The following is a 1,153,433-nucleotide window of genomic DNA, read 5'->3' on the forward strand; positions in this document are numbered from 1 at the left end:
TAGATTACTGAATTTACTAAGTACTACTTTTAGAACCAGTGGTTCTCAAAGTGGGGTTCCCAGATTACCACCACCAGCAGTATCTGGGAACTTGTTAGAAATTTAAATTCTCAGGCCTAATAAATAAGAAACTCTGGGGATGGAGACAGCAGTCTGTTAATATGTCTTCCAGGGAATTTTTGATGCACACTAAAGACTGAGGACCCATATTCTAAACTAGTAGTTGTTAATCCAAGGAACTCATGGTTGGGCTTCAGGAAGACCAAAAAGCACATGATAGTCTAAAATTCAATGTATATCTATATATACTTCTCTAAGTGGATAGCTTTTATTTTCAATTGGGGTTAAGCAATTCCATATTTAGGACTACTTTCCATTATTACCACCACTTAAATCTGTGATCCAGTCCCTTTGTCTCTGGTTTACACCCTTTTCAATGTATCTCCATGCTTCAGAGACAATGGTCATTCTAAAACATGAATCTGATCACAGTCACTTTGCTGCTCAAAGATCTTTCATAGTTCCCAACAGCTTATGATAAAGTGACTTCTTATGATAAAATGGCCTCTTAGTATGACAAACAACACCTTTCATCAAGGCTTATTCTTTTGTATGCATCTCCAGTCACTCTCAGCTTTTGTTTAGCAATAATAAACATGAATGTTCTGGACCTCCCTTAGGCTTCTCATACATCTCTGTCTTTGAATACTCTGCATGCTGTTTCTGGAAGGCCCTTCACTACTCCCCGCTCCCTCCTTGCCTAATTTCTATTTATTCAAGTCTCAGTGCAACATGTCTTCTGGGAAGTCTTTCACTAGGACTACGTTTAAGTGGCCTATTATACCTCTGGCAATAGTTCTCAAACATTTTGGTCTTAGAACTGGTTTACACTCTTAAACATTATTGAGGGCCCTAAGAGATTTATGGGCTATTGATCTATAATCACAATACTACAAGTTAAATCTATCAAATTTAATTATTTTAGAACTCATTAAAATAATGATAAACCCCCGGGTTAGTCATTAATACTGTATTTTCATGATAAAACAGTATTTTCCAAAAAAATTGAGAAGAGTGTTGTTTTACATTTCTCAAATCTCTTTAATGTCTGGTGTAATAAAAGACAGCTGGATTTTTATATCTGTGCATTTAATCTGTTGTAATGTGTTTTGGTTGAAACGTGAACAATATCTGGTTTTACACAGATGTCAAACTGGATATATGGTAGTTTCTTACACTGCAGTTGCAATGTGGATTTAGTCTGAACTTGTATCAATGAACTGTTTGTTTCCTGGTGCATTAAAAATCCAAGGTCTTACACTTTTATGACTTTTTAATTTTGTAAGAACATGCATTAGTTATTTTGAAAATAGTTGTTCATTGAGTTGCAGAGACTGTCCCAATATCCACATATTTCCTTATAATATCAAAAGTATATTTGTTAACATCAGTGGTATTTATAGTAGAAAAGTCTCGAAGTACTGGAAAACTCTCAAGCTCAACGTGGTGGATATAGACTTTACAAATTTTGGATTTTTGCATGAAAACTCAAGTGCTTTTGCTGGTGACAACCATTTTAGTTGGGCATGTAGCAGAAGTACTTACTTCTTTATACAGTAAAATGAAGTACTGTAAAGTGAAAGAAGTACTTTCTTTATACAGTAAAATGACATGTATGCTGGGGTGAAGACAAGTAAAATTAATAATTTTGACTCCTTGGTCATGGTCATTCTTCAGTTAAACTAGCTTATTTAAAACATCTCACATTTTGTGTGCTGTGAGTGCAAGAAGACGACAAAATGCTGCTAATAGTGCTGGTTGGTGCCCCGGACCTGATTCCTGCTGGGGTGCCAGCAGTTAAATCTATTATTGCTTTTACACCGTTAGTGCAAATGTTAACATTAAGTTAAAAAGGTAAATAACGTCTTAGTATTGTTATAAACCTTGTTCGACCTGAGGACGCCCCTGAAAGTTTCCTCCAGGCCCCTCAGAGTTCTGTGGATGGCATTTTGGGAACAGCTGTCCTAGAAACCTCATACTACTGTTGGTTGTCTCTCATTAGGTTGCAATTTCTCTGTGGACCGTCGGTAACTGTCTTTTATGTGCTCTTGCCTAACAGTGTCCGGTGTAAAACTATAAATATCAAAACCTGTGGAAAGAGCGAATAAATAAGTTACAAACGACGACCATATAGCCTTAATCTTGCTACCTGTCCTCAATTTACACGTTTTGCAAAATTTTCTAAGTTTCTTCACAGTTATGGCACTGGCCAATTTTTTAAATAGCTGAGGTGGAGGAGTTGCCTGGTATCATAATAACGCGTTATAGTTTCGTTAGGTATGGTTAAGCATTCATCTGTGATGCCAGGGAGTCATTCCTCTCCCGCACGAGCAAGCCAGGTCTTCTCGTTCCCCTTTCGTTTCGTAGTCCTACCTAGAGACTGGCAAGAGCTGGGTCCCTCACGTGTACAGGAACACAAGACTTGGGGCGAGTCGTAGCCCGGTTAAAAAAATCGATAAAAACTTTTGAGGGGAAAACAGGAGGAAGAGAAAACGCCTCAGCGAGCCCCAAGTGCTCGCGAGATCCGCCAGGTTGCCCGAGCGACGCTTCCGGCCGGCGCGCGCAGCCTTGGGAGCAGGCGAGTTGGGAAATTGGCGGCTAGACCTGCCCGCCCCCCGTGAATTTGCCAGCGGGAGCGCGCTCGCGGCCGTGCGTGCTCCGCTTTCCCGGCTCGGTTGCTGACGCGTCGCGGACGTTGGGGAACCGGAGGGAGCGGCAGCAGGAGCGGGATGAACAGCGGCGGAGGCTTCGGCTTGGGTTTAGGCTTCGGCCTCAGCCCTACTGCGGTGATTCAGGTGACGAATCTGTCGTCGGCAGTGACCAGCGAGCAGATGCGGACCCTTTTTTCCTTCCTAGGAGAAATCGAGGAGCTTCGGCTTTACCCCCCAGAGTAAGTGCTCAAGCTCGGCTGGGGGAGGGGAGCGGGCGCCCTAGAGACCTGAGGACCGCGGCGCGCGGGGAAGAGCGCGGAACGGGGGCGCGCGGTCCCGTCACGTGACCGCTTGGTCTTACCTTGGTGCCCACGTTTGAATAGGGCATCAGGGCCCGGGGCCTCTGAATCCCACCCTTCTTGTTAGTTGGACTTTACCTATTTAACCTCTGCACCGAGCCTTTACACACGTTGCCTTTTTCGTGTCTTCCGGGCTTGTGCTCCTCGTGGAATCCTCCGATTCAATGTCTCCCCCCTCCCCTTTTTTCCCGAACTTAAGATGGCTGCAGGTGGGCCCCAGTAGTCCTCCCGGCTAACGTCTGGTGTGTAAGGTGAAAATCGCCAGGACTGCGCCGTTGAAACTGTCTAGCCCTCAGGGCCTAGTGTCAGGCCGTTATTGCTGACGGAAAGCCTGGAATTAGGATGGAGTCAGGGCCATGTTTGTTTTCGGGGTGGTGGTCACAAATTTAGCATCATGTTGATTAATCTAACCGAGTCCATCCGTGTTGTGAAACGAACATGTCTATTCACCCGTTTGGCAACAGATTAAAATTTCTTCCCGGAAGGTCACACTGTCCTAAACCTTCCAGAAAAAGTATTAGTTGGTGCAGGATGATCTCTGCCGTATACTTTTAAAAGTCCGGAAAGGCCTGGCATTCACAGGTCACAGACACTTCCTAAGCAGCGTATTTTGAAGCAAAATTTCCCTAGTACAATACCATCTCAAGAAATTTATAAAGGATTTGTGGGTTGTTCAAATCTTACACGCATAACCTTTTTTTAAAGATAAAGGTTAGAATTTTAAAATCCTCAATATTTTGTTTGTTGTGTCGAGATCCTTTGAAAGAAGAGAACCAAGAGGTTTTTTTTTTTTTTTAATTTGACTTTTTGGTTTATTTCCTAGTGATGCATGTATGTAAATTTTCTTCAGTTTTCTGTCTTTGAGTATATTGCATTGCATAGATACTGATAAAAGTTGGTATTTGGAATTTTAAACTTAAAAAAACTTGCCTCTACTTTTGTTTTGAGGTAATTCATGCATAGAGGAAAGTGGAAAAGACTCATGTTCCTTCACTGGCATTCATTGTTTGCCCCAATTGATTTCTTTCTCTGTCTGTGCTGCCCGTCTCCACCTCTGCTGTCCCTCTTTCCCAACCTTCCGAAAGTATGTAGTTGCAGGCACCGTGACTCTTCATTCCTCAACACTTGTGTATATCTCTTAAGGAAAGTACATTCTCCTATAATAACGTAATACTATTAATGTGTCCAAGAAATTTAACATTGATAAAGTAATATGTAACATTTATATGTAAATTTCCACAAATATTCTAATAATTTTTAATTTCTTTTTTTATTGATTTGGGATATAATTGGAGACCACCATTACATTGGTTATCTCCTTTAATCTAAAACAGTCACCTGTCACCTTTTTAAAAGTCTTTCATGATGCTGATATTTTTGTCTTGTAGTTTGTTTTCATAGACTGCTTGATAATCTGATTTTATGTAGATAGTTTCCACGTGGTTATATTCAGGTAATATGTTTTTGACAACAAAACTTAATACAACAATATTCACATACATATTTGGCAACTAGCTGTGGCGTATATAGTGTTGACCACCTTGTTAAGAACTTTTGAGAATGCTTTCTGTTCATTTTTTCATTTAACCAAATCTCTTAATCTCTTAATCTCTTCATTTAACCAAAACATTTCTTAATTGAGAAGTGCTTGGAGTGCTGTAGCTTGCAAAAATTGGGACCAAGCAATAAAATACTTTGTACATAAACCATTACAAACTAACCTTGCTTTTAATTAACGTTGTAATATGGTGGGTGTCATAAGGTAGAAATACATCACAAAATAGTCTTCACTGCCAACATAATACTACTTATATAGTTGAAATCTGAGCTTGAGTGGCAGCATGCTGCCAGGAATTCTGACACTTAGTAATGAACTGTGTTTTTGTTAGTTAGTTTTAAAGATTATGTGATTTTAGAGGGAAGGGAGGAGAGAGGGAGAGAAATATCCATGGGCTGTATCTCGCACATCCTCAAACAGGGACCTGGCCGGCCACCCAGGCACTTGCCCTGCTCAGGATGTCGCTTATCCACTGAGCCACACCAGTCAAGACTCATGAACTGGTTTTTGAATTCAGGTGTTAATTACTTGCAGTATAAAATTCAAAGAGAATAAAAGGCTTTTTACTTAAACATGATACTTTAATTTGGAGTGAGTCATAAACTGTAATATGTTTGCAAAATTGTAACAAATATAATACACATGGGCCAGACAAAACCCTCGACCAGTTTTCCATAAATGCAACCCCTTTCTTATTCCTGTTTTTCAAAAATATTGGCATGCTTTAATGAAGTTACAATCTGGTTGATAGGTTAAAGCTGTGTTTGCAAATTTGGGCTGAAATGCATAACAGTGTAATAGTAATAGTCGTATTGACATAATTGTTTTTGCAGTGTCACAGAAATAGTATCTTATGATAAATACTTGGAAGCTGAGTAGAAATTCATTTCTTTGATGGAATGTGAAACTAGTTTGTCATTAACATTTTAATGTTAATGACAGAAATTTTTGCAGCAAGCTTTTTATTATGGTATAATGTGCATACATACAGAAAAGTACATGGAGAAATGCACTTATCCAAAGTGAACTTCAGTACCTGTGTAACCAGCACCCAGATCAGAGTGTCTGCACCCTAGAAATTCCACTGTGCCTCCCTTCACAGGGTAATCCTTACCCTGATTTCTAACATCAACTGTTGATTTTTTCATTACATCTCTGGTCTTCAGAGGTACTAATAACAAAGGCAAAAATGTCAATTAGTTAAATTTACTTAGTTTAAAAAAGTAACCAATAGAGTCTCTATTTATGAAAAATAGAGAAAAAGGAACACCACCTGTGATTCTACTACTGTCAGAACCTCTTTCCATTTCTATGTGTTTTCCTCAAGTCTTTTTTATATGTGTTTATTTTGATACAGTGTGATCAAAGGATTTATACACCATGGGTTAAACTTTTACACCCAACCTATAATAAACATTTTTCATGTTGTGTTTTATTTATAGTAATATTTACAGACTAATTTGTTCCAGTGTTTGTGTGTTTTTGCAATTCTATCATTGGAGATATGTTGGCTGCTTTTTTTATTTTTGGTGCGTGTGTAAATAAGTCAGTGCATTTTAGGTGGAAGTGAGTGTTTGAAATGTGTACTTTGATTGTCAGCAATGATTGGAGGGCCTTCTGGCAGTTATTGGGTAAGTGCCAGTCATCATATTAGAAAGTCTTGTGCGAGGAAGAATTGTGCCATGCAGAGCACCACCAGAGTCCTACTGAGAAACTCTGTTATAATTTCTGTTATATTTTCATACATAAAATTGCATACTTTGTCCGTTTTTTTTATTATATTCTTGGTGATAGATCCTCAGAGGGTATTAATGTAATAAAATCTTGAGTATATTACTATCACATTGTCCTTTAAAAAATTGTGCAGGGTCATCAGCATGGTTAATGAAAAAATAACCAGTTCAGGCCCAGGAAATTTAAATGATGCTCAGAAAGTTGGTTCTGTGATTTCTGCATTAAACTCTTAGGAATTCTTATGGAAAAACAAACAATTGCCCTACCAGTGTGGCTCAATTGTTTAGGCATCATTCCACAAAGTGGAAAAGGTCCCAGTTAGATTCCCTGTGGGGCACAGGCCTGGGGCACAGGCCTGGGTGCTTGCTAAAGGCAATCTATGGATGTTTCTTTCTAACCTAGATGTTTCTCCTCTTCTCTCTCTCTCCCTCCCCCTAAAAATAAATAACATCTTTTAAAAATTAAAAGAAAAACGCAAAAACAACTGTAGAAAGTTTTATATTTTAAAAAACAATTCAACAAATGAGGTCAAAGTAAAATCTGGTATTTGGGTACAGCTACTTTCCTTAGAGGCATACGTTTAGACCAAATTAAACCTGTAGTTAAAGTTGTGTTATAAAATGATAATCCTATTAAATTTAAGAAAAAGTCAGTTTTTTTAATACTCACCTGTGGATATGCTTACTGATTTTAGGGAGGGACTGAGGGAGGGAGGAAAGGAGAAGAGAGAAACATCCACAGGAAAAACGTTGACTGGTTCCTTCCTCTATGCACCTCAACCAGGGATTGAGCCTACACCCAGGTATATGCCCTGACTGGGATATAATCAACCCCAGATTATGGGGTTGAACCCATAATCTCTTGGTGTGTAGTATGGTGCTCTAACTAACTGAACCACTTGGCCAGGGCAAAAAGTAAATCTAATAGAGAGAAGGCTTTAAATATAAGATTTGGAAACATACTGAATCGCAGTTTACCAAGATACTAATTATCTGTATTTATGCTTCCCACTGTATCATGATTTAGCCTCTAATATTCAAAATAAAATAGTGTTACTGCCTCTCCTGAAAAGTTTAATGTTTATTTACATTTGTTTAAATAACTATAGGTTAATCTTTACTCTATTTTAAGAAAGGTAATTGGAGATAAAAGTGAAGGAAATTGCTTAAAGTGGTGATGTAGCTGTGTCTACTATCCATGCTCCTATGATAATGCTGTTCAGAATAGATCAGACTTTTTAAAAGATTGTATTTATTTATTTTTAGAGAGAGGTGAAGGGAGGGAAAAAAGAGAGAGACATGGATTGATTGCCTCTGTCACACGCCCCAACTGGGGACTGAACCGCCACCCAGGCTTGTGCACTGACCAGAAATGGAACTGGCACCTTTTTGCTTTTCAGGATGATGCCCACACTGGTCAGGGCTAGACCAGAATTTTTTATTTATTTCTGGCCTTCCTAAACCTTGGTGTCATGTCTTAACAAGTAGTTGCTTTACTAACCAGGCTCACATTTTCTGTCCCTATTTCAAATGATTTGGAAATGTGTTTTCAACAGTGATTATTTAGGTTTTCATTCTTTCACAAAAGGATCTGTCAATTTGGGAAATGTAGTTTTAGTGCTGGTTTGTCAGCTTCTTGATTTCAGTTGTAAAAGAGAGTGTACACTGGTTGCAGTCGTTAGAGCTTTAATAGTTCATTGTAGTTGTAGATTTTTTTGGTTGCAAAAGACAGGTACAGTTCTATGCAACCTAGCTTTAGAAGAGACATTGAAAAGCTAAGATTTCACTAAACTGAAGAATGAAGACTATAGTACAGCCAGGCTGCATGGGAGCTGGGACTGGGAACCAGAAAGGTTTCAGCATCCAAGGTAAAAAGCCTCATTTTAGAGGCATTGTCAGCTCAGTTTGTTTCTGTGTATCTGCTCAATTTCTTTACAGACCTATTCTCTACTCACTCACTTGGATCTGGCCCAAATCCTGACTAAGTGACTTTCCAGGCAAAAGAAAGAATCTGATTGTTCCCAGTCCATTTGGTCAAGCCATCTAAATTATTGGTTGCTGGTTAGCCAGTGAAATGGGCCCTGGTATCATGTGGCTAATCAATTGGTTAGAAGTGTACATCTGTTGAGGGTTTCACATAGGAAACTGATAAGGTCTGTGCTGAAAGTATGTAGAATGCTTTGATAGCACATACATGATGGGTACCTAATCAGTTTGATGTCTTAAAATGGCTTTCAGGAAATTTGACCCTTGAAGAAAAGTGGAATTAGCATTCAAAAAGGGAGTTACAGAAGACATCATAAACAAATGGAACAGCATGTACAAAGATGGCCCAGATGTTCTGGATTCTGGGAACCCCAAGTATTTTTATGCCTGGATTTTGGATGCATTTAGATGATAAAGCAAGAACAGAGGGGGTCTTTGAGGAAATAAAAACAGTGGGGTGACATGATGAAACTTAGGGTTTAGAAAGATCACTCTGGTAGCTTTTGTGGAAGACCATTAACAAGGAGTTGAGATTTGAGGCAGTGTGATTGGTTGTGAGCCATTGTATTGATACAAATGAGGAATGATGAGGGCCTGAATTAATGTCACACATATTCGGGGGGTAGTCTTTATAGCATAGAGTGAACAATTGTTTGAAGAAGGGGGAAGAGTCAAGGAGATAAACAACCTCCAAATCTCAGGAGATTGATTTCACGAAGATTCATTCTTATACTAAACTGGTAAGGTGGGGAACTCTGCTCATTGTGACACTCTGAGATGAGGTTATGTATCAGCCACCCATCTCTTGAATGTTGCTGGTCACTGTGGCAGAGGGAAAGAGCTGAGCGTGGCCCAAGGAGCTACTGAATAGCTGAATAGTGACAAGGCAGTTTTGCTCGAATTTAATTGGCCAAAGGAAATTGCATGGCTACACTTAACTTCAAGAAACAAAGAAATGGAATTTTACTATGTAGCCAGGAGATTCGGAAGTATTCATTGAACAGTACTAATGGTGTTCACATTAGTGACTCCCAAATATCTGACATGGCTAAGTAGTTGAGATATGAAGTATAGGACGTTGGGCAGGACTTGTGAGGAAGGAGAATGATGAATTCTAAGACTTAATAAGTTAAGGTTAGGTCTGGTGACTATAAGGTGTAATATTCCAGCAGTCACTTGGAACTAGGAGTCTACATTACACTTAGTAATGTAAAGGTGACTTAAGTCTGGATGCAAAGACAAATTCATCTCAGAGACAAATGCATGAAGCGGTTGACTTAGATGTTGAGGTAGGGATTGTTGGAGTGGATTCCCCTGAAGCCTGAATGAAATGGCATTAGGCAGGAATGAATTGAATTGAGTTGGGTTGGGTAAGAAAGAGGTAGAGCTTTATTTTATCTTTGCAACTTTAGTCAAGTTAGGTTAATAATAATATGAATGGTTTCAAGTTCTAAATGCAAATATATTTTGAACTTGTATTTTTTTATTCACAGTTTTTTAAATCCTCTTCTGAGGATGTATTTTTTAATTACTTTTAGAGAGAGAGGAAGAGGAGGGGAGGGAGGGAGGCAGACAGACAGACAGTGATGTGAGAGAGAACCATCCATTGTTGTATTTGCTGGTATGTGCAGATTTACCTCTCCCTTACCAGAATTGAACCCCTCAACCTTTTGGTGCACAGGATGGTGCTCCAACCAACCGGCCCCCTGGCCAGGTCTATTTGATCTAAGTTGCAAATAGCATAAACATATATATTTTACCATTATCAAGATGGATTTGTTGCTGTATGTGAAAGGTATTTTTATACTCAAGGTAATGAATATTTGTAAAGTTACTAATTAAACAGTACAGTAAGATTGTTTTAAATTTTTTGGTTAGTTGAATGGTAAAGGTTGCTTGAAATTTGGAATGAGTTGGTTAGATTTTAAGTTCATCTGTGCCATTTACTACTAGCTCTAGGATTATAGTTAACTTTCTTGCCCTACTTTGTAAACAAAATTATTGTTATCGCAAAAGACATACTTCCCAAAGATCTCTTTTTTAGTGTGAAAAATCTTAATAATTTAAAGTATTGTACATTTATGTTATATAGGTATTATTTTGTTTGTTTTTTTCCTTGCTAAAGATAATTAAAAACTTTGAAAATAATTAAATGGACAGGTTGACAAAATGATCATCCACGAGGAAAGTGTATTTTGCAGTCTGCGAAGATGGATGCATAGTGTGGAAAAAATGGTTTTCATCTGTGTTGTGTCTAGTTTCTTTTTACTATAAGCCTGCCTAGATTGAACCGAATCTAATAGTACTCATAAGAATCTTTACTCTTTTAGATAGAATGTGTAAAATTTTTTGTGTGAAATCTTTTCTCTGGAAAATCATAGTGCTACTGCCTAACCTGAGGTAGTCCGGTATATGCAGAATACCATAACATTAATTCCATGTTGTGTCATTGTTTCTAAGACTGTTAGGAAGTTTTTAGAGATTTAAATATGCCAGGGAAGGGTTGAAAGTGGTTATAAAATTTTTAAGTCTTGAGGATTGGGGCTGTTATAAAGGGATTTTGCCTATTTGTACACTGGTTCAGCATCTTTGGGTTAAACAGTTGTTTTCACATTTCACTCAGAATAAAAAATTAAAGTTTTTAAATTTAAATTTCATACAAATAAGGCTGACGGCCTGTCTACATTGCCATAGTCTTTGCAGACAAATCACAGTCAAAAGAATAAGTTTTGTTATTTTATGCCTTAATGATCCTTAGCAACAAAATTTTGTAAGTCTTGATTACATAAGATTATGTAAAGATCTGAGAAAAAATTGAATGAAAATGACAAAACCAATCAAATGTTTGTATGTCTAATTGTTTTTCTTTTTATCTTGCAGCAACACACCTCTTGCTTTTTCTTCCAAAGTATGTTATGTTAAGTTTCGTGACCCATCAAGTGTTGGCGTGGCCCAGCATCTAACTAACACGGTTTTTATTGACAGAGCTCTGATAGTTGTTCCTTGTGCAGAAGGTTGGTATTTCACATGTTTTTTTCTTATTATTTTATCTTTGTCCTTTTGTTAACTACATTTGGCTTTCTTAGAAATTGACAAGTAGATATCACTTTGGCATGTGTGTATATGAGTTTGTGTGTATGTATGTGAAATGAAGTTTGGAGAAGAGACTTTACTAGTAAAATATATTAAAGTGGTTCACTCGTTACTTAATATAAGTTTAGTAAATGGCTAAACATTTTTTAATTACTTGGCTTCTCTGGTTTACTTTGGCTTTCTGTATTTGATTGGTAAGTTGCAAAGAAAGCTTTCTGAAATTAAAGAAAAAGTAGGTTGGTTTGGGGAATTATTTTAAATGTGTAAGTTAGTAAGCACTTGCCTCTGTGTATACCAAGTTAGTATTAATAAATAAGTGTATACATCTTTGCCAAATTGGGATTAAGTAATATTTATGTTTATAAGAAAAACATTAATAATTGAAGCTTTAAAGTATTCTCTTAAGGTAATTTACCTTGTAACTGAGACCATTATTTCATATTCAGGGTAATTGCTATGCAACTGTAATTTACTTTTTCTCCTGTCTTTTTTGGGGGGGGGGTATTATAATTGAAGAAAAATCATGAAAAGCAAATTTCCTCCATTAAGAAAATAGTTGATGAAGATGTGAACAAGACTGTGGCCTTACAGTTATTTGTTATTTATGACTTAACCTGCTTTAAGAGCTAATTGTTACTAATATTTATTTTTTAGTAACTTCTATTTACAGAGCCACTCATATAATAAGCTGTGCTGAATTTGACAGTTCTGGTGTGTAATTAACTTATTCAGAGCATTGGCTATGGCATGTGTACATGGATTTTAGAATTGGGTTATTACAATTTAAATGTCTTTAAACTGTATTTTTATTGGTGGATAGTAGTAACTTTACAACATAAAAATTTTACCTGAAATGTAATGTACTCTTATATGTAATGTTTTAAAACCTCTGAAAAACCAGGCTAACATTAAAATAACATGTGTAATGTTATAGTTTCAAGTTTTTATGCTTATTTCAGAATGCTGTTCTGAGATGTTAAAAACATTAGTCACATACAAGTATCATTCTGTTATTTTTAGAGTCCCAAAACAGAACATTCTGGATTTTTTTCAGATGAATTCTAAAGTACTTTTCTCATCCATGTCTAGGAGTTAGAGTGAGGTAGAGAAAATAAAAATATATTAATTATTTGCTAAATCTATCTTTATCTACTGATACTAAAGAGGGCATTGAGCCCAGAATTGGAGAGTGAGGTGAAAAAAGAGTAAGAATTGGAGAGTAAGGTGGTAGTGGTTTAATTCTGCAAACCAAGTTCATACCAATTTCACACCAACTAAACTGCATGGGGAAAAAAATCAGGTGGAATGTTTATGAAACAGGAATATTAATTATTAATTATGTTAGTAAAATATGCCATCAACAACACAGGTTCTGTATTATGTTTGCTTTTTACTGAATTAGAAGAAGGAATTTTACCAGTTATTGCTTTGTTGGAACCTTACTGTAGTCCCATAGAATTTTTTAATGTAATATTTGAGAAGCCCTGGCTGTGATTTGTCATAAATATTCAAGGTTATGGGCAGGTAGAGGTTCCTTGTGTTTTTTTTTTTAACTTGATAGAGATGAAGCTGGCTTTTCACTTTTTTAAATATCATTTTGAGACAAAGTTTCACCTTTTTTGAACATGAAAACTTAAATATTTTTATTGCAGTTTACTTACAAGTATTTTAGAGCACTTACCTATAATTGGTATTAGGAAAACATTCGGACACAATTTTTCATTAAACTATATACAGTAGAGATGAATTTATAGAACCTAAAGAATGTCATAGTGAGCTCTTAAAGATCTGATTATGCACTACAAGCAAAGTAACAATGTATTATATTTTGTACCAAAAAAGATAACAAAGTGAGTTTGAAATAAATCGAAGGAGAGAATTCCATTGGAGTAAGTTCTGTGATGTGCTTTAGTGCTATAAGCAGGGTTCTGTTTACTTCACTGATTCCATTTCTCTTGCTGTTGTAGAAACAGCATTATGAAAGAAATGAGAAAACCATAGAACAAAATTTTAAGAAAAGTTTTTCAGTTTCTGTCAGTTTGCTGTTTTTAAAAAAAAATATATAGACAGTATTATGAGATGATCCTGAGCTGTATAAGTAACGTTTGGTGTGTAATAGTTTCATACATCTTCAGCATAAGCTATTGTTACTAAAACATGCCATTTCAGAATAAAATATACTTTTGTTATACTTGTCTAAATATGATCTCTTTTTGTTGTTGTGTGCATCTCAGATTTATTTTTATAAATGTTAACACTTAGAAAAAGATAAGGTCAGACATAACAAGGGTGTCAGCCTAATCATCAGTCATAATTTTATGTCCACATTTTCTGGTAGATGGATTTTGACTATTAATTTGGTTTTGTATGTTTTCTCTATGTGATATTTGTGCATTATTAGATGACTAGACTGGCCAAGGCAGACCTGTTACACTTGCCTGACACTTGCCTGAGTTAGGCATTGTTTGCCATGCCACTAAACCGGCCGTCAAGTGAAACCTTCATTGGGGAAATGAGATCGGAGTCTGAACCGCAGAAGATGGACGCCCTGTCTCTGTTTTTTATTGTTTTACTTTAATTTCATTTCTTTTTATTTTGTCCCTTTTTTGTTTTTGTTTTGTTAAATCTCTTTCACTTTAACCTGTGAGCTGGTTTTCCAGTTCTTTGTAAATGGTATTCCATTAAGGGTTCATAACATTGCATTGCAAAATATATGGAGAGATGATCAGCAGAGCTCAACCTTAAGATAAAATAAATTTTCACAGTAAATTAAGATGCAGTGTTAAGGAGGTAGGAATCTTAATTGGTGTTCATAGACTGGTTAGGTACATTTTGTTCTTGAAACACTGGTAAGGTTATGTAGAAACATTTTCTGATCTCAGTGCAACATTTTTGCAGTTTTTCTTCCAAGTCGACATCTTTTTAAAGAAAACCAACTGATAGTATCCTTTCTCCTAGAATTTTAGGAATGCAGAATCAGGGAAAATAAGTAAATTTCTTGCAACAATCTGTGGGGAGAGGACACAAAGAAACTTCTACTTTTATGATAGTTATTCATTATAGAAAATAAAATTTCCTTGATTTATCAAGACTTCAGTTGCCTACAAGGAAAATGGGTATTAGAGAAACTATTGAATACTAAGTTGTGTATGTTTCTCTGTGTCCTTGAACTTTTTGTTGAAAAATATTCAAAGGTTAGTAGGTTTTAAGAAGATTCTAAGATTAGGACTAGTACTTTAATACTAAGAAACATTGTTCTCAGTTGTCATTGAGTATAATTTAGGAAGAATGCTCATTTGTTTTATGTTAGTATTTACAGGGTAAATTTGATAGAATTCTATCTTGGAAGTTAAGTAATGGAATTTTTTTAAGTATTTTTAATAATAATTAGAATAAGAAAAACCAGTGTGCTTACAGTTAGACTTTATAATAGCTTTTTCATACTGTGAGGCAGTGAGAGTCAGATCATCTACTGATGCTTTTTTTTTTTAAGCCAAAAGTGAAAGTCTTTATAATATTAAGTATTCAACATTTGGCCTGTGTTGAATACCCTTTTTGTTTGGGCAGTCTTTCTACATTCTTGGTATGGATAATTTGGCTTATTTAACTGACAAATAATATTAAATTGGGACTTGACTAGATTGGAACTCTTGTTTTTTTAGATACATAAATTAGAGTAGCAAAGTATAGGGTTTTTACCGTAGGACCTCAGTTGCTTTATCAAGATGCATTCAGGTTTTACAAACATTTGAAAAATAATTTCTATTTAAAACAGGTCTGATAACAATATATGTAGATAGTATATTTGTGGGTATACAGATACATGTGTTAATACTAGTAACTAATACAAAATTATTGTTATTTGATGTTTTCAGTTAGGCCTCCTACCCTTCATTTACCTTTATGCATGTTTTTAAAAATCTGTGCTTATGCAGAATTTACACTGAAATAATAAAGTAACTTTGTGAAATTAGTCGATTAAAGTAATATAGACTTAGATGTTACAAAGCTTAGGAGAAAGTAGACATTTGTTAAAGCTAATAAAATGTCAATTTTTTGTTTCTATAAGCAAGGTGTACCCATTATTTGAAGCAAGTTTTAAAGTCCATCTTGAATTCCATTCATGTTTAGAGCTATGTTTAGATAATATTGTTTAGAGGTTTATTTCTGCATATCTGGTTGTTTCATATAGTGTCTTTACCACTAAAACCCAGCATGGTGCTTTTGAAAATTTATTCCATATGCTATTTTCAATTTAGCATGACTTTGTACACTGTTTTAAATTATTTTTGAAGAATTCATGATAGAAATGCATAGCTAACTAATTATGAGTAGTTCTTCTAAAACAGCTATATATAGTCAACTTTTTTAGAAACAGTTTTTTTGGGGGGTGGGGTGGAAAGAGGTTCAGGGAAAAATGAGATTTGCGGTCCTTATCAAAATTGATTAGAATTCAGTAATTATGGAAAATTGATGTACTTATTTCAGTAACATTTTCAGCTTTTAGTCATAGGAATTTTTTTTAGCATCTACAAATTATGTCAGTGTTATTGTCATTATTGTTATTAGTCAGTTGAGATGTTTATAAGCAATACACTTAGGCATCAGCTACTCTTCTTCAGATAAGTATGCATAAATTGGTTCTAAAAGTCAATGGTTTAAAAGTTTCCTATGACTAAGGAACTTTTTTATTAGGTATTCTAAAACAGTTTAGCAGTTTTCCCAGAGATATTCTTGGCACCTGAATTCTTTTGGGCATTTCTGACATCGTTGATGAGGCGCCTTATTAACTGAGTGACTACAAGCTTCCTTTTAAATTGAAGCTGATTACATGCAGTAGGTTTTGGGTTTTTTTTTCTGTCTACATGAAATTGAATGGAATTTGTTGGAAGGGTTATCAAAATTGTTTTCATCACAAGTAGGTAGTTTCAATAACAGCATAGGGGCACTCAGTAAGGAACAAATTTCAATTTGCTTTTTCTTTTTCTTTTTTTTAACTAATTTGGTTATTTGCCATTTCTGGGGATTAAACTTTAAAAAATGTTCTTCTTTTCTGTATCTGATGTTCTGTGTGCTATTAGTGATGCAGCCAACACGAACGGTTGTCATGTGTAACACAACTTTCGATCACCGCGAAAACACCGTCCTGGGAAAGCGTCCATGCTTGATATCGTTTGGTTCATGAACATTAAGTTTCCAGTACAGGTGACCCATAGCTCAAAGTGTTAAATAATTGTCTACATTATTCAATTTTTAAAATAATATTCCATTAATGAGATTGTTAGTCTTTGAAGTTTTGCTCACTTTTATTTTTCCTAGTAGAGCAGGATAAAAGGAAAGACTTAAGTTCTAATTTATTTCTTTATATGAATCTGATAGATTCATTTATTACTATTATTATTTTTTAAGTGCAAGGGTAATTGTAAAATCATAGTATAAATTTTGTGTGGTGTTTCTGCTTTTTGTAATGTTTGAAACTTGCCTCTGCAGGTAAAATTCCAGAGGAATCCAAAGCCCTCTCTTTATTGACTCCTGCTCCAACCATGACGAGTCTGATGCCTGGTGCAGGCTTGCTTCCCATACCGACCCCAAATCCCTTGACTACAGTAAGTATTAGATGCCCTCTTCTAAAAGGGAGGAAAGTTCAACCATCTAATCAGTTGAATAAAGAGCTCAGAGAATTTTTATTTTGGTTCTGGCCAGCGTGGCTCTGTTAATTGGAGGGTTGTTCTGTAGGCCAAAGGGTCCCAGGTTCGATTCTTGGTCAAGGTACATATTTAGGTTGTGGGTTGGATCCCCATTTGGCATGCATACGATAATGCAACCAGTTGATGTTTCTCCCTCACATTGATGTTTCTCTCCTGTTCTCTCTCTCTCTCCCTTTCCCTCTCCAAAAGCAATGAAAGAAAGTCCTCAGGTGACCATAATAACAACAACAAAAAACCTTTTTAATTTTTAATCTTTTTTTTTAAATGGAAAGGACCCTAAATGTATATTTAAATTTTTTCCCTCATGTTGTCACTGACTTAAATTACCTTTTGGAACTTGGAAGTAATCGAAAATGTATTTAAATTTGCTTATTCTAGAAAATCAGTTATTGAAACTCAGCATTTTAGATAGCACAGTCAGTTAGAGAATCTAGGTGACTATTTCCAGTTCGTGAGGGCTACGTTTATTTTAAAAATATGAACTGATTCACAGCCTGATAATGGGAAAAAATATCTAAGAGAAGGATTTATCAGGGAAAATGTAACAAGGTAAGAAACATGGCAAAATATTTTTTCATTAACTCTGGGGAATTAAATAGTAATTTAATGCCTCCTTTGTGATTTCCTGGGGGGGGTTAAAAAAGATACTGCTGTTAACTCTGCTCTTAGTTTTTATGTAAAAGATTCTGATCACATTTATTTTAAAAGAAGGGTCATTTTTCTTCCAAAATAAACCCAAGACAAAATATAAATCTTACTGTAATTGAAAGTTTTATCTAGGGAGGAAATGGGAGGGAGGTGGGGAGCAAGGGGCAGGGGAGGCTGGGATGGGAAAAATAGACAAAAAACTGTACTTGAAAAATAACTAAATAAAATTAAAAAAAAAAAAAGAAAGTTTTATCTAGCTTTGTAGTACTGGACTATTAGGGAGTGAATTCATAAACTTTATAATTGTAGTTAAATTATCCAAATTAAAAAAATGGTTTCTGAAACTTTGAGGTGCAAGATTTTAGGTTTTCTTAGTTCTACATGGTGTTGTTTTGTTCTGCAGGGGACCTGCGTTGTTATTTATAGGGGGAAATGCTTTTTAATTCAACAGTTGATCATTTGTATTGAGCTTTGTAGAAATTTTATTTTGGATATAGTTTGGTAAATTTTAATATCTTAATCCCTAGATCACTACCCTCCTCTCCCCCCATATTTTCTTGCTATCTCGAAAATCCTTAGTGATTTCACTGTTTAAATTAGCTCCCAAGTGTAGTGCTGAAGTGCTGCCTACTGTTTCTAAGGGTTGGAAGGCTGTAATGTGCCTTACAGAGAAAATATGTGTTAGGGTTCCTTCAGGAATGAGTTGATAGTGCTTTTGGCAATAAGTTCAGTGTTAATGAATCAACAATATATATATTAAATAAGGTGTCTTTAAACAAATGCACATGAAGCAAAATTATGTATTGGTTAATGAAGATATTGTGACCAGAGGCTTGTAGGAACCTAGCCCTGTATTTTCCCTGGGAGCAGTGATTCAGTATTCAGTAATACAGTGTTGTGGCAACTTTATAGGACATAACTATTGCAAGTAATGTGGATCGACTGTCTGTTTTCAGTGTTAAGTTTAAGAGGATGTAAAACATCCAGGTAGTTAAGAAATATGTTGCGTTTCTAACATTCAAAACTACTGTGACCGCACAATAATTTAGACATACATCTGGCTTAAAGCTAGGAGTTCCTAGTTTCTTCCCATTCTTGTTGAGTTGACCACATCTGTTCAAGATTAGAGAATGATTAACTTGTATAAATATTATTTGTTTATTTTTAGAGAGAGGGGAAGGGTGAGAGAAATAGAAGGAGAGAAACATCAGTCAGTTGCCTCTTGTACATGCTTGACTAGGCATCAAACATGCATCCCTGGCATGTGCCCTGACCGGGAATCAAACCAGTGACCTTTGGCTCTGCAGGATGACACCCAACCAACTGAGCCATACCAACCGGGGTGAGAATGATAATTTTCGATACTAACAAAAAATATGTTCTTTTTCTTTTTTAAATAGCTGGGTGTTTCCCTTAGCAGTTTGGGAGCCATACCAGCTGCAGCATTAGACCCCAATATTGCAACACTTGGAGAGATACCACAGCCACCACTTATGGGAAATGTGGATCCTTCCAAAATTGATGAAATCAGGAGGACAGTCTATGTTGGCAATTTGAATTCCCAGGTAATGAAGAAACTGATTCTTTTCCCCTTATTAAAAATCATACAGATTGATAAAGTAGTATTTACCTGATTTTTCAAAAAAAAGAATATATTAAAGTGTTACTTTGTTTCTTTAGACGACGACAGCTGATCAGCTACTTGAATTTTTTAAACAAGTTGGGGAAGTGAAGTTTGTACGGATGGCAGGTGATGAGACTCAGCCAACTCGGTTTGCTTTTGTGGAATTTGCAGACCAAAATTCTGTACCAAGGGCCCTTGCTTTTAATGGAGTTATGTTTGGAGACAGGCCTCTGAAGTAAGAAACCCTAAACAAAGAAATTTTAATGATTTTGAAAAACTTTATTTTTGATGTAATTAAGGCTTTTTTTAAAAATAGTTATTGGCAATTTGTGGAAAGGAAGACTTTGTGTTAAGTAAAATGAATGCCTGACATGCCTTTCATTTTAATGTTTGGTTGCATTTGAAGACATCTATTTTCTAAGATCCAGTTTAATATTATTTACATACCCCACATAATGACTAGGGTTTTTTTTTTCCATAAGCATTAACAAGTCAGGATGGTTCTGTGTTATGACTAGACTGATAGACAATTTAACACATGGGTTGAACTTTAATAATACAGTAATAAGAATTTTGGTAAATCCAAAATCCCAGGAAGAAAATAATGTTCAATATCCAGAAATGATTTAAATCATGCATTTTGAGTTTTACAGTTGGCTCACATATTTGTTTTCAACATGAAAAATTGATGTAGCCTGTCAGATACTCAATACCAGAAATTCTATTTCATGCAGATTATTGAGGTAACAGTTTTATCTGAATTGCATAGGCAGTTGCCTTAGTTATACAATTGGATGCTACTATTAAAGGATAAATATTTGTAACTGTTCTTAGTGAATGCTCATCTTCTCACTGTGGAAGGGTAAGTGAGGCAGACCAAATTCATCTCTGTGCATCAGAGAAACCACTCTTACCCAGTAGGGAAAGAGTTTTATTTAATGTCTCCCACATTCAAACTGTGTTGTTACTCAGCTGTGGTCCAGCTTCCCCTTTGTCTTCCCAGGGTACAGAGGTTATCAGTCAATAAAATCTTATAATCTAAGAATAGAAATAATTCGCTTTAATATTGGTGTCAAGATTTTAATTTATTGTAATTCTAAGCTGTTCAGGAAAGTAGTTGTCCTGGACTATTCAAGTTAATAAGTTAGCTAGCATTCAGGTTTTTTACTTTGTTAGCAAGAGATGATGGCAGGTGATAAATCATGGAGTGAGATACATCATGGTTTTGAGATTGGTATTGGTTATTCTGTATTTAGCTATATTACTCTTAATATGCTTTCAAGATGCCGGTTTAGAAATATTTGTATTACGTAAACATTTATTTCTTGTTTTGTAAAAGGTGGTGTGTATTTGTGATATGCTAATGTTTTTAATTTAGAATAAATCACTCCAACAATGCAATAGTAAAACCCCCTGAGATGACACCTCAGGCTGCAGCTAAGGAGTTAGAAGAAGTAATGAAGCGAGTACGAGAGGCTCAATCATTTATCTCAGCTGCTATTGAACCAGGTAAGGCCATAGTGTTGTTACATAGGCCATAGTTTATCATAGAATCTTAGAACTGCAAGGAACTTTAGGAATTATCTTGTTCAGTCCCTTCATTTTATAAACAAGAAGACTGAAACTCAAGAAAGAGTAAGTGACTTATCAATGCCAAAGGTCAAAGAAGTACTTAGCACAAACGTTCGTTTCCCCTGATACTGAATTGAGGCACATTGGCCCGAGTCAGTCAGTTTTTTATACTTTAAGAGCAAAATTAGTGCTTAAAACTGATTTGCTTAAAAACAAAGTGTAAATGTTACTGTGAGGCTAAAAACAAGAATAAATATATTTAAAATGTGATGATTAAGCAGACTCACTTTTTATCAAAGTTTTATTTTAAAAATAAAAAAGAGAGTCCATGATCCAGGAAAAACATAGACATATTTTAGCAAGGCAAAAGGACACCTAACCTCTTCAGACTTTCCTGTTCCTAACAAAAAATTTAAAATCAAGTCTAAAAATGTCTAGATGGTTTACATTTGAGCAAATTTTCTAAATTAGCACTCAGAATTTAAGTTTCAATTCTAGAAAAATAAATGGAGAAAGGATTTAAAATCACTGTTACAGGAATTACAGACATGTTATAATCGTACATTATGGCAGCAACAAAATATTACGAACAGCTGTTTATAATCATCTGGTTTATATGTACTGCTGCAGGGTGCTGCACTCAACGAGTTTATGCAATGACTTTCTTGGATGTTTCTGAAGGATAATTGCACAGGAGGAGGATGTACAGAGAGTAGGCCCCTTGCACTATATGTGGTACATTCCCCTTGTGCCTAATTATTAACTGGGATCTTTAATTGTTCTGAGCTTACACTGCAAAGTGATTTTTTCCTCTCAGAGTCTGGAAAGAGCAATGAAAGAAAAGGCGGTCGATCTCGTTCCCATACTCGTTCAAAATCCAGGTCTAGCTCAAAATCCCATTCTAGAAGGAAAAGATCACAATCAAAACACAGGTGAGAATTTCTGCCGTCATTTTAAGTCTTTCTGGTTTTGTATTTAAAATAGTTAAGAGGTTTCATTTAAATAACAGAATTTAGAAATTCTGTAGAGTTCACCAAGAAATATGGTTACCATTAAGTATTGGTTTCATTATAATACTACAGTTAAGAATGAAATTTTATCTAATTTGTAATTTTTATTTCAATTGAATTTTCATTTTACAAGTTGGTTTTCTATCTTAATAAGATTCTATGTTTCTGATTTTTCTAAGAGTAAACTAGTCTTTATACAGAACTGGCAGAAACTTTTTATATTGAGAAAAGGGAAACACCATGGGTAGGGTGATACTGAAAATATCACTGGGGTTGCAGAACCTTGCATCCCCGGCCTGTCCTCATAAGGGCTGGGAAGTATTACCCCAGATCTTGTTTTCAAGTTGTTACCTATCTCCAGTACTTGGGGACTTGAAACATAGGAGTAGCTTGTGGCTTAGTTCCAGCTCTTCTATGTGCTTAGCTCTAGCTCTGTTTCTGTTCTGTTTATCTTATCTTTGAGCCTAGCTGTGTTTTAATTTTTCTTTTAAATGTGTTGTGTGTTTAGCACAAAGGGAACCTCAAAATGTAAGCTTGCAATGTCATTTTGATTGTGAGCCTAAAGTGCTAAGTTTTATTGTCTTCTCAAAGATGTGGAGGGGCTGTTACTGAAGTGTGAAAATATATATAGTGAATCCTAACTGCATGTTGTGTGTGTATATGTACTTCTGTCTAAAGAGGAGAGGTAGAGAAAAGTAAATGTGCATGTGGTGTGGATGTATTAGAGGAGGGGAGGGAACCAGCATGCTGCTGTATGTTGAACCTCACCAGCAAGCTCAGTTCAGTCTGTTTTTCTCTATTGTTGAAGGAGATTGAAACAATGTGATATGAAAATATGATATTCATTCTTTTACTCTGATAGACTGTACTTTTTACTGTGTACTGGTGTGTGTGCTTCCTGTTATTACTAGTTTGCAAAATCTCTTCTGGGATGTGGTTTTACTATCTATTCCTCCATCCAAGGCCTTATAGTAGGGCAAGTTCAAATCCAACTTAAAGATGTTTCACGTACAAGGAATGACGCAGTGCAGTGGAAGCCAGAATTGGAGAAGGAAAGGGGTATAGAAACAGTGGTACTAGCTTGTGGATGTTACCAGAAGTTGGCAGGATATGGTGAACATAATGATGAGGAAATACAGAATTGAACTGAAGGGTAACAACTTCTTTTCTGAGGAAAAAAAAGACCAATGACTTGAATCTCATTATGTATTAATAACAAGAGCCAGAATCTAATACCTCCAAATCTAATACCTTAATGGTTTTCTAAGGCTAGAATAAAGCAAAACTTAATGATTAACATCATTGTTTCCTTAATAATCTCTGGGAAGCTATACTGTATATGTTGGGGCAAAAAAAAAATATATCCGCTTTAAGGTTTTTACTTATCATTTTAAGTACCTTTGTATATTTTCCTCTTCAAAGGGGTGGTGAGGGGAGGATTATTCAGTCTGAAATGAAATTTGTTAATTATGGTTCTCACTTACGGTAGCTTTCATGTAGGTCCATCTAACTATGTAGCATGCTAAATTGCTTATTCTCAGCAAGCATATAATTGACCCTTGAACAACATGGGTTTGAACTTCGTGGGTCCACTTATATGTCAATTCTTTTCAATAGATATATGAGCACAGTCAGCTCTCCATATCTGTGGGTTTAGGATTTGTGGATTCAACCAACCACAGATTGAAGACAGTATTTTTGGTTCATAGTTGGTAATCCACAAATGCAAAAGGTTGACTGTATGTAATTTTCTGTGCTATTTTGTATAAGGGACTTGAGCATTTGCAGATTTTGGTATCTGTGGCAGGGAGAGGGGGCAGTTTTGGAAACAGTCCTTTGTGGATAGCAGGGATGACTAAAGTTTTGGGGGAGTCAGAACATTTTCAACTGTGTAGGCATCAGCACTCCAACACCACATGTTCAAGGGTCTACTGTATGTATACACACATACACATATATAAACCTATCTACTTATACATACAGGTTTACATATACTTTTTAAAGCATATACTATTTTATACATGGTTTATGGAAACACATAGATGTTATTAAGTTCTTAAAAGAAATATGTAAGAGGGGGAGTTCTGTTTAAAAGAAAAGAAGACCCTTACCCAAAAAACATTTGACTTAAGGACTTGACATGGAAGTAACTTCCCCAGTGTAGTAGGGGAAGAGGATGGCAGGCATTGATTAGCTTCCCCTCCCTTGCTGGTGTGACTGGAGACCCTCAGCTCTGGCTCTGACTTAGACTTACCAGGAGTGTGAGTTGTAGGAGCTCTTGTTCTTGAATGCCCATCCTCTTGTCAGTTTTCACTGTTCTTAGGTACTTTTAAAGTCTCCCCCTCACTCTTTGCCTTCTTCCCTTCCTTTTTTGTTTGTTTGTTTGCTTGTCTTTAGGAATTTATTTATTTTTAGAGGGAAAAGGAGGGGTGAGGGAGAGAAATATTGTGTGAGAGAAACATCAGATTGGTTGCCTTTTGAAAGCCCTTAACTTGGGGGTCTGCTCTGCAGCCCAGACACATGCACCTACCAGGAACCAAACTTGGGACTTTTGGTTCGTAGGCCAGCGCTCAGTCCACCAAGCTATACCAGCTGGGGCTATTCCTTCCTTTTCTTATGTTAGGAGGGAGGAAAGGGTTTCTTGTCACTGTGACCTTGGCTAGGGCTGGGTTGAAGTGTTTCTACTTTTTGTTTCCAAATTTGTATGTTTTTTTCATAGGGACAGTGTTAGGAAAGGTGGGCAGTACTATAATTACTATTTTAAAGTTAAGTAATCTTTACAGACCAGCATAGGAGCTATAAAATATTTTATAATACTTTATGGGAAACAACTGACTTACAAATGGTCTTTGATGCAACATGATGGTAAGTTGCCCTTTATTCACAGTTAAATGTATAAATGCAGTTGTGCACAATACTCTAAAATGAGGACTGCTAACAAATTTTTATCTTTGGTTGGATTACATTTGCTCTTGATATTAGTTTTTTGACTAGAGGTGAGATAGACAAAAGTATTTAATGTCACAATTTATAGTTTTCTCTTGGGCAGTAACTTTGAGGACCTATAGGGTAAGATAGGAAACCAAGTGATCAGTTTTTCTTTTTTTTTTTTTTTTTTTTACTTCTATCTATTAGGGCTATGCTTGCATTTTTAGAAGGAGTTTCTTCTTTTAATTATGGTTGGAAAGCACTGTTTAAGAAAAACAAGTTACTATTTATATTTTTAGAAAGGTTAACTAGAACAGAAATCTTAAGAATTTTTATTAACTATAGAGAAATAAGGGCCCTGTGGATTTCTGAAAATGGACTGAAATGTTTTAAGTTTTGCATTTTTGCCTTAATACCTATTACTTGATTTTTGTATCTCTTAGGTTATTAGTGATAAAAAATTCAGCAAATTATGAATTATATTAAAATTTGGTATGAAGATACATGTATATATTTTAAAGCAATAGATGAATAGTTTGATTGCAAATTAGCTCTTAGAACACAAATTTTAACTGGAAAAATGTATTAAACAAAATTTCATCATTAATCGAGGGTTGTCTGGAGGGTTTTCTGGTTTCATAGTATACCACAAGCATTTCACTGTGTGTATCTCTTTCATAGATATTTGTTTTAATTCATGAAACCGTGACTGTCAAGATGAGTTCTAATTATATAAAGCATACTTGTGGAAGCTCATTTGACCTCCTTGGAATAAATTAAAGATAGAATTTAAAGTTTTCATTTATGTTGTTGATGATGATAATACTGAGTGTTAAGAATTTTAAACATTTACTCTGTGCCAGAGCCTTCATGGAATTTTCCATATATCATTTGATTTAATCCTCATGAAAGCCCCAGAAGATGTAGATATAATTCTTGTCCCACTTTACAAATGAAGAAACTCAGGCTTAGAGAGATTGACTAACCAGACTTCTCATAGCTAGTGTGTAGCAGAGCTGAGTGTTAGAGCCAGATTGTCTTGACTCTAAAGCTGGTGAGTCTCATCACTTTGTGGTTAAGGTTGTGTGCATTCAGTTTTGTTATATTTTAATACATGCTTTCTAGAATATTTCATTATTAAAAAAATCACATTATGTAAACAGTTATTTCAGTGGGGTAAAGGAACCTAACAAATTTCACAGTTGGAGTATGAGTTATTTTTCCTTCAGGAATTTTCCTAACAAAGGTTTCTTTTAATAGTTGTGTTTGTATAGTTATAAAATTAGGGTCTTACAAATTCAACATTTGATTATATCTGTTTTTAATTCAGAAGTAATGATGTTTATTGTAAATGACTTAAATTCTTCCTCTGTTTCTATGTGTGTTCTGAACAGTGATCTGGTAAAATTTCCACTAAATTTATTTTAGATAATCTAACTGAAGGATTACATAGAAGAGAATTTTAAAATAATGATACATACAGACTTTCAGGATTGGTTTTAAAATTCTCTAATTTGCAAGACATTTTAAATCTTAAAAAATTGAAGTTCTAAGGAAAAGGTTTAACATTATAACAATTTTTTTTTAGGAGTAGATCCCATAATAGATCACGTTCAAGACAAAAAGATAGACGTAGATCTAAGAGTCCACATAAAAAGCGCTCTAGGTCCAGGGAGAGACGGAAGTCAAGGAGTCGTTCGCATTCACGGTGAGTTTTTGGAAAATTATGGATAATTATTTTGTGGCTTCATTTCTTAAAAATCTGTTGTGGTTTAGGTTTTTAATAAGAGAAATGAAACTTTTCTGATAGATTTTTATAATGATTAATGATCAATTTGGTTATTTTTGTAATGATTAATTTGATTAATTTAGTAATGATTGATGACTAACCAATGATTTATATTGGTTTCCATTTATTGGACTCTGATGGTCATTATGACTCATGAGGTTTCCTAACTATTGTACTTAATTCCACCTGGTTATTGTTTTATTTAGCAGCTTACGTTATAACAGGTACATAGGGATTTATATGTGATGTCTTACAACTATTATAAATTGTTTTGTGTTGATAATTATTGAAGAAGGGGAGGTTCTTTGGGGGAGTAGAATTACTTCAGTTGTGACTTTACTTATTTATTTTTGTTTTTGAAGGGACAAGAGAAAAGACACCCGAGAAAAGATCAAGGAAAAGGAAAGAGTGAAAGAAAAAGATAGAGAAAAGGAAAGGGAAAAAGAGAGAGACAGGGAAAAGGAACGTGAAAAAGAAAAGGAACGGGGGAAAAACAAAGATAAAGATCGGGATAAAGAACGGGAAAAAGACCGGGATAAGGATAAAGACAAGGACAAGGACAGAGAGAGAGAGCGGGAAAAAGATCATGAAAAGGAGCGAGACAAAGAGAAGGAAAAAGAACAGGATAAAGAAAAGGAACGAGAAAAAGACAGATCCAAAGAGATAGATGAGAAAAGAAAGAAGGATAAAAAATCCAGAACACCTCCCAGAAGTTACAATGCCTCAAGAAGATCTCGTAGTTCCAGCAGGTTTGCTATGCTTAAAGTTTTTACCAAGGGGTTTACTGATGACAAATGTAAACATGAATTAACTGAGGGGAAAACATTATTCTGTACATGTTGAATCAGTACTGTAATATCAGAATATTTTCCTCTGCAAAGAAAACATTTCTCTAACAGAGGCTTGTTACAGTATTGAACCTATGAGGAGGAAGGATGGATGGTATCTGACAAAATTATTTGGAATGTTTTACTTATCTTTTGTAATCTGTTATTTTAACCTGGTGGTGGCAGCAGCAGCAGCAGATGGTACTGTTGCTGCTGCTAATATTTCTTGGAGGGTGGGTGGCAGGGGCAAGTTATTTTTTTTTGACTGGGGCGATATTGGTTAATAAAATTATATAGGTTTTGAGTGTACAATTCTATAACATATTTTCTGTATATCGCATTGTATTTTTACCACCCAAAGTCACATCACCATATATTTATTTGACCCCATTACCTTTATATACCCTTCAGCCCCTTTTCACTCTGGTATCCACCATACTGTTTGTTGTCTGTGTCTATGAGTTTTTGTTTGTCTTGCTCATTTGTTGCTTTCCGTTTTATATCCCACATATGAGAAACTTATATGGTTCTTGACTTTTTCTGACTTAATTTCACTTAGCATGATATTCTGAAGATCCATCCATGTTGTCGCAGATGGCAGTATTTCATCTTTTCTTACAGCCAAGTAGTAGTCCATTGTATATTTGTACCGCATCTTCTTTGTCCAGTCATGTATCAAAGGACAGTTCAACATCAGCTCACACCTGTTAGGATAGCTTTTATGAAAAAGACAAGTAAGTCATAACTAGTGTTGGAGAAGTTGTGGAGAATAAGGATCCCTTATTCACTGCTGGTGGAAATGTAAACTAGTGCAGCCACTGTAGAAAACAGTACGGAGGTTCCTCAAAAAATTAAGAGAGTTACCATATAACCCAGCAATCTGTCTTCTGAGTATCTATCCCCAAAATTTAAAAACATTTATTTACAAAGATATATGTACCCCTGTGTTCATTGCAGAATTATTCATAGTACCCAAGACATGGAAACAGCTCAAGGTTGGGTTTTTGGGTTTTTTTTTTTGGTTTTGTTTTTTAAATACAGAAAAATTGACCTCTTAGGATTCTGCAATTCTTTGGAACAGTGTAGTAAGATTTATTATGCAAAATGATTTGTAAAGCTACAGTATTAGTCATTTTGTCATCTAAGTTAATTTTTACAGGGCTACTTTGTTGAGTGTTTATTGTGTCAACTTTAAGGTTTTACTCTTTTCTTAGGACTGTTCCCTTAATTTATTAATAGGTGTGCTGCTACCAGGTAGAGTAGGTTGCCATAATAACAGCAGCAAAATGAGGACCTTCATTAATTCAAGATTATCTAGCCTATATCCATTGTTCCAGATGATACTATGACTATAAATAAATAGCACTTCCTAATTTGTATTAAACTACATATTAAAAATATTGATATATATGTATTTGCAAGTTTGCAAGCTCTTTTAAGTATAATTTTTTTATAGAAAATTATTTCTGAGACAGGAATATCTTGTGTTTTAGCAGCTTGTTCTTGGTGTTAGTCTTTGGTTAGATAATATAAGATAATCACAAGCATTTATTGAATGCTTTTAAAGATTTTATTTTATTTTTAGACAGGAAAAAAAAAGGGAGAAAGGGAGAGAAACAGCAATATGTGGTTGCCTCTGGTTCACAACTCAGGCATGTGCCCTGAGTGGAAATCAAACCAGTGACCCTTTGGTTCACAGATGGGCACTCAATCCACTCAGCCACACCAACCAGGGCTGAGTGCTTTTACCATTTGCCAGATTTTATATTTCAGCAGTTTTTCACGACTAACCTTATTTAATCTTAAGTAATAATAATTAAGTAATATTAATAATCTGTGTGAAGACTATTATTATCATGGTTTTAAAACATGAGGAAGCACAGAGGAAATTTTCCATCATCTCTGTACTTGGGTATCACAAGTATAGTAGCTCCTTCTTTTTTTAGAGATTAAGTTTACTTGAGAATTCTCTAATCAGTACTAGCTACCCGTTTTAAAAAACTGCCTCATAAACATAAAGTTGAAAGGAACAGTATATGTTTGAATGGGGCTTAAAATAAACATATTTTAGGACATTGAATCAAAATCTGAAGAATTAATTAACCTCATTTATTGTGGGTATCAGTTGAGCCTGCGACTGGACATTTATGGCACAATGATTTTATTGATTTTATGTTAAACATTTGTGTTTATGTGATTGTTTAGATATCACTGTTCACAACACCAAAGAGTTTTGATTCCTTTTAATTTAGTTTTACCAAATTAACAGAATTTACTTTTTCTGAAGACCGTGAAATGTTTAATTTTTTTCATGGCCCATTTTTTAAGTTGCTTGGTATTTAAGAAAGTTCAGATGTTCACATTTAGTCCTAAGTGTATTCCTAAATAACCCTGGGCCTGGAGAATAAATGGTGACTAATACTGGTTCCCAAAGGTTTGGCAGTTTGGGGTGTTTCATGCTTTCCGAAGAGTTTGGTGAGCGGTAAAATTTAAGTTTTATAATTTTTCTGCTTTTTAAGTGTTTTCCATTTATTAAATAAATGGTAAACATTTCAATCGCTCATAAAAATTGTCTACTTAATATTTTTATTTCCAACATTGTCACCTAACCTACTTCTTTAAAGAAAATTTTTATATATTAAAAAAGTTCTAATGCTTAAAAGTTATTGTCAACAAAGGTGAAACCAAGAAAGGGAAGGAGAAAATATATATTGAGCACCAGAAATGTACCAGACACTGTGCTTGGTACTTTTTTCGTACTATCTGAAATTCTCATAATGACACTGCAGAGCTTGGTACCTCCATTTTACAGTTGGAAAAACAGATTTAGAGTAAAAGCAGTCTGACTACAGTTGTTCAGCTGGTAAGGTGTGGAAGCAAATTTTAAGTCTAATTCTAATTAATTACAGTTCTTCATACTACGGCTGCTCACTTCTTTCTCAACTAATTGATATTCTAGATTGCTATCTGTTCAGTCTTGTCTCTTATCATCAGCTGGTTGTTACTAGATGACCCTGTATGTCATGCTTCCTAAACACGCAGGTAAAGAGCCAGAGTGATCAAGGTGGGGCCCTTTTGTGTAAACTTCATGTCTGGGATGCACTGATGTTCTCATGCTGTGACAAAAGTATTTCAGGTTCTGCTGCTGAGCTGGTACAGGGGAGCATTGAATGGAATATTGTTGTCTAGTTTCTTCATCGGTCAGAAGTATAATTTTGGGGCATCCTGGAAATAAAGTTGGGTAATGGAGGAGAGAACTTTAGGTAGAATAAACTATGTATGTCCTCATACCTCATCCCCTGAATTATGGACATCTTGGAATTTATTGTTTCTAAGTCGGCTACCTTAGAAATTATTTAGTAATAATTTTTTTACTTTGTCATTTAAATCCTGGTTTTAAGTATTTTACTTATAATAATCTAAGCAACTGTGCACTCAACTTTAACAGAACAACAGTGATGAAATGATAGGAGATGGGAAGGTAAAACATAAGATGAGTTAATGTAAATACTTCTTCAGAGATATTCTAAATACTTAGGTCTGAGAAGTTCACATTTTGCAAGCCAACTTATCTTTAAGTTCTTGAACGTCATGTTTCCTTGTTACAAAATAATCCACAGTGGGGCAGCAAGGAGCTAACCAGATGCATGACAGAGAGTCTGATAAACAAAACAGTTTTGGATGCCAAGGAAGAACATACTTAAGGGAATCCAAAACATCCATTTACATTTTTTTGTACTCAACGTATCTTTGTTCAAATAAATCAGGTGAATTGGCGCTCCTCTACCCTTTCTAATATGAAATCTTAGGATATCTTTTTATCAGTCTTTAAGATTTATGGTTCATAATTTGACCTGCACTAAAATTAAATAAAAGAAATGTACTTATAAAGGATGTGCATTTAAACTGGTCTCCAGAGAATACTGTTCACTTGAGAGCATTAAAGACTTATCTTTCTGTATTTGAATTGGTGTTTATTTAAGTTGCTTTAAAAAACAACAACAATGGCATTATCTTTGACTTTCAGGGAAAGACGTAGGAGGAGGAGCAGGAGTTCTTCCAGATCCCCAAGAACATCAAAAACGATGAAAAGGAAGTCCTCCAGGTCTCCATCTCCTAGGAGGTAGGTTGGAAGCATATGCTAGAACTGAGGGGGAAGCAGGGAGTTGGGAGGGTAATTTTTCTTCAGTCTTTGTAGTTATAAATGAATAATCTAATACATTTGCATGGTTCAGAGATCAAAAATATAAGAAGTTATGCACTGACACCCGCGTGCCCATCTACTCTGTCCTCATAAGTGATGACTTTTAAGTTTTTTGTATATCTTTCCAGTTTCATTCACACACACACACACGGTAAGAATATGTAGTTTTTATTACAAAATAGACACACTATTATACACTTGCTTTTGTCACTTAACTATCAGCTCTTTCCATATTTGTCAGGTGTGCTGCTTCATTCGTTTTCACAACTGCATGCACTTTTCTTTTTTTAAGATTTTTTATTTATTTATCTTTAGAGGGGAAGGGGAGGTGAGAGGGAGAGAAATATCAATGTATGGTTGCCTTTTGTGCATCCCCTGCTGGGGCCTGGCCTGCAACCCAGGCATGTGCCCTGACTGGGAATTGAACCACGATCCCCTGGTTCGCAGGCCCGTGCTCAATCCACTGAGCTACACCAGCCAGGGCTGCACGCACTTTTCATTGTATGATAGTACCTTAGTGTAACCAGCCTGCAGTAGAATGGTTTTTCTTAATTTTTCTGTTATAAAATGTACAATACTGTAATGAAGAACTTTGGACTTACCTCATTTTGTAGTATGCAAATATGTAGGAAAATTCTCTAGAAATATTAATGTCGAGTCAGAAGATTGTGTTCATAGTGTTGAGAACTAGTTCTGTAGTGCCCTCCCGTAAGGATTGGCAGTCCCTTGTACTTTAACCAACTATGTATTAGAGTGCAGATTTCCCGACAGCTATAACAGGTTGTGGAATCAAAAGTTGTGGGTTTTTGCACACCTGATAGATAAGAAATGGTACCAACATACAGTAAATTTAAATTTAGTTGCATTTCTCTTAAAAGTGAAGGTAAGCATTTCTATGTGTATATGAAGGCCATTTGTATTTCCTTTTCTGTGTATTGTCTGTGTACTTTGACAGTTTTCCTATAGTCTGTTTTCTGTTATTTTCAAGAGCTCTTTTTGTATTGGGAATATTCTTTAGTGATTTGATTTCAAGTATCATTCCTACTTGTCAACTTATCTTTTCTAAGTTTACCACCCTTACAAATGAAGTAATACAGAATTTGCATATTTGCTAATATGTTAAGCAAAATAGTTTTAAATAATAATTTATTTAGTAACTGTTCCATAATTTGTGTTATTTATTTATCTATCTATTTATCTATCTATTTTAAGATTTTATTCATTTATCTTTAGAGTGGAAGGGAAGGAGAGAAGAGAGATACCAATGTAAGGTTGCTTCTCGTTCATCCCCTGCTGGGAACTGGCCTGCAACCCAGGCATGTGCCCTCACTGGGAATTGAACCGCAATCCCTTAGTTCGTAGGCCCATGCTCAATCCACTGAGCTACACCAGCTAGGGCCTGTAATTTGTCATATTTAAATACCATGTTTTAAATACTAAATTTATATATTTTTTATATAATTTAATTTCTCAAGTATTTTTTCTTTATGATTTCTTCTTTTTGTCATAAGTTTAGAAAGGTCTTTTTCTAATTCCAAAGTTACAATAGAATTCCCATTTTTTCTTCTACTTTTATGTTTTTACATTTATGTTTTTGATCTATTAGTTTATCCACATGTACCATATGGCATACAAGTCGAATTTTATTTTATTTTATTTTTCCAAATGCTTGTCTGTAGTTCTAATACCATTTATCAAAAACTCGATTTGTCTAACATTAGTTTGATATGTTGCTTTTGTCATGTACTGCATTTTTCTATTTGGGTCTATTCCTGGACTGTCTATGCCAGCGATTTTCAACATTTTTCATCATATAACACACATAAACTAATAACTAAAATTCTGCAGCATGCCAAAAAAATACATATTTTTTTCTGATCTGACAAAAAATAGGTATAATTTTGATTTCACTCACACCAGTTGGCTATTGTTGTGTTGGTTGTTGTTGTTTTTATTTTATTTGACAATCTAAGGGGAAAGAGGTCAGTACCCCTGACTCAATAGTCAGGTATTACATGTTTTAAAAATTCACATAGCACACAAACATTTTATTTATGTATTTATTAGTTGATGGATATTTAATATTCTATTTTTAGGATATTATAAAAGTGCTTTAAATATTCATGTATATGTTTTTGTGTGGACACATTTTCATTTTGGGGGATTTTCTAGGAGTGGTCATTGCAGAGTCATAACAACTTTTTCTGTCTTTTTTTGAGAAGTTGCTGAATTGTTTTCCAAAGTAGCTGTGCCACTTTACATTCCCGTCAGCCACGTACATTGGTTCTAGTGTCTCTGCCTGTTTACTAACACTCGTTCCTGTTTGCCTCTGATTATAGCCATTCTAGTGAGTGTGTAGTGGTACATCACTGTGGTTTTGATTTGCATTTCTCTTTTGATTAGTAATGTTGACCATTTTTTTCATGTGCTTATTGACCACTTGTATATCTTCTTTGAAGAAATGTCTATTCAAGTTTTTGTACATTTTGAATTGGGTTATTTGTCTTTTGTTGTTAAGTTGTAAGAGTTCTTTATATTCCGGATATTGGTTTTTTGCTAGATATATGATTTTAAAATGTTTTCTCTGACTCTGTGGGTTGGTTGTCTTTTTTATTTGATAGTATCTTGATGCACAAAAGTTTTATAATTTTGATGGGGTCAAATTTATTTTTCCCTCTTGCTGCTTGTCCTTTTAGTGTTGTAGCCAATAAATCATTGCTAAATCCAGTGCCATGAAGAGTTTTTTCCCTATGTTTTCTCGTAAGGTTTTTTTAGTTTTAGCTTATATGTTTAGTTTTCTGATCCATTTTGAGTTAATTTTTATATGTGGAATAAAGTGAAGGTTCAGTTTCAATTTGCATATAGCTATACAATTTTCCCAGAACAATTTGTTGAAAAGATTGTCCTTTCTCTATGGAATGGGTCTTGGCCCAGAGTTCACTTCTGGGCGTTCTTTTCTGTTCCGTCTGTCTATATGTCTGATGCTTAATGCCAGCTTTGTCTTTCTTAAGATTATTTTGGCTATTTGATGTCCCTCAAAATTCCATGTGAGTTTTAGGATGGGTTTTCTGTTTCTACTAATGATACCCAATGGGATTTTCATAGGGATTGCACTGAATCTTCAGGTCACTTTGAATACTGTTGTCATCTTTATAATATTTAAGTCTTCCTCATGAACACAGATTTCTTTCCATCTATTTGTCTTTATTGCTCACAGCAAATTTTTTGCCATCTTGGTTAAATTTATTTCTAAGAATTTTTTTCTGTTTGGTGCATTCATTCCCTTGACTTGTAAGAGTTATATATAAAGATACATGTGGGCCCTGGCTGGTGTAGCTCAGTGGATTGAGCGCGGGCCTTCGAACTAGACAATCGCGGTTCGATTCCCAGTCACGGCACATGCCTGGGTTGCAGGCCAGTTCTCAGCAGGGGATGCATGAAAGGCAACCATACATTGATGTTTCTCTCCCTCTCTCCTTCCCTTTCCCTCTAAAGATAAATAAAAATTAAAAAAAATATATATATATATATATAAAAAGATACATGTGCACACAGATATGTTGCAAATATATATTTTTTGGTTTGTCATGTTTCTTCCAAATATGCTAATGGTGGTTTTTTTGCTTTGCAAAAGTTTATGTAGGTAATTTTACTTTTATGGATCTAGAATCTTAATTATGGTTAAAAAAATCTTTTCCTTCATCTACATTGAAGAAATTTGCCCATATTTTCTTCTAGTAGTGGGTCGTTTTACTTAAAATAATTTAGGTCTCCAACCCATTTGGATTATTTATTTATGTGGAATGAGATACAAATCCAATTTTGTCACTTACCAAATAAGAATAATTCAGTTATCTCCAAACCTTTTATTTATAAAAGACATCTTTCTCCAGTGATTCGAGATGCCACTTTTGTTATACTGACTTTTCATATACACTTGGATTTGTTTCCTGAGTCTATTTCAGTGGTCTGTGTTTATTTTTAAACAGTTTATAATTAAGAAAGTTTAGAATTCCATATCAGGGCTGTTTTGAGTAGGAGCTATTTGTTATGTTTCTTATGTGAAATGTATTATTTTTTTCCCTTTAATATTAAGGGTCCCTTTTTCTTTAAATAAATGAAACTTTTTCATTCCATCTTCTGCTTAACTTTTACTCTTGCATTGGTGGGACTTCTTTGTAGCGGTGCACGGTGGGGACACGAGGCACAATAAGTTAGTTGAAGTTCTAGTTTTGCTGGTAGTCCTGCCTGGGAGCCATAGCCTCTTTTCAGTCCTTTTTGCTTATTCATCTCTTGCTGTGAAAATGTGGGTTAAAAATGTATGTATTTGTTTTTATTTAATCCTAATTATAGCAGATAACTCTCGAGTGTGTTTAAGAACTAATAAATTGACAATAACAAGTTGTGTTTTATACGAACACAGGTAGGCTCTGCTAAAATGACTTGTACATCTCTAAAACGTCAGAGTGTGGGTAGAGTAGGTGAGGTTATAGGTCTCACCGATGTTACTTGGTCAAACTACGTTACTGATAGGCTTATATACAATGCTTTAGTGTTAGATAAGAATATTTTGTCATTAGTATAGCAGGTCTTTAATTTCTTACAAATTAACTGACACTATCAATGTTCTTATAGCAGAAATAAGAAAGATAAAAAGAGAGAAAAAGAAAGGGACCATATCAGTGAAAGAAGAGAGAGAGAGCGTTCAACTTCTACAAGGAAGAATTCTAACGACAGAGATGGGAAGGAAAAGTTGGAGAAGAACAATACTTCACTTAAAGTAAGCAATGGTCATTCACTGTTTAGGCTGTGAATTATTAATAATTGAGATTGTTCTTTGTCGCATAGAAGTAGTTTTAGGCTAAAAGCTCCTTGAGGGCAATTGTGTCTTACATGTTTTTTCAATATTTTCTCATATCATTGAGTTTTAAAAAAAAAAACTAAATTTTGAGGGGATGAGATAAAGGTAATTGAAATTTAAGCAATCACATTTCTTATTTTAGAGAATCGTAGAATGGCATATAAAAAGAAAAAATTTAAACTAGCTACATGTAACAGATATGTTTGCTTTTATACTAAGATTTCTACGTGACACCCTTTTCCTCAGTATGTTTGTTTCAGCAAGATCGACGGTTCTGTCATTATTGGTTTTGTAATATATACTGAAGTTAGGTTTGTTGAACTAGAATAATTAATGGCAAACCAAATTTCACCAAGTAAGGTTTTTTGAATGAGTATTGTAAGAGCTTATGAAATATGTTAGTTCATTTGTTTTACTGGTATAATCTGTATTGAAAATTAATTATGAGTTCTGGAGCTTTCATCTTAACACTTTTATTTACTCATTCTGATAATAGTTTATTGTCATTGGTAATATTGGTAACTTGGGTTTCTTAAGCACTTACCATGTGCCAAGCACTATTGTGCATATTGTCATAAGGTAGAATTAATACCTTACGATGAGGGCAGAATTTGAACTGTTCTTGAACAGTCTTTGTTAGGAGGAATGGTGATTTCCTTTTCTGTATTCCCTTGTTGTTGCTTCCTTGGGATTCAGATCACAAATCTACCCTGGCGTCCTTGGGGCTGGTAACTGTGCTACTCTTTCAGCAGACCTGCCACACTTTTTGAAGTCAGAGAACATGTACTGAACAGTTCCTTAGATTTTCTGTTCATCTATTTTTATTTTAATTTAATTTCCATGGATTGTCTGTCTTTTAGGAGAAGTACAAAAAACATACTGATACATGTTTGCATGTCTTATTTATATGAAGAGGTAATGGGGAAAATATCCCATTTTATTAATTCCCAAAACATAAAGCCACATATTTTAGCCATAAGCAGAGGTAGTAGCAGGCAACTCTTGAGAAAAATACTAAATGTCTATCTTAATATTCATTGTAGGAGAAGGAGCACAATAAAGAACCAGAATCAAGTGTGAGTAAAGAAGCAGATGACAAGGATGCACCTAGGACTGAGGAAAACAAAGTGCAGCAGAATGGGAATTGTCAGCCAAATGAAGAAAACCTCTCTACCAAAACAGAAGCGGTATAGGACCAACAAATGCACCTCTAAACACACGCTGGAATAAAATCCAAAGCTTTTAATTCTCTTAACAAGATGTTAAACGGTGAAGAGATCCAGTTGAGTATAAAGATATGCGCTAACAGCTGTTCTAGTTGTTAGGTGACCTTGTGGCCATCTTGTTACTGAGTAAGAAAATAAAGCATGGACATCATGAAAATACCAGATGTTACCCAAACCTCATCTTGTAAAATCTGTGCATTTCCATGGTGGCTGACACACTTGTCATGTGGTTTGTTAGTGTTTGCCAAGAACCATTACAAGTAAATGGGACATTAAAGATCCAAATTTGTACTATCCATAAAGACTGGAGACAAGCATTGGAGGCTCTTTTAAAAAGTTCTGGTTACTGAATTTTTGTATTGTTTTACCTTTTTTTTTTTTAAACTTCAATATATACAAATTGATGATGTGCTTGAATTGGTGCAAATATATACCCACCCTTGTAAGTGCAAATATGTAAGAAGTTTTAACACTTCACAGGATTTATAGTGATTGTGTTAAATTCTCACTATTGTGTTTTCTTTTTCTCACTGTTTAGGACAGCAGTTTTTCTTTAAAATAGTTTTACAGATTAAAATTGCTTAAATAAGTGGGTTAAAAAACAACCTTCAATGCATGCTACTACTGTTCTTTTTCCAAAGGAAGAATGACTCTGTTGAATACTAATAATAATGTATTAGTATTCGGTGTTTAGAATCATTGGATTTCCCCACAAAGTAAGCACTTCTTTTTTAACTTTCTTGACATTTCCAAGCTTATTATAAATAATATTGCAGTGTATGTTGTCAGCAGTAGGTGGCAAAGGTGTCATTATAAAAAGAAAACTTGGGTTTTCAAAATGGGCTATGGGAGCACAAGCTGAAGCTTTAGTGCCTTCTACAATGTGGTATACTGTTTTCTAGAATTTTATATGTGCTAGTCATTCTCAAGTCATACAGAATTTAGATGGATATTTCATTCACTCCCATAGAGAAGTGTGTAAGTGATATCAGAGCTTCTTATTTAGTTCACCTAACATGAGAGGGAAGTCCTGTTTTCAAGAATGACTTTAGAGCTTTTAAAACGACAGTGCAAGTTTTGGGACCATCAGTTTTATACTGTGATAATTAAAAATGAAGCATGTTCTTAATTTACTTACCCTTTAGTTGTCTATATGGATGGCCTTAATTATTACCTCTCAATCATTTTCTCATAAATGGTGTGCAGAAATTGTACTTACAGGAGAACACACGAGGTTGTTTTATGTTTAAGGATATGTTTACTTGGTTTAAAATACAGGTCATCCATCATTCTTAGGTTCACTTTTGAAGAAAGTATGCAAGTAGTGAAATGATTAACATCGTTAATATTTTCCCCAAAACCATAACTCATGGTTTCAAAACTTTTCATTATTGTTTATATTTCCAAAAAAGTTACACCTTTTAATTAGTATGTTCTTGAAAAATCAAGTATAATTATTTTATTACAATCTAATACAATCAAATTACTCAGTTGCCTTACCTCATCTTATAGATTTAAAAAGCTGTGTGGCACATCAGTTTCTTGGTTTCAACATGAGTTTTCTTTTAATGTTAATATTATTGAAACTTAAGTATTTGGTGAAGAATGGAAAGAATTGCCCTTATTGCAAATAATGAAGCCTGATTTGATTATGAAGCTGCTTAATTACTCTTCATGTGTCCAGAATTACTGTGGTATTTTTTCCTTTTTGTCACTGTGTACATTAAAATTTTTGAAAATGCTTTACTATGTAAAGTATAGATGGTCATTTTAATCATTCAACCACATACGGTTGGCTGGTAAACAGCTTATTCTGATACAAGAATGCTTGGTGAATATGGAAAGATCGTGAAGGAGTACTTATGTCTAGCATCAACAGTTGTCTTATTTATGATATGTAAGTAGAATAGAGCAAATGTTTGAATCTTTGTTATTTTTAGTACCATTTCTCTAATAAAGCTAAGTATTTTAGAGGAAAGTATTTGTTTATGCATTTCAAAACAGCATCTTAGTTTTATCCTGTTCTTTTTTCAGTTACTATAGAACTTGTTTTGACGTGGAGTGCATGTTTGTGTGGTGTCTATAAAACAGTCATTTAAACTTTGAGGTGTTTCCTATTAAATGTTTTTGATGTTGTAATTAACATATTTAATTTGGGTCCTGCTGCTAATTATTTTTCTTGCTGATATTTAATCAGTTTTAAAATAATGAAAGACGGTGATTTATAAAAGGTGGACATAAGTAGGAATATAAGAGACCTGGAAAAAGTGAAATCATTTTCTTCATTTAGGGCTTGTGGAAGCAAAGTGTTCTAGGGCCTATAGATACGGGGGGGTGGGGGGCGGTGGGTGAGAGACAGATAAAACGTTCTCTTTGTTCACTTATGAGAGCTAATATGTTTCCATTGTTTGTTACTTTCTCTCAAGGTATTTTGTTTTTTCTTTAAAATTATTCTTGTTCATGCCAGGTGTAGATGTTGTCAGAAGAACTTGAGATAAGGCCAAGAAGACAGCCATTTTATACTTGAAGCCTTCTGTAAATTACCTTTTTTAGCTCGACCACACAGAGAATATACTCTGTTCCTTAAATTGTGATTGCTCTTCATCATTCTAGACAAATTCTGTTGGCTCTCTGGTTCTTGCTTTTCAGCAGGGCACACTGAAATGATAATATAAAATGGCCCTTCATAAGGTAGCCAGTTTCATGTGAGAAAACAAGTATAAACTTTAACTTCTGCAGCCATCTCCTTAGTTATTATTTTCCATCTGTTACAATTGAATACTAGTCAGCTTGTGGTTTCCCGTTTAGAATTCTATTTTTCAAGAGGTTCACTGTATGCCATGTTTATCTTCAGAAGTGTCAGTGGCTTAAATTTTGACATGCTCAATTTTTAAAAACCTGACATTTCAAATCAATATTTTGTCAAGAAAATAATACCTTGTGATATTAGTCATTCAGGATTCCCATTCATTTCTATATATATTGCTAGATTATTATCTTTAAAAACTTGATCCAAATTTTTCAACAAGATAATATTCAAATTTAAGGATTATAATATACATACAGTAATAGGCTTTTAAAACTTTAAAAAATCTATTAGAAATAATATGGTTTGATTTAAATCTTTAGTAGTCAAATTAACAAAGTGAATCCTTTTGGAGGGATACATTGAATAACTTAACATTTCAATTAGTCCTTATATTCTTTAAAAGATACTATGAATTTAATTGGGCAAATGATGTAGAGCCATTTCAACAAAGCATGCTTACGTGTTTGAATATTTTAAAAAATTCGCTACTTCTATACTTAATATTTTCTTTATGTTTATTAATGTAATATTTAAATTTATCTTCAAATTTCAAAAGTTAGTGCTCTTCAAATGGCTAAATTATATTTCTGAACACAAGAATACAGTATAAATGTAATAAATTAATCTTTTAAAAATAAAATTGACTTCCCTCCTTAATCTTGGGTTTGTAGATGAATTTGTTTTCCTTAGTACATGTTTATTGATGATTCTGCCTAAAGACTCATACATTATTTCAAAAATAAAAGCTAAAGCTATTAATGACTTTCATATTCTGTTAGGTTGGATTTAATAATTAATGACTAGATTTTTTTCATTTTATTTTAAAGTACTTTTATCATTTCTAGCAATTAATTTATTATAATCACTAGTTTATATTTAATATAACATTCCTTAACACATTGTTTTTAAAAGCAGGTTTGTAGTCTGGTGCCTGATTTTTAAATTTACTTGTATCTAACATTTTAATTTTGGAAATTGCCAACTTCTTGGGAAGCTTCACATATTATTTTCCCAGGATTGGAATGAATAGTTCCCTTCATTTGTAATTAACATTTATTTGCTAGATAAATAATTTCTTAACCATATTAAGTTCAAATTTGTGAAACTCATACTGAAAGAATTAAGGGTTGAGATTGAGTTCTAGTTGAATGTTACGGGTAGGCAAAAAACTGTTGGGGAACAATCTAAAGAATTTCCCGATTTCCACAGAAGATTACATTTTGGTATACTGTGTATTTGTATAGGTAGTTCAGTTTAATGTTAAATATTACTGTTCTTAATCTTAATTAGGTTAATACAATAGTGTTCTTTACATAATACTATGGATTATCAAGGGAAAAGTTTAAAACGTAAACATGAAGATGCTGCATAGGTGGTGTGTGTTGTGAGTAGCACTACTAAATGGTACTAGTAAAGATTTATCAAATGATGCTGCTATTGTGTTAATATATTTTTAATAAAATGAAAATCTTAAAACTTTGCCAGTCTTGACTAGTAATTTTACTTATTTCGAAGACATTTGTTTGTATATTTACAGCTTAAGAAATTTGGTTTAGGATGGGGGAGAGAGGTAGAGAAACACTGACATGAGAGAAAATCGATCAGTTGCCTCCTATGCGCCCTGTCCTGGTACTGAATCCTGAACCTAGGCATGTGCTATGACTGGGAATCGAACTAGCAATCACTTGCTCTGCAGGATGATGCCCAACCAGCTAAGTCACACTGGTCAGGGCTAGCTTGTTTTTCTAACAAAGACAGTAACAGGCTGTTCCCAGGTTTCAAAATTACTCCAAATACAGGTACTGAACATTGGCCAGTCTTCATGTTCTGTGGCAGTAACTTTAGTCAAAGGCTTTTCATTTGAACATTTTATAGTATTCTAGTGATAGTTGATTTCAGAATCTCTTTTTAGTTTTCAGAAACGGCTTCTTACTAGGGTATTTATACACTGAAAATTTGTCACTGTTTTTAACAGCAAGTGGAACTCCTATTTTTCAGAACTACAGCACTTTATTTGGTGAATAAATGGTGTGTGTTAGGGTGGTCATTTAAGTGAGAGAGCCTATTAACCAAAGGTCCTCTTAAAAAATACATTAGCGCTCAGATACGTAAATCTGAATTCTGTACGACCTGATGGCATAGTGGGGCCAGAGATGATGGGGCTGTCTATGGCTTTATGCATTGACTTCTTTACGTAGGTCGGCTGTGGTTAAAGGCTGTTAGCCGTTTTGGCTTCCAAATGTGCATGTGCGAGGATGAGAGGAGAGATCTTTACAGCGTACCCCTTACCAGCAGTGAATGTGTGTGACCTCCACAGGACTTAAAAAAATGCCACGTTAGAGTAGAAACAACATGACAGCAGACTTTCAAACAAAATGGCTATGTTGTATTATTTTTGTCAGCAATGATTACTAAATAGTAAGTACTTGAGCATAGTTAGTACATTTTGTTTTTATGATGATTTTGAAAATTTTTTTACTTTTTTCAGAAATATTCATTTGTTTTCCATTATTTATGTGTTCATTGATTGATTCTTGCATGTGTTCCCACCAAAGATTTGAACCTCCAACCCTGGCATATTAAAAGATAGCACTCCAACCAACTGAGCTAGCTGGCTAGGGCTCATTATCATTTTCTTAGGAAAAACATTTTACGATTCACCAAAGAGTAGTTGTTTTTTTTTTTTAAATAGAAACAGTATAGTACTCTTTAACATAATAACCACAGTGTGATAATCAGAGGTGGTAAGTGGAATTAGTTACATAGGCATGTCCTCTCGTACTGTACTTCCCTTTCCAGAGTTGCAGTCTTAAATCTCCAACCACCTTCTCATTAGTGTAGCAATTGACACAAAGCTATTCTAATACTGGATATTTTAATAGATAGCACTACTGTACATTTAACCTGTTCCAAACAAAACATTTCATTTCCAGTTTCATGTCTGTACCTCTGTTATTCATCATTTTTCGCCCAAATTGTCATCTTTCTAGTTTTGCATTGCCACTATTAATTTGTCTTTATCCTTACCCGCAGTCCCATTTGCTAAGTCTTCCTGATTCTGCATTTCCTCTAATATTTTAGATGCACCCTTCTGTCACTCATGATTCTGTTACATGAAACAATCTGCTATAGCAGAAAGGTAATTATAGTGTTAGAATCAAGTTCCCTTTCCTTGTAGTTTTTCTGTAGTCTACTTATTTGACTTCCGGTGTCAGGACTTTCTCCAGATTCATTTCAACAATACTGGATTGGCCAAAAAGTTGGTTTTTCTTTAAGATGGCTCTAGTGGTGCTTATTTCTCTTTAACTTCACTCAAAACAATTTTGTTAGATTCTGTCATGACACCTATCATGTCATGCGTTTTTGTTATTTTAAAATATTTTTATTGACTATGCTATGACAGTTGTCCCGTTTTTCCCTCTTTATTCTCCTCTCCCCTGTACCTCCCCACTTCACATGCTCCACCCTTTAGTTCATGTCCATGGGTTGTACATATAAGTTCTTTGACTTCTACATTTCATATATTATTCTTAGCCGCCCCCTGTCTATTTTGTACCTACTATTTATGTTTCTTATTCCCTGTACCTTTTCCCCCATTCTCCCACTCCCCCTGATAACCCTCCTTGTGGTCTCCATTTCTGTGATTCCGTTCCTGTTTTAATTGGTTGCTTAGTTTGTTTTGAGGGGTTTTTTTAGGTTCAGTTCTTGATGGTTGTGAGTTTGTTGTCATTTTACTGTTCATAGTTTTATTCTTTTTCTTAGATAAGTCTCTTTAACATCTCATGTAAGGGCTTGGTGATGATGAACTCCTTTAACTTGACCTTATCTGAGAAGCACTTTATTGGCATTCTAAATAATAGCATTGCTGGATAGAGTCACCTTGGGTGTAGGTCCTTGCCTTTCTTGACTTTGAATACTTCTTTCCAGACCCTTCTTGTCTGCAAGGTTTTCTCTTGGGAAATCAGCTGATAGTCTTACAGGAGCTCCTTTTCTCTTGCTGCTTTTAAGATTCTCTCCTTATCTTTAATCTTGGGTAATGTAATTAAGATGTTCCTTGGTGTGTGCTTCCTTGGGTCCAACTTCTTTGGGACTCTGAGCTTCCTGGACTTCCTGGAAGTCTATTTCCTTTGCCAGATAGGGGAAGTTCTCTTATGTTTTCAAATCAGTTTTCCATTTCTTGCTCTTCTCCTGGCACCCCTGTGATTCTGATGTTGGAATGTTTAAAGTTGTCTTGGAGGCTCCTAAGCATCTCATTTTTTTTGAATTCTCGTTTCTTTACTCTGTTCTGGTTGAACGTTTATTTGTTCCATCTGCTCCAAACTGTTGATTTGAGCCCCAGTCTCCTTTCCATTACTCTTGGTTTCCTGTGCATTTTCCTTTAATTCACTTTTCATAGACTTCACTCTTTCCTCTGTTTCATAACCATACTCAGCCAATTCTGTGAGCATCCTGATTACCATTTTTTTGAACTCTGCATCTGATGCATTGTCTGTCTATCCATGCTTAGTTGTATTTTTTCTGGAGCTTAAATCTGTTCTTTAACTTGGGTCTTTTTTTTTTTTTTTTTTTGTCTTCGAACGCCTGTTACATAGTAAGGCAGAGCTTTAGGTATTCTCCAGGGTGGGGCAACCCACATTGCTGCCTTGTGAGGCTGCATGTGAGGGAGGCGTCGGAGAGGAAACAGTGCCTCTTGATATGCTCTTGGCCAACTTTCAGCCACTTAATCAGCAACCCACAAGCAAATTGGGCCGTTTTGGTGCTGATTCCTGGGTGGGTGGGTGAGTGGGTTAGTGTACGTTCTAGGACCCTGTGAGTTTCTCCAATGACCTCTCCTGTGAGGCTGGGAATTTCTCCTGCTGCTGCCTCAACCCCCATAGGTGTTTTCAGTCAGAGGTTTTAAGATTTTATTTCCCTGTGCTGGAACCCTGGGTTGTGTGGTCTGTCTCAATCTCCAGTTGTTCCTCCTGGTTTATGCTCATACAAATCAAATGTACGACCTCCCAGTCCTCCAGCCACCATTTTGTCAAGAGTCCTCTCTGCCCCGGCAGCCCATTTTTGCTTCTCCTACCTGTCTGGATGAATGTTCTTTAACTCCCTGGTTGTTGGACTTCCATACAGTTCGATTTTCTGACAGTTCTGGTTGATTTTTGTTTTTTAAGTTTTTTGTTGTCTTTTTGGTTGTGGGAGGAGGCACAGTGTATCTACCTACGCCTCCTCAGTGTGTGTTTAAAAGAAAAACACAAAGTTGGTGAATTTTTGTATAGCCATTTTAATACTGAAAATGAAAAAAATATGCAACATTTTCAGCATGTTACGCTTCATTTGCTTTATTCAAGAGGTAAAAATGCAAAAAAGATTTGTGAAGTGTATGGAGAAGGTGCTGCGAGTGATTAAATGTGTCAAAAGTGGTTGGCGAACTTTTCTGCTGGGATCTCTCGCTGGAGGACGCTCCTCAGTCAGGTAGAGCAGCTGAAGTTGACAGCAGTCAAATAGAGACAATGAGAACAATCAAGATTATACCATGTAGGAGATAGCCTACATACCCCAAACATCCAAGTCCATAAAATTACTGGTGAAAATGAAAAATGTGTTTTATTTTACATAACAAATTATGCAGACTTTTTGGCCAACCCAATATGTTGCTAGTTACTTAAATTTCTTTAAGTTGGTCTGTAGTTTTGTAATGTCTTTCTGATTTTGGTATATGGGTCATGGTGGCTTTCTTTCCCCATGAATACTAGATGGAATTTCCCCATGAAGCCAACCTGGGGCTGGAATTTTCTTTTTATGTTACAAGTTCAATATTAAAATAGATTTAGGGTTATATATGTGTTATACATGTCATTTATTCTAGAGTGAGCTTTGGTGATGTGTTGTCTTCAGAGATTTGTACATTTTGTCTTTGTTGTCAAATTTATTGCCATAAATTCATATTTCCTTAACTTTTAATGTACATTAAGACAGTGATATTGTTTTTTGGATATTAATATATTTTTTAATTATATTTTGTTGATTATGCTATTAACAGTTGTCCTGATTTTTCCCCTTCGTGTCCCTACCCCCAGCAGCACACTCACTGAGGCAGTGCCCCCACCGTTGTTTATGCCCATGGGTCATGTGCATGTTCTTTGGCTACTCCATTTCTTATGCTGCACTCTACACCCCCATGGCTATTCTGTACTAGCTATTTGTACTTCTTTTATTTTTTAAGATTTTATTTATTTATCTTTAGAGGGGAAGAGAAGGAGAGAGGGAGAGAAATATCAATGTATGGTTACCTCTCATGGGTCCCCTGCTGGGAACTGGCCTGCAACTCAGGCATGTGCCCTGACTGGGAATCGAACCACAACCCTCTGGTTCGCAGACCTGTGCCCAATCCACTGAGCTACACCAGCCAGGGCTAGTTGTACTTCTTAATCCCCTCACCTCTTCACCCATTTTCCTCCACCCACCTCCCATCTGGTAACCATCAAAACACTCTGTATCCATGAATCTGTCTCTGTTCTTGTTTATTTAGTTTGTTTTTTAGATTCAATTGTTGATATGTATTCTTGCCATTTTATTGTTCATAGTTTTGAACTTTTTTTTCTTAAATAAGTCCCTGTAATGTTTCATATAATAGTGGTTTGGTGATGGTAAACTTCTTTAATTTTTTTTTTTTGTCTGGGAAGCTCTTTATCTGCCTTTTGATTCTAAATGATAGCTTTGCTAGGCAGAGCTGTCTTGGTTGTAGGTCCCTGCTTTTCATCACTTTGAATATTTCTTGCCCATCCCTTCTAGTCTGCAAAGTTTCTTTTGAGAAATCATCTGACAGTCTTATGGGAACTCCCCTATGCATAACTTCTGTTCTTTTGCTGCTTTTAGGGTACTGCCTTTGTGTTTAACCTTGTGGAGTGAGCTGCTTTGCATCCATCTTGTTTGGGACTCTCTTGTGCTTTGTGGACTTCCATGTCTATTTTCCCTTCAAACTGGGTAAGTTTTCTTTCACTATTTTTTCAAACATTTCCAGTTTCTTGCTCTTTCTTCTCTCATTCAGGTACCCCTATGATGCAAATGTTGGAAGGCTTGAGGTTGTCCCGGAGGGTGCTTCTACTATCCTCAATTTTTTAATTCTTTTTTTCTTCTCTCAATATTTTTATTCTTTTTTTCTTCTTGTTGTTCTGATTAGTTTTTTTTTTACTTCCTTATGTACCAATTCATTGATTTGATTCTCAGCTTCATCCACTCTACAGTTGTTGCCTTGTAAATTGTTCTTCATTTCAATTAGTGTACCCTTTGTTTTTGAGGGGATCTTTTTTATGCTGTTGAGGTCCTCACTAAGTTCCTTGAGCATCCTTATAACCAGTGTTTTGAATTCTGCATGTGATAGATAGATTGCTTATCTTCATTTTGTTTAGCTCTTTTTCTGGAGTTTTGATCTGTTGTTTCATATGGGCCATGTTTTTCTTGTCTCCTCATTTTAGCAGCCTCCCTGTTTTTGTTTCCATGTATTAGGTAGAGCTGCTATAGCTCCCTGTCTTGGTAGTGACCTAACATAGTAGTTGTCCTGTAGGGTCCAGTGGCACAGCCTCCTCTATAATGCAAGCTGGGTACTCGAGGTGCACCCTTTGTGTGGGCTAAGTACACTCTCTTCTTGTAGTTGAGCCTTGGTTGCTGTTGGCAGATCAGTGGAGGGATGTACCCAAGCAAGTCAGCTGCAAGGAGTGGCTGTGTCCACTGACCACCAACCTCCATTCTCTGTGGAGAATCAGCTGTGCAGGGGCAGGGTAGTCATGCTTGGATGTGGTCTGTAGCTGTCCTCTGGGTGCACTGACCTTGGGATTTTCTGAGTGGTACAAGCCAAGGTCAGCCTCCACCTGTGTTTTGCCCAGGGCATCCTGCCTGGGCTATAAAGCAATCTGAGATGGCTTCTACTTGTGCTGGGCTTGGAGATTCCTGGGTGAATCAAGCTGTGAATCTAAGCTGGCTGCTGCTAGTGCTGGGCCTGGGGCTCAATGAAGCTAGCCTTGCTTATTTGAAGTGATTAAGGAAGTTGTGCATGAACCAAGACCAACTATTCATATGGAAAATCGGCTTGGGTGGGTGTCCTGGAGTCTCTGGTGATCTCTAAGGAGGGTCAAACTGTTAGCCAGGTTGATGGAATCTCAGATATAGGAACAGCTTGCCAGCTCTGTGGCTCCGTGGGGGCAGGGTTTTGAAAAGGGACAATGGCCTCTGCCCACCTTGATGCCAGACACTTCAGTCTCTTCCTGTGTACCACTGGTGCCCTTCAAGCTGCTGATTGGTAGTGGACCTCAGCGGGAGTGAGTCTGAGTAGGTGAGGATAAAAGGAAAGACATATGTTAACAATATTAGAAGTGAGTGAGAATAACACTACAGATAATTCCAGTCAGATGGCGGCACAGGCAGACATGGCTTACCTCTTCACACAACCACATTAAACTTACAACTAAAATATAGAACAGCCATCACTCAGAACCATCAGAAATCAAGCTGAATGAAAGTCAGGGAACTACAGAATTAAAGAAACCACATCCATCCAGACTGATGGGAAGGGTGCAGATCCCTCACCCATGTTCTTTAAGAGAAGCTGCTTGGGGCTTCAGCAGTTCCTTCCACTGCCTATCTTCCTGCTGGTTTTTGTAGCCAGAGTTGTAGGGGCTTATCTTCATGACACTGGAACCCTGGGCTGGGGTGCCTAGTGTGGGGCTGGGACTCCTTATTCCCAGGATATCCCTCCCCAATTTTTATCCATCACATGTGTGTGAAAGACCACCCTTCCCTCACACATGGGTGAGGGATCTGCACCCTTCCCATCAGTCTGGATGGATGTGGTTTCTTTAATTCTGTAGTTCCCTGACTTTCACTCAGCTTGATTTCTTATGGTTCTGAGTGATGGTTGTTCTATATTTTAGTTGAAGTTTAATGTGGTCATGTGAAGAGGTAAGCCATGTCTGCCTGTGCTGCCATCTGACTGGAATTATCTCTAGTGTTATTCTCACTCATTTCTAATATTGTTAACATATGTCTTTCCTTTTATCCTGACCAGCCTGGCTGGATGTTTATCAGTTTTACTGATTTTTTCAAGTAATCAATCAGGTTTTTCTTTTATCAGATTTTTTTGTTTGTTTTTCTGGTTTTGATTTCACTCATCTGTGCCCTTTTTTGTTTCTTCTGCTTACTCTAGATTTAGTTTCTTGTTTCTTGTTATTTCTAGTTTAAAACTGAGCTGGAGTCACTGACTTAAGACCTTGTTTTCTAAGATAGGCATTTTAGTGCTATAAATTTTTCTCTAAGCACGGCTTTAGCTGCATTCCAGCAAATTTCAGTATGTTGGATCTTTGTTTTCATTGAGTTCAAAACACGTCCTAATGTTCTGTTTGGCATTATCCTTGATTCATTGATTGAAGGACTGTTGCCATACAATATTATATTAGTTTCAGATGTACAACATAGTGATTCAACAAATACTTAATATGTAAGATACATGGGTTCTTTTAAATGTGTGTACTTAGTGTCCAAATACAGGAATTTTCAGTGATTTTTGTTAATGATTTCTAACTTCATTCCACTATGGTTAGGAACCAGTCTGTATGATTTGATTCCTTTTAAATTTTCTGAGACTTGCTTTATGGCCCACAAATCATCCATACTCGGGTTTTGTGTGCACTTGAAAAGACTATCTCCTGGTGTATTTGGATGGGATGATCTGTAATGCCACTGAGGTCGCGTTAGTTAATGCTGGTGTTCAGCATCATATGGTTTGTGGACTGGCCAGGTGCTCAGGTTGCAGTGTCATCCTGAACACCAAAAAAAAAAAAAGTAGTTGCAGGCTTGAGTCCAGGACAGAGCACATACGTAGGTTGTGGGTTTGATTCCTGGTCGGGGCGTGTGTGGGAGGTAAACAATAGTTGTTTTTCTCTCTTACTTCGTGTTTAAAACCAATACATGTGTCCTCAGTGAGGATTTATAAAAATATATGTATAATTTGTGAATTTTACCTCTTTTTGGTACTTAATATTCTTGAGCTTTGTTCCAAGGTGCATTTAAGTTACTTGGAATCTGCCAGTGAGGACTAGATCAGCCATTTATTTAGGGCTGATTTTGCCCCATTACTGAAGCAACACACGCCTGAGTACTTTGATTCCTGTGAATTATTCCTCTTTCCCCCACTGCCATGGCAACAGAATTTCCAGTCCTGTTTAAGCTTTGGGTTTTGTATTTTTTCCTTTGATCCTGTCTGGTGTTTTTTCCTGTGCTGGGGAGAGTTTCTTCAGATGCATATGCCGATCATTACTCAGCTGTGGAAGCAAATACCCCACCGTGTGGATCTGTAGAGCTTTCTCTGTGAGCTTTTTTCTTTATACTCGTCCCTGTGACCTGTGGACAGCTTACCCTCCGTGGACCCCCAGCTTCATTTCCTTAACTCAGGCCTCCTCTGCCTTGGTTCCCCTTCCTCTTTTTCAGCCCGTAAGCTTCTCCAGACGGTAAGCTGAGGCAGTTACGGGGCTCACTTCATTAGTTGATCAGGGACCCCTGACCCACACTGCCTATGTCCAGTGTCTGAAATCCCCTACATTTGTTTGTTTGTTTATTGCTGTGTTTTCTTATTTCCAGTGACATGGGATGCATATGTCCTGTGATTCTATCTTGGCCAAAAGTGGGTATTTGCTGTAATAGTTTTTAACCTACATCTTTTGGCTACATAGCTTTTGTTGATAATGCATATTACTCTCTTCAAAATAATTTAACCAGAATCTTGGAAAGGACTAGTACAAGTGATGAGTCCTACATCTTAAGCTTTATTATCTTTACAATAAATCCATCTTTGGATCTTTGCTACAAAAGGAGGAAGGCCAGAGACTCTAGTCCAGTCTGTTCAGACCTTTCCACATGCCAGTAACAACCAAGGAAGAAGTTAGTGTTGACAAGCACCATGTGAGCTGAATCTTGCCTCCCTTTACCTTCGTTCTCCTAACTTCAAGCTCCTACTGATTGCATGGTGTGAGAGCAAGCTAATTTTAAAAACTTGAACTGAAGTTGAACTGAGGTGCACCCTAATCAAGGGTAGTATGATTATAAAACAAATCACAAAGCTAATAATTTAAGCTAAACAACTTCAACTTCAACCAGCAGCTTAGATTATTGTCAGGTTCAGACTATGGTGATAGAACAATTACATTGTGCAGTTGTATCACTAGTCTGGCTTGAGAGTGTCCTAGGTTGATGTGCATGAAGGCTCTTCATTCATTTTTAAGAACAGTGATCATAAGCAATAATGAATTAATAGCAATAATGACTCTTCTTCAACTGCAATAATAAAGCAGTAATGAAGAATATATTCTTTTAACTGCGGATTCCTTTCTCTGAAGTACTCTGCAGCCTCCCAAAGGAGCTGTGAATCCAGGGGGGGTGGGAGCAGGGTTGTCACAAGGCTCTTTGGCGACTCTGTGTGCGTTAGGAAAAGGTGCTGCCTCCAGGCAGTGCAACCTCATGGGTGCCTGGCTTGGCAAATGGGGCTCAGTTTGGGGTTCGGGCTTCCTCATCTCCTGGTCTGGGTATCTTTGTGCAATACACAGGCATCACAGCTGCCTCCCTCCACCCCCGGACTCAGCAGGCCTATTTGATGAGTAGAGGGACTGAATGATCATTAAGATAATTATTGGCTTAAAAAAGGATGAAAGCCCAACTCTGAAATTCTGAGCTAATATAAATATGCTGCAGAGAAAAAGAATGACGTGTCCACACGCAGCAGTATTTCAGACTTTGAAGGGATTTTGGAAATGAACTAGTGTTTCCCTTCCTGCTCTTTAACAGGTGGGGAACCGCCAAAGTTCAAAGAGGAAGTGAGTAGCCCCACATCTCACCATGTGTAAGAGGCTGAGTCTGGTCAGGGCCTGGGTGCCGTGGCGCCAGCCGGTGCTCTCTCCATGACCCGGTGCTCCACCGTCAGCAAGTTCCTTACCATATCTGACCACTATTTTCATAATTTACATTTAGATAGATTTTTTCTTCTAAAGTGCCACTTACATTACACCCCATCTTGAAAATGCAGGTAAAAGATCAGTCCTCTGACTCAGTGATTACAGGATTTCCAAGCATCGTTATTTATAGTATTTGAAAAAATACAATGTTCATTTCCATGGAACTGTGGCTTCTGGCAGTAATAATTCCATTACTGCTGATGAACCAACCAAGATACCCGATTTAGTGCAGTTTGTGGTTAAAGATGTCCTAAAAGGCTGATGTAACCTTCATTATCAGCACATGACTTTTAATAGTATTATAGTTATTAAACAGTAAGAACATCTCCTAACATCACTCTAATATGATTTTCTGTTCTCCCAGGCCAGGTGGCAAAAGTTTAATGAGCAATTTAATTTCTTCATGAATAAATATGTCTTACTTTTTGCTCCAAGGGTTGGGGTAACAATGGTTCAGATGAAATATTATCGTTTTTGTTGGAGTATTTTACCTTTAAGGAATCAAACCTGCCTTAGAAATCATCTCCATGTTCTCCAAATCCTATATCGTGACTAACTTCATTCCCTTACTAATTACTATTCATAAAATCCATGAACCTTGGAGCTGGATTTCATTTTAGAAGTCATTTAATACCGTCTCATTTTACTGAAGTGGCAGGCAGCGATGCTGCCCTAACAAAGTACCCTAACTCGGGTGGCTTAAACAACCCAAGTTCATTAACTCGCAGTTCTGGAGGCCAGAGTGTGAAGGCCCCCTGTTTAGAGGCCTGTTCACTCTGAAGCCTCTAGGGCACAGTCTGTCCCATGCCCTTCTCTTGGCCTCTGGTGCTGCTGGCAGTGCTGGTGGCGTTCCTAGGCTCTCAGAGTCATCACTCCAGTCTCTGCCCACTGCCTCATGACATTCTCCCTGTAGGTACCCCATGTCCCTTCTTACAAGGACATCAGTCATATTGGATGAAGAGCTCTTCTTAATCCTCTATGACCTCATCTCTTTTTTACTCAGGTCTTAATTTAAAAATCAGATGTGCCAACTTAGCGTTTTCCACCGACATGGGGAGCAGAAACCTTCACAGGCTTCACAGGCTTTTGCTTCGGCACTGCCTTTGCAGGAGCCTCAGCGGCAGCCTTTGTTGTCTTTTTAGAAGCTTGCTTAGTCTTTTTTGCTTCTTTGGAAGCCCTGATGGCTTGTTCTCATGGAGCCTCCCTAACTTCAGGTTTCTGATTCCCCTTGGCCGTTAGATCAGCAAGAGCTGCACAGGTCATGGCCCCTGGGACTTGCACAGGGGGTCTTCTCTTTTGCATTTCTTCCAACTGTCCCTTTTTGTGCTTTCTTCTGCAGAGGGCAGGCCCATTTACCTGTTGCAAATTCCCCTCAGAAAGGAATGCCCACTCACATCTTGCATTAAGAAATTGAAACCCCTTCCCATGCACCCTGGCTTAGCACCCTGTGTACCCAGGGTAGACCTCGTACCCACCAAAACTGCACAGTTCAACCTTCACTGTGGCGGCTGCCGGCTAGAGGGAAAGATGGTGAAGAGAACCAGGATGACCTGCTCTTAACTAGTTACCTCCACAACAGCCCTATTTCTAAGTGAGGCTGCGTTCACAGGTACCAGGGCCTATCTTTTGGGGGGACACAAGTCTACCTCCTACAGCGCACAGCCCTACTACTTCTATGAATACAGGCACTACTGGCAGTTGTGAGTCAGCCTCCCTTTCTGTGGGCTCTTGGAGTCAGGTAAAATTTGCATACAGGGAATCATCATTTACACAAACCATTCTTCTCCCTGCAAAGCTCATTAGTCCCATTAAACAAAGGATGATAAACAAGTCAACCATTAGGTGCTCGTTAGGAAAAATGGATTCTCATCCACGTAGGACATGGCTGACGTCATGTGGTTAGGGGAGGCCTCTGAGGATATGACATTTATACCGGGTTTTGAAGGATGGCAGTGAGTCAGATATGGGAATGGTAAGGAGGAGAATGTTCCAGGTGGGGGGAACAGCAAAAATCGAAGCCTCTGAGGTGGGAAAGAGCCCAACACTTTCTGGGGACTAAAGGAACAAAGGGGAGATGATAGAAGATGAGATCAAAGATGTAGGCAAGAGCCACAACCTGATGGGCAATGAGCGGCTGCCAAGCTTTTTTGACAGCAACCCTGCTGCTAAGAAACACGGCTATACAGATGCACATACGCACAACCAGCGGTGAAAGAGAAGGTAGTGAGTAGTGGTTAGATTTTCAGTTACAGTTTGGAGATGGCACCTCCCCCAGTTCAGGATGATGCTCGGCATTTCAGTTTGAATGGTTGGGTCAAAGCGGTGCCAGCAGGTGAAATGGGGAAACCCAGGGAAAGAAAGATTTTGTTAGAGAAGGAGGGTCTGTGAATAAGCAGTTCAGAGTTTGACACCTTCCAATTCAGACATTTACAAGTTATCCAAGTGAATATGTCACCTGGATCTGTCTCTGAGGCTCAGGGACAGATCTGTCTGACAGTATACATTGGGAAGTTGATGACTGTGTACAGATGGAATTTAAAGCCATAAAAATAGGTGTCATTCAAAGAAAGGGAGAAGGGGGAGGAGAAATGTTGGGGTAAGCCGCAAGAAACTGAAAACAAATTGTGCCATTACTGAGCATGTTAGTTACCATTATTCTGTGCATAGCACAGTGTGTAGCGCAGATGTGCGCGACATATGTAGTTGAGATTTGGAATCCTAGCAGACCAGCGTGTGAATCTGTGTGACTAGAGCAAGTCATTTAATCTCTGTGAGCTTCTGTTCTACATCCGCAAAATGGGAACAGTACTGCTTACTTCACAGGGCCTCGAACGTGCGGGTTTCCTGTCCCCTTCCTCCCGGGCGTGTGTTTCAGGGCAGTGGGGAAGAGAGGAGAGGACAAAAGAGAAAGATATTTTGGAACAAGTCATAGTTACTCTGTACTTTGCTTAAAGCCATCCAACAGAAATCACATTGCACAGGCATTTAATTTAATTAAAACCTACCCGACTCCTCTGTGGAGGGACCGTGTGTTCCTTCACCCCTCCGTTGACGGGCCCTGGGAGAGCTCCGTCTGTTTCTGAGTCAGTCCCACTTTCTGTGTGCTGTATGCTCACTTGGATTCTGTTTAATGACATTTATTTCTCATTTTACAAAGCTATCCTGAACCTGAGCTTTAATCACTTCAGGTACCTGATGGCCATGCGATGTTTGCATATTTATTGCAAAACCACTGGCAATAAAACAGATCACAGTTATTGTTCCCGGTTGGCAGTTCTCCACTGAGTTCACACCAGAGAGTGAAGTTCATACATTAACTGCATCCCGGCTCAGTTTTAACAAAGTTCTGGACCCGCTGAAGCAGAATGGGGGTTGTAGGCAGGATGGAAGGAGGAGGGAATCCAATTTTAACAAACTTCCCCAAGATTCTTATGCAGATTAGAATTTGAGAACATTTCAATGCACCGGAAAAAGGTTGTTTATCCATATTAGGTCAGTGAAGCAATTTATTCGGTCACTTACTGTCACTAAGTGAAGTTGACAGAACACATGACATGTGAAGACTATCCTAGGACAGGAATTGTCTCTGCTTTTTTAAGTCTTAAGAGTTGTTCAATCAGTAGTTTCCAGAATTTTTTGAACCATGAGAAACTAGGAACACATTAAATTTCAAAGAATGGTAAAATACAGAAATAATATATAGTAATAAGTCACATGTTCAACCTAAAATACTTAGTCTTTTTTTTTTTTTAAATTTTATTTATTTATTTTTAGAGAGAGGGGAAGAGAAGGAGAGAGAGGGAGAGAAATATCAATGTGTGGTTGCCTCTCATGCGTCCCCTGCTGGGAACTGGCCTGCAACCCAGGCATGTGCCCTGACCGAGAATTGAACCTCAATCCTCTGGTTCACAGGCCCGCACTCAATCCACTGAGCCACACCAGCCAGGGCAATACTTAGTCTTTTTCATAGCAGTTTTTTTAAATCTTCACTTGGGAATATGTTTTTACTGATTTTCAGGGGTTAGAGGGAGAGAAACATTGATGTAAGAGAGGAACATGTCTCTGTTGCCGCCCATACATACCCAGAGAGAACCCGGGTATGTGCCCTGACTGGGAATCAAACCCACAACCTTTCCATGTGTGGGACGACTCTCCAACCAACCAGGCTGCTAGGCCAGGGCAAAATAGTTTTTGCAATGTGAATTGCCCACCGAAGTCTTTGTGCTGCGAAAGTGGAAGATGTGAGTGTGTGTGAGTGTGCATGTGTATGCATTTCATGAAGGCTTTCTAGAAGACAGGCGATCCTGCCTCCGTCTGAGAGTCGCAGATGGTCCCTACACACTCCCTGTCTCCACTCAAGAGCTGTCCCCTGCAGCCACAAATGCTGTGGGTGGCGCAGCCCAGGGAGTGCCACCCGGAGGACAGACAGCACAGATCTGCCAGCGTTCCCGCAGATGTGGGGAGCGCGGTTTGGGGAAGGAGAGTCATATCCCCCTCACGGGAGGGCTCCGTGGAGTCAGCAGTGGTGCTCCCCGCCCACCCTCTGCCCGAACCTGCCCCAACACCCGAGTCTCAGAAGCGATTTCCCCTCTAGGATAACCTTGGTCTCAGGGGGAGCAGGAACTCATAAACCTCTGCGCTGGGTTGGGCACGCTCTCCGGAAGTGGGGGACTTGGCTCAAACCCGGATCTGTGCGTACCTTTACTTCCTGTGACTTCTTGGAATTTTTGACCTTCTTCCTCAACGTCTCCTGAATCAGCATCTCTGTCAAAATGTGCTGCTCAGTTTGGCACATTTCAGTCTTGTACCCATCCCCGTTTTGTTAAAGGAAGTCCCATTCCTTATGATTTTGTGAGTTCAAAAATGCCACTCAAGGGCTAAGGAGTACATTGTACACGGGCACTGGAGCCCTCTGCCACCACACTGGCTTCCTCGCCTCTCTGGCTCCACCTGTCTCCCAAGGGTTCAAGGTCCTGGCCTCTGACCCTCTGCTGCCAGCTGGAGACCAGTATTTTCCCCAATAAGTTCACTTTTGTTAGGCCTACCTTGACAAGTCTACCTTGAAATTCTGGTGAATAAGTGTTTTAAAAATAAATGCATATCTTAAGTTGTGTTTTAATTAAATTGTTTTGAATAGCTATTATATCCATATGGTTTCTCTCCTCAGTGACGAGGTAGTTCATTTCCTGTGTATCCTTCCAGAGGTATTTTATCTGCAAGCAAATTAATTCCTGTTCATTTTCTCCACTTTTTATGCAATTGGTAGCTTACCATGCACAGGGCTCTGAAGTGAGCTTTTTTCACTTAATATTACAGGGAAAATTTTCTTCGCCTCGTCGCTGTCATGGCGGAAGGGGAAGGAGCAGCTCCTGTGCTGCGAGGCGGATGCCAGGAGTCGCTGGGTGAGCCGGGCTGCGCTTCCGGTCTGGGTGGGAAGGGAAGGCGGCTTGGCTTCTCAGAAGGGTCAGAGGAGAGGGTCGGGACTGGGCTGGGATCCTAAAGGAACTGGGGGAAGAACGCGCCTGCCTTCCGTGGCCCTCCTCCCGCCACCAGGTGGAAGAGGCGCCTGGCGCTGAGGCCTCCAGCCCCCCCAGGGAGCAGGCCGGCCACCGTCTTTTCAGCAGGTGCAGACTCACGCACTCTCTGGTAAGCTCCGTATGTAGTCACTTCGGATATTTTTAGGATTTTAAACCCTTCATTTCCAGGCTTGAAAAATAAAGGTGGGTGGAGAGATGAAGTATTCTGGGGACAAGTGGCTAGTGTAAACAGGGGCTCTGGGAGTGGCTTCAGGAATTTTCTACTTTTTTCCTGAGGTTCAGTAACCCAAAGGATCTCCAAAAAATCCATTTTGTGGGACCAGGGTGGCTGGGCTGTTCGTTTCCCCCAGGACTTCTTTTTATTTTTTAATCCTCACCCCAGGATACATTTTTATTGATTTGAGAGAGAGAGAGACATACCTACAAGCTAGGTGTGTGCCCTGACTGGGAATTGCACCTGCAGCCTTTTGGTGCACAGGATGTCGCTCCAACCAACAGGGCCACCTGGCCCGGGGTCCACCCAGGACTGCTCCGAAATATAAACCACTAAGGTCAAAAGCACAGAGAGTGTCACAGATGGAAGGAAGCACGGTTCCCTGCTGCAGAGCTCCGAAGCCCGGCCCGCCTCTGTGCGTGTGTTCGCATGCGTGTGCGTCCTCACACAGGTGCGCTTTGCTGAAGGGCTTTTCGGAGGTGAAGTGGAGTTCATGAGCCGAGACAGCGCTGAGCTGTCCAAATTGGTTTCAGCTGACGGCCTTTGTTAGCGGAGGCTCCGCTCCCGCTATATGTCTTGTTCTTTTTTTCATTTTCTTTCCGAATTCATTTCTTGAGCTCGGGGCCTCAAAAAATAACAAGGTTTTCAAATGACTGAGTATGCTCTCAGGCTCCGTGGAGCCTGACTTCCCCTGTGTCCTGTTCGGAGCAAGACTTCGGGTCCTCGTTTTCCAGACCAAGTCCCCTAAAACAGGGCGGGGTGCCAAGTCTGTCAAAACTCTCAGCTGGGAGAGGAGGGAAATGAAGGTTGGAGAACAAGAATGGTGAGGGGAGAGGGTGGGCCAGAGGCGTGGGGAAAATGCTCACCAGTAACACCTACCCCGTAAACCATTCTCGAGCAATCTTAAAATTGCACTGAAGTTTGGAATTGCTCAGCAAATGCCTTTTGGTAATAGATGCCTCGTGTGCTCTGGTTCACTGTCTCCTGACCCAAGCCCGATGGCCCCGGTGCGTACCTGCCAGTTCCTTACCCTGACGTGGCCTCACAGAGTGGTGTGTGCTCTCCTTAGATCCACCCCACCAAGATCTGCCTCTAGACAAGACCAGAGTCAGAGTGAAGCACAGCCCAAGTACACAGAAGGGAGTATCACAGACACTGGAAGAACTGCAAGACCTAGGTGATAGGTGACTGTGGGACCTGGGGGCCATGCAGGGACAGATCACTGGGGTCTGAAATGGGGCTGGGGAGCCCATAAGGAGGAAAGCAGGAAATTGATTGACATGGGAGCCCTCCTGGCTAAGGCACCTGGGCTGGTCCTTACAGGCTGCTTGCCTGCCCTTTGAGATGGCAACAAGGGGTGACCTCCAGCTAACCAAGTGGGGTGCAGAGCAGCCTGAGCCAATGCCGAGGAGGGCCTGAGGGGCTCAGGGAGCCAGGAGTGTTGGAATGAATTTGTCCCTCAAGAGTACCCGAGACACTCCCTTAAGGATAAGACAGGGAGCAGGTGGGCGTTTTCCAGAAGTTCAGGGGTGGCTGCAGTTGACAGGCTGGTGTGCTGCCACTGACCTGGCCTCCCTAGTATCAGGGATTCATGGTCAGATCCATGAATGGCTGACAGTAAGTGGATGGAAGGAACCTAACATGTGGGGGGGGAAGTCAACACTGGTTTATAATGATAGAGACTGGAGAACTTCAGACTTGACCTTCGGAAAGCTCTTCTCCTCCCAAAGCCTATCATCCAGACCAGAAATCTGTCACCAGTAACCCCGACTTGTACTCTCACCACCACCAAGTCCTGCTCAGTGCGTGAACAGTCCTCACAGACGTGAGAAACTCTCTCCATCCTCAGGGCTACCGCCGGCATTCAGGCCCTCACCGTACTCGTTCAGATTAGTCCAGGAGCCTCCTGTCTCTCTCCCCCTCCAAACTCGGCTCACTGGTTTTTCTCAATTCAGGCTGCTCGTGCCACTTCTCTCCACAAACTCTGTCAGTGGCTTTCCATTGTCCTCAGAGCGAGGCCCCACACCAGGACGTGCGTGCAGATGGGTGGCTGAGCTGCCATCTGCCTGCCTGTCCTCTGCGCCCAGCCCTCCCGGCCTGCCAGGCTGCTGCCGGTTCATACACTCATCTACCCTGTTCCCTCAGCCTCAGATGTCTCTTCTTCTAGGTCCTGTGGGCCTGGTCTACACCTGCTCTACTTTTAAGTGTCAGTACAAGCAACATCTTCTCGGTGACACTTTCCTGAACTGCTTCCCTCTTGTGCTCCCACGATACCCAGTTCGTCCCCTGTCATAGCAAATCTATCGTGTCCTACGTTACCAGCTCAAGGTGCAGAACATAGGGAAAAGGAATTTCCCCTACGATGTATATTTTTGCAATGCATATGCGACAACTCTTCAATGTATATTTTTATTACAAATGTAAAAATAATTATTTTAGACACTATCAGAGTGTTCAAGTTATCAAGTGAAAGTTCTCCCTCCTCTGTAAATAAGTCGCTGTTGACACTTTGTATCCATCCTTCTTGATCTTATTCCACACACATACAAAGCTCATGGAATTATCATTCTGATCCCCAGGGTGTGGATAGGGAAAAGTTCATTCTGCATCCCACCTGTCCTCCAAAGTCAAGTCCAAGACAAGCTCTGTGAGTCTGATGCGGTCACAGGCATGCTAACACTGAAACTTGATCCTTTCACTGGGGCCCTCGTTGTCTGTTACTGTCATTGTTGGTTCCCGGGGTAAAGGGGCAAGAACAGCTCTCTGCAGTCTCCCCAGTTCCCCTATCACACCAAGGACCTGTCCTCTGTCCTCTGGCTTCTTGGGTAGTAAAAGCTCAGATGTGAGCCTTTAGGGCTGGAGGGACCCACCCCATCAGTGCAGTCCATCCTGCACACCGTCACCGGAGTGCTTTCTGTCTCACATTTCTGACTGTGTCTCTCACTTTAAAAGCATTCACTCTGGGCCCTGCTCGGGCACTACCTTGGTTAGAGCGTCCTCCTGATACGCCAAGGTTGCTGGTTCAATCTCTGTTCAGGGCACACACAAGAAGCAACCAATGAATCCACAACTGAGTGGAACAACAAATCAGTGTCTCTCTCTCTCTCTTTCTTTTTTTATCCCTTCCTCTCTCTATCTAAAATCAATAAACACAAATACATAAATGAAAGCATTTACCATCCCTGCCATCATCTGTACAGTCCCAAGCTGGCACTCTGACTTCCAAGGCCCTCCATGACCTGGCCCTGGGGTGTGCTGGGCGGACTCTTGCTTCTGCCTGTCCTTGTCTTCTGGTCACACACCCTATTCTGTGACCCTATTCTGGGTGTCAAACCCAGGCCCAGCCAACCACTGCACCCATTTCTCCAGGGCCCAGGGCTTGGCCCAGTGAGGGGCCAGGCCACAGCCCGACCAGCTGATGGTTATTTTCCTGGACTGCCCGATGGAAGGCGTCCTACTGATGGAGACAGTGAGGACAGCACCACTGGCCAGACCGCTGGGGGAAGCGGCCAGAGAGCCATGGAGGACACCTCTAGCGCTTGGATCCCACCACGTCGGAGGCTGGCAGCATCCCTGAATGGCCCAGTTAAAATAGCCAATGAACTCCCCTTTTAGGACTCAGCTACTTTCGACTGTGTTTCAATCACTTCCATCCATCTTTCCAACCTATGTTGCTCTTTCCTCCTCTGCATGTGGACTCTGTGCTCTAGTCAAGCTCTGCTCCCTGGCTCCCTTTCCTGACCTGGCCTTCTCACTGGGGTCGCCATCTGCACCACATCCCCTCCACCCCCATTTCTCCAAACTCCACTTCTTCTTCAGTGCCCAGCACCCTGGGCCTCCTCCACAAAAACTGCCTTCAGATACTGTCTCAGTCCATATGGGAAGCTTGTAAACAACAGATATTAACTGCTCACGGTTCTGGAGGCTGGAAAGTTCAAGATCAAAGTGCCAGCACGTTTGGGTGAAAGCCTTCTTCCTGGTGTGTAGCTGGCACTTTTTCACTGAGTCTTCCAAGGTGAAAGGCATGAGAGAGCTCTCTGGGGCCTCTTACAGTATAAGGAACATGGTCCCATTCACGAGGGTCCTACCTCAGGACTCGTGCACTTCCCCCAGGCTCCATCTCCTAACACTGTCATCTTCGGAAGGTAGGATTTTAAAATACAGTTTTAGGGGGACACATTCAGACCGTAGCAAATATTATAATCAAATGGTTAGACACTGTTCCTTTCCCTGTGCACTGCAGCTTGGCCCAAAACATTCCGAGGTAACAAGCACGTACGGTGTTCAGAGAGAGCCGTGGGTTCTCCGGGGTGGGAGTGCGGTACTCTGGTGGGGCTGCCCACACAGCCCCGAGACAAGGCAAACGGCGCACCATTTATCATAGAAATTGATTTTTCTCCAACGTGTATTACTAAGATAGATCCATCTTACTTTGAACTTGGAATGTGCTGCAGCACAAAAAACACAATAAGCATTCAGCAGCAAGGTCAGTCAAAGGTACTGATGCTCAGAAACGCAAATTGTTTCATTCTGATCTCAGTGAGAATCTACAATGGCTCTGCCGTTTGCACAAAACTCCCTCCAGCCATCTCTGCCATGTCTGGCCAGTTTGGGAGGAGGCTGAAGAGCCGTAGCCAGGACCTACCACTTCACAAACCTATCACTGGCCTGTTTTTCTTTCAGGCTTTATAGGTCTAACTAAATTTTGAAATAAGCAAACCAGTCCAATTTTGAGGGTTAAAGTGGAAGCATAGTACTAAGGTCGTTCCAGCTCTAATTCTGTAAACCCAGAAGAGGGTCCACGATAGGTACAATGTGGCGGAACCTAGTAAGTCAGTCTAATTGTTGTATACAAAACAAGTGGAAAAATCGCAATAGCACACGGAGCCTCTTTCCTTTTTTGTGAGGTGGGGGATGATATTATCTACCTCACAGAGTTTTGGGTAAGAAATAGATATAGTTCTTGTAATGTACTCAGTGCTGAATCTGGTAGACAGATTGCTATTTTTGTTAACATTGCCAGTTGTTGCCCATCATAAGAACCCCCAGAGACATATAAACCAAATGCCAAGGGGGTGCTGGGGAAGGAAGTGAGAGAGACTTCATGAAGGCTTCATGCATTTAGAAGCAAGTTAAGGAAGGGTAAATTTGGGTTTCAGTAGGTGAAAGGGGAAGACAGACCTGGTCATAGGACTTGACCTCTGGCCTGGAGAACATTCCCCTTGCTCCCAACTCGTCCCCAGAACATGGATGTCTTTCCCATTAATTCAGTTCTTTTTGTAACATCAATAGCACCTCTGTTCATGTAATAGTGATCTCATACCATCGACACCCAACAAAACCCCATCAGACACTGTTATAATTTCTGTTTTGTTTTTGTCATGCATGATTTAAAGAACTCTAGAGGAGAATGATAGCCTATGATAGGTACCAGGTAGTTACCACTTTTGTTTCTCTTCCTTTGCTCCTAAAGAGGCAATCACCCTTCTGACATCACTTTCCTACTGTCTGGAGAACTTCCTTTAACAACTCTTAGAGCAGGTCAGGTAGCGATGAGTTCTCACAGTGGTTCTTCATCTGAGCGTGTCTTCCATTTAGAAGGATGCCATCGGGGATATGGAATTCTGACAGTTCTTCCCTCTCACACTTAAAAAATATTGCTCTTTCCTTTTCATCCTCTAGGACTTCCAAGGAGAAATCTGCAGCTATTCAAATCGCTGTTCCTGACAAGATGTGCATTGGTATTCTCGAACAGATTTCAGGATTTTTTTCTGTCATCAGTTGTCAGCGGTTTGGTTATGATATGTCTGGGTGTAGATTTATTTGTGTTTATCCTGTGGGAGTTGCCGACTTTCTAGTCAGTAGATTTGTGTATTTCACCCAATTCAGGAAGTTCTTGGCTGTGGTTTCTTTAAATACATGTTTTTTGTTTTTGCTTTTTTTTTTTTTACCAGACCCTTTTTCCTCTTCTACTCTGATGATATAAATTTAGACCTTTTGGTATGGTCCCACAGGTCTCTGAAGTTACCCACAGATTCATACTTTTGTTCTTTTTTCTCTCTTTCTTGCTCAAATTGTATAATTTTTACTGATATATCTTAATGTTCACCAACTCTTTTCTCTGTCATCTCCATTCTGCCGTTAAGCCCCTTTGATTAGTTCTTTTTTGTTTAAAATTCTCCACTGACTTTTCTATTCCTTCACTGAAACTTTCTTTCTGTTCATTTCATGTATACTCGCCCTTACCTGCTGGAGGAATTTTATAATAGGTGCTTATAAATCTTAATCATATAATTCCAACATCTATGTCATCTCTGTGTTAACATCTATTCCCTGTCTTTTCCCTTGGAAGTTGAGATTTTCCTGCATCTTTATGTTCCAAGTGATTTTGGATTATATATCAGGCATTTTGACAATTATGTTACGAGACTTTGACTGTTATTTAAAATACGTGGAGTATGTTGGTTTTTTTTTTTTAGAAGGCAGTTGATGCATTTGGGTTCAGGCTGCGAGTTCCTGACCTGCCATTTGTAAGCGTCAATGTCAGGCCCTTTTCAAAGCCTTTGCAATGCTGTTCAGATCTGTCCCATGGGAGTGCCGCCAGCCTGACACTTGGGTGGTGTTTACCGCTTGGCTCAGCTCTCAGTGCTGTTTAATGTGTGTTGGTGTTATGTCTACGAATGTGCAGCCTGGTGGTGAGCTCAGGGGTTCCTCTGCTGTTACTACCAGGAGAGCTGTTTCCTGCCCCAGAGTTGCCTGTCTGTGCTGGGTGTCTCTTCTCACTGTCGTCCCCTTCTGGCTCCTCCTCCCCACCCACCCCAGTCACCCCAGCATCCTGGCAAGCACACACTGAAGTGGAAAACCTTTTAAGCTCTCCACTGGTTAATAAGGGCACTTTCTGATGCTGATCTTCTTTCCCCGCCCTCCTGCTACTCTTTATCCCCCAGAGTCCTTAATTGCTGCTCCTTGCAGCCGGTTCCAGCTTTATAATGGGTTTCAGTGCGGTGAAAATTGGGGTGGACCTTCGTGCTCCATTTTTTCCAAAACCGAAAACCTGATACTCAGAAATAAACATGGTTAAATCTTGGTGTCTTTTCTCCCAGCGTATTTTCTTTGTGAACATATACACACAATTGTAATCACACCCTGTGCATATTTTAGCGGTTTACTTTTTTCAGTATCATTGTAAGAATCTCACCAAATATTTTTAACATATGAGTCAAATATCTTAAATCTAATTTCAAAGTGTTATATATTTATTGTTGAAATGTTGGAAAAAAGAGAAAATCATAAGCAATAAAATAAAAAGTATGTGTGGTCCCACCACCCAGAAATAAGTTAACATTTTGATATGTATATGTCCAGCCTTCTAATCCTTGTATACATCTAAATTGCTGTGCATACTCCTGTGAAACTTGGTTTTATTTACTTGATACATTGTGAATACTTTCCATACTATTAATAATCTTCTGTAGCATATTTTTTAAAAGATTTTATTTATTTATTTTTAGAGACAGGGGAAGGGAGGGAGAAAGAGAGGGAGAGAAACACTAATGTGTGGTTGCCTCTCACATGCCCCCAGCTGGGGACCTGGCCCACAACCCAGGCATGTGCCCTGACTGGGAATTGAACCAATGATCCTTTGGTTCACAGGCTGGCACTCAGTCCACTGAGTCACACCAGCCAGGGCTTCTGCAGCACATTTTAAAGGCTGCATTGTAATTCATTGTGTGAATATACCAGAATATATCAGAATAGTTTAAATAATCAGAAATCATGGTACATTTAATTTGCTCATAAATTTTCTTTTTACAAGAAAATATGTAATAAAAAATTTTTAGCTTTCATAGAAATGACAAATTTTGAACATCTCTACTTTTTGTTCTCAGGATAAACCCTAGCATATAGTTGCTGTGACAGACATTTTGTACTTATTGCCAACTTAGTGACAGAGAACACATGTATTTAGATGATTAATATAACCTGCATTTATTCCAAATTAAGTATCATCATTTAAAATATGTATTCTAATCTGGTAGATTAACATTGGCCATTAATAAATTCAACTTAATTGCTATTTTGTGCATACTATTGAATGTTTTATGATTGAATAATATTACACAATGTGGGTGAAACATTCTTTTTTAAGGTTATTTATTTATATTTTTAATTATATTTTATTGATTATGCTGTTCCAGTTGTCTCAATTTTTCCCCTCTGCCCCCCTCCACCCAGCACTCCCATCTTCCTCAGGCAACCCCCCCACCATTGTTCATGCCCATGGGTCATGCATGTAAGTTCTTTAGCTGCTCCATTTTCTATGCTGTACTTTACATCCCCATGGCTATTCTGTAACTACCTATGTGTACTTCTTAATCTCCTTACATCTTCATCCATTCCCTCACACTCCCCCCCCAACCTGGCAACCATCAAAGTGTTCTCCATATCCATGATTTTGTCTCTGTTCTTCTTTTTTGCTTAGTTTGTTTTATAGATTCAATTGTTGACAGATATATATTTATTGCTATTTTATAGTTCATAGTTTTGATTTTTTAAAATAACTCTTTTTAATATATCATATAATAACGATTTGGTGGTGATGAACTCCTTCAGTTTTTTTCTTCTCTGGGAAGCTCTTTATCTACCCTTCGATTCTAAATGATAGCTTTGCTGAATAGAGCAATCTTGGCTGTAGGTCCCTGCTTTTCATGACTTTGAATGTTTCTTGACAATCCCCCTTGCCTGTAAAGTTTCTTTTGAGTCTTATGGGAACCCCCTGTAAGTAACTGTTTTTCTGCTTTTGAGATTCTCTCTTTATCTTTAACCTTTGGCATTTTAATTATGATGAGTCTTGGAGTGGGCCTCTTTGTATCCATCATGTTTGGGACTTTCTGTGCTTCCTGTACTTGCTTATTTACTTCCTTCACCAAATTGGGGAAGTTTTCTTTTGTTATTTTTTAAAACAGATTTTCAATTTCTTGCTCTTTCTCCTCTCGTTTGGGTACCCCTATGATGCAAATGTTGGAAAGCTTGAAGTTGTCCCGGAGGGTGCTTCTACTATCCTCAATTTTTTTATTCTTTTTTTCTTCTCTCAGTATTTTTATTCTTTTTTTCTTCTTGTTGTTCTGATTGGTTGTTTTTTACTTCCTTATGTACCAATTCATTGATTTGATTCTCAGCTTCATCCACTCTAAATTTGTTGCCTTGTAAATTGTTCTTCATTTCAATTAGTGTACCCTTTGTTTTTGATGGGATCTTTTTTATGCTTATAGCATCCTATCACAAGGATGCTATAAGTTCCTTGAGCATCCTTATAACCAGTGTTTTGAACTCTGCATGTGATAGATTGCTTATCTCCATTTTGTTTAGCTCTTTTTCTGGAGTTTTGATCTGTTCTTTCATAAGGGTCATGGTGTTTTGTTTTGTTTTTTTTTTTGTCTCCTCATTTTAGCAACCTCCCTGTGTTTGTTTCCATGTATTAGGTAGAGCTGCTATGAGTTTCTGTCTTGGTAGCATGGCTTAATGTAGTAGTTGTCCTGTAGGGTCCAGTGGCACAGCCTCCCCTATAACACTAGCCGCGTACTTGAAGTGCACCATTTGTGTGGGCTGAGTATACCATCCTTGTATAGTTGAGCATTAATTTCTGCTGGCAGGTCAATGGAAGGGATTTACCCAGGTCAGTCAGTTGCAAGATCTGGCTGTGACCACTGACCACCCAGCTCTATCTTCCTTGGAGGATCAGCTGTGCAGGGACAGGGTGGTGCTGCTCCAACATTGTCTGTAGCTGTCCACTGGGTGTGCAGGCTCTGGCACTTCCCCGGAGGTACAGGCCAATATCAGCACCCACCTCTTCTTCACAGGGCCACCCTGCCTAAGCTATAAGGCAATCTGAGATGGTTGCTACTTGTACTGGGCTTAGAGATTCCCAGGTGAAGCCAAGCTGTGAATCTAAGCTGGCTGCTGCTATTGCTGGTCTTGGGGCCACATAGCGAGAGGTAGAAGGGCTAGAGGATTACGAGGCCAGCTGTTGCTTGTTTGATAGGATTTAGGAAGTTGTGAAGCATGAGCCAAGACCAGCCATTCATGTGGAAAAGTCACAGCAGTTTGAGTGGGCTGATAGTTGGATGGGCCAGAGTTTCAGGGGATCTCCAAGGCAGGGCAAACAGTGTTAGCCAGGTTGATGGAGTCTCAGATATGTCACCTACCTGCCAGCTCTGTGGCTCTGTAGTGGGGAGTGCTCAGAAAAGGGACAATGACCTTTGCTCACTTTTTCGTCTGAGAGAAAGCTGTCCTCCAGCTCCTGCCTTGGTGCCAGACACTTCAGTTCTTCCCTTTATGCCATTGTGCCTTTCAAGCTGCTACCTTGGTGCTGGAGCTCCGAAGGGGTGAGTCTGAGTAAGTTTGTATGTGGGCTATTTAAGGGAACTGATTGGATCTCCAGATGTTTCTTCCACTGACTCAACCCCCACTGGTTTTTACAGCCAGAAGTTGTGGGGACTTAAGTTCTTGGCACTAGAATCCTGGGCTGGGGAGCCTGGTGGTGGGGGGCTGGTGTGCAGGCCCTGGCACTTCCCTGGGGGTACAGGCCAATATCAGCACCCACCTCTTCTTCACAGGGCCACCCTGCCTAAGCTATAAGGCAATCTGAGATGGTTGCTACTTGTACTGGGCTTAGAGATTCCCAGGTGAAGCCAAGGTGTGGGTTCCCCTGGTGTGGGGCTGGTACTCCTTGCTGTTGAGATATCGCTCCCAAATTTTTATCTGCCACATGTGGTAGTGGGACCAGCCCATTCTGTGTCTCTGCCTCTCCTATGAGTCTGGATGGATCTGGTTCCTTTAATACTGTAGTTGTCAGACTTCCATTCTACTTGATTTCTAATGGTTTTGAGTGATGGTTGTTTTACATTTCAGTTTTAATTTTGATGTGGTTGTGCGAAGAGGTGAGCTGTGTTTATACCTATGGTGCCATCTTGACTGGAAGTCCTCAAGTCTGTTTCTTAACTAAAGATGTATAGAATGAGGTCACTTGGTCAACAATTATATAACATATTATATTATGAGATATATATTATAGGGCGAGAGAAAGGCAGGTGTCAGGGTGGGGTGTGGAGAGTTTGTTGACAATGAATAAGAAAAGCAGTGGACCAGATGGGAAGCTACTTCAAAATTCAGATGAGAACAGTGTCTTTATTAAATGGTAGCAGGGGCTATAGAGACAAATAGATCTATTTATTAATACATGTATTTGTATAATACAAATACATGTATTTGTATTATAGAGCTCATAGGATTTCCTAATAGACTAGATTGGAGGTGGTAAGAGAAAGTCTCTACAGTGTGGGTGGAGAGATCTTTCTAAAATGTAAATATAAAATGTAAATGGCTTAATACCCTGCAAGAGCTCCTCCACATTCACCCCAGTTAAGTGTCAAATAAAATAAAATCTTAACAAAAACATGCCAGACCCTCTGTAATCTAGTCCATGGCTAGTCTCATCTTTTACCCTGTTGCATTTTATCCACCAGACATAATCACCCACTGACTTCTCTCCACACCCCCTTTATAACTCAGCTCATGCATTTATTTTTTGGAAGTATTTTCTAATTTTCGGTATATTAGTGTCCTGCACCTGCTGGATAAATTGCCACAAACTTGGTGGCTTCTAACAACAGGAGTTTATTCTGTTCTTGTTCTGGAGGCCAGAGCCTGAATCAAGGTGTTGGCAAGGCTGCATTGCCTTGGAGGTTCTGGGGGGAAATCTGTTCCTTGACCTTTCCAGCTCTGGTGGCTTCTGGTACTCATTGGTTTGTGGCCACATTGCCTTCTCTTCTGTGCATCTGTGTCAAATCTCCCTCTGCCTCTTTTTTATGAGGAATTTTGTGATCAGATTTAAGGTCCACCAGGATAATCTCCCCTACATCAAGGAACTTAATTTTATCCTATCTGCAAAGGTGCTTTATCTTTTTTCTTTTTTCTTTTTAGATTATTTATTTCTAGAAAGAGGGGAAGGGGGAAGAAAGAGAGGGAGAGACACATCAATGTGTGATTGTCTCTCACACACTCCCTACTGGGGACCCATGGCCCGCAACCCAGGCAACCTTGGGAATCGCAACCCTGACTGGGAATCATACTGGCAACCTTTTGGCTCACAGGCTGGCGCTCAATCCACTGAGCCACACCAACCAGGGCAGATGCTTTTTCATTATAAGGAAACACAGGTTCCAGGAGTTAGGACCTGATATTTCCAAGTGGCCATTAGTCAGCTTACTACATTCATTAGAGGCCCTTAGAAACGTGTTTTCTATCCCAGCATTCATTTCCATGTGTAGGACTTGCACACTCACTCGTAAAGACCTGTGTTTGAGCATGTGTTCGCACACAGGTCTTCCCTCTAACCTGAGCTTCTCAAGGCCAGGGATTGTATCTGACTAGTATTCACTGCTTTCCTCACCCCTAGCACAGTCTGCAGCTCACAGCTGGTGGTCAGGGCACCCTCATTGTTGAATACACGAAGATTCACAAAGCAGAGTTTGTAATCTATGAGCTACTGAGATTTAATAGTCTCACGAAAATTAAAATAGGATGGGGTTTCTCAGACAACTGCTTAGTGGCATTTCTGTTTCTTTCCTTTGTTTCTGTCCCCCCCACACTCCATTTCCTGTTATATTAGACTATCTCCATTACACAAATCTGCTCAATCTGGTCTTGGGCCCAGTCATAGCCCTTGATAAACATTACTATAGTTGGAGAGAAGAAAATATGTTTTCTTCTAACTGGTAGATAAAATTTATAATTTAGTACCTTTAAAAAATTTCTTCCTTGAGAATTTGTTTTTCCTGATTTTAGAGAGAGAAGAAGGGAGAGAAAGAGAGAGAAGAATCAATGTGAGAGAGAAACATCAATTGGTTACCTCTTGTATGATCCCCAACTGGGGACTGAACCGAGAACTTTTTGGTGTACAGGACAATGCTCCAACAAACTGAGCCACCTGGCCAAGGCTAGAATTTAATATCTTTGAGGTTATCTGTGGTGCTAAGAAGGGTGGTCATGCTGCCTATTTGGGGCTCAGATTTCTCTGGATTAAGTGAGGGTAGCAGGACATCCTAACAATGGCTCTTCTGTTGTTATGTGGTAGTCATGGTACTAGGTCTGGACGTGGGTGGGATTCCCAGCAGGTTACTTGGAAGTTGTTGTGACTTTGGCCTATGAAGAGTTTTGAGCCATCCCCTGTCGACTTGGGTTAGAATTCAGCTGGGCAAGTGGATGGCTTGCATGGTGTAGGATGCAATGAGGTTGAAACAACCTCCCAAGATTCTGCTTGCCAAGTGGTTCCTGCTTTTTTTTGACTCAGTCACGCGTGACTGCGAGGAGAAAAGGGCGTTGTGTCTGGAAAGCAGATCGGTGTGTGCGTTCACAGCAGCTTCCATCTGTGCACAGTGAGAAGACACAGTGTTTGATTTTTCACCTTGAAAGTTAGTTTCCCATCATTTTCTCTTTATACTCCTTTGATTATTGAGGGAGATATTTGCAGACAACATTGCTCCACTTTGCTATATTGAATAAATCAAGTTTATTATTAACCTGTCTTGATAGAGAACAGACACACTCAAACATCACACTGGTTAAAATCATGCGTGTTTTAAGACCCTCATAGGGCAAACTGTGGCCCATCTTAAAATTCTTGAGCAAAGTCTGGATAAATAGAATGATAAATTTCCCCAGCTGTTATGGAAATACAATGATTTGTATTAATAATCTGCCTGAATACTGAATCGTGAATGAGCTCTGTGTTTTTACTTCTATCCTGCCTCGTACACTGGCAGCCAGTCCTGAGTCAGGTGGCAATAAGCCTAGGGAACACAGATCTCATTTTTATCCATTAGAAAAATCCTAAATGTGTTGACAATGAGGGATTAGATGGAGAAAATTGGAGATGAAGAGGAGAGAGAAAATGGCAGGCGCTCTAAGGAAGGCCTCTTCCTACTGGGTACATCTGGGTCCCTTTAAACTTGCTGTCACTTCTCTTGACATTTTGGCAGCATTCTCATTAAAACGGGCATTGTTGTGGACTCCGCCCTGCTCTGTGCCTGGGTGATTTAAAGGGCTGGGAGGTGCTCCATCAGAGAAGGGAGCAGGGCAGCAAGGATCGGGTAACAAAGAAGCTGTCTTCAGCCAAGGGCGCTGAAACTGGTTTTGCTAGAAACGAGGGCCTGCTATTTGCAGGATATTCACTGGGGCCCTGTGCTGTTGCTGCCAACTAGTGACTATTGTTGCTTTCCAGTGCCTTTGGCCCTCCTCACACCCCAGGCAGGAGGCTGGGACTCTCATACCTGCCAGGACTGCTGGATCTTACTTAGCTCTCTGCCTGCACCAGTCAGTCCCTCTCCAAGGAAGGAAGCTCTGGGAGGAGTTAAAACAAATCTAACTTTTCACCATTATTTTGTGAATATTGTTACTGAAGTATAACATGCATACAGAAAAGTGCCCAAGTTTCAAGTGTACAGCTTGAATTTTTACAAGGTAAAGTCACAACCTATATCACAGCTGTCAGCTCCTCATGCCACACATCTGGATCACCTGGCTGTCAGAGGGAACTGCTGTCCTGATTTCTGTCACCACAGGTTAGTGTCTCATGTGTTCAATGGCTTCGTAAGGTATATGCTTTTTTTTTAAATTTGGTTTTGTTTGCTCAATGTTATGTCTGTTAGAACTATCAAGGTTGTTGCTAGTAGCAGGATTTGTTCTTTTTTATTGCTGCATAGTGTTCCATTTGGGGCAACACTCCCAATTTATGCATTCTATTGTTGATGAACATTTGGGTTGATTTGGGCTATTATGAATACACATCTGTGAATATTCTTAAACATGTCTTTTTATCTACATATGTGCATTCTTTTGGGTGTGGGCCAAGGAATGGAATTGCTGGATCAGAGAGTGGGCATATGTTTAGTGGAGTAGATATGGACAAGTTCCAAAGTGGTTCTACTAATTTGCATCCCTGACAGCAGTGTAAGTTCCAGTAAACCCAACCCTTACCAAGATGTGGTATTACCAGCTTTTTAATATTTGTTTGTTTTAATATCAACTATTCTGATGGGTAGATAATGATATCTCATATGACTTTAATTTGCATTTCCAGGTGACTAGTGCTATTGAGCATCTTTTCATGGACTTATTGGCCATTTGGGTATTATCTTCTTTACTCAGTTGAGTGCCTACTCAACTGAGGACAGATTTCTATGGATGGTCTGTTTATTCACATCACATATACATACTATAGATAGATACACATAATTTTAATTTTTTGTGTTCAGTGTAATTTGTATTGTATTTTTCCATTACCTTTTATTCTCTTTACACCCTCTTCCATCTCCACCCACCCCACCCCCACAATCACCACACTGTTGTCCGTGTCCATGGGTTCTTTCTGGTTTTTTTTTCTGAATCCCTCCCCAACAGTCCCCTTCAGAGTTGTCAGCCTTCTCTCTACCTATGAGGCTATGAGTCTCTGTTTTGCTTGTTAGTTCAATTTGTTTATTAGGTTCCGCATATGAGTGAAATGATTTGGTATTTGTCTTTTTCTGACAGGCTTATTTCACTTAGTGTAATGTTCTCTAGGTTCATCCATGCTGTTGCAAAGGGTGAGATTTTCTTCTGTTTTATAGCAAGTAGTATTCCATTGGATATACATAATTTTTAAAGCATAATTGGGAAAATGCAGTATGTGCTCATGAATGATTGAAAGCTGGCCTCAATCCTCCATTTCTCTGTGTAGGTAGAGCCTTTACAGTATCAATTTTCAACTCCTTCCCAGGCAGAGTCACTTCCCCCAAAATCGATGCTGGCCATGTGACTTGTTTTGGCTCATAGAAAGCAGTAGAAGTAGTGGTGTGTGAGTCTGAGCCCAGGCCTCAAGAAGTGGTGTGGTCCCACTCTCTCTCTGACCCCTGTCTCTGCCACAATAATAAGCCCAGGTTGGTCTGATGAAGAATGAGGCAAGCTGAGGACCTCAGCTGGTAGTCAACTTACAAGGTAGTCTTTTCCTTAAGAAGGTAGTCCTTATGAAGGAAAAAAAATAACCAATTCACACTTGGTAGATAAGCATAGTATTATACTTTTGTGTTCCTTGGATTACTGGTAAATTGAACATTAAAACTATATTTAAGGGTTGTTGCTTGTTCTCATTCTTTGCATATTTTTCTCTTGAGGTGTTCATCTATTTGCAGAGGCTTTTATATAGAAAGGATGTTAACTCTTTTTACTGTGTGCAGAAAAATAGTTTCCACTGTATTTTTTCCTTTAAAGTTTATTAATGGTATTTCTATATTAAAAAGTTTTAGCTTTTTATGTAGTTAAATGTATTAATATTTTCTTTATTAATTCAATTTCTCTTGTGCGGTATTAAGAAAAATAGTCCCTTCTCTAAAGTTACACAGTTATTTATCTATTACCTATGAGGGAACACAAATATGCAGAGGAATAAATCTCTAATTATGCAACATGGGACTTGGTGGGCTGTTAAAGAAGGTAATTTGGGCAGGGAGTCAGTGTCAGTTTGGGTGTTTTTAAATGCCAGTGACAGAAACTCTGCCTTAAATTGGTTAAAAATAGACACATTTTATTCCACATAACAAAAGACTCTGAAGTATGACTTTCAAAACCTGGGTAAGTCAGAAGGTCAGTGGGTAGCCCCCCCCCACTGCCACCACAGAATCATCTTGGCACAATGCCATTTTCGAAGTGTTGGCTTTATCTTCATATGGTTCTTTTCATGGTCACAGTATGGCTGCTAGTTAGCCAACGGGCAACACACTTTCTTGTTATGTCCAGAGGACATGGAAGAGTATCTCCCAAATACTGAATACATGCTTCTCCCTTCAGTGTAACTGGATCATCCAAGGCCATGTGCTCACCCCTAAGTCAATAACAGTGGCTGAGAGAATGCCAGTCAAGGACTCTCTTATCTCAATCAGAACTTCCCTCTGCGAGTCGGAAACTGGAGGACTGGATATATAACATAGTTGAGGTTTGGACAGAAAGGAGTCTGAAGGGGGAGAGAATGTTGGCCAGGTCATCCACAGTGGTGGCTCTAGGCATACTTCAAATTAGAGGCCGTTCTCAGTTTGCAGCCTTAAATGCTTTGTAGTTATTCACCACAGAGTCTCAAAATGCATGGGCTTTGGATTCAGCTCAACCTTGATTTGGACTCAGGTTCTTTTCATCATGTGACATTTGCTGCAGGTTATTCAACTTCTTTAAGTCTCAGTTTCCCCATCTGTAAAATGGGAATAATATCTATGTTGTTTGATAGATAGTAGATCCTCAATAAATGGTATCAATCATTATGACCACCCATCAATCAGCTCACAGTCCCAATATCCTTAGCTCTCTTTTGTCCCAAGATATTTGCGTAAGTTTGTGATTACTGTGCTATATATTATTACTGACTTTGAGGCCAGATTTAAACACCAACCTGGTTTTTCCTTTCAATAACACTCCTGTTTTCCCTTCCACTGTCCTTCTATTTCTCTAGCATGCTTATGAGTTTGGGTGTTTTCTGCACTTTGCACATGAAGGCATTGATTCTCCTCCCTCCCCAAGTAAATTATGTCTGACAACGTTTTGAGGGCAAGCATTTACAAAAAGATGATTCTATGCACGGCCAAGTTGCCAGCTCACCTTTGATTTTTTTTTTAACAGGCTTAATTCGCTTTATTTTCCTTGTACAAAAATTATGTGGTGGCCACAGCTGGAGCTTGGGTCCTCTGCACGGAAACTCTGGTGTGGGTCTTTACCAGATGGTCAGTGAATTCCTGGTAGGGAGACTTGGTGAACACAGTCTCTTTCCAGAGGTCGGGGTGAGATAGCTGTAGGTCTTAGAGATAGCATCGAAGGTGGCCTTGGCAAAGTTGCCCAGGGTAGCAGTGCAGCCCCTGGCTGAGGTGTAGCAGTCGTCAGTACCAGCCATCATCAGCAGCTTTTTGGGCACAGGGGCCGACACAATGCCAGTGCCCCTGGGTGCAGGGATTAGGCGCACAAGCACAGAGCCACAGCGCCCGGTCACCTTACAAGGGACGGTGTGGGGTTTGCCGATCTTGTTCCCCCAGTAGCCTCGCCGCACAGGGACAATGGAGAGCTTGGCCAAGATTATGGCCCCACGGATGGCAGTGGCTACTTTCTTTGAGCACTTAACACCCAGACCAACGAGTCCATTGTAGTCCCCAATGGCGACAAATGCCTTGAATCGGGTCCTCTGGCCTGCACGTGTCTGCTTTTGCACGGGCATAATCTTCAAAACCTCGTCCTTGAGGGATGCCCCCAAGAAAAAGTCAATGATCTCAGATTCCTTGATAGGCAGAGAAAAGAGATAAATTTCCTCCAGGGACTTGATTTTCATGTCCTCGACCAGGTGGCCCAACTTGGTGACGGGGATCCACTCCTTATCCTCGGCCTTGCCTCCACGAGCTCCATGGCCTCGACCGCGACCCCGACCCTGGCCGTGACCTCTGCCCCGATGCCACTGCCAAATCCTCCTCGGAAGCCTCCTCGGCCCCAGGGCCCCCGGGGCCTCCGGGGCCTCCCGGCCCTCCCGCAGCACCGGAGTCATCCGCCATTTGGTGGTCCTTGGGAAAAAAAAAAGCTCACCTTTGATTTAATAATAAAAACCAACTGCTTTTCCCCATTCAAAACGGATGCAAAAACTTCTTTAACTGATATTACCTCATGCTTATCAAGTGAGGCTGAGTTCCTTTGGGGCATCATCTGTGTGTGTGCTCGTGGGCGCATGTGTTTCCCTGGCATGACACAAGGCGATCTGTCACTCTGGTGACGAGGACTGAGTCCCGCAGACAGGAGGATGGAGCAGCAGAAAGTCTCCTCGTGCTGCAGTCTGGGCTGGTGACCAGGGCCCCGCACCCACCAAAGCAGTCAGCACACGGCTGGGTCATGACCATATGAAGTGTTTCTGTAGCTGGCAGCCACCAGGAGCTAGTCGAGCTGAGGTATCATTTTGCTTTCCCTCCCCATGATGGGAGTGACTGCCTCCCCATTTATCAAAGACAATTTATGAGCCATCTGGACTTCCTTTTTCTACCCCCCAAAGATGCCATAACTTAGGTATATGTAGCAATTGTTATGTGTGGATTACATGTACAGAAAGGCACTGTGGCCCCTCCAATATCTTGAAAAGCACTTAAATATTTCTCCCATCAGTGTTTACTTTTTTCTCAAAATTGGAGCAGCATTAGGCCATAAGATTGGGAGGTGGTATAGACTAATGATTAAGCATACAGGCTCACTTCAGCCTACCCAGGTTACTTGCTGTATGTATGACCTTTCACAAATTAATTAATTAACTACTCCAGGCTCCAGTTTTCCCCTCTGCGCACACACGCACACAGACAGAACAATAACCTCTGGTTATATCACAGAAAGCTATTCGGTCTTTGTCCCAGGTTCCTGGCACAGCGCTCCTAAAACCCTTGTAACTGTCTGAGTGATAAGGGTAGTAGAGTGTCTTTTATTCTGAGGTGACCCTTTCTGGGCCCTTACATAGCTTCAGGATGGGGGCTGGTCACTAGGAAGAACAAGGCTTCCTTAGAGGGTTGCAAATTTCACCCTCACCCCCAATCCTTAGGAAGGGCAGAGGGGCGGGAGCTTGGGTTCAGTCCCCAATGGCCAATGATTTAAATAATTTAATCATGTCTATGTAATTAAACCTCCATAAAATTTCAAAACAGTGAGGTTTGGGGAACTTTGGGGTTGTGAACATAGCTATGTTATGAAGGTGGCAGATCCCTGTCCCATGAGGCAGAAGCTCTGTGCTGGGGATCCTTCTGGAACTCTCCCTGCGCATCCCATTCATCTGGGCGTTCTGGGAATCCTTTATGGTGCACTGGCAATACACGTAAATTGTCTTCCTGAGTTCTGTGAGGGGATGGTTCTGGGGACCCCTGGCTCCGACAAGTCAGACAGAGGTGTGTGTGTGTGCCCTGGGCATCTAGTACTTGCAACTGGCATCTGCAGTGAGGGAGGTCTTGTGGGACTGAGCCCTTGAACTTGTTGGGTTTGATGCTAACTCCAGGTAGTTAGTGTCAGAATTGATTTGAATTGCAGGACACGCAGTGGCTCTTGCAGGCTGTTGGCTGTGGGCAAAGCCCACATGTTTGGTGTCGGAAGTGTTGTGAGTAAAAACAGCTCCTACCACCCAGAGGGTTGTTGTGAAAATAAGTGAGGTAATCCTAAAAAGTGTCCAGCATGATGCCTGGCCTGCAGTCAACCCTCCACAAGTGGTAGTGTTGATAAGGGTTAGGATTTATATTTTTAAACCACAGTCAGAACAATTTATAGAAGAATTATACCTGCTTCTTCACTTGGAAGTTATTGTTCTAGTTCATGATCCCTGATTTTAAAGTTTTGTTCAAGTATTTAGTACACCAGTCAGTCTTGACTGACTGTTTTGAAGATGGGTCAACACCTCTGGCTTCTCTGTGGGATGGCACTGATGCTGCCCGATGAGAAACACAGAGAAACACATCTTTGTGGAGTAATAGAGAAAAACAGTTTGATCAGCTGAAAACCTTCTTCTTTGCTTGTTTGTGATATCCAGTTTCCTCTCCTGCTTCCGCCTCCAGGGAAAGAGCTCAGCTCTGGTGGGGTCGTGCCCTGCAGGGTTGAGTGGGACCCTGTATGCTGGGCCATCTGGCAGCAAGCTGGGCCCGAGGCAGGTCTGGGCCGGGGTGGGAGGGCAGACAGAGATGGCAGTTACTGTCCCAAAAGTCTCACTGGACTCAGGAACTAAGTGTGTATGTGGGGATGCTGGCCGGCCTGGTCAGATGGTGTTGAAGACCCAGACGCAGGCAGCTTGACCACCATAAGGCAATGCAACTGAGTCTGGCATGGGGCCTGCATAACTGATCTCATCATGCGGGCTCTGGGTTGAAATTAAGTGGTAAATTCATGCTTGTTTCATCTCTGAAATGCCCAGAGGGCCTTCCGTTTGTCTGGGTTGTATTGAGCTATACATAGCTTTGCAGGTTGCACATTTCTGGGAGCGCCTGAAAGAGGTGGAGGACCTGTGGGGTGGTTCTCCAGCCTCGTGCTGGTGGGGGCTCCACTGAGAATGGGGTCCAGCCCTCTGCCTGTCTGTGCAGTCAGGAGGGTGTAAACTGGCAGCATCAGTGAGAAGAAACTTGACACGGGATGCAGAAATGTGCCTAAGTTGAGAGTTTCCTGTCATTTGGAGGCTGTGGCTGAGGTCTCTCCTGCCATGGGTGGGATTGCTCCTTTCTCTTAGCCCCTGTTCCCAAGACCACTGAAATGGCGCTGTCTTGCCTCAGCAGACGGGACATGGGTGGGGTGCTTGTGGATGGCTTTGTGCTCAGGGGAAACACCTCGAAGTACAGGGGCTAAAAGCTTTGGATATCTGGAGTAAGGTTCTCCAGGTGCCAGGTGCATGCATACACAGGGCTCTTCTTAGCATGAGGCTTCTGCTTCAGTAGGTTTGGTGCAAGGGTGGCAAACTCATTTTCACCAGGGGCACATCAGCCTAGTGGTTGTCTTCAAAGGGCCGAATGTGATTTGAGGACTGTGTAAATGTAACTACTCTTAACAGTTAAGCGAGAGTTCAGCGCTGCCCCGGGTAGAAACAAGGTGCCAGGCCAGATAAAACAAGGTGGAGGCCGGATTCAGCCCTCGGGCCTGGTGTTTGCCACCATGGTTTGGCGGAAAGCCCAAGGCTCTGTATTTCTAACAAGTTCCAGGTGATGCTAATGCTACCGGTTCTGGGGCTACAGGCTGGGGGGGCAATGGTTTAGAGCAGAGGATCTCCAAATGTGGGCTACCCATCAGCAGCAGCAGCACCCCTGGGAACTTTTTCGAAATGTAAATTCTTGGGCTTAATCCCCACCAGCCCCCTGTCATGTATTGAAAGAGGAACTCTACAGGTGGGCCCTGAGATTTGTGCTGTAACAGGTTCTCCAGGTAATTCTGACGTCCGAGAACCTCAGGCTCAGGGGACGGGCCCACTTTTTACTTCTGATGTCCCCGATGTATGTTTTCTCAGAAGTAACAGAAGGGAAACTTAGAATTTTCGAATGTCTGTGTAACAGCCAAGTTTGCACGGAAGCTTCCCCAAGCAGATCACACATAACGGCTCCTGACATTAGCTGCCCACACCTGGCTGTTTCCATTCGGCTATCAGCTGTGAAGAAAGAAGCAGGAAGAAAGAACACTTTTATTACAGAAGTCCATGTTCACTTTTAAAACTCACATGTTACTCAATGTTATAACCAAAAGAATGAAGGTCCCCCTGCTTTGACTCCCTCCCACTTCCAGTGTGAAGTGACCACCACTCACAATCTGACAGGGTGCATCAGACATTTTTTTAAACTAAAGGTTTATACACAAATACACTACAGAGTCCACTTTTAACTACAAAAATGATCGTGCCCTGTGTATTGTTCTCCAGTTTGTTCATCGCATCTCACCGTCTTCCACAGGGATGTAGGAATTTCCGAAAACCTCAGGGCCATGGGGAGCCACTTCTGTGATCGCCCCCTGTTGGCGTGGAGGCCCCCTGCCAGGCTCTGCCCCTCGGTCAACTCCCAATGGGGAGCACGGCACGAGGGCTCCCCTGCTCAGTCTGGGCCACGCTGGGTCTGCTACAGCATCTCCCTCTGTTGTTGCCCCAGAGAGAGACGGTGAGAATACAGGCATCTCACCACCTGCTTCTACACCCTGTTTGTTGGAAAGGACAAACCTGTCTCTTCTTCCTGCCATTTAATTGGAATCAGTCCTGGGTCATATCTTGAGTGCATTCTACACCATGAAAGAAACCTGGTGATCTGGAAAGCTCGAACGTAAACAGGTGGAAGACGTTTTGTTGGGCAGGCTGGAGGAGGAGCCTCTGGGCTGGCCTTCCAGAAGGGCCTCTGAGAACAACTCTGCCGAATTAGCTCAGCAAGGGCACTGCCGGCTCTGCTGGGCAGTCAGGAAACCTCTGCCTCAAGCGCAGGGCCACCTGGCCTCGGCTGCATCCAAGCCAGCAGCAACACGTGTGCCCTGTGTTCTGCCAGAAGAAAAGCCACATCACTGAGGGTCTGCCTGGTGGAAGCCAGGTAACGGGGATCCTGAGATCTAAGGGGATAGGGAAGATGCCATCTTGTTTTCCAGCCTCTAGCATGGGCAGCAGGGCTCCGTGGGGTGGAGGTGGGTGTGGGGGTAGGACAGAGGAATGGGAACGTATGGCACAGTCCGTGCCATCTACCACGTTACAACTGAGGACCAGACGGAATGAAGATGAAACTATGTTGGCTTAATATTCCCCCAATACTCTTACTATCGTAATTCCACAGACACCATGTCCTTCGGATTTAAATTCTTCTAGAACTTTAAAAAAAAAGTCTGTGTTACTTCTTGGGTTCAGAAGTTTATTAGGCATTTTATAAAGTGATGCGTCCTTTCATTTGTCCTTCACAAAATGCTCAGTACTGGCACCTCCAGGCCAGAATGAGGTGCTAAGGGGGCCTCAGAATTAAAAAGAGAGATTCCCAGACCTTAGCAGATGCACAGTCTAGTAGGAACTCATAGGAGCGGCCTGATAATAACGATCACTATTGAGCAACTACGATGTACAATTTAGTGGCCGCTGTACACACACCCTCTCGTTTTCCTCACAACAGCCTGCCAGAGAAGGGCTACTTACCCTTTTGACAGACGAGCAACATGAATTTCAAAGGGGTTGGATGATTTGCCCATGTCCCAGCTTGCACACAGCGAGGCAGGAATTTGAACCCAGAACTGGTTCCGATCAAAGTTAATGCTTGTTTACTTTATCTCACTGCTTCCTGTAATTGCCTAAGATTTGGAACATCAGCACACATTCAGCCTAATTGCATTTTTATAAATTTAAACCAGGAATTAGCAAATTATGGCCCGTGGGTCAAATCTAGTCATCTGTTTTTTTGTTTGTCTGTTCTGTAAATGCAGTTCATTGGAGCATGGCCATGCCTGTGTGTGGGTACACTGTGTCAGCCCGAGGGTGTTTTGTGCCCCTGTGGCAGGGCCGAGTGGTTGACTGAGAACCCGAATGGCCTAAAATATTTACAGTCTGGTCTTTTACAAAGTTTGCCCTCATTTAAAAAACAATTACGATCGATGTCAGCAGATTCCTTTTTATTTTTCCAGTAAGGTCACAACAAACCAACCGCTTGAGGACTGAATATTTCTGATCTGCCTGTTTGTGAGCGCTCCTGAGCACACGTGATTACATGAAGCAGAAAGTCCACAGCAAAGAGCACGTGGCCTGAGGTAAACGTGCGCTCAAGTCCTGATTCGGCCACGTCTTGGTTCTATGGAGTTTGAGAAGTTACTTAATCAGCCTAAATCTATGTGTTTTGATTTCTTCACTCTTTAATCCAAAAGTATTGAGCACCTACCATGTGCCAGTCATTATTCTATGTGTTGGGGACAAAGAAAAAAAATACAAAAATCTCTTGTGGAGCTGGCATTCCACCAGGTGGAGGCAGATACTAAAAAAAAGAGTAAAAGAATTATAATATGAAGATGACCCTATGTGTCACAAAGAAAAATAAAACAAGAAAAGGGGATGGGAAGTTTCAGGGCAGGGAGAGAAGGGGTAGACAGGCTGCCATTTGAAGGTGGGTGGTCTGGGAAGCCCTCAGTGAGAAGGTTTGATATTTGAGTAAAGACCAGAAAGAGGAGAGTAAGGTGGTGAAAATCTCCCAGACAGAACGGGTGAGAGAAAGAGGAAGGCCCTGGGGCAGGGGCCTGTCCCCTGTGTGGGGGGAAGAGCAAGGAGGCCGCGGGGCTGGAGCGAAGGAAGAAAGGGGCACAGCAGGAGAGGGGGCCTGCAAGGTGCGGCGGACCCTCCCATCTCAGGTCTTAAAATTCCTGTAAAGACCTTGGCTTTCACTCTTAATGTGATAGAAAGCCAACGCAAGGCTTTTGAGGAGAGAAAGACATACCCTAACTGACACTCAGTGAGGGAGAGACTGGAGTGGGGAGAGTGCTCAGGGCAGAGGCAGCGTGAGCAGGCAGGCGGCCACTGCGGTGGTCCAGGCGGGAGGTAATGGTGGTTCAGATCAGGGTGGTTGCAGTGAGTTGGCGAGAGGTGGTTTGATTCTGGAAATATTTTTAAGGTAAATCCAACAGGATTTCTTGACAAAGTGGATATGGGGGCATGAGAAAAATTAAAATTTTCTTACCTAGAGGCTTACACGCTGAAAAGGTTGGGGTTGCCCCTAGCTGAGATGGAGAGATGGCCGTTGGAGTGGTTTCGGATGTGCTGAGTCTGAGGTGGCCACTGGGCCGCGTGGGGACGTGCGCTGGGCAGCTGGAGAGATGAACGAAGAGCTCGAGGTTGGTGTTACGGAGAGCATGCTGTGCAGATGTGGGCGTGGGAGTGAGTGGCTGAGGCGGCGTGGAGGATGAGACTGTAACAACCTGAGAGAACAGAGTAGTGGCAAGGTCAGCCACGTGGACATCAAAATCACCAAGAATTTTAATCAGAGTACTGTTGAAGAGACCGGTAGTGAGCCAAGAGCAAAAATCCTAGAGGAACAAGGGGAGTAACTAGGGGCAGTGGGCTCAGCAGATGACTGCCCCATGGTGGGGGAGCGGGTGGGAACAGCACGGCAACCCAAGGTCCAAAGCCCCGAGGTGGAAGGTTAGGAAGAAGAAAGGCCGGGAAATGGCAGTATGGAGCAGAGGACAGCAGCTGCATCTGCAGTGCAGTGGTTTGAGAGGTATGAGGGAAAAGATGACTACCACTTGAGAGGGTTGCAGGAGAAGTAGTCTCCTCAGCTTTCGGTTAGAGCAGGGGGTGAAGGGTATGGCTGCAGAGGAGGCCGAGGCAAGCAGATTTTTGCTGAGGACTGGTTGTGCGGTCTGGCAAGTGCAGCAGAGGACTTCAGAAGCTGGGGGTGGGTGGTGGGAGGAAACATAAAGCAAAGGGAACATAAAGATGCTTTGGAGCCCTGGGGTTTTTGCAGAGGCTAATGTGGCAGGGATAAAGAACCTGATGGTCACCAGGGAGAGGGTGGTAGCCAGGGGGTGAGTAATGGGGGAGGAAGGGTCGCTCGCCATGGGGTCTTGCCGGAGCATGCTGGGCTAGTGCTCCTAGTAAGGACGATGCCCAAGCTGGAGGGAGTAAGGTCTTCTTTGGGGTGTAGAGCTCCCTCTCAGTTCCTGGAGAAGATGGGGCTCCCTCTTTTCTCCTGCTTCCACAGAAATAGAGGCCACTGCAACAGAGGAACAGAAAGAACTCAATCTAGCCTGGAAAAAAGGGAGCTGACTGAGACGTCTTCCATGGGCTCTGAGGGCAGCCTGGACGTCCGCAGTTGGTGGGAATTCATGGCTCCTCTTCAGTCTTAGCAACTTGGATCGTGAAGACTTGGCAGCTGACTCACAGTCTTTCTTGCTGTCTGTTCAAATTTGGGGTTTCGAATGGCCAAACTGAGAGTCTGGTGGCACACATGTGTTTCCTGAGGGGCCACCGTGGTAGTGAACTAGACAGGGGCCACGTGGTAGTGAACTAGACAGACACTTGAAGTGTCTAATTCATTGAACTTAAGCTTCTCATCTGTAAAATGAAGAGTAATAATAATATTTGTCTCATTCAGTTGAAGTGTAGATTTATGAGATCAGATGTGGACAAACATTTAGCACAATGCCTGGTATCCAGTTGGCACTTCACACATATTAGCCACTGCTTTTAGAATGATGACATCGAGTAATTTGTCATCCAACTGAGGGACTCATTAGAATTGTTCCTGCTGGGTGTGAGCATTGAGCTGGTGAGGAAGCTCGGGGGAAGGCATGTGTGCGCCAGGCTGGATGGGAGCCCCCAGGTCTGGCCAGGTCCCTGCCAGGACTTTCAGCAATGGGCACTGACATTTCAGTGTGGCTTTGTTGTTCTTTACTTGGGTCTGAAGGGGCACTGCATTTCTATTTGTACTTCATTGCTTCTTACTGGGGAGTGCTACGCTATAAAGACTTGCTTTAAATGGCTACCCCTGATGATCTGGGGACTCACGCTCCATTAATGCCAAAGGTCTCAGCTGGTCTCCTTTTGGTGCTGTCTGCTGCCAGCAGCCCCTTCATCTCCTTGACCTTCTCCGCTGACCTCCCCGAGCTTGCTTTTGTCTGGTTTCTCGCTCAGTTTCTATTAGGACAGATCTTGAATGTGAGCAGCCATGCAGTCACCTCTTGGATGAGAATTTTAGTTAGTTCTCTTATTTAGAATTTCCTGGCTGATGTATCTATCTGAGCACACGTGGATAGGTGCATGCATGATGCAGAGCTGTGCCCTCTATTGTGTGCTTTAAAGAGATCATGAATGTGCTATTGATAAGAAAATGTGGTGTGTGCTGGAATAATTTGGGTTCCTACTGAGAAATCCTGAGGATGCTAAGTGAAGTAGCCTGTCATGTATTATTGAAGAGGAGACCATTACAATTCAGATCACAGTGATTTGCAGCTACGGCAAGTTTGCTGAGACCACTTCCTTGGTCTCCTTTGCACTGTCCAGGTAGCAGAGAATGCTAAATGGTGGCTATCAGGTGTTGATTTTTCTGATTTCTTGCTTTATTGCTGTGGAAATTGCTGTAAAACATGGGCACAATTGTGGGGAAATAAACTGCTATGGAATTAAGGAGCAACAGCCCCAAGGCACTTTTGACATGCATTATAAATAACACACACTTATAACTCGGGAAATAAATGACTATAGAAATTCTTTGGGTATGTTACTGATGGTATTATTCGATTAGAGTCTTCCCATTTTCCCTATCAGATGTTGAAAAAGGTAAATAAGTGACTGAAGACAGGTGTTTAAAAAATATTGGAATTTTTACGCCTACCCTCTAGTGACAGACCAAGTTTCTGAAGCCAAATGCCATTTCCTCATTATTGTGAACAACAAATGATGTGCCTGCCATTGAAACTCTTATCAGGGCTGGCACTCAATGGCAACTGCTTTTGAAAGGGGCATGGAATACACTGGTTGGTCTTCTTTAGAATATCACGGTGTTTGTCACTTTGCTCACGCTTGTTTTAAAGGATTTCATGGCAAAATACATCCTGTATTACTTTAAGTGGATTCTAAAGATACATCGTGAAATACTGCACGGTTACTATGAAGGGAAGTATATTGATTCAGTTTGCCTGATTTTTAGAACAGGAGAATTAAAAAAGGTATCATAAGTTATTAACTTGAATGGCAAATAACTGTCTTTTTTATTGTGAAGAGCAATCCATTAGTGTGAACGCGAAACAAGCATTGGATTTTGTGTAGGGGAAAAGATGGCATTGTTACAGACCCTAAAAAGTAGCACCCAGAGTCTCCATTTAACTCTAGACTGGAAAACTGAGAGCGAGCCTGCTTTATCCCACGGCCCCTGGCCCTGTGTTGGATCCTGTGTCTCAGCCATGTGGGTCATGGCAATTCATGCAGCTCCTGGGCCCCAGTGGGGTGACTTACTAAGCAGCTTTTCCACAAGCCACTAGAAGAGAGTAGACAGTGTTTACAAATGTCTGTTTGGTGCAAGATTTAACCCTGGGACTGGAATGCCCCTTCATGAGTGGGCCAGGCCAGCTTTCATACGGACTTACCAAGGCTGGTGCTGCTGTAAAGACTAAAGCTACAATTCCCCCAGGAGTTCAACCATTTGGTCCCAAACAGACACCTCATTCTACTGCTACGAGACAGCATGAACTCCAAGTCTAACTCTGAGTTCCGGCCCCCAGGAAACAGCTGCCACTTGTGTGAAACATGACATCCCTTCTTCAAAGCCAGGCTCTTATAATCCCCATGGAATAATTAGTATCTACATGGAGAGTTTTGAGACAATTGCTTTCATTCCCTCCAGGGCACTCTCTCACCCTCATGCCTTTGCACAGGCTTCTCCCTCTGCCTGGAACAGCCCTTACCAGTCTTTCTCCTGGTTAATCTACTTGTCTTTCAGGGCTCAGCTTAGAGGTCACTTTCCTTAGGAGCCCCCACGACTTGGATGCTCTTCTAGCACCCCATGCCTCTGCTAGTGAAACCATTCCCGCTCTGCATGGGCACTTTGTAGAAATTAGGCTATAAATTATCTTTTTAGTACTTTAAAAATCATTCATATTGATTTTATTTTGGTGTGAGACAGGTATCTAAGTTTATGTCCTAACATCTACAGAAGAATCCTTCCTTGAACCTTTTTCTTACCTATGCTGAGATGATGAATCACTACATGTACTTGTTCAGTTTTTATTGAGGGGTTACTATGTACCACCTGCCATGGTTGATGCTGGGGAAGAGAAATGAATAAGAAAGATTCTGCTTCTGACCCCAAGAACCTTGCATTCTTTTGAAAGAGACCTAGATACAGACAAATAATCATTAATTAGATCATATGAAATAGCCCTTTTTGTAGGTCAAGTTCAATCCAGTACAAAACAAACACAATATCTTAGCTTTGTTTCTCTGAAAATGGAGCCCAAGACAAACACATGCATGTAGGTACTTTATTGGAAATGATTCCAGGAAGCAGTAGTAGGAGGGACCTGGGAAGTGAAACAGGAAGAAGAGAAAAGCACTGCAGGAGGATGTTTGGGCTACTGCTCAGGCCACTGGTGCATAATTTCTGGGACTTCTGAGCAGTTTCATGACAAAAGGGGAAATTTTACCCATGAGTGGTCCCAAAGGTGTTACCTCCCCTGCTTTTCTTCCAGTTGGCCCCAGCATGCATCTGCTGGGTGTCTGTGGATGTTCCAATCTTGGCATCAGAGAAGGGCTGGGCCAGGGAGTGAGAGGCAAGCAGTGTGGGCTGAGGAGGGGGGCAGTCAGATCACACCTGCACGAAGCTGGTTGAAGTGGGCCTGCGACTAGCTGCCTTGATGGCTGGAGTAAGAGGAGGGCCTGAGAGGATGCGAAGAGGTGTTGGATGCCAACACCGGCAGTGGCAGGTCTAAGGAGGAATGATGAATTCCGTGGGAAGAAATGGGGGTTGTGACTAGGGAAACAGAAGGCAGGGTTGAACTGGGTTTTTAAGGACTCGTGGGTCCCCGCCCCCCATAGGGGGAAGGTTGCTGGGGAGTGGTGGGGAGTGGGTCTTCTAGGTAGAGGGAGCAGCCTAAACACCGGCGGCATGAAAGAACATAGCACATTTGGGAACTTGAACTAGACTGGTGTGGTGGAAAGTGGGTTGTGGCTGGAGAGATTGATGGGAGGTACATTAGTTTGCTAGGGCCGATGCAACAGTATACCATAAACTATGTAGTGTAAATGACAGAACTTTATTGTCTCAGAGCTCTGGAGGCCAGAAGTCCAAGAGTGAAGTACTGGCACCATTGGTTTCTTCTGAGGGCTGTGAGGAAGAACTTGTTTCAAGCCTTTCTCTTAGCTTCTGGTGGTCTCCTGGCCACCTGGCATTCCTTGGCTGATAGCAGCCTCCCCCTAATCTCTGCCTCCATCTTCATATGGTGTTCTGCGTGTGTGTTTCTCCAGATTTCCCCTTTCTGTAAGCATAGCAACCGTAGTGAGTTAGCAACCACACTAAGACCTCATTTTAACTTGATTATATCTGTAAAGGCTTATCTCAAAAATAAGGTTACGTTCTGGGTTACTGGGTGTTAAGACTGAAAATGCATGAATTTTGGGGGGTACACAAGTCAACCCATAATAGAAAGGAAACTTGGAGTCAGCAACTGAACTGAGCAGGCTCCCCTGGGTTTTGCTAAGATACCAGCTCTCCTCACCTCCCCGCGCTTTACCATGAGCCTCAGACACTGAGTGTTGCTTCTCCCCACAAAGCTCTCAATTGCATTCAGTGCTGTGCAGCAGTTATGTGAGGGTGTATATTTCAACGAGTGTTTAGAAAATGTCTTTAAACATCTGAATGGCTTTCCAAGGCTAGACTGATCTTTGGTTCAAGTTTTATTTCTTGGATTTGTCATAACTGCTTTGTTGGTGTTGTGTGTGTGTGTGTTTGTTGTTGAAGAAGGCTGGTGTTCATGAACTTGGGTTTTATTAGATAGGGGCGAGGAGAACCTGAAGAGGCAAGAATGGCATGATAAGATTAATGTTTTTAAAGGGTCATTCTGAAAGCATGATGAAGGAGGGATTTGAAAAACTCAGCACTGGAGGCAGGGGGCCCAGGCAGAGGCTTCTCGCAACGGTTCAGATGGGCAGCAATGAGAACATGAACTGAGGCCTGGCTGCACAGTAGAGCCCCTGGGAACTTCCAGGATGTCCAAGTTCAAGCCCCACCTCAGACCAATTCAACCGCAATCTCTGGAGGCAGGACCCAGACGCTGGTATGTTTTTATTAAAGCTCCCTAGGTGGTTCCAACGTGAGGTCAAGGTTGTGAACCACTGATCTAAAGCAAGGCAATGGGGAATGTCAGTAGCGGATAGGGTCAAGGGTTATCAAGGAGGTAGAACCACAGGTCTTGATGATTGATTCAATAACAAAGTGATGGGCAGGAAAAATATTGAGGATGAGTTTGGTGTTCTTGATTAACTGGGCTTTACGATAGATAACAGATATACACTCTATACACTGTAAAAGAATCAGAATATCCTGAGGTACACTTAACCCCACATTATAGTAAATGTGACTTAATTCCTTTTTGATTCAGAAGGCATTTGGGGGCCTGCCAGTACCTCTAGGACCTTGTTATGCACAAAACGAAGTTTATCATTCAGCACTACACCCGATGTCCACATGTAGGAGGAAGGGTCGGGTGGCAAACTATGGCCACCATCATCTTCCTGCGACACTATCTCACATTAGTGTCCTGCCCAGAAACCTTTAGGGACCACCCAGTGTTTTCACAAGAAGTCCCCAATTCCTTGCTTGGAGTTTAAGATCCAGTGCTTCCACCCATCCCCTAAATAACCCCACCTCTCAGTCAACCTCTTTTCTATGGGTTTTAGAATATTTCATTATAATAATTAGTATCAACATTGGGCTTGTAAAACTATATTCTTTCTAGTTCTTGTAAGAACACAGTATGGCTGGCTGTATTATCTACCTTGCATATAAGGGAACTTAGGCTCAGAAATGTCCGGTAGCTCTCCTAAGTTTGCCCAGCTAATAAAGAGCAGAACTAGGATTTGAACCCATGATTTTAGCCCATATTATCCCACACCACACCACACTATCCCTGTCAGTATGAACATTTCAGCTCCTGCCATTTCTGCACATGCTGTTATTCCTCCAGTGGTGTGCTGGTCATGTTTACCAACCAGCTTTCTCTTTGTAGCTCTGACATGAATGTTGGTTGATATTTTAATTTACATTAATGAGCATATCAGGATTTCACTGTTTATCAGTGACATGAGGGGCTTCTTTGCTGAATCAGATAATTTTCAAGTGCTGGAAGGAGATTTCTTGGATCGTTTGGTGTCATTCACAATGTAGTAACTACCAACATGATATATTTTAAACTTTAATCTGCATTATTAATATTTTTCTATTTTCTCTTAAGTCTAAACAACCTACAAAATAATACATGCAGCCCGGTTGATAGCATCTGCAGATTTCTGCTGCGTCAACTCGCCTAGCTTACGTTAAGAACAGGCGTGTAGCACGGCACACTGTGTCGCTTGCATTTCCACCGTGTGATGCAGTACCCGGAAACGACCTCAGGAGCATGGGCAGCAGTGAAATGCAGCAAAATGATTAGGAAGTGATGAATCTGGACTATCCATATAATAATATACACAATACTGGCTTATATAAGTATGAATTAGTTTACAAATAAAACATGCTTGTACTTAATCGTAAGTTTTTACAATTGAACTTTTAATAGCGCCTTTAACAACCGGAGGACAATATTTCTGAAAAATGGAACAGCAGCTCCCATGAGTCAGTGCGCGGTGGCTCCAGCACAGCCCTCTGCTCTTCCCTTCTCCACTGACACAAATTCAGGCCAGTCTTCGAGGTCTGGCCAAACCTCCAACTTGCTACAAGACCTTCCAAGTGCACCATCAGGCCTTCTTTTCCACAAATTCTTCAGTTTTTGAAACTGATACTTGTCTTTAACATCTGTTATAATATTGTTCAATTCTGTCTTTTATTTTTAGTTAATCTGTTTCAGCTTGCTTAGCGACCTTTGCATTTTCTGACAATACTTAGCATCATCTTCACACCTGAGGTACTTGACCTTATGCTGTTGATTTAGTTGCCCTTTGGGTAAATTACCCATGTGGAGTTGTATAAATTCAATTTGTTCCCATCTCATAAAGATGAGCACAAAAATACAGATCAGTTCCAGGCTAATGGGAGCTCACTGTGTTTGCGTAGCTCAGACTCCATTGACGCTGGGGGTTGCAAAACTCACTCAGTGTGGCCTTTGTTCACACTGCTCACATCTCCAGCTCAGTGTCTCTGAAAAGACCATCCTTCGGTGCTCGGAGCCCTGCTAGCCCACATCTGCACAGCATCGCTGTATGGCATTACTTGCCTCCCCCGAGTCACCTCATCCTTTTCTTATGTGGGAGTTCTGTCTACCTGTTGAATTTTGAATGAAAACCCAATGGACAGGAGCGCTGCACTGAATTCTATATTTTGTTCCTTGCTGAGCTTCCATGAATATAAAGCACAGGCACAAAGGGGAAAGTCAGCGGATAGAGATCATCACTATCCATATTTAATGGAAAGGGACTCCGATTTCATAGATGGGAAAACCATGTTAGAAGGCTAAGTTCAAAAACTTGTCCATCTTACTGAGTGAACTTCTAGCAAAAAGAACCAAAAAAGGCATGTTTTCCTGCAATGTGCTTTAAAGTAGTACCATCATTTTAATTTAAAAAAAGTTAAGAATGTAAGGAATTAAATAACAATTGATAATAAGAAATTTTTTTACTTACAAAAGCAGAGACAGGGACCCATCACCAAGAATCTGAGCTCAGTTTCAAATTAGTGTTTTGAGTTTCTGCAGACATATTCCCAGAAGTGGGATGACTGGGTCATAAAGCACTTCTTTTCATGTTTTGAGGTAACTTCACACTGTTTTCCACAGTGGCTGCACCAGTCTGCATTCCCACCAACAGTGCAGGAGGGCTGCCTTTTCTCCACGTCCTTGCCAACACTTGTCTGTTGATTTATTGCTGACAACCGTTTTGACAGGTGTGAGTTGATATCTTATTGTGGTTTTTATTTGCATTCCTCTGATGATTAGTGATACTGAGCATGTTTTCATATGCCTTTTGGCCATTTGTATGTCCTCTTTGGGGAAGTGCCTGTTCACGGCAGCATTATTTACAATAGCCAAGGTTTGGAAGAAGCCCAAGGGTCCATCAGTAAATGACTGGATAGAAAAGCCTTGGTACAGTTACACAGTGGAATACTACTTAGCCTTGAAAAAGAAGAAAATCTTAGTCTTTGCAACAGCATAGGTGGACCTGGAAAGTATTATGTTAAATAAAATAAGCCAGTCAGAGAAAGACAAATACCACATGATTTCACTTATATGTGAAATCTTGTGAACAAAATAAGCTAACAAATAAAATAGAATAGACTACTAGATTTGTAGAACAGATTGACAGCTGTCAGAGGAAAGGGGGGTGGTTGATGGGTAAAAAAGTAAAGGGATTAAGCAAAAACCACCCCCCAAACCCCAAACAGTAGAATGATTGCCAGAGGGAAAGACAGAAGGAAAGAGGGGCAGGGGGAGATGGGAGAGGGTAAAGGGGGGATAAACGGTGAGAGGAAATGTGACTTGGGGCAGTGAACACATAGTACGACATATGGATGATATATTATAGAATCGTACACTTTAATCAACCAATGTCACCACAACACATTCAATTAAAAAGAAAAACAATCTGAGCTCTGTGACTGAGCTGGACCAGTTGCCCCCCGCCCCCAATTAATCATAAGAGGAAAACTCTGAAACACCCACAATCTCTACGCTCCGCCAGAAAGTCGAAGGTTGCCAGGGAGCAGGGCCTGAAGCCAGAAGCACCGTGGCCTCCCTACTTGGCACTGGGTGTGTGGCTCCCAGCGTAAAACCCACAGCGGCTCTTGGCAAGGATCTCCCAATGACAGCCTGGCCCAGCACAGCTTCTCCCTGGTTCCCCAGTGGCGTTCGACATCTTTGTGAGGAAACTGCTCCAGTGGCGACGTGATCAGCAACGACAGCCTCAGTTACACCACCTGCAGCTTGAAGAGGTGTTTCCAGGACCCTTCCTGAGGTTCCTGGGGTCTCTCCTGTGTTTCCAGACTTCTCCAACAGGTGCCACGTCTTGTAGCTGGCCAGCCATCACTACTCTTAAGTATCAAATATATAAATAAATACATTCTTAGAGAACGATATCAATGAATCAAACATGGGGTCCCATCATTACCCCATTTCTAGTCACACCCACTCTTTGAATTGGACCTAGAAGCACCAATGAGACTCTTGCCAGAAAGACGTAGCAAGTTCCCAGCTTGCACTCGGTGGGACTATGGGTTGCAATCTTATTCTCATAGCTGCTTGTTCAATCAAATAGTTGTTCGTTTTTTGTTCATTCAACAGTATACCCAATATTTAATGAGTACCTACTATGTGCTAGATGCCATAAAATGATAGATAGAACTGGTGCTCCTATTCGAGGTGCTCTCAGTCTGACAACAATAGGAGAAAAGTACTGATAGAATGCTTAGTGTACAGGCGAGACCCCCAAAACCAGAATTTATTGATAAAAAATTGCATATTTATTCTTACATTCTTAAACTTCAGTCACCTTCAAAGTACTCTCCATTGAATGCAGTACACGTACTGAGAAATTTTTTTCACTGCTTAATATGGTTTTTGAACGCATCGATTCTGATGTCTTTTGGTGCTTCTGCTGTTTTTTTTTGTTTCACTTCTTCCATAACAGCAAAATGTTTCCCTTTGAGGATTTTTTTCATCTAGGGAAACAAAAAAAAATCACTTGGGTTGATCTTGGGTAAATAGGGAGGGTGGAGCACAGGGGTCATGCCATTTTTGGTCAAAAACTGCTGACCACTCAGCACTGGTTTGGGCAGGTGTGCTCATAAATCACCCATCATGAAAAGGGCAAATACATTGAAAGTATCTTCAAAAAATTAACTGAAGCTAAACGCAGCCTCTCACAACAACACCAGTTGGTACACAGATACAGATGGGTTCCTAGAACACTCATCTGGTGGGGCAAGCCTGTACTACAAGGGGGCTACCCTCTAGAGGATAATTCTGGGTTTGGGGGATTCCCCCCTTATATGCCACTCCTCAGTATCATAAGGTAAATGCTGTTATTCTTCCCCACTTCACAGGTGAGAAAACCAAGGCACAGAGAGGTTTAATTGTCCATGTTTACACAGTTACACAGGTAAATAGGTAATTACTGTTTCATGGAGTAGCAGGTAATGGCCAAAGTGTGGGGGTGTACTCAGGAGTCAGGTGTGATTCAAGCCTAACCTGGTTATGTATTTGCATCCCACCTGATTCTAGGATTTTCCAGAGGTTATAAAATTTAGAAACAAAACAATTTGTTTTTAAGCAAAACTAACAAGAAGGCAGTAACAATAAAATGAAGAAGGATTTGTTTGAAGTGGAAAAAGTGCTCAGTGTTCGGGTGCATGACCTTTAATTTATGTGTCTTCAGTGCTTCTGGCAAAACTCACCACTATTTCTGGAGAAGTGGTGTTTACAGTGATGAATTAGGAAGTGTCAGAAAGATTTGTGATTGCTAAAGAACTCCCAGGAAACCTTCTCAAAGCAGAAAAAGACCAGACACATGGAGCCAATTTCCGCTCGTCTGGAAGAAGGCCTGCACAGCAGACAGGGACGGGGCAGACGGAAGCAGCAGGGCTGCTCAGACACTGCCAGGTCTGGGTTTCACCTCCCTCCGTTGTGCTCACTCTGCCAGCCTTTTTACATGGATTTTTTTTTTAAGAACTGAGGGGGCATTTGAACCTAAGTTATATGATCAACTGTTCCAGATGCTTATAAATATGGACTCTGGCTGTAGCCATGTGATACCAAATCCCTCATTAGCTCCATCAATTCAGAGAAAAGAAACCAATACAGTGTAACAACCCACCACTCCTCCAGGTCTTGTGAGATCAAAAGAAGTCCTTTTTCTATTTCGTTTTTCAGATTCCATATATAAGTGAAATCATATGGTATTTGTCTTTTCCTGTCTGACTGATTATCAGATGGAAGTTTGAGGGGTTGGGTGGAAGAGGTGAAGGGATTAAGATTAAAGTGTTGGGATTAATTGGTAGTCACAGAATAGTTACGAGGATGTAAATTACAGCATATGGTCAGTAGCATTGTAATAGTTGTGTATGGTGCCCAGTGGGTACCAGACTTATCAGGGGCTCACTTCCTAAGGTATGTAAGTGTCCAACCACTATGCTATGCACCTGAGACTAGTATGATATTGAATGATATTGAACTGTAACTGACAAAAAAGGAAAGAAGTTCTTAGACAGATGTGTTCAGCCATTCATTTTGTTGTCATGTAGAGATAACTCGTGGTTTGGTTTCTGTCTTTTTATTGATATTCAGCTTTGGTGATCAGCTAAGAACACTTGCTCTGATGATAGCTGAATCCTTCTGGTGGTACTTTTCCACCCTGGTTTGGGCGCGACAGTTTTATCTGTTAGCAAGAACGGAACACAACGCTGAAAGGAAGCAGCTTAATGAGCTATTGGCAGTGATTCCACACTTATTTCTAGAAGAAAAGGCTAAGGTTCCAGTGTGATTTTCTAAGGCAGTAATTCTTTTATTTTTATTTTTATTGTTTCCAAGTACAATTGTCTCCATTTTTACCCAGCTGTACCCTGCCACCCCACCTATCCCTGCCTCTCACCCTCAAACATACCTTCTTTGGATTTGTCCATGTGTCCTTTATACATGTTCCTTGATGGCCCCTCCCCCTTTTCCCTATTGTCCCTCTCCCCCCCTCTCTGTTTTCTGTCAGTTTGTTCTTTATTTCAATGTCTCCGATTGTATTTTGCTTGCTTGTTTTGTTGGTTAGGTTCCACTTATAGATGAGATCATGCGGCATTTGTCTTTCACCACCTGGCTTATTTCACTTAGCATAATGCTCTCCAGATCCATCCACGCTGTCTCGATGGGTAGGAGCTCCTTCTTTCTTTCTGCTGCGTAGTATTTAATCATGTAAATGTACCACAGTTGTTTTATCCACTGATTTACTGATGGGCACTTAGGTTACTTCCAGCACTTGTTTTTCCTAACCATGAAGAAACAGTTTCAGTTAATCTCTTTAAGTAATAGAAGACATTTAATGAAAATATTTTTTTGATACTAAGAGACTGGGGAGGGGGAGTGCTTTGCCAATTATTTTTTTAAATATTTTTTCTTTCCCTTTCTCTCTTCTCCTTCTGGGATTGCCATTATGCATATGTTGGTATGATTGAAAGTGTCCAAGTTTTTGTAAATTTTTTCATTTTCCTTCATTTTTCTTTCAGTTCCTCAGACTCAATAATCTCAGCTGACTTGTCTTCAAGTTTGCTGATTCTCTAATCTGCATTAATCTACTTCGAAGCCCCGTAATGAAATTTAAACCAGTTATTGTACTTTTCAACTCCAGAATTTCTCTTGAGTTCCTTTTCATTATTTCTCTTTTTATTAATATTCTCTATTTGTTCTCAGAGGCACCATTAGTTCTTTGGGCATTTTTCCTTTAGTTTTCAGGAAAATATTTAAAATAACTGATTCAAAATCTTTTTATAGTAACTCCAATGGCTGGGTTACTTCAGGGACAGTGTCTATTGATTGTTTTTCTCCCCTATATATGGACCACACTTTCTTGTTTCCCCCTGTACCTCATAATTTTTTTGATGAAAACTGGACACTTTGAACATTTGAAGATTATAAAGTGGTGACTCTGCACTAAGATTCTCCATCTTCCCCAGGGTTTGTTATTTCTGCTTGTTAATAGTTGTTTATTTTTTAGTGACTTTTCTAAACCAATTTTTAAACTTCTGTATTTTTGTCATTTGTGATCACTGATACCTCTTTTCTTTTATCCTAGTGGTTAGTTAGTGATTGAGTTAATGATTGAATACAGACTTTCTTAAATGTTTGGAAATGAAAAACCTCCTAGTGTTTGCAGGGCGGCTCTGTGTGCGTGCTGAAGTGCACCTCCCACGCTCAGCCAGGCAGTTCACAGCTCTGCCGTGGCCTTCACATCCTGGTTGTGCAGAGTCAAGGTGAGCCGGAAATGAGGGTTTAGGACCTTCTCGGGTCTTACCTGAAAATGTGCAGACCTGTTTATGCGTATGGCCTTCTAGATTGTCAGGAACATGTTGAAGCTTTTCAAAGTCCTCATTCCTCAAGCTGTATCATTTCTCATCCTTTCCTTAAGCTTTTTAGTTAGTCTACTATTTATTCCAACTGTTTACCATTGCTGCAGACAGCAACAACTAAAACGTTTGCTCATAGATATTTTTGGCAAATGTTACTTGAGTGGTTATAGTGCTGGGGGAGTTCCAGTTAGTGAGATAAAATGTGTCTTTTGAGCTGGTCTTCTGTGGAGCCCCAGACAGATCAACTAAGGGCAGTTCTTTGCAAATGAGGTCTCTTCTATCCTGTCTGGTATCAGTGTCAGTACTGGGAACATGGGCTGTTAATTTTAAGGTTACCATTAAGCTGAGGAACAGGCAATGGGACTAGGATAAACTAACATGCCACAAAACTCACTGTTCTTCCTGAGGTTCACCATCTTCTATTGATTAAGTGCTCCCGTGTTTTCAGAAAGCTTTTGGTTTGTTTACAGAGTTCTAAACACCAATGATTCTGACCGTTTTTGTCAGTATTTTGGTTCCTTTCATAAAGGAGTGGGCTCATGCAGTTTCCTAACTCTGCTGTGTTCACTGACATCACCTGGCCTACGTTTCTCCACTATTGTTCCTAGTCTTGTGTTTTCAGAAGGTCTTTACATCTGCGACATAGTAACACTTTGTATGCTTAGTTACGAATAGTACTGCTTAGTTCATCATTAAGTATTTTGCGTTGTTCATGGTGTTTTGGCCTATTCAAAAGCCTTTGATTATTATGTTGTCAGATTTATTAATCTTTTCCTTGGCTCTGGATTTTCAGTCATGGTAAGAAAAATTTCTCCTCTAATTCTAGAGCAATTGACCTATGTTGTCTTATAGTATTCGTATAGCTTTGTGTTGAATTTAAATCTCTAGTCCATTTGAAATGAATTCAGTTTTACTTTATGTTTTATGTAGCCAGCCAGTCACACTCTCAGCCTTGTTTTCCCTTCTCACCAATTTGAAACACCTCCTCTGTGGGAGAGACTAGATGTCCGCATGCAGTAGGGTCTGTGTCTGAACGTCCCATCCTGTTCCATCCGTTTTGCTGGCCATGTGCACAGACCGCACTGTTTTTAATTACAGAGGCTTCACTGTATATAAGCCACTCTCCAGGACTCGCCACACTGTGTTTATTTTTTAGGGTTTTTTGTTATTCTTCCTTGTTTGTTCTTTCAAATAAAATTTATAGTAAACTAGCTTGTGTCAAAAAAAATTCTGATGGTATTTTATATTGGGGTTGTGTTAAATTTACATATTACCTTCATGAGAACTAATACACTAAAATATATATTTTTTGTATTTCTTGTCTACTTTTAGGGCTTAAAGAAGTATTTCTAGTTTTTCTCATATGGGTTTTGGACAGTTCTTATTAAGTATGTCCCTAAGTACTTTATTTTATTTTTTGACTTCATAAATGGAACATTCGCTTTCATTCTAACTGGTTTTTGTTTTTATATATAAAGTCTATCAATTTTTGTACGTAAATTTTTATAATCTGTTACTTTCTAATATTTGTAGTAGTTTTTTTCCCCATATATTCCCTTGGGCTTTCCAGATATAAAATAATACTGCTGGCTGGTATACTGTACTTTAGTGGTTTGAGCAAGAACTGTGAAAGCCATATCATAACAGAATTCTGGCCATTAGTATTCAGCAATAAGACCTATGAACGAAGTTATTCTTGCATACATTTCTGCATGTCTTATGATGTTACTCTGATTTGTGGCCAAAATCGACCTCTAAAAGAGAATTCAGAAAGCGACATTATCAGGACCCTTTGAGTCTACAAGCACACATACACACACACACACACACACTCTCAGTCTGTTTTGCCTTTTTCTGTTTTTCTTTGAGAAAGAAGTGTATGCACAAGGCTGAATACATTGTAAAATGACACCTCACCTGGTGTTTTCTGAGGCTGAGATAATAAGTCCTGAAATTTAGCTAACACTCTCCCCTCCTGGATGCAATGCTGTGCCCACCATCGCTTTTGCTCTCACAATTACTCCGCAGCACTGTATAGGGAGGGGGCCGTCCTGTTCTAATTTCCCAGAAAACAGGCACCAAGGCCAGTCATCCGGCTGAAAGCGCAGGGATTAGAAGTCAGATTTTCTAAGTCTTAATGTCTGTTCGTTCCAACACACTCAAGTATCTTTCAACCTTTTTGTTGCTATTAAAGCCCACTTCTTCCTTGTCCTCCGAGGAGTCAGGAACAGCCGCTCAGCATCCCTTATTATAATACCCTTCATATGCATGAATGCTGCGATTCTGTTCCCTTCCAGCCTCCCCTTCGGCAGGTTAAATAGCCCTGATTCTGTTCCTCAGAGCTTATCTCCCACCTCTTTTGTCAGCTTTAACAAAGAGGTTGTGACTCTTGGGTTCCTGCTCAACAGAGCTCTTCCTCATTATTCTGTAACCTCTACGCCTCCTTCTGGGGAGTTCAACAAAGCCTGTGGATTTCTGATAGGAATGTCTGGCAGGCTTGTGTTCACACACAGAAAGCTTTCCAGAATCCCGCTGATGAAAGCCTTGGTCCAACAACCGAGTCCCATTCACGGCAGATGAAAGGCGACTGCACCTCTGCTCATTCCAAAGCCCACACCCGGGAACAGGGCCCATGGAAAGGTCCAAATTCCAGAGCAAGTCCCATTTTGGCAGGAAGAGATAAGTTGTAATGAGGATATTTAGAACCCGGGAGCCCCTGGCTAGTGACTTCAGGTTAACAGTGCATTTTGTGAAAGGGCACTGTCCTTGCAGCTTGTTACTGACGTGTAAAAATGATCCTGACCTAGAATTTCATTACTGCACCTGAGCCAGCCTGAAATTTAGAGGAATTAGACACTGTAAATATCAGCAGTAAAAAGGAGAATAAACCTTGAGAGTCAACAGCTATGCAATGCTCTGGATGTTAAAGCATGAAGCGTATCAAGCAAACTTCAGTGGTTTTTATAAAATGATACCGGATGCTGCTTTGCTTTCAGCATCTTTGTTTTCTTCCTCTAGCCTCTTCTCTCTGTGTCCACAACAAGGTGCCAGATTTGGATGATGTCAGGGTGCTTTATCCATCAGCCAAGTTACATGCTTTTTCTGGGGTGATACACAACTGATATCACTGTCCTTCAAAGAACATTGTTCCAAGAGTCACAGAAATGGGTTCATGTCCCACACAAGCAACTTCTCCCTGTTTTTGAACAAAGTTCCTCTGTAGCTGATCACCCCCTTTTCTCTCTTGGGTTCCCTGGTTATTCTGTCACTAAATCCTTCAGGGAAATGCAAGAATTACTGGTTTCTGAAAAGCAGACTCTATTCAAGGTTAGCATCATTTCAAGTCAAGAAGAGTAAGCAGGGAGAATTTGAACAAGCCCCTTTTTATATTCCTCATCTTAGAGTGAAGAGCTGAAGCTGATTATTATTTGTTTGCAAAGGATTTGGATGATGAGTGGGGATGATGACTGTCTAGAAGGGAGAAATGTGAATAAAGGGTAAAGGTATAATGATGAGGCCAAGTGAGCAACAGGAGTCTACCTCCTACCTTGGTCCAAGGCGTTTCGATTTGGGTTGAGTGGGACCTGATGAGAGTGGTTATAGCACAGTGAAGCAGGGAAGCGGCATCACGGAAGTGGTGCTTTACAGTGAGAGTGTAATGATGGGGAGGCGCAGTACTGCCGGCGATGGGAGATGACGACCACAGCATCTGTTCCTAAGGGAGTTTGCGCTGACGTTTGACAAGAGGAAGCTGTGCTATAATTAAGAAAGCACTGGTCTAGGAATTCAAAGGCCCAAGTGTGACTTCTTATTCTGCCTTTAATTCACTCGATAACCTCAAGAAGTGCTTCTCTGAGTCTCCAAGTCAGAGCTGCAAACCAGATCGGGTCTGCGCATGCGTTTTTGTCTGCACACATGTTTATTTTGGCTAACAAAATGTTTTAGTTTTCTACAATCCCCACCACTCCCTGTTGCATCAGGCATAACTTGCTTCACACTTTTATATCACCAACCTGGCCTCTTTAGGGGTGGGATCTCTGAATACATCTTGTTCAATAACTGTATTTATGTTTGCCTAGTTTGCTGTAGCTCACTTTAGGTTATAAGTTCTTAGAATCAAGAAACTATTTAACTTGTTTCCTTCCAGCAGAATGTTAAAGGCAAAATAATAGGTAATAATTACAAGTTGACGATATTCAAATATTCAAACACAGAACCTTCTCCTTCTCATTGCTTCTTCTCTACCTTCTGGGAAAACACAGCCATTAGAATGCATGTTTGAGGAATTATGATAAGGTTAGGTTTTTCCTTAACCTCTACTTTACCTGATCCAATTTGGATCTTTCCTATGTTTACAGCCACAGAAGTGCAAGTACCTATGTTTGGAATGAAATGGGTTCTGGCCTTTGCTGTTAATTTATAACAGCATCTTGGGGATTGTGAGGAAGAGAGACTCCATCTTGGGGATTGTGAGGAAGGGAAGTAACAGTAGCTCAGGAATCCTGGAGATTATCAGGCTCAGCACCTTTATTTTGCCCAGGAACCTCTGAGCCCAGACAGGGCAGGAGACGTGCTCAGTGCTCAGAGCCCAGTGCTCGTCTTCAGACGGGAGGCTCGCACTCCCTCTGCTGGGCTCCCGGCTTCTCAGGATCAGTGTCAGGTAATGTTTGTAAGAGGCTGTGTTCTATATGGGCTTCGGCTCAAGACCTTCATCTAAAGTTAATTGAATCTTTTAGATTGACTACCCATACTAAGTTGCTAAATCTGCATTTTAAAAAATGAGGGTAGTGATGTGTTGTTAAGAACTAAAAAATCTGTAGATTAGGTTTATTTTCCCCAAAGACTTAAGAGTCAAGTCACAGAAACCGGATGATTAAAAAATGTAAAGATGAATTCAATTATCATAGAATTCCAAGTACTTAATCACATTTTGAGATAATTGTTTAGTTACGGTAAATGCTTTTTGCTTCCATTTTTCTTTCTTTATTTTGTTTAATATTTCATTGTTCCCCAAAGGGTGTAAGTTTAAACTGAGTTAAGATTTTATATTGCATTTTCCTTTATAACATGAAATTTAATTATATTGCATTTAATTCACTTAAGTGTTCGTGTAAAGACTGGATTTTTAAGTGTTTTGGGGTTACTGGAAATAGAACTTCTCTTTGCCCTCCACATTTCCCCTTTCCTTTCCTTTTGCTCCTCTCCTTCCTTCCTCCTTTTTCTCCGATAATTGACTCCTCAGCATTACTTCCTGCCTGTAGGTTGAACGTATCGGTGCCTTTGTCTAGCAGCGCCTGACCTGTGGTCTGCTCCCACATGGGACTTTCTAAGGGGACCTCCTGTGGGGAGCCCCAGAACCTCGACCTTGTGTGCAGAATGCTGTGTTCATGGGCATCGCTCTGGCAAGAGGGTCTGTGGGCTTCATCAAATTCTCAGAAGGGTCCTTGACCCCCAAAGAATAAGTGTCACTGGTGAGGAAGACAATACCCGAGATGTCAAAATAATTCATCCAGATCACACAACTATGCAGCGGCAGACCCAGGAACAGAAACCAGGACTTTGGCTTCTAGTACAAGGTTTTCTTCTGCTCCACTATGAAAGCAGGCTTAGTTCCAGTTTTAATGAAGTTGTTCGTGTGCAGTTGTTATGTCTTATTAAATATGTGTTCCATGGATGGCTAAGGAATTATAAACAAATTAGTAATGAAATCAAATTAATTAAAACATCGACCAACCCAAACCAAAATGTTTAGAAATTCCAAGTGCTCTTAATTCCTTTCAGGCAAATTTCACACACTCTGGGTATGTCTGATATGTGCACCCGAAGACGTAACAAAGGAGGGAGGGAGAGAGACCGGGCACGTGTGTTAGGGGTGTGGAGTGGGAGTAAGCTAGGGAAAAATAGTGAACACTTCCAAATTAGCGAGTCATTTCTCCTGCCTAAATCGAAATGGGTGATGGGGGCACCCTTTTTAGGGAAAACCCAGGATTTCTTGAAACCACTGAGTATAAGCTTTGCTACCACTTTCTCTCCAACTGCCCATGCGGAGCCAGAAGACGGCTTTCCCACAGGACCAACACTGCCTCCCCGCAACTCCTCACTGACTTTGGACCCTGTCAGGGCTCGGAGCGTCCTGTGGGCTGCTTGACCTGGGAAGGATCTCTCACCCAGTTCTGTGTTTCATCTTAGCTGTTTTGTTGGGGAGCAGAGATGTCTCACCTTATTTTTATTCTTTATTGTTATTCTATTGCAGTTGTCCCAGTTTTCCCCCTTTGGCCCTCCTCCACCCAGCCCACCTCCTGCTCCCACAGTTCATCCCCACACTGTTGTCCATGTCCATGGTCATTCCTACATGTTCTTTTGTCCCTTCCCCTTCTTTCCACAGTTATCCCCCTCCCCCCTCTCCTTTGGTTTTATTGTCTCTGGTTCTATTTTGCTTGTTAATGTATCTTGTTCATTAGATTCCTCTTGTAGGTGAGATCATATGGTATTTGTCTTTCACTGTTGTCCACGTTAATGGAAATTAACATTTTTTCAGACAGAAATATCAACTCCTTCCCTATATTCTGTTTGTGGCCAGCTCATTGACTGTGAACAATCATGAATGGATTTTAAATTTCTCTCTCAGCAGAGGTGCTGACCTCAATACATAGGGAGAGGCTCCCCCATGCCAGCCCCAATGGTGATAAAAATGATGGTTTAATCTTTCTCTCATGCTCTACTATAATAGAGACAAATCATATCCAGGCGGTTTAATCATACCTGTCATAATGGAGGCTGTAATCCTCAGGATTTTGTTTTATTAGCAGTTTTTAAAGATCTGCAGCAATTCAGATTGCTCAGTTGGCCAAACAGCTTGACATCTCTCTTTTAAAAAATTAAATGAAATAAAGGAAAGGAAGGAAGACGGAGTTAACTGACTCTCCGACAGAGGCCCTTCATGGTCCTGGGCCAGGCCGTGTTATTGTCTGCTGCTGGACAGGAAGGCAGGGGGGCCAAGGACTTGGAGGAGGGCTGCCGAGGGGGCACTGCCTCTGAGTCTAGGCCACTGACCACCCCAAACCTCCACCATGAGGGAAGGGCTCGGGAGACCTTAGGTGGGTTCCAGGAAGAGCAATGAGGTTAGACTGGCTCTGGGTTTTTCCTGCTTCCCCCCACTTCCTCTCCTGAGTCTGCGTGGTCCTCAGGATGACTAGGATCTCTATGGCTGATATCTTGGGCGGGGCTTGACTTTGATGGGTTCCTAAGATCCCTTTCCCTCAGCAATCTGCAGGGCAGGTGATGCTGCTTCACTCCTCTATTGGGTTTACCTTCGTTCTCTGGGCTTTCAAGGGCAGACAGTGATTTTTGGCAAGACTAAGACTTCAGCAGCAAGTAGAGGCACCTATTTCAATTGTCTGGGTTTTAGCAGCATTGCTCAGCCTCTGGCTATGGTGGCAACCATATGGCGTCATGTTTTGGAACACATGGCATTTAGTGGCAGCCCAGTATCCTCAAATGGGGAGTGAGAATGAATTTTTAATATACCATTATTTGGCTCATGGGAAAGACCATCTGCCAGAATCCATTGCCGAGGGGGAGGGGGGAGCAGCATGGTACACGGCAGGCAAGCTTAAGCAATTGTATTTCCTCGGCTGAAGGACTTCGGGTCTGAGGTCAAAAGTTAGGTATCAAAACAAAGAGTTAGATAAAACCTTGTGAACTTCCTAACATATAGATGGCCACTGTGATGTAAGAATAAATCCAGGTACCTGATGGCAGAAACTTCTTTAATTGACTTGCAGGGATTTTTTTGGCATAAGTGTCTTTTATTGACTTTCAGAAATAGTTTGGCAGAAATGTCTTTGATTGGCTTCCAGAGATTTTTTTGCATCATTGACATCAAATTTAGATGGAAGGGATTCTTAAACAGCCTGGCAGCAATGGTGTGTGTGTGTGTGTGTGTGTGTGTGTGTGTGCCTGTGCGCATGCGTGTGCACGTGTGTGTGTAGAGCCTCTGCATCTTCTGGTTTATCTCTTCCTAAAATACGCACAAAGATCTGGTACAACATAACCATTCATACCACCACCCAAAAGCAGATAGCACCTTGGCAAAATCTGGGAGGGGCTGATGATAATTATAAGGCACATGAAGCAAGACTAAGAAAACTACTCAAGCTTTAAATTTGTTTCCTAAGCAGATTTCCTTAAAAAAATTCCCAGAGATACTGCATACCCCACCACCATTAGCCCCCTTGTATGAGAAGTTAGGTCCTATATAACTTGAAAATGATCAGGTATACTTTTGGGGTCTTACTCTGTGAGGATGGAAGAGTACATGCTTTTTCCCAAGTGTCTGCCTCCCTTACCAACTTTATATATTTAGGAAGAGATTAAAACACTAAAAAATCATCAAGCATGAAGTGTGTGTGTGTGTGCACGCACACTCACACAGAGTAGTACTCCATGTCCTGGCACATGCCGTATCTGTGGATAAAGCCCTAGTTTAGGGGCAGCAACAGGAAGTCCTTGCAGCAGTGCACGCTGCGAATTCCACTCTCACACACTCCACTGGTTCAAGTCTGAGAGAACAAAGGAGAGGTATGAAGTAGACCCTTTGCAGACAATCAAAGATTAATGGATAAACCCCACATAAAAACGAGAATTAACCTGGAAGAATGGCATATCACACCATCTGTTATAAACTGAGTCAAGATAGATGCTTCAATCAAGGCAAAGAAAACAACGACATGAGCACATACAACACTGCAGAGCAGAGGAAAGAATATAGTATCCGGGCAGCTCAGATGAAAAGCATACCTTTAAAAACCATCTCCCACAGAACCCAGAAGAAAATCTCACAAGACTTAAAATAGTTCAAGAAGACTTGGCCTGTATGGATCAGGAGAGAAAGCCAGCAGTCAAAAAGACCTGTAATGAAAAGACGGTCAGCTGAGATAAAAAAGGAAGTCGGATGAATCAGGAGGGGGCTGCTCACAGCCAGAATGCCATTGTAGAACGAACACTTATACTGAGGGCACGGAAGCAGAATCGAGGTGGAAAGAAGCAGAAGGCAAATGTCCCACAATCTTCTTTAAACAGAGTATATAATAGGGAATTAACAGTCGTTTGGATTTTTAAAGTCCAGATTATACTGACCAAAAAAACTGGTAATGGATAGAAGAGGGAAGGGAATATACTTAAATTCCTATCTCAAATACGGGCAACAGAAAAAAGAAAACATTCTCTTTGCTATGACAGAGAAATACAGGCTAAAGAATTATTTATAGTGCCTGCTCAACCGTTCCCCGCCGCCCCTCCCCCCAGAGCACACTTGCTTGAATCTTCCCTCCAAGTGCACTTTCCTAAGTTCCAAGGTTCCTGCTTTTGCCTCTGTAACTTGCTTCCTTAGCTCATTTCTTCTACGGCTCACTTTTACTGCCTTTGTAACTTTCTAAATCAGCTTTTTCTTATTATTTGAAAATAAAAAAGAATTATTTATAGAGGCTTTATGTTATTTAGTGCTATAAAAAACATACTAATTTCCAGAACTCTCAAAGCCAACTAAACAGACATGAAACTACAAAAAAAAGTCTAGATAGGAAAAGACATGAAACTAAATAAGCATCGAGAAAACGGAATACTGTAATACAAATAAGGATGTCAGATCAGTTGTATTAATAAGTAGGCTAAAATATTAATTAAAAAAGTAGAGTCTCACAATGAGTCAGAAAACAGAATTGAACCTTATGCTGTTGAGAAGCAATATACCTGAAACGAAGTTAAGCAAATGTGTCAATGTAAAAGGATGGATGTTGGCATATTATGATAATGAAAAGAAAGCAAGAGATACTGTCAATATGATAAGATAGAACTTTAGGAACAAATGCAGACTATGGGATATTTTATGTGGATAAATTATTGTCAAGTATATATAACTGTCACGAACCCTTATGAACCAAATAATATTACCTCAAAAATATAAAAAGCAAAAATATTAGTAGAAAGGGAATCAAAACAACATCATTAAGAAGGGTTACTCTGATATATATGTAATACATATATTATATATATATATATATATATATATATATATATATATTCTTTTCCAGCATCCATGGAAATACTGTTAAATTTACCAAAAATAACTCTTTAAAAAAGTAAAATATATATTAAAAAACCAAACATTGATAAACAGCTCCAGCCAATACTAGAATTTATGAAACGCTTTCCTACACAACTTTTGGAGACAAGCGCTGCCAGGTAAGGTGGGGTAGACAAGCCTCGTCCCGAGCGCCCTTATGGTCCTCAGTAGAGTGTCCCACCTTCGGGTGATTTTCTGTGAATATCGTTAGGAAAACACTAGAACGACCACATTCTTAAAATGGTTTAAGTAAGATTTCTTATGCTCAAGGATCTTCCGAGGTTTCTAAATATACCTTCTAGCTTTCCTAGGATAGCTTCTTCCTCCAATTAAGAAAATTACTTCTTTCAGCAAAACCAAATTAGAACAGACAAGACTCAATATCCAAACAAAAGGATAAAGAACAAAATAAAGTAAAAACCCCAACCAAACAAAAAAAACCTACCATCTGAAAAACTGTGAAGCAACACAACCGCACCCCCGGCCCCCAGCTCCCTTGTATGCCTGTGATCTGGCACCGCGAGAACTCTCTGAATGCGCGCCAGGTTTCCAGTGTGCGTGCTCCCTCCAATCCCTGCTGCTTTTACTTGTTTGCACGATTTGCCTGCCCTATCCATTTGAGTTTGCAATCCTTGATAAGGGCTAAGAGTTTAATAAGAGATTCTTATCTCCTTTCGGGTTAAAATCACTACCCAGGAGTATGCACTCACAGAACCTGCCGGAGGCTGGCTGGGCGGGCAACCTCCCAAAATGTAAAAGTAGTTCCCCGGAGCTCGCACTGGAAAAGCTGCAGCAGGGCCCTGCCAGAATTCTAAAGTAGCTCCTCAATCGTGATCGAGAGGTGAGTTAACTACATCTTTCTAAGGCGAAACAGAAATGGAAAGATTAAGCAATGATTGATGACAGTTGTAGGTTTATTAGGATGTCTTAATAAGATTTCCTATTGGCAATGGTCTTCTGAGGGTTCTAAATGTATCTTCTAGGTACACATATTTAGTTCCGAGCTATTTTTGCACTCATTCGTCTATACTTCTCTTATTCTAAAAAGGATTTGAGGCAGTTACTAAGCCTGTGGCATGCCAGTGAGTGGGGAATGGGCTATCCCAGAGAAAAAGCTAAAGAAGAGTTCGAGATCAATGAGAAAACTAACTAAAAGTCAGTCTATTTTTATTAGCACCTGGACTAGGAATTCTAAACAATATCAGTGACAAAATCCTCCCCCTTGCCACAGTGGTGACTCTATCATTTATTATAAATACAAACAATATTTGAGTCTAATATTTAAAATAGGTGTTTTTAATTTATTTTAATATTGGTTAAACATTGTGCATCATTTTATATAAATTGGAATACAGTTAGTGTCACTCTGTCACTTGTAATAAAAATTCATTTTTGGTAAGAATGCATGTGATAGGCCTATGCAGTGGTGAGGTCGGATTTCAGTGGGACTCATCTGGACTCGCTCAGACCGCCTGGGTGCGCTGTCCCTCTCTTTAGATCGCTGATCCGCCCTTGTCATTAGCTTAAGTCCTGGCTGCTTGGTTTAAGGCAGAGGAGCTAGAAAAAGTAAAATTCTTGGCATGTGCAAGTGGTTCAAGCCCACATTTTGAAAATGACAGGAAGCAGTACCTTAATTTATGCTGTTAGAGAAACTGTCGTGTACCTGTAGTGACTAGCAGCACCAGCGTGGTGCCACAGTCAGACTCATAGATAAATTTTTGTCAGATGAATTTTTCCCTAAAATGCTGCATACCTGTAATTTATCATCTGTATGCATTTAGTCTGCTTTGAATTAGACCTTGAAGCAATTCCACCTATCTTCTCATGAGTTTTCCATCAGACTGGGACTTTTATCTTCCCTTGAGATAAACAGATGTCACTTTCTCTTTAATATACTTTGTTATCTTATGATTTTCAAAAATGGAAAGCCAACTCCAGAAAGGCAGGTTAACTTAGTCACTTGACCTGGAAGTTGTAGAAATCTGCCTATGTAACTTTCTTTTTTTAAAAAATATTTTATTTATTCATTTTTAGAGAAATGGGAAAGGGAAGGAGAAAGAGAAGGAGCGAAACATCAATGTGTGGTTGCCTCTAGCACACCCGATACTGGGATATGGCCTGCAACCCAGGCCTGTGCCCTGACTGGGAACCAAACCAGCAATGCTTTGGTTCGAAGGCCTGCCCTCAATTCACTGATCAATACCAGCCAGAGCTGCCTATGTGACTTTCTTAAGCAGGAGTTAAATTTTTCAGTAGTGTTTGGAAAAATTAGGATAAGGTAGATATTTTAACAAAATGTAGTGCATTCTACACACCATTCTCTTCATTTTGAGTCACGGGCCCCTGTGACACCTTATTTCTGAAGAAAGTTACAGTCCATTACTCAATTTCCGGGTACAACATGACCCTCTCCTGCTGGATGGAGTGTCTGCCTCTTCCTGTGGGCAGCAGGGGGTACACTATCCGATAAGGCCAAGAGGAGGGAACTTGTGCCACAAGAAGAGTGAAAGTTGTAGGACTGGACTGAAGACACTGCACCAGCTGCAAAGCTGAAGAGAAATTTATTGCTTTGCTATCCATGCAGTGCCCTTCTTGTGAGTCGGTCTGTCACCATCAGGTGGTGAAAGGGACCAAGACAAAACAGAAAGCAGATCGGAGAGCTCGGGGGTCTTCATGTGCAGCAATTCAAGCCAGGGGTGCAAGGAGGAGTGAGATTGCTTGCTGTGCTCAGGCTCAGAGCTGAGCACAGGGTGGCCCAGGCTGCTGCAGCCCCAGAGGAAACAGGGAGAGTGTGGGCTGTGCAGCTTCTGTCTCTGTTGGGCTGCGTTGGATTCGTCTCACTTGCCACAGGTGAGGGCTTTCGACACCTGAGCTCAGTTGTGAATGCATAACCTGTACAGATTGTTCAAAAAGGCTTCGGAAATCTTGAAACAGAAGTGCTTTGAGGAGAATAACACAGCTGGAAAAGGAAGTAGATGAGGCCACAGTCTTCTATTTTACAGACTTTCCTGTTTCCTTCTTTATCTTCTGAGGGCAAAAAAGGCATCAAGAACAGCTATTTTATAGCTTGTAGAGAATTCACTTTGACACATTTTGGAAGGGTCACACAAAGGACTGGCACTGGGGTGCAGAAATTGCTAATTCTCTGAAGAAGAAGCAGGTCCAAAGGTTTTTAAACACCTCTTTGGGGGATAATGATGAGTATGACTTGGTATATGTAATATATTCTTGGAGATCCATTCAAATCCACTTATATTTTCTTTGGTAGCCTCCCTTCTCTTAATGCTCATGTCAGAGCCCTTGGGAAATTCATTCCCCGGTGTTACCTCTCAGCCAAGTAGGTGAGCACATGGGAGAGCAAGGGTTGTGTTAAAACTGTTTAACAACTGGCAGTGCAGGCACTTACCAGTCAAAATGATGAATCATTACAGAGGCGGGCAACTGGCACAGCTGTATCAGTGTGTGCTGGCTGAGTGTCAGCCCTGGGGGTAAAGAGGCCTGAGCTGACCTTGGAAACTTCAGAATGACTTCACTGGCTACCCCACCCCAGCAGAAGACGCGCGTGTACCCATGCATGTATACTCGAGAGCACAGGTGGCAAACACGAGGCCCGAGGGCTGAATCCGGCCCTCTGCCTTGTTTTATCCAGCTCAGCACCTTGTTTCTACTTGGTGGCAGTGCCAAGCTCTTGCTTAACTGTTGAGGAGTAGTTACATTTATACAGTCCTAAAATCAGACTCAGCCCTTTGAAGGCAACCATGAGGCTGATGTGGCCCCTGGTGAAGTGAGTTTGACACCCCTGCTCTAGAGGAGATGAGTGAGATTTATCAGAACCAGACTGAGGGTCAGGCAAGCCAAGGCAAGAGTCTGTAAAAGGCACTAAAACATCACTGGAATAAAAGGAAAAATATTGTACCAATGAACTCAGGGCTTCTTATATAACTAATGTGTAAATCAATTATTGAAATAACTAGTACCTTAGTGGCATTATAAGGCACTGATATACTATATTTCTACTGAGTACTCTTACATGGGGCAAGATTCATGCTACAAATGCAGACTGCACCACACACTCTGGGACCAGCCAGCTGATGATTGCCTGAAGACTAGGCCAAGTTCAGCTGAGAATTAGAAGGAAAGAAATCATGGCGCATCATGCTATTACCAGGCCTGGTAATAGTGACCACCGAAACCAGAGATTTTCATCAGTTTGTCACCAGCACACAGACCTGTCACACTGTGGCAGTTCACATGGAACTGTGGGTGTATGTGTGCTGCAGGACACTGTTCCTCCCAGCCCTGAAGGTGGCAGGAGTGGCAGGGGCAGGAGCACCTGAGTGGCCTCATCTGAGGCTCTTTGGAAGGCCACCCAAGTGGAGCAGGATGTCATGGCCGCTCTGCGGTCCATTTGGGTCACAAACGTGATGAGCACTTGGGGGTCTAGGCTGATGTGCTGAGTCAGGTCAGGGTGCTCCACCGCCCAGAGACCTGAGCAGCAGCCAGCTGCAGAGTAGACCGCACTGCCGCTACCTGTATAGACAGGGCCCACGGCGCTGTTGGAGAATTTCTGGTTTTGGTGCCAAGGAGTGTATGGTTGGAGGTGGGGAAGGTACAGAGGTTGGACAGGGTTCCCTGTGGGTCCTCATCAGAGGATATTTTCATTTATTTTATTTTCTCTGTAAACATTTCATTTTATTTTTTGAGCCATGGATTATTTTATTGTATTTTTATTACCATTTAGTTCCTTTCTACCCTCCCACCCCCAGCAATCACCACACTGTTGTCCACATCCATGAGTCCTTTTCCCTTTTTGCTCAGTCCCTCCCCCCCCCATTACCCTCCCCTGACCTTAGCTGTCATCTGCTCTCCATCAATGAGTCTGTCCCCATTTTTCTTGTTAGTTCAGGTTGTTCATTAGACTTCACATATGAGTAGAATCATATGGTATTTTTCTTTCTCTTACTGGCTTATTTCTCTTAGCATAATGTTCTCCAGGTCCATCCATGCTGTCACAAAGGGTAAAATTTTCTTCTTTTATACGGCTGAGTAGTATTCCATTGTGTATATGTCCCATAGTTGTTTTCTCCACTCATCTACCGATGGACACTTGGGCTGCTTCCAAATCTTGGCAATTGTAAACAATGCTGCAATGAACACAAGTGTGCTTATGTTCTTTCAAATTAGTGTTTGGGTTCCTTTGAATATATTCCCAGAAGTGAGATTTTAAAATATATTTGTTGGTTTTAGAGAAAGAGGAAGGTAGACAAGGGAGGGAGGGAGAGAGAGAGAGAAACACTGATTGGCTGCCTCCCCTGTGTACCCCAATTGGGGACTTGATCTGCAACCCTGGTGTGTTCCCTGACTGGGAATCGAACCTGTGACTTTTTGGTATATGGTACAAGTTCCATCTAACTGAACCATCTGGCCAGGGCTTTGCATTAGTTTTATATTAATACTGTAACTCAGGGTCACAAGCTTAGTGGCTTAAATAACAGATTTATTATCTTTAAGTTCTAGAGGTCAGAAGTCTGAGCCGTGATTACTGGACCGAAATCAAGCCAGGCAGGGTTGTGTTCCTTGTGGAGGCTTTAGAGGAGAATTCGATCCCCAACCTGTTCTAGCTTCTAGAGGCCACTTGCCTTCTTTGGCTCATGGCACCTTCTTCCATCTTCAAGCAGCATCATAGCATCTTCCAGTCTCTTTCTGACTCTCCCCTTGGTTTTTATCGCCACGTCTTCTCTGACTCCGATGTTGTCACATCTTTCTTCCTGCCTCCCACTTTTTCTTATAAGGAGCCCTGGCATCCCATTGAGTCGATACTGATAATCAGGATCATCCTCCCATCCTAAGATCCTTAATTAAACCATACTTCAAGGTCCCTTTTGCTATGAGAAGTAATATATTTGCAGGTACCAGGGATTGCAACATAGACATCTTTGAGGGGCGCCACTGTTCAGTCTACCACACGGATGGATGACAGTTACTTTTTCTGTTTTTCAGCTGATTGGCCCTAAGGTTGATGTGCATTCCTTCCAAGAGAGACTGTTACCATTATATTGAGATACTTGACATGAAAACTTCATTGGGTTAAAATCTGTTGCTGTGATTAAATACATTTCAATATTATGGACATACATTGTCCAATAAAAAGAAAGAAGAGTGGTTAGACTTTTTAAATATAAATTCACTGCTATAAATTCTTCACTGATTACAGAAATGAGTTTGAAATTTGTATTATCTTGTTATGTGAATGAAATATCTCATTGATGAGACTCACAAATTTGAAGGCTCATCATTACAGACTCTTCATCAGGAATCGTGTATAGCCATTTTGGCCTTAAAATCTGATATAAGAAAGTCATGTTTGTTATTTTTATGGAAGCGAGGTCAAGATGCTTATTTAAAAATTTCAAAAGATTTTGAGGGAAGTTTTATTTAAGTTCAATAGTCGACATCTTTCCGAATATTTTACATTTTCTTTTTTATCACTATGACATATAAAATAAGAAAAAATATAACATTTTTACATCAAACTTCAAAGAGATATGCCCAATCTCTCCCAGATTACCTCAGCATGTCATACATATACCATCATTTTCTATGTTTCGATAATGTAAAAAAACACTGGGGAGAATGAATGTGAGTGACCCCATCTTTTGTGATTGTGTGGGATCAGCTTAGAGCACTTTCAAAGGAGAGATTACAAAATGATAGGCAGTTTCAGTATAATATCAATGGCAATGTTTAGAACCATAACGCTCTTTTTTTTTTAAAGATTTTATTTATTTTTGGAGAACGGAAGGGAGGGAGGGAGAGAGGGAGAGAAACATCAGTGTGTGGTTGCTTCTCTAGTGCCCCCTACTGGGGACTGGGCCCACAACCCAGGGATGTGCCCTGACTGGGAATTGAACCAGGGACCATTTGGTTCACAGGCCAACACTCAATCCACTGAGCCAGGAAACCAGGGCCATGAAAACTCTCTTATTTTGACCATTAAAAAAGTATGTCGCTTTTATTCATAAAATAAAATGAATTATTTGAAACAGATTTAATTACAGTTTATATCTGTAGAGAAAGGTAACAGAAATAGAAACTTATGAAGGGTGAAATCTTCAGGTCCCATTTTTCTGACTTACTCTTTTCACCTTATATTTTCAGAACTCAATGAAGTAATTTATGCTTGTCATATATATTTTAAAGTAACAGAAAAGTATAAAAATAGACAGATTGTTTATAATCTTTTGTGTCCTAACATTGCTATATATTTTCTAGGCATTTTCCTGGACACACAGATATACATACATGCACTTTTTTTTAACCTAAAAAAGAGAGATTTATGGTGCTGTTGATGCTATTTGGTAAGATAGGACCCTCAGCAGTACGAAGAAAACTGTGCATTAACATGTCATGTTAATGTACATCAGCTGTCATTCTTCTTACATTTTAAGGCATTTATTTACATATATAAATAAATATGGAAAATAGAAATGAAATTAAAATATATTAACATACATGTGCAAATCTGTATATATTTGTATATATGTATATATTTGTATGTGTGTATATAGGTACTGAATATATGTGTGTGTCAATATGTATATGTATATTATGTGTGTATACATACACACACACACTATTTAGGAGAGTCTTCTATTTCAAAGTCCCAAACTCTGGCCCCTCTCTAAGCTCACCTGAGGCATAGGACAGACAGACTGGGGTATATCTAGTCCTGCCTGCTTCCAGGGCACTTGAATGAATGAGTCATCTAACTCAAGTGCTGTTTTCCGCCTCACGCCTATTGTCTGCCTCAGAGGGTTGTTGTGGAAGTTAAAGGAGATGAAATACGCAGACGTGTCTGTCACAACTTCGGATGCTGAGAGCGATCACTGGATACATGTTCCCTTCTTCTTTGAACTTTGTCAAGAAAATGATTCTTGCCTCTAAGTTAGGCTTCCTGTTTATTTTTTGCATGTGTGAAAAAGTTCCATTTTATAAGTAAGTGAGCTGAAATTATTGATATATGCATAGTTACACTTTAAAAATATAATTTATTGGGCTGAAAATTACATACCATAAAATTTATCAAATTACTGACATTTCAATAGTTACATCGGGCAGAGGGGAGCGAGGCCTCTCTCTTATATGTGCACAAGCAGTCAGTTCCAAACGCATCATTTTCCAGTGTGGAGGGCAGCAAACAGTAATTGCTGAACAGCAGAAGCTGCTGAGTGACCTCCGCCTGCAGCTTTTCCCCCCATGTGAAAGGCAAGGAGTTGCGTGGGGGGGGGGGCAGGGAAGCCGTGCAGATGCACCGAGGGCATGGGCCGGGTACGAGCCGCAACAGTTCCAGTCCTCTCAGCAGCCCCCTGGGTATTCGGACTGAAGGCATCACCGTCCGTGACAAATATGTAGTAAGCTCCAGTCTGCATTTGGTTTCTAGGTATAATAAATGAGGTAGCAGAAGATTTCAGGTTAAAAGCCCTAAACTCCATTTAACGCCTGGATGGTCATCAGAATTAGGTGACAGATGAAGCATGCGAAAGCCGAGGCAAGAAATGATCTTTTGCTGAAGTGAATATCAGCACCATGATGCCGGTCACCTGATCATTTTTTAAAAAATCCTTATCCAAGAACTTTAGGGGGGTGGAGCAGAGAGACAGAGAGAGAAAAACATTGATATGAGAGAGAAACATTGGTTCCTTCCTGTATGAACCTCAGCTGAGGACCAAACACACAACCTAGGTACGTGCCCCGCTGGGGAGTGAAGCTGGAACCTTTGTGGTGTACAGGACCATGTTCCAACCACCCAAGTCACCAGGCCGGGGCCGATCATTTCTTACACTTCAGAGTCCCCACATTTTGGGAGACTCTACGCACCTGCTGAGTAAGTGCTCGTTAATTTATCATGTTGTGGATTTTGGAATTACACAAACTATTCTCTACTTTAGAAACTTGTGAAACAAGTTATATATACTGGTAGTGTGTAAAGATATCTGAGTTTTGCAGGTTGGGAACGCAGAGGGATAAAGACAAACGTGTGTGAGGACAGCCCCTCCTCACATGTGGGCAGCGTGCTCGCTGTGAGCCCTGGTACCTCTCTGTTCTCTGAGTATGTCTGTGCCCAAGGAGCCCAGAATATTGCATAGCTTCAGCCTGGGCACAAATTAGCAAAAGCAAAGAGGCCTGGGCTTTGGGCATGAATTTGCCAAAGGACTGGTGTCAGGATTTCTAGACTCTTGCATCCTGGGAGGCAGTGGGAAGGGGGAGGAGAGTCAAACAATCAAGGGGGTGATAGACATATCAATAAACTTTAGTGATTAAGCCAGGGAAGAGAGCAGAGGGCAGTGAGCAGTGATAGAAATTTGAAATTGAACTCAGCCTGGCGTACCTCTCTCCTTGTAATCGCCAGGAGGCTAGCCATTAGACAGGCTTTGTCAGGATGTGACTGGATCCGCCAGATGACTTTGTTGCGTAGTGAACTTGAGCTGACACCAGTTGCTCCGCCAATTTGCCTTAATCTGCAGTCTATTTCAAAGTCAGAAGGGATGGGTGGATATGAATATGGTTTACCTTTGGAGAATCAAGCACGGCATGAGCGGTGATGTATTTTTCAAATGCACATGTGTAGGTGTTCTTTGGAGTATATGTTTTAGGGGAAATGATTTTTATTATGGGTAATAACAACAGCATAAAGACCTCAAGAAGACTGAAACAAGAAAGATGTTTTTTAAGCTACACGACCAGAAGTCCAGTCATGATATAGAGCAGGCTTCTGTGCTGGCTCAATCCGGGGGCTCTGGCCCCAATTTGCTGAGATGTTCTCAGCTTTGTTGGCCTCTGTGGGTAGCTTTCTGCCTGGGCTTGTGGCACCTGGCTGTGTCTAGAGAAAGAGAGCCAGGGTTGCTTCTGAAAGCCTGAGAAGCCTCCGGAAAATCTTTCTCATGTTACATAGGTCCAAATTCAGTCAAATGCCCTTCTGGAACCAATCACGGATGGGGAAGGGATGGGAATGACATTACCTTTGGAACATTCTGGAGCTGGGAACGAGATCAGTTTTCTCATATGGGCTACACAGAGGAGCGGTGTTTCTTTGAAGGAAACTGGGCTCTGTTGGGGAGGAAGGAGAGTGGGGAGGAGAGACTTGAATAATGAAGGCTTGTGACAGCAAAGCAGTGCTCACAGTTCTCTTACTGCTCTGACCCTGAGAACCCTTCCGTGCTGTGGATTTAACCGATGCCTTGTAATTTTTATACATTCAGCAGACACTTATGGAGCCATTACATCTGGGCTTGGTGCCATGCCAAAAGCTGGAGGTACAAAGAATAATAAAAATATTGTCCTCTCCCTTGAGAATTTTGCAGGCTAGTGGAAGAGACATACGAATGAACAAAACTATCATGAGAAATATATGAGAAAGTTGTTGAATAGAGATAAAGAAACATTTTATGAGAATGCAGAGAAATGAGCAATTTAATCTATGCAGAACGAAGCTGAGGAGGAGAGTAGAAGCCTGGGGAGACGGGGAAGGGCACCCCAGGCAGAAGGAACTGCGTGTGCAGTGGCACCAAGGCGTGGAGGAAGGTGGGATGTTCCAAAAAGTATGGCCGCCTTTGTGTGCATGAAACATGGTGAGCAGGTGGGGAGTGGCATGGGGCGACACCCTAGGATCCAGGTCGTGGAGAGACTTGGGTTTTTATCCTGGACATAGTGGGGATTCAGGAAATCAGTAGGTAGGAGAGGTGTGGAATGAAACTAGAAAGGCTGTTCTGGCTTGGCTGTGAAAAGTAGAAGGTAATGAGAGCTTGAACGAAGGCAGAGGGAAGGCCCTGGAGCAGCAGGAACAAATCAGAAGGAAACTTGGAAGAATCTACAGGTTCTGGTGATTACTTGGCTGGGGAGGGGATGGGAGGGAAGGGGTTGGGAGGGAGAGAAGTGAGAGTGAAAAAGGGGCTGGAGATGAGATGAGCCCAGACCGTCTGCTTGTGTGTCCAGGTGGTGATGGTGTCAGCAGCTGAGATAGGGAGCCCAAGAGGAGGAGGAGGAGGAGGAGGAGGAGGAGGAGGAGGGAGAGGAAGAGGAGGAGCAGGCCTGGGGAAAGATGACGAGTTCTGTTTTGGGTATGTTGAAGAGGAAGTGCTTGCAACACATGTAGGTGGCAGTTCTAAAGGCAACCGGAAATCTGAGTCTGAAGATCAGGAGAGGGTCCGGGATGAGACAGACGGTCAGGAAAGGCCATTCTGCAGAAGAAATGTGGAAACAGATACTGAAATGAAATCGTGGAGCAAGCCACGCCAATATTTTACACAAGTCTCTGGCCAGTGCTGCAGGCTGCTTTTCCTAAGAGATAAAGAGCAACCGAGCCAAAGTTGGGAGGAAGATGTTCACTGACAGGTAAAGGCATAACCTCATCTCTCCTCTGGCGGGTCTGTGGGTAGCAATCTAGCCCTGACATTCAATGTTTTGGCAACTGCGAGATTCCCCAGCCTTCATCTCTACCTCCTTCTCCTCCCTTCTACACGTGATCACAGCACCCCATCTTCCCAGTGAGCTCCACTTGTTGCAGATGCTGCTCCTGAACACTAGGGGGCTCACCCCAGAACATGTATCTGGAACAAGGTGTCCTCTGAGGATGCTTTCTGTAGGAATGTGATACAAGGGATGAAAGCATCACCATACAGCTAATTCTAGCTAAAATTATACTTTTGATTTGAGCTCCAAAGACACTTTTTCCTAATTCAATGTTTTAGACAAGAAAATATCATAAAAGTCTATTTCTTTACCGTTCTTGGTTTTGAATTACGTGTACATGTGTGTTGAATGAGTGAGTGAGTGAATGAATGAATGAATGAATGAATGAGTACTTATGCAAAATCCAGAGACGTTTCAAAAAGGGAGTGAGAATTAGAAACAATCCCATTACCGTTTTCCTATACTTGAGACAAGTCACATCTGAGTGTTATTCTCTGTCTACTTGAAATGACCTTTGCTCTTGTCGCTGCTGATTTATGCAGAGACCTTCACTGGCTTCTCTGTGGTAAAGGCTTTGCGGGACAGGGTGTCTCCAAAACTGGAGGCTGTGGCCGTTTGCACCCTGGGGTGTGTGCAGACACGCTGGAAAGCACTGTCCTGCTGCAGTGAGGCCTCCCGCTCAAGGGAACAGGCCAGACCATGTAAGATGGGGTTTACGCTCACCAGGTTTCGATGACATGATGTGAAAGAACAGTGCACCCAATCAGTGAGGGCGATGGAGAATGACTGCTATTTTTTTAAATAAAAAAGCATTTTTTAAAGTCTTAATGTATTGAAGGGGACTAGGCTAATTCATTCTTTCAACAAGGTTGTTCTCTGGTCCCCCTGTCTCTTTCTAATACGCCGTCTGCTGAATCAGGCCTGTACCAGGGAATGTCTTGGATTATTGACCATATTCCCACTGCTACAATGACCTATTACATCTTAAGAAAGTGGCTTGTGTTAAGCACCACATAGGAAATACAAGAGGCCTGAAGACGGCCTGTTCCTTACTGTTGCTGATGTTGCCATGTTCTGCCATCCGAGGTGATTTCTCAGGTTCTGGTGGGGGATGGGCAAGTGAAGATCATAAATGCAATAAAAAACTATGCTTTGACCCATAGGCAATTACAGTGAATTTATTGTTTTGCCATCCTGAAAACTACAGTCACGGAGGCCTTCATAGCTGACACCACTAGATGTCACTAAATATCAAACTTAGAACAACTGAGTTGGAGGATTTCAAAACCACTGTTCCCCTCATTTTATTAATATTTTAAAACTGTATTTGTACTACATATATTTTCCACATCATTATTTTCCTGTGAATCTGTTATGTTTAATGTGACATTAATTCCTAGGAACACAGCTTCATCCTGCTTGACTGTAAGCCAGCTTATTCTTTGGATAACGGTAATTCCTCTATGTGGCAAGTGAATTCACATTTCATTCATTTGCTTTTAAAATATTATTGTAAAAATGTACATGATTCTGCCCTGGCCAGGTGGCTTAGTTAGTTGGAACATCATCCTGATGTGCCAAGGTTGAGGGTTTGATCCTTGGTCAAGGCACGTATAAGAATCAACCAGTGAGTTCATGGATGAGTGGGAATGGCAGGTAGATGTCTGTCTGTCTCTTAGTAAATAAAATTTTTAAAATGTACATGATTCTGTTTTTGACATTAGTGGAATACTTGTTTTCCAACATGTTTGGCTGATCAAACACTGGAAGCTTGAACTGAAATTACTGATATATGTATATTTACACTTTAAAAATATAATTTATTGGGCTGAAAATTACATACCACACAATTTATCAAATTACTGACATTTCAATAGTTACATCAAACAAGAGAGTGAGGCCTCCCCATGGAACCTTCATGGTTTGCACGCACTGTGATGCCAGGTGCTTATAACTTAGCACCTGTGATGCTTATAACTTAGGCCCCTCCTCAGAAAGGGTGATGCTCTCGTGGAGATTGCCATGGCCTTTAGACAGGGCTACCATGTAAACCATCTGGGGAGAGTCTTTAAACTAGAAAAGATCTTTGCCAAAGCAAAACCCCTTGCTTTGACGCCCTTAATCCTGTTATCTTTCTCTGGACTTCCTTGTCATATTTTCCGTGACAGGTCTCAGGGGACCAAGGCCGGGAGAATCTTCTATGTCTGGGGACTATCTCTCCCCTTCAGTAATTCACACAGTGGGAAGAAGCACTTGTTGCGTGTCCCAGAGGGACCCTTCACTTGTGCATTTGATGCTGATGGCTTTCTTCATCATGAAGAATGGAGTTCAGGGCTGCATGGATCACATAGTCTAATGATAAAACTTTGGAGTTATAACCGGTTTTACAATTTACAGAACATTTCGCATCTGTCACCACACTTCAGTCTCACAACAACCTGTTAAGGAAACTAGGGTGGGTCTTTTTCAAAGAGGAAATGAAGCTCAGAGAGGTGAAATGGCTTGTCTGAGGTCATCCAGGTGTAAGGTAGGTTGAAACACTCACTTGCATCTCCAGGTTCCCCAGCTCCAACACACCCCTGCCGTGACACCACGCTGCTTCCTGCAGAAGAGTTGTTAGGGGAAATAAGACACAGGCTTCTAGCAAGGCCACTTTCACAAAGGCAGTGAAGGATCAGAGAGCTGGTGCTGGAGAACACAGGGCAACAGTGAAGGAAGGAGCCCTGGTCTGTCTGCTGCCAACTGCCCACCTTCCCCATCTGGATGATTGCTGACTGGCACTGCTCGCTGAGACTGCTATTGAAGAGATGTGAAAAAGATGGAGAGTACAGAGGAAGCCTATACAAATACCTCCACAATTGCAGGGTACTTCAAAAGAAAAAGCGTTCAAGATACAGAGCTGGTTTCATTTAGGAAGGCAAAATTGAGAAGAAGAATTTGAATGTTATTGTCAAGTCGGAAACCAGAAGTTATCCTCACTTTGGAGTGTAAGAGGAGGTGGAGAGGGTGAAGTAGACAGAGGTAATGGAAGCAAAGACCCCAGGGGTCTGTGGGATGCATTTCCTGCCTCCCCGGGCAGGGAGGGGCTGGGAGACTTATTTTGTGGGTTTCAGGAGCTACTGCTTAACCGAAGTACATCTATCAATCATTTTGCTAACCTGATGGGAACCACTAGCTAATTACTAAAACAACCTATTAATCTGTTGAGTGGGATTCCTCTTCTGATGAACAAAGACTTTGAAAAATACTGCTTAATTGGATCAGTGATGACAACTGAGCTGATTTTCAACTGCAATGGATATTTGACAGAGAATAGAGCTGAATTTGTCCACTTATAAGCCATCAGGTGTTGAAACTAAAGGTACCTACTTGGTGTTCTTTCAGAAAGAGGACCCAGTCCCATCTGCAAAATCCAGTTCGTGCATTTCACAAGCGCTTGCTTTTAGGGCATATTCTGAAACACTGGTCTTTCCACTTGGTGCCTAATTATTTCTTAGCTCCAGCTCGAGTGCCATTTGAGAAACAGGTGGTCATGTTTGCCCTCACTTTCCCGGGTTGGTTTTGAAAGGCTAGCCCTTTAGTTCTTTAGAGCCAATGGTTCTTGACCTTGGCTGCACGTTAAATCATTCAATGAACTTTTAAACATCGCTGATACCTGGGCTCCCCCTCCAGATGTTCAGATGTTGTTGCTTTGGGGTGCAGCCTGGGCACTGGTATCTTTAATAAGCATCCTATCCGACTCTTTGTGCAGCCAGGGGTGAGAACCATTCTGTGAGAGCATCTAAACTAGCAGAGGTGCTTTCTAGGAATGCCCATCTCACAGGTGTGGGTAACCCAGAATCCTACTTAGCATGGCTTTCCATTCTGTTTGCTTTTTGTGTGTCTCAGTGGCAAAAAAATGTATCCAAATAGCTAAGTGCAAATATCCCCTAACTTAATAATTATTTTATTTAAAAGTTCAGTCACATTTTAAGAAGCTGCATCAGTCACAAGCACCCCAGATGATCCTGATATGAATAGTAAAAAAGAAAAAAAATGTGAAACAAATTACATGCCATCACCTAGATATAATTTGTTCCACTGTTTTTTACCCACCATTCATATCAGACTCATCTGGGGCACTGGTGAACAAGCACACTCCTGGGCCCCATTCTAGACTTACTTAATGGAGCACTGTGGGTGGAGCCCAGGAATCTGCATTGGGGCAGTTGAGCCAGGGGATTGCGGTGAGAGTCGGTACCAGTGCTCACCTGGGTTTAATCAGCATTAGCTCCATTTGTCCTGAGGGCACTAGGAAATCTTAGTACTCAGAGTATTTTTGGTTTTGCAGCTGCAAGGCTGCTCTCCCTTGTAGCGCTTCATCGCCTCTCCACCAGAACCATGCACTATTTTCTGTGTAGGCTATTTGCTAATGAGAGACATGGCCCGATTTAACCTTTCTGGCATTCCTGGCAAAGTAAAAGTTCCCTTGTATCTTTCCTCAATTCTGTCACAAAGCAGAAAAAGAAAGAAAAATGAAGTGGTGGCATGATGTCACTAGTTGGCTTAAAAAACCCCGTGATTGTCTATTTCCAATTAGCAGTTTCCCCGCCAGCTGGCCTGAGTCTCTCTGAGCTTGCCCTGATATCAGGTATCCAGCTGCGTAGTGTTTGCTGATTTATTTGCATCAAATAGTCCCTTAATAACTGTCTCTCACGGGATCAAATGCCTCTGCTTTTTGGCACAGTTTTCTCTTAGGAATTAGGAGTTACAAAGCCAAGGTCTACCCATGATGTTGAACACCGATGATCAGAGAGCATGAAGTGACTGGAAAGCAGCTGTAAAGTGGTGTCTCCATGTAGGAGGAATCTTTCAGATTCCTGCTTGGCTGTTGTCACTCTCCTGATTCTGTCTCTAACAGTGAACAGTTTCGGAGCATCTGCCTTGTATGCCTACTATCATACTTTTCTAAAAATCAAGCTGCCTTGGATCCAATTCCCAGGGACACCGAAGAATGAATGTGATGAGTTTTGAGTTTTAAAGGGGCCAACTGAAACTTGAGCACATGCCAAGAGACCCTGTTCCCACTATAAACTTGTGGAAATGCCCTACAAATAATGAATTATTCAAAGTTAAAAAGAACCAAACAGAATTTTTGAAGATGAGAATCATTGAAATAAAAAGCTCATGAGGTAGATTATAGAATGGTTTAAACACAGATAAAAAAAATTAGTGATCTGAAAGATAGAACTGTCAGTTTTCCATAGGTGGCTCAGAGAGAGCAGGAGGCAGAATATGAGAAATTAGGAGACCTGGAGGATATGATGAGAAACTCTAAGTTATATCATCTACTAGTAACTCCACAAGTAAAGAAGAGAGAAAAATAAAAGAAGTCAAAGATTTAAAGAAGCAATGGCTAAGTGTTTTCTAAATGTGAAGACACCATGTGCTAGAAACAAAAAGTCAGAATGTCAAGAAGGATTTAAAAGGGAAAAAAGAAACCTCTCAGTAGATTCCATTGTGGTAGAATAACAATATAAAACCCTAAGACCTACCAGAAGTGTCTCTAAGACAAGGGTTGCCAGGAGACGAGGGCTCCTACTCTGAAACACCCTGAACCTGGAATTTCTCATCCACATCTTCAGAACTAACCTAAGCCTATTCTCCCCGCCCTGTTCTTATAATAAATTTTGGTGGCCTCCCGTAAGGCCATTAGTGGTGATTCAGGCCCTTTCTGTACAATAGTGCCACCAGGCAGGGCGTTATAGTGAAAGCAAGGCTCAGACCAAATTCCATCACACTCATAAACATTTTTGGTAAGCAGGCACAAGTAGTCTTGTTCTTACAAGGTCAAGGAAACTCTAGTTCTGCATTCTTTAGGCATTTCTACCCATGCCTGGCACACAATATTCCCTAGAGGCAGATATGACAATATTCCAGAAGCGGGACCAGCTGACCTTGCTGGATCAAAGGACAGGGTCCTCTGTTAAATAGCCCACTGCTCCACGGGGAGGTAAGCTGCTGGGCTGGCCCAGCTCTGCATCTCATTCATGTAGGTGTGGAGAGGTGTCTGCACAATGTTTCTAGGCAACCCCATAGCTTGATCACTAATTATTTCAACCACAAAAAATATTTCCATAAAATTATGCTAATTACCAGGATCTCTATGTGGTTTTAGATGGTAGTATCTGAGGGCTTGCAGAAGCTGCCTTTGTGAAGTGAGCCTTAAATGGGATCTTTCAAATTCTAATGAACTACTCTTGGAGAATTTATTATTGATTAGGGAGTTTCTAATCTTAACCAACCATGACCATATTAAAAGAAGTATACACTCATGTTTATAGATATATGTCCTGCTATCTCTGCTGAAGGATTTTAAAGTTGTAGACTTTATAACAACAACCAACTTAAATTTTTAGGAATAGGGGCAAAGTAAGGACATTGTACGCATACCTTTTCCACAGGTAGGAAGGAGGAACAAAAGATGTCCTAAAAAAGGCATGCAAATGAAAGTGGAAGGAAGGTGTGGTGAGCAAGAGCAAAGTAGCAACTTTTATATACATTTACAAGAAAAATATAACTAAAATTCTGGTCATAAAAATAACAGATTTGGGACTGGGTTAGTTTGGGAGGGAAGTAAAAGCAAGCTAAGGTTGGGGAGGTAAAATACAAATATCAAATAACTATATTTAGTTTCAAAAGTATAAAGTTATTATGTGTTTTAAAGTCTAAAGTGTAACTGCTGAAAGAATAGAAATAGAAAGTGAAACTTTTCAAACCAGGCGTGGAATAGTTGTGTGAAATTATTTTAAAAATGGACCAGAACACATACATAAAAGGCATGGCAGAGATTTTTCAGGAGGGCAGGTTGAGGGGTGACAGTGAGGACGGGCGTGTTGAGGCTTATGAAAAAAGAAACAGAAAACAAAACTACAGAACTGTTAATTTTGCATGGTGAGAACATAGACTTTTAAAATGTTGTTTGCTCTTCTCTCTGTATTGTTAAAGAAAGTAAGTGTTAAAACAAGAAAAACAGGTGTTGCGACTTTTGGATTTTTGAGTGTAACCACCGGGAGGCCATCGAAGGCTGGTGTGAAAGGTACATACACTGAAGAGCAAGGCCGAGAGTTTCAGTCGTTGTGTTAAGCTCATAGCAGGTGCTCAGTTAATGTTCGTAAGTGCAAGCTTGGCTCCGAATGCTCACTCACTTTCTTTTTAGGAATTTCAACCCTGCTGAACAACTTTCTTTCTCAAAGGGTCCAAGTTGACTCTTGTCAATCTCTGCTGCTGCCTGTTGACCTGTCCCTTCTGAGGTCCCCACCCCAGCACACACTGAAGTGACTAGAGCTCGTCTAGCCCATCTCAGAATGTCAGGCCTTCAAGTGTTTGCGAGTTGATTGGGCCTGCAGAACCTCGCAAACACCTGACGACTACAGAACAAATTCCTGGGAAGAACTGAGGGACACCTCCTCAGAACCCTTTCTCCCCAGCACCGACCTGTGCCTGGGAAGAGAGCACACATGCTCTGCCTTCACCTACCTGGGCTTAAACTTTCTGCCTCCCCGGGTACCTATGGTGACCCCCATCTCTCTTTCTTTCTCTCTCTGTCTCTAAGATTTTAGAGAAAGGGGAAGGGAGGGAAAAAGAAAGGAAGAGAAACATCAATGTGTAGTGGCCTCTCACATGCCTCCAACTGGGGACCTGGCCACAACCCAGGCATGTGCCCTGACTGGGAATTGAACCGGCGACCTTTTGGTTCGCAGGCTGGCATTCAATCCACTGAGACACATCAGCCAGGGCTTCCTCTCTTGTAAAAATGTGTCATCCTGCGTCATAGGGGACTGACCAGGACTCCCAATGTGCCTTCCTCCATGACTCCAACAGAGCCCTCACTGCTGGTGGAAGAATTTTCCGCCACTTAGGCTATCCCACAAAAGGGATACTGCAGAGCCTCAGGTTGCTGGAGGTGGCCAAGTTGGATGACCACCTTTGGAAGACGTATTTAGGCTGGAAGTCCTGGAAGGTTCCTTTCTAGCTCTGAGATGCAAAACTTCTGGGATTATTGGTGATAACCTCTATAATCAAGTTAATTCCTAGAAACAAGTTTGTGTATTAATAGGGAATCTCTAATTAACTAATACATGTTTTATGTAAAGAATTTACTGGTGAAGATTCTGCGGTTCCTTACTTTGTAGCATGGTGAGGTTATTCTCTGATGCCTCGGACAGAAGTGTATTACAGGCAATCAGGTATTTCGTCTGAATACATCTCTGATGCTGATGCTTCTCCTTGCATTGCAGAAATGACCAGGACTCCTCTGATGGAAAGCTATTTGCTTTGCAGTTAGCAAAAGGATTACAGTTCTTTCTGAGCTCTTTCATGAGATATGCGGCAGTTAAACTGATTCCATTGTTCCTTGAAATTTAAATGCATATGGCATCTATTTGTATTTATTACATGCTGCCTTGCTTTATGAGTTATTTTGGGGTGCACAAGTTTTGTTTCCTCAATTCACGTGTAAACTTCCAGAAAAAGAGGAACTGTGACTTGTGCTGTGTATTATACACTGTGTTTAGCAAAGTTTCTACACAGATAGGTGGGTGCTCAGTGGTCATTCATTGGCTCATTAGCAAGAGCCAGTATTGGATTTGATAGAAATGATCAAGGTTAAGCTTGTTTTAAAGATGATGGTCAGTGTTTTCTGTCAGTGTTTTTTTCTCCTGTGGTTCCATAGCCACCTTCTGTGTCTTGTCCCAGAACAATCCTGTATCACAGGATTGCACATGCACCCGTGCAAAGTACGAAACAGATGACTGTCAAGAATGACTTGTGGCAAAATGGCCTCAAACTGGCTAAAAGTCGAACACAACACAGAAGGGAAATTCAGAGTAAAATTAAATAGTCAAACTAATGTCCCCCAAAGTAGATCCTAAGACAAGGATTTGAATTCACATAGTTCACCGTAGGAACCCACAGGTCAGGATTGGGGAAGAGGCAGAGAAGGCAGGAAGCTAGTAAGGGCCACATGAAAGCAGCTTAGCCCTGAAGGCGCCTGGAGCTCAGTCCTGTGGGAGAATGTGGAGGACGGTGTAGTGCTTCCCCAGGGTCATCCTAACAGGTGGGTGAGGACGCGCAGGCAAAGGAGCTGGTACTGACTCACTAACTCTCACACCCATCACTGGTTTGGGCTACTGCAGGGGCATTCCCTGGCTCTCCCAGCTTTCCTAGGTGCTGGCTGAGTGTGCACCCAAGATCAGAGGAAGGGCCCTCCTTAGTCAGTCACAGGGTTTCCCAGTGAGCGGTTTTGCTGTGCTGTGCGGAGTGCAGCCAAGAGGTATGCAGGCTCCAACGGGTGCACTGCAGGCGTGCACGCCACGCTGTCCTGTGAGGAAATGCTAGTGCGAGGGCCGGGGCGGGGAGGCTCCTGTGGTCTCGGCCAGTGGACCGTCTCTCCTTGGGAACTTGTTTGTCTCTCACAATTCCCAGCCGTAGCCAGTCAGCCTTGGCTCAGAGGCCATGTCTCTGTGCTGCCCTCTTTCCTGGGACTTAGGTCAGAGCACCTGACAGCCAGCACAACGGGACAGCTGAGAAAAGAACAGTGGAAGGGAGGCTACCTCTCTGCTGACGTGTACTCAAGGAGGTACAGTTCCCACAGGCATTTGCGTTTTTACAGGTGACTCTGTTGCAGGAGGTCCACAGGATTCAAGAGAGTATCTTCATGATGAGGTCTGGGCACCGAGATAGTCCAGGGGTGGGGAGGCATTTGTGGCAGGGGCCGCAGGGACATCACATACGCAGCCCCCCCCCCCCCCCAAGCAGGGGGCCCTCACCTGAGTCACTTCCTGGCCCTGCTGACCACAACTTCCATCTTCCCGGAAGAGCACTTGGTGAAACCCCGTTCTCAGGTCACGAGGGCACAGCAGACCCTGTCCCACTGGCCCTGGCCCCATCCCATTAACTCTGCCATCCCTGCCTGGGAGCACAGTCTGGGGAGGGATGCCCTCTTGGAGGAGCCCAGCTGGGTAGGAGCCACACCGCCTAACTGGTCTCAGACGACCTGGGTTTGCTGCGCCCTGGATTAGTGGAGCGGGTCTCTCTTAGGTCTTACTGGAGCAGAGATAGGAGAGTCTTCAGTAATGCCAGAGTTTCCTATTCCCATGGGCCTTTGGTCAGGACAGGTGACTGTTCTGTGATGCAAAATCTAGGAGCCGGACACGTGCCCCTTCTCACACAGAATGCGTACAACAGGCAATGGTAACCAAGTTGAAATTCGTCCGTTACTCTCCCATTTAATTATCACAACAACCCTGAGAGCCGATGTCTCCGTCCATTTCAGAGATGAGAAAACTGAAGCCCGGAGAGGTCCGGAGACAGCTCTAGGTCTCCCGTGGAGCTGGTGCAGTATGATCTAAAACTCGTGGTTGCCTGCCCCCACGAGATCGCACAGTTCCCGTGTGACAGGCTCCTAGTTTTGGAATCGGATATAATGGCAGTTCTATCGCACCAATTGATTCCGCTTTATCCCTGGGAGTATACATGTCAAGTTCATAGATAATATATAAATTAGTATGTTGAGCTGATTCCCACCCTTTCCAACAAGCCTTCAGTTCTTTCTGAGATCAGTAAAGCTTAAAAGAAAAGAAAAAGCAAACTCATCCTTTGTGTGGGGTGTGGACCTTGCACTAATACGGACCCTGCTCCTGGAGTGGAAGCCAAGCGTGAAGGCCCAGCTATCTGGTCACTAACGAGCTGGGATGTGATCAGACACTCAAGACCTAGTAAGGACCGAGTTGGTGCACTTGGGTCCACACTGCTGATTAAACACAGATGGAAAGGAAATTCTTTTTGGGGGATTGTGTAAGAGAAGAGGCAGAGAGGTGTGTGAGACATTCCTCTGAACCAAGGTTATGCCAGGGGCTGCTGAATTTACCCCAGGGGACAGCAGAGATGAAATCACACAGATGAAATTAACAGAAAAATAACCAAAGAAGGAAAGAGCAACAATTCAACATGATCAGAAACAAGAACTCACTGGTCCAACTCAGCATCTGGAAAAACGTACCTGCTAAGAAGCCAGAGCTGTTGCCGACCCAGATGGCCCGTTAGTGCACGGTGGGCGAAGGCGCCCTGGTCGGGCATGGCAGCTCCATGTGGGCCGAACTTCTGGCCCCCCTGCCCCTCCCCCAGGCCGCCCCCGCAGCACGCCCCTCACAGCCCTACATGGAGCCCTGGGCGCCGCAGGTCAGTGTGTTACATTTCTGGCCTTTCCTTGTCTCAAGTTTTCCTTTTTTTTAAAAGGCTCCGTAGCTACTTTTTTTTCGACTGTGAAGCTGCAGCCCCTGCGATGATATGTAGATAAAAGACACAGGGATAAGAGCTAGAGAAAGGTTTAACGAGAAGAGCTTCGATAATGTTCAAAGCTCTTCCACCGCGCACGGAGGGGCCCCAGAGCAGGCAGGACGCTGCGTGACCTGCCGTGGGTGACACGCCATGCCGGTGGGCGTTTGCTCAAGCTGGGGCCTTGCTCTGATGAGCTGGACAATCGGCGGACTGTTTGAACAGACCAAAGTAAAATATCAAAAGACAAATTGGAGTCAGGGAGAAAATGAATAGCCCATGATCTCCAAGGGAGATTGCAGAGGTAATGACAAAGCAGTCAGGTTTTAAAAGGGAGCTGTTATTCCAAGAAAGGTAATTTTGTTCAACTTTCTTTTTAAAATGGAAAAGAGGATGAAGGGATCAGCACCAGCTAAATTATCACTGTCGGATAAAAGATAAATCTTTCATTAGGAAACATTTCTTTGCATGCCCTTTTGACATTGAAGAACATGTTTGAGGTAAGGCTTTGGGGCTCTATCAAAACTGTTACCTGCTAAAGTAAACAGAACGGCAATGTCAAGTTTTATTGGAGGAGAGCAGCCATGAAAACGGGAGAACTTTCAGGATTAACAGTGTGTTTTCCCTATAGGAGCTTTGCTCTTTTTAACCATTTTAAAGATCTATACTTGTGAGGGTTTGCAAATTCAGCAAACACAGGCTGGGATAATCAGAGGAACTGCCTTGACCCACTAGAAATTCAGGTACAGACTTCCATCCAGAGTCTCTCAATACCTGCAAAGCTCGGTTCCCTAAATAGGGAACCCAGGCTACTGGGTTTCTGGTCCCAGGCTACTGCTGAGACCTTGCTTCTACACTCACGGGGCCCACTGACCTCCCTACCACTCCTCCCCCCACCTTTCCCACCTCCTCTCTCCACTCAGCCTCCTGCAGGCTTAGCATGCTCTTCATTCTCAGACCAATGAGGAGGGATAAAAGAAACTCGCACCAAGAGGAAGCAATCTGCTATTAGTCCTGCTGGAACCTGGTGCTTCTACAGGATGGGACTCCTGCTTTCCTTCTGCCATCACACCTCCTCCATCCCTGCCAAGTTGGCCTGTGACTGACATTGTGTCCCGTGTCATGACTGCTGCTTTCTGACTTCCCTAGGTTGTTCCTAATCATCCACGTTCCCGCCCCCTTGGCAAGAGTTCTGCTGCTTAGCTGGAGCCCAGTTGTTACCCTGGGCGGTAATGTAGTCTTCACCCCCCCTCATCAGCCCAGGCCTCTCTGCACACTGTCCACTGGCTGCTGGGTGTCCCCCTACTGCCCGCAGCTGTGTTCACTCTACTCTCAGGGACAAGGTCCCCAGGTCTTGCTTACAGAACTCTACTTCAGTGAGAAGAGTGCATGGCTCTTCATTTTATTTTTTACTTTTTAAATTATATATTTTATTGACTATACTATTACAGTTGTCTTGATTTCCCCCTTTACCCGGCCTTGCCCAGCAGCACCCCCACTCCCTCAGGCATTGCTCCCACCATTGTTCATGTCTATGGGCCGTGCATATAAGTTCTTTGGCTGCTCATTTCCTACATGGCTCTTCATTGTAAAGCTCTGTCATTAACACAACACAGACACACCCTTTCTTTTTGTCTGCTCCATTCTCTGGTAGCTTAGATTCCTCATCCTCCATGCAGTATGTTTTTTCCCGGGGTAGCATCAGCAGCGCCGGCGTGCGGTGCAGCGGTGCCCCCAGTGTTCTCATTCCTCTGGCAGCAGCAATTCTCACTACAGTGCCAGGATGAGTCTGGCTCACATACAACCGCGGAGAGGGGTCTCATCTCGCTGGGCTGTGGGAAATCGGGCTGAAGTGACTGAGTCTGAGATAGAGAGAAAAGGAACAGTTCCTGTTCAATAAAGTAAACTGTTTACGGTGGAGTGAGCTTTGAAACCACAGATGGAAGTTTGAGGAACTAGTTTGAGGAAGTTTGAGGAGCCGTGGGGGAAACTTACAGGCTGTGACAATGAGAGATCCTGCAAGCAAAAGATCCGGAGGATTTGGTTTTGCAACTTTTTCGTCCATGGCTGAGGTTGATGCTGACATGGCTGCAAGACCTCATTCGATTGACGGGAGAGTGGTTGATCCCAAACTCGATGTTGCAAGAGAGGACTCTGGAAAGCCAGGGGCTCCTATACCTGTGAAGAAGCTGTTCGTTGGTGGGTTTAAAGAAGACCCTGAGGAGCATCATCTTAGAGATTACTCTGATGAATATGAAACAGTTGATACCACTAAGACAATTACTGACAGGCAGCCTGGAAAAAAAAAAAGGCTTTGGATTGATTACTTTTGATGACCCTGATCCTGTGGATAAGACTTTGTTGCAGAAATACCATACCATCAATGGTCATAATGCAGAAGCAAGAAAGGCTTTGTCTAGACAAGAAATGCAGGAAGTTTGAAGTTCTAGAAGTGGAAGGAGGCAGCTTTGGCTTTGGAGACTCTCCCTGTGGCAGTGGAAATTTTGGACCAGGACTGGGAAGTAACTTTAGAGGAGAATCTGGTGGCTATGGGAGTGGTCGTGGATTTGGGGATGGCTGCAGTGGGTGTGGAGGAGGACCTGGAGGAAAAGATAGCGGAAGTGGAAACTATAATGACTTTGGAAATTACAACCAGCAACCTTCTAACTGTGGTCCGATGAAGAGTGGAAATTTTGGTGGAAGCAGGAACATGGGGGGACCATATGGTGGAGAAAACTAAAACTATAGTTCTGGAGGAGGTGAAGGAAGAGGTGGTTATGAAGGGAAAGCTGATATTGAGCTCCTTCCTATTTGCCATGGGCTTCACTGTATATATAGGAGACGCTGAGAGCCCAGAGGTAGCAACAGCTTTGGGTTATTGAAATAACAATGTTAAGGAAACTCTTATCTCAGTCATGCATGTGTGTGCAGTGATACGGCAGAAGACACCAGAACGGAGGCAGAGAGCCGTTCTGTGAATGGATTGGATCATTTAATAACATTACCTTACTCTGGAGGAAGGATTGTAAAAAAAAAAGCCTTTGAGACAGTTTATTAGCCTTTTAATTGTTTATATCTAGTGGTCTTTGTAAGAGTGTAAAAGCATTCCTTTGATAATATTAAATTTATAAGTTTTAGGTGACGTGAAAACTTTTTAAAGATTGTTCTCAGAGTTTTGAAAAGCTATTAGCCAAGCTATTCCCATGGTGTAATAAAACATAGCATTTTCCTTTAAAAACAATTTAAATGCATGTGTAGAGTTAAGAAGCCATTGTACATTTATGATTTAATAAAATAATTCTAAAGGAAAATGATATATATTGTTTCCAAGAGTGTTTGTTACTCACAGTGTATGTTTCTTACAATGTCAATGACTACATTGGAGGTATGACAAGCTCTTTCTAGGTTCCCCAAGCAACTCTCACAGGAACCTTTGGAAATGCTTATTACCTCTCACTGTTTGCTGTGACTGTTCAACCACATGAGTGTTGAACACGTGTGCTGCCCTGTTATGCTGACACGGTGAAGTCAGTAGAAGAGTGAGCAGTCAGGTCTTGAGTTCCAGACCAAACGCCATATGTTTATAGTTTGGTTAAATACAGTTGCCTATGGCTACTTGGCAATAGTCATGTGATAAAGTTCTGTCAAATCTTGCTAACTTCTAGGAATAGAAAAGGGAGGCATTGGTTGGTTAGAGCAGGCACACTGGAGGAGCTGCATTGTAAGGGTTTTAATTTGGGGGAAGGTTCTTCCTGCTGCAGGGCTGTTTGTGACATTAACTTGGATGATCTAATTCACCTTTAGTTTTTCTGTGACCCAAACCAAGACTGAAAGTCCTCAATAATTTGACCACATGCAACTCACATTTTCTAGACGCAAATCATTTGGAATACAACCTGCCTCTTGTGTCAAATGCCTTCTAAATTGTTCTGTGTGCAGAACATCATGTAAGACATCCCAATGTCTGTGTAGGCACCAAGTCAGGTGATGTAAAGGACCAGACAGGTGTACATTCCAGGAACTTGGCACCCTGAATTGTCTACATGGCCCAGCAAGTCAAGAACTTTGTGTGAACATAATACACCTCGTTGATGAAATCACTTGCCTAAACAAATGAGTCATGGAAAAAACCTTAAATCACTTGGCCCCACCTTCTTTCCCCCACAAAAACCTCACATGAAAGCTCAGACAGATGATATCACAGCTTCTGCTTTAATTCTTCCATTGAAATGAAGCGTACCACGTCTCTGAAGAACTGTAGACTTGAACATTCCATTGTGGGACCGACTTAATTGTCGGAAACTGCTTCCCTACACGGAATTAAATATGCCTCCCATTGGTCACATTTTTTTCCTCTGGATCTAAACTTTCAAATGCATTGACTTAATTTACACAACTTTAAAAGGAGTGAGAGGTTTTGGCGTTTATTGCAAGGGGATGTGGATTTTGTAAAAAGGGCCCAAACCCTTGGATTAGAGCTGATTTGGAAGGGGCAGGCCCTTCCCTCACTATTTCTGTTTTCCCTTCCCCTTGAGATGGATGTAGCTGTTTTTACTTGCACTGCTCCTGGCTTGCAGTTCCCTGGTTCTGATGAATGGGGAGACTTCTCTTGGCACACCCTGTAGATCAGCAGCTGGGACCTTCTCTCCTTTGGGTGTCTGGCTGCTCACAGAGGTGGGGCTCTCGCGGAGAAGAAGAGAGATTAGTCAGCAGGGACCTGCATCTCACCCTGTCTGCTCTGCCCACTACTTGGCCACTCTGAAGACCACGTTCTTCATTATCCCCACATTCTTGCCACTCCTGTGCCTGTGAACACCCAGGGCTCTTTGCCCGCCCCAAGACCCTTTCCATCAGGGAGAGGGAGTCCAGGCCAAATGTGGCAGGTACCCCACCCCAACCATGGCACGGATACTCCAGAGGATCATGCCCAGGGAGTCAGAACGCTCGGCTGTAATGCACCTCGCAGGGGTAGGGCACATCTGAATAGCAGACAGGGGGAAATGACAGGCTTGGCAGCATCTCACCCAGCTGCCTTGCACAGCTGTTGGAGCCACAGAGAACACAGCCCTGCTCCCAGAATGTGCTCGCTCTTCCAGGCAAAAGTTTCTAGGTCAAATTGCCCAAAGATTTATCTTGCTGTATATGCTAAAGAACATTGTTCTTTTAGCCAAGTGCCTGTTTGGGTGGGACTGGCTTCTGGCCAGGAAGACGGGGTTCAGTCCAGCTCAGCTGAGAAGTCAATAAATGTGGGTTGAATGGAAGGGCAGACTGCGCTGCACATAGGGATGGTCTTTGCCAGGTAGAATTCTTAAATCTTGGCGATGGTTTTTATGGAGGGGAGCATTTCCTTGTATATGGAGGGTGATGAGCTGGAGCAGATATATTACCCACAGAGCACCTAGACTGGGTCATGTGGATCAGGACATGTGGGTTGAGAAGGGGAACCTAGCGTGCCTCACGTGCCCGCAAACGGGGGTATTAAAGGGGCATCTGGGGTCTGACCAGCTCAGGAGGCCTCTGAGAAGGGGGTGGGCTGCCTCAGAGGAGTCAGTGAATTCAAACCCCATCAGTTTCAGTAAGTAGGAGCAAGGCTGGCCACATAGTTTGCAGAGTCCAGCAGAAAATAAAAATGTGGGGCTCTTTGTTCCAAAATTAAGAAGACATCGACAGGAGAACACTAAACTAAGGACAGATTCTTTTAAGTATAGGGCCCTGTGTGACTTGCTCTCCCTGGTGGAAAGGGTCTTGGGGCGGGCAAAGAGCCCTGGGTGTTCACAGGCACAGGAGTGGCAAGAATGTGGGGATATCTTGAAGAACGGGGTCTTCAGAGTGGCCAAATAGTGGGCAGAGCAGACAGGGTGAGATGCAGGTTCCTGCTGACTAATCTCTCTTCTTCTCCGTGAGAGTCCCACCTCTGTGAGCAGCCAGACACCCAAAGGAGAGAAGGTCCCAGCTGCTGATCTACAGGGTGTGCCAAGAGAAGTCTCCCCGTTCATCAGAACCAGGGAACTGCAAGCCATGAAGTGGACCTGGGGTAGGAGTCATTGCCTGTCCCCATTTTGACCTTGGCTGGGTCGGCTCCACTGTGATGAATCCCCTTTCTACTCTCCTTGCCCCGTTGCATTAAGCCCATTTCTCTCCGGCTCCTGATCTGCTATGTTTGTTCAGCCTTATTCCCTTGCTCCGTCATTAGCTGCTTACAAGCCTGAGGTCCTCCGCAGCTAATAATGCTGGTACCGTTTATCTAGGCCTACCGTGCCCTTTGGCAGAAGTGCTTCCTATACATTACCTCTAATCCTTTCAGAAACACTGGGTGGTAAGTATTTTTATCCCCATTTTTGTAGGGACACAAAGTGATTTGGCTAAGGCCACACAAATTTATAAATGACAGAGTTGAGCTCAGGATGGCTTAAAAAACCCACGCTCTTCCCATTCACCACCTGGTCTTCCAGGGCACAATTGTGTCTTGTTAATTGTATATGGAGGGCCTGCTACATACAAGGCATCTTCAGGGCCTTGTATGTAGCAGGCCCTCAATATAAATGCAGATTTTTAATGTAGGGTTCATGCTGGGAGAAGCAGGCAGAGGTGACACTAGGGAGAACTGGGGGTCTCGAGTCCCAGGCAGCGCTCTGCTTACTGCACCACAGACATCCTGTCTACCCTAAAGAGAGAAGGCTGCTGTGTGCCGGGGCCTCCTGGGTTCTGGGGCCCCACTGATGTTAGGGGTGCCTTGACTCAGGCCGGATTTTCATGTCTCCAGCCTCTCATAGACACTGAGCTCATTCCAACAAATGGGATGACTCCTAGGGGTCATTGGCCTAAACCTTATCTCTTCCTCTTCGGTCAGGGATCTGGGCTGACCACGTAGAAACTAAGCATCTAGATCACCTCTCTGTTTCCAAAGACTCAGCCAGAGCAGGTCCAGATCAGCCTTCTCTTGGTTCCTTTCCCTGGGGTTTCACCCTGACCCCTCTCAGCCTTCCAGAGGCACTGCCCAGTAGCTGGCAAGCCCCGTCGCTGTCATCGCTCCAGGAAGGAGAAGAAAGAGCAAATGAACACACAGAAATAAGGAGAGAGTTTTTCAGCGATGCCAGCGATTCCATTCCCCACTCTTGTGAGGCGAAAGGGCACAGGAGCTGAGCAGTGTTCTAGCTGAGGCCACTGCGTGTGGCCGAGGGCTCGTTTTATGCTGAATCAGAGCCCCTCCCTTCTGGGACATTGGAAGGGCAGGTTTAATCAACACTGTAGAATTCATGTAGAAAAATAAAGCTCCATCGTCCTCCTGCTTTCCAAAGCAGGGCAAACACACACACTTTACTGTGCTTAACGCACATGCTCCTCCGTGGACAGCTGTGTGGCCTGAAGCCCTTGCCTTGGAGCATTTTTGTCACCTCCCAGGCCCCAACGCTTTATTAGACTCAAGTCTTTGTGACTTTGATCTCCTTGTTCCCCTGCCTAACCAAGCTCCCCAGAGTCTCCGAGTCTGCCCACTAATTTAAGAGCCCTGGGTTCATACTCTCCTCCTGTTTTTCTCTGGGTGGGATTAGGTTGGTGCCACTGTGCAGCTTGGGGTCTCACTTAGCTGAGTTTCTCTCCCATGGCTTATAATGAAGAATAAATTGGGAGGACTCATAGGAATATTCTGCTGATTCTTGCTGTTTGGGGAAAGGAGGTTGTGTTGGCAAATCTTATTTTGAAATCATCACTTCTGTGTCCAGAATATTCAGCAAGACAGGTTTTTACATAACTAATGTGGACAAGTGATTGGATGGGCCTGCTGGGCCGTGGGGGGATCACCTCTCCGGAATGACAATTTCGGGCTTGGAAGCCAAGAACACTGCTGCTAACTGGAGTTCCCGTTTGGAATCCCCTGTTCTCCTGAGTCTTTCTGCGTGAGCTGGTTCAGGTTTCATTGCTGTTTTGCTCGTCTCTGTTCTCCTACTTCGTGGCAGCAGAGGAGGGGGAAACTGCTCTGCTCTGCTGGTGTTGATTCGACTACTGAGGCTAATCGTTCATTTGCTGGAAAGAACAATCAAAGACCAAGGGTCTCCAAAATAGTGCTCACTTACTTCCAAATGCGTTAGAAAATGAAATGTTATCACTGAGCTAAAAATAAAGACCAGGACATTGTAAGAAGAATATTTTCCTTATTTCTATCCCCCCTCCCCGCCAAAGGTGCTGCCTTTCAGCAATAATTACACCTCCTATTTACCCTGGCTGGGAATCAGTTCTGTACATCTACATGTGCACACTGTTACACCATCCTGTTTATCTTTCAGTAGATAATTGCGGTTGAGAGACAAAAGGGATGATCGGATTTCAGGAGCAGGAAGACAGGAGCTGAAATTTGAGACCATAGCACTCTATGAATGTCTGACTGTGGAAAGAGAATTCTATTTCCGGAACTTGGCGCTCAGGCAAGGCCTCCGAGCACAGGCAGGCATCCACAGGCCATTAGAAAAACCATTTCCCCGGAATATGTGTCCGTCTAGGGAGGACGAGGAAAAGGTGGGAAAAGACGGCTCAAAATTGTAGCTACCCGAGACTGCTGATGAAAATTGTGCATAGCTGAAAGAGCAAATCACTCTCGTTTTTCAATGATTGCACTGGATTTTGAAATTGAACCCAGCAGGAAGAACGTACCTGCCTGAGCTTCTAGAGAGGCTTTGGGTTTATAGGCTTATGAGCCCAGAACATCTATTTTTCAAGCTCTGTACCTGCCCTGCTGCAGCTTCCGTGTGACAGATCTCTGGATTGGTGCTCTCTTCTTAGCCCTACGTAAGAAAGGAAGGCAGGCAGCTTTACCTTGGGAGGGCGTGAGGGAGGAGGGGGTAGGGGCTCAGGGTGTAAACCACAGCCCCTCTCCTGGGATTTCTGAGCCTGGGAGGCAGCACTCCTACTCCTCAGGCTATGCCTAGGGGTGACTGAAACTGTTCAATGGCAAGAGCAGGTCTCAGAAAGCCTTAAAGATTTCTAATTTGATTAGAATGTACTCAGAGCTAAACTGACAGAGGTGGTTGGGTATCTCCTTTTTAACAAGGGCTGCATTCTAAAGTCAGCGTGGCAGGGTGAAATTTGCATGTAGTTAAAATTGTGCTCTAGAATGCCTTCACTTGCCTGCAAAGTGTGCTTCACGATGCACAGGGGAGGCTGAGTAAGCAGCCTTGTGGTGAGGACCAGCACTCGCCCTGCTGGGCCCCTTTTGGGGCCCTGTGTTCCTTCAGAGAAAGGTGGGAAGACTGGTAGTATTTAAATTGTCCCCCTCCCAGTCTCATCCAGCCAGGTGAGCATCCTTAAATTTGTTTAAAGGAAATTCATGTAGGGTGCAGTTTCACTGCACCAATAGGTATTCCTAAAAATATGCGTTTGCTGTGTGTGGAGGAGCAGAGGGGGGGAGAGAGGAGGAGAAGGGAGTGGAAGGGAGGGAAGAGGGGAAAACCTGGGTCTCAATCTCAAGCCTGATCTCAGGGGCCCTCTGGCTTCGCTGTGACATATTCACGTGGCCTCTAGCTCATAATAACAGCTAATATATTGCACTGAATATGTGCTAGGCATTGAGCTAAGCACTTAACATGCATTAATTTATTGAATACTCTCAATAACTCCTTAAGGTGAAACTTCATTATCCCATTTTATAGATGAGGAAACAAAGTTTTCAAGCCCATTCACACACAGTTTTGTCCCTGCGGGAGCTTAAGTGAAGGCGGTCAGGGCAGAGCCACTGAGAAGAACTGGAACTTTCAGCTTCTTTCATGGGGTGCAGTGGGGGGTGCAGTGGGGGCGGGGCGGGGGTGGGGGGACACCTTCTCTGCTTGACTGGTGGGCTCAGCGATGCAGCCAGAGTGAGTGGCCTTGCTCTCTGAGCTCTGGCATAGGCTACTGCTTGGCGCTCCTTCTTCCCTTCCGTAACTCATCCCTCCCTGGCTCCTGTAGCGGGAGTGGGGTCCTCACTACCTAGCCCGTCCTTCTCCTGCAGTCCCCGCTCACTCTGTCTCATCCTCTGACCGCATCCAGAGGCCCTTCGGGACGGGTGCTGGCCTCTTCCTGTTGTCTCCACTGCCCTCAGCACAAAGCCTGGCTCACTATATTCAGTCAGTGTGTGCTGGGTGGGGGTTGAGTAGGTAAAGAGCTATAATGCATCACTTCCTATCCAGTTTCCCAAAAACAGGCACTGCCTTTTGTAATCTGTTTCTACAAATCATATGTTCTGTATGAAAATGCTAACCAGAGCCTGTTTCCTATTATTCAAGATGGGAAAAATTATATTGTATTACCCATTAATTCCAAATCTTGAACCAATGTCCTAAAATTCAACTGAAATGTAGTAAAACAGCCATATGTAATTAGTACCATTAGGATGTAAGATGCTGAAAACATGCCTTCCTAATCCCAGACTATCACTGTGTCATTGGGAAACAATTACTCTGTGTGCAGTGGAAGCTTCTCTCGGAAGCTTCTTCTGAGAAGAAGCTCTTCTCCTTGGCTTTATTTTCTTTTCCATTTTTTCCCCCTGGCTCTTCTCCCTGGCTTTATTTTCTTTTCCATTTTTTTTCCAACATTGTCTCAGGTTTGAGGAACTTGACCAACACTAAGCAAAAGTCAGGTCACATTATTCAAGGCTCACAGACGCAAGTTCAAGGCAAGGACACAAGAAGAAGAGAATGGTTCACACTGAGTACAAAATATTCCCAGTTGAACTTGGGACTATTCCCTACACATTCTTCTGCTTAAAATGATGCATGGAGTTTTGAGGATGTACATATCATTTTTCCTAAAATTCACACATTGCCTGAAAAACATTTGATCATGGCCACTTCCTACTTTCCTTTCTTCTTTCCGCTTATGCTTCCTTCCTCTTCCTTTCCAAGTAATGGATTCTGTAAAATTTGGGTATGACCTGGGAAGGGGTCCAGAATATGCCACTGTGGCATAAGGGTTATTTTGAGGTGAAAGCATTTCAAAGTCAACAAATGCAGGAAGAAGCTTTCTCTGTGTTCCTCTTATCTGCCTAGAAGCAGAGCCTTCCAAAAGAAGAAGATGCTCACAAAGTCCCCTGTAAGGGGGGCTCCCCGCACACAGGGACAGAGGGACTCCTGGCACTGGGGGTGGGCTGTCAGCAATGGGTGCATGGATGGGCTTCAGTGAGACAGACCTTGCCTTCCAGTAGTTTCCCCACGTATTTCTCAGTCATCCCTCACTATTTATTGTCCCTTGAAATCCCAACCCCTTGCTCTTATTAAGATGTGTAGGAGCTCCAAATTCTAACCCCTACCTACTTGAGCCACTTTCTCTGTGAGCTCTGCCCACATAAGTGGATAAATTTCGTCTTTTCTCTTGCTGATCTGACTTGAGTTAATTTAATTTTTGGACCCCCAAATGCTGAATCTAAGAGAGTCGAGGAAAGGATTTTCCATCCTGATACCAAGAAATGTTGCATCAGGAAAGTATAACTTAGGGATAATTCTGCAGTGAGTGTCTTTATATTTTCAAACTTTAAAAAAGGGCCCACGTATACCTGCATGCGTGGTGATGCCTCCCTGGTTTACCTATTAGTCCTCTAGGGCCTGAGACCTGCACCAACTCTGAGGCCTTGAAGTAGGGTCGAATCCCACTTGGGACACTTTCCCACATGGCTCTTGGCTCCTGGCTCCTGGCTATCCTTCCACCTCTCTGGTCTGTGGAAATGCCCAAAAATTCTTGCCTCATTTGATTGATTAGGACAGTAAAGCCTTTGCTATAAAAGCAAATATCTTACTGTAGCAGAGCCAGTAATATTGGTTTTCCTCTCCTTTCAACTGGTAGTAGAACCCCTGAATTTTAGCTGGGCAGAGAATGAAGACTACATTTCCCAGCCTCCCTTGCGGATGGGGATGGCCATAGGACAAATTCTCACTGATAGAGTGTGAATAGAAGTAACGTGTGCCATTTCCAGGCTTATACTATCTTTTGTAAGCCAGAAGGTCAACAAAGATTCCCAACTTTGTTATAAAAGCAGTTTTGTCCAAGATGGGCCCTGTGCAAAGTAGCAGGGGCTCAAAGTTGCACAGGTCACTTTTAGCAAAAGCAGAAACATGTTTAGTACAGTACCTGGTATAAAGGGGGTGGGTGTTCAACAACACATCCAGGGTGAGTGAATAAAGGGATAAATAAATGACTGGACTACCTAGAGACCTAGGAGTTCCTGCTGAATGGTGACCATCTTTCACTATTCAGGACATATGACGTATAGCTAGAGGTGGTCTCAGCTCAGCTGTCAGTGCCCCCCAGGTTGGCTACAACTGTCACCTGCACCTCTCCATCACCTGCATGAGAGCCTTCTAGCTCCGTTGTGGTAGCCCCTCCTTATTTTGTGGCCCATGCATGATACTAGTCTTACCTCTTTGTAATGTTTCGAGGGCCTATGAAAAAACAGGGTTGAAGCTCAGACATACTATTTTCTGGAATTTGCCAACCTGTTCTATCTAATAGCCAGTTCCTTTCTTTTAAAAGTTTATTCCCTGGACCTAAGTGTAGAGTATTAAGTAAAGGAACGAAACTAATTCCTTGCAAAGCAAGAGGTGAGTACAGTGTCTTAAGGGCAACAGGCTTTTCCCACAGAAGACAAAGTAGGCAGGACCCTGTTTGAAGCTTTTCAAGGGACTGGCTTGAATTTTGCTCGCCAACAGAATCAGGCCTCGGGGCGAACAAACCCTCCTGCTCTGTGGCTCCGGCCATCCGGAGGGTGATAAGCCTGATGCTAGTTACAAGAGGCATTCTGAGCAGCCTGCTTGTATCCTTAGATCTCTTGCCCTTGGATTTTATCTTTTTTCTTTGGGAAAAAAAATTCACAAGGACATGGCACCTAACAGCATTGATTGTCTTGATAGTTTGTTGATTAAGTCCAGGAGATGCTGGCATCTGCAAATACATCTTATTAGGTGTGATCTGGCGAGTAAATTGTCCCTGCCCTCCAGCATGCGACAATAATTAACTCTAATACTAGCAACTAAAAGTTAATCACAGCCCGTGCAAAGCTGGGCTCCCTTTGTCTACATGCAAAACCTCTTTCCACCATGGCTTCAAGGGGTTAGCTTTGAGACTGGGAACAGGTTCTTTGAAAAAGAGCCTTTCCTTCCAGTAAAACTGTTCCACATATTATTATTTTAATTTAATTAGGTTTTAAAAAGGTTAACCATGACATTTTAATAGCTTAAGCTCACATTAATATTCTGAGAACACTGTTTAGCCCCGCTATTTGTGATTCAAAAGGATATTTTTTTCTGAAAAGGAATTGGCTTTTAGGACAATTACTGAAGAATAGCTTTCATTTGGTTAAGACAGGTATTTTGCTAGTAAGAGACAATTATTGAAATAAAATACATGTAAGATATCGAAAAATGTTAAAATCTGAGCTTGATAGTATTTACCTAGGAGAAAAGGCAGCCTGGGCAGTGTGTTTATGAAGATTGTCTCAAAGGTGGCTAATGTCCTTCAGCAATGAACAAATTAAGTGAACTGTGCTTATGATGTGTTGTGTGTCCTCAGCCTAATGTTTTATTTATTTGCCTGAGAGCTGCTATCTTCATTAGGGAGTTTAGAGAGCAAAGCAAGATGATATTTACTAGTCTGGCAAACTAATAAACTCTGCTCGTGTTTCTTCTTTTGCTCTCATGGCTCTTTTAGAAATAGCCATTCGATATGCTAATGGATCCTGTGGGAGCAGGAGTAAGTCGTAACTTCCCGTGCAGTGAGGTAGGGAGGAGCCACTCAGTCTTCATGTGCGCATGGCTCCCGTGTGCCAAGCCTTGTGCTCTGCGGGCACAGAGATGCCGAAGCTGTGGGCCAGCCCTCCAGGCATTCAGAATTAGCCGGGAGCTGGCACTGATTATATGACTGCCTTTTCATTACACTGTGTAGTAGGCACTATTCCCTCCCCAAAGCAGCACAGGAGACAAGTAATTAGTTCAGGTTGGTAGGACTGGGGATGACTGCAAATATTAGGGAGGAGCTGGGGATGGGAGGACTAGCAGGCTTTCGCCAGAAGAGAACTCCTGCAGGCGGGCTGCTGCTAAAACCACCGGTTCTCCCGTGTGGCCTCCGACCAGCAGCCGCATCACCTGGCACCTGTTCCAGGTGCCCATTCTCAGGCTTCACACAGGAGCAGCAGAATCAGAAAGCTGCTGGGTTTCTGACGGTGTGTGTGTCAGCAGTCTGTTTTAACCAGCTTTCCAGGTGATTCTGGGGTGCGTGGAAGTTAACTTGGGTACTCATGGCCCCACCTGTCAGCTGTGAGAAGTTCAAGTTAAACAGAGCTTTGAGTTTGGTAGGGGTGAGGTGGAAAGCTGGGGTAACAGGTGGTGAGGTTGGAAGGGCCAATTAGGATCAATTTTGAAGGAAGGAAGGAAGGATATTAATATTTATATTAGCTATCTTTGTGCGTGAGCGTTTACAATACCAACAGCTCTGGAGCCAGGCGACAGGAACGAATTTGAACCAGCTTAAACAAAAGGAAATTTAGTGAAAAGGTGCCATGATATCTTGTTGCTACCCAAGGGAGAGTACCACAACCAGGTGTCAGGAAGATATGTTTTTTCCTTCCCTATTTCGTATTATTTCCTTAGGATAGATTCCCAGATGTAAGATTCTGGCTCAGAAAGTATGAACAATCTCATGGCTTCTGCTGTGTATGACCAAACAGCTTCTAAATGATTTTATCCATATAGGAGGCCACCAGTGTTGAACATAAACATCGGTTTTACTGCATTCTTATCAACATCAATTCTATTGTTTTTAACCCGATTGGGGAAAATGGCAAACCATTGTTGGTGTTGGCAATTAATTGTTAATGAAGCCAAATATTTAAAATTGCTTATTTACCAATTGTATATTTTATTTAACAATACCTTTAATGATATTTATTTAAGGCATTTTTGCCCTTATTTTAGCAGAAGAGGCTCTCTTCTCTGCAGGGATTCAAGATAAAAGTAGTTCTAGAAAAATAAAGAGGAAATCCTATTAGTTTTGGTTGCTACAGAGGCTGTCACTTTACCACGGGGCATACCCTCAGTACTGTCCTCGCTAGTGGCTGAAAGTTCCTAGGAGTTGTGAAACTGCCCAAATCCCAGCTCTGCTGCTTGCTGGCCTGTGAGTTGCTGTTTCTGCACCCCTGTGAGCCTCTATTTCCTCACCTGGAAACTGGGAATAATCTGCCCTACCCATCGACATGATATTTTGAAGATCAGAATGAGGCCAGACACTTGAAAATGCTCCATGAACTATAAAGCACTATACACTGCAAGACAGCACTGTTGCGACGCTGCCTTACCTAAATGAGCAGTCTCCACGAGGTCACACCGGGTCGGGACTTTTGCTGTTGACCTATAAGAACAAACGCTCCTGGTCTATCTAGTTCTACTTTTTTCTTTTTCACTCAAGTGGGGCTCAATTCATAAATGCAAATTCAGGAAAGACTTGGTGGTGATTCAAGTAATCCTACTCTCGCCAGCAGGTACTGGGGCTTCACAGATACATGGAAGAACCTGTATTTCACACTCTTGGGTGAGTTGTTATCCTCCCCTCCCTCCCTCCTTTCCTTCCTTCCTCCCATGGGCCAAGCCCTGGGAGTCAATAGTGGGTAAAAGCTGGCCCAGCCCTCACTTTGGTGAAGTGCACATGTGTATTCTGAAGATTACACTGTCCATGTGTCCCCAGGCTGACATGGGCCTTCAGCAGACTGAACAGTGCTTCACAGTTTAGTTTGTAAGGTATGTTTATAGCACATTGAATTCCATCACCTATGTTATGAGGAAGGCCGAGGGGTAAAATCTTTAGAAGTCAGAAAGGTGAGGTGCTCATGTAGCAGAAGAAGTTGTGGGCCTGGCCCTGTGTCAGGTCCCCTGGGGCCTAGTTTAGTGCCTTTTCCTTGGAACCACGTTCACCAGGCCTTTTCATTGTCACACTTACAGTGGGCTAAACTTAGCTCCGCTTTGATGAGGGGCTGGAAGTGATGAGATTCCTCTACAGAATCCCAAGTCACCTGAAAACTGGGTTGGCTTTTGTTATGTGAAATGTAGCTCCACACATAATTAAGAAAAGAAAACCCGGCAGCCAGCAATTAAACAGGGAAAGGAAAAAGAGGCACTGTCAGGAAAGTCCCCACAGGGGTCAGAGGAGTGGTGGGCAGAGCTGGGGAGGGGTGTCCACTCAGCTCTGCGCCCGGGTGGAAAAATGTCCCATGTCCCCTCCAGTCATTGGAATTATGGGAGATGCTTCTGAGGGATAAAGGGAGATAAGTGAGCCAGATCCAAACGCTTGCAGAAAATTGAACAAAACCAGGAGAAGATGAGGTGGACTAAAAAAAGAAGCTGGGGGGACCTGGGTGAGAGATGCAGCCTGTGTTCCTCAGCCTCTCTCCACTGCAGAGGTAGAGAAAAGGGGCAGTGTCTGCCCGCAGTCTACACAGAGGGTCAGAGGGGAAGGGCCAGTCTGAGACTCGGGCCGGGATGACAGTTTGAGTCCCCTTCCGAGACCCCGTGCCCGTCGTGGCTGTGCAGTGGATGAGTTGCACTCACCTGCCGATCCCCTCCCTGGTCAGCTTTTACATCCAGCCTGCAGCAGGGGGTCCCGGCACAGCCAGGTGAGCCGACAGGCATCTGGGACCGTGCTAAGCAATACCTGCTAAATTTCTGTTTAATGTGTTAAAGTCTTCAAGCCATTGAGATTTTTTTCCACACAAAATTAAAAATTCGATTACATACTTCCATTAGGTAAGGAGCTTGGAACTGGATTCCAGGAATTATTTTGTAGCATGAATCCACGGGTGAAACAGAGATGTGGGCAATTACCCTCCAATTCAGACCAAAGTAATTAAAAAAATCCAAATCTCTGGGAAATGACATCACTCTGTACCTTAACTGAAAGGAAGAAAGGCTTGAATGTTGGCTCCTGAATTCGACATCTGCCTTCCAATGAGCAGAAGTAGCCAGCTCCACCTTCGGACTCCTGAAATTGGAGAGGATAAAAGAAGGAACGATTTCTTTGTACCCGCTTCCCTCTGCTCCCTTTGCCTCTTCCCCCTTCTCCAGCCGGATCCATACCCTCGGGCTACAATAATAAGACTTTACAATCTTGTGACCCAGCTGTTGGCTGCTGAGGGTGTCCTATATTTCCAGCGTTTTGGGATCATGCTTCCAGTTGGCAGTCCACTAGAAGGACTTGAGGATCCATTTCCTCCTCAGAAAACCCACTGTTCCCCCTTATTGCCCAGAACTGCAGCTAGCTAGCCCTATGTTTCTTCTTGAGCTCCAAGTTCCTGCTCCTGGCGAATTCCTTCTTGAGCTCTTCTTGTCTTTCTTCCTGTACACACTGTCTTGTCTGCACATCTGCACATGGACCCAGCCCCCTGTCCTTTAATTCTCCAGGACAGTCATGCACATGAGGCCATGAGACTTCATTGAAGGACCATGGATAACAGAACTGGTTATATCGCCATATCATATAACAGATGACTTCCACAAAATCAGAAAAAAAAGGAACTTTCTCCTTTCACTGGCTCTGCTCACCACCAAGTTAGCCTTGGTTTTCCCTTTTCTTTCTCCTTCCTCACACCTCTCTTATCTCTCTCTATACCCTTCTCTTGCAAATCACCTTTGGAAACTGACTCCCAGGAGGAAGAGAGTCACTGAGCTAAGCCAGCCCCAATTATTCTCCTGAAATTTGCTGATCGTGGGGAACATTTGTGAGAATGATACCCAGGAGGAGGGATGAGAACCAGGGTGGAGGGGCCAGGAGAAATTCCCATCTTGAAGGCAGCCTCGGCCTATTTGTTGGTTTCTATTCTCTACTCTCAGCCTACGCTGGAATGGCTTTCGTATCTAAATGTAAAGCTGTGGCCAAGAAGAGAGTCTGTGATTTTCAGTGCTTTCTTACTGGGATAGTTTCATAGAATATATTCTTTTGCTGTTTGACTGCTAACATCTTTCTCTAGATGGGAAGTGTCACAGGCCAACCAGCAGGCAATTAAATCTTTACAGTTGACTTTTGTTTTCCTCTTGTCTCATGACAGCTGTCTTTTAAGATCAACATTTATTAAGCACCTAGTGATAGCTCTGGGCTAGGAAGAGTGGAATATACAAACATGATTAAAACATGCTTCCTACCCTCAAAGCTGTGGTGCATATAACATCTGTCCAGAAGGTATCCAGCCATGTAATATGAAGAACAGAGACATTTATAGAAGAAGATATAAGAAACATTGTACATAGGACAATGACATCTCAGTCCCCTTCAAAATAGGCACCTTGGGACCTCACACAGTTCTCCCAGTCGCCATCAGCTTGCCCTGTTGTATTTTCCTGAATCTCATTGATGCTCTGAAATTTCTTCCCTTTCAAAGGTGATTTCAGTTTTTGGGAAAAGCCAGAAGTTACAGGGTGCCAGATCTGGGCTGTAGGGGGTCTGAGTCACCTGGGTGATTTGATGCTTCACCAAAAAACTCTGCATGAGACGGGATGCATGAGCAGGTATGTTGTTGTCATAAAGCTGCCAATCACCAGTTGCCCATAGCCATGGCCTTCTAAATCATCCCAATAGTTTCCATGGAGGAATGTGTAAGCTTAATGTGGATTTGATGCAGATTTGTTGCTCTGCTTATTGAGTTATTTTGAATTCGACAGCCACACAGTACACATGCTCACTCCACAGCATCTACCACCCCCACTGACTAGTAGAGTGAAGTTGTCATAGTTCATGCATGAGCATTCGGCCCACTCTCCTTGGCTGCCAGGTTACACTGATGTTGTGCAAGCCATTCTCTTTATATTAACAAATGGCTGGACCTTTTCCAGACAGACCTTTATATATACAATGGAATACTACCTGGCCATAAAAAAAGAATAAAATCTTAGTATTTGTGACAACATGGTTGGACCTAGAAAGTATTATGCTCAATGAAATAAGTCAGTCAGAGAAAGACAGGTACCATATGGTTGCATTTATTTGTGGAATCCAATGAACAAACAAAATTGGAACAGAATGATAGACACGAGTGTAGACTGGTGGTTACCACAGATGAGGGGGGTTAGGGAACTAGGTGGAAAAAAAAGAAGAAATTAAGAATAAACTGTACTTGAAAAATAACTAAATAAAATAAAAAAAAATCAAAAAAAAAAAAAAGAAGTACAAACTGGTAGTTAAAAAATAGTCATGGGGATATAAAAAATAGTCATGGGTATGTAAAGTACATAGGGAATATAGTCGATAATATTGTTATAATTATGCGTATACCAGATGGGTACTAGAAGTATTGGGGGGAATACTTTGTGAAACATACAGTTTTCCAACCTCTATGTTATACACTCGAAACCAAAACAAAGTAATATTGCAAGTAACCTATAATTGAAAAATAGAGATACAAAATGCAAAGACAAAGACGTGGTTGCTACTCTCAATGGACACATGATCTAGTAGAAAGTAAGTATAAGGTTGTGCTAGAACCTTTAATGTGTTCCTGGAAACGTCATTTTGCAACAGCTGTGAAGTAGGAAAGGTAGATGGTGATCTGACGGAAAGAATGATGAAACAGAAACTCGGAGCTATTGAGTTCGCACTTGTACAGCTAATAAGTGATAGACCAGAAGTGGAACCTGGCTCTGATTCCCTTTCCCACTCCCTACACCCACACTGGGTGCATCCCTCCCACCCTAAGTGTGTTCCCAGAAAGAGAATGTATTCTGAAATTTACTGGATCTGTTGTAGAAATGGGAGAAACTCACCAGCTCTTGGGAAAAAGAATTCATTGTGGTAGGCAGTAACTTTCTTTATCTTTTCTTTCAAAAGGCAGTGTCCAGATCCATGTCAGCCTTTTGAATTGTATCGGGGTGATTTTCAGGGGAATTCTTCTCCAAAGAATGTTGAGCTTTTTGTGTGTGTGGTGGGTGGGGGGCGGTTAGCTAGGCACGACTTCCTGTTTTCTGAAGCTTGTTATCTTTTTCTTGTGTAGACTGTAAAGCAAATATTGCTTGTTAAAATAATTGGTGATACCCTAGAGCAGCAGTCCCCAGCCTTTTTGGCACCAGGGACCAGTTTCATGGAAGACAGTTATTCTGTGGATAGGGGGTGGGGGTGGGAGACAGGAGGCGGGGCTTAGGTGGTAATGCGAGTGGCATCCAGGGATGGGGAGGTGGGAGTTTGGGGATCCCTGCCCTAGAGCTCAATAAATGTTTCCTGTATGCACATTATTAGGCAAATTATATCACAAGTCTACTGTGATGCAGCTCACTATTTTTAAAGCTTATGTTAGCTTCTCCTCATAGGGGAAAACTCAGTGAGGAAGATATAAAACATGAATATACAAAGTCTGTGAGGTGGTATAATCTTAGAGAATGGGGGCAGAGCAGACACTGAATTGCTTTTCAATACCTTCTGAACCAGGTTTTTACAGCGCAGCTTCATTCTTTTTATTCAAGGCTTTATATGTTCCATCATGGCCATCAGCCATAGTAAAGGGTATGTGTGCTTCTGAGCCACAAGCCACAAAACGGAGAAATGGAGAGAAGGCAGTGGCGTTACTGAGCTGCTGATTAAACAGCTCCCAAAGTCTGCTCTGCTTCTGCACTTGCCTCCTTATCATTGGGTCAGAGTGATTTCAGGCTCTCGATTATTTGAACAGAACCCCAAACAGAATAAATTGGACACCACTTATGTATACTCAACTAGCAGGAGTAATTCAGAGCTGGGCAGTGCTGAGGTTTCTGTCTTAGACAGTGCTGTGTGCAGCTTGTTGAAATATGTGGAGGTCTTTCCTCTGCTCTGATCGCAAATAAAGGTGTGAAAGTTTTGTGGGTATTAGATCATGGCCAAAAGCCATGGTGGTTGATACAAGTCAACCAGTACCTGGCATGGAGCCTGGCATGCGTGTTTAATAAATATTTGTTGACTGATAATGTAGTTTCCATTATTATCTCTCTTTTGAAACCATCACCATGGCATTAAATACTTGTTCTCTGAAAGCTTACCTGGTTTCAATACGTCTTGTCATATTACTCAGTGTTTGATCAATAATAGCATTGTTATTCAACAATAATAATAATAGTTACCATTTATTATTTTCTACATGCTAGGATTTATTCTAGGTGTATTATATACATCATTTCATTTCATCTTGTTAGGATTTTATGTGGTATTATTATCCTCATTTTATAAATGAGAAAATTGGAGCTCTTGTTGAAAATATTCTTAACTTTAATATATTCAAATTTATAAATCTTTTACTTACACTCAGTGCTGTATATCTCTTCTTTAAGAAATCTTTCTCTACTCCTAAGGTCTCAAATACAGGGTCTGGCAGAAGTGAGCCTTGCTTGATTGTAGTTAGGGTATGTGAATGTCTTGCATGAGATGAACAGCAATTTGAACATTTCACCTGAAATGTCATATGCTGGGCTCGAGTGTGATATTGTTATGTTACAGAACTACATGTTTATGATTTTGTAATAAAAATGGGTGTTATTTGTGCTGGACCCTGTATTTTCACTTACCTTTTCTTTTTAAAAATTGTAATATTTTGTTTTTGACATGTAAAACTTTAATTCATCTGGGGTTATTTTTTACATATGGGATCATTTAAAGATTTCTTTTAATCTTATTCCATGTGGGAAGTCATTAATTTTCTAGCTCTATATGGTTGAGTTTCTTCTCTCCCCACTGGTACGTCTTGCTAACTGACATACATCAGTGATCCCTCTATGCATTCACATAATGAAGTATCAGGCAGCAGTTTAAATACATCACCTGTACGCAACAATATGAATGAATCATTGCAGTATGACAAGATGACTAATGACAAGAATGTGTCCTGAACCAAGGAAACGGAATTCTGTCTATTTGAGGTCCTGGGGGGAAACAGATAAACAAACCCAAGACTAAAAGAAATTAAATGATTTGCCCGGGCCCACTTGGCTGGGAAAGTGGTAGAACTGGAACTCAAAGGCAGCGCATCCAGCTTCAAGTGCCAAGCTGTTCCACTGGGCAGCATGGTACGATTAATTCACAATCTTTCTGGAAACGTCATTCTTCATTAAAGTACCAGCACTTAAGATTCATTTATAATTCCTATTGGTAAACAGAATGCACACAAAATTAGAAGGCTGTAGATCTCACTCCCTTCCTGGATTCCCTACCTCAGTCTCTTCTAGGTTCCTTTTTATTAATGAAAATCCTTGATTTCTTGAATTTGTTTGGATATGCTTGCATCTTTGCATCTTGACAGAAGAAGCACAAAACTTCCTTTGATCACTTCCACATCCCCTCTTAGGACTCAGTATATCCTGTCAGAGTTCTCACTTGTTTGTGCACAGAAAGCTGTAGGAGCAGGGTCAGCTGTCTTCTTTACTGTTGTGTGTAGTATCTAGCACAGTGACTAACACACAGTAGGCCCTCAATATATATATTGGTCAAATGAATGAAGCAAGGTGATATACTTACCTACTCCTAATTCACTATTTCTAGTTTCCGCCTCCCCTAGTCTCCTGAAAGAGTTCTGTTTAGGCATGAGGAAATTTAATTGCTCATGTAGGGCAGCTGATGATTTAATAAGCCAGCTTTGTTGTCAGGCACGTTGTGACCATGTGTTTCAGTTCTAGTGACTGGGTTCTTGCTTCATTCTTGGTTAACAAACTTCAGCCTTTTTTCTCAGTCCAGTAAACAGGTCCCTGCTCAGTTCTCCAGCAGTCTCCAGGGCCATGAGCCCTGCAACGAGCCTTGGTCCTACTGGCTGAGTCATTGCCACCCTCACCACATGCCCCTGATGCAGTTTTGCCTGTAACTTTGAACCCATGGACTTCTTCATGCAGCCAAAACTCAGACTCCCTGAAACATGTCATTCTTTTTTTTTTAATATTTATTTATTTTTAGAGAGGGGAAGGGAGAGAGAAAGAGAGGGAGAGAAATATCAATGTGTGGTTGTCTCTGGAACGCCCCCTACTGAAGACCTGGCCTGCAACCCCGGCATGTGCCCTGTCTGGGAATCGAATCAGTGACCCTTTGGATTGTGGCTGGCACTCAGTCCACTGAGCCACACCAGCCAGGGCATGATGTCATTCTTATTTTTTCCTTCTGTTGGGGACCCCTAGGGAGCCACCCTATTCCACACATCTCTGGAGTCTGAGTCCCCTCTCTTTTCTCCATGCAGTTTTTCATTCTGACATGCAGCCTTACCCCAGAGGAATCCAGCCATGTCCAGGATGTCTGTACAATCACCTTAGACAAAGCTACTGAGCCCTGGATACTTGTGTTCCACGAGGGGCAGGGGGGTGATGCAGGAAGTCAGGAGAGTAGCAGAGAGGAGAACCCCAGGAAACTGGCAGCAGCCACAGTGTTGTTCTAGGTCCCATACCTGGGAATGGGTGACCCAAGCTTAGGAGAGTGTGTCTATGTGTTAGGGGGGAAGTATATGTTATTTTTCTTCTTATCCCCAACACCTGTCACACAGCCTGACATAAACAGGTAGCCTCTCTTCCCATCAGCAGGTGTTATGAAATGGCATGAACACATTCCAGCCCAAACTGTGTCTGTAATACCCTGTGTGGCATCGAACTAATCAATATGTGTCTGAGTCTCAATTTTCCCATCTGTTAAGAGTGAATCATAGTGACTCTCATGTTGTTTCAAGGATGAAATAATTTAATGCATTTGGGGATGTGGCATTAGTAGTCTCCAGTATTTTTTCAGCATGTCCTCCTGTTAGTAGGAAGTTTTAGATATGCGTCCAGTTACACACACACACACACACACACACACACACACACACACACACACGAGGTCTGTCTGGAAAAAGTCCAATCATTGTTAATATAATAAGAATGGTTTTCATGGTATCAATGTTATCTGGCAACAAGGAGAGTGGACTGGAATGCTCATGTGTGAACAATGATGACTTCACTGTGCTAGTCTGTGGGGGTGGCAGATGCCATTGAGTGAGCATGTGTACTGTGTGGCTGTCACACTCAAAATGACTGAGCAAGGAGAGCAATAAATCTACATCCGATTTTGCATTAAGCTTCAACATTCCTCTGTGGAAAGCATGATTCAGAAAGCCACAGCTCTGGGCAACTGGGGATTGGCAGCCTCATCATGACAACATGCTCTCTCGTGTATCACGTCTTATACAGCTTTTTGGCTAAACATCAGATCATCCAGGTGACTCAGCCCCCTAGGGCCCAGATTTGGTGCCCTACAATTCCTGACTTTTCCCAAAACTAAAATCACCTTTGAAAGGGAAAAGATTTCAAACTGTTGACGAGATTCAGGAAAATATGATAGGGCAGACAATGGCAATTGGGAGAACTGTGTGAGGTCCCAAGGTGCCTACTTTGAAGGGGACTGAGGGGTCATTGTCCTATTTACAATGTTTCTTGTGTCTTGTATCTTCTTCAGTAAGTATCTCTATTTTTCATATTACATGACTGAATACCTTTTGGGCAGAACTTGTATATATCTCACATGTTCTTTATATTTACACAGTATATATTTTTAATGGATGAGGCAAAAATAGACATCTTGAAATCCAGTAAATAATCTTGTGTACCTTTGGGATATGTTGATTTTACTTTGGAGATCGTGACTTTAAAGTCTGACAGACATTTAAAGAGGAAAAGATTAAATGTTGACCTGCTTTTACCGACAATTCTTTTGACACCAAATGCATTGTGTCTTTTCCAACGCCACTTTAACTCTCTGAGTCCCACAATTCCATTCCATTTTGACTCTATGCTTGAAGCTGGTGTTCAATCCCACAGATTAAGGGCTTAGTCCTACAAGACCAGCCCTGCTTCAGATGCCAGTACAAGTCCAGTCTCTCACTGGTACTTCAGACGAATAAGCTATAAATTCAGGGGGTTCCCACACCCCGTCCTTAGGTTGGATAACTTGCTAGAATGACTCACAGAATTCAGAAAACTGCTTTACTTACTATTTCTGGTTAATTATGTAGGATATAACTCAAGACCAACAATGAAAGGGACACCTAGGGCGAGGACTGGGGGAGGGAGCATGGAGCTTCCATGCTCTCTCCAGGAAGGCTCAGCACCTTCCCAGCACCTCGATGTGTTCGCCAGCCTGGAAACTCTCCAGACCACATTGTTCAGGGGTTTTATGGAGGCTTCATTACAAAGGCATAAATCATTAAGTCATTCCCCATTGGTAATTGAATGCAATCTCTAGCCCCTTTCCCTTCCCCAGAGGTGACTGGGGGTGGGGGTGGGGTGGCTGAAAGTTCCAAAGCTCTGATCACATGTTGTTTTTCTGGCCACCAGTTCCCATGCTTAAACTATCTAGAGGCTCATCAAGAGTCACCTCATTAGTGTAAACTCAGCTAAAGCTGACAGGGGCTTGTTATGAATAACAAAAGATGTGCCTACTTGGGAAATTCTGAAGGTTTTAGAAGCTCTGTGTCAGGAACCAGGGATAAAGACCAAATACATATTTCTTATTATATCAGAGATGTCCATGAATTGCTGTTCATGGGAGAGTTTTAGTGGCTAAGAGGTAATGCCCCTTCCCACTGACATCTACCTGAGCAATGAAGTGCCTCATTTCAGTGGTAAAAATACACGCCACTCCCCCCATCCCGTAGGACTTTGTCAAGTTACTTTCACATTAAATTTTTAAATGCTGATCATAAACATTTATATTTTTTTCTGAGTTGGCTTTCAAGCAGAAAAGGTTGCTCACCACCAGTTTAATGTCACTAGTTACCACATGTGTTTCTTGCGGATGTAAATTCTTGGGCTTGTTAAAGCAAAATGCTCCCCAGTGTGCTATGAACAGATGTTGTGGAGGCATTACCCACATCAACATAGAAAATTTCACTCTTCTTGCTTGTCAAAGCAGTTACATTGCTGATAAGCTGGGGTCTGCTCATTCCTTCATTTAGCAAATACTTGCCGAGTGCCAGGCACTGGGCTAGTCCCTGGAAATGAAAGATATAACATGCTAATTGAGGTGAAAGGCGACAACAGCAAAGGAAACAATTACAGATAGGGTGAATTTATGCAGAAAATGCTCTCACTGCTGGGATAGTGAGCTGGGGGTCAGGGGGAGGCATGGAGCCTCCTGAGAGACAAGGACGCTCCTTAAAAGAAGGACCATGTCAAGCCCTAGCTGAAGGTTGAGAAGCCTTAGTAAGAGAGGCTATGCAGACCCATGGGACAGAGGGAAGGGAAGCACAAGGTGGGGCCGAGTTTGGGGAGCTGGATGTCTGAAATAAGGCTGGTGTGGTTGGAGAGTGTTGAGCTCAGTGGGGAGGAGCACCATGCAAGGTTGGAGAAGAAGCTAAGGGCCCAGTGAGCAGGAAGGTTAGAGACCAGTGTGACACAGGAAAGTAGATATCCATATTATGGCTTACCTTCTTAGGGTATGGGAAGGAATTGGTATTTTATTTTAAGTGCAGTAAGAGGACATTGAAGGGGAAGGGAGGCCATATGTAGGAAATATGCTGTGAATAATGAACCCGCAAGCATGGAATTGGGGGACATGATACCGGTCAGTAGGTGTAGTGGTGACGGGTCAAACCACAGGTGTACTGCAGAAATGTAACTTATCCATTTTGCTTTTTAAAATAACAATTTAGCTTTTGAATCCCCATTCTTCTGGGTGGCAGAAACTCCATCTAGAGCTTTAAATGTTTAGATTCCAGGCAATTCAGTATTAACACAGTTCAGTACTTTTATCATTTGGGGATTTTCTTCCTCTTCTTTCTCCTTTTCTGCCCCCACCCCAGGGTGTTTTAAGTTCTGGGGTTTGTTTATATACCCTCATGGCCCAGAGGAACTGGACTGTGCTCCTCATCAGCCTCTGGACCCAGTGGCTTCCCTGAAATGAACAGTCTCTTCTGGAATTTCTTTATTTTTTCTTGCTCTTATCAGGCTCTTGCAAATCAAAAATGCCTTGGCTGTGGAGACTACTGATTTTTAAAAATCTACTTAAAGACCCAGTTGAATTCTGTCCCCTCCTTTTACTGAGGTGGGTGCAAATACATGCCACGTGGAACCATGAGTGGGTGCTGCTGACTTTTCAGGCACAAGATTAGAGGGGGAAGGGGGTGTGGGACAGATGCAGCGAGGAACAACACTGGCTGCCCTGACGGTGTGGCTCAGTGGGCTGGGCATCAGGGCACATGCCTGGGCTGTGGGTTCGGTGCCCATTGGGGATCCTGTGAGAGGCAACCAATCAACGTTTCTCTCCCTTTCTTCTCCCTTCCTTCCCCCTCTCTAAAAATGAATAAATAAAATTAAAAAATAAGCAACATTTGGCTGATAGTTCCGATTTCTCTCTGTCTACATTTTTTCCTAGTAGAACTTTGAGTAACTTCTTATGCCCCTCTCCCAGTGAGCACCCGGCCCCTCCCACCTCACTGTCTGCAGCCGGGAGCTGGGGCCGAAAGCTAGCAGGGGCTGTCTTCCTGTGCATGTGTTCTTTCCCTGGACACGTTCCTCTGAGGCTTTCGTTGTATCAGGGGAGGTGAGGACACTATACCAGGAATGCCAAGAGAAAGGAGCTGCCGGGCTCTGCTTTGTAACATCAAAATCAGATCTTGGCCATCAAATGCAATGACAGCGTTGAGAGAAGAAGATGGTTTGAAAACTTACAGCGAAGGCCCTGGACTAAACAGTGGGCTGAGGCGATGGGTCAGGAAGAGCTTCCTGCTCTCCCAGTGGTGAGGTGTCCCCAGGCTGCAGGAGCAGAGGTGGGGAGCGGCCCAGTGTCCAGCCCCACACATAATGCGGTTTCACTGGCTTCCAGAAGAGAATGAGGCCTCGCTTCTTCTTGGAAGAAACAGGGTTCTCCTCATGCACCCCTCATACCTTGCTGTTCCAGGGTGTGGGGGAAAGAATAGAATTCGGATGAAAGGTGAGAGGTGTCCTCGGGTCAGAGGTAACCTTCGGTTAAAACAAGGAGGCAGAGTATTTAGTGAAAAGGGTAAGGACTGGGGGACTTGTTTTTCATGGAGTGTGTGTTCTGGGAAATCTTGGAAGCTAGTCTTGTGAGAGGAGATGGGGTCGGAGCAATGAAGAATCAAGTTGTCAGAGAAGATAATCAGAGGATCTTGTGTCCCGGACAGGCACAGGGCTACAGGCCTGAGAGGCTTACTGGGCTCCTGTGGCCATGGGGTGTCCCCCTGTGGTAGCCCGGGAAGGACTCGGGTGTCCAGTAGGAGCCTTGACTAGAGAGCCAGGGATTCCCTTCAGCCACCTCTTGTGACTGAAAGAGGATTTATGACATTGTGGCCTCTTCAGTGAAAATGACTGTCACAGGCACTGCCCAGCTCTGGGTCCCTCAGAGCACCTTATGCTTTACCTAGCGCCTAGCATGCACTTAGGGAATATGTAATGAATGAATAAAAACTTGCTTTCCCATTGCACAGTTTGCTCAGACTGTGCCTGGTGGCTCGAACAATAGAAATCTGTCTCATGGTTCTGGAGGCTGAAAGTGTGAGATCAAGGTGTCCACAAGGTTGGTTCTTTCTGAGAACTGTGAGGGGGAATCTGATCTGCGCCTTCCTCTCAGCTTCTGGTGGTTTGCTGGCAGGCTTTGGTGTTTGCCGGCTTGTAGGTGCCTCACCCTGATCTCTGCCTTCATGGTCAATGGCATTCTTCCTGCGTCTCTGTCTTCACAAGGCCACCTCCTTCCTCTTCCTCCTCCTCCTCCTCCTTCTATTCTTTCTTCTTGTCCTTCTTCTGACAAAATTAGTCACCCTTATTTAAAAGAAACATTAAAAATAAGTGTGCAAAATTAAATTCTATGATTAAATACACACGAAAGGAACATGCATACTTTACATTGAAACCCACATACAAAGTTGGTTGATTACATGATGATAGAAGAACTGGCAAAACAGAGAACTTGCTGCTGCAGAATTTAAATGTTTGCAACCCGAAATCAAAACCATAAATTAGGTTTCTTTACAGGGAATTTAAAAAAATCAAATATAGACTTCAAGTAGTACTAACAGCATTGAGCCCATAACCTATTTTAGTTACCAAATGTTAAAAAAGTTATATGCTTTTTATTCTCAAAATGGTAGTGTGCAGCTCACTGCTCTTATAAATGTTGGGGAGAGAAAAACGTGGTGAGACGGGGAAGTGGAAACAGTGCTGAGACATCCTGCTCTCTCTGTTAGATGTTAAATGGTTCCTGTCTTATCATCTGAATTAAGTGACACTTTCTTCTGTGACTCATTTCTAGTCTATGCTTTCCTCTGTTCCCTGCACACAGCAGAGAAACTTTCACTGGGAGTTTCACCAGGGGACCTCAGCACCCTTGTCACTGGGTGCGCCCGGCACTCCCCTCAGCTCCGACAGCACCACCAGGGAGACAGGAGGCCAGCACCAGTGCATGCACGACCAACCACAGCATTACAACAGGCACCGAGAGGACCGTGACAGGGGGCTCACAGGGGAAGTGCCCACCTGTGTGATTTAACACAGCTGTGTCTCTTTTCTGTGTGTTCAGATGGGAGAAAATTCCTTTTTCCTTTTCTAAGGCAAGCTGCTGGTTGGTATTATTATTTTATTTAAACGTGGTTATAATGCAGGAGCTGACATTTACACATCTGTTCATTTCTACATTCTAGACTCAGTGAAAATGATGGAATCTGTTCCAAGCACAAATTTCGGTTTGTTCATCCTTTCCTCCACCCAGGCTTAAGTCTGCATGGAGCCCCAACTGTAGGTGCAAGGAAGCAGCGGACCATAAAAGCTGGCATCACGGTTGAATGCAGGTGGCAGCCGGCGGTCAGGGTGGGCTGCTCAGAGCAACTGGAGTGTCTACAGCGCCTCCGTGATTGTTCTTCCCTTAACACTGGAAACGCGAAATCTTGCTCAGGAAAACAACCTCCTGTGGCTGCGAGGCCAAGGTGCCTGGGCAGTCCCTTCAACACAAGGCTGTCGTCTTATGAAGACACTAGTCATGTTGGACGAAGGGCCTACCCTACTCCAGTGTGACCTTATTTTAACTAATTATACCTGTCCTGATCTTATTGCCAAGTAAGGTACTTTCTGAGGTACTGGCAGTTAGAACTTCAGCCTATGAGCATTTTAGGGACAGAGTTCAAACCCTAGCACTGGTCTTTTTGAAATCTATGCCATCAGAGTGTCCCATAAATACTATCTCTGAAACAGGACTTAAAGCCACCTATTTGTCCCCAGCTCCTCTTCTCGTCCCCAGTCCAGGTTGCTGTCAGCACTCACTGGAACTACTGCTATAGCCCATGGAATTGGGTTCACACGTCTCATGTGCAGAAATATATATTTTAAAATGTTCCTTAGCTTTACTGAATTTCTACCTCCTGTCACCATGGCGACTGGTACAGGAAGCTCAATCTTGTCATGCCCAGGTCAGCTCAGTGAAATTCAGTGACTTCTCAGTTAACTCGGGATTAAGCTCAGTCATATTCAAGGATGTCTCCTTCCCTCCCTCCATCCTTCTTGGCAAGGCAAAGCTATCCCTGGGGGGACCACGGCATGGTGCAGTGGCACTGAGGAGGCATCTGGATGCTTGGTCACTCTGGGCTGACATCGGTATTCCACAGTGATGTCTGGTCTTGATGGTGGGATTCTGGTGAAGACCCTCCCCTCCCCAACCCCTGCACCGGTATTTGCCGAAGCAACCTGGGCCCACATCTCAGAACCATGCTGCTGTCTATTCTGCATCTCATCCTCACGTCTGCATTCTCAGCAAGCTCATTCCCTGGAACCTGGGAGACTGGCTACTCTTCCCATAGCTGCCGGGATCTGCAGGACCCTGCAGGGCTGCCCCCTGGCCCAGAGGCCTAGGCACTTTGGAGAGGGACCTGTCCTCTGTGGGTTGATCTGCATGGGTGGCCAGTGTCCCAGAGCCCCAGGTGGGGAGTCGGCACCAGTCTCTTTTATTCCTGGATTTCCTGAAACATATTTAGAGTTCAGTGGTTTTCATAGGACTCACTGTTGACTATCATTTCTTTGTCTATAAGCTCTTGAACATTAATCCTCCCGTTCTCCTTTGTATCCTTTGTACTTAGCACAGTGGCTAATGTATTCTTGGCGCTCAGTAAAGTATCCGTGGAATGAATGAGATTCCAGCTATCTTCTGGAGAGAGTATGTGACACCTGTGAGATGACACATCTTAGGTGTTCCAGTGCGGTGGGTAAATCAGCGCAGTGGAGGCGGAGCCAACCTTCACCCAGATCCCAGCCCTGCCATTTGCTAGCCGGGCAGCCCTGGGCCAGTGACTGTGCTCTGTAAGCCTTAGCTTTCTCAGACGGGGATGGGAAACGGCTCCATAGGCTGAGATCTGGTGTAAATTAGATAATGGCCATAAAGAACTTAATGTGCCCCCTGCTGCTTAAGCAAGTACACTGTAAAGGACTGCTTTAGTTTTTACTGTGCTTTCTTTAGCTCCTGTGCACCCCTCCGAACTTCCGTATAGAGTGATTTCTGTGAGCTCTGAAGGAGGGACCCGTGCTGCTGGGCCTCAGATCCATACTTGGCTGACTGTGGAGTTGGAATTATCAAACCAGGCTCTGGAAAGGGCAGTGTGAGAGCAGCCAGAGCCCATGCCTCCACCCCGGGTTCCCTGAGAGCGATGGTCGTCCTGGTCAGGGGCTCCCCTGTCAGCTGGAAGGATGCACGATCCCCGCCACTGTTCATATGTTCAGGTAGACGGTGAAAAAAGTTACCACGGTTGAAACACAAAAGCCACTTTTTTTCCTTAGGAGGTACTAGACAATGGATCTGAACTTCATTTTAACTTCCAAAAAAAGCAGACAGGGCAGGAGGTTTTAGACCATGGGGGAGAAAAGATGTATTTTCCTGGTGGGAGTTTCTTTTGGGGTTTAGGGTGTAAGCTGCTCTGTGAACATTGGTCACGTGCTCTAATTACTGCAATGAAATGGCAGGGTACTGCTGCCTTCTTTCTGTTTCTCCACGCCAGTGTGGGGTGGGGAAGGGGTGACATCATTCTCTTCTGTCTCTAGGTCAAGCGGGTGCCAACCCGAAGGCTTGCTCCTGTTTTCCACAATTGGGTCTCACTTTGTGGGGGAAATTTTCCAACGTGCCACTCTATTCTGAGCACAGCACTTTCATTTTTATGGAGGAAGCTGAGAGAAGTCTAGCAAGTCTGAAATTGTAGGTGAGTTGGCAAGGAATAGTGACCTCCTTGTTTCTAAAGTGCACCAGGGGAAAATAAAATCATGCACGAGGAGGACTCACACACCCAAAACCAATATTACTTTCCGAGTGGAATTTCATGGAAGGAGCAGCAGTACCGAGGGCTGAGTTCCAGGGCGCTGCCAGAGCAACTGGTTACCTTGGCTTGCGGTTTGCAAAACGGGGAAACAACAACAATGCCAATGAAATCAAAGTTAGTTAATGAAGCTCCCAACAGCAGTAATTAATAGCATTGCTTTCAGCATGCTGCGCTGTTCACAGCAGCCCTTGGAGGCAGGTTTGTTAGTTTGATTTTACAGGTGGAGAAAACTGAGGCAGAGGGAAGCTCAGAAAGTTGCCCCAGTTTGTGCAGCCCGGCGGTGCAGGGCGAGGACTGGCCCACCCAGGCTCTCCTCTGCCGGCCACCCCCACGTCCCGCACAGCGCTGGTGAGGAGGGCTGCCGTCCCTCTGCTAGAAGGGAAGTCAAGTGTGTCTGGAAAAGTGCATTTTCTTGATACGGGAAGATTTACTCTGTAAAGGTCCAAATCTGATGTTAGCTACTTGATGAAGTCTTTCCATAAACATCTCTCTTCTCCAGTCTTAAACAGAGAGTACAAAAATGGACATAACTGTTTATGTCCCAGCGTATTTAACCTACCATGCATACTGTGAGCCAAACTGTCCAAGTGCTTTGCCTGTGTGATCGACCCTTGAGTCTCCTACCAAGCAGATAGAGGGGCACTGATACTGACCCCTCTTTTTGATAATAAAAGTGGGGCACAGAGAAGTGAAGTGATTGGCCCTGGGTCCCAGAATTGGGACCCAGCTGGGATTTGAACCTGGGCTCTGATTTCAGGGCTTGTGCTCTGACTGGTCAAGAGTCCTGAATGAGGCCCAGGGGAATGCTCAGTGTCATGATGGCAATGAGCGTCTTTATGGATCCCCTTGACCCCTAAGTGTGCGCCAAGCACTGCGCTGGGAGCTGCATGAGTCTCAGCTCCCTCAGTCCCCTCCACCAGCCTCAGTGGCAGGTGCTGCTGTAATTCTGTTTTATTGCTCAGGGAACGAAGACTTAGAGAGTTTGAGTGACTTCCCAACATCACTTAGCTAATAAGTGGCAAGAGTCGAGGTTCAAATTCATGTCTGTAGCACCAAAACTCATGCCTCGACCCTACTTTTCAAGGTGGCCTTAGTGAAAAGGTCTTCAGAGGTTGCCATCCTGGGGGACTGGGCACAAGCTACTCTGCTGTCATCATCCTGTTCCATTGCTTCTGCCTGTCCCAGAAGCACCAGTCTATACTTACTCTTAGCAATTTCCTGTCTGGACCAGTAGAGGCTGAGTGCTGGTCGGTGTTGAATTCACTTCAACATCAGGCTGAGCTTGTCATCTGGGACATGGTACCACAGCAGGGAGCAGAGTGATTGATTTGGGGCTTTGATACAGGCACCCAGGACCAGTTCAAAGGCAGTCAGCTGGTTAAAGTACAAAGTCAAGGCAGGTGAGGACCAAGAGGCATGCAATAATCATCAGAGGCAGGCATAGGGCCAGATGTTATTTATTGTTACACGTCACAGACATTGTTTTGCTTTCTTCATGCTGGCAATGCCCTGTTGGCAATGCCCTCCTGCCAGAGCAAGGCCAGAAAATGCCAGTGGCTCCCTTTTCCAGACTCCTTTGCAGCTACAAATAACTCTAGAACACAGTTGCAGCTAGTGAGATGTTAGGGGAAGTATGTTTTCTTTTTGATAAAAAGAGAAAGAATTGCACAGATGATATCTGCATTCAGCAGTTTATTCCTGCTGGGTGTGCAAAGGACAGTGTGATACAAATTCAGTATCTGGCATCACTGTTTTTCTTGGCTTTGTGCATGTTAAGCCTGGTACTTTTTTTATTAATACACTGTTTATACACTTTCTTACTGTTCAGTTGGACATAATCTTTGATAGGAACTATCCTTTTCTTTTTGTAGAATATCAGTAATTGAGAAACCAGGCAGATTCAGCTTCTTTGACCCTAACTGTGACTGACTGACATGACAACTGGATTGAACAAAAATTATTTTTAAGAAGGATTAAGATTCAAACTCAGGAGGAATTAAGGCAGTGGAAGGAATCAGAGCATGTGAAATTCCTTAAATAAAAATTTATTACCTTTTTTTTTAAAGGGGGAGATACGTGAGGACACTGTCTCGCTTGATCCCTCTTTTCCTGCTCTGGATTTTCTTGTGTGGGCTACTGATGCTTAGAGCTTATGACCACGAGGGATAAGACCTGGAGTGAAGGCTGAGCACAGCACCATGGAAGAACAGCAAAGTGGCAGCGCAGCCGAGCTGCTGAGACAATGCCGGAAGCAGCTACCTTTGTATTTTGTTTTCTGTGAAAAACGTTGAAGCCACTTCTAGTCCTATATTAAAGTACCCTAAGTGACATCGTCTCAGAAGGTTTCATGAACTCACCTGTATCTGTTGCAGGTGTCACTTGTACTGCCAGGCCACTGACACCCCATTTACCCAAGGCTCTGCCGGTTCTGTGTGGAACCGGAGTCATGCACTGCAGACCTAGGTGGGCCTTGAGGTGAAGGAATGGGAAAAAGCACACCTGGGCAGGGCGGGAAGGAAAGGCCTGGTGGGTTGTGCTGTTGGCTCCCTGTCTGAATGCACTCTCCTTTGCAACTGAGCTGCATTTTAAAGTTTTGGGTTAAATCATACTCTTTCCCTTCCTGCAGCCTTGTAGGTGTGTCAGGCTTCAAGAAAATTTGTCTCTGGACAACTTTCTTTATTTTGCCATAATTGGCTTGTCTCATTGCTGATGAGGCAGTTTTAACCTCGACTGAGAGACGTCCCATAACCTTTGCACAATCAGCTGGTCATCAGCGGCTGTTTGAACTATACCACTTGTAAGCTCCAGAGGCCAGTCCTTAAGGCCAGAACATCCATGAACAGTTCAGCTGCCTGCTGACCACTCCAGAGGCAGAATCAGCATTTAGTAATTTTGCACAGTTCTCTTTTTTGGGGGCAGTGATTGGTGTTCAAAAAAATCTCTTAGGAGCCATTATTATTAGATAGCATAGTTCACAGGTAAGGTGGGGACCCCAGGAGCAGTCACGTGCCCCTTCTCACAGTAGCGCCAGGGTTATTGTGTCCACATGGTGTGGGTCAAATTCATGCTAACAGAAGGATATGCCTTCTTCATGTGAAATCAGACAGTGGGTTTTTTTTTAGAGAAAAATTAGTCCTCATGCAGCAGGCATGAATCTCTATGTTTAAATTGAAGTGTTCAAAAATATAATTGTATTATTATTTTCTAGCTTTATTGAGATACAATCAATGCTGTGTAAGCTTTAGATATACAGTGTAATAATTTGGTATATGTATATATTGTGACATGCTGACTGCCACAATAAGGTTAGTTAACACATCCTTCACCTCATGTAGTTACAATATTTTCTTTTGTGGTGAGGACTTTTAAGGTCTATTAGCAACTTTCAAGTATACAATAACTAGGTGTTGGGAATCGTCCTGCCTGGTTTCAGGAGCTGTAACCCCCCCATGGCTAAGGTTGAGTCAGCGACCTTCAGACCATAAGCCACTAAGGAGACAAAGCTTATTTCCCTGGCAGGAATACCACTTCTGCTCCTTTTATTTCATCTATAACTGGCCCCCAATGCTTGATCAATTAGCCAATGACAGTAAGATTCCCCTAGTGGGGATGACCTAAGACAGGTATGATCACATGGAGGGCCCAGGGAAGGCCTTGGGGGGCTATGGAGAAAGGGGGTGATGGGTCCTCGCCCCTTGGCTTTGACATAAGCCTGAGTCTTCATTCTGTCTGCGAGAAGTCTCTAATCTCTTGGCTGCTTTACTTCCCCTGCCTCACTTAAGCCTGAAACAATGACAACTATGTTTTAGAGGAGGAAAATAGGAAAAAAAGTTTCGAAGTAAAAATTGTGGTACAATATTTAATAATATAAAAACATAATAGTTCACCAATGTAAATGTAAACAGAACTCAACAGCACCTATAACAACCATTATTCTTCCCAAATTTGGGGGAAAATGTGCGTCTTATAGTCCAAACAAACATGGTAATTCTCTTTCTGTCTTTTCATCTCCCGACATGTGGACGTACTTCTGGCTCAGCTGGGAAACACACTGTTGTTCCTGGAGTTATTCCAAATCTGGGAGTCACCCCATCCAGAGGTGTGGGCTCACTTGGTCCTTGGACCTGGGGGGCCCGCATGCGGCTGGTTGTGGACACCACCATCCTGGTTCTCCCGGCCCTTGGCTGTGGGGATTCTCTACTGCCTCCGTGCAGTGCCTGACACACAGACGTCTTTGCCGAGGCTGATTCTACTTCAGTCTGCAGTCATGTTCCTCCAGAGCCTTTCTGCGTTTCACTGTCGCTTCCAGGATTTGGTTTCATTTGGCTCTTAGAACCCACGGAACAGTTGGCGTGTCTCCCTTTTCTTCTTTTCCCTTCCTTCTCTCCCTTCTATACCTCAACCCACACGGAAAGGGAAATGTTTTCTAAAATGGAGGAAATTCTCCCTTCACCTTCTTTCCAGAAACCCTTTCTATGCTTAACACATACCCCTCTGCTAAGGGCTTAGGCTTTGAAAACAAAAGCAAAAAAGATTTGCAGGCCACTTGTTTCCATTCCGCCAGGTTTATACCAACTATTTAAATGCAAGGACTGGGGTTGGGGTGGGGGTAGAGGATAGGAAAAAAAAGATACAAAATGAAAACAATCCATAGAGTACTATTTCAGAATAGAGCAATATTTCCTCTGTTGACATGCACTTCCCCAGAAGGTGGCTGGCACACTGCGGGGTGCGCCCCCCACCCCAGGACTCAGCAGTCTCTTATTCTTTGAAATCGTGCAGGTCTGAGATGCTGGATTTTCTCAGACAGGAAAAGCCGGTGGGTGAGGTGGGGCGGGGACTGGAAGTTTTTTTTCTCACCTGGGGAAGTTAGAGGTTCCTGAAGGAGAGATTGCGCTCTGGATCCAAGGAGCTTCGGAGGGAGCTGTGGCCCGTGGTCGAGGCTGGCCCTGAAAAGAGAGGCTGAGAGGGAACTGCACAGAGGGCCGTTCTTGCCTGAGGCCTTAGACTCTCGCAGTGGGAGGGGGGCACGTCCTGAGGCCCAGTCTTCCTTCGGTGCAGTTATGAGACACCCACTCACCCGAGCTTGCCCTGTGCTTCATTCCTGGAGTCAGGGAAATCCTGGGGGGTGGCATGGGACAGGATGGTGATGACTCCCCAGTCACCTCATGGGCTCCAGCCAAGACAGGGTTGAAAAGGTGCTGGTTACCCCTGCCCGCTGGCTGGTGCGGAGGACTCTGTGGACCAGATATGGTCAAGATTTCTCGTTCCTGAGACCTCATGAGGCTGAGGTTGCTGATTTATCTCATTTCCACAGGTGGGCAAATGGCCTATAGGACAGGAGAGGGGCCCAGCCACACCTGGGTTACATATCTGTTTATTTAGTCAACACCTGGTGAATAAAGCTCACCTGGCGACCGGGGAAATTACTTTTTCTGTTGTTATACAAAGATTAGTCCTTGCCTTTGAGAAGTTCAAAATTCGGTAGAAAAGACAAATTTCTACACAGATAAGTGGAGTTCCTAGCGTGTCTGTATGTGTGTGTGGTGACCATTTTCTCACTGTTCTCACGTCTCTGCCCCAGAATAACGAAGGTCTGACCCACCCTGCCTCCCCTGACTCGCTCCTCCTCCCTGGAGTGGGGAAGTGACTCACCTGTATTTTGCCACGGATAATGTGCACTTTCTTGCCCAAAATTTTTGAGGGAAAAGTAAGGATGCACATTATATGTGGGTAGTACTAATACTATATCTATATAAATGTTTTAAATTCTATTAGTTATGCTTACGTGATAAAAGTATAACTCTAGAAAGCAATAACTATCCATATGCAAAAGTAATACCCTGGAATATGGTAATTGATTTTGTTTTTAAATATAAATAGATAAAAAATTGAAATGAGAAAATCAAAATGAAACATTTTTTTTTCTGATAGTTTGGGCCAAAAACATGGGTGCACATTATACTTGGCCAAATACAGTACTCATGATTTTTTAATATATGCAAAAGCTGACTATTTAGTCAGGGGCACTGACCTCTCTTCCCGTAGATTGTCAGATAAAACCATGACAGCAGCCAACACAATAGCCATCTAGTGTGAATGAATCACAATTATACCTATTGTTTTTGTCAGATTAGCAAAAAATATATATTTTGGTGTGCTGCAGAGTTTTAGTAGTTTATGTGTGCCATGAGATAGGGTTAAAAATCATTTCTCTAGATTATTCTGTCAGAGGGAGTGATATGTTCATTTAAAGGTCACCCCAAATGGCCTGCCCCTGATATTGGAGCTCCACCTCTTCAACTTATGCATACATTTCTGAATGGATTCCAAAATCGTTGGGGGTGGTGGTAGTAGTAATGTATGTTTCCCTTAAGTCCTAACACAGGATAAGACTGTGGCAGAACTGTGAACAAAGGGCTGTAGGGCCAGAGAGGAAGGTACTAGTCAGGGACACGCCTTCACAGAGGAGGTGACAGGAGCTGGGACTTGAATAGAAGGGCATTTGCCAGGTGGCGACCCAGAGGCTTGCATCTGATTGGCCCTTGCCTGTACTTCCACCTTAGCACAGGGCTGGGCACCCAGCGGGGCCTTCCTAACTGTGTGTGGATGAGGAGAGGTTGAGCCCAGGAGGTAGCTCCCTGGGAGAGACGATGCCTCCTCGGAAACTTGGTGGGCTGCCTTCCTGCCATGCGCATCGCCCACCTCCAACAGTGCAGAGGCCACACGTGTGCTGCAGGGCAAGAACCACTGGCCCGGTCCATGAGCGACCTATGGGTGAGCACAGGTGTGCAAATGCTGGTGGGAAACCCAGAAGGCAGAGATAAGAGGATAAGAGGGCTGGGTGTGAGGAAAATCTAGAGAGAGTTTAGAAGTGAAGATGACTCTGGAGCTAGAAGCAAATGGCCTTTGAAGTGCGCACTTATTTAGAAGAGAAACCAAGGGGAGCCATTCAGTTTGGTGACACGCAGTTCAGACTTCTACTGCCCAGGGCCAACTCTGAGAGAGGATTTTTCCTGTGGGTTGACAATGGGTAAAAGCATTAAAGGACTCTGGGAAACCCCAGTGTTCAGGTAGAAAATCAACTCTGGCTGAAAATAAAGGCCTGGAACATTATTGTTGAAAAATTATTTTTCTGTGTTTAATCATTCTATACCTGAGAGTTGGGTTTTTCATTGATGTAATTAGAGATCACATTTTATTCTAGAGAACATTTTTCATGTCAAGCAGACAATGGCTCCACAGAAGAGGGAGGCTGGAGCTTTGTGGCAAGAAGTGTCCTGCTGATGCAGCGAAGGGGTGAAACCGGCTTCGGCAAAGTCACCCTTTTTGCACCACAAGTTACTTCCAAAGCATCAGGCAGCATGAGTTGATTTTTGAAATGTAGGTGAAACCCTGTGCTCACATACCCTTTGGGATCCTCAAGAGATTTGGCTATGGTGACATTTTGCCAGTTTAGTTCAAATTCTCTCCCCTCTCTCTCTTTCTCTCTCTCTCTCCCTCAGTAGTAGGAATACTCAGAAGAATGAGATGGTCTCCATCCTTACCAGTAGAGGAGAGTAAGATGACAATGACAGTACAGCGTTGTGAATGAGGTAAGAACAGGCTGCTAGAGGAGCACACAGGACAGGCACCTGACCAAGCCCTGGAGAGAGGTCACCGAAGGCTTTCAGAGAGGTGAGCTTTCCAAGGGCAGTTATCACAGTTGATTACTTGGTTGTGGCTGTTAAGGTCCTCCTTGGAGCTGGTGCTTCAAATCTGTCTCCTTCTTTATTTTGCTCCTTAACTTCTGACCACCTGCCTGACTCATCCATTGCTACTGTCATCAGTATCAGCAGAAACCTGGATCCTACCCACTTCCTCATCTCTGATGGTTCCACCTGTGACAATTGACCATAGTTATCTGTGTTGCCCCACAGCCTTGCTTCTTTGGGTCCTTGTGTGTTAATCAGGTTTCCCCAGGTTAGAGGATCAAAGCCATGCTCCAGAGTGGGGGCAGATTGTGAAGGTAGGAGAAGGGAATAGGGACCAGACATAGGGAGATGGCAAATGTCCCAGCAGGTGAGCAGTCAGGACTCCTGGAGACCTGGACCATGGTGCTGGAGAGGACAGCTCGGTGCTCCCCTGTAATAGGGGTTCTGGTCCTCAGCTCAAGTGACTCTTGTGCTGGATGTTCTGCCTCTCTCATCACTGAGTCGTCTGCCACCTCTGCTGCCACTTCTTCCCCTTGCCTCTTGCACTTAAGCATCCTCCTCCAATTCTGAATCTAGTTGGTATTTTGGGGGGTGGCACATTTTCTGGACACAGATATGATGTTCCAGGAGCCACCCAGTGTCTGCTTTGCCCAGACTGAGTCCCGGTGCACAGCAGAAGCATAGGTCTCCACAGAGTGGTCCTGGGGATGAGTTCCCATTCCCGGCCAAGCCTCAGCCCTCAAACTTCTAAGCACTCTGATCTTAGCTCCTGCAGTTGAGCCTGGTACTAGGATTCCTACAGAATCTACCCTGTGCCCCCAGTCATGCTTCTGCCCTCACTCTGACTTCACAGCTCACTGCCATTGGTGTTTACCTTCTCCAGCTAATATTGCTTTAAAACAGCATCATCTTGCCTTTGGATGGAGCACAAGTGCTATTTTTTCTAGGGTTGGGGAACGAGCAGCTCCAGCATGCTGTCTGGTGTCCTGCTGGGACACAGCCCAGCTTTGCCTTCTCAGATGCTCAGGGCACCGATGAGCTGCTTCATGTGTTCTTTTGCCTTGGGAGACATTTTACTTTTATCACTCTATTTGTTACAGTTTTAGGTCATATCCCTTTTAAAAAGGTGTCTTTTGTGTTATAACATCCATTTTCAATTTTTGGAAGGGGAGACATGAAGCCTCAGGTTAGGGGTCTCGGCCAGGTTCAAAACAAGGCAGATCAGCCCCACAAAGTCCCCAGTCCCCCCATAACATCTCCCACCAGTTCTCTGAAAGCCTCTCAGGTCACAAAGGGACCCCTCTGTGGAAGGTCTGCAATCTCCCCACACCCAGCGACACTCCTCTTGATCACCTGCAGAGCTGGAGAGGTAAGATCCCATCGAGAGAGCAGTAAGTTCAGACTCAAAAGTCACCCATAGAGCTACTGGACATTGGCGATTTTCCAACACCATTCAGGTTATATGCTAGTGTATTTATTGACCAGAAGGGGTTTCTAACCTTCGGCTCTGGGCCGGGTCTGCCAAGGCAGCATAGGTATGAACTGAGAGGGATATAGTCAGTGTTTCTCTAATATCAGTTTTTCATATACTCAACTTCATTATTGACTTTATATACCTAGACTATTATTGGCTTAACTTTTTTTTTTATCAATGCAAACAATTTTAAGGACAAGGAACTTAACCTTGTCATAATCAATAGTATTTGTGAATTCATGTTTTAGGTATATTACTTACATTTTTCCTAATTAACATTAAATAAATTTAGAATAATTATAATAAAATATTTGCTTGTGTGCAAGTTAAATCATCTTGCATACCTGTAGTGGCACTCGTAGCACACTTTGTAAAACAGATACAGAGAAACTTTGAGTGACTAGAATTCTTTTTATGTTAGGAGAAGCCTTCTATTGATCTGACTTGCCTCTACTCAAGATAAGGCTTCCAGAGGGTTCTTCTTGATGCAGCTATTCCTGATGCGTTCACATTGTGGAAACCAAGGTCACTTTTACCAGGAACTTTAATTCTTCACGAATAACTGAAACTTCAAACTCTCTAAATGGAACCAATATTTGAGAGCTCCCTATATGCATGGTGCTGGGTGAGGTGCTGTGGCTGGGGCACTTGTAGCCCTACCTTTAAGCAACTGTCTTTCCCTGTAAAGTTGCAGAGGACAATGGCACAAGAATACAAGGATACAAAATTCCACTTGCTATGATGTGGTGTTTCTCAGAAACCCCAGTGAGGAAGACTGGGCTTAGGATAGAGTCTAAAAGAGACCTTGCCCTCCCCTGAAACCCCAACTGTCTGACTGCTGGTCAGCCACATCAAAGGACAGAAAATGAAAGAGCAAGGTGGGGAGAAGGAGAGAGAGAGAGCTTGATGGCCAGGCTTCCTCGTGTCCTCTTACATCTGCCACATGCAGAGAAAAACGTTCACGTGCAGGAACATTAAACACACTGTGACCTCATCCCTTAGAAAACAAGGACTAGTCATGTCCTGGGACCTTCAGTGCAGAGCACTCCATGACCCCTGCCAGGGGGACAAGAAGAGGGAACACTGGAGGGGCCAGTCAGGGGGAAGTGACATCAAGAAGGATCTCTGAAGGGTGAGAATACTTCCAAATGCATGAGTAGATTTCAAGTTCCATTGTGGGGTAGAAATGTTGTTTCTTTCTGCCATCACCTCTGTGCCATCCTCCATTCTGTAACCCAATACAAATTAAGTCCATAAATATCTGCAATAGGACATTATTATGGTAGGGATACCTGCAACAATGTTCCCTAAGGCCCGGGGTTCTTCCAAGAAAATGCCACTGTGTGATGAGACTTTCTTTGATCAACAGGCTTCCCCACAGAGCGAGGAAAGTATGTGGCCTCAGATAAGCTGGTGGATGAGTATGGGCTGCAATCATATTGCAGTATCACCACGCTGATGAGCACATTGCTGTGTGGTTGTCTTCTAGCTGTGTGTACATTTTGTAAGCCTGTATTTGGCAGTGACACTCAGCCAGAGTCAGGACCAAATTCATCCGGCTCCACCTGAGAAGTCCAATACCCATTCTATAGAGTCGGCCTAGGAAGGGGAATGCAGTGGGTCTCTGCCACGGCACTTCTAGCTGCTGTGATGCTATAAAAATGTTGACATGACACCACTGCCATTTTTTACCCTCAGTATGAGCATAATTCTGCCCACAGTGATGAAAAATTGTAACCCCAAACTCCCCACTTCATCTAGGGACACTTGCCTCTCTTCCCCTCTGGGTCTCCCCACTGGGGGGAGAATGGGAGGGGCAGAGGAGAGATCTTCTTGGCTCTATCCACCTGGTGAGTGTGGCTCACTGTGTGAAACCCCATGAGTGTAGAAGAAAAAGAACCTGCTTTATTTCTGCCACAGGAATGAGTAAGTCAGTCCATAAACAGATGAATGCAGCATGGGCTGTGCCACCGATGGGTAACTTTTTAGACCATGGTGACAGTGAATGGTACTTCATACACTTGTGAGAGACTCAGATGGAAATTGACTGCAACCTAGCAATTGCTAAAGGCCACTTGAGACATCTGTCACTTGAAAGACTCAGTCTAAGGGACATGCTCCACATCACTTTCATAACATCCTCTAAGCGCCATCTGTATATTAATTCAGGCTTCCAGGAAGCAGCACGCTAATGCCTCAGAGCTCCCTGAAGAAAGATGTAGTGGGAGTGAAGACTGGGTGTTGGGCTTTCAAAAGTCCTGGGAGTTGCTATAGCAAAAGGTCATTTTTTCAACAATTTTTTTTTATCTTCTGCATTTCTGTTTTTTTATAATATATTTTATTGATTACGCCATTACAGCTGTCCCATTTCCCCCCTTCATTCCCCTTCACCCTGCATACCCTGTCCCACCCAGTGTATTCACCTTGGAATACACTCCCCCCCTATAGTTCATGTCCATGTGTCATAAGTTCTTAAGCTTCTACATTTCCCATACTATTTTTGCCCTCTCCCTATTTTCTCCACACTGTCTATGCTACTTATTCTCTGTACCTTCTCCCCCTCTCTCCTCCTCCCACTTCCCTGTTGCTAACCTTCCCTGTGATCTCCATTTCTGTGGCTCTGCCCTTGTTCTAGCTGTCTGCTTAGTTTGCTTTTGTTTTAGGTGTGGTTAATACACTCATGTTGTGAGTTTGCTGTCCTTTCATTGTTCATATTTTTTTAAGTTCTTTTTCTTAGATAAGTCTCTTTAATATTTCATATAATAAGGGCTTGGTGATGATGAACTCCTTGAACTTGACCTTATCTGAGAAGCCCTTTATCTGCCCTTCCATTCTAGATGAAAGCTTTGCTAGATAGAGCAATCTTGGATGTAGGTCTTTGCCTTTCATGACTTGGAATACTTCTTTCCAGCCCCTTCTTGCCTGTAAGGTCTCTTTTGAGAAATCCGCTGACAGTCTGATGGGAACTCCTTTGTAGGTGACTGTCCCCTTATCTTGCTGCTTCTAGGATTCTGTCCTTCATTTTAATCTTGGCTAATGTAATGATGATGTGCCTTGGTGTGTTTCTTCATGGGTCCAACTTCTTTGGGACTCTCTGAGCTTCCTGGATTTCCTGGAAGTCTATTGCCTTTGCCAGATTGGGGAAGTTCTCCTTTATTATTTGTTCAAGTAAGTTTTCCACTCATGGCTGTTCCTCTTCCCCTTCTGGTACCCCTATAATTCGGATGTTGAAATGTTTAAAGATGTCCTGGAGGTTCCTAAGCCTGTCTTCATTTTTTTTTTGAATTCTTGTTTCTTCATTCTTTTCTGTTTGATTGTTTCTTCCTTCTGGTCCACTCCCTTGATCCGAGTCTCAGTTTTCTTTCCATCATTATTGGTTCCCTGTGCATTTTCCTTCATTTCACTTAGTGTAGCCTTCATTTTTTCATCTAATTTGCGACCAAAACCAACCAGTTCTGCAAGCATCTTGATCACCAGTGTTTTGAACTGTGCGTCTGATAGGTTGGCTATCTGTTGGTTGCTTAAAAGTATTGGCTCTGGGGCTTTGATTTGTTCTTCCATTTGAGCCATAATTTTTTGGTCTGGTCATGCCTGTTACATAGTGAAGGGCGGAGCCGTAGATGTTCACCAGGATGGGGCAACCCAGTCACTGGGTCTGTGGGGACAGGGTCAGAGAGGGAACAGTGGTGCTTGTTCCACCCTCTCTCAGATTTCGGTCCCCTCTGCTGCTTTCCACAAGCAAATCGGGCCCTTCTGATTCTGGTTCTGGGTGAGTGGACTTATGTACATTCCAAGACCCTGTGGGTTTCTCCAACAAACTCTCCTGTGAGGCTGGGAGTCTTTCCCGGCACCTCAGCCCCTACAGGTGTTTTCATTCTGTGCTTTTAGGCTTTATTTCCCATCACTGGGGCCCTGGGTTGCGCAGTCTGTCTCGCTGCCCATTTTTGCCTGGTTTATCTGTGTGTGAATGTGTTACCACGGTCAGCCAGCAGCCTTGCATGCTTCACTGGGTCTGCTCATTGCCTCACCACACCCGGGGTCTGTTAGCCTCATGATGCCTGTGCTCCTGGGTCTGGCAGCCTCTGCCTTTTCCTGCCATGATCCTTTTCTTTTGGTGGCTGACTCTGCCCCTCTTACCTGCCTGGTTGAATGGTTGTCAGACTTCCGTACAGTTCAATTTTCTGTCTGTTCTGGTTGTGTTTTTGTTTCTAAATCTTTGTTGCCCTTAACTTTGGTTGTGCAAGGAGGAGCAGTGTTTCTGCCCAGGCCTCCATCGTGGCCAGAAGTCTGCATTTCTGTTTTTGAAAGTACCACTCATTACACAATTCAAGCAACATTTTCTGAAATTCATTGCTAGGAAATGTTATTTTAACTAGATTAGTTTGTGAATTCTCCCAACAGGCCTTTATTGAATGTCTGTTGTATACCAGGCATGGACACATGGGTGAACTCGTATGCTTTCTTTAATTTGATATAAGTACTCTGCAACCTAGGGTGTGTTCAGTTTTGCTGTATCTGGCAGAAGCATCACACTAAATCATGTGTTCACTTTAAATTGGCTACCTCTTTCCAGGCACAACTTTTTTAGATTTTTCTTATTTTCATTATTGGTAAAAACTACATTATAAAGAGATGTATTTCAATTTAGAAATTTTCATACAGTAGACAAAAGTTTATACAGAAGTGAGCAAAAGTAGATTTACAATTGTGAATACATGGAAGAGTTTATTCCTGTATTATTATTAATCATTGCATTATTTTCCATATGAACAACTGTAAACCTGCTTTTGTCTTCCCCCCACCCCTATATATTTTATGTCTCACACATCCTCCAATTTTAGTTTTAGGTGTGACCACTATTAACTAGGTATTGTGTATCATTCCAGCTAGTGAACAGACACACATCTTTCATTCCACACTCCTTACACACACACAATGATATATCAGGGGGAAGGAAACTGAAGTGGTTCACCCCAGGTACAGACAATGGGGAGGTACATGATTGGAAAAATGATAAAAAATAATAAAACCTTCTAAAAGTCTGCTGTTCATCAGCACCATGCACCAGCAATGCTAAACACTGTCAGGGATAGAACACTCTGCCCCATGGGTAGGGCCTTCTCCCCAGCCCACTCTCCCCGTTGCTATGACACCTCAAACACACACGTATGCACACAACCAAGTGCACATCTATATGCATATATGTATTTGCCATGTATAACGTGCACATTTTTTGCCCAAATTTTTGAGGCAAAAATAAGGATGTTCATTATACATGGGTATAATGATTACCTACCATGAGTATGATTATGGGTATAATAATCCCATGTATAATATACAGAAAAATGTGGATGCACATTATATATGGCAAAATATAGTACATACAAAGGCAAATGCATTAATATAAGTGTGTATAATATATATCCTTTGCAAAGTACAAATGGAATAACATGCATAACTCTTACTATATTTTTCTATCAATTTATATTGGACTTCATTCCTTTCAGCATTTTTTATATATCCATTTTTTTCTTAATAACTCTTAGATATTCTATTATATGAATATAAGATAAATTTAGTATTCGGACACCCTATGTTTTCACTATTAGCATTATAAATATGTGAATTTTGCAATCCAGGCCAGTAGTCTTTTTCTTTTATGTAGATTTATCTCATTTATATTTATTTTTCATAACATAGTTGTTGTGGTTAATATTATTACCATAAATATTTGGTCATAGTATATCTATATTTTCTGTTTATATTGTTGTCTTAAAATTATTTTTATTAACAGTATTTAAAACCTTGATATAGTTTAAACTCTGTTTCTTGAGTTGCCAATGTTGAACAGTTTTATTCCTCATCATGAAAGAGGAGGAAAATTTGTATTTCACACTTCCTTCCAGCTTCTCTTCATCTCACTCTTTACTAATTTCTGGGTCACAGAGATTTATAACATATGCAGAGCTGAGCTCTGGAAATGCAATCACATACTCAGCGGTCACCACCAGTCCCATCATCCATGGCTTTCCCTGTGAATGACATGACTTCAAACATTTTTACTTATCTTTGGGTTGGCTTAATTTTGTTACTATTTTTTTTCAAGAAGGGTCATAAGTGCTATGTTATCAAGACTTTTGCATTAGTAAAACTATCTGCTACCTTTAGACATGAAGGATATGTTTCTTGGGCCACACATTTTCTCCATTACAACAGTGAAGGTATTGTTCCACTAACTCCTTGTATTCAGTGTTGCCACAGAGAAGGCTGAGGTCAGCCATTTTCTCCTTTTGGGGAACTTGCTTTCAACTCCTGGAAGCTCTCGAGATTCTGTTTTTATTCTTGAACTTCGGTCTCCACTAAGATATGGCTCAAATTTGACACTATCTTTTTCCTTAGACAAAAATTCTGCTTTCTTTAGATTTTAATCTGTAGATTTACATTGTCTTCCTTTACTTCAGAAAAGTTTTTTTTCTTTACATCTTCAAATATTTGTTTTGTTCTTCATTTTAGTGAAGTCAATTATACACATTAAGAACCTCCTTCCCTTTCCTCATATACCATTTTCTTTATCATCCTTTTTCCTAAAAAATTCTTTCCATCTTGTTCTATATGAATTTCTTAAGCTACACCTCACCTCCATATTTCTAAGTCTGTTTTCAGTATTGTCTCTTCTTGCTGCCTTTAATGTGACTTTCAATCCTGTGCTTTTATTGTTATCTTAAATTTCTTTCAATGCTACTTTTGTTCATATTTTATTTCATTTTTAAGATTGTCTTTTAAATTAAATTAAATTAAATTGTCTTTTTAATTGAAAGCTTGTAACTTTGAAGTTGTAGAAAAAATAATTCACAAAGATCCCATATACACTTTTACCCATTTACCCATGTGGTAACATTTTGCAAAATTATAGTCTAACATTACAACCAATATATTGACATTAATACAGTCAAGATATGGGATAAAACAGGATCCTCTTTGTCCTTTTATAAACACATCTATCTCTCTCCTCCTTAGCTGTCCTCTAATTCTATAATTTTGCCATTTCAAGAATGTCCTTTAAGTGGAATCATACAGTATATAACTTCTGGGATTGGCTTTTTAAAAATTCAACATAATTCCCTGGAGATGCATATATCATATTTTGCTGTGTATAATGCTCAATTTTTGGCTCAAATTTTTTAGGGAAAAACAAGTATGTGCATTATACATGGATAGTACTAATCCCGTATGTATATAAATGTTTTAAATTCTTTTATTTATGCTTATACATTACGAGTGTAACTCTAGAAAGCAATAACTATTTGTATATAAAATCATACCCTGGAATATGATAATTGGTTTGTTTCTAAATATAAATAAATAAAAATTGAATTAAAAATTAAAATGAAAGTTTTTTTTCTGAAAGTTTGGGCCAAAAACGTGGGTGTGTGTCATGGAGCACATTATACATGGTAAAAACATGATAGTTTGTTGCCTGTGTCAGATGTTTGTTACTTTTTATTGCTGAGTATTAGTTCATGGTATGAATCTACCACAACTTGTTTAGCCATTCACCCATTAAAGGACATCTGGGTTGTTTCCAGTTTGGGCTATAATGAACAAAGCTGTTATGAATACTCGTGTGTAGTTCTTTTGTGTGTACATAAGTTTTTTTTTATTTTCCTGGGGTAAATGCCTAAGAGTGCAGCTGCTGGTTTTATGGTAGCTGTGTGTTTAATTTTATAAGAAACTGCTAAACTTTTTTCCAGAGTGCCTATACCATTTTACATTTCCACCAGCGATGTATGAGTGATCCAGATTCTCCCTCTACATCCTCGCTAGCATTTTGGTGTTGTCACCAGTTTTCATATTAGCCATTCTCATAGGTGTGTGCTGATATCTCATTGTGGGTTAAATTTGTATTTCCTTAATAGCTTAATGATGCCAAATATCTTTTCATGTGCTTATTTGACCCCTGTGTATCCCTTTTAGCATAAATTCATGTCTTTTGTGTACTTTCTAATTGGATTGTTTGCTTTTTAATATTGAGTTATGAGAATTCTTTATATAGTATAAATACTAGTTCTTTGATAGATACTCAATTTGCAAGTATTTTTGTCCAGTCTTCAGCTTGACTTTTCACCCTCTTAACAAGGCCTTTCACAGAGCAAAATATTAAATTTCGATAAGGTCCAAGTTATCAATTTTTCTCTTATGGATATATTTTTGGTAAAAAGACTAAGAACTCTTTGTATAGCTCTAAGTCCTAGATTTTTCTCCTGTTTTTTTTTTTCCTAAAACTTTTAAACATTTAGGTTTGCAATCCATTTTGGCTTGATCTTTTTTTTTTTTATTGTTTCAAACATTTTTTTTTTCCCCCCCCTCCCCCCCCCCCTCCCCCCCCCCCCCCCTCCCCCATCCTCTTCTTCTTTATCCTTCCCCCTTTCCCCTTTCCTTTTCCTTCTCTTCTCCCCCCCCCCCCCTGCTCTTTTCTCTTTGTTTTTTTTTTTTTTTTTTTTTTTTTTTTTTTTTTTTTTTCCTCTTATAGGGATGAGATTGCCTTTAGTTTTTTCCCTCCTGCCCCCCCCTAGCCCCCTGTATGCCCTCGTTGTGCTCTTGTGCTTCTGCTTCTTTGGCTTGATCTTTATATAAAGTGTTAGGTTTAGGTCAAGGTTCATTTTCTGTCAATAGACATCCAGTTGTTTTACCACCATTTCTTGAAAAAGCTATTTCTCTTCCATCAAACTGCTTTTTCACTTTTGTCAGAAATCAGATGGGCATATTTGTCTGGGACTGTTTCTGGGTTCTTTGTTCTGTTTCATTGATCTTTCTGTTTAACTCTCTGCCGATACCACACTGTTTTGATAACTATAGCTTTATAGTAGGCCTTTAATATCAAGTAGAATGATTCTTACTGCTTTATTTTCTTTTCCTATGAAACTTTAATTTTTTATCATTTTACTTGGGAATAAATTTCAAACTTACAGAATGGTTGCAAAAATAATATGGGCCAAAACATACTCATATACTCTTTATTCACTGCTTTATCATTCGACCCCTTTTTCCCTGCACATAGGGAACATTTTTTTCTTAAAAAAAAAGAATTTAAAGCTAAGTTAAATGTCTTATGAGGCTTTATTCCTAAATATCTTAATGTGTACTTCCTAAAAATAGATGCATTTTTATACTCCAATAAATTTATCATTGATAAACACTCTAATCTATCCATATTTCATTTTTTTGAAAATTGACCTGGTTAGCCCTGGCTGGTGTAGCTCAGTGGATTGAGCACGGGCCTGCGAACCAGACAATCGAGGTTCGATTCCCAGTCAGGGCACATATCTGGGTTGCAGGCCGGTTCCCTACAGGCCAGTGCCCAGCAGGGGAGGCATGAAAGGCAACCATACATTGATGTTTCTCTCCCTCTCTCCTTCCCTTCCCCTCTACAGATAAATAAATAAAATCTTAAAAAAAAAAAAAGAAAATTGATCTGGTTATGTTTTTTTAAAAGCTTTTTGTCCTTATTTGACTTTTTTTTAAAGATATTCTTTTTATTTATTTAATTTAAATTAAGTTTATGTTTGATATTATTTTGTATTCATTTTAGGTGTACAGCATAGTAGTTAGACAATCTTATACTTTAAAAATTGTTCCTCCCGATACCCACCTAGCACCCACACGTGGTTATTGCAGTATTGTTTACTACATTTTCTGGGCTGTACTTTATATCCCAATGACTGTTTTGTAATTGCCAATCTGTGCTTCTCAACCCCTTCATTTTTTTCCCCCAGTTTCTCAAGCTCATCCTCTCTGGGAACCACCATTCTGTACTCTGTTTCTATGAATCTGTTTGTACATTTATTTTATTCTTCAGATTCACATATAAGTAAAATCATATGGTATTCTTTTTTTCTGACTGACTTAATTTATTGGGTTGGCCAAAAACTCTGTTTGTTTTTTTCCATACAATGGCTCTAGTAAGTGCTTAGTTGTCTTTAACTTCATTTGAAACAATTTTGTTAGATTGTATTGTGACAGCTATAATATCAGTGTACATTTAAAAAAAACTTATCAAAACTGGTAAGTTTTGTGTAGTCATTTTAATATTGAAAATGAAAGAAAATATGCAATTTTTAGTGTATAATGCTTTACTATTTCAAGAAAGGCAAAAATGCAACTGAAATGCAAAAAAAAAGAAAAAGAAAAATTTGTGCAGTATATGGAGAAGGTGCTGTGACTGATTGAATGTGTCAGAAATGGTTTGAGAAGTTCCTTGGAACTATTGACCTTTTGGCCAAATAATTCTTTGCTGTGAGGCTGTCTTATGCATTGGAAGGTGTTTAGCAGCACCCCTGGCCTCTACCCACTGGAAGTCAGTAAAAGGAGATAGCCAAGATATTCAAAATATCCAAATCAATAAACTTATTGGGGAAAATGAGAAATATATCTTTTAAGGAAAAAATTAAATGGACATTCTGGCCAGCCCAGCACTTAGCATAATACCCTGCAGGTCCATCCATGCTGTTGAAAGTGGTAAAATTTCATTTTTTTTATGGCTAAGTAATAGTCCATTATGTATATATTTACCATATCTTCTTCATCTAATTGTCTACTCATGAGCATTTGGGTTGCTTCCATATCTTGGCTATTGTAAATAATGCTGCAATGAACATCGGGGTGCACATACTCTTTCAAATTAGTGTCTTGGGTTTCTTCAGATAGGTACCCAGAAGTGGAATCTCTGGGTCATAAGGCAGTTTAATTTGTAATTTTTTGAGGATGCTTCAGACTGTTTTCCTTAGTGATTGCACCCATCTGTATTCCCACCAACAAGAGGGTCCCCCTTCTCCATATCCTTACCAACACTAGTTTGCTGATTTATTGATGATAGCCATTGTGACAAGTGAAGCGACACCTCAGCGCAGTTTTAATTTGCATTCCTCTGATGATGAGTGACATGGAGAGTATTTTCATATGTCTACTGGCCATCTGTATGTCTACTCGTATTACATTTATTTATATTGGAATTACGGATTCTCTGGTTTCATTTCTCTGTTTCTTCTCAAATAGCCTGAGATCTCTTTCTCTGAAAATTGAGTTAAGTATAGAAAATTTTCTCTTTTCCAAAGTAGTTCTTCTGAATAGTTTTTTAAAAATCTGCTTATCATTGGTAGGTTTGTTTCTTACTTATTAGGTACTGTCTTTACACAAATCTCATTTCCATTCTGCAGGCTCATCTGTGAAGGGGCAGGTCTGTGCAGGAGGACAGTAATGAGGGCAGTTGTGAGTGTCAGAGTGGGGACATCTTCCCAGAACTCTTAGCAGATTTTTCTTCTTCTGACTCGAGGGCAGGTTTCTCCTCAGTTTTTTGCTCTTTGCCATATGAGGATTGCAGATCACCCAGATGGGAGGTCACTGGGGAGGTCAAAGCACAGCCTTCAGCTCAGGATTGATTACTTGAACATTCTTCATAATGAAAATTCAAACCATAAAAAATGAGGTAGGTTTTGAAGCAACTCTACTCCACCCTTAACCCTTCTCCTGAAGTGACCACTCTTAGAGTTTTTTTGTGTGTCCTTCTGGATCATGACTCTATGTGTTTACTGCTGTTACTCAAATAGTAGAATAGTATACACATGCTTGGATTTTCTCACTTGGCAATACATGCTGGTGATTGCTCCATATTAATGCACATCAACCACCTTCAGCCTTGTTGGTAGCTGCGGAGGGTTCTTCCAGACTCAGACTCAGGGCATGTGGTCTAACTCAGGCTTTCTCAGCCAGCACATGCTTTCCAATGATGATCAGGGGTATTTCCTTTCCTTTTTGTATCTTCCATGTGCTCTTCTACCTCATGGGTTGTTTGAGCTGGCAGGACCCCTGAAGGCCTGCTAAGAAGCAGGGGACAGAGCCAGGTGTGATCTTGTTTGCCGAAGGTGACAAAACAACCAGTAATTCTTGCTTACAGCCTATGCCTGTCTGATATTAAAGTGCAGGGCTAGGAAAAGCCTGACTGTGATAACTTGATAAGCAGTCATTAAAATAGGAAAGAAAGTTGTGTGAGTGAAAATGGTATCTAGATATCTTTGTTCTCCCTCCAGTTGCCCTTCCTACAACAGGGAGTCACAACCCAGAAGATACCAAAGTGTGTTTTGTTTCAAACTGTCAGAAGGTTGGCTTATCCAGCTGGCTTCTCTCTGTACTTAAAATGTTTTCCATAAAAACATTATAGTTGCATCTGAGAAAAAAATAAGGTTACAATATCATATGGATTAAACAGTTTCATGAAGGGTTGAGAGAAACTATTGGAAGTCATAACCTCAGTGGGAGAGATTTTAAAAACACAAATCTTGGATCTGATCTCCAAACTTATATTTATTTTCTTCCATTCATGAAGATAAATAGAAATTTTGCCAGGAGGTTATTTGGAATGCTATTCCTAGTGAGGTAAGAGTCTTTCCTGTGGTGCTTTCCACTGGGGCAGAGTGCAGTGCAAACAGAGTCCCCCCACCCACACACACACATGCTGTGTACATAGCCTCTCCGTGCTGCAGATCCGTGGGTTGGAGCGGGAGTGGGGAACAGTGGGCCACTCCTATTTAAGTGGATCCATGCCTGGCATTGTGCTGAACATTTTATATGCATTATCTTACTTAACCTTTACAAACAAAAGGAGGAGGAAGTTCGAGTCAGATGCCCAGGATCGAATGCTGACTCTGTCGGCCAAAGTCTTGGCAAGATTGTTGAACTTCTGTCTGCCTCTGCTTTCTCGTGTGGAAGGTGAGGATGGAGACAGCAGCCATTCAGAGGACAGGGGTGAGGATTAAGTGTGGCGATGTGTGGAAAACTTCCAGCAGGATGCCAGGATTCATAAAATGTCTGATTATATTCATATATTACTCTTCTTACTTCCATTATATAAATGAAGAAACTGGGACCTCCAGAAGACATGTCTTTTGCCAGGTCACCTAGCCAGTAGTGTCGAACTGGGACCCAGACCCTGGTCTGGCTGATTGCAGAGAGAAAGCTTTCAAACAGGATGGTATCTAGCCTTTCACCATACCCCACATCAAAGCTCAAATCTGGGGGCTTGAGCTCTGTAGTACATGGGGATACCATATACTATAACAAGACAAAATACCTTTGAACTTCCACATACAATAGTTTGCATTCCTGAGTATGGTATTTATGTGGAATCCTGTTTTTCCTTGGCTTTCATTATGTGAATAATTTTGTGATTGTGCCTTTCTTTCTTGCTCACTATTTTTGCTGAAAGAGTCATAAACACATTTAAATTCTATTTTACTCTCTGGAATTTCTATTATTCTTTTAGAGTTTTCATTTATTTACTACAGAGTTAAGCCTCAGCTAGAGTTCTACTCATACGAAAAACTCAGTAACCACTTGTCAAATGTCACCAGGAATCTCACTAACATGCGACGCTTTACCAATTAGTTATTTCATTCTTAAAATGGTTTCCTGAGAACAAAAGATTGTTTTATGATAAGCCCAGATAGTTATTTACTGAAAGAATTGTTTTTGTTTTGCTTTTTCGAAGTGTGCAATTATACATGGTGATAAGCATACAGCTTTTGCTATTTAAAACTTTTTTAGAAGATAATGCACAAAATAAGTGGAAGCACAGTTGTTTCTCACTGTTTGAGGTAATTATGTTCTACAATATCACTGCAGACACTGAGTTAGTGAATGTTGAACCATTCCTCCCAGACGAAATAGAGGGCTGGGTTTCTGTGAGCCTTTGATGACATTTTCATCAGATGATAAATTCGACCTTTGCTTTAGGTGCCTGTATACAGACACCTTATTTAGTACGTAGTGCTGGCTCATTGACATTGAACTCATGGCCAGAAGCTGTGTGACTCATGCCTGAACCAAACCCATCTAACACTTGTATTGCCTCCTTAGGCCACATCACAGCCTACTTGTGTTTAGGAGCACTAGCTAGCACTTCAGCACTATACTTGGGGACAATTTTACACAGCACAATCACCAATAAAAAGCACAAAAATGCAGTAGCTGTGACACTAAACCTACCACCAAAAGGAAGCTTGCCTGCAGTGTGAGAGCTGAAACACAGCATCATCTCGGTAGACCTCAGTGCATGGAACACATGCGTTGGGCAATTCAGATTCTCCACTGCTTTGTGCATGTGTAGGAATGACTGTGAAAGTGCCTCACATACTGGTTTCGTGGTTACAGACAAATTTTAACCAGGAGGTAAATTGCAAATATGGATCTGCAGATAATGAGGATCAACTGTATTTTGCTTTCAAAATGTCCCATTTAGCCCAATTTCAAATTTTTTTAAAAGATTTTATTTATTTATCTTTAGAGAGGAAGGGAAGGAGAGAGGAAGAGAAACATCAGTGTATGGTTGCCTCTCATGAGTCCCCTTGCTGGGAACTGGCCTGCAACCCAGTCATGTGCCCTGACTGGGAATCGAGCCTCAATCGTGTGGTTCGCAGGCCCACGCTCAACCCACTGAGCTACACCAGCCAGGGCGCCCAGTTTCAAATTTTAATTTGGGAGCTATGACAGGTTAGTTGCACAAATGGTCTTTGTACTGGTCTCCCTGTCTTAGGCTCTCTGCCCTGTAACAATTGGCCCCCTCTTACCTTAATTCCAGGCTTAGCCATGTGACTTGGCTAGGCCAATGGGGTGTTAACATGTTAACTGGTCACAAGTGGAAGCTTGAAAAGCACATGAGCATTTGCCTCTTGGACCCCTGCCACCACTGTGAGAATGTGCTGGGTGATCCTGCAAGAGGGTGTGGGAGACACATGGAGGAGAGTTGAGTTGTCTCAGAAAAGGGCACTTGGACCAGCTGGCCCACTAGCTAACTGTGTGAGAGGGCCCAGCTGAGATCAGCCAAACCCGGCTCAGTTCCACCAGGCCCTCCTTCCAATCCGTAGACAATGAGAAATAATCAGTAGTTTTTCTTTTAAGCCACTCAATTTGGGGTGGTTTGTCATATATCGTTAATGAACTGATACAGGGTCTTGAGCATTCTAGGTCCTCTAGGGGAGTATCAGGCAACTACTTCAGTTGAAAATTGATGTCTGCCTCTCCATTATGTGGGAAGTTGAAAAGGAGGGGAATTATTCAACAGAGACCAGGGAAGAGAGGAGAAAAAGAATGGTCAGGAGGGAAGGGTGTCAGAGTCGGGGAGATCTGGGAGGACAGTTTACCACATCTTCTTGTCCAGGTCTTCATGAGTATCTTCCCATCCTTTAATTTACCTTTGGCTTGGCTCAAACATGATCTATCTTTAAAAAAATTTCTTTCACCAGCAACAGTGGTTATTTTATGCATTGTACACTGAAAGCAAAAAAAAAAAAAGGTAGCCAGAGAAAAGGAGGGGTAGAGTGGAAATAAAGGAGTGAATTATATACAGAAAATAATTTCTCATGTTTCAGCCTCAGAACATGAAGGGAAATTCACAAGGGTACAAGCCATCAATAACTACAGTATATTCTTCTAGAAAAGCTGCTGGCCCCAAGGCATAGTAAAAGTTAGACTTAAGAATACCATAAACCTTTTAAAAGTCACATTTTGAATCAAAATAATTTTCTTATAAAATACTCATTCTCAAAATGAGTTGTAAAATATGAACACTAAGTAGCTTAGGCTATTTTTATTTCTGGCAATAAAGCTAAAATTTCTTAGAGAAAATGACAGCCACTACAAGGTAGCTCTCAGAATCAATGAGTGAAAATATGAGTCTCGAATCCCCTCGGATTCTCTTCCGTCTTTTCACCCGCAGCCACTGAGCAGCAGCAGGCCCTGTGCCGAGTCCTGCAGGGGTGTCCAGCCTGGGCGGTCAGAGGGAAAAGTCAAAACACAGGCGGCGCTCAAAAGGCAGCTTCAAGGACACTCATCATTCTTCAGTGGTTTTGAACTCACTTCTTGGACACTGGCTTTTAAAAAATGAAAAGGTGGATCTGAGCTAAAGACACAAGTGAAAGGCAATTGCTTTAAAATGTAGGAAAAACTCCACTCACTTATTGAAGGGTGGCTCTGAGTAGAATTGAATATTCTATAGTTAACTGAAAATTACCTTACGGAAATTTATGCTAATGTAGTACTTCAGAGTTAATGTTCAAAGGATCGGCTCTCTGATTTATCAATTTTACTGTTGGGATTTTGGGTATGACAAATATTGGGTTTAGGATGTATTCCTGTGGTGTCACGCATCTCTGGAGTCAGACTCCTTGGGTTCAGATCTTTATTGCTGACAAAATCTCAAGTTCTTGGTAAATTTCTTCATCTCTCCATGCCTCAATTTCCACATCTGTCAAGTGGGAAGAATAATATCACCTGTTTTATATGCTTGCTGTGTGAATTAATGAAGTGATATAAGGAAGTGATTATTCACACCAGTTATTATTGGATGTATGTTAGTGTCAGCTAGGAAACCAAGGCTCTCATCTGACATTTCCCAAGTTCATTCCCCGATTCATCCCTGAGTTGGTTCCAGCTCCACCAACATGCATGTCTTCCTCCTGTTTCCTCCCAAAGGAGATGGATTCCAGCTATTGCTAGGAGAGTCCTTCCTACTAGGAATGCTGCCCTCCACATGACATGTAAAACCAACACAAGTCCTTCCAGAGCTGGCTGACTGCACTGGGTGCAGCTTCTCTGTGTGGAAGACAAGAGGAAATAGGGACCAACTGGCCTGAAGACTCTTCAGAGATGGGACTGCTAACCCCCTGTCGCCCGCCACTCTCTCAAATTCCCACCTCAACCCCTCTGCCCCTCTGTGGCAACCTAGGAATCCCCTCTGGTTGTTGGTCTGAGAAACTTCTGCCCATCAGAGTTGGGCCCTGGTGGTGACATTTTCTGAGGCTATTTAAAGTATTTGTTTACATTTTTGTTGAATGTCCGTGTGCCGTACTTGAAAGGAGCTGAACTCTATTTCCTTACAAATTTGCTCCTTCATATTTTCCCTACATTAAAACGACCTACTTATTTACAGCTCTAAGTCTCTGGGGATTTCCTGCTCAACCCTAGGAAATCCTGTGCAGCTGGCGGATGTGGAGGCCCAAATGCACTCGAGGAAACAACGTACACCCTCATTTTGTTCCTAACACTTTTTCAAATCTATTTAACCACAATTACAGTGCAGACCCTCTGGCAACTCCTTCTCAGACGCACTGAGCCAACCCCTGATTGACTGTCAATAGATCAATCCTCATCTTGCCTTTACTTAACTCACATGCTCTCTGGAGCTGCCATCACAGAAAGAACACAGAGTGTGGGGGGGTCACCAGGGTAAGTAACAATTTGGAGTCGCCCAGTGAGGTGCAGAATGGAAAGGCCTGACTTCAGCTGACCCAGCCTGCAGCCATAATTCTACAGCGCCATCCACACTGACCTTCATCAATCTTTCCTCTTCCAATTAGCCCCCTCCCCTAAAGAGCACTGACTCACCCAGTTCCATGGCATCCAGGAACAAAGTTAATTAGGAGTCAGGTCTCTAAGTCGTTCCTCCTTTCCTTAGGGAAAAAAAAAAAAAAACTCATTTCCAGAAAATGGGGTTTAGAACAAAGCCAAACAGAAAACGCTGTGATGAAATAGCATGACATTTCTGTGAGATGGAGCCAGGCGTGCAGCATGTGTGTCAGGGAGAGACAGGAAGAATGAATGAGGACTGAGGCAGACTGTGTAATACCATTTAAATAATAGCAGCAACAATGATGACTAACATTGACTAAGCACGCACAATACGCCATACACTGGGGCAAGAGAGTTCCCTGTTTTATCTCATTTGATTCCTGTGACAACCCTATTAGTCTTTAGAAAGCCTATTTGCTTACCATGTGCTCAATAAATAAAAAAGAATGTAGGTGTGACAGGGATAAAATATGTTCAAAACATTAAGCCAGTGTATTATCATTTCTCCTCCCCTCTTAATGCCTGATAGCCATTCTCTCCCCCACTGTATCTGGGAAAGGGAGGCAGGGTTGTAGGATGTGACACAGGAAGGTCAAGGGTAGAATGGAATGGGAGGTGGGAACCCTATCCCTTCTATCCCTGAGAGTTGCGGAAGAAAAGGGGATAAAATAGAGGCAATTCAGGGTGGCGACATGAGGGTCCTGACCTTGCTTGCTCTGGCGGGCGTCCAGGTGGATATTCGAATATGTGTTTATGGTGGGGTGACAGAGCGCTGCTAGGGTTGCAGAAGAGGTCTTGGTGAAACACCCTGCGTGGGACTCACGAAGACTCCTTTGCAGAATAAACCACAACCTGGGGCTGCCAGGTTTGCCAGGCAGAAACCCGGGGGAGAACTCTGGAGCCCAGAATAGGAGGCAATGGACGTAGAAATTTCTGCTGGTCAACAGTGATGACTGGCTCTCTCCCTATTATTCATTCCTTTGTCTTTCTAAGTGAAAGAATCCCAATTTAGGGGAAGAAATTTATCCAGATTTATCCAGTTGAAAGACTATGTTGCAGCTAGATATGGCCATAGAACTAAGTTATGGGTGGTGAAATGTAAGAAAATATTTGGGTGCAACTTCTGGTATGGCTCCTTAAAGGAAGCTGACCCAGTGGGGATACACACTCCATTCTTTTTCTTCTATTGCTTGGAAGGTGGACACAATGGCTGGAGCTTTCACTGCCATGAGTAACATGAGGTAGTCTTGAGGGCAGAAGCATACCCAGCAAAGCACAAACGTAGAGGAAGTCTAGAGCCTTGGTGACTTCATAGATCTACCTCTAGATCCTGTAGGGTTTTTTTTAAGTGAGAAAAGTGTTATCCTAAGAGATATTTAGGATATCTCTCTGAGTCAGTCTGCTTAGAGTCAGGTTGGAGAAATGGAGGGAGCGTGTGAGAGTGAGAAGGATCCGCAGTGGCCGGGGTGAAGTGCAACTGTGGCTGAAGACTATGCGCTGGCTTCTTAGTCTGGGGATGGACTGGGAGTCACAGTCTGATTTTAGGGGTTCGCAGTTCCAGCAAGGGCCCTGCTGAGTCCATGTCCGTGGAAGAAGCCCACAAGGCTCTGATTTAGCCACAGAGCAGACCAACACATGAGAGACAGAGATCACTGTTGGGCAGCAGGGGTCAACTCTTCAATTAGACAGAAAAATAGGAGGGGTCGGTAGATAGTGCAGGGATATGCCCAGACCTATCTTAATTCCACAGGAAGCTCTTGGGGTCACCCAGGAATGAGAAATGAGAAGGAGGTTTTGGGGGGTTTGTGCGAAAGAGACGGCACTAACTTAAGAGACTGCTTTACGTGTTGGGCTGCGTTGTCACTGGAGTAAATTACATTTGCACTGATTTTCCTCTTACTATCCAGTAGGCAGTGGGGGTTATGGAGAGGGTCAGGTCAGACACAGGGGAGAACAGGTGCTGGCCACACATGGTTTACAGATGTGAGTGTAGGGCCTGCATTGGCCTTACCTCAATAGCGGCATTTTTGGCCCCATTTCACAGATGAAGAAACTGAAGGTGGGAGAAATGGACTGACTTTAAAGTCACAGGGCTAGCAAGTATTTTTGTATTTAACATTTATACTTCTGACAAACTTCTGGCTTGGGACTTAATCTCCCTTGTTCCAAGAGAAGGAGGACTGGGTAGTTGCCACAGCCATGATTGCCTGGGTCTCTGTGTTCAGCACTGGGTGGCAGATCAAGCCAGAACCCATTTTTCAGAGCCTCTCCGAGGTCCAAACTCCTTTCTGCTAGATTGTGCATTGTTTAGGGACTGATGATCTTGATCTGACCCAAAAATATATCTGCATATGGATATTAACCTATCATTCTTGGCTTACTAAGACTGTCAACATATATTTGATTTTTGAAATGATGGCCCAAAGCCTGTAGATCCACACATAAATGGCGAAGCTGTCTCTAACAGACTTGAAGGATATTGACTCACCAAAGTGCCACTAGAAGGAGATAATAGTGCCCAAACCTAGAACACCAACCGTGGGTCCTCGAGCAGTCTCCATAGTTATGTTATTCATTATTTACACACTCATTCATTCATTCATTCATTCAATGTGTTTTAGAGCCTGTAACAAGCCAGGCACAGACTGAGTGGGAAGAAAATAATGGGGAGTAGTTAGGAGAATCCAATCTCTCAATGCTCTATTGTCCTTAATTCTGTCTGCAGTATTTCCTACCTCAAATATTCCAATGATTCCAGAGAATTCTATTTAATCCCCCAAATAGAGGCCATTGAAAACACAAATAGCTTAAAAACTAAAATGTCCAGGGTAAGTAAAAAGATGTGAGGAGTGTATATATATGTACCTCCTCTCATTTGTTAATTTCTAGTTTAGTTGTGAAAGCTATTGAAAAGATTTATATTTATCATTTGTACTCTATCTAGTTATATTTAGCTATAAAAATGTTAAATGAGCGTACCCTTTGACCCAACAATTTCACTTTTAGGAATTTATTTTATGGAGATGCTTGAATATGTGCTGGAACACATATGTACATGTATATACACATGTGTGTATATTCACTGTTGCATTATCTAAAATAACAGAAGTCTGAAAACGACCTGCATGCCCACAAGTATGGAAGTGACAGAGTAAGTTGCAGTATACGGCAGGATACTCTGCATCCATTAACGAGACAGATAGAACAATGGGTCCACTCCCACAGATCTAACCCGGGCGTTTCCAGCAGCACCCCTTGTTAGGAGAGAAAATTCATGGGACAGAGGTGCGAGCACATTGCGACTATGTAATAGCCCATTGGTTAGAAAATTGAGAGAGGAAACCAAAAATGAAAGAAAATATTTCTTTCCCATAATTATTAAAAAACATGTATTAGCTAATTTTTGCAAATTAGCTTCTTATAACACTCCTCACATGTACACTGTGCCAAGAGTTTTGGTCATGACGTGGCTCAGGCGAGCGGGGGTTTAAATCAGGAGGCTGAGAGAATATGGGGCGGCTGCCATCTACTGTCCTTGCTCTTCCTGGGAGGAAGTGGGAGGAAGTCTGGGGAAAGGCCTAGGGCTCTCTTGGATAGACAGAGAGCAGCCTTTCTCTCTCTTTTCTTGTTTCTTCCCCAGCTGAGAGGTGCTGTCCCATCACCCATATTTGGACACGATGAGCTAAAGAAGGGGGAGGAATGGAAAGGTGTAGCTCCTCACAGAAGCTGAGTAGCTTCTCCATGAGGGCAGGTCGCCCAGGTGTGCCCATAGCCCCAGGCATCTTTATATTCCTAACGTGGAGGATTCATTAATTGTTTTGTTGGACAGATTTGTGGTGGGCAAATAGCTCTGTGTTCTCATTTCCCCTCTGACCGAATGTGAACAGAATTAAATATTTGCAAAAGTGGGTGACAGATGGGTTGTTTACAGAACATTCTCATCTGTGGCCATGAAATGGGGCCTTTTGAAACAGAGCACCTGGAATGTTGACTGTCCTTTCTAGGAAGGAATTAACTGTAAACCCCACACGTTTCAGTGCCTGGTTCCACAGGCTTTTCCAGAATCCCAAGCAACTCTTCCACAGCTCCCCCACTAGGGCCTTGATCTCTTCTCTTCATAAATGAATCCCCCATGAATCCTGATTTCAGTGCAGAGGAGAAGTTTCAGTTCTCGAGGAGGAGGCACTGGGGGCCAACGGGTCCTAACTTGGAACGGAATGATGCATGCCGCCTGCCCCTTAGCCTGGCCCATTCCTGAGTCTTTTCCTCTTTCTAAGTTTGTTTAGAAAGGGAAGCACTGAAGTGGAATATTGATGTGTGTTTCATTTGTAGAAGCAACAAGCAGCCCCCACGGAGGCTGACATGCATTAGTTTCTGTGGGCACAGGGATGGCCCAGAATCCTGGAACCTGCGCATCACAACTGCACTGGATGATGAGGGCCTGACCCCTCCCTCTGCACATTGGTGCCCTGAGCACCAGAGTTGTGAAGGGCCTTCTGAGGTTACACAGCTGGTCCCCCACACAGCTGAACCTGAAGACAGTTCTCTTGATTCTGCGGGAAAGGTTGTCCCCACGTTGCTGAGGCACAATGATTTGGTGCATTTGGAAATCGGTTTTCAAAGGAAAGGGAGAGGCCCCACTGTGCTGTGTCTCCCATTCTGTGGTAACATTAGGGATCCGCAGGGGTCGGGACCGGGGATGTGAAGTCCTTACAAACTTTCAGGGCTTATGCATTTTTTCACCTTCTCACCTCAGGGTGCCCTCTGCCCAGAGTCTTTAGCCACAAGTGTCACACTGCCACCTTCCTCATTCCTCCCTTCCCGCACCATTCATTCCTCCTGTGCGCCCATATGTCCCTCTCCCCACAGTTCCTCCAACAACCCCCTCCAGCTGCTACCACACCACTTACAGGGCACTCCTCACACTCCAACTCCAAGTGGGTGGATTTGGGTAGATCTGGCCTCTCTCCCTGAGCTTGTGAGCTCTCAGGGCCGTGGGACCACTAACCATGGGCCCTCAACCAGGCGTGGAGCATCTCCAAGGGGCACCTGTTAGCCATGAGAGGCTTTGGCTGCTCTGGGAGCGCAGAACCATGGGATGTGGAATCCAGAACCAAGAAGCAGGCAAGATTCAGAGGTTCAGCCAAACTCCTGCCTTGTTAGCATCATAGAATCTTAGCGCAGGGAGAAATGGCAAAGAGCAAGACCCAGTCTTCTACTAGTGTTTCACATCCCGACCTGCTCGCTCAGCATCTGCTTGCATACTTCCAGTGGTGAATATCTCACTACCTAGGAAGGAAATTTATTCTGTTTGGGGTCCCTCTACTGCTATTACCTGAAATTTATCTTCTTGTGATTCTGAATCGATCCAAGGTCTACTCATGGAACACACAGAATGATTTATTTTCTGGATGATAACCCTTTAAATCTTCAAAAGGAGAAACCTGTTTCCCAAGTTTCGTTTAGGCTCTGCATCTTTATTTTCTTAGACATTTTCATTTTGACACATTCTGCCTTATCAAGAGAGTATTAAAAAGTGGATAAAACATAGGCTTTGGATCAAACAATAGTTCAGATCTAGGCTCTGCACGTAGCCTTGGAACCTCAGTGTCGTCATCTGAAAATGGGAACGAAGCAGTGTAATGGGGCGATCATTACCGTACAAGCTTAGGCTTTCTGGACTGGCTCAGACTGTTCCCAGTCTGTGCAGGCACGTGTGGGCTCCGTGGTTCCAGAGTGAACCAGGAACAAGCAAGAATGACCTTGATCACGTGCTGGGTGGTTTCCAGTGAGCTGAAGTTGCCCTGGGATCTTTCTCAAGATGGCCAGCATTGTCTCTCAGGACGGTGGTGGGTACTGCTTTCTTGAGTGGATGGTCCCACTCTGAATGCTCACCTGGTTCTTTTCATGATGCTCCATTCCCCCGCTATTCCTGGGTAGGGGTGCCTTTGTCTTCTTGGACAACTCCTCTTTGATCAGCTCCCAGGCTCCTGGGCACAAGAGTTCAAAGCAATGGAAAGTGAGGTCATCTTCTCTCAGTAAGTGGGATGGGGTGGGTTTTAACTTCAAACCTACCTGGTGAAGTAAAGAAAGGGCAGAAAAACAAAGCTCTATTCCTGTATTAAAATAGTCTGAAATTTCATCCCTGCCCACAGGAACCATTTTAGGGGGTTATTATGAAGGTCAGCAGTGCGGTACCAGAAATGCCCAGCATACAGCCTGGCCTGGCCATGGAGGATGCTCTGAGTGATGGCCATTATCCTCTTTAGTAGTAATTCTGCCACTGGTAAGTGTGTGGTCCCAAATGGAGAGCCACACTGCAGAAGTGGTTTGCCTGGGCAAAGTGATGTGGAAATATAATTTCCCTTAATTAGAGCACCCTACTTTCTTTCAGTGAATCATGTTGAGGCTGCAAAACCATTGTTGGGCTATGCGTCATACTATTAACCGACAGTGAGCTGTCATAGACTAAACTCTTAAGAGTTATTTTTGTGTATGAACCACACAGTTTAGGCAGGTCTCTCCCGATCATACTTCTGCAATTCAGTTTCAAACTTATGATACATAATTTTATTTTTAACCCTTACGTAACTTTGTTTTAGAGCTCTCAGCACCTTAGCTTTTTTATCTGAAAAATGAAAGACTTGGGCTTAACGATTCTTAAGGCCTTGTTCAGCTCATATTTCAAAAGTTTGTATTTATCCGTAGAATCTCTCAGAAGTTGAACAGATCTCTCACATTCTACTTGTTTCTCAGTTCTGCCTCCTCTGTGAAGCTGGGACTTCTCCTAGTCTGACAACCTCTAGCCCTAGGACCAAGGACAGAACTTTGTCAGAGATGGTGTTTAATGTGTTGACTTGATTGGGCCAGCAGGTACCCAGGTATTTGGTCAAGTATTATTCTGGGTATTTCTGTAAGGATGTTTTTGGAAGAGATTAACATTGAAATCTGTAGATTGAGTAAAGCAGATTGCCCTTCCAGTGTAGGTGGGCTTCATCCAATCAGCTGATGACCTGAATAGAAAAAAAAGGCGGACCCTCTCCTGAGTAAGGAATGTTTTCTTGCCTGACTGCCTTCAGGCTGGGATGTTGGCTCTTCTCCTGCCTTCAGACTCCAGTGGCAACACTGGCTTTTCCTGGGCTCAAGCCGGTCGGCCTGCACACCGATACTGCACCGATGGCTCCCTTGGTTCTCAGTCCTTCGGACTCTGATGGAATGAAGTCACCCGTTCTCCAGAGTCTCCAGCCTGCTGAATCATGCTGCAGATCTTGGGACTTGTTACTTCTGTAATGATGTGTGTCAGCTCTTTATAATAAATCTCTCTGTGTATGTGTGTGTGTGTACACAAACATGGAGTGGACAAAGTGGGCTTACAGTTGTGAGCACAGGAAACACAGAGTTTATTTTTATGTTGTAATTATTATTATATTTTCCATGCAAACAACTGTAAAACTACTTTTGCCCACCACTGTATATAAGAACTCTGTCCAGAAAATGTCCAGCCATGTACTATTAAAAAGTAGAGAAATTTATTCAAGAAGATACAAGACACAAGAAACATTGTATACAGGACAATGATACCTTAGTCCCCTTCAAAGTAGGCACCTTCAGACCTTGCAGTTCTCCCAATCACCGTCAGCTGCCCTGTCATATTTTCCTGAATCTCAGTGATGGTCTGAAATCTCTTCCCTTTCAAAAGTTATTTTAGTTTTGGGAAAAGCCAGAAGTCACAGGTCACCAAATTTGGGCTGTAGGGGGTCGAATCACCTGGGTGATTTGATGCTTTGCTAAAAAACTCTGCATGAGATATGATGCATGAGCAGACTGTCATGAAGCTGCTAGTCACCAGTTGCCCATAGCTGCCACCTTCTGAAGCATTCTTTCCACAGAGGAATGTTCAAGTTGAATGTAAAATGAATGCAGATTCATTGCTCTACTTGCTCAGTAATTTTTTTTCAATACTTGCTCAGTAATTTTGAAAGCAATGGCCACACAGTACACATGCTCCCTCAACGGCATCTACCTCCCCCACTGACCAGTACAGTGAAGTCATCATTGTTCATGCATATGGATTCCAGTCCACCCTCCTTGGCTACCAGGTTACACTGATGTCACACAAACCATTATCATTATATTAGCAATGGCTAGACTTTTCCTGGTCTGACCTCGTATGTCTCCTATTGATTTTGTTACTTTGGAGAATCCTGACTAAAATACCAGGAGAGGTTGGCATCTATAGTGTCTGAATCTCATCAGTCAACACAATAAAACAGGGTTGGCAACCTGTGGCCCCCTGCTCATTCTTGTAAATAAAGTTTTACCAGAACACAGATAGCTATGCCCATACATTTATGTACAACCTGTGGCTGCCTTCACAGCTTCACACTCTAGTGACAGACATGAGTAGTTATGACAGAGACCATCCATCCTGCAAAGCCTAAAATATTTACTATCTGGTTTTCTTTTCAGAAAAAAGTTGGCTGACCTCCGCTCAACAACATAGTCGTTTGGCCTACTTCATCACTCATGCTTCTTTTCTTCTTGATTTGCTTTTTTTCTCTATCATCTAGAAAAAGTAGGCTGTGCCCATCTCTAAACTTGGAGCCTTTCGTTCCAAGCTGGTTCCTACCATGCCACTTAGAAACTGCTGCATTAGAGAGATGGACTATTTCTAGAACAATTCACTAAGTGCTCTAGAATTCTTGGTTCTGCCACTATCAACTATAGATTGAAACATAAGGAAACAGACTTTGAGTGAGCTGAGAGACTTAAGTGAGATATCTGAAAGAACTTATCAATGATACTGGTACCCATAGCCCTCAGTACCCTCAGAATTTTGGGAACTCTACCCAGAACTTTGACAAATGGCACAGAGCAACCTATGTTGTATAGTTCAGGTGCGATTCTGTTCTGAGCTGGGAGGGTGGGTTAGATCTGTGTTTTCCAAACGTGATGTGGTTTGCATTCATGAAGAACATATGACACTTTTAGATGATATGTGGATCAACATTTCTTATTTTAATATTAATATCCTAATTCTAACTAATAAATACGCCAATATTAATGTGTATTAAAAAATAACAAGGATAATAAGGCTCTAATTTTATGGTTATTATTGCCCAGAATAGGGCTACATAGAAGTGAATCAATATACAGCTGATTTCAGGAAACTTAAATGAATAAAATGATAGGTATTATGCAGAAATTGCAAAATTCTCAAAGGTGGGGCAAGATGAAGGAGGCTAAGGAGGCGCTGGACTCGGTGATAAGCTCCTGCCCTTGTCTCCCTTGTCTCTAGCTCCCGTGACCTTTGTAAGGGATCTAACACAATTTAAATGTTTAAGGTCTCTTTCTTTGTACCTACCCACGGCAGGGTGACAGGAACAGTTCTGCCCGGCTAATGTGATTTTCAGGTATTCGGTGAGGAGGCCCCACAGCCCGACCTGGGTAATGAAGAGTTCATCTCCCTGGCAGCAGAGGCAGCTTCTCATCCTCGGTGCAGCAAGGGATGCGCAGCCACTGATGAAGATGGAATGGCCAGGCCTGCAGTGTTATTAATGCCAGTGCCGGGTCTGTGAGCATCTGCAAGTGAAACAAAGTGAGATGCCCTTCACTTAAGCCCAAGAGGACAATGAAAGCCAGCGTGCCGCTTGGATGGGAGCCAGAATTGGGCCTGTTGTCAGAGGAAGGAAATTCATTAGAGGAGATCTCACAACAAGGGCCGAGGAGAGAAAGAGAGAGGGGGCAGGGGTGGATCCAGCAACAGCAAATTAAAACTTTGTCCCTTGCTCCAGGATGCCCCGAGGTCCCCACCTCTTGAGGAGATTTATGACACTGAGGGCTGAGCTCATCCAGCCACACCACACCCACTCCTGAGCACGGGCCCATTTACTTTCTAGAGCCAGAAGAGAGGGCTGTCATGACATCTCTGTGCAGATGGTAGAATTATGAATGGGGGGACGTGCTGCCAACAAAGGATGAAGGTCTCTGAAGTCCAGTGACAGAAGAGTAAAATGAGAATTTGGGATCTAGATGTCAGTAAGATACCTGGTGCAAATTTTGCATATTTCAGGGGGGCAAGGCAGGTAACTAAGTTGAAGAGGGCCAGGGTACGTGGTCATAGGCAGTGGTGGAGAGCGTGCACCCTGAGGCCCCAGGCCCCATTTTAAGGGGCAGCCACTGCTTGGCACCAGCCCATTGTTTAGATGAGGAAACCAGGCCCTTGTTCCTAGATCTCCTGAGGCATCCAGAGAAGCTATATTTAAAGTGTATAAAACCTCCCAATTTAAGAACATTTAAGAACATTTAACTTAATTCTTTTTTTAATATTAAAAAGAAAGAGGAAAAAAACCCAAAACACCAGGGTGATGGAACAAAACATGTCCACAGCCTGGGTCTGGCCCATGGCTCTCTGTGGTAAGCGGAGCAATGGCCTCCCCGAAGACATCTATTCCCAGGGCCTGTTATACAGCAAAGGAGGATGAGGGTTGCAGACGGACCTGAGCAGCTAGTCATCTGACCTTTGGATGGGGAGATTATGTGTATTATCCTGTGTCCCAGTGTAATCTCGATGGTCCTTAAGGGTGGACAAGAGAGACGGAGGAGTCAGTGTGGAAGTGACAACATGTGAGAAAGAGTCAGTGGGTCATGGTGGACTTGGCAGAGACGTGGGCCGGGAGGCCAGGGCTGTGGGCGGCCTCTGGGAGCTGGACAGGGCAGGGAAGCAGACCGTATCTTAGGGCCTCCGCAAAGGAAAGCAGCCAGGCTGATATTTTGGTTTTAGTTCAGTAAGACCTATTTTGAATGTCTGAACTACAGATTTGTAAAATGATAACTTTACATTGTTTAAGCCACTCCATTTGTGGTAATTTGTTACAGCAGCAAAAGGAAATCGTTTCAAACTCCAGTCTAGAGACAGAGGTTGGGGGGAGACAGTCAGTGAAAATAGAAAACACTGCGGGGACAGATGGAGAGAATGAGTGCTAGGTGTGGCTGCTTAGATTCCTTAGAGGCCACTTTGATAAAATATCTGTTCTGCAAAGCAGATGCGTCTGATCTTTTAATTCTGAGATGCCAGCCCTGTCTTGGGAGCAGTGTCTCAGAGGACCTGTAGGACGTTAGTACCTTGTTTATCACAGCGGAGAACCTCAGTGATTACCAGTATCAATGGGATTGGCTATATTTCTCAACCTGCCTTGCAGTTGGGTTGGGGCCACATGGCGAATGGGGAGTGAGCAGAAGTGACATAGGCCACATCCAGGCCTGGCCCTTTAATACGCTCTCCTGCTCTCTTCTCTTTCCCCACCATGGTGGCCCTGGAGACCTTGTGTTCCAGATGGTTTAGATACAGGAAGAGGAGGACCATTCCACCTGTCCAATGAGCAAGAAATAAACCTGCATTTTGTTGAACCACTAAGGTTTCAGGATTGCCTATGGCAACGTTACTTACTCGTCAGTTACTGAGTCTAAAAATGGATGAAACAAGATGGGGGAGTGAGTGTAGAAAGATAAGCGAGTTGGGAACCCAGCAGGGAAGATATGTCAGTGGTTCAGAGTAGGACCATGGTTTTCCAAGTGTCATCTGTAAACCACTAATGGGAATTGAACATATGTAGGTAGCAAGTGGAAGAACACTTTTATATTTTATTCATTTATTTTAAAAGATTTTATTTATTTATTTTTAGAGAGAGGGGAAGGGAGGGAGAAAGAGAGAAAGAGAAACATCAAAGTGTGGTTGCCCCTCACGTACCCAGCTGGGGACCTGGCTTGCAATGCAGGCATGTGGCCTGACTGGGAATCGAACCAGAGATAGTGGTTTGTAGTCCTGTGTTCAGTCCACTAAGCTACGCCAGCCGGGGTGAACACTGCCATTGCTCCGCTTGCCACAGAGAACATTTTAAAAATTATCATAGGCATGCATTGATTTGAGTGTATATTGGAAAAAATTTTACCCTGCATGATGTCTACCCAGAAATTTCACAGGTATTTTCTTTTGTTTAGAAGTCAATTAGGAATAGACTTAAAAACATCACATGAAAGTACACAAGTGATACATAGGACTGGAATAAACTGTGGAGGCGGCATTTAAATAACTAAAATTTAGGGTCATAAAAAATCAAAGGGGGTGAAGAGTGAATTTGTGAGCACATATCAAAGCCCATACGCTGCCATGGTTTTGATATGGGTACATGACATGTTTAGCTCTTGAGCCACTGATCATAAATTCTGTAAAAATTACGAGCTAGCTTTAAATAGCAAAGAAATAAACTAAAAACAAAACAGAAACACAATGGCCACATGTTAGCCTCAAAGGGAAAATCAGAGGCATGGCTTCATTTCTCAATTTCCAAAAGGATTCAGCAAAGGTAATTGATTGTTTTACTTTCCCACAATGTTATAACATACAAAACAGTGGGGGTTACATGGGCAATATTTGTACTTTCTTTAAAAATAAAAATCATTTGGTACAATGTCAAAAAAATTTTATGATTTAAATGTGACCTAAAATCACCAGCTCCTTGGTGATTTTATAAAGATGTTTTTATAACCTTTAAAAAGATGTCCAATTTTCTGAGGTTGGCATTTAAGACCTAGATGTCTAGCATCTAATAGTAACTTAACCTGCTAGTTTAATTTCTGTTGGCCTCTCTATGCGTAATCCCACCACTTCATTCCACCCAATTTATAAGCCACAGCTCAAATCCATTTTCTTCATGAAGCTTTGGCTCATTGCCCCCAGGTAAAAATGATCTCACTCTCTTTAAACATCTTAGAGTACCTATTCCTGGTATTAACCAGACATACCATCTTGAAGTTGAGTATTTGTCTAAGCAGATTGCCTTCCCATTTCAGATGGACAAGACTGATCTATTCTTACAATATTCCTTTAAATCTTTCATACTTCCTGAGAATTTTCAGTGACATATAATCAATGTATTTGTTGTAACTTTTTGGTAAAACATCTGTTTTTCATGCTTCAGAGCTTTTTAAAGCAAGAAAAGAATGGCCAGATATAGCATAATTGAGTTGTCTTATGATATGGGAGTAATTTAAAAGCTTTCTGTTGGAAGAAACTCCTAGGTTGCAATGAAGATGCCTTTTGGGAGTGTCATGAGGCTTGCTATTACCTGGTTTATGAAAATGATCATGTTGGCAAAATGTTTTCAGGCAGGATGTTAATGTAATGGTAGCTGCTGAAACAAATAGACCTCACATTAAATAATGGAAATATATTTCTCACTTACATAACGGTCAAGGCAGGTCAGCTTTCCTCAATGTCATTACCCAGGAACAAGGCTCCTTCCCTCATCTGGCTCAGCCATTCTCTAGTCATGTCATCATCTGCATCCAGCTGGATGCAGTAGAAGATAAAACAGAATGTGAAAGAGATATGCCTACTTTTGAAAAACTCTAGTCAGAAAATGACATAGATGAGTCCAACTCACAGTTGATGGGTGAAAACTAGTCACATGGTCACATTAGATGTCAGGGGACTGGGATCCCTAGGCGCATCTCATCACAATTTTTAATTATGGATCAGAGAGCGTGGACTGCGGCTGGATGGCTAACTGGCTCTGGCACACAGCTGGGGTCAGCCCACCAGCTGTCTTCCAAGGTTAGCCACCACTTAACTTGATTTACAAGGAAATGAGGAAGAGTTTGGGCGGTAATTGGAACAGCAGAGGAAACAGTAGAATAAGATAATCTGATAAATAAGTGAAACATAGACAAAGCACATCTAGGTCCCTAAATTACTGTCTTAATTTTTGGGGGAGATGAAGAAAGGTGTGGCATAGGTCCTGGAGCCCAGGTACGCTGAATTCTGGAATGGGGAAGCATGAGTGGAGTGTGGCTCTTCTAATCTGTGGGCTTCTTTTGTGTGTGTGTGTGTGTGTGTGTGTGTGTGACTTTTTAAAATCTTTACTGTATTTTTCTGTTACCATTTAGTCTCCTTATATCCCTCTCCTTCCAGCAATCACCACATTGTTGTCCATGTCCATAAGTCCTTTTTGCTCAATCCCTCCTCCCTCTAGCCTTACCCCTCCCTTACTCGCTGTCCTTCTGCTCTCCATCTATGAGTCTGCCCCCATAATCTGTGTGCTTCTAAGAGCTGTTTTAAAATTCTCGCCAAGTGGATGAGTATATTTGCCAGGCCCTTCCATCTGGACTGCTGGCCAGGTTATGCAGCTTCCGTGAGTGCTGAATATGACAGAGAAAGACCAAAAGCGCTATCTTTTAGGTGGAACACTATCTTCTTTTTCCATTGCATTTTTACCTGTTCTCTGATTTGAACTTTATAAAAGTTTGGTGTAACAGGGAATGCTGCCATTTAATAGACTGGACGAGTGAGGCATGGAAATGACCTAAGACCTCCCATGAGTGTCTGAGTCAGGACTAGACTCTGTATTCGAGGCCCACTCCATTATGATATAACCTCTCCTCTGAGAAATAGTTGGCTTTAGTTAAAAATGAAAAGCTCGTCAATTTTGTCTTAAAATCTTCCTGCTTCTCCCTCCTCAGATAGCAGTTCCCTGATTTCAATCACACTTGCTCTCATCCCCTTGGTAGTGCTAACTTGTGCCTCTTCTGGGGGCACTGACATGTTCTCCTAGGCTCCATACAGTGCTGATGGTTGCACAAATTTGGAAACAATATGCTAAAATCCACCAAAATGTAAATTTTAAAAAGGCAAATGTTATGTATGATACATGAATTTGATCTCAAAAGAGAGAGACCTGTCTGTCTGCAATAGAAGAGCTTCCTGGTACAATGCAGGGTTGAAGGACAAGTTGTTGGACAACGTGTAGCCAAATTTTATAGCAGGACAAAACAGACTGCATTAGTTATGGTTGAACCAGGAGAATACAGAGCCCTGTAAGTATTTACAAGAGAGGGAATTTAATACAGGGAGTTGATTACAAAGAGGAAAGGCACTGGATAGACAAAGTGAGGAGACAGTATTATCAGAGCCCAGCTGGGAGGTTACTTACTTGCATGGAGGGCCTGTCCCATGGGAGCTGAAGCCACGGAGGCATTGCAGTCACTACAGAGATGCCCCAGGACGAGGGGGAGAGGGAGAAATTCCATCTTCCCCCCTCTTCTCAATGGCCAGTCTTCCCCCATCATAACCTATGGGCCATGCACAGGGTCCAGCACAAGTAAAGCACCTTTTTTATTACAAAATCTTTTATTACAAAATCATAAGCGTGTAATTCTGTAACATAACAATATCACACTTAAGCACACCATGTGACATTTTAGGTGAAATGTTCAAATTAAAACTATAAATCATTACACCCATATTATTACTCTACCAACCACACTCCAGCAGACATTACTTCTGATAGACCCTGTACATTCCAAAGCCCAGGGGAAAGAGAACTTGAGAAATGTAGTTCCCTGCATACAAAATAGAACAAAGGAGGAACAAAGTGAATAGAAGAGCAAACTGACAGTTGGACCTACACAGTGCATCCCCTTTGCAGCCTGGTATCCATTCTCATCTGCCTGATATGAGGCATGTGCCATGTAAGCCAAAAATTTTCTCACCTTCTCAACCAGTGGAGACCCCAGGTCCCATCAGTTGACATTATCGATTTCAACACATGCTTTCCAGTTGATAGGATCCTTTCCAAAGGTCTGGATGTGGATTCTCATAGTCTTGTGGTCTATCAACTTAACTATAAAGTTCAAACCACTGGTACTTATCATAAAAAACAGGGAATGAGGAAAGAAAAAAGAAAGAACTGAATAATATACACATAACAAAATAGCCATGGCTTCTAAAGTCATCATCACTGTAACTGTTCATGAGAGCACTATTGATATTTACCACTTCCCCCTTCCACCACCCATTCCTTGTCACTTTGCCCTTAGCCAGCACTTCACCTAGTTGTGTTCTTGACCCTGTGGGGTGACTGAAATCACAGTCCCTGGAGGCTCTGAGTCTTTAGTGGCCATGCTTCTTTTTGGATTGTCATATTCTTCTACCAAGTTTTATTTGGAAGTACTAAGAGGCCTCTGAGACTATTCCCTGTGATGGCCTCTTAGCCTCTATTGTGTAGGACTGTAGGAACCCAGTTTCTCTTGATTATTAAAATCAACTACATCCTCTGTCTATTGATCTAGTGACATAAGAAAATCCAGACAATTAGCTACAGTCTTCTTTTCTTCTTCCTTGTTAAAGCAGTCAGTCCTTGTGTACAACTCTGAGACTGTAGGGACAGAAAGCAAATCTCTGAGAACAGGTATAATAATGAATGAAGCCAGTCCTTACCCTTTGGTTCCTAGACCCATATACTCTGGCTGCAGGAGAAAAAGCATCAGTCTTTTTCTTTTTCTTGTTTTCAGTTTAAATCTTTATTGCATTGTATAGGATAGTACTCAACCTTAGAGGACATTGTCTCTCAACGGTGACTAAGTCTGTAACAAGCCATCCTCTCTGGCCAGCTGCTTCCGGGCAATTGAAGTATATGGTAAGGCCAGTGATTCCACGGGTGTGAAGCCACTGCTCTACCTTCTTTATTATAAAAATGTATCACTTGCTTAGAATGTTGTGTGTGAATGATGATAAATGTGGCATCGCCTAAATCTACGGACAGTGGTGCTGACAGAAGTATGCAAAGCTCATTATGGCCGGCAGGTTTTGGAATCTTGATGTGATTGAATGTAAGCAGTTGGATCCAAGGTTCAGTCAAATCAGTTAAGAAAACTGTTGGAACTTTTTCCAGCTGCATGAGCTAGAACATTGTCTGGAATCTTGAGTAAGTGTATCCTTATTGACATATGCAGCCTCATCTAATGTTATCTTCTATTCTTAATCCGTAACCCTTCAAATCTGCTTGCACAGCTCTCCTCCAGGCTCATGCCCACTGGAATAGCAAGATCTTCCATTTCCTTTGGTGTAAAAGATACCTTTTCCCAGGGCACACCTTGTATTTATCCTCATAGAGTATGGTGACATGAGATTCTACTTATGGGTCTAGAGGCAATAAGAACCAGTAAAAGTAGGTCTCAAGGTGAACAGTATTGCATTGTAAGAACTGACTAAGGTAAAATCATTACATTCCAGAGACTTTAAGCAAGGGAAGGCTAGTACTGAGAGAGGGGAAGACAAACTGCTCCACAGCAAGGGGGCTCTGGGGATGTGCTGGTTCAAGGTCCTAAGCATTGTCAGACCATCCAAATGTTCCCCTCTCAAGGCTCAAGATCCCATTCCTCAACTAATGCACCGATGTTAACGTATAACACACGGTTACGTTTTGTATTCAGCTTATGACGTTATTCTGTAACATGCACTGTTAGATTTGGGGGCAAATATTCAGACACATGTACCCAATGGCTATTAGAACTAAGAGATTCTTTTAAAGACACCAAAGCAACTCAATGGTTTGGTACTTGTGCCTGAGCTTGTACAATCATTTCCTGTCTGTGAGCCCTTGGCACCTTTAGAAGCAATAGGTCACATCACAGCTCATAGTAATAGAGTGCAGCAGTTACGTGAATTCCCAAAGCCCTGTCTTTACTGGCCCATTATGCTGGGCAACCTTCAGGTGACAATTTAAGTAAAGACTTTGCCATGGCATGCCACATATTCTTCTATTTGTGGGAAGATCAGCAGTATATTCAGGTTCTAGCAGGTGAGCAAATTCTATTTTGAGACAAAACAAATTTGTTTTGAGACTCTGTTTCTTAAAACTATTCCAAGAGCCACATCAGTGGGGAAAGTAGAAATTTCTCTAGTTTTTGAGATAGATGAATCTCTAATAAGGTGAATGTACTTAACAATATGGAACTGTGTACTTAGAAGTGGTTAAGATGGTTTTATGAGGGAATCTAGTACAGAGAATTGGTTTCATTAGATGGAAGAAAAAGGAAGCAATAGAAGACCTTGAGGTCACCTAGTGACCAGCAAAGTGGGAAGCTGCTCCCATCCTTCTGTTAGAGGGACAGAGAAGACAGTACTGGCAGGCCTTCAGAATCATGGTCATCCCCTGGGAGCTGAAGCTGGTGGGCCTGTCACATGGGTGGTGAAGCTATGGAGCAGATGCTGGTAGGAAGCAGAGAAAGGCTTCTTTCTGCCTCCTACCTTCCAATCTTCTGCCAGTGCCTTCCACTGGTAGAGGTGACCAGGAACCCATAGACATGGAAGCAGAGCAGGGGAAGGACAAACGGGCAGTTGACTGGTACACAGATCTCTCTGTAGTAATGTGTAAATGCACAGAAATGAGCCTGGAAACATATTCTTCATTAACAAACTATACACCATCTCTTAGGAGGGCTCAAAGACTTCCAGACAGCTCATTGGGAGCAACTCATGCCTTTGCAGAGAGCACCCTTCTGGAATGGCCAGAGCAGAGGCAGCTCCGGGCAGGCAGGTGCAGCCAGCAAGAGGCAGTGGTGAGGGGCAACTAGACTCAGTCGAAATGGATCATGCCACCCTGTATTCTGCCCCAGGAGGAGCAGAATGGCAATGCTGGCAAGGCTGGAAGCAGACAAAGATGGTAATCTGCTGAGTGGGGAGAAGTGCCTTCCCAGAACAAGAGCCTGGGGGGCAGGAAGCAGGAAGGGGGGAACAGCCAGATACAGACCCGCCCCTCTCTGTGTGTCAAATCCCAACCCATCTGCACTCCTCAGGAGAAGACAGGAAGGGGGAGACAGGGCACGAGTGCAAGCCTCAGGATATTTTGGCCATCCTTATATTTGACTATGTCATTTCCAATGTGTTCACCCCAACCTGGCAGCCGACAGTGCCTTTTACAGCCACACAAATCAAATATTCTATTGGGTCGATGCAGAGCAGTCATTAAGTGGCCTGCCTGGGGGAATTGGATGATCACTGTTGTCAAACTGGTGCTCTCCTGTCAAGCAGGCACAAGTCTGGCCACAAAGGTATGCTTATTTCATGACCCAGACTCCGCCAGGGGAGCCGGGCAGAGGCGCCCTTGTAAACCCCAGCCTTCGTTCTGCGGAGATCAGCACTCTGCCTTAATTGAATTATGTAAATGTTCATATTTAAATGTAACAATGGAGCCATTGCTTAAGCAGAATACACATTTTGTGTGTGTGTGTGTGTGTGTGTCTTTCTCTTCTGTATTTGAGGTGTCAAGGGCAAGGCAATCCTCAGTACTTGGAAATCTGGGAGTGCCTGGAAAGGGGAGTGTCTGCAGAGCGGGGAGGAATCCCCTCCCTTTGACAGCCTGTGAGAACCCTCCAGGGGCTTAATTACCCTGGCCCCGTGTTCCTCTGTTGCTGGCCAGGAGCTGAGGCATGGACAGACGCTTGCACAGTCTGAATGTGTTCCTTCCCTTTTGGGCCCCAGTTTGAAGGAGAAGCGGCTGGTTCCTCATCCCCTAGAGGACCAGGGAAGACATGGCTCAGCCTCCCCCAAGCCCACGTTGGTGGGTCACTGAGGGGGCCACTGAGGCCTGTCCATCTGCCAAGCTGTCTTGGTCTTAACAAAAACTCTCCACGTGCTGCCATTCCTTCTAATTATCTACTCTGGCCTGGCTGGCTGACATGTTTATTTTGTGGCTGCCAGACTGGTGGAGACGGTTTTTTCATAAAGAATCACACCCCTTTCAAGTTGAGTTTTCCTTTTGCCCATCATTTGTTTTTGCAAACATTTCAGGATTAATTGAACACTCTTCCCCCTTCCAACCAAAACACATGCTCTCCTTCTCTGCACAATATGGCAATCTTGGCATCCGATCGTCTCCGCACTCTCGTTTCTGAGTCCCCTGTGCTGACAAAGGCTGGTCTCAAGTAACCTCAGGCTGCTGTGTTGGAGAAAATTGAGTTTCATTTCAGATGAGCCTCTTCAGTTTCTGTCTCTGAAAGCTCATTTTCTATTAAATCTATGTTTGGATATCTTCAGGCTCACCTTGAGCATGTGACTGCATATCTTTTGCTCATCTTTTTAATTATAATGATGGTTTGGAAGCGTCATACACTATGTCGTATTTTGAGTAAGGGAAGAAGGGGGACAGTGTCAGGTCTGGGCAGACTTTAAAAGATGTCAAGTAAAACTTGTTCTTCTTCAAAATAATTTGACCACTTAGGCTGCACCAGAAAAAAAGAGGGATGAATCAAAATGATTGCCTTCTTTATTTCTATTATTGTTCACTTCATTTAAACATAAACGAAAACAAAAGTAAACTAAAAAACTGTCTATTAACTTCATTATCATTCTTCCTCTCTTTCTTACATTGCCTTATTCTGGTCTCTAAGAAAGCATCACCTTGGGTGTTTAAAATTTGACCCATTCAGGGCAATAAGAATATGATCTCCCGAAGATGTCCACAATCCCCAGGACCTGCTACCTTCCCTGTGACTAAGTTACAGACTGAGGTATAGAGATGGTTCCAGATTATCTGGTGGAACCTAAATGTAATCACAAAGGTCTTTAAAAGTGGAAAAGGGAGGCAGAAGAACAAAGAGGAAGGTGTAACTATGGAAGAAAGGAATGGAGAGATTAAACACCCCTGGCTTTGAAGGTGGACAGAGGGGGCCTCTAAACACTGAACAAGACAAGGACACAGATTTTCCCTGGAGTCCCTAGAAAGGAGCGGCACTATGCCGACATCTTGACCTTAGCCCAGTGAGCCCTGGGTCAGACTTCTGACCTGCATGGCTATGAGATGGATTTGTGTAGTTTTAAGCCATGAAGTTTGTGCTCGTTTGTTACAGTAGGAAGAGGAAACTAATACATCATGCAGATTTACTCCAGTCCATGTACATGTGAATTTGGAGCGATGGGCTCAGGCGAAAGCCCTGAAGGTGAGGCCGTTGTGCAGCAAGATTGAGTACTGACGGGCGGCAGTGTTTTTATGTCCTTGCCCCTCAGCCCAGTGCAGTGGGGCCGCTGCTCCCCGCACCCCTCTGAGCCGCTTCTTTCACACCAGCCCATCTTGCTGACAAATCCAGTGGACAACTCTCCCTCCTTCCCTTACTCAGCATTTGACACCAGGGGCCATTTCCTCATGCTGAAAGGGCCCTGTTTTGGTTCCCTGGCACCACTCATCTGTTTTCCCTCTTACCTCTGTGGTCACCCTGGTGATTCTCACTGGCTGCTGCATTTCTCCAGCTCAACCCTGAAGTGTTGAGGCTCTGAGGGTCCCATCCTAGGGTCTCATCTCTTACTCCATATATTATTGATGGGATTTTTAATCTATCACTGTACCTTCTTTATAGTAATGACTACCTAATCTAAATCTTTAGCCTTAATCTCTTTCCTAACTTTCAAAACCACGTATATGCAACAATTTTCTTCAAACTCATTATGGCCAATACCAAAATCTTTTCCCCCACTGCGATTTCCTTCCTCTGTTTGTGGCATTAATATCCACACAGCAACTTCAGCCAGAAACCTCAGAGTCTTTCTTTCTCCTCTCAGTCTCCCTCACCTCCTCTTCCCTTACGTCTAATTAACACACCTCCCATCCACTCAGTATCATTTAGGTTCAGGCCATTTTCATCTCTCCTTGAATTACTGTGATGGCCAAAGCGAAGCCTACTCAAAAATAATACTGTCAGAACTCCACATGAAACACTTTAACATCTCTCTCATCCTCAGGAATGGACTCCAGGCTTTCCACTGTTCTCAAGACAGTGTCACTTCCTCCCGTGGTTGGCCTCTGTATCCCCACCACATGCTCTCCCCAACTCCGTGCCCCAGCCATAAGGAACTACTTTAGTCGTCTAAATTCACCAGGCTTCCTCTTGCTGCAGACTTTGCACATGCAGGTCTCCCTTCCTAAACATCCTCCTTCTCACTGCAGGACTAGCTAAGTCTTCCCATGCAGCAGCCTCCACTTGGCTGTTGCGTGGGCTTTTGTCATTTTTGAGCTGCATTTCCTTCTAGAGAATGAACCTTTGTTTTTTTCTTTTGTGCCTCCTTGGTTCAGCTAGTAAAGCCGAATGTCTGCCCTCTGTCACAGAACCTGGAGGGAGTGAGCGTCTATCTCTCATGCTCTGAACAGTCAGGCACATGAGCTGCGACCTAGGCTGGTATCAGATGCTTTCTTCCAGGATGTTGGATCTTGTGTAAGCAGTGCCAGGAGGAGAAGACTGGAGCTTCCCCATGCCAGGGGGCTGGTCTCTGACTGGACTGCTCTGACTCAGAGACCCTGCTGGGGCCGGTTTCTCAGTGCTTCGCAGCGTCCTTGATTTCTCTCTGTTTGTTTGTAGGCTTTCTTTCCACGCTGTTCTATTGATTCTGTTTGTGCTCAATACCCTTTCACTGAATGTCTTTATTTTTCAGTTAGGAAGAGTTGGTTTCTGTTCTCTTACTTTTTAATTTCTTTGTGTTTTTTTTTCAATTGCAGTCAGTGGTTTCTGTTCTTCAAAATCTACTGCTCCATAGCCCTCCTGTGGGCTTATCCTTAACATGGTAGTTACTACAATGTATTCAAATATTATTTAACTCCTGTTTCTTTTTCTACACCATCAACTTCTGAGGGCAGAGTCAATGCCTTGCTGACTATTCTATACCCAGAGCCAACCATGGTGGCTGGTCTATAGTAAGCATTTAATTAGCAATTGAGAAATGTGAGTGGTATTTCATTCTTTGACATGAACAGAATAAATGAGAAAAAGGCTCATAGTCTATTGATTCTAGTCTTTCCCGAAAAAACTATTGCAAACTTATATAAATTATTAGCAGAAACTTTCACTTAAGTCTTCCTCACCTTAATGGCAAAAGAATGCAGATAACTGTGTTAAGCCTAAAGGAAACCAAATCAAATCCAAGCTAAAAATACCAAAATGAGGACCTGCACATCCATGAAGATGGAGTAGACAGAACTTTCTCTGTTCCACGCTGAAGTACAACAAAAATCCCTGGGCTAAACACCAGTCATCAGGGAAATGCAAATCAAAACCACAGTGAGAGATCACCTCACACCTGTCAGAATGGCTATCATCAAAGAGACAAGAAAGAACAACTGTTGGAATGGATATAAATTAGTGGAGCCACTACTGAAAATAGTATGAAGATTTCTCAAAAAGTTAAAAATAGAACTACCATAAGATCCAGCAATTTAACATCAGGGTATTTGTCCAAAAAGGTACTGTATCACAGAGCTATTTGGACCCCCATGTTTACTGAAGCATTATTCACAATAGCCAAGACACAGAATCAATTTAAGTCTTTATCAACAGGGTAAAGACATTGTGTTACACACACACACACACACACACACACACACACACACACACACACAATGGAGTACTATTCAGTCATAAAGAAGGGAATTCTGCTCTTCGCAAGAGCATGGATAGATTTTTAAGCCATAATGCTAAGTAAAATAAGCCAGAGAAAGGCAAATGCTGTATGATCTCACTTATATGTAAAATCTATAATAAACTAAACTCATAGAAACAAGTCAGATTTGAGATTGCTGTATTTGGGAGGGAGTGTAGCTAGGAGCCAGTGAACTGAAAGGTTGTTCAAAAGGTACAGCCTTCCAGTTATAAGATTAATTCTGTGGATATGATGTACAACCAAATAACTACAGTTAACCATAGTGTGTGCTATATTTGAAAGTTACTGAGGGAATAAAACTGCAAAGTTATTTTCACAAGCAAAAAGAATTTGTAACTGTGAAGTGATTTATGTTACACTTATTATGGTAACCATTTTACAATATATATGTATATTAAATCATTCATTGTACACCTTAAAATTATAGAATGTTATATAAATTATATCTCAATAAAAGTAAAAGAAGAAAATTATAAAATAGTTGCAATAATCAGAAAAATATATAAATTATATTATATATTTTAAATTAAATTATATTATATATAAATTATGCAATAATCAGAAAAATATGAGTACACACTAAAAATAATGTATAAGTAGTTATCAGGGAAATGTAAAACCACAATACAATGCAACCACACACCCACCAGAATAGGTAAAATGAAAAAGTGTTGCTAAAGATGTGGAAGTCTCACACAATTCTGGTGAGTATAAGTTAGTACGATCACCTTGAAAACCAGGCAGTTTCTACTAGAGCTGGACATTTACATACACTGCGACTCTAAATAAATAGAGAGATATACCATACTTACGGATTGGAAGAGTGAAAATAATAAAGATGTCAGTTATCCTCAAATTGATACAGAGGTTCCACACAATTCCTATCAAAAGTCTGGAAAAACTTTTCTGGAGTTATAGACAAAAGTATTCTAAAATTTATATGGAAAGAAAAAGGACTAGAATAGGTAAAATAATTTTGGAGAAGAATAAAATGGAATGAATTGGTCTCCACGATTTCAAGATTTCCATACCTCTAGTTACCAAGACTGTGTGGCGTTGGTGGGAGGATAGACCTACAGATCAACAGAACAGAAAATAGGGAACCCAGAAATAGTCCTGCATAAATACACCCAACCAACTCAACAAAGTTTCAGCAATAATTTAATGGAGGGAATGTAGCCCTTCCAACTAATGGCACTGAAGTCTGGACATTCATAGGCTAAAAAGAAAGAAAGAAAAGGAGGGAAGGAGGGAAGGAAGAAAGGACAAGAAAGAAAAGCCTTGGTTCAAGTCTTGCACTTGAATATAAAACTTAACTCAAAATGGATCATAGATGTAACACATAAAACTTTAAAACCTTTAGAAAACAATATATCTAAAAGGTCAATGTATATTAAAATGGGATACCAAAAGTATTAAAATAACAGAGCAACAATAGACCTAAATCCAGGCATATCAATACTTAAAGTATAAATTATCTAAACACATGAAGAAACCCACTTGAAATACAGACATAGCTAAATTAAAAGCAAAAGGCTAGAAGAAGATATATTGTGCAGACGGGACTCAAAGGGGAGCCGGAGTGGCTCTATTAGTATCAGGCGAGGCAGACCTGAGAAGGAGAAATATTAACAGTACTAAAGGGACATGGTACCATGATGAAAGTATCAATTCACCAAGAAGATATAACGATTCCAAATGTGAGTTCAGAATTTGTTATAGTTTGACAAACTAATAGTTGGTTACTTTTTTATTTTTTAACAGCTTCGGGATTGTAGACAGAGCCTAAAAAATATGTGTAGTCATTATCAGAAATAAAAAGTCACATTTATTGTATCCTGTAATAGCTTCCAAAACAAACTCCTACTTGTTTCTCAGTCAATAAAACATCCCCTGGAAATGTGTGTTCCTCTGCCATCGTACAGGGTAGGAATTTTGAGCAAATAGAGTCAATGGTTTCTGACAGGCTGGCTCTTGATTTCCTACCATAAAATCATATGAGTGTTTGAAGCTGTAACTCAGCCCTGGAGTGAGCAATCATAAGTGACCTCACACTTATTGCCCTTAGTCTCAGTCTGCAGCACACTTTCTGCCTTCTGATTTAATGAAAAAAAGAAGAAAAAAGATACCTCTGGAAACCAAAGCAATGGCCTTAGAGATTCTCTCAAGCCCTGGCTTCTGCGGCCTGCTCCTTATTGGCTGCCGGAGGCTTTGATGGGCAGTTCTTCCCCTGAAATTCCACTAGGAAGTGTTTCTTGAGTTTTCTTCCTTCGTGGCATGGAAGGTCATTACCTGTTTCCTACTTTTTCTGGATTTTCTTACAAGGAAAGGGCAAAGATATAGGCCAGTGTATCTAGTGGCTTTTGACACATCTACCAACTGTTTTTTTAATAGTTCTTTTAAGTTTATTTTCCCTGTATTCCTTAAAAATTAAAAAAGAATTTCAATTACAGTTTACATTAAGTGTTATTTTGTGTTAGTTTCAGGTGTACAGCAAAGTGACTAGACAATCATATACTTGACAAAGTGATCCCCCTGATATTTCCAGAACCCATCTGGCACCATAATAGTTATTACAGTTATTGTAACTGCCAACTGTTTTTCAAATTGCAGAATAGAATATATGGAGGGGATTCAGGAATCAAGAAGATGTTACATTGCTGCAATAAAATGAAATCATAAGATGAAATCATCAGGAATAAACATCAAGTCCAATATTTATTTTTAAAATGTCAATTTAATTGAAATCAACATATCAGAGGCCACTGAAAAAACCCTGCCCGAGGAGAGTGGCAGCCAGGTCACACTCTGAGAGTGAAGCTAGTAACAGTGGACCTGCAGTGGATGAGGACAAAGAGCACATATGTGCCCTCAGGCCCACACACACCTACAGACCACTTTCACTCATGACAGTCCAGGCCACAACACCAAATAAAACATATATGAAGGGATGGCATGTTAAAGGATTAATATAGCATGACCACAGGTGTTTATTCCATGAAGGCAAGGATATTTCAATACTTGTAATTTGCTAATAATGTTTCACATTAATCAACATAAATAGAAAAATCATATGATTATTTTTAGGAATATTGTAAAGGCTTTTGAGAAAATTTAACACTTAGTCTTCATTTTTATAGAAAGTTTCAATAAAATGGGAATCAATAGATATTTGTCTACTGTGCAAAAACTCAGAATTAGGTGTAAGGGAAATAATAGAAGTGTTCCTATCAAAACCAGGAACAAGGGAAGGACACGTTATCGCCAGTATTATTTATCATGGTCTGGGGGTGTTCTTCAGCACAATGAGAGGAGAGGAATAAATGAGCAGTTTAAAACCTGAAACAGAGGACTTAAAATTATAGTTATTAGCAGAAGACTATTGGCCTCAGGATCCTCAGGATCGAAGTGCTTAATGTTACAGTCTGGGCATTCGGTAAAAGGAATGAACAAAGATCATAAATGGGAATCCATAGCTTTCATACATATAAATGATAATCAGAACAAGAGACCCCCCAGGGCAAATACAAAATATGTAAAGTACTTATGAATAAACTTGATGAGAAGCATTCAAGATCTGTAGGAAAAAACTGTAAATACTAATGAGGATCACAAAGAGAGAGTTGAATAATGAATTGTATACTGAATTAAAAGATGGGAAATTATATCATCATAAAGATGTTAATTCCCTTTAAGATATGCTAAAATTATAATATACTTTCAATAAAATGCAAGCCAGAGGTTTTTGGAACTAGACAAAATTTATATGGAAAATATAAACAATCTGAGATAGCTACAGAAGCTCTAAAAATGGAAACTAGTGAGAGGAGACTGTCTCTACTGGGTATGAGAATATCATATTCAAAATCATGTGACAATGAACCTTAAAAAGACTAACAGAAAAAAATAGAAAGTCTAGAAATAGACCCTTGGTTTTGGAGAAATTGACTGTGTGGTAAACATGGCTTTTCAAATCACTAGGTGGGCTGAGGATTTGTTAGCACCCAGCTTCATGTCTAACCTTCCACGCTCCTCCTGGGTGTTAGAAAGATGCTGGCTGGAAGACAGCGCGCTACATTCTCAGGTTCCCTCACCAGCTTCCTTTGCTTAGGTTCTGTGAATGGGGGCCATTGATTGAAATTGAAGGGCAATTCGGAGGGCTTCTAAGAAGTCATTTGATGCTGCTGGTGCCTCTCTCTTCTGGCAGCAGTGGGAGCATTAATGATAGGTAATTTAGGCTCTGCCAGCATTAATGAGAGTGGTAGTGGTTTCTGCAGAATCATTAAAATTTAAATTCCTGCTCAATATCTGCCTAGAGATCCCAAGAAAAGCGATGCCCAGGCTACCAGCAGACAGGCACCAACTGGTGGCTTCTGGCTGGGGCACTAGCACCTTCGTGATCACTGAGCAGTCACATCCCTTTCTTTCTTTGTTTCTTGCCCACCCAATGTCTTTGCCACTAATTCTGCTTAAAATATCTGAAGCACTTTCAGATTTGCTGACAGGACACTAACTGATACAAAGAGAAAATGACACTTGTTCCATAAATGGTATTGGTGAAACTAGGTAGTCAGCCTTTGTGGGGAAAATGGTTCTTTACATTGAAACTCATCCCAAAACACATTTTAGATAAATTAAAAAAATTGACTGTAAAAAACAATACAAATACAGAGGGAAACATGGTGTATTAAAAAAAATCTCAGAAGGAAGGTTTTCCTAATGCTCCAGATAAGAAGCATTTGAAAATTTTATTTCCATAAAAACCATTGGCATGCCAAAATTTTTTTTTAAAAAGAAAGAAAAGAGTGCTAGCACAAAGAATATCAACAAACAAAAAATGTTTACAATGCATGTCTAGCGGTAAACACCAAGACCCCAATTGAAAAATTAACAATGGTCATAAAAGAGAAAGTTTACAGAAAGGATATGTAAATTATTTTTAAAAATACTCAGAATTCTGTAGTGAAACATCTGATCCTCGGCTTGGCTTTGCTGGGAGGTTAAAAATTCCCATTTCTTTATGATTCAGTTTTGAAAGGTTGTATGTATCTAGGAATTTATTCATTTCTTCTAGGTTATCCAATTTGTTGGCAAACAATTGTTCACAGTATTTTCCTCCCTCCCTCCCTCTCTCCCTTCCTTTCTTTCTCTCTTTCTTCTCTCTCTCTCAATCCTCACTCAGGCATATGGTTATTAATTTTAGAGACAGAGGAAGAGAGAGAAAGAAACATTGATGTTTGCCTCCTGTATCCACCCTGACTGGTGATTGAATCTGCAACCTAGGTATGTGGTTGCAGATTCCCCTGAATGGGATTTGAACCTGCAACATCCCCAACCAACAGAGCCACCTGGTCAGGAAATAGTAGTTTCTCATAATTCTTTTTATTTCTCTGGTATCAGTTGTAATGTGTTCTTTCTTTTCTGAGTTTATTAATTATAGTGTTTTCTCTTTTTTCCCTTTAATTATTCTAGCTAACGTTTCATCAGTTTTGTTTATTTTGGAAGGTGTGGGTATGTCTATTACCTTGATTATGATAATAGCATCATGGGTGTTTGCATATGTCCACACTCATCAAATTGTACACATTAAATATGTGCAGTTCTTTTTATATTAATTATACTTCAATGAAGTTGTTAAAAATACTTAGTCTCACTCATAATAAGGAAATGCACATTAAGACCATAGTAGATACCATTTCTATCTATTAGAATGGCAAAAAAAGTTTGCTAACATTGTGAGTTTAAAAATATATGCACATATTCTTTGATCTTCTCCCTCTTTAAGAAAGTGAACTTAATTTTCCCCCTCTGAGTATGGGCGGGACTTAGTGGCTCACTTTTAGTGAATGAGACATGGTAGACATGATGGTTGGTGACTTCTGAGATCAGACTGAGAAAGGTCATGAACGGCATCACTGGTTCCTGCTTGCTCTCTTTCTTAGTGCACTTGCTCTGGGGAAAGCCAATTGCTGTGTCATGGAGACACACAAGGAGTCCTGCGGAGAAGTCCACATGGCAAGAGACCGGAGACGTCCTGCCAGCAGTCAGCACGGAAGGGAGGCTTTCTGCCGACAGACGCGTCAGGGAGATGTTCTGGCAGAGGGTCGTCCAGCCCCATCTGAGCCTTGTGAGAGACGGTAAGGCAGAACCACCAGGCTCTACTCCTTTAAAATCCCCGTCTCACAGAAACTATGAGATAATGCATGTTGTTTTTAGCTTTGAAGTGTTGTGCTAATTTGTTACACAGCAATACATAACTAATAAACTCCCTCTGTGGTGCGTGTGTGGGAAAAGACACCCTCATAAATTCTGGGTAGGAATATAAATTGAATCAATGCTTTGGAGACGTATTAGGCAGTATCTATTACAGTAAAAATGTAATTCCACATCTGGAAATACATCCAAAGATATACTTGTACTGGCGTGACATATTAATTAAACAATTCTGTTTATTGCAGCGTTGTTTATTATGGCAGACTAGAAACAATCTAAATGCGTATTATGATTGGGGCCAGTTAAATAAATATGATACATCCATTTAATGGAATTCTATGCAGCTGTTAAAAAGAATAATGTGATTCTATAAACAAGGAACAAAGCAATGTTCATAATGTACTACCATTTATATAATACAAAGGAAAGAATATGCATAGATTATCTGTAGAAAGATACAAAATGTACTGGGAACAGTAGGGACCTGCTGAAGATGGGGATGAGCAGTGAGAGAAAACTTTTCACTGTATATCTTTTTTGATATCTTTTGAAAAAAATGTCTTTTACCTTGGGCATGCATTACCTATTTTTAAAAATAAACAATTAGAAAACTAAAATAAATGAAAGGTTATCCATGTTAAAAGATAGTTTCCAAGTATACAGCTGATGTACGGAAAACCTCTTAGCACAGTCACGAAAGTGAAAAGCATATCTTCATGCCTGGAATAGGAGGGCTGTCCAGAAAAAGTCCAGCCATTGTTAATATGACGAGAATGGTTTGTGCAACATTGATGTAACCTGGCAGCCAAGGAGAGTGGACTAGAACGCACATGTGTGAAAAATGACGATGTCACTGTACTAGTCAGTGGGGGTGGGAGATGCCATTGAGTGAGCATGTGCACTGGGTGACCCTCACATTCAAAATGACTGAGTGAGTAGAGCAATGAATCTGCATCAAATTTTGCATTAAGGTTCAACATTCCTCTGTGGGAAGAATGCTTCAGAAGGCCACAGCTACGGGTAACTAGGATTGGCAGTTTCATCACATAACACGCCTGCTCATGCATCACGTCTCATGCAGAGTTTTTTGATGAAACATCGAATCACCCAGGTGGTTCAGCCCCCCTACAGCCTAGATCTGGTGCCCTGTGACTTGTGACTTTTCCCAAAACTAAAATCACCTTGGAAAGGGAAGAGATTTCAGACCATTGATGAGATTCAGGAAAATATGACAGGGCAGCTGATGGAGATTGGGAGAACTGTGTGAGATCCCAAGGTGTCTACTTTGAAGGGGACAGAAACATCATTATCCTGTGTACAATGTTTCTTGTATCTTCTTTAATAAATGTCTCTATTCTTGAATAGTACATGGCTGGATACTTTCTGGGCAGACCTTGTATAACCTAAGAAAGGGGTAACCTAACTTACTCTATCTTGTTCTGTATAGAGGAAAATAGATTTCCATGAGTTGAGTGGTCTGCTTAGAGCCTAGATAAAGTGGAATTAGTAAGGATTTGTCAATGTTTACCTAAACCAAGGAGAAAGGCAGCATGTAGCAGACATGAGCACTTTAGTACTGGGGAGGAGTATTTATAGTACACAAGAACATTTAGTTCCCTCCCTCGGTTTAGATTTCATGGTCAGATGAGCAAACTTTCAATTACTCATTAAGCCTTTCTAGGTTTTTAACAAGCAGTCTCTTTGATGTTAGATAGACGTATTGTAGTCATTGTAAAACTGGAGACCCCATCAGAAACTTTAACAGGGCATTTCAGTTTGTATATATCAGTCTTTCATGCCAGGAGTCGGATTTGTGTGGATCAAGTTTGAGAGCCCTACCAGCAATGGCCACCCCGACATGACATAGTTTCTCTACAAAACACTGAGGAGCAGAGTCCATGTGGGTCCTGCCTCCCTCTGAGGCTAGTGGAGCAGTTAGCCAATCTCTCTCTTAGAGAGCTAAGTCTCCTTTTTAAATGGGATAAGTGTAAACAAAGAAAAGGGAGAGCATGCTGAATAGCACTCATGTGAAAAATCCCTGTGCGGTACGACTGCGTGACCCGACCACAAAAAGAAGGCTGATGGAAGCTCAGGCTCCGCAGTTCTGGGGTCCAGACAATGACAGGTCATCAGCTCACTGGATTCTTTGTTGGTCCACTTGGAAAATCTTTCACCCTCATAATTCAAGAAGGATATCACCATTTCCCTTGCCAGTCCCAAGATATCATGTCAGAATATTATTTGTACTATAAAACATGTGCATAATAACCGTCAAATTGAGATTTAGATGTTTGAGTATCAGCAAGGTTCTATCACTAGCTAAGTGATTGATATGACAAATATCACACCACCCAGGTGGTATCAATTCAAATTTTTTTCCCTATTACCAAGTGACAAATTACTACAAGGTGTAGGCCTTCGAAGTTAGTCATTCACGAATAGTTGAAACAGCAAATGTTAACTTGGTGACTGTGGGAAGTCACATGTGCAGTGCCCAGGTCCAGGCACTGAAAGAGGCTCTCTGACTAACTCGAGAGGGTGGGGAAGGTCAAAGCCTGTGTTCACCATGCGTTTATTCATCTATTTACTTATTTAGTTCACTGACATTTATTGAATGTCTCCTACTCACCAAAAGCTGGACAGTGTGTTTTGGGGTGTAATCTGCTATGAGAAAGACCTGAGGGAACCTGCTTCCGAAAGAGAAGATATAAAGAGGACATGACAGCTGTTTTCAAGTTGGAGAAGAGGGAGACTTATCTGTGTTTTCCCAGAGGGCAGGACTAGAGAAAGGCGGAGGATGGTGAAGGGTGTCAGGCCTGGGCATAAATTACGGAAGAACCTTTTGACTTTGGAATGAGCTGACCGACAATGGAATCCACTGCCTTGCACAACAGCGAAATTCTGGCCGGTCGGCCAGTCCAGGGCATTGCCAAAGCGCAGATAAGGCTAGAAAGGTGAAGTGACCTCGGCAAGCGTGCGTGGCCAGATGTGTGGGGTGTGGCTCGGCACCCAGAATGTGAGTCAGCCTCGTCCAGTCACTGCCTGGCATGGAAGGATTTAACTTTTGTTCTGTCACCCTCACAGCATCATGATGTGTTGTAATTTAGAGTTTGGATGAAACACACACTGCAAGGCTCATGCATAGGACTGAGTCCCTGAGCCAGCCAGCAAATATCCACATCTCAAACAGAACTTTGAAGTTCTATGCTTGTGGAAGACACAGGAATTCTGGTGATATGTTACACCTTTTTTTCTCAATTATGGAAAGTAGTTAAAGTTTAGGGTCATAAACAAGAGAGTAAAGATGCCTAAGAGAGTGAGAGCTCCTATCTGAAACGTCAAGTTTCAGATAAATCGGAGCGGCCTGTCAAAGTCAGTGATGACATGAATCTGTGACAGGACATTGTTCGGTGAAGGTTCCAGTTTCAGCAGTTGGCCACAGTTGCTTGGGGAAATGTTCAAGAAGAAAAAGCCTATTCTGTACTCAATCAACTCCTTTCCACCGGCTCCCTCAATCTTTTGCTCTAAATGATTTGAGTGACACTGGTCATGAGGAAGGAGCAAGGACTCCTAAAGAAACCTTACTGTGCAGGTAAGGAGTGTGGGGCAGGAACTGAGCAGTGCCTCCTGATCTGTGGCTTCCCTACGGGTCTGCCCAGGCAACGGGAGAGCCCGGCCTCGTGGGTCTTAGGTGTTCCCGGTCGGTGTGACACCAAAAATCCCCTCCAAGTCCAAGACCGTGCTACCCTTCTTTTTGAGGAATAGGCCTGAGGGCATTGTTGCAGAAGCAACCATTGCTTTCCCTAGCATACCAAAGGCAGTCCAGACTTAAATACTGACAACAGAGCAGGACTTTCAAGGAGACATCCCCAGATCCCCAAGTTTCCCTAATGTAGAAGTTCTCAAAAGGCAACCCCTGGACTGGCGAATCTGCATCTCTTGGGAACTTGTTAGAAATGCAAATTTCCAATCTCCCCTCTCCCAGAGGCACTGAATTGAAAACTGGGAGGTAGAAGGCGTCTCGGCAATTAGTGTTTTAACAAGCTCTGCCAGTGCTGCTGATGCTTGCTGGAGTTTGAGAAAAGATAGAAGGCACCTGGGATCAGGAAGAGTGAATTGGGTTTAATGGCCAGTTTCATGTCCAACCTTGACCCTCAGCCTCCCTCTCCCCTAGAGAGTGCTCACAGAAGCCAACTGTGATCTCTGTCTGCGTCCAGACAGGTTTTTCTGGGATTTCCTGGAACCCAGAGCAGTGAGTAGAAAACCCTGTTAGATGCTTTGTGTTTGGCTCCCTGTGGCCTTGCCAAGGTTTAAGTGGCACCCGGGTTTTTCAGAAACAGAAAATGGAGATGTCAGCACACCCATGGTAAGCCGTGAGCGGTGGGTTCAGTTTGTGGAAATTGTGCTGAGACCCCAAACCAGCTTCTTTTTGCATAGTTCTACCTGCAAAGTTGTCGACACAGCACTTTTGCCAGCTCTGATTTTACGTGAGAAAGCTCAGCCATTTATGAGTTGTATCTTTTATTACTAGAACTTTAGCAAATTAAATGTTCAATAACTGAAATAACAGATACTCTGTGTGAGTTTCCACCTAGTAAATATTTCAGTCTCAGTCATTTCCCTCCTCCCCTCGCCAGTGGGTTCTTGTCTTTCTTCTTTATGGCAGGCTGTGTTTACGTGACAGCTGTTTTATATTGATATAAACACCCACCCCACTCCAACTGAATAAATGTCAGGGCAACAGCAGGAAGCCTATTTCTTCCTGTTTCATCCTATCCCTGCTGCCAATGTGTGTGCTCACTAATAACAAGTAACATTTACAGAGTCCGCACCTGGAAGCTGAGCAGTTGTCCACATTCCAGGAAGAGGCCAGGATGAGGCAAGTCCTACCACTGCAGCGCACGACCCCAGCCACTCATTGCTTCTATTATCGGTGTATTTATGTGGCAGATGAACAGCGTAAATAAGCAAAGAGATGCCCAGGAAAGGCGTGGGAGAAGGGAAGCACCCAAATTCACATGAGCAGCCTGGTAGCAAGGGTCCCTCACGGAGCACTCTGTGAGTTTTGGATTTAGATGTTATGTCAGACACGCTAATCATGGAAAATTCAATGTGCAAGTTCGCAGTGTCCTCCCCTCTTTTTTCCTGCCCAGGGTGCTTGGGGCCAGGCGAGGGACCGGCCCTTGTCCTGCTGCTGCATTAATGCCTGTTGACAGTCTGTATGAAGTAATTCCGGGTTTAAGGATGGAAGTAGGCCTCTTCCTATAAACCTCTCTCTGGTAGTTAAAGAAAGGACAGTCTTTTGTGAACAGACCAATCTGGGTTGGTCTTTACCTGGCTGGCAGAATTGTCCTGATAGCATGTGTTTTTATACAAAACCTCTGTGTGCTAAAGGTCAGGGGAACAGTGGGCAGCCTATTTCATCCCACTGTGTCCTTATCTCGTCACAATGCTGTTTGGCTTCCAAACCTTCCTGACAATACAAGGCTTTGAGGGTGGCGCTGCCACAGAGCTCTGGATGGTAGGGCTGCCCCACTGTTCTATTTACAGTTGTTTTCCTGCACGACGTTCAGGATCCTGGTGGGAGCTGGGGTGGGTAAGATTGTCACTGCATCATGGGGCAGGGCCTGACTCAAGCTCTTGGGGGGTCTTGTGCCCCCGCAGGCGCCCTTGACATGGAAACTGCCCTTCCCAAACAAAATGTCGGCGTGGGGGGCAGTTGGCAGGAAGTTGGTTGGAGGAATGTTCCATGAGTGTATATGGGTATGAAATAGAGGTTAGAATGAATTACAACGGGGGCCTGAAGGTAACAGGTATTGAGCACTTGCTATGTGGTAGGTATTTTCTTTATGTACTGTGTAAAGTGTCTCTCCTCCTCCTCAATACCATGGATTATCTCAGCCAATCCTTCTAATAATCCTCTGGTGTAGACGGTTTTGTTGTAGATGGGTGCAGGAATGTGGCTGGGGTCCCATGGTGGTTTAAATGGAGGACCAGTGAATCTAATTCAAAGTCTAGAAATCCAGTCTCTGAACTTAACCACTGTAAGAATGAGTCTCATCTTTAATGTGCATATGAATCACCTAGTAATATTGTGATAGCAGAAGCTGACGCTGTTGGTCTCGTGTGGGGCCCAGGATTCTGCACTTCTAACAGGCTCCCAGGTGCTAATGGAGCTGGTGGGCTGCTCCAGGCTTCTGGCTGCCTGTGGCCAGGAGGTGAATGATATGCCTGAGAGCCCAGGGCCTGGTTTCCCATGCTGAGTAGAGCGGTATGCTTCACATTGTGCTACCCTGACCACCCTTCTTTCCCTGTTAACCCAGAAAAGAGACAGAGGAAGAGGTTTCTAGCATTTCCACTGTGGCGCTCACTCCCAGGCTGCAGAGCAGGCCTTTGCCTCCAGGACCATGTAACCAGCAGCTTCCTGTTGTCACAGCCCAGGGGCCACAGTGTGCAGGAGCAAGAACACAACCGTCATGCTGCTCGGAGCATAGATGCACACCCTGCCTCTCAGCTTTGTCCTCCAAGTCTGAACTGCATCGCAGAGCCACAGAGATGTTACTGTGCAGTCTTCATTTGTGCTAGTGGGATAGAAATGGCCCTGGATCCAAGGCAGGGGCTTGAGCTCTGTCCCCAGTTTACTTCTTCATTCCCTTGGTGACTAGAAGCTAGAAACTTAAACTTTGTAAGCCCTCATTTTCTCTGTCTCTAAATAGAGCTAATAAAACTAGTCCCCAATCTGTAGTTTAGGAATACTCCAAAGATTAGGGAACTTTCATTTATAAAACAATTTGAGCTCCCTTGGAAATAAGTTCCTATTATGGAAATGTATAAATAATAATATAGTTATGGCCCAAGTCTGTGAATGCCTCCTATGGCATCAGCCACTCATTAGGGTAATGACCAACTCTCCTTTTGGGTTTAAAAACCTCTCTTTATTATAGCATTTCCCTGAAGTAGTCAAAGGAAATGGCCTGCTTGAAATTCACACTCAATTTCACCATCAGTCAAACCCCACGTAAGTGCCAAGACACTGCAGTTCTGGAGAGAGAATTTCACATCATCAACCCAGGCTGGAGCAGTGTGTGGCTGGGAAAGGGCCAAAAATGGGGCCGTTCCACCGGATGCACCCAATGCAGTTGGGCTGCAGTGGAACCCAAAGTGTTTCTTTGTTTTCCTAAGAACAGCCAGTCTTTTGGTGAATTACAGGGAGGTTCCTATTTGCATCAGTACTTTGGAGAGTTGGATGGATCCCTTGGAACAAGCAGAGAGAATCTGGGAAAGACAGCAAGCCCAGTGAACACATCTGACAGGCACTTTCAATCCCTTATCCAAAGTGCCACTTCTCACTTCCTCTGCAATATGCAGGGAAATTGTTCTTGTCTTAGGGCAAGATTGCTTTATTCAGAAAGGGAGAAGTTCGCCTGGAGTGCTATCTGCCAGGGAATCAGGCAATCACATTGTTGAAACAATGATTTATCTTGTACAGGGGATGTCTAACAATCTTTCAATCACTTCATTACAAGGTTATGTTTTTGCTTCCCCTGGCTCTTGACACGCAGCATGGAGTTCTGCCGCCTTTTCCCATTTGATTTTCATTTGTTCCCCTGCCACCTGCTAGGGGTTCACATTGCACTTGGCAAGGCTGAGGACTCAGAAATCATTTATAAGCCGCTGGGGTGGGGCTGCCCAAATACAAGTGCACTCAGAGACCTACGGGATGGGTTGGTTTGTTTCCTGGAAAAGAGATGATCATTCACTTCCATGTAAAGGGAGGAAATGATAAATGGTGTCCCCAGTTCTCCAAATGCCTCTCAATCTAGTTAGTTACCACTCACATGGACCCTCTCCCGAGGCTTGTGGCTCCATCCAGTTATGTCCTTTGTAGTTTTAGTTATGGGTCCCCTCTGCTTTCTGTTTATCCATTTTCCTCCCCCCTGCTTCTTTTAAGACCTTATTTTGCGTCTGAGAGAGCCTCCCATTTTCCTTGCTACCTTAAAATTCTGGTTTCCAAATTGTTCTCTGCAGTCAGTCCCACAGATGAGCCTAGATGTGATCCACTCTGTAACCCTGATGTAGCCACCTCAGTTCCCCTCTCCCCACAGGTAATGGCATGACTGATGTGCACCATGTGGGATGGTTGTGAGGCTATCTCACAATTTCGATACTTGATTAATTCTTTCAGTCATCAAGTACCTGTAAAGCATGGAGAGGAGTTCCATTTATGACGTAAAAATACCCGCCCATCCTAGTTTTTCATCACTCTGTACTGAACCATTTGAATTGGTCAACTTACACATCAATTCTTCTTTTCCACTCCCAACTTTTGGTTTTGACCCTGGATGCTCATCTTTTTAGCACCCTGAATGGAGCTGGCATTAACACTCTACTGCTGAACCCCTAAAAGAAAACATTTCTTTTCCTCGACAGTATGTTTTCCGCCAGTGAAAAACCTTGACAGTCATCACTGTTGGGATATGAACAAAGGCCCCTCAGGGCTTTGGGGGAGAGCCTCATTCGTGTGGCTTGGGGATGCTTCATTTTCACATTTGTAACTACAAAGACATCAAGCAAACAAAATAGGTCACATTTTCTTTATATTAAGAAACATTCTCACATAATTAATGCATTTGGTAAAGTACATTTTTGAGAAAACTTTTCCTCTGGTGGAGCCAGCTGCTAGATCATTTATATTCCTTGCTAATAAGAACGCTCAGGACACTGGCCTGGTCCCTCATTTATATGTTTCTGGTGGTAACATACTTTAGAGGCACCGTTTTATTTTCCCTTTAAATGCTTTGGATTTTAGGGAATTGAATTTGGTTCTGCCTTTATTCATTTTAGATGTGGCATGTGTGTGTGTGTGTTTTACTACCTGCAGGCCAGTCTGCTCTCTTTCCACCCTCCTTCCTTTCCTCTGATCTATCTTTTCTGAAAATTTTTTTCCCACACAGATGAATGATGGCTACATGCTTCTCAAACACTCAGTAAGATTCAGCACCTATTAAACTCTAGAAAGTCCTTCTTATTTATTTAAAATAAGGATGCAGAGAGCATGGTCTGGTGTCATGAACCCTGTCCAAGCTCTAAATTAGATGATTCGGTGGTCAGTATACTGACTGCATACAGGTCAAGTCCTTCCCAATCACTAAGCCCTTGATTTGATTTAACTTGCCTGGATCAGCCATTTTGCCTCAACCACTTAATTGTTCTGCATTTTAATACATTGTGTGTTTTTCTATTATTAGTTAAAGCTGTGGAAGCAACCAACTAGAGAATAACATTTTTGAGTAAGTGTACCAGGAGGACACTTTTAAACCTGTTTCTAAATGGAATTTCTGGATTGATCATTTTTTGATTGATTCGACTGCTTAATTTGATCAAAATATCTATCAAAATGATCAGGTGACCAGTTTACATTGGTTACTGATTATCAGGTGACTGATAATGTATATAGAGCACCACATTTACACAACAGTTTATTCAAAATGGTTGTTATGGTAGCTGCATTTATTCATTCATTTTATCATTCATTCATCACAAAGGATTGGGCATCCTATTGTGTCCTGGAAATGGCATTACAATAAGAAACCAAACAGTCCCTGCCCTCATAAAGTTACATTCTGCTAGAGAAACAGACAATTAGCAAGAGAGTGGACAATCCGATTGATTAAACATTTTAACAGAGAGAAGTGGAAGTGATTAGGGAACAATAAAGGAGTGATAAGAGTGAGCCAGTCTGCGAAGGTGATAGCTGAGCTACCTACCTTTAGTTGTGGTGAGCCCACTATGCTATTCTCTCTCTCTTGGTCTGCTTTCCCTCCAGATCTATTTAGAGATGGAGAGGCAAAGAGAGAGAATGAATAAAATAATATGTTGATGCTTCCCAGGGTTCCAGTCTCAACTTCTCTTCTCAAAGAATACATTCAAATGCATTCTCCTAGTTAACTTTCAACTGACATCACTGCATGTACCACTGACACATCAATGATCTATGAGTATATCTATTTTTCTCCCAAGATTCTGACCTTTATTTCAAACTGTTTATTGCCTCAATGGCTCAAGCTCAACACATCCAAAAATAAAGCCCATTACCCTCCCCCCAAATCTGTTATTCCTCCAAAATCTCTACCTTGGTTAATGTCCACATTATCAGCCTGGCATGCCAAACACTATGACTTCTGTCTCTCTTGCTCACGTTCTATTATGAAGCCCTATTGATTTTCTGTTGAAATCTCTCAAATCTGACTTCTGTGTGCCTGAACATTAATGCAGACTTCCACACCTCTATTTTGGATTTTTTTAAATGTTGAATTAAAGTATAATATACACATAGTAAAGAGCGCACATCATTAGTGTACAACTGAACACATCTATGTGGCCAGCACTTGGATCAGAGAAGCATAGTGTTGCTCAGAGCCTTGCCTTCTCCATGACTGGAGTCTAACATTCCACTGTTGATGGTTAGAGACTTTAAGGCTCTAACACTTATCAAAATTCAAACATCCAAGGTGGCCTATAATTTTAAGCCATCATCAGTTAGGTATAGCTAAGTCTATGTGAATGATTTAAGTCTAGTAAATGTGGGGATGAAGGGCATTGGCCAGTGAGCGACTGAGAGATGAAAATTTACCATGAGGTGCAGAGCTCTGAGAAACGTGGTGGGGGACGTGGATCTTTGACTGCCAAAGACAAACTGCCTGCCTGAGGGTGTTGCAGAGGACAGACTGCAATAGTAGTAACACTATAGAGTAATGAGGCCTCTTTTCCAGAATGTTCTGTTCCCTCTTTGTGATTTCAGTTATTTGTTATAAATAACAATAATGGGAACAAAAGTCAGGGTGAAACTCATGAGGCCTCTGAAGTCAAAGTAGGGTGAGACCAAGGAATTGAAAACCCGCTTACGTGAGTTTACCTAATTCATGTTACATGATGTTCATTCTCAGCCTCGTAATAAATCAAAGTAAATCTCTGAATTGAACTGCATCTGAGGAGAAATCCTGAGTAGCACTTTCCTTATCCATAATTTGGTCTGCTGGAAAAAAGTCTTAGAGCAAGTCTCTGCAGTTTCTTGACCCTTTTTTTGGAAGGCCTCCTTAACTTTAGGATTGTCTTTTGCACACTCAACAGGATTTACACCTTTGGCCACCACTCTCATGGTTCCACCTGTTTCAATAGCTATTTGTTTAGAAAATTCTCTCTAGCTTTCTTGATAGACATTGAAAGAATGTATTTTTGGTGACTAGAAAATAGGGTAATGTTAGTGGTCAAAAACTGTTTAGAAGGGCTTCCCCTAGGCTGGCTTTCATGCAGAGAACAACTGTTACAATTGTTACATGTCATGGAGTTAATCCATAATAATTTTTAAGCCCAATTAAATAGTGAGAAGAAATTTTCAAATGCAATTGAGTTCTTCCCAACTCTATCAGACACTATTCAGTTGGCTCTGAAGAGATCAACAAGCAACTCAGTTGCATCCAATTTCTTTGGGAACAACTGGATTGCTTCTAAGAAACCCAGCTGATTCTCTCCTTATCTTGTAGAGCTCAGCTGTACAAAAAAAAATGAAGGGTATGTGGTTGAACGAATACTCAGTGGATGTGAGCTAAGAATTCTTCAGATGCCTGTTTGCACTGGGGAAGCTGTTGGGATGGAGCCTGGAAACAAACACTAAGGATGCTACAACACTTCTGTACCACACAGTTATTCTTTCCTCAAATAGTAAACACTCTGCCAGGCACTGTACTAGGTGCTAGGGCTACAGAGACTAGGTAGAAAGACCATAGTCATTTACCTCCCCAGCTCAGTTTCTTTTCTGGTTGGGAGTTTCTGACTTTAGGGGTGAAGAATTCACCCTCTGTACTGGATCTATGCAGTCTAGCAGACCTTCACTCCAAGGTTTAGGGGTGAAAACATGATTGTGGTTTAAGCCAAAGATCATCACATTCCCCTGGCCACAATGATTGATTTAAGAGATGAGAGTGGCTTAATCATGTCCAATCAACATGAACCTCAGACTTTTAAGAGAGCTTTCCAAAAAGACTCTTACTTGTTCTGCTCTCTGCAAAGACACTTGCTCTTTTGTCCACCTGGGCAGTGACTACCACAAAGAGAGAGCTCAAGCTGCCCGGGTCATGGTGGAGTTTGAGTATGAATCCTCTGTAGCAGGAAGTTCAGCCAAGGGTTAATGAAAACAAGTTACAGCAAATTATTTGATCTCTGAACCTAATTACACCTGAATCCAGCCCTCTATCTCATATACCTTCTAGCACCATATGCAAATTTTCAGTTTAACAGATCAGGGTAAAATGCTCGGTGGATCTATATAGAAAAAAGGCAGAGCTGAATGTGACTTCAAACTGAATTAGCTCAGGATCAAGAAAATTGAGGCTGGTGGAAAGAAAGCAATGGGAATAGAGGCACATCTGTGGACAAACAGTGGTTGGACTCTTTCCTTTCTCGGTGTGCTCTCCACCTTCAGGTTGGTGCTGGCCCAAATGGATGAAGAGTAAAGACTACAAAAACAGTCAAGATTTCCAATTGCATGGCCCAAGTAACCAATGCACCTTCTATTTTTTTAGTGAGTTGTTTTGTTGTGGGAGTGACTGGGCCAAATCAAGTAGAAACAGCCCTAGGATAAGCCTGAAAAATGAAAGATACATAGAAGGTAACCAACAACACATTGAGGATTTTTATGTGAATATGAAATAGAATGGAATAGAGAACATTCTATTTTATCCAAAATGCTTTCTTGTCCTGACAAAAAAATAAGAGTAAGAACTCTCAAGTACTACCCGAAGCAGAACCATGGAGGACTTGGTTGCTGAGAACTGCCTGCAGAGACAGTGTGGGGTGACTGACTCTGGGATGTGATTTGAGGGCCCCAGAAAAAGTCACTTCTCTGACCTTAAGATTTATTCAAGTGGGGGTCTTGTGAGTCTCCACCTTCCTGACTGAGATTGAAGTAGCAACTCCCCACGACAGCCGGGACTGCAAGGTTGTTCTTGGAGGCCCAGGCTACCCCTCTTGCCTAGCTTTTCTTATAAATTTGCAAATACCTGCAACCCTCTATTAAATCCATCTCTATGGAAAATAGCTGGAGACACTTCTGTTTGCTGCTACTGCAATTTGGTGGAGATAATCACTATGATAAAAAGCATTTATAAAGAAGGGCTCTAGTTTTGAGTACTATGAGAAACAAAACATTTTTTTCCTTCCTTTGAGAAGCTTGTGCTATATGACAAATGATATATGCAGATTTATCTAGGATGAGTTGCAAAAATTGAAATATTATGTGCAGATCAAGGAGGTAGAGAATCAGTGGGGCAGGTGGGGAGAGAATATAGAAAGTGACTGAGTTTGATGCCTGAACTGAGTGGAGTGAGAGGTTATTAAAACCAGATACCCACAGGCAAAAATAAAAAGTCAGACTCAGTAACTTAGTTCCTGAGAACAGCCTGGAGAGACAGTGGAGGATCTCGTCACCGTCACATGCAAAAGCTAAATGGATCAAAAGCCTACACATAAGACTAAAACTCTAAAATTCTTAGGGAAAAAAGAACAGGTGAAGAATTTCACAGCATTGGATTTGGCAAGGATTTCTTAGCTATAACATCAAAACCACAGGTAATGAAATTAAAAATAGGACTTCATAAAAAAACTTTTGTGTATTAATGGACAATGCCAATGGAGTGAAAAGGCAACCTACAGAATGTAGGAAAATATCTGTTAAGTTATATATGACAAGGGATTGCTACCCATAATAGATAAGGAACTCCTACAACTCAACTGCAAAAAATAAAAAATAAAAATAGGCAACAAACTTGATTAGACATTTCTCTGAAGAAGATCTATAGCCAGCTAATAAGCACATGACATGATGCTCAATACCACTAGTCATTAGGGAAATGCAAATCCGAACAACAGTGAGAGACCATTTACACCCATTAGGATGGCTGCTATAAAAAAACAAACAGCCAGAAAATAAGCATTGAGGCGGAGATGGAAAATTTGAACTTTTGGGCATTGCTGCTAGTAATGCAAAATGGTGCAGCCCTTGTGGAAACAGTATGGTGAGTCATCAACAAATTAAAACTAGAGTTACCATACAATACAGCAATTCCACTTCTGCTTATATACTCAAAATATAGTGAAAGAGGCAGATGCTGGGGTAGTATGTGGAGAAAGGGAGGATCAAGGGCAAAAAAAAAATGAAAGAGGTGTTCTTGGATAATTTAGGGAATGGGTGTTGTTATTTGAATCACCTTATTTGAGAATTAACCGTCTTTAAACTTTTAAAAGAGCAATACATGAATATACTTCAGTTAATATTTCTTCTTAAAAGAGAATACATATGCACAATGTTGATGATTCATGTTACACTCAAGGTGGTATTTCACAGATTTTATATGTCTGTGTTTAAATCTCAGGCTTGATTCCACAGTAGGGCATTTTAAATTCAGTTTTACAATGTAAAATAATAATAAGGGAAAGAATAAAACTATCATTTGAAAACTGGCATGGAGTAATCATCCAGGTTGATTTGTAGTGGTTCACCATGTGTTTTTATTGCTCAACTCTTCTCTCTGACATCATGGTGAAAATTTGATTCAATTATGGGAGATAATCTGTTGGGAAAAAGTACCAATGATGTTTTTAAAAGGACCTGTGAGTTCAAAAATACTTTGATTTCAAAGTAATTAATTCCAAAGGGAACCTTTCTGAGATGAAATAGTGAGGTTATTTGGTCATGGGGGCTTTCACAATCATGAAGGGAAAAGAAAGCACAATTCTTTTATTACACTGACATTGCATCATGAAAAAGAGCTAAAAAATGATTGATTGCAAATATAATGTAAAGGATAGAAGCATCTGGTTCGGGCATAAATAACAAAGGCTCTTCAACATATGGCACTAATTTGCGTTTATGCCTATGTAATCTCACCTTTTCAAATTGTGATGCCTTTCACGAGATGAGCTGTTCTGGGTATCAGTGTGGAATGTTAGCTCAAGGGGAATATCTTTCCAGCCCATTTCTGTAAGGAAAAATGTGTGCAGTATGCATACAGGGACTGTGGTGGTTGTGTGTTTCTGCCTCTAACTCATCCACAATCTTAGCTGTAAACCCAAGAATGGGCTGGCATTAAGTCTAGTGGCTTTGATTAGAAACTGGACTTAAACTGTTGAGAGCAGAAGTGCTTTAAAGGTTTAACTGAGACTTAAATTCTTTTCATTTCTAATGCAAAATCAAAAACCAAGCTTTGGCAAAGCACTGAAAGACGGGATTATTTAGGCCTGCCTCTCCATACCAAAGGGTGTTTGACTGTGTTTAGGTTGAAGGATGTCATAGAGGGCTCTACCTCTCCTTCAAAGATGGTGGAGTAAGTGAACGTTTCCTTCTTGATGACTCATAAAGAAGAGGGCAGTAGCATTTCTTCTCCCTTACTCTGGTGGAATACTGGTCATTAGGCATTTATAACTAACCCCCAGGCAGCCAGGCAGGTCTTGAGCCTCTGCACTTGGCTCCTAAGAGCTTATAGAATAAGAAACCAAGAGAAATATATTTGCAGAGAGGACTAGAGATATCCAGTATTCCTAAGATAATAAAGGGTAATATTTCCTTTAGATTTAACTATTGAGAAATATGTCCCTTCTCTCCTTCAGGAAATGCTTCATTTAAATCTTCCTTCTCTCAATTTTCTGAGGAAAGCTCTCAAACCCATGGCCTGGTCTAGAGTCCTTCACTGTCAGCTTGACCCTGACTCAAGGTAGCTCAGCTGCACAGCCCACACTGGCTGTAGCCATGACCTTGTGCTCAAGTCCTGTTCTTGTACATAGTCATTCTGTTTGGTCCTTGGAGAAACCGCTCAAATTTTCATGACTCTTATAAATCTAATTTTTAAATTAAATTGTTTCTCAATAAAACAATAATAAAATAGTTGCTCTCTGAGCTAATGGGTTTTCTGCATTCTGCTGGCCATCCACCTACCACTCCCTGGAGCAGAAGTCTGACTCATCCCACATGCCACATACACTCTTTTACATAGATTACTTCTAAGTTTCAAACAAATATTTGTCTTTTCCTTCTTTAGCTTCATAAAGACAATAAAATTCCAAGTCTTATGTCTTTGCTGAGGAGGAAAAAGCCTCTATCTCATGTTCTGATTTAAGGAAACACAGCAATTGAATTAATAGGATTTTTTCTCTCAGAAATGTCTTACATACCATACTTTTTTCTAATGTGTATGGCCCATGCCTCTTCCACATCCCCCCGTTCAAGAAGGCTCTGATTTCAAACACCCACCGCTCAGGGGAACACCACCTCCCTGCACTCCACGCTCGGTGTAATGAGCATAGATCTGCCTCCACTGACAACACAGAAGCGCTCTTTCCTGGGGCTCCCAGGAAAATCTATTCCTTACCCCACCCCAAACATATCAACATCTAAAGCTATCTTCATTTTTTTTCCTGGCTAAGTGAATAAAAGCTTTCCAAAATTTACGTCTACCCCTCTACCTAAGTACTTGATCCCATCCCTGCTTATCTCCTCTGAGACATGGCGAGGTGCCTGGCAAACAGCTGACGCTCAAATAGTTTGTTGAATAAATAATGGGTCTTGGTCCATCCATTCCCTTTCCTTTATCTCTTTTGTATGCCCATCTCCTCTCACTCTTTTGGCTCTTTTCCCATAGCCTATACGTGATCCTGCTTATGATGGTCAGTTTTATGTGTCAATTTGGCTAGGCTCTAGTACCCAGTTATTCAATTAAAGTATGGTCTAGGTGTTGCTCTAAAGGTATTCTGTAGATGTGATTATCAGCTACAGTCAGTTGACTTTATGTAAAGGAAATTACCCAGGGTAATTTGGGCCAGACTGATCTAATCAATTTAAAAGGCCTTGAGAAAAGAACGGAGGTTTCCCTGAAGATAGGGAGGAAAAAGAAGACATCCCACTGTGGCCAGCAGCTTCAGCTCCTCTTGCCAGACAGTTTTCCACCTGCCCCTCCACCTGCCCTACAGATTTCAGACTTTAATCTCCAACTGCAACAATCATGTAAGCAGATTCCTTTCAATAAACCCCTTAAAGTTTTGTTTAAAAGTGGGTGTGTAGACATTGTGTAGACACAACATATAGTTCCTCCACTTTTTTCATACTTGAAAAATCTCATTTTTGTGTCTAATAAATTTTGAAATACTGCTTTCAGCTCAGAATTTTCTGATTATGAAGCTCTTCTCATATTTTAAATTTATCCCCCAAAGATTTGTAGTCTCCATGAATATCCACCAACTGAATAGTAATGAAAATATGTTTGGGATCCATAATAGTTCTCTACTGTAGGAACGATAAACAACCAACTGAAATATAAACAACTTCATTATGTCCAATTAATTTTTTCCTGTAAGAGTGATGGGTGCCAAAACACTTCTATTCCTCTAGGAACTGCCCTTCTAAAAGAGTTACAACACAGTAGAATGAGAAGGATGGGGGATAATTTAGAGGACCAAAAATGAGTTAAGGAGTAACTGTGTGAAACTCTGTGTAACTGGTCTTACTCTGGAAACTGAATTACATTTACCTAAATTACAAAATTCTTTGCACACATTTCTGGCAAAACTTTGGAAATGCCAAATTATAGCAGCAAGGACTTATAGGCTGAAAATATGGTCAAATGTATTTGGTGAACATAAAGCCATTTGTTTCTGTGGAAGCAAAGGCTCTGGAGAGGACAAAAGGCTCTGGGCACTGAGTGCTTTCTGGAATGGGGTCCTGGCTCTGTGTCAGAGTCTAGAAAGACAGAAGCCGCTGTGTGGCAGGGTGGGAAAGTGCATCAAATGGGCTCAGTCTGAGCTTCTTTCATGGTGTTGCTTCATCTTGGTGGGTGTTAAATCTTTGATCAAACCTAATGGAGGAATTCTTTTAAAAATCTTTATATATTTTAACAGAAGTTACAAAGGTTATAAAGGACAGCTATGGTTACTCCTTTGTTTAGTATTACATGTTTACCGGGAGACAGAGAAAGCACTCCTACATTCACAAGCTGTTTAATTCTTCTTTTTCCTGTCCTTCCCCTTACCATTTTGAAAAAGAGGCCCTGTGACAGAAATTAGATAACATGAGCAATATCTAGGCATAGGGTATACATAGACAATCTGAAAATGGAGTAAATACAGGTAATCAAATTAAAACATGACTTACATAAATATTCAGTAACAAATGAACCTGCAGAAAACTTCTCTGATCCCTTCTAAATATACCTTTTGTTTTTTGTCCCTTTTCCATTCCTCCCAGATTACGTTTTCTCCCTGTCTTTACCTATTAATATTGTGATTTTATTAAGCACAAACCAAGAGCCTTTAAGAAGCCAGACATGATTTCCACCTTCGACCTCCATACAACTTAATTGCTGGTCCAGGCATTTGGCACTTACTTTTCCAATGGCTTACATTTGAGTTAACATGACATAGGTCCTGATTTGCTGGGAAGTCCAGATTAACCTTTTTCCTGTCATTTTGTTTCAGGATTTTTTTAAACAAAGTCTTATCATTGATGATGACTGTAAAATAAGACAGGATGGGTGCACTTGGCACTTCTGCCTTCTGCAAAGGTCTCATTCAGAAGTGTGTGAGATACACAATACACTGAATTGAGTTCTCACTTGAACACCTAGTTAAATATTTACAAAGACGGACCAGCAGTAACCCATCTCTCTCTTCCTGACCTTTCTTAGATACAATGTCAACTACCATTTCTCTTTCAAAGTCAGCAAACAGGATACTCACTGATAAAAGCAAGTGCTTGGGAGCATAAGCAATGAGGGACAGCTTGCTGATCCCAGCCTATGGTGCTGGAGGCGTGACCTACGCTGTCACTCCAGCTGGACACTGGTGCACTAGCCAGTCATGCCAGGGCCTCTTAGAACAAGGAGTAAGACTGCAGGCCCCTCAGCATGAGAGTCAGGAGGGAATCACGGGTTTGACTATGAAATAAATTCAGAACATAGAGGCTGAGCAATCCTGTCACAGTGCATAGAACAAAGATTCCTGGTATGTTTTTGTTGCAATGGTTCTCTCATTATCATTTGGTGCAAATGAGAAATGATTTATTTTATTACTTGGCAACACTTTTTATTTTGCAAAAAAAAAAAATCCAGTCATTAGCACAAACTTTATTATCATTATTGAGTTAAAATTTGCATAATGTAAAATGTACCACTTCAACTAATTTGAAGTATATAATTCAGTGGTTTTTAGTATATTCTCAGTGTTGTTCACCCACAACTACTATCTAATTCCAGATGATTTTCATCATGCCAGAAGAAACCCTGTACCTGTTAGCAGTTGCTCACAATTTCCCTGTCCTGTTCTTGGGCAACTATCAACCTACTTTCTGTTTTCAGTGATTTGCCTGTTCTGTATGTTTTATATAAATGGAATCACAGAATATGTGGTCTTCTGTGTCTGGCTTCTCTCACTTAGCATAAGGTTCATCTATGTTGTAACATGTATCAGTACTTTATGTCTTTTTATAGATGAGTAATATTCCATTGTGTAGATTTAGTACATTTTGTTTTTCCATATATCAGTTAGTGAACATTTATGTTATTTCTACTATTTGGCTATTATAAATAATGCAGCTCTGAACATTTGTATACAGGTATTTGCGTGAACATTCTCTTGCATATATACCTAAGAATGAATTGCTAGATTTTTATGGTAACTTTTTGAGAACACTACCAAGCTAGTTTTCCAAAGTACCTACATCTTGTACATCTCCACCATGAATATATGAGAGTTCCAACTTTACATCCCTGCCAGGGCTTGTTACTATCTTCCATTTAGATTATAGCCGACCTAGAGGTGTGAGGTAATATCTCATCTTGGTTTTGATTTGCAGTTACCTAATGACTAGTGGTACTGAACATCTTTTTATGTGCGTATTGCCCATTTGTATCTCTTCTTTGGAGAAATGTGTACTCAAATCTCTTGCCCATTTTTACTGGGCATTTTATCTCTTTATTGTTAAGTTGTAAGAACTCCTCATATTTCTGGATATTAAGTCCTTAATAGATTTACAAACATGTTCTTCCATTGTGCAGAGTGTCTTTGTACCCTCTTGATAGTGACCTTTGATGTACAAATGCTTTTAGTTTTGTTGAAGTCCAGTTCATGTATTTTTTTTTTTTTTGCTTATGATTTAGGTGTCATATTTTAAAACACCATTGCCTACTCCGAGGCCACAAAGACCTATGTTTTCTACTAAACATTTATAATTTTAGCTCTTACCTTTAAATCTTCTGTTGATTTTGAGTTAACTTTATATATGCTGTAAGGTAAGCATTTATATTGATTCTTTTGTGTGTGGATATCCAGTTGTTTCAGCAGCATTTGTAAAGAAGATTATTCTTTCCCCTATGAGTGATCTTGGTATCTTTTTTGAAAATCAGTTGACCATAGTCATAGTTTATTGCTGGATTCTCAATTCTGTTCTGTTGATCTATTTGTGTATCTTATACCAGTACTACACTGTTTTAATTACTGTAGCTTTGTACTACATTTTGAAATTAGGAAGTATGAGTCCTCCAGTTTTGTTCTTCTTTTTCATGATTGTCTTGGCTGTTTAAGACAGCTTAAATAGCCTTAAAGACAGCTCTCTAAATAGCTTTAGCCTAGTTCAGCTAATGGTTGGATAAAGATTTTCTTTAATGCCTAGAACCAAAAAACCCCCAGCTTGGCAGAGGGGCTTTGTATGTTGGGACGTGCCTTCAACACTTAGCCAGGAAGTTTACAGCCCTGTCTTTGCCTTCACTTCCTGCTTTTACAGAACCTCAAAATCAGCTAAAGGCGAGAGCTTAGGGCCTTCTCAGGTCTTTTCTGAGCTTACACACAGCTGAACCTGAGCGTGATTCTGGACATGTGTGTGACTGTCTAAATTCCCAGGAATCTGGAAGAGCTTTTGGAAGTCGCTGTTTTCTAAAGCATCCTACTCTACGACTTTTTCCCCAGGCTGTTTGCTCCAGCTGTTATTTATTGCATTGGGTAGTGAGGACTAAACTGTTTGTAAATGTTTTCTGACAAGAAGTCTTATCTCCATGTATCATTAGCACAAATAAGAGTTCCAGTCAGGTGAGATAAAGACAGGCCTTTTGAAAATTTCCTCCTGAAAGCCACCAGACAGATCAGCTAAGAACAGTGAGTAAAGGACACCTGTTTTCTCTCTCCCCTACCCATACCGGACACACATGCTGTTATTTTCAAGGCTACTATTGAGCTGCAAAGTGGGGGGACTAAAGTAAGAAGCCACAAAGCTTGCCATTTTTACTGACATTTGGCCATTTTTCTTAAATAAGCACTCCTCCAATTGCTGCTAACTTTGGGCTAGTTTTAAAAGTTCAAAAAAAAAGTTGGTTCTTACTGTTTTGGTCAGGTTTTCTTTTTTTGGGGGGGGAGTTGGCTTCTGTAGTTTCTTATCCCCTCATTTTGTCTCAGAAATGAGCTTTTTTTAAAAAAGATTTTATTTATTTATCTTTAGACGGGAAGGGAAGGAGAGAGGGAGAGAAATATCAATGTATGGTTGCCCCTCGTGCATCCCCTGCTGGGAACTGGCCTGCAACCCAGGCATGTCCCTTGACTGGGAATCGAACCGCAATCCTCTGGTTCACAGGCCGGTGCTCAATCTACTGAGCCGCACCAGCCAGGGCAGCAATGAGCTTTTTAAGAGCACACAGGTTTAAGGAAAAATTAAGAACTGAATTTTAATTTCTCAACAGAATTAATGGTAAATGTATAATCTGAGCAATTTGTTCTTTCAGTTTTCCATTCACCATGGCATGCAGTCAGTGTGGACATCTCTGACCACTCGAAAACAGGAGATAAAAATTTGCTGAACAACTATCAACATCTACTCAAAAAGTTGGTAGTTATTCTGAGAATAATTACTGTTTTTAAATGCAATTTAACACGTACAGCTGCAAAAAGTGTGTTTTCACACCACTCTGTGAAGTATGACTTTTCTCCAGATAAAATGACTAGTGCTTTAAATTAATTTCTGTCATTTTAATCCTAAATTCTCTTGTACATGTACCAAAAAATGAAATAATAACTGGCAATGCGATCTCCATTAGCAAAGGAAGAATTCACGAAAAGATGCCTGACGCCTGTTTTATGTCTGTGACACCAGATGCTGCACACACATATCGGTCGAGTTAATACCAATAATAATTCATTTTAAAAAATCAAGTTAATGAAATCAAAGTAAAGCTTCTGGGAGTGCACTGTGTTGAAATTGAAATCTGGGACATTATAGTGAATTTCAGTGTACATACAATACAAAAGTTTAACATTGAAGATAAAATGATTTGCTTTTGTGTTCATAACACAAATACAAGTTGTAGTAAGGCACAGAATCAGAGCAAACACAATGTTGCTAAATTAAGGAACTATGGTGCAGCAATGTATTTGGGATTGGTTGTGTGCATGCAGAATTCAAAATTGTGTGTTCAAACAAGCTGTAGCGCACTGCCAGTCAAAATAGAAGTTGTACTTGTTAAGATTCACAAATATTTTTATATGTGCATAGAGTAATTAAAGTACAAAATTCTAATGCTGAATTCAGAAAGATATTTCAGCCTGACCAGATGTGTATTCTCTTTTCATGGTCCATCATTAATTAAAATTTAGAAAAATTTGAGCCTTTGAAGAACTACAAATCCACCTAACTGACCTGCAATGTGATGTTATTCTGCAAGGGAGTCCCTTAAATCTTGTAACTATTTCTAGAAAAGTTTCATATCTAAATAGTTTGAATACAACATTTTTTGTAGACCCACTAGTATCATGATGCCATTTGTTAGAAAATTGTTTGTAAAATTATATAATTGTTTTTAATATATTATTGATTATGCCACACAGTTGTCCCATTTTCTCCCCTTCATTCCCCTCCAGCCTGCACACCCCTCCCCCTTTAGTTTATGACCACGTGTCTCAAGTTCTTTAGATTCTTTATTTCCCCTACTATTCTTGCCCTCCCCCTATCTATTTTCTACCTACCATCTATGCTACTTATTTTCTGTACCTTCTCCCCCCTTCTCCTTCTCCCACTCCCCTGTTGCTAACCCTCCATGTGATCTTCATTTCTATGGTTCTGCTCCTGATCTAGCTGTCCTCTTAGTTTGCTTTTGTTTTAGGTGTGGTTGTTACTAACTGTGAGTTTGCTGTCCTTTCACTGTTCATCTTTTTTATCTTCTTTTTCTTAGGTAAGTCCCTTTAACATTTCATATAATAAGGGCTCGGTGATGATGAACTCCTTGAATTTGATCTTATCTGTGAAGCACTTTATCTGCCCTTCCATTCTAAATGAAAGCTTTGCTGGATAGAGCAATCTTGGATGTAGGTCCTTGCCTTTCATGACTTGGAATACTTCTTTCCAGCCCCTTCTTGCCTGTAAGGTCTCTTTTGAGAAATCAGCTGACAGTCTGATGGGAACTCCTTTGTAGGTGACTGTCCCCTTATCTCTTGCTGCTTCTAGGATTCTGTCCTTCATTTTAATCTTGGGTAATGTAATTCTGATGCGCCTTGGTGTGTTCCTCCTTAGGTCCAACTTCTTTGGGACTCTCTGAGCTTCCTGGATTTCCTGGAAGTCTATTTCCTTTGCCAGATTGGGGAAATTCTCCTTTATTATTTGTTCAAATAAGTTTTCCACTCGTGACTGTTCCTCTTCCCCTTCTGGTATCCCTATAATTCGGATGTTGGAACGTTTAAAGATGTCCTGGAGGTTCCTAAGCCTCTCCTCATTCTTTTGAATTCTGGTTTCTTCATATTTTCTGTTTGGTCATTTTTTTCTCTTTCTGGTCCACTCCATTGATTTGAGTCCCAGTTTCCTTTCCATCACTATTGTTTCCCTGTGCATTTTCCTTCCTTTCACTTAGTGTAGCCTTCATTTTTTCATCTAGTTTTCGACCAAAATCAACCAGTTCTGTGAGCATCCTGATCACCAGTGCTTTGAGCTGTGCATTTGATAGTTTGGCTATCTTTTGGCCACTTAGATGTATTGGTTCTGGGGCTTTGATCTGTTCTTCTGTTTGAGCCATTGTTTTTTTTGGTCTGGTTATGCCTGTTATGTAGTGAGGGGCAGAGCCTTAGATGTTCACAAGGGTGGGGCAACCTAGTCCCTGGGTTGTGACTCTGTATGTGGGGCAGGGGTCCGAGAAGGAACAATGGCACTTGCTCCGCTCTCATACTTTTAGTTTTTCCACCACTTCCCACAAGCAAACTGGGCCCTTCTGGTGCTTATTCCTGGGTGGGTGGGCTTCTGTACATTCTAGGACCCTGTGGGTCTCTCCAATAAACTGTCCTGTGAGGCTGGGAGTCTCTCCCGGTACCTCAACCCTCATAGGTGTTTTTAATCAATGCTTTTAGGCTTTATTTCTTGTCATTGGGGCCCTGGGTTGTGTGGTATCTCTTGCTGCCTGTTTTTCACCTGGTTTATCTGCACGTGAATGTGTGACTTTGGTCAGCCAGCCACCTTGCGTACCTCACTGGGTCTGCCTGTTCCCTCCCAGTGCCCAGAGTCTGCCAGCCACTGCTTTTTGCTTCAGGGACCCCTCTCTGCTGGCTGCTGACTCCGCCTCGCTTACCTGTCTGGATGAATGGTTGTCAGATTTCCATACAGTTCAATTTTCTGTCAGATCTGGGTTTTTTGGTAAATTTTTGTTGTCCTTAATTTTGGTTGTGCTAGGAGGCACAGTGTGTTGACCTATGCCTCCATCTTGGTCAGAAGTCATATAATTATAATTATTTTAAGTGCTCCTTTTATTCTCAGTGATATCCAAGTTTGAATGCTAAATTACATAACCCTACTTATAATAATTAATCATGTACTCTGAATAACAATCTCTAGGTTATCATGGTAAATTAATACATTGTTATCTTTTCTCTTATGAATCTTACCAAAATGACAAGGAAATAAAATGCTTTAAAACCATAGAGCTGGAGTAGAAGCATGGAGACCACAAAGAATGCACAATGGCAACAAATTGCTGTAGTATTTAAGGCAGACGGATGGTGGTAATTGGGTAAGCAGAGTCAGGGGGCTTCAATCTAAGTGTCTATATAGGGCCAGCTCATCACCTGCCAAACCCAACAGCCTCAAGACTTGTAGGAAGATGGGGTGAGATGTGGGGCTGAAGACAAGGGGACAGTCTGATTGTCTGTCTGAGAGTCTGGACATGCAGTTGCCTTTTTCAGCCAGGCTTCTGTAGGATGAAGTCCTACAGACGATGGTTTGAATGGCTGTCCTCTCAACTCTCCCAAGGATGGCACACAGTTGGTGCTATTCTCAAAGGATAACAGAGAAATTTGGGTATTACTTACACTGGATGCCTTAGTGCATTAGAACTTTCTTTTGCAGCACCCAGCAAAGAAGAAACAGCTGGACCCTCCAGAGACATCTGTAACCCTCAGCCACTGCTGAGAACACTGATTTCGGAGACCATCTGGCCTTTTTCCCCACCCACCAAACATTTATACCTTCGGAGGCAGAAGATTAGAAGATGATTCCTTGGAAAGATTGAAGAACTAAAAAAGACAAAAGAAAAGAAAAAGACCTACAAATATTGGCAGTGAAACACTCTAGTCAACAAGCGCTGCCCAGACCAATGGTTTTCAAAACAACATTGTAATGTGTCTCTCTCACAAATGAAAAACTGTATTGGTCAGGGCTCTCCAGAGAAACAGAACCATAGGATGTGTATGTGTGTTAATATTAAAATTAATTACTGAAAAAGAGCTGGCTCACACCATCACAGAGGTGGGCAAGTCTCAAGGTCTGCAGGGTGACTTGGTAAACTGGCCACCAAAAGAAAGCGATGGTCTAGCCCCATTGTGAGTCTGAATGTCCAAGAACTAAAACTAATGTTATAGTTCCCATCTGGAGGCCAGCAGGCTCAAGATCGGGGAAGAATCTATGTTTTCTTTTGAGTCCAAAGGCAGGAAAAAAATTCCCTCTTTCTTGGGGGAAGGACAGCCACTTTGTTTGTTTTCAAGCCTTCACCTGATGATGGGGCCCACCCACACCGGGAGGGCAACCTGTTGTACTCAGGCTACTGATTCAAATGTTTATCTTATGTAGAAACACCCAGAATAATGTTTGAACAAATGCCTGGGCACCTCATGGCTCAGTCAAGCTGACACATAAAATTAACCATCACAACAGTCAACCAAGGATTGCCAGAGGTTTGAAGGAAGCCTCGTGTGTGAAAGACAAGGGCCGTTATAAACAAATAAAAGAAGAACCCCAAGGAAACAGATAATGTGAAATGACAAACTTTAACCCTTTTAAAAAAAGATTTTATTTATTTTTAGAGAGAGGGAAGAGAAAGGAGAGAGAGAGCAAGAGAAACATTGATCAGTTGGTTACCTCTTGCAGAGCCCTGATCCAGGCATTGAACTGGAGACGTGCAAACCCACAACCCAGCCATGTGCCCTGACTGGGCATTGAACTGGAGACATTTTGCTTTGCGGGACAATGCCCCAAAACTGAGCCATACTGGTCAGGGCAGACTTTAACTCTTAGTTGATACCTCAGGGAGGTAAGAGAAAATATGGTATTCATAAAACCGAAGGGCCATAAATATATCAGAACCTGAGAAATAACAGCAGAAACAGTTTCAGAAGAACATTTGGAAGATGAAATTGATGAAATCTCCTTGGAAGTAGTAAAAAAATCAATAAAGGAAAACAGAAGAAAAATAAGAAAGGGAATGAATGAAAGGATCTTACACTTAGCTAAGAAGAATTTTAGAAAGATAAAACAGATAAAATGGAGAGGAAATTGTTATGCATATAATTTTCAGGACTGAAGAACCTCACATATTCAGACATAAAGGGTCCATCAAATTTCTTGCCTAAAGTATAATGATTTTTAAAAATTCACATTAATGCGCATTAAAAAGGGAAAATAGTAGGTGTCAAATGACAAAACCAAAGCAAGTTAGTAACAAGTTGGATGCCCTTGATTCGAGGGAAAGCAGCCATGGGTCGGGCAAGTGCAGTGCCTCACCCGCAGCAGGGCACTGTCCCCGAAGGATCTGGGGCAGGAGTGAATTTTATGGAGAAGGGGTGGCAGGGAACAGGGCAGGATTGGCCAGGAGGGCAGGGGTGTCCTTCTAAGGACTGCAGGTCCTGTTTTTTTGGGTAAAGGAAGTTAATGAAAGCGGAGTTGAAGGATTGTGATTGCTCTTAGTTCTCTTTGACAGTGAGGCATTTCTGTTAAGTGCAGGCTAAGTCGGGTTTAGATTTGTGACACGGGGTGAGACCCTGCGCGTGGCCTCCATCTCCGAGTCCCAATATATGAATTAAGTTTATCATAAGTCACATACAAAAGATCAGGGATCCAATGACATCAAGCTTCTCAGCCGCATCCTAGAAAGCTTGAAGGCAGTGGAGCAGGGCCTTCAAAACCCGAGTAAAAGCGACTGCCAACCTAGATGTGAGTGTAGAATAGTTTTTTAGGCATTTACATCTTATACACCCTTTCTTTTAAAAAATATAAAAAACAACAGCTAGGAAATGTTCTCTAGCCAAACAAGGGAGTAAATCAAAACGGGCAAGGACGAGAGTCCAGGAAACGAGTCCCAGGACGGCAGTGAAGGAGGAACCCCAGGACAGCGTCACCGAGGCCTCCGTGTGAACCAGGTCCCACTGGGACAGAAGGACTGATGACAGGAGGGAGGCATCCAGAGAGAAATGGGCCCAACAGACGATGCGTAAGTTTGACTTGATGAAGAGGAGTACTGGGTCTGCAGAGCAGTAGAATTGTAGAAAGGACCGACGAAAGGCATGTCAAAAATAAATGGGAAGACAATGAGGTCAGTGAAAGGAAATCACACATGTTACTTGGCTCAGCAATGCACAGTGTTTGTACAACCATAATTGTGTAAACCTTAATATTAATTAGGCCAAAAGTTGCGATTTAACTATGCTGGGAGGGTGACAGTGAAGAGGAACCAAGATATAAATGAGTCTGTAAACACTTTCCTGGCTCCTGTGGTGCGTCCAGCTCCGAGCGAGGCGGCAGATGGCACGTGGAGCAGGCGGACCTGCAAGGCCTGCCCAGTCTGAAGGGAGGGCCTGCAAAGTAATTTGTGTCAATAAGATGCTTCCAGCAAACTCCCTGAGGCCTTGCTCACAGGTGCCCTGTTCCTTTCTGAAAGCCTTGATCCTTTAAACGGATGGCAATTTACTCTTGAAAAAGGATTCTTAAATTTGTGATCTTTTCACTGCAGGGGTCTTTTTCAGTGCAGAGCTGTCTTCTTTCCCTATTTGTTTACACACCATTAAGTGTTGCACAAAGTAGGGTTTCCCTGGAATTCTAAATTTCTTTTAATAAGCAGTCCTGTTTCCTTTAATGAAGGACAGACATTCTGAGAAATGTGTTGTTAGGCACCTTCGTCATTTCGTGTGAACATGCAAAAGTGCAAACCTAGATGGTTCAGCCTACCACACGCCTAGGCTATATGGTACAGCCTATTGCTCTTAGGTTACAAGCCTGTACCAAGTATTACTGTACTGAGAACTGTGGGCAATTATAACACAATTCTAAGTATTTGTGTTTGCAAACAGAGAAAGATGTGATAAAAGATAAAAAATGGTACACTTGTAGAAGGGCACTTACCATAACGGGAATATGCTCTGGATGAGCCAGCGAGTGAGTGGTGAGTGAATGTGAAGGCCCAGGACGTTACTGTACATGACTGTAGACTTTATAAACACTGTCCCACAAGCCCTTCCCACTGCTTCCTTCTGACAGGGTTAGAAATAGAGCAGCAACGCTTTCAGTGCTGCTGCACAAACCGGGACGTGCACTGGATTGATTGGAAATATGAAGGAGAGACTGGCTGGGTAAGGAGTGGATCGTCAGGAGGGGGTGAAAGACGGCCTGGGGACCAATATCTCTCACTATGGAGAGATAGACCCTGGCTGGGTAGCTTAGTTGGTAGAGTGTGGTTCTGATATGCCAGGGGTGAGGGTTCAGTCCCTGGTCAGGGCACATGTAAGAATCAACCAACGAATGCATAAATAAGTAGAACAACAAATCAGTGTTTCTCTCTTTCTCTCTCCCTTCCTCTCGCTTAACATCAATAAATATATATTTTTAAAAAACAGAGGGGGAGCTGGTGGATTGTCATGGCAATGTGGTTTTGGCTATTATATGTTGGAGCAGTCAGATTAAGGACCTGTATGGCATTCATTTTTTTTTTAAGAGGTTGTTTAACAGAGAGAGGGTAAAAAACTGAGGATACAATATTTTGACTTCGGAAATTTGATGCTTTCATTGGTTCTATCTGGCACAAAAGCCTCTCTCTGGCACAAAGGCCTCTCTCTGGCATTGAATCGATGGATGAAATAAAACTTACTTATGTTCTACATCATTACAACTTGAAAATATTTCCAAAGTCCAGGGACAGCCTGGCTCCACATTACAGAGACAGCTATTACTCAAGTGACAGTGGCACTTAATACTTGTTAAGGTGGCTCCTGGGGAGCTGGGCCCTTAAACAGGATCTTAGGTTCTCAACAAAGAAGGTATTGCAGTGTCCTCTGAAGACCATCAGGCTGGATCTGGGGTTGGGGGGCTATAGCACCCTCTTAATGTTTTGCTGGGGGGATAGGTATGCTCCTCTGTGCTGAAGCAGGTCAGCAGCTGACTGGGATGTAATCTGTGCCCTCAAAATGAAGTGCTGTGAATGAGAAAATCTGTTGCTAGGACCAACAGATATTGAACCTAACAGAAAAAAAAAATCCTCCAGAGCCAGAGACCCTTCCATTTCTCACAGAAAATTCCACTTCATTTTAATCTAATAGGATTACGGTCACATGTGCGGTCCACTGTTGACTGAACCGTCATCTGGTGTATGACCTACCATGGATCTTAAATATGCTCCCTGAATTGCTTCACTGTCTCTTCCCTACCCTAGACTTATATTCTGGAAGGAGACTAAGCTTCACGGGCTTGCTGATTTCCTCAGGTCTCTCCGCATACCAGTGTTCCCTAAGACTCATTCCTGTGGAGCACCCATGATAGCCTCTCCCTGAGGCATCCGCAGACCACTTGATTCCAAATCGGGATGTCTGTTCTGCTTGAAGACACCTGTGGAAGGAGGTCTGAGGAGCTTTGAGTGTGTATGACCTTCTCAACAAGAGACAGGACATTTTCTGAAAGGAAAATGGATAGAATAGAAACATTTGGCCTCTCCTTTCAAGAAGGGAATCTAGAACAATGCTCTGTCCAATAGAACTTTCTGTGATGATGGAAATATTTTGTGTCATCCAATATTTTAGCTATGGCTACTGAGCACTTGAGACGTGGTTAGTGAGACCAAGGAATGGGAATTTTCATTTTATTTAATTTTAATTTATTAAATTTATATTTAAATAGCCACATGTGGTTAGTGGCTACCATATTGGACAATGCAGGTTTAGAAAGAGGCTGTGTTTCTTGTTCAATGATTTATGGATATAATTTCAAAGGATTTTCTCAACTCGTTATTTCCTTCCCTTTAGGGACTAATAACAAGAGCTTGGAATTACAAGAGACAGATTAATTATTTGGGGGAGAATGAAAAGGAGAGTAGAAATACGCTTAGAGAATTAAATAACCTGGGGGTAGCAATGGCAGCAGCTAGAAATAAGGAAGGCAAAAGTACTAACTATCTTTGGACGAAGAGAGAGGGGGCAGGAGGAAGGAAGGGAGCTTTCGAAGCCCGTCCGGGATGAATGACTGAGCCTGGGGGCCGCAGACTGTCCATCGCTGGGGCAGCCCGGCCACTGGGGGATCACACTACCAATGGTATGAAGTCAGTTCTTTTATGTATTTGATCAAAAGGAACCATTCATTTATTTTAAGTAATATCTCCCCATTTAACTACTTAAATTACCCTAAGTAAATGCAAGGTGTTTCACCTTGCTTAGCATAATCAAGGCTGTAATTCTTTTTGAAATTAATTGATGAAGTCTGGTGAATGCATTTACTAGTGAACTATTTGAACACCAAAACATGTGCATACACACTGGCAATCTTACCTGATACTTCTTCAGTAAATTACCTAGATCCTTCCTTAATTTATTGACTGAAAATATGTGAGCAAGGATCCCAAGGAACCTCCTGTCATTTCTCTAGAATGCATGATGTCCTTTTCTCAGCTTGGCAGTAAGGGACCCTAACCTGCAATGTACAGCTTGAACATATTTTACACACATACACAACACACACACACACACACACACGTTGATCAGTTTTTTCACAAACCTTTCTCTCAGAAAAAAATATTGTTTCCTTGGTTGAGATTTGGCCAAATGATTTTTGTTTTCAGAACAGTATCAACACTTACTATAAACTATCATAGACCTGTAAGTCCAGGACCTGAAAGATACTCTCTTTGGAAAGTAAATATTAGTAAAATATTGAAGCCATTCTAATTTGACTCACAACGGTATTCCCAGGGCTCATTGCCTCAGAGACACCATGCCCGTGTCCCAGGGACCGTGGAGGAGTTGGTGAGAACTGCTCAGCCTGATGAGACAACAGGGACTCAAAACAAAACACACAAAGAGCTACAGCCATACTCAGAGTCATATACTTAATTATATTTAAGACTTTAAATTGGGTTCTGAAAAGTCAAAAGTCAAAACTTTCTGCACAAGTCTTTATTTAAACATCTCAAGAGATTGGCAGGTTAGCAAATTTCTGCAGATTAGTGAGGGAGAAAAAAAATAAAAGAGCACCATTCAGGAAAAGAAAAACTGACAGTTGGGATAAAATTTCCCCTCAGAAAGGCTAAAAAATTTTAGCATCTTCCTCAGCTCTTTCAGTTCTTATACTAGAAAATTACAAGCATCCAGGTAACATATGTTTGTCAGTGACATTTACTGGGTCTGCCCTCTGTGCAGAAGTGGGAACTGACATGTTGGGAGAGATTCAAAAAAACTGCAGATCTTCCTCTCAAACTGCATATGAAAAGAAATGAAAAACATCTTCATGGAATAATACCACAAGAGCATATGAATAGAGTAAAATATCTAGGTACATAATTAATGAGGGCTCAATGAGTAGAGGAATTAAGAGAACTGGGCCAAGTTAATCAGGAAACTTTCTTATGAGGTGATTTTGAAGCCAGACTTGAAAGGCGAGTGAGAGTTTAATGGATCCGTGTGAGCGAGTACATTCCTCACTGCCTGCCCATTCCTGCTTGAGGAGAGGTGCAGTCTGGGTCTCGTACTACAGCCAACGTTACTTCTATTGGTTAACGGCCTGACTGAAGGGAGATGGCATTATTCTGCAGATGCTTCTGAAGTATCTGCAGTATAATGGGAAGAGGGTTGATATTCTATGATCCTTCCCATTGAAAGCCAAATTCCAAGCCAATTGCAGATTAGATGAGTGTCCCGATCCTTCTTAAGAAGAGGCAATTGAGGGCAGGAAAGCATGTAGTGCATTTTCAAACAAAAGAGTTGATTAAGACCAAACTTGGAGGCACCAGGGAAGGAAGAAAGGGTGGGGGTGGGGGTGGGGTGGGAGCACCCTTCTACAGACCACATGGGGGGGTGAGGGAGGGACGGGAATCCAGGTGTTCCTTACAAGGGGGGATGAAAAGAAATTTCTTACACCTTCTTCTACTCAGATAAGATGGTCACTGGTAAGGAGCAGGGGTGGGGTGGGGATGCTGGGTGGTGGAAAGAGCCAGGAGTTCAGGCAAACATGCTAGGCTATAGTGAGCACTCTGACAGGGAGGTGTGAGAACATGGTGGGGACCCAGTGGCATGTTCTGCCTAGGGGGTGTGTGAAGACTTCACAGACTTGGCGAGTGACATTTGACTTTTGACTTGGGCTCTGAAGACTGAGTAGGCATTTTCTAGGTGGAGAAAGCAAGGTGGGCATTTCAGGAGGTAGGGCAAGCTGGTAAGAAAACACAGACGTGTGAAAGGGGGGTTATGCCCACAGAGGCTAAATCTGTACCATGCAGGAAAGGCCCCTTCCTTCTGGGTGGGGGAAGAGAAGGAAGAAATTTTGGTTCCCAGACTTGTTAAAGCCAAGAGGTTTAATGAATCCAGCTTCTACTATGTAGGAAATTCCAGGGGCAGGAGAACGTGTTGGGTGAGCCATCTGTGTGCCATCAGCAGAATCCAGACTGTGGCAAAATACTGGTCCTTCAACAAATACACTGCAAACTCCTGGTCCTTCAATAAATCCACTTCACCTCCTGGGGTTTTTTTTTGCAGGTTTAAAAAGACCTAAAATATATATTTTTTCAAATAGGCAAGACTAATCCATAGGTTTTATCACTTGGGTAAAAAACTGTAAAGGAACACAAGAAAGATTTCTATAAAAGTTGGAATGGTAATTACTTTGGGAAGAAAGGAATGGACTATGTCCAGGGTTCACGAAGGGGCTTCCAGAGTAGCTGGCAAAATCCTGTTTGTTGACCTGAGTGATAGAAGGGGGTTTGCCTTGATCATTCATTAAGCTACGCATTTGTTTCATGAGGTTTTCTGTATTTTTGCATAAAAAAAAACTTTTAAATCTGAGTGATTGTTATGAGAACATTTGCCTTGATTATTCATTAAGCTATACATTTATTCATGAGATGTTCTTTATTTCTGTATAAAAAGTTTTACAAATACGATATCTATTGATACTTTTCTAAATGTGAACTGACTTTCATGAAGACATGGGCATTACATACAGAAGTGATCTTGCTGGAGCCAGCTCTTGTACCATCTTTTTTAAAAACTAAACTTATTAGGGTGACATTGGTTTAGAAAACCATACAGATTTCAAGTGTACAACTCAGCCAAACATCATCTGCACACTGCACCTCATGCCCATCACCCCAAGCAGAGACTCTCTCCATCCCATTTTCCCACCATTTGGCCACCTCCCTCTCCCCCCACCTGTTTTCCCTTTGGTTATTACCATACTGTTGTCTTTGTCTATGTGTTTTATACTATCTGTTTTTTTACTTATTCCCTTCACCTTCTTTCATCCAGTCTCTCAATCCTTCTCCCCTCTGACAGCTGTCAGTCTGTTCCATCTATCCATGCCTTTGTCTTTCTCTGACTGGCTATTTCACTTAGCATATTATTCTCCAGGTCCATCCATGCTGTCACAAAAGGTAAACATTTTTTCTTTTTTACTTTTAATGGCCAAGTAGTTTTCTATTGTGTAAAGATACCACAGCATTTTTAATCCACTCCTCTATGGATGGGCACTTGGGCTGTTTCCAGATCTTGGAGATTGTACATAATGCCACCAGCAGCATCTTACTGAGCCAAAGTGACAATGACAGGAAAGACCAAACACACTAAGGCAGAGATCAGCTCTGCTGCATCTGGCTGTTCTGAGCTCTGCCTCGTAAACCATCCAGCTTCCTCACTTGCCTTTTCAAAAGCAGTGACTTGTATTAAAAAAAAAAAAAATGAATGAAGCAATACCTCAGGTTTCCCTGGCCAGAAAGCCTCAGATCTTTACCCCCTTGTTTGGTTGAGTAACTTAATTTTAGGTAATTTGGCTTAAAGTATATTTGTTAACTCTTCAGTTTGCCTAAGATGAGGAGCAAGGGTTTAGGGCAGAAAACAAAGCCAGCAGATGCATGAAGACCCTATGCCTTTCTCAGTAGTAATCTCTGTATCACGCAGGTCTGGTGTTGACTTTCCGATCACATCTCCCAGTTCCGCAGACAGTCATGCATGTTTGTTCTGTAGTAAGGAGTTATGGATCTCAAACTGTGGAGTCCAGCTCTGAATGTTCATGAGAACAGTCAGACATTGAGTAGGAATATAATAAAGCAATAAGTAATGTGGTTAAATAAATACATTCCCAATTCCCTTTGTCTTCTTCAAACACCTAATGCATATGTCTCTGTCCTTATTAGCCAAGCACTTTACTTCTCTCTCTGCCCTTCCCCTGGCATTGATGGAAAAAAGCAGCATGGCTTGAAGAGTGCTTTCCCATAAAGAAGGCTGTCAGACTCTCTTAAATATAAATAAGTAAAAGTAACTAAGAACTATGTATGTGCATGTGATGCTTTTGATGCTGGTCCCTGTGGTAATTCTGGCTTGCTCATTTTAATGAGTAAGGTTTGGACCTTGCTGTCCTTGTATGTACAATATATTAACTCCTCACACAAAGGCAGGAGGATATGGTGTGAATAACAAATCGAGGATCAGATGCTTCCGGTCAACAGAACCTTCACAAAGAACGCTATTCAATGTCATAGCCAAGGTCAATTGAAGCTGTAATACCACTTGCCAGAGGGAGAAGAGAAAGCCTTCAAGGTTCGAAGGGGATTAGGCATTGAGAGTTAACTGGCATGTGTTAACTATTTTTATAAAAGAAAGCTCACTTTGAATGGTTCTCATGCTGAATCTGTGCATGGAAATTGTTGGAGAGTAAAACCTCAGCTTTCTAGTACCCTTTTGGAATGAATGAGCCATTCCAAATAGTCAAGCATTCTGTATAGCCAGGAATTCATCTAGTTAAACACAAGATATTTTAAACATTATGGTGAGTGAAAAACTTTCTGGAAAATGTTTTACACACTCTCCTGAATGTCCTATAGAAAGATTATAGACTTTGGGGGACAATAGAACTGGAATACCTGCAGCCCCATTTACTAATTGAGTGCCTTTGCTTATTATCCTTATTGAACCTCAGTTTCTTAACCCATAAAATGGGCATAATTGTAAAATGGGCATATAGCAAATACTGGTTAATTGTACCAAATGGAAGGTACTCACAGTTGCCTTCTCTTAGGCCACCAGCCTGTTCCAATCTTCCATATGTTAGACATGGTCTGAAAAAAATCCCAATATCTGGAAGGTTCACAGAAAGGCTAGAAGGATACACTTGACTAAGTCGGAGGATCCCTGGTTTGAGAGGTCCTGGAGGGAATAGGGGGGTTGGGGGAGAGATGGCTCCGAGGGCTGAGTAGGCAGCACTATGTGATGCGGTTGGGAAGGTTCTCCCAGCCCCGCTCTTTCCCATCCACCTAATAATCAGGATGCTTCCTTCAAGGTCAGACATTAATTCTTTAGAAATTTCCTCTTAAGCGGGATCTTGGAGGATGTGACAGATGCCACAGAGATTTCCTCTTGAGGAAGGTCTCACTGCCCAGTTTCAAGGAGTGTAATTTGTTGCAGACTCTAGTTCTTCCTGCTACCAGGGAGACCCGAGTCAGGGGGATCCCCCCCTCCATTCTTGTCTTGCTTTCAAGAAAAGAATTCAGGTGAGAGACATGTATAGTGGAAATGAAATAGCAAGTTTATTTATGAAACAAGCACAAAACCACAGATAGGCACCCAGCTAGTTTGAATGCCCCACTTATAGAGGAAATAAAGTTGTTAGTAAGTTTGTTCCACACACTTGAGCACCTGGCTCAGCTAATCTGAGTACCTCATGTAGGTAGTAAATGAGGCTGCAGTTTGTCTACATGCCTGAGCAAAGAGCTGCAGGTGGGCACCCAGCTAATCTGAGTGTGCCAACTATTGGGGTTCAGAAGTTATATTCTTTAGCTAGCTTCTAGGTTCCCCCTCCTTCTTTCCCTTCCAGACAGACCTTGGGATTAATACGCAATTTCAAAGGTGGTTTTTTTTTCCCAGCTAGTGGAGACGATACATACAAAACTTCAAGGCCTCCCCTCCTCCTGCGTTTTTATAGTTTTATAGTTTTGGCTATCATAGTTTTGCTTGTGATGTTTGGAACTCCTGGCAATCATGTTGGACTGAGCTCAGGACTGCTGGATGAACAGGTGAGAGCCGTCTCCCTTTTGTCTCTAGCCTGTTTTAAGTTCTTTATATTAGAGTGCACTGGGCAGGGGCCCTGCTTCGTTTCCCCTCCCGCTTCTCATTCCCAGCTGCTTCCCAACATTCCCTTGGGGTCTGCCTTAGCTTTTGAGCCAAGATCATAATCTTCTTGAGCCAATGCCTGAGCAAGTGGATGGCAGTCGAGGGCATACTATTTTCTGGGTGGCCCCCAGCCAATGACTGAGGGAGAGGTGGAGCCAGGGCCTAGGGATTTCCGCCCAAGGTTGTAGCTCTCTAAAAGTAGCTTCCTGTTGGGATGGCAGAGCGCCTGTCATGTCTGCACCACAGCCTGAGAGTTCTCTTTGCCCCATCCTGTTTCTTCCCCTTCTCTCTCATAGGTGTTACTCCCCAGTAAAACTTCTATACTTCTCTTTCTCAACATCTGCCACCGCTGTGCTACAGAGGGAGGAAGTCACATAGCTGGGGAAGGGAGGGGCTGGCGCTGCACAGACTAGTGAGTCAGTGACCAAGCGCTGTGATCTGAATGTCTGTGTCTCCCCAGAATTCATTTATTGAAATCCTCACCCCCAATGTGATGGTATTAGGAGATGAGGGCTTTGGGGATCTTTGCCCTTATGAATAACATTAACCTCCTATTAAAGAGGCCCAAGAGAGCTACCTTGAACCTTTTACTATATGAGGATACAATTAAAAGTTAACAGTCTGCAACCTGGAAGAGGGCCTTCATCCTTTGGAAATGGCCCCTAAACCATTTGGTCCTGCTTTCCCCATCATGGGGGTGGGGGTAGAAAGGAAGCGGCAGGACTTGGATTAGTTACTGAGATTTCTCAGAATCCCTGGGTTCAGTGAAATCTCTGGGAGAACATGTAACTCATTGGAGGATGGTGGGTATTTTTAGGGATTTATATAGATGCTGGGGGAGAGGCTACTCTTTCTTCTTATTGGGATTGGAAGCCAAAAGTTGGTATAATCCTGAAGCTACTGGGGTGGGGGCATCTTTCTTACCATTTGGAGAGAGCCTGTCTGAGGATAAAGCCATTGTGATGAAATAATTTGAGAATACTTTAGATATGTAAGAAACTGTATTGTTACATACTTAAAATGTGTAAGGGAGAGGTAAGGACAAGTCTTATTTGTTCCCTTGAGCTGTTTTGACTTGGGTCCCTGCTATTTACTATCTATGTGTAATTTAACTAATACAATACAGCTTGCCCAAATTTATCCTGGTGCTAAAACTGATACTGGCTCTAAAAAATATTCACCTGCTAATCAAAAACTAATGTGATTCTTTTGAAAAATAAAACATCTGTTTCTAATAGGGCCAGCCTAATACCATTTACTCAATATTTCTTAACAAGAAACTAATTAGAATCTTATATGTGAACAAAAAACAGCAGCTTTTCTTAGATTTGTCAAATTCCATAATACTTATTCCGACATAGAGTTAGCATATTCTATCTGGGAAATAATCTAAGTTTTGTAAAATGTTGTACATGAAAGAAAAATAATTAAAATATAATCATTGGGTAGCAACACTAACTTGCTTTCTCAGGGTCTGAGAAAAACTGAAAATGCAGGTGTTAGATCATAACCCGCTCTCTAAAATGATATACTTTTTTCTGCTAAGGTAAAAGAATGTCATCATTTGAAATTGCTCATTAACAATAGATCTTTAATGTAGAAAAATCATCCCAGGAGTTAGCCCACCTAGAAGATGATTTGTTGGTGCACTACTGCTGGGTGTAGGATGTTTTGTGATGTTCAGAGAGGGGTTTTAGGTGATTCACTTAAAAGGAGGCCATCAACTTAAGCACAACAGCTGTGGTCCACAAATACTCTACATCTTGGAAACGGGCAGGTGTAAGGACAAGTCTTAATGATTCGCTACAGAATATTAAAAAAGGAAGGTTGTTGAGTAGTAACCCAGACCTGTACAGGGGATAAAGATGCTGTCTAAGGGTGGAATGCCAGACTCCAATAAGTGGCCTAACACGCTCTCCTGACTTCCATAGGCTCCACTGAGCTGCTGCTTCATGTTTCATTGGCTTTATCAGACAACTGCATTAGCTGGTGGTTGAGGTAGCTCCACTCTCCCTGAAGTGCCGCTTCTTGCTCTCTGGTTTTGAGATAACATGTCTATAAGGGTCCTTGGAAGGGTCTTCTAGCAATACTTGTTTGAAAGATTGTGCTTCCTATTGGAAACAGATACTCCCTCCCCGCTAACTCTACTACCAAAGTTTGACTCCAGAGATGCAGTCAGTTCTTGAGCTCATTTGTAAAGCCTCATTATTCTCTGACTGCTCGCTCACGTCCTCAAACTCTGTTCCACCCTCTCCCACTCTCCATGACTTCACAGCATCCAACGGCTCAGTTAACATAGTAACAAATTATTAGTGTACATTTACATGTACCTGACCCTGTTTTGGATACTGAGGATATAATGATGACAAGACAGACAAGTATCTGCTTTTTAGAGTTTCTATTCTCTGGATAACTTGAAAGTAAATACAGAACGGCAGGTAGTAAGGCTCTCAACTAATTGCCCCACCCTATTCCGTAAATAAACATCTTTATATTCACTTACATCCTTCCCCACTTCATAGTGGAGAAGCTCTCCCTCTACATTTCCAAGGCTCCTGATGGGATTTTTCTCCCTTAATCAATCCCTCATTCATGAATCTTTGCTTTTTCCACTTTATTAGCTAGTTTGCCTTACCATACAAATGTAATCCAATTACAAGTGAAGGCCCCATACAGCTCAGTCTCTGGGTGGTGGTAGACTAAATAGAACAGACATGAAAATATGGGTGGAGATTGCATGAGAGGAAATACACCTTCACCAGTCGCTCTGTGTTGATGCATTGTATTTGTCCTTGTGAATTATTAATCAGTTTCCTAGCACCCTTCTTGAATGGAAAAAAATTAAATTCTTTACAAACAGTGATCCCATGAAGAGACTACTAACTGGTAAAGTCTTCTGAAATAATTAGCTCTTTCCAGTTGTCTTGGTTTAAGCTGCTATTATAAAATACCAGATTGGGTGGCTTAAACAAGAGATCATTTTTTTCACCATTCTGGAGGGTAGGAAGTCCAAGACTGAGATGCTACTTTTTACTGATTTTGAAAGTTAAACATAGTATTTTATTTTTATCTTTAATTTTTATTTAGTTACTTTTTAATTTTAGACATGTACACCAACTTTACAAAATCTAAATCATTATTGCCTAGTATTGTAGTCTCATCTTATTTTTAAGACCATCGACATCAGTTATTACTATTGAAACATTTAATTTATCCACAAGTAATGTCTCTTTGCTCAGCATTACACTCAATTCTTTCCTTTGGGTTGAATTTCCTTCTTTCTGAAGTGTGTCTTCTACTACACCTTTCAATGAGGGTATATGAGTTGTAAACAGTTTCAGTATTTGCTTCAAAATGTCTTTATTTTGGCCTCACTCTTTAATGGTAATTTGTCAGGGTATAGAATTGTGGGTTGCCTGTGATTTTCCCTCATCCCTGTGAAGATTTGATTGTGTCATTTTTTGGTGCATTCTATTTGTTTCTCATGAGAAATGTGTTATTATAGCAGGGGTTCCCAACCTGCAGGCCACAAACTGGTACTGATCCGGGCCTGTTAGGACCAGGCCACACAGCAGGAGGTGAGCTTGAATGTGATGTGCTCGAATCATCCTGAAACCATCTGCCACCCCCGTCTGTGCAAAAATTGTCTTCCACAAAACCGGTCCCTGGTGCCAGAACAGTTGGGGACTGCTGCTTTATAGATATCCTGTTCTCTCTGGTTTTCATAAAATTTTTCCCTTGATCCAGACATTCTGAAGTTTCATTAGTGTGCTGTATTTATATTTATCTTGCTTGAGATTTAGTATGCTTCTTCAACTTCAAGATTAAACATTTACAAATTCAGAAAAATTTTCTTCTTTTTTTCTCAAATATTGGCTTTTATTCATTATCTCTGGACAAAGGGTCAATAAACTATAACCCATTGGTCAAATCTGACCACTGTCTGGTTTTGCAAATAAAGTTTTATTGGAATACAGCCACATCCATTTGTTTATGTATCTGTCTATGCCGCTTCTGCATTATGACTGCAGAGCTGAGTGTCCTTGTGACAGATTGTATGTCCCACAAAGCCTAAAACAAATAGATTTACTATTTGTTTCTTTACAGATTAAATTCACCAATCTCTGTCCTAGACTTTCATGCTGGAATTTATATTAAATCGAAGTGAACTTTTCATTCTATCCCTTGTGTCTATTAATCTCTTGTTCTAGTTTTATATTATTTTATTTCTCTGCGCTGCATTCTTGGTATTTTTTAAGTTGAGCATTTTTTCTGTTATATTTTGTGTAGCATTTCTATATAGATTTATCAGAAGTGAGAGCTCATTAACTCTGTTTGCCATGCTTTCAGAACCAGAGGTCTGGTCTGTCTAGTCCTTTAATACATCATCTTAATCAAAACATTTATGGCAGTTATTAACAAGGGATCTGATCATCAGTTAGTTGGGGTAAACAGAACCAATAAGATAGATGTGTTTATTTTAAGACACTGGCTCCCACAACTGTGGAGATTGGTAAACCCAGAATCCACTGGGGGGAGTGTAGATACCCAGGGAAGAGGTAATGCTACAGGTTGAGCACAAAGGCAGTCGCTGCAGTCGTCCCTCTTGCTCAAGGGACACCACCCTTTACTCTAATCAGGCATTTAACCAGTGTGATAAGGCCCACTCACCCACATCAGGCAATTTGCTTACTCAAGGTCCACTAATCTAAATGTTGATATCACCCCAAAATACCCTTACAGAAGCATCCAGAATAATGTCTGATGAGATATCTGGGTGCTGTGGTTCATAAACGTAATCAAGTTGCCACATAAACTTAACCATCACAAGTTTACCCCTTGTCGATTTGACACCCATATCCACCTTCTTAAATCATACTTAATTTTTAAATAAAGATAATAAGGTCTTACTTGTAACATGATACAATTATTCTGTAGACAACCAAAAGGCACTAAACCTTTCCCCAGAAAAGAATATAAAGTCCTTGGTGATGTTTATTTTCCTTGTTATTGTGTAAAAGAAATACTATAGTGTAAATTTAAAAATACTTAAAAACTATGATATAATGTTAATACATTATATAATGTGTGATTAGGAAATAAGAGAGGGAAGAAAACAAAGATATTTTCTGTATGTACATACACACAAACACATTAATACCAGAGTAAAAAAGAAGCACTCATGATGGTTGCAGTCCTTGTTTTTTTAATGTGATTGTAGCTAGTATTTATGACTATTGCCTTCCACTGTCCATTCCATATTCCTTTCTCTCTCAACAAGCACCTCATCTGGTCATTGTTTTTGTCCTGGTGGAATGACCCAAACCTTCTTTCCTGAGGATCTGGGCCATTGGTAGTCCCTTCTTGAATTGGGTTGTAGTAGTTTTTCACTGAGTTGAGTCATAGGACCTGGTAACACTAAGGGATATGCTAAGCGATCTTCAGTGTTCCAGACACTCTCCCTTACCTCCACTGTGGTGTAGCCGTCCCATTTCTCCTTGGTGGTCAGGATCAATCACCCCAGCACTGTAACTCCCTTTTACCTGCTGATTTAAAGGCATAAGGAGCCCAGAGTGACTGCGTGGCAGTCTTCACTTCTTGTTCAGTGGAATCATTATTTTGTATCCTGGTAGAAGTGTTTCTCATTTTTGGAACTAAGACATCTAGACTACCAGAGGATAAGGTCATAGAGTCAGGAAAGAAAAATTTTGCTAGTCTGTCACTAGGGGAAGTGGTGAGTGGTACCACTCGCATTTCCACCCCTTGATTCCTGGACCCCTGAACCGTGGCTGTAGGAGGAAAGGAACCATATATCCGACACTGATTCGGAGCTTAAAACACCTCACAGAGAGCTCTGCCCCAGCCCCAGAAAGCTTTGCCATCTAGCTGGTACTGCCACTGCGTCTTCCAAAGGCCATTCCATTGTTCCCTCAAGCCAGCTGCTTCAGCAGGGTGGGGAACATGGTAGATCAGTAAGTTCCATGAGTGTGGGCTCATTGCCACACTTCATTTGCTGTGAAGTGAGTTTCTTGATCAGAAGCAAGGCTGTGTAGACTGCTATGAGTGTGGATAAGGCGTTCTCCAAGTGCCCGGATGATAGTTTTGGCAGAAGCGCTGCTTATAGGGAAAGCAAATCTGTATCCAGGGTGCCTCTATTTTTCTTCTCCTGGCACATAATGTACTAAGTCAGTTCTCCTTTCTAAAACTGTATATAATCATAAACACAGCTGATTAACTTGTTGCAGTTACCAGAAATAAACTGAAACTGTGGAAAGCCCATGAAAGAATTAACAGTGTTTAAAAACCAGGAAAAAGGTAATAAATAGCACCATTGAATCCACAAAAGTATTGAAACATTCATATTCCAGAAATCAACCTGAATACAGAAATGATTGGGTTAAACTTCTTAAAGATATACTCATTTCCCCTTGTATGAAGCACAATTGTCTTCTAAAAGGAAATACAAATGACCCATATTTTACACGAAAACACACACTGCTTTTAGTGGAAAAGAAAGTCATTTAAAGCGGCTAATTAAAACTCCACTTAAGCAATTACAATGGGTAACAGGATCAGAAAACCACTGGCAGAGTAGAAACTTGTCACTGAAACTTCCATATGATCTTATAGACTGGCAGGAGACTGGTCAGGCTCCACAGGATCAGATAACTGAAGTTGCTCAACTCCATTAAGTCCTCAGATTTCAGTGTCCTAGTTTTTTTCTGAGAAAAGCTAGAGCAAAAAAAGAAAAAGCTATGGTATAGCAAATATACCATGACCTATGGTAAGAACTGGTCTGAAGCTTTAGGTATAAAAACTTAGCACTGGTTCTATATTTATAAGCCATCTAGGTCAAGTACTTACTGAATACTTGTACGTGTTAGTGCTTTGCTGGCTACTGTGGGCAAGAACAAATGAGGTATTAAATATCATACTATGCGTTGCTTCAGCCTACCTGAAAAGACTTAGGCCTATGACAATTGAAGCCCAAGACAGTGTGCATTACAGAGCTAAATCATGCAGAACCCGCTGTTAAGGAGTAAGTGCTTTCTGCGTGGTGGAGTACCGATTAGGTGCAAGAGGCGGTGAGTGACTGCAGCAGATACTGGGGAACTATGAGATGCTGACCAACCCCACCTTTCAGTTGTTATTGACACAAAGGATGAACTCATATCCAGAAATGTTGTGTGTATTTGGTTCTCATGTAGATAGAGACTTTAAACCACCCAGTCACTTGTGTTGCCTGGAGTAAGAACTCCCATGGAGTCCTAGCACACCTACCCTGCTTCAGTTATTAATTGCATGCCTCGGAGGGCTCTTATTCTTTCGCTGGCTACATGCCTTAAAGGCCTGGACCAGGCAGCCTAGATCAGGGAGTATAAAGTGCTAAAGGACAGCATGGCAAATAGCCCCTGCCTGGGAGCTGCGTGCGTCTTGGTGCACCCTCCTTGCCAGGGCTATTCTTCCCACCTCTCACCCTCAGATGTCCCTGTGCCTAGACCTTTCAGCTGTACTTGACCATTTCTGTATTTCCTGGTCTCTGAAAGCTACTTGTCAGACCAATGAGGTTGATCTCTTGCATCCAGTTTTGTCTACTTCTCTTGATGGACTTTGTGAGTTTTCTGAGCTGAGGTACCAAGAGATCTTTCCTGTTGGTGGGGCTCAGAGTTCTGAACACCACTGACCTCAGAATCCGTTATGGCCTGGATTATTCACTGTGATGAACTCACAGCAGACAATAACCCTTTAAGGAATTGCCCTTAGGGGTACAGTGTTGGCATTCTGCTCTGCTCAGCCTTTATATGAGGCTATTCCTCAGGACCTTGTCCTCAGCCCACCTCTTTTTTCACTCCCATGCACTCTCCGTGGACAACCTTATTCACCCCTATAGCTTCCACTTGCATCTTTTCTCTGATGACCTCCCAAGTCCCTCCTCCAGGCTCCAGAGTACGTGCTGGCTGAGGATCTAAGTGGCAAGTCACAGAGGCTAACTTAAGCAGCAATGTAAATTATCAAAGAGGTAATGTGTAGCTCTCAGAATTATTGGAAAACAAGACTTTGAGAATGTGCTGGAAGAAAGTGAGGCAAAGGTAAGCCACGACCTTAGTCCAGAGAGGTCCCTGCTGCCCCGAGCACTGGATGCTGCCATTTGTACTATTTATGTTGTTCCTTGGCAAGTGGGTGCTGTGGCTACTGTCTTCAAAATAAACCCTCTACTGTCCTTGCTTCGAGTCATTCATTCCTAATTCCAAGTCTCAGATGGGTACATTTGACTGGTCAAATCTAGATTATCTGTACATATCCTTGCTGTAAGAGAGCCAGGGAAGCAAAAATGTGGCCTTTTAAGATTTTGTACTGGGAGGTGGGCTGTCTCTCATCAGGACTCATTCAGATGAAATTTCCCATCTTATACAAAGCAGGAGAGATGGGCAATGGGAATAAATTGGAAAGAAAGGAAGATAAAGGAAAGGTAAAACAAATGCCCATCACAGAGACATAGATGTATCCAGTGGGTGAGTGTATTTGATTAGACTGCCTACAAACACCTCGAATTCTGCCTGCCCAAAAGTGAAATCTCCATCATTTTCCCAAATTATACCTCCTACTCTCTTTCTTGATAGAACTCATTCATCTAGGCACTTAAGCTTCTACATTCAGAGTTATTCTCCCTTCTTTCTTAAAGCCACTGGTCAACAAATCATCTGGATAATACATTATAAATATTTCTTAAATAAATCTCTTTTTTTCCCCCCTGAAAGCCCACTGTGCTTACATCAGATCCAAAATTCATCAGTTCTAGCCAGGAGTACAGAGGTGCTAGACTCTAACATGGCCCTTGTTGCGGTTGCCATCCCATTTGTTATGGGGTTGACTGTCTGCCCCTCTTCATCCTCTCATTCTCTTCATCCCCTTTAGTTCCCTTCATCAACAGATGTCAGTTATGTAAGCATAGAACAGTGAGAGAAGCATCTCTAAGTAATGAAATTAAGTTGTACCACTCAGGGGACCGCCACCTGTCTTTTCTCCCTTTGAGATCAGAATTGCTAAGGAGTCGCAGTGCTGCCTTATATAACCGACTCCCGGGAAAGAGTAAACTGAAAGGAAAGGATGAGAGGCCAGGTACATCGAATTTCTTATTGGTTTATTCTGACTCTTCTAGACCTTGACTAAGGCATGGTGCTTATTCTTACTGTTGAGATAGAGATGTAATAGCTTCCTAGATGGTACCCAGTGGGCCATTTGTCTTAGTATATGTCCTTTTATGTTTCCAGCTCATTGAACCTGGAATGGACCTGAGTCTCACTTCTGCTTAGAGAAGTTGAGAGAAATGACCTCATACTAGTCATGGGACTAAGTCCTGAGAGCACTTGGCAGCCTCCATTTCTGTGCTTTGGGAAACCCTAAGCTTCCGTATTAGAATTGTGGATAGGAAACTGGAAAAGCCTGCATTCCTGCTGCCTGTCACCACCAGAACCAATAAGCAGAGACAGGGATTGAATCTTTATGGGAGCTTTATTCAGATGGCCTGTGATCTGAAAAGACAGAGGGTTACATACCCTAACAGACAGTCTTAAATTCCATTTTAAACTGACCATTTTTATAAGTAGAAGAAAAGTGTAGTTAAGAAGTATGGAATTCAGAGAAGTTAGTCAGATAAAAGCTGCAACATCCTTTCATCTGTGTCCTGGGCAGTGGTCTTTTTCTGTGTTTTGGGCAGTGGGTGTCTCACCCCAGAGTGTGATGGCTCAGATGCCATCTTGATTGCCTGCAGTCCTCCTGAGGCACAAAGGTGGAGCTGCTTATGGTCTCCTGGAGTCAGGGGTGGGGGTGATCATACCTTCATTTCCTGAAACAATAGTTTCTTGCATACATTGATTACTAAGCTTATTAACTATTACCTGAAACTAAAATGTTGGAGTATTTGAGTCTCCCATCAGCTACTCTGCTTGAGAGACCACGTGCAGAGACTTCATGGAGAGGCCATGGGAAAAGGGAGAGGCTTTTGACACTGCAGAGGGAGACAGAGCACCCAACTGTCCCAGTGTTTCAGCTGTACACAGTCTTCTAGCTGAATCCACAAAGGCACCAGTCATATGAGAGAGCCAGCTTGGGTGCTCCAGTTGAATCACCCCCAGATGACTGCAGCCCTGGCTTGATGTCACACAGAGCAGAACTGCCCAGATGAGTCCAGTCATGAGGGTGATAACATTGTTGCTGTTTGAAGTCACTGTTTTGACATGGTTTCTTATACAGTGGTAGAGAATTGAAACAGGGGCCATTGATTGTGTGTGCGGTTTTGTTTAATTATTCATTTAAGTGAATTCCACTTCCAGGCATTTGGTATGTTTTCCTGTGGGTTAATATTAGCTATTGAATGCAGAACCCCTCTAGTTCACAATCAGTACAAGGCTTTGATTTTTTTTTTAAAGATGGACTCATTTGATGGCTCTTGTCAATATTTGAAGCACAGAAAAGCACACACATAACAAAACCATAAGCTTCAGGCTATGAATTGAACTGGCTAGATTCCTCCCAGTGTTTTCTTTATCAGGCTCAGTGTAGCACAGTTACCTTGGCCCCTGAAGTTAACGGTTTGAGGCCCTGAACTACATCGATCTGAAATTCCTTTGGCAAGAAATATGTACAATGATTGGTAGGAGGAATGAAGTTTTAATTTGGAGAAACTTTATGAAATAAGAAAGAAATAACAAAAACCCACAAAATCAAATGTCTGTCACGTTTGCAGACGCTGTCATGTGAGCCCCCGGAAGCAGGGAATAAACTCTGTTTTATGTTGATGTATTCCCCCTTACATAGAATAGAATTGTCACTGGGGAGCAGCTGCCTGCTAGGGACTATATTTCCCAGCACCCTCTGCCTCTAGAGGTGGTCATGTGACTAGTTCTTACCAATGGAATATCAGCAGAAGTGATGTCTGATGAGTTGAGGCTTTTCAGAAGTGATTATACCTCCTCCACATTCTCTTTCCCTTGTGTTGGATATAATGATCCCAAGTGATGGCGGAACTCCCAGGTGGAAGGAATCTTGCCGTCTGAGTCATGGCAAGGAGAGTCATTTGACAACTAGGACACACACTGTGAAACATTACATAGGACAAATACATTTCTGTTGTGTTCAAGCTTTTAAAATCTTGAGGTTTATTTGTTATGGCAGTTAGCATTCCCCTTCTGAATATAGTTGTTTATTCATTTGAAAATTCATTAATTTTTTTCATTGATGAGATCACCACTAGTTTTGAAATTGTGGAGATATCAATTCATTTTCTTAGCCTCTGTGGTCACATACATAAAATGGGGCTAACACTCTGGTGTCGTAAGATTATAGTTGTATTAAATGAGATGTTATATCATCTCATTTATTGAGCATCACCATGTGTCAGGCCCTGAGCTAAACACTTCACACACCTTACCTCGCTGAACATCCCAACAAACCTGTGAAACAAGTTCTGCTAATATTCCTGTTAATATTCCTGTTAATATTTCTGTTAATATTCCTGCTTCACAGGTATGAAAACGGAAGCTTAGTGAGGCTAAGTACTTGTCCAGTGTTGTATGGCTGGTAGTGGGAGAGTCAGGATTTCAACCAAGGCTACTTAACTCCAGGCGCCACATACCTAAGCTTAAGCTCTAGGCTGCTGTGATTAGGACCATCACAAAGTCTGACACACACTAAATGCACAAGAAACCTACATTTTATTTTCCTTCCACTTCAAGGAAAGAAGCAATGTACTAAAACATAAGTATAAGCATATGCTAAGTGCAACACACACACACACTCCTTACAGCCTTACCTTTATTCACACTCCTATTCAGCTTGGTGTGTTGAAGCTAGAAGTAAAGTAGAATTTACTTGTGTTCATTGCTAGCACTGTTGCACAGCATAACGGGTCCTCTCAGCTGAGAATGTTATTATTTTGTGCGTATAGCCCAACAGCAGCTGCATGATCAAAAGAAGCAGTAGGAACACTGAAGAAATGAATCCCAAAATGATTCAAGCATTTTAAAGCTGCTTGTGAAACATTCATGTTATCGACCTGCTGGATGAAAATGGACAGAAAACCCACCTCAGGATGGACATTATTACAGTGCCGGAATGCTGGGTCCCTAAAGTCTTTCTTATTTCATTTAATATACTACATATTTCTTGAAGCAAACTAGGTTAAAACATTTTCTAACATAGGCCTCAGTTGGGGGCCTATTTTAGGAATAGACTGACCTTTATATATATATATGGCATTTTATATACCTGAAGTACTTTTAAAAAATTACAAACCATAATAGGAGTGGTAGTCCTTTTTTCTACAGTCATATCAGCTGTTATTAAATTGTCTCCAGAACCAAGCTCAGAGTGCTTTTGCAAAAGGTGCCACAATTTTCCTTATTTTAATTGCTACACCAAGAGTAATTTGTCTTCTGGGCTCTGGAGCTGCTAAACCACTTTCTTCTTTCGCCTGAAGTTTCATCAAGGCAATATGCTTAATCAATGTTTGCTGATGTTTATGGTCTAATGCTTACTGACAGCAGGTGCAAAAAAGGAGTAAATCCCCATCTGCATAAAATCTTCCTTAAATTCCCCAGCATGCTGTTTTGCTGTAATTTTGGTAGACAAGTGATTTTTCAAGGCACCTTCATGAGTGGCTTCCCCCCCCACGGCTGGCTCCCCTTTCCTACCTGCTGTTTCCAGAAGCTGTGCTTTTGTTTGCACTGCTGCGTGGTAGCTCCTTTCAGGCTATCTACTTGGCTTGATGATGAACTCTCCTTAAGCGCTTAGTTTCTACACCCTGGTCCAGGAAATGGACTCTATCCCTGAGTAATTTAGAAATCGTTGTTAATCCATCAGTTAAGCCAAGGCAGACAGGGGCTATGGAAATGGACCATTTGGATAGCAGCAGAGATCCTAAAATAGCTTCATTGACCCAAAAGATCTATTTCCAATGGTCTACAATGGACAGAAATTTAATGGGGGAAGTCAATTACCCTTAATGATAGTCACTTGGCTAATTACCCATCAAGGCCCTGGGAATGTGCATCTAACTGCAGCTTTCTTCTCATTATTTGTTTACAGACCCAAAGAAGGTGGCTCACCTTTCTGCTACCTATTAGGGAAAGGTAGTTTGTAAGCTAAAGACAGTGTTGGGTGCTCTAGGAAGGCTTTTATTTTATTTTTTCACTTTGGCTTCCTCATTTCAGTTAACCTTAGATTCCTTCAGGCAAAGGGAACAGTTTATCATCTGTTTCTGCTGAGAAGGAATAAAAAAGGAGGAGGGCTTGGTTTCTGGACAGACTCCTCGAGTTATCAGTTTTTCCATGTCGATTCCTAACCTACTAATAGGCAGTGTTGTGCCGAACATCATGTGAGCTTCGATGCAGATCATCATCTTTAAAACATTACACAAAGTCAAGGCACTATTTTACTTTGTAGAAGTAAAATTTTGGTAGCACCATGCCTGGACTGTGGGCTTCTTTGAATGTCAGGCGGCCAAAATAAAGGCAGCAGAACTAAACCACAACATTAAAAGACTGTTTTATTTGCTTGTTCTTAAGACAAAGAAAATATACAACTTCCCTTATCAGAAGCACTTCAAAGACTCCCTGAGGATATGATATACATTTTAAAATGTAACTGAGTTGTGAATACACCACTGTTTTATTTTTTTACTAATGTGGCTTTCCACATACCACACATTATTTCTAAAACATTACATGAAGATTTTGCTAAATCAGCTTATAAAATAAGAAAAAAGGAAAGGGGTTAGGGTGGGAATCAAGCCCTTTGGGGGATTCAAAGGCCAGATATAAAACAAGAAGCAAGGGAGAATTAAACAAAGCCTTGTGAGAGAAATCTCACAACAAGATGCATCAGAACAAGTAGAAATTCAAGATCAATTGTGTCAGCAGATCAAAGATAAGGCCTAGACTGGTGAAGAGCATTAAGGATCATCAGGGGAAATGCATCCTACTTACTAGAGTGAAATAGATACTTTGCTTTATGGTGATCAGGCTGGCTTTTGAGTAAAGATAATCAAACTGAGCAAAGCAGGTACACTGACCCATAGACTGGGGCTAGAAACTAAGGAAACGTATATTAGCTTTGTAAAAGGTGTTCTAGAGAGCTTAGGTACTAGAGCTCTTAGAGGCTGGAGTTCACTGTCCCTGTTGGAGGAGCTCTTCTACCCAAACAGGATCTACATCCCACTGGCAAGTTCTGTATAGGAAGATTTCCTCTGACTGTGCTTCATTGAGTAACCCTTGCTGCTTATCTGGCAGATAAGCCAAAAACATGTTCTTCAATTTTAATTTAACAGACTTAAATACATGTATTATTGGCTGAGAATCAGGGCCACGGAATAATGGTAACAGTCATGGGAGAAAGACTTGGCAAGAGCAACTGCATAGATTTGTCCAGACTCTATTTCGAGACCTGCATGAGATGGAGGGTGATAGACTGCCAGCACTCTGTCTAGCTGCCAGGAGTCTATATTCATCCCAGTGCTGGAACACTTAAAACAATGCTCAAAATGAAACCTACTGTTCATGCAGTATGGTTGATATGCATACCTAGCAAAGTCAAATTCAAATGCTTACCAATGTATGACTATAACATTGAAGTCAGTGTTCTCTTATCAGGAGAAGACAAGGGCCACTATTCCTGATTTTGTTATAGCCCATAGTGAAGACTAAAATAATCCTTGATTCCTAAGGAACAGAATGGTGTAAACAGAAATAGAGCATCATGAACAACAAGTGTGATTAAACTGATGATTCAAAACACAACTGAACTGTCATACAGTGGTTATCAACAAGTAGGATAGAGCACAACTGGGCAGTTTATCTATTAATTGAATATTTGTGTAAGCTCTGTGATGATTATTATTGGGAAATAAATGATCACCATGGGGTAACAAAGGAAACGGAGCCACAGAGGAGTAAAATCAGCTGATCTTCTCTATAGAATATGTAGGTGTGTCTTGGCTGATGATCCAGTTTCTGATCTCTTGATTACCTCAATGTAACATAGTGCTACACTCTTGCTGAATACATGCAGTATTAGGGTTTTTTTTTACAGAGATAGTCCCAATGAATCCACAAATAGGCTAATGTGGAAAGTTATCTCCATGACACTCTAATTAGTCCCTCTCCAACCCCTTCAAAAATCTATCAGTTGATGAAGGTTAGGTAAAAGATGGGTGAGAAACCTTAAAATTTGAGATTAATCTTGAGCCTCCCTTAATTTCTTTGGCTTGAGCAAAGAGATAATGGCGAATCATTACTTAGAATAATTTCTTTGATAGAGAATATGTAACACCTACAGCAACCATCTAGCATCCTTTCTACTTGTTGAACGAGAACCTGAGAGGGTAAAAGAATAAATGAACTAACTAATTTATTCTCACAGTATTTTAAAACCTCCCAATCTGATTGTGACTCATATATTGCTCCTTGAAATACTTAAAATTTTTGCTTTGTATGTTTTCATGCGGTATAACTATGTGCATACAACTTTCAAATAATTTTTCTTTCTGGTGAATTTAACATTTTATCATTATAAAGTAAACCTCTTTACCTTTAATGATACTTTTTGACTTAAATTTTACTTTCTCTGTTATTAAAATGTCACAGTATTTTTATTACAGTTATTACTTGGATGCTATATATTTTCTTACTGTTTTAATTTCAATGTTTCTATATATTTATATTTTTAATGTTATCTCTAATAAGCATCCTGTTTGTTTGTTTTTTTTTATTTCTTGGCTGGTGATCTTTGCCACTGAGACATTTGGTTCATTTAATGTAATTTCTGATATAATGAGATTTAAATGTAACATCTTACTATATTTTTTCGATTCTCATCTTTCTTGCCACTTTTGGAGTTCATTAGCATAGTTTTCTTTATTTGATGTCTCATCCTACCTCCTAGCTTGGGAGCTGTTCTGATTGTCCATCATTACATAACAAAGCACCCCAAAACATAATAGCTTATAATAACCATTTTAATTGGTCATAATTTTGTAAGTTGGGGAGTCAGAAAGGACTCAGCTGAGCAGCTCATTTCTGATTCACATGATATGACTGTAGGATCAACTTGTAAGATGACTTCTTTACTGATGTATCCAATGCCATGGTGCTCCTTGGCCCACTCCTTCCTTCCTTCCCTCCTTCCCTCCCTTCCCTCCCTTCCCTTCCTTTCCCTTCCTTTCCCTTCCTTCCTTCCTTCCTTCCTTCCTTCCTTCCTTCCTTCCTTCCTTCCTTCCTTCCTTCCTTCCTTCCTTCCTTCCTTCCTTCCTTCCTTCCTTCCTTTGCAACATGTGGGTCATGGGGTCTCATTCTGTAGAGTGTCCCCACTTTGTTTGTGCTTCTCACTGCATAGTTGTTCAGGATAATCTCACTTCTTTCATGAAAACTGACTTCTATGTGGAAGCTGTCAGGCTAGTTCACAGCTTTCCTGGAACTGACACATTATCCCTTTATCATATCTTAGTAGTCAAAGAAGGCACAGAGCCCAGCTAGATTCAAGAGAGTGTAGAAGTAAAGTCTATCACTTATCAGGGGAAGGGCAAGATCACATTGCAAAAAATCATGTGGGAAGACAGATATTTCTGTGGTCATCTTTAGAAAAATCAGTCTTCTACAGAGTATACATTATAAACAGGGGTACATTCCTTTACTGTTTTTTGTTTGTTTGTTTTAGTGCTTACTTGGAAATGAAAACATATATACTGACTTATCATGATTTAGTAATTAATACTTTCATCTATTCCTGGGCAATGCAAAGAACTTAGAAACTAAATCTTCCATTTTTTTATATATGCTATTGTTGTCATATATTTTAATTCTATATCTACTTTAAATCACACTAGAAATAATTGTCACTGTTTCATATAGTCAGTGTTCATTTATATATTGCCCCAACTTCCTCTTTGGTTGCTTTTTGTTCCTTCCTATATCTTCAAATTTCTAACTGAGATAATTTTCATTGTGTATCCTTTAGTGCTTCCTGTAATGCAAATGCTCTTCCAGTAACAAATTCTCTTGCTTATCCTCTTCCTCCTTCCTCTTCTCTTTTTCTTTTTCATAAAAATGTTTATATTTCACTTTTATTCTTAAAGGATATTTTATTTTTTAATTTTAGCTTTATTTTTATTGAATTTATTGGGATGATATTGGCTAATAAAATTATATAGGTTTAAGGTGTACAATTCTATATTACATCCTCTGTATATTGTTTTGTGTGTTCACTACCCCAAGTCATGTCTGAGACATATCTCTTACACCCTGTCCTAGTTTTTCCATCCTTTTTTAATTTTTGTGGGTTTTTTATCACCATTTATTCCTTTCTTACCCTCCCATGCATTTCCCCACCCCCATTTCCCTCTGGTAATAACCACACTGCTGTCTATGAGATGATGATGATGATGATTTTGCTTAATACCTTCACCTTTTTTACCCAACCCCCTTACTCCCTTTCCTCTGAAAGCTATGAGTCTGTTTCTGTTTTGTTTCTTAGTTTATTTTATTCATTAGATTCCACGTATAAGTGAAGTCATATGGTACTTGTCTTTCTCTGACTGGTTTATTGCATGTAGGATAATACTCTCCAGGTCCATCCACACAGTTGTAAAAGGTAAAATTCCTCTCTCCCCCCTTTTTTTTATGTCTGAGTAATACTTCACTGTGTAAATGTACCAGAGCTTTTTTTTTTTATCTATCCATCTACTGATGGGTACTTAGGCTGCTTTTAAATCTTGGCTATAGTAAATAATGGTGCAATGAACATAGGGTTGCATATATTCCTTGGAATTGGTGTCTCCTCAAATAAATTCCTAGAAGTAGAATCTCTGGTTCATAAAGCAGTTTCATAAATAATTTTTAAAGATATCTCCACACTGATTTCCACAGTGGCTGCACCAATCTGCAATCCCACCAACAGTGCAACAGGGTTCCCTTTTCTCTGAATATTTTTTCTTGATTTAGAATTCTATTTTGCAAGTATTTTGTTTGAAGCTATCAGGCAATTGTGTTTTAATTTTCATTGTTTCTAAAAATAATTGTTTTGGAAATCTATTTGTTACTTCTTTAAAAGCAGACTCTTTTGTCTTCTTTTAGGACATTTTTGTTTTTTGTTTACTTGCTTTCAGTAATTCCATCATGATGTATCTTGTTGTGATTTTCTATTGAAGTCTTCTACTTCACATTTGTAGAACTTCTTGAAAAAGCTTAATGACTTTTATTATTCTACTATGGTTTTAGAAAATTCTCAGCCATATATGCTTAAATATTGCTATTGTCTCTTTGTCTGTATTTTATCTTCTGGTGCTTCCATTATGTATATATTACACATTTTTCACTAAACTCCTATGTCTGTTACACTCTTTCTTAGTTTTTTCATCCTTTTTTGTTTTTGTGTTTTATTTTGGACATTTTCATCTTCTAGTTCATTAATTCTTTCTTCAACAGTATCTTATATGCAATTAAACATTCTATGAGTTCATCATTTCAATGATATTTTTTTTCAGTTTTAGAATTTACATTTTGCTCTTTTAAAATATAGTGTCCAGATTTCACATGGAATAATGTTTATCTATTCTCTTGGTTTTAAAATATATTATCTTGTCCATTCATGTGCCTGATTATTTTTTATCACTGGTCATTAGCTTTTTAAAAATGTAGAAATAATTTGAAGCATAAGGAAATTTACATTTAGCCCTGGCTGGTGTAGCTCAGTGGATTGAGCCTGGGCTGCGAACCAAAGTGTCGCTGGTTTGATTCCCAGTCAGGGCACATGTCTGGGTTGCAGGCCAAGTCCCTACTTGGTGGCACATAAGAGGCAACCACACATTGATGTTTCTCTCCTTCCCTTCCTCTCTCTCTAAAATATAAATAAAAAATAAAATCTTAAAAAAAGATTTGGCTTACCAAAACGAAATAAAGTAAGTTGATCTTTATAAAAAAGGAAGAAAATTTACATTTATTTCTGGTGGGCAATTGGAATGTGGCTACCCCAGATCACTTCAGTACTAGTACTGGTATTGGTATTATTTAATGCTGACCTTAGTCCAGGTGATGGCCAGGCTATTCTGTCCACTTTATTCCTACAGTGTAGCCCTTAGGGGTTCCAACCCAAAGCGTGAGAGTTCATCAGGGTTCTCCCTGCCTGGTGGGGCCTAAACTCTAGATTTTATTCCCTTGGGGAAGCTGACAAAATCCATGTTTAATCTCTCAGTCTCTCAGATGATTCTTTTATTTCCAGAGGCTTCTAGGGAGAAGCAGATTTAAATTGCTGAACCTTTTTTTTCTTCCTTTTGTGTATCTTTGCCCCACAAATTTTACTGTTTTATTAGTTCCCCTGTGTTCTGAATGTTCCTCAAAAAGAGGCTTGTTCTCAAAATAATGTAATATTTATAAAGTAAACTGCATTTTATTTCATCCTCACTAGAACTGGAATTGATTCAGGAAAAATACTGAGAATAATGAAATATTTGCCAATTTCAAGTTACTTTTAAAACATGATAGTATGTCTTCATTTTCAAAAAATGCAAAGTAACCCAAAACTGTTAATAATAAAGGGACTAATTCAATTTAAGTTTCTATACCTAGTTCCTCACCATGTAAATCTTCTGACTTACATAACAAAGTAAACCTACTTTTCAAAATGAACTTTTATGGTTGAGGATAGAAGTGGAAAATCAGTTTCCCAATTTAGAAAAGGTAAATTCAGCACTACCAAAGGAATGGACAATAGTTGGTAACTGCAATGTTCACAGCGCAAGTGAATAGCAAAATCTGAAGAACACAATTTATCTCTGTATAGTCTAAGGTAATTTTGAACAACATCTGGCTATAAGTTAGTACAGACCAATGTTATGTTGCACTTTGCTTTATTACACCTTGTAGTGATTGCATTTAAAACCATTTTTATTTTACTTTATTTATGTTTGGAGAGGGAAAGGGAGGGAGAGAGGGAGAGAAAATCAGTGTGTGGTTGCCTTTTGCACCCCCTACTGTGAGTCTGGCCTACAACCCAGGCATGTGCCCTGACTAGAAATTGAACCAGTGACCCTCTGGTTCACAGACTGGCACTCAGTCCACTGAGCCACACCAGCCAGGGTTTTATTTTTTTAAACAATTGAAGGTTTATGACAACCTTGCACTGCACAGGTTTATTGATGCTGGTTTAAATCAGCTCAGGTGATGATTAGCATTTTTTAACAATAAAATATTTTAAATTAAGTTATCTCTATATATTTTAGACATAATGTTATTGCACATTTAAAAGACTACAGTATAATAAAACATAATTTTTATATGCATTGGAAAGCCAAACAAATTATGTGACTTGTTTCATTGTGATATTCACTTTACTGAAGTGGTCCGGAACTGGACCCACAATTGCTCCTGATGCAAAAATCTCTGTCTTTGTGTCAGGAGACACAAAAACAAATGAATGAGTCATAGGCTTTCCTTTAGACTTACTTTTTTTTTTTTTCCAGAAACTGATAATTATCTGTTACCCAAACCAGATTGCTACCTGATATAGTTTTAGATTACTATATCTATAGTATGACAGGAAAAAAGTGCCGTGACTGTCAGAAACCGGCAAATGCTCCAAAGAAATAAAAGAAAGCCCAAAGAGAAGACACACGAGTACCTGAAAACTTGGTATATAATGAGGTGACACCCCAAATCAATGCAGAAAGAAAGGTTAGTTAATAGATCATTCTGAGACAAATGGCTTTCTGTTTGAAAAAAGAAAATTGATCCTCCTCATCAAGTAAAAACCTAAGTGTTAAAGGTAAAATTATAAAGTTAATGGAAGAAAATTGTGGAGAATATCTTTGTGACCTTGAATTAGAATTTCTAAGACTCAAAAAAAGCACAGACTATAAAAGGAAAAAATGATGAGTTTGCATCAATATTAAAGACTGATGAATAACAAAGGGAACCATTAGCAAAGTTAGCAGATGAGTAACCTTCTGGGAAAAGTTATTTACAGCATCTAAAACAGACAAAGGTTACATAGTGGACACGACCTATTACCACCTCAAAGAGGACTTTCCTCACTTTCTTTCTGAAATACTACTGCCTGCTTACTATTTATTCCCTTACTTTATTTTTCTTTATGACATTTATTGAAACCAACAGAAGATTATTTGTTCAGTGTTCTTTTCCTCATTATATTCTAAGCTCAGTGAAGTCAGGACTTTTTGTCTGTTTTGTTTACTTTACTGTCCTCCTGACACAGAGTAGATGCTCAATAAAAATTCGTTAAGTGAGTGAATGAGTGAAAGAACTCCTGCAAATGGATGTGAAAAACAGCAGAATCCCATAGAAGAGCATCAGTGGAGATGAGTAGGCAATACCAGAAAGGGAAATCTTCATGGTTAAAAACTACATGGTTAATCTCACATCAGAAAAGTATAAATAAAAAGTATGAGATAACGTTCTCTGTCAGGACAACAATTTGATATCAGAAAACTGGGCAAGTGGAAACCTTGGAGCACTGCTGGTGGGAGTATAAACTGGTGCAGCCATTCTGGCGAGCCATCTGAAAGTAGTCAGTGAAACGAAGTGTGCATATATCCTGCAACTCCCACGATCCCGCCTAGAATAACTCGCACACCGATTCAAAAAAGGAAGTATATGTAGATATCCACTGAAGCATCGTCTGTGGTTGCAAAGAGTAGGAAGCACCCTTTCTTGTCCTTTCCCAGAGAACTCAACCCCTCTAGTATGTCACATGCATACAATGAGACATTATACAGCGGTCAGACAGAACAAACTACTTACGTATACCCATATGGCCAGAGTTTTTATTTCCTTTAATCTCATTAAAATGAAGTAATAGAATGTTTAAGACTTGACACGTGTATGACTTGAGTGGTGTTATCAATATTTTTGTAGATATTTACTTTGTTTTTCTATTTACCTTAATTCCAACAATTTTATACTTTAATAAAGCATTTTAAACATTGGCAAAAAAACACCTCAACAGACCTAAAAGCAGGTAGACAAAATCAGACAAAAGAAGTGGCTCTCTGTTGATTACATATTTCCTCTGAGTCTGTGGCTTTTGGGAGAAAATGATCTCTCTACTATAAAAAAGACTTTCTCCCCTTAGCAACTTTGGGATCCTAAAATCCACCAGGTCTAGCCAGTTGGCTTATATACATATTTTAACTTCAAGGGACTCATTTTCATTTGCAGTCTCTGGTGGATTTTAGACTCTGTTTAATATCCACTTTGGGGAATTATGGGATATCCAGTGTTGCTCCCAGGTCTTGATTTGCACAATATCTTCAAGATTGGATGATGTGCAGCAGATAGGAGATCTCCAACTGGGAATCTTGTTAAAATGCAGATTTGGATTCAGTAGGTTTGTGATGTTTACAGCTCAAGTGAATAGCAAGGTTCAAAGAACACAATTTATTTCTACATGATCTAAAATAACTATTGAGCAACGCCTGGCTATAAGATAGTACAGGCATATCTCACACACACTTTGCTTTATTATACATTGAGATTCTGCATTTTTGACAAGCTCCTAGGTGGGGCCAATACTACAGATCCTGAGATCACACTTTGGGTACCAAGGCTCACCTGGAAGACCTTGTGAAAGGGGTTATCTTTAGTGTACCTGGGAGCTCACCCTGGGTCCAGTACAATCCTTGCATCCACACATTTGGCAAAAGATTGATGAGGGGACATCTAGGGATACTCCACTGTGTGGCATTGCAAGAGCTTGCCCTCAGTGCCATCCTGGAGAAGGGTGAAAATAGTCCTCCAAAGAGCTCAACGCAGTGGTGTACCGGGGCTGGCTTGCACCTGAGCCACCTGCCTTCATCTCATCACAACGCCATGGCTACTGACAATGTTGATGCCTTGAAATCAGGCCTAGTGGTAATATTTACACCATGGAAATCAGCAAATGATACACATCAGGGCTTTTCCTCATAAGGGCACCAGTTTACCAGCCCAGACTTCTGACCATAGTGTTCAGCGGGGAGACTACGCAGGCCACCTTCTGGACTGATCCAGGGATGGGAATGTAAGTCCCCACCATGGTTTATGGTTGGGATGAGGCTAGTTTCTGAGAAAACACATAGTAACTGGTCCACCTAGAATTATATAACAGAGAAAGGGAGAGTATTACTTGGAAAAATAGAAAATAGGACTTTAAAAATAAAGGTCATTTTCCCACGTCCACGTTTCTTAGTCCAATTATACAGGCTGATGCTGGAAGAACATTATGCCTGCAGTGAAGAGTCTGTAGCTGACCCAATGAGCACTTAAAAACAAATATATCATTTTAAGTATTCATAGAAATTAAAAATAGGGCAGACAAATAGAGAAAATATATTATTTTAAAAAGGACCATTTTCATTAAAGAATGAGTAAGCCTTTAGTGCTAGCTGGGAGCACAGGTGAATCCATGTGGTGACTGGGGAGTTGAGTACCTATAAGAGACCATTATGGTGGCTTATTTAATGGCTCTCAACAAGTTCTCTACATTTTTTCCCATGCTTTCACCTACTCCACTTCCTTACAATTTCCCTAGCATGTTGGGGTAATAAATTAGGTGCAAATAGAAACTAGTAAGTATCTGTGAATTACTTTGGTTTAGAAAAAAATGCTTCTGTGTAGGTTATGATGATCTGCAGTTAGAGGCCCAGTTCTTTGAGTGAATTCATTTCCTAGAAAGCCCAACTAGAAAATCTAGGAAGTGTCTGAAAGATGCAGATGCTATGGGAAAACCTCACTGAACCACTACAGGGAAGAGCCCAGAGGTGGGCTGACGTCCCTTGGTCCAATGACATGTTCTATCATTGGCTGAAATTCTATATTATGGCCACGACCCCTGTAATGTCTGTCTGTTCTGTGGCCAGTGCAGGGCTCGCCTGGCTTCTCCTAGGCATTCATTACATCAACATGTGAAAACATATTTTTAGGAAATTGAGCTTTGAGCTCCCTTACCGAGGAGCCAACCACGCCACATATAATTTCTATTCTCATTCAAAATTATTGGGAAAAGCCAGTTATAAAACATAGAAAATGTGACCTGAAGTTTACTAAAAATGTGCCATCAAAAATCTGGGAGGTTATTTTTAAAATTATTTCTATGATTATCTCAGGGCAGTGAGGTTATGGATTACTCTAATTTACATATATATATATATATGTATATAAATATATATTTTGAATACCCTATATTTTTAAAAAATGAAGATATATTGTCAAAAAGAATAATACATATATACCTATACTTATACATATTTTTCAGTTTTTTATGTTTAAGCCTGTCACTTTCAATATTATACAACCTCAGAGTCATAAGACAACATATTCAGAAAAGAGAATTAAGGGATGAATTTGATTGTCCTTCAGTGTTGCTATAGAACTTCATATCTGAAATGTACTTTGAAAACATCCACTAAATAACACTTCTCACAGTTCTAGACAGGCTTTCTCTCAGATGATGCATTGAAGTGATAGGAAAAGCCCGTACCTCAAGTCTCTGTTGAACGCAAAGTTCTTCTGTCTCACTGTGCTGTGCACTTCATCTTCTGATTCACACTGCTGCCTTTGGTCTTTAAAATCCTGTAATGAGCTCAGAAACAGGGCTTGCCAGCTGGATTGAGGGCTACAGCAAACTAAGTATTGACATCATCTGGCCAAATGCAGAGGCAAGGAAATGAACACGTCTGATATATGTGTGTCCCAATTTACTTTGGAACGCCATTCTACGGCTCACAAGAAGTCTGTTGTACTTTTTCCATTCTTCATCCCAAAACCCACATACCACAGGCCAAAGGCTGGAGTGTTATAAGCGGTGAGGAAAGACAGAAAACCTGCCACATCCTATGTTCTTTGAACTGTCTGATTAGGGAGAGATTATATATTCAGTGTTATGTTTTGAATATTTAACTCCAGGATTTCCATTCTTGACTGTGTGACTTCACCTGGTTATAATTTGCATTTTACTGAAAGAGGCAGCAGAGCACTAACCCTTTGGAGACATTACCTCATCAGTCCTCCTGTGGTCCTTTGGGAGAGATGGGAGAGGCGTTTTGGAGAAGAGAAAGCAGAAAACAGGCTTTTTTTTTTTAAATGGAACTCAGAGGTGTGGGTCCCAATTCACAATGGAACACAGACTCCTGAGTGGGGCTCCCCTACCTGAGACACAGTGTAGTGGGGGGTGGGGCCCCCGTTTCTGATTCACACGGTGGGGCCATGGTACCTTCTGGCGGGATTTGTTTGTTTTTCTCTTCTATCACGATTCCTTTAATCCTCCAGTGTATCCCAATTCCCTTTTGAATTAAGGTCAAACATATAAACTGTCTTATTTGGTCCCCTGTCAATCTGTGGTGTTCAATCTCTTTGTCCAAATTGTAAGCTTTTAATCACAGGGATGGTATTTTATAATTTATGCCATTATTCACAGCACAGCCTGGCAGAGCACAACACATGCCCATCTCCACCGACTTCATCCCTCTCTATCTCTTTATGCGGCATCTTCTCCTGATTGTGCTTATTGCTCAGTGGGTGTCTTCCCCATTAGAGTATAAGTTTCTTAAAGGCAGATGCTTTTTCTGTTTTGCTTATTGCTGCATCCCAAGTGCATAGTATAGGGCCTGGCACATAGGAGACCCTCAATAAGTATTCATTGAAGAAAAGAATCAATGTTTATAGGAGAAGTTCAGTAAATGCCTGGAGATGTGTGTATGTGATGTATGTGTGTGAGATATGTATCTACTATGGGTTGTTGGGGGCTGGTTCTCCAATTACTCTGTTCTCATTTTTCTTTTCCCCTCTCGGTGACTAAACAAGAGTTCACAACTGATGACTTTGGGGTTTACAGAGATGATGAGCTCATTTTAAATGGAGAATAGATGAAGGAAGACAGAGAAATATCAGCTGAATTTCATATTTAGCCAAGATATGTTTCCCGGCATTGAAAGAGCTTTTCATACTGAAGGACAAGAATGTGTACCACCTAACAGAGGAGCCAGGAGAGTGGCACTGAAATGCCAGTTGGGACTGGGCCACTTTGCATCTCCTTAGACTCAGCACAAGCAGGATTCGAGGTGAGGAACCTGGGGTACAGAGATGTGGCATAATCTACTCAAAAGTCGCGCAGCTAAGTGATGTCTGAGCTGATTTCCAGTCAGTGCAGTATACTAAGTCATCCTTAAAAAGTGTTTACTTTAAAATAAATTTACAGGGATTCCACATTTACCAAGCTTCCATGGTTTCTCAGAATCCCAAGAGTATCTTAGTTGGTCTTACCATCCGTGATCACAAAAAATGACAGCATTTTGTACAGATTCTAGGCACGTTCATTTCAACCAGGTAATACCTGGGTTTACATAAGTGAGGGAAGTATCCCAGGAAGACAAAATTCTGTAATATTACAGAGCACCTGGGTACAACTTCACCTGTTCTTGTAGATACTAGGATTGTCGACGCCTGTGAGTCCACAAAGTGTCACCCTGGCTAGGGCTTGTCAGGACCCACACTCTGGCTCTTTTTTGAAAGGTTGAGAAGGAATAGAACCTGGTGCTTCCTACCAGGCTAACGGCAGGAGTGCTGCTTCCGGACAAGGAGCAAGGCAGGAAGGCTGCGCACTTCCCCCAGTGCCCTCCTCTCTGCTCCGACTCACGGGGATCCCTGCCTGTGGACAGCTTCTGATCTCATCTTCTTGGAGGCTGTGCATGTGGGCCAAAAAGAACACTGCAGTGAATCCAACAGGTTTAGAAACAAATGAAAACCTTCGTTCCAACAACTTGAATCAGGTTAATACTCTGTGCATATTGCATTATGGACATATTAATTTTGACATCCTAAGTCCATTCAGGAATAGACTACTTAACAACATATAGTTGTTAGTTGGGTGGAAAAAGAGATAGTGGCAAAGTACTGCTCATTACCACCTGTATGTTAGCTTTTCTCTGTCCTGCAGTCACTCTTTTATTCATCCTTTTCTCTTATTTCACCTTCTTCTGTGCCTTCTTTCGACCCCCCAACTCTCTCCCCTAGGTCTTGGGCCTGCCAGGGACACTCTCAGGCATCTTCATTTTCTCATCAGCACACAGGACTGAAAGACGTTCCTGGCCTCTCCACTTATATAGTTGTCAAGATATCCTTCAATGTAGTAATTTCTCTTTATTCAAAGAAGGAGAATATTCAAGGCTATAGTTTCCTATTGCTTCTGTCACAGATTATGACAAGCTCAGGGGCCTAAAAGAAACACAAACTTAATTATGTTATTTCTGGAAGTAAAGAAGGCCTAAAAAATCAAGGTATCAGAAGGGCCGAGTTCCTTCTAGAGAATCTGTTCTCTGGCCTTTTCCAGCTTCTAGAGGTCACCTGCATTCCATCTTCAAAGCCAGTAAGTAGCACGGCCTCTTCATATCTGCCTATCTGATCTCTCTCTTTCTCCCATACACACTTCTGCTTTCTTCATAACATCTCCTGCTCTGCCTCCAACCTTCCTGCCTCATTCTTATAGAGACCTTTGTGATTGCCTTGGGTCCACATGGATAAGCCAGGATAATCTCCCCATCTCGAGCTCTTGGACTTAATCGTATCTCAAGAGTCTCTTTCGCCATTTTACATGGACATATTTAGGAGCCATTATTCTTTCTACCACAACTGGGAAGCAAGTGATCCCAGAAGCAAGTTACTGGCTTGAACATTCTCATTCAAAGAATAAGCAGCATTAGGACCTCTTGTGGGAAGGATCTCAGTTTCAAAAAACAAAAGTAATAAAATACACAGGCAGGGTCCTGCTGAGAGATAGGCTTTTAGTTGCTTTGGGGTGAATTTCAGTCTCACATTGGTTTGGTTTGGGGAAAACCGTAGCAGCAACATGGTCAAGTAGATCTTTGAAATAAACCAGACTCAAGGTTTGAAGTCCGGAGCTGGCACTTGCTATGGACCTTGGGTATATTTGTTTAATTTGAAGCAAATATCTGTTTGCTTAATCTTAACCCATGGATGATAATTCTTCCTTCATAGAGTTGGGTGACTGAAAAAATGTATGTAATATGCTTAGTATTGTGCCTGACACATAGAGGATGCTTCATAAAAGTTATTTCTTTCACCCTTTCCTTACTGATTAGATGAAAGGCCAAGAATGTAAATGGCAGTGTGGCCAAAAATAATTAGGTCGATAGTGATCCAATGAATGTTGAGCAATGGAATTTCAAAATAAACTCAGAGGATTCACCTACACAATCCAAAGGGAACTGACAAAATCTATTTCTTCTCATTTGACTTTAGTCTAATTACATTTTATGTTTCTAAATTGAATGAGGGTGTGTAAGGGAAGGCTTGACTTGTCTCATGCCTATGCCTAAAGAATGATAGAAATCAAAGGGAATGTCCCTTAATTTTAAATTAGACAGAAATCATATTACCTAAGGATTCAGTGGATCTTTAGGTACCATCCAGAACACCCTCCCAATAAATGTCAGCACTCTTGCTGTTGCTTAAACACTTCTCACAGTGAGAGTTCACTGTTTTGAATAGTTCATTGCATTGCTGATCTGTTCTAATTAGAGAGTCTCTCCTTATTTTTAGCCAGGAAACTGCTTCCCTAAAGCTTCTTTTGCTTCTAATTCTATGTATTGAACTTACAAAAACCTATGACAATCATAACAATCTCACAGATGCACCAACTTTGATTCTTCCTCCCTCCCTCCCTCCCTCTCTCTCTCTCTCTTTCTTTCTTCTTTTTCTCTCTCTCCTAACTTAGAATTGCAGTTTCTGCAACCATAGATTATCAACGTTTCTCCTAAAAAGAGTCACCTAGAACTAAACAGAATACTCCAGATATGCTCGAATGAGTGTAAGGTACACTAAAACTTATATTTCTATTGGATCTGGATTCTATTTTCATTGGTGAAATCTGATTTTGTTAGTTTTTAAAGAAGTGGTCTCATAACACTGTCATTTGGCTTATTCCGAGCTTGCAGTCAATCATATCACCAGGAGCTTTGTAAATAGCGTTTGTTTTTTCCCATCCTTACCTATTCAATCAATTTATCATAATGTTTGTTATACAGACAGTGTCATAAATAGATAAAAATTAAATAAGCGACCCAGGATCTTACTACTCTGACATCAGCAATTTTCAATCATCCATGTTCCTTTGTAGTCCTTACTCATCAGCTTATATGAAGTTTATATAGTTTTCAACCTAACCTAGATAGCCTTTCATAGCCTGACTTTAAGTTTAACATATTAACATATTCCTAAGCTACCATATTATTTATTTACAGTTATATTTATGTGCCACTGAATGATAGGAATGCCTTCTGAGCAACATGTTGTTAGGCTACCTCGTTATTGTGTGAACAACATAGAGTGCACTTACACAGACCGAGGTGGTGCAGACTCCTACCCATCTAGGCTATACAGTACAAACTGTGTTTCTAGGCTACCAGCCTGCACAGCCTGTTACTATACAAAACAATACCAGATTAAACCAGGCACAAGATAAATTTTTTCATGAATATAAAGAATATACTCTAAAATAATGATCACAAGTATAGTAAGTATATAAACCAGTAACACAGTCATTCATTATAGAGTATAGTATACTGTGTACATAGATGTATGTGCTGTGCTTTCATATGACTGGAAGAGCAGTAGGTTTGTTTATACCAGCATCGCCACAAACACCCGAGTAATGCAGTTCTCTATGACATTAGGATAGCTATAATGTCATGAGGTGATTAGGACTTTTCAGCTCTATTATTTTCTTATGGGACCACTCTCATATATGCAGTCCTTCATTATGTGGCATTTGACTGTAACCTTAAATAGCTGCATTAAATTCCACAGTAAGATGTACCATATTTATTCAACCATTCCCTGTCTCAGACATCGTACATACAATGTTTTACTTTCGGAAGATTTTTATATAGTCCTTGAAATCAAGTGACTTTTGAAACCTAAATTGGGATTTTATCTTTCTCTATTTTAAATTTCTTCCCCAGCCAGGGGGCTCAGTTCATTGGAGTATCGTCCCATACACACACACACACACACACACACACACACACACACACACGAAGAAAGAGAGAGAGAGAGAGATTGCAAATTGCAGGTTAAATTCCCTGTCAGGGCACATGCAGTTTCCATCCCTAGTTGGGACATGTACACATAAGGGAAGCAACCAATTGTTTCTCTGTCACATCTATGTTTCTCTCTCTTCTTCTCTCTCTCTCTGACTCTCTACCCACCCACTCTCTCCCTTCCTCCCTTCCTTGCTCCCTTCTTCTTTCTCTAAGATCAGTAAACATATCCTCCGGTGAGGATTAAAAATATTATTTTTCTTCCTTTTTAGTTTTATTCCTGGTCCAGACTTTTGTTGTACCATTTCTCCAATTTTCCTCCCTTTGCTTTTAACACCTTTCAATCCATAGCAAATATAATAGAGAAGTAGACAAGACTCTGAGACTCGAAGCTTTACTATCCATTGAGTTCATAACTGCATCAGCCCAACACAATAGCCTCTCTCAGGGTCAGCAGAAGAGCTCCCATTTCAGAGCAGGTAGGAAAGCCATCCCCACCCCCACTCACTGGTGTCTTCCCGGCTGGCTGCTGTCTACAATGAATGGAGGCCACATTGCTCAAGTTCCTTGGGGCAGCCTCTGTGTCACTTTCACTTGCTGCATTTCAACTTCGTCATGGAAAGCTCTCAGTGAATACTTATTAGTAGAAGGAATGAAAGAATATAATTAAAGATAAGACTTAACAACTAAAATCAGCCTGGGGAAGAGACTACTTCATTTACACTAATGAGCAAATTGCTGGTATTAAATATTTCCCTAGGCACAGTTTTTAGCATGAGGGGGTTGGTGAGAAGCACTCTGGTCCTCTTTAGGAAAAGACAGTGATGGACTTGGGACAGCTAAAATAGGCACCTTACAATTTTGCCCAGGGCCAGCTGTGGACTTTGTACACCCACACTATTAGCGCTGTACCTAACCACAGACACTTGGAACTTTTAGGGCTCATAGATCCTGCATTCAAATGTATGGGATACTTTGTGACCTTCTGCATTTTCTTACTTGCCTCTTTAGCTTGGGCTAACACTAAGTTCTGTTGTTTGCCTTTGACATTGCTACAGAAATGTCAGCATGGACTGGGGTGGGGTAGTGGGGAGAACAACGGGAAATAATAAAAGCTTGATAATATAAATATTGAACTCCATTTCTTCTTTACTAAAGAGCTAGTAGGGTACAGATGGAAGATAAATATCCTTTCCTGATATTCCTCCCCTGGTCAGGGACTGACTTGGTTAAGAAGGAATATTGGAGTGATCAACTGTCTGAGTTTGCCTAGGATTTTCCTGGTTTTAATACTGGAAGTTTCACATTCCGTTAACTCTGCAGTCCCAGACAAACTGAGACAGATACTCATTTTTGTACAAAAACTGCCAGCAGCCTTAACTGAATTCTCTGAGAATTGTATTGATAAAGGGTGCAATAGCCCCAGCTCCCTGGACCTCTCTCTGTCGGCTGGTCATGCCCCTTGTCAGTGGCCTGTGAAGGGCAAAGGGACGTTTCATTCTCTGCCTTCCCTGTTCGAGACGAACCCAAGTTCTACATGGCAGGATCTAAGCAGTCATGACAAAATAACTTCCCTCTGCAGTCTTGTCTTCCCTCCTGACCCTTCAACTTGGCAAAGACCTTTGCAGACTAAATAATTACTCCTAGAAACTCACCTTTAAATATAAGCGCACTGCAAATTAACTTGTTAGTATTCCCTTCCCTATCTGTGTGGATGAGTTTACTGAACCATCACTTAGAAACGTGTTCTGAAATTAGAAGACAGCAGATAGAAAAATTCTAATGGGGCCATGGCAATAAGTCCATCTGGGAACGGTGCTTTACTCGATGCCTCAGCAGTACTTGCTGTCCAAACAGAGCAGTAAAGAGACACTGGGTGCCTTGGAAGAGAGTCACCAATTATTTATAATTCACCTTATGATTTATGTTGACTATTCTTTGGGTTCCAGAATAGAGACACTCTTTTAAGTTACCAACTTAGACCTTGAACATTCAGATGATTAGTTGAAATCTGATTTTCCTCTTGCTGCTGCATGACTGTACTGCCCCTGTGCTTGGGTCTCATTTATTAGACCACCACTGAACATCTCCTGCTAGCAGACTTATCTTTATCTTCTTTTCTCTCTCCCTTCTGTTTTTGGTGTTCACAGATCAATTCATTTCTTTTATACACATATGCTCTTTTTAAGTTCTTTCACCCTTTCCCCTTATTAAGGGTTATTCAGGAAAATCTTTCTATCCTCTCTTTTCCTTCCTGTGCTCCTTTTATGAGATTGTACATTCATATGTATGTATGATGCATAGGTGTATACATACATCTTTGTCCATATTCTCGCAGCCTGCCTATATATGCCTGTTTCAAGCAAAGCAGAGGGGCAGAGATTTGAAATTAAACATAAAGACTTAGGATCTTCAATTTCTAGAGCATTTCAAAGTGCTCAGGAGATTTTCTTCATAATTTTTACAAAAATCTCCATCTGTCCCTATATTCTCCGCTAATTCAACCAGCTTTTCTCAATCATGTGTATTTAAAATAAATAGAGGACAATAATTTCCTGCTCATTTCCCCCATTTTCTTTATTTTAAGTGATAGCTAGCATTGTAGTAGCCCCCATTTCTACTTTTCATTGTAAGTCTAAGGCAGCAATGTGATGTGTTAAATAAGGTTTCATGACCTATGTGAAAATGTAGGCACCATTTTGTTAGACAGAATTGGAAACAGAGAGGAAGCAGGTGTGAGTCTCATTTTTTCTAGAATGAGGCTAAATGTTTGAGACGATAAAAGACAGAAGCACATCTGGTTGCCAAGCGATGGTCCTTTATTTGTTATGAAGAAGAGCCTCAGAAATCTTTCAGACAGACCCGAAACCAGGCATGTGCTTGAAAATAGAGCAGAGGGTTCTAGTATGCTCTACCAAGTTCTGTCACATTCCAGTGGTTCTGGCCTGAGACCAACATTGAGGGTTGGATTAAAAGCATGGAAAGCCCATTTGAGCAAGAAGTGTCAAGAATTGTGGGTCTGTGTGTGATCTTGACGTGTCTCAGACTACACAGGAAAGAGTGTGCGCTGGTTGTGCCTCTCCAGCCGGGTCTGCTTCCCCGGGGAGCGGCGGGGGGGGGGGGGGGCGAGGCTGGAATGGGGAGCACACTGATGGGCCATCTGAGTTCCAAATAATTGATGCAAATTGCATTTGCGTGCTGGGGACTTCTTGTATTTTACAAAAGTCTTTTTATTAATGCACACAGCAAACCTGTAAAACCTAGTGATTATCATATTTTATAGATGCTAAGAAATTTGCCAAAGTTAATAGAATATTTGACTTCTCTCCCACTCCCTCAGCTTCAGAGAATCAAAACCCTGTTGAATTTTCCTTCAACATGCTACTCACACTCGTTGTTCTCTTTTCATGTCTCTGCTACCACCCTGTTCCACCTTGTCTCTTTGCTCTACACATCTGCAGTAGCTCCTGAACATGCTCCTGTCCCCAGCCTGCTTTGGCTTCCATCTATCCAAGCATCGCTGCTGGGGTTCAATGTGAGATTCATTGTCATAACCCTGCTTGAGCTACATGAGTTCACTGTTTGAATCATCCAATGACACCCCCATCCTGCTGCAGGACAAGGACCAAGCCCTTCAGCCAGCCACTCAAGGTCTTCCATGGCATTCCTCAGCCTCCCCTTGGAGTTCCCATCAGCCTGCATGACGGGCCAACTCTTACATTCTTTGTACTTGAAACAACACTTGCGCTCCACCTTCTCACTTCTGCTCATCATGTTTTCCTACCTGATATTTTGCCCTCGTCTCTCCCCTCTCCATCTAAATTTGTGAGGCTGAGATCTACCTTTCCTGTGAAAAGCCAACTTCGGGTCTACATCAGCCCTTGGCTATTAATCATGCAGATCCAGCGACACCACTTTCATATTGGTTTCATATTGTCACTTTACTTTTTATGGTTATTAACTTGTCATGCATTTCCCCAATTTTCATGTTTTTGTGGTTATGTGGGCAAGAATCACGTTTCTAACTATCTTGATGTGGTAGGATAAGGTCTTAAAATATTAATCTACGTGCTTTTGTCTTCCTCTCAGCCTTGCCAGTGACTTCCCCTCTCGGGCAGAAGCATCTACAACGCCTCAGGGAGAGAAAGGGGAGTGCGAAAAAAAACAAGAAACTGTTCAATTTTTGTTTTTTCCTTAACTTTTGAAAGAGAGATTTTGAGAATTAAAAGGGGAAGTCTGAGGTCTTTCTCCCAAACCCGAGGTTTATACTGTTATAATGGAATGAGAAAGAGAAAGTGCATATTGCCTGTGGTTCACCCAGCTGACGGAAGCCATCTGTCTCCAGATTTTCCTGAGACCCAGTCAAAGTGATCCATGCAGGCACTTGCAGCCAATACCATGGTCCAAAATACCCATAACAGACACCAGCCCTGAAAAAGGGTGGAGGGCTTGGATCCCCTGGAGGAGACGGAAGTGGTAAAGGAAAATCCCAGAACTGAGACATGGGAGGACAGTCGATGGAAACTCCCCTCTGTTACCTTACATACTGTATCTGTGCTGGCCAAGATGGTAGCCACTAGCCACATGTGACTGGTAAGTACTGGAAATGTAGCAGTGACTTCAGAATTGGATTTCAGCAGCTGCATGCAGTTAGTGGCTACTGTATTGAAGAGCGAGGCTCTAAAGCACCTGACCACAGGCTGTCTGATTCCATGACTCACAGTGTCTGCACCATTTCTGACACATAATAAGTGCTCAAAAATATTTCTGGGGTAAGCTAATGACACATTATAAAAACAATAAATACATATTGACCACTGGTTCAACATAGACCTGAAACCTCTTAGTGTCAGTGTTCTCTATTTTGCTGACCATATAGAAGCTCCTGCAGCTTATTCCATTAAAAAAAACTTTATAGGAATTGATTTTTCTTGGGTGCATAATTCCCAGACCACCACCATCAACAGATAGCTAGCTGTTGGGCCTGACAATCACTGCGCCGATTTCAATCTGAAAGCACCTAGTTGGGGCTTGCCAGGGCTTCAAATTTCTGTCTGTAACACCCTGAAGTTACAGACAGAACTTGGGTAACATGTGTTTTCAGTTCTCCCAGCTGAGTTTAGTGTTGTTTTCTATTATGTTTGTAACCTGATTGTCCCAGGCCTTGCCAACCTGTTGATAAAGAGAAACACAGGTTGCTGGGCTCCACCTGCAGAGTTTCTGATTTAGTAGGTCTTGGGTGGGACCCAAGAATTTGCATTTTTAACAAGTTCCCAGGTGATGCTAATGCTGGTCTGGAAAACAGAATCAGAGAACCACAACCTTAATCATTTGGGGTCTAGCTCCCTGGAAAAACAACTTCTGGCTGCATGATGATGCCTGAAAACAGGTGTTTTGATATTCAAATCACAGCAGTTTCAGTAGAGCTTCAGAACCTTTCTGTGTCCCTCTGGTGTTCTTACCTTTTTTCCCCACTGCTGCTGCCTTGTGAGACAGCATGGTCCAACTGGGCACATCTGGCTTCCCCTGGGGGCTGCTCTAAGCCCTGGGAATGTCCAGCCTCCCATGTAGTCCGGGGCTGACCTCCATGTTTCTTCCTGGAGCAGCTGCTTGTGCTCTGAGTCCCATTATGGGTTTAGTTTTGTTTTGTTGTGTTTCAGGGAACATCGAGCATTCAGCTTCTGGCCCTCCACACTTTTTTGGAGATCAAAACCAGTTCATTAGGTAGAAGGACTAAACCGAATTAAATAATCAATAAACACTTATGGATTTTATTATGTATAAAGCTTCTATTTAAGAAAATCAATATGTGCTGAATATACACCATAATGTTTAATATCTAGGCATCTTGCCACATGCCCTTCTTTGCTGTTGCGTTCCTTCATCTAGAAATCCTGAAAGTCCTGTGCATCTCAGTTCACGAAGCGAGAGGCCCATAAGGATCACCAGTTACACAAGCAGCCAGACACTGAAACCCGACTTGGGCTCATCTAAGAATAATTATAAATCAGCCTTTAATCCAGGAGTTGTCAGACCTGTATCCGAATCACCTGGAGGGCTTATTGAAACGCAGGTTGCTGGGCTCCACCTGCAGAGTTTCTGATTTAGTAGGTCTGGGGTGGGACTCAAGAATTTGCATTTTCAACAAGTTCCCAGGTGATGCAAATGCTGGTCTGGAAAACACACTCAGGGAACCACAGCCTTAGTCATTCCATGACCACGAGGTCTCTGGAAAAACAACTTCCGGATGCGTGACCCTCATCTAACTTCACTTCATTTTAGGTTTTATATGCCCCAGAGCATTAATTGGTAAAGACCTTTCTTGCCTGAATCCAACCAGAGTTTGAAACACGATCACAGTTCTAAAATATTATCGGTTTGTTTAAGGTTTTTATATGCTTTTGGATGGCTTAGTTTATAGGTGGTAAAGGCAGTGATTCACTGCAGAGTTGAGGCATTGAGTAATTCCAGGAAAGCCTCACCGTAATCTCGGGGAAAAGACTTGAATAATCAGGTGGAGCTCTGTCTGCTCTATGAGCCCACAGGGATGGTCCACTGTCAGATGGAGATTGTTGTTCTAATTATATAATATAAATTACTCCAAAACAAGGTCAGACAGAATATGACTCCTTTGCTTTTCATTATTTAGGTGAAATTTCCCCAAAGCTGTGAAACATTTACTCAGCTCAATTAATTCATTAGAAAAGTCAGTTATCTTACAGATGTTTTATCCACATTTAAAAGGTCAGATGGATGTAAATTTCAATATCAACAGATGCTTTGCTCTCAGGAAAACACAGCTTCACTCGAAATGTTTTTGGAACCTAGATTTTTCTCTGTGTTTAATTACCCTTCTGATCTATAAATTAACTCTTTCATTGGCCAAACTTCATTATTGCAATTTAACCTCACTTCTTCTTGTGTTTATCTTGTGTAGGGAATGTGCAATACTGGTGATTACTATTGGCAATTACTCTTAATTTATTTGAAGACAGTCACTCTTTATCTTTTTCTTTCTTTTCATGCAAAATTACCTCTGATCCTATTTAAAGCTTCCCTCATAGATCCTAATTTTTATCTCCTTAATTTGTTTATAATTGTGCTATAGACTCTATTTTTTTCCCAAGCCCTTCTTTTAAAGTCTGCACCCAAACTTCAAATCCCTGGCTCCTGACAGGTGTACCCCCTTCACCTGGGCTCTGGGATGTGAAGGCTCCTAACCCCGGGATTTCGGGGTCCCCCAGCCTTGTTCTGCTAACTCTCCATCCTGCAAAGTGGGAAAGCATCATAGCTACATTCCTGCAGTTTCAGGAGTATGGTCATGGTGCAGAGTTTCGTTTTCAGTAATAATAATATTATTACTAGTTAATCTTCACCCAAGGATATATTTATTGATTTTAGAGAGAGGAAGGGAGAGAGAGAAAGAGGAGAGAAACATTTGTGTTAGAGAGAAACATCAATTGGCTGCCTCCGTGACTCTCCCCAAACAGAGATCAAACCCACAACCGAGGTTTGTGCCCAGACTGTAGATTGAAGCCCCTACCGTTTTGGTGTATGGGATGGTGCTCCAACCAACTGAACCACCTGGCCAGGGCTTTAATAATTATTTTTAAGAAAAATAGGAATTAAAAGAAGCCATTAAATTTATACAAATTGATTTAGTTCACAGTTCAATAAAGTATATATTGTGCTTGATTAATGAATGCAGTTCTGGTTCATATTTATTAGGGGTTCACTCTGAGTTGTTGTAAGTTTTACATAAACAAAAGTTAAGGCAGCTGTCATGAGCATGTCATAAAAATACTTTTTTTTTCAAGTGTAAGAAAGCTCTATCTCTAGGCCACCCCTAGGGAAAAATCGGGCCACGCTAACAATTGCTCTGTCCTTTATCCCAACTGAGGCCTGGGGATCTCCCAGCCTCCTTTCTTGCAATGGCTCAAACCCTGCCACAGCATGACCATTTTTAATCATTCCCACAGCCATGACAGAGCTGGAAGAGGAGGGCTTTCCTTGCAAATCGCACCTAGGTTATCATATCCTATAAGAAACTTCTGCCTGGCACTTTCATTTCTGCCTGCTCATATTTTGCAATATTGTTAAAATTTTGCTTCCTCATACGCTATATTTTGCATTGTCAGAAAATATTGTTTTATTTCAACAATTACTTAAAAATTTTTTTTCAAAGAGAAAAATCATTTCTATTTACCCATATAATTACCATTCCTGGCTCTCTTGATTACTTATGCATTTCCATCTGGTATCACTTTCCTTCTGCCTGAAGAACTTCTTTTAACATTGCTTATAATTCATGTTGGCCAGCAACGAGTTCTGTTTGTCTGAAATATCTTTAGTTTGCCTTCAAGTTTGAAAGTTATTTTTTTAATGGGCCAAGAATTTTGAGCAGCTATTTTGTTCTTTTCATACTTAAATGACTTTCCATTGTCTTCTGATTGTATAGGTTCTATTTAGAAGCTTGTTATAATTCTTGCCATTCTTCTGCTGTTTATACAATGTTATTTTCTTCCAACTGCTTTTAAATTTCTTCTCTTTATTATTGTCCTTAGTAATTTAATTACAATGTGTGCATTTCAATACTTATTTTGCTCAAATTCATTGTGATTCTTGAATCTGTGAGTGTATAGATTTTATCAAATTTGGGAAATTTTGACCATTATTTCCTTAGGTATTTTTTCCCTTTCCCTTTTTTTGGGGGATTCCTATGAGGCCACTTCATCCTGCTCCCCACATCAGGATGCTCCCCTCATATTTTTTCAGTTGCTCTTCTGTTTCATTTTAGGTATTTTCATTATTATGTCTTCATAATATGGAACTTTCTTTTTCAGTGTTTAGTTTTCTATAAATCTCATACAGTGTATTTTTATTTCACATGTTGGATTTTTTCTTTAGTAGTTCATTTGGGGGCGTTTCTCTCTCCCATTTTTCTTCACATCATGGTTATATTTTCCTCTACCTCCTTCAACATATGAAGCATATGTATAATAGCTGATCTAACTTTTTTTCCAGATTCTGGTCTGCTAGTTCTGTCATTTCTGGATCTGTTTCTACCAATTGAGTTCTCTCCTGGTCTTAGGTCTTATTTTCCTACTTCTTTTCATGCCTGCTTATTTGTTATTGGATGGTAGATGTTGTAATTCTGTGGCATTTCTGTGGTAATAGTGTTGGATTTTGCCCTGGCACATAATTAATTTAATTGACATTAGTTGAAACCTCTTTCTTTTAAAATTGGTTAGGACAAGTCCAGCGCAGCCTGCAGTATAGGCTAAAGAATAGCTGAGAATCCCACTGTATGTCTTGTAGATTATCATGAGTTTCTATACTTGCCCTGAGTGAACTTGGGAGGTTGTTTGGCTTATTCCTCCTTGAAGATTATTTTTTCTGGATTCAGGTAGTTTCTACTCAGACACACACAGGTTAGTATTCAGCCAGAGTCAAGGGGCAAATTCTCTCCTGGCTGCAAGCTTGTACAATTGTTCTGTCGACACTGTTTGTTTCCCTTCAGGCAGGAATCACAGTCCCTTGATATCTGTTCAATGTCTGCATAGTAGACAGCTTCTAAGAGGGCCCTTAGTGATCCTCAGCTTCTGGTACTCACATACTGTGTAACCCTCTTCTCATGAGTGGGAGCTGAATCTAATGTCTAACAAACTGGATATGGCAAGTGTGGTAGGAAGTCACCTCTATGAATACAGAAGTCTACAGAACTCATAGGCATCTCTCTTGATGGCTTTGATGGAGCAAGCTGCCGCATTAAAGTGGTCCACATGGCAAGTATCTCAGGGCAGCCTCTGACCAATAACCAGAAAGTAACAGAAACCCTGGGTCCAACTGTCCATAAGGAGCTGAGTCTTACAGCCTGAGTGATGTTAGAAGTGGATTCTTTCCTAGCTGAACATTCAGATGAGACCACAGCACTAGCCAACACCTCAGCTGCAGTCTTGGGAAAAACTCTGAGAGAGAAGATTGTTCTTGATTGGTAATGTCATAATAGGTAAACCACTCCTGAACTCCTGAACCACAAAACTATAAGGTGATAAATGTGCTTTCTTTTAAGCTGCTATATTTGGGAGTAACTTGTTACTCAGTGATAGATAACTAATACAGCCTGAAAATCATTGCTTCACATATGCTCTTTGCTTTGGTTCTGTTATTTAAGATAAACTACGTCTCTGTTTTTTTTTCATCTTGGTCAGAAAGAACTCCTAGACTGCTCAAATTAGAATCGCCAATACTTTTTGTAAAGCTTTCCAGTTAATTGCAATATACAAGCAACTATGAAAGCCACTGTCTTACATCCATGACTCTCATCCTTTAATGGTCATTGACTCACCAGAGGATCTTGCTAAAATCAAGATTCTGATTCAGTAATTCTGGAGTGGGACCTGGGATTCTGTATTTGCAACAAGCTCCCGGATCATGCTGATATTGCTGGTTTGTGGACCACACTTTGAATTGCAAGGACTTAGATTATTGTGTGCCTTCTATTTATTCCATCTATGAAGAAACTTGGAACAAATTCCTTAGTATCTGTACCAAAAGATATTTGAGTAGCTCTACCCTCTCTGTCTTATTCACTCTCTATTAACTGATGTCTGATTCATTAATTCAACAAGTATTTATTTTATAGCTCTTGTGTGATAGATGAATTTGCTAAGTGAATGAGACATGGCCTCTCTATCCTAGCAATCTGAAGCCATCCTCATTTTGGTGGAAGAAGCAGATATGTGAGGAAGTATATTATGAAGCTGGCTGATAAGTGCAAAAATAGAGGCATAAATTAATTATGAATCCTCTTTAAGGGTGTCATGGTCAGGAAAGCTTCTAGAAGAGATGGTGTCTGAGTTGAGTTGGGAGATGAATGCCACCCCCCCCAGCCCCACAGTGTGTAAATTGGGGAGCTGCCTCCCAGAGTAAACACTGGAACTTGACCTGTTTCCTCTCTCTGCTGCTTGATTGGTGTCTCTTCCTTTCATGCAAATTGGATTCCTGGTGTTCTAGCCTGAGACAGGGATGCAAATGAGGCCCCTTGCTCTGTAGCCCTCACTGTCTTCACCCTCTGTGTTTAAGCAAACAAATTTAAGAAGTGTCTTTTTATTTTAAGGCTCAAGTTAGTTAATAAAACTAACTTGCATTAGTTAATAAAACTAACTAACTAACTTTGACATTTTCAGATGTCGAAAATTACCACCTATCATCCTCTCCTCTACTCGTTCCTCTGAGGGTGGGATGGGGAAAGAGCGGGTAGATGGTGTGCTCCACATTTAGTTTATCCATAGCCAAGCTCCTGATTTTCCTCTGGGAGAATTATTTGTTGTGAAACCCTTTTCAACACTTTCCCAAAATATTTCAGATAGGCTAATGAAAGTAACTGATGAACTTCACTATATAGAAAATGAAGCAGAAATATTTAAGCTTTACTCCATTGGGATCACAAGTAAGAGACTGTTAATTTCTCATGTAGAACAGCCAGCGTGATAGAGGCTTATGAATTGACAATGACCCAGAGTTTTCCCCTTGAGGTGGAAGACTTAGCCCTTCAATATCCCTCAAAAATTTGTTTAATAAAAATTGGAAAGCAAAGCAAGACTCACTCCTCATAGTTAGAACATGAGGCTCCTTTGCTGTTGTTACACATCTGAGGCTAACCCCAACTCAGTTCCAGAAAAGGAGTGATTAGAGATGAAAGAGCTGATAAGTAGTCCAGCAAAGTCTGTACTTGCTCACATATTATAAGGGCATTGAAATTCTAGAATCAAATAGGGGTTTGGCATCTACATTTGGAAGATTCATTTTCTTCTAATCATAAAGGACTCACTAGTTTACCCTCCTGAAATCTAAGGAAAGAATCCAAGTGATTAATTGATATTTGATATTCATTGTTCTGATTGTGATGACGATAAGGGGGGTAAGCAGGGCAGTGCACTTTTGCTATAAAACACACCACTCCAATATAGTGGTTTAATGAAATAAACATTCATAAGTTCTCACTCCTCTGGGTTTTATGAGCTTTTCTTATCTAGGCCAGATTATTTGAGGCTAAATGATTCCGGTTGGTGTTACTCAGATGCCTGGATGATTTAGAAAGGGCTGGAATAGAGCCTCAGCTCCCAGCAGGCTAACCTGGGTTTGGTCACACGGTGACAGGAGAATTCCCAGAGAACAAGAGGTGTGAACTCCCATATGCAAGCAGTTTGTAAGCTTCTGCTGACATCACATTGGCCAGTGACCCATTTGCCAAAACATGTCACATGGCCATGCCCAGATTCAAGTAATGAAGAAATAGACTCAGTTCTTGATGGGAAGGGCAGCAAAGTCACACTGAAAAGGGCATGAGTATAAGGCATTGTGACCTACCAACACAGCCACTCCTGGTTTCCCCTGTTCTCTATAGCCTGGGAGAATCAGCTCATACATCTGTTACTTCCATACAGACTGATCATTAATGGTAATTTTCAGAATTACTTGCTCTAACTATGTACCACTAGCTTTCGACTGTGACTGTACCTGAGTCACTTTCATCTTTTACCGCAAACACCTAACATCTCTGGCCTCTGTACGTGCAGTTTCATCGGGCTGCAAGGCCCACGCGAAATAAACTCATGAATTCTTCCGTGTACGTTAATCCCTAGCTGAAGCCTCACTGCTGTCGAACCGTTCATGACCTCTTTGGTGGATCTTCCTGAGCCCTTACCCCATCCTCCTGGATCACAGAGTTTATGACTCTAGGGTCACCCTCTACTCACATCAAAACCCTCCATCCCTCATTCTCACTGGGCTCTAAATCTCGAAGATCAGGAAAGGCATTTTGTCTTTTCATCTTTAAATTCCTGGAGCCTAGCCCAGGGTCTGGCTCACAGTAGACACCCAGCAATTGTTGATTGAGTATATAATACACAGCAGAAAGAATGCCGTACTCAGCTACTTTATGGCCTAATGGAAAGAAATACATGTGAAACAATCTAGAGAACAATAGGAATTATTTGTTGTAAGAATCAAGAGGAAGGAAAAATATCTTCTGACTCAGTTAATAGCATGCTTTCCACCTTAAAGTCTCCCCTTTCAATCGTTTTGTTTTGTCTCCCTCCACGCCCGGAGCTAGCCTGTCATCATTTCCCACGGCTCTGGAAACAAACACTTTGGGCTCTGATCTCCCTCACTCACAGAGCTCATGCAAGTTACTTACCCTCTGAAAGTTACGGAGTCCTCATCTGTTCTCTGAGGACCTGTGAGGACCAAGTGAGTTCAGACACTTATGAGCACTTGGCACAATACAGGTTAGTTTTTATTGATGCTCCTAATATCATTATCCTTATTAGATTTCCAAGTGTACTCCTGCTGCTTTTGTTCTGGACCTTGTCATTCCTTCCTGGATCATTACCGTCACTGTCTCCACTTTCCCCTCCAACCCATCCTGCAGTTTTTACCTGAGCACCTTTTCTGAGAGACAAATCTGACCACCTCTTGTACATGCTTTGAAACTTGATTTGGCTTCCCTTTGCCTGAAGAATCAAATTTAAATTTCTCATCATTCCTCCAATAATACTAGGCAGTCTGTAGTTCCCTAATGTGCCCTGCTATTTTATGTACCCTTGCTTCGCACAGAGGCAGATTTATGGTAATATAAGGCTACACTGCAGGGTCCCTCATTTGTACATACATTTCCCAGGATTGGCATGTTCTCCAGGACTTAGAGAAAGCAGCAGCCCAGCTAGGGGTCAAGCCAAGGAGCACTGTTGAACCCAGGCGTGGTAGTCCTGAGGCTGTAGGTGGGGCCATGGACTGCCAGTGCTACCTCCTCATCTTCCCAGACCTAGTGATGACCTGCCCCTGAAATTTCATTGAGTATCTGGACCCTGTCTTTGACCCTCAGGAGACGATCTGAACCAGAAGTGGCTCCACCTCTGCTTGGGAGCCACTATGACTCAGGCTCCACCTACAATTCCACCGCCCCCCCCCCCCCCATGCCTGACCACCATCAGGGGATGGGGAGCTTCAGGCTTTCCTTGGCCTGAGCCAGAAGCTGCAGAAGAAGTTACAGAGGAGTCATGACTGATAACAAAGTTGTGAAACTAAAACTTCTAAAACCTTAAACAACCATCAGATTTCTCTCACCCATACCAGAGGAAAGACTAGATTGTCCTAGTCTGTCCACAGAAAATGATATTAAAAGATTAGTCAATGAGTAGGAGGACAAAATATAGGTGGGGAGTGTCATAGAGTTGTTTCAGGCAGTTAATCCACTGATAGCAATAACAACGATAATAGAAACGTGCTGCTCTTCTGGAATTCATGATGCCCCTGGTACTTACCAGCTTCTGCAAATTTGTAATTTTGCCTAAATTTATATTTATAATGTTGAATTCTTTTAAAGTCATGAACTCCAAATGGCATTATGCTCAGGTGCCACAGACTGAATCTGTTCCTATCACACCGGAGGCCCCTTTGCAGGATGCTCGTCTCCCCTTCCCTGGGCTATCACTACCTTGGGTAGGCACCATTCCTACTTCACAGAGCACCGTGATCAGAAATCATTCACTGCCTCCCTCTGTGGACTTCAGGACAGAAGGCTGCTTTGACCCACCTTTGTATTCCCTCCACCTGACTTCCAACTGTTACATAATGAGGGCTTCATAAACGTTCTTCGAATACATGAATGAATAAGTAGAGGGATGAATGGCTGGATAGATTAGACAGTGAGTGGGCATAATCAGAGAAAGTTTCATGGGGAATGGAATTTGTGTGATATCTTAGAAGGTGGTTATTATATGGCTTGAAGACAAGAGGTGTGTGGACATGCCTGGGAATGAGATCAGCACAAACAGAAGGCAGGGGTTACGGCGGAAAGAAGGCTAACTATAAAGGGAATTTTCTGGGGTGATGAAACTGTTTTGTGTCTTAATTATGGTGGTGGTTATATGAATCCAAATGTGTTAACATTTTAAAAATGCACATCAAAAGAAAAAGTATACTTTACAGTATGGTAATGGTAAAAATAAAATGTGCATAAAAACAACTGCGATCAAAAGACACGCAGGTTGAGAGATCAGTCGGAGAGGGCAATGGGCTCTCTGCCCTCGCCAAAGCCGGGGATGAGTGAAGCGGTGAGTCACAGGCATGGTGATCAGTGTTTTCTTGACCTTTTGCCAGGGAACCCACAGATTATGTTTCCATTCTTTTAGCTGATCCTTTTTATGTAGGTTGAGAGCTCAGAGTAAGGGTTGCGAATTACCTGGAGATGATGAACAATGGCCTCGGGCAGAGAAAGGGTTATGTCAGGTGTGCGGTTTTGCCAAACCTGAAATATTTGCTTTGAATGTACGAAGTGGGGTTGTAATTATAGGGTGTTAAACCCTTCGAAGTGTCGTGCCTGCTCAGCACTTTATTTGATGATCATTACAAAAAAAAATTAACAGCTTTATTGAGATATAATTTACATATTCAGAAAGTATGCTATTATCACCATTATCTAATTTCAGAAGATTTTCGTAACCAATAAGAAACCTAGTACTATTAGCCATCAATTTCCATCCCCCTTTTCTTCAGCCCCTGGCAACTACTAATCTACTTTTTGTCTCTATGGCTTTGTCTATTCTGGACATTTCATATAAATGGAATCATATCACATGTGGTCTTTCGGGACTGGCTTCTTTTACTTAGCATAATGTTTTCAAGGTTCGTCTGTGTTGTAGCATGTATCAGTATTGCATTTCTTTTTATGCCTGAATGATATTCCATTGTGTGGATATATCACGTTGGTTTATCCATTCATCACTTGATAGGCATCTGTTTTTTTTTCCATTTTTGGCTATTATGAATAATACCTCAGTGAACATTCGTGTGGAGTCTTTTGTGTAGAATAGGATTTCAATGATCTTGGATATGGTAACTCTATGTTTAGCTGTTTGAGAAACTGCTAGATTATTTTCCAAAGTGACTACTATTTTACATTTGTGCCAAGATATTGAAAGTTCCCAGATTTCTCCACATACCTGCCAACACTTGTTATTGTTTTTTTTACTGTAGCCATCCAGTCAGTGTGAATTAGCATTCATTATGGTTTTCAACTTTACCATGGTAAAATATACACAGCATAAAATGTACCATTTTAACCATTTTTTGAGTGTATAAGTCAGTAGTACATTCACAATGTTGGGCGACCATAATTTACCATTATTATCCAACCATCATTATTATCCACTTCCAGAACTTTTTCATCATTTCAAATGGAAACTGCTCATTAAAAAACAATTCCTTTGCCCTTCCTTTTTCTAACTATGGTTTGGATTTGTGTTTTCCTAATAGTTGAAAGTATCTTTTCATATGTTCATTGGCCATTTGTGTACTTCGAAAATATGTATGTTCAAATCTCTTTCCCATTGTTAAATTGGATTACTTGTCTTTTTTGTTGACTTGTAAGAGCTCTTTGTATATTCTGGATACAAGTCCACTGACAGATATATGATTTGCAAATATTTTCTCTCATTCTGTGGGCTGACTTTTGCTTTCTCAATGAAGAAAGCACAGAAGTTTTAAATTTTGATAAAGCCTCATTTACCTATATTTTCATTTGTTGCCTGTGCTTTTGGTAAGAAACCATCACCTAATCCAAAGTCACAAAGATTCATCCTTATATTGTCCTATAAGAGTTGTCTAGTTTTAGTTCTTACATTAAGGCGTATGGTCCACTTTCAGTTAATTTCTGTATGGTGTGAAATGGGGGTCTAAGTTCATTCTTACATGTGAATATCCAGTTGTTCTAGCATGATTTGCTGAAAGGACTGTTTTTCTCTCCATTGAACTGACTGACACTATCACAAACATTTAACAGAACATAAGTAAGCTTTGACATCTATTTCATTGATGTATATGTCTGTCCTTACGCTGGTACCACAGCTTTGTGGTGAGTTGGGAGATTGGGAAGTATGAGTCCTTCAACTCATCCTTCTGTGTCAAGACTCATTTGGCTCTTCTGGTTTCCTTGCACTTCCACATGAATTTTATGGTCAGATTGTCAATTTTTATAGAAAAGCCAGGTGAGATTTTTTAACAGGGATTACACTGAATCTGTAGATCCGTTTGGGTAGTATTGTCATCTTATTAAGATAATGTCTTTATATTTATAAAGAGGGATACCTTTCCAGTTATTAAGGTCTTCTTTAATGTTTTCAACATTGTTTTTATAGTTTTCAGTGTATACATGTTTCACTTATTTTGCTAAGTTTATTTCTAAGTACTTTATTCATTTTGATGCTATAATAACTATAATTGTGATCTTAATTTCATTTTTGTATTGTTTGCTGCTAGAGCATAGAAATACAATTTTTTTAATATCAACCTTGAATGCTGCAACTTTGCTAAACCTATTTATTCTAACAGCATTTTGGGTGAATTCTTCAGGATTGTATGTGTACATATACACACATGTATACACACATATACATATATGTGTGTATATATACATGCATATGTGTATATATACATATATTTATATATATGATCATGTCATCTCTGTATAGAAATAAATCTACTTCCTTTCCAATCTAGATACCTTCTATTTATTTTTTGGTCTAATTTTCCTGGCTCAATGATTATTTTAAATCCAATTTAAGAAGAGTCAGGAGAATTTAGAATTTCTCCTGTCAGAAGAGGAAAAGGTCAAGTAGTACAAAGCCAAAACTGTCTAGGAGCCCAGTATCTTACAAATAAATCTATTTGTTGATGTTATTTCCTTATTTCTCAATTAAGCCACTTCTCTTCCCTGATTCTTGAATTCCAAGAAAGATGTATTTGAGGCAGAATACCTTTATTTTTTCTTTTAAAAAGTGATATTATCCAGTGTCCTGCTGACCAGCATTTATTCAGTCTCTTTCACCCCCAACCTTTTGATTTATCCTAAGCCTCTGCGTTTTATTCAAATGGCAAAAGAAAAAAAAAGTAAATTTCAAGCAACAGAAACCAACAAATTTAGGTCAATTTCCATTTACGTACCTGGATTCAATCTGCAACCACCAGATTAGTGACTTCCAATTTATTATTTTTGGCCTCTTCACCCTGGTTTGAGATATCGGATCTGATCTTTAAAAAAATTTTTTAAATTTAATTTCCAGGTATGTCACCACAGAGAACTTAAAGTGTCAACATAAATCTAATACCAATTTTCTCCCATAAGAACTGAAAAATATGATGTAATTGTAAGGATGCTATAGACGACAATGGGAGAATGTCCTGGTCCTACTAACAACCCTGACGTGTCTGAAATCATGTTACTTTTAGACTTACTATATTGTACTTTGAGCTGTAGGTCTATTTTTCAGGGAAGCAGCTGCAAAAGGATGGGAAGAACACCATGTTCTGGATGCAGTCCTGGGTTCTGGTTCCTCTGCTGCAGTTAGCTTGGAGGGTGACCTTGGCTAAGTCAAATTGCTTGAGATCTCTGGGCCTGGAATGAGGAGATCAGACTGCAGAATCCCTGCCAGCCCTGATATCCTGTGATCCTGTGAATGAGAAGTGCTTTGTGCAAGCCAAGGACCCTGTCATTGCAAGAAGTAGGTAACTTTCAGAAAGCACAGTGTAATCACAGCTACCTGGACAGCAGAGCATCTTGATGAAGGGCACATGTGGGGTCTGATTTTAAATTCCTACCCATGAGCTTTGATGGCCTTGCCCTTCAAAGGCCACAGAGGGGTGGGTGGTCATATGACAAGGTATGATAATAGAGCACGTGTTCTAAATGACAACTGGTTTTTCCAAATAACTCTTAAGAACAGAGTTCAACAAAACAGAAGGCAACATAATCTCACAATCTCCTGAATGCTGCTAACATACAGACCAGGGTGCTAGCTGTTGAGGTTGCTTCCTCCCCAGCCTAATGCCCAGACTGAAGTAGGACTGACAGGCCAGGTGAAGGCCCCAAGAAAGTCCCACAGCTCTGGGCTCAGAACCACAACTTAGCAGCAGGTGACTGACTGCCCATCTTGGTTTGCCCAGGATGGAATCTATTTACACGTGTTATTCCAGACTAGTTATTAATGGAGCCCTTTTTCTCTCTCAGGTCCCTTGTCTTAGTAAATTATATGCAGTAAGTCCTCACTTAATGTCATAGTTAGGTTCTGAGACTTGAGGCAAAACAAGGTATAATGAAACCAATTTTGCCATAAGCTAATTAGTATAAACAAGAGTTAAGTGCCTACGGTACTTCATCAACCTTAAAGAAAACATTGAATGAAATGATGTTATTTTAGGACTTGCTGTAATCACCACAAGAACATACTTGTCCCTAAGTCCATTTACCCAGTTGTTTTGATTTTATTTATATTTTTTAATTTATTAATTTTTAGAGAGATGGGAAGGGAGGGAGAAAGAGAGGGAGAGAAACATCGATGTGTGGTTTCCTCTCATGCACCCCCTACTGGGGACCTGGCCCACAACCCAGGCATGTGCCCCTCCTGGGAATGGAATGGGCAACACTTTGATTTGCAGGCTGGTGCTCAATCCACTGAGCCACACCATCCAGGGCTGGTTTTTTGGTTGTTTTTTTTTAAGTAGTAAAATAATTTAAAATATTATTCAATTAAGTCCCTTCACTTGCTTCATTTTCTTGCCTTAATCACATACTAGTTTTCATTTATTTTATACTCACATGCAGCATACTCTGGGCCAAGATTTTATATATGAAATTTTATTCACAGCCCATTGGTGGGGTGAAAACTATTAGCTCCCCTTCCAGGTGAAGAAACTGAAGCTCTGAGAGGAAAATAGCAGTTCCAGAATTTGAACCCAGGTCTACGGGCAACAGAAGTCTTTGTCATTATGCCTCTGTGTGTTCATAACAAAACAAAATATTTCAAAGCTTCAGGAAGTGAAATTTGTCTCATTTGAGTTTTTCGACTCACAGTGCTGAAAAAATTAATGAAGCACTTTACACCCTTGTGTCAACACCTATGTGCTTTCTCTCTGTTCCTCCGTCTTCTCTTCAGGAAAGTGGGGCCATTAACTGTCCCTATTCCATAAAGGTGTTGCTGAGAGTAAGAGCTAATATATAAAAATGCTTACTTAGAACAAGCCTGGCACACTGAAATCTCTCAGTGAGTGTTCGTGTTACCATTGCCATCACGTCGTCGTCACTACCTCCCTCATCGTTCGTGCTTGCATTAAGCAGCACTGTCTGCGATGCTCTGATAAAGCTGCCGCTCCAACTGCTCTCTGCCGCTGTTGGCTGTGCAGCTGCCACGCCTCACCCCGCCTGCCAGTTTCCTCTTACCTTGCCATCTGTCTCTGCTTATGTTAACTTTCCATTAACATCTCTTTGCTGTTATGATTTCAGTGAGTACAAAATATGGAAGGAACTTATGCCTTTACTGTGGAAACATATTTTTGCTCTATTGACCCACAGATTTATCCAACTCTGTAAAACTGAAGGGTTCTGGGGCAACACTTGAAACATAACTTGAAAAAGTAACAAAGGGACCTGAGATGATTTCTCAGTCTTGCAGTGATCCAAGGTGTCATGTCCCTCCCCAGTTTCTCTCTCTCTCAAACAGAGCAACAGTTTCGATGTTCTTATATGGAAGTTACAGTCTAAGATGAAGAACTGGTCATTAACTGTTGATGTGATTTAGGTATCACAATGGTTGAAAAACCTGAAGAGTTACTGAGAATCATATACAAAACATTTTTAAAGTTTAAAGTAACTTTTTCCTAATTACCCCAAAGAATAACACACTCATTGTTACATGCATTCTTTGTGTGTGTATTTCTGTGTATTTATACATGCACATATACACATATACAAAAAAATGAGATGAATTGAAGTCGTTTGTAGTCTTTTTCCCCTTGTCAAAGTATTTTAAACCTCTTTCTATTTCAATAACATTCAGTCCATCTCCAACTATTTTTGGCAGCTGAACTAACTTTCCAAAGAGGAACCACCCTATCTGAAACCCGTGAAATGGAAGCTTCTGGGGTTGAAGCAGAAGTGTGAGAGCCAGGGCCCCCAGTGCATAGGCTCACAGCATCTCTCCCTTGTCCTTGCCCTTCACCCAGTGGTCCTGAGACGCCACAGAGCAACCTTGTGGGTCAAAACCACAGTCGTTACAGATGTGCCGTAATATGTTTACCCAATTAGTCCTCACTTAAGTCATTCCTAACTTTTCCCTGTTGTAAATGACACTGCAGTGAAGACCTTTATAGCTCATCATGGCACATATGCTTCTTTACATATTTATTTATTTCCTTTGGACATTTTTTAGAAGTAGAAATTCTAGGTCAAATGGGTATGCATATTTTCAGGGGGTGTTTTAAAAAATTAATATTGTAAAAATTTTCTTTTAGGAAATCTGTAGAAATTAATTTGCTAAGGCTGGGTGTTTTCATTAAAAAAAAATTCTGCTCTGGCTGGTGTAGCTCAGTGGATTGAGCACGGGTCTGCAAACCAAAGTATCACGGTTCAATTTCCAGTCAGGGCACATGCCTGGGTTGCAGGCCAGTTCCCAGCAAGGGATGCACAAGAGGCAACCGTACATTGATATTTTTCTCCCTCTCTCCTTCCCTTCCCCTCTAAAGATAAATAAATAAAATCTTTTTAAAAATCCTGGCCAATGTATTGGTTAGTATCAAAGTCAGAACACTTAGAACGCACTCCAGGCACCATTGAATTGGAGAGAAAGAGAGAAAGGATCTCCCGCCCCAAAAGGATTTTGTTCTTTAATGCTTGCACGCAACTTCAAAGCAAAGGCCCTGCCCTCAAAGAGCTTGTATTTTATAGTAAAAAAATATAAGAGAAAGAAAAAAGTGGAGAAAATCTTGCTTATTCCTATGAACTGGGTGTGGAGCAGGCCTAACACAGCAAACGTACTTGAAATAGGAATCCAAGAGTCAACTTGGCTTTAACGATGTCATCACTTCTCCGGGCACTGCTGGCGAAACAGATACAACCTGACCATATAATGCAGCTTTACCCTCCATGAAGGTCCTACATTTGGCCCACTGGGCACTGGGACTATCAGTTTAGTGGTCTCACTTCAGTCTAAGGGAGAGTCCTTGAAAAAGCTGCATAGGACACCCTCCACTCAGTTACTTCTGGTTATCTGAGAGTCTCTGCCACATCACCCGCCCTCTTACCCTGAAATACTGCAGCGTCGATAAAGTCACACTGGATGGGGGAAGCACCCTTGGGTGATGTAGCAGTGAAGCAGCATCTCACTCAAGTTTTCTTCCCTTTCTTCCTCTTAAAGAAGAGATCAGTTTAATTTTCTCAGTTCTTTGCATTGACTATTTTTAGAGGTTAGTGAGGTCTCTACATATTTCTCTGCAGAGAGAAAGTAACTTGATAAAGGAGTTGGTATTGGGAACCTTGGGTACATAGCAATTTTTTACTTTTTATTTGCTTTTTCCTGTTACAGTAGGTCACTGAGTGTCCCAACAGCAGCACTGTGCTTGAATTTGAAAAGCCTTTTTAATTGAAACAAGTAAAAGTCTTTCCATAGATAATTTCCTAAATATAAATCATCCTTAAGGTTCATTTATACCATAGATTGCGAAAGACTCTCATCTCCCCATCCAGCACTACACCTGGCAGGGGAATGAAACTAACTGCTCTTTTGAAGACCCAAAGCACACCTCATCAACTTGACCCAACCCTCCTGAAGACTCTCAACATTAGCTGCACGTTGAAATCTTCTGGAGGACCTTAGAAGCAGATCCTGGGATCCAGCCCCAGATCCTCTGCCATGATTGGCCTGGGGTGGGAGCTGGACCCAGGTCCAGATGGTTCTGAGAGCTCCCTGTGTGCTTTCTATCTATAGCCAGGATTGAGAATCCACACTTAACCCAGGTACTTTTCTGACCTTATATTTTTGTCTGAAAGTTGTGTTGAATACAAAATAGCCACTTTAAGAAAGCTAGGAAAAATAAAGTGATTGAAGGAGACATAATTTATTTTAAGGGATGTCTGTTTTACTCAACTAAAATAAAACATAAATATTGAGACAAGATCAGTGTTCTTTGTCATTAACTTGCCCAGAGAAACGTAGAGTGTGGGGCAAGCCTGTGGTCAGGCGGGGAGGATAAGAAATTCATATCAGCTTAACATAAGTAACGCCTCCTTACAGCATCATTGCTTAATGGCCGGAGTAGTTAGAGCAATCATTCCAGGCTGAGTTAGTTCTTGGCACTTCAGGAGAAGGCCTTACTTTTTCCTCTAGATCAAGCACTTAATTACTTAATTTGTCTGGAATCTCATTGTGGAACTCATTACAGAATCCATCAGGACTCAGAGGATGTCAGGATGATTTAGCAGTCTTATAAATTTCTCTATATTCTCTAGTAATTCTTGTTGTCTGTTAAATGCTTCAGAATGACAGGAAGATATAACCTAATAAAATGGCTGGGAATGGCATTGAAAACATCTTTTTTTAAAGAGAAAACTGCTGCAAGAAGAGTCTTTTAAACCCTCAAATTAATATTTAACTTACCAAATTAAGTTAGCACTAAACCGGTTCTTATTCAAGCTTCTGATTGTTTTATTAGAAGTAATTGCTTACCTTGGTCTAAGAAAATTGCTAAGGCAGGCTACTCACATGTCTCATTCATATAAACTTTATATTAGGTATATTCAATGCATTTTAACTCTTAAGGCTTTGCAAATTAGACAGGAATTTACAGAAAGATGAGGTATGCTCTTTTTTTAACATCTTCAAATATATTACTCCTATTAAAAATATCATTCTCACTAATGTCAAATGGTCTTTTGGTACCTAATGGTCTTGACAAGAACAAAAACAACTGTGTGGATTTGGAATCCGGAGAGAATAGGGTCATTTATCTGTGGTGCTGTGGAAGAGACATTTTCTTTTTCAATTTTCTTCCTCCTTTTTCTTATTACAATTACTGTTTGGGTTCATAATGACAACTCCCATCATTATGACTTTTCCAGCTCACAAGCTGGAGAAAGATTAATGGTAGAAGAAAATAGTTTTTTTGGCATTAGAGCTACATCGAGCTGTTAATATAACAGAGCAGGAGTGCATGAAATCCATTTATAAGATTTATGCTTGTGATGGAGAAAAAGTGGAACAAGGTATGAAATGTTAAGATGTAGAACCTGAAGTGTTGGCAGGTGGCATGTAAATTTCATTCATTCACTCATTCATTCAGCAAATCTTGAGCATGAATTATGTGTGCATGTCACATACTGAAATAAAAATAAACCCTGGTAAGACCTAGTCTAAAAAGTCACGGGGTAGGGAGCATGCGTAGACTGCCCAAGGGATGGGGCAGGTACTTACTCAGTTTTGTCCATCCTGAAAACTAGAATTTAATTCTAATTCCCTGGTGGGAACTTTTGGGTTTAGGTGTCTATATAATAGTAACTAGAGGTTGTTTAACACAAAATTTTGTTGAGAATAAATGAATCTATAAAAGAGAATTGTGTATTTACTAGTTCATTGTAGTACCCCTAAGATAAAGGCTCCACAATGAGTCTGATATAAGCCTCTAATTTCTCCACACTAAAGAAATTGGTAATGCTTTTTAAACTATTAAAACAAAGAACATTTCTGTTCTTTTCCCCAATGTAGTTGTGTACCTATGTGGTGTCCCCTTATGGTGGGTTGGAGAGGTCTCCCTGGCTGCAGGTGTCTTATTACTAGCCCCAGAGAATTATTGGACTTTGTCTCTCAACCTTGGGAAAGACTGCTCAGGTCTGTTTTATCAGAACTCTCCAAATGGTCTCTCTGTGGGTTTTCTTTCTCAGCCCTAAGGCTTTGGGTGAGGCATTTACAAAACCCTTTGAAGCAAAAGAGTCATTTCCTGTTTGGAGGTGTAACACCTATAAAGAGCTTTGTCATTGCTCAGAAATAGGGAGTCTATGACAATTGTCCAAAATTATTTAACAAGCTCCCTAGGTAGAAGTAGGTTGGGAGTAGCTTAGGGGTGTGGCTCTTTAATCACTCCTTACTCAATATGTCAGTTATTGTCAACTCTGTGCTTAGCTTTGGAGAGGCAACAATGAAGACCAGTCCCCATGTCCCCAAAGAGCTCAGCAGCTGGTAAGGGAGTCAGGTGTTGTGCTTAGTTCTGTGACAGAGGAATGCAGGTGGTGGAGGGTTTGCAGCAGGATCATGGACAAAGGTTACTTAACCTGGGAAGGCCAGAAGCGTTTAAAATTTTATTCAATAGCACACTTTTAAGAAAGTTGATCACTCCAAAATAATCTGGGAACTTTCTCCAAAAATTTTTAATTCTATATTAAAATATAAACTGGTAAAATCTTGTGCTGTGTTTGTCAAGGTGGTATGCTATTATTATTTAATTTTATGAACTCTTAAATTGTGAGATATGTTATTAGGAGGATGCCAGGAAAGATTTCCCATGGAGAGCTTATCGTATCTGGGACATAAGGAACCAATGGCAGTAAGCCAAGAAGCAGAGGGGGAGTGTTCTTTGCAAAGGAAATAGCACTCACAAAAGCTGGGGCACCAGAGGTGTCCAAAAGTTGATATCAAGAGCATCACAAAACCAGGGTTAGTAGTCACTGAGATTTTGATTTTTTGTACCAGTAAATAGGAAATTTAAGTCATCATTTTATGATTTTTCTCCTCATATTCCTTAAAACACCTACATTTCTAAGAGATAAGATGACCTTGGTTGACCTTAGCAGGTTATGGACAGACAAGAGGATATTGATCATTCATTATGTGTTCAGTGTCTCACACTGAACTAAGCTAGTATTTTTTAAATCAGGTGTGGATCAAAACCAACAGCAACAAAGTTTTAAAATATTTCCTTGGATCCTGGATGTTTTATAGGTAGAAATGAGTTTTAAATAAATGTATCCAATTACACACATTTTAGATAAATTTGCCAGAGAGACAAGGTAGTTTTTCCCTTCAAATCTCCGCTGCATGGAACTAACCCCTAGCTTAGATCTTACAGTACACATCCCAGGAGGCGTATTACCCCAAGGACATGCATCTGTTCTTTCTGCCAAGTGCCATGGGTTTTGGACATTGGTATCTTTTGAAACAGTTGTAGTCTCTTGCCAACCATGGGCACATGAACATTTCATTTCTGGCAAAATCAGAGTCAGGGAGACCTGCCTGTCTCAACTCCAGGTGTGGAGTTAGAGCCCATTGAGTGCTTCCATTCCTTTTGTTATTAGTCAGTAGAAAAACTGAGAATATATTGAATTTCTCTAGGTCTTACTTAGAAGCACAGATATTCCTTAGATTATGAATATCCTTGAACAAAAGAAAGAAGAACATGCTGTGAGAAAAGAGTGGGGATTGTCTGGTTTTCCTCCAAGTCCAGCCTGGGTTTACATAAGCCCATTCCACCTCTGCAGACCTACTCAGCGTCTGGTATCTGTCTGCTGGCCTTCATTCTGCCCCAACCTGTCTGCCTACTCATCTTCCACAGAAGTTCATGTATCTTGCCTCTCCACATCGAGCTATGTCTGCCCCCTCCCTCCCTTGCTTTCCCCTCCATAGTTCTGTATTTTACCACAAGCAGAGACTCTGCTCTATTCCAGTGATTCTTAAACCTTACTGTACTTCAACATCACTGGGGGTGCTTTTTAAATTTCTGGGCTGCTTGTCCTGTGTTTCTGACTTGGAGGACCTGGGTAGAATTTAGGAATCTGCCTTTTAACCAGACAGCTCTGTTTCCCACCCTGGGGGATTCTGACTTGGTGAGAAGACCACCTGGAGCCACCCTGCATTCTGCTGCAGGAGAGCAGCCTTGTCCTTCCACCAGGAGCCCTGGCATAAGTTCCAGCTCTGCCCCCACCTGTTCTGTGGCTGTGGCTGGATCACTCTAACTCCCTGTGATTCCAATTTCTCCTCTACAGCATGTGGGAGTGGGGAGAGAAAAAGCACTAGAGATCTTATGCTCTCTTGCCCCATTGTCTTTCCTTCTCAGCTGCCTGGAAAATCCTAACTCTGGTGGCCCTGCTATCTGCCTTCTCTTCCGTGTACCCCTGCTATTGAATGTAACTAGAGAAAACTATGAACCCAGGCTGACTGGTGCTGCTCCACTGAGCTCTCAACATTGTGCAGAAACCATGGTGCTCCTCCAGCCAACTCACTCTCATTCTGCCTAAGAACTGTTCCAAATGTTCCCTCTCCCCCAGCTGCAGATATAGCCACTTCTGTCATATCTTAGCATGTGAACTCGCCTTCCAATTCACAGAGAAAATAAAAGCCACAAGAAGGAAATTTTGTAATGTCCTGCCATCAGAGCTAACAACACACCTGCTTCCACACCCATTTTTCCTTCTTCCCTTTATGTCTCTCCTTCTTCTCCAATGCTCTGGATCCCATTCCTCAATGCTTCCCCATCTCTCCTGTATCTCTGACCTCTTCCTTTCTATAGTTATATTCCTGTCACACAGAGATTAGCTCTCCTTCCAAGAGGGAGGCAGAAGGGAATCTGCCCATGGTCATAGGAAGTGTGGTGATACTTGGAGTAATGCTAAGAAGGGGTCAAGAGCCATGGAATGCAGAAGCCAGAAAAGGCAAAGGCACAGAATCTCCCCGAAAGCCTCAGAAACAGCCAGTCCTGTGGATGCATTGGCTTGAGCTTAGTGAAACTAATTTTGGACATCTGACCTCCACAACTGCAAGGGTATAAGTTAGTATTGTTTTAAGCCCCTAAGTCTGTTGTAATTCCTTGCAGGAGAAAGAGGAAACAAATGAACACCTTCAGCCACAAAGGGAGATAACTAAGGGAGTGTGTTGAAGAAGTCTCTTGGAAGCTGTTGTTGGCCCTATGTAGCTCTGCCTTCTTGGATCCGTGGACAGCCTCTGATGCTGGGCCTGGCACCACCGTGGGCTGGTCAGCCAGGTGAGAAGCAAGAAGTGCTGGGTGCAGAGAGGAGCTGGAACCCACGTAGTCACCTCTCCGTCTGCCCACAAATGCTGTCAGAATGCTTTGTCACTTTTGCCTTCTTGATCTCATGCAAGTTCCTCCTTTGGCCAGCTCCAACACGTAGAGGGAACAGAACTTATAATTCTGGGACCCATAGTTCCCAGTTTAAGCAAGTTGACACAACACATTCCAACCTCGGATCAGACGGTTTGGTAGGTGTTCATAAGGCCTCTCCCCAATGGCAAGAACAGTTTCCTATATCATTGAATACTCTTCCACACTAATGTGGGAGAAATTCTGATGAACCATGATTTATTTAAGCAGCCCTCTATTATTGGTAACATAGGATATTTTCTGTGTTTCTACATTACAAATAGTACTTCAGTAACTCTCTGCATGCGAATCTCTGTCAGTATTCCTGATATTTCCTGAGAATGGATTCCTCGAAAGGGTGGTGCTGAGTTAAAAGAAATGCATTTCTGCAGATCTGGATGAGTTCTGCAAACTGCTTTTCTGGAATAACGTATCAGCTTTCATTCCTATTAACACTGGGTCCTGGCCAACATAGGATCTATGTTTTAAATCTTTCCAAGAGGCACTTCTTGACTACTTCTGGTGCTAGTGATCGCGACCTGTAGAGAACTGGATGTTGGGGGCAGCTGGCTGCAACCCTCATCTCCAGTCGGCCGGCCGGGCACCTGTCACCTGCCTCCCGTGACCTCCGCGGGTTCCTGCACCTTCAGAAGCTGCACCCTTGGCAAAAGGAGACAGCCTTCTCTTTTTTTTTTTCAGTCAAAAACTTGGTGGAATAAATCACTTAAAATTAAATATGTCCTGAGGACAAACTTGTGCACAAGGAAAACTGAGAAACAAATAAAGAAACAGAAATAAAATGAGAGGAGGCAACTGTTGCAAATCTTAACTAGCAAGTTCCTAGCAGACTCACAATTAGCATTTAATTCCCTAAAGTTTTCTGTCATAATTTGGATTTTTCAAAATATCTATATTATACCAAAAACTAGATTCTGCATCAAATATAGTGAAGGCATAATCTTTGCTTTACTGCTAAAACACTAAAATACATTACCTGGCTGATTCCCATTGCAAATATTTGAATTAATCAGGATAGTTTTAGAGTACATTATTTTAAATAATCTCTTTGATTCTCAGCTTTACTGCAACAGACATGAAAAATAAAACATGATTTTAAAAAGCTGAAGTGACCCACAGAGAAAAGCCCTTGCCCCAGAGAAGATTGTGCAGGGAGTGATGGAGCAGTCTGTGCCATACGATCCCCCAAATTCGTATTTCAACTGAAATGTAATGGTTAGGTGGATAAGCAGTAATTGGTATACTGAGGAAAGAAATTAATACTGACTTACCTTCTGTCCAAACTGCAACGTATATTTTTATATGTATAATCTCAGAATGCTAATAAAAAGAATCTAGTTTCCATTTGTCAAAAGGCAGGATGCCTGAATTCCTGGTGACTGGTTTGCTTCATGAAAGCCTATTTTTAGAGTTATTAGACTGTCTGAGATCTTTGGGGAATTTCTGCATTAAGTGAGACAGCCCACAAACAAGCCTGACAAATACAAATTCATAGAAAGCCAAGTAACAAGGGGCATGGCAGAGATGGTCAGTGGCTCTCAGAGTGGTCTCTAAACCAGGTGGATCAGCATCACCTTGGAAATGATCAGAAATGCAAATTCCTGAGGCACAGCTCAAACTTCAGACCTACTGGATCTGAAACTCTGGTCAATCTGTGATTTAACAAGGCCTGTGATAAATGACGCAGTTTAAGAGCTGCTCATGTAGAGTGGAGCCTTCTTTCTGCAGGTGAGGGAGCTGAAGCCGGGCGAGGTTAGGTAGCCTTCCCTAAATCACATGAGAAGATAAATGGCATAATATATGACAAACCCACAGCCAACATCATAACTCGGTGGGAAAAACTAAAAACATTTCTCTTAAGGTCTGGAATGAGACAAGAATGTTCTCTTTCAACTCTCTTATTCAGCATAGTACTGGAAGTCCCAGCCGTACAATCAGACAAGAAGAAGAAATAAAAGGCATCAGAATTGGAAAGGAAGAAGCAAAGCTGTCATTAGTTGCAGGTGACATAATATTGTACATAGAGAACCAGAAAGATTACACCAAGAAACTACAAGAGCTGATAAATTAATTCAGCAAAGTAACAGAATACAAAATTAACACCCAGAAATCAGATGCATTTTTATATGCCAGTAATAAACTACCAGAAAGGGAAACTAAAAAAATAATTCAATTTATAATTGCATCAAAATTTCAGAAAATACCTTAGAATGACTTGAACCAAGGAGGTAAAAGACCTGTATTTGGAAAATTATAAACCTGAACAAAGAAATTCAAGAAGATAGAAGTAAGTGGAAACATATATTGTATTCATAGATAGGAAGAATTCACATTGTTAAAATGTCCATATTACCCAAAGCAATTTATAGATTCAACAACATTTTTATCAAGATACCAACAGCATATTTCACAGAACTAGAACAAATAATCCTAAAATTTATATGGAAACACAAAAGACCACATATAGCCACAGAACTCTTGAGAAAAAAGAACAAAGTTGGAGGTATCATGATACCTAATATCAAACTATACTACAAGGCCATAGTAATCAAAACAGCATGGTACTGGCATAAAAACAAACATGGAGATCAATGGAACAGAATAGAGAGCCCAGAAATAAACCCATGCCCACATGGTCAATTAATATTTGAAAAAGGAGGCAAGAACATACAAAGGGGTAAAGACAATCTGTTCAATAAATGGTGTTGGGAAAATCAGACAGATTCATGCACAAAAAAATGAAACATAAAAAACTGCATGGCTGGATCCCTTTGGGGAAATTACCTTGTTAAAATGACCTTACTCATTGAGGTCAGGGAAAAAAGATTTTGCCAAGTTTTGCCAAGTTACATCTGCACAGTTTCTCTATACGATCTCTAATCAAAGGGAAGTTTTCTATCTCTAAAGGGACACTCTTGTCAGAATGGCAGTGAAAAGAGAGTTTGATGTAACTGATTTTTGTGGTGTGTTAAGAATCTCATAGACGATGACAAAGAAGAAATCTAGTCATCTCAAACTCATATTGTGACCTTATTAAATAATTAGGTTTCTCTTAATTTAATCAAGCTGTACATCACTAGATGGAAGAAGGGATTTATTTGATTGAAGTTCTTTCAAAGTCAGGAAGGACATCTTGAGTCTTATAAATATTGAGGATATGACACCTGTATTTTTATAGTTCCCACTTCAGCAAGGATCCAATGATCCATGTGGCATTGTCTTTACTAAAATATAGGTCTATCTGTACTACATAAACACCTAGCTAAAATACTAAAGATATTGGCACTTTAAGTGGTGGACATGATTGATGCCTTAAGACAGGCTTGTAGCAAATACCTATGGAATTTTCATATAAATTCAAGGGTACCATAATATGTCACAATGACACTTCTGGAAAACTAGGGTGAGACTGTAAGCAGAGCATTAAAGCTCTGCCTAGTAGAAATAGAATGTGAGACACATATGCAACTTAAAATGTTCTAGTGGGCACATTACAAAAAATACATAGAAATAGGTAAGTTACACAACACTGAAGAAAGAAATCAAGGAAGACACAAACAAATGGAAACATATACTGTGTTCATGGATTGGAAGAATTAATATCATCAAAATGTCCATACTACCCAAAGCAATTTACAGATTCAATGCAATACCTATTAAAGTACCAATGGCATATCTCACAGACATAAAACAAACATTTCAAAAATTTATATTGAACCATAAATGACCCCAAATTTTGAGAAAGAAGCACAAAGTAGGAGGCATCACAATACCTGATACCAAACTCTATTACAAAGCCACTGTAATCAAAACAGCCTGTTACTGGCATTAAAACAGGTACATAGACCAATGGAACAGAACAGAGACCCCAGAAATCAACCCAACTCTCTACAGTCAATTAATATTTGACAAAGGGGGCAGCAACATAAAATGGAGTAAAGATAGTCTGTTCAACAAATGGTGTTGGGAGAACTGGACAGCTACATGCAAAAAAATGAAACTCAAGCACCAACTGACACCATACACGAAAATAAATTCAAGGTGGATAAAAGACTTAAATACAAGCAGTGACACCATTAAAGTCCTAGAGGAGAGCATAGGCAGGAAAATCTCAGATATTTCATGCAGCAACATTTTTACTGATATGTCTCCTAGAGCAAGGGACATAAAAGAAAGAATAAACAAAAGGGATCTCATCAAAATAAAAAGCCTTTGCAAGGCTAAAGAAAACAGTATTAAGATAAAAAGAGAACCAACTGTATGGGAAAACATATTTGCCAATGATACCTCAGACAAAGGTTTAATCTCCAAAATATACAAAGAATTCACATGACTCCACTCTAAGAAGACAAGCAACCCAATTAAAAAATGGGCAAAGGACTTGAACAGACAGTTCTCCCAGGAGGACATACAGAGGATCCAGAGACACATGAAAAGATGCTCAATATTGCTAGCTATCAGAGAGATGCAAATTAAAACCACAATGAGATACCACTTTACACCGGTCAGAATAGCCATCATAAACAAAGCAATAAACAACAAGTGTTGGAGAGGTTGTGAAAAAAAGGAGACCCTAGTTCACTGTTGGTGGGATTGCAGACTGGTACAACCACTATGGAAAACAGTATGGAATTTTTCTCAGAAAAATAAAAATGAATATGCATTTTGACCCAGCAATTCCACTGCTAGGATTATATCCTAAGAACCCTGAAACACCAATCCAAAAGAACCTATGCACCCCAATGTTCATAGCAGCACAATTTACAATAGCCAAGTGTTGGAAGCAACCTAGGTGCCCATCAGTAAATGAATGGATCCAAAAACTATGGTACATTTACACAATGGAATTCTATGTAACACAAAGAAAGAAGGAGCTCCTACCCTTTGCAACAGCATGGATGGAACTGGAAAGCATTATGCTGAGTGAAATAAACCAGATGGCGAAAGACAAATACCATATGGCCTCACCTTTAACAGGAACCTAAACAAGAAAATAAACAAGCAAGCAAAATATAACCAAAGACACTGAAATAGAGAACAGGCTGACAGGGATAAGAGGGGAGGGAATTTCAAGGGAAAGGGGGAAGCAGGATTTATAGGAACAAGTATAAAGGACACATGGACAAAAACTAATAGGGGTGGAAATAGGAGGGAGGTGGGGAGCACTGGGGGGTGGGCTGGGATGGGAGTAAAAGACAGAAAACTGTACTTGGAAAACAATAAAAATAAATAAGTAAAAAGAAACAGGTAAATGAATTTAAAAAAATTGTTATTTTATTTTATTATTTTAAAGATTTATTTATTTATTTATCTTTAGAGGGGAAGGGAAGGAGAGAGGGAGAGAAATGTCAATGTATGGTTGCCTCTCGTGCGTCCCCTGCTGGGAACTGGCCTGCAACCCAGGCGTATGCCCTGACTGGGAATCGAACTGCGATACTCTGGTTCACAGGCCTGGGCTCAATCCACTGAGCTACACCAGCCAGGCAGGTAAGTTAATTTTAATAGTAGTTTATTTATCTTAATATATCCAAAATGTTATCATTTCAATGTGTAATCAATACAAAATTTCGTAATGAGAATTTATATTCTTATTGCATTCTATGAAATACAGTGCATATTTCAGACTTACACAGATCTCAATTTGGTAAGACATATTTCAAATGCTCAATAGCCTTGTACAGAACAGGATGACTTACTATTCAACTGAACATATTTCTAGATGCCTCCCCTAGCCTACCTTCACCCTAACCCCATACACAGCCTGGTGACAATGAGGAGTCAATAGGGAAGTAGACCTGTTTATTTGTCCTTTGCCCTTGCTATGGAAAGGGAGACAAGGACAGGGTACTTGCCTTAGTAGCTGAATGTATACGACCCAAAATTCCAAAACAGGAAACTAGACTTCAAAATTGGCTATTCCTATAAATCACTAAATGAATATCACAGGGTGACAACCTTTCACTGGCCCTTAACTAAGCTGCTGAATAAGAAGTTATCCTCAACCCTTCTTTCCCTCCCTCCCCCCCCTCCCTCCTCCCTCCCTCCCTCCCTCCCTCCCTCCCTCCCTCCCTCCCTCCCTTCCTTCTTTTGCTTTCTTGCTTTCCTCTCTTTTCTTCCATAATATTATTTTTAAGGTGGTTTATTTAGAGCAGTTTTATTTTCACAGCAAAATTGAAAGGAAGACATGGAGAGTTCCCATATAACCCCTGCGCCCACGCGTGCACAGACTACCCTGCTCTCCATGTCACTCACCAGAGTGGTACATTTACTGCAGTCAGTGAACCTGCACTGACACATCGTAATCACCTGAAGTCCATGGTTCACATCACGCTTCACTCTTGGCGTATATTCTATGGGTTTAGACAAATGTATAATGACCCATGTCAATGATTGTAGTATTATATAGAGAATTTTCATTGTTCTGAAAATCCTCTGGACTCTGCCAGTTCATACCCTCTCATCTTTTTACTGTCTTCATAGTTTTGTCTTTTCTAGAATGTCATATAGTTGGAATCGTATAGTATGTAACCTTTTCAGATGTGCTGCTTTTAGCTAGTAATGTGCATTTAAGTTTTCTCCTTGTCATTTCATGACTTGATAGCTCCTTTCTTTTTTAGCACTGAATAATGTTTCATTGTCTGGATGCACCACAGTTTATTTCTGTGTTCACCTATTCAAGGACATCTTTATCATTTCCAAGTGTTACCGGTTATGAACAAAGCTTCGGTAAACGTCCATGCATAGGGTTTTTGTGTGTGTGAACATAAGATTTCAACTCCTCTGAGTGCAATTGCTGGATATGTGGCAAGAGTATGTTTAGTTTCATAGAAACCCCCCAGTGGCTTCCAAAGTGGCTGTACCATTTTGCATTCCCACCAGCAGTAAGTGAGAGATTCTGTTGCTCCGTGGCATCACTGGCGTTTGGTATCAGTTCCCCCGAATTCTGGCCCTTCCAATAGGTATGTAGCTGTATCTCGTTATTTTAATTTGCATTTCCCCAATGACCTATGATGCGAAACATCTTTTCATATGCTTATTTGCCATCTGTATATCTTCTTTGATGAGATATAACAAAATCTGGACTTTTTTCTAGGTTCAGGTCTCTGGCCCATTTTAAAATCTGGTTGGTTTTCTTCTTGTTTACTTTTAAGTAAAGGACACTTTTAAGTGTTCTTTGTATATTTTAGATAATAGTTATCCATCAGATATATCTTTTTAAATTTTTTATTTATGCATTTTTAGAGAGAGGGAGAGAAATATCGATGTGAGAGAGAAACATCAACCAGTTGCCTCTTGTATACGACCTTACCAGGGACCTAACCCGTAACCCAGGCATGTGCCCTGACCAAGAATAAACCGGTGACCTTTTGCTTAGTGGGACAATGCCCAACCCACTGAACCACGCTGGTCAGGGCTCAGATGTATCTTTTGCCAATACCCTCTTCCAGTCTGTGGCTTGTCTTCTCATTCTCTTGATAGCATCTTTCACAGAGCAGAAGTTTTTGATTTTAATGAAGTTCAGCTAATCAACTGTTTCTTTCATGGACTGTACCTTTGGTGTTGTGTCTAAAAAGTTATCGCAATACCCAAGGACATCTAGGTTTTCACCTATATTCTAGGTGTTTTGTAGTTTTTCATTTTATATTTTGGTCTATGATATATTCTAAGTTAATTTTTATGGAGGGTACAAAGTCTGTACATAGATTCATTTTTTTTTGCATATGGATGTCAAAGTTGTTACAGCACCATTTGTTGAAAAGATTCTTTTCTTTATTCTATCTCCTTTTTAAAATGTACATCTTTAACAATTTTGCTGCATGTTCTCTTGATAATTCTATCAAAAGCAATCAAAATCTTCTCTGAAACTAAAATAAAATTTCTGAACTCTCTCAACATTTTAAAACTATAATCCCCTTATGAATTCTTTAATGCAATAAGCATTTTTTGCACTTAAAATTGTCATAATAATTGTTGCCCTCTAACTTGAATGTTAGTTTTTGTTGTTTTTTTTTTTAGGAAAAAAGCACTCCATTCAAAATACTTTTCCCCTTCTGGCATAGGAACATAGTCAATAATATTGTCATAACTATGCCTGCTGTCATATGGGTGCTGGACTTCCCAGGGTGCTCACTTCATGAGGTATATAGATGTCTAATCACTGCTGTGCACCTTTGGTGAATATTACATCGTATGTCAACTGTAGCTGAAAAATGAAAAAAAAAAAAAACCAAAAACCAAAAACATTTTCTGCTTAGAATTTTGAGAGGGTTTTCTAGGGTCTGTTAGCATCCAGTGTCTCTGATGAGAAGTCTGATGGCAAAATGATTCTTATTCTAAGTCATCTTTTCTCTTTTCCTCTCTCTGGAAACTTTTATCCTTGGTATTCTGTACTTTTGTCAAGATGTGTCTGTTCCAACCTGCTTAGCATTCTCTGGGCTCTTTCAATCTGAAAACATGTGTCACTCTTCAGCTTTAGGAATTGTAAAATATTATTTCTTTGATGTCTGCCTCTTTATTTCCATTATTCTCCGAGTTGGAGTTCCTCTTAAACCACTCGACTACACTGTATTTTTTCTACTTTGTCTCAGTTGTGGTTTCCTCTGCCAATGTGATTGCAACATCTTTGTTTCTTTCAAGATTTCTTCAAAATTTCTGGATTGCTGATAACACACTAACTTTTCAAGGACTGATTGTGTGTGTGAGAGAGTGTGCATTAATTTGTTTCTTGAGATTGGAGGCCAGGAGTTGGAAATATATGACTAATCTTTCACGTTGATCCAGGTTCCTAAGTGATCATTCTTTAAAGCTGTATTCTGTTTGTCTGTCTCACATGTGGAAGTTCCATATTTGGGGTTTCATAATGCCTTCATCAGATACACTTTAGGAAAAAGTATAATTTTGTGAATGTAAAATGCAAAAATTATTCCTTTACTGTTTTGGTTCTGTGTAAGTCAACCTTTTCCACTCTAGTCTGCCATATTGCTTTTGGGGTTCTACTTTCTATTAGCAGTTGTGACTGTTTTTAAAATTTTATATGGAATAGAAATGTAGGCATCATAGAGAGGATAGGGTTCAAACATTCATCCTGTAATTCTTGAAGACCTTGAAATGCTTGTTTTATGTGGCTCAGGGCTGGTGGAGGTAAGGGACTTTTTAAAACATCCTGCCTGGAGAATTAACCTTATGCCAGCAATACTTTTATAACTTCTGAACATTTTAGGGGAAGAGAGAACATAAAAGTAAGGAAGAAGGAGGTCATGTTTCTCAACTCCATAGTCCTGGGAACCTGTCAAAGGAATAATAATGTTCCAGCCAGAGTAATCAGAGCAGATATAGCTAATAGGTTTCAACTTGAGTTGAAATAAATGATTGATAGGGGCTGCCTGGAGCACAGCTGTGTTGGAAGAGATTTTGAGGCCACATCTGGGTTCACAGGACAAAGTGTGATTAATGATGTCTGCCATGGTTGTGAGAGGAGGGAGTGATGGTAGCCATGTCATGTATTTTTAATCCCTGAATAAGAATGTTCTGATGAATAGAACTATTCGTCCATGAGGTTGCCAGATTTTTCTTAGAGGAGTTGGGCATATCTGACAGCATAAAGATATGATGCAGATCTTATTTGGGCTGATTTTATTCAACTGGTAGTCAGAATGATTTCCTGACTTGCCAGAGCCAGTAAGTCCGAGAATAAAGTACATTACACTTGTGTGCCTACTGCTTGGTTCAGACTTAAGCACAGAACCATGATGCCTCCCAGTGCAGACACAAACAGGATGTTACACAGAGAAAATGAGATATTAGACTCTTTGAATCATTATCCTAATAAAAATTGCCCTGTGTCCTAGAAGGCAAGGGTAGGAGGTTTGTTCTTACTTACTTGGTTTTATGCTTTGTTTGGTTAATATAGAAAGATATAAACAAGAGAGTGGTATTTACCAATAATACCTCCAAAGATAATATTGCTAATATGTTGCTGTGGAAGCTTCTACTCTCTTTTCTGTCCAGAAAAAGTCCAACCATTGTTAATGAGAACAGTTTGAGCTACATGGATATAACCTGGCAGTCATGGAGAGTGGGCTGGAATGTGCACGTGTAAACAATGACAACCTCACTGTACTAGTCAGTGGGGGCTATAGACGCCATTGAGTGAGCATGTGTACAGTGTGTCTATCACATTCAAAATAACTGAATGAGTAGAGCAATGAATCTATATCAAAATTTGCATCAGGCTTGAACATTCCTCAACAGAAACTATTCAGATGAGTCAGAAGGCTGCAGCTGTTGGCAACTGGTGATTGGCAGCTTCATCATGACAATGCACTGGCTCATTCCTCACATCTTGTGCAGAGTGTTTTGGTGAGACGTCAAATCACCCAGCCCCTCTGCAGCCCAGATTTGGCACCAGCAACTTCTGGCTTTTCCCAAAACCTTTGAAAGAGAAGAGATTTCAGACCATTGACAAGATTCAGGAAAATACAACAGGGCAGCTGATGGTGACTGAAAGAACTGTGCGAGGTCCCAAGGTGCCTACTTTGAAGGGGACTGAGGTGTTATTGTCTCATGTACAATGTTTCTTGTGTCTTTTATTTTCTTCAGTAAATGTCTCTATTTTTCCTAGTACATGGCTGGATACTTTCTGGACAGACCTTGTATGTTTACAGTTAATGGGATCAGATTATGTATCCTGTTTTTAGCCTAATTTTTTTTATTTAACAAAATACAGACTTACCGCCTAAATAATAATAAGTATGACTGATGTAGTATTTAGTGAATCAATGTTACTTTATTTTATATGTCTGTATATATATATATATGTAGGTTATTTCTCATATTTTGGTATTAAGGACAACTCTCTGGTGAGTACCCTCACACATAAATATTTGCACACTTGGAACAGTTTTCTAGAAGAGCATGTGCTGGGTCAAATATATAAATTTATGTTTTCATTTTCAGAGTTTCGATACTGTCTTCAGAAGGTATTAGCAATATATGTAATAAATCTTGAAGAGAGTGACTTGCAAGTTCTGAGGACATTTTGAAGATCACTGCTCTGAATAAAGAGCCCGGACTGTGCCCCACCCGCCCACTCACACAGTTTCTTTTCCTCCTCCGTGGTGTCAGGTGTCTGGATTGTGGAAATCGTTGTGATTCAAAAGTGCCGCGGTCAGTTCAGGAGCAGGCTTGTGTACTTGGGGCCTACGGAGTGGAACCGGATGTGATCCTCCGTAGGGGGTTGTTTCATTCTGCGGACCCAACAGCTTGGCAGGGCCAGCTGTCCCGAGACTGCTGGGCTCTAGGGAGGGACTGAGCCTCCTTCCTTGTCAATTTTAGAACATACCGGGCTCATGTTGACAGAGTTTGCAGATCCCCAGTTCCATTCTATTGATAATCTCTGCAGTTACTGCAGGGGTACAGTTTGGGAGGCTGGGGGATGGAGGGCTGGTGAAGTCTGGAGGAATCTTGGGTTCAGTGCCCGGGGTGGCAGTGGAAAAAGGCAGAGTACTGCCCCTCAGAGTGAATATCATACGGAGGCATGAGCTGGCGATCTGTCAGGGAAGACTCCAACTGTTAAGGGCTCAGAACAGTGTTCTTGTATCTAAAAGTCTTTTCTTTATTCGTGCTATGACATATCTCTCATTATCCTGTCCCATTGTTTTCTTTCTTCTTGAAGTACTTTTTCACCTTCAAAAGTCCTCTTTCTCATCTGTGGCAGCTGTTCAAGTGTTTGCTGTGGTATATACATACTGTATACAAATACAGTAAATGGTACCATACATCGCAGTTAATAGTATCTATGAAAAGTAGGAAATTAAACTTCAAATAATCTGTACCTACACATTTTAGGTAGGGGGAGAAGCTGTCTTTGTTTCATTTTCAAATAATAGCATGAGTATTTAGAGATTGTAGCTTTAAATTTTTATTCTCCCAATAAGTTGTTGTGTTGTTGCCTTTTCAGCACTGGTAACCAAAGCAACGAGGACAACTACCTTTGCACATTGGAATGCACAGTGAGCTGTCATGAAGGCATGATGGAAGACTGTTAGTTCACACAATTTACAGGGCGAGTTTCTGAACACACCCAGTCTGAGTATGTGAAATGAACAGTCAGTCATTATCAGTGATAACCGAGTTTAGTTTCCAACCTACAAAATCTTAGTCGCAAACACACAAGTACATCTTTCAGAAGACTAGCAAAAAAGCACAACTTTTCATATCCCATTTACATTTCCTAAACACATGTTAATAGTAGGAATTTTTCATTCTTTCAAAGAGAAAGGTAAAGAATTTAAAGGTAGAAGAAAATTTTGTAAAAGCTTAGAAATATATTGAGATTTATTTCTGGAAATCTTTAACCTAAATTTTTATATTGGCAATTTGTAAAAAAAAAAAAAAACAACTCCATTTAAAAAGTAGTACATACATGCCCACTGCAGAAAATTTGGAAAGTACAGATGTTTAAAAAATTTTAAATATAGAATTACTTATATTCCCACCACTCATATTCCACCCAAATATAAGCAATTTTGTTTCCATGGATATATGTAAAATTAATCCTCTCCTTTATCTTCTTTGTCTAAGTATAAATTAAATTTTAAACGTACTCCTATATCCTGTTTTCTCTACCTAAGTGTTATGATGAAACTTCCTCAAACTATTTAGTATTCATTTAGCAACTATTTATTGAGCGCTTACAATTTGTCAGCTGTTCTCCCCAGCACTGGGGAGATACCTAAGAAGAAAAGACATGGCTGTTGCCCTCTTGGAGTTTGTAGTCGAACGGGAAGGCATGCAATTAAAGAGCAACCACAGAGAATGAGGTGAATGTCACAACATGGGAACAGAAAATGGAAGGATAACACCAAACTGGGAAGACTTCCTAGAAGAATGGAGCAGAAAGCTAGCAAATGGGTAAAGGTTAGTAAGCAAATAGGATTGTTTTCCTGGCTACCTGATCTTTCATAATATCAATGTGCCACAGTTCAACTGGTTTCTTCTTATTGGGCAGCTAGATTGTATTTTATTCCTTATTTTTTATAAATAATGCTACAATATAATAAACAAACTTGTATTCAAATTTTTGCAACACTGCTGATGTTTCCTTGTATCACATCCCTAGAAATTAAGTTCCTGGGTGAAAGAAAATGAGCTTTTTGCAATTGTTCACTGTATACTGCTGCACTGCTTTCCTGAAACCTGTACTCTATACCCACCCACAGGATGTGATATTATCCATGATGCAACTCTCCTGCTACAGTTGAATATTAACATTAAAAAAATCAAATTCAAAGGCAAACAATGTATTTTACTGTTTTAATTTGCCTTTCTTTAATTACTAGATTAAATATTCTTTTTTACATCTGTTGGTCTTTGGGGTTCACCTTTACTGTAACTGTCTCTTTATGCCCTTTATCCAGTTTTATTGGAGGTTAACTTTGGGGGGTGTGTTGGTTTTTAAGAGGGCTCTGTGGCTCTGTGAGGGGAGGGTTCAGAAAAGGGACAATGGCCTCTGTTCCCCTTGATGCCAGACACGCCAGGTTCTCCCTATATGCCACTGCTGGCTTTGAAGCTGCTACCCCAGTGCACAGGCTCAGAGGGAGTGAGTCTGGTAAGTCCATGTGTGGGTTCTTTAAGAGATACTGCTTGGGACTCTGGAAGTTTCCTCCACCGATATATCTTCACTGGTTTTTGAAGCCAGAAGTTGTGGGGACTTATCTTCCTGGCACTGGAACCCTGGGCTGGGGAGTACGATGTGGGACTAGGACTCCTTATTCCTGAGATATCCCTCCTGAATTTTTATCCACCACACGTGGGTGTGGGACCAGCCTGTCCTACATGTGCATCCCTCTTACCAGTCTGGATGGACGTGGCTTCTTTAATTCCATAGTTGTCAGACTTCCATTCAACTCGATTTCTGACAGTTCCGAGTGATGGCTGTTCTATATTTTAGTTCTAATTTTGATGTGGTTGTGCAAGGAGGCGAGCCGCATCTGCCTACACTGCCATGTTGACTGGCAGTCGGAATTTTGCTTTTAAAGCCTGGACCAGAAAGACTAATTGGATAGGCCTTGTGTAATTTACAAAAGAACTTAGAAGTCAATAGGAGTGCTGTAAATTTTAAATCTGTGACATAAGAATAAGCCAGAAAATTACCATTTTCTTATATTGTTGGCCCTATACGTGAAATTTTTGACCCTATAGTTGAAATTTTTGAATTCCTTATTATGCAGCTATAAATAGATTTGATTCCTTTCTCAGAAAACATGGACAGTGCTATACAGAGTTTGGTATCATGATATTTAACTCAACATTTTTCAACTATTTTCCAATTCATTAAATGTTCTCCAAAAAAATGACTTTAATGACTCTATATTTTTTCACTACATAGAGATACCACATTATATTGACCAATTTCTCAACTGTCTTGGATTTTTAATATTATTATAAACTATAATAAACATCTGTATACATAAATGTTTTTATGCATTTCTGATTGTTTTCTTAGGATAACAATAAAAATTTGGCCAGCCTTGGGAATTTTATTCCAAATATTAATATTAAAAAAAATGCTATTATAATGTATATATTATTGCTGCCCAGGTTTTTCACTTAGCAAAATGTGAGCATTATTTCATGTCATGAACTATTCAGTAAAAACATGATGTTCCTTTAAAGGTCATATGATAATTTACTTCTTGAATATGCCACCATTTATTATTTTTTAGCCATTCTGTATTATTAAGTAATCCAGTTATTTCTAGTTTTTGATGTGATAAATATTGTCACTGAGGACATCCCCGTATACACATTTTATTCAATTAAGAAAACTGAATAGGATTGTGAACTTTTCATCCTGTCACTCAGCTTCAACAGTCACCAGCCCATGGCCCATCCTGGTTCGCGGGCCAGCTTCCACACCCCACTGTGCAGTAGATTGCTTTAAAGCAAACAGCCCTGGATGCTTTCATTTCATAATGCACAAGAGGAAAGTGACCATGTGGGACAGATAACATTACAGGGTCCTTTTCTGGACATAGATGAAAGTTTTTAACATAATGATTTATTAGGACAAGAATTAGAAGTAAAGAACAACATCATTGAAAAAGGTGATTCTCAAGTAAACACATTGTTCTTAATTTATTTTCATAAATTTTATATTGTGCCTGGTTTTCTGAGGGCAAAGGAGCTGTCATTTGGATTCTCTGGCCAAAGGCGGTCTACAACACAGGACGCAAGGGTGGCTCTTCCGCATAAACAAATGTCACCTCTGAATCCCCATAAAATGGGAAAGAGGGAAAGCCCTGAAAATAACTGGAAGGCATGTTTACTTTAAATTGTATAAAATGGTCTGTAACTTCATTTCATGCTTTTAGCACTGAAACTAGAAAGAAAAAGAGGAAAGGGGTGTTCATAGGAGGAGAAAATTGTTTCAGTCTGATCCCCTAGAAAGTCTGCAAGGCTTTTTAGAGAGTGGTGTGCCGTATACCCACCAACTGTGAGCCCTGAGTGGGAGACTGAAGCTGCAAACGCATCCCTAAAATATGTCAGTACGTCAGAAATCAGGTGAGAGTAGCAGACACTGCTTTCCTTGTAAACCGGCTCTCTCATCTCTGCGCAGAAACCTCAGTTCTCCCTCATCCGCATGCCCCAGCTGCACCCAGGAGCCTCCCTCCCTACCTCTTAGCAAACAGGTATTAATTACTCACAGGGGACGCCACAAGATATTAGGTAGTTGCTTTTAAGTCCTTTCACTCACTGTAAATATTACATCAAAATTATTTTTTTCTGGCCACAGGGCCAATTATTTCCTCGGTTCTGTCATTGTTTTTTATCTATATGTTTCCTTTTTTCTTCCTTCATTGATGTAAAGTGTTCTGATTTCTCTTTGGAGCAATCAGATTAGTCTTTCTTTGTTTTCCTGTTTTCTTCAGTAGCTTTTAATTTTCTTATTTTATTTGCAACAGTTTTATTTTTTTCAACTTTGCTCTATTTCCAGGCCACCACCTAAGATTTGATTGGTTCTTACCATTTCATCGCCTGGCTACCTTGCCTGTAAAAACAAAATAAAAATATGGCCAGGGGCACGCATTCACCACCGAGATGGTCGCCTTCCCCTCCTGTGAGTGGAAAGTTCGTCCAACTAAGGTGACATTATTTTAGATCTCTTTTTAAAAATCACAAGTTCTAACTAGAAAGGAGTAACTATTGATAAGCTTTTCTTTGTAACTGTACCCCATCTTGAAAGCAGTTTTACATAAAATCAGATTCAGGATTGCTGGCTGGATGGGAGAAAGTCAGGTTTCCTCAGAAGGAAAGGAGAGAATTGGAGAGGTTGTAAAATGTGTAACTTTCTAGTTTGGGGAAGGGATTGTTCTGGAGCACTGACACATTAATTGCAGAGGTCCTACAAATCTGTTTCTCTCTCTCTCTCTTAATTTCCACTAAGATTTCTGAAAAAAAAAAAAAAAAAAAAAAAAAAGAACAGTACAAAAGAACAAGGGTAATGGAGAAAAAAAGAATAAGGGTATGCTCTAAACAGAAAGTAGAACTTGTGGGAAATTGCTTTAGCAGTAGCCTGGGAAAATAAGCAATTAGAGGAATATTCCTTAGTCAGAAATAGCCAAAGTGTGTCAGTTAGGGAAAGTGGTCCAGAAACCTGAGGTCTGATTCTTGGGAAGATAAAGGGTAATTGATTCTACTTAAACTCAGGATAAACCCAGGATTAAATGAAGCAGTGATTAACAACAAAAATTATGGGAAAGGAGGATGTAATTGTAGCAAGGATCTTACATTTCCTTAATTATGTCCTAATTATATGTCCTTTTTAAACAGTGCAATTAGTAATATTAATATCTGTGCTTGTTTGTGCTAATAAAGAGTTTTGCATTCATGTAAAGAAGCATAATCACAGGGGAAAACACTAATTTTTGTTTATCATTAAATAATGCCTATAGGACATCATTTTGGGGGCAGCAAAGTCATAACCATCAATAAAGTTTGACAACTGATACTATTTATAGTTTAAGTCCTAGTGATGGACTAAAGAGTCCTTTGAGAATTGACCGTGAAAACCCTAATTTGGAAAATGATAGCAAACATTAGGCCATCTAAGTTGCCTTTTTAAAAAAAAAATAATTAGCAAATATTTTAAATTATATATGATTTGATCATTTACTGTGTGCATAACCAGTATAGGGTGTGGCAAAAGTAAGTTTACAGTTGTGAGTATGTGAAACACAGTTTATTTTTGTCCTATTAACTTATTAATTATTACATTATTTTTCATATGAATAACTGTAAGCCTGCTTTTGCCCCACCCTGTATAATTGGATAATATTTTTAAATACTACCTGATATATATTTTTTATTCCTGGAAAATCTTAGGTGTCCCATTTTCTCCCTATTGTATCCATGGCATTTAGAAATGGTGAGTACAGTCTAAAATAAAGCAATGTTCACTTTCAAAAAAGTTATTAAAGTCCAGAGTCAAGAAAGTAGTCTGAAAGCCAAAACATGTTCAGTTGCCAAGAGCTCTTCAGACTCTTAAGTTTGAATGGTTTACAGAGAGATCCTGAAGACTTGGCTTCCTCTCTGATACTCTACGCCCTGGATTGGTGATGTGATGTAATAAGAAATATATAACAGTGTTTTTCTTGTTGATGTAAATTTAGGGAATGTACACCATGAGCTCTAAAGGAGCCCTGTGTCCACTTTGGCCAGCGGGTGGTAGAGCAAGCATGACCAAGGGAGCTGGGCAGGTTCCCAGGGCTCTACCCGACATAGTGGAGAATAAGGTAAGCAGCTGAGAGGAGAGCAAAGGAGTGCCTAGTGGACCTGAGAAACAGTTGGGCATGAGCATGAGGTTTGTGGAGGGAGGCCTGGGAGGTGAACCTAGGAAGATAGTGAGGCCTCGTGTGGTAAACATTTGGCCTTTATCTTTTTGACATGGATGGAGTGGCATGATCAAAGCAGTATTTCTGGAAGATTTGTCTGACATGGAGATGCAAGATATATTGGAAGGGCTGGACTCTCAGGTAGGAAGTCATTTAGAGGACGGTTGCAATAATGCTGGAGGTGATGGGACCTGAGTTTAGGGGAGCAGAATTTAACATGGAAAGGAAGGGATGAGTGGGAGAGTTATGTGAAGGAAACACAGCCACACTTGATGACCAAATGGCTATGGAAAGAATGATCAGGGCTGGGGTGTTGTCTGCTTCCTACAGAGGAAAAACTGTATAGCTCAGATTTCCTGTATCAGTGGCAATCTGAAGAATTCTTTAACTCTTAGGAAGGTAGTTCCTGCTCCAACATTAGGCATCTAATTGAGTAAGTACAATTAGTCTTCATCTAAGCAATATAATGTGTAAAAAAATCTGTTTGAAGTTACAAGGTACAATAGTTGGAAGAAGCAGTTCTTTCTCAATAGATGAGAGAGCAGTTATCAAAATTTCTCCCTTGTCTCTCCTCCCTGCCACCTGCTTAATAAATATCATATGTTAAATCCTTATATTAGATAACACCATAATTGTTCATTTCTTCATACATTTTCTTACAAAAATCACTAATATAACAAAACAACAATAACATCAAGAAAAACAATAATTAAACTTCAGCCCTGGCCAGTGTGGCTTGATTGCTAGGGGCATCATCCCACACACCCAAAGGTTTAGGGTTTGATCTCTAGTCCGGGCGTAAGAGAGGCATCTCTCACATTGATGTTTCTCTCTGCCTCTTTCTCCTTTCCTATCTCCCTAAAATCAATGGACATATTAAAAAGTGTTTTTAATATATTTTATTGATTATGCCATTACAGTTGTTTCATTTCCCCCCTTCATTCCCCTCCACCCTGCACACCCCTCCCACCCACATTACCCCCTTTACTTCATGTCCATGTGTCATAAGTTCTTTAGCTTCTACATTTCCCACACTGCTCTTGCCCTCCTCCTGTCTATTTTCTCCCCACTGTCTATGCTACTTATTCTCTACACCTTCTCCCCGCTTCTTCTCCTCCTACTCCTCTGTTGCTAACCCTCTATGTGGTCTCCATTTCTGTGGCTCCACTCCTGTTCTAGCTGTCCGCTTAGTTTGCTTTTGTTTTAGGTGTGGTTGTTAATAAGTGTGAGTTTGCTGTCCTTTCACCGTTCATCTTTTTTATCTTCATTTTCTTAGATAAGTCCCTTTAATATTTCATATAATAAGGGCTTGGTGATGTCGAACTCCTTGAACTTGACCTTATCTGAGAAGCACTTTATCTGGCCTTCCATTCTAAATGAAAGCTTTGCTGTATACAGCAATCTTGGATGTAGGTCCTTGCCTTTCATGACTTGGAATACTTCTTTCCAGCCCCTTCTTGCCTGTAAGGTCTCTTTTGAGAAATCAGCTGACAGTCTGATGGGAACTCCTCTGTAGGTGACTGTCCCCTTATCTCTTGCTGCTTCTAGAATTCTCTCCTTCATTTTAATCTTGGCTAATGTAATTCTGATGTGCCTTGGTGTGTTTCTTCTTGGGTCCAACTTCTTTGGGACTCTCTGAGCTTCCTGGATTTCCTGGAAGTCTATTTCCTTTGCCAGATTGGGGAAGTTCTCCTTTATTATTTGTTCAGATAAGTTTTCCACTTGTTGCTGTTCCTCTTCCCCTTCTGGTACCCCTATAATTCGGATGTTGGAGAGTTTAAAGATGCCCTGGAGGTTCCTAAGCCTCTCCTCATTTTTTTTGAATTCTTGTTTCTTCATTCTTTCCTGTTTGGTTGGTTGTTTCTTCCTTCTGATCCACTGGATTGATTTGAGTCCAAGTTTTCTTCCCTTCATTATTGGTTCCCTGTGCATTTTCCTTCATTTCACTTAGTGTAGCCTTCATTTTTTCATCTAATTTGCGACTAAAATCAACCAGTTCTGTGAGCATCCTGATCACCAGTGTTTTGAACTGTGCATCTGATAGGTTGGCTATCTGTTTGTTGCTTAAAAGTACTGGCTCTGAGGCTTTGATTTGTTTTTCCATTTGAGCCATAATTTTTTTGTCTGGTCATGTCTGTTATGTAGTGAGGGGCAGAGCCTTAGGTGTTCACCAGGGCGGGCAACCCAGTAGCTGGCTTGTGACACTGTGGGGACAGGGTCAGAGAGGAAACAATGGCGCTTGCTCCACTTGTATTTCAGTCCCTTCTGCTGCTTCCCACAAGCAAATTGGGCCCTTCTGGTGCTGGTTCCTGGGTGTGTGGGCTTGTGTACATTCTAGGACCCTGTGGGTCTCTCCAGCAAACTCTCCTGTAAGGCTGGGAGTCTATCCTGGCACTTTAGCCCTCTCAGGTGTTTTCAATTGGTGCTTTTAGGCTTTATTTCCCATCTCTGGGGCCCTGGGTTGCACAGTCTGTCTCTCTGTCTGTTTTTGCCTGGTTTATCTGTGCATGAATGTGTGTCTGAGGTCAGCCAGCCACCTTGTGCACCTCACTGGGTCTGCTCGTTTCCTCCCTGCACCTTTGGTCTGCTAGCCACCCCTTTTTCCTGCAGAGACCCCTCACCCCGACTGCCGACTCCACCCCTCTTACCAGTCTGGATGAATGGTTGTCAGACTTCCATACAGTTCAATTTTCTATCTGTTCTGGTTGTGTTTTTGCTTCTAAATTTTTGTCCTTAATTTTGGTTGTGAAAGGAGGCACAGTTTTTCCACCTATGACTCCATCTTGGCCGGAAGTCCAGTTTTGCTAAGAAGTTTTTTTTTGATTGAACTCATACTATCTGGCATTTTACCCTAGTTGAGAAATGCTCTCGACTTCCCTTGTTGATAATTCATATTTCCATTGGTATGAACAGGCTGAGCTCTGGAAATTACTCAGTGTTTTTATTTATGGCCTATTCCACAGCTTTGAAATTAAGTGTATATCCAGTGTTAGTAGATATTCATTACCTTTCTAAAATGCCCTATTACTGATTGCTTGGGGACTAGGTGGCAAAGAAGGGACCATTTCACACTCAGATCGTCGGCCCCGTTCATAAAATGTTACATTTAGACATTCTCCTATTTGTGGTGTATACTGCCACTTCTCCTAGTGGGCCAGGCTAACTCCCCTGGGCTTCTTTGCATCTCCCTGTTTTAAAACAGTTGTTATCTTGTTGCTAGAGTAAAACTTTTGTGTTCTCTAACATAATATGCCTGTTGACAGTAAGACAAATAATGAACCATCTAAAGCAACATGCCAGCAAGCTAGCACAATTTGAGAGACTTATTTATTTATACTGGAATGAAAACAAAAACAAATGAAAAAGGGGAAGAAGCAACACACTAGAAATGAAAAGCTAGGGAATAAACAAGTCATTTTTCATAAAGAACATTCTGCCTAAGGGTGTCTGGGAGCCTCAAAAATCACTCAGTCCTCGAAGTTGTAAGCGAAGTCTTCTCCAAGGTGCTTTTCTTTCCCCTGCAGAGGTCATAACAGGCATATATACAGATCTGTAAAGCCTTTCTGTTGGAAAAATGAAAGTACTTCCAAAACAATCTTATAACATTGTGATGGAAGAAATGATGGCAGGCTTTCTATTACCCCCATCACACAGGTGATGGAGGCCCAGATAAATGGTGTCAGTGACAAAGTCTCACAGAAACTATAGGCCTCCTGATGTATGGCTAGGACTTCAGTACTTAAATGAAAAATATGTTCCTATTTTGCTCAGCCCTTTCTCATCTTTCAGAGAACAACTTTTTAACTCCTGCTTATTCCCACATAGACATGTATTTTCCCCCATAAAATAGGACTCCTTGCTTATAGTTAAAATTTGAATATTATGTTGCAAAATGATACCACAATTAATAAGTGCTAAGGTCAAAATTAAAAAAAATTAATTACAGTGTACACCCCTCCCCAACAAGAGCTTTATGATCATAAAGTCATCTATAACTGGCTAGTGCAGTTGATCATTACTGCTTGGGGGTCATTGACCCCTTTGGAAATCTGATAAAAGCTATAGATGAGCTCCCCAGAGAGATATATATCCACAATTACAAGGACTTCTGAAGCCCAAACCACCTTAAGTAGGTCCATAAATGCCGTGGTTAAAAACCCAATATAGTAGAAAGAGGACAACTTGGGAGAGAACTTGGATTAAATCCTGGCCCCATCATTCTGTCTGACTTGGAGAGAAACTATTTCTTTATCTGTAAAATGGGCATTGCACCCTGGAATTGGGATTGAGGAAATTAAATATATAATGCATGTAAAGCATTTACCATAGTGTCTGGCATGTAGAATGTGCTTTGTGCATGAGAATTCTTTTCCCTTATGAGCTATTTAGGAGGGAAGGACTGATGTCAGAGCAGGCACTGTGAAGCTGACACTCTGGCCCACTCCCACCTGACGGCTGCAAACATTATGCCAGGGGGCAGATTATTACAATTAATCAAGAGCTGGAGCCTTTTGAAGTCTAAATCATCCTGGTTTACCCTGTTAGCCAAATCTTTTGACACTCTTTCCACATTATGATGGTTTCCCATGGTGTGAATCTCATCTTCCCAAGATAGAATACCAAGCTCCCACGTTTGTGTTTCCTCTGCCTCCAGGATGCAGCCACGTGACTTAGGTTCTGCTAATCAGATGCACATACGAAGATGAGATGCAGCAGTGATTTATGTGAGGAAGCGGGTGGGAGGCAGGGCATCCTTTCTGCAGGCACAGATGGCAGGAAGAGGCCGTGTGGTTCTGGAGTCATCAGGACCAGAGCGTTCCTTCCCCGCCAGTTCTGCCGTGAGGTTCTGGGGATCGTTCCCGGAAGCTCGCTTCAGAGCCCGTTTCTTCAGTTCTTCCAAAGCCGTGTGAACATTCTAATATCTTTATGAAATTACTTCCTACTTTAACCAGATTGAATGGGTTCTGTGGTCGGCAACTAAGAACATTGCCTTTCACAATGCTGAGCCATACGATTATTTCATTTCATCTTCCTCCTTGCAACAGCAATTCCCTCGCATTAATCTTGCAACACAACCTGGGCCCTAAATAAAGGGCCCTAAAATCCTCATGTAAGAATGGAGTTTCCACGAGAATGGGGCTTTCTGATCAGACTCTGGGCCCAGAGTCTTCCCACCCTGACCAGGATGCTGAGAGGTGTCCTTGGCTGCTGCAGGGGGTTCTTGTAGCTTACAGGGGCCTCCCAAGAGGCCAGACCAGTAAGTAGCCTCCTGGGCTCCTCAAGTGGTGTTTGTTTGTGTGTTTATTTGTTTTTCACCCAATTCATATTCCATGCAGGCAGTTCTTACAGTATGGTTGTTTCAGCAAGGCAAATATTGGGGAGAAACTTCTGTGAGCATGACAGGAATAGTGTTTGGAGATTTTTATGCAATTATTATTTTATTGAAATTAGGGACTCTTCAGGAATGCGCCCACCTTATTGCTTAAACAAAAATTTTTTTCCTCCTAAAATATTTTAGGTTCAACCTATACGTATCTTGCACTGAACAAACTTTAGATAAACAGAATTTTAGGAAAGCTGGTTTAAAGTCATATGGTGGCAATAGTCTTATGCATTTCATTCAGTAAGTATCATAAACTACTCTATGTCAGACATTGTGACAGGTGTTAGCAAAATAAGGCTCTGGATAAGTAAGGTTTGGTATGATAGGGTTTTCCCCTCAAGGATCTCATCCTGTACAAAGACAGACTGACAATTTCAATGCAGTGCGGTGCTGGAATCTGTTTCTGTCATAGCTGAAAATAATCATGTTTTTGTTTTTTTCCCTGTAGGGCACTTTTTCCTTCAAATCTTTTAAACTCTAGTAAGAGAGATCCCTGGATGTGTTGGAAGCAGCACTGTTATTAAGGTCAGGAATACATCTTTGTAAAAATATTATTTATTTATTGATTAATTGTAGAGGCAGAGAGAAAGAGAAATGTCGATTTGTTGTTCCACTTATTTATACATTCATTGGTTTCCTCTTGTATGTGCCCTGACTGAGGATCAAACCTGCAAACTTGGTGTCTCAGGATGATGCTCTAACCAGCTGAGTAGCAGGCCAGGGCTAGGAATACATCTTAATGTTTAGTATCACTACTAGCTTTCAGATAGCATCCCGATGTCTTCTTTCCACCTGCACTAGGTGACCAGTGGATTCAGGTCAGCACACTTGTATTTCTTTGAGTTCCTTGGTGGTAAGCAATAGCTGATGTTAGCTAATTAAATCACAAGGAAATTGTACTGGTAGCTCAGAGAATCCAAGGAAGAGCCAGAGAATAAGACTTAGAAAAGCATGAGAACCACAGCTGCTCTGGATCTAGTTAATGGGAGCTAATCGACAGCCTTGTCCACACACTGTCCTTGTATTACTCTTCTCAATAATCAGAGTCCAAGGAGAGCCCACTCCTGGAGGAAGGTCATCAAGAATGCTGAAAAGGAGAGAGGTAACTCCTTAAAAATACATTGGAATGCCCTTACCAAAAGAAGGCAGCATGGATATAAAGAATCCAGATGCCAAATATGTTACCGGTGTGTTTATGGCCGAGTGTGTAGTTCCCATGGCAGCAGCCACGGACATTTTCCTGGGTGGAGCACTGAGGATGTTATAGCATCGCCCCTTATCCAGCCACCCCTTATCCTTTCCCTGATGAGGGAAAGACAGGAAAAATTATTGTCCTTGAGTAAGGAGAAAGGAGGGAAGGAGTTAGTACTTTTCAACCTTGGCTACCATTAGCTTCACCTAAGGATTTCTGCTTTTTAACATTTCATTTTATTTTGAACTAATTTTAGATTTATAGAAAGTTTACAAAATAGCATGAAGAATTTTCTTATATTCTCTTCCTTGCCTCCCCTGATGATAACACTTCTGTAACCATGTTATAATTATCAAGAACAGGAATTAATATTGGTATGGTATTATTAACTAGGCTATAGACTTGATTCAAATTTCACCATTTTCCCCCTACTAACATTTTGTTGTTGTTGTTCCAGGAATCTATTCAGGGTCCCACATTGTATTTGATTTATTTAGTTGTTACTTCTTGGTTTCTGAAACAGTTTTACTCCCAATGTATCTTTCATGAACTTGATTTTGTTGAAGAGTACTGATCAGTAATTCTGCACAATGTCCCTCAATTTGGGTTTGTCATGCTTTCTCATGACAGGCATAAGGTTAGGCATTTTTTATCAAGAATACCACAAAATGACATCTTTTATTTTGCATTGGTAAGTTTCATGGAGAGAATACTTCTATGCAAGTCCCTTCTCTTCTGCTCACTAATTTGAGCATCCATTTTTGGGTCTTGTCTGCAACAGTTATTCCTTTAATGTTTGCCTTACAGTTATTTTCTATTTACCTCTTTCTTTCTACATTTATTAATCAGAATTAATTGTGGGGATGAGCTAGCTCTGGTTCTCCCTTTACTTTATTTATGTACTTATTTAATCCTCACCCAAGGATGTTTTTTCCATTGCTTGTGTGTGTGTGTGTGTGTGTGTGTGTGTGTGTGTGAGAGAGAGAGAGAGAGAGACAGACAGACAGACAGACAGACAGAGGGAGAGAGAACAAACAGAGAGCAAGAGAAACATCGATGTGAGAGGGGAGCACCGATCAGTTGCCTCCCATCCGTGCCCTGACCCGGATTGAACCCGCCACCTGGATATGAGCCCTGACGGGGAGTGAACTGGCAACCTTTCAGTCGATGGGATGACACTCCAACCAGCTGAGCCACACCAGCTAGGGCTCCACATACTTCTTCATGTCACTACTTAGATGCATTTGGACTCATGGGCATTGTATTCAGTGGTGGAAAATCCAGTGCTGTCATGATTTCTTCTGTTGCTCAGATTGTGCTAGCTTTGGTCCTTGGAGATCCCCTGGGCTGGCGCCTGCATTCTTCTGACAACATCCTGTCTTCTTTGGAGAATATTCTTAATTTGTGACACCATGAGTTGTTCCAGTCTCATCTCTGCCCTGATCCTAAAACCAACCACTTCCCAGCTGGGAAACTTGTTAAATCCTAGTGTCAAGGCCTCGACAACAAAACGGTCAAGGTAAAAGATCTGGGGATGGAACGTCAGTACATCTTAAAGTTCAACAGCAATTCCAATACACAGTCACGTCTGAGAACCAAACAAGAGCAGTGCTTTGCTAACTTTAATGTGGTTGTGACGTTCCCAGGAATTTTCTGAAGGTTCTTAGCAGAGTAGGTCAGGGATGAGGACTGAGATTCTGAATTTCTAAGAAGCTCTTAGGTGGGATTCCTGGCAAACCCCACTTTGAGGGATAAGGGACTAGAAGACTATTTTCTCAAGTATAAAATCCTGTAAAAATACCCTAAGGGTTACAGACTGGCTGATGCCCGTGCAAAGGGTCACTACTTGCTGGGTTACTTACTATTCATTATCATTTCATGTCGTAACTAGTTGGGGTCCATGGTGACAGGGACTACTTGTCATGCAGTATAAACAGAGTCAAGGGGACAATCTAAGAGTTGAGAATGAAAAGGGAAACCACTTGACTCTGAAGAATAAAATGAGTAAAAGTGTTTGCTTGTCTTCTGTTTCCTAAACAGGCAAAGAGTACTGAATAAATCTTTTTGAAAAATGAAGAGTGATAATAAAAGAACACTTCATGCTGAAAGCATAACAAAAAAAAAAATCCCAGATGTGAATATCTATCTTACCCATCTTGGGAAGACAGATACAAAAGATTGGAGTCTTCTGTGGGAAATAGGTCACCATTTTGGACTTGGTTTAAACAGAATCCTCGAGGGAACATTCTCTTCAGCCCTTTTTGTGCATTAGTTCAGTTTTTCCAGCTGTTTCCAGAACATGCACATGCCTGTCCAGCTGCTAAGCTGCGCTGGTCTCCCCAAGGTGGTTGTTCAGGAGAAGAAGAACAAAGAGGTCCAGAGAGACACAAACTACAGTCGGCCAAGTTCATTCTAGTCCCCTTCTACAGAGCCGGGCACATTCACCTCAGAAAATTGCTCTTTCATTTCCAAATGAGGATCATCTTCAGTGATCCTCAGGATTGAATATAATTGACACTTACCATGGCGCTTAGAGAACACTAGTTCCCAAACCTTTGGGCGGGGCCAGGGAATCAGCACCCTGTCTTCCCCTGCTTGCCTCCTGGTGACCTGGCACAGCGTTCCATGTGCGGAACTTCCAGAAATGTTGATCTCAGAGAACAGATGAGCAGCAGCCTCCCCTTTGGCCCATTGCAGGTTTATTTTAATTTATTAACATAGCTTCATTTTCCATTCTTTTCAACCTTTAGGTCAAATGAAGACTCCAACAGCTGCAAATCACATTATTACTGTTCCTCCCCTGTCCTTTTAAATCATTTAAAAACATTTCAACTTTTCTTCTGGAACCTTGTACTGTAACCCTTCCTTTCCTAGAGCCTCAGACAAACAAAAGCTTGAGAGGCTGTGCGGGCTTTTACTGCTGGCCGGGTAGACAGAAAGAGCCATGGTCTGGTTAGGCTACCCCCTTGGGTCTAAGTGAGAAACCCCAACCTAGGCTGCCTCGAGGGCCACCTTTTATTGATGTTAACAACTTGGTCTTGAAATTGTACTTTATTGGTCAAGGAGCAGCAGGCAAATCCATCATTAATAATTAAAATAAAAAATCTACCAAAGGTGAATAATATCATCATCATAAATCAAGATAATGTAGTAAAGATTTTTAATGTATTAAATAGGAACATATTTACTTGTAATTTTGGAACAATGTTTGTTTTGAGATTTGATGTTCTAATTTTATATATGGAAGACAGAAAGACAATTAATTTCAATTTTATTAATTCCCAAACATAATCCTTGGAAGAAAGGTCATGACACTGGAAATAAACAAAGAGTGTGATGACTTGTCTTTGAATACCCTCCACCTCTCAGAGACACAGCCTGACCTTCCCACTGGGCCCCACCCCCCAGCAGAGATAACAGAGGCCCCCAGAGGCGCTGTCTCCTGTTGCATAGGAGAACCACACAGAAGACTGAGGCAAGTAGTCCCAAAACACAATGAACGCATTCTCAGTGCCCGGGGGTGCTTGTCCATGAACCAAACAATTGGGAGCCCATCCAAAAGAAAGTCTGGACCTGATTACCTTGGAGCAGGCTGACCTTGTCCTTCCTTGTCTGTGGACTAATCTGGCTCTGTCATGTGAAGCTACAATATCAGCTTCCCAGGACTTATGACTCAGTCATTTTTATTTTTCTGGCTCTTGCTTATAGTGACACTGCAGGAGGAAAAACAGCATGCTTTCATACCCATCTTTTTTAAAAATATTTTTTAATTTAATTACTGTTCAGGTACAGTTTTCTGTCTTTTACTCCCACTTTATTTTCTCCCAGAAAATTACTTAACTTCTCTGGGCCGCAGTTGTCACACATTTCTCATATGTAATATGAGAATAATAATAGTTGCTAACTCATAAGGTTAATATGAGGATTAAGAAAATTAACACTTGTGTAGAGTTTAAAATCTTGCCTGGCACATAGTAAGTGCGTTATAAATTTTTTGTGGAGAATAAAAAAATCTGTTCCACGAGTATCATTTTATACCCTTTTACATACTGAATCAAGACAATGAGGTCCCTGCCCTCATTGGGTATTTGAGGTCCCCTGTGGGGGTATTTGTCATCTAATATGCAATATGTACTCATAAAAGTTGTCTTACGAGTGGCATTATAATGGAATTTTTTGAGAGAGTGATTCAAACCACAGTCCTACCACTAACTCACTGTGTGACCCTTGGCAAGTTATTTGACCTTGCAGGTCCTCAGTTTCTTAATCTATAAAGTGGGGCTAACAGACTCTCATAAGGTTGTTGTGAGGATTAAATGAGACCATCCACAGACACGCTTAGAGATCAAGCAATAATAGCGATTATCATTCTTCCTGTTAGAATTCAGATCATGTCATTGCCTCCTATTTCTTGATGTACTGGGAAGCAACCCCTCCTCCACTGTCATGTGAATGGCTCGCTTAAGTCATTTCACTTCAGCTGTGGTGAATCAACCACATAGGGGCTCAGATAAAGACCAATATTCCTGACTAGAAAAGCAATTGTGAAGCCCAGGGTTGAACTCCGACTGTCCCACTGTGATCTCTCTTTAGCCTTGCTCTCACAACGTACCCAAGGCACTAGAATTGTCCTTTTGCCTCAGCAGGTCTCACAGCCCTGCCGATAATTCTGAAGTGTCACAATGCCAGCCTGACAGCCTGAGTCCATTTTGCAGTATGGCTGCTTATGGCAATGGGGTCACATCATATTCCCTCCCCCTTCATCTCGGGGAAGGAAACTGTTTAGGACAAAGCTTGCTGTCTAGTATGATGAAGCGTTTTGTATGATGTATCACTTTTAAATACTGTGATAGCATAAAAGGGCTCATTAGCTGAAGGGGCTCTCAATTCGTGTCCTTCAATTCTTAAGGACCTTTGGGAAAACTGTTCTGACAAAGAGAAATCTAAGATTCTTGAGGACTCCTAAGCTCGAGGACCTGGTGGCTGTTTTTCTGTAACTCTCTCCTCTTCTCCGAGGCACATTGTTCCTGAAGCACTACCTCAGCTTTTAAAAATTAATAATCGAGCTATATTATGCAGCATCAATCTCTTGCTTGACCATAAGCTCCTCAAGGGCAGGGAACCTGCCTTATTCATCTTTGTATCCCCTGCAAGCACCTGGCACACATCTTCATCAATGTCTGTGGAACCGAAGCTGTTTGAATTCATATCCCAGGTCATACTGCCAGGGAGCTGGAGCTGAAAGCAAGTGAGGAATCATTTATTTCCCACTGCTGAGCTGAGTGCTGGCCTCTGAGTAAGTCAAGGCACCCCATCACCCCGAAGGCTACTTCCTCCAGCTCCAGGAAGGGCTTTCAAGTGATTCTATGGGTGCCTTGGTGAAAGTTTTTTCTCCTAGTTCTGAGAGGCAAGGAAAATGAAGCACCTGGTCATGCATTTTGCTGATTTACAGCCCAGGGCTAGGAGAAAGGAAACTGGAAATGTGAGCTTTTCCCATTCTCTGCTTAGCTGGTGTGGAGAGAAAGGCACCGGGAGGCCAGGAGCCCACTGTCACTCAGCTTCGTCTAGCGCTGGCACAGTGCTGGGTGTATTCTTGGTTCTAGTTTAACATAGGAGCATAACTGGTTATTTTTCTCCCTTTCAAAAGGTTCAAGTCTGTGACTTAACTTTTTTAGTTTATACACAGAAATAAGGACTGAAAAAAATGTCCTTTTGAATACTCTCCAGGTGTCTAAGTCAGACAGTCTGCTAAGGCTTTATATGTAGTTGCTCTAATTCTTCCCACAGACAGGCAAATATTAATGCCTCCCTTTCCAGTTGAGGAAACTGAGGGCCAAAGAGCTTAAATCAAAAATCCTGGATTGGATATCAGCTTTGATTGGATCCAGTCCTTATACCATGAAATTCCCCCCCTTCCACCTCCAGCAAGGTGGTGGGTGTGTGTGTGTGCATGACTATATGTGTGTTTCTTTTTCACATCAAAGCCCTGTTATTTCTCCTGGTCAGTTTCCCCTCGATTTCACTTTTTAAAACAAAGTCCAGTTCTTCAAGGTCTCACCGCCTGCTCAGCCATCTCCCGGAGGCGTTCCAAGGACCTCCAGCCACTCCTCCGCTAAGTTTGGAGTCCCAGCCTTGGCTTGTAGTCTGGGTTCCATTCCCAGGCTCCAGGAGGCCGGCGCCTCGCCTAGGTCCTCCCCACCCCAGGGTTCCTTGGAAGACCCGATGCCTCCGCCGGACCCGAGAGCCCGCGCCTCGGCCCCGCCTCCCCTACCTGACGCCCGCGCGGCCCGGGGCGCCGCAGCCTCCGCCCACCGGCGCGCCCGCCCTGCCATTGGCTTCCCCGGCTGCCCGTCTCCTCCGCCGGCCCCGCTCGGTCCCGGAGGCAGGTTCTGCCGGAGAAGCCGCAGTCCCCGCGGCTCGGGCGCAGCGTGGGAGGACTGTGGGTCGCGGAGCGCGGACCCTAGCTGGCATGTCCCCGCGCGCGGGAGCCCCTATCATCGCGTGGACTCGGGCGGCTGCTAACTTGGCGGCGGGCTTCGGGGACCGTGCGGTGGCCATGTAGTCACCGGCGGGGCTCCCCGCAGCCCGGGAGCGACAGCGACAGCGAGTCGGAGCTGAAAAGCCCGCGGCTTTCCCTGGAGGCACTGAGTGCACGCCGCGCCCCCGCCACCCCTCGGGTTGCACTTTGGGCCCGAGAGAGAAATGGGGGAGAAAGTTTCCGAGGCCCCGGAGCCGGTGCCCCGCGGCTGCAGCAGCCTGGGTGCGCGGACTCCTGCCCCTGCGGCGACTGCCGCGTCCTCGCAGGGCGCTTCCTCTGCCGAGTCCTCCTCGGGCTCAGAAACTCTGTCGGAGGAAGGGGAGCCCGGCAGCTTCTCCCACCAGCAGCAGCCGCCGCCGCCGGGCGGCGCCCTGGGCACCCGGCTGTCCGCCGCGTGGGCTCCCACACGCGTGGTGCTGGAGCTTGGAGTCTCTGCGCCGCCGCCCCCCGGAGGAGCCGCGCCACCTGAGCCCCGGGGCAGCGGCGCGTCCCAGGAGGAGCAGGACGAGGAGGTGGGCACCGCTTTTCCCCACCTCGGCCCGTCCGGACGCCGGCTGCCTGGCGAACCCTGTTCTCCACCCTGCAGGAGGGCGGTGGGCAGGGCTCATTGGGGCGTGGAGATGGGGAGGGACCCCAGGTACTCTGTCCTGGTCAGGGGTAATGACAGGGACCTCCCTGTGGGTCAGTCCCGGTGGTTGTCACCTCCGTGTGTGTGTGCCTACATGTGCTGCCTGGTAGCATGCTTTTAAAATGTCAAAGCAGCAAACTCCTTACTGCCTATGTTTGCTACGGAGGGTCTAAGAATCGATGTGATCTGGACGCCTGGCTGGTCCCCAGAACAGACCTTATTCTCCAAAGTGGGCGTGGCTGCCCCCGGAGCTGTGGGGTGGAGGGCGAGTCTGGTGACCGGGCGGGCCTGAGGGACAGATGGTGTGCTGGAGTTTGGGGACTGGGGGAGTCGTCCCTGCGGAGTTGTTCCGTGCGGGTTTTAGTGGCGCCAGTCGCCCGGGGTCGCTCGTGGGTGGTTTGGGCTGGTCCCCGAAGCGGCCCTCCAGCAGAGGACTCCAGGCTGCGGGCCTGCGGCGCTGAAGGGCGCGCCTGGAGCTGCCGTTCAGACTTGTTTCGGATGCTCAGATGCGCGCGGCTCTCACCAGACTGAATAGGGCTCACCTTCTTTCGGGGACTGTGCGCATCCTAGTTTCCTGGAAGGATATTCGTCCAAAACTTGTGGGTCGCATCCTGAGATACTGAGCAGGTGACTTTGGTGCCCTCTGCCTGCTTTCTCTGGTCTGTTTTTCTGCCTTTGGAGGACAGTTCAGGAAGCATAAGGTTCTTCATGTCTTTAAGATTGTTTGCTTTGCAGGTTTCTTGTGGAAAAGTCATCTTGATTAGGCAGGGCCATAAATAAAACATTACCCTAACACAGCCTCCTCGTGAAATTAATTCCTCAGTGCCAGAGTAGTATTTACCTTCTCTCCAATGGGATTAGCTGTAGTACGTGTCTCTTTTTTCCTCAGAAGATGCAAGCCGAGGCCATGGCCCCGACAGCAGCCCCAGCCTGGAGGCAAAAACTGGATCTAGCACAATGTGAGGAGTCAGGGCCCAGCCTGGCAGAGATGGAGCAAAGCCGAGCTGGTGGTCGGCCTAGTCTCCGGCAGTGACAGTGACCCATTCCCTAATTCTGCTGGAGGAGTGCAAGGATCCTGGACAGGAGTCTGGAGACCTGCTTCCTAGAACTGTCTCTCCTCTTGAGTTGTTAGATGTAGGGTGAGTTGTTTCATTCCCCTGAACTTCAGCTCAGTAACTTGACCAATGAACTTCAAGATAAAAATCATTTATACACACACGCTTCTCCATTCTCTGGTCAGGAGTTTCGTTTGGATCCAAAGTTCAGATGGATTTTAGGGAACAGATGCCAAGAGTTAAGCTAAGTGCCACAGCAGCCACAGAGCATGTGACCAAAACGTGCACTGAACCCGGGTTCCTCATGGTTGCCTCTCATTTTAAAGATGCCAGGCAGGTGTCTTCACGTTTTTCACATTTGCTCACCCTGCGACACCAGCCTCGGTGTTCAGAGATGAGCTCACTTATCCCTGGGCAGCTGGGGTTGTGCCTTAACTTATGGATTTACTTCTAGATTCTAATTTACTGCTGTCATTTGTAGAGGAGATGACAGAGTTAGTTGCTGTATGTTTTCTGTGTGGCTGGGAGGGAGCTGCTTGGTGTATGACAGGGTGTTGCAGAGCCTGGGCTGGGCAAGTCGGGAACTTCTCACTTTTGATCTGTATTCTGTCGCTGATTTATTGCCTGGCCTCAGGGTGACAGTGTTTTACTTTCTTGGAAGTGAATATAATGATAGCTTATTTCAAAGGCAATGTGGGGAGGATTGGTTGATTGAAACACATTTTGCAAAGCAGAATGACTAAATGACATTGGTCAGTATTTGTGAATCTCAGAATTGGATGTAAACTGATACACTGTTGCAGTTCATTGTGTAACTGAACCTGTAGCTGAGATGCTGGAAATTGTCCAGGAATGGAAATCTTGACTTGCTCTGAGAATTTTAAAGTGAAAAACCGAGTGTTTTTTTCCTCCCTCGGGAGTAGAGGTGTGCTAGTCCGGATGAAGGGGGTTGATGTCCTGTGCACGTTCTCTGCTTCAGACACTGGTGCTGGTGTGATGCAGTGGGGCTTAACCCTCTGAGAGGGGCACGGGGTTGTGGGCCTTCCAAGAATCTGATGAAAGCTCTCCACCCTCTGCTCAGAAAACACACCCAATTATCAGTACTGTTCCAGAGGGTTCAGTCAGGAACGCCAGGTTGCAAACACTGAGTTCAGTGGAAGCACCTGAATCTGAGTCCTGGCTCTGCTACCTTAACTAGATGTGGGACTGTGAGCCATTCCACTAACATAAGCCCAGTTTTTTCACCTCTTGAATGGGAATACTATCAAAAGTTGTTAGACGTTTTATATGTACCATCTAATTTAATCCTAGCATGATAGCTAACATATAGCATTGAGTGCTAAGTCAATATTAATTTTTCAAGTTCATTTGTGATAAAAAATTTGTGAAATGGAAGTATAAGCTTGGGCTGGCTTATTTTGTTTAAGCATAATTAATCTGCTACATAATTTCAGAGAACCTGAGGCTGTCTATTCAGTTTATTTACATTTTATTAGTATAAGGGGGGAAAGAGTTTTATTCGTCTTAGGTTGTATTCTATAGCCAGGTACTGTTAGTGTACTGTTATATAGCAAGTCACTGAGTATAAAGCATTAAAAGACTTAAGTACAACTCATAAAATGGAAAGGGGTTCATTAAGATTTTAAAATCATTCTGTGTAACTTGGGAAATGGTTTTTCCAAAGTTATTTTTATAGTAATTTATTGCATGCATTTTTGTAAAGCAGAAAAATTAATTTCAGCGTATTAGTGCAGCGCTAATTTTTGACAACCTTGTTAAATTCTGTTTGCAAAATACCTAGTGATGTCAACAGTGTTTAAACTATTTCATATTTTATCTTACTGTCAGTATTTGTGTCAATTTACAAAGTCTTGTATACTTAGTCAGTCCTTTAAGCTTCTGGTGCTTAAAAACAATATAAGCAAACCTCAGAGATTTTACGGGGCCAGTTCCAGATCACCACAATAAAGCAAGTATGGAAGTGAAGTGAGTGGTCATCATCTTGTTGGGGGAGGGTCTTGCCTTCATTTTGTAAAAAATGCAACATCTGCGAAGCACAATAAAGCAAAGCCAAATAAAAGGAGGTGTGCCTGAGTTTGTTCCATGGCAGACATTGCAGTTGTTAGGAACTTAATGCCAAGCACACCTAAAGCTGGAGGTGGCAGGAGACTTTTTGTTTAAATAAACTTCGTCCGGCTTGACCGCGGCTTCCTGACGCCTGTGGATTTGGGGTGAGTGGGCTGCTTTTCTGACAGTTACGACAATCTAGATTGAAATCCTGTTCCTTTGACGACATTGCTGAGGGTTTTTTGTTACATAAATGAACCCATTTACTATAGAAACTAGCAATGTTTCAAATGGTGGAGATTTTACCTTTAGGCAGTCTGCCCCGTCCCTTCCCAAAGAGCCTTGTGATGAGTCTAATAAAGTCCTAGGTGCCGTTTGCTGTGCATCAGTGAGCTCCTGAGGGCAGGACTTGTCTCTGTGTGCGTAGCTCAGGGCCTCTACTATGTAGTGGGGGCTCAGTAGCAAATACAAATCACACGGATGAAGAAAAAATGACATCTTTGAAAATAGTTGCATGTTTGATTGAAGGGTGACTGTGTATGTATTTATTTTCGTCAGTTGTGATTTATGCTTAAACTTCTAGATCTCTTATCAGAAAATGTCAGTGATCAGAGTGAAAGTATTATGGGCAGTTTTCCCAGGTAACTTTTGAACACGGTCAAATGTGTTTTCTGAGGGTGCTCTCAGAAAACCTGTGAAGGGACTTGTGCGTTAACTTTTGTCTACATTGTGTATTTGAACTTGAAATTTTCAGGGACTCTTAGAATGGTTGGGGAAAAAAGGCTTAGCGGTTAAAAGGATTTTCAACTCAATATAAAGCATCTCCTTTATCCTCTGCTACACTAAGGGATTAATTTGATTGGCCTAAGTTGGGAAACAGTTCCCCTTATTAACAGTAGGCACAATTATGGGAGCTTTTTAACTGTTCTATTAACAACAGTTTGAGGACTGCTTTTAGCGTCACGTCAGATGTGTGTGGGGTCCCTCACATGACAATGATGCAGTAGATGAATTTCTACTGTTCATTGGATAAGAGAATACATAGCAAAAAGCAACCATGAGTTCAGTAAAGCTTTTCATTAGATTTGTATTTTATTAATCACAGTGGCTACCTACTTGGAAAAACAAGTAGTGCCTAAATCTTGGCCTATATATTATGTCGTCTGCTCTTTGACTCACTACTTCCGTAAGAGCAGTGAGTTCAGAAACTCAGTCAGCCTGGGTATTGAGAGATATAGAGTCCTGGGCACCGAGGACACGAAGGTAGGCAAGACAGTTTGCCCTCATGAAACATCCAGTGTAGTGGAAGTGATAGTGACTAAGCTCGTGGTGATTAATTAATTAATTGATTAATTACTTGGTTTCAAAGGCTGTGAGGGAGTATGTACCTACGCTGTGTAACTCATTTAGTCTGGGAGGAACTGCCTCACTGAGGAAGGTGATGTTTGAGCTGAGACCGAAGGGGCGAGTAGTTGGGAGAAGAGGTAGCAGGAGAGGATGCTGGGAATCTGTCTGGCCCGGAGGAGAGGAGGGCGTGGCATCAGGCGATGCTTGAAGGAGAAGCAAACAGGAACTACTGGAGTTTATTCTAAGGGTATGGGAGCCACCGAAGGGTTTGAAGCAAGGCGGTGCCGGGATCGGATTCGTATTTTGGGAAGGCCAGGCAGCGTGCAGCCCACCTGCTGGGAACTGCTGGTGCGGCTTGTTCCAATGTTCCAGGCTTGGCCCGGCCAACCTGAGAGGGTGGCATCGGACTAAATGGTGTGTAGAGGGAACAGGGTGCCTTCTTGCTGGTTCAGGCATTCCAGGGAAACACAGGAAATATCAGAAGGAAAGGAGGATTTAGGTCTCTTCCAGAGATAGCTTAGCGTGAACATTGATTCTACTTTTCACTGTGATATTGCTTTAAGCCTACTATGTTCTCGAAGGAAAAGCTTTATGAACATAAATGGACTTGAGAAGAGGGCCTCGCAAATACTCGTTTTCATAGTAAATTTCTGGGAAGCATTAACCTGAGGCGAACACGAGGGGCAATTGCCCAGAGATGGTGTGGGGGTCTCGGTGACTGGCGGGGGTGCCTGTGAGCTGGCGCACATGCCCAGAATCTCGCTCCGGGGGCTCAGATTTTCCTGGAGAAGGAAGGGTCGGCACAGAGAACTAAGGCTCTGACCCCTCCTTCCTCTGGCCTGAGGTGTTCTAGGAAGTGTCGGATAGTTATATTTCGCCCGTGTTTGGGAGCCGGTGACCAAGGCTGTCCACCCCCGGACCTACCGGGTGCTGTGTAGGAGCCGGGTGTTTTCAGTCCGTGACTGTGAGGAAGGGTGTGGCGGACTGCGGTGCGTGGTGCGGAGGACGGATGGTGGGAAGGGCCCGTAACCGGGTGGCTGGGCGTTACAGAAAACTGGGTGTGTGTGTATACACACGTGCACAAACACGTACACACATGTGTATCTTAGAAGGGATGATTGTACTTTTTAGATGAGAGACACCCCATGCCATTTACAATCACATTCTCACGTTCTATACTGTTGCCTGCAAAGGGCTTGTGCTCCTGCCTCTTAACCCCTTCAGAGCCGCAGCCAGCATTTCCCGCTCTGGGACCAGGCCCTGTAGTGCCTAAGGGTACGGACTAATGACCTCGGTTTAGCCCTGTGTAGGTCATGGGGCTTTGGAAAGGTTATTAATACTGAGACTGTTACCTCATTTGTAAAATGGGCATGCCAATATTTATTACAGGGGGTTGCGATGAGAACGAAAGGAATTCCCTATTGTTACTGAGTGTGGAAATGCTGGTTTCTGCGGGAGTAACAGAAGCCTACAGGTCCCTCCCCTGATGTACTGTGCCTCCAGCACGTTTTGTGGGCAGTGCTGTCAGGCCCTTTCATTCATGTGGAGGTAGATGTGTAGCGTAGTTTTAATTTCAGGGACAGAGCATTCTTATGATGTACCAACAGCAAAGTTTTATGGCATATGGCTCATTAACCCTTCTATTAAGGCACTAATTCTCTTTTGCTCATGGAACCTGCTCTTAGTGATCATTCATTAAATAATATCCTAAACAGACTCTATGAACGTGTGAATTATTAGCAACATGATGGGAATGAGTCAGAAGGCAGCATGTCAGCCAGGTGGAGAGGCTGGTGAGATGACCGTGTACTTCACTTAAGCTTCCTAGGTGATGATTTAGGGGCTGAGAAGGGAGTAAAAGAAAGTCAGTGATTTTTATGGGAGCCAACTTTGGTTCACATAAGCATCTGCAGGGGGTGGGGGTGGGAGAGGGCTGCCTACCCTAACCTTGCAGAGGGGAAATCTGTTAGAAATGCATTAGATCATAAAAATGCAAGAACTCACATATATAAATTGCCCAACAAAAATTCTGTTTTGTCCCTTTGGGACAATGGAAACCCTTCACGTTTTAAAGCAAAAAATGCAAATCACCACCAGCACTTTTGGCATAGCGCCAGTGCTGGTACTGTGACTGCAGTTCGCTTCCCTTCTGCCAGCCCGTGCTCTGCCCCGTGGCCCTGTTCAGGTGGGCATCCACACGCCTTTGCATGGTTCAGTTCAAAGAGTCTTGTTCTCTTTTATGTCCGCAATATTTTGTCTGGTTTCATATCTGGCAATGTTATTTTGGGGCAAAGCATAACCAAAATATGATTAAGCAGAAATCTCTGCAGCAGCTGCTGTGTACTTTCTTTCCCTCCCTTTGCCCTTCTCTCTTAGTGTTCCCTCACCTGGTTCAGAATTCCTGGGAAGGACTGGTCAGGAGGCCCCTGTGCTTCCAGGGTTGGAGTCCCCTGTGCTACCCCTTCCCTAAATGTGAGATGTTGGTTCAGGACCGTGGTCAGCGGTACACGTGCGAAAGCTAACATTTACGTGTACAGAACTTCTGAGAAATTTCTGGTTGCTCCTCCAACGTCTCTTAAAGAAAAGTTTCACTGCTTATTTAAATAATTTTCACTTATAATCAGATGCATGTGTCTGTGAAACAGCTTATAAAGTTGTACCATAAGCCTGTACTCCTTTGCTAGCCCATCAATTTTCCTCTTGGACACAGTCGATATAATTTTGATTATGGTACTTACTTCTGCTGAACCTTTCAGCCTAAATGCTTTGTACTGATAGGGGGCAGGGGGGAGGGTGGGGAGGAGGCTTGGCAGTGCTGACTTTTCTTAACAAATTTTATAGGCTATCATGCAGAAAATGAAAATTTAATTTTAATGTTTTTTATTCTGTGATTTAGCGGTATTCGTAGTGGATGGCAAGCTCACAGGTGTTTGGCCTCTGTTTTAGGACTTAGCTGCTTTTTTGAATAATCTGAGAGGTTAGGTATGTAGTTCAACCCTGGCCAATAATTTTGTGCCTTTCTATGTTTGTTTTAAAAATAATATTATCATTTCTCAGGCTTCTGGTGTTAACATTTACCTTTTCAGGTATTTCTGTATGTGGAGATGCCCACACATTCAGTAACACAGGAAGGGCCCAGTGCCTCATCAGTGGTAGGGAAATAAAGTAAAATTGGGTTAGAATTGGTGTTTAAAATCTTAATCACTGTATACTGTCATTGAGACATAGAAATTATAAATTTAAAATTGCTTCTTAGGGCAAACACTACTAGCTAAACTACATTAAGCTATTGACATAGAATGCAGTTTGGTGAAATCCATTCTGTGTAGAAAGATTAAATAATTATTTTCAAAAATATGTTTTCTATAAATAAGTTGGTTCCCTAGGAAATAGTCTAGCTCCTGCGCACGCAAACTCATGAAATGTGTTTGGTCGCTCTTAGTTTTAGCTGGTGCTTAATTGAAATCACCTGAGGCTCAGCTGAAGCCCTCAGCCCAGGCTTCTCATTTTAAGAGGGCGGCTCCGAGGAATCCCGCTCAGTGGCTGCCAGGAAGGTGGGAAGAGAATTACTTCAGAGAAGAGGGCAGCCCCAAGTGCTCGTTGGGAGAGACAGGGCCACTGGAAAGTTCTACCGAAGGGTGAGAGAGCTGCAGACCCACTTCAGATGAGTACAGTCCATGTCAGGAAGACCCAAGGAAATGCCGACCTTCCTGTTCTCCTTCCTGGCTCTTTTCAGAGTAGTAAGTAGAAGCACCATGTGGTCCGCGCGGCCTTAGGTTAAAGACTGAGCAAGTGTGTGTGAGCATGGAAGTGAAGGGGAGTTAAGAGGAAAAGTACTTGTCAAGTGAGAAAGACAGTTGTCTCTTTGCCCTATGTTCTGCTATTTTAAATGATCTATTGTCTGAAATTCTACCTTTGTAAACTTTATTTAACACGCCACTTCATTTCCTTGGAGTTCGTGGGTGTTTTATTCTACAGGCAAGAAGTAGCCTAATAAGCTACCCCAGATCAGTGTGGGCTGGCAAACAGCTTCTGAGACTTTCAGGAATAACTTTAGTTGTGGTGACGGGTGGGTCCCAGCCATGGCGCACACTCTCCACTATGAGGAAAGGAGATAAAATGGAAATCACAGCTTCGAACTCTCTTGATTTACTTTATTAAAATGTTGATATATCTCTTTTGTTTTCAAGAGTTATGCTTTTGAAATTAAACATCTCTACCTGGAGAAAGCTGAGGACAACTGTTTTAAGATTTGGGAATAAGGCGATTGAGAAGAGTTATACCAGTAGAGTAGCAATGTGACGCTTTGCTAAAAGCCTTACAAAAATCATAGCCTGCTATGATTTTTTAGCAGGTAGCCTGCTAAAATCATACTGTTTTAAATTCCTTCCAAATGATTTCTGAGTCATCACTTTCTGTGTGTTAGGCTGCCTGTCACTCCTTGTTCTAATTCATTCCTGTTTCTTTCCACCACCTTCCCTTTGTATAGCTTGGTCATCAGAATTTTAAAAAGAACACGAGAAACCACTTTGGTGGGAAGATTGTAGGAAAACCTTTGTTAAACAGAATGTTTGGGGGCAAGGCCTTTTAGTTTTGAATTTTATGATTCACCAAGAATTAATTTGGAAGCTCATTTTGTTCTCCGTTTGTTGCTTAGTTCCGCCCTCCCCCTTATAATGTGTCATGGTGTGGTTTTCTTGCCTTATTATTCTGTGCTGAACAAGCTAGATTTTTTTGACGTGATTGGACATCTTGTAGTGCTTTAGGGGTATCCCTGTGCACATCAGTCATCTTCAAAGACCGTGGGAGACATAAATATGGGTAAGAAGAGGTAGAAAGTGAGTATGATGAAATTGAATGGGCTACTAGCAAAAGTAGATAGTTTTGATTTCTTTTTTTAACTTTAAAAGTTGAAGATGGTAGGATTTTGCTGTATTTGTTCCTGGGATATGCCAGATGAGTCTATGTTGTGAATATTTTTATGGTGCTTAGTAGTTTGCCCAGCCTTTTCTGGTATCAGTTCAACTGTCCTCTCATTCCCATTTTGTACATGTTTTTGCAGAGGAGTTAATAGTTAATCTCTCTCTCTTCCCCACCCCGCCTCTCTCTCTCTCTGCCCTCTCCACTCCTGACTAGACTGTGGGCTTCTCGGAGTGGGAACAATGTCATATCAACTCAAACCCCTGTAGCAGGGACAACACAAAATGGCAGTGGAGGTATATCTTGTGTCGTGACAGAATTCTGAGTGTTTCACATGCATTTGCTCATTTAATTACTATGCTGTAGCCATGTGATCTTCTCAACGTGATACAATGGAGGAGGAGAATTGTGGGGAGATCCTGGGGGCAGATCAGGTTCCCAGAGACCACTGAGGAACACTGTGCATTCCCTAAGGTCCCAGCCGCTTGGTCATCTCTGTATTCCAGAGCCTGGCACAGCTGTGGCCCATAATACAGGATGAATGATCTTTGAGCAAATGAAACACCACTTAGCAGACAGGTCCCTGTGCATTTGGCATTTAAGAGTTTGGATTAAGTGTCTGTAGAACTTTTGTTAAGGTCATGGCTAAGCTCTACCAGGGCTCCGATCCTGGGTGTTAGGTTGTCAGTCTAATGGGCTATTGGGTTTGTACAAATGAAAGGTTTTGACTCTAAATCCATATTTATTTTCCTGTTGACTTGGACAGACTGTTTTCTGTTCAGACAATTTTTGATCATTATAATCATGCTCATAGCAGTAAGCCATTTTGACTATATGTTTAAAGGAATTAATTCCTGATGATATTTTGAGAACTAGCCTTAAAATATTAACAAAGACCTGGCTGATGTAGCTCAGTGGATTGAGCACGGGGCCTGTGAATTAAAGGGTCACAGGTTTGATTCCCAGTCAGGGCACATGTCTGGGTTGCAGGCCAGTTCCCAGTATGGGGCACGTGAGAGGCAACCACACATTGATGTTTCTCTCTCTCTTTCTCTCTTTCTCCCTCCCTTCCCCTCTCTAAAAATAAAGAAAATCTTTTTAATAAAAATTAAAAAATATATTAACAAAGACACTGGGCTATACTCAAAAGTGCTCAGGATAAAACTGCTGCCGGCGAAAGGGGGTTGCAGGATTTCTGGCAGTTTTATCAGGAGTGTTGGCGCAGGAGCAGGGAGGTCTGAGCTTTGCCTTGGCTTCTTTCTAGGCAAATGATTAGCCTCTGCGATCCTCACAGGTCAGGAAGTAAGAGGTCCTTTCAGCTTCAGCTCCAGTTTGATTCCCTCTTACTACAAAAACATTAATTAAAAAATTTAAAGTTGTTTTTGGCATGTAATTTGTTATAGAACTGTTCAATCACATTTTTCTTTTGAAAACTTGATAGTCAGTTGTGTTGTCTGACGAATGAATATAAACGTAGACTTTGGAATGGATTCTCCCTCCCAAGGACACTTACTCATGGATTCCTCCTTTCGGCTCATGCTGACTTAAACATGCAGAGGAAATATAGTTCACGTATATGTTCATTTTTATTCATCTTTTAAAATTATTTGGTGTGTTTCTGTCAGTCATCAGAAAAAATGTTGAGGGTACCTGCCAGTCCCTGCAAGAGACTTGAACTCTGAAAACCAGGCCAGTTCTGCATTTCTCTCAGAGCCGGACCACACTGTGGTGCGCATCAGAAATTCCTGTTCTAGGAAATGAGGAAGGATGATTTTTGGTGCGAGCTCCTGGAGGCTCTGGCTGCAGAACTGGATCGTTCTTCCTTAGAACCACCTGCAAATCCTTAGGTCAGAGGCAGAACCTGCTTCCTTAGTATAGGCTCTAAACAGAAACCATTTGGGATTGTGATACGCTTGCTGCCTGGACCTACTCTCTGTGGGCCACATGTCACCTTATAAGCCTGTCATTTGTGTGTGCTAGATCACTAGCTTCCGATGTTTAAAAATCGTTCTTCCATTTGAAGGATTTGTATGTTCTCTCTTCCCCCTGGCGGATGAGCAGTGCCCTCCTATACTGCTCTGGGTCCTTGCTGCTCAGGCCTGGAAGTGGATTAGAGTTTGCTTGCAAAGTTAAGTCCTCATCTGTCATATAGAGAACATTTTCATGGTTGTCAGATGGTTGGGGGTGGGGGCTGGTTGAAAAAGGTGAAAGGCATTAAGATGTACACATTAGCAGTTGTAAGAACAGTCATGAAGATGTAAAGTACAGTGAGGGAATATAGTCAATAATATTGTAATAACTGTGTATGGTGTGAAAGGGGCACTCCTCATAACTGCCTGGTGTCAGATGGGTAAGAGACTTATTGAGGTGATCACTTTGTAGGTTATATAAACTTCTAATCACTATGCTGTATTCCTGAATTTAATATAATATTTTATGTCAACTGTAATTGAAAAATACAGTATAACAAATCAGAATCTATCAGAAGTTGCTTTTTACCAATCTTCTGATTTTATTATTACTTATTATTTTGTCCACAGGTTGGCAGCTCCAGCCTGAGCTATTGGAGTTGCTTTATGCGTTTGTTTGAAAGTCAGTTGTTTGGGACTCGGAGCAGGAAGCCTCACAGACATAGGTTCAAATAGTGATTCAGCTTCCAGATCAGCCTACAAAAGCCTAATTAACCTGCAGAGTGGGATGATAAAGTCCTAGAGCTGGAATGGGATAGCCCTGCTAGACGCAGTGAAGAAAGTAGCATTTTGGATCTGGAAGGTCAAAGGCTGCTTCGCACCCTGTTTTTTGACTCAGAGATTAAGTTTACCTGGGCCAGAGCCTGGGCCTTCTGACCCTGTCGGCTGCTCCTGCCCACTGGGCAGTGCTGCCTCTTGTGTTGTCTCATGTTGAGGTTACTTTTGGCGTGCTGAGGGCAAGTGTGTCTTTTCTATCGTGTTGGGGGTGGAATAACAGCTTCTGGAGGTGGACGACTGTGGCGTGAGCATATTTGTTGGCCAGTGACAACAGTTGCACAGCTGGATGAGCGGGGCTCTGGCCTCCTGGGCGTTCTCATGAGGGAGGGAACAGCTGGTTGGAGGAGAGGACACCCACACACTCCGCCTTCAAGCCAGCCCCATGGCGGCCCTGGGTATCCTTCTGGAGATACAGCAATGGTTTTCCTTTGTCTTTAGTACAGCTTCCTGGGTGCCCAAGACCCCTTCCTATAAGGGATCAGATCACTTTAATCCAAAGCAATGTCTCCTGCCATTTTCTATTCAGTTCTTTTTTTAAAGAGAGTTTATTTATTTTTAGAGGAAGGGGGAGGGAGGGAGGGAGACATTGATGTGAGAGAGAAATATCCATCTGCTTCCTTTCGCACACCTCCCAGCACGTGCCCTGAGCTGAATCGAACTGGCGACCTTTTGCTTTGAGGCACGATGCCCATCCCACTCGGCCACACCAGTCAGGGCTTTGTTCGGTGCTAAGTCATGAGGATGCATTGTACAGCCTGGCGACTATAGTTAATTCTGCATCAAATATTTAACAGTTGCCGGGAGAGATTTCAAAGGTTCTCATCACATGAAAAAAAATGGTAACTAGGTATGGCAATGGATGTTAGCGAGAGATATCATGGTGATCATTTCACAATATATATGAATAACAGTCATGTCACACACCTGAAACTAATATGAAGTTCTATGTCAACTACACCACAATTTTTAAAAGGTGGAAGGTAATTCCTCAGAAAATGCGTCAGAGTGCCTTAAATTAACCAAGTTTATTACTAGAAGTATGAACACTAGGGGCCAGCTGCCCAAAACATTTTTTTGTATGATGTGTTTGTAGATCAAATGATGATCTAATTTGCACTGTCTAGTGTCTCTCTCAGCAGTAGACGTTAATTCTCCCATGCTTTTTCTTTCAGTTTAGCTCAGGTGAGAGGATTGATAGTTCTTCTAGGTGAGGCTTGAAGAAACTGCCACATGCCCTCATTCCAACGGGAACCTTCCAAGTGTGTTTTTAGGGACCTCTTTCTCTGTTGAACCCGAATCCACTGTTGGAGGAAGGGTAGCTGCGTCGCGCTAGCTGGAGGATGTTTTTATGTATCGTGCCCTGAGATGCTCGTGTTTAATTTCTTCTCCCTTCCTGTTTTTCTGTCCGTTCCTCTCTGGAGAAGGGTAAGCCTGGGTGGGGTTAGTGCTGTTTGTTCTTTTAAAGAGACTGCCAGGGCCCTGTCAAACTTGTTTATAGCGTTTCCTGCAATGAGGATGATTCCGTCACCCCACTCAGTGTCCCCTTAGAGACCATCCATGGTAATTAACAGGAAACAAAACTGATCTTTAAGATGATAAATACAGCTTTTGCAAGCGACTCCATAACGGTGGGTGTAACCCTTGCTGAGAAAGCTCAGGGCACTCACTTCGGGCTCCTGAAAAACCTGTAATCAGATGGGCGCTCTCCTGAACTTTTCAGGTACAGTTACCGGTAGTTTTTAGAGATTTATTTTGACATTTAAGAACATCTAAGGATGTAAATTTAATTACTGCTGCTGCTTTCTCTGTGGGCTTGGATGGAAAATGGCAGATTCTATAACAGAATTGCCACTAAAATGTCATTTTTTTTAAGTTAAATTCCATGAGTATCCAAAATTTTGTTTCTAAACTTGTAACATGGGTTAATGACTTTAAAGTATTATCTTAAGGTCTGGGGCACCCAGAGTAATTTGACGTTTGGAGGAGCAGCTTTCAGTTTGTGGCTAAAACAGCTGCCTTCTTCTGATACTGTAAAAAAACCAGGGCTTCGTTAAGGTGGGGTTTTGTGCGTGGGCCCATCCGGACCTGCATTTGCAGGCTGGGGCGGTGGATCTGGTGTTATTCCAGTACAGGGGTGGTGAGTGAGCCGAGCCAAATCATCTTCCTGGGGTTCTTTTCTTGCAGTGCCCATCTTTCTTTCCTTCTTCACTAACCTGAACTTTTGAAGGCAGAAAGGGAGGAAACCTTAGAGCTGTGGATGGGTGGACATAGGATACTGGGAAGTCAGGGTGTTGTTGCCTTACCGTACCGTTTCAATAACAGGTGCTGGCGAAGCTGTCCTCGTTGGAGGTGAGGGAAGGACCCCTCCCTGGTCCCGCTCACCCTTCCTGCTGTGGGGCACAGCTGCGGGGAAAGTGTATGTTGTTTTTCTTTGTCACATCAGGCATATCTTGCAAAGCGCTGAAGGGGTTGGAGGCTGAGAGATGCAAAGGAAAGAAAGAACGTGGCCAGTGCCCAAAGCAGCATCCGGTCGGGTTAGGAGACAGAATGCACACAGAGTGAGTTGACCTGAATGTGCACAGTGCGCTGTGGACAAGTGCAAGTGCGATGCAGATGGAGGGGGGTGGGGAGGGAACCAGGGTGCAGCATCGTCCACCTGCGGGGATGGATCTGGAGGCTGGCTTTTCTGGCGCCTTGAAGATGTAAGCTTTGGACAGGAGAAAAGGAGGTTGTACCGTCTGAAATGATTTACCCTGTCGGAACATTCCTTAGACATACCTGCGGCCTCAGGGAAGTCTTCTATTTTTCTCTTTAACAGTGATAATATTTAGAAGGAATAGTAATTGGCAGGTTGGTTTTTCTACATGCTTATGCTAACTCTGTGCCTGTGGAATTTTAAATGATCGGTATAAGCCGTACTACCAACATACAGTATTTTCTGTAAAACCAGCTTATTTCTAATCAGGACTATTTTTTAACTCTGGCCATGTGGCTCAGGTGGTCGAAGCCTCATCCTGTCACCAAAAGGTTGTGGGTTTGATTCCCTATCTGTTCACATAGGGGAGGCAACCAATCAATGTTTCTCTTTCTCCCTTCCTCTCCGTCTAAAAGCAGTGATATAAAAAAGAGTATTTCTAAAAGATTTATATTTCCCTAGATAAATTTTTTTAATTTCCCTAGATAATTAAGCAATGTTTAGAACTAGTATTTTTAGTCCCCATCCTAAGGAATTTTTTGGTATTGTTTGTGGAAGCAGAGTTTAGGGAGAAAGTACGTTTGGTAAGGATTTACCATGTAAGCCGTTTGGGGGAGCATCTCTCGGGGCTAGCCCTTTCTTATCTGGCTTTGGGATATCTTTTGGTTACTCCTTACTTGAAATTTGCCACGTGGAGAGCAATGATGTTTTTGGCCCAGCTGCAGCTTAAAACATTCCTTCCATCTTTTTTTTCCCTTCCTCCTCAAAGTGCACTTGAAAAGCTCCTTAGAGAAGCTCTCACCTGTGGGTCTTTGGCAGGAATCATGGCCCCTGTCAGGGAAGAGCCCCGACACAGCCAGGGACTCACCCTGCGCCCGTGGCAGCTCCTGACCCGGGAGCTTTCCTGACCTCTGAGCTGTGGCTACAGTAACTGGTTTTATGAGGCACATCCTGTGATTTTGTAACGTAGTTTCTCCAGGCTTCGTGCCTGTCAGGGTAGCTAGTTTCCAGTGCTTGCAGGTTGGGAGGGAAGTGAGCCAACCGGGAAAAAACCTACTCTCTGAAAACTTCTTGGGTTGTTTTCCTTCTCCCTCAGTGTTTTGCAGGCGTAGGGGGGACATTCCTTCACCAGAGTGTTAGTGCTTGCCAGTCATGGTCGACTAGTGTGGGGTCCCTGTGTGACATGAGGTCCCCAGGTGACTTTAGAGTCACTGCCCAAAGCCACATAAAATTACAAAGCAAGGTAACGGGGGGCCGAGAGAATGAGTACATAGCGTGAGTGGGGACGACTCGAGGTGGTGCTGCTTACGAAGTGTCCAGGCCAAGGCGGAGTAATGAGGGCAGCTCTGCATTATAATTAACACCAAACTTCCCCACGGACTGACCTGCAGCTTCATTCTCTCTCCCTCCAGGAAAAGTATCAGAAAGTCCGTGAGGCTCCCGGCCAGTGGCCAGTTCCAGTGGTCCTCTGTCGCAGTTATTTTTGTTATAACCACAGTGTGTACTCGGGACTTTGGAAACTTCCAGTTACAACCATGCTCGTAATCTTACCTTGGAAAACGAGATGTCCAGCCTCCCTGCACAGAGCTTGCACACGCTGGTTAATGCGTGAGATGGCAGAGAGTAGGAGCTGTTCCTGGGAGCCTTGTCATCAAGGTGTGTGAAGTGGAGGTGGCCATTGTCCTTGTTGACATGTATTTGGGGTTTCTAGAATCCTTCGATTCTTGAGGAGACAGTGAGATCTCAGCTTTATATTAAGCTTTGCAAAAAATCTTACTGGAATTTTTTTCTTCTCGCAGAGCAGAAGATCATTCAAGGGACCTTTTCTCTGAGTGGACAGGTTTCTTTTGTGCCAAAAAGACGTGGTACTTCACACACCACCCACCGTGAAGGGGCTGTGAGGACAATGGTCAGGGGAGAGCAGGCCCTCATGGTCCACTGTGGGCCGAGGGCCAGGGTCTCAGGGTCTCTCCTGTTGGAAGTGGTGGGGAGGGGGCGGTGTTTACCTGCAGCTAGAGACCGCGTAAACACACCTCCCACTCTGATGCTGTGTTTGCAGGGCTCGTGGGGCAGAATAACTTTGTAAGTGATTAAACTTGTGTCTTGGTCTTTGCTTTTCCTCTTCCCTGGTATTTCAAGCAGGAACTCAGACAGTTGTAATTCCTTGCCTTGGGGATATTGGGTTGGCAGAAAACTGAAGCAGTGTGAAGGAAAGATTCTTCTCAGTCTCTTTATAAAAGGGCTAAAGCTGCCCTGGCTGGTGTTGCTCAGTGGATTGAGCGCAGGCCTGTGAACCAAAGGGTCACTGGTTCAATTCCCAGTTGGGGCACATGCCTGGGTTGCGGGCCAGGTCCCCAGTAGGGGGCACGTGAGAGGCAACCACACATTGATGTTTCTCTCCCTCTCTTTCCCTCTCCTTTCCCCTCTCTCTAAAAATAAAAAAATATATATATATTTTTAAAAAGTCTGAAGCTGTAGAAGAGAGAGGGCCGTGCCCCCTGGGGTGGAGGCTGGTTTTTCTCTGAGGGCAGAAAGAGAAGAAAGCAGGTTGCCTCAGGGTGGGAAGGGGGTTGAGTCGGTGGGTTCTGGGACCAGGGGTGGCAGCATGAGGCAGAGGAGGAGGCCGCTGGCCAGCTCCCCGGGAAAGCTTCACTTTAGAGGCCTGGGCTCCTGCCTTGGCAAGGATTCCGGTGCCACTTGTGGGGCGTGAGAGCACAGATGCACTGGATTTCGGGGCCTGTGGGGACAGGTGTACCAGAGGGTTCAGCAGTGAGCGTGACAGGCTTCCCTTTGAGTGGTGTCCCAGGAGCAACTTCATTCCATACTATGCGCCTTGGAATCAGAATTAATTTGATTTCAAGAAAAGAGTGACTTTTTTCTGGTACACCTGACTTTGCGAATTGAGGTATCATACCTGTTCTACTCGTGATCTAAACTTGGGTTCCTGAAAGTGCCTAGGTGAGTGGCTACTGCCCCATGAACTTCATCTGGGTCCTGCCCTTTGGTGTACTTTTGCTAGAAATTAAAATATGGTGATCCAGACCAATCAGAAGAACGTATGAAGAGCTCAGTTTCTCATAGCTCCAAGGTCTCAATTCCACCCATCCCTCCCCTTGCTTGGCCCCCAGCAAGTCAGTGACTTCTTGCTTTGGACGCTACCCTGCCTGTTAATGCCCTGACCTCATCGTGTTGTGATGTCTTTTCTCCTCGCCCGGCTACAGGCTACACAAGAGCAGAGACCCTGTCTTATTTATCTTTGTTGCCACAGCAGCTGAGTACGCTATAAATCTTTGTTGAGTAAATACATGCACAGAGGAAACTTTATGCTGTAGCCTAAGGGAAGATGAAGCTCAAAAGCGAGTGCTAGTTCCCAAAGACGGACCCAAGCAGAACAGGGTCAAGTCCCCCACTTTGCCTCGTGGGGCATCAGTGGGTGTGGTGTGTGAATTTTTCACATTCATCTGTGTCCCCCCGTCAAGGCGAGAATTCAGGGTGGGATTCGAAGGAAAGATGACTTACATGTCTTTTCTGTTTTAAGGATTATATGGGGTCTGGCACAGATAATGCCCTCTTTTTATTATAAAATCTTCTATTACAAAATGACAAGCATGTAATTCTGTAACATAACATTACACTCAAGCACACCATATGACATTTAGGCAAAATGTTTAAATGAAAACTATAAATGATTACACCCATATTATTACCCTACCAGTCACACTCAAGCAGGCCTTACCTCTGCTGGATCCTGTATATTCAAGTTCTTTGCAAGACTCGGTTTCCAGCAGTCTGGCGCTGCTGGCTGGCCAGTTGTCACCAGTTACGCAGAACTGCCTGGAATAAGGCCAGTTCAGGCTGGACATCTGGGTGAGAGGTCTGGGGCTCCTGGTTCTCTTCCCGTAACTCCTGAGAATGCTGGTCCAGGAGAGGGTGAAGCCCATAGCCAGCCTCCTTGGAGGTGAAAGGTATCTTTCCTGGATTGACAATTTCCCGGGAAGCCAGTGCCCTCTGCGTGAGTGGCGTGGGTGCCATGTGCTTCATCCTAGGAAGGGGAGAATGTTTAAAAATGTTTGCAAAAGTAAATCTGAAAAGACCAAAGCTTCCTTGTGTAAATAGTTGGTAAGTACTGCTCCTTTCTTTCCTGTTACTAATTAATTTCCCAGACAGCGTTGCTTGTGGCTCTTCTTCACAATTGGTTGCTGAATTACCGTGCTCAATTATCTCTGTAAATGCCAGAAAAAAATGGTTTCAGCCCAAGTGGCTGAGCCTTGAAAACAGACACTTTGCACATTCACATCTGGACTGAAAGAAGAACATCAAATATGTCATGAATGATTTATTTGACTGGATTCCTTCCTAAAAGGTAAATGAAAACTACAGTATGAGGCATATAAATTATCTTCAAATATAACCAAGGATCAGTACCTCACTAAAAGGTTTGGGTTTTCTGATGCTGTCAATTAGAGGTGATTCTCTGTGTCTCTCTAGCCTTTGAAAATGTTCATAAAACATTTCAGCATATGTCTTATTGAAGGCCTACTATGTGCTGGGCACTGCACTCATGCTTTGTGTACATTATATTTTTAAAATTGTAGCTGTGATTTTGCAAGGCAAAGGGGTGATATCTCCATTTCACAGTTAAGGAAAGTGAAGCTCACAGAGACCAGATAACTTGTTCATTGTTTGTCTGCTTCCGAAACCAGTGCTCTTTCCCATGGTGCATCAGTAAAAGCAGAGATGGGTTGATTTTTTTTCTTGAAGCTGTTTATGAATGGATTATCAGTTTATTGTCAGTGACTTTAAAGAAAATAATTTAAAAAAATATGTAAAGCAGAATTGCTGAGGCCTGCCTGAGTTCCCAGCTCACAGAATGGTGGGGTAAAATGAGCCAATGTTTGTTTGAGGCCACTAAGTTTGAGGATAGCATGTCCCACACAGGAGATAACCAGCTCACATGCCCTTGTTCTTTTTTTTTTTAATTTTTTTATTGATTATGCCATTACAGTTGTCCCATTCCCCCCTTCATTCCCCTCCACCCTGCACACCCCTCCCCCCTTTAGTTTATGACCACGTGTCTCAAGTTCTTTAGATTCTATTTCCCCTACTATTCTTGCCCCCCCCATCTATTTTCTACCTACCGTCTATGCTACTTATTCTCTGTACCTTCTCCCCCCTTCTCCTCCTCCCACTCCCCTGTTGCTAATCCTCCATGCTCTTTCTGTGGGATTTTTTTTGGCCTTGGATGCTCATTCTCTTTCCTCATAGCACCTCCTTGAGGGGAGTGTGGGAAGCACCAGTGTGGAATGGCCAGTGACCATTTACACAGTAAAACGACAAAGCAAACGCTTAAGGGGAGGAAGACGATGCTCAATCAGCAGACTATTTAGCCTGTTCTTCCGGCAGTCGGGGTAGAGCAGGGAAACAGCTGCCGTCGCAGTGGTTTTGGTCCCAGCTTTGGGCACATTGGATTCCCAGTGGAGCTCTGACCTGTCGGGGTTTGACCAGGAGACCCTGGTGGTGTGTACTTGAGTCGGCTCAAGGCTGCCAGTGGTTCTGTGAGTGGCCAGCAGTGAAGAAACATTGGCCTTGCTCCCGCTGGCTGTGGAGAAAGATTGTTTACTGTCCAGGGTCATTTACTGAGAGCCTTTTATGAGCTGGAGCTGTGCTAGCTATTTTTTTTGCACGTGCCATCCTTTTTATCCTCACTGCAAACTGGTGAGGTATAGGAGAGTAGCCCTGTTTTGCAGGCCAGGAAACAGGTGTTTCAGAGAACTCAGGTACAGTGTTGGTACCTGGTCTTCTGGTTAGTGACAGGGGTAGGATTTGAACTCATCTGTTTGTCTTTGAAGTGTCTAAGTTTTTGCTCTCAGTATTTTTTCTGACCTTCAGCTTGACCTAAGCACTTTCTATAAAGGGCACTGACTTGTGTGTGTGCTCAGAGTAATAATAGAGTTTGCATACTTGGCTCTACTTCTTACATTATTCGTGAGTATTTTGTAATTTGTAGAAGGCTCCTATTTTGTGTGTGTGCATGTGTGTTTAAAAGCATAATTCTTTGCAAATTTAGGTCCTTGTAAAGTGTAACTTTTGGATAAACATTAATGTCTCATTGCAGAACTAAACACTTTTGTTTATATTGCCAGTTTAAAAAACTTCGGGTTAACTAGATACAACATCTGATGTTTTTACCCTGGTCATTTTTGAGTGACTCCTCCAACAGCAGGACGGTTATTGAAAGGTGTCTTTCCTGCCCGGCCTGCTGTGGCTGTGTCGGTTCGATTCCCAGTCAGGGCATGTGCTTGGGTTACGGGTTTGGTCCCTGATCCATGTTTCTCTCCCCCTCTTTCTCCCTCCCATTCTCTCACTCTAAAAAAATAAATAAATAGTTTTTTAAAAAGTGTCATTGTCATCAGGAATATTGTGTTTTTGTTGTGTTTTTTGTAGTAGTCTGTGGATTGCTAGTTCATATTTTACAAAAAGAAGGATTTTTTCTGATTTAATTTGGCTGAACTGATGGGTGTTTGGGGGCGTGAGGTCAGAGAAATGGAGGAGGGAGCCTGTCTCTCTCCCCCCTTCTAGAGCGGCAGTGTCTTTCCGTGGTTTTAAGCCAGCCAAACGCTGCTGTCCAGCCAAGTGCCGTTTCTGAGCACAGTCTTCTCTTCATGGTGGCGCTCTAAACGCCAGCCTGTGACCCCAGGCAGGCCAGTAACCCACGTGGAGAACCGTGTGGACAGTGAAAACAGCGGCGAGAAATCAGGGGGTGAAGGGGATCACACTCGACCCCATATCTTTTTGTCATCATCTGTTAGAATTTTGATCCTCAAATACAAGTGCGACCATTCTGCAAGAATAGCATTTACAGGAGTGACTACGGTAGCTGGTTTCACCTGTGAGACTCGATGGGGCCCCTGCTCCAGAACCTGGCTCCCTGACTGTGACGGGGGCTCACTGGGTGCTGAGGTACAGCTGTGCCACCTGCGAAGCTGGGACTTGGTGAGCGAGAGCCTGAGGGGGTGTGCATTTCACTCGAAGCTGTCAGGTCCTATCCACCTTTTGTTGGAAATATTTCTTCTCCCTGAAAACTCATAAAAATTCATGTTGTGATATCGATGCCTGTGGGATCCTGTAGAATTTTGTCGAGCTGCTTCTACCCTTTTCTCCTAATAGACATATCATCCTCCTTATACCCAGGCATACAGATGTGTGCTTGTGAATTGATAGAGGCGGCTCCTGTGTGTGCCGAAGGAGGTTTGCTGAGGGAAGCGCACAAATGAATTTTCCCCCCCACTGGTTCAGTGCGACTAAGATAATTCTATGTATAGTCTCGAAAGATTGTATTCTGGCAAATATTTTAAATTTCATTAACTTTGTGTATATTTCACCAGATACCTTTTCAGCATATGTATTTATTGTGTTATAATAATGCTTTGCTGATATATCAGGAAAGGTACAAATCTGATCAGTGGAGTTTATATTTTTAATGCTGAATATAGTTAGTGAGGTCGCCTTTTCTTATTAGAAATGACAGATTTGTTGGTTCTTACCAACACTGTGCATATTCTCGTGTCCTTAAAAAGAAAGGAGGGTGTTACCTAAGGCATCGTACCAGAATTGTAGTGTTTTCAATATAGGTCTTAAATTCAGTGAAAGATGTAGATCATTCTTTTCATTTTTTGTTTTAAACAAAGAAAAATTGATCTGTTACTTCCCACTCCCGACATTTGATAGAGAGAGGAAAGGAGAACATATTTGAAAATAACTGTTACCCAGTAATTATAGTGTATCATTACCAAAATATTCTGTAGGGAAGGTTGTGTGCCATTATGCTGAACTGTAAGATGACACCTTGATACAGTGGAAAGCAGATGGCTTGTCCTTTCCTCCAGCACTTTTGACAGTGATTATCCTGTGTGCGGGGGTGTATTTGTGGGTGGGCAAAATAGTAGAACTCGACGGTCATACTTTTCTTTATCTTAAAACCATGTGGAATTATGCCTATAAGTTAATATGTTTTAAAAGCTCAGTACAATTTCAAGTTTTGAATAAAGTAATCTAGGACTTACCTTTTATTAAGAATAAAGAAGTTATCTTATGAAATTACAATGGGCTGGCCTTTAGCAGAAACAAAACATGGACTTGAGTAAAACAAAGCAATGTGTAGCATGTCTGGTAGAGAGAAAAATGTAGCTCAGTGTGCAATGGTCTCATTTGTGGAGTGTTAATTATCCATAATGTGATTTAACATTTCAATGAATTTTATAAAAATGTTTGGTATTACTCATTTCTTACATCCTTGTTTTCCCTGCCCCTGTCCACCCTTCTCCCACTTCATCCAAGGACAGTTCTGTTTTTACAAGTCCAGATTTTTTTCCTATGTCTCACCAGAAGTGATAACTCATTTTGTTAGAATGGTAGTGATCGCAAAAGTGGAGGATTATGGCTCCAGTTGGGGCTTAATCAGCCTGAGCAGGTGCATTCTAAGTAAGAGAGATACTGTTTTAATGCAAATGTCCCCCCTCATTCAGAGGAAGGGAGACATGGATAGGGATTGACATAGCAGTTAAGTCAGAATTGTTTCTAAATAGATTGTTTTCCCCCCCTGAATTCTCTGGGTACCAGCAGCAGCGTCTTGTTAATAAATGAAAGAGAAATATAAAGGAAGAGAAGTTGAGGGTGGCTGTCTTAATTTTTTGCTCTGAGGGATCACAAATACTTAAGGTAAGTGAAGTCAGAGGCTCACATAAGGAGCCGGGAGCCTCAGTGGTGCAGTGCTCGTTTTAGAGTGGAATTGGGTTCGGGGACCCCAGATAAAGAGCAGATGATTGTATCAACACGCCCAAAGCCTTCCTAGAAGGCAACTTAACGTGAGCCTTACTAGGGTGGCTTTCCAGTGAGGCTCCAGAATTTTTCCTGCTCTTTCTTTGTCTTGAAGTGTGCTATCGGGTGAAAAGCAGCAAGAAAATGTTTATTTACGTAGTGTCTGAGAACAGGGCAGGCAGTGGAAACCAGGGCTCTTCTCGTTAAGGGTCTTTGTATCAGGTACAATTCTACTTTGCACTTCAGCTAATTTTGGATTTTAGAGAAGAAACATGATGTTTTGCTTGAAATGGCATCAGCCACATTCTTTTTCCTGGATGGTGGTTATTTACGTGTGTGCAGTTATTTATTACACTGTACTTTTATGTCTTAGGTGTTTTTCTGTACATTTAAAAATTAAAATGGTTAAAAGAACAGTCACCAACGTGTCCTAGATATTCCTGCTCAGCCATGTGACTACGTAATTCATTTCTCCATCTACTCGACAAATATTTATTGAGCTCCTACTATGCATCAGGCATGGTTCCTGGTACTGGGAACAGTGTAACGAGGAAAAGAAGCGAGGAAAAGAAGCAGAAGTTCCTGATCTCATTGCATGGAGAGGGACAGACAGCATGTTAAACAATGTGTTAGAGCCAGAGGGGGAGGTCAGCAAACTTCTTCTGTGTAAGCAGCCAGACAGTAAGCATTCTAGGCAGTGTGGGACAGGCGCTTTCTGTCACAGCTGCTCATCTCTGCCATTGAAGTGTGAAAACAGCCACTGAGATCATGGACATGAATGGGTACGGCTGAGTTCTAACGAAGCGTTATTTACAGAGTCAGGTGGCGGGCTGGATTTGGCCCAAAACCCGTAGTTTCCAGACTCTTATGTTAGATGGTAGTCTGCCCCAAGGAGAAAATAACGTAAAAAGCAATCTGGAGTTGTGGGGTTTAGTGGTGTGAGATGTGGCAGTTCTTGACAGGGTGGTTAGCAAAGGCCTCACTGAGAAGGTGACGTGTGTATATCTGGGGAAAGGAGTGATGTATGCAGCAGGAACAGCAGGTGCAAAGGCCTGGGGTAGAGCATACCTGGAGAGCTGAAGGAGTGGTAAGGCCCTGGGGTGTTGGGGGCAGGGCGAGGGAGGGGAAGAGCGGTAGGAGATGACATCTCAGGCAAAGGCTGAGGATGAGGGACAAGGTCACATGTCACCTTCTAGGCCGTTTAAAAAATGTAAGCTAGTTAGGTAGTCTCTGGAGGGTCTTGAGTAGAAGAGTAATATGATCGAGTTTTGAACACGTGATCCATTGAATCTGGATCACGGGCTTTTGTCCAGATAATAGACTATGGGGCAGTTGGAGCGAAAAGCTAGAGAACCCGTTAAGAGGTTACTGAGGATATTGGTTGAGAGGTGGTGGTACTTGGAACAGGCTTCTCGTGGTGGAGGTGGTGAGAAGCAAGCAGGTTCTGGATGTACTTTGACCATTAACAGGATTTGCTCACAGAGTGGAAGTGGGATATGAGGCCTGGAAGAGTCAAAGGTGACCCCAAAGTTTTTGGCCAGATAAACTGGAAGGGTGGGGTGCCATTCACTGAGTAGGGAAAAAGCGAAGGGCAGACAGCCCAATAGCCAGCAATCTCACTGCCCAGAGCCCCTGACCCAATGAAGCACACGGCCTGACATTCAAGACTAAGCTCAGGTATGTCGCACCCTGGATTTGTGTGCACACCGGTGGCCGTGAGTGTCCATGGCGTCCATGCTGGGGCAAACTCACAGCCCTCAGGCTGTTGTTGAAATTCATGGTTTGTGCCACTTGGGTCTGAGAGTCCTGAGCTCATATGGGGCAGGAACTCTTATGGGGAAGATTCCAGATACAGATCCTTGAGTGAATCTTTTTTGACCCATAAAGTTTTCTAAAGAAATCCTGATATTCAGTGGATCACCAAGTGACCCCTCAAACATAGGGAGATGTGAGGGTGAACATCTGGTGGCTACAAAAGCCAGTCTTCCTTGAATCCTTCTTTCACATACTTATTGATGGTTCTTGCTGTGTTGCCTGGAGAAGGAACAATACTCTCTCCCTCCACTGTTACTGTGCATGTAAATAACGTGTCAAGTTCAGTGCCACTTTTGGACAGTCATGCCTGCTTAGGGTGTTCTGTCAATTGCCTAAACATCCGCAGAGTGTTTCACAAATGCATTGCTAAATTTATGACAGAGTGCAATACTGATTTGAGGATGGAAAGTGGTGGTTCTTATTTCTAATAAGGCAGATGCTTTGGTCTTACCTTTATCTCATTAGTAAATTATATGTCAGTGCTTAAAATGCTCTGCTGTATGGTATAGAAGGTATTGAATCCTCTCAAGGGGTGGTGGTGATATTTTTATTAGACATTCGAGTAGAGATGTGAAGAAGGCAGTATAAATGAATATGGAGGTGAGGAAGGTCATTCAGACCAGAGAGATGCATTGGGCGGTCACTGGTGATAGATATGGTGATGAATATGGAGGTGAGGTGGTCCCATTGGTGGGACCAGTGTGGTCACCAGGGGAGTTAGCATAAATAAAAGAGGACCAAGTGCTGGGTATCTTGGAGCTTATAGGTCAGGGAGATGAACAACTGGCAAAGGATATTAGGGACAAGCAGCCAGAAAGAGTGAGGAAGAAAACAAGTGGTGTGTCCTGGAAGCCAAGTAGAAATGATGTTTCGAGGAGGAGGATGGGGTCAGCTATGTCCAGTGCTGCTGAAGGGCCAGGGAAGGCCAGACTGAGGGGTAAGTCTTTACCAGGGCACGGGCCGTTGATGACCTCAGAGAATTGTGACCAGGGTGCAAGTCACTGATGGCCTGAGAGCAGTGTGGATAGAATGGTGAGTTCATGGAGAATTTTTAGATTGATGGCTGCAGACCATGAAACTCAGCATATGTAATTTGTGCATCCGTGACCTGCTATTTTTCTTCTCATCATTTAGCATCATCATTGCTTTAGTGTTCGTGGATAAAGAAAAAAATGACTTTCTAGAGTAAAGTTCGGGGTTTATCTATTAAAAACGCTGAAATAGGAATGAAATGTAAATCTTTTCACAAAACTTCCATTGGTCTTTTCCAGTTGAGCCATGTGTCTTTGGGGTCTTGCTTGTTGTCACTCCAGTTTCAGTGGGCTCATATCACACTTTCAGAATTGCTAGAAATCTGCACAGATTTTTAAAGAAACCTGCAGGTCATTTTGGGCACAATGCCATCTGTGTTTCCTTTTTTTAAAAAGTAGATCACAGAGCAATGAAGCGAGGAACAAGGAAGGTTCTTGTCAGTGGGTCAAAGGTGTAGGGGAATATCGTAGCCCATGTGTTTAGCCAAAAGCACATGTTGATTATGTACAAATTACTTCATCTAACATGGACAGGATGCATTTTTCCCTGTAGATCGTAGAGGGAATTTTCCTTGTTCTTAGAGGACAAATGAATAGATCAGGAAATTGGAGCAAAGGGAAAATTAAAGGGAGAGCGGGACGAAAACAAGAAGCCCCGGAGACGTTAGTGTGCAGGAATGTATGGGAGCAGGTCCTACTGGGTAGTTCCTGGAAGGAGGCCAAAACTCCGTTCTGAGTTTCATACAATCACGGCAGTGGGCTAGGAAGGAGACGTGACTGTGAAGTGCTTCAGTGTTCTGGACGCAGAAACAAAGCAGTTACTCAGGCGAAGCAGAGCTTTTCTTGGTATGAGAAATTTTCCTACAATGTGGAGAATGTTGATTTATGAGTGTACGATGTCCTCAACAGTGTCCCTACCATAGATATTCCAGAGTTACCTACTACTGTATCTGACATTGAGGGATAATGCTGAAAGCATGATTATATTCAGGACCCAAACAATGCTATTGTTTTTTGGTAGAAAACCTTCATTACGGATACTCGATGTTGGCAATTCGTCATCTCCATGTGTTCTGACAGTTGAGTGAGCGGAGTGAGAGTGGAGGACTTGTTTAGTTTACTGAGGAGCCTGCGGGGGCTGTGTGCCTATGTGGAGACCGCCAGCCCTGGGGAGGGGGCCTCAGGAGAGCTCTGCTGTTGTCCTGCTGGAATCTCCGCATAAAGCAAATACACTTGGCACAAAACACTGTGTTCTCTCCTCGACCCCAGAGTTCTTTAGTATGCCCCTTGTAAGTTCTGGTTCTGCCACTGATGGCTTCAGAGAGAACTGGAAAAGGTGAGCATTGGAAGAAACACATTTCCAGGGAGGTCCTGCTCCTGACCCCAGTGGTTAGCTCTGGGGCGAGCCTGCCAGAGTGTTGACTCACACACCCACATGCGGACTGGCCTTTTTCTTTCCTGTTCCAGCTGCCTTACTCTGTTCAAGTATTAGCAAATTATTTGGAGCATTTCATTTTTAACACGATGAACCATTTCCACCTGGGCCCATGCATATCTCCATTTATCTCAGTGAAAGAATTTGAAATACAGCTTCTGTGTGTTTTCCAGCACCCGCAGCAGCTGCGGCCTGCCTGCCTCTCGTTGGCTTTCTTTGGTACAACACAATATTCAGTGGAACACGCTGAGTTATTGCCAGACCACCAAGAACTGCCTGCTCAGTTGCCCCTGGCTGGGGGGGGGGGGGGGGGGGGCTGGTGCAGGAATGACTGAATATGTGGACTAATGTTAAAACAACTTATTAAAAAGCTAGCACTTACTACTTTTAATCGACTGTAAAGGATGCTTATGATCATTAATATTTACATTTGAATAGGAGTGTATTTTATTTATTTTTTATTTTTTTAAAATATTTTTCTTTATTTATTTTTTGAGAGAGGGGAAGGGAAGGAGAAAGAGTGGGAGAGAAACATCAATGTGTGGTTGCCTCTCATGCGTCCCCTGCCGGGAACTGGCCTGCAACCCAGGCATGTGCCCTGACTGGGAATCGAACCGCGATACTCTGGTTCGCAGGCCCGCGCTCAATCCACTGAGCTACGCCAGCCAGGGCCGAATAGGAGTGTATTTTAATTTTGAAACTTTAAAATATTTGAGTTTTGAAATTTAATCTTTATTGTGTTTTTTTCCATTACCAATTAGTCCCCTTATATCCCCCTCCCCCTAGCAATCCCCACAGTCACCCAAGTCCACGAGTCCTTTTTCCTTTTGGCTCAAACCCTCCTCCTCCTCTCTTCCCCCTACCCCACCCCAGTACTGTCTCATCTGCTCTCCATCTATGAGTCCGTCCCCATTTTGCTTGTTATTTCAGTTTGTTCATTAGATTCCATGTATGAGTGAAATCACATGGTATTTGTCTTTCTCTGACTGGCTTATTTCACGGAGTTAATTATTTATTGACTTACAAGTAACAAGGATGGAATGGTGGGCTTTTCCAGAATGGGGTAGAGGTCAGAACACCCATTTTTTATTTTAATTTTTAGTTATTTTTATTTAAAAAATTATGGTTCAATTACAGTTGTCCCCCTTTCCCCCATTACTCTTCCCTGCCCTGCCTGCCCCCTCCCACATTCAGTCCCCCAACCTTGTCCTGTCCACGGGTCCTGTATACATGAGGAACACCCACTTTTAACTCATTGGTCTGATCTTTATAGATGGGAAGGATGATTTTAGGGCAGTGGATTTCATTCCTCATTGTCATTTGAGTTTGGAGGAAAAAAAAAATCCCTGGCCCCACCCCAGACCAATTAAATCCCTCTCTCTGGGTTGGAGGCCGGGGACTGCTCAGGTTCCCAGGGACTCAGGTGCAGCCAGGGCTGGGAACCGCTCTTCAGGGCTGGCCCGAGCTCTGGCCGTCAGAATGCAGACTCAGACCACAGCTGGTGAGGAGCACTGATGGCGTCTCCAGCGTGATCCTGCTGGTCCTCCAGGGTTCTGCTAAATCTGCATTCACAGATACATTTAGGAAAAGCATAACAACACTACAGGAACAGTGGGTAATGGTAATAATTGGATTTTATTTTCAGAGTTGGTTTGGGTAGTATCTGGACTAGAGTTTGTCCCTCTTTACCTTGAAAAAGACTTATAAACAACCTAAGATTATAAGGGGAGTTTAATATAGTTGATAAAACAAACTCATAAATACTTCAGGGCATATATTGAAATTCAAACTATTTGTGCATTAATTATGTCATTGAGACTCTACCTGCAAAACCTCACCAGTGAGTTTCTATCACAGTGTATGTACAGTTCAACTCAGTCTGCTGGAGCTGTTGGTGATGATTCTGTTATCTTGGTTTTCTCATCTAGCTCAGTATTACCCTGCAAGAGAGCATGAGAACTTAAAAAAAGAAGGATAAGTGGTTCCAGGGAGTAATCTCTCAGAATCCCTGCCGCTTCATAGATTCCTAAGGATAATGAAACTATTCTGCTCTGACTCCAAACTAGCACTGCAGACACAGAGCCGTGCTGGGTCATAAAGGTGTGCATTCAGCGGCAGCAGGAGAGGTCCGAGGGCTGTTTGTCCTCTTACGAGGCACATGCTGGCTGCTGTGCTTTGTATTCCATCTCATTTCCCTAGTTTTCCTATGGTTGTCCCCAGTTTTTCCTTTTAATTGGTTGCTTCTACTCTTCCATGGACCTGGAAACCAACTCATAATTAGTTAGAACTGTGGGTCAATTAGGAATAAATAGGCTGTCAGTAAAACCTTAAAGGCCTTTTTAAGAGTGAAATCGATTAACTGCGGTGAATAGATTCAACTTTTTTGTGTGTTTACTTCTGGTTCTTGTGCTTTGTTCTAGAAAGGTGAGCTTGATGGGCAGTTTCCCACTGAGGGTAAGGGCTACTGTATGTGGAAAAAAGCAATGAGGCAGGGCCTTAAAGTGCAAGCTATTCTGGAATTTGGAGTTTTCATGTATTATACACCCATTTACCTCTAATCTGAATCCCACATGTTGGTGTGCGGTCTTGATGAGGAGATGCGCACACATACACACACACACAGGAAGAGGAAGAGCCACGGTGAGCTGTGAGGGCCGGGGGTAGGCGAGTGGACCTGAAGATTCACTTAATGCCTTTTCTGTGGTAGGCAGTGTATAGCTAGTGTTATATGCAGAATAAACCAGTATATACCAGTGTTATGTGTCTGATAAACCCCTCAATAACATGCTCCAAAATAATCACTTCAGATATAAACTATTAGCGATTCTTGGGCATGATGGAGCCAGCCGAAGGCAAAAGTTTGCCCGATATATAACTTCACAATAACAATATTTTATGTTTTACGTGACTTAATGCTCTGGACCCTTCTAATAGTGCTGTGATGAGATTTCATTATATTGATTAATTTAATTCTGGAAGCGACCTGGGAGGTAGGTATTAGCACCATCCCCATGTTACAGATGAGGAAACTGAAGCAAGGAGAACTGAAGTGTCTCTCCCAGTCTCTCAGTTGGTAATGGGCTGAGTCGGGATTCGAACCGAACTTAGTCTGACTCATGAGCCCTTGCTCTCACAAGCTGTGCTCCGTGGCCTTGAGAAATGCTGGAGGGTGTTATATTTACCAGGAACTCAATTCTGAGTTTTTATTAAACAACAATGTCCTAAACCTTTCCATGAATGCAATTTTTTTCTTTGAATTATTTGCCTGGGGAAAAATTCCATAAGCAGAATCTTAGGTGTTATGGATTGAATTCTAACTACCTAAAATCCGTATGTTGAAGTCTTCAGCCCCATCGCTCAGAATGAGACCTATTTGGCAATAACTGTTGCTGATGTCATTAACTAGGATGAGGTGGGGGGAACCTTAATCCAGTATGACCGGCATCCTTATAAAAAGGGGACGTTGGCCGCATGTGCACCTGGGGAGAATACCACGTGAGGACTGGAGGGATGCTGCCTCAGGGCAAAGCCTAGGAGACTGGAACGGGTCCTTCCCTAGTGCCTTCGGCAGGAGCATGGTCCTGCTGGCAACTTGACCTCAGACTTCTAGTTTCCAGAACTTTCTGAGACAATTTCTGTTGTTTAAGCCGCGACTTTGTGGTGCTTTATTACATCAGCCATAGGAAACTGATACAGATTCCTGGAAAAAAAATTCTCCTACGTCAAAGAGTAATCCTAAACTCACTGCTGTTCAGTATTTCTCAGAAACTCAGATTGAGAAACTATAGCAGAAATGCCTATCATTTCCTCCTGGCCCACACCCTTTCCCAGATAACTATTCCTTCTTACAGTCTGACAGGGGTAGCCTTCTTTACCATGCGATCTGGCCCTAGGGCTGATCGGACCAGGCAGGGCACCTGGCCCCAGGAAGAACAATCAGATCGGCTCCTCAGATGTTCAGAAATTGGGATATGGAGAGTTGGTAGGGAGCTGAGAGGAACGGTCATGAGAATACGAGAATTAAGGCAGGAGCCTTGAAGGGGTTGCTTGTAGCAGGTCAGTGAATAGAGAAGCTAAGGTTTCAGCAGCAGAGGAGAGTGGGGCAGAAATGGAACATTTCTAGAGACCAGTGACTCTGGGATGTGCCCGTGAGTTTTAGAGCTGATGTTTTTGATTCCTGACAAGTACAGTTTGGGGGTTGAATTTTTCTTCACGTCCAGTGTCCTTACTGCATTTGAACTTGGGAAGATACCTCTATTGGCTTTGATTAAATTCCTCGTGAGTTTCAGTTCTTGTAGCCAAATGAACCCTGACTGAAATGGGGAAATGATGCGGAGACGGTTGCCTGAAGGATAGTGTGTGTGTCCTCGTGTGATCTCCAACACCTGTCCCTGGGTTGTGCCCGAGGGGCTGTGTATCTGCTGCATGGCATTGACCCTTCCAGGATCACAGTGACAGACTTGTCTTTGGTTGTCACAAATGCCCTCAGCATTCTTATGACTCTGACCTGTATGGTCAAACCGATTTTCTAAAAGGGATGTATCGATCCATCTTACAGAGTTTGGGCGTAACTATTTTATGGCAATTTACCATCAGTAAGTAGTGTAATGTTTTAAAATTGTTGGTAATTTTAAGTATAAAACCAAGTGTATTTTTCCAGTATGTATTTTTTGTACTAAAAAGTTTTTTTTTCTATTTGCTCACCAATAATTTATATTCTTTTTCTTTGTAATCTACTAACCATTTATCTTTTAATAGCTTGGTGTGTATCTTGAAAATTTGTGTATTTGACTTAGGAGATTCAGAGAATCCCATCTTCCAAGGCAGTTATTAGCATATCTATCCCGAGGGCACACATAAACTTGTTTTATATGAAGAACTGTATTTTGGGTAGTGGCGTGCCACAGTCAGGAAGGCGAGGTAGGAAGCAGTTTACACCTGCCTTGAGACTGTCCCCCAAAGCCTGGCCTTGAGAGCGACATGGTGACTTTGGATCTCTGGGGGGATGAATCCCTTTGAGTAAGGGGTGTACAACTGGAGATCATCTTCAAAACAAGCACCCCCTCAACTCTGCTCCTAATTCTGAGTCTTCAGAATCAGACTCTGCTGGTGGATGTGATTTCCATAACAACTATTATTCCTTTTAGCAAGGGTTCATGCTTTGTCTCATTGCATGTGCATGTTACAGTTTGATTTTTAATTTTTTCCTGCATTTCTCACATATCCCCTACACGGACAGAGTCAAAACTGACAGTGACCCACTGACTCTCTCCACCCTGGGGAGATTTACTGCTCTGTTTGCTCCCAAAGAGTTCTGTTGTTTTACGGTAGGAGGCGTGTGACAGTTGCCTGATGTTTTAACTTGTAAACCCGGTCCTCTTAGGCCTGGGTTGAGGAGCAGGCAGGTTTGAGGCACAGCTGTGTGGCTATCGATGTGGTTCTACTGTCCATTGCTTTCTTCAGAAAGCTGTTGGAAGAAAGGCAGAATCATTTCCTTAGACCTTTCCATTTATCCTTCTGGAAAGTGCATCTTCTAGGGTGTTAGAAATTTGGGGAGTGTTTTTAAAATACCAGTCTTCATGATGCCATGAATGTTATATGTACAAATGATGGTGATTTTATTGGGAGACACCATAGTGGCTGAGCAGGGACTTGGGTGCAAGCCGACCTAGACAGACAGACATCCCCAACTGTGACGTGAGGACGGGGGTGTCTGCCTCACATGGTGTTTGTGTAACAGATGGACGTATTAACTACTTTTTAACCCCCTGTGTTTAGCTGGCGTATGTCTAGCACCTCTGTGCATGTGCACACCACCCAGCAATCTCTTCTCTGAGCAGTTTGTCCAGGCATGGCAGTTCGTTACAAAGTTCTATTGCTTATCTTGAAGTGGCGTGCGTGTGTGTGTGAAATGGCTGAGCTAGGTGTGTGGTATTTCTCAATATAAAATATTTTCCAAGCTAAAAATTATTCTGGTCTTAAGATATGGAAGAGTTTCTTATGCAGTTTAGATACTGTTGGTATGTGCAACATGAAGTTTTTGTAGAAATACTTTTGTATAAATACATATCTTTTAGCATAAATGAGTTTGGACTTTTTTTTCTTTCTGTGTATGAACTAATGATTTATATTAATTTCCTTTGAGGTCTCTAGATATCCTGAATTAGTGATGATGAATACTAATTCCTGGGGGTTTGGCAACATACCTCAAAGCAGCAGAATTTTCTTTGAAGTCTTCTCATTTACTTTAAGAACCCCATACATTTTTTGTTCTATCATATATGTGACATACAGGGTCCTGCAGAAGTAACACCTGCTTGAGTGTGGTTGGTAGGGTATTAAGATGGGTGTGGTAATTTATAGTTTTATTTGAACATTTCACATAAAGTGTCATATGGTTAAGTGTGATATTGTCATATTACAGAATCACGTGCTTATGATTTTGTAATAAAAGACTGTAATAAAAAAGGAGCATTATTTGCGTGGGACCCTTATACATGTTAATTTTTAAAAGTGACTACTTACCACTTGAAAAGGAATGCTTTAATCTGATGCCTCTTGTTCCTTCTGTGGCTTAAACAAACACATTACCTGTTGTGTACCCTTTGGGGTACAGGTTCTTCAGTTTGCAAAGCCTGACTCTGGGACCTTGGTTGCCCATTTGCCCAAGTTATAAGTGCCTGCACACTACCACCTCCAGCTTGGTTGAAACTTAAACCATTTGGACTTGACCTTGAGGGCAACTGAAGTGTCCATTTTCCAGCAGGTACTTTATGGGGAGTACAGCCAGGAATTCATAGCCATTCAGTCACCTGATGCTAGATTGGGAGCATAACAGTTATGGAGGATTGCCTGAAGAATGTGCAGTCAATCCAATTTTTTAACTAAAAATATTTTACTATCACCACATCTTATTTGCACATCATTTGCTTTAATTTATTTTATGTCCAATTACATACTGGTTGCAGATGTTTCTAGAGGTTCCACTGGCATCCTATTAGATTCTGATGCTGAGGATGTTAGAATTAATTTATTTTAGACAGAGGGGAAGAGAGAGAGGGAAACATCCATGTGTGGTTGCCTCTCCTGCACCCCCTACTGGGGACCTGGCCCACAACCCGGGCATGTGCCCTGACTGGGAATCAAACCGGTGAACTTTAGGTTCATAGGCCTGCACTCAATCCACTGAGCTACACCAGTCAGGGCAGAATGTTAGACTTTTAGTAATTAAAAACTTGAATATAGTTTCATAGAATTCAAGCACTTTCCTGAAGTGTTTATCAGAGACACGGTTGGTTTTTTTTTTTCCTTCAACTGGGGTACCTGCCTTTGTGTTTTGAATCTATGAACAGCATCTAATTTCTTAGATATTCTACAACTTTGATGCTAGATCAGTTCAGCTCCCAGATGGCCGAGTTCCTGAAAACCTAGCTTTATACCCTTGACACCTGCTCTTAGCCAGAAAGTCAAGAAGCGATTTTAGACCCTTGAAACTACTTCTGAGCGGTGCCTGCTTGGAGGCTGTTGGCTTCCACGGTGGCACACCCTTGAGAAAAATCCCTTGAAACCTTTATTTACAGTGAGGAGGATCATGTTACACGGCCACCTCTTTATGAAGACCCAGGGGAGAAATTTCTCCCAGAGACTCATGCTGCTGTCGAGTAACCCACCAGTCTTTTTGTTCTTAGCAATATTGTTTTTCATGCAGCTTATCCTATTTCTTCTGCGTGCTGCCTGTACGCATGCTAAAAAGGCTCATTTGTGGCCTTCCTATCTATAGAGTGCAGAGCCTTACATCATATGGAACCTTAAATCGTATGCTGTTGATTTTGACTTTTTAAAAACTTAGACTCAATTTTAGCCCTGTCTTTTTAAAATCTAAAAAACCAAGTCCCCCTCCCCTGCCTTAACTTTATCTTCTTTCTTAGAAAAATGCACACATTTTGTGAACTGCTTTAAGTGCTTTTGGGGACACAACCAGGGGAAACATAATTGTGAGAGACACTCAGTTCTTGTGGAAGCATGTTCACTGTAGTTTTCTGAGCAGTAGTCAGCAGTGCCTGGGGGAAGTTGCTGGCTGCCAGGTTGCGGCCACCTCACCCCCTGGGTGAGTGCACTGGGGCTGGGCCTAAGGATGAGCTAAATGATGCAAACAGGTGCTGCCTGGTTACCAGTCAGCCCAGCCCTGCTGCCTCTCCTGAAACCCAGGTGAGCCCCTCTGCCTCCCTGCCCTTAGGACAGCCCTCCTCAGCGCTCACTGCCCACAGGATCCTGCTGGTCCTGCCTGAACGGTGCCTCATCCAGGTCGTTTCAGAAGTGCCAAAGCTCCGTGTTGGCCCTAGATACAAGCTCTGCCATCTGTGTGTTCGCATTGAAAAGCTGAGGGTCTAGGTTCATAAGTGAGGGAGGTCTACAGCGTTTTGTTTTTGTACGTCAGGTACATTAATCCACGTAGGCTACGTTACACCACAGATACAAACGCCACTGCGCTTCCCTGACTGGAAACCGCATCATGCTACCTGTCCATCGCAGGCCCACAGGGGCATCAGACTCACCTGGGGATCCAGACTCCCTGAGCAGCCTCCGTATCTAACCTTGCTGGTAGTGGTGCTGGAGGGAAAGAACTCGGGGTTTCCATCAGCAGTTAAATGTGCTGGCTTGGCACTGACATTTGTCGCTTCTGTTCACAACTTGGCTGGTCCTTGTTACGTGCCCTGCAACCAGGAAGTGGAGTACTGTTACGTGCCTGGAAAAGGCGAGAACTAGGAGTGTGTGGTCACGTTGGTGACTGTCACACTAAAGACCAGGTTTGGAAATTAGCATGATGCTTTGTCATTTACACTCTTCTCCCTAGCTTTGTTCACCCCCAAATCAGTTTTACATGCTATGTGAAGGTCAGCAAAACAATAAATGAAAAGTTTGGGGTAGAAATTAGTACATAGATGGAAACTGGAACCAGGTGTACAACTCTTGCAAAATGCACACCAAAACAAACCGCGTATTTGTTAAAGATGTGCGTCAAATTGAGAGTTAAACTTTCTAGCATCCCATGTGAAAGGGGAACTTGTGAGAAGGAAACCTAAGAAAATGCAGTTCTGTAACCTTGTTTTCTTTCACTCAGAGTTTGACGAGTATTTGGTGGCAAGGACATCAAGATCATAGTTCCTGGGGCATAGCTTTTCTGTGTTGCATATTTAGGATGGACATAGGGTCAGGATTTGTACCAAAGCGAAGGGCATGCCACCTCTGCTTGGAGATGAGCCAAAGGGCTGCCTAGGGCAATTGCCCAGACAGACCTCAGAAATCATGTTGCGTAAGAGGATGCTTAGTTTTCATCTCATTCTAAGGCCCAGAACATTTGAAACATGGGAATTGCATTTTTAAAAGGTAAATACTTTTTATTATAAAAGCAACCTGTTATTTTTATTAAAGATATTAGAAAATTAAACTATAAAAATAAGTTAGTTGTATGCAACCTAGAGGTGACACAGTTATAGAAATATTAGCCACCTTCTAGGTATTATTACATACATATACATACTTAAAAAAAACAAGTTATAAGTCATAAAAGGCTCATAAAGTACATACCAGTTAGTAATCTAGCTTTTCCATTTAATACATAACATTATAAACACTAGACTTTCATTTAACACGATTTTACACTGTACCATCATTTTGGTCATTTCCTTTAGGATGTGTGGAGAGAATTTTAAAACAATACTCAAAGTGACAAGAAGCCAGCCTCTGCATTGTCACCGTGTGCTGTCAGTTCTAAACAGGTGGGTGACGGAATTCTTCTCCAGCCAGAGCGAACCTCGTCCACCTCTTACCCCTTCGTTATAATCACCAGCAGCCGGTGGACCCTTGCATAACTTTATATGCATAAAATAAAACACAAGGGCTACAAAGGAAACCAACTGTATTGAAATATAATTATCAAGATATTAGCAGTGTATCATGTAGGAAAATTTGTTCATTAAATCATTGACAAGATCTAGCAGTGGATTTATTCATTGCAATTTCAGAGTAGTAATGAAGATAAACAAAATTTTAGGATATCTAAATTATAATGAGATGTGAAAACATCTGAAGGTTTTTCCTGTTAGGTACAAAATCACAGGTATTGTAACTACTGCTGTTGTTTGTTGCCCACCTTCATAATGAGCAGAAATGCTACATTTAAGACTGGTTTTGAATTACGTTGTACTGTCTCTTACAGCATCTAGTGGTCTTCTTCCGAGAGTTTAGGCTGGACGCGGCATTTATAATATCTTGAAGTGTCGTGTGCTATGATTTCTGTGCTGTTGTTGCTGGTGTAGCCGGAAACCTGGGCGGACGAGTCACCGTCCCCTTAATCTAAAATTGAACCCATAGCTTCCGAACATGTACCAGCAGGTAAATGTGAATTTCTGAACACGGGACATTTAATTTCTCTTTCAGTGGAATGAAAGAGTGTTTAAAAATATATATGAGGCTGACAAGGTCTTATTCTGTGATAGAAATAGCTTCTGATTGGGCCAGTTATCCGACATACTAGAATTAAATATGAAAAGTACTTGCAGGACCAACTTAGGAAAAAATACACTTGGTATGACTTTATTTGCTTCTCGTAAAATGTCAAGGGAAGTGTATTTTCTCAGAAGAAGGTACTATTTGGGCTTTTAGGAGCACTGGCTTCAGAAAGTCCGTGTGCAGCTTCCCTTATCAGTAAGGTATTGCCTGCTATTCTGATACATATGCTGTTTGAAAAAATTATTCTTCAACATCAGTTATATGTAAAGTTCAAGGTAGCAAAAGGAACTATAAGGAGAGAGAGTCTAAAACTGAAACTAAACAAAATGGATATTTGAAGGGTTTTAGAGAGAGGTGTCCTCACCTTTAATTTACTGGTGTTCGGAGAATGGGCACTTCATGTTCCTTCACCATCTGGGCACCAGTCTGTAGTTTTACATTTCTCTTTGTCTTCAGCTGCTCTTTTATACCAGGTTTTCCTTTTTTACACTCTTTTCTGTTCTACTAGTCAAAATGAGTTTTTCCTTTTTTTTTTTTTTTTAGAGAACACATTCCTTTGGGTTCACTCTGTCTTCAAAAAATTAAACTGTTTCCCTTCTGTTTAAGTCATCATTAAGTATATATGCAAATGGAAAATCCATTTACATTCCTAAATTGTTGCAGATGTTACTAAGGGATTTATTGGGAAGGAAAGAAGAGCATAGCTTGATTTTTATCATAGTCAAGTGACCTAAATAGTTTTCAGAAGTAGAAAATGTATTCTGAGCAGGAGTTGTAATGCTCACTGTAGTCATGAATCCTTAAAGAACAGGGATGCATTCTGGGAAATGTCTCGTTAGGCCATTTGTTCGTCGTGCGAACATCACACAGCGCAGTGACGCAAACCTAGGCCGTTCAGCCTGCTGCGTGCCTAGGCTATATAGTGTGGCCTGTTGCTCCTTGGCTATAAGCCTGTGCAGCATGTTACTGCTGAATACTGTAGAAAATAACATAATGGCAAGTATTTGTGTATCTACGAATAGAAAAGGTACATTAAAAAATATGGAATAAAAGATTAAAAATGGGATACCCGTATAGGGTATCTACCATGAATGGGGCTTTTAGGACTGGAAGTGGTTCTGGGTGAGTGAGTGGTGAGTGGTGAGTGGTGAGTGGTGCGAAGGCTGAGGACAGTGCTCTACACGACGACTTTGTAAACACTGTATGCAGTAAGTTTATTTTTAAAAGTATTCTTTTAGTCCTGAGTAGTGTGGCTCAGGGTGTTGCCCTGTAAAGCAAATGTCAACAGTTCTAAGCCTGGCACGTGCCTGGTTTGCGGGCCAGGCCCCTGGTTGGGGCATGTGATAGGCAACCTATCGACATTTCTCCCTTCTCTTTCTCCCTCCCCTTCCCTCTCCCTAAAAATAAATACATAAAATCTATTTAAAAAAGTATTCTTTGATAATAAATTAATGTTAGCTCGCAGTACTTATTGCAAGTAACTTTTTACTTTGTAAACAAAATTTAAAAAAACTTTTGACTCTTGCAATAATACTTTTTTTTTAGAAACACACATTGTATAGAGGTACAAGAATATTTTTATATCCTTATTCTATAAGCTTTTTTCTACTAAATGTTTCTATTAAATGTTTTCACTTTTAAAACATTATTTGTTAAAAGCCAAGATGCCTACACATACATTAGCCCAGGTTAGGATCATCAATATCACCCTCTTTCATTTCTACAGCTTCTCCCACTGGAAGGCCTGTGGGGGCTACGAGCTGTCATCTCCTGTGACCAAAGTGCCTTCGTCCAGAATACTTCCTGAAGGCACTCTTAGGGTGGCTGTTATCAAAATGACAAGAAATAACAAGTGTTGGAGAGGATGTGGAGAAAAGGGAACCCTCGTACACTGTTGGTGGGATTGTGACTTGGTGCACACACCTCGGAGAATAGTATGGAGGTTCTCAAAAATTAAGAATAAACTATCATATGAACCAGCACTTTCTCTGTTGCTTTAATAGGATAGAAACTGAGCTGCAGCTTCAGGGAGGTGGTAGTGGTGTTTGGCAGTCTAGAGTTATAAAATATTTATTTCAGTTTTATTATTTTCAGCTACATATGTTCACCATTCCCAACTAGTGGGATACAGTTAGAGAAGCTGTTTTTATGGTTTAACTAATTTAGTGAATGTCTACATGTAAAGAGAGACTTTATTTAACACAGTCTTTTTCTTCCGACTAGTTAAATGTCTTGAAAGCACTAATACAGTATTTGCTGAGCTGCCTATTTTTAAAAGAAGTAAAGGCAAATTAGGTCTAAAGTTGAACACTTTTATAATAATAAGCCATTTTGAACTGCTTGGAATTCTCTGACAGAGTTTGTAATTTTACTTTGAATTTTGACTTTCAGATGTTGAAAACCGATTCTGTCTTTCAAATTCTAGTTCATTTCACATTTCTTCCCCTTTCTTCTTCCTTTGCTAGTACATTCTTCCCAGATTTAAAGCTTGTTCCACCTATGGTTTTAAAACATTTTACAAAGAAATAGTTCCTTTATTCATGTAAGACTTAAAATAGTTGTACCTTTTGTTCATACTCATATTGCTCATACTCCGATTCTACTATAACAAGGAAAAGTGTTCTGACATTGCGATCGACCGCACTGGAAATTATAAGGCTTTTGCCCACAATGGAAACAATGTCATCTTTTTGTACATCTTCACCGCTGATTGTTTCGTATCGGTCCTGCTACAACATGTGGTGGGTAAATGTTATCAACCCTTCTTTTTGTCATTCATGCCGTCAGATGACTGGGTGAAGACATTTTTCTGTCATTAATTCTTGATAAAGGATATACTTTAAAAATATTTTGGGATAAATCATTTTGATTGTTTTTAGAGCTCTGTTGTTATGAGGGATGCCATTGGTTATAGCAGACATCAGAAATTGAATTGTGACAGCAACATATATTTTAGATCTCAATTATAGACTCTGCTTTTAATTCTTCAGTTCTTGCTGAGCCTTGAGCTTCTCTAGTGCTAAAAAATTCCCTCCAATTGTTGGCTTTTAAAAAGTGACATTCTATTGCTATGTAACTTGTCATTTTTTGCTAATGTAAGAATAACAAAAACACGCTGAGTGAGTGTGTAAATCTAATAGAATTATTCCAGAAAGCTAGTATTATTATTTTAGGGAAAAATACAACACTCATTATCTATATTAATAGAGATACTGTTTATTTCTTTATTAATCTGTTTGAACACCAAGTATTAGGAAATCGTTGTGCCCTTTATTTTCCATTTAGCTCTAATTCAGGTTTCACTTATCCCGCAGCTGCAGTGGTGGGTGATGTCAGGTGTCATGAGTGCTTTACGGAACCATTTATCATGACTGTAGAACAGCCCAATAACTCGAGAATGCTATAGCCTGGAGCAGCCACCGTAGCTGACAGAAATCTAAGACTCAAGATTGACGTCATGGTACTTTGTAATGCTGAGGCTTACAGCCTATAACTTTTCAAAGCTTATTGTTATCAACATGATTGAACATGCAAATGATTTTAAATAACCTTTAAATAAGGTGTCCAACTTAACTATTTGTCTAAGTCACTCCCGTTGATTTCAAACATGGAGCTTTGCCCTATGCCTCCAAATGCCATAGAACATCGATTGGCTTTTCCATTGTGCGTAACTGCCATTGTAGGACTAAGATTTGGGGATATGAGTGTCAGTGCTTTGTAAACGAATTTCCAAATGACTTTGTTATACTGGGTTCCTGGCCAAATAAGCTGCCTGTTCATAACATGTATCCCTCTTTTCTTCTGAAAAAACTTGGATGTTTTTCAAATGTTTGGCTCTGGGATCACTGATTGAGACATCATTTAAATATTTGGTACTCCCATAACAAATTATAAAATCTTTAAAGAAATGGTGATTTAAAACTGCTTATTCAGACCTCTGATTCACCCTCTCCTCCCTCTCCCGAGTGGCTGTCCTGTGTCCTTGACTTTCCAACATCTAAAGAATTGATTTCAGAATATCTGGCAAGACGCCTTTACCGAATGACTTAGGTATTGAATAAAAAAAATCAATAGGAGCAAAAGCTGAGTGTTTACATTGAAGGTTGAAAGTTATCATCCAATGTTTATATAGATCTAGTAATTCTTAAAAGAAAAAGTACCTAGTATATTTGTATTGTTTCAGATAAGGAAAAAAAGGGAGAAATTACAGTGCTCTAAATAACCCAGTGTTTGTGTGTAACCAGACAGAAGTCTTGCGGCCCAAGGCGATGGCTTTCAGGCTCCGGGGATGATGAGCAGGAAGTAAAGGCCCGTTCTGGACTCAGACGTGGCTCACTACTGCGTCTCTCACCACGGGGAGGCCACAATTGCTTCTTAAGAATTTACTGAACCATTCAGAAAATTTACTGGACCATTCGGTTTTCATGCCTCTACCTTTGCTGTCTTAAATATAAGGGAAAAGGCTAAGTTTTTTAGTTGAACTTTAGAACTATTGGAGTCAAGCTAGCAATTAGACCTAACTCTAGTAACCCGAAGTTTAGTGAATATCTGATAAGCTATTTACATATCACTGTTCTACAGTTTGAGGGAAATTCCGAACTTTGTCTGAGTGGTTAATGTAGGCCGTGTGTGTGTGTGTGTGTGTGTGTGTGTGTGTGTGTAGTTGCACTCGGTATTTACATGCTAGTTCAGGGTTTGTGGCAATGTGGTGACTTTGGTCATAATATTTTTAAAAACCCGAATTCAGGAGCTGCTTTTACAGGCCCTCGTTGTTTTAAGGATGCCTTAGTCAGTTATTTATTTATTTATTTATTTTTACCAAAGTTCACTGAGCTATGATTAGAACAAGATTTGGGAAAGTTTAACTAGGCATGGCAGAGATTCCGCTGCAGAAAAAAAAATATTTGGTGAAAAAAAATCCAATGCACAGGATGCTGAAGAGTGAAATTGAGCTGAAGCAGGAAAATAAGACAGAGTGCCTATTTTATGTCTCTCCCACAGTTTATATATTGGTTTTTATACAGGAAATGCCTTAGGTGTATATTTTAGCAGCAGAGGCAGTAATGGCTTGGTGATTTAACTTACTTTTTTTTTAATTAAATGATTCTATCCTATTTGTGGCATTCTTACTGAGTTTGTTTGTTTTCTCCAAGTCTCTGAGGAAAACAGTCCTATTAATTTTAATATTTCATTGCAGGCTAACAATCCGAGAAAGAGAGACTTGTGCTTGATCGAACTGTATCCTGAGATATTTCTAAATGAAAACCTTGTTAAATATTACATTTTCCTTCTGTGTTTCAATATAAATTGTCATCGAGTAGAATTCCTTTAGTAGGCTGGATATACCAGTGTGGCTAAAATGAAGTTGCTTTTTACATTATTTGCAGCATAGTCATACTTAGTAGAAGTAATTCTTGAAGCAAAAACCTTAGAGTGAGACTTGCTGTTCTGTGGTGGTGACCACCCAGTAGGAATCGGGATTTTAAGTTACAAGAGCCAGTTTTAGAATAGCTTGATATTTCATTTTTCTATTTGAAATTGCTCATTTTAGCTGGATAGTTCTGGACATACCTTTGGAAGTGTAAGTAATAGGTTTCTACTCTGGATTTTTAAAAAGTTGGTAAAGAGTGCGGTGTTCTCCCGAAGTGTGTTTCCTCCCCCTTGGTTGGGAGCACAGTGTATTCCTGCTTTTACGGTGCTGTGTGTCCTGGAAGCTGTTGAGTCCTGTTTCTGGGTCACCTGTCTGGCAGGTGAATGGATAAAGCAGCAAATGAGAGGTGAGAAAACAATGGCTGTAATCGGTGTCTGAGCCCAGACGTGGGGCCACACTCTGTGCTTTATGTCTGGGGTTGCAGAGATGAATAGGACCTTCCTCTGAGCAGCCTGCACCTGATGTAGGGGAAGCAGTAATGGTCTGTACTCTCACCCGATTGGAATTCCAAGGCCAGCTATGCTGCATTTTGATCTAATCACCTGTCAAATCCTGCTCATTGTTCTGGAAGAATACATACACACACACACAATATAATATATATACATTTATTTATATATTTAATTTTATCAGTTTGCTTTGTTAGTTAGACTTCAGTCATCTCTAATTGAACTGGGAATATTCTTAGCTCAAAGGCACCTCCACCTGGAAGCCTTCTGGGATCCCATGAAGCCACTCGGGAGGCTGTCCTTTGTGCTTCCATAACACCCTGCCATTCGTCTTTAACTGGCCCCTCAGCACCCTGGGCTGTACCGTGGTCTCTGTGCTTATGTGTTTCTCTCGGTTTGGAAGCTTGTTGACAGCATCTCTCCCTTTCACTGTGGAATCTGTGGTGCCCGGTACTGTGCCTGCTCCGTGGCAGGTAAATGCGTTCTTGCTGAGTTCCCTGCTCCTGGAGTTCTTTAACATCTGACTTTGTCCTTTGTACTGCTGTTTCACTAGGCTGTTTTTTTTAAATTAAATTTATTGGGGTGACATCAGTTAATAAGTTTCAAGCACACAGTTCTGTAATGTATCATCTGTATATTGCATTGTGGGCTCGCCACCCAAAGTTTAGTTCTCTATGCTCTTTGAGCGTGGCGTTTCTTTTCTTTCTTTTCTTTCCTACTTTTTGAGAGCCACATCGATTGGCTGCCTCCCACACATGCCCCAACTACGGACTAAACCCACAACCTAGGCCTGTGTCCTGGCCGGGAATTGAATCTACAACCTTTCGCTTATGGGACGACACTCCAATCAACTGAGCCACACTGGTCAGGGTTGAGCATAGCATTTTTATCATTCTCTTAGTAGTCATTCATCAGCTTTTCACTTCCAGGACCAATACCACTTCATCTTTTTGCTGTTGTTGTTATGGTTAAATTGCCAGTTTCACCTCTTCTGATAGATTGATTGCCAGTAATGGACCAAACCCCACTTTACAATGTGTTTGCGTCAGCCATTGCTGCAATAATATTGAGTAACTAAGTATCTCCTAAATCTGCTAATTCAATCCAGATTTGTTCTCAGACTCAGGGTTCTCCTGGCTGGCTCTGGATTGGCTGACGTAGCCTGGGCTCGGCTGGTGCTTTTGCCTCCAGCTGTGGTGGGGTGGACTTGCCTCCTCCCTGGGAACTGGGCTCAGATTTACTGCTCGTGTGTTATTTCTGGGGTCCCAGGCTGAAAGGGCAGAGACTCCCAGGAAGCACTTCTGGTGAGAGAAGCCTAACCTGCTCTCTGGAAGAAAAGGCACTCTGATCTGTAGCATTTGCTCATTTCTGTGATGTGTGTATATATTCCTATCATGGCTGATTTCAGGGTACCAGTATGATATCACTAGGAAAAGCTGTCAGTGAAAAACCATTATATAGTATTTTTCATCACACAGATTCAACAGACTACCTCAAAAACACATGTAGTAGTAAAGTGTTATAAAATAATTAGGAAATTATGAATTTTGAGTACTGTTTAAAATATAAGTTATCTTTAATGCTAGGTATTGAATTTTTATTAATGGATGTTTTAACAATGGCCTGCAAATCCCTGAAAACTTAGTGTTCCCAGGCTGGTACAAGCTGGCTCCAGTACATCGTGGGATAACCCAAGGACATGATGTGCAAGACAGCCTCAGCTCAGAACCTCCATGTCGTCACTTCTGTTCAGAGTCCATTGGTTAAAGCAAGTCTTATGGCAGAGCTCACTGTGCGTGGACAGGGAGCTCATTACCCTCAGTGGGAGGACCTGCAGTCACATGGCAAAGGGTGTGGCTAAACGGAGGGGAAGGACGGGACCAGTGATTCCACCTAACGGACATGTTGCCCACTGGCTATGTTTACATGTTGACATATATGTATTATGTAGCCTGCCTTTAACTCCGTCTTTAAAATGCTTATATCATACTTCTTATGGAGGCATTCTTGCATGCAAATTCTGTTAGCAGATTTGCTTCTGATCATTCTTCTCATCCCCCTCCTCCCCTCCTCCCCCTCCTCCCCCTCCTCCCCCCCCTCTCTCTCCTCCCCTCCTCCCCCTCCTCCCCTCCTCCCCCTCCTCCCCCTTCTCCCCCTCCTCCCCCTCCTCTCTCTCCTCCCTGCCCAATTTCTCCCCCTTCCTTCTCCTCCTTCTCCTCCTTCTTCAGTATGTCTCATGCAATATAATAGCTGTTATTTAGGAAAGAGAGTTAAAAAATTGAAGTCTGAATTTTTGCTTTATATTTTTATAATTTTTGTCAGACAGTGTCAGGCAGCTATAGATGTGGGATTGTTTTTTTCTAGTAGACTGCTCCTTTATCATTCAATATATTCTCTCATGCTAATTTTTTTCCTCTAAAGACTTGTGTTTGATATGAATGTGCAGTCTTACTCTCCCTTTATGTCTTGGCCCCATGTGTACTAAATAGCACTGATATCTTCATAAAATTTGCCAAAAATTATTTTTGATGGTTGATTCAATTCTGATGTTTTTGATGGTTGATTGACTTCTAATTCACTTTTCTGATGGTTGACTTACTTCTAAATACTACTAATGGTAGTACTAATAGTGATTGGTACTGTTGATGAGTTAATTGGATAAATTTCAGATATATTAGATGACAGTAGATAAAAAAATAGATTACTTTTTAAAAATCCTCCCCCAAGGATATGTTTATTGATTTTAGATAAAGAGGGAGGCAGAGCGGGAGGGAGAGACAGAGAGAGAGAAACATCAGTGGGACAGAGAAACATCGACCGGTTGCCTCTAGCACACGCCCCGAGACCAGGGATTGAATCTGCACCCTAGGTACGTGCCCGACCAGGGTCAAGCCCACAAACTTTTGGTGTATGGGACAACACTGTGACCACCTGAGCCTCCAGCCAGGGCAAAAATAAAATACTTTTATTCAAGGCAAGGAAGTTCTTAAAAGGATCTTTTTTTTAAAAAAATCCCCATTTATGGGGATTCCAGGTATAAGTTTTTAAAAACCTTATATAATGTATTATATTTTATAAATTTCATATATATTATTATATTAATGAAGATAATTATCTTCTGCTTTGTAACAAATTCCCCCCACATTATTGGCTGAAAGCAACAAATACTTATTTTATCTCCTAGTTTCTGGTGATCAGGAATACGGGTATGGCTTAGTAGGTGGGTGCCATGGCCTCAGCATTTTTCAGAAGAGAACAGCAAAGCATCAGCCAGGCCTGAGCTGTCAGCCGAATGCTCAGGTTGGGGGGAGGAGCCACTTTCTACCTCTGTCTTGGACTTGCTGGCAGGATTCAGTTCCTGGAGGCTGTGGACTGAGGACCTCAGTTCCTCACTGGCTGTTGGCAGAGAATTCCCTCAGTTCCTTGCTTTGTGGGACTTCTCCACAGAGCAAAACAAAAGCCACTGTCTTTTTATAACCCAATACCGAAAACAATTATTTTTCACTTGCCTCGCTCTGTTTGTTAGAAGCAAATCACTAGGTCCCTGCATTTAAGGGATGGGGACACTACCCGAGGGCATGGATGTGAGGAGGTAGTGATTGTTGAGGGCTATTTTAGCAGTTGCCCGTAATTACATTATACTTGGCACCCTATAGAATTCCTATTTTTCAGGTTAAAAAGTGAGGGACTAGAGAGGTTAAATTATTTGTTTCAAGGCTAGGAATGCTAGGATATAATGTAACTAACTGGCTCTTCAGCTTGGAATCTTCTCCATCCTAGGAAACAGTTTGAAACACTGTGGTCAAAGCTAATGCTGGGATGCCAACCACATAAAGGGGTATTCACCGTCCCATGCCTCTCCCCAGTGCCAGAGAGGTAATAGTGTTCCAGAAATACTTGTACTGATGAATAATGAAATGACAATGATAGTATAACTTTCCTAGCTGTTCTATTTCTCTAGTTTCCTTTGTGTTTAGTTCCTTAACTACAGACAAAGATATCATAGAATATAATACATTTACATCTTTTTCAAGCTTGTAAAAGATGGTTGCTTTCCACTGCCTGAGTCTGAAAACTGAAGTAATATAACTAATTTGTCAACAAAGCAGTACCTGTTAAAATTTTGTCTTTATTTCAGACTAAGATATCAAGAACAGTTGATAAGTATCCATAGATGTCCATTATCTACCTAAACATCATGTTGCCTGAGAAATAGAATTCAATCTCCAACGCACCCTAAGAGATAATAACATAGTTTTTCTATTTCTTGACAGATAGTTCTTTGGTCATAAGAAGTCTCAGGAGTCCAGTTGCCTAAGTCATTTTCTTTTAAGTAATAATATGCATGGCTTTTAAGATTGGGTTATAAACTAAAATTACCTTTAACTTTCTTTAGTTTTTTTTTTTTTAATTTGGAAAAAAGAAATTCTATTTTAGGCAAGTGCTCCCATTGCTTGCTTCTCTGCCTTAAGTACTGGCCATGAACATTTGAATCAGTGTGGTTTTGAGCTTCTCCTTGTTCACATGGATCCTGATGCCTCTGAGAGTCCACGTGGCTCTGTTCATCTGCACGTCTTTAAGGAGTAGTTGATGTCGTGGTCTCTGGTTGTTCAACGGGGTAGAGCTGTGCTGGGTCCATAACAGATTTTTATGGTTCATTCTCGTGATCAACTTCATTGACCTAGTCTTATGTGTTACTAGTTGGCATAGGACTTAGCATTTGTCATGAATAGTGCTGTGTTGTTCTCATCTCCCAGCCATGTAGTGTATGTTCATCAGATGCAAAGAATATATGTTTATCCTTATTCCCACTGAAACCATGTCATCTCTCCCTTTATCTTCTTTCCCGAAACAGAAGTGCAGTTGTGGGAACTTGCATGGTTTGCAGTATTTGTTAATTCTCTCTTCTCCCTATCATTATATTACCCTGGCGACTGCCACATCTTCGTTGGCCTCCAGTCTTGTTACTGGGTTGGTTGTAACTGCTAGGCTAATACTCAACCAGTGCCAGCAGGATATTCCCACTGATGCTGTGGAGGTTCTCTTTTGCCCATGGCATCAGATGGAAAGGCTTCCTTCTTGCATTCAAAGTTCTTCCTGCTCTGGCCTTTCACTTCATAATCTGTTTCCAGATTGCCCAGCCGGCTGTCTTCAGCAGCGTGAGTCTTGCATGTGTCATTTCTGCATAGGCCAGGCTTATTCGCATCTCCTTCCTTGGTATATGCTCTGCCTGCTTCTTCTCATTGAGGAATGACAACTGGACTCTTCTCCAGCCTCATTAATTCATCCACGAGGACCAGCACAAGTCTCACTTTGTCTGTGTAACTTTCTCTGAGGGCTGCATCACCCATTCACTCTTTCTTTCATTTATTCCTCTTTCAACCCTGATTCCTTTTCTATTAGGTGCTTGTAATATATACCACACCTTTAGTATATTGTGTTTTGTTTTCCAAATAGATTGTAAATTCCACTAAAATGTAAGCTTCCCAAAACCGTGGTGTTAAATTATAAGCTCCATCTGGAGGACCATGTGTATTTCTTGTTTCCCCTAAGAGTTTGACCTTGTCGAAGCACATAAATATCCCAGATTTCATTGATTAATTCAACACACATATATTTTGAACTTTGTGTTATCTGAGACACTGTAGCAGGTATTTGGCCTCCATTGATGAATAAATAAATAGTCCCTGTCCTCATGGGGTTTGCAGGCCAGTGAAGGAGGCAGACATTAAATAAATAATGTGTTAACGGCTCTGAAGGAAACAGTGTGCTGTGATGAAGAATAAAGGGCTTTACACGGGACAGTCACGAAAGACCCCTCTTGGAGATAATGTTTAGTGAAGTACTGATGTTGAAGCTTGGTGTCTGAAAAATAGAAAGAAATACCAGGTATTTCTTCACTAAGCATTTCTTCCCTGAAAGGGAAGTGGTATCCATCAAGCATCCTGTACCCTTGATCTTTTTTGTAGGGCGACCAGTGTGGTTTGTCTCTGAAGGTCCAAGGTTGCTGTGGAGCAGATGAATCTCTTTAGAGGCTGCATGAAGGGACTGGGACCCCAGATGATGATGGGGTGACCAGAGAAGTGATGGGAAGATGAGGACGGAGCCACCTTGCAATTCAGAGAAGGGGGCAGGAGGTGAGGGAAGGGTTCAGATGGACAGGGTAGACAGGGAAAAGTGGAAGGTCTAACTGTTGCCAAAATCTTTTCTGAATACGAGTGAAGTATGAAAGGTGGAAATGACATTTAGAGAAATGGATAGTTTAATCACTGTATCAATATACCATTTTAATAGAACAAATAAACATTTTCATTTCATTGTTGGTGGCTTTATTCAGAATTATGTTCAGATTATTTTTAGCAGGAAACAAGATTCAGCTGAGAGATGAGAGAATTACACGAAGTTAAATATGGAAATTTGGGTTGCTGGGATGTGCCATCTTTTGATTACATGATATTTAGTGGCCAAGTGAATACATCATGATTTTTTTTTAAGAAATTTCTAAACAGACTATGTCAGCTTACTTACATTGAAATTACGGGTTTTGATGAAACATCTATAGAAGTAGTTCTAATTATTTTATTTCAATATTAATAATAACAGCTACTATTTATTGAGGGCTTGATTAAATAAATGCCAGGCATTGTGCTAAGTGCTGTGTATTCATTATTTGATTTAATCTTTGCTGCTAACAGTAACTTTATGAGGCAGATCCTGCTTTTAGCCCATTGAATCAGGTCAGACAAGTGGCATCGTAATTAGAGTCTTAGAACTTGGTGTTAAAGGCTTCAAACTGTGTTTAGGGTAGTAATGACTTATGTTGAAAGATTCTAAATTTAAAACATTTTTTTAAAGTGTAGCAATTGTGGAACTTTTCATAGGAGGGCAGGCGTAAGCATTTGGTAGCTGAAGTAGCAAGTGTAACTTAAGTATCACTTTTATGTAGCCAGGTGGTGCAGTTATTTAGTTCCCAGACAGTAATAGAAGAAGGCAAAGCACCTGTCTTAGAAACTGGAAGCTCCTACGAAGAACAGTAATCTGGATGTTAAGAGATTTGAGTGAATTTGCTGAGGCCACCTTTTGTCCCAAGCTTCTTTTTCAGGAACCAGTCTGGGGCAGCCCGATTGGCTGCAGCCTGCCTTGCAGCAGGTACTCAAACCTAGGGTGCTCTGAGGGGAGAATGTAAAGGAAACACTGAGTAGCTCCTCTCTGAGGGAGTTTGCACCCAGTTTGGAACACAAGATGCAACGCCTGGTGACTACTCTGCAGTGGGTCATGTGCCATACAATGCAGTGTAAAGTGCCCATGTGTGAGCATCAGTAGTGTGGGAATTGGCTCGTTGATAAACGGCCCCATCCAGCTTTGCACTACTCTGAGTGCAAAGAATGGCGTCATTCAGAACTTTTACTGTTAAAAAATGAAATTCACAAACCATTAGCAATGTATCTCTGTGTGTGTTTTTTATGAACTTGGAAAATATTTGTTGACAATTTCAGCCCTTGGAAATCAAGGGGTGGGCAAAAGTAGGTTTATAGTTGTTCGTGTGGAAAAAGACACGCAGGTTATGATGATTATAACAGCTTTACGTTATTAACTCTGCTTTGTGGACTCACAACTGTAAACCTACTTGTGCCCACCATGTATAATGGCACCTTGAAAAAAGTGGTGCATGTGACTTACCAGAAGAGCCAAGAAAGGTAGGTTTGCTGGGGGTGGCCACCTGGGGGGGCTGAGGTATGGGGGCGCTGTGAGAGGGTAGAGACCTTTCTGCGTTGTGCTTGTCTTAATCACGGGCTGCTGCATGTCAAGATATTGCTGAGGGTTTTTAAAAAATAATCCTGAAATGTGAATGCCATCTCTATGTTATATTTTATAAGATTGGTCTTCTCTAGCATATTTTCTTTAAAAATTGCCTGTTTACTTGCTGACGTGGTTGGGAATATGGTTGAATCTAGTTCCATTAAATTCTACATTTAACCCTTTTCCATTTATTCAGTAATTGAAATAGCTTCCCTGAGTATGTTAACTCCGTTTCGAAGAGTGGAACAGTGGAAAATAAGCTCGTGCGTATCACCCATCAGTCCCAGGCTTATCTGGTCCTTTGTAATTGGGGAAGGGGAAACCTTGAGGAATATTGATGAGAAGACAATGGGGGTGGGACTATTGATTCCTTTAAAGAAACTCTGATAACCTCACTTGATTAGGTTCACTGGTTTCTCCATGTAATGAAGAGACAATTCTAAGAGAGCTTGCTTTATTGGCTAAAAGAATGCTTTTTGCATTGCAAGTGTATCTCCTTGCTTATGTGACTTGACTTTATGGAAAAAGAGTTATCTCCCAGTTTTAAAGTACTCTGGAGTATTAGGGATTACATTTATTCAGATTTTAAAAATTGCTAAATGAAATGTTTTCCATCTCTAATGCCTTGGAAAGGAAAAGTGCTTTTGTTTATACCCATGAGACTTAATTCTTGGGCATAAACTGCATGTAAGTTCAAATACTGAGTATAATGGTTTCATTTTCTCAAGCAGAATCGTGTTTTGAGAGCATGTGTGGCCTACTTTACCCAGTAGTAACCAGTATCTCCTTCTTTTTGTTTGTTTATTTATTTATTTTTGCTGTTGTAGAGTATTATGCACCATATTTCTTTTTTAATTTTTAGAAACATTTTAAAATTATAGCTGACCTGCCATGTTATATTAATTTCAGGTGGACACCATAGTGATTAGGCATTTATAGACCTTGTAAAATGATCACTCTGGTAAGTCTGGTACCCATCTGGCACCAGGCATGGTTATTGCAATATTACCGACTATATTCCCGATGCCCTACTTTAATGTCCCTGTGACTGTTTTTCCAACCTGCAATTTGGAACTCCTAATTCCTTCTCCCTTTTCACCCATTCTCCCGACCCTCCTCCCTCCTAGCAGCCATCAAAATAGTCTCTGTATCTATGAGTTTGTTTCTGCTTTTATTTATTTATGTTCCACATGTAAATGAAATCAGATGAGATTTGTCTCTCTGTCTGACTTATTTCACTTGGCCTATTATTCAGTGTATTTCTGAGAAGATTCAATAAAGGTAAACTTACAACTTCCAGAGGTTTTATAAATTGTATTTACTTTAGGGAGCAATTGCTGATCAGCTACATAAAGCTAATCTGTCTTTACCTTCTATTAATAACTGAATTTATTCACCATTCATCCTTGTTGGGTATTTGGATGTCCATCCTAAATCAATAGCCTATTTAGTTTCCTGGGTGACAAGTATAGATAAAAATTATCATTGTTTTAACAGAGGACCCTGTCCTATCACCGAGCAGAATACCTTCAGCATCTCTAATAGGTTAGAAATCTGCCATCTGATCTCGGTTAGACAATGACCAGAGACCCCTAACATTCTAATTATATCCTCATAAAATAAATAGAATGCTACCCAAATATTGCTTGAAGAAGAAATTGCATATTCTGTATTAATGTGCTGATATTCCATTTCCTTCCTTGATTCAGTAGCAATATTTTTCTTCAACATTTTATACCAAAGTGAATTCTGTATTTATAATATAATTCCCCATATACATTTCCAGGTAATCGAATTTTGCTTTTGTAAATGTGTGGCCCTGAATGAAAGATGTGTGTGTGTGAATATTATCAGCAAGGGAAGTTTAATTTCTATCCAGCCTGAGTTCTGCTTATTTCCATATGCTCTTTCTTCCTACTTTGCTGCCTGTCATTTTCCTTGTTAACCATAAAGATGACTGGAAAATGTGCCTTGGTTTCTGATGGGCATGAAGTTTCTTTAGTTCTATTCCAACGTGATAAAGCACGGGAACAGTTAGAAAAGGGAACTGACCCACAGAGGAGATGGCAAAACAGAAAATAAAGGAGGGAGGTTAGAAAGTTTAAAGATGCTTTCTTACAGTCTTCTAAGTGCTCGGATATGGGGGAGGGGCAGATGTTTGTGTGAAATGATACAAAGAAGGACTGCATACAAATTTAGTGTCTACATATAAACATTTACTTTTATGGATACTAGTAAGTTTTGGACTATCAGCTTGCATTTCCAGTCCCAGGTGCTGCCCCTTTAGAGCAGCTGATCTGTGAAAAGAGCGTTAATTGGAATACATAGGATGCACAGAGGTTATAAAAAGAGCTGAGGGGTAGGAATACGTATAAGGCTGCATCATACTTCTGTCAAAATTTACATTATGAAAATACGTGGGTTAAGTAGTTGGTTTTTAGGCATAGTTGTGGACATACCACCTTGATTCTCTAGCTGAACATTTTAGGTTGGCCTGTCTGGTCCAACTAGGAATGCAATTTGACTCTGGAAGAGACAAAGTGTCACAAAAAGCAGCCTATTTCCAACTGAGTTTTATGTAAGTGAAACTGTTAATTGTAGAACAGATATGGTTTCCCCCCTCCTCTCTTTCTTTTTAAATCAATATCAACTTAAGCCTAAGCAAGTGGAATTGTCAAGGCAACAACTGGCATATAGTCTTTCATGAAAACACTGTACTGAGGGGAGAACCAGTAAGCACTATTTTTAAACTGAATCATAGAACAGTGGTATTTTGTAAAGAAGCATTACAAGCCTGCCTGGGTGTGGTGGGAAAAGGCCTAGTCTTTGAATCCAGACATTGGGTCTTCTCTGGGTCATTCACTCAGTGACATTTGTGTGCCCCCGAGGTGCCGGACGCTGGGCTCTGGCTCAGGGTGGCAGCAGCAAAGAAATCTCATTCTCACCACAGCCTGCGAGGTAGGTGGGAAAGCAGTTGCTATTTGGTAGTTGGGAAGTAGCTGGGATGGACTTGAACTCGGGCCATGTGATTTCTAATCTGTCATCTCTGATATACCACATTGCCATACAGTTCCCAGCTCATCTGGATGCTACAATGTAATCAGATAGTGTATATGGAAACAAATGCTGAAATGCTTTTCATATGTAGGGTGGCCTCGATATCCAGGATTGAAAGATTTGCAGACCACATGGTGACTGAAACAACCCTTTGTTTTCCTTTCAAGATTCTATTTAAAGTTAACTTAGCTTTGTGTATATCCTGCGAGGTAAACTTGGGCACCTTTTTCTGATTTTGGCAGTAGAGAATGCCATCCTCTATTTATTGAATTATTCACTTAGTCATTTAGCAAACATTGGTCGATATTTTTTCATGCTTCCCATAGACTCTATGAGGCTGCGCAGAGCATGCCGTCGCAAAGGCGATACTAGAGCACTGAGGGGTTAACCTTCTCAGAGGGACGAGGCCCTGGTTCTGGGTCTTCTGCGGTCAGTGGGCGTGTGCTGTGCAGGACAGTGGTGGCAGGACTGGACTGTCTGGGCAGATGGCAGAGTCCTGTGAAGGCAGACAGATGTGGTTCGCCCTGGGCAGTGCTCAGGGTCGGGGAGTCACTGCATAAAGCCCCTCTGTTCTCTAAAACTAGAGGGCTACAGGCTTGTGAAGGTCAAGTTCCAGCCTGACAAGGACCACTGTATCTCCAGCCTGACAATGACCAGGACTTATTTAAAGGACATCTGTGAGTGTTTAGTAAAACATATGTTCCCTGCAGTAACTTGAACTGTGTGAAAAGTACTGATACAATAAAGCTGGTCTGAGTTGCTGAATGTGGTGTAAGAAACATTGTCTTCATGTTACGAGTCAATGTTTTTTTGCAAGCTTGGGGAGGGATTTTCATTTCTGAGATTCAACTATTTTTTGATGATAGCCAATACAGGGTCCAGCAGAAGTAACAGCCTCATGAGTGCATTTGGTGGGGTATGTGAATATCTCCCAGGAGATGGACAACAATTTGAACAGTTCACCTAAAAGGTCATGTGGTGTGATTGAGTGTGATACTGTTATGTTACAGAATTACATGCTTATGATTTTGTAATAAAATATTTTGTAATAAAAAGGGGTGTTATTTGTGCTGGACCCTGTATTTTTAAGTAATATATATATATTAATTACCAAGATAAAAGAGATACAACTAAATTCTGTAATTCAGACTTTTTATTACTGGTACTTGAATTTGTAAACCCCATATGAAATTTTTAATGAATTTTATTTTAAAAAAGAATGTCATCTTTAAAATTTAATTTCCCTTAGTTCCAGATAATAATTTGTCCTGAAAAATTGTTGCCTTGCTAAAATGTAAAAAACCAGGTATGAGCATGTATTTTGCTTTTATTTTTATGAATATGCCACGTTAATAAGTTTAGGGAAAACACTACCAAAATTTGTTATTTCCTTGCATTCCCCACTAGTAACTCTGTGATTGAGGGTTGGATTTGGCATCAGGAAACATAACATTAAAACAGTGGCTTTTACCTGGTGAAGCCCTGTTTTTCCCCCTGACAGGAAAAGTGAGGTGGGCAGTGCACGCCTGAGGTGGCAGCTCCGGGGTCAGCTTCCCTCCGGGTCCAGACCCTTCTCTCCTTGTTGTCAGCCATCCTCGGGGTGTGTCTGTCTCCTCATGGTCTTAAGATGGCTGCCCTGCTTCCAGAGTTGCAGCTGCCTTCCAGGCAGGATGAAGGGGAAAGGTAAAACTCACGCTCCTAAGTCTGCCTGCCTAGACGTCCACCTAAGCTCTCTTTTTTTCAAGTCACTGGCCAGAACTGCTGCGTGGCCATTTCTGGTTGTACAGGAGTCCAGAGAATGAGGATCTTTTTCTTTAGCTGGCCATATTGCTGTTCTGAAATAAATCTGGACTCTGCTAATGAGAAAGCAGAAAGAGGTATTTGGTAGGCAAGTGGAATATGTGTCACCATCGCCAATCCAAGGTCTTCAAAGACGCCTGTTCAGAGCCTGGGTCTTTCACACATTTGCCGCGTCACCTTGGAGATGGAATTAATATTCCTTCTGGTGAGAGGATGGACTGAAAAAGAAAATACAAATAAAGCCAAAGTAGACACCTATATTTGCCTTTAACAAATTGGGAAATAAAATAGGCTTCCCAAAGAATTTCTTAATATTTTTAATTGAAGGGCGTATTCTCAAATATTTAGCAAGATGGAATTCCAAGAGCTGTGGCCAATTTTAGGTCCACCTAAGTTTTTATTTTGAAAGGAACATCAAGATGTAAAAATATTCTCCATTATAAGCTTGCTCCCTCCGCCTCCCCCCCCCCCCCCCGCTCCCAATAACACTTTTTAGGTGTTGACCAAACCAAAAGAAAGCCATGCATTAAAGGTGGTATTTTTTTTAGTGGTGGTGGTAATCAACACAGATAGGTTTGCCCTATACTGTGTCTGGTATTCAGGGTACTATTTATCCTTTAAAAACGTTTAAAGCACCTAATGTGTATCAGGCACTATTCTAGGCTCCAGGGCTACAGCAGTGAAGAAAACAGGTAAAAATCTCTATCCTCGTAGAACTTACGATCTAGGCTGTTAAATGAGCTCTTTCTAACCTAATAATTGAGGTTGTTAAAAAAAATTCTTTGGACTATTACTGCCCTTCCATTTTGTTTTGCTATGTTTGAAATTTGTTGGTTGTGTGTGAGACATAATGGTTAATTAATTAAGCAATAGTCTTCAATTTCAGAGAGGTGAAACACTATCAAAAGTTGTGAACAGAAAGACTTTTTTAAAGTCTGTCAAATTGTTTCATTTTAAGCTCTTCATTTCACGTTTCCATCATGTGAAGTACCTTAATTACAGAATCCTCTTCTTTCCTTAATTAAATATTGTAATATAGTCAAGGATTTTAGTTCTTGGGCACTTTCTTAATGTGTTCAAGAGCACTTAATAGTCTGAACTTGGGGCATGTCAACAGTTTATTGTAAAATTAAAGGAACAGTGCTATTTTAAAAGAGCTAAAGTCGGGTAATTAGAACGCTTGGCTGGCTGGGTGCCTTTTATTGTTTCCATGTGTTTAAAGACAATGAAAAGAAGAATTTGAAAAATTCTGCTAGGAGACTAGATCAGGGGGTCCAACCTGCAACCCACGGGCTGCACGCGGCCCAGGGCGGCTGTGAAAGCGTCCCAACGCAGAACCGTAGATTTACTTACAACATTATGAGATTCCTTTGTGATTATGTGTTGCAATGTGTTTAATGTGTGGCCCAACAAACTCTTCCTCCTGTGTGGCCCAGAGACACCAAGAGGTTGGACACCCCAGCTGTAGATCCTTAGCTATGTACTTTTCTAAAACAAATGTTTGGGTGATGTCTTAAGAATATTTACTCAGTTATGCTTCGGTAATTTTGATCTTTTATCGCCAAACCCTCAGTATCGCGTGCTTGTGTTCTGCGCTGCTTGGGGTGGTGCGCATTTTTTAGTATTTAAGAAATTCTAAATTCTAAGCAAGATACACCCTTTTAGGAGTCGCTTTCACTTGTTCATGTAAGTCCGACAGGTACTGAATTAATCAGTTAACTTAATCAGTTAAATTAATCAGTTAACTTGGTTCTTCACTTTTAACTTCTTCCCTCCTTTAACAGTTATTTGAGTGTCTTCACAGACCAGGCCCTGACTTCTCAGCAGCAGACGAAACTGGTGAAATTCTTGCTTTCGTGGAGGTTGAAATCTAGAAGGGAGACAGTTAAACAAAATTAATAAAATACTCAGTGTCAATTGTTGATAACTGCTGTGTAGAAAAACAAAGTGGGGAAAGGGGGATAAGAACTGATGGAACAAGCAGCCATGTTTTTGCTGGCCAGTTAGGTGAAGCCTCCTTAAGAAGGTGACATCTGAATACAGACCGAATGGAAGTTGGGGGGGGGGTCACATGGCTGTCAGGGAATCGAATGTTTAAACATGTGATAGAAGAGCAGAAAATGCAAAGTCCTGGGAAGAGAGCATGTCTGACTTCTTTCCTGTTCAGGAAACAGCAAGGAGGCCAGTGTGGCTGGAGCAGAGCGAGCAAGTGACAGGAAGTAAGAGATGAGCTCAGAGAGATACTGGAAGAAGAGATAGGCCCTACGGACCATTTTAAGAACTTTGCTTTTTAAACCAATTGAGAAGACTTTGCTTTTTAAATCAATTGAGAAGAGAGGCCAATGTAAAGTTTTGAACAAAGGAGCAAATGATACTTCTTAAGGCTTGAAGCCAAGATCATGCTGGCTACTGTGCTGACGGGCTGTGAGAAGCCGTGGGAGGAGCAGAAGGAGACCAGCTGGGAAGTTAGTGCAGTGATACAGGTGAGAGGGGGTGGTACTGGGACCAGCCTGGTGGTGAAGCAAAGTAGTGAGAAGTGGTTGCATCCTGGGTATATTTTGAAAGTGGACTCATGGATTTGCTCATGGACCAGATGTCAGATGTAAGGAAGAAAGGAGGTCAGGATAAGTTCTAAGTTTCTGGTCCAAGGAGAATAGAATTGCCATGTACTAAGATGTGGAAGATTGCTAGAAGGAAATGTAATAAAAATGAAGAGTTTGGTTTTAGACGTTAACTTTGGTATGCTTCTGAGACAGTCAAATGTAGACATCTAGTAGGCAGTGGCATGTAAGTATGTGAAGCTAAAGGAAGAGCTCAGAGCTGGAAACACTGATGTGGAGGTCGTCATCATGGAGGAGGTATTTCAGGACCTGGGACTGGATGAGAGCATTGGGGGCAGTGAATGTAGATTGGGGAGGGAAGAGCAAAGAAAAGATAGGACTTGTCTGCGTGCCAAGAAAAGAAAAAGACTAGAAAAAGATTCACAGGGAATTCAGAAAAGAAAAAAAAAGGTTTTATTTATTTTTAAGAGAGAAGGAAAGAAAGCGAGAAAGAGAGGGAGAGAAACATTGATCAGGCTGAACCAACAACCGAGGCAAGTGCCCTGACCAGGAATTGAACTGATAATTTTTTTGTTTTGTGGAACGATGCCCAACCAACTGAGCAACACTGATCAGGGCCAGAAAAGGAAATTTTAAAATGACTATAATTATGTTTAAGGAGTTGAAAGATGAGATTGAGAATTTTATTAGAAAAATGGAAATTATAAAAACAAGAGGATATGTTATAACCAGAAAATGAAGTAATCAAAATAAAGGACTTAATTGATGAGTTTAATGGAAGAATTAGCTTCATTTGAAAAGTTAGTCAACTAGACATATTATTAACATGCGATCCAGCAATAGTGCTCCTTGGTATTTCTACAAAGGAATTAAAAGTTTATGTTCATGCAAGTTTTATAGTAGCTTTATTCATAATTGCCCAACCTTGGAAGCAACCGAAACGTCCTTCAGTAGGTGGTAGGAAACTGTGGAACATCCAGACAGTGGATTATCATTCAGCTCTAAGAAGAAATGGGCTATGGAGCCAGGAAAAGACCTGGAGGAACCTTAAATGCATATGAATGAAAGAGCCAATCTGAAAATGTTACATATTAGATGATTTCTACTATATGGCATTTTGAAAAAGATAAGACTGTGGACATAGTGAAAAGATCGGTGGCTGCCAGGGGTAATACGGAGGGAGGGAGGAATAGGCAGAGCACAGAGGATTTTAGCGCCACAATCCTAGAATGATAGACACATGTTGTAATGTATTTGTTTAAGGCCATAGAATCTATAACAGGAGTAAACCACAGGTATACTCCTATGGTTTCTACTATATACTATATACTATATACTTTGAACTGTATACTTCAGTACTAGGTAGTATATAATATATGTGTACTATATAGTATATAGTACTGTGTACTATATACTATGAATGATATACTTTGGGTAACGTGGATGTGTGAGCGCAGGTCATCTGCTGTAATGGGTGGGTCACAGTGGTGAGGGATGGAGGAGGCTGTGCACGAGTGGGGGCTGGGTGCACCGGGAAATCTCTGTGCCTTCCTCTCAGTTTTACTGTGGACCGAAAGCTGCTGTAAACATAGGGCAAGCCCTCCACAAAATTTTTAAAAGTTAACTGAAGGATAAGTCATAAAAACCTTCAGTCTGAAACAGAGAAAACAGCTGAAGACCCCTGTGGGATGTGGTGGAGACTCTAAAACGCATGTCATTGGGGTCCGAAAGACGAGAAAAGGCAAAGCAGAACAGAGCAATAGTGGAAGAGATCTTGGCTGGAACTTTTTCAAAATGAATAAAGAGGAGTGGGAGAAGAATTGAGTGTGACATACATAGAGAATTCTTCTGAGGAGCTCTGTGTAAAAGGGACCAGAGAAATGAGTTGATGACTAAGGGGACCCAGGACAGGCAAGTTTTTCTGTCATCTTTTTAGATACTAGCCCATGTTTCTGTGCTGGTGGAACGGTCCAGGAGAGAGAGACTGCGGGCACAGGGGAGTGGGGACGGTCGCTTGGGCTGTGACCTGCAGTAAGTAACCTTGGGTGGGATCCAGTGGCAAGAATAACACCAACATTTCTGCATGACTGCGCCCAAGTCCCTATTTGGCTTTAAGTTATGTAATTGGGAAAGTAGATCTTCTGTAGGAGCATTATTTCTTAGAAACCAAAGAAGTATTTTAAATTGTGTAATTCTCACTGTCACTGATTTGCTCTAGTATAAATAGCACATTTAGGCAAAAATTTCCTTGTACCTCACTCCAGTGGTCCACCTAACTGCTACTCCCACAGTCCTGTTAGATACGGACTACAGAGCCTTCAAGAGAGCTGACTTGGGGATCAGACTGCTGAGGTCGGAACCTCACGTTCTTACTAGATGAAGAAAACGGGGGCATTTTATCTGCTGGAGCTTCAGTTTCCTCATGGGTAAAATGTGGTAGGATGGCCTATTAGTACTTACACTATGGGGCTGTTACGAGTGTTCAGTTGAGTGAGTACAGACACATTCCTAGACCAGGAAATAACAAGCGTTTCTTGCTACTCTCTCTGTTTCTGGGAAAACCTATTGGAAGTGGAAGACGAGTTCTCATATGGGTTCTATGTTACAGCCTCATGGGGCTCTTAGAAAATACCAGTGCCTGGGTTTTACTCCTTTGTTCTGATTTAATTGGTCTAGGGTCAGATCCCTACACCATCCGTACTTTATTGAAAACAAACACATTTCAATTCTAATTTGTAGCTGAGGTTGTCCTGGCCTAAGAAGGTGAGATTAATTCAGTCATTCAGCATTTCCCGCCCTCAAGATTCTTTGTACCAGGCTTCAGTTTGCTAAGACCATGTTTACAAATGTGCTTTGAGTTGAGCATTTGAAACTCAGCTCATATTTTTATTCTAGATGACTTTGGAATGTCTGTGATAGTAATGATGTTTATCTCTACAGACCCCTAACCAGCTAAAAAGAAAACTGTGTATCATTCTTGTTTCTCAGGTCATAGCTAGTAAATCTGTATTCTGCTGTATGATTCTCTTATGTGAAACTTTGTAGACTGGGAGAAATTGCACAAATCACAACAAATGAATTGTGAGGCATGCCAAAATCAAATGGAATATTCATCCTTGCGCATTTGCTTTTTACGTGACTTAAAATGTACAGCCTTTGGGACAGTTGCTATCATGTTGACTCTATTATGGCAAGGAAAGCTAATTTAGTAGAAAAATTGGCTGGAGTGTCTCCTCTAATAGAAATAAACACAGAACCACTTTAGTGTCTCTTCTTTTCAAGGGCTGTTGTTTTCCATAAAATTTACAAGCCCACAGATTGATACAGAAGCCCCTATAGCTTATATGACTGTGGCTTTATAATTTTAAATATTATTTCCCCATAAACTAATTGTACTGAATAAAATCACAGTATGCAAATGAAATTTAGGAATCAACTTTTGGCACCGTTAGTCAAGGAGCCAGATGAGCGCAGAAACATTTACAATGTAGTGTAGCAAGTGCTGGGGTTGCAGGAAGGCGGGTAGCAGGGCAGTTCTCCGGGGTCTTGCTGGGTAGAGGAGGGAAAGAGGCAAAGTCTACCCTGACGGCTGCAGGGTGAGTAGGGGTAGCCAGGTGCCAGGCGTGAGCTAAAGAGGGGAACGTCATGTTTTGGGATAAGGCTAAAGGGAGCATATGCTAGAGGGTTACGACGGTGTGTCCCGTGGGAAGTTTGACCCTATCTGTTTGTGCCTATCCGGTCTAATTATTGATAGCATCCCTTTTTACTCACAGAAATGAACTGATTTGACATTGTATATAATCCCCTTACCCATAGTTAAATTTATACAAAGGAATGATACAAGAGAATGTATCGAGGTTGATTCTTAACTGCTCTTCCTTCAGATGTTTTTTCCTTTACACCTAGCTCATTAGTCCAAGTAGAAAGAGTGGGTTGTTCTAAATATATTACAGTAATCTTACTGCCAGTGTCTTGTTCCTTGAGGGGAAATATTCCTTGCTCTGTTCTGTTTCTTTGTTAAGTTTTTTTTTTTTTCATGAAATCAGCTCTGTTTTAGGATGTGTGATGATCTCACTACATTTCTATTGGCTGTTGTGCCCTCTTCTTTTCTCTCATCTTATGTGGCCCGGATTAGACCCCCAAATGCTGCGGGCAGCCTTATCTAATGCAGTGACCCCTAGTCAGCAGCCCCAAGTTCATGGTTTATCTTAAATTCTCACATAGTTCCTGTCCCGGTTGCTGCTGAGGTTCCACTCCACCCCTCATCACCGTGGGTGGATTTTGTCCTCTTCTTCCTTTTCCCTCCCACAGACTAAAGTCTTGGAAACACTGCCTCTTTGCTGGATACTTTTGGTCTGTGGAATGGGGCGGCTGCCCCTAATAGCATCTCCAACAAATGATCACCGAATTTCTGTTCTCCAGCAAGTGGTGATTGAATCTGGCATTCACACTGTCAAAATGCAGTTCGTTTTCACCTACTCATCTTCATTTGAAAATGATAAGGGCCAGCTCCACTGTGAACAGCGAGGCTAGCTCTTCAAACCGTTTCATTTTGGAGTTTGCTTTAACAGTTGATGACTTAATTTCTTCCTCACGCACTGAACCTTTAGATTGCTTAATTTATTGAATCACTTCCTATTCATTCTGTGCTAAGGAAGATCTTCTGCTGGAATTCAAACAAGGAGGAAGAGGTTCTGTGGCACTGGCGGGTCAGCGCTGGCTTTGCACCACACGCCACCCCCTCAGACCGCTGTCAAGCTGTGCTGGTTCGAAATAGTTTTACCTCCCATTGGCCACAGTTTGAGATGCAAAGCAAGAATAAGAGTTATACTTTCACTTTTACCTTTATATTCTGTAATTAGACATCAGTACCCATGGTCAGGAAGCCTAATGTAGTTAACTCTAAATTTCTAGTGGGTTCTAATGTGTAGTTTTTATCCTGAGAAAGTTTCCTTTACTACCCTTTTGAGTATTGGCATTAACTTCGCTTAATTACTTTCTTTGACATTTTAGGTCTCTTGTTTGTAGCAAGTACTCCAAAGGTTTGACATCCAATCTCTGAGCTTTTTTTCTCCCACCACTTTTGGAGAGGGTTTGCAAGATGGCTTTTCTGCTTTCGTTGGTAATTTTTACCCACTTAGGAAAGGGCTGGCGTAGGAGTGGGCTGTGGGAGACGCTGAGGGTGGCGGGGGGGGCCTTGGGGAGAACTCAGCAGCTTCCCTGGCTATCCTAGTTAGGTCCCCCAAAGGGGACGGTCTCCTCTGTGACATGGGGCCGGAATATCACACTCCCCGCAAGGTGGTTATGAGGGCCGAATGTTAATTCACGGAAAATGCTTAGAAGAGCATCGAGCATGTGGGAAGCGTGGAGGTGCTCACCGTTACTGGTGTCATGTAGAGAAGCCTCAGGACTTCAGCTTTAACATCTCAGGAAAACTGCATGCTCGTGAAATATGATTTCCTTAATGTTCAGAGGTAGTAGAAGAAAGAAGTTGTGGGGAGGAGGAAATGTAGCTACAGCCAAATTTGATCTCCAGCTGTCGGTTGCTCAGAGAGTAGGAGTAGGAGAAGTTAGCAGAGCTGTTGTGGCAGAGAGGGGAGGAATCCCGTGGGAAATGAATCTGAAAGCTTCCCTAGACTCGCAGAGGGGAAAAAAGGCAGGAAGTGTCTAACAGCTCTAGGAATAAGAGCTCGGTGAATATAGTGAGAACGCAGCATCTGCAGTATAAGTTCCTTTTCTTCCATCTCAGCCTAGTGCCTATATAAGAATTCAATTAAAGGCAAACTGGAGACCCAGCACCAGAGAATTTTCCTCCATCCAGCATCTGTTACATCTCAGGCTGAGTTCCCAGAGACGTGAGCCTTAACGAGATACAAGGGTAGTCTTCTCAGACAATCTGCAGCGGGTGTGCTCCAGGGATGGGATACTGCCTGCGCACTCACGTTCTGGCATTCTGGAGATGTGCTAAGCTTCCCTAGAATGTGTGCTTCTCTGGGAAGAGGGGGCCGTACCAATTCTTATTTATTTAACGTGAGAAGAGATCGATAGTTCACATGAAAGGTATTCATTTTCACGTAGCCCTTTTTCTTTGCGAGACTGTGTGTCTAGAGCGTGGCTGGGGCTGTGGGGGTGAGACCAACGTTGGGATTGGTGATCGTGGGAGGGAGCTGGTGAGATTGCTCACAACTGAGTGTTGTATTAGGTTGGAGACTCTCTTGGACTCGGCTGTGGTGGGAGTGATGGAGGGAAAGACTAGGAAAGCAGAGGAAACCCAAGGCTGGCAGCTCACTGGGTTGGGAGCGTGGATGGGTGAGGGGGGGTATGGACTTGAAGCTGTTGGCTGAAGAGGGTGCTGGAAGTGGTTCTGCACTGTGCCCAGCTGGAGGACAGGAAATTGTTGAGGGCTTAGAGCTAGCTCTGCAGGCACCCAGGGGAATTATTTCTGGAATGAGGGAGCCAGTGCAGTGGGGAGCACGAGGAGAGAACGACACTTTTGGCCTCAGTCCCTGGTGTCGGCATTTGAAAGAAGGTCACATTTGAGTTTCTCCTCGAGTGAAGAAGATTGCCAGGAGACCAGGGGGCCAAGGCAGAGCTATAGGACAAAAGCTTATCTGCCAGTGTGGACTCCAGTGTCTGCCCAGCATGTAGAGAGCAGGGAGGAGTGACAACAGATGAGCCCAAGAGGTCAGGCGACCGCTGGTACGTGCGGGGCCTTGTAATGCCTTCCTCAAGGTTTGCTAGTTTACACTGCAGAATTGGGGTGATTCCCAGGGAAGGCGGGACAATTAACCTTCTGCACTCCGTGGTTATAATTTTTGTGAAGCTATTACAGAAGTTGACAGTCCTGTGTGTCGGATTGTATTCAAAACCAAGTATAAGAACAAACACTCCAAGGTCAAATATAAATGGCTGTTGGAGTGACTGTTACTCAGACTTGCTCATAGATCCCTAGATTCTTCTGCAGTGTGTGTGCTTCATTGTATGTGGGTCCTGGTTTTAAGAACCATATGACTAAAGTAGTTAAATTTTCAAAACAGTCATACCAATCTTTAATAATTTACCCACCCCTAATTTTTGGCTTATTAATACTTTGTTCAGGTGTGTCACTGCTTCCCGAGTTGGTTACAAAGTAGGACTCTCTGGAAGTCACTTATGTGTGCTGCCCCCTGAATGTAATCTGTCATCTTACCATGTTTTGGGTAAAACATGCTGGCTTATGAGGAAGCTTTTGCTGGAGAAATTCTCAGAAAAACTACTTTTAATTGACGTGACATAGAAGAAAGTGAAGCAAGAGATTGTTTTCATTGAAGATTGCATGCAGCTGATGTCACTAGAACTATTTTGCACTGCCTTCCTTATAAGGAGAGACACCGAGTCTTTTCCAAAGAAAGATGAAGGGCTACGATTAGAGAAGGAAGCGTAAATTTTTTTGCTTTTTTGCAATCGAAAAGGTGACACAAAGATGTTAACTTAAAAAATTGAACAAACCCCAACCATTACTCATGTCTTGCTGCTTGCCTGGGACACTCCCTGTCTACACTCATCTCTGCATAATTGTAAACAGTGGCCCTTTCACTCGGAAATGTCCCAGTTTGGAGAGAGATTTTGCCACTTTGCCCATAAATAAGACTACCTCCCGACACAACTATTTTTACTTCGTTTGTTGCTATGTAATCTTTGACCAAATGCATCACTATAATCTCATGCATACTGTCTCATGGCCTTCTATTCTCTTATAAATATTTTTCTGCATTGCTGCATAGTTCCTGTGTTTCTTCTTGGCTGTTGTGTCATTTAGGAACACATTTAGCCAAAACGCAACTCTTCAGTTTCTTACCCAATACAGATATTTTAATTTTATTCAGCAAAAAATGTGGGCATAGATGTTCTCGGGCCATTTAAGGATGTTAGTGGCCCTTCCCACTGTCTTTGGGGTTGAGGTTTTTACCCTCCTGCTGCATTTCAGCCATTGCCTCTCTCTTCCACTGGCAAGATGCTGGCCAAGTCTGTTCCCTAAGACCTATCCGACAACCTCTGTGAATGTCTCCTTGGCCTGTAGGAGAGCCCATGCTTACCCTTCCCGCAAGAGTTTCTGGGAAACTTTCAAAAGCTGTTAGAAGATGCCAAGGAAGAAGGGGCTACAAATGGTCGCCAGTCCACAGAGTCTGCCAAAGCTGTACAATTTTTTTCATTTGATGGGGGAGATACGGTTTTTGGAATAATAATTTTAAGAGTTAACTGTGGTTATACCACTAAATAACCCTTTAACATCCATGACTGAGCAAGAATTCTGAGAGGTTAAATTGAGTTCCTTCAGGTGAGGTCCGGTGGATCTTATACAATGTCCAACTTAATTTTTTTCCTGATTTCATTCTGATAATAAAGCTGAGTCAGCAACTGTTTCAAGGGTATGTGTATCACTAGCTTAGATTGTGTTAAGCATGACTAACTCTAGAAGGTACTTAATGTCATTAAAATTTGGGGGGAAATGGTGTTTAATTTTTAACAGCATCTTAAAAGCTCAAATATGAAGGGAGCCTCCCCCCACAACCCCCCCCAAATTATGTTCTGCAGGGTGACCCCCTGTAGTAGAGGCTTCCCGCACTAGGTGAGTGTTCTAGGAACCCATCTGTGTCAGGGGACCAGCTGGCCTTGTTGTGAGAGCTTGCGTTTGGCTTCAGCAAATTTTTTTTCTTCAAGACTGAAAGAGTTTGCCCATTTCACAGTGGGTGATTTATGAGCACACCTGCCCATACCTCGCTGAGTGTTCAGCAGTTTTTGACCCAAAAAGGCACGATACCCCACCCTACCCTCCCTATTGACCCATCTCGCCCAGCTGGCTTTTTTTTGTTTGTTTTCCCAGATGAAAAAAGTCCTCATAGGGCAACCCTTTGCCTATGCGGAATAGATTAAAAGAAAAAACAAAACAACCCCCCCCAAAATGGCAGAAATGCAAAAAGGCATCAAAATCGACTAGTTCAAAAACTTCTTAGTAGGAAAAATACTCTTGATAGGTGCATCGCATCAAATGGAGAATACTTTGAAGGTGGCTAAAATTTCAACATTTAAGAATATATACACAATTTTTTTATAAATAAATTTTGTTGTTTTTTTTACAGCTGAATTAGAAACTCACCAAAGATGTACATGAATATTCTAACGTTTTTCAGAAACTCATGAGGGCCTTACTTTTGTTTAATGTAAATAAACACAACGTGTACTTTACGGCACCTGATGCTGCTGTGATCCAAATTCTGTCTACATTGAATACAAGTAACAAAATGTAGCTCAACTACATGGGCCTGGGTTTTAGCTTGTCTTTCTCTAGCTTCCTTTCCCATCCCAAGGAAAGACTGATGCCTAACCATTGACGCCTGGGAACCATAATATTCTTGCAAGCTGAAAGTTTTATTAGCTGATACAGCCTTCCTTTTTTCTCCCTCCTCCTTTTATCTCATAGTCAATTCTCATTTTCTCCTGTCCCCTGTAGGTAGTCACTTTCACATTAATGTACATCTTTTCATTTCAGTGAGGTATTGCAAAATAAGTATTATTTTTATTTGAATGCATTTGTATTTTGTGTTTTATTGTATTTTGTATTGCTTCTGTTTATATCATTTGCATTTTTAAATATTACTTGTCCCCAAGGGTGATAGAACGAAGTAGGAAAGAGAAAGGACACATGACATTTTAAACTTCGTGTGCTATAAATCTTTTCCACTCGCTTCCACTCCACACAGTGTCTCGAAGACCAGTTTCATGCTGCCATGTACACCTGTGGTGTGTCTCCCGCCGTCGCCTGGCTGGCACCCACCGTACTTCACTTCCCCACTTTGTGGTTGATGGGCACTGAGGCTGCCTCGGGACCACGTCCAGTGTTTTCCACCTGCTTCTCGTAGCCCTGTGATAGCGTGGTGGTCTTTCCCCAGGGCTCCCTGATGTGCCGTGGACACACCTTCATAGCTGGTGATTTTCTTGCTTATTTTACCTTGGGAGAGGTGCACTTGCCAGCACGGCGGTCACTGTCAGGGGCCAGTTTTATCAGAGTGCGGCCTCACCCAGGCAGAGGGACCAACACAAGCAGCGCTCCAGCGAGCACTCTGTTCACGCTGCCTTGCGGGTCTGTGAGAGAATTTCCACAGGACTTACATGTCGGAGCAGAACTGCTGGGGTGTGGGGTTATCATATCCATCGTTTTACTTCCTTAGTGCCCAAGTGCTAGGCAGAGCGCCCCTACCTGGTGGAGTGCCCCTACCAGGTACGTGAAGTTTCCCCTGTCCCCACATACCTCCCGTACTTCCTGTCTTCCAGCTTTCTGATACTTGCCAGTCTGGTCGGTGTAAAATAGTAGCTCTTTGTTCTAATGAGCTTTTCTCTGCCTACCAGTGTGTTTGGACATAGCATTAAGTGCAACATGTTGCATATGTTTTTCTGTTCAGTAAATTGTTTGCTCATATCCTGTGCTCTTTTTTCTTCTAGAAAGTTATCTTCTGTTAGTTTGTAAAGGTTTTTTTGTATGTTGTAGAAACGGATCCTTTGCCATTTTTTATACATTAAGAATATCTGCTTACATTTTCTCAGCTGTTCATTAATTTTGTCCATGTGTACTGCCTTAGACAGAAGTTCTCATTTTTGATGTTATCGTTTTTGATATTATGGTTGTTTTTGTTGTTGCTTTCTTTATTTTTGTAGATTCCAAAGCCACCAAACGATTCATTTCTTTTTATGGCATTAGAGTTTCTAAAAGCATGTATTGTATCTTAATTTTGAAGAAACATTTTTATTTAGCATCTTCTGAAATCTGTGCCTTTCTGATACATAAATTGTTATGTTTTTATCTGTCGGAACTATAACAGTCTAGATTTTTTAAGATCTGCAGGCAGGGTAGTTTAAAACTAATTGTAATAGAAGATGAAAGATTTAGTTTCTTTTATGGGTGTTGAGCCTCCATCTCTCATTAGCATAACAAAGTGGTCATCTGCATGAAACTGCACCTCACATTCTTATGTTTCGTTAAGGCTGTAAAAACAGCATTGTATGGAAGTCACTCCAGATTATATAACATCAGAAAAAGTCATGCTATGAAAAAGTGTATTGTGATTCAGCTTTGCTTCCCCAGAGAAGAATTTACAATGTGAAAGTTAAAACTTGACTATAATGTGGCCAATCATCAGGTCATAGTATCTGATGTTCTCTTTAAAATATTAGTGAATATACTGCATGGGAATTTTGAGAACCTACACTTGGGGAGGGTGACTTGGGAATAAAGTGCTTTATTGACTGTGCTGGAACAAAGTGTAATGACAAATTTCGGGGTGGGAGGGGAAAGATAATAGGTCCTGAGAGAGTAACTGTCGTTTTTTGGACTAGATCCAGAGGGCGACTACCCCTTAGTTTGCTGTGACAGGGTTTTAGGACCCTTGTGGTCAAAGACCACTTAACTATTCAAAGAAAGAACATGAAAATATAAGACTATTTCTTGGAGTGTCTGATGGAAAAATATTAAATTTCTATTTTGCTTTTGCTTCTTTATTAAAGTGTTTGATAGGCTGATTGGAGAGGGTGAGAACAAGCTTGGTCAGAGGGATTAGAAACCTACGATGAGGGATAAACTTGGACAAAAGCACCTTTTGGTGTAAATGAGTCTAGATTCCCTGTTTTGGGTGGAATACATCCCAGTGTCCCTAAAAAACCTGTAGATGGAATTTCTCAAATTAGATCCGACCTATCCTTCCGAATTACTGGGGAGTGAGAACTGTGCCAGAAGTGTAGATAGTGGTGTCTAATTTTTAAAAGGGATAAAAGTGAATTTGGCCACATTGGTATGCTCTCCAGGCAGAATCCTAGGCTGATTCATTGATATATTGTAAGGCTGTTAATAGTCAAGTGTCCTTGGCCATGGACAACAGAATCTAAGCTGAATAACTGGATAATTTAAGTACAGATGACTCTTACAAAAAAATACTGGGTAAGTTGATGGGAAGACTAGAGAGCCTATTTCAGGAAGTGGCAGGCACCAGGAAGGCCAGAGAACTGGAGGCCCAGCCAGCCTGTGCTGAGGGAACGGGGTCGTTAGCAGGCTGTCGATGGGGCCCCACCATTAGACATGCACCGCTGGCCCGCTGGGCCTGGCCAGCAAGATGCGTTCTTATTGCCCTGGCGTTTTCTGTGCTCTTTGCTGCAAACAGAGTCCTGGATCGACGCAGCGGTTTGCTGAGCTTAAGTAGGTTGTCCATGCTCTAGCTGCCTGTGTTATGGGGGAATATGCATGCATTTAGCTTTCTTTTACCTCCCTTAGAAGAAGGCGAGGTTTCCCATTCCTGCCAAGTGTCTCTCATCCTGGAGAACCCTCAGGCGCAGGAATAGTGTTCAGAAACTGCAGAGCCAGTGGGAACAGTAAATGGTCACCACACTGGTCACAGGAAAAGGGGAGTGCCAGGGAGGGCTGCCGTGGTTCGTGGCCATTCGTATCAGGTGAAACTCATCCTTTTTGATGGGATTGCTCAATTAGAATGGCACAGAGCTGGTTATTCCAAATTTTAGAAAGGCCTTTGCCAAACTCCCTGACAAAAATCCCACATATGAGTCCCAACTGATAAAACATCTGATCCCAAAAAGCACTGGGTGATGTGAGCGATGCCTGAGGCATCTCAGGCAGGGGGAGCCTGGACTCCTTACTCCTTACTGACGTGGCCAAGAATGTCAGGGGGTGCTCATCACCTCTGCTTTTGAAGGTAAGTGGGAAGGGATAGTGACTCACTGAAACAAAGAGTGAATCTAACAGGATGGAATTTAATAGGAAATAAATACTGCATTTGCTCTGGGGTTCAGAACACCAGCCTCCTCGCATACGTGAGGAATAAAGAAGTGACTACTGTACAGCCTCACAAGTGAAGATGCCTTCACCCTTTTAGTGGAATGGAAGCACTCTGTACGCCAATAGTTTGATGTCTTAAAAAACTCTTAAAGTGATCCCCAATTTTCTGTGTGGATCAGATGATATATGTGTTCATCGATTGTGGCCGTAGTAAAAAATGCTCTTTTTTTTTGGTAGAAAGTGACCAAAATGCAAGCTGATATAAAAGCATGTGAAAAGCAATGGAAGGAATGAGTCGTTACCTTGGAGACCTGGGAGACTAAGTACAGGCAGGTGTCTGGGAGGAGGAAGGGGGCGGGTATAGGAGGCGGGGCCAGCTAGTTGCGAAGCGGGAGATTTCTTGTACCAAGAGCTGGCCGCACCATGAAAGGCAGTGGTGAGCTGCACATTGCTTGTGACCCCTCACTGGGACCTGCTAGGCTTGTGGGAAATCTAAGCACTTCACACGCATTTTTGCCGACGTTACTGCCATGGGCCTCAAGATTCCCTGATTGCTGACCTTTCCTGAAGTGCTTTCCTCACAAGGCTACTGAAAATTTTAACATCTGCACGAGGTTTCTGAAAGACTGAATAGTTTTCAGACCTGGAAATATTAATTCATCATAAAGCTGGAAGGGAAGGTCTTAATAAAGAGCAACATGAGACGATAAATATTTGATTGGAGAAGATGGGATCCTGAACCAATGAGCAGAGCACTTGCTGAGAAGGACCTTCTTTCTTAATTGGCACCAGACTGCCCTTACACAAGTGCCCGCTCCTCAGTGGGCTCGTGGCTGTCACGTTAAAGGTGTTTCACTTTAGGCTTATTTTCATCCTTAAGATGGCAGCACATTGGAATTGCAGCCTGGCCAGTGAAGTAAATTCTGAAGGTAATTCTTAGGGGAGTTTGACCTGCCAGAGACCTAGACAAGCCTCCTTCATACTTTAAAAAATATAAATAAGTTGCAAAATAATGGTTCTGTCAAGAAAATTACATATTGATTCATCATCCCATACTGGGAGTCGGGCTAAAGAGTTTGTTCACGAGACGTCTCCTTTTCGAAGGTCGTTTCGTGGAGGAGCCGCTTTTGGAGTTGTATGTGCTTCACAGTCTGCACTGATGGGCACGCTCCGAATGAACACTCACCCCGCACGTCCTGCACCGTTACCGCCCATGAGGAGCGTCCTGGCGCAGAGACCTAGATTGGAAATGAGACATTGTAACAGTGGTGGTTTTAAGGTTTTGGGCCTTGACGATGCAAACACATACCTGTGTCTCCTCCAGCAACAATATTTATTGAGAGAGATCAGCATAAAAATAGTTAGCTTGCAGCATCATTTGAAAATTACAGCCTTGTAAAGGTTCCCCACGTCACAATGGCTGGAGGTGAGCAAGCACCAGAAACTGCATTGGAAAAGTCTGTACTCATTTCTGGATGAATGCCACTCCTTTGGCATTTCTCCTCCCCACTCTCTAAATCTGTCTTCGAGTTTATTTTCCTGGGATGATGGAAGATCATCAGAAAGTAAACACTGCCATTTTTCCCTCTGGGGTTTGCTCAGAGTTTATGTATTTATTCACTTGTTCAAAACGTGATCAAAATGTGAGTGCCTACTGTGTGTCAGGGCAGTAGTGGTGATTAAAAAACAAACAAACAAAAAACCCTGCAGCTCTGAGGCTAGTAGAATTAGAAAAGGAATTCTGATCTCTGTTTTATCTGCTGTGCAAAGGAAGCCTGGGAAGGGGGTGCGTGTCTGGGGAGATGTTCCAAGGAGGGACTGTTTGAGGCCAGTCTAGAAGGGCAAGTAGAAATTAGCCGGACACGCTTAAGGAAGGGTAATCCAGTGGAGACATCAGAGCCATTATCTGCAGAAGTTGGGAGGAGGAGGAAGGAGAAGGAGGGCCAGGAGTTGCCACTGGAAAGGAAAGACAGTTTCAACTTGAGGGTGGAGCTCTTGCAGCGTAGTTCGGTCAGAATCACCTGATGAACTCGTGGAAAGGTGGATTCCTGGACCCGTTGTCTTCCGTCAGATTAAGATTCTCCGGAGGTGGGGCCAGGAATGTCTGATTGTGCTGTCTGACAGTTTGAGAACCCTGTTCCGTGGGAGTTGGGGCATTGAAAAACACAGAGCTGGTGTGTGCCATGGCCAGGGTAGACTGCAGAAAGATTATGCCGACAGTGGAGTTAGGTGGAAATGACGTGAGCGTCCAGGCAGACAGGATGTTGTGATAGTTCAGGAGAGAGGTGAGGGCACAGGGTGAAGCTGTAGTGGGGCCGGAGGGGAGAGGACCGTTCCACATTGCATTTAGGAGATAGGGTTGACCAGATGCAGTGGTCAGTTAGGTGTGGTGGAGTGGGGGGAAGTCCTGGGTTTCTGGGAGACACGAAGGGTACTCTGTGTTCCGAAAGACGCTCAGGAGGCAGCAGCTGTCCTGGCGGCAGGGGTTGGCTCCAAGCGGCTTCCACGTGTGACATCTGCTCTGGGTGGCTTCCTAACGGAGAAGAGAAACAGCTAGAAGCCCCGCGTGTAGACCCCACTGGAGGGGATCCCTGATGAGGTTTTTTTCCTTTCCAGTGGCCGTGACCCCTGACGTTTCTTTTGTTCACCACTGCTGAAATGTACCAGTCCTAAACCAACTGAGTTGCAGGAACTGCACCCATAGTTATGCCATTCCAGTAATTCCAAAGATGTGGGAGCTGTAGGCTTCTCAGCGGGGTTGCAGGCTTCCCAGAGTTGGGGAGCCTGCGCGCTTTCCCTGCGGCTTCTGCAGCAGGAGCGTGGGCCTGTGCGGCGCGGGAGTGTCGTGGACTCGCGCCGTGTGGGAGTGTTGTGGCCCTGGCTGTGCAGGAGTGTTGTTCACTCGCACCTCACCTGGTGCCAGTGGGCGGAGGGTGGAATTCCCCATCCTCCAAAGCACGTGTTTGGATTCACTAAGTTCAGGGTAGGCTATTTCCTTTATGTTATTTTATGTTTTATAATGTCCTCAGGATTTAATACTTGATGTTACTTACATATTATTTTTCTATTACACACAAATTTACCAACTCCCTGAGTATAAATTCGGTCCTTCTTTCCCCTTGGGTAGAGACTGATCTAGTGCACCTTGGGGAAGGAAGAACCTCCTATCCTGAACAGAGAGTCCAGTTTTCATTATTTGGGTCAGGCCTCTGGCATCGATCTGAAACGATGCACCTAAATTGAAGGCTCAACTGGGGAGAGGCTGCAAACACACTTTGTTGTGAACTGGGTGCCTTTCAGCTTGTCAGTTCCTGCCTGCTTTCTCACTGGAAAGATGCGTGAAATTGAGGCAGAGTTCTGTTGACTTTTTTGGGTGGAATTCCCTGGTTTGTCATCTAATTTATTTGATTGTTTTAGAAGGAAACAAGGAGAGAGCCAGGCAGCGGTTGCTAAACTTCCATCTGTGCTGTCACTCATCAGCCTCCGGGGTGCCTCTCAAGTCACTGACAGGCCCCTCCGTGCCTGCTGCTGGCCCCCCTCCCTGCGTAATGAAAGAGGAGCCAGAATGTCGGCCCAGCATCTCGCTGAGAGGTGGCACGAACCACAGATCTTATTTTAGGGCCCGGCCTTCCCCTCCAGCATCTTTAAATCCCCTATAAATTTAGATGCTTTATTTACTGAACAAATAAGCTGTGATTTCACAGAGAACAGCGAACAAGTGCTATAGTTCCTGGGAGAGGAGGATGAGGCTCTGAGGTTTTTTCCTATTCTTTGTGGTATCCACACTTCTCCCTGAAAAAAGCAAATCTAAAGTAGGGGGAAAAATCAAGACTGCAGTGACATAGTGGTGTTGGTGGAAGCTCTTTTCACTTGGAAGATCTCTGAGGAGCCTGCAGTGGGGAAAGAGTGCCCTTGACCTGCAGCCAGTGCACTTGGAAGCTAGATGCTCAGACCGAGGAGCCTAAGGGCATGGGCCTCCCTGCCGCCTGGGTTGGGCGTTGACACCTTCTGTGTGGCAGCTTGCACCTCCCACCTCCCAGTCATGGTACAGATGCCTTTGTCCACAAAAGGGACCATGATTCCACAAGGTATTAACGACCCAATACGCCCCAGTCCAGTTCTAACTTATCCCTCATACCCAGGCTCATACAAAAGCATACCAGAGGTGCTAACTTTGAGAATCTATGAAGCAAAATGCAGAGGTCTACTAGGTTTGCTATCGAAAGCACTTTCCACAGGCACAGTATTTCAGAGCTAGAGGGACCCTTGGAGACCCACCAGTCTCCTCACCTAGCAGGAAAAGAAAAAGACCCAGAGAAATCCAGTGACTTGCCCCAGGTACTGTAACTTCTCAGAAAGAGACTTAGGACTTAAACCCAGGTCCCCATCTCTTCATCTAAAGTCGCCTCCCCAGTCATTGGGCACAGATGACTTGAGTCAGTGTTTGATCCAGTGCGTCCTGAGCCTCGGCATCAGATCATAAGGGACCTATTGAGAATGCAGATTTCTGGGCCCTGCTCCAGAACAACTGAATCAGCATTGGGGGAGGGGTGGGGCTCAGCAGCTTACATCTGAAGTAGACTTCCCAGGTGACTCTTGCCACATTAATGTTTGAAAACTGCTGACAGAAGTGCCTAGGATTTAACTTTGGCTCTGACATTCCCTTGTTGAGCCGCAGACTTAATCCTGAACATCTTTGGCCCCGATTGCTTTGTATATTTGTGCTTCTCATACTAAAGGGCACAGCTTGGCTGCCAGGAGGGAGTTGCTGGGAGCATCTGGATGTTTCAGGCCTGGATGCGGTGGGGACAGTGCAGTTATTCACTGTTGACTCACCTGTGTCTCTGTCGTCTTCTCTCTTCTCCATACCGCCGCTTTATTAAGGGACAGCAACCTTATTTTCACTTGTCACTGTTTTCCTGCACCTCTCCTTCTCTCACTGCCATTCTATAAGCCCCGCCCCCCAATCCAAATTCAGTTCCGGGTTAGGCAGGAGGCTGGGGCGGTCTGGGTGTGCGCGTGTGGTTAAATGCGTTAATGCGGAGACAGGTGTTGAGGCTTCATTACAGATCGTAGACGTACTTGCTCCCTGACCTACATGCAAGCATCCGGGTGGGACATGTCTGGGGCCAGTCCCTGTGGCAAAACTAACTCATAGGCAGGAGTTTTGAGGCTGTGCCCCTGAGATGAAGGGCAAGAGCAGTTATGCACGGACCCACGGTCTACGAAAGGATTAGAATATGTCGAGACGCTCCTGGCCTGGTGAGCTTGGCGCCTACACTCTGGGGGTACGGAGGTCAACTTCAGCAGATTTTCATTAATCCCATTTCTAGTTTAAGTGCCTTCATATGCTTGTGAGTTCCAGAAGGACAGCACGAGGAATCACCTACCAGGGCCATCCAGCCTTTTGGTGTCTCCGGGCCGCACTGGAAGAAGAAGAGTGGTCTTGGGTTACACATTAAATACATTGTGACACATAATCACAGAAAATCTCTTAATGTTTTAGGTAAATGTACGATATCGTGTTGGGCCACATTCACAGCCATCCTGGGCAGGCTGCGGGTTGGACACCCCTAACTGTTTTCGTGCACCCAGCGTGCTGTGAGTACTGGTGCTGTAGCAATGAATCACATCAAGAGAGAAGCTAAAAGTCAAGGTGAGTGCAGTTTAGTTTGGGCTCTGGAGTCAGACCTGCTGTTTGACTAACATAACTGGGAAAAGAGGACAATAGTAGGGTCTAGCTCTTAGGATTGTTAAATTAGATAATACATAAAAGAATTTACTATACTGACTGGCACAGGGTAACAAAGGCATAAATGTTATGTGTTATCGTTGCACAGGAGGAAGCAAGTGCTTTTGGCAACCACCTACTTATTTCAAGAGGTAAAGGGCACTGGGAGAACAGGAATTACGAAGGAAGCTAAGAAGACCATCTGGTTTTACTTCCTCAAGAGCCAGCCTTTGAAGAGGCTTTAAACAAAAATTCTAGATTGTTCATTGGCTGTTAGTAACAGGAACCTTTAGATGGAATGAAAGGTGGGGAAGGCATGGTGGGGCCTTTAGGGAAAAGGAGGACCCGCTGCAGGGTCCTCAGCCTCCAAGGCCCACCCCAGTCAGAAAACAAGATCCCGAGTTGTCGAAATGGGTGTTCACTTCCTTCTGATTGATGAGCAGCTGCCTCGCTGTCCCAGAACACTAGCTGCTCTTTCTTCAGGGTCTTAGCAGCATCATTTTGGCCGTCCTTTAAAGGATTAAACTCCTTGTTTACTCCCAATTCTAGCTATAGAAGTTAGCCTGTTGGTATCACATAGGTTGAAGCAAGAGAACTAACCATGGAGATGAGAACTAACATTTGGATGCCTTTTCACTGCTTACATTTTTGGGCCATCATTTTGGAACCTGGGATCCTTACATACATTCTGCTGGCCGTTGGGCAGTGGTGTTTAAAAGGTATGTGTAGTTGTGTTTGCCAGGTTAACCTAGCGTCTGGTGCCTGACCTGACTCAGCAAACACCTGTCTTCAAATTGCTCTTCTTACGCGCAGGTGCTGTTCTGTCTCAGGTGACCGGCCTTCATGTGTTTCAGCCAGGATCAGGGCTGACGGGTCACTAGAAGTAATGAGAGTGTTCCTGGGGTGACTCGGTTGGCACGGTAGCATGTCTGGGCAGCTTTCCGCAACCAGCTGTGCAGCCCTAGAAGTCATGCTGCCAGTATGTGCTGGGTGGCCTGCCTCAGGGTCTTTAAAGGTTATGTGGCCCCAGAGGATTCCCTGAGGCTGGGATTTGGTTGGCCCCAGAGTAAGTAAGCTAGACCATGGGGGCGCCTCCTTCAGCTCCCTCCTGAGCTCTGAAATAACCAGTGGGTCAAGGCTGAACACCAGTGTTCCCCTTGGCACTGTGAGGCAAGCTGACATATGATGTGGAAATTGGTATCACATGACCTGGCAACCAAGCTGGGAAGACGGGTATTGGGTTGGCCAAAAAGTTCATTTAGTTTTTTCTGTATGATGGCTCTAGGAACGATGAATTGTCTTTAACTTCTTTTGAAACAATTTTGTTAGATTGCATTGTGACAGCTGTCATATCAGTGTGCATTAAAAAACCTTATTAAAACGTATTAAATTGGTGAATTTTTGTGTAACCATTTTAATATTGAAGACAGAAGAAGATATGCAATGTTTTTGTCATATTATGCTTTATTATTTCAAGAAAGGTAAAAGTGCAACTGAAACATAAAACAAGATTTGTGCAGTACAGAGAAGGTGCCGTGACTGATCAAACATATCAAAAGTGGTTTCCAAAGTTTCTTGGTACTACTGACATTTTGGCCAAATAATTTTTGCTGTGGGCAGTTCTGTGCATTGGAAGCTGATCAGCAGTACCCTTGGCCTCTGCCCACTGGAGGCCGATAGCAGGAGGTGGACAACATACCTAACATGCCCAAATCAATGAAGTCATTGGTGAAAATGAAAAGTGTGTCTGTTATTTTATGGAAAAAACTAAACGGTCTTTTTGGCCCACCCAATATTCTTATGCCTTGGGGATTGTGGTTATTAGAGCCCACACGTCCTAAGTGTTTTTCACCCTGATCTGTTGGATTTTGGAGAAGAGGCGTGGCTGTTTGAGGAGGCACAGTCGTGCCAGCGGGTATTTAAGGAAGGTCAGTGGGCTTCTGTTTCACACTCTGACGCAAGTCAGGCACTTGCTCTGCAGAGTCTGTTTCAACATCTTTCCATCTAAACAGGGCACAGATCACAGTGGCCCCCTTCCTGTGAGGCCGGCCGGCTTGCCTGTAGCGCTCGAAGTCTAACAGGGAAACTAGAGGAAAGGGGAAAAGTCTGTTTTGCAACCCCTGTGGGAAAATGTAGTCATTTCTTGAATCTTTCAACTATACCAGGAGCTTTTTTCCCTTGTTCATGTTCTGTTCAAAGAGCACTTGTTAATAATTCACACGCAGTTATCAATTAAGTGGAAATTTCATTTGAAATGACAACAGGTTCAATTAAGTGTTTGGAAATCAGCTGCATAAATTGCTCTGGAGGCAATTTGAAAATACATGTGTACATACATACATATATACATATTGTACACACATACATGTGAATCTGTATTTTTTTGAACACACACATTTGGCTAAAAGGCAGTGTTGAAGAAATTGCCTAAAGGAGTAGTTGCCAGTCACATGTCTCAGTGGTCATGCATATAAAATGTAAAAATTACTCTGTCAGTTATGAGTGGAAGGGGTTTTCATTTTCACCCCAGCGTTCCTGGAAAGAGTCAGGCTGGTAACTTGGAGGGTGTACAGTAGAAGTGGGAAGGGAAGAGTTGTGCACAGGGGTCACACCTTCTCGAGGTTCAGGGAAGCTGCAGAAAGCTGGTGCCGAACCCTTTCTGGAGATAAGGGCCGTGAGCCTGACCTCTAGGATTCTACTAGTTCCTATAGTGTGAGAACAGGAACAGATGGGTGTGGGCTTGGGCACTTGCACTTAGCAAAATAATAGCCTCACACAGGGTTAAATGAGTCTACAGAGATAAGCTGGTGAATATTAAAGGTTCAGAGAAGATAAAATAGGAAGAGCTGGAAGCAGGGTATGAGAATTAGGCAATAAAACGTTTGTGTAGTTGTTTTAATGCAGATAAGCATAATTGACCACTTTGCTTTTGTCACTTTCTAGAGAATTTTTTTCTAAAAGAAATTAAATAAGACAGTAGATATAGTAAAGAAAAATTCCCTCACAGAATGGTCATGGGTTAGTGTTCCATAGAAACAACTAGGTTCCCCATAATGTTGTCCTTTGTGTCCTGTTGGAGAGCCATGCACAGGAGGGAGATCCGATGATTGTGTCTATTCCTACAGAGCAGAGTGACTTTTCTACTGAAGTTTTCTTTAGAGTAGAGAGTGTTGCCTGATTCCATCGTTGCTATGAGGTTAAAATGTGAGCACTGGGGTCAGACCATCCAGGTTAAAATCTTGGCCCAACAATAATTTTGTGACCTTGGGGTGGTATTAATCGCTCTAAGCCTCAGTTTCCTTATCATTGAAATGGCGATAATAAGGATACTTAGGCATAGAATGGCTACAAGATTAACTGAGTTAACAAGTTCAAGTACTTAGAACAGTACTCGGCACAATGTGAATTCAACAAATGTGAGCCATTAGTAGTTACTACTGCTATTATTACTGTTATGATGTTATTTTATAACTGTGCACACTTTCAAAAGTGTATGAAATTTTTATAGAAATGTCTTTTTCTGAGCAAGCAAGATAAAGATTTATAATGACTTTACTAATTTGGAGGTTTAAAAATTAAAAAGTTTGTCACAGAAGGAAAGCTATTTTAATAAAATTTAAAGGAAAGTTTCCTCTATATATTTCTGTTATCCTACTCGGGTAAGATTTCCCTCCATTAGCTCTGCTGATAGGATGGAACCCAAAAGCAGCACATTTCACAATATCAGAATTCCAACCAATATCAAATTCCAATATCAAAATAGATTCCAATGCCAAAATACTTCATGTTGGATGGCTTCCTCACTAGCCCACATGGAAGTCTTTCCCCGGGATTCTTCGCCACTCCCACCCCTACATTCTATGTTCCTTTTAAAGAATTACTTTGCATGTTCTGTTTCTCCCCACTCCATCTAACCGCTCCCTGCCCCCAGCCACCCACCTCCCAACACCTGCACTGGTAAGAGCTTGTGAGAGCACTTCTTCTCTCTCTGCCCCCTCCCTCCCTCCCTCCCTCCCTCCCTCCCTCCCTCCCTCCCTCCCTCCCTCCTTCTCTCCCTCTTTCTCTCTCTCCCCCTCCCTCCTTACTTCCATCCATCTTGAATGTGCCCTGACTGGAGCTCAAACCCACAACCTTGGCATATTGGACAACTCTCAAACCATCATATTTTAGCCTTATTTAGCTAAACTTTTTCTTTTATTTCTAGAGGTTTTGAGTCGGTTGCCATTTTTAAGGTTGAAAGTCAAACATGCAAAGAATATTCTTTCTTTTAAAAAATCAGGTTTTTAGCAGATCGGTAGAAATCCTAACTTTAGTCACCTGCCTGCAGTTGTTCAATTTTATAACTTTCTAGTTTTCTAGCAGCTGTTTTTCTAAAGGACAAAATTGACTTTAAAATAGTCAATAACCCTAAATTCATTGCTCCTGAATTCAACTGACATTCAAATTCAAGTGAAAACCCCTGTGCTTACAGTATGTGTCCCAGTTAAAGATGGTGCAGCAATTTTCTAGGTGTCTTTGTGTGGCACAAATGTTAGCTTGTGATTATGCCGCATAAGTAGTTGGACTGTCCCCATGTCCAAACCTTCTATCTACCAGAATTGTCAGACTTCCCTAATTAATGGTGGATGAGCTTTGGCTTGGTTTGGACTTGAATGCAGCATGCCTCACTCTCCATTTGAGTTCATGCTAGCTTCAGATGTGTTTATTTAGCCCAGGTCCCGCGAGGTCAGGTGCCTCCGCTCTGGAGCATGTCCATGCCAAGTTGACGGAAGAGGATGACCTCTTTTCCAAGAACACTGTGCTGTATCCGTGACACTGGACACATCAGTAAGGGTAACTGCAGCTTTGGCACTCCCACTCAGATGGGTATGAAGTAACCTTAGGAATGTTCTGGCCATCATACCTCCTGAAGCACCGTTTCTGTTCACGGTTTCAGACCAGGTTGGGATGAGCCGAGCCTCATGGCCAGGCCAATTCCCAGTCTCCATTTTGCAGGACTGAATTCTGCAGAGGTTGAACCTACACGGATGGCTAGGATCCTGTGCTACAGAAAGAGGGTAAGGATGAAAAGGGGTTGCTGGCTCTTCATCCTTTATTGGCTTTCCTCAGACAAGAAAAGTACCAGTCTTGCCATAGGTGCTCCTAGATGGTTGGTGAGTAGAGTGGTGTCTTTTCTAGTACTTCTGGAATGAGACAAGGAAGCAAGTGCGATTGCTGTATTGTACAAGATTAACTAAGGAAAAAAATTATTTGCATTCAAAGTTCAGTGATTTCAGGGGCAGAGAAGTAAGGTGACGTTCTGGACTCTTACCTAGGATATGGGAAGATTGGAAAGAACTTTCTTGGGACCAAGTCTGGCCACTAAGGGCAGCAGTACAGATCCAGTGAGGGTCCTTCCCTGGCAGCCCTTCCGGTGTGTGGGGACCAGAGGTGGAATTAACTGAAGAGGAACAGGTTGTAAAAGTTGATGTGAAAGACCTACTTTTAAACTCATGTCCCTGACCTCTCTTCATCAGACTGGAACCACAAAAGGGCTTCTTCCAGGCTGAACTGGTGCTTTATTTCACGCATTTAATCCTACCCTTGGGGAGAAGTTGATGAAGGAGAATGTGAGGGTCTCTTAGTAACAGTGTCTTCAGAGTCAGTAACTGCCCTGCTTAAACAGTTTCTCTTTTGGTAATTTAAGCTTTAGTGAAAATGAAATGTTGGTTACTTTGATCTTTATAAAAATTCTTCATGTTCGTGAAGACCATTAATTACTACTTAGTATTCTTTTCCTCAGGCTATCTGATCTCATGCTGCATTATCATTTCATCTTAGGTCTCCTGTGAAACATCTTGTGAGCTCTTAGAAGAGAGACCAGGGCCAGCTGTCATCAGCAGCGGCCCCTGATCAGGGTCTGTTCAGTCCCAAGGAGATAAACCTACCACTGCTTTATCGCCCCTGTTGAACTTCAGCCTAGTACCTCACTGTTTGTTTGACCCATCTCGATTTTATAATCCAATGGCTCCTGAGTCTGTGGGAATTCCAAACCTGCCCTTGTCCAGTGTGTGCTGGTTACCTTCAGGCCTGCCTGTCCCTGAAGTTGATGAGTAACACTGTTTCTCCAGTGACTGTGTGACCTCAGCCCTGCATTTGTTATTAAACAGTTAACTGTTACTTGAGTAGTGATTACAATGACAGTGCCTAGTTATGTAGTGTAGTGTTCAGTGCTGTCCTTATGAGGAGCATAAGGGCTCCAAGAAGGCAGCAGGATCTCAAATTACATCCTGTAGATCTCACTGAATAGTAACAGAGATCTCTTGGGGTTTTGTTTTCTCACATGATTTGGGCATGCCTAGAATTGGCTTCTTAACTAGAAAACTGTGTGTTATGGGCATGTGGTGTAGAAACTTTTCGGAGCAGGTGGAGCTGTTGTGGCTGCATTAATGATTGGAAGTAATAATTAATCTGTGTGGGGCAGTGAAAAAGCTGTGGTTTAGGGAAACTCTGTCCCTGTTCCTGGACATGTGACCTTGGACAAGTCTTTGGGCCTTTAATGTCTCCGTTCCTTCATTTGTCAAATGAGAACCTTGTCTACCTCACAGGATTTCTTCTCTAATTTAAGGATTAAATAATGTATAAAGAAGTATTTGAAGAACTTGGGATATTTTCTCACTAGGAGGTATTTAGTGCTGCTATTTAATAAGTATTTATAAATTGAAATCTGGGTAGGAGATTAATTTTTATGATTCTCATGTTTTAGAAACCACGTAACTCTTTTTGAGGAATTGTATAAGCTTGTTTTCATTGTCTAAGATTAGGAAGTATTTGCTGTAGTTTTCCTTTAGTTACTACTTCCCAGCCCTGAGCTAAAACTTCATATGCCTTTTGGTATCAATCTTCAGAAGGTGTTCAAACTCCCTTTTTCTTTCTACACATCTTAGAATGTTCCCAATGACACCGCATTGCTCCCTCCTTTTGCCTTGATTTTGATCTGTTCATTCCAGCAGTTGACTCTTTATGGGCCTTCTTCCTCTTCTTGTTTGTGTTCTCAGAGAAGGAAACAGTTATTTAAAGAATTTTTTTTTATCTAACACTGTTGCAAGTATAAGGTGGTGACTTTTAAGAGAGCCAGAGCAATAGAATGTCCGGTGAAGGTGTTGTCTCTACTTCAGTGAGCTCACTCCTGGCGGAGCTCGGAAGGAGGGCGCCCTCCCTGATTCTGTCCCCTTCTCACCACCTTCACTTCCTTCGCCCTCGTCCAGGATGCCACCTTTCTCACTCGACTTTTGCACATTACTGATATCCGTGCTTCCACTTCCTCCTTCCCGTGGTCCATTCTCCATTCATCAGCTCGTATCTTGTTTAGAGCATAAATGAAGCCATGTCACTCCTCTGCTTAAAACCTGCCAGTGGCATCCCAATGCATTTAGGATGAAATCAAACTTCCTTCTGCCACCTCCAGGCTCTGTGGGGTCCAAACCCCCTCGTCTGCCCGCTCCAACCCTTCTCCAGTGGGGTATCCCTGGCCACCTTGGCCTGCCTTCTTCTCTCGTGAAAACTCGCCTCTCATCTCAGTCTTTAAATTTGCTGTTATTCTTCCTTCAGTGCTGTCTGCTTTAGATCTTGTTGCTGCATGGGCTCATCATGTACTTGTCAGTGAAATGTTGACTTCCTTGGAAAAGTTTCCTGCCTGCCCTAGGGGTGCCCTGGGAGGAGCAACACCCCCCCACACACATTCGAGCACCCCAGGCTGGCATTCTTTAGCACACTGCCCTACTTTATTTCCTCAGTGAGCCTGATGTCCTCTAAGATTAACTGTTTTTGCTGATGTTCATCCACCTCCCTTTAATGGAGCAGAAGTTCCAAAGGCACTTGTCTGGGGCACCATTCCATCCATCGTACCTGTCTTGCGGTAGGAGCACATCTCCGATACTTGTATGAAGAAATCAGCTACCGTGCAGCTGCGACTGTGCAGCCGGAGTATAATGGATGCTGTGTGGTTGCCGTGCCTGTAATTTTGGGTGCTTCCTGCAGCCTGGTTTCTTTTTGCCCTGCCACCTCACAGCTATTTCCCTCCCTGTCTTCCTTGTGACATAAGGGCATTAGGGCTAAAATGGGAACTCATAATTTTATGTTTGTTTCCTTGGGAGCAAAGAAAATAATTAATTGTAACTTGAAAAACAGAATTGAGATACCTGTACATTACTTATCACTAAGGTATTTTATAGACATTTGTCTGCTTTTGTTTCATAATGGAAAATTTTGATAGCTGATCTCTCATTCTAACCCCATACAATTTTTGCTGTCTCTCTTTTTTAATATGCAAATTGTCTTTAATCTTGATAAAGTTCTATAAGCCTTAGACTTTGATGTGATGTGCATAAATGTTTTGAGTTTTGTTTTAATCTTCTTAGGCTATCTAATTTTAACAAATTTTATCAGAGTTTTATAAGTCAAAAGATCACACAGAAGCAGAAAACACCCTGCTCTTTGAAGGGCTCTATCAATAGTAAAAATATTTGTTACTTTATTTTTCTTTGTAAACTGGCCACTACATTTCTTATGTGGAACACTCAGCGCATTTAGAAGTGTGCCCTTGTAGGGGTTCATCCTAGGATAAGGTTCTCCCATGCGGAAGTGCGTCTCCCCTATGGCCCGGCGCCTCCAGCTCACGTCGGCTGTGACGTAAAGCACAGCGGACTGCGAGGAAGTGCCCTCTCTGTCTGGGGGGGAGTCTGGCACATTTAAAAAATTATGTGTGTACATTAGTGTGTTAGACTTGCTGGATACCATGTTCAAATGCTCTTTCATTTTATAAAATGGATTGCTTAAATGATAGCCTTCTAGATCTTTAAATACTAACACACTGAGGAGGAGAACTTGGTCATGATTTAAGACTGAGATCAGCAAATATGTTTGTCATCTTTTGGGTTGCATTGTAAATGCTGTTTACATTTACTATCTATAATCTAATAAAGTGCATTTATTACTGTCAATGCAACAAAATCATTGCTATAATCAAGTAATCATTATTAAAATATAGGTTGTAATTAGTGACTAATACTACTGAGGTTACTACTAGCACATATTGTAAGCATTATTTTAACAAGCTGTGATTAACGGAAGTTCAAATTTTAGTAACTCAGTAAATCCTGGCTATTTCTGCAGAGGTCGGGTATGTATGCAATAATTCTCATGAACTTTGAGACAAATTATACAACTTGCTCTTCTATAAAATTGTCTTAAATACATCAGAAAGCTTATGGCACTGAAGCGTGCTGTCTTGTAGCACCTGGCTGGGTTTTCTTTTGTGTCATTTTGCCGCTGTTCCATTTAACAGTCAGTGTGGCGCATCCCGGTGTCTGTCTCTCTGTCTCCGCACAGAGCTCTGTACCTCTGAGAACTAATTTTCTGTGTCACTTGGTCTTCCTGCTGGTCTGTGTCCTCGCATTCCAGACAAGCCACTGTTGTTTCTACCTACCTAGTGTTTTGTCGTTTGCTAGACCTTGACTTTTCTCATCTGGTGCCCTGAGTTTCTCAAGGGCTTAAGGCCACCACTGTTTGAATTTAAATGGTTCTTTAGTTATGGCTTCATTTCAAAGATGATTTTTCCTATTTTAGAACTTGCTTGTTAGTGAACGCACCATCAATAATGGAAAAAGAAGTGGATTTAAAGTGGAAGGAATAAGGTCCCCTCATGATACTGGGATTTCGTGGCCTTGAGGAAGTCATTTTAACCTTTTTTAACCTCTGTTGGCTCTTTCACCAAATGGAAATGATCATACCTCCCTCACAGGGTTGTTTAAAAAGGTGAAAGTGTCCTATAACCTGTCAGAGGACTCTGACAGGTTATCAGCATTATCACCTGTCAGAGGACTCTGATTTAACCCAAAACATGGACTTTTCAAAGTAAAAACTAATTCACCTACAATTTAAAATATCAGACTTCTGTATTTTCTTTTGTACTCATTTTTATTTTATTTTCATTGGCTTTTGTGTTCACTTTTATTATTTGATGTGTGTTTTTTCCTGCTACTAAAACTATTTCTTACCTCAGGAATGTTTTGAAGGAGGACTGGTTTTACCCAGCTCCTTGTGGGGCCTGAATGGGCACCCCTCCCAGGGGTGGACTGAACTTTGATGACTGGAAAAGTCCCTGATCTTGATTGGCAACTTGGCCCACTCCTCTTTCTCTCTTAATAAACAGAAGCATCTGGCTGTGGACCTGCTGGGAGTGTGGAACTACCCTTATGCAAAGCAGATCATCTTTATCCCAGGTGGTCTCTCACCTTTCAGACACAGGATTCTCTCTCTCTCTCTCTCTCTCAATTCACTCACTACCTCCAGGAATTTATTAAGAACCTTCTATGGCCCAAGCTCCATTCCAGGCTCTGGAGGTAGCCTTTGTTCTCACGGATTTAACATTGAGGAGTGTAGAGATGGGCCACACACATAACTGCATGTACCAGTGTCCAGGCGATCAACATAAAGCAGGGTAGAAGGGGCAGAGGGATGTAGTATGTGTATGTGGGGGGTGATATATTAGGGACAGTGGTCAGAAAGGGCCTTTCAGGTAGGTGACATCTATGTGGAGGCCAGTGAAAAGTGATTGGGCCAGGTATTTGTGGCAGGAGCCCTCCAGGCAAAGCAACAGCAAGTGCAAAGGCCCTGAGGTGGGGCTGTGTTTGATGGGTGGGAAGGAAGTGAGGTTGGTGTGATGGAATGAGGTGAGCAGGAGGGGCATGATGGTAGGAAAGGAAATCGGGGACTGAGTGAGGCAAGGCTGGGAGGCTATTGTCCGGATTTGGGCTTGTGTACTGAGAAAATGTGAAGCAACCAGAGGGTTTTGATCAGAGGGATGTCATGCTAAGGCTTATGCTTTAGGAGGACCTGTCTGGCTGCTGTGCTGAGAACAGACTACAAGGAAGATAGAAGGGAGCAGGGAGATGGGTGCAGAGGGTGTTGCAACACTTGAGAAGGGAGAGGATCGTGGCTTCGACCACGAAGAAGTGAGATGGGACCAGAACCTGGACATATTTAGAGGGTCGATCTGTCAGGATTTGTTATGGACGGAAGACCCATCCTTGTGGCTTCTCCTTTCCTAAGTGGCTGGTAGAGCACACACCTCACCTCGTTTCTCCCACCCTTTATCATAGGTGGCCCTGGGGGTGGCGAAGGAGGAAAGAGGCGGGAGTGAGCTCTGTGTTTCAAGAGTTTCTTTGGTGCTTTGAGGAAGGCTCAGGCTCCAGCAGCACTGACCCTGGAAGAAGGTGACACTGGAGTGATGAGAGTTCTTCATTTTAAGCTCACTTTGCCCAGCATTTATGCCATAGGCAATCTTAAATTCTTTTTTAAAAAGTCACTTGAAAAAGGATAATCTGGAAGGTATTACACGGTATCTGAAAGAAATGTGGTCATGCGCATAACAATGGCTGTCCGGCTGGAGAAAGGTCCGGGTTTATTAGTTGGACCTGCCATGGGAACCGGGAGGTGGGGTGCGCATGGGAGCCCCGGGCCCCTGTCTGTTTCCTGGCAGTCAGCCTGCCTTCCCAGGGCAGGGGCGCTCTGCAGGCGTGTAGCAATGGACTGTGGTTTTCCCAGCTTTATGGGGTATAATTTATATGCCATAAAATTTATCCATTTTTAGTGTACAATTCAATGATTTTTAGTAAATACATATGGAGTTGCACAGCCATCACCCTAATCTAAGTTTAGATCATGTCTCAAAGGTCCTTTGTACCCACTCGCAAAAATCCCCTGTTCCATTCATGTAATGGAATGCTTATGTTCTTCTTAGGCATGTTCAAAGTCCAGGAAGACCCGTTTAGTTTGTAAAGAAAAAATCAAATCAGGAAAACATTGGATTTGTTTATGCTCCAGTTTGAACTCTTGAGGAGACCAGAAAATATGAGCTGTTTTGAAAAACAAAGATTACAATGTTTTGAGTCACAACTTTCATAGGAACCCGAAACATCAACACAGGTGAGCACCCTCTGTCTGCCTGTACTTTACGTGAAGTGCAAGCATGTTGCAGGCGGATGATGCTGAGTTTTTAGTGATTGCCAGAGTGGAAGAGGCCAGAGGGCTCAGGTGGACCAGTTTTCATCAAATTATAATTTTGTCTCAGGGCTAGTGTGTTCCAGAGTTTATGATTAAGACACCAGCACCTCGAGTACCTGAGATTCTCTGTCAACATTTAGACCTCATTTTATTATGCCATGTATTTGAAGTGCGATGTCATCCTTCTAAAAGTACACTCAGTTGGCGTAACTCATTTGTTTATCAGAAAAATAGCTGTAGTGTATTGAGTACTTACTGAGCACTAAGTGTTCAACCTCAGTTTCCTCATCTGGGAAATGGGGGTCCTAATAAGTACTTCATGGGTTGCTATGAAGACTACATTGGCTACTGTAGGCAAAGCACTTAGTCATGGCCATAAAGAAATAACTGTCGAGTAATCAGTGGCTAGTATTATAATTAATGCCTGTTCCTCCTGCCTGTAGTATTGTGCCCCAGTTTTGAAGCTCAGGCTGGACTTTCTGGAGCTGCTGGCCCAGCCCTCTGTCTGCTCCCTGGTGCTTGCTGCTCTGCTGGCCCACACACACAGGCCTGTTGCCGATCACCATTATTCCTGCTCCTCCACTTCCTTCTTTTGTGTCTTTTGTATCTTCTCTTCCCATATGTTAGAATCTCAAGCTCACTATCTTCCAGGCAATTAGCCAGAGAGAATTTTCATGCACAGGGTCCAACAGAAGTATGGCTTGCTTGGGTGTGGCTCATAGGGTAATAATAGGGGTGTAATAATTTATAGTTGTAATTGAGCATTTCACCTAAATGTCACATGGTATGCTTGAATGTGATATTGTTATGAATTACATGCTTGTGATTTTGTAATAAAAACTGCGTTATTTGTGCTGGACCCTGTATTTTAGGGTGCTGGGTACTCTAGAAGAGAGGTCCCGCAATCCAGCTCTAGAACATCCTGGCCTGGGCTCCAGCTGTGCATGTCTGGTGCCCAACAAGCCATGGAAGCTGCTTGCACAGCCATCGTGGTTCCTCTGGGAACCTGGTTCTCGGGTGGGATCCATTTCGGGAATGTCCCAGAAAGCATCTCTGGAGAGCCGGTATCTGAGGGGCAGATTTGGTGCTTTGTACTGATGTGCAGCGATTTGGAATTCTGCTTGCGCAAATTCATTTGAGATTATCTAAAGATTAAACTTCCTGTGTACCGTCTGCATTTCCCTGTAGCCTCCTTTTTTTTCTGTTTTTCATGGGTATAGCATGAGCGTGTTTAGAATGAGAATGCGGAAACCTCGCCATAATTAAATACACGTGCTGCTGCAGGTCTGCAGAAGTCCCAGGTGTGTTCCTAATCTCTGCCTTACAACTACAGAGGGACTTTTTAAAAGATAAAAACAAAAGATATAAATGATAAAAAAAAATCTGAGCCCAAATACATAATTACACAGGCGAATGCCACGGTGTGATATTGGAAGGCAAAGTCAAATAGTGCTTCACAGGGGGAGTTTCGGCTCCCCGCCTCTGCTCTGACACCCCCATTTAAGATGCTGTCAGATGAAAACCTAGTTGACTGCAGAACTGCATTTCCAGAGTGCGCTCTTATAGTCATCCGCCCGGCGTATACCATGAAGTATTATTTAAAATCCAAGCACTCATAGGCTTTTGATTTTTAATCAGAAGACAAGTTTCTAGGGTTCCCTTAGAATGTTCACTTTGCCGTGAGGAAAGGTTAATCAGTCATTCCACCAACAGTAATCAATACATTCAAAGTTCTTTTACGTATTGTGATAGTAATAGGTAGTAATAGCTTTTTTTAATATTTGCAGTAGGTTCAGCAGTGTGTGAGAGACTTACGTAGATTATTCTGTGTGGCAGAGGTAGGCGCTGTTGTTTTTCCAGGACACGGGGAGGGAGTCAAGCCTCTGGAAGGGGAAATGATTTGATTGCGGCCACACGTGCCACAAAGGGCCATGTCAGACTCCAGAGCCCGGTGGCATTAGCAGATGTCACAGGTTGCTTTGGGTCTTAAACTACACTCAGTTAAAGAATCAGTCAAGGCCTTTGATTAATATGAAGATTCCTGGGCACTACCCTAAGATTAACTTAGTAAATCTAGGTACAGCCCAGGAATCTGCATTTTTAACGATCCTCCCCCTCCCCCACTCCACCCCCTGTGATGCTAGCTGAGTTGATCCAGAGACTGCTCTGAGAAATCCAGCTCTCCTGTCCCCAGGGTCGTTTTCAGCTTCAGGGACACAAAGGATTTTAGGGGGTCACAGAGACCTTTGAGATCTAATAAGTGCATGTGGTGCTGGCGGTGGTAACCTGTGCCTGGGGCAGAGGACTCAGTAAATACCACAGAGTGAGTGGGAGGTAGAGCCAAGCCTCAAACCCACCCTTTGTTTATAAAACCATGTAAAATGGAAGGGCGATTTATAATTTGAATTTTAATTTAAATTCATTGTAAAAGGAAGCAGCATTCGAGCTTAATAAGACGTTATCTGTATGTTCTTTTAAGGAATGTTTATTGTCATAATGAATCTTGTTCATAACTTCCTTTTACTGAATGACATTCTACAAAAGTGTAGAATTTTCTAGGAAAATGTGTGTTGTGAGTAATAATGGAAGAGAGAACTAGTAATTTTTTCCTCCTTTAATATGATCAGATAAAACCCTCAAACTAATGATTCATAAACATTCTTCATCTTTGATTAGTCCATTTTATTCTTCAAGCTAGACATTTTGAATAATTGCCATTTTGTTAAAAGGGGATTTAATTCTCTGGGGATAATTCAGCAGAGTTTGACTTAGATTTATAAATAGCCAAAACCAATTTACTCATTGTCTATTAAATGTTTGACCACAAGAAATTTTGCTCTTAGGCCTCATTGAAATGTCTAATAACATAATATGATGTGAGACAGGAAACTACAGTGCAGCGCTGGCCTTTCACAACCGTAGTAATTTGTACTTTAATTATAACTACCGTAGCTCTGAAAACTTTGTGGCGTCCTGGGTGTGCAGACAGCGAGGCTCCCTGCCCTGCTCCTTAACCTGCTCCCCCACAGCGAGGCCCTACAAGAGCCGCGTCTGAGTTAGGAAGGTGTATCATCAGCAGGTGGCCAGGGCGCTCCTGCTCCTGAGCTCCAGTCCTTTCTCATGGAGTCCCGTGAACGAGCCACTAATGCTGAAAGCGCTACAAAACGTTGGTCCTTTCGTGGACTGGAAATATCGGAAGGGCCAGTACCCAGCAGGTCTCCCTTGCCGTTCATTTGTGAGCGCAGCCAATTTTCTGGCAGCTTATATGGTCACATTGGAGCCACAGCTGTGTGTTGGGCTGGCAGTGGGGAGAAGATGGCACTCGAAGGGGTCGTACTGGTCTGCGAGCGCTGCCATAGCAAAGTGTCATGGACTGACTGGATGGCTTCAGTAACAGACGTTTATTTCCTTGCAGTTCTGGAGGCTGGAAGTCCTAAATCAAGGTGTTGGCAGGGTTGGTTTTATTCTGAGACCTCTCTCCTTACCTTGTAGATGGCCCTCTTCCCCTTATCTTCACATGGCTTTCCTCTGTGTCTTTCAGTGTCTTAATCTCTTCTTGTAGAAGTACCAGCCGTTGTTGGCTTAGGGCCCAGTCTAATGACCTCACTTAGCTTTAATTATCTCCTTAAAGACCCTGTCTCCAAATAGTCCCATTCTCAGGTGCTGGGGGTGAAGACTTCAACATAGGAATTTGAAGGGGGAGACATAATTCAACTCCTAACAGTGGAAAATATAAGATCCTGGTGTGATGGAGACAAGGGAATATATGGTGGTAAAGAACAGTGCCTTTCAAACTCTTCTTTTAAGCAGTGGAACTATTTGGATTGACCACACAGAGTTGATTTCTTTTGCTAGCAACACTTAGTAGTGCTTGATGAAGTGGTTACTGCAATACAAGGACACAGTCTATGTTATCATGGATTAGGGGAACACCTACTATTTGAGTGCCCACATGTACCTGATCTTTTACATAGCAACTCCGCTTTTCCCAGGGAAGGGGATGGTAGATCCATTTTACAGATGAGAAAATGGAAATTAAAAACTAAATAACTTTTCTGAGTTTACACAGCTACCAAGTGAGATTCAAACTCAGGTCTGTAAAGCATGTCACTACCATGCACCCTGGACAGCGTGCTTGCTTTTATTATGTGTGGAAGGGGTGTGAGACTTGGATTTGGAAGATAAGATTAGTGTCTTGGCTTGGCCACAAAGTTTGACCACTTTGGATTGAACTTAGCTCTGTTTGCACTTAGTTTCTGGGTTCATGGATTGGTATGGGTGTTCATAACTGTACCACAAGATTGCTTAAGGGTTAACTGAGGGTGTGAATGGGCCTCTCAAAGTCTTAGTAAGCTCTCAGTCACCTTCAATTTCGTTAGTGAAGGTAGCATTGCATAATGACGCAAAGAATCTGGTGCTGGAACAGATCACATTTGCTGACTCTGGGGAGCCACTCGGACCCTGAGTGCAAGTTGCCTTTTCTATGAAAAGGAAAGTAGTGGCTGGAGTGTGGCAGCCCAGGTAGACTGTTCCAACCTTCTTATCAGGATTGAGTTTGCTGTTGGCTTTCTGCTTTGTCTAAACTGCACCTCCTGTTTGTGAATGGAAACACTCACTTTTGCCTGGGGATAGTGACCTGCACATTTGGCTGTCACTAAGGTTTTAGATGGGCTGTCTGTTGCAAATCCATTTATTAGCCATTAGTCATTAAAAACAACAATATCCTAAAGTGTTGAGTTTCACTTCCCATGCCTTTTTTTTTTTTTACCATAGTGAATTTATTTTTTGGATTAGTAGCAATGTTTTGGAAGATATAAAGGATCCAGGAAAAATACAACATTTAAAAATGCTGATACTTTACAATAGCCAGAAAAAGAAATAGATATTAGTAACAATTAACATTGAGATATACTTATGGACAGCATATACTTTACTAGGACTTGAACTGTTTTTCACATGTAGGGTTTTCCTTCTTTGATGTCTGTTACTATTTTTTTCCAAAAGCACCCAAAATGGTTGTTGCAGGTAGCTGTTATATAGAAATTCTTTAATTTTTCCTTCTTTTGTTAAAATTGTGACACATTCCACATTCCCAGACTACCAAGGATATCACAAACTTCAGTTGTTGTTTACATTTTGCTTTGTTTCAGAACTTTTAATTCACGATTTTCTGAAGCTTAAAAATTGTTCACCACTCTACCTTACAGGCATCTGAGAGTGTACGTTTTGGGTTTGACTGTGTTATTGTCAGGGACCTTGAAGCATCAAAGTGCCTTTTTAAAGCCAAATTGGCAGTCTGACTATTTCTCTCTCCATTTCTATTTAAGTTTTATAATAAAACTTATTATACAAGGTCTGGCACAAATAACGTCCCTTTTTTATGACAAAATCATAAGCATGTAAGTCTGTAACACAAAAGTTTTAGTGCACAGTGTTCATTTGATGTCCGCATTTCCTGCTGGAGTGCGGTATTAAGCCTGGTCCTGTATCAGTGCATCAGTGCTGAGGTGCTTCACCGGAGGCCGAGGGAGATAAAAGAACCACTGGAGTGTTGAATCGCCGCCTTGTGACTCAGTAGCTTTGCAGTTCCCAGACGCTCCGGGCCTCCCTTGGCACCCGTGGGTGTTCGGTAAGGCGATTTTCAGCTTTAGAAAGTGCAGTGTTCCCCAAATCTGGTGCCATCCGGGCATGTGGACTGGAAACGTTTCAACCTCAGGACTGGCTCTCATCTTTCAAGCTGCTTTTTCTGGCTGCCTACTGGATTGCTCAGTATCCTTGGCTCCAGTGAGATGAGGAAAGAAAAAGGCATGGTGACCCATCCCTGCTTGGGTCCTCCTGATGGTGCTTCATGTTTAGCTTCTTTCACCTCTTTCCTAGATTTATTAATTTTGAATGATAGAAACTATGTGACTTTGTATTCAGAGTCATTCTGGTCGGATTTGCCAGAAAAAGCAGTGGTTTCTTTTCTTTTTTTTAAACAGGGAAATATCGTATGTTTGCTTTGAACTCTACCATGAAATGTGTTGATTATGTTTTATAATATATACTGTGTCAAGGTCAAAATATTTATACTTTTATTTTTCTTCACTCGATAAGAGAACTCAAGAGAAGGACACTGTAGTAGCGTTTGGCCTCATCAGCTGGGCAGGGCTTTTCTCACTGGTCATTGCCTTTCCGTCATCCTTCTTCTCTAGATGTGAGTCTGCAGACACACCTGGGTCTCCCTTAGCCTGGGGAAGTCACCAGAACGTCTTTATTAAATTCTTACTCTACTTTTGTCAGTGTAAATAATAGAAAGAATTTTCTACAAAAAAAGGGAGTTTAGCTTTAGATTTCTTTTATTTGTAAAAAAAACATACTATATTTCTTCTGTTAGAAACATTGATTTATTTTTGCTTGCCAGAGACCTAATTCTTCTTGTTTCCTTATCTACTGTTTGGGTACAGTCAGTGGCTTCCTTATCTCTGTTTCTTTCCCTCACTGTGTGAGAACAGCCAAGCTCCGGGTTTGCTCCCAGCCACTACTTCCCCAAGAGGGATTTATTTTATGAGTCATTTGGATCTAATGATTAAAAAGAAAAAAAAGCATAGAGTTAAAAAAAAAAAACCCAGAACTCTTGTCGATGTGTAGTATTTGGAGAGAAAAGTATATGCATTATATGTGTGTAACTTGATGAATTTTCTCAGAGGGCATTATACCCATGTAATCAGAACCCACAATAAGAAAGAGACTATTATTCCAGATGTCCCCTCATCTCTCTTCAAGTCAGTGCCACTTCCCAGGGCTAATGGCTGTCCTGACCTTTATCCCTATGCTTTAACTTGGCTGTTTTTGAACTGTATATAAATGCCATCGTGCAGCATGTTCCGTGGTGCCTTGCTGCGTTTACCAAATGCTGTCTCTGTGAGAACCCTGCTTACATACTTTATTCTCTCTCATGTCTGTATAGCATCCCATTGCATTAGTTCCCATTGCTGTTGTAATCATCACAATGCTAATGGCTGAAAACAACACAACCTAGTTCTTTTGCAGGTCAGAAGTCTGAAGTCAGTTTTACCGGCTAAAGTCCAGGTGCTGGCAGGGCTCCTTCCTCTTGTAGGCTCCGAGGAGAGAATTTATGGCTCTGTCTTTTCTAGCTCCTGGCGGCTGCTTGTATTCCTTGGCTTATAGTCACTCGCTTCATCCTCAAACCATGTCACTCCAATGTCTTTTCTCTTCGTATCCCCTTTCCCTTCATCAAAATTTCTTCTGCCTACTTCTTACAAGAACACTTTTGATTATATTTAGGCCTACCTAGGTAATCTGAACATTTCAAGATTCCTAACTTTATCACCCCACACAATCCTTTTGCCATGTACGGTAATATTCACAGGTGCCAGGGATTAGGATATGGAATTTGGGGAGCGGGGCCTTATTCTGAATACCCAGCCATTATGTGAAGCCACTATCATTTCTCAATCCATTCTACTATTAATGGACATTTGCATTGTTTTCAGTTTGGAACTATTAAGGATCATGCTGCCATGAGCATTGTTTTACATATTTTTTAATAACCATTATATATACAGGTGTGTGCACACACACTCATATATCTTTATTTAGTGGTATATTTATTTAGGACTTGTTCATATGGTAGTATGTAAGTTCAACCTCAGGAGTAAATGCAAAATAGTTTTCTGAAGTGGTTGTACCAACTTACACACTTTCTAGCAGCTAAGAGATGCCAGATCTCTCTTACAAAGAATAAAGCATAGTTTGTCCCTGGAAGCTTTGTTCCAGAATTGAAGCCATTGGTAGCATTGCATATAATCAAGGCTTTTCTAAAGTTTGTGTGAAGGGGTCCTGTGGGGTACTGTAGGAGAAAAGGCTTCTGTCACTGAATGACTTGGGGAAAGATGGAATCCTACTGGGATGTTCTCTTTGCATATGAATGTGTTACAGATTTTAAGCATGTTTTATTTTTGTTTGCCTTTAGTTTCCCAAGTGGATTTAACTTTGACTCAGTTTTCCTTTACTGAGGTCTCAGAGAGAAAAAATTCCCAGGAATATGCTTTGACAATTATGAAATAAACTATAAGTCAGGGTGATTTCTTTTTTATTTTTGAAAAGCAAGTTTTAGGCTCATAGGAAAAATTAGTAGAAGGTACAAAGATTTCCTATATCCTTCCTGCCACTACACATGAATAACCTCCCCCATTATCAACATGCCCACCATAGGTGTCTACTTGTCACAATTGATGAACTTGCGTTAACACATCATAATCACCCGAAGTCCATAGAGTACCAGGGTTCACTCTAGATGTATATTCTCTGGGCTTGGACAAATGTGTAACGACCTGTATCCATCATTACAGTATCATGCAGAGTAGTTTTACTGCCCTAAAAATCCTCTCTGTCCCACTTATTCATTACTTTCTTCAGCCCCTGGCGACCACTGGTCTTTTTACTATCTCCCACTTTTGTGTTTTCCAGAATTACATAGCATTAGAATCGTGAAGTATATAGCCGTTTCAGAGTGGCTTCTTTTACTTAGTAATATATACTTATGGTTCCTCCTTGCATTTTTCATGGCTTGATAGCCCACTTCTTTTTAATGCTGAATAATATCGCATTGTCTGGGTGTGCCAAAGTTAATTTATCCGTTCACCTGGATATTGTAGGACATCTTGGTTGTTTCCAAGTTTTGACAGTTATAGATAAAGCTGTAATAAGCATCCACATATATGTCATTATGGGGAGTTAAGTTTTTACTTCCTTTGTATAAAAACCTAGGAGCATGATTGATAGGTCATATAATAAAAGTAGGTTTATTTTTGTAAGAAAGCACCAAACTTTCTACCAAAGTGGCTATACCATTTTGCATTCCGACCAGCAGTGAATGAGAGTTCCTGTTGTCCCACATCCTTGCCAGAATTTGGTATTGTTAGCATTTTGGATTTGGGCCATTTTAATAGGTACGTATGGCAACTCATTGCTGTTTTTTTAATTTGTATTTCCCAGATGACTTATGATGTGGAGCATCTTTCCATATGCCTGTTTGCCATCTGTATATCTTCTTTGGTGAAGTGGCTAACAGGTCTTTGACCCATTTTAAAAATTGGGTTGTTTTGTTATTGTTGAATTTTAAAAGTTCTTTGTATGTTTTGGATAACAATCTTTTATTAGATGTGTCTTTTGCAAATTGTTTCTCCCAGTCTGTGGCTTGTCTTCTCATTCTCTTGACAGCATCTTTCTCAGAGTAGAAGTTTTTAATTTTAATGATGTCTAGACTACTGATTGTTTCTTTCATGGCTCATGCCTGTGGTGTTGTGTTTTTACAGTCATTGCCATATCCAAGGTCATCTACATTTTTGCTGAGATTCTAGTTTTATAGTTTTGTGTTTCACATTTAGGTCTCTGACCCAGTTGGAGTTTATTTTTGTGAAAGGTGTAAGGTCTGAATCTAGATTTGTTTTCTTGTACATGATGTTTCAGCACCATTTGTTCAAAAGACTATCTTTGTTCCATTGTATTGGCTTAGCTCCTTTGTGAAAAATCAGTTGACTGTATTCATATGACTATTTCTGGGCTCTCTGTTCTAGTTCATGGATTTATTTCTCAGTCCTTTCCCCAATACAGTCTGGATCACTATAGCTTTACAATGAGTCTTAGAGTCTGGTAGTGTCAGTTCTCCAACTTCATTCTCTTTAAATTATGTTGGTTATTCTCAGTCTTTTGCCTCTCCATAACACTTTAGAATTAGTCTGTCAATATCCATAAAATTACTTGTTAGGATTTTAATTGGGATTTCTGAATGTATAGATCAAATTAGGAAGAACTGACTTTTTGGCAATAATGATTCAGGATGATTTTTCCTAAAAAAGTAATGGAAAGTTGTTACAGTTTTCTTTTAGTAGGTGAAAACATGTGTTATGTCTTTGAGTGTTCTCTCCAAAATGTAGAGACCTATCTATAGAAGATTAAAAACTGTGAGAAAATGGGTTGAATTTACATCTATTTAGTTTTCTTTAAGTGAGGCTTATGCTTTGGGGGGAAATTGATTTTCATTACTGTGATATTAAATTTTGTACCAAGGAGCCTAGTATAAAAAATAATTTTGACTCACGTGGAGCAGTATTGGTGGGATTCATCCAAAAGTGTTTGTCCCCGGTGTACTTTTTCTCCATATGTTATCTCACCTCTACCTTTTTCACTTCTCTAAACCAGCCTGTAGTAAAAGACCATCTTGCCTTTGTTTGTTTGTTCTCATGTCCTGCTTTGTTTTGATTTTTTTGTATTTTTCTGGTTTGTCTTTGGATGGCTCTCCTTGTACCCACACAAGACAGGACCTCTACCCTGGGCCATACGCAGAAGCTACCCAGCTCTTCTGCCTCCAACAGCCCTGTTTCTTTCCTGGGTTACACTTACTCAATCTGCTGGCACTGGTCTGGTGGAGAAGACAGCGCCTGGACAGATGGGGCAATGGAATATGAGTAAGAGAAGCAATCAGAGTGGCTGAAATTTAGTTTGAAGTTGAAATAACCAGTGTATGTATACCTGTGAACACTATCTCCATAATTACTTTATCCCCCTGCCTTGGGACATATTGAGTATCAAGCTAAACAGGATTTGGAATGCATTGCTCAAATAATTTTTTATACTATTAAGTTTGTGGTCGATTGCTTGCCCCCTTTCATTTCCTTTATGTTTCTTCATCAGTTGGATGAAGATCTTCACTTGAACTTTTTTTTAATGCTTTCGACTTTGAATTACTTACTGCAAACTTCCCATAAGAGAAATGGCCCTTTGGGGGGACTTTTATCGGTAGATTAGTTATCAGTATTCATCTCTCTGAACAGTGGTTGGTGAGGCCAGTGGGAAATAGAAGTGAGGCTTTCATTTTAGGTCAGGATCTAAGTTTTAGATCTGACGACTTAGAAATGTGACCTGGACTAGATAGCCCCTTAAGTTACTTTTTAAAAAAATTAATTGAATTTATTGGGGTGACAATGGTTAATAAAATCATACTTGTGATTTTATTATAAAAGTGTACAGTTCTGTAGTATATCACCTGTACACTGCATTGTGTGTCCACCACCCCAAGTCAAGTCTCCTTCTGTCACCATCTAGTCCCCTTTACCCCCTTCTACCTCCATCTACCACCCTTCCCTCTGGTTATCACCATACTGTTGTCTCTGTGTGGGGGGGTTTTAATTAAAAAATATGTTTATTGATTTTAGAGAGAGAGGGGGGAGAGAGAGAAATATTGATGTGAGAAGGAGACATTGATTGGTTGCCTCTCATTCACGCCCCTACTGGGGTGTTGAACCTGCAATCTAGGCGTGTGCCCTGACTGCGGATTGAACCCCTAACCTTTCGGTGTAGAGAATGATGCTCCAACCAAATGAGCCACACCAGGCAAGGCAAGACTTTTTTTTCCCTAGTAAGTGGATAAAAAGGCTGCAGTACATTTACACAGTGGAATACTACTCAATCATATAAAATAAGGAAGTCTTACCCTTTGTGACAGCATGGATGAACCTGGAGAGTATTGTGCTGAGTGAAATAAACCAATCAAGAAAAGACAAATACTATATGATTTCAGTTATCTGTGAAATCTAATTAACAAAATAAACAAGCAAAATAAATAGAAACAGACTTATAGATACAGAAAACAGCCTGACAGCTGTTAGAGAGGAGGGAGTTATGCGGTTGGGTGAGAAAGGTGAAGGTTTTAAGTTACTTCTTGATGTGGCCTAGTTTTTTCTCTCAGTGAAGATGGTAACTGTGATTGCTAAAAGTTATTTCTATGTGCCTGATACTCATAGATGCTGCAAACATACACACATGCACACATAGATATACTCATTAATTCTCATGATAATCCCACAAGAAAGGTGCATCTGTTATTCTCATTTTACAGATAGAAAAGTCGAGGCACAGAGCCTTGAGGTCACCCAGCTGGTAAGTGGAGGAGTCAGGACTCACACTCAGGGTCCGTGTTCCCAGTCCTTGTGTTAGACTGCCTCTCTCTGGCTACACAGCCTACCCATCCAGGTTGTTCTTTCCTGTGGTCTCCAGTCTTTCTCAACTACTCAGATCTACAAGGTGGAAACCTTTCTCAACAGAGGATTTGCAAACAAGGGCAGTGGCTGGTTGCAGACTGGTATGTCTCTGGTGGTTTAGGAAACTCCACAAGTAGCCAATTTGCTTGTGCACCATGTTGACCAAATGATTGGGACTACCTGCCAGATTCTGGTGTTTTCTCCTTGGGGAACACAAAATAGGGATTGCTGGTTTTTTAAACCCAGGAACTGAGATCAGACCTCTCACTTGAGAAGGTAGCATAAGGACCACTTTCTTTGGTGTGCTGGGGCTGACCGAGGATTAACCCTGTAGAACAGCGATTCATCACTGTCTCATCTGTCTTCTCTGCATCTCGCCTTGTTCCTGCTTGTCCTTGGCAGGTGGGGCATTACCTTCTGCTGGTAAATTCTGTTTTTCCTCTGACAGTGTTTTCTCACGTTCTGCATTTTTTTCTTTTTTAAAAAAGATTTTATTTATTCATATTTAGAGAGAGGAGAAGAGAAGGAGAGAAATATCGATGTGTGGTTGCCTCTCATGCACCTCATACTGGGGACCTGGCCTGCAACCCAGGCATGTGCCCTGACTGGGAATCAAACTGGTGACTCTTTGGTTCGCAGCTTGAGCTCAATCCACTGAGCTACACCAGCTAGGGTGGTTTTTTGCTTTTTCTTAAATCTGGTATGGGCAGAAAACTGTACTTGAACAACAATTAAAATTTTAAAAAATCTGGTATCTAAATACAGTGCCCCAAACTTTCTACCATTGTTCTTTCTATTATGTTCCAGCTGCACTTTCCCTTTAAAAAAAATCTCACTTTTTAGGTGGTGCATTCTTGCTTTGCCGCTCTCCGAGTGGGGGCCCTGCTCACGCAGTCACCGGAGCACCCTGGTTTGGCTGTTGTACTTTGTGGTGGGGCTTCTGCCCGTGTCTCTCCTGGGCTTGCTGTGTCTTCTACTCCACTCAAGATCTGGCTTCTCTGTAACATATTCTCCCCTCTGCCTCTGTCTGAGTAGGCTTCCTCCACCTCAGGTTAGGCCTCTGGCACCCTGGCCCTTGAAGTCAACAGACTTTGGTGTGCGCTACCTCGGACGGCGCTTGAAGACGCTCCAGGAGGTGCTGAGCCCATGCAGCATTATTAGGAAGCTATTGCGGACCTTCACCTCTCTGCATCCTTTTCTAAAATGGGTCTGTCCAGGAACAAACCCATACTGATGGGTTGTCTGACTTCACCTCTCCCAAATCTCCTTGTGGTGCATTGTCACAGGAAATAACCTACCCCACCCCAGGGTGAAAGATGAAAGGAAAATCAGAATCCACCTATTTAGAAATGAATTGTTTTGAAAATCAAGTGGCTTCTAAATTTTTTTAAAAACTGAAGATGACCATAAATGATTTGGCGGGGAATAGGGATTATTATGTAAGATTTTGTTTAAATACCTTTGATTTGAGGAGCATAAATCTCAGAAGATGGACAAAGAATTGAGTGCTGCTGGTATAATAAAATTTCTATTTTTGTCAGCTTACATGAGCAAGCCTTTTTAGTGTATATTTTTAATACAAAAAATGGGATAGAGCCCTGGCTGGTGTAGCTCAGTGGATTGAGCCCAGGCCTGCAAACCACATGATTATGGTTCGATTCCCAGTCAGGGCACATGCCTGGGTTGCACACCAGTTCCCAGCAGGGGACTCATGAGAGGCAACCATACATTGATATTTCTCTCCTTTTCTCCTTCCCTTCCTCTCTAAAAATAAATAAATAAAATCTTTAAAAAATGGAATAGAATGGCTACTTAAAGAGTTCTTATTCTAGAAATAAAAATATTCATAGATACATGAACTACTTGGGAAAGAAAACCTATCACCATTCATCCCATTGAGAAGTGTATTTCCAATAAAAATAGACTTTAATTCTAATTATAAAATTAGACATTTGTTTTGTTAAGTTACATTCTATGAATAGTTGTAATAATTGGGTAAGATGAAATTAGAACCATTTAGAATCATTTAGTATGGTGAATTCAATTTTTTTAAAGTTTTATAATTTTGTTGCACAGAAGTGTGGTAGTGAGATGAAAAGAAAACCTAAATACATGGAAGTATTGTATTAGGCTGAACTTATGTGAAAGAAATGGAACAGAAATACAAGTTAAAGAAAAAAAGGAACTATAAGTCTTGGGTATCAAATCACTATAGTATTCTAGCTAAGAATGGACATATTTACAAGCTTGAATGAAAGTAGGTTCAATTTAAAGTGTCAGTATTTATGAAGTGCTAGAAATGAGATCCACGTCACTATTTAAACCCAGGGCAGACAAGTTTAGATGTCTACTTTAAACTGTTTGAGGACCTATGTAGTTTTTAAAATGTCCTTGGATGCCTTTGGAAGCAAAATGTTTGTAGACCATCTATGCAAGGAACTTAACCTGGGAGAGTAGGGCTCATGACATCCTCGTTCTGTTTTCCTGGCCTGTTACCTTGACCACATTAATTAGTGGAGTGCATTACCAGAACTGATGTCACATTCATTGGTTATATGTTTCCCTTCTGTTTTGACTCGATCTCCAATATGCCAACATTCATTCAATAGGCACACGTTTCCCTGTTCAGTGTTTTACAGATTTGCTGTTCTTAATTCATTGGAATCTAGGCAAACATCATGGATCTCACAGATGGAGAGGACAGAGTCCTCTAGTAAAGAGGTCGGTCTGTCAGGGGAGATGGGCCGCCGTCTGATCCTAGCTGATGGGCTCTCAGCTGGAGGGAAGCAGAGCTTTCCACCGGGCATTGGGCCCTTGGCGGAGAGGTTTTCCTAGGGGAGTTGGGGTTTCGCCTGAAGCTGAGTCCTCAAGGATGAGGACCCAGGATTGGACTAGGGCCAGTTAGCCAGGGGAGGGAGGATGGAGAGAAAGGCTTCACTTCTGGAAAAATGCTGCTATTGAGGCAGAAAAAGAGCCAACATTCCTGCCCCCCCTCCATATTCCCCCCCCCCCCGCCAAAGGAATGTCTATTTCTGTGGTCTTCTAAAAGTTTCCTCATTAAATAATTTTTATATCTGGGCAAACGGCAAAGAATTTTTAACATTATAAAGTCATATCGTATGCTCCTATCCAGAGAAATGACTCCTTGGGCATTTTTAGTTTTGACTTTTCTAGCAAATTGTGAGTGAGGCGCACATCCAGTGTGTTCATTTTGATGTGCGGTTAGGCCCAGTGCGGCCTCAGCCGAGCTGTCTCTGGGGATTGCTGAGGCGAGTTAAATTTCCCACGTTGGAAAAGAGGCTTTCAGAACTGAGTCTGAGCGACTTTGCTACTGTTTCCCTGGGGAGGTTGCTAGGCATTTAACAGATCTCCGTGTTAGGAAAGTTCTCCCAAGCATCCAGTCTTAGGTGTTATTCTTCCCCTCCCCTATGGGCCTCAGTTTTGTGTGGTGGGGGCTGTATCTAATTTCCTTTACATTCACATTTGTAAAATGTTCCTAGCGGATGATCTCCACACATTATCTCTGGAATAGTCCTCAGGTATTACTTGTCGTAGTCACTCCCAGTGAGGCACAGTCCTACTAAATGATGAAAGGAGGAGAGGAGGCCTTGTGGCCGCCGGGTCTGGGCCTGGTTCCCACCACCCCTGCACGGCTGCTACCCTTCCTCCATCCCCGAGCTCTGGCTGGGACACGAGAGACTTCGTTTCAATTGTGACAGTCTTTTGTTGCTCTTGGCCATTGCACAGCAGCTCACATCCTGTGTGTTTTTCAAATGTCCTTTCAAAGACACTTTTCAGTATTTATGCATTTACAGGAAGTGACCAAAAATATGTGTGTGAATATATATATATATATTTTTTTTAAATAGTGTTTTGTTAGTTTTGCTGGGAAAATAAAGCATAAGCCAAATGAAAGCTGCCATATTGGAAAGTTTTTTTCTAAACTCTTCTAGCTAGCCTTTAAGTACAAGTTGTTTAATTGTAATGTGCTCTTGCACATAAAGTCAGAAACGTGACCCATCTCATGTGCTGGTATTTTGTTAGTTTAGTGGGGGCTTTTCTTAGTGAAGGCTCTCCCGGGATCTGTTGAACCTGACAGTCCGGTGATAGCCTGGAGCCAGTGCAGGTGTTCGGCAGAGGCGTGACTGGCTCAGTGTGAGGAGGTGGCATCCTCAGGGCCCCTGGCTCTGCCAAGGTCACAGCGCACAAACATATCTGCCGCATCTCCTACCTGAACACAGGTGGCTGTGGTCAGAGAAAGGAGTTACGGGCTTTGCTGACAGTCTTAGAGATGCCTGTGGAAGGGTGGTGTGTGTGTTGAAAATGATACAATTTAGTTGCTTCAAGAAATACTAATGTTTAGGTTTTTCACTAATTCCTAACCTCCCTGCATTTACCTGAATCATGTCTGTATACATGTAGCCTGAATTTGAGGTCATGTTCCCCTTGGTTACACTCTGCTATTCCATTTCTCTGCTATGTCTCTTGCTTGACTTCCAGTTGAGTTCTTCAGTAAAGCTTTGTGTTTCGAAAGAGTAACCTTACACCGTTCTTAGTTATACCTCTGTGTACATTCACGTGCTTCACTGTCTGGCTCTCATCTCCTTCTTCTTTAGGTGGTTAACACCGATTACAGTTATATTTTGACATTTTTTAAGAAACATCAAATTTCCCGAGTTCTCTGGAGGGGAGGCAGTAGATCTTTCAGGAACAAAATGGTTGAAGTGAGTTATGGAAGTGAACTGCATGGTTCTTTGTTTTTGTTTTTGAAATTATTTTCCTGCAGGAAGCTAAGAATCCAGCTACAGTGGATGACATAAAGGTGCCATGCATTAGGGTTAACTACTACCATGAGGTAGCACCTTGGTTACTTCCTTTTGCCAAGTGGCTTTAAAAGCTTCCTCAAACCTCAAGTGTTGCAAGGGAGAATGTAAACTAAATTCTTTTTGAAGGAAATATAAACCAATGAATTTAGTTCTTAATGAGGCTTCTTCCCAATAAAGAATCACAGAGAAGTAGAACTGGGAAGGAGAAACAAGAGTTTTTAAAGTTACTTTTCCTCCTTAAGCCGAAGGATTTCCTATTTGGAAATCATCAGCTGAGCAAACATTGAGACCAAATGTTTAATGGGTTATATATTACCCTGAATTTTTACAATATGAGATGAAATAAATATTCTTGCTTCATGGTTCATTGTTTTTACGGGTTTGTTATTCTTCATTTATTGGAATTTAGGCAAAGATCAAGATATATCACATTGTTAAAACAAAATACAATTAAAGCAGAGTTTTCTCTTAGAGTCCTTGTGTTTGGTGTTACATTTTAGAAAGGTCTGTGAGCAGGCTGCCTGAATTTATGCTCAAGTTCTTTTAAGCATTGGCTGCAGCCATTGGACCATTGCCTCCTCTGAGGCCGAGAGGGTTACCTTTATAGAGAGATGTTGAGTGTCAGTGCTAGGAACAGACATTCTCATTTTAGTATAGTACTGCTACTATAATATAGCAATTAATGTTTATTGAGCACTTACTATGTGTTTCTGAAGTTAGTAGAAAGCTTTTGGTAGTTCACTGTGAAAAAGATCTCAGATATTGATTAGAGATAAATATTGTCTAATGTGAATTTACTAAAAAAATTTAATCAGGACTGATTGAAACATTTTTTGAAATGCAATTTCAGTAAGTATATTATTTATCATAACTATATTTGATTTAATATTTTTAGTAATTTTTACTTGCATTTACAAATAAGATGAATTTATACTTCTTGTACTGTTGTTTTAAGTTTTGATGTTGAGATTATACAGGATTTTATAAAATGAAATGGAAAACTTCCCTTGATTTTTTAAAATAACATGTAACACTGTAAATTGCATAAAAATTATCTTAACGTTTTGATATTGCTCTTCTATAAAATTGTTGTCAACACTGTCTATTTCTGTATCATTACTGAATTGTTCATTCTGCTTCTTCAGTCAAGTTTGCTAACTTACATTTTCCTAGAAATCATCTTTCATTTACGGTTTCAAAATTTCAGCATAAAATTGTATATATTTCCTTATACTTATATTAAATCTCCTTTGTCTCTTTGCCTACACATATCAGTTTTCTTATTTCCAATGTTAATTGTATTTTCTCTTTCTTGATGAGCTTTGCAAGAGGTTTATACATTTTATTGATCTTTTCAAAGAACCAGCTGTTCTGTTTATATTCTAATCCCTTAATTCTTTTATCTTTTAAAGTAATTCTTCCTTTTGCTTCTGTTAGGTTTATTTGATTGGTTTTTTTTTAGCTTATTGAATTGAATGATTTAATAGTTTTTTGTTTTGTAATGAAAACGCTTTTTTTTTAAGGTGACATTTTCCAACCTTCTCTCTCCTCAAGCTTGAAACATCTGTCCTGCCTTCACTCTTAGCTGATAAACAGATCCTGACAATTGGAGAAAATTGAAAGAGTCAGAAGAGAGCTTTCAGAGACCCCCAGACCCATCTCCCCACCCAGCACCTCTACTCCTATTCTCTCTCTCTGCTTGTTGCATAGCTAACAATTTATGCTGGTCATAGAATAGTCAGAGGTAACTCTTCATGCTCCTGTCTAAAGCCAGTTTCTCTGCAACCGCCCCGCCGTCTCCTCTCACCTGGTCAAAACTACCGCACAGGGGATGACATTTGGGCTCTAGAGGAGAATTTGAGGGTGCTGTCAACCAGTAGATACGTAAGTTCTAGAGATCTCATGCACACCCAGTGATTGTAGTCAACAATACTGTACTATAAACTTCAAAGTTGCTAAGGGCTGGATCTTGATCATTCTTACCATAAAATATAAATGATAATTATGTAATGTGATAGAGACATTAGCTAATGCTATGGTAGTAATTATATTGCAGTATATAAATGTGCCGGATCAATACATTGTATACCTTAAATGTATACAATATATCAATTAGTCTCAAAGACAGAGACCACCCCAGCCACTCTCCCCTCTCACAACTCAGATTCTCTCTCTCCTGGGTCATGCTTGTCCTCACACAAACACGCTATTCTAGCTCCATCTCTCATTAAACCTTCTATTGCTCTCACTTTCCTACCAGATACCCACAACTTTATTCTCTGCTGGGCAGATTATGCCAAAGAGAATAGGACCATGAGTACTATTTCTTTGTATTCACGGTCACAGATCATCTTCCTCTAGTTTGTCTCAAGCCTAGGCTATAAGGCTTTCATCCCCTCGCTCGACAGAGATGACTCTCGTTGGGGTTATTGAGGACCTCCTTTGGCCATTTCACTCCAGTAATCACCTTCTCAGACCTCAAGGCACGTAGTCCTTCCTCTTTTGTCACATAGGGTCTTCATTTGGCCTCTGGGACCCCTCGCACACTTGGTTGTCTTCCTATTATACCGGTTGCTCCTTGTCACTCTCCTTTATTGGCTCCTCCTCTGTCTTAATGTTGGTGTGTCCCAGAGTATATTCTTAGCCTCCCTCTCTTGCCTACTTTACTCTCTTTTGTGATCTTGTCCAGTGTAATGGCTACCACCTGTATATTCACGGTCCCTAAGTTTATGTCTCTAGCCCTGAACTCTCTCCCACATGGCACGAGAGCATTTCTAACTGCTCTCTCTGTCTCTCTACTTGAATGTCCAGTAGGCTTCTCCAACTTAATGTGTCCCGACTGAACTTTTCATTTGTTTTCCAACCCTGTTCCATGAGACTTTTCTGTCTCAGTAAATGGCTACCATATCATTCTAGTTGCTCATTCTGTGCTGAAATCACCCTTAACTCTTTATTCTCTCTTATACCATGTCTAAGCCATTAGATGATTTTCTTGGTTTTACCTTCAGATATATCCAGAATCTGGTCACTTCTCCCTTTCTCTGCTGCCACTACTCTGGGTCTGTGTCACCACCGTCTCTCACTGATTACTGCTGTAGTTTCCTAAATGGGCTCCCTGCTTGCACTGCCCCACTATAGTCTGTGCTCCACTGAGCAGCCAGAGTGACCGGTTAACAGTGTTGGCCGGACCAACCCGCCTTTCTTCAGTTGCAGCAGGCTCTGCAGTTCTTCCATGTTGTGCTCAGAGCGAAAGCCAAAGTCCTTACACGTGACTCAGTCCCTGTTCTCACACCTTACCCACTCCCTCCCTCCACTCCAACCACGTGGCTTCCCTGATGTTCTGTGGATGTGCCAGACATACTGTTGCCTCAGGGACTTTGCTATGGCTGTTTCAGGCCTTGTTAGAAAATCTTCCTCTGGTCCTCCAGGAGGCTAATTTTCTCAACCGCTTAGATCTTTCTCAAATGCTGTCTTCTCCTTGAGGTTTACACTAACCACCCTGCTTAAAAACCTCCCCTCAATTCCCAGCGCCATTTGCCTTGCTGTTTTCATCGTCTATCAAATGATACAACTTTCTGTTTATTGCCTGACTTCCTCCTTAGAATATACGTTCTAGGAGGGCAGGGGTCTTTGTCTGTTTTCCATCAGTGTGTCCTAAGCACACAGAATAGTGCTTGGCACATGGAGGAAACTCCGTGATTGTCAAAAGAATGATGAACAAGGGCTGTGATTTTGCTGTGAGAAATGTTGCCTGCTGCTCATAAATTTTGATGTTCAACATAGTCATTGTCTTGAGTTTCTAAATAGTGTTCTGTTCCATATATTCTCCTTCTGAATGGAGAGAAGTGAGTGTTTAGGGAGGCGGTCGTAGTGGTGGTGGAAGGGCAAGGAGCTCGGGACCAGTGCCCTTCTGCACCTGATCGGTGTCTGAGGTGGAGCCTGGGACAGCTACTTGGGAGTTAAGTTGAAAAGGGATGTGCCTGAGTCAGGGGCCTGGTAGTAAAATTAGGAAGCTCTGTCTCACTGTCTAAAATAAAATCTATAAATGAACTGAAGTGAGGGTGTGCTATAGAGCAGAAGCATGGGCATACTTCTGTCTTACCATTGCGGCGGGTCCCTTCCTTCCAGGTCCTGGCAGTAGTTCCTGTTCTCAGCAGGCTGGGTTTGGGGAGGTGCTATGCATAATCACTCCTTGCTAAGTCTTCAGTGAAAAGTTGGGAGAGATGGACCCAGCGACTTAGACACACATTGTTTTTAATCAGAAATCTTTTGTGAGTTCACGGAACCCTTTGCCCAGCATGTGAGTTGACCGTTTTCCTCAAAGCTCCTTTTTTTTCTGCTGGTGATTCAAATGGTTCTTCTTAAATGCAATCACTGTTTTAGAATTCTTGACTCCAGTTCTGCTGTTAAGCCTGATTTATTAAGTGGCCTGAGTAGTACCCCAGAGCCAGGCTTGGTTCAGGGCTGTGGAAACAGCAGTTGCCTGGGTTTGCTGAGGTGCTTGGCCTGGGCACTGCGGGCTTGGCCCTTCCAGAGGACTTCTTCCTAGAATTCTTCAACAATGACGCAGATCCTTAGTGATGTGAAAAATGCTAGTTATTTTTTATTTTTGATATCGCAGAGCGGGGTAAAGAATATGATGAATTAAGGGGAAGTGCTTGTTCCTTTAGGAAATTTTGAGCTGTGTTTGTGGCTGCGTGACTCTAGGAAAATTGGAATCTCCGGAGATGGCACTCATGTTCCCCAAGATGGTACTGACTGTTCCCCAAAATGATCTCAGATTGATTTTTCTCCTTTATATAATATTTTTTTCTAATTTAACCAGGTTGTTTCAGGGGAGAGACCACATTACTTAATACCAAATTACTTTTTTATTGAAACATTATGCTTTATGAAGCTGACGTATTTTAGTTTGTCCCCTATATTTAAAAAAAGTGAACATGTCTTAGGAAGAACATTTGGTGATGGTGAGATTTACGCCAGGCAGAGTCTCCCCCACGCAGGCACTGGAACACCTCCCCCTCACCCTTTGCCAAATGCCGGGTGAGGCTGTTCCTGGGGGTGGTGAGCTGGAGGGAAACAGATGTTTTGAAAGATTGACTCAAGGATAAAAGTATGAAATTGTCATTTATAGTGGAATTCTCATTTTATTTCCAAGCCAACATGGTGAATCCACACTGGCCCACCTTACTAAGCAAGGTATTCATTTCCTTTCTGGCAGAGGAGAGCTCTTATTCATTCTTCTCTCTTCCCTTTTATAACACTTACATCCATATTTAATTCTTGATATTTTGGTTGTAAGTTGGTAACTTAAAAATATACTGATAAGATGTGGAGCACAGAAATATAGTCAGGGTTTTATATATTGAATTGTCTTCCTGGTTCCCTAAGATGTCACAGTGAGAGCAAGTTTTAAACTCAACATTCAGTCAGCCACACACGTGGAATTGTGATGGCTACCGATGAGTTGTGGGTCTGGGTTTCGGTCATTCTAATTTCTAGCTGGAGAGTATATTTATGTATTCTGAAATGAAAAACACTTTTAACTAGTGTTATCTTAAATGGTCCATCCATTTGCTCCTTTTTAAATATTCCCTTTTTTTAAATCAATGTATGGTTGCTTCTGGTGCATCCCCTGCTGGGAACTGGCCTGCAACCCAGGCATGTGCCCTGATGGGGAATTGAACCTCAATCTTTTGGTTCATAGGCCCGTGCTCAACCCACTGAGCTACACCAGCCAGGGCTTAAAATTTTCTTCTTCTTTTTAGAACAATCAAAAGTGATTCTTTGTCTTTCACATTAAATCTGCCTTGTGCTTAATGAAATATTAAGAAATACTAATATTTTTCTGGTCATCTGATTTTACTGTTTTTTTTCTCTCTTTTAAGTTTCTGCTATTTTTGTTTAATTTATATCTTAAGGATGAAGTGATATACTTTTCTTATTAGAAAATCTGTATCAATCTTTTATTTGATCAGAAGAAATACTGTTGACATGGTTCCATACTTCTTTGCTGGATTTAAGTATTATTCACAACTTTGTGTTTTAACATAAATTGCTATAGTACATGTGTGAGATTTTAGTTTTAAGCTTCAAGATCATATGCATATTTTATCATTCTCCTTACATTTTTAATTCAATTTAAAAATGATTATAAATACTGGATGTGTCCATGTCTTACTACCAAGTAAATGCCTCCTTCCTTCAAAAAACAAGATGTCTGATGATTCGTTTGCTTCAAATGCCTTCAGAGTTTTAATGGTTCTAATGTCAACAAATATGAATACCGAAAATGTGGAGATTAAAACCTCTTTATACTGTGTCTTCATATAAAATTAGAGAATTTTTTACAGTATTCACTTCCAAAAAACAATAGACCCCTAAAACTTTTTTTAGATGGTATAGTAATATTCTAAAATTTTGACTTTCCTTTTGGTTGGCTACTTGGTCTGCCTAGTCTTATATTTCTTTTTGTCCTTGTGTAACTAAAAGAAGAAGCATATGAGGTAAAAATTAGAATGTGTTACGTGTGAGTTTCTATTTTTACTTTTAAAATACATTAAAGCTATTGTGTTTCAGCTCTGTGGCAGTGATAACAGGTGCTGGAGACTCAAGGTTGCATTAGTTGGGGTCTCTGAGCTTGATGATGTTCACTTATGTATTCATTAAATAAGTATTTATTAAGTGCCTCTTATGTGTCAGGCACTGGAATATAGCAGTAATAAAACAAACAAAGAAATGGAGCTGGCATTCCTAATTGGTGGAGATAGACATTAAGCAAGATTTAAAATGTATATACATTTACTAACACTGTATATGAATATGCATGTATGTAATATGTATATGTATAACTAACACACACATATAAATGTATCTACACATAAATATAAAGTAGGTAGTAGAAAGTGGTAAGGGAAAAAAAGAAGGCAGTGAAGGGAGCTAGGAAGGGGAGGAGGAAGCACTGACAGGTTGAAAATTTAGTTAAGGTGGTCAGAGAAAGTCTCTTCAAGAAGGTGACATTTGACCCGGAGGAAGTAGATAAAAACTTTCCCTGGTGAAAGAGATAGGCATGCAGGGCAAGTAATTTTCATGAGGTGAGAGATCAGACAGATGTAGATACAGGGCGTGCCAAAAGCCCAGAGCAGATTCACGCAGCCACAGTCCAGGGTTCCGGGAAGACTCTCAGTGGGGTTTCTGAGACGGAGCGTGCGCACAGGTGTGAAGGTGGGAGATAACAGGTGACACGGGACATGACAGCGGTTTGTGTGTCCCTGCTGAGTGGTGATGGAGGCTGCAGTTTCTGGAGACGAGTTTGGAAGGAACTGGCGGTTGGTGTGTGGAGTGTGTTGCACACCATGCTGGGACCTTTGATTTGATTCTGTAGGCAATGAAGGGTTTAAGTTGGAGACTGAAAGGGTCAGATGTGCATTTTGAATAGATCATTCTGGCAAAGGGGTGGAGGTTGATTTAAGTGGGACAGGACAGTGCAATGGAGATTGGATCGGAGGCTGTTCTGATGGTTCTGGTGAGAGACGTTGACCTAACCATCACTAGGAAGTGATGTGCAGGGGGTCGGGGCTGCGGCACATAGACTTCAGGATATTGAGGAGGTAATCCCAGCAGACCTTGGTAGTTGTGTGTGAAGAGCAAAGGTGAGAGGAGTCAAAGTAACTTTTCTAACCTACAAGAAGAAATACATTTTATAACACAACCGAGTACACATTCTACAAATATACATCTAGCTGATTATAGATTATGTTGCTGAAACAAAGTTTTATAAACCATTTTTAGCCTTACTGTATGTAACATACTCTGATATTTTCTCTCCTATTTCAATGTCTTTAAAATGCCGGCCTTGACTTGCTAAATTGATTTTGCTGATGGGCCATGACTATAATGTGGAAAACACCTACGCAGACCTCTTTGGACTATCTCTTAATAGACAAGATATTTCTCCCCCATCCTCGGTTCTTAGTTGTCTCGTATCTCCAGATGCCCTCCACTCAAGAGGAGAGGGAGAGAGGGGAGGCAGGAAAAAGTGTTGTTTCCAAGTTCAAAGCACTATGGAAAAAATCATTTGAGGAAATGGTGTGCTGAGTGAACTGGCGCCGTGGTAGCAGGACAGTCAGAGGGCTGCACGCAGTATGTCACTGATAATGGCCTCGGTAGCTTGGGTCTGCTGGGAGGGTGGTTAGTTGTGCTGGAAACATTGTTTATGTGGGTTTTTGCAGGCTGGGGGCAGGAAGGGAAAGGGGATATCATCTTTCTTTTTTTCTATTCTCTTTGCTGCTCGAATGCCTATATGGAATGGCAGAATTTGGGGTCCTGCGGTGTGATGTGTGCCAGTGGGATTCTGGGCAGGGCTTATGAAAACATTGTTGGTTTTCTCTGACCAAATAACTCAGGTTTTTCAGCTACACAGAGGGAGACACTTGGCTGTGTCTTTGTTTCATGAGGATTGAATAGGATAACATATAGACAGTGCAGTGATGCATAGGAAACATTTTAATAAAAGGTGGAAGATGTTCATTTGTTCATTCTAGAGAGAAACCATAGTGTGTGTGTGTGTGTGTATTTAAATAAATGGCTACCATTGTTTTCCTCATGTTAAAGTGTTATTGACACCAGAGAACTTTCATGCTTTTAATTAGCACTAGGAAAATTGTGGAACCTTCCTGAGTGTCATATATAAAATAAGCTTAAGTTCTCCTGTTGGTGCATGCTAAAAATTTTTACAAGAGTATACATTTCCATGAAAAATAAAGATGCATTTGAATTCAGCGATAAAAGATTTAACATACATCCCAGTTGAGATTGTTCTAGAGGTGGCATCTGAAGGACCTTGGAGTAGCACACCTTGAATTTGCTTAGTGTGAGCAAAGCTTTTAAGCAGTACTTATTTTCTGCCCCCTAAATTGCATTATATAGATATAGGAGGTCTGTGGGGGAAAAAGTCCACCCATTGTTAATATAACAAGAACTGTTTGTGAGACATTGATTTAAAATGACAGCCAAGGAGAGTGGGCTGGAATGCACATGTGTGAAAAATGACTTCACTGTACTAGTCAGTGGGGGCAGTAGAAGCCATTGAGTGAGCATGTGTACTGTGTGGCCATTGCATTCAACATGACTGAGCAAGTAAACAAATCTGCATCAAATTTTGCTTTAAGCTTGAACATCCCTCTGCAGAAAGTATTTGGATGATTCAGAAGGCTTTTGGGGATGAAGCAATGAGTGCAGCACAAATAAAAGTGTGGCAGAAATGCCAAGCAATTAATAAGGCATTAGTAAATGCCAAACAAAGAACATTGATTAATGTTCTTTGTTGGTTGAGAGGTGCAGTACGATGAAAATGGCCGCAGTTAGGGGCGACTCGTGACTGGCTTCTCCATCACAACAGCATGCCCACTCCTGCATCATGTTTTGTGCAGAGTCTTTTGGTGAAACATCAAATCACCCAGGTGACTCAGCCCCCCTACATCTCAGATTTGACACCCTGTAACTTCTGGCTTTTCCTAAAACTAAAATCACCTTTGAAAGGGAAGAGATTTCAGACCATCAGTGAGATTCAGGAAAATACAACGGGCGGCTGATGGTGATTCCAACAAAAGATGTTGCACAGAGTTTTGAACGGTGGAAGAGACGCTGGGAGAGCTGTGTGAGGTCTCAAGGTGCCTACTTTGAAGGGGACTGAGACGTCATTGTCCTATGAGCAATGTTTCTTGTATCATGTATCTTCTTCAATAAATGTCTATTTTTCAGATTATATGACTGGATACGTAAACCTCGTGTATGTATGTGTGTGTATATATATATTCTAGTCAAGAAAATATATATTTATATATTCTTGAGTGTTTTTGCTATAGTCTTTTGCCTAGGTGTTCAGTGCATTTTGGGTGAATAAGCTTACATTTTTGAATATGCAGTTTCTTTGAGTGTTGGGAATGTTATGTCTCTACAAGTTAGATTTCTATTAAACAGTGAGAGACTGCGGCTCAAAGAAGTTACTGATAGAAGCCAATGGAGATGGGTAACAGAGGACATCTCCGTCAGAAGAATTTTACTGGTTCAATTTTTACCTTCCTCTTAAGTAAAATGCAGAAACACAAATGCAGGAACCTCATTTTCCTTTGGAAGGAGTTGGCAAAATGCTCCTTAACAGAAGTCTTGATGTTTTTCTTTATGCCAGTAGATGCTAAACATAACTTTCTAAAGAATGAGACCCAGAAGCCAGTCTCCAGGGTATGGGTCCCATGGAGCGGATGGAGGTGTAAGCTATGAAGGGGGGAAGGAAGGGGGGTTGCCGAGTGTTCTGTGGTCTCTGGGTTTTCTTGAGCACCACTGGCTGTTGGGTAGTTTTTGCTCTGTTTTGGAAACACAATACTATATTTTTGATGAAGTTAAATGAAGCAAAAACATAATATTTAGCTCTTAAGTCCGCTTTTTGGAAAAGAGAAGGATAGAGCAGCACTTAATTGACCCATTTAAAAGGAAGGATGAGATAAGTGTGTGTTTTTATTCCAGTGAGTACAATGATTATGCAATTAAGGATATTTAGTTATAGATTTTGTGCTGCAATCTGAGTAAGAATAGTAAGTTTTTTATTGATGCTGGGTTTTGAAGGGGAGGGCTACCAATTAGATGACAGAATGTCTTAGAAACCGGATGTGTACGTGTATTAACGTGGACATTTAAATGACAAATGAAACACTTGAAGAAGCTTAGTGTAAATGAAATTACAGTGTCAACTAGCTACATTTGTTAGGATTCTAGATATTTATACAATTTGGTACTTGTCTTGCTTCTGTTATACTGCATACCCGAGCATTTGGCCTGACTCCAGTGTCCTTTTTTTCATAATGAAGTGTGTATTAAACTATGCAGGGCCCTTCATGGAGCAGTGTTTTAATCATTCTCTATTGATTTATACATCACTTCATGCTGATAGGGGAGGACTCTTATTTCTAAGTCTGCTTTTCTTGGATTTTCATTCTGCCTACCTAACTTGCATAAAGCTCTGGGACTCTTAATTTTTTTTTCCCTGTGGGAAACAATCATGATTAGGGAGCCACAAAAGGTCAGCATGTTGTTGCTTTCTCTCCGCTTTCTGTGGTGGAGAGAACAAATAATGGGCTTAGAGAACTATTGTCATTGTCCATGAGTGATAATGGGGATCAGAACTTATTTAAAATTAATAAATGCTGAATTTCCAGCTTTGGCATGAGCCTGAATGATTTATTGCAAGCTGCATTGACCAGAGGAGTTGGGGTGGGTGTCTGAGTTTCCTGTGAGCAGCGCATTCCAGGCAGGGCCTTGTGCAGCCTGCAGACAGCGGTTGGTCTTTGAACCTAGGGTTGTTGCTACAAGCGGGTCAATACAAATGGGGATACTTTATTTTTTTCTTTCTTGGTGTTGATTTGAGTGAGAGGAAATGTGGATGTGGTTGATGGGCATGAAGGATGCCTACATGGACTTGAATAAATAAATCAAATCCCTTGCCTTCTACCTGCAACTTTTAGAATCTTATTTGGATTGAAAGATTGGAGCTAGATTTTTACCTATGAGGAAAACTCTGCTCACTTCATTATTATTCATGGTCAAATCCCCAAATCTCCCTGAAGAGATGTATTCTTCCCAGAAAATTAAAACATCCTTCTTTTTAGAGGCCAAATGATGATGGTGTCATCTATTGATGAAGATGAATAGGTAATTCTTTTCTCAATTTATACACCCCTCCACCTACCTCCACGGGGAGTTTTCTCGTGGAAACAGAGATCCACTGTTTCATTCCTCTCCTCTCCGTAGGTCATAGCATTATGTTAATCTGCTGGTTAGGTAATGGAGGAAAATATTTGAAAATCTGACAGCTCATTATAAGGGCATTTGACATAAGCATATTTGCTGATGACAGATTGCCGACCAGTGGTAGTTTAAAGGGATTCTGAGCAGTAGTTATGTCAGAACATTTTCCTCACATTAATCAGTTAAGACCAGGATAGCCTAAATTACAGTACCTTTCAGAGTGTCTTAAGTAAAGTGTAGGTTTTGGAAGCTGGTTATCATGTGAATGCATGTATACTTTGTTCTGTCTTACCCACTGTGGTTTTTTTTCACTTAATCAAATTCTTATAAAAAAAAATGGGTTAACAGTATGCCATTTTACTTTATGTACTCATATATACCCTTAAAAAGGGAAAAACAGTATTTTTAGACGCACTTCATAAAATAAAAACTGGGACTAAACAGTGTGTTGACTTAAGATTTCCAAGATACTAGAAGATTTCCGAGATATCTGTTTCTGTTGAAACTGATATCAAATCCTAATCTAAATAGGAATTGGAACTTTAATCAAGTAAGTCTTTAGCAGTGAGAGCTAGTTACACAAATTCCTTAAAATAAGCAGTCACCCACCTGCGAGACTGAGTGGAGCAGTTATGTTTTCATTTATGGAGAAACATCATGGATGTGCCCCAGGTGAGTAATTGTTGCTTAGAGGCAGTTTGGAGCTCCCCAAGAGTTGCACAATTGCATAATAACACTTCAATTTCCTCATGACATGCTTTATGATAAAGCAGCATTGGGTGCAGCTTAGCAATATCCAAAGATCAGAACAGCTGTTATCTACAGAGTCACTGGGGTGTATCTGTCAGATGTTTGCATATAGAACAAGGTATTTCAGTTAATGTGTCATGATAGTTTAATTACATCACCTTTCTTGGGAGTTTGCTTGATTCCTGGTTCAAGAACATCCAGTGAGATGGCAGCCTTTCAATTTTTCTTTCCATTGTATAACAGCCTTTGCTTCTGTTATTGTTTGGCTAGGTTATATCTGCTCATTTCTAAAACATACATAGAAAAAAAAGCCCATAATTCGACTCACCTTCCCTATGGCATTTAACCTTGCTCTTTAAAACCACCCTGTCCTTTTTTTCTTCTAACTTTTGTGATTAAGAACGCAACTTTTCCTTTGGTTTACAGTCTCCTAGCCATCCCCGCTCCTAGCTGTGAGTGGCTTCTTCTTTGTTTATACTCTCACTTCACTTATTTCGGCATTGCCAGCTCCGAAATGAATTGCCTCTGCCTGATTTCTCTCCTGTTCCTCACAGCTGGGTTATCACCTGCATTTTTGACATGGCCATCAGGGCGTCCCAGAGACAGCCTCAGTACAACTTGCTTAAGAGTGATTTTCTTACTAAGTGATCACCCCAATAAGTCTCATCACTGGGGCGTGCACCTGAAAACCAATGCAATAATGTAGGTCAACAGTCATTGAAAAATGAAAAAATAGATAAAATCATACCTGGCATATTAAATAAATAAATAGATAGATAGATAGATAGATAAATAAATAATAAATAAATAAATAAATAAATAAATAAATAAATGTCTTATTTTTCCTCCTCAAGCCTGCTGCTCCTTCTCCCTGCCATAAGGAACCCCATAGTGGAAGAACTCCCTAGGGAGCTGTGTCTTTCTGTTCTCTTGCTTTCTGTCCCCTCAGGCACAAAGACTTGTCACTTTACTTTCTAACCGTCTGCCTCTCTGCTCTTCCTACCCCTGCTGATGCTGCTCGCACACAGACCATTTTTTCTCAACAGTCCTCCTCGCTGTCCCCTGTCCTACCTTCCTCCACCATCCAGTTCCCCCCACACACAACTGCTTCTGTCTTCTTTCCAGTGTGTGCCTAACTTGTTCTGTTTTGTGCCTTAAAAGTGCCTGGTTTCCAGTTGTTTTCAAGATGCAGTTTGCTCTTGTCAGCACTGCATACAGGACTCTTCCTAAACTCATCCTCCCTCCTTACCCAGCAGAGGCTCCCCCCCCTCAGCCCGTCTCCCAGCCCGTCTCCCAGCCCACGCATATGGTGGCCCCACCGTGCCTTCTGCACACCACACAGCGTCAGGCTCCCTGGCTTTGCATGCGCTGTTGTCCCTCCCAGGAAAGCTTTCTGACATTGCCTCGTCTTCCTCGAAGCGTTCACTGATGTGGGCAGAGCTAGCACTTCGTATCTATCTTTCTCCTAGCACATTGCTCTGTAGTTATTTATTTAGGAAGCTGACTTTTGACTGGTGTCTTAAAGGCAAAGACTGTGCTTTATTAACTTTGTACCTAGTACATGATAGGTAGGCAACATTTGGTTCATTGGCTGAAAAACTGAATGGAATGAAAAACTTCTGCAGATGACTCAGCATCTGGATATGTGGGGCCATGGGGACAGAGGTTGTCCCTTTTTCCATTGGGTGTTCAGCCATGGTTTGTTCTAGCTCATTAGGAAAAGAAGTGGGTCCGGTGGAACCAGTGTAGTTTGTGGAGTGGGGTGATCAGCTTTTTTCTTTCTCTTCCCCAGCTACATCTTTCCTTTTTAGTGTTTATGTTATTCAGTTTCTAAAGATCCTCTTGTTTTTACAAATGTGAGACTCATTCTGGTGTTTCCATCAGGAATACCTGCTTTTTCCCACCAGTCCCTCCTGTGCTCTTGCTACCATATTCAGGTCTTCGTGTTATTATGCTTATGTTTTTTTAACGCTTCATAAACAGCAGGCATAGCGGGCCTTCCACGTCCCTATTTACTGTACCACAAGTCTACTTTCTTTTTTTTTTTTTTTTTAATTTAATTTATTTATCTTTAGAGGGGAAGGGAAGGAGAGAGGGAGAGAAACATCAATGTATGGTTGCCTTTCATGCGTCCCCTGCTGGGAACTGGCCTGCAGGGAACTGGTCTGCAACCAAGGCATGTGCCCTGACTGGGAATTGAACCGCGATTGTCTGGTTCGCAGGCCCATGCTCAATCCACTGAGCTACACCAGCCAGGGCCACAAGTCTACTTTCAAGTTCACTTTCTACAGAGCTGCCAGGCCAATCTACCCCAAATTTTGTTTTTACAAAAGAGAAGAAAAAGAAAAAAAAGTGGTTTTATCTTATCTGGCAATCCTAGAAATTCACATATAACACTTCTTATTTAACACCTCCCTCCAACTGTATTCTCTCTCTCTCTCTCTCTCTCTCACACTGTTTTCTCCTTCTGTTTTTATAATATAACTTCATATAATTCTCTTTCTTTACATAGACCATTTATTTACCAATTTCTATCATTAGAAGTTCTTATCCCTTATAGCAATATTTTTCATGGGACCCATGGTAAGTCATAAAATATATGTTTAGTTTTATTTTTTTTTTAGTTCAATGTGTTTAGTTTATTGGGTTACAATTGTATCTTAAAGATGAAATTATAGTAGGGAATATAAAAATGAAGAATATTAGAAAATGCATATTGAAGTAAGGCTAAATTATTGCTTTGTGAAATGTTTCAGGTATATGCCTACTGGAAAATTATCTAAAATATCTTGGTGATGTTTGTGGTCAAATATTTTTGAAAGTTACTAACATATGGTAATACAAAACAATTGGTTTCTTATTTAACATTTAGTTAAACTTCCTTCATAAACCCATTTGTGACAAAAATAATAAACTGATATGTAACTCCATTATACAAGCATTCGCCATAGCCTCTTTTTTAACCAAATCTTTTTTTGAGAAGTTACGCCTCAGATTCTGCTCTTCTCATTTCTGTACCATTGTCACCTTTGCAGCCTTTTATCCCAAGTTGTCACTGTTTGTTTATATTTGGTCACCTATGTTTTTTATGAAAAGTTGTCACTGTTTTTATATTCAGTCACCTATATTTTATAATTCTTCTATAGTTCCTCAAATTACACACTTTTTTTTTTTTTTACTTTTAGAGCATTCTGAGCAACAAATAGAATCATAGAACTTAGAGAACCCGAAGGAGAAATGAATTCGATGATTCATCCAATTGCTTAACTTTCCAGGTGAAGGAGGTAGGGCTTGGCTTTCCAGAGAGGTCATGTTTCAAGTGGACCTAATCTCCACTCGTGAGCCAAAAGGAATTAGGAAGCATGTAATGAAAATGTGTCTCTGGAAAAGATAGTATGAGAATGAAATTTGTAATTCTGTCTCATCAATAATGCTATGACTTTCCTGCAATATTTATGATTATATATATATGCAGCATGATTTTGATACGTGGCTATAGAAAATATGTGGGCTATAAATATACATAAATAAGTCTTATCTATATGTAATTTTTTTGTCTTATACCACTGAATTCTTGAAGTCATGTCTTATCATTTTAGCACTCTTTCTTCAGAGCATATGTAGATACTAGGAACTCAGTGTGTACTGTTTTTGGTTGGCAAGGACAAATAACTCACAGACCTTTCACTTGCTTGGTAGCTCCTAAGCCGCTTGAAACTCTGATGGGTATTATGGGCTGTATTATGAATGTGGGGCCATACCTCCATGGCACTCAGAATTCTCAATCTTAACTGTTTTCTATTTGCTTTGTATCAACTTATGTTTTTTTTATAAATAAAAGAACTTAGCTAAAAGCAGTTCATCTCTGAACCTATCTATATACTTTCTGCTCAAGACTAATTCAATTCTCGGTATTTTCTGGGTTCCCCTTTCTGGACTAGAGCTGTCCAACGGAGCTTTCTGAGGAGATGGAAATGTTCTATGATCTACAATGTCCAGTAGGGTGGTCATCAGCCACAGTGGGTCTTAAGCTGTTAAAATGAGGCTAGTATGACTGAGGAATGTGAGTTTGCATTTACATTAATTTAAATTCAAAAAGCCGTACGTCGTTAGTGACTACTCTATTGGCCAGCACAGTCCTGGAAGCTCTAAACCACATCACCTTATGTTTCTTTCTGTCCTGTTTTCTCGCTCCGTCCTCGCCATCCTCACCCCGTACAGTGTCATTCTTTCTCTCTGTGTTCCTGTCATTCCTTGCTTCTTCCACCTGACCCAACCTGTGGGCATCCACCTTCTACCCTAAAGGACATCGTCCGTACTACATCGGGGCACCCACTTCTTGAAAGGTACTGCAGAAATGAGATGAGAAAGAATTTTTTAAAAATCTCTGGTGCCTAATTCACTTGTCATTCATGTTTTCTTTTTGACAGCAAAAATACAGCTTCTTTTAAAAAATGAAACATTCAAGTGAACCTTTCCTACTAAGATTATAGCCTAAAAGCATTTAAACCATTGAAAGTAATGAGAAGTGCTCAGCTTGCTGTCTTACAGCTACAGAAAGTTTTTACGTTCAGAATCAATCGTACAAAATAACTACATCTAGTGTAAGGATGAGGTTAAAAACGTAGATCTTTCAAATTTAGGTTTCATGAAATTTTCATTTCAGTTCAATTACTATTACCTGTAAATAGTGATGCTGGAAATATTAGCAAATGGTACTTTTACATGAATGTATTTTGTCTTCTACAATTATCTGATATTTAATAAGAATAAAGGAATTTTTAGCTGCTTGGGAGAGAGGCTAGGTAAATATATGTTATATATTATGTAATACATTTATTAACCAAAATTCTGCGTGTTTTTTCTTCTTAGCAGATGAAGAAATGCTTATCCTAAAATCCAGGGACCTTGTGGATTTACAGATAGCCTAAGATCATTAGTAAAATTTTGTATTTATTTGTATATGTGTGTTTTTTTTTATAGAATCTGTGATCCATAAAGGTTAAGATTCACTTACTCCACTGAGGCATCACTGATTGCAGAGGCCATGTGTACTTACCACTCCACTCTGCCGTTCCTGGTAGTGCCTTCACAGAGGCAGTGAGCACTCCATAAATACCTTGGGAATGGAATTGGAAACCATTTCTTTTATAGCTAGTACAGTGTTTGTCTTTTTTTTAATCTAGGCAAAAGGAGTCTATGATAACTTGTATTTTTTTTCAATGCCTCTGATGTTAGGGTTTCATTCCTCTTGATACAGCGATATGGAACATTTAATCCTAGAGGAAATAGCTGTGGGATTTGGGGGATCTGGAGAAGTTAATTTTTCCATTTCCACGGCTTGCTTTCTTTTGAAGCTGACTCCACTGTAAACTTCCGCACCATCTTATTTTATTTAACCTTACCAGACCCTCAAACCATTGTCCTTCCCTTTTCTGTCCTCATAGAGCCTGGGACTCAACTCACCTTCCCGTCCCCTCCCCTCCCTGAAATGAAACAGACTGTTCAATGACCACCGCCCTGCTCTCACTCACCCTCCTGACTAGACAGACACAGAAGCTGCACAGTGCCAGGAGACGAGAGTTCTTTGGTACCCGTGTGTTGGATTTTCTCTCTGTCCTTTTGTGTTCACGTGCTTTGTCTTATAGGTGCTTCCTGCTGGGACACACACACAATTGGAGCTGCATTTTTTTTATTAAGATCGTAAATTACAAAGAGAATCAAATGCGAATTCTGAGGAGAGGTGGCATGTCAACAACAACTGTTTAGCCACTGACGATGGCAGTGGCTCGGTGTCAGAGGAAGGGCAATCCTGCTAGAGTCAGTCCACCGCCTTTAAGTCTTTTTTGGACACAGTTGGAATAGTTAGATATCATTCCATCGTGGAACGATAGACCTTGTTCTAGTGGAGAAAGATACACTACGTCTAATGTAGAACACAGTTCTACATTCAGGTACTTAGTTGTGCTCCAGTCATCTTTTTTTATTGGTTATTTTCTGCTTTGCTGTTCTTCGAGGGTTTTTTGAGTCATGCTTAGTGAAAGTCCTGCCATAGATGCTGTGATATAAAGAAATGAAACTGGTTTTCTCATATGATACGTGGACAGCTATTTTCAACAGATCGAGAGAGCAATGACGGGAAGTACTGTTCTGTACTTACCCATGACAAACAAAAAAACTTAGGATTAGGGACGCCAGGGGTACTGCATGTGGTACAAGCATGTGTGCAACTGCTCACTCATCTCTAGACCGCTGGGGTTAGGGTGTAGTCCATTCTATAAAGTCACATGAACATGTCATTCATGCAACATGCACACACTTGCAAACACCTAGCCCCAAGGACGCTGGATGTATTCGTTATCTTTTGCTATGTAGGGAATTAACCCCCAAATTTAGCAGCTTTAAAAAAAAACAAGTAAAACCAAACCTGGTGAGCTATCATCTCAGTTTCTGGAGTGAGTAATTCAGGATCAGCTTAGCTGGGTGGTTCTGGCTCGGGGTCATTCATGAGGTGGCAGCCAGGGCTACAGTCCTCTGGAGATTTGACTGGGGCTGCGGGTTCTGCGTCCAGGATGGGGTCCTCACGCTCCTGGCATGTTGGTGCTGGCTGTTGTCAGGGAGCCTCAGGTCCTCACCATGCAGGCTTCTCTGTAGGGATGCTTGACTTCTCATGGCATGGCAGCTGGCTTCTCCCGGATGTGGTGTTCCCTGAACTGAAGGGGGAGGAATGGAGGGCAGACCAGCAGGGAGAGATGGGGAGAGAGGGAGAAAACAAAAAGGAAGCCACAATGGCTTTTATGGCCAAGCCTCAGAAGTTACACACCATCAGCTCTACTGTGTTCTGTTCCTTAGAAGCAAGGCACTGAGTATAGCTTCCTTAAAAAGGAGGGCTCTTAGGGTCTACCTCTTGAAGAGAGGAGTACCAAAGAACTCTGGAACATTTTACAACTACACCTGGGCAGCCGAGAGTCCCTCCTTGGCCTAGCGTCCATCATACACTTTGATTCCTTAGACCTTCCTTAGACCTTCTCGAACTTTGGGCTCTTCAGAGCTCTTGAGGTCTACCCTGGAGGGGCTATTTCATTCTTGAGGTCTGTGCTTTGCTGGAAGGAGCTTTAAGCTCTTCAGAGGCTTCTGAGTAAAACATCTAAAAGACAACCCCTTCTCTTGCTATATTGATCACTTCTCACAGCATAACATCTAAATCACTCTCTTGACTTTGTTCAGTCAAAGGACTTTCCAGGAATGCTTGAGGCAGCTATGAACAGCAGGGAGAGAGGTAGATAACAACCCTGTCCTGTCATGTACGTTTGAATTAGGCTTTTCCATAGAGAGGCCAGTGAAGTGGACACACAGAATTAGCCAATACAATATCCTTGCCTTTAATAACAGCTTTTGACTTGGCTCCAGAAAGAACCTATGAATGTTCCACAAATTAGAACGGGCTGTGTCGTGAGTACACGGGTCCCCTCAGAGCTCAGTGTGGCATATGAGCTCTGAGGCAGACTGACACCTTCAGTCACAGCCTTTTATTGAGCACTTACCCCATCAGTTATGACGGGTGATAATGCATATCCATTGGGGGTTGGCTGGGAGTGTCGTCCCCACTCTGAGACAGGCTGAGCCATCACTGAGCAGCGCTCTGTGTGTCTCATACCCACAATTCAGTGCATCAGCCTGGTCATTCCACACACCATTTTTCCTCACACTTACCAGTCAGACCTTGTCACGTGGCTCTCATGGACCAGTGGAGCAGAAAACACGACAGTATTGCGTGCCCACAGCTGGAGAGTCCAAAGCAGTCTGTGGCTGCCTCGTCTAGTACAGGCACTACTCTAGCCTCTGGGCATTCACCTGAACAGAACAGACCCCGAGCTTCCCCTTCTTGACGTTTGTACTGTAACAGAGGAGGGAAACAACAAGCAAACAAATACAGTAGTGTGTTAGATGGCAGGTGCTGTGGAGCGGGATAGAAAGTGGGAGGGTAAAGGGTATAAGTGTGTGTGGGGGGAGTGTTCTCTATTTTGAAAGGCAGTTTTGAGAGGCATCATATGAAGATGCTGTGATGCAGGTCTGCCTTCCCCCTTCCGATGGGGACGAGTGTCTCGCTCCTGCCGGGCCTGCGTGCTGGCAGCTGTGCCATGCTCTTCAGCTGCTTGTGGTGCCTTTCATCTCACTCCCTTGACCTTTTATTTCTAACTTGATTGTATACCATTGTCGATGATCCAATCCTGGTTATGGGGCATTGTAACTACCTACGATTCTGAAGTGTAAGAATCCATAGAAGGTTTCAGGCTGATTACCTCCCTCTCTCAGGGCAGTTATTAAGGTCTTGAATTATTGATACTGTCATTGTCATTTTCCTAGAGATCTTATTTTTTTTCTTTTGTGTTAATTAACCGCGGTGAGGAAGAGTGCTTTATTATCAAGCAAAAAATGTCACTTAATCATGTCGGTGCGATTTGTGTAAGTCTCTTCTAAATTTTCAAAAATGATTCTCAGAGTTGACGTTCTCACCTTTTTCTATGTTCTTATTCATTTGGGAAATGGGGAAATGGCACATAAAATGTCCCATTTTAATGAAATACTGTTTCAGTAACAAAATGTGAAATTATTTTATACTTCTGCGTAGTCCTGTTGTTACCCAGCCCCTCCCAGACGGAGGACACCCGCGTGTCCGACCTTGTCTTTCTCCAGTCGTTGACCAGAGGCCACTCTTGTTTATTCTCCTTGACCTTCTACCCCTCATGGCCGAATCCCTGGGAGAAAGAAGAGGAGATGGGAAAAACCGGTTTGCCGGCCAGAAAGGAATAGCAACAGGGTGTCGAGAATGTCTGGGCCCCTTCCTAACCCAGCTCCAGGCAGTAATTTCACACGGCTCACCCTAATCCTCTTCCCATTTTTCATGCATGGAGTGGTTTTAACCTTATTTCGGTCTTCTTTTCATCCCCTCCCAATGGTGTGTCTCTTCACTCCCTGAAGATACTTGTCCTCTAAAAACACCCTTAAGTATAGTAGACGTTTGTTTTTATACCACCTATACTAAATGTTGACTATATCAGGACTTTTCCTAAATTTTGAGAGGCACAGATAAGAGATTAGGATTCTCAGGGGCCAGGAGCCATATTAATCAAGACTGAAATTATATTTTCTCCTGTAAACTCTAAAACAGGGGAATCAGCAAAGCATTTTTGTATTTTTCCCCCACAGAGCAGAGGAAGTTATTCTCCATTACTCTTGCCATTTTTCCATTCCCTTTTTTGTAGGTAGCATTTATTGAGGCGTGCTTCTCCCTGCCTAGCACCTGTGGTGTTAGAATGTTGTAAATGATTTTTAAGGTTGCTAAATATTATATATTGAGGACTGACCTGGGGGAATTTATCCATATACCTGTTTGGGGAGTGCTTGGGGAATTGTGGTGGCAGACCACCAAGAGTCCAGCTGCCTGAGGCCTCCCAGGCCTCCGGGAAGAACTGACTCCGTACACAGGTAGATGGCTGCTTTAGGACTAACCGCTGCGCGCAGGGCACCGTCTGAACAGTTGTGAGCAAAGCATGAAAGGCTGATACGAACTCTTTCAAGAGAGAGGGGACTGAGTGAGGGCACCAGAGACTGTGCAGTGTAGTCTGAGGTCGGAAAGGATGGGAAGTGGCTGTGTACTTTGCCTCAGAACGCCGGATGAAGACTGGGCCTGGGGAACTCGGGGTAGTAGTGTATGCTTTCTCTTAAATTTGTGTTTCGGTACACCAGCTGTGGAGATTCCTCAAATCCACATGGAAATCCACATGGAAGATGTCATATTTTCCTTCTTCAGTGTTCTCACTAAGTATCATCTTCGAGAAATAGAGTGTGCAGAGTGTTTATATTGGTGCCTGGCACGCAGAAGACCTTCTGTAAATATTAGTCCCCTTTCTCCTCCTTTTGCAAGCTATTTTCCTTCATCAGTGAGCCTTCCATGGCTCAGTGATTTGTTTTGAAGGTAATCTTAGGAGGTTTGTGTAGTGTTAGGGATGAAGTGGAGTTCAGTGAGAACAGAGTCCAGAGTATGAAACGGGCAGCAGGCTCTGGGAAGCCTGTTCCATGCGTCCTGGTGGCCCGCACCTTGGACCAAGTAGAACAGTAACGAGGCTGCTGGTGTGTAGCCGGGTGACAGTGCTGGTGCTGCCTGCACAGAAGATGGGGTGGGAGCAGCATAGGAGGAATCTGGCTCTCACGGCTAGCGCTGGTCCCCCGTCTTTATTGCTCACAAGCTCTGATACCTCGGGCAAGTCACTGAAGCTCCCTAAGCCTCAGTTTCCTTACATGCAAAAAGGGAATGAAAACAATATCATGTCAGAAGATTGTTTGAAAGAGTAAATGAGATAAACACTTAGGGTTGTGCCTGCACATAGCGAGCTCTGTGCTGAGCTGTGGGAGAGACTGGTGGACTGACAGCCTGGGGAAAGGAGACATTGTCCAGCCACCATGCTTGCTTTTCCTGGAAGCCTTTCCCCCCTGTACAGCTCTCTCCCTCTCTTCAGGTCTCTACTCCATTGCTGCCCTTTCAGAGAGATGACCTTTGACCACCCATACAGTAGAGTGACCCTCATTCTCTGTCTTATATTCTACAGCTGCTGCTTTGCAGCATTTATTACCACTGAAGGAAGGGATTGTGCTTGACCACTGCTGTCTTCATAGCGCTTGGCACATAGTAGTTGCTCAGTGAATTTATCGAAGACATCAGGCACTAGCAAACTTGTTCAGGAAAGGGCCAGAGAGTGCATATATTAGGCTCTGTGGGCCATAAGTCTCTGTGAGAAGTGGTCAGCTGGGCAGGCAGAACAACTGTGTAGGCAGAATGTGGACAGTATGTAAATGGATGAGCCATGGCTGCGGTCCAGTAAAATTTTATTTGGCACAAGAGCTGTAGTGTGTCGATCTCAGGAATAACAATAAATGGTGAAGGTCAGGAATGGACCTTTAGAGGCTGTGGTCATTTAAGCTTGGTGGGAATGGGGCCTCTGAGCAGTAGAGGCTGTGATAACTACTGGAGGAATATGCAGAATTAGAGGACAAAGAAAATCGATAGCCCTGACGGGAAGGCATCTGGCTTCTGGTAAACATGGTGATACAGTTGGTTGGGGGATCATGTGCCTCACCAGCCAGACCAGTCCAGTGGGCATGGCCTTGAAAATGAAAGTTATGCTTTCATGTTGTGAACTGCTTTTTGTTAATCTTTAAATAAACACTTACATTTCAGCAGAATTCATTGTTTAAAATAACCCCATATGGAGAACAAATCTCCATATGGAGAGTTATCTACCTGGAAGTTCGGGCTTTTGTATGAGAGCCCTAGCTTTATTGAAAGCAGGGCTGTTGTACCTGTATCATGCTCTGTTCTCCAGCAGATTTCAAGCTCAAACTTGAATCTTTTCCTGACTTAGTGCGTCTCTTGATTGCAGCCTTTAGAGTCAGTGTTTTCAGTGCACAGCCCCTTCCACCAGTAAGTCTCAGGCAAGAATGGGAAAATGAAGTCCCCGGCGTGGGAGCCAGAACTGGGTCAGATGCTGTCATTTTGCTTTCTGGGTTCATCTGCCCGAGTCTATTTCAGACGTCTGAGAACATCTTGATTTGTCCTTTAGTCCTATAACGTAGAGAGAGGTTTTCTTCCTGCCAAACAAGGGCGTCAGAGCAGAGGGCTCTTATTTGGAGCCACATCTTTTCATGAAAAGTAGATAATAAAATGGAGCCCTGACCAGTATGGCTCAGTGGGTTGGGCATCATCCCACAAAGCAAAAGGTCACAGGTTCAATTCCCGGTAGGCCACATGCCGGTGTTGTGGGCCTGTCCCTGGTTGGGGGTGTGCAAGAGGCAATCGATCAATGTTTCTCTCACATCGATGTTTCTCACCCTCTCTTTTTTTCTTCCTTCCCCTCTCTCTAAAAATAAATAAAATCTTTTTAAAAAGTGAGGAGGTTCTTGTAATGGTTGGTCAGCCAATCATTACAGTGTAACCATTAGATGGCAGTGTAATCAGTGATCAGAGTGATTAAGTTACTCGTGTGACCTTGACCTAAGTGAAGGTAGAATATGGAGAAAAGCTAAGATGGTTCATTTTTCTGCAGAATCGACCAAGCTATTCACTGCTCTCCTTTCTCTTTGTTCTTCTGTCTCCCTCACTGCATTTCCCACCTCATTCCTACTTCCTCTCATAAGTGTTTCTGTGTCATTTTCTCCTTTCCATGTTTCTGTAGTTCATGTTCTCCTGGGGGCCTGGCAGGTTAGACGTGGCCAGACTATAGGGGACTAGGAAGCCAGGGGTGGACAATGACTTTGGACAAAGGAAAGCTGGGATGTTAGCACTGTTACCTGCAAGGGCGTCCAACCTGGGGCCCATGGGCTGCATGCAGCCCAGGATGGCTATGAATGTGGCCCACACAAAATCATAAATGTGCTTAAAACATGATGAGGTTTTTTTGTGATTATGTGCTGCAGTGTATTTACTGTGTGGTCCAAGAAAACTCTCCTTCTAGCATGGCCCGGAGATGCCAAAAGGTTGCACACCCGGCAGCACTAAGCCCAGGGCACGACTGCTGGCAAAGGCAGGGCAGAGGTGCGGCAGTTCACTGGGCAGGCAGGCAGCACAGAGGCCCAGCCCCGTGTTGGGACCCGGTCCTCGCTAGGGTGAGTTTCAGAGGCAGAATCAGTGCGAGACCCTGGGCTTAAGGTAGACCCCAGACCTCCCGTTGTGGGGCTACAGATCAGGGCGATTAGCAATCAAGACGCCGAGGGCATGGCCCAGGGAAGTGGGGGACATGATGCTGGCAGCCTGGTCAGGTGGAAATGCAGGAGGAGGATGGCTTTAGGGCGGAGCCAGGGAGCTACTAACTTACAGACTTGGAATTTACGTATTTTATGGAATATATGTATTTATAATTATTTAATAACACACTTACGGTTTATGTATTATTTATTGTTCCTGCTGAGGGAGAAGGTGGTCTTAGGCTCTCTATGGTGGAACACAGCCCACCACGGGGAGGTGAGAGGACACAGACGGGAGCCGGGCAGGGCCCTCCCTTCTGGCCCACTCGCGTCCCCTCCCCCTCCCCTCCCCCCCTCAGTGCCTTCCTTTCTCTTTCTTCTCCATCCCCTTCACATTCTCTGGTTATTTTTTCCTCTTTAAGAAGTCGAGCTGATAAAAATAGCCTGCATGGCCCTGCACTCCAGCCCCGCCCACACCCCCCCCCACCCCCACCCCCGTCTCCAGAGCCCTCCTTTAATTCTCTCACTGTTTGCCAATTTCTCAGTGATTGTTTTTCCTGTTCTTCTAAATTATTTTTGTTTTAACCAGGTGAGGCCCTTTAGCTGCCGAGAACTCGAGAACTCGTGACTCATGGTTCTTAGGAATGCTTTTCTTTAAGATCATTTATTTTGCCTCCTGGGTCAGAGTTCACGTTGTTCCTGCTACCCACGGGAGCCTTGGTCAAACAGTTCATTTTTCCTCTTAATGTAAAATCATGAAATGAATATTAATTTATATGTTTGTCCAGCTAAAGAGCTTAAACAGTATTTTATAAGTAGAGTGCATTTTGAAGTTTTTCCCAGAACCTTGTCTACAAAGTGTATTTTTAGCTTCCATGGATGTTATTGAAAAGAGTTTCCAGCCCTTGAATATTTTCTTTCATAGTTCCAATAGAACGAGCTAGGCTAAGGAAGGGTAGGGAGGGGGAAGAGAATAAACGTTTGAGTGCCTTCTCTTGCTAGGAGCTTTCTGTTGATCATTTAACTTTACCCACAAGAATCCTGTGAGGAGAGTATAATGGTCCTTATTTTATGGATAAAGTATAATTTGTCCCCTTTATATGGCTGCTAAGTGGCTGAATTCAATCCCAGCCTCAAACCCTGCCTTGGACCACTGCATTCCCATTCTGTGCTGCCTCCATTCTGTCGGGACAGGGGAGCGGGAGCCCTGCACTTCTCCAGGAGCTCCTGGCCCTGCTGAGAGAGTCGGTGCCTGGAGAGGGGTGGACAGTTAGGGTCGCTGAGGCCCTGTCATGCTGTGTGGTCCAATGGTGGGAGGGACTCTGCTCTCTCTTACACCTTAAGACAGGGTGGGTGAGTTTGCAAAGCCCCGAGGCAGAAGGAAAATCAGCAGGTATTTACATACCACTCTGTGCCCCTTTCTGGCCTGGCTTCTGGGTTCCCGAGAAGAGCATAATCTATGGGAGTAAATGTAAGTCAGCCCCTTCGACATGTCAGGCATTCATGCCGGCATTGCTCAGCTGACCAGTAAAGAAAAGAGATTAACCGGGTGTTGGACCACCACTCTGCTCGAAGCCACTGTAGTCCCCGAACCCAACTCTGTCCCTGCTTTTGCCGAGTTGTTTCACGGTTGCGATTTTGTGTCTGTCTCCCACACTCACGCAGAAATGCCCTGAGGGTGATGACTGTATCTATTCTGTTCTCTTATCTGCAGCCCTTAACACACTGTCTAGTCCACAGTAGACATCTGGCTAAATTTTTTTTCATGAAACAACTCTGAATTGAAGGCATATATGAATAAGAAATAGAAAAATTTCCAAGTCTATTGTAATGGAGCCGTGGATATCAGTGGCATTGCAGAAAGCAGGGTGAGTGAGGAAACAGGTGGGATAGGCAGCAGATTGTGGGTCTGGAGTGTGGCTCCTCGTCTGGATTTATGCACCAGGGGTCTTTGCAAATGTGGGCAGTTCATGTGACTAATTTGCGGTTTTGGGGAAGGCCTCAGTCTATGGGTGATTTTTAGGTCTTTTCTGCCTCTAACATTTTGTGATTCTCTAAGTCTGATGTAAGGATTTCAGCCATGGAAGCCCTGGAAACTGCGTAGGCTGTCAGTTAGGACTGAAATGGACCATTTGGTTGGTTGACACCGGGGTCTAAGATCCAGTCTTCTCTGGGGCGTCTCCCCAGACTGGGATGGAAGAGGGAATTAAGGTTAACTTTCTGTGGCTTCACGCGGTTCCTGGGAGCCCAGCTCCAGGAGACAGGTTGGAACAGTGGAAGGAACACATGCTCTGGAGTTGGGAATCTTGGGCTTGACTCCTTTTGCACCTCCTATGGAACTGCTAACTCGCAGGGGTTAATCTTTCTGAATCCATGTCCTCACTGGTGAAATGGGAATAACACTACCTAACTGGGGGTACACTCTCTGCCAGAGGGGGATATGGACACATTTCCCCTCTGACCTTCAATGGAAGGACAATGAGTGATGAGGATTCTCTTCCCAGTTTGTTAATCACGGTCAGAATGTTTACGTATGTCACTGATGGGGACATGATGGTACCAGGGGAATTTGATGATTTCGGATAAGTAAACAACTGCAGGCATAGATTAGATCCCTGAATAAAGGTCAGGGACACATCTGGAATATTAAAGTGATAGGAGCACAGGTGATACGTAGGCAAAGTAAAATCCATAGAGTCTATGAGCTTTCCCCAGTGTCATTGTTCCTAAACAGAACATGTTTAGGAACTGCTATGTTTTTTAAAAATGTGATAGAATGTTTTAAAATTTGTGATAAAATATTAGCTCTGTTTTTTCACATCTGTAGACTATTGAACTTATCGCTTAATGTAAACATCACAGTAACAATTAAATGCCTGCTGTGCGGTGCTTTGTCCTTGGAACTCTGATGGTACAGCGGGTGGAGTGTGTGTGTGTGTGTGTGTGTGTGTGTGTGTTCGTTCGTAAGAAAGGAATTGACTTTCTTGCAGTTGGGTTGACAGACAAAAGTGAGATAGTGTTATCAAAGTGCTAATTTACATATTTCTCAGGGAGCAGAAGAAAGAAAATCAATTCTCTTAAGAAATGGAACTAGTGGTGCATCTCTCTGTTTAGGTGGATGCCATCATAGTTGATCTAATAATGTATATGAGGATGTTGTTAAACATTTTTATATTGCTAATTGAAGTCTGTGATTCAAAGAATTAATTATAAAACTGAAGATGGAATGTGAATTGGTATCTAGTATATCTAGTTTAAATACTTTCTGTTGATGTATTATTTTTGAAGTCATGGATTCATTGAGAGAGTGAATTGGGATAAACCGTTAATAGGATGAGTAAATTCTGTGGCTCAAAAAATGATTTGCTTAACGAATCTTGTCGACATGAATATTTTTTGCTAAGATTCTATCTGTGCTCTTCCTCTGTCCCCCTTCTTGTTCTCAAAAGGTTTTAGGATAACCTACAGTAACAGACAACTCAGGGAGATGCATAACTTAAAATAAAAGTACATGTAGAGCTGAGCGTAGAGCAGTTTCTTGACGGGGCACCGACAGCATTTTGTAACAGATGACTCTTTGTTGACGGGGTTGTCCTGGGCACTGCACATTGCTTAGGGACGTCTGAGGTCTCTGGCCAGTAGATACGAGCAGTAGCCCCTGTCACTGCTATGTTGTGACAACTGAAGATGGTCTCAGACATTGCTAGATATCGTCTGGGTGATGAGATTACCATCAGTTGTACTGATAGTGTCTTAGCTTGAGTTACTATAGCAGACTACCACAGACTGGGTGGCTTACAAACAACAGATGTTTATTACTCACAGTTCTGGAGGCTGGACGTCCATGATCAAGACACTGGAAAATCCAACATCTGGTGAGGGCTCACTTCCTGGCCCACGGACAGCCATCTTCTAGCTGTGTCCTTATGTGGCGGACGGTGGAAGGCACAGCAAGCTCTCTGGGGTCTCTTTTATAAGGGCACTAATCCCTCTCATGTGGGCTCCACCCTGGTGAACTAATCACCTCCCAAAGGCCCTATCTCCACATACCATCACTTTTAGGGTTAAGGTTCAACACATGAATTTGGGGTGGGGACATAAGCATTCCGCTTATAGCAGAGCATAAGGTGACGCCAGAGTGAGGCTGGTGGAGCAACCAGATCCCTGGTGGAGACTGGACACGCCACTCTTGCTGGTGATGGACTGACTGCAAGTGTTACCCCAGAATTGCTAGTGGCCGCACCAGAGAAACATTTGTTTTGTGACATTTGGGGTTCTCAGGATGAAATATATTGTAACTCAGCAGAAGCACATCTATTTCTAATGTGGACAACTGACAGCATTTCCTCCAGGTTTCTGTCTCCCTGAGAACGAAGCTCCTGATGGGCAGGGATGTTGGTCTGTTTTGTTCATTTGTGTACCCAGAGAAATACCTGGCAGTTGCTTAATAAATATTTTTATAAAGAGATGAATCTTGTCTAGGGAGATACTGTTTAATATAGGCCCTTCCTTATATGTATATAGACAGAGTGCAGGTTTTCTAGGGCTGTTATTTCTTAGAGTATGATTAAACAGAAGCATGCATTCTGGGTGGCATGATCTCAAATGAATGTCGACAAAATCAATTAAATGGGCCCCAGGACAGTGTGGTGCAGGATTGTAGCTCTCCCAGTGTCTGACTCAATCAATAGTTAGGTTTTAGGGTGCTAGGGGGAGGGAAGTTGCATGTTCTTCAGGGAGCAGTGAGCTTGTTAAATGTCAATTAAGGCTGAGGAAGGGAAACTTGAGCTGAGAGCTATGGTAATAGCTACCACCAACATGACTAGTTACCGAGTGCTCACATGTGCCCCTTCTGTGCATCGTCCCTCTGCGTCCTCACCCCCTCTGAGGTCCGCACTTCAGGGAGGTGTTCAGTGGCTTGCCCGAGCCCTGGGATTCTGTTCCTGACAATTCACATTCGGAGTGGACTCCTCACCTCTCTGCTGCTCTGTCTCACACCCACTAATACCTCCCAGCAATGTCTGATCAAACCCCAGAGTTCATGCTCTTGAATGTGGCAGGAGAGTTACAGACAGAAATAATTTCAAAGCAGTTCAAACCACATTCTCATTGGAGCCCTAAGGGGCAAAAACAACAACTCTGTAAAACTGCAATCAGTTTAATTTTCTTGCAAACTATTTATGATAAATTGCACATGCAGAGATGTTTGTGAATGAGGTGACTTCCTCTACAGGAATGTTAATAACCACCACAGCTAACATTTACTGTGTGCGTACTGTATTCTACACACTGTTTTAAGTGCTTTATGTACGGGGTCCAGCACAAATAACGCCCCTTTTTATTACAAAATCTTTTATTAAAAAACCATAAGCATGTGATTCTGTAACATAACAGACATTATACTCAAGCACACCATATGACATTTTAGGTGAAATGTTCAAATTAAAACTATAAATTATTGCACCCATAGTATTACCCTACCAACCAAACTCCAGCAACCATTACTTCTGCCATACGCTGTGTATAATTTCCTTTCATCTTTTCAGCACCCTCAGAAGATAGGCAGTATTATTATTACTAACATTTTGTGGATGAGGGAATAGACATGAAAATAGTTATATGTCTTCATTAGGATAGCAAATTTTGCATACCTAACAACTGAGGAGTTAGTATGAATCTGGTAATGATTGTCTTAATATAGAACTCCATCCTATCAGATTTTAAAGTATTGTTTATAGGCTTTCGTTTAAAAGTAAATATAATCCAATTCTAAAATAGTCATTACAGATTGCCAGCGTGACTCCATGTTGGGTGGAGGCAATGGAATAGTTCATTAAGATTACAAGCATTGTCTATGCCATTTGAAAATTATTCTTATATTTTCCTATCTACGTTTTTTAGGGTTTTTATTATCAAGAAACAGAATAACTAACTGAAAACTGTCTTTATAACCCTGTGTTACTAGTCAGTCTCCTTCCCCTTCCCTCATTTTAAGCATAACAAGGACCTTACTAGTGAGCCCTCATTATGTAAGCAGATGACAGTGGTGATCCCTTTGAACTAATGAACTTTGGCCTTAGGGCACATGCATTCTGAATGGGTCTTTAAAATGCATGTGCTGCACCATGGGAATGAGTGAGGCTCTGCAGGAAGGGGGGGTAGAAAAGGCTTGGATTGATAGACACAAGTGACTAGTTGGGAGATAGTTAAAAGGTCGAATAATTCATTATTTAGGAATCACCTTCAAAGGTTGCAGTGTTCAAAAAATTAGCATATTAGTTTGTATATAGAAAAGATTCTTTGAGAAGACGTCATTTGCTATAATCTAAGGTTCTTTTTTTATATATGAAGTGTTCAATTTTGTCAAAATGCTATAGATTTCACTTTGGCCTTTTCACCTTAAATAACATTTAATACAATTTTATTCTAAATTTTCCAACAATAAAAACCCTTCATGCTTTGTGCTCCTCCTTTATCTGTTATATTTTAACTAAATACCAGAGCTTTGCAATTTATTTTTTTCAGCAAATATTTACATATTTATAGGATGCCTTTTAATTAGAGCAGTGGACAAATGGAGCCGTGGACGAAACAGACTAGCACCTCATTTCACGTAACATGCATTCTAGCAGGAGAAGGAGGATAATGAACAAATATAGAAGATCTAACATATCATGTGCCAGTAGGTGCTTTGAGGAAAAAGGGAGAAGGGAATAAAGCAGTAGGTGTGCTCTTTTGTGTGGGGTGACGGGAGAAGGCCCCTGAAAGAGTCACATGGGAATGGAGACCTGCAGGATGGAGGGACCGCAGGAACTAACGTCACGCAGAGGAAAGGGTCAGTGGACAGGTCCAGAGGGGAAGGTGCCTGGGCCATCTGGTGATAGACCAAAGTAGACCCAGTGGAGTAGTGGGGGTCGGAGAGGCGGGGGTTGAGGACCTTGCAGAACATTGTCAAGACTTTGGATTTTGCTCTTGGTAAAGCGGAAGCCCTGGAGGACTCCTGCAGAGGGTTTGGAGCACCTGCCTTGTGAGTCAGAAGGGCACTGGCTGCTGCACTGAGATGAGGATGGAGGCGGAGAGGTCTGCTGGGCAGGATATGAGAGACACTGATGGTAGGGGCCAGAGCAGTAGCAACAGAGACGGTGAAGCGATGGGACTCTGGATATATTCCCGAGATGGAGTTAGAGGGTTTGCTGGTTGGATATGGAGTAAGAAGAGATGTTTACAAGACCTGTAAGATTTGTGATGTGAGTAGCTAGAATAAAGGAGATGGCATTAGTGAAAATTGGAAAAGCCTGAAACTGGGTGGAAAAGGTGACGGGATGGAGTACAGATTGGTAGTCACAAAACAGTCACAGGGATGGAGAGGGCGGCCTAGGGAACAGAGTCAATGATACTGTAATAGCTGTGTTTGGTGCCAGGTGGGTGATGGATGGACCAGGGGGTTGAAACACAGGGTAAAATATGTGAGTGTCTAACGACTGTGCTGTGCACCAGAAACTCATACAGAATAATATTGAAAGTGAACTGTAATTGAAAAAAATGGAAAGAAAAAGGAAAGATCTCATACTGTTCCTATCATTGCTGTTCATATTTAGAAACTATAAATTATAGAACTCATGTGCTTGGGCATAAAAGTGCCCAGAGATGAGGTTGGAGAAAGTTGCTGCAAGTTGAATAGTCATTGAAGATCACACTATGACCTTTTAGAAAGAGATGGATGGTATTACCAGGGGACATAACTGTAGACAAAGAAATCAGGGTTCCTTTTTGGAGACAGTGGTGGTGGTGATGGTGGAGAAACTGAACAAAGTAAGGCCCAGTCTCATGAATGATTTGATTTACCTTTGCTTTTCATTCATCTTCATGGATGGTGGAAGCCATGGTGGGTCATTGTGGATTCTTCTGTTTTTCTCAGCCTGATAATTTGTAAAACAGAAGACAATGGGAGGGAGATGATAGATGTAGAAAATACTGATATTTGGTGATTAGCATGTCCACAGGACCGATAATTTTAGAAACTTCTCCCCAAGTCTGCATTAGACTTGCAGTAGCTATACAGCTTTTGTTCTCTCAGATGCTTTTTTATGTTTCCTGTGAGGAACTGCTAGCAAGAGCAATTGTGTGTCACTCACATATAAGTGGTAGGTGAGGTCCTTGTCTGTCTGACTTCTAAATTTAATAATAAGCCTTTTCAAATGGTTCTGTGGCTCTTGGAACTGCAGGAAACTAACACAAGGAGTTATGAGAAAATCTAGCCCACCACAAATCAATATCAGCTCTTGGGGAATGAAGTAGGGGCACATTTCTGGAGAATGTGTTTCACCCCAGGATACTGGGTGGCGCCCAGTGTGCTAGGTAAGTATGTGACCTGGGGGTGCGTCTGGCTCTGTAGGAGTCCACTGTCTCTCCTTAGAGGGGGAAATTAGAAGTGTTTGAAGCAAGAATGACCAGCTCAGGCTTAGATGCCCTTGAACACGAGCGAAATTTTAAAGACAGCCTCTGTCTTTAGTTGAGCTCCTTGTGAACATGAAGACTTGGGGACTTTGGAAAAGGTCGAATGGATTAAACTGAAATCATTTACAGGGCGGTGTCCAAAGCAATATGTTTGATGTATACTATAAACTCTAGGATGTGATGAAATGTTTTAAAAGGGATCATGAGTGTTTGACTCAGGACACAAAATAAATAAATTTCAGGGCTGCAGCGGGCCATTTTGAGAAACTTTGACTAATTGTAGAAAGACCAGTAGAGCCAGCGACAACACAGCCAGTTTGGAAGAACAATCTATTCCAGAGAGGCCCAGAGCAGGGGTGATTCAATTCATTGTAACGGAGGAAGGGGGGCCTTGGAAAACCACACTGTGCCCACAGTTTTTTCTACTTACTACTGCCTTTGAAGCATTGGCAGCTCACACAGTTGACTGCCTCAGTTTCTCCAGATTTAAAATGATAGTCCCCTCTTGGGACTGTGATTCTGATGAAAAACTCAGGCTTATTAATAGTTCGTGGCTATACATGTGTAAGAAAAGGAATTTTCTATTTTATTTTTATACACTTTGTCCTTGACTTACTTTGTTTTATCGTTTTATGGTTTTGTTAGAAATATGTAAGGAAGGCTCACAATTTCTAGTTAGGAATTATCTTTTTTTTCCTCTGGTGGTTTTTCCACCTCTGTTAATTTGATACAACAATCTTCCCTAGAGTAATTAATTGTAATTCTGCAAGCTGAAAATCTTAACTTCAGGTGAAAAATAAGGAGCAGAAGTGTAAGAACCTTAGACAATAAATATTTGTATTTTGTGCAGCTGCTATAGTAATTAAGAGAAAATAACCGAGTGGCATGGACCCTAACACGCTTGGCTGCTCTGAGAGGTTCCCTGTGCTTTCACAGGACTCTAGCCGACAGGGGGCATTTTGTCTGTAGCACAGTGCCATCTTGTGGCTGCAAGTTTACATTTTAATGTAAAAGAGCAAAATTTTAATACTAAATGCACACAATATAGTTTTATATTTTCCCTAGTTTTTTATACTTTACCTCGATAGAAGATTTAAGACACCTTACAAAGGTGCGTAGGATGTAGGATGGGGTAGTTTAAGAGGACATCCTTGCTCTTAGAAGAGGCGTGCTGCAGTTTTTAGGGGTGAAGATCCATGGTGTCGGCACCCAGCTGTGTGTTTGGGACCAGGGCAGGAAAAGAGAATGAGAGAGAGCCAGATCAACCTGGCACAGGGCAGCAAGTCACCTTTGGTGAGGGGAGCATGGGTGTTCACTGTACTACTCTTACAACTTTTCTGTTACAGATTTTATTCTGAAATTTCTAAAATTAAAAAAAAAGTGATGAAAGGTAAAAAAAGAAAGAAAGAAAATGGGGGCAAGGACACGAAATGGAGCCAAGAAGAAGCCAGAAAGGACCCCCGTTGTGTAATGACCCAACCACATTTGGATGGACTGCTGACTGGGCTCTACTCTTTCTAGGGGCTGATATGTCACTGTCCAGGGTTCCCTTGCCACCCTCCAGTGACCATAAGAGTTAGGGGCAAGATGTGTAAAAACAGAGAGAAATTCCCCCTTGGATGCTGTTCAGTAGGTCTCTCATGTAATGAACAGCAGCCTCAACAAATACCTTCCACAAGTACAATCTGGAACCTCTGTGCCCTACTGATCTGGCCTGATCCTGCCGTAGCCACAGGGCTAGTTCTTTGAAGGACTCTCAGCAAAGCACTGACTGGAAATGAATCTGAGATTGTACTTAATGACAAGGGCTTGGAATCCAGCTGTTCCAACTGAGCTTGAGGGAGAGTTGACATCTTGTCATAGCTGACCCAACCGGGTCTGTTCCATCTCAGCTAGCTTGGGAGGAGTTACTCAGGGTCAAGTTTCTTTTGTGCCATGGGTTTGAATGTGCTGTGGTGCACAGACAGACAAATGGATGACGTTATTCCTGAATTCCTCCGATAAATATACTCAGGATAGTATTAATCTAATCTAAATATACTCAGGATAGTATTAACCCAAACAGGTATAACCAGATGACCATCTCTCTATCATGAAAACAGAACAAAACATACAATCAGATACCCCTAAAAATGCCTGGCCTTGAGCACTGCTACCCAACTCTCTTCTGTTTTTAAATTTCTACAAAGTGACTCTTTTCTGTGTCCATTCAACTTCCTATGAATATTGTCTATGTTTCTTTTTACTTCTTAATAACTATCTGGACACACATGTGTGTATATGTACACACATGCATATGTATATACACATGCGTACGCACATGCACGCACATACACATATGTGTATACACACAAATATTTCTATCCCTAATAACCACCTAGACACATACATACAATACACATATACATATACATTTACTGGAAGGTGAACGTTTTAGAAGGTACAGTCTTATTCAAGTATGAAAGTTTTTTAATAAAAGTAGGACAGATCTTGACATAAGTGTTGTGACACAGGGGATTCTTTTGTAGAAAGTCGTTTCTTGAAGTGACTTTAGTTTCTCTGATTCTTGTGACAGGTTTTCTTTTAAAGACTGTAAAGTGATATAGGGATGTATTGATTTCCATTATGGGCTACAGTGCTTAGAAATTCCTTTCCCTCCCCTATGTCTGTCTGTGAGCACCAAAAGCCTGTGAATTTTGTGAGCAACTAAAGAAGTGATCAGTTGATTTTCTGTGGAGCGATATTCTTTATTTTGGGGAGAATCAAGGCCCACAGAAAGACATACACAGGGTCTGGCAGAAGTCACGCCTGCTGGAACATGGTTGGTTGGGTACTAATATGAGTGTAGTAATTTACAGTTTTAATTCGAACATTTCACCTAAGATGTTGTATGATAGTGTTATTTTACAGTATTACATGTTTGTGATTTTGTAATAAAAAAGGGGTGTTATTTATGCTGGACCCTGATTTTACATAGTGACTCAGGATACACATGTACATGGAGAACTTAATCAAAACATAACGAAACAAAACTTTCCTTTCCTTCCCTGGATTTTGGTAATTTCTGTTCTGTTGTGTTAAAAGTACTGATCACAATCTACTAAAATTGATTTTATGACCCACTAACACGGCAGTGTTCAGCCGGTGTGGTGTATGCACTGGTATGCTGTAAGAATTTTTAAACCATTCAAAACCTGCCTTTTCAGTCGGGGGCACTGACTCCCCCCCCCCAGATCGTCAAATAAAAAATGACCACAGCCAATACATCAGTAGCCGTTCACTGGGGATGAATCAAAATTATATCTACTTTTTGTCAGACTGGCAAAGAGTGTAACATATTTTTTATATGCCACAGGTTTGTTTTAAAAGATTTTATTTATTTATTTTTAGAGCGTGGGGAAGGGAGGAAGGAAGTGAGGGAGAGAAACATACATTGGTTGCCTCTTGCACACCCTCAAACAGGGACCTGGCCTGTAACCCAGGCACGTGCCCCGACCAGGAATAGGACCAGCAACCTATTAGTTTGCAGGACGATGCTCAACCCACTGAGCCATGCCAGTCATATATTTAGTAATTAGTTTATGTGTACCACAAGATGAAAAGGGTGCAAATCACTGCACTAATGCACCATGATCCATAGCTTGCAAAGCCCTGCTATTGAGATGTTGCAGCAACCAGACTGTCAGATGGAAGACACCACAGTCAAACCCTGAACTCTCTCAACCAGCCAAATTAAAAACTGGGCTGGCGAAGGGATTTAGAGAATGAAAAGGAAGGAGCAAAGTGTGACTGGCTGGTCTTTAGTTCGGGTTGTGTTGAGAGCTCCCTGGCAAGTGATGCCCTGTCCTTCCCTCCGCAGCTTGACCACATACTGTCCCCTCCGCCCATGCCATGTCGGAAATGCAGCAACCCAGACCTGGCTTCCGGCCCCGGAAAGTCACTGAAGTTTAAACGACAGCTGAGTGAGGATGGACGACAGCTGCGGCGGGGGAGCCTGGGCGGTGCTCTGACAGGTGAGTCACGAGCGTGCGAGGAAGGATTGCCTTCACACACTGGAGAGTCCCGAACGGCCCTGCAGTTCCACCTGTAGCAGTCAGCCTACTTAAGATTTGCTTCTGTGTAGATCATCTGGTAAAACTAGTCCAATCCAGAGAGCAGTTATATTGAGGATTTTATTAATAACGTTCCCTGAAATATAATGTACGTGCAATAAAATGCACGCGTTTTCAGTGTATGTGTGGATGGGCTTTGGCAAATGTTTATGACAGTCTACCTACCACCAAAATGGAGACGTAAAATGTTCCCTTGCTCCTTCCTAGTCATTCTCTCCCCTCACCTTCCAATCCTTGACCCCAAGCAACCATAGATCTGCTTTTTTGTCACTATAAATTAGATTTATCTTAAGAATTTTATGCTGTTGGAATCGCACAGTACATGCTTTTTTGTACCCAGCTTTGTTGGTTCAACATGATGTTTTTAAGATTCATCCATGTTGTTGCATAAATGAGGTCTGTCCAGAAGGCATCCAGCCATATAATATGGAAAATAGAGACATTTAATGAAGAGGATACAAAATACAACAAATACTGTACATAGGACTAAGATGCCTCAGTCTCCTTCAAACTAGACACCTTGGGATCTCACACAGTTCTCCCAATCGCCATCAGCTGCCCTGTCATATTTTCCTGAATCCCATTGACAGTCTGATATTTCTTCCCTTTCAAAGGTGATTTTAGTTTTGGGAAAAGCCAGAAGTCACAGGTCACAAATTCCGGGTTGTAGGGGAGCTGAGTCACCTGGGTGATTTGATGTTTTGTCAAAAACCTCTGCACATGGTGTGATGCATGAGTGGGTTTGTTGTTAGGAAGCTGCCAATCACCACTTGCCCATAACTGCAGCTTTCTGAGTCATCCAAATGGTTTCTGCAGAGGAATGTTAAGCTTAATGCAAAATTTGATGCAGAACTCACTAAGTCCTTTTAAATGTGACAGACACACAGTACACACGCTTGCTCAATGGCATCTACTGCCCCCACTGACTAGTACAGTGAGGTCGTCATTGTTCACACATGTGTGTTCCAGTCCACTCCCCTTGCCTGCCAGGTTATATCAATGTCACACAAACCATTCTCATTATATTAACAATGGCTGGACTTTTTCTGTACTAACCTCATGTATCAGTAGTATACATTGAACTGTAAAAGGAACTGCCAAACTGTTTTCAAAATTGTGAGATTTTACATATCTACCAAAAATAGGTGAGTATCTAATTCCTCTGCATTCTTGCCTACTTGTTGTACTTCCAGTCTTTTTTAATTTTACCCATTTTAATGGATAGTCATATCTCATTATGGTTTTAATTTATATTTTCTTGATGACTAAATCTTGTCAAACATCTTTTCATGTGCTCATTGGGCATTCATGTATCTTTTGTGAAGTGCCTGTTCAAATCTTTCATTTTTTAATCATCTTAAAATTAATTAAAAAAAATTTCAAATCCGGAAATCCCACAGATCACTTGTATTGACTTGAAAGAGCCAAATTAAGCTATCCTTGGTTTTTAATAAATAATTCATCATGTAAACTTTATGTTATTAAATTTAACTTTAAATCACTAAAGATTAGATTTGTTATTTTATTTTGAATGCTTTTACCTTTAGATAGTGTTGAGGAAACTTTATTGTTTTTTATACCTCTAAATAAGATTTTCTCTATATAGGATAATCTTACCCATCAGTTCATAAATGGTCTAGAAAATAAGTTCTTATTCACTGTGGGGGAGCTTTGCCCACAGAGTCCCCCTTCCTTTGTGGATGAGAATAAGTCTACTAAGACATGACCTGCTTGGGGAGGAAAGGTGGCCAATCTCTCAAAGGAGAAGGACCAAGAGCCTTTTCCTCAATGAGTTTTTATTGGGTTCATTTTGCACAGGAATACAGGTAAGAGCTCATTAATCATTCTTAGGCAGTAAGGATCAAACAATAGATAACATACAAAGAACTCAGAGGGCCTATTCTGACTCAGTGTCTGTTAGCTAAAGGGCTACAAAACTTTGGGAAACAAACTCATTTCCTTCTGGGACCTTTATCATTTAACTGAAAGCATTCGTAACAAAGCAGGTTTCACAGGATTTTCTATATTCTTTCTTAGGCCTGATCACCCGGGGAGCCTGCCCTTTCCAGCACAGGGCTCCACCGCCCTCTGTCATTGTTTCAGGCTTAAATCAGGCAGGGAAGTAAGGCAACCAAGAGATTAGAAGACTTCTCACAGACAGAATGAGGACTCAGGCTATGTCAAAGCCAAGGGGTGAGGGTCCAGCACCCCCTTTCTCCATAGCCCCCCAAGTGCTTCCCTGGGCCCTCCACGTGATTGTGCCTGTCTTAGGTTGTTCTCCGCTTGAGGAATCTTACCCATCACTGGCTAGCCAACCAAGCGTTGGGGGCCAGTTATGAATGAGGTAAAAGGAGCAGAAGCACTTCTGACAGGGAGATAAGCTTTGTCTCTTTAGTGGCTTATGGTCGAAAGGTCGCTGACTCAGCCTTAGCCATGGGGGGTTCACAGCTCCTGAAACCAGGCAGGGCAGTTCCCAACAATTCCATTTCATTATTAAAGTATGGATTTTGACTTTTTGGAGGTGAAATCTCTAGGCACAGAAATGCTTCTGCCACACGATGAGGAGAGTCTAAAACATCTGCCCCAGGGTGTCACACTGCCAGAATGGAGAGTGAAACTGACCTCGGGCCAAGGGGGAGAAATTAATAAAAAATTTTGGCACTTTACTGTTTAAAGCAAATGTTCACATGAGTTTAGCTGATGTTCTAATGGTTATGAGGGCATTTTCCTCTGTTGTCCTTTTATAGCTGCAGACTATTTGCTTTTTAAAGTGAGAAACCCTGAAGATTATTTATTCTAACCCTTATTTTATAGGTGGGAAAATTAAATGTTAAAAGTTAGAAGGCTCACCCCCATGCTTATTAATTTCACTTAGGAGCTCTACTTAACTTTGCTCAAACTATTTCAGACAATAGGAGGGACGGAAATGGTTCTTTCCAATTTTTGCTAAAGCAGTTCATGCTCTAAAATAATGCAAGGGTATAGCTCTTGATGCAGGCATACGGCTGAAGCATGAAATTGGTCTTTAGCTTTAAGGGGAAAAAAAGCTGGACTTGATTCTCGTTTCATAAGCCCAGCAGCTCTAGCCATTCTGTACTTATACAAGTTAGCTTGCTGTATAATTATTGTAGGTAATTAAGTCTTTAGTCAGATAATTTTCAAAAAATATTTAACAGTATTTGGAAGAACTTAAAGAAATCTCTTTGAGGTCAGCCTGTTTTTAAAAACAGTTGTTTGAAAGTTTTATAGGGATATAAGGAAAATATTCTTAATTAGTCCTCTAGATAGCTTAGCAGAGATTTAATGAAATAATATGTGCAAAGCATTTATCCCACTGATGGGCAGACGCCAGTATTGCGTGTATAACTAATTGAGTTTGGGGAGTTTGCAGTTGATGGAGAACTTGGGCATGTGAACGTCAGTGCGGAGCCCTTACCCACTGAGTTTCTGCTTTGCGTTGGGCACTGTGCTCAGGCCAGATGTTGGAGCAGACAGAGGAGAGTGTTGTCTCTGATCTTGAGAAACATGGTTTCTACTTGTGTCCGGCAATGGCTGATAATCACAAATGATCTTACTTTGAGACAAACCCTGTTGCTAACTTAGATTAAGTCAAACTGTTTTGCCATCAAAAATTTGTCACTGCCATATCCCATTACTAAAGACCAGCCAACTTCCTATTGCTTATCATATTTCTAGGACTATAAGACACATCGGTCTGTAAGATGCACCTAGGTTTTAGAGGAAGAAAATAGAAAAAAATTGAAGCAAAAACTGTGGTAAACTGTTTAATAACCTGTGACCCCGCTCTACAGCCACCCCTCTGACAGCGAGCAAGATAAGGCACATTCGGACTATAAGATGCACCCCCCTTTCCTCCCAAATTTGGGGGGTGCATCTTATAGTCCAAAAAATACAGTAAGTTTATTTTAATCCAGGGACTTTTTCTTTGGCAGTATACTTTGTTTTAATCCAAGGATCCGTTCTCAGGCAGTTTTCTACCCCTTCCTTCAGAATAAAGACTGTGAAGGCTGAGTTTATAGTTTGGAAATTTTGCCACCCAGTTATGCTTTCCTAAACTTGTAACCCTCTGAGAGGAAGACCTATGATCTTTTTATCTGCTTCTCCCTAATAAGAATGAGAGCGAACATTAGGAAGTTACTACGTCACAGACTCTGTTTTCAGGGAGTTACATTTACTGACTGACAACCTGTACCACATCTCCAGGCACTCTCATCTCTCTGTCACGGAGGACGCTGAGGCGCAGACCAATGGAGTGAATTTCACAAGGTCATGGTTGCTCCTAAAGACAGAGCCAAGATCTGAATCCAGGCATTGTGGCTCCAGAGTCCATGCTTATAACCCTGTGCTGTTCCTGGCACAGTAAACACCCCTTAGGTTTTCAATACATTCCAGCAGGATTAGTTGGAATGATTCCTGGGTGGATACATTTCTGCTCAGTTGGAATCTGGGACTGATCAATCTGTAGGTCTCTTGGTCCCTTAATTACAAAAGTAAATTAAAACTAGGCAGTTAATACATATGAAAAACCTTAGAATTTATACATTTGCTAGCCCAGTGATTCTAATTCTCAGATTTTATTACAAGGAAAATAGCCTTGAATATGTGCAGTGAATTAACTCTAGTTATATTTAGAGCAGCACCATTTATAATATTAAAAATTGCATATCATCTGAATAACTACCAAAAGAATATTGGTTAAACATATTATGGTGCACACATAAATGGAGAATAAAGTGTAAACACTTAAAATCATGTAGTAAAAGAATATATTTTTCATATTGAAAGAGGCTCAATATATTTTTTAATGTGAAAGTCCATTATTGAATGGTCTCGTAGTATCACTTCCTTTATAGAAATAATTGTATATGTATTTCTTAAGGAACAGAAAAATAATCCCTGTCTGCTAAAGAGTTTCTCAAACTGGAATGATGGTTGACTGGTTTCCCATTATAAATGGGCATGTGAAGAATGCTATGGTCTTTTTCCATTTTGCAATTTAATCCATGACACATTTTTGCCTGATTTTTTGTGTGTGGCATTTGGTAGTGTATCAGTTGGTGCCATTAATGCTGTATAACCACAGAGCCTCAGTGGTAGGCATCGATAAGTATTTCTTGTTCTTACGGCTGCAGATCAGCTGGCTTTGGGGAGATTAGCCTGTGGTCTTCTGGGATTGGTCCCAGGGTGCACTTCGGTTCAGATCTGCTCCATCTGCCTGTTTTCTTTGACCCAGCGGCTACCCAGGAGACCATGCTCTCCTGCTAAAAGATAGGAGCCTCAGAGTGCACATCCACCTGCACAGGCATGATTTAAGCCTCTTCTGACATCCTATCTGCTAATTTTCTATTGGCCAAAGAAAGTCATACGGTCAAGTCCAGAGTCAAGGGGCACACTGCACTCACCATGACACCTTGGCAAGGATGTAGATATATAATGCAACCAGAGGGGAGCAAAAAAATTGGGACTAATCATTTTGTTTATCATAGTTAGCCTTTAGCTCTTCTTTAGCTCTGTAATTATGTAAAAATAATTACATTTCTCTATTTTTAATGATAAAAGTAATATGTGTTCAATGTGGAAAGTTTCAAAAATACAGAGCTCTATAAAGAAAAAGCCCATAATTTCACTATGCATATATAACCCATTGTTGAACTTTTGACATTTTCTTACTTCTAAAGTTTTGAATCAGTCACTTAAGGGTATCAGATTAAAAGAAAAAGCAACCAGTACTTTTTTTGCAGGACTAGTATTTAAATGACAGACTCAGAGTTTACTGTGCCCATCACTGCTTATGCATATTCTTTTGTTGTTGGCTGATGGTGCTTTCTGCCTTCATGGCCTGCAGCTTGCTAAATAGGCACCCAGAGGCATCATGTAAACATTGACTGAGATTTGGAGCCCCCTGTTGAGGAAGGGAGCATTATTCTAGTCATTATTCAGACCCTTGCAGTCTGGGCATGAGCATGTGGTACTGCGCCTGACAGTTCACAGCAAGAAGGCTGCAGAATGAAGGGCAGAACCTCAGGATCTTGAGTCCTGACTTCTCGATATGCACATGTGCCCTGAATCCCGGTCTTGCATTCCACAGTGGTGATGCATGTATGTTGCAGCCCCAACAGTCAGCTTCTCTTCGTCATGAAGAGAGGTGTATTTTTCAAGACATGTCTGGGCTGTTTGGAATGTAAAACAAAAGAGGAATCTGTATGTGTGTGTAATTTGCACACAGTAGTATGAAATCGACTTTGTAGACAGCGTAATCTAGAATGATAGTGTTCTTTCTTGGGGGGCGGAATTGAGAGATTATTCTTTCTTGGACTACGGAAATCAGTTTGGAGTAACATCTGAAAATATCAGACAAAGGCATTTCAGAGTAGATTTCACTTTAAGAGGGAAAGCAAAAACAACACTATCTCAGAAAACATTCTTTTCTTTAAAATTAACCCGGAGGCCATAGCGTTTGCATGCTGTGTAAAGCGGAACAGGTTTCTCATCCTAAAAGCCTCCTTAGCTTAGTGGGTAAGGTTGGAAGAATTCAGATTAAAGCAAATTTACATAAAATGTGACCATGCAAATATGGCCTTGGTGTTTAGTAAATATTCCACCTAAATACTTCTCATGTTCCCTGGAAATTTCTTTACTTTTGTGATACTGTTAATGAGCAGAGGTCCAAGGGTGGCAAATTTGGCCCACCCAGGGATGCCAAAAAACTGTTACAGAACAGATCACCGGGGCCCCAGACTCCAGAGGATGGTGTACTAATAACATCCAGACCCCCTACTGGGCTCGATCCGGCTGCTGCCAATTGGAAAGACATCTCTTAATGCCAGAGATTTGTGAAAAGGAAACAAATGTTTATTTTAATGCTATTCAGACCTAACACCTTCATTAAAATATCAAAGTCCTTCAGGGTATACACCTACACACACACACACACACACACACACACACAGTGCTCCCTTCTCCCCCTGTCCTAACTCCGGGTACCCTAAATCAGGAAAAGAGCACGTGCCCGTTTTTCCAGGCCTCTGGCACTGTCAGCTGTGTCGCCATCCAGGCAGGATCTCCAATTAAGCCAAAGTCATGCGGCACCTTCTCACGGTCCACTGGCAAGAGTTCTTTGTACCCATTTTTCCAGTCAAAGTCTCTCCTGCTTTCCAGGCCACGTGGCCAAAGGGAGCACCCCAAAGCCTCGTGGGCCTCTTCTACCAAAGCTGCAGGGGTCTGCACTCCACCAAAAGCACGCGTCTTTCTTCTTCATCTGGCTGCAGGGGTCCCCACTCTGGCAAAGCCAGGTGACTCTCTCCAATGCCTGTCGTGTCTGGGCTTAAATCCCCACGCCAGTCTTCCTCTGTATCCCTATTTACGACTCTTCCCACAATTAGTTACACCTGCCAGTATTTCTGTATTATTACAAGTTTACTGGGCTGCCATTGTTAGTCTGGGCAGGTGTGGCCCCTGTCCTGGAGCCAATCTTCTGCAAGCTCCCATGTAGGCACTGCAACTTGGGGGACCTGCCCCCAGTTACATCTTAGGAGGGGAGTGATTTCATGACCCTGGCTCCAAGCCTGGCCACAGCCATTTAACATATCCAAGTGACCCGTCAAAGGCTATAGATAAATGACCAAAGGCTATATGTTAAGTGACCAGGCCATGGATTAGCCGCAAGGCTGTGGCTGTACAAAACAGCCCTGCATGTTCCTGCTCCATGTGTCCCTTCCCCCAACTCACACTTGTGGGGGAAGGGGTGAGGACATCTTATGTGTCTCTCCAATATTTCTATACACCTTGAGTTCTGGACACCATTCAGATCTTTTTCAGGGGCCCCTCTCTTGGCTATACCCTGTATCAATACTATCAAAATAATACTGGTGTAAAAATGTTGTTACATTACATGCTGTAACAAGCAACACTTCGTCCCCCCAAAGTCAATGTCTTAACACAATAGTCATTTATTTCTTGCTTATGTAAATGTTGAATTAGCAGGCATCTCTCTTCTCCATGGCGAGCAAAGGACTCACACTCCTTCCATGTTCTGGTTTTGCTCTTTATGGCTTAGCATCTTAGATACTTTGATTCCAGATGGTGGAAGTGGAAGAGAGAGGAGAAATATTTCTGCTGAAAAGTCTCAGACTGGAAGAGACATACTTTATTTCCATTCACATACTTTTTAAAAAAATATGCTTTATTTATTTTTTTAGACAGGGAAGGGTGGGAGAAAGAGAGGGAGGGAAACACTGATGTGAGAAAGAAACATCAATTGGTTGCCTCTGGTACCTGCCCCAACGGGGGGCTGAACTTGCAACCCAGGCACATGCCCTGACTGGGAATTGAATCAGCAACCTTTCACACTGTGAAACAATGCCCAGCCAACTGAGCCATGCAAGTCAAGACTCCATTCACATTCTTTTGACAAGATTCCATCACATGGTCACAGCCAAGTGCAAGGTTAGTGCCAGGGCCACTAGAATGGTCCCTCTGTGTCCACCTGCACGAGAGGCAGGGGCAACATAGCACTTAACTAAATTGGGTAGATTGAGACAAATAGGTTTTAATAAAGAAATGGGATGTGAATAACTCTGTGTTTTGTGTGTTAAGTTTGACATGTTATAAAATATAGTAAATAGATACATCAAGTAGGACTGTGGAATCACAGAAATGGAGAGGATTACATTTGGAGAATAAAAGGATTGGTTTCATCTGAGAGTGATATGCAAATAAGAACTTGCCATTGGCTTCAGCAGGATAGTCACTGGTAACGTTAGGGAGAGCAGTGAAGTGTGGGTGGAAGCTGGAGTAGGAGGGTTAAGAGCAAATATAATTAAGGAATTGGACGTAGCCAGTATCTTGGTGTTTAAAGCTGTAGATAGCTCTCTTGAGAAGTTAGGCTGTGAAACAGACTAGAGAAGTAGGGCAGGAGCTGGAAGGGCATGAGGGGCCGCAGGGAGGCATCTTAGTGTCGGGAACATGCAGGCGTGTTTGTGAGGTCCAGAAGGCAGAGATGATAGCAACAACGTGAAGTTCTTTGGAGGAACCTGGAAGGGCATCCAGAGCACATGTCACAGCCTCGGTCTTTTACAGGAAGAGGGGCGCTTCCTCCATTGTAACAGGAGGGAAGTAGAGAAAACGGACGCAAAAACAGGTGCTTTTAGGTACATCCATACTGTGGAATACTGCTCAGGAGAAAAAGGGGACAAACTGTTGTTGCAAGTGACAACCTGGGTGAATCTCCAGAGAATTATGCTGAGAAAAAAGAAAAAGCTTATCCCAGGAGGTCACACACTATCACTGTGTAATTCCATGTGTTTATAACATTTTTGGAACAATAAAAATTATACAAGTGGAGAACTGATTGGTGGTTGCCAGGATTTAAGGAGGGGGTGGTAGGAGAAAAGTAAGTGTGACTGTACATGGGAACCATGAGTGGTTCTGTGGTGTTGGAAATTGTCCTATAACTTAACTGTATCAATGTCATTGTCCTGGTCATGATATTGAACTATAGCTTTGCAAGATGTTACCATTGAGAAAAACTGGGTAAAGGATACCTGAGTCTCTCTGTATTATTTCTGACAACTGCATGTGACTCTACACTTCTCTCAAAAAGAAGTTTTACTTTTAATTGGGCATATAGTCAATAATATGGTAATAACTATGTATGCTGTCATATGGGTAATAGACTTACTTACCAGGCTGATCGCTTTGTAAGTTGCATAAGTGTCTAATCACTGTTGTACACCTGAAACTAATGTAATATTGTATATCAACTGTAAATGTTAGCAAACTGAATACAGCAGTGCATCATCAAAAAGATCATACTTCGTGATCAAGTGGGATTTAGTCCAGAAATGCAAGGTTGGTACAAGATTTGCAAATCAATAAATGTGATTCACCACATAAACAAAATAAAGGATAAAAATCACATGATCATATCAATAGGTGCAGAAAAAGCTTTTTGATAAAATCCAGCACCCGTTTATGATCAAAACTCTCAGCAAAGTGGGAATAGAGGGAACATACCTCAACATAATATAGGCCATATATGACTAACCTACTGTCAGCATCATACTGAACAGGCAAAAAACTACAAGCATTCCCCTTAAGGTCAGTTATAAGACAGGGATGTCTGCTTTCACCTCTCTTACTCAACATAGTACTGGAAGTCTTAGCTGCAGCAATCAAATTGGAAAGGAAGAAATAAAAGGCATCCAAATTGGAAATAAAGAAGTAAAATTGTCTTTATTTGCAGATGATATGACTGTACGTAGAAAACCCCAAAGATTCTACCAAGAAGCTACTAGAACTGATAAATGAATTCAGCAAAGTAGCAGGATACAAAGTTAATATCCAGAAATCAGTTGCATTTTTATATGCCAATAACAAACTAACAGAAAGGGAAATTAAAAAACAACCCCATTCACAATTGCTTCAAAAAGAATAAAATAGGTAGAAATAAACCTAACCAGAATGTAAATGACTTGTACACAGACAATTATAAGACACTGAAGAAGGAAATTTAAGAAGATACAAATAAGTGGAAGTACATACCATGTTCATGGATAGGAAGAATTAACATCATTAAAATGTCTATACTACCCAAAGCAACCTATAGATTCAATGCAGTTCCTATCAAGATTCCAATGATGTGTTTCACAGAACTAGAAAAAATATTTTAAAAAATTTATATAGAACTCCAAAAGGCCCCACATAGCAGCAGCAGTCTTGAGAAAGCAGAACAAAGTTGGAAGAATCATGCTACCTAGTATCAAACTATACTGTAAGGCCATAGTAATCAAAATAACATGGTACTGGCTTAAAAACAGACACATAGATCAATGGCACAGAATAGAGAGCCCAGAAATAAACCCCTTACCTTTGTAGTCGGTTAATATTCAACAGAGGAAGCAAGTACATACAATGGGCTAAAGATGGTTTATTCAATAAATGGTGTTGGGAAAATTGGACAGGTACATGCAGAAAAATGAAACTAGACTAGACCTTCTTACACCACACACAAGAATAAATTTAAAAATTGATCAAAGACTTAAATGTTAGACCCCAAACCATAAAAATCCTAGAAGAAAACAGAAAAATCTTGGACTTTGCTCATAGCAATTATTTTTTATCAGATATCTCTCCCCAGGCAAGGAAAATAAAAAAAAATGGGACTATATCAAACTAAAAAGTTTTTGTACAACAAAGTAAATCATCAACAAAATAAAAGACAACTCACAAATGTGAGAACATATTCACTGATACATCTGATAAAGGGTTATAAAGTACTTACAAAACTGAACACCAAAGAAAGCAAACAACCCAGTTAGAAAATGAGCAAATACCTGAATAGACACTTTTCCGAAGAGGACATGTAGACAGCCAATAAACATTTGAAAAGATGCTGAACATCACTAATCATCAGAGAAATACAAATAAAAACCACAATGAGATACCATCTCGTACTTGTCAGAATAGCTATCATCAATGAATCAACAAATGAGTGCTGGTGAAGATGTGGAGCAAGGGGAACCCTCATGCACCGTTGGTGGGCATGCAGACTGCTGCAGCCACTGTGGAAGGCAGTATGGCGATACCTCAAAAAACTAAAATTGGATCTGCTTTTTGACCCAACCTTCCCACTTCTGGGATTATATCCAAAGGAACCCAAAACACTGATTTGAAGGAACACAGGCACCCTATGTTCATTGAACGTTATTTATAATCACCAAGGTACGGGAGCAGCCCAAGTATCTATTAGTAGATGAGTGGATGAAACAACTGTGGGACATTTATACAATTGAATACCACTGGACTGTAAAAGAAGAAAATTTTACCCTTTGTGACACTATGGATGGACCTGAAGACTATTATGCTAAGTGAAATAAGCCAGTCAGAGAAAGACAAATACCATATGATTTCACTCATATGTGGAATCTACCAAACAAACTGAACTAACAAGGAAAATGGGGACAGACTCATAGATGGAGAGCAGATCACAGCTAGTAGGGGGTGGGGATGGGATTAGGGGGTGGAGAGATTGAGAAAAAAGGAAAAAGGACCCATGGACATGGAAAAAATACATTAAAATTTAAATGTCCTATTTTTATGTCCCCCTTTCTAGATCACTGATTTTAGTACATTTGCTTTTAATAAAAAGCAGGTATTTAATAGATTTCCAATGCCACCCCAATAAATTTAATTAAAAAATAGATTTGGTGACTTCATTTTTCTCAATGCATAATAAAACCCCTGAATGAGGGTGGGGAAGGTTATATGGGAGTTGAATAGAGAAGGAAGTTGAATAGACTTGAAGAATAGGAAGGTTTTCTTGGAAGCATTGACAGACCATTGAAGATCTGAGACCATGAAAGTGAACTCTGTCTACATATTTGAGGAAAGCATTAGGTGCCAGGGAAATTTGTGTCCTGGGAACAGTAGTTCCACAGACTATAATACAGAGACATGGTTCAGGGGCATTCAGTACAGTGGTGGGGAAGGTGGAGCTAAGCTGTACAGGCATCAGAAGAGTTTTGGTGCCTCCGGTGGGATTTCTCAGAGGTGGAGCTGAAGCCTGTGGAAGCTTCGAAGGAAGACTGGGAGCAGGGACCTGGGTGGGCAGTGGGGTTGGGGACTGAGCAATCGGTACAGCTAGATTTGACATAAATGGTCTTTGAAGGATGACTGAAATGTTCATATTTTGAAATCTGGCAAATGTTGAAACTCTTAAAAGGCAAAGATATTTATAATTATTATCCATGGTGCTGTCTTGTGATATTCTCTATCTGGTTCTTGACTCTTGGCCAACAGGGCGTTGTGGGGGCGTGGGAACAAACCCAGATCCACAGATAATTCACACTAAAGGTTTTATGGGCTTAAAAACATCCTGCTTCTGTTTGTTTTACTGTTTCTCAGTACTTATAAAATGCCTATACTGAAGCCATATACCTGGGGTCAGAGGTTCTTTTAGGTTGGTTCAGTGTTCTGTTTTAGAACTTGTAAAATTATTCATCCGCAATAGTTTATGAACCTGGAGGAGGTCACTACCCAATTTTCTGAGGGATCAAGAGGCAAACCCATTTGCATCTTCATTCCTGGTTTGAGTGCATGATTTTAAGTAGCCTTTAAAACTGTTTGCTGTCTTCACCACTCCTACGTCAGTCTGTGTCTGGATATTTTGTTTGCTCTCTAGGTGTTCTAATTTGAAGATGACTTTTTGGGTGTATTTTTTGTGTTTGCAGTTTCTCCTTGTCAGGGTAAGAAGATCTCCTGAGACTTCCTCTTAATGGGGCAACCAGCTGTTAGCCAGTGCCTTTGGCAGGTGCTGCCCCCCAGCAGCTCGGTCAGGGAGCCTGCTGCTGTAACTCATCTCCCATGCAGGTGGCCAACCAATGAGTCAGTGCTCCCTCTAACAGGGCGATCACATGGTGGGTCCCAGGGTCCTGGTCACCTGCTGCTTAGGAACTGTTAAGGTCACCTTATTCAGAGCCAAGCTGCAGAGTCCAATCTGAAGCTCAAATCTCCCCTTAAGGCATTTTGCAGCAAGGAAACCTATCCAAGAAGGGATGATGTCTAGTCTAGCATGATGAGAGGACTAAGAGAAGAACTGAATGAGAGTCCCTTCTAGTGAGAGTCAGATGAGAGACTGGGCCGTTTCCTTCTATGTAGGTGTGCGCTCCAGAGAGTGCTGGAAGCGATGCTAGATCAGCAAATGCAGCTCTCCAGAAATCCCTTTTACAACCCTAGCAGATCAGGTTTGAAGGACTTAAAATTATTCCTCAGTGTTAATTAAGATGTTATTGATAGAAGACCCAGTTTCTCTTAAGAATCCTGAAGTACCTTCTACAGAGCGAAAGGTAACTTGGGCTTAAATCTTTGTTGACAGAAAATTTCAAGATTGCTAGGGCAGAAATACCAGTTGCGTATTGAGATACAGCTAAACCATTATCACCTGCAAAATAAGTTCTTCTTGCCCTTTGGCTGTGTTGGATGTGGCAAATCAAATACAGTAATAGAAATTCTTCAGAAGATACCAAGGATAAAAGTGTCTTAAAGTCACTTAAAGTTTTTGCTGACATGACTTTAACTTGCCTGTATCTAAGTATAATTATATAAGCAGGTCGTGTATACCAATCAGGCTAATGAAGAAACTTAACAGAAACAGACCAAAGAGGTACGAATATTAGGATCCACAAAGCACTAGCCATTCTTCTTTCTCTCTCTGCCAGTTTCTGCCACTCTCTTCTGATACCTGTCTCTGTCTTCTGCCCTCTTTCCATCCCTCTCCATCTCCCCCTTCCCTCCATCCTTCAGTCTCTCTGCATTTCTTTCTTGCTCAGCCTTTCAGTCTCACCCCGTATTTCTTGTGTTCTAACATGATTCTGTAAATAATGGACTTCAGTTATTCCTGAGAGACAAGTGAATTTATTGAATCCATATATCAAAAATTCAAGTTGTTTATTCTTAAAATTCTCTTTACAATAGAAAATTGATTTTATTTTATTTTACTTTATATTTTTAAAAATAATTTTTTAGCATTTATCAAGGGGTTGAATTTTTCAAAGGGCATAATTGTATTCCTTTTTGTTTTTTCTCCAGGTTTTTTTTTTATACTTCCCTGAAAATGTGTTTTGTTCTGATAGGATGTACGAGGGCCTAGTCATGGCTGGACGTGGTTTTCCTATCTTTCATGCGCTGTGTATTTTTAGGTTCTGAAAAGCATGAGCATTCTAAGCTTATCTTGTCAGTCCCTTATATGTGCAGTGTATAAGAAATGAAGTGTTTTTAGCTTCCTGTGACTCTCGAGCATATGTGAGGAAGCCACAAAAGTCGCAATGGTTACAGTACAGTTAGGAGCATGAAATATAAATAATAAGAAATTAGGATTGACTATGGCATTCCACACACTATACTCCGTTAGTTATCGAGGAGGAAAGGAAGACGGAGCTGTGGAAGGCAAGGCAGATGGTGGGTGCTGTCATTTCATGCCGCACAGGAACCCATGCGCGCATCTGGACATAGTAATCGGCTCCTCTGGTGGCATTTTCTCACGTCCAGTCGCACTGCAGTGCAGCTGCAGAGGTGCGTGTGCGGTGCTAACGGCCCTTGTGCTGGAATTGGTGAATTCATCCTTCTGTGAATCCTCCAGGCCGTACAGCATGGAAGTGGGCTGTGGAGTAGCAGCTGGGGCAGAAGCAGATCAGAACGAGACTGGGGTTTAAAGATAGAAAGCCAGGGAACTGGCTGAGTGGAGACAGCATCTTGACAGCTCCTGTAGTGCTGTTTCAACACGTGATGGGAAGGGCATGAAATGGGGAGCTGAGGCCTAGATTCTGGGCCCAGGTCATCCGCTAAGTAGCCAAACCTTTCCGTCTGGTTCCAGTTTGCTCATCTGCAAAACGAGTGGGCGTGACCAGATACTCTCAAGGTGCCTTCGAGTAGGAGTGGAAGATTTTTAGCTACCAAGATGAGAGAGGGGGGAAGTCTTTGCAGAGACCGGGTTTCCTTCATTTTCTCTCATTGACCTTTACATTCTTGTTCCACTGGCGAGTGAGTGAGCCCTCCTCCTTCCTTCACGGAGCCTGTCAGCAATGTCCTGTCACTCTCCTCGGAAACTGAGCACACCAGGCCATCTGTTTACAGCTTATTTTCAGTGGCTAATCAAAGATCAGGAATGTAGACTGTTCTTAACTTCCTGGATGGAAAGTGATAATGAAGCTGAGTTTCTGTCAACTCCCCAGGAAAAAAGAGTGGGCACAGAAATGCAAATGCCACCAACAGGGAAGTGTAAAGATTTTTAACAATTAGTGCTTCTGATATATTAATGACTCTGGTGGTGGTAGCCTGCATTTGTCTTTGTCATGTTCCATTGTCATTCGAGCACTTCATCAACGTATGTTGTCAGGGCTAAATTTATTTTCTTGTGTCTGCCTGGCCAGACCATTTTTCTGTTCTTCGCTAGTCCTGTCTCAGGTGCCTGCCTAGCACCAGGGCCTGGAGGGAGAGGTGAGGGTAAGTACCCTCCTTGCTTTTAACTCATTGCTGACTTGCTCACTGCGGGTAAAACTTTTGAAAAGAGAGAACAGTATCATTTAAATGTCTGTTTCGGTCTGCTCTCTTTGAGTAAGAACGCTGGTGGAGTCACGATCCCTGTAAAGGGTAAACGCTGCAAGAAATTAGGCTTGAAGACAGATTTTGCACAAGGTGGCTGGGCTCCCCGCCCCTGCAGAGGAGAGGCGTGTGCTTATGTTAAGTGATGTGTGTGGACATTCGCTGTTTACGTGCATGCGGGCATGGATGGCTCTGTGCCCTTGGTTTTTATTTAGTGTTCTGTAATGTAGGATGTGCCTGTGTTTTTGTCTAAGTTACTCTAGAAGGAGGTAACCAATTAGGTCATTGCCTTTTTATTAAAATTTCTGAAATGAATTTCTGTGAGCTCAGAACAAGGGAAAAAGAGGTTAGTTTTGTGCGATAAATTTGAATTATTTCTTTTTTAATTTTAATCCTCACCTGACGATGTATTTATTGTTTTGAGAAAGAGCGAGAAACATCAACGTGAGAAAAAAAATTAATGGGTTACCTCTCATACACGCCATGCATGACCAGGGATCAAACTTGCAGTCTAGGTTTGTGCCTGGACAGGGAATTGAACCAGCGACCTTTTGGTGTACAGAACAATGCTCCAAGGAGCTGAGTCACCTGGCCAGGGCAAATTTGTTTTAAGTAATGAGAGCTCGGTATCCCACTGTGTTTCTTCTTTGCTTTGGCTACTATAATTGCTGTTTAAAAGAACTTTGTTGTTTTTGCTCCATTTTACTAGCTTTGGCTGTGGCGGTATATGTAAATAATATTTTAAAGGGGGGGAATATACATGCACAAACCCAGAGCAGTGAGACCCCACATTAGGAGTAAAATGCAGGGAAAAGTCTCTAATATCCTTATCTGCGTTCCTGTTTCATTCCAAACACCTCATATCACTTCGGCTGATTGATTCACGGAAATACGTTCACACTTTCTACCCCTTATATTTCTACCATCTTATATTGTTCTCTTAATACAGGATCGATCACTTTTGACTTGCCATTATTTATGTATCTATCATCCCTTTTACTAGTTTATAAGGGCCTTTTCCTTACATCCTTCAAGCAGAGCCCTCTGCATTGCAAACACTAAGTGCTCAGTGAAGAAGAATGTTGCCATGTAACCTAGAGGGTGTTATGCTAAGTGAAATAAGTCAGACAGAAGAAGACAAATGCTGTATGATTTCACTTACATGTGGAATCTAAACGAAACAGAAGCAAACTCATAAATACAGAGAACGTTTTGTTGGTAGCCAGATGAGAGGAGGTTTTGGGAGGGTGGGTGAAAAGGGGAAGGGATTGAGATGTGCAGATTGCCAGTTAGAAAGCAGTCATGAGGGTGTGGAGTGCAGCACAAGGGACAGTCAGTGACATTGTGATGCTGTCAGGTGGTGGCAGGTGGGCACTGGGCTTGGGATGCTCACTTCATAAGCTAGATGTGTCTAATCACTGTGTTGTACACCTGAAACTAATATAATACTGTATGTTAGCTGTAATCGAAAAAAATTTAAATAAAAAATAGGGGGAAATTGTATTAGCATATAAAGTGCATGGCATCCAATTAAATTTTAGATGAATATTTTTAGTGTACTTCTATCCAATGTAATTCTTGGGATATGTGTATTAAAATGTATTTGAATTCAGGTTTACATAGACGTCCTGCATTTGTAATGGTGCCGTTGGACAACCTGATGAGTGAACTGGGCGGGTCTGACCCAGGCATGAGCAGACACACCGTCTCATAGGTGTATGCGTGGTGTGGCAGGCAGGCGCTGCAGTCCCTACCCAGACAGGGCAGTGTCCTTTTCCTCATGTTCACCCCTCTCGCTGTCTAGTCACCTTGGAGACAGGGCCGTCTTTGTGGATGACTCTGAGCAGGTCTGATATATGATACACACTTCGATGTGTAAAGCTCTGTGTGCATAAGCCCCACCACCGTGCTTTCAACAGTCACAGTGCTCTCTGTGGATTCAAATAATGGGAGATTAAATGCATTTCATGGAATGATTAGCAAAAAATGATTAGGCTCTCAATCTTGAGTGATGACCATTTGGAGGGTGATTGGAATCACCAAATGGCTAGTCCCCCACCTGAGCACCACAACACACGGATCCCCCCTGTGCATGGCTAAATTCTCTAAAAGGGAACATTAAGTAGCCCTAGTGATACTCTTACATGAAAACAAATGCCTGGGATTGCATGGCTGCTTAATGTCTTCTGATCTTTCAGAAGAAGTCAGTGCTAAATAGTAGACCAGAAATGGAAAGGTTGAATTCCAGCCTTGTACTGGTCATTAATTTCCAAGCAGTGCCGAGGTGATCGTGATGCTAATCTGGGCTTTGCTTTTGCTCTGCTTAAAAAACGGTGCCATGTTCTGTTATGTTTTGTAAAGCAGTTTTGGATTTGTTAGAGTCGTAGAATAAAAACCAGCATGAAACTAGAAACTGTTCTGAATAAATATAGGTGGAAATACATTGTTATGTGAATTAGATTTTATATGGGTGCTTTCTTGTAAAACGAGAGAACTGGGTGGGAAATTGGGGCTTGTCTGGAGATTTCTGCTTAGACATGAAACACGTTTTCTCTGCGCTGTGGCTGCCTTTGTTCTTCCTGTTTCTCCTGTAAAGCTCCTGATCCCCAGTTCTTCCAGGCCTCTGCCATACCTGTGCAGATGCAGGGCAGTTGTGAGAAAGGCTTCGCATCTGCGGGCTGCCAGTGACATTCGGGTGTGTCAATGAGAGCAACTTAGTGTGCGAAAGGTGTTATAGAGCAGGATTCATAATTTCTTCCAAAAGTCAGATACTAAATATAAATTACCCTCTAGTATCTTGAGGGTTAACCAGCTTACTTTGAAAATACACAGTATTTTGTGGAGGTGCTGAACCGTTTTGGAGATGGGTTTCAGAAGAGAAAAATCAAAGCCAGAAGTGACACGATGTGTTCTCCATATCAAGTTTAAGGCTGTTGAGTGCTTTTCATGATTGTTTTTGTTACGAGACAAACAAGTGAATCAAAATTAAATACTCCTCCAGGCGGAGTAGAACTAAACAATGGAAAAATATGAACTCTGGGAGAAATATAAATGAGACAGAATGGATAGTTAATATGCACAGACATAAGTATGTGATTCTGTAAAATTTCAGTCAGTTCCGTGTGCAGGGTGTGACGTTGGGCAGCAAATGCAGATGATTTATGGTCCCGGTTGACATCGAGTTTACGAAGTAGAAGAGCATGTTGTATGCAGAAATAAATTGCACTCTGCATATATGCAGCTGCACAGAAGCGGGGGTGTGATGGGGGAAGGGAAGGCTGGCAGCACCCCTGATTGTGGGTTTCTGGTCAAGATGGGTGAAACATCCTGGAGGGGACCCAAACCACCACTGAGCACAAACCATGTGTGAGCAGAACAGTGCTGCGTATTTGACGTGTGTTGCCCCTGCCATCCTCACTAGAGGTTTGGAAAGGCAAGCCCAGAGAAGGGGGGTCATTTATCCAGGATTCCCTATTTAATAAATGGTGCAACCAGGATACAGGACCCTTGTCTGGCTGGTTTCCCACTTTGCTGAGTGGGATGAGCGCCAGTTATCCCCAAAGTGCCCTGTGCTGGAGAGGGTTTGATCCAGTCTGAGGATGACCTCTCCCAGCATGCTGGAGAGGATGACCAGGAAGAAGTGCCCTTGCCAGGAGGAGTGGTTGAGCAAGGCAGAGTCTGGGAATGAAAAGTCCTCATTTACTGCTGGCCTTCTGTCTGCCAGGTGGTAGGATAGGCATTCTGTTTACCTTCTCTATTATTCTCCGTCACCTAGGAGGTCAGGCATCTCCATCCCTCAGAATGTTTATGGGAAACTGAGGCGTAGGAGGTTAAGAGGCCTGACCAAGGTCACACAGCTACTGCATGAGAGTTGGTAGTCAGCCTTTGAATTTTGGATCTGAACGTTGTGACTGGGGTGGAATGGTAATGGACTTGAATTTAACAGTTTCCTGTTATGAGTTTAAAAACTGAATGTATTTCCAGGGTCCAGAGGGGGCAGTGAACAAGTACAATGGAATGAATTTTGAAAAGGATTGGATTACCAGGGCCGGGAAGTCTGAGTGTGACAGGGGCGGTGGAGATGACTCTTACTCGTCCGATTCTTATTTTCAAGACAGCAAGATGGCAGTCCTCGGGGAGGTTTTAGAGAAGGGTAGAGGGGGCAGATGGGGGAGGAGGAGGAGGAGGAGGAAGAGAGAACAGGGAGCTGACAAGTAGTTTAACAGCTGCTCTCCTTATCTGCAGCTGACTCTGAGAAAAAATGGTTCTATTTATTTGCCGTTTCCTTCCATGTATCTTCCCAACAGCATTCATCAATATCTGTCATTTCCCAGGGGCTTTGGACATGTCTAGCAATTCATTTTGCCGAATTATATTTCAATATGCGGATGGAGGGAGCCAGATCGCAGATGTAGCTCTGACCTGTGCCCGGCATCACTCAGGTGCCACCGCCCGGCTTCTGGGCGCCCTCCCTCAGACAGACATTCTAAGCAATACCGCTTGCTGTCTGACTCTTGTTCCCGTGTTCTCATTAGAGTAGGCTCTATTTAATACTTCTTCAAAAATCAACGTGAATTTGTCACATTAACCTTTGGTCTGTACAGCTAGAGCTTATCACAAACTATTATGTATTTTTTGGTAAGAATGTCAAATCCAGAGAATCGCTATCCGATGGGAGACGACCTTGGTGGTCTGGGTGTATCAGGGAGCTGCCAGCCAAGTGTGGGTCTCATTGCAGGATGGGAGAACGTGCTGGGTGTTGCTACACTGAAAGGCAGCTGTTATAATAGTGGCATTGAAGCTTACTAAGCTCCATTTCATGCATTAACTCATTTGACCTTGATATCGTCCCTTATTAGAATTTGATTCTCATTGGATGAGAAGCAATATTTCTTCTTTAAAAACAAGTTAAGAGAAAATGAAAGAAAAGGCTAAATATATTTCTCTGTAAATGTGGATTCAAACTGTATTCCTTTAAAAATATACTGTGTTGGCATTTTTTTCCTTTTTATCATAGAAAGGCAAGAGGAACAGGGCAGCTGACTGTGAATGAGGTGCAAAGACCACTGCTCCTTTGGATCATCTCTCCACATCCCCCACACTGGAAGTTATTTCTGATTTAAAACTGCAGCTGCCGTTGACAATGGCAGCGGCAGCTCCAGATGCTGCTCCATCACCTCGTGGTTCATCCAAAGGCCTTGATTTTTGTAGTGTACTGGCGTGTGTTGTGTTGTTTTTCCACAGCCTGCAGCTCTCTTACAGTATGGAATTGCGCTTTAGTAACTCTCGATATACTTGCCCTGTACCCAGTCAGTCTGTGCTTGCTCATGTCTTATCTTCTGCTACCTGTTCTGCTTGCAAGGAGCTTCCTTTTAAAGCATCCCCCTAACTTTGTCACCAGATGCTTTGTGGTTACTAATGTTGCCTTTCTATGCTGAATGTAGAGTGCTGGTGATGAGCGAAATTGAGCATCTCTGGTGGATTTGTGTCTTGTAGCAAAATAGGAGGAGTTCAGAGCCTGCTGCACTGGGTGGTTAATTTGATTTACAACACAGTGCCCTGATTACCAGCCTCACTAAAACATGAGTGCTCTCTCCCTTCAGCTTCCGGTTTCTGGGTAAATTGAAGATCCCTGGCTAGTAGGCAGTGATAACTTTGAGGTCTTAAGGTCAAAGCTGTGCTTTGGACTTTTCTTGTGTGTGTGAACACAGACCACTTTTTTTTTTTTAAGGCTAGAGTAGCAGTTCTACAGAGGAGTCAGTGAACTTCAGCACTCACTGGTCACAGGTCTGTTGACTTTTCAAATTATATTTATTTATGCCATTAAGAAGAATGATTTAGCAGCATTATTGATACTGTCCAGGTATAGTTATTCTTTTGCAATGGGGACAAGAAATTGGAAGTCAGTCACCCATGTGAGAGGGAAGATGAAAGGAACCGTGTCTTTTTGTGGTAGTAGCGCAGCTGAAGGTAGTAAATGGAGGCTCTAATTGCCTGTGGGCATGGCAGTCCAGATGAAGAGGGAACCAATGTTTAGGAGTGAGCAATGGGGCGTGGAAGAGGGATATCTTGATGATGATGGACTACGCTCCGGGGCCACGGCTGCTGACTCATGGATTCTGCCTGAGTTTAGCCAGTGACTTATCATGGTCTTCAACATTTCTCCATGGAGGGTTCTTAAAAAGCTCCATTCCTTTGGCTTATAAATGATTCAAAGGGCTTAAGTTATTAAGTGCAATTTGTAAAAGCGGGTGCTCATGGAGTTGGATGTGGATAGCTCCTTTTGGCCAACTGATAGGACCTCCTGGAAGGTGGAGTGTTTTGGACTGAACAAGGCAGAGTGGTGTGTATGTGTGCGCTTGGTAAAATACACGTAACAAAATGTTACCATTTTAGCCATTTTTACAGGTATAATGCAGTGGCTGTAAGCACACTCACATTGTTGTGTGGCCATCACCACTGTTCATCTCCAGAACGTTTTCCTCATCTCAAACTGAAACTTAATACCCTTTAAACGATAATTCCTCATTCCCCCTCCTCAGCCCCCAGTAAACCCTTACTCTTTCAGTCAAATGAGTTTGACTGTTCCAGGAACCTCCTGTCCGTGGGGCCAGACAGCGGTTCTCCTTTTGTGTCTGACTTCGTTCCTTTAGCGCATCTCGGGGTTCATCCACATTGCAGCCTGTGCCAGAACTTCCTTCCCTTTAAAGGCTGAGTCATGTTCCATGATCATATACCACGTGTTGTGTATCCATTCACCATGCATTAGTGGGCATCCGGGTTGTTACCACCTTTTCACTCTCATGAATGATGCTGCTATGAATACACGAGTAGAAATACCTGTTGAAGTCACTGCTTTCAACTCTTTTGTGAATGTACTCAGAGGTGGAATTAAGCAAGGCGGGTTTCGGTAGGCAGTGGGGAGGGCAAAATGGCGGGAATGTTCCTCCTCCCGCTTTAGTTGGTAGATGTGAACTTTCTGGAGGCTGCTGTGAGAACTTCAGTACCTCCTCAGGTTAGCAGCAGCCTGGTTGGCAGCCAAAAAGTGAAGATCTAGGGTGAGAGAGAAGTGAGCATGTGGCCCCATCGTCCTGCTTGTGGTTCTGGCACAGTGCTAACTTCCCATGGTCCTTTTCGTCCCCAGCCCCTTCTCCTCTGCAATGCTACCCTCGTTCTCCTTCCCTCCCATGGGGCTTCCCCATCTCACAAAACCCTGGAGAGCAAGGAACTGGGCAACCCCATTTCCATTTTTTCCTGGTTGGTACCTTATAGGGATAAACAAACTTTTCCTGAGTTTTATGTGTGACTGAGCACCAGAAGCCTTATCTAAATGCTGCTTTGTGCTGTAGTTACTAGGTCTTATTTTCCCTTTGATGTCCTGTTTGAACTCCAAAAGGAATAACCCAGAATGTTAGACTGTGGACTAACTGCTAGATCTGTGTTGCGCTTCAGGTGATATATAACTTTGTTTCCTGGAAGCTTTGAAATGTAGTCAGGTATTGTTATTCCTTGATGGTGAAGTATGTCTCCAGAGGCTACATTTAATTCTTTACATAGCCATTCTTCCAAAATTACTGCTGACCTGATATTTTCCTACTTGAGAGGGATACTTCAAGCTTTGAGGGTGCTTTGAAAGCATGTACCTATCTCCTATTCGAAGGCATGCATTTATGGAGGTCTTACTTCTTGTGTCTTGGAATTCAGGATGGAGACAAAGGAAAACACATTTCAGGAAAGAGATCATAGGTACCCTAGAGAGAACCAAGGCACAGTCTGGCCCTGACTGGTGTGGCTCAGTTTGTTAGGTGTCGTCCCACATAGCAAAAGGTCGCTGGTTCGATTCCTAGTCAGGGCACATGCCTGGGTTGCGGGTTCAGTCCCTGGTTTCAAGAGGCAACCTGTCAATGCTTCTCTTTCACATCAATGTTTCTCTCCTTCTCTTTTTCCCTCCCTTCACCTCTCTCTAAAAATGAGTAAGTAACATCTTTAAGAATATTTTTACAAAGGTACCATCTGGTGTAGGCTCAGTAATCTAACTATTTTTACACATAACCTTAAAAGACTCAGACCTGCCCACTCACTCTGTAAGTAGAGGCCTTGTGACCAAAACAATCGCAATAACCGAAACACGTGTCCAGATGCCCCACACCCAGTGGCTTCCACCAGTTTTAGAAGACTGATTCCAGCTTTAATATGGACCTCTATGATTGCCTCTAAATTTCTTGTTGTGTCAGCAGAAAATATTTAATAAATGTTTCAATAAACATACTGGCATTTTAGAAATGTGTTTCTGAAGAGCCCAGAATTGATCAAAGTTCCAGTGGTAACAACAAGCTCCATTTGGTCTTAAAACGTAGCAGCCAGATTGCTAGGCAGGCTCACCTCTCGTGTAACAAATTGGGAATGGTATCGTCCATTAATTTCTATCCTGTGCAGCTGAATAATGCAGTTGACAGATGCTAATTTTCTTAAATTGTAGGCAGCAAATGATGCATGAATACAACAGCAACACACTTTTTAGAGGCCCTTGGTAGTCATCAGAAAGGGAATTCAGATAAAGTTTGATATAATCACTACCGACTACGGCACAGTGTTAGTGCCTTCTAATGGCTGCCTTAAATCCATCTGTTGTCCTCTTTTCCCGATTAACACTAATAGGGGTCCAGGCAGGAATGAAACATCCCATGTGTTGTGCTAATGGACCCTCCAATTTACAACATTCATATGATTCCTAGGGACATGCCTCATATAAGAAAAATGACATCTAAAATCTAGCCCACAAATACAGCTTTTCAAAAGAGTGCATAAATAAATAAATAAATAAATAACCACTTTAAAAAAGTAAAATAAAATCTAACACACAACAGGATTATAAACATTTCATTATATATACACTTCTATATTGGATGCTTCACCATTTAATTATTTCTTCCAGTGGCTGAACCAAATTTTATTTCTTGCTCACCTTAAAATTCACTGTGTGTTGGGTAGTATGTTGTATTTTTTATTTATTTTTGTAAAATTTATATTTATTGGCTGTTCTTGCATAATGTGTTTTTTAATTTTCAAACAAGCCCACAAGTTCACCCCTATTTTATAGCAGAGGAGCCTGAGGCTCAGAGAAGTTCACGAATATGTGATGGAGTCAGTTTTGGGGGCAGAGTCGCCACTCAGTGGTCTGACTCTCCAGTCAGTCGTAACTAGAGCAGATGATTTCCACTGTTACTGGCGAGGACCTTTATGTCCTGTTCAATGGGCTCAGTTCAAAATCTTATTTCAAACCCAGTTCTAAAACTAATCAATTACTGAACATCAGAAGGTCTCCTTTTGGGCTAGGATCTGTTACATCACAAAAGAAGTGAAGGCTGACAAAGTCTTTCCTTGACCAAACTGTAGCCAGGCTCCTCTGAACCCTCTTTCTTAAGTAGGCCTTCACCTTGACCATTAAAGACTTGAACAGACTCTTACATAGTTTCTAACAGCTCAAGGCTACATCCTCAGGATGACCCTTGCTCCTTTAAAGTGCTTGTCTAAGATGATTCAAGGTTGCCAAATAATATACTGTTTGTTCTGGCCACCAGACAGGGTCTCAGTCTCCCAGTCCCTGTGGGAGGGCGGTGTCCTAACTTCGGTAATTGCCAGCCAGCAGACAGAGCTGGCTTGATCGCTGTTCTACTGACAAACCCTTGGTGGCTTTTCATTTCCCTGACCCACTGAGCCCCCACTTGCTCCCTGCCTCCCCTTCCTTCTCCTTATAAAACATCCCGTTACTTCTGCATAAATTGAACTTGAGTTCAGTTCATGCTGGACTCCTTTTTCCTGTTGTAGTAGTTATTACTGATTAAAATCTATCCTTACCACTTTGAGTAGTGCCCAGCTTCGTCTGCCTTTGACAAGGCATGCATATGGGCTTGTTACCCAAATTAACTCTGCAAGAGGTGGCAACAAATAAAATGTATGTACTGGTGTTAGACTGAGTGATCTCAGAGGAGCTGGTGTGTGTGTCCTGTTCGTGGTGTCTCTGCTTGTTGCCCTGTGAGAGCTAACAAAACTGAAGAGTTCAAAATGTGGTTTGGAGTCTATGGAGAAAAGGGAAGTGCCTCTGGTTCCTCATGCCTCCCTCTTCTGGAGCTCTTTCTGGATCTGTCCAGAATCTGATTCCCTACCTGGGCTCATGGAACTAGGACTGTAGTGTATGAAGTTCCCGCACTGAGGTTGTATCAGGGACTGCCCCTGCCTCTGGTCTGCCTTTCCAGTGGCAGCCACAGCTGCCACGGCCTGCATGCTGGGGCCACAGTGAATGTCCTCGTGGTTCCTCTTTGTTCCCAGGCTCCATGGAGCCTCTACCCTGGCTCACTGCTTCCTCACCCCACCCAGACCCTTTGGACACGCCCCACCACTACCCACACTCCTCCCTTCTGTGGCCTTGGGAACTGCCATTGTGAAGGGTGGAAGAAATGTGCTCTTGGCTGGTTTGCCATGTTGGATTTTGAAGCACTTTTTTTGATAAGAATCATTAAAAGCAATGTCATGTAATATCTACGGAAACGAGTAGAGAATAATTCGATATAGCTGCATATACCTACCAGCCAGCTCTATCAAAGGTTAATATTTGCCACATTTTTTAGATACATTAGAAAAGCTTAACATTAAATTTATTAAAACCACAAGTGAAAAGTTAATTTTTTAAAACTTCCATTAGTCCTTGCAGATAATTTTGAAAACAATGCAGTATTATAGCATACTTCTCCCTGGACCCAGTCCCCATTTTCCCTGCCAGAGATCACAATAATCCTGTAAGAAATATAATTCTTTATTGTAATATTATTCAGTAGTGTTCTCTATTTCTTTTGTGACCTGTCCAAGGAATCCATTACCATGTTTTATTTTGTTGCTGGGATGGTGGTGCTGTATCAGTGGAGTTCTTATGACAGTGTGAATAGTGACGGTATGTTGACTGCCTTCCATGTCCCAGGCTGAGTGCCTGAAGTGTATTATCTCATTTAATCCCATCTGCTACCATTTCATTCATATATATATATATATATATATATATATATATGTTTATACATACATATATACACACACATATAATGTATATGTGTATGCATACATATGTTATATTCTTATAAATATAAAATCATCCTATTCCATGACTTGTTTTTCACCTGAGCATATGTGATGAATATTTTCCTATAATAGGATTTGGGCTTCAGAGTAAGAATCCTGGTTTTGCCCACTTATCAGCTGTGTGCCCTCATTTAATTTTGTAATCTCTCTGGGCTTTAAAATGAGGATAATATTACCTAGGTCCCCATAGGGCTGCTAATGTGTTGCAGTGCCTGGACTATAGGAAGGTCTCAGTGTATTTTAACTGTTATACTTTATTACAAATGAAATTTAAGAAAATAATTGGCTTAGTTTTATTTTTCCTTTTAGACTTCATCAAGAACTGATCAAATAGTGCCATTTAACTGCATTTCAGTCAGCAGACATTGTTGAACACTTACTAAGTGACAGACACTGTGCCCGGGACTGTGCCAGGTACTGAGAATACAGAAACGAACACCTGTTTCTTCATCTTGGGCATTATAGGGAGACAGTCCAAAAACTATTTTTTACTAAGAGAAAAGAAGACCGAATTATACAATTTTTAGGGACTTTTAAAATACTCACCTTTAAAATTTTTCCACGATTACATTAAATTCTTCAGGTTTTCATAGCTACCCTTGTTTTCTTTAAAATAAAGCATCTTGGCCAGAGCTCACTCCCTCCATCACATGAACTGTGACATCAGGTAGCTTCTACACTTCCTGTCAGGCCACTCTCTCAAACATGAACAAAGAAAATATAAAGCATAAAATACAGAAAAAGTCCCTATCTGGTGTAGCTTAGTGGATTGGGTGTGGGCTGAGAGCTAGGGGGTCGCTAGTTCAATTCCCATTCAGGGCACATGCCTGGGTTGCAGGCCAGGTCCCCAGTGGGGGACGGGTGAGAAGCTACCACACATTAATGTTTCTGTCCCTCTCTTTTTCCTTCCCTTCCCCTCTCTCTAAAAATAAATAGATAAAATTGTTTAAAAAAATATAGGAAAAGACACAGGGAGGACCAGGAAAAAGTATGAATTTTGATTACTGGAGGTTGGTATATTTTTAACAAATGATGTCCTTCAAACAGTGAGAGTTATTTCTGTGTTAAAGAAGCCATTTATTCATATAATAATGATAGTTATTATTCATATAATAATGATACTGCCTAAATGCAGTCTATAGTTTTCCTGTTTTCTTTATTAATGTTTTGCTTTTAGGCCTAAAGAGAGCAGGTTTCCCAAAGACCCTCTTTTAGTTCATATTTCAAAATAAGGCAAGGAAAAAAATTCTAGACTTTAAATGTAACATATCTTGCACAAAATATATCTGAATATTTTTGATATGGTGACCGGAACCACAAAATGTAATTATAGTTGAATTTTTAATGATAGGGTTTATGCTTCAATTAATTTGCTTTTTTTTTCTTGATAAAGGTCACAGCCTATTATGTGGTACTGAGGGAAGCACGTGACAAAATTCAATTTTGCTAGAAAATACAGGGTGCAGTTAGAAAATCTGGAAGCAAATCACTGAAATGCTGATGGTGGTTTTCCCTGGTGCAATTTTCAGTGATATTTTTCTTTATATATATTTATGTTTTCTACTTTGTGAGTGACAAGAAACCAAGCAAAAAAAGATAGTTTTCAATTTTATTACTGCTAACATTTACTGGGTGCTTTACTTATAAAATCCTCTAATCCCCTTAATAACTTTACATAGTTGATCCTATCCCCTATCCCCATTTTAGAGATGAAAAAATTAAGGCCAAAAGAGGTTGACTAACTTCCTTTCCCAGTGTCATTCAGCTATCTGTCAAGATCTCAAAAGTAGGTGTAGTTACTCTATAATAAGAGAGTGAAAGAGCAATTTTGGCGTAATAAACCATTTTCCCCTTTGCAATTAAAATCTATATTTCTGAAAGCACATACATTAAAGCATTAGACCTCCTAGCATGGACAGTTGATGGGGGCTGTCCCTAGCTCCTACACTTTGATCCTGCTTGTAGCATGGACACTATTATGCTACAGCCAGTTACTAACTAGTGGGGTATGCCTGTGAGTGTATGCCACAGGTGAGAGAGGGGCTCTTTTACCAGGAAGGAGATCTGTTGGGGAAAGTCCAAGGAACAAATGTCTCCTCTGTTCCAGGGCCACCAGCCACACGTGGGGCTGCAATACCTCCAGATTCTGGGAGGTATGGAGCTGGAGTCCCCATACACACTGCTCTTCAGCAAGACTCTGTGGGTTATCTGCCATCTTTCATTGTCCCTATGTGTTTTCTGGGAAGGAAGTGCCCACTTGTTCTTTCATCATTCAACAAACATTTAATGAGCTATGGTGGCCAGTTATTGTGTTAGTAATGAGGCAGAGCAGATAAAAATCAAACATGGTCTCTGCTTTTACTGAGCCTCACTACTATGTGAATATTCATGTCCATCCTAACTTCCTGAAGTCAAAAAGTCATATTTCTTGTGCATCGATAAGTAGTCTAATCCATGTACTAAGGAAGTTACATAGTGTGAATTGGTTCAGCTGTTTGACTTTCACATACACATATATTAGAGTTCAAGGTTGATGCAACTTGCTCAGTGAAGCTTACGCTGACATTGATGCCCTGATTTATGTAAATAGATACAATTATGTGTTGTGTGGACATGGATGACCAACCAGTGCTTCAGAGAGAAGCTGGGAGAAAGAGGCACCAGCCCCATTTCACCTTGAAAGAATTGTAACCATTCCTTTTGTCGGGCATGAGCTCAACTTTGTAGACTCTTTTCCACATGAATCCTGGATCACCTTCCATATTAGACATTTTAAAAGCATGTGTCTACATGCACAGGTTTATTTCTAAGATGCTGAGAATGCTTTGTGGATTATATACATCCTCAGCATGTTCCCATGGAATTGGCAGAATTAACAGGAGACCTCATTCTGCCCTGGCTGAAAGCTACAGGTTCTGGAGATGAAAAGGTTTTCTTGGGTTCATGTGGGGATTCAGGGCCAGAACTTGCCACTGGATCTCTTGACTTAATTAAAACAATTTGCCTCCAGTTGCTGTTGGTAAATGTAATTACGGCAGAAGTAATATAGAAGGATGGCCAAGAAGGGGTCTGCCATGGAAGTGCTACTGTTCTGCTTGCCGCTTACACTGTCTTCTCTTTAACCCCAACAGGGAGGTACCTCCTTCCAAACCCTGTGGCGGGCCAGGCCTGGTCAGCTTCTACCGAGACCTCCAACCTCGTGCGCATGCGCAGCCAGGCCTTGGGCCAGTCGGCGCCCTCACTCACCGCCAGCCTGGTGAGTGCCTCTGGGCTCTGTCTGTGGTGGGTTGGGTTTGGTCCATCTCGCCACCTCCCTGGGGACTGTTTTGGGTTTACTGTGTTTAACTGGACTTGAACTTACATTTAACATTAAGCACAGATTTGGCAATGTGAAATTCCTTGCTTTCAGTGTGCTGATTTTTCCAAGCACCTTCCTCTCCCCGCCCCTCAACCTAATTTGGACTATTTCTGACAACTCGACTCTTGTCTACACTGTTCCTGTAAAAGACATGAAAATGTTTCTCAGCTTAAAAAAAAAACAAAAACAAAAAAACTTATTATTTGGAAATAATTCCACACTAACAAAAAAGTTCCACAAATCAGAAAAATAGTGAAACACCAGTTGACCTAGCTAGATTCAACTACTAATGTCTTGCCCAACTTTCTCTCCCTCTGTATATACACATACATATGTACATACACACATACTTTTCTGAACTGTTTGGGAGTGACTACTATAAATCACAGTTACTAACTTCAGTAAATTGATGGCTGATACAAGCCTTTTAGCTACTCTGCCATCTGCATTTCAGTTTTATCAATTGGCTCAGTAATGTCCCTCCTATGTACAGCATCCAGTATAGAGCCATATATTAAATTTAATTGTCATATCTCTTTAGTCCCCTTTAATGTGGAATTTTTTCTGTAGCCTTTTTTTTTTTTGCCTTTTTGACATCAACATTTTTGAAGGCTACATACCTCCACCCATGTTTTTTAATGGAATATTTCTCATATTATGTGTCTAAGTCTGATATTTCCTCACACTGAGATTTACATTTTTGCAGTCCAGGCCAGAATATGACATTGGTGATGTCGTGTCCTCTCAGGGCATGCCATCTGCAGACACATGATGTCCATCTGCCCCTTATTGTGAAATTAATTTTTTCTCCCAGTCAAGATGTTCCCAATTTCTCCACTGTAGTTAGACATTTTTCTCTTGTATTCAATAAGTGTTCGGTGGGGAGATACTTTTAGGCCATGCAAACATGCTTCTCCTCATCAAAACTTCCCCCTAGATGTAAATGACAGTAGTGATTCTTGACTGGACCCTTCTTTTCTATGATAATTGAAAATTATTGTTCCACCTCTAGCACTTTCTTCACATTTACCATTGGCACACAGTATAAATATTTTTGTTTTTGTTAGTGGTACAGACCCTACGTTCCTTCCCCACCCCACCCCCTACAATTTACACCTTTATTTTTAACCGTGGTCTTTAATAGAATTTTGTTTTCTATGGGGCTCATTACTTCTTTGCTTCAACCTTTAGCCTAAAAGTTATTTTTGCAGTGGTGGTCGAGATTGTATGGTATGGAAATAGATTTTTAAACATCCTTTACTGATGATGATGCAAATAATATGCAAATCAGTATATTAGATACCTTATAATTTTATGCATTGGTCATAGATTTGGGAATTGTTCAGTAATGCAGAGAGATGTAGTTTAGGTCTAGCTTTTTTAAAAAAATTTATTTATTTATCTTTAGAGGGGAAAGGAAGGAGAAAGGGAGAGAAACATCAATGTATGGTGGCCCTTTGCGCATCCCCTTCTGGGAACTGGCCTGCAACCCAGGCATGTGCCCTGACTGGGAATCGAACCGCGATTGTCTGGTTCGCAGGCCCGAGCTCAATCCACTGAGCTATACCAGCCAGGGCCTAGCTTTTTCACTTTAGGTCTAGTCCTGCTTTTGCCAATAGGTACCTGTGTAAACTTAAGCAGGTCACCTAGTTTCTTAGATTTTACCACCTCATCTGCAATGGCAAGATGAAAAGAATTATAAACAGTCTCTGGAATTCAACTTTGGAATACCGTAACTCTACTTTTCAAATAGTAAAGATTCTGCATGGTACTGAATAATCATTCCTAAAAATGTTTCTTTGGGGATATTTTATGACTCCCGAAAATTGACTATAATCTTTAAGCCAATATTAATTGTTTTCCTCTTGTGAAAATTTTGGGATTTATTTTAAAGGTGCAGTTAAAGTGATGATGGTTAGCATCTTCCTCCATCTCATCCCCAAGTTCAAAGTTACTGTCTCTTCTTGGGGGAATTTTATCAAAAGCTTATTCTCCAGTAAGCATTTACTTTTTAAGGAAAGGAAAATTCCTCACAGATATTAAAAAAAAACAGAAGTGTTTTTTGGACCATTGCAGTATTATTCTTGACACTTAAATAGTAATCTTTTATGTTTATTGCCAAGAAAATCATTCTGATTAAAGCAACAGTATCACAAAGTAATATGTATAAATATTTTATTATCTATTGTAATAATGGTAGTCACATACTCAAACACAGAAAGTGATCTACTCAATTACCTAAAGTAGTTTGGAATAAGATAGAAACATAGGGAGGACTAATATAGAAAATAGAAAAAGATACTCCTTCAAATTTTTCCAATGCCATTCTTATCCAGTAGTCACTTAAATTATTAGCTTATCCACCCTGCAAATTTTTACAGTGTTTGTTTAAGAGCAACACTAGAGAAAATGCTAAAATACTATAGAAAGCAAAGTTAAAATAGTACTGAGCCCATAATGTCTCAAATGTTAGCAGCATTAACACTTCCGTTCTAATCATATTATGGATAAGTTTGGGTACAGAAGCCAGAGTGTGATTAACCATTTACTACTAGAGAGTGGAGGTTTAAAATATAGTGTTCAACATATATTTCACTCAGAAGTTTCATTACTTCCTAACTGTAGTCCAAGCAAAACTATTTGCGAGCAGTTTGACCAAGTCTCCTGTCCTCCAGCCTCTGTTGCACTATGGGCCAGCAGCAGCTCGAGGAGGGCTGCCAGGCACAGAACTGCTCCATCTCCCCATTGTTCTGTCCGTGTTGGTCAAGGTATCTACGCCATATCATGTATTTCAGTGTGGCACTCAGTACATGTTAATGACTTCTGCCTTGGGTACCCTTTGCAGAAGTGTTAATGTTTCATTTTGTTTTATTGAATTATATCTCAAGTATCTCTGCTGTGTAAAACTAAAAGATTTAATAACAATGCTATAGAAGTGGAAATATACACCTATTAGAACTTATTTTTTCTCTTCTCCCCCTTTTTCCTTTTCTTTGTCTTTGAAACAAGCTGATGTTTCTGGGTTGTGCTTGTGCAGTAGGACATGCTTCACTCTGATCCTCTCTCCAGCTTCTATGTTCACTCATTATCCCCGTCTCAGTGCTGTGAGTCAACCCTTCTCCTCCTGGCTCTCCTTAGCAGGCATCACAGTGCACCCTTCTTTTAGTTCTTGTGTTTATGTCTAATATTTCCCTGCTAGACTGCAAGCTCCTTCAGGGCAGAATTCCTGCCTGATTTGGCTTTCTGCTCCTCACTGCTCCTAGCACTGCACCTTGCAGGTAGGAAGCATTCAATAAGTAATGTTGATAGAACAAATAATCATTCCTAGAAAGTGGCAGTTTTCTTGTGTTGCAAGGCAGGAGTGATGGTGTGATTCTGTATGCTGTAATGGGTGGCCTAATGAGATCGTCCATCTAAAAACCTCTTTGGTTTTGCTGTTCACTGTGCATCTTAAAGCTGTGATTTGCCTTAAAGTCCACGTAATGGGCCAAATCCCCTCAGTTCCACATCAGCTGCTCAAAAAATATGGTGGCAAAATTATGAAGAGATTACAGTGTCCACATTCAGGGAGATTTTATTAATCTGCTCATAAGCAGTCATGTAATCACATTGGTTTAAATATTTTGTTGATTCACTGAAGAAGTAAGTCGAAGCAAAATGTGTTTTCAAGTGTGGAAAAGTTGGAAAAATAGTAGTCAAAGTGGTTTATGTCCAAATAACAGCATTACAACTTGATATAACAGAATTTTATGTACAGCACAACAATATACATTTTGGAAAAGTATAGACCCTCGGTCTGAGAGGTGTTCATTCATATGTTAGTAAGATATAAATGAATGCCCTATGGTTTGAATTTCAGTAAATGCATGACCTATAGGTCATTTGAATGCCATAGGCAAGCTCAAAGGTAATGCAAACTACCTTCTCAAGAAGGAGATTAATTACAAGCCCAAAGTATCTAGTTTTCCTTGGCAATGCTAAATGTAGTTGTGCTCCCTCTCCCAGACATGTTGGGCATTTCAGATAAATGGCATGTTGCCAATTCATCCTAAGTAGCCTGGAAGCTGGCAGAATACATGCTCAGCCAGTGTCCGCCTGCTGGGACACCAGCCGGGAGTGCTGATGAAGTGTCAGATGTATACTTCATATACATTAATCTGAAGAGGGGAAAACTCATTTTCCCCTTTGCTTTCTCCATCTTTCTGCCCCTCCCCACACACATGGGTAGTTTATCAAAGAAGTCATAGTCGTCAAAAGCAGTGGGGTTTATACAGATGCTGCTTTCTGGCAAGACAAATGGAGATTTCAGGAGGCAAAGAGGACCAGTAGTGACTTACTGTTCCATAGAAAGTAGAGCTGTAGGCCTTGATGGTTAAGGTTTAGAAATGGCATGTGTGGCTATTGTAAGAAACATTTACTTGTTTTGTACTTTGGCATAATAGATAGATGGCAGAAACACAGTTAAAATTAGTGTTCCGTATTTTTCTCCAGTTTCCCGTGTGATTCAAATCATGAGACTTATGTTTTGTTTGTGTGACCATCCTTCTCATGTTCTTTCTTGCTGTGGTTGTCCTTGACTGTCCGGTTGGAAACCGTCCCCCCACACTGCACGTCCAGTCCTCCATGTCACACACTCACTTTTTGCCGTAGCTTTATCTCCTTCCAATATACTACATAAGGTGCTTATTTTATTATATGTCTCTTAATTTCTAATGAAAAATTCATGAGGGCGGATATAGTTTTTCTGTCTCCCCAGCTATTTCTCCAGGGCCTAGAATAGTGCCAGGCACCTAGCAGGTGCTCAGCGAAGGCGTGTTGAATGCATAAGCAAATATATTTCCTTTCTGTACATTTTCTTGTGCCCTAGAATGGACTTCTGTTTATTTTTTGTTGTTGTTTTCATCTTTGGTTAACTTTTTAGGTGTATATTATTTGACCTAATGAAGAAGCTATCCTTCAAACGAGAGAGCAGTTCACTATGCAAACTGCATTCAGGAATTTCACAGTAGTTGTTCTGTTGGAAGGTGGGAATGAGGGGGAAAGCAATGTGGTTAAGAGATCAACTCCAGTTTCTACTACTGTGGTAGCCTGATAAACTCGTTGTGAGGATTAAGTGAGTGAACTTTTGCAGGCTGCTTTGCACAGTGCCTGCCACTCAAATGCTGGCCTCTGTTCCTGGGGTCAGTGGGAAAAATGTTTCTTGGGGGGTACTCAGCCAGGCTTAGCTGAGACGGTGTTATCAAAAGGGAGGAAGAGAGCACTTTTCTAGATTGACCTTTACTGGGGGGAGTGCTTTCAAATACTGTTTTTCAACTTTTAATATTAGGTTAAGTGGTATAATTTTATGTTTCTTCAGTGGCCCTCTTTTGATATCATACCCATTTCTTTTAATGGGAAATGTATGTTTCATGATGTATTATAAATATTTAAACCAAACTATTTAAACTGTAATCTATTCAGAGAGCCTTGATGAATATTCATCTTTTTCATTTGCAAAGAATGCACTATGAAGAGCCAGGGAGAATTCACTAAACATATGCAAAAGTGCATTTTTCCTTTTTAATTCATTCAGAATGCACTGATATAATGTCAGCATTTATTTAGGCTGCAGACTTTATTTGCAGTCATTTAATATTATATCAATACTTCATTAGCCTTACAGCTCAAAAACAAAAACCTGAGCCGAAGTCCAATTAGTTAACTCCGAGAGAGTACCTGTTAAATATTGATGTAGGAACAATTTGAATGCCCTTGGATAAATTGCTTAACAAAAATTGCAGAATACAACTATGAATTAGCACTTCTCCTTAGCAATTATGACTCAATTGACAGGCTGCATAATATTCTAACATATGGATTTCTCACAGTCTATAAAACTATTTCACCCTTTAGGTAATTTCTAAGTTTTTCCTCTTGCCAATAATGGTGATGAGCAGGCTTTTAACAAGTCCTTATCACCTGTAATTATTTTTACAGGCTATATTCGTGGAGAGGGATGACTGTGGTAGAGGATATGAGCACGATGGGGGTTCTTCATACTTTGGTTCAATTGTTCCTTGGCGTGCTCTACCAATTTATTCTTCCATAGATTAGAAAGTGTGTCTCCCTACATTCTGGCCAGCAGTCAGTAGTGTCTTCTAAATAGAACACGTAACTTTGCTAGTTTGTTCAGTGAAAAATAACCTTTTTTACATTTATTGTTCATTTTCAGTGAAGTTGATGTGGCAATTGGACATGTGGCGCTCATACACCAGAGCCCACAGATAGAGCCAGTATGAAGCCGGGCTTATCCATGCTTCCTCCTACGGCTTCTTCCTTCCGTTCCCCTCAATCAGCTTGCAGTACCAACTGTGGGCACCCTCCGCCACTCTTGGGATATGAGAACTGCTGAGTGTGATTACAATGTCTGTAGCTGAAGGCATTATTCCACAGCTCAATTTTTTTTTTCATCTGGAAAGTAGTAATCTCAATTGTGAAATAGTGCCTTCAGCTGTGGACATTATAATCATAGTCTCAGGGGTGCTGGTATTCCAGGAGTAATACATCTCCTAGCCATTACCCTCCGAGCTAGGTTCTGTTTGCAGTGAAGGGATGAATTTTCATAACTCAGTGCTGAAATAGTGATAGGGAGCCTTGAGCAGATTATTAGAGGTCAGGCCTAATCTATGAAGATAAATCTCATTAGAGGCTCACCTGGGCCCATCCACAGAGTAGCTGTTTTAACATGAGTCTGTTAAATGAAGATCAGCTTAAAAACAAACTATAAAATGCTCATTATAACTACTGCCTCTATGAAGAGACGCTCAAATTGTGCATCCTTACGCTAAACATGCTTGGCTGCCATGAGAATAATTAGCAGAAAACCCATGAAATGCATTGTGATTCAGTCAGTGTATTAACAAAGAACTACTTATTTGGGTGGAGATATTTTTTCAATTAAATTCTACCCTGAAGTAGTCATTTAAAAGTTCCCATCCCAGTTTTCTCTTCCTTATATTTTGCGAAGATTAAACAATATTTATTACCTTACATGTGTGTCGTCCTTCCCGGGAAGGATGGAGTGCCTGCGGGGCAGCTCTCTGTGTGGGGTGCCTACACAGACTGGTCAGGGGTGCCCTTCTTGTTACCAAGGGCATTTGAGAGTGAGGTGAGTGGTGCCCATAAATGTTCTGTGGGATATAAAGAGAAGACATGCATGCCCTCTTTTAGTTGCTTACAATCCTAGAGGGAAACAAAACACATCTATAACTGCAATAAATTTGTGTGTGTAGGTATAGTAAAGCTTAGGTTTCATTTCCTACCCACTTACCCCACTGGTGGAGCTATTTTGAAACTGGAAAACCTGTTCACCAAGCATCAAAGAAGATCCATAGAGTGGCAAGTGCTGGCACCTCAGTGGCTTATTCCTCACTATACCTTTAGCACCACGACCAGTGCCTGGTATGCACTTAGCACTTTAGATGATGGTTGTTTATTAACAAATGCTGAGAAGGCCTTGATTCCAAATTTCAATAGTTTTCTGAGGCTCCTATTGTTCTGCTTCCTGGAGCCCAGATTAGCTGAATGGTTGTGATGTCAGGGATTTGGTTGGGTCGTGTGGAGGGAGGTGCTCAGGACAAAGGTGATGAAGCAGTCTCGGCAGTGTCATGGAAGCATCTTGGTGTATTGATGATCAGGTACCACTCTGCTGGTCTCCTGGTGTGACACAGCGTGTTCTCTCTGGTACCCTTTTGCCTGCGTGGTGAAATGGCAGCAACTTGCCTCTTTGCTATCTCATTATCAGAAGGATTCTGGAGCTCAGGAGAAACCAAGGAACCCATAGTAATTAGACCATGGTTTGTAGGAGGAAGTTATTAGGATGTAACATTTCCACTCTTAGGAAAAATGAAAAATTATTATTTTAATTCTTAGGCTTCTTAGGCTTCCTGGTTATTATGGCTCTGGAAAAGCCGGCATGATTCAATACCTTATTTTTTTAGATATATTTTGATGGTTAGTGGAATGAGTAGCAGTGATAATCATACTTATTCCTTGTTTCTTGGCACCTGAAGGTTCTAGTGTTAGATTCTGAATCAGTGTATTGGTTCATTAGGCTCGTTTTCAGTTCATTGACTATATGAATGGAGTCCCTACTATACAGGTAATATTCAGACCTACAGGGAAGAGGCGTGACACATGGCTGGCTTTTTAAGGAGCTTCTAAGCTAGACAAAATAAGATTTCTGAGAAATCAGAGAGCAAAGTAGAAGATAATAGCATGCTGGAACACGCACAGCTGTGCCAATTTGCAGATGTGGAAGAATGACACGGGCTGCCGGTTCTGGAAGGTTTGGGTTAGGCAGGCTTGAAGACACAGTGAGCCTATGTCCATAGTGGAATGGTGTGGGGCAGTAGATAAGGGTGGACAGTGTGGTGTGGCCAGTGGTGTTTCCTCTTACTGTGGTGCTTCTAGAACAGTTAGGGAGGCCAAGGACCACGTGAAAACTGAGAGGCTCATGGATGTCAGTGATAGAGTGGTTTTTGACATCATCGGAGCCCTTTGAGTGTACCACCAGCACCGCTTGTCTCTTAGTAAGAAGAGTGTTTCAGTAAGAGGTAGATGGGGAGCCTTTAGGCATCCAATCAATTTATTTCTTTTTACTTAGGAAATTTCTAGGTGGAAAGCCTGGTATTTTCATGTATTTTAGTCAAAAGGAAATAAAGTCATTATTTTCTGTTATACTTTAGATTCAATGACAAGATGTTCATGAAGACTCACTGGATTATGAGGTCTTTTCTTTCCAATCTGACACTATCAGTTTGTAAAGAAAAGTTGGTTTTTTTTGACATTGGTGAAGAGGGTTTTTTTTATTGTTGTTGTTCAAGTACAATTGTCTCCATTTTCACCCCACCATCCCTCCCCCCCACCCATCTCTACCTCCCACCCTTGAACCCACCCCCTTTGGCTTGTCCATGTGTCCTTCATACATGTTCCTTGATAGCCCCCCCATATTATCCCCTATAATCCCTCTCCCTCCTCCTTTCTGATTACTGTCAGATTTTTTTTTTATTTCAATATCTCTGGTTGTATTTTGCTTGCTTGTTTGTTTTGTTAATTAGGTTCCACTTATAGGTGAGATCATATGGTATTTCTCTTTCAACACTTGGCTTGTTTCACTTAGCATAATTCTCCCCAGTTCCATCCATGCTGTAGGGAAGGGTAGAAGTTCTTTCTTTCTTTCTGCTGTGTAGTATTTCATTGTGTAAATGTACCATAGTTTTTTGATCCACTCATTTACTGATGGGCACTTTGGCTGCTTCCAACCTTTGGCTGTTGTAAATTGTGAAATGTTTGTTTTTAAGGGAAGAAAGGAGCAATGTGGCAGGTCTAACTTAGCTAGACCTAGTTATATACCTAATTTGTGGTATACCAAATACTTTTATTGGTCAGGTCACATCAGCCTCCATTTAAAGAATAAAATTTAAACAGTGGACACTAAGTAGCAGAATATGTTTACAAATAACATGCAAAGGCATGAAGCCTGTGTTTAAGTCTGAACGCGCAATAGGACTGACTGACCCTCATCCCAAGCCCTGTAGTGCTTCTGCCAGTCGCTTTCTAAGAGCCCTGACCTCTATTCCTTCATTTACCTACTGGTATTTTCCTTTTTTCTGTGCCTTTCTACCCAAGATGATTCTCTACTGAAACTTGAATTGTTCTCTGGGTGGTGTATAGCTTTACAATCTAAGAATCTAAAATACCACATTATTTTATGTAGATTTCTGCTTTCACTAAGTGATAACAGGGCTAGAACATGTCATGGATATATTGAGGTCTGTCCAGAAAGTATCCATTTGTGTACTATGAAAAATAGAGGCATTTATTGAAGAAGATACAAGATACAAGAAACATTGTACATGGAAAAATGATGCCTCAGTCCCCTTCAAAGTAGGCACCTTGGGACCTCACACAGTTCTCCCAATCTCCATCAGCTGCTCCATAATACTTTTCTGAATCTCATCAATGGCCTGAAATCTTTTCTCTTTCAAAGGTGATTTTAGTTTTTGGAAAAGCCAGAAGTCATAGGGCACCAAATCTGGGAAGTAGAGGGGCTGAGTCACCTGGGTGATTTTATGTTTCATAAAAAAACTCTGCACAAGACATGATGTATTAGCAGATGCATTGTCATGATGAAGCTGCCAGTTACCAGTTGCCCATAGCTGTGGCCTTCTGAATCATCTGAGTAGTTTCCACAGAGTAGTGTTCAAGCTTAATATAAAATTTAATTCATCACTCTACTCGCTCAGTCATATTGAATGTGACGGCCACACAGTACACGCTCACTCAGTGGCATCTACTACACCCACTGACTAGTACAGTGAAGTCATCATTGTTCACTCATGTGCATTCCAGTTCACTCTCCTTGGCTGCCAAGTTACACTGATGTTGCCTAAATTGTTCTTGTTATATTAACCATGGCTGGACATTTTCTGGACAGACCGTGTGTGTGTGTGTGTGTGTGTGTGTGTGTGTGTGTGTGTGTATCCCCTACCTCCACCCCACAACAGGGATATATATTTATTACTGTTTTTGCAAGAATGAACACTTCTCCTAAAACTCTTGTGAAATGTCTCTTCATTGCTTTGCTTATATAGGTGCTTCAAGTGTGTTTATTTATTTTTTATTGTTTCTTTGTACAACCCCTTTTTTTCTTTTTGGTTCCTAGACACAAACAGTGATAAGTTTTAGCCTGATAAATAATATGATCCATTACATAATTTTGTCCCCTCTTCTTCCATAGCTCTGATCAAAAAGGTATTAATTAAACTTTAAGGATCTTCTGTGTTTCTCCCATTTTCTGGAATACATTCATCCTCTTGACAGATTCAGTTGGTGGAGGATCAAAGGTTTCTCATCTTAGGTGCTTCTAAAGTTTAACAAAATAACTTGGGCAATAGTGAACCACCTGCCATTCCCCTAAGGGCATTAGATTCCTTGTCTCATGCTCTTCCTTGTTCTGGAAAGAAAATACCTTTGTATGTAACTCCCTTCTGTTTGCCTGGCCAATGTCTGTCTGCACATTAGCATATGCACTTCTTCCAGGAAGCCTTCCATGACATCTCTGCCCACCCGCACCCCAACTTGGGTTCTATGACCCTCGTTTGAATTGTGTATATTGAACTGAAGCATTTATCATATAGGGCTATAACAGTCTCTTTTCTCCTCTTCCTTCCTCATCCCCAAATGGCCTGATTGCCTAGAGAGCCCAGGAAAATGATCTGTAGCTGATGAAGATGTGAGCCTAGAATATTTCATTGGATGTGCTCATAGAAATGACACTGGATAAAATATCATGGGCTTATATTAGATTGTACCCATACACCCCTGTACATTTTACTTGACCTTTGAGAACCTTGCTTCTAAAGATCAATCCAGGAACTGGAGAATTTTATGGATGGAACAGACCTCCAGTCACCCCTCTCCTCTTGCCTAGAGAGGGAATGTGCTGCCATAATCTTTATCTACATTGTATTCATTTTTTTTACAAGCAGTCGATTTAGAATTTAATTATTGTGGGCAGTCCAGAGTAAGGTTTAAGAGTGTGGGCTCCACATTCAGGCTGCTAGGTTGGAATCTGGACTTTACCACTTACTACACGTGTGACCTTATCCTTCAGAAAAACTCAACATTAAAAAAATGGGTCTATTGATGGTACCTATCTGACCTGGTTATTGCTAGAATCAAGTGAGATAGTACCTGTAAGGCACTTGGAACCCATAGGAAGAGCTCAGTAACATTGGCTGTTGTCTTGTTTGAGAAGACTAAGCCTTTATTTTATATTAAGCATTTATTAAACAAGGGAACTTCAGTTTTATTGAGTGAATGTCTGAAGTGTATAGATGAAAGAATGGATGAGGCTGGCCTTATAAATATGAGCTTCTCTGTGATTGTTTTCCATGTAACTACAGGTCCACTCTGTTTCCTGCAGGGTAATTTGTGTGGCATGAAGCTTGTTTAAAATGAAAAGTTATGAAGAAAGGACAGTGTGGTGTGATCCACATGAAACAGATTTTCAGGGTTGATGTCGTCAAACAGAAAAACCAGAAAGACAGCCAGAAAAAAAGATACCCCATCTCCTTCCTTTTCATTCCTCTCATTGGGTTACACCAAAGATGCTCAGAATATTGGTCTAGTAGTCTTCTTTTTGTAACAAATACATGACTTGTTTTTCTTGTGAATTGACATTTTGTGTACCACACATCACAGTGCCTGTATATTTGGACCTTTAGAATATTAACCTCTATTTTACTGAAAATATTATAATATTGCCATCTTTTTTCTAATGCCAAATATTGCTGTTGTTCATCCGGGTGTAACAAAGTTAGAAAATGCCTGGCGGGCCTCCAACTTTTTGCTGGCTCACTCTATCAATAAAACCTTTTGGAGTATACATCCCTAATATGGGACTATATTTTAAAATAATTTTCATGTGCTTAGAGGAGGTATTTAAAAATAGTTCAACAGACAGAGGACACTTACTATAGGGTTTAAGTAGGAGCCCGAAGGCAGCTCAGTTGGCCAGGTGTTAACCATTGAGTTGCCACATTATGGCCAGGTATGGGGTTAGGTAATGGGGCACCTGGAGTACACTCAGAGTGCCAACCTGTACGGAGGTGTTTTAGCCATCAGAACTGGTGTGTATCAGCTGAGTGTCAGTGTGAATGTCAACTTATGAATGTACTAAAGCCAACCACAAAAAAAGGAGACATAGAAAATAGAAACCGACCCTCTAATTTTTTTCCTAAGTCCCATTTAATAATATTGTGTACTGCTCTAGTACCCATATTCCAATGCCTTCTGAACCTGCAGAATAGAACTTGATTGTTAAAAAGTTTCAAATACTCAGTGAGGCGGCCTTTTCTTTTCTGGAAAGGTTTATTTTATTTTACTTGTAGGTGAAAGGAATAGCATATCTTTGTTACACATGTCATTAACTGCCACTAAATTGACACAAATTTTGACAGTTATTATGAGAACTGTTTCAAAGCTAATTATGTTAATTAGAATGTAACATACCAGTAATTGCATGTATTCAAACATTATACGATCACTTTTTGTGTTTTCTTTAGATGTAAGGCACTCATTCATTTGTTGCTTGAAAAGCTAGCGAATTATAGCTAAGATAACAAATTATTACCAGCAAATAAAATTGGTTCTTTAGAAATATGCTCTAATTGGTTAGCTATGTAAAAGACAGAAATAAATGTTAACATGTTAAGCATATAAATTAGGAACATTGCTTATGAAATCCTTAGTTTTAGGCTTTTCATTTAAATATGCCTTCTTATTGCAATTAATATTATCATTTGGTTTATGACCCTTAAAAATAGATTCCCTTTCAGCATTTCTTGGAGTTCTAATTTAGCTTCCTTATACATGTTAGCAGATTTGCAATTTAGATTTTAATTTGATTTCCATTCTTTAAAGTGCCATTTTTCTTGTATTTCATTTTTATTTAAAGCATGCTTCTCTCTGTATTCATGGAAGGTAGGCATAAACAAACTACTAGGAAAAAAACTAAGTTTTTAAGTGAGCGGAGGACATAAAACATTTTAATAGACATTTCACATAACTAAACTAAGTATTTGAAAACCCAACCAGAGAATAATGCCTCTTTGGAAACAAATTTTATGGGCTGTGGCGTTCCTAATTTACCTTCTGTTATCGTTCTTTAAAATATGGCATTTTTGTGGTTGATTTTAAATTCTCACCACTTCTGATATGTGTAGAGTGTTTGATATGCCTCTGCCTGATGGTTTTGGGGCTGTAGCTCCCTGAAGACAGAGTTTTGGTCTCTGCAGTTTTTTTAGAGTTTTAAAGGCACATATATATTTTTTTCTTCTTGATAACGCTGTTCTTCTAATGTGAATGTGTGGGTAGAGTGTTTTTTTTCCAATTGTGACCCACACAAGTCAGCAAAAACACTTTTGATGCCATGGCCTTAATTCTTTGGGACTTGCAGGATGCCTTTCTCAACTGATGGAGCTCATGGTCCGGCCCCAGCAGGGCGTGCGGGGAAGAGAAGAGCATTTCTTCTTAGTGCCTCTCACGACAGCCGCTGCAGGGTGCTGTGGGCAGATGCTGTGCTCTGCCCGTTTTTCTGCCAGGGTTTTTGTTCAGCGTTTTTGGAGCTCCTGGCATCCTTCGCATACAGGACCCCTGTCTTGCTTTCTTTACTGACTGCTCTTCCAAACCCAGCAGGTGATGGAAAAGACCAACCTGTTTAGGATCCGGAAGCTTCAAACTGAATTACAGGAGTGACATTTCTTGGCTCAGTAATTTCGGACAGTTGTTACTGGACCTTCATGGGCCCTGGTGTCTTCATGAGTAACATGGTTAATCCTGACAGCATGGTTGTGACAGTGAAGGAGCGTAACATGTCAGAGGTAACTGCCAAGTGTTCGGCATTCTTTGGGGGCTTCTCTATTTCCGGACTCTCTATCCTGTAATTGGTCAGTTTGTCTATCTGCCAATATCATGGTTTCTTAATTATTGTAACTTCATAACAAGTCTTATTAATAACTGGTCAAGAAAGTTCCCTTATGTCATTGTTATTCTTTAAGAGTGTGGGCTATATTGGGTACGTTTATTGTCTGTATAAATTCACTTGTAAAGCTTGGCAAGCTGATTGAGATTTTGATTAGAATTATATTAAATCCAGAGATCAATTTGGGAAATTGACATTTTTATGATGCTGAATTTTTCTATTCTAGAGCATAGTATGTTGCTCCATTTACTTAGGACTTCTTTAATGTTTTTTAATAAGGTCTTATTCTTTTCTTCAGAAATAACTTGTATATTCTTGGTTAGATTTATTATTGGAGATTTTAAATGACATCCATTAAGAATAAACATGTATTCTTGTTGGCTAATGTATGGAAATTCAGTTAGCTTTTGTGTATTAATTTTTAAATTAACCCACCTTATTAATTCTTACTGATTTTGATCTGTGTATTTGGGGAATGGGAGTATTTTGCAGACAATGTAGATCTGCAAGTAATGACAGCTCTCTTTTTTTCCTGTATCTGTACCTTTTATTTAAAAATGTATTAATTCGCTACCTGGGACTTCCAGGATTATGTTGAATAGAAGGGATGATACCAGGCATTCTTGTCTTGTACTTAAACATAAAGAGAGCATTTTGACATTTCATATTAAGTGTGATGAATTCTATAGTGCTTTTTGGTGGAAAGTGCTCTGTGTCATATGAAGAATGTCTTTGTTTAGTTTGCTTAGATTGTTTTTTAATATCAAATGCCTTTTCTGTATTTGCTGATGGCTATTAATCTTACACTTTTTGAAGAATCACAACATTGTCATGACTTTAAAAATACATTTCTGCCTGGCTGGTGTAGCTCAGTGGATTGAGTGCTGGCCTGTGAACCAAAGGATCGCTGTCCAATTCCCAGTCAGGGCACATGTCTGGGTTGCAGGCCTGTTCCCAGCAGGGGATGCATGAGAGGTAACCACACATTGATATTTCTCTCCTTCTCTTCTTCCCTTCCCCTCCAAAGATAAATAAATAAAATCTTTCAAAAAAATTTTAAAAATATATAAAAAATTTCTGTATTCAGTGTATTAGTATTTTGTTTAGGATTTACCATCTATGTTTATAAGTAGTATTCGTTTGTAGTTTTCTTATCGCCTTTGTTAGATCATGTGACCACAACACAATGAATAAGGAGTCTACCCATCATCCCTACAACACTACAATAATTCATTGCTGTGTAATAAACCATAGTTTTTCAGGGGTGGTGGTCAGCAGTGGTAATTTCCCGCGGTGCGTGTGTGGGTGGGCTGGGTGGCAGCTTTGGACCGTGGCTCTGTGGGCTGGCCCAGCGTACATGCGGCCTGCAGCTCAGGGTCATGTCTTCTCTGCCTGTCTTCCTCTGGGACCCAGGATGGAGGACAGCACTTACCCGGTGTGGTTTTCTCAGGCTGGGGGTTAGGAGCTCCTGGAGGGAGGAGCAGAAACACTGACTGCTTCTGAAGAACTGGGTGTGGATCTGACACAAGGTAACCTCGGCCCACTGGCGAAAGTGAGCCACGTGGTCAAGTCCAGCATCAGTGAGAGGGAGAGTGGGAGCGAGGCAGTGCTTCCTAAACAGTAATTTTATCCACCACAGAGAAAGCTCCTCCTTTTGCTGATCCCTGTAATAGTTTGTGTAGGGACGGATTGACCTGTTTCCTGACCACTCTGAATATTGCCTCTACAGCCCCTTAGGGCCTGGAAATTTCTTTGCAGGGCTACTTTGGGTGGGTCCAAGTTTTTAATGATTTTACAGCTCTTTGGGTTTTTTAATTTCCTCTCCAATCAGTTTGGTATTTTGTAAATTTTTCTGAATTTGTTTATTTAATCTAAGTTTGAAAATTATGTTTATTGCATGTGGCATCTGCAGTTTTGATTCACTTTTTAATATTGTTGAGTTTGTGTCTTTTCTCCCTCTTTTTCATGTTGATTAATTTGCCAGAAGTTTGTTAATTTTATTAGTTTTGAATGACGCTTGGATTTCATGGCATGCTTAAAAAGGTATTTTTCTTCTCAGATTCTAGAATCATCATCTCATATTTTCTTCTCATATCTTTATGGGCTCACTAGTTATTCCAGCATTATTATTGAACAACTTCTCTCAAGCCTTAATCTAAAATACCACTGATATTGTTTATATAAAGTACAATGTGGGCCTCTTGCTTGACTCTTCTGTTCCTTTGGTTTGTCTCCCTGTATTTATATCCTACAATCTAATTTTTATAATTTCGTGGTATTTTTAACTTCTACAAGGGCTGGTAGGGAACCTCATAACTCTTGTAGTTAAATTTATCTTGAGTTACATGTAGAAGACTAATCTTCATTTTAATATTTTTCTATTTCTGGAAATAACTACCTAATTTTCTCTGAAAATTGGTGAAAGGAAAAAAACCATCCCTTTGAAAAATATTAAACATTCACTACCTTTAAAAAGCCAGTCATCTGTGGGGAGAGAGACCATTTCCTCTCTTGTCAGGTGCCCATGTTCATCTTTCTGACCCGTGGGCTGCGCAGCGTTGGGGCACCGTCCACCCGGGCTTTGATGTGGCAGGTTCTCGTGGACTCACGTCACACAACACCCTGGGCTCGCCATCCCCCCGGGCAGGGCTCACCACTGCCCCCACCACCCTAAGAATCTGGAGCCTGCCGACTGCAGGTCTCCAACGGCTGGGCGCATTTCCGGGGACCGGAGTCGGGGTGATGGGGCCCAGGCCTCCCTCTGCATGCAAGTAGAGATTTGTCTCCTTTGCCCATCTCAGGGGCGGCTGCTTGCATTTCACGAAGGGAGCGACCAAGCTTCCTCATCACTTGCAGCTGTGAAATCACAGATGCCACCAGCTGCCAGGCTGGCTGGAGAGGTGTCCTCTGCTACAGAGAGCTTTTTCTTGGCAGCAGTGTCACAGAGCCAGCAGAGGGAGAAGTGAAAAGTTAATGACCACACCGCTTTGCTGGCAGGAGGTGTTTCCCCAAACTGTCTCTGCCCGCGTTGTTCAGAACATCCTCTGCCTCTCCTGCGGACTCGAAGGATGTGCGAAGAGGGGCGGGCGGAGCACACGGAGTAATTCCCCTCATCCATCAGGCCTGACAGCCCTCGGGCTCCTCTTTCTGTCAGAGCAGGGAGAGGCGTGGGCGGGATGGAATGGTCCTCACTTGTCTGGCGTTTTAAACAAATCCGAATTTGATATGAAATTAACTAGATGCAGCTGAAGTTGCTGGTGGCAGCAGTTCTCACTGGAGTCCTCAGCTTAGAACCTGTCTCACACGGCTGAGGGAGGTGACAGCTTGCATCTGAATCATGACCATCACCTGAGCCTGTCAGCACTGAAAGCTCTTCATTAAGGGGAAGACTGGGAATCTGATTTCAGGGCAAACAAAAGCACATCTTTGAGCAGGTAGAACTCTGCTCTGCTTTTCATCCCTTGATTCTTAGATTCAAGTGGTTGATTGGGAAATTCAGGATTAGGTAGCTTCTGTGTTCTTTATTTTATTTTAATTACAGATGCTCCCACTCCCACTCCACCTATCGCCTCCTCCTCTCAAAGTTAAGTTAATTCTCCTATCATAAGATGGTACATTCCTATGGGAAATTTCTTCAATATAAGGATAAACATCATGCATAATACACAACCATTCTTAACATCTTTTCTGTAAATGCAGATTTTCTTTCTTCTTTCCTGCATCCCAGTAACTCGTGACAATGCAGATGCACTTTCATTGCTCATATCTCTTGCTTTCTGGAAGATGCCGGCCTTGGGCTGACTGCCTGTCTGATTTCACTTTTTCCCTCTGACTTTCTTTCTGCCCCCTTTCCTATTCTGTAGTTCGTAACTCAGGGGCGCAAAGGGTTTCCTTGTCTCAGCAGGTGCTACCCCTTTGTCCCAGTGCCATGTCTGACCCTCTGACTCTGCTGCCCACCCTTCATCCAAGTAATCTCTTCCCTCTCATGCTCCCAATTCCTGTGCCCGCCGCCTTTCCCATCACAGAGGCGTTTACATTTTTCCGCTCACGGGCATTGTATTGCTGAGGGTGCTCTGGTATGACCTCTCCTAGAGCGAGTCGGGGACCTGGTGTCTGAAAGAATGTGTCTCCTGGGCACCTGCTTTCCTAGGACTGCTTTCCACTTCTGCCGCCATCAACCCTTTTGTCTAGGCTGCTTTACTATCCAAGGCAATATCCCCAGATAATCTCTAGATGGCAGCATCTACCTCCCTCTGCCTTGAGGCTAGCCGGAAAACAAGAGTGGACTCTGGTGCCAAGGATAATGATTAGTGTCCCCTTGGTCCTTGCAAGACATGCCGCCCCTTGCCTTTTCTTCTGTTTCTGAGTATGTATGAACTCCGCAGAGAGGCATACATCGCGGAGATGCTCCGCAGGGAGCATCCAGTACATCACTGTCCTGGGTTCTTCAACCGTCTCCAACTTTCAAAGCCAGAGACTGACAGGCATCGAATTATTCAGTTGCGCTTAATCCAGCGGAACTTTGTCGTGAGGAGCGTTGCTTGAAAATGAAGCCTGAGGTTTTTCGTGAGTAACTTTTAAAAGGCATGGTCACGAGGGCTGCTGCGAGGACACATGGGCTGCAGTGCTGAGTCCGGGCCCCATCCTCCTGGTCCGTGGCAGGGGGCCTCGGGTTTGTGAAGCTCTGAGCGCATTTTGAGCCGCTTGGTTTCATGCTGATGTCAAACAGCCCCCAATCAAATCAATAGTTGTTTCCTGATTCAGAATACTTTAAAGATAATGCAGAGTTGAAATCAAGTAAGGAGATTGTTTAGGTTTTTAAAACACTTTATATATATTATGCGAGAATGTTTGGCTGGTTGTGATTTTTTCCTACCTGTTTCCCCATGAAACTTTGGATTCCTGGAAGCCCAGCAGCCATGTCCTCGTGCCCTCCATCGGCCCGGCTCAGGGAGGACAGCGCACGCACGGCCCTCTCTTTGCCCTACATTTGGTTGTGGTGCCTGACACCATAGCACAAAACCACCTTTTATCTCGGGATATTTACACACACATTCTCTCTGCCTTAACTTCTGTGTTCCGGTGGAATTGTGTTCAGTTGATTTCAACAAAATATCAAACAGCTCAGCAGGTGCCTGCATTACATTGGATGTGGTGCCTGTGTCCCGGGCCAGCCTTTTCTTCTCTGCTGTGCAAATTAAACCAAGCAACAGAGATGAGCTGGGCTCTGGACCGGAGATGCAGTTTTCTGCTTGACTGAGAAATGTGCAGGTAGTGAAAGGGGTACTAGAGAAATGAAGGGGTGCATCTTTGAAATGCAACCTGGCATGCTCCTGGGGTTAGGGAGGTCGTTCCTACCTAGAGACCCATCAGAGCCAGCATGTGCCCCCTTCGGCCACTGTGTTTTTCATTCTTGGTGCCTTTCTGTGGAGATGGAAGCCGAAGTGGCTTTCAGACAAACAGCATGGGACTCAGAGGGACAGGCATGCTAATTCATCTGGGAGGGAGCGTCCCCAGAGCTGGCTCTTCAGGCATTTCTTCAGGGATCGCTAATCAGAAATGCTCTTGCCACGTCACTTTTCTAATAAACAAGGGAGCTCTCAGTTTCAAATAAACAAAGAGGGGAGCCTGTCATCATCCGTGACAGTAATACAAATTCGGCACTGTGTGGTTCTGATTGGCAGGCCAGCACGACCTCCCGGGTCCTCCTTTTGGGGGGTCATCTGGGTCATCTGCTGGGGAGGAAGGAGAAAGTCTCACTTCTTCTATTGATGTGATTCTTCCTTTGATGCTGCCTGACTTATATTTTAACAGGAACTGTTTTTTTAATACAAGGATGTATGAAAAAGTAAAAATTAAATAGCCCTCAGTGTCACTACCCCTGGATGTTTTTATAAACAGTGATATATGTGCAATGCTAGGCAATTCCAAGAACACAGAAAGGACAAAACAAAAAGTGATTCACTTCTCCTCCTGGTTCTTCTCCCCAAACATAGCCCATTGCTAATCGTTTCTTGTTAGTTGTTGCAGAAAGAAATGAAGTGAGAAAGAAACTCCCTAAATATGTACAATTAGTAAATTCTGTACACTGTTTGAGCCTCACTTTTTAATTTACTGTGAAGATCTCTCCTATAGGCACACACAGCTCTACTGTGTCCCTTTAATGGTGGTATCTCATCATGGGGAGTTATCATCGTATAAATAGCCCGACCAGTCCTGAGGGCCAGGACTCTCCCACCAGTGGGAAAGCCCTGCAGCTCCGACCTGTGTGACATGGACTGTGGGCACGCCTGCACACACCTGTTTTTAGCTGTGGGGGGATGCGTCGTGGTTGGCAGGGTAAACTTCCACCCAGTGTTTGATCAGGGTCACTTGGAGTGTGTTACAGACTGTCAAAGACAGGCTAGCTGTCGTGAGAAATGCTCTTGGAGTACTCACTGACGTAGAAGTTTATTGCTGTTATTGTTCATTTCAATAAACAATAGAAGTTTATTTCTTCTTCACCGATGGGCCACTTTGATAGAGATGTCTTCTGTCCCATGCAGTCAAATCAGGGACTCAGGCTGATAGAATTTCTGTTATCTTTACTCAGATAGTCAGTAGTTTACGGTGAGGGATTTCATGGGAATTGTTAGTGGTCCAGATCTTGGAGAGGGCCACACATCTGCCTCACAGTCTGTTGTCCTGAACTTATGACCACATGCAACTGCAAGAGAGGCTGGGAAATGCAGTCTAGCTGCAGACTTGTAAGCCAAAGGAAGAGGTTTGCTGAGCAGGTAAGCAGCTGGTTAGCACGGCCACAACTGAGAATGGAAATGCCACCAAAGCATCAGTCATCACCAGAGGTGGTGCATCTGGCTGCCTGTCTTCTCCAGCGTCCCTGGTATTGTGTCTGTCCACTGGAAGTGATTCTAGAAAGCGTGCTTTTCTCTGTGCTCTGCTACCCCTCTGCCACTCCTCTGCCCGCCCCCTTCACCCCCTCAGTTCTTTAACGACTGTGATGGAGTATGGGCTGTACGCAAAGATCTTCATATAAACATGTGGCTGAACTTGAGGAGGAAAGAGAGGCAGCTACACACAATGGAAAGGCTTTTCTGAGCTTCCCAAAGGCCTTTCCATACAAACAGCAGTTCTGGGAATGCTGTTGTCCCTCTTCAGAACAGCCGTGTGTTCACTCTCGCTGTCTGTCCAAGTGTAGCTGTTTGCAGCAAAAACGTCACTGGGGTTTTCCAGGTGATGGGTTTTCTGGAAAAGAGGAGGGCCAAGCATGTATAGGAGCTGAGCAGCAGCCCAGAGACCCTTCCAGGCAGAAGTGGCGTGTGCTGGCCTCTCCATGCTGCCACCAGACAGACGCCCTGACAGTTGGTCCCTGAGTGCTGGAGAGAGACATCAGTCTTGCTCCGCTGCTGCTCGCCTCTGCTGCTGGGAAACACCAGCTTGGCTGAGGCAGAGGACCCGTTCAGGCCCCGTGCAGCCTGACGACTTGAGAATTGGGAAAGGTGATGTTACTCTGTATGAGCATGCCGTTGGTTTTTTTTTTTTTTAAGTGATAGCATTTTAGGGTGGCAGTGAAGAAGAAAATAGCTCTATTCTTGGTACATGGATATGTTTTCAGAGCGAGAAACACTTAAATGACAGACTCGTCTAAACACATTCAAACTTTTAACTGAGAAAATTATCCAGGAAATGTTGAAAAATAGGTGCTTTGTTCCTTGACACTCCCCCCTCCTTTGCCACTTTTTCTTGTGTTTATTCAAGGAAATTGGATTCATATCAGGGCTTGGGAAACCTCCGCGTGTTTCCAATGTCTTCACAGAACGTGTAGTACATTCTGGGTAGGTTAGCACCTGTTATCTTAAGCACTTCAGTAGCCAGTCATGTTCAGAAAACTTGGGCTGGCCAACATCTCGATTTAGCCCTGTGCTGGGTCCTGGAGCAGTGGTTTGTGCAGGAGGCAAGTGGATACGCCAGGAAGCACGTACAAACCTACTCTGTTGCACTCAGATGATGACAGCATTGCATGCTCCTGAAATAATGGTCCCTGTCAGGTTTTTGGACACTGTTCTAAGAAAGGAGAAAAGATGTTAAAAAGATAGCTGCAGACGCAACAGGGACTGACAGAGAACCTGGTGACTTTGGGAATCGATACTGCAATTGTGTGGCGGTGCTATAATTTATCAACGCACTTCAAAGTGTTTTACAAGGGAGTTCAGAAGCACTCTAATTGTACAAATGAAGCAATTGATGGCTGACCGTAGACTGCTTCTTACCCACAGTCCAGTGCGTGTTTGAGTCAGGAGGCAGAGAACAGCACAGGCAAAATAAAAGGCCAGAAAGGGCCAGCTGGGTACTGGTGTGACCTATGAGTGTGGCCATGTTACAGGCCGTGGGCACCCAGCTCTTGGGCCACACCAGGCCAGGAAGTACGCCAAGGAACCAATCGATAGAAGGCGTATTACTGAAAATTAATATTCTGCTGCCAAATTATTCTTATTGATCCCGTAGCCAATAATTGGCTACTGACCAATTATTCTATTGATCCAATAGCCAATTATTCTTATTGGCTATTGAAAGTAGCCATAGGTAATTTCACGAACAAAAGCATTTGTATTTCTTGAGCAGAAGACCACAATAACAGAGGAAATCCCATCTCTTACACAACACCTCAAGCCTCAGAAACAGAACTTGCATTGACAGTCCTCAGGAGGCCCCTGCCTGTGTTTGCTTAGAGAGGTAGTAATCTTGCAAAGCCACGTGTGGTAACGCTTCATCTGGCGTGGTCGAATCTTCGCTCCAGTAGAGCCTGTGTTTAATAATTACTCAGGAGAAACATTAACAGCATGATCTACAAAGAGGAAAATAGATGTGCTTGCCTTGTGTGAAGCAGGGTCAGACCTTTTAAGAAGAGTGATGCTAAGGCTGAGGGTGGAGAGGGGAATTCTGAGCATTTGGGAGTGGCAGGCTCTCCTGCACTGCCCTTGGAAGGTCGTGACGCCTTGCAGCGGCCGGGGAATGTCAGTGGGTTGGGGGAGCTCCGCCCGCCCTTGGTCCTGCATGGCTGCCTCCTCACACTGCCTTTGGTGCCCATCTTCCCTGTCCTGTCGTTCTCCTTCTGCAGGCTTGGCCTCTCTTGTAGTGAAGTGTGTTATTTATGGCACATGAAAGAAGAATGGTGATCAGGAGCAGCACCACCAGGTCTCCGTGTTCACATCTCTAAGTGAAGGGCTGGAAGTGGATGGTTCCCAGCTCGGAAGTGGAACAATTCTAGGGTTTGGCCGAGACGGACCCTCCTTACCGAAGCATTCATGGAAAACATGAATGAGAACTCTCTTGCAGTTTTAAGTCTTTAAAGAGGTCTGATTTCTGATAAAAATATTCTTGGGAAATCTTGCTCAGTGTATAGTGATTGGCTACTTACCACCTTCTTGGGGAGCTTTTCATTTCACAGCTTTTAAGTTGAAAAAAATTTTTTTGTTTGCACTGTATTTTTACAAACATTAACAGTAAAAATTATAGGGACAGATTCACAATTGGTGACTCAAAGTGAAGAGTAGAAACATTTGTTGTTGTATTCTTTTAACTTTTCTGTAGTTTTGAAAATTTTCAAAGTAAAATATTGAAAGGTTAAAATAGGGCCGTGTGTTTTGTTCTTTGCAGTGGAAACTAAGACAAATGAAAAGAAATGATTTATTAAATGACTTTCCTAAGGGAAATCAAGAGTTCCACGGAGGAACCTAGAACAGATCCGTTGCTCAGATGCATCTGAGTGCTGTTGAGGCCATATCTCCTCCCTCAAGGAAGGACCGATGTGTGAAGGGGGTTCCTCCAGAACAGGGTGTCTCTGAGCCTAGCAACATGGCTGTGTGTGTCCACTTACAAGTCACCTAAGTGGGCAGAGGAAGAGACAGACAGGTACCTGTCAGCTTTATAAAACTACCGATTGAGTGGCATTGGATGGATACTTTACCCACTGAGAAGAAATGGGTGGTTCTAGTTCTGAACCTCGAATTTTCATTTCTGACAGTGTTAAACAGAAAAAGGAAATCATGATGAGCAGTATTCAGTAATGGAGCATTAATGCTCAATACAAATTTGACAGTCTGAAGAGGTGACAACAGTCAGAATTGCTCAGTGTTCCCTTCCATTGTTTTCAGAGTGTAGGGTTTCCTTGGAAAGGCATCGTAGACAGAAGTGAGGAAGTGTTTCAGTATCTTCCTTGTCTAGCAACCCTGGAAGTTTAGGAGAGCAATGCTGGAACACTGCGTGTACTCCTTCTGACCCCAGGCCTGTGTGGGTGAAGAGGAAACGTCAGCTTTATGGGAGCAGGCAGTGGTGTTTGTCTGGTACATTCCAAGTTGCTTCAGGTCTCCCTTTCTGGAACCTCAGAGAAGGAGGGTCTCCAGATACTTTTCAGAGTTTCATGATGTCACCTGGCCTAGTAAACAAACCCAAATGAGGTATCTGTTTGTGGTCAGTGTGTGCCTCACTGATGTTACGGTAACCGCCCACCCCCACCCCCCCAAAAAAAAACCCCAAACCAAACCAACATGCCTTTACTCTGTGCAGTCAGTGCTGGGGGAGCCCTGGGTGTATCATCAGCTTGGGAGGGAAGGAATCACTTTCATCCTGGTTTCCGGCGAGCTGCATCCCTGTGGGGGTCTTCCTTGATCTTTCCTTGCCTCTCTTTTCATCTCCTGCAGCTTGATGAGCAGCCGTAGATATATATGCAAACAAGGGCCAGACTCAGCTCGGTACTGTTCCTAACATCACCACCTGCAGCACCCCTGATGGGACAGACTCTGTTTCCTGTTAGATTATCCTCTTCCGAAAAATATTTTTGCTAAACGTCATCTCCATTAACTCAGAAAATCAGGTTTTAAAAGCTGGCAGAAAGAGCGGAAGTGCGCTGATGCAAATGGCATTTTGTCCAGTAGGTGGCGAGTCAGCAAATCTCATTTACCACGAATGGATGTCAGTGTTCTGAGGATTCTTAACAAGGTGTATCCATAGTACAGGTGAGAGAAGGTGCATCCTGTGTGTGAGGTGGTTCGCTGGGTCAACTGGGGAAAACAGTCGGACTATTTATACCTAATTTTCTTGTCAGAAAACTGTCAGGAACAACTTTTTTCACTATTCAATTTTTTTAAAAGCTAAAGTTCCATTGAAATTGAAGTGCATTATCATGTCCTGTGTAGATATTTCTGGGGCCTTTGGGCTGCAGATTACAGCTGCAAGTAAGAGAATGCTGTTAATCTTCATAGCATTTTGAGTTTTTGAGAAAAATGTGTGGTGGATATTCTGGTATGTATTTATGTATTTGATTTGTGTTCAGAAAATGGTACATACTTAAGCCAGAGAAATTCCTTCCAATGACTTTAAAAAAACATTTTGCCCTGGCTGATGTAGCTCAGTGGATTGAACATGGGCCTGTGAAGCAAAAGGTCGCTGGTTCAATTCCCAGCCAGGGCACGAACCTGGGTTGCAGGCCAGGTCCCCAGTAGGGGACACAGGAGAGGCAAACACGCATTGATGTTTCTCTCCCACTCTTTCTCCTTCCCATCCCCCCTCTCTAAAAATAAATAAATAAAATACTTTAAAAAAACCCAAAACATTTTATTGGAGCGTGTTAGGTGTAACTTCTTGAAGGAAGGGACTTCACGTTGCTGGAATGCTTTATTGGTAACTCTCAGTGTGTGTACAGTTAACCACCTCACCCAAGTCAGTGACCCCATACTAAATAAGTATGTATGGTTAGGGTTTTTATACTCCAAAATGGTTAAAGATGCTTCTTTGGAAGCATGCAAAGGAAACAGCATTTTCACTGCTTAATACAAATGTCCCCTCTAAAAATTAAATAGTGAAATTAGCAACATACTTCTAAAACCAGAGGATTTTAAAAAATCCTGCCTTCCAGTAAAGCATTAAAATTTTATTGTATATTTTTTCCCCAAAGAAATCTGTATTTTTTTCCTGGTGGGGCTTAGGGTAAGGAATCTCTGGTATTGTTTCACAAAATAGAATCAGATTTGATCTATCAATTTTGTCTGTAGCTGAAACAGTCGGGCTATACACAGCGTACTGTATCTAGTTTTCTTTAGAGGACAGTTGAAGAATACAATTAACAGGCTCCTCACAAATGTCCTTTTCCGCAGTCTCAGAGGAGAGTGGTGACAGACATTCAGGGTTGTCAGGTGAGGTATGAAATCATCACCCATGTTCTGGTGGCATTGGAGAAACCTCAAGAAGGAAAGGATGAGGATCCTGTTTGCTTTTACTAATTGAGTCATATCATGTGTTTAGTAAGAACAAGACAGCTAGGGCTCGTGCAGTTCACTGAACTTCAATTTTAGAAGAAGATGGCACGAAAAGTACCTTGTCTTTTCATGACAATGCTAGTCTTCGGTGAAAAGAGATTAAAGTCATGTTCTTTTGTGGTCACAGGAATCAGTCCTTCTGTTGCCTTGCAGTGCCCTACCCCTCCCTTTGGGGCCCTTTTGTCAAGTAGTACACTGGTCACGTACAGGGCAGGTTACAGGAACTCAGCCGTAGGAAGTTCTCTGCGAGACCACTTCGTGTCCCTATACCCGTTAGACCAGTGGTTCCCAGACTTGTCTGCACAGTGGAATTACCCGGAGCTTCAGAAACTACCGGTGCCTACGGCCCGCCCTGGAGATTGTGATTTAATTGGTCTGGGTGTGACTTTAGTTTCTGGAATTTATAAAAGATCTTCCAGTGATTCTAATATGTAGATAAATTTGGGTGCCTCCTTATTCTCAGCCCACCTTGTGAATTCATCCTTCCTGGTGCAATACTTGTGCAGCACCAGCATCTTGAGCAAATGTCCCCTTGTCTCCACCTATTTCCCTGTATTTTGTTTATTTATTCATTTGTCTTGGGCTCCCATGATTGCATTCCAGTGAAACTCTTGCTCTTCCCAACATCTGTTTTAATGCCTGACTCATAGGAGATGCTTAGTGACTGGTTTTCGAATCCAGGGAATGAATGTAAACAAATAGTAATACAATAATTTAAACCAATTGACTCGTGCAGTTCTGACTCTGGGGCATTTTTACTGCCCAGGTAGGTATTTCTCCCTCACTTGAAGAGTATAGATTTTCTAATCTCCTGACTTTTCTTAAAGCAATGATACGGATATAAAATTAAAGAGGAATATGTTCTGTTCTGTAGTATTAGCTTGAGACACAAAAGCCAGCTTTAGATAAGGGGACAAAGGAAGACTAAGCCTGTGTTCAATAAAGATCAGGGAAGTGACTGTAAAGTTTGTCAATTTCTAACAGAATAATTCCTGATTGCCTTACTTAAAGGATATTAATATATCTAATTGATCATAATGTGGTCAATTTATTGTAGCATTAAAATGCAAATCAGTTATCATACCACAATATTCACTGACATGCCAGAGACTTTAAAAATTTTATTTTATTTTATTAGGTGATAATGGGAGGCATAATTGTTAATGTTTGATTCTGGCAAAATATAATTAGTTTCTATGAAACACATTGTGCATTAATGATATCATTAAGATTAATGAATATAAATGAATGAGGTAGGGATTTCAAATAGAAAATAGTGACTTTATATCAGTCTATAAAACTTGAGATAGATTTCTTTGATTTTTAAGGATAATGTGTGTGTTAAAGGGAAATTAAATCAGCTACCAGAAGGATCAAAGTTTCTAAACATTTACGATCATTTTTTGGTATGACCGTTGTATATTGATTGCAGTTAAAGAAAGCCAACTATGAGTTTTACTTTAATAACTATTTTAGAGACAGCTTTAAATAGAAATTTCCAGGTCCTGTACACATAAAAGTACATGCGTATTTTGATGTTTTAAAGAATAAGGATAATAAATCACAGTTCATTAAAATTAGATACTGACTCTATGGTGTTACTGTATATTCCAAATGTTCTCTAGTAAACATTCATTACATTGATAATTTTAAAATATTATTACGAAAGCCTGATCAGTGTTTACTTCCCTTGCTCTGAGGGGTGGAGGACAGAAAAACAGAGACAGGTCTTAGGGAAGAGCTGTGGGCCATGTGAGTAACGCAGCCCCAAGAACTGCACAGTGCTTTGGGTGTCGATGCATGGCTGTGTGTTCTGGTAGTATAGAGAGCAAGTTTGCCACTGAAACCCACAACCTAAAGACAGACTTATCTCTGGTCTGTGCACTTGTAAGTGAAGCACTGTGTTTACAACATCCTCTTGCTGAACTAGACAGATAAAAAAATACTCTCTTCAGGTAGGGCTTAATGCGGCTTCTTCATAACTGAATATCCTTGGTCTGACCTTCATGTCACGTCTCTCTTTCTTCCTTTATAAGCATATGTCTGTGTGGGCACACACATTTGTGTTTTATTTGTGTGTCTGTTGGCATGTTTTGCAGGGCAGCCCTTGCCTTTGAATTGCTACCTGAGTCCCGGTGAAATGGAGGATGGCTGTGTGAGAGGCTCTGGGGCCCTGCCTGAGAAGCCCCAATTCTTTTGCTTGCTCTGCCTTCTTACCATTTCCATGACCTTGGACTCTTCTAATCTCGTTGCCTTACTTTCCTTGTTGTTAAATTGGACCAGTCTCTTCCCTTTGCACTTCACAAGACACTGATGAGGATTAATGAGGCGGCATGCAGAGCATGTTTTGTGTTTCTCTGAAGAGTATATTTAAGGGAAGGTAGAAGACAGCGTTGCTATCCAGAGAGGTGGGACACAGGTTGCTTAGCATGGTATACGGCGGAGTCTTGAAGAGAATGTACTCTCCATCAGCCGAGAATGAGTTGCAGGCAGCAGTCCCCTCTCTGTTCACTTCTGAATTGGATGACATGTTCAACGAGTTGCAGAATGAGAGATAAAAGTCCACCCACACGTGGAAGTAGTGGGAAGACAAACGGGATCCAGGGGAACATTTGCCTTCCGCGTGCTGGCCTGAGAGAAACCTGGCTCATTTGAAAAATTATATATCTGTATATATACCTCTCAGACCTGTTCGGCTCCCCGAGTTTGGAAAGGGTCACCAGAGATGCCTGACTGTGTGTGCGTGGTGCAAACAGGGTCAGCGTGAGTTTGCCAGCCCCCTAGTCACAGCGTCAGTCAGACCTGACACCTTAAGGTAGAGTCAGGCTGCGAAAGTGGCCATAGGGCTTAAAACAGTCCTCACTTCAGGTCTACGTGTGTTGTAAAGCATATCAGTGTCGACTTGTGAAGGTAGAAAGAATGCTTGATGGCTTCATGTGCGAATCCTGTCCTGATTTTATTTAGCATGCTGTCTGTGGTCAGTCGGGGTTTTAATTCCAAGGTGACTTGCTTGGTTTTTTTCTTTAGAAGATTTCCCAGATTTTTTCCCCACCTCGTATTAACTTTTGAGAGCAGAGGTAAGTTGAACTGGGTAACAGTAAAATTTGAAAAAATAATACGTTTAATATGTGTGTAGCCTGAAGGTGATTCTATAATCTCAGACTCAGTTGCTGTACTTGGAATACAGACAACAGAGTTCAAACTTTAAAAAAAAAGTCTTTCTTCATTGTTTACATGTATAGGAATACACACAAGGAATACTTTTAGGAATATTGCTCTGTTTAAGAAGCTCATAAAATACTTAATTGATGTCAGGGGTTAGACCACCCACATGTGCTCGTATTGCTCGTTTCTGAAGCTCGTGGAGTTGGTAGGATTGCGTAAAGGCAGTACTGCCAACATCACTTCATTCATCCACCCCCAGCTGGACCTGTGTGTTACCGTGAATACGGGGGTTTGCCAAGTATTTGTTCATGGTCCCGGTGTTAGCCGTGTATCACTTAGAGATGAAGGGACATCATTGACAAAAATACATTGGAGTTATTTCCAATAGTCAGATCTTCATAAATGCTCTCTTATGAGAAAAATGAAGTTGTATTACCCCGTTTTACTAGAAATGCTATATTTTGTTGCATCCATGTGTTCGCAAAGTAGAGAATATTTTCCTGCCGTGATTGATGTTAGGGCATTTATGAAGATAGTCCGCTATATTTCATATGTATATGAGAGTGTCATTGTTAAAATGTTCAAAAGAGAATTATGTATGTGGTTTATATTTTATTATTTCTTCCCTAGGATGTGATTTTTTCAATACCATGATTCCTGTCATATTGTCAGTAGTGATTTGATGGCTAATATGCCAGATATAATTAGATTTAAAAAAAAGGTGATGCAGACGTCAAGACAATACAGCTTTCTTGTGAAAAGCCTTGAGCAAAATCATGCATGTTACACTGTAGAAATCACCAACTGCATACAGTGAAGAAGTCTTTGGGATTTTCACAGGCAGGGTGGAAAACGGAGCTAAATGCAGGTTTAGGCTGCAGCATCTATTATAGGCATTGTCTTACTAGTGACCCCACCTGCAATTTTTGCTAAATGGAACACATGCTTTAGAAAAATGCCTCTCTTTGGATAAATTTAGACTTTGGTGTATTGTCAGTAGGAAGCTTTGAGATCTTCTCTTTTCTTTATGAGTGGAAAAAAAAACACAACTCCATCTCTCCCTGGAAGGCAGCCTGCTCTTTGTTTCAGTCCCCTTCCTGACAGGTTTGAAATTTGTCTTCTCTGGGGAGGCACACACACACACAGAGTATGAACTGCTGTTTCTTTAACCTTGTCGATCTTCAATATTGTACTGTAAGTTTAAATTTTCAAATGACTATTTAAAAAATATGGGACAAGGTGATTCATGGTTCCAGTGTTTGCTCCTGAGTATATACAGTCTCCCGGGACTTTAAATAGAATGGAACCTAGTTCTAGGTGTCTTTTTACTTTTGACCATCGATGACACTGGCACTAAGTATCTGGCTCATTTTGGTGTGACTTTGATAAATGGTAAATACTTCTAAAGATTAGACATAATAACGTTGGATAGTAATTTTGTAATATTACAGTATTACCATTAGGAATGAAGAAGATAAGCATCGACCATAGCTAAATGTGTAACCCATTCTCGGAGTTTGCGTGAGGACTGTCCCGTGTATCTCCGCCCTCGGCTCCAGCCCCTCCCTGGAGTCAGGGTGCTGCTTTCCGACTTGGAAGAGTGACAGCGAAGAGAGAGTGCTGGGGAGCTCAGCCTCTGTTCCTGGGCAGCACGAAGGAGCCTCGAAGCCCGGAAGGTCGCTGAGTGGCATGGGAAGCAGATGCTTGGTGGGACGATAATGGTGTGGAGGAGGAAGGGGAGTTTGGAGACACGCCTGTGGGCTTGGTAGGGGGGGACCAGGTATCCAGAGTGAGTGGCTGGGCTGCTCTTTCCCTGAGGGCAGTGGGACCAAATTCCCAGCAGGTGGCTCTTCCTCTTGCCTAGCTTCCTGACTGATCCTTGGCCCATAGTAATGTCATCACTTTTCACAACAGCATCTGAAGCTCAGGGGAGTTAAGGGACTGTCCCAAGTTACCCAGGTTTCTCCTTCTCAGAGCCTGGCCAGGGACTTGCTGTCAGGGTAAGGCTCTTTCTTCCGAGCATGCTGGAGTGTGTGACTCGCAGAAATTGAAGGCAAGTGTCAGGGTTGGGGGTCCCTTTGTCTGTCTTCTTCTCAGCACTGCTCTGGACAGGGGGAGCATCCTGGCCCGAGTCATCTCACCTGAAAGGAAAGTGATATAAGGAGTGCCTTTGACAGTAATTCCAGAGAAGACGAAGAGTTTTAGACTGGAAGATGAAGAGCTGCCTAGAGCCCCTCTGGTTAACGAGGATGTTCATGCGTCCTGCCTGGAGCCACAGCTGAAGGGGTGCCCTCCATTTAGTGGAATTCACTCAGCTATAAAAAAAGACATACGTTCTATTTCTAACTGTTTAATTTTGGGGTTTCAGAACCAGAGTGGAGCCCCTGCAGGCCCTGAGACTTTTACAAAGAAAGTAGAGACCACACCCCATAACTCATCTCTGCCTGCCCTCTTCTGCCGCCTGCTTTTGCCCTGGGGGCCCCTCTCTCTCCTGACCCAAAGTAGCTAAGACCTGGTTCCTTATCTGGACCTATGGCCCATGCAAACTGGGATACCAAGTGCTCCTTCTGATATGTTCTGACCACTGGCAGTTTAGAGTTTGGTAATTTACTCTCAGGAGCTAAAATCTTTAGCAGTTTTCATGTGTCACTGTCAAGGTGAAAGCATGCCTCCCTTTGTTTAAACACTAAGGAACACCTTAAACGATAGGGCGGTTAGAGCCAGCCTGACAGGGTTTGCATCCCAGTCCTGCCTTTCCTTGGCTGTGTAATCTGAGGAAGTTACTCACCTTCTCTGAGTATCAGTTTCCTCATCTGTATAATGGGAATAACAATATACCTAACGAGGATTAAATAAGATGACTTACATAAAGTGCTTAGAGTAGTTACTGGCACATGGCATGTGATCAATAAATGTTGGCACCCTGACCAGTGTGGCTCAGTTGGTTGGGTGTCATCCTGAAAAGCAAAAGATCTCTCTCATGTTCAGTTTGCACTCAGGGCACATGCCTGGGTGCTGGCTTCAGTCCCCAGTTGGGGTGCCTACCTGAGGCAACCAGTCAATGTTTCTCTCTTGCACTGATTTTTCTCTCTTCTTCTCCCTCCCATGCCCCCTGTAAAAAATAGATACATATTTAAAAAATAAAATTTGGTTATTGTTATTAATATTTAGAAGTAAAACCTGGAGGAAAATGAAGTACAAAAATTAAGGGATTTAAATGTAAACACTAAAATGCATATTTGAACAAATATCAGAGGCACATTGGTCATTGACACCCAGGGGGTCTCTTTACCTCTTAAATACACACAGAGGTGCGATTACATCGACAACACTGGAGACCTACATGCACTCATGAATACTTTGTTTCTCCTTTGTAACTTTTTATGACCTTTGTATTACCTTTCTAAAATATAACACACTCATTGGCCACTGGCATTTATCCTATGAGTGGAAAAAGTAATCAGTGAATGAATGGGGAGATGTATCCACTTGGCCGTACTGGTTTTCCTTATAAATGAACATACATAGAGACATATGAACCCTTTGGTCTTTTGTCTAAAAGTGACAGACAGAATTTGGCAGTCAGTGCGTTTCGTGGCTGTTTGTCTACCCTGCTAAGAAGAGGTGATTGCTGCCACACACACATGAGAAAACACTGGGGGGAAATCCCACCACAGACGGTGGCGATGAATTTGGAAATCTAATTCCCGGCACGCTGAGCACTGATTTGTGGGATGAGAGATGGGTAACAGCAGTGCTCTCCTAACTCACTTTCCTCTGACTAATGGGGGCGGGGGGCAGCAGGTCTGCCCCCAGCAGGAAATGGTCCTCTCGCTGCCCTCACACTTCACCTCCCTGGGGATCTGGATGGGCTCTGGGAGCAGAGGCCGACACTTGCCGGCAGGAGAGTGGATTAGGCTGGCTGAGTGCAGCGGGCAAGGTTAAGTTTGGAAACATCCCCCATCTTTGGTTTTTACAAAACTCCTCTGTGTCTCTCCCACCACTTCTTCAGTGAGCATTCAGTGGGTGCAGAGTGGGTAAAATCAGTTACCTTTGCTTTAAGTAACCAGTGTGGAACTAGTGACAGAGGCAACGTGTTTCTGAGTTCGTGAGAAATATCTGGCCATGTAAATCGGGTGACAGACCTGGATGGTGGAACCGAATGACATAACTGTGGACCACGGTTACAGAGTCTCAGTCTGACCCTTTGTGAAATGTGTGTCAGCCAGTGCTTCCCCACCCTTTCTCTGACTTTGCCGTTGGGATTTGATATTGTTTTTGTTTCCATGAGCCATCAATTGTGTTAATTAAGAAAAATAAATATAACCTATATTACAGCGTCCCTAGATATTATGGAGTGTTGTTCCATGAAGTAAATGATGGCTACTATAGAGTGGGCATATGGTGTATACACACAAATAATTTAAAAGAATTAAGTACCACGAAGCCACTGGTCTCAGATCACAGGGGATGAGAGAGCCGAGCAGACTCTGTGGAATGCACATGTGAAAGGTTGGTACTTGGTGCACTGACTCACAATATGTGAGCATATTCCATGAAGGTATAAAATCGCAGGAAAACATGAGTTTATTAATGGAAATTAGGCTAGATCCTAATTATTACCTGTGAACAGTATCATCATTTGAAGTTTTTGTTGCATTTCAACACATGGCTTACCTTGATGAGAAAATATATAGCACAGGGTAAATGTAGCAATTTTCCTCTTACTATTCCCTCTGCTAAGACATTATTGCTTGATGTTATTTTTCAGCAGCCTTTCATTTTTGTCCCAAATGTTTTTGCCTCTGGCTGGTTCTACTTCTTTAAAATGTATGTGTATCACTTCTCAAAGTGATGCACTTTGACAGGTAATCGATATTTTTTCATCCCAGATTTGCTGGTGCAATGGCCGTAATCCCCATCTTAGACTTAGTTAATGGTTGAATACCAGCCCTAGATTTTTATCTCAAAATATTCCTGTTAAGAAACATGCTTTCACCCTTAGCTAAACTCCTTTTTATCACTCCCACTCACCAAACACCTCTCACTGCCAAGTGCCTGAGACTACAGAGCCCACTTATCTGGAGTACACATCACCTGACTTTTTGACAGTGTGCCCTCGAAATGTCCTCTGGTAGCACTTCCAACCGCCTTACTCAACTGGTCACAGAAAAGATACTTCTACCTTTTTCTTTTTTTCCTCCTGGCAACCTATGATCTTTATTTCAAGGGGGGAAGTCTGTTCCCTTCCTTCTGTCTCACGAGAACTTGATGTTTCCCATTAGACCCCACTTTAGCTCAAAGGACCTGCTCAATGAGGGGCACAGTCCTCAGAGCACATGTGTGTTCAAGGACACCCTGCTTGGCTTTTGCTTTTAAAAGTTCAGCTTCTTTGGTCGAGTTTTTTTTTGTTTTCCAAAATCAGGACTTCCTTGTGTCTCTGTGTGTAGGTAACAGGGACACACCAAGTTGGTAAATGTATTCTGACCTGCTGCCAAGGCACTTTGTCTAAGATGGCACTAAAATTCAGGGGACTGTTGACACTCTCAGGAGGGTGACCTGAGGCAGAAAGGGCGACAACTGTCATTCCTATTGTTTTCACTGAAGAGAAAGGTATTCTTTCTTCCAGGCAAAGATTAAAGTGCACCAGGGCCTGTCGAGAGTGGGGATCGCCAGCTTTGCAAGTCGCCCACAGTGGCAAGCCCATCTTTCCTTCCCTGCCCTTAGAAGTTTTCTTTCCTTTTGTTTTTATTTTTGGGGGGATTTTCACTGTAAACAAAAAAGTATCATTTTTTTAAAATCTCTTTTAAAACAATTGTTTTTGTTAGAATTTGTCGGTGCACTTCGGCTTGAGCGATGACCAGTCTGGTGCTGCTTGTTTGCTTTTAGGGGTGGTCTTCCTTCCCCACCCGTGAGGAGGAACTAAAGATCCTCCGGGGTTCTCTTCCCGAAGTGGTGTCAAGTGAGACGCCTGCGTGGAAGCACACGCAGACAGCCTTCTCTGCTGATGCCTCTGCTAGTGGTGGCATTTCCTGACAAGGTTTCTCTTTGTATGTCTGGAGATGTATGCAAAGATCGTTCGGGTACATAAAATGCAATCAATTATCCTCAGTGGTTAGATTCATAAATCCCTGAGCTGTTTTTAATGACATAATCTAATCAATTGATAGCAAGCCTAATAGTGTGTTGACAGGCAGAAAGAGACAAAAAGCTAGTGTAATAGCAGGCGGATGGGTAAGGAACCACTAGACACTTCCCTCTCTGCCTGTCATTTAGAAATCTCTAGATAGTTGCTTGCATTAGGTAAAATCCAGGAATTACTGATTTTTTAAAAAAATTATGCCTGCCTTCTATCTTGCTTTCAAGAAAAAGACTTCTGCCTAATGGGACGTGGTTCCCAGACAAACTGCAGACAGTCCTAGTATCTGCCTCTCAGAACCAAACTGTTTTCTCGATTTAAATATCTTTAGAATGGAAATCAAGGGGGGAATAATTTATTATAAATTGGTGGTATTATATACTGCCACTCCTGTGCCAAGCCAGTAATGAAAACTTAATATTCATCTCTTGGTTGCTTTGAATTGAAATAAGATGAGGGTGAGTGGCGTAAACAAGCTGAAACAGACTGTGAAATTGCACATGATGGGAATCATTTTTATTTTTTTAGCTGCTTATAGACTATAAATAGGTTAATATTTCAACTAATGATGGCTCTTAGAATTTCTTCTCCCTTTTTACATTTTGGTCAGGTGTCTATAGAACTAAGTTGTTTCCATGAGGGAAATTAAAATCTAAAATGTTTCCATGATCGGGCTAGGAATTGACGGGGCCAGGTATTTATGTAAATGAATTGGCTTTCACACTGCTAAGGTGTGAAGTGTCCCTTCCTCTCTGGCTAGAGAGCTGCCACCTGAGCCCTCCGATTGCAGGTTTTCAGGTAGCCTGTGTGTGTGTGTGTGTGTGTGTGTGTGTGCACGTGTGTGTTCTACATTTTTTCTTTGATGCCATCAGAAGAGATGAGCGCCAGGCACGCGAGTGCTGCTTGGCTGACCAGTCGTGCCCTAGTTTCTCACAGGTCCCAATCAGCAGCGGCCGCCTCTAAACAGAGGTGTCTGTCGCCACTGATTTACTTCGCCACTTTGACCTCATAGTTGCTTCAGAAGGGGCTTGACCCGAAGCCACGGCTGAAAGCCATTTAAGGGTCGTCGGGAATGACAGAGCCAGCATTTTGAAGAAGAAGAAAACGCAGGGATCCCACGATTTCCTGTCTAATAGCCAGAGCCTCCTCCGCCAGGATAAATGCGTTAGGTGTCTGAGCCCACTTGCTGCGCGCTCCCGCCGAACTGCCAGCATCTGCGATCTCCCGAAGTTGCTGGAGTGAATAACTAAGCGGGACCAGCTGACTCCGGGCTCCAATCAGCTAGAGCGTGATGTAAGTGTTTAGCAGCTGCCGGCTCTGAATTAGCGTGCCGAAGTGAGGTAGTACAGCATGGCTAGACTGTTGTGAGAGGCTCAGAGAAAGCGGAGGGAGATGGATGAGTCCAGCATTCTAAGGCGAAGAGGGCTCCAGGTAGGAGATCCTTCCCTTCTCGAAATGTAGCATTGTCACTGGCCCGCCATGGAGGGTTTCAAAGTTCCCTTTTCATTCCTTTCTTGGGCACCAGTATGTGCACAGTTCTTAGTATCCACTTGGCAATGTGATACGCGAAGTCTCTAGTTACCGGGTTCAATGACACCTCACAGGGTTCCATGAGAAAGGCTCTTTGGTCAGAGACAATAGATGCAACTTTTAGTTTGCTACTTTGCTGGTTGGTTGTTTTTCAGCTGGTTGTTCAAGAATAGTGAAATCGTGGCTGGCAGTGACAGCTGATGAGCCGATCTGGCACGCTGTCAAGTGCCTGGGGAAGTCCGTCCAGGGTGGCAGCTCCGTCCAGTTCTGGGAACGCAGGGCTCAGTTTTGTGTGCGGATGGACCCCCGTGTGCCGCAGCATCTGTCTGGCCGCCTTGCAGATGTGTGCAGCTGCTGAGAGTTTGCCTCCTGTCAGGGAGATGAAAGTTTCTGCTGGCAGCTCCATCCGAGTTCACCGGAATTTGTTTATGTTGAGATGAAGAAAAGATATGTTGTGTCTTATCGCCTTGCTTTATGTGCCCAAGTTTCTCTAATTAAATTACTCTGACTTTAGTGTTCAAAATGTATTCCAAGTTAAAACTTGGCAAATTGGAAAACTTGAAAAAAACATCTGTTGGCAGTTTGTAAGTTTAAGGAAGCCAAGGCATAAGTATGTTCAAAATTAGCATGCTTAACTCCTTGGTGACTCTTTTCTTCTTCTGTGTAAGTGGCATTTTTCTCTATGAAAGAATCTAATCATTAGCCATTGTTAAACTCTCATTCATTGTTTTTGAAATTCTTTTAAAAAACGCATGCTTGAGAACACAGACTATATAGCACATTTAGAAATGTTTTCAGATTCCCTCAATGGTCTTTGACTCGTGGCTGATATACCCATCTGCTTTGTATTCTTAATGTCAGTGATTACTATTATTTATATTATTCTAATATTTTAATATCATAGGTAAACTAAGGATTATCTGCAGGTAAACAAAATAGCGGTTGAAGAAGTTTGTGTTAATGTCATCTATTGTTGCAAACCTAAGTAAACAGCCTGCGTCTGTAACGATTTCCAGTGTGGTCATTGTTTTGAATGTACAGTGTGGTTAGTCACTGCTGTGGATTTCCTTTTCTTTGTTTTCATCACATCTATAAAGTTCTCGTACGTAATGCACAGCTGTTTGAGTGGGTCCACATCCTCTCTGGAGTCACTGGTTAAATATGAAAAGGCTCTTTGTTATAAAGAGGATAAACTCCATTAAACTTCTAATGGTACAGATTGTTAGTAAATTGATTCTGCTGATATAGTTTTCTCCTGGCTTTAGTTCACTTTAATGTTTAAATGTATTTTCTATGAGACACTCCCTTTTGTGGTTTATTTCTGTGACATGTATTATCACAGCTTCAGAGGACGTAGTGCAACATGGTGCTCTCCAGGGGTATAGATTTCACAGGCCTTTTAATTTTAGACATAAAATGTCACTACTGTCACTATTTAAAATAGCAGAGCTATTTTCTATCTAAGAGCTTTGTAACAAAACAAAGGAAACAGTACTTGTTAAATAGTGCTTAGAGTGTTAGATCTTCATTGTACTTCACATACTTTTGCTACACCTGCTAAAATCTATGTAATATATCAAGAATGTCTGCTTTCTTTTATGAATGAAATGAATGCCTTTACTTTGTGAGAAATAACAATTTAAAAGTCCTTGAAAGTTCTGCCACCTCATTATGACTTACTTTTGCTTAAACAAAGAATGTTTTTTTCTTCCACTCCCATTATGTCTGTTATTTTTTTTAAATCACATATGCAGAGTAGCTATTTGCAGAAATTTCAATATAAGGAAACTACTTACAAAACACAGGGTATTGGTATTTATTTGTATTACAAAAGCTGCTACTGTAGAGTTCACCAGAGCAACGCCACCTAGTGAATTTAGGAATTAAATTAATTTACAAATGTATACTGTAGGAAGCATTGCAACATGAAATGAGGTACAGGTGTGGTGAAGGTGGGCTGAAACCTACACGTGTGTATTCCTAGTTGCACTAGGTAATTCGAGCAAGTCACGTGCGCTTTTGGTGTCTGTTCACTTTTCTGTAAAATGCATGCTGTAACGTGACTTTTGAAAGGTCTAAATAGAGATTGGTGTGATTGAGTTTTTAAAAGTTAAAGGCCATATAATAAATATGCTAACATATAGTAGGAACTCAGTAAGTATTATGTTGTTGAAAGGGGATGATTTCTATTCTTTATAATATTCCATGTCATTACTAGTGAGGTGAAGTAGTTTGTTTTGTTATTTGAATTTAACTCTAAGTTATAAAAATCTATATGAAAAAAATTACTAGCAAAGACAATTAATATTATTTATTTACAGGGATTATTATGAAAGGCTATCAGCATTTTTTAACCCTCTTCAAGAATATATTTATTGTTGAGAGAGAGAGAGAGACAAAGGGGATGGGGGTGTAGAGAGAGAGAGAAAGAGAGAAACATGAACATGAATGAGAAACATCAATCAGTTGCCTCCTGTATGTGCCATGACCAGGAATCAAACCTGAAACCTAGGTATGTGCCTTGACTAGGGCACAGAACTCACAATGTGTTTGGTGTACAGGATGACACTCCAGCCACCTGAGCTACCCGGCCAGGTCCAGCTATAGGCATCTATGTACTAATAAGGATTTGTTGGTCTGTCCCACTGAAGTGGTGCTTAGTGTTGGATGCTCAGAACTGGAACTGACCAGTTTTGTAAATAACTTCAAGTCTAGTGTGAGACATCTGGAGCACACAAATATTCCAGTTATCTAAAATTTAACTTGATAATAATGCAGAATGTTTTTAGTATAAAATAAAATAATGCACTACATGTTCGGAGCCTATTTTCAGAATATTAGAACCTCTAGTTTTTGAAACACTGGCAATACCAGTGGTGTCTTTAAAATTTGGACTTTGAAAAATTGGCTTTAGTCAGAACGTATAATTTCTCAAGGCATGACTACCTCATAAAATGGCAGCACAACTGAGTTGTTCATCTTAAGTGACTGCACTTTTCCATCTTTTCTGTGGGACTGGATTAATATTTCCAGTACTACCGATAGCACTTCAATCACTGCCTTTGAAATGAGAGCGAGAGAAAGAGGCCCCAATGGCTCCCACCGTTAGAGTCGGGGAAACTTTTCAGACTGCATCTCACAGCAGGGAAAATTCTGACGGATGGATAGGCTCGGGCAGACCTTGGACTTGGGGCAATTTGAATTCCTGGACAGGTCTAATTCATCAAAGGATAACTGCCTCCTTTCGGGCCTCATATTCCTCATACATGGAACATATTTGTTAACTGCCATGGAAATTGTTTTAGTGGTTTCTAGTATAGGTTCCCCTTTTATTGTTTTAATGAAAGTGTCCCTACCCATCATGTGACGGATCCTGAGCCTGGAGGAAGTGGACCCCAGGCATTGATAGCTCAGGAAGGAGCCACTGAAAGCGGGAGGTGCCCAGAGAGGCCTCCTGGGAGTCCTTTCCTGCCGTCTTGTGCTTTGCTTCAGCTGGTATCATCCGTTGATTTCCCTGTTCCCCGATTGCGTATTACCATTTCCGTCCACATCTAGACGTGCAGCTAGAATATTTAAAAATTTTCCCATATAATGCAATTAACTAAAAATTTTAAATTTAGACTTCTGGGTTTGTGTTTAGGTTTTTTTTTCTTTCATTTGCTTCATCACTGCCCCACCGCTTGTACCTGACCTTATCCCCCAGTCTTATTTGAAACAAGAGCAGAAAGCTAACATTCTTACCTTGGCCTAGGCCCTGATTTTCCACTGGTCTTGGTCTGGAACTCAGTTTTAGAAAGCAGAGAGGCAGGTGGATGCTCTTGTTGTGACTGGGTATCACACTACCTCCCTGTCGCGGTGCCCGAGTGCATGGTAGGCCATTTACTTCCTGATGTCCCAATGTTTCTGCTGTGCCAACCTCAGTGTGATTATGGATGTGTATACGCTTTGCCTGAACTTTAACAGCAGGGTCATGACGTGGGAGTGCTACTCTGCCCTTACTCATTTGAAGAGTCTGGGTGGTTATAAGGAAGAAATCAAGTTAGAGTATTGTGATGGCAACAATACTTTGGGATAAGGTACTTTTGTTCTTCAGAGGTACCAGAAAGGCACAGACACTTGTTTGGGACAGAGAAGAACCGGGACGGTACATGAAGTTTTGGTGGTCATGGGCGCCTCACGCAGCAGGCCAGGTGCAGCCACATCTCAGTGGTGATTCTCACCCACTGGAGTTGAATTTCTGTGTCTGAGATAGAAATAAAATACTCTGGTTTTAGTTTCCTGGTCAACAGGGGATAAGGATGGAGTACTCTCAAAATCTATGTTCACCCAAATTTTTATTTTGTACTCTAATAATTCTAAGAATTGGTTTTCTTAACAAACGTTTTAAAAATAGCACAAAATGAATGAATTTGAAAGGCAAAGAGTTAGAGATGAGACTGGAAAAGTACCTAGGGACTAAATTGGAGACAGTCCTGTGCATCTGCGCCGTATGCTGAGGGGGTGACGAAAGGTCACGTGGGGACTTTACACCAGCGACTGATGTGGAGACCTAGGCTGACAAGCAGGATGGATCGGAGAAGGGCCAGCTGCGTGGTGCATTGTTTTAAAATTACTGGATTAGTGTGTGTCTTACACTGAAACTATAGATTCCGATATCCGTCCAGTGGTAATGAATGGCTCTGTCACACTGGACAAGTTTCATAACCATTCTGATCTTTGTGTCTACATCTGTAGAAGGAGATTTAAAAGTGAGTTGTTTGAAGGTTGAAAAGTTTTGTAAATATTTTAGTGCAGTGTCTGGCACAAATACTGACTCCATTGACCTCAGTTTACTTTCCCGTTGTATTGCCACAGAGTCTTGCACAGTGGGACCCTAACTAGATACGGCATTGGGCAGGGTTTAGGCATAGAAAAGGTAACAGGCATGAACTGGATACTTTGAGGAGAGTTTAATAAAAGGGACTCTTTAAGGTGTGGGCAGGGTGTAGGGCAAGTTTAAGGAATGGTGCCCTGTTAAGGGCTAAAGACAACAGGGAACCATCAGCATCACTGGACCTAAAGGAGTGAGGAAGAGAGCAGTCCCAGAACCTGGAGACAGAAAAGGAATATAACAGGTATCTCAGGTGAAGGGACACAGTCTGCTCATGGTGACTCCACGGGGACATGGTAGGGGACATCTCAACCTTAATTTTCTTCATCCTCTGAGCTGGTGCCCCCATTAGCAAACCCATCCAGAAGCCAGAGGGCCAAGGGAGCCCTCGGGCGTCATCCGTGCACATGAGCGCCCAGTACGGGGCGGAGGGTGGATCTGGATGGGCAGCCGAGTACATGCAGCACGGTTTACAGTGAGCATGTGTCCAACTGCTCTTAGTGTTTGGCCAGTTCAAACTTCAATGTTCAAACTTCACAGTGGAGAGGGACCTCTGGAGCCTGAGATGAGTTCAAGTATGCGAACAGATTCCAAGCTGCTTTATTTTGAAAAGTCATGGTCCCCAGCCAGGTCCAACTTTTGTGGAATGATGTCTTTCCAGTCAGGCTCTCGATCCTCCTGGGACATGTTAGTTTGTCCCCTTCCACTTCAGCGTCTGAAGCACTTGGGTCTCCTTTGAATCAATAAGGCAGGATATGTGCACTTGAGATCCCGCGAGCAATCTCAATTTTGTACTGCTCTGCTGGACCAGTCGCAGCTCAGGGAACTGATGTGTGAGAGGAATAGCCCCAAAGACCAATCACCATTCATTTCCCAGCTTCCTTGAGCTCTGCCCCATGGCCAGGTCCTGTCGCACTCAGACCGTCTGCCTCTGCTCGCCGCGAAATGCCTTCCCAGAATTACAGCCTCACATTATGTCCTTGGCTTTTATTGAGTGTTTCTAAAAGAAATGGCTGTGAGAGAACACTTTGCACTCCGTGTAAAGCTCCCCTTGAAGCCCTATCCATTATGGTGGGCGCTGTCTCTTGCAGTGGGCCCACGTGAGAAATGAGCTTAGCGTTCAGTGCTCACAAAGTTTCTTTCTCCCCAGGTGAGCCGGCTGCTTCTTTGAGTCAGATAAAGAGCTGGCTGTGTGTTCCTACTTCTGTCTTAGCTGATGAGACTGCGATTTCATTGCCGCTTGTGAGAGCTTACTGGATAAAATGAGCCACTGTTTAGCTTTTATTTCCTTCTTTTCAAGAATTGTGTGGTTGTATTTATTATATCTTTTTCAAGGTTTAAGTTGCCTAAAAAGATTTCATGACCTAAGATCTAACTATGTAATAATGTTGAGTTTAAGACAGTGAAATTTAAATGAATAATTTCTGAAGAAGACAGAAGGAGACTAAAAGACCAGCTAATCAACAAATCAGATAAACGATAAAAATTAAGAATTACGTGAACTTACAGAGATCAATATGCATGCAACCAGTCATTTTATTGTCGACACAGAGTTTAATGAAATCAATTCCGGTGTTTGAGTTTACTTGAAACACATTTCAGATAAATTATAGTAAAAATACAGCTTTTTAAAGTGTTTTAGAAGTCATATTATTTGTCTCAGAAGCAATGAAAAGCATGGAGACTGGCAAATAACTTGTGAGACACATGTTAAAAGATAATGTTGCCATTAAAACCAGGCTTTTGCCAAATCCTTAGTAAGGGGGAAAGTTGGCAATAATAATATCAAGTAAAAAAAAACAGGTTATTAAACTGTCTACATAATCCATGTACAATTCCATAAAAAGCAGGTAGCATACATATACACATGTGCGTGCGTGAGAGGCGGGGTGAGTGCGTGTTTGTGTGGGGAGCTCCGTGGGATGGGAGGTGAGTGCACGCAGGGGCTTTGGAGTGTTCAAGATCATCCTTCCTGGTGGGTGTTGGCCGGGCTAGTTAGCTCCTAAACAATAAAATATGCTTAGTTTCAGAGGTGTTGACAATGAATTAAAATGAGGTATTAAAAGGCAAAAAATGATACATCATATCTAAATTATTAACCTATTTTCTTTTTCTTCATTATCATCTAAAATAATAGGGAGAAAATGCACTAAAATGTGAATTCACTATATCTGGACGGTGGGATCATAGAATTATTTTTATTCCAACTGTCCTATACTGAGCACTTATTACTTTTGTAATCAGTTTAAGAAGTGCATTTGGGGGGCCAGTTTTTGGATGTTTTTGTTTCGTTGTCTAAGAAAAAAACTATGTATTCCTCCCTACCATCAAAGGAAAGCTCTTAAAGACAGTTTTTTATTTTGTACATTTTTGGGGGAATTGAGAAAGGCAAATCAATTCGTGTGATGTGTATCTGCAACCTTGGGACAGGGATGTGACTGAGGCTGCCCTTCGGAACCACCTGAGAGCTCTCTAAGCCTCAGGCCTAGGTGTAAGCGGTGTCATTTCAGGTTGCTTGTCTCCATGGTGTGCAGTCAGGGTTGAGGGAGACCTACTGATCCTAAGGAATTACAGGTCCAAGGAACTTCTATGATGGAACGTACCATGTGTGCGTCTCCAAATGTAAGGTTTGACAACCTTTACAAGGTCTGCCAGAGCTTGGGCCTCTTTTCTTCCAGTGAGAACTGGGTTTATTTTTATAGGGAAGTGGGTGAAGGGTGATGTACTCATTCTTGACTTCCCACATAAGGGCAGTGGCAGTAATGTGAGCGCTCAAACCATTAGCTGACCCCCTTTGGGGGGCAGTGATTATGGTGGTGCGTGCCTGGAGGCAGCCCAGCCCATTACCCCGAAAGGACCCAAGGCACTGGTGGTGTGAGGTTGCAATTTCACATTTTTTGAACTGCTGGCACATGCTCAATGGTTTACATCAGGAAAACACCTCAAGGGCATGGCGAGACAGTTGCTCTGCCCCTCAAATCATTCTCCTAATGCTACAGATAACAGACGCCGTGACATGGAGCCCGTATCGTAGATCGTCTTCAGTAATGTGCACACTTGAGTTCTCAAAACATTTGCTATTCTACTTAGATTGTGAATGTGAGTGCTTTTGATTCCAGCTGTCAAGGACAGACTCCGTTCTTTGCCATTCTTCTAATAAATGGTTAATAATAGTAATAGCAACAGCAGCATATATTTGAACAGGTTTGTGTCAGAGGACTGAGCATTTTGTCTTATAAATATACATCGTTGCACTTTTATTCCAGGCTCTGGAATGAAACAATATTGAGCGGAATATGGTACCAACCTGTGAGGGGTTGAAGTATGGTGGGGGAGAACAGCAATTTCTGTAGCAGCTTGTGGCAAAACTTACATCTGTCGCAGTGTATGGGGATGTGCCCAGCTGTGCTTGCAGAAACCGGGGAAGGCTTTGTGGAGGTGGGGATATTTCCTGTTGGCAAAGGATGAACAGGTGCTAGTTGGGCAAGAAGGGTGTTCCAGGCAGGGGAAACAGCAGGGTGTGGTGGCCATGCAGGGTGTGGTGGCCACACAAGGTGTACCCTTTACAAGGTGCTGCAAATAGTGCATGTAGAAGGCAGGAAGTGACGAGCAGAGTTTCAAGAATGATGCCATATTGAAGGGTTTGGACTTTATCTAACAGTGGGAAGCCACCGAAAGGTCTTAAGTACAGTGCAGAAATATTGTACTGACTGTCAACTGTTCTGTCAACCATTCATGAAGAATGCCTGACAAGAGCCCAAGAACAGCAGGGAGCGAGGGATGAGAGGGGACGCTGCTGGACCAAGAGGTTGACAATGGAAGAAAACTGAGACTAGAATTAACAGCACTTGATGACATGCTGGGATGTTTGGCACATAGAAGGTGACTCCCAGGTTTCGGGTGTTAGGACCAGAAAACAAATAAGAACTGGAAATAAAACTGATTTGGATGGCAAGAGATGATTAATGGGTTCTGTGTATCTTGAGTTGGAAGCACTCTGGAAGCCTTCAAAGTAGAGATTTCAGTAAGCAGCTGGCTATATGGACTTAGACTTCTAAAGAGAGGGCAAGCCTGGATATAGATTCTGAGGTCATCTGCTTTCAATAATTAATTAAGCTAGATTGTGAATAAAGACAGAACTCAATTTCTCCCAAGCTAATAGATTTCTGTTAGAATGGCTTTCAAAAATTACTGTAAAGTATCTTAATACTTATTTTGCAGGACTGGTTAAAATTACATAGAGAGCAAAGTAAATTTATGGTTTAGTGTCAGGCCTTGAAAATAACGTATCCAATTTTGAAGATAAGTTTTTGTTTTTTGCAAATTGCTTCCAACTTTGACAACTTGCCTACAAGTCTCACTGCAATACAATTTCAAAAAGGCACAATGAAACATCTCCAAGTAGAGGCTGTAATGGAAAAAGCAATTCGTTCTTAAATGAAGATGATGAGGTCGGTACTGTATTGCTTGAAACAGTGAGTGAATTTAAAACCTGAGTGAGAGTACAAATTCAGCCAAGAGTTTTTGTTCCATTGGAATGGAAGGAGGTGCAACCAAGAAAGGTGCACGATATGTGTGCAATTTTATCAGTTCTCTGGAGCGCTGTTTCCAATTGTGTATGTATATGCAAAGACATGAAATCCTATGAATAAAATAAACTGATTTATTTTCTTTCTTTTCCCTCCTTTCCTCCCTCCTTCCCACCCTCCCTCCCTTCTTCCCTTCCTCTCTCCCTCCCTCCCTTCCTTCCTTTTGTAGCAAAAGAGGACCCAAGTTTATCTTTATTAGCTGCAAAACCTTCTCAGTTTCTCCCTGTCGAGCACCTGCAAATCCTTAGGAAAGTAACAGGGAGTTACAGGTAGAATGTATTACAATGATCTTGAAATGATTCTAGAAAACATTAAGTATTTTTAATGGATTTTTTTAGCTTAATGCTCAAAGTTAGTGAGGTATCAGCTAGGTCTAGAGATACTATATATTATTTTCATCATAATGATATTTTCATGATGAGATATTGCTAGTTTTATATTTTCTAATTGCCCAGTCTCCCAAGTTTAGCATTGCTGTGAAGGTGAAGATGGAATAATGCCATTGATTTGACTATTTACACTTTTCCATTAAAACTTTATTCTAAATATACATTATTAAGCTCACAGATTTATTTTCCATTAACAGATCAGTAATATAACTAAAAAAACTAAGACATTACGGTACATACCTATCGCATTTGGATAATGTGATAGGTTCAATCATTCTCTTAAATTTTCCCTCCTCTGTGATAAAAGCACACATTTGCTCCCTTGCCCAGACCTCATGGTCTCATGCCTGGCGAGGACCCTTTTCCCCACTTGACTCTGGGCTCAGCTATGTGACTGCTTTGGCCTGTGAGCTGTGAGTAAATGTGTCACAAGCAGAGGCTGGAAATATGGTTGTGCAGTCGGACTTGCCATCTTGCACTTTGCTGATCTGCCATGAAAGGGACATGCCATGGTATCACTGCCTATTAAGTCTGGGTCCCCAAACAGAACACCCACCCGCATTGTGGGGGGACCTATATAAACCTGCAGCCAGGAACCAAGCCCAGCAGACCTGCAGTCTACCTGCAAATGTGAGAATAAATCTGTGCTGCTACTGTAAGCTGCTCATTCTGTGGGGGCTGCTGCCCAGCACTGCCAATGGTGTTGGCTGACACACAGGCAGGCTTGTGCTGTGCTGAAGGGCTGGGCTGATGGGTGAATATCGATCCGACACCTACTGGCTTCATCATTCTGGGCAGGGCTACTAGTTTCCAAACTTCAGTGTTGCCATGAGTAAAATGGGCATACCACTTTACCTCCCAGGAATGTGGTAAAAAGGAGTAAGGTGCATGCATATCAGTCACTCCGAACAGTGTGCAGCAGAGAGTAGGAGCACAGTAGCCAGGACTGTTACTGGGTCTCCAGATAGGTGAGCCTTTCTTCTCCCCTGCTCCCCTGGCCCCTGGTAGCTTTGCCACAGCCGAGCTCTGTGACTCTGGAGCAGCTCAAAACACTTTCTGAGACTTCCTTTTGTTTTCTATAAAACAAGGACATTAACACTTACCTGGCAGAATTATTAGGAGGACTAAGCCAAGGTAGGCAGATTTCTAACTGTCCTAGTCCATTCAAGCTGCTCTAACAAAATAACACGGGTGGGGTGGCTTAAATGACAACCATGTATTTCTTGTAGTTTTGCAGGCCGGGAAGTTGAAGGTCAAGCTGCCACAGATCCCAAATTTAGTTACAGGCCTCTACCTGGTTTGTAGATGGCCACTTCCTGCCTGTATCCTCACATGAAGCAGACCAAAATCTCTCGTCCTGTCCTCTTGTTTATAAGCTCGTTAATTCCATCTTGAGGGCCCCACCCTCGAGACCTCATGACCTCTTAGTCACACCCTCATTACCTCCCAACGGCCTGCCTCTACACACAGTTAGATTTAGGGCTTCAGTATGTGAACTGGGGGAGGGGGAGGGCAGAAACATTCAGTCCATAGCACTAACCGTGGTTAGGTGAGTGGGTATAGTAAAAGTAGCTTTATTACTATGTTCACCATCCATATATTCCTTCATTCCTTCCTTTATTGATTTCTTTTAGCTGAAGTCTCCATTCCTAGTTTTTGAGTGCCTACTCTGAGCTAAGCATAATGCCTTCCACCTTTGACTTTCCTCTGGGTTTCTTGATTCCGTGTGTTTATTAAAAGGAAGGGCAAAGACTGTGGAAGACAGAAAATAAAAGAATAAAAGTGCTGCAATTGGAAATGCATGATATATTGAGAACGTCATTCAAATATGTAATACTTGTGTATTAACTATATTTTTGTTCCTGTGAGCATGAAAAAGTAACTTTTTTGGAGTAAGGGCATCTATGAAGGGCAAAGAGTGGCTAATGTGGAGTCGGTAAAGGCTTTTGATTAGAGGATTGAAAAATGCTACTTAGGAGAGATTTAGCAGGACAGTGCATGGAATGAGGTGGGGTGTGGAATGATGGCGGGCTCATATTTATAGCATGTCTACATCAATCAGTGTAATGGAGCCAGCATTGAAATGCCTTTGTTTTAACTGCTAAGCCTACCTTTTTGCCCACTGTTAAAGTGTCTGGATGGGATCTGGTTTGTGCTTGTTTTCCCCTTTTGCACACGTCTTGTATACTGACTTGTGTATTTCACTTGCATGCGACTTGTGTAGTGAGTAAGCGCTCACTCACCACATCACCTATTAGCCCCTGGTACTGTGTGCTTTCTGTCCAGAATTTGTTTTATAGAAAACCTGTGTCCTCAGCATACTTGCTTTGAAATTATTTTGATCTGCATCAGCTGGAATAGGTTTTGAGCTGTGGATATTACCTCCTGTTTGCCGCTTTCTCTAGAAGCTAATTGACTGACTTGGGGTGGAGCAGAGAGGAGAGTCTGTACATTTGACCAATTTCACAGAGCTTACCTTGCAAGCTATTGAAATGCAAATAGAGGCTACACTTAGAGACTCAAAGAAGAATTCACATATTTAGTTCTTTGTTTTCTTCTGAAAAATAAGCATTCAAAATTCATGCATTTTTCTATTATTCATGTGCTTCATATTTAGGTTCCGCTTGTATGTCTAGATAAATCTTATCACCATTATTTAAAATTTCATGAATGAAACTTTGCATCTCTAATGCCATACTAGCCTAGACAACGTGAACCAATCACAATAATTTGAGGTGTAGCACTTAAATGAGATCTTGTGTGTTTCTGTGTATATTCATTTACATATATACACCTATGTCATTGCCTTATCTACAGTGGTTTTTATGTAAATCTACTCTGTATAAAATAGATAAGAATTCAAAAACTCCTTAGGTTGTTGTAGCCCAGAAAACCCTGGATCCTTAGAATGCGTTAGTTATAAGGCTTCCATTTTCTTTGTTTGATGGTTGCCTTGTTAGTGGTCCTGAAGCAGGACCCGCCCTCCTGCGCTGTCTGTTCACCTGTATTTTCAAGGCAGCCATCCACCACTTTCCATTCGTCAAGGACCTTCAAAGACTATTGTGTGTCAGCAAGGCAGTGCCTCTGTTATTTGATCTTCTCTCCAGTTTAGCCTTCCTGGAACAGTTACCGATTTCAAGAATCCCCCTTTTCTGAGGCCGTGGTCACTTCACCCGTAACAGGGGGGAGAAGAATGCTCCCAGCCAGATCCAGAGTCCTGCTCCTCCAGCTTCCTGCCCGTTGCCTCTTTGTGTGGCAGTAACTGTTCCCCAGGAAGCTTTCAGTAGTGAGAGGTTGACTACCCAGCATTATGTTTGGAAGAAGGAACATAGGCTTAAGAAAAATCCTTTGTTAAGCCTTGTGTCCTCATAGAGGAATATTGGTGGTGCTGTGAATGAGCTTTCTGTCACTTCCTGGGAGCCATATGACAATGGACGCCTGAAGGTTCTGTAACTCTCAAGCAGGGTCATTGTTCTGGGAGACTAACAAATGTTCATGTTCAAAATTGGGCGTGGGTACACCTGTGCCCATGCTTCGAGCAGAAAGGAGTTGCACACACATTGTGGCTGGGCACTCTTTTTTACTTTTAGCAATTACCTCTGTTTTCAGCCTCCTCTTCAGGCCCTGGGATTTGTGTAAGGGGATGTGCTGGGGTGGGGAGTGGTGGGGAGCCACGGCTGCATCATTTCCTGCCTCCTCACAGAGGAGGGTGTCTTTCATTGTAAGAGTCCTTCCCGTCATTGTCAGATGCTTTCCTTAAGTTGTTCTCAACTGAAAACTGGTGTGAAGTCTGGCATTCATCCTTAACAACTGGTTGGAGTCAGAGAGAGAGAGAGAGAGAGAGTGTGTGTGTGTGTGTTTGGGCTGTTGGTTTCTGCTTTGCACAGTTTGCCCTGGGCGTTCTCAGTTATGGGCTGTGACTTTTAAACCTTTAGGCACATGCTCATTTAACCTAGTTTCCATCTCTATGGAGAACAGCATTGCTTTGGACATAGCATAAGAATATTGATTTGATTTGAGAAAGCATCTTTGGATTTTATATGTATGTTGAAAACAGTGATTGGCTACATTCTTCCAGAACCTTCTGTTCTTCCTGTTATTTACTTACGAGCTATGAGAAGTGTTTTAGTTCTTAATCATTGGACCAGTGTCATGGGAACATTCATTCACTCACCAAACAGATATTTGCCCTGTGTTTTTAATTTGTCCAAGGCTTGGTGATACAAGGGCATACAAGGTCCAAAGCCTTTTATCTTCAGGAGCATATGACCTGAAAGTGAGGATGGCAAACTAATAACCAAAAAATTATCCACAGAGTGATAAAGTGTTAGGATGGTTAGCCAGTCACATAGCAGGTGCTTAATAAGCAGGCAGATGGATAGACAGACAGACAGATGGATGGATAGGACAAGTATATTGGGTTCCATGGGGGCCTATAAGAGGACACACACCCAGTGATGGGGCTGTCAAAGGCATAGCATCAGTGATGGAGGGTGGAACTGATTTCTCTTCTGTTCCCTTTAAGTTTCAGGACATACAAGGAGAGAGATCTAGGGGACAAGAAGACTATGTATGAGCTTGAAGAGGTCAGGACAGAAATGTCTTGGAGACAGCAATCTGGGGGCATTGTCACATGGGTGTTGAGTGAAGCCTTGGGTGTGGGTAAAATCATCCAGTGAGGGTATGAAAAAAAGGAGGACCTAGAAAATAACTCTGATTCATAGGGTCAGTAATATTTAGGAACACTTTATTAAAGACCAGATTAAATTAAAAACCAGGGAGATTGATTTATTTGACATTATCTATTGGCTCCACCTTTGTGCCGGGATCAGAAGGGTGCTCTTACAAGAGCTATGGTAACGTCACACTTACTGAGCTTCTAGGTGCTGGGCACCATTCTCAGTGCTGTACGGGCATCAGCTCGTTTCATTTCTACGAAAACCCCTTGAGACAGGCACCATTACCCTCAACGTTAATTAACCTTTCTGGGTCTCCAAGTTCATAGTTACTAAGTGGCAGAGCCTGGCTTTGAAGAACTGGATGCCAAGATTCAAATCTAGCAGTTTGACCACATTCCTAACAGTCTTGTGATTTTTTTTGTTTTCCTCTCTGAGGTGGGTAAAGACAGACAGCCCAACTGATTATTATGATCTACTGTGACAGGTTCGATAGAAATTGTGCCTAGGATAGTATGGAAGCCTAGTGAGGGGCCAGCAGAGTGGCGAAGGGAGGAAGATGGATAGAAGTAGTAATGAGTTCCATTCGTCCATACTCCCCCAGTGACCTTGTGGAGCAAAAGCTATGTTGTGTTTTTGCAACTCTAAGCTTAGATATCAGCTCTGGATATTTTATCCATGGAAGGCAGGGTGAAATAATGCTCACTGCCCTAAGAGGTAGGCTGTCTTGGGCAATGGAAGGTCTGCTAGTGTATTGCTAGAAATTAACAACTTGTATTCTAGAAAAAATATAGCTAATCAATCATTGTAAATTATGTAATTATTAAAATCTCTGAAACATCCTCTCGAAGCCTAGAAGAACTTCATATACTAGTTGGTGCAGGGAGAGCCATGCTAGTGAATAGGGAGAAGTGAGTAAGGCAAAAAGACGGAAGGCTTTATATTTTAGTTACTATTTAAGGTAATTCTCTTCTTTAAAGAGAGCATGAAAGACCTCCACAGAGATCTGGAGATAAAATAGTGTCTAAGAACACTTATTGCTTTTACTATGGAAAGTAATTTTGAGTTGGAGCCTATAGTTTCGTGTGACTTACCAAGCTGAGACCTTAACAGAATCAGAACACATGGTCCCCTGGTGCGGAATACTCGTGTGGCATCTACTCTTTTCGTGCCACCGGTTTGTATCTGGTTGTGGCAAAGGTAACTCATATCCAGGTCTAGGGGAGCCTGTGATGTAAACTGGGCCAACCAGCATGTTCTGTCCCAGGGACCACCGTGGCTGCAGGGATGGCATGGGACTTGATTTGAGTCTGGTAGCGTGAACTTGTGACCCTTGACTGGGAAGGTCGAGGCAAAGATGCTTGTTCTCACTAGGCATTAGTTAGGAAGTGCCTAGTCTAAGAGTAGCTTGAAGCTATGTTGGGTGCATGAAGGAAGCTTGCTTTAGAAGGATGACAATGTCATGAACAGTAGGGCTAAGAGATGTGAAGAAACCAGGTCCTCAATAATTAAGGCTACCAAATCCACTTTTTAATTAAAGCCATCAGTACTTCTTTATATTGCCTAAGCTGCTCCGTGTTGGGTGCTGTAGTTTGTTACTTAAAAAAGAATCCTATTTTCCGATTTTATTTAGTTACTGCTTGCTCTCGGTAGTGCATTTTTCTTTTGATTATTTAGAAATTTCTATTTTAAGGCCAAAGTAAATTTATTATGTTTCTCCCTAAAAATATGTTACATTTTCTTCTACAAAGATGTCTTAGTTGTATTTGTTTTGCACTGAAAATATGTTTTAACATATGAATAATTTATCTGTGAAGAGCTTAGAAGAAGCACAAAAAAAGAAGGTGATACTTAAGGAATGAAACATTTTCAGGTGACGTTTGCAATTAAAATCATAAAGTATTTTCTTTTTGAAAAAATTAGCGTTTGTGCTGTTACTCTACTAGCCTCTTAAAACCAGGCAGATATTTTGTTAGTTTAGCAAGTAAAGAATTATTAGGCATGACTTCCCTAGTGATCAGTTCGCCTAAGTTGTTACCATTTTTATTCTAAGTGGTTTGACAGTGATAAGGAGCTGAAGTGGCAAGTCAGCATAAGCTTTTGTGTGTTTATTGTCTGTTTTCATTGCTGCTCTAAAAAAATGGTTCACATCTGCTGGCTCTTGGCTGCGGCCCGAGGGTTAGGAAATGTGGAACCAGGATGTCCTGGTGAGTGAGGTTTTTTCTTTAATCCTCCATTTCTTTTTCATCTTCCCAGTTTCCCTCTTCTTGCCAGTACATTGACTTTATGAAATATTCTCAGATTTGTGGTCTGTTTTGCTCACAGTGGAAAATCTAGTTGCTCAGATGCTCTCACCAGACCATACGTGTGTCCGTAGCTGCAGCATTTGCACACGTGGTGCGGGCTGGGCTGCAGCTGGTGTGGTCACAGCAGAGGGCTGTGTCACGCGTGGGGAGACAGGCAGCTTTCACTGCCCACTCCAGTCTCAGGTGATTTTAATTCTCTCTGTATCTTTGAGACATTCTGTTTTGATTCTGTGTCATGTACTATTTTTATAACCAGAGCAGAAAGTTTAAAAAGAAATATAAGCTGATAAAAGATATGTGTGAAATAGAGGAGAATCTGTCAAGGTCCCTTCGGATGTTAATGGAGTCCTTGGCAAAAAGCATATTACCTCACAGGCATGAGGCAATTATTTATAGTGGTTACATCAGCCAGAATAAAGATGATAAATTCCGAAGTCTTGTCCCTGCACTTCCTCTGAGTCACTGTGAGACCAGGTACAGGACTTGGTTGGTTTGCCATTCATGGCCTCTGGAACTCCTCCCAGAGCTGAGGGTCGAGGTGTGGTGGAGCTTTCCAATAAAAAAGTGTCCTGTCCTCTTCAACAGTGAAGACCCGAGGTACTTAGGGTTACAGAATCTCAGCATTTTAGGTCCAAGAGGGAAACTTTAAACGATGTAATCGAACTCCACTCCTTCACCCTTCCTCTGAAAAGCCCGCGCCTCTGAGAGAGCAAGTGATGGACCCGCAGTTACGGAAACAGACGTATCAGAGTCAGAATGTTTTCATTCATAGCCTGCGCTCTCTGCCATCCCATGCGTAGCAAGTGCTTGAGTTCTTCCGTGTGGCTGTGTTTGAACTTTTGAACACAGGCATGCCTTGGAGGTAGTTCGGGCTCCGTTCCACGGCACCACCGTGAAGAGAGTCAGAATCCTTTTGCTGCTGGAGGCTCTTGCCATCAATTTATAAAAATGCAACATTCATGCAGCCAGTAAAGTGCAATATGCCTGCAATAACTTTTAACTAAGTAAGTGGTCCTTGCTTAACACAAATAATCCCATTTTACAAAGTTCCTTAATATCCTGAAGTGAATCTTCCAATTTAACTTCATTGCAAAAGCCTGTCCTCAGTGGTGGCCAACCCTCATTGTCTACACTTTGGGTAAATATGTATTTTTTAACTGTTTAATTATGCATTTTAGGAAAGTGAAGCAAACTGAAATATCCTCAGGGGCTAGAAACATATGATACATGTATAAAGCCCACTAGGGGCAATATAGAGTAGTGTGGCTTGTGGTCCAACTGGAGAGCACACGTCCTGCTTAAAGGCATTCAAATTCCATTTTTTTGAAACCCGAAACAGAACTTATGTATAACCTTTGAAACTTGTGTGTGGTTCCTTCCAAAACTAGGCCCTCAAAATATATACAGTTGTACCTGGGTACTCATCATGAATTCATTCTGACAAGTGACGAGGAAGCAATGATTGATGAAGCATTTTCTCACAGGGCAGCCTCATGAGTCACACATGTTGTGATTAGCAAGCGCGGTGAGTGGTGAGCAAGCGCCACGTGCTGAAACATTTTTTCTCATCAAAATGCAACGAGAGTAGTAGGTTTGGTGAATTTTGAAGCCAATGAGTACCAGCTACACTGTGTATAAAAGGAGAGAGAAAGAGAACCCGTTTTAAGGCTTTTTTTTTAACATTGCATCTGAGTGGGAAGAATCTTTTGGAATGGGGAGAGGGTTTCTCTTGCCAGTAGAGGTTGCTTAGGCAGTATTTATACTCAGCGCAGGCTGAATATTTCCCCATAGATGGTAATGTCAGTCTTTAACAATTTAGAATGCATTAAAATCATTGTAAAAACAAATGAGGTTTTAGCACAGCACTCCATCTTGGCCCAGTTTTTGTGTGTGTGTATGTGTGTAAGAACCACAGTCTTCCTATTTGTCTCCCTATCCACATGTATCAGGGGAAAGACCTAGCAGGCAGGCCTGGGGAAGAGAGAAAGAAGCCATCGGAGTATCCCTTTCACTGGGGTTTAATGAGGGAGTGGGTAGGAGCCGCCGACTAATTGATTAGGCTGCCAGGCAATTTGAACCAATGGTTGGTTACGAATTTTTGTCACGCAAAATTTAACACTCGTGACAAGAGCCATGAAGATGCTGCAAGTAGCCTCCGATGCATTCTTTTTCTTCTGGCCGTTGCTCTTAAAGGACAGTTTAATTTGTGTGACATACTGTTTCGGCTGGCTGTCTCTTTCATTCCTTGGGAAATGACTCTTTAAAGTCACCATTTTCTTAATGTTTTAAAAACCTGTCCTACACATCGAAAGCCCTTTTTATGTTAATTGGCTCCACATATCACTGGGTTGTTACAGTGGGTGCACTCCTCTCCCTCAAGTCTCTCTTCGTACCAGTGTTATCTTGGAGCAGATTTCCTGCCACGTGTGGCCATTAATTAGATGTGGAAAAATTCTATTTAAGAACAGTTGCCATGTCTACCCTTCCTTTGAACCGTTTTAAGATTTGCTGAGTGGTACCTGATTTCATTGTGTTGTTTATTTTAGAGCTAAAGAGGTTCTGGAGAATTACCTGGTTTGACCTCCTCTGCTCCATCTATTGTATAGTCCAAAGAGGTTTTCTGACACTAGCTGAATTCCTCTTAGGTTTAGTGAGTGATGATTTCCATGAGCAGTTTTACTATTCAGCTCTATGCAGTGAAATATTTTTTGAAAGATTTTATTTATTATTAATTTATTTTAGAGAGAGGAGGGAGGGAGAAAGAAAGGGAGAGAAATATCAATATATGGTTGCCTCTCATGTGAACCCCACTGAGGATCTGGCCCAAAGTCCAGGCATATGCCCTGACTGGGAGTCGAACCAGCGACCCTTTGGTTCGCGGCCCATGCTCAATCCACTGAGCCATACCAGCCAGGGACATGCAGTGAAATATTTTGAAAATATGTAATAATAACCTTTCATAGTGTATTGGGTGCTAACTAAATATTAGATGCTTTATGAGACTCTTTATGTATGTTAGCTCTAATCCTCAAAATGACCTGGTCAGGCATTATTAACACATTTTATAGAAGAGGAAACTGAGACTCAGAGATGTTTTGCCAGGACATCGTAGAGCTTGTCTGTGTGGATACAAACCTATATTTCTTTGGCTATACAATTTATACTCATCCCCTGTACAACATTCTGTCCTCATTCCAAAGTGATTGGGCTGAAAGACATTTTGCATAGCTGAAATCCATTAATTTGCGCTATGTATTTTTTCAAAATTAGAAAAACAGCTAACTTTTTATATGGAGATCACTATTCCAGCGCACATTCACAAAGTTCAATTGTGTGTAGTAAGTCTACAAAAGTTGTATATGTATGTGTTAGCATTCTTCAAAAGACACCCTAAGAAGGTATAAACCATCTTCTTTCCTCCCTATAAAGAATTCCCACTACACTTCTTCTGATGAGTAAGTAAAGACTTATGTGGACAGTACTCTCTTCACAGTGCCGCAGCAGGCAGCATCCCCTGCTTGAAGTCCAAAGGGAGTGAGGCTAAGGGGTTAATACGTCTTAAGTCCTTCTGTGATTCCCCCACCCCTGTTCTGAATTCTGTATTCTGTGGCCTTATGCCATGACCGGTGGGCAGTCATGGTATTGCTTCTAATGAAAGTTGACATTTGTTCAAGCCATGGCTGGTTAACGATAATCACAGGAACGGGAAGAGAATAAAGGCATGTTTGAAAAGCCTGTGTAACCGGTGTGATAATTTAGTTAACATTCTCTCTGGGATAAGTTTAATTATTATAGTTATAGGGTTTGATAGGCCCAAGTGTGACTGTGTATGTTTTTTTAAAATCATATTTTATCAATTATGCTATTACAGTTGTCCCAATTCTCCCCTCTTTGCCCCCTTCCACACAGCACCCCCCACTCCCTTGGGCAATCTGCACACCCATATTCAAATCCATGGGTCATGCGTGTAAGTTCTTTGGCTACTCCATTTCCTATAGTGTCCTTTACAGCCTCGCGGCTATTCTGTAACTACTTACTTGTACTTCTCAGTCCCCTCACCTCTCCACCACTTCCCCACGTGCCTTCCCATGTGGCAGCCATCAGCATGTTCTCTGTATCCATGATCGGATACCCAAAACCTTCTGTTCTTGTTTGCTTAGTTCGTTTTTTAGACTCAGTGGTTGATCGATACGCATTTATTGCCATTTTATTATTCATAGTTTTGATCTTCTCTTTCTTAAATAAGTCTCTTTAATATTTCCTATAGTGCCTGTGCATGTTTAAATTCATACTGAAAAGTGATTTCCCTTTATCTTTCTTTTTCTATTTATTCCAAATGTTCATATTTCTTTTAAGTTTTTCTAGAATTGTTTGTGATACTGTGGGAAAGCTGATGATATTTTTAAAAATAAACAAGTAGAACTAAGGAAATTTTTATGCATAAGCAAGAGAATGTTCCTACTTGTATCTGTTTGTTTTTTTCCAGTTGGTATTATGTGAAAAGGTGGAGTCCTGTCACAAAAGATGGAGGTCTCAGCCCTGGCTGGTATAGCTCAGTGGACTGAGCATGGGCTGTGAACCAAAGGGTTGCCAGTTCCATTCCCAGTCAGGGCACACGCCTGGGTTGTGGGCCAGGTCCCCAGTGGGGGCCACGTGAAAGTCGACCACACATTGATGTTTCTCTCTCTGTTCCTCCTTCCATTTCCCTCTCTTTAAAAATAAATAAATAAAATCTTAAAAAAAAAGATGGAAGTCTCATATAAGTCATGTTGGTCAGGGATGTTTGAATGTTTACCCTGGGTTTGCACAGTGCTTACTGGGTCTCATTAGGGAGTAAGAGGAGAGTATAAACTTCTAAGTAGTTGAGTTGGAAAATGTTACAGAATGTTTGGACATAAAGTTTTCCACATCACTGCTCCACGAGTTTTCTGCCTGTGGGAATAGTTTTTTGAATGAATGGAAGGAAAAGACCTAATTCCTGTAAGAATTTTTGTAGCAAAGAAAATCAGAATTCTTTTCTAAATATATAACTTATATTTTGAGCAGATGGAACAACCCTTTATGTATTTTGCATTGAACACAAAATGCATTAATATAGCAAAGGCATTTAATTATATATTTAATAAACTACTTATAGAGTCAGCAGACATTAAACGTTTATAGTAAGTCATAGTTTAAAATAAGTTACTGAAGTTGCATGAACAAGTTTGCCAAAAAATTTTGCAAGCTTGCCTCTTTCAAGACGGCCTGGTCAGTATCTCTTTGAAGTCAGCTTTTGTACCCACATGGCCTATCCCATAGTCAGTGCTTCTTGAATGAGGAGATACGTGAAAGAGCTAGAATTTGACGTCAGCTCTGCTCTCTCCAGACTCCTGTCCATAATGGTGATGACGTTTTATCATGGTGCATGTGTATATTGGTTAGCTGTGGTTGCACAACAAATTATCTCAAACTGTAGCTGCTTTGGACAGCAGACATTTATTGTAGCACTGTTTTTGTGGGGGCAGGAATCCAGGTACAGCTGGGTGATGTGGCTCAAGATCTCTCTCAAGGCTAAAATCAAGGTACTGGCTGGAACATCTCAGCGCTGGGCCGGGGGAGGAACTGCCCAGGGTTCCTCTGGTGGGTGTTGGTAGGGTTCAGCTCCTTGCAGGTGGTGGGAACGAGGACCTCAGTTCTTTGCTGGTTACTGTCCCCCATCAAGGGAAGGTTGTCCCAGAGGAGTTAACTCCTCCTTGCTCTGTGCCCTGCAAATTCCCCTGGTCTTGGAGAATGCCTGGGGCAGCCATAGAAAAATGCATAATGGGTGTGATCGAGATGGGACATTGTTAGCACCGGCTTGGACCCAGTTTGCTGTAGCTGAGGCTGATGTCGGAGGGTGAGTGAGGGACCTGGGGCAAGGAGGTGCAGGCTGCCCATGCTGTGTGCTCCACCGGTACAACGGCCTGAAGCCTGATCATGGGTGGGAGCACAGGTGGGCCTCGCAGATCCGAGTGGGAAAGGGAGGGAGGTGAAAGACCTGGTTGGTCTTCATCTAAAGTTTAAAAGGATAAATGATTTTGTGCAGTAGTTCCTGGAAGAGTTTTGTTATTTCAGTTTACTTTTCCCTCTTGAAGGAAGGGAAGGTGAGAGATTGATCTCAGTTTTGAAGAGTTACTAATTGCCCTCACATGCGCCAGTCAATGTCACTGCCTTGTCTGGAGGAAAAGATTAGATTCCTGTGCATTGTCTTTATCAGAAGGACACACACTGACTGATTGCCTTCCTGATTTTAAGTCTGATTTTCTTTTTATCTGTTTTTGACTCAGGCAGGCCATATGCCCATATTTATTGTAGGCAGATCTTTTGATTATGCTTTAAGTATTGACCTAGAACAAGAGTCACGGTCACATGTCATATGACCAGCTGTTAAATGTGCTCTTTTAAAAATTTGGAACATTGATAAAATATAAAAAAATATAGAGGATGATACACCAAACCCCTGTGTATTCCTGACATTTAGAATTAAAATATGTTTACACGTTGTTATTTTTCTGCAGATAGTATTTTTAATGAAAGCAGTGGAACAAGAAAACAATTTTAAACATAATAAATATAACAAGACTGAAAACTCGACCCAGGGCTTTGTTTCCTCATCCACGCTCCTTCCCACCTTCACAGCTCTTGGGAGTTAGACAATTGTGTGTCAAGTTTTCGATTTTGGTTTTGGTTTTAGTAGATACTTGTATGTCTTATTTACAAATATATTTTATTGATTATGCTATTACAGTTGTCCCATGTTTTCCCCTTCATTCCCCTCCACCCTGCACACCCCCTCCCACCCACATCCCCCCCTTTAATTCATGTCCATGTGTCATAAGCTTCTACATTTCCCATACTATTCTTGCCCTTCCCCCTGTCTATTTTCTACCTACTGTCTATGCTACTAATTCTCTCTACCTTCTTCCCCCTTTTCCTCCTCCCACTCCCCTGTTGCTAACCCTCCCTATGATCTCCATTTCTGTGGCTCTGCTCCTGATCTAGCTGTCTGCTTAGTTTGCTTTTGTTTTAGGTATGGTTGTTAATAACTGTGAGTTTGCTGTCCTTTCACTGTTCATATTTTTATCTTCTTTTTCTTAGATAAGTCCCTCTAACATTTTATATAATAAGAGCTTGGTGATGATGAACTCCTTGAACTTGATCTTATCTGAGAAGCACTTTATCTGCCCTTTCATTCTAGATGAAAGCTTTGCTGGATGGAGCAATCTTGGATGTAGGTCCTTGCCTGTCATGACTTGGAATACTTCTTTCCAGCCCCTTCTTGCCTGCAAGGTCTCTTTTGAGAAATCAGCTGACAGTCTGATGGGAACTCCTTTGTAGGTGACTGTCCCCTTATCTTTTGCTGCTTCTAGAATTCTCTCCTTCATTTTAATCTTGGGTAATGTAATTCTGATGTGCCTTGGTGTGTTCCTTCTTGGGTCCAACTTCTTTGGGACTCTCTGAGCTTCCTGGACTTCCTGGAAGTCTATTTCCTTTGCCATATTGGGGAAGTTTGCCTTTATTATTTGTTCAAATAAGTGTTCCACTTGTTGCTGTTCCTCTTCCACTTCTGGTACCCCTATAATTCGGATGTTGGAGCGTTTAAAGATGTCCTGGAGGTTCCTAAGCCTCTCCTCATTTTTTTTTGAATTCTTGTTTCTTCATTCTTTTCTGTTTGGTTGTTTCTTTCTTCCTTCTGGTCCACTCCCTTGATCTGAGTCCCAGTTTTCTTTCCATCACTATTGGTTCCCTGTGCATTTTCCTTCATTTCACTTAGCGTAGCTTTCACTTTTTCATCTAATTTGTGACCAAAATCAACCAGTTCTGTGAACATCCTGATCACTAGTGTTTTGAACTGTGCATCTGATAGGTTGGCTGTCTCTTGATCACTTAGAAGCATTGACTCTGGGGCTTTGATTTGTTCTGTTTGAGCCATTTTTGGTCAGGTCATACCTGTTACATATGAGAGGCGGAGCCTTAGGTGTTCACCAGGGTGGGGCAACCCAGTCTCTGGGTTGTGAGGCTGGGGGCGGGGTCAGAGAGGGAACAATGGTGCTTGTTCTGCTCCCTCTTAAATTTCAGTCTCCTCCCACGCTTCCCACCAGCAAATTGGGCTCTTCTGGTGCTGGTTCTTGGGTGGGTGGGCTTGTGTACATTCTAGGACCCTGTGGGTCTCTCCGGTGAACTCACCCTGTGAGGCTGGGAGTTTCTCCCAGCGCCTTTTCAATGGGTGCTTTTAGGCTTTAATTCCCGTCACTGGAGCCGGGGGTTGCGCGGTCTGTCTTGCTGCCTGTTTTTTGCCTAGTTCATCTACATGCAAATGTGTGACCGCGGTCAGCCCCACACCTCCTGCACTGCTGGGTCTGGCAGCCACCGCCTTTCCTGCTGCGACCCCTCTCCACCAGCTGCCTACTCCCCCCTCTTTCTGGTGTGATTGAGTGGTTGTCGGACTTCTGTACAGTTCAGTTTTCTGTCTGTTCTGATTGTGCCTTTGTTTCTAAATTTTTGTTGTCCTTAATTTTGGCTGTGCAAGGAAGCACAGTGTTTCCACCTATGCTTCTATCTTGGCTGGAAGCCCCCAAATTGATATTTGCATGTCTTTTTAATAAAATATCTCAGCACATTAAGGTCACTGGAATTAAAAAGCCAAGTTTATCAGCTACCTTAAAAATGGTATTTGATGTGTATTGTTCTGGATCAGTTAGGAATGGGGAAAGGTACCTAGAGGTAGGGGTTGCAAGCATAGATTCTGTGGCCAGTCTTCCTGAATTTGCACCCTGGCTCCATTTCTCACCAACTCTGTGACCTAAGGCACATTTTTAAACGGCTATACCTTTATTTTCTGATCTGTAAAATGGGGACAATGATAGTGCTCATTTCATAAAGCTATTCTGAGGACTAAATAAGTGGCCCTTGCAATTTGATTGAGACAATTAAATCTGCTACCTTGTTTTTTTACTGTTGTACAAGAAGAGATGTTCACCTGCCATATGACTCAGCAATTCCACTTCTGAGTATATATCTGAAGAAGCCCAAACACTAATTCAAAAGACTATATCCCCCCCTGTGTTTATTGTAGTATTATTTACAGCAGTCAAGCTCTGGAAGCAACCCAACTTCTCATCGATAGATGAGTTGAAAAGTGGTAGTACATATATACCGTGGAACATCACTCAGCTGTAAAAAAGAATGGAATCTTACCACCTGTGACAGAGTGGATGGCCCCTAGAGGGTGTTATAAGTGGAAGAAGTCAGACAAGGAAAGATAAATACCATATAGTCTCACTCATATGTGAATCTAAAGAATGATAGAAATGAACAAACAAAACAGAAATAGACTCATGGATGTGGGGAACACACTGACAGTTGCTAGATGAGGGCGGGGCTGGGCAGCTGGTGAAAAAGGCGCAGGGATCGAGAAGTGCAGATTGGTAGTTACAGAACAGTCACAGGGCTGTAAAGTACAGCATAGGAAGTATTGTCAATAAATATTGTGATGAATTGGTATGGTGCCCAGTGGGTACCAGAAACATCGGGGGAATACTTTAAAAAGTGTGTGGTTGGCCACTATGCCGTACCCATGAAACCATAAAATAATACTGAATGTAAAAAAATAGTGTATATGCAGCAGGACAAAAAGAAATAAATAGGATAAAAAATAAAACAAAACAAAATAAAAAATGTTCACATTTAGAGAAGTGAGGTGCATAGCCCGTAGTCTCAGAATAACTCTCATTCCTCTAGGAGTGTTTAGCATTAAGTATTCCTTTAAGATTACGTATTAAGGAGTTAAAGACAAAAGTCTTACGATGTTTCTTTAAATATCTGTTTCAGCTGCATAAGATTAGCACATTTCTCTTGGCAAGGAACACCTTTTCCTTTTTTGCTGGAGTAGTTTTCGTCAGCAGCCTTTCTTGTTTTTCTTCCCAACACTTCCTCTGCTTCTTTCTGTCATCTGCCCTCATTCCATTCCCCCGGCTTCAGCACTTCCCTCCCACCACTTCCCCATCCTCTCACTTAAAAAAATAGAAAAATGAAAAAAATTCCCTGGTTCATTGATTGTGTAGCCTGTTTCCTTCCTGTTTTGCGTTCCCCTGGGCAGACGTCTGGGACAGAGTGCAGGGGCCCTGGCGGCATGGGAAAGTCACTGTGTCACCGCGGACAGCAGCGCTCTGATGATGCAGCCAGGATGCAGGCCTGGTGCTCGGAGCCGGGCTACGCAGCCATCTGCTTCTAGTCTGTTGTCACTGCTCAGTTATTTTAAAAGAGGTTAGTTAGCCCAGGCATTGCCTTAGAACGACAGGTTCCTCTTGTGTGCTTTTGTTACATGTGGTTTTTTTTTATTGTTGTTCAATGTTAGAACAGGGGATCTGAGCCAGACATTGTCTTCACAAAGCCTGAAACTCCCAGGTCGGCCCTAGGCTTTCTCACTGTGTTCATTCACAAATGTAGAAAATGCTCCAAATCCTCACAAAATCAGTTATGTGGAGTTTATTGCTAGAAGTGTGAAGTGGGTCAGTGTAGGGAATGCTATATATAAATCAGCAGTTACTATGAGCTGCCTCGATATTGCCAGGCGTGCGCTGAATATTGCATAGGTGTTATTTTATCTTATGCCCCTATTGCAATAGCTGTTACTGTCCCCATTTTACAGATGCAGACATCTGCGAGTCTTTTGGACCTTTTCCATGATGACAGAGTGCCTTGCATACTGCATGTACTTTACAAGGCAGGCCTAGCAGTAGAACTACTATGGGGAAACCTCAGTGACAATTGTTACGTTCTCCAAGTAGAGGTCTGCTTTGGTTAGCTGGGAGGATGGAGTTAGAGCAGTGCACTGTGAGCATGAGGATGGTTTTACCTGTACCTGTCTGAAAGGTTCATGTCTTCTAAGTTCCTTATTAATGAGAGGGAGTAACAAGATCACCTTTCACCTATATACGTCACCCAAGAATGTATAGTGAGCATGGTTGTGGGGAAAGACATCAGCGCCATGGTCTCGTGGGTTAGCAGTGTGGTAGCAGGTGTCCAGTGCTGTCATTATGGTTGGGGTGTGTGTGTAGGCGCTTATTCTGTTTTGCAACTGCAAGAGGAGGGAGAGGTGAGTGAGTGGACAGCATCCCTTCCCGGGACACTGGCTGTTTTTCCTGACGCCTGATCACACAGATGAAACAAATCAACACAGCTCTGAGGAGGGTGCTACATCCCTCTGCTCAGTGTTAACCCCGATAAGACTAATTATTAGAGCCATATTGCTTGCTGGCAATGATTTGCTTTGGGCGCATCTCAGAGCTATGTTAAAATTTTTATTTTTGCCTTCAGAAAACTGATATACCTTTAAATCCCCCCTCCAGATTTTCCTGTGGAAAATTGGTTTTCTTAATTTAGCTATCCTTTAGTTTTTCTCATTAAAAAGAGTGTGGCATGTGATATTAGATTTTTTTCTGGCGTGGAGTGACTTAAGTAGGTTGACATATGTGCTACAGTATAATTGTGCTGTGTTTTTTGGAGCTCAACTCAGTAATTACATCCATAAACTTATTGCCTATGGTAAAATATGTTAACTGGTCTTTGACATAAAATTCATCAATTTAAATCAATATATGATGGTCTGAAATGCTTAACAAAGGATCAATGACAGACAGGCATGGTATAATTCAGGGCCCAAACATTACTTTATGAACAGCAGTAAACATAAACATTTTCTAAATAGTAAGTCAGTACTATGATTCCTAGAACACACATACTATGAAACCTACCAGAAATTTGAACTATGACATAAGCTCAATAATTGAATTCATTCATTTTTAAAACAGGGTATCCTGAATTTTTTGATCTTCACCATACTGAGCTACCTTTTAGAAAGGGTCTTGGAATTTTAAAACTCCAAATGCATCACACTACAGACAGGGATGCTGCCAGTCGTCGGGGAGGTTGGAGAGGTTGGGGAGGGGAGGGGCTCTGGCCCTTGGTGAGGGCCCCATGCCTGCTGAACCTCAGCGAGTGCCAGAACTACCTACTCCTTGGTGTCTTGGCGGATTCCGTGCAGACTGGCTTTTCTGCTTTCCTAATGTTGAGTACCTTTAAAAAGCAAATTGATATGTACCAGGGTTGGGAAGTAAATTTGAATTCAAAGCAAGAATTTCATCAGAAATCCAATCCCAGGGTTTTCTTTTGACTTGATACTACAGACCTACCAAAATCACATTAATGTGAAACCTTGAAAACAGAAAAAAAACCCATCATTAATATGTGGTGCTTCACAGATGATATCTAGTTCAGCATTTCCAGGAAGCCAGACCCAGAGAAGGAAAGAACTCTGTGGCTCTCCGTTCACTTTATCTGCCGGTGCTCTCACCGGTCGCGTGCATGTCCACTGTGCCCGGTGCTAATGCAACCGTCGGATTCAGTGCAGCAAGGGCAGTTTTCAGGTGCAGCAACACATGCTGCTTCAGAAATTGGGACCACACAGAGAAAAGGAAAGGAAAGCAGTTCCTATGGTTGCTGCGGTTAACTTCTGCTCAGTGATCTTTGGGTGCCTGATCCCTTCCTTCCGACCTCCAGACCACTCTGCACCTTCCCCCTCCTCTCCCTCCCCCCTTTCCTTGTTTTCCTGCCTCCCTCCCTCTCCTCCTTCCTCTCCATTTCCCTGTTTCTCTTCCCCTCCCACCCTCTCCACCTTCTCTTTTTCTTTATTCCTTTCTCTCTCTACTCACCTCCACCTTAGGACCTGCATCAAAGGGCCCCGTGACCTCTGGTGTCTGGCTGGGTTCAGCCCAATGGGGAGCAGGAGATTGGAGGGCAAGAGGGAGCACAGGGAATGTAACCGAAGTCCTCGTTGTCTGGCTGCCTTCCTGCTGTGTTAGCACAGGCTGGCTGAGTGCTCACCCACAGTAAGGGCACCTGCCAGGTCACCCTCTAAACCCAGATGTTTCAGGTTCTGGAAGGCGCTCCTTCCCTTTTCCTCTTCTGGCCTGGGGTGGTGAAGGACCTGCTCCTTTTCCTTCTTTGCCAGCACTAACTCCTGTGGAACTCTGAAGCACTGGGAATGGATGAGCGAGTGTGATTACGCATCATACATATGTTGGTGTCGTTTATTGGTTTGATACTTACCCAGCATCCACCAAATGGCAAATGGAGAACAAACCAGACAAAGCTCTTGGTCTTGCGGTGCATGTGTAAATGACTCATGGATATGGACAGCAGGGTAGGGGCTGACCATGGGAGTCGGGGGGCAGGGGAGAGCGATGGTGGAAAAATTGGGACAACTGTAATAGAAAACAAAATTAAATTAAAAAAATAAAAATGCAAAAAGCCACCAAAAAGGAATAAAAGATAAAGACCTACATGTACAACATGTCTGAGGCCAACAGTCTAATATTGTGTGATGTCAGGTAGTAATAACTCCTATGAAGTGAAGAAGGACAAGAGGAGAGAGGGTGGTGGGGGACCCCTTTGCCGGAGGGGGCGTTTGAGCATTCCTAAATGAAGTCAGTGAGCATGAGTTGCAAAAATACTTCAAAGGAGTGTTTTCCAGTGAAGGGAACCACAGCCCTGAGCTGGCATGTGCTGGAAGAGCTCTGGGAACAGCACAAAGATCGGCGTGGTCAGCGTGGAGTAGGGGTAGCAGTGGGGATTCAGACAAGGGCCGGGGTGGCACTGTTCCATGCTTCATGGGCCCTGGAAGGGTTTTGGGTGAGTGGAAATGAAAAGCACTGGAGGGTGTGGAGGAAAGTAACGTGACTTACTAGGGTGGCTTTGTCTGCTGTTGGGAGTATAGACTGTTTGGGAAGCAAAAGAAGCAGGAGAGACATGTGACATGACTGCTGGAGTATAGAGGAGTTGGATGATGTTATGGGTTGAGTTGTGTCTCCCCGGCAAATATGTTGAAGTCTTAACCCCTGTACTTCAGAAAGTGACCTCACTTGCAGATATGGTCTTTATAAATTAAAAGGAACTTTTTGTGGTGGTCTCTAATCCGGTATAACCGGTGTCTTTATAATAAGAGGACATTTGGACACAGAGACAGACACACAGAGGAGAGATTATGTTAATTGATGCGGAGAGGATAGCCATCCAGAGGCCAAGGAGAGGGGCCTGGGACAGTTCTGAACCCTCACAGCCTCAGAAGGAACCAACCCTGCCGGCCCCGATTTTAGACTTCTGTCCTCCAGAACGGTGAGACAATAAAATCCTGTTATTTACGCCACCAAGCAGGTGATATTTTGTGATGGTGGCCCAAGCAAACTAATACAGACAAATGGCTTAGATGAGGTTGATGATGGTAAAAGTAAGAGAGGTCGAATTTGAAATATACTATGCAGTTAAAATCAATAGGATTTGCTGGTGGATTGGATAGGGGTGGATGGGGGAACTGATTCTCAAGAAAGAATCAGCAAAATTGACTCCCAGGTCACTGGCCACAGCAACTGGGTGAATGAATGGGGTGCCCTTTCCTGGACATCGCTGAGGAGGGCAGATTTGGGGGCAAAGGTCAGGAATTGGGTCGTGGACGTGTGACATTTGCGATCTCTGTTTGACATCTCAGAGTAGGCATTTGAAATTGAGGGAGAGATGTTATGGCCAAATCATAAATGCTAGCTTATGTTGACCAATCCCCCTCAGAAAACCCCCCACAAAACTGCAGAGCCTGCGCTGTTCATTGCCGTTGTCTGCCACCAGCGTTGTACAGACGCCACTGGTCCCACACAGGTGACTCTAGTCAGCACACACACAGTTTTATATAGTGTTTAACATGCTTACCTTAGTTCGTATTAGAGAAAATGTAACTGGCCCAACAAAGCTGTGATTTCAAGATGCAATGACTTAGGTCAGCATTAAAAATTGAAATATTTAAGATTGTGCAAAATGGAGAAATCTTTTCAAAGAAAATAATTAAGAATAGCATTTGCGGTAGATGTCATAGTATGCAAAGTATATGGAAACGAGAAAAATTACTAAGTAAGCGACCGAGGTCTGTGATGCAACTTGAAGCATTTGTAAGGAGTTTCTAGGTGATTCGCATGTTATCACAGTGTGAGACCCTCCCTTGGGGAGAGTTTAACTTCAGGTCAAATCTCCCAGTCTGTGGGTGGGGATCGGCATTTCTTTAAGAAGGCACTAGACTAGATTAGCAAGTAAAATACATTGCAAATGCAGCTTCATGATGTAAAACACGTTTCTCAGGGCAAGAGTTAGAAAGCCACCGTCTCCAGGTTCGCACTCAGAGGTGAGGATGTCCCTTCCCCGGACCAATTGTGGGAACTCTCCTCTTGAGCCTGGTTGAAAAACCTACGTTTGAAAGGAGACAGGAAAAAATGATGTGCTTTTACTTTTACCATGTTATTAATTATGACGGTTTCATAAGTTACTGTGTGATTAGTTCCATGGGTTCTAGAAGCCTGTGACGTTATCACTGGAAATGTGGTTTACTTTCCTAATGGCGCACTTCTTCCTTATTCGTTTGGGTTTCCAATTCCTGTTTTGATACGCTTGGTAACTTTAAAGCTCCTCAGCTTATAAATTCTTTCAAACAATTTCTTTTTGCTTTGCATGGTCCTAGATAGCTTTACTGATGTGTGGGTGCCCCTTCACTCAGCCTGTTTGTGAGAGCTTTACTGTATTAATGTATAGTGTTTATTAAGAACTTCAAAAAAAAAAAAAAGAAAGAACTTCAATTAGGGGTGAAATATATTTATCACAGACAAAAGGATGTTTCAGAGTTGGGTGAAAATTTGCATTTTTATCTGAGAATGCATGTGACTCTTTTCAGAATTAAAACTGTTTTGAATGAACTTTTAAGAAAAAGTTTGGGAGCCCTTGTAACAATTGTGAACAATTAGGAGACTTAACAGGAGAGGGCTTGATCATTTTCTTTTTTTTTCTTCTTCCTATTTCTTATGTTAAAATCTCTAGGCTAGAAAAGGCTAATGATAGATTTATTTTTTTAATTATATTTTTGATTATGGTAACAGTTGTCCTTTGCTGCCCTCCTCCCAACACCACCCACTCCCTCAGGCAATCCCACACCATTGTTCATGTCCGTGAGTCATGTGTATGACTTCTTTGGCTTTTCCATTTCCTACACTGTGCTTCATATCCCTATGGCTATTCTGTAACTACATATTTGTACTTCTTAATCCCCTCCCCTCTTCTTCCATTCCCCCACACCCCCCTCTCATCTGGCAACCATCAAAACATTCCCTGTATCCATGTTTCTGTTTCTTCTTGTTTGCTTAGTTTGTTTTTTAGGTTCATTGATAGACACATATTTTTTGCCATTCTGTCATTCATAGTTTTTATCTTCTTTTTCTTAAACGAGTCCCTTTAACATTTCATTTGATAATGGTTTGGTGATGATGTACTCCTTTAATTATTTTTTCATGTCTGGGAAGCTATTTATCTGCCCTTCAGTTCTAAATGGTAGCTTTGCTGGGTAGAGCAATCTTGGCTATAGGTCCCTGCTTTTTATGACTTTGAATATTTCTTGCTAATGCCTTCTAACCTATAAGGTTTCTCTTGAGAAATCAGCTGACATTCTTATGGGAACTCCCTGCAAGTAACTAACTTCTTTTCTCTTGTTGCTTTTAAGATTCTCTCTTTATCTTTAACCTTTGATATTTTAATTATATGTGTCTCAGAGTGGCCTCTTTGCATCCATCTTGTTTGGGACTCTCTCTGCTTCTTGGACTTGCATGTTTATTTCCTTCATCAAATTAGGGGAGTTTTCTTTCACTATTTTTTTTCAAATAGATTTCCAATTTCTTGCTCTTTCTCTTCTCCTTCTGGTACCCCTATGATGTGAATGTTGGACTTCTTGATGTAGTCCTGGAGGCTGTTTATACTATCCTCATTTTTTTTGGATTGTTTTTCCTTTTTGTTGTTCTGTAGTTGTTTTTTGGTTTCTTGTGTTCCAAATCATTGATTTGATTCTTAACTTCATCCACTGTACTGTTGTTTCCCTGTAAACTGTTCTTTATTTCAATTAGTATATCCTTTGTTTCTGACTAGATCTTTTTTATGCTGTTGAGGTCCTTACTAAGTTTCTTGAGTATAGTTGTTACCAGTGTTTTGAACTCTTCATTAGACAGATTGCTTATCTCTGTTTTGTTTAGCTCTTTTTCTGGGGTTTTGATCTGTTCTTTCATTTGGGCCATGTTTTTTTGCCTCCTCATTTTGGCAGCCTCTCTGTGTTTGTATGTATCAGGTAGTATTGTTTTGATTCTCTATCTTGATAGTATGGCCTAATGTAGTAGGTGTCCTACTACATAATGTAGGGTCTAGTGGCACAGCCTCCCCTGTCACCTAAGCTGTGCACCCTTCATGTGGGCTGAGTACACCCTAGTCTTGTAGTTTAGCCTTGGTTGCTGTTGGCAGGTCAACAGGAGGGATTTACTCAGGCCAGTGAGCTGCAAGGACTGGCTGTGACCACTGACCACCACCCTCTGCCCTTTGTGGAGGATCAGCTGTGCAGGGGCAGGGTGGTGGTGCTCCAACACAGTCAGTAGCTGTTCACTGGGTGTGCTGGCCCTGAGTTTTCCTGGGTGGTGCAGGCCAGGGTCAGCCCCCCTGTGTTTTTCCTGGAGCCACCCTGCCTAAACTATAAAGTATTCTGAGATAGTTGTTACTTGTACTGGGCTTGGAGATTCTCAGGAGAAGCCAAGATGTGAGTCTGGTCTGGCTGCTGCTAGTGTTGGCTGGGCCTGGGGATCACTGAAGCCATCTGTTGCTTGTTTGAGAGGATTTAGGAAGTGGTGCAGCATGAGCCAAGACCAGCCATTCATATGGAAAAGCAGCTTGGGTGGGCCCATAAGTTGGGTGGGCCCATAAGTTGGGTGAGCCAGAGTCTCTGGGGAGCTCCAAGGCAGGTCAAACAGAGTTAGCCAGGAGACTTAACAGGAGAGGGCTTGATGAATGCATTAAGCATGGAGAGGAAATCTTTAAGTTTCCAGATTATATACATGTCAACTTTTCTCATCTTTTAGTAGTTTATTTATATAACTGAAGGCTGTACTTTTATTAGTGGTAGTTACCCCAGCAAAATGATTCTAGTTAAGTTGACTTTAGCAGTATAATGTCCTTTTGTTTCCACAAAGGTAATAGTGAGAAATCCAGTTCTCCTCACTCCACCCAGTCTGCTTATAGTTAAGGGGCCCTATCTGCATATGTAAATAAACAAGCCATTCACTTGAAGAGCCCCGTGGGGCCTGCCCAGGTAATTTAATCTGTTATTTTGCTGACATCTACGCCATTTGGCAGGAGGTAACTGCTACCAGGAGACTGAGGTCTCAGTCAGGAAGGAGGGACACCACAATTGGAATGAAGGCTGTCATTTAGGAGGAGAGATGGATTCTGGGGACTAAGACTTTGGGAAAAGGAAATTAAGTCACAAGTTTTGTTTTTAATGTTGGCCTGAGTGATAGGATTTAACGTTTTTCTTGAACACAGAAAACTACATGTACAAATTTGTTACGTAGGGACATTGGCTCCCTGCAGTTCTCTGCATGAGGGCCCTGTTTGCTTTTTTAAGAATGTAAAGGGTTTCATAATTGAGCTGACAGAGCTGACTGTGCCCCAAGGTGTGTTGTTTGTTCCTTCGCAGAACGTGTCAGGGAATCTGGCCTGTAACGAGACTGCAGAGGGAAAGAAAAAGCTTTTAATAAATTAAGGTCTCTAAAGGAAGGCAGCAGCAGTCACGTCCAGAGTCTAATGAATTACATTCTTTTGGAAGGTTCCTGTCTAGGGCCCATTGCAAACACCTTTCCACAGCGCCTTGGTGTCATCAGACACACTCAAGAGCACGTGACCAACTGACCGCCACCAACTTTTTTTTTCAATGATTAAAATATAATGTGGCTGTCTTACTGAAAATTGAGATTAATTTAGGATATGATTCATATGGAGAAAAACTTGCTCTGAGCTGTTCACAATTCCTTTCTTTTCCCTCCATGGGCAATTCATTAACATGGCATTAATTCTCCAGGCTGTTCCTTGGTTTCTATTAAGATGTATTACTGGAATCTGTGTAAATATATTGATAGTTTCATAGACCTATTTGTTCATCAAAAGCTGACTATTACAGTTTTATTGTACGTGATAATAAAGGAGATGCAATGGAGACCAGGATTCAAACACCCGATCACCCCTTCTGTTCCCCGTGAAGGATGCGTGTGCTCTCTGTAAACCAGCCCTCCAAGCCTCCACATGCTGTGGGGAGATTCAGAGTCTAGGTTTAATATCAACATCTGTCCCCTGCTGAGTTCATGGTGCAGTTAGCTAATTAAAATAAAATAACATTTTATTTAGTTAATTTACACATTGACTGTAATTGTGTATTTAACACTGAAATTAATTTCTTTTTCTGAAGAGTAGGAGCCTGGCACTGTGAGCTGGAACTTTTAAATGGGTTGCAGTAATTCCAGAGGGACTTTAATGAGGGTGGACAGTTCTCCAGATATGTTAATGAGGATAACCATTTATTTACATCTGACATTTTTTTTAGGGAATGAAAAGCCCCAAAACCACTTTCTGATAAACCACTAAATGTAAAGGAGACTTTTCAGGTCAAGCCAAATCTATGATTTTTTTTTTAAAAAGCTATTTCTCATGTGAAAACTATTGATTGTATTGAAGTCATGCTCAGTTTTCTGTTGCTTTTTGTTTTGCCAACTATTCAGTGAATTAATGAGTATAATTTCTGCTGTTAAAGCTGTGGTACATTTTCTAGGTCAGCTGAGTTTTAGGACTGTATCCTTGCACTTTTGGTTTTTATTCTTTCAGAAGAGGGTAAGGAAAGAATGCATGTTGGCAGGACAGTTACTAGGAAAAATATAATCCTGACTTGTAATCTGCTACTTATGACATTTTCTTTTTGAAAGGTAAGCATTATACTTTGGACACCGAAGCAGTGATTGTTGGCAATTCAAGTAGGTGTGATTGATTCCTGTCTTAAAAGTAATAGAGCTGTTATTCCTAGCAGAGGAAAGGAATGCTTAAGTATTATAATATAGACATTGCATTTTTAGCTAAGTAGACGGTTGTCTCCTTCTCTGTCAACACACAGCAAGCAAATGCGAACACTCATCGAGGGCCGTTTTGCTCCGTGTGTAGTCTCTCACTTGCACCAGCGGTGCTAAGTGCCCGGGAGAATTTCTGAAACCTGTCTCTGTGGCTTTCATCTCCCCATCCCTAGATTCTGTGCTCACAGTGGGTCCTGCTTGCTTCTTAAATTCTTATTTACTGTTGTCCAGCTTTGAAAGATGGAGAAGTGAAACACCCTGTACCATTCCCAAAGGTCCCTATTCCAAATTTCCCCGTTGAAACAACATTCCTTGTGTCATTTTTTTGTTCTTGTTTTTGTTTTGTGCGGGTCTGTGTGTGTGCGTCTTTAGCATGGGTTGAGTAAGGGGCAGGTACTGCACCTTTCCGTGTGCTCCAGGGGTCACACACACACAGGGAAATCTGCAGGGTTGGACTGGCCTTTCACACAGTTTAGGTTATGAACTTAATGCCAAGTCTCTGTTGGAAAGAAAATTTAATTGCATTTAGGGGCAGAGATTTTTGGCAGCTGCCAGACACCAGGAGTTCTGCCAGGATGGTGGAGAGAGCAGCTTCCAAGGCAGGAGGTTTTTTCATGGTTTTAAGGAAGACTGCGATTTCCACATCATGTTTCTGGTACCCACGTGTGGGACAGGGCTCACTGAGAGTGCCCCTCCTGCCTTCTCCCGCTGGTGGGAGACGGACGTCCCGTGCTGGGAAGTCATGTTCCAGATTCCCTTATCTTTGAAACAGTATCAGATAATAGAAAAATAAAGATTTGGGGGGAAATGTCTACGACTGAGCTGTGTCCGTGACTCTCTTACACGTCTGCATATACAAGGCTGTTTTTAACAAAATGACCGCACGTGGCAAGAGCTTTGGTGGGGTAAACCTGTGTGTTTTTACGGTTAGATTTTAGCCAAACAGACGGAGTCCAGTGCTGTTAAACACTGTCCCTCTCCCTTTTCTGGCCATCTTCCCATCATCCCACGCCCCCCTGCTCCCTTCCCACCTCTCGTTCATCCCCATCTCCATTCCCTGTCAGGAAGGGCAGCCTCCGAAGAGCCATTTCAACTCAGCCCGACATCGCCAGAGACTAGTGGACCCCGCTGCTTCAAAAGTGAGTGTGTCCCGTCGCCCGGCGGTGGGTGAGCCAAGGCCATGTATGTGGTCGCCCTGGGGAAAGTGGGCATGTGGAGTTTTATTTATGTTGGTGTATGTGAAGGCCTCCAAGGAGGCAAAATGTTTTCTCTGTTAATTCAAGACCATCCACACCAGTGGAGTTCTGGTGCCTGTTTACCAGCCGGCCCCGGAAACAAACAAAACCCTGCTGGCGGCAGCGTTTGCTGGTTTCTGTTCTCTGAGGACTCGCACCACGGCCAGTTGCAAGGCCAGTTTCACGTCATGGTGTGAGGAGACGGGACTCAGAGCTGGGAAGCGGTGTTCAGCAGAGTGCTGTTTACAGTTTTCCCACCATATAAATACAATGGATGTAAACACTAGTAATATGTAGCAAAATAATTAAGCTAATCATTTTGACTCTTACCTTTGTTGTCAAATATAATGTGTTTAATGGAAAGCTCGGATATCATTACTTAAGAATAATGGCTGTGTTTAACAACTGGCGGGGTCAACTCCAGTGCAGCAATTGTGTGTGTTACATATTGTTATGTATTTGTTGAGAACAGTCTTAAGTCAGTTTGGTCATGTCCAAGTCTTATGTTCTGTTTGACATGTAGCAGTAGCCATGGAAAAGTGGGCAAGGGTTTGCTAATCCCACACAGCACTAGGAAGTCGTAGGTCAGTTCTGCTGTGTACATACTTTTGTTAAGCAAACATTTATTAGCAAACAGGCACCAGGCATACCTGCAGTCTGTCCTGCACACTCAGTGAGTTCCTTGCTCTCTGGCCTTGTAAGGGCTCTCATCAAACCTATCCGGAAAGTTCCACTCAAGGGCGACAACACGACAGCTTCCCAGAGGCGGGATTCTCTCCCCTTTAAAGCGAGTGCACCGCACGACAGTGCTCCTCAGACCCAACTGCTGGGCAGAAGGCCGTTGGAGTCGTTGGGCCCTGGGTACCAGTCCGAAGGGTACAGGTTGCTACAGGCCTCCCTAGATTCTTAGGCCCTTCTTCATGCAAGGATGAAGACTATCTCTGAAACAATTTTGTCAATTCATTTACTTAAATACCACTTATTTCAACAATGAAAGCCTCTATCTAATATCCATTATGCTGACTATTAAGCCACGGATTTTGATTTCAGCAAAGAAAAGCCATTTCAGTACATCAGTTATAAAAACCTCTGGTGCTGACTGAGACAGGGGTTCCTCTGATAAAGTGCTAGTCAGCCATGTAGGAGAGTCGGTTCTGAGTGGGCCCGCTGACTCCGTTACAGTTTTAACTGATACATGATACAGTTGACCCTCGAACGATGCAGGGGCTAGGGGTGCTGACCCCATCCCCCCAGTTGAAAATCCATATAGAAATTTGACTCCTCCAAACTTAACTACTCACAGCCTACTGTTGACTGGAAAACTTATTAATAACAAACAGTTGATTAACACATACCATATTTTTCCATGTGTGATATGTACTTTTTTGCCCAAACTTTTGAGGAAAAAATAAGGATGTGCATTCTACATGGGTAGTACCTGGAATACCTTGTCTCTGTTCTTGTGTTTTGTAGTTATTTGTTACATAAAATTTATTATACCATAATATGTTCAAAAATAAATCCTAAAATTCCTTTAGAATGCAAAAAACAAGTATCTAAATATAAATAGATAAAAATTGAATTAAAAATCAAAAGGAAGATTTTTTTTTCCTGAAAGTTTGGGCCAAAAAGCATGGGTGTGCGTAATACATGGCAGAGTGTGTGCACACAAAAGTATGGTATTTTGCTTGTTATATGTATTAAATACTATATTCCTACAATAAAATAATGTAGATAAAATAAAATGCTATTAAGAAAATCATAAGAGAAAATAGGTTTGTAGTTATTTATTGGAAATAATCCTCCTGTAATTGGACCCATGCAGTTTAAAGCCGTGTTGGTCAAGGGCCAACTGTGTTAAGTAATCTGAGCGGAAGTGTTAGAAAATAAATCCCAACATAACTCTTTGTTACATTTCTTAAGTGTCTGGGGTGTGTCGCTCTCCTCCCCTGCCCCTCACCGCCCCAGGCTTCAGACGACTCACTTTGGCTCAGGATCCTTGGGAAGTTGTGAAAGTTCTGTTGGTATGTGAGGGGGAAAATGAACCAGCTTTGAGTAAGTCAGATGGTTTCCTTATGTAAGACGTGGACTTTGCTAGCTCAGAGCACAGTGCAGCGCAGAGCAGGTCCTCCTGGGCCGCCCCCACCCCCGCCAAGGCTTGGACTAATGAGGCACGGACACGTGGAGGGATGAAGCCCATCGCTGCTACACCCAGTGTGCACCTCTAGGTCGGTGCTCTTTTAAGGGCTTCACTGGCATACGCCTTTGCTCCTCCTTTCCTTTTTTTCTGTATTCATTGCTTTCTGCCTTGGCATTTTCAGAACTACTGCGCCCCGCCATGCAAAGTGTTACAGATTACACTGCAAGTTGGCTGTTTTTCTTCTGTTGGTGGTGAGTGCCTTTCTGTCGTCCCATGTTGTGGTGACTGAGAACCATGGCTTCTTTTTCTAGACGGAAACTCTCAGAGGAACTCATGAGACTGCTCTAAAGATGTCTGGTGTCTTCGTGCGCTGGGTAAATAGGTTCAGCCCCTTTAGCAAATCAAGTTTAAAGATCAGGTCCTGTGCTCCCCAAAGTACTGCAGTTGTAGAAATTTGAGAAGGGCCTAAGAAGCTTTTCTAACACGGGGCAGTGACGGGGGAGCCCCTGCTTGCTGTGCGGCTGTGTTACCCGGACAGTAACAAGCAAATGGAAATGGGCATCTGGGCTGCCAGTGGCCTTTTGTTCTAAGCACATTGGTTTGGAATCTGCACTGTGTTATTTTCAACTCAATAACCTGAACTGTGGTAAAGAACTTTTGCAATTTCTAGGTGCCCATGTATGGGGGGGGGTCTGGAACAATTTATGGCAAACCCGCTGCCAAATCTTATGAAAACATTGATTTTGTTATGAGTTGGCATTGCATAATCTTGAAAGAAGTGTAAGCAAGTAGGAACATTTAGTTACCCTGTAGCTGTAGAGAATGGTGGGGAAAATACACAAGACTGGGCGGGACAGCAGGCTTTGTTATAAACCTGCTCTGTGGACTCAGGGAGCCGCACAGCACTGAGCCCCTATTGCTCTAGGGTTTCTCACCCATAAGATGAGGAGAGTATATGAACTGTTCTCTTAATTAAATTATGGAATTAGTTTTCTTTTTCATCAAGGACACTTATAACTAGATACTTTACCCTTAGTGTGAGATTTTTGGATGGCATTTCTCAATCCTAACATCCCTCTACGTAAGCCATCATTTGTCATTACTTGGCAAAGCATGATTACTAGGCAGGCTAAGATCAGTGTCTTCAGTGGAAGTTCATTTTTAAAACTGAGTTACTTTAAAACTATGGGGAAAGTATAGACCAGAAATAAGGGTTTGTTTTCTGCACAAGGAGTAGCTTTTTTTTCCACCCTGATTTTTTTCTTAGTCTTAGAAAGCCTTTTGTGCTTTGAATATAGGAAAACAAGCTTTTAAAACTGTTTTATTTGAATAAGAGTACAGAGTTAGGGGGGAACCAGAGGTACCTAATGTACCTCTAATTGGCTACGTTGGTCCACAGGGAATTTTTAAGTGTCTTTTACTTTGGAAATACGGTCACCTATCTGTCCCCCAGTGTGATTGCTGTGACATGGCAAATGAACAAAGAATGAAGCAAAACAGGCAATAGAAATGACAGTCCAGAGACCACAGAGAAGTTTTTTTGTGAAGCCGGTAAAGGCCTCTGTTAAGTAAAAATCAGTTTGAGATGGGAGCACCAGGGACACGATCTGGGGAGACAGCAGGTGGACGGAGGAGAACCCAAGTGCACAGAGGATTCATTTTCAAATCCCCTGGCATCTCATTCCAAAAGGATGATGAAGATTTATTCTAGATAAGCTGGCGTTTTTCATTGGAAGCTTTGTTGATCCAGAATAAATAGGTTCGTAGAGATTGTATTGAAACATTGAGCTGTGAGAGTAAATAGTGGTAGGCAGAGCATCTGATAAATTTCAAAACCAGAAAGTGTTGTAACATTTTATCCTCTTAGAAAAACAAATGAAAACAAACTGAACTACCCAAGTGGACAGATAATCCAACTACCAAAAACCTGCATATAATTCTAAAATATGTTGTTTCAATAGGCCGTAGGGTTTGCAAAATCCTTTAAACTAATTCTAAGTGATTTTTCTACCTTTTCCTAATGAGAACAAGGCTTATAGAACTTGGGCTCCCCTGCTGCGAGTATAAGCCCAGAGCTATGTCAGAGCAGATGGTTTTCTTTTCTCACCACCGTAAACCTTTTAGGATTGATCTTTTTTTCATTTTTACCCATCTCAAGAGTACATGTCTTGGAGACCTCAGAAGCCCCGTGTTCAGAGGGGCCAAGAAGCTGCATTTGACCAGAGTTCATAGTCACAAAGATGATGTAGAGCGAAGGCAATGGAAATCATGGAATTGTGTTTCTGCCTGTAATTACAAAAGAAAATAGGTTGATTTTTAAGCACTACAGGGATAGGCTTCAAAATAACTACATTTTTTAGCCTTATTATGCAGTGAGTTTCTGGATGGTAATTAACACCTTCCTAGTCCGAGGACTTTCAAGTGTTAAAGAATAATTTCTTCCTTTTTGGAGGATGTAATACTTGTTACTATTTAAGGATGTAGAAAGATGGGGTAGGGATTGGAAAGACTGTTTGCCATAATTATTCTGGAAGTATTTTAGTCACTTAAAAGTTATACTATGTAAACTTTTTACAAAGGCTTTTAGGGGTGAGCCATTTCTATTAGAAAAATTTGAGGTTGCTTATAGTTTTTGTTTTTACCTCATCCATCTCCAAGTTACCTTTGATCCCTGCTAAAATGGCCATGAATCTCATATCTGAAACTCATTAGCTGTGACTTTGGGCCCATTACTTAATCACCCTGCGAAAGCCTCCGTTTCCCTCATCTGAAAAATGGGGAAGAAAATGATATCCACCTCATCAGGTGTTTTGAGGTATAAAAGACATAATGCCTGAACACTTTCTACTGTGCAGAGTCCCAGACGAATTATCTAATAGCTGTCTTTAATTGTGATTACTCTTATCATGGATATAAGGTAATCCTCATTCAACTTTTCTGGAATTCTTTTTCCATTTTGTTAAATAAGGGGTCAAGACCAAATGATCTTTGGTATGGAATGTCTGCATGGTTATGTGCCTGTACAGTTATATTTAGTTTTGATTGTCTGGCATGCATTCGGCCGTGTGTTAGGCATGGAGGACTATAACTTGCAGGATTTGGTTCTTACCTTCAAGAATGTAATGCAGCTAGCAAAGAAGCAAAGCAGAGACATAGTAACTTGTATGGTAACAGTATGGTATGGTTGATTTTGAACCCCAGGTTATGTGAGTGGCTATCAGGAAAGGCTTTCTGGAGCTGCTGGGTTTTCACATGGGACTCCAAAAAAGAGCAGGGCTTTCTGAATGTGTGAGTGTAGGCATGGACATTACCTGAAAGCCTGTAGTAAAGTTATCTGCCAGACCAGAATGGAGGGAATGTGACTTGAAGTGGCCATGGAAGGTGATCTCCTGTCACAGCTCCTATGGGGGAATGCACGCGGGCTTTGAGATCATGCAGCCCTGTCTTCAAACTCTGTGTCCCAGCTTTGTGGCCAAGGAAAAGTCTCTTGTTTTTTCATCAATGCAGCGGGCAAATAGCAATATCTACCTCATTAAGAATGTTATTATGGCCCTGGCTAATGTAGCTCAGTGGATTGAGCGTGGGCTGTGAACCAAAGGCTCACAGTTCGATTCCCAGTCAGGGCATATGCCTGGGTTGCAGCCCCCAGTGGAGGCTATGTGAGAAACAACCACACACTGAGGGCTTCTCTCCCTCTCTTTCTCCTTCCCTTCCCCTCTCTCTAAAAATAAAAAGAAATAAAAAATTTAAAAAAATAATGTTGTTATGTGCCAGTGAGGACGTGGAGAAAGCACAACTCTTCTGCACAGTTGGTGGGAATGCAGACTGGTGCAGCCACTGTGGAAAGCAGTATGGAGACACCTCAAAAAGTAAAAGTAGATCTGCCTTTTGACCCAGGGATCCCATTTCTGGTAATGTATCCCAAGGAATTCACAACACTAATTCGGTACAACATAAGCACCCATATGTTCATTGCAGCGTTATTTACAATCCCCAAGATAATGGAAGCAGCCCAAGTGTCCATCAGTTGATGAGTGGATAAAACAACTATGGGACATTTATACAATAGAATACTATTTGCTGTGAAAAAGAAGAAAGTTTTACCCTTTGCGACAATATGGATGTACCTGGAGAACATTATGCTAACTGATATAAGCCAGTCCGAGAAAGACAAATACCATATTACTTCACTCATAAATGAAGAAACTGAACTAACAAGGAAAATAGGGACAGACTCACAGATGGAGAGCGTTTGACAGCTAAGAGGGGGCAAGAGTAGGGAGTGGAGGGATTGAGCAAAAAGGAAGAAAAAGGACTCATGGACATGGACAACAGCATGGGCATTGTGGCAGGGAGGGGTCATAAGGGAATTAAATGGTGATAAAAATACAATAAAATTATTTTAGAACAGAATGTTTTTATAATTAAATGATTTAGTGCAGACATCCCATAGAGTAATGGCTTTTGGGGGGAGTAAAATGGCTCTACTTAGTTAAATTGGATATAGTCTGTCGTACGACCCACCAATCCTAAACCAAAGGGTGGCGTCTGTCCAAGGAGACAGATTCTTCTTGCAGCATTGTTGTGCCAGAAGGTTTGGGGGTGCTGTGGGTGTAGACAGTTGAGAGAGTGGCTGGGAAAACAGGGTGGCTGCTGTCATATAACATCAGCAGCCAGAAACAACAGCCCAGAGGGACACACAGCATTGCGGGTGGAGCATGAAACCTACTGCTGTGTGAAAACGAGTTTAGAAAAATGAGTTTTCTCGTACCAGGCCTTTAAGGTCAAAGAAAAATACACGCACAGCATGCAATTTACATTTCGAAGAGCTCATACAAAGCTGAATATCCATCAGGCACATTAGAAAGGTTGCTTAGAGGCAGGGAAAGCCTGGGAGTAGAAAGCAGGTATGTAAGTAAGTAAACTAATGGATGACGATAATGTGCAGAGGGGCATAGACAGCTCAGCTCATGCAGGAAAGCAAAAGAGTCTTTCAGTGAATTTAGGGCCAGCTTCCTGTTATCGAAGGATAAAACAGATTGATCTTTAGGTAGGTGTTAAACATAAATAAATAAACATATAAAGACCTACACGGTTTGGATCATAAGGAAGACCTCGAGATGGGCAGATGGATGACATTTTCATTTCTCCTCTCGTCATTTTTTACCTCTTCTGGGCAACTGTCTTGGATGTGCAGTCTCAGCTCCTGTGAGCCCCATGTGCCTGTGTCCAAGACAAAGCTATGACAATGGGTAGCACCCCAGAAGGATAACGTTTTCCCATATTCCAAATGATCAGTTCCCTTTCTCTATGTCCTAGAAGAGTCTCACACTGGAATTTTTCACTTCTAATGTGATATATCTACCTGGCAAACTTGTGCACAGTTTTCTGCCTTTGACAAGACAGCACAGAGAAGTTAAATAACTTGCCCAAGGTCACAGAGCTAATAAAAGGCGAAGCTAGAATTCAGCCCTGTGCTGACCCACTGTGCTGTGCTCTTTGCCACCACCATGCAGTGGGGATCACACTCTTTCCCAGGGGATGCCCGGTCCTGGGTGGGATTTCTCAGGTTCAGCAAGCCAACCACTATACCCAAGGTGATGTTTTTCAGCTTCAAGTGCTAGAGACATGATTTGAATAGATACCACTCTCATGCTACCCGACCCACACTACCGTAGACCTAGGTAATGCTGCAAAGCTATCTGAAAAGCTCTCATTCTCTCTAATGTTTCTACACATGTCTATCCTAGTTCACAAGGATTTTTCTCTCTTCTGGCTTTAACCAAATTCCAGATTCCAAACATTTCAGTTGAAAAATGGGCCAAGAGCACCCCATTTTTTTCAGCCTAACATCTCTCCTCAGACACAGGCAAGTAATTTTAAGGAAAGTGGATTCCACTTATTTATTGTCCGTGATGCTAGCTGTAAGGTACAATATAAACACAGTATTAAAGCATTCAAAATTCCGGGGCTAAAACATATCTTTTGGAATCCAGTTCAGTAACAAGTAGGTCCTAGAGCAAATTAAGCCTTCAACGTTGCTGGAGGCAAAAGTGACCTAAGGGGTCCTGTTTTGGGTATATCACGGGAAGGCAGGGTTCCTTGGAAAAGAGAGTAATGCTGGGAAAACAGAGAAGGCAGCAGGGAAAGAGGAAGACCGAGTATGAGATGGACTGACACTATAAATGAGCTATAGGCGTGTGTTTACAGGAGTTGAGCAGGGCTGTTGAAGGCAGGATGTTGTGGACATCACTTGTTCATGGGGTCACCAGGTGTTGGTCTGACCCAACAGCATGTGGCAACAATAAGCACACACCTCAGGACAGACACCCACTTTGCGGCCAGGCATCGTGGGATGTAGTGCTTAGAACTGAAGGTGTATAGTCAGCTTCCTTTTGGAGAATCACTTCCTAGTTTCTTTTAAAACATCTTTTTATTGAGGTATAACGTACATACAGATATTGTCTTATAGATCTGAGACGCTGTTTTTTTTTTCAATAAGAGTAACACATATTTTAAAAGTGCAGATATCAGTGTGTATTTTCACACATTGACTATACCCATGTAACAGCACCAATATTTTTTAAAAAATCAGAGCATCACCAGCATTCTGGAAGACCACTTTATTTGATCCTTCTAGCAGTTTTGGGAAAGTTTTAAATTTCTGTTATTTGTTTTCAAAGTCTTAACATCTTCCCTGATATTGCTTTCCAACGTCCTAGTGTATGATACACTAAAATGATATGTTTTTTTTCCTTTCTGTTGTTTTTGAGGAAAAGGATATAATTAGTCTTCAAAATACAGGTAAAATAAAGAACAAGTACAAAGGCCGCAGTCACTATGACTTTTAATGTTTCACTTGCTGGGATTTATATTTGAAGTTCATTTGAATGCTGTGACTGAAACCATCAAGGAGAAAAAACTAGTTTGGCCTGATTTTCTTTCCTGACACAGATTTTTGTGGCAGTTTTCTCCCTGACCCTCTTTTCCAGCTCACAAAGGTTGATATATGTGCCTAGGTGATTGGTTACGGCCCCACCTCAGTTGTCCTCCTGCGGATTTTCCTCCCAGTGTCTTTAAAGAGCTGGTGCGTGGCATTTGTTGACTTTTCTCAGAGTCATCAGAGTTGTGCTCACCAAAGACTTGTGTAACAGGCAATTGGCCGAGATGAGATTAGCAGTTATTGGGAGGAAGAGTATAGGAAATCTTTTTAATGTAGAGGTGAAAAGATCACAGACTGGGTTAAGTATAGGTTACCCAATTTGGCTCCAGATTTATGAAGAATTATGGAAACCATCCCTTTGTCTTCAAGGACTTCTGTATCCTGTTTGCCACTATATCCCTTTAACCCTCAGGCAAAAAGAAAAAAAAATTTAAAGAGCAACTCTAAAAAAGTGATTTAGACACTTAGTCGGGCAAGTGTTATCTCTCCTGGGGCGTGTGTGGATTCGGATAGGGTTTTGGAAAGAGTTTTTTCCAACAGCACTTGAAAAGAGCCACCCCAGCAGCTCAGACACAGTTGCTGGCCAGTACTCAGGGACCGTGATACTTTCCGTAACTGACTTGAGTGTCTGGATACCCTCACTGCCTGTTTGAACGCTTTTTTTCAAGTCTGTTTTTCATAGGTGCTCCCTTCCCGTTACTTCATACACATTTACCTACTTCCTATCTGAAAAAGAGATTTGTCTGTGATGTGCCCAAGTGTGGTTTTCTGTGTGTTTGTCCTGCTCAGGATGCACAGAACCTCTCAGATGTGTGGGTTGGTTCCTTTCATGTATTTTTCTGAAGTCTTTGGCCATTATCTATTCAGATATTTCTTCTACCTCATCTTCTCTCTTCTCCTTCTGGGACTCCATTTATATCTGTGTTAGGCAGTCCTACATGTCTCAGACATTCTTTTTGTTTTGTATTTGTTGTCAGCTTCATTCTTTTGGTGATTCATTTGGATCGTTTCTGTCATTTTGACTTAGACATTGCTCAGTCAGCTAAGTCTGTCTCATTCCGGTACCTTTCAGTGGGGCTCTTTCCCTTTTGTTCTTTACTATTACGGTAGCTTCTACCTGCCAACTGAAATTTCCCATGTCTTTATTATTCATGCAGTCATGTGTGTTTCCCACTGCACCATTTAGCGTAGGTATTTTCGAGTCTTTGACGGTGCCAAGACCTCGGCTGTCTCTGCATCTGTTTGTATTGCTGTTCCTTTTCTTGACAATGAGTCACAGTGAATACTCAGACCCAGCTCAAGCAGACAGCAGTATGACTCAGCGCCCCATTCAAGTGGTGTGACATAGGAGAGACACCCCTTTTTCTGGAGCTATTATTTACTTCCATTTCTACTGGGCTTTTATTGAAAATGCTTGGTGGGTATTCAAAATTATAGACACAGGAAGAAGCAAAAGCTTCTGTTTCTGAGTGTCCTCTTTCACTTAGGATGTAGACACCGTTACTGCCACCTTAACAATAAAAACCAAAGTTGGGTAAACTACAAAATCAAAGTTGAAAAAACTCATTTAAAAAGCAAAGGTCATAGCCCCAGCTGGTGTGGCTCAGTTGGTTGGGTGTCATCTGTGAACCAGGAGGTCACTGGTTCAATTCCCAGCCAGGACACATGCCTGAGCTGTGTGTTCCATCCCCTGGGGGCACCTGTGAGAGGCAACCAATGATGTTGCTCTCTCACATCCGTGTTCTCTCCCTCTTGTTCTCCCTCCTGTCTCCTCTCTCTAAAAATCAAAAGTGAAATATTTTAAAAAGCTAAGGTCATAAGTAAAGCTAAGAAAGTAAATTCCAGAAAGTGATAAACTTTTGAGAGGACCAAGATGGCTCTCTTCTGAGCCTGGCGGCATGGCAGGAGAAGGAACCTGCTGCAGATGGGTTAGGGAGGAGACACACAGAGCAATTACGCACTTTTCATTTGTAGCTTTTCTGTATATCTTCATTCCTACTGTTGCGAGTAATGGTCTCCTATGATTGTCTACATCCTAAGTGGAAGAAGAAGTGTCAGAAGTAGGAAATTTGTCCAAGGAGATGAGGAAGTTTGGTAGCAGAGAAAAGAGAGCAAAGATAGACTTGCTCGCTGAGACATAGGGACCCAGTTCTGTTATTCTCTCCCTGTTATAAACACTGTCCCTGTTATCAACACGGGTCTGGAAGCAGTCCGTATTTGCTGGGTTTATCTTTCACACAAACCGCAGGCCGTTGGAGTGGGAACCGCGTGCTTTTATGGGTAGCGTTCCTTTCGGTACAGACTGGAGCACTGCGGTGTACAAGGAATCTGTTGTGCGGCGCTCATTTTCAGTTCTCTAGGATTTGCTGTGCAGTCCTGCAAGGTGTGCTGGGCACGCTTTATGGACTTATAGTGCAGGGCACCTACCTCTTCCGCCACAGTGCAGTACAAGGCTGTGAAGTTCAAAGTTATTAAGTGCAGTAACTGACGTAGTGTGTGGAAATGGTTCACTGTCTCTTTTTCTTACGGTCATCCTATCATTGTACTAAAATAAAGGTTCAGTTTAACCTACATCTCTCTAGGCATGTGTTCTTTATGTGTCTCAGGGGTGTTCCATGGTCCCATCAATTTGGGGAAATCTGCATATCACGTCTATTGCTCTTGTTCCTCACAGTGCTGTTCATTTTTTGTAAAGATTTCATTTACTCATTTTTTAGAGAGAGGAGAAAGGAGAGAGAAAGAAAGGGAGAGAAACACTGATTGATTGCCTCTTGCATGCCCTGCCCTGGGGGTCTGTATGGCCTGTAACTCACATGTGTCGGGACCAGGAATCAAACCAGCAGCCTTTCGGTTTGCAGGATGACGCCCAACCACTGAGCCACACCAGCCAGGCAAAATGCTCATCATTGTAAAAGTCTTGGGGAAATCTTACACTGAGTAAATTTTCTGAGCTCTACTTAATTAGGAGTTTCTCAGGCTGGTTTGAATACGGAACATTTGCCATGGAACTTAGAGTTTTCCCTGTCAAGCAATAACCATTGACAAAGTTCTTCAGGAAACACGGGGTTAAATGGGCCCTGTTGCTTTTTATTTCATGGAATGTGAATAATTTGCATTGGCTGCCATTCTGTGCACCTAGAAAACCTCTTCCCCACTGCTTTCCAATAAGAAAGCTTGAGGTTTTATGGAGGAAGAGAGAGCTCTAACCCAGGAGCTTATCTGATTATGATATTATTGCTTAGAGTCTTCTGTTTAATAACACTGTTAATGTTTCCGTGCCAATTCCTTGCAAGTGAATGTGTATACTGGTCTCAGCTGCCTACCTCTTCCAAGGACTATCCTGGTTTGCCAGTCCAGGAAAATAAGCTGGGTCAGCTGTCATACCCGCCAGATGAAAAAGGACAGCTAGCTGCCTGGACTGCAGTTGGAAAGAAAGGTCAATCAATATATTACCTTTCCTCCGTGTGTTCCTTGCCTGCCGGCTGGGCTGTGCCTCCTCAGTAGTGGCGTTAATCTCTTCTGCTAAATTTTATTTTAACCTTGCAAATAGGTTAAAGGAAGGGCACAGTTAATAATGTCTTCTCTCATAGATCTCTGAGCATATTATTTGGGCAGAACCTTGCTCCTCCTTTCCCCTAGCTCTCAACACTGCTGTAGACAGAGATTTATGCAAGTAGCTGGCTTTATTTATTGTGGGAATTTCTCCTAGAGCTCTGTCATGTTCTTGCACAAAAACATTTTTGTGATTTTTTGACAGTGGCTGGGGTCTGTGTGAAATAGGGGGTTTTCAAAACATTTCTCAGTCAATATGTTTACTCTCCTTCACCAGCCATGCAGTGTGATACGGTGCGTCACCAATACCGAAATAGTCTGCAACAGGAGGTCAGAATCGGGCATAGATTTTCTAACACAGCATGTTAGATGAAATGATTTTGTGTACTTCGAAGTGGAAAATTCAATCAGAATTTTCCACACTTTTTAGTTAAAGCAACACTGTTGTTTATTGATGAAAGGTGGACTGAGGGAAAATGCAGAATGCAAACACAGTGGACAACAAGTCTAGCTTTATTCCTGGTCATAGCAAGAAATGCTTTCTCTCTTGTAATTTAATGAGAGCTACACAAGATAAAAAGGGTCTGCCTAAACTATACCCTATAGAATGTTTGGAACATACGCCAACTTGTTTAGCATGTGTGTGTGATAAAAATGGAATCTGGCTTTTTAAGAAGTTTGTTTTTCATTGAGCTGGACACCATGCTTGATAAAGGGCAGTTACAACGGTCTGGGTCATCTACTTTGGCTTAGTATTAAAGTAGCAGAGCTCATTTAAAAAGCAGCTGGGAGTATCAATAAGGAATTCAAGGATAGATTCTCTAAGCTTGCATTCAAGTAGGCTTAGAGAATATTTAAACGTATTACTAGTTTTTATCTGCCTTTTGGTGCACAGAAGATACATTAGCATAATTGCCTATTATGTAGAGGAACACTTTATACTTTCAAATTGTAAAACTTTATTTAGGGTTGCAATGTCAGGTTTGTGCATGAATATTTAAGATAGAATAATAACCTAACATTAGCATGCTCAATGCGTACAATCACTTTTCTAGACAGTCTACGTGTATTATGTAATCCACATCCAAACTATGAGCTCTTACTCTGTAATTTCCAGTGAGGGAAGAAAGCCATAGGAAGATAAGTCATCAGCCCAGGGCTGGACTGCTAAGCCAGACTTCTGGGCCACCCTGCTGGGCCACCCTGGGGCTCTGTCCCCTCAACACATTTGTCTGGTCGGCCTAAGGACTATATGGGTTAGCAACTTAATTCAATTAGCTAGCGTATAGCATTTAGCACATAGGATTTTTTATGTTTAGATAAAAGAGACATAAAATCTCTTATGTGTGGAACCTAAAATAGTTGAACCCATAAAAACAGAGGAATGGGAGTCACCAGGGGGGTGGGAGTGGGGAGAGGGGAAAGGCATTGTTCAAGGGTGCGTGCTTGCAGCTAGTAGGTAGTAAGTCCCAGAGACTGAGTGCTCTGTGCAGTGATTATAGGCCTCGAAACTGGATTGTAAACATCTAACTTGCTAAGAGACTAGATCTTGATCGTTCCCACTACTAGCAGAAATGATGACTGTGTGACACAATAGAGGTGTTACTTAACACTACAATGGCAGTCATTCTGCATTATACATGTATCATATCACTATGTTGTACACCTTAAACTTGTACAGCCTTATACATCTCAGTTAAAATTACATATATATAATTTTATAGAGATATAATATATAATTATATATCTCCATTAAAAACGATGTCGTTTTTTAGTGGTGTGTTTTACTTAGTTACTGTTTTTTTTTCTGATTGATATTTAATTCAGTGTGATTCAGCTTGCTTTATCTTTTTTTTTTAACTAGTATTTAAAGTGACAGAACTATTTAAAATCATTAGCTCAAATTTATCAACTTGTCTGAACAGTGAGGCTTTGAAAGATAGTTTATTCTGCCTATAGCTTTGTATTCTTCAGTGTTATACAGGTGATTATCTTTCTTTGTTCATATTATTTTATAGTAGCATCAGTTTTTTTCTGTTTTTCTTTTTAAACTTCTATTCTGTAGCCAGTGAGTGGAGAATCAGCTATCAATTTCGGGTGTCCCAGGCAATCCAGTGTCATTCAGCATGCGGATACACACACAGCTTCTGGGAAATAACAGTGATCATGTCAGCACAGGAGAGTCTAGTGGGCCTCTTATTTTTCAAAAGAACAACCTAATTACTATTTGGAACCTAACTTCCAAAGTGGAAGTCACCAAAATTCACCCTTGAATTATAGATGGAAGCATTCACATATTTTAAGGGGTAAATTTCCCTGCTTGTAAATTATTTTTTTTAGTTAATAAAAGTAAGAGGTCACCTCATGAAAATTTTCTTAGGCCTCAAATTTAAATGTCCACCCTTGTTATCAAAGAAACGGCACGAGGGATCATTTTGACTTTGAGAGAAATCTGTATTTGTGGTGAGAACAGAATTTAGTCTTTGGGAAGAAGCAATTAAAACCACAAGCCTTTTATTGCTTTCGATGCTTAAGAAAAGGAAAAACTTCACTGCACTGTAATATTTTCTGCTAATGAACTGCCACAAAATTGATGCCATTAAGTTTGGAGTCTCTGTGGTTCACTTCAAAGTCATTAACGCACACTGTGCGGCCCTCCCAAATCTGTTTTGGAAAAAGGCACCACGTGGACAGATCTGTAATCAATGTTTCCAAGGCTTTTGCTTCTCATAGAACCTGATCCTCTGTTAAGGAACATGTGGTCATTTTTGGGGTGGGGGTGGGGGGGAGGTAACCAGCCCTCCTAATGCTGGGAGTGGCTGGTGCCAGGGTTGTTCCTGGGGCACCTTTGGAGACACGGCTCCAAAACTGACTTGCACAGTCCAGTGTTTTGGAGAGTATCAGAAATGTATTTAGCTTCAAGTAACAGAAAACTCAACTAATTGTAACTTAAATAAATAGGGATTTATTATTTGCCACTTAGAAATGTGGGTTGGTAGGCTATGGACACACTGTCATGGAGGCTACTTTTGTTTGCATTTTGCTGTCCTCGGTGTGAGGTCTCCAACCTTGAGCAAATCACAGCCTAACCTGTCCAGACTTTGGGTTCCCCAGCAGAAAAAAAATAGTAGCAGTCCTTCCGGTAACTGCTACTTACGTGGTAGGGGTAAGGCTGAAATACGTCCTGCAGGAGAAGATGGGTAGCACAGTGCCCGGCACTTACTAGAGCAGAGCTGATTTTGACGCTTTCGTGGCAGCAGCCACATCAGCACCAGTGCGCAGAGTGGTGGGGGAGGGGCAGCCGTGAAGTAGGAAATGGAGGGTCCTGCCTAACCTGTGTCTGTTTGTCTGGGTGTTCGTGATTCCAGCATACTTCGAGCTGATGTTGTTGGCAATCACACATTCAAGAAAATACTTATTAAAAAGTCAGCTACAGCACCCTTTAACAAATAGGACCTGTTACTTACTTACTAAGTAAAATATATCCTATGGAAGCCAATTGTTTGTTTTATTCTGTGATCTTTTTACAATAAATTTCACTACCATTAAAGGCTTAAGTTACATTATTGATTATCTGAATATGTGTGTCATCCGTCTTCCATCGCCCTCATACATTTTATACATACATTTTAAGGGTCGTCTTTTGCATTTAGATGGAGAAGATTGGTCAGAAGAAAGCAGACCGCTGGGTGTTGGCTCCGTGTAGCCCTTCAAGAGCTCCCTCGAGCGGATTTGCTGTAAATTTCTATACTGAAATGGGCTTTCAGAGTAGCGACTGCTAAACTAGGAGGTGTCCTTAGTAAATAAAAATGATTAATCTCAGCTGAATAAATTCACTTTGGTCAAATAGTCTCATCCAATTCTCTCCCCTGGTTCTATAAAAAGCTTTTTTCTTCTTGTATTAAGGTTGTCTGTAATTTTAATGGGACCTTTGAATTATCTGATTTTTAAAAATTGGTTCATAAAAGGATATTGATTTTTTTAGATCGGGGTGATTGAAATGTTGTTTATGGGCAAACTGCTTTTCATTGACAGAACCTGGAAACTGCTGTCAAGAAAACTCATCTTTAATCCTTGTGAAGACACACTTAAAAATGATTACAGCACTTAATGATGGACCCTGAGTTGGGCAGTCATGTCAGTGTGGAAACAGAAGGGAATCCAAAGTTAAAGTGAAAATCTGTGAAGCAGGGTTGTTTTGAGTTGCTTAATTTTTATTCCCAGTCATCGATGTTTACTTCTTTCTTAGGGCATTTTTCCTGAGTGATGAGAAGATTCTAAAATCAAATAAAGCTTTCGAGTATTGAAAGATGTCTGCGGCTGCTCTGTAGAAGAATCTCATAGATTTATAATGATTCTAAGAGGTGTCTCATATCCACTATATTAACCAGCTTTTTGGAAGCTTATGAACATTGTAGCTTTTATTGATTCCCAGGAATTGTACCCAACAATAAGCAATAAAAGTCGATGGTAACTTTCTTCCCTTATAAGGGTGTGCCGATCAATATTTTGAATTTACTGTAATTTGCTGGTAATGGATGGAAGAACTGAAAAAATTGCGGAGCCTCGTGGGGCACAGCTGTGTGGTGTTGCCTTGTTATCTGAGCTCACTGTAGGTCACTGGCTTTCCCAAGTAACAAGAAACACAATTAAATGGCAGGGCTGATACATGTATTTGTCAAGAGCCATCATACACGTGTTTTAAGGGAGAAAAGAAGACCACAAAACTTGTCCACAATGGCCTTAATTTGGGGCAATGTCTTAAAGACAATTAAAATTCTAAAGATCTGGCATTTGTGTTTGATCTCCTTCTGCGCAGGGAATTTTCCTGCTGATTAGTATCAGGGTGTGTGATTTCACCGAAGCCCGATGCACTGTGAGTCTTCTGGTCGTTGCACAGACTGTGCCCAGGTTCTGCACAGAGAAAGGAGCAGGCAGGGGCCCTGTGCACTTGCTCTCTGATTGTACCCTTTCCCTCCACCAGAGCTGCCACTTGTGCTCTCGGGTGTCCCATCTAATGTGAGTAGAGCACCTCTGAAGCAGTGGCTGCCATCTGAGGTGCTCTCGTGTTTCAATGGAGGCTGTGTGTTCTCACTGATCTTCTCAACACCTTATGACATAAATTGTGATATTCTCATTTTATAATTTAGAAAACCTGGAAGTTAAGGGAATTTTTCAAGGATGCTTCCTAGCATTAGCAAACATTAGAATCTAGGTATATCTGAATATAGGTCTTGTGTGTTTTTTATGAAGTGTACAATTGGGTTAAATGTGGACTTTTTTTAGTTTAATGTTTGGTTGATCTTATAAATGATTTCTTGTTTAGCTTATTTTGTTGTGAAGGACAATGGCCCCCTAATTTGATTACAACTAGTTTCCTTCATTTCAGAAATGACAGATACTTTAGCTTGGAAGGGATAGTCTTCTGTTCTTTGAGAACAGAATAATCACACAAATACTATATGACTATGGGGTGGAAGCTAACGGCCTTGAGAAAATAAATGCACTTCACTTAGTATGTAGTAGGCACTCAATAAACTGGAAATGTTACTAATGTAAGTTCTAGTTGTTACTCAGCAAACCCTGCAGAGAAATATTTCCATTTTGGGACACTTTTGACGTAGGAGGCAGCTGTCCCTTATAGAGTACTGAATTGGAAGGCAGCAGATATATAAATATCTCATCCCCAAGCTTAATTTTCTGACATCCAGGGTATAACATGTTAGGAAACATCAGAAACCGTAGTAATTGACTAGGAAGGAAGCTTGTTTCACTTGCTCATTTACTTGGGGTTAGTTGATTATTTGACTTGTTACGCTTTTCTACTTTAAAAGGTCTGTTAAAAGTAATGTATTTGCAAGGCTTTGCTTCAAGTAAAATCAGAGTCTTTAAACATAATTTAGGTGTGAAATTTCCTTAGAAAGAGCTGCAAAGATCTTTGGTACCACTCCTTTCTAAGAGTGATTGATTGCCAGTGTGTTTATCAACTAGGAATGTGGCTCGATGCCCTTCAGGAGGTGGGAATACACCAGGTTTTACCTGGTAATGAAAAAATAATTAAACTGCTCTGGACTCAGGCTGATACGGACTCAAGGACAAGCTAAGCCATTTACCCAGCTCCGTCACCTTCTGTAAAGCTGCTTAGCCTGCCTGTGCCTCAGTTCTGTAAAGTGGAAGGAATAGTGAAGATGAAATAAGATAATGTATGTTACCACGCGGTGCATGTTAGGTACTGTTTATTGAGCCCAGGAAGGCAGATGAACTTAGTGAAGTAAAACCATTTCCACCATTTGTGTAAACATTGAAGGTGGAAAAGGGGTCTGGTATTTAACTTCCATGCAAGAAGGACCTGGGATGGTGACCTTTGCTCCTATTTTACTTTGCACCTTGATCTCCTCTCCCGCCCATCTCTGGGCTAACTTCAGTGGTGTTAGCCATGTCCTCACTTACGTTCAACTTTCCATTATTTAGCCTCTGGAAGGCCCCAGTGCTTTAGGGAGACCCCTTTTCTTAATCTCTGGATGGTGCACCCTGCCCTCAGCTCTGAAGGTTTTAAACCTTCCCAGAAGTTCAGCATTTCTTCTCCTCACCCGTAGATTCTGTGTACACATTCATCTCCTGAATCTAGCCCCCCCCACCCTCCTCACCCTCCCCACTGCTGCTTTTTTTGGTCTTGGCATGCAGCCATGCATCCTGGACAGTTGAATGAGTCTCCTAATTCCCTTCCCATTTGTCCCGAGTGAGCCACTGGACCCCCGATGTCTGAATGACCCCTTTTAACATACTGATTTGGCCATCTTCTCCACCTATTTGAAACGCTCCATGAACCCCTCATTGTCTATAGGAAAAAGGCATCCCCTTCCAAAAACATTCTAGGATCAGGCCCCGTCCCTGCACCCCTCCTCTTGTCCTGTCGGTGCCTTCTCCCTACCCTCTGTCCCAGCCATTCCAGTGTCAAGAGCTGCGTACTGTTTCACTCCACCCCACCTTGCTACACCGGTTCCCCCTGAAATGCCCCTCTCCTCGCCCACCCCCGAGGCTGCCGAGCCAACTCCCAGGTGAAGCTTAAGATAGACGAGGCTCAAGATAGACGAGGCTCAAGATAGATGAGGCTCGAGTATTTTGTCACTTGGGAATATTTGAATCACAAGGAACAGAAAACACAAGTTAAACTGGTTTACACAATAAAGGGACTTGAGTGGCTGGTGTAACTGAGAACTCCAGGTAAAAGGCAAGGCTAGACCCATGGTTTCAAAGATATCAACCAAGACCCAGTTTCTATCTGCGTTTTTTTTTTTCTTCCACCTTTGCTGTCTACCCCGTGATGGCCCTTAGATTCCTGGGCTTAATGCTCCTTCTCTCCTGCTGGTTCTCTTGGAAAAGGGGAGAGAGTTTGTTTTCCAGGAATCCGGAGCAAACATTGTTTTGCATCTGATTTTTCCAGATTGATTCATCTGCCATCTTTGAACCAATTCCTTTGTCCAAGCAATGAGCTTTGTCATTAGCGTAATTTAACCTGAGCTTAACCGTGAGGTTGAACATAATGTCAGTTTCACCAGATTTTTTTCTGCGTTAGTAATGGGGAACATCACTGGGCAAGAAACAGTCCTGACCCTCCTTGAAGAAAACAGACCACTCCCTCCCCTTGGTATTGCTGCACACATTTAAAAGATGTCTCTGGATTCCAGGCCTTTCCACTTGATGCTTTACAGCAAGCATGGTCCTTATCCCTAGTGCCTGGAACACCACCGGGCACATCAGCCTTAATAAAAGACTGTGATGGAATGGGATGGAATAGAGGAAACCAAGGTACCTCTTTTCTCCTGCACCCTTCTTCCTCTTTGGAGGAAAAGCTTCCTTCTTTTAAAAAAAGTGTCAGTGTGAGCCTTCCGTGCTTGTGCATTCATTCAGAGCCCACTCTCAGTCACTCACACCACCACCTCGATCTACTCCGACAGCTTCACAGTGGGGTGTGGGGGAGAAATTGGGAGTGGATGATGCAAGTTCAAATATGGCACCCGCCACCCCGGCTTAGTGATCTGGGGGATGGAAAATCTCCTCTGGACTGTCCACAGGAAGACTCGTTCTGCCAGGCACACAGGTGATTTTGTGTCGAAATCCCTAGACTTGGTTTTAATAAGATCTTACAAAACCAAAAGAGATAGGCACCCATATTGTGACTCAGAAGCCTTGTCTACAGGAATGGTCTAGGAGACTAATGCCTGAAAGACTAGGTCTTGAGGCTGATAGCTTTATTTAGGTTCAGGCACAGAAAGTCAACTTGGAAAGAAAGGAGGAAGGTCACTACTTTCTTTTGTTTTTCAAAGACAGAGCAAATGTGATTTCGAGCAAGTAAAATTTATATGAAAACCTGGCAAACATTTTTTGTGTGTACCTTTTATGGTTTATTTTGTTTAACTTTACTATCATAGCTAAATACATTAAAGATCACTGTGGTTGTAGCTAGAACAATACAATGAAATCAAACCTGCAGGAACAGGGAGATCCTGGCGGGCTTCCCACCCACCTCCCCGTCCAGGCAGGGATTTCATTGGCCCTTTGCAGGCTGGGCGTGAGGGTCCACCTGCTGCTTTCCCAGCTTTCCTCTCCAGGTTGTCATGCAGAGAAATGTCACGGGCATTTCCTGGAGTTTCAAGGGTTGTTTGAACACTAGGCACTTTGCCTGCTCCTCTGGTTGAGAACCAGGTCATTGTGGTGTGAACTTTTCTGTCCTCTGCTTTTCCCTGCACAAGTGGCTCTCAGGAATGGAGGCCAGAAAATGGGCCAGAAGCATTTCTTTTAGCGAACCAATCCCCAGACGAGCCTATTCCCCTGGCTAATTTTGTACTCTATCAAGTAGGGAGAGTTTTGTTTGTGAGCCCTTTCCTTGCCCTTCAGTGCTTGCTACATGAGAACGAAATAACAACAATAAAACCCCCCATACCTGGACAGAGCCAAAGGCGGGTGGGATCAAGGGTGGGAGGCAGGAATGGCTGGGGTGGGGGAATTGAGGAGAAAATGGAGACAACTGTACTTGAACTACAATTTAAAAAAAAGAAATAACTAAAACCCAAAAACTTCACTACTGTAATAACAACCTCAAAAAGTAGTATTTCATAAAGGAAAGGATCAAAGGCAAATGGTTTATGTAAGCTGATAGTCCTTAAGCGGACTGAAAGTGCCAACCTTTACTAAACAACTTGTATAAACAGTTCTCTCTGGCTCTCCAAGGGTGGGGCTCAGCCGGCGGTAGCGGCGGTATTTTTAAAAGCTCTCTGGGTGACAGTTAATGGATAGCCAGGCTGCATTCATAGCTACTGCTTGAGCTGAATTGTCTCATTTCCTTTTATTTTCTCTCTCCTGATAGCGTTTACACACTCAAGTTATACTGCGTAGGGTAACCTTGCGCCTGGTGGTATCTCTTAGTGTGTGTATTTCCCCAACTAGCTTTTAAATCTGTTTCATTTTGTTTTCTCCTGTGGGCCCCTAACAGCGCTTGCTACATGGCCTTGCACATCTCAGCCCCTTGAACTCTCTCCCTAAATTAATGGTTTGTCTGTCAGTGCTGAGAAGTCGTGGTAACCCTTCCAAGACAGGGTGAGGCCACTGATGGCTAATTAAGGAGTGAGAGTAATGGAGAAACACATGAACTTGAATGGTTTCTGGAAAGTGGTGAGGATATGATAAGTGCCATGGCCATTTTGTTTGTTTACAGTGTTTCTTTTTGGAGGGAAGGGGGGTTGCCAGGCTGAATTTCCAAATCCACTTCCTTTTTTTTTCTTTTGGAGGACCTCCCAGAGGAGGAACCTTGGTAGACTTGGTCCCACTTCCCACTGTGCTGGCGGAGGCAGCCAGTGTTTCTTTTCCTGGTCCCTCGGCTGCTCGGGCAGAGACTCAGGTGTGGCTACACTGAGTCACTGGAAATGGGAACCTGCCAGGAGTGATGACGAAAGATGTAGGGACAGTTCAGAGATCCTTCCTGGGGCCTGAGCTGGAGTTGAGCTGCAGAGATACCCTACCTGGGCTGTTTCCCAGGTGTGGCCATCTTCTCTGGAGTTTAATTTCCTGGTTCCTGCCCATTTTCTGACATCGCCTGTTCAATTGTCACCTGTGTGAGAACTGGCATCTTCCTGATAGAGTTCCTACTTGTGAGGCTTATTCAGGTTCTGTTGTTTTGAAGAACCCTAGCTGCTATGTAGGACAACATTTCACTTAACGACATGGGCACAATTCTCCCCAATTCTAGATTTGAAATGCTGACCCACCTGTAGCCCTGTGCAAAGGTGTGCCCCTTCTTTTTCTACCTGTTCTCTCTCCATCTCTCTCATTCAGTCCCATGGCCCTAGGTACTCTCTCATAGGATACTGAGGCCAAAGTCTACCTGGAGTCCCCGCCTCTGTCCTGGTAGTCCAGCCATCTATTTGGAATTTTCTATTTGGGATTCTTGCAGACATCTTGCTATGACATATCTGAACAGAACTGTCCTTCCCTCCAGCTCCATTTGCTTGGGTCAAAGCTTTTGACTCTTTTTTTTTGCTTTCTCTCACACATTTCATACCCAGTTCTTCTGTAAATTCTCTGAAAATATATCTCAAACCTGACTGCTACTCAACATCCTCACTGGTGGGTCTAGCCACAGTCCCCTCTCACTTAGAGTGCTTCTATAGCTTTCTTTCTCTTTCTGTCTGTCTCTCAATAACTTTTTTAAACTTCAGAATAATTTCAGATTTATAGAAAGTTATAAGACAGTTCAGAGGATTCTTATATACCCTTCCATCAGTTTCCCATGATGTGAACCAATACATTTGCCCAACTATGGAAACAGCACTGGTATGTTACGTTGCTATTAGTGAAATGACAAACTGCATTTGCACAGCGCCAGGTTTGCCACTAATGTGTGTCTCCTTAGTCTCCTCTGATCTCTGGCAGTTGCTCAGCTGTTCCTTGTCTGTCACAACCTTGACAGTTTCAAAGTGTGCCGCTCAAATGTTTTATAGACTGAACCTCAGTTCGGGTTCGCCTGCTCTTCCTCCACGCTCACACCAGAGTCAAGGCTATTCCAGTGCCATGGCAGTGAACCCCCTTCTCGTTGCGTCACTTTAGGGGACAGGAGGGTAGCATGGCTTTTCATTGGTGGTGTCGACCTTGACCACTTGCTAAGACAGGGTTGTTAGGTTTCTCCACTGAAAAGTGGCTATGTTCTCCGTTCCCTTCTCTGCTCTCTAGAAGGAAGTCACTGAGTCCAGCCTACTCTTAATGGGTGTCTACATATATCATGTGTAATATAATATACGTAAATCTCCTTTCTCCTTTACATTGTGAAATGACCCATCAGTAAAAAAGAATAGTTCAGAAATTCCCTAAACACACATGGCATAGTTAGCTCTATTGTCCTATTTGTGTTTGTATAGGTATTAAATATATATTAATTAGTATAAATATTTTAAAGTATCATTTGGGATATTGCCTATACATACTAAACACTGCAGCTTTCTCTACTGTCTTCATGAATGACACATGTCACATTCTTCCTTTGCATATCCGAGGTTGGCCGGGGGAAAGAGGCGGGCTCAGTTGTTGTAGGCGCGGCCCTCTTTTCTTCTGTGCACTTCGGAACTTCTCCTCCTGGACTCGAGGAACCCTGGATTGTCTTCAGTCTCATCAGGGGCTCATGGGGAAACAGCAAGGTTCTCAGACGAGAGTAACTTTACCTTTATCTTCTATGTGCACGTTTGCCAGTTAGCACGTTTAGAAAGGAGGAATAAATGATATGATATCAAGCAAGCAATGACACAGCGATTGTAAAAAACAGGTAGAAGTCACTGAGTAATCAATAAAAACCAAGATTTAACATTTTAATCTTAAACATATTCTTACAAACGTCTTTAATCCTGTGATGATTAATAATTACGCATTGTTTGGCTCGGGCGGAGGCTTCTTGCTCTTTTTCTCTCCCCCGCTCTTCCGTCTTCTCATTCTCACCTGATGTTAAATTTTGACACACGTCAAATATATAAGCACATACTTTGGTTTATGACTAGGGCCAACACCACGTCTTACCTAGTTATCTAATTACGCGTCAGTGACCTTATTGTGACATTAAGAAAATAAATCGAGGACACACACACAGGGACTGGGGCAGTAATGCCTTGGTGCTGTCCTCTCATCTCTGAGCGGCGCCGATTCATCAACGCGCGGTCCCCGCACTGGAGGGCAGCGGCAGCGCTCCCGGCTCTGCCTGCAATTGCTTCACCCGCCTGGTATTTGCAGCCGTTTGCAGCTTCTGTTCACAAGGTCTTGGCCACAGCACAGTCATTTCTCTCGCTTTATTACCATCACATCTGATTCCAATTTGCTACCAAATTGAGTTTCCAGTCCCGAGCCTGACATTCAAGCCGTCAGGTGGATTAGCTCCTTCAGCTTGGTTAGCGAGGAAGCCTCAGGTCAGTTGACAGTGGCCTATTAAATGTCCTCCGTGCCAGCCTTGGCACCTGGGCTGCCGTCCCATGGAGCAGCAAGGCTGGGTTACACACCATAATCTTCCTTCTTGTTTTGAACTCATAATTCTAGACCTATTGGAAAGACTTGATTACAAACAGAGTTGGTTTTCGTCCCTTATCTTGCTGTTTCAGCAGCTTTCTTGCAGAGCAGAGCATCCAGCCTGTGGTCAGGTCATCTGCTGCAATACGATTGACTCAGCTTTTTGGGGTCATCCATGTGGCCTTTCCCCTTTTGTAGTGATCTGTTTGCTTCTACAGGTGAAGTAACACCTGGAATTTTTTCCTGTTATTTGTGCTAACATATCAGGTACCTTCTTTTTATGTTTTTATGCTGCCGAATCCAGGAAGATTCAACTCACTGGACAGAGCACCGTCTGCTTCTGGGACCTCGGGTTTCTTGCCATGCAATGGGTCTCTGATCTTTTTCTAAAAGGAGCTGGCCAGCGAACAGTTACTTCTAGGACATTCTCTTTTTTCTCTTTTAAACCTGAATACAAAACTAATTTCTCAGTGCTTGTCATAACCAAAGATACACATATAGAAAATTACTCATTGGTTTTCCATTTCTATTTCAGTTCCCAAGGAAAATTTAGAGGCTTTGTTCTTGTCCTTACAGGCTTTAGGCAATGAAGGTTTATGTTTCAGAATCAGGGAGCCAAGTTCAGCAAACACTATAATTTCTAGGAGCTAATCAAGGATTACAGAGAAGAGCATAACAAAACAACAAAAAGAAAGCATTTCACCAAGGAACCCTGGAGGTCTTAAAAGAAAAAAAAAACTATTGGGAGAAGGAAAAAGATATTCTGTTCCTAAATTGGTTGATTGTTTCTTCTTGAAATTAAACAGTGATATGATTATTATAACTTTGCATCAAAACATATTTACCAGCGAGTAAGCCAGGCACCCTGTCTGCAGCAGATCCTCCCCTTCGGTCTGCTGCTCTCAGGCCATTGTCTGTGAGCTGCGCTGCATGGAGAAAGTTGCACTGTTGAGAAGTAGGATCTGCTGAGGCTACTGTCCTGATAGACGTTGAAGGAGCCCGTAGAAATAGGAGACAGGAAGGTGAGTTTGAAGCAGAGGTGGCAAACCTTTCCAAAGATAATGCTTGAGCTCCCGGGAGGCAGATAAAATAAATTGTAATTATAGAACGAAAAACCGATTTTAGTGGAGTCTTTAGAATTTATAGTGTGTTCTTTCTGAGTTGAAATAGCCCAGTGACTCATTCCTTCCTATTCTTTAATTATTGTCATCAAGGAATCATTCTTGAGCACACCCCCCTGCCCCACCCTGAGCTTTGAAAACTGCATTAGTAGGTGGAGGGACTTTCGTGTCCTTTCTGTTTGTTTGTTTGGCTTGTTCGCCTGTTTCTTTTTTCTTTTCTTTTCTCTTCTCTTCTCCTCTTCTCTTCTCTTCTCTTCTCTTCTCTTCTCTTCTCTTCTCTTCTCTTCTCTTCTCTTCTCTTCTCTTCTCTTCTCTTCTCTTCTCTTCTCTTCTCTTCTCTTCTCTTCTCTTCTCTTCTCTTCTCTTCTCTTCTCTTCTCTTCTCTTCTCTTCTCTTCTTTTCCTCCCCATAGACCGTCTCCAGGTAGGTAGATAATGGTCTTAGTTTGAGATAAGCATGAGAGGACCCTTTAAAAACTGTGAGGAACTCTGTTAATTGCTGCTGTCTGGTGGCCTGTTTAGAAGTTTATTAACCTCCTTTTAAATATCCTGTCATAATTCACATTTGTTTTAAAAACAATACCACAAAGAACCCGTTTGCTTTATTTAAAAATATATAAGGTGTAACCTTTGGTAGGTACAATGTTTTTCATGAGTCTGTTTCTGTTGGGGGCAAATAGTCTGATTTAACTGCCCTGTTCATTTTTCATCTTTTATTTAATTAAAATCCTGCAACAATTTTTCTCTTCTGGCTCCTCAGATTCTCCTTATGCCCAATGACAAGGACGAGTAACTCAACTCAGTGTTTTACTGTCATTGCTTCGTGGGGAGTGACAACTTTTTCTGCTCTGGAATTTAGATGAACTGTGTTTGTACCTTAAATACATTGTATAAAAAGAACAATGTAAGGGGGGATTCAGCATAAAATTGGGACATTAAAATCAGTTCAGTATAGAAAATGTCAAACTAGGCATAGGAAGAACAAAATATTTTTCCATTACCCACTCACTGTCCTAGCAGGCTAAGGCTAAGTAGGTCCTCATATGTATCTTGTGTTTTTTCTTTTGCAGAAGGAGCTGAGTCTTCCCAGAAGAGGAAGTCTGTAAGTAGCATGATTTTGTTTCCTTTTTTTTTGGGGGGGGGGTATTAGTTTTTAACGTGATTATTCCCTCACTTGTTAGGTTTTTAGTAGCAAGTGGAAGATTAATGATAATCAACCAAATTAGGAACACCAAAAAGTACACTTATTTATAAATGTCAAATATTAACAATTTCAAGATAACTTGAGGGAAATATCCAGGATTTTCTTTCTTATAGGCACTGTAAGCCAAAATGCATATTTATTTAAATGCATATTTAAATTTCTTGATTTAAATTTAAAACTTCTACTCTGTATGCAAGCATACATTATGACCAGAACATATTTTTAAAATTTGGTCTGAAGATAGTGTAAATTGATCTGAGTCAAGAATTATGATCTGGAAATCTGTGAGTGTTCTTTATGCTATGGATGTTATGCAGAGTAATGATATATCAGTAGTTTGCATTTGAATCAAGGAGACTTTGAGTCAGCTGAACTCTCTACTCTTAGACTGGATCTTACTGAACTGATCCAGTGATGCTCTTGTGTTTAAATAGCGGGTTTACAACACTGACCTGATTTCCTTATAGTGCCTTTCAACTTCTTGTCTGAATAAATCTTAGTTATTTTTCATTATCAAGTTGCAGAATGAAATTAATTGCCTTTAATACACACTAAGTTTAGGGTAGATTTGTTATCAACGAGTACTGCGTAGAGGCTGGTCTACAAATATTTGGGTTTGGTCCCTGATACATGTTGAAGAGTGCACTGGAGGGGCAATGTCCTTTTTCAAAAACAAGTATAATGTTTATATAAGTGATTGCGATCTCAACTCAGAGAATTAGAAACATATATGGCAGCCGTTGAAAGATAAAATTATTCCGTTGATTAGATTTTGGAAAATTTCAGCCATTGCATTTGAGAGCCAAAACTTTACCAACCATGAACATTTCATTACTATCCATTTAGTTCCTACTTTTTAAAAACAAATTTAGACTGCTGGGAGGACACCAGATCATTATTATTCTTGGACAATGTGCCTAGGTAAGTTTTTTCCAGCTCCCAGTTTAGATACCTGTGTACTAGGCGTTAACATCCTAGTAATCTGCCCAAAATGTGCCCTTGGAATAAAAAAATTGCCACCTTCTGAATCTTGATTAGGACTCTTTTGCCTAGACTTGGAAATGTTCAAACTTTTTGATACTTCCCATCAGGAATAGAAATAAGAAGCAAGAAAAAATAAATAACACTACATGAAATATTTTTAAAGAAAAAATCTTTTTCTTTGTACTTTAATTTTAAAGCATCCTAAGGTTGTCTTTTATACCTTATTTGAAAACTTTAAAACTTCATTTAAATCTTCCTTTAAGCTTTTATAATATATCACACTTTTTCTCTGTTTCTGAATCAGTATGTTTTCTATAAATTATTAGGGTAATATTAATTAAATTAGGCTCCCCACATCTATGTAAGGGCCAAATCTCCTGTTGTATTTGTGTAAGGCTCAATTCTGTTAATGTTAACTGATAGTCATGAGTTGATGGGGGGAATATAAAGAAAATATGTAAATTTCTCTACTTGAGAGTATGAATCTTTAATTAAAAAAAAGAATGATGGCCTAGGTTTGTTTGGAGTCCATGCTTTGAATACTCAGTGTGAGAACGTTAGAATTACATTTAAACCATTCAAAAACTTCTTCCTAATAAAATCAGATGATGGGAATAAAGCATAGTGTATATGTGAACAGAAATCTACACTTTTGATTAGTAGAGAATTTAATACTTCTGAGAGAAGCAAACCAAAAGTAAGCATGCTCTTTTGTATTTTCTATTAAATGCAAACATTCCCAGAAGAATTAACGATGTATGATGCAGACGTTCTGAGGCTTTGCCACCACTCAGCATTTTCCGTGACCACATACAGATGCCAGTAATTACTCCCCTCATGCAAGGATCTTTATGACTTTGAGAAAAAGAAAATACTTTAAAAAATAAATGCTAGAGTGATTTTTAATACAAACTAAACGAAGAAGGGCACAAGTGTGACTTCATTAGATGCTGATGCTAGCCGGCATAATGGCGCCTGATTATTACACCTGCTGACGCGTCCTCAATTTCTTGCTGCGTGCCTGCTTCCAGACCTCTTCATGTCTTCTCCCAGGAAGATTGATGATTTGGTCCTGAGGTTCTGTCGAATCTTCTTTCCATGTTCACTGTGAGCAACTGCCCAGTGTGATGTATCCCTGTCTGCCTTTGGTTTCCCAGTGTTGCAATAGAACTTGTCAGAGGGCATGTACCTTCAAAAGGCTGTGAGCTTCCAAGAGGCACCTGGTTTTTTTGTATCCACCACTTCTAATATGTATGTTTAGAAAGGCAATATTTTTAAAATGCATTCACATCATTGAGACACATGAGTTTTTCAAATTAAAACCATTGAGTATTTTTTAAAAGATTTTATTTATTTACTTATAGAGAGAGAGGAAGAGAGGGAGAGAAACATCATGTGTGGTTGCTTCTCACAGGCTCCCTACTGGGGACCTGGCCTGCAACCCAGGCATGTACCCTGACTGGGAATTGAACTGCTGACCCTTAGCTTTGAAGTCCGGTGCTCAGTCCACTGAGCCACACCAGCCAGGGCCATTTAGTATTATTTTTAATAAGCGTAAAGATAATTTTGTATCTGGAATCATATAAAAACATAATATTTATATATTTTAAAGCTTTCACAAAAGAAGAACACAGAAAATAGGCTTTTCTTTTTATTACTAATTAAAAGCATAAAAATGCAAACCATGTTCTGTTTAGGAAAAACGTATGTCAAGGTGCCCACTAATTTATCATTTTTGATCCTTTGCTCAAGAACTAATTTGAGTCTGTGTTGTTTCATATATGACTTCAAAGGTTGCAAAGGCAATGATCATGAACTTTTTTTTATGGTGCAAAGGACAGCAGACAAGAGAATTCAAGGGAATTGCTTTCCAGACTAGATGTTACGAAATAACCAGGTGACCCCAGATCAGTTTTCCAGAGGCTTTCCAGCCCGTCACCAGCTCCAGGCCCCAGCCTCCATCCCTGCTCTGTCTCCCTGGGTAGCTGGTTTGGGGCTAGTTCTCTTCTTTTCAAAGAGGGATTTAGCCATTTGCTAAATTAAAGGCTCTTAATTCCAGATTCTTTGGCACTTTTTCTCTTTTTTTCCAGTGGAACTGAAGTTGTCATACTCTTTGCTACCCTTCCTCCCTGCTACCTGTCACAATCTATGAATAAAACATGATATAGTTATATAATGGAATACTATGTAGCAGGTAGAATGAATGAGCAAGAGTGTATGTATCAACACAAGTGTACTCATTACAAGAGTATATGTAGCTATCAAAAATAGAATGCTGAGCAGAGTTGAAAGCATATTCCAGGTATCAGATAGTATTTACATTGTCAAATTTAAAAATATGCAAAGCAAGGTATTTTATTGTGGTAGGCAGTTACACAGACATGAGCAGAGCAAGGATGATGGGCCAGGTACAGAAGGTCAGCAGGGCACAAAGTGGGGTGCCTAGCAATGCCCAGAACTGGGGAAACCAGGACCTCGCCCCCAGGGTCACCTTTCCTCCCATAGCATATCTCTGGTCATTTGCGTTAGACCCCCTGACCTTCCCATATGGTTGGTCCTGTGGATCATGGACTTTCCCCCCCTGGTGTGTTGCTAGTCACGTGGGTTAGACCTCCTTAGAGTGGAACGGGCAAAGGGGTTGGGAAATAGCCCTTAAGCATTAAGCCCCCAGGACAATGAGGTTCTGACCCACATCAAATACATCTGGGCCTCAGTTGTGTTTCAGCTCCAGACCCAGAATAGCAGCAAAACCAGAAGTATGCCCACGCTTTTCCCACCCTCTCTTCTTCCCTTAGACACGTTACCTTCACCCCCGTCTTTTGCCTAAGCTCCAAGGGCCCTTCTTTTGCCTCTGTAACTTGTTTCCTGAGCTCGTATATTCTATGGCTCACTTCGTCTACCTCTGCGACTTTCTAAATAAACTTGCCCTTATAGTTTGAATCTTGGCTCGGAATTTTTTCCCAGGCAGAACTCAAGTACCAGGGTTGCTGAACCAAGGTCTGGTCCGACCCCACCAGTCTAACACCTGGTGCCGTTCTCACCACCAACAGTATTATTTCTGAACACAAACATTTACAGTATAAGTAAAAGATCATTCATGGGACCCTGGCTGGTGTGGCTCAGTGGACTGAGTGCCGGCCTAGGAAGGGTCACTCGTTCCATTCCCAGTTGGGGCACATGCCTAGGTTGTGGGCCAGGTCCCCAGTTGGGTACACTCGAGAGGCAACCACACATTGACGTCTCTCGCCCTCTCTTTCTCCATCCCTTCCCCTCTCTCTAAACATAAATAAATAAAATCTTTAAAAAACGTTCACGCAGAAGGCAGTTTTACAATAAAGCTCACTCATCAGTGGAGGGAATGAAAGAGATGGCATATGAGAAGCTTCATGTGTGTCATGAATGTGGTGGTGTGTTCGTGGGTGTTTATAATCTGCCCTCCACATTTTGTACTTAAAATGCTCAGTAATGACATGAAGGTAGAATTCTAGCGGTTTTAACCAAATACTTATGGAGACAAAATAATTTGAAGGAAAATTTTATAGTAATTGGAGTAGCTACTATTGCAAGTACCTGTTGGTTAGTGTCAAAATCACAGGGAAATTTATGGGGATAAACTTGGGAGGTCCTGAAGTGCTTTGTGGTGGACTGATGAACTACAGGTGGAGGACGCACGAGGAAGACTCGAGGCCAGCCCACGTGATGGTGCCGTGCGCTGTGGCCTTTAGCTGCAGACCTAGTTCTGAACTTTTAGCCTTTTAACAGGAGTGACTCTAACCATGCTTTGTTTCCCACAAGGTGGCCAACAGGGTGAGTACACAGTGTAGATGTTTGTAGGTTGCCTACCCCGCTAGACTGGGACCTTCCCAGCAGAGTGAGCTGCATGCTTTTTCTCTCTCCTTCCTATCCCAGCAACTGCTACCTGAGGACCAGGGGCAGCCCAGTTCAGTTCTTCTCGCTTTAAATTAACAAAACAATTAACGGTGGAACACATCTACCCTCTTGATTTAGAGTTTTCTCTTAAGAGCCAATCTCTAAACTGCTCATATTCATGAAGGTGCTAATAGGTTTCTGGGTCCCTTATCTATCCGGCTCTCTCTCGTGTTTAGAACTTGGGTCCTGAAATGATGTTTTAAGTGGAAAAACTCTCTGGGGGATGTTTGTTTTCAGGCAGGGAAAGTGGGAAAAGGCTAAAAGCCCAAGGTGTGAGTTGATGGGTGGTTAAGGGCAGAACTGTGGTGTCCTGGAAGCTGCCCTTCATTCACAAAGGACCCCTTTGTGTTTTGTTAATTGCCCAAGTAAACGGCTCTGCGGGGCAGAGGGAGCTTCTCTTTTCCTGAGACTCCCTGGAGGGAGAAGCCGGAAATTGGCCGCGGCCAGCTCCCTTGCCTCCTCCAATCTTACTTTTTAATGATCTTTCCGATTTCTCTACACAGAGAAGGGAACCCTCACTGTCCGTTCTTAGCAAGCAAATCCTCCTTGCTGCTTAGAATGGCCTTTCTTCTGCATCTTTCAGTGGTGAGCGTGAGAGTGCTGTTTCCCAGGCCCCACAGGCCTGGGATCCAGACAGCGCTCTGCAACTATCTCTTTGTTTTAGCACAAACTGTGACTGAAGCTTGGCCAGTTTCTTGACGTTACATTTTTTGGCCGTGAGCAGTTTAAAGGGGCGTGCACCCAAAGGAGAAGCAGCAATTGGGGTGCACAGAAGTCCTGGGAAAATGTCTTTCTGCATGCTGAGGAACTGCTGGGAGTATTGAAATTATTAACGTGTAATTTAGGAATCCTCTTGGCTTATTTTAATTTATTGCTCTAGCAAGAATTCTTGTATCTAAAAACTATCTCTCTCTCTGGAGTTGTGCCCCTTCCCCTTCACCCTTTCCTCATTATTATTCTGAAAGTGGTTGCCGTCTGGTAGCAGTAGGGTAGGGGTGTACTGCCATGCAGTGCATCCGGGTCTGCAGGGAAGTTCACCTCCCCATCCACAAAGAAGGCAGGCATCTGCAACCACACCTACCACAGAGCCAGACATCCCAGTGCTAGAAATTCACGTACACCCTAAAGATCTGTTCTCTTCACTGTCCCACTGAAACGTGCACGCCACTGGGCAGGTGTCACGGAGCCGCATGTAGCAGAGCCGAGGGTCAGCATTAAAGGGATGCTTCTGCAGGCCAGTGAGAGGCGTGGCTACCAGAGAGGGGAGCAGCTGTCAAGTGCCATTTGGCCACATATGTAAATTTTGAAACGTGTGGAAATGGTGATAAACTTATTTCACTTCTTTCTAATTTTGACTTTCTTGGGTGGGTCAGGAAAGGGTGTTCAGGTATGGGCTGAAAGATGAGAATGAGCAGCAGTGTGAGAGGGCTTTGTCAAAGCTGTCGGGACTACAGAGGCAAAGGAACCTGGTGGTTACTAGAAACCTCTGGGTGCAGATGGGCCTGCTAGGCGTAGAAGAGAGCTTGTCTTACTGTAGACATTGAATGCACTGCAGTGGATTAGGGCCTTTCTTAGGCTGGCGTCCCTCATTTTGAGACGAGATGGGAGGCGACCTCTTATGTCACTCAATAGGCTTGGGTTGATGTGATTGACATACATAGGTTTGTGTATTTTAAAAAAAGGAAGTCATTGAGGCCAGTTGTGTTTCAGCCAGAACACACCACCTTGATGAACTGTTTGGGAAAGTAGTTGAGGTATCAAGTGGTACTGACTGGGGCCATTTCCAGACGCAAGGAGAGGGAATCACCTCGGTTTTACAAGTGAGTTGTTCGGTTTATGAAATTTTCAGCAAGATGAAGGCAATGTTTCCTGAAAGAGAGGGAAAGAGCTTAATTCAAACAAAGTGAAGAACATGCAAACCATATTTGGGTGAGTTTAAAAATAAATTTAGTTTTCTTCATAGCATCTTCTCCCTTCCCAGCCCCACAAGTATTGAACCAAGGATTCAAAACATCTAATGTCGAAACGAAATGGAAGTCCAATGTCATTTTGAATGTTAGAAACACAGGAAAAGAAAACACAAAGAAAAAAATAGTGTTACATCTGAATTAGCATTTAAAGTGGCATGTTTATGTAAAAAGAGAATGGTGTAATATATCCTGAGAGGAAAGAGAGGACTTCGGGCTGTGAAAGAATGTCAATTGCATTTATATATTCATCGACAGGCAGTGTGGGGTTTGGGATGTATTTGCTGGATCCCTTACCCTGCCTGTGTTCTCTTCTGTGTGGTGAGTAGGGGGAGGGGACCTGGGAGAGAGGGACAGTGGGGGATTGAGCGCACCTGGACAATTGTAGGAAGGCCTTAGTTTGCTCCAGGGGAAGGGGGGCTTGGTCACCTAGGGAGCCATACCAGCATACACACATTTCCAAACGCACTGGGAGAGCAAAGCAGAAGCTGTGTGTGTGTGTGTGTGTGTGTGTGTGTGTGTGTGTGCGCGCACGCGCGTTGGGGGCAGAGGCAGGGGAAACCAGAGGCTTGTGGACTTTCAACCAGTTCTCAAGGTGAACCCAAAGCGCCACTCCCAGTTAACAGCTTTATCATGTGCGTCGTGAGAAAGTGGGCTTCTCAGTGAACAAGAGCGCGAGGGGAAGCTCTCTATTTCCTATTTACTAGAATAACTTTTTAGCCAACCTGAGTCAAATCGGAATTGGGGGAGAATTTTAGTGCGCAGTCCTCTCTGCACGGCTCCCACAGGGCTGCCCTCAGCCACCTGTGCTTCCTCAGGAAGCCTCCCCCCCCCAAGCCCCTCACTCACTCGGCTCTGCAAAGCAGGACACAGTAGCCGCCCTGCCCGGTTCCAGTCATGTGCCTGTCGTCTGTCAGCTGACCTTCAGAAAGCCATTTAACCTCTGTGTCTTAGTTCTTTCATCTATAAAATGGGAACACTGTTCTGCCCTGGAGTGTTTTGAGGATTAATATTAGTTAATAAATATTTGTGAAGTGTTTCTGACAGTGCTTGGCATGCAGTAGTTTTTTAAGCAGATAAAACGTAAGTGTTTTGTTAAATAAAGCATACTGGGAATTAAGCTCCACCCCCCTCCCCATCACTTATTTTCACCCTGTGGAGTTAGGAAAAAGACCTCAAACCAGGCCGAGGAAGTTCCCTTACAAGGCAGATCATTTGAGCTGCATTTTCTGGGGGCTGTTTGTTTACCAATTTTCTGTCAGCGGGCGATGTTCAAGAGGGCAGTTAAACCCATGCTCCCGGGTAGATCTTCCACTTGTGTCCCTCCACGGTCAGCACGGGTTCTGGCCCTGTGTCTCTGGGCTGTGAGAGACCGGGCTGTGCTCGGCGGCCCCTCCCCAGAGTCATTCGTCACCTTAGGCCTGCCCATCCTCCTCAGCGGAGTAGGCAGGTCACGTTTTGAAACTGTGTTTTGGGACAGATGGGTATTGAGGAAAATGAAGTAGGATTTTATAGATGTCCACATGGAAAATTTGAATCATAACATTTCAAAGCTGGAAGAGCCCTTAACAGAAATCTGATGAAAAATACATTTGCCTGATAACTGAGGAACTCACAATTCAGAGGATTTGAGATTTGCTTGCTTGACCATGAACAGTAACCGGGAATTTAGGGTATCTACCCGCCAGGAGCTGGAAAGCAACTTTTGCTTCTCAAGGGCAAGTCTATTTTGTTAGGAAGAGAACATTCGCAGAGGGAAGGGAATTTAAGGGGGGAAAAGGGGAGGGATTTGGAGGAACAAGTATGAAGGACACAGGTATGAGGACTAGGGGGGGAAATGGGAGGGGGGTGGGGAGCACGGGGTGGAGGGGGGGCTGGGATGGGAGATATGGATAGAAAAATGTACTCGAAAAATAACTAAATAAGATTTTTAAAAAAAGAGAACATTTGCAAGGATGTGTGTGGGTGCATTTCGTACTGTACCACCAGGAATTTCGGCATTGACATCCACAGCATGGAGCAGAAAGAGGGTACATTTCACTGAGAGTGCTTGACTTCACTAAACTTGTCGTGGGTTCTTTGAACATTTTGAACAGCGTGGCCTCCACCTCTTCTTAAGAATGTGCACATTTAAACCTGAAACCAAAGGGAAGAACTCAGTGTCTCATACCGGCACTACCAGGATGATGCCGAGTTTGCTGAGACAAAGAGAGACTTGTGACAGGCACACTGGTGGGCTGTGGCCGTCCCAGCTGCAGTGACTGGCAGTCCCCAGATGTGTGCATTATCCAGTGAGACACGTGAGCGGAGCAGCTCTCTCCTGTGTCCTTCTCTTCACCCCCCCCCCAACTCTATGCTGTCGCCAGCCAGGCCCTCTGGGGCCGACGGCTGTGGGGAAGTGGGTGGTTGGGAGAGTCTGCTGGGTCTTCGCATTGCTTCTTACACTCTGCCCTTCTCACTCCTGGGAATTCAACTGCCTGCCCTTTCACTCCAAGGCAGCCCCCTGCTAGACCTAAACGGCTGGGGTACAATTGTTTTAGGGTTTCCTGCTCTGCTTTTCTGCAATAGGGGCTCTGAGAATTTGGGTGGGCCCTTTCTTTCACCTGAATACACATGCATTGTCTTTTACCACATTGTTATATAAAGTCACCACTTCCAGAACGAGGCTGAAGGCACATGTTTACATGTTGGAACGTGAATCGTGCCCACAGTGCACGCCAGGAACTCTGCACTTGTCTTCCCTGGGGCCTTCTGGGCTCCGCTTCACCTCTCCCGGCACCCAGGTGACTTCTGACTAGTACCATATGGGGCTTCACGCAGGCAGTTCTATAAACACAAATGCAGGAGAGGACACAGTTTTATTAAGTGCATTTTATGAATTCTGTTTGCCTGTGGAAATAGGTGGCATCGATTTGACCTCATGCAGAAGGATACATTTTACTGTTTTAAGACTAAAAATCCTAATGACAAGAAATTCAAATGTGCATATTCCATTGAGGGAAGGATTTTTAAATGCCTGTATTCAAGTACTATAAATTCTTCAGTCAGGATATGTTTGCATATTTGGTAGATGTTATGTGGAGTTGTTCTTACCCTATTAAGTACATATTAACTTGGCATAGGTTTAGTGCTCTTCATTGTTCAGGAAAAATGATTTCTAACTTGGGCCGTGTCATAGAGACCAATGGGATTAACCTGATAGTGACATCAGTACTGAGTGCAGAGCTCTTGCTAAATTCTGATTTTCTGATGCAGGCTTTTATTGTTATTGGTGGTGGTGGTAGGAAGCAGAGATTATCTCTGGGATTTATTTTTACTTTTTGAAAGCTGAGGAGGGTATTTGCTTTGAGGAGCTGGCACCGCATGACATCCTCATGTGTCTGCTGCGGAACAAATGACAATGTTTACTGCAAGGGACAGTGGGGACCTCCCCTGGGGCTGGCAGGAGGACAAAGGGAGGGTGTGCTCTGCTCCTTTTCTCAGCTCCCCTGGCCTCTCTGCTGGGGCTCTGAGCAGTATTCGCTCTGCATGGGGCACGTGAGTGAGTTCACCAGGGGTTTTGTATTCCAGGGTATAAGGCATCATGTTTAGAAGCTTAGTAAATCAAGAATCAATTATCTGGGAGAATAAGCAGAAGGTTTTATATGTCTAGGATAAATTAGTTTAAATGCTAAAACCAGACCTTGTGGATTAAAGAAGCCCTTGGAAGCAACAACATACACTTTAAAAATGCACTTGACATTATATACTGAAATGAAGTTAATAGATCAGTATACAGGTTTCATCTGTTAGGGGAACAGTGGCTTTTTTTCAGGTGGGCTTCCAAGGTATTACCAATTTGTATGTAAATGTGCCTGATTCTGATAGGATCACAGGGAAAATTTTTGTCATCGGACATCTGGTTAAAAGCATGTCAGTCACAATCTTTGAGAATTCAGGCCACTCAGCTTTAGTATAATTTTTTTTTCTTTCTGATAGATGTTGGTCAGAGAGGATCTTCAAGGTCACAGTAGGGACGGTGATGGTGATGGTATCTGGAGAGATAGTTAAGAGGAGAATTAAAGCAAAGGCAGTTGAAATTGGTGCTCCCTGAGGCTCTACCTGGTCTCTCCCTGTCCAACATGCACCTTTCATCTGCAATTTCGTATCACTGAGGCTGTGCTCTGTTGAATACCCAGGCACTGTGAATTCTCTATGTGTCAGCCCATAGCAGGATTTAAAACACCAAATCAAACAAACGGAAACGTGAAACAGCCTCCCCTCATGAGATTCCACGGAGCGTGAGCCAATTTCAGCCATCCCAGGAGGAGCAGAGCACTGCCTGGTCTAGCAGTTAATGTTTCCCCACGGCTGACAACCACCCCTTTCTTTAAAAAAACAGCTGTATTGACGCATAATTGGCGTACACTAAACTGCGCTTAAGGCACAGAATTTTATAAGTTTTGACCTACGCGCATAGCTGTGAAACTACTACCACAATTAAGGTAATGAAATGTCCACCTTTCCCCAAAGTTTCTTCTTACCAATTAATTTATAATCACTCCTTCTCCCCCCACGTGCCTAGTCATTTGCTAACACTTCCCATACCTAAAGATCAGTTTGTGTTTTCTAAAATTTTAAATAAATGAAATGATACTATTTGTACTTTGTTGGTAGTCTGGTTTATTTCACTCAGCACTGTTATTTTGAGGTAAATCTATGTTGTAGCATGTTGATAGTTCATTACTTTTTATTGCTAAGTAACATCCTAACAAGCAGATACACTGTAGTTTGATTATCCATTCAGTTGCTGATGGGCATTTGAATCGCTTATAGGTTTATTATAAATAAAACTGCTATTCACGATTGGTAAATTTTCTCCCAGCTTGTGGCTTATATTTTCAGTCTCTTTACAGCATGTGTTGAAGAGCAAAAGTTTTACATTTTGATGAAGTTTAATTTGCTCCTGTGTTTTTTTCCCAGAAGATTTATAGGTTTCGATTTACAGTTAGGTCTATGATTCATTTTGGTTAATTTTGTATGTGGAGTGAAGTATGGATTGAAATGCATGTTCTTGTGTATAGTTACGTATTTGTCCCAACATCTTTTATAGAACAGACTATCCTTTCTCCACTCAACCACTTTGCACCTTTGTTGAAAACAGTTGTCCGTATATTTGTCTGTCTATTTACAGACTTTCTTTTCTCTCCCATTGACCTATTTGTCTGTCTTCACATCAGTACCACAGTTTTGACTATTATTAAAGTTTTATAATACATTTAGATAAAGGGCTGCTCTCCAACTTTGTTCATTTTTTTCCAAAGTTCTTTCTCGACTCTTCTAGTTTTTAATTTTGGAATCATTCTGTCAGTTTCTGCAAAAGGAGTCTGTTGAGATTTTTACTGGAATTGCATTACACGTACAGGTCAGTTTGGGAAGCTGTGAAGAGTTCTCTGCTGGTTAAGGAAACTCCAGTCCGAGAGATAAAGTAGTGAGAATAATGTGGGAGTTGATGCAGGTTGGAGACACTTGGGTACAATTGTCTCCCAAAGGCACTGGGTGCTGGAGGAGATGGACGTCCCACCTGGGGGAGACCGAGTTGAGAAATGAGTGACTGTAAGTGAGCAAACACTTGGTCAGACACACTCCCTCAGAAAGCCCAAGAGAAATGGTTGGGTGGGTGATTCTGTGAGCAGCTCAGGTAATGATTTCAAGCTGAAGTCAGAAGGAAGTGGCCATGTTTCTTCTGGAAAGAAAAATTGCAGTGGATGATGGCACAGGCTCGGGTTCGAGGAGGAGCGTGACCCAGTAACTGCAGGTCTATAAGCTCAGGTGTTCGTATCCAGTAGGTCAGAGAACCACAGGTCTGGAAAGGTCATGATGCGGGGGACAGTAGGGAAGGGTGGCATCAGCTTCAAAAATTGTGACAGTGACTGAGTCTTATAAAACAATAAGGGCCAATTGTACCTTTGAACTGATTGTTGGTCCAGAACAGTGATTCTCAACCACAGGTGATTTTGTCCCCTCGGGGGATGTTTGACAATGTCTAGAGACATTTTTAATTGTTACAACTAGTGGGGAGTGTGGTTTCTCCTGTTATCTAGAGGGCAGACGCCAGGGGTGCTGTTAAATGTCCTACCAATCACAGGAAAACACTGTCCCCTTCCACAACAAAGACTCATCTACCCCAAGTGTCAGTGGTGCCAAAGTTGGGGAACCTTGGTCCAGAGAGGGGCGGACCAGAAAAGGTGGCAGAGCGAGGGTGTTGCCGTTACTCTGGATGATCAGTGATTTGTAGAAATTTTCTGTGAGCATGTTTCCAGAAACAGTCTGAAATACCATCAAATAAAGAAGGTTTAACAAAAGCATGGCCCGTCTGCAAATAAATGACAGAAATGTTGACCATTTGAGTTAATTCACTTAAGAAGAATGTTTGTTTGGACACAGCATTGTCCGTAGATGAGTTTATTAGTTAGGGTACTTTGGGTTACAAGTCCAATAGAAAGCCTGATTCATAGTGGCTGAAAAAAATGAAGGAAATTTTCCAGCTCGTCTAACTGACAAGGGCGGGCTGCCTGCAGGGGTTGACCCAGAAGGTCACTATTGGCACAAGGGCCCAGTTTCTCCTCCATCACACCAGAGGCGTCCTTCCTGCCGGCAGTCTTTGGGGTCCTTTTTCTTGTTCTTCCTTCTCCAGAGAGGATTCCCCACTCTGCACCTTTGTGGATTTTGCTTGGATGGGGCCATGTGAAATTGTGGGTCCACCCTTCAGTCTGGCAGCATTTACAGCACTACTCTGGTTGGCTTCGATCAGTGCTGTCCAGTGTGGCAGCCGCCGGCCACCCGTGGCTGCTGAGCTCTTGTCCTGCAGCTAGTCCAAATCGAGGTGAAAACAGAAGGAGAGATATTTAATAATTTGTGTATTAGATATATGAGAAATGAGAGCATTGTTGGATATATTGGGTCGGAATACAAATACATATTAAAATTACTTTGACCTGTTGTTTTGAAAAAGAATTTTTATTGTGACTACTAGAAAATTTCAAATTACGTGAGTGGTTCCAACATGGATTTGTGTGGACAGAAGGTGCTTGGGTTATTCAGGAGTCCGGGGGGTGGCATGGAGTCATTTCTACCCAAACCACGTGGCTGATGCAGGTGTGGGAAAGAGACGGGTGGACACCGGACAGGCGTTGGAAAATGAACCCTGGGTGACTCGCATAAACAGAGAAGGGAATATTTGTTTATTCACTCTTTTACCAAAAGGTGAATGTCTGGAAATACTACTGCTCTACTACCAGTAATAAAAGCTAATAATTTGTCTTACATATATATTTCTTAAATTATGAGATTAATCTGGTGCTCATAGTAACCGGTGAAACAGGGCAAAGATGCGTTAAGAGAAACTAAATGATCCTGATGTCCTCCAGCTCCCGTGTCCACTCACCACTCCAGGCAGCCGTGGGCCGTCTGGTGTGCACGCTCCCACCCCACCGTGCGCGGGACCTGGGGGCGCGCGCACAGGGCTCCCTGGTCTGGTGTGCACGCTCCCACCCCACCGTGCGCGGGACCTGGGGGCGCGCGCACAGGGCTCCCTGGTCTGGTGTGCACGCTCCCACCCCACCCTGTGCAGGACCTGGGGGCGTGCGTACAGGGCTCCCTGGTTGCTGTTGCCGCCTCTTCCAGCGTGAGATGGCAGCACTCACTCCTCAGTTTGCTTTCTTCACAGCGTCAGTCCTTCAAGTCCGGTTCATCTCGTGCTTTTTATTTTATTTTTTCTTTTATTATTTTCATTTTTTATGGTTTTCTTTCCATTACCATTTAGTCCCCTTCCACCCCTCTTCTCCCCTGCAGTCACCACACTTCCATGTTCACGAGTCCTTTTTCCTCTTTTTGATGGTTATATAATATTCTATATTACAGACCTGCCATATTTCATTTAACCATTTTTCCACTGATGGTCTTCCATGTTATTACCAACCTTCCCCTTCCTCTGTCCCCCTACAAACAATGTTGCAATGAACACTTTTGTACCTATATCCTTACATACTGGTCCTTTTTTGTTTTTTTTCTTTAGGATAGATTCCCAGAAGTGGAATTGCTTGGTCAAACGGTATGTGCTTTTTAAATTTTAATAGATGTTGCTAGATTATTTCCCCAAAGGAATAGCCAATCATATTTGCACATAAGAGCATCCATTTCCTAAATTCTCACCAGCACTTGGTGCTAGTGCTCCTTTCAGTTCTGGCCAATCTTACCATCTTTGATCACTATTTTCATTTGCATTTTCTACACTACCATTGATGTTGAGCATATTTGCATATGTTTATTGTCCATTTGAATTTCTCCTTGCTTCATTTCATGTTCATTTCCACTGCTCACTTATCTGTATTATAGTGTTTTGTTTCACAGTTCTGAGGAGCCATTTATTGTGTTTTAGAAATGTTAACACCCTGTTGTCCATACGCAAGTACATCTTTACGGTTCTCGTCTCTGTATAATGCCTTTCGCCAAGTGAAGATTGTTTATTATTAGTCAATAGAATGTTTGTCTTTTTTTATTGCTTCTTATCTGTTTTGCTCAGGGGTGCCTTCCATCACAAGGTCATGCAGATATTGTCTTAAATTTTCTTCCCCAATTTTTTAAACATTAAATCTTACTCCAGTTTTAAATTTTATACGTGCTATAAGGTAGGCGTCTTTATTTCTTCCACGGAAGGATATCCACTCACTTAGGTCAAAGTTCTAACAAGGCACTTTATTTCCACGGGACTGAAATGGTACTGTTGCCCTATGTACACTCTGTTCCGACACCTGTGCATCCGCGTCTGTGCCGCCGCCATTCCGTTCGGAATGCGGTGGCTTTCTATCGAACTGTGGTGCCAGGTAAGCCCTCTTCATGGGTCTTCCTTTCATACTTTTCACGGTTGTTTCTAACCATTTACTTTTTTTTTCTCCTAAATTAAATTTTAAAACTTAAATTTGGGGTTTTTTTTCTTAAATGTTTTGAATATAAAAGGTAATATAACAATATGATAAATAGAAACAAAAAGTTTGTATTGTCACTTTGGGGAATCTTAAAGGCAACTCTTAATTTTAAATTTTAAGTTAATGTGATAGTAACTTATTCAGGTTCACTGACATTCTTAATTGCTCTTTTGAAACTTTAGTTATAATATTAACATAATAAATACCTTTATGTTTTTCTAAAAGCATTTGAAATATTGGCACTAAACATTAATACTGTCTGCAATAAGCAATAATAGTAGTATTGTTTTACAAATGAACACGCGTACAAGTAGGTACGAGGTCTGCGTTTTGCTTATGAAGGCAAAGAGACACGCCCATGTAGGTTCTACCCATGCCCACTTGGTTTTAGGAAAACAAACAAGCAAACAAATAAAACCATTAGTTTGTTCTGTAGTCAAAAATGCAATGACGAATGACCAATGTATTGTGATTCTTATTAAATGATATACTTGGAAAGATGTTTTTCAAAATGAGATTTCTAGTACTTTCAATATTGTAATTCAAATAAATGAATTGCTATGGCATTTTTGTATGTGTATAAATGTTAAAGATGATAATTTAGAAAAGAGGGGGAAATTACTTAAACTTATTCATATTAAGACCAAAAAAAGGACTTAGTAAATTTAGAGTTAAATTTAAACCTTCTATATGAACTTATAATCTTTATTAAATCAAAACCAAATATAATTTTTTTTGCTGTGTTCTAAAGAAGGTAATCAACAGTTAGTTACCTTCTGGCCTCTATTCCATACTCATATTAAACAATCTTATAGGTACTCCTGTACCCCAATTTTGGTCTCTAATATTACTTTCTACTATAGGGTATCAAGACTCTTTTTAGAACATAACCAGATCCCATGATTGGGATAGGAAAGTTTTGGAGGTTTGAATAGGGTTTTTTCCCCCTTAAAGAACAAGAATGCTTTGTATGGTATATGGAGGTTGAGCTATTAAGGACCAATGAGCCATGTTGAAAGCACTTTTGCTGGCCAGTAGTGGGAATTTAAGTGACAGAGGAAATGGTAATTATAAGGCATTGGACAAGTTGAAGCTACCAAAAGTAGAGAATCAATCAGGTTATACCAAAAGTGACAAATGACATAATGAATTGTGCTGATAACTAAAAGGCATATCATGTTTCCAAATCAGCTGTATTTTGGTCAACTCAAATTGTGTTTCCTACACTCAAGTTTTTATCATCATCAAAACTGACGGATGTGATAAACATATATAAAAAGAGATAGAGTCTATTTGAAATATAATTATGCATCTGTGTTCATCTTAAAGTGAAATTGTTTTTAAATATATGTAGGCTGTCATGGGGACTTAAAATCACAGTAAAAACAATAAGTGTATCATAAAATTAAAAATAAAGGAATGTTTCTTTTGTAATACTGTCAAACACTGAAGCCTGTAATTTGCCCTAGGGCTGCCCAATTTCAAAGACCCTGGAAGGCTAGAATTGTTTCAGTGAGGATAGAGGACCGCTCAGCTTTTGTAAAACAAATGCACACAAACAACCTTCTGTGACTGAGGTGGGAGTGACTATAGGAATCTGCAGGCAATAAACAAGATTTTTAAAAATTTTTATTATTCTTGAAGCCTGAAGAACTCTAGTGGCTGTGGGTACCAACGCATCCAAAAAATCACTATAGAGGACTTGAAGCGATAAACCAGGAAGACATAAGCATTTGAATAATTAAAATAATGCTTCCAAGACTTGAGGAATGAGGAAGGAGATGGCCAAAATGGCAACATTGGTAAAAATAATCATATGCACTGATGTCAATGAGTCAGCTCTGGTGTCGAGCCCCTCTGCTTTACCTAAAGATACTAAGCAAGTGATGCTGTAACTGCATTGGCTAAAAAAACAGTGACTTACCTCCAAAAATACTATGTTTTGTAAGACCAGGGAAATATATCTTTTCTGGATCCAATAAGATAAGGTAACCTGGAACCCACCTTAATTCATAGGTATCCTTAATCTAGATCAAATGGAAGTAAAACAACCTTAGGCGATATTTACATTTAAAAGATGGAAAAAATCTTACAACTAAAAATTAAACAAAGCCGAATCAAGGTATGTTTTCTACACATTACTTATCAGTTTAAGGCTTGTGAAGGTTGCTTACAATTGGCTAAAATGTAACTTCACTTAACATTGCTCTAATTTGATATTATCCTCTTATTCCTGTTAAAATGTTATCCATGTTCAACATAACGTTTGTGTCTTTGTTACTGTCTTAAAATTGTCTCAAAATATAATCCTACCAGTTTCCCATCTTTATTTCGCCTTGCTCCACCACTGGAATTTCTTAAGCCTCCTGCACGTAGGAGGTAGAATAAAACTTCGAGATGACATGAGATTCCCTGTGAGCATGTGACTTCCAGCGGCTTTGGTTTTAAACAGGTCTGCTGGTGGGCAAGTGTAGAATCACCAGAGAAGATGTTGTTCTTTGGGAGTGAGGACCCGCTCTCCCTGGGCTCATTGTAGAAATTATACATCAGCTGTATTCGTGACCTAAGCATTTGGTTGTTCCGCTGCCAGGTCTTCTAGCCATTTAGAAATGTGTTGAGACCGCTTCATTTATTCAGAGGAAGCCACTGGGTCAGTAGGCAATGATCCGTATTCACTGCCTGAAGGAGGAAAAAGCCGCCTCTGGAAAGCCGCTTGTGAGCTAGGGACAGGTCCTGCCAGCTGCATTTAACTTCCAGGTTGTTACTTCAAAGGATGACTTTTTCAAATGGCACAATTAAATCTGCCCCCTAGTTATTCATCCCCACAATATTTTTATACATCTAAATATTTAAATGTGAATCTCCTGGAGTTTTCTGTTGTCCTTGCTGCTTACAGTGAAATTCTAATGAATGAAATAACTTTGCAAAGAAAAGTAAAAAAATGCATTGGCCCTTTCTCCTAGTATTAGATTTGTTAAGGGCCAGCTTACTATTTCTTAGAAAGGGACAGGACTATTGAAACGCATTGAATAGAAACTTCAAAAGTGAAGTGAACCTGTCAACGCGGTGGAAAGTTAAGATATTTTAAATATAATTGCAGCTGTATTCAGTAGTGGAAAAAAAAAGGCAAAGCATTTCTTTTTAATGCCATCCTGACATGTGGACCATTTTGTAAGAATGAGCAGAATATTCACAGGCCGGAGGGCACCTCGGCATCCTCCAATTTAGTACAGTACGTCTCTCAACCCTCAGTTCATCTGACCACGTCTCCCCCAGATCCGTTAAGGCCCCTTCATTTTCATCTTCTTAGACATCCAGCCACGGAGCCTAAGATCACATTTGTAGGAACTCTGCGACTGAACAAATATTTTCTTTTACATGGTGCTTTCAGAAGAATTCTTTTATGTCCTAGATGGCTAGGCTCCTTGGATGTCTGAACAATGAAGAGTCTGAGTGAGCTATTTCTACACCGGAACCCCGGGAGCTTGCCAGACTTTGAAGTGGATTGCCGCGCATTGAGGGGCCACAGAAAAGTGGGGTTTTTCATAGTGCCTGCATTGATGTTGGCAAAGCCAGATGGCTTTGTAAAATGAGCCCCAAAGCAGTATAACTGATTAAAAGAAATGCCAGGTAGTTGAAGGCTTTCATACCCAATGTGAGCCTAGCAGAAAGACGAGTTTTCTTGGGGTACATTGATATTGGGGGTTCTGTCTCCTCTTTAGGGGTCCGCCAGTGACAATTGGTGTGGGTGTTGGCAGCAGGAACCTTCAACATGCAGGCTGAAAAAAAATACCTCTGGCCAGCCACTGGGTGAGCTGCCCTGAAAAAAAAAAACAAAGCTGGTCAGTGGGGGAAGCCCTCCTGCGGATGTAGGTACTTTCCGGGATGGTGGCTCCCGTCAAGTCACCCTCTTTTTTACTGCGGCCACAGACCTGCATGTCCTGAAACCCCAAAGGCTGGGCAACTCTCAGCCCTCTGTTGACTCCGTGGAGGACGCCGGAGTGCTTGCTTTTTTTGTTGCCCAGCATAGAAATCTCTCTGCCCATGTTTGTAACCCTGATCACTGACCTTAACCTCAGAACACAGTCGTATATTTCAAGTTGTTGGGGGAGAAGGGGAGGCTGATGAAGCTTGACCTTGTAGGTAGAGGGATTCAGTGGTAGCAAATTGTTGTCTGGCTTCATAACCTACTGTCCAATTATTGGGAAATGGGGTTTGGAGCAGAAGGAAGAAAAAGCTCATCTTAAGATGAGCTTTAAAAACCTGTCATAAAAGAGGTAGCTGGCCCTGGGTCCTGCTGTTTTTCCACGACCAGGAAACAGTTGTGTCCTGCACCGTATGCTGCCCGATAGCAGTCGGAAAACCAGCCCTCTCCCCGTTTGGTTTGCTGTCTGTTCCATCCCCTTTCATTGGCGCATGAGATTTAGTGGTGCTTTGCTGCCAGCGTAGTGGTGATCAAGAACCAGGGACCTGCGTTCCACTGAAATAGCTAATTTCAGAAGAGTTTGTACATTTTGACCTCTCTGAACTTCTGTGGGTCCTTTCACAGAGGGAAGTAATTCAGTCCTGGAGGCATTTCCAAGAATTGTTTTTGGAGAATAAACTGACATGTATCCCTGTTATTAGGGTGTCTCTCTCTCTGTCTTTTTTTGCTACTAATGTAGAATTTATAGTATGATGATAAGTTAGGGATAATTGGTCTTTGTAGAAAATAGTAATTTGAATAATACTTCTGTCAGTCACACAGGTGATCATTGTAGAGGAACTAGAAACCACAGACAGGAAAAAAAGCGCATTCAAAATTATCCCTTATCACTTAAAGAAAAGATCATTTAAAAAGCAGAGAATGGAGCTTATCCTCGTATCTTTTGATGCATCAAACAGCTTTTTTCTTGAGGTATTTTCAACATTACAGTCTCTTAGCATTTAAGAAATGGGATTGCACTTCATTTTACCAGGAACATTCTTAGGTCATAAAACATTAATTATTTTTCCTGACTAGATACATTATAGAAATATATAAAAGTATAAAGCACGAAAGTTTCTATCCATACTCTCATCGCCCAAGCATTTTATTATATTTCTTCTAAGACTGTTTTCTAAATCCTTGTTACTTGAGGAATCTTGATAGGTGACACCCATTTTGCTGGCAAATGCTTTCCGGAGCTGACCAGACACATATGAGCTGGGCGTCCGGGGTCCCCACAGAATTTGCTGTATTTCTAAACAGAAGCAGCCAGGACAGCAAGGTGCTGGGGGTTCCCAACGGTCACGTAAAGCCGTTTAGGGTACTGCGGCATTTCCTTACTTTCAGTAATTCATTTTACAAAATTCCAAATGGTACCATTTTTTCTACAGTTGTTGGCAATATTTGTTTAGGTTCAGGGAAGCCAGCACGTTTTATGTGCAGGAAATCACTCTGAACAACACATTTTAATAGGTTCCAGTACTCAACGAAAGAGATGCTATATTCATTTAGGGAATAGAACAGATTTTCTTTGTTTTGCTTTAACACTTGGGGCTTCCTAAGATTTCCCCAGAAACCTGTGCTCAGCCATTCTCAGCCAAATTGTGATTTGTGGAGTGATTTATCGATCAGGGAGGTTTTCCCGGGGTGCCTGAGGATTCGTCGTTAGTGTAGCTTTGCGCTTGCTGCCCTGCTGCGATGGGCGCTCCCTGGGGCCAGGGAGTCTCGTTCCCGGCTGCATCCCCCACGCCCAGAATCACGCCTGGCCTGGAACAGTTGTTTCGTGAATATCTGTGGAATATCGTTCTGTGTGTTTTAAAATCACACATCTGCGTTACTCCTGAACACATTCACGGACTAACCCATGAATTGATGGAGCAGTTATTGAGCTTCTGCATTTAATTGTTCAAACTTTTGTGAAGGACTGGGCCATGCATGCTCCAGATATGATGGTGAATGTTGGGTCCTCTGCTAAACATACTTGAGTTTAGTGCGGTTTTATTTATATCTTTTGTAAGAACAGATAAGAGTGATGAATTCATGCCTGATTAGTGTCTTAATGTTTTTCCAGTCCTTGTTATAAAGGAGTGCAATTTAAATTTAGTGTCATTCTAAATTCTAATTTGTCTACGTGGGGTTTTTGTTGAGGTGCCGTTTAAGTGTGAGTGATGCAGGCTTCCCTTTAGCAGTCTGCCTGCAGCACTGCGGGAAACAGCTACTCCGAGTGGGTTTCTCATTGGCCTGGCTTAATTCCTATATCACAGCTCTGCTAGAGGGAAGGGGGCCAAGTAACACAGGTGAACACAATTGATATCGGGTGGTAGGAATAAAATTAAGCTATTTGCAGTTTAATCCCATGGTGTGAATTGGGATTACATGTTCATGACAGTTCATGGTGTGAACTGTCATGGAATGAATACATATATCTAACAATTGTTCTTTTGTTAGATGAGGGAAATAAGGCAAAGAGATAGGAAGAGTTTTAAAACAGTAACTGATGGGACTGTGAGCAAGGAGCACCATTGTTTTAAGTGGATTGTTTTTATAGTCAAAGTCTAAAGGCATGTGTGAGAGATAAAAATGCCCAGTTTGCCTCTTGAGGGGAAGGGGAAGCTGAGCTCAGGGAGGAGGTGCAGGGGTTGGGGGGGCTCAAGAGTGTTTCTTTGATCCATCAAGTTGAGTAGTTGATATATAGGCAGGTGTTTATTACATTATCCCTTCCTAGATTTTTTTAATAAAAAAATAAAAATATGAATATAAAACGAAGAGTAGATATGCACGGAAGTGAGATTCCCTCTAGTTCACTTTCAGCATTAAAAGGTTTATCTTTCTGTACCCGCTTTGACAGCCTCCTTCATTTCCAGTGTTTTCTGGACAGATCCTGTGTCCAAAAGTTTAGGAGAGGGAACGAAAGGAGTGGTGTTATGGAAGCAGAGAAACATGCTTCCGAAGAGACAGCGGAAAACAGAATCCACTCAGATTCTGGGTCATCTGAGGTGAGCGGTTATGACGCCTCCCAGTACGTACTCATTTACTCCTACTTTTCATTCACTCAGATAGTTCCGCTTCCACACAAGCTTTGGGCGGCTTCATACCTGTGCAGTTCTGTCACCTGCACGGACTTTGAAACCTAGGTACCCGATTTAGCTGCATCTGGGCTCTCACCATCTTGGTCATAGTGACAGGTGGTCCTTGTGAGGTGGAAGGTCCCGAGGCTTTCCCCCCTCTCACCCCGGCTGTCAGTGAGTGTTCCTGGGGTTCCTCCTGGGACCCGCATGGCCGGAGCCCCAAGCATGTGAATTTTAGGGGCTGAAAAGGCGGGGCCTCGAGACTGACTGGAGGCCCACACAGGGTGTGGGCACTTGAGAGGAAGGAAGCATCGTGCTGGACCCCAGGAGGTGGGTGAAAATGTGTTAGTTTGCAAGGGCTGCTGAAACAAAGTGCCATAAACTGAGTAGCTTAAGCAACAGAAATTTCTTGTCTCAGTTTCGGAGGCCAGAAGTCCAACATCAAGATGTCACAGGGTTGGGTGTTCCTGAGGACGGTGAGGGAGAATCTGTTCCAGGTCTTTCTTCTCCCTGCTGGCGGGTTGCCAGTACTCTTTGGTCTTTCTGGACTTCTAAACGCATCACTTTTGTCTCTGCCTTCATTGCCACCTTGCATTTTCCGTGGGTGCATCTGTATCCAAATTTCCCCATTTTACAGGGACACAGTCATTTTGGAGTAGGGTCCACCCCAATGACCTCATCCTAACTTGGTCCTCTTCAAAGACCCTATTTCTAAATAAGGTCACATGCACAGATACTGGGGGACTAGGACTTCAGCATCATTTGCGGGGCGGCACAGTTGAGCCCTCAACTCCTGCCCCTTCATTCTCATCCCACTGCTCAAACCTGAAAGGCAGAGTCCACCTGCCAGTAGGCAGGCGTTGTGTGCATTGCGGTCTGTGGAATTTCTCCCCCTTTTCTCACTAATTTCCTCTGAATGGGCAGCGTAACCCTGCTGACAGAGAGTGAGAGGACTGGAAAAACACAGGGACAAGACACTTGTTAGGGAGATAGCAGTTGAAGGTGCATTTGCCAGAGAACAAAGCCAGGGAGAAACGTGAGTTGCTCCTTGCTACTGATTCTTTTTCCTTCTATCCAGGCTCTTTGCACACCTCATTAGAGCAAAGACTAATCTATTGAAATCCAATCAATTCCACTTTAGATGATGGCAAATGAATACTATTTCTACTACATTACATGTGAAACAGCTTTGTGGATAAACCTGGAAAACTCCCCACAGTTTATAACATTGTTCTCTGAGAGTGTGGTCCGGTATCTTAACCTCACAGCTGCCCCTTCAGAGCACAGCCCAGTGTGTGTTTGGGATGAGCTGGGGAAGTGGAGTTGGGCGGGACTAGAGGGCGTGGCTGCTTTCTCGCTCCCACACCAGGGTCACGTGGTGGAGGGCAGGGCGGCAGGGAGACGCAGAGGGACACTCTAAGCAAGGCTGCTTCCCTGCTGGGAGGCTAACACCTCACTTGGCAGTGGTGTCTTTTTCATGAGCGAGGGTGGACCTTCGGGTGTCTAGAGGATTCTCCTGAGATGGGTTCACGTCCAGAATTAAAACTGGCTGAGACACCAGCAGCAACATCCAGCTGTATACCTCGTATCCATAATCCCTTCTGCTTTCCTGATCAAACTCTGATTTTTGTCAGGGTGGCAATATACTCAACTAAATAACTATACCAGCCTCCTTTCCTCCCAGCTGGATGTAGTTATGGCATGACATTTTGGCCAGTAAAATCTAAGCAGAAGTTGCTCAAGTCTGAGGATCCTTTTTGTATTCTAGTTCTGCTGCTTCCTCCTTATATGGAATGCCTTTGTGCTGGCCGGATCTCCAGCAGCTGTATTCTTCCATGAGGTAAACACAAGGGAAGACTTACCTACTAAGGATGTTAGAACTGAAGGGTTAGAAGTGGTTTGAGTTTGATGATTTGGTAGCCAGCACAGCAACCTTGGACTTCCTGCTTTTTCCTGTTTTGCATAAGAAGCAATACGCTATTTTGTTTAAGCTATATCTTTAAATTACCAATTACATGCAGCTGCGGCTACACCTAATCCTAACCTGATCCAGAGACCCTCCCCTCTGATCACCACTCTTCATGGTGTACAGCGTATCAGAAAGCAGAGGCTGGTCCAAGGAGATGGAAGCAAAGAGAATTTCTAAGATCTGAAGAAGTAGCCCACTGGGCCCCACAACATCTTTCCCTGGATGTCTTTTATGTGAGGCGGAGAGGAGGTCCAACACTGCTTCCTTTGACTGATTCCTTATTTATTCGACACTGTTTTTTAGTAGCACAGATGGTTTTCCGTCATTCCTATTTCCTGCCAGCTCACATTTGGTTTCAGGAGCAGCCCCGTCCTGGCAGTGCTGCGCAGTGTTGGGTGCTCCGCTAGTTGCTTTTCACTGTTGTTTCGGGAAGTTGAATAGAAAAACAGAATGTACCGATACCAGTGATTAGAGGTGTGACTCTCACAGACTGCATGCAGCTGACACCAGAGGGAAATTATTTGACTTTGTGAGAAGGATGACTATTGAGCTTCAATCAGGCATTCATTGTATGTAGGCCAGTGATGAGTGTGGTTGACTGTGAATGAGAAGAGCAAAATTAAAGGATGTGGACAGATTGAAAGTGTGTCCACGAGGGGTGTATGAGGAATAACTAGGAAGTTTGAGTGTTTTAATCTCTTCAGGAGTGAAAAGTGCCCTGGTAATATATATTTGACCCTGACGTGCTTTCAAGAATGTATGAAGTCGGCAAGTAGAGAATTGCCTTCATGTGTAGATTCACTATCTTTTTGTGACTGATCCTCTGATAGGATGTGATGAATTGGGAGGAAGCAAGGGTGAGCCAGCCTGCTTCCGGACAGCCCTGTGGTGGGTCTGTGAGGAAGGAGAGGCAGAGGTTTACGAAGTTGCTGTGGCAGAACTAAGGTTATATACTTGGTGTTGTGTGTGGGGGGGGGACCCACCCCACACAGCTGTGCAGGCTGAATGAAGGGTATCCCAAAGTTCTCTTGATTCACCTTGAACTATTCGTGCTCCTCTGCATCTCCGGAGTCACAGCTAGTCCCCAGAGACAGGCATTGTCACGGAGGGTCCGGATTTAGAGGAAATGTATCTCCTTAGAACTTGTTTCATCTGAACAAGGTGAAGTCATTTTCTAAGTGTCTCATTTTGAGTCACAGTGATGTGAGACCCTAAAAAAATATCTGTTGCTTGAGGAACTCAGAAGGCAATTAATACTGTCAGTTTATACTTAAAGTATATAAAATATCATATTTTCTCAGTGGATATGTTTTTCTTTATTTCATTTTCATGGCATTTCAAATATTCACCAGGGCTTTTAAAGGACCACTTCTAACCTCAGTTCCTGTTACCTGTTTTCTCCAAGCTATTGATTTATTGATTGTATATTTACCTTTCTCAGTGCTTAACAGGACCCTAATTTTTTTTGTGGTGTGAGAAAATTTTTTCACTGGTTTGGGATAAATGTCTTCTTTCCTTTTTGTTTTTAGAGGATGGGAGAGTGGCAAGTTTGATGAAAAAAAGAGCCCAGCTAACTCTAATTCAAACAGCTCTTAACACATTCCCGAAGAAGGTATTGTCAGTTCTCACTTGTAGATGAGATTGGGCATTACACTGGATTTCAGTGGTTAGTTTCTAGTTGGTCATCTGCAGCGATCTAGAAAGTTTAGAAATTGTTTTATTTATTCCTACTCTCATGATATCCATCACCCAAAATACTCAGGTCACATAAGGACAGCATCGCTGCCAGGAAGGCATGAAGATGCTATAAAAACGGGCGGCATGCGGCGTCTCCACCGTGGGGCTCCTGTAGTTGCGAGGTGGAAATTCCCACCCTCGAGGGAAAGCTGACAGCTGGCCGCCTGTGGGCAGGTGTCGCTGGTCTTCCAAGTAGCTGGCAGAGGCTGTGTTGTCTTCAGGAAATGAGGAGAGCGTTACAGAGAGAGACACTAGTGTCCAGCATTCTGTTTTCAGAAGTGGGGTTGGAGGCTGTCTTCAAACACTAGCCTAGCTGGTAAGAGATGCTCCTGGAACATACTGACCGCCTTCCATTAATGACTCCTCATGAGTCGTTGGGCCTAAAGTGTTAATCAATGAGCGCTTTCTGCAGATAAGTCTGCTTGCCGAACTTCACTTTGGATTCTTGGAGAGGCTTCTGGAGATAAGTAAGAAGTCCTCATCAGGAAAAGCCGTATCACCTTTCCTGGGAAAGCTGCCAAAACCTCACCCGTTTCGTAAGGGATTGGCCTTTTCATTGGGAATTCTTGGGCAGGAAGAGCAGAGCTCAACCTGAGAAATGAGTGTTTTTCGAATAGTAATTAAAAATTTTTTTTCTATCAAAGACTTTGGTTTCATTACTTTTATTATAGTTGGGTGGCATGACTTCAGAAGTGAGAGCGACAGAGGACCCTAGGCCGCCCCACAGCTTGTGTATTTCTGGGAATAACATGGTTGGTTTTTCTCATGAAGATAAAAAGGGAAAAGGAGAGAGAAAAAAAAGGTGAAGTAAACTTGTGTTAAAATTGTGCTTGCACTTTGAGTTAACTTCCTTGCATGGCTGGTTCTTACTTCAGACCAGACATGATGAAACCTTCCTCTGAAAGCTGCAATACAGACCGAGTAGGTGGTGAAGGTTTTCTCTGTGTTGGGGCCGATGATCAGCGGTGCGTGGGTCATTAGTTCTGTTCCTCAGAGCGTGTCTGCAATCTCTGATATCTGCTTAAGTTATGTAAATAATTTGCACAGTTTTTATGATGGTTTTTCTATTAATCTTTGGCAGAGTGAAATTTGATGTTTTCTTTATGACAAAGCATGAAACTTAGCAATTAAATCCTTTTATTTATTCAGAGTGTGAACTCAAATTTTAAGTAAATTTCAACAAAACGTTGTGTTGGGCATTTTAAAATTTTAAGTACTGGTTCTTCTGTGACCAGTAAAGGTAACTCTCCATAATTATTTCTAATCTGATAGTTATATGTTTTATTTCCCACCTACCCAGGAATTATATTTTAAAACTCATAGACACTGGAAAGCCAGGGGTCTTTGACCTTTCAAAGGCTAATGTGACTAAGGTTTTGCATATCTCAAGTTCCTTATCATTTATTACCACATTTAGCCACCCATGGGTTCTGTGTATATCTCCAGTTGGAGTAAATTAAGTACTCCTATTACTGACAATTCCTGCTGCCTACATTGTACATATATGCCCCTCTTATATAGAAAACTTTCTGATAAATAAATAAAAATATTTCTGTGATGATGAGGTTTTTTTTTTTAATAATTTGACTCCTTATGAGTGAGATCATGAGATTTGGAATCGTATTTGTAATTGTACTTGTATTTGAGCAAAATTTCCCCACCAAATCTGTTAACAGTTGTTCCTAATCCTTCTACCTGTCTAGCAAGTTATTTTTAAATTTTCTGGTCCCTATTTATTTTTTCTTGGTTGCATGGCATTGTCTCATCTCCACTTATTAATTAAATAGAATAATTCACCTCCTATAGGCTAGTTTTATTCTCTAATTATTTAGGTGTTCTCATCCTGGGATCTGTAAACAGCTTTCTAGAATCTATGGACTCCCTCAAATTGTATAAGTGTGTGTGTGTTTCATCTGATTCTCAAAAATCTCAACTGCTCAAAATTAAGAAAGACAATTTTTGCCCTGTCTGGTATGGTTAGTGGGTTGGGCATTGTCCCACAAACCAAAAGGTCACTGGTTCAATTCCCAGTCAGGGCGCATATCTGGGTTGCAGCCAGGTCCCCTGCTGGGGGCGTGCAGGAGACAACTGACCGAGGTTTCTCTTACACATCAGTGTTTCTATCCCTCTCCCTGCCTCCCTTCCCTTCTCTCTAAAAATAAAAATAAAAAATTAAATATTTAAAAAAACAAGAAGGACTATTTTGTTTCCTTCAGGTGGAGGACCTTTTCTTTCTACCTAGATTTTAGGTGTCCTGGGGCAGGACACTTGCCTCACGCTTGTTCTGCGTGGCGTCTGCAGCAGCAGAGCGGTGGCACACGGGCTGCTGCCTGATCTCGGCACCTCGTGAACTGCGTGGTTCGAGACCTCACACGTCCATGTGTTCTAATTTGAATGATGTATGAACTTTTTAAAAGAAAAATTTTCATGCCCACAATGTCAATTTAACGTGTTTAATTTAATGATAACTATGCAGAAAGGAGAGAGTCACCTGTGTGCTTGTGTTTAAGTTGTACCACGACTAAAACAACGCAACAGAACTGCAAAGAGTGATGTTTAGAATAGCGATCCCAATTTAGCATTACATACTGATGAAGGTACTTTGCTGAAACTAAATTATGCTTAGCAATGCGAATACGCTGTTGCCTGCTACAGCGCCTGCTTCCGTTTGTGTGTTTTTGGACTTGGCGTATTTGTCATATACCAAGGAAAGCTCTGTTCTTCTCCGACTTTTCTGATGAAAAGCTTTGAGTGATTGTTCCATTGTGCTCCCTGAGATCATCCGGCCCCAGTACTCTCAGTATTCAGCGTGCAGGCCTCTGGCCATTGCTCACACGCTCAGGGCAACTGAAACAACGAGGCCTGGCGAACGAGGCGGTGGCCACGGCGCTGAAATCACGGAGCAGTCGGATGTTACAGGGTAGTCATTACACGGTTCGTTTCTTTAACACTGGCAATGAAATGTCCACCAAACTTTTAAAAAATGTTCTAAGTATTCATATTTCCCTGAGAATCTTATTCAGACTCCAGTGTGAGGAGCACCGGCATAGACTACGTGAAGGGCTGCGTTGGTGTAATTACCATACTTTTAGTGGCTTAATGGACGTGACTTGATCTCTAAGTAGATTGATTAAACATTTACTTAAAACAGGTGAGCCTAGGTTTAATTAATCCTTGTCCTCATTCTCTTTACTGAAATAGCTATTTGTACATAAGCTTTGTATTTGTCTTGGTTGTCTCTTACTCAGAATCCAGCCTTGCTTTTAGCTCTCTCACCTACTGCAGGTAGGACTAACCTGGCGGCAAAGAGGGCAGGTGGGGAAGGGTGTTGGCAACCTCAGTGTCAGTGAGTTAAAAGTTGGTAGACGTCTCCTGTGAGTGGAAACCAACTTGGGGATTCCTTACCGTCTCCAAAGCTGTTTTCCCAAGACATCTGTGACACGGATACCAGCCTGCAGTGTCCTCAGCATTATGGATGAGATACGAAACAAATTCACACGGGCTACCGAGTCCTGTGGAGGAAAAGGGACTGTGCGGCCAATCTCCCAAGGAAAGAGCGCTCCAACCCTTGCCTTGACAGGCTGTTATTGGGATTCATTTGCATAGGAATACAGGGTGTATATGAAAATCTCATCAATTATTTGTCAGGTAGAAATGATTAAACAATAGATAACATTCAAAGGAACACTGAGGGCCTATTTTGAGTCAGAGTCAGATAGCTAAAGGGCCATAAAACTTTTGAGGAACAAACTCACTTCCCACTTGGTCCCTTATCATTTAAATTGAGGGTATTAGCAGAGTAGGTTTCATAGGATTTTATGCATTCTTTCTTAGGCCCGATCACCCTGGGGAACCCACCCTTTCAGGCACAGGGCTGCACCCACCTCCAGCATTGTTTCAGGCTTAAGTTAGGCAGGGAAAGGAAGGCAGCCAAGAGATTAGGAGACTTCTTGCAGATGGAATGAGGACTCAGGCCATGTCAAAGCCAAGGGGTGAAGGTTTATCACCCCTTTTCTCCATAGCCCCCCAAGTCCTTCCCTGGGGGGGCCCATGATCGTGCCTGTCTTAAGTTGTCCCTTCCTTTAGGAATCTTGCCCGTCATCGGCTAACCAATCAAGCACTGGGGGCCAGGTAAGATGAAGTAAAAGGAGCACAGGCAGCACCCCTGCCAGGAAGTTAAGCTTTGTCTCCTTAGTGGCTTATGGTCCAAAGGTCTCTCACTCAGCCTTAGCCATGGGGGGTTACAGCTCCTGAAACCAGGCAGGGCAGTTCCCAACACATTTGTATTGGGAAACAATAACTGCTATAGTTGAGATCATATGCTGTTTTTAGGTAAGGCCTCTCTTCTAGTCCAGTTCTGTCACTTTGTAGCTATGTGACTTCGCCTCCATTAAAATGGTGATGACAGAAATAGGACCATTAGGAGGATTCAGTTGACATAGTGCATCAAAAATGCTCTGCACAGTGCATAGAAATAAATGTTTGCTGAGTCTGACTAATAGTCCTAGCATTATAAGAAAAATATTCAAAATATTTCATTTTGACTCATTTTTCACAGAGTGGAAAAGTAAAAGTCTAGGAAGAGGCTTCCCCATTTCCCAAATTACATTTTGATGCTGTGTGATGTTATTAGCATAGCAGTTGATGTACTTATATTATTATTAGCTCTTCATAGGAGGAATTACTATCTTCCAAGTGCCTGTGGAGGCCAGTCGTATCGGAACCTTGCAGTCTCTTTGCTCTCCAGGGACTCTGCCCTCCTGCCCTTTTCCAAGCTTGTCAACTCCTTTCAATTTTCTGAGCCACCTTTCCAGTTTTGTCCTTTCTTTCCTCTCTGTCCTGGACGACCCCCACAGCAAGATTTGCCAGGTCAGCACTTGGTGACACCCAGTCCTAATGCCGCTGTCGCTGCATTTGCTGCCACTGTCCCAGCTCTGCGCTCCTCACTTGCCAGCTGCTCCTCCATAGACATTTGCCCCAGCGTCCTGACTTCTGGGCTAGGCCGCATTGCCTCTGTATTGTCTCCGCTCGCCCGATGTGAAAGCCAGGGCCCAGAGGTATTAAGTCACTAGGTTTGCATCACTCCTTTGACTACTCCTTTATTCCTACCTTAAAAGAAGAAAGTGTTAACTTAGGGGTCACGCATTTGGGGTGAATTATATCAGTGGGAACATATTTGTGTTACAAATAAGCTTGAATTTAAATCTTGGCTTTACCAGCTAAATGCTCTTGGGAAAGTTACTTAACATCTCTGGTCTTCAGTTTTTTTCACGTAGTCAATAGACATGGTCATACTGGAACTTGAATCATGGATTATTATAAAGATTAAATGAAATCATTTTTCAATTGATTCTATTTGTCTTCCTAGATATAAAATTAGATCACGTACAAATAACAATATATATTCTTCTTCCCAATATTTTTACCTGATTTTTAACTGACATATTGCACTGAACCCTATTATCAAATAAATATTACATAATGACATGGTAGGTGGTTTGTTTCTGGAATGTTCCTAGTGCCTTATTAAGATAAATGTAAACTGTTAGTATGAAATACAATCTGCGAGTGTAAGGATTACTACAATGAAAAGGGCCATGTACTGAACTTCATAACAAAGTTACCTAGTAACTTTTTCACACAGCCCCTTCATGTTTAATTGTGTTGCTTGCCATCCAGAGAGAGAAAACAGCTACAAGACGTGAATGCATTGCCTGGACTTAATGCAGCCGTCCCTTCTAATCAGAAGAACTCCGGGTGGGTGGCTTCTACGGTGAGCTTGCTCCTTTCTGTGTTCTAGTCACGAGCTGGAGGGGAGTTGGGCAAAGACCCACCGTACTCTCAGCTGAGTGCCCTACAAGACCTCTGCCCTAGAAGTGGGTACAGCTTCGAGCTGTGCAGTTTGGTCACACCGAAACTGTGACCCACCTGGAATCAGCTCAGGCCACACGTGTATTAAGGTGATTTATGCTCTGTCTGCCTGGCAGATGAAGGAGAACTCTCTGTGGTAGAAAATGTCATTTGGAGTGTGTATTCTCAGTAGAGGGCAATATCTCACCCAAGGGAGTGAGGATTGATTCTTCAGGGGTGAAAACTCTTGAATATTACAACTGTCTGGGGTCCTTCAAAGGTTCACAATACACAAATGCATGGCTCTACAGTGTATATACATATGTACGGTGCCCATATAAAATGTCACGGGCAGAGTGGAAAACACCAATGCAGGGCATCTTCAGTTTTTAATTATAAAAACCCGAAAATATAAAGAGACAAAAAAATATCCAAATAACCACAAATATTACACGTATTTCTACTAGCTGATAATTTGAGAAGAATCACCTTTTCCAAATCCCTTACAACGATAAGTATTTTAACATTGTATTTTGCCAATTTATGTGTAAAGTGATATTTCATTGTTGTTCTAATTCACATTTCATTCACTAGCAAAACACTTTATCAGATTTTCACTTTATTTTTGCTATTAGATGTTCTTTTTTAAGAAATGTCTATGTATTTGTCACTATATTTCTGGAGCAGTTTATGTTTTTCTTATCAATTTGTACATTTTCATATATGAAATATGTTTCATATCATCACAAACATATTTTCTAGATCTATACATAAAACATCTGTGATTAATACGCTATTTAATTTGAAGCAAAAAACATCCGGATGTGTATGTTGAGAATTATACTGGAGGACTATATATTAAAAAATGGCTTTCACAATGTGATTCCAAACTACATTCACAAGAATATAGTTATTATTTTCTATATTCCAGACTGTCTTATATGTGTTTGTATGTGCATGTGTTTATAATGACTCTGTATTTAGCTTTTTTGACAAAAGCTCTTGGAAGTACCCTTAAGTTCTCAGTTAAGTTTCTTCATGACTTTCTTCTTGGACTTAATTATGTCTGGTTACTTTATGCCCAGGAATAAATTAATATAACCATTGTCTGAATTGCAAGTTAAGCATGTATTTAGGTATCATTAAGTAGCTCGTAGCTTTTGTGCAGGTTCAGGTTATCGCGAGAGTGTGTCTGTGTGAGCGAGTAAGAGAGAGCACGTGTGCGGGTCCCTTGAAGATCTGAAGTTGTTCGATTACTGGCACACCTGTGTGCAGACACTGTACAGTGATTTCTCCCGTCGTGGTAGAGTACCACGACAGGTATCGTGCCTCTGTTTCATTAAGGCTAACTCTGTCATGAAAGGTAGTTCATCTAAGAATTATTTATTTTGGCTTTGGAGACCGACCAGCCCAGTTGACCACTTACAATCCCACTTAACCTTGGACAAGTTAAACAAGCTCTGTTTGTCTGAATTTCATGACCAATGAAATGAATCTGATGACAGTACATACCTCATAGAATTAAATGTGAAGATGCTTGTCAGGTGCTAGCCCAGCGCGAGCCCGTGGCAGTGGAAGCTGTGGGTAGCACTTCTAGTGAAACGTGCCTGTTCACACTGTGGTCCGGGCCCAGAGTGGTGACCAGAGAGCTGCCAAACCTGAAGTGCAGCGTCCCCCTCTGAGAGTAAGGAGTGTTCCAAGGTTCTTCCCTGTTTTCTACAGTTGTTACTGCTTCTGAAAAGTAGGCAGTGACTGCAGGGAAGTTTCAGGTGCCTGGACAGCTCTCATGGTCATTATCTTCTGTATTCTTCAGGATAACAGTTGAAACACACTTATAAAAAATTAAGATAGTAGCAGATTTGAGCAGGGTCATTTGTTTAGTGAATTGCATGGTGAATTCACTTTCTCAAGCTTTGTCTTTAGGCAAAAGGTATTATTCATAATAGTATTTAAAATTTTTGAGTATTCATTTGAATATTTACATTCTATCCCTGAAATGTAGGCTCTCAATTATGGTGCTGAAAAAAGTGTATGCTTGTAGAAATGCAGAAATGCTGTCTTTTCCCTGTGGTAACATTCTGAAATGTTTTGAGGCTATGTTGATGCATATACTTTTCTTTTATTGACTGATTGACCAATTTTAGAAAGAGAGAGGAACATCTGTCTATTGTTCCACCCCTTGATGCGTTCATTGGTTACCGTCTGTATGTGCCTTGATGGGGGATTGAACCCACAATCCTGGTGATCAGGGTGACGCTGTAACCATCTGGGCCACTGGGCCAGGGCTATACTTTTCTTTTTTCTTAATAATCAAAGTTAGAACATGATAAATGGTAGAAATTTCAAAATAATTCTGAAGTAGCGAAGGTAAGCTTGGCATTCACTGGTCTTCTCTAAGTCAGTTTCCGTTTTCAAGTAATCCCAAGGCTTCTCGTGAAGTTAATACTGTGTATCTCCCAGAGATGTTGGGTCTGTTTACAACACCGGTAACCCTCTCCATACTTTTTGCTTTATGGATTTGTTGGAATTGATACGTACAATTCCTATTGTTAAAATATTGTGGGGATATTTTCTGATTTTGCTATTTATAAAAAATAGCTCATACTTTATATTTTATTCAGAACGTCTTTGGTGCAGCTAATTACTTTCTGTATTTCCATACAGATTATGTTGCATCCATTTCTAAAATAATATCTTTATTTTCCCACCAGTAGAGAAAATTGGTTCTGAATAGCCTATATGATAAGCAGTAAGTTTTATTATTCTGTATAATTGTTTCAAAGGTCACTGAGTGCTTTTCAAATACATATCTTTAAGAGCCACTTGGGGATTATACCCTTTTGCTAGTTAAGATCCCATCATGATAGTGAAGGTGAAACTTTCATTAAGTGGGTGGTAATTTGGCTGTAAATTCAAACTCCATGTTAGAATAATAGAAGACACTAGAACTTTTTTTCTAAATAAAACTGTTTCTTTACAAGAGGTAACATTTGCAAAGCACCTATCAGAGTGGCATGATACGTCTCAAATCTCTCCCCTCTCTTTTCCTTTCTCCTTCCCATACATGTATACTGAGTTACTTCTGATTTCTCTTTCCCTGGGAGTTATAGAAACACACATTTATAGCTGTGTTCTGTATCCATTTTCAGTTGCTATGTAATAAATTACCATGAACATAATGGCTTAAAACAGCACTCATTTATTGTCTCATAGTTCGTAGGTCCGAAGTCTGGCCAGGGCTCAGCTGGGTTCCTTTCCCAGCTCCCATGTTGTCAGAATTCTCACCGTTGCAGAGCTCACAGTGACTTCCAGCTCCTCCGGGGCAGTGCTGACATTCACCTTCTTTTAAAGGGTTTACCTGATTAGGTCAGGCCCACCCAGGGTAATCTCATTCTGATGAACTCAGTCAGCTGATTCATAACCAGATCACTCGAGGGGTATTCCGTCATCTTCACAGTGGACAGGGAAGGGAAGTAGACAAGACTGTAACGAATCGGGTGGCTTAGAATTCTGCCTCCCATATCCTGGGACTTTTCAACTTTTTGGTGGGGCAGGGAATACGTAAACAGCTGTTGACATCCTCCTGGTTGCTAGGCACCCTGTATGACCTCTATTTACAAATGAGTAAAACTTAGATTCACAGAGACCAAGTCACTGGCACAGGATCTCACTGACTTCAAGAGCCAAACAAGAAACCTTGGGGGCAAAACTCTCCCAGGTGCTTTTTCATAAACAGTCTCAGGTTTGTAAGTGAGCTCGTTTTTAACAATTCAAAAATCTGGTTGGTTGTCTAAAAACCATGAGCACATTTCCTCAGGGAAGCTATGCTATAAGTGAGAATGAGTTCCCACCTAGGGAATCCGACTTAACACATACTCTCGGGAAAATTGTCTTCGGAGAATCCAGAACCTCTCAGGCCCTAGTCCTTGAACCCCACGGAGGCAGTCAAAGCCCTGGCCCTGTGGAGCTGCTGCGGCTGCCTTGTGTGGGACAGCTCTCGAAAGATGGACGTCCCCAAGGCCAAGGCCAAGGCCACCCGGGGAGGACAGGAGCAGGTGCTGCCCCTCAGTGCAGGAAAATCTTCTGGCATTGTGAGGTTGGGATCGTATTTACTGTATCAACTGGGTAATTATGTTATACTCTATACACAGAATCTTATTAGAGCTGAGTCATCTTATACATAGACTCAGTGATCTAGCTATATCAGGTGTCGAAATGGTGCCATTGAACTTACAAAGGAGGTTGTGTTTGAAACTTTTTACTACCTGTTGATTTTCAGTTAGTTTTTTTCAACCATGTTCTCTTTTTAAAAATTTTTATTTATTTATTTGAGAGAGAGAGGAACAGGGAGAGAGAGAGAGAGAGAGAGAGACATCGACTTGCTGTTCCACTTATTTTTGCCTTCGTTTGTTGGTTCTTGTGTGTGCCCTGACTGGACATCAAACTCGCAACCTTGGCACATTGGGACGATGCCCTAACCAACAGGGCTGCCCGGCCAGGGCCATTGACCGTGTTCTTTTAAATCTGTACCAAAAGATGGCCTACAAGGTGGTATCCGGCGAACACCTACACGTTAGGTGGAATAGTTTGAACGCAATGCAGCGGCAGCCTCTCTTCCCCTCTCCTGCCCCTCTGGACTTCCCTCACGTCCCTCCTGTCCCTAAACTCTGCTTGAGAAAATAGGGGGCACGTGCAGGGCTGCCAGGGAGGCCCCCAGGAAGGCAGCGCTCTCAGGCCGCGATGACGGAGGAACGTGGTGGAGAGGCTCGTGCCTGGCACACGGGAGGGCCTGCGGCTGCGGAAGGTCACACCAAAAGTGACCGAGGAGGGGAAGAGCGAGCAAAGGAATGTCTGCTGTCGTTTCCCTTTCACTGTGTGTGTCGCTTTGGCCTCCACCTTATGCCTCAGCGTCAGGCCTGGTGATTTAGAGGCAGTTACTGAACCTTACGAGTCTGAGGAACCAAGCACCGCTGTTGGCCTAAATTGAAACTTTTTTTTTTAATCCTAAATTTTACTTTCTTTTCATGCATCGCCTTGGGTTAAATAAATAAATAAATGAATTCTATTCCCTTTTGATCTTCATTTCAGGTTATTCAAAATGTATGGCTGACAGCCTTCAAAGGCAGGACGCAGGCACTGGATGTTTTATTCAGTGAATAGCTGCTCTGCCCTTCAGTGCAGCCACTGAAATTGCTGGGGAAGGGCCCGAAAAAGTTGCCGTGGGTTTTGCCAGCCGTAAATGACAATGGTGATACATGTGGCCCATGTTCCAGGTGTATCGAACGCTACTGTTGGCAGCCGCTAGTTCAAGGAAGTTTGTCTGTTCCCTGCGTTAATGTTCAAATTTCCATCTGAGCTCTTGAGTCAGATAGATTCAGGTCTTACCGCGTGTGTGGAGTCAAAATAATTTAAAATGCAATGAGGAGTAGGAAATGCACTCGTGCACAGAGTAACTTTTAAAACCGATTTTTAAAAATAATTCTGTGCCTTTGGGACGAATGGTGTCCCCCCTCTTCAGGTCTCCCTCCTCTCGGATGTCCATCTCTTTTTCATTGGCTGCAGAGAGACCTTTCAAAGATCATTACCTTAGTGCCTCCTAATGAAATGTAAATAAAATGAATGATTACAGCTTGATTATGGGCCCAGTATTTATGAGGCTCCTGGTAACTTGCTGCATACAGTTAAGTATGTGAGTAAATTCTCTTAGGGCCAGTCGATGTGAGAGTGTTTTATTTTTCTTCCCTATTCTTTATGACGCACTAATTCTTTTCACCTCTGAATTCTTTATTGTTGTTTCTGCCCTGGAAGAGGCAGGGCCCCGGAAAATGGATGTATATTTTTTTCTGAATGACTTTTATGGGCCCTGTAGGGTCTGGACCAGACCTGAGTTTCCTCCCACTACCCCCGATCCTGACTTGTCAAAAAAACATTGAAATAAAGGAACACAGCATCCATCTCCAAGCAAAGAAAAATGCATGGAGCTCTCTCTTTTCTGCCTCTTCTCATACACCACATCAAATTTCAAGGCTGTACTTTCATGGAAGTCACAAGGGAATGGACTTACACTGTTTTCTGATTACTTAGGGATTTCAAGTGTTTTAAGCTTTTTACTTTGCCATCTAGATATTGGAAACTAGCCTCCCACTCACTGTGCTACTCAACACCACTTTTCTCTGCAGCCTTTTCTTTCTAGGGGGATTACTATAGTGAAATTCCCACAGGATGCTCTCTTCTCTGCCACATCCCTTGCCCATCCTACAAGGCATGTTCTATGGCAAGAGACAGAATAACCCTTAAAGCTTATGCATGTTACCAAAGCTTGGTTGGGCCCCGCAGGAAGAGAAGTTTAATGTGGATTTAAGATTGTGGGTACAATTTCACGTCTGAATGTTGGGTCTTAAGAATTCTGCCATTAAAGGCAATAGTCTATGATGTGGGGAGAAAGGACTAAAATTGGTAAAGACACATTAACACTTATTTAAGTGTCTCAGGTAGTCTGGGGACTTTAAAAACATTTTCCTCTTCCCTGCAAGGCATTAAAGGAAAGAGAGTATCTAGCTGACAGTCTTCTCACACACAGTGACTGCCCCTCTTATCTACAAGGTACATGTCACAGGTCCCCTTTCTTTCTGAGTGCTGCCTTTGTAAAGAAGGGAGTGTGGTGACGAAGGAGACTGGTGGCCTCCAGTCTCGGACACACTCAAAGGCTGAGCTCCCAAGTTGGCTGAGCAGAAGACAGAAAGGAAAGGTGGAGCGGAGAACACCGTGATGTATTCAGAGCCTGAGTTCTGTTGGAGTGATAAGAGATGCATGCAGTCTGATTCCAAGTTTTAGGTTCTCTGGGAGGAGGTAGGCATTACTGGTGTCTGCGTATAAACTGTCTGTGACTAGAGATTCCTCTTGAGGGCTCTGCTCTTTGGCCTGGTGCCAAAAGTACCAACATTTATTGTCTGACACTTCTTCCCTCTGACACCCAAAGCCTTTTTGTCCCCTCCACCTGCCTCCATGCCCGCCTGCTCCAGGGCAGGGCAGAGCATTTCGGCCTCTCTCTCACGGTGCAGCTCAGCTTTTCTCCAAAGCAGTGACATGACTATTATTATTGCTTTTCACAGATGACACCGTCCGTGTCATCGACTTGGGTGGAGTTAAATAAAATGTGGCACTTTGCATTTCTCAAGGTAGCCCGGAGTGATTCCGGTTTCTCTACTCCAGAATGGTAACTAAACCTTCTAGAAATAGTCTCCCACTTGAATTTGATGCCTTCACCCCTGTGACTCGACTTTTTGCAAACTTTGTTCACTATTAACTCTTTGCTCTGTCCGGTATTTATGGAATGCCTTCCACGTGTGAACATTGCACTAATTAAGCATTTAGTATAAAATGGTAAACAGAAAAGGCATGGCCCCTGCCCTTCTGGGTTTACATTAACACATATTACTTTAAATGCATCTGGATTGTGATAGATGCGCTGAAGGAAAATAACAGGTGCAGGTAATGGTGAGTCTAATGTAGATTGGGAGGTCAGGGGTCAGTTCTTTGAGAAAATGGTACTAACTGAAGTAAATATATTAATTTAATAAAATAGAAAAAGGTCATTTTTTAAGAAATTTGGGCAGTTCCGTTTCATTGCAGGCTTCTTCAAGTAGTTTAAATCATAGATCCTGTAATTATATTTAAGTCTCACAGTGCTAACAAAGGAATAACCATCATTTAACAACAACAATAAAAAAAACAAGTAGAATAACTCAAAATGTACAAAATGTTTATAAATAAGAATCTACGTTGAGGGAAAGAACATTGGAGATTGGGGTAAAGTGGCTGACGACGCACACAGTGGGGGTTAGAAACAAGGGCTCGGCTGGAGAGTGAGAAAATTACTCACTTTGAAGACAGGAGAGGTCCGAGTTCAGATCAATACACTTTGAGTAACTACTGTGTGACAGAATGATGTGTAAGATGCCGCCCCTCCACAAGCACACTGTTTAGCTCACAGACAAATGATGCTCTTCAACAGTCCTTAAAATCAAATGTATTTCGGCACTTTTGAGTGTTTAGTGAACTTCCCTCTGTGCAGCTTCAAGCCACCAGCGCACAGGCCCCACCGGCACCTTCGTCTTCCCCTCCGCTCTGCCCCCGAAGACTGTGGCCTTCACAGACACAGGCTGCTCCAGGAGCTTTCCCTCTCCCAGAACTTCGTTGTAGCTGATCACACTGCATCATTGATGGGAGCAGCTCCAGTCTTGTTTGCTGACTAAGGGCCACAGTTGATCCAGGATGACAGTCGGGCAGGAGCTCTGGTTCCTGTTTAAGTGGTCATGCTTCACACAGACTTTCCCCAAGTCATGTGAGTGAGAGTCGTCAAAGTCGATCCTGCAATGATGCAGGCCACCAGCATTACCCCAGTCTCCTGGGTGCTCGTGATGCAGTCCTGGCCATGGCCTCCCTGGCCCCAAAGTTCCCTGGGCTTCCTCCCTCTGGATGGCATGTTGGTGGCCAGGATGCAAGAGCACCAGTCAGCATGTTGTTTAAGAGGGGCTTCCTCGTTCAGAGGGAGCAGGTGTTTGAACACTGTGTTATCAGTATTAGGTCAAGTAAATAAAGATAAAGTTAATTAGGATTTGAATGGATCTATATTGAATGCCATATGCTATAAATGGAGACGAGCTCTTTCCATTCCACCTTTCTAGTACTTAAGGATCATTCATGAAATCGATCCTTCACTAGGTTGTAAAAAGCAATCTTAATAAATTGTCAAAGCATACTGTTAAAGCTTTTCTTCTTTTCCCAGCTGGGTGACCATGGACAAGTTAATTACCACTTCCTAACCTCCTTTCCCTGACTTGTAAAACGGGGATAAGAATGCCAATAGGTGGAAGTATATGAGATTGACATATCACTGTTAATGTCATAGTACAGTACTAGAAATTAGAAATGTTTTCAAGTTTTAGAAATATATATAAAATTTGACTCAGTAAAAGAAATTATACCTAGAAATTCTATAGAAGATAATAATAATGATCAAAATAAGTATTGCAGATTTAATAATTTATTCAAGTTCTGCTAAGGAGAGCGTCAGTAATTTGAAATGTGTTTTTAGCATATTTCTATACAAAGCGCTGAGTTCAGGTGACCCATCCTCAGTGTGGGGTCAGTGATCACGCAGTATTCTTGCCAAGGTCATTGACATTTCTGTTTTGTGAGTTGCTTATGTCAGCCAATCCTAGAGTTCCTGAAAAGGTGATATATTTGCATTGAAAGATTATAATTTTATTTAGCTATTTCTGGAAGAGATGGGAATTAGAAAAGGATTTTCAGGAAAAGGCACACACATAAAAAGTGATATTTGTATTTTGGACTGTGTTCTCTTTTTGTTTTTCTTCTTTGTGCTTCAAGGATAGCTTTTAACTGTGGGGGAGATGAGACAGAACATACTTTTTAAAAAAACTTTAAAAAATGCACAGTGACGAATATGTAATTCTCTTTGCCTTGCTTGGCTAGTGGAAATAGATGAGGATCAGACCTCCCTTTCTCTTTTGCTCACATAAAAATGTCTGAATTCCAGGCAGAGATGGTGACCACAAAGCCAACATTAGTCTTTATAGTCTTTAATTTTACCTCTTTTATTGTTTAGTAGAACTTGGAAAATGAGGATGGAAATCGGTGTAAAGACTGTTGCCAAGGCAAGCAGGTTTGAGTCCACTTGTCCCCCACCCCTTTCCCTGCCTTTCTTCTCCCAGAATATAGCCAATAAAACCTTTTTCATGAAATTCTATTTTAAGCCAGGAAATCATTTTACAATAAATTAGGAAATACAAATTTTTATTGTTTCCAATATTTTGCACATAGCATTTAACAAATGTGTGGTGAAGGAATGCTGGTCCCCAAACATGCTATCTAAAGAAATGACATGTGTTCATCACTCCACAGCCTGCATTGCGCCCAGGCATATAAATCTGCTGTTTTGTTGCCATTACTTCCAACGGCAGAGAAGCACACATATGGGTCACCTGTTATGGACTGTTAGGTCATCATAGTATTTCACAGCTAAAGGCTGTGCTTGACTTGGAATTCTGTGACATGTCCTGGGGCGAACTTTCCAGACCCATGGGCATTTTGAGAAGGAACCTGTAGACCTTCAGTGATGATGCAAACGCTAGTACCTTTCTTTACTGCTTGTCTTTCTCGGATTTTAATGCATGTTGTCCATAACTATTGGTAACATTTCCCTAAAAAACTTAACTATTGCATATGGCCTTTTATGTCTGAAATTCGCTGGTCGTTATCTAAATTCTTTCTTTCAACTGCTATAAATTTACCGTCCTCCCCTTTTAAATGGTAAGATTTTTCTTTCATTTGAGAATTTGCTCGTGTAGTTCTCTGGAATTCTTACTCGCCCGACCCCTCTTAGTCTTAGACTAAAAGAACGAAACCCTTTTCTGTGAATGACTCTTAAGACCTTATGTTCTGGATCGATAAAGGAACCTTTTCCTTCCCTGGTCTCAGAAGTGTTGTCTGGTTCCTCTCCTTTTTCCCTTTGAAGCGGTAAAGGGACAGCTCTCAGCCCTGGTCCACACCGCAGCTGTCTCCTCCCTGACCGGCTCAGGATGCGAGTCTGCTGTGCAGGGCGTGTGTGTGCTTAGTGCGAGGAGGGGGGGGGCATAGCAGACACGCTCTGTGTGGGCGGTCCGCCCACCGGACTCCTGGAAGTGGGGCGGTTTCGCATCTGTTTGTGAAACTCTCGTGGAACTTCAATTGCGAAAAAATCTTACTTGTGTAATTCACAACTTGAAAATCAAAACAGTAAAAATCAAACACTATTAGCCTAGGCTGTTCTTGGGGGCTCTTGTCCAATGAGGAACTCTAGGGGCTCCTGAGAGAAGGGGGTGTGGCTGAGGGTGGAGCAGCCACGAGGAGTTAAGTGGTTGACAGAAATGGAAAACGGTGCTCTACTCCTTACCCGGTGATCTGTTGGGGTAGGAGGTAACCGGGCGCTGAGTGTGGTTAAATAGAATTCTTTATCAGTTATCACGTCTAAAGAGGGCTTTGTTGTTTGTGAAGCCTTTTCACAAGTCCTTTTTCATTTAATGTGATACTTTTGTCTGTTGGCCGTTTTTGACATTTCGAGTTTTCAACAAGTACCTCATTCAATGTTTTCCAAAATGCTATTGAAAATCTGTTGTGTTGTGAATTAAATGTGTTGAATATATTACCTAGAGCATGCTCCTGGAATATTTTTGTCAAATAACTCAGTGTCTATACATTATGATCTGAAAAAATGTAATATGTTGTAATAAAAAAAGAAGTACTTTGGGCCCTGATTGGTGCAGCTCAGTGGGCTGGGCGTTGTCCTGTAAACCAAGAGGTCCTGGTCTGATTCACTGTCAGGGCTCTGGCCAAGTCCGGGGCACACTAGAGGCAACCAATACTTTCCCCCCTCCCTCCCCTCTCTCTAAAAATAAATAAATAAATAAATAACCTAGTTTTTAAAAAAGAATGAGGTTTTGGGGCTCAGAAAATCTGATTAAAAATCGTGCCTTAATCACTTACTAACTAGGAAACTTACTGACTTGGGCAAGTAAGAATTATTTTGATCCCAGAAAGTGCCATAAAATTTGCCCAGTTTACTTCAGGATTCTGTGTTTTCTGTGCATTTGGTTGCTATTTTTCCATGGATTTGTTATCTTATTCCATGTTCTAGTTTCTCTGGTTCTGATTTAATTTATTTTTACTTCTTTACTTTGCTTCATTTGTTACTTAAACAAATAATTATTGAGTGCTGTATGTGTGTATTTTTACGTATTGCCTCAGATCCTGCCTGGAGTGAGGCAGAGTATAAATAACTTTAAAAAGAGGGAGTTTATTTGAGAAGTGTTTGAGAAAGCTGTAAAACCTTAAAATAGACTCTTTGCTTTTATGAGTGATGCAGCTTGAGACTTTGAGGAATCCCCAAATTCACAAGCTTGAGGAATTTCACAACCTGGGCACATCCATGTATCCAGCCAGCACTGAGGTCAAGAAACAGAGCGTTATTTGTAGCTCAGCAGTCCCCTTCCTGCTTCCTGCCACCACCCAGCAGACACTGCCCCGCTCCACACCCCGTGACCACTGTCCGGACCTCGCATAGGATGGAGCCATTCTCCCTGGTTTTGAGTTCCATGTAAGTAGAGTCATAGGATAGCTGCACTTTCTTTTTTTTAATTGTGGTTAAGTATGAAGACAAAATTTACCATTTTGACTGTTTGTAAATGTACAGTTCTGTGGCATTAAGTACCTTTGCATCCTTGTCCACTGTACATATAGAACTTTTTCTTCTTTCCAAACACAGACTCTATACTCAATAAACACTCACTCCCCAAGCTCTTGGCAACCACCATTCTACTTTGTGTCTCTACGAACTTGCCCGCTTTAGATACCCAACCCAGTTCAAGTGCAGTCAGACAGTTTTCGTCTTTTTGTGGCTATCTTATTTTACTTAGCATATGTTCACAGTTCATCCATGGCATAGCATATGCCGAAATTTCCTTCCCTTTTAGGGCTAAATGACATTATATTTTTGTATGTATCTTATTTTGTTTATTCATCAATTGATGGACACCTTGGTTGCTTCCACCTTCTGGCTGTTGTGAATAATGCTACGGACAAGATTGCACAAATATTAGTTCAAGTCTCTGCATTTACAAGTTGTGTGTATACCCAGAAGTGGATTGCTAGGTCATGTAGTAATTCTATGTTTAATTTTTTGAGAAATCACCATATCCTCTTCCACACTGGTAGCATCGTTTCACATTCCCATAGAATAGTTACACTTGACTTTCCTCAACATTATGTATGTAAGATTCATTGACATTGACGTGTACTTGCAGGTCATTTATTCTCCGTGCTGTGTGGCATTCCATTATGTAAATGTACCACAGTATTTTTAGCCATTGTATTGTTGATGCGCATTTGGGTAATTTCTAGTTTGTGGCCATTATAAGTCCTACTTCTACCAAGGTGCATGTTGCAATGAAGTCTTTCAGTCTTGTAGTTTTGTTTAATCATTCTGTTAATATTTTCTCATATCATGGAAAGGAAAGGGGTTAAAGAAACCAGTTGTATAATTGACAAATCTTTCTGATTGTATCACTTGGTAATCTTTAGTGTCACAAGTGGCAATATCCAACCCTGGTTGCCTAAAAAAAGGAACTTGTTGGATCACATGATTGGAAAGTTTATGTCAGCTTCAGGCATGGCTTGATCCATGGCTCAAACAAATTTATTTATTCTCAACTTTGCTTTTGTCTGTCCTGGTTCCATAGTAGACAACCAGTGCATAGAGGTTAGACAATGTTTTCATAAAGATGAGTAAAGCAAAATCCAGACATCTAGCAAGGAACTACTGGTATCTGACAGCTCATTTTTTTATAGCAAATTTTTCTTATCAAAATAAAGTATATATGTAATTTTTAAAGTTGCTATGAAGCTTATGAAAAACTAGAGAGATCTGCCTCCCCCAACCCACCTTCCAGTCCTGCTTACCCGAGTGAACCATTTCAAACCTCGGGGCTCTTTATTTTAATACTGTTCTCCATAGTTCACAATCATGCATTTATGTTGCTCTTTTTTATTTATCAATTGTGTACATAATATACTGACTTCCTATTATGGAACATGAGAATTTAACTCTTATTCTACTTCTTCTACCTCATTTTTATATTTTCCAACTTCCCACAATTCACTATTTCAGTATGAGTTTTGTTTAAAACAATATTCAGTGTTTATATTACTTTATCTACATATTAGTTTCCTATTGTTCCTGCGACAAATAACCACAAACTTAGTGTCTTAAAACAACACACATTTATTACCATGCAGGTCTGGGTGTCCGCGGCCTTGCAGGGCTGAAATCAGGGGCTGCGTTCTCTCTGGGGGCTCTGGGGGGCCTCTGTTCTTTCCCTTTGGCAGCATCTAGAGGCTTCATCATTCTGGCCTCTGCTTGCATCACTCTGACATTGACGTTTCTGACTCTGACATTGACTTCTCTTGCCTCCCTCTTTTTCCTTATAAGGACCCTTATGATGACATTGGACCCACACAGAGAAATCCAGGACATTCTTCTTAAGACCTCAATTTAATCATATTGGCAAAGTCCCTTTTGCTATGTAATGTATTCACACATTCTGGGCATTATGACATCTTTACGAAAGGGGACCCAAAAATGTCTGAAATCATCTTCTGGAGGCCAGCACCCTTGTAGTGCAGGCTTCCCCCACTAGGTGAGTGTTCCAGGAACCCATCAGTATCAGTGTACCAGCTGGCATTGTTGTGAGAGGCTGCATTCGTCTTTAGTGAATTTTTTTGAAGACTTTTTCAACATATTTGCCAATTTCATGATGGATGATTTATAGCATACTGAGTGTTCAGTTTTTGACCAAAAATGGCATGAATCTCATGTCCCACCCTCCCTATTCACCCAATCTCACCCTGAGAAATTTTTTTTGTTTGTTTGTTTCTCTGGATGAAAAAAGTCCTCAAAGGAAAACATTTTGCTGATGTGGAAGAGGTGAAACAAAAACCAGCATAAACTATAAAAGGCATCAAAATCAATGAGTTCAAAAACTGTTTTGAGCAGTAGAAAAAAATGTCTTAATAGGTATATTGCATCAAATGGAGCGTACTTTGAAGGTGACTGAAGGTTACACATGCAGGAATATGTACACAAGTTTTTATAAATAAATTTTGGGTTTGGGGGGTGCCCCCTTGTAGAGGGGTCATTATTCTGCCTACCACTGTATACATTGTCTTCTCCTTCTCCCCCTCCTCCTCAACTAAGCACACCTATAAAGAACATATAAATGATTGAGCATTCAGGGGAGCCATGCTCACCATCACTCTTGCCTGAGGGTTTTATATATTCCTTGAGGAAGCCTTGAATCTAGAAAGGAGAAACAATGAGAAAATATTGGATTGGAGAGATCTGTTTGTTGAATTTTATATGAGAAGTCAAAACCCTTATGTGTAAATTCTGTCTGCCTGTGAGTCTCAGATGCAGGACTGGACTGGTGGGCCCATCCGGCAGCCGTGGCCTCGGAGCCGCTCATTTGTGTGGAGTGTGGTCATCTTTGCAGAATTCCATGCCTAGGTTGCTGCCTGGGTATGGCATGGAGAACCTGGCAGTCAGGTTTCTGTAACTTAGAGACACTCCTGGCTCTGGCTATAAAAAGCCATTTCCCCTGTAAACAAGAAGAAGCGTGTAGAGACCCTAAGGTTGGTAGCGTTGCTGAGAGGAAATGTGGGATGAGAAACTAAACAATCAGAGTGCACTTGATTTTTCCTAAGCGGGTGGCAATAAAAGCAGAACCAGAATGTTTACAACTGGCTAATGATGCTGAGGGCCCTGCAGAAACTGACTCTTGTCTTGAAAGCAGGGTTTCCAGAGCAGGGCTTCTCCACTGTGGAAGGCCGTCTTGGGTGCTATAGGGGATATAAGCAACATCCCTGGCCTCTGCCCGCCGGATGCAGTAGCAGTGACCCCTCCGCCCAGTGGCGACAGCCAAGCATGTCCCTGGACATTGCCAAGCCAGGTTGAGAATTGCTACTCTAGAGAGTACCTGGAAGGACCCAGCCTTAAAGCTATGCCACTGGGCTTGTTCAAAATCCATATTTTCAGTTCTTTTTTACCCTTTAAAAATGTATTTTTTCCATTACCATTTAACTCCTCTGTAGTCCCCCTGCAATCACCACACTGTTGTCCATGTCCATGAGTCCTTTTTCATTTTTCTCAGTCCCTCCAGCCCTAACCCCCACCTTCACCATGAACCATCATCCTGCTCTTCATCTGTGAGTCTGTCTCTGTTTTGCTTGTTAGATCAGTTTGTTCATTGGATTCCACACAGGAGTGAAGTCATATGGTATTTGTCTTTCTCCGACTGGCTTATTTCACTTAGCGTAATAATGTTCTCCAGGTCCATCGTGCTGTTGCTAACAGTATCGATGTGACGGTGATGTTTCCCTCCGGCAAAAAGAGGAGGCTGTGGAACCGCAGCCTGGTGGTGTGTGTGCCTTCTCAGTCAGACCAGAGTCCTGGGAACCACTGTGCTCTCCAACCACCCACAGAAACGCTGAACCTGAAGTTCCTCCCCCGAACGAGCCTGCATGCACAGCGAGTCCTTGTGTGTATGCCTGCCAGCCATCAGGGGCCTTTCTGGGTCTTCCTGTGGCAGTTGAAAATTCCTTAGCTTCTTGGAGGTCACCATCTGAGGTCACTGCTGTGACACCTAACATTGTGGAGAGCTGTAATTGTAATCATAAGGAGAAGGAGGGTGGCTCTCTTGAGTGGGGGGTGTCAGCAGGACAGGGAGGGCCACCCATTTATTTTTCGGCAAATTTTGAATACCTGTGCAGGCCATTCTTGGAACTGGAGATCTACATAATGCACTTAACCTCCCTGGCACCTACTCTTCGTAGAGGCAGAGACACAATAAAGAAGTAAATACAAAATATGTCAAATGATGATAATTGCCGAGAAGAAAAAGCATGTTAGGGTGATGAGAAGAAAACTACACATGGGAAGGCTTGCAGTTTTAAATAGGAGATTTGAACGTCTCCGGGGATGAGAGCTCCGGGCGGGGGGAGAAGGAAGTACAGAGGCCTTAAGACAGGCCTGTGCTAGGTGTACTTGGAGAACAGACAGCAGGGTGGAGGGCAGGAATTGCAGGGCAGGAGGCTGGGGAGGGGGAGTGCTGGTGGGTCACATGGAGCTTTGCGGGCATGGCTGGGACTCCTTCAGATCTCATTAGACGACGTTTCAAACCTGTGCTAGGGAGAGCAGTGTATGTACCTCTCATCTACACAGCACGCAGGTTTACTGAGTAGTGACTCGTGGACACCTCTCTCTTATGTACATTATATCTCACTCTCTCCTCCCAGATTTTTTCAAAGCTGTGGTGGGGGACCTCCCAAAATTGGAGTTACCTTCTGGAAGGCAGTCCCCCTTGTAGTACCGGCTTCCTTCCCCCGCTAGATGAGAGTTCTAGGAAGCCCTCTGGATCAATGGACTAGCTGGCATTGTTGTGACTAGCTTCATTTAGCTAGGCTGTGTTTAGCTTCAGTGCATTTTTTTAAAGACTCTTTCAGTGCATTTACCCATTTCATGATGGGTGACTTAAACGAGCACATCTGCCCACACCCTGCTGAGTGTTCAGCAGTTTTTGACCGAAAACAGCATGACCCCCGTGCCCCACCCTCCCCACTCACCCAATCTCTCCCCTAGTGACTTTATTTTTGTTTCCCTGGATGGAAAAAGTCCTCAAAGGGAAACATTTTGCTGATGTGGAAGAGGTGAGACAAAAAGCAAAGGACTAAAAGGCATCAAAATCAACGAGTTTGAAAACTGTTTTGAGCAGTAGAGAAAACGTCTTGATAGATGTGCTACATCAAATGGACAGTACTTTGAAGGTGACTGAAGTTTTAACATTTGAAAATAAATACACAGTTTTTTATAAATACATTCCAGGTTTTGGGGGGTCATACACACACATGTGTCTGCATGTATCCTGTTTTTTAAATGTTGGATTATGCATTTGACTTCCAGATTGTTTGCCATTAGGACCCCAGAACTTCATATGTTACAGTTAGTTGATAGTCGTGTGTTTCGCAAGTCTTTTTTACTGTTTAGGTTCTCCCTCTATCTCTTTTATTTCCTCTCTTTGAAAACTTCTGGTTAAGGAACCAGGTCATTGCTAGAGGGGCAGAGTTTCATAGTCTAGCTTCTGCTGATCACATCTGTGATCCTGTTTCACACACTCCTTTGTCCCTGCATTTCCTGTGTACTGCTATTGGGACGAGAGGTTTGGTCGTTATTCTGGGGAGGCGCTTTTCAGGCAGGACTCCTCCATATGCACGTGATGACCAGTCCTCTCTTTCTTTCTGGGGTCAGCAGTCTGCATCCATTGATTTATGAGGGTTTGAACAATGGTAATATTCTAACCGGGTCTTTCCTCCTTTAGTACCAGTTGGAGTATTTCTATAAAGAGAATCATTTTTCTGTCTATGAGGTACAATTCACAGGGAAATCAGGATATGTGCTTGAATTTTTCCCCCGTTACCAGTTTTCAAAATTAGTGTTTTCCCTAGTGCCTTCCAGAGGTGGCCCCGGCTTGCTTGCTTCCTCTCCTCCGTTCTTTCTTCCCTATCTTCTTGAACTCATGGCTTTAAACATTTGATGTGTTTTAGCATATTACTCTCATCATTTCTACTGATGCTTGATTATCCATTTTTGGCCAAGTTTGTTCAAGTTTTGGCTTTTACTCAGAGTTAAGAGGGAAGCTATTGGAGGGTTTTGAACATAGGAGTGATATATTCTCAAAAAGATCATTCTGGAGTTTGTGTGGCCAACAAAGTGTAGAGGGTACCAGGGAGGAAGTGTAGTCACAAGGAAGTTACAATAATCCAGTCAAGACATGGCGCATCTTGGATCAGGGCGGTTTAGGTGGAAAGAATCGTGGGATTCTGGGTGTTTTCCTTTGCCGAGAAGCTTGTCTGGGGAGGAGGGCAGGATGTGGAACAAAGTGGAACCCTCCTTGTGTTCCAATAAATCTTTATTATTCCTTACTGGCATGCCTTTGCGTTCATTACAATGATTTGTTTACATTTCTGCCTGCTGTGAACACTAACCAGTAACTACATGTTCTTAGTATAGACTATTGCCCCTTAAAGGGAGGAGGGGTGGGTAGTTCTGTGAGCTCACACAGGAGAACTTGGTTCCTAATTGAAAGACCCCAGAGCAAGTTGGCAGGTTAGGGTTTAGAGAAGGGTTCCAGGAATATCACATGAACCTCCGCGACCCCACGTGTACCTTCGGAGAGTTAAGTACAGCTGACCTTCCTGATGGGGGCAGAGCTGAAGGTTATTTTGTGAAAATGAAAAAATGGGGTTGAAGCTGCCCAGAGCCATGATGAAGGCTTGGACTCCAGCCCTCACTTCCGTTTCCGCCCCGAGGCCTTGTCCAGGGCACAACCTGAGCAACGGCACGGGCCCGGAGGGTAAAATAAACACACCAGAGTCTAATCCCAGCACCACCACCCACCGCATGCCCTGCTTTTCTTCATCTGTGAAAAGATGGAGTTTGACTTCAGAGCCTTTTAAATGAAATGCCTTAATAGTTGGTTCACCACAGCTCAGCATTGGACTTGAGGTGCCTGAAAGCTGGAGTTCTTGCTAAGAGAAAATTCTCTGTTCTAGTACTTCTTCTCTAGGTATGGGTGTTTCCCAAGTTTTAAAGTGCATTAGAGGAAGCGAGTCAGCTATGTTCTCCATATATGACAATAACAGTACACTCAGTCCTAAATTATGAATACTGTGAAAAACTGTGTTCTTTAAATAAACACAGAATTAAACTTTCAGGCATTCATAAGGTATGTTTTCTGCCTTTCCTTCCTTATTCATATTTGGTTCCTTTTGTAAAGTGTGTAGCACTATGCGTTCTTTAAAATTAGCTTGCAAATGTAAAATACAAACTCCTGTCTCTTACTTATCCAGTTGGTATTTTCCCATTGTAGGGTTTTTTCTGTTCACAAAAGTCATTGCCTCAGAGTTCAACTTCCCCCAAATTAATGCAGTTAGTTTATTCCTCTCTCTGATGATTGCCATATATAGAAAAAAAATCTAATTATTTTCACTGGGCACCATTCCCCATCTCTCTCTTGTGGAACATGAGTGATTTTGTTACTTCCACCAAGAATAAGTGAAACATTCCCAGGGTGGCTGAATTCTATCTGAGAGCATCGCTGGTAGGGGGCAGGGGGGGATAGTTGAGATTTGCTGAGATAAACTCTTTTATACGTGTGATACTGTGGCTTTATTTTTTCCCCCTGTCTGCATGGTGAAAAGGACTTTTCATTTCACTGAGGTGAAAACTGGGTCTGTGAGTGGAGCGACTTTCTTTAAAAAAAAAAAAAAAATCAGAAACCAATTACTTGATATGCAGAGCTGAAAGCCTTGTTCCCTTAACAAAATCAGTGCAGTGTGCACCGCCGTTAACCCGAGCAGAGCGGCTGACATCTCTTGATTACAGCTAGAGGTGGAAGGACCCAAACTTGCAGGATCTCCCTCCCCCTCGAGAGATTGTTAGTCCAGTCCTTTATAGAGAGGTTCATTTTGGCTCTCTGTCATCACCGGGACGCTGGCAGGGGATGTGTGTCACGGTGACAATAGAGTGTGCTAACATATAACAACCATGAAAGCCCAGCGGGAAAGGCTACAGATTCCGGGGCTGACCTTGGAGTAAGTATTGTCTGTCTTTAATATTTTAATGCTTTCTGCATGGTACTCGCTTTTCCTGCGACCAATAGCTATTTAGCGTTTGTTTGTACTGACAGCCTCAGAGCACTGCAGTGTGAGGTGCAGGAACATGCCTTAAATTCATGGCATTTGGTTTCAGCCGGTGTGGAAACCCAGACCCTTGCCTTTTACATTGCAGTCAGAGGAAAAGCATTGCTGCATATTTAAAGTTACTAAACCTCAGTGCTGGAAACATCTTAACAGCTCATTTGGAAAAAATGTATCAGCAGGCCATGGTGTGTCTGTCTTTTTCTCTTTCTCTCTTACTATTTGTTTATCCCTACGCTGTCTTTTTCTAAAGAAAGGCCCCTGTCTGCGTAATAATAGAAGACATGACAGTGGATTAGAGTGCAGGAAGAAGGGTTATTTGTGACATTCATCAGATGTGATCCATGTTTTATCTGTGCAACAGAATATTAATGAACTGTAGTACATTTTGAATCCTTTCTGCAGAGTCTCCAGCCACTGCATGCAGTGTGTTTACCTAGTTGAGCTCTGTGTTTGCTTAGCTGTTTTTTTTAACCCATTAACTCATCTGACTGCCTTCTGATTTGATGTCACCTCATGAAAATGTCCACATCTAATCTGTGGTGCAGAAGTTAAACATCTGTGATGCAGGAAGTGTCAGCAGATTTTTATTTTAAATCTCTTAGTCAAAGATGCAGAAGCTGTGAGTTAGTCTGTGCTGGCACACTTAAAATAATACCCAGTAAACACAAATCCAGCAGAAAAGCACAAGTATTTCTTTTTCTAATTTACAATCCAGATATAAAACTACATTTTGGTTGAAACCTGTACAAACCCAATTTTCTTATACTGGACTGCTTCCAGGAAAAGAATGGTGCCCAGTTCCTGGTATTAATTATTTCTCTTGAATTCTGTAAATGTGTCATGAAAGAGAAATTATTTCTTAATTGGTAAATTAATAAAAACTGGACATTTCTGAAGCGATTGGAATACTTTTCTAATCAGTTCTTGCTCTAAAATTGTACACCGTTTTTTTATAGAAACGAGTACTCATAGAAAGTTCGAAGGCTCTTACAACCTTCTTGCTACATGGGCCATTTTTCATAATAGAAATATAAACAGTATTTACCTATCCCCTTAATGTTTGCCCTCACTTCCATCTCCATCCCAACATCCAGCCCGCGCACCCTGGGTGGGGAGCATTTTAATGGCAAGCGCTGATTCTTCTACTTTACTCCCCTTTCTCCAGCATCCTGGACACACACAGCTAGGATGCCCGGAGCTCTGTGTTCAGGACCCAGGCACACTAGCCTCAGCTTTGCTTCCCCCTCTGTTTCTGCTTCCTTGTTTTTTGGGGTTTTTTTTTAATTTAGTATATATTATTTCATTTTCTTTCCTTCCTTCCCTCCCTCCCTCCCTCCCTCCCTCCCTTCCTTCCTTCCTTCCTTCCCTCCCTCCCTCCCTCCTTCCATTTTTAACATCTTGTCCGTATTAAGAGGACACACTTCAAAGTACCTTTTTAAAATACGAAATCAGTTATATCACGTGTTCTGTTTATAACTTGAAAGACTGAGGTGTGCCACAAGTTTGCTGACTTTGCCAAGGATGACACAGGACATACACAGGTCAGCTAAACAGCTAAAATGGACTGTGGTTGGGTCTCAGGTCACACCCCCTCCAGTGGAGTCTCTTCCCCGGCAAATGTTAGTGTGCCCTTAAAGTACATCACTCCCCCACTTCAGCTGGAGATGGCAGAACAGAGTGTAATAACACTTAAATGTCATTGTAGTGTGAGCATGAAGTTTACTTTGAACCTTTTGTTTACCTTAAAATTACTCTTAGGTAGACATAGCTAATTTTACATTCATTCATGGAGGAAACAAATTCTGTAGTTTCGAGTAAATTCAGTTCCTAAATATTGCAGAGAGGTGTTATAACGGAAGTCTTATCATTGGCTTTATTGAAAGCAGGTTTAATATATTTAACTTTAGTTATTTGGGGACCTTATAACAGACCATATATATAGAATAGTTTTTGGATCTCTCATGAGATGTTACTGTTTTTCTTTGAGGAAAGCTCATTCTGTAGGTACTGCACCCACAAACTATTATACCAGCATATTTCATACTCTGTGGGTGCAATTCAGAATTTTCTGTCACTTGTCAACAACATGAGGCATTTTCTGATTCCAGTTTCAGAAACTGAGACACCAAATCTATAAATATTTCCAAAATTAATAGATTATTAGTTTATTTAGAAATTTATGACTGACAGATTGCCTAAGCATGGCTTTCCAGTTTCTGGGAAAGAAAATAGGTTGTTTTTCTTCTCTTTTCTTTTCAAGTATGGAATTAAGATCATGGGACACTTTGTAGCACACTTCATACATGTCTGAGCTGGGAGACTGGGGTGGCGCCAGTGCCTCCGTGTGCTTATTTTAGGGCTGGAAGGAGCAGATAAGGCTGTACATAGACAGCCGGCGGCTATATCAGCGGACATTCCTGAGAGCTTCCCAGTGAGCTGTTAAGTGAGAGCCCAGTATGTCTGAGAGCAGCGGCTTTTCACTGTGCTGCGAATGTAAAAGGAAACTGAGTCCCTAGTTTACCAAGTACTGACACTAAACCGGGGAACGGTTTTAGAAGATACAAAACTTTCCTCTGTTGAAACATCCTATTTCATACATTGGAGCATTTTGAATAATAATTTCATATTTAATTTAAGACAAATGCAGCCAAGTCTCAATTATCCATATAATGGGACCCAGGGGTGGCATCAGAATTGGGTAAGTCCAAATCTGGTTTATTTAGCCGCTGGTGCCACTTCTCCATTCAGGGAAGGGCACAACCGGCTTGCCTGGACCAATGTGCAGGGGGTCCGAGACCCCCTTCACCAAGGCGGGAGAGCGTGGTAGGGCATAGTCATGGTCCAGAGGCAGGGGATGTTCTTTAAGATATTTATTGCATGCTAGCCTGGAAACTGGTGCCAGAACACCAAGCTAAGTCTTACTTTGCTTTTGCCATATAGAAATAATTGAGAATTGACTAGTTTTAACGTCATACTTTGACAGACCTATTGGCAAAATTCTTATAAGTAAGGTGTCTGACAATTTTAAGTTTTATTTCTTCTCTGAAAGAGACATGAAGCCAAAAGGGAAAAAAATAATGGGACTGTAAGCTTATTACCCCAAGATGAATATTTGAGAGTTGGCTGGTAAATAACTCGGTGGTGTGGGTGGTTGGCGGGGGGGCAGGGATCATAGCGGTCCACACACAGCCGGATTTCCGAAAACCTCTGAAACTAGAACAGTTTATAGCTCTCTATATGCAAGAAATTTTTGAAGATATTTATTATGAGCCTAAGTATACTTTATCATTACCCCTTGGGATTAGAGTAGTGTCGTTGAGTGCTTTCTCCATGAGGTCCGTAAAAATGTATCTTCCTATATGGAAATGTTTATTGCTTCCTATACGGAAATGTTAAGATACAGTATTTAACCTGGAATTTCTGTTATGTGATTACTTCCCTTTAGTTCCACTGCAAATTTTACCATTGATTCTTCACTAGAAATAGGGTATACTTCATAGAAAACAGGACTGAATTTTCTGGGCAAAAGTCACACGTCAAAGTCAGCTGCCAAGTTGCTTTGTGACAGAAGAAAGGCACAAATAAAAATGGCAGCAGTCGTGTCGAGAACGTGCATTTCAGCAGGAAGCAGTATACTTGCTCAGTATTTTGGAGCAGAAAAAGGACAAGTGATTAGATCACTCCCCACTGGTGTTGGTAGGCATGCTGTGGTTGATTCTGGCCTCCAGGGAACACAGCCCCTTCAGTGAGCTCTGCTGTTTTACTGCCATCATTTCTCCCACTCGGAATGACATTATTTTAACTTTCAGTCTCACTCCAAGGAGCCTGAGTCCAACCCCATCCAGCCCAGGCAGTCCCTGTAGTCCTCTCTTCGCTTTTCACTTCTGGAGGTAAGCGCACTCCAGTGCCTACGGAGGCGGCTTTGTCTTCCTCGGCCTTCCCCCAGTTCCCACCACGGGTATCGGAGTACTTCGGACTCTGCAATGCATAATAAATGGCTTTTTTTCTTAATTGCTCCCCTAGCATTAACATATAGAGTGAGGAAACCGGTGGAGTTGTTTGCTTGATGACTTACAGGAACACAGAGAACATGTACTTGCTATTCTATTTAGCGTGTCTTGTAATAGTTCACTCGGCGTCTGGTGATTGGTTGGTTGGTTGACTCCTGGGTGGATATGTGAGTGTTTCCCATCGCTTTCTTAGGGTATAATCTGCGCTAACCCCCACAGATTTTTATGAATCTTGTGTAATGATACAATTTAGTACAACTTCTGGAAAACAGGTTTTAATTCATGTTTCAGCATCAAAATATTTGTTGCCACAAATATTTTCATATTCTGTTACAAACAGAACAAAGTGTTTAAGTTGTCTGAGTAGATAAGTAATTTAAATTTATTTTAAGAATGGCCAGTTAGGTACTACCTCACCCCCTCACTCGAGGGCTGATATGCAAATTTATTCTTCTCTGTTCTTTAGAGAATTATCCCCAAGGAACTCTACTTGCATTTAGCCCAGTTTGTTACGGAATACAAGACAGAAAATACTGCTGGTATCGTATGTATAGTACATATGTTCTAGTGGAATTTTCGTGAATTGAGTATCTATGGGTATAGTGGATCTAATAAGAAAATACATATAAAGTGTCCAGCATTCCTTCCTGTCTTTTTTTAATTATAAGGAATAAAGTAGGATTATACTCTCAGTTGATGGAAAAAGTAACTTAAATGATTTATTAAGGTATATGTTTTACTTCATATATGCAAATAAATGAAAAAACTCATCACTCATGTCCAGTCCCTTAAAAATACTAACTTACAAGCTTTTTGCTCAGATGGTGTCAATGGGGTAACTTAACCATCTGTTCCTCTCATTTTTTTCCCCTAAAATAAGACTGAACTAAAATCTGTGAAGAAGAATTGACCTGGGAAATGAATTAATGGCTTTGAACTTTGGTTCTACTCTTCTGCTGACAGGATGGCATTTCTTATTGTAAAAGTGACTTGCAACACAAGAAACTTGAAAGTTCCTTGTGATAGCTTTTATGAAGAATCCTCGGAGTAAAACAGATCTGAAAACATGGAAAATTTTTCTGACAATCCAGAGAATCCTGTTGCTCTTGTGACACATCCGTTGTTGGTGATCCAGCCAAAGGTGACGGGCTGTCTTCTGAACTTCTCACTGTAACTTGTCTTCTTTGGATGCGCACATTTTCTTTTTCCTTCTTAAAGGTGATGGGCTGTTCAGGATGAAGGTGCTGTCGCTCGTAGTCAAGCTGAGCTCTGTGGCAGTACAGGGGAGGGTGAAGGTTTAAAGAGTATTTTTGGAGAAAGTTTTTTGAGAACTGATCATATTTGAGCTGCACCTTAAAAAAATCTTGGGGTGTCAGTGGGGAGAGATGGCGGTGAAGGACACAACCAGAGAAAGAATAAAAAAGAGCCGAGGTGGCGAGAAAGTGTGGCACATTATAGAAATGATGTGTGTAGCTAGAACATACGGTGGGTGGAGTAGAAGAAAAGCATGGAGTTGTACAGAGATGGATGTGGACTTACAAATTAATTCGGCAATATGCTGTGTAGGGCCCTGAATACTGAGCTAAAAAGTTTGACTTTCATGTTGTCAAGATTCCACAGTACTAGAAGATTTTTTTAAAAAATAAGGAGATAGCTAATCTGAGCTTAGACTGAGAAAATGTACCTTTACCAGAATTAAGAATAGATTGCATTTTAGGCAGAAACTCTAATGGTACAATATTTCATGAGTCAATTGCAATGAATTAAATTAACATTTACAAATTACTGTATAGTTGACCAAATGCTTTTATTTACATTGTCTCATTCAGTTTAACCCACTTGACACTACTGCAGGGCAGGGAAGAATATTGTCTTGGTTTATGGATGAAGATGATAACACCCTTAGAAATTAAGTAGCTTAAGTAGCCTAGGATTCAAAATGAAGTCTCTGATCTTTCCACTGTGACCAACTTAAGATATACATACTGCTATGAGATCATGAATATCGTTTTAATTATGTGGTTTCAGTAGACCTCGTGACCTCCTTCAGTCATGTTTATTTCCCCAGTGCCTTTCTCAATGACTGGAATGTAGTAAGTGTTTGGGAAGTGTTTATTAAAGAGTGAATAAAGCAATGAGTGGGAAATAAAGGCTATCATAACAGTGCTATTCACAAGTCAACCACCAGATGAATGTACATGAACACAGTTGTGATTCTCAGTCACAGAACAAGAGTGTGGGAGAGGATCTGCTCCATGTAGTCATTCAGGGATTCAGGGAGTCGTCAACAGCTTCCCTTCAAGGTTGCCTTGGGCATCGACATCCAGCTGGTGGGAAGGAAAGGGGAATGGGAAATGGTGCAGTGCCAGCCTTGAGAGTGGTACCCATTGCTTCCAGTCGTATTTCATTGCCTAGAATTTAGTATTCTGACTACACCTGGGGACAAGGAAGGCCTGAAAGTGTAGCTCACTTGTGTCCAAAAAACCGAGGAAATGAGTTTGGTAAAACAGCAATCTTTGTCACAGAAGTTGATGAAAGAGAGGTGTCCATAGCAGGTGTTCACTAAAGGTGCTTTTACCAAATGGTTGACACTAAAACTTCCTGCATTTATCAAATGGAACCCAAGAAAGGTGAGTTGGAGAGGGGGGAGCTGTAGGAATGATGAGTAATGAAGACATCTCTGCATAGTAATACGTGCTTGGCAGTGTGGAACTGGGTTTCTCAGATAGTGTGCCTTAAGTGATCACCTAATGTGAATTGGAGAGACTCCCAGTATGTTTAGGATGTTATCACAAAAGAGTATTTGTTTCATACCTGCATAGAACTGTTTTCTCCTCCACTGGTTGTGATAGGTCAGATTTCCTCTCCTCTCCTTTTTTATGAGTGGTGTGTGAAGGTCTGGGGGAGAAGAGTGGTGGTGGTGAGCGTTAACTAACTGTGTCCGTGCCCTTTGGAGGTGCTGACACACAGCATTTCTAAATCTGGCAACGGCAGGTGCTGTTCCTTTCGTAGAGGAGCCCTGGAGGCCAGCAGTGCTGAGAGGTGAGTTAGCCCCCACCTCCCGCACTCCTCCAGCCGGGGCTCTCTGAAGCTTGCCCAGGAGGAAGAGATGTGCAGCTTCCCTGGCAGCTCAGTTACTAAATGGAATTTTAGTTTGCTACATCACTACGCAACGTGATTTAGAATGCAACGTGGTACCACTGCCTGGCGGTTATGGCAAGGCAAATGTTGGCTCATTATGAGGGGTAGGATTTTCTAAGAAAGCTTTCTGCATGTAGAAGGGGCTGCCTCAGCAGGCCACCAGTTTCATGGAGGTTTTGCTGGAAGGCCAAGTTCCCACCTAGCTGGAGAGAGGCAGGGGCGTTCCTGAATTGAGTAGAGCATTAGACCACATTTTTCCCAAAGGTCCTTCCATCCTGAAATTCTGATACTTTTATGATCTTCCAGCAGGACTAGGGAGACAGAGGAACAAAATACACAATTTGTCCACAAACTAAAAAAAAAAAAAATGGCCTAAATATTATTTTATTGGTGCCAATGTGACCATCTTAAAAACTTTAAGTAGAATTTTTGCATTTCTGCCCTTTCCTTCTTCTGAAGCACCCATAACCACTCAGAATTTCCATGGTCCATGGTACTTAAATTGACTACCAATTAGTAACTGTTCATATAACGATGACATCAATGCATTATGAGTGATGTGGATGTAACCTGTGCCAGCTTGTAATCTGGTCTGTGATGAGATAGCAGAATTCCAAAGGCAGCTACCTCCTTTTATGTTCTCAGTATTTTCTTGGCACCTAGCATGCCTTCCCCTCAGCAGGGACCCAGTAAGTAGCTGGGGACTGGCCACCATGACTCAGCGACATTTCTGTCATAATACAGTGATGTTCTCTTGTTTTCTCACTTCACGCCCCAACTTCTGAGTGGATGGCAAGCATCAGAGTATCTGCTGCACTTCCTATGCTCCCTCCCTTCTGATTCCTCCATCCTTTTACTGGCCTTTCTGTTTCGTTCCTGGACTCTCAAGCTCGTAGACAGTCAGCTATGCCGGAGTTGGCCGTAGAGCAGGTATCCCATTTCTTCTCTTAAGTCTCCCTCTCCCTATTTCATCTGTGACCGGAAACTCACGTGCCACACGGCTGGTAGGATACAGTCCAAGTTTCGGAGGAGAACATTGTCACCATGCTATTGATTCCATGGGGACAATCATTTTTATCTATTTTTTTCCAAACGAGTAACTACACATCTAAAATAGTGCCTGACACTTCATCCCTACCTGTGGGTGGAATAAATGACTGTCATTCCCTGAAACCCAAGCCTATTCTCATGTTTTCACTTGTGCTCAAAACACGACATACACGTTGGGATGTGTATGCTTTGAGAATAGTGCTGACACCTTGGAAGGTAGGGCGTGCACTTTGATTCTTCCATAAACTTTAAATTATAGACATCAAAATGTAAAAACTGACCGAGTATCAACCATAAATAAAGGTTCGAGGACAAAGTAGAAGAAAGGCCTTATTAAAGGAAGGTAAACCCCAGGTATATTAGAAATCCTGGCTCTGATGAGGGACAGAGAAAATGACCTGGAAGTCATGGCGGATCTCAGGCTGCCGAGGATAAATGAGGCAGTTCAAGGGCAGGTGATGGGATGTGGGCCCCATGGGAGGCCTGTGTCCATCTCCGTTACTGCTGTCTCCCTGGCACCGGCAACAGCACTTGGTATATAGTAGATAGTAAATAAAATTAACTGGTTGTTGTCATTGGATGTACTTGCAGCCAACCAGACAGTTCTGAATTGGGGACTTTCAGGGGCTGTGTTTTAAAAAATATTTATTGTATTTTTTCCATTACCGTTAAATCCCCTTATAACCCCCTGCCCACAGCAGTTACCACCCTGTTGTCCATGTCCATGAGTCCTTTCTCCTTCTCGCTCAATCCCACCACCCCTAACCTTCCCCACGCCCTGCCTATCCCCGTCCTCCTGCTCTCTATCTGTGAGTCTGTCTCTGTTTTACTAGTTGGTTCAGTTTGTTCAGCCCTTCAGTCCTTCAGTTCAATCTGTACTCCCTCATGGTGTGATTCTAGTCCAGCCTAGAGCCTAGTCACTGCCGCCCCATTACGGTGGGGCTCCTGTCCTCCTGTGCGCTGCAGGCCCCTGCTGGCCAGCCTCCTTCATCACATGGTCCGACAGGCCCAGAGGAACTGAGTTTGGGAGCCCAACACACCAAGAGCCATGGTGCCTGGGTCTTAGTCACCTAGTCACCACAATCAACTTCATGTCCTTGGGCAGATCATGAATTTCAGGGATCTTTATTATCTCCAACTGAAAATCTCCAACTTCACTGGCAATGTAAGAATAACTATTATAGCTAAAAGGTATTTGATCTGATAAATTGGATTAGTGAGAATGGGACCTATGGAGGTCCTAAGGATAGTGGGAAGGGGAGGCAGACAGTGCCTTCAGAGAGGAAGGTATCAGGGACAATTGTCAGTTTTTTCAGGAGCCTGTCCATTTGTTCTGTTGCTGCTAGAATGGTTACTGAGGGCCCATGGCCGCCTGAATTCCCGTCCGTTCACTTGTTGCCATGGTGAGGGGCAGACATAATAAGCATTTACCAAATACGTGGCAATATGTTGTGATTTTGCATCTCCTTTTCGCAGGGAACCTGTAAGTACGGAAAGTCTCCTGATGACTAAACCCTTTTCGTTTTGTTTACTTTGTAGGATGAACAGGACCATTTGTCTTTTTCATTCTCCCTTCTTGTTCTTTCTTTCCCTTTATGGGGAACGTTGTAAAAATCTGAAGAAGCTGGTACCAGATGGCACATTTTTCATACTCTGCAGACACCAGTTCCTGTGCTTTTGTGAATGTGATGGTTTAATGAATTGTCTTATGCACCCTGAGTTTCATTTCTGAACTGGGCTGTAGGACCGAACCTGTTCAGTGCATACACTCGGAGGAATGGCTCTGCTGTGCAGAAACGAGCTTGACAATGAGCACTTGGCTGGTCCTGGGGGTGTGGGGCCGGGGTGACAGCACTGCAGGGCAGTGGGAGAGGTGCAGGCAGGCCCGTCAGTGCTGCTCTGGGCCCCGCCTGCTTTCTGCCACCACCTGGAGGATTCTGTTGCTCGTAAGAATCCAAAGAAGGGAGAAGTTGATATGTCTGTGATACTGGGGTAGAGGGTGGGTGGGGACAGACTCATGTGGTTAGCATTGAGTAAGGGTGAGTACAAGAAATTCACTACAGAAAGATGCTTAGGTGGCTTCCTTCAATCTTTCTGGAAAACATTATTTTTGAATTGATATTATCAGTTACCTTTTATAAATTTCCTGAGCCTGCAGGATGAAGTCTTGTGAGGTCAGTCTTTAAAGCCTCCACGTTTGGACAACAAATTATACCCACTCGAACCAAACTACTTTGGTTCGAACTCAAGCACCGGTAGCGAGAGCCCGCACTCCTGTACTGAGGCCCATTTCAGTTTGCAGTCACTTAAATCTGGGTGCAGAATAGACTATTCTCTTTCCAGGAAAGGTGATCTTGTCTGTCTGGTGCTCCTCTGCTTGGCTCATTTCACTATCCACACACATTTTCAGTGCTTGGTTGAGATTATAGTTACGAGAATGAGGAACGTGTTTTGAGTTGCAAGGCCCTGTATTCCTGTTTTTTTTTTTTTTTTTTAACTTATTTTAGGCAAAGCCCAGAGTGATACAATGTGAGTTAAATTGGTTTCCTTTTGGAAATCAGGCCGCAGGTCCCAGTGGCGGAGATTCAGCCGCTGCCCTAACCTAAGCAGTCAGTGCTGAGGTCCCTCAGCTCAGGGACCTGCTGCCACTGCGGGTGACGGAGTCTCCGCATTGCTGGGATGGTCCCAGACCCTTGGAGGACTCTTAGAAGACAAGCCCCTTCAGGCCTGAAGAAGGAGCCTCACTCCATGGGCAAGGAGCCAGGGCACTTCCTTTGTAGCACCTACCATCAAACACTCCTTTGGGTCTAATCACTCCAGGGAGTGTTCATTATGACATAGCCTTCCTGGACCGAATCTGGTGATTACTTTATTTAAACCACCATGTGGAATTTGGGTTTTAGAATATGTCAGAATTACTCTGTGGAGCCTTAGCAGTTATCTCATATTTACCAGAGCTTTTGGGGGTAAATGGAAAAATTATTTTGGTGTGTAGGGGCTGGGGGAGGTCCTGTCCTAGGTTCCGTTTTGTTACTGCATTACTTTGTAACTGGGAAAAAGCCACTTTACCTCATTTTTAAAAACCTGTTTCCTACATTTAAAATGTGACTACAGCCATTAACACCCAGCCTGTTGAGAGGAGAATTAAGCTGCGGGATTCTTTGAAAGCACAGGGTGGTGATGGCGACGGGAAGTGCGGAGGTGTCTCGGTGAGAGGAGGGATACGAATGCAGAATGTAAAAAAAGTCCTCGCGTTTCTCCAACAGTGACATGGGGATAATAATATCTTTTGGTGGTGTTATAAGAATTAATTAGGTAACATTTGCAAAAAGTTCTAGGAGGAGTGTTCTGTTTTCTTATTATTAGCTTCATACAGCTTTTGGAAACTCAGCATTCAAAATGAACTATAACACCTGACTTTTTTATGTAGGATGTGGAATATCCTCATTGAACGTGACAGTGAATAATGAGACATTATGAAACTGTACTAATAGCTGCACTAATGGTCCTGGAGGAAAAGAAGATGAGATGAATTCCATGGATTTTTGTGCTTTTCCATAACTTTTCCCATGACAGTATGTTCAGCTGAATTATTACTGGATCCAGTTAGTAAAACTGTATGGAGATACTCCAAAGTAAGAGAACATTTATTTTCCTACAGGGGTATCCAAATTGTTTTTCCTCTCCTCTTTATATAAAAATGGAAAGCATAGGTCAGTCATAAACAAGTTCTGAGTCAAAAAGTCATCTTTAAGTCGTGTGTGTGTGTGTGTGTGTGTGAGATCTGCTAGGAAATTCTGTGTGTCTGTGTGTGTGTGTGTGTGAGATCTGCTAGGAAATTCTGTCCATTGTACCTCTGCAATCTGCTTTCCTCATGCCTGCCCTCTGTGCATCACTTCAATCCACCCTTGACCCCTAGATTGTTGTACTTGCCTCCTAGCTTAGCCTCCTGCTTCAGATCGGCCTTTTTCCTCGGCAGCCTTTTCTCCATCAAGCTCTCAGAGTGGCCCGTGTGTGTACACACTCATCTGCCGGAGCCCTCTGGTCGTGTCTGCCACTCTGTGGCCCCGCTTCCCGCTGCCTTTCCCTCATTTGCTTCTGGCCACACTGGACTCTGCTTTTCCTTGACCACCCCGGCCATGTTCATGTCAGAGTCTATTGCCCCCTGTTCCTGGAATATTCTACTCTTTCACCTTAAAAAAAAATCTAGGTGAAGGTAGAAGAGGCTATGGGGGGATAGCTGGTGATAGAAAAAAATAAATTCTAAACTTACAAAGAGTTGATGGAATAGTACAGTCACCCCCACATTTGCCTTCTGGGCGCCAGTTGGTGCTACCGCAGGGACTTTACCTTCCTGCCTCCTTTCCTGCCAGCCCTGGTCTGTGTTCAACAAAACGTTTTTGCCAAACCATTTGAGAACAGTTTGTAGACACTCCCTAAATATTTCAACATTTATCTCCTAGGCAAAAGTACATTTTCTTCATGACTATAGTATTATTACACCATTATTACATTCCCAAATTGACCACGATAAAATATCTTATATGCAGTCCACACCATTTTTCTCTGATTATCTCAAAATAGCTTTTCATAGTTTTTGTTTTTGAAGTCCAGGATCTAATTAAAGATTCTGTATTCTAAAAAGCTTTCATGTCTCTTTAGTTTTCTTTAATTTAGAATAGTTTTACCATTTGAGGGTCATTGTTTATAACATCGACATTCGTTAAGAGCACAGGACAACTGTTTCGTTACATAAGTCCCACAGTCTCAGGTTATCTGATGGTTTCTTCATCATTAGATTGGGTTTAAACATATTTGGCAAGAACGAGCCTTCCCCATAGCATCACACTGGGAAGTCCCAACTCGGGTGTTGGGCACATTCGTCTCTCCTGCTGCCCACCCCTCTTGCTTTGTGAAGTGATCTTGGAGTGACATTTCGAGTCCACGTGAGTATCTTCTTCTCAACAAGCTTTCATCCAACAGTCTTTGCACTCACTGAAGACCATGATTGAATGAAGCATTTTGCTGTGTGTCAAATAAGTTTTCTATTTTTTAAGTTAAATTTTTTTTCACTGATTCCAGAGCGAGGGAAAGGGAAGCAGAAAGAGAGAGAGAGAGAAGCTTTGATGTGAGAGAAACATAGATCAGTTGCTTCTCACACACACCCCAACTGAGAGCCATGCCTGCTTCCCGGGCATGTGCCCTCACTGGGAATTGAAAACTGTGACCTGTCAGTTTGCAGGACAGTGCCCAACCAACTCCAACCAACTGAGCCACACCTGCCAGGGCTCCAAAGACAGTTTTATAATTCTATGTTAACTGCTGTTTTTCAATTAGAGAATAATTTTCCCCATGCCGCTCCCTCCATTTTTAGGAGCATTACTGTTGATTCATGCATTTTTAAAAGAATAAAATAGAATAGAAAACAAATATATATTTGGTGTCTCATAATCTATGACCTTCTATTTGTTGGTTAGATTGTCCCAAATTCATCAGTGGGAAGCCTTGCAGGCAGACTCCTTGGTTCTTTTGACGTGACCCTATTAGTCTTGGAGCGCTGCCGCTTTCTCCGGCACAGCGTGATGTTCTAGTTGTGCAGAGCGGCCAGAGGAACACTCTTCCTCCTGATCTCTAGTCACCTGACCTCTCCTTCCCTCCTTCAGTGTCTGCACTAAACATTACTGCCACACAGGCCCTCCCCAGGCCCCCTAAAAGCGCCTCCCACACCCATCTTTAAACACGTTGTGTAATGTTCCCTGCGGTGCGTATTCCCACTGGGTATATAACATTTACATGTTTGTTTGTTTGTTCATCTTACCCAACTAGAAGGAAACCCTCAAACTGGCGAGGCTCCGCTATTTGGTTCACCACTGGGTCCCTGCTGTCTGGTGCATAATACATTCTTAACAAATACTTGGAAAAATGAATGAATGTATTTTTCCCCATCTTGAGGCTGTATCAAGCTCTTCCAGGTTAGCTGCTCCTCTCCTATTTCTTGACACTGAGATGAATCAGGCTGCAGGGGCTTCATGCTCATCCATCTGGAGTTCACTGCAATTTTACTCCTAGTGGCTTTCCTGCCTTTGGATTCTGGTCATATTTGCAACTATTACTAACTGCATCACACATGACACTCACTGCAAGGCACTTGGCAATGACAGTGGAAGCATTTGTGATGCAGTTTCTTCTCCAGCTTCTCTGCACAGAAGGTTTGGCTATTTTGGAATTTAAAAAATAAAACTCACAACACTATGTTAGAGTTTTTACGTGGGCTCTAATGCTGGGAACTAAAAATTGAATAGAATAAAGGTTCTATTTTCTAAATGAACAAATAAGTAAATCATACCTTAAAATGCCTTTATGGGACTTGCAGAGTAGTTCTTATCCTCAAAAGAATTTCTGTTCTAACTGTGATGGAATGAAGAAGAGAATACAGGGTAGGAATTACACAGTAATGTTCAGTGTAATTGATGGGTGTAATAGAATGTTGGCCCCAAAGCTATCAAATCCTAATCCCTGGAACTTGTAAGCACTATCTCAGTGGGAAAAATGGTCTCTGCATATGTAATTAAGGATTTTGAGATTAAGAAGGGTATGTTGGATTATCCTGGGGTGGAGGGGTCCTAAATCCAATCACAAGTCTCCTTTAAGAGACCAGTGGAGATTTGACACACAGTGGAGCTCCCAGGAGCAAGGGACAGGTTCTCTCCCTGCGTCTGGGGGGAAACGTGGCCTGCCGACTCCTTGCTTTTAGCCTATTGATGCTGATTTTGGACTCCCAGTCTCTAGAACTGGGAGAGAGTGTATTTTTGTTCTTTTAAACCATTGAGCTTGTGGTCATTGTTACAGCAGCTATAGAAACCAAATGTAATGGTGAACTGTACGTTCATGTTTATTGTGACTTTCAAATGTTTGCTGTGACCCTGTGAGAGCTGTATGGTGGCTCTTCCACCTCCATTTCGTAGAAGAAGCCCCCAGGATGAAGGAGTCATGGGACTCGAATCAGCTTTTCCAATTCTTCGTCCTGTGCTCCTTTTGCTTTACTTGGTCTAGTGCTTCCTCCTAAAAACGAAAGCCAGTGAACAGCTCAGACCGCTGACAGAGCTGGTTCATGAAAGTGACAGAGCACTGTGGCCAGAAAGATCAGGACAGATGTGTGAGAGGTGGAGCCTGAGCACGTCCTTACAGGACATTTAAGGGTTGGACGGTGGTGACTTCTGATTCCTGCAGTCTGGGCGATGTATTCCTCCTGCGGGTGCTATTTTAACCTTCTGGTGTTTGGATGCCTTTGAGTATGTGTAGGTCCATGTGTCTGGGTGCATGGAGTGGGGAGTCCCTCGTGTCGACGTCAGGAGATTTTGCCCCACCTCGTGATGTGATTGTCCCTTCCGCATGCCTCGTGGCTTTGCGATGCGTTACAGCAGTGGGATCTGGGTAAGCCAGCACAGGCTCCATAGAAAAGCCGTGGCGTGAACTGCGGTTCCAGCCTTCGGGGCCTTAACCATTTGTGGAAAGCACCTAAGGTTAGGCTCAGTCTTTCTCTCTGGCAGCCATTGCGGTTCTGCTGCGCAGACCCTGCTGCAGAGCTGTGCTCTTGGCCTCCTGGCCAGCACCACTGCTCCCACTACTTACCCTGCAGTGGTGCACCCTGTTCCCTAATTTATTCAATAGCCATCTTGCTTCCATGAGCCGGGGCAGTGTCAGGGAGATGAAGGTAAGTGGGATTCCATCTCCCTCTCAGGAAGCTTTCAGATGTGTATGGGAAACTGCTGGACTGAAGTATGCCAACAATAGCAGGCAATGCTAACCCCACACTGCTCCCTCTGCACAGACATTGGGAGAACAAAGCAATGTATTTAATAAAGGGGACTCTGTAGGCTCAACCCACCGGGACATGGAAGACAGTCCCTAGATTGCAGCATCTGGCAGGAGGGTCTGCACAGTTAGCATCCCCACACTGCAGATCTGGGTCTTCCATGTGCAGTGATTATGATGTGCTTTGGTCTGTCCATCCTTTACCTGTGGCTTTTCTGGAACTTACAGTACCATCTAGGAGCCATGATCATATGGGCTTCCTATTTGATTCAGTGTGAGACAGAGTAAGGATAATTCAACACTGTTTTTATGCTTTTAATAGCCACTGACTATCGTCCTGAAGTCCTTTGCATCTGTATTCTTCTACTGATGATGAGGAGTGTTTAGTCTTCTAGAGACTGCACAAAGACCGGCGCCCCAGAACTCTATGGCACTGGATGATGTATGGGGTCAGCATCAGGGATGTGGTGCAGACCGCCTCACCTTTGTGATTGGGGAATTCTTTTTAATGTCAGGCATTGTATAGCACACCCCTGATGATTTCTTGAGTATCTCTCTTGGTTGAGCAAAGACAGAAAGCAGAAAATGACTGAATTCTTGAACATTTAAAATTTTCTAATTCATTGATCATAGTAGCAGCTATAGACATTTGAAAAAAAGTCTAACGCCTCTATGTGTGGCTTTGTTTATTCAGGCCCTTGGCACTGTTTGGGATCACGGATTCTCCATAACGGCTTCTGGGGCGTGGGCCACGGTCCTCCACCTCTATGACCCATCAGGCTTCCACTGGCTGTTCCTTTCCAAAAGGAGAGAAGACTATAAATCACCAAAGTTAGAGAAATAAGTGAGATTCCATTTGGTGCTATATTCCTTTGTGAAAATGAGATTGGAAGAGTTTAATAGAAAAAATAATTTTATTGTTTTACCACTTCTTGTATAACTGTATACATTCCGGTGGTATTTTGATAACATGGCAGTGATCTGAACTCAGTACTTGGAACTCGATGGTTAGCCTGTCTCCTAAGGCATTTTCATTTCCATTCTCTGCTGCTTTGGAGCTTCCATGCAGAATCCATTCCTGAAGTGGCATTGTTGTTTATTGGGGTGATCACTACATAAGTTACATAAATGTCTAATCATTGTGTCGTACGTGAGAAACAAATATATGTCAACTGTAATTGAAAAATATAGCAAAGCAGTGTTGTCATAGAAGTACACACATAAAACTATATTGCTTGCTTATTTTGAGGCACTTTTTTAATTATATGCACAAGTTTGTGAATTCTCTCATTTTCCCTTCCTCTCTAAAAAGTATACAGCAATTCCACTGCTAGGATTATATCCCAAGAATCCTAAAACATCAATTTCAAAGAACCAATGCACCCCAATGTTCATAGCAGCACAATTTACAATAGCCAAGAGTTGGAAGCAACCTAGGTGCCCATCAGTAAATGAATGGATCAAAAAATTGTGGTACATATACACAATGGAATTCTATGCAGCAGAGAGAAAGAAGGAGCTCCTACCCTTTGTAACAACATGGATGGAACTGGAAAGCATTATGCTGAGTGAAATAGTCCAGGTGTTGAAAGACAAATACCATATGATCTCACCTTTAACAGGAAGCTAAAGAACAAAACAAACAAGCAAGCAGAATAAAAACAAAGACACTGAAATAGAGAACAAGGGGACAGTGACCAGAGGGGAGAGGGAAGGGAAATTAAGGGGAAAAAAGGGGGAGGGATTTGGAGGAACAAGTATGAAGGACACAAGGACAAGAACTAAGGGGGGTGGAAATGGGAGGGAGGTGGGGAGCACAGGGTGGGGGGGGCTTGGATGGGAGTAATAGACTGAAAACTGTACTTGAAAAATAAGTAAATAAAAATAAAAAAATAAAAAGTATACAGTTTCTTTAGAGTTTCCAAGGTTGGTTGACCTTGAGTGAGTTGTAGTAATGAGAACAACATACTAAAGAAAAGCATGACCTAAAATATGCTCATTCTACTTTATTCTGTCTAAAAACCAGCCTCCTTAGGAAGTCATCTTAAAAGTGTTTATACATTGCAGTATATCAGTCAGCAAATATAACTGACTCCAGTGGGTTTGCTCTGCTAATGCTGTATCCAGAACAGAAGGTGTTCTGATTTTCCTGTTTTAAGTAACCATCTGGTTAGGCCTAGACACCTGAAAAAAATAAAACATGAAGGGTATATTCTGAAAGCTACATAATGGTAAAGCCAGAGGATCTGAGATGTTGAAAGCAGAATTCGAGCTGCACCATGAAGGTTGATTAGGGGCTAATAAGTGAGAGGAGGAAGGAAGGTCACCTGGGATGAGCAGAAAAGGTAGGAACGAGAGGAACAGTGGGACGTGTTCAGGGATGGGGAATAAGGCAGCTTCCCTGGGAGCTTAAGCAACATCAGAATGTGGGGAGAGAGGATTTTCATGGAAAAGAACGCCTGGGAAGAAACTGTAGCGTGTCTCACATGTCAGTCTACAAGCCTTGGGTTTTATTTTTTTCAGTATGGAATATGCCTGAGGGTTTTAACCAGGAAAATGGTAGTTTTAGCAAGATTTGGAGAAACACGGTATGAGTAGAGTGGAGAGAAGCAAAGTGCAGAGAAAGAACAGTCAAGAGTAGAATTAGAAGGATGGCAGGGGGAGGAAGACTGTGAAGGGTGCAGTGAAAGAAGAGTCAGTCGGTGGGACCTACTGAAGGACAGCAAGAGGCTTTACACAGACTGGAGGGATCGTAGCATCTCAGGGAGGGATAGGGAAGTTGGAGAAAATTCATTGTGATGATAACGATTTCACTTTTAATTATGTTTAATCACATCCAATCTGAAATTGATGGCATAGTGGCCAGGTGGCACCATGCAGCATGCTGTGGGAGATGCAGTCCCAGAGCTGAGACGAGGTTCCAGGACTTTGTGTACAATGTGGGTGAAGCAGTGGGAGGTATCAACAAAGACACTAAGGCCTCTTTCAAATTGCGAGTGGGAGGCAGATGCTCTGCAAATTCACCTTGCTCATCATTGCTGTGGTTTGGAGCCTAGATGAAGGATAAACAGTGAACAGTTCCCAGCTTAGGCAGGGAACAGGACTAGCCTTGGGGAGATGTGTTCAGCTGCTGGCTGAGATTTCTTGAGTCCATTTAACTGTGGGGTAAGCCTAGTGCTCTGATTGGAGGAACACCTGAATAGTCTGAAGTTCCAATTTCAGCCCCTTGAGATGCCCTAGAAGCTAGGCAGAAGAGTTTCTTCCACTTACAATGCCAGCGAGGAATCCGAGGGATTCTAACAGTAGGAAAAGTCTCTCATGTAGGAGGACCGAAGGGCTGGCTGTTAGCCAGGCCACCATTCTCTTATCAAGAAAGAACAAGGACTGTGCTGAAGAAAAAATAGCACTAGGCTGAGATCCCAGTGCTCTGTGCATTTGACTACAGGAGATATCATTTGGGCACAAAAACTTCAAAGGCAAAATTTTGTAATCTGCTGTCATTCCCATGTTACCGCATGATAAAATAGAAGGTGTGACTGAGTCGCAGTGCGTATTTTTAAGCCTTCTACTGTGAGGTACTTAGATTAGCTGAATATATTGATTTGATGGATGAAATAATTTAGTAACATTTTATATACTGGAAATTATCAGCTTGAAGTCAAAATTTTCATTTTGGAAGTCTTTTGATTATAAGTCAATTGCTTATTTTCTATTCTAGGGATGGCTAGTAATTGATATTTCTTTCTGACTACTCTTGTAAGATTCACTCAGAAATCTGTGTTGAAGAGGATTCTGAGGGAGCTTAGTGGCAAAAAAACAAAAACTACATGATGAGTCAGCAGTAGTGACTGTGGTCATGGTAGGGTAGGAATGGGGGTAGCACCTCCTATGCCACAGATTTGTCAGTGGACATTGTGTTCTGGACATTGTGTTATACTGAATTTATGTTGAGAGAAGTTGGCCAGAAGCTTCAGGTGCTTCTCAAGAAAACAAAGTCCTAGTTTGTCATATTTGGAGAACATGCATTTCATTGCCCTATGGATTGATTTGGGGTGTTGAGAGATAAGGAAGGCTAGGGCTGGCCTTACATTAGCCCTGTTTAATTCATCAAGAGATTCTCTGACCCACTTTGATATTGCTTCTGAAGAAGCATTAAAAACTCAGCATCTCTGCCAAGATCAATTTGGCTCAGTAATTGTAAAGTGCTCTCCAGTTTGGGGACAATTCTCACATACAAAGTATAATTGGTTCCTCATTCAAGCCCAATGAGGTCATCCTCACTGTTTATTTATTTGAGCTTCATCCAATCATTTAATTTTTTTAATAATACACAAAGTAGCCCCAAATGATGTGAGGCCACCACTTTGTGGGAATAGGTAGGAAATGTGGAGTTATTCAACAGGGTTGTTCTCATATTATGGGTGAGGGAGTCAGGATTTGTGGAGATGGGTTTCCTGTCCCAAGTCTTACAAACTAGAAAGGGTCAAGGCTAGGACTCAGCTTCTCTGGTAGATGGTCTTGCTCACCGTATCCTCCTGTGTGAGATACATTCCTTTCCCTTCAACATCATCAGCCTCATTCCATTCTGAACCATGGCATCAGTCTGTGTGTCTGTCTGTATGTCTGTGCTCACTCATCTTTAATTTCTCCGTTTTTCTTTACCGAAGGAAACTAAAATCCATCAGTATTTTAAACTAAACTCCTAACTAAACTAAAGTAAAACTGCTAACACAGTTGTCCCCCCTCATCTGCAGTTTCGCTTTCTATGATTTCAGTTACCTACAGTCAACGGCAGTCCAAAGTTATTAAATGGAAAATTCCAGAAATAGTGCATGTCTTAAATTACATGTTCTTCTGAGTTGTGTGATGAAATGTCACACCATCCTATGGGGCACGAGTCGTTCCTTTGTCCAGTGTACCCATGCTGTATGTACAGCAGAGTGAAATACTTTGAGAGAGACCACATTCAAATAACTTTTATTGCTAATATGTTGTTATAAATGTTTTATTTTATTATTACTTATTATGGTTCATCTTTTACTGTGCCTAAACCATAAATTTGACTTAATGTATAGGAGAAAACATAGTACATGCAGGGTTGGTTCTATCCATGATTTCGGGTGTCCACTGGGGATCCCGGAACCTATCCCCTACAGAGACGAGCATTTGGTAAATTGTCTCACCCGGTGTGGGGGTCACTCAGAAATGCAGTCGAATGGTGTGAATGTGTCTGGACACTGTTATCGCATAGGTAGGAAAATTATATCATAAGAGTATTTAAGGACAACAGGACTTTTTTTTATTATTTATCAAACTGTGTATATCTACAGGCATCACAACAGTCTATTAGAATCTCCTGTTGGTGGTGGCTCGGGAGAACTAGTGAGTCCTAAAAAAACGACATCAATAAAAATCACCTAAAGAGCTGACATTAGAAACAAAACTCATGTTTCCCTTGAGAATGTCATACTGCAGCTTAAGCCCAAACCCTGGGCTGTCTCGGCTTAGTTAATGGCACCTTGCTTTGACAGCCTTTTGTTCTTCCTAGCTGATGTTTTGGCGGTGGTTATCAGCATATCAGTTAATGTCCTTTCCCTCCTATAGGAGATGACTTGACGATAGTTATGTTAGCTCATATTTTCTCCCTCATTAAAGTGCCTATCTGCAATTTGTTCAAAGGAGGTTGCCAGCCTGCAACCACTATTGGAGTGTGGTGCCCTTTTGCTAGTGATTAATTTGCACAACTACACAGAGTTCATTGTCTAGTTAGAGTTGGTTTTAATATCAATCTAAGTGCACTAAACTATGTATCAGGTAATGCTACCTCTTTTATGAGAGATTTGTAGCTTTTATTTAGCACAGAGCATTTGTATAGCATTTCTTATTTAAAGAGCTCAGTGGTGAGTATTGCTTTGACCGTGTAGTTGACTTCGTTTCTCATGGGTAAGCAGACAGTTTAAAGGTCCCACCCTTTGCTGCCAGGGAGAATTTCTTACACTCCTGACAGCTATGTGTGGCTTCTTCATTAGGGGGATACGAAATGTCATGAGTGTCATTACAAATGGCAGCATTTGCGAGTGAGACCCTATGTAAAAACGCGGTCTAGGTTTAGTCCTGGAAGCATTTGCTCATGTCAGTTATCTTCATGGTTCTTCCTCTCCATGATCACAGATGGTTGCTAGTTAGCTGTGTTCCAGAACTCTGAATGTGTGACTCTGCCTCTGGATTTTGACAGAAGCTGGGGTTGGAGATGATAATTTAAAGGTGAATAGACAGTTATTCAATAAATATATCTAGGCCTCCCTCTGAGGCATCTTAACCTACAATTTGCAAGGCATATATGGCTTTATCATTTGTTTAAGGGGCTTGGGGCAGGTTTCATAGCATCTCCAAGCCCCAGTTTTCCTCATCTATAAAATGGGGTACTTTACACATATCTTTCCATGTGGAGGATGACTGAGTACCAGGCACAGAGAATATAATTAGTAAATAGTTTCTGTTAAGCTGATGAACAGTAGGGGACTTGAGGTTATTTGCTTATGTGAAGTTGTGACTTGATGTCCAGAGGTCTGGTCCCGTGGCATGCCTTCTACGAAGTCTAATTAAAGATAGAAATTCTGCGCAAGTACAAAGATGTAACCTACACCATCATTTTATGGAGCGTATTGTCTAGAATATTATAAAATGTAAACAGAGAACAAACAGAGCAGTCCTGGACCATCCCTCTCAGTCTTTTGGCCAGTAGTATTTAGGAGTTCACAGGGGAGACACAGGCAATGAACCTGGCCTTCGTTCGTACAACACTCATTCATTTGGAGTACTAGCTACTGGCAAGGCTGTGTTCTAGGCTCTGAGGACACAGAGATGAGCAAGGTGGAGAAGGTCCCTGCTGTCATGTAGCTTATATCCTAGTGGGGTATGGGAATAGAGGAAAAGAGGATCCACCATAAAAAAGCCAGAAAGGCACTGGAGAGTCACAAGTGATATGCAGAGAAATTAAAACTGCCGAGTAGTGTCTTCCTCTCTCTCTCTTTCTTTCAAGTTTGTTTATTTCTTTATTTTAGAGAGGGAGAAGGAAGGGAGAAAGGGAGAGAAACATCCATGTGAGAGAGAAACATCGATCGGTTGCCTATTGCATGCATCCCACCCGGGTACTGGGTCCACCACCCAGATGTGTGCCCCCCAATCGGGAATCAAAACCTGAGGCCTGTTGCCTTATAGGATGACACCCAACCAACTGAGCCACCCAGTCAGGGCCGGTGGCTTCTTTCTTTCTGAGGGAGTGACCTGTGAATTGGACATGAAGGAACAGAAGAAGACAGCCATGTGAGTATGAAAGCAAAGGCCTTCCAAGTAGAAAGAGCAACCCTGAAGATCAGCATGTGCAACGGGAAGGGCTGGGACTGAGGGGGGAGGGGCAGGGTCAGCTGTGAAGGTCTTCTTAAGCCAGAGTCTGGAATTGGCTTTTCCCTAAGCCTGATGGGAAAGCACCGGAAGTTTTGAAATAGGGGAATAACAGTTTAATTTGCATTTTAAAAGTTTCCTCTCATTGCTTGTGTAGTGCATACATTGAGCTCAGTTTAGAGTTTAGGAGGTAGTCTAGACGAGAGGTAGCGGAGGCCGGACCACAGGGTAAAGGAGGAAGCCTGAGGGGAGTATTCTGAAGGGAGGATGCACAGGACTTGCCAGGGGATGAGTTGGAGGAGGGGTTTTGAGGGAAACTCCATCAAGGTTGGCTCCTAGACTGTTGGCTGGAGAAAGAGAGCAGATGGTGGGTCTCTGCCAAAGTAGGGAAGACTTGGGGAAGGGCAGCTTGTGGCAGAAGATCAAGAGTTTGGTTTCGTTCATGTTCGATTTGAGAGGCTAATATGATACCTGTGTGGAATCTGGAATTCCAAAGAAAGTTAGGTCTGGAGAGGCAAATGCGGGGCTTTCAGCCAAGTAGGTGGTACATAAAGCCAGGGGACTGTATGAAATCAACCAGTGAGAAGTGGCTGCAGGACAAATCCTGAGACGCCACACTACAGAGGTCAAGCTGAAGGACTGGAGGAGACGTGGCCAGGAATTAGAAAAAAACCCAGGCGAGTGGTTTCACAGAAGTGAAGGAAGCTGCAAGGAGGAGAGTGGTTCCCTGTGCAGAGGGATGCTGAAAGGTCAGTGCTGGTCCACAGGCCATGGAATTGGGCCAGTGGGTGGAGTGGGGGCAGGGAGAAGCAAGGTGGTGGAAGGTAGAATAATGCAGGTGCTAGAAGAAACACTTATTAAAGGCAAAGGCCCTTGTGATACCGAAGTTATCATCCTCTTAAATATTTCCAGCTGGAGGGGCACTAGATTTCCCTTCTGGGAAACTGAGGCTCTTTGTCATTGGGAGAGAACCTCAGAATTACCCTTTCTGAGGTCTTTCTCTTCCCTGTTGCCAAATCAGGTTTCTCTTCCTGCCAACCTTATGTGAACAGTAAGTAGGCCTGGAGTGATTTTTAAACTTTACCTTGTTCATTTCCTTCAACCCATAGCATATCTGTGAAGTTGGAAAAGGCCTTAGGGTAGGGACCACAGCAAGTCAGGCTGGGAGGAAGGATAACATTTGGGTAGGTGGACTGAGGGGGTGGGGAATGGGACAGGGAATAGAAACAATTTTCTTGCGGTGGGAGGAAATTAGTAATGTCTTTGACATGGTGGGAAAACTCCAGTAAGCAGCACAGCAAGAATAGAAACCCCGGCTTCACTCGGTCCTTGCACACCACCTAGTTCTGAAGGAGATTTGAAGCCCCCTAAAGCAGACTGACATGGTAGAACCGCTCATTCATCCTACAACCATTTATTGGTTGCCAGTAATGACCCCACCATAGAGGCTGGGCTACCCAGATGGATGACCCATGACCTTCCCTCAGGGGAGTCAGATGTGAACACAGTTAACTATTATATAATAACAGAAAAGGAGAGCGGATTAATTCTGTCTGATTTAGTCAACAAGGGAGATGCCAGTTGCCACTAGGATGACAAGGTGTCAATCAGGGAGCAGCCCCTCCTGGGCAGAGAGCACAGCTGGAGCAGGTAGGCAGGGTGGGAGCATGTGTGGTTTCGGCACGGGGAGCCGTGGTTCCTGGTGGGCACAGTGGTGGGGATGTAACCGAAGGGAAGGCGTGTTCAACGCTGAGGCCGCAGAGGGAGACTGATACCAAGCTGGGCTTTATTTTTATAGACAGGAGTGATCATAGGTTTGTCTGTCTTTTTTTTAAAGAATAATCTATCAATAACTGCAGATATTCTTTGGCTTAAAATATTGGTTAAAAATTCTGTTTGATTGACTTAAATTTTTTAGAGCAGTTTTAGGTTCCCAGCAGAATTAAGGAGAAGGTAGAGAGATTTGCCGCAGACCATATACCCCTGTCCTCCTGCAGGCTGCGTAGCCTCCCCCGACCACATTTCCCACCAGAGCGGGACCTCATTACAGTGGATGAAGCTCTGTTCACACATTATTTTACCCAAGCGGGTAGTCTACATTGGGCTTCACTCTTGGTGTTGCACATTGTGTGGGTCTGAACAAATTAATAAGGACATGTATTCATCATCACACTGTCATACAGAGCATTTTCGCTGCCCTAAAACCCCCAGTGCCCTGTCTATGCATCCTTCCTCCTGCTCCAAAACTCCAGAAACCACCAGTCTTCTTACTGTCTCCATAGTTTTGCCTTTTCCAGGATGTCATTTGGTTGGAATTATGTAGCTTCATCAGATTGGCTCCTTTCACTTAGTAATATGCAGTTAAGATTCCTCCTTTTCATAACGTCATACTTCACTTCTTTTTAGCACTAAATAATATGTCATGTCTGGATGTACTACAGGCACCAGTTCACCTACTTGAGGACATCTTGGTTGCTTCCACGCTTTGGTAATTATGAGTAAAAGTGCTGCAAATGTCTGTGTGTGGGCTGTTGTACAGACCTAAGTTTCCAGCTCCGTTGTGTAAATTCCAAGGAGCGCAGTTGCTGGGTGCCATGGTAAGAGTATGTTTAGTTTTGTAGAAATCATAGGTTTCTAAAGAGAGAAATAATTCACCTTTCTTATAGAAGGAGAATTTGTAAATATAGACACCAGTCTGTCTCTTCCTCTGCTTATTTCTAGCGCTGTGTGTCCAAAGGTTAAGAGAACATCAGACACTCCACTAAGTTGCTACCACGTCACATAAAGTATCTAAGACTGATATTCTTCCCTCTTGGTTTTGTGTCACAGAAATATTCGTGTGCATGTGTATGCTCTTTATACCCTTCAATATTCTAAGTGTGAAATGATGTAGATTTACTAAATTCTTCATGGTACTTTCTATGCTAGAGAAAACATTTCTTGACCTTCGTATGTTTAACAGCATAAAAGAATAAAGCATACTCTTTAATGAGTGGGTTTTATAAGTATTTTTAAAGTTAGATGTGTATATTTGCCTGTGTAAAGTTTATGTGAAAAAGTAGGAGAGTCCTGGTCTAGGAAGATCTGTGTCTTGTAGGTGACATTGTTTTAGCCTTCTTAGATGAGTTTATAATGAAAAACGCCACATCGTTATGGTGTGTTTGACAGTACACAGTGCACACTGACACATCATGCACAGTGTGTTTAAAGTCAGAACCTTTCAAAAGAGCTGGAGAGCTGAGTGGCAAAAGTGGCTTAGGACATAAATCGCTAAAAAACAATTCCAGTACTTGAAAGGAAAATTCAGTTTCCTTTGTTACATATTCCATAGGTAGTGAAAGAGGTGGTGGCTTTTTTCTGTCTCCAAAACCTCAGAGAACTTAATGTTTTAAGGAAAACCCTCCCAGACCAGTGGATCATGTCAAATATTTGGTTTGGTAGGATTAATATCTCACTGCACAGTGGCAGTGGGAGTACTGTCCTAGTTTTAGAGACGATTATGTAAACTAATGAGCCCCGTCCGTTAAAAAACTTAGGGGAAGAAAAAGCCATTTATCATGTGGATTGCACTGACTGTGTTTAGAGAACATGGAAGTAGGTATTAAATACTTACAGTCGGGTTACGTTTAATTAATGGTGCTCTTTTGGTGATGCTAAGTGAATAATTATCACACTTTGTAAATTTTTAATATTGCTTTATTTTTTTAAAAACTCAATGGTTTTTTAGTCTGTGCCCACTGGCTTAAAATGAATTTTTCAATGAAGTTGACTTTTCTCTGAATTAGTTCTGGTACAACCCTAAAGAATTAGTCTCTTTGGGGAGTTGTAATTGTGGATCTCTGCCACTAGAGGGAAGTGACATTAGTATTTATTGTGGGGGGAGAGGTGTTTAATATCTGATCCTTTGCCTACTCATTGACCCTGAACGTGGAAGGGAGTTATCCCCAGCATTGAATTTATCCCTGTTCTTATATTACAGAAGACTGTCTGGGAAGGAAAAGGCAGAATTAAGGGCACTGGACTAGGGCTTGATGTATGGATTTGTGTGCCCGAAATGTGGGCGGGGTCCCTCTAAATCCTCCAGGATGGCTTTGCTGGAGAAAGTGAGTGACTCTTCCAGCAGCATTCACCCACTGGTTTTGACAGAACAGTGCACTGAGCAGTACTTTCTAGGTTGTCAAGCTCTATTCTCAACACTCAAGAAATACCAGCAAATCCTAGCAACAGTCCTACGAGGTAAGTACTCTTATTCTCGTTTTACGGAATAGGAAATGAGGCGCTTAGACATTAAATGACTTGCCGAAGATCACAGGACCCGTTTGTGTTGATGCTGCAGTCCGCAGCCCAGGCAGTGGCTCCTGAGCATGGTGTCAACCACCGCGGTAGCGCCCATTCAGTACACACACAGTTTCCCAGTGCCAAGGAGACAGGCAGTCGTAGAATTATGACAGATTTGAGTCTGCAAAATAGAGAGGTATCTTGGTTAAAAAAATACAAAAAAAAACCCCTGCAGATTTAAAATTTGTATTATATTTTAGATAAAAACGGATTTTTCACATTTGAACATTCCTGAAATGAGGTTGTGGCTTACAGTTTTTTTTTTTTTATTGCAGCTTACAGTTTTATTAGAGAAAATGAGGTATTTGTCTGTAAACATACCAACTTCATTCATTACATTTGCCAATCATAAAAGTGTAATATTTGAAAACTATTTCTATTTTAGATCCTTGCACTTCATGAGAATTCCCCAGTATGTGTGATGATTGCTTAGATGTGAAGCAAAAATAGAAAACGTACATGATGCATAGGAAAAAAGGTTTAACGTGGGATGTGGTAATGTTTGACAGCGTGTCGGATGGGGCTTCCGAGGGTAAGAGTTCCAAGAACCTGACTTTCAGGAGGCCCCGCATTCAGCCTCTTCTCAGACTCTGAGCGTGACTCTCTCTCCTTTCCCCTCCTTGTGCACAATCTGGTAAGAGCTACGTATTGGTCCTTATTCTCATCACAATTCCAAAACTAGTAACGTTATAGAATGTCAGGGGCGAGCTGTTGTCTTCCGAGTGGTTTCGCCTCGTTGTCGATCCGTGGCAGTTCTCCCTGGTTCACTGAAGTCGGTGACAGTCCTGGGTCCTTCACACGAAGTGGGCAGAGTCTGCGGCGTTGGGGAATCAAGGCACAACAGCAGTGCAGGTGTGTGCGCCTGGCCAAAACGTGTATCGGCACATACGTGTGCCCTGTGTAAAATGCTACTTTGTGTGGTAAAGCGTAATCCCCCCACCCACTGACATTTTGAAACCAGCTTAAGGAAAGAAATATATATGCTTTCAGGAACATTTGTAAGGGAGTTCCCAAGAGTCCTCAATTAACCACACATTCACACTAGGCAAACGTTTTTTCAAGCAAGGAAGGAAACACTTTCCTAGAATGAGTAAAAGCTAACTTTTGAAAACAATTTTTAGACCATCTATCTTAAATCTCTCTTTTATGTATTATTTATATTCTATTTCTCATTTTCATTAACTGTTTAAAAATCTGTAGCCAATGCCAGAGTCCTCGAAGACTCTGTGTGTCTGTGCACACTGAGGATTTTGCTTTTGTAGCTCTGGTCTGCATCTCTCCCTTAGGGCACTGCTCTCCTGCAGGCCCACACACGTTTCACAGAGAAACGCAGCAGTGAAATTCAGACTTAGGGTTTGCCCCTTGTTGACAGCTCTATGGAAGGTTCCGGGTGAGAAGAAGTTCAAATAATTTCATCGGGTGAAACTTATTACTCATGCTTTGCTTAATCTCTTTCACCAAAGAAATAAAATAATTTTTATATGGCCTTGGAAACTGATATCACTAATAAACTGTAATTGGAACTATATTGTATTTATGGAGTCAGTTTTCATACCCAAATTTAAAGAGTCATAGTACCACAACTGTTCTATGTTACTTCATCTCTCAGCTGATGATAAATTTACATGGCTGCATTTCTTGGGGTGTTTTTTTTTAAGTTACTTAACTAGTCTTGTATACTTCTCGATATAAATCCTGGAATCAACAAGAATATTAGATGTGACTTCATTTGGGGAAACAGATTTAAAAATTTATTGGGCTTTTTCTAGGATAATAGCATTTTATGATTTTAGTTATTTCTTCCTCATATGCGAGTTCTTTGGATGAAAAATAAAAATAAGCAAGATTCAGAACTGTGTCAGTGAATGTCTCAAGGCACTTTTATAGGACCTTAAATTCCTACTTCACTCAAAGAAGCAGTAACACCCTGATCTACTGTGAGGCAGAGAATAGGGTGAGGGAGGGTATTATCGACTCTGGACAGAGTCATTATCCTGATAACTTATTATTCACTTATAAAAACTGGCCGTATGGGTTGCATACTCTGGTCTGTTCATCTGTTCATTATTTCCACTTGTCCTTTGATTCCCTTGAAAGTAGGACACTGAAACAGTTCAGTAATTCATGGCATGGCTCATATTCATAAGACATCACAAAGACTTTGTGTTCCCTTTCCCTCTAAACTGTTCTTGTTTGAATACTTACGTTAACCGATAGGCTCAATCCACAGATCACATGTTGACTGGTGGGAATTACCTGTGTTAGATTTTAAAGACACATGTTAAAATAGCCTTTGTGATTTGGGAGACTGGGCCAGAGCTCTTCAGTTATGAAAATTGCATGCAACAGACGTTGCTCCCCAATAAAGCTGAAAGTGACAAATCCTACCTCAAGTTTTAGGTACCTGACAGATGGCTGGAAGCTCAATGAAATGTATATGATCCCATTTCTGGGGCAGAAACTCTGAATGAGTCTTTGAGCCATGAATTCTGCAGTGCTTATTTTTAAAGCTATGGTACTAGACAATGACAAAGGATAAATAGAAGAAACGATTATTTTGAAAGGGAGAGGAAGGACTTTGATAAAGTCAAATGTCACTCAAGATCTTCAGTGATGATTATGTTTATCTTTTAGCTCCTGGCAATTTATTGGTTAGTGTTTCTGAACAATTGAAGGTTGTCCCTCCCTGAGCTACCAACAGGGACAGCCTGCCTGGATCGTCACATTTTTTTCTGTGTTTTTGTATCAAGCAGTGTTATTTGAAAATAGTTGAGTTGCTTCAGGGAAGATAGATTGGCAGAAAGTCAAAATGGTATAATCATGGAGCAAGTTACCAAAGACCAGGAAATTACTGTTAAAATATAAAATGTGTTTTGATATATATTAAAACAACAATAGCAGAACTGAAAGAGTAAAATAAATCACTTAGGATGAACCATTTTTAGGCTTTCATGGTGCCTATAAATTTTCTATATGCATATGATGACCTCGAATAGCCAGATATTTCTCAAGCAAAATGTGTTTATTTGGAACAACAAAATTGCAATTTTGGACATGAAGTCTAATGGTGATCTATGTGCAAGCCCAGAGAACAAAAGCAAGAGACTATTATTTTATGGGGGGCAGGGGCGGAGGACGTTCAGAAGGACTGTCTAAGCAGAGAGTCCATTGGAGGAAACCAGGAGTTTGCTGTGTATTAGCTGAGTTGTAACAGTCTTTCATTGGCTGAGTGGTAGCCAGCCATGGAGAAGATTCTCCTCCTTCTTCCCTCCCGCTGGAGTATTAGAGTAGTTACAACATTCCTATTAGAGATCGAAGGTACCTCTCCTCCTAGTTGGGGTAATTGACAAGCAGCAGGATGTGAGAGCTCCCCCTATAGGCCAACTCCAGTTTAAATGAGGTTTCTGCTTATTTATCTGTACACATACATGATTTTATATAATTGTAATCATACCATAGTTATCCATTTTATGGTTTTTTATGTGACATGACCATGCTGTTATATAATCTGCAATGATTATTTTTGGTGTCTTCATAATTATTAAATAGGTCATCCACCTTTGATGCCTGTAAGGAAATTTTTTAAAAGAGATAATAGCATACACTCATACATCAGGTACTGATGGTCCTTCCAGTGCAAGGTTTTGCATCTTCACTTCTGTTTTTCAGCTACCGGTCTTGGGGGAGCCTGTCTCCAGATTCTGACTGGCAGCATGATCCACCAAACTCGGACTCTTGCCCAACGCCTGCTCCTTGCACCTTTCTCTAAAACTTGCAATCCCCTTTAAAATGTAAACCCAGCTGGATAGTCAGAACTTCAACATTATCAACTAAAACTTTAATTTTTAGTTAAACCCTTAGACGGGATTGTTGGCTACAGAATAAGAGCAAGGTGGAGCTGCAGGAATGGGCATTTGCCACAGAGGAAGAGAGGTGGTAGGAGAGGGGATGGACAGAGGAGGCCGGTCATCACACATGGCTTGTGTGGGCTACATCTGTTCACCTGTGCAGCTCTCCCTAAATGGGGGAGGAGGTTCTGCTGTGGAAGTTGACACACCTGAGCCCTGAGCCCTGGGCAGTGAGGTGGTAATCTGCAGATCACAAACCTTGAGCTCACCTGCTGTGCCCTCTCTGTTCTCATCTGCTCACTGCAGTGGAGAGGGTGTGCTAATCATGTCCCCAGTAGGACTGAGTTTCCACTCCAGGAAAAAGGTCGCCCTGCCCTAGTTCCTGTTTTTAGTCATTTGTTCAGAGGAAACAAAGTACCATTTTTCATCAGCCATGCTTGTTGTGAAGGAAAGTAAAAAGCTAATAAGTGTTTTTGGTTCATGTCATAATGAACCATTAAAATCTGCCTAAAAGTCATAGACTTAAATTTTTATTATCCTTTTTAACTGATCATAATGAAGATTATCAAGAATGACAGTGCTTTAAAAGAAAAAGCATCCAACCAATTGACAAAAGGCAATGTGGTTTCAGAAGCATCCCCCTAACGGCTTGTGTGTAATAGTTGGAAAAATACAAAATAACAGTTCTTTTTTAACTCTAGAAAATAGTATGTCTGCATGTACACATTCTGTGGAGTACCTGCTGTGTACTTCGAGGCAACACAGATGAATGGAAGCTGTCCTTGTACTCACAGAGCTTAAAGCCTAGTGGAGAACTGGTTGTGTAAACACACAACTGTGTGCAGGAGAATGCTCTAAAAAAGGCATGGACCCGTGTAAAACCCATGAGAGATCCAAGAGAAAAAAATACTTATGTTTGCAGGAGAAAGTCAGGCGAACTTGACTAGAGAGGTGACTTTAGAGCTCACACTCGAAAGATGAGCAGAAGTTTCCTAGGCAGAGGATGTGGAATAGGAACAGGGAACAGGCTGTGCAAAGGCAATGAGGTGTGGCCGAGCTGCTGTGTCTGGGGATCTTACGTACTTCAGTATTTCTGACAAGCACATATTTTATTATTATTGGAGCATAAACCACAAAGGGGACATGTGTCCAAGGATAAGGCTGGAGAGATAACAAGGGACTACATCATAAAGTGTTCTCTTCAAAGAGGTTTGGATTTTCCTATGAAAAACCTCTCATACTTCATTGTGCATAGATATGTTGGGCACTTTGGTAGAATGCAAGTCCCTGGGCGTTACTCCTCCAAATGCTGAATCATTGGGTCTGAGAAACCTCCCATAATCTGCACTTGTAACAAGCACTCCAGATAAATCAGGGATGGTAGGATGGAAACCACACCTGAAGAAATGTTGCGGGCACAGCGGGGTGCCATGAACTGTGTTTCATGGGAGAGTAAAGTGATTGTCCAGCGTGCACGCATTGGAGCTGGGCAGCTTTGGAAGAACAGTTTGGAGTGGGGGCTGGCAGGGTATTGTATTAATCCAGGTGCAAGGTCACGAAGGCCATGACTGGGGCGTGGCCAGCTGAAAAAATGTCCCCAAATTTACTTTTCTCCCATTTTCTAATTTTCCAACTTAGTGTGTTTTTTTCTGCCACTTTTAAGTGAGATTTGCTCTATTCTCTTCAGTTTTCTATGCCTGCTGAGTGAATGTTGTCTGGCCTTGTTTTATTAGCATTCTTTATAATTCTATAGGTAGCTCATTTAGCAAGAGCCACCTATAGAGATGATTCTTATTTCACGTTAGTAGATATTAATTCATCACCTACTTGCTACTTTAGAGGATGACATGACTGGCTGTTATCATAACACTTAATAAAGGGAGTAACTTTTTAAAAAGTTTTTGGTAGCGATTGATATGGTTGTTATCTATGACATGTATGACAATACATTGGTTCAAGGAACATTTCTCTGCTTGGTACCAGAAACTTGGTCTTTGCCTTTCAGTCTTACTGTCTAGCTAAATAAAAATAGTAAAGTTTAAATTTTCTAGCCTCGTGGAAAATAACAAGATTGTGTATTTCGGGAGAGGTGATCCCAAATTATAGCTAATATAATTTTTTGAAATTAAGGGTTTTTTTTTTACTGTGTACATATTTGGCTGATATTAAAAGTGAGCTTTTCTAAAGTATATGATTCTGAGCAACGAAAGAAGAGAGCTTTCACGCACAGGACAATGGAGCAAAGCAGGCCTGAAATCCAAAACTTCTCGGGTGGAACACACAGCCAGACCAGCCTGTAAATACTAATATATACATTCAACCAAAAACTAACCACTGCATGGATTTATAACCCAGTCAGCTTTAAAAATACCTATTTGCTTAGTTGTCATAAACAGGTAAGAATTTATGTATAGAAAGCAGATATTTTTTTCATTCTTTTATGTTATAAAATTCCCAGGAGTTGAAAAGACTTCTTTTAAAGTGATTTGAGTATTTATTTCTAAGGTTTGGATAGTTTGTACACATGCATTTTATTTTGTTTGTCAAAAAATATCAATCAAGTTTTATAGCAATGAGTAAAAGTATGTGTTCTTAAGTGTGTAAATCCTTCAAAGTATTCTAAAATCGTCGGGAACGTGAACTCTCAGGTCATGATAAAAAGACTCTGTCAAATGTGTGGCTTCTGGAAATCAGGGTTTTCAAACCTAATTAAAAATAATATAGATTCATAAAAAATAAAAAAATTATAAGGAGAAATAAAATTAGCCATGATCCCACACTTATAGATATTCACTAAAAATACTTTGTTTAGTTCTAACTTTTGTATTTATATATATTATATTTTAAACAATTTATACCATAGAAGTGCTCCATTTTTTTAAACATATTTCAGAAGCATTTACCACTGTTTAGATAATTTTCAAAACGTCATTTTCATTTCCTATGACTGCTGTAACAAGTTACAACAAAACAAGTTGTTTAAAACAACGTATTTTTTTACTCTCTTAGAGTTCTAGAGATCAGAAGTCTCCAGCTTTCCTGGCCTAAAAGTCAGGGTATGAGCTCCTTCCAGGTCTGGAGTGGCGTTTCCTGTGGCCCCTGGCGCAGGCCCGCACAGGCAGCAGGCTGCTTCAGTGTCACCTTGCCTCCTTCTCTTGTCCAGTCTTCCTCCGCTTCCCTCTTATGAACATGCTTATGATTACACCTAGGGCCCACCCAGAGGAGCTAGGAGAGTCCCCTTGTCTCCAGACCCTTAATTTAATCACATCTGCAAGATTTCTGTTGGCATGTAAGATAACATATTCACAGGTTGCAGGGATTAGAATCTGGATGTCTTTAGAATCTATTAGTCTGTCTACCACAGTGGTCTTTATTACCTTTAAAGACCATGAAAGTGGTCTTTAATTTCCACACGCATACATTTTTGTGCACAAACTTGATTATATTTGTATACCTCCTTGGATACCAATTTATCACATATATGTAATATGTACTTGTATGTGTATTACATGTAGATGTATGTATGCACACAACACATTCATATGTATGTGTGTGTTTTTATTTTCCAGATCGGTTTCCAGAAAGTTGGTAGAATGAACTTGTCTCCTTGCCTCTCATTAGCATTATTTTCTTTTCTTAATCTTTGCCAGTTAAATGGGTAAAAAAAAAATCTGATTGATGTTTTAATTGTATTTCTATGAAAATTAGCTAGAGTGAACTTTTTTATGCCTAATGTCTATATAGTCTCCTATAAATTGATATTTAAGTTTTTTATATAAAAATGACATAATAGATTTAGATACTAAAGCTTGCCCGAGAATTCTGTGGCTAAACCTTCTGATTACTTCAGAAGCCACAGTTTCCAGCTCTGTCTGTGGTGCGCCCTCCATGGTACATGGATAGAAACTCTCACTTCTTACTTTAACAGTATAATTTTTTGTAACCTAAGATGTCTGACCTGGAAAAATGTCCAAGAAAAGAAGAACTGATAAATTAACCTTAATCCTATATTACAGAAAGGTCTTTGTGTCAGTTACCACAGGGCTAAATATAACTACACTGACCCACTTACACCAAATTGGTACTTCTTATAATTGTACTGTTAATTCATGCTCAGGCACTGGATGGCAAATGAGGATCTTAGATCCCAGCTTCTGAATCAAGAAATACCATGTCCTTGAAGTTAACTCCAGACAGAGGCCTAGGCAGTGATTAGTGACTGAAGGTCAGTGTTACAATAAAAAAGACATTCGGTATTCCTTACAAACTACTTACACACACATATACATGCGTACATACAGCTATATGTGTGCGGTTTATATTTTCTGAGATTTAGAAATTTGAGACACTAGACCTGCCTCACAGGTATACCATATATAGATAATGGAACGGACTCATGAAACTCTAAGAGGAATAGACAGAAAACTCTTGCAAAAACATAGATGTGTCTTCCAGACCTAACTTTGCTATCGAGTATCTTTCCAACCCTGAGCAGAGCCTTCCTCTCTTGCCTGAGCATTCATCCTAATAGTTGTATTGAGGACTTAAAGATGAAGGAAGTACAGCCCCCGTGCTCAAGGGTCTCTCCCTCTAAGGCAGCCAGATCTGCAAACCAAGGGATTTGGAGTTGATAGACTAGGGGGATGCTTTCCTGCAGGAGCAGAGCCCAGTGGAGGAAAAGCTAACCCAGTGGGGACTGGGAGGCTCACAGAAAGGCGTGTAGAGTAAATGGCCACGAGTTTGTCTTAAAGCAAGATAGAAGTTGGCCTTCCACTTATCAGATGAGGGTGCTGATCTCCAGACCTTGCTCTGGGCTCCATAATTGGATTATTTAGCTCTATTAGAGGCCAGGGCTCAGTGTGCTTAATTGATGGGTCCTTCAGACATCTGGCTTAGATGGAAAGAATCATTCATCTATGGTTGTCTCCCATCGCCTCCTTCCTACTGGATGACCCCTCTGGCCCTGTGAGGATGATACAGTTTTTCTGTCCATTTCCTCTTCCAGGGGGTGGAACTCTGTCAGACTAAGCTTTGGGTCTTCTCCCGGGACCTTCCCCTGCTTGAAAGTCAGAGGTTAGAGTGCCAGAGCAGTCTGCTTGCACAGTGATGATGAAACCCTCCCTGGCCCTATGTGCTGGGCGGCCGTCACGCGTGTTCAATGCCACTTCTCTACCACACAAGCCAAGGAGCCAGCACTTTGGGAGAAAAATGCGTCATTTCCCATCTCTGTCTGTTATCTGCTCTTGGATTTTGTGGACCTGTTATTTGCTACATTTTCCGAGCTTCTGATTCTGTTGGGATCCATGGAATATCTGAGGGAAACGTTACATTCTCCTTCTATTTTGGCCCATCCTTTGCCTGTCCTTTCCTGTCTTGGACCTTTACCCTTCAACCGGCGTTTGGGGATTATACAGTTCTCTGTTGAACCTACCAAGAAACAGAAATCATTTTTTACTGTTCCCTTTTTTAATTATACAATTTAGAAATCATAACCTAAGTTGTAATGCTATTTAAAAATATTTTTAATATTCCAAGGATGATCTATCCTTACTTCTTATCCATTTCTTGGTTTCCGACATTCAGATCTACCCCTACAAGTTAGTTTTTATTTATCTCCTTATCTTCCCTTGTACTTTAGTAATGTGAGCAAAACTAAAAAGTGTTTAACACCACCAGAAGAGTTTTCATTCCACCCGCTCCCACTGGTGCAACTTGCTTCACATTCCTAGCCCAGTCTTTAAACTTGATTTTTCAGAATGTGCAGTGATTACAAGAATTGTCATTTAAGCGGGGCAGTTTGGTATTTGTGTTCCTACTCTTAAAATCTCGAGACAGCATTTGGAAGGTGACCACAGTAGACCTGTGGGTGTGGATAGCCTTGGGGAGGTAGTCACATCTGGGTGCTCTGAAGATGCGGTGGATAGAAGTCAAAGTTAACTTATAGCAGAATCCTCAGACAAAGCGAAAATTAGAGTGTGTTTGGAAACTCAATATAAACCCCGCTTTCTTTAATGTTTCTCATTGGACATGCTCTTGTGACCAGAGGGTTAGTGTTGGGAGCTGCAGCTTCCCAGGCCTCACATCTATACCGGTATACAGTGTCCCACAGTGTCTAAGTTCAAGGCAAAGCTCCGGGGATATTTAAGTCTGTTCTGTGTAGGAAGGAGGAAAACCCTGCCGAGTGAACATGGGGCAGAGGGTGAGGAGTAGAGAGGAAAACTGAAGTCAGTAAAAAGGACCTGGATATTTTTTATATGTGAGAGGGGAGTAAATAGTGAAGAGTTTGATCATTTCTGAAATACACATTGAGTCCTAAGCTAGTATTTTAGTAGCATGCAAGCTTATTTTCCAATCTTATATACCTTTCTCATAAAACAGTGTCAGATAATAGCATCCTGATTAAATGAATGAGCATCCTGTATCACAAAGCTTGTTCATTGCTGTGTAGGCTTAGTTGTTGTGTAATAAGTAGAAAATCCTGCCGAGTCTCTGTATATTGACCTAGATGAGACTTAAGAGTTTCCAATAATCTCAATTCCCTCTTAGTTCTGTAGCCAGAGTTTTACCACAATTGCAACTAAACTATACGCTAGTTTCTGCCAGTGTAATGATTTTATCTGTAGGAAAATGTCAGTTGTTCTGACAATTTTAATTCTTGTGTTTACTGACTGCATTACCTTCTGAATCATAGGTTCCCAAATCAAGTCAAACAGGTTAGAAGACAAGTTACAATTTAGTGTCACGCCTACTCTTATCTTAAATGAGTGTGGGAATGTATCAGCCACTTTCACTGTATTAACTAGTTCATTTCTGGGTCCTCATTACTTTACCCATTTTTATTTTTTTCATTTTGGATACAACCCAAACTCTCCCAAGACTTTTAAGTGTAAAAATCATACAAAGTTATATAGTTAAAAATACTCACATCCTGCCCTGGCTGGTGTAGCTCAGCGGATTGAGTGCAGGCCTGTGAACCAAACAACTGAGGTTCGATTCCCAGTCAGGGCACATGCCTCAGTTGCAGGCCAGTTCCCAGCAGGGGACACACGAGAGGCAACCATACATTGATATTTCTCTCCCTCTCTCCTTCCCTTCCCCTCTAAAAATAAATAAATAAAATCTTTAAAAAAAAGTCTCTAAAAAAAAATACTCACGTCCTTACCCATCCCTTGGAAAATCTGCACAATGGATTCCCCAAAATGTCCAGAGTGGAGATAGTAAGTACATCTGCTGACCACAGGCCAGGATATTCACCATTCAACCAAGAGAAAAAATGAATACTTTCTGTCATTGATTTATCCATGTTAGCTGTTGTCATCTTAATGGGTGCTGCCCAGATGAATGGGCTTTTCTAGAAGTTCCTTAGTACAAGATCTGGGATGTACAGAGTCATCAGGTCTTGAATCCATTGAGAACCCGAGTCTCACCCACTGCGTCTCCTTCCGTCACTGCTTTCTGCACAAACACCCATATAGGAAGTCCTCTCTTGTTGTTTCACCCATCTTCATCTTTGGGTCCAAAAATTCTTCCACAAAATAGTTACTTCACTACTCAGCAACCTCTGTCCCTTGTTCCCTAAACTTTCTCTTCCCCACTTTCAACAGAGTTCCTTCAGCCCATAATTCATATAGCACACTTTCAGGTCCCCTTTTACCATCTCGATTGTTTTTCTTTGGGAAGCCTCTAGTATGTAATTACCCTTCTAAACTGGGATACATAAAAATGAGCACAAAAGTCATTTCCTGGGCTTACCATTGGAGATGGGGGGTGGGAGGATTCAAAGAGAGTTTCCCTTGGATTTGTGACATTTCTTAGAGCCACGTGAAGACTGAAGAATGGACGCTAGCACATCTGTTTCCAGTTATAGAATGTACATAAAAGTGAGTCAATAAGAGAATGTCTTTAGAATTTAAAAATATCTTCATGGGGTTCTTAAGAATTTGAGATTGTTTGAGAAAGTCAACTGACCTATAGTACCAATAATCTGGAGGCATTTAAAGAGAAAAAAATAGATACATGAACATCTGAAGCATCAGTATTTCCAAAAGCACTTATTAAATGGTTGTATAAATCAGGAACTGTCAGAATTTGGAAAGATAAAGATCAATAAAACATCATTTTACCCCTGAGGAACTCACAGACTAATAAGGGAAGAGAGCAGTAAACAGTTATAATTCAGTGTGACAAGCAGCTTGGTAGAGGAATGTTCAAGTCACCATAAAAATACGGGGCGTGGTGTGGGTTGGCCTCATCCCAGTCTTCCATCTCTTAGCACATTATTCCTTTAGCTTCGGCGATGTTTATGTGAAGTGTGTTCTAGATTCTGCTTGAAGGGGCTTATGTATATCCTCGCATTTACATAGGCCAGCCTCTTAGAGGTTGGCACTATCCTCGACCCCATAAAAAGGGGGAAAATGGGCAGAGGGTAAGTGATTTGCCTAAGGTCTCAGTGATGATTGGGTCCAGAATTCAAACCCAAGATTTTTGCTCTTAACCAATGCCCTTCGCCACCATACTCAGGCAGAGCTTTTCTCTAGATTAGTGGTTCTCAACCAGGGGTAATTTTGTTGCCTCTCCGGCCCCAGCAGCATTTGGCAATGTCTGGAGACATTTTTGATCGTCAAAACTGACACCTAGCATGGAGGTCTTGGATGCTGCTGAACATCCTCTGATGCCCAAGACAGCTCTCACAGAACTTCCCAGCCTAAAATGTCAGTAGTGCTGAGGTTGGGAAACTCGGCTCTGGAACGTGGGCACTACCTTTGTGTCAGCCCTTAAAATAAACTTTTAAAATACACAAAAACATTCCTACTATGGAGAGAAGGCTTAGTATGGGGGAAAAATAGTGGACCAAGCCCAAAAGTATCTGGTAAAGTGTATTTTATGTCTTGTAAAATTGAGAAAATATTGGCTTCTTTGTCTAACTTTGTGGACTTCAAGGATCTTCGGTAGGGATTTGAGGAGCTGATAATGCACAAGACAGCCCTGCACGAGAGTGTTACCCTCATCCTTCAAGTCCCTGAGGCAGAAATACTTTTCTGTCAATCACAAGAGTTAGATACCCTTGATCCCAAAGAGAACTCCTGTCCCTTGTTTCCCCTCCTCCTTGTCAGCTGAAGGTGTCCCCGTCCCCTTCTTGCAACCCTCTTATTTCTTTTGGTCCGCAGGCCCCTGCTCAGTCCATTGAGCCACACCAGCCAGGGCTTAACCCTCTTATTTCTGTCAGCAAATTTCTGTTTGTTCCCAGTACTTCCTGGGTGAACTGAGCCGTTTTTTACAAGTTATTTTTGCTTAATTAAAAAAAAATATTAGTGTCTCTTGCCATATTGCATCAGATTTAAGACAACTAGTTTAAATTCCATTTTTTCTTTATATGCGTTTACATAAGCATTGGTCAGTTTCAGGATCTACTGGGAAACGTGCTCTTCTTCAAAATGAGTGACAATGACATTAATTCAACCTCCTCTTCATTCCTTCCATTCAAACTCCAAGGCACTTGGAAGGAAAATAATTCTAGCATTTGTTAAATAAATGCAGGTAGTGTCTTTAATCATGGTCGCTGAGTATTTTCTAAATAAGGCCTTGCCGTTTGAAGCCAAACAGGTGTGCTCTGTGGCAATTCATCAAATGCATGTAACTCATAAATTTAGTTTACCAGGGTGAGCGTCGCAGCCCACAGCGTGATTTCCCTGCCCAGCACCCAGCGTCTTGGCGGGGCAGGACTGACTTCCTCGTGGTGTCTCAACGGTGATCCATTCCGCCGTGAGTCACGGGTTAGCCATCAGGTGTGCGCTGCGCACTTCACCCCTTCGCTCTGGGAGCGGCGGCTGGTTTATTTATTTATTTATTTGGGGGGAATGATCCATTTGGGGCTTTGGGCCGGGGGTGCCGCCGAGGTGGAAGATGCTCCAGTGTCCCGGCTCCTCGGGCTTGGTTCCCCTGGCCCCTGCCCAGGTCGCAGCGCGCCCCCGTTCCCATGAGGCTGCCCCCGTTCCGTGAGGCCGCGCTCCTCCGGGGGGTGTCGGGCTGGGGGAGGCCCCGCTCCCCGCCCCCACCCCCCCAGCCCGCGCCCGTTCAGTGCGGGGCTGGGAGGCGACACAAAGGTGTCCCGCGCAAGTCCGCCAACAGGCCAGTTTTGTAAAAGTGCTTTTACGTTTCCCTTTCTTGGGGGAGGGGGAGCAGAAGAGGAGCTTTTTCAGGGAAATTCTTTTCCTTGTATGTAGATACCAAAAGGAAACTCAGCACTGGGCATGTTCGGATGTTGAATGGTTTGCTGATAGGCAAGAGCCTCCCGGAACCAGAGACTTAAAATAGTCGTCGCCCCCACCCCCCGGAGCCGCGAATGGTATCTGCCCAGGAGATGACAAAGTGCCACGGCCGGATCGCACGCAGACGGCGTTGGAGCAGAGCGCGCGGCCCAACTCTTGTGATTACTGTTTGGGGCTGGCAGGTTCTGGCAGGGGCCGGCCGGGAGAGGGCCGACCCGGGAGGAAACGAGTTCCCCGGACCCCGAGGGATGGCTGTGTGCTGACGAGAGGCTGGGACGGGTGCTTCTCACACCTCCTCCAAGTTGTTCTCCAGATCCCAGTTCGCAGCACGCCTCCTCTGCAGGGAGTGCGTAGATAATCGGGATCCTTTCCCCCACTGCTCTCCGTTTTGGTCGTTTGGCCTTGAACCCGCAGTGAATTGAAGAGAGAAAGGAATGGATATGTCTGACCCCAATTTTTGGACTGTGCTTTCAAACTTTACTTTGCCTCATTTGAGGAGTGGGAACAGGCTGCGGCGAACACAAAGGTAAAAACGCGGGGCCCCTTTGCCTGGAAAGGGGAAAGCGTGGACTTCGGGACGGTGTAAGCCGCCTTAGACACCGGGGTTTTGTTTCTTGGGTGACAGTTTGAAAAGTTTATGGCCTGCCAGGGGGACACTGTTCCAGGAGTTCTCTCCCCTGAGTGGATTTCCTGGGGAATCCTGATGAACGTGCTTCCGAGGCTTATGCTTTTGAAATGCGGATAATGCGAGGTTGAATTGCGAGCGGTGGGCAGAGAAAAGGGGATGGGGAGGAGCTACTTTGTCTCAGTCTGTCTCTTTGATCTGATCCTGTTCATCCATTTCATTCACCCAGACATCAGGGCTTCTGCTTCTCTTTGTAGAGCCTTTCAGATGTCCCCTCTATTAAATATATGACCTTTATAAGATTCACATGTACTACTTACTATACAAAGATAGTTCAAGTTATCCTGGTTTGAATTGTCTGCTTAAAGAGCCAGGTCTGCATAACTTTGCCATTTTTTCCCCCCACTGGCTTCTGACATTTGTTTCTAATACGGAGCTGGCCTTTTCATTTGGTAACATACAGTTGACAGAATAGGTGGGAAGAAAAAAGACTTAAAATCAAGGCGAAGCTCACGCCACACGTGAAAGGCAGTTTAGAGTGAGTTGCTGACAGTGGGCTGAGAGAACAGGATTTTAAAGGAGTCACTTCTCCTCTCTCCAAGTTCGTGTCCAGCACAGAAAGGGGCATTGTGGGTTTTGAGACGCACACCCTCTGAATTGTGGAAGTACAGACTCTTTGTTTTTCTTCAAAACTTGCCTTGCACATACACGTGAGCATGCATGAGAGCAACCGTGCAGTCAAATAAACAGGATGCAGGCTATCAGATTTGGAGCTTCATAATCTGTGTACTGCAGTGTTTAAAGAACACAGAAAAAAATGGCCCATTCTTTCTGGTTACACCTGTAACTTTTTGTCACATAATACTTGGGAGAACTTAGTAGTGTTTTTTTTTTTAAATTTTCCCCTGGTATTTCTTACATTTCAGAAGCATTCTGGAATACTCACATATACCCTATTTATACATTCATATATATATATATATATATATATATACACACACACACACACACACACACACACATAGATCAAGCAAACACAAGTGTGTGTATTTTGGTGTGTGTGAGAGAGATTTAGGTCATAATTACCTTTTAATGCAACTTGAACAGTGTTGGTACCATCAAACCAAGCTACGTTCTAAAGTTGTGCCTTTTAAATAGGCGGCTATGTTTTTTCCTTCTGTATATCTTCAGAGACACTCTTCTGGTATCGGTCGTTTTTGTTCAAGCTGTGTCATCCATGCGAACACATCAATCGAAGAGATGCATGCTGTACATGAATGAGGCCACTGCTCCTCCAGGCAGTAAATCTTGTAACTTCCCTCCCCGGTTGGTCAGGAGGCCTTGAATATGTGTGAGTGTGTATTCCTGGCTGCCCTGCAGCCTCTCCTCCTACTTGGAGCCAGTTGTTGCAGAGATAAGTCTGCACTGGCATTGCACCTGTGTGTCTAAACCCGAAAGGCAGTTGGCGCCTTTCTTTCCCTTACCTACCTGTTGATAGTATTACTGAGAGAGAGTCAAATGCATGACCAATTCTCAGGCTGGCCTGACCTCAGCCATGGGGCAGTATCTCTCCAGCCCAGAACACTCCAGTTCAGAAGCCCACACAGGCAGAGGGCCTAGGTGCTAAAGCAACCTGGGTTCTTCCCAGCAAAACTGGAGAGTAAGGGGCAGGCGGTTGACTCCACTCCCCGAGTCCTGGCCCCGTATCTTCAGTTGAGTGAAACCGAGGAAGGAGGGTTTTCTTTTCTTCCTTCTGACGGTAGTGCTTGTCACAGCCTGTTTGTTACCGGAGACTTCAGGATTCACAGAGTTGAAAGTATGTGTCCTGAAGATCATCTGTACACACCTCTGCTTATTGTGGGTCTCAAAAGGCCAGCATCACTTTGGATTTGTTATGTCGATTCAGGCAGGTGAAGGGCAGCCATCCTTGTGCCCAGGGCAGTGTGTGTAGCTGTCTTGTTCTCTCATTGTACAGTGATCAGTTCTGGCCAGTGACCTTCCCTGAGGACATGGAGCATATGCGTACAGCGTGATTCTTCCCCTTCTGTGACCTCCCATAACTGCTCTAGATCCTGCCTCCTCCTCCAAGGCCCACATTAACCCTGATCCTTATGTGGCTGGTCAGACTCCCCGATGCTGTCCTTTCAGAAAGACCTCTCCGATCCCACGATGTCCCTCACTGAGGGCGTGCCCAGCATCCGGGTGAACATGCCTTGCCCTCAGCTGGAATTGCTTTAATCCTCGGAACATCTCTCCTTCCCAAGCCTACCTTCTTTTCTGCACAGTCAGTGACTTTTACTCATTTTGCATATTTTAGCCCAGTGACTTGTTCTTACTAACATTGTAATTCAGAAAACTTCATTTTAACCTTTAATACCAGCTTCTTATGTCTATCAAGGAGTAAAATCTGGCTTTGAGCCTGTGAATGAGCACCTTCGGGCTCTCAGCGATAGGATGTGTGTACCAGTGAGATGAAAGAGAGGTGAATGGTTCCAGACTCTGTCCTTAAATCTGTGTTACGGGAGGAACCGTCCTCATGGCAGAGGACAGACTCTGTCCTTAAATCTGTGTTACGGGAGGAACCGTCCTCATGGCAGAGGACGATGCGATGTCGCTTTGCCACATCGCATTGGCCTTGCCAGTGTGACAATGGTGTGTGGGCTTCTCCTCTCACAGGAAAACTTCAAAGGTTTCCCTTCCAACTCAGAGCCCTACCTAGGCCTGTAACTCCCTGGATTCTTGAGAAAAGATGCCTAGAGAATTATTCCCGGGCCCAGACTCTTACACAGTACCAATGAAGTCAAAGCCTGGGCCCCTTGTGCTGTGTTCCCAAAATGGTGTATTGTTTCCACCATCATTTTCTTGACCTTGACCTTGGCAGACATTGGGTGGTCCAGATGGACATCAACTTTGTCTGCTGTCTCGGTGTAAAGCTTCTGTGTTCTGTTGGAAACAGTTTCTTTTTTATGACGGGCTTTGCAATTCTCTCCCTCTCTCATGTTTCATCAAGGCAGTCTCCATACAACTAGTGAAGACCTGCTGCTTTGAGGGACAGAAATCTAGGCTGAGTGGACAGATTACGTCAACCAATATTTGTTGGTTTAAACTGAAGTAATAATCGCATGCTTCAGAGACTGCCAACTTCATCAGTCTGTGGATATTCCATTCACTTGAGGAACCTGTCCCATCTTAGAATAGAAATGAGTTTGCCTGCTTTGTGTTAGCACTTACATCGACCACATCTTTTCTTTACTTGTCAGATTAGAGACATGGTGGGGAAGCAGTCAAGTTTACTTACCTACAGCTCCGTGTCACAGGGGCAAGAAGGGCTCCCATTGCTTTCTGGACGTTGCTACTTAGTTTCGAGGTTCACCTGTAGTTTTGCTAAAGTACATGCTAGTGGATCTAGAAGATGCTTGATTTTTTATTTTAATGGTCAGAAATCTGTCGCGTGTTCGTTGGGTTTAAGTGATAATCTCCAAACCTCAGTGATCTAAACCAACACCTGTGGGCAACGTGTGACTCAGTAAAATAACTTTGAGTGTGTCTTCAAAAATATTTTTATATTTTTCTGAGAACCCTTGGGGAAAATGTCTCCCCTCCCTTTTTCCCACCCCTGAATTCACATGACTCAGCAGTTGCTGTGAACAGAAGGTACATTCAGGGATCTTCAAGTAACTGCTGTAGTTGTCAGAATGTGTTGAAATTTTACATATACTGCATTTTCCCTTCAGAAACAACTGGTGAGTTTGGTGAGTTTTTCTTTTTGTTTTGCTCATACATGTATATTTTTTAAAGTATGAAGAATATACTTCTCTCCTGACCTGACATGTCAAATATTAGTGAACTTGTACTCACCCCTTTGATGGGAAGCCCAGTTAAGTCCTTGTTTACTGAGCGTCTCTTGTGTGCCTGGGTTCTGTGACCCAAAGCTGAAAGCCCTAGGCTTGCCTTCAGTGAAGATATGCCCATGAATCACTGCAAACTAGGGTGCAGAGAAGTATTTACAAGGCACACATAAGCCATAGGAGTGTTCAGTAGGTAAAAGTGGCTTTGGTCTCAAGGAGCCAGGAGACACACCACATAGAAAATGTAACAAACACCTCAGGGAGATTTGGGAGGATAGGTTGGCCTTCATCAGACAAAAGAAAGGGTCTTCCCAAAGAGCAAAAGAAGTGGTGTGTACAAAGGCACAGTGGCCTTGACATCACAGAGTTCAAGGGACTCTATATAACAGTGTTGCTGAGCATAAAGAACCAGAAGCGTAACTCAATCTTGCTGAAGCAAGATGTTTTGAAGAGGTGATCTAATATAGCACAGTGGTTAAGAGGTTTGATCTGAAGCCAATTCACCTGGGTTTGAGTGATACTCGGTAAGTTAATGTCTTTGGACTTAAGTTGCTCTATCTGTAACACACGGACAAGTCAGTTACTTATAAGATCATTGTGAAGATTCAAATGTGTCTATAGCTATCACTGCCTAATTCAATGACTGACACATAAAAGCTCTCGATAAACTCCAGTTATTAATATTTTTACTCTCATCACAACAAGGAGATGAGCAGTGGATGATGAGGCTGAGGAAGAGCGTCGAGGCACCTGGTATTTGTGGGAGCTTGGCCTTCATCCAGTGGGAGAGTGAGCTCGCTTTGGCAGTGTGTCTCCAGTGGGAGAGAGACGGTGGCATCTGTGGGAGCTTAGGTCTGGGAGTGGAAGGTGAGACCTAGACACCAGTTAACGAGTTACTGCAGTAGCTGTCCAAAGGGTCCAGCAGGCCTGAGCAAAAATGTGGTGAGATTATGCCTCCGAGACATACTGAGGACATGAAATTGATAGAAGCTGGTAAGCCATTGGCTTTAAGGAAAAGGGAAAGATTTCACAGTGGCCCTGGGGTTGTTGGCTCGAGGAGCCTGGGAGATGGAGGAGCCACCTGTCCATGTACAAGGTGGGGGGGGAGGAAGACACGGGCACGTGTTCTCACCCCCTGCACCCTGAGAAGCTCAGTTAGTCCACATTTACTGAGCATCTGTCATGAGCTGATTACTGTGGTGCGGTGATTCCTTCATTCAGCCAGTATCTGCAGCACCCATGTCCAGTGCTGGGTAAGGGATATAGTGGTGGACAGGACAGAGTGTGCTTGGGCCACACCAAGGGACAAGCATTCAAGTCGGTCCATTGTCAAATGGTGGTCACTGTTCCGAAGGTGAGCTGAGGACTGATGGTGTGGGGGGCTGCTTTAGATAATGTGGTCAGGGAAGGTCTTTGAGGAGGTAATACTTAAGGGGAGACCAAAAGGACAAGAAAGAGCCATCTGAAGGAAGGGTTTGGGGCACAGACATCTGAGAATGGTAAGGGCTCTGAGGCAGGAAAGAGCGAGCCCCAGGCAGGCAGTTGGATGTGTAGGTCCAGGGGACTTAGGGAGGTTGGGCCAGAAATAATAGTCTTGGGCGTCGTCCCTGGGACTGTCTGAAACACACCTCAGATGAGTCTGCGGGAGAACTAGAGCTGCCACTGCATTTAAGGAGTTGGGCAGAGAGGCAGACAAGTACAGAACAGGTGACTGGGAGAAGAAAGGAAGCCAGCGGCGTGTTCCCACGGGGATTCCGAGAGGATGGTCAACACTGTCACTCCACAGAGAGCTGGAAGGAGCCTGGGCGTTGTATCTGACAACAGCGGGGACGGCATGATGACTTCAGCATGAACACCAGCAGCAGTGGGGTGGGGTGGGGTGGGGTGGGCGTAGGGAGGTGACCAGCCAGAAAACAGTAGCGAAGTGAGAAATCGGAGACCGTGGGTGGTACCCACTCTCCATGGGCAGCCCAATACAGCGCTGACACACGGCTGTGTCCCTCAGCCTCTGCGTACTCACAGCTGGCCCGGCAGCCCTCCTCTCTGAATCATATCCCCTTACTCATTGTTGCTCACTTTGCCTCCTGGCCCAAATGGGCTATGACAGTTTCCTTTTCACCTCCTCTCTGGGAGCTTAAATTGTTTCCACAGCCTTATGAGGATCTGCTTTCCAACGTGTTTACAATTGAAGTTTCTCTTTCTTTAAAGGCCTGTCCCTGAGCGGCTCTAGCCTCCACCCACCGCCACTCTGTCTCCTCCAGAGCCTGGGAAGTGTCTCCTGAGCCTGGGAAGTGTGCCCTGCCTGTCCTCCTCGCCTCTTCCCCAGGCGGCTGGAACCCTGCGGCCCCTGCTGTTGCTCCTCTTATTCCCTCCAGGCCTGACCTGCAGGCTCTGCCCCTCCCTGAGCTTCTCTGCCCATTTTCTGAGCCTGCTTTGCCCAGGCCTGTTTCATAACTGCTTTCTTTCATCCTTTTCCTTTTTTCATGCCCTAGACTGTACTTTCCACAGGCAGGGCAGGCTGTCTGTCACTGCCGGGCTCGCCCATCAGCTCCTTCTGTCATAGTTGGCTGTAGCATTCGTAATATTCCATGAAGGGTCACTCGTGAATCCTCTCTCCTGAACTTAGTCGGGGAAACTGCTCTGGAAGAGCCGCTGCAGCAATCACTGCGTGATTTTCGTGGGGAGCCTGGCCTTGGCCCATCGCAGAGCCGCGTGTCCTCAGGCTGTGTGCTCCACGCACCATTAAAGCTTACCACGTGCAAAGGACGTGAGCAGGCTAATGCACACTTCAAACATGTTGCTTTTAGCCTGTAGTGTGTAGTTTGCAAGAGATTACAGATAGTTTGTTTTGCCCCTTGACTGTAGGTCTTCTGTGGGTGGGGGGGGAGGCAGAAAAGGAGGGAGGAGGAAATTAATGAGAGATACAGATAGAGAAGAAAGAGAGGTGAGAGTGCAAAAAGGAGATTTTGAAAGAAGTTTGTTAAACAGGGCGCCTCTGCTCCATGGCAGGCAGGAGCTACCCAGGGCTCTAACTGGCCAGCGCTGGGAACAGTGGTGTGCCTCAGTGAGTTCACTGTGAGGGGGTAGAACATTCTGTGCCTTTACGGCTTTGTTTGCTTCCCGGACACATCTACCCTGTTATCAGAACCCTAAGGAATGTATTTGAAACAGAGGGATTGGTGGCCTCAAGACAGAGACTGTCTGCCTTCTGGACTGAAACTGACAGATGTCAGTGTTGAGAAATCATGAATCCCTTTGTGGAAAGGAAAACGGCCCGTAGAGCAGAAACTTGACACGGACTCATTCTGAATAATTTGGGAGGTCACCTTCTTGTGTTGGTCGAAGTAGAAATAGGCCTGTTTCTTAGGGAGATTAAGACTGGTGACCCTATTCCGCCACCTCCCCCCATACACACCCATCTCCAGTGTGGGTGAGCACCCACCAGGCTCTATTAATCTGAGCTGTCTTTACTCCATATAACCTAGTCATTTGGGAGTGACATCATGGTAACTGAGTAATAATCCTTTTGAAAGTTAAGTAGTAGAGACAAGATATTAAAATGGTCCTGGGGCTACCTGGATGAAAGTAGGCCCAGGGTGTGAGTTAAAGCCATTTATTAAAAGCAAAGTCAGTCTCCATCAGCAGAAGTCTTGGCTGTACGTAGCAAATTTGGTTTTTGTGATAAGGGGCACATTACATAACCAGAGCGATCGCTAAGAGTTCACATTGTTGCTAATACTTGTAGTTCTGGTACTTTATTTTCTTTTTCTCTATCTTGGTAATTAGGAAAGTTCCCTTGTGAACTTGGCTGTAAATTCTAAAAATGTTGACCTTAAACCTGATTAACAGAATGAGAGGACCTGTGGGAGTTTTAGTTACACTAATAGCTGCTGGACATGCTTATTAGAGAAGGTAATTATTCTGATATCAAACTGAACCATCATCACATTGTTTTGTTTTAAAGAAAAACGGCCCAACGAGGGAATTTAGACTTTGATCTGCTTTTGAAGGTAAAATAGACAGGTAAAAAGAATAGGCTGTCATTAACGTTTATCAGTTATCTTAAGTTCCCCCATTGCTCACTCTATTATAGAACCCTGGGACTTTCTACTTCTGCTGATTTTGTGGTTTGACATTTATCAGTGACTTCGGTTTCATTAGAGTTGGGGTCTCTTAGGAGACTGTAACTGTAGGCAAAAGCCAAGGGCAAAGTCCAGACCTTGCCGTGTCGTGTGGTAGGCCAACGACCATGTGCATTCTGAAATTCTCCAGTAAGCTTTTAGTTCTTCACAGGTAAGAACCACCTCCATGTCTCTGGAAACTCTCTCACCTGGCAGGAAGTTCAAGTTACAGATATCTTCTGAAGGGTAGTGTATTAGGTTCTGAGTGAGTCACCTGGGTGGAGAGAATGAAGAACTAATGAAATTTGCTGGGGTTTCCTGGGGTCACGGGATCACAGAGGGAAAAAAAACTGATGGGAGTCAGCAGCCTCATTTTGCAGAATGAGTGTTTGCTGAAGCTGTCTTTGCGGTGCTTTTTTCAAGTTCCCTGTCCCCCGCTCAGGAAATATTTATTTTATTATTATTTTTTTTAATTTTAATTGTTCAAGTACAGTTTTCTGCCCTTTACCCCCATCCTGGCCCCACCTGGCCCCAGCCCCTCACTCCTCCCTTCAAGTTCTAAACATTTACAGTGCATGGAGATGTCTCAGGACCCTATCTTTGACCTTGCTGCATTTTTCTCTTGGAGTCTATTGGAATATCACCTAGCCACTGTCAGATTCCTTAGCTGCTAAACCTAAAGAAAATCACTGAACTTGTAACTTGCATAAAAATCACCTATGTCCCTTTAACATTCATATCTTTTTAAATGTTAAAGATGGGTATCTTTAAATTAGGATTTATAATTATTAAATGTTTTCCTTTTATAGATGTATGGAGGGGTTAAGGGAAAAAAGTATGTTTGTCATGGGAAAAACTGCTAGCTGAATAGAGCACTCTAGGAAATAGGTAAATGAAACCTTTGTTACTGTAAAACAATAGCTCTTAAGTGACTATTATGTAATGTTATTTCTTAAGTCTGATTTGGAATGGCTTGTTGATCTTGGACTTGATGTATAATTCCTGTAAAAATACTACTTTCACTTGGCTTATCGCAAGATTTTTGATACAAAATCAAAGCCTTTTCCAAGTAAATAACCTGGTTCAGGCATTGAGCATTGGAGATACTAAAAGATAGATTTTTTTTTCGTGTGAGGATTAGTTTTATCCATTTGCTATTCTCCATTCTAGTACCCATCTGGATTAACACAAATTATTTGCTAATCCAAAAATGGTTCATTGTAAAATGAACCTGTGCTTGCTCAAGCACTCCGAAGGGCAAGCAGGTGGCAAGACAGCCGACTGGCAATCACCAGACTCAGCAGGTTGAATGGATGATTATGAATTTGCATTTTCCATAAATGATCTATCCTTAAGCAAGGGAATTTTTTTTATCTTTGATTTCAAATGGCCATGGTGACTGCTGGTAGGGACAGGTAGAGTATTAGGATAGTTCAGTGTGCTTTAGGTCATAGTTCTTGTTATGTGTTCCACAAAATGAGCTTTATGCTTATAAATTATAAGCCCCTGTATGTTTTAGGTTTTGATGTCTGGGGTTAGGTGTTTATACCACAGAGTTAGTAAGGAATAACAGTTGCCATATTTCGACCATGTGAACTGTAAAGTTTGTATGTGCTGTTCCTTCTCCCTAGATATCTTCTCTCCTGTCAATTTCTGATAAGTTAGTCTTGGAAAGAAATCTAGGATTTTTAAGATGAAGAGACAGTAGTGGATTGTAAAAGCCTTCTTAACATAGAAATCCAGACGCAAGGTCAGAGGTCTGTTTTCTTTAGTCCAGTTCTTGGATCTTAGTGGTTTTGACGTCTTTTTACCGGCACAGCCAGTGCCAAGATGCGTTCATGATAGATAGACTTCAGTTTTCTTTGAAATTGTGATTGATTACTTATCATTTGATGGCTTCTTAAAGGAAACAAGAGAAATTGTGGTTGGTCTTACCTTTTGAGATTTAAGCTTAAAAACAGTCTGCCATCTCACAGCAGCCTTTTGGAGGTCAAAAGGTACAGATAATTGAGCTGGTTAGATATTAATATGAGCAGATTCTAGATGTCATTCCTAGGAAATACAAACATTCTGTGGAATGGGTCCCAGGTTTAAAATCCATGAAGTAAAGGGTTCTGACTTTTGGCACTGCTAGATGTATTCAGAAATGTTGTATTCAAGCCAGAGTAAATATATATGCCCTTTACTCTTTCTTTCAGTCAGCAGAAGTCACTTTTAAGCACTTATTTTGGCATTAAGGAAGCTCGTCATGACCTATTGTTCCAAAAAGATTATAGTTCTCATTTGCAGCCAGTTTTCTAGTTCCCATGTAAGCCATGCCCAGCCTGGAGCAGAAGAAAGAGCCTTCGTCTTTCCAATCTTCCGTTCTTTTAGGTGTGTCCTGCAGGCAGTGGCTTGTAGCCGATTCTTCAGCCACGTAACAGGTTTGATTTCAAATCTATTTCATAGAATCTAACATGTTTGGAGGGGATTCATGGCCCAACATTTATGGATTTTGTTGGGAAGTTCCAGGTGTGTATATATCTTAAATTCTCTGTTAAGGCCTATTGGAGCACAGTGATTTTGGCTTTGTTTTGTGTTGGTCTTGTTTTGCCTTCTCATCATAGCATTTCTTAAGACACCTCGGGGATTGGATTGGGAGGGGGGAGCCTCCATCCTAAAGGCCATGTAGCTCCTCTTCCAGTTCCTTCTCGCTGCCTAAATGCACTGAAGAGGAGTCAGATGATTGCAAACTGGTCTAAACATAGAAAAACCAAGAGTCACCATCTGGGGGGACTCACCTCAGAAACATGGGAAGTTGATTACATTTAAAAATATCTACAGGGGTTATTTACGAGTCATGCATCTCTGTGTGACCCTTTTCCTGCTTTGTGGCTTGTGGATGAGCCTGAATCACCCTCTGCAATCCAATAGCCTAATAACTTAGTTTGACTGTGTTTGACTGGTGTGGATAAGGCCCGGGGATTTATTGAATCACCTCATTTATTCATGTATGTATCAAATATTTATCATGTACCTTTTTGTGACCAGAGCTATGATTATCACCTGGGAAAGAAAGCTGTGTGTGGCATGATCCTTTTCTTTAAGTAGCTCAGTCTAATCATGTTAGAAAGCAGTGTAGATAGACTTACAGTAATGTGATAACCAGTAGTTCTACCAACATCAGCTTAGGAAAAGGTGGAGGGAGAGTATCTGTTGGGGCAGTCAGTCTGGTGTGTGGTGTCTCATTTAGGCCTAATATGTGTTATACACATGGAACAAAGTGAGGAACAAAGAAATTAAGTTAACTGTCCCCAGATCTCATCAGTAGTAAGTGGTGGATCCGGACAAAACTTTAGTGTCCTGTCTCCAAAGAAAATATAGCTCCAACAATATTCTAATTACCGACAATAATATTTGTAAAGTAAGATTTTACCATCTTAATTTTTATAGTACAGAAGCCTTCTAGCAGTTCAAAGATATTTGTTGAGTCCAGAGTCCTGATCATTTTGGTCTTTGCTACAGAAATGCCCCCTGTGTCTGAGGGAAGAGAGTAAAAAATAGAAGTGGATTTACTTTGTTTTAAAATTGCCACCTGTTGATTCTCTCTCCCATCAATGGAAATTTCATATGTATTCTATAATTTTCTCATCTTAAAGTATCACACTTTATAATGGTATTCAAGTGGGCTTGTGCTTTTAAAATTGAGGTTTTACTTACGGGGACGCTCTTACCAGCTACTTACCTCACAGGCTGTTTGAATGAACACCACGGCACCCATGGTTATTTTTCTGAGATTTCCCCGTACGATAAAATCCTGTGCAGTCACACAAGTGCATATATTCTGTACACATCTTGAAAAATCCTTCATAATCTTGTTACTAGGGCATGTAGGTCATGTCATAGAAAGGCCAAAAGTTCTTGCATCTTCTATGGCAGTACAGTGTGATAGCCACAGAAGATCTGCTGGGGGGATTGTAGGGATGAATTAGTTACAAGCTTTTCTTTACCTTTTAAAAATACAATAATTCCTCTTGAGTTATGTGGATGTTAACCGAGTTTTTGAGGAGGTGCGCTGGTGCCACTGAGGTGGCACATCTTTCCTCTGGGCAAGTCATTGTGGAAAACTAAGAAGTAATGCTTTGTCGCACACTAAACGGCTGTGTGAGAAGAAGGTGTATGTAAGATACAATACGCAAAGGCACAGATATTGTGTCTCGCACTGTCTACATCACAGAAACCCTTCTCCGGCCACCTCTTAGCTCTTAGCGGTGCAGTACGTGAGCCTCTGTGGAGGAAGGGCTGCCCTTTTCTGAAGTGGAAGGAGTGAAAGAGCCCCTCTGGTCAGGCGCTTTGTTACAGACTTGGCTCCAGGCCCAGGACTGCTGCGCATTCCTCCTGACCTGGTCGACTGCTTCTGTTTGCTCACTTTTCAAAGTGGAGGTCCAGGAAGTCCGGTCTGTTTTGTCTTGTTTTCTGAACATACTTGATTGAGATACAGTTTCCATACAGTTAAATATCCTTTCTTGGTGTGCAGTTTTATGAATTTTCGCAAATACAGCTAAATAACTACTACCACAATTAAGATACAGACCATTTCCACCATCACAAGAAGTTTTTAATTGCTTGATAATGCTGACATAGGATTAGAATAAAAAGTTTTCTTTTGCGCTCCCCAATCCTTTTAAAAAATAATTAGCTCCCTATTTTATTAAGATTTGATTAGTTTTTCTCTCGTCTTTTTTCTGTTCCAGGATCCCAGCTAGGCCACCATGTTACATGGTATCATCTTTTAAAAACTCATTTGATGAGGAAGATGTTTAACATGCAGTTTGTTTACATAGTTGGTAGGGTCAAGCAGAGGAATGCATCGGAATGAGATAGTTCAAAGAAAAGCAGAAACCACCTACATCGTGTGATCCCATCCCTACCGTATCAGAGCCCCCCTGTGTGGCCTAGGTGAAGAAGTTATCATATGAAACCCAGGAAACAAATATGACAAGTAGAAAATCGGTAAAAATAATTTGGGGTTGTTGTTTATTGGTGAAGGAATCAGTGCCATGAATTGGGAGATTTGGAAGGCATATAGTGGAAAACATAGATTACAGATACTGGCAGATAAATGTAGAGATCCGAAAGGGATCTTGGAGTTTTTAAATGCAAATAAAGACAGAACAAAACATATATTTTATAAAAGATAAATTGAAGGTACCTTATTTGCTTTATAGGATAATTTTTCATGATTTTCCACTTTTTATTATAATTTCAGTGGAATGTGGGTAGCTTTTAAAATAAAATTTAAACCTAACACATGATCAAGAATGAAGAAAATATAAACCATAAAGAAAAAAATCACCCCAGATTCTAGTACTGAAACATAACCACTATTTAAAAAATGGAGTTACCCTTCCAAGGTTTTTTTTTCTCCTGGGCACGTGTATTCACACACATGTGCATACCTACTACAAAACTCACATTTTATTGTACTTCCTGTTTTATGAGCAGCTTTTTTCCCTTAAAGGGATTCTTTAGATACCCAGCTTCACAATGGCACGATTTCCAGGAATTTTGAAAAATGCCTGCGATGCAGGAGGAGGTGGGGGGAGGCCCCCGTAGGGTGGTGGGGGGGAGCACCTGAACCCGGGCCCCCGGAGCTCCTCACCAGTGTAGCTGTCAGTGCCCACGGCCGGCCCTCGCCTTAGCACCGAGGGCGAGGCCGCTGGCACCGGTGGTGTCACCCGGGTGGCCTCACACTTTAGGTGCTGCTCTTCTCCACCTGTATTCAGGTTTCTCTTGAAATGTGCCCTTTAAAAATACTAACTTAGAAAGATTCCAATGCCCATCTCCCCATGGGCTTAAACGTTGAACCTCAAGAGGTAAACTTTGCCCCTTATGTATGTGTGCAGGTTTACCCGCTGGCAGGCCACCGCATGTGTTTCTGTAAGTGGTCGACCTGTTTTCTTCTCCGTGGGGAACAGTGATCGCATCTCCCCACATCTTCCTCTCCCCTGGGCCCTTTGGGGGTGATCGTCATTTAATTTTCAGAAATAATCGTGCAACAATTGAAACTTTTTCTTACTGTAAAGATTTAAACAACCTTATGCCATGTGTTAAAATCTGTGGACATCTAAGTTTCGTCCAGAGCAGTAATATTTTTTTGAATGTTGGTCAGACAGAATTGTAGATTAAAAACTGATTCATAGAAGGCTTCACTTGGAAGAGGCTTTCAGGAACATCCCGTTGAACCCCCTTATTGTAAGATGAGGAAATTAATGTTTAGGTGACAAAGTTTCAAGCTGGTAAACAACTTGGAACCTGGGTGGACTTGGAACCTGGTTTTCAGGTTCCAAATTAGGACAGCCTTGGTAAAAATAGAACCTTTGATCTCTCAAGGGGAATAAAAGGAACGAGAATCTTGAATAAGGTTCAACCAGGAGAAGCAGCACACACATTGCCTGCTCTCCCGGTAGTTTCAGGCACTGAACTGTACACATCACCCCTGTAGTTTCTGAAACACACTTGAGTGGCAGTTCAGATCAGAGGGTAATTACTTGTCTATAAGTGAACTCCAATGCTCTTAAAGTTCCTGAAGGACATGGGCCACATCCTTAGTTAAGCACTGATACAGTGTGCTCCCTGACACGGGAGGAGTGGATTACTAAATATACGAATGTCAGTAGGGCCGATTTACCAAGTCGTCTGAGGAAGTGACAGAATTCAAGGAGAGTGATCATGTGATGGCTTTGCCTGTACTGAATATTCCGTAAACTTCTCTCGGGAGTGGCGTTTCTCCTGTAACCCTGTTTACCAGCATTTTTTATGCCTCCCATATTTTTGTCATAGGTGGGCATAGATTTGTTGATATTAACTAAGAGGAAGGACTTAGACTTGTCTCTTTTTTTTTTTTTTTATTCAAGGTGACTTCTCTCCATCTGTAGTCAACCATCTAGTCGGTTCACTTAGTACGAAGAGTTCAGACTTTGGATTCAGGCACACCTCGGTTGGAATCCTGACTCTGGAACACACTAGACACGTGGCCTTGGCAGGTCACGTTACTGCTGACACTTGGTTTTCCCACATTTAAGTAGGGAAAACAACCAGCATACCTTTTTCTGTGCCTTAAGGAAGATACACTGTGAAGCATTTGGGTCAAGGGTAGGCATACTATAGCCAATAGGCCAGATCTGGCCTGCCACCTGTTTGTGTCCATAAAGCTTTATTAGAACACAGCCACACCAGTTCCTCTAGGAATCATCTGTGGCTGCTTGTGCTGCAGTAGCAGGATCCAGTAGTCGTCATGTGAGCCCTGGGCCTGCCAGCCTAGAACAAATGCCAGAGGGCCCTGCACAAAAAGACTTTGCCAACCCAGGACTTAGGGCAATGCCTAGTGAATACAGGCACTTAATAGTTGTTCATTGTACCTCTTCTCTTTGATTATTTCAGGCTTAATCATACTTTTTAGGCACTCTTTAAAGAAAAGTAGTTCAGGTGTGGCCTTCTCTCATAATCCTTCTAAAGCCCCTGGCCACTGCTGGAGTGTGGCCAAAGCCGCGAGCCATGACACAAGACCGAACACACTGAGAGAGGCCTTTCCGTGACACCAGCAGCCTGACATGCAGCGAGTCCTGACTTGAATCGAGTGCTGTGGGTGCTGCAGGAATAGTATTTTCTCTAATCCGCAAGTCAGCACAGGCATGCGGTTCTGTTTGCAACATGACTCAGTTTAGTGTAGATTGTATCTCACCGAATAGTACTAGGTGTATCTAATCTATACTTCAAAAGCTTCCCAACACAGACCGTAAACTTGGAATTTTTTTCATGTCTAAATACACTAAAAACTATCATTACACTTTCCATACCATCTGTAGCAAAAGACTTTCTGAAATCTTAGAGTGGGAGTTTTCTGAAGCGACTGTGGGTCTTTGGAAAGAGAAAGTTCTCAAAGGAGGGGTACAGTTTTTCTTTGCGTTTTAAGCATAATGTCCTCAGCAGTTTTGATTTAAGTACAGCCCGGTATCTAGTGGAAAACTGAGACTGGAAGAGACTGGTGGGATGAGCCCAGTGAGGACTTTGGGGGCTCCTGAGAGCCGGGAAAGACAATCATGCTTGCTGGTTACTTTTTCACTTTTCAAGTGGTATTGAGGAATTTATTTCCGAATACTAAAGAGATTAAAAATATATTTTAACATTACCTTGTGACTTTAAAAGGAATACCATGAAGAAATTATAAAAGCATTACCTAAAATTTTGGAAAGCCCTTCTTGACTCTTTCTTCTTGTCCTTCTCTTCCAGCACTTTTCAGGGTTTCTCGTGCTTCCTGTACAGGCCTTTTAGCGTGTACCTCCCCCCCCCCCGTGTTGTAATTCTGTGTGCACTTGTCTGAATCCCCAGCTGACTGTGAATGTCTTGAGGCAGAGACTTCAAGCCAGCATAGCGCCTGGCACATAATAGACACTTAATAAAGGTTTATTGAATGAAAGCACTCCACAGTGAGCATATTCATGCATATAGCTTTTTCCATCTTTTGGAACTGTTTCCTTAGGATGAATTCCCAGAATAGAGATTTCTAGGCCAAAGTGACGTGAACATGTTTATGAATCTTGATACATAATGCCAAGTAGCTCTTATGTCTACTCGAGGTTCCTTCCAAGTTTATGACTCTCGTATCGCATGATACGTTATTGCTAGATTGGCAGTCTGGCGTTCCATATTTTCTCCAGCAAAAAAAGAAAAATGACAGGAGGATACATCATCGCCAGATCCAAGTCTGGAATGAACATGGCATGTGCTTTAGGATGAAAAGCTTCTGAAAGAATAAAAATCTCTCCTACGGAACTTGGGGAAAGGAAGGGAACAGGGACCGGAGGGCAGAGGATAAAGGGTAACGTTTACAGGCAGGTAACTCCTGGGGCCGCATTAGTGCTCTGAACTCGTACTGCACTGTTACCGATATTTCCAGAAAACAATGGGATATTTTTACATGCTTTTTTCTCCTCAAAACATTTAGTCTTCAAATAGGAAACATTACTAAATACAAATTGCTGTTCATGCACACTTCAAGGTCTGCTTTTATCCAGGTTTGGAACTGTTTGTCTAATGTATTATACATTTCCATTTTCAATTGATCTGATTGGTGTGTGTGACATAAGATTGAGTCTAGGTGTTGTGACCCTGGGTGACACTAGCCTTTTTTGAGTTTGATATTACTGCCCTCCCTCATCTAGTATTTGGCAGGCTTACAAATTACAGATGACGAATAGCCATATCTTTCTTTTGGTGCAAAAAATGCTGTTGATGACCACAAAGAGTCATCTGAATGCCACCTTGCAGATGGCACAGAAAGGGTGTGGTGACTAAGCTGAGTGGAGCAAGGGCCACGCTCGTTTAGAGATACCCTTTGAGGAGAGTGAAGATTCTAGTGAACAGGGTTCAGTAGGCATTCTTACGCATTTATCAGTTTTCTGTATTATATGTTCCATTATATATATATTCTTTTTCTAGCTTAGCTTCAGTCCACCCTCAAAGGCATGACTTCAGTAGTTTCTGGAGAAGATACTTAGATAAAGGAGTTAGAAAACCTTCCTCACTGGTAGCATTGGCTTTGAGAGAACATCCCTCATCTTTCCCAAGCACACTGGAGTCTGTGGGCCTTGACCTAGTTAGGCTTTTTTAAGGAGAATCTTTTTTGAGAAGCTTATAATTACATGGCAGCACATGACTGCACTTCGGTCATTCCAAGCTGCCTCTATAAAGGACTCTATGAGCAATGAAGTCAGAGTTTCCAGATTCCCATAACTTAAAGGCCTTACAGGTAGGTGGCCAGCCTTCTAGATGGGTGGCAGTGGAGAATCAAAGTGAGAGGTCTACTCATGAATTCTAGGTTTTAATATTCAGACACAGACAAAATCCATCTCCTTTATGGATTAGAGTGAAGGTTGGTAGAAGACTAAGAACAGATTCTCCTAACCCAAATAGTTTTAACTCATTTGACATAAGAGTAGTTTTATTTTGAATTATTTATAAACTTATGAGGGCAGAGCAGGATGGTGGAATAATTATGCCTAGTGACATTTTGAGTATTTGAAAGACAGTTTAGCAAATGTAGCATAAATATGTCTCCTTAACTTTCTGTGCATTCATTTTTTTTTCAAAAACTCTGATCATTGGTCCATCTCTTCTCCATTCAGTCAGGCCTTTGGTTTATTTATTTTACAGGATTTTTAAAACATTTTAATTGTGATAAAATACACATACCGTGAAATTCAGCGCCTTCCCTGCTTTGCGAACGTGCAGTTCAGCATTCCCATCGCTGCACACCCAGCCCCTGGCACCCTGCTCATCCCGTAAAATCAAACCTCCGCACTCATCAGACAGCACTGGCCTGTTCCTCCCTCCCTCCCTTAGCCCCTGGCAACCACCATTCTACTTTCTGTCTCTATGAATTTAAGGACTCATGTAAGTGAAATCATAGAGTATTTGGTTTTTGTGACTAGCTTATTTCACTTAGCATAATGTCCACAAGGTTCATTCATGTTATAGCACGTGTTGGAATTTTCTTTTCAGAGCTGAGTAATATTCCACATATACATACGTGTCTGCTGCAGTCTGTTAACCTGTTCATCCACTGAGGGGCACATGGGTTGCTTTCACCTTTTGGCTACTGCGAATAATGCTGTTATGAACACAGATCTACAAATATCTTTTTGAGTCTCTGTTTTCAATTCTTTAAGTGTTTGCCCAGAAAGGAAGTTGCTGGATCGTATGGCAGTCCTGTTCTTACATTTCCGAAGAACTGCTGTGCTGTTTTGTACAGGAGCTGCCTATTTTCAGTTGACACTAGCAGTGAACAGTGGTTCCAGTTTCTTGGCACCCTCGCCAGTACTTACTGTTTTCTCTTCTTTTCTTTCTTTCTTTTTAATAGTTGCTATCCTAATGAGTGTGACGTGATCCAGGTCTTTTATTTTCACTCATAATTTTTCTTTCTTACCTTTCTGTGACTAGTGGGAAAGATTTTTAAGTATAGAACCTTCAGCCTCAGTACTGTGTAAATACTCTTTGGGGCAGTTGAGAACAATCCTCTTTGATGTTAGTTAGGTGAACTTGTTTTCTATTTCTTCAATATTTAAATTTTATGGCACACTTATCAACATCTGAACTGGCCATTGGAGGCCTTGAAAGAAGAAATTGTGGTCCCACAGGTGCCAATGACAGTGAGTGAGTGTCAGAGGGACGGGGTGGTGGAGAGCAGACCCCAGTCCCTTCAACAGCACCCAGAGCGTGCCCGCGTTGCCTGCTCTTGCTGTTGGGGATCCTCTCCATTTTTTTTCTTTGCTAGAGTCAGCAAAGCCATAAAATATAATGAAAGGATCCCTGGAGTAGGACAAGGGGATCTTGTTCCTAGTTGCATTGCTGGAACTAGCCAGTTGTGCAGCATTGGCAAGACTCCACGGCCCGCCACTGCTCACCTGTGTGCTTTAGAATCACGGATTCCCTGGGAGTATGGTGAAGCCTGTGGACTGCTTTTCAGAATATTGTTTTAAATTGCATAAAATAAAATATGTAGGATGATAAAGGAAATCAGTTATAATGAAATGACCACTAACACATTTTTAAAAATTGTGATATAAGTGACACTTTATTAGCACAGCAAATATCAAGAGCTAGAGGCAGGTCTAGTTACCGACCATACTTTCGAAGTGATAATGAGTATAAATAATTTTTATTATATCTGCAGCAACTATAACATGATATGAAAATATGTCATTTCCATTGGTGACAAATTCCAAAGGACTGCTAGTACTGTGAATGTACATGCTTCTATAACTCATGGAGCTAGAAAAGCCCAGGAGTGCATTAAATCAAACAACAGCAGCGTGAGAGCGTTGATCATCACCCTGGTCATTTGCCTGTGGCGGGACCCAAAGCCAGAGTTTGTGGCAGTGTGGCTGTGTCCCCTGCTCTGTGTGTAATAAGTTGTGTCCTTGACTGACATTAGAGGAGCCTGTGTCCCAGCGTTTTGCCATCAGAGCATCACCATCTCTTCGTCATAACCACGTGTTCCTCTAATTAAATAGGGCCATGAACATACAAAGATCGTGTGCTCACCTACCTGCTTACTGGCTTGAATTGTATTTTCCAACTGGAAAGGAAGATCTTTGTAATAAAAAGACATTAAGGAATAATTGTGATAAAGCACTTCTCATTGACTAGTCTTAAAGTCATCTTTCCTAGAGTTTATAAGCACTTTAATAATGAAGGCCTATATGTATCTGAATGAGAATGGCAAGCCAAATCGATCCTCATAATTTCAGAAAATGGCAGCCATTCCTTCTAATTACCTGCCTACCACCTTCAACTTTGTATTTTCAAGAGAATATTTTGGGGGAAGAAAGAGACTGTTAATGCTTTTAAATGTTACACCACTCGCCCGTTGTAACATCATCTTACAATATTAGTTTCCAGTAGAAAGGAGGGTTCTTACTGACTTTGCAGTTGCATTAGAAAACGCCTCCGTGTTAATCTGGGTACACACTTTTAACCTAATATAGACCTGAAAGTGAAGGGAAGCATTGAGATTTGATTTGTCCATCTGCTTGGGAAAGGTAATTTATGCAATGATAAGAATGCTTTGTAAACATGGAATCATTTTCAGGTTAAAAGATCCTCTACCAAATTAGATAGGAAGCCAGAAGCAGAGTCTCTATGCAATTTTTCCTCCTTTAGTTGCTGCTATGGATCAATGTCTTTTATTGACTTTTCGAGGGTTTGCATACAGTTTTCTATCACGGTCATTTATGCTAATCAGCATGAAACAGCATAATTGTAATCACAGCCCCTTAGGCACATTTGCCCTCCTATAATACTTGAAACCACAGAATTCTGTTTAAAAGAGATGAAAGAAGCAATCTGTCATTTTTTAGTGACTCACGGAGCCAGCGCAGATGCGGAGAGGGCTTCTTCCTTCCTTATCTTTGGGCTTTACCTTATGTCTCATTCTAAATGCAACTGCAGCTGAAGAGCTCTGTGAAACAGCATCAGGTTTAAATTAGCCAGTCACCTTCAGTTGTGAAGAGCCAAACATATCATGTGACATAAACTATAATATATCCTATTTAATATTTTAAGTAGTATGACTAAAAGGTATCTTCAAAAAGGTGTGTTTATGTAATTATTGTACATTGCCAGTTATTGCTCAAAGATCTATAAGGATATTTTTTTATTTATTTTTAATTTTTATTGAACTTACTGGGATGACATTGGTTAATAAAATCACGTAGGTTTCAAGAGCACACTCCTATCCCGTGTTGTGTGTTTACCACCCCAACTCCACTCTCCTTCCTTTCCCATTTACTCACCCAGCTTCACCTCCCGCACCTGCCCCAGCCCCTCCCCTCTGCTGATCGCCAGACTGTTGACTGTGTCTATGAGTTTTCTTTTGCTTTGCTTAATGCCTTCACCTTTTTGGCCCAGCCTGCAACCCACTTCCCTTCCAACAGCTGTCTGCCTGTATATTTATTATCTTCACACTTAATGATACAATTCAGATAATTAGTGTGGAAGACGGCCATTTTTTACTTTTAATGTTGTACTCAGTTTATCTACTACTCACATTTATTTGTCATGCACAACTTATTGAAATGCACAGTTATTACAAAAACAAAGTAAAATATGTCTGTCTTGACCAGTAGCTCATTGATATGTACGTGTGTTATTCTCACCAGATCCCAGAGCAAAGTGCCTCCAGGGTGCTCCATACAGCTGTGCACACCCACGGGTGACTGTCAGTGTGTGGCACGTGTAAGGGACAACCCCTTTTAGTGCTGGGTCTTAGGCAGGGTTTCTGGGTGCGGGGTTGCCTCTTCCCGCAGAACTGCGTGAAAGGTGGGGAAGCTTCTTTCTAGTTTTCTTCAGATCATTCCGAATAAAAACTTTACCTACCAGCATGAAAAGTCGAAGCTCTGCATTCCCTAAGGATGATAAGCCCTTTTCCCATGAGAGTCTTCAGTCTAAAAAAAGTTTGTGGGTTGTCAGTGAATACCAGGCTGGATGAGGAAGGAGTGGTTTGGTTCTTAGACTGTTTCAGGCAATTTATTTATGAAACCTCCTTACTTCCTGGAAGCCACCCCTTAGGGTAGAATCTGTTGCTATGGCCACCTCTGAGTTTAAGAAAATATGCTAAAAGCAGGGGAGATTTCACTTGGGAGATGAGAGCTTCGTGCAGCCTGGTCCCATTCTTTGCATCTGTTTGTTCATGAATTCAGTAAATACTAGCCGAGCCCCTTTCTTATGTAGGGCGTTATGGTGAGGAGCCCGGGGAAAAGGAGACAGACAGTTCCTGCCCGCTTGGAGCTGGCAGTTTGGTGGGGAATGTGGTGTGGGTGGCTGTGGGGGGGAGGAAGAGACAAAGGATTAACAAAAATTTATTGTATAACATTGTATGTGATTATATGTGCTGAACTCCTCCTAGCCATGTCATGCTGGGGCAGATAAATAAGGTTTTGAGAGTGTTCCAGGGACACGTCACAGAAAGTGGGCTGTCAGAGAAATGAAGCAGGCTGGTGGGCAAGAGAGGAGTCAGGGAAAAGGTGAAAGAGAATATTCTAGGCAGGGAGGCAAATACCTGTACAGCCAGCCCTTGGAGGCAGAGTTGAGGAGAAATTCGATTAGAATGATAAACAGAGACCGGGCAGGAGGAAGCACTGATACGTTTTACCCAGGGCAGTGATGAGATCACAGCTGCCCTTTGGAAACATTCTTGGCAGTTGGAGAATGGAATGGAATTGGGCAAGGAGGAGGCAGGATTCTGGTTAGAGCAAGCTTCAGTAGGATTCCAGGCCAGAGATGGGGATGATAGCACAACCAGTTTGGTGGCTGTGAGGGTAGGGGGACACGACGCGGAACTGGAATCCGTGGGACTGGATGACCAGTTAGACGACGAGAGTGTGGAAGGGTAGAAGAGTGTGTGCCCGTTCTTTCTGCTGTAGGCTGCTGGGTGGTGGTGCCCAGCACTGAAATTAGAGGCACGTGGAGCAGGACAGGTTGGGTGGAGATGATGGTTTCAGCTTGGGACTCACTGAAGTGGAGCTTCTGTGGGCACCTGAGTTGGGGTGTGCGGCTGACCGTTGCATGCAAGGTTCGGAATGTAGGGAACAGTTTCAGGTTGGGGATTGAGAATCATCTACGGAAAGATTAATGAAGAGTTATAGAGTTAGTGTTGAACATTCCTTTTCCAGGAGTCTCAAGTATTTAGGGCTGTCTGGACCCAGGGACGGAATCTGACCTTTCCTGCTCTCTGTGTTTCCAAGTGAAATGAAGGTTGGGGTAGGGGGATGATTTACACATGTTTAAATAATGTTTTCTAGGCAGGAAGAACTACAGAACTGTATACTTATTTATCCATAGGCGTGTGTGTTTTCTTTTACTTTGGAGTAGTGTTGGGATTTAAGCATCTTCGATGACAGGAGAATTGCATGTTACTGAGGGTTCATGGTACTGTTGGCATTTTCCTTATGGTTAAAATTGTATTGGGAAACAGCACTATCTTGTATATTCTCTCGCTGAGGAGAAAGAATTAAGGATGGAGCCTGGACTGGTGCGGCTCAGTTGGTTGGGCATCATCCGCAGGCAAAGGTCACTGGCTCGATTTCCAGTTAGAGCTTATGCCTGGGTTGTGGGTTCAGTCCCCGCGCAGGGCATGTGTGAGAAGCAACGATCGATGTTTCTCTCCTTCTCTTTTTCCCTCCCTTCCCCTCTCTCTAAAAATAAATAAATAAAGTCTTTACAGAAAAGGATTAAAGATGGAAAGAGATTATAGGAATTGAGTAGGAAATTGGGGTTGAAAAATTCTGACATAGTGTTAGTGGTTTTTGTTACCTTTCGTTCGTCTTGCTTTTTCACTCTTGACAAGAACAAAAAGCATTTTCTGTTTATAAGTCCTATGTTGGCAGTGTGATTTCTGGGCCTGCATAGAAGAAAAAGGAATCCCATAGTAGGAATTTTTAAAGGAAACCCTGTTTCCTCATCTGGAGTAAAGGTAGGAGGAAGAAAAACCTAAGTTCATTTTGGTTGAGTTGATGATTTGGTGTTGACCACACCCTTGAAATAGCTGTCTGGGGCCTTGACGAGGCTGTGCTATGTACCGGTCTATACAAAGTCAATCCTAATTAATCTGAAAATAAGACATTCGTCTGGGAATCTGCTCAATTGCCTACTGCAAAAGTTCATATAATGATAGTTTTAAATTTAAATTTAAAAATGTAGACATGTTTAAAGCTCTGGGGGGGGGGAGCTGGGTAAAGAAAGGTGATGGGATCAGCCAAAGAACAAACATGCAAAACTGACAGACGCAGACAGCAGCGTGCTCTCTGTCCCCTCTGGGAGGGGACAGGTGGTGGCTGGTGGAGGTGGGCATGGGGAGGGAAATTAGGGACTTCTGTAATATTTTCAACAATGAAAATAAAGGACAAATGAATTTAAAAAAGAAATTCATTTTGATTTCACTATTCAATGTGAAATGTCCTGTGTATGTGGGAACATCTAGAGATTTACAAATCCACATTGCTAATTAAGTGTATATTTTTATTATCTAAATACTTCGTATTCATGTAGCTAGCTATCACTCATTCACACTTATGAAGGATATCCTTCATATCCTTAAAGGTGCTCATTTACCAAATAATTTCCCAGGGCAATACGATATGACATCATTGTGATGAGTTTAGTAATTCCATGCTATGGTAGCTCTTTATTTCATATGCTTTTGCTTCGTAGTCTCAGACGCACTGTGATGGTTCAAGGTTGTTTTCCCTGTAAACTTTGGCTTGAACTGGGTTGGAACTGAGTGTAAGGTCTGAGGTGACCAGCTGATGGCTGTTGGGTAGCTGTTGTATGGTGATGTATTTATCATTTTGTCTCTTGAAGAAGTAACTGTAGCCTTAGGAGCAGAGACACAGTCATCTGAGTGACCTTTTAACTCAGGCAGAACAATGACAAAAATCTTTTCAATCCCATAAAAAGATTATCATTCCAGAGCAGCCCTAAGGCCAACTGTGGGACTCCTGGAACTGAGATCTGGAGTAAGGACGTGTTTTGTATACAGTAATGAGATTGTGGTTTTACACCCTTTCATTCTATTTCATAGTTTCAAGAGGGCTTAGTTTAAAACATGGAAACCATATGAGCTTCATGTGTTTGGAGCACCTACTGGCTTGTAAGTGTTCTGTGGCACTCTCCCATCCTGAATGTGTTGCTTACAATGCCTCATTGTACAGAGCCTTGGGTGTCTCAATAGCTATGTTTTTATATAGTATCTTGGTTCAGTGGTTCATTGTGCTAAAGAGGCCAAGGTCATGAGTGTTGATCTCATGCCAGTCAGCTTTTACACTGAAAATTGTTTTTCCTAGAGCTTCAGCTGGTGCTTCAGAACCAGCTGATAATATTTGACTAGGTTTTTGTTTTTTGTTTTTGTTTTTTTCAAAGTGTGGACAAGGCTACCTAACTCATTAACTGTACTGGAGAAAATAAAACTGATGTCCATTGGGTGGGATCTTTCCAAATGGGGACAATATTTTTCCTGTGTAAAGGGAAGCATTTCCTTTCATCTGTGAATGACCTCCCACTGGAGTGGAATGCATGCATTATTTCAGCAGACTTATTTCAGCGTTACGTTCCTGGCAGTTGGTCTCCATAGCACTGACCCTCCCAGTGTTCTCTGCACAGACAGAGAAATTGAGCTCACGGACTCCTCCCGCAGAGAGCACTAAGCATTTCCCAGGGTAGATGGCAGAGGAGGGTCATCTTTTGTCACCTCTTTAACCTGATTTATTGCCTTTGAATTTTTTAATAAGGACATATTTTAAGTTCTGTCTGGGGACTGCGAGCTCTGATCATTCATGCAGTGAACTTTGAATAAGTTGGTAAGATTGGCTGGACCCTATTATCATAATGGATGGTGACGATTTGACATTTACAATGGCATGCCCCATTTGCACTTAAATAAATGAATTTGTATTTTAAAATAATTTACCAGTTTTCTTTTTCTATCAGCACTAAAATAGAGGTTATTTGCATGCAAAGTTAACAACTGAAAAACTGCATGTAGACTTACTGAGGATTGCTCAATAGATGTTAATTGGAGCAACCCCATCACACCTGACTGCATAGACCTGGTAGCTGGAGGAAGGGCAGGAATCACTGTACTCTCATGCACCCACAGTCTAAGCCCTTAGATCTTCTAAATTCACAAGGATTTGTGTGAAGTGCATGTGATTTGTCAGGCCAATTGACCTGGCTGCCCACTGACCTGTTTGTAGGTCAGGATGGTGGTTCTCCCTGCTGAGTCAGTTTTCATTCTAGCTCCTTTCGTTAGAGAACTCATTTGTAGAGCTCTTCCAGGTGGAGAATTAGATCACCGGTAGTCTGTGCTGCCCATGATACATGTGGAAATGAGTCAGTGGAAAATTCACTTACTCACTGTGACCTACTTCTGTCAACTCGCATTGAAGGTGTGCTTATTTGTCAGAAGCCATCTGCCCCCTTCCAGAAACTGTTGCTCCGCTGCTACTTTAACCCCTTAGACTGTAGGTTCTTTCAGAATACCTACAGTTAGCTAAATCTGTCCATCGATTAGTCTGTTATACATACAATCCATTTTAGACTGAGCCCTTGGGGGCAAGGGACAGAGTCGGGCTTTGCGTAGCTCTAAGTGCATCCTGGCCCACGATCACCACTTTCTAATGAAGATTCTAGGCTTCTGAGGAGAAACAGTAAAATGGTCATTGTTACTAATTGAAGACAGGACGATTAGACCAGGGTTTAGTGTGACCAGATTCTTTCCTCCCCCGTTTTCAGCAAAACCTTTGGTTTTTCATTTTTATTAGCTTAGTTGGTTATTTGTTATTCAACAGGGTTTAATCAGGAGTGCCTTCAGGTCAGGTACAGCCGTGGGGTCACAAAAAGAACAAGATAGATGTTTACTGGCAAGGAGTTTTGAGAGTAAGACCAGTTTTAAACAGAATTTTCAGTACAAGGAAGTGCAGAAGAGGTCACGCCGAGACCAAAATAAGGACCACTTCTTGCTCCTCTCAGCATCAGTCTTGTCTGTCCTGACCAGGGGGCTTGCCTGCTCCCAGGGCACCTATGTCACGTACAGGGAATGGTTTCCCAGAGAACCTAATGCAAATGCTCGGGATTTGTTGAAAATAACAGAATTCCCCACTCCAGAAAAAGATACTATATATTTTACTAAGTATAAATACGCAAACACGTATGTGTAGCAACAACTACAAGCAACATATGCTAGCTCAGATTTCTTTCACGTCCAATACTGTACATACCTCAAAGAACTAGAGGTTATATACCGTATTTACACATGATGCAAGATAAATTTTGATTTGGCATTATTTAAGATAACTATTTTATACCTCAGAATAATGTAAAAATGCTTTTTGCCCTGGTCTGACCATATTTACAGACTCTCAGATTAGAGATGAATAGTCTTACTTAGAGATGTATGGAGGATGTATGAGATTGGAAACCAGAATGGGATGCGGAGAGAACAGTATTCTTTTTGAAACCCATCTCTTTCATGGCAGTTAATTAGTTCCTACTGTGAACAACTCACTCTTTAAAAAAAAAATGAAAGAAACTTGCTGACTTAATAGCACTTTTTAAAAAAGTGTCAGCTATTAACATTAAATTAACACAGTGGAATTTTGTTCTCTACTAACTGATAGAGTCGTGAGCATTAATTTATCTGGGTCTTAAATTTCTTTGTGCATTTCACAGATTGTTAAAGAGACCTCTTCTTTTGGGGAGAATGTGTAGGAGAGACAGAGAAAAAATGTAGGACCAGGCCGAACTTGTTCGATGTGAGAGACTACAATATATTCGTGGTTTATATTCTAATCTAGATAAGTAATGTTCTGCGCTTTTTGACCAAGACACAGAAGCTTCTGGCCAAAGTCATAAGTGAAGCTGCTTAACTGTACAGTAACTGAGCACTAGTTGAGCAGAGTTACAGTGCTGTAACAGTGGTGCGTGGTGTCCTGTGAATTGTGTCACATTAGAATGATCTAGACTTTGCAATAGGATCGCTGGTGAACTCTGACTCTACTGTGGGAAGACAGCTGCCTGTGTTCATTTTCTCATCGCGGTTGTCACCTTTATCCCTGCTTTTGCAACCACTTTCTGTGGTAGGCACAGTGAGTGAGTTCAGGTTTCAAAGGAAAGTATTAGGTGATTGTCAGATAATATGGCATTGTGAATTTGCATCTATAGACGGCCTCCATCTGGAGATGCACGTAAACAATACAGTCCAAGAACAGGTTTTTACAGGATATTACATTTCATTAAAGGCATACCCCTGTTTGTCTGTTGGGTTCTCAATGATAGCGGCCCTTCATGGCGGCTTACTTTTCACACCAGACCACATTTCAAACAAGAGATTAGAACATAAGCCAGTTGGCCTGTGACTTAAGTATAAAATGTCTTATCTGGCTTTGTGCAATCTCTTTACTTGACACAACTTCACTTTAAAAGGCTTCTGTCTTTTGTTGTGGTGTCATCGCAGGCCACACCTAGAGCATTTAGGATTGTTCTTGGAGCTTATTCAGGTGTTTTCTGCTAAGCTGCCTTTATGTGGGGTGTTGAAAAGCAGCAGAGCCTTTCTGGGCCTTGAACTCCTCAGGTGATTGACTGTTCTCTGTCACCACAAAAGCGTGACATTTCTGAGACCTTTGGAAAAGGCTCAGGCAGGAAAAAGATAGGGTTCCTGCCAAGTGATGCTTGTGGGCATTCGGGGGAGGGGTGCGTGTGTGTGTGTGTGTGCATGCGTGTGTGTAGGGCCCATCACATGATTCCAAAACCACAAGTCTCCCCACCCAAACCCCCTATTCTTCCTGATACCTTGGGCTTTGTAGTCACACATGGGTCATTCCATAGCACTGACCCCAATGCTGGCAGCTTCATTCTTTCTGCACATGTGACAGTATGATTCCACTTAGGTTTGGCACCACAGCCTCAACTTTGAGTTTCTGCAAATTGAATGTGAAACACTTCATATTCCAACACAATATGGTAATCACCACCCGAATATAAATTCAGTCATCAGAGCTCCAAAAGGAGTGAATTTATTGAACAATAAGTGCTGAGGAAAGATGATGTGTATAGAATTCTTTATTTTTTTAGAGTAGCTGGTGATGCCTACCACCGTACAAATAGTGTGCTGTACGTGGACAGTCTACAAGGGTAGCCTTCGTTTCTGAGTGCACTCGGGGATTAATTTCCGTGCAGCAGTGTAGGGACTGCCGTTTACTGGGGACCATCGAGGTTGCGCGTGCACTTCCAGACCCCTGCGGCTCCAGGGCTGCCTGTGGAGCTTTCCTTGCCATTTTAAGTCAGCGAGCCCATATTCCTTTGGCTTTGCTATGTGTCCAGTTGACCTAGCCCACCAAAGTCTGGCGTATGTACCTCCCCCATGTCATTAATAACGATTAGAATTGCACCTGGCCTGGCTTTGATTAGCAGCAGCTTTGATTAGCGCTACTGGGACTACACAACCAGAAGCCATTGGATTGTAATTAAAGGGGTGCAAACAAATCCTTCCATCAGCAAACTGTCTGGTCAACATTCTGTACTTTGTTTTCTGTTTTAAATCAGGTTCTGAGGAGGGCTAGGCTTTTGCTAAAATAACTAAATGGTGTTTTTTGATAATTTTCTGAGGGAGACAATTCTCTGGTATCATCTGAGTGAGTCAGAGCTGGCTGGTACTTCTCAAGCTAGGCAGATCTTGTTTGTCTTTCTTTTCTCTAGCTCCTTTTTAAAACAATAATTACTGAGAAATGGTTGGCATAAAAAAAAGCTGTGCAGATTTCATGTATACAACTTGATTAGGTGCAGATAGACATACAGCCGTCACCGCGGTCGAGGCTGCACTGGACCTGCTTGCTGAAGCCCTCCTGGTGGGTCAGATGATGTGGACACCGGCAGTTGTTCCTACTCCTCTGAGTTGCTTATAGTCCGTGCCCACCCAGAATAATGAGGCCTGTCCTCAGCTGGTATGTGATACTTCTGGATGCCTGCGGTGGGCACGAGCATCTATAACCAGCACTTGCAAAGCAAGCCTGGCTCCTGTTCTTAACTCTTTCCTGCTCACCTTACCCCACAACCACATGCATATCTACCACAAGGCTTCTTGTGCTTCACGGAGCCCTGCCTGGGGAAGGGCAGGCACAGACCCTGGTCACTCACCCAGGCCGCTCCACAGCCAGACACCTCTGCCTCCTCTCCATTCCCCACCCCAGTCAAGAACGCTCACTCCACCTTCTGTTCGGCCCCTTCCAGTCCTTGTAGGAGCATCACTCCGGCTGTTTCGTCCTTAGTGAAGGGCCTGGGTGGAGGCTCGCCGTCAGGCTGCCCCCTAACTTCTGCTTTCACTCTCGAAACCAGAGCCCATCACACACTCTCTGAGACCCAGGATGCCAGACTCTGAACACAAAGATTTCTTGGAATGGGGACAAGAAAACAAACTTTTCATTCTCCTCCAGTAGAAGGAATGCTACAAACTTAATACCTCAATAAATCATCTTGTCACAGAATACATGAGTCGTCATTCTCTACGTCCATCCATTCCTTGTGGGAATCCTGGCTGGTGTATTTTCAAAGGCATCTGCTTTTCTTTGTCAAACTCACAATATTTTTCTAGATTAACAGGTTTTAGGATTCATGATAAAGGATTTTTTAAAACCAACCTCAAGATGTACATTATTACGCATGTACATCTCCTCCCGGTCTGTTTTCTTTGCATTCTATATATTTTAAATACGTTTGCTATCAGGCTTTGGACTCTCAGCTTCTCACCTATGTCTTTATAAGTATTTCCAGAATAACACCCCATCTTGTGATTGCAGTGCAGTTTATTTAACTACTGCATTCGGGGATTTTAGGAGAACTAGGTTGCTCATTTGTTCAGAATCATCCTTTGTCTATCATCTCAGAAAAAGTTCAAAAAAGGGATGTGTGTACGGGGGTGGGGGTGGTAAAGGGGCTTGATTAGAAACAAACTAACAAAGGAGAACCTTGCACAGAGAGAGGGCAGTTCATCCCAGGTGGTCCTAAGAGGAAACGAGTGAGTGGGCCAGCGAGTGAGTGGGCCAGCGGAGAGGTGTTTTGTTGCCGGTTCCAGGTTTTGAGGTCTCAGGGGAGTCAGTCCTCTGTCAGCCTCAGTCCTCGGGCCTCTTTGGGCCACCTTTCTTCCGTCGGTTTTGGGCTTTATCGTCATTTGGTTTCAGGCCAGTGACTCAGGCTGGGTCAGGCCTTTATAATGGGGTAGATTTGCAAAAACATGTCTCTTTTAGTGTATAAAAAGCATTTGGAGGACAGAATGACCAAAAAATGAGTTATCATAAGAAAAGTTGCCATCCCTATTTCTATTCCTGAATCTTATCAATTTTTAAAAAACATTTAAAAAAGATTAGGGAAGTTGTTATAAATTGATTAACTGTTTCTCATAGAAGAGTTAGCGATTAATCTTGTTGAGGTAAAATTACATCTTGCAAGGAGGTAGAAAACTAATCAAAGTTCTTTCTCTGAGAGGAAGTTTTAACAGTTTGAAGATGACTCATCTCTGAAGCGAAGCAGTGACAAGGGGCCAGGTGGGTGTGGGGGTAGAGGTGTCATTTATTATTTAATCTACCAAAAGTGGGACCAGACTCATTGCCAGTATTTTTTTCAAGTAAAACACAAAAACTAATGATTGGTTTTACTGTTTTTTTTTCTATATTGCAATAATTCAATAACATTTTATAAATGGAATTATATGTGTTTGTCGAATACTATATTATGGCCACATTAAATAATTTTCCAGTGAGCTTTCCCAAACCCCTCATTCCTTATTCCCTATTTCTTAATGATAAAAAATTTTTCCTGTTTTAAGTATCTTTATTCTATAGCATATAGTTGAGAAAATACCTTAACCTGACTAATATAGTAACAATTTGCCTACCCGGATGTGAAACCTTTCTTTAACAGGTGCATTTCTAATTTAGATGATTACATGGTGGTTTATTTTATTTTATTTTATTTTATTTTGGTCTTTAGTCATTAAAAAAAACACGACTGCCTAGTTTCTGTTAGACCTTGGGTAGACAGATTTTTTTGGGGTCTTCTCAAATACACAGTGTCCCCTAACTAAACAGTGAAACTATTTAAAACCTCGGGGAATCATCTCCCTCCCCAGACTTCCCTGATTGCAAACTCATAAGCACACCTCATGGGCCCTACACCTTTTCTCCTCCTGCCCGGGGCAGAGACAACACGCTCTTTTAAAAAAGTTGGGGGGGGGGTTGGTGGAGCAGCTAAACTGCACACAAGAAGTACAGGTTGAATTGAAACAAGGAAACCATTGGATGGTTGTGTTAATAGAGATGCCTCCGTCTCATGAAACCATGTATGTCAGTCACTAGGTGCGAGTCTCAAGTTTATACAAAGGTGACATGACCTGTTGTTTACCGACTCATCTGCTTTTCTAAAACTTATTTTAAAATATTGAATCTTTCAGGTACCAAATGAAGTGTTTGTATAATTTAAGTAAAATAAGAGACAATTTTTGTCATCCGAAGAACATAGCATCACGCCCTGGCTGGTGTGGCTCAGTGGATTGAGTGCTGGCCTGCAAGCCAAAGGGTTGCTGGTTTGATTCCCAGTCAGAGCACATGCCTGGGTTGTGGGCCGGGTCCTCAGTAGGAGGCGCTTGAGAGGCAACCACACATTGATGTTTCTCTCCCTCTCTTTCCCTGTCTAAAAATAAATAAATAAAATCTTTTTTTTTTAAAGATTTTACTTATTTATCTTTAGAGGGGAAGGGAAGGAGAAAGGGAGAGAAATATCAATGTATGGTTGCCTTTCGTGTGTCCCCTGCTGGAAACTGGCCTGCAGGGAACCGGCCTGCAACCCAGGCATGTGCCCTGACTGGGAATTGAACCGCGACTGCCCGGTTTGCAGGCCCGCGCTCAATCCACTGAGCTACACCAGCCAGGGCAAAATAAATAAATAAAATCTTAAAAAAAAGAACATAGCATCAGATTTTTGATGTGCTGTCCATGAAGCAGATTAGCACAAAGTAATTTTGCTCTTACTATATAATTTTGTGAGTTCAGAAGCTTTCATGTCTATTGTAATAAATAGTTATAGCAGCTAATATCTGAAGACCGAGGCAGAAAATATTCTTTGTTATATCAGTGAGCCCCCCAATTTGGGTATTATACTGTGAATGAAAATATGTGACCACGAAGCCCCAGAATGACTCGCTTGGTGGCTATTGACAGATGTTGTTCTCAAGGTCACTGAGCTACAGTGTTGTCTTCATATGCATTTCGACCCTTCATTAGGATTTAGGGCCTGTTTTAAAAATAATAACCAAAAATGGTGGACAATTTCACAGTCATTTCTCTTGTAGTATCAATTATTTGTTTTTATTAAGTTGAAGTATCCTAGTTTTAGTCTTGATATGTATGCACTTTAATTTCCTGTGGGTGAGTTACTCAGAATCCATTTCAATAAGGAAATCTTACACAGCAGGGTGCCCTCTCCCTATACCATTGAATTTCTACAGAGAAATGTTTTCCTGTGAAGGTGAGGGATTCCATAACTTCAATAAACAGCAATCCAGAGACACAAAGAACAGGAACTCTCTGAGTCACTGCAGAGAGTGTCGAATGCATTTAGATTGGATGCCTGGTGAATAGCGTGAAGAAGAAGTCGGTGTGTTCATAGGCACTTACTAATCAGGGCCAAACCCCAGGTTAGGGACAAATGAGGTCACCTCTTTAAACATAAGGCTGGGCCTAGGAGAAGCAGGTGGCCATGCCCACACGAGTCCAGCCAGTGGTTTGAAGGGAGTGAAGCGGGCATCAAGCGTTTCCTTAGTATCTGACACTCACTCTGACTTGGCATGCTAACTTCTCTGACCTCCTGCCATAGTTTTAATGTACTTCACACAATTTAGTGACACCTTTTTCCACACACAGACACATTCTTGTTTGTGTTCACTAAGCCTGAAAGGTCTTTGGGGAGAAGAAATGGGGGAAGATGCCAGACTAAAGGAATGGCATCTTGGAAGAATTAGGTACCACAAAAGGATCCAAGATCTGGGGGTGCCAAGTTCATAGAAATTGTAGATCTTATAATGTTGATGTTGTTTTAAGTTGAGATGTATCATTTGTAAATGCTTCAACTTCAAAAAAAACCTTGTCTCAATAATAGAGTCCATATGCCTTATTAGATGCTTTAGATGGTCCTCGGACCAGTTCGCTTCCTAACGCATTTTACACTGTGGGCCCTTAGTCCTTCTCTCCAAAGTCAGTGCATACAAAGTTGTTTCAGGCTACAAATTTGATTCCTGTATTCTCTAAAACTTAAAAGAGTCAGATCTGGAAACAGCGGAACAAACAAACAAACAAACAAACAAGCCCTATTAAAGAGGCATGATCCAGAAATTCAGATTTAATTTTGGAATCTATTCAGAAACAGGAGAACAAAAATATTCGATTCACACATGCTTACCACAGCCCTCTTCCCTCGTTGTGTCTGACTGGGCCAGCTGGTTTGGGCAGGGAGGAGGGAGGCGAGCCTGCTTGCCATGGATAATCCACGTGTCGGGTCATTTGCCTTCGGATCCTTTCGAATACTCGTGGAGGAGGGAATGTCCAAATCATGACATCTCACCTGTCTGTTTACCATAAGCATGAAAGCTGTGTATACAAGTTTATTCCAGAATAAAAGTCATGCCCCACTGGTGACATCGAGGCATCTGTCCATCGGGGTCAGGCTTGCTGCCTCCAGAAAACCTCACGGTCTGGTGTGAAGCCCTACAGCTTGACCCCCACCCCCTGGATCTGCCCACCAGGCTGTGAGCTCCTAAATCTGTTCAGCTAACACTGCTAAGAAATAGCCAGTTGGTGAAATCTCAAACAGAGCTGTCTTCATTTGTGGAATTGAATTATGATACACTTACATAAGAAGGAGTTAGAGTTGTCTCGACATTGAATGCAGATTTCTCTCTTTGAAGGTGCCCAGGTTGTGGGAGCCACACAGCCTCCCTTCCTTAGCCCTGCCTGCACTCATGGGTGGGGCGCCCTGGCAGTCCCTATACTGTCTTCCCGAGCTCAGGTTCTGCTAGTCAGCTCACACATGGTAAGAGCAAGGAGCATTCATTAACCAGGCTGAATACTGAGCAACTTCAAGGCCAGCATCTTCTGGTATCTCCCCAGCCCAGCTGTCTTTAGCGACAAAATTGGTTCCTTGTGGCCAATTTCATTTTTGTAAAATGAGACCAACTAGGAAAACATCAGTGGGTGCAAATGAGAAAAGAAAAGACATCTGTCAAGTTAATTAAAGAGAAACATTCCTTTGACCTCTTTTTTTTCCCTGCGTTTTTCACCAAGGTGGGCTGTTCTTCCCTCCTCAAAGAGCTGCATCCCTTTCATGTTGGAAATGAATAGTTGGGGGGGCAGGGTCAGAGACTGAGCGCGTCAGAGTGGGATGAACACACAACTTACTTGAATATCCATTTGGCAGTCTTCCTGTTGTTGCTCCGGATAGGAAACATTTTCTTTTACTTCTGCCCATTATCACAGCTTTGACATTCATGTCATTAACAGAACGTCATTTTGCAAGATACCGAATTAGGCGCAGCTAGCAACAAAACATACTGCGCAGAAAGATAATGGCTTTTTGCCTGTGACTTTTTCTCCCAGAAAAGAACAAAGCGGAGTTCTGTTGTCAGCTTTATGTGTGTGTATGTTTGCGTTCCAACTGTGGTGGCACGTGGAATCGGGGCAGTTCACTGGTGGGCAAAGTGTGATGTCAATTGCTGTGAAGGCAAAATGTTTTAGAGCTGGAAGGGCATAAATAGCCATGCTGTTCACTCTGGGCCTGATGTAAGTTTCTGGTGAGTGTCATATAAGGAGATCTGGTGGTTGTGCATGTGAACCCCCCTCCCTCCCTTTTGTGGGTCAGAAAGGAGCAGCCCCAGATTCCTCTGAACCAGAGAAAAGGAACAGAGCTTTTGATTTTTGTGGGTAGTGGTTAGCTATGTAGTTTAGTTACCCTCGTAGACTAAAATATAGCCACAAAATCAAATGTTTCTAAGTGTAGCGAGTTAAACTGAGGTTTAATTTCTCTATGGGGAAGTCTGGTGGAATTGGTAAAAGAATATTATATCTGTTCAGATGTTATATATATGTTCAGATAAGATTTGGATGTAAGGAACTCTTCTAACCCAGCTGCATAACTGTTGACCATCTCTCAAAAGCAATGACGGGGAAATGGTAAGTTCCGGGGGGCGTGGGGGTGGGGAAAGGAGTTCCTAGGTACGGAAGTTCCAAAAGGGCAGATCGGAACGTTAGAGTGAAGCTGCTGTGTTGTCTCTGATTTGGCACCTGCTGTCACTTTCTACGGCTTTTTACAGATTTATTTCCTTACCACTGGCCAACTGAGAGTAATCCAATGCTATTAAATTAAATAGATTAAAAGTAATTTTTATAGTTGGACTTTGAACTTGGTGTTCTGCTACTTAAAAAGAAAAATGTATTCAGTTGTGATTTTAGCCACATTAAATATGAAATATAGGAGTTTAAAAAATGTGTTTAGGTCACACACATCCCCACCGCCCCCCCCCACACACACACACAAAGTGGAGGTTTAGAAAAACATTAGTTTGTATTTTTAAAAATTTTTCCCTTAGCTCTCCAGCATGTCTATAGTCTTTCTTTGATTCCTGACTACAGATGCCCTAAGACTAGCCAAAGGCTTGGGTGTCAGTCTCACAGGAATTTGACCCTGACCCTTTACCCACTTTTAAAGTTGGGGCCACCACTAACCCTCACCTCTCCCCAGCTGTCTTCATTGCCACTTTGAAAGCACAGCCAGTAATAACAGCTCTTCAGCCTCCTGGGACAGATTAGACCTCCGTTTCAAAGGACTCCATGCAATCAATGTTTTGACCAGATTGGCCCTTGGAGCCGTTTCTCAAGATGTATCACGTGCCTTTACACCATTCAATCAGAATTAATTACCTCAGCTTCTCCGCACTGTTCACACCCTCATCCCAAGCAGGAGCAGTCTATGCTGTGCGTCTTTCAGGTGAGGTTGACCTGCTGTACTCTGAGTAATCCCAAGTCCAGAAGTCACCTCATCATGGACTCTCTCCGCCCTTAAGTGTCCTCATTCAAATCAGTGGCCTGCCCTAAAGGTTTTGGATTCCCAGGGAGGCATGTAGACAGGCTTGATATACCTCCTGTGATTCGTGTTGCAGATAAGTTGCATTAAGAAAAAAATTCACATATATTCAGATCCTTCTCAGTTGAATTACTTTTTACTTCTGTTAATTTCACATCATTTCCAACTCCTACTTCACTTTGGCCATTATATTATGCTCCTCTTTTAATCCCACTGACTATCCCACTGTGATTTTATTCAGAGTGACATGCATATAGGTTTTCCCAGTAAGATGTTTCAAACCGTATATCCAACACCACAAACCTGCCAGCTCTGTGTGTCTTCTCAGTTTTACCTGGCTTTGATCGGTCTAATAGGTTTCGGCTGTTGCAGTGCCATCTTGGGTCAGTTTAGTCAGTGTGTTAGGCTATGTTTATCTGCCAAGTTCCATTATAAACTCCCTAGAGGCAGGAACCATATTTAGTCAGTCAATTAAAAATATCTACTGGCTCTCTATTCAAATCATTTTTATTTTCTGGGTTTCCAGAGATTCACTATTACATAAAATATAATCTTTGCCCTCAAGGGATTTATCCCCCCTTATAGATTGTGACCTCCGTGTGGAATTTTCAGTCGAGTTTACTGAATGAATGGGTGACCACGGGGTGGATGTCCTGCCTGCCAGGAGCACTGTGGTCAGCGTGGAGAATGTCAGCCACCCATCAGTCACATGCTGACCTTTGAGTTCAGAGCTCACCATATCAGCCACATGGACATAACCCTGTTGGTATGTCATGCTTTGAAATAGTAATAACGTGGAATAACCAAGAAGGAATAGGTTTAAAAAAACCTTTTTGTATGTGTGTGTGAGGCAGATCACTGAAATTACGGGCTTACTAGGGAGGACCTGTGAAATGAGAGGCAAATTTGCCATGCATAGTATAAAGTTATACACTATGTACTTTATGCAAGTTATAGTGCTTATTACTTATGAAAATACGTTTCAAAGCTCAGTGGAATTTTATCTCACACTATAGCTGGCAACGGATTGTTGATTGAACCTCTGTCAGATTCTGCCTTATCTGTGATTCAGTTATCTGTGAATCCATCTTACCTCTTCTTTTATACTTTAAATACTTTGAGAATGTTTTCTTCATTTCCTTATCTCCCGCAGTACATTAGGAACAGACATTCCATAAATATTTGTTACATTGAGTAGTGTCTTGCTATTGTTGTATGTTCAGCCATCTCTCTCTATGCAGACAGTTCTGAAAATAGTATGAGTAACCGTTTGTTTCCATTATAATCAATGCCTTTAAAAAAGAGATTTTCTACTCATGGAAAAGTGAAGTTCAAGTATCAGGCCAATAATATCAATAATAAGCATTCATAACTACATACCCCTGGTACCCATGAACCTAGCTCATGACATTCATGCAAACTCGCAGAGGCCTGAAGCACTCAGGCGCGGTGGTCAGCACGGCCGCAGCGCTGCTGTTTCCCTGATCTTTTGGAGGCTGTACAGAGAGCATGGGCTTGTATAATGCCTACCTTGAACTTGGGGGCCACTTTTTTTGCATAAATTAATTTTAAAACAAAACACTTTATTTGCAAGTAGAATTACAGAAAATGACTGTGATGAAAGATGCAGGTCAACTCTGCATCCTGATCGCCCTACGTCCTTCTGTACTTGTTTTAATGGAGCAGCCAGAACGGTTCTCTTAAAACAAAAGTCGGATTATGTTTAAAACCTTCGAGAGGCTTCCCTTTGCACCCACCCAGCCTGTGAGCTGCCGGAGATCTGTGTCCTCTCCCATTTGCTGGCCACTTGTGCTGCTTGCCTCTGGCTGGCTTCAGTCCTGCCACACGGCCCGGCCCTCGTCGGTCCTGGCGCACCTTACCTCGGGGCCTTTGCTCATTCCGGGTGCTCACTCCCTCATCCTCTGGTCTCGTTCACACATCACCTCCCCAGGGAGGCCTCTCCCGACCACCTGTGTAGCATTGTGAGTTCTTACATCTGCACTCCCTGTCCTCCCTCCTGCACTGTTTTTCTCCATCACCATCTCTCATACTTTAAATGTCATCACCATCTGCCATACTATAAATTGTACTAATTTATTGTGTTTATTTTCTGCTTCTTTCTCCAGAATGTAAGCCCCTTGGGGGGGGGGCGGCAGCAAGGATTTTGCGTGTTTAGAATAGTATCTAGTATATTATTAGAGACTCAAAAAATACTTTTTTGAATGAATTAACGAAAGCCTGGATGGAGCCTTGATTTCATGGGCCATGCGGAACACACTGACATTGCCTTAACTTCACATGAGTAGCAAAATATGTCCCAGGGACGGAAATATTAGTGCTTTGTTCTCTGTGGCCTTGTGCTGTTCAAGGAAAGGGGTAGGGCTGTGGACTGGAAGAAGCAGAGGAAGAGTAGACATAAGGAAGGTGGAAATTATTTCTGGGAGAAGACAGAAATGGAGTTATGGGCAAGGCAGCCTCTGAAGGAATAAGCAGGATTTGGGGGAAAGTATCCAAAGAAGATTTTAAGGAAGATTTGCTTTATGTTGCGTAATATGGTTTTTCTTTCGAGTGCAGCCTCAGAGATATTTTTCAAAACTTTTGCTATTGCTATCTCATTTACAAATGCACAGAGGCCTAGATATTTCATGTTGCAATAAAGGAAAAAGAAATGTCCAGGATATATATAATTTTCCTACATTTAGAATCCTCAAATTTATTTCAAATAAATAATCTACAAAAGGAGTGAATTAGACCCATTTTTGCGTTGCCATAGATAAATTTGACTTTAGGCGGTGGGCACACATTGCAACCTAGAGATCGTGTGCCGTAGAAATGTGCACTTGAAACTGATAGGATCCTATTAACCAGTGCCATCTGAATAAATTTAATAAAAAATATAAAATGTGGCATGCAAAATAGTAAATTACAAGCTATCTATAATGTATAGTGTGCATTTTTATATTTATATAAAAGCCAAAAGCATGACCGTCATACAAAAACAAAATGAACCTGTGTCAAAGATTTTAAGTTATTAATTAATAAAGGTAACGGTAACGTATTAAAAGTAGTTCAAGTTCAAGGAGTCCTGGCTGGTGTGACTCAGATGGGTGGGCATCATCCCACAAAGGGAAAGGTCTCAAGTTTGATTCCTGGTCGAGGCACATGCCCGGTTCCAAGCCTATTCCCTGGTAGAGGCATGTGCAGACATCAACCTATTGATGTTTCTCTCCTTCTCTTTCTCCATCCCTTCGCCAGTCTCTAAAGTAAAGGAGCGTGTTTTCATATGAAAACAAACAAACAAAAATTCTGGCTGGTGTGGCTGAGTTAGTTGGAGCATTGTCCCATAACTAAAAGGTTGCAGGTTTGATTCCTGGTCAGGGTGCTCCTAGGTTGCAGGTTCTATCCCCGGTCCAGGTACATTCAGGAGGCAACCAGTTGATGCTTCTCTTTTACATCAATGTTTCTCTCCCTTCCTCTCGGTCTAAAAGCAGTGAAATACATGTCCTCTGGTGAGGATTTTAAAAAAAAGTTCAAAGGAAATTTTGAAAACCAGAAGTATATATTTTTTCAATAAGGAACGATAAAATGGATTTGCTAGTAGATGCGAAACTGATTCATATCTTCTAGTACAATGATATTAAGTGTTTGGGCTCATCTTCCTATGGAGTGGATAGTGATCATATCTGTACCATACACATTAATTCATGTTATTATGGACAAGAATCATTTGTGTTGCTGCCAGTTTTCTACAACTTCTGCCCCTACAGAGTTTTTTAATAGCCTAGTCAATAGCAAGATAATGAAAGATATAAACCCTTACAGGCTTGCTAATCCTCTTGGGGGTTCACTGTATAGCTTAACAGGCCACTGAAAGGAGAGCCATTCATCTTTTCTGCACAGTTCCAGGCCTTTGCGGGTTGTTCCTGGTATGTGATTTTACTAGTGAAAGTGTGAACATGTGCATCGGTATCCTGGATCTCTGCTAAGGCACCAAAAATGGATGGGGACGCCGCAAACCACAGTTCCTTTAGTAGTTGCCTAGCTCGGGAGTGAAAACCTGGATGTCAGAGGGTACATTTCTCCCTGTCTCTAATACGTGTGACAGAATGATGCATTTGTTCATTCCAGGTGATGGGATGATTATTGGATTATTTTTCTATACTTTTAAAATTTCATTGGCCAAAAAGTATATATAAGTTTATGACTGTTTCTTTAACTTGGTCCAACCCTTTTATTGTAAAGATAAGGAATCGGAAGTCTGCCTGGCTTCTGACGTGTTCAGTGGCTCCTGGTCTTCTGGCCCAGTTTTCTTCCACTTCAGCTTTCTTCTTTGTTTAAGGAATAGCCAAGTGTTCAGATTCTATTAAGGTATTAGGAAATAGTTAGCAGATGTTCATATCCAGGAAAGCTTTGGTCTATAATTGGTCTCCTGTGCAAATTTATCAAATTTTTCATCAAGATGAATTAATAAATTATAGCCTAGCTTTTGAGAATTACTGGGGCTCTTCTTATGCAGTTCACGGTGTGCTCGCTGCCCCTCCATGGTGGGCAGTCAGATTCCATAATGAGTGTTGACCTTTCAAGTCAGCCATGGATGTTAGAAATTACTGCCTTTCGGGGTTTTTCCTCCTCGACTTGTCTTGCCATGATCAGACATGATTGGTATTCATGTCTCAGAATGAATGTAATTTAAAATTAAGCTGAATTTCAGCTAGTCAGAACAGTTGCTAAAGGCCACAGCCTGGTGGGCCTTGCGGCTTTTACAGCCTTAGTTGGGGATAATTAGGTTTCTCTGCCAGGAGAGATGTGACAAGAGCCAGATGTGGAACGTTTACAGGTCCCAGCAAGCCCTTCCCATGGAACCCTGAGCAGGACAGCCTAGGAAGAGATAGAGCATGGCTGCTTTGGGCCAAAAAATACATTCCCCTCCCTTCCTCAGTTTAGCAACCTGTATTCTTCTTTGTCCTTCACACTGAGTCAGACCAGGCATAGATGATGACATGCGTGATCCGTCACGCATGGTCTAATGGTGATCCCAATAGATGGAAGGCACTGTTGACAGTAGTTAGGAGATTGTGAAACTGCTGTGTCGAATGGGAACAGTAAACTCAAGGAACAGGACTGGTGCCCTGTTCAGTCCTCACTTCACCTGTGTGAGCCCAAACACCATGCAGACAAATGAAAGACTTCCTTCTGGTGGCCTCATACCACCCTACAGCACTGCCACGTGAGTGCCCATGCCCATCCAGCTGTGACGTTCTTATTTAGAGTGTCTGTCTGGGCCTGCCTCGCCTCCCAGCCCAGGGGCCAGCCGAGCCTGCTCGCGGTCATTGTCTTTCCACCTCCTCATTATTCTCAGATCCCTGGTCCACAGTGGTTATTGCATGGTGTGTGTCTTGCCTGCAGGGGGTTCTTTCCAGAGAGGAACAAATAGAATGGGGTGAAAAGAAATGCTTACTGGCCCCATTAGCCTGAGTTGGTACAAAGACCACTTTGCCTTTGTCTCGAGTTGCACATGGCTGTCTTCTCTGGCTAAATTACATTTTGCAAGTAACAAATGTACCTGTGCCATCATTGTGCCACCTTCCCAATTGAGAGAACAAACTGAGCCTGGAGTCCACAGGCAGAGTAGGTGTCTCCATGGGTCATTTCAAGTGGAGAACTGAGGAGGAGGAGGTGCTTTGTGGGAAGTGGACACCCCTGTGTTCGGCTTTCAGATCAGATCACAGGCAGGGTGAATGGCTTTCGTTTCTTCTTCAAGAGTAAAGCCGAAAGAATGCTTTTGGGAATGAACTTGAGCTGAAACTCGAGTTCGTGACTGTCCTTCTATTTCATTTGGGAATTACATACTTTTGTTCCTAAGGCTGAAACTAGAGGTAAATCTTTGCAAGCTCAAATGCTTAGGTGAGGATAGATTTTTAAAAAGTTAAGAGACTTCTGCCATAGTAGAAGTGGTGTCCCTGTTTTACCTGGTAGGGCATCTTTTCGGGGGGGTGGGTTGACATGGCCTGAGAAAAAGCAAGCCTGAGTGGACGTAGTCATGCTGGTGAAAGGGATGGGACCTCGATTTTGCTGCAAGTGGCCGTGTTTCTGCTTTATCATTTTACAGAAGAGATGTGGGTGGTGTAGTCAGGAGCACCTGAGAAGGCGCCTCACTCTGGGATGCCATAAGCTTCTCCTTTCATCAGCAGAAAAGAGTGTGATACCTGGATGAATAAAGCATGACAGCAGAAGTCAGCTCAGCATTTTGCACTGGCATCATTATTAATATGGGCAGGCCAGGTGGCTGAGGCAGTCAAGGTGGTAAATACCCATAGCTCCTGTCTACCTGGAGTTTTCTTACTGTGGGATTAAACGCAGATTTCTATTCATTTGTTGGGATTCAGGCACCTAGAGCGAAAAGATTAGGTGACTCTCAGAGATATCAGACACAGGGTGTTAAAATTAAATAACTTCCCCTTTCCCCCCAACCTGGGATAGTTATCTATAGAATATCTTAGTATGGTCCCAGGATTTAAAAGTATTTATATATCAAGTTCTATTCATTTGGAGGTTAAATATAGTATAAAATACTCCTTTATCCTTAAGGATGTTAGCAACATACACACTCATTTGTGAGGCCAAGACCCTGCTTTATGAGTGTGGAGATGTATTTTGTGCACACATGCAAATCTGTCTGACCTGGATTTTATAGTCTTGTCTTACTAAGGAGCATTTCATCACGTGCATCTTCCTGTTGTTGAGAGATTGTTGAGAGATTCAAGAAAGTTCCAAGTATGTTGCCATTTTAATATTGTCTCTAGCTTCATGCTGAAGATCCATATTGAGGTTAGATAAGACACTTTCAGCTTTGATTGGGATAGCATTTGTCAGTAAGGTATGCCAGTTACCTAATGTTTAGTGTGACATCCAACAGTACCTTCAATATGGTGAGTGGTTCAAATTCTGAAGGTTTGTTTTTAACTTCTTTAAACTTGTTCATGTATTTATACATGAAAATTCTATTTATTACTCTGAAATGCATTTATAGTCATCTGTAAAGATTATACATCTTTATAGAGGGAAGAAAAAATGGATGACTATAATATAAACTTTTTTCATAGTTTATATTTTTTTATTGGCCAAACAAATAAACCATTTCCAGGTTTTGTCTAGACATTTATTTTTGAATCTCATTTTAAAAATTAGTATTTTTTACCCTTCTATGATAGACTTTTAAATAACTGATAAAAATGTTAGATTTTTTGTTTGTGTTTTCTTTATTATAAACCTAAATTATTGTCTATTTATTTTGCTGTTGTGGTAGTCTGCTAGTCATTCTGTATCTCTTATTGAAAATTTAATTTTTAAAGTTTTCTTTATATGAAATATTTTCTAAATTTTAGGTTTAAGTAAGTTAGCATATTTTAGTAATATCCCTATTTAAGCTACTCATCAGATTACTGTTTCTCTTTATTTACATTTTGATTTGACTTACATATATGTGATGATTGATTATCAAGAGAAGATTTTCATAAATGAACAAATGTTAAATATAAAAAATAATGCAAATAGCTGTTTTTTTGAATTAACTCTTGTTTCAGTTAATTCGCTTAACTAATAAATAACTTTGCTGAGATTTCCAGGGTATAAATCTGTCCTTTTTAAATTTATTTTATTAACACCAGCAGGTTGATGTACTTAAAATATCTGTACTGAAATGAAAGGAGACATTAATTTGAATTAACACTAAATATATTATACAGTTTCTTCTTAAAACAGTCACACCATCTGATTTAATAATTATGAATTTAATACAGTTTTTGATAGATGAGTTGATAATATCTCAATCCACCTTCATAATTAAGTATCAAGGGTCTATTCTTATTCTACAGCTTCTTTAAGGCTGAGTAAACATGATCTTAATTATACTCACAGATAATGCTAGGGAATGTTGATTACTTCGGTAAGGAAAATAGAATGATGCAGCCTGACCTTAAGAAATTATAAATATGGAGATGTTGACAAACGGTGATACGCAGCAAACATCTAAGAGAGGAGATTGGTGTGCAAGTCAATATTGCTGAAAGAAATTGGGTTTGGTTAAATGTATCATATGTATATTTAGAAATGCTCCTTTCAAGTATTTTATACACACTTTCAAATGTATCCACTGTATCTAATTTAGAAGTCAGGTAAAAATTCTCTGTCAAGAACCTACTCTAACATAGGTATGTTCTGAATTAAGAAGGCACTACGGTAAATCTTTAGTGGTGGTTGAAGGTGCCCCAGTGTGGGAGAATGGAATTAGGGTGCCCTGAACCTTACTGTAGGTCAGGTCAGTGTGGTAACCTGCTGGTGTTTATTGTGCTTTTCTAATGTCTGTGCTGATAGTAGAGAATGAAGCACCAGCCTTTACTGAAGAACAGCGAGTGGAAGTCATATCTACCTCACCATCAACCAGTTTTGCATTTGCATTATTCTTTGAGGCTAGTGAAAGTTACTTTGGAATAAAATTAGCCATTTTATGACTTTCTACCAGCAGATATAAGAAAAAAAATAGTTGCCCTGTGCCCATATATAGCAACTTATTTCTATGAAAACAGCAGGTAGTGTGCCTGTGAAAAAAAGGCCTTCACTGTTATGTTCATACAAAGTAGAATCTGTTTTTGTGTCTCTAAACTATTTACCATGCTACGGAATTTGGATGCAGTGCATACGATGAAAAATGAATGAGTGGTGAGGGACATTTATCTGAGGCATCGGCTGTTCAATTGACAAAAGGCACAAATATGAAATTTGTCGAAATAATTAGATTTTTAATTAGTGCATCATTGTAAGATTAATGTCATTGCGCTTCATTGCATGTCATTTTGTATTAGAAATTTCATGTCGACAAAGATGCTACCTGTGGTTTGCTGACTTGAATCCTTAATTTATCACTTGTATGTATGGCGTGTCACATATTTGCAGTCAAGACCTGAAAGAAGGCATTTGGTTGTCGCTTCACTGGTGGTGAGGAATACTGATGATGCTATACAGTGTGAATACTTTATATTTTCTAGTATTCAAGAGGCAACCGCCCCTCAAATATTACTGAGTGCATATCAGCTTGCAAAAAGTTTGGTAATAGTATGAGGTTGTTTAACTGCTAGTCTATGCCAATTTGAATATGATTGAATTAATGTTAGTATTTACGCTATGTTCTCTTTTTTAAATGTTTTTCCTTTCCTTTCGACAGCTGCCGAACGAGCAACCGGAAAAGCTTGATAGGCAATGGACAGTCCTCAGCACTTCCTCGTCCACATTCCCCTCTCTCGGCCCATGCAGGTAATTGGTTCTCTTTCCTTGAGTTTTGTTTCACTTCTTTTTTGCTGGTTTTTCAGAACAGTCCAGGCACTTCGAGATTCAGATGTCTTCATGCCTTGTTAGCTTGGTTTTCCTGTTGGTTTATCACTAATTTATTCTCTCTGATGTTGGCCCAAACCTTACTTTCTTTAGAGTATTTGGACTCTAAAATCGAGACTTTCTTTTTACGTGGGGTCCTTTTAAAATTATTTCTCTCTATATTTCTAACTTTGTGAATGCCACAAGCCGTGTGTGTGTGAGGGTTATTTGGGGGAAGCACATCCATGCTGGTTCACAGGAAGAGGATTAGTGTTAAGTACTACAGGGGAAGAAAAATGATCTCTTTCCTCCATTATTCCAAGTTCCGCACTGGGAATCCTGTAAGCAGAAACAGATTAGCAAGAGGGAAGCATCCAAACTTATTCAATGTAAGTTTTGTGTGATGTGTGGAACATGCATAAGGAAGTGAAGACTCAAAGAAATGGTTACACCTAACTATTTTTTGAAAAAGACTAAAAAAATACGATGAGGCAAAGGTGAGCTAATAATTGTGGTAAACTGGGGGAAACTTAGCAAGGCCCGTTGCTCAGATTCTTCTGTGTCCCTTATCGTTAGAGATGAGGATGTTTCTCCACTGCAGGCACAGGGAGAGTGAACAGCTGCCACATTCAGGCTTTCGGCCCTGATTTAGGACAGGCCAGAATGCGCTTCCTGCACACACTGCTTCTCGTTCCTTCAGCTCAAAATACTCAGTATGCCGGGATGATCTATTGTAGTTGGGCATTGCATGCCCTGTACTCTGTCAGAAATAGTCAGCATTTTCTCCCTGAAGTTGAGCTTGTTTCATATATATTAGTGATTACAAACAACAGTATGAGTAGACTAGACTGAGTCTTCTTTCGTATGTATGTACAAATTTATGTAAAGTTTTACCTGTCAATGATGCAGTAATGATCCGTTTCATTTCTAACCAATGTGAGGCCAATAAAGATTCAAAAGATGAGGCCCTTGGGCCCCAACACTAATTATAAGGAAGGTAGAACTCTGTTAAAAAAAAATTGCAATGAAGACTGCTTTCTACGTTACGTGCATGTATGTGTATTTTTAAAAGTTCTGTCCAAGATGGTGTGAACAAGAAAAGGGTTAATTCGAATCAGGAAGGTCTGAGAGAGAGAGTTTGAGGAGATACTTGATCAAGATGTTGAAAGGTGAACAAAAGCCGACAGGTAGAAACGGTGAGAGACTGGGTCTTCCCAGTCAGTGGCTAGAGAGCGGGAGGTGCGTGCTTGATTGTAAGAGAACATAAAGGTGGAAAAAGAAATGAAAGCCAGAGAGTGGAAGGAGTTTTGACTTTGAGTGCCCTTCAAGGATTTTGAGGAAGATCTGTGCTTGGGAAGATGTCTTCAGGATTGTGAAGGATGATGGGTTAAAAGGATGAAGATTTAATCTCTTCCCTTACACTATTGTGATAACTCTAACGTAACACTGATGGGCTTTCAGATGCAGTTGATTTTATATATTTAGAATTAGGGCTATGATTCTTCCTTCCAAGTCCTTTTGCTTGTGGGGATGGGGGCTCTCAACTTGAGAGTGGGGAGAAGGGAGAGACAGAGGTAGTTGTCCATTGGAATAAAATTTTCTTTTATGCATAGTAATGAATAGCAGATGGTAAAGTAAAAAATGTGAAAGATGCATCCATAGGATTATGATGCCGTAGCAAGACCACTGGAGTCCAGAAATGCTGCTTCCAGGCAGAACTTGAGAGAAACCTGTGCACAAACACAAGAGAAGACATGTCCTAGACTGCTTATGGCAGCCTCCCATGTCATAGCTAAACATGTGGAGCAACCTAAATATCTGTCCGTTGAAAAACTGATAAATGAACTGTGGCACAGTCGTCCCCGGAACACCGTGCGTGTAGAAGAAAATGAGGTAGCCCCTCACATATTTCCATGGGTGAAACTCAAATGTAGCATTGGACGGCAAGAGCAAGTTACAAAAGAATGTTATTTAAACCATTCCCATAAGGCTAACATGATCTACAAAGAATATTTTGTTTAGGGATTCATACACATATATATACACATGAATATGTGTGTATATGTGTATATATGTTTGTAGCAAGGGTATAAAAGAAAACATGGTCATTTAAAACACCAATCTCATGACAGAAGTTGCTCCTGAGAGTTGGGAGGGGGGTCTGCTTGGGGAGAGGAATAAGCAGTTGGTAATGCTGTAGTTCCGAAGCTGCGTGACGTGCACAACTGTTTATGTGGTTACCATGTACACTTTGAAGATCTGTGTTACATCATCAGTCAGAGCTGGCAGGGGTCAAGCAAGGCCTCGTACCTTCCTGGGGCTGGAATTGTTTTTTTTTGTCTTCACCTTCCCCGGCACAGTGCCTGACAGTGGACACCAGGTGCTGAGTGAATGACCAATTCCATTTGTTACACGTAACTCAATAGTGATTACAAAAATTAATCGTACTCCTCTTTATAGTGTTCTGAAGTAATCGCACCACATTTTATGTACCTTTTGTTTAGTCTTCTATTACTGTGATTTTCTTCAGTTCTTATATTGAGGTCAGAGAAAATGTAGTTAAGGCTTTAATGATCCTTTTCATTATTTTTTTTTCTATGTAGACTTAGCCTGAACTCTTCTTTCTCCAAACCTAATTTTGGTATTTAATCAGAGGAGTGGGCCGAGAGGAACCATTCTTTCTGTTCGGAGAGGATTTTTCCTTATGCCACAGACCCAACAGGTTGTTGCTCACCGAGAAGCTGGAGAAGTCTGTCGGGCTTTGTGAGCAATGGCATCTGTCGCAGTCTGGTAGACCCCTACTTCTGTGTAAAAAGAAGAAAATGTAAACGAAGTAAAGGCCAGTCCGCATGTCTTCATAATGTGAAGTGCCACCTCGCTCACGGTGCCCCTTCCCTCTTCATTCCTGTTGCCACCTTCTCTGTCACATGTGTGATCACAGAACGCCAGGTGCGGGTTCCTAGACGTCTCCACAAAACCCAAGGCACAGAAACACTGCCATCTCAGTGCTCACTGACCCAGGAGATAAAAGGAAGCTTTCCATTTTCTCACGGAGGGATGGTGACATGAGTCACACCGCTCAGCACTGACACACGAATTTATACACGTCAAGTGAATCAGCAGAGACGAGACTGTAATTTATTTGTGTAGGTGTATCAGTCGTGCTCTGAGGAAAAGGAGTACTGGCACAGCGTTCGGAGCTTATCATCTCCACAAACAAAGGAGCGTTTGTGGAAAGGCAGGGATTCCTCTAAGAACAGTGGGCAGGGCAGTCCCATTAAGAAAAACGAAGCTAGAATATCCCGGACTTCTATTTCCGCGAAGATTCTAAGCATGGAATTTAATACAGAAGCCACAAAGGAAAACACTAGTGTGTCTCTCCTAAAATGAAATTTTCCATGTCATAAAGAAAATCAAAACAAAAAGTGTGAAATGTTTTTATGCTTATAACTGACAAACATCTGATTGCCTTTATATTAACGACCTTGTATAAATTAATTTGAAAACTGGTGAATGGACCAAGAGAAAATGGGCAAAAAATGTGAATGGCCCATCACAGAAAAAAATTAAAATTGGCAACAAAAGCATGAAATGTTGATTCATTGCAATTACAAGAGGAATGTGAACCAGTATAAAGAGATGGTGTGGTTCATGCAGCATATTGTCAAACATTTAAAAAAAACTGGTAGAATCCAAAAAGACTAAGGTTGTGCTGAAGCAGTTCCTCTCATATAATGCCCAGGGTGGGCAACAGTAGGGTTACAGTTATAATACAAATAAATAATACGATAATTAATAAATAACGATACAAGAAGAAACTTTTGTGTGCTCACAACTGTGAACCTACTTTTGCCTGTCTCTCGGTACTACTGTGGAGGGATTTTGCGGAGGTAATTCAAGTCCCAAGCGAGCTAACCTTTCCCACAGAGGTTGTTTGAGTGAGCCTGACCCAGTCATAGGAGCCCTGTAACAGAAAGATGTGTTTCTGGTTGATGGCAGGAGAAGTTAGAGATGTGAGCCTGAGAATGATGGGATGTGGCAACTGTGGGCTTGAGGATGGAGGAGGGCAGCCTCCAGACGCTGCAGACAGCCTCGGGCTGACCGCCAGGATGAAAGGGAGACCTCAGTCCTGTGACCGCCTAGTGATCTCAGTCTGTCCACAACCCATTTGAGCTTGGAGGCAGATTCTTTCCCAGTCTCCAGATAAGAGGCCAGCCCAACGGAGGCTTTGATTTTAGCCACATGATGACCCAGAGAAGGAAAAGTAGGTGAGGGTTCCTGGGGACTAGCAGCTCATGATTTTCTGCCTTTCTTTGATTTTGGCTTTACGATCCCTTGGGAGACCCTGCTGTGCTCTAACAAGCCTCTCTGTACTCGGACTTCTGCCCCATTGAATTGTAAGATTAGTAAATAGATTATCATTTTTAAGCCACTAAATGTTTGGTAATTTATTACATAGCAATAGAAAACTAGTGCAAGTATTATTTTGTTTTCTTTATTGCTTTTATTTTTAGAGCCCTATTTTTTAATTTTTTTATTTAAATATTTATTGTATTCTTTTCTCCATTACCATTCAGTCCCCTGTTCCCCCCTCCCGCCAGCAATCATCACACTGTTGTCCATGTCCATGAGTCCTTCCTTTTTGCTCAATCTCTTCACCCCCCAACTAGCTGTCCTTATAAAGTCATTACATGCTAATTTTCTTACCTTCCTATTCCCCAAAGATAAACATTACTGAGTTTTTCTTCCCTTCTTCCAAAATTTCCATATGAATATGTATAAATATATTTGCTTGAATAATTTGGTTGCAGGGATCTTGAGGAGACCGTTTTAAAATTATGCCTACCGCAGTATCATTTCATTTTGTATTTGCTTCTGATGCTGAAAGTACGAGCTCCAAAAGTTGTACTTCTAGAGGATGAGCTACAGACTAGATACAGATAAATAACTAAGACCTACTGATTCTAGGCTTTTAAAGTAATTTTTTGTGTCTTCAGAAATTGTTTTCCTTTGAATTCACAGATGATTACTTAGACTCATTGATAAGGGGGTTTCTGAGAAGAAAGATGGAAAGGAGTATCACTTTCCTATTGAACAACTCAGAAAGCTATTAAAGACAGGAACTATCTTTAAAAAGCCCGCATAACCCTTTAGGTTAGTGTCTACTTGGAAAAGTTATATATATGAAACATGTAAATTGTATATATCATTTATATATTAAATTTATATACATAAATAAGTTTATATACAAATAAATTTATATAAATTTATATAAATATAATAAATTTATTATATAAATAAATGAATTTTCTTTATTTATTTATAAATAAAATTTCTTGGTTGGTTAGTCGCCAGTGTACTCATTGCTGCTCTGTTTACCAGGCTGCTTTTCCAAGATGTACCTGAGCTAAAATTTACATTCCTCCCAAAACTGCGCAGGGCCTCCCTCTTCCCTTACTCCTCGCCAGCACCTGCTGTTTCTTGTCTGTTGGGTAATCGCCATCGTAACAGGTGTGAGGCGAGTATCTTAGTATGTTTAATGTGCGTGTTCTATTAATCTTTTGTAATGTCATCGATATTCTTTTGTGATTTGCTCTTTGACTTTCTGATTAATTTAAATGTTTTTCTTTCATTCTTTTGTGGAACAGTTTGTCCATCTTTTCTTTCCGATTTCTTCCATTTTTGTGGTCATTGTGTGTAGTTGTTGAGTTTCATTTATTAACAAGGCTGGTCTTGCCCTAAGCATCGCCTGCTGTGACCTCACTACTGCTTCTGCCCTTGTGTGCTTGACGAGGCTGGTGTCGGTGATGCGTTACTTCCCTTTCTCATACTCCTTAGTATGTCATCTAGGGTGATGGTTTTTCCAAGCAGTGAGCGAGGTTTTGAGCTACAAGAGTTTTTCTGAATTCTTCCTAAATTTATAGGCTAGCCTTCAAAGGGAAGAAGATAGGAAGCAGAAAACGGCATCAAAAGAGTTTCTGCCTACTCCCCAGATGACCAGAGGGATGACGAAGTTACATATTTCTGCTGAGATGTTTGTGGGACCATCAGGTTTTGCAGGCAGCTGCTGGGAACAACTTAGCTAATAGAGAAGGATGCTCTTCTGGTATCAGTGCAAGACTGTCCCTTGGACAAGGTGAGAGTAGGGACACAAGCCCTGAACGTAACAATGCCCTGTGTCACTTATTTTGTGACTTTCGTTCAAAAGCCTTTACTAGGTTTTTCACACTTGAAACATTATTTGCCAAATTGTTTAAATCTGCTTTGTAGGTCTTTAATAAAAATGTTCATTCAACAAGGCAGTCACCTCTTTCGGCTGAGTACACATGATGGTTCAAGACGAATGATTCCCTTGCTTCTTCGTGTTTGGGTACCAGAACAAAGCCAATTGTGTGCTCACAGGGTCGAGGCAAATTGGTTGTTAGCCATAACAGAAATTAGGTTTCCCAGCGCCCCATACAACCACTCTTTCTTTAAAAAGTAGAAACTTTTTTTCTGCTCGAGAGGAATCGCTGCTTCGGTCACTCATTGTCATTTTTTTTTTTTTTATAAGTGGATCTTAACAAAATCAACTGAAACCTGTAAAACCTGTGCTCGGTTTAAAGCACCTTGAAGTCTTCTTTGTAAGAAGTAAGGTTGTAGGGTTTCGTTTCATTGTGCTTAAAAAGTCAGCCCTGGGTGGAGCATCACCTGTGGATCATCTGGTGTTTTTAAAAGCCTTCAAAGGGACTGAGACCAGATTTCTTAATCCAGTGTGTGTGTCCAAGTTTTATGATTTTACAATGCATCTGTTCTGTGATTTCAAGTATTTCCTAAGCCAGTTTCTCTGAATGAAGGAGCGTGCCCTCTTTCCTCCTCCCTGCTGTGCTCACAGCTTTGTACCGTAATCCCTAGCCTTTGTGTCCTTGCTGATTGTTGGCCTGAGTAGAGACACATCTTGCCCTTCCTGCTTAAGGAAAAGGATGATAAAATCAGATGGACTGACGTCAGTGGGTTTTCCAAGCCGGGCTGTTGCTTTGTGTTGGATCAGTAACAATGCATGTAGCCAACCTCGCCAGTCATTTTCCCTGAGGACCCCTCTGCCGAGTGGCCTCTGTTCACCATCTTGGCCCTTTGAGAAAACTGCAGTGTTTACGTGTAATTTATTCCTAACGATAATTTAAGGACTGGCACCTTTCATATTCCCCTAATCTCTACATGTAGAATTTAATCTGAATGGGCTTTGATGTAACTGTTTAGCTTCTCCATTCTCAGCTGAAGCTTTTGGAAGCTGACTTATGAATTTAATTTTGAAACTCCTCTGTGTTAACCAAAGTGGTGTTATTTTGGGTGGTTTGGTTTGGTTTTCATTCATGGGTCCCCTGAGCAGGTGCTCAGGAAGAGTTTACTTTCTCATCCTCTGGGAAGAAGGATTCTTCATTCTTCTTTTATTTTTAATCAGAAATTTGCCTTTTTTGTGTGTGTTTATGTGTCAACTGTGGGTTTTCCTCAGTTTGGTTTGATTGCTAAGGTAGCAGTTGGATCATAATTGCCTGTTTTACGAGTGAGAATGGACAGTATTTAGTGATAAACTCCATGCGAGGTGACAGAGAGGCGATCAGTGGAGTCTCCCCGCCGTCCTGCTGAGGAGATGAGTGGGTGACCCGGCCTTTCCTCGGGTGGACGGGTCAGGAATGATGTGAGCTAATGCTTCAGAGTGCATTTTGCTGTATATCAGGTTTAAGATGCCCATGAGATACCTAAGTGACAAAGAGTTGTTATATGGGTATGACTTCAGGGGCCGAGTCTGTGCTGGTGATATCAGTTTGGAAGCCATTCATTCATAGATATTATTTAAAACCTTGGGAAGGGATGAGATCACTGAGAGAAAAAGTTTTGGGCTGAGAAAACAGAACCTGCAGTTGAGTACAGTGCCAACAGTTAGAGGTTCTGAGGTGACAAGTAGCAGCCAGAGACTGAGACACCGCAGTGTGAGTGGCAGGAAGGAAAGAAGAAAATACAGTGTCTCAGAATCCGGGAGAAGACAGGGCTCCCAGAGAGTGGTGACTTTATTATTATTAAGTTGATAACAGTGTGATATATATATTTCATTGCTTTAAAATGTATAAAATGACATGGAGTATGTCTTCCAAATTCTTGCAAGTTTATATTATTCACATTGCCCCCCCCAAAATTTTTTTTATCTTTTTTTATCTACTCTTTGAAAAAAATTGTAGATTTGCTTAGGTTGAGGGCTGCTTTTATTCCAAGGTCTATGATAAATGTTTACCTTGGAAATAAGAAGTGCATTTAAAATCCTTGCTCAGTCACTTCTGTGCTCACCCTCCAGATTTTCAGAAGTTGGTGCTCTCAGGTGGGACAGCTTCAGTGACAGCCACGGGGACTGGTTTTTCTGGCACGGTGGTGCTTCTGGCTCAGTCTTTACCAGCTTCACCCAGAGTCATCTCTGAACTTGAGCTAGTAACCCTTAGCTGTATGTAGATACAGACTATCTCCAGCCCATTAGCTGGCAAGAGTGTGGATTTGGATCATGGAAAAACTCGCTGTTTCAGAGAGATAAAAGAACTTGAGGCAGAGGTTCCATTAGCGTGGCGGCCTGCCATCTGTTTTCATTGAGTGCCCAGGGCCCTCGATAGAAGGCCGGTGGTTCAACATAACCAAAGTGGCCTTTACCTGTTGGGCACCCGGCCAGAGGGGTTGAAAATCTGTACTCCAGATTCAACTTCATGTGCTAAAGAATGTTTCCTAAGTACCATGTACAGCAGTGCCATCTCTGTCTTTGAACCTCTCTGGCGTCATTGTAATAGCAGCTTTAATGATGCTTCAGTGCAAATTTTTGTGTTTGTTGCAGCAATATGTGAGTACTTCTCTACAAAAGCCATGCACATTGCAGGCTTTTCAAGTTCTAAGCTTTTATGTCAGGAGTGGCAGTGGGTAAATCCAGAGCTTGTGCTGATACGTTATGGTGCGCAGATACTGTGGCAACCCTCACGGTGCAGAGGGCTCCGCTGTGGGGAGGAGCTGCCCACCCACACTCCTGCTTCAGGGTTGACAGCCAGTTTGGGTTTCCGTGGGCTATGGAGAGAAAGGTGGAGAACATTTAGAAGAAGATACATGCAAGAAAGTCACATAGCTTAAGAAGAGTTGAGATTTGCTTTAAAAAAACTGAAATATTTTTGGTTTCTAAAAAATGTCTTCAAAGCCCTTTTTTCTGTTTATAAAAGCTGTGTGTATTTATTGTAGAGAATTTGGAAAATGCAAGAAATTATAAAAATCATCTATATTCTTATTCATTGCTTAGAGTTAACTACTTAACATTTGGGGTTTTGTCTAAACATATATATTTACATATCTACATCTATAATAATATTACATGTATGTAGACATGAATTTGTGCATGCAAACAGAAATTAATGTACACACATGCATTTGTATATATGTGTGTAAGTATGGGATCAGGAATTTAATTTTGTCTAGGTCATTTTCTTTCCATGCTACTTTGAGGTTTTGACATATCATTAAATGTCTTTCCCAAATGCTTGATTTTAATCAACATAAAATATTTCATCTTATGAATGTGCAGTAGTTAGTTACCTTCCTCTAAATGAATACTTGGGCTCCTTCCAGTTTTTTATTCTTATAAATAATGTGAACAGTATTACACAAAATTCTTTTTGATCGACTCTGATTAGTTTCTCAACTGAAACTGGGAAGTCATTCTTCAAGATGCTGGCCTTCTATTGTCTTGTATTTGTATTGTTAGGCCGTCCATTGTTGCCTGAGACCCTAAGAGTCAGAGATTGGGTCCAGGGGAAATGCTCTTTAATGCGCACTGCAAGGGACATTTAATAAGCATTGAGAATGTGTTATGAAGGCACCAGAATAACTTGGCATGCACCTCAGTACATCTCAAGTGTGTTCTCTGTAGGCGAAACAATAGTCAGTCCTGTTAAGCTTCCAGGAACGTTGTACCCAGTGACGTCCTGGTGACCTGGAGACATTGTGAGGTAAATGAAGGAGGAACTGGTACATGAAGCTGCAAAGCTGTTCACAGATCACACTGTGTTCCTGCTTTTCCAGACATTGAGAACTGGACTCTCGCTACTATGTAACTCTGTAATCCTGCTACCCAGGCCTGTTAATTTCAGGTCTCTAACAACTGATACAGTAATAAATACTGTATGTGATAAACACGGGACCTCAGGGTAAAAGTCTGGGTTTTGCTTACCTCTGCCAGATACCAGCAGTGCTTCTTTGAGCAAACACTCTATAGGGCTCAACTTCCTTTTCTATAAAGTGGAAATAATAGAACTTGTCCCTGCAGCCTCAAGTGAATGATTATATTTGATAGTATTTGCAATGTTATAAAGTGCCAAACAGTGTGAGGTTTTAAGAAACCACTAAAGCATCGTTGTAACCAGTCTGAATTCATGATGTGGCTTAAATAATAGGACCCCATAGTGTGTAAACTCGAAGCAGATTAGAGCACGGGCTTGTTGGAGTCTCCAAGTGGGTTGCTGACAGTGGAATGTGGCATCTGCGACAGTTTCTGCCGGGGCACGTTTGTAGTATTCTGTGACATTTGCATCTTGACACACCAGCCTTTGGAAGTCCCTCCGCTGGAGCACTTACATGGGCTTAGAGCTGATTTGGGAAACAAACAGTGTGTTTAAAAAAGTCCACTCCAGTGGATCAGAACCACAACAATTCCAGAGGAGCTGCCTCAGGCACAGGGAGTAGGAAGGGTGGTTTGGAGTGGGGTTCATTGCCCCCTAGTCCACCTTTCCTTCAACCAGAGAAATCAACTTTTGTCACAGTTTAGGCTACAGAGTAATTTTTTTGCTTGAGCTAAAGATCAAGATCAGAACCAGGTCTGAAGCCCTGCTCACTAGTGACTGCCTCTCGCCTATTTCCCAGCCAGGCCCGGGAACCTGGCCCTGAAGGTGCCCTCTGGACGGAGCAGGAAAGACCTGGCATGTCCGCAGAGCAAGCTCTGATTCACTCTTCTTTTGGGGCCCTGAACACAGTGTCTACATCAGTGGTTTTCATTCGTGTCTCTTCTGTCCTACTCTGTCAAAGAACTTGGGACCACCACATGCCCGAAAAGGGGATGGGGGAGAGCTCATGTTCCCAGAAAGAAACACATGGGCTAACATGTGTTTAGTTGTTATGGCTATCATTTAGGGTGTGTTTTAAAGATAGAGGAAAAATTCCAGATTCATTTAGGAATGAACTACGGTGCTGTGATACTTTAAAAAAGTAACTGGTAGTCAGGAGCTGAACAGGGAAATAGTACACCAACGAGTCCCCGCACGGCTGTGTCAGGTCAAGGATGGTCGGCAGGAGGTGGCACCTCCCTAGTGACCAGGAGAGAGTAAGTTCATCCTTTTCCTTAGATCTAAAAAGTTATATTTTAGGCTAATGTTTTTAAAAGTGTTATGGCAGTCTGCTATCAATCACCTATAACTTTGAACAATTCTCTTTAATTTTCTGTTCTGTTACAGGAGATTATATTACATGCATTTTTCTAACATTCTTTTTTAATATTTCTTCTAAGGCTATGTAAACTCGATATTTCTAGTTCTTTTGTTTTAAAGGATTCTTTTACCCTGTGTTCTCAGGATTAATTCATATTGGCCTTGTGTTCTTCATTGGTGGCCTGCTTTTTAGTGTTCTAGAACCTGAGGAAAGATGATCTCTCAGCTTCTGAAATGTTAAGGAAAGAAGTTAGCGTGGGTCAGCAGTATGGGCTCTACAGACCAGAGAAGGAGAGCAGAGTGTGCCCGAGTTACCACAAGCGTATTCTAGATATGGTCACTGTCCTTCATTTTATTATCATCTGAGGATGGATATTCCGCTTAGAAGGACTTCTGATGGAAAGACTGGCTGTCCTGGATCTCTTAGGCACACTTGGAAGGCCATCTTCAAAATGTGTCATCTGGAGTAGGAATACATGCCCGTGTGTGGTGAGCACATCCATACACAGGAGCAGTTAGGCGTAGAAGCCCCTCTTTGCACATGTGGGAATGTACTGGAACGCTGTAGTAGTGACCAGGGGGACCAGTCATTAAAGGAGTGAATTTAGCTTTGAAGGTTGTGAGAGCGGGAGTGTGAGCTGTGCATGCATGAGAGTGAGAGATCCTCAGGCAAAGAACATAGAGGACATGCCCCACTTCAGTGTTTAGAGATGCAAATCCTCTTACTGTTTTTATTCATCGAAATTGAATTGGCATATAACCGTGTGTAAAGTTTAAGGTATACAGCTGTCGTTTTGATATGTTTATATATTGCAATATGATTGTTACCACCATAGCATTAGCTAATACCTCTGTCGTAGCGTATAATCACCATTTCTTTTGGTGGTGAGAATGATGAAGTCGAGTGTGAAGTCTACAGTGCAGCATTATTGACTGTGATCTCTATGCTGAGCATTAGATCCCTGGGACGTTTTTCTGCTAGTTTCAAGTTGGTACGTTTAAACATCTTCCCAATTCTTTCAGCCCCAGACCCTGGTAATCACCATTGTACTCTCTATTTCTCAAAGTTCAGTGTTTTTAGATTCTACGTATAGGTAAGATCATACTGTACCTGTCTTTCTCTGTCTGACTTCTTTACATAGCATAGTGTTCTCAAGATCCCTCCAAGTTGTTGCAAATGGCAGAATGCAAATAATTTTAAATAGGCCAAATGCAGGAGAAGAAGCCAGCTCTTCAGTGGGTAAAAAGCCACCTTCCTTGTGGGATCAGTAATTTGGTTTGGGAATGGACACGTTCTGGCATCCTCAAAATTGAAAAAGCTGGTTCACATTGGGTACTTTTGTGCCATTATTTCAGAGGGAAATACGCATTTTCAAGCCTCTCAATTGTCACTTCATTTGACAGTTTCGGTTTAGAAAAAGAGAGGCCAAATGCAAACTTTTCTCCCCTCACACGGAACCAGACAGACTCTTAACATCAAGAGATGCATGTATTTCCCCAACAACAAACTCCACTGAGGTGTATAGCATGCTGTCTGCTTTGTCGGAAGTTCTGCGAAGCTGTTTTACTTCGTTCCTCCTCTTCTTATTGTTGACATAGTGATGGAGACTCATTTCTCCTGGTGCTGTGAGGCTTTAGCCATTTCTGTTGTGAATATGTGGCTATCTAACCTGACTCCTACTTCCCATTTTGTTTCCTGAGATGGTCTTTACCAGCAAGATAGAAATTACAGTAACTAAATGTAAGTCAGTAACATCAACATACCTCAGAGTGATGGGTTTTACTTAGGGGTTGTGGTTTGTTAGTTAATTATGCTTTTTATTGAAATATTTGTAACGTTCTATAATAATACAGGATATTGACACTATATCAATGATTGGTTGTATCCTTATGAAGAATTACTCCATATCCAACACAACATCTCATGATTCAAAAACAGCCAGCTTACCCTGATCAGTGTGGCTCAGTGGGTGGGGTGTCAGCCTGCAAAGCGAAAGTGTTTCCAATTGGATTCCTGGTCAGAGCACATGCCTGGGTTGCAGATTCAGTACCATTCAGGGTGTGTACAAGAGGTAACTGATTGATGTTTCTCTCTTTCATCGATGTTTCTCTCCCTCGGTCTCCCTCCCTTCCCTTATCTCTAAAAAAGTAAATTAAAAAAAAAATAAACAGTCACTTCTAGGCTAGGCCTCAGAAACTGTGTGGCAGACGGCCTGAGGGGCAGAAGGTGGCTTCAGATTGAATACCCTGGCAGCGGAGACTCAGCATCTGTGCCCATGGCCAAAGAACCTGGAAGTCACATCCCACCGTAGCAAGGCTGATTTGGGGGCTGATCAGGGACTTCTATTGCCCTCCCAACTGCCTTATCTTTTTTAATCAGATTTGAAAAACTCCACTTTCTGTTATTAAACATTCATGCCAAATAAATTGGGGATTCTTTAATTTATATGGGTATATCTTTTTGGTGGAGGACTAAATAAATGGAACAAAAGTAATAATTAAGGATAATATTGATGAAGGTTTTCTCAAGTTGGAAGAAAAACTGAGTTACAAAAAAACCAAACAAAACAAGTAAAACTCTGCCCTAGATATGGTTTTGTGACTTTTAAATTTGTATGTGATGAATGAAAAATGTCTGAGTGTCTGAGTAAGTATCTGAACAGAAAGACATGATTGCTTATGAAGGAATGACATTCATGCTGGTCTCAGACTTGTCTTCCACAGGTTGCCAGATAATGGTGTGGAGACCCAAGAGCTCTATTTGCTCAGCTCTTACATGTATTGTATGTATTCATGCATTATTATATATTTGAGATCACACAAAAATATACCTTCCATGTATTTTCGATGACTGAGAGTTACATTGAAATAAATGAATAATTGGGAAGATGGTACCTAAAAGTACTATGATGAGCATTAATAGAAAAATGAAAGTTTGAACTATTCTTGAAATGTAATGGCATAAATAATGACTTACTGGTAACAATGTAGACCTACAACTGCACTTGAGTGAGATGAGCAATGGAACTGTGGCAGAAGTACGCATGTGCCAAATTCCTTGACTTTGGGGAGTAGGTCATGATATGAGTTATACTGTATTTCTTTTGAATTTATTAATTAGTAAACTATACATTCAAGTGTGTTTTAAAATTACCTAAAGGCTATAACTTACTAGCATGAAAAGCAGTGATGTTCTTGTATGTCACAGACCAAATTATTTATATACCACAGAGTATGAAAACTACCAACCCACTTCTCTTTGAAATATCAGTGTTATCATTTAATAGGTAAAGGGCCTCGTATTGTAATCTGTAGAAAACAACTTGACTTTTAAAATAAATGCATACACTTGGATGCATTACAAATCAAACTTAAATATAAAAAGATTTAATGGAACACTATAAGAATTCTTTACTGGAAACTATTGAGGTTTATCCCAAGAATACTGATTAATTTAATGCTATAAATACTATTAATACATCATAGCAGTAGGTCAAATGTTCATCTGCGTAGATGTGGAAAATGTACATTATAAAATTAAATATCCATTTCTGTTAAAAATTGTTTGGAAAATGAGAACGAATGGAGAACTCGATAATATAGTAAGACATACGTAATTTAAACTAATGGCCAATATCAGGAGCAAAACCCTAGAGGCATTCCGTTAAAATCTCTTCCTGTTAATATTTAACTTTTTCTAGAGATGCTTTGTAGTCAAGTAACACACAAAATGGAAACAAAATCTATAACTCCAAGGCGGTAACATTTGTTATTTTCAGATGATATAAATAACCTACAATATCCCAGAGAATTAAGTATATACATATTAAAATTAGCGAGAGTATTCATTAAGTAGGCAAGATGAATATAGAGAAATTAATATTATTATATATTACCAACGGTAACCAGTTAGAAGTAATAAAGGAATCAATTTTTCATAGAATTTAACTCTTTCCCCCTAACCCTCTCCCTGCCTCACCTCCCCAACAAAAATGGGACATAAAATACCATGCCTTTGAACTAAACAAAGAGAAACTCTTGAGTCTTGCTTGCTATGAAGAAATAACAAAACTCTATTTGAAAGCTAAGCTATTTTTGAATAATGAAAAGACATGTCATGTTCATTTGAGAAAGGCTAAATATTACTTCTCTAAATCAAATTACAGTTCTAACTGTGTGTGTGCGCACGGACTGTTTCCTTCATTGCAGGCACCGCATCCACTCTGTCTAGTTCGAGCAGAGGGGTGACCTGTCGAAGTCTATGAGGCCGCACCCAGGATTTTCAGGAGGCCAGAGCACTGCAGGCCGCACAGCCTGGGGCAGCTCCCAGGCCGCACCGTGGCCCTGTGCCAGAGCGAGCCCTGGCTGCCGCCGCCCTGGCCCCTGGACTCCCGAAATTCTTTGACACTGCTGGCCTCCAGGAGAGATGCCCCCTCCACCGCTTTTGGCACAGAATTGATTCCTTTGGCACATACTTCCTTGTGTTCCCCCTTTTCCAGCCCAAGTTCAGTTTAGAGTTAATTTTCAAAGCCTTGCCTACACTGTAATTGCAGGAAAAGCTGAAACAAAGAGGGTGGTGGCCTCAACCTTGGAGAGGCAGGTCTCATAATATGGGGAATTCCTCTTATATAGGTCCATTGCTCGGAAGATACTGGGTGACAATAAAGACGACAAATGCTCATCGTGGTAACTTGACAGAGACCTTAGCATCCATCAGGAAGACTAAGTGGATATAATTGGCCAAGTAAATTCCATGAGTTAGACCTGACGACCTGAAATTAGCGCATGTCATCTTGTGATAGCAATGCCAGCCGTTATTTACACGTGAAAAAAATGGACAGGGGTTGACGGTGAAGTGAGGGGGAAACTTCACACACTGCCGAGAAAGTAATAGTTTAATCTGGAGATGGCACTGGGAAATTGTCTAGCTAAACAAAAATGTACAAGGTAAGCTATCTTCATACAGTATATTAAAATGATTTTCACGCAGACTTTAAATTACCTGTCAAAATTAAACCCTAAAAAGCAAAATTAATATCTAGTTGAATATTTAATATGTCTAAGATGGGGAAGTAATTTCTGAGCATGAAAAAGTAGATGAAATTACTAAGAAGAAGATTGATAATATGAGCATGTTAAGAGTTTAAAATTCTGTAGCTTAAAAATGCTATGAACAAAATTAAGACACTAACAAATGACTGAGAAAATAATCTATAATAAATATGATGGGCAGAAGTTTAATATTACTAAGTCATAAGTGGTTCCTTTTTTAATGAATGTAAAGAAATTCTAATGCCTCACTGAGTAAATAGGCAAGGGACAAGAACAGACAGCTCACCAAAAGAAGTAGAAATGGCAAGTAAACAAATGAAAAGTTTAATCTCTCACTGGTCAGATAGATGCAAATCACAATAATGAAATACCAGTTTTCACCTGATTTGCAAACATTAAAAGCACACCTGGTAATAATAATTTTTGGTGATGGCATAGTGAGATGGGTATTCTAAGTACATTCTAAGTACATTGAAGGCCCCTGCCTTGGATCTAGCATCACTAGGAAAGCAAGAGTCTGCCACGGGTGGTGGGGGGTCTGGTGGGAGATTGGAGTGTTATGGCATATATTGCTGAATAAAAATCTTTCTTACCTTTTGTTCTGAATAATTGGTGTTGGAAAACATTACAAAACTGTTTAGTAGAATGTTTGCCTTAATTTTTTTGGTAGCTTAAAAACATGTTAGTTAAAAATGTCCTAAGTCTAAGTGGTCTGTGCTAAGACTCCACATTGTAAAGCATGTATCTTGTAGGGGAAACATCAGAATTTTGCTTTGCCGTGGCTTCATTTCATAAAATGTAAAATCTGGCTGTCACGCCCGTATGCCAAGGCTGCGGGGTCAGTTTTTGGTCAGGACAATACAAGAAGCAACCGATGCAGCATCAGTAAGTGGAACCCTGGCTGGCCCTGGCCGGGTCGCTGGATTGGTTGGAGCATCATCCCGTACCCCTAAAGGTTGCAGGTTTGATCCCCGGTCAGGGTGCTTACCTCTGTTGTGGGTTTGGTGTCTAGTCAGGTGCACGTGGGAGGCAGCCCTTCGGTGCTTCTCTCTTGCGTTGCTGTTTCTCTCTTTCCCTCTCTGTGAAATCAGTGAACATGTCCTTGGGTGAGTATTTCACACAATAAGTGGAACAATGAATCGATCTTCCCCTCTCTCTCATATCAATGAATAAAAAATAAAATGTAAAAACTAAGCCCTCACTGAGGCATCATTTTATTTTCCATCTGACAGTACATTTTTAGTATTAGGTTTTTAAATCATTCTGTGAAATGATGGCCTATTATAACATTTGGAATTTCTCACTTTAAAAATATTACTTGATTAAATGAATAACCACGTGTAGGTATCGTTCTTCATTGTCTTTATTTTATGCCCAGTAAAACAGCCAGCATTCCCAGTTCAGTGCTCGTGGAAACTGCCTCAGGTCCAGCCTTGGCCAGGGCTCATTGGTGACGTACTCAGGAGCGACTTTGTCCTGCTGCCCACGGGTGAAACCGTGTGCGCTCCAGTGGCCCAGCCCGATGAGTTCTTTGTGTTCAACCTGAGCGCCCCAGGGATTTGATACCGAGAAACATTTCCTGCTTCCTGGAAATTGCTCTTCCCTTGCTTCCTGTGACACTTTCATCCGAATCTCCGACCTCCTTATTGGCTCCTTTTTGTTTCCTCATCTGTTTTAACTCTGGGGGCCCCTCGGGTTACATCCTTTGTGACCCTTTTGTTTGTGACAAGCATTCTCTGAGCAAGGTCTTCTGCTTCATGCATGTGCTGAGTTTTCCCACAGCTTTCTCTTGGGCCTGGATCTTTCTCCTGAACACACAGATGCAAGCTTCTATGTACTGGAGCTTTTCCATCTGAATATGTCCCACCAGCGCCTGTCACCCAGTCCCAGCTTTGTCATCACCAGTTCTGTTACAAAGCTAGTAACAACTCAGTTATTAGTAACATTATCCACCTGTTCACCCGAGCTAGCCACCTTGTCACGCCCTGCCTGTACTTTCCTTCGGATGAGTCTCCTACCTGGCTCCGCTCCCCAGCCTCCGGTCCAGGGCTTTGGGGTGGAATGAGAACAGGGTCCCCGCTCTGGGCATCACTGCCTGTGCCACCTCCCTCAAATCTCTCTTCTACACTGAAGCTGTTTGTTTGTTTAAAGACATGAACCGAATTATGTCTTTTTTTTCACAGGGAGATTGAGCTTTTATCTTTCTAATTTTAATATATTTTATTGATTATGCTATTACAGTTGTCCCATTTTTTCTCTCCTTTATTCCCCTCCGCCCTGTACCCACCCTCCCACCAGCAGTCCCCCCCCTTAGTTCATGTCCATGGTTCATACATGTAAGTTCTTTGGCTTCTCCATTTCCCATACTGTTCCTAACCTCCCCCTGTCTATTTTGTACCTACCATGTATGCTTCTTATTCCCTGTACCTCCTCCCCCGTAAGAATGCTTTTTAACCGGGGCCAGGCGTTCTGTGTGTGTTTGTCACACAGGAGCCTGCTGGGTCCCAGAGTGTGATCCCCACACCGGCAGCAGCACCAGGAGCCTGGTGGGAACTATAACTCTCAGGCTCCAGCCCAGACCTATCAGGCGGTGCCCAGTGATCTGCGGTCTGACAAGTTTTCAAGGTGATGCTGCTGCACTCTACAGTTTGTGATTACTGCAGGCTCTAGAGCCTGGCCGCACATTAGAGTCACTGGTGGAGCAAAAGAAAACTCAGACCGGTTCAATCAGAAACTTCGTGTCTAGCCTGGCATCCGTATATAGCTTTTTAAAAGTTCCCCGGGGGGGTTGATACATAGTAAAGATACAGAACAACTTAATCTGTAAAATTCACTTTCTTTAGCAGAATCTAAAGCAGCATTTCTCAGACTTGAATGCACGTGGGAATCAACTGGGAAGTTTAAAAAATGATGCCTGCCCCCCACCTCCACCCGCATTCAAATTTGATTAAACTGAAGTGTGACTTAACCATTGGGGTTTTGCTTTTTTATGTTCTGTAGATTATTGCATTATAATGTGACACACTACTACAAATTTGTACCCAGTCCTTTTGATCATAGCCATTTGTTCTAACAGGTGTGAAGTGATATCTCACTGGTTAGGATTAAAATTGCCCCGATAATTAATTATGTCAAGCATCTTTTCATATATCTGTTGGCCATGTATATGTGTTTTTTGAAAAAAAAATCTGTTAAAATTCTTTGCTGCCTTGGCTGGTGTGGGTCAGTGGATTGAGCACTAGCCTGCAAACCAAAGAGTCACCAGTTCAATTCCTGGTCAGGGCACATGCCTGGGTAGCCGGCCAGGTCCCCAGTAGGGGGCCATGTGAGAAACGACCACACATTGATGTTTCTCTCCCTCCTGTTCACTCTTTCTAAAAATAAATAAATAAGTAAATAATCTTAAAAAAAATTTTACATAAAAAATAAAATTCTTTGCCCGTTTTAATTGTTATTTTTTTCTGTTGAGCTGTATGAGTTCCTTATATTTTTTGGATATCAACCCTGTATATCAGATACACGGTTGGCAGATATATTCTCCCACGTGGTAGGTTGCCATTTCACTTGCTGTGTGATGTAGCCCCCCCTTGTTTATTTTTGTTTTAGGTGCTTGTGCATTTGGTGTCATAACCAAAAAATCACTCCCAAGACCAGGGCCAAGGAGATTGTCCCCTGTCTTTTTCTAGTAGTTTTACATTGTCAGGTCTTAGATTTAAGTAAGATAAGTATTTGTCAAATTATTTAATATGCCATATACTTAATTATTTAATATGTTATATATTTAATATCTCATTCTGAGGGCCTTAAAGACCCTGTGTTGCTTTTTGAGAGTGTGATCACAACTTTTTAGCCCTTCCCAAATACATCCCAGCAAATCTGAAGGGTTCAACCCATTGTAATTACTAACTGTGGCTCCTTAAGGTAGTGATTCTATAAAGGTTGGTATTTGTGCACATAGAATCTCAGGGTTGCATGTAGTTTGAAACAAGCTTTCTTCACCCAGCCACCCATTGAGGACTTAGTATTCTATGCTGAAAATACCGTGGTTACATGTGTAGAACCTAAATAGAATGAGTTACAGAATGGATATGTCCCTATTATGGGTAAGGGCAAACCATATTTTCTCCAGAGAGTAATGACTGAAAAAAATAGAGTGATTTTATATTTACTTCTGACAATCACATGTTAAACTGAAACCCCATGCCTTGATTTTTAGCTGTCATAATAATTTTAAATGTTTTAATATTACATGGACCAGGTAACAGGCATTCTGCCAATGAAAAAATGACAGCATGAGATGTGCAATATTAAGTCAAATGTCTCATTCATTTACTGTTAGGTATTGAATAATATTAAAACCGGTGTTTCAACTTTGAACAATCAACTGATTAAAATTCATAGTAAACATATAAAAAAGATTATGATTTAGGAATGTTTTCTTTCCTGTGTTTCCTTTTATAGAGACTTTTACTCTCAACTCAGGGACATGGGAATGATACCCAACTTAGGTTGGAGATATTTCTGATTTAGAGAAAGGAGAAATTATGAAAATGATTGAGTTTAGAGGAGAGTTGCTATATGACTTGGGTAGGGTACGTGTAATAACTTACTTGGTTGAGCTAAGAGGGCACCTGTGGGCAGATGGGTGTTCCAGAGTGTTGACAGGGTAAGAAGGCATTTGTTTGGGCTGATAGGGAAGAGCTCTCAGGCCTTCGCTCTGTTTTGAGAAAACTTGGAAGTCAGAGAGAAGTGAATGTATAAAAGGAACATTGAACTAGTGTACCTGAGACAAGGAAGAGGGAAGTTCAGTTATATGAGAAAATGGGGAAGTAAGAGAAAAAAGTCTAAGACTTCTTAGTTAAGAGCTGTAAGGGCCAATGAAAGTTCTGGAACTGATTTACAGCCTACGAGGAAATTCTAAGGCCTTGCCTCTCAACCTGGCTGCATGTTAGAATCACTTCACTTAGAGGGGGTACAGTAGCGGCTGGCCATCAGCATTTTTAAAGTTTCCCAGGTGATTCTCCTGTGTGCCCCAGACCGAGAAGTGTTTATCTGAGGAAATGGAAGGGGAAAGTAGGAAAAAAACAGAGGAGAGAGAGTCTCAGGACCATTCCAAAGATTTACGTGGTTTTGGGAAACAAGGTCAGAGTTCGGGCTTGCTAGATATTTGCCACATTACATACTGTTTATTATGAAGCAATACAATTTGGTGCCTTTGATTCTTTTATATCTGAACATATTTCTGGCTAGAAACTGAACAATGATTAACAATTTAAAAGGAAAAAATATATATGTATATTGCTTCTTTCAGGTTGAATTCTTCTATACTAGAGAGGTCAAAGGAACATTTAGCATTTGTTGAATGAGACCACTTTGAATTCAGTATTTATTTTTTTTTAACTAAGAGGAGCTGAAAGGAAGAGGTCAATGATAGAGAATATCTTAAGATTACATTATATGCAAATTATATGGATGTACAGCATTTCATTTAAATATTTCCTCTCTGACCGGAAATTACTCAGCAGTTGAAACAAACAGTCTGAGAAGAACCAATTTCCTGATAGCATCCACCCCTCTTCTAGGTAAAAAAGGGAAATTCTTTGTATCTCATTATGTTAAAAAATTGCAATCTCTTCATGTAAGACAGAAAAAAATAACATTTATTCCTCAGGTAGTATTCTTTAACTCAGTTTTCTGTCTGGGTGTGGAGATTAATTAATTATCTAAGGAGTAGAATGTATGACGTTTCACACAGTTGTACGAAACTGCTGTGACAGTGGCTGTGTTCTTACCTCCCCTTGATTGACCTCACCAATGCAACTCAGTAGCTTCAAGCCAAAGCTAAAAGTAATCTCTTCCTGATTGCTGGAAAGATGAATTACTGTAGATGGGAAGAAAACATAATAACTAAAACTCAACTTTCTTTATCACTCTTGACATTCACCAGTCTTTACCGGGATCGCCTTGAGACGTGACACCAATTCAGAGTAATAAGCAGGGTCAATGAAAAGCTAAGACATTCTCAGGAACCCATTATTATAACACATCTCCGAGGGACTTGTGGCAGTGCCACCGCATTTCAAACAGGGCGCACGGATTCCAGAGGCGTGGCCTCACAACACGGGGAGAGTGGGCGTCTGTGAGCGTTGTCTGACATGGCCGGCGGCCTGTCAGTGGGACCCTCTTCACTCCCTACATCTTTTTCACCCTGTAACCTCACCAGGCATTCCTTAGGAAACATTACATGCACAAGTAAGAGTCTGTTACGACACAGTATGTTCTCTATATGGTATTTTCACTGAGTTTTTTAGTAAATAACATTGATGCATTTAAGTGCTTTGGTTTAAAAGAAATTTCTTTTGCACATGAATTAGGACCCAGAATTGGTTTCACAAGGGAAGTCTGGAGTTGGCGATGTACAGATCCGCTTCTGTCGGTAGATTTTTAGCCTTTTAGGGTCTTGTTAATCTGTTCTACCCAGTAGTTCAAAACTCAGTGCATAAAACAAAACTTAATACATAATTATTAATTAGAAAAACCAATATTTTTAGTTTCTAGTTTACTGTGTAACAGGGACTAAGTTAGGCATCAAAAGATCAAAATATGCTTTTTATGTCTCTGCACATGTAACCGGGATTTAATCCCTTACCAGCATTTTAGAATAAGTTAACGAGAGGCAGAGAAAAATAAGATATAGTATTATATGTCACTATATTTCATTCAGTTTTACCTACGGTGACAGGAGACAGAATGATTGAAACTGTCATACCCAAACTTCATTATGTAGCCTATAGAGTTTTTCTTCTCTGTAAACCTCTCCATAGCAAGGACTAGTCTGAGTGTTTGAAACTAATCAGAGCTATTCAATCTATTAGTCACTGAATAATGTGAGCTGAAAAACTGTTACTTGCTCTCAAGTACAATAAAAACTATAACAATTTTTAAATGCTTAATTACATAACATAAATGTTACATGTGGGAACTACAATAGACCATAACATTGTTACATATAATTGTACACAATGTGGACTGTGAGCACATTTTAACATATTTGCAGTTACTTGAGATGGTGCCTCTCTGTGTAAGAGTCTAGAGCCCACCCAGATAGTCAAGTTTTGCTCTGAATTCTCTCTCACACTCCCAAACCCCATCCTCCCTCAGCCCTCCCCATTTCAGTTAATTCACTGTCTGCCCATCTGCTGAGTCCTCAGATCTAGAAGTCATTTTTGTCTCCTCTCTTTCTCCCTTCATTCCACTAAACCCAATTTTTCGGCAAATCCTACCACCTGAGCTCTGCATCTCTGGAGAGGCTGTCATCTCCTACCTTGTCTGTGCCAGCCGTCTCCCAACTGATCTCCCTTCCGCTCTTGTCTGCTTAGATAGAGCCCACTGGCCACAGTGAACAGCCAGAGGGATCTTTTTTAAATGTCCATCAAGCCGTCCCCTTGCCTTCTGTGTCATGGAGGGAGGATTAGTAAATATTTGTCAAATACCTCAGTCAGATGGCAGTGAGTCGTGGTGCCGGCTGTAGAGGGACCAACACGCGGTCAGGGGGGTGGGGAAAACCAAAGAGGTTTGGGGAGCCCAGATTTTCAGAAAGCGTTGGTTCATTGTGAATAGGACGTGTGAGTAAGTCCGTCTTTTAAATTTTGTTTTAGCTTCTATCAACACCCAGTTTATTGTAGATATCTTTTTTAGTATGTTTTTAAATTTGTTACCATTGACGCTGTTACAGATGCCCCCTACACTGAGCTCTGCCTTTACTTGAAAGCCCGGCATAGAAGCCGTCTCCTCGCCATGGGCCTCACCACTGACCCAGAGGCAGCCCCTCTGAAGGCCAACCAAGGCTTTTCTGTGTCCACTCAGAGTCCAAGCAGCTGTCCAGGTTTAATTAATATTCTGCAGTTATCACTGGAGAGGAGCCAGTTTCCGAGACAGCTGTCTAAGCGAAGGGAAGATTTCTAACTCTCCAGCGGCAGCTGGGTCTGGTAGGCAAACTTCTCAGGTGATTTGAACTGTTCTTTTTCAAAGTTCACTCCACCTCGGGTTCCCACAGAGACTGTTCCATTGCCCGCTTTATCTCCCGGCATTCATGCTGCAGCAGACCCAAGGTTGGACTGTGTGAAGGTAGGGCTGCCGGTCTTCAAGCTGCGTCGATTCATTGCCGAGATGCTCCTACAAAGCAAGAAGAAACACACCACTGACTGTTACGGTTTAAAACATTGCAAATCATTTAGGCAGATCATCAAGTCATAAAAACGCGGATTTAAATGAGGGCTTACTTTTCATCCACTAGGAGTTTCAAATGGCAATTATCATTAATTCTTGGATTCCCTCAGTCCTGATAGGAAATCAAGGCAACCAGAAACTATCAATTTGTGAACAGACAGCTATTAAAAGTGCATTAATAATCTATAGTGGGTATAGCATATGCCTTTTAAAAAGATTTGCAGCTTGTTTCTCTGTGGTGAAGTCACAGGGCTTCTCCAGCCTAATTACAAAGCAATCAAACAGTTTAATTAATCTGGAAATCACTTTCTTAACAATAACTGCCTCTAAAATGAGGCACCCTGTGCAGTCCCATTAGGTAACGTAGCACTTTGATGTGCTGCTTGTTTATTAGCCTTGCGGGTTCCCCCTGGGGACCGTGCAGTTAATTACCCACCCAACGCCTGACCACTGCTCAGGCTCCCTTTACCAGGTCAGAAACGTCAGCAGCAGGGCCGACAGTCTGTAAAGTGTCCTCGCACGCCAGCATCCGAGAGTCAGCAAATCCCTGGGAGCAGCGGGATCTGAGTTATAAGCAAGTGTAGCACATATGGGCAGAGAATTAAGTGGCACCAGTTTTCATCTGACAGTCTCTCAGGTATTGCTCTGCAGATGTGGGGATGCATTCCAAGGGCAGTGCTGTGAGGAGTGAAGGTCACGTGTAGGACTTCGGTTTCAATCCATCTTGCTCTCTCGGGCTGCGGAAGCTCTGTGCTTGTCCACAGCGGTCTGGCCCTCATTTCAGAGTTAAGAACATGGAAGACGTGCTTTATAATTTGATCTGTTCTAAATCAGTGGTTGTTTTGGTCAGTGGACAACTAGTGTCCCTGAGTCGTCAAAGACTGAGTACATTATGTAGAAATCAAATTTTTATTTTAAATAAGAGCAAAAGATGTCAGAGATTGACTTCTGCCTATCTGTTTTGCTAATCTTGTCATTTCTCCCAAAGAAAAATTGAGGAACTTTTTGTAATAAATGACACAAAAATCTGCAGAATACTCATCTACCCTTTTCCGCTGTGACTGCCCCACCCCACTCCTCCCAAAATTCTCTGTCAGTGATAATTCTCATTATCCCCATCTACCCACACTGGAAACGTCGGCTACTTGTTGTCCATGATCTTTCTCATCACTTATTTCCAGTTCATCACCAGTGACTCGTGCATGGTTTGCTCACCAAATAATTTTCCTGCCGGCTTTCCGTGCATTAATCTAGCTCCTCCTCCTCAGCCTTGCCCTGTTCACCCACCCCGACTCTCGTGCCAGGTTCAAGTTTCAGGCATCTCTCTCTTGCCTCCAAACACCTCCTAAGGCCTCGCACTGGCTGGCACCAGGAAACCGAGTGGTAGACTCACTGGTTTTGCCAGTCCGAATCCCGGCTTTCCCGGAGCCTGTCTCTCCTGCACTGCCCTGCTGCGTTTGGGTGGTTTCTGGCCCTTCCCGAAGTCCTTCCATTTCTTCTCTTGCCTCCAGCTTGCTGAGCTGCCCTCAGACGAGGCCATTGTCTCTTGTCCTTAAGGGATTATCAGGCATTCTAGTTCACAACACCGTCATTTTCTCTAATAGCCCAGGACTCGTAAGAGCTTTTGTGATAATGCGTGTGGGGAGGAGGTGTATTTCAGTCAGACCTGAAACGAGAAGGATCTGGGCTTAGTAAGACAAGACAGGTTTCGAATTGAAGATGTGGGAATTTGGGTTTTATAGTAGTATAGGAGTTCATGGGAAGAAAATGAGGAACATTTTCAATGAATGGGCCTGGAAAGGCAGCACAAGATGGAAAAGAAGCACAAGATGAAAAGGCAGATGCTGGAGATCAGAAATGGTTGATGGTAGCCTCGATCTAATTTTAAAAGCAGAGTTAAATTAACCTATTTCTGTATCTCTGTCTCTTCCCATTCAATTTCCAAGTGATGGGTCACCATTTACTGTAAGCTGTTACATGGCTTCCCCGGGGACACTCATTAAAGTCTCTGAAAGTGAAAGGGGTTTTACGTTAATTCCCTGGTTTTCCCTCCTTCAGACTCTTACATACACTCAGTGAGCACTCTCTAGTTATTCTAGTTGATCTGATGTAATCTCCAGATACGGAGCTTTCTTTACAAAGAACACAGACAGGGCTGAGAATCCGTGACACGTTTCATTGGCCTCATTATTTATTCTAAATGAATAGGTAGTGGGGATTGTTCTGAAAATGCTTTGGCTTCAAATAGTCATTTTGTTTCTCCTGATAATTTACTGGTAGTTTGCTCTATATGGGGTGTGAGCAAAGTAAACTTTTTTTTTCCAAACAAAAAACAAAATTCACATGAAAATTTCTGGCAGTAGAAATAACAAAGTTTTAGCCCTCCTGAAATTCTTGAGACCTTTAAAAGAATATGAAGAGTGATGTATAAGCTAAGTTCTGCAGGAGGAGGGGGACAGCAAGGGGAATGAAGGCTTTTGAGAGGAGTTGAAAGCACCTAATTTAGCCATGTAAGTAAGTGGGCAAAAATAGTTCCAGATTACTGGGCGGCCAAAGCAGAACCCATTTCTCCAGGGGCCCAGCAAACAACAGACGCGAAGGCAGGATAAGTTTGATTGCAGCAGGGGAAATGCTTCTTGACTCTCTATCCACAAAAAGAGAAAAAAAAAGGCTTTTCGGTGATTCCTCTTAAATGGCTTTAATTGTGCTGTCTGTCATAAAGTTAATGGCATCCGTCGAAGACATCGCTATAAAATTTGCAACCTCAATTGCAAACTTTCGGTAGAGGTAGGGCCAGTCCACAAGTCCTCCAGGTAAGACTAACCTTACCCTCTTTACTGTCTGTTCTTTGTGCACAGAGGTAATAAATTGTTTACCTTTACAGGCAGGTACTGACTTTAAAGTGCCATCTTGTATTCTGTACACCTAATTGCAGTGGTCACATCTGTTACAAAATCAGTAATGTGGCAACCGGCTTGCTGTTAAGGATTAAAAATATCTTCCTAATTATTTTCCATGTTTCAAGAATTTACAGGGTTAGTCTGCGGCCTTCCTCACTTCCATATTGAAATCAGCTACAGCCCCATCGGGTCCTGAACTAATTCTGCCAATCTAATTAAACATGCAGAGGACAGCAGGGTGGTCCGGAGTGTCCCGAACTTCCCCACGCCAGCTGCCTGCCAAGCTCTCTCAATGACCAGCAGCTGGTTGAGCATTCTAACAAGCCCCCGAGGAGCTGTTCTCCTCACAGTGAGCAATCCATGCTCTGTTCACCTCAAAAGTACTTCGGGAACACCCTCCGCCAGTCTTTGTGTGACTGTGGCTCTTCAAGGCCGCCTGGCCAGTCACACCCTAGCTGCTTAGGAGCAGAGGGATCTGTTGAAAAAAGTATTGGAAACCCTGGCCGGGTTGCTCAGTTGGTTAGAGTCCTCTGGATATGCCAAGGTTGCGGGTTGGATCCCTGGTCAGGGTACACACAAGAAGCAACCAGTGAATGGAATGCATGAATAAGTACAAGAACAAAAATCTTAGTCTCTCTCTCTCTCTCTCAACTTAAATAAATAAAAATCTTTTAAAGTGCCGAGGAAGGTGAATCTTACTGGGCTGCTGGCCATGCTGAGCTAGACCTAGGTTATTTGAGAAACTGGCCTGAACCGCAGTATTCTGTGACTAGTTCTAACATATCCATCCACCTTGAACATGTGTACTGGGAAATGGGAGGATTTATTTTCAAGAACTCCTACTTTTATTCAGTTTACTGTAACTAAAAAATTCTAAGGCCACCTCCCTACGGTGGAAAGGCCGTCTCACACGGCCCCTCTGCAGCTCGAGCTCCTGCATCCATCGGCCGTTTGAAATGTTAGCGCATCTGCAAGAGTCAAAACATTCGTGTATCTGTTATTCTATAGGACTGAAATAGTTAGATTATTCAATGTAAGGAGTACCACTGGTTGGTATAGGTGAGTGAGTTTATTCATATATCTTCCATGCTTGGAACTCTGCACTGGAATGAACTCAATTCCTCCTCTGTTTCCCACGCCCCCTACCCCCCGCCTCCCCTCCCCACCCTGCCCCGCCCCGCCCCATGCCTGCTCCAGGTAAAACTAAACCATTACTGGGGGGAGGACATTTTACAAAAGTGTACAGAAACTTACTACTAAAGAGAAGAAAGTTCTGGATGTGGCTAATGATACAAAAACAAATTCATGTTGTAAACTACTTCCTTCTATCTCTCTGCAGGCAACAGCCCTCAAGATAGCCCAAGAAATTTCTCCCCCAGTGCCTCAGCCCATTTTTCATTTGCACGGAGGTAAGGATTTCTTGTTGAATAATAGTATGCAGAGAACCCCACCCCCACCCCTACTGACACCAGCTTTCTCCTAAACCCCTACACCCTTGCCTTCACACTCTAACGGTTTTAGTGATGATTTCTGCCTTGTGTTAGAGTGGTCCCTACCTCTCTGGGTCCCTCACTAGATGGTGGGCTCCGGGCGATGGCAGGAAATGACCATTTCCATCTCTTCTCCCACGCCCAATACAGTGTGTTAGTATGCTGGGTGCTCAACAGGGTTTTAGTGAATCTCCTGAGCTAGTACAATAAGCACTTGATTCATATATGTATCTGGTGCAATATTTTATTGTTTTGAAATACACTTTTTTTCAAAATAAAGTGACTTTTGGGGGATCACAAGTATAAACTCAAAGATGCTTCTTTACTTAACATCATCAAGCCAGCAGTTTATTGATCTCCCTGAGATAAAGCCTGCCCTGCATGGACTGTAGGAAGTTTTATGTTTTCTCTTCCTATCGTAGTTACAATCAGGCACCAAATATCAAGGACACGTGTCTTGTGTGGAGTCAAGAGGAAGTGTGGCAGCCCCAAGGATAGCGGGCGTGTGTGCTCACACGCAGCCTTCCCAGTCCCAGGCCCACTCTGATGTCTCCAAGTCAGCGGAGGCTGCCTAGCCACCTCCTCCGTGCTCTGCATATGAAATTAGTGTGCTTCACCTTGTCAGATTCAAACTTCCACTTCCTTGGCCCCATCGCCCCTCTCGTGAAGCACACAGAGAACAAAATACCCCTTCCGCCAGATGAATTCAGTGGCCTGAATAGCCTAGATATTTCCCGAGTTTTCCTCGGAATCCTAATTACACTTCGAAGTGGATTAAAATAGCACGTAATAAAGACACATAGGTAGGTTTAGGGGAATAATAACTGATATAACACGCGTTACTAACCAGCAAAGCCTGCAGTACCCTCCCTGCCTTTTTTGTCAGCGTACAGTGCATTTTGTATTAGTGAACCCGGAGACGGGGATGTTTGCGGTATTTTCAGACTTCTCTGTAATTACGATGCCCTTGTAAACACCACACACTCTCCCACTGTGTGTTCGAATGTTATGTGTCGACCTTGGGGAGACACAATAGGCACTTCCTGGGACGCACACCCTGATTTCCTCTCGTTCCAGCTTTTATTTATTTATTTTTTGTTCCCTGTTTTAAGCACTGTGAAGAAAATGGGAAAATTAACCAGTCCCACAAAGCCTGTGTTTACCCAGTGAATATTAAGTCAGGGTGGTGCTACGATTCTAAGTGAAAAATCTTATAAAAATTGATAAACAAGAACCCACCATAGTCTATAAAACACATCTCTTTTATTTTTTTAAAAAAGGGAATGCATTCAATTATTTTAAGTAATAAGAAAAATGCAGTCTCATTACAGCATGCATTTAAACATGACAGATATCACAGCCTCTTAATCCTGCCAGATTTATGAAAATGAAGAGCATCTAATAATTAAGTGGGTGACTAGAAGACAGATGAATCTGGTTTCTTTGCTATTAAAAAATACACAAACCCCCAGGCATGTTAATTTTTGAGAAACAAACCATAAAGCGTGACAGAGGATTATCACAGGAGACCTATAGTTCATTTTGCATGAATTTCCAGATGGAACTTTCTCCACACTCTTCAAAAAGTATTAGTTTAGATTAGGACATGAGCGATCATCTTTTTGAACTTTTATTCAAGTAAATAGAACCTTGTGTTTGCTATGAAAACTCATATTGGCATATTTTGATTTATCAAGGGTCTCTCTTCCATTTGAAAACAGATTTTCATTAGAAAACATGGAAACCCACTCATGGCTCTCCATTTGCTTCCGTTTGGTGCAAATTTCTGAGCCTAGGAAGTAATTTCATTTTGAGACTTCCACATTTTATTGTTTTGTTTATTTGGTCCAACAGAGGAGAGATTGCCCTGTTTTTAAAATTACCCCTGGGAGAAGTGTTAAAGATCAGATTATTAATCTTTTCTGATCCTATACCATGCGATAGATAATACTCCCCCAGGAGACATTTTCTGTAATAGTTTAATTTTGGACTGGAAAATATGATGAGACACACTTGCTTTCCATATTATCTAATACATATTTGAGAGTAAAATTATTAAGTTAATTTTTAATATTGAGTAAAAACAAATGAAAACGAGAATTGGAGTGTAGTCGATATTGTCTGAAGCAAGTAAACATATTTTTACTTTGCTAACTGCAATGCTGATGCACAGTCTTTCTGATCCTGGAATTATTGAATCCTTAACTTCTTTCCCTTGACGGTAAGATGGAGGTAGTGACTTTGCCCTGCCTTTCCCAGAAGTTGTGGAAATTTATGCATTACAAATTGCTTTCACTTTCAGTGGGCACACGAGTCCTGAATAAATGTCAAGTGTGTCTCCCAGTTGCCTTGTTGTTATTTACCAGGTTAAATATCAGAATGTATTTCCACAAGCCAACTAGTACAAGAGGCCTGCCTGCTGAGTTCAAGTTAAAAGGCACTTGCTGAGTGCTGGTGGGCAGAGCAACCTGCTAATTACTTTCAGAATTCCAGCGGAGTAAACTTTAGCTGATTACGTTATATTCGCTTAGTCCAATTTCAACTAGAATATAAAATGTGTCACTCCAGGTGATTATAACAATTAAACAAATAAGAAATCTGCTTCCTTTTCATGCACATATAATAGCTAGGTTGATGTGGGAACTTTTCATTCTTTCTGTGTTGTAAACCATATTAATCTAATTTTTTGTGAGTGATAGGATTTTTTTTTTTTTTTGGCCAATCTCTTTGTATCCCATGTTCCCATCAGATGTTCTTCCCTTTTCAGTTTTTCATTTAGTGTAACACTGAAACTTCTACCCACAAAGAAAACACTTCCTTCCAAAAGCCTTGTTGCTTGGACAAGAATATAGTCTTGTCTTCAGATAACATTTTATTGGTAGCTACTGCAAAGAAAACACAACATTGTTAGTGGGATCCAAATTGCACTCGTCTGTTGGTTTTCATGAAAAAAAAAAGGGCATTGTTTCTTAAGTATTGTATATAGCACATATAGTAACTTCTGATGTATGGTTGTCATGGTGATGAAAAATGCAGTGCTCCTTTGTGCTCCATTTGAATAAATAAACAAGGACACCTTAGGGAACTTTATAAAACATAAATTATTTCTGGTCTGTGGCTGCACAAGGTCCTGAGCACATTCTTGTTTAAACATCTTTCTAGGAGTGTGTTTTCTGGAGTAAGCAAATGTAATTTATGCTTCAGAGCTAATAAGAACACGACTCCTCTTGGAGTTGCTCATTCATCTGAAGTAAGTTCATTGATACCTGAGGGAAAGGGGAGTTAGTGAATCACGGTGGGGGAAATTGTGCCCCTCACTCTTTCCAGAGACTAGTTTCTGATAATTGCTATTAAATGGACTGCATAATCTTTTTAAAATCCATCTTTTTTTGCTTTTAAAAGTTGGAGGTTTTAAAATATGAAGTGCAGGCATGGGTTTTTAAGTCTTTAATAAGTAGCTAAGTAAATTAGGGCCACCCTGTTTCCATCTAATTGATGGCTGGATATCTTTAGAGTATGCTGTTATAATGATTTTTTTCTTAAATCTCAAACATATTCAACTGTTTAAAGATATTTTTAAAGAATATATGACTTAATTCTCCCCCATTTCTTCTCTCTGGTATATTTACAAACATCTTATTTTGCTTCTTTCTTTTAAACCATTCTTGATTCAATTGTACTCCAATCTTGGTCACAGAAATGACAGGTAAATTTTACTAAAATCTGAACATTGTAGTCCTGCTGTGATTTGTCTACTTGCAATTCTCCGTTTTGTCTTTGTGGACCATTTGCATTTTTTGGAGGCAACATCCGTGGTAGCCTATGATGATATTTTCCCTTGAATGTGATTTAGGCTGAAGTGTCTGTTTTTTTCCATGAACATCTATTGTGCCATTTCTCAAATTCAAGTCTGATATTGTGGAATTCCCTGCCTTCGACTTACTGTAAATGTATCTGTGCTAAACTTGGTACACTTTCATCTCTCATGTGGTAAATTAATGTAACCATGAACCACAAAGAAGTCTGTACATGACGCCCCATCAGAGAATGCAGTATAGGTGGCTGTTCACAAAGCGTGTCCTTCCTGGTTTCCCCTCAGCAACAGCGCATGTGTTTGTCTTCACAGTGTTACCTGATTCTGAAGGCACAGTCTTGCTCGAAGTTGCTAATAAAGTAATGGCTCTGGAATCAGTTCCAGAGATTTCAGAAAATTTGCTTTCTGCTGTCCCCTCGCCTTAACATAGTATCATTTCTACTACGTCATTAACTCACTGGAGATGAGACCCTAATGACAACCCTAATGCATAACCGGAGTCCAAGCCAGAAAGCTTTCCATCCTGTCACCAGTTGTTCAGAGAGAGAAACTACTCTCGTGAAGACTCCTGACAGCTGTGCCATACTGAAGACTCCTATGACTGGGCCAGACAACTCTACTCTTTGTTAAGTTCTATCCCTGGTGCAACATTTTCACTCTGTCCCTGCTCGCAGCCAGAGCTGGGCTGGGCTGCATCCTCATAAACTCTGCAAAAGGCTTTTGTTGCAGAGCCAGAGCCCTTTAAAGCCAGGTCATGTTAGAATGTGATAACTCTTAAGAGATTCTGAGCATAAGGTCAACCCCTTTCTTGGTGCTAAAGTTATTTCCCACTTAAGGCTTGAGCCAGCCATGAGCCTGCCCATCCTCTCTGTTTCCCAGGCAGGATGAGTTAAGACTGTCCACCTTGAAAATAATAAGCGGGACATTTTTAGGATGCGATGCAAGTCCCCACAAGCTCTTGCAGAGCGCTGAAATTCAGGGCCTTCCAAAGATCATGGCCCCCATTATCAGTTTCTAGATAACAGGGTTTTTCCTCCTCCCTTTCCTTTTTTATTAATTTGAATCTGCTGAGTCTGACCATTGTAATTATCCCTGGTATTCATTTTGTCAAAGTGTATTAGTGAGAGATCAATACTATGGATCAGCCCATTCACTTTCTCCTTGTTTGGGTGTATTGACTCAGTTTAAATAAAAGTCAGCCTGCTGTATAATGTTTGTTTATCCTGGCCCTTGCTGAACATTTCCGCATCCTCACTGACTGTGTCTGTGTCATTTGTTTGACTAAACATACTTGGTTTCCCTGGGGTTTCCGAGTCACAGGACTCCAGTGTTGGCCTAAACTAATTGCACGTTCTCAACAGGACTGATGGACGCCGCTGGTCCTTGGCTTCCCTCCCGTCCTCTGGCTATGGGACAAACACGCCCAGCTCCACCGTGTCTGTAAGTGCCTGATGTCTCTCCTCTCCCTCACGGCCTGGAGCTCTTACGCAGGCGGCATTTTCTCTGGGTATTTCCTGGTAGGGACGAGAAGGGAAGTGCTGACCGTTTGCCACTCTGACTAGGTTACGCATCAAATGATGAGCCAACAATCATAACAAGGACATTCTTTTTGCTGCAAGCTTTTAAACTACTGCCCACCAATTGAGTAAGTCACAGGATTGCAAGTTTGAAGATTGGGAGCTTTTGTTTTAACACCATTTGGTGTAGTTTGGGGTGGAAAACACACTTTGGTTTTATGGCTTTGGTTCCACACCAGTGGTGTTAGTACTGAAGATGCCATTAAACTTTGATGTCCTGGGTCTTTTTTTCTTGTGGGGCTTAGATGCAGGGAATTTGTATGTTTGTTTTGGATTTTTTTGGGGGGGGGTTGTTTGTTCTTCTTCAAAGGAAAAAAACGGTAAGTCTTAAATTTGTCTGTGCCTTCTGGGTAAGAACTTTCTTTCAGGAAGAGGTTAAAAGAACTGAGTAGTAAGTTAAGATAAAGAAAGAAACAAGATGAAGCCATGAAAAATGAGATAGAGGAAGGGTGTTCACTTGCTCCAAGCTAAAGCAGGAGCCCCGATAGTTACAGGGAACGACTCGGTAGGTTGGGTGTGTGCTTTCTTGGGTTAAATTAGTGATGTGGTAGGATATCTGTCACTGCAGAGCCTTAGAAGCTACTGGTCATATAGAAAGACACAGTCTGTCGTAGGTTCTCAGCAAACACCTCATGGAGTGGTCTGGTGCCCTGTGCCAGTCAGGAATACACACCTGGCGATTTTAGAGCCCCTTTTGATTCGTTTTCATCTCCATTTTGTCAAAATCTGTGGTTTGTCAAGGAGGCCTATCCATCTGGTCCCCCCCACCTCACAAACTCCAAGCTAAACATGTAGAGTCAGACACTTAATAACACTCAAATCGAAAAGAAACCACAATTAAAATTATAAACTCTAACTGGTATCATCACTGCCTTGTGTGACATGTTTCTGAATTCTAAATGTAAAAGAATGTGGGTTTTTGGAGTCACCTTTAAAACTGACTTGTTAAAATCTGTTAGACTGTTTTCACCATCTCCTTATAGAATTTTATTGAGGATAGGTAATTTATTTTCCTATCCATTATTCCATTTGTTGTGCTATATGAGTTTATTGTCCATTTAGATCATTTCTGTGAAACATTGGACAACCTTGAGTAGTTTCAATGGCACATCATTCTCACATCGGAAAAGGATGCTTAAAACTCCTGAATGGCTTCAGTGGATGAAAATGTCACAAATAACAGTGGAGTCACCCTCGGTTATTGTGTCAGTAGCCGTCCTTGGTCATTGGCCCATATTTTAGATGTTGAAAACATGGACAACCACAGTGGAACATGAAAGCCAAGACCGATCGATCAAGAAGACTAAGTAGTAATTTTCTAAATTTTAAATGTTGTTCTTCCCTAGGCCCTTGGGCATCTCCAGTTGGAACCCAGCTGCCAATAAACAGAATCCTTGGTTCTTTGTTCAGTAGCTTTCCCACTCGCCCATTTAGTCCTCCTCGTGCCCCAAAGTTGTATCATGTCTCCTAGCTCCAAGTTCTTTTTTTATTTCTACTATATATCACCTTGTTTTGCCCTTCAGTCCAGTTTTATTGTAGTTGAGATACAGAAATTTCTCTTTTACAAGAAAAATAGAGGAGAGTGTAGTATCTTTCTTTTTTCTATGTTTAGTAAGCCATACAAGGGTGAGCTACATAGAATCAGGTGGGTACAAATAATTAAAAAGACAATTTTTAACTAAATACATTTTATGTGCCAGCACTAGGCTAATTATTTATAATGCATTTGCTAATCCCAGCAACATATCCTAAAACATAGCTGCTGTTTCTGTCTTTATTTTATGGATCAAAAATGCAAAGTGCAGAAAATAAAATGAGGGGCTGCTTACCGACCCCCTTGTTTTATCAATAAGAATAACTAAATGAGCTAGACGTAGGCTCTTGGCTCTGTTCAAGAAATTTGCATAGTGTTTCTTAAAACAAACCTTGTAATTAATAAACCTGACCTAGCCATCTGTCATCACAGAGTCATCGCTGTCCCTGACTTCCATATGTGCCTGGAGAAGCCGCCGCCTGGGACGGTTTTTAGTCACACACACACATTCTGTGTTTCTAACAGCTTCTGACCAGAACTAAGACAGATTTCCTCCTAAGTGTTTATTTTATTGAAGAAAGTGGTGTCATAGCATTGTTGATCTCATATTCCTGCTTTGTCCTTCAAAATGGAATTTTAGCTTTCAGAATTACTCTTTTTGCCAAAAGACATAAGGAACTGTGACATTTGTGCAGTATAAGTACTGCTGCACAAAAATTCAGCTGTCTCTTCTCCCTATTGGTGGTTCCTAAAAATTATGAGTGAAAATTTGAAGAGCTACTTCTCATTTCTCTCAATTTCTTTGTGTTCTTGTCTTTTAAATATTAGGATGAAAACTGCAACATTGTTCAGTAGTTCCTTTTTTTCTCTTCTAAATCTAATCTCAATTACTCTTAGATTCTCAGTTTCTGGATTGACTATAAGACGTTTAGTTAATCACAAATACATTTTAGGTTTTTTTTTTTAAATAAAAATACAGAACATATACAAATCCAGTTACAAACACTTTAAGTTTTAGAGACAGCTGTGTTGTTAGTTGAATTCCAGAACTTCTCATGCTGAGATGTAAACATCATGTCTTTATCCTTCGAATATTATGGGAGTGGCATAATGGGCAAGCGTTCAAAAGGCAACACTCCTAAATCTAATCATGTGAATTTAATCTTAAAATCCTTCCAGAGAATATTTAGTATTACAACTTAGTTTAACTTGCAGTTGATATTAATTTGTGGGACTTTTCAAGATAATATTCAGACAATGATATTTTGGGGATGGCTGGGGGTAGGTGGAGCGGTGGGGGGGAATGGAGACAACTGTACTTGAACGATAAAAAAATATTAAAAATAAAAAATGGTTTTACTTTTGAAAAGAACCGATAGGGAACTGCAGCAGTAGAGGGACATCTGCCCAGATAAATTATTTTCTGCCAAGGGAACAAATGGAAATAAGAATATAACTCTAAAAATGAGAGGTGACGCTACATGATATTACTTTAAATAATAAGAAAATTATGCATGCATATGAATACTTTCCTTTGCAAAATATCTTGAGAGACTAAAGGCTTATTTGAATGACATAATTGCTCAGAACATTTTGGGGAAATTCTCTAATTGCCTTAAGAACTAGCAGATTTTTGTGTAAATCTTTACTCTTTGAAAATGGATTTGACTCACAGTATGGTCAAAGGTCATGTGCAGGCTGGTTGGGTGATGAGACTCACTGGCATCACAGAGGACATGCTGGAAATATAAAGTAGTGAGACTCAAGACTCCGTTCATTGAGAAACTCCCAAACTAATTCTTGAACTATTGTGAAAGTGGTAATCCAGGGTGTTGTGAGCAAGGGAGGTGCCTTTTCAGTGGGGAGTGAGGTCACGGGATGGCACAGGCTCCCTCTGTTGTCCAGGAAGCTCTCTCCACTCCGCAGGTTCTCCTCCGAGTCCCTGATGCTGCTGAAACTGAGCCTTGCAGTTCTCTTTTGCTCCCTATCAACTCACTTTTGAGGCTGCATTTGGTGCCTTCTGAATCCCCAGGACATTTGGGGGCCTACAGCTGTCTCCAGTGCTGCGGACGGACTCAGCCTGGTGGCCCCTGTTCCATTCACACCTTGCTGGTTCCAGCTGAGATGAAAGCGGCTCTCTCCCCATAGAAGCTCCCGCCTCTGCGCTTCTTTAATGCTGCGAAGGTGATAGTGCTTCCCTCACACGGGGCGCATTCCTTCTGGAGCTGAGCTATATGGCTACGTATGGCATAAGCACAGCATTGTCCTCACAGACTTAACCCATGGGAACATTTTACATGTGCTGCAGCTGTTTTTTTAAATCAATTTTAACTTTGTTTAATAAATAAAGTGTTAAATGTACCACTAAAGCCCTTCCTACTCAGCCCCTCCCTTTCTCCTTCCTCCCTCCCTCCACAGAGGGAGTCACCCTCTGGAAACCTCTGGGTGTGGTTCTCATGCAAGTACAGGTCCATGATACCTTAAGCGAAACTCACAGACCCGGGCTGTTTTGGGATTGATTGTCCCGTTTTAGAATGGTAACGTGATTCCTGTGCTGTGCAGACCAGGCCGGCAGCAACTGGCCCGAAGCTCATGATCAAATATGCTGAGTTTCTACAGCAACTTGAATCAACATTCACACCCAGTGGGTTAAATACATGTTTTAAGTAGCTTGCCATCAGTTCAGTTGATGTTTTGCCACCAAAAGGGATTACTGTAAACTTCTAAATAAATTTGAGTGTTTTGAAATCTTAGATACAGAATTGTGGACATTAATTTACCTTTGAGACATATGTACAGACTCTTAATTCTGTTTTTCCATTTGTTGATTTGCTCATTTTTGCTTTTATCACAGCTACTTCTCTCCCACTTGCATTATTTTTCTTTTCCTGATTTCTTGAGTTGACTTAGTTTATGCATTTTATTTCTTCTTTCATAATGAAGGACTTTAAGGCTGTGCTTGTACTTTCTGAATAGAGTTTTGGTTTATCTCATATGTCTTTCTAGTAGTGTTCTCATTTTTATGGTTTATAAAATAATCTCATTGTATTATAGAAATCTCTCAATGCCTGTGTGTGTACTCAGTACAGAGGCCTACAAGTTCAAGGTGTCAGGATATTTTTAAGCTCTAGTCAATGATTTCTAGTGTCACTGCATTGTGGATTCAGTGTTTACGAAATGTGGTCTTAACATAATGACCAATTTTTAAAATGAAAAAGCTTATTATAACTGATTTTTTTAATGAGTGGTATCTTTTCAAATATGTTTATTTAACTATGTTTCTACTATTCAAAAATTTCTCAGTCTCTTTTGTTAGAATTGCTTACAGAGTTCACCACGCACTTAAGAAAACAACCACCAGTCTCTGCTTTGTAGCTTTATTTCTCAGGTTGATTAAAAGCAAAGTTATGTAGGCATTTACCTATTCTACCTTACCTTGCTCCAAGTATTGACTAAAAATTTTCAAATAGTAAATCTAAACTCCAGGGATTAAAAACTCACTACTAATAAAGCTGTTTTAAAATGATAGCCTTAGCCAAAGCAAAAAAGAAAAAAAATTCAATTTTTAAAACAGTGGCATTATTGAGAAAAGCATCTCTTTTTTGTTCCTTTTTTTACCCAGGGCACATAACCGATAGCCTTGGCATCAGAGGGCAGCACGATTTGTAAAGAGAGATCTCATTACCTTGTTCATGACCATACATCATACAGTTCATGTTACGTTACCCAAAAGTCCCAGTGCTCGATTAGGAGCAATGGTGGAAATACGTGTACCATACTCAGTGGAGACCTCCTCTGTCCATGCCCCCAAATTCTCCCTCCAGTCTTCACTTTCTTGCTTTGACTTTGGCTGGGTCCTATCCATTTTCAGATGCTGGGTTTCTTCCAGAGCAAAAATTATCTTTGGGGAAACCGTTATTGACCAATGAGATGAAATATAGAAGCCATTTTGACCTCCCATAGAAAGTATTAAGGCATTGTCATGTAGGCACTAGTTACTGTAATTATAAGATGGAAAGGAAACAATATAAAGTGGTGGTATATCAGGTTTTCATGCTTTGATCTCATTTTCATTTGAAAAAAATTTTTTGGAGGTAGTCATGTTACCTCACTTTGGTTTCTTTTAGTCATCCTGTTCCTCCCAGGAGAAGTTGCATCAGTTACCATACCAACCAACGCCAGATGAATTACACTTCTTATCGAAACATTTTTGTACGACCGAGAGCATCGCTGCAGAGAACAGATGCAGGAACTCGCCCATGCGCCCCCGTTCCCGAAGTCTGAGGTGTGTAGACCTGATTGAAAAATGTACTTAATTGGATTATCTCTTTCCAGCCATTTCAAGGGAAGACTTTGGGTCCTGTAATTCATGTATATGTACATTGATTTGTGAACTACTATAAATATAATGTGATTTTTTCATCTACACAGGATATTGTTAATTACCATAGCAAGGTATCTTATTGTTTTTCTTTTAAATTCTTACAGTTTACGAATTGCTAGCATGTCAGTAATCAGTGGACTAAATGGTCCATCTATAAAAACGTCTAACCATTGCAGATGTCAAGGCAGTCTAATCATGGTTCAGAAGCAGTTCATACTTTAAGAAGAAGTCGGGCTGTTAGGGGAGGGACAGCACATTTGGATTCACACGTGGAATTTAGATTCCACATTAGAAAAGTCCTCCCAGAGCTTTCAGTATTTTCCCATCATAAGTTGTACTTTCTCCAGGAGTTTGAACAAACTCTTAGCAGTTTATATCCCTTGAATTTTGTGGATGCCAAACATAGTTCATTTGACAGTGAGTAAAGCCAGTTTTTTTTACCCTGTTCTAGAAGTACTATAGATCACAGTTTGAGTCTTCAGGAAGCAGACGGTGTAGCGGAGATCAGGAGGTTTACGAGGGAGTGCCCCGGATTCGCACCTGCAAGAGGGTGGGCGAAGCAGCAGTAGGCTGAGAGAGGATTCCAGCTGCCATACAGGCCCAGGGGCTATAGTGACCCCACAGGGAGCTCTGGGAATGACAGGACCCATCAGAGTTGCCCTCCAGGGCAAATTGCCCTTCCTATGTATCTGTACGGTCACCGGATATAGTGCCGTTGGAAGGACTTGGCCTTGGGCAAGGTAACTCTGCAGCTGAGGCCATCTTTGAAGGGACTGAAAGCTGAAGGCTTCTGCAGTCCCAGCAGCTGGGCCAGCAGTTCCTTCTCTGCGTGGGGATTGGCGTGGATCGGCGGGGATCGGCGCAATCTGCCTGTGGGTCACCACGGGACAGGAGCTTGGTGGTATAGAATGGGTGTGCTTTGATATATTACATTTTTTTTTTACAAAATACTTTGTTAGGTGTGCAGTTAAATATTAAAGTTTACTGGGAAGGGCTTTTCATTTTTTACCCTTCTTATTTAGTACTATAAACTGATGGTAAATATAGCCACACTTGGTAATTGTAGGATGTGTTAGATTACTTGGAGATATGGAATAAAAGGCCAGTGTTTATTAAATGACATTGTATTTTACTATACAGGGGCCCTTTAGGTTTTATGGAAGGAGATTCCAGGATATCTGGTGCAAACTGTCTCCTCCCAGGAATACAAATACTTACTCTGACGTTGCACAACTGCATACCACTGAGAAGGAACACACACCCAGCACTGAAATAAAGAAAAGTGAACGGTGGTTGTGTGCCTGTTCCCCACCGTGCCCAGCCCTACCTCAGCGTCCCAAATAAATATTTGTTAGGCTAGAAAATGGATTTCGGTGGCGACACCTGTGCCACTGAGGGCTCCTAATCCTCCGAGGGGGCCATGGCAGAGCGCAGGTGTGCAGTAGAAGTGTGAAATTACACACTTCAGCATGTGCTTGATGCTGTTTCTGTAGCCACCCTATTTCTCGTGCAGTCCATTAGCTGGTTTCTAGAACCAGTGCCCAAGTGCATGCTACATACAGAGTATCAGCTCGATTTAAGAACATTTTCTGAACCAGTAATACAGTGCAGCTATAATTAATTTGTGGTATTCCACTTCTTGAGCTTTCTTTTTGAATCCTCTTGAGGGTGTCTGTACGTTTTGGGGTAGGTATGTGTGTACTAATGACTGATTTTGTAGTTTACTGCCTAATATGTTTATTTTTTTTTACAAAGATTGTATTGTAGTTTTGATGCAACCAATTGTTTATAAATAAAAGGCTTATTTTCATTTCACGCTGTGGCAAGTTTAAAAGGGTAATTTGCTTTGCTTGCAGCCCCGGCCGTTCTCCCACCTGCTGTGACCATGAAATAATTATGATGAACCATGTCTACAAAGAAAGGTTCCCCAAGGTAATGAGTTGAACTGAAGATGCCTAGCACTGAAACCAACAGGCAACGTGGGCTTAATGTCTGCAGGCGGTTTTAAGGGATGTAATGGTTCAGTCTAGAAATGACTTGCACAAAACAGCACAGCCTTCTTAGAGAGAGAAAATCACTAAACGTGTTTTTAAACTGCTGAGAGCTAGCAGTGTTCACCACACTCTGCGTGCTGAACTGGCCCTCACGTGAGTCCTGCTGCCGCTGGGTGGGCCTGGTGTGGTCCCAAGGGAGTTGAGGTCCCTAGGGAGTCGGCTTTGAGAGGCCTCTCCACCTTTGTGCTTCCCGTGCCCATGTTCCTCAGAAGCCTGGTATGTCATGAAAACCATTTTTTAAAACCTAGTTTTTCTTTTTTATGACTTTTTCTTTCTTTAGCAATTAGGTATCTGACCTTGTTACTTTAGAAGGGAAGGTGCAGGTACAATGTTCCCCATTAGATTGGCAAAAGGAGTGTAAACCAGGCCAGAGAGGACCAGGCAAAGGGTTGTCACCAGGCACCTTGGCTGCAGGGGACTGCCATCCGATAGTCCCTGTCACCTCGTGTCCACAGCCTTTCCACCCCAGTGTCCCTACATGTGGCAGAAGGCGATTTCTCTGTTTTGTTCCTCTCCCCGCTCTCCCACCTCTATAGCCCTGGGAAGGAGAACAAGAGGAAATCTTTGGTTTCATAAATCAGTAGTAGAGTGCTTATTATTTGTAATGAAGCCAACATCGATGTCATTGATTAAAGCCATTTCAGCTATTTATCACATGTCCCCTGTTCACCAGGGGAGCAGGTCCTGACTATACTAGTTAATACTTGTTGGGACTTCAGAGGGGAGCAGCAGGCGGAGGGAAACTCCCTGAGTATTATGCAATCAATGGGAGCAAGGAATATTGACGAGGCACTAGGGGAATCACAGGGAAGGGAAGGAAAGCTGGAAGGGAAATGTTGGAGTTATGTTCCCAAGGGAATCCCCTGGCCTTTTGCACACATCCTGTAGCTCTTTGAGAAAAGGATCAAGGAGGTGTGAGATGCTTGTTCCTCGCACGTGAAGAGGGGGCCAACAGAACCACCTATCGGCCTGTCCTGCGTTTTGAGTAGGTAGAAACAGAGCTGTCTGGTATTTTTGACAACCTGTTTAAAAGAGCTCAGGATCTGAAGTGAAAGCATAGCCATTCACAGGTGGTGAGTTATCTGCAGAAGGTTACAGGGACCACTTGCCATGTGATAGGGCATAGGAAAAAATAACCATCGCCCTAGGATGTTCGGTTTCCCTGGCACACCTCAAATTTTTCTTCCACATGGTGTGACTTCTTCTCAAGTCTACCCAAGTAGACTTTACTTTTCAGAGCAGTTTTCAGCTCACAGCAAAACTGAGCAGAAAGTAAAGTTCCCAAATACTCCCTCACTGCACGCATGCATAACCCCTCCCATCACCATTCCCCGCCAGAGCGGTCCATGTGTTATGATCCACGAACCTACCCTGACACATCGTCAGCACCCCAAGGTCACACTTTACATTAGGGTTCACTGTTGGTGCTGTACATTCTGTCAGTTTTGAGGGATAGGTAATGACATGTATATATCAGTACAGAATGAAGAAGGGAGGCTTCTTTTAAATGTAACTTCTAAAACTATATTTAATAACTGTAGAGGTTTCTGAAAAATGCAAGGCCAATGTGATGATTGGATTGAGCAGATGTATGTTTCCTTGCGTTACATCTGTGTGTGCACATCTTCTCTAAACAGGCGACAGCTCAGATGGAAGAACGTCTGAAGGACATCATCACCAGCTACTCTCCTGACCACGTTCTTCCCCTCGCCGACGGGGTGCTGAGTTTCACCCACCATCAGATTATTGAACTGGCTCGAGATTGCTTGGATAAATCCCACCAGGGTCTCATCACCTCACGATACTTCCTTGAATTACAGCACAAATTAGATAAGTTGCTACAGGAGGTAAGGGCCATGCAGCATATGAAGTTTTCTGATTTGTTTTGCTTTTTCCCTGGGGAAAAAAAGAGAAAAATGTTATGAGAGCATTTGCATAACATGTTTTAACTATCAGATGGAGTTCATATTCCAGGGAAGCAAAGAAGAAGATGGGGTGGGTGGGGGAACTGATTGCTACTTGCTATAAATTGATTCTGGTCGTCATTTATAGTAAAGAAAGTTAATGTAATAACCTTTCCAGGATCCCTGGGACCCACCAATCTATGGCTCTAGGATAAGTAGATTGTGGAGGATTTTGAAGCAGTGATTCCATGCCCACTCTCCACCCTTGCCCCTTAGCCATAAAGTTATAAATTGCCTGAGTGTCTGTACTATTTCCTGACTCTGTCTAGTTCCAATGTCTAGAAAAGCTAAATGGAAAATGGCTGGCTTCTTCCAGGCTGTGTGTCCTATTAATTAGCCTGATTGTGGTATTGGGTGGTAAAGGCAACTTACATTTTCATTAGTGTCAGTTCTTCTTCTCACAAAATACCCAGTTCCTGAAATGACAGGCAAACAGAGGCCTTCTCTGGGTCTAACTCCTGATAATATCCAGGACAGGAAGGGAGTGTAGTGTGCGTGGCGTGGAATTAGTATATAATGTTGCTATTCTGATTATAATTGATAAGCCACAGCCTACAAGTAAAACCTATTTAGCCTATATACTTGGGTGCATTATATTTCTGTACCTCATAGGGAATAAATTATGCCCATGTAAACATAATTGAGGATGGTTTCCTATAAGCATGGTATGTGAATAATTACATGGAACTGAAGGAAAATATTAACATCCTAGTTATTAGAAATCTATCTGTCCTTGCTCCTGCCGAATTTGGTTGCAGCGAGATGAAAACATCCCTCCCTGGGGTCGTCCCTTCTAAATCTCCCCGCGGCGTCTCCTCGTCTCTGTCCCCGTCTCTCACATTTCAACCTGTTGCAGTCCTACTAAGGCATCTCAGACTGTCTTTGGGGGCAAACACATTGTTTTATTTTTTGTTGTTAATTTCCAATTTGACATGGGCCAGTTCTCCTATAAATCAAATTGAAAATTAATTTACAGGAAAACGATCATGAGTTTGGGTGTTCCAGCATGTGGCACGGCTGTGAGAGTTGCTAAATGCTCATTCGCAATAAGCATGTTGATCTCATCACACGCTGACAGCTGTCCGTGGACGGCTTCCAGTCTCCAGGCCACCCTTTGAGTGGCACTGCTCCAGAGCCTGACATCCATGTGCACAGAGACGCTGTCTGCCGTGTCACACGACACGGATAAAGCACGATGCATGGAGGACTCAGCCCACATGTGTTCAGTCAATGGCTCTGACTCCCTCCCACTAACTCCCTGAGGAGGTCAACTCTCCCCACCCATTCTGTAACCAGGCTGAGGCCCTCATCCTCCCCGATCTGCCCCGTTCCAGTCCTAACCTGTGCCACTGAAGAGCATCTCTCTAACCTCCTTCAATGGCTCCTTCCCGCCTGCAAGTACAAACCTTCACGTGGCCTGTGTCATGCTCTTCCTCCCAACACATTCAACCACAGTCCACCGAGGTGGTCTGTTTGGGGGCCTCACTTTGCCAGCACACAGCAGGCTCCTTCGGGGACAAGGGTCCCCCCAAATCATCTCTAAATCCCTGGCACCTCGCTTCACGTGTGCTGTTTATCGGACTCCTCAGTAAGTGGGAGGGAGAAGATGCATGTGTATTCACGCCAAATATTCGATCTGTTAGATTTGTTGTCAAGTAACCTAATTCTGTTGTTTCAATTAAATCAACTTCTGGAAAGTACAGGAAACACTATGCATATTCCTTTTTATGAGAATACCTTGAAAATTATATTTGGTAAATGGAGCTTTATTTATTCGTTAATTATTTATTGTTGTTTATTCTATTCCAGTTGTCTCAATTTCCCCCTTTTCCCTTTGCCCAGCTCACCTCCCACTGCCCCAGTCCATCCCCACCCTGTCGTCCATGTCCATGGTCATTCACACGTTGTCTTTGACTACTCCCTTCCCCCTTCTTTGCACCATCTCCCCCCTCCCCTGCTTCCTCTGGCAGCGGTCAGTCTGCTCCCTGTTTTTGTGTCTCTGGTTCTGTTTTTTGCTCGTTAGTTTATTTTATTCATTAGATTCCTCTTGTAAGTGAGATCACATGGTTTTTGTCTTTTACTGACTGGCTTATTTCACTTACCGTAATAGTAAATAGAGTGTTTTTAACAGAAGAGGCAGGTGAGAGAGGCACTTTGGTCAGCCTCTGTGGGACGCTTTTCTGGGCTCCACAGTTCTGTGCCAGGAGATTCTCATAATTACGGTTTAGTCCTTTTGTCCATTCCTTCATGGGTAGTCCCTGGGAAGGCTACAGTTCATATAAAAAGCTCCTTACATTGAAATCTCCCACTTAATTTTGTTTCTGTATGAGAGACTTGACAGATTGTTTCATAGCAATTAAAACAAAATCTTAGGGCTTTAAAAATCATTGGAATGGACCAATATAATACATTAAAAAAATACTGATTTTTAGAAACCTTTCTTTTTGAAGGGCAGAAAAGTAGGACTACTTGTGGCTTAAAGCGCATTGTTGGGTATGAATATTTTCTCGTTTATCTTCACAGATAAACATTTCCTTCAGTCCTTCTGTGACAATCAAAACTATTCTCAGAATCACATTCACAGTGTCCTTTCAGAATTTGGATCTAAACGGTCACAGGGGAACTCACCCCTTTGGATAGAGTGGAATTGTGGGAACTTGCTTTGTCTTTCCCGGGATGCAACTGTTGTCAGTTCCCAGCGGTGACGCCGTGTGCCTGTCCGGCTTGCCTCCCGGCCGCCTTCCCATTGTCTGGCTTTTGCATAGCCTGGCAAGGGCGCCCTGAGGTTTGGAGAGCTTGATTTAACTGATGCCATTTAAAGTGCTGACGTCTAGGTCACTTCTCCAGGAATGCTTTTATGTCTTCATTCTATTTTTCACTGGAGTGTATTTAGCAAAAGAAAATAAAATACATGGGAAGCTATAACCTACCTTCAAATCTGGGTCTCAGCATTTTTTTATAGCAGTCAACACTGAAAATATAAACACAGGGTATCAATGAGTATTGGAGCTTACTGTTGGCAGCCAAGAAAATATTACTCTTCTCATGCTGTGTGTATGATTTGGTTTGGAGTTATTTTAAGAAAGCCTCCCCCTGTTATTCCCCAATAATGTTAGTAGATAAAATATTATCTGAGTTAATATAACCATTGCTTTGGCCTTATTTATAGCTGATGATTCTTAGAAGTAAGACATAAGAAGGAACACATCATTATTACAGTTTTTTAACTGGAATTTGTATAATGTAAACTGACTTAAAAAAATTTTTTTTGAGGATTGAACGTGGGCCTGTGAACCAAAGGATCATGGTTTGATTCCCAGTCATGGCACATGCCTGGGTTGCAGGCCAGTTCCCAGCAGGGGACGCACGAGAGGCAACCATACATTGATATTTCTCTCCCTCTCTCCTTCCCTTCCCCTCTAAAGATAAGTAAATAAGATCATAAATAAAATAAAAATTGAAATAAACAGTAAAAAATGTCTTTGAGGTACAGAGTTCTTGTTTCTCTTTGATGAGACCACTAAAATATGTGCAGTCTTTAAAATTTTTTTTTACATTTTTGAATTCATAAATCAGTAATTATTACAGTACAAGAAAATTCAGGATCTAGCCCCAATTGTCAGTCAAGAAGTTACTTGGAGATTTTTTCTTTTATCTTTCAGGTTTTCTGTTTAGTTTTGATTAGGGATAAATTATAAAGAGGGCACATAACCATATTTCCTGGCATTCATTATATCTTCAAAAATCATTTTATTGTAAAATGAAAATTGGAAAGAAAACTTAAAAACAGTGTAAATATTATGTATATCTCCCTATATATGTTTGAGCATCCTTGCTGGTTACTGGGACCTGTAGTTGTAGTTACTAGTTGGTTCATTTTGAATACATTCTATTTTAAAATTATTCACCAATGGTCATTTTTTCTTTTTTTTTGCCTATTAAATGATAACTATTTTGATTTTGGTTATACGTGGTTTTATACCTAAAATATATTTTAGAATGTTGCCTTTAATTCGATGGCTTAAATTCAGTAGTTATGTTACTGCTAAATATTACCATTTTCCAAATGTAATCAGTCTTTTTATGAGAAGGCTGATTCTTATTTGAATAAAGACCTTAAAGAATGATTTTTAAGTGTTTATTACCATGTCTGTGAAATTATATTCTCTTGTACCAGCATCACTGTGATTTTTTTAACCCTGAGAGGAAAGTAAATCATAAAAATTTAAAAATTTAAAAAGCCTAAAAGTAAGCATGCATACAATTTTACATTTCAACTTTTAAAACTTTGGTTTTAGGTCTGCTTTGACACGGATTTACCTCGTTTCTTCAAGAAAATATTGGAAATTAAAAGAGGTCTTAATAAACTGAGTTTCGTTCTTAGGACATTTGTTGTGCTTAGATTTCACATTTAGGCAACATACAAAGTAAAATTTTAAGACTTTAAGTTAAATTTCATTCAGTTGTGTGCCTCATTATTGCTCACTCAACATGTGAAATGAAAATCATATATACGTATCCAAGTTTAAACATCATCCACCTAACATTTGAGAAGAGTAATGCACACTTCGTATGTGTTATGAAGTAACTAATTTATAGGCTGAACATATTGTGTATGTAAAACGTCTTTCATGAACGTGTTACACACCCATCTTGTGGGGAACAAGTGCAGCCTTCCCTCCGTGGCCATTTCGCGCGTGTAAGACGCCACGTCGGGAAAGTCAAGTTTCCTCAGCAGCTGCCCACTCTGTGTGTACTTTGTACTTAATGTGTCATCAACTTGAAATCTTTCATTCATGGTTCCCACTAGGAGCCCTAACATTTGAATTTTTAACAGATAATAAGTCAAAGTTTTGCAATTAAAATGTAGCTAATAGAGCCATTTTGTTGATATAGAAGTTTAATAGTGTCCAATTTATGCAGAGGTAATGTCCGCTTATCAATCTTTTAAAAGTATTTTCTGAATCACTTAAAATGTTTGAATATTTGCAATTATCTAATTAGCATGCTTTGCTGACTTTCTGTTCTGTTTAATGGAGCAACTCTGCATCATCATTCTTTCCATCGCTCTCTCATAGGCTCACGATCGTTCAGAAAGTGGCGAACTGGCTTTCATTAAGCAACTAGTCCGAAAGATCCTGATCGTCATTGCCCGCCCTGCTCGGCTACTGGAGTGCCTGGTAAGCCGCCCTTAGACGTGACTCCCTTACCTGTTGTTCGCGGTGGGAGAGCCATGACCTTCAAAACGCTCTAATTCCATCTGGCTTCAAAGACCAGGGCTAAACAGAAAGAGTCAGTGGGAACCAGAGCTGTGAATGTTTATGGTGCATCCGTGTGTGACCTCTGTTTTCTGGTTTTAAGGAAACATTCTGGGACCTGTGCTGCATTAAGTGATAGTCACATCACGTTCCAATCAAACTGAGCGGATGATGGTGACCTGTGCGCTTCACCACATCTCGGTGTGATTTTTGTCGTGGCTGAATTAAAGCACTTGCTGAGCCTCACCTCTTGGGTGTGGCCGAGGTGCGGAGAGGGAGGAGTCAGAGATATCATATACGGTGGCTTGTGATTATAATTAGTATTTGTTTTTAAATTGTGGCATGTTAGAACTATATTCTAGTCAGCAGCCCACTTGGAAGAATACAATGGGGCCTCATCCATACCTAAAGAAATGAGACTTTTAGAGAATACTTCATTTTATATATATATTTTTTGGTCAGTGATCATTTTTCTGTTTTAAGATTTGTGTTTAATGTAATTCTCACTGAGATTTTATTCAACACTGTGAAGAAATATGAAGCTTAAAACATAAGAATAGTTTTTAGAAGGGCTTAGCATACTACCAAAGCTCACTTTCAAATTGTACTAGCCATTAAAATACTTAATAACTCTATGTACAATGCAGCTTTTCAGAATCCGGCATACACACATATACATACATGGTTGTATTGCTGTGGTTTTGCCCTTATTTTAATTCATATCCATAGCTCTTTATAACAGTGACATGTTTACAGCTCCATAAAGATACACTAATACATAGTGAGACATGGTGGGGGAGAAATTTGAGGAGGAAGGTAGGGGATGGTGGGAGCAGGTGCTTTCGTCAATGGCCAGGAGCCACAGAACCACAGAATCAAAAGTACCATTTGGCGTTAAGCATCCCCGGTAAAGGGGGGGAAACACCCTGACGCCTCAGCAGAGGAGGAGGATTGGAGAATGCACGTTGGAGACAGACTTTTATTATTCTCCTTGTGTACCTTCTGAGTTCTGCACCACATGCTTATACCTCCTGCAGCGATTTAGTTGCGGGTGGGTAATACCGCTTCGTGTTGAAACCCATTTCTCTGAGCAGCAGCGGATAGGTGCAGAGGTCTTGCCTTGAAAGAGGAAATGAGTCTTTTACAGTAATCATTCCCAATCAGAAGAGAAAAAGTAAAAGCATAGCCTTTGAAAGACAGAAACGAGGGGTCTTAGAAGTAAATTTCAAGTGCTTCCAGAGTTGTTTAAAACTCAGGGGAAACTGGATTTTCGGAGTGTTAGGGTCCGCGTTTCCCACCAGTGGTCTTGTGCTTGTATTTCCAGGCCTGCCCCATCTGTGAGCATAGGTCTGTACCAAGGGCACTTTGGGCGTACTCAAGCTTCTTTGTTTTTAAATGGTCTTTCGAAAGTCTTTAAGTAATTGTCAGGTGAAACCCTGAGATTCCAAAATTGCCTACTTGGGATATTAATTAAAATAAGAAACAATCTGAGGGGAAAAATAACTGGGAAGTGTAACTGAAAATAGCAATTGTGTTTTAATCTGTGAGCATAATTGTGAATGACAGGAAGAGCCCATTCCCTAAATGTGCTATCAATTTTTTCAAATGACAGAAGTAATTGGAAGCACTGATTTTGCATTTTTCTTTCTTAACTGTCACATTATATGAATGTTTATCACTTACTTGTAGAGTTTACTGATAAAAAGTGATAATTTTGAGCTTTTCCTTTCTCATATTTTTGGACACCTCTTTACTGAGGGAGTTTCCTGCGAAACCTTGGACAAATGTGTTCTAACATTCCTTCTTTTGTGCGCAGCTATCTGTGCGGAGAGAGAAACTGAATCATTTAGATGCGGTTTTCAGATACTAAAACTCTGCTAAAAAGGCACAGTTAAAGACTGAGACCTGTTTATTTTCAGTAAGATGGATGTCTGAGGTGGAGATAGGACTTTCAAAGTTGTATTACAAAGAAATTGGAAATGGTTATTTTGTTTGGGTTACCGGGTACATAAATGTGTTGTCTTAGAAAAATGACTAGGCTTTGAATATGAGGGGAAATTACATACTTTTTGAAGCCATTTGCCTCCTTCTTGTGTAAATAACCCACAACCACGTATGTCCAGCAGTTGATTGTGAAGGGGACTACGTAATAAAACCTGAAACAGTTTGGGTCCAAGAAGTATCCATCTGTGTTTGTCTTCTGCTAGGAATTTGATCCTGAAGAATTTTACTACCTATTGGAAGCAGCAGAGGGCCATGCAAAAGAAGGACAGGGTATTAAAACTGACATTCCCAGGTACATCATTAGCCAGCTGGGGCTCAACAAGGATCCTCTGGAAGGTGAGTACCTTGGTTGGGCCCACCTTTTACTTGGTATGCGCCATGACCTCATAGGAGAACTTGTGACAAATCCACTTTTTCCTCAAGTTTTGGCTCTGTCTATTGCAAAGCCAAATTTGGGGACCAGCTGTGATTCGAAGTCCTGAGAAGCAAGTGAACACGCCCCATTTTGCAGTTACCTAGAGTACGGGGGCACCCTTGAAATGCTGGTGGCCTGGCAGCTGGGCAGCGCCAGCGTCCCAGAAGGGCTTTGGTTTCAGTCTTCTCGGAGTATTTTTCTTTTCTTGCAAAATTCAGTTGAGTTCTTCTCAAGGGTGCTTTTAATTTTGAAAATGTTGCTAAAGAAATTAATTATAATTGATATAAAAGTGACACATTTAAAGTAATTTGGGAGTAAGGTAACTAACGATAGATTACTTGAAATCAGGTACAGTGTTGATAGATGGGTTTGTTTGTTTGCTTGTTTGTTTTGCTGACTTGTCCCAAAAAGGTCATAATTACAGAAGAAAGCCAATGCAGGAAAATGTTTCTTAAAGCTTATGTAAGGATGTGTGGTTGATTCAAATTAAAAAAAAAAAACCAAACAGGTCTAATGCTATTAAATACAAAGAAGAGGAAGCACCCTCTTAGTGATTTTTTTTAAATGTAATATTGGAAAATAACTCCTCCCCTTCCTTTTCCGGCTCTTTATTGTTTGTAATAGTCATTTAAAACATTTAGGTTATGTATTGCCTAAAAAGGCTCAAAATCTGATCATAGACTTCTTCATTCAAAATTGTCTTCCTGGTACATTAAATTGAATTTGCAAACAGTGTTTGCCTTACTAAATTGTTTGTAATGACGGTAACGGTTAGCGCAGACATTTTTCCATCTGCAGCCAGGGAACCTGCTGCTCCCAGCCCTGGCCTCCTATTCCCCCTGCTTTGTCTGCACGCACGGCCATCGGATCTTTGCTTCCAGGGAAATGATGCGTGCATTCCTGGGAGATAACGCCAGAAAAATTCAGACTGCACTGAAAGCAACACCACAACAGATTCAGCACTTATCAGAGGCTGGTGGCTGCTTTTCTGAAAAGTTCCCTGGGGAGAGATTTTTCCCCATGGCTTGTAAATTACCATCTTTACCTTTTTGAATCACGAGTCTTCAGAAATGGTTTAAATCAATGAAATAAATAAAAAGGGCAGATGTTTAATGGTATTTAGATGAGTTTTAAAAATCTCTTCAGGCATTACAAAATGATGCCTCAGGTTCCTGCTTCAAAAGCTGACTCTTGGTTCCATTCCATTACTACCCACTGCTTACACATAATATGTATTTCCCAGATAATAGTTATTTAGCAGAAATTCTATTTAAAACAGAACCATTTTTTAATTTGTTTTTTTTATGAAAATAATTGGAGTGGGGGAGGCTGTCAAAGTACATTACAGTGACACTTCACGCTGGAAGAGTTAGGCGTGTGTCAGGCCTGAACTGCACACGGAGGGAGCCCCTCACAGCTTCCGTGCCTGCCTGTAAACACCACTGTAGGCCCATGTGGTGGGTGAGTAATCGGAGGCTCACTCAGATTCAAATGATGATGGCATTTGAATGACACCAAGGTGATGATGTACCTTCCCAGAGTCGAAAATAATTACCAGTGATCTTTGACAAGTTTTGATTTTCTTGATTCACCTTTAAGGATAGTTTTTAACCTATTTATAGCTTAAGGTGTGATCATTACAAACTCGGATCTACATTATCTCCCCCCTCTCCTTGTCTCCCTTGACACTAACGTACCTAAAGCCTGACTTTTGAAGGTCAGGAGTGAGAGTCTGGAGCAGGACTGCCCAGGACCGCAATCTGGCAGCCAGCATTACAGTTTGGGTGACCTTGACCATGCTATCAATGAGCCTGCTTGTGCCTCAGTGTTCTTTTCACAAAAGTGGAGTAATAGTAATCCCTATCCAGAGGGTGGTTTTCAGGGTCATATGAGTTTCTCTCTGTACCCAAGATGTAGTAATGCTTTTTAAATATGAGGTGCTGTTACCATTTTATTTAAACAATATTAAAATCCCCCCTTTTCTTGAAAGCCCCTCCAAACTGAATACATTTTGGTTCAGCTCCGTGTTTATAAATCTCAAGTGCTGGCCACAGAAGATGTTGACGGCATTTGAATGACACCAAGAAACCGTACACTGTGTACTGAGCTTATTTTTATTCTTAAATTCTCCCGACAGGTAAACTGGGGAAGTGAGTGTCAGTCTCCAGTTATTGTCGAATCTGGAGTTTATTTTTATTCAAAGACAACACTCTCTTATTGTTTTGCTTCATCTGTAATCTCTCCCCAAAGTGGTGAATGTATGTATAAGAGCATGAATACATAAAATAAGGGCCTAAGAAATTTTAGATGCATACAAAAATATATAATTAAAAACCGTAACCTTTATTATACATGTTCTTTTTCAAGCCTGAAAATACTAGAAAGTCCAGATTACTGGTGATCTTGCCCTATCAAAGTTTTGGAGAAAATTCCTTTATATTCTTTTCTTTAAATAAAACATGGGTTTTTATGTATAAAAAATCAAAACGAATTAGATTTGAGTCTTCAAGAATGCATTCCAGTGTGGGTTGAATAATTGGACGCCTTTATGTCTTTTAACTAGACGCCCAGTGTGATACTTAAGCTGGTGTCAAGCACGTGGCGCCCAGCCCAGGATTGACTACATGATAAATTCAACAATATTAAATAACCATCAATATCCAGTGAGCGCTCAATTTTTGTTGGTCAACATGCTAAGAGCTTCACATGCATTATCATAAATAATACTCATAGAAAGCTCTAAAAGATGCTGTTGTCCTCTTACAGGGTAGGAACCTGAGGTTAAAAGGTCACTAGTAAGTGCTGATAGTGGTGGTAACCCACGTCTTGTCTTGGCCACACCCTGCGTAAGCACTGCTATCACTTCCTTTCTGACAAAAGGCAAATTCTTAGTGTACTCGACGGACTGTGTCTTAGTGGATGTGAGGGAAGGGAAGAGGGGATGCTCTCTCCAGGTTGAGAGTCATCTCTGAGCTGTAGTGAGTGCTTCTTTGATACCTGTCAGAGCCGGGGAAGACTTGTCTCTCTCGGGTATCTGATTATAAGCAGTCGTTGACCCTCCCCAAACTGCTTCTGAGCTGTAGTGATTGTGTTAGCCAGTGAATCTTGCTAGAATAGAGGCCCAGCTCTCAAGTACCTATTTCTAGGTGTTCGTAAGGAATGAGCTTCCATGGGACTACACCAAGCTAAAAGTTTTTGCACAGCAAAGGAAGCCATCAACAAAATGAAAACGCAGCCCACTGAATGGGAGAACATATTGGCCAATGATACATCTGATAAGGGGTTAATATCCAAGTTTATAAAGCTCAACACCAAAAACATAAACCATCCAGTTTTTGAAAATGGACAAAGGACCTGGATAGACACTACTCCAGAGAGAACATACAGATGGCCATTAGGCATATGAGAAGCTCTTCTCCACCCCGCTTCCCCTCACCGCCCCCAGGCCCTCAAAGCAGCACCTGTGGGTGTCAGTATTACTGGAGCCCAGGCCGAAGCCTGTCCAGGGCTGGGGGAGGGGTGTGACTCCAGATCAGAATGTGAGGTCTTGGTCTGTGATTTAAGATGTTGCATCTAGAATCTTGAACTGTACGTGTAGTCTCTAGTGGAAAAATCAGAGCTCTGATTATTTTGTTTTTCCTGTGAAAATGTGGTTTCTTTTGTTTGTAACTTATGATAGTGAAACATTGTGGTGGGAGGAGAGGGGGTAGTCTGACCGCCAATGAGGGAAACACCAAGGATCTCCATCATTAAATGGTGGCATGCCCCTCGGAGAGGAAGGGAGGGAGGGAGGGAGGGAAGGCAGGAAGACGCTCGATGTCGCTAATCATCAGAGAAATTTGCAAATTAAAACCACAATGAGATAACAACTTATACCTGTCAGAATGGCCATCATCAGCAATCAATAAACAAGTGTCCTGGAGGGTGTGGAAAAAAGGGAACCCTCCTGCACTGTTGGTGGGAATGCAGACTGGTGCAGCCACTGTGGAAAACAGTATGGAGTTACCTCAAAAAATTAAAAATGGATCTGCCTTATGACCCAGTGATTTCACTTCCGGGAATATATTTGAAGAAACTGGAAACGCTAATTCAAAAGAATATATGCACCCCTATGTTCATAGCAGTGTAATTTACAACAACCAAGCTGCAGAAGCAGCCCAAGTGCCCATTAGTAGATGAGTGGCTAGAAAGAGCTGTGGTACATCTACACAGTGGAATACCACTGGGTCATAGAAAAAAACCGGAAAGCTTCCCATTGTGGCAACATGGATGGACCTGGAGAGCATTATGCTAAGTGAGATAAGTCAGAGAAAGACAGCTACCATAGGATCTCACTCATGTGTGGCATCTAATGAACAAAATAAACTAACAAACAAAATAGAAACAGACTCATAGATACAGAGAACAACAGATTGATAGCTGTGGGGCTGGGTGGAAAAGGTGAAGGGATTAAGCAAAAAAGGGAAAGAAAACCTCAGAGACACACATAGCAATATGGTGATTGCCAGAGGGAAAGGGGTGGGGGAGGTTAAATAGGGGTAAAGGGGAGCTAAATGGTGATCGAAGGAGACTTGACTGGTGAACACCCAGCGCAATATACAGATGATAAAATAAAGAAGTGAGGTTCCAGGGAAGGACTTGTAATGAACACTTTCTAAATGTCAGTTGTTGGCCCTTGCCATTTTGAATTTAAGATTTTCCCATGGGTTCATTGGAGCACAATACATTTTTTTTTTATATTGGAAAAATCATTTTTCCATTGTTTCACCATGGTACTCTTATCTAATTGCAGTTGCCCTATTTTTCTTAAACTTTGTTTTTTGGTTTTTGTTTTTTTTAATTAGAAATGGCTCAGTTGGGAAACTACAATAGCGGGACAGCGGAGACGCCAGAAACAGATGAATCAGCGAGTGTGAGTATCTTCCTTCATGAAATAGGTGATGATGGTTTTTTATATGACATCTGGAGATTTTAGCTGTGCTAATGAACTTTATTTGTTCAATGAATATTTATTGTGGATTCCATGTGCAAGACAGTAGGCATAACATTTTAGTCCCTCCCTTCCAAGAGAAAGGATCTTTTCCTCCATTAAGGTCATACATTTGTTCCTGGGAGATAATAAAATACAAAGAAACCATGCAGGAACAATTAAATGATAAACTTGAATAAGCTCTATGAAGAAAAAGGGACATGTGCTAGTAACACCTAACATGAAGAGGTTTACATGAGTCTTGCCATTCCCAAAAGATCTCCCAGAGAAATGACACTTGAGCTTGAGATGTGAGATGTCACTAGGATATGAGGGGGTAAGGGAATGATCCAGGCCAGGGGACTAGTGTGGGCAAAGACTATGACACAAGGGAGCAGAGTGCATGTGAGGACGAAGAGCAGGGGACGCTGTAGGGACTGGAGAGCTTGGTTAAAAACTGGACACAGAGGTCCTTGTTCATCTTTGTCAGTTTTTTTCTTTCAAACAACAATGGGAAGCTTTTGAGCTTCGGAGGAAATACATGGGTACCGGGGGTGGAGGGGAGCGCCCAGGGAGATGACTGAATCTGAGTTACGGCCTGGAAGAATCTCCCTGATGGCGAGGGGAGCAGGCAGGGGTCACCGTGGGGACGCCAGTGAAGAGGCAGATGCAGCCGCGCAGGTGAGAGGTCCTGGGTGCTGCTGCTGTTCTCCTGAATTGCGGACAGCAGAGGAGGAATCAGGATGGAGCCGGCGCGGGTGGCCAGGGAAGACGGGCAGCTGTGTAGCCTAAGAATCCAGACTCTGGAGTCACACTGCCGGATTGGAAACCCGCTCCACCTCTCTCCGACTGGGGACCCTCTTTGTGCATCAGTTTCTCCATCTGTAAAATGGATGTAAAACAGTAAATGAGATAGCTTGTGCACAGTGGTCAGGACAGCACCACATAGTTAATGCTAAGTAAATGGTAGCTGTTTTTGTTTGTTTTATACTTGTCATAATTTTGAATGTGTTGAGACCGACGTACCTTTGAGACACCCAAGAGCCATCAAACTAGCAGCCGCGTGTAGGATGTGGTATCTTCTGACGCTTGGAGGAGGAGTTTTAGTCAGAGGTCTGGGTGACTTAGGAGTCATCCATTGCCATAAACGAGGTCACTCTGAGGTAGGGAAGACTTAGTGAGACAAGCTGGTCCCAGTCTTGAGTTACATTTTCTGAGGTGGAACACGGGCAGGTGATGACTAGATCAGGTCCTATGGCCAGAAGCCCAGGGGAGAGACAGGGGAGAGTTGGTTGTCTGAGTTGAGGAGGTCAGGCGGCCCAGAGGCCAGGGCATTGCGTAAGTTATCTGCGTAGACACTGAAGTCACCCAGATGGTGAGAGAATGTCAGCAGAGAGACAGGTGGAGAACTGGGTGCCCAAGTCTCCCAAAGGTAAGTGAATGACAGAGCCAGCTGATGACAGCACTGAACGGGGGAGCATGGATGGGCTCCTTCCCAAGTTGTAGGACAGGAGTTCCGGGCTCTGCAAAAGGAGCACTGAGGCTGGCAATGCCCTCTCAGTGCTGGGGAGACTTGGAGTATGAGAAAAATGTTTTAAAAAGCACTTTATTGGTTCATGTCCTTTGAAGTAAACTTTTTAAAGAGCTCTCTTTTGGATAATTGTTATCCAAACCATGGTGAGACTTATGGTATGGCAGTAAAAAAGAGCAGACATTCTGTGCTTGGGTGTCCCTTGCGTCGACAACTACCTTTTCCAAGCGAGAAAGGCTGCTGCAGGAACAAAATAGCCACTCTCCGCTCAGGGACGGAGAAGCCACAGCACCCACCAGCCCCCTGACAGCCACTCCGGCCTGTTCTTTTTATTTCCTGGACAACTGAAACCAGAAGGAAGGTTTGGCATTCTGGGCTTCAGTCTCAGACTTCGAAAGACCAGGGTGAGGCTAGCCTGAGTAGTTAATGGAGGTTAATTAACATTGGGAATTCTCAAAAACTGGGTGCCTTCATCTCCTGAAGTGTGGGTTCACTTAAGTGACATTGTCGTGAGCAGTAGTTTATTAGCACTGCTCTGGGAAATTGATGTTTAAAGCTGTCCCCCAGGTTCTTTTGCTGGAATATGGCACTTCAACATATTGCACAGAGCATGTAATTAAAATATTATATACTTGGCTATTAAAATCATGTTCTTGAATTCTCGACTGTTTTTAACCTCCATATTTTGTTTCCCAGAGCTCTAATGCTTCCCTGAAACTTCGAAGGAAACCTCGTGAAAGTGATTTTGAAACAATTAAATTGATTAGCAATGGAGCCTATGGGTGAGTAATTCAAAAAAACTTTATTGTATTTTAACACACTGGAGTAATATGCTCTTCGCTTTATCATGTGCCAAGTAGATGTTGCATAGGAACCTCAGCTCTTGTTGCTCCTGCGTGGGTGTGTGCAACATGCAGCCACGATCATTTTTACTGGGTGTCCCATCAGAAAACATACTAGGGGACCTGGGAGTTATTTTAGAGGATCAGAGAGGATGGCTTTAAAAGTAAAAATTTATAAGGGAAGGAAAATTTTTATATATGCCTGCTTCTGCCTCTTTTATTCTGTCCTTTCGGATTCAAAAGTAACTGTCTCTTGTTTGATACAGATATATGTGTATCTGTGAATATATAGAGAGATACATATACACAGGCACATCTAGATATATATGTCTGAATATACATACTAGCATCTCAATAAAAAATATATATATCTGAACATGTGTAAGTTCATATATAGCATTACTGCTTCTGAATTAGCCAGTACTTCTCTCTGACCAGCAGTCAACCCGGTAGGGAAGTATTACTATTTAGGTAGGAAGTCTGGTTGAAAATTAAGAGCAATACATTTCTTTTAGTCTTTATATTTTACCAGGATTGTTGTTCAGTTGGACTCTCTGTTATAATCTGATGACATCACTGGTCCCTCTTCCTTAACCCATTTTTACAGACCTGTGACTTCCTTCTTGTGGCAAAGGGTCAATACTGACGTGATTCTTTGGAGTTACTAATAAATAGTTTAAAAGGGTAATTAATACACAAACTATGTCCTGGTCCATTTTAGATGGCCCAGGGACTTCAGTTTAATTAAGTATTAATCCCAGTTCCATCTGTAGATGGAGAGCAACAGAGTCCTAGATGTTTACTGGCATTTATCTCACATGTGAGCAGATGCGATAAAAGTGATTTTGGTTGTGCCACAAGGGATATTTCTCCTTAAAAATGTTTTTCTTGCCTCTGATATTTTCCACACTATGAACTTAGTCAAGAACTTAAAATATTTGTGAGTTATTCCTGTGCTTCACTGATTTATTTGCTTTTCAGGATCATGTCAAATGGCTTATTTCCTGAGATGGCTTATAAATGTTCTCTGATGGTTGTTTGCCCCCTCCCCCGCCCCGATATTTCCTTTAAGGATCTCAATGAAACTTCCCTACTGAAGAAAACTGTTTTAGCGTGCAGTTATTGGTGGGTTTTGTTTGTTTACTATGTGTTTTTAGATCTTTCCAGCTTTGGAGACCCTCTAAGGATTTCTTTCGTCATTGGGGAGAAGATGGGCCTTTGATTTAATGGGCCCATGGATTTGAGCTCTGCTAGGTTTAATTGGCAGTAGAATTCGGGAATGAGAGTATCTGTGGAGCCACATTTTTATAAAACGTGGGCCTAGATCTTAGCAGTATTTGGAGTTCTAATTGGTTGAATAAACTCATTTGTAGTGCAATTAAACCACAGTACAGTAGATGAGGTATATCACACTTCAGGGAATGGTTGGGAATATACAAGAAGTTAAACAAGCTGTGAATCAGTAAACACCCAGGATGCAGGCCAAGTCATTAACGGGCTCGCAAGCTGCCTGCAGGAGCCCCTGCCAATCAACTAAAAGTTTTTTTTTCCTCTTCTGCTCTTCTCAGATTTAATCTCTCGTTACAGATTTTGACAGATTTCCTTAAAGTATTAATTATTTCCAATTCAAATTTGAGTGGAGCTACACCCATTGCTCCACCCAGTCAAGGTGCCGATGGCAGGCCTATGCGAGCTGTGAGCAAATGGATCCCTCGGTGGGCAGGTGAACTGGAGCTGCTGGGAGCTTTCTCAGGCATCTCTGTGACAGTGTAGCGCTCACGGCAGTGACTCGGACAGTGACGCTGATTTTGAAAATTGGTTCTGTTGGGAACAAACCCCCTCATTAGGAAGAGCTTCTTACCTGACATGCTAAAACATGTGGTTTTCTCAACTTCCTACTTAGTGACAATTCATGTTAGAAAGCCAGTTTGCTAATTTGATAAGCATCTGATTTCCTTCTCCGTTCAGCATGTTTCAGATGACCGACTAGAAGTGCAGCATCCCTCCGTGCCAACGCAGCACTTTGCAGAGAGCTAACACTTGGCGCTGTGAGCCAGGTTCGCTCTGGTTTCTTTATCTGCGCTTTCTTCCCACACGAGCCCTGCGTGGCAGTTAGTATTACTCCTCTCAGATGTGGGAGGCGGGCATAGTCGCAGACACTGATTCCACGCAGAGCTCTTTTCTGATGTGAAGTGTTCTCTTGCTATAACTTCTGACCATGTTAATTAGGTCTTAGGTTGAGCACTTCCACTTGGATTTTTAAATTACAACTTTTAATGTTTTTAAAGTCAAAGCAGAAAATTGATTAAAAATTCTAAAAAGTAAAAAAGATTAAACTCTAAGGGCACATTGTTTGTCCCCCACTTTGCTTTACTTTCTTGCCTTGATCTCTTCCACCCGTCAGACGTCAGCAGAGGGGCCAGCTGATGGTGCCCCAGTTCCCGCACGTTCTCTCCCCGTAGCCCTCCCTCTCAGCTTTCCTCCAGTGCATGCTCTCTCATTCCCGCATGCAGATTGGCTTGCACAGATTCATGTCTCGGGCTCTCAGACTCATACATAATTTTATACGCATTAGACATTCACACTTCCCATAGGACTGATTTATTCTGCTCCAGATCCTGTCGGCGTCTGACTCCATCCCCTCTCCCCCCCACCGCCCCCGACACACACAGGCACATACCTCAGTTCCACATGGGGGGAGTGAAACTTGGCTCTGAGACAACCAGGGCCCCCGGCTGCCCTACTCCCTCCGTCACCTTCCACCCTTGAATCTTCCTATTTCATAGGGAGGTCGGTGCAGGGAAAGAGAGGCAGAAAACAGCTTTTTCAAAGAAAACAACCCTGGGCCAGAAAGCAGAGGAATGTGGGGCTGAATCACTTCACTCCAGTTTCATAATCTTGGGAGGTTTACCGCTCTGCGGAACAGCATCAGCTATTGGCTTCCGTGTGTCTGCCTCTCTTTTGTTTTCTCTTTTTCAATCAGTCTCTCTCTCTTTCTCTCATGACTTAAGTAGATTTGGAGCATTAATTAACAGGAAAGGAGGAAAGGTATATGTGAAAGGTAATTATGACTGAATAAACAAATGTCAGCATTAAGAATAATATTCCCAAAACAGTATAAAAATGTAAACAAAGAACAGTGAGACAACAAGTGAACAAAAATCCAGCTACAGCAAATTCTAATTAAGAAGTCTACCTGACTTTTGCAACTTGATCAAGATATGGGTGTCCTGAGGCAGAGCTATCTCAAGCTATCTATAGGATTAATTTCACTTGGTTTAGATAAATTTCCCTAAGGATTAACTGATTATTTTAAGTACATCACGGCAAGGGAAAGTGGGAAATCAAATCAAATTTGACTCCAATCAATGCACTCAAAACTCTGCGAATAAAGATTGGAGCAATTTTTGCCCAGTGCCACTGAAAACCTAGTCTGGCTGATGGTCGAATTGGGCCTCAGCCAGGGTTTCTCTTTCGTTCTTTCATAAATTTGGGTGCAGCTCCCTTCTTCCTCCTCCTCCTGTTACTCTCGAACGTATTGCTGAACAGTTATTTGTGTAAGAAATGCTGTGCTTGGTTGGAAATCAAAACGGTGACCTTCTGAGAGTCTAACAGCGAAGCTCATGTTGTCATGTGCACGGGTCCTCGGCACTCGACCTGCTCAGCGTCCCCTGGTGAAAGGAGAGATGGGGAGTGACCTCTGCTCCAGTTACTCCTCAGAATAGGCCAGTGATAATATGAAGACACTGTCTTCTAACGTTTTGAATTCTACATTTTATTAAACATAGATTCTCTATTTCAAAAATTCCTCTTCAGGACAGTGTGTGTGTACCAGTGCTGTCTTGTCTGGAAGGGAAGGTTGCACTGTTTCCTGTGCTCCTAGGTACTGTCCTGCTACCACAGCTGAGTAGAAGCTCAAGTGTTCTTAAGATTTTGATTTTAACCAGTCAGCAATTGAAAAAAAAAATATATATATATAGTAAAAGAGGAGTAAAGCAAAGCATTGTGTAAACAGATATTCCCCCCCCAAAAAAAGTATAATTTTGTGAATGAAAGAAGAAGATGGATACAAAGAGAAGACAAAAGTAATGATACCCAACTTGAAAGAAGAATGAATTCCTAGTTGAGTACTCAAGGGGGAAATGTGGATATAAATTAAACTGAGATTGAATATACTTAAGATTTATGGAAGTGGACCACCTTATGTATGGCGCAGCGGGAATATAGGGCACCTTAGTCCCCGATATTCACTTCAAGCACAGTGAAAGTAAAGAGTGGAAAATGCGTCTCAGATCAGATAGCCTCTTGTTTTAGGAGGCAGACCATTGGATCTCTCTCACTGTAACTGATTGCTTTTTAGGTAAATTACTACTTGTTTTATCATTGCATTTGTTGTAGGGCAGCCTCATGTAAACTGTTACACAATTCTAACAACTGATGGCTCTTTAGGTAAATTACTCCTTATCTGAGCATTGCCTAACCTGAGAATTCTTCCACAATAATGGCAAGTGAGGAGTAACTAATGAGAAAAGGAGCCAGTCCAAAACACTTTCCTCGTTGCTCCTCAATTCCTGATAGAGTTCTGAGACTTGTCCTCCTACTTATTTCTTTTTTCTACGTCATTCAAATCCTCGGGGAGTACAGTGTGTGGTCATAGAATACGTGGAAGGTAGACCACTCTCTTCTGTTTGGGTGAGGCTTTGGGCAGAGGTTCAGCACAGCCTACTCATTTTACAGTAAAGTTGCCCGACACCTGGCTGTGGATTGGGTGGTGCAGAAGTCACTGTATTGTCAACCCACTTTTGTGTTGGGAAATGCATTTCCTGTTGAGCCAAGCACAGGTGTTACTCATGCCAAAGTTTGTAGTGAGGAAATATACTATTCTTCGTGTATGAGGGACAGCCTCATATGACCTATTCCACGCTTCTCATTTATCTGGAAATTTCATGGGTAATAATTACTCTCAAGCTAGAAGCCAAGTACTCTAAGAAGCTATGATGGTCCTTTTGCAAATTCCAAGGTTATCATATTGAAAATATTTGCTTTAGTCAGTGGAGAAAAATGTCTAAAATATATCTAATGTTAGAAAGGATTTTGCTCTCATCATGTGTATGCATTTTTAATTCTTTCCTGTTCTGGTTTATATGTTGGATTTTATTTTGTTTGTGGAAAAACCAAGAACATCAGGTAGCTATTGGAAAATAGCCCATTCTGGAGATTGTCCATTTTCTTCCTTCAGCAGTGAAGATGGGTTTGATGCCTTATGTATGACCTGTGATTTTTATTGAAACAACTTTTTATGAAGTTAATCTAGCTGAAGGATTTTGGCCTGGAACACGATGTTTATAGCTGCCAGCATAACTGTGTGAGTTGGATCGCAGCTCACATGCAAACGTAAAAGAAGTCGATGATCACATGGTTTACTGTACCCAGAAGCACCCTCTGTTCCCGTGAAGCCCAACTCCTGTGCTCCTTTTCAGGGCAGTCTACTTTGTTCGGCATAAGGAATCCCGGCAGAGGTTTGCCATGAAGAAGATTAACAAGCAGAACCTCATCCTCCGAAACCAGATCCAGCAGGCCTTTGTGGAACGGGATATCCTGACTTTTGCAGAGAACCCCTTTGTGGTCAGCATGTACTGCTCCTTTGAAACAAGGCGCCACCTGTGCATGGTCATGGAATATGTAGAAGGTAAATCAGTCTGGCACAGAGAACGTGACACCTGTACCCAGAAACTCCTTGCTCATTAGTGCGGCTGAAGTGGTCTGTATTTGTGCAGCATAATGTATCCACCTAGAAACTGAAGCCAGGCAGTGAGATGGCTGTATTCCCAGCCATTATCTTGTGATAATTGCTTGTAAAGAGCCTGCTGTACTATAACAAGGGGGAAATTAGTGCTATTTGGAAAAAGGTTGTTGTTTTCCTTTTTAAATAGCATTCAATTCTAACTATCTTCTCTCAGTTGGTCATTAAACTTAGAATATGGGTGATGGGATTTTTCCTACCTATTTTTATCACGTATCATAAAAGCAATTCATTACAACTGAGTACTCTGAAAGAGTGAATTAAAAGTATATCCTTTCAGCACTCTCCCTCCTGGGAGCACACCCGCACCTTTCCCTTCTGCCTCCTCTTCCCCAGTAGGCAGGCATCTCCTATAAACTCAAAAGGTGCCCGGGAGACTTGCAACCAGGGGGGCAATGGGCAGGGGCAGCTCATCCCGGGCTAACCCCTTGAACCCGCCTGCAAGGCCCTTTTTCTCTGATTTCTCAGTGAGCTGACAGCAGCTCCACCTTGGCTCACTTCTGTCACTGTGCCTTTATTTCTCAGTGAGCCAAAGCAGCCCTGCCTGGGCTTTCTCCTGTTGCTTTCTCTGTCCTCAGTCCTTCCTTGTTTCACTATTCCCAGCTGTAATAAATGCACTTTCAAAAAGAAAGGTATATCCTTTCTGGTTTATGGTAGGAAATTAAAAATGAGTTAGGGGAAAGGGGATATTTAAATGATTCAAGAAAATCTAGCCTTTTTTGTTTGTGGTCTGTTAGGTGCTCCAAGTAATTTTATTTTCATCAGTTTTACATGAAATTTGTGAATGTTTAAGTGTCTGTGGGTTGTTGACCTAAACAGTCAATAAAATGAATTGATCACCAAGGGCCAAAACAATTTTTTTTAAAGATTTTTTATTTATTTATTTTTAGAGAGGGGAAGGGAAGGAGAGAGAGAGGGAGAGAAACATCAATGTGTGGTTGCCTCTCATGTGGCCCCCACTGGGGACCTGGCCCGCAACTCAGGCATGTGCCCTGGCTGGGAATTGAACCGGCGACCCTTTGGTTCACAGCCCGTGCTCAATGCACTGAGCTACGCCAGCCAGGGCCAAAACAATTTTTAAAGCATCTAATTTAAGCTCTCGTAATTGTTTGAACGGAATCTCAAAACGATAAAACTGGAAGAAACACTAAATATCATTTAGTTCAACCATTTTATTTTGCAGATGAGTGAACTGAGTCCTAAGAAGGGGGAGACCTACTAGATATTTCGTGGTAGATGTCAGACAGAAGCATAGCTTGCCTGATTGCCACCCGTTGTTCTTTCCACCACGCCAGTACTTTGCTTTACTAACCATTGTTGTGGCTATTTTCACCATTGACATTTATCATGTGTTTAATGTGTCTTGGCAGTATCCTTAGATCTTTACACAAATTACCTCATTTAATCTTCATAATAATTCTAAGAGGAATGGCACTATTATTATCCTGATATTAATGGTGCAAGAACCAAGACGAGTTTCCCTACGATCTCCTCACCTGTAACAGCCAGAGGCTAGGGTTCGAACTTGGGCAGCCTGATTCCAGAATCATGTTTTGTAATGGCATATTTTAAATTCTCGCCATGTTGCTAAAATTATGGCAGCAGTTTTTCAAACTTCATTTCCACGTCAGAACCAAACCTGCTCTCTTCTGAATACTGCTTCTTGAATTAAGAACAAAATCTGTATTTTCTCCACACCATATCTTAATCAGAAGCATGATTACTTAATACACAGTCTCCACTTATGAATGTGATATGCTGTGTCTGTGGGTAAAGGCCGTTCGGCTTTGAAGTTCTGCAGTCCAAACTGATGGTCATCTTCAACCCTAGCTGATGCTGTACCCGCTCCATCTTCTTTGTATGTTTTACAGGGGGTGACTGTGCTACCTTAATGAAGAACATGGGTCCTCTCCCTGTTGATATGGCCAGGATGTACTTTGCTGAGACAGTCCTGGCCTTGGAATATCTGCATAATTATGGGATTGTGCACAGGGATTTGAAACCAGACAAGTATGTACGCTGATGAAATGCGTCTTTCCTTTTTACACAAATATAGAAGTTTTCTTAGGTCTATAAACTATTTTCTTTTAATAGTGTTTTACACATTTTAAAATCTTCCCATAGTGTCCCCAAATGAGTTATTTTAATGGTATATATGCTACTTCTTTAAAGGTCGTGGTGCTTATAATGATAGCTTATAGGAAATGGAAAAAAAGAATGATAATAAAGCCAAGGTTAGTTAATTTTTTCAAAACTCTTTGTTATATAAGCTCTTGAATAGCTACATTAACTGTTATTAGTGTTCTGGATAGTTTCTGCATTTGGTACTGTACTTAGGTAATCCGTCCCTTCTGAAAAATGATGTGCTTGATATTATATTCTATTTTACTCATAATTTAATTTTTAAAATTTTGGTCTATCTAGAGTTCATTATGGTACCTGATTTGAGATACAGATAGACAATTTTTCTCTAAATGACTAGCTATTCATCTTGACACTGCTTATTCAATGTTTCATGCTTTCTCTACTAATTTGAAAAGCCTCTAAATGGGTTACATGTTAATATGTATACCTTTTATGAGTACAGAAAATTATGTAATAAGTTTAAGTCATGTTCATTCCAAAAAATTGGGGAAGTGCAAAAAATATTTTTCTTTAAATATCTTTGGTAATGTACAACATTGTCAAGCAAAGGCAACTAATAAAATTTTAACCTATTGCCTTTCAGTAGCTTTCCTGCCCAACTGTTTAGACCTTTAATTTTTAATTAATTAAAATTTTGATTTTTTTCCCTAAAATGAAAAATGTTTTTAAAATAAAACTTTATAAAGTTGTCAAATGTGAATTTGTTGTATGTAGAAGAAATGTAGGTTTTGTGCTTAATGAGTGGAAATTTAAATTCAAGCCAAAAGCTGAAATTTTAAATAATTCTACATTTTCCTGTCCAAGTTTCTTATGTCTTGTTTGAGTCACAGATGGGTTGCTTATCTTAGTTCCTGATGTGTGACATGCTGTATTATCGGTAGCCCTTTTTCTTCTGTTCTCTTACTCTGAAAATAGATGTCTGAGTGCCACACTGGAAGTCTTCTAAGAGTTTCAGATTACAGATGACATTGTATGTGGCTGCCCCAGCCGAGATTAGTGGGGCCCAGGCACTGGCCCTCCCTTGTGAATTACTCTGAGTTGCCAGATGGAAGTATTTGACATCTTCGTATGACTTCCTCTCTTTCCAGGCTGGGTTTCTAATAAAGCTGACACCTATATACTAAATAGTTTTACAGTTGACAAGAGAGGAGGGAGAGAGCTAATAAAAAAGAAAGAAAGAAAGAAAAAAAAACCTGAGAATGAAATTCACAGCGAGTGTTGTAATACATATCCTTCTGCTTCATAGTTTGTTGGTCACCTCCATGGGGCACATAAAGCTGACAGATTTTGGATTATCCAAGGTGGGACTAATGAGCATGACTACCAATCTTTATGAGGGTCACATTGAGAAGGATGCCCGAGAATTCCTAGACAAACAGGTAAGCTTGCGTGCTGTGCGGTCTGTGGAGAAATACCGAGTACGATATTGCCAGTGAACTTCAGAATTGACTTGTGCAGGCCATCTTCCCATTAGTACTGGGGTTTAGATGTCTGTATAAGCCTTACATTTAATAAAGTGCAAATTGCCTCCATTTTTCTCCCTGGGCCTCTCTGAACTGTCCGTTCCTTCACATTCCTCCCCCAATATTATGGTCTATTAGCAAGACAAACGACCTAATTGCACACAAGTGAGAGTATGAGAGAGACAAATGGAAAACTGTTTTTGTAAGGAATTCAGGAGTCTCAGTAGAGCACTCGAGAAACTCATGATGCATTGTGCCATCGCGGGCGCTAAAATCCGAGCCATGGCCCATTTCCCTTTAAACACGCCTCATTACCATGTGCCCACAATCTGTTCACTGTAAGGTTGCTTAAGGTAAACACATCTCAACTGTCATGCTTTTATGAAGTAGCCAGGGTGTAAATATATTTTAGCCGTAGAAATGCTAAAACTATCTCTGAAAGTGACAGATAAAAAATACGCTATTTTAAACTTAAGAATTACAAGCGTTTCTAATGCTGTAAAATAAGTAAAACTACCAAACAGCGTCACGTGATCGATTTGAAGTGACACATTACAGATAGTTTGACATTAGAGTAGAATTTTAAACTTCCTTTCTTTGGTATTTATATAATTAACGGCCTTTAGTAGTTGGGATGCTGATTTAGAATTGCTGTTTTTAAATTTCTTGTCCATGTGGTTGCATGTGGTTGAGCAGGTGCACTCTAGGCAAGATAATTGATGTTTAGCCTCCTTGCTCATTTTAATTTATGTCTAATATTGCAATTATTCTGCTGTTGCATTGGTCTTCAGGTGTGCGGCACGCCCGAATACATTGCACCAGAAGTGATTCTGAGGCAGGGCTACGGGAAGCCTGTGGACTGGTGGGCCATGGGGATTATCCTCTATGAGTTTCTGGTTGGATGCGTGCCATTCTTTGGGGACACTCCAGAAGAGCTATTTGGACAAGTCATCAGTGGTAAATATCACCAGGAGTCATCTTTAAGCCACTCTTGGGGGGCAGCTATTTAATGTAATTTTATGAAGTTATCACCATATTTACTACTGAAATGTTAACCTTTATCAAACAGTTTGGCCAACAAATTAAAAGAACTCACTCATCATAGTGCATAGCTGGCTTGCATAATACCAAGAGAGCAATATGGGTTGAAAATTGCTCTGAGTAGGTTTTGTTAACACGGAATTTGGAAGTGTACTGGCAATATAACCAGTTTTTATGCTTTGTTCTTTCTGTAAAACAAATCAGTGTGGGACTTGCAAATGAGTTCATTGCTGTCCAGTCTTCCTTTCCATAATAGCAAAGTTGCACCAGGGAAGAGAAGGTTAATGTGGGTAACATTTACATAAATGGAAAAATGGCTAAAGGCACAATGAAGAAATTAACAAAAGTGTAATAAATCCTAAAACAAATGTCTACCAAATAATAAATAATGACAGTGGGCAGGAAGCAAATTTAATCCACAGATTGTTAATGATTTCATTGGTAGTTGTTATGGTGTAATGTTATTTTTGTAACAGCTGTTCATCTTTCATTTAAAATTCAGTAACCTTTAGATCTTACCCTGCAAGCTGACCCTAACTATTGTTATGTAGCTTCTGGCAAAACTAGATGATAATTAAATAGCCTCTATTACTACCCTACCTGCTGTTTTTATAGATTTCCCCTAAGCATAGATCAGAAAGACCTCCCTGTCTCAAAGTTTGTCAGTGATTACTGATATCTCCATTACCTACTTCTCGTCTATTCTGGGCTGGGCTGGCTCATGGGATCCAACAGTGGAAGTAGGAAAAATTCATTCTGGAGCCCTTTAACCACAGCATTATTTTCTGTCACTGACTTTGCAAGTCAGACATATTTGTAAACTTTAACAAAATAGATTTGTGAGTTGCCTGCAGTGAATAACCCTTTTATACAATATCTGAGCTGTTTATGGATTTATAACTAGGCTGTTTTCTGATATGCCAAGACCTAAATGGCAAGAGGAATCAACTGTTTAATTAACACAAGCAGCAAATGCTGGCTTTGTTCTCGGTGCCTTACGGCTCAGATGCATATTCATGTTTTACTTTCCAAATCAGATTTAAAGTGCAGGAGAGGAAGCTAGAGGCAGGCGCACACAGAAATAATTCATGTTTTTATTGCATTTCCATATACACAAGCATGCACACCTATCTTCAGGCAAACTCCTTCAGAATGTAGAACATATTCTAATATTTATGACAGATTTTAAAGACTTCCATTACTATGATTACTTTGGATTTTTTTTCTTTAGGATTAGCATTTTGACCTTTCCTTTGTCTCTAGAAATTGTTATTTTTTTAAAAAGATTTTATTTATTTATTTTTAGCGAGAGGGAATGGGAGGGAGAAAGAGAGGAAGAGAAACATTGATGTGAGAGAGGAACATCAATGAAGTGTCTTCACATGTTCCCTGGCTGAGAACAGAGCCTGCAACCCAGGCGTATGCCCTGACTGGGAATCAAACCAGCAGCCATTCGCTTTGTGGGATGACACCTGACACACTGAGCCACACCAGTCAAGGCTAGAAATAGCTATTTTTTATAAAAGTACTTCTTGCTTCTTGGAGCTGCAGAACTGTATGGCTGAGGAAAATAGAGAAAGTCTTATTCCGCTGATCCCTGGATGGGTGAGCACCTAAAATACAGGTGTTGAGAGTCTCTCCTATGTCATGTCCTTTTATTAATTAGATAGATCAATTTGTCGAGAGCCAACTCTGCCAAAGGAAAATGAGTCAAAAAGGCAAATGATAGATAACACTTACTGAAATAGTTTCTCCCTGCCGCCTTCCAGGCTGTGCTATTCATGTCTTGTGGAACAATGCTTTTAAAACTTGCATGAGCCCAGAAATTAACTGAAGATCCTGTTTAAAATGCATTTTCTGATTCAGTGGGTCTGGGTGGGGCCCAAGATCTGCATTTCCAACCAGCTCCCAGGGGACGGCCGTGCTGTCGGGACATGGACCACCATTTGAGCAATAAAGTTGTCAACTGCTTCCCTTCCTCCTAGATGAGATCAACTGGCCTGAGAAGGACGAGGCGCCACCACCCGATGCCCAGGACCTGATCACCTTGCTTCTGCGGCAGAATCCTCTGGAGAGACTGGGGACAGGTTAGAGCATGTGCTGTCCTTTTGCTAATGTGCAAGAAATAATGTTTGTGTGGGACACTCAGGTTTCTGTTTGTCCCTTTTTTTTTTTTGGCTTAGGAAGCATCTGTTAATTGATGTAGAACATGACCACAAATCATTATAACAGCAGTATTTTGATATTTTTTCGGTTCACAGCACACATACTAGGAACATTGGGTGGTGTTATTTGTTTGTTTTTGTTCTTTTTGTTGTTGTTGTGGGTTTGGGGTTTTTTGTTTGCTTTTGTTTATTTTGTTTTGTTTTGCAAAACAAATTATTAATTTGTTTCAATAAATAAAATTTATCTGGAAGAAAACCTCAAGGGCCATATAACTCTTTTGTCCTGAAAAGTATGCATCTTAAATAATTTGAAACAGAGGATTAGAGACGTGGAACTTTTTTGTTTGGGGGTTGATTTTTATTTTAATTTTTTTCATCTATATTCCCAGAAAAATTTGACCCAGCATGTCACTGTCTCCAGGCTTTGACATGGGTTATCAGTTCTTGAACCAGTTACTAAACATGAATGCCTGGGGTAGAAGCTCACTCTTGCATCCTGGTGATCAGCACCAAGGCCCGAGAAAGAGGATAGAAACTATTGACTTTTAGGAGTAAGGAGATAATCGATTTATTAGTTGCTGACTATTTTTCCTGACAGTTCTGCTATTGTTTTTTTTATTTCTGATTCCTCTTTTCCTTTTTTTTCCTTATATTCTGAATAAACAGACTTAGAGATCCCAAGATAAGAGTTCCAGCCTGCCCCATAATGTGGATTTTTATAGATGAGACTAAATATTAAATATAAGCACATATAACACACACACTGCAGACAGTATTCACAGTTTCCATCAGTAATTGTGATGGGTCGTTTACTGAGCTGTTTCATTCTACTTCATTTTAACTGAAATATCAGAAAATATGGAAGAAATGAGGCTCTCCCTCCTTTTATCCTAGACAAAGACCATTTGCAACAGCTCCAAATATTTATCTTACATTGTTCTCCACATTTGTCTATAGCTTCTCTAGTTGGAGAGTTCTGCTCTTGTGTAAGTATGGAATGCTACACTGCTAGAGTTGATGATGATGCATTAAGACCCATGGGCCAAATCTTTGTTTTGTACATAAAGATTTATTGAAACGCAGCAACACCATGCATTCACATATTGTCTGTGGCTGCCTTCATGCTGGGCTGAGTAGTCATGACAGACTGTATGGCCCATAAAGCCTAAGACATTTACCGTTTGGCTCTTTACAGAAAAGTCTTGCAGACTTTGAGTTAGAGAATCAGTTTAAAATCAAGGCTTAATTGGGAAAACTGTTTGGAGTTGAGCCTCGTACTGGAGTCCCATGTGTCTCTTTGCCTTTTTTAGTGGATGAGTGTGCCTTGAACTAGAAAAGGCAGTATCAGTGGCAGGTAAGGGCCCAAATGCTGGAGTCAGATTGAGTGTAAATCTCAGCTGTGTGACCAAGGCGAGTTATTCCCCTTTCTGCGCCTCGTGTCCCCCTCTGTGAAACGAAGCACGTACCTCCACCACCCCCTAGGATCGTGCGGGGATAGAAGATCACCCACTGTGGCCCTGAGAACCAAGTGTGACACTGCTGCTGCTGGCATGGTCGTTTTAACTTTCTGCAGGTGTCGTGTCGTGTTTTCCCCTTTGGACAGGTGAGGTACAGAAAAGGTGGCAGTACCCCAACTTTTGAGGCAGTTGAGCTCTTTGAACAGAGCACTTCACATTTCTTCTCTAATTGGTTTTCCCCTTCTCTGAAGTGACTAGCAAACTTGTTACTTCCCACCTTCTAGGACTGCAGACAGATTTGCTTTATGGTTCAACACCTAAGAGTAGCTGTCAAAGAATTGGCGTCAAGGTTCTGTATGGGGTAGAGTTTTGAGGCGTGATTTTTACTCACTTGAGCCAGATAGGAGAAGCAATGGCATCTTAAGCTTGCCCAGCAACAGTACGAGGATCCATTTACACGTCCAAACCGACTGTCCCAGAGAAGTGTTGTCCTCAGGTCTGACTAAAATTGTATTAGAATCAGCCCACCACTTCTAAAGGGTCTTTTTCTCTTCTGTGTTCGCATGTCAGTTTGGAGAGTTTTCCCACTTACTGTTCTGCCCATTTCCCTCCTCTAAGAATACTTGGATTCCTGATGGATGTTATATGCTGCAAGTCATCTGTCCCGACATTTTCTCCTTGACTGCTACTTTCGGTCTTTTCAGGTTTGACAGTTTGAGAAACAAATATGTAGCTCAGGCTCAGAAGAGACGTTTGAAAAACCCTCCTCGAGCTCTTAGTGTGGTCAGCAAGTGCTTGCCAAACAGGCAGGGCCAACGCGACAGGTCCCAGTAGGGCTCAGAATGAGGCTGAGAGTCCCTCCGGCCTGTCGTGCTGCTTCCAATGACAGCATTTTGGATTTAATGCATATTTAGCAGCAAAATAATGCACTGTGAAAATGTGCGAATGCACAGTTGCCCGAGAGACTAGAGAGGCTGAGAAAAGGAGTGTGAAGAACATAATGGATGTTTAAGAAACTTCCATGAAAGGAGAGAAAAAACTCAAGGGAGAACATTAGTGCCAAAGCATAACTTGCAATTTGGGAACTTGTTGTACTTGAACTGCACTTTTGAACTTGTAGAGTGTTGAGTGGCAGCCTGGCCCATTGGACCTTAGAGCTGCTCAGACGTGACTGGCTCCCACCCCTGCACCATGTACTTTTCACCATGTGCTGGAGTACTTTCTTCATTTCCCTGAGTCTTCATTTTGTAATCTAGGAAAGTGGGCACGTTATGTACCTCACAGGGTTATTGTGAGGACTGAGTGCAAACAGGTTTGTCAGGGTGTCTAGTACATTAACTTAGTACATAATAGGAGCTGAAAAAGTAATTGGCTTCCCCTCTCTACCCAGTGAATTCCTACGAGAGCTGTCATTTACATGGTTCCTGTGTCTGCTGATTCGCATTTGGTTCATGATGCCGTTGACCTTTTTATACCAACACTTTAGCCCACAGATCATTTTCCCCCAGTGTGTCCTTTTAATTTTTTTGTTTCCATCTCTGCAGAGGTACATGAGAAACAAGACCCGGGGATAAGCAACCTTTTCTTAGTGGGGCCCAAATGCCAAAGGGTGAGAAATGTGAGCTGGGTCAGCAGTTGGCTGGGACTCCTTGGGGAGGACCCATTTGTCATATAGTTGCACCAACTTGTGTTTCAAAGGGTGGCAGGCAGGGGAGTGAAGAATCAGACACTGGATGCAATTCAGAAGTGCTGTTCGAGCCTGTGGCTCTAGAGAACTGTGCTTTTCTGGGTGAAGTTAAGTGACCTCAGACTATCAGACCTGCCACTGGATGTGGCCCTGTGAGTATCTTCTGGAATGCCAGTCATTGCAGCTCTACTCTTTGGACCTCAGTGCCATTGACACCTCAAGCAAGTTGGATAGATAAATATTTAAGCCCTTTAACTTCTCTGAGATAAGAGTGCTAGAAGAGGAAGTCACTGGCGGCTGCGTTTGGGGACTCTGATGGGGCTGGATGAGAGTTTGGATGCTCAGAGGACAGGAGTCGGACTGTGCAAAGGTGCCAGGCGAATACCCTCAGGAGTTGGTTGTTCAGCTCAATTCTCCAGTACTGGCAGGTGCAAGTCCTTCTGCAAATCAATACAAGAAAGATGGCAGGGTATGATCTGAACTAAAAAAAAATGCTCTCCCTCATAGGGTGTATGGCATTAGGGTACAGGGGATGGACGTGAGCGTTTTTAGACAGACCTTGCTCAGTCCTCTAAACCTTACTTACTGGGGGATCGTGGTCCAGCATGCTCTGTTGTTTATTCTTAGTTTCCCCACCTACAAATGGAGTTGATAATGCCTACTCTGTGGGGTTACTTTCAATGATTTAATAAAGGAAGCACAGCGCCTGTAGCATCCAGTGCAATACTTGTCAGCCTTCAAATGACAGCTGCTAATACTCTAGCCATCGTCACCAGTGTTAGACTTCAGACTTGTGCTGTGAACACTCAGAGTGCCTGGGTAGGACCCCGGATAAAGGTTCTAATCAGATGCTTTGTAACGAAGAATCTATTCTCACTTTTGGGGGGTGGCTTTTCTCCTTTGCCCTTTTCTCTCCACTTCATTGTTTTCAGAACTCAAGTTTCCCCTGGCTGGGTTTAGAGCTCTGACCTGCGCCGTGGGCTGGAGGAGACTGCCGGGAACAGAGCCGCACTCAAACCACAGAGAGCTGCCCCACTCCACGCTGCACGCCCATTTTTCATTCAGCTTGCATTTCTCATTCTATTCCCTTTGTGGCCTGCTGAGGACAGGATGGGAAGCATGGGTCACAGCTGCATTAAAGAGGAATTTATATCACACCTGGAGGGGCACCTCCTGGCAGGGAGGCTGATTAGAACCTGGTATTAGTCTTGGGAGAAAGCTGTCTCTTCTAGTGGTTTTTCAGGGTTGATTCTGCCTCATCTCCCTTATCAACAGTGTGTGTGTTTGTGTCCGGGCTGGGGCCTGGATTTTAGAATTTGCACCTCCTTCTCTTCACATGGGGCATAGTGTAATGTCACTCTTTAAAATCATGAACTGAATTAAAAACATATCACTGAATTGTACTATCATGCTGAATTGGCAGAAAGAAGCCTAAAAATTCGTGACTGATTTTTTTATTCCATACATTATAAATCTGTCAAACAGGTTTGACCATTTCTTAGTTAAGATTCTGTAATCCACAGAATCTAATTCCTACCTATGTTAATGAGCGATCCAATAAAATTGAATGGCAACCACTATATACTATTTAGGAAAAAATCGTCTTTATTAGCCCAACCTCCAGGGGAAATATTTCTGTAAACGCATTTTGGGCCTTGTTATAATTCCTTTGGGTCTATAATGCGTGAGTGTGCTTTGGACCAACCCGCTGTGTCCATGTCCCCAGGTTCAGCATAATGGGATTTTAAGGGGCCACATCATTAACCTCTGAAAAATGGAAAAAGCCTTGGAAAAATGAACAGTGAAGCACTGTGTCATAGCAACTGCCTTTAGCAAAATCGAATCTGCTGATAAATTATGGGATAGATTTTGGGGTGTTTCAGTTATAGAATGAAAAAGTAAGATGTCCATGACTTCTTTATTTTTGTTGATTTTTGGGGGGGTCATAAAAGACGATTGTTTACCTTTACTTGGAGGATAGTGTAACATTTTTCCCTCTGTTCTCACCATCCCTCTTCCCTGTCCCCAGGTGGTGCATACGAAGTCAAACAGCACCGATTCTTCCGTTCTTTGGACTGGAACAGTTTGCTGAGACAGAAGGCAGAATTTATTCCCCAACTGGAATCTGAAGATGACACAAGTTATTTTGATAGTATGTGCATTATCTGACATAAAACATTACAGAAAATTACCTCTACCTTTCATAGAACCTTCCAGTCTAGACCTTATGAGTTGTCGGGTTTTTTTTTTTAAGATTTTTATTTATTTATTTTTAGAGAGAGGAGAAGGGAAGGAGAAAGAGAGAGAGAAACATCATGTGTGGTTGCCTCTCATGTGCCCCCTACTGGGGACCTGGCCTGCAACCCAGGCATGTGCTCTGACTGGGAATTGAACCCGTGACTCTTTGTTTTGCAGTCTGGTGTTCAATCCACTGAGCCACACTAGCCAGGGCTAGAACCTATGAGTTCTTAATCGTAATGTTGCTCTGATACAGAAACTGATAATTAAAATAATAAAATTAAAAGCTGAAATCCTGAGTAATTGGAGCTGTTCCCAAACATTTCTCTGTAGCTCGGTCAGAGAAGTATCATCACATGGAGACTGAGGAAGAAGATGACACCAATGATGAAGACTTTAACGTGGAAATCAGGCAGTTTTCCTCGTGTTCACATAGGTTCTCAAAGGTAAGTGAAATGTGGTCTAGACATACGGGGGCTCTCTGAGGGGCTCTGCCACTGGCTAGGTGGTTGGTACCCCTAAACAGCTGGACACAATTACAAAAGTCACCTACAGTATTTTGGAGCTTGGAATCCCTGTACTTAAAACCCCTTCTTGTTTAGGGAAGGTGCTCCTACACGTTCATAGTCCAGAGTCCCTGTCTCTCAGGAGTGTATTCCTCTGTTTTATTCTCTGTAGCGTCCTCTATTTTTTCTTGGAGACACAGACTTGCTACTCCTGTGTGTTCGAGTACATTGCAGCAGTATATATGCTGCCTTTGCCCTGCGTGCCCTGGCAGCGGAGGCGCGCCCCCCCCTTTCTGTCATGGTGTAAGGAAGAATGTCGGGCTCAGTGTGTGCGGAGCCTTCTAGCATTACGTGGATTCCAACACGAGGAACCAGGCTTAGTCCTTGACATAGGCTGAGACCACTGGGGATAGTTGATTGTGGAATTTGAAAGTCTGGTAACCAATGATAGAAAATGTAAGTTATTTTAAAGAAGCAGTAGGAAGTGAAACTAGCATTTCAGACCTGGTAGAAGATAATAAATTGATGTTTGAGAAAGATGCTGCTTTTTATTCACAGTGGTAAGATGAAAACAAGCAATCAAAACAAAGAAGGCTGGTGTTTGTGAGACGGGGCAGCAGGGCCCTGGGAAGGTGGAGATGAACCGCGAAGGCATCCTGCCTCCCTTTGCCATTTTCAGTAGCTACGCACTGGCCGTTGCCATGGCATTTCACACGATTGCTATTTGGCTCTTCTGTAGTGCTTACTGTGCCTTTCTCTGAGTGACTACCTAAAATGCATCCGCCAACTGGCCAGCACAGCTCTCCCTGTTTATAGAAAGGATGTGGAGAGGCAGGGAATTTCCCTGGAGGGCGTGGTGGCAAGTGCCCTGGAGCCAGGGCCTGAGTGTTGACATCACCGAGTGCTGGTTTTCCCCAGCACCTATTGTCTGCTCTAGAAAAGCTGGCCCCTAAACTCTGTTTCCTCCGTGCTGCCTCGTGTTCTTCAGCTACTTTCCTGCCAACCCCAGTAGAGACAGGCGGTCTGAGGGCCATATCCCTGAGAGCAGCAAAAGGCTGGGTCGGGCTGTAGGAAATGCTTCCTGGACTGGCCTCTCAGCTTCCTGGTCCACCTTCTATCTTTCCCGTGGGATAGCAGAGCTCTGACGCCCTTCAGAAATCCCAGTATCAACAACAAAGCTGCCTCTCTGTGTATGTAATTTACAAGCCAAACAGATACCTCTGACTCACAACCAAATACGGACTGCATATCGCCTCCCTCCCTGCCCCCCCCCACACACACACATCTGAAACAGATAATTTATTCTTCTCTTTGCACTCAATTCCAATTCATTTTCTCCTTCCCACCACTAACTGGTGGCCATTAAATCTTTTTCTGACTTTTTCTGATTGACTTCATGGTTAAAAAGTAATCTAAGATGCGCATTGATCCCCAGGCCTAGAAACCCCAACACCACTATAGATTTTGTTTGCAGATACAAAGTTCATTACAAGATACGGTGAGAGAGTGATGAGTTCCTAGCTTCCCACTCTGAAAGAAAAAAAAAATTATACATCGACCACTCCTTTCAGGACTCAAGTAAACAGCATTAGAAAGTACCTTCTAGACTCAGCCCCCAGTTCAAACTTTAGTCATACTGTCAGGCTTTTCTTCCAAGATTTGGATGTTTTTCCTGACAGACACCTCTAAGAAGATACCAGCAAGCACTGACTTTTTGCATTCCAGGTTTTCAGCAGCAGAGATCCCATAACTCAGAACCCAGGAGAAGGGAAGGAAGACCCCGGGGACAAAACCAGAAGCACAACTCTACCATCCACGGAGACATTGAGCTGGAGCTCGGAATATTCTGAGATGTATGTGAAATGCCTGTTAAGAAATATAAGCAGTGGCTCTTGGAGCAGTGGTTCTTAAACCTGAGTGCTCGTCGGAGTCGCCGGGAGGGTCCATAAAAACACAGGATGGGGGGCCGTCCTCGGGTGTCTGATCCTCAGATCTGGGATGGGGGCCTAGAGTGGGCCTCTGCCCAGTTCCCAGGCGATGCTGATCTGTGGGTCTGCAGACCAGTTAGAGAACCACTGCACTAGGCGAATCTTGGTCAAGCTTAATTAACTAAGTTCCATTTTTGGTGTGGTTTCTTACAAAATTCACCCCGAGCAGTTTCCTGGTATGTATGTACATATGACTTTGTTTTTGCTTTCCATTAAGGCAACAGTTATCCACATCCAACTCTTCAGATACTGAAAGCAACAGACGTAAACTCAGTTCTGGCCTGCTTCCCAAGCTGGCTGTTTCAGCAGAGGCAGAAGCCCCTCCCTGCCCCGGGGACCTCCGAGAGGAACCAGAAAAGCCGGCCCTGCCTCCTGCTGAGTGTGCTCAGGAGGAGCCTGAGGTCACCACCCCAGCCAGCACCATCAGCAGCTCCACCCTGTCAGGTAAGCCCTGGAGGTGGTACCTGCCACCCAGACATGATTTCAGGAGTGGCTGTGGGTGCTGAGTCCTGCAGCTGGTGGCCTAGCCAGGTGTGGATGATGGTACAGCATTTTATGCTGCTAGACTCCAACTTCTTGAGCTGGGGGAATGAGCTCCTAAAAAGTAAGATCAGATGTCTCAGATCCCTCCTGAGTGCATGGCCACGCAACAAACCCATTCATGCTTCAAGTCAACCCGAGAGCCCGCCTTAGCTTTCACGGCTGGGTTTCAGTGGGATCCTCTGGCGACCTACGGAACACACTAAGGAGACACGTTCGCTGTTGTGGGTGCAAAGGCATGTCTGGTGGGGTTGCAGCTAACTCAGGAGTAAGGGACAGCATCAAATAGTCGCATGGTCAACATTCCCCTCAAAAATATCTTAAATCACCTGGAAGGTGTAGCAGAAAGCTGGTTTTCCCTCTTGTGTTGAAATATGTGGTCGGCGTGGAGTTAGTTTTTGTTAAGGGGCCAAACCTAATAACAGTAACCTCTCCACACTAGACTCTCGGTGAGTGCAGCAAGGCACTTACCACTGTGGTTTTCACAGATCTCTTCCTTCCATCTGGGACTGGGAGGAGAGTCAGAAAAACCAGCACAGTGCGATTGGGGTTTTCTGTGCCTATGAAACAAGTCCACTGCGGACCAGAGTTACCTTCCCGGTTCCTGGGCAACTGGAGCAAGAAACTCCTGAGACAACTTCGATTGTTCTAGAGGCAGCCAAGGGGCTTGGGCCTTTTCTGTGGGAACATTTCGTAATGTTACTTTGGTGTGAAGTAACCTTCCTGACAACAGGAACAGTGTCTTCCTGGGTTTTTTTAAATGCTCAACGTATCACAGATACTTGCTGGCCCTTAATAACGGAGGTGTCCTCCTTAGGTCACCAGCCTTTCACTTCCCTCAGAGCAAGCCCTTAAAGTGCATTTAAAATATTATTGCTTTATAAAAATTTTATGCACAGCATAAATCCTCCTACAGAGCAATGTACATTTATGCTTTTAAAAAAATAAAACATGGATATGGCTTAGGGTTTCTATAATTAGTGTTTTCTTTAAACTATATGCAATATGTTATTGATAACCATGAATATTCCAAGATGGTTCATGAACATTTTTTTAAACTAAATATTCCCAGTGTACAACTTTTAAAAATCATTTTAAGACAACAGATTTCGTAGGCCAGGTTTACTTTAGCCTCATTAAGCAAGTTGGTTCACACCTACCCGACAGGGGAGACGCCAGGCTCACAGGTGTGGTTTTCGGGGCGAGGCCTGTGCATTGCACTCTGGATGTGCCGGCCCCTGCGATTCCCCAAGCACGGGCACTCGGCTGCATCGTTTGTGGTAGTGGCGGACTGCGTTGGTGCTCTTCCCTGGGGGAAAACGTTGGGTTCTAGGGGGGAGACTTGACTTGGGGTGGTGAACACACAATGTAATACACAGATAATGAATTACAGAGTTGTACACCAGAATCCAGTATAATTTTATTAACCAACATCACCACACTAAATCCGATAAGAAGATCTGGTTCTTTGGAGGAACTTCATATACACTTATGGTTTATCCTGGGGAAAACTAATGTTGGTTTTTTCCTTTTTTCTCTTCACCTCAGTTCTGTTTCTGATAGGATAATTCCGTTTGGCCTGACCCTATGAAGCCAACAGAGCGACAGTGTAGAAATAGTGGGGAAACAACGTAGTAATCGTGGATTCCTGACCATTTTTAGTTCACCTCGGTGATCAAATCAAGTGTAGATACCTCAGAATTTTATATCTTCATTTACTAAGTTCTCTGTCTGTTTCTTAGTTTCTTACTTCAGATGAAATATATTTACCTCCATTTTAAATTTATTCTTAATGTGGCGAACTATTGGTGGTCTCTTAGCCTCCTCAGCCCACGCACTGTCAGAAAGGTGGGAGGTAAAGGGAGAGGAATTGTGTCCAAGCATTTGATAGATGACTTTCGTAATTAAAAAAAAAATTTGCGTAGGTCCTGCCATGCGTTTTGATTAATAGATTTAAACCACCTTTTTTCTGGCTCCCCCACACGCTCACTAAAAATAACCAAAGACCTCGGGCTGCACAGAATGGAGACGTGCGGATTTGCTCCTAGCCAAGGGTAATTAAGGAATCTGAAAGCCGTGACTGTAGTAAAATTAAATTTGTTGATTTTTATATTGCTCCACCATCAAAAAGAAAGAACCCTTGACATTTCCAGAGCACTAAGGTGACATTATCCACCTCTGGCAGAAAAGAAGCGTGTGCTTTTATGTACAGTGCTACGGAATGAGACAGGAGAGGCAGGGGGAGATGGAAAAAGAGAACACAGTATATTCACACCCTGGCATTTGGGGAAGTATAGCTTTATACCCGCTTCTCTTTTTTCATGACTACATTGTATTTGAAAAAGGGAAAAGTAAAAGTGACGTCTTAGGCACAGTGCTCAATTGCATCCAACAAATTATTCACTGTAAAGAGATTCAGCTTTTCATTTTATGCTTGTCAATGATCTTACCCAAACCAAATTAGAAGGGAGAAGGGAATGTGTAACTTACCCAGAAGTAAGCTAAAGGTTTCTGAGGTGAGATTTTTGATTTGTGAAGTGGTTTTTTATCAAGTCCTTCAGCAATAGAGCTTCCTTTGGAATGAGTGGAATAGGTATGCCGTTCAGCGAGACTGAGTTGGGCATAGAGAAAGATTGTTGGTATTTGCCTGAAGATCGTCTTCCTTTGCAGGTCAGAGGGGTGTCACTTGGAGGCCTGCGAGTCTTTTCCCACACCCACAGCACGGTAGATGGTCGTGACTGCGCCGTGCACAGCCCCTCTCCCAGGTCACAGGCTTCCCTTGGCTTGGACCCCCACCCAGAGTCTGCGCCACCTCCCGCGACCCAGGGCCAGACCAGCTGTGCAGTCGAGTGGTGCACATGTGGCAGTGTGACAGAAATGGGAGTTCAGTCTAATTAAGCCTGACTCTTTCCAAGGCGAAGAATGTCATATGGTCAGCACTTTAAAATGTGCTGGCTGGTCTTTCAAAGGATCATTTATAATGCTATTAAATCCTCTGTATAGATTATATATCTTAAGGTGATGATAGTGTAGATGATAAAGTACAGGCTTACAGCATTTAGAAGTAAAAATGAAATAAGCATTTTTTTTAAAGAACAGATTTAGTATCTGTGATTTTAAAAAGAAAGAAAAAAACCCTGATAGCCTGTGGAAGAAAGAGTGGTAGAAACCAACGGGGGGCTATTCAGGTTTCCTCCAGGGAGCTCAGTGTGCTTCTCTGCTCAAGAACTTCTCACTTAGGGGCTGTGCGGGCACCAGCCAACATCAGTGACTTGATTTCTGCATCCTCCCATGTGGGTATATTCTCTTATGATCCTCTGCTGAAGGAGGTCCTCATTTTTTAACTAAAAATAACTTCCAGTTGACGTTAAAAGTTGACATTAAAAATAAGGCAGGGTTGGCTTGGAGGGGAAGGGATCATCTTCTCCCTGGTCCAGTATCTTTAGGGCAGATTAGCATATAACCAACCACACACTGTGTAGATTAAAAGCCAGGAAGATGTAGTGAGCCACCGAGTAAAGACTAAAATAGCCAGTTCCACCCTTGTCTTGTCCTATGGAATGTACCAGGAGCTTAGAGTGAAAGGTGTGAGAAGTCAAAGGAGACACTTTCAGTACTTTCTGCAAGTTACATACCTAAGCTTAGTGTGAGGCGTGTACTAGGAAGATGCTAGGAGATGACGCAGGCTTACGTCAGCATGGAGTGATTAAATGACGGCTATAGATCAAAAAGCACTATTAACAGCATTCCTAGTGATGATGTTGTTACCAGAGGGTGGTACACAGTAGGTGGTCATGTTGTTCATTTGCTTCACGACATGGTGGAGTAGGGGGAGAGTTGTCTGTACAAGTGTTGTAAAATACACCCTCTGGAAAGTGATTACGCTAGTGAAATGGAGTCATTGATTGAAAATTAGCAGACTTAGTATACAAGCAGAAGACGCCTGAACGGGCACCTCTTTCATCTTTCCTCCTCCACGTCACTTTCTCAGACAAGTCATGTGTTTTTGATGTTTGCTGGCCCCATTGGATCAAGAGCCACGTGGGAGTGCGTTTCCCAGTGTTTGTCCTTCCTTCTCTCTCTTCCCCTTTCCCACCTCTCCTACCCCCCCCCATTTTCTTGAACGTGTTTATTCCTTCTTCTTTGAACAGTTGGCAGTTTTTCAGAGCACTTGGATCAGATAAATGGACGGAGCGAGTGTGTGGACAGTACAGATAACTCCTCAAAGCCATCCAGTGAACCCGCTTCTCACATGGCTCGGCAGCGCTTAGAAAGCACAGAGAAAAAGAAAATCTCGGGGAAAGTCACAAAGTCCCTTTCTGCCAGTGCCCTGTCCCTCATGATCCCAGGAGGTAGAGCAACATCTGCTTGCATGAAATGGTGTGGTTTGTGCATGTGGCCTGTCCCCCTCCCGCAGTTTGGAAGGCCTGTTGAGGTCCAAGATTGCTTGAAGCAACAAGGAAGGGGTCCCAGCCCAGCTCCCAGGGAGCTCGTGGCCTCATTTCCTCTCGCTTCTTTCTGCATCAGGAGATGAGGCAGCCTTCCTTCCCACAAAGCCGTATTTCTTTTGTCTCCTTTCCTTTTCTTTTCTCCCCCTTCAAAGTGAAGTGATATATTTTCCTCCTGAATAATTTTTCTTCCCTACACTGTGTATCGTTTATATACTTTACAGAGCTGTTCACGACATCTGTGTTGGAGAACTAAGTATAGTTTTTCTCATCTAATTAATGAGGAAATAGACACAGAAAACATAAGTTTTTATTTCTGGGGATGCAGAGAGTCGCAGACAGCACTGGAATTTTCAGTTTTCCCAGCGATGTCTGTTGAGCTGTGCTTCCTCCTGCTGGTAGTCAAGTCGATTCCTGGCCTGAATTAGAAAACTGGGCTGAAGTATGGTTTTGTTGAATCGCAGTATTTCTCTGCAACCTGGTTTTGCCTCCAGTCATCACTAAGTCTGTAGCAGTGCCACTGCCAGAGATGAAACACACGCCCTCGTGGCTGTTACGGCTTGTCACTCAAGTGATGGCAATGGAATGGAACTGGCCATTGAATTATATTGCAGATGATTTGCATTTGGAAGAATCCAGACCATGTATAAAAGGATTATTTACATTTTTGAAATTTCAAATTTGGGCAGAAAGAAACTGGATATCAACAAATGCTTATTGGGGGGTAGCACTCTGCCATATTCTGTTTCTGGGCGGCATCGCATTTAGCACCAGAAAACAAACCGGTCTCCCTAGGGTAAGTGACTGTTCCCACCCGAAGGCAATGGCCCCAGCGCAGCTATATCAGGGAGGTAAGTGCACCCTGTGGTCCAGTCCACCTTGCAAGCTGGAGAGAAAGCCCACATCTTGGTAAAGTGGGGCAGTTATTCAGTCTGGGGAGAAAAACTATCATGAGGTAACCAAGGCCTGGCTTTTCAGCAATTTGGATCTGTACGTCCACCCTCTCCTCTGCTTGCATGCTTTGAAGTTGTTTGCCCACCAGCGTGTGGCTTTTCACCTGGCCTCTTGAGTAGACAGAAAGTAGCCAGCAAAAGAGCACCAAATGCCACATGAGGTAGGAGCATGAAGGGACACGAATGGTGACATATGTAGCTCATTGTGAAAGAGCGTGTGAGCACTTTCCACTCGCTGTGGCCACGTGGCTACTCACCACACTGGTGACCCCACAGTGCTGGCACTGTGGGGCTTGGCTCTGCCTGAGCTCACACTGAAACCTCACTGTCTCTTAGAGTTTATTCTTGTTCACACACACACACACACACACACACACACACACACACACAATTTCCCATGACCAGTGAAAATCTGTTTAGATTCACATAACTGGAACATTGTTATGAATGACAAATTAAAAGGTATTTGCTTATAAAACAAGCAAAACTGAGTTAAGAATTGGTGTTTTGGAATGTGAACTGAGTTCCTCTTAAAATTTCTGTATTTCACCTGCATTATCCTCTCAAAAACCTTCTTAGAAATGTAGGTACTATATGAAGAGAATCACTTGTAACCATAGTAATAAGGAGTGATTCTTTTATAAAGAAATTACCATTTCAGTGCCTTCTTGATCCAATTTTTTTCATCAGCAGTAGTTCAATAGTACTGTAAAAAGCAGCTGGTAAATTGAAACTCTTTCCTGGTCATGGGTGTTTGAAAAGGACTGCATTAAAGTTGTTAAGCGCACGATTTGGAGCCTGAGACTTTTCCTACAGTCCACACACTGTTCTCCGTGGGAGTGGACTCAAAATTCATGCGGCTATGGTTTGTTTCTTTAGTTAGGATAAAATGCATTAAATCATATCACAGCCAGTTAGTAGCTAAGTTTTGTGTGTGTTTTAATTAGCAGAGAGAACTAAGAAAGTATAACTTCAGATTATTAAATGAAAGCTAATTAAAATGGAGACACTTTTAAAGTTTCCTTGCCAGGCTTCTATTTTGATATTCATACCACTTACCAGTAGAAATATTTTTATATTATTTCTTCTCTATTTTTTCATTAGACGTGAATGAATTTGTTTTGCCACCGTGTTCCCAGTCCCAGCAGGGCCGGCTGCATGCGCGTCAGTGTGGCCGGGATCGGTTCTGACGACTGGCTTCTGTGTTGCAGACATGTTCACTGTTTCTCCACTGGGAAGTCCAATGTCACCCCACTCCCTGTCCTCGGACCCTTCTTCTTCACGGGACTCCTCTCCCAGCCGAGACTCCTCAGCGGCCTCTGCCAGTCCCCATCAGCCTGTGGTCATCCACAGCTCAGGGAAGAACTACGGCTTCACCATCCGAGCCATCCGGGTGTACGTGGGTGACAGTGACATCTACACGGTGCACCACATCGTTTGGGTGAGTGCGTAGTCTCTTATCCTTGCCACTTTTCATCCCCAGCCAGACTGGAACAGGGGGGATTTGGCTGAGACAGAGCGTAGAGCAAATGTGTTTTCTGCAGAGCAGGCATTTGGGGCCCGTTCCATTTTCCATTAGTGCTCTTTCCCTTTCTCTATATGGTAAAATTGAATTTAGCAAAAACTTATCCTTTCTCATAGTTCTGTCCCGGTTTTGCATTTGATTGCTCACTCTTTGCATCAAGCTGTGGAAAGAATCAGAGGCAGTCCTGTTTCTATCCTTCTTTTAGTCTTTCTTTTGTTCTTTCTTTTTACTGGACTTCTTTTTTAAAAAAACTACCTTCTCAAATCACCTGAATTTTTTTTTGAGGCCCCACAGGAATGATCCTGTTTTAGGATGATGACATAGAAACAGTAACCATGCCCTTTTGGTCTCCTCTTAGGAGCTTAGGGTCGCTTGCCGATTAACTCAGAATGGGCTGCCCTGGGAACGGTGGGCATTAGCGTTGCCGTTTGTTCACTTTCAAATACATCCTCCCCTCTTGGACTTTAGAATGTGGAAGAAGGAAGTCCAGCATGCCAGGCGGGCCTGAAGGCTGGGGATCTGATCACACACGTCAATGGAGAACCAGTGCATGGCCTCGTCCACACGGAAGTAATAGAGCTCTTGCTAAAGGTACTGTCCCTTGTGTGTCCTGATCACACGGGTGAGGCGTGGAGCTGGTACCACGGATTCCGTGCCTGTGTTCTAGAGTCGTCTCTGGCACAGCAGTCTCATCAGCAGTCTCAGGTTTACTGTTACAGACAGAGATAAGACTTCTCTGATTTTATATCATGAAAAACATGTCCTGATGTCTGCAGAATCACTTCCTAATTTAATTTTGCTTCTTGCTCTAAATTACAAATAATAAGAGTTCTTCATGTATGTACTTCACAAAGGAAAATCTTTTTGGAAATCAACTACAGGTGATTGTCTTCAGGAATTTAGGAGGTTTTATTCTAGTATAGTAGAAGACAAAATGGAATTAAACCATGGGTCTGATTGGAAAGTTTAATCTGAGAGTTGGATTTCCTTGGAAAGATGGGATTGTGAACATAAACACGTGTACAGTAAACTATAAAAATAGGTGATAATGAAAGAAGGGGTCCAGCCATCATTAACTCCCCCCCATACAAATGGCTTTGAGTGGAGATTAACTTCTGTTTGAAATGTAAGCTGGATAAAGCCTAGGGAGTATGAAGATCACAGGAAGCATGAAAACAGTAGAAAGAATCTGACACTGATCCTCTCTGTTTTGAAGTTATTTGCTTTACCACCTGCTCATTCTAGAATATAAAGCTATAGCTCCAAATACAGATCTGAGTAAAACAAATAAAGATGAATTTGAGCTTGATATTACTTTTTTTTTCCCCAGGAAAAGAAAGACTACTTTTTCTGAGATTAGAAACACAGTGTCTCTGGTGGGAGGACCATTCTACGGATCAGTAGATTTGGGGGTGACCTCTTACTCCGTGAGCCCTGGAAAGGGCTACCAGACACTGAGGAGTGAGTCCGAGCTTAGATAACCAGAGGCCTATTGTGAGCCCAAGCACATGCTCATATATGTCATTTAAATCACTGTATTCAGACCATTTCTAGAGCACTGGCTCCGAGACAGGTACCCTAGTAGACACCAGTAACATGAGGATGAAGGTATAGTCCTTGCCCTCAAGAAGTATAGAAGATGTAGAAGCTGTATAAACAGATAAAATACCACCAGCTTCATTATCCAGGGCTGTAGCAGAGGGAGGAATTGTACACTTTGGGAGAAAAACATTCAGTGCATGAAAAGAGGCATCACAGAAAATGATGTTTAACTGAAACTTGAAAATGAGCAATTCAGGAGGTACTGCAAGGAAGTGGGTGTGTAAAGCCTTTTGAAAATAGTTCAGTTAAGTGACTTTTTTCTTTCCTTCTCCCTCATTCCCCCAGCCAACACAAGAGAGTCCTCCAGACATTCTGAGTCTGGCCTAGGTTCTGAAAGTAGTAATAGCAAGTATGTTCTAAGGTCCAGTGCAAAGTAGTACACCACAAAAAAGTCCTTGCCATTGATTAATTCCCAGCTTTAATGAGGTTTTGGCCTTGGGCTGGGGCCGGGATGTGTAGTCGTCCTGACTCACAGGCTATTAGAGCTGTAGTTAGAACTGTTCCTCTAATTGCAGACAGTTTTCTCACAAATGCAGGCTATTGATCACCAGACTGGCTGGGGCTAAATGTCAAGAGAACATTGTTGAGGCATTGACAGGGGTGGAAATCAGCTTACAGTCATGCTGAACATGTAGCAAACCTGCTGGCCATCCTGCAGGAGAGATGCAGAATTACTATGAAAACTTCCCATGAAATCCCAGCATTTACCCAGATCCTGATATATAGGTGGGTTCTCAATAGATGTTCGTGGAGTTGAGATGAATGATGGGGATGTCCTTTGCTTGCTGACCGAAAGCTATCATAGGAGGAGCCAAGTGCCACACAACTGCTTATCTTGTGTCTTGACTCCTGTCTTGCTGTAGATGCCATTTAGTTTGATAATAAAAGCCTTAAGATGCATGGACTTAGTTAACACTTTTGCAGTATGGCTACTGAGTAGAAACGCACCACTTCTGGTAGCTCCCTGGATACAGGTTCATTCACCATCTATCTATGGTAATATTCTTTGTCCAGCTGGCATGGAACAGCTCCCTCTGAGTGTCCAAGGAATGGGAGGCGGAGAAAGATTGCTGAGTCTGAGATCCCGTAGCTGTGAGAGCCCTTGATAGGACCCCAGAACTCCCCAAGACAAAATTCAAGGAGAGACGCAAGACTCAGGTGTCTGACTAGCCACTGCCCTCACAGTGCCCAGGGGTGCCCCATTGCTGGCCCACAGGTAGACCCTTTGTAAAGGCGGGAGGAGAGTGTGTCCCTCTTTCTACTATATCCAATACGTGACCCTCCCCAGTGGGTCGGGGACCGCAATGGTAGGCAGACAGAGGTGCTGTCTCTTCGTACAAAGCTCCTTGAGCTTTTCTAGTTCACTTTGACCCTTCATTTTGGTAAGAAATCTCTGTTTTCACAAGTGCGCTTCTCTTCGGTGTTGTCAGTCCTACTAGTTCTTTGCCTTCTCTCGGCATCAGCAGTTAAGGGAAGGTCAAAGGGATTGTTCTCATTCTTTGTAACAGCGCTGGGTTATGTACAGCCAGGCTCCTGCCACAGCATATCTTCATATCATTTCATATTTCTGCTTTGAAAATCAGAAGGAAAAATAATAAACCGAAATGTAAATCTTTAGAAAATAGGCATTTATTTTACTGAGACCTGGTTGACCATTTTCATCATTTATTTTATAAAGTATTCTAATATGAGTCAGGATTTTCAAACCCCTCTTCCTGCTTCTGTGAAATTTGAATGTACATGTCTCCTAAAGGTCTCCAGCAAGGTCTCTGAGCAGAATCACAGGATCCTATTAGTAACATGATCCATTTACATCGTCTGGCTCCAGAGCGCTTTCCTTCCTGCATCTGGGCCGGTGTCTCTGAAATGGCTCGGGTGGGCTGTGGTGGAGGGCCTCTGGCAGCCCCCAGAGCCCTGGCATGCTCTGTCGCAGATCCAAGCAGGGTATCCTGCCTCTTGTTCACGAAGGAGGCCCTCAAGAGGAGCAACCAGTGTAACGAAACAAAGAGGATACGAGGGATTTCATTATCTTCCCAGTGAACTGTGTAATCATACAGCTTTCTTTTAAATCCACCCAGCGCTCTTCTTCAGTGTGTAAAGTGACTGGTGTCAACACCGGGCTCCTAGGTGCCGTTACTGGTCGGACATCAGGGTGTGCTCAGGTGCTGCTTGCATGACCTCTTATACTTCAAACCACTTTATGAGATCTCTGGGCAGCCTTAGAAAAAGGGGGAAGAGCCATCACTTCGGGCTGTGTGCACACGTACAGTGCTTATGTATCATTTGGATTGTGAGTACAGTAAGCATATGCCATGTTTGCCCATGGCTTCTCTGTAGTGGTGGATAGAGAACATCCTGACCTGGTCTTATCCCCGGCTCACAGGATAACCTGCCTGGCTGAGCCTCTCTCCCTAATCCAGGAAACTCTACTCACCCAGGTTGCTTTCTTAGGATAGCATTAGTTTAAGTCCCCAATGCATAAGAGAAGCCCTAAAACTTCATCAGCCCCTTCTTCAAAAATTTCATTTCCTTGAACTCTGGGGAACCTCCGGATACTGAAGTGGGGACCAGCAAGTAGCCTGTTACCACCCTCACATAATTGCTGAGCTCCAACATGCACTGGGTACTGCAAGGGTCCCACGAAAAACAACACAGAAGAGCAGGAAGCCTTGGCTGGGTGGCTCAGTTGGCTAGAGTGTCATCTCAGTACATGAAGGTTGCAGGTTCAGTCTCCAATCAGGGCACATACAAGAGTCGACCAATGAATGCAATAAAATGGAACAGCAATTCAGTGTTTCTCTCTCTCTCTCTAAAAACCAATAAATAAGAAATTAGGAGTAATAAGAAATAGAGAGTGCTTTACATGAATATGTTCTAGGAATCCTCATGCCCTGGGATGTAGGAACAATGAATATAAATGGCCCATTTTATAGATGAAGAGATAAGAGCAGGGAGAAGCTAGTCAAGCAGCCCACGCTTGTCTGCTGGGAAGGAGCAGAAGAGGGTTTGTACCCCTGCAGTGTGGACACGGGCTGTCCTTGGAAGCACTACACCAGAGTGCTCATACAGTAAGTTCTCCAGCTGCCAGTAACTTACCGTCTAATGTTCACAGGGGAAGACGGGCAATTCCAGGCTGCCATCGAAATGCTAAATGTAAACAGCAGACTGCACACATGGCCCAAGTTCGGAAAGAGCCATGGCCTCCCACCGGGGTGGGCGGATGTGAGAAGTTAGGGGTCACCTGTGCAGGGCTGTGAGGGCTGGCGTTAGTACGTGGGAAGGGAAGGCACGGCAGTGCACGTAAAACAGAATTTATGGAAACAGGGCAGGAGAGCCCCAAGTAAAGCCATGTGGCGGGAGCGCAGGTTCAGAAGAGAGGTGAAATGTGCAGGGGGTGGGGGGAGGGCTGGATCTGGAGGGTGTGAATTAGGGCAAAGAAAGATGCAGCCACGCAGGAAGAGTGCCATTCCCCGTGTGTGATTTGCACAATTGTTTCCACAATTTTTCTGGCTCAAGAAGTACTCAAGGCCAACAGATAACTAACATAGAGCCCGAGTGAGAGAAGTGATTGGATAGACCGACTTCTGTTATTGTGTCAGTTCAGCCAGTGTAAAATCATCTCCCTTCCACTAATCACACAATACAGTGAAAGAGAACTAACAGAACGTTTAACAGTCTGCTGGCCTGTTTTCTGTTGTTTTTAAACAAGTATCACAGACTCTTCTCTGGCAAGAGGTTGCCCATTCTCTAAAAGGATGTACTGAGGATGAAGCCACCCAGTTAGCCACATTATGCCGTTTAGGCAGCACTCGCTGTAGCTGATGGGCCCACCAGGTGGCAGGCTTTCTACTTTCCTTCCATTCTCTGTGAACTTATCTTCCCGTCATTTATCAGCTTCATGGCCGTTAATGTTTCTAACCAAATATTGGTGCTCAGCATCTTTTGTGTCTGTATTTCCCTGTAGGGGCATTATCTCTTGTTGTATTTCCATACATAGGAACGAGAAAAAGACAGCTGGGTTTGGTTTTTATAGGCAAAGGGGACATTTGAACAGAGAGGCTAGCGATGTGCTCTGATTTAGCATCCCTGGTTATAACTCTTTTCTGACAAATGTTCAGCATTTATATTATATTTATTTTATAAAATATTTCTGATATTTCATATCTCCTTAACGTCTTCCTGACAATCTGATACTTTGAGTGTTCCTCCCATCAGCCAGCTCTTTTGCAAGAAGCAGAGGGGCCGGACCGGGCGGGTGGTGGGAGTGAGGGCAGGGCAGCCGTTGGGCTCTCCTGCTGGGCGCTGTGACCCTGGGAAGGGAGCCTCCATGTCTCTGAAGGTGTTTTCCTGTCTATCATAATGCAAGGATGCATAACAACCCCTTCCTACCTCAAATGATTGTAAAAACTAACTCTCGTGACCTGGTAGTGAAAATAAAGTGAACAGACATGCATGGTAAACACTTTAATATTTAGAATGCACTTTAAAAATACCAGGTGGCCTTGTTTTGTCTTCTTATAGATATGTCAAAGTCAGTGTTGATTATGTTAGCAAAGGATAGCCCGGAATCAGACTGGGGCCGCTCCCACGACCCAGTGACCACTGTGGCCGTGTGTCCACTCTGCTTGTAAGCGTGGGAAAGACGGAAACACTTCAGTGAAAGATAAGCTCCAGCCACCGCGTTTGCTGCCCTTTTCCTTCACCTGAGGTGTAGAGGAAACTAAAATGTTTGTGTGACTTCACTCAATCTGTGAAGAGAAAGAAGGCCACCTTCCAAATAGCCTGTGTTGGTAGCCCTTTCTACTTACAAGAATCTTCCACTTAAATCTAAATAGAATGTCGGGCTCTCCTATCAGGTAAAGGTTTATTTGTCAAGTTCTGGCATTTGTATATGGAAAAATACAATGTATTCTTTCATAATGAAAAATAATTTTTCTTGTTCATGTTTAAACACATTTCCCTAAAATATTTTTATAATTATGACATTAGATATGGAATTATTTACATACTCTTAAATACATAAAGAACTCTAAAATCAGCAATAAAATACTGAGACTTTCAGGTACTAAATTAGATATAAAATATGAACAAATCACTCCCTAAAGAAATACAAATGAACAAAATCTGTGAGACAACATTCAGCCTGTTAATTGCCCAAGAATGAAGATCAAAACTTAATAAAACTTTTCCTTATAAAATTGGTAATTTGTTCAGTGGTATTAAGTTCTGAGAAGCCTGTGGTGAGACAGGCACTGGGGGGTGGCTTGCAGGAGCATAAACTGACCTAAACTTTCTGGGAAACGGTGTATCCGCAGGTACCAATGTCTTCATGACGTTCAGATAGGCCCTTTCTTTGACTCAGTATGTGGAGTCTAATTAATCTAAGGAGCATGTCAGAGGTTAGGACATGTATCACTGTGAAGATATTTATTTCAACTCTTACAAGAATTGAAAAGTAGGAAACAGTAGCAGTAGGAAAGTAGTTAAATTTTGATCCACCCACCTCATGGAATATTGTAATGCAGCCAATTAAAATATGTTCTGAAGGAACATTCAGTGATAAAAGGGAAAGTTTTTCAAAGCTATACAATGTGAAAGGAAACAATATAAAAGTAAGTATTAGATTGATTTAAAATTAAAATTATGGATGAAGTATGTCTATCTGTATATGCATAATTTATACTTGCTTGAAAAAAGGCCTGCCGAAAATATCCTGAAATATTACCAGTGTTAACTGGGTGGTTGGCTTCTCGATGATTATTATTTTTTTAAAATTTATACCTTCCTATTTTCTTCTTATAATGGCTTTATTACTGCCCAGACTGGGGCACAGAGTAGATGGAAACATGGAAACAATCCTTTTTTAGTCTTCTTTTTGATGCCCCATTGCTTAGGACCACCTGGAGCTGAACTGCTAGGTATCTTTCATGATTAGGCATTTTATTTTTATTTATTTATCTACTTATTTTTTAGATTCTTTTTTTTTAGAGAGAGGGGAAGGGAGGACGAGAGAGAAGAGAAACATCAGTGTATAGTTGTCTCTCACATGCTCCCAACTGGGCACCTGGCCCACGGCCCAGTCATGTACCCCGACTGGAAATCAAACTGGGCACCTTTCAGTTCGCAGGCCAGCACTCAGTCCACGGAGCCACCCTGGCCTGGGCATAGGCCCAGGATTTGTAAAGGGCCCTCCTCCTGCCCTGGCTGGTGCGGCTCAGTTGGTTGGAGCATCGTCCTGTACACCAGAAGGTCACAGGCAATGGTTCTTTCTCACCCTTCCCTTTTCTCTAAAATCGGTAAGTGTGTCCACAGGTGAGGATTGAAAAAACTAAATTAATTTTAAAAAAATGAAAGGCTCTTCTTCTTATACTTCTCATCTTTTCAAGGTAATCAGGGTCATTTTTTTACTTTAAAAGAACATATTTCTCCCCTGGTTATTAAGGAATTCCGAAGAGATGATTGACGCTGGAATACAGGGGATCGGTCCTGCCTGCCCGCCCCAGGCCCCCCGCAGCCTGGCTGCTGACCCCATTCTCTAGCCCGCACCCCGGGCCCGCCCAGTTAGCCCCTGCCCCGGGACCCAGTGGAAGGGCGCAGAAAGCCCCGAGGAACCGCCTCACCACACACGACCTGGTGGAAGAAAGGCTGTTTCATACTCACTGGCATAAACTTTCCAGCTCAGCAAGCTGACAGGTTTTATGGTGACAGAAAAGGAACCTTTTAAAATGATGAAAAATAAAAGTCGCATTCAATTTTGATACTCTTTGATTTCTAGGTCAAAGGAAAAACACAAAAATGAGAAAAAAGAAAAATAAATCAACCAAGGAGGCAGCCCCTGGGCACACTATTTATACTTAATACATATGGATGAAGCTAGCTGTTATTTATAGAGCCTTCCAGTGTGTCACACGGGGTGCAGGAGGCTTTGACAACTCCATTCCAGGTGTGCGCCTCCGGGGAGCCCCCAGGAGACAGGTGGGGTTCTGCTGACATGTAGCACAGGAAGTAGAGGCCCAGGGAGGGGACGCAAGCTGCCCAGGTCCCAGAGCCTGCCCTCTTAAAGAAACCTTGCCCTCCGCCCCCACCCACTCCGTGTTCTCCAGGACTTCACCGCGTAAAGGGTCACTTAGAAACGATCCTTTAGAAGTCCCTTTGTGTGTACATCCTCGTGTGTCTTTGTCTTTGACTCTCTCTCTTCCGTCTTTGTTTCATTACAGCATGTCCCGTTAATATCACCTCACTTTTTTTACAGAGTGGGAATAAGGTGTCAATCACTACTACCCCGTTTGAAAACACATCAATCAAAACGGGACCGGCCCGGAGAAACAGCTATAAGAGCCGGATGGTGAGGCGGAGCAAGAAGTCTAAGAAGAAGGAAAGTCTAGAAAGGTTGGTGAGCACAGTATTCCTTGTGAATTTAGTGGGCACCCACGTCAGAGGAAAGGCACTCCCCACCTAATCTAAATGTTTATGTACGAGAGATTTTGTGTTGTGCTTCACATATATGTACACATGAAGGTCCATATTCACGAGAGCATTCTTTTTCACTGTGAAGAGGTTTCTGTAGTTACGGACATTGTAGAGCTCAGGTTGCTCTGTCTCGTGTGAGAACTGGAAAAGCCCTTTGGTGTTTCTTAAGCCTCTAGACTTCACTGGAGTTGAATTTGAGGAACTGGACCTTCCAGCAGTTTTGAACATTAAATTTACATTTAATAATGTCCTTTACACTATGGAAAACCAGTTGGTATATTCAAGTGCCAGATATTCTGGAATAACTATATTTTCAAAAGCATCCAGGTAAGCCTGGAAATAGAAGGGCTTTGTTTTCTCGACTCAAAACCTAGCCAGGTTCCCCATTTGCTGCCCGAGAGGATCGTGAACATCTTCTGTGCAAGACGCTAGCAGGATGCAGTGTGTCAGAGAGCTGAGGGGGCAGCTTAGCCAGGCTGCCGTCCGGACCCACTCCCTCGCCGGTGCCACAGCCTCTCTCCTTTACCCCCTGGGATCTGATGTGCGATCTTGTTCAGAGGAGTTTTGATGATAAACCAATGGAAAAGGAGTGCTCCTCAGCTCCAGGGAAGACAAAGTTTTACAAGAAAGGAAATAGAATTATGCCTCACATGGCCCGGCCGTCAACGATATTTATAACAGAAAGAAAACACCAGCCTTTTATGCTAACCAGACATTTTTGTTTAGCTCTGTTTGGAGGAATGGAAAAGGGCAAGTGTGTTTGGTCAGAAGGTGGAAAGGGTTGTGTAAGAGCTTAATTCTCATCTTCTGTGGTAGGACATCAACAGGTAATTTCTGACACTGAAAATCTAAAAAGTAATGTAGGCACGTTGCTAAGCGATACGCAGGCAGATGGAAGAAGACTCACTCCTGTCTCTGGGGAGTGGGCAGGAAAAGGCTCAGGAGGGGAGTTGTTACGTTACATCGTAAGTTTATAAAACTGTTCGGCTTTTTAACTCAAGGGCATTTGTTACTTTTATTAAAAATTACACACACAGAACACACATTTTGAGATTCTTCTTCTTTATAACATGTGCTTTGTATGTTGTTTGGTCTGTCACTCATATAAAACACCGTTTCGGGGTAGCAGTGTTGACACTTTTTGCTTACACTCGCCGCGGGTGGGTCAGGCTTGCCTGACAGTAAAGGGACTCTGCAGCCCCCTGGCTTCTCGGCCATCTGAAGCGGTGCCTGTGCTTTAAGACGTGCTTGTCGAACACTAACTACACATTTGCTTCTGCTGCCTCGTGGTGTCTGCTGCCCCGCTGATAGGATAATCTTCAGCTCACCTTTCTCAGCTTTTCTATGTAAATGTATGCTCTGCATTGTCATTAGGGATATTCAGGAACCCACAATGGAATAAGCACAGCACACAGCCCTGCACAGATAAAGCCTCTGCCCAGTGCGTCACCGTGAAAGAATTCTGTATCCCAGATGGTTTTCCTTTCAGAGATTTACTTTGCATTAGCTCGTAACGAAATTGGGTCAGTATCTGGGGGTGCATACTCAGGAGCTTTCAGGCAAAGAACACCCTTCTCAGAAACCTGACAAATAAGTGAATAAATGTAATGTATATACTTAGTATACTTTATATATATTTTTTATTTTCCTAGCTCTTCTTAAAGTGTTTAGAATTAAGTGAGCTTCCATTGTATACTATCTTCCTTTCTTAGTCATAAAAATATCTTTAATTATACAATTGAGATCCTGCCCTGGCTGGTGTGGCTCAGTGGATTGAGCTCCAGTCTGCAAACTGAAAGGTCACCAGTTTGATTCCCAGTCAGGGCACATGCCTGGGCTGTGGGCCAGGTCCCCAGTTGGGGGGGTGCACGAGGCAACCAAATGATGTATCTCTTGCACATTGATGTTTCTCTCCCTCTCTTTCTCCCTTTCTTTCCCTCTCTCTAAAAGTAAATAAATAAAATCTTTTAAAAGTAGAACCCTCCTCTTTAATAGCACCGGCCGTCATACCACCATCTCTGGCACAGGGGTGTGAGCAGAACACACGGGTTGTATGGGGAGGCAGGAGCGGCTCCAAACACAGCATTCAATCCATTTCCTCTTATTTGCACTGTAGGAGGAGATCCCTTTTCAAAAAACTGGCTAAGCAGCCTTCTCCGTTACTCCACACCAGCCGAAGTTTCTCCTGCTTGAACCGATCGCTGTCATCTGGGGAGAGCCTCCCGGGGTCCCCCACTCACAGCTTGTCTCCCCGATCTCCCACACCCAGCTATCGTTCCACCCCCGACTTCCCATCTGGTGAGTGGGTCTCCTGGCAAGGCCAGCGAGGGACAGTTGAGAGGAGGTCGCAGTCACCCTCTTAGATCCTGAAACCCTGAGGATTATTCCAGCTTGGAGGTCATAAGATAGGGCAGTGGGGATCATTAAAATTAGACAGAAACCACTGGGTTGAAGTTTAGTGTTAGAGAGGTTTATCGGAGAAGCATTCATTTGTTAGAGTTGGATGCTGAGACAGTTTGCCGACCTTGACCTGACCTTACCTGAAACAGTTTGGGCTGGAGGGTGGAAAGGAGAGGGAAGATGGACATTGCTCACGGTGCTCTGTTTCCCACCCCCAGGTACTAACTCCTCCCAGAGCAGCTCCCCAAGTTCTAGTGCCCCCAACTCCCCCGCGGGGTCAGGACACATCCGGCCCAGCACTCTCCACGGCCTGGCCCCCAAGCTCAGTGGACAGCGATACCGGTCCGGAAGGCGTAAGTCAGCCGGCAGCATCCCGCTCTCCCCACTGGCCCGCACACCCTCTCCAACTCCACAGCCCACCTCGCCACAGCGGTCTCCGTCACCTCTGTTGGGACATTCACTTGGCAATTCCAAGATTGCTCAAGCCTTCCCCAGCAAAATGCACTCCCCTCCCACCATCGTCAGACACATCGTGAGGCCCAAGAGCGCCGAGCCCCCGCGGTCCCCGCTGCTCAAACGCGTGCAGTCGGAGGAGAAGCTGTCTCCCTCCTATGGCAGTGATAAGAAGCACCTGTGTTCACGCAAGCACAGCCTGGAGGTGACCCAGGAGGAGGTACAGCGGGAGCAGTCCCAGCGGGAAGTGACCTTGCAGAGCCTGGAGGAGAACACGTGTGACACGCCTGCCCTCAGCCGGGCCAGGCCCGTGGAACAAGGCTGCCTGAAACGCCCCTTCTCCCGGAAGCTGGGGAGGCAGGAGTCTGTGGACGAGCTGGACCGTGAGAAGCTGAAGACCAAGGTGGTGGTGAAGAAACCAGACGGCTTCCCAGAGAAGCAAGAACCCCACCAGAAATCCCACGGACTTGGGAGTGATTTGGAAAACCATTCCACTTTGAGGCTGGAAGAGAGAGAGAAGAAAAAATATCCAAAGTCTTTAGAAAGGTCAACTCATTTTGAAAACAAAGCAGCCGTGCCAGAGACGCAGTCCCTGGGCAGCCTGCTGAAGGATGCCCTGCACAAGCAGGCCAGCGTGCGGGCTAGCGAGGCCGTGACCTCGGACGGGGCAGCAGCCGGCTGTGGCCAGGCACCCGGGGACCACAGCCAGGGCACCTGTGACTTCAAACGAGCCTCTGCTCCCAGCTCCCTTCAAGATGGTCTCTGTCACCCCACTGACAGGTCCGCCCCTGGAAAGGGTGACCACATGGAGAAGGCTCCCCAGGCCAAGGAGTGTCTCCGCTGTGACAAGTTAGACAACAAGCTGGCCAACATCGATTACCTCCGAAAGAAAATGTCCCTTGAAGACAAAGATGAAAATCTCTGTCCTGTGCTCAAGCCCAAGATGACATCTAGTGCCCATGAATGCCTACCAGGGAACCCGGCCTGGCCCGTGGGCGGGCAGCAGGAGACTCCGCCGGCCTCTGAGAGCCGAGGGTTCATGAGCAGTGCCCATACAACTCAGATGAGTGGTGTGTCTTTCGTCCCTCTCAAGGCCTTAGCTGCCCGGGTGGACGGGGGCACAGAGAAGCCAGGCTTGATTGCTCCTGAGTCACCGGTTCGGAAAAGCCCTTCAGAGTACAAGCTGGAAGGCAGGTCTGTGTCGTGCCTGAAGCCAATCGAGGGCACTTTGGACATTGCTCTCCTGTCTGGACCTCAGGCCTCTAAGACCGAGCCGCCCTCCCCAGCGCCTGCACAGAGCCCCAGCCTGGGCAGTGATCTGAGGCCTTCTGCACCACCGGCTCTTCCCAGAAGTGGGGGAAAGAAGGGCGATGCCACTGGTCAGAGGGAGCCTTCCCCTGCTGGCTTCAAAATGAGCAAATCCTACCTGCTTGAGCCTCGGTTCCCGCCACCCAGCCGGGGTCTCCAGAGTTCACCAGCAGCTCCCCTGCCTGACCCAGAGGTAAAGCAGGACAGGAAAGTTTCCCATGTCACCAGGAGCCCAGTGACAGTCACAGAAAACAATCCCCAGCGGAGAGAGGGCGGCCCCAGCAAACACCAAGATCCCAGCCCTGACACAAAACACTTGCTCTTGCCCGGGCAGAGCCTGCAGAGCCCCGACCCACCCAGGGCATGTGGCCCACTCCCCACCGGAGGTGTCCCCTCAAGGGAAAAGCTGAGGGGAAGGGAGTCGTCTGCAAGGGGCCCTTCCACAGGCAGAATGGAGCCGCCTGCTGCGAGGGCTGACGTCCACAGAGACCCCTCCATGGAGCTGTGTCCTCCAGAAGCTACTAAAAGCAGTGACAACTCCAAAAATGCCCCCTGTGTGGGAAGGACTCGCCCAGACCTCCACACACAGACCCAGGCTGTGGAGAGAGCATGGGGGCCTTCCGGGAAAGCAAACCACGGAGATGGCCGAGATGAGGCAGGGCCGCTGGCCAGGGAAGACCCCCCTTTGCACTCCGTGGGCACTGCTTGTGGGAGGGGGCCAGGCATGGGAAGGAGTGGTATGGAACCCAAGTCCGAAGCCTTTCCCGCCGCTCGGTCTCTGCAGCCACCGGAGAGTGGGAAGAGTGAAAAGCTCTGCAGTTTCCCTTCTTTGCAGAAAGATGGTCCCAAGGAACCAGAAAGAAAAGAACAGCTGCAGCAGCATCTCAGCAGTGGCTCTCAGCCCTCACCCATTACCAAAGAACTGCCCTGCCTGGCCACTCAGCAGCCCTGCAGCTCTCCCAGCCAGTCTTTAGGCAGAGAGCCAGGGAGCAAGCCCTGTGTCCCAGAGCCCAGCCTGGGCCTCCAGGACCCGCCCAAGCCCCCTGCTGTGCACGGTGAAGGCAGCAGCCACAAGCCCAGGCCTGGCCCTGAGCCCAGCCCTCCGAAGTCCAAGCCCCCAGACAAGACCGTCTCCTCCCAGAAACCCACTGTTGGAGCTGCGCTTGTCAGAGAGCCTGGCACACAGTCCCCTGGTGGCCCCAGCCGAGATGGTAAGGCCGGTGGTAAGGGCGTGTTGGATGTCTTCCCTGCCCCGCTAGGCTCTCAGGACACAGCCAGCAGTGTGACTGGCTCAGGCGGAAGTGGGCCCCCAGTCTCAGTGCCCCCCAAAGGGGGTCCTCTGGACACCAAGCCAAAGCCCACAGATGGCTGGCGTGCCCCCGGGGTCCTGGAGAAGCCTGTGCACCTGCCACGGCAAGGACACGCAGGGGCGAGTGAGCCTGTGGAGCAGAAACTGCCCACTCCTGGTGAAAAGCTAAACCTGTCTCCAAAGCACCCCAAACCATCCACTGTGAAAGATGGCCCCCCGCCGTGCAGACAGACAGACAAGAGCCCTAGTCCACTGGCTGCCAGCGCAGACAGGAAGGCTGAAGGGAAGAGATGCACGGAAGCACTTTACGCCCCAGCTGCGGAGAGTGGGAAGGCGGAGGCCGGTCTGGCCCCGGCCCCCGGGGAGGCCCGGCCAAAGGGCGCGGAGAGGCCCGTGGCCGCTGTGGGGAAGGGCCTGCCGGAGGCCGCCAAGAGCAGAGCGCCCGGTCCGCAGAAGCCCCCGGCGGAGGCAGGCAGGCTTGGCGGCATGAAACGGTCGCCCTCGGCCATCGGGCAGAGCTCTTTTCGGTCCGCGGCCGGCCCCGAGAAGTCTCTGAGCTCCTCCTGCAGCTTTCCCGAAGCCAGGCCCGGAGCTCGAGAGGCCGCAGCCACCGGCAGTGACCCCTTTTCTGCCAAAGCCAATGGGGCCGCGTCCGAGACCGCGGTCCCCGGCCCCAGGGACCACCGCAAGCCGCTGCCCGCGGGCGCTGGTGGGACGCACATGACCAAGAGCGACTCGCTGCCGTCCTTCAGGAGCTCCGCCGTCACCCCGGAGCCGCACCACCCCAGCCCGAGCGTGGCGGGGGCAGCCGGCGCCCGGGACAGGGCGCTCTCGGTCTCCGTCTCCGTCTCCGTCTCCGTCTCCGTCCCCGCCAGCGCGGGCGAAACCAAAGGGAGGGAGCCCGCCCCGGCCCAGCCGCCTCCGGCCAGGAAACAGAGTGTGGGCCGGGAGGTGGCCAAGCTGTGCCCTGCGCCCAGCAGCGAGCGCCCCCTCGCCCTTTCTTCCGAGAAGGACTTTGTGGTCCGGCAGAGGCGGGGGAAAGAGAGTTTGCGGAGCAGCCCTCACAAAAAGGCCTCCTAATGGGGCCAGGCCCCGGGCGGCCCTGGGGACACGCAGCCTGAATGTGTGACTGGGTCTGGACGACCTTCCGAAACCAGCACTGTGGGGACAGCGCCGAGCGGAGCCTGCAGCCACGCCGAAGAAGGGGAAAGAGCAAGAAGACATAGAAAGAAAGAGGGGACCTTCTTCCAAATGCCTTCCCAATGGTAACCGGTAAAAATGTCACCAGATAGTGTTTGTGCAAGGAAATGGAAATACCTTTATAGTTGAGGGTTGTTGAGGAAAAAGATTTTCTCTGTAAATATCTGGCAATGTGTTTGGTTTGGGATGTAGAATCGTTACCTTGCTGCTGATTGCGTCATTTACTACAACTTTTTTTTTTTTAAATAAGATTTTTGCTTTACCACTTATCTTAATGTAGTAATGAAGCAAAATGGTTAAACCGGTGTATGTGAAAGTATAGATACATCCATACTCGTGTGTTTACACGTTCACCTGTATGTTTTGGTCTGTGGTTAAGAGACTATTTCAAGGCTACATTTTTCTAAGTTAAAACATCCTAAGTAGAGATGAAGATGCAAGAAAGCCCTAAATACAGTAGATTGTGAGTTTTTATGTGTACTTTTAACCAGAGATTCTGATAGTACTGTATCTGGCTACCTATGTTTCCAGATCTAAAGCAAGAACGACTCTAACTGCTGCCTTTGGAATCCTCCTCCATTAGGGATGGCCAGGACCAGTGGAGCCAGCCGTGTTCATTTCACGTTGTCCTAGTGGACATTTCCATCCTGGGTCCGCCTGTCCAAAAGGCCAGCTGTCCTTGTCTGTGGGTGTGGGTGTCGGATCTTCACCCCAGGTAGAGCGGGGCCTGTAAACACACGTCGCCTTTATTTCTGTTCTGCTTTTTCTTCTCTCCATGCTCTTAAACTCAGGCTTGACGCTGTGAGTCACCAGTCTAAGAAGCACACATTCTGTAGTCCTGTACCAGCCCTGCTGTTGGACGACAAACAGGGATATTACTGGCTGCACACAAATCTGCTAGTACTTAGGTTGAATAATAAGCATCAGGCATTGGAAGAGGTTTTAAATTTGCTTTTTTGAGGAAAAGAAGGGGGGTGGATTTTGGCATCATAGCATATATATTAAAGAATAATCAGGACATCAGATACCTTTTAATACATAGCTGGGGCCTTATGTTGTAGATGAAGCTTGCTGTTTTTAGCAAGTTCTGGGTTTCACATTCATTTCTGATGCATCGAGTAGCTCCATACATTTCATAACATGACCTCTTTATTTGTATGCAAAGAATTACTGTATTAATAAAGAGCAGGGTTTTTGTAACAAAAAAAAACCTGTTGGAGCTATTTGGTGCTTGAATGTGACTGTCCTTTTTACTTTTGCTAAGCCTTATTTAAATTTTGTATACCACAGAATACGTAGAATTCGTCCATTTTAGCGCTGAAGGGGCTTTTTGTTGTTCTCCATCGCAGTTCTCCTGGTGGCTTGTTTTGTGTTGTAGGACGGCACTTGCCAACGTAAGTACTAAGGCACTAAGTACTAAGAGAAAACACACACAGATAAGTATTTATAAGATGCTTGGGATCCATAGCAGGAATTTTTATTTTGTTTTGTAAGAGGAAGAAAATTACCAATGAATACAAGCCCAACACGCAGACCTCCTTGGGGACGTCTAAGTATCGTCAGGCTATAAAATTTTCCATCTAAGCATAGCATCGTTCTATAGCCCTGTGGATTGTAAATCATTTAGTAAGGCTGTAAACTGCACTCCAAAAACAGAGGCATTATTTAATCAACTGCTTGGTTGTCCTTCATTGCAAAATGAGTTGGCAATGGCAAAAGAAAAAAAGTAGAAAATGTCTCCTTTTTGCCCCTACCACTTTCCCGTGTAGTTTTAGCCATTCCCCGTCACCATGCGTGAAGTTGTAGAAGAAAGAAAATAGTTTACAAGAATTTTAATGGGTTTCAGAGGTGGTCTCAACATTTATAATTCCTGTCTGTGTTTCACGATTGTCGTAACCCAATGCTTCTGTGCTCAGACACCGAGACGGGTCTACTGGGGAGGCAGCTCATGGTTTACAGCCTTTGCTTTTTAACTGTCCAGTTTCCTTTAAAGCACAACTAGGTGCTTGTTTACAAACAATGTATTTATGTATATTTTGTATAGTGTGTTTTCTCGTTTTTGCCAAATATGTTTTTGCATTTGGGATGAGTAAAGAGTACCTAAGGTTGCATTCATGTAATACCTGTGTGTTGTTGTAACCCTCTCCAGTCAGCTGGTAGGAATTCTCCTGTGTTCTCTTCGGTTGGTCTCCTGTGATTGTAAGACGTGCTCCTCGGTAGTGCTCCCAGCGGTAGATTTACCAGCTTAACGTTTGTTAGAATCTGTGCAATAAAGTGTGTGCAGTCTTATTTTCTCTAAGAAATTCCCTATGGATGTCATAATTGTTGTACATTGAACAAATATTTATACTTATGCAGTTGCATAACATTGAAATAAAAATTTAGCATGAAAAGATAATGGCTAATAAGGCTTTTTTTACATACTGTCTCTAAAATGTTACTGAATATAACTCTGTGTTATGGAAAGTATGGGTTTTTGCAGATTGCTCTCTGTCGAGTGGAATAGTTTGCTAATTTTTTTTGAAGTAACAAGTTTATTAACCTCAGTTTTCTGATTTGTACACTAACATTCACACAGCTTAGCCCAAAGCCAGGGTCACGGCACAGCAGGTGGTGCTAGCTCCCTGGCTCAATGACTGCAGAAAGAGGACATCAGGGACTCTTCAGAAGCCAGCCTTGAAATTCCTCACTGTGATGTGAGTGCATTACTACTGATTTTGATTTCAGAAATGAGAATTCAGTTAACATCCTTGAAGACTCCGGTTTCAGTAGTATCAACTGGACAAGAATTAAAGAGACTCAAAGCCACTGCCCATCACAGCGGGCACCAAATAGAAAGAGGCAGGCAGCTCTTCTTCATCCCAAGCAAAAGCTCTGGTATCGACGTTCCCTTTTGTGGGCTCCATCTGTCTTCTTAGGCTTGGAATCCCCAGAACCCAAGGTGGAAGAACCACCGTCAGGGGGAATGGAGTTGAAGTAACTGTTCACTGCGCGGGCACCTGTGCTGCCGCGGATTCCTGGACCTCTCGCGGGTGCAGCCCACTGCACATTGTCGCTTTGTTGGTGAAGGGGTGCCACTGGCCCTGTATGCCAGGGCTGTCCGTGTGGAAGGGCTTGCGGATGAGGATCACGTCCAAGCCGGACTGATTCACCAGCTTCTGCACCAGCCTCGTGATCTCCTCGACCGACTTGCAGTGGATGTTCTCCTCGTGTACAGCTCCATTAACTGGCGCCGCGTGCTGGTCAGAAAGCGACTCGGGGTCCCACGCGCAGTCATGGCCCCAGCTCCCCAGTAACCCAGTTTGCTAATTTTTTAAGTTTACACAAACATGTTGTATTCTTCATAATGAAGTCTCCTTTAACTCCTTCTTGTTTTTCACCAACCTTCTTCCTTGCCTGCAAAACTTCTCAGCTTCCCCACCACACTCACCAGCTCCTGACAGTCTCAGGAGAGGTGTCCTGTCTCAGTGACACCACCCCCCTCAAGTCTCCCAGAACCTAGTCCCATCAATGACCATTGTGTCCTCTCATCTTTCTCTATCCCCACTTATGTCTCCTCATTATTAAAAGCCATTGAAACCATCAAGAAGGCAGGAAGCAACCCAACACTTACTGTCTACCTACAATATATAGACTTATATGTATATATGTTACATATTACATGTGTGTATATATATATGTTACACATTAATATGTATGTTCAGTACTGGGCAAGATGCTTGTCACTGACCATGTTGAGCCCCAACACAACCCTCAAACTGGATGATGGTGGCAGGTGAGGAAACAGGCCCAGGCAGGCTATGTCATTTGATTAACATACACATTGTAAAGAGCCTGGATTAGAATCCAGATTTTTCTGAATCTAAAGCTCTTGACCTTTAAGCATTATGTGACATGTAAGTATTACCAGATGTCACGTAATGAATCAGATCCAGTCCCCTCTGGGAATGATGGAAGCCACCTCATCTTTCTTTACAGGGTGAAAAATAATTCACATGGTGAAAATTACAAATTTGATGATTGGTGAGAAACCATGAGGCAAGGCAGCTATTCGTTCTGTGTAATAGGCTACTTTATTAGTTCTAAATTAGTCTGTAGGCAATTTCCCATCTAGCATTTTTAGTTCACAACACAAATGTAACATTAAAGTGTCGCTGTATTAACTACGGAAATTTGCTTTCTTCAGTATAGGCCTGGCATTAAGGAACTCAGTGGTAGGAAAGTTCTAAATACAACTTGCCTCCTGTATGTTTTTAATTCATTGGTCAAAGCCGTCATTGTGTGTTATTCCTATTTTATTCTACCTCCAACCCCAGTTAATATAGTACACAGCTTGCCTATCATGAGTGCAGCTTGGCTGAATCTGTTTTGTTACTGTTTGTGTAGTGAAAGGCAGTGAGTCTGGCCCAAGTTCAAGATCTGTGGCAGTTCGGACACCTCAGACCCTGGATTAGACACATCAGTGCCAGCCCTCATAGAAAAACATGCAGCAGCATCTCACTGAATTCTAACACTGTGCATTCCAAAAGATAAGCTCATGATCTCCTAATATCACAGGCTGATGGCCGGGTTGTCCTTGCCAATACTTGGATGCAGGCAAGCACTTCAGAAAGGGAATTTGCTCCCAAGACTGAAGTTCCCTGTATACTCTATGACATGCCAGTCATGTCTGCTCAGAAAAGATGTCGGAAAAGAAAGGCCTGTTGCGTATGGTTGCTCTTTATTGCCCTACACAGCTTTACAAAAAGTTGATTAAGGCTTTCAGCTTTACAATATTAAACAGGTTTCATTAAGCACTGCCTGGAGATGGCTGTCAGCAGCCAGGAAGTGAAGAAGGAAGATGTTCGTGAGGCCTGAAGTAAGCATGTTGCAGCTACCAGCTCTTCATATGTCAGGCCGGCATCCATACAACCTCCAGGCCTGACTTGTCTAAAATTTTTGCCTGGAAGTTCTGTCCCTTTGGAATACACGTGCTCGTGTTAAACAGTGCTGTGCTGAAGTGACTTTCCTGGGCTGGAGACAGGTGTCCACATGCCCCCTTTTACTCTTTCTGAAACTAAGGAAAGTTCCTGTGAACCCCTGTCCATGTCCGTCACTGAAGAGCCATCCCGTGATGTGAGTCCCAGCTCCCTGGACTGTTCAGGTGGGGATACTCAGAATAAGCGGGGTGTTCTCTCCTCCAGCAAAAGGGAAGAGCAACCCATAAAGCCGGTACCATTTGCATTTGAAAACCACGCTTTAGGAAAAAGTCTTCTCCTTTTTAGTACCTGTCAATTCTCACAACTGATGAGCTCTTTATTCTTGTTTTACCTTTGCAAAAACAAAAATACTCTTTAAAAGAAAAACCCCTCATTTCCTCTTTATTACATAGTGTGTGGTTATTGAAGGCAGATTAGAAATACAGAAAAGCAAGAAGAGAAATGTGGGAATCACAGCAGTCCCACCAGCCCTTTGTCATTCTTCTCAGTATTAAAACAAATATATTTAAATGCCTGTAAATACAGGTCTGAAATATTACTTATAATGGCTATATGACATTTCCTTTTAGAGACATGACATACTGGTTTTTTTTCTTCATGTGTACGCACGCAGCCTCGGTGCAAACAGCTGAGGTCATCCTACTCAATTCTTGGCACATCCACCTTGGTTTACACCAAGGTTCATTTAATTTATTCCTGCAGTCCCATCCCCCTCTCCTGCTCCATTGGCAACCATGTTCATGGTCTATTTGTGTGTTTTTACAAAATATAGGTATCACTGTTTTGTATGCATGTATTTTTAATTTGTAAAAGTATTCATGTTAATACATCACTTTGGATTTGTTTTTCCATCCAGCCCTATATGTTGGTTTGCAAACTGATCCCATACACAGAGGACGAGGAGACAGTGAAGAAGGAGACGGACCACTCCAGACTGGTAGGTAGCAGTTTTAATAAGCAAGAGAGCTTATAGACAAGGCTTGTCTTGGGCAGCCTGAAGAGGGTAGATCTTCTCTTCCCCTGCCAGAATCTTAAAAGTTTGCATAGAGACCTTATTGGGGTTCAGGCACGTACACTGTCCAGAGAGTCTCAACAATACCTTATTCTCATGTGGCTCTGTCCTTGAAAATGGCTTTGGCTGTGGGAGCAATGGGCAGAGCGCACATTCCAAGGACAGGAGACAGGGATGAGGAGCCTCCAGTTGCCAGAGTCCAGCCTGTGGGTCAACTGCTGGTCACATCCTCTCAATGACCTTCTCCAGTACTGTATATTTAAGATTCAATTACATTGCATAGCTGTATCTGCTCCATTGCTTCTGACTACTGTGCAATACCCGATGGTGGGTGTCTTCCACATTGTACCCATCCATTTTCCTAGTGATGAGCACTCAAAATGAAATTTCCTAAGTAATGCTGCACTGAATATCATTTGGGAAATGTGAAACTTTCTTGGGATATACACCAGAACAGAATGTGTGGCTCACGTATTTAAACTGACTGGTTATTGCCTCCTGGTCCTACTGGCTGGTCCAGTCTACACCCGTAAGCAGTGCATGCAGTTCTGACAATCCCCATCCCACCTGCACTATGGTCCGGCTTTTTCTTTTTGCCAGGATAATAGATATAAAACTTTATCTCATTTTCTCTTGTACTTCTGTATTTTCTAGGAGAATTAGCATGTTTACCATGTTGTCCCACCCAAGAACATAGAACATCTCTGTTTGTTCCAGTTACCCCCTAATTTGTTTAATCATGGATCTGTTGTTGGATATTTAGGTTGTTCCCAAGGACAGGAGACAGAGGAAAAGGGGGGCCCGAGCTGTTTAGAAAGCCCATGAAGCAGCGCAACACAAGGGCAGAAGGAGAAGGTGGGAGGAAGCTCTGGTGCCCCCTGTCCTCTGCTTGCCTTGTCGGATCTAGTATCTCGTGAACTGTCAAATGCTTAGAGAATGTTCCCTAAAGCTAGATGGGATCAAAGGAGGGTATTCAATGAAGTTTGCTGTTTAATCTTAACTGGGCATTGATGACTTTTAATAATAATCTGTAGGTGAGTTCTTTCCTTTTTCAAGACCCACAGTATTTATTATATTATCTCAACTTGTGAGCAGCTGATATGGAGCAGGAGTGGGTGGCGGGTAGGTGGCAGAGCAGGGCAGTTCAGGAGAGGAGAGCCTTGCGGCCTGGCAGTGACAGCAGAGGACACAGCTGCCTGCCCAGGACGCTTCCCTTTGGACTGTAAGGCTCCTTCGTCCTCCTTCCCATTTGTGAGGGCATTTGCCTCTTACAGAACGTGGAGCACTTCTTCAGCTCATGTGACTCGTGAGGCCTAACACAGGCTTCTGCTATTTCTGATAAAATTAAGATTAGGAAAGGATTTTACTTAAAATTATTTAGCTGAGAGTCCAGGGTCATCCCTAGTCTAACACAGTCCCAATATCTGGGGTGGGGTGCGGGCAGGGAAGCGGGGGCATGGTGACCTGTTTTATAAAGAATCCCCCAGATGATTTTGGTGATGTCACTGTCCGGGAGCCCGATAGCCCATTCCTCTGAAGCCTTCAGGGTAATCTCGAGTGTTGGTGCTTACAGCTCTGCATGAATCAGGCACTTAATTCTGGCTCAACACCCAGCACCCCCAGTCCTGACTTGCTTAGAACTAGCTACATCTTCTCTTGCTATAATTCAAATTAATTTTCTCTTCAGCATTCAGGGCAGATAGAAAACAGTGTCAGCCACCTCTCCTGTATTGTATACTAACATATAAAACACTAAAAAGCCATTTATTATATACTTTTGTAAACTTGAAAATTAGAGACAGCACTTATCCGAGAATTGAATGAGTAGGAATGATACGACAGTTTCCTGTCTTGAAATTTTACAGGTGGTGCCCGTGTGCAGGCCTGTGCTGGGTTCAGTCAGCCGTGATGGCTGCCGGCACAGGGGAAGGTGGAGTTTGCTCCCAGTTGTGGGAGCGGCAGCTCACGCAGAGCCCTCTGTGATGGAGGCTGGTCAGTTTTTATGAACTTCAATGCTATTTGCTCCAGTACACTTCGAAATGCAGGGTCAGCTCACTGAGCTACAACATGCAATAATAACACATTTTTATAGGACTAGTTTGTCAAAGCAGCAACAACATGCGATACATAAAACCAATAAACACACTGTGTCTACAGATTCCATCCTAGTAACCAGGATAAAGCAATAAAATTGACAGCAGCCATCAAAAAGCTCCCTTTCTGACTTTGTAAGGTGAATTTACTGTTGCTTAAAACAGAGGTGCTGTCACGAAGCCTTAGATCAGTGTGCAGCTATGGAGCAGCAAGTCACACGGCGTGGAAGGGGCGCGTGCCTGGTAAACAGCAGCGAGAGGTGGTTACATTTTGCTGGGGTGAGCTTGGGACCCTGTAGTCTTCAGGGTGATGCCATTCGCATTAGAGACATTCCGCAGAATGTTTTTTTTCAGGTTACACATCAAATATTATGAAGGACAGTGTGGCTATGGAGTAGGAGGTCAGCAATTAGTAAATATTTCCTGTCTGCTGCTTATATCCTTGAGGCAGGAAAGAGCTTGAATTTGCTAGTATACACAGGGACTGTGGTGGGTTGCGCAGTCTTAGACTGGATTCCTAGAATGTGGACTTCCATACTCTAGGAAGGAAGAGAGGGAGGGAGGGAGGGAGGGAGAAGGGGAAGGAAGTAATAAAGCGGGGAAGCACAGAGGGAGAGAAGAAGAAAAGGAAAGGAGGGGGAGAAACAGCAGGAAAAGAAAAAGGGAAAAGAAACAAAGAAAAGGGAGGGAGGGCGCTATCAGGTGGTGTACTTTGTGCGTCTTCATGGCCATCACCAGAAATACTTCCCAGAGTTTCAAGAGCAGATCATCTATCTTATTTGGTACAAGCAAATGAACATAATAAACACAACAAAATAACTCTGTGTGAAGCCGCACGCCTGCCTGGATCCCCCAAACTGAACGCTCCTGCAGGAGAGCAGGTGGCAGAGGGGTGTGGTCTGTGGGAAGTGCTCTGACTCCCCAGTGGGGCTGCCTGACCCTTCTAAACTGCCGCTGCCTTCCAGTCCCTGGAGCCAGAGGCTGTCCCTGCAGCAGCAGTCAGGAAGCCTCTTAGAGAGGTTGCCATGCCAACTTCCGCATTAGGTCCCTCTGAGCCTGAAACTCAATGACCAAAAGCTGCGGTTGCCGCCAGACTCAAGACCAGCACCAACCCAGCCATGGCGCCATTTGGCCTTTGCAGAAGGCTGCCCCGCCATCCTCGGCCTGTGAAGAAATAAAGGTGGCTCAGGGGTCTATCAGGTACCTGTTTGCCCAAATGCTGATATTCAAAATAATTAAAGCAGTTAATTGTGTGATGTTTTATTTTCTTAGCAGAGTGGTGTTCTACTTGCCCACTCTTGCCAGGCCCAAGCTACCTGGGGCTCAGATGGATTTGGTACCCATTCATCTCTGCCACCTCTCTCGGCTCTGAAGGAACACGCCTTTGAGCTCAGAAGTTAGTTGGGAGGTGGCTGAAGAAGGAGGAACAAGATGGAAAATCTCCAACACTTCTCTCTGCTTCCAGAATGTAAAGGGGAAGGAGATGCACGTTTTTGGGTAAAATGCAGATGGTGTGCCAGCTAATAGACCCTCAGGAAACTGGAGCCTGGGAGGTGGTCCTCGGGGTGGGGACAGGGGGAGGTGAGTGAGGCACCCGTCTGGTCACAAAACTAAGGGGGGCACCAAAACACTCAGTAATGAAGGTAAATAATATTTTAACACAACTTAAAAAAAAAAGCGAATGTAAACATCCCCAGTGAACAAAACAGTGACCTTCTAAAACAGGCAGGACTGGCATGACCAAGGTCTCCTCTTTCCTCAGACTCTCCCGTGGTTCATTCAGCACGGCACTGTTGTGGGTCCTGTCTTTGTTTAAAAATTTTGTGTTGTATTTATCACTGATCTTTTTCCATTAACTTAAAATTTTTTCAATATTGTATTTTTTTTCTTTTGGCTTGATTACTGAGATTTGGGTTTTCCCTTAAATTTTGCACCCAGGGCAAGGACCTCACACACCTTACCTGGCCCCCTTGTGTCCCTAACCAGGAACCTGTGGGAAGACCTGGGCTGCTCTCTAGTCCAGAATATCCCCCAAGACTAACAGCATTTGCAGTGACGATTTGTGACGTAGCTCCCCTATCCCCTGGTCTTCCCTGCTTTTTCTGGGCACACAGGAGGAAAAAGGACTTAGTAGTTTCCAAGTTTCAACTCTATTCTTATGTCCTCAACCTCAAGGCTAATAAATCCTGAGTGGATGTTAATCATTTCCCTTTGATATCCAATCAGAGTTCCATAGCTATAAGTTACCATCACCAGCCAAAACGTGGCTTATAGAACTTAACTGAGGCCTCGTACATGGAGCACCTGAGCATAAGAGCTCTCTCGTCCTCTAACGCAGGCTTCTTTGGAAGATCAAACCCTGCAGGAGGGTGACCCTTTGGGCCTTGGGAAGGCCCAAGTCATCACCCTGCCAGCTTCCCTGTCCTCTTTCTCTGTCTGCATTCAGCGGTCCCGTCCCCTCTCTGTTGCAGGTACTACCTTTGCTGACACGGAACAGAAACCACTCACTGCTTATTGTGTTCCTGGTGGACAGCTCGCCTGCAGGGTGCTTTCTCCCACTCATTTTCATTGTAAATGTGCTATCTCGATTGCTGCCCCGGGTGAGTAAGCACTGGAGAGCTGGCCTGGGAGCCAAATCACTGTTTATCTCACGTTCCCGTGGGAAAGAAGCTTGGAGGGACCAGACAGCCACAGGAGAGGAGCTCGTGGCCCCCCGCCCGCCTGTGTGTCAGGCTCTGTGGCATAAGAGCGAGAGCAGCGCCGAGTAGCAGAAGGCGCTTCTCGGTTCTCAGGCAAGTGTGGCCAGTGTAACAAAACTCCTACACCTCAGGGGAAGGAGGCCCAGGCGGCAGAGGATGGCTTTTTTTTTTTTTCGGTAGAGATCTGCACCATGCTGGCATTGTAGAGACCCTCGGGTACCTAAGGATTGGGGGGATTAATAGAGTCAATCTGATGACAAGATTCATTTCTCAGCCTCTTTTAAATTCTTTGTTTTCCCTTTTTCATGAAAATGAGCACTGAGACTTTCTCCACAACAAGTGTCCCCAACTGCCATGTTACTGGGAACTGAGACCCAAGGACAATGCCCGCATTGTGTGAGAGAGAGTGGGGAGCCGGGTCCTCAGCACTGCCAAGGGGTGAACACTGATGGTCTCCTTTTCGGCTCAGGGTGGGAGGTGCTTCGAAGGAAGTCCATGAGTGTGAGGGAGGTGGCCTCCATGTGGGTGACTTCTCTGGCCATGCCCTGCCTCGGCTCCTTCCTCGCCTCCCGCCCACCTTCCATGTGAGGACGTGGCTCTGTGTCTGTCATGGCTGTCCATCCCTTCGGTCTCATTTACTTCACTTCCCAGGGAGGCTCATCAGTTCTGGGGCTCGGAGAAGCAGAGGAAATCCCTGCCCGGCACCAGGAACCAATCTTGAATTCCGGTCACCAACAGGCAACAGCTCCTCTACTTAGGGTGATTTTGATGAACACATTAATTTGCCATCTCTGGAAGCCTTCAGCACTAAATGTGCTGGTATTTCCACCTAAGGAAGAATTTAACTGAAAAAACGAGCAGAATGATGAACAAGAATAAAAATACTACAAGAAAAAAAATGCCCACGGCTGTAATCCCACAGGAGAGTCTGACCTCAGACAGCTTGACTCCCCTTAAAGACGGGGGATTTGCACACACTGTCTCCTCCAAGTCCTCGAGTTTTTGCAGGTTTTCTTTGTACCATGTCAAGAAATGAACATTTGAGCAAGTGCAGTCGAGGGGATTGTGACTTAAATTAATGGTGCTCTGCTGGGACAAGATGGGGAGGAGATGGGGAGGGATAACGCGGATGCTGTTGGTGGCCAGGTTCAGGTAGGTCCCCTTCAGGTGGATAAGGGCATCGAGGCTGCTTTCGGTCAGGTTGTTGTGGCTCAAGTCTATGTGACTCACTTTCCCAAGGCTGCGGAATGCTTGTTGGTCTATAGATAGGAGCTCACAGAAGGATAAAATCAGAACCTCCAAGCTGCTTACTGCCTGAAGTAGATTGGTGTCTGAGATGCTCCTGTCTTGAAAGTGATTTCCCTGTAAACTCAGTTGCCGGAGATCCAGCAGGCCTTCCAGAAGGTGCTGGTTGCTAGTATCAAGGAGGCAGTGAGAGAGGTTCAGAGTCTGCAGGAGAGGGAGGTTCTGGAAGGGGCTTCGTGGAGCGCTGACGCTCAAGTGGGTGAATGCCAAGTCCAGGACTTCTAGTTTAGGACACTCTTTGAATGCCTGACTCTGGAGACCGATGGGCATGTTGTAGCTGAGGTTTAGGTACTGCAAGCGGTGCAGGCTTTTGAGTGGCAGATTGCAGCAGTCAGAAGCCTCTATATCACTGTGGCTTAAATCAAGTCTCTGAAGGTTTTCTAGTTTTTCCAAACAGCCAGCACCGAGGCTAAGTTTTTGCAGGTTGCCTTTGATATAGAGGTCTGTAAGGGATGGGAAACTGGCAGCATTGATTTGACACAACTGCTCAAAATGATTTACATTGAGAACTAATTTCTTGAGAGAGTTCATACCCTGAATCCCAGAGGGTAACTCTTTTAAGTGAGCTGCCGTCAGATCTAATTCCTGGAGTTGCGTGAAGCATTGAAACGTGGTAGACAACAACGGAGAGAAATGGTGCTTCTGCAGGTTGATGCTCTCAACAGACATTTCGCAAAGTCCCTCAAACGTGGCTGTAGTGAGGTCTTGACTGTCAGTGTCCTCATATGTCCCCAGCCAGAGAGACTGAGTAGTAGAGTTCTGTAGACCTTTTAATATAACAGACAAGTCGAGAGTCCCTCCAAATCTCAAACTTTGGAAGACTTTTGAACGGAAAGCCCCAGGCTCAATGGCCCTAATGTCATTGCCATCCAAATTAAGGCTCAGGTTGGTGGCCTCCAGAGTGTTCACCTCCTTCCCGGAGAGGTAATGTATAGCATTATTCTGAAGATCCAGAACCTTCAGATTCTGTGTTGGGAAGTTTTCTGGGAACTTAATGGAGGAAATGTGGTTGCTTCCAAGATACAAACTTTCCAAGTTTTTCAGATTTTGCTCTGGGATAAACTCGAGGTTAGATATTCCTGTTTGGATTAAGAAGAGATGCTTCAGTGACCTGGGCCCGTCAAGGGAGGTTTCTGCCATGAATATCAGGGGGTTTCCTGTCAACACTAGTGTGTCCAATTGGTGATGACTTTGAAAAGTGTCCTCATGTATCCAGTTAATCTGGCACCTTGAGAAGATAATAATATTTAACAGTAATAATTAGAAAAATGAAAAACTCTGTCACCGTGACTTATACTAACAAAGGCACCATTTTGTGTATAGTAAAAACAGTGCACATTATTGTTCAAAGTAAAATATAAAAAATGTTCTTCAGTAAGCACAGAAGACCTGCTGAAGTAACGACTAGCTTCTGTTCTAAACATGCCAATTTAGACTTTTTTTCCCAGATATCCTGCTCTTTTAGATTGACCTCTAAGAGGTTTGTGTTTAGAATCTAGGGGAATAATTAGTGGCTTGATCATTGGAAACAAAGTATTATTTATTATTTTAAGTGATATAAAATGTTATATATAACGCACTTATATGTTATATATGTGTTAGATACAATGCATAATAATGACCTGTTATATACAAATCTGTGTCATCCTGGTCAAGTTACAACTTTCCTCAACCTCTCCTTTTTCCAACTATAAAGAATAGAAATAAGGATTACTTTATAGAGTGGTTGTGAATCCAATGATATATGTGAAAATACTCCATAGAAATATGCAACGCTAGAGCTTCAAAGACACGCATCCTGACATGGCACCCGACAACAGTACTGGATTGCACACTAGCTTTGTCGTGTCTGCCCGCATCTGTCGGTCCCTAGTGGCCTAGAGTCTGGGTTCTAATGAGCCACATGTATTACTGGCAGGAGACAAAGCTTGGAGTTAGGATGGGAGGTACCACCGAAAACCTGTAAACTACCAAAACGCTCCAGCAGAATCTTTTCAGTGCCTGACCTTAAAGAAGAAAGCTCACAGAGAGGGACCTTAAGGATTCGTCTTTCTCTTGGCCTTGGCTCGGAGTGGAACAAGAAAAACAATAACAAGAAAAGTCTGAGATTCCCTAACCATAGCTTCTACTCATGAGGACTGAGGCCCGAATTTATTCTACTTCTGTGGACCTCCCAGAAGAAGCCCAAGTGGAAATTTTAGTTTAAAGTCATTCCAGAATGATAGTAACTTCAGGTAACTGGCAGAAGTAAATGGAAACTTTTTCCAGATTGATATACTTAATTTTTAATAAGGAAAGCTTTCAAATTTACATAACAGCAAAGAGAATAATGCAATGAACCTTCATATATTTATCACACAGATGCAGCAACTCTCAAGATTTTGCCACGTATGTTTTTTTGCATTATCTATTCCCACCTCTCTCTCCTGAACTGTTTTAAAGCAAATCATAGGTATCCCATATATATTTGAGTAGGTATCTGTAAAAATATCAAGGCTTATTTTCTATAGCCATAATGCCATTGTCATATAAAACAATATTAATAATTCACTGGTATTATCTAATTCCAGGAAAGCATTTTAAACAAAGATTTACACACATTTCCATAAGAAAAATGAGCTCAAAATAAAAACTGACTTATAAGGGAAACACATTAGCTAAAGTCAAGGGGGAAGTAGTTCTACAGAATCAGGTTTAAAAAAAAAAAGATACCAGAATTATCAGTGGAGCTGAGAATATATATGGTATATAAATATACCAGATATCAGCTATTCTAGTACCAGAATTATCAGTGGATACTAAGAATTATGAGATGAATCTGATAATATATGTGATACATAAATATAGTCTATGCTTGATATATATTATTGGAGCATAGATAAATATGTCTGTATCCAAAAAAAAAACCCAGAAGAACTGTCTTCTAGAGGGTGGCCCCTTGTAGTTCAGGCTTCTCCTGCTTGGATGAGTGAGTGTTCTAGGAACCCATCTGTATCAGTGCATCAGCTGGTGTTGTTGTGAGAAGCTGCATTTGGCTTCAGTGCATTTTTTTAAAACTCTTTCAGCATGTTTTCCCATTTAATGATGGGTGATTTACAAGCACAACTGCCTGCACTACACTGAGGGCTGAGCAGTTTTTGAACAAAAAAGTCATGATCCTCATGCTTCACCCTCCCTGTTCACCTGATCTCCCACTGAGCCACTTTTTTTGTTGTTGTTTTCCCGGATGAAAAAAGCCCGCAGAGGGAAATGTTTTGTCTGTGTGGAAAAGGTGAAACAAAAAACAGCAGAAGCACTAAAAAGCATCAAAATCAACAAGTTCAAAAAATGTCTTGAGTACTGCAAAAAAATCTCATTAGGTGTACTGCATCAAATGGAGAGTACTTTGAAGGTGACCGAAGCTTAAGCATGTAAGAATAAATACACAATTTTATATAAATAAATTCTATTTGGGGGGAGTTCCCCCTTGTATGTCATGTGAAAAATCAGAGAAACTTATTGAAATGGGAAAAGACAGTAATTGAAATTAGAAAGCCAATGTATAATCTCTCCAGGAGATTAGACACAGCTGAAGAGGATATTAATGGACTAGAAGTAAATATGAGAAAATTACCAAGAATACAGTCCAAAAAAACCACAGACATAGAAAGCAAAAAAAAATAATAATATTAAGGTTCATGAAGGATAGATGAGAAGACACAATATAAGTCTAACTGAGGATCCAGGGGGGATGAAGGAGTAAATGGAGGCAAGCCGAGGTCTGAACGGATAATGGCTGTGATAGTGGAATTGACAGAACAGAACCAAATCACATTCAAGGAGGCCAACAATCTACACAGTGCATGATTGTGCTATTACGGAATGCCAAAGACAAAGGGAAGCTGCTGAAAACATCCAGAGAGAAAAAGACAGATTACCTGCCTGTGAACAAAGATCTGTGCCTGCCCAGCAGCAACAATGGGAGACTAGAATGATAGCATCAAAGGCTGAGAAAAAACACTGACAAGCTAGAATTATATGTCAGAAAATATTGTCTTTCAAGAGTCTGAGTGAAATAATGACATTTTCATAAAAAACAAAAACCAAGGGAGTTTACTGCTAACAGATTCTCACTACAGGAATTTCTCAGGGTGTACTTCAGAAAAAAAAAAATTTCTTCCAGAGAGGAAGATCTGAGAAGCAAGATGGAAGAATGAGCAAAGAAAATAGAAAGCATGTTGGTAGCTAAAGACACAAGGACTGTTTAGAGTAATAAAAGTAGCATCTGATTGGTGGCCAGATAAAAGTCAAGGGGTGGGGAGAGCAGAGGAAAAAGCTTTTAGAAAGCTCGAGGTGGTGTTATTACCACTTTTTGAAAGTGAGGGAGACTTAGACTTCTCTAGCTAGAAAAGCTGTCCTGGCCCATGTACTCCTTAAAAATGTGGTCAGACTCATTTAATCTAAAAATGAGAAATGGAGAAGGAGAGGGAAAGTTGATTTTTTGGGGGCATAGTAGGTAGGTAGCACAGTAATCTTTTTTTTTCTTTCAGTTCTTGCAAGGGTTTCTGAACACGTGTGCGTGAAGTGCTAGCGGGGAGGTGGCCTGATGTCATTGGGGGGAGTCTGGACTGGAAGTCAGGAGAGCAGAGGCCCAGTTTCCTTACCCTGTGACCTTAAGCCAGCTCACAAAATCTTCCTGAGCCTCCATTTTCTCATCTGTCATAAGCTGGATGACCATATTGCCCATGCCTCCCTCACAGTGGTGGTTTATGCAGGTGCTACAGTATTATCGTAAACAACTGCTCTGCACAAGCTTAAGTTGAACAACCAAAGGAACAGCTGTGCAGAGAGTGCAGACCCCATCCACATGCGGGGTCCTTTCTCCCTCTTTCACACACACACACACACACACACACACACAGTGTTTCCCTCTCATTTGCTTCCTTTACTCCTTGTGATACTTCTGTCCACTGGCTCATAAACACTGGGTCAGGACTTGAAATCCTGATTCAACCTCTAAAACCAAAGCATGGAACTCTTTTCCCAATTTGTAGGAAAAATGTGCAGATTATTTGTTTCTCCTGTAAACAATATACATCTGATTTAGTACAAAATTTATTTTTAGTGCTGTTATGAATGTTGCTTAAACAGCACAATTGACCTACTGTAGTTGGACAATTCACTGTCTTCTCCATTGAGTGCTTTTTAAAAATTAAATAGCCTTATTCCACCTGCTTGAGGCTATTTCATGGGAGAGGGTAAACACACTGGATGAGCGTGTCCCTGTGGCCCACGAAAGGTTGGGGAAACAACTGGAATACAAGTTGTGTTATTGCTGAAGTGAAACATCAGCCGAACACAGGGAACTCAGATACATACCTGGTTAAATCCAAAAAGATAAGATCTAGGAGTCTGCTGAAAGTGGTACTTTGAACTGTAGGCAAGAAATTAAAGCCAAATTCCAAAAACGCTGTTGTGTTTGGTAGAGTGTCAGGAATTTCTCTGAGACCTAAATTTTCACAGTTATATGTTTGGTTGGCTTCTTTCTGGTGAGAGAAACAATGTAAATTAATAACAGACTTGTAATTTGACCAACAAACCTACATGCATGTTATATTTTGAGCAGCAATCCCACTTCTAGGAGTCTTTACTAAATATATATGTGCAAAAACACAATATGACTTGTTCATAAGATTATTCATTTTAGCACTTTTTGTATTAGAAGATTGATCCTAACAAGATTACCCATCACTATAGGATTAATTGAACAAAATACACGGCATGTTAACAAAAGGGAACCTTTAGCAGCTGACAATGAAATGAGTAAGATCTCTACACACTGATACGGGGTGATATTCAGGTATACTGTGTGGCGGAAAAAGCAATGTGTTGAACGCATATAGTTAGTGTTTATAGTTCATGGGGTTATATGTAGTATATTGTATACTATTTTTTCAGTGAGAAAGGTATGTGTGTATTTTCTCACATTTGAAAAAAAACCATGGGGGAAAAACTCATAACTCGTTGTCTTGAAAGGGAGGGCAGATAGAGGAGCAAGAATTGAAATAAGACTCCTTTGAATGTACTTTGTTTTAGAGGTTTGACTTGGGATGCATGGAAATGTTTTATTTCATTTTGAAAACAAATGAAAACTAGATCAGTAACAACAAATTAAATGATTCGGGCTTTCTGATGTGATACAATTTTAACTATACACATTCTTGGCACCCGCCCCCAAGTAAAACTTGAATTCAGTCATGACTTCAGGCTTAATTTCCAATCTACTAAGGGTGCGGGGGATTTAAGTTCAACAGCAGCACAAGGTAGCGATCAGCAAAATGCAGAAGGTGGGACATTCACAGAACAACTGACCCTGTTTTATAAGCATGTGGATGCTATGCATGGAAGTGGAGAGAGGAGGGTGTGGAAGGAGAGAGAAGACCGCTCTTGAAAAAAGAGACATAAAAGTTACTTGTGAGAATAACGCACAGATAATAGAGTAGCCCTGGTTTAAATTTTAGTTCAAATAATGCATTTAGGAAAACACTTTAATAGACTACCAGGAAACTTTGAATGCAGACAGAACATCAAAGAATACTAAAGGATTATATATGTTCTTAGTGATAAGAGAAATGTTCTTATTTTTTTCAGATGCATTTTGAAGTATTTTGGAGTAAAATGACACGATCTTCAAGGTTTGCTTTAAAATACTCTGGCAGAAAGCGGGGCAGGAGTCAATAGATGAGATTAGTAGACAAAACATCGATGGTTGTTGAATGTTAAGTGATGAGTACATACAGATGCCTTGTAACTAATTACATTTGTACATGCTTAGAAATTTTCTTAGTATATTTAAATGAGCTAGCAGTGGGGCACAGACCTTAGGTCATGGGACCTTGAAGTTTTGAAGTGTGAATCAATTTCGGGTCCCCACAGCTGCTGTTGTTTTCGGGCCCCCCAACCTGCATGTAAGTTCAGAGGACAACTTGACCCTGTGTCCCAGGAGAGTCAAGTTTGTAGAAGTCTGCCAGCAGCTGCTAGTTAGATTCCCTAACTCAAGTTATAAACCAGGGACTAACTGGTAGTAATAATTTACCTGGATAATGTCTAGGATAAAACACAGTGGACAGGTATGTAGGTCTAATGGCATCTGTTTTCAAATACTCTCCAAGGAAAATGAACCTGGGGGCCATCTCTCAGACCATCTCAGGTTCCACTCGATTTCATCCAACTTTCCAGACCCTGCCATTCCCCGCACCCTGTGGGGGTCTCACAGAGGACCCTCTGAGACTGCCCTGGTCTGGGAAAGACCTGCTCTGTCATATTCTAGGTCGGCAGCTTTCCTCATCCTGAGCTGCAAACGGGCCTGCGTAGCTGGAAACTTCTGCTGAGTGGCATACTTTCTTGTAGTTACGGTGGGCATGCTCATGCATAAGAAATCACTGTTTTCTATATTGTGATGATGTTATGAATGTCACTGATGAATGTGCCACACTTACATTTCTTTGTAATTCATATTTTGTTTTATAGACCCAAAGTCCTCCAGGCATTGCCACAAATCCACCTAATGTCCTTGAAATGCACACTTTGCATTTAAAACTTAGATTTAGCTGGCTGGTGGGGAAAAGAAACAAACACATATTGCTAGACCCCTCTGTGGTGCCCATGAACATGGTGAACCAGAGAGAGGTAGTTTGTGCAGGTGCTGCCCCAGTAGCTGTTAAGGTTCTAATTAGCTCTGAGGGACCATTTTTCTTTTCTGGTCCCCCTTGGCGTCACTGATGTCACGTGCACTTGGAGAAAGGGGCCTTTCCTCCAGTTGTCTTGCTCTATTCTGGCCCCACAGCAAAAAGCCTCTGCTCTGGAAGTTCCCTCCTCCAGAATATGTAAGTGCCTGTGGTGCTTGAATTATTCCTCTTTTGTGCTTTACTAAACACTTTACTGCACTAACGTGATTCAGAAAGTTGAGGATGGAGCCAGGGCTCTACTGAGCCAGGGGCCTGCGGGAGCTCCTAGCAAAAGGAAAGGCAGGGAAATGAAGTAGCTCAGTTTGGCCCCACTGAGGACTTCACACTATCGAGGAGTCGTGAGGAGCCTCCGTGAGCCTGTGTGGTGACATGCACCTCCAATTAGGGAGAAACCACAGTGAGCTCTCTGCCTGGGATTTCTGGGAGAAAGAGGCGAATGACAAGAACTGTAGCTGGTAGGAGAATTTGCAAAGCAAACACATATCAGAGAACGTGCTGGCATCTCTCTTTTGCTTCCACATTCACACTCCAGTACAATCACAATTCCCATTTCTGATACTACAGATGGTGATGCCGAAACCCCACATGCTCTGGAATCGTGTAAGCAACGTTCAATGTATTTCTTAGGGCACCAGGTGTGTACACACATGCACACACATACACACACCCCCATTCTGTTTGTTTCGGAGAGTCAGTGTAGATACCATGGCCCTTCACCCCTAAATCTTTTAAGGAAAAGGATATTCTTATACAACCACAGTGCCAATTACCACAAAGTTAGAATACTTAACATTAATATGATATTATTTAAAAATGTTTCATCATTACCTGAGGATATGTTTATTAATTTTAGAGAAAGAGGAAGAGAGAGAGAAATACCAACTGGCTGCCTCCTACTGGGGACTGAACCTGCAACCTAGGTATGTGCCCTGATCCAGAATCAAAACTGCAACCTTTTTGTGTATGTTCAGCATGCTGACAAACTGAGTCACTCAGCCGAGGCAATATAACATTATTATCCAACATACAGTCTATATTCAAATTTTGCCAGTAGTCCCATAGTGCCTATTATAGTAATTTCTGTTTTTCTAATCCAGGTCACATATTGCATTTATTTTCCTTGTCTCTTTAGTCTCCTTTAATCTGAGACAATTCCTCAGCCTTTCATTATCTCTCATAGCTTTGCTTTTTTTTTGTTTGTTTTTAATGAATACAGGATCATAGTTTATGGGATGGCCCTCATTTGGGGTTTTTTATCTGTTCTCGTGATTTGTTCAGGTCATATATTTTTGGCAGAAATACTGCATGAATGAGGTGACGTCTTTCTCGCTGTCAGGATTCATAACAGAACGTTTTGAGAACAAACTCTGAGAGCGTAGCCCAGGATTTCAGGGCAGCAGAATGAGAATGCAAGAGAAGAAAAGGACAGAACGCAGGCAAGGAGTGCAGTGTGGCTACTGCAGTTGCCGGAGCTGGGCTGGGGGCCCTGGGCTGGGGGCCAGGGCCGCGTGTTCAGTTGCTTTTCCGGGCAGACACCCGCCATGGCTTTCGCGGCCCCTGTGGTTTCTCTGAGCTCCGCATGAGCACTTCCTATGAACCCAGCCTTCATTTTCCAGACCAGCGATTTTCAACCGGTGTGCTGCAACAATTTTTAAAACATTCGTTGCCTGACTATTTTGTCAAGGGCCCCGACCTCTTTTTCTTTAGAGTGCCAAATAAAAAATGACAACAGCCAACACAGTAGCCATCTGGTGTGAACATATGAAAATCATATCTATTGTTTTGTCAGATAGGCAAAAATATATTTTTTGGTGTGCCACAGAATTGTAGTAATTCGTTTATGTGTGCCATGAGATGTAAAAGCTTATAAATTAGCTGCTCTAGACTTCCACATGGGGTCAGTTTCCCAAGTCACTTTCTCACTCTTCCGCTTTGGCTGGTTCCCAGGGAGACAGCGCCCTTCAGGCTGTGAACTCACACAGTTAGCAGGGCCATGCAAGGCTACCTGGGATTCAGGGCAGCTGCCCCCTGCCCACCCCTATTCCAGGTCGTGGGGCGTCTGCCCAGGACCACTGTGCGTGGGGCCTGCAGCAGCCCCTTCCTTCCTCGTGTCAGAGCTTCGTGTCAGACCTGTGCCTTCCACACAGAGCAGGACTCCCAGGCGCTGTGTCTGTGTTTGCAGTCCCCTCTCCCTGCAGGTATTCATTTGCATTTTTTCAATCAGAATCTTATTTTTGCTCCTTTCTGCTGTATCTCTAACTCCCTGCTGTCCCACTGTATTTTCTCGTCTCGCAAGTGTCGAGATTCTTTTCTAATTCAGAACCCTTTGAGTTTCACTCTGGTGCTGATTCCCACCGTTTTGGATGTCTCATCTATACTTGGCATACGCAGCAGCCAGCTCCGCCATGTGTAAGAAGTCTGGGAGGTCGAACCCCAACCCTCCTCTGTTAATCACGCCTTTATCCAGAGATGGCAATTTGACGGAGCCAAATCCCAGAGTAACAATTACTCTCTGCAAGTAAAACAAAGCATTCCCAAGAGGGCACAGTCATCAAACTTTGTTGTCAATCTGATTCCTCTGGGCAGAGGGCATTCCAATTACGTGCGGTTCATTTTCTGTTTGTTTGCATTCAGACAGCCTGGGCTCAAATCCCAGCTCTCGGCCACTAAGCTGTGTTCTCTGAGCCTCCTTTCCCCCAACTGTAAATTGAGGACAACACCCTTTTTCACAGGCCAGCTCAGGATTAATTGGATAATGTATGTCAAGCACTCCCAAGAGGAGGTAGTATTTCGCTGGATCATCACAGCATCATGGCATTGTCTGGAGCTATTAGGAAGCGTTCGGATCCATGAACTTGGAGTTCTTCTAAAAAGAAGCTTTTACTAAGCACGCTTCCCCTCCCCCCATACTTAGGACTGGAGGATTGTCTCCAACCATGGTTTTGAGTGTGCAGAAGAGCTGAGATGAGCCTATTTGAAGTGAGGAGGCATGCCTACCCGCCCCAAGTAATTATTCAGGAGCACATCTAAAATGTCACCAAAATCCGAATCACAGAATACTGAATTCCAGCTATGCTTCACATGTTTGTCAGCCTCCAAAGACATGATCATGGGTCTAATCTTGTTAGTCATGGTGTGTGCATGTGCGCACACACACACACAGAACATGTAGCATCTGACAATGGAAGGTTCTCCACGGAGGGCTGATAGGTGTTGATTGTGTTATTTTTAGAACTTCTCTAAGTGTGAAATACCTTCACACAAAACTTTTATTAAAAGGTTGACCTTGACTCCTACATCACTTCATATGCAAAAAGCAATTCCAGATGGGCTATAGCTCTAAATGTGAAACCTAGAAATAAACACAAGTACAAAACATAAATTTTAGAAGAAAACAGATGATAATGCCTTTATGGCCTTGGGTAGGCAGAATTTCTCAAATGGGACAGAAATGCACTGAAAGTAAAGCAACAATGATAAATCCAGCTACTTTAAAATTGAAGACGTCTGTTCATCAAAAGATATCAGTAGGGGAGTGGAAAGGCAAGCTACCCAGTGGGAGAAGATATTTGCTATCTGATTAAGGACTTGTGTGCACAGTACATAAAAAACACAACTCAATAGTAAAAAAAAGACTGACACCCAAAAGAATATGGGCAAAAGACTTGAAAAGGTACTTCGTCCACACACACAAGGATATGCAAATGGCCAACAAAAGCATGAAAATGAACTGAGTTTAATTATTCATCAGGAAAATAAAAATTAAATCCCAGGGAAATACCACTATCCATCTACCAGGATGGGTTTTTAAAACAAACAATAGCAAATTCTAGTGAGGCTGTGGAGCAAACAGAATTGATATACGTTGCCGATGAATATAAATGGGTGTGAACAGTTTGGAAACTGTTTGGCAATATCTGCTAAACTTAGACATGTGTATACTTTATGACCAAATGCACCCACACTCTGGCATATACCTAATAATGATTTGTGCAATTGCTCACTAAAGACATAGACAAGAATTCCAAAGCAGCAGCATTCATGAGAGCCCCAAAACTGCAAACTGCAAATGTCCATTAACAGTACAATGGATAAATAAATGGTAGCTCAAGAATGCAACAGAAAACTATTCAGTGAAGAAAATGAACAAAGGATTGGTTCACAGGCCATCATCGATAAATCTCATACCTTTAATGCTGAACAAAAAAAAGCCAGACACAGAAAAAGTACATGCTCGCTGGTCCCATGTATATAAAGTTCAAAAAGAGGCTCAATCAGTCAGCGGTGATGAAAACTGGACTGCTGGATGTCCTCGGGGCTGGAGACTGGGAGGAGGGGGGAGGGGCTTCGGAGCTGAGAAAGCTGTTTTTCCATCTATGTGCTGGCCACATGGATGTGTGAACTTAGTAAAAACTCAGTGAACGGTACAGTTAGGATGGGTGAACTTTTTTGCATTTACATTTTATTTCAATAAAAACGTCACTAAACTAAGAACAAAATGAAGCCCTATTTTCAAGATATATGCTAATGAGATAGTGGTGGTTACATGGACATCTATTCAGTATGTGGTTAGTTATGCTTAAACTGCAGGGGAAGAGCTAAAGAGGAAAGGAAAGTAAGGCAGAGAGCTAGGCTAACCGTGGTCATTTGCACTTGAAAAGTGTCAAACCCTAAAGTCGAACTTCCTCCTCTACCACTGCCCCTTTTATCCTAGTTGCCTGCAGCCTAGAAGTTCTTTACCTTCAAGAACAATTCTCATCTATTTTTGTATTTCCCCATTGCCCCCTTGAGTAAGGGCTCAGTACACAGCCTTAGAATCCTGCTGCTGAGAACACCTACAGGATAGAAGAGGTCCAGGAAAATGGATATCCAGCGTTCGTGGACTAGGTACCGGAGCATTTAAAACCCGACTTCTTCCGCGGGGAAGGCTGTAGGGAGGTTGTTGTATTGGAAGGTTTCAATACAAACTTAGCCAAAAAGAAAAGGTGTCGCTGCAGCATAGGGTCAGGCTGGAGATCCTGGGACCCTCAGCATCAGTGTCGCCACCTGAATGTCTCAGAAGGCAGCAGAAGCCCTAGGGTGCTCTCCCTGCCTCTTTCCCTTCCCTCCACCAAAGCAGGATCATTTGCAGAAAGGAACTGGCAGCTCTAGTGCCTGGTGTTCTCAGTAGGAAACTGGACTGGCCCAGTGTTTCCATGGGCTTTCCAAATCTCCCAGAAGTCTCCTGTGGGCTGCAGAAGGGCTGGTGGTGTTTGCAGAAATATGGGGGTTTAAGAGTTGAATGAGTAGGTTTAAGAGTGTGGTGTTTAAAAAAAATCAGCTTCCCAGTGAGCTGGAATCTAATGGTCATACTGTCCTACCTATGAGAGGTGGGTGGCATACCTATCCGATCAGTGAGGGGGTTGTGTGCCCACTCCTGTCCTCTTATCACGCCGGCTACATGTCTGTGTGGGATTGACCATCCAACTGGAATGAAGAAGCAGCCTTCTGGGGCTGATAACTTCTTACTTACTCCCTTTCATTATAGAATAAATTGTGCCCTTCCCCATCCTTATGTTTAATTCCTAACCAGGTACATCAGAATGTGCCTTTATTGGAAATAGTCTTTAAATAGGTAATTAAGTTCAGATGAGATCATTAGGGTGGACCCCAATTCAGTATGACTGGTGTTTTCATAAGAATAACTCTGGAGACAGAAGGAAGTCTCCCTCCTTCCATCTGGTTGGATGTACAGAAGGGAGACCATGTGAAGATACAGAGAGAAGATGGCCACCAACAAGCCAAGGAGAAAGATCTTGGAAGAAACCAACCCTGCCAACACCTTAATCTTGGATTTCTAGCCTCCAGAACTATGAGAAAATAAGGTTCCTTTGTTTAAGCCACCCAGTTCAGGGCCCTTTGCTATGGCAGCCCGAACAAAATGATCCGCCGTCCCAGCCTCCCCTTCCCCAGGAGCTGCGCCTCCACTTAGTCTTAGTGTGTCCTGATTGCATCCTAATACCTGACTAACAAGGCTCTGTTCCTCTCTGCTCCCAGGCCTGTTCCAGTCCTGGCTGGAATTCTTGTTCTTCCCTGATCCCTTAGGATTCTCTCTTAGCTTTCTCCTGCTTGTGGCTCCCAACCACCACCTTTGTGCATCGTGCTTCTCCTGCATCCACTCCTGCTGTTAGCCGCAGCCTAGGAGAGCAGCCCACCCGGACACCAAGACTGATGGTCCGCCCCCAGCTCGACAGGCCACATGCTGCTGTGCACTTGCTGTGGTCACAGACAGTGGGAGGAAGGTTGGAGCGTTTTTAGAAGATGGCAGAAGACTGATGGAGGCCCTTCTTTATCTTTCTTAGCACCTCTTTAAAGACTTTCCCACAGGTTGATAAATGTTGTTATGGTTCCAGACAGAAGGTGCAGTTTGGCTCTGATCTTGGATACCACTGCTGTGGGTTAGGAAAACAGATGGAGGACTGTCCAACTGGAGGAGCGTGCCAGGCCCCTTCAGCCCGATCGCTGCGTGCTGTCAAACCTGGCACAGGCTGTCCCGACTAATCCCCACCCGGAGAGCCAGGAAACCGAAGGACTGGTGGGGGCAGTGGCCGTGTGCTGCGATGCTGGACAGACAGCGCGTCAGCACTGGCCGCAGGTGTGCAGGTCTGCTCTTTGCACTGCTACCCTGTTGATATTTTATGTCCCAGTTAGGATTATTTGGGGACATTGTTTGCAGAGGAGGAAAACTCTCACCTCTTCCTGCTAAGGCTCTGCGGGATTGTCCCCTGGCTGAGCTCTTGGCTCCTTCTTCACAAGAAAGAAAAACTTCTACACACCTCATTGCCCTTTCAAAGGTATAAAGTGGATATCGGGGTGCCAAGGCTCAGCTGGGACTACAGGCTGAATCTCAAAATTGCCAAGGCAGTTTAATCTGGATGAAGACTTGGACTCACCTCCATACACATCTGATCCAAGGAAATGGTGGCTTTGCAGCTGGCAGAAAACAGCACCGCCAGCAGGAAGCGGCTGACGGGGGACGCCATCATGGGACCAGGGCCAGCCCCGCTTGGTGGAGGGCCTCAGTGATTCAGCAGCCAGAGAGGCGTGCAGAAGGGTAATCTCAGAGAAAGAAGTGCTCTGACTGCTTGTGTCTGGTGGCTCTGTGCTGCAGAAAATGGGAAGTCTCTTTACATACCACCCACCCTTGCCAAAAATAGCTGAAGACCCAGCCCCAGGATGGCCCACTGCATTTCCTGAAACACATGCATCCGTTGTGCAGACTTCCTGAGCTCCTCCTGCAGACTTTTGGCCACTTTCAAGGGTTTGGCCCCCTCCAGTAGCTCCCGGTCCCTTTCCCCGAGGGAGGCTGTGGAAGCAGGAAGCTGTCCTCATGGTGGAGGCTGTTTTGTTAGTTGTCCTGGATTGATGAGTGGGAGAGGTGCCGGCACACTGGAAGGAAGGGCAGAGCACTCTCTGGGTGCTGACGGAAGTACTGAGTCTTGCGGTGGTGCTGCCGGAGCTGGGAACTGGAGTGAAGGAAGAGGGTCACCCTCCTGAGTGAGTGTGGCTGCTCCATGCACCTCTGCTGCTGCCTGGCCACCTCACCAACACCCTCCTCTGGTCTCAGAACAGAGGGGGACAAATCCATCCCTCAGGCTGGTGACCCAGGCCTACTAAAGCAGCAGAGTGGAATCCCTCCTTGTTCCTTCCCAACCTGACCCAGTAGAGGACACTGCTATGTACAGAGCCATCTGACTAAGAGAGAGCACAGTTGAGAATGTTAGCCTTGGCTCTGTTCCTCCTTAGAAATAGCTTTGAAACAGGACTGCAAATATCCTCATTGTGGTGCTAGACATGGTAGTGTTTAAGGAGAGTGAAAGCTCAAGCATTGCTCACCGGGCCGAACTTAGCCACCTCGGACCTTGTCTGTTCTCCACCCCTCTGGCACACAGGAGGTAGTTAGCATTCTGCTCCCCTCATCCATTTCCAACAGTCCAGTTGTTAGCATCATGGTCACAGTGACCTGAGAGGTACTACTAATATTACTACTACTGTATTACTACTGTTAATACAGTAACTATGGTAATTACTATTTATTGAGCACTTACTATGTGTCAGTCGCTGAGCAGGCTGTTGTTTTTATCTTGTATAGCTCCTTATCACATATTCTACCAAAGAGGTGCTGTTTTTCTAAAAGATTTTTAAAATTTTATTTTTAGAGAGAGGGGAAGGGAAGAAGAAAGAAAGGGGGAGAAACATCAATGTGTGGTTGCCTCTCATGCTCCCTCTGTTGGGGTCCTGGACTGCAACCCAGGCAGGTGCCCCAACTTGGAACTGAACCTGTGACCCTTCGGTTCACAGGCCTGTACTCAACCCACTGAGAGACACCAGCCAGGGCTCAAAGAAATGTCATTTATTCCATTTTATGGATGGAGAAACTGATGTTTAGAGAAATGAAATGACCTCTTCAAGCCCAACTAGAAGGTGGATAAGGGCCTTATATTCAGGCTCAATGCAAAGACTGTGCTTTTACTCGCTATAGTTTAAGAAAGAGTGTTGCCTCCCGAAAGAGCTGAAGAGTGGGTGGGGTTAGAGAAAGTTCTTCATCAGGAGATATCAAAGCAGATGCTTAAAAGAAGAGGGGGTTGGAAAAACTATGTACTTGGCACCATGCTAGAGCTACTACATAAATATTTAAACTTTTCTGGTCATCCTAAAATTCCATCCTCAACAGCAAAACATATCCAAAGATGTGTTTGGCAGAACACAGTCTAAGCAAACAGAAATGGAAAACCAACCATCTTGCTTTAAAGAAGGCATGTGCCATGGTGTAGTGGGAGGAGCCTGGACTGGAAGGAGGCCCAGGTCCATCGCTTATCAGCTGAGAGAACTTGGGCAAGTCATTTCACTTCTCAAAGGCTATTTCCCACCTGAAAGACAGAGCAGGCATTCCAGTTCCTGTTCTGCTGACATCCCAGGGTAATTAGGAGAATCAGATGAGATAGTTTACATGAACATGCTTTCTTATCTCAAAGTCCTACATGAATATGAAGAATGTGGGGAAAAGACTCCTGAGTAATCACTTGCAGTATCATGTAAATATCACTCTCAGGTAATTGTCTCCTGCCCCAGAGACATTGAAAAAGTATATTACATTTCTTCTTACAGAAAGGTGTGATGGCTCAGTTAAGGTTCCGTCATTTTCTGAGGCCACAGTATTTGCATATGATTTGCATTTATTTGCATAATGGATTCAAAAGACTCACTGCAAGTGTATAAGAGTAAAAGAAAATAAATGAATAGGAGTAACCTTCTGCCATAGCATTCAAATCAAATATTCAGGGCATAATACCCTGAAATAGGAAATAGATTAAAATTTAAAGTATTGCAAACAGATAGGGAGATAGGTTTTAGAGTTCGGAAGCAAGAATAAAACCCTTATCTGGTCCCAGGTTGTAAAGAATCACATATTCTTAAAGGTCACTTCATCCTCATGATTTTCATGCTTGAATTTCCTCCTCCACAGCCCTTACTTTGTGCCTTTCTGTGGACAAAAACATGCACTGCATTATCTTCCAGTCTTTTCTGAAATGTCTCAGGTGACAGAAAGCTAACTCTTCCTCCAACAAATTGTTTTGGCAAATTTTGACTGTTTAAATGGTTTTATCTTATTCTGAGCTGCGAAAGTCCTTCCTCCAACTTCTCCACAATCATTATTGTTTTCTTGGGCCAACAGAACAAGTCCAAGCCCCCTTTATACATGCCAGTCCTCCGTGGTTTTGAAAATAGTTATGTCCCCGAATCATCCCCTTTCTAGTTTAAAAATCTCTAGTTTCTCCAACTGTGTTATAAGTTCATGCATTATAGCCCCTAACAGTCTGTTTACCTGAATATTTTCTCAATCTCCTGAGAAAAGCTCACTTGAATTCTGGTCCTAGCTTTGCCATTAACCCATCCTGTGTGCTTGGGGAAAGTTTTTCTGGTCTCAATTTCCTTATCTATAAAACCATGGCATTGGTCTAGCTTATCTATCAGTCACCTCTTCATCCAAAACCCCATTACTCTGTTGGAGAACAACAATTTCCATTTTACTTATGTGACAGTTATTGGCTTGAGCCAATAAACTGGAGTTACATGATCTTTTTCCTGAGGATTGCTCTTTCTTTCCTACTCCAGGTGGTCTCACCCCTTCTTGGCAAATGAAAAATAGAGGGAGGTTTGTCTAGAGCAATGGGCCTCATGATTGCTGCAGCCCTGTTATTCTCAGCACCTACGGAGATGGAATTGCTGTCACCCAGTCAAAAACACTTCTTGCAGAGCTATGGAGGGGGAAGAAGAAGAGGAGGTAAAACACCAGAAGCTCATTTATTTCTATTGGCCAGTAACCACGCCAGTGGAGAAAAAAAATGGTCTGTGGACCCAAGGTATTTTTGTAAAGTTCAAGCACCCTTATTTTACACATTTATACACATATCCCACACCATTCTTTGTTGTTCATCTGCTGCCTTTTAATCCACCAGGGTTCCATGCAGTTCATCTTTTGGGTCAGTTGCCACCCATGGCTGACTCCATAGAACTGCCCACTTCCGTGTCTGGGAAGCCTGTGCACTCACGTGCCCGTGTTTCTGGGTCATTATGGTCTGGGGAGTGATGCAGGGTCCTGGGAGAGCTCGTTCGGCTCTTCAGGTGCTTTCTGCACCATCACCCAAGGGCTATTTAGTTTCTTTCAAGGTTGTGCAAAACAAAATATGCTGTTGTGATCCAACGTTAGCAAAGAACTAGATCTTCAAGGTCCGTCACAGCTTATGGGCATCAGTGGGTGTTAAACTGTCCTGTCTTCTTTTCTCCTTCCGCACGTTTAGTTTTTGTTCTGCTTTTCTGTCATGCTTGCCTTCCCTTCTACCCCAGATGGTTAAATCTACTTGAATACAAAATTCAACTTAAACTTGAATGTTCTGATGCATTTTATGGCCAGTGGTACTCCTGATTATATTCATTTATTTTATCCAGTTATTGTGACACAAAGTTCAAAGCCATAAAGGCTGGAAGTAAAGCCTTCCCAAGGTCACCCTGACCCTCTCTGAGGGGTCCCTGCTGTGCTGCCTTGGGGGGACACATGGGAACAGAGCCCTCAAGCCTCCTCGTTACACTGCTGCACTGGTGTCTTTGCAGCTGATGGCTCTCGTGAAGGCACCAGCCTAGACTGAGGAAGTGATGCTGTGCCCCGTTCCCTCTGCAGAGGGGACATGGCTTTTCTTAAGTCCTGCTCAAGTTCAAGCTCAGATTTCTGGGTGGCTTCACAATGCGACCCCTGATCCTGTTGCTCCAGAACAGGCTCTCTCTCTGCCCTGTGGTTGATGGTGCTGCTGCCAACAAAGCAGGCACAGGAACTTCAGACAACATCGCCAGCTCCCCTCCACCACAAGAACACCCTGGCCCCGTCACATCTCGGCGCCCAGCCAGATGGGCTTCGGTACTCGGGGGAAGGGGGACTTCTTCCTTGCCTGATCCAGGGGCGGTCCGTCTGCATTTCCTGTGCCAGGATTCATTTCTTCCCCAGGTGACTGATGTTGGAACTATCCACTCCCTGGGCCCCCCGTTACAGCAATTTAAAAGCTGCCTGATGTTGGGGTAGTTCCCCAAATCTAGGCTTCACTATTATATGTGGCCATCTGGTTACACATATACGTATATGGTTCTGGAAATATATGTAACATGTTAGAATATTTGTCAAGCTTTAGCTTCTAATTTACCATCAGCTTAGTGCCATTCACTGACTTCTCTTTCAGATGGTGTGTTTTATAAAGACAGAAAAGTTATTTATCCTTAGGTTTTTTTCTCTCTAGCTTCAAATGACTATGATATTAACAGGCACTAGCAGATGGGGGCTGGAACAGAGGGCTGGCATTGGGACCCCAAGATAAACTCTCAGCTCTGAAGTAGAGTCATGCTAACAGTAGTACATTAACAGCAGACATTTTAAAGCTAAAAACAAGCTTTAAAATAATCTAACCCAACTCTGTGACTTTTTTCTTAAAGAATTTAAAAGAAAAACATGAGTCTAATACTTCCTATAGTTCAGATTGTTCATATTATTATCCAGCTATTTACGTGTAGGATGGAACACTTTTCACAACCTGTCTCCTGTCAGGCTTTTCACTGCGAGCACTGTACTAGATTAAACTTCGTAGCCCTTCACAGTGAAGTGGGGGGGAGGGGTTCTCCGAACCCTGCGTCCTTCAGTACGGCGCCCTCCATTCTGGTGCAGCTCAGACTGTTCTGTTGTGAGGACAGGAAGCATTTGTGGTGGGGGGTCGAGATCGTGGTGGTCTGAGGGGAGCATGTTTACTCCTCCACTCCATGTGGGGCGCTGGCTTCCTCATGTGAGTGGGATTAGCAGTGGAGAGACGTACAACAGCCTTTCTTGGAGTCCATCTTCAGACATGGCTTCCTATTGACATGAGACAAGTCATTAGCCCCTTGGAGTCTCAACTTCTATAAAAGATTAGTACTGTCTGCCCTGCCCTGCCCACTGTTCACAAAACTGCTGTGAAAACAGGGGAAAGTCCACAGTGAAGGACTGTGAAGAATGACTTACTATTTCTAGTGGGAAGCACATGCCAGTGACCAGGCTGGTCTCTTACCCTCAACCAGGTTTGTGATTTTAAGGAGCGGCTCCTTGGAAGGCGAAGTTGAGCTAGAGACAAAAATAAGCAGACTACTAAGAAAATGTACGCAGGGAACCCTTACCAGGCGTCAAGCACTCTTCTAAGCACTTGACATGCATTATCTCATATAATCTTCAGAAAAAATTGTTAAAGTAGGTCCTCTTCTTATCCCAAATCTACAGGTGAAAAACTTGAACTCACTGTGGTTCAGGGATACACACAAGGTCACAGGTCAAAAAGTGGACAACCCAGGACCCCTAACTGGATTTGTCTGATCCCAGAGTCTCACCCCTCCCCTCTCACTGCTTCTCCAGAAATTCCCTTGCTTATAGTAGAAAGAACCCCAGGGCCATGGGTGAGGGGCAGGAAATTTGTGAGGCTCAGATGTCCACTGCAGGGATTCTTCCTAGCACAGTTGACAGCCACATTTTCATAGGATTGGAGAGGGTATTTGGAAGAGATGTCAGCCTTAGCAATTTAATCAGCTGGACCGAAAGCAATCAAGATGCCATCTGGACCGACTCTGACTTCCTGCCCAGAAGATAAAGACATCTGGACTTAGTAAACGCCGAGGACGTGCTACCTTGGTCCCCAGGCCTGTGGGCTGCTCCTTGCTTCACATGCTTTCTTAATTGTGCACAATCTCTGGCTCCAAGCCACGGCTGGGGCCGCCGAGTGCCTGATTCTGTTGGTCACCAAGGGCTTCCCTGCTCACAACCAGTGACTACTGTGAGCCATGGTGACTTTCCAGTGCTAAGGAGATGGATTGACTGCAAAGGCCATTGTAAATAGTCCTCTTTTAATGATGAAGCGGGAGGTGGCTGCCCCAGGTCCAATTTATTGCTGTAATTAGGACACGTCATGACTTCTGATTGTTAAGTAGAGATGAGAGGAAATATTTGTACATGCAAAGAAGCTAATTAAGGTGGCTCACCAGCTGTGCATAACCAATCCGTGCGTACTGCGGTTCCTTCCTCCTGTATGGGGGGCCCTGGGTGGAGACCCAAGGACCTTGGCGAAGAGCTGAGGGACCAGAAGTAAAAGGTTAAGATCCTGCACAGAGGGCTTTTACTGTGGCAGCATCTGAATGGAATGCTGGCATGTGCTTTCTGCACCTTTTCCAGAGAAGGCTTGACCCTCACACACCAGCTCCTATTTTAAAGCAGAGCTCAGGTCCCTCCAATAAATGCTCAAAGCCAACGAACTTGGCAGGGTTGGAACCAAACTCTTCCCCACTTTTCTCTCCCCTCCCCTCCAGGAATAGGCACTATTTGTCCCAAGTAGACTCCTGAAATCCCAGTTCCCATAAGCAGCACTAATAAAACATGATCCAAATACCTCTCTCTCAGCTGCTACCTAGTTGGAATATATTGAAGGTTTTATAGTTTGGGCGAAGATTTGCTACTCTGGGGCAATTTTTATTTGAGAGTCTTTTTATTTCAAAATCACACAAAAAATATTGCACCTACAAGTGTCTACAAGTTACTATTATTTCAGACTTCAAAACCAAACCAAACCGACCCCAGTGGTAGGAATTTGTCCGCTTAGGTGGAGCGAGTCAGAGAGTTGGTCGGAACTTTGCATTCCCTCCAGCCTCTGTGCTCGGGAAGGGGCCGCTTCATGCTTTCCCTTTGCCTTTCTCACAGGCTGCGTTTATCTCCTCGCCTGTTTCCCATCCCGCTTCTATTACATTCCCGTTCTGAAAATCTTTTTCTTGAAAGACCTGTTGTGTTAACATTCGGTTCTTACTTCCATTGTGTCTCTAACTTTTCTCCCTCTCAGATTTTTATATTCCATTTTATTTCTGAACCCCACCTTTAGCTGCGGCTTTTCATCGTCTCGTCACCACCCCATTTGTCTCTTACTCGTCTGAACTCATTTTCTGTGGGGTCATCCTTTTTCTCGGTCTCTCGAGGGCCCAGCTGACACCCATTTGTTTTCTCCCCTTTTGGTTTGCAGGTCCCCAGGCTTTTGAGGTTGCCCAGATGGCTGGCGAGGTCCATACCCACCATCAGGCCAGGAGAGGAAAGGTGCCTTGCCTCTCGGCTTTGAGTTTCTGCCACGTCCAGGCCAGGAACCCAGTGGTCAGCTGAGCATGGCCACTAGGATGCCTGGTTGGAGGTAAGCCAGGGAGTGGTGAGCCCCAAACACCTGGGACACAGAGTGCCACACAGCTGTGGCACTGACCTTCACGGCAGGCAGTTCACTGCCAAGGTCCTACAAATCTAGTAGCTCTTGGCCTGTTTTTTGATTCCCCCAAATAAGATGCAAGTATATGGAACCTATAGGGAAGAAAATAGGAAGCCAAGAACTGGGAAGATTCTTGTTGGGATCTTTAACAAGGGAGAGAAAATCTATTTTGTATAGCTGAATATACATACATCATGATAAAGCCAGCCATAAATAGACGTTAAGGTAAGAGCAAAAGCTTTTACACAGAGATTCAATCAACAGTGGCCGAGTTGATGGGAAAAGTGTAAGACTGTAGTTCAGCCCCGGCCCAGTCTTCCTCTTCAGGACACAATCTGTTCCTGTTGCAAGTCTATTATTAACGAACAAACGAAAAAAAAGAAGAAGAAGAAAGAGGAAATTCTAGGACTCCCTTTCACTTTCTAATTATAGTTTAATTTACTTTAAACAAAACAAAAGTAAAAATTGAAATTTGTAGAGTCGATGATAAAATATAATGATCTATGTTATCAGAGGATTTAGTTTATTTATGACTGCACTGCATTACAGAATTCCTTGAAACCATAACCAAATCTACCACATTTTTTGATGACCCGATTTTTCAAAATTTAACTGCATGTATAATCTGCTGTGTAAAGTAGGGCTGAGAAACGTGCACATTAATATTCAAGAGCCTATAAGAAACCAAACACATGACAAAAAAACGTTTGCTTCATGTGAATCAGTAATGTTCGATTTGAGCTAGCTGTCCTAGCGACCTAGGCTGTGGCTTTCTGAGAAAAATGTGCCCCCCCACCCCGCCCCCTGCCCCGCCAAACAACCGGGGTGAGGCAGTGCAGTTTCGCGGTGTCTGGAGAGGTCACCCGTGATGCTGAAATGGCGTGCTGCCCTAGGGAACGACTGAACTCCCACCACGGTGAAGCCCTGTGGCAGGTTACGGTGCATGCTGGCTTTGGGCTCGAGGCTGTGTTTTGCTGCAGAGGAGAGAGTGGTGGGCAGGGTGCCGGGCAGAGGGTGGCCCATTCCCCATCCAGAAATTCTACCAGGAAAATTGCCTGACCACGGCCACTCCCCCAGAGTAGGTGTGCCTTCTGTTGAGGTGTTATTTTTCTTTACACTTGCACTTGCAAAATTGGGATTAAAAGTCTTTTTTAAAAAATTACAGCTTAAATGTTAACTATGTAACATTTTCATAAGGAAGTTGAGAAAAATAGCTACCTTTTTGTTTTCTTGAGAAAATAATATTAATACCTAGCACACAGTGCTTACCATGGCCAGCTGCTGTTCTAAGTACTTTACAAATATTAACTCACTTAATCTTTTGACTACACTCTGAGCAGTCATTTCTGGGTAAAGAAACAGAAAGAAGCTAAATAAGTGCCTCAAGGTCATTCAGCTATATGACTGAGAGGGGACTTGAACCTAGGGAGCACGGCACCGGAGAGAAAGCAGGAGAAGGAAGGTGAGAGAAGTCTGAAGGAAGGAAAGGCCATGCAGATGACTAATTTGCCCCCAACCCGCCCTGAAACTGCCCTCAGCACAGGGTCTGAACTGAAACCAGGGCCTCTGGGAGTGGAGAGCGGTCCAGCTTGAGAAGCAAGGGGTCGACTGTATATGTAGAAGGCTCTGTGGGACGTCTGAGAGACCTGCCCAGCCACCCTGTCTCCCCAGCACTTAGATCCACTTTCCCTTTGGGCTACAAATGAGAAATGCTGCTTTGGCCAGGGTCTCATGCTCAAGAGCTGAGCAACATTCGGAGAACGCCGGCCCATTGGTCTGCGACCTCCAGCTCGGCCTCACTCCCTAGCCTCTATTTTGTGCCACTTGCCGAGTCTCCTGTTGTCTCAGTAAACAGAAGTCCCGTTGTGTAGTCTAGCTCTGCGGGTTGCCTGAGCAGCACTGGCAGGCAGAAACATGAAGGGGGCCATAAACGGAATTAAACATTTTCTGCTAGCCCATTGCTATGTTTGTGTCCCTTCAAAACGCACACGTTTTAACCCCAATCCCCAGTTTCATAGTATTTGGAGGTGGGGCTTTTGAGAAATAATTAGGTCATGAGGGCGGAGACCTTGTAGTGATTTGTGCCCTTGTAATAAGAGACAAGAAGAGACGATCCTCTCCCCCACCAAGGGAGAGTACAGCATGAGGAGGCCAATTCCAAACCAGAAGGGGGCGCTCACCAGATGCTGAGTCTGCCAGCACCTTGATCTTTCTTATAGACTTCCCAGCCTCCAGAATGGGGAGAAATGTTTGTTGTTGAAACCACCCAGTTAATGGTATTCTGTTGCAGCAGCCTGAGCAGACCAAGACATCTACATTAAAAGTGTAAAAAGAGGCAGATGAGATTCATTTTAATAATATATTTTATTTAGCCCAATATATTAGAATATTATATTTGTAAGCAATGTAGATATCAATATAATCAATGTAAAATATCAGTGAGATATTTATACCTCCCATTTTTCATACTGTGTATTTTACACTTATACCACATCTTGGTTTGACATGACATTTTCATCGGAAGTCATTGATCTATATTTAGATTGCACAAAATTTACAGTTGAAAAAGTAGATTGACATACCCAAGTTTTTCCAAGCATACTTAAGTTTTCAATAATTGAATAGTGCATCAGCGTTTATATTTAAGTGAATGAAGTGAAATAAAAGTAATTATTCAGTTTCTCAGTTGCACTAGCCGTACTCTAAGTTCTGAAGAGGCCCGTGTGACTGGCTGCCTTTTTGGACTCAGAACTCAGAGTAGTTCTAGAAGTTACAGATAAATGAAATTGAATAACCAAGGGTCAGTGGGTTCCCATTAAACAGTGACCTAAAACTGTCGTTTACTTGATAACCTTTTCCGTGCTGGTCAGGATGACAGAGGAAACTGCAGGGAAGGCAGGAAGTTTGGGTTTTGGGCTCCGAAGTGGCGCACGGCCAGCTCCTAATGGCATCCCGATACTGGCAGTTATTTTGCAAATGTTAACCCTGCCACCTAGTGACCACTTCCTGAATGTCCCGCGGAGATCGCCTTGTGGGAAGCTCTCTGCTGACTTCAGTGCTGCTGTCGTTCCTGACGGCTCTGAGACTCTCCCCTCTCAGAGACCCCCTGCCGCCGTGTCCTTACTGTTTCAGGGCTGCTTTAGCGAGGCCCACAGAATTACCTCCGAGTAACTTCCTGTTTCCCCACAACAGCCAGGTGCTTGGAGTCAGACAGGAATGTCTCAAGAGCTTCCATTCTGCGGAGTACTATGATGGGAGGAGGTTTCTGTCCCCACAGGGTAAGAGTCCCTGCTACCCCTTTGCACTTGATTCCATAAGAGCTCCCGAATCTTCTGGTTACTTATGTGAAATCTGTGAGGACAATGTCTTGCTAATATTTTAGCTCCACAGCCTGGTTCGTTGCGTGTCTGACAAATGTCAGTTGGATGGATGGTATAGGCACGCAGCCTTTTCCAGAACTCTTACCACATTTCTCCAGTTGGGGCATCTTCCCTTTTCTACTCTCAGTATGCATTGTCATCTTTTCTTTGGCTCTCAGTTTCTCCTTTACTCCATTAAATGCTCAGAACATGCTTAGCACATGACCTTGCCTTGAATTTTGGAAATACAAAGGCAAAGTTGGGAACTCCCTTATTTACACCCACCAGACTTCCCAACCTAGCTGCACCTGAACCTGATCCCCCGTGGACCCAATGCCAGGCCTTCCTGATGTGCTCTGAATTCCCTGGACTGCTCATTGCGGTCACCTGGGATTCTTTAACAATGGCTGATGTCTGGGTCTCAACTTGAAAAATCAGATGCCATTGCTCTCAGGTGCTGGCTTGACACGGACATTTTGAAATTACCCCTGGGGGATCTGAAACTACAGCCCAGATCGGGACTTGCTCTCCACGAGTTTCTCTTTTCAGCCTTCTCAGACTTTGGCAGATAATCCCACCCTCAGCTGCATTTCCAGTTATTTGCACTCTGTTGGGTCATTTTCTAAATCACACACAATGCCCCAAACTCTAGTATCTGAAAATAAGAACTAAAACGCCTCCCTGGGTCCAGTATCTTGCACAACTCTCCGCTCTCTTTATGTGTTTTCTAAGCCAAACAAACTTCCAGAATAAGCGGCCCACACAGGCTGTCTCTGCTTCCTCATTAAATCTACTCCCGACTGGGTTCTGCTCCAGAGCTGATCACCCTGTCATTCAAAAAGGCTCACCTGGCCTGGCCTCCAAGACCCCATGCTCACTTCCTGTTTCTTTCTCAGACTACCTTTCTGCCTGACCCCAGTGTGGAGTTCCCGAGGCGGTGCCCAGCTGTCTGTCCTCTTCACTGCACGTCTGGTGCTTGCCAGTCCCTGGGACCTCAGGGTTGGTAACGCCAGCTCAGCGTATCCAGACTCCTATTCACCTGCCTCTCCACGAGGTGAGGGACACGCATCCCTGATTTCATGTCCCAAACTGAATCTTGATGCCTCCCCCCACCCTTAGATGCTCCTCTTACAGTGGTTCCCAATGCCTTAGTTTCCTGTGGCTTCTGTGACAAATTACAAAAACAGGTTAAAATAGCATACACTCATGCTTTCACAGTTCCGCAGGCCAGAAATCTAAAATCAGTTCCGCTGGTCTGAAGTCAAGTGTCAGCAGGGTCACACTTTCTCTGCTCCTTGACGCCTTTAGTTTTTAATGGCTGTCAGCACTCTGTGGTGTGTCAGTGAGGGTTTTCCAGAGAAACAAAACCAATAGTGTGTGTGTGTGTATGTGTGTGTGTGTGTGTGTGTGTCTGTGTGCGTGTGTGATAAGAAAACTACCTTATACAATTATAGGGGCTAAGAAGTCACAAGATCTGTAGCTGGCCAGCTAGGGTCTCAGAAGGCCCGCGGTATAAATTCTGTCTGACGGCAGGGAAGGAGGCTGTCTCCGGGAAGCAGCCAAGCAGGAGAAGTTCCCTCCCACTCAGCCTTTTTTCCTACTCAGGTCTTGAATTGACTGGATGAGGGTCACCCACACTGAGAAGGGCAATCTGCTTTACTCAGTCCACCCAATTCAAATGTAAAGCTCATCCAGAAACCCCCAGCAGGATGTTTGGCCAAATGTCTGGGCACCCCATGGCCCAGTAGGATTGACATATAAAATTAACCATCACACTTGGCCTGTGGCTGAATTACTCCAGCCTTCAAATCTGTTCCATCTTCACATTGACTTGATGTGAGTGTGTGTGTATGTGTGTATTTTTTAATATTCTTCTGCTTCTCTCATAAACATGCATATTGATTGTATTAAGGCCCACCCAGATAATCCACAACAATCCTAGATCTTTAAATTAATCATACCTGCAATTGCAGCTTTTCCAGATTAGGTAGCATTTACAGATGCCACATATTAGGACCTAGATATCTTATAGGGGGCCATTATTCAGCCTACTAATTCATACAAAGGGCACTTTAATCTACCCAGTTGCTTAAACCAGGAACCGGGACTCACCTTTGTCATAAAATTCTCCCCAACCCTATCTAATCCACTAATAATCTCTATATTTTCTGTCTTCTAAATAAGTTTGAATCTGCTCAGCTTGTTCCATCTCCTCTGCCATCAATCTAACCCCAAACCTAATGTCTTTCCTGGACTATTTTAATACTACACTTATATCCATTGTAATTGTCTCCTTATTTGGGCAATTATTTGTTGAGTGTCTTCTGTTACTAAACTAAGTTCCATGAAGGCAGGTTCCCATATATTTTGTTCACCATTATATTATATTTTTAAAAAGATTTTATGTATTTTTTAGAGAGAGAGGAAGGGAGGGAGAAAGAGGGTGAAAAACACTGATCAGCTTCCTCTCACACGCTCCAAAGTGGGAACGTGGCCAGCAACACAGGCATGTGCCCTTGACCAGGAACCAAACCGGCGACCCTTTGTTTCACAGTCTGGGGCGCAGCCCACTAAGCCACACCAGCCAGGGCTCACCATTATATTTTAGACTCCAGCATAGTCAGCATAGTGCTTGGTACAGTGTAGGTGCTCAATAAATACAGACCACGTGTATGAATAAATGGTGGTACATTTTCTGCCACTTGCTCATTTAAACTATTTGTATTGATACCCATCTATATGCCAGACATCCCAGTGGGCTCAAAGGACCCACCAGTTAACAAAGTACATAGAGCTCCTTGCTGTCACGAAACTTTGCAGTTGAGTGTGGGGGAGGACAGGTGGCATAATACATAATCAACGCATTTCTTATATGTGCATGTGCTTATATTAACATTAGGAAGTGAGAAATGTATGAAAAAGAACAGCAGTTCAAAGGGGATTTTATACACTAGAAATTTTAGATGGGCTTGTGCTTTCTGAGAAATGGACATTTGAAAAAAACCTGAAAGGACTGAGGGGGTGAATCATGCATATGTCTGGGGGAAGAGCTCCCCAGGCCCAAGGGAACCACATGTGAAGAGGTCCCTGTGGCAGGAGTGGCCCCGGGCAGTTCAAGGGCAGGGAGAAGGCCACTGTGGCTGGAGTGATTGAGGCTGAGAGGAGGACATGGTGAGGACCAGGAGGCCGTGGGGCAGGATCCTGTGGCAGGGGCGTCCAACTCGCAGCCTGTGGGCCGCATGTGGGCCAGGATAGCTATGAATGCGGCCCAATACAAAATTGTAAATTTATTTAAAACATTATGAGATTTTTTTGTTTTGTTAGTGTTTGTGTATTTAATGTGTGGCCCAAGATAATGCTTCTTCTTCCAGTGTGGCCCGGAATTGCCAACAGTTTGGACACCCCTGAAAAGCCTTTTGTCCAAGTGAGATAGGGATCCTTTGGAGCAGTGGTCCCCAGGCTTTTTGGCTCCAGGGACTGGTTGCATGGAAGACAATTGTTCCATGGACAGCAGGGGCTTGGATGGACGGTTTGGGGTTGATTCAAGCTTATTGCATTCAAGTTCACCTGGGCTTGCACTCAGTTCCTAACAGGCCTGAAGTGGCACTGATCCATGGCCTGGAAGTTGGAGACCCCTGCTTTGGGTGTTTTTTAGCAGGAAAGAGACACTATCTGACTTACACTTTAAAGGTGTCCATTTGGCTGCTGTTTGGTCTATAGAGGAACAAGTGGGGAAACAAGAACCTCTGCTGAAGTTCTTTCAGTAATCAAGGAAAAAGGTGTTGGTGGCTTGAACCAGGTGGCAAGAAATAGGGAGAACTGGGATGTGTTTTGAAGAAAGGGTCAATAGGATTTCCTGATAGATTGGTTGTTGCAGGAGAGGGAGAGAGAGAGAGAGAGAGAGAGAGAGAGAGAGAGAGAGAGAGAGAGATATAAAGAAGGATGCCAAGGTTTTTGGCTTGAGCAACTGGAAGCTAGACTAAATTCAGAGTTTTGTCTGGAACTCCTACCCCAAACATCTTAATTCCCTAAAGTCACTGGAACGGCTCAACAGCCCTGAACTTTCCAGACAGCTGCACATAGTTGTCATCCATCCTTCCCCAGAGAGCGTCTGATCACTTTCCTAAACTTTCGCCCCACTCCTAGCTCACATCTGTGCACGGGGAGTGGGTTGGTTTGCCTTCAGCATGATGCTCAGCCCACAGCCCCTCTTCTGCCCACGACTCACAGTCACAGAGCATCCTTGGCTTCCTCTCCAGGTTGGTCTGAGCTTCGACACCCTGGGTGCGATTCTGACCCTTGGCTTCGAGTTCAGTTCAAACTTGGGGCTCTAGGAGGTTGGCCTGATAATTATTTGCTCACAAAAGTTTCTCCTTATTCTGGTCCAGAACGGTTGAAGTCATTCAGTAGCCCCTGGATCTCTGTTGGTCCAGGTGGACTGGCCAAGTGCCACTGTAGGTAATTGTGCTGTTTACTCAACCTCCTCCTGGATTTTTAATATTCTCATAAATAGGGGCTTTGGGCTAGTCTGTATGGCAGGCTCAGAGACAAGACCATTCCATTAAGAAGCTGCAGCTGTTTTGAAAGAAGGCTCATTTTTCCTGTCTATGTGCAGCTATGTGGCTACGTGTATCGGGTGCTACAGGGCTTTGGGAAGTGTTTTGGATTGTCGGTGGCCAAGAACAGTTGTCTGTGACAGGCTCTGTTTTGACCCAGTCCCTCACCCCACAGAGGTCTCTCAGCAAGTTACATGAAGGGGTCAAACATCTCGGGTTTCCTGCTCCAATGAGAGTCAAGAGTGCCACTGTTTCTCCCAATTTTCGGTTGCCAGGTGGACCCTCTGTGTGAGCGTGTATGTCCATGAGCCCATAAACCCATGCTTATGTGGAATGAAAAGCCTCTGGGGAAAATGAATTTAAATTGACTCTCAACTATTTGTTCAGGAGCCGTCAATGTTTATTTAACTCACCAGCTTCCTTCCTAAATGCAGTGGCAGGCTCTGCCAAATTCCACAGACCTCCCCTTCCCGTTCTCCCCCAAACCTTCCAATGTTTAAAAAGCTCTGAGCCTGCCCTAATCCTGTCCTCCTCTTCCCTACGTGGTTGCTGTCTGGCTGGTGCATTCTGGGTAAGAGGGCTGCCAGTAGCAGAAAAGGGAAAAGGGAAAGGCCCAGCAGGTAAGCAAACAACCAATAGGAAGTGCTGTGGGCCTCCTGGTTAGGGAACTGATAAAGGGGACACGGGATATGTGTTCTTCGGAGCTTTCAAGCGAAGTTATCTGCACTGAAAACTAATAACTAGGGGGAGCCAAGACCTCAGGGGTGGTCCCACAAGGCCTTGCCCTCACCCTGATCAGCTTCTTAAATCACACCTCCTGTGCATCCTGCCCTAACTAGAGGACTGCCAGAGGTTTGGGACAGGAGCCAAGCGCAAGGGACCTCACTGCTCCTTTAAGAAATGCCTTGTGACCTCGTGCAGAGCTGAGCCAGCTTAGGCAAAACTGTTTGGGGTGCTGATGCAATGCAGCCCATTGTATCTGGGGGAGTTCAGCTTTCATCACCATGTAATCCAATTAAAGTGTTAGAGGCATTTTTTTCTTAGTTTTCTGAAAGTGGTTGCAGCCAAAGCCACTTTGAAATCTCTGCCCTTCCACGTATTGATCAGGAGAGGTAGGTGGGACTTCCTTTAGGGGAGCTCTGGTAGCAGTGTTTCCTCCCAATGTCACACATGGGGTGGAAGCGACGCCAGGTCTGCAGGCTGTCTCCGGGCAGGTGAGTGGAGGAAGTGTCTTTGCGCTCTCACTCAGCAGAACCATGCACAGCATTTTGCAGTGCGCTCCTGGGGTCTGCTTGGCATAACCTGTTGAATGCTGGGGTGTCATCTGATGTTCTTCATGTGAAGAGCTGTTTATTTGGCAGGTACAATGGGCCAGGCACCACCTTTCTATGGGCTTCAGCAGGCATTTACTTTGATCTACAAGTCACTGAATATCATTATGAAAAAAAAAAACCAAGTAGCACAAGAGTGTGCATAGTGTTCTTTTGTTCCTATAAAAAAGTAATTATATTTTATATATATTTGCAAGAGAGGGAAAACTTCCTGAAGGGTACCCCAAAAGTGGTATAGTGGTTGCATTTTAAGAGACTGAGAGAGCTACGATGTGGGAGGGAGACTTTTCACTCAGCACACTTTTATCCTGTTTAAGTTATTTTTAACCATGTGGGTTGTATTCCCATTTAAATTTAAAAAATACTGCATTTGTGTTTAAGGCGAATAGAAGTATTCCAAGGCAACTTTGTGGATCAGATGCTGTGGACCCAAGTCCTGGAGCAGGACAGGTCCAAGGAAATAGAAAGGCTGGAGTCCCAGGGACAAGATGGAGGGGTCTTTGAGGAGGACAGTTTTGACTGAGAATATGGAGGAGCTTGCCTTATGGGGGCTGGGCAGTAGTTTGAATCCGAAGACCTGGATGCAGCAGTCACAGTTCAGGTGACACTGACCAATGCCCAGCCACAGGGAGCGATGTGAGGCTGCGCCTGTGACCTGCCCACTACACACAAGGGGTGACCCCAAAGAACTTGGAATTTATTTATTAAAAAATGTGTATATATTCTCACATGTTTCAACTTTGTTCACCTTCAAAGTGCTCTCCGTTGGATGCAATACACCTATTTAGATTTTTTTCAATGCTCAAAACAGTTTTTGAACTCATCAATTTTGATGTCTTTTTGTGCTTCTGCCATTTTTTCTTTCACCTCTTCCACGTAAGCAAAACATTTCCTTTGAGGACATTTTTTTCACCCAGGGAAGTAAAAACAGTTGCTTGGGGTGAGATCAGGTAAATAGGGAGGGTGGGGCACAGGAGTCATGCTGCCTTCGGTAAAAAACTTCTGATCACTCAGTGTGGTGTGGGCAGGTGTGCTTATAAACCACCCATCACGCAGTGGGCAAATGCATTGAAAGAGCATTTAAAATAAATTCACAGAAGCTGCATGCAGCCTCTTACAACAACACCAGTTGGTACACTAATACAGAGGGGTTCCTAGAATACTCGTTAGCAAGGGAAGCCTGTACTACCCGGTTCCCACCCTCCAGAAGATAATGCTGGATTTGGGGGGGTTCCCCCTCACACATATCATTCTAATCTGAAGATCAGCTCAGCCTGAGGAACAAGCAGGCCTCACTTTCTCATTCCATCAGACTCAGCCCCAGCTGGTAGACATCTAGGATGTGATTATTGTTACTATTATAGGCAGTCAGGAGACCGGCCCAGCCATCTGGTCCTGAGCTGAGCTGTGTAGATGGAAGTCACTGTGCTAGTGAGGGATCCCAGACTAATGCCTTCCACTTACAGAAACCCATCGTCTTGCAGAAATAACACATGTACCGTGAACTCTAACAGAAGTGATAAGTCCTGTACAAGCAACAGATAGAAAAGGATTACATTAGTCAGGAAGCAGTCGGGGGCATTTGAAAAGATCTTTGCTTGCCATTTAGGATTTTAATAGCGGGAAGCGGGTATATTTCATTCAGGAAACTGCTTTAAGCAAAGGGAGGGAAGTGTGTTTAGGGAACAGGTGAGTAAGTTTGGTGGAAAGGCAGGGGCTTGGAAAGGGAGTGGAAGGTGAACAGGCTGGAAGGTTGGAGAGGGTCAGCTGGCAGAGGGTCTTGAGTTCTAATCTGTGTAAGTGTCAAAAGCCACCAAGTTGTTCTGAGGACAGGAGAGCCAGGACTTGGGCCCTTCAGGAAGATGAGTCTGGTAGAAGAGAAGGTCCTGGTGCTGGGGGATGAATCTTTAGGCTCTGTGATTCCAGCTGGGAGCTCATGAGAGTCAAGAGGAAGAAAGAGAAAGAGGTAGAGATATTCATGACAGACTTTTCAAAGGGCTCAAAAGAGAAGTGATGATGGACTGGGCGTTGGGAGAGAGGGAACAATTGGTGATGTGTTGAGGCTGGTCTGTTAAGCAAAGAGAGGTGTAATAGGCAGTTTGGTGGCAATATGCTAAGGAAGAGGATGGGTTGACCCAGGGTTCATTTTTATTGGGGGGAGGAGTAGATTCTTGCACCCAGTACGCAGAAGTTTGAGACTGGTGTTGAGGAGTGAAGCTGAGAGTTTTGGGGAGGTGAACTCTGTAATGGGCGTAGTTGAAGCCCAGAGACTGTTGAAAGAGAAAAAAAGAAAATAGTCAAGTAAGACAAAACTAAGAAAGGAGACAAGGCAGAACAGTGAAGACAAGGTGGTATCCCAGAATTTTAGTTATGGCAGCATAGCGCAGGAGTTTGAGATAAAATGTTCCCCTCCACCCAGAAGGCCGAGGAAAGTAGGGTGAGCAAGTAGGAAAGTAGGGTGAGCAAGTAGGAAAGTAGGGTGTTTGTGGTGGCTGAGAGGATGTTGATGACTTCTGAGAGGACAATTGTTGGAGATTGTTGGACAGAGGAAGCCAAAGGCATAGCTTGGAAATATCAGGGCCACAGGCTGAAGTCAACCAGAAGAGGTATTTTATTTAATCCTCAATATGAAAAAAAAATTGGGTGCTAATGTTTAAAAATTATTAACTTTCATTTATAGACCTGTAATTTGGCAGACTTCAAGTGGATATTCTTTAAATATTTCCTTAATAATCATTTTCTGGTGGCAAGGAGAAGCTGATTCTCTCTTTAAAAAACTCCATATCTGTGCTTCTATTTAAAATTACAGTTCATTACATACACTGATTATAGCATAACAGACTTCATTAAAATTGTTTTTTGTCTCACGTATTTTTTGTCTCACGTATTTTTTGTAGCGATAGGTAACTTTTTTTTAAATATAAATTTTATATAGTTACTTTTCAAGTACATTTTTTTTAATCTATTTCTCCCATCCCACCCCACCCCCCTGCCCGGTCTCCCCCCTCCCTCCATTTCCCCCCCCCAGTCCTCATCTCTGTGTCTTTCATACTTGTTCCTCAAAATCCCTCCCCCTTTTTCCCCTTAAGTTCCCTTCCCTCTCCCCTCTGGTCGCTGCCCACTTGTTCTCTATTTCAGCGTCTTTGTTTTTATTCTGTTTGCTTGTTTGTTTTATTCTTTAGCTTCCTGTCAAAGGTGAGATCATATGGGATTTGTCCTTCAATGCCTGGCCTATTTCACTCAGCATAATGCTTTCCAGTTCCATCCATGTTGTTGCAAAAGGTAGTAGCTCCTTCTTTCTCTCTGCTGCATAGAATTCCATTGTGTATATGTACCACAATTTTTTGATCCATTCGTTTACTGATGGGCATCTAGGTTGCTTCCAACTCTTGGCTATTGTAAATTGTGCTGCTATGAACATTGTGGTGCATAGGTTCTTTGAAATTGATGTTTTAGGATTCTTGGGGTATAATCCTAGCAGTGGAATTGCTGGGTCAAAAGGCAGGTCAATTTTTATTTTTCTGGAAAATTCCATACTGTTTTCCATAATGGTTGTACCAGTCTGCAATCCCACCAACAGTGAACTAAGGTCCCCTTTTCCCCACACCCTCTCCAACATTTGTTGTTTGTTGCTTTGTTTATGATAGCCATCCTGACTGGTGTAAAGTGGTATCTCATTGTGGTTTTAATTTGCATCTCTCTGATAGCTAACGATATTGAGCATCTCTTCATGTGTCTCTGGATATTCTGTATGTCCTCTTTAGAGAAGTGTCTGTTCAAGTCCTTTTCCCATTTTTTAATTGGGTTCGATGTCTTCCTAGAGTGGAGTCGTGTAAGCTCTTTGTATATTTTGGAGATTAAACCTTTGTCTGAGGTATCATTGGCAAATATGTTTTCCCATATAGTTGGTTGTCTTTTTAATTTAATACTGTTTTCTTTAGCCATGCAGAAGCTTTTTATTTTGATGAGATCCTATTTGTTTATTCTTTCCTTTATATTCCTTGCTCTAGGGGACATATCCGTAAAAATGTTGCTGCATGGAATATCTGAGATTTTCTTGCCAATGTTCTCCTCTATGACTTTAATGGTGTCATGGCTTGTATTTAAGTCTTTTATTCACCTTGAATTTATTTTGGTGTATGGTGTAAGTTGGTGCTCAAGTTTCATTTTTTTGCACGTAGCTGTCCAGTTCTCCCAACACCATTTGCTGAAGAGGCTATCTTTACTCCATTTTATGTTACTGCCCCCTTTGTCGAATATTAATTGACTGTAGAGGGTTGGGTTGATTTCTGGGCTCTCTGTTCTGTTCCATTGGTCTATGTGCCTGTTTTTATGCTAGTACCAGGCTGTTTTGATTACAGTGGCTTTGTAATACAGTTTGATATCAGGTATTGTGATCCCTCCTACTTTGTTCTTCTTTCTCAAAAGAGCAGCTGCTATTCGGGCTCATTTATGATTCCATATAAATTTTTGAAGTGTTTGTTCTATGTCTGTGAAATACGCCATTGGTACTTTAATAGGTATTGCATTGAATCTGTATATTGCTTTGGGTAGTATGGACATTTTGATGATGTTAATTCTTCCAATCCATGAACACGGTATATGTTTCCATTTGTTTGTGTCTTCCCTGATTTCTTTCTTCAGTGCTGTGTAGTTTTCTGCATACACGTCTTTTACCTCTTTGGTTAGGTTTATTCCCAGGTATTTTATTTTTCTTTTTGCTATATCGAATGGGATTTTTTCCTTGATTTCTGCTTCTGCTGATTCATTGTTTGTATACAAAAATGCCTTTGATTTCTGGATATTGACTTTGTATCCTGCTGTTTTGCCAAATTCATTAATTAATTTGAACAGTTTTTTGGTAGAGTCTATAGGATTTGTCATGTACACTATCATGTCATCTGCAAACAGTGACAGTTTTGTTTCCTCCTTTCCTATTTGGATGCCTTTTATTTCCTTTTCCTGCCTGATCACTGTGGCCAAAACTTCTAATACTATATTGAATAGAAGTGGTGAAAGTGGACATCCTTGTCTTGTTCCTGATCTTAGTGGAAAAGCTTTTAGTTTTTGCCCATTGAGTATGATATTGGTGTAGGTCTCTCATAAATGGCCTTTATTATATTGAGGAATGCTCCCCTGTATTTCCCACTTTGCTGAGTGTTTTTATCATAAATGGGTGTTGTACCTTATCGAAAGCTTTTTCTGCGTCTATTGATATGATCATGTGGTTTTTGTCTTTGCTTTTGTTTATGTGATGAATTACATTTACTGTTTTGCGAATGTTGAACCATCCTTGATCCCTGGGATGAATCCCACTTGGTCATGGTGTATAATCTTTTGGATATATTGTTGGATGCGATTTGCCAATATTTTGTTGAGGATTTTAGTGTCTATGTTCATCAGCGATATTGGCCTGAAGTTTTCTTTCTTTGTTGTATCTCTATCTGGTTTTGGAATTAAGATGATGCTGGCTTCATAAAAGGAGTTTGGGAGTTTTCCATCCTTTTGGATTTTTTGGAATAGTCTGTGAAGAATGGGGGTTAGCTCTTCCTTAAATGCTTTGTAGAATTCTCCTGTGAATCCATCTGGTCCGGGGCTTTTGTGTGATGGGAGTTTTTTTATTACTGCTTCAATTTCTTTTGCTGTTATTGGTCTATTCAGCTGTTCTACTTATTTTTCATTGAGTTTTGGGAGATTATATTTTTCTAGAAATGTGTCCATTTCCCCTAGGTTCTCAAATTTCTTGGCATACAGTTCTTCATAGTAATTTCTTACAATCCTTTCTATTTCTGTGGTATCAGTTGTAATCTCTCCTCTTTCATTTCTGATTGTGTTTATTTGTGTCCATTCCCTTCTTTTCTTGATGAGCCTACTTAAAGGCTTGTCTATTTTGTTTATTTTTTCAAAGAACCAACTCCTGGATTCATTGATCTTTAGAATTGTACTTTTAGTCTCTATGTCATTTAGTTCTGCTCTGATCTTAGTTATTTCCTTACTTCTACTTGCTTTGGGCTGTTTTTGTTGTTGTTCCTTGAGTTCTTGCAGGCGTAGAGTAAGGTCATTTGTTTGAAATGTTTCTGTTTTCTTTAGGTAGGCCTGTATTGCTATAAACTTCCCTCTCAGGACTGCCTTGGCTGTATCCCATAAGTTTTGGGTTGTTGTGAGATCATTTTCATTTGTTTCCAGAAACTTTTTGATTTCTTCCCTAATTTCATTCTTCACCCATTCATTGTTTAATAGCATACTGTTCAGTCTCCATGATTTTGGGTGTTTTGGGTTTTTTCCTTTGGGGTTGGTTTCCAGTTTCAGTCCCTTATGGTCAGAGAAAATGCTTGGTATGATTTCAATATTGTTGAATTTGTTGAGGCTTGTTTTGTGCCCTATCATGTGGTCTATCTTTGAGAATGTTCCATGTGCATTTGAAAAGAATGTGTATTTAGCTTCTTTGGGGTGAAGAGCTCTGTATATATCAGTTAGGTCCATTTCATCAAGGGTGTTGTTTAATGCTGCAATGTCTTTGTTGATATTTTGTTTGGAAGATCTGTCCATTTTTGATAGTGGGGTGTTAAAATCCCCCACTATAATTGTGTTGCTGTCTATATCTTTCTTAAATTCCTCTAAGATTTTTTTTTATATATTTTGGTGCTCCTATGTTGGGTGCATATATATTTATGATGTTAATGTCTTCTTGGTGGATTCTTCCCTTGAGTATTATGAAGTGACCTTCTGGGTCACTCTTTGTGGCTCTTTTTTTGAAGTCTATTTTGTCTGATATGAGAATTGCTACCCCAGCTTTTTTTCTTGTCCATTTGCTTGGAAAATTTGTTTCCATCCTTTCACTTTTAGTCTGTGATGGTCTTTTGTCCTGAGGTGGGTCTCTTGTGGGGCAGCATATGTGTGGGTCATACTTTCTTATCCATGACGCTATTCTGTGTCTTTTGATTGGAGCATTTAATCCATTTACATTTAGGGTTATTATTGATAGGTACTTATTCATTGCCATTTTTGTACCTGTGTTCCTCTCTGTCTGTCTCTTTTCCTTCCTTTCCTTAAAGCAGAGCTTTTAGTATTTCTTGTAGAGCTGGCTTGGTGGCAGCAAATTCTTTTAGACTTCTTTTGTCTTGGAAGCTCTTTATTTGGCCTTCTATCTTGATTGAGAGCCTTGCTGGGTAAAGTAGCCTTGGTTGTAGGCCTCTGTTTCTCATTACTTGGAATATTTCTTGCCAATCTCTTCTTGCTTGGAGTGTTTCCATTGAGAAGTCAGTGGCTAACCTTATTGGGACGCCCTTGTATGTTATTTCTTTTTTCTTCCTTGCTGCCTTTAAGATTCTCTCTTTGTCTTGGAATTTTGCCATTTTAATGATGATGTGTCTTGAAGTGGGCCTCTTTGGGTTCCTCTTGAATGGGACTCTGTGTGATTCCTGGATTTGTGTGACTTTTTCTTTTGTCAAATTAGGGAAATTTTCTCTCATTACTCTTTCAAATATGTTTTCTATCCCTTGTTCTTCTTCTTCTCCTTCTGGTATTCCTATTATTCAGATATTATTCGTTTCATATTGTCTTGCATTTCTCTTAATCTCTTTTCATTCTTTCTGAGCCTCTTTTCCCTTTCCTGTTCTTTCTGTGAGATGCTTTCTACTTTGTCCTCTAATTCACTAATCCGATCTTCTGTTTCATCCACCCTATTTTTAATGCTTTCCACTGTGTTTTTTAATTCAGAAATTGTATTCTTCATTTCCTCTTGGCCCTTGCTAATAATTTCCATTTCCTTTTTCATGTTGATATAATTCACAGTGAGATCATTGTAGCTTCCCTGTAGTTTCTGGTAGCTGATTGTGAGCTCTTTGAACTTCCTGATCACCAGTGCTTTGAATTCAGTATCTGATAGTTGACTTGCCTCTATTTCATCTAACATTCTTTCTGAGGATTCCTCCTTTCCTTTCATTTGGGGATTGTTTCTTTGTCTTCCCATTGTTTGTGAGACTCTTCTTGTTAGCCTCAGCTTCTTAGATTAATCTGTTTTGACACCCCGGGTTTATGGTATGAACTTTTGTGGTGGAATGCCTGTAGTTTCAATGGTGCAGCCTCTTTTGGTTATCCTGTTGTTCTCTGCTTCCACCTACTCAAATATGCAGCAACTTGTGGCTTCTCTCCTACAACAATGTGCAATTTGTCTCTCTGACTCTACTATTGGGAGGCCTCTTCTGTGGGTCCAGCTCTGGTCTTTTCATATTTTCAAGTTGATTGTGACTCGTCTGGTTCCTCCGTGACCGATGAGGTTTCTCGCAATAGGTAACTTCTGATTACAATGTGTAGGGGAAGCTGTAGGAACAGTAGTAAAGTTTTGTTCAAAATATATTTAAAAGTATTTCTAACTTCCATGATAGCAAAATATTTTCCATTTTTCTTTAGTTCTCTCTCTCTGTGTTTTTGAGATTTTTTTTCTAGACTAGTCAACTTCATAAAAATGTCAGGTGAGTGCCAACCGAGATAATATGATTGCTGGTTACTGGTAAATGATATCACACTGTGCATCATGGGTGTTTTGTTGGCCCCTCGGTGCTGACCTCAGCTGTCCTGTCAGCTGATGTCAGGATCTGTAAGAGTCTGGGGCTGTCCTGCTGGAGGGCACCACGGGCAAAGGCAGAGCCGTGCAGGGTGCTTTTAAAGGTGCACATTCGTGGGAGCCGGGAGTGGGGGGTTACGCTTGGCCAACTATGTGAGGTTTCATACGGAAAGCTGAGCTCACCCAGGACACATCGTACACTTACTCTCATGTTGGCTGAGTGTATCTTCCTGAAAATTGGGACCTGTGGTGGGCACGTGTATGGCCCCCTCCTTCGTGCAGATTGGGTAGGTTTTAGGCTGTCATGTGGGATGAATTTGGTGTTGGCATTATTGAGAATGAAAATATTTCTGTTTAAGGCAAGTGAAAGGAGTGCTAAGGCTCAGAGAGGGGCATGCAGGTTTGTGGCAGACAGACAGAGGAGGGCACCAGAAGGATTTTCCTAAGAAACCAGCAGGGCAAGCACTGAAATGCTACATCCTGCAGGCTCGTGGGGGCAACTGGGGCCAGATCCAGTGTGGACGGATGTGGCTTGGAGGAGGAGGGGAAGGAGAGGAAGGAGAGCAATTATAATCAGATGTAAGACTTCCAGTCATTTTAGTGAAACATTTATTTTAGTGAAATTTTTAAAGTTGCTTTTCAGATAACAGCCCCGCATTGAAAAAATGCTGTTCTGTGGTGTGTGGACTGCCTGAAGGCCTGTCACTGTGAGCTTCATGGGACTGAAAAACACTTCCTGTTTCCACACTCTCGTTGGTCTGACAGGAACAGCCAGACTGCAATGCATTTGTGGCCACCTTCAAGAGAAGAGATTTCTCATGTGACTGAACATGACACATCACTTTAACGTTCGTTTTAGTTTTTCTGTCACTCAGTATGAGTGACAGAGTGACAGAGTGGCATTAATCTCTCATACGTGCTGAGAAGGGGCAACTTACATGAATATAGTTAAATTTTGTTAAAATTATTTGGTCCACAGCCAAGACATTATCATCATGATGTCCATCTCTCAGCCTTCCTGAGTCTCAGTTCCTTTGTTTTGAACAGTGATGGGGGTGGGGTCTCCCTGATGGTCTTTAACATTGTTCTCTTTCAAATGTCAGAGAACAGGACAATAAGCTAGGATGGTATTCAGGACTAAGTCTGAATATGCTAAGAGATGAACTGAGGCATATTAAAATGTTTAAGTTTATTTGAACAAACATGGATTCTAATTGGGAAGAGACAAGCCAGAGATAGAAAAAAAAGTTTTATGGAGAAGACTCAAAAGCAAGTAAGAAAATCATCTGATTGGCCATAGCCTAGGCATTTGCCTTATTTGGAAAAGCCTAGTTGACTGCTTGTGATTGGTCACCCTTAGGTTTCTATTTCTTGACCTTGAGGCATTTACAGGCTTAGGTTTGGGTTTACTTATGTAGGCTGCCAAGGCATTAGAGTGACTTCAGACTAATGACCTCTGTGTTTCATTAATTTAATAAATGTGATGGGAATAAGAAGGCAGCAGCACCAGCGTCTCAGGTTAAAATTTTATTTGTTTGGTTTATATTAGCAGAGATAAAGCCATTTGTCGTAATACTTCACAAAACTCTCCAGAATTCCAAGAGACAATTTTTGCCAATTATATGCTTACAGCTCCTTATAGCTAAATATACATTGTTAGTCTAAATTCAGCAGAGCTGTTTACAGAACGCAGGGAGGCTTTGTATAATCAGCATGTACAAGATACTTATTTTCATTTTGCAGGATTTAGGACTCACGTCACTACTTTCAATGATTCTGAAGCTTATGCAAGGGATTTTCTTCCATGGTTCCCTTCATGCTGTGGGGTGTGCTGCTGCCCAGGGTCTGCGCCCAGGGGCCACTGACAGGAGGTGTCCTTCCTCGCTGACAGTCCCACTTGTTGGCCCTGCAGAAACTGTAACTCGCAGACCCCCTGGTTGTTGTGGTTTTACCTATTTTCCCTGTTTTTTCTTAGTTTTTTTATTTGTCTGTTTTGTTTTTGAGCAGTCAGCCTCAACCAATGTCCTTCTAACACTGATGTACGGTGGCCATGATGGGAACTCCTGGAGAAAGAACACCTGACTCATTCCACCTGGACACCCCCTTCCAGTGGCTTCAACCCCTCTTCCCAAATCAGCATGCTCATCTTCTCCTCAGAAAGGGTGCCGCCTGGTGCTATTCCACTGGGTTCACGCAAACTTCTTGATCAGATGTCCGTCATGTTGGTTTGGTGGCCCAGCTATTTTTTCTGTCCAGGGCCACCCAGGCCACACTGCATTGGAATGCGGCGGGACTTCCTGAAGGGGGTGAAGTATAGCTGCCGAGCTCTAGTTTCCTGATGTTTAGCTGGGACCCCTAAAACGTCATAACTTGTGCACACATCAAAACATTTTTCATAATATTCCAATATTATCCTTTTTGTTTTTCTCTTGGTTGTTCTTGCTAGGGCCCCCCCAAATATTTTGTTTGTTTGTTTGTTTTCTAGCTCATCACTGTCTGCTCAAGTTTTGGCTAGTGAGTTGGCTAGTTTTAGTTTGTTTTGCTGGAGATCTGCTTCACACAGACATTAGGGGGTCACAGCAGCTATTTAGTACACATCTCTGTAAACAGGATGCTGCATCATGCACTTTACATAGTTCATTTCTAATCTTCCATGTGAGGTGTGTTTTATTTTACCCATGATGAGGTGGAAGTTTGGAAAGGTCACATGCCTTGCCCAGGGTCACACAACTTCTGCTGGCTGATCATGACTTCGGGAGCAGCTGACTGCGCTGTGAGCCCTCCACTGCACCATGCTGTCCACTTGTGTGGGGGGATTTGGTTTCCTTGTCTCCAGCCTCTTCCTGTCCCTCCAGTCCCCGACATGTGTGGCTCATAGGGAATATCCCCTTCACTCCCTCTGTCAGAACACATCCCTCCTAACTTAAACCTCTGTGCAGCACACGTTTCTCTTCAAAGCCATTACTGAATACATGTACCTGACTTTGATTAAACTTTCCCATTGCAGGTTTTATCTGATTAGCACAAGTCTCAAGATAAGGCCTGAGAGCACAGTTTTATCCTGAAAGATAGTACAATTAATTAATAAATAATTATTAACTTTAAAAGTAGAGTTGACATGGTTTTTAGTGATTTATACCTAATTACCAAAAGTATACCAGGCAGCTCAAAATAGCATATATAATACACGTTATAATTCACTTCATGTTCATGAATCCCTTTTACCATAAAAAAAACATGAGATAAGGGTTGTTAATATTTTCCACGTTCACATAATGAGAAAGTAGCAGTTTTAAATTTATCCTTTTTTTCCAATGCCCAAGCTCTTTCTACTATACCAACCTGCCTCTTTACTGTCATTTAAATGATTAATTATAAATTAATATTATATATTGCATACCAGATACCTCTGTTATAGTAGTGTTTGGAGATTAAATGCATTAATGTTAAAATTTGCTTAGAATTTTCTGGTAGAAAAGAAAAACAAATATATTTATATGTGTATTGTTCTACATGTCACAGAAGAAACTTCTGGGACAACATTCTGACATTTACATAATGGGAGTGCCAGAAGGAGAAAAAAAAGAGCAAGGAATTGAAAACTTATTTGAAAAAAATAATGACAGAAAACTTCCCTAACTTTGTAAACAAAATAGACAAGCAATTGCAGGAAGCACAGAGTTTCAAACAAGAAGAATCCAAAGAGACCCACACCAAGACACAGCATAATTGAAATGCCAAAGGTTAAAGACAAAGAGAGAATCTTAAAAAGTAGCAAGGGAAAAGCAGTTAGTTACCCACAAGGGAGCTCCCATAAAACTGTCAGCTAGTTTCTCAAAACAGAAACTTTGCAGGCCAGAAGAGATTGACAAGAAATATTCAAAGTGATAAAAAGTGAGGACCTACATCCAAGATTCCTCTACCCAGCAAAGCTGTCATTTAGATATGAAGAACAGATGAAAAGCTTCCCAGACAAGAAAAAGCGAAAAGAGTTCATCACCAGGTAACCAGTATTATGTTTATAAAATGTTAAACAGTCTTCTTTAAGAAGATCAAAAATATAAACAGTAAAATGGCAATAAATATATATCTATCAATAATTGAATCTACAACCCAAAGTAAATGAATCAGGACAGAAGCTGAATCATAAGTACAGAGGACGTTTTAATGATTGCCAAATGGGAGGGTGCTGAGGGGATGGACCAGAAAAGGTGAAGGGATTAAGAAGTACAACTTGGCTGTTACAGAACAGTCATGTCGATGTAAAGTACATCATAGGGAATATAGTAGCCAAAGAATATATATGTGTGTCCCATGGACATGGACAATGGTGTGGGGATTGCCTGATAGAGTGAGGGAGGGCTGGATAGAGGCAGGCAAAGAAGGAAAAATTAGGACAGCTGAAATAGCATAAATAATACAGTGTAATTTAAGTTAAAAATGAAATAAAATGGTGCATTTGATGAGAAATTTTTTGCTATATTAAAAAGTCAGACTGTAATTAAAAGTATTAGAAGCTACTGTCATTCCATTAAAAATGTTCTGAAATGTTTTAAAAGTAGATGATTTAAAGTGCTGACTCAAATCCCGCCTGGCCTCTGCCCCCTCCATGGTTAAGTCTTAGATGCTAATATGAAGGTGATTCTACCCATTTTCAGAACAGCCTATTGGTCGAGGCCTCTCACGTGCGTGCAGCACAAGGACCCCTATTTCTGCGCCATTTTGCATGCTGTTATATTTTTTTGTTTCCTCCTCTGGATAATAAACTCCTCGTGGGTGGGGACATCTTCTTGTCCTCTCCCGTCTTTTCTGGGAGCTGATCAGGAGTAGGCCCATTACACGCTCACTGGTTAGTGGCGGACTGTCCACAGTGCTCTGCTTCCCTGTGAGCAGAGTCCACGAGTGGCGGGAGAAAGTGGAGAGGACATAGATGCCTGGAAGGAGAGAGTGATGGTGCCAGGACAGAGGGGCTCTGTAGCCTCGCCACCTACTCGCAGGACTTCTCTTTTGGCTCCTTAACCTCAGATGTGGAGCTTACAGCACTGAAAGTCCTTACCTCTCACTGCCACCCTGGATGGGACACTTGGCAGGGTCACAAGGCATCAGTGATCTGTCCTGGTTCCAGGCTGGGGTGGATAGTCAGGCAGATATTTGTGTTTTGAACAGTCAGACAGGCTGTCTCCTGAGGTCTGACCTAAACTGGAATTTGGAGGAGATTCAGCTGGCTTCGGTTCAAACCAGACAAACTAAAACAATGCTAACAGCCAGGGAGGGAGTCTCAAGACCCTGCAAGGAATGCTGAGTCACCCTCAGCCCCAAGTCTATAAGCTCTTAGCCCGAGAGTCCTGCTCTCCCTCACTACACAGAACCGCAAATGCAGGCTCTGCGATGGGCAAGAACAATGGTGGGAAAACTACCAATAGGAACGTTAGGTGATGTTGCAGCCCGTGGACATGTCATAGGTGGGAATGACAAAAGCATATGTACAACATAAACAATCCTTAGGTTGTAGAAAATTAGCTTAAACTTCTTATGGAAATCTTAAAGACACCATTTCTCACTTGTTGGCCATGACAAGAATGTTAGGCGCATCTAGTCGCTTGGATTCAGGTGGGTGGAATAAAATGGAGCAGAGAATTAGCAAGGATGGTGTCCACGTTTGTCAACACTTTGGAAACAAGTGGTCTGCTAAGGCCAGTGGCCATGGGGCATGGCCCTTTGGGCCTGGCGCCTCACCCCTGTGGTGTACAGACTGCTTTTTGGGTCAGTGTATGAGAGTTAGCATGAAGCATAGGACCTCCCCTCCCCCCCCAATTGCACACACATACACATACAAGCACATATAAGCAGGCTCGCATTTATATGACGGAGGGCACGATGGAAGATAGAATGTGGGAATGTGGTTTAACTTTCAGAGCCCGAAAGGAGAGTCTCTTTGTTAGTGAAAAGCAAAGAAAACAAACTGGCCACGAGGTCACCACGCTCTGGAATGCAGAATTGTTTGTCACCAGTCAAACTGCCGCCTGATGCTGGGTTTACATAATGTTTCAGCAAATGGAAACAATGAGAACATTTACCATTAACTCAGGCCTGAGCCATAAAATCAGAATGGGGGAGATCAGGGTCACTAACTCAACCAACACACTGCCCAGGGCAAAATAGCTGCTTAGGCCAAGTGGTCCAAATGTATTAAACACCTAGTGTCTGACCGAAGGCTCCACGGACAGGAAGATGCAGAGACCCAAGCCTCTTTGTAGGGCGTGCCGCCTAGGACCATGCCGAGGGCTGGCTGCCAGGAGATGTCACTGCCAGGGGAGATGGCACTGTTAAAGTCGCTTTCACATCAGACAAAATGTCCCTAAAACAGAAGGAAGTGCCCAAGGTCATCTACTGAATCAGAAAATGTCCCAGAGGAGGTAGCATTTGAGTTGAAATTTGAAGGAGAAGTGGAAGTTTCCCAGGGCCACAGGCGGGGGAGGTGGGCAGGAGGAGCAGAGGCGCATGCTGGACAGAAAGGAAAGGAGGAAGGGCAGGGCGTGAGGAGCATGGGTATTCCAGAAACGATGCAAGGTTAGTTAGTGTTGTCAGATGTGGGGGGGGCGTGGCCAGAGACCGGGTGGAAAGGTGTAATCAGATCAAGGAGGATGTTGGGCACATGTCAGGCTGGGTGCTTGTGTTTTCTCCTGTGTGGGCAGGGATGCCAGTGAAATATTTTGAGCTGAGCCAATGGTTTGGCCACGTTAGCTTCTTAGAAAGGTCAGTGCAGTGTCCTCAACAGGACAGGCTCCAGAGTAGGTGATTGGAAGGGGTGAGGTGGTCCTGTGGTTGAGGGGGGAAAGGACAAGTTTTCAGTGGCTGCTCAGTGTGGTGGGCACACTGAGGACTTGTTAGGCCCAGGTGAATGGCCAGGCATCTGTAGGTTTCACAAGGAGCCAGTGGGACAGCAGGACTGAGAGGTATGGTCAGCCGCAGCTCCAAGCAAATGCCAGGTTCGGGAATGGCTCTGGGCAGCCCCAGGGCCTCAGCTGGCTTCTGAGAGTCATTTTCAATGCTGGGCAGCAGGGAGGGACAGCCAGGCTGTGTCAGCTCCGATAGGCGCATCAGTGGCCTGCTGCTCTGCCCATGCCTGGAGCACTGGCAGGGGGTCTTAATAAGCATTTGTTGATTGAACAGAGCTCGGCACTAACATAGGAGCTGGGGAGGCTGCAGTGAACACATCACACACAAGCCCTGTCCTGGAGGAGCATGCATCACAGGTGGTGAGACAAGCAATCAGCAAAAGAAATGAAATGCATAGAAAGCTAGATGTTGAAATACGCTGTGAAGAAAAAGAAATAAGCTGGGAGGGTGGTTTGCCATTTTCAATGAGATGTTCCAGGAAGGTTCACAGAGCGAAGGCCTGCAGGAGTTCGGGGCAATGCTTTTGGATATGTGGGAGCAAAGCATTCTGGGAAGAGGGAAGAGTCGGGGCCAAGATGTCAAGCTGGGTGTATCATCAGCATGAGGGGGTGCAGCAAGGAGCCCAGTGTGGCCACCTGAGGTGTATGAGGGTGTTTGGGGTCTAGGGGCTTTGTCTTCCACTCTGAGTGTGATGGAAAGTCCCACTCACTGTACCTGCTACCCTGCGCTGTGCACGTTTCTTCCTGTCCGGCTCCTTCCAATTCCAACACACCGGGGCCCAGTCATTGTGAGACACTCTGTAGGCAGCTGGCCCAGACACATGGAAGAGCCACTGTCACTGAAATAATAGCTAGAGGACTGCTCTATGTTGAAAGGGCCTAAAAAGCTATTAGCAAGCAAAGACAATGCTTTAATCCTTAGCATAGGAGGATGATTGGAATATGGACTGATATTAAATGATACTATGGAATTATTCTTAATTTGCTTAGGTGAGCATTCTATTATGGTTATGGGGGAGAATGCCGTTCTGAGCAGACCCACGCTGAAATATTTAGGGGTTCAGTGGCACAGTGTCAGCAACTTTCAAATGGCTCAGTGAACAGGCCCACACACAACCAAATGGATACATACACACAGAGGTCATGCTAAAATAAGAGCAACTGCTGCATGGAGATGGTAGTCATACAGACACTGGTTATTCCAGTCTGTCCACTGTCATTTTGGAAAATCTTCATGTTAGAAAGACTGGACAAACCTCCTCTGCTATGGTCCATTTCTTTTGGTTCTGCTCTTGGTTGCTGTTATTTATCCTCATGAGTTCCTGCCCAGCCCCCTGGGTGGTTTATTTACTCAGGATCCAGAATGTTTTCTACTGGAGACTTACCGCTCTGGAGCATTGGGCCCTGGGCGGGATTTGGGTGGATGGCATTCCAAACCCCTTTTGGCTGGCGGGCCTTAAGAGGGCAGGGCTGTGACGCAGAGGATGGTGGAGACTTCACGGTTTGAAGAGGCACTTCTACAGCAAGGGAGGGCAAGGACGAAATGCAGCCTTAGAGAGCCTCATTCCTCTCTGGAGTGCGTGCTTTTTCCTGACGTGGTGGTTCTCAGTTATTCCACGTTTTACCTGCTGTGTGGGGGACACAACGTGATGTGATGTAGAAACTCTGGTCCTCCAGAAAGTCTATTTCCAGTCAGGCGCCTACATGGCACCGTCAGAGGGCTGAGCTCTGGCGCGTCTAGTCCCCGATTTAATCCAGGGGCCAATATGCCTGTGGATATTAGAAAAGCCCCACTGCGCTTTGTGTGGGTCACATCAATCCCTTACGGTGTTTCCACATGGAAGCAAGAAATCATGCATCTGGGAAGCCGGGCGGAGCACCCTGGGGGTTCCTGCTGAGATTTCAGCACATGGTTAGAATCCGAGCATTTATACACACACCCCCTCTGCCAGCCACAAAAGACAGAAAAATAAAAAACAACCCTGGAAAAGTAACTTGGGTCTCAGAGGAAAGGAAAATGCAGGTGGCAATATAGGAAGGACTTCCTAAAGAGAAAGGCGTTTGCAGCCAGCTATTGGGTTTCAAAAAGCCTTTTGTTTTGCTGCAGGAATAACAATAAAAGATAAAAATTATTTGAAATTAATAAAGGAGAGAGAAAAATGGTCATGTTTGTAGATTTTTGTTTATTCTCAGGATGGTAATGAATAATAATAATAATAGCAAATACAAAAGAGCTAGTATTTATTGAGCACTTTCTATGTGCCAGGCATAGTAAGCCTGTTTTGCATTTAATGAATTCCCTATGAGGTAGCTCCTATTATTATTTTCATTCTTAGGGGGTTGTGGCGCAGAGAAGTTAAATAACTTACATGAGGTTACACGACCAGTAATTAACAGAGAGTCTATTCGGCTCTAAAGGTAAGCTAAGTAAAACTCGGTTCTAGTTTTCCAGAGTCGTTTTTATTTTCTCCTCTTTCCAAGGTAAGGCTTGCTCTGGTCCCTCTGCAGGACTACAGTATGTTAACAATGCTGGTCCCATTCATTCCTGGCAAACTATGTCTCTAAGTACACTCTTGGGAGGCATGGTCCCCAGTCTGTGACTCTGGACCCTGGGGCACCATGATTGATTAAAATTGCTAACTATAGCTTGCCAGTTGCCATGCCTTCTGCTATATACTTTACAGGTTTTATTTCAGTATTAACATCTTTTTCATGATTACTATAAAAGGAATCATGTTGTAAAGCAGGACTAAGTTAAACACATATATTTAGAATAAGTTTCCCAAAACAACATTTAGTTTCATTATACATAATATAATTTGCTATTTTCCATTTTATTCTGTTTAATTTAAGGAATTCTGATTGTGACATGTTAAAGGATTTTATGGCCTGTTAAGTGGTTTGTAACCCATTGTTTAGAAAAACATTTCTTTAACTCATTTTGGTTTTCACGGAAATCTAATGAAGTATCAATATGAGTTTAGTACCCATGTTACAGATGAGAAGACTGAGTTAATTTGTTCAAGGTCCCACAAAGAAACCAAAGTGCATGGTTTATATTTGGGGTTCATTCCTTTTAAAAACAGAATTGATTATGTTAAAAGCAGCTTTTCAAATTATGTGCTGGATGTATTGTCCGTCATCTGAATAAATGTAAGATCTTGCACATGTGGCTGTATGGGGACTGTTCGAGGTCTAATATGTGCAGATGTGACTGTGACTTATAATTCAAATATTTCTTTAAAATTTTATTTACTGATTATGCTATTACAGTTTTCCCAATTTTTCCCCCTCTATCCCCCCTCTGCCCTGTCCCCCAACCCTCCAGCATTCCCCACCCCTAATTCATGTCCCCACTCCTAATTCATGGGTTGTACATAAAAGTTCTTTGAGTCCTGTTTCCCAAACAATTTTTATCTCTCCCTGTCTACGTTATGCCTATTACCCATACTTCTTCTTCCCTGGACTGTTTCCCTCCTATTCTTTCTTACCCCCCCCTACTGAAATCCCTCCATGTGATGTCCATTTCTCTGATTCTGTTCCTATTCTGGTGGTTTGCTTAGTTTTCGTTTTTGTTGTTTTTCCTTTCTTTTAGGTTCATTTGTTGACAGTTGTTAGTTTGTTGTCATATTACTGTTCATATTTTTGATCTTCTCTTTCTTAGATAAATCCCTTTAACATTTCATATAATAATGGCTTGCTGATGATGAACTCCTTTAACTTGACCTTATCTGGGAAGTACTTTATCTGCCCTTCCATTCTAAATGAAAGCTTTGCTGGATAGAGTAATCTTGGATGTAGGTCCTTGCCTTTCATGACTTTAAATACTTCTCTTTCCAGCCCCTTCTTGCCTGCAAGGTTTCTTTGGAGAAATCTGCTGATATTCTAATGGGAACTCCTCTGTATGTAATTCTCTCCTTTCTTCTTGCTGCTTTTAAGATTCTCTCCTTATCTTTAATCTTGGGTACCTAATGATGATGTGAGTTGGTGTATTTTTTTTTGGTGCAACTTCTTTGGAACTCTCTGGGCTTCTGGGACTTCCTAGAAGTCTATTTCCTTTGCCAGATTGGGGAAGTTTTCCTTCATTATTTGTTCAAATCAATTTTCAATTTCTTGGTCTTCCTTTTCTCCTTCTGGCACCCCTATAATTCAGATATTGAAACATTTCAGGTTGTCCCTGAGGTTTGTAAGAGTCTCTTCACTTTTCTGAATTCTTGTTTCTTCATTTTGATGGATGTTTATTTTTTCCTTTTGTTCCAAATTGTTGCTTTGAGTCCTGGTTTTCTTCCTGTCACTGTTGGTTCCCTGAACATTCTGCTTTATTTCACTTTGGGTATCCTTCATTTGTTTTCAAATTTTTCAACCAAGCTTAATCAAATCTGTGAGCATTTTGATGACCAGGGCTTGAAATTCTCCATCAGATAGACTGGTGATCTCCTCCTTGCTTAGTTCTCTTTCTGAGGCTTTACTCTGTTCTTTCATTTGGGCCATATTTCTTTGTCTTGGCACAGCTGATAGGTTGTAAGGGCCTTGGATGTTCACCAGGGCAGGGCAACCCTCTTTGCTGCCTGTGGGGGAAGGGCCAAGGAGGGAACAGTGCAGCTTGCCTGCTGTCTCAAGCACACTTCTCAACAGACTCTCGTGGGAGACTGGGAGCTTCTCCTATTGCCATAGTCACCATAGGCCACAGCCACCTCTGAGTCCCCTTAAGTCAGCCCCTCCTGTGGAGCTCAGCAGCCAGCCCCGCCCCCAAGGTCCTTCACGTGCCCTGGTGTTTCTGAGTCAGCCCAGGTGGTCCTCCGCCTTACCTGTCTGGTTGTTCTGGCTGATCTTTTCTTTAATTCCTTTGTTGTCAGAGTTCCACGCAGTTTGATTTTGTGGCATTTCTGGTTGTTTATTGATTTCCAATTGGTTGTTATCCTCCTTTTGGTTGTGCAAGGAAGCGAAGGGTTTCTACCTATGCCTCCATCTTGGCCAGAACTCCTCGAATATTTCTAAGTAACTCAAACTTCATGGTAGCTCTAAGTCGTTAGGTGTGTTTTCAATCAATTGATTTAAAAATGACAACTTCTGTTAAATGGAGATCTGAGGAAGCCCTTGAAGTTGGAGTTCTTTTTTCCAGAAAATGGACTGAAACATGGAGGCGACTCCTTCAGACATGTGACTGGCATCAGATTACTCTTCAGTCTCACCAGCTGCTAACTGGACGAGAGCAGAAGTATCAGTTATCGGTGGACAATAAACCACAGTGGGGTTAGCAGCACATACGAGTTTATCAAATGGGCATGGCTGATACTTTCATATCATCTCCCAGTGTTGCGGATACTTCGGAGCATCACTCATCAAGTCATTGAAATTATGCTGATGATTTTTGCCAGGGTCCCCATTAGATCTGGATATTGTGTGCCGAAAGAGAAGGGCCTGCATTAGTGCATCACAGGATCAGCTCTGCAATAGTTTGGCGATTGTATTTCAGCCTAATTTCATTTCATGTATTTCAATGCATTGTTATTTAGAAAGCAGAAGTAGAAAAGGGGTCCCTCTGCCTCAGCAGACTGCCCAAATGACCCATGGCTTCACAATAGACGGTGACTTTGCCCATACAAAGGGCCAAGGCTTGCACATAAGCTGAGGGTCTCCGGATTGCCTCCCTAGAAGTGGGTCATATTTTTGGCCATTTGACATCTACATCAGTTATTGTGGAGAGTTTCACAAAGGGAGAAATGGAGTTCCTGCTCATTCTAGGTGACGCGGAACCTGAAGCACAGCAGGTGCTTTGCTCCTTTAAATCCTTCTCTTGTATCTGTGCTGGTCCGTTCACGTGCAGTTTCTCATCTTTGCCTTGTTCTTCTTCCATCAACATGCCCACGCCTCCTGTATTTGACACGTGCATTCGCAAATGACTCTGTTTTGCAGAACTTAAGTTGGGAAAGACAACTTTGTTCATCGGAATCCTTTTGTTCATGGCCTTAAAAAATATCTAAGTGGCTGATTTTCTTCTCAGCAGGATAGGAAAAACCCACCTTCCAGACTGAGTCCTGGCATTAGTCTTCCTAAGTTTTCATGCTGTTTCTCAGAAGTAGAGGGCTGGGGAAATGACCAGGGGTGTAAATTATTTCTAGGCCTGAATTGTAAAGTGCTGGGAACACTAAACCATGCATAACAGACATGCACTCTCACAAAAGTCTCTGCTTTGATGAAGTCTTGAAATGGTTTTCACTGGGCCTTGTGTTAAATTTAGCCATAATGCTCTGTACATTGACAGAACAAACAGGTTATGGTATATTGTATGAATTGAAATGTTCCTTGAGATGATATAAATTCTCTTCTGTGATGTCATTGGAGTTATCTTTCTTAAAAATAAATTGAATAACTTCCTTCCTTTTTAATAACCTTTCCATATTCCTCTGTTTTCAGCAGGATGGAGTTCACAGCACTCGGGGCGGGGGGACCTTGGGTCTCCTGGTCTGGGCTGTTACCTCCTCATGGCTGAGCACTTCCCCACAGTTTGTCTCTGCTTCAACCTTTGAAAAGTCTTCGTGTTTTCCATTTTGACCTCTCCAACTTCCGTGACTCTGCCTAGGTGATCTATTCTCTCATCCTGTTTTACTTTCTGGGACGTCCCCATTGGTCCTTGGAAACATCTCAGGCATCACCCTCTTCCTGAAGGCTTCCCTTATATTGACCTGCGATCAATGCTACACACCAAACAGAGTGGGAGATTCTGTCTGTGTTTGTGTGTTAATTGGTAGTATTGATCTGAGTGGGTTAAAATAGTTTACATACAGAGTGGTATCCTCCTTCAAACTGGAATTCTCCTTGAGCACATGGAAAGTGTCTTCATGCCTTTATTCCTGGTAGCTAACATGAAGCAGTTATCCCGATACTGGATAAAGAAGTAATGTAACACGTGGACATCACTGATGGTGTGTTGGGAGGACAGTGGTGATATTTAATTATTACACATTGTCTGGTCACTTCTTATGCCCTTTCTTGTGCCCTCTGCATGCCTTTTGCCTCCTGCCATTGCCATGACAAGTATGTGCAGTTGTGACCCGCCAGCTCCTTGCTGTACCACATAGCTCTTACTTTCTGAGCTGGGGCTTCTCTACGGCTGTTGCTTGCAGAGGCCTGGCCAGCCATTCTGCCCCATGAATGTACTGGAAGTGGGAGTGAACAAAAACCCAATGGGGCAATGATTGGAGTTGGTGGATTAATACTGCCTCATCCCCACGTTTTTTAAGAAGACATGGGGGCTTATTTTACAAGGCCACGCAAAGCATCCTGGGGGCCTGGAGCTGCAGCTGACCTGACCAGTGACTAAGGGGTGCTTGGCTTCTCGTCCTTCCTTGTTTCAATCTGCTTAATTCTCAACTCCTCTTCCTTGGAATCACTTCCCCAAAATAAGTGATCTTGTCTCAGACTGTGTTTTTGGAGAGAACCTAGACTAAGACAGAAGCCCTCATTTAAAACCAGCTTCCCTGTGTTGTCTTCCTCTGAGAGATGTTTGGAAACTATTTGGAAGTTTCATCAAGTAGCCATTAAATAAAGATGGTATGGAATAGAAGCAAATAGGATAGCATCCACGTGTTGTATATAAATACGCTGTAAAGTACAGCGTGTTTTGGGAATTAGCATCCCTTTTCAGTCAGGAGACAGACAATTGCTCGCTTTTGTGAAACACTTCTCCATAATTCTACAGCTGTGTCCTAGGTGGTAACTGAATAGCGATGTTTTGATCACAGCTGTACAGATGGTGAGGCCCTCGACACAGCAGATTTCTCTGAGCAAGTGGTGAGGCCCTGGAAGACACATGTCTTTCCCACAGAAGGTCAGTGCGAGGAGCTGGGGTGTGAAACCCTATGCTTGCTCTGGCGTGCTGGATGGCTAGCTCTGGTGTGCACATACATGTGCATCTGTGTGCATGGAGGGTTCTTTTTTTTAAATGAACAAGATGTAGATTCCAATCTAATGATTTTAAATATCATAATCCTTGGATGGCAAACAGAAAAGTGACATTTTTTGAAAATGGAAAGTATTTGGCTGCAAAATTGGCATCCGAAACCCTATGCCTTACCCAATACTTAAATTCACAGAAGTTTTGTTCCTTTTGCAGCTAGAAGAGACGTTCAGGGTCACTCAGAGGTGTGGGCCCAGATGCTCTCCAGCAGAGCCAGGACTAGACCCCAGGCCTTCGGAGTCCCCTTCTCACGGTCCTTCTGCTACACCAACATGCCTTCTCCTGATGACCCTTCTTTTAAACCAGGGGTTGGCAGTCTTCATCTGCTAAAGGCCACATAGTAAATAACTTAGGCTCTGCCGTGGTTCTGTCAAAGCAGCCACAGAGGACACTGAAATGAATGAGTGTGGCTGAGTCCCAGTAAAGCTTTCCTTTGGAACACAGGGAGTAAGCTGATTTGGCCTGGCGGCTGTAGCTTGCTGACCACTGTAGTCATGGCGATTTCTGCTTGGTGGTCACCGAAAGGCTACGGGGCCCCAGAGAGTTAAAGCCACCACCCAGCCTGGTGGTGAGCTGGGCTGTTACGTCACGGCCCACACATGATTGGGCTTCCTTCTGGGTCTGTATATGGGCAGGCTCTGAGCCGGCAGCCAAGAGAGTGAGCCCGGCACCCATAACACTCCCATTTCCGGAAGGAATCACAAATTCCTTCCTGTGAAGATAAAGGAACAATTGTACCACAGGAGAACTTACTGGAAAGTAGTTCAGGGTTACCAGGAAGGAAAGGAACTCACGCCTGGGTCACAGTCTTCAGTCTGGTTGGGAACCACTTGGACCTGGGAGGGTCAGCTGTCCGGATCTGGCAGAGCTCCAGAATGTCCTACACGCACTGAGTAATGCACTGGGCTTTGGAGACTCTCTGCCTTACTCAGTACTTCCTTCGGTGGCTCCGGTCATGCCCTCGTCCTCAGTCAGGTATATAATTCCCCTCACTACGTCACCCTCATTTGCCTCTGCTGTGTTACGCTCGTGTTCCAGTTAACCCAAATCTCCAACAGACAACACTTTCTGCTCTCACTTTCATCTTCCACGAAACTTGACCACTTCATGTTTGAGCCACCCACCACCCCATCCCCCCATTTTCAGGACCTGGTTCCAGGTGTAGGCCCCAAAAGTAAGGAGCTTGCGTTCAACCTTATGCCTGTGCTGGTGCAATGGATGGTTGTTTTGGTGTGTGCATGTTCATGTATGCGCATGTGTGCACATGTGTTTGTGTGCACCTCTGGGTGACCTTCCCTCCCCCATCCCCATCACTGTTAGGGAGGGTCCTTCAGCTGCCTGAGTGCTCTGTTTGACGCGAGAGTCGATGTCCTTTGGCCACCACGCTTGAGTCTTCTCTTTGCTTCTTCCCTCTCGGTTTTCATTATGTGAATCCACATCAGGGCCTGTTTCAAAGTTGAAAGAGTCAAGGACTTTCAAGGGCTGTGTGAAGTTTTCAGAGGATTGGATGATTCCATCCTCGAAAAGCCCAGGCATCACCTGCAACTTAGCATACGTTTCTAATGAATATCTGAATCCTTGGAGTTGTAATGATTTAGAGAAAAAAACATGTTATTATTATTTTCCCCAAGTAGCACTCTGGCCCCTGGGAAAGGGTTGCTGGTAGTTATTTGAAAGGGGACGAAAGTGATGAAGAAGGAAGGCATATTTGATTATTTCTTCCTAAATAACCGCCAGTTCCTTTAGCATCTGGATATGGTTCTTGCTGCTCTGACAAGAATATCAATGGCTTTAATATTCCACTGTTTGTGGCCGAGAAGCATTCGCTTGCTGTTTTGAACAGCCTGGCTCTCAGACTGGCAACAGAGCAGAAAATGTGGCAATATAAGGGGAAAACTCTTGCCAAAATGCTTTACATCAGGGAGCTTTCCATATAAAACTCACTCTGAGATTCCTGCCTCTCCTTGTGCTTCTTCTTGATTAATCTCTGGCTCATTTTTAGCTACACTTCTTTCCCCTAAACACAGGCATGTTCTTATGTGGTACAGGTTCTACTCTTGGCCTCCTATTATTGCTTGTCTGTTAGTTTTAATGGCCTTCTTTGTGTTTTGGTGAGATCCTCGTCTTCAGTAACACTAATACTAAGGAATGATTAATGAATGCAAATGAATAAACTGTTCACAAAAAAGAAGGGAGAAAGGTGGGGGAAGAAGAGAGGTGATGATGAGTGATGAATTCAAAATGGCTCAGAACCACAAGGTGGCGCTGTTAAAACACCTCATTTTGCAGTCCAAAAAAAGGTTGGGAAATTAAAGAGCCCTTCACATAGAACATACTTTGTATCAAAAAAAGTGGGAGTGAGTGTGTATGTGTCTTTGCATGGAGGATGTAATCATTTTAGGAAAGGTAAATGTTATGGGGAGTCATGATAGAACTGTATTGTTAATTTTGAGGGAGATTCACAATCGATACTTTTGTCATCCAAATATTAAATATTTTTAATGACCATTAAATATATTTGATCCCAACCAGCTCTTTCCTGGAATCTTCTGGGTGTGACAGTGTAGTCATGGGAATGATGGGTTAGGTTGACTATTCCTTAATCCACTTTCATTCTATACTTGCGCAGAGAGCTTGCACACCAGGGGCATTTATTTGAAAACAATTAATGCCCCATTAGGGGAAACATGAAGCCTTCAGAGTCTCAGAGGTTCTTAGCTGCTTTGGGAATTCGGAGTGTGGAAAGTTGGTAAATTAGTACTTGGAAAATAATTCCTTATTTAAAAACACGTTGACTATTATTATGTGACTTCCTTGTTTGTTATTAAAAGTGAACACTTTCATGTCTGTGCATTCTGTGTGTGCACAGGGTGTCCATTTACTGAAGGACAGAGGAGCCGGTACTGTGCAGGTGGGTGCATGGAAGGTGGGGCGTTGATGTAGTGGTCCAGGTACGCCTGGCTCCTGAAGAAAGGCCAGGAGAGGAACGTGATCTGATGCTCTGAGTAGAAGAGCCCGGACCTTTACGCGGAAGCTCCTGTAGTTCATCCCCATGGCAACTCTCAGAATCAGATGATATTAATATCTTCATTCTGAGAAGTTAAGTAACCTGTCAACCGTCACAAAGCCAGTGTGTGGTAGAATCAGGAGTTGAGCCCAGAAATTATTCAAGGGAGAAAAATGCAAGGAAATGTGAGGGAGAAGTCTAGGTTGTCCTGTGATTTGTGTTGGGTAGATGATGTGTATCTCCCTGAAACACAGAGACCTGCTCTGCTCCAGTGCCTGCTTCCCACGCCAGAGGAGGCTGCACATACAGTACCACACACACACACGCATGCACACACACACACACACACACACAGACACACACTTTTTCCCTGCTTCTCTTATGTAATTTTCTATTCACTTCTACCTTACGTGACTTTTTTACCATCCACAAAACAGGAGGCCTGAGAAAATGGCTGGATTTTTGCCAAAGAAAGGAGTACAAGTCAATCATGAAAACGGCAGCTGTGATATCTCCCAGGTAATTCATCCCACGCTGACCCAGCTGGAAACACAATTTGTGATACAGAAATCAAGTGGGTCCCGCTCAGGGAGAGATTATGGTAATGCGCATACGAAACTCCAAGGACGGTGAGACACACTGGACACTCAGCACGCAGGCAGGGTCTGAGCTCACCGCGATGGAAAATCAGGGCTTTTTGTGCGTAGAAGTGTCAGAAAGAACTATATATCTCTTATCAGATTTTTAAATTAAATTCTATTTAGGGTAGTCGTTTTTAGCCCATAGTTAGCAGACGTGCCTCTGTGTTCGTCTGGAAGCTGTGTGGGGGAAAGAGTGTGCCCAGGCAGGTGGCAGTGTGTGTGGAGGGGGGGGCGGGCTTTGGCCACCCACCCCAGCGTATTCCGCAGCACCAGGTTTCTCTCATACATATTGTGCTTCTGTGTATGTGAACTATTCCATGTTGATGTCAGGTCCCATTGTACATTGGGAATCTAAGTGATTTATTTAGGACAATTCAGCACACTGCCATACTTAAAATATTCAGGTATTTCGATAATTTTTTAAAAAGTGAGACTAGATCTGCTGTGTCCCAGGATGATCAGAATTAAAAGTGACATAATATTTGAGCCAGAAAAAGTCATTATAGATCTCAGAGCCATGCCTCACAAAAGAATTGAATTCCTAATTTGTATAAAAATGGGATCTTATTCTGTAGTGACCAGTCTTGAACTGGCTGGAGGCTGATTACTAGGAAAGTAGGAGCCACTGAGAACCATTCTGACCGAAGCAGAAGAGCTGGGGTTTATGTTGCCATTTCCAATCCTGTCCTCTAGCAGTCCCGAAACACTGGCACGAGTGACTTTTATTCCATGGTTCCTTTGCTCAGTTCTTCACTCACGTACACCCAGACGGCCTCTCAAATGCCCACTGTGGAGGAGTCAGAAGACTCGGGTCAGCTGACGGAGTGTAGAGTTCTTTGCTTATGAGAAAAGTGTGTTGTTTACATTGTAGCCTATTTTGTTTTGGGGACAACATCTTTGGTGTCAAGGAGTGCCACCTACTTGTTGCAATTGCACTGTTGCCTTTTTGCTCAGGATTCGCTGCCGCGGAAACGTGGCGTGCCTTGGTCTGGTTCCCAGTTCTTGGAGACCACAGGAAGCAGGCAGGTACCTGCTTGCTTGCTCACTGCTGTCGACATTCTTTGGCGTGTGCCGTGTGGAACACGCCGCACTTCCTGTGCGGTGCCGCGTCCCGCGTCAGGCCCTCGCCTGAGGGCCCGGGCAGACACCTGGGGAGAATTGTGGAGATTTGTGCTCAGGGTCAAGCAACCTCTTCTAGACCTTAGGAAACTCAGTTTAAGGAATCCTAAAAGGTCTCATAAAAGAGGTTTGGAGACTTGGCCAGCAGCTGGTTTGTTAATGAGACTGAAGAGTCATACCTTATCTTGGTATTTAATCAGTTAATAAATTATTTCAATATGATGTTTTCTTTTTTCTTGAAGAGAAGTTTCTTCCTGACAGTAAATTGTTGCCAAGAATATAGTGGAGTCGTTGGTAATTTCCTGTGGAATATGCCTTCTGCATTTATTTTTATGACACCCACCCCACCCCAGTTTGGAGGAACAACAGAGGGAAAAGGAAAAGTTAGGGAACACAACCAAACGCAGGGTCGGGAATCAAGCTGAGGTTTTTGGGATCCAAGTTCAGTGTGCTGTTTTGGCAATATCAATAGCCAAACAAGCATTGAATAGCTAATCAACAAGAACTTGAGACGGTGGCTCCATTTGTGAGATTCACAGACACCAAAACTCACCGTTAGGGAACAGCACCCAAAGTGTACATTTAACACTGATTTATTTACACAAAACCTCATTCCATAAAAGGAATGAAGTGGTCTGCCACAGTAACACACACACTAAAGTAATGGTAAAATGGAAGATGGAAGAACTGAAAAACAGGTCAGGGCAAAAGGCTGATACAGACCTAACCAAAGGGCTTGGAACCGGTCAGTGAGGGCCCATCGGCTGCCACAGTCCCGCGTCTGACCTGGGGGCAAGCCGAACTGAGTCTAAGTGAGCGAGGACCACAGACGGGAAGTAAGGGACTTGGGGGCATTTCCAGACACACAGGTCCCGCTGAGCACTTAGAATTCCCACCACTTATTTCACTGCACGTCAGTTAGTGAAGAAGTTTCGTTGGGTTAATTCATCTGTCCGTTAAATCACCGCTTACTGTTAGAGAAGGGGCAACAGACAGGTATGTCACTGAGCGGAAGCCAGGCCAGGGGCCTAGGCAGGTGGCCGACCCCAGGGCCCTGCAGCTGGGGCGGGAGACAGCAGTGCAGGCAGGGGCTCTGACGGCACGCGTGACCTACGCCGTGTGAGGAGGAACGCCCCCACATTGGAATTTATTTGTAAATAATTATGTATTTATTCTTACGTGGTTAAACTTCAGCCGCCTTCAAAGTACTATCTATTTGATGCAATACACCTGAAGAGGCATTTTTTCCACAGCGTGAAACAGTTTTTGAGCACTTCAATTTTGATGCCCTTTAGTGCCTTCTATGTTTTGTTTTATCTCTTCCATATCAACAAAACGTTTTTCTTTGAGGACTTTTTTCATCAGGGGAAACAAAAAAAACATTGCTCAGGGGGAGACTGGGTGAGTAGGGAGGGAGGGGCACAGAGGTCAGGTGCGCTCATATATCACCCACCAAGAAATGGGCAGGTGGTTGAAAGAGTATTAAAAAAAAAAATCACTGAAGTGGAACGCAGCCTCTCACAACAATGCCAGCTGGCACACCGATACAGACGGGTTCCTGGAACACTCACCTCATGGGGGAAGCCTGCACTACAAGGGGCCCACCCTCCGGAAGATAATTTTGGTTTTTATTTTGGGTTCCCCCTTATAATTTTGTGTTTTTTTATCATGTTGGTCTCAGCATTAGAGATTACAAAATAAAATGAAGCAAAAGATTTGTAATTGTTTGTAGAGAAATATATATGCTTCTTTTTATGAAAACAGGGAAACCTGGTAAGGGATGCCCTCTTATGAGAAGATACAGAATGCTTTATTTGATATTAGTTATAACAGGATCATTCCAAAAAGGCCAAAGTAAGACACAGGGAAGCAAAGGACTTAGGTCAGCATGATTGTGTTTCAGTATTTTGTAAACTTTCATGGGTCACACTGTGCTGTGAGGACCAGGTATCTGCAGGTGACCTGAGGTGCCCTTTCTGGGCTGCCTTGGTGGCGAGTCAGCCGGTGCGGGGGCTTCCCCGTCAGGGGAGATGCTGTGCCCACATTCAGCATTTCTTGCCGAGGGATGCTTTCCTCCCCAGCAGGGACGCCTGCAGTCCTGCACGGGCCTCGAGTTCTCTGGATGTTGTAAGGCTGACTGGCTTTCCTGGCAACTTCAGTAAACAGCTGGCATCTAAAACCAGCCCACCTAGTACCAGGGGTCTGTCTGTCACTCCCAGAAGAAACCCATTTTGTCCTTCATGTCCTTTTCAAAGGTATGAGCACAAGTGGCCAACACCAGGCCCGTGGGCCGAATCCGGCCCTCCACCTTGTTTTATCTGTTCTGGCACCTTGTTTCTACCTGGTAGCAGCGCTGAGCTCTCACTTAACAGTTAAGAAGTAGTTACATTTATATAGTTCTAAACTTACATTCGGCCCTTTGAAGGTAAACTCGAGGCTGATGCGGCCCCCGGTGCAAATGAGTTTGACACCCTGGTGTAGAGGAAAGGGGCTTGGGTCCCTTTGCTGGTAGATAAGCTGCACTCTTTGTCCCCAGTGTGCCCTGGCTACCTTTCAGTGGGGACAATATGTGACCCAACCTCCTCTACTCTTCCCGAGCCTCACTGTGCAAGCGTCCACTTTCTTCTGTGAAGTCTTTACTTAGGCCATATTCTGTGACATTGTGCTTCCCTCAAAGGTACACACATAACAGGTTGCAATCCATGAGACCCACCTTTAGAATAATGGTAAAGGCAACATGAGTGATGGTATACGTAGCCCAGGTTTAACTTGAGAGACTTAATAACACGTAGCACAATGGCATTTTCTTCATGACTAAACTTACTCCTGTGCTCAGGGTTAGCTCTCAACGTAGAGCTGATTGCCTCTCCGTAGGTGCCGTGATAGCCTGGCGAAATAAAATGCTCCCCTAACTTAAAGTCTAATCTCACGACTGTTCATCCTATTGCTCTCTGTAGGTAAGCACGAGCAGGCCATCAAATGAAGTGTTCATGGTCAGCTTTCATAGTGGCTCCTGAGTGAGAAGGCAGAGCCCTGAATGGCCTCCTCTGTGCAGTCACTGTCACTGACGATGAAGGTCGTCCAGCTTTGGCAGGACGCCCGGCTCTGCCGGGGGCACGCTGAGCGGTCCTGGTGTGGCTAACAAGTTTGGGTTCTAATATCATGAAAAACCAGTTCAGCCCTACACAAGGGCAAGTCATCACTCAGTTATTACTTCTTACTGTTGTTATTGCTGTTGGAACATTGGTTAATTTGATTCCGTTCTCTGAATTAAACTTCAACCACGATTAGTTTTTTTGACAGCTAAGGACATTGCTCATGAATGAGGGAACACAGCCTTGAACTGGTTTTCACAAGTCTGTCTTTTAAGCTTTGTGCCTGAATATAGTGGAAGCCTGTTCTTGTTTTCTTTCTTTCTTTTAACATAGTTTATTGTGTCAATTCAAATAGGTCACGAGTCCATAATGTCCCCTGAAACAGAACATCTGCTTGTAATCAAAGCCTTGCACATGTCATGTGTTCAGCTCACTCACGGGTATTGAGAGCTGCTTACCTACCACTTCAGTATGAAAAAAAGATTTTATTAAGTCTTAGACAAAATCTACATTGGTAACTGAAATAGAACACTGAGTGCTATTTAAGTTGAAGTGCTTTACAAAGGTAGATAATTATAATAATCGATCGAAAATTATACACCGTAAGAAGCTCTTTATTTTTAACCCCTAGCTACACAGAATTTTATTTTACTTTATTATTTATTCTATAAATCCTCACCTGAGTATATGTTTATTGTCCCTAGAGTGAGAAGAAGGGAGAGTGAGAAGAAAGGACAGAGAGAGAAGGGAGAGAGAGAGAGAGAGAGAGAGAGAGAGAGATTGGTTGGTTGTTTGCTGTACATGCCAAGACCAGGAATCTGTGGGCTCCAAGACCAGGGACCCACAGCCTAGGGGATCTGACTGGGGATCTAACCTGCAACATTTTGATGTAGAGGACAATACTCTGAGCCAATGAGCAACCTGGCCAGGGCCAGAATTTTATTGATCATTGATCATAATCTTTGGTTCAATATGTGTGTTTCAATATTTTTAGTAGTATAGTGAACACCTGTGAACCCACTGCCCAATCTCAGAACAAGGACATCACCAAAAATAACATCTACTTGTACTATTGCTCTTTATGGCAAATTAACCTGGATTGCCCCTTACTGGTTGTTTTGTTGTCATTATCACCCTCATTATTTCCTTGAGCTGAGCAACACATGAAGATAGATTGTAAAAACACATCGGCTATTCAAGTTTATGCCCACAGGCTATTAAACTGCATGCCACAGGAGGTTAAGATAATACAACCAATTCTGGATTCTTCTGGTCCATCCTAAATTACCATGCTCCTTTGGGAGTTCTCTATTTGCAACTGCAGCTTCAACTGCCTACCTAATGAGAAAGTCGTTCTCTTAGCAGGTATCAACATCATCTGTTCCTGAGGCTTCCTGACCGTTTAGTTGCAACCCTTGGTTGATTAATTTGCTCATCTGTTCATTTATTCAGAGAACACTCCCTGAGAGCATGGGCACTGGGCTTGGCAAGAGGGTTTCAGAGTCCAAGTGGGGGAGGGGGCGTTGCCGAGAGATCATTGTCACGGGAAGTGAGGACTGTGGGAAAATCTCTGTACAGAGGAAGCTGTCTGGGCAGGCAAGGGCTGTGCTCTCTATTCTGGCAGAGTTTGGGGAGACCACCGGGGGCAGGTGAGGTTTGACACAGGGATTTTCCTGATGAAGAAGAGGCTCAGCTTTATGGCAACACTGAGTAAGGTTACTCTAACAGGAACAGGGAAGGATATTTGAGACCACATCCTAGGTGCTTCCTCCCATTCTGGACGTCTGCTGGCTTTGTTCAGTTGTTTACACCTGCCACTAGCCCAAGAATGAAACAGCACAAAATGATGCTGGGACCCCCAGCCCTCAGCAGGGTTTGAATCTGGACAGATACCATTGAAGCAAAATTTTGTGAACAAACAGAAAGATACACGTGATCTATCTCAGAATGTGTAGCGGGCAGAAATAATAGGGAGAGAAGCACAGAATGAGGAAAAGCCATTGTGCTTCACACATCTTGACTAAACCCAAAGATAAAAGTGCCTTGTAGTATTAGTAATATTGCAGTGCTATCCCAGAAGTAACTGTCCTTCTGTCTGTTGTACATGCATTCAGTTCTGTGTTTTTCCTACAATGGAAATGCCAAATGCATTTGGAAAACCCAAGAACCAAACAGAATACAGTGCCCCCTGGGGTTTCTCCTTCATCTGTTTGCTGGAGATAATGGGGGAACAGACTTGTAAACACAGATTAGAAAAGCATCACTTGGGTATGCAGCCTATATAATGATGCTGTAGCAACGATTCTTCGTTTCTTACAGTAATTGAGTCACATGCTTATAATATAATTCTGCAGCCAGAGCAGATAGCAGATTTCTGTGGACCCGAGTCTCTTAATTAGATTTTGGTGGCTTAGCCACAGGAAGCTATCAGAGGTTAAAGACTTAATTTTTCTCAGTGGTGTGTCCTAAAGAAAAACAATCAGTATGCAATTTTCCTACCTGCTTCTCTACCTTGTAACATTTTATTTTCTCTGCTTTCTTTTGCCATTGTCATTAAGCTATTCATTATCATGATTTTGATAAATGGGCCAACACTGTCTTTGTTCTTGCTTTCTAGAATCATCCTCTAGTTAGGAGAGTCTGCCTTGGCTGCTGGGAGATCCACAGCTCATCTGCACCAGACCGAAACCCAGGAGCAACCCTCTCAGGTGGGCACGCAGGATAGGTTCCCCAAATTCCTCTTCCTTCTCACAAACCTTAGTTTTAAAAATCACCCCCACCCAGTGGTGAGGAAGGCCATTCAGAAGTTTCATTTAAATTCCCTCTCATCAGATGGGTTACTCTCAGAGGCTGTACTGAAGGTTATTTTCAGATTTCAAAGACAGATTTCAAAGACATCACTCCATACTCAGGGCCAAAAGTAAGACACAGCAAGGCGGCAATGGTGAGGCATGGGGAGCACTGAGGGTTTGATGCATTCTTTTCCATACGGAGGCCTCATAGTCTCTGGAACACTGGAATAGTGCTGTCGTATTTTACTTCTTTTGATGCCATGGGGCTCTCTGAAGATGGAGATTTTGATATCCTGCACTCTTCCAAGCAACAGAAACTTACCTTCAGGATCTGAGCCCTGAGAACAGGTCACAATTTGGAAAGATACCTGAAAATGTCAGGCAGGACCAGAAACCCAAGAACCAAGCTGAATTTCTCAATCCTCCTTTGATTATTAAGGTGAGTTGGATTGGATTGTTATCCATTTCACTTACGTCAGTTTTCTCACAAGTCATGACTCCCTCTTCCATCTTGTGGTACCAGGTAGGGACGAGGTGGGACCAGGTGAAGGGAGTCCCTGCCTGTCATCTCATTAAGGGCAGGGTTTACCCCTCCTCTTCCAACCCAACACAAGCTCACAGAGCCAAACATTAAAAATCTTTTTGGAGTTGCAGTTGAGTTACATAAAGGCTTTAATAAGTGTTAGTGAGTTCCTGACAAATTCTAACTCCTAATGGACTCCTCATTACAACCCTGTGATGTAGGTACTACTATTATCATTCCATTGTATAGACAAAAAGGCTGAGGTGCAATGGGGTAAAGAACACAGCTGGGAAGATGGGAAAGGAGTTTCAACCCAGCAGTATGCTCTGGGGTATGCACTCAGTGCCCGTGCTGGACTGTGCTCCTGCCTGGTGCTGGCTGGATCTTCTCTAACAGCTCTTGGAAAAACAGATGTTGCATGTTAAAACTAAAAACAAAAAAATAAGCTCATATAAAACCTCTTCATAATAGCAGGTGACCCGTACCTTTGTGCTCGCTCTTTCCAGGTAGTATTTGAATTAGAGTGAGCTCATGATGTGGAGGGTGTGGCAGACTAAGGTTGTTGGCCTTTTTGAGGAGATGCCTACCCTTCTGAAGATTTAGGAAACTTGTATTCATTGGCACAACCCTCAAAAATATAAATAAAAGAGAAACAAATTGAATAGGCTTTTAAATTGTAAACTTGAAAGAAAAGTGTAGAAAAATCAATGGCTCTGTTTTGATAGTCAAGGTCAAAGAATTCATTTCCTTGTTCAAAATGAACCACTTCTCCTGGGTCAGACTTTATAGCCTTCTATAATTTATGTACTCCCCAGTGTAGGAGGCTCATGGAAACTCAGTGAAATTGCTTCAGGAAACCATCATCATCTATTTATTTGAATTCTGAATTGTCCTCCAGGGATTATGTTTATTGCTACCTTTTATAGTTCCAGTGTGTATGTGACATCTGAGCGGTATTTTCTCCTAATGTGGTGTTAAGGTTAGAAACCAAAATTGCATTGATTTTTAGCAAAATAACGGTTTTTTGTTGACTTGTTAGACTGTCCTTGTCTTTGACTATATATTATAACTTAGCATAGAGAATGATTTATGAAAATGTCTATTCATTTTGAGTTTCAGAAAAAAATTGCATGAAGGATCCATCCAAAACGGTAGCACTTCCTGCTTTGTACCTAATTTGAAAGTCTCATTTAATGTAATGCCGAGCCTCTCTGGGCACTAAATTCCATAGATCTCTAGTTGAAAAATAGGTAAAGATGCTAGATGGTGAGTGAAAATAGCTCAGGAATGGGCCAAAAGTAGCGTATCCGGAGTACCTATTCTATACCAGGAATTATGCTAGTGCTTTATACATGTTTTCTCATTTAACCCTCAAACCAATGGTATGACGCAATTTCTTATCACCCCATTTTATGCCTAAAGAAAGCAACTTCCCAAGGCTTTCGGTATTTTTCTCAAGGACTCAAATTAAATGAGGGGCTGAAACACAGGTCCACCTCTTGTAAAATGCAAGGTGCTCACACCATCCAAGGTGTACCACGACTCAGAAGCCCTGGGTTTATTCATTTCACTGATTTTTACTTCGCACTTGATCTGTGCCAGGTACTTATCTATTTGCCAGGGATTTGATAGTGTTTGGGACATACATTATGGCTATTCTGAAGCCTTGTCTTCCAGATGGAGATGGGGAAGATCCAGGTTGAGGGGAGATGACCAGAAGGAGCAGCCATCTAAAAGAAGAGCCCCCAAGCAGAGGAAGAGCTTGCAGAAAGGGCCTGAGGAGGGCATGAAAAAATGATGAGAGAGCACACGGAGAAGGAAGAGCGGGCGGGGGGTGTGGCTGGAAAGGTACTGGAGGCCTAGATCATGTACAGCCACGTGGGCCAGAGTAAGACATTTGGATTTAAGAAGCATCTGAAGGGTTTTAAGCAGGAAATGATATAATTTGCTTATTTTGAAATTCAAAGAATGAATTAAAGAAAGGACTATGGAATCAGGAGGACCAGTTGTGAAGTCATAATAATAATAGACCAGGCAAAAGTTGCTGGTGCCTTGGCTGGGTGGTGGTGGTGGGGATGGGAGAAGTGGACCACGAGGGATGCATCCTGGAGGCAGGGGTGCAGGACTATCTGGTGCCTCCGTACTTAGCTGCGTTGCAAAGAAAATGAGAAACTTTCGAATGACAGTTAGTACCTTTGGGCACCAAGTTTACCCTTGTAAGAATGAGTTCAACTTGGATTCCAGTTGTACAAATCTAAGTCTCACAATAGCCCATTGTAAAACATAACAGAGAGAAGATGATTTTATTTATATAACAGCACACATTATAAAACGTATGAAGAAAGTCAGTAAATTAGTGAGAAAGTCAGAGAAAACTTGAATGAATAGACATGCCTTGCTTGTTCCTAGATGGAACAATTTACTCAAATTGTAAGGCTACCAATTCTTTTTAAATTATTCCAATTATGTAATACAATTCTAACCATAATACCATGCTAAATCTTAAATGCATTTGAATGAATAAACTTTTGGTCATGATAAAGGAAAAATTTCCCTCTAAGGCATTAATATGGCTTGTAAAGCTATAGTAGCTGAAATAGATAATAATGGCAGAGGGATCAGGAGAAGAATCTATGGAATAGAGAGATAATTCTAGAAATATAAATATATTAAAAGTTTTGGTCTGAAGTAAATATGTAATTACAAATGAGTTATGAATTTATAGATTACCCATGTTTTTCGAACCATAAGAAGACACACCTAGGTTTTAGAAGAGGAAAATAGGAAAAAAAATTGAAGCAAAAAACATGGTAAAATATTTAATAACATAAAAACATAATATTTCACCAATGTAAATGTAAACAGAACTCAACAGCAGCATTAACAACCATTATTCCTCCCAAATTTGGCAGGGGAAGGGGCAAGTGTATGTTGTAGTCTGAAAAATATGGTATTTTAGTAAATGGTATTTGGACACTTGGCTTAATAAATTGCAAGCAATTAAGTATATCTTATACCAATAAACTAATTATTAGACAAATTGAGCATTTATTACTAGATAAATTAAACATATCAATGTAAAAAGTATTTTGAGATGTAAGAAGAAAATTTAGGTATTTTTATAACCTTGAAGTAGAGATAGATTCTTTTGTAAAGATGATGTCGATCTCAGCAACCAAAAAAAAAAAGAGAGAGAGACGAAGTTAAAGTTCTCTGCAATTAAAAAACTTAAAAATGAAAAATTTAAAGAAATATATTTGACACATTATTTTGGCAAATGATTACTATATATCTCTGAAAGAAAGTTCATTTCTGAGCTCTGTTCTCAGTTTAGCTCTGAGCTCTGAAAGAAAAATGAATGATGGACATGAGTAAGGAGTTCAAAAAGAATTAACACAGATACCAAAAAACATATGAAAAATGGTCTACCCCAGCACTAATTAGGGAAGAGCAAGTAAAATGTCAAGGAGATTTTATTATTTCCCCTTTTGAATTGGCCAAGCTGGTAAAGTACTGATACCCAATGCTGGTAAGGGTACGGGGAAGAGGATGCCGTTGAACATGTTGCTGACAGGAACGAAAGTTCACACTTCCCAAGGCAATTTCACAATATGTGGAAAACATATCCTTGTTTCTAGGAATTAATCTTAATGATATAAAGATATGTGTAAGAAGTCAGCTACTGGGGTATTTATCACAGGACTCTGTAAGACGTCCAAAAAGAGGATGGATTATATACTTTACGGTGTAGGGATAACTAGAGAAAACAGTCATTAAATATGATGTGGTAGAAGAGTCCTCAGTGACGTAAAAGACCTTCAGACGTATTTCAAATGCAGATACAAAGCTTATACAGCAGCATGTTAAGCGTGGGTGTATTTTTTGGTGAAACTGAGTATATGCATGTACAATGCATGTTTGTTTGAGGAGGTTGGGTCATGTCTCTGAGTGAGCGTGGTTATATTTTGTACTTCCTTATGTATACCTAATTTTAAAAATCAACCCTGAATATATTTTAAAGCACTGTAGCTAAGAGCATGGTTCTTAGCTAGGCAGGCCTCTGCATATCTACTGAGTGCCCTTTGACACTGGTTGGCTAACTGGATCTCAGGTGTCCACCTATAAAGCGTCCGTCATAATAATGCCTCCCTGACAGATGGTTGTACTAAAATAATGCATAGAAAATGCATAGCAAGTTCTTGTCACAGCTATTTCTATTAATTATTTTACTTTTTTACTATTGATATTTTATCAGTTATAAAAAATATCCTTTTAAAACAGAATGGATTGACTCTGCAATTTGATAAAATTGGATTAGCATCAGCTTCTCTTCTTGGAGGATCAAAACCAGTCGGTTTTATTTCTTATTTCTCACCTGTCCCAGATGTTATCTCTGTTTTGCACGATGCCAGTTGCTGCCAGCCGGGGCAAGGCAGTTCCCACTCCTTGCTGGGATGGTAAAGCCACCTCAGCATTACTGTTTCTGAGCCTCATCCCTGGGGTTCACACCTGCTCTACAGTTTCAGAGGGTCAGCTGTGAAAGGACTCAGTTTGGGAGGAGAAAATTAGGCTACGAATAGTGACTGAAAACTCCCTAAGTAGTCCTAATGTTTCCTTGAGTGATTGATAAACAAGATAGAGCATATTAAGGTGGTAGTGAGGGCTTTTAAAAGCTGGTGTGGTGCAAAGGGTTTGTGGTACAAACACAGTGCATGTGATTCCTTCTGAAATTTGCCCAGAAAGGGGCAGGGAGCCAACCTGTGGGTTACTTATCACTAATGATGTCTTTGTTTAGACCTGTGATCATGCCATTCATGTTTCAAGAAATAATATTTTCCAAAGCAATGCCTCTTATGCTTGTGTTCAGTTATACCCATGGTTATCTGGGGCTTAAGATGAGGAGGGAGGAATAATTTTGCCTTAGATAACTGTCAAACTATTGTTGTTGAACTCTTGATTCCTCATGCTCCTTCTCTTGCTCAATTACTTCTTCCTCCTTATTTGTGAAACACATTCATCAATTGGTATTAAGTTTTTAAAATTCAGGAATGGGTAGACTTAACAGTTGAAAGAAGTTCTCTATCCATCCTTGCTTCACATTTTTGCTATTTAAACACAGTGGTCCATCTGAAGACTGCAGGGAGTAGATGGTAACGAGTTATATCACCTCTTTGCCTAGTTAAAGAACATCAACAGACTCTCCATTTAGTCCCTCGTGCCGTGAGTTAAGACAGTGGATAAATCCCTGGAACTGGGTGGTGGAATTGTTTTCCTCCAGGCATTTATTTCAGTCACAAAAGAAGAGCTGGATCCAATAAGATATATGCAGGCTGACAGGTGGCTTATTTAACTTAATATGGAAAAATATAAAATACTGGGAACTAGGTCAAAAATGGCAAAAAGGATTAGAGCTTAAATAGAGACAGGTTTCCAGACAATGAAGGGAAGAGAATCTGGCAGTAATAGTGTCTACAAAGCCCAACCCATCAGCTTCATGTCTGGCAGTAATTAGGAGGCCAAAGGAATACTGCAATGAATTGACTAGAGGACAAGAATAGAAAAGAGAAAGGGCTGATAGGCTTTGTGGAGCTGAATGGCCTTGCAGAGGAAGGGGAGGCTCACAGGAGGCAGTTCCCTGAGTTGGAAGGAGACAGCAGGGAGCCTCCTCTCTGGCCTCTTTGTGGGTGGCCGGGTGATTGACACACAGGAGGAGAGCAGAGACAGAGTAGATGGAGCACACAGTGAGAGTGGCATGAGGTGTCCTATTGCAATGACCTGTTGGCAATTCAGGTGCTACCATCCGTGACTTCTTCAGGTTCTACAGTTTGCTTCCCCCATGGGTCTTGTGGTCCACCTGTCACTGCTAATTTCTATCTATCTTCTTGCAACTAGACTTCAACAGGAGTCAGCTATTTAGAGTCCTTCTTAGTATGGATCCTTCAATTTCTCTTAACATCCTGCTATTGAGCCTTTCCCTCCTGCACTTCCCAGCCTCATGCCTCCCAGGGAGGCCAAGCACTTTCAGATATGACAGCCGTTTGGATCTGGATTTTCCAAGACTTGCCAGTCTGTTCCATTATTTAACCAGGACACATACCAGCTGGGTTTAAGAGTGCAGCTGGATGTTTTTCAAGGCTCATCTGAGCTTCAGCTGCAGTGTATTTGTGTGTGTGTGTGTGTGTGTGTGTGTGTGTGTGTGTGTGTGTGTTCTACATTAGGGATGCCAGTTCATGCTGGGAAGCCAAGCAGGAATCCTTTCTCTTCCATTTGCTCTGCAGAACACCATGTGCAAGGCGGTGTCCAGTCAACACTTTGCAGAGACAGGGGAATGAATGGGGCAGAAAGAACCACTGGTTCAAATACATGCTGAGCTCTGAAATCTGATTTCAGCTGTGGTTCTTCTTTGGCATTTGAAACAGTGTCCCAGGAAGATTGGAAAAGTGTAGTCCTCTTGGTGCCTTTGTTGCGCCAATACTCAGCAGGGGTGGGTTGAGAGCCTGAGGCCTCGGGTTTAATAGAAAATATCAAACAGCTTAGCTTTAGCAAGGTCCATACTGAAAAAGGAAAATTAACTCTCAGAGGTCACCTGAGATGCCTATAATGTCCTCCACCAGGAAAGATTGAGGCATTGGTTGACAGGTGTCTTATTTTGAGGACAGTCAAGTTGTTCACACAGACGGTGTCTCCTAATAGGCCTGCATGGCAGTGTGATGCCTAGACACAGGGCAGTGAACTTTGTGATTTGCTAGCTACCAAGATATATCCATGCAAGCTAAGTCATTCCTCTGAAAACTAAACTTAATTCACTCCATTGGAAATAAGCATTGCTCAGGGCATGGAGAGCAATTCCTGAACAAGACAGACATAAATTGTGGCCCTCAGTACTCATACATTCTTGTGGGTAGACAAGAAAACAGTTGCTGCCTATAGAGTTACACTAGGTGGTAAGTGCCATGTGAAAGAAAGACAAGAGGGGTGTAGGAAGTGTCAGGGAGAGGGTTAAATTGGATTGTCTTGAAATATTCAGATGTCTGGTGTAATTGTGGCTGTCTGGATAATTATTTTTCAGTTGTAGATTTTCAGTTTGTGTGAATGATAATATTCTTAGATTTGTATAGCATTATAATTTTCAAAGCACTTTCATACCTATTATGTATGAAAATATTATTTCCATAGACTTTGCTTCTGCCAATTTCATGTAGATAAGGAATTTGCTTCATTCAGACACAGGTTTGAACTATATTAAATTTGGACTTTACATTTAGGTGACTTACTGGGAAAATGTCCTTTTCTGTGTAATGAATGTGTTATTGTGAACTGCATCAGTCATTCTCTTGGAGGCCAGAGTGAGACTTCTCCCCAGTGGCCTGGTGGACTCCTAAGGAACTTTGGAAGGAGGTATTGTTCTTTCTCAGTGTGTGGGATACTGGGGAGGAGAGTCCCATTCCTTTGTCCTGTATGAAGACACATCAGTGAAGGAGAGCCCTTGCAAACCATTGTAACTCATATGTGGGGACACTCCCCAGTCATTGTCATGCCTAGGCTCTCTTGCGCCTCATGTCCAACTGGGCATTTCTCCTTGGGTGTCCTACTTTCACATCAAAGTCACTTTGTCTAAATCAAGCACATCCTCTTCTGACCGCTCCCTCTGCTCTTGCTCCTCCTCTTGAATTTTAAATCTTTGTGAATTCCTTAGACGCCTCCCCTCTCCACTTCCCACATATTTAGAAATCTGCCCTTTCTATCTTTTCTTCCAGTTGCTGTGAGGCTAGTTCAGGACGTGGGAACTCTGAACAAATATCCAAATAATTGCAATTGTCTTCTTTCTTGTGACCTCAATGTCATTTTCAATATTTTTTTCCCTTTTCAGCCTCTCGGCCTCTGGGAGCACAAACCTCATGCTCTAACTTGACCAGCTGAAAGTTCCTTGAAGGTTTCCTTTCTCTGTGCACTTACCGCCCCTCCCACCAGTCTCCAATGACAAGGTCAGTCTGCCTTTTCATTGTACTCTCTAACTCTGACTCACCCATCAAGTTTTTGGTCAAATGTAGCCTCATGAAACACAGGGTTGCTAGATAAAATACAGGACACCCTACTAAATATGAACTTCAGACAAATGAATACTTTTTTACTGTATTTCTTGAGTATTACATGGGACCTATTTGTCCTAAAAATATTTATTGTTCATCTAAAAGTCAAATTTAACTGGGCATCCTGTACTTTAATTTGCTAAATCTGGCAACTGTTCTCCAAGAAACCTTCTCTGGCTACTCTGATTCCTGCATGTCCCAGAGCTAAATGTCTGTGAAAGGCCTATAGTACTTTTTCACAACCTTGAATGTTTTTACAAGAGGATGCAGTCTAACTTTTTATAGGAGGGTAGTAAATTAAAAATCAGCACTGTTTGTCCTCTTTCATTCAACAGTTACTGAACACCTACTATGTGCTAGGAAGCCATGAAGACAGTTTGGATACAAAGGTAAAAATAGTCCGTGTTCAATTGTTTATTTTCTTCTTTAGATTTCCACATAAATGACTTAGCTCACTCAGCATAATACCCTCTAGGTCCATCCATATGATCACGAATGGTAAGACTTCATTCTTTTTTTACAGCCAAATAATATTCCATTGTATATATGCACCACAGCTTTTTTGTTCTCTAGTCTACTGATGGGCACTTAGAATAACTGTGTATGGTGCCAAGTGGGTACTATACTTATCAGGGGGATCACTTCATAAATTATATAATTGTCTAACTGTTATGTTGTATACTTCGGCTAGTATAAATAATATTGAATGTCGACAGTAATTAAAAAAAAAATAGTACTCGTTCTTAATAGTGCCTGGTTAGAGCAGCAGCCTCAACAGCGCACAGTCACAGTGCAGCAGGTTGGTGGCCACAGACAGTTCACTGTAGGGTGTTTGCTATTGGGTGCCTTCTCAGGAGGAGCTGTGTCTTAAAGGGTGAGTAAGTTTGAGGGAGGTAGAAAGAAGCTCTTTCCGGGCAGAGAGAGAAAGATAGACATAGGCCCAGGTGAGGGAGAGATTAGGGCGTGACCAGGAAGTTGGGAGAGCTTCATTGTTGTTTGAGGGGAGTTTTCATAAGACAGCACACGGTGCATCTCGAGGTCAAGTTGTTAAACATTTACCAGCACACCATGGAAAATGAGGTTTAGAGAGAAGACAAAAACCAGATCATGCAAATTTTGTATGTCATGCTTAGGAGGCTGAGCTTTATCCTGAAAATTGTAGTGAGCCATTGACCCATTTAGAGAAGTGAAATGCGCAGATGCATATTTCAGAAAGATAGCTCAGAGGAGGGCTTCAGGGAACAAGACTGATTCAGAGGCAGCTGCAATGATCCAGGCAAGAGATGCTGAGGTGGGTGGGATGGGGAGGTGGACACATTCAGGAGCTGCTAAGGGCATACACTCCCCAGGACCTGTGGCCAAATTGGATATGTAGGGTGATAGAGGGAAAGAAATGAACATTTCAAGCTTGGGCAACTTTAGGGATGGCAGAGACATTCATCAAGGTAGTGGTGACAGGGAGGTAAGCAGGTTTTGGGGGTAGGGATTATGAGGAGATCTGTCTGAACATGTTTTATTTCACATGTGGCATTTATTATATCTGGTTGCATTTTGTTACTCATTTTTTTCCTGTGCCCCTTTACTCCCCAGGTGGACTCTGATCCTTCTGGGCACCTGGACCATATCAACTGACCTGGGTGTGTCCCCAGTGTCTTGAACTCGTTACCACTCCTTGCAGATTCACTTCACCACACGCTGGGACACAAAGCCCAGGCTAAGCCTGCAGGCAGCTGCAGCCAATATGGTCTGCACGGTTGAGCACAGCAGGGACTTTGAGCAAGGACACGATTTCACCCCCACCACGTGTTTCTCCTCTGAGGGAAGCTGAACACCCCAGGTGACCTTGCCCCCTCTGGGAGGGGGGACGCGTTTCACAGTGGCAGCAGGAGGCTGCGGGTCAGTGAGGGTGATGACCAGGCCTGCAGAGATCCTGCTCTGTCTCTGCAGAACCCCATAAATCTTTCCATCAGGAGTAATTCCCTTTGGATCAAGAGAGCCCTCTGCATTCCTGAAATCAGTGAAGGCAAAATGTACAAGGATTTCTGAGAAAAGTGAATGTGGTGTGAGCATGATCCCTGGGTGTTACTATGCAGAGAGAAAGCCTTTTTTTTTTTTTTTTAACTCCACTGAATGGTGTTCTTTGCTCTCAAGTTAACTCATGCACTGGATTTGGTCCAAGAACATTTTGTTTCTTGATTTCTAGCCAGGCTTCTCTCAGTTGTGGCACATTCCCCTCTTTGCACCCTTCCTTTCCTTGTCCCTTTCTTTCTCCCTTTCTTTTTTTAATTTTTAAATAATTATTTCAACTTTCCATGTGACTAAACTGATATAGAGGAAAACCCACCAGCTGAGGTAGGGCTTCCCCTGGAGCGAGGCCCAAGGGTCTCGGAAGGGCTGGCCCCTCCCTTCCCCAGCAACGGCCTGCACAGCAAGGTATGTCTGAAAGCAGCTGAAGCAGAGAGCGTTTGAACTCTGCCCCCTGCCAAATGAGTTCCAGATGTGTCAACTCCAGCCTCCTCTGTTCTCCGACTGTAGCCCTGCCAACATACATCTGTAGATTGCTAGTGCACAGGAAACATGAAAGAGTATCTTTTACCACATCTGCTCTTTCCCCAGCTCTCCTCCTCTGCCTCCTCGGACCTTGCCCTATATTTCTTTTCCCCCCTTCAGCAAATTCATTAAGGAATCGCTGCACAACTCTCCTTGGCCGCAGATGCCAGCTCGTCTGTCTTCCCCCAAGCCTGTTCGTGGTTTTCTGGACAGCTGACCAAAGCCCCACGAGAATCATTAAAGACGCCTATTGGGTTTGCTGCAGGAGAAAAGAACTGAATTTTCTCCGTTGGGCTGGTGCCAGTTATCGAGCTGGAAAGGAAGGTTGTGGCTGTAAGAAGGGCAGAGCAGAGCTCTGGAGATGAAAACACAGGTCTGCACATGGAATGTGCCTGCTGGCACATCCCTGGGGGAGGTGAGGCCTTTCACGGCTCACCTCTTCCCATGGATGTTCTGGTTGCGGGGAACGCACAAGGCAGGTTTCTGTAAAACTGGAGGTGTTGAGTAGTATGAGTTCCTTGCTTTCCCTCCATCCCCTGGGGAATGGCACCTGTTCTAAATGTAACTCAAAGGTAGAGAAAAGAATCAGAGATCCTTTTAGCGAAGTAGACCAAGAGATTTTTACTGAGGCACTTATTCTCACAAGGAAAATAATTTGATTGTTGTGTAAATAAACGCTTGACTTTCATTCTGCCCTTTATCCACGTGGACTCTGAATTCTCTCTAGCTCCATACCAAGGGACATAGAATGGAGCCAAGTGACAAATCTGGGAGAGGAAAAGAGAGTGCACTAGGGAAGGGAGCAGAAAGTTGAAAGGGCCTATGGGCTCAGGGGCCTGAGAGAGGAGCAGGCGGGAGGCCCCGCTGACTCGGAACCTGTGTCCAGCACACAGGCTCACCTGGGAGGCCATGGAGCTCCCAGGAGTTAAAGAGAGCTAAGTGAGCCTAACATGGTTTTCTGGACCCTGGGGAAGACTGCCCCGGCCTCTGACTGAAGGACATAGTAGAGAGTGGGTGACATTTACATTCTTCTTTAATAGTCCCAAGCACTCCCATCTCTGGTTGTCAAGCGAAGCCCTAAGATTTGCCTGGGTTTCTGCAATAGTATCCTCCCTCTTTGCAACCAACCAAAAAACGTGTCACCTCATCCCTCAAGCAGGGGTTGCTCCAGAAAACAAGGGGAGGAGTTAAAGCTGGCTCAGGAATGCCTCTTTCCACCATACCTCTCCATGCAGCTCCCCCAAAGACATTGGAACAGTAGCTTCTTCCGAAAGAAGTGCATAGTCTGCAGATTCCTTCCTGTAAGGGAAGGTGGGTGAAGGGTAAATAAACCTTTTCCTTCTGAATGAGAACTTGACTTTAGGTTAGCAATATAGCTCTGTTACTCTGGCAACCTCTTAAGGGTAGGTAACAAACTACATTTCCAGGCAACATTACTAAAGACAAAAATGACCCCTGATTGGTAAATTGCATCTGGACTGGGAGGAACTATATAGAACCATGCTTTGCTGAGGATGCCATGCTTTGGGCTCCCCTGAGTGTGGGGACTTTGTAAGAGGCATTTCTTGGGGCTGTGAAAGCTACGTTTAGGGATTTGTTACAGGAATAGTTCTGGCTCCTTTGGGAAGTGAGGATTTTCAGCCTGGTTGGCGCCCGCACTTGCCCCAGGTGGATCTCATCCCTTGTACCTCAGCCATCCCTGGGGAGAAGTTAGTGCTGAATCAACAATATGGGCCGATGAAGTGATGCAGGACTTTCACAGAGAGAAACTCTGGAGCTGCCCTACTAGTGACCTATCCTCCTGGCCTATAGCCTTCTGAGTATACCAGCTGTGGCTGTAATTACCTTAAATGTGAGTGTTCAGCTGAGGCTAAGTAGACCCTCTGAAGAGGAGTATAGACAGTATATAACTGACGTCATGTTAATGTGTTACTCCTTTCAGGGATAATTAGCTTTTGCAGAGATAGACTAGTGGGTGGAGGACACAGGAGTCCAGAAACATGCCCAGCATGCCTTAAATCATGCTCATAGGGCACACTCTAGCTGTTCACCCTCACCTCAAATGATGCCCAGGAAGAAAATGGTAGTATCTGATTTTGCTTTGCTGTACTCATCGTCCCAAGCTGTTAGAGGTATAATGACCACAATGGACTTCCACTTAGCCCTTCTTACCATAAAGGCTCTAATTTCAACATTGAATGGAACAGGTGCGAGGGATTTCCATCTTCTAAGTTGATCTATCCCAATGATAAATGCAGTGGGAAAATAACCACTAGTTCTTCTGTGACATGGACTTGGGCCAGAATTCCATTTATCCCCTGCCCTCCATGTTCTTCTAACCAGAGAATGGTAGTAAATGACATGTGAAATTTCCTGGTAGTGTTTTAAGGTTAGAACCCACATGTATCCTTTCTTGAAACATCCTTTTCCCAATGCACAGTTATTCTGGTAAGTAGCTGTAGGTCACTTTGAGGAGGGACTGTGGGTATGCTTATCAGATATACTTGTAAGGGGTCTTTAAGGAGACCCAGCCTCCCCTTCCATCAGTGTGTTCTGGGTCTGTGAACTCAAACAGGAACTTGGGTAATGGTCCATGAATCTTCCATTGCAGCGTCTGACTTTAGCTTTCTGCCTTCTAGCTCTTAAGGTAAAGGTTGTTGCTGGGGGGTTTTTGTTGAAAAAAATGAAAGTCAAGAAACACTACATTGCTATCCATCTATGTTACTCCTCGGAATACTATGTTCTAAGTTATGCATCATCGCAGGCTTGAAGCAAAGCACTGTCAGGTTGCACGTGTGGAAAGCTAATTAAGGCCTGGGAGGTTAATGTCTGCAGTGGAACACAGATGTGTCCGATATACTAAGGCCAGGGGTCAGAGTCTATGCTGGCCCCAGGTGATTTCTACTCCCTGGCATTGTGTAGGCCCCACCTGCTGACCAATAAAGTATGGCAGTATGGAGTAGCTTCTGACCAGTAGAATGAGGCAGTATTGAAAGGATGTCCCTTCTGTGGTTAGGTTACCAAAATTGTGAGCTCCAATTCTCTTTTTTGTTGGCTCTGATGAAGTGTGTTGCCATATTAGAAAGAGCCGTATAGCAAGGAACTAAGTGCAGCCTGCAGCCCACAGCCAGCAAGCAGTGGGTCCCTCCATTCCAATACCGCCGAGGAATGGGTTCTCCCAACAACACGGCAAGTGAGCCTGGAAGCAGACCCTCTCCTCAGTGAGCCTCAGGGGGACCCTCACCCTGGCTGACACTGGCCACAGCCTTGTGAGAAGCTGAAGCAGACATCCAGCTAAGCCAGATGCTGATTCACAAAAACCGTGAGTTAAAAAATGTATGTTGCTTTAAGCTGCTAAGTTTTAGGGCAATTAGTTACTAGAATGACCAGCAGTCCTGGTTTGCCTGGGAGGTATGAGTGTCAAACCCCATAGTCCTATACTTGTGATGCAGCAATGGAGAACTAATACTTTTATGCATGTGTGATTTCTCACACAGGTGTGTCTTCAAGGTAGATTTCTAGACGTGGGCTTTGGGGGATTTAGATGGTAAATTCCTCTAGAATTTCATTAGATATTTCCAGATTCTCTCTCGTGCGGTTGTACCATTTTGCACTGCATTGAATTGGCCACATGAGAGTTGCCTGTTTCTCTTTGTTCTCATAAGAGTTTGTTCCCATTATCTATTTATTTAATTTAATATATGATTGTAAGTGTAAGCTGGCTCAAATTATCTTAGAATAAAGAATGCATTTACACATGAACACTAATAGGATTAAAGGGCATGGTTTATACTTTGTTTATTCCTATGAACTCATTTCACTGCACTCACAAAAGGACACAAACAAATCTGACTGAGTCCAGTCAGTCTCTCATGGGTTGGATGTGGGTGCGTGTCTCCTTGGCCTCCCTCCTCCATCGCTTGCTTTCATGTAACTGGGTGACTGAACGTTCAATTTCACATTCAGCCTATTGGTCGTACGCCATGAGTCGAGTTAGCTCAAATGGCACGTTTCACTTCGGGGTTGGACTAGGATACCAGAGGAATGAGTGATGCAGTGGAGGGAACAAAAGATGGTGGCTTGAGTGGACCTGTTGGGACTGCTGGCAGAAATGGCATGTTCAGATATCTGTGTTCTCAGGCACTGAACTCAAGGGAATAAACATGGCTGGGATAGGAAGCTGATGAGCTGGCTAGCGTATGCCCTGTCTAGACAACCAGTACCAGCAGTCACATGACCACAGGCATGGTGTCAGCATTCGTTTTCCAAAGTAAATTAAAATGACAGTTTTAGGAAAATATTTAATTCTGGCTCCTTAAAAACAAAAAACAAAACAACCCCCCCCCCCCCCCCCCCCCAGCAACACAACAGTGCAGCAAAAAACATGTCTACGGGCCCACCGTGGCCTGCAGGCTGCCAGTCCAGGGCTATGGGAATGTGGAGAAGTGAAAAGTGAGTCAGAATTTACTGAGCACCTATGGACATGGTTTTTCATATCATTCTGGAATAAAGGAATTACCTGATGAGAAAACTGAAGCTCAAGAAGGTTAAGTAACTTGTTTAAGATCTTATAACAAGATTGTGGCAGATCCATGCTCAAGTCTTTAGCCACCCAAACCTCTATTTTTTTCCACCTTACCAGACCAAGGTCAGTGCTGTAAAGGGTGTGAATGACCTTTCCGTTTTTCTCAGACACTGTTCCTGAGCTGAAATTAAAGTGCAATGGAAGTGACCCCTGTTCCTTGGAACTTTGTTACCCAGGGGCATCAACAGGACCGACACCTACTTCACAGTTGTGTAGAAGTGTCCTTGGGTGGTCCCGTGGGCGGTGCTCCACCGAGCCCCCCCTTGGTGTGTGTGCAGTGGCTTCCATGCGACTGGAAGTGCGCACAACCGAAGTGTGTCAGTGTTGATTTCCCCTGTGCTGGTTTCAATCCCCCTTTTAAGAAATATTATTTGCGTGAAGGAAACTCTAATGAGGGTAAAATTAGATTAGGAGCCTCCTGTAGATGAACTGTTCTGCTTATGCCCTGTACCTGGCAGAGCTTAGGACCTTGTTTATTATGCCCTCTGTTTACAGTCCTGGCATCCCCCACATTGCTCCCCCTGAAAGTCTGTATGGGGTGTGAATGGAAGATTTGTGAAATGGGTGAATGGGGCTCTTGTAATAGAAATGAGGTCCTGAAGCCTTGGGCCCACAGGCAATCAGTCACTGGTTGCAGGTCCTCTTAGATTTAAAAACCCTCAGTGGCTATTGTTATTATTATTATTAATATTAATTGTTATTGCTGTTTTATAAATCTGCTTTTCATCACTTCAGTCAGCAAGTCTCCCTATTCTTTACCCTTATTGGGACTTCACTTTTAAAAAAAAGTTTAGGAATTGCACCTCTATACCTGTCTTGTAGATTTAATTGTGTTTTCAACGATCAAGAATCTGAATTCTTTAGGGTCAAAATAAGTCAGCCTCTGCAAAATGCAAAATCATATAATTTAGTTAGGAAGTAATCTGATGCTCTTTGAGTATATTAGGTAGTCAGTCATATAAGAGAATGAGGAAATCAGTAATCTGGTAGCTAAAGTAGCGTTTTCCTGATTTGTAACAAGTTACATGGCTGGGAACACTTTTCCTGTAGTCCTGGGACATAAAATGGTATGACTTGTAAGTTATACATCTCTATTCATTTTCAGTTTAACCGAGAAGGGAAAGAGTGAAGATTAGCAGATTAAAATAATACCTGGTTCTGAGAAAGCTAAACCAGGGGAGAAATCAAACTATCATTTTTAACCTTTCATTTTTTAGCTTTCTTTCTACTTTTTAGAATCATTTGATAAAGTTAATTAAATTTTTTAATCAGGAATTGCTTTTGACTGCTACAGATAGAGACTCAAAATACCAATGTCTTTAATAAAATAAGGCTCCCATCCTCCCTTTTCTTTCATGTGAAACAGAGGCGGGCAGCCCTGGACTAGCACAGCAGCTTCGTGGTCATTACGACCATGCTCCTTCTCTCTCTCTTTTACACCTGCATCCTTGGCGTGCACCTTCTATGTTCAAGGTCACTGCACTGTCAAGAGATGGATGCTGGAGCTCTATGTATTTCTTCTGCCTTACAGACCTCAGAAAGAAGGAAAGGGAATGGATAAAGGCACTTGAATCTAAGCTGAATCAATTTTTGAAGACCTTTCCCTGAAACATTGTCCAGTAACTTCAGCTTAAATCTTATTGGCCATCTGTGCCTATAAAGGGGTGTGGAAACGTGGTTTTTCAGCTGGGCCCATTGCAGCGTCAACCCATGTAGATGTCCTTTACTAAGGAAGAAAGGAGAATGGCTACTAGGTGGGCAAGTCACAGCCTCTGCTGCAGTCACTGTGGTTTTACTTTTTGCTTTGGGCAGGCCTACCACTTAGGTGTGATGGTGAAGCCAAGGGGAATCACCACATCATGGGACAGGCTACCTTGGTCAGTACAATCCAAGAATGATTCATGCAGGGCCTGCTTCTGTTGTGAAGTTAGGTGTGTCTTCCCATATCCCTGTATCTCCATATTGTTAAAACGTGGTGTACTGTTTCCCTATGGCCGCTGTAGCATTACCATAAACTCGGCTTAGGGAGACAAAAATTTATTTTTTTATAGTTCTGAAGGCCAGAAGTCCAAGGTCAACTTCACTGAGCTGAAATTAAATGTCGATGGGGCCTTGCTATCTGGGGGCTTCAGGGGAGAACCATTTCTTGCCATCCCCAGCTCAGTTGGCTGCCAGCTCTCTTGGGCTGTGGCTGCATCACTCAGGTCTGCCTCCATCGCCACACCACTCTCCCATCTGTGTGTCTCAGACTGCCTCCCTTATGAGGATACATGCGACTACATTTAGGACAGATTGTCCAGGGTAAGGATGCCTGTTCTCAAGATCCATAATCACACCTTGTGCTCTATAAGGTGATATTCACAGGCTCTGAGAACTAGAATGTGTACATGTCTTTTTGGGGGTACCCATTCAGCCTATTGCATTTGGGGAATACATTGCCTTGTCTAGCATCTATGACATTTTTTGCTAGTTGATAATCCACCAAAGACTAGATGGTTTTCTCTCAATATATGAAAACATGTTATATAAATATGATCAAAATCATACAAAGAACCACATACTTATCTTTTCCTTCTGTATAAGTTGACATCAGTCAGTTTTAACTGACTTGTCCCCTATTTGACTTTGTATTTTTTTTTGTGAAAGTCTATTTTTTCCTCATTACTTTTTAAATGCAAGGTTTACTGAGATATAACATACACACAATAAAATTCACCCACTTAGGTGTGTGGTTCTATGATTTTGACAAACATACACAGTCATGCATCCCACAGAAGCCGCACTACAGAACATCTGCAGAACCCCATGACCTGCATGCCCCTCCTCCACTGTCTGCCCCAGAAGCAGCTGGTCTGATCTCATTCCTTCACACTTTGCCTTTTCAGCACTGCCCTAAAACTAGAATTATACAGTATAGAGCCTTTTATATGTCACATGTTTTCCTTAAAGTAATGCTTTTGAGATTCATTCATGCTGTGAAATGTATCAAGCGGTTTGTTCCATTTTTACTGCCATGTAGTATTTTAATATACAGATATATCACCTCTCTCTCCCAGGTGATGGTCACCTGAGTTGTTGCTGATTTTTTAAAATATATTTTATTGATTATGCCATTACAGTTGTCCTATTTCCCCCCTTCATTCCCCTCCACCCTGCACACCCCTCCCCCACCAGTCCCCCTTTAGTTTATGTCCATGTGTTTCAAGTTCTTTAGATTCTATATTTCCCATACTATTCTTGCCCTCCCCCCTATTTTCTACCTACCATCTATGCTACTTATTCTCTGTACCTTTTTCCCCCTTCTTCTCCTCCTACTCCCCTGTTGCTAACCCTCCTTGAGATCTTCATTTCTATGGTTCTGCTCCTGATCTAGCTGTCCTCTTAGTTTGCTTTTGTTTTAGGTGTGGTTGTTAATAACTGTGAGTTTGCTACCCTTTCACTGTTCATATTTTTTTATCTTTTTCTTAGATAAGTCCCTTTAATATTTCATATAATAAGGGTTTGGTGATTATGAACTCCTTGAACTTGACCTTATCTGAGAAACAGTTTATCTGCCCTTCCATTTTAAATGAAAGCTTTGCTGGATAGAGCAATCTTGGATGTTGGTCTTTGGATTTCATGACTTGGAATACTTCTTTCCAGCCCCTTCTTACCTGCAAGGTCTCTTTTGAGAAATCAGCTGACAGTCTGATGGGAGCTCCTTTGTAGGTGACTGTCCCCTTATCTCTTGCTGCTTCTAGGATTCTCTCCTTCATTTTAATCTTGGGTAATGTAATTATGCTGTGCCTTGGTGTGTTCCTTCTTGGGTCCAACTTCTTTGGGACTCCCTGAGCTTCCTGGATTTCCTGAAAGTCTATTGCCTTTGCGAGATTGAGGAAGTTCTCCTTTACTATTTGTTGGAATAAGTTTTCCACTTGTTGCTGTTCCTCTTCCCTTTCTGGTAGCCCTATAATTCAGATGTTGGAACGTTTAAAGATGTCCTGGAGGTTCCTCTCCTCATTTTTTTTGAATTCTTATTTCTTCATCCTTTTCTGTTTGGTTATTTTTTTCTTCCTTCTGGTCTACTCCCTTGATTTGAGTCCCAATTTCCTTTCCATCACTGTTGGTTTCCTGTGCATTTGCCTTCATTTCAATTAGTTTAGCCTTCATTTGTTCCTCTAATTTGTGACTAAAATCAACCAGTTCTGTGAGCATCCTGATCACCAGTGTTTTGAACTGTGTATCTGATAGGTTGGCTATTTCTTGGTTGCTTAGAGTTATTGGCTCTGGGGCTTTGAGTTCTTCTTGAGCCATAATGTTTTGGTCTGTTCCTGCCTGTTACATATGCGGGGCAGAGCCCTAGGTGTTCACCAGGGCAGGGCAACTCAGTCGCTGGGTTGTGACACTGTATGTGGGGTCAGAGAAGGGCAATAACAGTCCCCTCTGCTGCTTCCGACCACTGTGGCCTGCACGGTCCGTCTCACTGCTCACTCCTTCACCTGCTTTATCTGTGTGACCGCGGTTAGCCAGCCGCCTTGCGCCCTCACTGAATCTGCCCGTCACAACCCCACGCCTGGGATCTGCCAACTGCTGCCAGTGCACCTGGGTTGGTCTGACCGAGTTTTTCTGCACAACCCCACTCCGCCAGCCGCTGACTTCGCCCCTCTTACCCGTCTGGCTGAATGTTTCGTTGTCGTTGGACTTCAGTACAGTTCAATTTTCAGTGTTTTGGTTGCATATTTGTTACTAAAACTTTGTTGTCTTTAAACTTGTATGTGCAAGGAGGTACAGTGTTTCCACCTATGCCTACATCTTGGCCGGAAGTCCTTGTTGCTGATTTTTTACAATTATGAATCAAGGTACTCTAAACATTTGTTTATAGTTTTTTGTGTGAACATGTACTTTAATTTTCTTTGGGTAAATATTCAGGAAAGAGTATTGCTGGGTTGTATAGAAAATGTGTATTTAACTTTCTAAGAAATTGTTGCAGTTTTCCAAAGTGGCTGCACTGCTTTCTGTGCCCACTTGACAATGCATGAGGGTTCTAGAGCCTTTGTAGCCTCACCAGCCTTTGGTGATGCCAGTTTTTTGGTTTTTAGATTTTGTACAGGAGTGTAAAACTCATTTTCACCAGGGGCCACGTCAGCCTTGAGTTTGCCTTCAAAGGGCAGGAAGTAATTTTAGGACTGCATAAATGTAACTACTCCTTAACAGTTAAGCAAGAGCTTGGTGCTGCCGCCAGGAAGAAACAAGGTGTGGGGCCAGATAAAATGAGGTGGAGGGCTGGATTCAGCCTGCAGGCCTGGCGTTTGCCACCTGTGATCTAGTAGGTGTGTTGTGGTATCTCAATGTGCATTTCCCTAACCACTAGTTGTGCTGAAATTCTTTTTATGTGCTCATTTGACATCTGTATCTTTTATAGGAAGTTTCTCTTTAAATCTTTTGCCCATTTTTCATTGATGTTTTCTCATTAAGTTATGAGAATTTTTATGTGTTCTGGATACTGGTCCATTGTTACACATTTTGTGTATATTTTCTCACAATATGCAGCTTCTCTTTTCATTTTCAAACTTTTAGGCAGCTAAATCTAGTTCTATCAATTTTCTCATGCTTTTTGTGTCTAAAGAAATATTAGTTTAACCTCATGTCTCAAAGATTTTCTCCGTGGTTTTTGTCTATAGACTTTATGGACTTGAGATTGTACAGACTTGGGATTTTACACTTACATCTAGGATCTATTTAGAGTCAGGTTTTATATGCGGCATAAGTTATAGGTTAAAGTTCATTTTCTGCATTTGGATGTCCAAATTTTCCAGTATCATTTGTTGAAAATTCTTTCTCCTTATCTTAGACCCTTTGTCAAAAATCAATTGACCATTTATGTGTGGGTCTCTTTCTGGGTTCTTTTCTGTTCTCTTTCGTGTGTGTATGTGTGTGTCCTTTCCCAGAACCACACTGCCTTGATCATTGTAGTTTTATAGGAAGTCTTGAAATTAGATGAGATGGTTCTCTACTGTGAGATAATGGGAAAAACCACACACACACGCACACGCACATGCACACATGCGCGTGCAGGTCTCTACTGCCCTGGTCCCTGGCAAAAAAGCCTTGCAACTTCCTAAGTGATAAGATTTTCCTTTTGGTATTTGGTCTTTGACCCTGGTTCCTACCCAAACCCCTAAATCCCTTGGCGTTTCCTTGGTGATAGGTGACTGGGTGGGCTCCTGAAAGGGGGCTGGCTGGCCACCAGAAAGACCAAGCCGTGATTAGAAGCTTGGAATTTTCAGTCCAGTTCTCCATTCTCCAGAGAGAGGAGAGGGGCTAGAAATGAAGTTAATTAGGGATCGTGCCTATATGAGGAAGCCTCCATGAGAATCCCAAAAGTGTGGGGCTCGGAGAGAGTCCAAGTTGGTGAAGCTGGACAGGTGCTGGGAGAGAGGCGCCCCTGGAGCGGGTGTGGAAGCTCTGTGCCCTTCCCCAGCACCTTGCCCTGTGCATCTCATCCATCTGGAGTTTTGTATAATTTGTCATATTGTTTCATAATTAATTGTAAATGTAGATGCTTCCCCATCTAGAAGTTTTGTGAGCAATCTAGCAAATGATCAAACCTAAGGAGAAAGTGTGGGAATTCCAATTTATAGCTGGTCAGTTAGGAGTCCAGGTGACAACCTGGGACCTGTAATTGGTTTTGAAAGTGGGACAGGGATGCAGTCTTGGGGGTTTAAGATCCCTTCAACTGTGGGATCAGACGCTGCTATGTCCAGGTAGATTGTGTGGAAGTGAGTTAATTGCAGGGCACCCTGACAGTGTTGCCAAGAATTGCTTGGTGTGGAGAACACCCACACATTGAGTGTCAGAAGTGTTGCAAGTGTGGTAGTAGTATGAGAGGAAAGGAGACATCTTTCTTTTTATTTTTCAGTGTTTCAACTATTTCAGGTCTTTTGCTTTTCTACCATATTACTTTTAGAATCAGCTTGTCATTTTTTCCAAAAAGTCCATCTGAGATTTTCATTGGGTTTGCAATGAAACAATTCCTTATTTTAATTTAAATTATTCATATTTTTGGTATATAGAAATTACATTTTTAAAAAATACTGGCCTTGGCTAAACTTACTAATTAGTTCTAATAGCCTGTTTGTTTGGTTTTTTTGGTGAATTCTTTAGAATTTTCTATGTAGATAACCATATTTACTGGACACAGGCAGTTTTGGTTCTTCTATCCCAATTTGTATGCTTTTTACTTTTTTTGTTACCTTATTGCATGGTTGAGGACCTGTAGTAAGGTGTTAAATGGGAATGGTAAGAATAAACATTCTTGTTTTGTTTCCCACCTTAGGGGTAAAGCATTTATTTTTTCAATTCAAGGATACTATTAGCTGTTGGTTTTCCATGTATATATCATTTATCTGTATGAGGAAGTTCCTTTCTATTCTTAGTTTTATGAGAATTTTTCATAAATGAATATTAAATCCTATCAGTTATATTTTTGCATCTGTTGAGACGATGATATGGTCTTTCTTCCTTAGTCTGTTGATAGGATGGATTTTCAACCATTGAACCAATCTTTGGTTCCTGGAATAAATCTCATAGGGTGATCATATGTTATTCTATGTATGTATTGCTAGTTCAATTTATTTATGTTTTGTTAATGATTTGGCATCCACATTAATGAGGAATATTGGCGTGCAGCTTTCTTGTAATATTTGTATTTGGTTTAGGTATCAGAATAATACCATTCCTCTTTATTCTCAATCGACTTTTGTATTTTATTCTAATCCCCAGTCCCTTTAATCTCTAAATACCTCTCCAGGACCATCTTCACTAAGTCGACTTTACTGTGTGTGTCTTCTGTAACATGAATATGAAGCACACACCACAAGTAAATGTATAAAAATATGAACTGTCATCTATGTTTCTGTTAGTCAAACCCAATTCCCCAGAAATATCATTAGCAAACAGTGAGGATGGTGTAGTGGGAAGAATGGTATTTGTGTGTGAGTTTAAGATTTCAGTCCCTGTTTTACTCCCTATTTGTCACTATTGATTGGTGTCCCAGAAACTGTTTAAACATATTTGATACATTTTTTATCATTTTCTTACACCATTCATGTAAGGAATTTTATTTTTTTCCACTAAAAGTTGAGGGGATCAAAGTTTAGAGGAATTAACTGGCTTGTCCAAAATAATCCTCTCAGCAGGGATTTAAAGAAGTGTGTTCCATCCATTCTGTCAAACTTCCTCTATACCAGTGTCAGTGTTCAAAAACAGGGAAAGGTTCACATGTCCCCATTGGCTTCTGACCTCACTCTGCTCACCAAGAGCCAAGCCTGAGGAGGCGGGGCCTATGAGCTACATCGCCTTTGGGGCACTCACTGACTGGAGAAGGGAACTGTCTGGGAAAGGGGCGGGGCATGGGAGAGCAAGGGGGGGAATTAGGACAACTTTAATAGAACATCGGTAAAGTAACATAAAAATGTATTCGTAAACTTTAAAAAAATAAGAAAAAGGTCCCAGTGCAAAGTGGTAAAGCGGAACGCAAGATCCTTTCCTTTTAGCACCTGTCTCCTCTTTTAGACCCAGGAGCTGAAGCTCCCTTCTTGTGGGCTGGTAGTAGAGCTTATGAGAAGTACCTTGCAGAACCCCTCATCCTGCACCCCTGACTCAACCCCTCCCCCCATCCTCCAACTGCCTCCACACTTCAGCCATATTAGGGACAGACGGAGGGGGGGCAGGAAGAAGGGCAGAGGGAAGGATGAAGTTGTTAAGAAGTATGCAGCAGCTCAGGGGGCAGAAAGGGGGTCTGAGGGGAATGTCTGAGAGACAAGAGTATTTCCTGTGACTCCTATCAGGTGTCTTTTATGCAGAAAGTGTAGCCATGGGGTCCAGGAGCCTGCAGTGTCTCTCTGAGATGTCTGCTGCGGTTCTTTCCCACGAGGAAAATTCACAGAGCTCTCACAGGTAGAAAGTGGTTCCTGGGAGAAGGCCAGGATTTGAGGAAATGGGAGTTGTGGAGTGGGGCATCTGTTGGGGTTTGAAAAGCTGAGCCGGTGGAGTTGCTCAGGGAGGCTCGCCCATTTCTTCACTGCCCTGTTCCTGTGCTCTTTTCTCAAAAGCTGACTTGACAATGTCCGTCCACGGGGCCTGTTCATCTCAGACTTGGGAAAATCTATAGTGATAGGACTTCCTGTTGCTGACCTCAGATTACACTTCCACAGTCCTTCCCACCTCACTCACCTGGAGCCACTCAGGGCACAGATCACTTTGGAGGCCTCATCTCCCTGCTCTGCAGCCCCTGTCCCACTACTTCCTGCCTTACCTCCTGCTCTGGAGGTACTGCGGCCCCAAGTGTGACTTGTGAGTCACAAGTATTGGGGCCAATACGTGTGAGTGCTGACCCTCTGTAGCATCCCTCTCATGCCCTTGTCATCTCTGCTGTATTTCATCCCAGGGCTTTCTAATTGCCAAGACTTTAGTTGCTGAAAATTGTCAATGCTCAAGATCCCACAGTGGTCAGACTCAGCCACCCTCCTTATTTCTTTAGTGAGGAAAAAGGGTTATTTTCTGATCACATAAAAACATAAAGAAAACCATGACTGGAAATAAAAGTCACTCATATCAAAAGTGATAAGAAAAGAAAAAAACAAAAAACAAAAGTTACAAGAAAGTCATCCATATTATGCCACCCAAAGATAATTATTGCTAATATTTTGTTGTATTTTTATTTTTTGAAATGTATTCTACAATCAAGGTTTATATTTTGTTTTGTCATTTAATATCTTATTAGGAGTATTTTCTCTGTCCTTAAATATCATTGGGAGATAAATGATCAATGGCTACAGTGTATTCTGTCATATGGATGCAAATTATTTTAGTCTACCATTGCTGGGCATTGGATTGCATATAGCAGGGGTGTCAAACTCATTTTTACCGGGGTCACATCAGCCTTGTGGTTGCCTTCAAAGGATCAAATGTGATTTTAGGACTGTGTAAATGTAACTGCTCCTTAACAGTTAAGCGAGAGGTTGGCACTGCTGCTGGGTAGAACCAAGGTGCCGGGCCAGATAAAACAAGGTGGAGGGGGGATTTGGTCTGCAGGCCTGGTGTTTGCCACCTGTCATATAGGATATATTCCTAGAGTTGGGATTTGTTTAGGAAACTCAGGATATTTTTAACACTTTTCATATACATAAATTGCCAAATTCCTTCATAGAGGGGTTGTCCTGATGGGTGCTCATAGCAGAGCTACCAGAGAAGCACATCTAACTCCATCAGCAAGTGATTGGTTCTACCCTTATCTTTGCCAGTTACATGGGTAATGAAGTGAATTCTCCTGCATCAACCAATTCATTAATCAGCGAGTGTCTACGATTCTCAGCTCTGCCATTTACTCTTTGTATGACCTTTGGCATACAAAGGTCATGCATATGACCTTTTTCTGTAACAATATAATGGAGACTTTAACAGTGCTTCTGATAAAATGGGTACCATCATAACAGCATCTTTGCTTTCAGGTACTTTTGATGATTAAATGAAATAAGAAATGTGAAATAATTTATGAACCATAAAGCGCCCTGCAAGACTATTGAGCCTGTCACGTGAACTGGAATCCTTCCTCTTTGGGGGAGGAAGGATGTAAAAAATACATGGAACATAATTCTTAAAACTGAAGAAATGTAAAAACTGGTGCTGTTTTACATGTGGCATCATTACAGCCATCATGTGCTCAGAATTTCCTGAAACTATTCTCCCTCCCTCTGAAAATTCCATTTGTCAGACACTGTATCTCAATTTTCGGGTCAGAAATATATTAATCACAGACATAATGCCTGTTCTACAGCAAAGTTCATAAACCTCGTTTTGGCTAACAGACTTCAACATTGTTTCTGTAATCATGTTAAGTTTTTTAGTTTTGAGAAATGTAAAAGGCTAGTTGTGTGTACACATTACTTTTTTTGCTTTTGGTGAGCCTCGCATAGGGCTGTGTGAATATACGTGTTTGCATATATATTTTTAATTGGTAAAAATGTTCTCCCTCCTTTTTGGAATAGTATCCACACAATCAGTTTTATATTTCCCCTTCTTTGATATAAAGTTGACTTTGAGTCAACTAAACACAAAGGAGGGCCTTGTCTTAAATCTCTTCTTTCTCTTTTTTAAAAAATTTGACTTTCCAGAAACTTGATCCAGCCAAGTGAAAATCTTAGCCAAAAGTCTGTTCCCAAATTGATATATCCTATAGTCTAATCCCAAAAGAAATATTTTTTGCTCAAGATTAAGGTTTTATTAAAAAGCATTTTCATAAAAAATGTGAAAGTATTATTTCTGTGATATCTCCGAATTGGGAAGCAAGTTTAACCCCCTGGTATCCACGGGAGCAGGATACTGAAAAAGACGCAATCACTACTCTCAGTGATTGCTGCCTCAGCTTCGCCCTGGGCTTCCTCCGATGCAGAACCGCAGGGCTGATGTTGGTCGAGTGTGTGTTCTGTGTCTCCTCAGACATAAGATTTTACATTAGTGGATCAATGAAAGCATACTACTTGTATGTTAGCTTCTTGCTGGTCATTTCTGAAGTCAACAACAAGCAGAATCCTCCAAAGCTGTGTTTCCAAGGGTCTGTTGATTTCACTGTACCGACATAAACATAAAATCAAATAGGAGTTTCTAGCCTCAGGGACCCCACCTGGATTCTGAGGGAATCTCCCTCCCTGCATGGGGATTTTGGATATTGGATGGGGATGCTAAAAGAAATCAGGTCCTTCTCATGCCTGCCCACCCTTCTCCCTTTTTTTTTATCTCACTCCTCTGCGACCACTGAGTGGCCCTGCATCCTTTCCTAGGGAAACAGGATCCCAGGATGGGCTGGTATGGAAGATCAGGCATCCCTCATTCCACAGGCAAACCAGTCCCTTCCTCTGACTCTGCCCAGGGCCAGGTGGGACCCAGATTAACTAAATACAGAGAAAAGCTTTTCAGCAGATAACTCAAAGAGTATGCAAATGAACAAACAACGTCCTGGTTATGCCTAATTGTTTCTACTGAGAGGCTGGAAATGGCAAGAACAGGGGAAAGCTTATGTTGAATCAAGACTAATTGGTGGTCTGTGATGACTACACCATTGCCAGGTCCTGACATTCTCCTACCTGGACACTGTTTTGGGTGAACATGATACCAAGGGAAGAAATATGACCAGCGTACCTCTGCCTGTGCCACAGAGGCCCTCGGTCAAAGGGATTCTCGGCTGGGATGAGGGAGGAGGGGAGCAGAAGCTCCGGGGTGGGGGCTTTGTGAACTATAACTGTTAGACTTGAGGCCACAATCACTTATCAACCCCTTTATTGAGATCACAGCTGAGCGAGCCATGGTTTTGATAGAGAAGTGCCCCATCCCTTAGGTGAGAGTAGGGGCTAGAGAAAAGTTGAGAACAACTTTGCTGGTGGACTTTATAAGGCTGTGACCTTGTGCTGATTTCCATGGCTAAACTAGCTTGTCCTTGGTATAAGTCAGGTTCAAGCAAAGAGGCAGAACTGGTGGAGACAGACATTACAAGGAACTAACTTAAATGCTGTAGAAGCCAAAATCCGTGGGCAGTCTGGGAGAGAAGGTCAGGATCAAGTTGGAAACTTACAGGCTGAAGCTTTTACATAGAGTCATGGAGTCATAGAGTCAAGCTTTTACATAGAGTCAGTTCCAGTGAGAAGAAAGCAATTGTAGACCCAGATTCTACTGGGAATACAGCTCAGGGAGTTCCCAGCATTTTTTAGAAATAATTTTTTGTTTTTAACTATCATCGATGTACAATATTATATTAGTTGCAGGTGCACAGCATAGTGATTAGACATTTGTATAACTTACAGAGTGAGCACCCTGGCATATCTAGTACCCACTTGGCACCACACATAGTTATTACAATATTATCCAATATATTCCCTGTGCTGTACTTTACAGACCATGATGAGTCTCTGACTACCAATTTGTACTTCCCAATCCCTTTCCTTTTCCCTAACCCTCCATTCCCCTAACCCTCCTCACATCTGGCAACCACCAAAATGTTCTCTGTATCTATGTGTCTGCTTCTGTTTTGTTTGTACATTTATTTCGTTTCTTTTAGCTTTCACATACCAAGCATCCTAAGTATTCATCAGTAGATGAATGGATAAAGCAGAGGTACATATATATGTAAAATGGAATATGACTCAGCCATGAAAAAGGATGAAATCTTATCTGCAGCAACATGGATGGACCAAGCCTTCTTTAAAGGTTTTCCACTGATTAAGTCAGCCCTACCAAGATAAACTTACTTAAAACTGACTGATTAAAAACTTTAATTAGACCTGCAGACCCCCTTCATAGCAGTGCCTAGATAGTGTGTGACTGAGTAATCGGGAGAAGGTGTGTGTTCACTACAAAATGTGTGCTGCCCTCTCTCCGTTCTGTCCCAGAAGGCTAGTCTACTCAGCTTGCTATATCGAAGAACCATCACGCCCTTCCTTCCCTCTTCCCTCCCTCCCTTCTCTCCCTTTCAGCTTCCTTTCTTCTTCCCTCCCTTCCTTTCTTTCTTCCCAAAGAGATCAACAACTTTTTAATTTGAGACTTAGAATTCAAGCCTTTTCCAAGGAACAGATTGGGTTTGTAGGGTGCTTGTTGTTGAACAAATTTGTACTGTAAGCTAGAATTCTGTGCCTTCTGCCCAGTGCCCCTTTGGCCTCGTCCCTCCACCTTAAGATGCCCATTTGCCCTCAGACTAAAGGAACTGGCTGCTCCATGTGCTGTCTCCATCCCCAAGTCATTCCAGGCTGGGCTGTCAAGTCCGTGAGCACGAGGCAAGGATTTATGGATGGGGGCACATGAATCTTCATACTGGAGAACCAACTGCCAAGCACTCGGAAGAATGACTTTAATATGGAAATCTCTGCCCTGGCCAATTCTGTACACATGGAGCAGCCACAACAAACAGGGCTGTAACAATGGCAATTGTCCTGGCTTCACAGCACACACAGATGCAGCAGCTTTGCAGATTCATTTTAACAAAGGGAAGACTGGAGCTCGTTGTTGGCAAACAATCCCACATTGTCTTCCATCAGCCCCCGAGAACTAGGCAACGTTCTCCCAGCTCTGTGAGGCACTGAGTTCTCTGTGCAAGGGCCAGGGAGACAGTCAGCAGATAAATGCCAACTACCTCAAGATCCAAACTTGGCCGATGCTCCATCTGAATGTTATAAAAACAGGGCAGCATTAAAACCATCACTCCAAGTAATTTTCATCTTGGGAAAGCCCTTTTATCAATAGGCAAATCCAGAGGTCTGCCCTGGGGTATGTGTGGAATGTCTGACAGATTACTCAGCCTGCTGCCACAAACTGCGGCAGCGTTTACCTCTTTTCCCTCCTCAGTGTTTATCTGATGTAATTGCATGTTTGTGCAGTTGCAGTCTGTTATTTACCATGAGATAATAGGGGGCCCAAGCAGCTCAAGAGCAGGCGCTGAAAATGCACAGATCATTTCCTTTAATGGCCGCACAAACTTGGAAATGATCGGAGGGGTCAGAATCCCATGACAGAGTAGTTTATCTCAGTTCTCAGCAACCCGAGGGAGCATGGCCTCTGGGTCCTCTGCCATGTGAAGGAATCTCTAGTGAGGAAAACAAGCCTCTTTCCTCTTGGTCCCAGGAAATAGCATCCAGAATGCTCCCTGTTTTTTACTCTTTCCCTGTGTAATCTTAGAGAGAGATGGGTAACTTTTCTGTAAAGAGCCAGAGAGTAAATATCTTAGGGTTTGTGGGCCATAAGCTCTGTTGCAACTATTTAACTCTGTTCCTGAAGCCTAAAACTCAGCCACACAGAACATATAAATAAACAAGTGGGCCTGTGTTCCAAATAAAACTTTATGTACAGACACTGAGACATTTTTAGTTTTGTGCATCTTTTTATGTGTGATAAAAATAATTTTTTGATGTAAAAATATACAAACCATTTTGTGCTTTTAGGTCCTACTGGTAAAACAGGCCACATGGGCATTGAATCTGGTCTTGGAGTGTCTTGGGATGCCACTTGGAATTTGGAAGAGGAGGCACGGGGTTCCCTCTACCCACAAGGGCTTGACTTTTGCTTAGCAGCCCTAGACCTGGCCTGCAATCCCTCAGCCTTAGTTTTCTGATCCACTCTCTGGAGCCAGCCTGGTTTCCATAGCAGCCCAATGTAAGAATGAACTAATGGTGGAAAAGTCCTCAAAAAACCATGACTTTAATGTCAAACATTTTTATTTCAACTTCCCATTTTTCTCATCTTCATTGTGGTTTTGAAACATTTCCTTCTTTTCTAGCCACCTGTACTGGGAGTCTTGTGGATTTGGAGAATTATAGTTGTTTCAATGAAATAAGCTTGCCACTTAGACCTGCGGTGTGAGAAGTCACTGAAGGCAACATTGCGATGGAGCCATCCGAGGTTCTGCGGGCGCTGGTTCAGCCGGCTGATGTGCAGCGGAGCCCACTTAAAAGCTTTGTCTTGCCCAGTTCTCTGCTCTTGTCTCTGCATAGGAGAAAACCTTTTCTCAGACATCTTTTCATTTTTACTGTGTTGCATTGCTTTTGTGGAGCTTTCAATGGAAGAAATACTTCTGAACACCTATGTGTTAGACATGCTTTTATACTTGAAAATATCTTAAGCTCTTTGGATACCATTCCTTCTGAGAATCTAACCAGAACTTGTAATTTTTTGTTTTCTTTCGGTCTCAATGACCTTCAACAGGCTTTTAATTTTGCTACCTCTTCCTGGAGGATTTCAGGCCCCGTGATCTCAAATAAAAGACCAATGTGGAGGAATAAGAAAGAAATGAGAGTGGGTCACAAAGGACCCCCTTTTGCTTTTGTCTGCATTGATTCTTTCTTACAAAGGAGCTGAGAAACAAGCGGACAACCCTCTGTCATCCCTTTGGCAGAGAATAGGACTCCACCAACACTGGCCCCACCCTGATGTTCTTTGGCAAAGAGGCAGAAGGCAACAGTTTTGTCCCTTCCATGCACTGAGGCTTGGAAAGGATTTTGGAGTACTGCTTACAGTAAATTAGACTGAAAGCCATAGTGTCATTCTCTGCTCAAATGACACATGACCTGTGAAAGTGCTCAAAAGCTTTATCAGACACATGCAGGACTTCAGCAAGCCATGCCTTGCTTCTCAGCCTGACCCTCTTGGACACACAGCAGGGCCCCGACTGGGCTAAGCTCCCACAGGTCGGGAAGCGGCCCATGGGCCTGGAGAGAAGCCAGCCCTGAGCTAGCCTGTTTGTTAGTGGCTGTTACCTGTTCAGGGTCATTCCCAACAGGGGAAGCAGCTCTAGGCTGGGAAATGCTGTGTCTGAGGGCAATGTAGTTTTTGTTAGCCCAGGGGGATGGAGTATCTATTGATGGGGGTTGGATTTCATAACAGTGACTAACAGAGTGCTCTCCTTCAGTTTCATTTTCATCTGAAAATGTGGCTGACGACTTCTGCCACGTTGCCTGCCGCACAGCGACATGGGCCTTCTAGCTCTGGGTCCACACTCCTTCCTCCCCACCTGCTCCTCCTGCCTGCAAGAGTCAGGCATTATGTGTTTGCCTCTGCCCCACCTCTCTCCAACACCTGCACACACACATGTGCATGCACAGACACATGTTTTTGTAATTTTCCATGCAAGACCAAGGACGAGGTGTGGTATGGTGCTCATTCAAAAACTGTACAAAAAGTGACTACACCTAGATGTTCAGGTGACAGGAAAGGCCATTTTAGATGCTGAGAAGACTAAGTGCACCCTCAGAACCTCAGCCTCAGGGATCCGTTCCTCTCATTCACTGGCCACATACTGATAAATGTCATTTGCATTTGTTTCCCTATCCCACCTCCCATCAAGAAATAGGACGATCAGTTCCATGTAAGATGCAAAAAGCATTCATTTATTATATCAAATATGGGTTGAGTGATTACTAAGTGCCAGGTATGGAGCTAGAGCTAAAGAATAGAGTGATGAGAAAAAATGATATGCCACTAGCTAGGTGTGTCAGTAATTACTGTGTGGCCTTGGGAAAGTCACTGAACCTCTCTGGGTCAACAGTGAGTCTCTAGTATTGGCTTTTTCTGTAATAGCCTGAGAATTCAGCAGAAATGGGAGAGGAAAAGGGAATGAGAGCTTTGTAACCAGTGGCAGAAATAACTTCTGAAATGATGTTCTGTTCTGTGGCAATCCTATCCAGAGGGAAGAATAAGAAAATAGTAAATAAGACAACATCTCCTGCATACAAGGAGAAGCAGCCCATTGGAAGTGGGAGTCCCTTTCTAAAAGGAGTCATTTGCTCTTTTCAAAATAAGGAGCTCTTCTGCTGTGTAGATCATTTACTGAAAAAGGGGGAGGAAGAAGTCCTCCTCTTTGGTCGGTTGCTGCCTGGGTCTTCTGCACCTTTTTTTTTGAATTGACCAAAGGATCTTAGTCTTCTTCAGCAAGTGGATGCTCCCTGAATTTTGACGGTTTAGAGTGTAAACAGTGAAGAGGAAAAGCGAAGGTCTTGAAGCCACTAAGTGCAGCTGTGTGTCACCCTCTGATGTCTTTGTGTGTCACTGTCTCCTCGTTTTTACAAATGGGGCTGATAGAATTATTCACATTTGAGTAATGATTTATATAGTACTCATTAAAGTAACTTCATGTGCATGCTTATTTCCCTCTACCAGGGAGGTAAGTGGTAAAGGAGGCAGGTGTTAATTTGTTCCAATCCTTTGATAATGCGCTGTCCTGTGAACAGCCTGTCTATGAGAAGCTTTTGTACTAGGACTCTGGTCTATGTAGGGTGACTTTTGAATTCATGTTTTAGGGGCCTTCAACCTCGAGGTCTCTCATACTTACAGTAGTTTTAGAGGCAGTCATTATAAATGCCATTGGTCATACTCAGTTGAAGAGTCCAACCCTACCTATAACATGGGCTGGAACGTGCACTGTTTTGCGCCACACACACAACAAGCTCTTAGAGGCACTAAAAATGACTGAGGCAGGGGTGGGGGGCGGGTTCCAGATGCATCGAGCTGGTACTTCCCAGGTGGTGGTTTGTAGATAAAGCCCCCAATGTGAAAGTCATTGATTCTTCCATCTAGTTGTGTCTAACCTTTCGGGATGGATTTAAGTATGAAACAGCAATTTCTTTGTCCTTCCCCCAACAGAATTTTGAAGGATTCCTGCCGTATTGTGCATTAAAAGCCCTTACTGGTACACAAGCACTTCAAAAGGCAGTGAGCGACTCATATAAGGTCCAGAAATAGTACTGAGGAAAATTGCTTTTATGTAATTTTTTTCTCAGAATGTCATGCTGTGAATACTTATCGTCTCAGCAGAAACATGTGGAAAGAACGGCATCTTCCTGAGCCTGCAGGGATGCTCAGCCGCCCAGAGCCATGGCAGGCCTTCTGGGTCTCCAGGAGCCACCAGCAACTTTAGGACAGCTACTGAGACACAGCGGGGGAGTGGACAAGTGACAGGAAGCCTGAGAAGTGACTTCTAGCTTTAATTTCACTAATACTGCATTCAGCAAAGGTGCCCCAAAGAGGTTATGTTTGGTTTATTTTTGTTTTGTTTTTCTTCCAAATATAGACTCAAATATTTTTAAAAAATTGGGATGAAATACAGCATAAAATTTATGCTCTTAATTATTTTTAGTGTATAGTTCAGTGACCTTGAGTATATTCACAGTGTTATACAACCATCACCACAATCCATCTCCGGAATTCTTCCACCTTCCCAAACTGACCCTCTGCACCCAACATACAAAAACTCCTCTCCTCTCTCCACAGGCCTTGGCAACCGCCATTTGACTTTTCAATTCTGTGACTTCAACTAGTCCAGGTAACTCACATAAGTGGAATCATACAATATCTGTTCTTTTGTGGCTTGATTATCTACAGCACTTAGTGTAACGCCTTCAAGGTTCATCCACGTTTTGGCATGTGTCAGAATTTCTTGCGTTTTTAATGATTGAATAATATTCCATTGTATGTATACACCACATTTTATTTATCTGTTTATCTGTTGATGGGCACTCGGGTTGCTTCTGCCTTTTGACTGTTCTGAATAATGCTGTTACGAACATGGGTGTACAAATATCTGTTCTGGTCTCAGCTTTTAACTGCCAATCACAGACTTTTAAAAATGAAAAGGGAAGGTGATGATGGGAGCAGGTCATACAATTTATACTCTATCAGCAGATTGGAAGAGAAGGGGCAGAGGTAGATGATTCAGGACTCTGCACCTAGAAGGAATGAGCAGAGCAGTTGCCTAGGCAGCATAGGGCAGGTGAGAAGAACAGGCTTGATCTTAATGGAGGTCAAGCTATGGGAAAGCGGAGGGTTACACCTTGAAGTTCTCTTTGGTGAGGTTGTAGCCAGCTTAGAGGGGGCTCCAAAAAAGCCAAGTCAGGGCAGGCCCTTCCAGGAGCCATTTGAATGCCCACTGGCAGGTGTCCATGCAGAGGAACTGCACCAGCTCTTCCCTTTGCTGCTGCTGAATTCCTGCCACTGACAGCCCTGCCCCTTGCGCCGTGGTGGTCCGGTACCAGGATGTCTGCCTGTTCTCCTGTGCAGAAAAGGAATAACCCCAGAGTGTGCCGGGCTTAAGGCTGCTCTGGGGTTGTAAAGGGGTGGGCACACTCCTGTAGCTTCTTGGATTCAGTTGGCCTTTGGGAGCCATATCAGGCTCTGGACTTTAACACATAACTCTTCAAGGGTCCACAAAATGTGGTTCATCTGTGGGTACCCTCCCAGCTGTAAGCCTTTGGGTAAGAGGGTAGATAAAGTGGGCATAAGCTTGGGAGTCATGGCAAAGTCTTAGAATGGTTGCTTTTGGCGTCCTGGAATGATCTGATCTGGTACCAGTATTTCCCCTCCTTGGGACAGGCCCAGCCAGTGCCCCAAGGACCTGCATTCTTGTTGCATGCTGCTTTTCCAGTTAGGCAATGACTAAAGTGCTGAGATAATGACCTGTCTTGGAAAGATTAGTGTTCCACATACTTGGTTAAAAAAATTTCTTTTTCATGCAACTAGTGTTCTACTTTTTCCTAGAATCTTTGCCTCTCTAAGGACTAATTATTGGTCTTGCAAAGTTAGGGAAGCAAGGGATCCAAAAAATATTGGTCCACAGTCACTTTCAATTAGCACTCCTAGCCAAGTGATAAAGATATATTACATGCTCCAAAGTTCTATGAGCGCCCACCCAAATCCTTGATCCATTGCCTAAAGGGGTCCCTAAAGATGTCATCCACAATATACTAGCTAATGCTTCAGGCCTGGGTTTCAAGAGGATTCATTAGTCAGTGGCTGTGGGGGGTGGGGAGGTTTGGCCCCACGACAACTTGGATGGTTTGCCATTGATTTGGCAAGAATGGCAGCCATGTTCTGAATAGAGAGGGAAAAGGGGACAGAGTTCTCAGTGAATGCTGATGAGAATAAAATGAAATTGCTTCAGAAAGATGTTCAGCCAGCAGTAGACAAGTCCACTTGTGCATGTGATGGATGGTTTGAGCACAGTCACATCCAGGAGTGGATGGACGAGGATAAGTGGGATGCTCACGTTGAGAGTAGCCAGGCAGCTCTCAGCAGAACATTCTTTTCCCAGAATTAAAAAAATCAACTTGTATATAAAACAAGGATACTCTTGTTTAATATCCTAGATCTCTTACATTTTGCCCTGTGGCCTCTTTAGAGTGAGTGGTGGCAGAAGATACCTATCTTTATGTAAGTTATCTTTGGGGTGAGAGCTAAACAAACAAATAACAGAAATTTTTTTAATAATTCCCAAAGCAGTGGAAAGAACTCTGCTTTAGGAACTGAGGGAAATGGAACTTGTGTTGGCTTTGCTGCAACACTGGCTACTCGAAACCAGAGCTATTATTCAAGCCATTGGGCCCTCTGCTTTCTCAATTTATCATAGTGTAGGAGTGGGTGGGAGACGGCTGGGTGAGATGTCTGTTGCTCATGACCCAGAGAGCTTCAGGAATCTTGTGATCCATCCACAATAGTTTGCAATGCGTTTTAGCCTTGTGTGTATGGGCTTTTTATTTTTCTGAAGAGAAGGCTTATTGCTTTTGTCATATTTTCTAAAGTGGTCCATTGACCCCCAAATATTAAGAACTCCTGAGCTGGAACCCTAAATGTTTTAACTGTCTTTGACTATGCACACCTGTGATTTCAAGATTATTCTGGTTTATTCTGAGAGTAGGCTGTGATGGTGTTTTCCCTAAATCTATTATGTTTTCATTGGAACATGAGAATAGTTGCAGAGACGTGCTATGCTCCGCTCTTGTTTCCTGGTCTTGGCCGGACTCTCTGGGGAAAAATAATTAAGAAGTAGGAAATATGAGTCTTTAGCCCCTTTAATCTTCCCAGTTTCTGATTGTGCCTGTTCTTCCCACCCCTGCAGGGGGCTCAGACAGCCCCAGTGTGAAGTCTGAGCAGGTTTCCCTTCCACGAGTTTTCCTTCTGAGTCCCTTTGATCTTGACTCCAGCCCTTCACCCAAATAAGCCTTTTCAACATCCCCTTCCTCAAAAAATTGACCACAATTGAAAAGTTAAATGGGAAGTGATCTCTGGCAGGTGAACCTTTTAATAGTCCCAGGTTACCCTCTGCTTCTGGTAAAGGAACATTTATTGCTAACTTGTTAACCTCTGAACATGCAGAAAGAGGTAGAAAAGTAATGATGTGTCTTGTTTTGCTTTTTTTTTTTGAAGGGGAGAGTTCCTGGGTTCATTTTCATATTGTGTAAACTTGCTAGAAACACCACAGTAATGGCACATCAGACCATTCTGCCCACAAGTGTTTTAAAAACCAAAATCAAGTGCTCTTCCGTTCAACATACACAAAATTCACTGTTTCAAAACACTTGACATGGTTTTTGTTTCTTTAGATTTCTTGTTCCAAGGATTTGCTCCCCCAGCAGGTGATTACTGAATATTCTGCCCTGTGTCTTCTGCCCTGAGTGTGACCTCCTCGGTGCTATGCCGTGACCCAGGCAGGGATGGTCATGGGGGAACATGGGCTTCCTAATAAGAGGGGGGTGTTGGGGTGAAGAGATAGTTTTGCCTATATTTCCAACTGCTGTTTATCAGACATCACTAACAGCTTTGCTTTTCTCAAATTATGGGAAAACTGCTTCCCTGATCTGCATGTAGGATTGTATAATTCTAAGACACAGGGTGAAGTGAGCTGACAAGTTGCTAGGGTGCCGCTGATAAAGGTGAGCTTGTATTTGCTGTGGACCAGTTGCTGAAGCACTGGTCGGTGTGCAGTAATGAGACCTTCCCATGTCTCTTAGACGCTCTCTGATTATATCTTCAGAGGATAAAAATTCAACTGAAGCCACTTGGAATTCTGGAAACCATGGAATTCATCTCTTTCTCTTTTTTAACGAACACTCTCCTCCATCTATTCTGAGACATATGAAATACACAATTTTTCAAAAAGGAATTGCTTTGTGAAAGCAAAATCTTGGATTTCATTTTACACTTCTTACCCTTAATGTTGCAGGTGCGAATCCACATGAATGCCAGTGACCTGCACTTTAGTTTACTATTTTTGTGCAAAATCCTTTTCAATGATTTTTAAAAGCTGGGACAGTTCATTTCCCTTCCACTTGGTGATTTTTTTTGCCTGCTTTAGTATTTTCTCTAGAATATTTTAAGAAAGAAATGTACATTTATTCACATCACATGTTCTTAGAGTCCTCTTGTGGGATGAAGTTTAACTCTTGAACAGGGGCCCTTTGATAGCTAAAAATTTGGTGTTCAGCAATTATTGCTTTTTGAGAACTCCAAGTACACCAGCACTGCAGTTTTTGAAACAATCGTCTCTTTTCTCTGGTTTCTCATCTCACTTGGCTCCCACAGAGACATGAGACAGGCCCTCTGTTTCTGATTAAGTGGAACAACTGATATTTATGGCCCAGCTGGAAGTAGAGAGGTGGGTTGACTGATTCAGGCTTTCTTTCTATTTTATTTTATTTTATTAATTTTTACTGAAAGTCAATAAAATATTTTTTTACTGAAATTATTAGGGTGACATTGGTTAATAAAATTATATAGATTTCAGGCATACAGTTCTATCACACATCATCTGTGTATTGTCTTGTATTCGTCATCCCCAGCCAAGGCTCCTCCCATAACCATTTACGCCTCCTTTACCCTCTTCTACCTCCCCTCCCCTGTTTCCCTCTGGTCAGCATCATACTGTTGTGGGTGTCCATGAGTTTTTATTTTACTTTTTTGCTTAATCACTTTGCTTTTCTTAGTCAGCACCTCAACCCCCTCTCCTCTGTTCTCTGTATCTAGGGCTTTGTTTTTATTTTATTTGTTAGTTTATTTTGTTTCTTAAATGCCACATATGAGTGAAATCATATGTTACTTATCTTTCTCTGACTGGCTTACTTCACTTAGCATAATGTTCTCTAGGTCCATCTATGCTGTTGCAAAGGGTAAGATTTAATTTTTTCTTATGGCTGAGTAGTATTTTACTGTGTAAATGTACTGCAGCATTTTTTGTCCACTCATCTACTCATGGGCACTTGGGCTGCTTCCAAATCTTGGCTGTTGTAAATAACACTGTAGTGAACATAGGGGTGCATATATTCATTCAAATTAGTATTTGGGGTTTCTTTGAATATATTCCCAGAAGTGGAATTGCAGGGTTATAAGGCAGTAAATCAACAAGCCACGAGTGCTGGTGAGGACGCGGAGAGAAAGGAGCCCCCGTGCACTGCTGGTGGGCATGCAGACTGGTGCAGCCACTGTGGAAAGCAGCATGGAGACACCTCAAAAAACTAAAAATGGAACAGGCTTTCTCTTTTTTTTTCAGCTGAGAATGTGATACAGGTTTGCGATATGTTTGTTTAATTTTGGTTCAGGCTCCTCAGTAAAAATCCTAATGGGAAAAAGAAAGCAAAACTTACACAGATGTGTTGAACTTGAAATAAGAAACTTTAATCCTTAGAAAAATGGTATTATATAAATTGCAGATCACAAATTGTAACGTCACAATTTGAAGACAGTGGCAGGACCATTTTATTTCCCATTTTAATGTTCAGTTCACACAATCATGCATTAAAGTGACCTTTGAGTGCATACTTTTCCTAAATTTTCTTTAGGCCTGTATTTATTTTATTTGATGGAAACCCTAGTGACCTATATAAAGTACAACAGATGTTTTCCATTTATAAGAGGTGCACCTGATGGTCAGGGCCTGAGCAGGTCTGCTGAGCACCAGCTGTGTGCTCCCTGTCACAGCATCGGCACATATTTAACTGCAGGGAACAAATAAAAGGCTCCATTTATGGGGCACTAAGGGCTGGGCCATGTGCTACGCATTTTAGGTTCAGTAGCTGATTTATTACATAATCTTACGAGGTTGGTCTTCTTGCTAGCTCACTACTTCATCGAAGAGAAACCAAGGATCAGAGAAGAGAACTTTTCCAAGGCCACAGAGGTAGAAATTTGAAAGCAAAACTGGGGTCTCTGCCAGCAAATCATTGTCTCATATTGCTTTGACCCGAAGGCCAATTTTGCCCCTCCTGCCACTTCAGGTGTGAACAAACAGGATCGCCTCGAGACTCACCTCCATCCACAAAGGGGAGGAAAGCCCAACAGCATCTTGTGAGTTTCTGGGGACATATCTTCTATGCTGGAGAGGTGGTTCATCTTAGTGATTAGGAGCATGGGTCCTTGGGGACGTGTCCTGCCTGTCTTGTGCCTCAATGCCCTATCTATGACACAGAGATAAGAATAGTTTCTGCCTCACAGGGCCGTTGAGAGGTTTCAACTAGTTCATCCATGCCAATGCTCAGCAATGCATGGGTTGAGCCCTCATCATTGCTATGGATGTTGTCTGGACAAGGGCTCCTGCTCTGCCAAATAAATTCCCTTTATGGAGTATCTGTTATCCCTGAATATCTGGGTCCGACTCCTATGCCAACCCCAGCATAGAACTCACGGAACTTTGATTTCCATAAAACTACTCCTGTTTCTCCAGGTCCCTATATGTGTCCTTGGCAGGTTTTACCAAGGGTTTGAGAGAATCAGAGTGGAATTACCTCTTCATTTCTTGGGAAAGTACATAATTTCAGTAAAAAATTGGATGCACTTTTTCTTAAAAGTGCATGTTTTTCATGTCATAGCTGCTATCACCTGGTCTTCAGCTAACCCTGTGCTCACAGCCTCACACTCTATTAAGATACTTTCATAAAGAAACATTTTCCTAAAGAAAATCCAGAAGCTGGCTATTTAGGTCATTTCTTTAAAAAAAAAAAAACTCAGACACTGATTTCAACAAAAGGAAACTATTTTTGTTGTTGCCTTTCCTTCCTTCTCTCCCTCACTGCCTTCCATGTTCTAAAACATAAGACAAGTACCAAATTCACTGATTGGGTATTTTCTAATACCAAGAAAAACATGTGCCTTGAAATGTTGTTTTGTCCCTTTTCAGTGCTATTGAATTTTCAGAGAAGTTTTTTTTTTTCTTGAATTGCCTCTTGAAAGAGTTGGCATTCAGCTCCTAGTTCTTAGGCAGACTGAGTGTGGAGCCCCTGGGGAGCCATGATTTGAGAGCAAGGCATTCCCCTAAGCAGGACAATCTTAGAGTGCCCCTCACCTAGTAGGGTGCATCTCCCATTCTGCCTCTGGCCACTGGGGCAGGACCACTGGTTAAAGTAAGGATGTATCTCTAGACTGTGTCTCTAGACTCCTTTGGGGAACAGGAGCAGAGAACAAGCAGGAATGTGGCAGGTGGCTAGGGGAGCGGAGAGCCTGGGCAAAAGAGAGCAAATGGCTGAAGCTGGGCTGACCCAGCAGAAGTAGGGTTACTGCTGGGCTGGCCAAAAAATCCATATGGGTTTTTATATAAAATGAAAGACATATTTCTCATTTTCACCAATAACTTTATTGATTTGGCTATTTTGAGTATGTCTCTATCTCCTGTGTGATATAACATTGATTGTTTTCAATTAATGTCCCGACTTGATTGATCGCTATCAACTTCAACTGGTCTACCTTGACCGTGGAGCATCATCCAGTGAGGCATCTCCAGCACGAAACTTCTCAAACCACTTTTGACCTGTTTGATCAGTCACAGCACCTTCTCCATACACTGCACAAATCTTTTTTATTTTTATTTTTTCATTTCAGTTGTGTTTTTACCTTTCTTGAAATAAAAAGTATAATATGCTGAAAATGTTTCATAGTTTCTTCCATCTTCAATTAAAATGGCTATACAAAATTTCATCCATTTTGATAAGATTTTTAAAAAATGCATGCTCCTATGACAGGTCAAAATGCCATCTAACAAACTTGTTTTGAATGAAGTTATAGATAACTAAGTGCTACTGAAGCCATGTTATGGAAAAAAACCCAAACTTTTGGCCAACATAATATAAAGTATATGTGTATGAGTGAGTACACAAATGTGAATATTCATATAATATTTTCTAATTATATAATGAATGCATATAAATAATTTTGGTTAGGAAATTCAGAAAATATGAAAGAAACCAAAAAAAAATAACTATAAATAACCCAATTTCACCTTCTGGAGGAATCGTTGCTTAATATTGCTACATTGCAACATTTTTCCAGTTATCTTTTTGTGACTACACACATGTATATATAATGTATTATAGACCACAAATGACCTTACACCTGCTCATTATTGCTAACCCTACTTCCACCAAAATAGAATAAATATGGTTTTTGCCTACAGGGAACTTACTCATTGGTCTTCTCTGATTTTCCCAATATCCTCACAGCCTATGAACTCACCAGACAGTTTAATCTGCTCATCTCGATATTTGCATTCTTGTTCATCCTATTTCAGAATGCTTTCTGGACTCTAAGTTTAAGTCTAAATACACTCAATTCTCTGTACCCCAGCTGGCCCTATCTAGAGCTTCACACATTTGCAATAGTTTTTACATATGGATGAGCTGCTGGAGACAGGTACTGTTCCTTCACAGGAATCTGTGAAATGGATCATTTCAACTTTCAAAAGCAAACTGATGTAGTATTAGGTTTGGAGGTATAAGCCCACATTCAGGTATGTTTCTTTAGACACAGTTTTATCTACAAAATGGGGCATTAAGAGTAAGCACTTGACCCAGAATTATTGCCAGGAGTACTGCTCAGCACAGTACACAGGATACAGAATGTATTCAACTTATGAACTTAATGGTTCAACATTATATGCAAGGCTGTAGAAGAAGTAATATTTAACTTGGGAAAGTGGTGTTTTCCCAAGGTGAACTGTACAAAGTGGAACGGCTGGAGGGTGGGGTGAGGTGGAAGTCATGGAGCAGTACAATAGCAATAGCTACCCGAGCCCTTCCTACTCTCCAAGTGCTTCACAGTGTTTCATCCAATTTCCACTGCAGCCCTATGAGGTGGATGCCACCACTCTGTCACTTAAAATATTTCACATCTCCAAAGCAAGCTGGCTTAAACGATGAGAAAGCTCATTCTCTCTCACAACAGGAAGTCCAGAATTAGAGCAGTCTGCAGCGTTGGTTGATTTAGCAAACCAAAATGTCAAGTGTAACCCTGTTTCTTTCCCTCTCATCTGTCATCCCTACACTGGCTTCACTCTTGAGCTAGAAGCAAGATGGTGGCAGTAGTTCCAGACATCGCAGCCAAACACAGCAAAGTCCAGAGTGAGATCATCTCTTCGGGTTGCTCTCTCTCAGAAGTGAGAAAACTTTCTCAATGCCTGCAGCAGATTTTCCTTTATATTCTTTATCGTTCAGAATTTTGCCTTTTTTTGAACTAGTCATTAGAAAAACAAATAAAATTACCCTTAGATCCATCAGGTCCACTCCTTAAGTTGAATGGCATTAGCTGATGTCTACATATTGACCACATCCTGCCCATGACTGCATGAGAAGGAGTGGATACCTGGCAAAACTGGGGTCTTGGGAAGAAAGGAATGGCTGCTGGGCTGGTGCCCATTGGCACCCAATTAAAGAATCATCTCTATTTTTTCAGATGAGGAAATGATAATCCGAAATCTTAAGCAAAGTGATGTCCTGTAGCTGGCAAGGGGCAGTGGCAAAATGGTAATCTATGTTTAATCTACGAGAGTGCATTTCAAACAAAATTCTTTTAGGAGACTGTAAAAACTAATGGACTAACTGAGGCTGAACACTAGCAATGCAGAATGCAGAGAATGCTGCATGGAGCCAGCATGACCTGGCACGGAGCCCGAAGTGGGGTGGTGCCTCTGAAGAAACAGCAGGGCTAAAAGGCTAATCCTTCCACAGTGACAGGTCGTATAAAGAACACATGTAGTCCTGTGCCACAGTCCAAGCTGTTGAATAGATAGCAAGACAGAGAGTAGTGTCCCTGTCACACACCAGTGACGAGATGCCCGCTTCCAGGTTTTATGTTCTATACAGATGTTTACTTAGCTCTTCACAGTTAGATCAGATAGAGGTAAGCACCCTTTCTCGTCAATATACACTGTGAAAAGGAGAATTTGAGGAGTCAAAGTTTAGCCTGAGGCTTCCAATTTGGAACATGAGTTCTTCCGTGACCAGGTGTGTTAGCCGCATTCCTACGTCTCTGACAGCTCTGTCCCCTGCCCACACTTCATGGGCCCGTAGATTCCATCCCTGACCAACCCCTCACTTTACGTTCACTCCTGCTCTCTTTCTTCAAAGATAGCCCAAAGGCCAGTGATGTTTAGTTCTATGTTTCAGAATCCTGTCCTTTGCCTAAATTCCAGAACCTGGTCCCAACTACCTATGGACAGCTTTATCCAATCACCTGAGAGGGTCTTTCAACTTGGTAAGAGCAAAATCCCCACCAAAGCCAAAATAACATTTATTTCTATTCTGTAGTCTTTAGAATAGGGTACTACTAGTTGGCCAATAAGACAAGATGAAGTCTTTTGATCATTTTGACTCCTAACTCCTAACTGATGTCTAAGTAGTGACCACATCCTGCCATTGCTACTTCTATACAGCCCAAACTTCTCCTAGTCTGGGCTTGCATTGTTTCTTGCTTGGGTTATTTCAGTAGTGTTTGCCTGTTCTTCTTCCCTCTATCTATCTCTTTTCCCCATCAAACCTATTCCCTACACTGCCACTGAAGGTATGTTTCTGAAACACAGACACAGTCACACCACTTCACTGAGTAAACTCTTGACCAGTCCCACAGTGTCTGACAGGGCATCCAACCCACGGCCCACAGGCCACATGCAGCCCAGGATGACCATGAATGTGACCCAACACAAAATCAGAAATTTACTTAAAATCTTTTTTTGCTCATCTATTTTTTTTAGTGTTTGTGTATTTAATGCGTGGCCTGAGACAACTCTTCTTCTTCCAGTGTGGCCCAGAGATGCCAAAAAGTTGGACACCCCAGAAAGGATAAAGGTTCTTCCCAGTTTTCCCCCAGAGGACTTTCTTATCCCTCAGGCCAGTGATTTTAAACATTTTTCATGTCATGGCACCTATAAAGTAACTACTGAAATTTGCGTCACACCAAAGAGAAAAAAATTATATGTGTGTTGTGTGTGTGCATATATATATACAGGGTTTTTTTTGCCAATCTGAACAAAAACGATAGGTATAATTTTGATTCACTCATACCAGACAGCTATTGTTGGCTGTTTGAGAATCCATGGGAAGAGAGGTCTGTTCCCCTAACTAAACAGTCAGGTAGGCATTGCATGTTTTAAAAATTCTTGAGGCCCGTTTATTGAAAACCACTGCCTTATACTAACACTTATTTTCAAGACCCGGCAAGCATATTTCTCCGGGGTTCCTCAGATAGAGCCAGTCAGTTCCTCTTCTGTGCTCCTCCAGCTCGTTGTACATGCCCTCGCCAGGTGCCCATGGCGTTACAGCGCTGTACATCTTTCCTGTTCAGGCTGTGCCCTCCTGAACTGTGAGGATGACGGCCTCTGTGTTTGTAGCTCCCATTTCCTAGAAGATAAGTGTTGGTGGATATAAAATAACTTCTTTTAGCTATGTATTTGTCTATGGTGGACATTTGTGGTTAAAAACTAAACTAACCAATGCCTGTGTTTCAGTTTTTTTTAAATGTCAAACTACTTACATAAGCAACATCTATCCTTTGTAAGAACTCTTATTTTGATTTGTGATCACTTCCCTTAAACAATAAAGTAGTGCCCATTTTTCTTCTCTATTCATGAAAAATCACCATTCTATTTCATTATAAATATGTTTGACACCATGAGGGTATCAGTTCCAAGTTTATTCTTTATGCCAGCCCTTTTTCCTCATTGCTGTACATGTATTAAGTCACTTATTTGAATTATTTAAACAACATAGTAATCTTGGTACTACTATTTATTTAATTTACAACTCACAAAACTGAAGCACAGAGAAGTTAAATAACTTGCCCAAGATCATACCCTTCAAACAGTGACGGAACAGGGGGAGGACCCAGGCTGTTCTCTTTCAGAGCCAACGATCCTGACCTTTAAAGGAACCACTGACTGTAGCCTTCTTTTCATCTTACGGTCACAGTTAATCATTTATTTTTACAGAAGATGTTACACCTTAGTGAAAATCATGAGTGGTCAGGAGCAAATATGAGTCTGTTTGAATATCCCACTTCTGGTGTCTGCTAGCTGGGACTCAGTTCTAAGTAACACATTCTGCCTCGGATGCTTGAAATCAAGATATTTGATCACACATATACCTAAGTTAGCAAACAATTACTCTCTACACAGAGAGGTAACAAAAGATCTGAGTTATTAATTTGCTAAAATATTTCCCCATTGTGCCATTAAATCATTTTCTCATTTATCCTCATAAGCACTCATACATTTTTGTTCTATCTACCTTACTAAATAACAGGGTATCTTGCTGCAGGTTGGAAATTCATCCATTCAGGCCTCAAGGAAGAAAGTAAACTGAATACGCCAGCAGGCATTAAAGGAGGAGGGCTTTAATTATTGTGCTAGAATTTGAACCTGTGATCCCATGGACTCTGAGCATTTCAAACCTTCAGGCTGAAAGTCACTGCATTTTCTGCCTTCTGTGTGTATGAAAGTGTGAGAGATGGAGGGAGGCAGGATATTGGGCTGGCCCAAAATTTGTTTATTGTTTTCCATAAAATAAAATACATGTTTTTCATTTTCATCAATAACTTTATTGAGTTGGATATTTTGAGTATGTCGGCTATCTCCCATGTAGTATAATGTTGATTGTTCTCAGTGTCTCAATTTGATTGCTATCAACTTCAAATGGTCTACCCAACCGTGGAGCATCATCGTCCAGCCAGAAATTTCCAGCATGAAACTTCGCTAACCACTTTTCACATGTTGGATCAGTCACAGCACCTTCTCCATACACTGCACAAATCTCTTTTTTATGTGTTTCAGTTGCATTTTTACCTGCTTTGAAATGACAAAGCATAATATGCTGAAAATATTGCTTCTTTTTTCATCTTCAGTATTAATATGTCTACATAAAAATTCTCCAGTTTTGTACATTTTTAAAACATGGTGATATGAAAGCCATCACAATACAATCCAACATAATTATTTTATAATTTTAAATAAAGTTAAAGACAACTAAGTGTTATTAGAGCCATGTTACATTAAAAAACAAACAAACTTTTTGGCCAGCCCAATAAGGAAAGGAATAAAATCAAATTCACTTTCAACATCATGGTTAACCATCATTCTTGCTCACATTGTGGAGAGAAGCAAAAGGATTTTGTCACCCCAAATATAGCATGAGTTGCCCTGTAAGTCTTTCCTGTTCTTCCACTTTCTCCCTCTTCCCTTCCCTCTCTCCAACCCTTCCTCCCTCCTCTCCCCTTTTTGTATGAAGTTAGCTCACTGTTCATTCCTTGTCAATACTATGCAGTTTGCTCTAGGTTTGTATTTATTTATTCTGGGATCGGTTTGTACTTTTGTGTGATTTCTCCTTATCTAGAAGGCCCATCTCTCACCTCAGCTTCTGCTTAATCTTCTCTCCACACTACCGACTTAGGACACTGGGTCTGGGGCCTGGGGGCGGGCTCTCTCCATGGTTGGGGCAGCCCTGTTCCCAGGCCAGGCCCTCATGGCTTCCTGCCTGTGTGGGGTGACCACACTCTTTCTCACTGGTAGGTTTGCCTTTTTGTCTCTAATCAAGTATGACTAATTCAAGTGTGTGAGGGCCACTGCCGTGAAGGAGATGACACTGGGATGGAAGAAGTCACTAATGTGTAGGCCTGGACCAGCCTTAGGCCCAATTTGTTCAGAGTAATCTGGTATGATAAGCCCCGTGGAGCACTAGGAAGAGGATTTGGCACAGTTAGGCACTAACTGATGATCTTTCCCTTGTTTTAATTTTTTCCCCCACAAACCCATAAAACCTTCTCAGGCTTCCTGGATGGAGGGGATGTTTTGGGGTAGTGTAAGGAGGGGAATCACTTGCTGATATAATATTGTGTGCTAGATTCGACTCTGGCCGTTTGCATTTTACTATGCATTATGACTGATATTGGAATATTTAAATGTCATTGTTTCTCTGTGCAGGGTGGAAAGGAACAGGGAACCAACACACACACACACACACACACACAATTTACTGTCTGTGGAATGTGAAGGGGAAGGGATGCTATGTTTTGAATTCCCAGCCCAGTGGACATGTGCTCCTCCCATGCTGAGTTGCACCAACTTTCCCTCTCTGGTCCAGGCCTTTGGTGAGATTCTGAGCTTTCGGAGGCCTTTCCACTGCTTCCCTCAGGAGAGACAAACCCTGCTGCAAGGTATCTCCCTAAGGTCATAAAATGGAACTTCCCCAGCAACTGAAATGGAATGATTAATTTCCTGTGGTTAGCAGGGTGAAAAAGATGTCATGCACAGAGTCCTGTAAGCTGGAAAAGCACATTATACTAAATACTCAATTTCCTGGCGTATGGCATCAGCCCTGCTCACTTCCTCCCCATAGTGGTCCTCTTTGGGATATTTCCAGATTCTGGAGGCTGTTGGAGCCCATGCTAAGTTGTCCAGGGGCTAGAGCAGTAAGGGGGGAGAGAGGAGATTACACTAACTCAGCCCTGGATTAAAATAGTGACATCTACTTTCTCCTGGATGATGTATCTATGTTTAATTCTCAAGTTGCTATAGGACCTTTCTAAATATTTAGGTATTGGATCTCAGGTTAAAACTCTCATATTTAGGTTCACATGGATGTAAATTGGCTACAATGAAACAAAACCCAGAACCCAACCTCCCACTGAAAATTGCAGTGGGTGTTATTTGTACACAATTTCTTCTTGGGAGATAACCTTTTTCACCTAGAAAAATGGGTTTGCACCAAATAGTCTACTTAGGTCTCTTTGTGATTTTGCAGAATTACATAATCATATGTTTAAATTTATAGAATGCTTCTTTTCAAGGAGCATTTAAAAGATTAAATGCTCCAAGAATTTAATCTTTTTCCTTATTTATTTGCAGAATGCTCTCTAGAGAACCACCATGGTAACTAAATTGCCATTCTTAAAGGTGGTGAAAGGCCTAGAGTCAAAGAGAGGTTAAATGATTTGTCTAGGGTCACATGGCTAGAGTTGGGGTCTGGTGTAAGATGTGCATCGTCGCTCGCCATGTAATGCTGCCGGGACTTGACATTGATACCGTGCCTCAAATGACTAATCATCCCTGGGCAGGGGACACCTGACAAACAGCCCCGGTCCATGGACTGGAGTTCAGCCTTGTCTGTGCCTGGAGCTTCCATATGATTCATCTCGTTTCACCACCACAAAAGGTTTATGGGGTTGGTTTTGCTACCACAAATGGGAAAATTGGGACTCAGTGTCACAGAGCCAGCAGAGATGGTGATAGCATCTGAACTCAAATCCAGCTGGCCTCACTGTGTTGGCTGCCAGTGGAACATTTAAAAGCAAAGACCTCTGGACGTGAAACAGATACAGCAGTCAGTAGGTTCGTAAGGTCTAGGGAGTCCGTATTCTAAGAGAAACTGAAGAGTAAACATTTCAGATAAAATTTGATTTGCTTGTTTCTGATTACAGTAAAATTAGTACTTGTTTCCTTCTGGTGTGCCCCCCCCCCCATTAACATTCTAAATAAAAAAAAAGTGAAGTTGTTGTTAATAGGGTGTTGCTATGAGTGGGGGAAAAATGGAGGCTGGTTGAAGGGGACCTCCCCACTGAGTAGCCTCAGTATTTCTGTCTTCGGAGAGGTCTAATTTTGAGCAGGGACCCTGGGCAGAGAGAGAGAAGGTTATGAAAGACATCTAGTAACAAGGTGTAATTAGTCTCAAAGAACTGCAGTGACCTCCTCACTTCATTCAGAAAGATAGCAAATGCCACCTAAATGCCAAAATTTCAGTGAGGAAAATGAAAACTTGAGATGGACTTTTAAAATGCCAAGCAGGGGAAAGGAGAGTTATTCCTTGTTCGGGCCCTCTTTGTTGGTCTGGGAAAATTCCAGTTTGGGGATCCAGGTATGATCCTGGTAGCAGCATCACTTGGAACTTGTAAGAAGTCGAATACTTAGGCCTTTCCCCAGACCTGCAGAATCAGAAGTGCTGGGGTGGGGATAAGCAGTGTGAGTGTTAGGAAGCTCCTCGGGCTTTAGATGACTCTCATTTTTAAGAAGCACTCCTCTAACGACATACGGAGCCATTCGGGTGAACTTCTGTCACAACAGAATGTGAGAGAAGCTTGTCACAGATACCACTTCATATACACTTATTAATGTGATTGTTTGTTTAATAGCCATGTGCTGTACTAGGCTGTAAGTTCACACTGTGTGCCAGGGGTGGGTAGACGCTTACCAATCTTGTTTACTCTTCTGGGCACATAAAAAGACTACCTTTCCCAGCCTCCCTTGCAGTTAGATTGTCCAAATGATTGGGTTCTGGCCAGTGTAATAGCATGCAAATGCGGTAATCCATGTCAAACCCTGGGTCCTGGCAGGTATACTGACAGCCAGTATGGGATCATGAGACAAAGAGTTTTATTGCATTAAACAAGTAAGATTTTGGGGTCATTTCTTTCAGCAGCTTCTATTAATTTCTGTGGTTAATACAGAATGCAAGTAAAAAAAGGACAAAGACCAGTCCAGTTTTTGTTCACAATTATATCCAAGGGAGGTATTCACAATGTTAACAGATACCAAGGTACTGGGGCCAGTCAACCCACACCATGACTACAATGCTGAGGAGGGTTCTTGAGGCCTCTGCATTGCCAGGTATTGACCCTTTAGTTGAAGGATTGGGGAGAACTCCAGGAGTTCCTGTCGGGGGAGACATTGGCAGTATGGAAGAACTTTAACATTTCAACAGCCCACACAGCAGCACTGGTACATGTCCTTTACATCACATTTCTGTGCTTTGTACAATCCTAGTACAAACAGTTGTCCAGTACATTTTTTTAAATTGAAACCAGATGATTCAAATAAATATAAAGTTCTGACTGAGTACTGAGGGTACAAATTGCTGACATCTATTGGGAATCCTTCCTGGTGTACAAAGTCTGTGGAATCTAGAGACATCCATGTGGGCTCTATTTGATCTGCAGTTGACTGTTAAACAGCAGATTTGAACTGTGCAGGTCCATTTATATGTAGACTTTTTAAAAAATCACAGTTGGCTCTTTACATTCATAGATTCAATCAACCACAGATAAAAAAACAGTATTTGCCAATTCTCAACCATGGTTTTCTAATTGTGGATCAAGAATAGAGTGTTTGAGGAGCCCAGCCAAGATAGAGACGTAGGTAGAAACACTTTGCTTCCTTACATAACCAAAAGAAGGATATCAACCAATTCAAAAACAATAAATGACCATAACTGCCAGAATAGAAAACTGCATGGAACTCTGACAATCAAGGAGTTAAAAACATTCATCCAGACCAGTAGGGGGGATGGAGATAGAGAGCTGGGCGGGGTGGTGAGGACCCACGGCAAGGTGGTGGACCACGTGGGAGAGGAGGGGCTGGCTCACCAAGAAACTGAAGACTCAAAACCTCTAGTGATAAAGTACTGTGAGGGTTGTGAAGGTGAGAGAAACTCCCAGTCTTGTAGGAGAATTCATTGCTACTGGGGCTACAGCAGAGAGAGCAAGTGTCATTGTTCCTTTTCTGACCCTTACCCCACAGACAGCACCATAACACAGCCAGGAGGATTGCCTACCCTGGCGAATACCTAAGGCTCTGCTCCCTCAGAACTTAACAAGTGTGCAGAGACAAAGAAATATGGCCAACATGAAAGAACAGATCAAAAACCCAGAAAAAGAGCAAAGCAAAGGAGATAGCCAACCTATCAGATGCAGAGTTCAAAACACTGGCAGTCAGAATGCTCACAGAATTGATTGAGCTCAGTTACAAAATGAAGGAGGAAATGAAGGCTATGGAAAGTGAAATAAAGCAAAATATACAGGGAACTAACAGTGAAGGGAAGGAAACCAGAACTCAAATCAATGATTTGGAATAAAAGGAAGAAATAAATAACCAACTGGAACAGAATGAAGAAACAAGAATTTAAAAAAATGAGGAGAGGCTTTGGAACCTCTTAGACAATTTTAATTTCTCCAACATCTGAACCATAGGGCAGCCAGAAGAAGAGGAAAAGCAAGAAATTGAAAACTTATTTGAACAAATAATGAAGGAAAAGTTCCCAATCTGGTGAAGGAAATAGACTTCCAGGAAGTTCAGGAAGCCCAGAGAGCCCCAAAGAAATTGGACCCAAGAAGGAATACACCAAGGCACATCATAATTAAGTTGCCCAAGATTAAAGATAAGGAGAGAATCTTAAAAGCAGCAAGAAGAAAGGAGAGAATTACCTACAAAGGAGTTCCCATTAGAGTATCAGCAGATTTCTCCAAAGAAACCTTGCAGGCAAGAAGGGGCTGGAAAGAGAAGTATTTAAAGTCATGAAAGGCAAGGACCTATGTCCAAGATTACTCTGTTCAGCAAAGCTATCATTTAGAATGGAAGGGTAGATAGTACCTTTCCCAGATAAAGTCAGTTTAAAGGAGTTCATCATCACCGAGGCCTTTTATATGAAATGTTAAAGGGACTTATCTAAGAAATAGATAAAAAACTATGAACAATAAAATGACAACAAACACGACTATCAACAACTGAACCTAAAAAACGAAAACTAAAAAAACAACTAGAAGAGGAATAGAATCACAGAAATGAAGATCACATGCAGGGTTATCAGTGGGGATGGGGAGAATGGGAGGGGAAAAGGTATAGGGAATAAGAAGCATAATTGGTAGGAATAACATAGGCAGGGGTAGGTTAAGAATAGTATAATAAATAGAGAAGACAACTTATATGTAAGACCCATGGACATGCACTAAGAAGGGGAATGTTTATTGCATGGAGGCTTGGGGGTGGGGTGGGGTGCAGGGCAGAGGGGAATAAAGGGGAGAAAAAATTGGGATAACTGCAATAGCATAGTCACTGAAATGTACTTAAAAAAGAATACAGTTTTTGGTTTGTGGGTTGGCTTAATTTGTAGATGTGAAGGGCCAACCATAGAGTCAAAAGTTATATTTAAGTTTTCAAATGTGGGGGTTGCACCCCTAATTCTGTATTCCTTAAAGATCAACTGCATTTCTTTACCCTAATAGATGAATGAGGACCTCTTATTAGAATGGTGAATCTTTCACCTTTGCTGGGTTTCTGAACCCCCTTGTTGCTTAATGGAGTTTATGAGTTCTCTTCCTAAAGGAGTTAACATACATACTTAAATACTAGGATGTAGATGCTGGGGTTTAGGGGTTTGTGTGTCCTTTGAGTTCCACCTCCAGGAATGAAGGGTCAAAAAAGGAGAAAAGCATTTCCTAGAAGTAGCTTAGTGTGGGCCAGGACTATTTGCTTTTGAGCAAAGTATACCTTGTAAAAACAGAACCTGAGAGGTTTCTGCAGCACCTGTAACTTTCACAGGATTTTATTTTTCTCAGTTCCCATCTTCTTGCCTACAGTGAATAGCAGCATAATCTGAAGAAGAAGGAGGAGAAGAAAAAGAGGAAGAAGAAGAGGAAGAGGAAGTAGAAGAGGAAGAAGAAAGAGGAGGAGGAGGAGGGGGAGGAGAAGGAGGAAGAAAGAAGTAGTGGCTTTATATAGCAATGAGTATTAGCATTCATGTCATAATTTGAAAACTGAGCTTGACTATGCACTAGGACAGTGCATAAAACCTGCAAGTATGTCATGTCCATGTACTTCCTTCCCTGCCTCAGCTGCTTCTTAGAGAAACAAGAAGTTCTTCATGCTGCCAGGGCCTGTTTATTTTAACACCCACCATAGGGGGACCCGCCTTCCTGTTCCCCACTGGACATAAAAACCGTTGGATGGTGAATCCTACAGATCTAAAGGGAGGAATTCCTGGCGGGTGGGAGGTTGAATGATTCACTTCCTGATGTGAGTGCAGTGAGAAAAATCTCATTCATAAATGTTCTCTCACTTGTAGCAACTTTAGCTTTAGTGAATTTTTATTACTGGATCATTCCAGACCCTGACAAGTCTTTGGCACAAGTCTGTAGGGATGTGAGGACACTTGTTATTCTGCAGTGGCCTGACCATAGAGTGAGCAGGGGCCACTCCAGGGACCAAAGATAATCTGTCATCCTGAAGCAGAGGTCAAGGTGATGCTAAACAAAATGAAATGGTAGTTTTTTTTTTTTAAGTGCTGTGAACTCAAAAATATCTCCCACTAGGATGTGAAAACGTGTCTGTCTAGCCCTGTTTTCTCACATCTGAGAATTGAGTATTTGGGGGAAAGGGTTTAGAGATCCTATGCAATTAGCAGGTGAACCTGAGGTCCTGGAAGATGAAGGGACTTAGTCAAGGTTGGTGGTTGAATTGGGGCTGGCAGTGCTTCTGGTTGGCTGCAGCAAGCTTTTGGTGGACAGGTGTCATGAGAAAAGAGCCAGAGGTTGTCCAAAGAAAAGGGTGGAGGTGGAATTGAAATGCCTCAGCGACAATTTGCTTAGTTCTGTGAGCCATAAAACACTACTCAAAATCTCCATAGTACGAGAGTGAGGGAATGAGTGCCAGGATTTGTCCAGGAGAAGACAGACGAGGCACATTTGGTGGGTGTGCTGATTTTGCCTTGGGTCTTCAATGAGTTTGCTGCTCAAACACGAAGCAGTCCTCACTCTTGTGCCTGGAGGAGCCCCCTACACATGTGGAGGGCTGGTGAGCCCTGAGGCAGGAGGACCCAGTGCCAGGAATGAGAAAGGTAATGTGGAGGTCAGGGGTGAGATTATAAAAAACAAAAACAAAAACAAAAAACTGGAACCAGGGAGAATGTCAAAATTCATAGAATCAGGATCAGTGGGGAGCTGAGGAGCCTGTGGGATTTGAGGATCTTTACAGTGTAGCTCACTAAAGCCAGGCCGAAGGGCAGACCACCATTCTGCAGAGAAAGACCCAAATATGCCGCACCTGTGTGGCAAGTGCTGCGCCTCACACCCAGCGACTCACTGCAGGTCTACAGCAGCCCCAGTGCCATGTAACTGAGTCTCAGAGAGGTTTGGGTCTTGATATCAGATTATGTGCCTTTCCTCTGTCAGTGCTGGAATGAAGAGTTGGTCCTGGATCTACTCAGTGGCTCCCTGGGAACTGAGGTAGAACTGGCCAAGGGAGAGGACAGTTTGCTTTTCTTCATAGGAGGGACTGGAGTCCAGTCTCTACCTCCTGTCACTAGCCTACCTAGGTGCGGAATGAGGCCTCAGCAGGCCCCAGAGGGTCGTGTCTGCCTTCTTTTCACACCGCAGGATGACGGAATCTGATAGCCAGACTGTATGTGGAACTGAGGCCCGTGCTGAGCTTGAAGCTGGCCTGCCGTCTCCCTTACTGAGACTCTACGAGGTCGGCCCTTTCCTTTTTCCCTCAGGAGGACAGAAGGACAGAGCAGAGAATGCACAGGGCACAGGTCATGAGAGCATGCTTCTCTGGGGAAACACTTTTTGTGGGTTTTTTTTTTCTAAGGATTGACTACAAAGGCTGCTAGGAGAATAAGCTCCAGAGTCAGAATGTCAGATTTCATCTTGGCTCTGCCACTAACTAACCTTGGGTAAGTTATTTACTCTCCTTGAACCTCAGTGTCTTCCTCTCTAATATGGAGATAATAATGGCTTTCCTCTCATGCATTTGTTTTAGGACTGAATAAGATGATAAAGAAGAGGAATAGGTTAGTGTCGGACATAAAGTAAGCCCCTCAGAAAGGCTAGCTGCAGCCACTCTGGTGACAATGACCTTGTTACCAATACCAGTGACCCACTGCTGCCCATTTTCACATTAGCAAAGAGTCATTTCTCATATTAACCTGGGAGGTGACACTGAATAGGAATATTTTGGTAGATGTTGAACTAATAAAGAGAGAGGATTTTGGCGGGCTTCCTGGAGGAGTGAGGGTGTACCGCTCCTGAAAAATGATTCTGTAGCTGGTGAAACCAGTGCTCTCAGATGACTCAGTGGAGGAAGTGAGCTAAACAGTTGATGATGAGGGAGAATTTCCTCCCCAGCTGCGACTGGTGAAACCATAGATCCAGTGCCAGTGGTGAAGGTGGTAAGGGGTGAGGCAGAGGGAGAAAGGAGGGGGGTGGTGGGGAGGGATCACCATCGGCTAGAAGCCAAACCAGAACCTCAACTCAAACAGAAGACAACGCAGCTCATGAATCAGCATTGAAAGTCCCTCATAAAGACCATGTGTGTGCAGCCCCATGAAAAAGTTTATCCTTCAGATGTGACATTTTAATAAGATTAAAACTAGCCTTGACAAAGCTGAGCCAGATGGGGGAAGGGGGTGGAGGTGGTCTGTGAACTCCTGTAGATTCTTTGTGAGGTGAAGAAAATGTATAGGAATTCTCTCAGTGGTCCCAGCAGGCCAGTAATTGTAGATTTTGCGTAGTTCTAATGAGAAAGCATTTTAGATTGGCAAACGCGTCAGTGTTGTTTGTCCCCAAAGCCCTGTAGTATTTGCCTGCCTGCCTTTTGAACCTGTGAAGTGGCAAAGCAATCTGCAGTCATCACAGGAGATTTCAGATTGCCAGTGGGTCTGTACCAGAGACGACTTAGCACAGGGCTTAAGGAAACCTCATGTACCAATTAAATGCTGACAAAGGTCACTGGGTGGAATTTCCTTAAGAAGAATTGTAGTGTCTCATACAGAGAAGCTGGCAGGCTGAAGCCATTCTGACATCCTGCTGGAAAGCCATATTTTTTTGTATAATTTCCATGGAAAAGTGGTGAAGAATTCTGTAGCCATTAAGTCTAAGTGATTTTGGATTGCTTCCCCCTCTAGTGGGGACTGGCAGGGGGCACAGGCTGGTAAAGGGGATTCTAAGAGAGCGATGTATATGGAAAAACTGGGCAGATTTTGAAAGTTTAAAAATAAGCATCACATTCTTGGGGTTCGTGTGCCTAGAACTCTACTATGTGGTTTCTTTGAAGTGCTGGGTCCCTGGACTGAATTTTTAAACTCACTGTGGCCTTTGCAAAAAGACACTAAACCTCTGTCATGGACATTTATGCTGGGGCAAAAATAACAGAAGATGAATCTATTCCTCAATATCCACACTGTGTTTGAGTTAGAGAGGGTGAGCGTCGCTTGAGAGGGTATGTCCATGTCTGTGTGTTTGTGTCATTTATCTGGATCTCGTACAGGATGCAGCCATAGTGCCATAGTTGCCAGGTTGTACAAGGTCACTTGGGCCAGCAAAGGCAGAAGATGACAACTTCCAATTGTCTTGGAGGTACTTGAGGTGGAGGCAGGCAGCAAATCTGTGTGTCCCTGTTTCCAAGGCAAGATCTAGTTGGTATGGGCATGTGGCTGGGTCTTACTTGGCAGGAAAATAGCTCTAGGAGGTTTCAGGTGAGCAGGTTCTGTGTCAGAGCCCAGACTCTTCCTGGAGCCCATTCACCACTGAAACTATCTTTTAAAATAATGTTAAGACTTCCTACTGATTGCATATTCAGATACATTTCAGGGTATCTATTCCTAATAGGATAACACTTCTTAGATCCATGGTTCAAGGTCCTGAGAGTCCTGGGAACTGACTTCCAGGTTTTAGTGTGGCATTCTTTCTCCTGAGCCAACCATACTCCCCACCACACCCCCGTTGATGGTAATCATAAATGGTCAACTGTTGGGTATTTCTCTCATCAATGTTTTCTGGTTACTTTATTCATGATGGTGTCTCTACTTCTCTAGGATGGAAAATGAAAGCCTATTGTTTGGTCCTGTAGAGGGTTTTACATTTGCTGGTGCCACCTGTATAGAACTTATTGTTAGTCATAATTACAGTTTGCCAAATAATTCTAGTTGTTCTCTGTTCTTTGTACATGTATAAGCTGCATGTGCTAGCCCCCTTGTAGTTGGGAGGGACCATTTAAGTAGTTTGGCCAAAGAGTTGTGAAGCAAAGAAACATGCGTTACGTCTGAGATGCAATATATCCTTGCCAATGGGAGACCTCAGAGCTCATCCTTCCTTCTGGGAAATGCTGAAGACAGTGATTGATGGTAATAAACAGACCCTTTCTTCTGACCCACGATAAGCAACCTGCATGGCTTTTAAGTTGCTAAGGTTTTAGAGTTATTTGTTACGGCAGCAAAACCTGGCCTATCCTGACCAATTTAGGCAGTTCTTTTATGAGGATTCAGGCTCTGCTTTCCCTGTTGTGGAGTTGGCTGCTATGCTTTTAGAGGTTCCAGAAAGTCTATCCTACCTTAAAATATCACCACCTCTTCATAGTCCCCACCCTGTCTCTGAACTTGCCACCCATACCTGAAGCCGTGTGGCTTAGGACAAATTTTGTCTTTCCGAGCCCTTGCTTTGCTGACTTTAAAATAAGTGGTTGGATGAGATGACCTCCAGGGTCGCAGCTGGCTCTCTGCTTCATGTCTCGGTGGTAAACCGGTCTCCTAGACACCTCTTCTGATAAGGCTAAGATGGGAGAGTTCATGGATCTTCCACTAAGGCCTCCAATGCTTCTGTTTTTTTACCTGTTTTATGTCTCCTGCCTTCATCATTCAGTCATAAGGAGCTCAACTGTCATGTCCCCAGACAGGGTCCCTTTGAAGCCCCAATAGGACACAAGTCACTCACTCTCATGCCACCCATTTCATTTTCACCAAGGCCCTAACAGTGCTTGCAATGGTCACATCTATTTATCATTTTATTGTTTATTGTCTGTTTCCCCTTCTAGAAAATAAACTTTCTTGGAGGAAGGACCCTGTTTTTTTGTTCAATGCTACATCCCCCACACTTAAACCTGAGTCTGGTATGTGTAGGCCCTCAGCTAATAGTGGTTGAATTACTGCCTCCTGTGCTAGAGGTTGTGGACACGAAAGGGAACAGCAGCTCCAGCCACATGTGAGCAGCCCTGCTGTCACAGTAAGTGAGCTGCCACCCATGACCTGTCCTTCCGGGCACAGTATGCATACAAGGGTGGTTTGTGGGGAACCTAATCAAAACAGGGGCACTTCCCCTGGTGGTTCCTACAGCTGGAAAATGAAACTCATAGATGCGTTCCTGTCAAGGTATAAAGTTTGGGAATTTGCCAGCAACAAACGCAGTCCGTCCGCCTGTCAGGAGCAGGGCAGCAAAGGAGACAGGAAGAGCTGGCCAAGGATCCCAGGAGCACCGGAGGCTTTTGTGGCTCTCTGCCTCTGGCTGCAGACAAGGCCTGCAGTGAAGGCTGCTTTATTTATTTGCTCAGAATGATTACAATGTTTTGAAAGAAGGGCTTTTAAAGCCATGTCTTCATTCCCAAGACTTCCACTGTATATACTTGGCAGTGGATTTCCAAGGGTGCGTGAACATTGGTTTCATAAAATCTTGGTCTTCTTTTTGTAATCCCCTATCCTTTTATATATATAATATACATATTATATATACATATATATATATATATACACATATACATATATACATATATATTTCTAAAACAGCTAGAAAGGAAATAAAACCCTGACAACAGAATCACTTTTGGTTCTTCTAGGAAAATAGACTTAGTTCTTTAAGTAGGATCCAAATGTCTTGCAATGAGAGAGAAAGGGCCATTTTGGAAGCAGACAGATCTGCCTTCTTCTCTCACTTCCAGATAAAATGAAATAGAAAAGTCACAATATTAAAAAGCTTGTTTTTGTGGTGCCTGACTTGTTTAGAAAACACTCATCCACTGCCAAACATCTGGTCTTTTGAGTATCAATAATGTGGTCCTACAACCTGCATGGATGTTGGGCAAAAGCTGGCTAAGCAACTTGGGGGTCTGTTAAATTGATGAGGTGTTTTGATACTGTCTTTAAGCCTCTGGACAGGCAATGGATTCACCTTTGTAATTTAGAAATTAGTATTGATTTACTCTAAAAAACCAGCTTTAGACATTATGCATTTTTCATTTTCTTCTTTTGATAACATGGAGGGAATGACCAAGTTACTGATGCCCCATTTTATACTCAAGTCATCGCAATTTGCAGGAGAGGACCTCCTACCACTGAGGACACTCAGCTGGCACGTGATAAGACTGGAGAGCAAGCAGGGGCTGTGCTCAGCTTGGTGCAGAGACTTGGGTTCAGCATATTCTCAGCATAGGGCCAGTCTATTCAGGTCCCACTGTTGGCAAAGTGGCAAATTGCTCTTTTGTGCAAAGTGGGGGAAGTTACAATTGGTTGTCTGTTCCTGGGGGGACACAATAAAGAGGCAAGGTGGTCTCTTTTTTCCAGCCCAGGGCAAGCATTCAGGAGCTTTTCTTCTTGCTTCCAGCTCTTCCACGAACTGGCCTGGCCCTCCAAGTTAGCCAGCCAACCCTCTGTGACTCAGCTCCTTTCTTTGTCCTTGGGGGTGGTCAGATTAATTTGGGAGCCGTGAAGCATGTCTAAAAAGGCCTTTGGAAATGCAGGGTCATGTAGAATGACTGGCTATGGTCTGTGTTTTGGGAACTGGCACAAAGGTTGGGGCATTTCCCTTTTCTGGGTGGCAGTCTGTGGCTTTCTGTGCAGAACATAGGGCTGGCCCAGCACAGAGTTCCCTGACCTTGTCCCTTTCCTTCTGGGACCTGATCCCCATGTTTAGAACTCTCCCCCAGCAGTCAAGTTCACATGTCCTCCCACATCCCATGTCTCTCCTCACCGCCTCCTATTTCTCATATAAACTCACTTTTTCTGTGTGTCAAAGGATCTGAACAGATGGTTTACATCAAAGGAAATGTAGGAAGTAGAACACGTAGAATAAATACATAGCTTGGAAAATAATTGAGGAAATGAGAATGAAAGCAACTTGATTCAGCAGAAGTAACTATAACTGACCAGACCTAGTGGGATAAGGGGACACTCGCAGATGACTTGCTTTGTGAGTGCCTCACTGTTTTTCTAGTCTTTCTGGGCAGTGATCTGGCTTGGTGTAGTGACAGTCACACACTTACTTTGAGGAACCTACCCCCAAAAGAAAGAAAGAATCATTTATTTTAAAATGTCCATAACAGTGAGATATGCCCATTACTATGCACAAAATAGAACAATCACCCAAATGATGATCAGAGTTCTGATTTTTCATTACTATGAAATGTGATGTGTTGGTAAGCCTCAGCATAGGGGGCTGGAGTAAGAGGGAAGCTTGACCATTACTCTAAGAGGGCGTTGTCACTGGTGTGAAGTTGTCACCTTCATTAGATGTATTTGAACAGAAAGATGAATAGAAGTTACTCTTATATGTACAATTATTGAAATGTTAACATGAAGATTGATGCAAGGACATAATATATATGGCATAACATTTATTTGGTAAAGAATGATTATAACTGTGTAAAAAGGCTGTTATGTGTCTGTGTGACTCTCTAAAATGCACTCAGAGTGATGGGCAATGATATGGATTTGTTTCCATATTTATTTATTATAAAACATAAAGTTTTATAATTAAAACTATAATTACAAAGCGAACAAAACAAATTCCAACCATTTTGCAGTGTGTCTCTTCATGGTAGAGAGGGGGATTTGGCTTCTCTTTTTCCCTAGCACCTGGCACAGTGCCTGGCACACAGTAAGCACTCGGTGTACGTTGGCTGAAAGTCATGAATGACGTCCAACTGTATTAGAACTAGGCATACGGCCAATGAGTCTCTGCAAGTATATTGACTGGCTAATATACAACCATTCCCCTTCCTGTCCTCCCTAGTTTTATCCAGTTTAGGTTTACATGTATCCAGAGGTTCATAAACAAGGAATTCTGTCTGTCCCCATTTCCTTGTTTGTTCAGACAGACTTACAGATGGAGAGTAGGGTGAGACCCTAGTGGGGCACGTGGAGGGGATGGAGAGACTGAGCCCAAAGGAAAACAGACTCAGGGACACGCACAACAGTGTGGTGATTGCCGCACGGAGGGGGGCGTAAGGGGACTAAACAGTAATGGGAAAAAATACAATAAAGATGAAATCAATTTAAAAAAAGAATTCAGTGCCAGGAATTAAAAACAACCTGTCAGGAAGGGAAGAGAGACTGGATGATTTTGATGAGAAAGACCTTTATTTGTCATTCAAACAATACAGTGAAGACAGCTGAATAAATCTCCTAGTGGGTCTTGCCCTGCTAAACAGTAGTGAGGGAAGAATGCTATGTCCTTGCCGTGGTCCACCTTGTGGTACCCACAGGGGAAGAGCCAGCCCTACGAGGAGCCTCACTGAGCTGGACTTCTGGATGATCGTGATTTTCTCATAACCTCATATAATAAGCTGAGGTTTTCCCTGAGAAGAAAAGAGCAGTCCCTTTAAGGTAGGAAATAAGGTGGCTCTTGAGACTGGAAGAGGGAGACACTTTCTCTTTTTTTCTCAAAGGCAATACCAATGTCATGGGGTTGGAGGAGATTGGCTTTCTGAACACAGTGTGGTTAAAGATTGAGGCGTTTTGTAGCCCAGCTACTCTGGCACTGGGGTGAAAATATGATGTTTTCACTGAGGTCGTGTGTGTGTGTGCACGCATGTGTACTGGAAGTACATTGTGACTAATGATAGTAGCACTGAGAACCCAGCTACAATGATGTTAATTGGGTTGTGTGTAACATGTAGAGAGAGAGAGATCTCTATTTATTTGGAAGCAGATGTTTTAGTTTTACCTCAGCACAGGTAAAGTCTTAGCTCAGATTTACTAGAAAATAGCTTGAGGGAGAAGCTTAGGTGCTTCCCTAGGCTTTATGTCAAAGGTGTCATTCCAGGAAAGCAAGAGCCAGGTGAGAGAAAGACGTGAAGCAGGGAAGGAGGGAGGGAATGTACGAGGGGATGTGCTACAGAGCAGACCGCAGCTTTGTGCCCAAGCACAGAGGACTGCTCAGTTGCGGGGTCTCTTCACAGAGGCCTTGGGAAGAACTGCCTATTGCCCTGCACTTCAGGGCATATAACTGGCCACTCTGGGAAACAGCGGGGCAGCTGGGGCCTTCATGTGGCCAGTGGACAGGTGTCTCCTTGCCAGCTGTGGTAGGTCAGTCATAGTGATGGCAGTAGCACCAATAGCAGATGCTCAAACTATGGGGACATCTTGAGCTATTGCTAGTAGCTTCCATGGCTAGGAAGCAGGAACAAGGCACATGCCTAAGGTCTAAGGGCTTGATCAGCACAAACGTAGGTCACCATGGCTCCTGGGTACCTTTATTCTGCACCAAGCTGCTGGGGTGCTCAGGCTGAGTGTCAGAAGGGATGTGCCTAGTTCACTGCATGGTCTCAACAGTTAAACAAGATTCTGCTGAGCTGCTGTTTCCAACAACAACAACAACAACAACAACAATAAACAGCAACAATGAGAAGTAATGATGGTTCTGGCAGCAACAGCAACAGAAATGGCGACTATTCCACATAAGAAGCTAGGAATGATTTTGTGTTTTTTTTCCATGAGTTGTTCACCAAGACTATTCCTTGCTGAGTCAGCATGATTGGGGTCCTAGCCTTTATCACAGAAGGGAAGACAAGTAGTCACTCATTCTTGATAAACGCATGTGAAGTCACTTAAAGTAGTTACAAATAAGCAACCTAATTTTTATTTTTATTTTTTGGAAAAAATTTAATTATTTATTTTTAGATATAGGGGAAGAGAAGGAGATAGGGAGAGAAATATCAATGTATGGTTGCCTTTCGTGTGTCCCCTGCTGGAAACTGGCCTGCAACCCAGGCATGTGCCCTGACTGGGAATTGATGACCCTTTGCTTCACAGGCCCGTGCTCAATCCACTGATCTACACCAGCCAGGGAGCAACCTGATTTTCATATCCCAGCATAGTGAAAAGGGAGCTATTGAAGATCTACAAGTGTTCATAAAACTTGATCAAATTCCTAGTTGTGAATGAATTCCTTTGTCGGGGTAAAAAGAGGGAGGGGATGCAGAAGGTGGAAGGATAAAAGAAAGGGGACTTATTATTTAAATGTTCCTTGGTCATGATTTTGCTTGAGCCAGTACAAATGTGATGGCACAAATGGTGGTATAAGTCGGAGGGCTCAGCACGCGCATTGGGACGTATTGTAGTCCAAGTGTTCAGCTCTGAGCAGCCACAGACACCCCAGAGTTAGGAGAACAGGGATCCATACCCTGCCCATCTATAATGTCTTACAATAGCATGTGCCATGCTATTTTGGGGAGTAAATAATAACTGGTTGTGGAAAACCTGAATGCTAAAATATAAGATGTGAATGCCATTTGTATTCTCTCATTCAAGGGCCAATGAATGTTTACTAAGTACTAAACTGAGTTTTAAGTGGCCTTTGGTTTAGGCCCAAACCATGGGTTTTATCTTGATGTTAAGTATTTTTAAACTTTGAGGTTAGATTCAATCAATGAACTTTCCATTTAGAGTGTCTGGCTTTTCTCCCATGAGCACCCTCAGTTAAATATAAGATAGCAAGATTAAATTCTCATATGTCAAAATTTCCCATCCCGAAGATTTGGTTTGCCTTCTGGGTTTATGATGCCATCAGAATATCTCATTTGTAATCTGTTTAACTGGCCTACTCATCTGGGTGAATTTATAGCTGTGGCTATTCGAGAAGGTAATAGGATTAGGCCACAAAGTGAATAATCAATTTGAAATGTGTATTGCTTAGGACCTACTCAATGAAGAACAAGAAAATTTATGTTTTTGCATGAGTAGAAAGAGTTTCCTATTATTTGGAGATGGAATAGTAGGCTTCTGGGTTTTGCTCATTTTCCTGTTTTTTTTTCTTCTTTTTTTAATGACTGGACAAGACTGGCACCTATTTTGTGCAGTATTTTGTGGTATTGATTACATTCTGTTCATGTTATGAGTATTTGTTTTATATCACTCACTTTTTCACCTGGATTTTAAACTCCTGTAGCTCTGTGACTGTATCTCAATTTCTGTTGTATCCTGATAGGTTTTCGAATTTAATAATTCATGCATCTTGATTCTATAAGAACTGAAAATTCTAGTAAGTTACCCAGAATTAACTAAGGGTGTGCTTCAAGCACCCCATAACTCTACAGCTTTTAAGAAGCATTCTGACACCATGCCATGAATCCCATCTTAATAAAGATTCTTATAACCTATTTCCAAGCAGGCAAACTGTTTTGAATGTCGTATCTGAAAAAACCAAAGCAGCACTGACCGTGACTTCTCAGTGACATTTAAAGATACATTCCAAGGGTGCCTGATTACAGAGCCCATCGATTACACATACTAATGCCCTTGATCTTTGAGGAAACCATAACCATCTGCATACCTGTACCCTCTGATCAGACTCCCTTATTTGCTTGGCAAACATTGGTTCATTGCTACCCTGAAAACTAGGCTGAGCCCAGGAAACTGACAGACAGGACTCAGAAGTACTTTTCCAAAGAAAAGCATGGTGTCCAAATTCCGATGGAGCCAAGATTTAGACTGAGGGGTATAACTATTCACTTGGTCCATCATATCCAGCACCTGAGTTTCTATTGGAGGATCATGGCACAGGGGCTAGGAGTTGTTAATGCCTATGGCCTTCCAAAGTCATGTCAGGAGATGAGGCTTAACAGACAGACAGTGCTCTGGATCTCACATTGAAGGCTTTCTGAGCAGTTTTTACATATTCCTGGCACTCATCTTTCTTTAACTCTGTTTTTTTCTGGTTAGTTTGAGCCATGAGCCCCCAGATCCTCAGCTGAGCTCTGAAGGTGGTGGTGTTTGAATGAATGTCAGTCTGGATGTTGATGATTACCTCTCAGCCCAATAGGTCTTGAATGTATAAGGGCCAGGAGGTTGTACTTTCTCTGACATACAGGAACTGTAGGCCATGGTGGTATAGGAATGCATGTGACCACATGGTACTGCTTTTCTTCTTTGAATTTTGAATGCTTTAAATCTTTTGGAAGGGTATCCCAATGAGTCCAAGCTGCCAAATACCATTTCCCTCTTTAGGATTTTGAGAAAAGTGTCCTAGGAGAAACTATGCACTTCCAACATGCCTGGAGGAGAGAAAAATGCACCCGTCAGCCATGTCAGGGGGTGTCTGTGAGCACTCAGAACACAGCCTTTCAGGGCTCTCATTCAGCTCTCTGCTTTAGCGGAAACTGTCCATGCAGGTAGGCTCCTAATGGGTGTGGGTTTCCTGCCTCCCCTCCTTGTCATGAATATGCATGATTTGGCTATAATTAGGTCACAGAACAGATGCTATTAATCATATCGTTACCAGGGGAGATGATATATGGTACCACACAACCAAGGTACAAGGTTTTATCCACATCTGGAGCTTCTCAATTTCATTCACTGAGAGTTTGTGAAGGAAGGCTTGGTATAAATCTGAAATACCTGCTGCCTGTTTAAAATGGGGCTCTCTCGGGAACAGATGCTATCTGGCATGGGAGGACTGGATTTCTTGTGCCAGTGATGATTAAACAACAGCAACTTGAAAATAGCCTTGGTACTCAGTGCCCATTGCCATTTCTCATTATTGTCGGAATGTCTTCAGTTGCCCAGGGGTGTGTTTTTTTCCTCATTGTTATTGGTTTAGTTATGGCAATGCCACCCTATGGGAAAGAACTAATTAACCTTCTGTCAAGAAATCAACTCTTCTGTATTGCCTGTGACATTAATGGCTCTGTGTGTTTCAGGGAAAGTTTTTAAAGGTACTTTTCTGTTTTGTTATAATTGTTGACACCTTGAGAGGAAACCGGTTTCTAGTGAATACAGGAATATATGCCACTCTCTGAGGTTGATATGGGTATTGTATTGCTGTGAATGATTATTATAAATAAAGTGATGCTAAACAGGGGGTAATTTAGTGAACTACAGAAGATTTCTCACAGGAGTGTTTACTACCTGAAGGACGTGGGGAGGAGATGTTAAAGTTGGGAGGGTAAGGGAGGGAAAAAGCAGAGGCAGGAAGCAGATGCTCCCCGATGCCCACCACAAACAAGGCACTTTGTGTCTTTGCAACTCTGCAAAGTGGGGTTCATTCTCCTTGTATAGATAACAGATTTTGAGGTTCTGAGAAGCTGCGAAAGTAAAACACAGGGCCAGTGGTTATACTGAGATTGGCATGATTTTCATAAACAGGTAACAATTATGCAGTGCTTGGTCCCTTCCTATGCATCGTTCTGTCTACTGTGCCATCCACAGCTGCCCGGTTTGTAGCTTACCTGTAGCAAACACTTAGGTCTTTATGTGATGGACTGTTTTAACTTTATTCTCAGTTCCATTTTATATCTCAAGTCTTGTGTTTTGTTTTTATTTATTCTGTCTCTTCTTAGTTCTATTTGTTCTGCCTTTCTGAAAGAACATAAAGCGTAGGAAAATAAAAATAATGTTCACAAGAACCATGTAAAGTAAATGTAGTTCTCTATATTTTATGGAACAGAAAGCACTCGCATAGGTCATGGCCCTGTTACTTAGAATTGGGTCCTGAACCTAGTTCTATGGATCTCATACATGTTTCACTATAGCACATAACTTATTTAAAAATAATACTAGTAATGGAGGAAAAAGCACTAGGATCAAAGACATAGAAGACACAGCTTATGCTGAGGGGAGGAAGAATAACATGTTCTTTGAGAAAAGAAGGAACATTTTCACCTATGTGGTGAGCCAAAAGCTAAGCTGGACATAGAGTATTATTGGAATATTTCTGTAAACTCAAATACATTTATTTTAAACCTATTTTTGTTGTTTGGGTTATTAATTCCCACAAGTATAGAAATAGTTTATCTACCTGAGTTGGTGACCAAGATAATATTTCCTTACTGGACACTTGAGGAAGAGTGACTTTATCCCCATTGGTACTGTTACCAAATATGCACCCAGCATCTTCTGAACATAAGACACTACCTATGATTTTAAGGCACAGTGTCTTCTCTGTAGAGCTTAAAACATTGTAAATGTAAATCTACATTTAATCTATTGTAAGACAAGGTAGTGTACAAACAGGTGCTACTTCTTACCAGGCAATACTCAAATCTCCATCTATGAATACTCTTCCTTTTCAATTTTTGAGATGCCTGGAAAAACCCTTACAGTTCAGTCGTCCCTACATTCTCCCAATGTATGAGAAAACTAAAGCAGAGGAAAGGGAAGTGATTTGCTTAGAGTTACCCAATTGATGATAGCTGCTAAGTTCTCAGTGACATGGGTGTGAAGGCCAGATTCATGTTGCAGACATTTTTCAACAAATTTCTGCACTGTGAATCTGTATGGAATTGTCAGTTACTTCACTGTGGAAAAATCAGGTCAACTTGACCTGCTGCTTAAGGTCATGTTCCCCAGAATGGTGATGCAAAGCCATGTCTCCACCTGGTCTCTGGGCTACTTGTCCTGTCCTCATTGTGTTATCTCATCTGGGAAGCCAGAGAGCAACTTCTAGGAGGAAATAGCTTCTGAGTCTTGGAAGCGATGCCTGATAATAATGTAGTTCCTTGAGAGGAAGTGGTACTAAAATGCCTTGGTCAGATGAAGGGACACTGATGGAGCCATGTATCTTAGTGGGAGAAGTCCTACACAGGTGCACAGTTATCTGCCATTTTCTCCATCTAAATCATTTTTAGAAAAATAAGTTGGCTCTGGATTTGTTTTCTTTTCCTCTTCTATTACCATGTTGCCAGTGAGGTAGGATATGTTTTCTCTTTTCACGGCAAAGAGACGGTGAAAGTGTTAGGAGTTCTCATTACATTTAATTTGGTGGCTGGATGGGAAAGACCATCCTGAAGTCTTAAGCCTACACCAAGGACCCTTGTTGAATTTACCAGGGAACTCTGTTCTGTGGGTAATATGCACCTGGCAAGTGGTAAAGTGGAGTTCTAGTTGCCAGTTTGCATTGTCCTGTGTACATATGTCTCCCAGCAAAACACAAAGCTGGAGATGAGGGGTGGGGGTGACAGTGATAAGGGTGAGGGGCAAGCCTTACTGGGCCAAGGAAGAATTTGGACCTTTCTGCATTATTCTGGCTATTCTGCCATCTCACTGTCTCACTTCAATTTCTAACATGTTTCTCCCTGGGTGCAAATCAGGAAGCATTTATCCTTGGGAGGTACATCAGGAAAGGCCACTCTTAGATTGGAGACAACACTGAGAATGTGAAGGACAGAAATGAGAGCCCCAACAGGTCCTGGCTGCATTGTTTGAGCCCAGGATAGAGACTGGTTTGAAACCTGATCTATTTCTGGAATTTTTAGTTATCTATAAAATTTTGAGCTGGGATTTCTGTTCATTGCAACTCAAGTCACTGTAAAATTTCAGGCATGATTTCTGAAATTGGGAAGTTTTGAAGAGGGGAGAAGGAAGGAGGGCAAAGCAAATATTCAGAGCATGGCAATATAAATAAAAACTTCATTTACTTCAAAATTTGTCTTCAGTTTGGCTCTTTCTCTTTCATTATCTCTGTCTTTATCTTTATCTCTTTCATCTTCCAAGGGATTTCTGGGGGAAGTATAAACTTCTAGCAACATCGTTCACTTTGAGCTCAAATCCCTTTTGGTTATCCAACAAAGAAAGGTTTAACAATTAAGTCCCAGACGGATGTTGAAACATCTATTCAAAAGTAGTTTTAATACTAGGTAAATAGTATTTCTGAATTGCTACTAAAGTTTGTAAGACCTAGAGTTACATACAATTAATCACTTTCAAAACAACTTCTCAACATCAAAGAATCCCCAGGAGAGATCAAATTGTGGCTTTTGAAAGAGGTACTAGTGAGTTTCCTGCTATTCTCTTTTTTGTTAGAATGAGTTTCGTGATATTGCATTATTTTGCTCTCCTAAAACATAGTGGGGCAAGATACCTACATTAATTAGGAAAGACATTCTTTTTGCCTGGAGAAGATTTATAACACCAGAAAATACTTGCAATCATGTGTCTTATTTGCTATCAAATTCTATATGCTTGTGTGTACGAGTCCATGTTTTCTCCTCATTCTTAGAGAATGAAATAGGTATGTGGCCTGATCTTGGTCTTGTGCTACTTTCTTGGGATAAACCAAATGCTTATCTTAAAAGCAGTTCTTCTATTGAGTTTAATGCAAACTCCCAATGTCCCCTCTTTAAAAGTAGATGTAGGTGACAGGCTATGTTTACAAATGATTTCTTCTGAGTCAATTTGGTGGGGGCCTACTGTGTGCTTGCTAAAGGAGGGTTTTAAAGCTGAATGTTCTATCCCAGAATGATACGATTTCTGTGGTCTGTTTAATGATTCCTCCTCAAGTTTATTACCAGAGTTTTATATATGTCATTTATTTCCTGTTTTATGGTCTTCCAAATTGTAAACATTCCACAAGTAATTTCCCTTTCTTTCTCTAAACATCGTTTATTTTGGGGGGATGTGTACACACACATGTTGAGAACCTGTCACTTGTGCGTCCCTCTGGGATCAGACTGATTTTGACTTTAAAAATTGGCATCTTTGAGATCTCATGAAAAAGGGCCCTGAATCAGCATTCCAGACCTGGGACATGCCATCCCATTGTTCCATTGAGTGAATGTGGGCCACGATGAGACAGAATGATGGAGAGGCTGTGAGTCTTTGATACTATGGATAAACATTTAAAAGATAACTTTTTTCCCTATGTAATAATATTAGATTTATTGAAAAGTTGCTGAGATAATATAGTTTCCTTGCACTCCTTGCCCAGTTGTCCATGTTGCTAATATCTTATATTAACACAGTATATTTGTCAAAACTAAGAAACCAATGTTGTGATAGTAGGATTAAGTAGACTCCAGATTTTATCTGTATTTGACAAGTTTCTGCATTAATGTCTCTTTTCTGTGCCAGGCTGCAGTCCAGGGTCCCACACTGCACTTAGTTTTCATGTCTCCATAATCTCAGGTCTGTGATAGTGTCTCGGTTTTTCTTCCTTTTTTTTTTTTTGAAAGATTTTATTTATTTATTCTTAGAGAGAAAAGGGAAGGGGAGAGGGGAGAAAGAGAGAGAGAGAGACATAGATGTGAGAAACATTGATTGGTTGCCTCTTGTACATGCCCTAACTGGGGACCGAAACCACAGCCCAGGCGTGTGCCCCAACCAGGGACCAAACCAGTGACCTCTTGCTTTGTGGAATGATGCCCAACCAACTAAGCCACACTGGTCGGGGCTTTTTGCCTTTTTTAGCATCTTGACAGTGTTAAGGAGTTCTGGCCACATATTTTGTAGATGTTTGTTTCAGATGTGTCTGATGTTTTTCTCATGGTTAGAATTGGGCTATGGGTTTGGCAGAAGAAAACCACAGAGAAGTTTCCTCCTCAACAACACATCATATTATTATTGGGGGGTACATGTTATCAACATGCCTTTTCACTGATGGGGTTTAATATGTGCTCATTTGGTAAAGGTAGCATTTGCCAGATTTCTTCACTGTTGAGTTACTATTTTTTCAAGGGGGGGGGGCGGATGTATGTTCTACTTCCCAAAGGGAGGCTATCACTTAGAGTTCTTAGAATTCTTCTTTAAGAAAGATTTGTCTCCTCTCTCCTGATGATTTTTTGAGATGCCTGTGCAATGGAAATCTTCTCAATCAGTAAGAAGTCTAGTGATGTTTGGGAGAATTATAAACCTTGATTTTCCCACTTGCTCCCCTGGGAGCAGTAGGAGATAAGAGAAAATTTCTGGGGCAGTCATTTCTGCCTCACCCAGACAAAAGGGCCACATACCTTAGATCCTCTCTGGCCTCATCCGAGAATGTTTCCCTTATATGCCCACCTAGCACCTGCACCAGTCCTTCAAAATCATGCCCCTGGTACCTGGGACCCTGAAGCCCACTCTCAGCACCTGTATGGTCCTCTTCTCCAGGTCTGTCTTCAGGAAGCAGACTGCACCACTGATGTGCAAACTTCTAGGCATGAGGCTGGTCAAATGGCTTCTGGAGACAGAATCTGGATATGCAGTCTGGGTTTCCACACATGTGTGGATAAAGGTGCAGGATAAAGATGCAGGACAGAGCTGGGTTTGGGAAGACAAGGGGACAGTCCACGGGTCAGAGAATGAAGTTGGTTGTCCCCTGGATATCATCCTCTGATGTCAAGTTCTGCTTCAAATTTTGAGAATTCTTTGGAATTTGGCCATCCAAGTTGTTGAAAAGATATATTCATTAAGGTAAGAGAATAAAACAAATTTCATTTAATAGTTTGCTTGCTTGCTTTTTAATACAGATGTATGGCATCTGGGCCTCCATTTATACTCTTGCCCTAGGCTTTGCAAATATTTGAGGCATGTCTGTTTATGTGCAGTGTTAAGTGGAGGAAATGTCTGGTCTATCGGCCATAATCTGCTCCCCAGCTCTAGCGATCTGGAATGCCACGTCCGCCAGACAATAGCTGGCACCGCGGCTCTGGGGCCTTCTTTTGGGACAGCAGTTTTCCTTCAAATTCCTTGAGAATCATGAGTAGAGGGGCTGGTCTGCTGTCATAGTACAGGGCCTATCTGCATTCGTCTCTCTAGAATCTCCTTCATCCACCTAAATAAGTCCCAGTCTCATGTTTCTCCACCCATCCCACCCTCCATTATTTAAAATTCTCCTCCCCCCATAAAGTTTTCTTTGATTCTACCAATCCTACCTTGAGAAATATGATACGGTTACTCATTGGTAGCTATGGGTTTTGACAGGTCACTGCCCTTTTCCTCTGGGCACTTTGGATAGAGTTCTGATACAGGCTTCTGGGTGAAGAGTGGCCCCTGGACTAGGGGTCTTTGTGGTCCTGACTCTAAGCTCTCCCAAGGCAGAGTTAACTGAGGGCTTAGCAGCATTTTACACACAACATGGCTCAGTATAGCTATTCTATTTTAAAATCTAAGTAAGTTATATATTAGAACAAGGCTGATAGGAATGTTTAAGAATAGGTACTAAATAGATGGCTATTCACCGATCATTATTGATTCTTTAATCCAATCATAATTTTCTTTTAGGTTTATTAGCATGTTTTTTCTAATTCATATGCATTCATTTACCTAAATCAAAGGCTCTTTTGGGGAAATATGAAGAACTTCAGGATTTCAAGTAACCCTAGGAGGTGCCAAAACCCTATGGTCATATTCTAATATAAGAGACTTAATGGCTTATCATGGTCATTTTTCTGTCCCAGTTACCCATGGGCCATCAGTGCTCCTCCCTCATAGTCTCTCCTTTTCATTTTGGGGGCTAAACTATAATCCACAAAACACGTATTAACCGAACAATGACCACATTGGAATAAACTCTTCATATTTTCTTTCACCTGCTAACTGTCTCTTTTTTTTTCAGTAAATTATTAAAGGTATCTTATTACTAATTTTTATAGGTTTGCTTCTCTAAAGATAATATATTCTTCTTTTGTGTTCACAAGAAGTTGGTTTTGAAAACAAGGTCACTGTGGCTATAATAGAATGCACCTAAAAGAGGGTAAAACGTGTCCCAGCTTTAAAGCACAGATAGAAAATGATTTTTTTTTGGTAAAACTTCTATAGCATAGATTTTCAAATTGATATAGTTTAACATTTTCATGTTCTATTTTGCACTGTCATTTACTTGTCTAATTCATTCTGTCGACAAATCTATATTAAGCATCTATTATGTTAGTTTGTATTCTAGATGCTAAGGCTATCGTAGTGAACATACAGACAAAAATACTGCTTTCCTGAAATTTCCATTTTAGGGAACCCAGAGAGTGAAAAGAAATATGTAAAATACCTGCTCTGTTAGATATTTGTAAGTGTTATAGAGGAAAAATCAAGCAGGAAAAAGGGCTAGGCAGTGCTAGAGCTGAGGGTGGGGAGCTGCAGTTTAAATAGATGGTCAGGAAGGTGTAAGAGCAAAGGTGTTTGAGCAGAGACTGATGGAGGTAAGGGAGTGAGACGCTTGGATCTGGGAGAACAGGCATACAAAATAGCAAATTAAAAGTCCTTGAGGGGTCAGGCCTGGTGAGTTTGAGAAGCAGAGGGCAGCCAGTGGTTTACAGCAGAGAGTAATGAGGAGTTAGAGATGAGGTTGGGGTGCCAAGTGGGAGGTGGGTGGGCTTGTGTAGGGCCTGGTAGGCCACTTTGGCTGTCACTCCAGTGAGATGGGACCTATCAAAACAGTCTGAGAAGAGGAATGATCTGAGGAATAATTCTAAAGGGTCACTATAGCTGCTCATGGAGAAGTGTCCGACTAGAGAAGGAAAAGAAGCTGGTCAGGTCAGGGGGTGCCTCCATAATGCAGGTGGGGAGTGACGGCTTGGACCACCATGGCCATGGTGCAGATCGTGAGAAAAGGTTGGATTCTAGAGATATAGAAACATGTATGTATCTATATTTATATCTTTATAACAGGTTTATTGAGATGTACCCTCTAATTTGCCCATTTAAAACGTACCACTCAATGGCTTTTAACATGCTCGCACATTTTTGCAACCGTCACCACAATCCATTTCAGGTCATGTGCATCTTCCCCAAATGAAACCAAGTGCCCTGAGTTATCACATTGCCTCATTCCCTTCAGCCCCGGCAGCCACTGAGCCATGTTCTGCCTCCGTAGATTTGCCTGTTCTGGGCAATTCATGTAAATGGAACCATATCCCATGTAGTCCTTCGTGAGTCTTCTTTCACTTAACAGAGCGTATCAGTCAGGATATATTTTGAAGGTAGTACTGAGAGAATAATTCCAATGTTTTTGTTTGTTTGTTTTTGTCTTTGTTTTTGAACACCTGAGATGGGGAAAATTATAGGAGGTATAGGTTTGGACGATAATCAAGAGCTTATTTTAAACATAATAATTTGAGTTGCCTATTTGATATTTAAGTCAAGAAAGTAAATTGGCACTTGAAGCGTGATTTAGGAGTTTGGTGAGGAGGTCTATCTAAAGGTAAAAATTTAGGAGTCATCAGCATATATACATAAATTTTATCTTAATGAGACCATTCACTTCTGGAGGTCAGAGTCCATTTCATATACTGAAGCCTTCCTAGTTACATGGTTCTTCCTCACAGATGTCTCATGCTCACATGAATAAATTCTTGCACAGAGGATGGCCCAGTCTTCCCTCTTCCAACTGGAAGCTCAACCAAGGTGTCAGTCCCCACATGAAGAAAGTTTCAGACCATACTGATAACAACTCTTTTAAGCTTCTATTCCCACAATGTCAGAGGTGCTCAGTCTGTAACTGCACTCCTTGGCTCGCCCTTTGCACCTTGTGTTCCCCACGCAGAACCCTCCCACAGCTGACTCCTTTTCTGTCTCAAGCTCATTCTCAGTGTTTGGTGCACAATACCATCTTCTCAGCGTTGGTAAACCTCAGGTTGTCAGATCAGCCGTTCCACTTCTCAACCTCATGATCTTACTGAAGAACAACCTGAGGAAGGCCTCTCTGTTCAGATAGCCCATGACCATCTTACCTGTTGCTCTTTGCCTCTAGGGCAATTTCTCAGTCTTGGCACTACTGACATTTTGGGCCGCAGGAGTCGTGGCTCTGGGGAGCTGCCGGTACACAGGGGACGTTTAGCACTATTCCTGGCTTCTACCCCCCAGATTTCTCCCATACCACTGGTGAAAACCAAAAATGTTTCTGGACAGTGCCCCATGTACCCTGGGTGTGAAGTCACGCCCCCCCCCCATTTGAGAAACCCTGTTCTAAAGGAATGAGCAGTAATTGTGACTGGAAGGCCAGGTCTAAACTGTAATGATTTTATATTTGCTTATAAGCCTTCTCTCACTCATGGGTACACCCAACCTTTTAATTCCTACTACACTGGACTCACTAGGCTGTGATGAGTTTTGTTGTTTTTTTCTTTTTCTCTTTTAATTTCTCCTTTCCTCACCCTCTTCTTAGGTCATCTAACAAGCCATCTGTGAGCCACAGAATGGTAATACTTGTAGAAAATTAGTGTAAAAATGAAGGCACACCTACACATTTTAAACAAAAAGGACACCCAAAGTTTTAATAAAAACCAAGTTGCTCTACAGAATTAATGCTATCCACGTTTAAAGCTGTTACAAATATACGAAAGTCAGAATCTGCAGTATCATGCAGATTTCCTAATAGTCTTCCAATTCAATCTCCTTGCACCAACGTCAAACTGAATAAAAACCCGTGTAGATTATATTTAACATTGAAGCAGTTGATTAGTAGTATTGTGAGAGTATGGCTCCCTACTCTTGGGGTCCAGCCTAGCAACAGAGGGAACTGAAGGGATGGTTTTGGGATGCTAGCCTCAAAGTTCCAATCAGTGGCTTCGAAATGGACTCTTGGGAAACAAGGGCCAAGCTGGTGACAGCATCTGCTTTTTATGGTTTGCTTACAGCATAGAGTTGGTGCACAGAGGTGGGCGGTGAGTTTTGTTGAATTGAGGGTGTTCCAATGGGGCTGTAAAACAATTTTGTTTCTAGCTTATGAGATGGAGAATTGAGATGAACAGTGTTAAGAATGGTTCCGGGCATCACCCAGCAGCATCCATTATATTTTGCAGTAAATGCTACTTTGGTTGGCATTGTGAGGAGTTATAAAAGCAATCATCGTCCTTGGGTAATGTTCTGTTATAGAGGCAGGCAAGAAAAATAGGAAAATGTACAGAAAATGCAAATATCTACAACTGCATCTACATTTCCATCATCTAGAGAGCTAAATAATTGCTGCTGCTGGGAACAGAATGAATAATGAGAACCAAGCAGGCTCGGTCAATAACCACCCAGGATAAATTGCTAATCAGAAGTGGAGTTAGCACAGGCTGATAAATAACAAGGTTACTTGATCTGAAGACAGAACCTGCTTCCCCTCTTGCTGGTAATTATATCAATACAGAGAAAGACAACTTGGCTTTCACTTCGTTACAGCCAGATGATGTTGTAAATCAATTACATGTTTGCAGGCACCCTCTTCCGCAAACCACCCTCCTGCCTGGCCCGGTATAAGCAGCAGCTGAGCCTGTTTTGCATTGCTAGAGCAGTTTAATGATTGCCTTTGTACCTAGTGTGTGTCTGCACTGGAAAGCTTGGGCTCAAGTCCATGTACAGTCAAGCTCTCAGACTTCACTGTGCACACTAATTACCTGGGGATCTTGTTACAATGCAGATTCTGATTCAATAGGTCAGGGGAGGGGCTCACGATTGTTTCTAATAAGCTCCCAGGTGACGCCAGCATTACCAGTCCAAAAAGCACAGTACACATAGAAGAATGCTGGGGAGTGGGAGAGTACATCAGTCTAAGGGAGAATAGAGTATGAAATTGGGAAGAGAAGGAAAAATTGTGTGGATTTGCCCTTTCTCTTCAGCTCCTCTTGTTCTGAAGTTTTCTTTTCCCTCCCTTCCCTATCAACCTCTTCCCTTCCACCTTCAACCCTCTGTATATACTCTAGGCCAAGAGATGCAGATTCAGTTGCTGTGAGCTGCAGCCTGGGCACTGGTGTTTTTAACTGCTTCTGAATGCCTGTCACATGTGGGCTGATGTGAGAGATACTGATTTATCAGCTTTTAAAAGCAACTTACGTTTATCTTTGAACCTATCTTAATTTAACACATATAACTATTATGCACAATTGAATTGTTAGTTATTTTTTTTGGTGATAGAAACTACATCTAATATGTAGCAAAGTTTATCATTGCTCCAACCAGGATATTCCCAGAGAGAGAGGCAGAGTGGCATTGCTTGGTACCTGGATGCCTAGGGGCTCCTGATGGCGTCCTATGGGAACTTGCCTTCCTCTCCTTCCTCGCACTGTGGCCAGCTCTCTAGCTCCTTCCCTTGTTTCCCCAGGAGCTTGTTCCAGGTGCCCAGTTCTAGGCCCCATTCCAGACCTGCTGAACCAGAATAAGACCCCACTTGCACACTTGAGGACATCACTCTCTGGGTACTGTCTTTGCCTTTTCCATGCTGTGTGCCCAGGGCCTCAGCTCAGGGCTCCTGTGTCTGCTGAGCTGGAGTGACCGCTTTCCAGCCTGCACCGTCACTTTCAATCTGATGCTGGTGCAGCATCTTTCATCCTGTGAAACCAGGCACTTGTTGCATGGGAACGTTTCTCAGAGAGAAACGTTTAACAGAAGTCAAGCTCTGTTTAAATGAATGACTTTTGGGCCTGCACTGCTTCCCGAGTGTCAGAGTAGGTGCATGTGGGGGTGTGGCGTAGCACCCACTTTTACAGTCGGTGATTGGTTCTCCTGTCCAGTGGGGCCTCTTGCGTTCTAGCTGTGGGGCTTCCGTTCAGAGATGGCCTCCCAATTACAACACTTGGGGCCTCTTTCACTCTTTTCTAGAATATCCTCTTGACAGCCCAGGTTTCATAAATCTCCCCATTGATGAATGGAAGTATCTGTACTCCAAAATGAGCATGCCAAAGGCAGTCAGACTATTTCCCCCTGTGGCTTCCTGCCATTTGTGGTGTTCTCTTCACAAACCACAGGGTTCGGCACTGACTGGAGGCTGTTTCCGGAGCTCCAGTGGTAATTAAGTCAAATTGGATCTGCCCTGTTAGTATGGTGAAGAAAGATACTGACATCCTTTATGTGCAAACTGGAGGAGGGGGAGCAGTTCTCGTCAGTTTTGATGCATGGACGAGCTTGGGAGCATGTGGAGGAAGAGAAATGCCTGTGGATGAACGCAGTGCTGTGTCAGAAGCAGGCCTGCCATCGCAGCCCCCAACTTTGAGACTCAGTGAGGAGGAGCGGAGAGGCCAGATCTCTGTGACACTCTCTGGAAAGTCCTGGCTGGACTGGAGTGGGCGGGATGAACACTCTCTGTGTGAATGTGGCAGAAACATCTACTCTACAAGGCAGTGCTGCGGCACCTTCCACCCTGGTCGGCTCTGTCACACAAATCTGTTTTATTTTGCTTTTTCACAAAATCGATCCCATTCAGAAGTAATTCTATTTATTTATTGAGTTACTTGCTTATTGTTTATCTTCTTCACTAGCGTTTGGCTCCGTAAGAACAGGGACCTTACTTGTCTTGCTCATTACCACACGTTTAGTGCCTGGTACTGTGACTAGAAAATATTAGGAGTTGTATTAGTTTCCCGTGGCTGCTATGACAATTTTTCACAGATTGAGTGGCTTACAACAACAGCAATATATTCTTTCACAGTTCAGGTGTGTCCAAGTCAGAAATCAAGGTGTTGGCAAGGTCGGTTCCTTCTGGAATCTGCAAGGCGCAATCTGTTTCGTGCCACCCTCCTAGCCTCTGGTGGTTGCTGGCAAGACTTGGAGTTAGTTCCTTGACTTGCATCTGCACCAGTCTGATTTCCGCCTCTGCCATCAGTCAGCCTTCTTCCCATGCTTATCTCTATGAGCCCTCTCTACTTCTTGTACGGACGACGGCCATGGGACGTAGGGGCTGCCCTATGCCAGTAGGACCTCATCTTAACCAATTATGTCTGCAAGGACTCTATTTCCACCTAGGTCCTATTCTGAGGTTCTGGGTGCATGTGAATTTGGGGGAACACTATTTAACCTACCATAGGTAGTCTGTAAACATTGTTGAATAAGGGAGTCAAATGAGGTTTTGTTTGACCTTAAGGTTTAAGCCCCAGAGGAAACAGAGGATGAAAAGAGAGCACTGCCTTTGGTTCTCAGTCATCCAGGGGCAGCTACACCTGTCTGCCGAGTACAAAACCCTCTCATTCTGAGGGAACACGGGGGGAGAAAACTTTTTTTTTTTTTTTTACCAGGGGAAGGCTGGTGGCTTTCTAGGCAGAGGCAGCGGGGACATCAGCGGGACTCTGTTGGAATCCCCATGTCTAACTCAGGGCTGCGACTCTGACCCCAGTGCTGGGCGTCCTGGGAAGCTGAGTGGACTTGGGGCTTCCAACAAGGAAGGATTTTGAAGAAAACGAGGGCATCTAAAGAGAATATTTGAATTAAAGAATTGTTTTAAAAAGCACCAAAATCATCATCATGACAAAAGGGAAAATTTAGTTGGATTTTCTTGTACTTATAAGGGGTTAAGGATTGTTTTAATCTTGAATGTCATCTTTTAAGGATTGTTTCACTGTTTTAATCTTGAGCACTGAGAGCACTATAATGTTCTCAGTGGTTTTAACAAAGGCCTTATTAAACCGGAACAGTTCTGAAAGCTCGATCAGAACAAAGTGGGGGGCAGGAGAGAGAACTGCTCCTTCTAAGCTGGTGGCGGTTTTTGTTTAGTTAGAGGTTTCAGTAGACCCAAGTCTGTAAGCTGGTTTGTGTAAGATAAAGCCCAGGTCAGGTTCAAGACACTGAGAAGACAAGGGACTCTGCCTGGTGACATGGAAGCTAATTTCTTTGGTCAAAGTTGCATTTCTGAGGAATATTGACCAGAAGGGCGAACCACTGACCCAGGGCAAAGAGGAAACTGTTCAGGTTGAGATGCCTAGAGGTCCCAGGCTGCCTGAGATCTAGTCAGGGTAAAATATTACCTCCTTCCCTTCTCTCACAATATTTGGCAGGTCTGGGAAGACTGAGGGGCAAGTGGTCATACCACCTAAGCGATGGCCTGGTCCGTGGATCCTTGGGTGGATGGGGTCCAGTCGCCTGTTCTTTCTGTACTGTTATTCCTTTGAGTAGCCCGTAGCATGTTTCTTAGGAAACATTATATTCCGGCCTCAGACATTCTTGAGAGTGTTAATGCTCAGGAAGAAATAGTTCAGGGAAGAACACAACAGCCCCGACCAGGGGGCTGCACTAGCTGTGAGCTGCCAGCCAAGTAATGACCTGAGGAAGAGACAAGCTGGCAAGTGAAGATGGTTAAGTGAGTGGTGGGTGACGGCCCGGGCAGACGTGTGTGATGTGTAAGTACCTCCATACAGATTCAGCCGTAGTTAAGGGAGGACAGTTCCCTGAAGGCCGGGCTTCTTGAAGCTCTTCAGAAAGGGTTCTCAGACTACTGGTGTTAAAAGCAAGAATGACTTAAGACAACCAGGACAATGGGAAACAAGGATTACACACTCTTATTCACGTTCTTCCAGAGATGCTGGCTTTTAACTTTTGATATATTTTGATTCAAATTGTGTGCTGTTGTTGCATTTTTTAACACCTCATTATTCATGGACTGCGGCTAATTTGCTTCTCCCATTGATCTGCCTGTTGCTTCTAAAGTGCCACATCAACACCCCCTGCACCAGAGGAGTGTGGTGGAGCTGCTGAGGCCTGGCAGCCAGCTTCACACTGTGTGTGGGACTCGTGTGGGGCTGGGGCTTTGCCAGGGCCTGAAACGCCGTCAATAAGTTCACTCACAAAAGGACCGGCTGTGGTTAAGGCTTTGCATGGAAGAATAATTAGCATGTGATTTTAAAAGTGTTCCTTAATTCGGAGTAGCTGTATTTGTTTTTATGTAAATAACTGGCAATGTCCTGCTGAATGGAGTCTGGAAATGTATGTTTCAAAACATGTGTCCGCTCAGAAAATGACTGGAAATGTGCTCACGTTTGCACTGTATGATCATCACACTTTTGAGTGAAGTGGAAATATGGTCAGCTGTAGTGACTGAGCTGTACCTTCCATTAGTGGGAAGCGGTTTGCTCTGTTCCAGAGGGAGGGAGGCCCAGGGCTGATTGAGGTCCTTGCGTGTGAAAGGCATCTGTGGGTACCCAGTTAATCTCAAGGACCACTTCTGTTTCCGAGTCAATGACATCTTCTGCTCTGCAGCACAAGGCTGGGTTTGAACTTTTTATGGGCACTGATAACAGCTGGGGATTCTTTCCCCTTCTGTTGTCCTGCCACCCACAACCTCCCAAGAGGCAGGATGAAAGAGAATGTCGTTGATCTTCCTTTCTTCTCTGGCTTTGATTTCCTCCTCTTCCTCTGTGTTTTTGAAACTTTAAAACAAGCAAATAAATAAAACATACTTCATCCTCATTCTGAGCCTTGCTTTGTTCTGGGCTCCCATCCCCCTTGATTGTCCTACGTGATTTTCCTGCTGACTTTCGTTTCAGTTCTGTCTTCCCTTTACTGTCTTCGTATTAGGATTTGGGTTTGGCTGCTTCCAAGTAGAACAAATAACAGTGATTCAAACTGGATAAATGTTTCTCTCTGAGATGACAACATGTACATGTTGGTGATCAGAGGACCTGGGCAACTTAGCCCTGTGTGGGGGTCTTGGGACCCACGCTTCTTGTCCTGCCATTCGTAGGCATTGTCCTCATGCTCCTGGTCACTGTTGACACTCAATGACCCTCAACATCTGAATTCTCTCCCAGAGGAAAGGAGAAGGAAGATATGGAAGTAAAGCACAACCTGGTGGGTCCTGGAAATTGTCCTCAGCATGTCTGTTGACATCCTTTTGACCACATCTAGTTGCAAGATGAGCTGGAAGAGGAAGTCTCTGACAGCCCATGTTCAGTTAAAACTAAGGAGCTCTATTATCAGAGGAAGGAAGTGGAGGATGATGTGAGGGGACAAATATCTGTCATTACCATGCCACTCATGGCATTAAACTTTTTATTGAAAATGACTGAAGTTTGCGGTAAAGCTGACTAGACTGTAAGTTGCTAATGGGAAAGAGGAAAGAAAAGAGTGATAAACTGTGTCAGTAAATCCAAACATGTTAGTCGCTCAGTCACACTCTACGAATACTTAGACCTCTGCACTGCTATTCAGCAGGTTTTATGGGGATCATAAGAAATTCAGCTTTGTGGGCATTGATGCCAAACAGACATGGGTCCCAAACCAGCTCTTCCTCTCACTTGCTGTGTTAGACTTTGGCAAGTGGCTTAACTTCCCTGAACTTGGATTTCCACATCTGTTAAGTGGGGTTAATAACAGTACCTACTTTATTGTGATGGTTATACATAGTACATGAGAACTGATTCTTATGATGCTTGATAGAAGGTGAGCTTGCAAGAAATCTTGGCTGGTGTTTTTTACTATAGGGAAGAAATTGTTTTGGAAACTATATGTGCTGTCCCTGAATTAGAAATTCATATATAGAAATAGCACTCACAGTAATGCCCATGACGGAATAGGGTGAGGACATCACCCTGAGAGGAGGAGCCAGGGAAGCACCTTATGGAGCTTGAAGGAAGGACCTTGTTTTGGGTGTGTTAGGCTGGTGTTTCCAGAAGGTGATCCCAAAGACAAAGTTTTGGGAACTGGTCCCAGGAAATACTAGTAGTGAAGTGGGAAAGTGAGAGAAGGATGGGAAGGAAGTTGATGGTGGCATTATTGAGCAGGTTACTGTTGCCCGCAGCCAGGGCTCCATCCTTCTGGGGGACAGTGTAGGGCTGTCTCAGGTTATCTCACCCAAAAGCTATCTCTTCACTAACCTCCACCAGTTATGCATAGAGGTCTGCTTTAGGGGATTTTAACTCCCTAGAATTTCCGCCCTCCCCACTATCCAGCTCAGTCGTCCACAGAAAGCCCTCAGACAAAGAGGTAGAGGTGCGTGCAGATGGAAGCCACTGGGTTGACCGGTGCTGAGGAGACAGAGGTGCGGTGACCGTAGGTGGGCCTCTGCCATGCTGGGCGGCTTCACCGGGGCATAGACCTTCCCCTGTGGTCTGAGTTGATGCCTGTTAAGGGGGCGAAGATTGCCTGTGCTCCTGCATTTTCCAGCTGTGCTGTGACTGCATGTAAGGATAACTTGATCATTTGCAGTATTTAATAAAAACTAGATTTGGGGGTAAGTACTATGAGTCAATGCCTGAGGCCCTTTATGTTTTCTGAAATGCAGGTTGATGTGGTGAGTGGCCTTGTACCTCATGGATCAGGATAGTTTGGCAGTTTATCTCACAGTGTAAAGGTAATGTTCTTGCTCTGCTCAGCTGTAAGGATTATGATCATTCTGGATGGCATGCTCTGTGGCATCAGGAACTGTGCTAATCATATTACTATGTGACCTCCTTTAACGCTCATGACTTCCCTGCCATATATGTATTACTCCCATTTTACAGAGGAGAAAATTGAGGCTTAAAGGTAGGAACAATGTATCCCTACCTTTGCTTTTATGAGGCAATGAGTGTTTATGCTGTGACTGTACTCAGGAGTCTGGGTGTGTTTGTGTAATTTTGCCTTAAACTCCCCAGAAGAAAGATGTCCCACCCCCTCACATCAACTTCTGTTTACCCGCTAATTTAGTGTCGTCACCTCTTTTCCTTTTCTTTTTTCCTCTTAATTATCTGAAGCCTGGCAAAAGAAAGAAAATCCCTGGAGGTTAGCTTGTCAAAGTCTTACATATGCGGTGAGAATGAAGAGCGGAAGGAAACATGGTATTTCAGGAGGTTGCTTCAGTGAAACAGCACTCATCTTAGTGTGTGGCGTTTGTAAGACAAGCTCTATAATTTATACAGAGTGCTCTGTGTAGGAGGCCAGCCTTTCAATTTACTTTTAAAAATAAATGCAGTACTTCCGAAAGGTCTTCTTCCTATTGAGTAGAATCAGAGAGTGCACCTTGATAATGGCTTTCTGGTCAGCCCGCCTTAGCACTGCCAGAGCTGGCCCACCTGGGGATGAGGCTGAGTAGATGCGATGAGTTTTATATTTTTGGCCCTTTCTCTAGGCTGCCATTCTGAGTGCCAGTGGGAAGAGCAAATCGTGATACGTGGACATATTTCCAATCTGTTAGCTCAACATTTAACTTCTTTTCTACAGACTGGTAAATAGCCCTCAGATGGTAATGAATTCTAATTGTCGCCAAGGAGGAGAAAACATAATGGAGCCAGTTATTCAGACGTACAGAGCTCCACTCCCTGCAATCTTTTGGAGCAATCTGGTTCTTCAGAAGAGTCTGCCATCAGGATGCATAATTTTGAAATGAAAGGTCTGATTGAATTTGCACTGGGCAGCTCTAGTGAGGGGAAGATTGGGAAAAACCCTCAGACGTCCTGGGAGATGCTTGTTAGCAACTGGTTACTACTCCCTGTGGGTTTTTTCCCCCATAAGTGTGCATGGCAGGATGGGATGAGAACTGTAAGATTCTTTCGAGGTGTGAAAATGCATTAAATCATGCTATTATTTTGAAGTCACGACTAACTCTGGAGTGAGCAATATGGAATAAATACACATGGGCCAGTCTGCACTGTTAACAGCTTTCATAACCTCTTCTTTTCTCCCCGTTTTTGAATGCACCCTTGCAATTGCTTTGTTTTAGGCTTTAAGTAATAAAATTCATATATGTACATAGACACATTTTAAAAATTTGGGAGGTGATATAGTTCAGAAGAAAACACCAACCTTTCTTTTAAGAATTATATTTATTTGTTCACTAACCATTACTTGAGCAGTGATGGTGCTGGCCCTTGTGCTTAAATACATGTCCATATAGACAAAGAAACATACACCCTCACCTCAAGAAATTCACAGCATTTCTCATAAAATAATGTTATTGTATTATATGACTTCTTGAGTGTAAATAAAGAATGAAGAGACAACTTATAATTATACGGTTTGTCCAGATTTAAATGATAACCCCTTCAAAAGCAGTAGTTGTCATTTTAGGTCTTTTACTAGCATATGAGCTTGCTTTGCATGATAATGATAATGATATGAAAGAGGGATTGCTTTTATCATAATGTCAGTATTCAGACTCTAAATCATGCTGCTACCTGCCTGCAGCATAGAATTTTATTATTTTTTTATTGCATTGAGGGAAATTTCAAAAGCCTAAGATACTGATGTTTGTTACTGCTAGCAATAATACAGACTGACCAGAGTCACTTTAACTCTTTCCTTTTCACATTCTTTTGCAGTGAGAGGTACCTCTCCTATCCAGGGTTAGTTCCTGTAGCTTTTCTTTGAGTCCCCTCCCTTGCTACCCAGATGTCTGTCTTAAGTCCTTGTCCTCCTTCCTGCTTCTGTAGAAGCAGCCTGGGAAATGAGGTGAATTCTGTCAAGATGTCAAAGGGCTCTAAACTCTTCCCAGTGAGAAGTCTACCTGAAGCCGTACCCCCTCCTGCAACTGCCCAGTCACTTCCCTTCTCTGTATCACCATTCTTCCACACAGATTTTCTCCCCTTTTAATGCACTGGCAAGCCACTGAAAAGACTTCCATCAACAATGACCTCTTTGTTGCAAAGCTAATGAGTAGTTTTCGTTTTGATTTACTTTATTTCTCCACACCATTTACTGTCAGTCACTCTCACTTTTTAATGAACTTAAAAATATGTACAAGTGTAATACATGTTCAAGGTAAGATATTCCATCGGTACTGGGGGGTACACAAAGTGGTAACTTACATTCCCCTTCTTCACCTGTGATTTTCCAGCCTCACGTTCTTAAAGACTTCTTTCTGATAGTCCTTGTGTCCTAGGGGTACTCAGTTCAGATTCACCATGAAAAAAATTCAATGTGATCCCACCACACATATTGCTCTTCAACCGCCAGCTTTTTCTATGTAACATATTTTGAACATCTTCACATATTGGCATGTATAAATTCAGTTTTTGATAACGGCAGCATATTATTGCAAAGTCCTTCCTTCTGAAAAGGTTCTGCTCGCCAGGCCACAGCAGTTCTCCTTCTTCCTGTGTGGGCATCTTCTCAGCTGCCTCTGCAGGGACGAGTCCTGGGCCCTGCCTTAGAGTCTGAGTCGCAGCTTTCATCTCCTGCACGGTGCATGTCACCTGCCCCCATGCACTATTACATGCTATTGGCTCTCTGAGCATTACCTCTTGTCCACATTTATTTTCTGATTTCTGTACTTATTTGCCAGCTGCATGCTTCCACTTGAATATTCTGTAAAAATATAGAATTTAACAGATTGGGAACTCAGCTTATTATCCCTCTTTGTTCCCATTCCCTAAACTTGCTTCTTCTATTTTCCTATCTTAACAAATGTCATTCTCACCCAATAAATCACTAATGTCAAATACCTGGAGTTAACCTTAATTTCCTTTTACCCTCAACCTTCACATGTAATCATCAATTCTTATTGATTTTAATTGTAAATATTTTTTGAACACAGCCACTGTTTTTCCCTACTATAAGCCAACATAAATTTTCAAATTATTGCAATAAGCGTCCTAATAAATAGCCTTTCCTCCAGTCTTCTCCCATTGTAATCTATTCTTCCCACTGCAGAGTGATATTTCTAAGACAAAACAAGATAACATCTAAATTTCTTCATGTGGCTAGTAAGAGCTTTCAACACCCAAACTTTGTCTTTCTGGTCTCCTGCCTGAATTCTATACAAGGCACACTGGACTTCTCTTGGAAGTGTTAATGAACCAGGCCATTTCTCATCTTTAGGTCTTTGCACATACAAACCCTCTCTACCATCTTCATTCCCTTGCTGCAACCTAACTCTTATTCACCTTCTGGTATCAACTAGATATTCTTTCCACAGCAAGATTTTCTTCCCTTTCTCTTAAATCTGTTTCTCTGCCCACTTCACACATTCATGTTCCTTCCCACTGTCCCCTACCACATTCGTGACAATTCTAATAACATTGCTCTGTAGGGGCTTGTTCCCTTGTGTTCATCTCCCTCTATACTGTGAACTTGTTGAAGACAATAATCATAGTTATCTTATTTGCAGCTCTATTTATATATCCCTACTGCCTAGCCAGAGTAGATTCTCATTAACTCTCTACAGAGTAATTCAATACCATGAAATGCTGTCAGCTCCATGAGAACTGACAATACTTCCCTGGTTTCCTTTCTGTTGATTGAGATGGGGATGTACCTACGCTGTGCCCTTCCTTTTTCCTGAACCCTGCTTACCCCCAGTTCTATATTTTTTTTATTTTTCCAGGAAACTCAAATAGGAACTGAACTCCTAGGTTCTTAATACAATTAGGAAATGGCTAATAACCTTTTCCAGCTTCTGACCTTATTTATATGCACATCTCTTCTGTGACAGTGGCCTTCTAGGGCACATGTCTGTCCTTAGTGTTAGATACCTCTGCATGTGCACATGAGGCTGCAGTATCATTCTGACTCTCAGTGGACCCCTTTACTGTAGCTAGCAGATGATCATGGCATTGGCCTAGCAAAGATCTAAGTGTCAGAAATTTCAAGAGTCGACTACATGCCAACAGAGAAACTGGAGGTTAAGGAGAATGTTAGATGTCAAGGTAAATTAAAAAATGCCTAGCACTCTCCTGCAGGGGAATAAATTAATTGCTGGTAGTGGAAAATGTCTGTGACCGGAAAGGTGATGGGTCTCTTGAGCTTTCCTTGCATGGCATGAGCAACCTATGTATTCTTGATTTTCTCACTAGGGCTACCCTGGGCCAGAGCAGGGCAGTTTATTGAACTCTGTGCTGTTTTGATTTAATGGTGGAAAGGTGGGATGAATCAAAAAATATTTGGAATGCAGGATTTATAAGATTTATGATTGATTTGAGGAAAAGGAATGGGAGAGATTGGGAATAGGCTTCTAGCTTGGATAACTAGACACGTGGCAGTCCTCCCAAAAGAAAACAGAATAAGTAGGTTTAAATGTGATTTTAAAGAAGAAGAAGAATGTGATTTTAGGCAGTTTAAGTTTGAGTTCCCTGTAGAGTACTCAGGTGGAGATATAAGGTTGTGAAGCTCATGAGAAATATTGAGATATAGATTTTGGGATTCCTTGGTATATACATGGTAACTGAGTCAGAGCAACAGAAAAGCTAGCTCTTGATCTTCTCTGTAATTTATAGTTAAGGCAACCCCCCTCCCATGCCACATTCAACTCTGCTACCCATTTGTTCCAATTTTTCAAACCACGTCTTTTCCCTTCCTGAGTACAGCACCATCTCCTGAAACCCCAGCACAGATGAGAAACCAGGTGCCTCTTTGTGACTGGGAGGGGAACCGCAATAGGTAATGTGAGAAAAACAGAGGTGCCCTTGTGTTTTAGAGGTAGGTGCAGTCAGAAGAGCTCACTGGGGAAACAGAGAAGGGCCTGTCAGAAAAGCAGGAGAGACTCCAGGAGAACCTATGGTACTGACACTAAGGAGGGAGAGCTTCAAGGAAGAGGAGTAGTCAAGAAACAATCCTCTGAATCTCCTTCAGAGCTGGTGAAATCTGGGTCACTTTGAATGCATTCTCCCAGAAGACTGATGAAAACTGCCCTGTTGCTTGTTGTTTCTTATGATATTTTTCATCTTTAACAGAGTTTCTAGATGGAGACAGAGCAAAGTAGGTTAGAAGGCTTCCCTTGGGAAATTCTAACATTTGGGGGAACTAGCTACTTTGGGAAACTACATTTAAAGTGATTTGCATACCAAGTCCTACCTGTGGGCGAAAGGCTCTCACTCAGACCCTCATCCCTGAGGAGGTCATTCCTCTGGCTTTTATCTTCAGCAACACTGCTTCCTTCTGCTTGTCTCACTATTTGAAAACTCTTTCCTCAGATATTACTTCACCTCCATATTAACCACAAAGGTGGGTACATGGTACTTCAAGATGACTAAAAAATTATGTTTTTTTAATGTAACTTAGTTTTGCTTTTAAATTAAAAAATATTATTTTTAGAATAGTTTTTAGGTTCACAACAAAATTAAGAGGAAGGTACTGATTTCCCATATATGTGCCCTGCCCCCACACAGGCATGGCCTCCCCATTATCAACATCTCTCACCAGAGGGGTGTTTTTGTTACAATTGGAGAGCCTACATTGGCACATCGCTATCACCCAAAGTCCACAGTTCACATTAGGGTTTAGTCTCAGTGTTATACATTCTATGGGTTTGGATAAATGTACAATGCTATAATGGTATGTATTCACTACAAGATGGTATGTATTCACTACAATGCTATAATGGTATGTATTCACTACAAGATGCTTTTTGACTCATATATTTTGACTAGTTTGCAAAAATAAGCACTAAATATTCAGTTTAGAGAAACTCAAATAATGTGGCAAATAGACATTCCTACTCTATCTCTTGAGGAATGGCTTCAGGGATGAGGTGAAGGTGATGGATGTAGTAGATAAGTGATATCTGCTTTACAATTACTTTGTAATTTTTTAAAAATTCATTTTACATTTTAGTCATAACTGTTTGATAAGACTATGTCTTAATACTCTCTACAAATAAATGACAAAGTCAAAATGTCCTGTTTTGGCAAAAATCATCCTAAGTACATGTTGTATTGCTTTATATTGGCAATTGGAGAGGGACTGTGAGGTAGGGATGGGATAGGACAGATTGTGGCAGCAGTTCTTTCAAATGTGAAATGGCCATTTCAGCTGCTTGTGGCTGCCTTTAAGGACAGTGGAAGGGAGTGTAGTATCAGGCACTGTTTGGGGTGATTCCTACATACATATCGTGTAGGTAGTTCTATCCCCATTTTCCCCAGGAAATAACTAATGATCAGAGAAAAGAACTTGTTCAAGGCCATATTGTATGGGTTACAGACATTCACAACTCATAAAGTCCCCAATGTATAAAGATTTCTTAAGAAGAAGATGAGAGATACACTTGATTTGGGGAACACAATGCCTTTATCATAGTGTTATTTTTGTTTCAGTGCCAATAATCACAATATTTTTCCAGTGAGATATCGATATTTTGTCTTTTTTCCCACTTGCTCAAATGAGTCAGAGACTTTTAAAAGCTTAAAAAGGCAATCGAATAAACTGTTCTTGCAAAAGCACTCAGGGTTTAAGGAGGTTTGCCTGTTCCAGCTTATGTTAAAGAGGAGAATTATATTTTTAAGATAATTACATGTTCCGCTTTGATAAAGCAAAACATTCACAAATATGGGCATAGATTCAGACTGGTCTGCTGAATTGGCTGCTGCCTGTGATTAACTTGTGGTAATGACTCTTGGGAGAAATGAGTCCTTTGAGATCTTAGTGAGTTAAGAAGAGCAACCTGTCTTAGTGGGTCACCCTTCACGTGTAACTCAACACTGCCTTAACCTAGAAAACTGGATGTGATGGAAGACTGTGTTACTCATTGCTGTTTAAGAAAGGACATATAGGAGGCTGAGAAAGATCAAGTAAAGTTGTATAGCTTTACAAGTTGTATTTGCAATGTATTATTTCAACTCTCTGGGGGTTTCCATAACTTGTATTGAACTAAAATTCAATGAATGCTCCTACTCTGTGTCCTTTGCTAGTTCTTTTACATCTATCTTCCAGACTTCTACCCTTCCCAGGGCCAGGACTCATCTGCATTCTCTCCATCTGTGGTCACTATGTTATCCCAGCTCATCAAGTGCCATCTGGAAGGTGATGACTTCCAAAGTTAAATCCTCAGCTCAACCTCTGAACTCATTTCTAATGGTGTCCTTGACAGTCCCTCTTGATGTCTAAACAGACCTCTTAAGCTCATGTTCCAAGTAGACTGCTCTCTTAATCACCATTCTTCCATCTTCCATTGGCCTATCCTTTCTGTATCTTAAAAAAAAAATCCGTCTTTCCAGTTTCCCTGGCTAAAGAAGTTTTGAGTCATCTTTGACTCTTTCCCTCAGTCTCTTATGTCAAAATCACCAACACCAAATCCTATTGGCTCTATCTCCAAAATATATCTGGAAGCCAGCCGTTTCATCATGTATATTTCTATCATCCTGATCCAAGACACTGTCTCCTCTTATCACCCTTGTCCCTATTCTCAGCACAGCAGTTACAGTGATCCATTTCAATGAAATTTAAAAGATTTTATGTTCTTCTGCTCAAAACCCTTTAGTGTTTTCTTACCACTTAGAACACAAGTCAAAATCCATGTACTGGTCTGTGCCTCTCTGTGACCTGCATCCCACCACCACCCCATCTTCTCTTACCAGTCTCTCTGTTGCTTACTTCACTCCAGCCACACTGATCTCTCTGCTACACACCAGGTGAAACACTCACTAAGAGGGCTTGTTTAGAACATGGATTTCTGGACCCCTATCTCTAGAGTTTGTGATTCATCAGGGCTCCAGGCTGGGAATATGACTGGTAATTTGCAATTCTAAAAGGTTTCAAGTACATCGTTGCTGGTGTTTCAGGGATCACTCCTTGAGAAACACGTGTAGTGTGCTGAAAAGCCAGATCTCAGGGTGGATGGGTGCAAGCCATGGTTTACAGTGTCTACTGATTTCTGTGATATGAATACTCCCACCATCTCAAACTCCCAGCATGATATCAACTGGCTCACAAAATTCCTGAAAATTTAACAGTTGGCTTTCACTAACGCACACTGAAATGGAACCCCTAGTCTAGAACAGCTCACTAAGTCTTGCTTGGGGGAGAGGATTGGGGAGAAAGTGATTGCTTATTCTAGAATTTCTACATTCTAGTCACTGTTTTGATCCCTGGCATAAAATGTTTCATTTGGTCATCATAACAAATCTATGAGATTATGTCTTGCTACTTCCATTTTTTAGGTGAAGAAATTCAGAAGTCAAATTACTTCTGTGAATCACACAACAGATTTGAGTTTAGTACTTCCTGAACTCAAAGTCCCTCTCTATCCAACCCAAGAATTTTGGGGGGTGGCACTGCAGTATTGGGGCCATCACTGCAGGGCTAGGGGATAAAAGATGTAGGAAGCAAAAATTTCCCTACAGCATAGACAGAGGTGTAGTCTGGCCTGAGAGATGACTAAATTCTTTTTCAACTGGATTTTTGGAAGGGAGCTCTGATGGGAAAACCTGTACATAAAATAGGCTAACTGCATAGGAGCTGCAACACTTAGAGCTTATCATAGCCCTTGGGTCAAGTTCAGCTACAGAACATGTTTCTTCCCTTAGTTACTGCCTGATAATGCAGGTACTAGTAAGTGCAGATCAAAGAAGACTGCAAAGCTCATATATTGAGAATTCTGGTGCCAAGTGCTAAAATTACCTTCCTTTGAGGGCAAGTAAATTCTTTCAATTGATGGAACAGAAGTTGCTCCAGGCAAAGGCCCCACTTTTCCCCCTGCTTAATTGCTTCACTATCCTCATTCTGGATTAAGCTTCAATCACTTTACTTTCTAAGCTTGGAACCCCTGGGACAGGTTTCCATTGGCATGGTTTGTAAGCAACAGGGGTGATTATCCAGGCATCAAAATTGCTTTTCTCAAGTCTTTTCTAGCCAAGCTCAGTCTCTGTTCCTCCAAATTGTCTGGAACTCTGCCCTCTGCCTCACCATCCTGTGCCGGCAGAGATGTGGTCTCAGGTTGAACAGTCTTGTTGTCTGGCTTGAATGAAAATACTCTAAGCCTAAATATTATAGACCTTATTCTGACCCCAAAGTTCAAATTAATGCAGAGTCCAGTGTGATAAAAAGTCAAGTTGCATATTCTGAACTTCCTTGATCTTCATACAATAAATATTTTGAAATTTTTATTTATCAATTACAGTTGACATACAATGTATTAGTTTCAGGTATACAATTCAATGATTAGGCATTTTATAACTTACCAAGTGATCATCCTGATAAATATAGTACCCATCTGACACCATGTATAGTTGCTACAGTAGATCGTACTTTTTGATTAGGCTATTGAATTAAGAGTTTCTGGCTCCTGCTGTTCCTGAGGCATTTCAATGGACCTTATAGTAAAAGAAGAGCAAAGACCCTGATGAAGATCAGGGAAAGCTCTTTCACAGATGTACAAGCAAGAGATATTTTATTTTTAAAAGCCATTATTTTATTCATCCTTCCATCCATCCATCCATCCATCCATCCATCCATCCATCCATCCATCCATTCACATGTTATTAGACCAAGTACAGTGGAAAACTAGAGGAGGGACATATCACTCTGGCTGTCACAGACCAGGGAACCCCTCTTAGAAAGCTTTACAAAGGCTTTTTGTGGATGTAGTTAGGAGACATAGTATATGAAAGGAAGGGGGAGACTCAAAGCTATTATGTAAGAATACTCAGATGTGAGAATGCTTGTTTGTTTATTTATTTTTTTTAACCTACCTTAAAGGACAAGAATGGAACTAAAGCCATCAAAAGTAGTTTTCCTAACTTGTTCTGCCCCATCTCAGGGCTTTCTTATAAGGCCTCAAGGTAGACTAGGAAGTGTGCTGCAATTTCCCTTCCTTTTATTGAGGCCTATTGTACCTCAAGGCCAAAGACCAGAATTCAATGTAATCACTACTTCTCACCTGCAGGGGGTCCTGGAGAGGACCAATTAACAGATAAAGCACCAAAAGGTCACCTTTGTTCTGATGAAACCTTAGTTTGAATGGCAGTTGTATGACTTTAGGTAATTTGGCCTACCAATGATGAACCCAGACTTGCCCACCCAAGTGCCGACATAGAGGAAGAGTGGTGACTTGGCCACTAGTGTGAAAGAAATAAGATGCTAGGAGAAGAAGTCTCAATTTACCTTTCCCATTACCCCTTCACTTTGCTGGGGTAGAGTGAGAAAAGTAGGGGAGAAAGATCATTATTGTGACCCCAGTGGATCCCCCTCCACCTAGGACATTAGGAGTGAGGAAGAAGCAGTTAGCTCTACTGTCACACACTAGACTAGTAAGACAAGGAAAGAGTGGCCAGGCATTGAGGCGGTGGATCCTCAGAAGAGACAAAGGACACTTCTCCCACAAAATAGAACCATTGTGAAGCATTTCCAGCAGGCATTTCTTCTCCCCCTTGAATGAGGTGTTGAGATGGGAAAAACTACCTCACAGAAACTTTAGTCCTTGGCAGGCCACCTTCTGAGGGTTTCATTGACAGTTGGGTCTGGCAGTCATGAATAAGCAGAGGTAAAAAGAGAAAGCGCCTGGCTCAGAGAAAGGCAGGGCTCTGGGGCCTCTGAGGCTTTGGGAATAAAGCGGATTTAACTTGACTCCATTTCTCTAGGACCTTATTAAAAGGAGAAAGGATAATGGGTATTTTGTAGGGCAGGAGTGGAATAAGGCTGAGTTTGTGTTCTCTCATGCATTCAAAAGAGAAAGAAGGAAACGAGGACCAAATATGGAATTGGACTTCATTTCCAAGCATGAACCTTCATCACTTTCATCAGTAGCCATCTGGCATGCAGTGTTCTGTGGCATTTCTGTAAAATGACTGGCAACCTCCAACAGTTTCCTTGGCACTCCACTGAGAAGCCTTCGTTCTTAGCAATGTGCTAGAAATAGTCAAAGCTCAACACAGGCAGGTAATGATACTTACATAATCAGCACCTCATTCAATCCCAATACAATGAAGCCCTCATCCCCGTGTGGTATCTCCAGATGCATATTTAAAAATTCTTTGTTTTGTCTCTGTCTCATGAGGCTTCTTAAAAGCAATGCAAGCAATGGGGGGAAATAACAACATTTACACATACACAAAAATCTTCCCCTCCTTTGGGTTCTATATCACTGTATTCACATACCCTTCTAGCACTTATTATATGGTGCCATAACTATCTGTTTCTATATCTGTCTCTTCCAGTAGATTTTAGCACTCAGACAAGAGAAAATACATGCTTTTCATCTGTGTATCCTCATCCCTGAACACAGATGCTCAAAGAAAGTTTGGATGGACAAATGTTTCAGCATTATGCTCTGTACCCTTAGTGCAATGGTTCACAACAGGTAAACCAATCACTCTTTTTCAGAATATAAATGAAACTCATAACTGTTTGAGAATAGATGGTTATGAAGAGAATATTTTTTTCCTAAGAAATATGGACCTTTCTCAAGGTGCTATGTGAGGAACCAAGCCAACACCCAAAATGGATCTGACCAATCACCCCAGGACACGTTCCACAAGCACAAATGTGTTTGGTGCTGTAGCCAGTATTTAGAAGTGGCAGTATGATTAGACTGACTTAGTCCAAGAATTCATTCAGGCTTTCAAGAGACCAAAAATGAATCTCTTAGCATTTTGGAAGAGGAAAAAGATGTACATTTGAACAAAATTGCACACACATTTAAAAAGCCCATAAAAATTTATGCTAATAATGTAAAAGGAGTTTACCTTACACTAGAGAGAAGAGGAAACATGAAAGGCCAAGACTGAGACAGAATTAACTCATTGAGGAAAGGAATCTGTGGAGTGGTGTACCCCTGCAATGTTCTGTGTTAAGTACATACCTGACAGGGCAGACAGATAGCTTCCGTTGATTCCATGTGTATGTTCGGACAGGGCATACCATCTCCTCACACATACCCAATGGTGTTAAATGCCATGACAAACAAATGAAAAGCATTGGTGGACCCCAGATCATGGCTAAATTATATGTTACAATGTTTGATACAGCAAAATTCCTTGGTGAGTGAAGAACTTGGACTATATCTTGGAGATTGATGTCATGGTTTTTAACTTATAATAGAATTTTCTTATAAGAGTGCTCAGAATATTAATGCTCTGGTGTGGAGTTGCTTTTCTAGTAGGCAGTGCTTCCTAAAATTGGGTTAGTTTTGATAATTGTATTGTTATTCAGATGTCCTCCTCTAGAATCTATCTTGCAGAACCTTAACTATTCAAATACATATGTAAGTACCAAGAAAATCTGGAATATCTGTACAGAGTGTGCATTTTCTACTTTATTGGCCCCCCAAAAAGATGTTTGGTTTGTTAAATTAGCTAGATGTAACATTTGCAAGCTTGGATATCATATAGGCTTCTTTTAAAAGCACAAGCATCTTAGCTGAAAGGAGCAGGTTCCTGGGTCGTGACATCTGGCCAAATTTGGGTGGCGGTGAGTGGCAGTCTCTGTGTCAGTGTCCAGAATTATAAGGCTGTGTGCAGAGATTTGAAAAAGGGCAACAAGTAAAAGTGTCAGCATCTTTCATTCAGTGTCCTTGGCTGTGGACTCTGTAGATTCACTTTTACCTGGAAATCCTCTGCAAGAACCATTTCAAAATGCTTGAAACAATAATTTGGACAATTATACAGAGTTGCAGATTGCAATGTGGAGATCCTTGATAGTTCACGAGGCCCTTCATTTCTTGTTCTGTTTATCTGGGTTTTTGTTTCAATTTATACCTTACATGAAAAAGTGCAAAATTCAAAAAGATAAACAGAAACATGGGAAAACCAATGGAAATGCTTTAAAGTACTTCTTTTTCATGACTTTTGTATCAAGCTTCCTTTGATTTGTAGAACTTATTATTTTACAGAGTATTTCAATATTTTTTATGGTTGGGAGAGTATGCCAAGCTGGTATATGGTTTCCACAAGATGCTTGGGTTGTGCAGAGACTGAGGATACCTGGCACTATTTCTTACATGGGCTCTTACACCACCCAAAGAATGTAAATACATTAATAACGTTCATCACGAGTTTCAGGCTCCCTTTGGGGTGGAAGCCAAATATGCACATCCCCTGGAAACCCTAGTTCTTGGAACTGAAATTTCCATTGGAATCATTCTTTTATGTAATCATGTAGTTCTTCCTTGGGCATGGGTGACCATTTGTTTGCTGGAAAATATTGGTGTCCACAATGGTTATAATATTCCTCTCAATGTTTTATTTGTTAAATTTTGTATTGTTGTTCAAGTACAGTTGTCTCCATTTTCCTGCCACCACTTTCCCCTGCCCCACCCACCCTGCCTCCCACCCTCAACCCTAACCCTTTTTGACGTTGTCCGTGGGTCCTTTATACATGTTCCTTGACAACCCTTTCCTTTCAACCCTTTCAATCTCGTCCCTTTTTATGCTGGTTCTTGGCATCATGATTTTCACCACATGGACTTCATTGGAAAATATGCTTCAACATTTACATGGTAGGAAAGAATATTTGGAACAGACTCTCAATGTATTGCCTATACTGAAAGGATGAGGAAGATTCAGAAAAATACTGAGTAAATATTTATGTAATAAAAAAGAAATAAAAGCAAATGCAGATTCTTCAAGATTCCCTTTTGGTCCTTGGAACACTGTTTGATTGACATGGACTTAAGAAATTTGGGATTTAACTGATAAAATACCTTTAATAAGGAAATATCAAAGACTGATATGGGAGGAAATATATAGCAATCATTTGGTAGATTTTCATAATAATAATCTACCAGTTATGAAGTCAAGAACAAAGAGTGTACTTAATAAGTGAGTTCTGTTGAACTTTATCCTCTAAAAGTCTTGATATTTTGAATCTCAAATAAATGGTGAAAGCACATTAATAGTTTATCACCCTGAAGATGGGGAGAAGGGTTTTCAGGAACTACTATAAAGCACACATGGACAAAACCAAGGGGCGGGTGGGAGCAAGGTAGGGAGGTGGGTTTGGCTGGGGTCGGGAGGAGTGGTGGGGAGAAAATGCAGACAATTGTAATTGAACAACAATAAAATAATTTTAAAAAGAGGTAAAGATAAAAAATAAATAATTGTGTACAGATAGTTATTTTAAACCTTGCTTTAGAAATTGCAACTCTTTACTGAGTCTCGAACCTGCCAGACTCCCTCATTAGATTTGGACTCACTGAATCTCCACAACCTGTTAGCCAATTTTTTTTTAAAAGAGGGGATCTAGATGTTGTTATTGACTGGGCTGATATGATGGATTCAAATTTAAAACATTACAGAAATAACCCAAAGTATAATTTTATATTTAAGGAAAAAGATACTAAGAAAATATATAAAAATATAAAAGAGAATGTGAGGTAACACTGAGGTGCTTGACGAAAGAACAAGTAGGTGTTTATGTAGACCAGCAGGCAAAGACCGACTAATATCCTAGGCAATGGTTTAGAGATGCCCCTGCAGGAACTGATATAACACACAGTATCCAGCTTTTGGCTGTAGCCAATTCTTAATTCTCTAAAGGAAGGTGGAAGAAAGAAGGAGAAGGGTGGACCATGTCTCTATTGTGTAGATGCCAATTGTGTAATGCATAACATATGAGATATGTTTTTCATTAACACTATGCCAAAAGGATTTTGACCCACCTGGTTGTAGAAAAGAGTGGGTTTGTGAAACAATTCCTATCCCTAGCATATGGGATAAATTATGAAGAAGGTCATCTTAGCATCTGGCTTACTGAAACCCCACATTTCCTATAAGTCTAGGGCATAAGAATAGCAATTCTCATAACAGATTAAAGTCAATAACATTTGAAGAATGACTAATTTTCACCCAGGGTGACCCTTATATTTATTAACTTGGTATCGATTTCCTGTTTGCTTTTTCTGAGTCAATGTGAAAAATATCTTTAACCCCTAAAAAGTCATGAGGACTAAATAGTCAGACAAGTGAATGTTGATGAAAGAAACTAATTCTTTATATTCATTTCAACTTCTCTGTGTGCTATTTACATATGATGATGAATTTTTCAGAGAAAGACTCACTGGTTAAGTTTAAAGTGCTGACAAGTAGTAAAGTTTAGCTTAAAGAAGCTCAGAAGCCCCATTTTCTCCCCCTTTTATATGCAGAAAATTTTGGAAAAAGGACACCATGCAAAATTCTTGAAAATTTAGACAACATAAGATATTTTTAAATCAGAGGGACAAGACTGACATATTTTATTCCTCATAAAAATATAGCCAAATTATTTAGCTTTTTTAGGCTGAGGGATCTGTTAATTTAGAAACCTATAAATTACAAATTTATTTTTAAAAACTTTGGGAAGAGAATTAACTATAAAAAAGTATTAAAATTTTATATTTGCTATTGAACAAAAATAATCACCTTTCCCAAACAAAATAAAAAACTACAGTTGGCTCTTGAACAATGCAAGTGTTAGGGGTGTCAATCCCCCACACAGTTAAAAATTTGTGTATGGTTTTTTTATTCCCCTAAAACAGTTGTCCCTTGGTATCCATGGGTGTTGGTTCCAGGAATAACCACAGATAACAAAATCTGCTGATGCTCAAGACCCTTATATGGAATAGTGTAGATCAATGCATAGAGTTGGCCTTTTGCATCTGCAGACTTGTTACCATGATGAAAAACAGTATAGATATTTATTGTAAAAAAATCATTGTGGACCCATACAGTTCAAAACTGTTGTTTAAGGGTAAGCTACAGTTGTAAGGCATGAAGACATTTAAAATTTTATCTGGTTCATGAGATAGGGTGAAAAATAAAATGCAAATAATACATCAGGAAAGTTGTTCTAGTCCAGAGGTTGATAAACCATGGACTGTAGGTCAAATCTAGCCCAGCACCTATTTTAATATGGCATGTGAGCTAAGATTTTTGTATTCTTAAAGGGTTGTAAGACATATAATAAAGATTATGCATCAGAAGCCATATGTAGCCCAAAAAGCCTAAAATATTTACAATCATTCTCTTTTCAGAAAAAGTTTGCTGACACCAATATACTCTAAATAGGGATGGGCTTACAGCCATCCCATCATCTCTGTGATCCTTAGCAAACTGCATGTCTGCTCTGAGCCTGCTCCCTTATTTATGAGTTTGGGATCATTAAACCTGACAACCTCACAAACAAAATGGACAGAAAGTTTGAAAACCATCACCTATGACTAGGCATTAGTAGGTAGTACAGTATCAGTGAAAACATGTAGTCTTTTTGCATTGAAGAAAATGACTTCAATGGGACTTCAGTTTTGATGGGACTGCTTTTAAGTTGGGGGAGGGGACAAGATGGACTCTTATTTTGTAGCAGCTTTATTTTAGGGATAACGCTTTTTATCAGAGTATTAGCTTTGAGCACACATTGGACATTGCCATCCAGTCAGATCCTAGTATTGTACTTTGAACCAAGTCTGATCTATAGCTTATCTTTGTTGGGCACAGGGTGTCTTCTTTCACAGGTTGTGCCAGTTATCATCAACAAAAAAGTGACTGTTCCTGAGTGTAGCAAGTGGAGACTTTAAAATAGTTGAAATCAAACTCCCTTTGAGCACCCTCACTTTGGAAGTTTGAAGATGAAACAGGGTGCTTTCAGCTGGGAAATTACCGAGGCGAAGACACATGTGACATGCCAATGTCTGGAATGGGGAAACAGTAGAAATTAAGATCAACTCCCTCCAGAGAACTGAAAAAGATGGGAGGAAACCCAAAGTCTCTGTAAATAATGCTGAGGATGTCTGTTGGCATGAGATGAGCAGAGTAAGGCAATTAAATGATCAACAGATCAAAATAATGAAAATAACCATGGATTCAACACTTAGCATGCTTCAGATCTGGTCTAACCACACATGTACGTGATCTCATTAATCTTCTGAACCACATGATGAGGTGGACATAATTTTATAGGTGAAGAAGTGAGCAAGGTAACAGAGAAGTTAAATAACTTGTACAAAGTCAAGCTGGATGAGAGGAAATGAAAGGATCTCAGGAAGAGATGAAACAGGGACAGAACCAGCATGTAAACACATAACTGGATGAAGTCCTGAAACCTCAATCTTGATGATGAAACATCTGGATTTTATCATATTGGTTACATCTGTCACTCTGGTGATACCCTGACCAACGAGCCAAGAGCCCTGCTGCTGCTTAAGTAGTAAATTTGAGGCAGGAGGGGGATGCAGAAGTTTAGAGAGTATATGTGTTTTTAAACAATTTCTCATGTGCAAATTAATGAAATTAAAAATAGTTTCCTCCCTTGATTAAAGTACATTCTGTAGCCTAGTTTACTTGAAAGTAACAAAGCCTCAAATATTTTATAATCCAGTTTATTGCAAATTCTGCCCATATATTATAATTCTCCACAGAAAATACTCTTTCGCAATACCCAAGATTTTGAAACAGCCCAAGTGCATATCAGTAGATGAGTGGATAAAAAAACTGTGGTATATTTACACATGGAGTACTACATAGCAGAAAAAAGGGGAAATTCTGGCATTTTGTGACAGCATGGTTGGAACTAGAGACTATTATGCTAAGTGAATAAGTTAGTCAGTGAAGGACAATATATATGATCTCATTTACAAGAGGCATCTAATGAACAAAACAAACTAATGAGCAAAATAGAACCAGAGACATGGAGCCAGGAAACAGACTGGCAATTGTAAGAGGAAAGGGGGGAAGTGGAGACTGATTGAAAGAGGGTGAAGGAGTTAGTCAAAGAACATACATGAATGACCCATGGACATGGACAATGGTGTGAGGACCGACTATGGAGGTAGTGGGTAGGCTGGGTGTAGGAGAGCAAAGGGCACAAAATGGGACATCTGTAATAACATAAACAATAAAATATTTAAAATGAAAGAAAATAAAATGCTAACACAATATAGTAAAAAAAAGTAGGCTCAGAGCCAAATCTGAGCCCCAATTTGGCTAGTCCATGAGGAGCCCAACTGGCCACTTGGTAGTAAAGTAGCTACATTGAGCCTGTCTTGGAAGGGCCAGTGGTTCATCCTTACAGGCATAGATATCTACCCTGGGTACTTGTTTGCCTTTACCATCTGCTAAATATCAGTGCCAGTACCACTATCCAGGGATTCACAGAAAGCTTGATCTACAGACACAGGTCCAACCATATACCTATGGTATGGAGACTTTATAGCACAAGAGGAGTGGAGAGGGATCATGGCCCTAGAACCCACTGATCTTGTCACATACTGCACCACCCACCATCGAGAAGGGGCTGACCTCAAAAAGCCCTGGAATGACTATCCGGAGGCATAGCTGAAGCAGCAGATTGGAGGCAACTCTATGAAAGTGGAGTGCTATCTTTCAAGATGTAATATTTATGCATTAAATCGAAACCTGTGTATGACCCTGTGTCCCCAATAGAAAAAAATATGAGTCTGGGAAATGACAGTTGGATACAAGGGTGACTCCACTTATCTCCATCACTCCCAGTGACCCACTGAAGATTTCCTGTCCCTGAAATTCTGGGCTTGCAGGTGTGAAGAGGATAACCTTCTGCCAGTCAGGTCCTGGTGAAGTCCAAGTTACCCTTGCTGCAAAAGCACTTTGAACAACTTGTTCAGGACCAGTAGGCATGAAGAAAGGTAACATCCTGGCAGAGGGAACTGATGCTGGTCAGCAGGGGCAGTAGGGCTGCACTTGCACACGTGGTTAAGGAGGAATGTGTGTGCAACCTTTCTGATTTGCCTTAGCACCTGCTGTCACTCTTTTACCCCATTAGAGCTATGAACAGATATGTGTAGGAACTTTGGAGCCAGGAGGGTATGATTTCCCAGAAAAAGTGAAAGTCCATCCCACTACCAGGTAAGCCACTCAAATCTGCCAAGTTGATAGCAGGAGGTGAGGGAATTTAGAATGGGTAGTATAAGAACCAGTTATAGGCCTCTGATCAACTTCCTTCAGTAAGAGAAACGGTCCAGGAACCACAGAGGAGCTGCTCCTAAGCCTGTGTACAGAATAAATCCAAGCAGCACAAGTGGAATGTGGTGACCATGAAAATGAACTCTCAGGTCCTCTGCTGCAAGAGCACAATTGACTGATGGCCTCAGCTGCTGTACTTCAGGGTCCACCACCATGTTCCCACTGGAGCCCCACTTCCCACAGGTTTCTCATGGTCAATGGACTGAGTAGGGTGAGGGACTATTTCAGGCCCTTCCCTATAAGATGTAGGACCCCTCTGATGGGCAACTTTGGCTTGAGGACTTCCTATTGGCCTGGCCAAGACTCCTTTGGAAGAGCACTGTGGTCTGGGACTCTTCCTGTCCAAACTCCTCCCATTCCCTCTTCTTCACAGGACTCAGATCACATCACAGTCTCAAGGTTCTCCCCTACCTTCTCTGGCTTCCATCCCTGTACCTTTCACAGGTATTTCCTCCACTAACTCTTCTGTATATCTAATTCTGTCTTGGTTTCTGCTTCTCAGAGGCCCCGAACTAGCATGGTGGTGCCCTTTACCTTCTTAACAGAGTCTCCAGTCACTGATACTGGCTGTGAGCTACCTTCCGGACTATGTCTCCCTCCTTCCTCCCCCTCCCAGCAGCAATTCTCAATTCTCCTAATACAAAATTCCTTCCCCATGGAGTGGATTCCTCCTAAAGGCTCTTAGGTTCCTCATTTTTTTTGCACAACCTACTCAGATTTTTATGTTCGAAAGCTTGAGTTAAAGTCCATTAACCCTTTTCAGTAGACTTCATACTACCTTCAGCCTCTTTACTTGAGGTACCTTACTCTAGTACTCCGCTTCACAGTGAATCCCATCACTAAGTGACATTCTCCAAGTATAGTGGCAGACATGTGCAGACCCAGACTTCTCATGGTCTCATAGTGTCCCTCCTAAGTTCAGCACTCTTTTCAGGTATTCAATTAATCCTTACATATTGTAAGGATTACAATGTTCCCTGTGGTATGGAGTCTTACTGTCCTCTTTATACAAATGGAAGAATAAGCGACAGATCATTTAAATAACTTGCACATAAACATATTGCTAGTAAATTCTATGGAAGCAGGAACTGAACCAAAGTAATTTTAGAAAGAGAGGAAGGAGATGACAGATGAGGAGATTGGGTTAAAAGAAGGCCTGTTGTATTTTCTGTTTTTAAATGAAAGATACTTGAGGTCCGTCCTTCTTTCCTCTCAGTTCTGGACCTCTTCTTCTTTTTTTAAATCAGCAAAATGCATGTGTTAGACCCAATGGTTTCCTGCTCATTTGTTTTCTTGTTTGCTTGTGTGATGATAGCCAAATACCCCGAGCTGTGGCATTCTCTGTGACTCTCAGGCTTTCTTGCCTTGTCCACTCTTAGCAATTCTTGAATTGATACTGAGACCACCACAAACATTCTCAGTTTGCAGATGTACCAGCCCCAACCATAAACCCTGATGCTTCCAAAATCTGATTGCTTTCTCTCTCTTCTTGTTTTTAAACACAAATAAAGAGAATATACAAACTCTTGTCTGACTCTGCATGGTACAGAACTGGAATGGATGGATAATTTTCTCATCTGAGTTTCTGGACACCATATGTGAGCCCTCTGGTGATGTGTGCAGGGTGCAGATGGTGATGGGACCTAATCTGCAAAGTCCCTTCATGTCACCAGCCTGGGGCCCTTGTCATACCCAGCACTTTGCTGCAGAGTTGGATGGAGCCTTGAGGATTTGGGCAGGTGGGATAGAACAAAAGGACGGAAACAATGGGAGCTTTTAATGTCTAGGCGGCTAAATCAGGATTAACCTTTTTTTGGCTTTTGTGCTGATGTGATTTAGAGAGCGCTGCACATCTCCCAGCTTAGAAGCATACTTTTTGCTAAATAAGATTTGTGCTGTTTCATAAATATTAGCCTAGATATACATCAAAGGTTAAAAACTAATAATACCCTTGAATTAAAATTTATGTGTTAATTTCAAATTGTGCTTGAATTTAATTGGATTGATATCAGTAGGATAAAAATCTTCATTGATTTGTTTCAAGCCATGCATTAGTGGAAAAGGTAGAACACCACAGATGTTTTCTCCAATCTCCTTTTCCAATGTATCTATGGATGATGTCATCTTTCTTGCAACAAAAAGATAATTAAGTACTTGATGGCACTTGTGTGTCCATTATCTCTCTAACACTCAGCAAGAGCTTAAATATATGTGTCAAGGATGAGTCTCTGCAATTCTTCTAAGTGGCTTAGGATCTTTATCTTTGGGGGGAAATTTATTTTCTATGTGAACCTATTTAATTCTTAAACTAGACTGTGTTAAAATGAGGACTCTGCCATTCAAAGATGTTAAGTAACTTGCCTGCGGCAGGTGGCAGAGCCAGCTTTAGACTCACATATTGTGACTCCAAATCCAGTGCTTTATCCTCCTCATATGTTAATGTATTTACTGTAAAGCTTCCACAGAAAAGTGTGAAAGACCCTCAGCTCTGGAGGCAGAAACATCTGCCATCAGAAGACATCTCTGCTGCTACTGTAGTTGTGTGACCCTTGGAAGCCATTTAATGTCTTTCAGCCTCTCTTTCCTTATCTGTAACGTGGTGATACTTTTTAACACACAGTTTTCTCAGTGATGACATGAGATAGTGTAGGTAAAACATTTAGCATGTTGTCTGGGACATAGTTAGCTTTCAGGCAATGATACTGATCTCTTTTTGTTTCCTGTTTTGTTTTAAGTCAGGCCAATTGGATGTTCTTGGCAGAGTAACTATCAGGTTTTTTTTAAGTATCATCTTTTTCAAGAATGTTTTCAACCTCTCCAATGTTATGTTTTTCCACCTCTCCTCTGGTAATGGAGTTCTGTTATACACAAGCAAGATTTCACAAGAAAGTAGAAAGAAAATTGTTCCTGAGCTAGTTGGACCCGATCACTATCCACTGTGGGGCACTGGCATGTGGTTAATGGCCTTGTATTACATCACTACCTGGGCTCACCTAGTCACTATTTATTTATTTCAGAAATTTTTTGTTCCAGTTCTTCTGCAGTCCAGACCAGAAGGCTTGAGTCAAAGTAGAAAACCTGTAGGGTTATAATTCTGACATGTGGAGAGCTGAGCTGTGGAATGAGATCTCAAGGACAAGGGGAAGGGACTGACTTCACTTCTGAGGACACGCTTGTGCCCTGTGGTTTGGGAGCTACTGTCAGAGGACTTCTCCATCAGGAAGGGCTTCCTGCCCTTTGCTGGCTCAGCCCCTCACGGGGCCCTAGATGAACCCATCAAATTCCTACCTGTAGGAAAAAGGGACAGCCAGTTGTTGGGCCATGTATACATACTACATGATCTTAACTGAGTGTCTAGTGTACCAAATGTGCATATTCATAGCTCTAGAATAGACGTCCCGCACTAAGAAGTAATCCACCAGAGGAGTTGGTAAGTTCATAATTTGATACATATTCTGCCTTTTATTATTTTTAACATTATTCTTTATATTTTCTTCAGCTTTATCTTACTTTGATTATTCCAGGTAACTATTATTCCAGAATAAACTATAACTTATTTTCTGCAAAATAGTTACTGTATTTCTTTTTACTTCTACAATCTGCTCTGTAGATGCATAAATAATGTTGTGTTATTTGTGTAGAGAAAACTTGTGAATGTATAACAGCCATTTTCTTTATTACATTGGCTTTATAACATTGGCATTTGACCCTAAGGGAAAACTGTGCTTATAATGTCCTTTGTCCTCTGAATCAAGCCATATAATTTTCATCACTGTCAATGCTGCCCAGTTGTAAGTGGAGAAAGAAAATACCACAGTGTGCTGATTTGATTGCATAAACATTTGTTTCTTTCCACATTATGTATAAACTACAAAGGCTTAGGCCTTCATAACCTAGGCATTTACTCCATCCATCCACTTTATTCATCTTTGGTTTACTGCTTGGAGGTTGGCATTTGTGTACAGATTGCTGTGAAACTGCCCATTAGCACCCAGGGAGTCTGAGGAATGGCTTAGGCAGATGTAGGCAGCTGATGCTGATTGGGGTTAACAGCCTCTTTGTGCCAATGTCCACAGGCTGGAGCTGAGAGGAAATATGAGTGTTCCGCCACTCATAACTTACCAGTTATATGCATATGTATTTTTTGTATAAGTATGCATAAGCCTGGAGAAAGATACAGACAGATACACAGTCAACTTTTAATGTTGATTAGCACAGGTGGTTAGGAGGGAGTATTAACTTTTTACATATACAATTTTATATGGTCTGATGTGTTACATCAGACATATAGTACTTAAATAATACAGTCAAGTGAAACAAAAGACAAATATAATATGTAAAGAAAAAGGGTTATGCTCTAAATCAGACCTTAAAATTTAATGTACACATAATCCCCCCATAGATCTTGTTAAACCACACATTCCGATCCACTAGGTCTGGGGTGAAGCCTCTGTCGCTGCAGGTCTAACCAGATCCCAGGTGGTGCCAGTGCCATGGACCACTCCATGGACCACACTGGAAACACAGCCAGGAGTTAAGACCGGAAATAGATAGCAGTTCGGTCCTCATCATAAAAAACAAGGAGGAAATAGCATTGTTGTTGATTTTTATTTCTGAATCAGCCCCTCCTTTAAAAACATACAAGAATCTAGTAATTCCTGAAGTCTAGATAAAATTTAAAATACTTCTTCAAATGAGGCCAGGGAACAACTTAACAGGCAATTGATTCGGGCAGTGCAGTGCTAGCACAGAGTGAGGATCCCATATAAACAAGTACCTTTAAAGCAATCAAGCACGCATTTGCTTTGGAAGAATTAGGTGCAGACTGTATCCTAAAAAAATTATGCTTTTGTAGAAATAAAGACTTAATAATCATTTTTGCCTGGCAGAAAGTGTGGTTCATAAAAAAGTGGGAGACAGGGTAACTTGAGGACAAGTATAAGGTAAGTACGAGGGCATGCAAAGAGGGTTGGATGACCAGGTGGGAGGCTGAACTTAGACTAAATTTATGGACCCAACAAGGGTTAGATGGTGCGAAGAGGATAGGTTGCCTCTTAGATGAAGTCATTATTTCCAGAAGGTGACTCCCGGGTGCCTAAAAGAAGCTCAGAGTTTTTCCTAGCTTCAGGTTTTACGAAGCCTAAGTGGGATTAACTACCGATTAGCTAGGAATTGCTGACTAGAATCAGCTCTGTTCAGCAAAATCTCATTCTCTTCATCCCATCCTCATTCATATTCAATTACTCCGACTAAAATAAGTATTTGGGTTGTGTGTGCCAGATGGTCAGCTTTCATTTCTCTAGAAGAGCTGTTCATTAAAGTGGATTAGGGAGGAGAATACTTGGTAGGAAATGTATAAATAAATGAGTTACTTATTATATCTTTGTGCTATTATCTGAAGATTCCATAAGGGAAATAGGAAAATACAGAAATACTACTTAACTTAACTTCTCTTTGCTGTCAAAGCAGATTAGGCAGACAGTGGACCAGGCTGCCTGCCCCTTCAGAAGCTGCACTGAGGGCATGGTATGATTTATTGGGACCGTGGACTTGTTAGTAATATTTTGTTCCCTGTTATACTTCCAATGGGTAGCTTTTAATAAATACTATCATTTTCAAATGTGGCTTTACAATATGCAGTTTTTTGTGCACATGACTATTTCAAACCCAACTTTTTTCTACTGAAAGACAAAATGAAATTTGAATGCAATCCCATGAGAACAAAAAAACTTCTATGATGGAAATTGGGTTTAAAAACATTTTTGGATTGTATTCATTGTATTAACTTGAGTCTACTTGCATTACCATATGCGATTAAAATGCAGCTGATTGTTCAACATAGAAGAGATGAATTTTTCACATTTCCAGTTAGTAGAGATGAATTGGTGGCAATTTCATTTAGTGACCCAGTTAAGTCTATGACTAGTGATGAAGCATACGCAGAGAAAAGTGTCAAAGTATGAGCATTTGCAAATTAATGCTCACTGTAGAAAATGAGTGAATTCAGAGACACTTAAATTTTCTTTGAGTAGAAAATTTTGGTTGAGCATTTTTACTGGTTTTATTATTCAGACTTAGCCTTTTAAATTACATACAGGTGCAGGGGTCTGGAACATGGAGGAATAAGACTAAGAGTGGGGGTACAGAATTGTCCAGAGCCTAAGAGCTCAGTTCTGGACACAATGCATTTCTAGACTCAGATTCAAACCCCAGTTCTACCACTTACTGTCTCTGTGATTTTCAGTGAGCTGCTCAGGTAAATATCCTCATCTTTAAAATGACAATCTAAATAACATTGAACATTTTTGGAGCGATTACTAGGTGTAAGATATAGTTGTAAGTACTTTAGGCAAACGATTTAATTATTACCAATAGGAGCAATAGGGTTGGAAGGGGGGCAGGGTAAATGAGATCATACATTTAAGGGTGCCCAGAAACATTAGTGGCTGCCAATTATGGTTCTGATTTTTGTTGTCATCATCATCATCATCACCACCACCACCAAGAGGAGGTCTGCATTTAAAAGTGGGCAATTCCTTGCCTGTCACTGAGCAGAGTCTGTCACTGAGCAGAGTCTGTCACTGGCTGCATTTGTCAAAGCTAGCAATTTGTGAAGTGCTAATCAAAAAGCTATTATGTCTGCAATTTGGTCTATGTGAAAGATGTAAACTGTGATTTGATTCTTCTGCAGATAACTGAGAATCAAATGCCTTGTGAACTTATTTGTATAGGCACTTTGTTCAACACTCTCCCCATATATTTAATTTTGTTATACATTTAGAGTCCTGCCATAATGGTTTAAGTGTTGGACAGCTAATAAGCAGTCATTTATAAGAACAAAGATGACTATGGCTCCCTTCAGCTCACATAGCATTAGTTTCTGGACAAGAACCTAAATATATACATCTAATTATCTAAAATAAGTAAACTGTTGCGATGGCACTAAGTGAATAGCATAATTTATACATTCCCTTAACAAACATCCACTAGTGCCTCTGTACAGAAGGCATGACTGGAAGTTTTGGTGATATAGCCATGAAAACACAGGACACATACCTCACTCACAGAATTCATGTTTTAGTAGAGGAGACAGACACACAGGTAGTAAACACTCATATGTATGTATATATGAGTGCTTGTGTATGTGTGTGTATGTATGTGTGTGTACATGTGCATGGATGAGAGAGAGGGGGGACAAATCTGGAGTTTTAAATAGGGTCCCAAGGAAGACCACTCTGAGCTGATGACATTTGCTCAATAAGTGGATTGTTAGAGATAACAGCCTTTGCTCTCTGCCAAGATGAAGGACACACACAATGTATTTTGGGTGCCCTGAAATACCACTGTCAGCTCTGCTCTCCGATATATTAATACCAGGCTAGTGTGAGTCAGCCAGGGTGAATGACTGGCAAGAGGCAGACGACAGGGTACCTTGTGGGGTGGTACACCTGTAACTCAGTGGTGGTGGCAGGCAGCCAGAACTGGAGAGTGCCGGAGATGGTGCTCAGTGGGCCACAGCTCTGCCAGCAAACACTAAAAGTTTCAACCATCTAGGAAGAATTCCTTTTTGTTTCCATATCTGCCTTTTTTCCTTCCAAACAGTGTTGGGTTTCTGTACCAAAGGCTTCTTTCTGCCAGCTCCTTGAACTTGTCTGCTCCAGAAGGCCCTGGCACTTGTGCATTTAGAGAAATGGTGGGAGAAAAATAGCCTGTAAACATTATCTGGCATTGTGAGCATAAATCCTACCTCCTTGAAGAAGTAATCCAAAGTTGCCAGCTGTATTGAACCCCATCTTAGTAAACTTTTCAGCTTTGATTTTATCTTTGTTTTGCTATATTGCATTTTTGGGTTCTCAACATCAGAAGAAATGTTTACAATGTGTGAATTTTCTGCCTCACTTTGCAAAAGGTGAAAGGGTTCACCGCTCCTGAATATATATATTTATTCAATTTTAGTTCTTTTAATCGTATACAAAGAAGGTCCTGAGCATTAAGTAAACCTAATTTAGGATAGGTAGGGGGATGGGACGAAGGGCTGTGGCTTTCATCCTTACTGCTTTGCTACATGGGAAGTTACCCCAGGAAAGACTCTCAGTCTTTCCTGTTGCTGACCTAGCAGTCTCAGGGCGTCAGAGCACTTTATACACGCCCACACACCCATCCACACATGGGAACCACACCATTTAGCAAGCCTTTTACAATATGGAATTAACTTTATAATCTCTTACATGTTTTCTTAAATGGGAAAACTCATATTTCTAGACAGGGAAAATGATCAGCATACAGTCTTCTGTTGAGCAAACTGCATTTTAGATAATTCTAAAAAAGTTCCTGTTTTCCCCCTTCATTTAAAAAAATTTTAGCTTTTTTAAAAGTTAAAATTACTGAAGTTACTTATCCACAGTTGTAGTTATCTGCAGTCAACTATGGTCTGAAAATAAATTAAAAATTTCAGAAATAGTTCATAAGTTTTTTTAAAATTTTTATTTAGTTATTTTTCAAGTACAGTTTTCTGTTTATTTCTCCCATCGTAGCCCACCCCTCCTCCATGCACCCCACCTCCCTCCCATATCCACCCCCCTTAGTTATTGTCCCTGTGTCCTTTATACTTATTCCTCTAAGTCCCTCCCATTTTTCCCCTTAAATTCCCTCCCCTCTCCCCTCTGGTCGCTGTCCCCCTGATCTCTATTTCAATGTATTTGTTTTTATTTTGCTTGCTTGTCTGTTTTGTTGTTTAGCTTCCTGTTAAAGGTGAGATCATATGGTATTAGTCTTTCAACACCTGGCCTATTTCACTCAGCATAATGCTTTCCAGTTCCATCCATGTTGTTGCAAAGGATAGTAGTTCCTTCTTTCTCTCTGCTGTATAGAATTCCATTGTGCATATGTACCCCAATTTTTTGATCCATTCATTTACTGACGGGCACCTAGGTTGCTTCCACCTCTTGTGCTGCTATGAACATTGTGGTGCATAGGTTCTTTGAAATGGATGTTTTAGGATTCTTAGGATATAATCCTAGCAGTGGAATTGTTAGGTCAAAAGGCAGGTCAATTTTTATTTTTCTGAGAAAATTCTATACTGTTTTCCATAATGGTTGTACCAGTCTGCAATCCCACCAACAGTGAACTAAGGTCCCCTTTTTCCCACAACCTCTCCAACATTTGTTGTTGGTTGCTTTGTTTATGATTGCCATCCTGACTGGTGTAAAGTGGTATCTCATTGTGGTTTTAATTTGCATCTCTCATAGCTAGCGATATTGAGCATCTCTTCATGTGTCTCTGGATCTTCTGTATGTTCTCCTTGGGGAAGTGTCTGTTCAAGTTCTTTTCCCATTTTTTAAATTGGGTTGGTTGTCTTTAACTTAGAGTGGAGTCATGTAAGTTCTTTGTATATTTTGGAGTTTAAACCTTTGTCTGAGGTATCATTGGCAAATATGTTTTCCCATACAGTTGGTTGTCTTTTTAATTTAATACTGTTTTCTTTAGCCATGCAGAAACTTTTTATTTTGATGAGATCCCATTTGTTTATTGTTTCCTTTATATTCCTTGCTCTAGGGGACATATCAGTAAAAATGTTGCTGTGTGAAATATGTGAGATTTTCCTGCCAATGTTCTCCTCTAGGACTTTAATGGTTTCAAGGCTTATATTTAAGTCTTTTATCCACCTTGAATTTATTTTGGTGTATGGTGTAAGTTGGTGCTCAGGTTTCATTTTTTTGCATGTAGCCATCCAGTTCTCCCAACACCATTTGTTGAAGAGGCTATCTTTACTCCATTTTATGTTACTGCCCCCTTTGTTGAATATTAATTGACTGTAGTCTGGGCTCTCTGTTCTGTTCCACTGGTCCATGTGCCTGTTTTTATGCCAGTGCCAGGCTGTTTTGATTACAGTGGCCTTGTAATACAATTTGATATCAAGTATTGTGATTCCTCCTACTTTGTTCTTCTTTCTCAAAATAGCAGCTGCTATTCGGGCCCATTTATGGTTCCATATAAATTTTTGAAGTGTTCGTTCTATGTCTGTGAAATATGCTATTGGTACTTCAATAGGTACTGCATTGAATCTGTAAATTGGTTTGGGTAGTATGGACATTTTGATGATGTTAATTCTTCCAATCCATGAACAAGGTATATGTTTCCATTTGTTTGTGTCTTCCTTGATTTCTCTCTTCAGGGCTGTGTAGTTTTCTGCATACAGGTCTTTTACCTCCTTGGTTAGGTTTATTTTCCCAGATATTTTATTTTTCTTTTTGCTATATCGAATGGGATTTTTTCCTTGATTTCTGCTTCTGCTGATTCATTGTTGGTATACAAAAATGCCTTTGATTTCCAGATATTGACTTTGTAACCCGCTGTTTTGCCAAATTCATTAATTAGTTCAAGCAATTTTGGGGTAGAGTCTATAGGATTTTCCGTGTACACTATCATGTCATCTGCAAACAGTAACAGTTTGGTTTTCTCCTTTCCTAGTTGGATGTCGTTTATTTCCTTTTCTTGCCTGATCGCTATGGCTAAAACTTCCAACACTATATTGAATAGAAGTGGTGAAAGTGGACATCCTTGTCTTGTTCCTGATCTTAGTGGGAAAGATTTTAGTTTTTGCCCATTGAATATGATGTTGGCTGTAGGTCTCTCATAAATTCCCTTTATTATATTGAGGAATGCTCCCTCTATTCCCGCTTTGCTAAGTGTTTTTATCATAAATGGGTGTTGTACCTTATCAAAAGCTTTTTCCGCGTCTATTGATATGATCATGTGGTTTTTGTCTTTGCTTTTGTTTATGTGATGTATTACATTTACTGATTTGTGAATATTGAACCATCCTTGCATCCCTGGGATGAATCCCACTTGGTCATGGTGTATGATCTTTTGGATATATTGTTGAATGCGATTTGCCAATATTTTGTTGAGGATTTTAGTGTCTATGTTCATCAGCTATATTGGCCCGAAGTTCTCTTTCTTTGTTGTGTCTCTATTTGGTTTTGGAATTAGGATGATGCTGGCTTCATGAAAAGAATCTGGGAGTTTTTCATTCTTCTGGATTTTTTGGAATAGTCTGTGGAGAATAGGGGTTAGCTCTTCCTTAAATGCTTTGTAGAATTCTCCTGTGAAACCATCTGGTCCAGGGCTTTTGTATGATGGGACTTTTTGATTACTGCTTCAATTTCTTTTGCTGTTATTGGTGTGTTCAGATTTTCTGCTTCTTTTTCATTGAGTTTTGGAAGATTTTATTTCTCTAGAAATGTGTCCATTTCCCCTAGGTTTTCAAATTTCTTGGCAGCACAGGGGCCGTGAGTCAGTTCATAAGTTTTAGATTGTGGCATGATTCTATGAGGCACGATAGAACCTCAGGTGACCTGCTCCATCCTCTGGGAACATGACTCACTTCTCCCTGCTGCGTGTGCTGTGCTTAGCGGCCTGTCGGTCACTTAGTAGCTGCTTCAGTGATCAGACTGACTGACTGAGGTAGCTCAGTGCTTGTTTTCAAATGCTTAATAAGGGCCCCAAATTACAAGAGTAGATGCTGGCAATGTGGATATGCCAAAGAGAAGCTGTGCAGTGATTCCTTTAACTGAAAAGGTGAAAATTCTCGACTTAATAGGAAAAAGTGTATGTTGAGTTTGCTAAGATCTACGGTAAAAAAATGAATCTTCTTCTTAAAATTTATGTATTTACTTTTAAATTATTTTTCAACTACAGTATTCTTTCTTTTACTCCCTTCCCAGCCCACTCCCCATGCCCCCCACCTCCCAAAATGAATCTTTTATTCATAAAATTATGATGAAGAGTGAGTACAATACAGTAAGTTATTTTGAGAGTGACCCTACTTATATAGCTTTTAGTACAGTATATTGTTATAATTATTATTTTTATTATTATTGTTGTTAATCTCTTACTATGCCTAATTTATACATTAAAATTTATCATAGGTGTGTACATACAGTTGGCTCTTGAACACCATGGGTTTGAACCACGTGGGTCCACTTATACATGGATATTTTTCCATATATTTGGCCCTTGGTATCTGCAGGTTTTGAATCTGTGGATTTAACAAACTGCAGATTGAAAAGAGTATTTTCACTTTCCCAACCAAAGATCCAAAATACAGTTTTTGAACTGTGGTTAGTTGAGTCTGTGGTTCTAAAGGGTTGACTATACTTAAGTTTTGGGGGAGTCAGTTTTTTTATGTGGATTTTGGCCACCTAGGGGTCAGTACCTCTAACCCCTGCATTTTTAAGGGTCACCTGTATACAAAAGAATAGTAAAAATGTGGTTTGGTATCTGTGCTTTCAGGTATCCACCTGGAGTCTTGGAAGGTATAAGAGGGCGGCTACTAACACTGATATTATTTTCAAATTTTATTTCATTTAGTTTATTTTGTGTCTCATTTATTTTCACTTTGAAATTCTCCTTCATTTTTAAAGTTGTACTAGTGGAATCTCTTTGCATCTGCTTTTAAATATACTGTTATGAGATTTAAGCATTTTCCTCTGTATTGAAACTATTATAAATGAACCTATACTTTCTTTGACATGGGAACCCTATCTCAAATTGGCTTTCATTTGCTGCCCATTTAAGTAAAGGGTTCCCTCTGGGACATTGGGAGGAACTCTTTGCTCTCCTCTCTCTCCATCCCCAATCTCACACTGCTCTTCTGTTTTTGAGTCAACCATCACATTTATGTATGTAACTGACAAATCTACTTCTCTGGGCCACATGTCTCTCCTCAACTCCAATTTCACTTCTCTGTCTTCCTGATAACCTTATGGTCGTTCACTTACTTCCATTCACTACATCTAAAACTGAGCTTATCTGCTTTCTCTAGGTCCCACTGTAGGTTTCCATATTTCTTTCAATGTGCCACCATGCTCACTGCAACTAAAAACTTCAGTCTGTCTTTATTTTTTTTCCCTCCCATCCCCTATGCATAAGGTCTGTCCAGAAGGTATCCAGCCATGTAATATAAAAATAGAGACATTTATTGAAGAAGAGACAAGATATAAGAAACATCATATATATAGGACAATGATGCCTCAGTCTCCTTCAAAGTAGGCACCTTGGGACATCACACAGTTCTCCCAATTGCCATTAACTGCCCCGTCATATTTTCCTGAATCTCGTTGATGGTCTGAAATCTCTTCCCATTCAAAGATTTTAGTTTTGGGAAAATCCAGAAGCCCCAGGGTGCCAAGTCTGGCCTATACTGGGGCTGAGTCACCTGGGTGATGTTATGTTTTGCAAAAAAAAAAAAACGCTGCACCAGACATGATGCACGTGCAGGCACATTGCTGTGGTGAAGCTGCCAATCACCTGTTGCCCATAGCTGTGACCTTCTGAATCATTTGAAAAGTTTCTGTGGGGAAATGTTCAGGCTTACCACAAAATTTGATGCAGATTTGTTGTTGTACTTGCTCACTCATTTTGAATGAGATGGCCACATAGTACACATACTCACTCAATGGCATCTACCACCCCCACTGACTAGTACTGTGAAGTTGCCATTGTTCGTGCATGGGCATTCCAGTCCCCTCTCCTTAACTCCCAGGTTACACAGATGTCCTGCAAACTGTTTCCATTATATTAACAATGGCTGGACTTTTTCTGGACAGACCTCTTATAGCAATCATTCAGTGCCCTCCCTATCTCACTGACTCTTCCGTTCTACACCTTTCCCTTCTCTTCTGTTACTTCCCACTGCCAGCACTCCAGACCTTGACACTACACTTTTCTGCCTGGATTAGAGCAAAGGTTGCTTGATTGATCTCCCCTTTTCTCCCACTTACCTCTTTTTTCTCATTTCCCACCTTGTTAATATGTGCAGTAATAATGGGAGCATCCATTAGAAACTTTGTATTCTCAGGAGAGAAATTTCCACAATGCAGCAGTCAAATTCTGTTTTGTTTTTTTTTTTTCAAAAGGACAAAAGGTCCTTTCCAATATTTTCCATGCCTCTAGATAGACATTTGAAATTCAACACTGTGCAAACTTTATGAAAAATATTATGCAGATATAATCATTTTCTGTGATTATTAGTTAACTAATAGGGTCTCTGAGATTTTTATGAACTTACAAATTTCTCAGTTCTAAATTTCTGTGGTAATACTAGTATAAGCAGGTTCTACATGTGCAACACAATGGGAGAAGTTGTGTAATTTAGACTGCTAACATTTTTATTTGAAAACTATTGATTTAAACTGAGTAAAAGCATCTTTTGTATTATTTTACTTAGTTACTTAGAGTTTATGTGTATAGTTGTACATTCTACTGTAAAGAGAAAAATACACTTATAAAGTATCTATTTTAAGCAAATATGTGAACTCAAGTAGAAATAATTCAGTCTGCCAAATGGTCTTTAACAAAACCAGAGCAGGAATGAGTAAAATTAATCAATAATGGTTCTTAGTCATAATAGAATGGGAACCACTTACTCTGAGAAAAGAATCGTAATTTATTTAAACTTTCTCTTGTCAATGTGAAGAATTTGGGAACATAGCACAGGTATCTTTTAACATGTTTGTCCAGAAATAAGATGTGTGTGCTTTTAGTAGAAAACAGTACCTTTTTGCTCTGCTGCAGTTATATAATAGTAGCAAAACAAGAAATCCATCGTTACCTCCTTAAATCCAACAAACAAAAAATCCTGTATGTTTCTTACATTTAGTTCTAATGTTTTCTAGTACTTCTCTGCTGGGATAGGGGAGTTAATGCTGTCTTGTTTTTTTAGCTAATTCCTTTCCTCTATCCAATTCTTGCATACACATAGATAACACTCAATGTGAAAGGAATCTTGAGAAGGCTACTGGACATATGTGCACAAAGATAATTCATTATTTTTTTCACTTTGTGGAAATTTTAATTACTTCTTTCCAGGATATGTGAGTCTCATGAGATTGCAGCCTGTTCCAAAAAGGTAAATTTCTATGTCTTTTTAGTGGACACCACACATGGCCTTTTGTGTCATGTAATTGAGCAAATCCTCAGGAAATCCAGGATATCTCAGTGGCCTTAATTTACAAAAGCAGAGGAATCATGTGGTGGAGTAATTTTCTATCCAAGCCACTGACGCCTGGATTATACCCCAATCCTTCTCCTGAAACAATTTTTACTAAAGTTACCAATAACTTACCAAAATGCTAAATCCAGAGGACACTTTACTCACTTATGTGACCTCTCAGTGGTTAACTCTTTCCTCTCCTTGGAAAAAATTTATCCCTTGGTTTTTATGATACCACTTTGTTTTTAAATCCTTTCTTCTCTGACAACTTTTCCCAGGCTCCTTTGAAGGTGCCTCCTTCCCTTACCCATCAGTAATCACTGAGTGGGCCCTTTACTGGTCTCACTTGATCCTTGCTGCAGACATTTTCATCTAACAGAGGTGTCCAACCTGCAGTCTGTGGGCTGCATGCAGGCCAGGATGGCGGTGAGTGTGACCCAACAAAAAATAATAAATTTACTTATGAGATTTTTTGTGATTACTTGTCACAGTGTATTTAATGTGTGGCCCAAGACAACTCTTCTTCCAATGTGGTGTAGAGACGCCAAAATGTTAGACACCCCTGGTAAATCCAAAGTATATATAGACTGATTCCAAATTTCAATCTCAAGCTCATATAAAGACCTGAACCATATATTTGAAAGGATATTCTAAAATTCACTTCAGTGCACCGTTGACATTTCAAACGATCTTTTTCCCAGAGATGCTCTTTATTGATGTTCCTCCTCTCAGATAATGGCACCTCGTCAACCACTTGTATGAGCCAGAAACTGGAAGTCATTTTGGCTTCTCTGCCTGTCCTCCACTCCCCGCATCACGATAACAGTTTCTTCTAACTAGCATTTCTTGAATCTCAGAATGTCCTTTAGTACTTCGAACTAAATTTGAAGTTTCCAATTTTTTAGGTATTTTATTACTTATTTATTTTTAGAGAGAGGGGACTGGTGGGAGAAGAGAGGGAGAGAAACATCAATGTGTGTTTTCCTCTCACGTGCCCCCTACTGGGGACCTGGCCTGTAGCCAAGGTTTGTACCCTGACTGGGAACTGAATTGGTAACCCTTTGGTCAATAGGCTGGCACTCAATCCACTGAGCCACACCAGCCAGGACTGCAACAGGTTTTTTTATTGCATTTGGGATAAAACACAAGGGTTCCCTTTTCCCCACATCTTTGCCAGCACTTGTTTGTTGATTTATGGATGATACCCATTCTGACCAGTGTGAGGTGATATCTCATTGTGGTTTTAATTTGCTTTTCTCTGATTATTAGTGATGCTGAGCATCTTTAAATATGTCTGTTGGCCATATGCATACCCTCTTTGAAGAAGTGTCTATTCAGGTTATTTGCCCACTTTTAAAAATTGTAGTCTTTGATTTTTGGTGTTGAGTTATAGAAGTTCTTTATAAATTTTGAATATTAACCTCTTATCAGATGTATCATTGGTGAATATGTTCTCTCACTCAGTGGGTTATCTTTCATTTTGTTGATGGTTTTGTTTTCTGTGCAAAAACTCTTTAGTTTAATGTAGTCCCATTTGTTTATTTTTTTCTTTTGTTTCCTTTGCTCTAGGAGGTATATCAGAAAAAAATGTTGCTATGAGAAATGTCTGAGATTTTGCTGCCTACGTTTTCTTCAAGAATTTTTAGGTTACAAGTCAAATATTAGTCTTTAATACATTTTGAGCTTATTCTTGTGTATGGTGTAAGGAGGTGATCTAGTTCAACTTTTTGCATGTATCTGTCCAATATTCCCAATATCATTTGTTGAATAGGCTGTCTTTTTTTTCTTCTAACCTTTTTTATTCTTAAGTTTGATATTATTCCTATCCAAACTTTTAAAGTTTTTTCTCACTTTTTAATTTTTTAAAAATTTTAATTGTTGTTCAGATACAGCTTTTTGCCTTTTATCCCATCCCAGCCCACTCCCCAGCCCTCTCCACCTCCTTCCCATTTCCACTCCCCCTTGTTATTGTCCATGTATTCTTTATACGTGTTCCTGCAAACCCTTCCTCTTTCCCCCTGAAATTTCCTCATTTGTCTTTATTCCATTATATGTTTTCCTCTTTTGTTGTATATTAATTGACCAAAATGTATAGGTTTCTTTCTGGGCTCTCTATTCTCTTCCCTTGATCTATATGTTTGTTTTTATGCCAGGGCCATGCTGTTTTAGTTTCTATGGCCTTGTAGTATAGTTTGGTATCAGGTAGCATGATTTCTCCAATTTTGTTCTTCTTTCTCAAGATCGCTCTTACTATTCAGGGTCTTTTGTAGTTCCATATAAAATTTTGGAATATTTGTTGTAGTTCTGTGAAATATGCCATTGGTGTCTTGATAGGAATTGCAGTGAATCTATAGACTGCTTTGGGTGGTATGGACATTTTAATGATGTTAATTCTTTCAATCCACAAACACAGTAAATGATTCCAGTTATTTTTATCTTCTTATTCTTTTGTAAGCAATTATGACTGGGGTTGTTTTCTTAGTTTCCCTTTCTGATAGTTTATTATTGGTATATAGAAATGCAACTGATTTCTGGATATTTACTTTATATCCTGCTACTTTACTTAATTCACTTATTAGTTCTAATAGTTTTTATGTGGAATCTTTAAGGTTCTCTACATACAGTATCATTCCATCTGTAGATAATGAGTTTTACTTCTTCTTTTCCAATTTGGATGCCTTTAATTTTTTCTTGTCTGATTACTGTGGTTAGGACTTCTAGTACTTTGCTCATGATAGGTTCTTAGTTCCTGTAATTCTTTTGTTGTTGTTAAATTTCACTCTCATCTTTGTAGAGATAGTTACTTATAACATTGTGTACATTTATGATATACAATGTGATTATTTGATAAATATATATATGTATATATACACACACAAATATAAATGTTTACCACAATAAAATTAGTTAACACAGTCTTCACATTTTTTGCTGTTATGATGAGATCCTTTAAGATCTACTCTCATAGCAACTTTTAAATATACAATGCAATATTGTTAAGTATAATTATCATTCTGTCATATGAGAACCTTGGAATTATTAAACTTATAACTGAAAGTTTGCACCTTATGACAAACATCTCCCCATATTCCCTATCCCCACTCCTAGTAACTATCAACTTATTCCGTTTCTATAAGTTTGATGTTTTAGATTCCATGTATAAATGAGATTAAACACTACTTGTCTTTATTTCACTTAGCACAAGGCCCTCAAGGTCCATTCATAATGATGCAAATGGTAAGATTATATATGTGTTGTGATATATCTATATCTCTCTATATATATGTATATAAACCTTTTTTTTGTTCATTTTTCTATCTTTGACACTTAGGTCATTTTCACCATGAAAATGCTGCAATAAGTATGAGAGTACAGATACTCTTTGATGTAGTGATTTTTAAATTTCTTTTGGATATATAACCAAAGAAATGGAAGGGCTGAGTAACATCATAGTCCTATTTTCAACTTTTTAAACATGATTTTATTTCATTTTTTTAAATTTAGTTTTATTGTTGTTCAAGTACAGTTGTCTCCACCCCCCCACCCACCACCTATAAGTGGAACCTAAACAACCAACCAAACAAGCAAGCAAACACAATCGTAGACATTGAAATTAAGAAACTAACAGTAACCAGAGGAGAGGTGAGAATTGATAATGGGGGGGGAGGGGAAGGGTTGTCTATTTTCAACTTTTGAGGAACCCCCATGCTATTTTCATAGTAGCTGTACCAATTTACATTCTTACCAACAGTACACTATGGTTTCTTTTTCTCTACATCCTTGTCAGAATTTATTACCATTAAAAAGATCATTTTATTTAATACTAAATAATGACAATAGCCATTTGTCTGACATTTTTGATAACAGCCATTCTAATAGGTATGAGGTGGTATATTGTTGTGGTTTTGATTTGCATTTCCCTTATGTTTAGTGATGTTGAATACCTTTTCATGTACTTTGTCCATTTTTAATTTAGATTATTTGTTTGCTTTTGCTCTTGAGTTGTATATGTTCCTTGTATGTTTTGGGTATTAACCCTTAATTTTCATATATTTTCTCTCATTCCATAATTGCCTTTTATTTTGTTGATTGTTTCACTTTCTGTGCAGAAGTTTTCCAGTTTGATGTGGTCCACTTGGTTTTTGCTCTGTTGCTTGTTTCTTTGGTGTCATATCTAAAAAATCATTGTTAAAACTGATGCCAAGGATCTTTTGCCTGTTTTCTTCTGGGAGTTTTATGGTTTCGGGTCTTATTTTGAAGTTCTTACTCCATTTCAAGTTAATTTTTTTGAGTGATGTAAATTAGGGATCCAATTTCATTCTTTTCAATGTAAATATCCAATTTTCCTAGCACCATTTGTTGACGAGACCATTCTTTTCCCATTGAGCATTCTTGACTCCTTTGTCAAATATTTGTGATTTACAGTTTTGTTCCATTTGTCTGTTTGCCTGTTTTATGCCAGTATCGTACTATAGCTGTGTCATAGTTTGAAATCAGGATATGTCTCCCTAGTTTTCTTGTTTTTTTGCAAGACTGCTTTGGTAATTGAGGGACCTTTGTGGTTCCATACCAATTTTAGTATTTTTTCCTCTTCTTCAAACAATGTCATTGGAATTTTAATAAGCTTTGCATTGACTCTATATATGATTTTTGGTAGCATGAACATTTTAACACTCTTAACTTCCATTCATTAACATGGAATATTTTTCTATGTACTTGTATCTTCAGCTTCTTTCATCAATGTCTTAAAGTTTCAGCATATCAACCATTTATTTCCTTGGTTAAATTTATTCCTAAGTAGTTTATTGTTTTTGATGTTATTGTAAATGCTAGCTTTAAAACATTTTTTCATATGCTTTATTGTTAGTATGTAGAACTATATGTTAATTTTTTAATCCTGAAAATTTACTGAATTTGTTTATTAGTTCTAACCCTTTTTTGGTGGTAAAAAAAAGAAGCAGTTATCTCTGTATTGACAGGGGCCAGTTTTCACTGTTAGCTGTCACTGTCACACCAGCAGGGTCTCACCACGGGTGTTTGCATGCAGTGGAGGTCTGTGAGATTCAAGCCAGCAGGGTGCAGGTACACAGCTGAGGGAGCTCCCTGCAGGTGAGCCCAGCAGTACAGGCGAGGAACAATAGTAAAGGACCAGATCTGGGCCCTAGAGCAGCTGTGGAGACCCTGGATATTGGCATATACCCTTGTGGCTCTAGGATCTCGACCAGATTTCTACTGTAAATATCAGAGAAAAATCCCTTCCTTAGTTCTTGAAATATGCTTTCCCCTTTTCATGGGACCTGGATTCCAGTTTCTGGGATGGCTTACCCCAACTTCACCTGACAGCAATCTCTACTCATTCTTTGGGAATCAGCCTAAAAGTCATCTCTTCAAAAAATTTTTAACCAGGTTTCCTTGTTATCTAAAACTAATCCTGTAATCATCTATGGGGTTATACCTTTTTAGCACACCCCATAGGAAATGTTAAGCCCTGAAGTTTCTCTTTTACTCACTTTAGTTTTTTTCTCTTCTGTTGTCTACATAAGTACAGTGACTCTGGTTGTGCACATCTCTTCTGAGCTGCTCGGTTAGTGAAATCATGTTGGTAGCTTGAACTCAACCATGGTGAGAGTATTTATACCATGGAAACTAGTAAATGTTCCAAATCAGACACCTGTCTTCCCAGGTAGTTGTTAAAAATTTACCTATAAATAATTACATATGTCTGATTTACTGACCAATTGTGTTTGGCACATTTTTTGGTAACTGGCTTATACTTTATCTCACTTGATATAATAATTATGTTGTGGATATTGTCACATTGTCATTTCAAAAGTAAGGAAGTAACTTTGGAATTGCCAGATTCAATAACCTACATACAGCACGTATGTAGCATAGTTGGCACTTAAATATTTTATACAATTGAGAAAATAACTTGGTGAAGATAGGCCTGCAAAAGAAACAGTACTTACTATTCACTTAGTCTCTTTAATTTAATAAATAAGATCCTGTGGCTGACCCCTTGCAATATTTAGAATGTTTATCTTCTGTATTAATTTTTTAAAATTGTAGGATATATTCATGTTTTCTCAGAACCCTAACCCTAAATATCTTCTCCATAGCAACAATAAGTAATATATGACAGTTGAACACAATCTAGAATGTTTAAAGTAAATAAATGTGAACTAAAAGCTGTGTACCAAGTGAAATTATGTTTGAAGTGTAAAGGCAACAGACTGACATCCTCAACACGAAATAAATCAGGGAAATAGAATTTTAAAATATCTGCTTTACTCTGAAATCTAGCTTTCCAAGTGGTGAATCAAAATAAAGAAAAAATGGAAAAGCTGTTGTGAAAAAACCTGATGTTAATTTTTGAATCCTTGTAACTTTAAAACTTGAAACCACTGTGAGAATGTTGATTATGAAATGGACTCTAAATATTATAAGTATTTAACACATAAAAATAAAAAAAAAACTAACAAAAAGATATAAAGGAAGGTTAAGTAGGAATAAATGTAAGACATATGAGGCCTTTCCAGAAGGTATCCAGTCATGTAATATAAAACATAGAGATAGTTATTGAAGAAGATACAAGATACAAGAAACATTGTACAAAGGAGAGTGATTCGTAGGTCTCCTTATCAACCTTGGACCTCACACAGTTCTCCCCATTGCCATCAGCATTTTCCTGAATCCCATCGTATATTCCTGAATCTCATCAATGGTCTGAAATCTCTTCCCTTTCAAAAGTGATTTTAGTTTTGGAAAAGCCAAAAGTTGCAGGGCATCGAATCTGGGAGGTAGGGGGGCTGAGTCACCTGGGTGATTTTCTTTTGCCAAAAAACTGTGCATGATACCTGATGCACGAGAGGGCACATTGTTGTAATGAAGCTGCCAGTCACCAGTTGCCCTTAGCTGCAGCTTTTTGAATCACCTGAATTGTTTCCCCAGAGGAATGTTCAAACTTAATGCAAAATTTGAGGCAGATTTGTTGCTCTACTCACTTAGTCATTTTGAATGTGATGACCACACAGTACACATGCTCACTCAATGTTGTCTCCTGCCCCCACTGACTAGTACACTGAGGTCATCATTGTTCACACATGTGTGCTCCTGTCCACTCTCCTCGGCTGTCAGGTTACATAGATGTTGCACAAACTGTTCTCATTATGTTAACAATGGCTAGACTTTTTCTGGACAGACCTTCATATATTTAATCTCTTACAAGGCCTTCACATATTTAATCTCTTATAAGACATCACTGGATGCCTAAGAAAATTGTTCTCATATCTTGAAGATTTTAAATATTACATTTTTAACATTGGAAGACTGTCTAATCTAAGCTTAAGTATTTTTTAAAATTTCACATTACTTTCTTCTGTTAAGTTCGAGTAAATTTAACTCTAGCTTTTTATTCAAAAGTATTGTAGAATATATAATATGGATCTCTTTTACTGAAATAATGTCCATCTACTCATAAATCTATCTGCCCATCTTTAATTGGTCCATATTTATAGAGAGATATCTAAAAAGTTGTCTATGAAATATCAGTGGTAACTTGGGAGATCAAGGTGATTTTAAAATTCTCTGTTATTATTTGATTTCTTAGTGAGCAGGCATCACTTTTGCAAAACAACACATCCTTTATTCTAAAAATTATCACCAAATGCTCTTTTATTACCTTAAATCTGTTGATTATGAAGAAGCTAGATAAAATATGACTAGACAGTAATTTTGTTTTGTGTGCTTTAATGAACATATTGGTGGATATGGAATCAACCCTGAGCTACTCTTAACGTGTAACTAATTAAGATATTGGAAATTAACTCTCTGTTTTGAGACAGTAACTCTCTGCTAGTGTTACAGTCTCTGCTCTTTCCATTAGTGAAGATCACTGGTGAAGCATCTCAGGGAACATCCTTGGGAAGTCAACGATGTCATTTCCCCTTTAGCCACTTTTGACTAATTATGCTAATTATAAAACTAGCCACGGGGAGTGAAAGTGATGACTTGAATCTTACTCTAAGAATTAGTTTGGGGTTGCTAAGCAGAGGCACAGTACGGACTATTAAAGCCATTTCTGTATCTGTAATAGGTATCTAAGCAAAAAGAAGAGAAAAATTGGTTGGATACTTATGAGACTTGATCGTAAAAAAGATTCCTCTTATCAAAAGACGTTAGAAATAATACCTAAAACCAGTGTAAGCCTGACTACTTATTTCTGATATACTTTAAGTGGTGTACCAATACTTTAAAAAATATTGTTCTCCTTAATTGATAAATGTTATATTTCTCATTTTGCTCCATTCTCTGCAATGCAACTGGCGTGTAAATTTTTTCCTGGCAAGGAGTCAAATAAAATGAAAATATTAATTTATTTGAACTTGTTAGATAAAAACTGCTGGTGTGATTTTTCAGCATATTCTGACACAAAAAGCCAGAAAAAGAAATTTTTGGTCCTAGTGATCATAAATAGGTGCCATTTTGGGCCAGGATTAGTGTTCTCTGGTTGTAATGCTTTTAATTGTGGAGACACTTTTTGCTCTGATGACAACTCAATGCTTTTACTTTTCAAGGGCAATTAAAAAAATAATATTCTTCCTTCCTGTCAAAGGTGAGATCATATGGTATTTGTCCTTCAATGCCTGGCCTATTTCACTCAGCATAATGCTTTCCAGTTCCATCCATGTTGTTGCAAAAGGTAGTAGAATAAAACAAACAAGCAAACAGAATAAAAACAAAGACGCTGAAATAGAGAACAAGTGGGCAGCGACCAGAGGGGAGAGGGAAGGGAACTTAAGGGGAAAAAGGGGGAGGGATTTTGAGGAACAAGTATGAAAGACACAGAGATGAGGACTGGGGGTGGGGGGGGAATGGGAGGGAGGGGGGAGACCGGGCGGGGGGGAGAAGGGAAAAAAAAATGTACTTGAAAAGTAACTAAATAAAATTTAAAAAATAAATAAAATAAAAAATTAAAAAATAATAATATTCTTTTTAAAAATGTAATTAAATTTATTGAGATGACAATTGTTAATAAAATTATATAGATTTCAGGGGTACAGTTTTATAATACATCATCTGTACATTGTATTGTGTGTTCACCACCCCAAGTCAACTCTCCTTCCATCACCGTTTACCTGCCCTTTACCCCCTTCTACCTTTCCCATCTCTACTTTCCCTCTGGTCATCACCGTACTATTGTCTGTGTCCAGGAGGGTTTTTTTCTGCTTAATCCCTTCACCTTTGTCACCCAGACCCCAGTGCCTCTCCCCTCTGACAGCTGTCACTCTGTTCTCTGTATCTGTGAGTTTGTTTCTATTTTGTCTGTTAATTTATTTTGTTCCTTAGATTCCACATATTAGTGAAATTATATAATACTTGTCTTTCTCTGACTGGCTTATTTCACTTAGCATAATACTCTAAACTACAAATTTCTAACGTGATCACTGCGGCCTTCCTTTTATATGGTGTTTCACTACTTGTCATTGTAAAAGTAAACTGTATTAGCTGCATTATTTGCTAAAGAATCTTCTGTGGACTGTTCTAGAGACCTAAGTACAATCTTTAGCAATTTTTTAAGGGGAGATATTGGCTCAACTTTTAACTTATAATTTACGGATAAGATTTTGAAACACAAATCATTTAAAAATTTTTGAATTGCAAAATAAAAAGGTAGAGTTCTTAATTTATGCTGAGCACCTATTATGAATAAAATTTGTCAGGAAGAAACAAAATACTTACCCTGGAGGGGATATATGATCTCTCAGGGAAGTTGTAATTTTGTGAAACCATTTATAAGATATAAAAGTGTATGTTTAAGTGCTAAATGGGTGGTAATAAATGTACATGTCATTGATGAGCAGAACCTATAAAATTATTCAACTGAAAGAATACACTGCAGTCTATCCAGACCTGCCTCTACTTAAACTACATGCATGTACTGTCATGTATCAGAGAGGAGCTATACATAGGAAATGTTAAAAAAATTTTCCATATTGAAATTATGAAGTTTTCCTGTGGAAATAAAAAGATGAGCCACACATCTTACTTGCATATGCTGTTACAATTTTATAAGATATTTTATAAGTATTTGTTGATTACTGTGTTTGGAAAGGATACCTTATGAATTCTTTTCTATAAGAGTTTTTAGAAGGCATTTGGACCTACATTGCTGACTTGCATCAACTTTGTGTTGATGTGTGCACTGGCCTGCAGTGCCCATGGTGTCATGGATGAGATATGAGACAAATTCACACAGACTACTGTGTCCTGTGGAGGAAAAGGGACAGCATGGCTACTCCCTCAAGGGGAGAGCCTGCTGACCCTTGCCTAGACAGGCTTTTACTTGCTTTAATTTGTGCAGGAATACAGGTACAGCCCATTAATCATTGTCAGGCAGTAAGGATCAAACAGTAGATAGTATACAAAGAACTATGAGTGCTTCTTCTGAGTCAGGGTCTATCAGCTAAAAGGCTACAAAATTTTGGGAAATAAACTCATTTCCTGCTTGGGCCTTTATCATTTAATTAAGAGCATTCTCAGCAAAGTAGGCTTCACAGGATTTTATATATCCTTTCTCAGGCCTGATCACCTGGGAGCCCCGCCCTTTCCAGCACAGGGCTGCACCACCCTCTGTCATTGTTTCAGGCTTAAGTCAGGCAGAGGAGGCAGATAGCCAAGGAATTTGGGGAGATTTCTCATGGACTCAGGGGAGTCAGGCTTCGTCAAAGTTGAGGGGCGAGGGTCCATCACCCCCTTTCTCCATAGCCCCCCAAGTCCTTCCCTGGGGCCTCCAAGTGATTGTGCTTGTTTTAGGTCATTCCCCCCTTGGGGAATCTTACCCATCATTGGCTAACTGATCAAGCATTGGAGGTCAGTTATGAAAAAAGGAGCAGAAGCGGCACCTCTGCCAGGGAGATAAGCTTTGTCTTCTTAGTGGCTTATGGTCCGGGGGTTGCTCACTCAGCCTTAGTCGTAGGGGGGAGGGTTATAGCTCCTGAAACCAGGCAGGGTGGCTCCCAACATGTTGTCACATAGTTATTAAGCACAAGCGGTCAGAGGATGGCTCCAGAGTCTTCCCCAGGAGAAATGCTTCTTCGTTCTTCTCTTATTGCCACTCTTCAAGGGAGTATATAATTTACAGTTTTATAGTAGAACCATGTGAATAATAGACATTCACTGTTTTAGATACTGGCGAGGCTAGTTGTAGAAAACTTTACTAGTTTCTCTCTGAAATCTTCCCTGTGTCCTTCTGCATTTTTCTGTTCATATTTTTCCATGTGTGTTTCCAGGCTGAGCTCAGTTTCTCTACATTTCCTGTAACTCATCCCTTTATTCTTAAAAACATATTTATTGATTATGCCATTACAGTTGTTCTGTTCCCCCCTTCATTCCCCTCCAACTTGCACACCCCCTCCCCCACTGTTCCCCCCTTTAGTTTATGACCACGTGTCTCAAGTTCTTTAGATTCTATGTCTCCCCTACTATTCTTCCCCTCCCCTCTATCTATTTTCTACCTACCATCTATGCTACTTATTTTCTGTACCTTCTCTCCCCTTCTCCTTCTCCTACTCCCCTATTGCTAACCCTCCATGTGATCTTCATTTCTACGGTTCTGCTCCTGATCTAGCTATCCTCTTGGTTTGCTTTTGTTTTAGGTGTGGTTGTAGCCACAATTCATTCTCCTTGCCATCCTCTGTCCTAACAGAGTTCTGATTTAGTTTGGACATTCACCCTCTTGTCCATGGCCAAGTGCTTTGGGAGAGGCCAAACATTCCCCCGTCCCAGGAAGTGAATTCTGATAGGCTTAAACCCATCGTGGCAGTTCCTGTTTGTTTGCTGCAATACTGGATGATGACCCGTCCAGGTGTTGGCTTAGGATATGTTTTAGGCCAATGCTATATGAATAGAGGTATTCTATGTGCTTCTAGGAAAAACTTGCTCCCTTGTTCTTACAAAAGATACAAGAAAAATATGACTTTTTATGAGAATATTATCATACATGGATACGATAACATCTACTTATTGACCTTGGGTAGGCATAGAGTCAATCCGTGGAAGAGAGCAGAGGATGGAGAATTATAAGAAGACAGAGGCAGAGAAGTGGTCAGCAACCTGTCATCTAAGCTTTGTCCACATGGTCTGTTGCACAATCACTTATCTCTCTTTTTGCAGCACAAAAGCAGCTGCAGACATACTTATAGGAATGGCCAAAGCTTTGTTTCAAATAAAACTTTATTTACAAAAGAAAAAGCAGTAGGCCAGATTTGCCCTATGGGTTATAGTTGCCAAGACATGAACTCAAACCCAGCTCGCTGTGTATTATGATCTGTTTCTACACACACTTCTAACACCAAATATGTGGGAGTTTTTCTTCACAGCAAACAAATTAATCACTTCTCCAGACACCAATTGGGTTGGCCCCAAATCAAGTCTGACACTAACTGCCAGGAGTTAACACAGACCCTACAGGTTAGAGACTCAGTCCCACAAGACTGCTTCTACTTAGATGCCAATCCCAAGTCCCAGACCACCAGTGCTCCTGACTAACTGACTGTAAATCAGGGGATTCCACACCCCCTCCCCAGGTCCAGTAATATGCTAAAATGGCTAACAGGATTCAGGAAAGTGCTTTACTTACTACTACGGGTTTATCATAAAAGGTACAATTCAGTAACAGACAAATGAAAGAGATGCATAGGTCAAGGTATGGGCGTGAAAGGAGGTGTTCACAGAACTTCCTTCCCTTTCCAGTTATGCCATCCTCCCAATTCCTCGATGCATTTATCAACCCAGAAGCTCATCAAATCTCATTGTCCAAGAGTGTTTCTAGCTCCCATCCTGCTCCAGAAGTTGGTGGGTAAGGCTAAAACGTCCAGTCCTTGAGTTACTTGCTCTTTCTGGTAGCCACCCCATCATGAGGCGATGTAGGGGTCCTACTATAAGTTACCTTGTTAGTTCAGACTAAGGTGTGATAGAAAGGGGCTCTTTATGGAAAACAAAAGATGCTCCTGTCTGGAAATTCTAAGGGTTTTAGAAGCTCTGTGCCAGGAACCAGGAGCAAAGACCAAATAACATTTCTTATTATCCTACAGTATGTGTCTGGAGTTCTCCTATATTTGTACTGCTATATGTGAGATCATAAATTTTCTAAGTGTGTGTTTTTTTTAACTTACAGATGAAAGCACTGTCAGCATCACGGTCTTGGATAATAGGATAAGATCCATTTCCTCTGCTCCTAAGAAGAGACTACATTGTAAAAGAAGCCTCAGAACAATACCATTGTCTTTGTTGTTTAATCTACTCTTTTTTCTAATGACTCCAGTCTTGAGCAGAGGAAAGCGGAACTCTAAGTTGGTAGGAGGTTAGTTATTTGAGAGCAAATGAGGCCTTGTGGAGAATTCTAAATGTCACTGTGTTGAAAGTATCGTTGTTTATGGAGCAGACAGAAGTGATTTGCTGGGTATGTACTGTGGTTGGTGTTGTGATGACTGCTGACCCTTCTAGATGTGAATGCTCCTATTACCTCTTCTCACAGAAGATCTGAATATGGCATCTTTACCAGTTCCCATCTGTGTCACTGCTGAGCCTTTCAGCTTTTGAAAAAGTTCACGAGAATGTTATTCAGAAAGGCTGAAAAAGTGCCGCTGTGAGAGAGGAGGCAAGCGCTTCCCTGAGAGAGAAGTAATTAAGATGCCCTGTGATTAAGTCTTTCCCATTTCGGTCACTTCTTGCTTCTAGCCTTGGTGTAAATCTTCATAATGTAACTATGAAGTTTGTAATTAAATTCTTCTGGCCACTTTGGAGTATACCAGGAATGTTTTAATTACTTTTTATGGGTTATTGTCATGAGTTTCCTCAGGGGGCTGCCTCTTTTGAGTAATTCCATTCTTTTGGATTACATGTTTTTATTCTTAAAATAGACTTATTTCTCTCCCTCTCAGATTGTGTTGTAACTAAACCAAAGGCAGAATCTCTTTGAGGATTGGCGTGTAGGAGGTCCAAGCACTGTTGTCTTCAGAAAAGTATGAAAGCTAGAAGTAAGGAAAGAGAACATGTAAGAATGAAAACAACACTAAAGGCAATAAAGGAAAGCTATTAACTCTATCAAATTTCAAAAAATGCCTACTTAAATAAAAGGTCTGATGAACATATTAAGACCTTGACCAATTAATCTTCAAGAGACTTAAGCTTAACTCTTTCATCCCTTCTGTACTTAGGGATTGGACCCTATGCCTGTGCTCTAGTTGTCCTCGTCCTGCTCTTTAGACCCTCCTTGGTCCCCCAGGTATTCAGTTAAATTGTTTTTCTTGAATGCAGTGTATCCTAGATAATTAAAGACAATGTAAATGATGTTATTATCTGTTTGTGTAACATATTCCTTTACAATGCTGCTGCTTTTCATCACATCACCTCTCCTGTCTGTGACCACACAACAGCAGTCAATGCTTAGTTACTTCACAACAATCACAAGAGGAATTTCTTGAGAACCACTAGTTTATCTTTTTATGAAAGGAAGTCCTGTGGGAGTCCTAAACACATAATCGTGCACTGAAATTCAGAATATTTTTTTTGCCTGTACTGTGTATCTGAAGCTTCATTATCTCTTCTGTTTGTGCCCGCCCTAGAAATGCTTAGATTTCTGAACTGACCAGGTACAAGGGACAGTCGCAGTCCAGGGTGTGACCCATGAATACAAACACAAAAGGAAACCTCAAGTGTTATCCAAAGCTTGACTTCATCTTTTTATTGGTAGGGGAGTCTACTTGATGAGTTAGAGATGGGTGAGTTTGAATTTGGTCTACATATGGAAGGTGGAAAAAAATTAACGATTAAGTTAAATGTCAGACAGCAACAAGCAGCTTTGTCTGGCTGCAAATGTTTTTCTCTCCCAAAGTCAAAGTGCTGTCGAGTTGCTCCCTGGCTTGTAGGACTATCCAAGAAGGATCCCTGTGCTGCTACTCCTTATTTTGTGTTCTACTAGTTTGTGATGCTTCCAGAGCTAAGAGGTTTGAATTAATTGAATAGAGTAAAGAATAGAGAGGCTTTGGCTCTTGGGGATTTTTTCTTAGAAATCAAAATACAAAGTTTTGCAATTAAAGACAGTGGTTATTTGAACAGTTTGTTTTCTCAAAGTACATGCAGCCGCTGGGACTGGGGTGGGGCAGAGAAGGAAGTGGTGGTGGCCCAGCGGGTGTGCTTTACCAGAAGGGAGATTATCTCTCTCTGTTTGGTCAGTAAAGGGCAGCTTTCAATTCAACCCCTGCCTATCCCCCAACCCCCACCACCTTGTTTTTTCTGTGTAAGCGCAGAAGAACTTGGAGTGGCAAATTCTTCTTCTATTATCTTAAGGAGAAGTATAATACCTTTTTCATATTCATTAAAATATTCTTTCAGTAAACTTTGATAAGAGCTACCGAAACATGTGCCAGGACAAGGAAGCTTGTCTTCTAAGATTTGGTGCAGTCTTCTTTCTATTCCTGCAGCTCCCACTTTTCTGCTGTCTTTCTCACCCAACACAGCAACACGTAGGTACATCGTGTACTCTGAAAAGAACTGGGCATGTATTTCGGATGGCATGTGAGAATTCAATGAAGCAGTCCTTCGATCCAAGGTTGAGTTGAAATTGTAAACACACATCTTGTCAGTTCCTGCAGAGAAATAAATTTCTTGTTGCTGAAGACACTTGTTTATTTTTATTGGACCTGAGTGGAAAATTCAAATCAGAGTGTAAGATGATGAAAAGAGATCTAAGCCCCTCAGAGAACAAAGCCTGTTACCCATCTTTTAATATTAGTATTTCTCAAGGCTCCATTTTGTCACTCATTTCTTTTTCTAATTGAATCTTTAAATCTTTATTATATTTTTTCCGTTACCATTTAGTCCTCTTATACCTCCACCCTCAGCAGTCACCACAGTGTTGGCCACATCCATGAGTGGACTCTTTTTCCTTTGTGCTCAGTTCCTCCACCCCTTACTTTCTCAAACCAAGGACTCTCTCTGGGCATTCTTACCCAATTACATAGCCTAAGTTTTCTACTTTATACGCTTATAATTTCAAAATCTTTATCTCCAACCCAAATCTCTCTCCTGAAATCAAGCATTACATATGCATCAGTTTCTTCAATTTGTAATTAGAGGTTCATAAGGCATGTTTAGAACTCAAATCATCGCCTTTCCCCTTCACTCAGCTGCTCCTTCTATGTTCCTAAACACTGTTGACGCTAACGCCACACACCCAGTCATCCCACTGTCCACTCCACCTTAGAAGAGAACCTCACATGCCTTTATGTTCTCCATTCCCAGAGTCACCTCTCTGACTCTGATCATCATCATTTGTCTGCTGTCATTCTCTCCTAGATCCATCCCTGCTCCTCTGCATCTCAACTCGGAACATCTTTTTTTTTTTTTCAGGTTTGCTGAGCTATAATTGACGTACAATAAACTGCCACACTTAAAGTGTACAGACTGAGGAATTTTGGAACCATCACCACAAGAAAGATAATGAACATAACCTTCATCCTCAAAAAGTGGCACACGTTTTCCTTTGTCATCTCTCTCTCACCCCCTCCCCACAAACCTTCCTCTGTTCCCTGGCAGTCACGGATCTTCTTTATGTTACTATAGATCGGTTTGCATTTCCTGGAATTTGATATAAGTGGAATATTCCTTCTTTTTCTGATTTTTTTCATGTGGCACAATTATCATTTTCCTGCCTTCTACCCCGGCTTCTTTTAAGATTTTCCACTTATCACTGGTTTTGAACCAATTGGATTATGATGAAACTTACAGGGCTTGGGGTTCCTGTAACTCCTGAGTCTGTGGACTTATATACTATATTTCATTTGCAAAATTTTTGCCTTCAAAAATTATTTCTTCAAATGTTTTTCTGTCCAACATCTTTATTTCTTTCTTTCAGGGACTCAGTACATACCTGTTAGGGATTTTGAAGTTTCCCCACAGCTCACTAATACTCATTTAAATTTTTGTCTGTGTGCGGCATCTTGGATAATTCCTATTACTATATTTTCAGATTCATTGATACTTTTTTCAGTAGCATCATTTTTTTGGTTAATCCTAGCCAATTTAGTTTTCATCATTGATCTTGTAATATTTCTTTTGTCTCTCTAACTCCAATTTTTAGATGTTTAAAAATACCTTTTACCTCTCTCCATAACATGCCCAAACATTACTTTGACATTTGGACATTTGGACTATAGCTGTAACTTTCGAGGTATCTGTCTACCAGTGCTGTAACTTTCGTCATTTCTCAGTCTGTTTCTGTTGATGGATTTCCTTCCTCATTATGGGCTATATTATGTCCCTTCGGTGCCTAGAAACTTTCTCCACACAGGATTCCAGGCAGCCGAGCTCCGTTAATTTTTCCCCCTGGTCTCTGGAGTCATTGGCACTGACTGTTGTCAGTGTCTGAAAACCTAGTGTCACATATTTTGCCCAGTTTTTTAAAACATGTGTTTCAGGCAGAAGGTTAACTTGGATTCCTATTATTCCATTTTGGCCCCAAACCAAAGTTTCTTTACAATTTATTTTTTGTACTGTTGCCTGAATTATTGTTCTACATCTCTAATTTTGTCATGCTCCTACTGAAAAACACTTGGTGTTACTTTGTATCTTGAAATCAAAGCCCTAACCTTTATTAGAGTGTCTACGGCCCTTCCCTTTATGGCTCTTTCCACACGCTGTTAACTCTACCCTTCCTCATCTCACATCCCACACACATGGGTGCCCTGTAGTCAAGCCTCACTGGATTGACCCACAACTCCTGGACTAAACCACCCTCATGTTTTGGTCATTTCTTTTCTTTGTGCATGCCCCTATCCCTTCTCAGGCTGATGTGATTTTACCCACTCTGCAAGTCTCTATGTCCTAGTTGAAATATAACCTCTTCTGTGACTTTCTCCCTACTGTCCTTGGCAAGATTAATAGCCTGGGATTCCCTCACCAGAGCATTCATGTCCCTCGTGGAGCTCCTACCACAGTGCTCGCTAGTTCCCCCTACTAAACCAAGAGCTTTCCAGACCAGGACTTGGAAAATGTATTCTGTAAAGGGACAGATAGTAAATATTTTAGTTTGAGGGCTCTACAGGCCTTTATTGCATACTATTCTTTGTATTTTTTATAATCCTTTGAAAATATACAGTTGATTCTTAGCTTCGGGGTCAAGCAAAAACTGCTGCCGTAGGTCACTGTTTGCTGACCTTGACCTTAGAGAAGAGAGGTTATATTTCATTCTTTCATCAGTAGATTGCCTGACTCTGGGAAGAAGCTGAATAAAAAATGTGTGGTTCTTTAATAACGAGCATTAAATAGTCTATATATTTCATATGTGACAGTAATGCTTCCAAGAGGTTAGTGTAGGCTATGTTGTTTGGGTTTTCATAAAATCAGGTTATATTGTCAGCACCATTTCGTAGATTAAGCCATCGCGGCATCGGGGAACTGAGGGCCTTGCCAAAGACCATGCAGCTGCTTATTTTTCAGAGGGTTGACACACAGTAGGATGGGCGAGGCAGTTGCTCTCAGGTTAGGCCCCCAGGGAGGAGAGAATGTGTCTGCAGTTGATGTGTTCAGCATCTTTCTTCCTGATGGAAAGCAAAGGTAGCTGGATGTGGGTCCACAGAGTCTTTAACCTAAAGACTAAGTGAGCTTTAAGGCTAAATGGCCACATCTGCTCACTTTTATGTTTATTGTATACTTTGGAGAAAATGACAAAATTGGGTTTCTAAGATAAGTATTACTTTTTAAAACATGAAAAGTCTTGTATGGATTACCCTCATCATATATTGTTTAAATCTACAGAACTCCTGTTTCACTTTAAATATAATAATATCCCTCCACCAAAACACTTTGCCTAAATTAGTTGTCTTCAAAGCATATCTGGTTGAGTTAGAAGCTGAAGAAACATATTATTTGAAGCCACACACAAATTTTTGTTTATTTTTTTAAATTTGACCAAAAAGGAAAAGATAATTGTCTTTGTGCTGTATAAAAAACATTACCTCATGGCTGATGGTTGGCGACCAAGTGAACTAACATGAGCCGATATTACGAATTTTAATAATGGCTTTTGGAAATCCCAGCAGACTAGACTCTTTAGCATAGTGGAATCAAAACTCCATTAATCAATCAAACCATCATCAGGAACTACCATACCTTCCAAACAGCTGCAATTTACCATTTAGTGATAATTAGCTTTATATAAAAAATTAGAGAGGCATAAAAAGCACCTGCTGTCAAAATTAGCTTTTCAGAGATCAGAAACTCTTTTACTGCCATAATTTTAAGCAATAATAATTATTGGGAAAATCAAAGGCAAATTAGTAGATGATTTAGAATTAAATATACAATATCTTTAGATTAAGAAAAGTGTTGTGAAGACATTTAATTTTCCCTGCTGGGAACTAAATGTGTCCTATCAGATGGCAGCCATGCCCTGAGCGGCGCTGAATTCCGTTAGTCAGAGGCGGATGCAGGAGGAGCTCCAGGGGAGCAGAGGCGCAGAACCCGAGGCTGCGCCAAAGGAAGGGCTAGTCTGTGTGATGACATCACTGGTATGTATTTCAGTTTCTAAATCGGAATCTCTGACTTTTAATCACTGACTTTTCTCCTTCCTTCCAGCATTTTATGCCGCTTATGTCATTGTATTCCTAGGTGTTATTGACAGCCAAAACAACCAAAAAGCAATAAAGAAAAAGAAAATGGTTTGGTAGCAGCCTGACATAAACTGCAGTTAGGTTGTAATGGGGTAGTCATTGCCTCTTCTCATAAATATCAGGGTTACCTCGGCAAAGCAGGCAGAACTGGAATTATAAATGTGCTTCTACATTCCTTTATTACTGACTCCTGCCCTGGGTCCCTCTCTGAGGACATATGATTCCTACTCACTGGTTCAGTTTAAGCTGGGTCTTGTGGCCGAAAGCTGAGAGGACCGGGTCTAAGTCAGCTTGAGGGGCCGGGGGAGAGGTGGGCGGGGACAACTATGGAGCCCACATCCTTGGTTTACCTGGCCTGAGGCCACACATCTCCTGCGGTAAAGCTAGCTGTCACACCATGAGGACAGCGATGGAACTCTTCCCTTACTAAATTTAAAAACTAAGTTCTCACATACTTTGTCTGGGGAGCAACAGTATATGCAGTAGCAGGTGGGGCTGAGAGGTCCACAGTGAGCTTTGTCTGCTGAATGACATCAAGGGGTACTTCCTTAATCGGTAGAGTCAATCATTTAATATTGTATTTCTAAAGAATTGAGTACACGGTAAAGGTAAGTTGGGAAAATTTATTTTGCTTATTACATATCCTACTTATGTGCTTATTATTTTTCTTATTACATATACATTCAGATAATCCATGAAACAATCAGAATGTAGGTAATGATCTGCTCATTTGTCCTTCATTAGCATATATTACATTCAGTGACATCAGATTTTCTCCATGTCTTTGATCACATGGTAAGCCTGCAGAAATGACATCGCTTCGCTGGGGTTAGTATGAAATATCAAACTCACAAGAAAGGGATGGCTTTCCTAGATGGCTTCACCTGTTGCTCTCTCCTCCCTAATTTCATTGATACCTTCATTTTTGCCTCATGGAGCCAGTTTTTATTTCATTTCCACAGCATGTACTGGGCAGTCTTGTTCCCATTCTCCGCAGACCATCTTTGTTTTTCACCCCTTCTGGATCTTCTCCATGTCCGTGTTCCAGCAGGCCCTGAGCTCAGGCGCCTCTCACTGCACTCTGCCTGGGGAGTGCCGTGACACCAGCTTTCACCCTGAACAGAATCTGTGCCACCAGCCCCCAACTGCCCCCTCACATACCTTCATTCGTGGCTGCTATTCGGAAGTAATAGATCCTAAACTCATAATCTTTCTTCCAAACCTATCCCACCTTTTCCCTCCTCCATTTTTTGACAACTGCTTCTCCATCTTCCTGCCAGGCTTGGAGTCTCAGTCTCAACTTTGATTCTTCCTTCTTCCTTGCCTATCATCATCAGTCAGTGGCCATGTGATACCAATCTCCGTCCTGAATGGTTAAGAAACAGGGTTCTGGAACTAGAGGTTGCATCTCTTGTTGGGTGAACCTAGGTGATGTGTAAGCTTTCTGTGCTTCAGTTTCTGCACCTACAAAACTGAAAAGTAGAACTTCCCTCACAACACCATTGTGAGGATTAAATGAGTTATTTACCTACTCTCTGAACAGTGCAGTGTGTACACTAGACACCCAATAGATGTGAGTATTATGATTTTTGTTAGTTTTTGTGTATGTTCCCCTTTCTCTATTCTCATTGTAATGATGCTAATTCAGCACTTGTTAGTTCTTAGTTGAATGCGAAGATAGTTCCTAACGGACCTCCTCACCCCCAGGATCTTCTCGGTCCAATTCACCATACATTTTGCTGCCAGATTTATCAGACAGATGGCAAAGATTTTTATTCTCCTGCTTAAAAAGATTGAAATCAGAAAACAAAGTCTTTAACTTCATGCTTGACACTGAGGATTCCGTACAATTTTCCATTATCATTTACTACTAGTCCTTTCCAAGGACCTTTCACCCCAGCCAGGATGAATGATTTTACTTTCCTCCACTTAGTTCTGCACCTGCTCACCTTCTGGTCTTTGCTCATGGTAGACCATCCTCCAGGATCACCATTCTTTTCACACTCTTCTCTGTGTGACCAAGACTTCCTTATTTTTCAAGGCCTGCTCACAAGGCTTCATCCACGGTCATGTCTTTTACCAGTTCCATGGCCTCTAGGAAGTACTCTGCCCTTCCTCTTACCTCCCATAGTAACTTATCTGTATAACTTTCACAATTATTTTTACATTCCAGTATATGTTTTAGTAACTGAAGTACCTTTATTATTCATATGTTTATAGCAAATTCATACGGTTTCAAAATCTTTTCAAATTTACACAGCCTTGCCTCTAGCCAGTGGTCAGTACATGAAAGTTGAGTGAATAAATGGCCCTCCTTGGCCTCTGGGACTATCAAGGAGCATTCAGCTGGTTGATGTACAATATGTCTTAACATTATTTCAAATGACTAAAAAAAGAAACAAAGAAAATATTTATTATTTATTCCCAACCAACATTGTTTACTATTCATGATAGAGCCTCTGACTCTTTCTAGTAGGAGTTACTTTTGAACTATTAGAAATGCTAACATTTGGGAGTCAACAAAGACCTTAGAGGGACAGGCCAGCCTCCTATCAAGAAAACTGAGGCCCAGAGTGACTAATCAAGATACAGATCAAGATAGCAGTATCTGGGTAGCTTGGTGGCTGAGACTGCTGATGAGTTCTGTACTCCTAGACTAGTGTATTTTCATTTTAATTGTTCTAAAATATTCTCTTTGTGGTCCAGGAGCAATAATTAGAGAGTTTGAATAAGGTTCCTTTCAAACTCTAAAATAATTTACAAAGGGGAAAATTATTCACCATTTATAAAGAAGGTATAATCAGCGTAATGGTACATCTTGAAGAATGAGACAATTTAGACTGATGAATATTTGTGATAAATATAAGAAACATTGGGAACACTGGAAGCAATGGGAAAGGAAGACATTAGTGTACATAGCTTCTTCATGAATGACAATAGCCCAACTCACAAACTTTTCACTATTAGGTATGGCAATTTTCACATTGCCTTCCCTTCTCTATATTGCAGAGTCATTGTTTCTTTCCCTCTTTCTCCAAATATCTCTAAGAGAATGATTTTGCTCATCTTAAAAGCATAGATTATGTTTACCTCATTGGGTCCATGAGAAGTTAATAGTATGTATGTTACCATTCCCTAATTTACATCCAAATTAGACATGTCAAAATCCTCCTAATACTTTCTGGCTGAGCCCAAGGAAAGCCTTTTAATCCCTTTCAGCACAACACTCCCAGCAGCTGCTGTCAATCCAGATGGTGTTCACACATGAGATAAAATTTATTAGTTATCTTGTCTTGGATAAATGAGAGACATTATTTTCTCATTTAGAAATATATGGTTTAGCTACATCTGCCTGCTTAGTCCCTACTCCATGTCAGTCTAGCTCTTTGCCTTCTGATTTTGTTTTAGTTCAGGTTCTAGACATGTTCCCATGTGGTTTTTACCTCTTTGTCATAACCCAAAGTGGTTACAAGAAATCAAAGATATGATTTATTAGGGCTTGGATATATACTTATGCTGTGAGGAATTGATTGTTGTGACTTTGTTACTTTGGTTATTCTTGCATTTTCTCAAAAGAAAAAGTATTTCCCCTTTAGCAAGAAATATAAAAACTTTTTGTTTAAAACACATTCTTTGGAAGTTGGAAGACAAGACTGAAAAACAAAATTTAGAATCTGAATGTGGTATTATATAGACATTTTCCTATAAATTAGAAAAACCTTAATTTGAATATATTGTCTTTAGAGGCTTTAGAAATTCCCTGATTAATTTCTAGTTCTAACTGTATAATCTGCAATATCTCTCCTTGTTATGAGGATATATAGAGGAGACAATTCATGAACAGTGCTTACTGAACACAGAGCCTATTCCTGAGTTGGGGCTTAAATAATCACAGAAACCACCATTAGTTTATACAAGTGCACTTTTAATGTAAAAAGTGAGAAAAAATAATTCTGTAGACTTTCCACTAGGTGAGTGACATCTCATTTTCTTTTTCTGAAAGAATTCATGACCTTTGACAAAAATCTGAAATTTAAGAAAAGTTGCATAATGAGCTAGTTTGCAGACTTAATGAGATATTAAAAATGGTTTTCTGCATTTGAATAGCCTTTCTTTCTTTTTTTTAAATAAATAATTACCTTCAAATAATCTACAGAAAGCTAAGAGAAATTTTTTGAAAAAATAACCTTAATCCTGGTAAGTGGTATAATGAAACAGACAGTAAATGTATTGGCTCAGTTAGAATTAGAGGTATATCTTAAGTTTATTTTTAATTACACTTTATTAATTATGTTATTACAAATGTCCCAATTTCCCCCCTTTACCCTCATTCACCCAGAACCCACACACCCCCTCAGGCAATCCCCACACCATTGTTCATGTCCATGGTCATGCATATATGTTTTTGGCTACTCTATTTCCTATACTGTACTTTACAGCCCCATGGCTATTCTGTAACTACCTACTTGTTTTTCTTAGTCCCCTCACCTCTTCATCCATTCCCCCACAAACCCCTCTCATCTAGCAATCATCAAAAGTTCTTTGTATCCATAATTCTGTCTCTGTTCTTCTTGTTTGCTTAGTTTGTTTTTTAGATGCAGTTGTTGATAGATATGCATCAACTGCCATTTTATTATTCATAGTTTTCATCTTCTTTTTCTTAACTAAGTCCCTTTAACATTTTATATAATATTGGTTTTGTGATGATGAACTCTTTTAGTCTTTTTCTTGTCTGGGAAACTCTTTATCTGCTCTTTGATTCTAAAGGATAGATTTTCTGGGTAGAGCAATCTTGGCTGTAGGTCTGTGCTTTTCATGATTTCAAGTATTTTTTTGCCAATCCCTCTAGCCTGCAAAGTTTCTCTTTAGAAATCAGCTGGAAGTTTTATGGAAACTCCCCAGTAGGTAACTACCTGCTTTTCTCTGGATGCTTTTAAGATTCTCTCTTTATCTTTAACCTTTAGCATTTTAATTAGGATGTGTCTTTACTTAGGTAAGCCTTTTCACATTTATCTTCTTTGGAACTCTCTGTGCTTCTTGGGACTTGAAGGTCCACTGCCTTCAACAAATTAGGGAAGTTTTATTATTTTTTCAAATGGATTTCCAATTTCTCGCTCTATCTCTTCTCCTTCTGGTACCCTATCATGTAGATGTTGGAATGCTTAAAGTTCCAGAGGCTGCTTACACTATCCTCTTTTTTTAAATCTTTTTTCTTCTTGTTGTTCTAATTGGGGTTTTTTTTTTTGCTTCCTTATATTCCAATTGATTGATTTGATTCTCAGCTTCTTCCACTCTACTGTTATTCCCCTGTAAATTTTTCTTTATTTCAATTAGTTTTTCTTTGTTTCTGACTGGGTCTTTTTTTATGCTGCCGAGGTCCTCATTTAGTTCCTTGAGCATCCTTATAATTTAAATATATGTCAGTAGAAGGATATATTCTAAACTATAAAAATAACATGTTTCATGATGATGAGATTAGAGATAAAGGGTTTTCTTTTATTTACATAGTTTTGTATTACTTGAACTGTTGCAACCAGCATGTACTGTTATTTTCTGTAGTAAAAATTTAAAAGCATATTAAAAGTTTCAATACCAGTCACTTCTAGTTTTGTCTCTTGGTAAAATTATGATGCAGCTCAATTTTGTGGGCTCTATCTCTTTCTCCTTATTCTGTAAGATTTGATTCCATTTCTGTCTCCCTCTATGGCAACATATGTGTTATATTTCTGTCAAAATGTATTGTCAAAAAGGGTATAAGAAATTTATACTCTCATAAATGTAACTTCTAATAGCATGTATTTTTGCCTTTCTAAAATATATTTATTATTCAACAAAGATCAAAGTCATAAGGTCAGATATAATGATCCTCTTGCTTGAATTTCTATGATCTATCAGCAAGGGAAGGGTTTTAAAATGAGAGAGACTTTCTGGCTCTACAAATTCATATAATCTAGGTGTTATATGTGGTCTGTTCTGCCCTGTGCATAAATATAGACCTGGTTACTGGACCATATGGTAGGATAATTGACTGAATGATACTGTGGGTTTTACACTGGTATATAGGGTGGGGTAAAAGTAAGTTTACAGTTTTGAGTGTGTGAAAAGGTTTATTTTTATACTATTATTTATTAACTATTGTATTATTTTCCATATGAACAACTTAAACCTACTTTTGCCCCACCCTGTATGTAGGCCATATACACCATTATGAGAAGTTTGGTTGCTGTTGTTTTTTTTCCCAGTGAAATGAGGAGCCATTTCGACATTTTGAGTGGGGAGTGACAATGTCTGCCTTAGTTTTAAAACAATTACTCTGGCTGTTGGAAGTAAAGATTGGAACTAAAAAGATCAGTTAGGGACTATTGTAGTAATCTAGTTGAGAAGTGATGATAGTAAGAATTGGTTAGATTTTGGATATAATTGAAGGCAGAGACAGCAGAATTTCCTGGTGGATTTGCTCTAAGATGCAAGAGTCAGTGTAATTAGAAGGGTAAAGTTGTCATTGTCTTTGAGGCTAATTAGTATTTCATGTCAACCGGGTACAGATGAAAAGTCCATCTGGGCTGAGGGAAGGATTAGTTCTATTCTTGATTGTTTCTCTTCCTTCATCTCCTTGTTCTGAGCAGCATCCAGCTTCTCCTAATTTATATCTAATTTAGGTCAAATGAATAACTTTCTATGAGGATTAATAGGCATTGAAGAGAGTTTTTTTTAAATCATTCTCTTCAATTGCTGAAAGTTCAAATTTTAAGTTCAGAATCTTCATAAATTGTCTTAATAAAGCCATTATAATTTATTTGCTGATTAGTATTCACACATTCATATAGTACTAGAATTTAAAGAGATGCAGCCCTCTCCTATCTGTTCTGCAAATAAATGTCTACTGTAGAACTCTGGGGATTTTATGGGTGCCTGCTTATATCACTGCAGTGCATCAACATTGCTGTATTAAATGCTACCCTGGCCCAAACTGCATCAGTGTGGTTTTTTTTTTCATTTAAAGATCTCCTGCCCATTTATGCATGATGATGACATCAAACCAATCAAGCCGCTGTGAGAAATCTGCTAGTTACACATTATCATTTACTTATGTTTCCCACCCCAAGAATATTATGTTTCTTCTCTATCTAATTAAGAAGCCTAGAGGAGACATTTGGTCATTTCTCCTTTAAAAATGTTCCCTATCTGACCATGAGTATAGGACAAATAAGGTTTCTATTTTCGTAAGAACATTATTATGTACTTTCTCTTTGATACCCCAATGGCATGAGAACATTTTGTAATCATATTTTCTGAGAATGGTTAAAGAAATCAATGGAAACCAGGCAGAATGGCTGTAAATGTTCTGGAACAACTGTTAAATAGAATTGAGGGACTAAAGAGAAGAGGACTGGGATGCTTCATGTTGTAAGCCTTTTTAAAAAAAGGATATTGATAGAATATTTTTCAAGGACTAGGATAAAGCTGTTCCCTTTAACAAACTATTTATTTTAGTCCTTGCATGATTTACCCTCTTTTCTTCTTTGGCTGATTAGTATTCCCACTAATTACAATGAGGTAAACGATCTTTAATAAAGAAAGATTTTTACTTTGATGCATCACACAATGCCCTTAATGAAGACAATACAACAAATGATGTAATTGGCCAGCATAGGACCTGAGCACTATTTCTCTAACTTTCAACAAAAAAAGATGAAAGCAACTTAATGTGCCTATCAAAAAAATGGCAAATTTTATTTTTTCTTCCTTTCTTCTTTCTCCCTCTCCTTATCCCATCACACACACGCACAGCATCTACACAATATTAATTTCTGTAGTTAGAGTGAAGTAGTCTTTCAAAACATGACAGGAGGTATACTAAAGGAAAGGACAGTGAGAATTGGCCACTTGAAACTGGCAATGTACAAACTGCCTGAGACTCTTCTGTTTTTCCAAAGAGAAAAGTAAGTAACAGACTTTCCTGTCATGCTGAGTACAAAAGTTACATGCAGTGTTAGAATCACCTTCCTTTCTTATGTCCACAGCTCCAAGCAGAAGAGCGTTCTCTGACTGCTCACTTCCTTCTGAACACAATTTAAGCAGGCTGACCAAGTGGCCCAGTCATGGCATGTCACTCTTGTCCTTGTGTATTTATTAAAACTGTCAAAGATTCCGAGTTTGAAAAATAAATTAAAAGATCTCTTTAGCCATAAGAGAATCTGATCTCCATGGGAGTTGCACTTTGACTAAATGAATGGGCTAAATGTCTCTTTTAATATTATCAGAAATGTACATGTGTAGAACTGATGATCATGGTCTAGAAAAATTTGGATTGGTTCAGCAATCCAGGTGGTCAAACTTACCTAGTCCCATGCCATATGAAGCCACCTTTCCAAGGTATGGTTTAGTTTTTGCTTCTTCTTGTCTTCCTGAAACAAAGCAAGAAGTGTTGCCACAAGTAAATGTCTGTTTAGGGGGGAGAAAAGCAAATAATTTAATATGATTGAAAATATGTAGGTTCCAATTTTCATATATTGGAAATGTTTAGGTATTTCAAAGAGTTTCTGTTGAGAGGCAGCTGTTGAAGTGTGTGTGCATGTGCATGTGGGTGTTTTCCTTCTATTTGGGGGAAGAAAAGCTTATAACCTCTTGTAATGGTCTTATAGTTTCATCTATGACATAGAAATTATATCAAATTTATCTTTACCCAGCAAATACAAAACTGGATGCAATATTTGAAGAAACTTGTTTTAGGCATTGGCAAACAGCACAAGCCTGCGATCCCTGAGATAAGGGAAATGAACAAGGTGAACTCCACATTGACCCTGGCTTTCCCTGTTGGGGTACTTTCCAAGTGATAACATCTGGAAGAAAAGCCCCCACCAAAAAGAGCTGTGTTGCTGGACAAAGGAAATATCAAACTTTGTAGGATGTTGGAATGTGCAGGGTAGGGTATCAGAGTCTAGGATACTGTACAGAGAAGGAATTTCAGAAATCCGAATATAGGTTTCCTGGGTCTATAGCTGACTATGCATATTTAGGTGAGATTTCCAGTCCTGGCAAAAATTGTTACTGAAGGCTCTTAGATGAATGGATATTCTGAAAGAGCACAGGATTGGGAGATGTTGAAATTCCCAACATTCAGAAGGGAGAGACCTCAATGAACATATAAAATGTTGGATTGAGATGCCAGAAGTCCATGCCTTAGGAGTGGGCTACTCTGTCATAATGGTTATTCTAGCCCTGTCCTAGCAAAGTCTTTAGTTCTGTAATCCTTTTCAATATATACCCAAGAAAAATGAAAGTAATAGTCTCTGGGAAGATTTCTTAGGGTATATTTATGGCAGTTTTATTACTAACAGCCTATAACTGAAAACAGCCCAAATATTGCCAACTGGATAATAGACAAACTATTGTAGAATAGTCATATAGTATGATACTACTCAGCAATAAAAAAAGGACTACAGTATCAATATATCCACCAATACGGGTGGCTCTCAAAAACGCGCTGAGTGAAAGAAACCAGACACACAAAAAAGTTTATATTGGATACCTCTATTTTTATGAAATTCTATTATAGGCAAAACCATGGAGACAGAAACCAAGGCTGTTGTTGCCTCCATTGGGATTGGAGAATAGGCTGGGAAGGGGCATGAGGAAAAGTTCTCAGGTGGTGAAAATGTGTATTTTAACAACAGTAGTGGCTATGCAGAATTATATATTTGTCAAAATGTATAAAACTGCAATTAAGAATAAAAATAAATTAATATGCATTAACAATAGAAAAATATAATGGCCACCAAAGAAGTGTCTCTTCCCTCCCATAGGCGTATAGCAGAAGGAAGGGCACTTTCTACATCTTGAGGGATGGGAATAGAGGGGTGGGGGAGTTCTCTGCCTTTCCACCCCCAAATTCACTGGCTTAGCATGAAAGATGTAAATTTATAAGATGTCTTGGCCCTTGGTCACACTAAGTTGGAAGGTGTGGTGACACCAAATTGAGGTGTTTTGGATCAGTTACAAGGCGACTCAGAGTTCATTTCCTTTCTGATTTATAGCACATTTGAAAAAGTGTTGTCCAGAACTCATTTGGAAACAGAATGGTAGATTGAGCATTGGCCCTTAAATCTAACTCTGTTTTCTTGAATTAATGTATTTGTGTCAGATTCTATGTGGCGGGGGCCCAGCTCCCACTCGGAGATGCACAGGACCCACGCCCACGGATAGGTTCTCCTGTGGGTAATCAGGCCTGCAATGTGCCTAGGCTGCTTTTGAATCTTGCTTTTTGCTAAAAACTCCCTCACTCGGATTTGTGGCAAACATTTACTGCAAATTAACTTCCTAAAATCCATGCTAAACCTTCCAAGGACAAATGTAACCAGTTCAATCACTTTTGCTTTTTCATTTGCAAATATCCCTCTTCTGTGATGTGATTATCGGCATTGGCTCCTTTGTTGTCTGTAAAAGGTAACTACCTAAGGCAACCTGTGCATAGTAAATGGGGACCATAATGTAATGTGCCAGCCAAGAAACCCAATAAAGGCCGGTCATGGCAAGGACCACGGCTTTTGCTCCCCTTGAGAGAAAAAGCCATGCTGTCCCTTTTCCTCCACCGGACTTGGTAGTCCGTGTGAATGTCTCATTTCATCCCTAATGACACGGACACTTCAGGCCCGTGTCCACATCATTCTTAACCCTTGTAGGCTTCAGCTATAGAGTAATAAAAACTCTTTCATGTGATTCTTGTCAAGGATATTGAGATATAGGAATGAAAGGGGGTAAGAAAAATATTGGTCATTATTTCATAACTATAAAATGCTCTCTTTCTCTCTTTCAATCCCCAAACTCGAAACTGGATTCTTAAGCTGGTTTAAGGTTTATCCTCATGTAAATGTCTGTTTTGTTGGTAATTCTGGGTGTGTTTGCTAAAGTAACTCTTAAAACACTCACTATATACTCATATTCTTCTTCCACATTCGTTCTTAGGATTTAGATTTCACTTTCTTTTTTGGAGATGTGCTTTTAATAAACAACACTTTTTAAGCCTTGTAGCTCAGACTGAAGATGGGATTTCTGGGATGGTTTTATTTAGAAATATCTAAAGCCCGTGGTCAATGTGTTTTAAGACTTTTCTAAGACTCTCTCAGGATAAAAAGTTTTGTTAAATTAGTATGTTAAATAATTTAAATTAATTTGTTAAATTAATTTTAAAAAGTTTTGTTAAATTAGTAACAAATTTTGTTAAATTTGTTAAATTATTAGTATAATTAGTATTAGTCTCAAAGTTCATTTAGGATCACAGAAAAAGATGAGTTTTTTTAATGTACCATAATTTTTAAATAAAGGACCCCCCCATTTACATGAAGCCCTTGTATATTTAAATATCTATTAATGAGCTTGTTTTTATTCCACAACTGAATGTACAACCAAGAATGGATATAAATATTTTTCTGATGTGGCATAAAAGGAGTCACTTTATTTTATTACCTGCAGTTATGGGTCCATCCCTCAGCTGAGTTTGTTTCAGCTACTCAACACAAGGCCATTTTCACTATCAGGCCAGGGGGCTCAGTATGAAACATCATATGTTTATCCAGCTTTGGTAAAGAGGATTATCATGTCTAATTGGGAATCATTACCTAGTAATTAGTCTTAGGTTGTATTCATGGTCAGTTGAATGACCAATATATATTTGGTGGCTCTAATTTTATTTCTCACTAGAGATTGGGGTTTTTTTTTGGAAATAAAGGAGCAACAATGTCTGTGATCCATGGATGTTTGGTTTCATAGGTAGAAATTTCCAACCCCACAGCCACTTTCCTGGGCTTCTCAGTTGAAAAAGGGGTAACATAGGATAGTTTGTGGGGAATGGAGAGGAGGAAGTAAGGCTGCCCGGATATGGGCAAGTTTCAAGATCCAGTGCATCATTTTGGTGATTCTGTGTTCTTTCAATGACTTATACAACATGTGCCCTCCTGATGAGATTCTGAGCTATATAGGGACTGGGTTACTGTGTGTTTTGTCACTCTGTCTTCCCCATATCCATGTACTTTGTGAGCAAGTAGTGCATAATTGTGAAATGAAGGAATGAATTGGGATGTGCAATACAGATAAAATGCTACTTCAGAGTAATCTTGCTATTCTGATATTAGCAAAGTGAAATATGTAGTGTTTTATTTGGACAGTTTTAACATCACTTTCCACTTATTGAAGTGCATATTTAATCATTCTACTAGATTGTCAAATTTTTGTTCAGAGGAAATACTGCCAATTTACCTTTACACTTTATAGTTCCTATGCATGTTAAATAGTCGATTAGGTCATTTGCTGAATGAATGAGTGAATCCTAAGAAGCCCTAAAAATTTAAGAAGCCCTATAAAACTTAAAGTGATATTTACTGGTACCTACTTGTTAATATTCAATGACTATTGTATTGAGAAAGCAAGGAAGTTTACCTCTGTGTCAAATCGATCAAACATTTAGTCAATGACCACCACTTTTCTTTTTGGAAATGAGACATGTGGAAGCTCTGCAGGATGCCTTGTCTAAGTAGGATACACTATGGGCAAGCACATCCCTCAGTGGATTCCTAATTCTATTATTCAGAATTTCTTTAATTATGTTGCCCTTCTATTAAAAAATTGTGCTGATTTTCATGGGGTGCTGACAGGCAAAGATGTTCATAATTATGTATCAATTTAGCTTATGACTGGTCAGTACCAAGATGCTACTTATTAGAGAATCACATTGAACTTGTGGCCCTAGACTATGGTCCTTGAGTCCTTGGCATTTGGCCTATAATGGTGGAAGTAAAAAGGTTAAATTATTTGCTTCCACAGTGGGGAAGTCTTTGGTAGAGAGGTCTTTGAGCTTTCACTGACTCCTTGGACAACCTCATTCATCCTAAGATTATGTATGTCTCAGACCAAAAAATATCACTGTGTCCTGTGCCTCTTTCTAGAGTCTTTCCTGAGCTAAACTCTGCAAACACCTCATATTTGCAAGTAGGAACAAGTGCCCTATCTTATCTCTCAGATTCACTGGGGCAGGGATAACACATAAGTTTTGAATAAATTTTTATGATTGAAATGGGAAAAATAGCAGAAACAGATTGAGGGACAAAGATTAGGAGAATATTCTATAAGGAGAACCAGAAAAGAAAAAAGTAGTAGGTGGAGAAACAGGGAAGAACCAGAACCCTGATATACCTGAAATGCCAAACCCACGGAAGGTTTTAAGAGGAGAAATTAATAGGGTAATGGGCCACACAGAGAACGTAGGAAACAAGAACTGGGTAAAGAAGCAATTGACTTGTCAAAAAGGGGCTATTGGAGACTCTAAAGTGTGCCATTTCAGGAGGAGGTAAGGAGGAAAGCTAATTACAAAGAACTAATGAAAAAACAAGTGATGAAAATAAATTAAAGCAATCACCATAACCTGCTTGTTCTAGAAATACAGCTATGGTCTCTGGAAATCATTTTTCATATTGGTTACCTTTACTTTTCAATTCTATTGGCTCAGTTTAAGTTATAAAAACTTTTTATTTGAGTGAGGGAGGAAAAAGAATTTCCTGTAGCTGGGGAATTTGGGCAGAGCTGGCAAGATCACTTCTTTGGCCATCTTCACAGTCAACTTCATTTTAATAACATTGGATAATGATGAGTGGTTCTGTTTTGACATTAGAACTATCATGATTTCCACATGCAATGAAATGAGAAGTGAGTTCCTAAAAGGGCAAATTTGTTAAAATACCAGAGTGACACTGGGAAGGGGATAAAGAGGAGAAAGCTTGTGGAAGATAGTTGAGAAGACTTAAGATTTGGAGGATGTGGTGGTGGAGGCCAAGCAAGGGTAATACATTTATTTTGGAGGCAGAGGTTATGGGCTTAGTACTTGTCCTTGGCCTTGAGTTAGATGGATGGGCTTGTTTGTTGATACTGTCGTAATGAAAGTCAAGAGAAAAGATGATTATGTTAGTGGTTTTGCTCTTTCTGAGTTCCTGTGGCTGTGTGTGGCTCTGATTTAGCCTGGAATGGGCCCAGAGGTGTTTTTATAGAAACTGGTGTTATGTTGCTGAAGGAAGGCCTGTTTACCATGTGCCTCTTATATTGCTTTAAAAGGTGGAGTGGGGGAGGGTCACCGGATGATCTGAAAGTTTAGGAAGCCTAAGTTCTGGTAACTGTTCTGTCTGTTATTTGTGTATGATTTTAATCCAACTACCTGACATCTCCAAATCTTAGTTTTCTTCTCTGTAAAATGGCTTTAATAATACCTGACAGTCTTTTAGGGTAATTGTAGGCTCAGATGAAATATGTTAAAAAGTACTTTAAAACCAGAGAGTGCATTATGGATAAAATGCAATATTATCAATCAAGGAAGGAAGGGCAGTCCCCTTTTCTTTGTTCTCCTCTCTATGAGGTGGCTGTGAACCTCTTTCCTTTGTGGGCCCCATAATTCACATGAAATGACTTCACACTAAGCCAGCAAGTGAAGGGGTGGGTTCCAAAGTAAGAAATTGATGCTCTGAGATTCTGTGGAGGCTTTAGTTTGTACAAAATGCCTTTCATTGGGCCTAGCATATATTTAGTACTAAGTAAATGTTTATATCATTCCCTTCTCTGAGCTCTTCTCCTTCCAGCTAGACAAAGACCCTATGAATGCTATTCAACAACAGATCAAGGTTTGTGGGGCCAAAAGCATACACACCATTTGGCCATCTCTTTAAGCAGAAAATTACAACATCTTCTTTCATGACTTTTATCAGAACATGGTCAATTGAGTAGATCACTAGCAAGAACTCAAGGCTTTGGAAAGGGTCTATGTGAGTGAAGTTTCTTGAAGCTTAAGTATTAGTAGCTTCATACAGAATCTGGCTGAGAATCGGGCTCAGGTTCTGTATGATGGTGAAGTGTGCAGTGCTTTGTTCAGCAGCTCTGTTCATCTTAGGTGTGTGTGCAGGCATGCGCATGCACAGGTCCGTGAATTCACACATACACAGCCTCCTAAAAAGAACTGCATGTATGTACATTTTTTGACATCTAAAAAATTAAAGTAAGTTTAACATCATTTTGATTTGAGAATTTTATGACACCTATTGAAATATTTTGAGAACCTTGAGTTTCTAAACTAATGTTAAGTGAGAATCTCTGCTCCAAGTCACTTTTTGCTTAAAATTGCCTATAAATCTCAACTTATAAAATGTGTCATTTAGGTTACAGAATATTTTGCTACTTATTGTGATAAAACAGAAAGTAACTTGAGTTAGTTAGCCCAGCTCACTGCCTTCAGCAGACCACAAAGAAAGCATCACTGGTGGGCAAGAAGCTGCCCCAGAGGAAGTACTCCTCGCCTTCCTTTGAGAGCTACCCCATTAGGGCTTCTCACTTCTCACTAACTCACAGTCCTCAGGATGTAACAACATTACATGAGCTGCCATTCTGAGTGCACCTGTTTATTAAAGCCAAGAAGATGTCCAGCAAGTATTTGCTAATTTTACCGACTGTTGAGAAAAACTCCTTTGAACCTTTCTGCTTCCCCATTTCATTTGTTTGTTTGTTTTGCTTTTAGTAAAGTTGACAGAACCTTCCAGCCTGTGTCAAATGATGGCCTTTCTAGTTAGTAAAATCATTGTGTGTCTACCATGCACCACCTTTATGATGAAGAGCCATAACAGGAAGGTTATGTTCCGGGGAAGCGATGACAATGTACTGTGCAGTTGAAAAGAAAACTCAGTTTTTGGTTTAACTTTAAGCTATTTTTGCCTTTATTATAAAATATAAAGAAAACAGAAAGTGAATGAATGTCGAAACAGAAATCTTCACTATTTTACAACCTAGATATAACAAATATTAATATTTTGATGTGTTTTCTTCTAGTCTCCTATTTTCAGATATGCACAGATATTTACAGCATAGAGAACATTTTACCCTTTTCTCTATTAGTACTATGTAATGACCATTTTCTCATATCACTAAAATTTATTTAAAGACATGAATTTTAATAAGTTGATGATACTTCATCTTACAGATATGCTTTTGTTCATTAGTATTTTTCTACTACCTAGATCTTATTTGTGTAGGGTTTATAGAACATTAATAATAGCTTTTAATATATTTTTAAAGTTAAACAATGCATCAATGCATTTTCACTTTGTTTCAAATAATTAAGTCCTCAAGTATAGCCTGTCCTGTTATCAATTGTGCATGTACCTTTCCAGACTTCTTTTGTAGTTCTTTTGCTGTATTTTTCCCATTACCATTTGCCCTCCCTATACTCTCTCCCACCTCCACCCATCCCCCCCGCAATCACCACACTGATGTTTGTGTCCACAAGTTCTTTCTCTTTTTGCTTGACCTCTCCACCCCCACAGACTTCTTTTTTCAATGCAATTACTATATGTGTATATATTCAGAAAATAGTTTTTCACTGAGCAAAAAGGGAAAAGGACTCATGGACATGGATAATGGTATGGTGATTGCTGGAGGGAGGGAGTGTAATGGGATTAAAAACTAATGTGAAAAATACAATTAAGATTACATTTAAAAAAAAGAGAGGAAATCATTTTTTTCATGGTTTGTGCTTCTCTATAAGTTATTTAATGAATTGTTCACTACTGATTATTTAGATTGTTTCTAATTTTTATTATTTTATTATCATAAATAATAACAAACAGCTTTACATATAAATGTTGAATGCATCTCTGTTTATTTCTTTAGAATGAATTTATAGGATTATTAGGCCAAAGCTTACAGTTTTATGGAGATTATTTTAAGAAGACAGTATACACTAGCATATATCTATTATTATGACAGACCTGGAAGTTTTTTGTAATGAGTGAATGTACTTATCTAACTAATAAATAAGAAGGAAAAAAGACAAAGTTAAAAACTTGGAGAAAAGGTTGTAAAAGAAAACTATGGGGCAAGCTAAAACACTGTATTATTCTGATTTATTGATTGTGTACCTGACATTGGTTGATGAAACCACAAAGCTACTTCCTGACTGGGTAGGTAATTCAGAAAGAAAGGGACAGACTGATAATCCGAATACGTGAGTAACTTTTCTGTATTTAAAATTGCTAGAATCACTATTAGATTTGGCATCTCATGTAGCATTTTAATTTTATATGTTGTTTTATTTTTAGCTCAGCATTCCATTATTACTTTTCTTTTCTTGAAAACTCATCAGTAAGCTTGTTTTGTATAAGTAAAAAAGTAGAAAGGGATATTTGTGGTTAATTTATGAGTTTATTTTTACTCCTGCTTTTTATCATCAAATTGACTACTGCTTGAAAATTAAAATAGATGCTTGTTAATAAAACATATTAAAATAACACAGAGACACATAATAATCTGAATTTATAATATTTCACCTAATCTTTTAATTTGGAAAAACCTCTTCATAAATAATATTTTTTACTACAAAGAAATGTTTACCAGATAGTCAGCAATTCCTGCACTTTAAAGACAGTTATAGTTTTTTGATCGTTTCAAGAAAAACTGAATTAAATACTTTTATTTGAACATGTATAATGTAATTTATTTTTAATTGTTAGTTTTATCTGTCTGACCATATGCATAAAAGTGGTCTGAAGTGTTTGCCAAATGTTAAGGGATATTTCTGGATGATAGAATTTTAGATGACTTTTTGCATTTTTCTTTTACTATCCTTTATTTCTTGAATTTTAAACACCGAGCATGTATCACTTCTATAAAGCTATTAAGTAGTTTTTAAAAAATATTGCATCTCCTTACATTCCTAGCATCATTGTATGGGAGCATAGCTCTTATTTACCTTAAATAGGTGGTAAAAACCACACGCTTTTAATTTTAATATTAACTCTTTATGGGTGAAATTATGTTTTACTGTTATTATTTGTATTTCTATAATTATTAAAATGATTTTTTATTGTATTAACTATTTTTCACTGGTAAATATGTTCTTTGTTGATTTTTCTAAATTTGTCAGTATCTGTTGCAGAAAGAAAGTTTTAAAGACTGAGTGTCTTTTCATTAGTCACTTTTTAAAATGGAACTTTTATTCAGATAATTGTAGATTCACATGCGCTTGTCAGAAACAGTGCAGAGCAAACCCCTGTGCACTTTGCCCAGTTTCCCCCAGAAGTAATATTTTGCAAAATTATTGCAAACAACCAGGATACTGGCATTGATAGAATTCAGAAATCTGATTTCAGATTTTCCCGGCTACACCTGCACCACTTGTGTGTGTGGATATTAAGTTCAATGAATTTTATCACCCGTGTAAGCTGGCACATTCACCACAACGGTCAAGATACCCAACCACTCCAACCCACACCACGAGGACCCCTCTCATTGCCCTTCTGCAAATGCAACCATCTTCTTCTTGTGCTCCCCCTACAAGCCTCTGCAACTACTAAAACACCCTTCCTTTCTAATATTTATCCATTCAAAGATGTTATGAAAACAGAATCTTATAGTGTATAACCTAAACATCTTGTAAAGTTGAGGAAAACTTGAATGTCATGTGTCCATGTTGTTTTTCTTTGTTCTCCTCTCATACCCAAAAGGAATTACCCAGACTTCCTTGGCTTCACTTTTCTCTGCTGAAACTTTAGGCTTTTAGAAACCCACTGCTTTTCAAAGACTCTTGTTCTCATCTCAAGTGATTTCTGGCTGTTAGAAATAGGTTTTGAAGTGTAGTAAGAGGATGGAATGGCTGTGGCCAGTGTTGAGAAGGAAATGAAATAAAACCTGTTTCAAGTTATGAGAGTGAAAGAAAAAACCAACCCAGTAAGGGAAAAATGAGTATTTTAAGACTGTCATAATTTCTCTCCCTAATATGTGCTCACGGAGAAACTATAGCAGAGCTCCAGAATTCTTCCGGGGGTCCCTTATCAACTCAGCCTTGGCGGCATTGGCAGAAACTTAAAGGAGAGGAAAAGACTTTGTTCTTTCTGTTATCTTCCATCATGGAAAGCAACACCAGGGACCTATAGACTTCCTAATTTTCCTGGGTTGCCACCATGTCCAGATCACTGCTCCCCAAGCCCAACTCTGGATTGTCCCTGGGAAAAGGGCTCCCTGCCTGTGATGCCTGTGAGCCTTTATCAAGGCTCTAGATAGTTTACTTCAGTGTGATTGTCAGTCATATGTTGATAAATGGAGCTATTTTACCCTGCTGGAGTGGAGTTGGAGCTTTTGAAATATAACCAAGCTTAAGCAAATTCAAAAGCAATATTTACAAAATGCATTTCAAACATACATTTATAAGAGAAAAATAGATGACTATTAAACTACCAGAGTAGATATTAACAGTAAGGTATTTTTATTATAGTGGTTAGTATGTCATATCACAAAGTTCTTGGGTGGATGGAATACAGCTTGTTTTTTCCAGTGACATCATTTTTTTTTTAAGATTTTATTTATTTATCTTTAGAGGGGAAGGAAAGGAGAGAGGGAGAGAAACATCAATGAATGGTTGTGTTTCATGCGCCCCTGCTGGGAACTGGCCTGCAGGGAACCAGCCTGCAGGGAACCAGCCTGCAGGGAACCAGCCTGCAACCCCGGTATGTGCCCTGACTGGGAATTGAACCTCGATTGTCTGGTTTGCAGGCCCACGCTCAATCCACTGAGCTACACCAGCCAGAGCTCGGTGACATCATTCATCATTGGAGCCCTTATTTGTCCGGGAAGTGAAAGTAAGTCCCAATGAACTTGGGTCCTTTGATGCCCCCATTTTCCCTTAAGTTGAGTCCAAGTACCAGGTTTAATCTGGTGCCATGCATGTGTCATTGCAGGTGTTTAAGGGAGTGGAGAAAGTTCAGCACTGATGAGATCTGATTAAGACTTAAGACATGGTCAGCAATTAAAAAGTTTTTCCGCTTCCTCTTGTAGGGTTATCAAGACTGCTCTTGAGTCAGAGTAAAGTCAGGAGAGCATCCCTTGGAAACCATATTGTACACTTTCTAACAGGACTCCTTCTGCCCTTCTCCACCCTTCAGGGGCAGCAGGGCCCAGGAGTGAGGTGTGGGAGGGAGGAATCCGCTTCCTGAGAAGCTTTTAAACACATCAAGCTGTTTGAAAGACGCAGGTCTTTGTGCCCGAGCCCAGGCTCTGTCCTCTCCCTATCAATCTTTACTCCTTCCGTTCCTCCAAAGCCCTTCTTTCCTTAGTGTGTTAACTCAAATAATCTGTTAGGAAGAAAGAAATGAAAGAAAACTGATATGTATAGAGCATCTACTCTGTGGCGAAATTAAACTCTGTCCTTCCTCACCGATCTCCTCCAACACATCAGCAAGTCCTGTTCCTTCAATAGCGATAGTGTCTCCCCAATGGGGAGCCACTGCTTCCCATCTCGCTGCTGTCGCCCCAGGCCAAGCCACCCCTGCCTTCCTCCTGGGCTACTGCTTTGGCCTCCTAAGTGGACTCCCTCCTTCTGCCCTTATCTTTACAGTCTAATCACAGCATGGGAGCCAGAGTGATCCTCTCACTTCAGAAGTCAGATCATGTTCTGCCTCTGCTTAGAATTTCCAGACTCCTGTCTCATGCAGAGTAAGGCCCAAAGTCTTTATATTGATCTACAAGGCCCTGCATGATCCTTAGCTCAGCTGGTTCTCTGACCTCATCCCCTACCACTCACTACCTCCATCACTTTGCTCCAGCCACCCTGGTGTCTTCACTGTTATATGGAAATGCAAACACATTCCTACATCATGGCCTTAGCACCTGCTTTTCCCTCTGCCAGAAAGGCTGTTCCATCAAATATCTGCATGATCAGCAGGCCATTGCTAATCACCGCATATAAAAATGGAACACTTACCCACCAGGTATCTACTGATTGATTGATTGTCTCCTTGAACCCTGCCCACCCCCATCCCAAGTGTTGTGTGTTCCAAGAGGGCATGAATGAATATTACGTTTTGTGCACTGCTGTGTCCCAAGCTCCTGGAATGGTACCTGTCATAAATGCCTCGATAAATGTTTTAGGATGAATGAATAAATCTACACAATAATCTAAGAAGATAAATATTTTCTGATTTTTATAAGTGAGGTCCACAGTGCTCAGAAAGGTAATTTGTGAAAACACACTGCTATTAAGAAGTGGAAACAAATAGAGACCCAGGAAGCTTTCTACTCAGGATAGAAAAGAGCCAGGGGTATATTTACAAAATAGTCTTGTGAATAAATAATATGTTATTTACCTTATTATATTATCCTTCCCAACACTTGGGTTTATTTCAAAGAGGTTATTTAGAAACAGGCAGTGCCTTAACCTGTGGGAATGTGCTTCTAGTGGAGTCTCAGACACACTGACAATGTCCTGGGGTCCCCCTCTCTGCTGCTAGTCCTGGGATTAGGCCATGTTCTGGGAACTCTGAAAGAATGGATTCTTGGCCGAGCACACTTTCACATAAAATATGTTTTCCTGGCATTCTGGCCCAGGCTCAGTGGACCTTCTTAAACTTTCTTTTGTTGAAATTTGAAAGACTACTTAGTATGAGCTTTTAGCAAATACTTTCACTCTGTCTGATCTGCTACTTAAACCATCCCCATATAGAGAAATGGAGGAGAAGGTATGGTAGGTTGTTCAGTGTTTCCTTTAGACATGTGAGAATTGAGGGCAATAGTCAGTGAGCGATAAGTCCTTAAAATGAGAAGACATTATACATCTAGAAGAGAATGAGAGGAGTTCAAAACTGTAGGAATATTTTGAAAAAGGTGTATAATCTTTTCTATATGGGTTCATTTTCTTTTAAAGAAATAATATATACCTACTTTTTATTCTTCCTTTCTAACATTATTTTGGCTGATTTTTAAATGCTGTTTGCCCATTGTATATACTGTAGGTGGAAATAAATCAGTAGACCTCATCCTTGATAAAGCCCCCAAAGAATTTTGGGGGACGATATAATCTGTGCTCCAAAACCCCTCATATCACAAAATCTTTTTTTTTAACTTTTTTTATTGATTATGCCATTACATTTGCTCTATCCCCCCCATTCCCCTCCACCCTGCATACCCCTCCCCCACCATTTCCCCCTTTAGTTCATGAACACGTGTCTCAAATTCTTTAGATTCTGTATTTCCCCTGCTATTCTTACCCTCCCCCCTATCTATTTTCTATCTACTGTCTATGCTACTTATTTTCTGTACCTTCTCCCCCCTTCCCCTCCTCCCACTCCCCTGTTGCTAACCCTCCATGAGATCTTCATTTCTATGGTTCTGCTCCTGATCTAGCTATCCTCTTAGTTTGCTTTTGTTTTAGGTGTGGTTCTTAATAACTGTGAGTTTGCTGTCCTTTCACTGTTCGTCTTTTTTATCTTCTTTTTCTTACGTAAGTCCCTTTAACATTTCATATAATAAGGACTTGGTGATGATGAACTCCTTGAATTTGGTCTTATCTGAGAAGCACTTTATCTGTCCTTCCATTCTAAATGAAAGTTTTGCTGGGTAGAGCAATCTTGGTTGTAGATCTTTGGTTTTCATGACTTGGAATACCTCTTTCCAGCCCCTTCTTGCCTGTAAGGTCTCTTTTGAGAAATCAGCTGACAGTCTGATGGGAACTCCTTTGTAGGTGACTGTTCCCTTAGCTCTTGCTGCTTCTAGGATTCTCTCCTTCATTTTAATCTTGGCTAATGTAATGATGATGTGCCTTGGTGTGTCCCTTCTTGGGTCCAACTTTTTTGGGACTCTCTGAGCTTCCTGGATTTCTTGGAAGTCTATTTCCTTTGCCAGCTTGGGGAAATTCTCCTTTATTATTTGTTCAAATAAGTTTTCCACTGGTGGCTGTACCTTTCCCCCTTCTGGTACCCCTATAATTCGGATGTTGGAACGTTTAAAGATGTCCTGGAGGTTCCTAAGCTTCTCCTCATTTTTTGAATTCTTATTTCTTCATTCTTTTCTGTTTGATCATTTTTTTCTTCCTTCTGGTCCACTCCCTTGATTTGAGTCCCAATTTTCTTTCCATTACTATTGGTATCCTTTGTATTACCATTCATTTCAATTAGTTTAGCTTCCATATGTTTCTCTAATTTGTGACTAAAATCAACCAGTTCTGTAAGGATCCTGATAACCAGTGTTTTGAACTGTGCATCTGAAAGACTGGCTATTTCTTCATCGCTTAGATCTATCGGTTCTGGGGCTCTGAGTTGTCCTAGAGCCATTTTTGGCCTATTCGTGCTGTTAAGTAAGCAGAGCGAAGCCTTAGTTGTTTACCAGGACGGGTGACCCAGGTCGCTGGTTTGTGACGCTGTGTGTGTGGGCGTGGTCAGAGAGGGAGCAATGGCGGTCCTCTCCGCTAGCCCAGCGCTTCCAGTCACTCCGCACGCCTCGGGCTTGTTTATCGGAATTGTGCGAGGCTGCTGCCCCGAGCAGGCTTCCCTTCTCACTGGTTTCTCCACACGCAGATGCGCGACTGACCGCAGACAGCCCGCCGTGCCTCTTCCCTGTGTGCTCCCGTAGCTAGCTCGCTCTCGATCAGAGCTTTCGGCTGCTTGCGCGCTCACCACGCACCACCCCGGGAATTTTTTCTTGCTAACCTGTTCCGCTGCTGGCTTCGCTCCTCATTCCGGTCCAGCTGAGTATCTAGTTGTCCTTTGGACTCCGTATTGTCGATTTTCCGTGTGGCTTGGTTGTGACTGCTGTTAAAAATAGTTGTTCTTAGATTTGGTTGTGCACAGAGGCAAGGTGGTTCCTCCACCTACGTCTCCATCTTGGCGGAAGTCATATCACAAAATCTTTAAACTGAAATATTTGGCTATGATTGATCGCTCAGCTTGACTCTATTTTTTAATTTATTTTCAAACAGACTTCTAAAGATACATGAAAATATGATTGCAATGCTTTTCTGAGTGGAAAATGTGTACTTACATGCACATATATTCATAGAGTTGTGGCAGCAGCCTTGCACAGATAGGATGCTGATATTTAAATATATATGTGGTCTGTCAGTATAATACTGGTGTAGTGAAGTATAGGGAGTAGTGAAAGACAGGCCAGAGGGGAAAGTTTTACTTGTTCTTTAACCCGTATGAATTTAGAAAAGGTGTGAGGGCTGACCCAGGGTAAGAGTTCCTCAGAAGTCATCGGAAGCTTATCCAGTTTAGGGTGTTATGCTTTTCGTATTAGTTAAGGATGGCAGAGACACCCCCAGGAGCTGCAGCACAGCCAGGTGTCAGAGCGAATGAGGAAGTCACATCTGTTTACTTTTGGTCCTCATAGCTTCTCTGGGGTAGCTAATTTACAAATAAATGCTGTCTTATGTGACTAATCAAGGGCAGTTATTGTATAAAACTCATCTAAGTATAAAACTTCTCATAAACCTGTTCAATTCACCTTAGAAAACATAACCAAGGAACATGTAATTTGTTTTAGTCATTGTAAATTACTAACCCCCTTCCCTCTAGTGTCTTTTCTTGCCGAAAGAGATATTTTAGACATACAACTCTAAATTCAGTAGGCATGTCTACAAACACCCATTAGAAAGTGAAACGTTTATTTCATTACAGGAAGGATGTCAAGGACAATAGTGCGAATTTCAACTGAATAAATTTTACTAGAGCAGATCAGTTGAAAATGATGGTTACTCTTTCCTGAAGCTGAAACCAGTTTTACAGAGGAAGGTTAAAACATCCTTGTAAAAACCGAGAGGGATGTGAAACCTCAGAACTTTCTTTCCAATATATTCATAACCATTATAAACTTGTGCTGCCATTGTTCCAACCAGTGTCTCCGTCAAGTTTTTGTCCCAGGAGAAGTGGGTAAGAGAAACTAAGTTATTACAGTACTCCACCATGTGAGGAGGTGGTGGGTGAGGTAAAGTCCTAGATCAAAATGAAAATAACATGGAGGGGCCAAACTGAAGACCAGATGAGGGAGGGATTTGTCACAGATTCACCATCATGCCTTGTACAGTGACATTATTAGTCTATGTCACAAGAGAGCAGGTAGATAAGAAGGGAAGAGCAGTTTCTCTCTGTCATTCTCATCATTTTTTCTTCCTATTTCTTAGTTTTCCTCTACTATTCTTCATTCTACTATCCCACTTCACCGGCTTGGCCCTGACTTCCTTGGGAGGCTTTCATCTTGAGATTTATCATCCACTTGTGGTCAGAGCCTCATCTTTAACTGTCTCCCCTTCTGTGGATCATTCTGTTCCCTCTTTATCCTCCTGGAATCTCCTTTGGCTGAACACAATCCTAAAAGAAGAGATTTTAAACCTGCGGGGAACTTGAGCAGGAGTAAGGGAGAAGCTCAAAGGTCGGCCTCTCTTGCTAATGCCTCTTTTCTCCTCTGTCACCAATGCACCTCAAGGCTCCAAAGTTAAGCCCCAGAATTGACAGAGTAGAGTAGGTGCCTACACAGGGGAAACAGGGGGGACAGGAAGCTGCACTGAACAGCTTCTATTTAGTTAAAATAAATTTTATTTTTCTTTCTGTCAGTTTTCTCTCAGAGCATGTATTTTAGAAACAAAAAATTGCTTATGTTATACTGGTGAATGAAAATGAAAATTCAGCATTGTGTATATAATCTAGTTATAAATCTATAAAATTATGACAGAAAAATAAAAACAGAAGGCTATATACTAACCTATTAAGAGTGACTATTTAGCAACTATGTTTGGAATACGCCTTTTTTTTTTATCATCGCTGCTTTAATTCTTATGTTGTCCAATTTTATTCAACTGCCTGGTTTACTCATAGAATAGAAAATATAAAGCATACTTTATTAAAACAGCGTCCCTCCTTTTCCTTTGTATTAATAATTTGTATTTCACAAAAAGCTGATATAAATTATAAAGGGAGCTTATAAGCAATATTCCTTGATTCTTAGTTTCATTTGGAAAAAAAAAATATATATATATATTTAATTAAAATACTATACTTAAAATGTAACTTTCCCCCTCTGTGGTACACAGAGCACCAAGGAGTACTGTGAAAACAGAGCTGAGAGCACTTGAACCCACAGGTCCACTTGTGCCGCAGTCATCCGAGTGACCTTGGTGATACTGGTTGCTCTCCTGCTTCATTTGTCCCAGGTGATTCTGAAAAGATTGGGCCAATTGATGCCTCTGGCCCTTTCCGCTTCTAAAATGCTCTTGCAGAGTCTTCTCTGCTCTGAGTGCTTTATATATTCTCTGGTGTCTCTGCCTCTCTCCTCTCTAAGGACATGGTGACAATGGTCCAACATATTCTAGCCTCAGCCTCAGGGATTTAGCAACATGTGAGAAAATTTTTTTACACAAGCAACATTATACATGAGAGTTTTTGTGACATTTATGAGCCTGTGCTATGACTATTTGTGCCCCTTCATGAGCACATTTCAGTTTTGTTTTTCCAACTCTGAGAACCAAAGATTTTAAAGTTCAGCAGTATGTTGTTGTTGTTTTTTTATTTAGATTCTTTTTAGGCCACCTGCAAAATGACTGGCCACAACTGGAAATAGTAGTATTTATACATTTACTGGTGTTTCCAAGGGGACATTTGATGGGATTATATGGGAAGAGTACTGGTGTCAGAGATGTGTTTTTAGCTCATAATCCAAATGAATAGTGACTCTTCTAAGATGCTGAAAGAATGTCCTGATATATCATTGATAGGGTCCTTTAGGATTTTTGAGGCTTACTCTCTTTGTCTTGCTTGTTCAGTCAGTTTGACCACTGCTGATACACATGGAGCTGTGACTTACAATTATTTTGGAGTTGAGGTATCTGAAATGTCAATATATTTCTTGATAGGAATGATGTCATAAGCAGTAGTTAAATTCACAGGCAAATTCATAGTCTATTTAAGCCATGAGATAGCTAAATATGCTCATTGGTAATAAAATAAGAGAAAAAGAGCAATGCTGTCCCAATATTAGTAAAAAAGAGGGTAAATATTATTATAACTTACTCTTAGATAACTGTACTTAGGGGAAAGGAGGATGAGAAAGTAGATAGAAACATTAGAGATTTTAGATGAGTACTTTTAAGGGATTTGGAGATAAATGATTGATTATATCTAATTTCACTTAAAAGATAAAGCCTTCCCTTTTATTTGATATAGTAATGCAAGTAGTACTTTTTGTACTTCTAGAACTCCACAACAAGAACTTCCTTGTTGTTGTTGTTGTTTGCATATATAAATGCCCAAAAGAGGATTTTTCTGAAGTAATTAGGCAAGAGTTAGAGCAAAAAGAAGAGGGAAGGAAGTTATTGAGAATCCATATGTTTGTTTTGTAAATAGAGATCATTTGAACTATAATTATTTTAAACATGAAAGTAGGGTAGATGGTGTATGTACATGCCTTTCAAGTGAAAACAACATTGTGAGGAAAAGATTTTGATTGAGAAATTTTCTTCTGCCAGTCAACGATAGTACCATTAACTCAAAACAACATGGTGCATGGAAGAAGGCGAAACTGTTTGACCAGCTAGAAGCCTATGTTCCCAAAGGGTGTTTGGAATTTAACCCATACTTTATATTTCTCTGATATAAAGTATATTTTCAGGTTAAAATGGATTAGGCATGCTTTTTAGAAAATGATGTTAGAATGCTTTTACAGAACACAAAGGTGAATGCACTGTGCTGTTGTTATTATTGTTGTTATTTTTACCATCAGTGTTTTCCCTTTTCCTTTCTGTATTTTTCGTGGCATTGCCACGCACTTCTGCAAGACCTCTTAAGTCTAGTTATGGATGAAATCTCATTATGATGGATATAAGGAGCATCAAAAGAGCAATTTTAAAGAATCTGCTGCTTATTGTGGCTGGGATAAGCCTGTCCATTTATTTAGGCTCTGCCCTAGTCCTGTTCCACCTTTCCTATATTTTGTTTCTTTGTTCCGTGACACAGTTGGTCAATGGGGTGGCATACATTTTTATCACCATAACAGAAAGCTTGTTTCCTATTATCCATGGAGATGGAATTTAAGTTGCATCTAAGGAGGAAGCACTGGACTTGATATTGCTAAGGGACTTAGAAACATGGGTATTTTCAAAACATGACACCAGGTCATTGATTCAAAACACTAAAGCAAGAAACTGGAACTGAATCAGTTCAAGGAACCCTTCCCCCCACACTATTCTCACTTTCACTTACATAAAATACACATGGTTTAAATCTTCTTGAAAGCTTCTGAGGGCTCCAATCTCAATTGTTAGAATCACAGAAAGTAATATTGTTTTTCCAGTTTGTGAAAGGAGGAGTAATGGACCTGAAAAATCTTTCATTGCCTAGCTAGATATCGACTTAATTGACTTAACATATTGTACCTACTATTTGAAGTGTTGGTAGCATAAAGTTTTATAAGTCCTGTTTATTCTGATTCCTTTTGAATCACATAAAATTTTCTTCTTAGTGAATGTTGGAAGGATGTCCAAAATGGGCATTTGCTCCCTAGAGGGCATAAAACCTGACTTGTCTGAAGTTCTTGGAGAAGTCAGAAATACCGTGGCATCCTATGTATTTTTTCACTTTCTACTGAGAACTGTAGCTCTGAAATACTTCAATGAAATCCTTCAGTTGCATCACCCAACTCAAATCAGTAGATATAAAGCTTTTTCCCCCTGATTTCTGAACTTACAGGTCCCAAGTGAATGGAAACTGGTGATTTATTTCTGCTGAGTAGCAATTTGGAGAAGGTGCTTTTGAAATTTTGTCTAAGTAAAATTTCAGAGAGGCTCCTTTGGATATTTTTCCTGGGTTATAATAAGCAGGATGGAAAACATGGCTAGTGTCTCAATCGTTTTGTTGGATCGGCATTAAACCTAACTTCACATTGATATTTCTGAAAATTTTTATATAAGAACCTGGAAAAACATTATATATGCATACTTTTCCTGCCCCTTTTAAAGCCTTGAGACAGGATTGAACATTACCATGTTTTTAATGCTCATTAGTAAAGCATGTTTTAGAAATAAAAGAAAAATTCATAAAGGGGCTTTACTATTTTCTTTGTAACTTACAACTACCCTAGGGCTATAGATATAGAAATGCAATTTTTAGTCATCCAAAAGAAAGTTTATTTTTAAAATCTCTGTAATAATAATTAGTTAATTGTACCTTACTGATTTCCACTAAATATTCCATAGTACTCCCCGGAGAAGCCACTTAAAGACTCTGCTGTGCTATGCAGGGACCTTCACCATAGAGTTAGAGTGGTTCTGATGGTTAATGTGTGTCTTGCTTGTACAGAGTACATCCTGTGGCAGGTAAAACAGGATATATTTTGATGAGTGGCTCAGTGGGGGCACATCTGGTTAGGAGCTTCACATTATTTTTCTCAGGAAAAAGTAGAAATGACATAAGTCAAGTACAAATTAGCAGAGATGGAAGTATGCAGAGGAAAGAAATATAACTATACACTGAGATTCAGAATGGTTCCTTTACCATGTGGCATAGAAATGCCAGAATTATCCTACATCTCTGAGCCTATTGTTGCAACTATAAAATGCAGACAGTGGCCATTTTTTTGTAAAAATTAAATGAGGTACACTCTATGGAAATCTTTGGCAGACTACAAGATCCTGAATGATTGCTGGATGACTTCTTAAATGTTGATCAAACTGATACTGATTTCTTTGAGACTTCATATGTTTTAAAAAAATTGACTTTTAAATGAATACTTATAGGTTTGCAGAATTGAGGCCTAAAATGTGTGTCCATATTTGTAAGGGTAATAATAGATGGCAGTCATGTATTATTGGAGAAGGTGTTATACCCCACCACTCTGTCCGGATAAAACTATTGAGGAAAATTAGGACCAAAGAGATTAGGCCAAAGCTCGACTGTTATTTATTATCTGTGTGATGTAAGGTTAATTTTTTTGACTTCTCTCGGGCTTTTTTTCCCTTCTGATTGGTCGCCATGGTTGACCATAGGTAACTGAAACAGCAGAAAGTGAAATCCCGGGTAAGGGGGCACTACTGTAAATGGCTCTGGCAAATTCACAAGTGCTATCTACAGTCAAGAGTGTCAACAGAGTTCCAGGATTTCATGTGATTGCACATTAAAGTGCCTAGAGAGCTGGAATGTGCAATCCACATTTCACAATCCTTGACCTTGGCCAGTCATCTGAGATATCACCCCATTGGGAGTACATGGGGCTTTGACCACATTGCTTAATTGAGTGCCATGGGAGGTGTTAGCTCATCAAGTGAGATATTTCTATGAATCAGTTAAGAGCTGGCCTAGCTGACTTCCATGGTCCCAATTCTGAGAATTTAGAATTCCAAAATTAAAATATGAGAACATCTTCTGTGACTTAATTGAGCCTGAAAATAAAATCTTCAAGATTATTTAGTACTAGCATTTTATAGCAGAACATTTGCAGAGCAAGTCAAACAGTCACCACCAGTGTTTAGAGCAGGCTACAAATTTCCACAGGAAATAGAGAGTTCTTTTTAATTTTAAATGTAGGAATTGGAATTGTTCATTTTCTTATCCATATGTTTTGTGTATGGAACTATCCCAGGATCCTTAAGCCCAGAAGGTCATCCCGACTCCACCCTGTTATATCTTTGAAGTTCACTCTCATCTTCCTCTTCTTTTTACCTTTTCTACAGGCTCCCAACCATTCTTTTACTCACATTCTCCCTGTCCCTATTGCCCAATACTCCCCTCTCTTTTTCATTTGCTCAGTTTTAATTATGCACATCCAAAAGTATTGAGGATTAAGGTCAGTAACACTAATCCTTCCATATTTTTTTCCAGCAGCAAAGAAGTTTTACCTGGGACATTTGGGGAAAGGGAGAAGGAATGGTATCACAGGTCAACCATTTGGGATAGAAAAAACAACTTTCCCTTTCAGACAGGGGCAGGCTGCCTGCTCTTAACCTCTTTGGAGGAGCCTTTTCCTATCATGCTTTTCACTCTTCTCTTACAGCAGTTCTGGCTTTCCCTTCCCCCACCCTTTGCAGGCTGTCCTCTGGCCGTCCTTCAGCCCTCTTGCCGCCCTTCTCTTTGAGGCATCAGTGCTGGCTGCACAGCTCTCGTTGTGCTTTTCCAAATTCTTCACACTTCTGTTGCCAGTGTTGGAATGATTCATGATATCTGCATCCAAAAAATTAGTTCTAGAAAAAGATCTCCCTGGTTTTCTGGTCTCATTTGGCTGAGGTATTCAGAATCTTAAGCCAGCAAGTGGGGCAGTAGAAAAGTTGAGATTCTTGATGGCCTTTTGCCCTGCTTCCCTCATGGTTTGCCCATTTGCTGAGGTATCCAAACCTGATGTGAATGTCTCGGTCTAAAGTATAATATTCCCTTCTGGTTATTCTGTTCATTGCACATTCAAAATAAAATAAATGTGTGCTATTATTTATTTCACAATACCCTTGCTTTCAGCTAACAATTGCATTAATGATGTTTGAGGAATTAATATTCCTTTTTTGGCCTCATCAAATTATTTTGTGTCATTGGTTTCCTTCACTTTCTTTTGAATAGTATATTAGTTCTTGGTGTAATTAGAAAAGTTGTTTTCTGTTCTCAGATTAAAGTCTGTGTTTTTTTTCCCTTTGCTGTGTCATTTCTAATTACGTCCCCTCCCCCTTACCAAGACCACCCAGAATAATTTTTCCCAGCCAAGTGTTTACAACCTTAAAAATCTTGCACAACATAAATGAAAAATGGCTGAGAATTTGAACTTTGCAAACAGTCATTAAGAAAGAGTCAGTACAGTGTATGGCTGTGATGAATAAAACTGTGTATTTGACATGACTATTCTGATAAATTTAAGTGATTCTTTGAGCCACTATTGCTGCAGCCTGAACTATCAGAAATCCTTTCAATGTTTTGATACTGCCACATGTTGAATTCTATTACATTCTCTGGAGGGCTTCAATAATATCCATGGCAGTTACAATGCCTGGAATCTTTTATTCAAATTCATAAATTTCTTCCCTGCTCACTTTTTAGCAAATGGAAAAGGTACTTTTACTGATAATGTTTAGCTTATGTAGTAGGATTTGAAATTTCTAGTTTAAGCAATGGCCTTGGCCAATATGTTTCACAGAGCATCATAATTTGTTCAGATGTAGAAAAGGGATATATAATTTTATTTCAGTGAAGAAAATTAATAAAAAGAAGTTGGCAGAACTGGTGAAATATGTGACAGGGTGAGAATAATAAAAGCCCATGTTAACATAAAATGTAAATACATTTGTTTGTGTACTTTGGTATGCATTACCGTTAGTTCTGCCAATAAACATTCCAAATTTACTAGGTTTTACAAACATTTCTTAGCACTAGGGCTTCATGTGGAAAATAATAGTAAAGTAATAATGCTTTTAATATGTTTATTGCATGCCAGGCACTGTATTAAAAACCTACACACGTTACCCCATTTGATTCTCAGGACAACTCAGTGTAGTAGATACTATTATCATTCTTACCTGACGTATTTGGGGCTCTGGTTAGAGAGATTAGGTAACTTGCTTAAGTTACTCAGTGGGTGAAGGCAGAATGTAAGTACCTTTCTTCCAGGTTACAGCCCCTGCCCTGGAGCATATTGCTAACCTGACTGAAAACTCACCTTTGAAGAAACAGAGACTCTCCACCTTGGGTTCCATGGCAACCTGCAGGAGGTGCATTTCTCTTCCTGTTTCCTTTCCTGTCCAAGCTATTAACCTGGCTCCTTTAAAAGAAGGAGGAAATGGCCTTTAAAAACTCTCTTAAATATCTCTTTTTCTTGAGCAAAGTGGAATTTACCATTCCCTCCTTTTATTATAGAGTTGCAAATGGTTAAATTGTCTTTACTTTATATCCCAGTGAGGCCGAGTCAAAATTTCTCCCTGGCTGAGAGTTGAAGTAGAGGACAGGCAGAGGTGTCCAGTCTGGGTTGGGAGTCGGCATGAGATCGGGGAGAGTAACAGAAGTGATGATATAAATGCAGGGTGGTGAAACAGGGCTGTTTCAACATTCTGTGTATTTCAACATTTAGGGCTTAAGGAAAGCCAAAGCTCTGGTGGACCGTTCTACTTAGGTTGCCAGTGGAGCAGCTCTATCTGTAATGTAATAATTCTAAAATGCCAGACATCTGTTCTTTAAAACTTTGAAGATCATGTTTGATCCTCAAGTGGAGTTTTATAGGACTATTGGGATAGACTTGGGTGTCACTGGAGGACAGTAGTGGGGACTTTAAATAGGAGAGAATCATTGAGGCCAGATCCACTAATGATTTCAGACTGATTCAGTTCAGTAGTTATCCATGTGACTGATTACAGCAAAAAGATTCACATTAGGAGCATTCTTCTGGTTAACTGCCTGATGTTATTTCATTTTATCCTCAGTAAATGCAATCCAGGATTACTTACAAATTTTTACTTGCAAAAGCTCTGATAATTTACATATTTTCTGAACAGGACTAGTAAGTGACTTGCAAAACTGTGGGAAAATGAACTGATGCTTTGGTACACTGTGTAATACACATAAAAATTATTGTATTATTATGCCCTGGCTGGTGCGGTTCAGTGGATTGAGTGCTGGCCAATGAACCAAAATGTCACTGGTTTGATTCCCAGTCAGGGCTCTTGCTTGGGTTGCATGCCAGGTGCCTGGTTGGGGGTATGCAAGAGGCACCCAGTTGATATATCTCTTACACAGCCAAGTTTCTCTCCCTCTCTTTCTCCCTCCCTTCTCATCTCTGTAAAAATAAGTAAATAAAATCTTTAAAAAAATTATTGTATTACTTTGCCTTCTTTCAATGTTCTATATAATACTTTTCTAATGTAGAAACAGTTGAAACCTATTTTGTTTCTTTGAAAAATATTCCTAAACTGGAGGGCATTAACACACCCACAAACTATAAGCTCTGAGTGTTGAAGAAGATTTCTTGCTGGTGAATGTCATGCCAAAACCTTTGGGTCCTTAACATTTGCTACATATTGATTAGACCTTCCTCAGAAAGGTAGGAAACAGGAGGAAAGAAGTTCAGTTGGTGCCTCTGTGTCATTAATCTATTCAACACATGCTTTAAGATTAAAATTTTGTTGCATTGATTCCTTCTGGAAATTTCATTAATAAATTGAGAGGGTTTAAGGTTTTGAGTCAAAGGACCTGGTTTAAGCTGTAGTTTTGTCACTAGCTAGTTATGTGTCTTTAACAAAATTACATATCATCTTTTCACTTATCCGTTCTCAGTTTTTCTGTTAAGAACAGAATTTCCCTTATAGGTTGGTTGTAAAGGTTAGTGAGGTAATTAATGCACACAAGTGGCTTAAATGGCTCATAAGTAGGAACTGGTACTTAAAAAAATCAAAGATAGCACATCTTTTGTCATCACAATCAGCATTAATTCTGTTGGAGGTTAACTTTTATTATATAAATGTTGACCTAAGATATGCAAACTTTCAGATGTGTACAGAGATTAAACCACTCTTTGTGGTCTTTATTTTTCATCTCATGGTGATGAAGAGATGCAACCTAAAACTGATGCAATCTGAACCTCATGGAGGGTGGTAAGTGTATATCTCACATAAACAGTCCTCAGGTTGGGATTACATACCCAAGTGAACTACCGTTCAAAGAGCTCTAAGGGTTGGAATAGAGAAAGGGCACTTGTGAGCATGGCCAGCCTCTCTGGAATGGCTCCAGGTCAGGTCCCATGGGCTCTGCTTCACTGTGGAGCATCTAAAGGCCACTCTTTGCTTCAGCTCAGAACTTTAGCTGGGGTTTTTGTTTCAGCCTGGGAGGCCTAACACCTGATTCACCCTCAGAACCTCTATGGGATCAAATACTCTTCAGTTTTAAAAACTTGCATCTGGACTGAAGGTCTTCTACCGCTTACCCTGCAACCCTGTGGGACCTGCCTTAGCAGAATAAGAGAGATCAGAGTTACGGTCAGAAGTAGCCAAAATATTCACAGAGTCTCTGGAACCATCTCCTCCTAAAGGGTGCATTGCTTAATAATGATCTGGAATGTGGGATCTATAAGAGTAGAGAGCTTAAAATAACTTAGCCCCTACATGCTATTTTTAGATACCTAATATAAATGTTCTGATTCAGGGTGGGCCCTTCTTTCAGAGTTGGAAAAACCCTACCATGTGGGTGGTCTTGGGGGTTCCACTTGAAGATGGGAAACTTGTCAGTTCATATTTCTATTAGAAGTTTCCTTTCTCTTGGTTAGAACTGTGACCTGCATATTTCTCTGATAGCCAGGCCTGAGACTCCAGGGCCATGTGAGATGGGAACATGCACTTACCACCGTCTAGTGTTTAAAGGAAAAAAAAAAGGACAAGGCTCCCTTTAAGAATTTTTTTTAACCTATCAGTGGAAATGACCATGAATATCACTTCTGACAGCTCATGTGGAGCTATAATCCAACACAAATGATTTCAATTCATATTTGGTCCACAGGGCACATGTGATATTTTACATTACACATTGTATGGGACTTATTTTTATATTGTATAGGTGTAATCATGTGAAACAAATTGCAGTGGTACAGGGAAGGTACAGAACAGCTGTCTAAATGCATTCTCTCTCCTCCATTTCCATCCTTCTGGGTGGTTTCACCTTAGCATCATGAGCTAACCAGTTGCTTGATTGACTGGCAAGAGAGTTCCTAACCATAAGGACTAGTAGCTTTATAAGCCTTTACTGGAAGTCAGCAGAGCCCTGTGAACATCCAAATCTGAAGTTGAACAAGCTCTCACAAAAAGCTGTCTTCCTGTAGAAATTACAAGAATAATATAACTGAATTGACACTTTTCCTTAAAGAATAAAGGCAATTTGGAACTTCAGCTCATATTCTAAAATTGATCTGCTTAGAAGGTGATCCTATGTCTCATCATATACTTATTGTCCAAGCATACTCATTCAAGGTTCTTCTAATGTCTTTCAAAAGTACCTAGCACTGTTTTAACATCTCCATGCCTCACAATACTTTCTAATTCTTTCACCAATAGCCTCTAACCTCCTTGTCTTTCTGCTGCATTCTACTCATAGGATCCAACATTTAAGCATCTGCATTTTACTTCTACTCTTAGACTTCTGGTCACAGATGGAAGAAAGATCACTCCATTCAAGTGTTCATATTGATGCTGTTAGCAATGACCAGCCTGGCTAGGGTGATCCTTCAATCTGTAGCCAGTCAGCTTTCACTCATATCCTTCTGGTGGCCTTTCTAGACCTTTCTTCTGCCATGCACCTATGAGCAACTGAAATTCAATTTCTGGCCTTGGCTGGTGCAATGTAGTAAATGTTGAATTAAATATTGAGTAAATATTATTGAATGAATGGAAACTTCATACTAATATTATTTTTATACTTCCTTCCCATTCAGTGGCAACTGATAACCTTGCCACCATTCTCAAGGAGAAGATAGAAGCCATAAGAAGATAAGGTCTCTGTGATCAGAAGACCTTAGATAAGAAGGTCTCTGAGAACTTCCTGCACCTCTCCTTTTCTTTATTTCTGACTCAATGAAAAAGGTATTCATTCATTTGTCCAGGTATAATTGTTTCAACTGTATTCTGAACCCCCTTGCAGACTATCCTCCCTAACTCCCCCATCAAACATTCATTTTGTGATCTCAACATGTGGTTTCTCCTCTCTTCTAGATCTTCAGTTATTTTATTTCTAATGGTCATCACTCTCAATACATATGTTTGTCCAAAGCTTTTAAAATTTAATCCTAACCTCCTCTTTTGAAACTATTCTCACCAATATCCCTGAATTGTCAAAACTAGTGAATAATCCTCTCTATTGTTGTGTCAATCTTCTCTCTTGATTATTTCCTGTTTTCCAACACTAGCCTGCCTTGGTTTGTATGATACTTTGCTTCTATGTCTCATTTCCTTTTCTTAGATGCCTTTATAGATATCTGCACATTTATTCATACTTCTAATGGACATATTTTCCAGAGTTCAATTCTCTTTCCTCATACTACACCCTCTCCTTTGGTGACCTCAGCTACACTTACAGCTATGATCACAGATGCTGTGATAATCCTAAAGCTGCATCTCCCACTAGGGTCATCCTCTTGGAGTCTCTGAGTACTCAGAAATTACTCATTTCTGGGTGATCTATGAATACTTTATAATTAAAATGTCTAAAACCAAACTCATGACCCTCTACATTCTCCTCTTATTTGTTATTGGTGATTGATGCTGTCTGTGCTCACTAAACCTGGAAATAACTGAGTCCCTTTTTTCTCTCTCCCTGATGCACTAATTCATCTTCAAATCCTGTCGATTCTGTCTCCTCCTTATCTGTCATTTTTCCCTCTTCCTTCTATGTATATTGTCATTATCTTGGTTCAGGCTCCCCTTATTTATCTGAACCCCTGCAATGGTTTCTAACTGGTCTCACTGTCATTTAAATTTATCTATCATATAACTGACAGTGTGTTTTTCCTGAAAGGAGAATCTGAACACATTACTCCCTTGTTTAAAATCTGTCCATGTCTCCTCTACCATTTAGGATCAAGTTCAAAATTCCTAGTAGGAGGCATAAGGCCTATATCGATGTGACCTCTATCCTCTTTGTAACATCATCACTCAGACATAGCAAAATCAGGCACTTGCCAATTCCCTTAGTGCTCTTTACATTGTGACTTGGTACAAGCTACCCCTTTGCCAAACCTACTGTCTTCCTATTTTACCCCCTGGCCCAGCTCACCCTTTCCAACAGGTTTTCCTAAACTTTGCAGAATATATCAGTCCCCATAGCATGTATCTTCAGATGCTGCCATTTCTCATCTGCTATAAAACTGTTGGTACCTCAAGTAGAAATTGTTTCTCTCTTACACATTATCTCTAGGCTAATCTTACCTCTTAACCCCATTTAACAGAGCTTCTACAAATAGAATTTTTTAATTAAAAAATTTTTTAGTCTTTTATTGTTATTAAGTTATAGGTGTCCTTTATTTTCCCCCATAGCTCACCCAAGTCCTCTCCCCTCCACTCCCACAATCAATTCCCCCCATTGTCCATGCCCATGAGTCCTCTACTCATGTTCCTTTTCTTGCTCCTTCCCCTTCTTTTCCCCATTACTCCCCTCCTCTTTCCCCTCTGGTTACTGTCATTTGTTCTTTATTTCCAAGTTCCCAGTTCTATTTTGCTCATTTGTTTGTTTTGTTGATTAGGTTCCACTAATAGGTGAGATCGTATGGCATTTGTTTTTCAAATCCTGGCTTATTTCACTTAGCATGAGGCTCTCCAGTTCCATCCAGGAGCAGCATCTTTCTTTCTTTCTGTTGTATAGTATTCCATTGTGTGACTGAACCACAGTATTTTGATCCACTCATTTACTGGTGGGCATTTAGGCTGTTTCTAGCACTTGGCTATTGCACATAGCACTGCTATGAAAACTGAGGTGCATAGGCTCTTTTGAATTGGCAATTCACGATTCTTAGGGTATCATCCCAGCAGTGGGATTGGTGAATTGAAACGCAGTTCCATTTTTAGTTTTCTGAGGAGATCCCAGACTGTTTTCCACAGTAGCTCCACCAGTCTGCATTCCCACCAACAGTGCACTAGGGTCCCAGTTTCTCCACAACCTTGCAGCACTTGCTTGTTGTTTTGTTTATGATGGCCGTTCTGACTGCTGTGAAGTGTTATCTCATTGTGGTTTTAATTTGCATCTCTCTAATGGCTAGTGATGTTGAACTTTTTTCATGTGTCTTATACTCTGTAAATAGATTACAGAAACCAGTTTAAATCTTATTCAATAAAATCACAATCTTAAGGCAATAGCTTGTCACTGCTACCATGCATAAACACAGTAAAGCCCAGAGGGTGGGAAGGCCACATCTGTGTAACTTCTGCCACCAATGCACTATTAGAATGCCTGTGTCATCTATGATCTCTTGCTGTATCCATTTGCAGCAGCAGATTAGAAAACAGAAGTTCGGAAATGCTAAAGGTGTATAAGTTCAAATTTTCAATTATGCATTACATATAGAAAGGTAAAATACAACATTATGTATAGAGAGATACAATGTCATACTTAACCACAAGTTTTCATTATTTTAGAGAATATTTTGTACTGAAGTTCTGGTTAACTTTCCATAGCATTATTTTACAACTTCTAGTAGTTTCACAATTTACTGTATCATTAAATTCTTTTCAACTTCTCACTCGCTAAGTGCATTTTGGCTTGTGTCACATGATACTTCCACTTCCCCAGCACTTTAGTATTTACAGAGGCTTCCAATCACGAGAGGATGTGACACAGGCAGATTGAAATATTATTTGTGGTGTCTGCAACAGGGCACCCCCATGCCATTTAACTTTGGACTTACAAACTTCCCATCTGGGACTTTGAGGCACCTGACTTGCATTAACTATATACAATCTCAAGCTTTTTGGAAGTCCAGAATCATATAATCTCGAGGGAAGGAAATTTAGCTGTATGCTAATTTTTCATTGTGCATTGTACCTACAGTGGTTGGTTTGCTCCAGCTTTCTCTTGCCTTTTCTTCTTTACTTGAAATTGTTTCCTGTTTATATGAACCAGGATGATGCAGAGGCCTCAACAGGCAATAAATCCTGCAGAGGAAAGGCAGACTAAGATAGGAAAACATTTCATTCTCTCGGTGCAATGAATAAGGCTGCTCTGGAGTCTGCAATATGGATTTTCCTTTTTTCCCCAATTCCCAGTGTGGGTTGTACACAAAAAAGGACCAAAAACTGCAGATCATTTCTCTACTCCAATTCTCAGAAGAAGCTATAGGAAGTAGATTGGAGATTATAGATAGGAATAGAATCATATATGATCTAATGACTATAGATTAACTACAAAGAAAATCAAGGAGAAAGTTATTTCTGAAATCTTTCTTTGCTCCCCGTATTTGAATTTTCCAAGATAATATACCAGTTAATGTCTGATCTATAAAATGAACTGCATTTGGAGAAGTGATTTTCTCTGCCTTTGGATTATTTGTTTAATTTATTAGAGTGATCCAGATAACAAAATATTACTGTATCGGGCTTTCCAGTCAAAACTGGTGTTTTATAATTGAAGAAACTGAAGCCAAGAGATATGATAGACCTTTCTGTAATATACTGGCATCTCTCTTTTTCCACTCATCTCTAATTCTTCTTAACATATATTCACACCCCTTGCCTGCTACCCAACCCCCCAACACACTTCCATGTAGCTCATCCTGGTTTTGCTCAGAGTTCATTAACAATAGCAAGCTGCATGTAAGCTGGGGTTCCTGAAGTGCCCTCCAATAGTGATTAAGCAAGGAAAACTCAAATCACTTTCTCTACAATCATTTCAGAAGAGAGTAATTCGGACAGACTCATGCTCTTTAGCTCTCCCTAGAATAGAAAGAGAAATTTATAAGAAAGCACATCTCAAATACACAAGACCGTCCATGATGCTCAATGAAGGCTGTATAAGGTCCAACTTCTGGGAAAAAATCCAGAAACTTCCAAGAAAAGTGTTATTGTTTTTAAGCAAATAAAGGGGCAAGGGTAGATATGAAGATATAGAGAAGAAAAATCAAGTGTGCACAAAGAAGGGTTAAAAGAGAGGCAACTCCCTCAAGTGACCAGATGGCCCAGATCTTGGCAATAAATCTCTTGACAGTTTTTCAACGTCCGAGAAACTTGTGTTTATAAGTTAGCCAAAACACCTGCTCGAGTTTCACTTTTGGGTAACTTATGTTCTGCAGAATTTAGCTTGAGGTTTAAAGGGTGATGAGTGATTAGTGAAGTTGACCCTGATATGTATTGGATTTTTCAAATTAAAAGAATTGTATTTTGCACAGATAATGTATGTGGGTAAAGCATCTGCCATCAAGTAATTTAAAGAGGAATAAACAATGAGATGAACTCTTAACCTGTCCATTAACTTTGCATTTTGAATTAGTTATAGACTCACAGAGTTGCAAAACATAATACATAAAGGTCCCATGTGCTCTTCACCCAGCTACCTCCTACCTCCCATCATGGTAACATCTTCTATAACTCGAGTTCATTGTTGAAACCAGGAAATTGACATTGGCATAATACAATTAACCAGACTACAGATCTTGCTCAAATTTCACCAGTTTTTGCAACTATTCATTTTGCACATATGCAGTACTAAGAAATATTATTCTGTGTGTTGAGTCATGTAACAATCACCGCAACCCAGATACAGAGCTGCTCTATCACTGCAAAAGGACTCCTCCTTACTTCTCCTGGGTAGTTACCTTTCTGTAAGGTACCTTTCTGTACCTTTTTATAGGGTTCAGTGCATTCTGTAGCCCTTTTCCCTTACTGTTTTTCATAGGCTAGAGGACATTTTTTCTTCTAGGGAAAATGAGATATTGTAAAAAATTGAGATGAAACTTTCTATAAAATTATATGATATTGGTGATATAGATCATATATCACCAATATATGTGATAGTTTGAGCAATGTCAAAGAAACTCTTTGATGGGTATAAAGTCCCACAATTTACAGGTGTGAGCGATAGGTTGGTAGAGTAAAAATATGCTGTGTCAAAGGTAGTGAAAACTGGCTCTGTTTGATCCTATTAAATGAGGATTTTGACCAAAGCATGAGATCTTTTTTCTGTTTATAGGGGCAAAATTGATGTTCTAACATTCTACCCTATTATATACCTTAGATAGACAGAAGAGTGTATTATAGGTGCATGCTTTCGTCAATACAGAAGGAAAAACATTTTTGGAAATTCTTTAAAGGTTAAAAAGTTAAAAATCAGACTGTCTTTAGGGTAAGGAGTTTAATAAAACAGTTTGTGTTGAGTTGGCATCAGAAATGCTTCTATAAACTCCCAAGAAGCAAAAGAACAAGTCACTCTATCCTGATAATTAATTAGATTAACTTCTAGTTGATGGGTTTTGAATTCATCTGAGATCACACATTCTCATTATGTTTCCTGGGGAAAGCTTTTACAAAGATGGAATATAAAAACAGCCAGGTTTTCCCCTCTTCAAGATCAGGGTTTGGTAGATGTGACTCTACTTACCACTGTGGGCGCCTCCCTGCACTGTGCCATTCTGCCTGGCAGAGGAAATCTCCCCATGGCTCTACCCAACATTTTGAGGGAAGCTGTTGTAGAAGACAGTTGGACCCACTAAGAACATCTGCCCTAGAGAAGTTAGTTAAGAAGAATGACAAAGCTTGAATCTCAGCAGTCCTTAAATCCAGAAGGTCATCAATTACTGACCATGGAGAAGTGTCTCTCAAACTTTATTATAGATAATTATGGCTGGGGTGCCTATTAAAATTGTCTCAAACTAAACATTTCTGCTTAGGGAGATGTGGGATGGTACCTAGTCCATTTTCACTAATGCGTATGGTTCTTGTCCATAGCCATATTTGGAGAAAATGTATCTAATGTTTGAGTAGTCTGCCATGCTCATTTTGATGGTATTGAAAAATGAACCCAGAAAACCCTTCAGTTCACATCTGAACTGAAGCCATCTAAAAGTCACACTGTCTTGGAACTTGTCTCTTGACTTCCAAAGTAATTGGTATTGAAGTGACAACTAAGAACCTCACTTTTTTAAAGAGAAGGAAAAAATGCATGATTATGGGCACAGAAAAATTTCTCTTAAACTATAAAAAGTTTGTCTGGGAATTGTGAAACATTGGACCAGCATGCCAGACATCAAACAGGAAAAGCTGCCTATGTGGAAAGAATGCCCAGGCAACATGGCACTGGGAGCCACATGATTCCAGGGATAAGATCTCAGAGTTCAAATGATAAACTGTGTTCACAGTTTTCCAGGAGCTCAAAAAACTTAGTAGACTATTTTTTTATTGTGAATATTTCTTACACTGAACTCATTATTATTGGTTCTATCTTGCCATCATGGGGACTAAAATATAAGAAAAGTGGCTGGCTTGTGGCAATGAAGACTACAGTGAACACAGCTAAGTACCTTTCTGTAAGTGGATGCCATCTCATAATTAGACAAACACAATGCTTCTTCATGCCTCCACTTGGCATCACAGAATACCTTTCAAGATGATCTGAGGATACACCTTGCCAATATAGGCTTGATATTCAGACATATTGTTTTAAAGTATTGTTTAAATTAATATTTTGAGACATATTGTTTTAAAGAGAGCTGTGAAGCAGTCTGAAAATTCAAGCATATTGGCTATACCTTAGAATAACAATGCCCAGGACTGTGAGTAATGAAATTAGAGTAGAGAAGGATAAGTGGACTGATTCACTTACTAACTTTGCCCAATGCTGCCAATATCAGGCGCAGGATGGTGTATAAAGTAACTACCTGTAAGATGACAGAAAAATGGTCTAGGAACCTTTGGTCTCAGTGTACAAATTCTTTCCACTTTTTGTGGAGTCATTCTCAATTTTAAATTGAGTCTAAAAGTATGAACCTTACTTTTTTTCTTTTAGTTTTTGGCAACTGTGGACAATTAAAAAATTACTAGATAGGGGTAAAACAACCAATATGTTGGGACACCCGAAAATAACTTTTTAAATAAGTTGCATGTTTTGCCAATGTGAATTATAAATTTTTGGATTTGTTTACTTTTCTATAATCTTATAAGAAATTGCTACTACTGTCCTCTATTTATCAGCCATTAATTATTGAGCACCTGTTGTATGCTACCACTGTGCTAGGAGTATAGGGAAACAATAGTGACATTGCTCAAAAAGAATAACATTTTCCCCTTTTCTTAACTAAAAGTTTTATATAACATGTTTACTTTTTCTATTTATATGAAATTAATTATTGCTTTACCTTATAACTATTAGGCAAATAGTCTCATTAGAAAGGTTAGCTTACCCACAATAAAGAATTAAAGCCAAATAGAAATTGTTTGGTGAACAATATTTGTCCAAATATTTTCTTGGTCTAAGGCACAGGTGGCAAACACAAGGCCTATGGACTGAATCTGCCCCTCCACCTTGTTTTATCTGGCCCAGCACCTTGTTTCTACCTGGCAGCGGCGCCAAGCTCTTGTTAAGGAGTAGTTACATTTATACAGCCCTAAAATTATGTTCGGCTCTTTGAAGGAACCATGAGGCTGATGTGGCCCCTGGTAAAAATGAGTTTGATACCCCTGGTCTAAGGAATGAATCTTTTTTATTTTGCAGTGAATATATTTCTTTAGTCATGGGTTTTTATAATCCTAATCCTCAATATTAGGCTCAATTGTCTCATTAAATGTAGCTTCTCTGTATAATTTTATTGCTATCTTATAAGCCATGTTTTTTTATTTCACTAGAAGAAAGGATACAATTGAAAATGATCAACTTCTGGCCAAGATGGGGGCATAGGTAGATACACTTTGCCTCCTTGCACAACAAAAGAAGGACAACAACAAACTGAAAAACAAAAAATAACTAGAACTTCCAGAAGATCAAACTATATGGAAGTCCAACAACCAAGGAGATAGTGAAGAAACATTCATCCAGACTGGTAGGAGGGGCGGAGATGGGCAGCTGGAGTGGAGAGGACTTGGGTCAAGGTGGCGGCTTGTAGACTGGATGAGGCTACAGCTGCCAGAGCAGGCGGTCCCACATTCCCGTGCAGATAAACCAGCAGGAACAATTAGGGAGCAATACAGACCTTGCAACCCAGGGTTCCAGTGCAGAGAAATAAAGTCTCAAGCCTCTGATTGAAAACACCTGTGGGGGTTGTGGTGGCAGGAGAAACTCCCAGCCTCACAGGAGAGTTGATTGGAGAGACCCACAGGGTCCTAGAACATACACAAGCCCACCCACCTGGGAATCAGCACCACAAGGGCCCAATTTGCTTGTGGGTAGCAGAGGAGGTAACTGAAAGCTTGCAGAAAGCTGAGCAAGCAACATTGTTCCCTCTCAAGACTGCTCCCACACATATAGCACCACAATACAGAGACCTGGGTTGCTCCACCCTGGTGAAGGCCCTGCCCCTTACTATATAACAGGTGCACTGACACACAAAAAAATATGGCCCAAATGAAAGAACAGATCAAAGATCCAGAAAAACTACAACTAAGTGATGAAGAGATAGCCAACCTATCAGATGCAGAGTTCAAAACACTGGTAATCAGGATGCTCACAGAAATGGTTGAGTATGGTTAAAAATAGAGGAAAAAGTGAAGGTGAAAAGTTGAAATAAAGAAAAATATACAGGGAACCAAGGGAAGAAAACTGGGACTTAAATCAAAGGTTCGGAGCAAAAGAAAGAAATAAACATTCAACCAGAACAGAATGAAGAAACAAGAATTCAAAAAAAAAAATGAGAGGCTTAGGAACCTCTGCGACAACTTTAAAAGTTCCAACATCCAAATCATAGGGATGCCAGAAGGAGAAGAGGAAGAGCAAGAATTTGAAAACTTATTTGACCATAATGAAGGAGAACTTCCCTAATCTGGTAAAGGAAATAGGCTTCCAGGAAGTCCAGGAAGCTCAGAGAATTCCAAAAATGTTGGACCCAAGGAAGCACACACCAAGGCACATCATAATTTTATTACTCAAGATTAAACATAAGGAGAGAATTTTAAAAGCAGCAAGAAAAGAGACAGTTATCTACAAAAGAGTTCCCATAAGACTCTCAGCTGATTTCTCAAAAGAAACAGGCAAGAAGGGGCTTGAAAGAAGTACTTGAAATCATGAAAGGCAAAGACCTACATCCAAGATTACTCTATCCAGCAAAGCTTTCATTTAGAATGGAAGGGAAGATAAAGTGCTTCCCAGATAAGGTCAAGTTAAAGCTGTTCATCATCACCAAGCCCTTATTATATGAAATTTTAAAGGGATTTATCTAAGAACAAGGGGATAAAAAATATGAACAGTAAAATGAAAACAAACTCACAACTATCAACAACCAAACCTAAAAACAAAAACAAAAACAAAAATAAACTAAGCAAACAACTAAAGCAGGAACAGATTCACAGAAATAGAGATCACATGGAGGGTTATCAGCAGGGAGGGGAGAGAATGGAGGAAAAGGTACAGGGAATAATAAGCATAATTGGTACATTTTATGGGAAATGGTACATAGTATGGGAAAATTGGTACATAGTATGGGAAATGGAGAAGCCAAAGAACTCATATGTATGACCCATGGACATGAATTAAGGTAGGGGGATGCTGGTGGAAGGGGATACAAGGCAGAGGGAAATAAAGGGGAGAAAATGGGACAACTGTAATAGCATAATCAATAAAATATATGAAAAAAGAAAATGATTAATAACTCCTATTTAGGTTTAAAATTGAGAGAATTTAATGCCACATTTACTTATTTTTTAATTCTAGTGTCCATGGAGGGGAAATGTGTGCAGCAACAATTCCATATTATAAAATTATTTTTCTTTAAATATACACAGAGTATTTGCTTCATCAGAACAACTTTCTGTTCTTCCTTCATTCCACCAAGCTGTTTGGTAGTTTAGATAATAATTCAATTTAGACATGAAGAAACTCAAGTATAGAGAAATATTAGATGGTATTCTCAAGTGAATACATTTGATTTGTAACTCAGATGTGACCAGAATAGTGGTGATTATTTTTTCACCAAGTCACATAACTATCTGACATGTGACGTATAAATATTTACAATGCAGCATGTATTCTCAATTACACAATCATGAGATGTGCAAGGCCTTTGCAAGTTGTGGCACATGGAGATGCTGTGTGCTACTTCAGAGGACCATCTGTAATTAGTAATAAGATATTACTTGCTGTGCTTACATTTAAGTCTATGCTGAAAGTCTATTTGCAAATTTATTTCCTGAAACATATTTACTTGTTCATTGTAACATCTGTTAAACCTGCCCATGTATTACTAACATAGCACATCTAAGTATAAAATGGTATCATTGGATATCACCATTGGGTTGATCAGGCAAATTGAACTGGGTAAAGTTTATGTTTGAAACATGTGGCACTGACTACCTTTGTAGGTTGAATTCTGTTCATTTCAATAACAGAGTTGTATTGATAATAGCTGTTGAGTGTTTGGATTGGATGCTACCTGAACTTCATCCCACATATGTGGATTAGGAGTGATATTGATAACTATTTGCACAGGGCATTATTATTTTGAAAGGACTTTAACAGATGTCACATAAACAGAGTGTACATATAATACTGATTAGGGAGGCAATAAATACCAGGCACCCATGCAGAACTTAACTACTCCACTTAAGCAAATTCAAGCAGTTGTGACTTAAGCCTTGGTACTTTCCCATATTAAAGGCAGCTGGAAGACTTGGAAGTTTCCTTCATAAGCCTGTCCACTTTTCTAATTTATCACAGTCCCATCATTCTGTGAGAGTTCAGGTTGAGCCAATCTTCTCCATGCTTTTTCCAGTCCATTTATCTATCTCATTTCTGGTCTCTAAAGCATTTATAATCAGCATCTTATTATTTTTATACTTGAACATATACTGCCATTATTATATAATACATACAAAGTCATGATTCACATGGTCAGTTTCAGAGGGTGTCACAAGCAGATATACACACTCTATAAAAATAATTTATTTCAAGGGAGAATATACTCACCAACTATCTTTAAATTCTCTATCATATTTCACCTTCTGCCCTCATACACCACAATCCCTTCATTGCCTCTTTGTCAATGATTATTCATGTGGGGAAATATTTCTCTAGGGTAACTGTGCTTCTGGCAGAGTAACTAGTAATAAACTTTCTCTTCCCCTGTAGACAAGTCGAAATCTGGAAAAAAATACAAAGCAACTCTGGTTTCAGATGATCAGTGAACAGGACTGTGTCCCATGAGAGAAGAGAACCAAACAAAGTATGGTCTATGACTCACCCATCTTTCTGCCTACAAGTGCTCAATGGACACTAGTCCAGAGAGAGACTCCAGCAGAGCATTGGTGGTTCCAGGGACCTGAGGTAATGGAGACCAGAGTTCACAGAACTCACAGAGGCAGCTGAAAGTGGTGGGGCAGAGAACTGAAGACAGTTAGCTTCTCAGAGACAGAGGCCCAGAACTCTGCATGGAGGGAGGGACAGGAGTCTCTTAAGTCTTCAAATGAAAACTAAACTGCATATGTAAAGAGTGGTACTCCAAGAGGACAAAAATGGCCAAGGAGCTATAAATCAAACAATTTCAAGAGATCATATTAGGCTGGGGACATTCTAGAATGAAGAGACTCAAGGGGCACACAGACATTCAGTAGGGACTCCCAAAATGTCAAATTTCAGAATGTGATTAAATTAGATGTGCCTTAACAAAACCTGGAAACAAAGTTTAAAAGGAAAAAGTTGATCCTTTCAATTCAATTGCCTGAAACCAAAAGGCAACATTCTTTGAAGGAAGACAGTACAATTTAGAAAATAACATAGTAGTCATAATGCAGCATCTAATCTAAAAGCACTAGGAATTGAAAGAAGCAAAAGTATGTGAACAACAACCAAGAGAAAAGTCAAGCATGAAAAATAGACCCAGAAATGATACAGATGATAAAATTAGATAAAAACTGGATGTCTATTATATTAATGTAAGCACCTAAACAGTATGAAAGACAAAGACTTTAAAAGAGTCCTTTTAAATATTCTGTAATTTAAAGTAAAACATAAACACAATAAGGAGAGGAATAAAGCTATATGAAACTTTCAGATCTGAAAACACCAATGCATGAATTGAAAAATTCACAGGATAGATTTAATATATTAGACAATGAAGGAAAAAAAGTGAACTTGAAGGAACAATAATAGGTGCTACACAGAATAAAGTACTTGTATCTAAAATAATGGGAATGACTTTTAAAAAAATATTTTATTTATTTTTAGAGAGAGGAAAAGGGAGGGAGAAAGAGAGGAAGAGAAACGTCAATCAGTTGCCTCTTGAATGCACCCTGACCAGGTACTGAATCAGCAACCCAGGCATGTGCCCTGACTGGGAATTGAACCAGAGACCTTGTGCTTTGCAGGATGACACCCAACCAACTAAGGCACTCAGTCAGGGCTGGAAATGACCTTCATAATCCAATAATAATAAGTTAAGCAAACCAATTAAAATGGGCAAAATTGAAACCCACGATTCACTAAAGTAGATCTACAAATTGTCAATTAGACAAGAAAAGGTACTCTCACTGGTGATCAGAAAAATGTAAACTAAAACCTCAGTGAATACCACTGTATATCATTAGGCTAAAACAAACTGACAGTGTGTATGAGAATGTGAAGTAACTGGAATTCTCATTCATTGCTGCTGATATTATAAAATGAAACAGCTACTTTGGAAAATAGTCTGACTATTTTTGCAAAATTAAAATACAAGGCAAATGGATTTTAAACCTTTGAAAAACGCTATTGAACATTAAGAAGAAAACACCCTTCCAGTCGTTTTCACTGTGTGTTTCTTGCTTTATTGAACTCCCATTCTCCTATTTCTTCCTGATTTTGTGTTACAAAAGCCTGCTAAATACTAAACTAAGGTATATTTACTATTTTTAAGGATTTACTTGAGCAAAACTTGATTTGAATCAAGCAGTATCAAACCAAAAGTGATTAGAAGAAGCACTGTACAGATAGGAGCTGAAGGGCAGAATTTATGGAGCAAACAAAGAAGCAAAGTCAGGAAATTATTGATTGGCTAGAGCCTAAAGTCTAGATGGTTGATTGTGATTGGGTTTTCTTAGGTTTTGATTTTGTGACCTTGAAGCTTTTACAGCCTTAGGTTTTAGATTGCTCAGCAGGCCACTACCACATGAGAGCCTCCTCCAGTCTAATGGCCTCCTTGTTTAATTAATTTAACAAGACCTAGCACTTAAGTGATTAAGCAGGAGCTTAGTGGATTTGAGGAGTAGGCAAGTCACAGTGTAGACCAAGCTGGAATCATCTCTAGCTAAAAGAGAGGCACAGAATGACAGGAAAACTCACATAGCATCATTATCATCGTGCATAGCTTTAACATTCTTATTGATTACTTGGTTTATAAATTAGACACAGCTTCTCTTTCAAGGATTATTCAGTCTTATTAAGAAGGAAAAAATATATGGAAAGTGGCATTGTAACAGAAGTACAATGTGCTATGCAAATTCATGTGTATTTCTGACAGAAGTGTTGACACTTTGTTGTGCTCAATGTCAGTCTTCTTTTCCTAAGTTTTAAATCAAGAATAACCTCTTCGAAGTCTACTGCACTAATGTCACAGGTTTCCTTTTCTCTCTCCCATAAGAGGTAGGAAGTTGGTAAATCAGGACCATAGTTATCAGGGACCTGGCTCCTCTTTCTTCTGCTTCATCATCCTTTGCATCTCTTGTTCATCTTCAAAATGGTGCACGATGACTGCTAGAGTGTTCCTGTCCATCACATTCATATTCCAATCACAAAGAAGTGAGGAAGAGGGCTGAAAATAAGCACCTGCCTGGGGACTCAGGTCTCCTTAAAGAGCTTTCCCACAAGCCCCACCCAGTTACTTCCGCTTTAGTCTCACTAGTCACTACTAGTTGTAAAAAACACAAGGGAATATATTCTTCTATCTGAGCATAGTTTTCCGGAATAAAATTGGATTCTGTAAGTAAAGATGAGAACGGAGAATGCCAATGAGGGGGTCAAATAGCAGTCTGTGCCGTGATCCATTTTTCAGAGTCTCAGACTTGTGAAGGCCAATGTGACTTGCCTGATAAATGATCATGTTTTTCCTTTTTTCTAATTTGTGTGGGAGAAATTGTTGATTTGGCATAGAAATCAACTGATAGGCATAGAAAACCCTTGACCTCCTAAACTGGCCACATTAAAGAAGGACCCATTTTCAGTAAGTGCTAAATAAACAATGTTTTACAAGAATATGTCTTCTTATAAAGTTCTTATGAATTTGATAATCTTCTGTTCAGTTTTTTGTTTGTTTGTTTATTATATCAACTGATTGCCTTCCCATGACCAAATATTCACAGTGGTAAATGCTGGAGTTTTTATGTTTCCACATGTACTTCTCTTCTGTACTGCTGTAATATTTTTCTTGGCACATAGAAGAAAGGGCTTTCATGAAGCGTAAAGGAACATATGGAGACAAGAAGGCTCCCTAATAAAGAGATGGCATGTGGGATGATGCAGAGGTAACATGATTACAAATCAGTCTCCAGGATCTTTATGCAGAATGGTCAGTGTCGAAGGAAAGAGTCAGGGGTGCTTTCAAGTACCTGAGAAAAGCATCTATGGGTCAAATGAGCCAGACTGGTTGGTCCTCTTTCTGAAAGTTAGAATGGGCCAAATCACCTACAAAACAAAAATAAACAAAAGCCCTTTATTTTAATTTAGAAGTACTGGTTTTACTGATGCCCAATTGCTAGAGATAATAATTAATATTACCTGCCAAGGTCCCAGAAAAACTGTGGAAATTGAATTATTACTTTATTTGTCTCTCAAATAAAATAATTGGATATTTTTCTAAATCCTTTTGATCTGCAGCAGGATAAATGTTGTTCCATTTGTAACCATTGCTATTATCAACAATAATAGAAAGGACAGTAAATGGCACCCAGACTTCAGCTTTGTGGCAGGTGCTACACTGAGTGAAGTTAAGTATGGTGTCTGCCCTGTGGCTGAGATCAATTTTGCAGCCATTATTCTGTTTCATTTAGTTTCAGGACTAAATGGCCAATTGTATAGTTAGGTTCTTGCCAGTGCATTTGTCTACAGCAGCAGCATCCACTTTTGTGATGATTCATAAGTACAAAATTGAATGGGAAGAGGAAAAATAAATGAATCACAAAGCCTGTTAGAGGCCCTTGAAAGTCCGGCCCAAGTGCTAGTAAATGCTAAAGGGGAACATATTTACTGTAGTGGAGGTAGATTAAGTGGATTAAATGGATAGATAATTGGGAAAGGCATGTGGGAAAATTGAATGAGTATAATGGGTAAAGAGCATAGTACAAAATGGACAAGTTTCTGGTGTCTAAATTGGGTACAGTGAGGGCCAGTGCTTATATCACCCAGATGAAGGGACTGCAGTTGGCTTGGGCCATCTGGTTTGAAAAGCAACTTTAACTTTTTGCTGTTTCTTCCCGAAGAAATGCTTTAATTAGGCACAGAAGTGGGTGCAGTGCCAGATAGTGGGTCCATGAGAGTGCCTAGGGACCACAGACTCATCTGTTCATCCCAGAGGAACTGTCCATACCCTAAACACGGTGGCACGCTCTCTGTGATCAGCATCTTTGCTGACAGAACTAGGTACAACAGAATCGTGTTACTGCTTTTGTTCATAGTCATTCATTCTGGCAATCATTTCCTTAATAGTTAATTCACTCAACATTTATTTACTAATTGATTTCTACATACAAAATGGTAGAAAACAAATCATATTTTTAAAAAAGTCATTGTCACTGGAGGATCAGAATATTGATGTGATAGTTTGGAAGATTAAATATAAGAGCATTTCTTATGTAGGCCCTCAGAGGAAATTGGGGTGATATGCGGCAGCGAGGTCATTGGTAGTAGTAGCTACTTGAGTCATTTTCCTAAGAGGTTATTGACAAGTTTTTTGAGGACTGTATCAAGGTGCAGGATGTTAAGATTAAAAATTGCAACCATCAGCTTTCCTTCTTTGGTTCATAAATACCCATTAACATTTTTATAATTATGTGGCTGACAAGGTAATGATGACTTTCTGGCATGTTCTTTATGGTTTAGAACTAGTGAAGTTTTCTCATTTTGCAAAGGGTTGTTTAGTGGACTGGCTTTTAGTTGAGTGGATATTCTGATTAACTGAGCATTTGATACATGGATTTAAATTTAATATAATAAGTTAGCAATAACGCTATCCCAGAAATGATTTAATCTGATTTAAATATGTAGATGCCTTAGGATTTTCCAAACTAAAACACAAAAAACAAAAACCACTAGAATCAATCCAGAAATTATTATGCAGGACTGCATATATGGTAACTATAGGCAGTGGAGCTGAGCCTGTACCACACCTAGGACATTGAATCTTACACAATTCCAATGTTTACATGTAGAAATGACTATTTTGATAACTAAATGCCATTTAATAGGAAATAAAGGGAGGGAAGATATAGAAATAGGGGAAAAAGCATTTGCTGCTTAGAGTATCCTTTCTGTCTTGTAATATCCAACATTTTGTTTCAGAGAACACTTGGTAACATTCCTCCACTAAGGGTTTGGACTGCTCTAAAAAACTTTCCATCTTGCATCCTTTCTCAGAACATTTCTCTAAGTTGATTCATTAAATTCCTTTAAACCCCCCTCATGTACAATAACAAGTGAGTTTAGCAAGGCTGCAGGATAGGAGATCAATACACAAAAATCAATTGTATTTCTATATACAAACTGGAAAATTGGAAACCAAGATATAAATACATTACCATTTTCAATGAAATCAAAATATGAAACACATAAGTATAAACCTTAAAAATATTTATAAGGTCTTTATATTTAAGACCACAAAATGTTGAGAAAAGACTGAAAGAATACCTAAGTACACAGAAAGGTATACCATGTTTATGGACTAGAAATCTTGCTTATGGTCCATGCTTATGGACTAGAACACAGATGGGTATAGATGTCAGTTGTTCCCAAATGTATCTGTAGATTTAATGAAATTTCTACAAAATCCCAGCAGGATTTTATACACAATATTTATAAATAAGGCAACACGATCTAGAATAAGTAAAACAATTTAGATGAAAAGTTTGAAGCTTAACAAGCTAAATAACTTGCTCTTAGTCATTCAAGTAGAAGCCCAGATATCCGAAACCATGCCATCTGTGGTTTGCCATCTGACTTCTGTGTTCACGATCTGCCCCCTTAAGCATAAATCTTGTACCCAGCAATCATTTTAATGTCTGTAATAATGCAACACAGAAATGCTTACTAAAACACAAAAAGGTGGATTTAAGAATGTCTGATAGGATATCAGACACTGTGTCGGAGTTCAAAAGTTGTCATTATTGGTCTCCTAGAACATTTGGATTTTTGTAATTGTTTCTTCATTAAACTCTACATTATGACAACCCATCCTTAGAAAGATGTTAGTAATTTCTTTCTACATATGACTTCTGATGCACTTTTGAGTGGAATGTTTATTGCATTCTTTTCCCCTTTAATTTCCCCTTTTGGCAGGGTGTTATTTAGAAATGCATTTTGAGTTATCAGATATATTTATAAATTAACTTTAAATTATTGACTTTCATCTAAATTGCATTGTCTGATATAGTCTTCATTACACATGTTATATGACACTCTGGAGATTTACTTTGTGGCCTAGCTTGTGATCAACTTTTATAAAGTTTCCACATGAACTGAATAAAAATTATTATTTTTGCATGGTTGTTCTAAAGATACATATGTATATGTCTTGCTAATTTTTCATTTAAATCTTACATAGTTCAAGTTTTTTCTTTGCCTGATAGAGGATGGCTAAAAAATCCCACTTGGTATTGTGGAATGATTAATTCCTCATTATTCTATCAGTTTTTATTCTATTTATATAGAGACTGTGTTACTTGGAGCAAAAACTTCATACTTAGTAGAACTCCTTGGTGGAGTAATTCTTATAAGAAATGATTGATTCTTATCTCTAGTAACATAGAACAGTTTCACATTAAATTCTACTATTTCCCATTATTTTTGCCACAGCAGCTATTTGCCCAATAGAACTTCCCCATGCCTTTTCTTCCAGCACTTCTGAGTTATTTTTTTTTAACAGCAGAATTTAGTTGCATTTTAATCTGCCCGTGGCTAATTTTCTGCACCCTCTTGGCTAGAAGTCCTCTGCTGGGCTTTTGATGGGAAATCAGAGTACTGGTTTTCCATGTTATTGATCCCTGTGAACACTGGTGGCCTTAATGTCTCATGGCATGGTTGAACAGAAAGTTTCCCTAACCCTTAATGGCACTGATTTAGGAGAGGGCTCTGTAGGTAAAGTCACACTCAGAGGGCTTCCCTTGTAAAGTCTGATTGACAAAATGTAGCCCATAAATTTTCTTCTCCATAAAGATAAAAAAAAAAAAAACCCAGTGACCTAGCAAGAAGGGAAAAATCCCAGCGGAACGTGTCACAAAGAGTAATTTTTTTAAATAATCAAGAATAATACAAACTGGAAAAGAATGCAGAAATAGCTTACTTAAAGTAAGCAAATGCATCAACAGAGAGAACAAATCAATTATAATCAGGAATAACTTACCTCAGAAGACAATTTGAGGTCATTTGAGGAAGCTATGCCTTTTGTATTGATTCTTTCTTCAGGAAGCTTTGAAAGTGATTGTTAGTGGCTTCTCTAAAAGTTCTGCTTAATGGTTTGGCATATCGGGCATCTATCCCAGTGCCTGCTTGATAGAAGCTGTCCAACACTGGTAATCATTTCTCTTCAACATGGTTTGCCAAGATTATACTTTTAATACTTCAGAACATCTTCTAATTATACCCTTCTAGCTTGATTGATGCAAGAGTTACAAAAGTAAATTAAGTCAGCATGATAACTCAATCCCTGTGTGTGGTTAACTGAAACCATCTTATGAAGAACACAGTGTTCTGTCTCCTGTGCAAAGGCTATGTGAAATGGGGCAACTGTTAACCATCCGGAAAATGTATTTATTAAATATGAGTCTTATTTTCAATATGGAAACTGATGTTGGTGGGGTTAGGCTTAAAATATTAATGTCTCGTGTACCTACTTGTATGAGAGTTATTTCTGGGTCAAGTAAGTACACTCAGGGTAAGAGAGATGCTCTGAGTGTAAGATCAGAGTAAACATCTGTAAACAAAACAGCAGAAAATAAAAGACTCAGTTCTGCAATGATCCTCAGTTGTCCAGCCTGGCTAATGTTTTTTCTCATTCTAATATCTTTTTCATCAAAAACTTTGGGGAAACATAAAGTCCACCCACATCAAAACCTTCTAAGCTCTGCTTTTGTACTCTACTGGTAAGGAAAATTTTCTCACTTCAGTTTAAACAAATGAGACTCGAAATTGTTTAAATTTACTTATACAACAAATTAAGTAAAATTAGGAAAATGTAGAATATTTTTATAAATCTAAATTAATTTTTTGTATATTCAGATTATATTTTTGTATTAAAATATTTTAAAAAATTATAAGGTGAAGTAGTAGTTGGGAAATTTCTAATGTGCTTACTTTGCAAAATAAATCAATAACTTAGGTAGCTCTCCTAATTTTTTTTCTAATTTACAGTACTGTGAAATTTAAAATTATGGAAATTATTGACTCAAGTCATTGTATGGGAGTAAAACTAGTTCTTTCCGAGAATAAACAGATTAAGAAGTATTTTTAAGCCCCGGCTGGTGTAGCTCAGTGGATTGAGTGTGGGCCTGTGAACCAAAGGATCTCAGTTTGATTCCCAGTCAGGGCACATGCCTGGGTTGCAGGCCAGTTCCCAGCAGGGGACACATGAGAGGCAACTGTACATTGATGTTTCTCTCCCTCTCTCCTTCCCTTCCCCTCTAAAGATAAATAAATAAAATACTTTTTTAAAAGTATTTTTAAGACTAGAAAGAGAGTACTCTTAATATTCTTATGGAATGGATACAGGAATCTGACCAAATAAAATATACTTGGCTTGAATCCGTTGGAAGTGTTTTCTAGCCATTCCTTGATCTCCCCACCATCAACTGTGCTCAAAACCTAATAGAAGTGGATAAATGGGCCTGAGAGGAATTCCGGCCAAGCACCTAAGTCTTTCTAAGGCAGTAAAAATAGAAAACCTGTACCATAGCTGTGCCCTTGGGTATTTCTTAAGCTTGCTTGCTCCATGGGTAGTCTTTCTGAGGTGACTCAGTTTGCCAGATGAGAGGAATATGTATGAAAAATCTGAGACACTTGTCCAAGTTGATAGACTCACTCTCTTTGGAGAAATCCAGAGGTGAAAGCTATGAGGCCATTATGTAAGAACCATCTACATACAGACAGACACACACACACACACACATTCATACAGATCCAGTTTACTTATTTATTTTTAATAAGTGCAAATTGACTATACATGAGTGGGCACATACATAAGTGCATTACACAGATTTATTCTCTTTGAATGCATTTCTCCCCATGGATTTGCAAAATCCTCAACCCGCAGTTGCTGAGAAGCAGCAGTTCAGCCTTGGTGTTGCTCCTGGTTTGGGACATCCTTCTTTACTCCACCGATCCTCACCAGGATGACTTTATTGTATACCTGTATCTCTTCTTTGAGGATGGTGGCAAGTGGAACTTCTCCAGTCTGCGCTTTCAGCCTTGGTTACTGTGGCTGTTCCAGTTGCAATTACTTTTCACATCATTCCTGTACCTTTTGTATCTCAGGCATTTGCATATTGGATATACTCTATGCAATATTTTGGGTAGTGTGAAAAAGACATGGTAATTTTTTTCTCACAAGGTTTTGTACTTGGTGGTCAGTGCTGGGCTTCTCTTGCTGTGCTTTGCTCACCAGTACTTTCTTCTTGAGCTATCCCGGAAATTTGTTTCCCTAGATCATCCTTTCTCTGGCTTTTTGGATCCTAGTTCATGAAGATCTTAGTTCTCCTCTAAGGTGTGGCATCCTCATTGGCTACATTCTTTTTAAAGGGATTTTCTTGACCACTTCTATGATTCCTTTGTCTACACAAGCCACATTTGTCAGTAGCTGCATAGACAGCATTGTATGTTACTTCATGGAATGAGTTCTAGGCCCTAAGGTCTTTATGGTCCCTCTGGAACTGATGTTTACCACTCTCTAGTACAATGCTTCTTCAAAGACTATCTTTAGGAAGAATGAATTTCCCCAGTATTGTTCCTGCTATTTCTTTTTTTTTTAATTAAATTTATTGGAGTGACATTGGTTAATAAGATCATATAGGTTTCAAGTATACATTTCTATAGTACATGATCTGTACATTGCATTGCCCTCCACCCAAAGTCAGATCAGCTATTTATTCTTTAACAGTATTTTTCTTCATCCATACTGATGCTGAATAAGAGCTGAAACTTATATTTTAATTCTGCTCTGCCAGTGGAAAAATAAAGCCTTTTTCAGTTCTTTAACTCTTTAGTGTTACACAAAGAATGACAAGATAAGCTGAAGAGATTATTTTATTGGTGGGGGGGTGGCGGGAGGAATGGTAGACCTAATACCCTATAATTGTTTCCCTACTGATGATAATAAAATGTTGGTTAAATAATTACCATTTGAAAGCATGTTAGGGAATCATAAGCATACATTTAAGGAACAGGCTCTATAACATTAGATTAACCTCAAACATGTTTATACCCTAAATTGCCTAAGTCTACAATTGCTTCATTCTTTTAATATTTATAGAATTGTTTTTGCTAAGTACTGTAGTAACTACTAGGGATATAAAAGTATAGTCTGTGCCCCCAGAGGAGACTCATGCAGAAGTTCCAAACCTGTGGGAAAAAGCTACTCTTTAAATTCAGGAACCAGAAATACATAGAGACAGGCTGTTGGTATCCTTGGTAAGAGATACCAGTAAAGTCATTCAATATGGTCTCATTCGCTTTCTGCCTATCTACATCGTGGCTAGTTATTCTTGACAGCTTTTACTCTTCCACAGTGAGAAATTAATGAAGACAATTCATTAGGTTTCGATTCTGGTATTTTATCTCAAAGTTACCTAAACTTGGAATCTTTGAGCAAGATTTCTTTTTCTTTATTGTTGTTCAAGTACAGATGTCTCCATTTTCACTCTGCTATAGCTGCCTGCCCCACCCACCCCCACCTCCCACCCATAAACCCACCCTCCTTCACTTTGTCCATGTGTCCTTTATCCATGTTTCTTGATGGACCTTCCCCTATTTCCCCCCCCCCCATCCCTCTCCCTGAGCAAGATTCCTTGTAGAGATATACTGACAACCTCTACACTATGAACTTCCTCATGCTCACCTCCATTGCCTGGTGGGCACCCCATGCTGAGCTAGGAGCAGCTGCAGTGCCAGAGGAATAGGCTCAGTATCTCAGGTACCCTATTGAAAATCCATGTGCCAGCCTGAATGGCAGGGAGAGCGTGGTTTGAATGCACCCAGCATAGAGCACAGGGCCAGGGGACACAAGGCCATACCAGGCAGAGCAGGCTTCCTGAACACCTCTGGCCTAGCCTGAAAATCTTTTTACCCAGTTTACTTCTATAAACTTTCATTTTGGTCCCTGTGACCAACAGAATGTTCCAGATTTATATCTCTTCATTAATGCTGGGTAATGAGGCAGAGGCCAGTGATGGTAAGCGATCTTCACAGCCACAGTCCTTTGGATTTGAGCAAGAAGATGATGAAGGCTGGAGAGCCTCCCACTAATGCCCAAAGTCAATTCTCTCTTTTGGAAGTTCACTGAATATAATGAACATAGTAGGCTACTGGCAGGGCTCTGCCTTACAGGAATTTTGTACCTTTTGTTTAAAAAGCCCTATTTTTGTGAAAGAGAGAGGGGCTCCTTTATGAATGCAAATGATGTTTTTATTTCATAAAATATTGAAAGATAATGGTAGGTATTGTTATCAGATATCTGTGCCTACACATCTGCACATACAAGTTTACTCGTGAGCAAGTCAGAAACATACAGCTTATGAACTTGGACATTCAGCACTTCTAAGTTTATAGAGACTGATAAAAATATAAGTAATCCCTAACCGAGAGACTTTTCATAATTGATGGTTTTAGACTTCAGAGACAAAAATTGACTCTCTGATCTTTTGGGTGTTCAGGGCAGACATGAAAATCAGGCTCTGCTTTTATCTGTTATGTGATACATTCTTTATTTATAGCCTAGCCCAGAGCACTGGGGACCCAGCGTCTTCCCATATGTGCAGAGCATGCTCTCCTCACAGGTTCAAATCAAAGACCTTGGCTGCATTTTAAGACCAGCATGTGTTAGGCTACTTGTTTTAATGTTTCATATTTTCCAGTTTGTAGTGATCATAACCGCTTTGGGTTTTTGTTTTTAATGAATGATATGAAAGCTTAAAGTATGATGACTTAGTTATCAGAACCCATGCTTCTTTTAAAAAACTCAACAAAATGTTTTGATTAAATCTGAAACACTTTTTGAAAGGTGACTGGGCTAAATAGAAGGCAAAGTTCCTTAATTGACAGAAACTAGGTAAAGACGTTTTTTCTGTGGCTTCTTTGCATACTGTGATAAGGAAAGTATGCAATCCTGAACAAGTAAACTAATTTTACAAAGGACATAGAAGCTGACTTTAAAGTGTCAGGGGAAACCATTGGAAAACTATGTTGAGTGCTTTTAGTGAAAATCCTACTTACTCCCCAGTTGTAACTAACAGATGTAGTGTTACAACTGGCAGGGAGTCAGATCGTTAAGAGGAGGACAGCTAACAGAGTGTAACATGATGAATCCAGGGCAAACATGATTCTCGTGTCTTGATTCCAGATTGGGACTATCTGTTGGGATGTAAAATACGTTATCCAGATCCCTTCTCTTAGATATGATTCAAAAATTTGTCCAGAGATGAGAAGACATCCCACAAACCCATAAGTTATTCTCTGAACACTTCACTTATGAATATAAGGACCATGTAAATTATTATTTTAAATTTTTAGAAGAATGTGGAGTCAGATGGAATACTGAGACTCTTGTGGGTACAATGAGATGTATGGCCACTGTATTTATGAAGATTTAACTTGCCCAATGGACTATGTGCCTGATAATAGAGTGACAAGTGGTTCCTCTTAGCATAACAGAAAAAGTTGCTCATTGATGATATTTCCATTTCTCATTTCTTTTATATGTACTTCTGTCTAGCCAGCAGAAAGCTATTGCAGACTACTTTTCTGGAAAGACAAAAATAACTAAAGTCAGGTTTTTGCTTTCATTTTTTAATTTTGCAGTCATTTGTTAAACTCTTTTATTTTTTTATTTTAATTTTTAATTTTATTGTTGTTCAAGTATAGTTTTCTGCTTTCCCCCCACCTTTCCCCTCCACCCCAGCCATCTTTACCCCTTTCCCTGATTCCACATTCCCCTTGGTTTTGTCCATGTGTCCTTTATAGTTGTTCCTCAAAACCCTTCACCCTTTCCCCCCATATTTGTTAAACTCTTTTAAGGCAACAGTCACCCCCAAGAGTGTCTGAGACAGTGGCTTTAATCTACATCTTGTGGTAACACAGTTGTGTGGTGTGTCACCAGTAATAGGTAATGTATCAAAATTTGTCATATATTGTATTTGTCCAAATTCAAGAGAATTCAGAGTTATCACTATGATATAACTTTTACTAACTTGTATTTCAAAATGTTTTCTGGAGGAACAAAATGACTTAGAGCTTGAGAACCAGCCTATCTCATTTTAAACATGTGGTTGTGTTGAAGAGTGTCTCCGATGCTACTGTGTCTCTTACCTGTACTTAGCCAGTGGAAAAATTGAGGACCTGTAGTATCAATTGCTGTGTAACAACCCATTTCAAAATGTAATGGCTCATAACAAACACATTTATTTTGCTTGTGACTCTGCAACTTGAGCAGGGCTCATAGGGGATAGCTTCTTTTGCTCCACTTGGAAGAGCTGGGTAGGTGCTAAGGCTAGAGGCTGGAGGCTTCTGTGGTCTTGCTTACCCTTATGTCTAGGGAAGGAATGTGAATTGTGGCCAGAGGACTGTGATACACTGTATTTTGCAAAAGGAGCCAAAGCTACATTTCTGGGCCTACATCCTCTTCTAGAAACTTTCCACTCAGTCATCAATAAGTGGGGGGTCTGTCTTCTTGTCTTTTGATTCTGTGGAAGACGGTGAGTGCTGCCTGTCAGAGTGCTGTATGCACAGAGTTTGGCAGAAGTCTTGCCAGCCTTGGTGGTAGAGGCTGGGCTGCAAAAGGTATATGATTTTCTACCTGCATTTCTCAGAATGCTCACTCATAGAAGCCCAAGCCAGAGAATATAGACACAGGTAGAGTTTGGCTGACAATCCCAGCTAAATCCTCAACTAACAGCTAGAATCAGCCCTCAGACATGAATAAATGAGCCTTCACGCACTCAAGTTCCCAGGTTGCCAGTCATTCCAGCTGATGCCATGTGGAGCAGGGACAAGTTGTGCCCCATAGAGTCTTGTTCAAATTGCAGATATAAAATTGTAAAATAAATAGATAACTGCAACAGATAGATAAAACATTCTGCTTTAAAGATGAGAGAAAGGATGTGATCAATTTTTTTCTGAAGATCCCAGAGATCTCGCTGAAACAAAAACGGCTTTGCTCATCATTATTGCTGCTGATGTGGTTTTTTTTGTATAATTAGAAATGGACTTGAATCTCTTGTCAAATCATACCCTTCAACCAAAATATACTCTGATTCTCTTTTCTAGAAAGTTTTCTTGCTATGGATTATGGACTCATAACTTGATAATTTGCAGATTTCTATCATCTTTGGCAACGTGTGCCACAAATTCTTTATCTCTATCATCTAACATATTTCTGAGTTGCCAAAGAGATAATCCACTGAGGAACACTTGGGCTGCATCCAAATCTTGGCTATTGTAAATAATGCTGCAATTAACATCTTTTGAATTAGTGTTTCAGGTTTCTTTGGATATATTCCCATACTAAAGAAGGAAATCTTCCTTTGCGACAGTATGGATGGACCTGGAGAGCATTTTGCTAAGTGAAATAAGTCAGAGAAAGACAAGTACCATAGGATTTCACTTATGTGTGGAATCTAATGAACAAAATAAACAAACGAACTAGCAATAGACTCCTGGATAGAAAACAGACTGATAGCCATCAGAGGGGAGGGCAGTTGTGGGGCTAGTTGAAAAGAGTAAAGGGATTAAGGAAAAAAAGAAATTCATAGGGGGGATACATGGTGACAGAAGGAGACTTGACTTGGGGTGGTGAACACACAATACAATATACAGGTGATGTATTATAGAACTGTACACCTGAAACCTACATAATTGTATTAACTAATATCACCACAATAAATTCAATGAAAAATAAAAAATAAAAGACATAATCTTAAACTCTATTTTAAAAAACATATAGTAATGATAGGAGAACATTCTTAGTTTATTAATGTTGGCAGATGCTGAGGAGTCGGGGCTGTGGTGTTAGTGTACGTTCAACCTAATGAACACACATAGGGAATACAGGGGTATTATGTGACAACATGTAATGGAAAATAAAGAAGACCGAGGTTTTTCCAGTAAGAATTTGCTGTTTTCACCATGTTCTATGTTAAATAGGAACACATTAACATATGGATTTACTTTTAAAATGTCACTGTTGTTTATGCATTATAAGAATTCTGGTGTCAGAATTTTCACCTTTCAGAGAAAATAAATGATAAACAATGCTGCAAAATTTCCAAAAAAATCATTATGGAAAAAAATTTGTTTCTTTAGATAAAGCCATCATGTCCTTGTCCTCTCTAAGTAGAACTTTGAGGATCTGTATGAACGACTGCCTACAGCAATCATTCTCAGACTGTGTGTTCATCGTATTCATCTAGGTGGCTTGTTACAGAACTGATTACTGTGCCCCAACCCCTGAGATTCTGATGCAGAGGAGAGTGGAGCCTAAGAATTCGCATTTTCAGCAGTGCTGCCACTCCAGAGACTGTGCAGTAAATACTTGAAAACAGCCAATCTACAGAAAGATAGAGGCCTGTTGTGTATGTAGAGCTTTTTCTAACCACCACTTTGTGAAATATACTCTAAATTTAAAACAGCTTTCAAGTCACCACATGACAAAATGGTTTTCATTCATTCAGGGGTTAGATAAGCCATTGCTCTCAGACACATTTACCACATACTGGGATAAAGTTAAAGGAGAAACAAATTGGTTCTTTTGGTTTGAATGTCATCGAATTCTAAATGGGTTCTAAAATTGAGGATGCGTCATGAGAAAGTTATTGTAGGCATTTCTCACTAGCGCACAACCAGAAAATTTGGTTAGTTTTGCCAAATTGGTTATAAAATAGCCAGAATTCTGTCTCAAATATTTCAGTAATAAAACATATAGGAGGCAAAATTAAATGATCCCTGCGGGCTCCAAGAACAAAGGAGCTCTGGTCTAGATGCCTTGGACTTCTGAGTCTGATGAAATCATTATCCTGGGGCAAAGTATGAAAGGGTCCCTTCTGTTTAACTCCTGAGATAAAAACAAATCTGAGAATTTTCTTTTAAGTACTCTAAATATTTCCAACTAACTGTACCTAATTGGATTATTTATGGAAATGTCCTAGTCATCAATCCTCTAGGCTGGCACGGGAATCATTAGGTCCTCCAGTTCATGGGTTTTCCATGGACTTTTCTTCATTATTGTCCTTATGTTAGTTGCTTCTTTCTAATTTAACTATTTCATGTTTCAACAATTGTAGTTACTATTTTCCATGGTGGACTCTTTTGCTTTGCCTAAATGAAATACATGTTTATCAACATATACTTTGTTTTAGCCTTTTACTAAATTTCTCCTTTTTTTTAGAAATTGTTCCTTTTTATTTAAAAAGAAATTTATATTTACTATAGGAAAAACTCAAAAATATTAAAGAAAATAAATATCCCAAAGAATATCATTGTAATAAATATTGCAGTAAATATTGTGATAATTTCTTCAGTCATTTTTATTATATATGCTTATTTAAATATACTTATAATTTTCAAAAACATGAATTAAGGTCATGTAGAATTTTTAATGAAACAAATGGTTTTTAAAATTAAACAAGCAAATTAAAAGAAGAAGAAAATTATAACTGATCCGTAATACCCCATCCTAAGATAAAATCTTTATTAACATTTACATTAATTTTTAACATTTTAATATGCATGTGAATTAATTTCCTTGAAAATGAAATTTTCTGCATAACTTCCATTGCTACATTTTTACTCATTAAATGAACTCAATAAATTCAGTGGATATTTGTGCATATGTTCATTTTTTTCTTGGATAAATTTTTATAAAAAGATTCCTATATTAAAATGAGCACCTCTTTTCAAAGCTTTTGCAAATGAATATCCAGAATATCCTTGTACCAATTCATTCTCTCACCAACAACATGAGGGCACTTGATTGCCTCACTTTTAAATATACTATTATCTTTAAAAAATCTTCAGCATTTTGATGAGCTAAAAATATTGCCTTGTTATGTATGGTAATGCATTCCCTTTTTAAGAACATATTTTCATAAGTTGTTGGTCAATTGTATATTTTTTATTTCCTGAATTTTCAGGCCTTAGATAATTGCTATTTCTCTTACTACGTTCATTTTTATATATATTTGGAGGCAAATTACTATATCTTGGGGATATTTTCAATTTTTAAAAACCAGTGTATGATTTGCCTTTTTAATTGTCTGGAATATTTTTTCCATATAGAAGTTTAAATTTTTATGACATTTAATATAATTAAAAATTTTTTTTGTTCTCTGAAGGAAGTTAGAAGACTTGTATTATTATTTTCCACTTGCGAATAATACCCATCTATTTTTTCATTGTTGATAGTCTTAACAAAACCATTCTCTTTCTTTTATTCATGTATTTTTATAATCATCACCTAGATAAAAATATACACATTGCCAGCCTCTCCCAGAAACATCCCTACGCTTCCATGCAGGCATATATATCCTCAATCCCAAAGGTAACTAGATTTTGATTTTCAATAAAAATAAACTAGTATCTTAATTAATGAGTTTTTATTAGGTATAATTGATATAAAGCATATTAGTTTCAGAGGTACAACATAATGATATGATCTTTGTATGTATTGCAAAATGATCACCATACTAACTCACCATACATAGTGATAAAATTTATTTTTCTTGTGATGAGACCTTTTAAGATCTACTCTCTAAGCAAAGTTTAAAATATGCAATACAGTATTATTAACTATAGTCAACATGCCGTACAGTACATCCCCATGACTTATTTATTTTATAACTGGAAGTTTTACTGATGAATTTTTGAATGTTATCTAACTTTGCATTCTTGAAATTAAACCTTCTTGTTCATTAGGTGTTTTCCTTTTTAGATATGGTTAGATTCAATTAGCTAAATTTTTTAGAAATTTTGTAACTATGTTTATTAGGAGTATTGGTCTCTAGTTTTCCTTTTTTTTTTTAAATGTTTATCTTGTTTTGATTTCCAGGAAATGCTGATTTCATAAAATAAATTTGGATTTATTTCCTCCTCTTCAGTCTTCTGGAGGAGTTTGTGAAGAATCAATGTTATTTATATTCTTTACCTGTTTGGGAAAATTCACCAGAGACACCATATGAGTCCAGGATTTTCTTTGTGGGAAGGCTCCTAACTAAAAATGCAATTTTTTTAGTTTGATGTTCTTTATTATTTTGTGTGTGACTTGGTAGTTAGTATTTTGTAGGAAACTTGATTACTTTACATAGTTATCAGATTTATTGGTATAAAAAATTTCATAATAGTCCCTTATCATTTTAATATCTCTAGAATGTGTAATGATGTTACCTTACTCATTCCTGATATTGGCAGTTTGTATCTTTTCTCTTATTTTTTTCTTGCTTAGTTGTCCACAGGTTTGGCAATTTAATTGAATTTTCTTTTTTAAAGAGTCAGCTTTTGGTCCAGTGTGGCTCAGTTGGTTGGGGTATCATTCTGTACCTGAAGGGTTGTGGGTTTGAGTCCCTGTCAGGGTGCAAAGGTTGTGCATTTGACCCTCAGTCCAGGCGCAGATGATCTGCAGTCAGCACAAAAGGGAGGCAAACTGATGCTTCTCACACTGATGTTTCTCTCTCCCCTGCCCTCTCTCTAAAAGCAATGAATAAATGTCCTTGGGTAAGGATAAAAAAAAAAAAAGAATCAGCTTTTCGGTTCATTGATATTCTCTTTTTTTTCAATGATATCTACTCTGGTCTATATTATTTGCTTTTCTCTGCTTACTTTTTAAATTCAGAATATTTTCTAGTTTTCCTTTGGATTTCTTGTTCAACCCACGAATTATTTAGAAATATGTTATCTGGTTTATATATATTTGAGTATTTTGGATAACTTTCTGTTATTGATTTCTAATTTAACTTCTATGTGATCAGAGAACATATTATGTGCACCTTAGGTCCTTTTAAATTAATTCAAAGTTTGTTCTGTGTCACAAAATACCATAATGTGCATATCATTAAATGTCTTCAGTGTATTTAAAAAGACTGTGTATTTCCTGATGTTGAATGAACTGTTCCATAAGAATTTATTAGGTTGACTGTGTTATTTAAGACTTCTTTGCCCTTGCTGACTTTCCATCTGCCTCTCTTATTATACACTCAAAAGAAGGGATATTGGAATATCTAACTTCAATTGTTATATATTTACCCATATTTGCCCCTGTAATTCTATCAGGTTTTGCTTGTGTATTTTGAAACTGTTAACAAGAAAGGAAGACCATCAGAAAGGATATATATGCTGGTAAACATAAAAGTTGGTTTAAAAAAGTTGGTTTAAAAAAAAGTTCTAACAACAAAATAATAATACATTGCGAGATTTATAAATATCTGAAGAAGTAAATATATGACAATAAGAGCAAAAGGCAGGGGGTTGGTAAAAGCAACATTTGGGATATCATAAAATGTTTAAGGTAACCTGTAATAAGTTGTGGGTACATATTTTAATCTCCAGTGTAATCATTAAAAGTAATACAAAAAGATCTCACTAAATATCCAAGTGAAGAAAGACAATAAACAATAAAAATATTTTCTTAATTCAAAAGAAGAATAAAAGATCAAAGAACAGTTAGGCAATTAGAAAACAAATAGCAAAGTGACAGTGAATTCCAACTTTATCAATAAATAGATTTGATATAAATGGTCTAAACATTCCAATTAAAAGACATTATCAGAAAGGATTAAAACACACTTGTGCTCACACATGTATGGCCCAAGTATATGCTACTAACTAGAGACATCATTCAAATACAAAGACGTAAGTAGTTTGAAATCAGAAGAATGAAAAACAATAGGTCATGCTAGCACTTCCTCTTGAAGGCTCCTGTGACTCTTTACAAAGGTGGGATTTTCTAATAGAGCTTCAGGAAGGGGAAGGCAAAACAGAAATTAAAGGAGCAAACAACAAAGAAAGAGATGAGAGAAAGAGCTAGAAAATAGTAGAAAGAATGAGAGGAGAGATTGAAAAAAATGGAAAACAAGAGAAGAGAAAGAGAAGATTTGGAAATTTAAAAGAGAAAATACAGGGGAAAAAAGAGGAGACAGAGTAGGGGGTAGAAAAGAATGGCGAAGGACATAATAAGATGGAGAAAGTTACTGCTATAAATTTCTTAAGTAATTCTCTTTGGGCCTCAAGTTTCTGGGAGACCCAGCTCTGAATTGCTGCAATACCTTCCAGTATGGACCACTGCCTGACCTGTACCTTTTCATTTTTCATTACGTTTTTAAATGCCCAACCTTTTTTTTTTTTTTTTTTATTTAGGGTTTCATAAAAAGGGCCTCTTCTGGGTCAGGAGATACCGCAAAGTGCTTTAACTGTACAAGTGCCACTTAATCACTTCAGTCACCTGCACTGTCCTCAGTCACTCGCTGGGAGTGCTCAATACTCCATTCCAGAACACAAGGCCAACACTCAGTCTGCTGAGGGGGAGAGATTTCATAGGTGGCCTCTCCACCAGAGGGATTTTGAACCCAACTTCAAGGGGTTTTATATGTGAAATGACTTTGATAGTA

At 41.8% G+C, this 1,153,433-nt stretch overlaps 3 protein-coding genes, 2 long non-coding RNA genes, 2 other non-coding genes and 4 pseudogenes across 21 annotated transcripts; 7 read left to right on the forward strand and 4 right to left on the reverse strand.

Moving 5' to 3' along the window:
• Positions 1 to 2,663: 2,663 nt before the first annotated feature.
• Positions 2,664 to 42,126, forward strand: SREK1 (splicing regulatory glutamic acid and lysine rich protein 1). 3 transcript variants are annotated; one of them, XM_037150761.2, is made up of 12 exons: positions 2,664 to 2,950; positions 11,228 to 11,361; positions 16,931 to 17,046; positions 19,197 to 19,361; positions 19,477 to 19,655; positions 20,799 to 20,929; positions 21,810 to 21,924; positions 26,519 to 26,638; positions 27,082 to 27,468; positions 31,574 to 31,669; positions 36,389 to 36,530; positions 37,655 to 42,126. In XM_037150761.2, exons 1-12 carry the CDS (start codon positions 2,790 to 2,792, stop codon positions 37,802 to 37,804), a joined length of 1,896 nt encoding a protein of 631 aa, XP_037006656.1. In that variant the 5' UTR covers positions 2,664 to 2,789; the 3' UTR covers positions 37,805 to 42,126. The 3 variants fall into 3 exon arrangements, with proteins under 3 accessions (XP_037006656.1, XP_037006655.1, XP_037006657.1); XM_037150760.2 differs by having other exon boundaries at positions 2,665 to 2,950; positions 36,386 to 36,530; XM_037150762.2 differs by lacking the exons at positions 2,664 to 2,950; positions 11,228 to 11,361 and adding an exon at positions 11,368 to 16,645 and having other exon boundaries at positions 36,386 to 36,530.
• An 11,536-nt stretch (positions 42,127 to 53,662) lies between these two features.
• Positions 53,663 to 54,525, reverse strand: LOC119037210 (60S ribosomal protein L24-like; annotated as a pseudogene).
• A 21,547-nt stretch (positions 54,526 to 76,072) lies between these two features.
• Positions 76,073 to 76,995, reverse strand: LOC119053292 (40S ribosomal protein S2-like; annotated as a pseudogene).
• A 53,390-nt stretch (positions 76,996 to 130,385) lies between these two features.
• LOC119053306 (heterogeneous nuclear ribonucleoproteins A2/B1-like) lies at positions 130,386 to 133,433 on the forward strand (annotated as a pseudogene).
• A 31,079-nt stretch (positions 133,434 to 164,512) lies between these two features.
• Positions 164,513 to 164,652, forward strand: LOC119053321 (small nucleolar RNA SNORA8). Its single transcript, XR_005083270.2, has one exon. It is a non-coding gene; the product is annotated as a small nucleolar RNA SNORA8 (small nucleolar RNA).
• Positions 164,653 to 344,723: 180,071 nt separating this feature from the next.
• Positions 344,724 to 869,549, forward strand: MAST4 (microtubule associated serine/threonine kinase family member 4). 11 transcript variants are annotated; one of them, XM_053657255.1, is made up of 31 exons: positions 344,724 to 345,395; positions 490,123 to 490,276; positions 520,756 to 520,880; positions 596,588 to 596,662; positions 624,124 to 624,155; positions 639,195 to 639,230; positions 765,968 to 766,056; positions 795,111 to 795,180; positions 800,437 to 800,515; positions 806,314 to 806,471; positions 808,427 to 808,502; positions 810,262 to 810,471; positions 815,667 to 815,768; positions 818,054 to 818,186; positions 823,110 to 823,177; positions 825,462 to 825,547; positions 831,088 to 831,296; positions 833,282 to 833,420; positions 834,802 to 834,934; positions 835,810 to 835,975; positions 838,045 to 838,146; positions 843,398 to 843,520; positions 843,940 to 844,052; positions 845,838 to 845,965; positions 846,318 to 846,544; positions 850,792 to 850,992; positions 853,253 to 853,482; positions 854,035 to 854,157; positions 862,421 to 862,557; positions 864,755 to 864,936; positions 865,257 to 869,549. In XM_053657255.1, exons 1-31 carry the CDS (start codon positions 345,048 to 345,050, stop codon positions 869,186 to 869,188), a joined length of 7,986 nt encoding a protein of 2,661 aa, XP_053513230.1. In that variant the 5' UTR covers positions 344,724 to 345,047; the 3' UTR covers positions 869,189 to 869,549. The 11 variants fall into 11 exon arrangements, with proteins under 11 accessions (XP_053513230.1, XP_037006683.2, XP_053513231.1 ...); XM_037150788.2 differs by lacking the exon at positions 850,792 to 850,992; XM_053657256.1 differs by lacking the exon at positions 639,195 to 639,230.
• On the forward strand, positions 847,793 to 847,952 carry LOC119053319 (U1 spliceosomal RNA). The gene has a single exon (XR_005083269.2). It is a non-coding gene; the product is annotated as a U1 spliceosomal RNA (small nuclear RNA).
• Positions 869,550 to 875,222: 5,673 nt separating the features above from the next.
• Positions 875,223 to 896,307, reverse strand: CD180 (CD180 molecule). The gene is made up of 3 exons (XM_037150799.2): positions 896,056 to 896,307; positions 886,755 to 886,921; positions 875,223 to 882,624 (listed from the first exon to the last, which is right to left on the reverse strand). The coding sequence occupies exons 1-3, from the start codon at positions 896,146 to 896,148 to the stop codon at positions 880,899 to 880,901; spliced, it is 1,986 nt and encodes a 661-aa protein (XP_037006694.2). The 5' UTR covers positions 896,149 to 896,307; the 3' UTR covers positions 875,223 to 880,898.
• Positions 896,308 to 907,151: 10,844 nt separating this feature from the next.
• On the forward strand, positions 907,152 to 959,919 carry LOC119053317 (uncharacterized). 3 transcript variants are annotated; one of them, XR_008390085.1, is made up of 6 exons: positions 907,152 to 907,238; positions 947,111 to 947,201; positions 955,679 to 955,793; positions 956,234 to 956,287; positions 957,489 to 957,735; positions 958,569 to 959,919. It is a non-coding gene; the product is annotated as an uncharacterized LOC119053317 (long non-coding RNA). The 3 variants fall into 3 exon arrangements; XR_008390084.1 differs by having other exon boundaries at positions 957,489 to 959,919; XR_005083268.2 differs by lacking the exons at positions 907,152 to 907,238; positions 947,111 to 947,201 and adding an exon at positions 955,115 to 955,206 and having other exon boundaries at positions 957,489 to 959,919.
• Positions 959,920 to 1,042,705: 82,786 nt separating this feature from the next.
• On the forward strand, positions 1,042,706 to 1,044,937 carry LOC119053305 (methylsterol monooxygenase 1-like; annotated as a pseudogene).
• Positions 1,044,938 to 1,093,338: 48,401 nt separating this feature from the next.
• LOC119053286 (uncharacterized) lies at positions 1,093,339 to 1,117,775 on the reverse strand. The gene is made up of 3 exons (XR_005083266.2): positions 1,117,687 to 1,117,775; positions 1,117,463 to 1,117,564; positions 1,093,339 to 1,093,404 (listed from the first exon to the last, which is right to left on the reverse strand). It is a non-coding gene; the product is annotated as an uncharacterized LOC119053286 (long non-coding RNA).
• Positions 1,117,776 to 1,153,433: the final 35,658 nt, after the last annotated feature.

This window comes from Artibeus jamaicensis, unplaced genomic scaffold, assembly GCF_021234435.1.
Source record: "Artibeus jamaicensis isolate MK-2021 breed Jamaican fruit bat unplaced genomic scaffold, CSHL_Jam_final scaffold_369, whole genome shotgun sequence".
Classification (NCBI taxonomy): domain Eukaryota; kingdom Metazoa; phylum Chordata; class Mammalia; order Chiroptera; family Phyllostomidae; genus Artibeus; species Artibeus jamaicensis.

Coding starts and splice junctions, on each gene's coding strand:
- SREK1 (XM_037150760.2), top strand. CDS start 2,790: ATGAACAGCGGCGGAGGCTTCGGCTTGGGTTTAGGCTTCGGCCTCAGC. Junction 19,362..19,476: donor TTGGCAATTTGAATTCCCAG/GTAATGAAGAAA, acceptor TTGTTTCTTTAG/ACGACGACAGCTGATCAGCT. Junction 27,469..31,573: donor AGATCTCGTAGTTCCAGCAG/GTTTGCTATGCT, acceptor TTTGACTTTCAG/GGAAAGACGTAGGAGGAGGA.
- MAST4 (XM_053657255.1), top strand. CDS start 345,048: ATGGGGGAGAAAGTTTCCGAGGCCCCGGAGCCGGTGCCCCGCGGCTGC. Junction 490,277..520,755: donor CCTGGGCGGTGCTCTGACAG/GTGAGTCACGAG, acceptor TAACCCCAACAG/GGAGGTACCTCCTTCCAAAC. Junction 624,156..639,194: donor CTTCCCAGAAGAGGAAGTCT/GTAAGTAGCATG, acceptor TTTTTTCTTTAG/GATAGATTCCCAGAAGTGGA.
- CD180 (XM_037150799.2), bottom strand. CDS start 896,148: ATGATGGCGTCCCCCGTCAGCCGCTTCCTGCTGGCGGTGCTGTTTTCT. Junction 886,922..896,055: donor TGGATCAGATGTGTATGGAG/GTGAGTCCAAGT, acceptor TTCTCTCACCAG/AAAGAAGCCAACCAAACATA. Junction 882,625..886,754: donor ATCTTTTTGGATTTAACCAG/GTATGTATCTGA, acceptor TATCTTCTCAAG/GTGCCAGATTAACTGGATAC.